Consider the following 1,103,154-nt stretch of genomic DNA (forward strand, 5'->3'; position numbering starts at 1 on the left):
GAACTGAGCTGTGCAGATGAGGGAAAAGGGAACTTCTGCATACTGTTGATGGGAATGTAAGTTAATAAGGCAATATAGAAACCAGTATAAAGGGTCCTCAAGAAACTAACGATAGAACTACCACACAATCCAGCAATCTCACTTCGGGGTGTATGCTCAAAGGATTTGAAGTTAGTATTTCTTCACCCCCATGCTCATTGCAGCATTATTTGCAGTGACCAAAATCTGGAATCAACCTGTGTCCAGCAATAGATGAACAAATAAAGAAAATGTGGTATATGTATTCACAGTGGAATACCATTCACCCTTTAAAAAGAAGGAAATGCTTCCATTTTTTACAACATGAATTGACCTGGAGGACAGTATGGTAAGGCACAGAGAGGCAGATATAATGTGATCTCACTTATATGTGGAATGGAAAACAGCTGAACACGTAGCAGTAGAGAGCAGAAATAGTGGTTACGGCAGGACAGTGGATGGACTGGGGAGATGTTGGTCAAAGGGTGCAAAATTTCAGTTATGAGAAATACATTTTTGTATTTCTGCTTCATCATGCATAGCCATCATGTATAGCATGATGACTATAGTTAATAATAACGTATTATATATTTCAAACTTGCCAAGAGTAAATTGAAAGTGTTCTCACCACAAAAACTAAGTAGATGAGGTGATAGATCTGTTAATTGGCTTGATTTAATCATTCTACAGGTGTACCTATATCATGGCATCATGGCATAAGTACATAAAATTATAATTTGTCAATTAAAAATAAAAATAAATTTAAAAACTTAATAAATTTTAAAAGCCACTGAAAAATAAAAGAAAATAACATTTTTTTCTAGATGCAAAATATTTTTTTTTGAGATGGGTGTCTCACTCCAACACCTACCTAAGCTGGAGTGCAGTGGCGCAATCATAGCTCACTATAGCCTTGACCTCCCAGGCTTAAGCAATCCTCTCCCTTCAGCCTCCCAAGTAGCTGGGACTAAAGGTATACACCACCACACCTGACTAATTTTTTTAATTTTTTGTAGAGACAGAGTTTCACCATGTTGCCTAGGCTGGTTTTGAACTTGTGGTATCAAGAAATCCACCCAAACTTGGCCTCCCAAAGTATTGGGATTACAGGAGTGAGCCATCATGCCCAGCCAGATGCAAAACAATTTTTAATTTTAAAACATTATAGATTTTGCTTAAAAAAAAAAAGAAAAGAAAGAAACTCAATGTAACACCAGAGAGTAAGTAGCCCAAAGACTGAGCAGAGGAAAGCCTACTGCCGCTGCCATTAGCACAAACACACACGAAACATACAATGAAGAGATCAAAACCCAGTGTATAATCATTACCGTTGAACCCCCCAAAATGACATCAGTCAATTAGCTCCTAACGAAGCAAAATTAAGTTTATTTGAGCTCATTGCAGGAAGAGAGAACATCATCTCCATGGAATCCTCGCAGTCTCAGAAGAGCAAAGTCAGCAGTGGAGTCTTCTGACTTTGGAGTATTCCAAAGGTAAGGAATGGTAGGGACTGGGCATTTGGGATTGGTGGATGCAAAAAAATGACTGTCTTGAAGTGAGTGTGGGTAAGTTAACTGTTTTTTACATAAGCAAGCTGTTTGTCCCAGTGAGCAGACTATTTTCTTCAATAAATTCACTGAAGAAATTTCCTGAAGCAAACAGGGAAATCAATTTTTGATTTACAATCTTATCTCCCCTAGGCAGTGTCCCAGGAACAAACAAATCATGTTGGCATGGGTGGTCCAATTCTGTCTTCACACAGCAACTTTTGGTTTCAGTTGAACCCTTTTAGAGAGTTCCTACTTAAAGGAGCACCCACTATATACTGAACGCTTTCTACCTGTTTTTTTTTTTTTTTGAGACGGAGTTTCGCTCTTGTTACCCAGGCTGGAGTGCAATGGCACGATCTCGGCTCACCGCAACCTCTGCCTCCTGGGTTCAGGCAATTCTCCTGCCTCAGCCTCCTGAGTAGCTGGGATTACAGGCACGCGCCACCATGCCCAGCTAATTTTTTGTATTTTTAGTAGAGATGGGGTTTCACAATGGTGGCCAGGATGTTCTCAATCTTTTGACCTCGTGATCCACCCGCCTCGGCCTCCCAAAGTGCTGGGATTACAGGCTTGAGCCACCGTGCCCAGCCTTTCTTCCTGTTTTATGAGGAAAGAAACAAGTCTAAAAGCTATTAAGTCATTTGCAAAACCCTTCTGGGTCAATCCTTTTCTGAAAGAAAAAGCACAGAAGCAAGTTTTATCTGACAGAAGTAGAACCTGAGGCAGGTTTAAAGGTTTGGGCCAAAGTCCACAGTCCTCTGGAATGACTCTAGGGTGACTTTGAAGGGTGTGAAGTTTGTTTGCCTGATCTTTGTCTATAGATCATAAGTAATTGCGATTTTTGCCATTAAAAGTTTTGCCATTACTTTTAAACGGCAAAAACCTCAATTACTTTTGCACCAACCTAATAGAATATTTTCCCCCTCCTTCTTCATGCCCCTTTAGATCAAGAAAATCACAGTTCCTGCCCAAGAGAAGTTCACAGTCTGATTTATTCACTTAACAACTAACTTAGCATCTACTCTCCCTACCCACAAACTGAATATTATGGGCGCCTTAAGACCCCACACCTCAAGCCTGGCTTTGCACTCAGAAGGTTACCTTTTCCCAGCGTGGACTTCATGTGGGGCATGAGAAACTATCACGTTACTTTCCTAAGGAATTAAATGGTCTGAGCACTGTAGCAACTTTTCTTTCCCAGTATAATCCATCAAAAACATGGCCTAAATCATGATAACACTAAGCCCCAAATTTTCAAAGTAGGACATGAAATTATATCTCAGTGACTTCCTTTGACCCAAAAGAAAAATGCAAAGCTGGCCTCACTTGGTTTATCTTCATGTTAATCATGAAGGAGGAGTGTGTTTAAAACACCAAGCAGACAAATGCCATTTTTCAACTTTTTCTGCACGACATTAGGTGCCTCTTGAGCTATGGTATTTGTTTAAATAATCGACTCCAGTGACCCTACTCTCTCTATTTATTATGCTTTGGATGAAATAATATTGTAGGAGTTCCTATTTTTTAAATTCCATGCTACTATAAAATATACACTGGATCCATCACTATTTCACCAATCTGTTCATGACTTTGAAACATAAATGGGTTAGCTTCAAACCTACCCTTTCTGAGAAAAATAAGATAAATGCTGTTTCATTTACTTTGGAAAGTGCTAATTTCTTTGTTTTAAATACACAGCTCAGATTTATGTTTTCTTTTTAATAGAACTCTCTGTTTTTCTAATGCCTAGCCTGGACGATCATCTTTGGAAAACAGAACTGCTTTTGGACAAATGCTGGTATCACAGATTAAAAGGGGAGATAACTCTTTACACATGAAAGGGAAGATTTCCCTTAATTCTTACCTCAACAATAACAGCAGCAATAGATTACATCCAAGAAGTTGTCATCATATATGTCATCATGATATATTTATAATAAAGACAACTTAATTGTTAACTAATCACAAATTAACTCTTATTGTATTGGGCCAAATATTGTCTAAAATGAATGGCCATTCTTTCTTTCTTAAAAAGATTATATCAATTTAATTCATTGTAATGGGAGTAGATTTACATAGCTAACATATCAATAGACATGATATAAATCTGTAAATTAATAGCAACACTGAAGTTAGTTGAAATAACATAGTTACATTTTGGCATTAAGACTGACAAATAGGCCGGGCACAATGGCTCATGCCTGCAATCCCAACACTTTAGGAGGCTGAGGAAGGTGGATCTCTTGAGGTCAAGAGTTCAAGAGCAGCCTGGTCAACAATATGAAACCCCATCTCCCTAGACATACAAAAAATTAGCCAGGTGTGATGGTGTGTGCCTGTAGTCCCAGCTACTCGGGAGGCTGAGGCAGGAGAATTGTCTGAACCCTGGAGGCGGAGGTTGCAGTGAGCCAAGGTTGTGCCACTACACTCCAGATCAGGACTCTGTCTCAAAAAAAAAAAAAAAAAGATTGGGAAATTCGTAATTAGAATAGTTGAGATACCTGTTATTTCTACCCTGTCCAACCTACAGGATCTCTTTACGACTAAATGGAGTCATGATTTTGAAACTATGCTTAGTGTTACAAATAGCAAGTTATCAAAAATGTGACCACTTAGAACAGTGTTTCTCAACATTTTACTCACTATCACGCCACCACCAACGAACCCTTTTTAGACATTTCCCCCATATGATTCTAATACCACAGATACAGTGTTTATGTACTACATATGTGTATATCTGTGACTTTATATATAAAGAGGATTTTTAAATCATCCCCGTTAAGAATGAATTTTTACACATTTGGGGGCAATATTACCCCTATTGATTTTGAGGATTTAAAAATATAGAGAAAGATAGCAGCCCCCAAATTCCCACTTGGAAAGAGGGTTGTTCTACTTTTCTTGAATCACAGCCAAAAACAATGGGCCTAGATCAAAATAAATACAAAATAATTTTCTGCGATTAGGTGGGGAAAGATAAATCTTCATTTTTAGCTGACTTTTTTTCCCCTGAAAATATTAGTTGTTATCTAACAGCAGTGAGCCGATTACCGACTGAGAGGAAATGCTGACCTTTGGTACTCAGCCCTGTATATGAACATAAACACCACTTCACCCATTGCCATCATCAGTCACTCATTCACTTACTGACATTTGCCCAACCAGCTCTGCTTTAGGAGTTAGAAATGCAAGGAAGGACAACACTTAACTTGAATTTCTTCATTTCACTAATGAGACCAGCAATTTTAGAAGTAGTAGAAAAGTAAATAAATCTCTATATTCCAAAACACCTAGAATGTCTAAAGAAAGAAAGCATATTGCTATTTCTGGAAGCGAAATGATGCATAATATTGAGAGGCAATGATTATGAATCCCAGCACTGTTACCATGTACATATAGACAATTTCCATTCTTTTGAATAAGCAAACCAACAGCCTGATTTTGGCCATCCACAAGTGTCAACAGATCTGCCTTAAAACCAACTTGCCAAAGTTTGAATTACAGTTTTAAAGGGCTCATAAAGGAATGGTGAGATGGTGTCTTGAGCCAGCCAGCTTCTACTTTAAATTTAATTAAGTATTTCAATCACTGCAAGTTAACATGTTGATTTCCAAACAGGCTCCCACACGGGAGTTGTAGTTTTTCAAACCAGTTGCCTCCTCCATTTGTTTTTGTCTCCAGCCAGCCTTAAACCTCAGGCACCACCTGCTTTAAAAGTTCCCTTTCACAGCCGTGATGTAGTGGGAGGATGTGCAGTTTTGGCAAGACCATGGTTCACTGAAAAGCAACTTTGCACTAGCACACCATTTATTTCTGAAATGCTGGCAAAATTGAAAAAGACTTTAACTCCACAAGGGATAACATTTTTCTTCAGGAAAATTGTCAACACAGGTAAAACAGCTGTGTGCAAATTAAGAGAAATTAGCTATTGAGTCAAAGTCCTGTAGTTCGGGGATGATTTTCATTGACATAACCATAGTCTAAAGTAATAAAAAGGAGTGTTTCCCAAACAAGACCCAGGGATGATGATGATAGCGAGTCTGTGATCTATCGTCCATCTGAGAGTGAAGGGGAAATCACATCATCCCTAACTATTTGGCTGCTCCTACTCTTGTTAACAAGGGCAGAGAGCCCCAGTAAGTAAGTAGTGGGAGGAAGGTCAGCACAGACGGGGATGTGGGGACAAATCACATGCATGTGACCACCAGAAAGGGAGCTGACGTCGAACAGTATCCCAGAGGCTGGCCTGCCCAAGCTTCTCAGACAGTCTCCATCTTCTCTGTGATTTAATAGCTGCAAAGAGTATGAATGTTGTGAGAGATAATTTTGAGGTTGTAAGTCTTATAAGAAGTCTGGGAAAGAGTAATGGCAAAAGTCCCTTTCCACCAAATAAGAAAGAAATTACCTTTCCAAAATTCCTACCCCTAAGTCCAGATTTTAAACTTGGCTGCTGTATATGAAATAATAATAATGAGGGCTTGCTTTGTCCCAGAGATGAGTTACAGGGGAGAGGTAGAAAGAAGACAAAAAGAGCAAAACAGATTGAAGATTCAGAGTCAGGGAGAAAGTAAGAGGGTAGGTGGCTCTGGACCAAGAGAGAGAATAAGAATCAGAGCAACCTGCGGTTGAATTGTTCGTTTAGATCAGCATTTCCAAAAGCATCTTCCCTGGACTATAAATTAACTATGTTCAGAAATGCATGTTCATTTCTCACGTGGTGTTTAACAATGTTTATTTCTATATTAAATTCTCTAAGAAGTCCTGCAATGTGGGATATTTACTATTCATTACAACAGACCATTCATGGTAGATGTCAGCTGTGCTATAAAGCTAGCTTGAACCAGTTCATGAGAGCTGATTTTTAAATTTTTCAGAACTGGCAAATGGGTGTTTAGAAATGGCAATTGTTAAAAAATTAATTATAAAATTACAGTTAAATACTTTATATTAAAAACAAAGGAAAATAGGCTCACCCGTTATTTTATTTTTTAGTTCAGCAGAGTGGGTAACTACAGATATCTTTCCATCTATTTCAAATGTGTCCACATTTGCTTTGTAGAACATTTTAACATTAATAATAGTGCCTCTAATATCTTCATTATTTAATGCCAAAATCAGTGTCATCTTAATAGTGTCTGTTGATTGCTTTTTGTCATCTGAGTTGAGATTTGTCTAATTCTTCCCATGCTAAGTAATTTTAGGTTGTGTCCTAGACAGTTTGACTATTATGTTATGAGAGGGGACTTGTTTAAATCCTATGGAAAGTATTGATATTTTTGTCTTAGGAGACAATAAAACACAGGTAGGTTCAGGCTTAAGTTCCAACCCACATCCTGGGTCTGTGGTTTCAAGGTCAGGTCCATTTTCAGGGCCTTTGCAGTGTTATTAGATCTGTCCACAAATGTGCTACTTGGTGTCTATCTGGACCCTAGACAGTGACCTGTCGGTTACTTCAGTTCTCAAAAGTCCTACGTGTGCTAATTAGAATCAGATTCATTCGTGCAGCTCAAGGAAGCCCAGGATTTCATAAGCACCTTGACTGGTTGCTTTTCCCAACCCCTTCCTCTCTGTGCTCTCAGGAGTCCTGGCTAGTTCCCCGGGCTTCCCTTTTTTGATCCTCCACCTGGAAAGCTGGAACTTCAGTTACCCACTCTGCTGAGCCCTTCTGTAGCTGCACCCACATCCTGGACCAACCAGTGAAGAGAACTGGAGGAAAAACCTGGTAGACTCACTGCCAGCTCAGCAGCACTTGGAGTTCTGGGATCCTTCTCCAGTCCACCTTCCACAGCTTGCTCTTCTGAATCCTCCAGTAGCTGCTCCGTGCCTTCATCCTGGCCCTGCAGCTATGTACCATTGGAGAGACGGGAGGAGAGCTTGCTCTATGTCATCAGGAGCTCCCTGCAGCTTCTGTCAGCCTGCTTTCTTTCTGCCCTCCAAGAGAAGCCACCATCTATTCTTATTTCTCTTCAAGAGAGGTAGCCCTGGTTTCTTCAATGATCCTTTGCAATTTATTGTTTCGTCTAACTAACTTGCCTTTGGATTTCCCCAAATGTATTAGTTTTCTTAAAGTGTGGTGTCCATAATATGAAACTCTTACCTCCTCTGATCTGTATACTATAAATCTACTAACACAGTTGAAAGTACGCTTGCATTTTCAGTAATTGCATTTCCTTATTGGCTTGGGCTAAACTTCTGGCAGCCCCAGGTCGTTTGGATATGAATAATGTTAGGTCTTTATCACACTACTGCAACTGGTTATTTTCACCTGGATGCAGGAATTTAGAATTGTCAATACTCCATTTTACCTTATTGGCCCTAGTTTTTCATTCTTGTCTACTGAAGCAATGTAGAATGTTGATCCTCCTATCTACTTTCTTGGTCATCCATTTTAGCTTCATGTAGTGAGAATAGAGGCAAGTTTTATGAAGTTCTGGGGATACTGGCATAGCAGAAAGACTTTCAGAAGTTCAGGTCCATCTCTGCCTTCTGACTTCGGCTGGTAATGTCCTCCACACACACATCCTGTTTGCTTTGCTTGAGCATATCTACTCCCCAACTATAGACAGAGTTCAAGCTATTTCCCTTGGCACTCCTCTGCCCCATGTTAAAAAGGGCTAGTCTAGACACCTGTTTGGATGTGTTCTGTGTTAAATAGAGCAGAGCTGATGGATACCCTACAGCAGCTGAGAGCCCTGGCCCACCATCCCCAGAGAGTTTAAGTTTGAGAAATGGCTACAGAACAGCTTTCCCACACCAGAGATAGGAAAGAGGTGACTCGGTGCTGAGAGAAAAGAAGAAAAGAAAAGGAATAAGATGAAGAAATATTGAAGAGAGCCAAAGAGAAGAGGAAGGGAGGGAAGAGAAGCAGGCAAAATGGAGCTGAAGGGAGGAAGCTTTTGGTGCCCCAGGACCCACCTTGTTCATGTCAGTCTGTTCCCTGGTGGACCCGTGTCTTACACATGTCTTACAGAAGCTGGATGGCAGCACACAGCCACACCATGTGGCAGGCATTGTCTTCTCGTGTTGAGATATCTTCACAAACAGCTCCAGGAATCCCATTGCCAGAAGTCATCAAACAGGCAAAATGGTACCCTTTCCAGAAAAAAAGAACCATGTGGGGTCTGCAGGAGAAAATTATGGATCCACAAACCAGGGTCCAGTAAAAGAGAAAAGTGAATCTGGAGATAATTGAGGAAGATATTTTAATGGAAATGTTCAAACATATGACAAAACAGAATAATAAACCTCCATGGCCCAACACGTAGCTTCAGTAACAGTTAGCTCACACCCGAGCTGCTCTCACCTAGACCTAATCTGCAGCCCCCACTGCCTTGCCCCACTGGACTGTTTGGAAGCAAATCCCAGACCTCATTCCATTTCCTTCACATAAACTCTAAGGGAAAGTAAAACTTGAAGAAAAGCAAAAGTAAAGCCACCGAAGAAAAAATGGGAAGGGCCAGTGGGGAAAGGAGAAAAGAAATTCATCCCTAGGAATTATTCTCAGATTTTGGTAACATTTTACTTTGTAAATAAGACATAAGATTCCATTACCATTCCTTTTTATTAATACTACAGCAGAAATCAGACAGTTCATAGGGAAACAAAACTGATACGGGGGTGGGAATCTACCCACCCATATGGTTAAACATGAAAGAAACATATTTGAGCTGTGTTGGTCCATGGTGACAATGCTTTTAAAAATATATGGGCTGTGACCATATTTTTAAAGTTTGTATTTATTTTGCTTCATTCCATGAAATGTAAACTGGAATATTCAGTTATAAAACAGCATTTTATGGCTTCTGGGTAATTCCCCAAGAGAGGAAATAAAGTTTCTTTCCCTCCAAAAAAAAAGTGATAAATGTTTAATGAAACATCTAGACCTTTCCCCCTTAAAGTTTAGGCATGACTTTAGAGTATTTTTATAAGCATCTGATGTCTTCCACCTGAATTGAGCTGATGAATCAGAGCCCAGATATGGGTCTGGAAAAAGGAAGAGAAATACATGTGGCTCCCGAAACAGGATTTGCTCTTCAGTGCTGGGAACTGCCAATCAAATGAGAGCTCTGTGGCTGGGGGTTTCACGGATTGCCTCCAAAAAACAAACCCCACTCAGAAACGATGGATGAACACTTGGAATGTCATACTTAGCTCCAATGGCTGGCTACTTAAAAGAAAAACTATGAATATTTTCTGTTTCACACACACACTGGCACATCCACAAGCACAGTCCATAAAGGGTAATCTGGCATCAGCTGGCTTTTAACTCAACTAGTTTCAGGGAAGTATAAAACAAACTGGAAGCAAATATATGAGACGTTACTTAGAATAAACAAAGATTTCTAAGCAAATGAGGAAAACTCTTGACGAGGCACAGTTAAGATTTCACCAAACCTTAAACCTTTGTCAGTCAACTCTAGACCAGTGAACCCCTAATGCCCACAGTCCTCCCCCCGTTACCTTCCTCCGTGGTGGCCGCCTCTCTGTGGAGCGTGGTTGGTGAGAGTCGTGGCCATGAACACCCGCATCGCAATGGACATGCTATCCTCATGGTGCGGCTTTGCCCCCGCTTTGCACCTTTTATTTCCTGTTACGGTGTTATTTGCTGCCTCATTTTTATACCTCTGGTTTTCATTTAATAAAAGTCAGAAGTAGAAGACTGTAAATCTCTTTATGTTCTATGTGGCTGGGCCAGCCAATCCTCGGCCCCTAGCTGAGACCTCTCCTGCCAAAGCCCAGGGTTCCAGCCCCAGGGGAGGGCAGCTGGGCAGGGAGGCAGCAAACGGAGACTTTTTGCCTGGGGCCTGTTAACCTGAGTATACTTTCTCCTTCTCAGGTTTGTTTTCTCAGCTGGTGGCACACGCTCTGCTCCAGCACCACTAGGCCTAGTGGAAAACGGCTTCCTCCAAGATCTAGCGGTCCATTTTAAAGAAGTGGTTTGGAGCTCAGAAGAAGGGAGCTCAGTTATAGCTCTGTGCCCAGCTTTCTCTGCTTTTCTTATTCCATGGAAATAGAGATGTGTAAATAGTTCATATTTCACATTCCACCTGTACCGAAATCATCCAGCACAGACAAGGCCGGCTCTTTAGACCCTCATGCGCTTCAATCGTGAGTGTCTTCCCACACTCTCCATGTGCTCCCATCACCGGATTTTCTACCTTCCCCCGCCACAACACACACACACACACACACTTGCTCATATCCCAAGGGAATATACGTCTTTTCCTGAAATAGTCCATCCTTAAAACATCCTGTGACGCATTGACTTTTCTGCCCCAAGCCCCAGCTCTTCATAGCAATGGGCATCCTTATGACCATCAGCACTCAAAGGAGGATTTTATTCCTCTTTTTTCTCTAACCAAACATTAGCAAAAGCTGGCCTTAAAGTATCTAGCTGACAGCTCTCAACTGGGAGCTGAAGAGGAGAGACCCCAGGATATTGGTGGCAACCTGAGAAGTAATGCACCTTCCCTCCTCTGTAGGTGTCCTCTGACCCACCTCCTCCCATTTTTTTTTAAAACCTCAGCTGGAAAATGACCCTAGAGCTTCCATGGGCAAAGAGTCCCCTACCTGTCATGGAGCAGACACTCAACCAGGTCTCTGGCTTGAAGATTAGTGTGAAAGGAATGAATGAGTGATTAGAGATGGCTCGGACCAGCTCTGCAAAGCCTCTAATGACAGAAGGGACAGAGGAACATGTTCTACCTGCCTTCAAGGTCTTTAGCTGGAGCTGACACCTACACAGAGGCCAGAGCTAGATGGCCTCCAGGGGTATTTCCAGATGAAGTAAAACCTGCCCCATTAAGCGGCAGCCCTGGCCTCAGGCCAGGCCCAAAGGAAGTGTACTGGGAGCCAGGAATGGCAAACTCCTATTCAGGGGCCTCTTTCCCTGCTAGAAGTGGGAGGGAGGAGGAGGAGGAAGCCTCTTCATGCCTTATAGTCTCAAGGTTCAGTGAAACATCTTGAGGAAAGAAGGAAAGAAGAAGGAAGGAGGGAGAGAAAGCAGGGAACAGCAGAGATGATGCTGAAGAGAAGGCCAGGAGACGTCCCCTGGGACCGTGAGGTGGGCCGTCCTTGTTTCCATAACTCCAGCTGCTAATTTCCAGTTGTCAAGATTCATCTCCCAGAAAAGTAAAAGCCGAAAAGAACGTGTAATCTTCTTGAGAGAGACCCCACAGTATCTCCAGATGTTTTTGGGTTATTCTGTGGTGAGGGGAAAAGGCCTAGGTTGAGAGAAGCAAATACATTCATTCCCCGAAAAGAGGAAGGTCACCAAGTGGGAACGGTTTCCAGCCTGTGGAAGGATCGCATTTCAGCAGAAGGAGCCAGGAATAAGATATCATTTGTTAACTTTGCTAATCCATTAAGTAGATGTTGGACAGCTGAGCTATTATTTGGAGCTCTCTGTTATGTATCCTCTAACAAGGAAACAATGTCCCGCTGAGTTTAGGTGTGGTGTGCGCTAAGGTGACATAAAACTTTCAGCAGCTCTCGCTGAAGCTGATTTTTATTTTAGGGAACAGTGCATACTGAATCAGTAGGAGACTGAGAAACCGCGGCCTTCCCTCCCCTCATCAGGAAACGCATTACTAGTAAATTACTGGATGCTTTAAATGGTTTATGGTGATGTTTTAAATCAAATCTACCCCCAGAAATAGGGTTTGTATTGAGCATAAGTGTGGTGGGGTTTTCTCCCTAAATGCAGTATCTCAGAATCATTGAAAAGGAGCGTCGACATCCAGCTTCTCATTTTCCTGATAAAAACACGGAGGTCTGGCAGGGAGGGTAGCATGAAAGCAAAGCTAACGTGGCGGCAGGGCCAGGACTGGAACTGTGGGTGGTATTTAAGAGCGCCAGGCATCACTGGGCAGAGCACGCATGGACACGGGAACTGCGTGATGATCCTTGCTGCTCCAGTGCCTACCCATTGTCTGCACCTCACCTTGGCTTTGGGCTTAGGTCAGCAGCTCTGCCTGTCTTCTAGTGTGATTTCTGTTTCTAGTTTGAGCAACACCAGGGGCAGGGGTGGCCTGGAGCCCAGCATCAGGTCCTGTGTGGAACAGAAAGGTGTGAGAGCTGCGGATGCTGGAAGCCTGACCCAGCCATGGCACCATGCTGCATGACTTGCAGGTGATTCACACAGACCAGCCAGCACTGGCTGCTGCACATCCTTCCTCATTCCCACGACATAGCACAGGCCACGGCAGGTAAAGACAGAGGGCAAATTGAAAATACAGGTTAAAAGGCTCCCTTTCATTGAGTCCTGTTCACTGACAATGACCCATTGAGTAGGAAGTGTGGGGCTGACAGGATGACAGCTCTGGATGGAGTGAGTCTGAGGCTAAGCTACAAGTGAGAGGCCCAGGCAGGGCCTGGAGCATGATGTCGCCAGCTTCGAGCCCTGCCTAGCCAGCTGTGCCTCCCATGCCTCCTCACAGATGGCCTCCGATGTGTGAGTGCTGTTTTGCCTGGCCAGCTTAAGTTTCCTCTTCTTCTGCTAACTGCCCCTCAGGTTTCCTATGGGGCTAACTGTACCCCAGACTCAGGCCTTTGGAGAGTTGGCTGGACATAGAGCTTCTGGCAGGTGCAGGAGCATTCCACCTGCCTTGCCTTGGTGATTGGCTCAGCGGGGCGATCACAGTCCCAGCTGGGTGCAGAGATGCTATCATGAAAAGAAGCTTCCTCTTTCTGCTAGAACTGCCAGACACAAAGGCCAAGTAAGTCCTGAGCTTTTGGTTTCCCCCCTAAGAGCAAAGCCACCAGGTAGGAAAGCTGAGATACAGAGGGCAGAGGGAAAGGGGGAGAGCAAATTCGAATGACACCATCCTTGAAGGCCCTGGATTCAATTGTGCCCCAGGTTAAATCCAATGCTATTCAGTAGGTGCCCATTCTGCCTAAGTCAACAGTTACGTTTCCATCTCTGCGTCAAACTAATACCAGGTTCATAATTCCAGTGTTCACACAGAGCTATGGGAAAGGACAGGAAAACTCTGAAGCGATTCCAAGTAAAGAATGGGCTCGGTGCAGTGGCTCACACCTGTAATCCCAGCACTTCAGGAGGCCAAGGTGAGCCGATCACAAGCTCAGGAGTTCAAGACCAGCCTGACCAACATGGTGTAACCCCGACTTGAGTAAAAATACAAAAATTATCTGGGTGTGGTGGCACACACCTGTAGTCCCAGCTACTGGGGAGGCTGAGGCACGAGAATGGCTTGAACCCAGGAGGTGGAGGTTGCAGTGAGCCAAGATCGTGCCATTGCACTCCGGCCTGGGTGACAAAGCGACAGGAGGACAGCTCTGGATGGAGTGAGTCTGAGGCTAAGCCACAAGTGAGAGGCCCAGGCAGGGCCTGGAGCATGGTGTCGCCAGCTTCAAGCCCTGCCTAGCCAACTGTGCCTCCCATGCCTCCTCACAGATGGCCTCCAATGAGGCCATCAATTATAAAAAAATTGGCCTCAATTATTAAAAAAAAAAAAAAAATGTAAGCCTAATCGTATTCCACCAAGCATTCTCCCGAAGCCCCCCTGCAGCCTTGCACTTGGGAGATCCTCATTTAGCAGTGGAGACACATGACAGAGGCTGCCTCCATTTTGCTCCTTGCTGTGAATCAAGCATGAATTGTGCCATGGTGGGGTGCACAGAAGGTAGTGCCGAAGAGCAGAGAGAGACCACCCATCTGAGTCTGGGACAAAGACAGCTCTCAAGATAGTCTGCTGGATGAGGAGAACAAGAGGAGAAACATTTGGGGAGGAAGGGAGATGAAAAGCCCAGTTTTAGACATAAAATTTTGGGTTGTCTACAGGACACCTGAGTAATCATGTCCACTCAGCATATAAAACACAATTCTTAAGTTAATGGTGGACATATGGGTCAGAGATTCCAAATTTGTAGTCAACAACATTTGGGCAGTGGGGTTGTGGGGAGGTAGAGGTAGGGTTAGCTAAAACCATGAGCACCAATGGATGAGGTTGCCCAGAGACAGGATGAGAGAGGAAGACAACACAGCCAGCCCTTGGGGGACAGTGGCCTTTAAAGGGCAGGAACCAGGAAGAAAAACAAAAAGAAATGGCCAAGAGTGAGAAGAAAAACCAATGAGAAATGTCACTGAGGCTAAGCAGGAGAGTGTTTCCAAAAAGGAAAGCCACTGAAAAACCAAATGCCCCAGAGATCAAAGAGTAGAAACGCTGGGAAAGATACCCGGGATTTAGTGGCCTTCTGTAGAGCAGCTTCACTGGTGTGACAGTGGCATGGACCACGCCAGACACGCTAGCTGTCCCTCTCCTGAAGCATCCTCCCTCCTTCCAAAGTTCTGTGCACCTCTCCTCCTCCCTCCCTGAGTCCCATACTTGCCTCTGTCTCTCCTTGTTGTATGTGCCTCTCTGACCGCACTTAGCACTCATTGCAGGGAAACGATTCCCTTTGCATTTTTCTCTCTTACCAGACCATGAGCTCCTCCAAGTCAGGGACTCTGTGATTCATCTTTTTCTTTAAGATTGAACCTAGTGTATCACTTACATCTGGCAAAATGCACACATCTTAAATAAGCAACTCAATTGATTTTTAGACATGTATCCACCTGGGTGACCCCACCTAGATGAAGATATATAGGTTTTTGGGACCCCAGACCTCTGCCCCATGACCCTTCCCATTTGACACTGTTCTGACCTCCATTATCAAGAATTAGTTTTGCCTGGTTTTGAACTTCACAGAAATGGAACCATGGAGTCGGTACTCTTTGGAGCTGTCTGCTTTCACTTGACATTTTGTCATCATGTTGCAGGTGACAGTAAGCTGCTCCTTTCCACTGCTCTGTGTTGAATGAATCGACCATAATTTATGTGTCCATTGTTCTGTATGCAGACATGTGAGCTGCTTCCAGATTGTGCCATTAAGAACAATGTTGCTGTGGGCACTTTGGTCCATCTCTTTAGTGGACACTGAACTCGTGCTGGGAGGGATGCATCCTGGAGCCTGGCTGGCATCTGATATTCTCAGTACTCTCTCCTCATCCTATATATGGAACCAAAAGAGTAGATATCTAATGAGTAAAAATCACTCTAAAGTCATAAACAAGTTTTCAGCAACTCTCTTATAGGAAGTTACATTTTTTAAAGCCATTTTCATAGGGTCTTTGTGGTATCACCCACAAAGACTTTTGGTTCAGTTTCCAAAAGCTCATGAGTAGGCCAAAAGATCAATTAGGAGACAACATCAGCCCCTCTACTTAAGTAAGTCATAATACAAGCATATATATATGGAAGGCAGAATGCAATCATCAACAAATATTGGTTCAGTTTCCAAAAACTCATAAAGTTTTTTCTCTATGTAATTATATACATATAATTATATATATATGAGGTTTGGGTCAACACTTCCTTAGCAAAAACACAATCTCAATCATGTCTAACTCTCAAGAAACTTGATTCTACTTCCCTATAATTATAATTATATATATATATATATATATATATATATATATATATATATACAGACTTTATGAAAAACTTTATGGGAAACAATGACAGAGTTTTCACCTGTGGTTCAAGGAACTGTAATCTATCTATCTATCTATCTATCTATCTATCTATCTATCTATATATATATATATATATAAAATTCAGGAGATAAGGTAAAAAGCTTTTATAATGAATAAGATGACATATGAAGAATTTGGTTTCAAAGAGGACTCAGAGAGAGGATCTGCTGTTTCACCAAGGGGAGAGATGAGACACGTATTCTACCCTAGGTTGGAAGGAGGCCTGGGTCAATTCAACTATTATCTTGCACAAAAAAAAATGCTTGGGCAGGAATGGGGCCTCAGCAGGTGCCTCAATAACTGCCCCAGGAATGAACCTCACCAATCAAGATACCAAATTTGAGGGGTTACTTGTGAGATTCAGTTTTCACTGGTTAGAAGAAGTAAGCACTCTGGGAAAGCCAAGGAAGCAGGAGGAACCGACCTTTGTAGCGTGAAGAATGACGTCGGGAAATGCCAGGGTTTCAGACTGCCAACATGTCCCCTGTCCTCACCCCTCCTTTGATGGACAGAATCTGACCACGGCTTGACCTGAGTTTGCGTAAAAAAAAGTGAACTCTTACTTGAAAGAAAGGATAAAAGAAAGTGCAAGGCACTGTGACTTCTGGTCTTGACGCAAGACTTTTTTTTCTTCCACCCGCCTCCTTCTCCCAGGCCTCTGGCCAACCCATTGCCCCAAAGCAGGATGCAAATCCAAACCTGAAGCCAATCGGATTTACTGGTGTTTTTCTGAGTGGCCTCTGTCCCCTTGGAACACTTTCCAAGAGGGAGGGAAATGACACCCTGCCTGCCTAGCTTAAAGTATCCTTGCAAAATGAGGAGAGAAATAATTCAATCACAGGGTGCTGGTGAGGGTGAATTCAAGTTCATTAATCCTCTGTGGCTGGCAGATGAAGATAAGAAACAGAGGACATGTGGTGGGGGGCAGGGGGTGAACACCAGTGAATATCCTTTGCTTTCTCAGGGTCTGCCCCAGAGGGAGCAAACTAATGTGTCTCCCTGAACATCCAACTCCTTTCATTCAAGTCAGCTTAAATACAATAACACATTCATTTGCTCCATTGTCTCCCAATAATAATATATGAGGGTTTCAGTAGAAAGCCTGAAAAAAAAAAACTTTATGGGAAACAATGACAGAGTTTTCACCTATGGTTCAGGATCTGTGAACTGGTGACATGGGGGCAGACAGGGAGTGAATGGTGTGCTCACTGGTGTTGGGGACACTGGCTCCTGTGATGCCTGCACCTGGATGGTTCAGAAATCCCGGTGGGTATCTCCAAGGAGACACAGAATCACATCCCAAGGGTCACCATTTACCCTGAATGTCAGGGAGGAACAGAATGGGAATGAACGTCATCACATCACTGTGATAGAATTTCCCTATTGAATATTGGCCAAGTGTCCTGAGATACCCAGGATGCTGCTGAATTTTCAGTTGGTTATTTCATTGTCTTGGTAATTTTATTCAGAAGTGTCAGGGTTAGAACTCCTGTGTTTTGGGGTTTTGAATATATACGTGAAATGTTATCACACAAGATGAAGGGCAAGAAAGGGAAGTGGCTGCAGGAGTGAGAACCAACCGCATCCACAAGAATCACTTAACCACTGAAGAACCACCACTAGCCCAACCCATGGGAACATAGCATCTTCTCTCTACACTGGGAGTTCTAATGCGCAAATCACTCTGGTTTGGCGCTTCACTAGATATTCTTAGAAAATGTACATTCAACTAAATTAAAAGTTCCCTGAAAGGCAAGCACATGACAAGACATAAAGTAAATGATGAATAAATAATTTTTTATTTGACCCAACAGTCCCCTCCTTTCCTTTTATCATCTTCATTCACACACACTGAAGATCTAATTCCTGAAGAATTAATCTTCTATTAAGGAAAATACAGTTTCTAGTAGCACTAAACACATTTATCTCTGGCCCCTACTTTCTCTTCCTTGCTCAGTCTTTCTGATCTCCCAGAGCAATAATGCTGCTGACTAATTGGAGCCTCCAACTCATCAATCCAGGCCTTTCGTGGTCCATAATCATGTGATGCCCTTGAAACTTAGCTTACATTCAATGGTAAATCGACATAATCACTTATTTGCAAATATCCTCAGCTCCCTTGCTACTTCTGGTCTGGTCAGGCTTCCTTAACAAAAACACAATCTCAATCATGTTTAACTCTCAAGAAACTTGATTCTACTTCCTGATAACATCACAGCACCCAGAAGAGAATGCCTGCACTCACACAACTCACCCACCCATCTCCCAGCATCTGACCCATGCATTCTGCCTTCCTTACTTTACTGCAGATAAATTGTACAATCTCCTGCTAAAGCAAAGCCCTCTGTTTGCACTGTCCAGCCCATATCCTCAGGCCTACTCAAGGGCATTGTTCTCTGTCTCCTACATCACTATGCTTTCCCATTCAACCAGATCACCAGCATACAATCATGGTACACTTTCTCTCACTATGAAGTTCCATGGCCAGTTCTCAGTCCTCATCTTACTTTACTCATCAGCAGCTTTGGACAAGGCCAATTACTCCCTTCTCCTTGATTCTCTCTTCGTTTGGCTTTCAGGACACCACACTCCCCTTTCCCTCCTATGTCACTGACCTTTCCCTGCCTGTCTTCATTACTGGGTCCCCTCTACTCCCTGACCACGGGTGTTGGAGTTTCCCAGAGCCACGTCTTGGCCTCCACCCTCTCTCTGTTGGCACTCCTTCCCCTGGGGATCTCATCCAGTCTCATGGCTGTAAACAGGATCTATATGCCAATGACCCTCCCCAGTCCACACCCCAGACCTCTCTCCCAAACTTCAGCAATCCACTCCACAGACTCCATAAATGTCTGTTAAGCACATCAACTTCAGTGAGTCCAAAATCAAACTCTTGATCTTCCCTCCCCAACTCAGCCTTTCCCATCTCAGTTGATGCTGACCCGTCTCTAGAGTTATTTATACCTCTCTCTCCTCCATGCCTCTTCCTATCCTACAGGGAATTCTGGCTCTACCTTCAAGATATCCCCAGGACCAAACTCTTCTCTTCACCTGCCCTACTGCTACCTCTATCATCCCTTGCCTAGATTCCTACAGTTACCTTCTAATAGATTCCCCCACTTCTACCCCACCTCCAGGACTACTCCCAAGGCAAGAGCCAAAATTACCCTGAGAAAATGTTCTGTAAGCTATTTGGTCTTCTGCTCAGCACTCCCAGATGGCTTTCTGTGGCCCTCTGAGCAAAAGCCAGAGTCACCCATCACAACACACCCAGATCCCATCATTCCCTCTTTGACCTCACCTGACCTTTCTCCTTAGTATTGGCAGTATGACCCTCCATGCCCACTCTCTGGCCTATTTTTCTCCCGTCACCACCCTCACCATCTTCTCATAGATTAATAATCAATTTATTATCTGCCTTCACTGGAATATGAACTCCATGGGGCAGGGTCTTTGTCTGTTTTCTTCCCTGTTTTTCTCCAAACACTTGAAACAATTTCTACATGCCATAGGTGTCAACTTTCATGGACCCTCTAAGCCAACTTTTCCTGAAGACATGTTTGTGTGCTTGTGGAAATGCGGGTCATGTCTCCCAGAATCCAGGAAGCAGATGCCCTGGGAATGAGGGTGGAGCATCTGTACAGTTAAGCTCTCAGTCATGCATATCCATGCTGAGTATCCCTGAGAACCAAGTGTGAAGTCTCTTACACTGTACAACAGTGGTTTTCAAATGTCTTTTTACATTTTGTACCCTTTCTTTAAATGTCACCCTATAGGTTTCTAATGAATCAGACAGATAAATCCCCAAACACCTGATGTAAGCAGACAGAGGTAGAAGGAGGATCCCGGAAACCTCGTCTCCTTGTAGAGGCCTCTGAGGGTAAAGGGCCCTTCCCCAAGGCTTCACAGAACAAAGATATCCGGCCTATTGCTTTTAGGAAATTTTTATTAACGTTGACTTTTTACTGACTCAATTCTCCTGATTAAATTAGACTGCACTAACATTTAGAATGACTCCACCTTAAAGATGCTAAGGTTTAAAACTCCCCTCTGCAAGTGCGACTTTCCTCTCTCTGCTGCCCCCACTGTCACCTCACCCAATGTGAGCACAGCTCCCGTCTCTCCCCACTCTGCCGAGGCCGCTGCATTTTGACAGTCTCAGTAGCTTTCTTTGCCTCTAGCCACAGCTGACTCCAGCCCCGGATCATTCTGATTCTCTCATTTCTCCTTTTCTCTTCCTCAATTTCCCAAATATTGCTAAAATAAATGGCGCCATATGGATTGACTCCATAGCAAATGAATGTTTTTGTCTGAACTGGAACCACAGTCCTGCACAATAACTCACTTGGTCACTGGAGGTCAGTACCCCTTCCTTTCCCTTCCCCAACGAAGGCTACACCCAACTTTGCCTACTCTCCTCAAAGTGACAACACCCTTACACCTCTTAATAAATACCATTCCCTTCTGAGTTGACAGAGAAAACAGATGCTATCTGGCACACGCTCCATCAATTCCCCTCTGCTCTTGTACTACCCTTACTAATGCTTTTACAGTTATGGTTTCAAAAAGATGTCTTCACTTCCTTTCAAGATAATTCCTCTCCCATGCCCCTCATTCCATCCCCCTGCTTCTCCTGTGGAATGTGCCCTCTGTTATATCTTCTACCTCTTTCTTTCATCCAGAGGAAAAGAAATACAAAAAGGAAACACATGAACACTCTCAGCTCTGTGCTCCCTCAGGCTACCTGTCTCATCTCTCTCTTTCTATTCTTCTCCGAAGTCTATGAAAAAATTCCAAATGGTTGCCCCTACATTCACACCTCCTGTTTCCTCCTCAACCAATTTAAAATAACTTTTGCCCCATCCTTTCAAGAAAATCCTTTCTCAAAAACTAGAACTCTCTTTTATTTTTAGCTTCCTCATATGGGTGACATCACAAAGTGTTTCTTTTTCTGTGCCTGACTTACTTCACTTAACAAAATCTCCAGGTTCATCCATGCGGCTGCAAATGACAGGATTTTCTTCTTTTATGACTGAATAATATTCCATTGTGTATTAAAAAGTTGATATCATAGAAGTAGAGAGTAGAATAGTGGTTACCAGAGGCTGGGAAGGGAAGCAGGTAGGAGGCTTAGAGAGAGGTTGGTTAATGGCAACGAAATTACAGTTAGATAAGAGGAGTAAGTTACAGGGTTCTATAGCATAGTAGGGTGACTATAATGAATAGTAATTTATTAAGCATTTCAAAATAGCTAGAATGAAGGATTTTGAATATCCCCAGCATAAAGATAGAATAAATGTTTGAGGTGATAGGTATCCCAGTTACCCTGATTTGATCGTTACACATTGCATACATGTATCAAAATATCACATGTACTCCATCTATATATATATATGTATGTACATATACATATATATAATTATTCTGTGTCAATCAAAACTTTTCAAATTAAAAAAAATAAGAAATCTACTTCCATACTGCATCCTTAACACTAACCCAGTGACTCTCATAGAGTGTATTTTATAAATATTTGTTGAAAAAGCCATTCCTAATGATTTCCTAAATTCCAAATACAACTGCCTTTTGTCACTAAGCCTTGTCTCTCTGCCACCCTACAGTCTAACCTCCACACACTATAGTGAGAGGTCTTTTAAAACGTGCATCAGATGGGATGAATAGACTTTAAAGTGACCTTCATGATCCCCACCTCCTAGCATTCATGTTTTAATTCACCCCCCTTGAGTGTGAATGGAATCTGTGACTTGCTTCTAACCAATAGAATATGGCAAAGGTGATGGAAGGTCACTCTTGTGACATGTCAATAAAGACTCTGTCTTCCTAGTGGCCTCTCTCTAGAGTCTTGCTCTCCTTGTTGACTTTAAAGAAGCAAGTACCCAGAAATAAAAAAGTGAGTTCCGCAAACAACCTAAGGGAGCTTGGCAGTGGATTCTTCCTCAGCTGAACCTCCAGATGAGAACAAAGCCCAGCTAACACCTTGATCACAGTTATGTGAGAGGACCCAGCCAATAAAACTCTTAGAATAAAACTTAGGAGGAAAACATCATGAAATTGGACTTGGCAAGGATTTCCTGGATAGGACATCCAAGGTACAGGCAACAAAAATAAAATTAGACAAATTAGACTACATCAAAATTAAACATTTCTGTGCATCAAAAGACACAATCAACTGAGTGAAAAGGCAACCCCTGGAATGAGGGAAAATACTTTCAAATTAGACATCTTGTAAAGGCTTAATAAGCAGAATATATAAAGAATTCCTCCAACTCACAACAACAACAGAAATAACCCAATTAAAAAATGAACACTGGATAAAGAAAATGTGGCACGTATACACCATGGAATACTATGTAGCCATAAAAAAGGATGAGTTCTTGTCCTTTGCAAGGACATGGATAAAACTGGAAACCATCATTCTCAGCAAACTAACATAGGAACAGGCAACCAAATACCACATGTTCTCACTCATAAGTGGGTGTTGAACAGCGAGAACATATGGATACAGGGAAGGGAACATCACACACTGGGGCCTGTCAGGGTAGGGGGGCTAAGGGAGGGATAGCAGAGGGTGGGGGAATAGGGGAGGGATAGCATTAGGAGAAATACCTAATGTAGATGATGGGGTGATGGATGCAGCAAACTACCATGACATGTGTATACCTATGTAACAAATTTGCACCTTCTGCATATGTTCCTCAGAACTTAAAGTATAACTTAAAAAATTAATTATATGCAACCAAAAAAAATGAACAAAGGATTCAAATAGACATTTCGCCAAAGAAGATTTACAAACTGCTAAAAAATATATGAAAAGGTGCTCAATATCATTAATGATTAGAGAAATGCAAATCAAAACCACAATGAGACTTTACACCCATTAGAATGATTACTATTTTTTAAAAACCCAGAAAATAACAAATGTTGACAAGAATGTGGAGAAATTAGAACCCTTGCTCACTGTTGATGGGATTCTAAAATGGTGCAGCCATCATAGAACACAATATGGCAGTTCCTCAAAATACTAAAAACAGAATTATCATATGACTTAATAATTCCACCCTTAGAAATACACTAAAAGCAATCAGAAGGAACTCAAACAGATTTGTATGCATCCAGCTTCATAGCAGCATTGTTCACAATAGCAAAAGGTAGAGACAACTCAAGTGTCCATCAACAGACAAATGGATAGGGAAAATGTGGACTATATATATATGTATATATATACATAATGCATAAACACACAATGTAATATTATTCAGACTTAAAAAGGAAGGAAATTCTGACACATGCTACAACATGGATGAACCTTGAGGACACTATGCTAAGTTAAATAAGCCAGTCACAAAAGGACAAATACTATATGATTCCACTTATTTGAGGTGGAATTTGACTAATAGTCAAATTCAGAGACAGAAAGTAGAATGGGTGAATGGGTTGTTGGGGATCTGGGGAGGGGAAATGGGAGTTATTGTTCAATGGGTACAGAGTTTGTTTCACAAGATGAAGAGTTCTGAAGATGGATGGTGGTGATGGTTACACAACAATAAGAATACTTAACCCTACTGAACTGTGTACTTACAATAGTTACAATGGTAATTTTTTTTTTTTTTTTGAGATGGAATCTCACTCTGTCAATCCAGGCTGGAGTGCAGTGGTGGGATCACAGCTCACTGCAACTTCCGTCTCCCAGGTTCAAGCAATTCTCTTGCCTCAGCCTCCTGAGCAGCTAAGACTACAGGCATGTACCACCAGACCCAGCTAATTTTTGTATTTTTTAGTATAGACAGGGTTTCACCATGTTGGTCAGGCTGGTCTCAAACTCCTGACCTAAAGTGATCTGCCCACCTCAGCCTCCCAAAGTGATTACAGGTGTGAATCACTTTGCCTTGCAAAAATGGTAAAGTTTGTTATGTCTATTTCACCACAATTTAAAATAAGTAAATTAAAAAATCATTTAAAGATCAAAGATACATTCAAAATATTAAAAAAAATGAATTTTAATGTAATAGAGTAACAAAAGTTTTTTTTAATATTGTTTCAGAATCTATGTTGCAATTAACCTTTAAAATTACCATTTATTTAACTTTATGAAGACTCAAAGAATATTTATAATTATCCAAAAGGCTATTTAAATACTTCCCCTTTTGCAACTGCATATCTGTGTGAAGCCAGATTTTCCTTATATATTTCAACCAAAACAACATTTTGCAACAGACTGAATGCAAAATGTATATAAGAATCCAACTGTCTTCTATTGTGCCAGACATAATAGAGGTTTGTTTAAAAAAAAAAAAAGGAAAATGATGCCACTTTACTGAGTTTTCTGTGGTGAAAAATATAGCAATTTTTTCATAAAAACATCGTTTATGTCAATGTGTAATATGCTTATGTTTATATGAATTAATGAAAGATGTTTGCATATAAATTAAATATTTTAAATTTGCCCAGTTTGGGTTTCTAATATGGTAATTATCTATAGGTACACTCCACATCATGATAAACTATTTGGGGTCTTCAATAATTTTTAAAAGTGACAAGAGGCATTGAGCCCAAAAATTTTGAGAACTGCTGCATTCAGATGACTGTATTACAGGGGATAAAGCATTTAACCCTCCTCTTCTGGCTCCTCTGCCCCTAGAAGATGGCAATTTCAATAGAGAGAATGTAGACAATCCCATTCTGGGGGCCAGAAGTTTGAAGCCAGCACAGCTAGGCTGAAATCAAGGTGTGGTCCTCACTGCCCTCACCTCAGAGCTTTTAAGGAAGAATCTGCTCTTGCCTCTTCCAGCTTCTGATGGCTGCGGGGTCCCCTGACCTATGACAGCATCCTCTAGCCTCTGCCCATGTCTTCACCTGGGCTTCTCCTCTTCTGCCTGCATGTGTCTTCTCTTATAAAGACACATGTAGATTGCATACCAGTGTTTGATTCAGGTTGAGCAATACCTTTATAATCATATTCATCAAGTCTTGTTTGAGGATGCAGCCCACCAGTGTCAATAAGAGATGTTTGAGCTGGGCGTGGTGGCCCACACCTGTAATCCTCACACTTGGGAGTCTGAGGCCAGAGGATCATTTGAAGCCAAGAATTCAAGAGCAGCCTGGGGAACAGAGGGAGATCCTGTCTCTACAAAATATAAAAATTAGCTGGGTGTGATGGTACACACCTACAGTCTCAGCTACACAGGACGCTTAGGCACTTGAGCCTGGGAGGTTGAGGTTGCAGTGAGCTGTGATTGCACCACTGAACTCCAGCCTAAGTGACAGAGCAAGACCATGCCCCCCCTACCCTCTCTCTCTCTCTCTCTTTGTCTCAATCTCTCTCTGTCTCTCTCTCTCTCTCTCTCTGTATATATATACATATACACACACACACACAATTATATATATATCAAATATATATGTATAATCAAATACATATATATGTGTATATATGTATATATTTGATTATATATATAAACAAAAATTAAAATTAAAAATTAGCTGGGCATGGTGGCACACACCTGTAGTCCTAACTCCTAAGGAGGCTGAGGCAGGAAGATTGCTTGAACCCAGTAGTTGGAGGCTGCAGTGAGCTATGATGTCACCACTGCACTCCAGCCTGGACAACAGAGCAAGATCCTATCTCAAAAACAAATGAATGAAAAAAAGAAAGAGAGAGAGAGAGAAAGGAAGGAAGGAAGGAAGGAAGGAAGGAAGGAAGGAGAAAGGGAGAGAAGGAGGGAGGGAAAGAAAGAAAGAAACAGAGAGAAAGAAAGGAGAAAGAAGAAAGAGAGAATTAGAGAAAGAAAAAGAAAGAAAAGAGAATTAGACAAAGAAAGAAAGAAGAAAGAAAAAGAAAAAAAGAAAGAAAGAAGAGAGAATTAGACAAAGCAAGAAAGAAGAAAGAAAAAGAGAAACAAGAAAGAAAGAAGAGAACGAAATGTTTGATTTGTTCACAACCACAGAGTGCTTTGTGTTTGCTTTTCTAGTCTTTTCTTAATTCACAATCAGGAGATACTAGTAAGGGTGTGGGGGCCTGGAACCCAACTACCCAGGTTGAGCTCAGCTCCGTCATTTCCAAGTTATGTTCCCTCAGAAAAGTTAGTTGTTCCTTTATATTTCAGTTTCCTCATCCATAAAATGAGGATGATAATATTCTATTACGTAGAATTGTTGTGAGCAGTAAATAAGTCCACACTTGTAAAACACTTAGAAGAGTGACTGGCACATAGTAAGCGTTATATAAATGTTCGTTGTTATTATTATATGAACAAAGTTACCAGGAAGAATTTGAATGTAGTTTAAGGATTACATCACTGGAATTGGAATTAATATTATTGACATGATTGATATGGATGAAGCATTTTAGCTGTCCAATAAGTCACAAGACAGTGGGACCTGGGCACCCAAAAAGACATCACTTTGCATTTCCGCAGTAGAACCCGTACCTATTTTTCAGAGCAAGAGTTGTGCCCCTCCCACCCTAGGCCGTCCTGCAGCCCCTGAGGCAGCTTCTCTAAACAGTATCCAAAGTCAGCCAGGTCACTATGTAGTTTTATTTTTTAAAATTCTTCTTTAGGCACAGCCTCTTTCTGAAAATGAATGGTATATATTTACAAAGAAAAAATGACAGCATGTTTTCTGTGAATAGCTACATCATTTTTATTCCACTTCCTGTTTCCACCATTTGGAGTATTTATAAAGTTTTCCATTTGATCCTTTTTTTTTGGACAGACTGCTTGTTTGGAAAAAGTGGAGGAACAATGACTAAATAAATTGGAGCATGAAGGAATGAAGCTATAAACAGCCTTATCAGCATTGCCCTCCTGCCTAAGGGTGGAATGAGCCATATCTTGGTTGGAACTAAAGGGAGCAGGACTTTGAAGTGGCATAAAGAGCACACAGTGTGCAGAGCCCATGGGCAGGCCTGCGTGGGGCAGACGACACAGCGCAGGAGGATTTCTGCCTGCCTGGAATTCATTTGCAGTCATTACCTTGTGTGTGCGAAGAGTAAAGGCAGTTGCCCGGAACACAGAGGATGGAAAATAAGGGTTATCACAAACTATTAAATAGCTCTGCGGTTTCTATACCAAAGAGAACCAGAAAGAGAAGGCTCTTAAATAGCTGTCTTCAGATAGTCTTTCAAGAGAACCTATTAGCGGAAGTCAAGCCCTCAATAATATAAGTAGTGAAGTGACAGAACGCCCTAGAATGAAGGGAGGATGGTGGTGATTGGAGAGAAAATACAAGGGTGCTTGTCTCAGGGACTTTGCCGATGGCCTGTTTCTCAAGGCACAGTGGCTTTCTGTTCCTGGAACAAGTGATTCAGTGCATTTCCCAGAATGATTTTTCAAGCTGGCTTCTTTGCTGCATCTGAGACCCAACCCGTCCGTTTATAACATGGTAATTTCAGGGCATAGTGGAAGCCACCCATCCAAAGCTAGCCCAGAACCAAAATAGAACACACTAATACAGAATGTTTTTGAGTTTTCCTGCTCAGAGCCCCTTCTGGCTAAAAATCATTCCCTACAGTTTATAATTCCTCAAAGGAAAAAGGCTGATTTTATTGAAATCCCTGTGTGTTACATCATGGGATGCAGCATGGTCCCTTTCTTTGCTTGTTGCTTACATTTAATCTGTCTTACCTTTAAGAACAACACAACAAAAATACCTCTGGAGTTGGCTCCCAACCCCATCAACACAGAAGAACAGGTGCCAGGACCACCCTAGTTAGGTTATGCGGTGTTGAGGGACTTGTTCATGGCAATCTCTTTTCCTTTTAAAAAGTACCTCCATGGTCATGGGTTACACTGAGGCAACTGGAGGAGGTCCAGCCTTCACAGGCAGCTCAGAGAAGGATGCGACTTCCTGTGAAAGGTAGACGTGTCACACAGTGTTGGAGCCATGGGTAACAACAACATGAATTGCCCTAGAATCAGGGAAGTGGAGGGATACGGAGCAATCTCCCTGGACAGGTCTCAAGGAGGATCAGGTAATGCTGCAAAACTTGCCATCAAGATGCATGACTAGCAAGGACGACATTAGAAAGGGTTCCTGGGGCCAGGCACAGTGGTTCACGCCTATAATCCCAGCACTTTGGGAGGCCGAGGCGGGTGGATCACGAGGTCAGAAGTTCGAGACCAGCCTGACCAACATGGTGAAACCTTGTCTCTACTAAAAATGCAAAAATTAGTTGGGCATGGTGGCACAATGCCTGTAATCTCAGCTACTCAGGAGGCTGAGGCAGGAGAATTGCCTGAACCTGGGAGGCAGAGGTTGCAGTGAGCCAAGATCGTGCCACTGCACTCCAGTCTGGGTGACAGAGCGAGACTTCGTAAAGAAAAAGAAAAAAGAAAGGGTTCCTGGGTGCGGTGGCTCACACTTGTAATCCCAGAACTTAGGGAGGCTGAGACACAAGAGCCCTTGAGCCCAGGAATTTGAGACCAGCCTGGGCAACAAAGACCTCAATCTCTACAAAAAATAAAAATTAGCCAAGCATGGTGGCACACACCTGTAGTCATAGCTACTTGGGAGGCTAAGGTGGGAGGATCACTTGAATCCACGAGTGCAGGGCTTTGCGAGCCAAGATCGCACCACTACACTCAGCCTGGGCAACAGAGCCTGATCCTGTCTCAAAAACAAAACAAAACAAAACAAAACGAGGATTCTCAAAGCTGGCAATACACGGGTGTTTGCATGTATGTGCTCAGGTACTCTCCTAGAAAGTACCTGAAGAGCAAACAAGAAAAGCTCTTCTTAAGATTTTATTCAAATGAGCAGTATAAAAGTCACAGCAAAGTATTTAGCCCTAGTAAGTAACGGAGCCATTTATCATAGTAAAGGGAAGGGAATTGGGGGTTAGCCTACTTCTAAGCATTTCATTCAAGGGAGAAAGATGAGGGAAAACACATAATATATCTTAGGAACAGTAATGTCCTGTTATTGTTAAAAACTGCTGGGACCTCATTAGAGCCTATGAAAACATCATCTGTAAGTACTGAAAGGCAATAAATCTTCAATAGCCAAAAAAGAAAGTGGGCAACAGGAGGGAAAGGCAAGAGGGAAGAAAAAGAGGGAGAGAAGAAAGAGGAAAATAAAACAAAGAAAAAAATTACCATCTATCTCTTGGTCTTCTCACCACGCTGGGAGCCAGCACTTTCCATGTTTGCCTGCCAGCTGGCTTTCCAAGGTAACCGTGTGAATTTGGCAGCTTGATAACCAGTGGACCAGGTTATATTAAAAGTTAATGTTTTAAAATAATTGTTGACAATTAATAAAACGTTTAGAATAGTTTTTTTTTTTCTCTTCACTTTTCATGCTATAACCTCTCAATGATCTCTGTTCTTTCCTTGGACATGGAAATTCCTTTTGCTAAGCTTCATCCTGTGACTCAAGTTGAGCCAATTCTGAACGCAGCAGATATTGTACAGTAAGAGGTTCAGGTTGCGCTTTTGGTTAATGAAACATTGTCCCTATATCCACTGTTCTTGGCACACGGCTGCAGAGTGTCTTCCAGGCCAAATGCCTTTACAAGATCACAGGGACTATGAAGCTCGATTGCTTTGGAATTGAAACACGGTCACAGATAATAAGTAATCATCCTCTTTTTACAAAATGGAAATCATTGTAGCTTCAGCAGTGAGCTAGGTGGAAAGAATCGACTGTCAGAACCTGCACAGTAATCAGATCAACAAAAAGTTGTCAATAGAGAAAGAAATCTCTTGGTAAGTAGAGAGCATACTATATTCTGCATCCCATAAATGTGATATTTTTTTCTACAAGAGAGATGCAGTGACTCCTCAACTGGCCAATCTATGTGAGGTTGCAAATTCTTCCATATCTGGCTTTCATGTCTGGGGAGAAACATGCTTACCATTATTTGTACTTTTTTATGTCTGCTGATATTTTTAAAACATTTAACACTTCCCTAAATATACACTGCTTTCATAAACTTAATGTTAAATAAAAAGCTAAATTAGTAAGCCAGTATTAAACAAAATGATGCATTTAACAAAGTTGACCCCTCTAAACATTTAAGCATTAAGTAACATAAAAAAATTAATCACATTACTCCAAACATTTAATGGGCATAAGCCCTAGTGATGCTTTAAACATGTAAAAACAAAACAAAATTATCATAATGAATACAAAACAGATCACTACATTTATACCCAAACTGGTTCACTAAAAACTTAATTCCATAAATTTAAGTTTGCTTCGCTATTATTATTTTTATTTGTATTCTGATTTCTTTTTAGAATATAAACTTTACTCCTAAAGCTAAGAAAGCCTTATGAAGACTTACCTTCTTAGACTAGCTATGACTGCAGATAGGAGTTTTGAGACTGAAGATAAAATTTTGTCAGCCTCCCAAGGAAATTGTTGCCAAGTCACTTACCCAGGTTCCTTATTAGAATTGTACTAGATCAGTTACTTCAGAAGTTCTCCCCAACATTGGCTTTGGAAAATATGATGGGTTTTGACCTTTTGTGACCTTAATCATCATCTTGTCAATATCCAAATGATGAATATTTATCATGTCTTATCTTTATGGAATGTTCAGGACAAGTTCCCTTTTTCAGCTCTTATTCTAAGCAAGACCTGGTCTGGTGTAAAGCCTTGAGCTGATTTGGGTCACTGAAACATTGTAACATTTCTTTCTCATCAGCCATTAAAATCTGTAATATCGGTAAGACACAGTGGCTCACGCCTGTAATCCCAATACTTTGGGAGGCCAAGGTGGGCAGATCACTTGAGGTCAGGAGTTCGAGACCAGCCTGGCCAACATGGTGAAACCCTGTCTCTACTAAAAATACAAAAATTAGCCAGATGTAGTGGTGGTTGCCTGTAATCCCAGCTGCTCAGGAGGCTGAGGCAGGAGAATCGTTTGAACCTGGGATGTGGAGGTTGCAGTGAGCCAAGATCATGCAGCCTGGGAAAGAGAACGAGATGCCATCTCAAAAAATATATATATATCAGATCCATAATATTGGCATAAAGATGCCGGTAAAAACCCAGTAGCCATTCTTCATCTGCCTTTGTGTGTAGGAAGCTAGGACAGCACAACTCCGATGGTATCCTTCATGCCTTTAGAGCCCCAAATCTTCCTATCTCTTCCACCTTCCTCTTTACATGTAGACCTGATTACATAGTGCAGTGTGAAAAACAGTAAGCAGAATATTGCTCAACAAAATTGAGGCACCTGGAAAGAGGATCCTTTTTGGATATATTTCATTTTAAACTTGATTTTGAGTACATTGTTAAGATTAAAATGAGGAACACCCAACCATGACTATTATGGAGTTTTGCTACCATCTGTCTTATGATTTCAGCACAGTGATTCTCTAGTCCCCAGACTGGCAGCACCACCTGGGAGCTTGGAGGAAATTAAAAGTCCCTGACCCTGATCCAGACCAAGAAACTCTAAGAGTAGGGCCCAGAAGGCCACCCGCAGCCCTCATGGTTCTGACACTGCTGAAGTTGGATGACCACTACAGTGGTGCCCCATCAAGCATCTGAGTCTTTTTTTTTTTTATTGCATTTTAGGTTTTGGGGTAAATGTGCAGAACATGCAAGATATTTGCATAGGTACACACATGGCAGTGTGTTTTGCTGCCTTCCTCCCCTTCACCCAAATTTGGCATTTCTCCCCAGGCTATCCCTCCCCAACTCCCCCCCACCCCACTGTCCCTCCCCTCTTCCCCCCAATAGACCCCAGTGTTTGGTACTCCCTTCCCTGTGTCCATGTGTTCTTATTTTTCATCCCCACCTATGAGTGAGAATATGCAGTATTTCATTTTCTGTTCTTGTGTCAGTTTGCTGAGAATGATGTTCTCCAGATTCATCCATGTCCCTACAAGGGACACGAACTCATCATTTTTTATTGCTGCATAATATTCCATGGTGTATATGTGCCACATTTTCCCAATCCAGTCTATCATCGATGGGCATTTGGGTTGGTTCCAGGTCTTTGCTATTGTAAACAGTGCTGCAATGAACATTCGTGTGCATGTGTCCTTATAGTAGAATGATTTATAATCCTTTGGATATATACCCAGTAATGGGATTGCTGGGTCAATTGGAATTTCTATTTCTAAGGCCTTGAGGAATCGCCACACTGTCTTCCACAATGGTTGAACTAGTTTACACTCCCACCAGCAGTGTAAAAGTGTTACTATTTCTCCACATCCTCTCCAGCATCTGTTGTCTCCAGATTTTTTAATGATCGCCATTCTAACTGGCATGAGATGGTATCTCAATGTGGTTTTGATTTGCATCTCTCTAATGACCAGTGATGATGAGCATTTTTTCATATGATTGTTGGCCTCTTGTATGTCTTCTTTTGTGAAGTGTCTGTTCATACCCTTTGCCCATTTTTGAATGAGCTTGTTTGTTTTTTTCCTGTAAATCTGTTTGAGTTCTTTGTAAATTCTGGATATCAGCCCTTTGTCAGATGGGTAGACTGCAAAAATTTTTTCCCATTCTGTTGGTTGCTGATTCACTCTAGTGACTGTTTCTTTTGCTGTGCAGAAACTGTGGAGTTTGATTAGGTCCCATTTGTCTATTTTGGCTTTTGTTGCCAATGCTTTTGGTGTTTTGGTCATGAAGTCCTTGCCTACTCCTATGTCCTGAATGGTTTTGCCTAGATTTTCTTTTAGGGTTTTTATGGTGCCGGGTCTTATGTTTAAGTCTTTAATCCATCTGGAGTTAATTTTAGTGTAAGGTGTCAGGAAGGGGTCCAGTTTCTGCTTTCTGCACATGGCTAGCCAGTTTTCCCAACACCATTTATTAAATAGGGAATCCTTTCCCCATTGCTTGTTTTTGTCAGGTTTATCAAAGATTGTATGGTTGTAGATATGTTGTGTTGCCTCCGATGCCTCTGTTTTGTTCCATTGGTCTATATCTCTGTTTTGGTACCAGTACCATGCTGTTTTGATTACTGTAGCCTTGTAGTATAGTTTGAAGTCTGGTAGTGTGATGCCCCCTGCTGTGTTCTTTTTGCTTAGAATTGACTTGGCTATGCGGGCTCTCTTTTGGTTCCATATGAAGTTCATGGTGGTTTTTTCCAGTTCTGTGAAGAAAGTCAATGGTAGCTTGATGGGGATAGCATTGATTCTGTAAATTACTTTGGGCAGTATAGCCATTTTCACGATATTAATTCTTCCTAACCATGAACATGGAATGTTTCTCCATCTGTTTGTGTCCTCTCTTATTTCATTGAGCAGTGGTTTGTAGTTTTCCTTGAAGAGGTCCCTTACATTCCTTGTGAGTTGTATTCCTAGGTATTTTATTCTTTTTGTAGCAATTGTGAATTGACTCTCTTTAAGTCTGTTATTGGTGTATAGGCCATCTGAGTCTTTTTAATTCTTTGCACCTGCAGCCAGCAGATCGATGCTTCTGGTGAGGTTCCCTGAATTTTAAGATGACTAATTTTTGAAGATGATATCTGCAGGAAGGAAGCCATATTGGCATAGTTCTGTCATGCTCGGAAGTAACCTATCCTAAGAGAGATATTATATATACATGCTAGAGTTGAAGGCAGGGGTGTTTTTTCCATCAGGTCACAGGACAGGGATTTAATTGAGAAAAATGACACTCTAACTGATCAGATTAAAACCTATATCAAGGAGTCACAAAATAGGGAAATTGTGTAAGAATAGAGGGAAGGGGGAGAAAGAAATGCCATGTTAAAGACTAAGAACTCTGGACACCAGAAAGGTTGAGTTTGTTTAGCACAAGGACCCTCAGCTGTCCCCATCTGCTTTGCATCTGATGAGTTCCACTCTGAATTATTGATTTTCAGCCTTGGTTGGGCCACGAGGTCCCCCATTTCTCCAGAGAGGCTCTTTCAAGTTTCCTTGATTTGCCTAAAACTCATCACCTTATCACCTGGCCTTTCCCCCTCAAAAAATAACCCTGCCCCAATTCAAAGAGAATAAAAGTCATCAAATCAGAAATCCCTCAAATTTCTCCCACAAAATATACAGATTTAACTTGTAAATACATTCACCTTTTCTTCTCGCTCCCTATGAAAAGTGAAACAGGTGCCCCCCCCCGCCATCTAAGCTTACTTCACCTGCACTCTGGAGTCCACCCTTCTGCATCCAAAGGGCTTTCCCTCTCATGACTATCTCCCTCTCCTTTCCCTTCACTGTCTCCTATACAGGCTCATTCTCAACCACAGAGAAAGGTACTCAAATCCCCCTCAATTTAAACAAAGAGCAGCGAGGCACAGTAGCTTACACTGTAATCCCAGAACTTTGGAAAGCCCAGGTGGGTAGATTGCTTGAGCCCAGGAGTTCAAGACCAGCCTGGGAAACATGGCAAAACTCCATCTCTAAAAATAAACAAAAAATGGCCAGGCACAGTGGCTCATGCCTGTAATCCCAGCACTTTGGGAGGCTGAGGTAGGCAGATCACTTGAGGTCAAGAGTTCGAGAACAGCCTAGCCAACATGGTGAAACCCCATTTCTACTAAAAATACAAAAATTAGCTGGGCTTAATGGAGTGTCCCTGTAATCGCAGCTACCTGGAAGGCTGAGGTAGGAGGATTGCTTGAGCTGCAGTAAGTTGTGACTGCACCACTACACTCCAGCCTGGGCGACAGAGCAATACCCTGTCTCAAAAACAAACAAAAAGGCATACTGAAACTCCACATTTCCCTCACCTACTCTTATCTCTCCAACTACTTAGTATTCTAGTATGAATCCTAGGCAGGTTCTATGTTAAAAGAGAAGATTCACAAAGTTCTACCAGGAAATGTCTTTATTCTGTCCACGAGCTCATTTCCACCTGTCCTGTGGAGTTTGTTCCTGCTCTCGTCTGGAAAGGAGATTGGGTACAACCATAGTTATAAGAATATACAATAGTAGTCTTCTTTTAGCCATTAATGTGCTTGTTCCTCTGTCTTAATCAAAATTTTGAACTTTACTTAAAGCATCGCCCCACTTTTGGCTTTGCCTTGGAGGCCTTGGATTGGGCAGGGATGTCTTGTCCCTGTTTCTAAGCTCCATCCTTCTATGCTGCCCCCTCCTCACAAATCCTCATCTGGCTCCTTCTGGGAAAAAGGCAAGGCCAGGGAAGGTCTGATTTGGCAGGCACTGCCTCCACTTTCTAATACTGCTCTCTGGTCTTGGGGACCCTTAAAACTATTTCTCTTGGAGTATGTTAGTGGGTTCTTGAGAGACATTCTGCATAACTGCAAATCTCTCAAAAACAGCTCCCTGCTTTCTCTGTTTAGCCACTTACAACTCCCTATTAACTCTGTTCTTGATGGTCCAATCGACACAAACTCTCTCCCTGGTGGGGTCTCTGGCCCTTCTGGTGGCCCTTTTAGGTAAAGTCCACTTAAACGTGACTCCAGACGTTTATTTCCAAGTGTGGTGGACTGGAAACCCTAAATGACCCAGCCCCAGTTTCAGAAAAGGAAAATAAATGAAATTGAATAAATATGAAACAAAATAACACTTTAATGAATCAACATGCAGGCAATAAAGTGAAGCATCTATCTTATTCTGAAACTTGGAAGCAGGAGTTTCCAGTTTCAAAGTAAGACACTGAGCCTGGGAACTATGGAAAGTAAGGAAGATCCAAGCCAGCCTCCACCCGAAACTAAGTACTGAACTCTGATGACCTTTCATTTCCATTTGAGAGCTACAGGGGCATGAGAAACAGGAAATTAAGCCCACCCAAGGTGGATAGACTGCCACACCAAGTGAACCCTATAATGTCTGTAGCCTCAGTATAAGCATAAGTAGGAAACAGACCTAGCAAACAAGGGGAAAGAAAGAACATGCCTGTCTTGAGAAGTCTTAACTACAATCCCCACTCATATGGATTTTTGGCCAATATACAATACGTCTGTGTTTTGAAAAAACAGACAACTTAAATTGGTCTCAAGCTGGTCATGCCCCAGGCAACTTCTAGAATAAATCTCATATACAGGTGCTCCTTGATTTACCATAAGGTTACCTCCTGATAAACTCATTGTAAGTTGAAAATATCATAGGTCTAAAATGATTTAATGCAACTAACCCACCAAATATCAGAGCTTGGCTTAGCTATTTTCAGTGTGCTCAGAATTTACCTCAGCCTTCAATTCAGCAACAGACAACAAAGCTCACTCACTGTCACTTATCAGTTGTTTGACCCGACAATCATAATCTCCTGACTGACTGACTGCCTAGCATCTCAAAAGAGGATCATGCAGTTTTCTATGAATGCATATCACTTTTGCACCACAGTAAAGTCAAAACATGGTCAAGCCAAACCATCATAAGTCAGGGATCATCTGTACTCTCAAAAGGAACCCAACCTCAATTCAATCTCAAAGAATTTCAACAGATAAAGCCCCAAGAAACAGCAATACAGAAGGAAACAAGGAACATGAGCAAGAAGCAGCAGAGCACGCAGACATACACATGTTGCAGATTGGGTGCTCTGGAAGCAGCCACAGGGCCAGACCTTGGAATACAGTGTTTATTAGGATCAGCAACTCTTAGAGGGAGAAGGAGAAGGAGAAGTTGAATAGCTCTGACAAACCCTTGTTCAACCCAGTGGGTGAGAATATTGTCCATGAGAGGTGCCCCATACCAGGCCAAAATGGCCAGGTCTTGAAACCCTCATTCCCAGATACAGGCTATTTTGAATAGGGGATGACTGTAGGCAAGGCAGCTGTCTGCAAATGGAGGCTGCCTGCTGAGCTCATTTCTCTCCACAGCTGGGCATAGACATCTAGGCATCAACTCTTTCCTTGAAGTGGAATATAGGTGGCACATCTCTGTGCCAGATAGGTAGATGACAGATGATAGATAGATAGATGATAGATAGATAGATGATAGATAGATAGATAGATAGATAGATAGATAGATAGATAGATATGAGAGGCCAAGATTTTCAATATAGAACATATCAAATAGAATATAAAATAAGTACTCATTTAAAATTAAAATAAATATTTCAAATTTTTTTAGAGACAGGGTATCACTGTCACCCAGGATGGAATGCAATGACATGATTCTAGCTCATGCAGTCTCAAGCTCCCAGACTCAAGCAATCCTCCCACCTCAGTCTCCTGAGACCGGGACTACAGGTGCACACCACCATGCCTGGCTAATATATATATATATATAGTAGAGATGGGGGTCTCGCTACATTACCCAGACTTATCTCAAACTCCTGACCTCAAGCTGTCTTCTTTCCTGAGCCTCCCAAAGTTCTGGGATTGCAGATGTGAGCCACTGTGCCTGGCCAAGCATTTTAATGTTTTAATAAATATTTCATTCCTTTAGAGTTTTGAAAATGAGCAAGCACATTTGTAAGGAGAATCAAATTTGTAAAGTAGAACTTCTAGAAATGAAAATTATAATATTCGGATTTAAAAGTTTATTAGATGTGTTAAATGGCAGATTAAGCACAACCAAGAAGAATTACTGAACTAGAAAATAGGCATGAAGAAATCATTCAAAATGAAGCCCAGAGAAACAAAGAGATGGAAGAGAGAATAAGAAGATGTAATATATGTTTAGAGTTCAGTAGACGATACGAGAGAGAATGAAGAAGAGGTGATATTCAATATAAAAATGATTGAGAAATTTCCAGATTTGTTGAAAGACTCAAACTGTCAGAGTCAGGAAGCCCAATAAATTCTCCATGGGTTAAATAAAATAAATCCAAAGGTAGATGCAGTGTTAAAAAAAAAAAACAAAACTGAAGAACATCAAAGACAAGCAGGTTTTCAATGCAAGCCAGAGAGAAAAGAAACCTTCAAAAGGAAGGAATTATATTAAAAGTTGATTTCTTATCAATAATAATCAAAGCCAAAAGAGAGTTTAAGTTTTTTTCAATTTGCTTACATTTTTTCAGTTACTGTCATCCTGGAACTCTATACCGAGTCAAACTATCTTTCAAGAATGAAGAATAAATAATCATCTTTTCAGACAAATAAGAGAGCTTCCCCCAACAAACTCTTATGAGAAGAAATTCTTTTAATTTCTGCTTGTAAGGTATTTGGCAATTCTAAAATTAAAACCATATTTTCACCAAAAAACACACTGAAAAAAAAAACAAGAGAAAACAAGGCAAAGAGTGAAAGAAGATACTTCTAACACATATAACCCACAAAGTCTAATATCCATGATATGTAAAGGGATGATATGGTTTGGCTCTGTCCCCACCCAAATCTTGGGACTTGGTGAGAGGTAACTGAATCATAGGGGTGAACGTTTTCTGTGCTGTTCTTGTGAGAGTGAGTCTCATGAGAGCTTATGGCTATAATAAAGGGGAATTTTCCTGCACAAACCCTCTTCTTTTGTTTGCCACCATGTGAGATGTGCTGTTCAGCTTCTGCCATGATTGTGATGATTTCCCAGCCACATAGAACTGTGAGTTCTCCATTAAACCTCTTTTCCTTGTAAACTGGCCAATCTCAAGTATGACTTTATCAACAGCATGAAAACAGACTAATATAAGGGATTTTACTAATAAAGAATAAGAATATGACAACTCAATGGAAAAATGGGCAACCAACTCAAACAGGCATTTCATGCAAAAGGAAATTCAAATGGGCAATACATTTATTTTTAGATGCCCAAATGTATTAGTAATCCAAGAGATGCAAAATAAAATCATATTAAGATACCATTACATTAGGATGTCAGAAACTCTGAAGTTTGATAGTACCAAATGTTGGCTGGGACATGAAGCAACTGGGACTTTTGTACAAGTGGAAGTGTAAGCCAAGAACAGGATGTTATGGAAGATAAGAATAGAATGATTGCTTCAATTGGGATGGCCTTTCTAAAAATATTTTAGCTGAGATTGAAAAACAAGAAGGAGTTTGTTAGACCAAGTTATTCCAGCATTGAAAAATTTGTGGATGGGCACGGGTGGCTCAAGCTTATAATCCCAGCAGTTTGGGAGGCCAAAGAGGGGTGGATCACCTGAGGTCAGGCATTTCTGGCAAACATGGTAAAACCCCATCTCTACTGATACAAAAATTAGCCAGGTGTGGTGGTGCACCTGTAATCCCAGCTACTTGGGAGGCGGAGGCACAAGAATTGCTTCAAACCTGGAGGCAGAGGTTGCAGTGAGCTGAGGTTGTGTCATTGCACCCCAGCCTGGGCAACAGAGTGAGACTCCGCCTCAAAAAAAGAGAAAAATTTGTGGAAAATCTGAATGGTAAAGGGCTTGGCATGTCTAAGGTACGGAAAGACAGCCAGTGTTGTTGGACAGAGGAGCAAGGCCTTGTGTCCATAGCAGCCCAGGATTAGGTTAAAGTGGCAGTCATTATTCACATGTTCTCAGGTTATTCTAAGGATTTTGATTATCATCCTAAGATCTACGGGAAGCCATTTAAGGGTTTAATGAGAAAGGCAGTGACATTATCATATTTGCATTTGTCAAAGATCACTCTGGCTAATACTAGGAAAATGGGTTGGGTGCATCTGTGTGCAATAATGGACACAGGGAAATCACCTAGGAGCCTTTTTGAATAATCCAGATAATGAAGAATAATAGCATAGTCTAGCGGAAAGTGGGCAGATAGTGAATATGTAGGAAGTAAAATCAATAGACCTTAGTGATGGTGTGGATATGGTGGTGAGGACTACCACTGATGTCTGGGGTCTGGCTTGCAAAACTGGGTTCATTGTGGTACCATTCACTCAGATAAGAAATCCTGGAAAAGGACAAATTTGAGTGTGGGGCAGAGAGAGATTATCAGTTCAGCTTCGCACATACTGATTGTGAGGCGCTTATTTTGCCTCCAAGTGGACAGGTAAAGGGTCAGGTTGTGCATCAGACCTGCTCACACTGGTTTGCTTCTTCCAACTCCACGTTCAGTCATATCATGTCAGCAGCTTGATGTCAGCCAATTTTTTACACCTGGAAATTGGCAAATGCAACTATTCATGGTGTATTATTTCTTCCCCTTTGGAGAATTGGTGGTTAAACATTGACCAGCACACCACTCTTTGGACTGCAGAGGAGAAGTCTGGTGTCGAGATATAAAATTGGGAAGTCATTGGAAGGCAGCTGGAGGTTCTCAGCTGTGCTTCATTAAGCAGCAACTCATTTTTCACACAGAGCTGAATGTCTTAGTGGGGAATTTGCTCAAGCCATCCCCACAAAACTGCTTTGTATAGACACATGAATGGCTGGCAGAATCTTCAGACAGTTTGGGGATAATTTTATAAGAAAATGAATAAAAAAGAAATGTCTGTCAAAGAAATGCAATTCTCCCATTTTTGGCCTTGCTGATGTGGCAAGGAACATGAAAAAAAGTGTTAAGGTCTACGTGCATGTTCCATTTACTGCCTTTGGGACCATTTGCACTTGCTTCCTTAGGAGCTCTGTGGCCTGATGCCAGCCCTGTGTACACACTAACACCAGGTGGCAGGCCTTGTCCACACCTACCCCTCCTGACCTCCCATCCAGGCATAAGCAAGAAGACACAAGCAAAGAGCCCTGCCAACAGCCTTGTTTCCACCCACAGAACCATGCACTTCCAGGCCGCACATGGAAGCAGAGCTTAAGAAAACCCTGTGGCTAAGGTGTCTGACAACTGGAACGAGACATGTAGCTGTTACTGTTCACAAAAGGGCCCCCGTGGCTGCAAAGCAGTAGTAGTGCATGGTTCTGGGAGCAGCGGCCCTGCCCCTAGGAGGTCTTGGTATGCTTCCAGAGATAACAGCTCTAATGATGGTGGTGGAAGCACCTTCCTCCGGGTTAGGACTTTACACTTTTCCAAGTATTTTCACATGCAGTTTCTCATTTCTTTTTTATGACAGCTCAGTGGAGTTGAAAGCACAAGTGTCACTATCTTCCCCTACTTTACAAATGAAGTAACTAAGGTTCAGAAAGAGTAGTTGTGACTGTACCATTCCAGCCCCTTCAAATTAACATGGACCACCCAGCAATGCTGTGCTGGGACTGGGTAACATTCACTCCAAGTCTTTCCCATTTATCTTCTCTCCAATGTCTCATTGTTGGCATCTCTGGTTTCCTAACCTCCCTCTTTTTCCTATCCGTCCACCAATTTGAATCCCAAGAAATGGAATACATGTTTGCATGTATAATGTAATATACAATTCTATATGTGATTGTATTTGTTAGTAACAGTATATATTTTGCCTTCCGAAACCTCTGGACTGGCTGCTTTTTTATAAAGTCCTAAGTGAAAATCCAAGCAGTATCCATCTCATATATGTTAATATGTATATATAAAAATGTTTTTTTAAAGAACTTTCATCTGGTTATAAAATTCATGCATATGTTTATATTATAAAACTTGGAACAAAACGCTTTTGTGATTATAAAATAATATATTAGTTGATATTATAAAGTTTGGAAAATCAGAAATAAACTATTATTCATAATTAATATCCAAAGAAAAATATTTGGTGTGATGGAAACCTTATTAGGACAAGTATGTAGACTACCAAGATCGTGATTTTTTTTTTTTTTTTTGAGACAGAGTCCCACTCTGTCTCCCAGACGAGTTCAGTGGCACTATCTTGGCTCACTGCAACCTCTGCCTCCCACGTTCAAGCAATTCTCCTGCGTCAGCTTTCCGAGTAGCTGGGATTATAGGTGCCCACCTCCAGCGCTGGCTAATTTTTTGTATTTTTAGTTGAGACAGGGTTTTCCCATGTTGGCCAGACTGGTCTGTAACACCTGACCTCAGGTGATTCACCCACCTCGGCCTCCCAAAGTACTAGGATTACAGGTGTGAGCCACTGCACCCAACTGATGGTGATTATTTTTAAAGCACACTTAATTGAGCACAGGCATACCTTGAAGATATTTCGGCTTCAGTTTCAGACATACTGCAAAAAAAAAAAAAAAGGGAACCATACAATCACACAAATTTTGGGTCTCAGTGCATATAAAATTATGTTCACATTATACGGTAGTCTATTAAATATGCAATAGTATTATGTCTAAAGGAACAGTGTACATACCTTAATTAAAAAGTATCTTGTGGTTTTAAAAATGCTAACAATCAACAAGTCATCATCATTTTGCTGTAGAAGGTCTTGCCACACTGTTAGTGGCTGCTAACTGAGCAGAGTGGTAGTTGCTGGAGGTTCAGGCAGCACTGGCAATTTCTTAGAATAGGACAATGAAGGTTGATACATCTGTGACTTTTCCTTTCACAAAAGATTTCTCTGTAGCCTGCAATGCTGTTTAATAGCATTTACCCAGAGCAGAACTTTCAAAACTGGAGTCAGTCTTCTCAAAGCCTGCTACTACTTTGTCAAGGAAGTTTATGCAATATTCTAAATCCTTTGCTGTCACTTCAACAATGTTCACAGCATCTTCAGCAGGAGTAGGTTCCACCTCAAGAAACCATTTTCTTTGCTCATCCATAGAAGCAGTTCCTCATCCTTTTAAGCTTTATCATGAGACAGCAGCAGTTCAGTCCCATCTTCAGCCTTCACTTCTAAGTCTAGGGATCTTGCTCTTTTTATCACATTTACTTTCTCCACTGAAGCCTTGAACCCCTCTAAGTCATCCAAGAGGTCTGGAATCAACTTCTTCCAAATTTCTGCTAAGTTGATATCTGGATATCCTTCCAGGAATCACAAATGTTCATAATAGCATCTAGAATGATAAATCCTTTCCAGAAGTTTTCAATGAACTTTGCCCAGATGCATCAGAGGAATCACTGTCTAGAGCAACTGTACCCTAAGAAAGTGTATTTCTTAAATACTAAGACTTGAAAGTTGAAATTAGTCCTTGATCCATAGGTTGCAGAATGGATGTTGTGTTAGCAGGCATGAAAATAACATTCATCTCCATCTGCATCAGAGCTCCTGGGTGACTAGGGCATTTTTAGTGAGTAGTAATATTTTGAAAGGAATCTTTTTTTTTTTTTTCTGAGTAGTAGGTCTCAACAGAGAGTTTAAAATTTTCAGTAAACCATGCCATAAACAGATGTGCTGTCACCCAGACTTTGATGTTTCACTGATGAAACATAGGCAGAGTAGATTGAGTATCATTCATAGTGACTCTAGCATTTTTGGCATGGTAAAGGAACATTGACTTCAACTTCAAGTCACCAGATGCATTAGCCCCTAACAAGAGAGTCAGCCTGCCTCTTGAAGCTTGGAAGCCAGGCATTGACTTTTCTTTGCTAGCTTTCAACCTGTCTAGGCTTTCAACATGCCTTTCTCACAAGCTTAATAATTTCTAGCTTTTAATTTAAAATTAAAGACACGCAACTCTTCCTTTCACTGGAACACTTAGTGACCATTGTAGGCGTATTGATTTGCCTAATTTCAATATTATTGTGTCTTGGGGAATAGGGAGGCTTGAAGAGAGGGAGAGAAATAAGGGAGCCACTGGTCAGTGGAGAAGTCAGAACACACACGACATTTATCAATTAAATTCACCAACTTATATGGGCATGGTTCATGAAGCCCCAAAACAATTACAATAGTAACATCGAAGATCACTGCAATAGATATAATAATCATAGAAACGTTCAAAATATTGTAAGAATTACCAAAATGTGACATGGAGTCAGAAAGTGAGCACATGCTGTTGGAAAAATAGTGCGGATAGATTTGCTCAACACAGGGTTGTCACAAACATTCAATTTGTCAAAACTGCAATATCTGTGAAGTTCAATGAAGCAGCAATAAAACAAGGTGTGCCTGAGTCCAAAGGATGGTATTTAAACATATAATGAATATTCCTGTGTATGCCTGTTCATGGGCATATATTTTTAGTCAATCTCATCCTATGGAATCCCTTTAATTCTCACTTGTAGTCCCAATTCTAGGCCTTATCTATAGATAGAGTCCTAAGAGGTAGCTGTGGAAGCATCAGATACATAGTGACTATGGTAGCCTGTCTCTTGTGTAGTACTCTGCCAGCAGCCACGTGACAGCACCATCCTGAAGTCAGGTCCTCCAGCCCCAGTCAAGCCTTCAGATGACCACAGCCCCCAATGCTAAGATGACAATGTCATGAGAGATCCTGAGCCAGAAACATCCAGCTTAACTGCTCCTCAATTTCTGATCCACAGAAACTGTAAATTAATAAAGTTTTATTGTTGGTTTAAGCCCAAGCTTTGGAGTAATCAATTATGCAGATAACAAATATACTGGCTTTAAACCAGATAATGTAACCTCAACCCAGTTCCTGTCACTTTCTGGATAATGGCCTTGGGAAACACATTTTATCTCTTATTTATAAATTATTTAAAATGGAAATAATGTTACCTACCTCAAAGCATTGCTTTAAAGAGTAAATGTAATCATATAGCACAGGGTCAGCATTCCTTGGGTGACTAATTTATTTCAGTTTCTCATTTTTAGCACTGGAAGTGCAGCATCCAGAGAACCCCCTCAGTCCTGGGAAGACTGGGATAGTTGCTTATCCTAGTATTCATTGAAAATTGGATGAAGGTGAAAGGCATCAGTGGCATATAGAAAAGCAGGAAAGTCTGGAAACACCAGATGAACTTACCCCATGCCCTACACACCTACACATGAAGAGATGTCCCAGCTCTAGATTGTATCATCATATCTGTGAGACCTGGATTCCCAGGTCTTGGGAATACAATGAGGTCGCTCCTTAGACATACTGCAGTGCCGCTGGAGACTCCTGGTCTTCTGGGGAACTCTGCTGCCTCCATCGCCCTGGTCTTGCAGTGGAGACTCCAGGTGTTGCCATGACCATGCTTCCTAGAGAATGAGACGGCCTTCACTGGAAACAAGGCCAGTCTAGAACATCACATCAGACACTGCTGAAGGACTTGGGGACACTGACAGGGAAGTGCACCTCAACCTGCTAGAAATGGCTACTCTTACACCCAAACCTAACGTTGGAGGCCCTTACTAGGCAGGGTCTCTGGCCAGCCTCCAGTCAGGCTCCGGGGCACCCCTAAGATCTCCCAGGCTCCTTAGAACCCACACGCTATGGGACACACCTCTGTCCATTCTGCCTGGAGTTCTCACCTCCAGACCTCTTGCACCCTGCACATCTCCACCAACCCAATCCACACATGACTGATGCCCTCTCATCCTTCAGCTCTACACTGAGCCACTGCTTCCTCTCAGAATGTCCCCTAAGTCCCACGGAGCTGCTGATGGCACCCGAGGCTTGTCCTGGAGGTGCTGCATTGCAGGCCATGTCATGGGTGCCCCTTTGCTTGTCTGCCCCCACTACCACCTGCCAGCAGCCTGCTTGAGCTAAGGTCTGTTCTAGTTTGCCCTTCTCTCCTCAGTGACACTGTGGTGCCTGCCACATAATAGATGCTTAATAAATAACTGCCAGTTAAATGAATAAATGCCTTTCACTCCACTTTGCTCAATTTTCTGAAGACTGACATCTGAGAAGAGTCAAATGCTCCTTCTGCTCCTTCAATCCCACAGTTTGCTCTGGCTAATCAGCCAGCCATGGGAAGAGGGAGCAAGGACTGGAGCACTCATCCTCACACAGGACGTGCAGTGGTGCACAGCAACAGCACTTTGGCATCCAGGAGTGCCTGTCACAAGGTAAGGGCAGCAGTGGTCATAGCTCTTAAAGAATGTCAGGGAATATAGCTCTCTGGCTATATTGCTCACTTAGGAAGTCAGGGACAAAAGTAACACGCCCTGAATGAGCTTTCTTGCTTTTGCAATATGACATTGATCTGCACTGGGCCATTTGGCAAACGCCAGTGCTGATGGACTCCTGTGACAGGGAGCTTCGGCCCACAGCGACTGAACTGCCCACCTGCAGGTGCGAGCACAGGTAGTAGGTAGTCTGGTGTCACACCAGGGGACGATGCGCAGGCAGTACAGAGGTAGCTGGCCTCGGGGCCATGCTGGGAAGTATGAGTGAGCACACGTGGCAACGGCGGCCTGGGCTCCTTGCCAGGGGCTCCTACTTCATGCATCACATGTCTCATCGGAGACAAGGAGAAGAATGTCTTCCAGAAATCCCAGTCACCTCAACATCTGGTTTAGTGCTTTTTCCTCCAGCCCAAATAAAGTAACTTGCTACTTTCAAAATCAGGTCCAAGTCAACAGAGGGGAAGGATGTTTTAACAAACAGACTTCATTTCATTTGGTAAACAAAAGAAAAAAAGGGTTGGAAGGCAAAGTGAAGCCTTGTGAAGGGCAGCAGCACTGAATGGGCAGCCTGTGGGATATTTGGGGTGAGTGCCACATGCTGAAATCCAGGCTCTGACACAGCTTGTCTGCTGGGCTGCTGAACAGGGAGGGAAGAAACTATATGCTTGTGAGCTCTTTGCTATGATGTGGCCACTATGAGGGAAGGTGAGCACTATCCCGTATGTGGTTTTCCAAGACAGCACTGTGACCCAAACACATAAAGTGTCAGGCTGAACAGCTGCAGCTGCCCCTGGGGTTGAGGGAAGGGCTCTTGTAACATTAATTGAATGCCCTTATGCTTTTACATATTTTCTTTCATGCGATCCTTGCAACAAAGCTGTTGCACGGAATTATCGTCTGCGCTTGATGAATTAGACTAAGCAACTTAAGTGCACACAACTAGTAAATTTCAGAGCTCCTACCATTGTTATACAGTGCAAGGTGCCACCTTCAGACTACAGCCCCTACTTTACTGTCTTAGACACTTTCCACACAAGGGCCCATAGCCAATCACAGCAAGCTATTGATCAGAACATTCTCAGCAAGCATAAACCCCTGGGCCAACCACTCTGTTTCACATTTGCAATCCTGCCTCCTACTATATTGGGGTTTAGCACATTTTCCACAAGGTGGAGCATCGAGGTAACTACATAAAACTCACACTCACTTATGCTTTTTTTTTTTAATTTGAAAATCCAAAATCCCCATCTGCTCACAAAGTCTTGTCTGGAATTAACCAGACAGAGTGATATCCTTACATTATAGAGTGGGTGCACAGTTAAGGAAGAAAATTGAATTTACAGTGGTAACCTTTGCTTGCCAGGAAAGTCATCCAACTGGGGTTGGAAAACCAATCCTCAAATCTCGGGTATTAATTCGACCTTTGGCCAAAGCAATCACTCTATCAGCCAATTAAGGTCCTTGGAGCAAGAGCATACTGTCATTCAGAGCCAACACAGACAGCTTAAGCCCTGGTCACAGACCGTTTTTTTCCCTCTGCTGCCAAAACCATGCCTTTGCCCCTTTGTCTCCAGTGACTTGAGTTTCCCTTCTTCAGTCTGTGAGCAAAATTAGAGGGCTTTCAGAGCTCTCCAGAAGTGAAGCTACCTATGACTATTTTAAAAAGAAGCCACAGCTAGTCTATCGAAATTTGTGAAGTTTGTGAATTTTTCATTGAGGATCCCCAGGGAGTTTGTTTACTTCTGGAAAGAGACAAAGAGAAGTGGGGAACAGAGAGAAATGGGAATTTGGAGGGCAGCTGATGGGATGGAATTGTGTGGAAGACATGCCAATTTCTCACCATCTTTCTTTCCAGTATGAAAAGGAACACATATTCAACACCTGCACTCTTTCTGTTAACTGTTTTCAGCATAATATCGACCAGTATGTTCCAATGGCACTCATGTTTCCAATGAGTGTGAACCATCACTCATTGGAAAGACATATAGACACTCTGGTGACCATGGGTGTAGGTTGGAATCCAGGCTCTGTCACTTTCTAGTTATAAAATTCTGGACAAGAAACTTATACTCTCAAAGCTTCCATGCCATCAACCGTAGGTTGCCAAAAGGTTTAGATGAAAATTATTCACAGAGTTAACACATAGTATGTACTCAATAAATGCTAGTCACTATTGTTATTGTTCTCTGCTGGCCATTTTTTGAAATCCTCTCTCACTCAGTTAAAGATTCCTCTCCATTTAAAAAAAAAGTATAAAATTGGACATTTTTGTGAGCCCCAAATCTATATTTTCTAACTTAGAACAGTGGCAAGCTTGTATTAGGATACATGGGACCATGCCACATTCTCCAGAGAGTGTCTGGTGAACTGCAGTGTGGACGCTAAGCCCCATATACAGGAAGCAGAAAGTCTCTTTTGATATATGACCAGGGAAATGTAGGATTGAGGCAATCACAATACAATTTTGGCTCACTTGAGATATCCCAATCATTGACGAAAACACAGAGTATTTTGTGGATTTAATTATCTGAAAAATTGCTTCAAGCTTCCAGGAAATCCTGTAGACAGTGGAGTGATTGAAGTGACTTCCCCACAGTGCATGATTTTTATAGGCACCCACAAAAGGAAGAATAACCAGTTGATGACAGACTGAATTGGTAAGAAGCTAGGGGAACCTTCCCCAACCAAGAGTTATCAGCTCCCAGGGATCCCTGGAGCAAGAAGTCACCAACTGACAGTGTAGCCATACCACAGGGCAGTGTGGCTGGAACAAAACCAAGTGTGATGCTCAAAAGCACAGAAAGATTTCATCTTGACTTTTCTAACATTATTCCTGACAGTTATCTGAGATCTGGGACCATTGATTTCATCTAATAATAATTGAGTAACCACCACAATGACAATTCATGGAGCAGTCTTAGAATTCTTCACTTCCAAGATAAACGTGAACAGGCTTGTGAAAAAACAAATCTTTCCTGTCCACTTCACCTACATTTCTTGACTTCCTACCTGCTTTGTTAGATATCACTCATATTCACACTTCTCAACATTGCTTCCTCCCTCAATTAGCCCTGACTATTCAGCCAATACTGATAATACAAGTGTCCTTTCAAACACATTTGTACTGAGGTCCCACAGTCTAAGTGAAGTGGGTGTGCCTGAGGGGACTCGGTTGAGACTGCACACTGGAGAGCATGTCAGTGCTGACAAACTGTCAGTGACTTGTGACAAAGCAATGAGTTCACCATCAGGACCAAGTAATGTGCCAGAAATGTTCAGGACATTAGCAGAAAAGAGAGAAAATTATCTTCAAGGCAAAGAGACCCAGGAGAGCAGACTTCAAAATGTAAAATCAATCAAAAGGAATAGATGTGCCAAGCTTGTCCCTGGGCTCCAGGTGATCTAACCACCTTCTATTACATGCAGTTTTACACATTGGTGCCTATTCTGTTGCCAGACCAGAATCTTTCCAACACTAGCTTTGCCCCAGTGGATACTTCCAGCTGAACCCTGCAGCCCTGCCACATAGGCTCCACTCAGCACTAGGTACAGTCTGTGTAGCATTTGTGGTCTCATACCCAGATACATAGGGCAGGACATTAATTCAGAGGGCCTAAAACTTACAACCATAACCTTTAAAGACTGCTATTTTAAAATGTGTTGCATTTACAAGTTGAAAACTCATGGATTTTCAACTTGTAAACTTCCAAAAGCATGGAAATAACAGCACTAATAAAAATACCTGATAAATAATACAAGTAACTGTATTATTGCTGTGCTCATTGCTATCAACATCCTCGGATGAGGCACTTGAAACATAAAGTTGATTGGAAGGACTGGTTAGTGGTACCCGCTTGAGCACCAATGGGTCAAGCCAGTGCTCTTGCTTCCCTCCTGCTAAGAGCACTGGCCTGGGTCCTGGGTGCCAGGATTGGGAAGGAGGGCAAAAGGGAATAATTATCATCTCCATAGCTGCCCTTCCTAGCACTGGGTGCCAAGAGATTTATACCCATTCACTCATTTAATGACATCAACAACTCCATAGAGTCGGCACTTTTATGCCATTCTACAAATGAGGATTTGGAGACTCGAAGAGCCTCAGAGTAACCTGCCCCAGTTACACAGTTAGTGTGTTATGGATTGACGTCTTGAATCCAAGTGAGAGCCTGAGGTCATAAAACACCCATCTCCATGATTATATATATACATATGTAAAATAGTATGTATTCTCAAACTTGAACTTGCATTCAGGTCTTGTCAAGATACAGATTCTGATCCTGAGGGTCTGGGCTGAGGCCTGAGCTTTGGCATTTCTAACAAGCTTCTAGGAGATGCAGAGGCTGCAGGTCTTAGACGACACTTGGAAGAGCAAGATGAAGTATTGTACTTCCTCTTCTAGGTCCATGAAGTGCCCACAAGTGAGAGAGGGCAGAGTACAGAAAAAGGAGAAACAGAAAGAAGACCAGTTTTCTTCTTCTGCAAAATGTTGTTCTGTCCCGCAATGCAGGGGTCCCCAAACCCTGGGCTGAAGATGGGTACCCGTCCATCATCCATTAGGAACCAGGCCACACAGTGGGAGGTGAGCAGTGGGTGAGCATTAACACCTGAGCTCCTGTCAGATCAGCAGCAGCATTAGATTCTCCTAGGAGCTTTAATGTATCATGGACTCTGCATGCGAGGGATCTAGGTTGCATGCTCCTTATGAGAATCTAATGCCTGATGATCTGAGGTGGAACAGTCATCCTGAAACCAATCCACAGAAAAATTGTCTTCCACAAAACCAGTGCCCAGTGGCAAAAAGTTTGGGGGCTGCTGCCCTAATGTATACCTGACAATTAAGAAACCCACAGTCAATAGCTTAGCTCCCGTGAAAGCTCTTAACTAGGAATTAAATTCAGTTTCCATGTATCTGCCAGAGATCTTTTCTGGAACACTTGGGCCTCAACAGACTGGCCCAATTTTGCACTTTAGAAAATCAGCCTCCAGGAGTAAGAGCTTGTCCAACTCCCTTTCCCAATATGAAACCTGAGGACACAGGAACAGTCACAACTGGCTAAGCCCAAAAGCTTGCATGCGGTCTGCCACACACACACTGCGAGAAAGTGAATGCTACCTCCTTTAAGGACACCTCAAGGGCATCCGAGGTCATCCATGACAGCCTGAACTGGGCCTCTAAGCTCATGACTTTCACCTGGGATTGGTGCCCACTACTCAGTGATGCTTCCTCCCCTGTGGAGCTTTCTGGGGACACATCATGGAAGATGTATTTTATTTTCATGGAGAACATCAAGATTAGTCTTGAGAGTGAGGTTAGGACTCTCAAGATGGACAGAGCAGAGATGTCTGGTAGCAGCTGAAGCTTCAGCCCTATACCCGGGACCAGAAGTAACTCAGAGCACAGTCATGTGCCAGGCCCACCAGGAGCCAACACTGCCCCTCCTGGTCTCCTTTCCCACACTTGGTTCCCTCCCTCCCTGTGGGCATCCTCTCTCTTCCCCACACCCAGAACATGGAATCGGGAAGTGCCAGGCACAGACCCCAAGCCCTCATCCTTGGCCTGAGCTCACCCTTCCTGGAGAAAACATGCAGTACAGTGACTGCCACTAAAGAGCATGGTGAAGATTGGGCAAGAGATATGATGTTTTCATCCTGAGTTTCCTCAGCCTGTGGCTGGAAATTTTAGGGAGTGATTCTTCCCTGAAATCATCATCCATTGATTGATACACTCATTCAGCAAATATTGAGGACCTACTATGCAGGAGGCATTGCACTAGGTCTGGGGCTGTGGAGATGAGTGTAACACCGTCCCTGGGCTTAAAGAACTTAGTGTGCAGAGGGGGACAAACAAGCAGTAAACAGCAATGGCCCATTCTCATAACTACTGTGAAAAAGGCATGCTCAGAGCAGAGAGGAGCTAGATGAGAGGACACCCACAGTCTCTGAGCACTCACTCTGGGCCAGACACTTAACACCCAGCACAGAGGGAAGCACCGAAGCATCTTCAATGCTTCCCAATATTGTTCCCATCACCACTCATCTGGAAAGTAAGAATAGCCCTGAGATAGAAAGAGGCAAGCTCAGGAGGGCTCTCTTAGCCCGAGGCCTTCTGCCCAAGCTCCAATCCCACATTTTAGTAATCCCCGCATTTCAGGCAGGCTACTGTGCCATACAGCCAGGGAAGGTGAGTTACATTACACCATCAACTCCTCGCAACCCTAAAAATGCTGAAAGAAGGCTGCATGAGTTTAAGCAGCTGGTTCAAGCTGTCCCAGCTCATGAGAAATGAGACTGAGATGCCGATCCAGGCTTGTTTCACAGTCACAGCGTTCCCTGTTGCATTGCCCCCAGCTCTGCCTTGCTGAGGAGTGAACCCGAGGAATGGGATCTGGAATTTCACTGCAGCAGAAAGAAAGAGCAGAGATTTCCAAGCATAAGAAACAGCAAGTGCAAACACATCACAATATCAAACAGGCTTTTCCATATCCCAAATTAAGAACCGTGGAATAGTATTCATTTATATGTGACAAGAATAAAAGGGAATTGTTTTGCTGAGGTGGTTTAAAACCTAGATGACGGGTTGATAGGTGTAGCAAATCACCATGGCACATGTGTGCTGTGTGACAAACCTGCACATTCTGCACAACATGTGTCCCAGAACTGAAAGTAAAATTTTTAAAAAAGGAAATTATTGCAATAGTTACTTAAAATTGGTTCCCTCTTCACCTTCTAAATAGAAAGGACACTTTGTTCAGGCAGGCTAGCTTTTCAGTTCTGTTACACTGACTAAGATTAATTGGGGCATGTCAGATGCAGAAGGGCAGGCCTAATCCAGGTGAGATGGGTAGGTCTGGGGAGGGAAGGAGGAGGAGAGGTGAGCAGGTGGGAAAAGAAGAAGAGTCTTGGGGAGCTGGAAGGGCACTGAGAAAGAGAGGAAGAAGTAGCCACAGAGGCTGTCAAAGAGATGGGGAGAGGAGGCTTTGCAGGATTCTTGAATGTTGAACAGTCAAGAGACCCGGAGCCAAGGTCTAACAGGGCCTTCCTGGGTGTTTAGATGTCTGTGCTTGTTTCTCTGAGTCATGTCACCCTGCTGAAAATGGCCTGGGGGCAAGTCTGGACACCTGAGTTATAAATTTGATCTACAAACTGTCTTTGGAGATCCTACTCAGTCCAACTGTGGAGCTGAGCAACAGAAATACAGCCCCACCGTCCATGTGCTTCCGGTGAATCCCGGGGCAAACAACCAGCAGGTGTTCTGATGACAGGGTGAGGCCTTTAAGATGAAAGCATGCTTGACTCTTTCTGTGCCCACAGTCCACATCCAATCCATCCACGAACTATGGAGCTGTTTCCACTTTGGGGCCATTACAAATAATGTTCCTATGAACATTCATGCCCAAGTTCTTTGTGTTTTTGTTGTTTGTTTTGTTTTGTTTTGAGACAGAATCTTGTTCTCTTGCCCAGGCTGGAGTGCAGTGGCATGATCTCAGCTCACTGCAACCTCTACCTCCCGGGTTCAAATGATACTCCTCAAGAACGAGTTTTTATGATGTGATGATTTCATTTTTCCTGGGTGTGCAGCTAGGAGTGGAATTACTGGGTCACGTGGTGACTCTATGGTTGTTTGCACATACGCCACATTTTACTTATTAGTTTTAGTTATAGCCTATCCTGTTTCCTCACCTTGCTAAAATGCAAACCTCATGAAGGCAGCAAGATTTTTTCTGTTTTGTTTGCTGCTCTATCTCCCGTGCTTAGAAAATAAGTGCTCAGTAAACATTTCTGGAGTAAATGACTGAATAAATATACAGAGGCCTGAGGGTGAAACATCCTTTTGTAATCAGGAAGGCACAACTCATTCAGGATGACTGGATTGTAAGATACAGGGGCTTAAAGGGCAATGCTGAGGTTGTAGATAGGGACAGGTGAACTCACCAAGAAGCATGGGCCTTAGGCGTGCTCTCTTAACCAGGAGAGCAACTAGATCCATGGGAACAATTTGTGTTGCAAGTTATGGGATTCCAGCTCAAGTTAGCCTAAGCAAAAGAGGGATTCTATTGGTTACCATTACTTAAGTTCAAGGTAAGCAGTCGTTTCACCCCCTGTGAGATGATCCAGAGATTAAGATGATTTTCTTTCTCCCTCCCCTTCCCTTTCTCTTTTTCTCCCTCCTTTTATTTCTCTCCCTCTCTCCCGTGGCCCCCTCCTCCACTTTCCACTTTCTTGAATTGGTTTTATTCCTGGCTGAGGTCTCTCCTTGCAGTGGCAAAATGGTCAGTGGAAGTTCCAGGCTTTTATCACTCCTCCAGCCTACAGCATACCCAGAAAAACCAGAGTCCCCCAGATCCATGGATATCTCCCAGAAAGTCTCTATGAACCCCAATTAGGACTGAATCTTGTGCTGGATAAGTCACAGGGACACTATCCAGCCAGTGGCTGGTCCCAGTAGTTGAGGAACCATGAGAATTGCATGGAATGTGGTGATGGGGAGTGTGCAGGTGGGTGCACACTTATGGGGTATTTGTGTGCACTTGTGTACATGCAGAGGCATATGTGTGTATGTGTGTGAGGGACTGGGTTTGGGTGTGGGGTGTGTTCATGGAGTATGCATACACGCATGGGGACCTGGGTATGCGCACATGTGTTTGTGTGTACATTGTGTGTGTGCATGGGATGTGTGCATATGTATGCATTGGTATGTGTGCATGCATGGGGTGTGTGTGCATGTGTGGAGGTGTAGGTAGGTATGTGGGGAGGTGTAGGTGTGTATGTATGAGTGAATGTGTGTGAGTGTGAAGGGGTGCGTGTATGCGTGTGTGTGTAGCAGTGGGTTGGGGAGGAGATAGCTTCCAGAAGGAAAGTGGGGAAAGTGGGGGTCTATTAGCAGCAGTGTGGGGATGGGGAGCTGGGTAGTAAAACCCTTCAGGTCCTGGTTTAGAACCTAATCAGAGCTATGTGGCTGACGGATGAAATGACAACTCAGCAAGGATGATGGCGAGGAGATGGGCAGAGAGACTTTAAGAAGAAGAGCACCCAGTGACAGGTGACATATAAAACATGGCCCAAGCAACTCCTCGGGAACTGGCTGAAGGGACTTGATGTGGTCCCATATCACTGAGTGAAATAAAGAATAATGGGATAGAAGCAGGTTTCATTGAATGGCTTTGGTTTCCTGGTTTTGTTAATACATATTCTGACTTAATTTAACTCAAAAAGATGTGTCTGAAAATTGTGATCAATAAATTACAGGGTCATCAGAGCCACTATAAAGGAATCTAAGACATACAGTCCCTTTCTCTATGAAGCCCAAGCACTAACCCAGATACCCGAGGTGGCATCCAACAACATAAAGTTCCCTTTAGTACATTCGCACATGTTTTAGTGTATATGTAGTAAAACAGAATACAGAAAGCAAATGAAGAATGGTTACAATTTATCCTTTTTTCAGTTAATAGGCAAATTTTTTCTGGACTACATGGGATAATTAAATATGCATAAAAAATAGGATGGGTTGGCAAAAACCAACCCAGTGAGAAGATAAGCATTGATGATATTAAGATGATATACAGATAGCTAGATAGGTAGGTAGTGTATTAGTGTATTAGTCTGTTTTCAGCTGCTGATAAAGACATACCCAAGATTGGGTAATTTATAAAGAAAAAATGGTTTAATAGACTCACACAGTTCCATGTGGCTGCGGAGGTCTCCCAAAGGTGGCAGAAGGTAAAAGGCATGTCTTTACACGGTGGCAGACAAGACAGAATGAGTGCCAAGCAAAAGGGATTTCCCCTTATAAAACCATCAAAGCTTATGAGACTTATTCACTCCCATGAGAACAATATGGGGGAAACCACCCCCACGACTCAATTACCTTGCATTGGATCCCTCCCACAACAGGTGGGAATTATGGGAGCTACATTTCAAGATGAAATTTACCTTATCAGGTGGATGGATGGATGGATGGATAGAGAGAGAAGGAGGGAGTGAGGGGGGGCAGGGGGGAGAGAGATAGGGGGAGGAGAGAGAGAGTGAGAGAAAGAGAGAGAGAGAGAGAGAGATTAGTTTTCTGTAGTTACCATCATCACAGAGTATCATAAACTGGATGGCTTAAAACAACAGAAATCTAAATCTATTCTTTCACATTTCTGGAGGCTAGAAATTAGAAATTCAGGTGTCCACAGGGCCACACTCCTCCAGAGGGGAGGCTGTAGGGGAGAATCTGTTCCTTGCCTCTCTCAGTTTCTAGTGGCTCTTGTGTTCCTTGGTTGTGGTCACATCACTCCAAACTCTACTTCCGTAGCCACGTTCCTGTTTCCTCTTCTCTCTGTCTCTCCTCCAAGTGTCCCTTATAAGGATACTTGTCAATGGATTCGGGACCCACCCACCTAATCCAGGATGGTCTTCTCATCTTGAGATCCTTCACTTGATTTCATCAGCAAAGACCCCCTTTCCCGAGAAAGTCATATTCAGAAGTTCCAGGGATCAGGATGTGGACATATCATTTTGGGGAGTTGCCATTCAGCCCACCACAAGTAGACAGATGCTATATATGCCTCCCATTTAAGTATCAGATTTGATTACATTGCACTCTGTGTCCCTTCTCTTAGTCTCGTAACTACTGCAACTTAAGCAACTGTGAGTCACCTGTGTTCATTTTACCATATCATTTTGGGTCACAAGCTCACAAAAGACTACATTTTTGGAAAGATGATTGTCAAACCAGATGCGAGAACTTCACATGAGACACCCAATAATTCAAACCATGAGCCCCATAGGCTGTGTTTTAAGAAGGACAGTCCTATAATAAAAATATTGTGTGTATTTCCCCTCAGCCTTCTACAAGCTCAGGTGCACAAAGACCTCGACACCTATGAGCCAAAAAGTTCTGGAACCTATTTGGGTGGACATAGAATGAGGACTTGCTTGAAATCTGTCTTCCTGCCAAGAAATAGTCATCGTGCCCACAGTCCCAAAAGCATGTGGTTCTAGGTCACAGCCTGTCACATAAGGCATGTCTGTGGAAAACAGATTTTTCTGAGTATCCCATTTCTTTAATCTTCCTTTCCTTCTTGTTGAAAAAACAAAAAAAAAAAAAGAAAGAAAAGCAATTTTTTGGGCCAGTGGAAGAAGAATACTGATTTTTTTTTCTGTTTGATTTCCAAAATGCAAAGAGCCAAAATAAAAGTTGTGATTCTCTTTGCATCCCACATTGGTTAGGGTAGAAGCTTGTTTCAATGAAAGTTATTAAATAGCGGCTCAGTTGGCAGAAGGCAGCAAACCCAGAAGAAAGGGAAGAACGTAAAAAGCTAAAAAGCGCTGGAAAAGTAAGTGAAAAGTTTTTCTTTGTAAGTTTGTAGCAGGATGATATTTAAATATACGGGAGTTAGGTATACTAAATATGTTTTTCATTGTAATTATCAAACATCTCTCTTCATTGGTAACATATCGTTTTTCACTCAATGAAAATTCTGTCTTGAGTTATAAAATAACTAATAGTGTTTTTTATTGCCATAAGCTAGCCATATTTACATCAATGTGCCAAAATAGAACAGAGAGAAACAGTCACTTTTATGTATAGAGAGAATGAACTTAAGCCACCTTAGCATGCACTCGGCGCAGCTACTCCTCCTCGCGCGGGAGACACTAACATCTGGCTTACGTCTGTTTGCTCGGAAAAGTTTCTGTTTCATTTTATTTTTCACTTTATGCTGATACTTTTTGGCTTTTCCAAAAGTATTCTTGGGTTTTTAAAATATATATAGTATGGTCTCAAGTAGTTCCATATTTATTCTTGCACTGACCAATGTAGCCAAGTTACATGAAGAGTGAAGGAAATGCTTGGAGTGAAAACCACATTTTACTTCTCTTGTTTTTTCCTGAATATTTCAGACAAAGATAACTTTTTTTACACCAAAAACCATATAAGTATCTCAATGTTCATCTTCCTTTTTTTCCTTTGTATTTTTGTTGAAATATTCTTTACTTAAAAAAAAAAAAAAAAAAAAAAAAAAAAAAAACCTTGCAGTACAGCATTCCTTTAACAAAAATTCCATGAATAGGCCAGAATTCTGTAGGAAATCAAGTGAACTAGGACTAGTATTATTCACTTATACTTACAGTTTAATACCATAGTATTAAATTCTCAGTTCCTATTATTAAAATTACATTTATATCCCGTTCAACAGCCTGGATAAAAAAACATCCATTCCTCAGAATCGTGATGCCCAAATGCGGAATAAACTATAATGCTTAGAATTAATTGCTTCTATTACTCAACAAAAATACAAAGCAGAATGTAAATGGTAAAGGTTTCAGGGAACAGCTGGAAAATATTGCCCTCTTGATAGAAGTTACCTTAATTGTGAAATAATTCCCAAGCCAGGATATCAGCTTTAAAATTTTGCTTTTCTGTCCCCTGGGCAATATTTTACTATTCTGGTCTAACCAATAAAGGTTACCTCAGTTGTTTATTTACAGTTATTGCTGTCAGTTGCCAAACCAATAAAATACATAAACTCTATTATTTATCAGAAGAAATCTGTGTGGTTTTATAGATGTATATGGTTATTTTTCTGTGCATTTTATAGGTTCTGTAACCAATACTAAGTCTCTAAACATCTAAGACAGCTTCTGCCCTGAGGGTACCATTTCCCAGCTGTTATATTAGACGTTAGTCACTACTTATTTTGTAAGATTTTTAATTTAACATGTTTTATGACTGTACATTTCATTAGTATTCTATGCAGTTATGCAATCGGGTACCTACTGCCTGCCAGGTACTATGTGAGGTCTGGGGGATAAATAAGCTCTTACCAGTTCAGGAAGACTCATGTTTCCTGATCTTTTGGACAGTGCAGCCCATCAGAGAGAAACCTCAAAGCGGGCAGCAAGAATAGACCTGCTGGCTTTTACTCTGTGGATCATTTGAAACATAACGTCTTTACTCAGGAGGTCACAATGGCAATTGTCAAAACAAAAAGAAAACAATAGAAATAAGACTTGGAGCCTGTAATCTCAGCACTTAGGGAGGTCGAGGCAGGTGGATCACCTGAGGTCAGGAGTTCGAGACTAGCCTGGCCAACATAGTGAAACCTGTTGGTTTCATACTAAAAATACAAAAATTCGCTGGGCATGGTGCATATGCCTGTAATCCCAGCTACTTGGGAGGTTGAGGCAGGAGAATCGCCGGAACCTGGGAGGTGGAGGTTGCAGTGAGCCAAGATTGTGCCACTGCACTCAGCCTGAGCAACAGAGTAAGACTCCATCTCAAAAAAAAAAAAAGAAAGAAGACTCAGAGAACATCACAGACAGTGGCACAATCTAAGTAATAGAATCGGGTTCTGTCCACAATGGACCAAGTGAATAGGGAACAGGACCCTTAGCAGCCTAACTTGTCTGATAATGCACACATGATTACATGACCACAACATACCAGCATTTCCTTAGTGCTAGTTAGACACAGACGCAATATATTTATATGTGAGCAGGTGAGTCTTGTTATCCAAGGTGCACTGAATTAGTGAATACTGAACCATTGCTCCTAAGGGAAATACAGGGCTCGGTTCCTGGGAGCCTCTGGCCACAACGTGCTAATCAACTGATCAACATAAAACCCTGTTTGAGTAGTGTCTCTGTTTAAAGTCACCTTATTTAATATATATTATTGATTCACTAACATTGAACTCACAGCCAATATCTATAACTCATGCATACACAAAGCTCATATAAAACATATATTTTCTCTGTAGGACACATCATAGCTTTGTGAACTTAGGAAAAATAGTAACTTCAGCACTGCTTGGGAGCCATTTTAAGCAGTGAAATCATCAACAAAGAGCACAAAAATGCAAAAAAACATGCATTCAATAGACTGCAAAAAGGACACATGTATAGTATGAGAGCTGAAACAAGAAGGCAGAGCAATGTCTTGTTCAGCCTCAGCTGGGACCATGCACATCAAGTGACTCAAATGATCTGCTGCTCTGCACATGTTCATGAATGACCACAACAGTACTGCAAGTGTTGATTTGGGTTACAAGGATATTTTAGCAAGCAGGCAAATTTGCAAACATGGAATGGCAAATAATGAGGATTGACTATATATATATGAGACATTTTAAAACATTTTATCATAAAAATTTTCAAATCTGCACAAAAGTAGAGTGATTATTAGCTTTTTTACCTGTTCTTCTACGAACTTGATTTTTTTTAACATCACTTCTGTGACCTATGTATCTCAGGACAAGATAAAATATGTGCTTGCTCTTTTCACATGAAATAAAGCCTAACACATAGGCATGTGATACGCCTATGACCTAGTATTTGCCCAGCTGAGCTCTTTGAGAATCAGTTATGAAAAATACCCTGCTGAACTCATGATAATGAACAAAGAGGAGATAGGATGAAGAACTGTTAGATACAAATACATGTAACAGATAAGCCCTTTATTTGAAAAAGAAAATCAGGATAATGGATGGATAAAAAGAATTTATTCATCACAGATATGTAAATTATAATTCATGTCAATTAGGGTCCTACATGTGCCCAAAGTTAACAAATCTCCAGTAGCTGAATATATCTGAAAAGCATTTTAGAGGACTCTAGACAAGCTAAGTAACATACTACAGAAAACTGACCAAAAAAGTTGGCCCCTAGTAAGTGTCCTGGTTGGAAATTTCCAATGTGAATGCAAATAAAGCTAGATGGGTGTGAATTACTGCTCCAAGAAATTTCATAATTCTAAACAAAAACCTCTTTACCCAAGAATTCACAATACTAACTGTCAAACTAAAAGAAAATTGTAATCGTGGTGATAAAAACTAAATTGAAAACTAACAAATCCTTCTTTGTTGGACAAAGAAATAAGAATTCTTTTTCTATAAGTTTCATGCTCATCTACTTTTAAAAATTTCTTCCCACCAGATGTCACAGCTTAGTTAGTCCTCCTACCATAACATCTCAAAAATAATTTCTAGGCAGTTTTGTTCTCAATCTCACATTCCTGAAATGAAACCAGAAATTGAAACATCTGCCACATGAATGTGGATTTCAGACTCTGAACACAGCCTTACCAGGCTTTCAGAGGCTGAGACATTCTTAACTGAAGACTACTTGGATTACCTTTCTTCCCTTTCTGCTCATGCCATTCTCCATAGCAGGAAATGTATCATGTAGCATATCATTTGCCCCAAACCAAGTTTTCCAAGTTACATGGTCATCATCTCCCTTATTCCTGGAACAGAACAGTCTTGCAAAGTTTGCCAACAGTAATTCGGACTTGCGCTGCAAGTCACTGCCTAGACAAGGCTGTCTTGATGACCAATACCTGGTTTCCCAACACTTCAATCTACATAATGAGATGTGGCTGCCCTGTAGTGTGGATCGATGTTTCGGAAAGATGGAAGAGAGAAGGGTTTAGATGCAGCCTTAATTATCTATCCCTGACTAGTTAGGAAAGACAGAAGTAATCAGGATAATGGTTTTTGTGAGGTGAAGAAAAATGATCATTAGGAAGCCGGGAATCAAAAAGGAGACTGGCCACATGTTAAATACATCTCTCCCTTAAGGCACCAGGACAGGGACGGGGTGGGAACGGTCTTAGAGAAAAGCCAGGCCAGGATCAAATTGTGGTGGCTGACTTGGCCCTTGGCTGGCACAGTGCTGGCTCATCTCCTAGGCCATTCAATCTATCTTCATTTCTCTGGCAGTTGACATTTGCCTGCAACAAGGCATTCCTAAAATGATACGATCCAAGAATATCTTTTATTCACATTATGATACTCAACACAGCCCTCGTTTCTTAATTCCCGTAAGTAAAGACGTCGTAAACGTCTCATTTTAGCATAAAGCAATATTCTGTGTCCTGATCAAAGACAGTAACTGTTGGGTTCCTTTTGCCTTGTTCATTTCAACCCAATGTATTCCTTCAGAGACTAAGTCATTTCATTTAGAAATAATACTAAGATAAGAGCAGGCAGTGAGCCTATGGATTCAGCCAGGAACTGGCTGTCAAAGGTAAAATAAACATCTAAAGATTAAATGTTCCATCTGAAAGGATCAGTAACAATTAAGTAGATTAGGTAGTGACCACTTTATTCATGCAATTGAGTTACTTTCCTTTGCAACACTTTATTTTATTTATTTTATTTATTTTTCGAGACAAGAGTCTCACTGTCTCCCAGGCTGGAGTGCATTGACACGATCTCACTGCAACCTCTGCCTCCCAGGTTCAAGCAATTCTCGTGCTTCAGCCTCCAGAGTAGCTGAGACTAAAGGTGTGTGCCACCATACCCAGCTAATTTTTGTATTTTTAGTAGAGACAGGGAGGTTGGCGGGGGGGTGTCACCAATGTTGGCCAGGCTAGTCTCGAACTCCTGACCTCAAGTTATCCATCCGCCTCAGCCTCCCAAAGTGCTAGGATTACAGGCATGGGCCACCACAACCAGACTTCTTTGTGACACTTTAATTTGGTTTTGGACACTGCAGAATATCTGAATTCTTTATTTGAAAACATTTTAAATCTACTTTTGCTTCAACTTGGGGAAACTTTTCCTATACAAATTAAATAGGCATATCTATCTATGCATAATTCCTAGATACTGTAGAAGCTGAAAAAATTTAGTGAAATAGCTTTTTAACTTCAAGAAAAATAATTGTCATATTAGTTCCCCCTCCCCACTCAAGTCCCTCACTTTCCATATTCCTTATTGCCTAAATCAGAAACAATGTGTTCATCACACACTTATGTTATATCAGGAGAACCAGTCACCACTTTTCTGTCTGTGTTTCTGTGTGTGTGTCTGAACCCCATTCACTCCACCAGCTATGTCCCTAACCCCTAACTTAATTGATTCTCTCACATGTCTCAACCATTCATGTCGCCATATACCTATGTGTATGATGGATGAATCCCAACGTATTTTTGCCATGTAGACAAAAATTAGGGTCTTATCTACTTGATGTGCTTGTGCTGAAGGTTCACTGACCACAAGCTGGGCCACATTGCTCACTTTTTCCACTTACTAAAGCTATCGGGAAGGCCATTCACACTGGTTCTGTTTGAAACATAGAACAAGATACGATATAATTTCAGTTCAACCAAGCATGGCCAGGGCAGATGTACATTCCCCAGAGTGCAGGAAGGGCATTCAGCCAGGGGAACATGCACAGCCAGGCCTCTGTCTAACTCGCCCGGTCACATCACTGGGCCTCATTCTCCCACCTTTTAGTTAGTAGTGAGCTCTTGCTTGATTGAGCCTGCCCATCTTACTCCAGCGCAGCCCACTGAGAAGCAGGAGGGGGCTGATGTGCTGGATTGCTCTGTCATTTAGTCTTTTATTCAAGGAGTATTATTGGAGGCCTACCATGTGCCAGACAGAGTAGGCTCCAGGGACCCCACAGTGAGCAAAACAGACCTGGACCCCGCCTCCGTGACTTCTGCAGTTTAATAAGGAAGATGGACACTGAAAAACATCAGGATCCGTGCATTGATAAAGCAGTATAGTCCTAAGCACACAACATGGAGAGACAGGTGGCTCTGCAGTTCTTCTCGGTACTAAATTCTAAAGCCCTCCTGATCCCCGAGACACAAAATATTCTAATTTTTTCTGCAGTACTGGATAAATCATGAAGAACTTCAGCAGGAGTGAGGCCTGCTTATGATGGGGCTGTCTTTTCCAGTATCTAGGGCTCTAGGTATAAATCCTAGTCTAATTTAGCATTCTGTCCTTCTACAGATTTGATGAGTAACCCTGCTTTACACATCTGCAGTGAGTTCTAGTCTCAAAGCAAGCCCATCTACTGAGGCAGTTGCTTAACAGCTTTCTATTTATTTCTTTGGAAAGAGCAGGATACTAACTAACCAACTGATTATCCATTTGATCTTCACAGCCATCCTGCAAGGTAGACAAAGCCTGGACTATTTTCCAGATAAGGAAATGGAAGTTTCAAGGGTAGGCAATTCTCTCAAGTCTATACAGCTGGGAAGTTGGGACCGAGGTCTCCACTCAACCAATCCTTCTCTGCTTGAATTAGAGTGAGTAACTGCCTTTGTATAACTTGGCCATTTTTCTGTCCTTGTTTTTAATAAGGTTGAACAAGAAAAGACTGAAGATCAAATTAAAGCATAAGCATTTAAATATAAATTTATGTTTTACGTCACCTGAGAAAAAGAGGAAAGAAACACCCTGTTCCCTCCATGGACAGACATATAGCCTCTTCATAGCTAAAACACTGTGAGTTCCTATCTGTTCAACTCTCCCCACAACTCATAATGACTTATTTTGAAGGTACTTTTTGTTGTTGTTGTTGTTGTTGTTGTTACAGGCAGTACTGTGAGATGTGTACTTGAGTCACCATATCTTCCTGCCTGGTTTTGCCTTGATTTTCTTTTCTTTTCTTTTTTTTTTTTTTTTTTTTTTGGCAAGTTCTATCCCAAACACATATACTGAGGCAGAAAGTGAGATTAAGGTCTAATGCAGTTATCTCAAAATTAAGGAACCAGTCAAAGCAGTAATCTTTAATGTGAGTACAGAGTACAGTAAAGTCAGCAAACAAATAAAATGGGTCAAAAGCTCCCCACACCGGCCTCTTACACCAATTAGGTTCTATTTACATGCCTCATGCACTGCAGAAGACAGTGTTTGGCATTGAGCAAACGTCTAGGAAAAGCTGTTAAGTCACACAGATACACAAATGATGTAAGCTGATTCTCCAATGCTTCTGCAACATACTATAGATACTATCCTAAGTCGTTTGTGAAAATAAGTTTGTGATAGATCACTTGTGAAATAAATTTGCTACCTGTCTATCGCAGAGAGTGACTGGGAAATTAAATAAAATGATACATTTATGTTTACCATGTATTTGTTTTTATTTATCATCGTAATCATTTCCATCGTCAACTTAATATAACAGGTCAGATAACTTGTGTAATGACATTTTTAGCACTGATTAATTAAAATACTTCATATGGACTTTTGTATATATGCTTTGATGATACCAGCCCTTTCTAGGTTGGGAAAATTGTATGGCTTATTAGACTGTTGGTTAGTTTGCACATGTTTACAAACACCCACTAAGATCCAGGAATTCCCTTCTATTTCTTTTTCATAACTCTGCCCATTTTTCAGTACCTCTGCACACCCAAAAGCCTCCAAATTTTCTAGCAGAGAATGGGTGCTCAATAAACATTGCAAGAAGGTGGGGACAATCTTATGTAAGTATCTCATGTCTCTACTGTTGTGAAGAAAAATATATAGGAAACTAGTTGCCTCACCGGTGTGAAGAATTCCCTAGAATCACATGCATTTGAAAGAGCCCTTCCTCTTGAGGGCATTGTGGAACACCCACAGGGACAATTCTAATATGGAATCATCAAAATCAGCCCTAGAAATAATGGATCAGAAGTCAAGTCTGGGAAACACTGCATATGTCAACCTTCTCTAAGTCACAATAAAGGCTCTGAGAAGTCCCACAGAAACAAAACTGCTTAACAGTTCTTAAAAACTGAATTGACTTTAGAACTGTCCCTCCTTCCTCTTTCCTCCCTCCATCTCTTCCTCCCTTCCCTCTTTCTTTCCTTCTTTTCCTCCTTCCCTGATTCTTTCCTTCCTCCATTTTTCCCTCTGTCTCCCACTTTCTCTCTTTTTATTTTCAGGACACCTTGAAGACTAGTTGAGGAACACTCTTTATTATGGTAATTCTAACCTAACAAACATGATTTGTCTAACAGAGAAGGGAGACATTTTTGCACTGTACAGCCTTCCTAACATCTCTCAGAAATTCCCATGCAGGTGTGAAGCAGGACAGTACTCACCTCGTGGGGTGTAAGGGCTCTGAGTTAGTGCACCCACAATGCCGAGAGGGCACCACACACAGAAGAAGTGCTCCATAAATATGTGCCATCACCATCATTATCATTATGAATTATGGTATCCACCAGGGATTGGTTCCACAGCCCCCCTTGGATACCAAAATGCATGGATGCTCGTGTCCCTGATATAAAATGGTATTTGCATAAAACCTACACACATCCTCCTGTATACTTCAAATCATCTCGAGTCCTTATAACACCTAATATAATGTAAACATGATATAAGTAGTTTTATAGTGCATTCTTTTAATTTGTGTTATTTTTATTGTTGTGTTGTTGTTTTGTATTTTTTTTCCCTGAACACTTTTCATCTGTGGTTAGTTGAATCCATGGATACAGAGAGCAACTGGACTAAGGTTAACCTTGGGCTAGTCCTGAGTGAACCTCTGAAATGTTAACTGGAGTATATGTTCAGAACACTCTTCTTGGTGGCAAATATTTTTGAATCAACAAGTGAACCGTCTGCTCCTGGGGCATGCTATTTTTAACATGTTTTTAAATGACCTCTCACTGTTCCGTGGGTGGGTGGGCAGCTGTTTGCAATTACAGCCGTCTATGTGGTCCGCAGGTATGCCAGCGTTGGGGAATCTGGCTTTTTGTGAAATGTTTTTAAGTAACTTGCTGCCACAATGCACTCAGCAGCCAAACCACACAAAATGGAAATGTACTAAAAGAGATGGGACGAGCAAAGCGCTCCCTGAAAAACAGAAAAGTGACTCATACTCGTAAAATATCACTACCATGGTGATTCTTCAAACATGCTGCCCCATCCTGGGATAGGGCCCCGCATAGCATTTCCACCAACTGTGTATTGGTCTATTGTTGAGAATTGGTGGTGTTTTCACAGCAGCATCTTACTTCTTTATTGGCGATGCCAGAAGATAAGTTGGTGCTGAAGACAGGCCTTCTCAGCTCTCAGCTTGGGGAGGAAGAAAACCTCCTTCCCAAACTGCTGCAAACTGAAACAAAAGCCTGCATCCAATTGCACTGTAGCAGCCATCAACGAGGGTGTGAGTGGGTTTTTTTTTTTTCTTTGTTCTGAGGTACTGAAATGAAGCAGTCACATGAAGGATTTCTGGGAAATACACGCTCTTTTCATCCTTGTAAAAGCTGTCAAGGCTTAGAATAAGGAAATGACAGTTTGGAAAGCTCCTTATTTGGAAAAAGTTAACCCCACATCCCTCCAGACTGCCCGGTCCCCTCAGGGTTCTTCAACTGCTTGCCCCTGGCCAGTTGTGCCTGCTTTTCTCCATCCAGCTATGAGTGGACACACACATGTGGTGCGTGTGTGCACATGCGTGTACATGCATGGTGGATACATGTGGTATAGTGTGTATGTGTTAAATGTGTACATATAGAGGATTGTGTGTGCAGTCTGTTGTGGAGTGTGTGGGATGTGTATGTGTGTTAGCTGTGCGTGTTGTGTGTACATGTGTGTATGTGTGTATGATGCATTGGGTCAGTGTGTATGTTGGGTATATTTGAAGGTTTGTGTGTGTGGTGTGTAAGTGTGTGTGGTGTGTATATGCGCTGGGTGTGTGTATAGGGCATGTGTATGTGTGTTTATATGTGTATGTGTTTGGTGTGTTGAGTTTGTGTGTGGTGTGGTGCATGCATTGGGGATATGTTGGAGGTTTGTGTGTGTGGTGTGTGGTGTGTGTGTGGTGTGTATGTATATTGAGTGTGTGTGTGTGTGCTTATATGTATGTGTGTGGTACATTGGGTTTGTGTGTGCTGTGTATTGTTTGCTATGTGTTGGGTATATGTTGGGAGTTTGTGTGTATGGTGCATTGAGTGTGTGTGGTGTGTGAAACATATATGTGGTGTTTATGTGTATTGGATGTGTTAACATATGTGCATATGTGTATGTATGCATGTTATGTTGAGTTTGGGTGTGGTGTGTGGTGGGTGGGTGTGCATATGTGTATGTGTGTGTGGTGCATTGGGTTTGTGTGTATGTGTTGGGTATATGTCAGGAGTTTGTGTGGGGAGAGGTTGAGTGTGTGTGGTGTATGGAGTATGTGTGGTGTCAATGTGTTTTGGGTGTGTGCATGTGTGTATATGTGTGTGGTGTGTGTGCTGGGTTGGGAGCTCGCGGGGATGACTTGTGTGCGGTGTGTGTGTGGTGTCTATGTGTGTTGGCTTTGTGTGTTGGGTGTGTGTATATGTGTGCATATGTGTATGTGTGTGTAGTGTGTTGGGTTTGGGTATACTATGTGTATTGGGTGTGTGTGCACATATGTATGTTTATCTGGTACACTGGGCTTGTGTGTGTTGTGTGGCATGTGTGTTAGGAATTTGTGTGGGGAGGGGTTGAGTGTGTGTGGTGTGTGTAGTGTGTGTGGTGTCAATGTGTTTTGGGTGTGTGCATATGTGTATGTGTGTGTGGTGTGTTGGGTTTGGGTGTGGTGTGTGTTGGGTGTGAGGGGGGTTGTACGTATGTTATGTATATAACAAGGAACAAATGTTCCTCGCACAAACAGGAAGGATTTCTAGCCTACACAAAAACTCATTTTTATGCCACTTTCTGTGGTCATGCCGGAGCCAAAGCTTCAAACTTATTCCACAATGCAGGAGATGCTCTCCACCTGCCCTGATGACATGTGGGGAATCATATGGCCTACAAACCAACTGAAAATTGCCACCTGGTTTTTCTGCATTTTATATTTTGCTACATTGGTGGTGGCCAAATATTCAAATAGTCTATCTTCATTTTTTTTTCTACTTCTTTCTAACTCATCCATAATCATCACATTGGAAAAAAGGAGGAAGTCAAGAAGAAAGGACAAGCAGGAACATAAGAGAGAGAAGATGTAAAGGGGAACAGAAAAACAGAGCCAGCAAACCAGAAGAGGTTCAGCAGGGCTGCTTAGCCAGCGTGGCCTGCACGCGCCCTGGAGGAGGAACACCCTCGCACCACCCGGAAACCCAGAACAATTGCCCGAGTGTATCTGAGGATCCATGAATTAATGGCTCCAGAACTGTCATCACCCTCTCACTAACACGCTCTCACCTGTGACATGTTGGCTGGCCTGGGTTTGCAGGTTCAAAGCCGGCTTTGTATACCCACCCCCTCACCATTCCCTTGTGAAATGTGTTGAATTTTCCCCACATGCACACTTCTACGTAATTGTTGCATGTTCTTGTGCTTAATGAGAATAGCATAAGACTCAGGTAAAGAAGCCCCAGGTGTTCTGGAACAGTGGTCTTTCAGACAACAGCTTTGAGTGGGGAGGAAGCACAGACACAGGAGGTCATCCATCAGACACTGCACCCACATTCACAACCTTCCTTCAATCTCAATTGTTCTTGAGATGAACCAAATCAAATGATTATTATTGCTAAACAGGTGACAAGCATAAATGGCAGCAGCAAGTCATGAAAGGGCTTTTGCAGTCATGCTGATTTCCCCATAAAATGCTGAACTAAATAAACTTTCAACCTCTGTTTCCATCTGTCTAGGGATTTTGAACATATTCAATAGATTCATTCACAGAATGCTACAGCTAGAAGGGACTTTAGTGATCATCTGGTACAAACACCTCAGGCCCAAATATATAAAATGACTTGTCCAGAGGGCCTTAGCAGGTTGCATGGAAGCAGGCCAGGAACTGAAATCATGCTCTCTGCACCCAGTTTCCACAGGCACCCATCAAGGATACCAGTGCACACATGACACAGAGCCAGCTGGCTCAGGACTGTCTTACCACAGGAGATGGGGAGCCAGACTTTAACACAGACTTCATTTAATGAGGTACTTTCACATGAACTGGTTTGTAAATACCCGCCTCCCAGTACCTTCTTGTGCCAGCTCCAGGAAAGAGACTGTGCTTGGTTTGTCATGAGCAAGGATGTACGCAGCCATTAAGTAGGGTTTGCCCAAATCTCACTCTCAATACATTCCTCCTAAAATCCACCCTTTGCAGAATGAAATAGTCTTTCCACTCTCCTCTGAGGGAATTTGTATCTAATTGTCTAGATGAAGAAAGAGGAGAAAGTATCATTAAGAAATATTCAGAGACTTGAAATTAGGCATTTTTTAACTCTTGTGAAATATGTATGTGAGTTTGTCTCACCATAAAAAGAAATATGAGAGCAAAGTTTCCTTCTTTGGGGAAAAGAAGAAATAGGCCAATATATCACAAGCTCAGAGCATGAAAGAGTTTGGCAAATACAGACTGGTCTGTCTGCTTTTACTTTTGAGATTATGTAGGAACAAGGTGGGTAAGAAAGTGAACCTTCTTCCTATGCTCACTAGGAAAATGTGAAATTTAATGTCAATGAAAGTCAAGCAACAAACTATCCCAGAGATGCTATCTTAGCATTCTAACATGGAATCCAGGCCAAAAACATAAATAGCTGAAAGTCAGAGTCTTTCAGAGGGTATTAGTGTTAAAAAGTACTTTAATCGCAATGAACTAATAGAAGAATAGAGCTTATCCTATCAATCAGGGGTCAGTAAACTTTTTCTGTAAAGGGCCGGATAGTAAATACTTCAGACTTTGCAGGCCTTTTGGCTTTTGTCACATTTACTCAATTGCTGATGTAGTGTGAAGGCAACCGTAGACTAAATATAAATAAATAGACATGGCTATGTTCCAATAAAACTTTATTTACAAAAACTAGTAGTAGGCTGAATTTGACCCACAGGCCACAGCTTGCCCACCCTTGACCTAACGATACCTCCAGTCAAGTGCTGGCCAGATAACACATCGGAATGTTACAGAAAAGCTTGCTGGTGGTTTGAATAGAGAGAAATGGTGGTATAACAGAATTATTTAGCAGAAGATAATAAAATGGTCATCTTGAATTAAAAATAAAAAAAAAAAAAACTAAACCTTCAGAGTCAATACTATATTCACATTAAGAGCAGTGATTTGGTATAGAATCTAGGTACTTACAGAATTTTTCAATTAAATTATAAATTTAAATTTAAATATATGAAGTATATAATTATATATTTTCTAATGTTAATTATAAAATTATAAAATTTTAAAATTAATGTTAATTATAAAATTAATATATATATAATATATATATTATATATATTATATAATATATATAATTCTATACTTTAAGGTTGAGTATCTATTTATATATATATTTATATATATAAATTTTATATATATTATAAATAGATACTCAACCTTAAAGTATAGAATTATAAATTAAAGGGAGTTTGTGTATAGCTTTACGGACTGTACACACTGAAGTACTACAACAATGACAATTTATTTAAACATGGGGATTCTGTCAGAATGTTTTTTCTTTGAAAGAGGTTGATAGAGACATTTCTTGAAGTGGAGAACCACTGGCCCATATGAAATGTACACTCTATCGACCCTCTTCATTATTCAAGAGAGTTCAGGAACCAAAGGCACCGCTGAAGTTTCAAGGATCAGACTTCACAGAGAGAACTCATTCTAATGCACTATTTGTGTGACCGCAAAAACCTTCACAATATGGAGTTCTGATCATATATCTGATTTCTTTTTGGCCTGTTTGGTTTTGTTTTTGTGAGTTTAGCCAAAGTTTCCTTAGATTTCAACATTTCAAACAGTGTTTCAATCAACACGGAAGCGAGCAAAGGCTTGGTCTTCAGGGACTTTTTGGAAAGAAAAGTATTACTGCATTTATGAAGCTGAAACATTCATATGTATGCATATGTACCTATGCATACATGTGCCGCAAGTACACATGCTTTTCTGGGGACTCTATTTAAATCTGCTTGTTTAAAGCCTCAGCTATCCCTAGAGTTTTTATCTCACCATTGAGTGTGATGTTTGCTGCTGTGGGTTTTTTGTAAATATTCTTTATTGGATTATGAAAGTTCCTTTCTGTTCCTAATTTGCTGGGAGTTTTTATTATGAAGGGATGCTGAATTTTGTCCAATTTTTTTTTTCATCTATCAAGATGAGCATACGATTTCCCCCTTTTGTTCTAGCAATCTAATGAATTACATTGATTCTCAAAGTTAACCACTCTGAATCCCTAGCATAAACCACCTCTGTACATGATGTACTATCCTTTTTATACACTGACAGATTTGGTTTGCTAATATTTTATTTGGGAATTAAGCATCTTGTGATTTTTCTGTATTTTCCTTGTCAGATTTTGATATTCAGGGTCTAGATGCCTCATAACAGAAAGTGTTCCCTTTTTCTATGATCCAGAAAACTTTGCATAGCATTGTTATTGTTTCCTAAATAGTTAGAAAAATTGACGGATGAAACCATCTGGGCCTAATTTTATTTCATATAAACGATCCTAGAAATCCTTACTTCACTTATTCCACAATAGGGCAAATGTCTACCTAGATATCAGATTAGAAGCCCCTCCCCTCTGAGTACCTCCTGTGTGGCTCCATCCAATATTCACCATTCCCCCAATCTCAGCAACCCAGGGGCTATGGGACGGTGGGACCCACCCAACCACTGCTTTACTGTAAATCGTTCTCTGCACATGGGTTCCATGGGTAGTGCAACAGCTCACCAAAGGAGACTCTGCCATGCACTCCTCTTAGCCACAAGCTCTAGTGATCCAAATATTTAAGGCCAAAAGTCCCAAGGGCCCCTGAATCTATCAACATAACTACACTCTGCTAGGATGGCAAACAGCTGAAAGATCTCAGGAGTTTTCTCCACCAAAGACTTTTCACTTGCCCACACTTCTTATCTATTTTGGGTCTGCTCTGGCTCTGCTACTGAGGCCCCTGGGATGCAGGCTGACTGGTGGCACATTTTTCTCTGGAATATCACCATGTTGGTGGGCGTTGTGGAGGAGAGAGAGGGAGCAGACAGATCACGTGCTGGCACTGGCTCTTGGAGCCCCAGCCTGAGAGTGGCAGGCCACATGTCCCCTTCTACATCCTTAACTGAAGCAGGACACATTCAGACAGAGCTTCATCAGAGCAGGGCTGTGTTTGTCAGCCACAGTGATCTAATCTGATGTAGAGCAACAATTCTCCATGTCTTTCCTGCCTCCACGCTGTTACCTTGAGCCATGCACTGGTCTCAGATAACCACTCTTGGCCTCAGTCGTCTCACTTTCTAAGAATACAAATATGTTTCCCACAGGAGGCTTGTGGCCATTTGCACTTAAGATGCCAGGCACATAGTAAGCACTCAGTGATATTAGTTATTACTATCGTTTCTCATTGCATATAAGTAACTCCAAATGGCAGTGGGTTGAGTAGGAAAGAAAAGAGAAAGAGCTGATTGCTAATTGTTATCCTAAAGGTTTTGGGGTTTTAGGTGAAACCAAAGCACTTCCCTCCATCACCACCGCAGCACACACAGACACACACGTGGGCTCACACACATGCAGTACTTGAGATTCTACAGAGGGATTCTTTCGGAAGTGTGGCACTCCTGAATCCATCCTAGTTCCAATGGAAATAATGCTATGAGCTCAGGATTACTCTGGGCCCCAGATATCCCTTGAAGGCTCAGGCTGCCTGTCAGAGGGCTCATAGTCTGGTGACACTGGAGCAATCAGACCCCAGTGGCACAGCATAGCTTTCATTTGTTTCTGCAGTATTTCCCTAACTGTGCAAAGAAAACATCCAAAAGACACTTTACTGAGTAGTTCCATGGAAGCCCTGCGTTGCAGTCCAGAAAGGAAAGCTCTCTCTCTCTCTCTTCCTACTAGTACCCATACATTCACTTTTCTTTTGGTGAGAGCCTACCTCAGTTTTCCTAGAGGCCCCCTCCTCCCACTCCCCAGCCCTAGTGTCAGGCCATGACTTAGTTAAATCATGTACCACCCTGGGGCACAGCTTCAGTGAGCAAGACCCACCTGAGGCAGTGAGGCTGGGCAGCTATTCACTGGGATTTCTGGGAAACCAAAAACATGCTCTTCCTTTGGAGAGGCTACCAGGAGGGAATTCCTTTCTCCTCGGAAGGGTATGCTGAGCTGCCACTTCATCACATCAGGGCCTCTCAACCTCAGCTCTGCTGATATTTGGACCCGGTCATTCTTTGTTGTAGATATTGTCCTGTGCATTGTAGGATGCTGAGCAGCATCTCTGCCTCTACCCACTGAGGATGCCAGTAGCACCCTCTCCTCAGTTGTGACAACCAAAGATGTTCCTTGGAGTGGAGGAGGGAGGATGCTAAATAAGTCTAAGTTGAGAACCACTGCGTTACCTTAAAGCCAGTTCCAGTAGACTTTTCTATCACTTGCAGCATATAGAAACCTGTGACAGATATAGATGAATGACATCCTTTAATCATCTAGAAATATTTGTAAGTGGGATATTCTAAACTCAAATTCTACCAGTGAGTCTTCTGGACCTCATGTATGGTTTTTTAAACACTTATTTTATTTTATTTATTTTTGAGACAGGAATAGACTCTCACTCTGGAGTCTAGCTCCAGGCTGGCATGCAGTGGTGCCATCTCAGCTCACTGTAACCTCTACCTCCTGGATTCAAGCAATTCTCAGATGGGCACACAGTTAATTTTTTGTATTTTTAGTAGAGACAGAGTTTTACTATGTTGACCAGGCCAGTCTCAAATTCCTGAGCTCAAGTGATCTGCCCACCTCGGCCTCCCAGAGTGCTGAGATTACAGGTGTGAGCCACCACTGCCGGTCCTACTTTTATTTCGATGGTTCTAAAAGCAAGAAAAGGTTCTAGTCTGGAAGATCACCTTTGAAATACTGACTTGGATTAAGTATCAAATATGGTTGGAAAAAGAGACATCAAGTTTTAAAAGGTTTTCTACAAACATATGTTTATAATTAGGACACAGATTTCAAGGAAATAGTAGATCCTTACAGAAGAAAGAGCAAGATTAAGAAATGACCAAAATCACTATGTTCTCTGTTTTCTTAGAAATGACCAAGGTCACTATTTTCTGCTCTCATAACATAGAAATTAGGTCACTTACAGAATGAGGCTAAGAAAAAAATCAGTCCCAGCCACCAGTGGGGGACTACATCTCTGCATCATACCATTGTGAACAAGTGGCCACTGGATCCGGGTGCCTCTCAATGAGGGTGAGACCTCGGATCTACGCCATTCTCTTCCACTAAGGGCAGTACCCAAAGAGGGGCTTCACTGAGGACTGCCAGCTACCAACACTGTGGCAGTGGGAGGCATGAGCACCAGGTTCTGAGGGGGTCCCATCAGCACCGCACAGCAAGACTTCATTACATGCTGAACACTAAATACAGTTTGCATCCCTCAATTATCAGCTTTGGGAGGGCATGTGCCTTGCCTTTCTTATTTATCCCAGCATCCTTAAGCCCCTGGAACAAAGCCCGCCTCATGGTGTTTATTAGTCAATAAAAATTTGTTGATCAGTTAGCACTGAGATAAGTAGTGCTGATGTAATTGATCACAGCAAGTCAGCTTCCATTCAGGGCTCTCAGTTGAGCTTTCTGGATGAAATCTTTCTCTACTAAATTGCATACATTTATTATTTCTTACGAGCATCATGAAAGTTTACAAATGTAGGTGGAAAATCCATTTTAAATGACATAGAGTCAACCCCTCAGCTGCAGAGGCATCTCAACTTGGTAAGAGAGTGCCCCGAGGGGAAATGAGCAGCAAGCCCCCCCCCCCCCCCCCGTAATGCGGTGAGGCAGGAAACCTAACCATCTCCCAATGCTCCCCCCACCCCAAGAGAGAAGGGGCCTCTTGGCACCTAGAACAGCCTTCAGCTCAGTCAACTGGTGAGGGAGACACACACGGAGACGGCTGAGGTTCCTCTGTGGAAAAGGAGGGGCGGGGAGAGGGCATTTTGGACAGCTCTTTGGAAAGCTGTAAAATAAAATGCAGCTCAGAACACATGGTGTTTGATCAGAGCCTCCTCTAAAGCACCAAGACCCAGCAGAGACACTCAAAACTGCATATTGTAAGCCAGAGTGTGAAACAATTTCTAAATGTGTGTGCTGTCTCATTCTACTTGAAAAAAGAGCCAAGTTACCAATACAGGAGTGTGTGAGGTGTGTGCATGTGAGTGTGTGTGTGTTCTCCATGCATGTGTGTCTTGCGTATGTGTGGGCCTGAGTGCTGGCACACAGCACATTCCACAGGATAGTTACTTCTCAGAACACAAGCCAATGCTTTTCTCTTTTTCTCTTTAAAATATTTTTCTTAGTTTAAGTACATTTTCTTCACAGAATAATTATCCTTTACAATTACAAACCAAGATCAGGAATTATTCCTTCCTTCCTTCCTTCCTTCCTTCCTTCCTTCCTTCCTTCCTTCCTTCCTTCCTTCCTCCCTCCCTCCCTCCCTCCCTCCCTCCCTCCCTCCCCCCTCCCTCCCTCCCTCCCTCCCTCCCTTCCTTCCTTCCTTCCTTCCTTCCTTCCTTCCTTCCTTCCCTCCTTCCTTCTTTTCCCTCCCTCCTCCCTCCCTCTCTCTTTCCTTTCCTTTCCTTTTTCTTTCTTTTTCTCAGAGATAGGGTCTTGTTCTGTCACCCATGCTGGAGTGCAGTAACACAATCTTGGCTCACAGTAACCTCTGCCTCCTGCCTCCCAGGCTCAAGCAATCCTCCCACCTTTGCCTCCTGAGTAGCTGAGAATATCGATATATGCCACCAAGCCTGGCTAATTTTTTTTTTTGTAGAGATGAGATCTCACTATATTGTTAAGCTGGTCTCAAACTCCTGGGCTCAAGCAATCCTCCTGTCTGAGCCTCCAAAAGTGCTGGGATTACAGGCATAAACCACTGCACCCAGCCTTATTTCTTTTTAATTCAACAGATTATTATTTTTCAAATGAGTTGCTTTTTAACAAAAAATTTGCAAAGAGGAAAGGTCATCACCATTATGTTATATTCATCAGCTAGCAGGACAAAAGTACTGGGCTTTGCCAATACAGTGTGGTGGTTATCAGACTTTGTTTATTAATTTTTAACTTAATTTTATGTTTGAATAGTTAGTAATTAGAGATGATCACAATTTGAAAGGGCATGTCGAAAAAAACTGAATTTCTCTCCTTACTCCGAGCTACCTAGTTCCATCTAGAGAGGCCCTCTGGCACCTATTCCTACCAGCCTTTTCTTTCTTTTTTTATACAAATGGGAACTTACAGTGCTGCACTGTTCTGCACCTTGTATTTTCACCCCAATACATCTCAGGGGGGCACTCCATATCAATACACTTTCCTTATTTTTGTTTAGCACTACAAAGTTTTTGCACTTTAGATATTTCCAATAATTGGCTATTATAATTAATAGCTATGGATGTGCTGTTTGCACATGTGCAAGTACAGCTGCATTATAAAATCACTGAAGCAGAATTTCCAGGTAGAAACGTTTAGACTTTTGATGGGTAAGAACAAATTGCTCTCTATAGAGATTGTAATTAATTTACATTCTTTCTAGCAATGTATGACACTTCCTGGCTTTTGTTTTGTTTTTTGCTTTTGTTTTTTTTACATTTTCTTTAACAAAGTATGTCCATTTTTAAATCTTTGTCAATCTGATAGGTGGAAATGGTATTTCTGAGGGAGATGCCAGGGGGTGGTAATAGACAAAACAAGATTTCCCATGAGTTGATCAATGTCGAGGCTGACTGATGGGTGAGGCAGGGAAGTTCACTGCCCTATTCTATTTCAGTACAGGTTTGAAGTTTTCCAAAGTAAAAGCTTAGTAAAATAGCCACTTATTTGTATATGCTTTTCTGGGTCCTATCTATTCATAGTCTTTTCCCATTTTTCTGTTGTGTTATTAAAGCTTTTCTACTGGTTTATAAGGAATAATTTAAATATTAGGGAAATTAGCCCTTTGTGAAACAATTTCTAAACATTTTTCCTACTTTGTCCTTTAACTTTTGAACTCTCAGAATTGTTTTGATATATTTGAATTTAATAATCTTTATTTCATAATTTCTGAGTTTTGTAACATAATTAGAAAGACTTTTCCTATTCCAATTTTTTCTTAAAGTTCTTATATGCTCTCTTAAAGTATTTTCATGATTTCTTTCTAGGTTTCTTGTTTGTTTATACTTAAAGCTTTGGTAGATCTACAGTTTAGATGGTACTAATATTTAAGACAGAATCCAGTTTTATTCAGCTGTTTGTCCTACTGTCTCAGCATTATTTATTATATGACCTATCTATTCTTCCTTGATTTCATTTCCCTTTTATTATATACTGAATTTCTGCAGGTGTTAGGGCCAGTGTCTCCCACAGTCTGTCTGAGATAGCTAAAACCCATGACCTCTCTCTCATCTAATTGCAGTGGCTAGTACCACCAGAACAATGCTAAATATTATTGTAATGTTTGGGTTTTGTTGTTGTTTTGTTTTGTCGAGATGGTGTCTCACTCTGTCACCCAGGCTTGAGTGCAATGGCACAATTTTGGTTCACTGCAACCTCCACCTCCCTGGTTCAAGCAATTCTCCCACCTCAGCCTCCCAAGTAGCTGGGATTACAGGTGCCTGCCACCATGCCCAGCCAATTTTTTGCATTTTTAGTAGAGACAGTGTTTTGCCATGTTGGCCAGGCTGGTCTCAAAGTCCTGACCTCAGGTGATCCACCCACCTTGGCATCCCAAAGTGCTGGGATTACAGGAGTGAGCCACCATACCTAGCCCCTATTTCTAACTTTGATGGGAATACTTTGTATTTCCCCATTATGCGTGATGCTGGTTTGAGATCCTTACAGAAGAAAGAGATTAAAACAGGCATCCTTTATTTTAAGGAAGTATCCAACTATGGCTAATTTCTGAAACAACCCCCAAAACTCAGTGACTTAAAGGTTGTTGTTTTAGTCACTCAATCACAGCCCAACATGGGTCACAGGTGAATGTGAGGACTTTCTTTCACATGATCCCGCAGGGACCCATGCTCTTTTCATTTCCTGTTACTACTATTCCCAAAGCATCAGAGGCCTTCCTGGATTCTCTGCATCTGAATGGCAGAAAATCTTAGAGAATATGCAGGGAATTGTATGGGAGATGTTCTATGAGCCAGGCCTAGAAATAGCCATTCACTTCTTTTCACATTTCTCCTACCTATAAGAGAAGCTGAACAATGTTGCCTATCTTGGTGCCCGAGAAGAAAAGATAACAGTTTGGCAAATGCATTACTGTGTCCATTATTCCTACTATTTATTTTCCACCTATTTGCATGTTCATTTTATGTGCAAAAATGTGGAGTTTATTGTATTAGTCAGAACTAGCTAGATTATGTTGCAATAACAGACAATCTGAATGGTTCAGCTTATTCCTTACTAGTGATCCATAGACCTAATGTAGAGGATCAGCTCTGCTCATCCAAGTCACTCAGAAACCCATATTGACCATCTGATACCTGCTTCCATGATAGACATGACAGATGAGGAAACGGCTAGAAAAGCAGAAACCACATTTCATTGGCTGAAGTGAGTCATACAGCCATGACTAACTACTGGGCAGGGGAGGTGGGGCACATGCAATTCTCCCTTGTGCTTGGACAGAGAAGTAAACCAGATATAACAGCTGTGGAAATACCTACCCCATGTAGTGTGTATAAAACTATAAATCTGTGTTCTAAAGCCTATCTCATATCTGATTTATGATTGTTTTATATCCATAGGTATATACTTATGTAGTAGGAAAACACTGAAATGCATCTCACCCCAACAACGGGATAAGGAGTTGAAGAGATTGTTTATCACCTTTTACACCTTGGTCTACTCAGGGTTCCATATCAATACCTCCAGCCATTAAACTAGACAGAGCCTGTCTAGAAAGAGCAGATCTGCATTTGTCTATTGTAAAACTGATAAATCAATCCTTAAATCCGACTAAAGCATTTCCCAAGTCTCCATTCCAAGGACTAAAACTTACTGCGGCTAAAGTTTTTATTTCAGTTGGAATCTGTCAAATACCATAGAGAGGCCAAAACCAAGCTCTGTTAGCAAAAGTCAAGATTTGTGGAAATTAAATACAAAAAATAATCTTATCAGCGGTTAAAGTTTCAATAGCCTTCTCCTTCAAATTGTAGAAAGAAAGTGCCCCTTTTTTTCTTTATGGACTGCTAGGTACAAAGTATTACAAGAAAATGTACATATTCTAGGGAAATAAATCAGGCAAGAAATGAATTAAGTTCCTACTGTGCGCTCCAGCTCTTGGAATGTGGGTAATTTGTTTTTCCATTCCGGTCGTTATTTGGGTTTCTAACCAAAACTTTATTGGTTGTTGGATGGATGAGAAAAGGTCAGGATGAAATCTGAGCTAAGAGTGCAATTTGGGATGGATTCTCTTCCAAGGTGTGTCACAAAGTAAGCATGGTGGGTATATCATAGAATAATTATCACCTGTCAATCAACATCCTTCCCCCTAGTTTTGTTTCTTCAGGAGAAGTATTTGGAAACAGAGACTCTACCCTCGCCAAATTCTTGAGCAAATTACTTGGAGTTAGCAGCTCTTTGTAAACCCTTCTGTTAGAGAGAAAGAGAGAGGTGGGTGGGGAGGGCTTTGTGGAAGTTTCTTTGAGGTCTGGGACTCCATTTGCTCCCCTCTGCCTTCTTCTGACCTCTGCAAGGTTCACCTGTGTCTACACTCTTTGTACTATCCCTTATTTGCCCCTCAGCTAGCATTTACTGAGAACTACTATGTACCAGATTCTGTGCCAAGTCATGCTGATACAAAGTAAAACCAAATGTGAACCCTCCTTTTGAGACCCTCACCACCCAGTAAGGAAATGGACATGTCAGTGAGCTCGGCATAGAGGCACTGCACCCACTGCTTGCTGCACTGAGCGTGCTGCTTCAGTCACATTAAGGTTTCAGATTAAATCAGTACTGGCTTAAGCCTCCACCTGCAGATTGACAGGAATTCTAGAATCCCAAACTTGAACTTTCTTGTTCTCCTGGATCATCTAGGAGTCCTGGAAGGCTCCACCACAGTCTTCTTCCAAGCCCTGTTTTCTCCCATGCTGCTGCTTCTATTGCTAACCTGGTTCTCACTTCCAGCCAGCACTGCGAATCACCTGTCAGCATTGCTCATCCAGTGCGCAACAGAGGATCTCCTTCGAAAGAGAGATGCTCAGCAGGGATCTACTCCTCTCTGTCCTCAATCCATATAGGTCCCCATCACTTCGCCTCCCAGGGCTGTGGCTCTGAAGACTCAGTCCTTCTAGGCTCTTCTGGCAGAGCCTTCATGGAATCCACAATGACAAACCCCCTTTCCAGACCCAAAGACTCTCAGTGGCATGACCGCTTTCTTTCTCAATCCCAGAAATACGAAGGCTGTATTTCTTCTCTCTTCTAGGCACTGTTGCCATGATGAACCTAGGTCTTTCAACTACCTGGAGGAGGTCCTTATTCCAGATGTTCCAGTGGCTCATTCTGTGGTCTTGAATCAGAGCCACCACTTATAGTTGTGAAAGCTACACATTGCACAAATTTAAGAGTGGGACTGTTGGGTCAGAAGACAGATACACACTTAAGTTCACAAAGAAACTGATGGTTTTCCAGAATGACTGTACCAGTTTTCACTCCCATTAGCAACACCTTGTCTCTCCATATCCTTGTCAAGGCTTGAGTCATTTATCCTTCTAATTGTTTCCATCCCATAGGGATGAAGTCATTTCCATTACTGTACTTTCTAGAGCTGTATTATTGGTGACACTGGACTTTTGTCATTTACAATCTTAGTTATGAACTCTTATGGTCTGAAGGTTTCAGGACCCTCTCAAATTCATATGTTGAAATCCTAAAACCCAGTGTGACACTTCCAGAAGGTGAGGCCTTTGGGAGATGATTAGTCATGAGGGTGGAGCCCTAGTGTTGGGATTAGTGCCCTTATAAGAAGAGACAGCAGAGTGCTTGCAAGCTTTGTCTCTCTCTCTCTGCCATCTGAGGATATAGACAGCTGTCTAGCTGTCTGTAAACCAAGACAAGAGCCCCCACCAGATCCCACCTATGCTGGTGCCCTGACCTCAGACTACAGCCTCCAGAACTATAAGAAATAAATATTTGTTGTTAATAAGCAACTCAGTCTATGGTAATTTGTTATAGCAGCTCAGACTGACTAAGAGGAGGACCTTTGCCTTAGCCAGTAATTTGGAAATATGCTTAATCTGGAAGGTGTATGTTAAGGGTAATCAATAATAGGTAATCTGCTTCCTCTGAAAATGTTAGTTTTCTTGAAGCACACTAAATACATGATCTTCTTGGGCCAGCACTATCCACAGCACATTTCCTCTGTGGGAAACAAAGTGGATTTTGAGACAGGCCCTGTGGAGAGTTGGAACAGTAGGTGGCATAGTAGAATTCAGCTTCAACCTCCTTAGACCAATTATTTATATTATCCATACTACAAACCTTTTCCTATCCTACCCTTACTATTAACAAACACTTATGAAATGCTAGGCATGGCTCTAAGTGCAGGGAATAGGGCAGATGACAGAGGGCCCTTGTGGAACTCACCTTCTGAAAGAGAAACAAACAGCTTTGGAAGCAGTGATGTTACTGGAAATGCCTGAGTGCAGTCTCGGCATGTTCGTTCATTTCCCTGGAATCCACAGGCAGGGCTACCCTGACTGACACGCAGCCCCTACCACGTGGCAGGTGAGTGAAGATGATGTCTTCATGCACAGGAAGCAGCCAAGCCATGGGAAGCTGACGTGGTGACAGAGTAGTCAGCTGGGCCCAGAGGAAGCCAGATCCCTGAGGACACAGTGGCACTCACTCTATGTTCTAGGACTTCTTGCCCCTGCCCTCCTTCGAAGCACAAAGCTTATCAGCGGTGACCACAGAGGAGCCTTTGGGCTCTCCCAGGTGAACAGGAAGAGGTGCCTGCCCCACGCTCTTGTGCTGGCCTAAGGCCCCTCTCCTCGGCTTATAGAGGCCATCTTCTCCCTCTGTCTTCATATGGTCTTCCCTCTGTGTATCTGTGTCCTCATCTCCTCTTCTGTTAAGGACACCAGTCATATTGGATCAGGGCACACCCTCATGACTTCATTTTAATTTGATTACCTCTGTAAAGACCCTGTCTTCAAATATGATCACATATAAGTTTAAGAAGAACACAATTTAGCCTATCACAGGGAGACACCACATGCCCACTAAAATGTCCTCCTCAAATCAAAGGAAACTGACAAATGAAGGTGTGCAATAGGTAATAAGATATCATCCAAGCCAACAGCAAACCAGGAAAGCAGTTTATTCAGGTTTTATCTACTTTTCTTTCCCTATGCCTTCCTTTGTTAAGAGTAGGGAGGTGGGAGCTCAATGGTAGCTGAGGAGCACCTGCAGCCATGAAGCAGGATAGCCCAATCCCAGAAATATGAAGGCTGAGACTCACATGGCATTTTAAAAGCATCTATTAACTCTATAAACACCTTATTCAACACTATCAAGAAATATCAAGAGTACATGAGCTAAATCTTCACATTTTATTTTCCACTTAACAGTAAAATTTGGTGGTATGACTTGGAAACCAAAAAGAAAACAATAAAAATGCATGCACTTAACTCCTACAACTCAACAACAAAAACCAAATCTAATTCAAAAATGGCATAGACTGGAACAGATATTTCTCTGAAAATATACACCTTGGCCCATAAGCACATGAAAAGATGTTCAACAACGTTAGTCATTAGGGAAGTGCCTATCAGTGAAATATCACCTCACAGCAAGCTATCACAGCCACTAGGATAGCTCTTTGCAAAATGGGTAGGAACGAGGGTGAATAACAACAGTGGGCAAAGATGTGGAGAAGCTGGAACCCTTAAGCATTGCTGGTAGGAATGTAAAATCTTGCAACTGTTGTGAAAGACAGTTTGCTTGTTCCTCAAAAGGTTAATCATAGGACTGTGTGGCTGGGTGCATGGTTCATGCCTGTAATCCCAGCACTTTGAGAGGCTGAAGCAGGCAGATCATCTGAGGGCAGGAGTTTGAGACTTGCCTGGCCAACATGGTGATACCCTGTCTCTACTAAAAATACAAAGATTAGCTGAGCATGGTGACAGGTGTAATCCCGAGTAGCTGGGATTACAGGGATTCTGAGTACCTGTAATCCCAGGTACTCGGGAGGTTGAGGCAGGAGAATTGGTGCCAGGAGAAAGAAGTTGCAGTGAGCTGAGATTGCACCATTGCACTCCAGCCTGGCTGACAAGAACAAAGTTCCATCTCAAAAAAAAAATAGCACTATAATATGATCCAACAATTCCACTTCTGTGTATAAGCCCAAAATAATTGAAAGTAGGGACTCAAACACATACTTGTACATCCATGCTCATAGCAGCATTCACCATAACAGACAAAAGGCAGAAGCAGTACAATGTTCATCAACAGGTGAATGGATAAACAGAATATGGTGCATACACTGGAACATCCACTCAGCCATAACTAGAAATGATATTCTGACACGTGACACAACACAACACACAAAGGACAAATATTGTATGATCCTACTTTGTGAGCTACCTAAAGTGGTCAAAATCATAGAGACAGAAAGCAGAATAGGAGTGGCCAGGGCCTGGGGGCTGGGAGAATGGGGAGTTGGTGTTTAATAACTACAGAGTTTCAGTCTGGGAAGATGGGAAGTTCTGGAAACGGATGGTGGTGATAGCTGCACAACAATGTAAGTTTAGAAATGTCACCGAACCATGCCCTTAAAAAAGATGAAGATAAGCCAGGCACGGTGGCTCATGCCTGTAATCCCAGCACTTTGGGAGGCCAAGGTGGATGGATCACCTGAGGTCAGGAGTTCAAGACTAGCCTGGCCAACGTGGTGAAATGCCATCTCTACTAAAAATACAAAAAATTAGCTAAGCATGGTGATGTGCACCTATAACCCCAGCTACTCAGGAGGCTGAAGTAGGAGAATCACTTGAAGCCAGGAGGCGGAGGCTGCAGTGAGCCAGGATTGCATCACTGCACTGCAGCCAAGATTACACCACTGCACTCTCAAAAAAAAAAAAAAATAGTGAAGATGGTAAAGTCTATATTAGATCAATTTTACCACAATTTTTTAAAAAGTATCTTAGGTTGCTTTGCGGAGGAGAGGTTGGAGGAAGGGATGTCAGGAGTGGAAGCAGAAAGACCCTGCTAGGTGGCAACTGTGACAGTCAAGGCTTAGACTAGAATGGCAGTGAAGCTGGTAGGTATGGGGTGAATTTGGGTGATCCCAACAGTTGCCACTTAACATCATTAATTTGTTCCTGAAAATCAGATATTCCATGAAAAACCACTATAAACATTCTTCCCATTGTCTGTAAATGGAAAAGAGTTATACTACACGGCATGGAAACCATAATCCCAACCAATTTCCTAATATATAACTACAATACAGTGAAATGTCTACATATACATAATAAACTATTATGTCAGGATGTGAAATGCTTAAACCATCATTTCCTGACCTCCAAATAGTGCATGTGCTGTTACTTGTTCATCTGACTTGTAGATAGTAGCAAGTCACAGTTTATATGCCATGATATAAGCATTTTGCTTACAACAAATAACACACAGGAGATTTCCAGCAGAGGAGCCCCGCAGGTCACCAGCGCATCTCTTGTGGCCAGTGCGGCAGTTTTGCCAGCACCTTGGCGCAGCAGTTCTTGGTGCAGAATAAATGGGACTGGATCCCCTTCTGGTCGATGTTTGGAGCTCCGGGAAGGCTGAGTCGCCTATTCAGCTGATTAAAAAAGGGACTCAAGAAGGAAGCCAGACCAGAGATTCCTGGCAGAAAAGCACCATCAATCTTAACGCCGCTGTTTTAGCCAACGCAGTGGGTTGCTCAGATTCCGGTGCTGGGAATCAACAAGTTGGACGTCCGCTCAGAGACCTAATTAGAAAGTCGGTAATTACAAAGACAACAGGTGGATAAATTTACAATGACAGGAAGAAACCAGCGTAAAAAGGCTGAGAATACCGAAAATCAGAATGCCTCTCCCTCTACAGGGGATCACAGTTCCTCATCAACAAGAGAACAAGGCCTGGTGGAGAACGAGTGCATTCCATTAACAGAATTAGGCTTCAGAAGGTGGATAATAAGAAACTTCTGTGAGTTAAAAGAACATGTTCTAGCCCAATGTAAAGAAACTAAGAACGTTGAAAAAAGGTTTAATGAAATCCTAACGAGAATAGACAATTTAGAAAGGAATATAAGTGAATTCATGGAACTGAAGAATACAAGATGAGAACTCTGAGAAGTATGCACAGGTTTTAACAGTCAAATTGATCAAGCAGAAGAAAGGATATCAGAGGTTGAATACCAACTTAATGAAATGAAACAAGAAGACAAGATTAGAGAAGAAAGAGTAAAAAGGAATGAGCTAAGTCTCCAAGAAATATGGGACTATGTGAAAAGGCCTAATTTACATTTGATAGGTGTACCTGAATGTCATGAAGAGAATGAATCCAAGCTGGAAAATATTCTTCAGGATATTAATCAGGAAAACTTTCCTAACCTAGTAAGCCAGGACAATACTCAACTCCAGGTAATACAGAGAACACCACAAAGATATTCCTCAAGTAGAGCAACCCCAAGACACACAATTGTTAGATTCACCAGGGTTGAAATAAATGAAAAAATTCTAAGGGCAGCTAGAGAGAAAGGTTAGGTTACCCATAAAGGGAAGCCTATCAGACTCACAGAAGAAATCTCAGCAGAAACACTACAAACTAGAAGAGAGTGGGGGTCAATATTCAATATCCTCAAAGAAAAGAATTTTCAACCCAGAATCTCATATCCAGCCAAACTAAGCTTCATAAATGTAGGAAAAATAAAATTTTCTCAAACAAGCAAGCACTCAGAGATTTTATCACCACCAAGCCTGCTTTACAAGAGCTTTTGAAAGAAGCACTGTACACAGAAAGGAACAACCAGTATCAGTTATCCCAAAAACTTACCAAAAGGTAAAGAGATCTCCATAATGAAGAATCTATATAAACTAATGAGCAAAATAGCCAGCTAGCATTAAACGACAATATTAAACTCACAAATATCAATATTAATCCTAAATTTAAATGGATTAAATGCCCCAATCAAAGACAAAGAAAGGCAAATTGAATAGAAAGTTAAAACCCATTGGTACGCTGTATCCAGATCCATCTCATAAGCAAGGACACACAAAGACTCAAACAAAGGGTTGGTGGAAGACTTATCAATCAAATGAAGAGAAAAAAAAAAACAAAACAGAAGTCGTAACTTTCGTCTCTGACAAAATAGACTTTAATAGTAAGAAAGACTATAAGAAACAAAGAAGGACATTACATAATGGTAAAAGCATCAATGCAACGACAGGAGTCAATGATCATAAATACATATGCACCCAATATAGGAACACCCAGATACATAAGACAAGTTCTTAATGACTTATAAAGAGACTTTGACTTCCACACAATAATAGCGGGAGACTTTGACACCATATTGTTGCTATTCGACGGATCAACAAGATAGAAACTTAACAGGAACATCTATGATTTGAACTCAGATCTGGAACAAGTAAACTCAGTGAATATTTATAGAATTCTTCACTCCAGATCCACAGAACATACATTTTTCTTAGTATCACATTACACCTATTTTGAAAGTGATCACATAATTGGAAGTAAATCACTCTTCAGTATTTGCATAGCATTTCACAGACTTAAATGAAATATTGGTTGGCTGTTTGGCTGTTTGTTATTTTCTTCTCTTATTTCTTCCTGTCTCCGCTGGTAAGCACAATTATCAGCATAAAAGAGGTTTTTGATACCGATTTTTATATTGCATTCCAGCCTGGGCAATAGAGCAAGACTCCTGTTCTCTCGCCCTCTTTCTCTTTCTCTTTCTTTTTTTTTTAATTGCATTTTAGGATTGGGGGTACATGTGCAGAACATGCAAGATAGTTGCATAGGTACACACGTGTCAGTGTGTTTTGCTTCCTTCCTCCCCTTAAGCCACATTTGGCATTTCTCCCCATGCTGTCCCTCCCCAGATCCCCCTCTGCTGCCCCTCCCCTATTCCCCCCAATAGATCCCAGTGTGTAGTGCTCCCTTCCCTGTGTCCATGTTTTTCCATTGTTTATCACCCACCTATGAGTGAGAATATGCAGTATTTTATTTTCTGTTCTTGTGTCAGTTTGCTGAGAATGATGTTCTCCAGATTTATCCATGTCCCTTCAAAGGACACGAACTCATCATTTTTGATTGCTGCATAATATTCCATGGTGTATATGTGCCCCATTTTCCCAGTCCAGTCTATCATAGATGGGCATTTGGGTTGATTCCAGGTCTTTGCTATTGTAAACAGTGCTACAATGAACATTCGTGTGCATGTGTCCTTATAGTAAACTAATTTATAGTCCTTTGGATATATACTCAGTAATGGGATTGCTGGGTCAAATGGAATTTCTATTTCTAGGTCCTTGAGGAATCACCACACTGTCTTCCACAATGGTTGGACTAATTTACACTCCCACCAGCAGTGTAGAAGTGTTCCTGTTTCTCCACATCCTCTCCAGCATCTGTTGTCTCCAGATTTTTTAATGATCACCATTCTAACTGGCGTGAGGTAGTATCTCAATGTAGTTTTGATTTGCATCTCTGTAATGACAGGTGATTATAAGCATTTTTTCATATGTTTGTTGGCCTCATGTATGTCTTCCTTTGTAAAGTGTCTGTTCATTTCCTTTGCCCATTTTTGAATGGGCTTGTTTGTTTTTATATTGTAAATCTGTTTGAGTTCTTTGTAAATTCCGGATATCAGCCCTTTGTCACATGGGTAAACTGCAAAAATTTTTTCCCATTCTGTTGGTTGCCAATTCACTCTAGTGACTGTTTCTTTTGCTGTGCAGAAGCTGTGGAGTTTGATTAGGTCCCATTTGTCTATTTTGGCTTTTGTTGCCAATGCTTTTGGTGTTTTGGTCATGAAGTCCTTGCCTACTCCTATGTCCTGAATGGTTTTGCCTAGATTTTCTTCTAGGGTTTTTATGGTGCTGGGTCTTATGTTTAAGTCTTTAATCCATCTGGAGTTAATTTTAGTGTAAGGTGTTAGGAAGGAGTCCAATTTCTGCTTTCTGCACATGGCTAGCCAGTTTTCCCAACACCATTTATTAAATAGGGAGTCCTTTCCCCATTGCTTGTTTTTGTCAGGTTTATCAAAGATTGTATGGTTGTAGATATGTTGTGTTGCCTCCGATGCCTCTGTTCTGTTCCATTGGTCTATATCTCTGTTTTGGTACCAGTACCATGCTGTTTTGATTACTGTAGCCTTGTAGTATAGTTTGAAGTCCGGTAGTGTGATGTCTCCTGCTGTGTTCTTTTTGCTTAGAATTGACTTGGCTATGCGGGCTCTCTTTTGGTTCCATATAAAGTTCAAGGTGATTTCTTCCAGTTCTGTGAAGAAAGTCAATGGTAACTTGATGGGGATAGTGTTGAGTCTGTAAATTACTTTGGGCAATATGGCCATTTTCACAATATTGATTCTTCCTAACTATGAACATGGAGTGTTTCTCCATCTGTTTGTGTCCTCTCTTATTTCGTTGAGCAGTGGTTTGTAGTTTTCCTTGAAGAGGTCCCTTACGTTCCTTGTAAGTTGTATTCCTAGGTATTTTATTGTCTTTGTAGCAATTGTGAATGGCAGTTCGTTCTTGATTTGGCTCTTTTTAAGTCTGTTATTGGTGTACAGGAATGCTTGTGATTTTTGCATATTGATTTTTTATCCTGAGGCTTTGCTGAAGTTGCTTGTCAGTTTCAGGAGATTTTGGGCTGAGATGATGGGGTCTTCTAAATACACAATCATGTCATCTGCACATAGAGACAATATGGCTTCCTCCTTTCCTTTGAATACCCTTTATTTCTTTTTCTTGCTTGATTGCTCTGGCTAAAACTTCCAGTACTATATTGAATAGGAGTGATGAGAGAGGGCATCCTTGTCTAGTGCCAGATTTCAAAGGGAATGCTTCCGGTTTTTGCCCATTCAGTATGATATTGGCTGTTGGTTTGTCATGAATAGCTTTTATTATTTTGAGATACGTTCTATCAATACTGAGTTTATTGAGGGTTTTTAGCATAAAGCGCTGTTGAAGTTTGTCAAAGGCCTTCTCTGCATCAATTGAGATACTCATGTGGTTTTTGTTTTTGGTTCTGTTTATGTGGTGAATTACGTTTATAGACTTGCGTATGTTGAACCAGCCTGGCATCCCCGGGATGAATCCTACTTGATCATGATGGATAAGCTTTTTGATGTGCTGTTGCAATCGGCTTGCTAGTATTTTATTAAAGACTTTTGCATCTATGTTCATCATGGATATTGGCCTGAAGTTTTCTTTTCTTTTTGGGTCTCTGCCGGGTTTTGGTATCAGGATGATGTTGGTCTTATAAAATGAATTGGGAAGGATTCCCTCTTTTTGGATTACTTGGAATAGTTTCAGAAGGAATGGTACCAGCTCCTCCTTTGTGTGTCTGGTAGAATTCGGCTGTGAACCCATCTGGACCTGGGCTTTTTTGTGTGGTAGGCTCTTAATTGCAGCCTCAACTTCAGACCTTGTTATTGGTCTGTTCATAGTTTCGGCTTTCTTCTGGTTTAGGCTTGGGAGGACACAGGTGTTCAGGAATTTGTGCATTTCTTCCAGGTTTACTAGTTTATGTGCATAGAGTTGTTTGTAATATTCTCGATGATGGTTTGAATTTCTGTGAAATCTGTGGTGATTTCCCCTTTATCATTTTTTATTGCATCTATTTGGTTATTCTCTTTTTTCTTTTTTGTCAGTCTGGCTAGTGGTCTATTTTGTTGATTTTTTCAAAAAACCAGCTCTTGGATTTATTGATTTTTTAAGGGTTTTTCGTGTGTCTATCTCCTTCAGTTCTGCTCTGATCTTAGTTATTTCTTGTCTTCTGCTAGGTTTTGAGTTTTTTTGATCTTGCTCCTCTAGCACTTTATATATTTTGACGATAGGGTGTCAATTTTGGATCTCTTCACTCTTCTCCTGTGGGCATTTATTGGTATATATTTTCCTCTAGAGACTGCTTTAAATGTGTCCCAGAGATTCTGGTATGTTGTGTCTTCGTTCTCCTTGGTTTTGAAGAACTTCTTTATTTCTGCCTTCATTTCATTGTTTATGCAATCAATATTCAAGAGCCAGTTGTTCAGTTTCCATGAAGCTGTGTGGTTCTGAGTTAGTTTCTGAATTCTGAGTTCTAACTTGATTGCACTATGGTCTGAGAGACTGTTTGTTATGATTTATGTTGTTTTGCATTTGCTGAGGAGTGCTTTACTTCCAATTATGTGGTCAATTTTAGAGTAGGTGTGATGTGGTGCTGAGAAGAATGTATATTCAGAGGATTTGGGGTGGAGAGTTCTGTAAATGTCTATCAGGTTTGCTTGTTTCAGGTCTCAGTTCAAGTCCTCAATATCCCTGTTAATTTTCTGTCTGGTTGATCTGTCTAATATTGACAGTGGAATGTTAAAGTCTCCCACTATTATTGTGTGGGAGTCTAAGTGTCTTTGTAAGTCATTAAGAACTTGACTTATATATCTGGGTGCTCTTGTATTGGGTCCATATAGATTTAGGATCATTAGCTCTTCTAGTTGTATCAATCCTTTCACCATTATGTAATGTCCTTCTTTGTCTCTTTTGATCTTTGTTGCTTTAAAGTCTATTTTATCAGAGACGAGAATTGCAACTCCTGCTTTTTTTTACTCTCCATTTGCTTGGTAAATCTTCCTCCATCCCTTTATTCTGAGCCTTTGTGTATCCTTGCCTGTGCGATGGGTTTTCTGGATACAGCACACTGATGGCTTTTGGCTTTTTATCCAATTTGCCAGTCTGTGTCCTTTGATTGGTGCATTTAGCCCATTTACATTTAGGGTTAATATTGTTATGTGTGAATTTGATACTGCCATTTTGATGCTAGCTGGCTGTCTTGCCCATTAGTTGGTGCAGATTCTTCATTTTGTTGATGGTCTTTAGCATTTGGTATGTTTTTGAAATGGCTGGTACTGGTTGTTCCTTTCTATGTGTAGTGCTTCTTTCAGGAGCTCTTGTAAAGCAGGCCTGGTGGTGACAAAATCTCTGAGTACTTGCTTGTTTGCAAAGGATTTTATTTTTCCTTTACTTATGAAGCTCAGTTTGGCTGGATATGAAATTCTGGGTTGAAAGTTCTTTTCTTTAAGGATGTTGAATATTGGCCCCGACTCTCTTCTGGCTTGTAGGGTTTCTGCGGAGAGATCTGCTGTGAGTCTGATGGGCTTCCCTTTGTGGGTGACCCGGCCTTTCTCTCTGGCTGCCCTTAGCATTTTCTCCTTCATTTCAACCCTGGTGAATCTGACGATTATGTGCCTTGGGGTTGCTCTTCTTGCGGAATATCTTTGTGGTGTTCTCTGTATTTCCTGGACTTGAATATTGGCCTGCCTTGCTCAGTTGGGGAACTTGATAATATCCTGGATAATATCCTGAAGAGTATTTTCCAGCTTGGATTCATTCTCTTCATCACATTCAGGTACACCTATCAAATGTAGATTAGGTCTCTTCACATAGTCCCACATTTCTTGGAGACTTTGTTCATTCCTTTTTGCACTTTTTTCTCTAATCATGGCTTCTCATTTTATTTCATTGGGTTGGTCTTCGATTTCTGATATCCTTTCTTCTGCTTGGTCAATTCAGCTGTTGAAACTTGTGCATGCTTTGTGAAGTTCTCTTGTTGTGTTTTTCAGCTCCTTCAATTCACTCATATTCCTCTCTAAGTTGTCCATTCTTGTTATCATTTCCTCGAATCTTTTTTCACATCTGTTTTCAAGGTTCTTAGTTTCTTTGCATTGATTTAGAACATATTCTTTTAGCTCACGGAAGTTTCTCATTACCCACCTTCTGAAATCTGATTCCATCATTTCATCACACTCATTCTTCGTCCAGCTTTGTTCCCTTGCTGGTGAGGAGTTATGGTCCTTTGTAGGAGGTGAGGTGTTCTGGTTTCGGGTGTTTTCCTCCTTTTTGCACTGGTTTCTTCCCATCTTTGTGGATTTATCTACCTGTCATCTGAGTGGTTGTTGATTTTCTGATTGGGTCTCTGAGTGGACGTCCAGATTGCTGATGATGAAGTATTTCTGTTTCTTAGTTTTCCTTCTAACAGTCTGGCCCCACTGCTGTAGGACTGCTGAGGTCCACTCTAGGCCCTGCTTGCCTGGGGAACTCCTGTAGCAGCTGCGGAACCATGAGGGTTGCTACCAGATTGTTCTTCTGCTATCTTTGTACCTGAATGATGCCTGCCACATGTCAGTCTGATCAGTCCTTTGTGAGGATCACAGGAGGGGGTCAGGGAGCTGCTTGAGGAGACTATCTGTACTTTATAGGAGCTCAAGTGCTGAGCTGTGAGCTCTGTTGCTCATTCAGGACTGTTAGGCAGGTACATTTAAGTCTGCTGCAGCAGAACTCATAAAGCCCCTTTTGTTCCTCAGGTGCTCTGTCCTGGGGAGTTAGGGCTCCATTTATGAGTATCCGTTGCACTGTCCTGCCCAGCAAGGGGGCAGTCTAATCACTGCTTGCCTGCAGTGGCTATGCTGAGCTGCCGTGGGCTCCGCCCTGTTGCTGTGGGCTCTGCCCTGCTGCCGTGTGTAATTCCCTGTAGTCCTGTTTATATGGGTGTGCTTGCCTCTGTAGTGGCGGACTCTCTCTGTTATTTCAGGTTGCCCTGGCAATGGCGGGTTGCCTCAGCAATGGCAGGGTGCATCAGCAATGGCAGTGTAGCTCCTTAGGGATCGAGTGCCTTGATAATGGTGGACACCCCTCCCCCTCTGAGCGGCACCGTCCTGGTTTCCACTGTGCTTGCCATGAAACTCTCAACCCCGAGCTTTTCCAATTGCTGTTTTGTTTGTTTTTGTGGGGGTGGGACCTGCCAATCCTGATCACCTGGGTCTTTGCCTCAGAGCCCTTTTTTTTTTTAAATTGAGCAGTTGACTCTCTCCCAGGTGTTCCAGTCGCCTGCTGCAAGGGCGCTGGGATCTGTGTGATTTCCCGTGCAGCGACCCACTGCACTGCCTCTAACCACGTTGCTGCCCGGGAATCTCCTGGGCTGGCTTTCTGTTTAAGTCTCATTTAATCAGATGAATGTACTAATCTGCCTTCTGAAATCTCCAATTGCCGGTTTAACAGGGCAACCAAACCAGCGTATTTTGTACGGAGTGTCACTGCACTGCAGCCTCATCCCAAACAGCTGCACCGGCCCAAACTGCCGCGCAGCCTGTGGGGCTCTTACACCTGGGAATCTCCTAGTCTGTGGACAATAAAGATCTGTATGGAAATGCGGTATCCACTCACCCTCTACGGATAGACTGGGAGCTGCAATCCTGAGTTGGTCCTACGGTGCCACCTGTAACTCAATTTTTCTCTTTCTTTCTTTCTTTCTAAAAAAAGAAAACAAAGAGGTCCTTTCCTCTAATTAACTGTGATTCTCCATCTTCACAGTTTCGAGCGATGCAGGCAGGGACATCTTTAGAGGCTGCTATTCTACAATGCATGAGAGATGGAGGAAGTATGAGCTGTCATGATGATGCTGAGCTGCAGAACCTGGGATCTCCTACCTCTGACCTTCTTACTACATGAAATGAATTTCCAAATGTTTAAGCCAAAAAAAATGCACATAACTTAGTTTGCTTTGTGGCTTTCTAACTGATATTATGAACAAATTCAAGCTATATAATTGTATCCCCTTGATAACTTTTCATACTAAATTTACACTCATGAACAACAAAGTACCAAATAAAAAGTTCAGGCAAGTTACAGCAAAAAGCCCAGATAAACAAGGGAAAAAAATGCTTGTCTATGGGCAATCTACCAAATTAGGATAACTACTTGGAAGTATTCAAAATTAGTCTTTATTATTAAAGCACTTTTTTTTTCACAGGAAGAAAGACTTCCTGTATATGTCTAAAAGGTTGATGTAAAAGTGCAGCTGGCCATACACAGGCTAATCCACATTAATTTAATATTAAAATACAGTAAGCCAGCTCTTTCTAAATTTGCTCCGGAGCAATAGATGTCTTGGGAGTCCATATTAATAAAACATTATGTTGCTCTAAGCAGAAAGGAGCCCCGAGGAACAGCCCTGGAAAGAAGAAAAAGACCAGGAAACTTCACAGGCTGCTCTGCTCAAAAGGAAGATTAAAAATACCCACTAGAAGCAAAATAAGAATTAGGAAACAAATACAAGAGCATCCTTTTCTTTAATCTCTCCACTTTTCTTTTTCCACATATGATTTAACAAAAGTTTTGCCATAATAGGCTCTCCTTAATAAAGCCAATACAGAATGAATTAATGAATTAAAAACAAATGATTGGAGAGAATGGCTCATTTGGGATCAATACATCCATGAAGGACAGTAATGAAAGTATGAGGTATTATTCAGGAGCATAATAGTTGTTAAGTTTCCCTCTTCTTCCCCACTCTACAGCAGCCACATGTTCTAGCTGTCCTTTAGTGGATCTAGTAGTTTTATGGAGTACTAAAGTCTAACTGTGAACTCACCTTTTAATGAAGACCCTAATTTTGAAATCACATAGACTCTATTAATTTGTTTTGCATATTTCATGCATCAATACATATAGCATGCATCAACACATACTGTATACTTTTTAAATATATAGACCTAAAAGATTGCTTTAAGACATAGTAGACCCAAAGTGGAACAATTAATGTGTGAACAATTGTCAAGAAAAAAGTTTAGTGCTCTGTGAGAATCCTCATTCAATTAAGAAGTGCAGCCCCAGCACGCACTGCTTAGTCAAACATATGCCCGCGTCCTGACTCAGAAACACATTTTGATACTGAGACGACTTCCTTGGCCACACAGAGCCTCCATTTCCCCTCAGAAAGAGGGTTGGATCAGATGGTGGTTATGGTGTCTCCCAGTTCAAAAAAACAACAGCATCATTTTAGTGAGGAGTAGTTTAAACTAACGGGTAAAGTAGTACAAATGCCAAGCACTCCAAATAGACTTTAACCACTAAGTAAGAAACCCTGGGCATTTCTCCAAGAGTCTTAAAACTTGCTTAGAGTCCAAGAAGACAGAATTGCTGAAAATAAGTTGTGTTGCCTTATGAATAGGAAGCAAAATATGGTTTTAACCAAAATATTTGACTTGCGTGTTCATACAGACACACTTTTAGTTCTCCGCCCCAACTTTTAATATTACAGAAGTTATTTTAATAGTCTAAAACCATGATCAATAGGTTTTTAATGTTATATTTCTCTTAGATTGTTATTGTTGTGCTGCTTGGGTTTTTTTTTATTTAATTTTTTCACTTGAAATTTTAGAAATTTGTCAAAGAATAAATACTGTCTTTGGGCATATATACTATACTTCAAGTTACATGGATTGGAAATTTTACATATGGTATTATCATTGCGTGTAGATTTAGATATTTCAGCTAACACAAACATAGATTTTCCTAAATCAATCCTACCCTTCCACTACCACCTCCACCACTGCTTTTTAAAGGATTTAGCCCATTACACAAACACTGCTTATATGTATTTCTTCCAGGCAGCTCCCATTGTCCGCAAGTACTCTTTTCAAAAACAAATTCAAAAGTAAAGTTAAATGCAGTCACATTACAAAGATAGTAGCAACAATATTTGGTTAACATAACTGCCCAAACAGTAATGAGTGGTTCAAATAATTTGTTGGGAAATGAATATTTGTAGTAGAAGAGCGTATGTAGATACACACCTCAGAACCTTTACAATTAAATCAACATAACACCATTGAAATGTTCTATATCAATGAAGAATGGCTTTAAAGTACAATGCTTTAGTAAACACAGACCCTCACTTTAATCAGTAATTTTAAACTTCCCTTTCACCAAACATTTCATGAATGCCTGCCAGCATGAGATACAATCAGTTAATGTAAGGCTCACCCTCTTCTCCTTTGTCTGCACTGTGTGCATATTTTGAAAATGAAAAGACAAAAAAGTGGAAACCAGGGTATTTGCAAAAGTAATTATTAGCACCGCAAAGATCCATAACTCCAATTACTTTATAAGTATATTGGAAATCATTTGTAGCTACATGTGATACTGATACAAATTCACTTCTATCAAAAGATAGCAGTCACACCTAAAGGAACATTTCTGTGAAAGCCATTTCACTAAACGGGGAAAAACTGAGTTTTGAAATGATAGAGCTTTGCACCCTTCGGCAGGTGTTTTATTTTTATCGCATAGTTTAAGAGAAATTCAGACACAAATAGTCTTTCTCAATTAGGCCAGCTGGTGGCAGTGTTGACTGCATACCAGAATAGCCTAAACCTGGCAGGACCTTCTCATTGCTTCAAAAGAGTATTTCCCAAGAAACACAAATGAGTTCATCTTATCTGTGTTTTGAAACTTTCAAAGATATTATTCCCTCATATCAGCGACTACTGTGAACTCCCTTTGTAAAGCCTGATGATCCATCTATTTCTCTTGGCTTTGTGTACAGCATTCAAGAGACAGGACATGTTTCATTTCCAAGGTTTAGTTAATTGATGCATATACATTTTATCTGTTCACAGCTAGAAAAGCACTACTGTGTACCTTGCCCATGACAGGACTTTGAAACTGCATGGGAATTTTCCTATAAGCAAAAGAAAGGGCACCATCTTCCTGAGAGAAACACAAGTTTATATTTGGAGTTAGAAACATTAAAATTGTCCAGGCTGCTGTCAGATTAATGTGTATACAGACGACCTGCCATGGGCATGCAAATCAGGATCGTCCCACAAACTTCTCTTTAATTGTATTTTTACTTGATGCATCCTTATCTGTGTGTGTGTGTGTGTGTGTGTGTGTGTGTGTGTTATCTGCCTACTTAATGGAACAATCTCTGACATCAGGGCTTTGAATTATGCCAGAAGACAAAATAAAATCAGTCATATTGTCAAAGATGCATTTATAAACATAAATACTTCTATATAATCTGAATAAAATTTTCTTTTTTTATTACCAAAGTTCTCAGGTTTACTTAGACGCTCCTCTCCCCCCCCATGTGCATTGCTGAGTTAGTTGTTCATTCTTTTTCTGTAGAATAGAGTTGGCAAATTTTTCTTAATGGATCAGATAGTAAATATTTCAGGCTTTGGGGACCAAGAGGTAAAGTTGAGGCTGTTATGTGGGCATTTACATAATCACTTAAAACCATAAAATCCATTCTTAGCTCAAGAGCAGTACCAGATGCAAAGGCAGGACAGATTTGGTCTGCAGGCCATAGTTTGCCAACGAGCTTCTAGAAAATAAATTCTATCATGGGATGTATGTATATTTTTCCAGTAAAATCTGCAAAGATGGGCAGAAAAATAGACTGTAGCCTATTAAGATAAAAATTTGCCAGTTAAAAATTTTTCCTGTTTAAAGCTACGTATTAGAATTTGATACTAATCACTTATACTTTTTAAAAATGCATATTATTTATTATCACTAAGAAATAAAAATCCTAGACCTGAGATCAGAAAATTTGGCTGAAGAGACACTCATAATGCTGCACAGTGGTGTGTGTGGGCAAAAGAAAGCAACAAGACACGCCTCAAATAAATAACCATAATGCCATGCACAACATATCAACCACAGTAGGCAATTTTCAGTAACTACCTTAGATTATGTTTTAAGACTTAGTGTTGGCCAGGCACGGTGGCCCACACCTGTAATCCCAGTACTTTGGGAGGCCAAGGTGGGCAGATCACATGGTCAGGAGTTCGAGACCATCTGGCCAACATGGTGAAACCCCATCTCTACTAAAAATGCAAAAATTAGCTAGGCGTGGTGGTGCACGCCTGTAATCCCAGCTACTTGGGAGGCTGAGGCAGGAGAATCACTTGAAGCCAGGAGTTGGAGGTTGCAGTGAGCCAAGATCGTGACACTATACTCTAGCTTGGTGACAGAGCAAGACTTCTTCTCAAAAAAACAACAACAACAAAAAACTTAGTGTTGACAACACAACACTTTTTTCTTGTTGTTGTTAAATGTTATTAATTATATTTGTTTTAATTGACAAATAACAGTTATACATATTCATAAAGTTCATAATGACATTTCAATACATATGAAGTGTAGTAATCAGATTAGGGTTCAGCATTTCCATCATCTCAAACATTTATCATTTCTTTGTGTTGGGGACATTCCATATGAACCAACCCTTCAAATTTAGAATTTATATATTTTTGACAATTATTAGCACTGTAGGTTTTCAAGAAAAGATTCCCCTTCTTGCAGACATGGGACTGTGCAGGGAATGCTCTTGAGGCCAGGACAAAGGGTATCGGGGATGGGCTTATGTTGATGTCTCCTCCTTGGAGATCTGAGGGAATCAGGAACTAATCTTGTTGAACTAACTTAGAATGAATCACAAGTTTTGGGTTCACACTGTTTTCTTTCCTTTCACTAGCAGCAGTGGGTATTTTGCAAAGTAGATTAGCTAGTAGAAAAGGAATGGCATGAAATAACAGACTCACTCAATAATTATTTACCTTTGACTTTGAAATATGGTCAAAAATATTCTCAGAAGCTTGCTTTTTGAAAATGAAGAAAAGAAATTGAACACATATGCCTGCATGCTGGGCCCTGACTTAGAGCTAACAAGGACCTTCAGTACCATCCAGTTCAACCCTCTTATTTTGCAGGTGAGTAAACGACAGCCCAGAGCACTTGAGCGGCTTTCCCAAGGTCACACAGCAAGGAACTAGCTACTCCAGGCTTATGCATAATCAATCTACTTAACAGCAAACTTTCTAGTACCAGGGATAGAGCTAAAAGCAAGTTATTTTTCTTGAAATAAAATGGGTATTTACTTAGACTCACAAGATGAGCTATTTTGAATGCGTTCTAGTGTGGTCCAGAAACCCAGTAAAAATGGGAATTAAGGGATACAACTCTCACTACCACTCCAGGAAGGAGAGGTGCAAGCTGTGGAGAGCCAGAGGGTTGGGAGGTGGGTGGGGGTTTGGAAGCTGGCCTGCAGATGCCCAGGAATCTGAACCCTGCCTCCTCCAGTGGCCACGAGCCACACTGTGTCGGAGGATCTCCAATGCTGGCACAGGCCAGCAACATGTCATTGCTTCAGACTGTTCCATTCAGCAGCCACCAGTGGTCCTTTTTATGGAATCAAAGGGAAACATCAGGAGAGACCAAGCATCTCAAGACTAGGCTCTCTGAACATCATGAGATCAATTCCTTAAACACTGGAAGCCAAAACTTCTAGCCCTTCATATTTAAACAAACCGCTGCATTCTAATCAAGTCAAGCAGCTAGTGTTGTTTTTAAGACAGAGTCTCTACTTTATGGGACACTGTGATCTGTAAAAATTTTTTTATATCAAAGTGGTATTTGCTCAAGAGGTTCCTGGCTACTGAAGTGGATTACCCTTGGGCCATCTATCAAGATGGCTTCATGTCTGGATTCCAGGTGACTAGGATAGTTTTCACTCTACTAAACCACACTACCTATAACCCACCCAATATCCCGTGAATGTCAGAGTTGGACACCCTGCCCTGCAGCACCATAATGACAAGAGAACCCAACCTTGTAGAATCAGTTTGATGAAATAGGGAAATATTAAATGCCCCTTTCTACACAGAAGGAAGATTATATTACCTAGCCCGTGTCAGTTTTTTCCCACAATTGTGATCCAACAGAAATGTCAATCTCCACACATACAGCTAACAAGCATATGAAGAAATGCTCAGCATCACTGACCATCAGAGAAATGAAGATCAAAACCACAATGAGACAACATCTCACACCAGTCAGAATGGCTATTGTTAAAATGTCAAAAAATAACAAATGTCACTGAGGCTGCAGAGAAAAGGAAACACTATGCACTGCTGATGGGAATGCAAATTAGTTCAGCCCCTGAGGAAAGAAGTTCGGAGATTTCTCAAAGAAGCAAAAGTAGAATTACCTTTCTACCCAGGAGTCCCGTGAGTGGGTATATACCCAAAGGAAAAGAAATCACAAAAGACAGCTGCACTTACATGTTTATCGCAGCCCTGTTCCCCATAGCAAAGACATAGAAACAACCCAGGTGCCTATCCATGGCAGATTGAACAGAGAAAATGTAAAGTGTATATACCACGGAGTACTACAAAGTCACAAAAGAGAACGAACTTATCTCCTCTGAAGCAACATGGATGCAGATAGAGGCCATTATCCTAAGCGAATTAACACAGAAACAGAAAACCAAACACCGCATAATCTCACTTTTTTTTTCTTTTGAGACAGAGTCTTGCTCTGTCTCAAAAGCCCAGCTCAGGCTGAAGTACAGTGGCATGATCACAGCTCACTGCAGCCTCAATCTCTCAGGCTCAAGCAATGCTCCCACCTCAGCCTCCCAAGTTGCTGGGACTACAGGTGCATGCTGCCATGCCCAGGTAATTTTTAAAAATTTTTGTAGAGACAGTGTCTCGCCATGTTGCCCAGGCTAGTCTCAAACTCCTGGACTCAAGTGATCTTCCCACTTCGGCCTCCCAAAGTGCTGGGATTACAGGCATGAACCACCACATCCAGCCTGTTCTCACTTATAAGTGGAAGCTAAGCAATGGCTTAGCCTCACCACACAAGGGGACACAGATGGGAACGATAGACACTGGGGACTCCAAAAGGGAGGAGGTGGGGGCAAGGGCTGAAAAACTGCTTATCAGGTACTATGTTTGTTACTTGCGCAATGGGATCATTAGAAACCCAAACTTCAGCATCACACAATCAATATACCCTTGTAACAAACCTATGCCTGTGCCCCCCGAATCTAAAATAAAAAGTAAAATTTAAAAATAAATACATATATAAATAAACAAAATGGGGAAAAAAAAGTCAATCTCTCCTTCAAAATGCAAGGTTGGGACACTTCCTCTGCTGACTACTGAGCTCCCAATTTTTTAAATTTTAAACTAAATTTAATGTTGACAAATATTTACAACTATTTCTTTTTGGATACTATGCATATTCTGAACTATTACAGCTGTTATTAAGAATATTATGTCTATCATTTTTCTCCAAAAATTTCAGAGTGTTCTATTAAATCCCAACACAAATTTCCCTCAACCCTACATTGTCCCACAATCCTTATCTTGGGTGTGCCTTCAATATAACAGAAGAGGCTAAGGTATACAGACAGCCAGAGCAGGCAATGTGATTATGAATGGAGGGTCCTCTGACACCTCAGGAGATAGTTCCCTCACCCCTAGAGTGCATTTAATATTACAATTCTGTTTGCAGAATAGTTCTCTCTCTACTAAATTTGCCGGATTGGTGTCAGAGAACAGGAAGAGCCCAAAGGTTATGGGTAAGGGCTGGGAGACACGAAAAACCTATGGATTACTTGAAATCCCAGTGACTTGTGAGTTGTTACCATGAGGAGGTTGAACAAAGGCAGTGGGGTTTAATGTATAAAGAGTGTCTACCAGCAACTGATGAGGACGGCCATCTGAAGTTAAATTAATTCACCTTGAGTGTTTAAGCATAGTGGGATATTGTGCCTTTTGTCCTTCTACAGAACCCCTTTATTGATACAAATAGAGGAATTTTTGTCTTCATTTTTTCTTTCTGGGGTGTGTGTGTGTGTGTGTGTGTGTGTGTGTGTGTAAGATAGGAAGATCTTTACAGTTTAAGATACCCCAAAATGTCCTTGTCCGTAGGCGGTTGGCTAGGGAGTGGGCCACCCAGCTGTTTGATCTGCAGGGCCACAGTTTACTTTGGATCTTGTCTCATTTGTGTTCTAAAGCCCTTGCCACATGCTGTGCTTCAGGTTGTTGCTCATTTCAAGTGGCTAATTTGCATTCTCATTTCTGTTTTTGACTTAGGTCTCCAACTTCAGGTTCAATTCCATTGACAAAGCCAAATGAAAGGGCTGTTGCTACCCCAGCACCTTCTGTGATGCTCAGATGTCATCCAAAATTGTTTTCTAGTCTATCTTGTAAACCTCCTAGAGTGTCATTTTGTTTGTTTGTTTGCATGATTGAATTATGCTCCCGCAGATTTGAACACATTTGGGGTATGACTTTTAGGACACCTGACCTACATTTTGGGTAGGTCCCTTTTTTGACTGTCAGATTTATTGTGGAAAGGGGAATCCTATAAAGTCTCTCCTGGTCAGTCCAATCAGCTTTTACCCTTCAAGCTTTAGCATCGGGTGTTCTGACCAACATGTGTATGTGCTGATAAATGTACAAGGCACATATATGTACAACATGTGTACAAAGTTAGGTATCACTGGGTCATATGCCCCCAGAGAAATTCTAAATTCTTCTAGTAAATATTTGCTGCTCTTCCTTGGCTTTAAGGAAATATTTTGTTTTCAACTGAAAAAAAAATAGAGACAGGGTCTCACTGTGTTGCCCAGGCAGGTCTTGAATGTCTGGGCTCAAACAATCCTCCTGCCTCGACCACCCTATGTGCAGAGATCACAGGCATTAGGAAATATTTAATTACACCTTAATTCAGCCTTAATTAAGGTCCAAGGCTTAATTCTACAGTTGCCCACATAGCTGGCTTGCAAGAGGAGTTTTAGGAGGGCTGTTTGGGAAAAGTAGGGCGTATGGACCAGGGGAAGATGAGGGAGGCAGTGTGAGTGTGGAAGCACAGTGATCACAGCATAAAAGGAAAAAGGAGAGCTGGATATTAAGAGGCAACCAAGGGGGCGTGGAGGGTGAGGTTTTCCAGAAAAATGAGTCTAGTGTGTTCTTTCTTACATTTGTTGAATTGCTCATTAGCTTTGGTCAATGAATCTCTTAATGAAGCACTTTGTACTTCAGAATTTTGTCTGGAGGTGTACCAATCAAAAAATGCCACCTGTTTCCCTGAGGAACATTATTTTCTTTCTTCTTCTCAAACAGACTATTTTGTTCAAATGAAATGTTTGAAGGCCCAATCACCCTTGGTGAAGTTATGCCAGTTAGACAGGTGCAAGAATTTAGACTGAGTCAGATTGCATATAACAAGTAGGAGTGTTTCGAGGTAGAGGAGGGGATTCACACTTCAAATACCTCTGAGAGCTGGTGAGGGTCGAATGGGATATAATACTCTGTACCTCCTGTCTCAGGCTCTTAGAGTGACAGGTGGCCACTCCAGAATGCAGACCTCACAGTCTGTTCTCCCAGCAGGCAGAAAGCCAGAGAGAATGCTGTTTCTGGATCAAAGTCAAGCTCTCAAGACACAAAATCCAGACAGAAGGAGAAACTCATCCAGATTTATTGCTGTCCCACAGCAGAGTTTGTCCAAGTGGGTGCCTCTCAGTGAGAACCACAAGCTCACAGATGTGTGAGCGAAAAGGACTGACAAAGAATGGTGTGATTCCAGCAAGGCTGCCAAACACATGGGAAGGAAAACCTAGTTATTAACAAAAGCTGGGTAACAAAGTGAGCAGAAACAGTCAAGAAACTCAACACAAAGAGAATGGGATTTGGACTCAGGGCTGACATAGCACATCCATGCTTCGAGTAGCAAGACATGGGGGCCTCTGTGGGCACCAGACCTGGCTGAAGGTTGAGTCCAGGACCGCAGAGTGTGGAGATCTCCACTGTAACTACAGAAATACATGAAGACCAACCAAGTAGGAATAAGCAAAGAGTATTTATTCAGAGCTTGCCATAGCAAGTGTGTCACCTACCATCTTGCATTTCAGCAGAGACTCAAAGGCAAGCAGAGAGGTGGGAAAACTTTATAGTAGAATAAAGGGAACTTTCACATTGATTATGCAGTGTGCGTTGATTAAAGGATGTAGGCTGGGGAAGCTGGAGGCAGTTAACTAGAAGTGGGTCCTCCTATGTGATTGGTTAGGGTGCATTTTGACTTTCTCTGATTGGCTCTTATTTGGAAGCAGGAACAAAAATTAGAGAAACTGTCAGTCATCACTAAAGTTCTTAGCCAGTTATAGTGGCTCACGCCTGTAATCCCAACACTTTGGGAGACCAAGGTGGGTGGATGACTTGAGCCCAGGAGTGCCAGACCAGCCTGGGCAACATGGTGAAACCTCATCTCTACAAAAAAAACACACAAAAAAATTAGCTGGACATGTTGGTTGCACCTGACGTCCCAGATATTCAGGAGAATGAGGTGAGAGGATCACATGAGCCCAAGAGGTCGAAGCTCCAGTGGAGCTGTGATCACCACTGCACTCCAACCTAGGCAAAAGAGTGAAACTATCTCAAAAAAAAAATTCTTAACATTTTGGGCCAGTTGTTACAGAGATCTTTGCTGCAGTTTGTGAGTTTTAATTATATTTTTATATAGCCTGGCCATTGTCCATTGGTCTGTTCAGTCTCTCAGCACATAGCCTTCAACCCAGCACTTTTGTTCCTGTGTGAATGAAATGAGACATGTAGAAGGTTATGCATGGCAACATTGTTTTGATAGACAAAAGAAAAGTTGGAAAACAACCAAAATGTCCATAATCAGGGCACAGGATGAATGAGTGAGGCTGCACCCCTATAATGGAGTACTAAGTCAGTGTCCCCTTACTGTGATCCCAAAGCCCATTGTCCATGCTTTGATGTCAGTGCTCATCACATGGTGTCCATTTATATGTCTGATTCCTTAACTGCACTCTTAAGGACTCAGAACAAATTTTAACTTTCTCTATGTGTCTGCTTAATAAATACTTGTCAGTTGAGAGTGAAACATGGGGAACCTGTTCCTCTCTAACCAGAGGATAGGCGGTCATAAAAAGCAATACAGAGTTTAAATTTCACCAACAGAAAAACACCATTCAGTAAATTAAAGCATTGTTTTTGAGGAAAAATTGTATTCTACCCTAAATTTGGACATTAGGTCACATTTACAAAAGCAATAGAAATGTTTAATTTAAATAAAATAAGGGTCTAAAAGAAGGGGTCAGCACAGTTTTTCTAAAAGGGGTCAGACTAAATATTTTAGGCTTTGAGGACAATATTGTATTTGTCACCTGTTCTTTGATTTAAAAAATAAATAAATAAAGTTGGCTGGGGGCAGTGGCTCAAGCCTGTAATCCCAGCACTCTGGGAGGCTGAGGCGAGTGGATCACCTGAGGTCAGGAGTTTGAGACCAGCCTGACCAACACAGTGAAATCTGTCTCTACCAAAAATACAAAAATTAGCTGGGTGTGGTGGCATTTGCCTGTGATCCCAGCTACTCGGGAGGCTGAAGGAGGAGAATCACTTGAACCCAGGAGGCTTAGGTTGCAATGAGCCAAGACCACACCATTGCACTCCAGCCTGGGCAACAAGACTGAACCTTGTCTTTAAAAAAAAATTTTATTATGTAAAATCCTCCTTAGTTCAAAGGGCTGTAAAAAAAAACAAATCAAAATCTGGACTTGGGGCTTGCAGATCCCTGTCTAAGAGCCAAAGTTCATTGACTTCTTTCTTTTCTAAAGAGACAATTTTGGAAACCTAAGTATAAATATCTAAGTATGAAAATTAAGGATACTAAATGGGTTTTTTTCAGACAAAGTAACCACACAATAAAAGAGAATGAATTGACTACTGAAACTTTAGAGTTAGAGGAACCTCCAGAACTTGTTAAAACTCAAATTGCTGTGGGGTCCAAGTTCAAAAGTGATGCTCATGTTTTGTCTGGGATCACATTTTGAGACCTGTTTCTGGATAGACTAAAAGCTTTTCAAATCCTTATTTTTGCTGTCATGAAGAGATTCTTGTCATCCCTGTGAGCAAAGCTCCTAGGACTGAATTCCCCTCCCAGCAGCCAGTGTATTGGGCACTTTGTAGCTGTCACACGGAAATTCACAGACCCACCCAACTCTAAGGACAAAAGGAAAATGTTGTCCAACCGGCAACACCCCCTGAGGAGCAGCTCTGGAACAAGAAAACAGCAAGAATCTATTAATAGGAGTGATCCCTTTTGAACTGAAAAGCTTCCATACCCCTCCCTGAAGTAAGCGCCAGTGATAAAGGCTGCTGACTAGGACATAATGCAATATGGTGACAGCTTATGTAATCTGTGAAACTAGTTCGGCCAATCTTCGAGGACAATAGGCTTAAAATGAATTGACATTAGATCCTTTTTAGGTGGACTTGGGTGTTCAGTTTGGTTTATTAACCTTCCTTAAACCCACTAGCCTGTGCCAATTTTTATCATAATCCTTAGCACTCTAAATGTATGTGTTTTCCTTGGGGTCAAAGACCAACTTACTTGCCTTTGTTCATACACGTTAGGCACTTAGAACAGTACCTGTACATAACTTGTGCTATACAAATCTGAGTAATTGCTGTTATTATTCACAGCACCCAGGAGCTGGGTACTTAGAAGGCATTCAATAAATACTCTTTAATAATGAATAAAAAAACAGTATGATGCATGGTTATGATCCCCTCAACAAAGATTTTTGTCGTTTATTTGTGGTCCTTGGAAACACTAACAATTCAGGACAGTCCAAACCTTAAGTTTCTGTTTCGGATAATGAGAAAAGTTCTGGAAATGGATAGTGATGATGATGTATTATGTCGATGCAAAAGTAATTGCACTTTTTGCCATAACTTTCAATGGCAAAAATTGCAATTACTTTTGTATCAACTTAAATACAACGTTGTGAATGTACTTTTTTAAGCTTCCACCATATAAGTGAGAACATGCAGTATTTAACTTTCTCTTCCAGGCTTACTTCACTTAGCATAATGTCCTCCAGTTTCAACCACAGTGCTGTGAATGACAAGATTTCATTATTTTTCATGAGTGAATAGTATTCCATTGTGTATATACATCATTGTCCTTATCCATTCATCTGGTTTTGTACATCTAGTTTGATCTCACATCTTAGCTATTGTAGTTCTATCTGTAGTTTTTTGAGGAACCTCCATACTGTTCTCCATAGTGGCTGTACTAGTTTACATACATTTCCACCAACAATGTATCAGAATTCCCTTTTTTTTTGTCTCCTCACAGTATTTTATATTTTTTTGTCTTTTTGATAATAGCCATCCTAACTGGGGTGAGATGATACGTCATTGTGATTTTGATTTGCATTTTCCTGCTGTTAGAGATGTGAGCACATTTTCACATATTTCTTGATCATTTGTATGTCTTCCTTTGGGAAATGTCTGTTCAGATCATTCCCCCCACCCCGCCCTTTTTTTTGTTTGTTTGACACAGAGTCTTGCTCTGCCACCCAGACTGGAGTGCAGTAGCTTGAGCTTGGCTCACTGCAACCTCAGCCTCCCAGGTTCAAGCAATTCTCATGCCTCAGCCACCTGAGTAGCTTGGATTACAGGTATGTACCACCACATCCAGCTAATTTTTGTATTTTTAGAAGAGACAGGATTTCACCAAGTTGGCCAGGCTGGTCTTGAACTCCTGGCCTCTAGTGATTCACCCACCTTGGCCTCCCAAAGTGCTGGGATTACAGGCGTGAACCACTGCATCTGGCCTCTATCGTTTTCTTTTATTATTATTATTTTGGCTGTTGAAGTGTTTGAGTTCTTTGTATATTCAGGATATTAAACCCAAATTGGATGAGTAGTTTGCATAGATTTTTTCTCATATTGTAGATTTTCTTTTTACTTGATTGTACCCTTTGCTGTGCGGAAACTTTTTAGTTTCCTATAATCCCATTTGTTTATTTTTGCTTTTGTTGCTTGTGCTTTGGATATCTTATTCATAAAATCTTTTCCCAGACTGATATCCTGAAGCATTTCCCCTAGAAGAACTTCCTCTTCTTGTGATTTCATGGTTTCAAGTTTTAAATTTAGGTCTTTGATCCACTTTAAGTTGACTTTTGTATAGGGTGAGAGGTAGAGGTCTAGTCTCATTCTTCTGCATATGAATATCTACTTTTCTTAGCACGATTTATTGAAGAAACTGTTCTTTCTCCAATGAGTGTTCTTGGCACTTAATGTCAAAAATCAGTTGACTATAAATATGTGCGTTAATTTCTGTGTTCTCTCTTCTGTTCCATTGATGTATGTGTTTTTTAATGCCTGTTTTGCATAGGCATTAAAACTTTGTAATATATTTTGAGGTCTGGTTGTGTGACACCTCCAACTTTGTTTTTTTGTATTTCAAACTTTGTCCAGCTTTATTAGAGATACTTTCCATAAACAATCATGGTATTTCAAGCAGGACATGGGCAGACAATCATTAACAGTATACAACAACTTTCAAACTCCCTTCTTCAGTGGACTACCAAAAATCAGAAAGCCACGATAAAACTCAATTAAATCTTCATCTAATGCTCTGAACAGAGAACATTTAGAGTGAGGGTTGACATTTCATATTTAGCATGTTGTTCAACATCTTTTCACAAGCCAACCCTGGCTTTCAGGAAGTGAAATGAAAATGGCAGAATTTATCCAAAGATCCACAACCTAGAGACGGAACCACTGCTCTTTTAAGAGGCACCATCTCAGTGACATCACCGGAAAGTTCAGATTGACTGACACACTGGTAACCAATTACTGGGGGTCACATCCTAACAGGTGTCTGGGTTTAAGGGAGTTAAGTCTATGCTGAAAGGTGGAAAGGGAGAAGAGGACATAAAAATGAATTTATTTTTAATGGTTTTTGTAACAAGGTGGCCATGTGTGTCAAAGTCAGGAAATCCCTCCTCCTGGGAGCCAAGAGGAAGTCTCAAAACTAGAAAGGAAAAGTGTTTTCTCCACATCAATCTAGCTTCAGAGACATTCTTTTCCGAAAAACAACAATGAAGTGCTCCATGTGCTAACAATATAGCTTTTTAAAAAGTAAAACACAATGCTGCATTTTTATAAAATTTGATTTTTAAAAAGCATATCTAATCGTACAGTCACCAGAGTATATTGTATATAGTCATCTCCAGCACCGTCAGCTTTCTGTGCCTGGTCTGTTTTGGCATCTCCATTTTCTGCAGGGTTATTCCCCTCCCTGCCAGCAACAGCTTTCCCCTTTTTCCCATTGGGTACCCTCTCTCCCTTCTTTTCAAGAGCCTTTTTTGGCTTGGGCTCTGGCTTTGGAAGAGCAGGTTTAACAGATAACTTCTTGGATCTTCTCAGTGGTTCATCTTTCACCTTGGCTTTATCTCCTTTAGCATCCTTTCAACCTTTCTCTTGGGCATAATGGCAGCAGTGGTGGTGGGATGTAGGTGCTGGGCAAGGGATGCAGTGGCCCATGGGCTTTGGTCAGCCCAGGGAGCATTCTCACCCTTCTTCTTTGACACTTCCAACTTTGTTCTTTTTGTTTGGGATTGCTTTAGATATTCAGAGTATCCTGTAGGACCATATATATTTTATAATTTTTTCTATTTCTGTGAAAAATGTCATTGGTATTTTCATAGGGATTACATTGAACCCGTAGATTGTTTTGGGTAGTATTGTCGTTTGACAATATTAATTCTTCCAATCCATAAGCATGGGATGTCTTTCTATTTGTTTGCATCCTCTTCAATTTCTTTCGTCAATGTTTTGTAGTTTACCTTACAGCAGGCTTTCACCTTCTTGATCATTTATTACTGGGTAGTTTATTTGTTTTGTAACTATTGTAAATGAAATTGCCTTCTTGATTTCTCTTTTGGCCAGTTCATTGTATGTGCCTAGAAAAGCTACTGATTTTTGCATATTAATTTTGTATCCTGCAACTCTACTGAATTTATCAGTTCTAAGAATACTTGGAAGATCTTTTAAGTTTTTCGTATGTAAGATTATGCATCTGCAAACAATAATAATTCAACTTTCTCCTTTCCAGTTTGGATGCCATTTATTTTCTTCTCTTGGCAACTGCACTGGACAAAACCTCCAGCACTATGTTGAACAAAAGCAATGAGAGTGGACATTCTTGTCTTGTTCCAGTTCTTAAGAGAAAAGCTTTCAGCATTTTCCCATTCGATAAAATGTTAACTGTGGTTTTGTCAAACACAGGCTTAACTATGCTGAAGTACTTTCCTTCTGTACCTAATTTATTGAGAATTTCTATCATGAAGGAATGTTGAATTTTATCAAATGCTTTCTCTTCATCTGTTTGGATGATGACATGGTCCTTCATTCTATTCTATTGATGTAATAATGATGTTTACTGATTTGTGTATGTTGAACCATTCTTGCATTCCTGGCATAAATTTCACTTCATCATGGTGTATCATCTGTCTCATGTAATGTTGGATTCAGTTTGCTAGTGTTTCACTGAGGACTTTTTTACCTATGTTCATCAGGGATATTAGCCTATAGATTTTTTTGTTGCTGTTCTGTTGTTGCCTAGTTTTGGTATCAGGGTTAAGCTGGCCTCATATAATAAATTAGAAAGAATTCCCTCTGCTTCAATAACACTGTAATAGTTTGAGAAGAATTGGTATTAATTCTTGTTAAAGGCTCAATAGAATTCAATGGTAAAGCCATCCAGTCCTGAACTTTTCTTTGTTGGGAACTTTTTATTACTAATTCAATCTTATTACATTTTATCACTCCGTTCAGATTTTCTATTTCATCTTGATTCAATCTTGATACGTTGTATGTGTCCAGGAATGTGTCCATTTCCTTGAGGTTTTCAAATTTATTGCAATATAGTTGTGTATAGTAGTTTTTAATTATCCTTTGTATTTCTGTGATATTCACTTTGACACCTCCCTTTTCATTTCTGATTATGTTTACTTGGCTTTCTCTCTTTTTTAGCCTATCAAATTATTTATTTTGTTTAGTTTTCAAAGATGTAACATTTTGTTTCATTGATCTTTTGTATTTTTTAGCCTCAGTTTTATTTATTTCTGCTCAGATCTTTCTTATTTCCCTTCTACTAATTTTGGATTTGGTTTGTTCTTTCTTTTGCAGATTTGTGTCTTTTTGCATCATTAGGTTATTTATTTAAAATATTTCTAGTGTCTTCATGTAGGCATTGATTGCTATAAATTTGTTATTTAACACTTCTTTTTCTGTGCCCCATAGGTTTTGGTATGTTGTGTTTCTATTTTCATTTGTTTCAAGGAATTTTTCAATTTCTTTCTTAATTTATTCCTTCACTCATTGGTCATTCAGAAGCATGTTTTCTAATTCCCATGTAGTTTTAAATGTTCCTCTTTTAATTGATGTCTAGTTTACTTCACTGTTGTCACATAAGATACTTGATGTAATTTTGATGTTTTAGTGTTTTGAGACTTGAAATTTCCTTGTCTAAAGGAAATTCCTTGTGGGAAAATGACAGAATTCAAAGTCATCCCTCTGAGGCTGACCTGAGACAAATATGTATCTGATTGTTTCCTCTGCCCTATTCTTTATGTAAAAATGCAGATTCACCAAGCCAGACTAAATTGTGCATTCAGTGGAAAGCTGATTAAGGACTTAAAAGAATGCAACCTTTTTTATCTTATCTACTTCTGTCCTGGAAGCCCCCACTTCAAGTTGTCCTGCCTTAGCAGAGCAAACCAATGTGCACGTTACACATATTGATTGATGTCTCATGTCTCCCTGAAAAGTATAAAAGCAAGCTATATCCCAACCACCTTGGTCACATGTCCTCAGGACCACCTGAGGCTGTGTCACAGGTACATCCTTAAACTTGGCAAAATACACTTTCTAAATTGACTGAGACCTGTCTCAGATATTTTCAGTTCACATTATTATCCTTTCACTTTGAGATGTAAGGTTCCCTTGAGCATTTCTTGTAAAATCAGGTTAGTGATAATGAATTCTCTTATGTTTTGCTTATTTGGGAAAGAGTTTATTTCTCCTTAATTTCTGAGGGAGATAGCTTTGCTGGATATAATATTCCTGGTTGACAAGGTGGGTTTTTTTTTTTTTTTTTTGCTTGTTTTGTTTTGTTTTTGTTTTTCCAATACTTTCAGTATCTCGCCCCATTCTCTTCTGGCCTGTAATGTTTGTGTAGAGAAATCTGCTCTTAGTCTAATGAGTATTCCCAAATATGACTTGACACTTTTCTCTTGCTGCTTTCAGAATTCTTTGTCTTGGACTTTTGAAAACTGGACTATCATGTACCTTGGAGAGGACCTGTTTGGGTTGAATCTATTTTGAATTCTTTGAGCTTGCTATACCTGAATGTCCACCTTTTTCTCAAGACTTGCAAAGTGATTCTTTTATTAAATGTGTTTTTCTCACCTTTTCCCATGTCTTCTGCCTCTGGAACACCCAGAATATAAATATCTCTTGGCTGAATAGTGCCCCATAAATCCTATATCCTTGCTTCATTTTTTCCTACTATTCTTCTCCTTTTCTTACTCCTCCTTCTCCTTCTCCTCCTATTCCTCCTCTTCCTTTTATTTTATTCATTGAATTATTTAGCTCTAGGATTTCTGTTTGGTTCTTTTTTATGATATCTATCTCTTTGTTGAATTTCTCAATCAAATCAATTCAAATCATGAATTGCTGTCCTGATTTTATTGAGTTTTTATAGCTGCATTTGATCGTATCTCACTGAATTTCCTTATGATGATTATTTTACATTTTTCTCACTCTTTCACATATATTCTTATAACTAGGAACTGTTACTGGAGAATTGTTGTTTTCCTTTAAGGGTTATGATTCCTTGCTTTATCGTGTTTGATGTGTCCCTATGTTAATTTTTACACATCTGGTAGAAAAGTTACCTTGAACAATTTTATGGAGTAGGTTTCATACACTTATTGATATAAGTGAGTTTTGGGGTGTTGCTTTGGTGGGGTGCATTGGCCTTTGTTCTAGGTTAACACAGCAGTGTGGTATCCAGTTCTTCAGCTTTAATAACCACACTAGTAGCATTTGTGATGTGCATATATACACATATGTATGCAAAATGTAATGACCACTGTAGAGGTCCCCAGCATGTCACTTCTAATCATATTTTTTCCTTCCCTAATCAGAAATAACCATTATAACTTTTGCAAAAATCAGTTTCTTGCTTAAGATTTTCCATTTGTTTATGCATTTCTAAGTGATATAATTTAGTTTGCCTATTTTTGAAATTATGTATACAGAATCACATGAATGGTGTGTGTGTGTTGTTTCTTTCACCTAACATTATTTATATGTGAAATTCTTTTATGTTGTTATGTACAAATGCTGTCAATCAATTTATATAGTGCATGGTATTCCATTGTATGAATATATCAAAATTATTATTTATTTTTGAGACAAGTGGCTGGGACTATAAGCATGCACCATCACACCTAGGTAATTTTTATATTTTTAATAGAAATGGGGTTTTACCATGTTGGCCAGGCTGGTCTCCAATTCCTGACTTCAAGTGATCCACCCACCTTGGCCTTCCAAAGTGCTGGGATTACAGACAAGGGCCACCATGCCAAGCCCCAACAGTAGAAGATGATTTGCTGAAAAAAATGATCACCAATCTTGTATTCTGTAACCAACAAAAAATACCTATTTCAAAAATGACCTTTAAAAAAGGCATTTTCAGATAAATGAAAGCTGAGAGAATTCACTGTCAGCTGAGCATTACTAAATGAAATTTTAATGAATATACTTGGTTAGGCATGGTGGTTCATGTCTATAATCCTAGTACTTGCAGAGACTGAGGCAGGAGGTTTGCTTGAGGCCAGGAGTTTGAGATCAGCCTAGACAACATAGTGACACCCTATATTAGCCTGTTTTCATGCTGCTGATAAAGACATACCCAAGATTGGACAATTTACAAAAGAAAGATGCTTAATGGGCTCACAGTTCCATGTGGCTGGGAGGCCTCACGATCATGGCGGAAGGTGAAAGACATGTCTCACATGGTGGCAGACAAGAAAAGAGAATGAGATCCAAGGAAAAGGGGTTTCCTTTAATAAAACCATTAGATCTTGTGAGACTTATTTACTATCATGATAACAGTATGCCAGAAACCACCCCCATGATTCAATTATCTCCAACTGTGTTCCTCCCACAACATGTAGGAATTGTGTGTTCAAAATGTGATTTGAGTGGGGACACAGCCAAACCATATCACATCCCACCTCTTTAAAAAAAATTAGCTGGGTGTGGTGGTGCATGTATTTAGTCCTACCTACTTGGGATGCTGAGGCAGGAGGATTGCTTGGACCCAGAAGCACAATGGGAGGCGGAGGTTGAAGTGAGCAACCCAACAGCCTTCTGTGCTTCCTGTGGTTTTGTTTTCCCTTATATTTCAGCCTGGGAATATCTTACATCTTGGCAGATTTTAAATGATTGCAAAAAAAAAATATTTTCTATTTTGCCCAAAATTTTAGGTCTTTTCAGAAGGAAGAGTGGTTCTAATAACTAAGTCCACAACAAAAATTTGTTCTTTTCTTCTACCTCTTCATTATATCAGGAAGCTGGTTTGTTTCATATTCTACTCATGTTTCTAAATTGTTTAAATTTTTATAGTTGGAATGCATTTCCAACTATATCAGCAAAAATAATAAAGATATTTCCAATTTAGAAAAAATAGTAGTGATTATCTTTAAATTTTTTCTAAAAAGCAGTGCCCTTAATTTTAGCAGGTTTATCATGAGAAATATTTTCCCACCTCCTTTAAAAAAGCAAACTAAGTTTTGTTTTGTTTTTATTTTTGTTTTTGTTTGGAGACAGAGTCTTGCTCTGTTGCCCAGGCTAGAGAGCAGTGACACAATCTTGGCTCACTGCAACCTCTGCCTCCCAGGTTCAAGAGATTCTCCTGTTTCAGCCTCCAAAATAACTGGGATTACAAGTGCACACAGCCATACCTGGCTAACTTTTTGTATTTTTAGTGAGATAGGGTTTCACTGTGTAAAAGAGAAAGCTAACTTTTGTGTTTTAAAATTGAAGGTGGGAGGCTGGGCACAGTGGCTCATGCCTGTAATCCCAGCACTTCGGAAGGCAAAGCCAGGAAGATCACCTGAGGTTGGGAGTTCGAGACCAGCCTGACCAACAGGGAGAAACCCCAACTCTACTAAAAATACAAAATTAGCCATGCGTGGTGGTGCATGCCTGTAATTTCAGCTACTTGGGAGGCTGAGGCCGGAGAATCACTTGAACCTGGCAGGCAGAGGCTGCAGTGAGCTGAGATCATGCCATCGCACTCCAGTCTGGGCAACAAGAATGAAACTCCATCTCAAAAAAAAAAAGGAAAATTGAAGGTGGGATGAGGGGAGTGATGGGCTTCTGAGGGTAGCATGCACAAGATCAGACTAGTTGTTATGGGTTGAATTGTGACCCCTAAAAAGAAATATTGATGTTTTAATACCCGTATCTTAGAATATACCCTCATTTGGAAATAAAGTACTTGCTAACATAATTAATTAAGATAATACTGGAGTATGGTAGCCTTCCAATGTGATCAATTTCTTATAGAAAAGAAATCAGAGACCAGGCATGGTGGCTAATGCTTGTGATTCCAACACTTTGAGAGGCTAAGGCAGACGAATCACTTGAGGCCAGCAGTTTGAAACCAGCCTGGCCAACATGGTAAAACCCCAGCTCTACTAAAAATACAAAATTAGCTGGGTATGGTGGCATATCCCTGAAATCCAAGCTACTCAGGAAGCTGAGACATGAGAATCATTTGAGCGTGGGAGGTGGAGTGAGCTGAGATCACACCACGGCATTACAGCCTGGGTGACAGAGGGAGAAAAATAAATAAAAAGCAAGAGAGAAAATAAATAAATAAATAAATAAAAGCAAGGAGAACAGAAACAGGGCCAGGAGTGGTGGCTTATGCTTGTAATCTCAGAACTTTGAGAAGTCAAAGTGAGAGGATCACTTGAGATTAGGAGATCAAGCCTGCAGGATATAATTGTGCCACTGCACTCCAGCCTGTGCAACAGAGCAAGACCCTGTCTTAAAATAAAAACAGAAACAAAAAACAGAGACTAAGGCAGAGACACACAGAGAGAATACCATGGGATGCCAACAATTGTGAGCCATCACCAGAAACTAGGAGAAAGGCATGGACCAAATTATCCATCAGAACCCTCAGAAGAAAACCACCCTGCCTACATCTTGTTTTGGGCTTGTAGCCTCTAGAACTTTAAGGAACAAATATCTGCCTTTTAAAGCTATCTATTTTGTGGCACTTTGTTCCAGTAGCCCTATGTAACTAACATACTAATAGAGGAAAAAATATTGGATTATTCTAAGCAAAAATTCATTTATTTGAAAGAACAAGGGAAAAGTCCTAATCCCAGTGGCAGACTATGCTGATGTATAGTACAAACTGTTAGCAACAAAAATGGGACCAGCACTTCCCACGGTACTGCAAGAGGAGGTAGGACCTCTGATGGTGTTGACATGTGAGGCTAGGCACTGAACCCCTACTCTAAAGGTTTAGCTGACACAAAGCAGGGGAACAGCCTAAGCAGAAGAGGTGCTGGTGTTCTAATAGTCACCACAGGCTTAGCAAATAAACTGCTTGGTTGCATTCCTATGGTATTCTTTAACATGTTCTTCTGTCTCCTGAACTTTTTCTAAACAGCAAATACACTAGAACATTCACTTCAGAGGCGGCTATAGATAACAATGAACAAGAACACACCTGAGGGCAGATTCAGGCACTGCAGACAACAATAGTGTTGGGATACAAAATGGTTTAATAGACTAAGAACAAGAAGCATTTCCTTAAGTTTTCTGGATAGCAATAGCATTACCCCAGCCCCCACTTTTGTAAAGTTGGGCTGGAGTAACCCAAATAAACAATACATTTAATCTCTTTCTAACTAGACATATTAGAACTCAAAGACAGATTTTATCTGATTTGTAAAGTAAATAAAAATAAGAGTGTTTACACCCAGTTGCTGTTAAGCAAGTTTTTACTTTAACTACATTGGAATGTTAGAGAAAAACATAGAATGAAGTCATTAGAGATTCCCCTATTTAGACCTAGAATTTGACATACTTTTTCTCTACTATTCCTATCTTTTACCAAGATGTTTCTCTCCAATTCTCACACTTATGTTAAAAGCCAGGTGCTTTTTATGACAATGGGCTTTTTGGGGGTCTTCCCAGGGATTGTTTCCATCTTGCCTATCTCAGAAACTAATGGGACCCAGCAAACGCTAGAGGCCTGGGAGCTCCTGAGAACAAATGAGAGACAGGTAGTTTGCTTAGATCCCAGAAGACCTACAGTGCAGTAGACAATGGCCATAACAGCTCAGTGACCTCTCCATTGTGGGGGGAATGGAGAAAAGAGTGCACCAGGTACTCAATATTCTGTCTTTTGCAGAGCTGCTCAAGGCACAATCATTAGAGAAAAAAAAGGATTAGGAGTGCCTGAAAAGAAAGCAGCGTGTCCTTCTAATTGATAATTCACACACGTAACTCCAGAGAAGACACATACACACACAAAAAAAGGTTTAAAAGAACTAGCTAATTGTAAAGGTCTTTCTCTGTACAAATCTAGTCCACAAAGATTTAGAGAGTTATCTGTTTTTTCAAATGCATGGATCCCAGCACAGAGTTATAAGGCACATAAAGAAACAGGGAACATTGCCCTATCAAAAAATAAATAATAAGTCTCCAGAATCTGACTCTAAAGAAATGAAGTTATGTGAATCACCTAACAAAAAATTCAAAAAAAAAATGAAGATATTTAAAAAACATAGAATGATAATATAAGAACAAAATGAGATTTAACAAGAAAAGAAAACTTCAGGCCAATATCCATGATGAACATAGATGCAAAAATCTTCAATAAAATATTGACAAGCTGATTGAAACAGCACATCAAAAAGCTTATCCATCATGATCAAGTAGGATTCATTCCGGGGATGCAAGTCTATAAACATAATTCACCACATCAACAGAACCAAAAACAAAAACCACATGATTATCTTAATCGATGCAGAGAAGGCCTTTGACAAAATTCAACAGCCCGTTATGCTAAAAACCCCCAATAAACGTGGTATTGATGGAACGTATCTCAAAGTAATAAAAGCTATTTATGACAAACCAACAGCCAATATCATACTGAATGGGCAAAAACTTGAAGCATTCCCTTTGAAATCTGGCACTAGACAAGGATGCCCTCTCTCACCACTCCTATTCAATATAGTACTGGAAGTTCTAGCCAGAGCAATCAGGCAGAATAAAAAAATAAACGGTATTCAAATAGGAAAGGAGGAAGCCAAATTGTCTCTATTTGCAGATAACTTTATAGTATATATAGAAGACCCCATCATCTCAGCCCAAAATCTTCTGAAACTGATAAGCAACTTCAGCAAAGTCTCAGGATACAAAATCAATATGCAAAAATCATAAGCATTCCTAAACACCAATAGCAGACTTAAAGAGAGCCAAATCAAGAATGAACTGCCATTCACAATTGCTACAAAGAGAATAAAATACCTAGAAATACAACTTACAAAGAATGTAAAGGACCTCTTGAAAAAGAACTATAAACCACTGCTCAATAAAATAAGAGAGGACACAAACAGATGGAGAAATATTCCTGTTCATAATTAGGAAGAATCAATATCGTGAAAAAGGCCATACTGCCCAAAGTAATTTACAGATTCAATGCTATCTCCATCAAGCTAACAATGACCTTCTTCACAGAACTAGAAAAAACTACCTTAAGCTTCATATGGAACCAAAAGAGAGCCCGCATAGCCAAGTCAATTCTAAGTAAAAAAGAACACAGCAGGAGGCATCACACTACCAGACTTCAAACTATACTACAAGGCTACAGTAATCGAAACAGCATGGTACTGGTACCAAAACAGAGATATAGACCAATGGAACAGAACAGAGGCATTGGAGGCAACACAACATATCTACAACCATACATCTTTGATAAACCTGACAAAAACAAGCAATGGGGAAAGGATTCCCTGTTTAATAAATGGTGTTGGGAAAACTGGCTAGCCATGTGCAGAAAGCAGAAACTGGACCCCTTCCTGATGCCTTACACTAAAATTAACTCAAGATGGATTAAAGACTTAAAAATAAGACCTAACACCATAAAAACCCTAAAAGAAAATCAAGGCAAAACCATTCAGGACGTAGGAGTAGGCAAGGACTTCATGACCAAAACACCAAAAGCATTGGCAACAAAAGTCAAAATAGACAAATGGACCTAATCAAACTCCACAGCTTCTGCAAGGCAAAAGAAAGAGTAATTAGAGTGAACTGGCAACCAACAGAATGGGAAAAATTTTTGCAGTTTACCCATCTGACAAAGGGCTGATACCCACAATTTTCAAAGAACTAAAACAGATTTACAAGAAAAAAAAAACAAGCCCATCCAAAATGGGCAAAGGATATGAACAGATACTTTACAAAAAAAGACATACATGAGGCCAACAAACATATGCAAAACTGCTCATCATCACTGGTCATTAGAGAAATGGAAATCACAACTACATTGAGATACCATTTCATGCCAATTAGAATGGTGATCATTTAAAAATCTGGAGACAACAGATGCTGGAAAAGATGTGGTGAAATACGAACACTTTTACACTGCTAGTGGGAGTGTATATTAGTTCAACCATTGTGGAAGACAGTGTGGCGATTCCTCAAGGACATAGAAATAGAAATTCCATTTGACTCAGCAAATCCCATTACTGGGTATATATCCAAAGGATTATACATCGTTCTACTATAAGGACACATGCACACGAATGTTCATTGCAGCACTGTTTACAATAGCAAAGACCTGGAATCAACCCAAATGCCCATCGATGATAGACTGGAGTGGGAAAATGTGGCACATATACACTATGGAATATTATGCAGCAATCAAAAATGATGAATTCGTATCCTTTGTAAGAACATGGATGAACCTAGAGTACATCATTCTCAGCGAACTGACACAAGAACAGAAAATGAAACACCGCATGTTCTCACTCATAGGCCGGTGTTGAACAATGAGAACACATGGACACAGGGAGGGGAGCACTACACACTGGGGTCTGTTGGGGGAGTAGGGGAGGGACAGCAGGGGGTGGGGAGTTGGGGAGAAATAGCATGGGGAGAAATGCCAGATGTAGGTAAAGGGGAGGGAGGCAGCAAATCACCCTGCCACGTGTATACCTATGCAAGTATCTTGTATGTTCTTCACATGTGCCCTAAAACCTAACATGCAATAAAAAATAAAAAAAGAAACATATACTGAATTATCCATCCAACTGCATAGAATATATATTTTTCTCAAGTGCACGTAAAACATCCAGCATAAAACATGTTAGGTGACAAATAAATCTTAGCAAATTTAAGATGATTGAAATCATACCAAGTATCTTTTTTGGCCACAATGTGATAACACTAGAAATCAGTAACAATAGAAAAACTGCAAAATTCTCAAAAATGTAGAAATTAAACAACATACTCTTGAACTACCTGTGGGTCAACAAGAAGTCAAAAGGTATATTAGGAAATACCTTGAGACAAATGAAAATAGAAACACGATATACCAAAACTTATGGGATGCAGTAAGAGCAGTACAAAAAGAAAGTTTCTAGCATCAACTTCATGTATAAAAATATACATATATGTAGAATAAGCAATCTAACATTATACCTCAAGGAACTAGAAAAAGAAGAACAAACTAAGTCCAAAGTTACAGAAGGAAAAAAAACAATAAAATTAGAGCGGAAATAAATGAAATAGAAAAAAGAAAAAAATAGAAAGAAATTAAAAATTCTTTTAAAAGTTCTTTTCGGAAGAGATTAATAAAATTGACAAACCTTTAGTTATATTAAGAAAAAATCCAGGGGCTGGCTGTGGTGGCTCATTTATGTAAACCCAGCACTTTAGGAGACCAAGTGAGGGAATCACCTGGGTTTGGGAGCTTGAGACCAGCCTGACAAATATGGCAAAACCCTGTCTCTACTAAAAATATAAAATTTGCCAGGAATCATGGTGTGTGCCTGGAATCCCAGCTTCTTGAGAGGCTGAGGCAGGGGAATTGCTTGAACCCAGGAGGTGGGGTTGCAGTGAGCCAAGATCGTGCCACTATACTCCAGCCTGGGTGACAGAGTGAGACTCCATCTCAAAAGAAAGAAAAAGAAAAAAAAAATCTGGAAGACATGAAAAAATAAAATCAGAAATAAACGAAAGTGAAAACATTACCAAAGATAACACAGAAGTAAAAAGTATCATAAAACACTAGCATAAACAATTCTTATTATTTTCACAAATAAGACTTTTTATTTGCTACTATTATAAGTCTGAACTTTAAAAAGATTTTTGTACTGGTGGTTCATATCCATCAGCTCATTCAACTTTAGCACCTGTCTCATCTCCAGTGGCTTTTCCAGAACTACTGCCTTCACCATGAAGCTCCATGAGTTTTACCAATTCAAACTTGGGTTTCTTCAGCATTTTTACTTTTCTAACAAAGACATCATGGAGAGGATACATAAATTGGCAAGAGTTTCCTATGTCTTTTCCAATACTATCTGGAATCAATTTATTGAACATTTCCTTCAAGTAATTTGTCTGCACCTCTCAGGTCATGATTTCCATCATCTTCTTCTGGATTTGGTGGACCTGCTGGTGCTGAGCATAAGAGGTCTTCCATATGTGATTCTTGCATTTTTTAGTAAAACCAACACAGAACAGATGAAGCAAGTAACCATCGGTAGTCTTGCCATCAACATGAGCTTCAATCATTGTCTGCCATTTTTTTTAATTTACAAATACCATTTTATTTATTATTATTTTTTAATTGCATTTTGGGTTTTGGGGTACATGTGCAGAAGATGCAAGATAGTTGCATAGGTACACACCTGGCAGTGTGTTCCGCTGCCTTCCTCCCCTTTACCCTCATCTGGCATTTCTCCCCATGCTATCCCTCCCCAGCTTTGCCCACCCCGCTGTCCCTCCCCTATTCCCCCCAATAGACCCCAGTGTGTAGTGCTCCCCTCCCTTTGTCCATGTTTTCTAACTGTTCATCACCCACTTATGAGTGAGAATATGCAGTATTTCATTTTTTCTTCTTCTGTCAGTTTTCTGAGAATGATGTTCTCCAGATTCATCCATGTCCCTACAAAGGACACGATCTCATCGTTTTTGATGGCTGCATAATATTCCATGGTGTATATGTGCCACATTTTCCCATTCCAGTCTATCATCAATGGGCATTTGGGTTGATTCCAGGTCTTTGCTATTGCAAACAGTGTTGCAATGAACATTCGTGTGCATGTGTCCTTATGGTAGACCGATTTATAGTCCTTTGGATATATACCCAAATATATCCAGTAATGGGATTGCTGGGTCAAATGGAATTTCTATTTCTAGGTCCTTGAGGAATCGCCGAACTAATTTATACTCCCACCAGCAGTGTTAAAGTGTTCCTATTTCTCCACATCCTCTCCAGTATCTGTTGTCTCCAGATTTTTTAATGATCGCCATTCTAACTGGCGTGAGATAATATCTCAATGTGGTTTTGATTTGCATCTCTCTAATGACCAGTGATGATGAGCATTTTTTCATATGTTTGTTGGCCTCATGTATGTCTTCTTTTGAATGCGCTTGTTTGTCTTTTTCTTGTAAATCTGTTTTAGATCTTAGTAAATTCTGGATATCAGCCCTTTGTCAGATGGGTAGACTGCAAAAATTTTTTCCCATTCTGTTGGTTGCTGATTCACTCTAGTGACTGTTTCTTTTGCCATGCAGAAGCTGTGGAGTTTGATTAGGTCCCATTTGTCTATTTTGGCTTTTGTTGCCAATGCTTTTGGTGTTTTGGTCATGAAGTCCTTGGCTACTCCTATGTCCTGAATGGTTTTGCCTAGATTTTCTTCTAGGGTTTTTATGGTGCCAGGTCTTATGTTTAAGTCTTAATCCATCTGGAGTTAATTTTAGTGTAAGGTGTCAGGAAGGGGTCCAGTTTCTGCTTTCTGCACATGGCTAGCCAGTTTTCCCAACACCATTTATTAAATAGGGAGTCCTTTCCCCATTGCTTGTTTTTGTCAGGTTTATCAAAGATTGATGGTTGTAGACATGTTGTGTTACCTCCGATGCCTCTGTTCTGTTCCATTGGTCTATATCTCTGTTTTGGTACCAGTACCATGCTGTTTCGATTACTGTAGCCTTGTAGTATAGTTTGAAGTCTGGTAGTGTGATGCCTCCTGCTGTGTTCTTTTTACTTAGAATTGACTTGGCTATGCGGGCTTTCTTTTGGTTCCATATGAAGTTCATGGTGTTTTTGTCCAGTTCTGTGAAGAAAGTCAATGGTAGCTTGATGGGAATAGCATTGAGTCTGTAAACTACTTTGGGCAGTATGGCCATTTTCACAATATTGATTCTTCCTAACCACATGAACATGGAGTGTTTCTCCATCTGTTTGTGTCCTCTCTTATTTCGTTGAGCAGTGGTTTGTAGTTTTCCTTGAAGAGGTCCCTTACATTCCTTGTAAGTTGTATTCCTAGGTATTTTATTCTCTTTGTAGCAACTGTGAATGACAGTTTGTTCCTGATTTGGCTCTCTTTAAGTCTATTATTGGTGTATAGGAATGCTTGTGATTTTTGCACATTGATTTTATATGCTGAGAATTTGCTGAAGTTGCTTATCAGTTTTAGGAGATTTTGGGCTGAGACAATGGGGTCTTCTAGATATAATATCATGTTGCTTGCAAATAGAGACAATTTGGCTTCCTCCTTTCCTATTTGAATACCCTTTATTTCTTTTTATTGCCTGATTGCTCTGGTTAGAACTTCCAGTACTATATTGAATAGGAGTGGTGAGAGAGGGCATCCTTGTCTAGTGCCAGATTTCAAAGGGAATGCTTCCGGTTTTTGCCCATTCAGTATGATATTGGCTGTTGGTTTGTCGTAAATAGCTTTTATTATTTTGAGATACGTTGCATCAATTCCGAGTTTATTGAGGGTTTTTAGCATAAAGGGCTGTTGAATTTTATCAAAGGCCTTCTTTGTGTCAATTGAGATAATCATGTGGTTTTTGTTTTTGGTTCTGTTCATGTGGTGAATTACGTTTATAGACTTGCGTATGTTGAATCAGCCTTGCATCCCCAGGATGAATCCTACTTGATCATGATGGATAAGCTTTTTGATGTGCTGTTGCAATCGGCTTGCCAGTATTTTATTGAAGATTTTTGCATCTATGTTCATCATGGATATTGGCCTGAAGTTTTCTTTTCTTGTTGAGTCTCTGCCGGGTTTTGGTATCAGGGTGATGTTGGTCTCATAAAATGATTTGGGAAGGCTTCCCTTTTTTTGGATTACTTGGAATAGTTTCAGAAGGAATGGTACCAGCTCCTCTTTGTGTGTCTGGTAGAATTCGGCTGTGAACCCATCTGGACCTGGGCTTTTTTTGTGTGGTAGGCTCTTAATTGCTGCCTCAACTTCAGACCTTGTTATTGGTCTGTTCATAATTTTGGCTTTCTTCTGGTTTAGGCTTGGGAGGACACAGGTGTCCAGGAATTTGTGCATTTCTTCCAGGTTTACGAGTTTATGCGCATAGAGTTGTTTGTAATATTCTCGATGATGGTTTGAATTTCTGTGAAATCTGTGGTGATTTCCCCTTTATCATTTTTTATTGCATCTATTTGGTTATTCTATTTTTTCTTTTTTATCAGTCTGGCTAGTGGTCTATTTTGTTGATTTTTTCAAAAAACCAGCTCTTGGATTTATTGATTTTTTAAGGGTTTTTTGTGTCTCTATCTCCTTCAGTTCTGCTCTGATCTTCGTTATTTCCTGTCTTCTGCTAGGTTTTGAGTTTTTTTGATCTTGCTCCTCTAGCTCTTTCAATTTTGATGATAGGGTGTCAATTTTGGATCTCTCCACTCTTCTCATGTGGGCACTTATTGGTATATATTTTCCTCTAGAGACTGCTTTAGATGTATTCCAGAGATTCTGGTATGTTGTGTCTTCATTCTCCTTGGTTTCGAAGAACTTCTTTATTTCTGCCTTTATTTCATTATTTATCCAATCAATATTCAAGAGCCAGTTGTTCAGTTTCCATGAAGCTGTGTGGTTCTGAATTAGTTTCTGAATTCTGAGTTCTAGCTTGATTGACGTATGGTCTGAGAGACTGTTTGTTATGATTTCAGTTGTTTTGCATTTGCTGAGGAGTGATTTACATCCAATTATGTGGTCAATTTTAGAGTAGGTGTGATGTGGTGCTGAGAAGAATGTATATTCTGTGGATCTGAGGTGGAGAGTTCTGTAAATGTCTATCAGGTTTGGTTGTTCCAGGTCTGAGTTCAAGTTCTGGATATCCTTGTTAATTTTCTGTCTGGTTGATCTGTCTAATATTGACAGTGGAGTGTTAAAGTCTCCCACTATTAATGTGTGGGAGTCTAAGTCTCTTTGTAAGTCATTAAGAACTTGCCTTATGTATCTGGGTGCTCTTGTATTGGGTCCGTATATATTTAGGATCATTAGCTTTTTGTGTTGCATCGATCCTTTTACCATTATGTCATGTTCTTCTTTGTCTCTTTTGATCTTTGTTGCTGCTTTAAAGTCTATTTTATTAGAGACGAGAATTGCAACTCTGGCTTTTTTTTTTTCCTCTCCATTTGCTTGGTAAATCTTCCTCCACCCCTTTATTTTGAGCCTTTGTGTATCCTTGTATGTAAGATGGGTTTCCTGGATAAAGCACACCGATGGCTTTTGGCTTTTTATCCAATTTGCCAGTCTGTGTCTTTTGACTGGTGCATTTAGCCCTTTTACATTTAGGGTTAATATTGTTATGTGTGAATTCGATACTACCATTTTAATACTAGCTGGTTTTTTTGCCCATTAGTTGGTGAAGATTCTTCATTTTGTTGATGCTCTTTAGCATTTGGTATGTTTTTGGAGTGGCTGGTACTGGTTGTTCCTTTCTATGTGTATTGCCTCTTTCAGGAGCTCTTGCAAAGCAGGCCTGGTAGGGACAAAATCTCTGAGTACTTACTTGTTTGCAAAGGATTTTATTTTTCCTTCACTTATGAAGCTCAGTTTGGCTGGTTGTGAAATTCTTGGTTGAAAGTTCTTTTCTTTAAGGATGTTGAATATTGGCCCCCACTCTCTTCTGGGTTGTAGGTTTTCTGCCAAGAGATCTGCTGTGAGTCTGATGGGCTTCCCTTTGTGGGTGACCTGACCTTTCTCTCTGGCTGCCCTCAGCATTTTCTCCTTCATTTCAACCCAGGTGCATCTGAAGATTATGTGTCTTGGGGTTGCTCTTCTTGAGGAATATCTTTGTGGTGTTCTCTGTATTTCCTGGACTTGAATATTGGCCTGCCTTGTTGGTTGGGGAACTTCTCCTGGATAATATCCTGAAGAGTATTTTCCAGCTTGGATTCATTCTCTTCGTCACATTCAGGTACACCTATCAAATGTAGATTAGGTCTCTTCACATAGTCCCACATTTCTTGGAGACTTTGTTCATTCCTTTTTGCGCTTTTTTCTCTAATCTTGGCTTCTCATTTTATTTCATTGAGTTGATCTTCGACTTTTGATATTTTTTCTTCTGCTTGGTCAATTCAGCTTTTGAAACTTGTGCATACTTCACGAAGTTCTCGTGTGGTGTTTTTCAGCTCCTTCAATTCATTCATATTCCTCTCTAAGTTGTCCATTCTTGTTATCATTTCCTCGAATCTTTTTTCAAGGTTCTTAGTTTCTTTCATTGATTTAGAACATGTTCTTTTAGCTCACGGAAGTTTCTCATTACCCACCTTCTGAAGTCTGATTCCATCATTTCATCACACTCATTCTCCGTCCAGCTTTGTTCCCTTGCTGGTGAGGAGTTTTGGTTTTTTGTAGAAGGTGAGGTGTTCTGGTTTTGGGTGTTTTCCTCCTTTTTGCACTGGTTTCTTCCTGTCTTTGTGGATTTATCCACCTATCTTCTGAGTGGTTGCTGATTTTCCGTTTGGGTCTCTGAGTAGACGTCCAGATTGTTAATAATGAAGTATTTCTGTTTCTTAGTTTTTTTTCTAACAGTCTGGTTCCACTGCTATAGAACTGCTGAGGTCCACTCCAGGCCCTGCTTGCCTGGAGAACACCTGTAGCAGCTGCATAACTGTGAGGGTTTCTACCAAATTCTTCTCCTATCTTTTTCCTTGAATGATGCCTGCCAAATGTCGCTCTTATCAGTCCTTTGTGAGGTGACTCTTTGGATATACAGGGGTCAGGGAGCTGCTTGAGGAGACAGTCTGTACTTTATAGGAGCTCAAGTTCTGAGCTGTAGCTCCATTTTTCATTCAGGGCTGCTAAGCAGGTACATTTTAGTCTGCTGCAGCAGAACTCATAAAGCCCCTTTTTTTCCTCAGGTGCTCTGTCCTGGGGAGTTAGGGCTTTATTTATGAGTATCCATTGCGCTTTCCTGCCCAGCGAGGAGGCAGTCTAGTCACTGCTTGCCTGTAGTGGCTATGATGAGCTGCCGTGGGCTCTGCCCTGTTTCTGTGGGCTCCGCCGTGTTCTTGTGGGCTCTGCCCTGCTGCCATGGGCTCCATCCTGCTGTTGTGGGCTCCCCCCCGCTGCCGTATATAATTCCCTATAGTCCTGTTTATATGGGTGTGGTTAGAACTGCAGTGGCAATGGTGGCCCACCTCTGTAGTGGTGGACTCTCTCTGTCATGGTGGGTTGCCTCGGAAATGGCAGGCTGTGTCAGCGATGGCCGAGTACCTCCATAGGGGTCGCTTGCCTCAGTAGTGGCGGACGCCCCTCCCCCACCAAGCTGTACCATCCTGGGTTCAGCTGTGCTTGCCATGAAACTCTCAACCCCGAGAGTTTCCAATTGTTGTTTTGTTTTTGTGGGGGTGGGACCCACCGAGCCTGATCACCTGGCTTCCTGCCTCAGAGCCCTTTTTTTTTTTTTTTTACGTTTAGTGGTTGACTCTCTCCCAGGTGTTCCAGTCGCCTGCTGCAAGGGTGCAAGGATCTGTGTGATTTCCCCTGCAGCAACCCACTGTGCCGGCTCAAACCACATTGCTGCCGGGGAATCTACTGGCCTGGCTTTCTGTTTAGGTCTCGTTTAATCAGCTGAATGTGCTAATCTGCCTTCCAAAATCTCCAATTGCCAGTTTAACAGGGCAACCAAACCAGTGTATTTAGTACAGAGTGTCACTGCACTGCGGCCTTGGCCCAAACAGCTGCGCCAGCCAAAAGAGCTGTGCCGGCCCAATCTGCCATGGGGCTCTTACACCTGGGAATCTCCTTGTCTGTGGACAATAAAGATCTGTATGGAAATACGGCATCCACTCACCCTCTGCAGATTCACTGGGAGCTGCAATCCTGAGTTGGTCTTACAGCTCCATCTTCCCTCTTCCACCTGTCTGCCATTTTTTACCATGGAACAGATTTTGTCATGGGTAAGATCCATGCCATGGCAGTTAGTCAGACAGTTGTTGCCCTGAATATCTTCAGTAATCAGCTTGAATTTTCTAAATGCAACTTCATAATTCTGCAAATCAGCAAGACTAACTTCAAGCACTTGACCCTTGAGGCCATCAGATGCAATTTTGCTTCCTTGGGTCCTGGTGACTAGCGTCTTTCCAATATCTCTTTTTTTTTTTTTTTTTGAGACAAAGTTTCGCTGTTGTTACCCAGGCTGAAGTGCAATGGCGCGATCTCAGCTCACCGCAACCTCCGCCTCCTGGGTTCAGGCAATTCTCCTGCCTCAGCCTCCTGAGTAGCTGGGATTACAGGCACATGCCACAATGCCCAGCTAATTTTTTGTATCTTTAGTAGAGATGGGGTTTCACCATGTTGACCAGGATGGTCTCAATATCTTGACCTCATGATCCACCTGCCTCAGCCTCCCAAAGTGCTGGGATTACAGGCTTGAGCCACCATGCCCGGCCATTCCAATATTTCTTATATTGAACATAGCGGGTGCTTTCACATCATACCAATCTTTCTTAGAAAATGGATCAACCACTTTTTCCTTAACTCCTTTTTTGCCACCTTACATAAGGCGCTTTTTCTTGCCAACCACCATGGTGCTGCTTAGAGAGCCAAAAGGCAACATGAACAATTATACATCAACAAATTGGGTAACCTAGAAAAAATTAATAAATTCCTAAAAACATACAAACTACCAAGACTGAACCATGATAAACAGAAATTCTGAACAGATCTAAAACTGGTAAAATAACAGAATCACCTGATGTTGGGAGCTTGAGAAGCAACCAAACGTCTTCCAACAATGAAGAGTGACCAGATCGCTTTACTAGTTAATTCCGTCAAAATTTAAATCATTAATGCCAAATCCTTCTTAAACTCTTCCAAAATAAGTGCAGAGAAGGGAATACTTTCAAACTCATCTTATGAAGGCAACATTTCCCTGATACCATGGGCAGACAAAAAGGCTACAAGAAAAAAAATTAAAGACCAATATGAATAGAGATGCAAAAATTGTCACCTAGCAAACCAAATTTAGCAGCACATTAATGACACTATACACCATAGCAAAGTGAAATTTTTCCTGGAATGAAAGGACAGTTCAACATAGAAAAGTCAATTATAATGATATACCATGTTAACAGAACAAAGAGTAAAAATCACATGAAGATTTCCATAGATGCAGAAAGAGCATTTGACAATGTTCAACACTCTTTCATGATAAAAATACTGAACAAACTAGGACTAGAATGAAATTATTTCTAAATAATAAAGGAAATAAAAAGTCCATAGCTAATATTATCTCCAATATTGAAAAGCTAAAAGCTTTTTCTCAAGATCAGGTACAAGGTAAGGATGCCCACTGCCACTACTTTTATTCAACATAGTTCTAAAAGTCCTAGCTAGAGCAATTACACAAAATAAAAAATAAAAGTCATCCAAATCAGAAAGGAAGAAGTCACATTATCTTTGTTCACAGATGACATGATCTAATAAGTAGAAAACCAAAATGATGCTACACAAAAACTGTTAGAACTAATAAATAAAGTCAGTAAAGTTTCAAGATAAAACTACCAAAATCAAAGTTGCAAGATTAAGACACAAAAATCAGTCACATTTCTACACACTACAAAAAAATCAAACCAAAAATAAATTAAGAAAACAATCTTATTTACAATTCCATTCAAAAGAATAAAATACTGAAGAATAAGTTCAAGCAAGGAGATAAAGAGTTATGCACTAAAAACTACAGAACATTGATAAAGAAAATTTAAAGATATAAATAAATAAAAAGATATCCTATGTACATGAAATATATTTATTAAGATATCCAGAGTACCCAAAGTGACCTATACAGATTCAAAATAATCCTTATGAAAATCCCAATCACAGTTTTTGGTAGAAGCAGAAAAAGAATCCTAAAATGTATATGGAACCACAAAATTTAGCACAACAATAGCTGAACCCAAATAGACAAAACAATCTTGAGAAACAACAAAGCTGGAGGCCTTAAACTTCCTGACTTCAAAACATATTACAAAGCCACATTAATCAAAACAGTATGATACTGTGAAACAGACAAATGGAACAGAATGGAGAGCCCAGAGATAAATCCACCTATATAATTCAACAAATTTTTGACAAGAGCATCAAGAAGACAAAATGAGAAAAGGAGAGTCTCTTCAATAAATGGGGTTGGGATAACCAGACATCTGCATGAAAAAGAATAAAACTGAACCCTTTTCTTATACCACACACCTAATATAGGATATAAACATCCTTAGGGAGATGTGCTTACTTCAAATTATTTCATATATTTAACTTTGGAGCCATGTGAATTTTCTACTTTATTGTAAAACCAAAGATAATTTTTAAAAAGACATCTACAAATTGAGAATAAAAGATAAATTAACTTATTTGCATACCTAGTTGGAGGCATAAACATAGATGCTAACTATTCCAAGTGAGTTTAAAACACAGCGATGTCATTGCATCTCAAACGAGATGAAAAACAAAAACATTAAACCTGTTTTCAGTAGTCATATTGTTGGGGGAATTTAGTACTGTTATTCTGAATCTACTGCACATGCTGTGTGGGTTAAAGGAAATAGACAATTATGTAATATTCTAATTGCATTTCCCAGTATACTTAAGAACTCTGGTTCACATGTGTGAAAAATGAGATATAGATGTCAACCAGAACGTAAGTTATTACATGAATTTGATTGGCCATTATAATTTCTTCAGACTAAGGAACACACCATACAGCCTGTAATGTCCAGCAATGGGTAGAAATATTCTCCTTAGAGTAATGTTTTTATAGGGAAGTAGAATAAATAATTAAAAATTGATTTAAAACCTACCTTTAAAAACATAAAGACTGGTTTACACACCTTTATAAGCATGTGTTCACACTCAAAATGAGTGGAACTAAAGGATCTAAAATTCTCCATTTTTCTTGTAGATCTGGGGAAGAGGGATTGGAGAGTATGCAGGTGTGACTATGTAATTCTTGCCAAATGGAGAATATACTGGTATAATGATCAACTTTTTTCCCTTTTCTCCACATATCACCTCAACTTTTTTCTCCCTACCTGAGGCAGTGATCACAGGACCAGAGCTACAACTACAAATGCTGAACATAGGTATAGTTCCTAAGAAATCTTATGCTAGAATTCCTAAGGCCTGATAGATGTGGGTTGAACTTCACTCCATCTGGCATAATTGAGCTGGGCAGTGAATACAACAATATGCCCTGGTGGTAAAAATGGTGTTAGTGGCAGAAGGCAGAGAAATTCTGGGCAAATGGGATGGGTCTATGGAAAAACCCCACCTTTGAGAAAAAAAGCCTGAAATCCATGGCCCAAAGTGAGAACTTCCATTTCAGTTAGGCTGCTTTCTTCTGATTGGTTCTGAATAATGTCATTTTACCAATTGAATGTTGCCTTTTCCAAAACTACCTACAGCCCCCTCACTCCCATTCTGTGCCCATAAAGAACCCAGACTCAGCCAACAGAGAGAAGTGGCTGGACATTAGAGAGAAGCAGCTAGATGTCAGAGACAGGCAACTTTGACTTCAGTATTGTTGCTGGATGAGGCAACTTGACTTCAGAACAGATAGGCAGAGAGGCAACTTGACTTCAGGGGAAAGTGACCTTTTCTTCCCATCTCCTCTCCACTAGGAGCCACTTTGACTACTCAATAAAGTGCTCCACATTCATAATCCTTCAATTCATCTGTGTGACCTTATTCCTCTTGGGTGTCAGATAAGAATTAGAGACTCACCAGGTGTAGGTACCCAAAAAGGCTGTCATACTGGCAGCCATGCTCTTGCTGGCAGAGGGCAGCCACCCAACACAATGAGGCAAAGGGCCCACCGAGTTGATAACACACTGCTGTCTTCAGACAATGAAACTAAGAGAGCATTGTAACACAGTCTCTGGGACCTTGGGGTCAGAGGCACCTCCAGCTAGTTGCTGCCATGGGGCCTGCACAAAGTTCACTCCTGTTGGCACTAAAGTAGCTGGTTCCTGCATTCACTCATTGGCATGCTCCCTCCCATGAAGGGTGAAGTGCAGCAGACTCAAGCAAGTGGAGTTTGTTCCTGCTTGCACGGAAGCAGCCAGCAAGTTCCTGTGCTCATTTGCTTGCAGGCTCCCTCCCATGAGAGGTTGAATGGAGCAGGCTAAGTAAATGAGGCACCCTGTCATGAATCCCACCAAGGGGTCATGAAAATATCGTGCATCATGGCCCACTAGTTTTGCACCTGTTTCATCTTATCCTATGTCAATGAGAATGAACTGAAGGGAAAGAACTTGCTGCTAGACTAATATTGCTGCCTGTAGTGTAGACAAGCACAGTGGCTGAACCTAATTTAAACCTAACTCTTCCAAAGGTGGAAAAGTTTGGGTATAAATGAAGAGGAGGAAGAATAGTATCTGAGGGTAAAAGAATGAACAAATGGGTTATAAATTGAGAGAAATCTAGTGTTACATTAACACCTTGAAAGATGACATCGTGTCTTAGCTCAATTATGTCAGGTGCCTGAAAGGGTGACTGAGACTCCTGCTTTTGAAATATTGGATGGAAGCCCACAAATCTGAGTGGCTTCACCCTGGGAGACATTCACATAATATAATGGACTGGAGTAATTATTAATGAGAAAATGAGATGCTAGGAATATGGCAGTATCTTTTGAATTGTATGTTCTTTTGATATAAGGTATTTGGGTTCAACAATCAGGGTGGACTGTGATATTGTAAAATATACATTTGGCCTTCATCTTTGTTTTCTGGCATAAAACTCCTAAAATTCTTGGAATCTTCAAAGTAATACCCCTTTTTATATTCTGATGAGTTCACTGATGCCTGGCAGCCCCCAGGTTGTTTCAGAATGGGGAGTGGTCACCAGAGAGGTCAAGGCAGGATTAGAGGGTCGTGACTTTCAGCACCCCCATCTTTGAGAGAGGAGAAGAACTAAAGGTTGAGTTAATCCACTAATGGCCAATGATTTACTCAATCATGCCTACATATAGAAGCCTCCATAAAAACCTAAAAGGACTGGCTTCCTTCTGGACAGCTAAAAATGTTGTTCCAGGAGAGTGATACACCCAAGGAAGGCATGGAAGCTCCATGCCCCTTCCCATAATTCACCCTATACATCGCTTCATCTGTATCCTTTGTAATATCCTTCATTATAAACCAGTAAACATGTTTCCTTGAGTTCTGTGAGCTGCTCTACCAAACTAATCAAAGCTAAGGAAGAAGTTATAGGGACCCTTATTTATAGCCAGTTGGTCAGAATCACAGGTTAAAAAAAAATCTGGGTTTGCAACTGGCATTGGAAGTGGAGGCAGTCTTGTGGCACTGAGCCCTCAACCTGTAGCATCTGATGCTAACTTCAGGCAGTGTCAGAATTGAATCACATTAGAAGACACCCAGCTGATTCCTCCTATACAACTAATTACTTGCTTGGTGTGTGGGGAAAAACCCTCACACATTTGGTCACAGAAGTCTTTTGTGTTGATTGCTGTGGTGTGAGAGCAGGGGAAAAAGTTTCTTTTATTTTTCTAGTGGCTCTAATCCTACTATACGGACTCTACCTTCATGACCTAATTACTGGTCAAAAGCCTCATCTCTGAATAATACCAAATAGGGGGATCAGTGCTTTAACATATGAATTTTGAGGGGGACACATTTAGCTCATAACAACTTAGGTTTGCATAGAATAGAAAGAATTGCCAGGATTATTTCCCAAAGACAAAATTAATACACATTTTTACCTTGAAATCTTCAATAAAAAAACTAGAAATTTCTTTTCCCCTCAAATAATCCTGGGCTAGAATGGCAGCTCCATGACCATAGAGAGCTAGACTTCTACCTATTTCTCTGCCATCCTTAACACATGGCTTCCCTCCTTATTGTTCACAGGGGTTACTGGAGCTCTAGCCATAACTGCCACATTCCAACCAGCAAGAAGGGTAAAGAAGGGCATACCTCTCTGTTTTTATGATAGCAACTAACTAAACAGTTCTCTGCATTAGGTACTGTTAAAATGTGCATTCTGAATGAAGAGATCCCCCAAACAGGCTTTCTGTGAGCAACATGGCTGTTTATTCACCTAGGTGCAGGCAGGCTGAGTCTGAAAAGAGTCAGGGAGGGACAGTGGGATAGGAGTTGGTTTTATAGGTTTGGGGTGGGCAGTGGCAAGTTACAGGAGTTACAGTTTAGGATGGTTTTGTTTTTTTGCAATCTGAAAGGGGTTGTATGTTTGCAAGCTCAGAGGGGGTGGTAGGGTGTGGAGTCACGAGGTTGACCAAGGTCAGTTACAAAGTACAATGGCCTTATCAATTGGGGCAGGAATAAGGAACAATAGAAAATATCTCAAAGTTAAGTAGGCACCAAAGGGGTTGATCATTTCTTCCTCTTTTCATGGTCTTCCAGTTACTTCAGATTTTCCAGGAACTCACCTGGAGTGTCTGCACAGGTCACAGAGGTTAACATGGCATCCATGGCACCATCAGTCAGCCTAAAAGACCTTACAGGTACAAAGTTCTAAGAATTCATTACCAATTTCCATAGACCCTAGAGGCCCAATATGCTGACTTCCTTTTGCAAAGTGGGAGGTTTATCACGTTTCCACCTTATGGCTAATATGTTAGGGTAGCAATAAAATCAAATTTTACATGTTGTTTTTCCAATAGTCTTTGCCAATAAGCTAGCAGAAAAAAAAAACGATGGTATTCAACTAAAGTGACTTCCAGTGTGGAAAATAGTAAGCGTTATCCCATAAAACTTCAAAACTGACCTAAAACTGGTATAAGAACTACTACAGAACCCTCACATCATCGAAAATGAAAAAAAAAATTTTTAACTTCATTTTTCAAAGACCAAAAATATGAATATTTTGTGTAGATGTCAGTAAGGATGTTTCAGTGCTACTATCTTCAGACTGAAACAAAACAGTGCAAATGATTGTATATACTTTCATGTGTGCCTTTTCTGGATTTTCATTATCTTTAATTTTCTTGTTCCTGGAAAAGGCATACACAGCCCTGAGGTTCCTTTTGTAGTAAGACCTTTCCAAAGGTCTCTGATTCAATGGCACTCAATAAATCTTTTAAAATAGCAAAATTGAAAGCAACATTTTTAAATGTCCCAAGACGATATCCTGTCTCACAAGTTTAGGATTAGTACTCAAGGAAGAGAATTTTTGGTAAAATACTGATAAGAGTTTAGTATAGCATACTTCACAATGGTCTGGAAAAGATTTCTAAGAGCTGACCCCCTAGGGAGTAAAGCCAAAATTTTCTGAACAGGCCGATGATTAGGTTTTTAAAGATAATCTGATTCTTGATCCAGTAGTGATTCTCTACCATCAACAACTTGATGATGGGTAAGCTACAAAAAAACATAAAACAAGAAATAAAAGACATTTCAATCCCTTCTGGTGATGCATACCTTGTTATTCCAGGCAAAGATGAGATATCCAGCTGCTAAAAGTTGTTATCTGAATTTTAGACGGGCAATAAAAAGTATACATGCTTATAAGGAATGAAGTGTTATACGTGTTGCTGGAGAATATGTCCTGTTTTACTTTTCAGGGAGATATTAAATAAAATCATTTTGTTTTTTCAAAACTTGAATTTGTGGATTCCTAAGATATGAGTAAGCCATACTTAACAACTGTGGGGGCCATTTAGACCCCCAAAGTTGGCATAAAGATCATTATAAAGTGAAAACATCTGAGCTACAGAAGATGATAAAAGGAATCTTATCTGAACATCTCTTATCTGACTACAACAGACCCTCTCCAAAATACAGCTATCATTAAGCACCCGCCAAGCTATCATTAACCTCCTCCAAGGGAGTTTTCTGCTAATTCAGCTGCCAAAGAGACAGACTGTCCATTCCTATTAACATCAAAAAGCCCACTGGTACTTTCCCATTGTTCCCCTTCAAGTCCTAACACCACAAACCCCTCCCCTCTCATTAAGTTGTTATATAAATTCTTATCCCTGGCTATTCAGTGAGTTGCTCATCATTGAGCAACTCCCAAATGCATATGGAAATAAACCTTGTCTTTTCTCCTATTAATCTGTTTATTGTCAGTGAATGCACAGGCCTCCAACCACTAGAACCTCAAATGAGAAAAGAGTTCCACCCAAAACTACCTAAGATTCTCTAAGATTATTCTGCTTACAAAGACATAAATTGGGGTGGGGAAGGGAATCCAATACAAATCATAGACTTGAAGGTATAAAATAAACCTGTTCAGGATAAAACAGAGTAAGTTACATAAAGTAAGTCTATCTTTATGTACATAAAGTTACATCAAGATAGTTTTAGCCAGATGTGGAAAATGGTTTTTGCATTTTCTGCTGTATTAGTCAGGGTTCTCTAGGGGGACAGAACTAATGGAATATATGTGTGGAACATATATATATATATATATATATATATAGAGAGAGAGAGAGAGAGAGAGAACATATATATATAGATATATAAAACTAATGGAATATATATATAACACACACATAAGTACACACACACACACACACACACACACACACACACATATATATATATATATAAAGGAGAGTTTATTAAGTATTAACTCACATGATCACAAGGCCCCACAATAAGCCATTTGCAGGCTCAGAAGCAAGGAAAGCCAGCCTACGTTCCAAAACTGAAGAAGGTGGAGTCCAATGTTCAAGGGCAGAAAGCATCCATACAGGAGAAGAGGTAGCCTGGGAGGCTAGGCCAATCTCTTTTTTCTCATTTTCTGCCTGCTTATTATATTCTAGCCATGCTGGCAGCTGATTAGATTGTGCCCACCCAGATTAAGGGTGTGTCTGCCTTTCCTAACCCACTAACTCAAATGTTCATCTCCTTTGGCAACACATTCACAGATACACCCAGGATGAATACTTTGTATCCTTCAATCCAATCAAGTTGACACTCAGTATTAACCATCACAAGTTCACCCCTTGTCAACTTGAACCCATACTCATCTCCTGAGATAGTACATAATCTTCAAGTAAAGACAATAATAAGGCCATAATTACACCTAACATAATACAACTCTCCTTTGTACAACCAAAAACACACCAATCCCCAAGCCAAATACTATTACACAAAGTTAACACTACTTAAATGCTGATGTGAAGTCAATAAATCTTATGTCACATGATAAAAGAGTAAGGAAATAAAGACATACAAGTGTATACAAGCAAAAACATGTTTTTAACAAAATAAGGAGGAAATACTCATGACAATTACAGTCCTGGTTTCTGCAGCTGGTCATGTGGTGACAGCTGGTATTAATGATTACCTTCTTCTACTACCCATTCTGCATTCCCCTTGCCTTTAACAAGTACCTCAGCAGGTTGTGGTTTTTTTCCTGGTAGAGTGACCCAAACCTTCATTCCTGAAGGGTCTGGGTCATTTGTAGTCCTGCCTGGATTGGGCTGTTGTAGTTTCCCACTGATCTTAATCACATGGTACTTCCAAATGGTAATGAGGAAGGAGACCCTTAATCCTCTTCAGCTTCTAAGGCCATTTCCCCTTCAGCCTTCTCAAAAGGAGAAGTTAGAAGTAAGCCAGAGGAGGGACTGGTTGTCACTGCTGGCCAGGTTACCCATCCTACTTCATTATTTGGTTCCCTGACCAGGAAGCAAGTTTCAGTTGGCAGACAGTTGAGCCAGTCTTTCAGGAAGTTTTGCCTTGCCCTGCAGAGCATCCCTGCAGGGGGCTCCAGCTCACTTCGGTGACACGATTCCTGTGAGTGCTCCCAGGCAGGTATGGACCCTAGTGGAAAGACTCACCAGAGCAAAGTAGGAAAGCCCCTGCAGTGTGGATTCACCCAGTGGCTGAACACTAAGAAGAAATGTGTGCCTGGAGTGTTTGGATAACAGAAACACAGTAGAACTGATCCTCGGAAACTTGCCTACCTCCATTAGGTGGAAGCTTGGCCTGATCATCCATGTGTGATGAATTTGGCACTCCTGAACTCAGCTGGCTCTCTGTCTCTCTCTGTCTCTCTCTCTCTCTCTCTCTCTCTCTCTCTCTCTCTCTCTCTCTCTCTCTCTCACTCTCTCTCTCTCTCTCTCTCTCTCTCTGTAACTAACGTTGGAAGTCTTGCTTTTGGTTTCCATTTGGGTAGAGGGAGGAGTGTGATTGTGTGAGTGATTGGAGGAGTGCAACTGGACTCACCAGCCATGAAATGTGGGAGTGGCAGGTCCATTAGAGAGCACCCTAAGTGCCAAGCAAATTGTGGGGCTGGCTGTGATTAGGGACGATCACATTTGTCCAGCAAGACAATAGACATACATGGGGCAACTGGAATTTCAGAAAAGCAGGCTTTTTGCCTACCCCGGATCTGTTTAGTGGGAAGACATGAGGTTATGCATCAGTTCCTGTACATGCCTGATTGCCCTTTGCCCCTGCTAAGAAGGGGTCTGCTCAGTAAGCTACAGGCAACCATCACCTTCAATGAGAGTTGCACTTTATAGCTGGCATTGCCAATAACTGGAGTCATAATGGCCCTCAGTCTTCCTCATGAAGAATAGTGGAGGTTTTTCTTAACTGAATGAGATTGGGAGATAGAACCTGCATTAGCAAAACGATGGTCTAACATCTGGGCCGAGGACAGTATGGCAGGTCTGGCAATCAACCAGGCCCCTGTACTCATTGAAGTTAAGCCTGGGGTTCAGCTGTTTAGGTAAAAGTATCTAGTTCCCCAGGAAGCCCTAGAAGATATTCAGGTTCACCTAAAACATTTAAAGGACTATGGAATTATAGTTCCTTGCCAGTCTCCATGGAACATTCCCCTCTTGTCTCTTCCTAAACCAGGGACCAAAGACTACAGGCCAGTATAGTACTTGCATTTGGTTAATCAGATCACCATGACTTTGCAGCCAACTGTACCCAGCCCATACATGCTGTTGGGATTATTGCCAGCAGAGGATAGTTGGTTCACTCGCTTGTACTTAAAGGATGCTTTTTTTAGCATTAGACTGGCCTCAGAGAGTCAGAAACTATTTGCTTTTCAATGGGAAAATCCAGAAACAGGGGTAATCATGCAGTACACCTGGACCTGGCTCTCCCAGGGGTTCAAGAACTCTCCTGCCATCTCTGGGGAGGCACTTTCCTGTGACCCCCAGAAGTTTTCTGCTAAACACTTAGGCTGTGTATTGCTCCAATATGCTGATGACTGTTTATTTGGACACCCTACTGCAGTCAGGTGTGCAAATGGAACAGATGCCTTACTTTGGCCCCTGACGGACTGTGGGTGTAAACTGTCTAAAAGAAAAGCCCAGATTTGCCAACAGCAAGTACAATATCTGAGGTTCACCATCCAGCAGCAAGAGCACAGCCTAGGAGCAGAGAGTTAATAAGTGATTTGCAACCTGCCAAAACCCGAGACTAGAGGCAGGTGAGAGAGTGCCTGGGAACCGTGGGTTTCTGTAGGTTGTGGATTCCAAACGTCACAGTACTGGTCAAAGCCCTATACAAAGTGATGAAGGGTGAAGACAAGGAACTCTTTGAATGGGGATCCCAGCAGGGGCAGGCCTATCAGGAACTGAAAGTGAAATTTATTTCAATCCCAGCTTTGGGGTTACCTGATTTAACAAAGCCCTTCACGTTGTATGTGTCAGAAAGAGAAAAAAAAATGGCAGCTGGAGTTCTAACACAAACAGTGGAACCTTGGCCCAGGCCTGAATTTATCTTTCCAAGCAGTCGGATGGAGTTTCCAAGGAATTGTCCCCATATTTAAGGGCCCTGGCAGCAACTGCTCTGCTAGCACAAGAGGCTGATAAGCTAACTCTGGGACAAAACTTAAATATCAAAATACCCCACACAGTAGTGACTTTGATGAATACCAACGGACATCATTGGTTGACAAATGCTAGGTTAACCAAATACCAGAGCCTGCTAAGTGAAAATCCCCACATCACCATTGAGGTCTGCAACACCTCAAACACCACCACTTTGCTCCTGGTGTTAAGAGGGCCTGTTTGAACACAACTGTGTTGAAGTACTGGACTCAGTTTTTTCCAGCAGGCTCGATCTTTGGGATCAACCATGGATGGTAGTAGACTGGGAGTCGTATGTGGATGGAATTAGTTTTGTTAATCCATGAGGAGAAAGGTGTTTAGGCTATGCAGTAGTAACTCTAGACACTGTAATCAAGGCCATGCCACTGCCTCAGGGTACTTTGGCTCAGAAGGCTGAACTTATTGCTCTGACCTAAGCCATAGAACTGAGTGAAGATAAGGCTGTGAACATTTATACTGATTCCCAGTATCCCTTTCTAACTCTTCAAGTCCATGGAGTGCTGTACAAAGGGAAAGGACTGTTAAATTCAGAGGGAAAAGAAATAAAGTACATACGTGAAATTTTGCAGTTGCTAGAAGCAGTTTGGAGGCCCCAAATGGTGGCAGTCATGCACTGCTGAGGACATCATTGGACCCACACTTCCATAGCCCTGGGAAATTCTCAAGCTGATCAGCAGTATGTAAGGCAGCATCTACTCCCTACTGAGTAGCAGTTACAGCCCCTCTGATTCCCCAGAAACCTGACTTGGTGCCCACTTATTCTACAAAGGAAAAGGACTTTCTCCAAGCACAAGGGGAAAATAATTAAAGAGGGATGGATCCGGCTACCAGATGGAAGAGTAGCGGTGATGCAGCTATTGGGGGCTGCAGTCCTACAGGCCGTACATGAAACCACTCATTTAGGTCAAAAGTCACTTGAGAAGGTGTTGGGCTGGTATTTTTACATCTCACACTTATCAGCCCTGACCAAAACTGTGGAGCAGTGATGCATTACCTGTCAGCAGCACAATGCAAGGCAAGGTCCAACTATTCCCCCTGGCACTCAAGCTTATGGAGAAGCTCCATTTGCTTGAAATGCCCAAGTATGGGAGATACAAGCATTTGTCAGTCCTGGTGTGCATGTACTCTGGGCGGGTAGAGGCCTTCCCGACTAGGACTGAAAAGGCTCATGAAGTAACCCATGTGCTTCTTTGAGATCTCATCCCTAGGTTTGGACTGCCAGTGAGCATTGGATCAGACAACAGACCAGCATTTGTGGTAGATTTGGTCCAGAAAATGGCAATGGCATTGGGTATCACTTGGAAGCTGCACGCAGCCTACTGATCACAAAGTACCAGAAAGGTGGAGCAGATGAACCAGACTATTAAGAATAGCTTAGGGTAAATGTGTCAGGAAACAGGATTAAGTGGGTTCAGGCACTTCCCTTGGTATTATTCAAAATTAGATGTACTCCCTCTGAGAAAACAGGATATTCCCTCTACGGAGTCTTATATCATAGGCCCCCTCCCATACTGCAAGCACTCCGTGCAACTCCTCAGGAGTGGGGAGAAATTGAGTTAGGATGACAGTTACAAGCTCTAGGAAAAATCATGCAGGATATTTCAACCTGGGTAAATGAAAGATGCCCTGTAAGCTTATTCTCCCTAGTTCACCTTTTCTTTTTTTCTTTTTTCTTTTTTTAATTTTATTTATTTATTTATTTATTTTTTATTGCATTTTAGGTTTTGGGGTACATGTGCATAGCATGCAATACAGTTGCATAGGTACACACATGGCAGTGTGTTTTGTTTGCTTTCTCCCCTTCACCCACATTTGGCATTTCTCCCCAGGCAATCCCTCCCTACCTCCCCCTCCCACTGGCCCTCCCCCTTTCCCCCCAATAGACCCCAGTGTTTAAGCCCATTCAAAAGTGGGCAAAGGATATGAGCAGACACTTTACGAAGGAAGACGTATATGAGGCAACAAACATATGAAAAAATGCTCATCGTCACTGGTCATCAGAGAGATGCAAATCAAAACGACATTGAGATACCATCTCATGCCAGTTAGAATGGCGATCATTAAAAAATCTGGAGACAACAGATGCTGGAGAGGATGTGGAGAAAAAGGAACACTTTTACACTGTTGGTGGGAGTGTAAATTAGTCCAACCATTGTGGAAGATGATGTGGCGATTCCTCAAGGCCTTAGAAATAGAAATTCCATTTGATCCAGCAATCCCATTACTGGGTATATATCCAAAGGACTATAAATCGTTCTACTACAAGGACACATGCACACGAATGTTCATTGCAGCACTGCTTACAATAGCAAAGACCTGGAATCAACCCAAATGCCCATCGATGATAGACTGAATTGGGAAAATGTGGCACATACACACCATGGAATATTATGCAGCAATCAGAAATGATGAGTTCGTGTCGTTTGTAGGGACATGGATGAATCTGGAGAACATCATTCTTAGCAAACTGACACAAGAACAGAAAATGAAACACCGCATATTCTCACTCATAGGCGGGTGCTGAAAAATGAGAACACATGGACACAGAGAGGGGAGTCCTAGTTCACCTTTTCTTACCAGGTGATCATGTGTAAATAAAGGACTGAAATGTAGCCCCTCTGAAGCCACAGTGGAAAGGACCCCAGACCATGATCCTGACCATTCCCATAGCCATAAAGGTAGAGGGAATCCCAGGCTGGATCCACCACAGCCACGTGAAACCTGTAGCAGCTGAAACTTGGGAAGCTACACCAGACCCAGACAATAATTGTAGAATCACCTTGCGAAGGACAAAAAGCCCTGCTCCAGCCACATCCCAGAAGCTGGCTGATCCATGCATGGCTGAAGCATGAGGAAACACCGTGTGACTTATTCTTGTTAATATTTGAACTTATGCAGTTGGGACAGTAACTGATTTTAGAGAATGCTCTTGGTGTGTGCACCAGGTTACTGAGGTAGGACAGAAATTGCTTCCATTCTTTTGTTCTACAGTTATGAATGTGCAGGGACACAGAAGGGAACTTGTTTATTTAATGGAACTCAGTATAAGGTGTGTAACCCAGGAGATGAACAACCCAATGTCTGCTACAATCCACCAGAACCCCCTATACTTTGAAATTAAACTCATAATAGGATGATAGAACAGTCTCACTAAGTTAATAGCTTAAACAGAGAAAAAAGGAAGCCCCAAAACAGGTCACTGTAAGGTTTGATGCCTTTGCAGCCATCAATGCCTATCAGCTCAGTTGGTGGGGCTGTGGTTTCCTCAGACGGGAACAAAGTTACATGAAAGAGGATTAGTAGATCTGCCAGAAAACCTACTGGTGCTCTGACTGCCTTTATTGGTCATGTGTCACCTGGATCACCTGGAAAAATGATAAAAGTGATTTGCCTTGTAAAAGGGAGGGGTAACATTCCGTGGGGTAATGTCCCCTGCATTTCAGGACATTATAACCCAGTAGAATTAATAGTCACAAACCCCCAAGACCCCAAATGCAAAAAAGAGGAGAGTTTAATGCTAGAAATTGATGGAAAATGATGTGACCCTGGAGTCAGTATCCAGATTCAGGGAAAAATCCAAAAATGCTCAGCCTAGCCAGTGTACTAGTCCTTCTATGACATATTGAATGAGCCAATGCCGGTGCTTCTGAAAAAGACAAAGAACTTGTTCCTCCAAATTGCTGAAAGTGTGACCCATTCCTTTAATGTAACTTCTTGCTATGTATGTGGAGGAACTACTATGGGTGATCAATGGCCATGGGAAGCTTGTGAGTTAGTACCCTCTAACCCTGTCTCTGACCTAACCTCAGTTCAAATAATTCAAATCTATAGTTTCTGTTTTAAAGGTTTCAATTATTGGACAATACTGTTTGGCCAAAGAAGGAAAAGACTTCACTGTTCCAGTAGGAAAGCTTAGCTGCTTAGGGCAACAACTGTGTAATGGAACAGTAGACACTGTAATCTGAGTTCAAATTACATAGAGAAGAACCCCCTTCTAAAATTTCCAAAATTACAGAATGTTTGGAATCATCCTGGGTATTGGAGAGACTGGATGGCCCCAGCTGGGTTGTACTGGATATGTGGACATAGAGCATATGTACAACTGCCTGAAAGATGGTCATGTAGCTGTGTGACAAGCATCATCAAACCTTTTTTTTTTTTTCTATTATCTGTTAAGACAGGTGAGCTGTTAGGATATCCAGTTTGCTCTGCCTGGGAGAAAAGAAGTCTAAAGATAGATGAATGGAAAGATGATTATTGACCACCAGAGAGAATTATTGAATATTATTGGCTGGCCACACAGGTGGAGGATAGCTCATGGGGATACGGGACATTTATTTGCATGCTCAATCAAGTCATACAGTTGCAGGCTGTTTTGGAAATACTAATGAAATGGGAAAAGCTCTGTCCATTTTGGCCCAACAAGAAACTCAAATGAGAAATGCTATATCAGAACTGGTTGGGCTTAGATTACTTGCTAGCAGCTGAAGGAGGAGTCTGTGGAAAATTAAATCTAACCAACTTCTGCCTACATATAGATGACCAGGGTCAAGCAGTTGAGGATATTGTCAGAGAAATGACCAAACTGGCACATGTGCCTGTCCCTGCACGGATTTAACCCTGAGTCCTTGCTTGGAGGTTGATTCTCATCCTTAGGAGAATTCAAGACTCTCATCATAAGTGCTGTAATAATAATAGGTGTTTGCCTGCTACTCCCTTGTTTGCTTCCCCTGTTCCTTCAGATGATTAGAGGATTCAGTATTGCTGTAGTTAGCCAGAAAACCACATCACAAGTTTATTATATGCATCATTATCAATTAGTTTCTTTAGAGGATAATGAAAATGAGAATAAGAGTGAGACCTCTCACTAATGTTATAGGTGAGAGTCTCAAAAGGTGGGAGTGAGGTAGGAGACCCTTAATCCTCTTCAGCTTCTAAGGCCATTTCCCCTTCAGCCTTCTACATTGCATCTCAAAATGAGAAGTTAGAAGTCAGCCAGTTAGAGGAGACCAGTTGGCACCACTGGCCAGGTTAAGGATAAGATCCCAATTGCTAGCCACAATCCCATCTATAGATCATGGATATGGTATGGAGGAATCTTTCCGGAAGGCATTCTTTTTACTTAAACATGATCAGATCCCCACCTAAGTCATGTACCCCATGCCTACTTCATGGATCAAGACCCTTTCACATGTAATTTCTAGAGTTGTAAGCTCAAACCCTTTCACATGTAACCTCTAGAGTTGTAAGTCTTTAAAAGGGTAAGAATTTTCTTTGTTGGGGAGCTCAGTTATTCAGTATCTATGCCACTGCAGCTCCTGACCAAATAAAACACCACTTCCTTCCCAGTTCAGTGTTGGAGAGGTTGGTTTGTGACCCCTCCTGCTTCAGTAATACTAAGAGATGTCCTAACGGATCTCCTGTATTCCATGCTGACTCTTCCTTACCCTTGTCATGGAGTAGTAGACTGATTTCATCTTGATAGGTCAGGTCAATCACCCCCACCCATACTGTAACTCCCTTCTTAAGACTGTTGATTTAAAGGTAGGAGGAGTCCAAAGTGTCCAGGTGGCAATCTTAATTTCCAGTTTAATTGAATCATTGCTGTGTCTCCTGGTGGCAGTGTTCTTCCCTCTGGGACTAAGACTTCTAGGCCAACAGAACGTAATGTCACAGGAACAGGAAGCAAAATTTTGCTAGTGGATCACTAGGGGTGATGGTGAGTTGTGCCATTTCCACTCCCACCCCTTGATTCGTGGACCCATGAATCCTGGCTATGGAAGTAACAGTATCATATATTAAGTGCTGATTCAGAGCATTCAGAGGCAATGCTGTGTGGAATACCACGATGGTGGATAACGCATTCCCTGAGTCCATGGATGGTAGCCTTGACAGAAGCATTGAATGCAGGATAGACAAAGCCATATCTGGAGTAAGTGTCTATTCTAGTGATGACAAACCTCTGCCCTTTTCATGATGGAAGAGGTCCAATATAATCAAGAGGTCACCCTATCCACTTGATTATTAAAATCCTCCTCTGCTGTGGCCACCCATTGGTGAGTGTCCGACCTACCCTCTGCAGGAGGACTGAGCTCGTTCAGAAAAAACCGGGCCGCAGGTTAGAAGAAAATCTTTAAGTTCAGGCTTTATTGAGAGGAAAGAGCCTCCGGGCGGACCAGCCAGGAAGGAGAGGAAAATGGCCGTGCCGCTCAGAGGTGCAGGGTTCTTTTATAGGGGGCTGAAGGGATGAGGGAGTGGGGAGCTGAGAGAGCCAAGGTGGCGGGCAACGGTTGATCAGTTTGAACCACTGGGTGGGGAAGCTGGGCGGCGGGAAACTGGGAGGCGGGGAAGCTGGGCGGCGGGAAACTGGGAGGCGGGGAAGCTGGGCGGCGGGAAGTTGGGGAGAGCTAATGAGGCGGGCGGTGATTGGTCAACCGGTTGCTGGGTGGGAGGTGGCTGCGGCCGGGCGGGAAGGCTAGAGCGGTATGTAGAGTAAGAGATAAGGGAGCCTCTTTGTGGGGGAGGGAAAGAGACCTTTCACGGTAGGGGCAGAGTTTTCCAAACATTCCCGACTCCTTAAAAGAAAAGAAGAAAAGAGGGGGTCAGGGGCGTCGGTTGTCTCTCTGGCTACTTCCTGTTGACAAGGGTCGACGGGGGGTTCTGAAGAGGTTTCTTTTCCTAAGGAGCCTGGATGTTCGGGGAGAGGTCCGCTTCTAGCACTCGTTCAGGGTAAGGTTGGAGCAGCATCTGGTGGATGGTGACTCGAGTTAGTTCTTGAAAGCGCCGCTGTAGGAACTGTAGAAAGCAAGGAGCAATAAGTAAGATTAGGCAAACAGCTATTAGGGGCCCAAGCAATGGGGACAAGAGGATATACATAGAGGAAGACCACCACGCCGTGGCTTCAGCCGAGAATTTTTGATTCTGCAGGTTAGTTCTGAGTTTCTGGAGGTTCTCGATTCGGGTTTCTACTAGGCCGGATTCATTGATGTAGTAACAGCACTCTTCCTGTAGGAAGATGCAGGTTCCTCCTCGTTCGGCGGTGAGCAGGTCCAGGGCTCTTCGGTTCTGTAAGGCAACTTGGGCAACTGAGGTAATCTGTCGTTGGAGTGATGCTAACGACTCAGTAGAGTCTTCAACAGCAGTTTGGAATTGTGAGGTTAGCCGGGCTATAGCTTGGTGAGAGTGGGTTAGTGCTCCTCCTCCCAGTCCAGCTGCAAGTGCCGAGGTTACCAGGGAGAGGCCTATGGCTAGGGGTAGAAAAGCAGCCCGCCGGGTGCGGTGGAGCGGTGCTTGTAGCATTTGGTGCTTCAGCATCTGGCTGCAGGGCAGTCGGAAGTTGCAAGAAGATGGTTGTGGCTGTATGGGGGGGTGTTACAGATGAAGGTGGTTTTGGTATAGTTCTCGGTCAGGTAAAATCTCCATCTGTAAGGGATGTGGCTGCTAGGCTTTGGTAAGTTTGACAGATAAAGGGCCAGTAGGAACAGCCTTCCAGCATGAGGGGGGTCCATGAGGGGCCTTTTACTCGGGACAGGTGAACCCAAGAAGGGACTTTAGCGACTTTTATGGCTGATAAGGTGGTGAGAATGATGGTGTATGGTCCCTCCCACTTGGGGGCGAGGGGCTTTTGGGAGAGGGATTTAATAAGAATTAAGTCTCCGGGGAAGACTTTTTGTGTACTTTCGGATGGCTGGGTGGGTTGGGGAAGAGAGGCGTCCGCGTGCTCTCGGAGAAGGTTTCGAAGAAGAGTAAAGTAAGGGAGGTAACTGTCTAGAGGAGTGGTTTCTGGCGGTGGGGGAGTTGAAAGTAGGAAGGGGCAACCATACAGCAGCTCAAACGGGCTAAGCTGTGATGGGCCTCCGGGGCTTGCTCTTAACCTGGTGAGGGCGATAGGAAGCAAGGTTACCCAGGATTGGCGGAGCTCAAGCATGAGCTTGGTCAGATGCTCCTTTATTAGGCCATTGGCCCGTTCTACCTTACCAGAGGACTGAGGATGGTAGGCGGTGTGTAGCTTCCACTGAATTCCTAAAGAGGTAGAGACAGCATTAGTAACCTTGGAGACAAAGGCTGGGCTGTTGTCTGACTGGTGGCCGGGAGTCCTAGCGTGGGATGACGTCTTGAATGAGATGAGTGGCTACCGTCCCTGCAGACTCAGAGGCTGTGGGGTAAGCTTCGATCCAGCTGGAGGAGGTGAGAGGGCTTGAGTTTGCAGTGGAGCAGGTCGGTGGCGAGTGCCTGGCCGAACAGGTGGGGGCTATCTCAGAAGCCCTGTGGAAGGACTGCCCAAGCCAGTTGTTGGGACATGTTCATAATGGGATCATCCCAAGTGAAGGCAAAGACAAAGTAGGAGTTGGGGTGTAGAGGTATAGTGAAGAAGGCATCTTTTAGGTCTAAGACTGAGAAGCAGGTGGTCCCTGGGGGAATGTGAGAGAGAGAATGGTGTATGGGTTGGAGACAACTGGATGTATGGGAATTACGGCTTCACTGATTAAGTGCAAGTCCTGGACCAGTCTATATTGTCCTGAGGGTTTTCGTACTGGGAGGATGGGGGTATTACATGGGGAGTTAATGGGGATTAGGAGGCCTTGAGCTTTTAGTTTCTCTATGATGGGTCGGATACCCATATGGTGGGCTTTAGAGATGGGAAATTGAGGGCGGGAGAGAAAACGAGGCGAGGAGTCTTTAAGGTGGACCTGAACTGGCTGGTGGTGTGTAGCTACAGACGGGTTGTTAATGTCCCAGACCTGAGGGTGGACTCCGGGGAGTAGTTCGGATAGGGTTTTTTGGGGTTCAGTATCTGAGGTGAGGGCTAGGAGAAAGAGGCTGTGTGGGTTGGCGGTGGGGAAGGTTATGACGGCCTTTAACTTTGAAAGGATGTCTCATCCCGGGAGGGGTACTGGGCAGGTGGGGATTATTAAAAAGGAGTGGGTAAATGGAGTGGAGTTATATGAGCACATGAGTGGTGGGGTTTGGTAGGGGATACTCGGGGTCCCGTCGATTCCCATGACCGAGACCTGGGAAGGGGTAAGACGGCCAGAATAGGAAGGAAGTATGGAGTAGGTAGCCCCATGTCCAGCAAGAAGGAGACACTTTTACCCGCTACCTGAAGTGTGGCCGTAGGCTCGGCGAGGGTAACCGGAGTCGGGGAGCCAGGGCCCCGCTAGTTGTCTAGCAGGCCTAGTAGACTGGGGAATGGAGCTCCCTCAGAGGTCGGCTCCTGACAGACAGGCTCCTCCCTACCGAGGGTGACCGCCGGCTGCGTAACGCCAGTGTGTCTGTTTTGAGGAACCGGCACCCTGAGGAAGCTGGGGCAGTCTGACTTCCAGTGTCCCGGGAGCTGACAGGTAGGGCAAGGCTTAGTTGGTGGCCGTGGTTGTGGACAGGCCCGGGACCAGTGTCCTTCCCTTCCACATTTGAAACATGCCCCTGGAGGGGTACGGGTTTCGGCCTTGGGCTTCTGGTTCCCTGCTGGCCTTAGGGCTGCCACTAGGGCTTGGGTCTGGAGGGCAACCTTCTGTTTCATGCGAGTTTGGCGGGCAGCCTCAGCTGCATCTTCCCTGGCATTGAATACTTTAAAGGCCATTTTTACCAGGTCTTGGATGGGAGTCTCCGGCCCCTCTTCTGCTTTCTTTAGTTTCTTTTTATGTAGGGTGCTGATTGGGAGATAAAATGGGAGGCTAGTACAGTGGCCCCGTTTTGGGAGGCTGGATCTAGCCGAGTTTACCAGACTAGGGCTTCTTGTAAGCGGGCGAGAAAAAGGGCGGGATTCTCATCAGGTAGTTGGGTGATTTCTCTTAGTTTATCATAGTTTACAACTTTGTTAGATACATTATCCATTCCCCTGAGGACGTATCTACTCATGCGGTCTCTCTTGGGTATATGAGACCCTCGACTAGCCTGATAGTCCCATTGGGGGTCTTCACCTGGGATTACTTCGGGGCCTAAAGGGATCTGGTCATCTATAGCATGATCTTTGTCTGCTTGGTTTCTGGCTGCAGCTAGGATGTGCTCGTTCTCTTTTACAGTGAGGGTGGAGGAGCAGATAACGCGAATATCATGCCAAGTGAGGCTGTAGGCTTGAGTGAGGTATTGGAATTCCTTAATATAGGTGGACGGGTCGGCTGAGAAGGATCCTAAATGTTTCTCAATTTGGGACAGGTCTTGGAGTGAGAAAGGGACATGGACCCTGACTAAACCTTCAGCGCCTGCTACTTCTCGGAGTGGGGCCAGGATAGTTGGTTGGTGAGAGCGGGTGTGGGCCGCCACTGGAGAGGCAAGAGGAAGTGTGGCCTCTGCGGGAGGGGGCCCAGAGGGAGAGAGGAAGAGCAAGGCATGGTTTCTGAGGTAGGAGGTGCAGAGGGAATGGGGGAAGAGCGTGCTGTTGATGGCGACTGGTTGCTGAGATTGGCAGGAGGGGACAGATGTTCAGGCAGATCCTCTGGTGAGGAGTAGGGAGGGGGAGAGGTAGTGGAGGAAGATTTACAAGGGGTACGAGCTAAGAGGATTTGGTAGGTGGAGCAGGAAGAACATAGGTCGGGGTGGGTACGGAGGTCCCAAAAAGCCTGAACGTAAGGAATTTCATTGTCCTTGCCCATGTGGCGACAAAAATTGTCGAGATCTCGGAGGGTGTTGAAATCGAAAGTGCCAGTCGAGGGCCAATGTGACTGGTTACTGAGTTTGTATTGGGGCCAAGCCACCTGGGACAGGAAGACAAGCTTTTTCTTTCTGAGGGTTTGGGAGTATCCCAACTTGGTAAAATTTCGCAGCAAGCACCCAAGGGGGGTGCTGGGAGGTATTTTGGACTCCGAATTTCCCATGGCAGGTGCAGCTACAGACCCTCCAGCGCGGTTGGGTAGATGCAAAGAAAAGGCATCCCTTTTCGTTGCAAATTCCCCGGAGTACAGTTAAGTACGGTTAGGGAAGCAGTCAGAGGGGCATCCCCCGTCTGGCAGCTACCCCTCGGAAGGCTCCTGGAGCCGGAACGGAGGACTACCTCGGCTCGGCTGAGACTAGGCGAGGAGTCCGTGCGGAATGCCAGAGGGGAGCAACTGCACCGTGCCATAGGAGGAGGAGAAGGGAAGGGGGGGTAAAGCAAGAAAAAACTTGGCTTACCTTAATCGGAGCGTGGAGGTGGCAGGGCCAGTGTTGGGTAGGTCGGGGGAGGGGTCCATGGCCGGGCCAATGGCCCCAGCTCCCAGGTTTCGGCACCACTTGTCCGACCTACCCTCTGCGGGAGGACTGAGCTCGTTCGGAAAAAACTGGGCCGCAGGTTAGAAGAAAATCTTTAAGTTCAGGCTTTATTGAGAGGAAAGAGCCTCCGGGTGGACCAGCCGGGAAGGAGAGGAAAATGGCCGCGCCACTCAGAGGTGCAGGGTTCTTTTATAGGGGGCTGAAGGGCTGAGGGAGTGGGGAGCTGAGAGAGCCGAGGTGGCGGGCAACGGTTGGTCAGTTTGAACCACTGGGCGGGGAAGCTGGGTGGCGGGAAACTGGGAGGCAGGGAAGCTGGGCGGCGGAAAACTGGGAGGCAGGGAAGCTGGGCAGCGGGAAACTGGGAGGCAGGGAAGCTGGGCAGCGGGAAGTTGGGGAGAGCTAATGAGGCGGGCGGTGATTGGTCAACCAGTTGCCGGGCGGGAGGTGGCTGCGGCCGGGCGGGAAGGCTAGAGCGGTATGTAGAGTGAGAGATAAGGGAGCCTCTTTGTGGGGGAGGGAAAGAGAGCTTTCACGGTAGGGGCAGAGTTTTCCAAACAGTGAGCACTCACATGGGATACAAATATCTTCACAGTTTTTGGCCACTCAGATAAGTCCATCCACATACCTCCTCCTGAAATATCTTTGTCACCAATTTTCCAATCATGTTTCTTCCAAGTCTCTGACAATCCAGCCAAACACCATTGCCTACAGCCCATGAATCAGTATATAATCACACATCTGGCCATTTCTCCTCCCATGCAAAGTGCACAACCAGGTGCACTACTCAAAGTTCTGCCCACTACAAAGACTTCCCTTCACCACTGTCCTTCAGAAATGTCCTAGAAAGGGGCTGTAGTGCTACAGCTGTCCACTTTTGGGTGGTGCCTGCATATTGTGCAGAACCATCTGTGAACCAGGCCCTACTTTTCCCTTCTTCTGTCAACTGAGCCTAGGGAATGCCCCATGAGACCATTGGTGCATGCTGGGGGAGAGAAGGCATGGTGGGAGTAAAGAACATGGGCATTTGAGCCACTTAATCATGTAACTTACTTGTGCCTTCAGGACCTGCTTAAACCCAATCACATTATATACCACTTCCATTTGATGATGGAATGCTGCTGTGCACAACCCATTTCATGGCTAGATGGGTTCATGATAGGTAGTTCAGGTCCTATGGGTGACTTGATGACCCATAGTCAAACAGTTTCCACCAATGCCCAGTAACAGTCCAAGAGCTACCTCTCAAAAGGAGAGTAGTTACCTGCAGAAGATGGTAGGGCCTTGCTCCAAAATCCTAGAGTCCTCTGCTGTGATTCCCTAATGGGGGCCTGCCAAAGGCTCCAAATAGCATCCCTATCTGCTGCTGACACCTCAAGCACCACTGGACCTGGTGGGTCATATGGCCCAAGTGGCAGAGCAGCTTGTACAGCGGCCTGGACCTGATGCCGAGCCTTCTCCTGTTCTGGACCTGACTCAAAACTGGCAGCCTTTCAGGTTACTCAATAAATGTACTGGAGTAACACACCCAATTGAAGAATGTGTTGCCTCCAAAATCCAAATAGACCCCCTAGGCATTGTGCTTCTTCCTTGGTTGCATGAGGGGTCAAATGCAGCAATTTATCCTTTACCTTAGAAGAAATATCTCAACAGGCCACACCACTGGACCACTAGAAATGTTACTGAAGTAGAAGTTCCCTGAATTTTAGTTGGATGTATTTCCCATCCTCTGGCATGCAAATGTCTCAACAATAAGACCAGTGTATTTACTACTTCTTGCTCACTGGATCTAATCAGCATAATGTCATCAATGTAATGGACTTCTTGCAGAAGCAAAAAGTGATCAAGGTCTCTCTGAGTAAGATTATACTACAAAGCCAGAGAGTTGATATACCCCTGAGGTAGAACACTAGAAGCATATTACTGGCGTTACCAGCTGACAGCAAATTGCTTCTGGTGGGCCTTATGGACAGGAATGGAGAAAAATGCATTTGCCGGGCCGGGCGCAGTGGCTTATGCCTGTAATCCCAGCACTTTGGGAGGCCGAGGCCGGTGGATCACGAGGTCAGGAGATCGAGACCATCCTGGTCAAGATGGTGAAACCCCAGCTCTACTAAAAATACAAAAAATTAGCTGGGCATGGTGGTGCGTGCCTGTAATCCTACCTGCTCAGGAGGCTGAGGCAGGAGAATTGCCTGAACCCAGGAGGCAGAGGTTGCAGTGAGCCAAGAGTGTGCCATTGCACTCCAGCATGGGTAACAAGAGCAAAACTCCATCTCAAAAAAAAAAAAATGCATTTGCCAAGTCAATGGTGGCATACCAGGTTCCAGCAGATGTGTTAATTTGCTCACTCAATGAAACTACAGCTGGTACAGCAGCTGCAATTAGAGTCACCACTTGGTTTAGCTTACAATAATCCACTGTCATTCTCCAAGACCCATCTGTCTTCTGCAAAGGCCAAATGGGAAAGCTGAACAGGAATCAGTGGACCTACTATAAGTTGGACCTAAGCTAAAACTCATTAATTATCTGACCTTCATAAGCCCCTACTTCAACTGGAGTACCACAGTGACATTTTGGGTCCCCTAGAATCGATGTGAGCTCAGAGTCAGTGTCTAATAGTTCCTGAAATGTCTGATCATTTCCCCTTCCCCAGCGCACAGTTATCCTGGTAAAAGGCTGGAGGTCTCCTTGAGGAAGGATGGGAGAAAGATTCACTGCATAAGTTGTCAGTAATGTAGTGGCTGACATACATTACTGTATGTCTGTCTGAGTATACAGAGGCTGCTTTGCCTCTGCTGTCCACTACAGTAGCTACACCCACCTTGCCTTTAATGGTTGAGTGCTACCACTTGGCCCCTGCCACCTCTGTTTCTAGAGAAAGAGCTCTACAGGAGATAAGACTTCCTCAGGGCAATCTTAGCAGATTTGAGGCTCAGTATCTGCTTCTGAAGCTGGGAGATAGAATCCCCGAGTTCTTCGTTGTCTTTCATCACTTTGTCCACTGAACTTAAGAGCAACCGGCTACCTTCATTATGTTCTTTGGTTCTCCACACATGGTCAAAGGAATTACGTATAAAGTCATAAACTCCTTGCCTCTCATGAGCAATGAATCAGGAGTGTCAGATGCATTTATTTGGAATAACTCTCTAAACAGTTCAAGCCAAGGACTATCAGTGTTCTCCATATTATTAGAAGTAGAGTCCTTAGCATTTTTGGGTCTAATCATATTAAGTAGCCAACTCCAGGAACCCCAAAACCAATGAAATAACTCCATTTTTAATATTCTTTTCCTCTAGAACCACTCCTGGTACCAAAATCTGTGTTAGGGTTCTCAGAGGGACAGGACTAATGGAATATGTATATATATAATCTACCCTTTATATATATATACATACATATATACACACACACATATACACACACACACACATATATACATACATATATACACACATATATATAAAGGGTAGTTTATTAAGTATTAAATTACATGATCATGAAGTTCCACAATAGGTCATCTGCCTGCTGAGGAGCAAGAAGAGCCAGTCCGAGTTCCAAAACTAAAGAACTTGGGAGTACAGTGTTCAAGGGCAGGAAGCATCCAACACAGGAGAAAGATGTCACTGGGGGGCTAGGCCAGTCTTTTCACATTTTTCTGCCTGAGACAGAGTAGGAAAGGGACTTGGCTTTAGCTCAACCCCACTAGAGCATTCTTTCACACATATCCACTGATCAGAAAACCACACCACTACCTCACTGATGCCATATCTACTAAGCCCAAGGCTTTAGTCATACTAAGAAAATAGCCATTCTATACATTGTTCTTCTTCATTGTTCTCACAATGTTTAACTATGCCTTTTACATAAAGAATTCCAGGCTAGAATCCCAACAGGCTCTTTTCAGAGTCAATGAGGAAATTCTCTATCTTGTCCTGCCTCCCTTATGCCTATGCATAAGCTCCAATGAAGTTTTCTTGGGGAAAACTCTTTGAGCCTCATGTCAATTTGTATTGCATTGAGAGGCCAAGAACCCATAGTTTGTAACCATCCTAGGCAATGGAGTGTGAACTCCCTGGAAAAATTTTTAAGAAAAAAAAAGGCAGAACTTGGTGTAAGAACCAGGTTCCAGGAGGAGTGAAAGGTGTGTCTTACATTAATGAATTCAATTTGGGATTTTAAATAATTATTCTTTAACATAGTCCCCAAATCCCTCTTTAGATGGTTTCCCTTTGCTTAGTGAAACCTGTCAATGGAGTTTGCTGAAAGATCAGCCATAAGACAGGATCACAAAAGGCAGAAGAGTGAGACAAAGAAAGAGCTAAATGGTTTAGTCTACATAATAAAGAATCTGGAGTTTCCTGAAAAACTTTCAGGTAGGGGGATAGGACCTTGCAACTGAGCAAACTGGGAAAGTGGGGCTGGGGAGATGAGAGTGACTGCAGAAATGAGAACAAGGAAGTCTAACTATTGGTGCTCACTTATCCTCATGACCACTGCCCCTGTCCACCTGCCCCTGCCACTGCCTCCAAAGCTTTTCAGTAAAGCTTGTGTAGTCCACCTACACAACTACCATAAGTTAGTGATAGTTTGTGGGAATTTAAAACAACACCAAAACCAATGCTATATCCCACCTTAGTTGGGAAGAAAAGAGATGAAAACAGGAGGAATAAAAAAGTGAGATGGAATTTAGTAGGGGCACAGGAAACAAAGGGCAAAGACGAGGAGAATTCATAGAAATAGAGGAAGAAGGGGATGGAGCTCTAAATACTATCATTATAGTATAGTGTGGCCATACACACACTCACACACACACACACACATATACACATACATAAGGCGGGTCGGCTAGAGTCATTTGAGAGCCTGAAGTATGATTGCGTTAAATCAAGGTGTCTCTAAACCAGCTTGAAATCCCAAATGGATTCCCTACTGTAAGGGGCTCCTTTCCCTCACTGTGTCAACTCAGGACCCACCCCAAGTGTACCAGCACTTCCTCATGCTGTCCTGTCAAAGGCCTTATGCTTCCAAAGCAAGCTTTGCCCTCTGCATTCACATGAACTTTTATTGCATTGACTATTTTTCCTTTATTGATTTTAATGAGGCTTTAAATCCTTTATAGAATACAAGTCCTTTGCCAAGTGTATACTCTGCAAATATCTACTTCAACTGTGTAGTTTGCCTTTGCTCCCACTATGGTGTCTTTCGAGAAATAGCAGCTCTTATTCTTGTAGCCCAATTTTTCAATATATCAATAAAGTATAATGAGTACTTTTTAATGAAGTCTTTGCCAACCCCAAAGTCATAAAGATATTCTCTTATGTTTTCTTGTGAAAGCTTTATTAGTTTAATCTTTTACATTAGGTCTAAAATCCTTCTTGTGATTTTTACAAAGAAGAAAGGTTCTGGACACATTTATTTTACTCTGATTGACATAGTACCATTTATTGAGAAGACCATACCGATTGCACTATATAAAAAAAAAAATCAATGCTGGTCTATTTCTGGATTTTTCTTTTCTGTTATCTGATTAGTTTGTCTATCTGTGCTATTACCACACTGTCTCAATTATGATCACTTTAAGTCTTAGTATCTAGTAGTAATATCTACAAATGTTCTTCAAGAATACCTTTGTGGCAGATTTGTTTTTACATATATTTCAGAATCAGTTTTGTTTTGTTTTGTTTTGTTTTTTGAGGCAGAGTCTGGCTCTATTGCCCAGACTGGAGTAGAGTGGTGTGATCTCAGCTTACTGCAAACTCCGCCTCCCAGGTTCAAGCAATTCTCCTGTCTCAGCCTCCCAAGCAGCCCACCACCATGCCAGCTAATTTTTGTATTTTTAGTAGAGACAGGGTTTCATCATATTGGTCAGGCGGTCTTGAACTCCTGACCTCATGTGATCCCCGCCTTGGACTCCCAAAGTGCTGGGATTACAGGCATGAGCCACCACGCCTGGCCAAATCAGCTTATTTTTATATAAACCTGCTGGGAGTTTCATTAGGATTAAATTAAATCTATCAATTTGGGGAGAACTAAAATTATTACAATATTGAGTCTTCTAACCCATTAACATGATACAACCCTCCATTTATTTACAGCGACTTCAAAAGATTTTTTACATCTTTTATTAGATTTATTCTAAGGTATTTCATTTTTTGTAAATAGTATCTTCCTCATTTCATTTTTTTGTTACTTTGTTGTTAATATTTAAAAACTTGATTTTTGTACGTTGATCTTATTTCACAAAATTGTTAAATTTACCTATAGTTATTCTATATTAATAACCATTTTTTTCCTTTTTTAATTTCAACAGTTTTTTTTTTTGAGACGGAGTTTCGCTCTTCTTACCCAGGCTGGAGTGCAATGGCGCGATCTCGGCTCACCGCAACCTCCGCCTCCTGGATTCAGGCAATTCTGCCTCAGCCTCCTGAGTAGCTGGGATTACAGGCACGCGCCACCATGCCCAGCTAATTTTTTGCATTTTTAGTAGAGACGTGGTTTCACCATGTTGGCCTGGTCTCTATCTCTTGACCTAGTGATCCACCCGCCTCGGCCTCCCAAAGTGCTGGGATTACAGGCATGAGCCACCGTGCCTGGCCCTTAATTTCAACAGCTTTAAGGGTACAAGTGGTTTTGGTTATATTAATTAATCGTATAGCAGAAAGTCTGAGAGGTTAGTGTACCTGTCATGTGAGTAGTGTACACTACACCCAATATGCAGTATTTTATTCCTCATTCTCATTTCACCCTTCTCCCTTCTGAGTCTCCAATGTCCATTCTACCACTCTGTTTGCCTTTGCATACCCATAGCTTAGCTCCCATTTTACAAGTGAGAAAATACGGTATTTGGTTTTCCATTCCTGAGTTACTTCACTTAGAATAATGACCTCCAGCTCCATCCAAGTTGCTGCGAAAGACATCATTTCCTTCTTTTTCATGGCTGAGTAGTTCTCACTGTTTTTTATATATATATATAAAATGTTTTCTTTATCCATTCATCAACTTATGAACACTTAGGTTGGTTCCACATCTTTGCAATTGTGAATTGTGCTGCAATAAATATATATGTGCGGGTGTTTTTTGTTTGTTTTTTAAATAATGACTTCTTGTTGGGGGGGTCGATACATAGTGGTGGGTTTGCTACACCAAATAATAGATCTACCTTTTTTTTTTTTTTTTTTTGAGACAAGGACTCAGTCTGTCACCCAAGCTACAGTGCATTGGCATGAAAATGGCCCACTGAAGCCTCTACCTCCTGGGCTCAAGCAATCCTCCTACTTCAGCCTCCTGAATAGCTGGGACCATAGGCTGGCAACACCAGGCCTGGCTAACTTTTTACTTTTTTGATTTTTCCTTTTTAGTGACAAGGTCTCATCATGTTGCCCAGGCTGGTCTGGAACTCCAGGGATCAAGGAATCCTCTTGCCTTGGTCTCCCAAAATGCTAGAATTTGAGGCATGAGCCACCAAAATGCTAGAATTACAGGCGTGAGCCTCTACACCTGACCTAGATCTACTTTTATTTCTTTGAGAAATCTCCATACTATTTTTAGAGGTTGCACTAATTTATATTCCCACCAGTAGTGTGTAAGCATTTGTGGCTGGGTGACGTGGCTCATGCCTGTAATTCCAGCACTTTGGGAGGCTGAGGTGGGAGGATCACTTGAGCCCAGGAGTTCAAGGTCAGCCTGGGCAATATAGTGAGACCCTGTCTCTACAAAACAAATTTTTTTAATTAGCCAGGCATGGTGGCACATATCTGTTGCCCCAGCTACTTGGGAGGCTGAGGTAGGAGCATGACTTGAGCCCAGTGGTTTGAGGCTGCAATGAGCCATGTTCATGCCACTGCACTCTACTCTGAATGACAGAGACAGACCCTATCTAAAAAAAATATATATATATTCCCCTTTCACCTCAATACCAACATTGTTTTTTGACTTTTTAATAAAGGCCATTCTAGCCGGGGTAAGATGGTATCTCACTGTAGTTTTATTTGCATTTCCTGATGATTAATGATGTTGAGTATTTTCTCATTTTTGTTGGTCATTTGTACATCTTTTGAAAAATGTCTAATCATGTCATTTGCTCACTTTTTGATGGGATTATTTGTTTTTTTCTTACTGATTTGTTTGTGTTCCTTGTAGATTCTGGGTATTATTCTTTGTTGGATGCATAGTTTTCAAATATTTTCTCCCATTCTGTGAATTGTTTGTTTACTCTGATAATTGTCATGCAGAAGCTTTTTAGTTTAATTAGGTCTCATTTATTTACTTTTGCTTTTGTTGTATTTCCTTTAGGGGTCTTAATCATAAATTCTCCACTTGGCTAATGTCCACAAGAGTTTTTCCTAGGTTTTCTTCTAGAATTTTTATGGCTTCAAGTGACGATTGAAGACTTCAATCCATCTTGAGTTGATTTTTTTATATGATGAGAGAAAGGGATCCAGTTTCTTTCTGCTACATGTGGGTATCCAGTTTCACAGCACTATTTGTTGAATAGGGTATCCTTTCCCCAATTTATGTTTTTGCATGCTTTGTCAAAAATCAGTTGGTTGTAAGTATGTGGTTTTATTTTTGGGTTTTCTATTATGTTCCATTGGTCTATGTATTTACTTTTATACAAGTACCATCCTGTTTTGGCTATTATAGTCTTATAGTATAATTTGGAGTCGAGTAATGTGATGCCACTAGATCTGTTCTTTTTGTTTAGGATTGCTTTGGCTATTCAGGTTATTTTTAGGATCCATATCAATTTTGGGATCATTTTTCTAATTCTGTGAAAAACGATGTCAGTATTTTGACAGGAATTGCATTGAATCTGTAGATTGCTTTGGGCAGTATGGTCATTTTCATGATATTGATCCTTTCAATCCATGAATATGAAATATATTTCCGTTTTTTGTGTCATCTATAATTTCCTTCAGCAATGTTTTATAGTTCTCCTTGTAAAGATCTTTCATCTCTTTGGTTAAGCATCTTCCTATGTATATTTTTCTTTTACAGCTATTGTAAAAGGGATTGAGTTCTTGATTTGATTCTCAGCCTGGTTGTTTTTGGTGTATAGCAGTGAAACTGTTTTGTGTACATTGATTTTGTAATCTGAAACTTTACTGAATTATTTTATCAAATCTAGGAGTCTTTGGAGGAATCATTAGGATTTTCTAAGAACACAATCATCTCATCAGCAACCAGCGATAGTTTGGCTTCCTCTTTTCCAATTTGGATGCCCTTTCTTTCTTTCTCTTGCCTGATTGCTCTGGCTAGGACTTTCAATAACAATAATTCTTATATTATTTCTGTGGTCTTTTGGATTTGTATAAGTACAACATGTTGCTGACTGAAAATTTCTCTTACTACTCCCACTTCTTTTTATATGTGGCAAATTAAATTGATTGATTTTTAAGTGGAAAACTCATATTACATTCTTGATATTAACCCTTACTTGTTGTAATGTGCTAGTCTTTTTTAGTTGGCAATTTTAAAAAACCATTTTCTTCTAGAAATTGGTCTATAATTTTCCTTTCTTGTATGTTTTACATTTAAGATCACATTGGCCTTACAAAAAAGTAGGGAAGTATTTCGTCTTCCTAATCTCTAAAAGGATTTACATAAGATTGTTGTTATTTTTTTCATTTAATGTTTAAAAGAAATCACTGATGAAACCATTAAATCTAGAGCTTTACTTGTGTTCAGGTTTTTAATTCTAGGTTAGGTTTTTTGTTTTGTTTTTTTTTATTGCATTTTAGGTTTTGGGGTACATGTGCAGAGCATGCAATACAGTTGCATAGGTTAGGTTTTTAAAATAGATATATAAATTTTAATTTCTCTTTGTGTCCATTTTGGTAAGCTATGTTTTCTAAGGATTTCTCAGTTTCACCACAATTTTAAATGACATAATTATTGATTATATTCCTTATTATCTATTCAGTATCTGTATAACTTGATGGATGTTTCATTTTTCCCTCTAATATTGAAAGTTTGTATCTTTGCTTCTATTTATGATATCATGCTAAAGGATCTATTAATTATATTGTTCTTTTCAAATAATACACTTTGGGTTTTGTTTATTTTCTCTCGTGAACATCTGTTTTATATTTTTCTGCTCCTATATTTATTCTACATTTTAATCTCCATAAAACATTAAATTATTGATTTATATTGTGAATATTTATTTACATTTACGCTCATATCATCTCTTTTCATATTTCCTTATTATTTTCTCATGTTTCCATGCTTCTGAACCATTTTTCTTTGTCTGCAGAATTCCTTTTAGTATTTCTTTTACTTCACATCTGCTAGTGATGAATATTTTCAGTCTTGTTTATCTGGAAATGTCTTTAGTTTGCCTTCCTTTTCTTTTTTTTTTTTTTTTGAGATAGAGTTTCACTCTTCTTGCCCAGGCTGGAATGCAATGGCACAATCTCGGCTCACAGCAACCTCCACCTCCTGGGTTCAAGTGACTCCCCTGCGTCAGCCTCCTGAGTAGCTGGGATTACAGGCGCCTGCCATTATGCCCAGCTAATTTTGTATTTTTAGTAGAGACAGGGTTTCTCCATGTTGGTCAGGCTGGTCTTGAACTCCTGATCTCAGGTGATCCACCCACCTTGGCCTCCCAAAGTGCTGGGATTACAGGTGTGAGCCACCACCCCCCAGCCAGCCTTCATTTTTGAATAGCATTTTTGCTTGGTATAGAGTTCTAGATTGGCAATTATTTTCTTTCAGCACATTTTTCTTTTCTTATCTTTATTTCTTATTTTTTTTTAGAAAGGGTCTATGTTGCCCAGACTGGTCTCAAACCCTTGGGCTCAAGTGATACTCCTGCCTTGGCCTTCCAAATAGCTGAGATTATAGGTGTGAGCTACCACACCTAGCTCTTTCAGCACTTTTAAAATGTTATTTGATTGTCCTCTATCTTCCACCATCTCAGTTGAGAAATGAATTTAAGTCTTTTGTTGCTTTTATAACTATTGTGCCTTTTTAAAATCTAACTGCCTGAAAGATTTTCATTTGTTTTTGATTTTAACAATTTGGCTATAATGTGCTTAGGCTGTATTTTTAAAATTCATCTTACTTTAGGTTTGTAGGCTTGAATCTAAGGCTTGTCTTTTAATAATTTCAGATAATTTTGTAGCTCATTATTTATTAAAATATTTCTTCTGACCTAACATGGTTTGGCTTTGTATCCTCACCCAGATCTCATCTTGAATTTTAATCTGAATTGTATTCCCCATATGTTAGGAGAGGGACTTCATGGAAGGTGATTGAATTATGGGGGGCAGTTCCCCCATGCTGTTCTCATGATGGTGAGTTCTCACAAGATCTGATAGTTCTGTGAGGGGCTTCCCCAATCCCTGTATTCTGCACTTCTCTCATTCTTCTTCCTGCCACCATGTGAAGAAGGACAAGTTTCCTTCCTCTTTCACCATGGTTGTAAGTTTCCTGAAGCTTCTCCAACCATGCAGAACTGTGAGTCAATTAAACCTCTTTCCTTTATAAATTACAAGGTCTCAGGCAGTTATTTATAGCAGCATGAAAAGATACTGATACATAACCCATTCTTGTACTTTTCTCTTTTGCAGACTTTAATTTTAAAAGTACACAGTGCTTTCTTTTCTTTATTTCCCACCTTTTTACACATAATGCTTCAGTTTGGATATTTTGTCTTCACTTTTCTTCTAGTTCACTATTAATTTGGTCTTGCATGGCTAATTTGCTCTTTTGAGTACTTAATTTCAGTTTTGAATTTTCAGTTCTAATATTTCTATTTTTATGGCAAATTTTCTAGTAAAATTCTCCATTTTTTCTCTATTATCTTGACATTTTGTTTTGTTTTGTTTTTTGGTCTTTTTTTTTTTTTTTTGAGATGAAGTTTTTACTCTTGTTTCCCAGGCCAGAGTGCAATGGTACATTCTCAGCTCACTGCAACCTCCACCTTCCTGGTTGAAGCGATTCCCTGCCTCAGCCTCCCAGGTAGCCACGATTACAGGCACCTGCCACCTTGACCATTTGGCTTTCCTTGAAACTGTTTTTATTGTGTTTTTTCTATTGTTGTTTTTCAGTCATAAGGTATGCCATGCCTAGTAACTTTTTATTAAATGTTGGGCATTGTGTATGAATATTTTTAGGGGTTGTGGATGATTTTATCTTACCTTCCTTCAGAGATTACTATTCTCTTTGATAGCAAATCAAGTAGGCAATTAATGCTCTGTTCCCTTCAGAGACTAAGGTGATTATAGGCTCAGTTAACTTCTAGATCAACCCCGACTCGTTGGGCATAGCATCTAAGTATTTCACCTGATGACTTACGGATGCCTGACATCTAATATCTCCCTTTTCAGCAATAAGCGATTACCAAAACCTGTGCACTACTTATTAGAGGTTTTTATCTGGCCTCCAACCTCCATCCCAGCACAACCTGAGAATTCAGCAAATGTCTTCAGGCAAGTCCAACAAAGTATCAGGGCCAGTTTCTCAATTCTCTTTTCTTATAAAAATCAAGCTTCTATGACTCTTTGTCTTTCTAGTGTGAGATGGTAAAAGGCTTCATTGGTTTCTCTGCTTCTTAGTAGTAATCCTCTCCCTGATCCCTTTGCTTGAATTCTTCATTTCTTTTCTTGCTCTATATCTAGAATTTTAAAATGTCCTAAGGAGAAAAGTGACTGCATAATGTCAGCTCAATTCTCTGTATGGTTCTCTTTTCTCCAAGATTTTGTCCCCTTAATTCCTATTTTCCTCTGTAGCTTTTTGATTACTTAAAACATATATTTAAAATATATATTTATCTAACCTTTCTAGCTGTTCATAGAAGAAGCATTGTTCCATCTGAACTATTCCATCACACCTGAAAGTTAGTTTTGTTTTTTTGAGATGGAGTCTCACTCTGTTGCTCAGGCCAGAGTGCAATGGCACAACCTTGGCTCACTGCAACCCCTGCCTCTCCAGTTCAAGCAATTCTCCCACCTCAGCCTCCCGGGATTACAGGCTATCTACAGGAGTTCAAGACCTAACCTGCCATCATGCTAGGTTAATTTTTTTGTATTTTTGTAGAGAGGGAGTTTCACCATGTTGGCCAGGCTGGTCTTGAACTCCTGACCTCAGGTGATCCACCCACCTCGGCCTCCCAAAGTGCTGGAATTACAGGTGTGAGCCACCGCACCTGGCCCAGTTATCTTTTTTAAACTAAAATTTTATAATGTTCTACTCAGCTTGAGTTCTTTTTTCCCTACAGAATAAAATTGAAACTTCTTACTAGGTCAGAGAAGTTCCTTTGTACCACCTAGTGTTAGCATATCTTTCTACCCTCATCTTCTGCTACTCCCTATAACTCAGTCAAATTGAACTGTTCATGAATCCTCAAATATACCATGCTCTTCCACCTTTTTAAAGCCTTTGCACATGCACATCTCTTGCTAAAAATTCCCTTTCCCCTCTTCCCAAGCTACTACTGATCATTAAGACTCATCTTAAATGCCACTTCCTCTATGAAGCTTTGCCTGTGCTCCAAGAAAAAAGTTGGATACTCCTTCTTTTAAATATCTATGTTGATACTACTATTTAAACAGTTTCCTTGTTATAATGTATGTTAATCCATTTATCTTCTCCAGTGGACTCTGAGATACTTGAAGGTTCAAGAATGACATTATGATTACTTGTATCTTCAATGTCCAGAATAGTGGTTGGCATATATTAATCTCAAGTTTCAGAGTCCTCATGGTACAGTTCTCACTAAAAGCCCTTGGAATTCTTTTCTACCTGTCATCTCAATCAATCTACTTTTCCTGCTTTCCTTCAGAGTCAAACTTTTGCCACAAATGGTCTGTAACTCTGCCTTAATTACCTCAATTTCCACAATATCAAAGATGTCTTTTACTAAAATTTGGCAATAGCCCTTATGACTTTACAAAAACAAAACTCTTGAAATTGCCCAAAATTTCCTTCTAACTATACACCTCATTTTTTATGAATTGATTCTGTGAACTTCAGAATTGATGTACACTTTATTTGAAAATCATTTGTATATATATTTTTCTGTCAGACTATTAAAAATTAATAGTACAAATTTTGTGTGTATTAATGCCACAAAAAGTCTTAAACTTAGTAAGTCAGATAAAGAATGAAGGCCATCTTCAATGATCTTACCACAGTTCTATCCTTCTATGTCTCCTTTTTATAAGCTGAGACTGCTTACTATCATCTTCAAATCTCTTTCCTCACAGGGAAGAGACAATATCCCCATCTGGCTCTATACTACTTCTACTTCTATGTGTTAAATCATGTGGGAATGAAGGAGAATTCAAAGGGTAAACAGTACAAATATTATTGGATTTAGCCAGAAGAGGAAATAGTAATCAGGGTAGGACAAGCTGCAGGATGAAAAATGCCAGTATCATTTTGACCATTGAGATAGCATCAGGGATTTCATAATAACCAAAAAGATTGGTGATAGTCACAGCAATTTCAACCTTTCTGGTGTTCAGAATCATGACATAGGGACTGAGGATATGAGTACCTCAAATTACTAAGTAAAGATCCATGTTGTCTATTTGGCTGAGGTTGATAACAGGTAGAAACTAAACTGAGAAGTGGGGTAGGAGAAGAGAAAACAAGCAAAAGAATAAGAGGAAGTTGTACTAGATGACTGGCTAAAAAGGTATACTGCTCCTTAATATGAGTTGAACACTAGTCACAGGATCAAGAGCAAATCAGGAAGGAGTAGGAAGAACTGCTTCATCTCAAAGTGGCTAAGCATGAAATTGCCTCTGGAGTTCCTAGTCCTACCCAGTTTACTCCCATCCCAGAATGGAAATAGTGTTTGGCACCATGTAAACTTTTCTAGCTCCTCTTTTTCTTCTCATTATGTGGCCATTCTCTCTTATTCTCTATTTTTATCCCTCTTCCATCACTTCTATTCAGAGTCTCATTTACTTAACTTATTTCAATCATTACCTATTTTCAGATGTCTCTTTTGCTGCCTTCTGGAGTGTAGGCAATTATCTAATCCATAGATCTCTAGTTTTATCCTGTGTACTAAGACCCACGTATTTTAAATTTCTTACTAAATATTACCATCTTACAAAATTCCTCAGTAAAATACTAGCAAGCTGACTTCAATTGCCCATCAAAAATATTACTCAGCATGACCAAGTGAGATTTGTCCCTGAGATGCAAGATAAGTTCAGCATATACAAATCAATCAATGTCATATGCTACATAAACAGAATGTAAGATAAAACATACGATCATCTCAAAAGATGCAGAAAAGCATTTGACAAAGTCCAACATCCATTTATGATAAACACTCAACAAAATAGGAATAGACAGAAATTCCCTCAACATATCAGGTCATTTACAAAAAGCTTACAGCTAACATCATAATCAATGGAGAAAAACTTAAAGTTTTTCCTCTAAGATCCATTGTAAAGCAAGAATGCCCAGCCAGGTGCGGTGGCTCAAGCCTGTAATCCCATCACTTTGGGAGACCGAGGCGGGTGGATCACGAGGTCAAGAGATTGAGACCATCCTGGTCAACATGGTGAAACCCCGTCTCTACTAAAAATATAAAAAAAATTAGCTGGGCATGGTGGCGTGTGCCTGTAATCCCAGCTACTCGGGAGGCTGAGGCAGGAGAATTGCCTGAACCCAGGAGGCGGAGGTTGCAGTGAGCCGAGATCATGCCATTGCACTCCAGCCTGGGTAACAAGAGCGAAACTCCGTCTCAAAAAAAAACAAAAGAATGCCCATTATCACTACTTTTATTCAACCTAATACTAGAAGTACTAGTAAGAGCAATTAGACAGGAAAAAGAAATAAAAAGTATCCACTTGGAAAGAAGAAATAAAATTATCCCTATTTTCAGATTGGCATGATTCTATATGTAGAAATACTAAAGGCTCCAGAAAAAAAAAAACTTGGTTTAATAAATTCATTAAAGTTGTAGAATATAAAATCAGGATACAAAAATCAGTTGCATTTATATACACCAACAACAAACCATCTGAAAGAAAATCAAGAAAATAATCCTATTTATGATAGCATCAAAAAGAATAAAATAGTTAGGAATTAATGTGACCCAAAAATGAAAGATCACTGATAACTAAAAAACATTGATTTTAAAAAATTGAAGAAGACACAAATAAATGGAAAGATATTCTATGTTTACAGATTGGAAAACATTAATATTATTAAAATGTCCATACTACAATAAGTAATCTACAGATTCAATGAAATTTCTACAAAAATTTCAATGACATTTTTCTCAAAAATAGAAAAACCTATTCTAGAATTTGTATGAAACCATAAAAGACCATGAATAGCAAAAGCAGTCTTGAGAAATGAAAATAAAGTTGGAGGAATTACATTTTCTGATTTCAAATTATATTACAAAGTTGTAATATCTAAACAGTATGATATTGGCATAAAACCACACATATAGACCAATGGATCAGAATAGGGAGCTCAGAAATAAACCCACACATTTAGCATCAACTGACCTTCAACAAGGACACCAGTAAGAAACAACAGAAAAAGCATAGTCTCTTCAACAAATGGTGCTGAGAAAACTGGGTATCCACAGACCAATGCCTGTCTCCCCTTTTTAAACACCATATACAAAATCAGCTCAAATGGATTAAAGATTTAAGTGTGACCTGATGCTATAAAACTTCTAGAAATAAGTTAGGAGAAAAGCCTTTGGCTTTGGCAATGACTTTTTATATAACATCAAAAATTCAGGCAACAGAAGCAAAAATAAACAAGTGGGACTGTATCAAATGGAAAAGCTTCTACATAGCAAAGGTAACAATCAACAATGATTTTTTAACATAACATCAAAAATTCAGGCAACAGAAGCAAAAATAAACAAGTGGGACTGTATCAAATGGAAAAGCTTCTACATAGCAAAGGTAACAATCAACAATGATTTTTTAACATAACATCAAAAATTCAGGCAACAGAAGCAAAAATAAACAAGTGGGACTGTATCAAACGGAAAAGCTTCTACATAGCAAAGGTAACAACAAAATGAAAAGGCAATCTATGAATTGGAAGAAAATATTTGCAAACCATATATCTGGTTAGGGGTTAATATCTACAATATATAAGAAATTCACACAACTCAATAACAATAAGCAAACAACCTGATTTAAAAATGAGCAAAGGATTTGAACAGACATTTTTCTGAGGAATACATACCAATGGCCAACAGATACATGAAAAGATAATCAACAACTCTAATCATCAAGGAGATACAAATTAAGACTACTATGAGATATCACCTCACACCTGTTTGGATGGCCATTATCAAAAAGACAAGTGAAAAGTGTTAGTGAGGGTATGGAGAAAGGGAACCATATACTCTATTTGTGGAGATGTAAATTGGTACAGCCCCATTTATAAAAAAATAGCACAGAGGTTTCTTAAAAAATTAAAAATAGAGGGCCAGGCGTGGTGGCTCAAGCCTGTAATCCCAGCACTTTGGGAGGCCGAGGCGGGTGGATCACGAGGTCAGGAGATTAAGACCATCTTGGTCAACATGGTGAAACCCCGTCTCTACTAAAACTACAAAAAATTAGCTGGGCATGGTGGCGTGTGCCTGTAATCCCAGCTACTCAGGAGGCTGAGGCAGGAGAATTGCCTGAACTCAGGAGACAGAGGTTGCAGTGAGCTGAGATCACGCCATTGCACTCCAGCCTGGGTAACAAGAGCGAAACTCCATCTCAAAAAAAAAGAAAATTAAAAATAGAATTGTCACATTATCTAGCTCTCCCACTTCTGGGTATATACCCAAAGACAATGAAATCAGTACCTCAAAGAGATAATCAGAACTCCCATGTGCACTGCAGCATAATTCATAACAGCTAAGATATAGAAACAACCTGTGTCCGTTGATGGATGAATGGATAAAGAAAATGTGATGTATGTATGTGTGTGTGTGTATATATATATATATGCACACCTACATACACACACCCAATGGACTATTAGGCAGCCTTAAGAAGGAGATCCTGTTATTTACAACAACATGGATGAAGTTGGAGGACATTATGCTAAGTGAAATAAGCCACGCACAGAAAGAAAACCAGTTCATGATCTCACTTACATGTGGAATCTAAAAAAGTCATACAGGAAACAGAGAGTAGAACAGTGTTTCCCAGGGGCAGAGAGTTGGGAAAACAGGAAGATGTTGGTCAAAGGGTACAAAGTTGCAGTTCTATAGGATGAAGGAGTTTAGCAATCTCATGTACAGCATGGTGACCACAGTTAATAATACTGTGTTGTACACTGGAAATTTGCTCAGAGACCTCAAGTGCTCTCGCTCTAAAACAAACAAAAAAAATGGGATGACTATGTGAGGAGATGAATGTATAATTTAAATGACTTTAGTAATCATTTCACTATGTATATGTGTTTCAAAATATCACGTTAGGCCAGACGCAGTGGCTCACGCCTATAATCCCAATATTTTGGGAGGCCGAGGCAGATGGATCACCTGAGATCAGGAGTCCGAGACCAGCCTGGCCAACATGGTGAAGCCCTGTCTCTACTAAAAATACAAAAATTAGCCAGACATGATGACAGGCACCTGTAGCCCCAGCTACTCAGGAGGCTGAAGCAGAAGAATCGCTTGAACTCAGGCAATGGAGGTTGCAGTGAGCCGAGACCACACCACTGCACTCCAGCCTGAACAAGAGAGTGAGACCATGTCTCAAGAAAATAAAAATAGAACAAAATATCATGTTGCACACCTGAAATATATGAAATTTTAAAATTATCTCAATATCCTTCTTTATCTCAAAATCAGACTCATCATTTCCCCCTCAAACCTTTTCTGACTTCCCTATTTCTTTTACTGTTTAACCACCCTGGCTATCACAGGCTGTGAGGCTGAGTCTGTGTAAAGAACCATTTATCTAGCAGTGGTGACTACACAATATAATCACCTGGGGAGCTTTCAAAATATACAAATACCTGCACTGAACCCCAGACAAATGGAATCAAAATCACCCAGGGTAGTGTGAAGTCTGTCCCAGTCCTAGTCTGGGCTTTTGTTTCTCATCTGTAAAATGTATATATTATTTTCTATATGGAGTTGTTGTGAAGATGAAAAATAAACTATGTAATACACCTACCACAATACCTGGTACATAACTGGGGCTCAGTGAATGGTTTCTATTAATAAGAATAATATCTTTATTTTCCTGTTATTCTGATTGCTGAAGTTCATGGTAACTCTCACTTCTCTGGGTCCTCATTCCCTACATTCAGTTATGCCACACTTTATCAATTAAAATTGTAAAATACCACTGGACTCATTCTCTGCTTCAAAACCTTTCTCTCCCACAGTTTAGTATGAGAAATTTTAAATGCATAACAAAGTTGAAAAAATTGTATAGCGAAAAAATGTGCATATACCCACCACCTAGGTTCTACCATGAACATGTTAACTACACTTGCTTTATCACATATATCTTCATCCATTGATCTTAGTTTCTGATACAATTCAAAGTAGATTACAGACATCAGTGTACTGCCTTAAATAAAATCATTAAGTGGAGTTCCATGTTTACAGATTTTTCTGTGACAAAACTTACATATAATGTGCACAAATCTTACATGTACATTTAGTGATTCATTTTACAAATGAATATACCCTTTGAACCCAAATTCCTAAAAGATAGAGAATATTACCATTATCCCAAAAAGTTTTCTCATGCTTTGCCCATCAGTGGCCACCTTTCCTCCACAAAACAACTGCTGTTCCATTTTTTTCCAACACAGAGGAGTTTTGTCAGGCCCGTATTAATTCACACCAACCTAGACTATTAAGTAGTCTTCAAACTGGTTTTCCTGCCTCAACTAGCACTCTTTACCTTTAATTTACCTTTCATTCAGATGCTACAATAATCTCCTAAAGCACCACTTTGTCATGTCACCACTCTACCCTGCACCATTTCATAAGCTCCCATTGCCTGTAAAGTCCAAGCTGCCCCCAGCCTATTTTTAGCTTCATCCCTATCACTCCTGAAGTATAAAACTTTGAACTTCTTTCAAGGCATGACACACTTCCTTGGGTTTAGTTAGTTGTAGAAAACTGGACTGTAAGCATCTTGAAAACTGAAGTGGTGTCCTAAGTATCTTTTTATCCACTCAGCATGTGATGACATTTCCTTGCACATAATTGGCAGCCAATAGATGGCTGGAATGCATGGAATAAGCTCACAGTTAAATTTTAAGAAGGAAATGAATGAGTCCTTTAATTCTCTGATGCTGCCCTGGCATTAACTTGGATTGGTTATATTTACTGTTTTTATCTCATAAGAATGTGGTGAGGTCACTGTGTAACAATTCCTCAAAAAACCCTGTAAGATTCAGATATTAAAAAGAGAGAGGGATGTAAGGGGAATCCACTGAAAATTTCTGATTAGAATTTTACAGTGTGATCTTATGCTTCAAAGATTGAAATTTTGATTTTTAAAGTTAGTTCTTGTCTTGTCGAATTAAAAACTAACTCTCCAGTTCCAAAGATACAGTCTAGAGCAGTGGATCTCAACCTAGGCTGCATATTAGAAGCATCTGGGGAGCTTTTAAGACTTACTGGTGCCCGCACTCCATCCCTAGCCATTTTGATTCCATTTGCCTGGGGTTCAGAGCAGGCGTTAGTATGTTTTGAAAGCTCCCAAGGTGATTCTAATGTGTAGTCACCACTGCTAGATGAATGGTTCCTCACACGGACTCAGCCTCACAGCCTGTGATAAATACACAAGCAAATTTACTGCCACCTCCTCTCCCTCCAGAGACCCAATGTGAAAAGAAAGAGAAAATTCCTAGTGAAAGAGGAGAATTTGTTTTGTACCACTCCTGGCAGAGTACGGCATGTGTGTGTATGCACCACAGAAGAGAGGTGTGGGTCTTTGCAGCAGCTACAGGTTCTCAGATAGCAGGGTCCTTTCTTTTAGAGCTGCAGAAAGGCTAGGTCAGCAGCTGCCAGGCAGGAAAGGTAGTTGCATAAGGTTTGTGTGAATCCTGTTGCCTCAGGCTGTCCCAGTGAGAGGCCATAGTGCCTCCTAGTTATGTGGGAAATGACTCTCAGAGAGTAGGGGAAGGTTATTTTCTCAGCAAAAATAACCATCAAACCTTTTAAAATACAGATGCTGAAAATAGCCACATACTACTTGTATTTCAAACATAAAGTTGGGGCCTCTCTCATGGAAGGGTACATGTAGATGTGTAACTCAAGTTTATAGGTAACAACCAAAGTACCCCAGGGCTCCCCAGCCCTTTCTTTTTAGGGCAGTAATGGAAAATAGTAGTCTTCCATATGTTGGGTAAACTGAAGGCAATGGTGAGAGGGCATCTGTGTGGAACTTAGTAAAAAAAAATGAATTATTAGTATTATATGATTAAAAGAAACTAAAATGCTAAGTATACAGAAAAATATTAAATGTTGAGTTTGTTTAAAATCTCCAAATAAAATATGATCAAAATTTTAATGAGAAAATGAACTTGTCTTTTTAGTATAATTCTTTTTCTTCTAAACCCCAGTGGGTTTTTATACCCTTCAGTTTTATCATTGGTCCCTGCTGAGCTCACTGTTCCCTTATCCCACTCTCATTACCACTGCCCTGTCCCTCCCAAAGGGCAACCACTCTATTTTGTTTCATGCGTATTTTTTTGTTTGTGCTCTTATAAAATGTGCTTTGTTGCTTTGTATGATGTACTTTTAATTTGTGTAGATACAGCATTGTGCTCTACCTCATTCTATTAATTCACTTTGTTTTCAATCAGCACTGTTTTTTCAGCTCAATCCAAAGTGTACTGTGTATTTTTCAACCACTGCTTCCCATTGCTACATGGCGCTCCATGGAGTGCGGGCACACGGTTCACCTACCCACATGCAGGCTGCTTTCAATGCCTTGTCACCACGAAGAGCATTCATTTTCTGCAACTGAAGGAAACTGCTTTCCTATCCTCAACTGGAATTCAGATTGCTTGCTTCTTTAAGTCAAACTTCTTTAAGTCTAATAACTAGCTACTCTTATTGTGGAATGCAAGTGTTAAATCATAATGCAAATGGATTTCCAGTTCAACTGAACTTTTTCTTTGTTTTTAGAGATAAGGTCTTGCTATGTTGCTTAGACCAGAGTATAGTGGCTAGTCGCAGACATGATCATAGCATACTACAGCCTTGAACTCCTGGGCACAGGCAATCCTCCAGCCTCAGCCTCTCGAGTAGCTGGGACTACAGGTGTGAGTCATTGCACCTGGCTAAAGCTGAACTTTTTTAAATCAAGTATTCAAAAATAATATTTTTTCCTCAAGCATACCATTATACTTGTAACCCTGTTGTTTTGAATAATTCTGCTTAAAGATTCAAATCATAACCCCAGTAGGTATCCCCAAAGAGCTTTGCCGTGCTCCATTTTCCCAGATTTTGCTGTGATTCCTTAAATTTTATCAGTACATGATAACATAACTTTAACTCTTACAATTTTCCTGTCCCAATTGAAAGTTACCACTGTAAACATCGTTTGCAGTTGTCTTGTGTTGCTTACCTGTCTTTTCTAACTGTTAACAGATCTGACCTGTTAAAGGTGGGGAGTCTGCCACTGAGAATGGCAAGAGGTAGCTGGTTTCTTTTCTCCTTTTGCAGTCTGGCTGCTATCCTTCCTCCCACCTTGCAGACAATGGTTTCTGACCCTTCTCTGGGATAGACAATTAGAAGTGAGGAGAGGAAAAAAGAGGCACAAACTTTTTGCTACTGCCAGAGTTGCATTGCTCTCTTTGGATGTAACAAAAGTTTAAAACTGGGGTTTTCTCATCTGTGATACCCTTGTTGTAGGTAATACACTCTCCTCCAGCTCAAAATTAAGATCTTGCCTCACCCCCTTCCTCAGAGGAACTGGCAGTATTTGCAGACTCTTTTCATTGAGTGTCTTTTGTCCCTCAACTTAGTCTTTGGGTGGACCTAAGTCACTCCCTGGTTTGTTCTTGCACAAAATCTGCCCCTGGTCCTTGAGCTCCATGCAGGCATGTTTTAGGACCCTCCTACCACAACAGAAATCTCTCCTTGACCAGCTTTGAAAAGCAGCTGACCAGCTCAGTTCCCACCTCTCCTGATTCCTGATTAAGAGGCAGAGGCCAGTCCTCTATGAGTTCTCTGTTTCTCCCATACCGTAAGAGAACACACATTTCTGCATTCCCATCAAAGCTCCATTCCCAGGGCTTCAGGAGAGTTTAGATAGTTTCATCCTCCAGCATTTCCACATGGAGAGATAGTGAGACTCACAGAACATCAGCAGTTCTCTCCAAAACACTCTCCAAGTTTCCTTCAGTCTCCACTGACACAGGTGAGGGGTGGGACATCGTCTCACTGGCTCTCTGCCTCTCCTTTCTGCATGCCCTGCACAGTTGTGGTCATCACACTTCACTCTGGCATTGCGTGTCCAGGGTCTTAGGATCTCAGCTGAAAGTTTCTTGGAACATTCTGTTGCATGTACATTATGATGTCTAGGCTGTGGCGGGTTGACAGCTTTTGATGAAAACAAGAGAAGTTGACAGGAAAACAAAAGCATGCACACTGTGTAAAAACCTGTGGTCCAGCTTGTCTATGATTCTGCTCCTAGCATGGTCCCCTCCTGCAAAGTGTACCTGCTCTCTGTAAAAATGACATTAAAAATAAGGAAAATCCCAGCTTCTCTTAGCAGCCATATTCAGCTCTATTTCTTATATTAATGCATTCTTTTTGAGGCCTATTTTTTTGTGAGTTTTCTGGAAGGAAGAAAGGGCCAGGGTAGGGGTTCATTATCAGAAAAAGGTTCTTGGCCCAGACCCCAAGAGTGGGTTGTTTGATCTCTCACAAGAAAGAATTTAGGGTCTTTATTTAGTTAGCAGCATTAACTTGTTCCCTCAACCTTAAATATCTTGTGACCAAGACTGCCCAATCCCCTGAGAATGTCACCCAGAAGGTTTGGCTTTATCTAGCCTCTATTCAGGATGGGGGCACTCTGTTTAGGACCACCCTGAAAGGTTCACTAAAGCACCGCGAGCTCCTCCAGAGCTAAGAGCAGGAGAAGCAATACCATCCCAACACACAGAAAACACCAGACTTGAATGGGCAAGATTCCAGCATGAACTATGAGATCCGCAATGTCCAGTTATTAGGGGATGTTACCCCAGGAAGGTGCTGAAGTCAGCCTATGACACAAAGCAGAGGACTTGCAACCAAGGGCTTAACATTTCTTTAAAAACAAACAAATGAGTTTTCCTGGCAAGATGGCCACATAGGAACAGCTTTGGTGTACAGCTCCCAGTAAGAGAGCTGCAGAAGGCAGGTGATCTCCACATTTCCAACTGAGGTACCAGGTTCATCTAATTGGGATTGATTATGCAGGGAGTGCAGCCCAAGGAGAACAAGCAGAGGCAGGGTGGGGCATCACCTCATACAGGAAGTGCAAGGGGCCGGAACTCCTACTCCTAGCCAAGGGAAGCCATTAGGGACTTTTCCTGGCACTCTGGCACTCTGGATTAGATACTGTGTTTTTCCCACAGTCTTCACAACCTGCAGACCAGGAGATTCCCTCTGGTGCCTACAATACCAGACCCCCTTGTTTCCAGCACAAAACTGTGTGGCCATTTGGGAAGACACTGAGCTAGCTGCAGCAGTTTTTTTTTTCTCCATACCCTAGTGGTGCCTGGAATGCCACCAAGACAGAGCCACTCATTCCCCTGAAAAAGGGGGCTGAAGCCAGAAAGCCAAGTGATCTGGCTTGGCAGGTCCCACCATCAGGAAGACCAGTAAGCTAAGATCCACTTGCTTGAAATTCTCGCACCCAGCAGAACAGTCTGAGCTCCACCTGGGACGTTCAAGCTCGGTGTGTGGAGGGACATCTGCCATTGGTGAGGCTCAGGTAGGCAGTTTTCACCTCACCTATGTAAACAAAGTTGCCAGGAAGTTTACACAGCAACTGTGCAGAGCCCGCAGCAGCTGAGCAAGGCCACCGTGTCACTAGACTCACTCCTCGCTAGGCAGGGCATCTCTGAAAAAAGGCAGCAGCCCATCAGGGACTTATAAATAAAGACCCCACCTTCCTGGAACAGAGCACCTGGGAAAAGGGTGGTTGTGGGTACAGGTTCAACAGACTTAAATGTCCCTGCCCAGCGGCTCTGAAAGGAGCAACAGATTTTCCAGGACAGTGCTTGAGCACTGACAAGGGACAGACTATCTCTTCAAGTGGCTCCCTGACCCCCGTGTATCCTGACTGGGAGACACCATCCTGCAGGGGCTGACAGACACATACAAGAGAGCTCTGGCTGACATCTGGCAGGTACTCCTCTGGAATGAAACTACCAGAGGAAGAAACAGGCAGAAACCTTTGCTGTTCTGCAACCCCCATTGGTGAGTCCAGGGCAAGCAGGGTCTGGGGTTGACCTCCAGCAAACTCCAGCAGACCTGCAACAGAGGGGCTTGACTGTTAGAAGGAGAACTAACAAACAGAAAGAAATAGTTTCAACATCAACAGAAAGTATGTCCACTCAGAGACCCCATCCAACGGTCACCAACTTCAAAGACCAAAGGTAGATAAATCCACAAAGATGGGAAGAAACCAGAACAAAAAGGCTGAGAACTCCAAAAACACAATGCCTCTTCTCCTCCAAGGGATCACAACTCCTCACCAGCAAGGGAACAAAACTGGATGGAGAATCAGTTTGATGAATTAAAAGAAGCAGGCTTCAGAAAGTAGGTAATAACAAGCTTCTGTAAGCTAAAGGAGCATGTTCTAACCCAATGCAAGGAAGCTAAGAAAGTAGCTAAGAAAGTTGAAAAAAGGTAAGACAAAATATTAACTAGAATACCTAGTCTAGAGAAGAACATGAATGACTTGATGGAGCTAAAAAACACAGCATGAGAACTTCGTGAAGCATACACAAGTTTCAATAGTCAAATTGGTCAAGCAGAAGAAAGGATATCAGAGACTGAGGATCAACTCAATGAAATAAAGTGAGAAGGCAAGATTAGAGAAAAAAGAGTGAAAAGAAATGAATAAAGCCTCCAAGAAATATGGGAGTATGAGAAAAGACCAAATCTATATTTGATTGGTGTACCTGAAAGTAATAGGGAGAATAAAACCAAGTTAGAAAATACTCTTCAGGAGAACTTCCAGGAGAAGAGAACTTCCCCAACCTAGCAAGGCAGGTCAACATTCAAATTCTGGAAATACAGAGAACATCACGAAGATACTCCTCCAGAAGAGAAATACCAAGACACAGAATCGTCAGATTCACCAAGGTTGAAATGAAGGAAAAAATGCTAAGGGCAGCCAAAGAGAAGGGTTGGGTTACCCAGAAAGTGAGATCCATCAGACTTACAGAGGATTTCTTGGCAGAAACCCTACAAGCCAGAAGACAGTGGGGGTCAATATTCAACATTCTTAAAGAAAAGAATTTTCCACTCAGAATTTCATATCCAGTCAAACTAAGCTTTAAGCAAAAGAGAAATAAAATTGTTTATGGATAAGCAACTGCTGAGAGATTTTGTCACCACCAGGTCTACCTTACGAGAGCTCCTGAAGGAAGCAATAAACATGGAAAGGAACAACCAGTATCAGCCACTACAAAAACATGCCAAATTGTAAAGACAATTGACATTATGAAGAAACTGCATCAACTAACAGGCAAAACAACCAGCTAGCATCAAAATGGCAGGATCAAATTCACACACAACAATATTAATCTTAAATGTAAATGGGCTAAATGTCCCAGTTAAAAAACACAGACTGGCAAATCAGATAGAGTCCAAACCCCTTGGTGTGCTGTATCCAGGAGACCCATCTCATGTGCACAGGTACACATGGGCTCAAAATAAAGGAACAGAGGAAGATTTACCAAGAAAATGGAAAATGAAAAATAAAAGCAGGGGTTGCAGTCCTAGTCTTTAATAAAACAAACTTTAAACAATCAAAAATCAGAAGAAACAAAGAAGGGCTTTACATAATGGTAAAGGGATCAATGCAACAAGAAGAGCTAACTATCCTAAGTATATATAAACCTGATACAGGAGCAGCCAGACACATAAAGCAAGTTCTTAATAACCTAGAAAAATACTTAGACTCCCACACAATAATAGTGAGAGACTGTAACACCCCACTGTCAATATTAGACAGATCAACAAGACAGAAACTCACCAAGGATAGCCAGGACTTGAACTCAGATCAGGACCAAGCAGACCTAATAGTCACCTATAGAACTCTCCACCCGAAATCCACAGAATATATATTCTTCTCAGCACCACATCACACTTATTCTAAAATTGACCACATAATTGGAAGTAAAACACTCCTCAGCAAATGCAAAAGAATGGAAATCATAACAGTCTCTCAGACCACAGTGCAATGAAATTAGAACTCAGGATTAAGAAACTCACTCAAAACTGCACAACTATATGGAAACTGAACAACCTGCTCCTGAATGATTACTGGATAAATAATGAAATGGAGGCAGAAATAAAGATGTTCTTTGAAACCAATGAGAACCAAGACACAATGTACCAAAATCTGTGGGACATATTTAAAACAATATGTAGAGGAAAATTAATAGCACTAAATGCCCACAAAGGGAGGAGAAAGGAGGAGAGATCTAAAACTGATGCCCTAACATCACAATTAAAAGAACTAGAGGAGCAAGAACAAACTCAAAAGCTAGCAGAAGACAAGAAATAACTAAGATCAGAGTAGAACTGAAGGAGATAGATACACAAAAATTCTTTTAAAAAAAACCAATGAATCCAGAAGCTGGTTTTTTTGAAGAGATCAACAAAATATATAAACCTCCAGCCTGACTAATATAGAAGAAAAGAGAGAAGAATCAAATAGATGCAATAACAAGAGATACAGAGGATATCACCACCAATCCCACAGAAATACAAACTACCATTAGAGAATGCTATAAACACCTCTATGCAAATAAACCAGTAAATCTAGAAGAAATAGATACATTCCTGGACACTTACACCCTACCAACACTAAACAAGGAAGAAGTCGAATCCCTGAACAGACCAATAACACAATCTGAAACTCAAGTGGCAATTAATAGCCTACTGTAAGGCCAGTTGCCCCACTGGGAGCTCAGTCATGCCCATCCCTCTCCCCTCCTGAAAATTACGTCACCAGAATACGTCCATCATCTAGCTCCGCCTTGGAAATCCTCTCTGCACTCAGCACTAGGCTCTGCACATGGCACCTAGCCCACCTTGGAAATCCCCTCTGCACTCAACACTAAGCTCTGCACTCGGCACCTAGCCTGCTCACCGGAAATCCTGCTTACCTACCAATTGCACCTTGCCCCGTCCGTGTTCTGTTTCTCCACAGCCAATCAAACACCTTCACTCCCTATAAAACCCCATGCCTGAGAGAAGTCAGGCATGACTTCTCTGGCCTCTTTCCCCGGGACCACAGAACCTTGCCCAGGAGTCGAATAAATTGGCATCTAATTGTTCTCATGCAGGCCTCAGTTTCCTCACTTTAAACTTGGCAATAAACCTCACAAGACAATAACCCTTACACCTACCCACCAAAAACAAGTCCAGGACCAGACAGGTTCACAGCTGAATTATACCAAAAGTACAAAGAAGAGCTGGTACCATTCCTTCTGAAACTATTCCAAACAATAGAAAAAGAGGGAATCCTCCCTAACGCATTTTATGAGACCAACATCATCTTGATACCAAAACCTGGCAGAGACACAACTAAAAAATAAAATTTCAGGCCAATACCCATGATGAACATTGATGTGAAAATTCTCAAATAAATACTGACAAACTGAATCCAACAGCACATCAAAAAGCTTATCCATCATGATCAAGTCAGCTTCATCTCTGGGATGTGAGGCTGGCTCAACCTACATAAATCCATAAATGCAATCCCTCACATAAACACAACCAAAGTAAAAGACTACATGATTATCTCAATAGATGCAGAGAAGGCCTTTGGCAAAATTCAAAAGTGCTTTATGCTAAAACTTCTCATTCAATTAGATATTGATTGGATACATCTCAAAATAATAAGAGCTATTTATGACAAAGTCACAACTAATATCATACTGAATGGGCAAAACCTGGAAGCATTCCCTTTGAAAACCAGTACACGGCAAGGATGCTCTCTCTAATCACTCCTATGCAACATATTATTGGAAGTTCTGGCCAGGGTAATCAGGCAAAAAAAGAAATAAAGGGTATTTATTTAGGAAAAGAGGAAGTCAAATTGTCTCTATTTACAGATGACATGATGTACATTTAGAAGACCCCATTGTCTCAGCCCAAAATCTCCTTAAGCTAACAAGCTACTTCAGCAAAGTCTCAGGATACAAAATCAATGTGCAAAAATCACAAGCATTCCTATACACCAATAACAGACAAATAGAGAGCCAAATCATGAGTGAATTCACATTCACAATTGTGACAAAGAGAATAAAATACCTCGGAATATAACTAACAAGGGATATGAAAGATCTCTTCAAGGAGATCACAAACCACTGCTCAAAGAAATAAGGGAAGACACAAACAGATGGAAAAACATTCCATACTCCTGGTTAGGAATAAGCAATATTGTATAAATGGCTATATGGCCCAAAATAATTTTTAGATTCAATGCTATCCCCTTTAAGCTACCATTGATTTTCTTCACATAATTGGAAAAAAAAACACCTTAAATTTAATATGGAACCAAAAAAGAGCCCACATAGCCAAGTCAATTCTAAGAAAAAAAAGAAGCTGGCGGCATCATGCTACCTGACTTCAAACTATACTACAAGGCTACAGTGATCAAAACAGCATAGTACTGGTACCAAAACAGAGATATAGCCCAACGGAATAGAACGGAGGCCTCAGAAATAATGCTACACATCTACAGCCATCTGATCTTTGAAAAATCTAACAAAAACAAGCAATGGCGAAAGGATTCCCTATTTAATAAATGGTGTTGGAAAAACTGGCCATATGTAGAAAGCTGAAACTGGATCCCTTCCTTACAGCTTATACAAAAAATAACTCCAGATGGATTAAAGACTTAAATATGAGGCCTTACAGCATAAAAACCCTAGAAGAAAACATAGGCGATGCCATTAGGACATAGGCACAGGCAAGGACTTCATGACTAAAACACCAAAAGGAATGGCAACAAAAGCCAAAATAGACAAATGGGATCTAATTAAACTAAAGAGCTTCTGCACAGCAATAGAAACCATCATTACAGTGAACTGGCAACAAACAGAATGGGAAAAAGTTTTTGCAATCTACCCACCTGACAAAGAGCTAATATCCAGAATCTAGAAAGAACTTAAACAAATTTACAAGAAAAAAAACAAACAACCCATAAAAATGTGGGTGAAGGATATGAACAGACACTTCTCAAAAGAAGACATTTATACAGCCAACAAACACATGAAAGAAAGCTCATCATCACTGGTCATCAGAGAAATGCAAATCAAAACCACATTGAGATATCATCTCACACTAGTTAGGAAGGTGATCACTAAAAAATCAGGAGACAATAGATACTGGAGAAGATACGGAGAAATAGGAATGCTTTTACACTGTTGGTGGTAGTGTAAATTAGTTCAACCACTGTGGAAGACAGTGTGGCGATTCCTCAAAGATGTAGAACTAGAAATACCGTTTGACCCAGCAATCCCATTACTGTGTATATACCCAAAGGATTATAAATCATTCTGTTATAATGACACATGCACAAGTGTATTTATTGCGGTACTGTTCACAACAGTAAAGACTTGGAACCCATCCAAATGCCCATCAATGATAGACTGGATAAAGAAAATGTGGCACATATACACCATGGATACTATGAAGTGATAAAAGAAGAGTTCATGTCCTTTGCAGGGACATGGATAAAGCTGGAAACCATTATTCTCAGCAAACTGACACGAACAAAAAACCAAACACTGAATGTTCTTACTCATAAGCAGGTATTGAACAATGAAAACACATGGACACAGGGAGGGGAACATTACACATCGGGGCCTGTCTGGGTGTGAGGGCCTAGGAGAAGGGTAGCAGGGGCTGAGGGTATAGGGGAGGGATAGCATTAGTAGAAATATCTAATCTAGATAACAGAGTGATGGATGCAGCAATCCACCATGGCACGTGTATACCTATGTAACAAACCTGCACGTTCAACACTTACAGTGTAATAAAAAAAAAAAGATTGGACTAAAAAAAGGAAATAAAAAATAAGCAGTTTAAAATAAACAAATAAATAAATACAAAGAATAAGAGTTGTTTGTATACTTTTTGGCAACTTTTGAAAATTTTTATTTGTGGTAGCTATCTGGACATTAAAAATATTATGAGGAAATTACCTCAGTACATTTTCACATATTTTGATCAGTTTCTTAGTTGTACCGCCTTGTGAATGGCATTTCTCTAAAGACTTTTTATTTGGTGGCTAAACCAAGATTAAAATTCTAAACCACCCCCAACTGACTGAATGGACCCCCCCCCAGGCAAGGGGATTCCAAAGAAACCTGAAAAACCAGTTCTTCAGCCATGGTGAGAAGTGGCGTCAGACATGCTTCATTATACCCACTCCCTTTTGGAGTTTAGACACAACTGACCAGCATTCACATTAAAACAGAGATTGTAAGACTCACGGGACAGATTCTTTGTAACAATCAGACACCAATGTCAACCTGACTCAGCTATAACATCATATGTCACATAGCAGGCCCTAGAGGAAATCATGCTATTTTACCCCAAAGTATATTTCTTTGACATATTCTGAAATGACCCTGAAAAGCTGTCTCTTGTGGGAAAAATTTACATCCTGTAGAGAATCCTCTTCCGTTTCCAGATCTTTTCCTGATCCAGGAGCAATTTAACTGAGTCTGACACATTTTAAGGTCTGACAAGAGACATTTGTCATCTGTTCTCTCTGAAGCCTTCTACCTGAACCTTAACTTCCACAACTCCTCCACTCCCACTGCCATCCCAACACTTACCTTAATTCAAGCTGATGTCAACTCTTCAGGCAGAGCTTAACTCTTTCAATCAACTGCCAATCAGGAAGGCTTTGAATCCACCTAGGACCTGGAAGCCTCTCCCCACCTGCTTCAAGATGTCCTGCCTTTTTTGGCTGAACCAATGTATATCTTAAATGTATTGATCTATGCCATTGCCTGTCACTTCTCTCTCCCTAAAATGTGTAAAATGAAGCTATAATCCAGTCACCTTGGGCACATGATCTCAGGACCTGGTGTGGCTGTGTAACTGGCCAGGGCCCTCAACTTTGGCAAAATAAACCACTAAATCAGTTTAGACCTGTCTCATACTTTTTGGTTTACAGGTATCATTGTCATTAATTTTCTTTCACAAAATTGCCAGCAATATTATTCAAAATGACATTTGGTGGTTACTATCTTCGAGAGCTTTTTGACTCCTTCAATTCACCTTTGTAGATCATGTTATTTCAAATTGAGAAAGTTCTCCCTTTACAGGCCCTGAGGTACCTGAAAATCACCAAGCAAATTCTGTAAATGGTTGGTGTTTTCAATTTTACTTTCTTTGGTATTAAGTGTGTAAATATTTCAGTCCCAATATATTCTCAGTTATTGCCTTTTGCCCCTGCCTCTCATCTCTCAGGCTTGTCTTTGCTATGCAGGTAGACTGATCTGATCAGGCCCTTCACATGTCACTGTGACATGACCCAGGGCCCAGGCCTACCCTGGACTCTGACCTGTGTACATTTCCACATTTCCCTTTATCTGACTTTACTTCTCCCTCTTTCAAGCTCTTGAAACCTTTCTCAAGTACCCTTGAGAAAAGTGTTTTGCAAAGGAAAGTGAATGACAGCCATACATATAATTTCAAATTATCCAGTAACCACATTAAAAAAGAAACAGATAAAATTGCCTTAAATATATGTTAATTCAATATATTAAAAAATTATTATGTCAATATATAACCTGGTTGAGTGCAGTGGCTCACACCTGTAATCCCAGAAGTTTAGGATACTGAGGCAGGAGAATTACTTGGGCCCAAGAGCTCAAGACTAGCCTGGATAACAAAGCAAGATCTCACAGGGAGGGGAGCACTACACACTGGGGTCTATTGTGGGGAATAGGGGAGGGACAGCAGTGGCGGGGAGCTGGGGAGATATAGCATGGGGAGAAATGCCATATGTGGGTGAAGCGGAGGAAGGCAGCAAATCACACTGTCACGTGTGTACCTATGCAACTATCTTGCATGTTCTGCACACGTACCCCAAAACCTGAAGTGCAATAAAAAAAAAATTTTAAAAGTAGCCAGGTATGGTGGCACACATCTGTGGTCTTAGCTACTTGGGAGGCTGAGGTAGGAGGGTTCCTTGAGCCCAGGAATTCGAGGTTGCAGTGAGCCATGACTGCATCACTGCACTCCAGCCAGCCTGTACAACAGAGTGAGATGCTGTCTCAATAACAACAATTATAATTTATATGGGTGGGCTGAATGTTTATATCACCCCCGAATTCATAAGATCAAATCCTAACCCCCAATGTGATGGTCTAGGAGGTGGGGCCTTTGGGAGGTGATTAGGTCAGAAGAGTAGAACCCTCATGAATGGGATTAATGCTCTTGTGAAAGGGACCCTAGAGAACTCTCTGGCTGTCTTTCCACCATGTGAGATACAACTGGAAATCAGCAGTCTGCAACTTTGAAGAGGCTTTTTATCAGATCCCATGATGGTGACACCATGATTCTGGACTTCCAGCCTCCAGAGCTGCGAGAAAAAACAGCTTAAGCCACCCAGTCTATGGTAATTTATTATAGTGCCCTAAACTAAGTTGAGTGCAGTGGCATGATCATACCTCACTGCAGCCTCAATCTCCTTGGTTCAAGTGATCCTCCTGCCTCAGCCTCCTGAGTGGTGGGACCACAGGTATGCACCACCATGATCAGCTAATTTTTTTTTTATTTTTAGTATATATAGGGTCTTTCTGTGTTGCTTAGGCTGGTCTCAAACTCCTGAGCTCAAGTGATTCTCCCATGGTCTCCCAAAGTGCTGGGATTATAGGCTTGAGCCACTGCACCCAGCCAATAAATTATTAATGAGATATTTTATATTCTTTTATTGTCCTAAAAATCCAGTGTGCATTTTATACTTCTGGCAAATCCCAATTCAAATGAGCCGTATTCCAGTGCTTAGTAGCTACATGTGCTGGTTGTTCCCACATGGCACCTTGGTGCTCTGAGTGTGGGCCAAAGACCAGCAGCATCACTTGGGAACTTGTTAGAAATGCAGAGACCGTGAATCCCAGAACTTAAAGTAAAATAATAATTTTTTAAATAGAGGCTGGGTGTGGTGGCTCACGCCTGTAATCCCAACACTTTGGGAGGCTGAGGTGGGTGGATCACGTGGTCCAGAGATCAACACCATCCTAGCCAACATGGTGAAACACCATCTCTACTGAAAATACAAAGAATTAGCTGGGCATGGTGGTGTGTGCCTGTAGTCCCAATTATTTGGGGGACTGAGGCAAGAGAATCACTTGAACCCAGGAGGCAGAGGTTGCAGTGAGGTAAGATCATGACATTGCACTCCAGCCTGGCTAAGAGCAAGACTCTGTCTCAAAAAAAAAAAAAAAGAAAAGAAAGAAAGAAATGCAGAGAACCAGGCTCCAAGACCTGCTGAATCAGAATCTGCATTTTAATAAGATGCCCAAGGCGACATGGCTGCACATTAAAGTTTAAGAAGCTCTGGTCTGAAAGACACAGCCAGTCCTCCGTAGAATCCCCCGTATCCTCCACTTTTTCCTGACTATCCCCATCACCTGCCTGGTCTTGCTGAAACTTGGCTCTGATCTGAGGCACTCCTGCCCCTGCAGTTCTCTCCAGTAGTGCCTGTCTCCCTATGCTCCCCCGACTCTCAAGGCCCTCCTGGCTCTGTGTCCCATACCAGCAGGTCATACCACCCACTTGCTCTTGTGGTTGCTATTCTTGATTGACCCTTGTCACTGCTTGGCACTTCTGGCTCCTTGTCACTCCAATAAGACAGTGATTTCAGCATCTGGTGATCCATCCAGTGTACCAGCCCCTTCAGTTCTCTCCTCACCTCTAAAAAGCTTGACTTCAATGATTATACCTTAGACCTTCCCATTATGAAACACACACACTCACACACACACACACACACACACACACCCCTAAACCTGCATCCTTGTCATAAGCTCAGTTGCAAGCAACTACTCTCCAGCCACCATTTCCCATTTTCCTTCTCACTCCCTCGTGCACCTCAATGGTCTTTCTACCATTACAGGACCCACAACACACTGATCCATCCTACACCTCATTGTCCCTCATCCTTCATCTCCTCATTTCTCTCCTTGCCACAGTAATTCCACGCTTCATCCTTACAAGCAATCTCTTCCATACACCACCCTCCTCTCTCTTTTTGTCATACATCCTTGCCAAAGTCACAGTCTTAGTTAAATCCAACTCTTTGCCTTCACCATGCAGTTGTACATAACCCAAGAAAAACCTGTAACTATTACTTTAAGTACAGGATGATTAATCAAGTGATCCTTGAGTGTTGCCAGGCCATTTCCCTAGTCTGTTCTCTTTTCTACTCTCCTAGATGACTGTCTCATTCCTGATCCTCAAACTCTCAACATCCCTCCCCCACCCTCCCTCTTAGAACTAATGTGGTGGTTAATGTTAGGTGTTCATCTGATGGGGCTTAGGGTGGGGTTTTGCCATGTTGGCCAGGCTAGTCTCAAACTCCTGACCTTAAATGATCGATCCACCCACCTCGGCCTCCCAAAGATTTTGATCTTGAAATTTGTGATGAGCATGGAGTTAGAGTGAGAGAGGTAAAGGCCACTTTGAGTTTTACCTAGTTCCAATTCCTATTTTCCTGTTACCCCTCCAAGAGACAGAGTGGTTGCACGTCTCACCAACAATCTGTAATGGTTCATATTATACCACTTATTCAGGTAGCTCACTCTAGCAGCTCACCCAGAACAAGTAGTTATCGCAGTTCCTGGTGTGCAGTGGGCACTAATAAACATTTGCTGAGTGAATGCTAAATAAATAAAATGTTCAATCAAAATGTAAATTTGCCCCTTTTGTCTTCCTTGAAGTTTAGCAAAAAGGAAACCGCTCAGCATTTTTCTCAAAGCCCTTGATTAGACTTGAAGAGAATATTAAAGAAGGCTTTTCTCTTGACAGAATGACTTCTTAAAACTTTTAATAGGAGCACTTGTTTTTGTTTTTCATTTTTATAGGAATTCTGGTGACTAGTCTGTATTTTATGCATGGAGGAATACTGAATACAGTAAGTTGTAAAAGGCTTCCAGGAATATAGAGTGAGGAAGAAGGAAGAACATTCCTGACCTTGAATGTCATCATCTAAATTGATTAATTTTTAAGCTACCCCTATAAAATATAACTAATAGAAGAACAGCATTATCTGTTTCTCATCAAGATTCAATTCAGTAGGCATTTGCTGACTATCTTTGCAATGTGTTCTGGGTGTGTTCAGAGAAGCAAAATGTACAGCTGGTAACTTCGGAGATGCTCTGTTTTTTCAACAGTGTGAATTAAGATGTCTTTTTTGATTTGGCATAAGCCAAGAAGGCTTTTTAAAGAAACCACTTATTTCTAGTGTTTACTTGCCTTAGAACTTTGAATCAAGAAACAGAGAAAGGCAGTTAGGGAGGTGTGAAATGTTTTAACTGACCAAGAATTTCCTTTCTCTTTGAATGCTCTCTTTCCATTTTGCTATTTCACATTTTTAAATTTTTTATAAATATTATCAAAGGTTTATGCTGGAATCCAAAGAAATTCATAGAAACTTCGCATATATAAATGGAATTCCCAGCATAGTTGAATGAAATGTATGCTATTGTGAACTTTATAATTTTTTCCTTCTACTTATTCTCATTGCCATTTTATGAATTCAATTTTATGACATTTTATGAATCCACCATTTATGTGAATTTTTTTGGCAGGGATTTTTAAAAAGATATGCAGCAGCTTTTTACAAGTTGCGAAAAACATTCTTAGACACCACATTTAACCAGGAACACCTACAAAATAAAAAGCATTTTTAAAATACCCACTTTTAATATTTTAGATGAGGTTTATTTTTAATTTTTTTTTTTAGTTAACTCAGCAATATTGTTTATTTGGAATCCTGTTACTTAAATGTACAAGCTTTCATCCTGCAGATTAGCTTTACGGATTTTTTCAGGATTGACTTGGAAGATATATAAGTATTAAGGGAAAGTTTCAGCAACATTCTTAGTTAAGGATATCAATGAATAATGGTAATAATGTTTGGTTCAACTCATGTCTTGGTTGATTTAAATTCCTGATAATTAAAATGAGAAGGGAAACTTTGCTTAAGAAGTAAACCATATTTTTTAAATGATCATAGATTTCACTATTAGAAGGGAACAAAAAGGATAATTTTCTCCAGCACCCTAAGATCTTGCTCCCTGGAGGCCAGGGCTCTGTCTTTGTCTCTAGGGTTTGCTGAGTTTCTGGAACGTGTGCTCAGGAAATAGAGGGAGAGAGGGGAATGATATCTGCCCCATTTAATTGTGAAGCAATAGAAGACAAAGAAGTTTCCTGAGATTACATAAACATCAAGGGTTACAATCCCAGATTTTCTGTATCCGCTTTTGTGACATGACAGGAAATATATATTTGGTCTTTGCTCCTGGTTCCTGACATAGAATTCCAAAAACCTTTGTAACTGTCTGAATGATAGGGAAGCTAGGAACATCTTTTTGTTATAATATTTGGTCTTAGCCCCCAGTTTCTAACACAAGAGCCTCTAAGACCCTTGGAATCTCCAGAGTGATGAGTGTCCTTTGCTAATGAAATGACTGGGGGCTGGGGGCCCTAGATAGCTTCAGGTTGGGGATTGGGGAATAGAGACCAAGGCATAATCAGAGGGATGGACTTCCAGCCTCCCCAGCCTTCAGGGAGGGGAGAGAGGCTGGAGATTGAGTTAATCACCAATGGCTCATGATTTAAAAACTCACACCAAAATAACAAAGTCTGAATAAAACCCATTGAAGTTCTTATTCCCCTGCCCCTCATACCTCATCATCTTGCCACTACCATGCACATCCCTTTGCCATCCTGAGATTCTTTTCCTTCTGATTTTTAAGCCTAGCTAAAGTGACCTCTGACAGTGTGGGATACTGAAAGAGAAAGAGCAGGACTTTTGTCATCCTCCTGTAGGCTGTGTCCTATACTGCCTTGTGAGAAAGAAGTCGGTTCATAGCAGGATGAGTTAGAAATCGGGTACCATTTCCTAATATTATGTAGTCCCTACGCCTTCTCATTCTCAGATGTGTTTTTTTTCACCATTCGGTTGGCCCTTGTTGAGCGTTCAGGAAATACCCAGTTCCATCAGTTCTAGTTTCCATTTGTGGGGATGGGTGACTCTTGAACATTCACTCATAGGATGGTCCTACCTAGGCTCTACTCATGTTCATACAGGTGTAAGAGCCAGACCCCAGTAGCAGATGAAAACTCTATGATGTGTATCTCATGCACTGATCTCATGCATCAGTGGAGGTGCTGGCCATTTGGGCTCTACTCATCCATATAAGGATTTCAAGAATCCAAGTCTACCCAGAGCCTTCATGCCTCCCCAAGGCACAGTGTTTCCTTAATCACTAGTGGGGAATCTGTCTCTTCATTCAGCTTGCATATAGTCAGCTTGTCATAAGAATACTAGAATGGCAGGGATTTCTATCCTATGGGCCTCTTTACATGACTGGCATGCTCCATTTACCACCGTGGTAGTCAAAAAAAACTCTCTGTCTAAAAACTGCCTTAAGATGCTAGGTCTTTGCCTAACTTTAGCATTTAAGGCCTAATGGGGTTTGTCTTAATCTGCTTGGGCTGCTATGACAATATACCACAGGGTGCATGGCTTGAATAACAGAATTTATTTTCTCATAGTTCTGGAGGCAAGCAGTCCAAGATTAAGGCACTGGAAAATGTGGTTTCTGGTGAGGCCTTACTTCTTGGCTTGCAGATAGCTGCCTTCTTGTTGTGTCCTCACATGGAGTTCCCTCCCCTTCAGCCTGCTTGTGACTTTGCAAGTGCCTTGACCAACAGAGTACAGCTGAAGGCAATACAACACCTATCTAGCTCTCCCTCGGGATACTTGGCCTTGGGAAACCAACTGCTCTGCTGTGAGAATGCCTAGCTCTGAGCTGTGGCTGAGCTCCCATGCAGAGGCAGTAAACACCAACTTGCCAACTGTATATTACCCAGGCTGGAGGTGGACTTTCTAGCCAGTGAATGCCCCTGTGAGGCAGAGATGAGCCTTCCCTGCAGAGCCCTGCCCAGATTGCAATTCACAGGCAACATAAATGACCATTGTTTAAATGACCATTGTTTAAATCACCAAGTTTACCAAGCAATAATAGGCACCAGTAATAACTGAGGATAAACCATTTCCCTTGTTTCTTCCTTGTAATCTAATTTCTAGCTCCTCAGAACATAAAGGAGATTTCTCCAGACTTTTGTTAAGCTTTTAGAAATATAACTGGTTCAAAAAAAATGACTGATATATATATATACATCTACATCTTTTTTATTCTAATATCCTAATGAAATTAGAAAAGAGATTTCATATAAAAAATAAATCCAGCAAACTAAATCTGACAATGTATAAAATGAAATATATATCATGATAAAAAGGGATTTATCCCACACGCATAAGGCTGGCTCAACATTCAAAAGTCAATTAATGTAATCCATCACATCAACAGCTAAAATAGAAAATCACATGATCTTACCAATATATGCAGAAAAGACATTTGACAAAATCCAATGCCTGTTTATGATAAAAACACTCAGCCTACTAAGAATAGAGAGGAGCTTCCCAAACCTGATAAATATTATATGTTTTTTAAGTTTTACACTAAATACCATGCTTAATAGTGAGAAATTAGAAGCTTTGTGGCTAAGATTAGGAACAAGGCAAGGATGACCCCTCTTGTCACTCTTTTTCAGCATCATACTGGCAGTCCTAGCTAGTGCAATTGGCCAAAATAAGGAAATAAAATGTATATGATTGGGAAGAAAGAAATAAAACTGTCTTTGTTCACAGATGACACAATCATCTACATAGACAATTCAGAAGAATCTACAAAACAAAACAAAACAAAACAAAACAAAAAGAAACCTCCTGGCTTTTCTAATAATTATGGCAAGGTTGCAGGATGTAAGTTTGATTTATAAAAATCTATTTCTTTAATAAAAGTGAACAATAAACAAATAGATAAAATTATGAACACAATACCATTTACATTAGCACCCCAAAGTTATATACTAGGTATAAATCTAACAAAATATGTACATGATATACATAACAAAATCTACAAAACTGTGGTAACAGAAATCAAAGAAGAACTAAATAAAACTGAGAGATATTTTATGTTCACGGGTGGGAAGACAATACTTTCAAGAGGTCAGTTCTTCCCAACTTGATCTAGTTTTGAGGTGGTTTATTAAGCACTATATAATAGGGACTCAGTGGAATCTCAAAAAAATTTCCAGCAAGTTATTTTGAAAGAGAATATTGAAAGAGAAAAACAGGGTTGTAGACTGACACTACTCGACTTTGAGACTTGCTATAAAGCTTCGGCAATCAAGACGGTGCAGTATTACCAAAAGAATGGACAAGTAGATCAGTAGAACAGCATAAAGAACCCAGAAATAGAACCACTAAAAACTGACCTTTGAAAATGAAGCAAAGAAAACTCAATGGGGAAAAGACAGTGTTTTCCACAAATGTGCTGGAACAACTGGCCATCCACATGCAAAAAAAAAAAAAGGAATCTAGACACAGAGCTTATATCTTTCACACAAGTTAACTCAGATAAATCACAGACCTAAATGTTAAATGAAAAATTATAAAACTCCCAGAAGATAACATAAGAGAAAATCCATATGTCCTTAAGTATGATGATTATATTTTAAAAATATAATAACAAAGATATAATTGATATGCAAAGCTTCATTAAAATTAAAAACTGCTCTATGTAAAGGACTGTCCAGAGAATGTAAAGATACATCACAGACTGGGAGAGAATATTTGCAGAACACATATCTGATAAAAGATTGTTATCCAAAATATGCAAAGAACTCTTAAAACTCAGCAATAAGGAAAGGAACAACCAATTTTAAAAATGGGCAAAAGATCTGAATGAATATCTCACCAAAGAAAATACATAGATGGTAAATAAGCACATGAAAAGGTGTTCAACATCATATGTCATTGTAAATTAAAATGACACTGAGATACAACTACACATTTATTAGGATGTCCAAAATCCAGAACACCTCATGAAACCACATGCTGACAATGATGTGGAATCACAGGAATTTTCTTCATTGATGGTGGGAATGAAAAATGCTCCAGACACTTTGGAATACAGTTCAGCAGTTTCTTACAAAACTAAACGTACTCTTACCACATAATCCAGCAATCACACATCTTACTACTTACCCAAATGTGTTAAAAACTTTGTCCACAAAAAACTTTGCCAAAGACGTTTGTAACGGCATTATTACTAATTGTCCATGCTTGGAAGCAACCAAGATATCCTTCAGTAGGTGAATGACTAAACAAATTCTGGTAGATCTAGACAATGGAATATTATTCAGTGATAAAAAGAAATAATCTATCAAGCCAAGAAAAGATATAGAGGAACCTTAAATGCATATTAGGAAGTGAAAGAAACCAATCTGAAAAGGCCACATACAGTATGATTTTAACAACAAAACCTTTGGAAAAGGCAAAAATATGAAGATGGTAAAAACATCAGTGGTTTCAGGGGTTGCAATGAGAGAGGGATCAATAGGCAGAGCACAGAGGGCAGTGGAACTATCCTGTATAATACTATTATATAATGGTGAATGTTGAACCCTAACATAAACTGTGGACTTTGGGTGATAATGATGTGTCAACATAGGTTCACTGATTCTAAAAAATGTGCTACTTTGGTGGGGGATGTTGATAGTGGAGAAGGTTGTGGGTGTGTGATAGAAGGGGGATATAGGAACTCTCTGTACCTTCTTTCAATTTTGCTATAAATCTAAACTGCTATAAAAATAAAGTCTATTTTAGAATCATAACATCTTTATGTAATTAAATATATATAATTTGTAATGTCCATAAAAGCACTAGAAAGCCAAGAGAGATAGAACTAGCTTATCAGAAAAGAGAGGGCTTTCAGAAAGAGAAAGAATTGATTATGGTGAAACCCAATAGTGTGAAGAAAAAGATCAAGATACAGAAATAATGGTTTCTCGATCTTGGTTTCTTATTTTTTCAGCAATAACTATAAAAGGAAATATCAGGAAAAACAGATTCCCACTCACAATTGCAATATAAATGATAAAAACCTTGGCTGAAATGTAATAAGGAAAACATAAGAGCTTAGTGACAAAACTTTAAAACTTGAAGTCCTAAATAAATTGGTAAAAAATAATTATATACACATTAATATAAGTATTTTATATTAATCTATAAATATACTGTTAGTCCCACTGCAAAGAAAAAAATCCTAGTAGAAAGAATTTGATCATTCTGATATTTTCTAGCAAGAAAAAATGTATAAGAATAGAACATAAATTTTGAAAATGAAGAATGATAAAGGGGAAAATATTATAACAAATTAAAACCATATGATTAAGCTATTACTGAAAGGTTAGAAAATTAAGCCAGTTAAACAAATGAGCTTCTAGTAAAAGATTAACATGTAAATTCCACTTCAAGATACAACAGAGACAAAATATCAAATTAGCTAAGGTGGGGGGGATAGACTAATTAATAGACAGCTTTGAGATAATTAATCATTGACTGTCCAGTTGAGAAAAAACATTTTATTACATTTTACATAAAAATACATACACAGGGGCTAGAAGCAGTGGCTTACACCTATAATCCAACATTTTGGGAGGTCAAGAGGCCAGAGGATCGCTTTATGTCAGGAGTTTGAGACGAGCCTGGGCAAAACAGTGGCCAAAAATCTCTACAAAATAAATAAATAAATAAAAATTAGCCAGGCATGGAAGTACATGCCAGTAGTCCCAGCTACTTGGGAGACTGAGCTGAGAGTTGAGCCCAGGAGTTGTAGGCTGTGGTGAGCTAGGATTATACCTCTGAAGCCTGGGGCAGAATGGTACCCCATCTCTTCAAACAAATAAACAAGCAAATAAACCACATACAGAAGAAAACAGAAGGACAGTGTTACCATCTTGCTGTGGGGAATATCTTTCTAAGTAAGTTCCTAGAAACAAAGCAAAATGGAAAAGCAACTTAATGGGAGGATGTATTTGTAATATATAAAATGACACAGTGTTGTTATCTATCATGTATAAAAAGCTTCAACAAATCTACATGATAAACAATCCCACAGAAAATGGGCAAAATATATAAGACAATTCAGAGAAAAGGGAATAGAAATGGTTAAGATAAGCATTTGAAGAGATGTTCTACTTCACTAATAATCAAAAACATGCAAATTAAAACAAGATACCACTTTTTAAACAACTGGTTTTAAACAATTCTGGATTGAATATTCAGTGCTGTGGAACCAGGCACTTTCCTACACTCTGAGTGGAAATGTAAACTGTGATCACCTTTGTTCAAGGCAGTTTGGCAGCATATATCATGACACACCCCTGGATCTTGTAACTGGCATATATTAGGTATGGGATAATTATTTGTTGACTTAGTGCAAGATTACTTTCATAAATGGAAAGAGCATGGACTTTGCTATGAGACAGAAGGGGCTTTCATTCCTGGATTTGCCATTTATTTACTAAATAACCTTTAAGCAATTTACTCTAACTTCCCTATGCTCCAACTTCCTTATCTAAAAAAATGGAGATACTTCCTACCTTGTAGACTGTGAGGAATACTGAAACAATATATGCAGTATTTCATCTAAAGGCTACCAACTTATAAGTGCTCAACAAAGAAAAGACTTTATTCTCCCCATATGATTTTCCTGACAACCCAAGAGAAACCCATTTTCTCAGAAAACTTTACCAGCTTCTTCTTACATTTTCACTCCTACTCATCCAACCTTCTCAGACCTGTCTTTAGGTTCTTGTCTTTTGCCAACACAGTTCATAGACTCCTCCCATTGAGGGTCATTTTCATTACTACATCATCCTTTAATAGGCTTGACTATTGTGGGTTGAATTGAGTTCCCCAAAAACATGTTTAGGTCCTAGCCTCTGGTATGTGCAAATGTGACCTTATTTGGAAATAGGGTCTTTACAGATGTGATCAAGGTAAGATGAAGTCATAGTGGCATAGGGTGGTCCCCAGATCCAATTCAACTGTTGTCTTTATTAAAAGAGGGACATTTTTAACACAGACACACATTGGGAGAACATCATGTAACTATAGCGGCAAAGAAGGAAGCAACTTGTCTATAAGCCAAGGAAGGCCAAGGAATGCTGGCAGCCACCAGAAGCAAGGAAGAGGCAGACATGCTCCTTCCCTAGAGCCTGAAGAGAGGATTTGGGCCTACTGACACCTTAATTTCAGATTTCTAGCCTCCAGAGTGTGAGAAAATAAATTTGTTTGAAGTCATCAAGTTTGTATAATTTTGTTATAGTAGTCCTGGGAGACTAATACACTCCTGCACAAAAGGTCAACTGACTAATTCTCAGTTTGTAATATCCAGTGGAACAGATGGAGACGACATCAAATTTGGGTAAGTATGGATGAATCCCCTAAAATCTAAACTTGGTTTTCTCACATTAAGCTAGCGTTAGAAAAGGGAAGAATAATTATCAGTCTTTTTTTGTGCTGCTATAACAGAATACCACAGACTAGGTAATGTATAAAAAAGAGTAACTTATTTCTCACAGTTCTGGACACTGGGAAGTACAAGATGACAAAGATGGCACAACCCTCATGACTTAAATAGCTCCCATTAGGCCCCACCTCCCAATTCCATTGCATTGGAGATGAAGTTTCCAACACATGAATTTTGGAGGCATCACTTTCAAACCATAGCAGGGTTTAAGGGTCAGATGGGAAAAAAAAAAATTCTAAGAAAACAAAACATAAGCTTATTCTCTCAGGACAGTGGGACTAAGGAAGGATAATTAAGGGTGTAGTTTTCCAAGCATTAAGCTCCAAATGCCCCACATTTCCCTGGCAGGGTGCCAGATGATTGTACGTTTTTAGTGGCCATTAAACTTCTTCTACTGTGGCTCCAGGTTCTTTTCTTCTTCACTACTTGGTGGTCTAGAGAGATGTAGCAATAATTTTGATGGTATATAAATCAAAATTAGTTTAGATGAGTTGGCTAAAATGAATGAATGTATTGTGTTGCAAGGAACAGAAAATCTGGATAAGGTGGTTTAAAAAATAAGGAATGTACTGTCTCACATAGAAATCTAAAGGTAAGAAGTTCCAGGGTTGGTTACTCTCACAGTTCAATTATGTTGGAATTCTGAGTTGCTTTTGTACAATTTTTTACTTTCTTTTTATAGTCACAGGATATCTGGTACAATTCCAGGCCTCATATCTACAGAACACCACCACAACTAGAAAGCTAAGTTGGTCCTTGCCCACTTCTTTTCAGGAAGGGAAGCCCTTTCCAGTCTAGCACACTCTGTTGTGATGAACTCTGAGCTCTTAGGTCTTGAGCTGTCACAGACAATGAACAATGCATGCCCATGGCTTGCCATAGGTACACCCTTTCATTGTGACCATGTGACTATGTATGTTTGAGGCCTGGCTTCATTAAATAATGCACCAACATGGCATTAGTTGCTTAGTCAAAATTTGTACCTTGGATCTGGATATAAATATATGTAATGTGCTTGTGGGAGGTAATTTTAGAAACTGTATATAGTAATTATGTGGCTTTTCCAGATTGATATATTTAAGTCTCCACAAATAGCTTCCCCAATGATCTGTGCCTCCTATGATTCACACCTTAGAGGAGTCCCCACCCCTTGAATCTGGGCTGGCCTTGTGACTTGCTCTTGACTAATAGAATGTGACAGAAGTCACACTGCATGACTCCTGAGCCCACACCATCCAAAGCCTTGCAGCTTCCACCTAGGACTGTTGTAATGTTTACTTTTGTGAAGTGAATTACCATGTGTAAGTCCGACCACTCAGACTCCTACACTATGAGAAAGCCCAGGCCAGCCACATAGAGAGGGCTTTGCAGAGAGAAGGAAATGCTCAGCCAGGCCCCTGCACCCTAGTCGTCCCAACCCAGGCATAAAACATGTGCGTGAAGAAGCCATTTTGAATCTGTAACCCAATCAAACCTTCAGAGGATCCAGGCTCCAGAAGCCATCTGATTTCAACCAGAATCACAATCCCAAGTTACAACTTCCCATCTGAGCTCAGCCAACACATAGAAGAACAAGATATAATAACAATTTTTGTGTGTGTTTTTTTTTTAAGATAAAATTTTGTTTTGCTTTTGTTGCCCAGGCTGGAGTACAATGGTGCGATCTCGGCTCACTGCAACCTCCACCTCCCAGGTTCAAGCAATTCTCCTGCCCCAGCCTCCTGAGTAGCTGGGATTACAGGCATGCACCACCACACCCAGCTAATTTTGTTTTATAGTAGAGACCGGGTTTCTCCATGTTGGTCAGGCTGGTCTCGAACTCTCAGCCTCAGGTGATCTGCCCGACTCAGCCTCCCAAAGTGCTGGGATTATAGGCATGAGCCACTGTTCCTGGCTAATAACAATTTTTGTTTTTCATTTAAACCATCAAATTTGGGGCCTCCAAAGAGGGAATGTGATGGATAGGTTCTCAGGTCAATAATTTTCACCTCTTGCTTTTTATGCCTTTTTAACATTCCCCTCCTCTTGAATGAGGGTAGGACTTAGGTTATACAAGGCTCCATCTTAGCATAGTGGACTGGGAGATTCTTTTTGCTGGCTTCATGCAGTAAGTAGCCATGTTGAGAAAGCCCACATTGTAAGGAGCCACAGGTGGTCTCTAGGACCCAAGACTGCTCCCTTCTGACAGTTACCAAAAAGCTGGGGCCCTCAGTCATACATCCACAGTGGAGTGAATTGTACCACCAACCTAATGAACTTGGAAGCAGACTCTTCCACTGTCAAGCCTCCAGATGAGAACATAGCTCATCTGATACCTTGACTGCAGTGACATGAGACCCTCAGCAGAGGACCCAGTTGAGCCATGCCCAGGCTCTTGCCCCACAGAAGCTAAGATAATAAATGTATATTATACTTAAGGAAGCTACTTTTGTAGTAAATTGTTATGCAGAAAACAAATGCAAGAGGTGAGTGTATTTTTCATGAGGAAGAGACATAAATTGAGGTGGCCCAAGGTTCGCCTGAGGTAGTTTCCAAAGAGGGCCACAATCAATTCCTTTCCTCTCTGCATATTCATACTGCCCCTCAGATTGAGAGGTGGAATCTAATTCCTTCCTGTTGAGTTTGGGCAGGTCTTAGTGTCTTACTCTGACCAGTAGGATGTGAGAAAAAGTGATGTTCTCAGACTTCACGGCTAAGTCATAAGGAGTCTTGCAGGTTTTTCCTTAGTCTTTTAGAACCCTCTGTCTGGTAGTACTGACTCACCATGTAAGCTGTCTCCCATGCTGAATGGACCATATGGACAGGCCATAGAGAGGCCAGGGAGAGAGAGGCCCAGCCACTTAGATTCCATCTGAGCCCTGCTTTTCAGCCTTCCCTGTCAAGGCACGAGACTGTAAGGGAAGACTTTATGAACTCTTCAGCAACTGTCTGAATACCACTGAGTGAGTCCAGTTAACCTCACAAGGAGCAGAAAAACTGCCCAGCAGAGCCCCGTCCTAATTACTGACCCACAGAATCATGGGTTGCCATCAGGCAGGACCTGGATGATCTCATACAGGAAAGGAGCCACAGGTGGTCATATGCCCACAAGAGTGGACATATGCATGTTCTCAAATTCTGAGGGTCACTCATACCTGAATGGCTTCTTTCTTATTTTTATTTTTAAATTTATTATACTTTAAGTTCTGAGGTACATGTGCAGAACGTGCAGGTTTGCTACATAGGTATGCTGAATGCTTTCAACACTAACCTTAGGATATCTCCTATAGGTGGGCAGGAGGGACTCAACAGCAGAATAATTCCACCTATTTCATCTCAGGGGCTAGGGTTGCATAACATGGCTAGGCCTAAGTCCTTCATTGACAAGGGGAATGGAATGAACATGATGGCTTTAGACCAATCAGCATTAACCCCCCACACTTTCACTGAACACTTGGCTGAACACTCCTTGTGTTGGGAGCCAAGCCATAGTGTCTATCATGATTATTTGATGCCATGGTCATTTTGCCAGGATTCCAGCTGATACTGATTTTGCCATAGCTATCTCCATGGCTCACTGGCTGCTGAAGGTGCTGTCTTCACTATTGCTTACTGCTTTTTGGTGAGGTTCCCAGAGGAGCAGCTTGCTTTTTTAGGACTTACAGTTTGCTTGAGAATATGGAACAAATTACCTCACAGTTGTATGTGAAGATTATTTAGTGATCCCATCCATTGTCAAGTCAAAAGTGGGTCTTCTCACTAACAATTAGGACGCAATCCAGGACGGAGCCCAGATACTCTTCAGCACTCTTCTGTTCTAGGGCAAGTTTCCCAAGGCATGCTTCCTAGAGGTTGATGAAAGCTCTATCTTAGTAGCAACCAGGGGGCCATTTAAAAAAATTCATTAGACTCAAAGTTCTCTTTCCCAGAAGGTCTAGCAAGTTCTCTAATGCATAGGATTCATGATACTTGCCTTTATAGTCCTAGCATTCCCATTAGCTATGCAGATTAGGCCCTTAGCCAACTCTTTACCAGTCAACAAAAATGACTGGAAGCCATTACTAGTTGAAGTGGACTCAGCCACAAGGAGCCTGAGATTTATGACAGCATCTTGAACATGTTAAACATATTAGTACAAAATGGTAAGTTTTCTCTGCATTACAGTGCTTAGAATTAGCAATAAGAGCAATATCTTAACATTGAGGCAATTTTGACACATTTTAAGAATCAGACTAGTAACCGGGAACTGGAAAGTATCCATAGGCAGTCAATGGTGTTTTATTACCTCATCTTTTTAAAGAACAATGTATTACTTCATCTCTAGTGTTTTATGTTATTAGAGATTCACTTTTATTGAGCAAGGCTTTAAGAAATGTTACAAAGGGAGGAGTGGGCACATGCATATTCTCAAATCCTGAGGGGAAAATGCTGAAAATAGGGGTCTGGAAGACTTAAACCTTCACATGCTTTTCCTTTCTGGGTTTGATGCTGCAAATGGAAAAGCAATGCTGTGCTCCTTGAGAGGAGGTTCTAATTAGACAGCACAGCAATGATTCCAAGGCTCTCCTCCTGGGGTTTTAGCACATTGAAAAATTGAGATTATTAGAATGGAAATGTTTCCAATAAAATGTTCCCAATGAATAGTTTCCTAGCTTGAAGACTATTGGTCAAAATAAAAAAAGAAAGAGAAAGAAAGGAAGGAAGAAAAACAAAAATCAGAGGAGCAGGCCGGGTGCGGTGGCTCATGCCTATAACCTCAGCACTTTGGGAGGCCAAGGCAGGTGGATCACTTGAAGTCAGGAGTTCAAGACAAGCCTAGCCAACATGGTAAAACCCCATCTCTGCTAAGAATGCAAAAATTAGCCAGATGTAGTGGTACATGCCTGTAATCTCAGCTACTCAGGAGGCTGAGGCAGGAGAATTGCTTGAATCCTGGAGGTGGATATTGCAGTGAGCTGAGATCGCGCCTCAGGCTGGGCAACAGAATGAGACTCTGTCTCAACAAACAAAACCAGACAACAACAAAAAAACCCAGAAGAGCTAGAGACAAAGTAACTTGGGCTTACATACATACTCTGCTATAAATAGAGGTATATACATGGTCCAGAACTCATAATACTCATTCGCCTGAAGACAGAGCTACCTAATGGGAAATTGTATGAACGAGGATGTAAGGAAAAAAAATAAATGTGTTCAATTATTTTGAATAAATTTTTTTCATTTTCTAAATGCATCATTCAAAAAACTTGCTATAGTTTGATTTCATCTGTAGAATGGTATATTCCAAAGTTGAGGTGACAGATTTCAGGAACTTCCTAGAAATTTTAGAGCTATCTCATCGCCTTTTAACTCTGTTTTTAAAACACTGCTGCTTCTGTTATGCATTCTAAGAAAGAAGATTTATGCAATGTAATTTATTCCAGTGGAAAAGCAGGGATTTAAGTTGTCTTATGTCCAACAAAGTTGGATTGTATAAGATTTTATTTAAAAATCCAGTGCTTCTATCCTGTTTATTACCTGAACTGAAAAACTGGTGTAAGTCTTGAAGTTCAGGGAAGGTTAAAAAAAGGAAATAGTCTCTACTTCACTGAATGCTTTCTGTTGCCCTGATCCTTCTCTCTCAGTTATTTTCTTACACTCCAGAGGTCATCTCTTTGGTCTTCCAGTCTTGGTTAAGAGCACTGAGTCTGAAGTTTGAGCCATGTCAGCCAGGGGTTACAGCTGAACACAGTAGAAAAGGATTTCATACAAGAAATTTGATGTTTACCAAATCTGTGCAAGAAAACAATTCGGCAGTTGAAAAAAAAAACAACTAAACATGCAATGATCATAGGACTCAACAATTGCACTCTTGGATAAAATGAAAACTTACATTCACAAAAAAACCTGTAAGTAAATGTTTACAGTGGCTTTATTGGTAGTGGCCCCAAACTGCAAACAGCTCAGATATTCTTCAGTAAGTAAATGGTTAAATCAATGATTGTACAGCCATACTATGGAATACTACTCAGCAATAAAAATAAATGAGGTCAGTTGCAGTAGCTCACACCTGTAATCCAAGCACTTCGGGAAGCTGAGGCAGGCAGATCACTTGAGTTTGAGACCAGCCTGGCCAACTTGGTGAAACCTTACATCTACTAAAATACAAAAATTAGCTGGGTGTGGTGGTGGGCACCTGTAATCCTAGCTACTTGGGTGGCTGAGCCAGGAGAATCACTTGAACACGGGAGGCATAGGTTGCAGTGAGCCAAGATTGTTCCACTACACTCCAAGCCTGGGCAACAGAGCAAGACTCCCTCTCAAAAAATGAATGAATGAATAAATAAATAAATAAATGAACTATCCATACACACAACCTCTTGGACGATGAATCTCCAGGAAACTTGAGTGATAAAAGCACATTTCAAAAGATTACTCATTTATAATACTTAAAAAAAAATTGAGACAAGGTCTTTCTCTGTCACTCAGGCTGGTGTGCAGTGGTGCAATCATGACTCATTGCAGTTTCAATATCCTGGGATCCAATGAGGTCCCAGCCTCCTGGTAGCTTGGACCAGAGGCACATGCCACCATTTCTCGCTAGTTTTTATTTTTTATTCAGCTGGGGGTTTCACTATATTGCTTAGGCTGGTCTTGAACTCCTAGGTTCAAGCAATTCTACAGCCTTTGTCTCCCAAAGTGCTGGAATTACTGATGTGAACCACTCCACTTAGCCTATAATACATTTTGAAATGACAAAATTTTAGGAATAGAGGACAGATTCATGTTTTCAAGGGGTTAGGGATGGAGGTAGGAGGGAGATGATGCAGTTATAAAAGGGCAACATGAGGTGTCCTGGTGGTTTTGGAATCTTGATGGCAGTGGTGGATACATAAATGTACATGTGCAGTAAAACTGTATAGAAGTAGGCCAGGCATGGTGGCTCATGCTTGTAATTCCAGTTCTGGTGGCCGAGGAGGGAGTATCATTTGAGCCCAGGAACTCAAGACCAGCCTTGGCAAAAGTGAGACCTTGTTTCTATTAAAAATAAGCAAATTAGCTGGACATGGTGGTGTGTACCTGTGGTCCCAGTTACACAGCAGGAGGATGGCTTGAGCCCAGGAGGCTGAGGCTGCAAATGAGCCTGCATGACAGAGTGAGACCCTGTCTCAGGCAAACCAAACCAAACCAAACTACGTACCAGTAAATTTACATACTCTTGCACAAATGAGTACAAAAACTGAGGAAATCTGAATGAGATTGGTACATTCTATCAATGCCAATATGTTGCTTGTGTTATTGCACTAGAGTATTTGAAGACACAACTATGTCACTGTATTATTTCTTAAAAATCATTTTAATCTACAATTATCAGTTGGAAAAAATATTTATAAGGTAGATGAAGAAAACTCAGAGGGCCATCCGTGGTTGTTGATGTCAGGGAAGTACCACCATTGCTAAAGGCCAGAATTCAGAAAATCACTCCTGCTGCCATCCTTCTCTCCCAACCCAAGTGGCTCTCATGCTCAGGAAAATAGTGACTAGACCCAAACTTGGAATCTAGCTGCCACCAACCGTCATGTCAGTTGGACTAGAAAGCAGAAAAGAAGGCTTCTGTTTCACTTCTACCTACCAGACTGAGCAGGAACACATCTAACTGACAAAGCTCAATTTGCTTCCTGCATGTGAGATGCAAATGGTCTGGGACATGTGGTTTTTAGCACTCTAATTTTTCCAAATAGAATATGGAATGGAGTTGAATGAGCACAATAGCTACCATAACTAGCCCACTAGCTATGTAGCCTTGGGCAAGTTTATTAATGTTTTTAACCCTTAGTTTCTGACTCTACAAAATAAAGATCATTATCATACTGAGTACGGAAAAACTCAAATTGTTTTTCTTCTGTTATAATACAACACCAATCAACAGAGAAGACTTCCGTGACCAAATATGCAAGGGATTTCTTCCCACCAACAAGCAAGCAATCAATTCTGCAGGGACACCAGCTGGGTGCCCTTCAATTCCATTCAATTCCATTCACTGTCTTCTTGGAGATAGCATCAGATCCCACAGGTTAAGAGCTCAGTCCCCAGTACTGTCTACCCCTCTACCTTCTGAAGCCAATTGCGAGCCCCTGGTTATTTCATCTGTGCTTCTGACTGGCTAAAAATTGGGGTTCTCATGACCCACTTCTTAGGTTCATTAATCTGATAGAGTGGCTCACAGAACTCAGGGAACCCTTTATCAGGATTACCAGTTTACTATAAAGGATATGACAAAGGATACAGATGAAGAGATATACAGGGCAAGGTATAAGAGAAGAAGCTCAGAGCTTTGGTGCCCACCCTGAAGCATCACCCTCCATAAACCTCCACGTGTTCAGTTATTTGGAACTCTCTGCAGAGAGTCCTTTTTGGGTTTTTATGGAGGCTTCATTATGTAGGCATGATTGATTAAATCATTGGCCACTGGTGATCAACTTAACCATTAGCTTTTCTCTCCTCCTTGGAGGTTAGGAGATGGGACTGAAAGTGCCAGCCCTCTAATCCAGACTTGGTCTTCACAATGATCAGTCCCCATCCTGAAGCCACCTAAGGGCTGCCAGCCAACAGTGAACTCATTATCATACAAAAGACATCACTGCGGTGATTCTAAGCATTTTAGAAACTGAATGCCAGGAAAATGGAAATGAAGACCAAATATGTATTTTACCACAGCGAACACACTTACCTCCTAGAGTTAGCTGAGATGTAGCACAGTGCCCTGCACATCTCAGATGCTCCCTCCATCCATGCTGGCCATTATCATGGTTTGTGCAACCTGAGAAAGAAGATTAGCAAATGAAAGAAAGATTAAAAAAAAGAGAGAGAAGAGGGAATTTTAAAGGGAAAGCAGGGGAATTATTCTTGAATGACTGGCATGTACTCAGTGGCAACAATGGGAAAGAAAGATGTGAAAAATGTTATTCCATGTATTCAGTTTTGTATAGAATGGTTGACTTTTATCCAATTAGAGATCTTGGAGTTGGAGGCCTCACTCTTCTCTCCACACATTGTATCATTTTAAAACAAATGTGAAAATGTTATGAAAGTCATAAAATGATGCAATATCATAATCACTTTAGATTACAACCCCTTGAAGATTATTTCTCCTCTACTGCTGTACCCTCAGCAGCTAGTATGTTTTTGGAGATTAGCAAAGTTTGTGAGTAAAGGTGTCAGCATCAACAACTAGCTACCAAATGTATTTGCCTCTTTATGACATACGATGGAGTCACTGCATATTATAGTCAGAGTGTCTGTCAATTCAAACACCTGCTTGTTAAAATCTTTCACTAGCCTTTTATCACCTTTTGGAGAAGGGTTTCTCAGCCTCAGCACTATCGACATTTTGGGCCAAAAAAATCTTTGTTATGGGGGTGTCCTGTGCACTGTAGATGCTGAGCAAAATACTTCTACTCATTAGATACCTACAGCACAACTCCATTTGTGACAATCAAAAATGGCTCAAATGTCCCTGGGGAGAAAAACTGCCCAGGGATGAGAACTGCTTTGTTAGAGGAAAACACAACTGAGCAATCACCCTTAGAGCTTTTCACTACAGCTGGCAGCTTTCCTTCCAGTTAATGTAACTTTCTTATGCTGCCCCAGACCCTGTGCTGACTTTGTTCAAGTTGCTCTAATGCTACTGAAAAAATTACAACCCCCCAACCAACCTCCTCTCTCCCAGCCCAAAAGCAATTTAAAAAAGAACCTTTTTTCCCTCTGCCAATTATGGGTTGAATTTTTGTCCCTCCCCCAATTAATATATTGTTGTCTTAATCCTTAGTAGCTCAGAATGTGACCGTATTTGGAAATAAGGTCATTAAGGTAGGTCCTAATCAAATGTAACTGGCATTCTTATAAGAATAGGGAGTTTGGACACAGACACACATGTGAACAGAATGCCATGTGAACATGAAGACAGCCAGCTACAAGAAAAGAAGGGAGGCCTCAGAAGAAATCAGTCCTTGATCTTAACTTCCAGTCTCCAGAACTGTGAGGAAGTAAATTTCTATCGTTTGTCACCTCGTGGATGGTACATTGCTGTAGCAGACCTACCACCTGTCTTCAGAAAAGTTTTCTAGAGAAATAGCCTTCATTCTTCAAGCTTTCTCTGAACTACCATTTCCCATCATTTTGTAAATATTTTCAGGCCCTAAAAATGTTGATTTTATTTCCATTATTTCTTCTACTATCACACACTTCTTAAATAGGGCAGGTGTTTGGTGGTGTGACAGGAAATCGGTGTCAACTTCCAGTGTTTGTGTGATAGGAGGTCTCAAAGCTACAGGATAAATGTGTCATATCCCCCATAAGTAACAGTTTTACTCAATGATTTTTTTTTTTTTTGAAATGGAGTTTCACTCTTCTTGTCCATGCTGGAGCACAATGGCATGATCTCGGCTCACTGCAACCTCCACCTCCTGGGTTCAAGTGATTCTCCTGCCTCACCCACTACCTCACCTGGCTAATTTTTTGGATTTTTAGTAGTGACTCTGTTTTACCATGTTGACCGTGCTGGTCTCGAACTCCTGACCTCAGGTGATCCACCTACTGTGGCCTCCCAAAGTGCTGGGATTCCAGGCGTGAGCCACCGAGCCTGGCTTGCTCACTGATTTTTTAAGGAAAATGTTAATCTGTTCATGCATTAATTTAAAGTGTATTTACATGAAAATGAATACAGTTTTAGCATATTCCCATATATTTTACAGACATCTCTTATAGTATGTTCCTTTAAATGAAAGTGTTACCTCTCTGCAGCTTCAGGGCCTCTTCATCACTCAAAGCAGAGTCCTACTGGCACAGCATTCCCCTCATAGAATGCAGAGGAGAGGACAGGTGTGAAACCAGACCAGTCTATCTATAAAGCTAAGGAATATTCCTAAGGGACTTGCGGAGGGGGAGAGGGAAGTTTTAAATGCAATCTCGAGCTTTTCTGATTTGGGGGTTCCAGGTCTGCTCTATCTCCTGCATGTTATATTGGGCATAGCCCTAATAACTCAGTGTGTGATTTGAAGTGATGATCTGAGGTTATCCATTAGGGACAGGAATATGGAAAGAGAAGCAGAGCAACCGAGACCTGGAAGTTTCCGTCTCTGCCCTGGATTGCAGCTAACTGCTTAGGCACCCACACCTGCTGTCCTCCCGCCTCTGAGACACCTCCACCCCTCTCCCTGTCCAACGAGCAGCTGCCAAATGGCAGCTAAATCCAATAAATAAAAGCTGGGACCCCACCTGTGTTTGAATTACTTTCTTTGAAATTTGCCACGTCCAGGTTTATTGACCCGGGCAGTCTTTTCTTCATTTCCTTATGCTGCATACGGGTGGGGGTGGGGCGGGGGACACTCTTGTGCACTGCCAGTCCTCAGATCAGAATACTTTCAATCCAGCTACTTGGAACCTCGTTCCTGGTCCCGAGCCTCAGGGAAAGGCCAGAAGAGTGAGAGCCACCCTAGTTAGTCTCTCCCACATCCGTGACCCGGTTTAGGGGCCTGGTATGGCCAGTGCCCTTCAGGTACCATAAAACTAGCTTTCTCAAAGGAGACTGCAACAGGTTTCCAGGCATTATTTAGCAAAGTCGATGACCCGGACCCTGTGATTCCTGGGTTTGAAAATTCAGAGCTTTAGCCTAACGGAAAGGTCGGCTCAGCGTTTCTCTCAGCAACCTCGGGTGACATTAGCATTCCTGGGAGATTCGGGAAGACAGCGGGAGGACAAGTGACTGCGTCCAGACCCCCTTGGCCCGCCCCCAGACCCCCTTGGCCCGCCCCCTCCGCTCTTAGGCCCGCCAAGCGAGAGGCGGGGCGCTAAGCGGCGGCCTTCTTCCTCTTCCCTGAGGCGGCGGCGGGCCGCAGGCCCCGCCCCTCCCACGCGGCGGCCGGGGACGGAGGGGCGGGGCCTACCGCAGCGCGCCGGCTGACGCGAATGACGCGGCGCTCGTCAGGCCGCAGCCCCCGCCATCTGGCCGCCGGGCCCGCCTCGGCCCGCCCCCGGCCCTCCCCGCGCGGCCTCCCGTGCGCCCCTGTCAGATTGTGGCCGCCGGCCGCGCGGTCCCCTCTCCCTCCCTGCCCGCAGCCTGGCGAGGCGCCTCTCACGGCACACCCCCGTGTCCCCGCCGGTGCCGCGCCTGCCCTCCGCCGCGCTCCGCCCTGCTGCCGACCGCACGCCCGCCGCGGGACATGGCACACGCGTCAGCACGCTTCCCCAGCGCCCGGGGATCCGGGGACGGCGAGATGGGCAAGCCCAGGAACGTGGCGCTCATAACCGGCATCACCGGCCAGGTGAGTGCGGGGGCGGGGGCGCGGGCGCGGCGGCCGAGGCCGCCTGGGCACGCGTGCTCTGTCTACGCGCAGCTCCACGCGGGCTGCGGTGTGTCCAGGAACAGCCCTCTGGGCGTCCCGGAAGGGGTCTGCTGCCCGGAGGTGGGACGGAAGGTGCGGTGCGGGTAGTGTGCTGCATATAGGGTGTGCTGGGTGCATCGGGTGCCTCTGGTTTTCCTCTGGGGGCTGTGAGCGTATGTGCCACCCGGGATGTCGCCCTCACACTCAGGCCGGACCTCCCGCTCTCACCTGCCTCTCAGGTGACCACGTCGTCGCCGCCTCCAAGCCCATTTCGTGCTTCGCAGGTCCTGGTGCCGGGAAGGGAAAAGAAGCGGTGATCAGTCAACTTGCGGGTGGGATCTTCTTGATATATGTCAGCTCAAGGGGCGCTTGCTCACCTGCTGGTGTTTGGGAAGCAGAAAAAAGGGTGCCTTGCTGGTTTCGTTCCCTATCACTGGATTTTCTGACAGAAAAGAGAACAAAAAAGAAAGTAGTGCTGGGGAGTTCCCCGCTACGACATATTTAGGAAAAAGAACTTAAAAAGCTTTAAAAAATCACTGGAACTTCTGAGGTTCAGGTTCACTTTGGAAGTGTATGAGACATAGTGGTCCAAAAGTGAGGCTAGGTTCCATTTCCAAAGGAATAAGTTCCTCGAGTGAGGTAATCAAGAGGAGGTCTCCAGAATGTCTCAGGCTAAGCATGGCTGGTTTGTGAGAGTCATCTCTCAGAGGTGTTGCAGTAGATAGGACCCTACCACTGTGCCTTATCAAGATGTGCTGTTTTAGATTCAGTGGTCAGGAAGTAATCATGCCCACATAACGCCGTAGAAACAAATGTGATGTGTTCCCCTGGATATCTCCAGGTGGTGGCCACTATAGCGCTGAAATAAAGATGATGATAATAGCTAATGCATATTGTGTCTATCACATTTCAGTCGCTTGACCAATATTAACTCATTTAGTTCTTATAAACTCTTTGAGGAGGTAGTTTTATTATCTCTCCAGATGTGGAAACCGAGGCATGGGAGTTTGATTTGTCTGAGGTTAAACTGCTGGGAAGTGTCCACTTAATATTGAAACTGCTCTCAAAGTTCTCTAGTGTTGGAAAAGGCTAAGCGGACAGAAGGCTGTGGCTCATACCTGAAATCTCAACACTTTGGTAGGCAGAGGTGGAAGGATTGATTGCTTGAGGTGAGGTCAGGAGTTTGAGACCAGCCTCAGCAACATATTGAGACGTTGTCTCTACAAAAAAATAAATTAGGCAGGCATGTTGGTGCTGACCTGTATTTCTAGCTACTCAGGAGGTTGAGGCAGGAGGATCATTTGAGTCCAGGAGTTTAAGCCTGCAATGAGCAATGATGGCACCATTGTACTCCAGCCTGGGGCAACAGAATGAGACCTTGCCTCAACAAAAAAGAAAAAAAGATAGAAGGAGAAGTTGAAATTGGCCAGATGCACAGTCACAGAATATTGTACAATTTCAACTATTGAATATCTGACTTATTGCTGGTTATTCATGCATCTTACCATGCTTCGGGCCATCATGATAGACAGGAGTTTGAAAACTAGTAAGAGAGGTGGGTAGGGCAAGGATCTGAGGCTGAGAAATTGAATCCTTGAATTGAGGCAGTAAGACATGTCAGGGCCCGCATATTGTCTTCTCCCTTCCTTTCGGCAGATTATTCCCTTTTTTCCATTTTGTCAGACTGGACCTAAAGTGCAAATGTTTACTAAGTTTACATAATATCTGGAAAGTACGGATTTGATATTAGTATTGTCAAGAAACTAGTTAAGATGTTAATGTGCTGCATTGGTGTGGCTTATGCCAATTTATGTGACCAGCAGTATGAATCAATGAAGATTAGAAATGGAACCTAATTTTCACTTTTAAGAGGAGTCATTTGGCTGGAAATGAGTGGCCAGAAAGGTGTGGAAGTGGGCCCCCACTCTAGTTTGTCCTGCAGGCTGTCATGGGTGTCTACCTGAAGCACCACACTCAGCAGACCTCTCCCTGACCAGAATTTTTTGGTTCCTCACTTCATTTCCAACTTTAAACACCTGCCTGGCTTTCAGGCTCATTTTATTCTCTGCCCCAGTGTTTCTTTCTTCCCTCCAGCATCTGCCCTCTGCATTGTCTCCTCATTTGCTGTTGCATTGGTTTCTGTATCCCCTAGCACAGTGCCAAATAAACACATAAACACTTGCAGATAGAATTTACTGCTCTTCTATGTTTTTTATTTGTATTTCAGGACAGTGACTCCCAACTTGAGTATCAAGGATCTCTGGGGCAATATGGTGTTAATGCAAGGGGTCTGAAAATCCATATCTTATTGTATGTTTTCTTGATATTGGCTGAGAACTTACTGAGCTATTCACTCTGCTAAGCATTTTGCATATCCCTACCTAAGAGGCAGGTATAATAATTATCACTGGCTAAGTAAGGTTAAGTATGTTCCCTGAGGTCATACATCTAATGAGTGTCAGAACTGAGAGCTGAACCCAGATCTCAGCAGTTGCTCTAAGTCGTTTTGTTACACAGACTGTGGTAAGTCTTATGAGACGGAGAGAAATAAATAGTCTTACTCTAAGAAGAGGTTTCAGATTCACTTGCCACTGCTTTGGCACTTAGGGCTATCATGGCATTTGTGCCAAGATGGGCTTTTGAATGGGTTGTCCCAAATTCCCACTTGAGAATAGTGCAGACAGCAGCGTGTTCTGTCTGCTGTGTTATCTCTAGTATGTATCGTCAGGCTTCTTATTCTAGCCTTCCCCTCCCATCTATTCTTGACACACTCTTTTTCCAGAGTGGGAACCTTATTAAATAGGCTTTAAGGAAGCTCAGGCTCTGGCTTTGTATTACTGTCTCCAGGCCCTTTGCCAGCCACTTTTAAAAGCTCACCTCCACTGGCTAATGATGCTGTTCTTTACTGCACTCTTGGAGATGTTCTTGCTGTTCTTTGGGTACTATTGCCTTGTACCTCTTTGGAGTAATTATTTGTGGCTGAATGGCCTCACAAGTCTTACTCCTTTTAACTTAACTGAAAGCCTCAGTGTTCTCAGCCAAATCCTGACAAATGCAGCCATTCCATGAACTTCCTTTGTATTTACATGCAATCCTTGTTGATTGTATAAGTGATTTACATATCTTTGGTTTTGAGATTATAAACTGCTTTAAGGTAGAAATCTCATTTTCAGCCTATTACCTCCTACATGCCTTCATCTAGTGGTGTTTCAAAAGTGTTGACTTACTTTTCCCATTAGCAGAACACATTTTCACTGCATGTCTGCAGTGTGCAAGGCTTGTTTTGATGCCGCTACAGATATTAAGATGTGAAGGTTGTCTTAGTCCATTTGTGTTCTTCTAAAGGAATACCCGAGGCTGGGTAATTTATAAAGAAAAGAGGTTTATTTGGCTCATGGTTCTGAAGGCTGTACAAGAAGCATGGCACCAGCATCTGCTTCGGCTGAAAGCTTTAGGCTGCTTCTACTTACGGAGCTGGTGTATGCAGAGATTACATGGTAAGAGAGGAAGCAAGGGGTGGGATGGGGGGTGGGGTGCCAGGCTCTTTTTAACCAACAGCTCTGGCTCTTTTTAACCAACAGCTCTGGCTCTTTTTAACCAACAGCTCATTACTGTGAGTGACACCTCCTGTTAATTCCCCACCTCCAACATTGGGGATTAAATTTCAGCATGAGATTTGGAGGGGTCACACATCCAAACTGTAGCATTTCACCCCTGACCCCCAGATCTCATCCTTCTCACATGCAAAATAGACTCATCTTTCTCACATGCAAAATACAATTCCAGTAGTTCCTAAAATTCTTGTTCCAGCACCAACTTAAAAGTTCAAAGTCTCATCTGAAACTCAAAGCAAGTTCCTTCTAGCTATGAGGCTATACAACCAAAAACAAATATTTTCCAGGATACAATGGTTGTACAGTTACTGGGTAGACATTCCCATTCCAAAAAGGGGGAATAAGCCAAAGGAAAGAGGTAACAGGCCCCATGCAAGTAGGGCAGACATAAGATCTTAAAGTTCCAGAATACTCTCCTTTGACTCCATGTCCTGCATCCTTGGGCACACTGGTTTGAGGAGTGGGATCCCAAGGTCTTGGTCAGCCCCATTCCCATGGCTTTGCTGGATGTAGCCCATGTTGCTGCTCTTGTGGGGTGGAGTCTAATGTCTGTGGCTTTTCCTGCTAGGTTTCATGATGCTGGTAGCTCTGCTTTTCTGAGATTTGGAGCAATGCCCCAGTGGGGACTGTCTGTAGGGGATCTAGCCCCAGTATTTTCTGGGCATTGCATTAGTAGAGTCGTCTCTCTGAAGGGCTTCTGCCTGGACATCTATGCTTTCCAATTTCAATCCTCTGAAATTCTAGGTGGACACTGCCAAGCTTGTACCACTCTTGTATTCTGGGCTCCTGCAGACTCAACACCATGTGGAAGCCACCAGGGCTTACAACTTGTACCCTCTGTTGCAGCAGACGAGGTAGTATCTGGGGCTGTTTCACCTTCTGTGACTGCGGCAACCAGGATGTTGGAGCAGCATTCAGGACGTTCCAGGGTTCCTTGAGGTGTTCCATGTCAGCTATACCCTGGGCCTCTCTCCCAAAACCATTCTGTCCTCCTAGGTCTCTGGGCCTCTGTTGGGAGAGGCAGCCTCATAGAGTCTGAGATGCCTTCAGGCCTTTCCCCATTGTTCTGACTGTTAGCACCTGGCTCCCTTTTGTCCGAGCTAATCTCTTTAGCAAGTGGTTGCTCCTCAGCACCATTGGATTTCTTTCCTGAAAAATGCTCTTTCTTTACTACCAAGTGGCCAGGCTGCAGATTTTTAAAAGTTTTCTGATCTGTTTCTCATTTTGCTACCAGTTCTACAAGTAATGCACTTTAAACAGCAAATGCAACAGACTAAATTACCACCTTCCTACAATGATACTCTAGTGGTGTGATGATGGTGATAATTATTATGGTAGATTAAAATAATTAACAAGTATTGAGCATTTAGTTTATGCCAGGTACTGTTCAAAGAGTGTTACATTTTGTTCAAAGTATATTTGTTGAAGCAACAGAGTGCTTCTATGAGGAGGTTTTCTTTTTCTTTTTCCTGTTTTTTTTGAGACAGAGTCTTACTCTGTCGTCCAGTCCAGCTGGAGTGGAGTGACACGATCTCGGTTCACTGCAACCTCTACCTTGCAGGTTCAAGTGCCTTAGCCTATCGAGTAGCTGGGATCACAGGTGTTTGAATTACTGCTTAGCTCTTTCTGAGCTGCACTGGCTTTGGGTAAATTACTTATCTTTTCTGCCAGGTTGGAATAGTAATTCTTACCAAATAGGAAATAAGTCTGCACATAGTAGTAGCCTTTGCCTCGTTACTGGAATGGACCTTCCCTCCACAGTGTTAAGAGAATAATAAAAGATTTCTTGACTTTTAGGAAAGGAAGTTGAATGTGGGAGGTATTACTGTTTAGCCTTGCTTTGCATGGGGAATCTGTCATCTAGGAGCAGAAAGTTCTGTAGTATTTGGAATCAACCGCAGCCTATAAAGTACTAGGAGGCCAACAGATTTGATGTCCAGTGAGTCTTTCAAGACTGTGCAAAGCAGATCTGGGAGCTGGTCTTATCTTCTCATATAAGAGGATTGTAGGCAGTGACTTCCACTCTAAATCTTCCTTGCTGAGATTTGCAGTCCGGGGATAAAAGGGTTGGCATTATTGGAGGTGAGAGAGATGTCTTGAGTACTGTCCTGCTTAATCAAAGACTGTTACATGTGATTAATTGAAAGAAGTCTGGACTGAGAATCAGAGGTTGGGTTTTGATGCCAATTAATTGTATAGCCTTAACTTGTCAAGTGAAATGGTTACCTGGTTTTCCCTAAGGTCTGCTTCTAGTCTACAGTGGTGTGATATTTGGATTGCATGCTGACCTATAATTGATTATGCTTACGTAAAGAAATTATACAATTATCTTTATATTTAAGCAGTGCAGTGATTTGATTTTAGTTTTAGACATAAAGCCAATAGGATTTCTTTTTTTTTGTTTTTTTTTTTGAGACAGTTTCACTTTGTTACCCAGGCTGAAGTGCAGCGGTGCGATCTCACTCACACAACCTCTGTTTCCTGGGTTCAAATGATTCTCGTGCCTCAGCCTCCCGAGTAGCTGGGATTACAGGCATGCATCACCATGCCCATCTAATTTTTGTATTTTTAGTAGAGATGGCATTTTGCCATGTTGACCAGGCTGTTCTTGAACTCTTGGCCTTAAGTGGTCTGCCCACCTTAGCCTCCCAAAGTGCTGGGATTACAGGCATGAGCCACTGTAGCTGGCCAGGATAATTTTTTTTTTTTTAAATGAAACCAATGAACTCTTAACTTTACTGAATTTTAAATTAGGTGTATAAACTAAGAAGAAACTCATATGAGTTGTATGTTGTCAGAATTTGTAAGGGTAGAGTGAAAAATCTGAGATGTCCATCTTTGTTGGACATACCAAATGAATGAAATGATGTTTTGGTGAGGAACAATTTTTTTTTAACTGGTACATAATTGTACATATTTATGTGTAATATTTTGGTACATGCATATAATGTGTAATGAACAAAGCAGAGAAATTAGGATAGAGGAAAGATTTTTAAATTCTTGGGTTTTTCTTGGGTAGAAAAATGGAGTTAATTATGCCCACATTACAAATTGATGTGTGGATTAGAAATGATGATTATATTATAATAAGGCCTATCATTGTTCCTGGCATATATTGTTTATGAAGTGATAGTTATTATTATTTATTATGTATAAGTTCTCATAATGGGAAGGAATGAGAGAAGGATGGAGAATGCTTGGGAATGCAGTTAGGGATATGTAGGATGGATGCGAGTAGTAAAAGGATGGAAGCAGAAACACTGGCTCCTGTAGTTAAAGGATGTGAGATCAAGGATGCAAACACCTTTTGGAGACAGGTTGGATGGTATCACTATGGCCAGAAATGCAATCACTGGGAAGGAAAATCAGTTTCCTGGGGGAAGATAGTGAATTATTTTGTTCCTCTGGAGTTTGAAGTACAGTGGTGCAATCATAGCTCATTGCAGCCTTGAACTCCTGGGCTCAGGTGATCCTCCTGCCTCAGCCTCACTGGTAGCTGGGATTAGAGGTTTGTGCCACCATGCCTGGCTAATTTTTTTCTTTTTCTTGTAGAGACAGGATCTCACCAGCTGAACAGGCTAGTCTTGAACTCCTGGCCTCAAGCAATCCTCTGGCCTTGGCCTCCTAAGTGCTGATAATACAGGTGTGAGCCACTTCACCTAGCCTCTGTCTTAAAATGACTTGGACTATAGAGGTGACTGCTGTAGAGTCGGCAAGTCCTAAGGGTGGCCATGCTGCTGTGTTGTACGCTTAGCCAGTCTTCGTCCCTGTCCCCCAGAACTTTCTGTAGTTCTCATTTATAAGGCATGAAAACTATCACTTTCTCTTTAGTTTCATGATTGCCATTAACCAGGCTATTCCTAGTATACTTCAGTTTTCTTCTGTTTTTCTCCCTTATTTATTTGTTGATTATTTGCATTTCCTAATGCCAAAACCTTGTTAAAGATACTTCCAGGCTAGGTGTGGTGGCTCATGCCTGTAATCCCAGCACTTTGGGAGGCCAAGGTGGGTAGTCTCAAACTCCTGAGGTCATGAGGAGTTTGAGACCATCCTGGTCAACATGGAGAAACCCCATCTCTACTAAAAATACAAAAATTAGCTGGGCATGGTGGTGGGTGCCTGTAATCTCAGGTACTCGGGAGGCTGAGGCAGGAGAATCGCTTGAACCTGGGTGGCAGAGATTGCAGTGAGCCGAGATCGCACCATTGTACTATAGCCTGGGCGACAGAGCAAGACTTTGTCTCAAAAAAAAAAAAAAAAAAACCATCCAATTTACAATTTGTCATGCTTTTCTTCCTTTCTTGAGGAATTTTGGGAATCCCACATTTCCAGAAGTAAGGTGCACAGTTGCACTAACCATTCCTATATAAGCTTATTGTATAGGAAATGAATGAGTAAAACATGTCTGAAAGATAATTCTATAGAAAGCTAATTATCAGTAATGTTCTTGGCAGTGGGACACCAGTGTGCCAAACCTAGTCTTTGGCAAGCCAGTAAGCAATTTTCCTGCCAAAATCTTGTGACTTGCCATAAGTAGTAACCTAATTGTTTATATAAATTTAGTCATTGAAATGACTCAGCTTTCCAGGATATTATTTTAGCATTCACTTATGTAGAGCTGAGTTATGTACAATTGAGGTTAGAAGATTTTATATGTAGTGACGTTGTTTGCTGAAGGGTATTTACCTCATTTGTTTCAGACTGTTCATGCCGTGCCTTTTAAACAATTTACCACATGTGATTTTAGGGGAATCCTTTCTCAGATCTTCATACTAAGTTCACTAAGTTCTTTTAAGTGTAAAAGGAAAAAAAAGTAAAGGTATTTAGGGATTTATAGAAAATATTTCTTTATACCGACTAATTAGACCTGGGAAAATGAACCATCAAAGCTTGATCAGGTTATATATATATATATTATGCTTGAATTTTGGGTTTGATTGTAATATGAAATGAATTGCTTGATCATGTTTAACAGAAATATGTTCCTTAAGGCTGAGTGGAAAAGCCTCTAATTGGCACCTTTAGGAATATTTTAAAATCAAAACATGATTTTGCTATGTTTCTTAGAAGAGTACTGTATTTGTATAACTTTTCACAAAAGAAGTTAGCGTTTTAGTGTTGCTTATTCAAACTATATTTTTACATCTGTTCTTTAAAAATGATGAATTAGAATTTTGCAGGTATATGCAGACACTGGTAGTATTTTTTGGTGATCAATATGGATTAACATATTTATTGTAGTTTACAGTGGAATCATTCAAATGGAGGCTTTGTTGCAAGAGACCCGCAGGTCCAAATGCAAGTGTGGAATATGTGCCTGTTGGAGTAAACCCAGTCGAGGAGAAAGACAGAGGGAACCCTGTTTGTGAAGAATTGAGGGAGGCCTGAGATTTTACCTTACTTGCAGGCTAACAAGTTAACTTCCTCCTATAAGTCCATGGATGATGGCAGAAGACACAGCACTTCTGGGTTAGAGACAAAGGACTTTATTACTCAAAGCACAGCAGGCAGTATGAACTTCACGTTTCTGGCAGCTCTGTTTGTATAGTATTCTCCTGTGGGCAACATGGTGGCTGGCTGGGTCTAGGTGGATGTTGCCCATGCAGTGGGTATGCACCACAGTTGAGAAAACCTGAGATTGGGAAATCCCAATTTTTTATAAGGGAACTAGTAAACCTACCCAGCCTTTGCTTTGAGGGAGGCATTATTTTTATTATTCTGCATAGCAAACAAATCTTTCATCTGCTCCAGAGAGAAACACTATTGCTATCTTAAAATGCTGTCCACAGATGTCCTCTACAGCTGATGAAAGCTGTCAGTGCAATCTGCTCATAAGATATGCAGAAACAGGAGAAACCCATAGAGAACTGGCTCCCAGCACTGTTTGTCTTGTTCCTGAAGCTCACCAGGACAACACAGACCAATTTTCCTCTTTTTTTTTCCAAGACAGGGTCTTGCCCAGGCTAGAGTGCAGTGGTGCAAACACATCTCACTGGAGCCTCAATCTCCTGGGCCGAAGCAATTTTTTGGCCTCAGCCTCCTGAGAAGCTGGCATCATAGGTGCACACCACCACATCTGGCTAATTTTTGTATTTGTTGTTGTTGTTGTTGTTTAGATGGGGTCTTGCTGTGCTGGTCTCAAACTCCTGGGCTCAAGTAATCCTCCCACTTCAGCCTCTCCAAGTGCTGATATTACAGGTGGGAGCTACCATGCCTGGTCCCAGTTTTCCTCTTATTTCTCCATTCAGTCTATGGTGAGCTTGAGCTTTGTATTTGTTTTCTTTTTGCTTGAAGAACAAAATGGAACTAAGGCCTGGATTTGGGTGCTTAGTATGGAAGGAATGAATGGACATTGTCCCTGGGGGAGGCATTTTATATTTCCCTATATGTATAGATGTGGGAAGTATAGTAGGTTTGCCTTTGTGGAAACATTTAGGAAGTTTAATCTGTTAGATTAGTCTCAGTTGGCCTGAAGAACCTAGCTCAGAAGGACATTTTTCCAGCCCTTTAGAAGAATATGCCTGTATCTTCATCACCCCTAAGGGGATAATTCTAACTCAGTTGGCTAAAACCTTTCCTTCCTCATCTGGCCTCTTTGTTTGCACATATCATCACTTGTTTTTAATTTACTCACTGAGTGACTAAAACTTCTTTTATTAATTTCAGTGCTTTCTCTTTTTTCCCTTCAAGATTGTACCTAATGTAATCTCTCATACCTTCATCTAGAGATTACTCCTATCATTTTTGAAAATGTTTCTCTAGTGTCTACCATGTACTAATAGGGCCTCTTTTCAAATTTGCTTGTAAGTTTGCTAGGATTTTTTTTTGTTTTTTTGTTTTGAGACAGAGTCTCGCTCTGTTGCCAGGTGCCAGGCTGGAGTGCAGTGGCGTGATCGTGGCTGGAGTGCAGTGGCGCAATCTCAGCTCACTGCAACCTCCACCTCCCGGGTTCAAGCAGTTCTCCTGCTTCAGCCTCATGAGTAGCTGGGATTACAGGTGCCTGCTACCACGGCCAGCTAACTTTTTGTATTTTTAGTAGAGATGGGGTTTTACCATGTTGGCCAGGCTGGTCTTGGACTCCTGGCCTCGGGTGATTCACCCGCCTCGGCCTCCCAATAGGATCTTGTTTTGATTTTCATGAATTTTGATGTTATTGAAATATCTAGAAATCTGCATATTTTATTGGAGAGAGTTTGCTTTTTGTACAGAAGGAATTGCTTGTTCTTGGTGAAGCCTCATATGCTGGATAGGAAGGAATAAGAAAGCTGTGAGGGGAGAATAAAAGAACTTAACTATGGATTGGATTGTTGGATTGAGGAAATCAGGAGAAGTAAGGGTTTTTGTTTTGTTTGTTGTGTTTATTTTTATGATTGGTACCAGTGACATTCAGTTTGTATATATCCACGAGGACAAGACTGTATTTTACTACTGTATCCCTAGTGCAGTATCTGGAATATGGTGGACTCTCAATATATGTTTGTTGAATTTGAATGATATTTGGAGTTCATACATCCTCAGAAATCCTAGAGAAAACATACTGCATATAAGAAGGAAAGGGAATGTAGATGTACAATGTATCATACTTTAGAGCAGGATCGACAAACTGTTTCCCTTAGACCAAGTCCATTTGCCTCCTGTTAGTTTTTTGTTTTTTTATTTTGTTTTTGAGACAGAGTCTCCCTCTGTTGCCCAGGCTGGAGTGCAGTGGCATGATCTCTACTCACTGCAGCTTGTGCCTCCCAGGTTCAGGCGGTTCTCATGCCTCAGCCTCCTGAGTAGCTGGGACTACAGGTGCCTGCCACCATGCCTGGCTAATTTTTGTATTTTTAGTAGAGTTGGGGTTTTGCCTTGCTGGCCAGGCTGGTCTAGAACTTCTGACCTCAAGTGATCTGCCCTTCTCGGCCTCCCAGAGTGCTGGGATTACAGGTGTGAGCCACCATGGCCGACTCTGTTTTTGTTTTGTTTTATTCTCCCCTTCCCCGTTTTTGTAAATAAAGGTTTATTAGAGCATAGACACACCTGTCTGTTTATTTATTGTTTCTGGCTGCAACAGAGACCATGTGGCTTTGAAAGCTTGAAATATTTACTATCTGGCTCTTCACTGAAGTTTTCTAAGATATGCTGTAGAGCTCTCTTCCTTAGGGTGGATCGTTGAATTGCTACTGAGTGTAGATGGTATCTCCAAATGGGAGAATCTGGAAACAGAAGGAATGAGAGTGAGAAGGAGGAAAATGTTTGCATTTCAGTCTTGGAAGAAAAGTAAGCTAGGGAAGGAGGGGAGAAGAGAGAGAACGAAAATACTGAGTAATATCGTGAAATTGGAGGGAGGCCAGAGATGTTTTTGTTGTTGTTTTGGCGGTAACACACAATGTACGATTTATCATTAGTGACATTTAGTGCATTTACAGTGTTGTGCCATCTTGACCACTATAGTTCCAGAAGTTTTTTTCATCTCTCCCAAAGGAAAGCCCATCCCTTCCTTTCTCAGCCCCTCGAAACACAAATTTACATTCTGTCTTGTATGTTTTTCCCTATTCCTTAGATCTATGAAAGGTTTCTGTTATTTGTGATGGAGGGGAAATGGGCTTCTATGCAGTCAGGGGATAAGCCAATGGAGGAAGGGAGTAGTGTGGTTATGGAAGAGGATGAATGGAGAAGGTCTCAGGCATCCAGAGGCCTGAGATGGGCATGAGCATTCAGTCTGGCACCGGTGCTGATGCTACAGAGATGCCATCTCTGTCACTACAGTGCTGTTCTCCAGGGAGCTGTTCTGAAGTGTAATTTTGGGTGCTGTTTCTTGTCATGAAGCCTCTCAGTCATCTTTTTCAACACTGTAGCTTTCATAGATTTCTGATTCAATTAGCTGCAGATTGGTTTCTATGACTTCCTATCTGAACGAGGATAGAAAGTGATGATATAGATGATGGTAGACAGAGAGATGACAAACCAGTTTTGAAGTCCTCTAAGAAACGTGAAGGTGGATGTGAATGGTAGATCACACAAGTGAGGTTGTGATTTTGGTTAGAGTGGTGTAAGTAAATCTCATGGGTGATAAGTGCTGAAAACAAAGATAGTTGTGGTGTGATGTTTTAAAAGTGGCATCAGGAATTAAGGATAAGGTGTTTCCTGTTGTACCCCATTTTGGGGTCTAGGAGAATGAATGAGTAAAAATCCTGAATGTCAGTAGGTCATGGAGTTTTAAATTTCACATAGACTGGTAAAAACTTGAGATTGATATATGATGGTTAGGTTATTTTGAAAGTAAGAATCTTAGGAATAGCAAATTCCTGTCTGCTATCATAGTAATTAAAAAAAAAACCTCATATACACTAAAATGTAAGAAGGACATACTCCCAGAATAAAGAACATTCACAAAATTATATACTTTTAGCTATGCAAACTACTTTTTCTCATTTCCTTTTTTTTTTTTAAATTTTGCTAAAGAATGGGTTAAAAATGTGTCATGGATTGGTACTGGTCCATAGAGTACATTTGGGAACCACTTACTGAATACTATTAAAAAGGTTTCATTTGTCCAATTTTGTTTGTTCTGATTCTGAAATGAAAATAAATTCATTTATCTGATTTCATTTGCTCGGGACTGAAATATGAATTTCTTGGGGATAAGGATAAAGTGTTGAACCTGGGGTGATCATTTTTTTTCTGGGCTCTAAGTAGGACACACGTTGTCTCATATATAAATTATCTAGAGTGGAACTGAATGTTGGAAACCAGGGCTGTCTGGAATAATTTGGAGTTACTGTACTTTATACTACTTATCCTTCCTGGTACCCATTTGATATTGAGCACCATAAAAGGTGCTTGGTAAGCATTCGTTTGTTGGTTGTTTTAGATTTCATTTTTAACCACTTCTTTTGGCATTCTAGGCAAATTCCTTAGGCTTTTTTTTTTTTTTTTTTTGAGACAAGGTTTGGCTCTGTTGTCCAGGCTGAAAAGCAGTGGCACCATTTCAGCTCACTGCAACCTCCGCCTCCTGGGCTCAAGCCATCCTCCCACTTCAGCCCCCTTCGGGTGGGCACTACCATATCTGGCTAATTTTTTTTCTTTTTGTAGAAATGAGGTTTCATCATGTTGCCCAGGCTGGTCTCAAACTTGTGAGCTCAAGCCATCTGCATACCTTGGCCTCCCAAACTACTGGGATCACATGTGTGAGCCACTGTGCCCAGCCCTTAGGTGTTTTTCATACCTCACAAAGAATATGCTCCAGAAGCTAGGAGTCAAGATCCCCAGGGAATCCTTACAGCTCTGTTTCTGCAGCTCTCCCTAGTCTCTGAGTGTGCTTGGAAGGAATATTCAAATCATCATTGTGTTGTTGCAGGTTTAACTTGGGAACTTGAAACTGAAAATCAAGTTTTGGGGAGCTTCTGGGTGGTGACAGACCTTGTTGTTTCGGCCAGGCACTCTTTCTTGACCTCTCTCCTTCTAATGTTGACTTAGGCATCCTGCTGTTTTTGTGAGTTGGTCAAACCCAGGTATATAGTGGGAGGAACGGGGGTGATAGGGTGGGAGGCGGGGGAGAAAATGCAAAATGCATTAAGTGAATTTCTCAAGGTGGATGGGAAGATTTTGGGGGTTGTTTTTCAGGGGAAGTAGTAATACATACTAGATTTTTGTAAAGTTTTGCTTTTCTACATTTAAATATAAACCTTGAAAAGGAGAAATAGGAAGAGTTGACCAAGTATTGACGTCCCCCTTTGTTTCTTTCAGCTTTTTTGTGGACAACAGTGGTTTTTTATTTGATCCCTTATCTGTTTTGCTATTTTGATTAATTTAATAAGTTTGGATTATTTAAACTTATATGGTATTTTTTTTCCATTGAGTTGTCTTTTAATATTTACTGATGTTTGAACATGTAGTTTTTAACCTATTAAACATTACGAAAAGTTTATACTATTGCCAGATCGTTATTATAGGAATTTTGATTTTAGCTGCTAAAAACAAGGAAGTGTTTTAGAAAGAATTATTTTATCTTGACTAGGCAAATAATTGGGAACCCAACTGGAAATCTTAGCAGGTTCTCTATAGAGGCCATTGCTGTTAGTGGAGGGCTTAGGGATGGGTCCTGGAAATCTGAGATTACTGCTTTGGTCTTTGAAGAATGGAGATCACTTAACCTTTATGGACTGTGGTTTTTCTTGTCTCTAAATATACATTTCAGAAAATAGATGTAAATATACGGAGAGAATGAAAGCGTCTAGAATTTAGTTTTCCTAAGTCAAAATTTATAGCATGTATAATGGAAACTTCTAGTAGGACATTGACTAATGTTAATGTTTAATGTTTGGATTTGGGAAAGATTTCAGGAATTAATCCTCTGGTAGGATCTGAGGAGGAAGTCAACTCTGGACTCTGGAGAGTGGTCTTCAGAGGAGCCTAGCAAATCCTGTGGTGGAAGAGGCAGTGTTGTTGTTTCCCTAACAGCTTGGAATGTGGAGGCAAAAGCTGCTTCACTGGGGCTTTAGGCAGGAATAAGCCTTCCAGATTTACAAGTAGAGGCTCATGCTGAATGACTGGGTTACAATTTAGTATTCTTCAGGTAGAGCAACCAAGTATGCTTTGAAAGATTGTTTTGTCTTATAGGTCAACAATTTTTATTTTATTTTTATTTTTATTTTTATTTTTTTTTGAGACGGAGTTTCCCTCTTGTTATCCAGGCTGGAGTGCGATGGCACGATCTCGGCTCACCGCAACCTCCGCCTCCTGGGTTCAGGCAATTCTCCTGCCTCAGCCTCCTGAGTAGCTGGGATTATAGGCATGCACCACCATGCCCAGCTAATTTTTTGTATTTTTAGTAGAGATGGGGTTTCACCATGTTGACCAGGATGGTCTCTATCTCTTGACCTCATGATCCACCTGCCTCGGCCTCCCAAAGTGCTGGGATTACAGGCTTGAGCCACCGCGCCTGGCCAACAATTTTTATTTTCTATTTAGTTGTAGTAAGATTGTGTTAAAAGGCAAATATCTTTGTCAGGGATGATTTGGGCAAAGGACCCATTTCTGGTACCTGAATTCTGGACTTGGAATTAAGATTCATCTGTAAAGGGAGAGGAGAGACAGATGAACATGAGTTTGATTCCTGATCTCAATACTTACTGGGTGTCACAGGCAAATTTACTTTTTCTCATCTTGCTCTGTTGCCTTGGCTGGAGTGCAATGGCATGATCTTTGCTGCAATAGCAGCCTGGACCTGCTGGGCTCAAGTGAGCCTGCCACCCCAGCCTTCTGAGTAGCTGAGATCACAGGTGTGTGCCACCACACCTGACTCATTTTTGTATTTTTTTTTTTTTTGTAGAGAGATGGGGTCTCTCTATGTTGCCCAGACTGATCTCAAGTGATTCTCCAGTCTTGGCCTCCCAAAGTGCTGGGATTATAGGCATGGACCACCATGCCCAACCCATGGGCAAACTTCTGAGTCTTTTTCAACCACCTTTATCTGTACTAGGATGTGAGAAAGTACCTTGAGTAATGGTGTTCTGGAAATGGGTGCATTGTTATCCTGGAGAATCACTTTGGTTTTTCTTGTGTACCTGAGTGGATGCAGGCAGTGTCCTACCTCTGGACAGTGATTAGCTGATGCCCTCTCTTGCCCCATCTACAGTGAAGCCCTGGGAAAGATGGAGCCATGGGAGACCCCCACCACTAGAAGTTTGCTTCAGGGACTTTTGCTTTTCCTGTCTTCTTCACCTTGTCTTTCCCCACTTCATCACATAAATCATAGTGTTTGCCCCCATAAGCCAGCCTCTGCGGTTGCCGCCCAGAGCCTGGCTGCCTGCACACTTCCATTGCCCCATTGCCGACTGCAGCCTTATTTTCTTTGCTTCTTAGATGTCATACCTGGACCCCACTTGTTGAAGCTGTCAACAGGGGATATTGGGGCTAATTCCAGGGGCAAAAAGGGAGCTCTACAACACTACACAGTTGTAGTGAGAAAGCTATTCCATGCAGCAAATGCATTATTCAGCATTACTCTTAACACTGCACATTATGGCTCAGAAGCTAAATTTGTGTTCAAGTGAATGCTCTTCTTACAGAGAAATGGGCTCCAAGTTCAAATAGCTGATTTCCAAGATTTTTTGGAAGGATTTGTTAAAGCACACCCTTTTGATCTGTTCATACTGCCAGTTCCAAAGCTCACCAAGCTTAGGTGGAAGGAAGCATGACTGTCCTGGGGATGGGGAAAGGCTGCTTTCTTAATTGTACTCTGCATGGCAAAAATGTTTCTCTTAAAAGCAATTTTACCTGTTTAAAAAATGGGCTCAGCTCAAGGCAGATCACTTAAGGTGGGATGAAGAGGTGTTGGAGTGTACACTGAAGAAAAAGGGAGTGGTTATAAAGGTGGAGGAGGAAAAGGAGGATGTGGAGGGTACAGGAGTGCTGAGAAGCACAGAAAGGTGGTGTTAGTGTTGGCTTTTCAGCCTTCATTTTCCTCTGTGAATGGATCCTGTTAGATCAGTGGTGAGATGTCATAAACATTTAATTCTGAGTGACACTGAAGTTGGCACACCCTTGCTCTGTATATCCAAGAGGAACCAAGCATGCTTAGATAGGTCTGCCATTTTTGTTTCTCTAGGAAAAGTTCTTAGAGGTGCTAAGAGGGGTACATTTTGTCCAGGTTAAGCACTGAGAGGGAAGTGTAAAAAGCTGCATGCCTTCCTTTTACCTTGTACTTCACTGTGTAGACCCTCTGCAGGTCTGGGCCATGTGCTTAGAAAGGGCTGCACAGCCACAGCTTGGTTCTCATTGAGCATGGTTGTGTGTTAACTATCCATGTTCCTGGAAATGCCACAGAACTGAAGATGGAAGCGGGTAGGAGAACCTATGTCTGGATAGCAAGTGGAGTGCTGGGCAGCTGCATTTGCATGGACCTTGGGGAGCTGGCCCTGTTATCTTCTTGCTCTTGTGGCCAGTGAGGTTCAGCTGTCACTATGACCCAGGGGACCCCTGTGTGGCATAGCCTTCTTTTCTGGAATCCCAGGGAAACGAGCCCTGGCCTGTCTGCTCCATTCTATAGTGCCAACCATAATTGGCACCTCACTCCCTGTGTCCAGTTCAATCTCAAGTGTCTTCTGCTGTGCTTGCTTTTTCCACAGTCACTCTCTAGGAATTACTGAAATTCTTACTAGAATCAGCTGTTTCTCTAGATTTGGCGCTTGTTCCAAAATAATACTTTGCTTTTTTGTTGATGTTCTGACCTTTGATTTTAGTACTCTCCCAAGATGAGAAAGTTGTTGTTTGTAGTTGAAGCATCCATAAAGCATAGTTCTGATGGTGGTGGTGCAGTAGAATTACTTGGGAGGATTGAAAAAGTCTTGGTTCTTCTCCTGTGCATTTCAGTGGGTTTAGGGTAGGACTTGAACCTTGCTGTTTTTAAAAGCATTCTGAGGTGTTTGAAAAGTGAGGTTACGATTAAGAACCAGTCATTTGTGGGGACTGTGGTAGTGACTTGAAACATTTTATATATATTTCATAAACATTTTTTGACATTTATTCAAAATAGTAAAATAATGTTCGCTATTGAAAAATTGGAAGTATAGTAGATATAAAGTTTCAGGGGGAAGGAATCTAACACCCAATATCATACCACTCAGAAGTAGTTACTGCCACCATTGTTTTGACTAACTTGTTATTGATTGACTTCACTGCTTTTCAGCAAATGTTACTGGCCTAAAATTGGATATGGAACTTAAATTGGATTTGGAATCATTCCTGGATGATTCTTTAGGAGTCAGCAAGTACTGATTGAGTACAAGGGACTACAGGGATGAATGCATCTCGGATTCCAGGGGAAGGAAAATCCCAGCCTCAAGAGATCTGGTTGGTTAACCAGCTTAGCACCTCCTATTATGATTGTCATAGACATTTGCATGTATAGTTTAGTTCACGTTAGTTTTTAATGGTTTCATATTATTTTGAGTGATATAATTTAGGAGAATAAATGCCAGTAGAGTCAGAGTTCATTAGTTTTTGACAGGTTATATGCAAACACTTAAAAAAAATTCCTGTGCCAGCACTTTGGGAGGCTGAGGCGGGTGGATCACGAGGTCAATAGATCGAGACCATCCTGGTCAACATGGTGAAACCCAGTCTCTACTAAAAATACAAAAAATTAGCTGGGCATGGTGGCACGTGCCTGTAGTCCCAGCTATTCAGGAAGCTGAGGCAGGAGAATTGCCTGAACTTGGGAGGCCGAGGTTGCGGTGAGTCGAGATCGCACCATCGCACTCTAGCCTGGGTAACAAGAGCGAAACTCCCTCTCAAAAAGAAAAAAAAAAAAATTCCTGTGATGTTTACTGAAGTTTGCATTTCCAGATACTCAATTTCTGCTTATTCTAATCGGGAGGTTATGATATCTTTGTTGTTCGGACTATTGCCCTGGAGTATTTACAATTAACTTTTGTTAATGATATATTCTGTGAAAGAATTTTATTAACTGGATTAAAAAAATTAATTGTAGCACACAGTAATGCCAAAATTTAGTTGGACTGTTACCTTATGGACAGTTATCATAGGCAGAATCTAACTCTTAGATGCAAACGGCAATCATGATCTCACAGGTCTCCTATAGCTCTGACAAATTCTTTCAAAATTAATGAATTGCATTCTGCATCTCTACTATAGAAGAGGCTCTGACTTCATGGGTTTCATATTATTTCTACCCAGGAGTCAGGATGCCTCACCCAAGGACAATTTTGACAAAAGTACATTGTTGGTGAGTGTCCAGAAGAGAGTGAAAACTGGGATAGCCTGGCTCTGTGTTGGTCTATCAGAAATGACTCCTAGCATAATTGTTTCCTTTCTCCCTCCTCTTTGTTTTCTCCCTCTCCTTCATTTCTTTCTTTTCACAGTTTTTTATTTTCTATTCCCCCTTTCCTTTTTTCTCTTCTTAAGTTAGGCTTTCAGAGGCTGGAATAGGAGCAGAGTTCACCTGCCAGGAAGTGAGAATGGCGGGAGAGCTGGAATGACAGTCCTTGACTCTCCTGTGGTCAAGGTCTGATTACCTTCTCTGTAGTCATTGTGTCCCAGGAGATTTCAGAGAACAAACAGTGGAATCTTATTTAAATATTTCTGATAGGAGCATTAATGGTGTTTGTAGGTCATGGTCCAGATGGAAGCTGGCACTTTTCTGACAAACCTTTTGAAACATTTCCTTATTCTACTCTATGCTAGGATTTTGCAATCATTTCCTTCTGAGCTTTAGTTTACTAGATAATCACAAGTGCTTTTTTATTTCCTTTGTGCTGTAATATTGATCATCAGTGTTAGACGGTCCATAGCAAACACACTGATCCGGTTACAAGCCGGAAAATCTAAGATTAGCAAGTGATGAATCATCTGTATAGAACAGCCTAGGACCTACTTGAATGAACTTGAGGAAGAGAGCGGTGGCATAGGAGCAGGAGAAAGTACAAGTTAGGGGGCAGTTTGCTCTGCGCCTCTGTTTTTAATAAGATCAATAGGATAAAGGCTTATTTATTTGTTTGTTTATTTATTGAGACAGGGTCTTGCTTGGTTACTCAGGATGGCGTGCAGTGATGCAATCTTGGCTCACTGCAGCCTTGACCTCCCCAGCTCAGGCAGTCCTTCTGTTTCAACCTCCTGAGTAGCTGGGACCACAGGTGTGTACTACCATACCTAGCTAATTTTTTTGTATTTTTTAAGAGAAATGAGGTTCCAACATGTTGCCCAGGCTGATCTTGAACTCATAGGCCCAAGCAGTCCACCCACCTCGGCTTCCCAAAGTGCTGAGATTACAGGCGTGAGCCACCATGCCCAGCTGAGGCTTACTGTTAGCCTCAGGCAGTGTCTGAAATTGTGTGGACACACCTGCATTCAAATCTCCTCTGCCAATTCTCAGTACTATGGCTTTCAAGTAATTATTCAACTTCTCTGTGCCTCAGTTTTCTCTTTTGTAAAGTGAGGATAATGGTACTAGACATAGATGAAGGTTAAAGAACACAGTATCTGGCACATAATATTAATAAACACTCATTAATATTTTCCTCTTGGTTGTCCTGAACATTAGTCTGCTTTGACATTGAATTATTTTTCTGAAGACGTGCTATAATTTTGATTAGAATATACAGCTATTATTTGCATGTTCAAATAAACATGTTTTTATGAAGGTACTTGGTGTTCATTAACAAATGCTCTACTTAAGGATTTCTTTTTCTCTGCTGAGACATAATATTAAACTTGTACACAAAATATTTCTGATCACTGATCTTCTCCTATAACTCTAAAATTATATGTGAAATAGTTAAAAACTACTCAGTGCACTCTTTGGAATAAATGCATTTCTCCTATAAGAAGCATCATTGAGGTCTTTTATTCAGGAAGCAATTAGGATGCAAATTGAAAATAGTTTCCAACATCGTAACACAACTGAAAATGCCAAGTTGTTTAATTACTGTTTAATTTTTGTATCTCCTATTTAAGAAAATCTGTTTCTTTACAGCTCTTTGACTTTCATTTTCTCTTTTTCTTCCCACGGACCTGGCTGCTTCTTAGGGGCAGCACCAAGTTTCCTGTTGCCTCTTGTGGGCAGTGGCCACAGATTGGCTTCTTTTTATTCTTTTATACTCCATGGCATATTCTGGAAGTAGTTGTCTTTTTTTGTTGTTGTTTGTTTTGTTTTTGTTTGGGACTGCTATCATGTGAATACGACATTCTCATTTTTTTACTCATGTTGCAAAATTCACCAAGACCCCTTTGTTAAAATAACATTTTAGATGATACTACTTTGAATAATGTAATATTGTGTTTAAGGGAGCCTGATTAAAATAATAAAATGCAATTGAAATCCAAACAAATGGATAAATTGTGATATTACAAATGAGAACTGGAATTTTAGGTGAAGCCAGGAATAAAGCTGAGAGGTAATCTTTGAGACAAAATTTTTTTTTTTTTTTTGAGATTAGGTCTTGTTTCTTGCTCTGTTGCCTAAGCTGGAGTATAGTGACTCATTGTAACCTTGTACTCTTAGGTTCAAGCAATCCTCCCATCTCAGTCTCTTGAGTAGCTGGGACTACAGGTGTACAGTACCACACCTGGCTCATTAAAAAAATTTCTGTATAGATGGGGTCTCATTATATTGCCCAAGCTGGTTGTGAACTCCTAATCTCAAGTGATCCTCCCCGCTTAGCCTCCCCAAATGCTCGGATTCCAGGTGTGAGCCACTGTGCCTGGGCTTGTACATCCTTTCTTATAAGGCCACAGCATTATTACCATTATCAAACAGGGACATACAAGTATAGGTTAAATATCCCTTATTTGAAGTGCTTGGGAGCAGAAGTGTTTCGGGTATTTTTTTCTTCAGATTTTGAAATCGTTTCACATATGTAAAGAAATGTTTATGCAAATCTTGGGGGTAGGACCCAAGTCTAAACATGAAATTATGTTTCATAAACACATAGCCTAAAGGTAATTTTATATAGTATTTTAAGTAATTTTGTGCATGTAGCAAAGTTTGTGTACACTAAACTGTCAGAAAGCAAAGGCTACTCTATCTGAGCCACCCATGTGGACAATCTGTAGTTGTCTGGCATCCCCATCCTTCCTGAGGCTGAATTTATATGCTACAGATAAGCAGTTACTTTCTTACACCTATTTACACGAAAGTACTTAATAGTAAAAAATATGGGTCAGATTCAGTGGCTTATGCCTGTAATCCCAGCACTTTGGGAGGCTGAGGTGGGCAGATCACGAGGTCAGGAGATCGAGACCAGCCTGGTCAACATGGTGAAACCCCGTTTCTACTAAAAACACAAAAAATTAGCCGGGCATGGTGGTGTGCGCCTGTAATCCCAGCTATTCAGAAGTCTGAGGCAGGAGAATTGCTAGAACCTGGGAGGCAGAGGTTGCAGTTAGCCAAGATCGCGCCACTGTACTACAGCCTGGCGATGGAGCGAGACTCCGTCTCAAAAAAAAAAAAAAAAAAAAAAGACATGTCATTATCACAGCGAGAAAATAATGTGTCAGGGTAACTAAGCAGCACAGGAGCATCAGCAGACACCTATACCAGCTGTTAAACTACAGCAGCAACAAACAATAGCAGACTTTCAGTCTCCATCTGTGATGTCTCGGTTTGATTAGTAAGATTGCTGTAACTGTATCTTGGTTTTTGGGGTGAAAGAAACATCAAAAGCATTGAAGGACTGGGAAATTGGGTTCTCTAGGAATAAGGAGGCATTCTGCTGGATGGCTTTTAAAGGTGTTTCCCCCGGAGTCATCTGCCTCAGCCATGATTTTTGTCTTACAAGTCTTTGATTTTATAAACTGACATGATTTCATGTTTCATTATGAATGCATGCTGCCCTAGCCCTTCAATAAGCCCATCACACATTTTCAGCATGCTGTCTATAGGCACTTTTTTTTGCAGTGTTGACGTTGTCATCATTGTCACCATTATAGGCTGAGTATCCATTATCTGAAATGCTTGGGACCAGAGGGGTGGAATTTTTCACTTCTAGTGCCATGTTGGCACTCAGAAAGTTTTGGATTTTGGGACATTTTGGATTTTCAAATTAAGGATGCTTAACCTGAAGTTATATAATTTATGACATTTGAATAAAATAATAGTAACTCAGCTGTTCAGGAGCAATATTCATGATGCTGAAATCAGAGGGAATTTTTTTTTTTAAGTTTCTGGTTTCAGATGGTGCCCAGTAGGTGTGTTCTTTTAACTGGTGTGGTCTGTATTCTGTTGCTGGTCTGTGACAGGTAAGTACAGAAAATGAGAGTATGTCTGGAAGCTTTTATAGCAAGTTGATGTTCCTGAGACATTCACATCTAATAATTTTTTTAGTAATTCACCTTCAGTTGTCTTTTACAGAAGAACCAGTTCATGATGGATTGGAAATTTAAATTGAGGATGCTGATAATAACTAGTTCTTTCTTGCAGACAGTTCGAGAAGCACTGGTTTAGAGGATCTTGTGTAAAGTAATTACTAATAACATCATATAGTAAGTTCTACGTTGATTTCTCATTAAACAGAATATACCGTTGGCTGATGGCCTATTGTTAGCATGCTCTTCAGCTAAAGCAGTTTTCTAGGGACTCAATTTTCTACCCCTTGTATAATCTGGCTTTTATTTAAATTTTGCTTTATTTCCAAATTTTTACTTACTTTCTGGATAGATAATATATCCACTTAATCTAATGCAAATGGGTATTCAGATGAGTCTTCCTCCTGTGCAGGTCCCCCACCTCCCCATTTACTCTTCTCAGAGGATCTCCTGTTGCCAGTTTACTTTTTTTTTTTTTTTTTTTTTTTTTTTAATCACACAGGGTCTTGCTGTGTCACCCAGGCTGGAGTACAATGGTATGATCATAGCTCACTGCAGCCTTGACTTCCTGGGCACAAGAAATCCTCCCTCCTCAACCTCCCAACTAGCTAGAACTCAGGCCTGAATCACTGTGCTCAGCCTATTTATTTATTAAAATATTTTAAAAGAAATTTCTAACCCTTAGAACCTGTGAAAAAAAGCACAGGTGTTAGGTTAGATCTTGGGACCTTATGACCCTGAATAAACATTAGCCTTTACAAACCTCAGTTTCATAACTTACAGAGTGAGGATAATTAACACTTAATTGCAGGGTTGTTGGCACATAACATAGCTCTCTATAATAAATGATATGGTAATTATCATCTGAAGCACTTTAGAATACACATTAAGATATATAGAAGATTCAAAATTACAAATGTGCATATTAAATATATGTATTGATTATTTGGGAAAGATAAAAATTAAGATAATGTTTTGTACTTTGAAGTGAATTTTTAAAAACTGCTTATTTTCCATAGCAAGATGTAAAAGTGTGATATGACAGTGTGTTTGCAAAAGTAAATCACTGCTTTCTGGCAAAGACAGACTCTTAGTCCAAGAAACAATATAAGTTGAAGAATTTTGTAATTTGTGATGATCTGACCTAACTGGTTTAACCTAATTTTTCACTTCCTCTGGTCAAAGATATCTTTATCCCTTGTTTTTCCTCATTAAAACTAAGAAGAGAGGCAATTTCTGTGGACTTGAGGCAGAGAAAGATGAGGTTCCTTTTTGCCATTTACTACCTTGCTTTTTTTTCACCTGTGCATTTCCAGAGGTGAGTCTGGGTGTTGTCTTGGTATTCAGATGAGTTCATCATAATCTTTGAGTTTCTTCTCTTTCTTTTCCTCTTTTTCTCTGAGGTGTTCGCTCCAACTTTGCATATGTTACAAAAAGGGGAGTATGTGAGAAAATGGCCCAACAGCCATGGGGTAGTGCTAGGGAAGCAGTGAGGAAAGGTGGTGAGGAGGTTTGGAACAGTTTTGGGGCTTAGGGGTACCTCCACAAGTGACTTGACAAACCACTTCTCAGCTCCTTTGGGGCCTGAGAGAAATTGTTTTCAGTCACTTTGTTCTTCAGACACTGGCAGAATAATTCCAGAGTCCAAATTGGGTAAAATACTGCTTGACTTTTTATTTTTGGGAGCAAAACTATTTTTTTTTTTAACTCCTTATAAGTGGGATTTGTGGGGCTGTTTCTTGGTAGGCTTTGGTTCCAGTTAACTCAGTTTATCCAGGGCCTTGCTGGGTGGTGGAGGCTTGGAGAAGAGTGAGAGGTACTCACTTAACCTGTATTAAAGTGCCCTGATAGTTCAGTTATTAACATACAAAGTCACTGATAACAGCAGCTGAAACATATTGAGTTCTTATATATACCAGGCCTTGTGTGTTTCTCCTACCTTACTCCAGTAAAAGGCTTAGTTCAAAAGCAAGTTAATGAAATTATGTGTCTCCCTTAAACAACAAACTACAAATATAAACCTTCACTAATATTGAAAGTATTATGTTACGTATCATATATTTTACTATATAAATATTATGTTGTATTGTAAAAGTATTATAGTATGTTAAAATATATATGGCAGGTCCCTATTACGGGCAAACACATGTACTGGTAAGAGAGCTGGAAGCTCTTGGTGTGGAGAGTGAGATGAGGAGAAATCAAGCAGGGCAGGCCAGGAAGCAGGAGAGGGTCAGGTGGGAGGGGTACAGCCAGGTGTCCCAGCGTGGGCTTCACAGAAACTGGTGTCTGATGATCTCTGTCCCTCTGGTGACCACTGCTGAGCTGGTGATTACAGTTCAGAGCTGCCCTCCAACCTGGGCGCAGAGCCAGCTGGAGTCTGTGTGCCAGGCACTCAGGCTAGGTGGGCAGCGGAAGCCAAGGCGGCTCCAGGAGGCTGGCAGGGAGGTCCAGTTTGTGGGTCTCAGAATGGTGCAAGCCTTTCTGAGTCTCTGGGAAGTGTCCTGGAGCAGGAACCACTGAGTTCCCTTTGCATGAGGAGCCATGGGAATTGGCTGAGAAAAGGGGTTGAGATTAGGGGACTGCCGCAGAGGCACCTGCCCAGGAGAGGTGGGTGGGAAACAGCCAACTTAAAGCTCTTTGGGGATGTTTGGAGCACATAAATGCAGTGTAAAAAGGATAGCACAGAGGGCTATGAAGAATCATAGTGATTCTCTTGTAAAGATGTGCTTCATCCTTGGACAATTTTTATGTGTGCAAGTTGATAGTTAAGCAAGTCTCAGTGACCCAGGCTGTCGTTGAACTCCTGGGTTCAGGTGCTCCTTCTGCCTCAGTCTTCTGAGTACCTGGGACTTACAGGCACGTGCTACCACACCAGCTCAGACCCCTTTACCTGAAGTCTGGCTCTTTCCCACAGAGAATTGTGAGTGCAGTTTACCCATGTGCACACATGCTCACACGTGCTTGTACATACACGCTCATATGCACACACATGCTTACATATGCACACACCTCCATGTAATCTTAGAGGTTCATAGAACTCTGGAAGCACACGCCTGTCACTCTGATTAAGGCAGAATCTGTTTCATACTAACTTGAGCCAGTGTTAGCAAAGATTACGTTTTTGTTAAAATGTTCAAAGTAATTTATAATCTAGGAATTATGAAATGAGATTGTTAGTCTCTTCAATAGAGTTTAAAAATATTATGTACATATTTCTGAACCTTAAAAGCTATATAACTACAAATTAAAATATCTTTCATGGTGAATCCTTAAGTAGCATATATTTTCCCCTTTAAAACTATTTAATCTATGTGGTGTCCTTTTCCCAAAATGATTCCAGGCAGCCTTATTTATTTAAATTTTTTATTAAGGAAATTTTCAAATATATACTGAAGTAGAAATCATAGTATAATAAGCTCCCACATACCCATCATCTAATTGTAATTATTAACTGATAGACAAATTTGTTTCATATGTAGCTCTATGTTTCCATGATCCCCTTCTAAATTTTTTTTACAGTAAATTCTGGGCACTATATTATTTCAGCTGTATTTATATATCTTTACTTGGCTCTTAAAGTAACCATACAACCATTATTGTATTTACTAAGTTAATAATAGTTTGTTAATATAATCAGGTATCTGTCAGTGTTCAGATTTCACTAATTATCTCATAATTATTTTTAATAATTTGTTTGAATCAGAGTCCAAACAAGGCGATAAATTAAATTAGTTGATGTCTCTTAGCCTGTCTTTAATAACCTCCTTTCCCCCTTCCTTCCTTTCCTTTCTTTCTCCTATTTTTCTTCCCTCCCCATCTCTTTCTATCTTCTCCCTCTCTCTCTACCAGTCTCTTTATCCCTCCTTTCCCCACTCATATAGTTTGGCTGTATCTCTACCCAAATCTCATTTTGAATTGTGGCTCCCATAATTTCCATGTGTTGTGGGAGGGACCCGGTAGGAGATAACTGATCATGGAGGCAGTTTCCTCCGTGCTGTTTTTGTGGCGTATAAGTCTCACGAGATCTGATGGTTTTATAAAGGGAAACCCTTTCGTTTGGCTCTCATTTTTTCTTTTACCTTCTGCCATGATTGTGAGACCTCTTTAGCCACATGGAACTGTGAGTCCATTAAAACTCTTTTTCTTTATAAATTCCCCAGTCTGGGGTATGTCTTTTTCAGCATCTTGAAAACGGCCTGATTTTGGAAATATTTAAATGAAAAATTAACACTGTAGGCCATCTTGATGCTAAAGTACTTATTTTAGTTGTTGCCTCAAAATGTGTAGGGAACATTACCTTGTTCAGCTTTTTCATTTAACCGAAAACTGAATAGCGTTAGTTCATCCCTTCTCCCCTTGAAGCTTGAATCCTCTCTCTGTCTCTTTTTGTCTCTGTGTCTCTATGTCTGTGTGTGTCTTTTTCTCCCTTCCCCATTCTCTCTCATAATCTGTTTGTCAAGGACACTGAGCCATTTGTTGTGTTTTGTTTCTTCTGTAGTCTGAATTTGATGGATTATATTTCCAAGGTATTCTTTTATCCCTTTATTTCCTGTCGATGGGTGATTAGATTTAAATACTTGATCAGATTAAGTCTTGATGTGGGGTGGACACAAAATACTTTTCACATGCTTCTATGTACTTCCATTAAGAAGCATGTGATGTCTTGGTTTTCTTTGTATAATATCAGCAACCATTGAAGATCATTCTCAAGATCATCCATTATTTCATTAGAAGTTGCAAAGTTGTGATAATCTAATTTTATAATTTTTTTCTTCAGTTATTAGTGGAATACTTTTAAAAAGGGAAGCTCCTGCTGGGTGTGGTGGTGCTCACCTGTAATCCCAGCACTTTGAGTGGCTGAGGAGGCTTGGATTCAAGACCAGCCTGGCCAACATAATGAGACCCTGTCTCTTAAAAGAAATAATGAAAATCTGTAAAAAAAAAAAAAAAAAAAGGAGCTCATAAGTGTAATCTTTGGTATCCGTGAAGAATAGATTCTAGGACCTTTGCAGACACCAGCATCCATAGTTGCTCAAGTCCCTTAAATAAAATGGTATAATATTTGCATATAACCTACACATATCCTGCTATGTATGTTAAATCATACTTAGATTACTTAATGAAAATGCTATGTAAATAGTTGTTACACTGTATTGTTTAGGGAATAATGACAATAGAAGTCTGTACATGTTTAGAACAGGTGCAAAACCATGTATTTTTTTTCTCAAATATTTTTGATCTGCAGTTGGGTTGAATCCTGGATGAGAAACTGATGGATACAGGGGCCTCAGGTTACTCTGAGGTTTAGAAAAGGCAAAATAAATGATCGATTATTTTTCTTTACCAGTTTTTAATGACAGTTCCATACCAGCCACCAATGGTGACTAATTTTGTTTTTAGTACCATTATGAATTCATGGAATGAACTATTGTTTAGGTGTGTCAGTTGAAACTTGTCCTGTTATTGAAGCCCTAGTTGTCCTAATCTATGAACCTTTCCATTTGGCCTGTGGCCTTTTGATACAGGCTTGTTAGTCTTTGCTTCATTGCTTTCAAGAGGATCCATACATTTTTCCTGCACCACATCTGGAATCAGTTATTTTTCTAAGGAACCCAAAGGCAGGTTTATTTTGATTTTGGAAATATTTAAATGAAAAATTAACACTGTAGGTCATCTTGATGTTTCTGCTAAAGTACTTATGTTAGTTGTTGCCTCAAAATGTGTAGGAAACAATACCTTGTTCAGCTTTTCATTTAACCAAAGACTCTGAATAGTGTTAGTTCATCCCTTCTCCCCTTTAAGCTTGAATTCTAGCCTTTGTCATTCTTATTCTCATAACAACCCCACTGTGTTTTCTTCTGGTCCTGCTGTGTCTTCTAATGCTTGCTGATTTGTAGTCTCCTTATGTGGGTTAGTTTTTAAAGGGTGCTCTTCCCAGCTGCCATACACTGAAGCACGTCCCAGCAATCTGCTCTGGGCCTTCTCTTACTTATTTTTCTTTTCCTTCTGAGATGGAGTCTTGCTCTGTCTCCCAGGCTAGAGTGCAGTGGTGCAATCTTGGTTCACTGTAACCTCCACCTCCCGGATTCAAGTGATTCTCCTGTCTAAGCCTCCCTAGTCGCTGAGATTACAGGTGCCTGCTACCATGCCCAGCTAATTTTTGTGTTTTTTAGTAGAGATGGGGTTTTGCTGTGTTGCTCAAGCTGGTCTCAAACTCTTGACCACAGGTGAACTCTCGCCTTGGCCTCCCAAAGTGCAAGTTTATTTTACATTCCATTACAGGTGTGAGCCACCATGCCTGGCCCCCTCGTTTCATTTTTTTACTCCATGTGTGCCCCTTCCTTCCCCTTTAACCTTTAGTAGAACTATTTAGTGTACCTTTGTGACAAAATCAATTTGTATTTTATTTGCTCTTCTTTTTCAAAGTGAGTTCACATTAAATATTCCATTTAATTCCTACTGCTTTGTCAAGACCATTGGGTCTGTATTATTATTTTTCATGTCACGAATGAAGAAAATTGAAACCCAAAGAGCTTAATGGGCCTGAGTTCCCACCATTAGTGAATGACAGATTAATGAGCAGCGAGAATTAGAATTTAAAGCTGCAGAGTCTTCCCCCACTGCCAGGCTTTACCAATTACCATAAATCAAGGGATTCCTTGCTACATATTTTGAGGGACTCTAGAGTCAGGACAGTCTAAAAAGGCTTCCCTCAGTGATATTTGCCACCTTATTATGGTGAGCTTTTGCTTTGGATTACATTTTTATGGTTTCCAATATTGTGAGTAGAGATCAGCAGTGAGAGCCCATGCCCCCTTTATTGAATTCAAAAATACTGAGACAAAAAGAATGTACAGAAGGGGCTAATTTTGATTTCCCTGTCCCTAAGGTTCCTAAGTCACCTGGAAAGGGGGTAACCTTAGGGAATAGAAGTTAAGTAAAAGAATGCCATGGGCATACAGAAGAAATGATAAGAAAAGATGATATTTTTCTTTTTAAACACTTAAACTGATTATTTTTTACAGAATTAACCATTCAGAAGATAACTGCCCTTTTAAGCTTTCCAGAGGATGACGGCACGCTCTTACGGTTTTTAGTCAGAATCCATGTCAGGCTGCACATGTAAAAGATGATTGTTATGTTATTCTCAGGTAGTAAGCTCAATGTTTCTAATTTAGTTTTTTTTTTTGTAAAAAGTTAATATAATTTTGGCATAACTGGAAAAGTTGATAAAGAAAGCAGGTCCTTTCTAACACAAAGACTATCAAGGATGTTTTCTCTAGCAATTATATTCTTAATAACTTTATAGTTTTTATTGCCTTGCGAAACCTGGGCTTGGGATGCTGCAATTATCAGAGAATATGTGTTGTTTAAGTGTAAATTTTAAGTGAATAAGGAATGTCCTGTAACTTGTATTATTATCTAAAAATTGTTGTATTGTTTTTGAGATTTCTGTTCTGTCGATTTTTTTTGTTGCTCTTTCTTTTTAGGAAAAATTCTTTGAAATGGTGGTCCTGCAATCCTCGCTGCTTGAAGGAGTGTTTTGTTTAAGCTTGGGTGGATTCTGAATTGTTAACATGTTTGTATGCTTGCCTGCTGACATTTTTGAGAAAGACCTTCTTGAACTCTTAACTTTCCGAAGTAGAAAATAACACTTAGACCACTGAAGGAGTTAGTTGAGATATTGTGAATTGTATAATTGAATTCATGTGTTAACAAAGTCCACGTCTGAGGTAGTATAACTTTTCTTTATCATATCACAAAATATCACATCTAGTTGGCTTCTTAATCAATTGAATTACAGAGAAATGTAACACAGGTTCTAAATTAAAAACAAATAGGTACTATGACATTAAAACTCCCTACACAGTTTTACTATATTTACTTAATTGAACTATAATTCAAAAGGGATGGGTTAAATTATTACCAATTGTTGAAAGTTTAGTTAAATTTTAGATGATGAAACTGGGAAAAGGGATAGAAAAGTCGTATTTTTGAAAGACTTTTATGTATTATGTCTTACAAGAGTACTTAGTTCCTACTTTGGCTTGCCTAAAAGACTGGAAGTTGTAAACTTGGTAACACTGTTTTCAAATTGAATAAATATTTCATGGGAATTTAGCATTCTGGGCTCATATTCACTGTCTGTTTTCTTTTCTTTTTTTTTTTTGAGATGGAGTTTTGCTCTTGTTACCCAGGCTGGTGTGCAATGGTGCGATCTCGGCTCACCGCAACCTCTGCCTCCTGGGTTCAGGCAATTCTCCTGCCTCAGCCTCTTGAGTAGCTGGGATTACAGGCACGTGCCACCATGCCCAGCTAATTTTTTGTATTTTTAGTAGAGACGGGGTTTCACCAATTTGACCAGGATGGTCTTGATCTCTTGACCTCATGATCCACCTGCCTTGGCCTCACTGTCTGTTTTCTGACCTTACAGCATATATTATTTTAGAAATACTAACATTAAAAACATATTTTTTCCTGCTTTACCCTTTCTTTGGGAGTTAAAAAATACTTTCTACTTTTTTTTGATGGGAAGGATCTCGCTCAAAAGGACAACGAGACTGAGAATTTCAAATAGATGTATTTCTTTGAGCATCCTTTTGGTTTATTTTGAACATCTCTTGATATGGATTCTATTTTTTAAAAAACATATAGGGCAGATATCACTATTGAATTAGTCTTAATCTAAAGTTTAACATGCAAATTAGAAAATTGTAGGAGAAAGTAATTGAAAGTGTATACACATTAAAAATAAGCAGATGTGATTTGGAAAACAAATAATTATTCTTGCCATGGAATGAGATTATTTTATTACTTCTTTAACAGCTATTTGCTGAACACCTACTGTGTTCCTTTGGGAATGAACGTGGTAGACATGGCCCCAGATATCAAGTACTTGCGTTAAGGGGCATTACTGCACTTCCCCAAAAGACATTCCTCTTACTCTTCTAGTGTGGTGGGGAGGAAAGACATAATAAGTAAACAAACCGGAGCTATTTTGGGTAATCACTGTATTAGTCCATTCTCATGGACTATGAAGAGCTACGTGAGACTGGGTAATTTATGAAGAAAAGAGGTTTAATTGACTCACAGTTACGCAGGCTGTATAGGAAGTATGGCTGGGAGATCTCAGGATATTTACAATCATGGTGGAAGGGTGAAGGCTGGGAGGTCTCAGGAAATTTACAGTCATGGTGGAAGGGTGAAGGAGAAGCAAGCACATCTTTTTTTGAGACGGAGTTTCGCTCTTGTTTACCCAGGCTGGAGTGCAATGGCGTGATCTCTGCTCACTGCAACCTCCGCCTCCTGGGTTCAGGCAATTCTCCTGCCTCAGCCTCCTGAGTAGCTGGGATTACAGGCACGTGCCACTATGCCCAGCTAATTTTTTGTATTTTTAGTAGAGACGGGGTTTTACCATGTTGACCAGGATGGTCTCGATCTTTTGACCTCGTGATCCACCCGCCTCGGCCTCCCAAAGTGCTGGGATTACAGGCGTGAGCCACTGCGCCTGGCCCCGCAAGCACATCTTCACATGGCAGCAGTTGAGAGAGTGAAGGGAGAAGCGCCACACACTTTTAAACCAACAGATATCATGAGAACTCACTATCACGAGAACAGCAAGGGGAACAGACATCCACCCCCATGATCCAGTTACCTCCCACCACATCCCTCCCTGAACGCTGGGAATTACAATTCAACATGAGATTTGGGTGGGGGCACAGAGCCAAACCGTGTCAGTCACTAAGTGCTGTGAAAGGGATGAACTACATGTGTGATAGGGCAGAGGGTGGCTGTAGCACCTCCAGGTGCCATGCCCAGAGATGCAGGTTCAGGAGGAGACACCTCTGCCCATGTCCTGCCCCTGTCTATCTGTTATCCGACTTTAGGATTAAGCAGACCTTTCCTGGAAGCCCCTTGCTGACTTCCTTTCCTGTCTCATTGAACCCCATACTCACTTCTTAGCCCATCCATTCTTGAGGCACTTCTAGGGCTGCATTACACCAGGGAAGGATGGGTAAGCACATGGTGGATTTTGTTAGATAATTTGTTAATTAACAAACCCTGACCACTGCAGCTTTGCTTAATAATAGGTAAAATATATTGAGCATTTACTATTTGCCAGGCTAAGTGTTCTAAGTATTTTATGTGCATTATGCCATTTAATCCTTTTAACAGTGTGCTAAGGTAGGTGCATAAACTGAGGCTTATGGAGATGAACTTGGCCAGCCTTGTGTGGTGGACCTTGGATGCTAACTGGGAGCTCTGGTTCCAGAGCTTGCATCCTCAAAATACAATCTGTAAGACTGGGCGCAGTAGCTCACACCTGTAATCCCAGCACTTTGGGAGGCTGATGTGGGTGTATCACCTTAGGAATTCAAAACCAGCCTGGCCAACATGGTGAAACCCCAACTCTACTAAAAATAAAAACAAACAAACAAACAAACAAAAAACCAGGTGTGGTGTTGTATCCCTGTAATCCCAGCTACCAGGGATGCTGAAGCAGGAGAAGTGCTTGAACCCGTGAGGCAGAGGTTGCAGTGAGCTGAGATTGCACCATTGCACTCCACCCTGGGCAATAAAAGCAAAATCCCATCTGAAAAAAATTGCAATCTATGGAAAGTAGGAAACAGATTTTTGAAATATTCTATACAAATTTGTTGATTATAATAAAAAGGCAACCAGAAACTAAATTGGTTACTTTCAGTACCTAGAAAATTCATTTATATAAAGCTTTGTTTCCTCTACAGTGAAGAATAATGATTATTCTTTTTACTAATTACATGCAACAGAATATATCACCTTTATATATGTCAAGGCTGTCTTGTTTATGGATCATTTCACAGTAGGTTTTGGGTCCTTTGGGTAAGGAGTGTGTGTTCTGACTTACTGTGCCTGGCAGCCATGGTTGTAGTGGTGAGCTGGGCTCTGTTAGCCCCTTGTTTTATCTGAAACAGCTTAAGAATCTGTCTTAAGCCTAGCATTAAACATTGTAGTAAATTGTATTAGAACCCCCAAGATAGATTTTCCTCCCAATTTTAAAATTATTTTATCTTATGTGTCCTTTTTTAGGGCCACTTGCTGACTTTCTAGAGGTTTTAATAAATACACTTGTTTGATAATGCTAAGTATGAGTAATATAAGCAGAAGTTTTCTAGGATTCAATTCAGAGAGAGAGAGCGAGGTAGAGAGAAACAGAGTGTGTGTGTGTGTGTGTGTGTGTGTGTGTGAGAGAGAGAGAGAGAGAGAGAGAGAGACAGTGTGTGTGTGTGTGTGTGTGTGTTAGAGATACATTATATGCAAGGTTTGAATCATGGTTTTCATAGTTCTACTTGGCACTTGAAAACTGACAACAGGTGTTTGAATACCTACTGTGATCAAGGCATTTTGGCTAACACCTGCCTGTTGTGTGGGACTGCTCCCCCTGCAGGGGGAATATGAGCTAGTCGGCCAGTTCTGGTGTTTGTCATTGAGCTGAGGCAGCCTAAAACATCAGATCTGCAGAGTCCATCATGTTTCGTGGCCAAGACTTTTTGATTTCCTTAACTAGCAGCCTCTATCCCCACAGTATGTGCTAATTCCAGGTTCAGTGTGAAGCAACCAGTGCTCTTATTTTTTCAAAGTATATTTTAGGTTGCCATCATTTAAAATAAAGAATATTTTAACACCAGAATGGTTTCAGGAAGTAATCTCAAGAGTAGGTGTTATATGAAGTCTGGTTATTGAGTCATGGGCTTATTTAATAATATCTTGATTTCTTTTTTCATTTTGCAATGGCCTTGTGAACACTTAACCATGTGCTGTTAGCATTAAGGAGGTGGGGATCCAAAACAGTTTTCTCGAAGTGATGGAAGAGGTTTCTAAAATTGAGCTTGAGAACTAAGTTTGGTAAGATTCCTGCCCTTATGCTGTGACAGGACCGCTCAGGTCAGACCACATAGTTGTTACCCATGCTACTGAGAACATTAGATTGCCTTAACCCAAGATATCCTTGTTTTTCCTTAAATAAGGATGGTGATAGTGAGTTTTCAGATGGATGTTTCGTAGTTTTTTTTTTTTTAAATGTAGCCCACTATACAGGCCTTAGAATTTAGTGATAATTGTTTAGCAAAGTGTGTTTAGTTGAAGAAAATAATAAAAAATTCTCTTTCTAAAATTACGGCTTCTCAATTTACCACATCTTGGGCAAGCTATTTTCTAAAGTGCTTTTACTTTCCTTCAAGTATTTTAGCTGCACTAAGCTCTTCCATAGTTTGGGCTGCCATAAATCTATGGGAAAGTGTTTTGATAATCATGCAGACAGTTTCTTGTAAGCATCTAAGATATGTGGGCCTTCATCAGTCCCACCTCTCTGTGGCCTTGTAAAGCTGTGGGAAATTGTATATACAGCTTGTATACAACAATCTCTACAGTTTTCCTGTGACTGCAAGAAGTGTTGACTGGGGATCATGAATAGTAGCTTCTGTTTTTAGCTTGGCTACTGATTTGATATTTATCCTTAGGTGAGTTGCTTAGCCTTTCTTTGTGACAATTTTGTCATCTGTAAAATGGGATATTGAATGCTGATAGGCTAACTATACTGTTCAACTGTGATGCAGCTGATAACAGAACAGTTCTCCAGAAAATGATGGATAAATCTTTTCTAATCTGGGAAAGAGAATGAATATCTGTTTACCTTTTCCAACTCACCTTTCCTGCCTGGGTTTTTCATATGCCTGGAAAAACCTACTAACTTGGCAAACATATATATGCTTACTTTCTTGGTTTTCAAGATCTGATTTTAGAGAAATCTTCTCAGTATTTTCCTACTCAGAGGAATTTACTTGTGTAACTCCCCTTAGTTATTAAGAAAATTGCTTGTGGCCATGTTAACCTTGCAGTCTTCCCTGTAGAAACTTCAAATGGGCAAGACTGTAATTTCCAGAGGGAAAGGGGTGGTCTAAAATAAGAATCACTTTTATTTTTACATAATGATGTGCTAATTGCTCTTAGGGTTAGTATTTGTTCCTTCAATAAATATTTATTGAGCATCTGGTAGGCATTAGGAACAAAATGGTTCTAGGAACAATGCAGACAAGTTATGGGCAATTTGAGTCCAATACAGATTTTGTAAGTTTGATAACAATTCTAAACTCTAACATTATAAGTTCAGTAGTCTGTTGTCATTGTGGCATGGACAACCAGTTAGTCTTCTTTTCTTCCTTATAAATACAGTCTCTACATTATTTGGGGTGAATTCTGAGCTTAGTTAAAAGACGACCTTTTCCAGCTTCCTTAGCAGTTACTGTGACTCTGATTCAATTCTGGCCAATGAATGTAAGTGAAAGTGCTTTGTGGAACTTTCGGAAAGCCTGCTTAAAGGAAGTTCAGAGTTGGGTGACATGTCCCCTGTGCCTTTACCTTCTACTTTTCTGTTTTTTGGTATCCGGATGTGATGTCTGGAGCTCCAGCAGCAGTTTTGGATGATGACATAAACTTGAGAGTAGAAGCCAGATACAGAAGGAGGCTACCAAGGTCATTGATTATTGTTGACCCAGTAATCAACAGTTCTTGACTGGCTGCCATCAGACTTCTTTTACATGATTTGTGTTGGACTCTAACTTATATGCAGCTTCACCTAATCCTAACAGAGTAAAGCTTATGATTTTATGACCTTGTAAGTAAAACTTAAGTTTTCTCTGACCTCATGGCATGGCTGTGAATGCCACCACCAAGACTTCCGGGAGTATGGTTTTCAGTAGTTCACCCCAGTGCTTATTCTCCCTTCATGACTCTGATGGACTGCTGGAGTAATTTCAGATAACAGATAATTATTTTCCTTTGTAAAATTTTCCACATAAAAAAGTTCAATATTAGAGAAAGTTCTTCATCAAATCACACATAGTATATATTGACTTTTGTTACAGAAATGAAATACCATATGAATCTATAGTATTCATAGATTTCAGCCTTATGGTAATTATGTAAGAGATAACAGACAGATGGTCCCCAACACAAGCATGGGCTTAAAAAAGAGTACTGTGGTCAAGTTGTGGAGCTTAGTAGTTTGCCACCTTCTACCAGTAGGCGAAAGGGACAGATTATATGAAGAACCCTGGTCTTGTGACCTGGCCACTGGGGAAGTGCTGGCCAATAAAATTTTCTGTAATGATGGGACCGTTCTGTTCTGCACCATCTAAAATAACAGCCACTAGCCACATATAGTTATCGAGCACTTGAAATATGACTAATGCAACTGAACAATTGAATTTCTAATTTTATTTAATTTTAATTGATTTAAGTAGCCACATGTGGATAGTGGCTATTATATTGAATAGCACAGCTCTAGAAGGTGAGCTCTATAAATGTAGGGACTTCGTCTCATATCCCTGTACCTGTGTGTCTAAAGCAACACTTGGCATGTGAGCAATATTTGGTAAATATTAGTCGAATGAATGAAAGAGTGTTCTTCACACATAAGGGCTATGTGCAGGAAGACAGTACACTGAATCATTGCTGTTTAATTGTTGCATTATAGTAGTAGAGGGATGAGAGAGCACTGGACAAGATTTAGGGGGAGAAGGGAGATGGCAAAGTGGGCAGGAGCACTTCTTGATACAATAATTAACTTTACCTGCAGAAAGGCCAACATAAACAGGGCCAGGAAAATGACACCATCACAGACCAGCCCATAGCTCTGGTGATTGATGATGTATACTTGGCATGTAGAGAAAATGGTGTGAACCTTAACCCTAACCATAATCCTATCAAAATAAAGACAACCTCAGGTGCTAGTTTTATAGTTTACTGCATTAAATTAAGGAAATTTGGAAACTAAGGTTTTTCAGAGATACCTCCTCAACTTAGTTTAAAGGGAAAACGTTTTCTCCCAACTCCCATTAAGGAAAATGTTAAATGCTGTTATATGTTGGTCTATAATAATCTTTAGTCTTACAAAATGCCTTTTTCTAAGAAATCATGTGACCATTTACAATTTTTATCTCCTGTGCTGTTGTGATGATGTTTTGCCTGCCTTCCTCCTAGCCCACAGTAAGGTTTTGTATCAAAATGTTTCCACTTGTGAAGAAAACCTGGTAGAGCCATTGGAATCAACCTAAACTACTTATATTTCTTTGGTATACCAGTTAGATGGAATTTTTTTTTTGTACCGTTAACCACTGTCACCAAATCATTACAGAAAACATTGTTTTAAAAGTCATTTAAAAATCTGGACAAAAAAAAAACAAATATCATAGCCTAAATGTCATACCAGTTTTCACACTGTGCTTCCACAGTGGGCCTACTGTACTATGTCTAAAGAAACTTGGCATTTTTTCTAAGAATAAGTCAATAACAGGAACTCCATCATAAATGCCCTGGTTTCCTGCTAATACAGGACTCTCGGCTGCTGACTCTCACTAGGCAGGAGCATACAAGTTTAAATAACAGCTGCCTACAAAGACTGACAGGGAAGGGGGAATTATTTTTAAATTGGGGAATTGTTTTTCATAAATTTTTTACACATTCTTTTCCAATTTTACCATCATTTTTCATTTCGAAATTGAATAAATGTCCTCAAAGTGGCAGGAAAACTACATTGAATCAATAAACGTTAACTCCTTCCCCAACCCCCCCAGTGGCCTAAAGTAACTCCAGTACATAAGCATCAGCCTTTTATTAATTGGACAAGCCTTCAAAAATGAGGAAAAGTAATATATGTTGGCAATTTGATTAACAGGCTTTCTATGAACAGACATTCCTGTAAAGTTAACAAGTATGAGCCATTCAAGACACACCAAGAACAGTTCTTAGAAACCTAGCAAATGAAAATGTGACTGAATACTCCTGGGCAAAGGGGGTGGCACAGCCCTTACCCAGGCGCCTTTGTTGCTTGATTCAGGGTGACTTTCTGCTGAGATGCCATGATTGCTTCTCTAGGACCATGCTCACGATCTGGGACCTTCTTATTTTCTGTCTCTGCTCCATCCACTCTCTCCACTGTGGTCCAGAACCAGGGCAAAGCTTACCTTTATTGTAGCAGGAGGCATTTCAAGGCAGAAACAGCACATTCTGTCTAGGTAGATCACAACAGACTTGGCACCATGTCATATTCAATAACTTTTTCATGCAGTAGCTCCTTTCCTTTGCCAGGACATAGGCCGTGAGGCCAGTCTGTGAGCCTGTGAGCTACAGTGACTGTTCCTACCTTACTCAGTTTCCATCAGTTAACTCCGTTCTCTTCTGTCAGACTGTCCACTCCTCTCCAACTGAGGCACAGAGAGAATTAAGAGGTAGTCAAATAAACATTTGAGTTGAAACGAGACTTGTAAGCCCATCAATGTCAGAGAAGATTGTATCTTAAAAAAAAAAGAGAAACAGAACTTGGCAGCAGTCTTACTTGACTATGCTGAGACCACATCTAAGTTACTCAAAGCCAGCTAGGTGCTTTTCTCATTTACCATAATAATAATGATTTATTATAAGATGATATCAATGAACAATAATAATGGTTGACAGAAACAGCATTGGAAAGTATCCCATAATATGCAGAGTTCAATGCAACAAAACTATTTTTTTTAAGTTTTTAACTCAAAACCACTGTGAGTCTTAATTAACATGTACATATGTTAGAATTACATCTGTTTTTAATTCTCAAAATAAGTATTTTCAGTGCTGTACTAGTCCATATTAATCTTGTTCCCACATTGAACACCTGCACAATGAGTTTTGCTGATGTTAACAAACACACGGAAAGAGCTTGGTCCTACTGCATTGACCACACAGAACTTGAGGACATCTGAGGAATAGTTATGTAACATCACTCCTGCTAAATTGTCATATCAAAAGGTGGAGTAAGGTGAGTGCTAGTTTACAATTGAAAATGAAATTACTGCTGATAATGGGGGAGATGGGGAGGGGTAGGGGACATGTGATATCTTTGTACCTTCTGCCCAATTTTTCTGTGAACCATAAAACTGCTTTCAAAAATAAAGCCTATTGAAATTTGTTTTAAAAATGAAGTTGCCAGTAATAATGATGACTTATATTTTGTTCTTTAAAACATACAGGTTTAACTATATGATCTTACCAATTATTCAGCCATTTTTGAACCATAAAAACAACAGTATCACATGGCTGAAGGTAAAATTTTGTTTCAAGATTTAGGTGGTTGTTAGTATGTTCACTTATTTAAGAATTTGCCCAGCTTTGAGTGTGCTGTGGTGGGCCATGGCCAGATCTGCCATTGACCTGAGGTTGAACGAAAAGCATTAAACACAGGGTGGCATAGCTATGGAGCCTTGTGGAATCCTTACATGCCAACAGACCCTTGAACTCTGAAGTGGTACCTGCCCAGCTTAGAATATAATAGAGCCTGTGGCTCTGGGTTCCTCCAGATCTGGAGTTCTCACCCTGAGTGGGTTGCACAGACTGGCAAGCTCCAGGGGTGCCTCTCGGAGGCACTGGGGAAGCACTGAGGAGCTGTGCCCATTTCCTTATAGATATGCTTATCTCTTGCATGAATTCATTCATCTTTTTTTGCTTAATTTATTTGAAGATTGGTCCTTGAGTGCAATACTCCTTTAAGGAAGATTGTCTTTTTTGATAATGTTATTATTACATTATCCTTTTGAAATGTTCCTCTTTATCCCTGGTAATGTTCCTTCTTTTGAAGTCTACTTTGATGTTAAGTAGCCCCTCAGTTTGTCTTATGATTAGTGTTTGCATATATAGCTAAGAATGTTTGCGTTGAGTGCCATAGTATACTAATCTATTTATTTAGAGGGTTGATTCCCAGAAATCTTAATTTTATTTGTCAAATAGCTTAGTAACTCAAAAGAAAAAACCTGAAATCTTCTAAGTAATTAAAATAAGTGCTGTATGCCCCAAACACTTAGTGTATAGCAAACAAAACCCTCCCTTCTAGTTCAGGGGTTCCTAACTGGTCTTGCTGCTCCTACCCTACCTCCCTAGAATCTCTCTTCAATGGGGTGACCAGAGTGACCTTTTGAGGTCATGTCATTCTCTTCCTAGCAATGTCCAGTGGCATCTGTTTCACCTAGGAAAAGCCAGAGTCCTTTCTGTAGCCTGCCGAAAGCCTTAAGCCAGCCCCTCCTGCGTTTTCATCATCCTCTTCTCCCACTTTCCCTACTAGCCTCAGCCACACTGGTTTCCCCTGTTCTCTGAATACATTAAGCATGCTCCTGATGCAGCTTTGTACTTGCTGCCCCCACCGGGAAGATTATTCCATCTCAGATGTCCATGTGGTGTTCTCTCTTCATCCTTCATGTCTCTGCTAACATGTCATCTTCTAATGAGGCCCTTAAAATAGTGCTTTCATCCCTTCTACTCTCTTACATTGCTGTGTTTTTCTCTATAGCACTTTTCATCACCTGACACATGTATTTGTTTCTTGTCTGTCTCCCTTGTCTAGAACATAAATTTCTTCAGTGTAGAGTTTTCGATATATTTACTGCTAGAATCTCTGCTGCCTAGAATAGTATCTGACACAGTAGATGTGCAATAAATATTTGTTTAATAAATGAATGAATATATTCTAGAGCTATGTGTACATAGGCAGAAGTTTCCTGATCACGGTGTTCATATGTATAACATACAATCCCGTAATGTTTCTAATTTGCTATGGTATGGAATAGCATATATAGCTTGGGTTTGTATGCCTTATCTTTTAGAAATCCTTAATTCTTAAGACTTCTCACTCATTCATTTATTTTTGATAAGTATTCTTGTATCTGCTCTATTTCTAGGTGCTGTACCTGGACTATTTCTAGGTGCTGAAATGTGGGTAACAAGCATATAAGTGTTCTGCTTTTAAGGAGTTTATACTTGAATGAAGAAGACTGAAATAAATGAAGATATTAATAATTTCAATGAATGATAAAAACCATGGAAGTAATCTTAGGAATAGAGATTGAATTGGGCTTGGGGCATTGAATTAAGTTGTTGGTAAGAAGGCCTTTTGAAGAGGCATCAGAGGAGCCAAAGATGGAGAGGAGGAAGGGTTTCAGGCAGTGGAAAAGATGGTGCCAAGGCCCCGAGTAGGCTGTATTCTGGAAACACAAAGAAGGTTGCAGTACACTTAGTGGGGAGAGTAGCAAGGAGAGAGAGTGGAGGCATTTGAAGGCAGAAAGTAAATAAGAGAGTGTGTTGGATTTTACAGGCCGTAGTGTCAGGATTATATTTTATTTCATTAGAAATGGGAAGCCAATGGAATGATATTTGATTTGTATATTATAAAGATTTCTGGCTTTGTTGTGTCAGAGAGTTAATTTATTTTGAGTTCCTGTTAAGGTCCAACAGAGATATTTGAGTATAATACTTTGTTGCCATCTATAAAACTAAATATTTTCATTAAATGGAGTTTAGGAAAATCTCAATTAATGAGAAAACAACACCATGAATTGTGGACATTCTGTTAAAAACACAAGGTAAATTAGTCTAAATATTTATACCATTATGTCCAATAAGAAATGAACAATGTTGCATATGAAGTCTTTTATGTGAATTAGGGAATTACATTTTGAAATTTTTTAGGGTAGGAAAATGGATAGAATGTTAGAGCTTAGAGATTCAGCTTTATGTATAAAGATAGTTGTATTTTCTCTTTAGGTTAGCAATGGCAAACACTTGATATAGGGACATCACAGGCCAAGCCATTACCAAGCCTGAATTACTGACTTCATAAATGGTCTGTTTTCTACCTGCTCTCATTCTAACCAAGAGTGATCTTACAGCTAGGCTAGAGACACCTCCATAGATAGACTAGTATAATTCTCCTGGTTTAGGATCCACAATCGCTACCCTTTCTTTTGCAGACACCATGCAGTTCAAAATGCTTGGTTTCTTTTTGAACTTGTTGAGAAGTCTGATGTAGTATAAAAGTTTCAACAGTCATAATTTTCAGTAATCATGATTTTCTGATTCTGTAAAATACCTTATAGCAGTAAAATGAAATTTTCCATATTTCTTCTTTGCAGTGCTACTTTTTTATTGCTTGGTTATTTTTTTTTAAATTTCTAATCCAGTGATCTCTGGAACATGATTAAAATTCATATAAACTTGGACCTTCTGGTCATGGAAGAGTCCTAGTATACTTTCACATTTTAGAAAAGAAAAATAAACAGAATTGAAGGGGACACAAAGTACATTAGTTTATGACAAGTTTCTCAAACTCTTTCTCTAGTATTTTGGATGTATTTCATTTCCTAACATATTATTTTCCTATTATGAGGCAGGAAGTGATGATATACCTGTTAACAGACAGCCCCTTCTTCAGGAATTACATGTATTTGTATATTGTCTACAGGTGTATGCATCTGTATATGCATAGCCAGATTTGTCATCATGGCCAGGAAATTACCCTTTAGCTCCTGGTACAAGTTCTGCATTCTTTGTTACTTCTCTCATTGGCTGGTCCTAGTTTCAGGCTTTCTTCTGGTGGGTGCTTATTTTAGAAAATTTCACATACTTTCTCATTCATTCATTCACAGGGAGCCTGTGGGGCGATGTGCATCATTTCCATGTTATAGATGGGAATAGGATGCTCAGAGAAGTTACTTTGTGCATTGTCTCCCTGATAGTAAATGACAGACCTGGGATTAGAGGAGACCTGGCCTTCAAACTCTAAAGCACGCATTCTTTACTGGCACTTCTGTTGTTTCTCAATAACAACCTAAGGAAATGAATGAAAGCAAGTAAAATCTGCCTTTCGGCCCTGCAGAATGGGCTGCTCTACGAGAAGGTGGCTTCATGAGAGGGTGTCTTCCTTTGCCATCCCTACTTCTGCCATCGTTTCTCTCACAAGGCTGGCTATGTCCTGGTAGCACCCAGAATTAGGAAGTGTGGAAAATTAAAGCCACGTTATCCTGTTAGAGTGTTTCAGGGAAATGGGACACTTTGATTTGCATGGAGGAAAATGCCAAACCCATGTCTCACTTTTTGATTTGTTCACAGCGAAGCCAGAGCTTCTCTAGTGCAGGGCTCCCTTGTGAAGGCAAATGGTGCAGAGCCAGGCAGGCCCTTTTATGGGAAATGTCATCATTTTTATAGACTTGGCCCTTGACGTGGTCAGGTTTAGCAACTTACTTGGGACCACACATGCAGCAGAGCCGGAGGAACAGCTGGCAACAAAGCTTCCTCCTTCCAGCCAAATGGTCTTTCCCTGAAACTATCTACCTTCCTCAGGAAACTAGTCTTTTAATAGCGTCTACCCTCCACCGAGAGCCTGGGCGGGAGGAGGAATAGAGGCATCCTTTGAGAGCCTCCTTCCCACTCAGTGTTTCCACTTGGAGAGCTGGGCAGCCTTGAGTCACTTGCATGAGTCAGGGACATGGAGCGCTTTGCCTTAGGGTGCGGGAGAGCCTCTGGCATCATCTCCTACTAAAGCCAGTAATGGGAGCAGTAATTATAATGGATGTGTCAGTTTGCTAATGACAGTCTTCTAATGCTGAGTTTATTGGTTCTTCACATAAGAGATTATTGAAACTTAAAGTGAGGAAGTTACTTCTCCTGGGAAGGGTGTGGGACTGCTGCTAGACACAGGGGTTTATCTCTCCAATCCTTTTACTAGTTAAAAGGCTTAAACTTTTGCTGGCTTTTGGACAAGTACCCGTGTAGAATCAAGTCATCACCACCATCATCATTAGAATTGTCATGGCTCCTGTCTAATGTATTCCATCTGTTAGGTTAGTAAGCTTGAAGATACAAGTATGCTTTGGACACTTTCTGCTTTGATAAAATCTTGATTGCCCTAAGACTCCCTAATTTGAAGTCAAACAGAGTCACAAAGATTGGTGTTCTGCAGGTTTCCTCTTGGTAACAGAGTGTACCATTTGTTTCACTTTTTTTCTGGTTTTTAACCAATGTCTCCGAGCACCTGTTACCACCTTGCTTTACAGTTAAGACAGCATCCGTTAGAAGTTAATATGCTCTGTCCTGAACTGCCCAGAACTAGGCAAGAGGTAAAGAAACCACAGGCAACCCTGAGGCATGATCTACAGTTTGTTTGAATTTGTTTTGGATTCAGTGTTTACTGTAGGCGTCAAACACTGTAGAAAAAAACATAAAAAAATAATTCTAGAGACTTGCTATGGTAAATTTCAGGAGTGCCTTCTGTACTTAGCAACAGTGAGCTTTTTAAGTGTTTCCAAGTGGTTTTGTGACTTGTGACCCACGGTATTACTACATTTTGGTAAAAGTAAACTCTCTTTGGTCTTGGCACCAAAAGTAAAACTTGTAGAGTCTAATTAAGGTTGTTTGCATCGCCCTAGGTCTTTATCAGTGCAGTGAGGGAAATAAACCACCAGGTGGCTCAAGTATATAGCATCTGCATTTTTAGTCCTTGATAAAGTTTTACAGTTGCTTTGTACTGTAGAGAGACCAATTAATATAAACCGTTGTAAAAATTTGTCTATTTTTTCACACAGTCTTATAATCCTAAAGTAGAAGATTAACTGTTCTGAACTGTTACTAATGTTTATAAGTTTTTGGACACAAACACTGTGTTTTGCTTAGTCATATAAAAGCTTAGACGTTCTTTGTGTTTTCGCTGAAATAAGTGCCCAATTGTCATTTTGGGATGTTTTGATTATTTACTTATATATTTATTTTGACATATACTTTCCACAGTTGTAATCAAATTAATAGATAGATGCTTAACTTCACTTTTGAAATTTAAACTTTCAGCATGGTTTATTATTTATTTTTATTAACTTTTTTTTTTTTGTAGAGACAGGGTCTTGCTTATGTTGCCCAGGCTGTCTCAAACTCCTGGTTTCAAGCCATCCTTCTTTGGCCTCCCAAAGAGCTGGGGTTACAAGCCTAAGCTGCCATATCTGACCTTGTTGGCCTGGTTTATATTGTCTTACTTTATACCTTCATTCTTTAGAAAATAAAGAGGGACACATAATACCTAAGAAATAAACATGTAATTTTTATGGACTTATTATTTCCCATGAAGGCTTTTAAAAACGTACTTTATCCGCTGGAAAGGAAGTTGCTGTGTAGCTTCCTACTTACATTAGGATTAAAAGAATAAAATGTCAAATTATTTATATTAGAATATATGTGCAACGAAGTTCAAGGAAGTTATCAATTCTCAGCAGGCTAAGACATAGCATCTCAATTTTCGTTCTCATACTTTTTATACTTTAATCACAGAGTTCTTGGAATAGTTTTTTTTTTTTTTTTGCCTGATAGCCTTAAGAAATAATTAAGAATAAAACAGTTCTTCAAAAATGTAGTGTCTAATTTCCTATTTGTCTAGGTCTTTTTGCTTCAGAATTTTTGAACAAAATCATTAAATACTATCACTTCTACTATAGAAGAAGAAAAAGGAAAAGACAGTGAAATTCAAATCAGTTTTTTCTTTATACTAATTCTGGTTACAGCTTTTATTGGAGAAAAGATACACGTTTTTAAGCATGTGTTTTAAAATTGCTATCATTTTACTCTTGCTAACTTCATGTGGGTATAATTACCTCAGAAAGGAAACAAAGATTTTTATTGATATTATTTAAAATAATGTTTTCCTTTTTCTTTTTAGCAAAGTAAAGGCTGATAACTCCAAAGACCGTTTAAGGGGTAATTGTGACTTACAGAAAAGGGTTTACTGAACATCTCTACTGAACGTCACTACTGTACTTGTCTGGGAGCAGTGTTACTGTGTCTGAGTCTTGATATATGTTCAATTGACTATACTAATTGTCTTCTTTCATGCATGGTTAGCCAAGTGGTAACCAAGAGTCTTAAACAATGGATCTTTATTAAGGTATTAATTTTTGTCAAGGAGATTGAGATGATTTTAAAGAATGTCTACGGTGTATGACATGTGTAGAAGAAGCTATTTGTGTTTTCCCCTCCTCCATGTTTAGGAAAGAAAACAACCAGAAAGTGTGTGTGTGTTAACACTTTTTAATCTTAGTTATCTTTTATTTATATTGGTATCTTGGTATAAAATTGAAATTGTTATAATGATAAAGATATTAGAGATGTGAAACATGTTGATTGATTAGGGAAGTTGGTAGAAAATTGGTAGAAAATGCTTAAAGATATAATTTAGTGCTACAATACTTTAGCTGAAGTGTTTATTGAGTTTAAACAACTATATATGTGTGTGTGTATGTTTAAAATATATTCCATGAGGAATTGACCTTTAAGAATCATGAAGCGTATTTTCCCTAACTTTCTTCACTCTTCTTTACAAGTCTTAATTTTTTGTACTGTGAATATTATAATGCCATTTCTTCCTGTTTTAATGTTCTTTTAAAGAACATCCCTAGATTACTATGATTTTAAAAATTAAGCCTTGAGCTTAAGAAGAACTCAGTGGAGAATACAAAAGCACCTTGATCATTAGATACCTTTTCCTCCCCTCATACATACACACACAGTCCAAACTGCTGACAGAGCTGAGATTAAGCCAGGATTTCCTGAGGCATGGGAACTACCTAACTTGACTTGCATCATGGTGCATTGAGAAAGACACGTCATATTTATAATGCTTCTTCTTTTTTTTTTTTTTGAAAAAATCTCATTTTCACTAAGCTTCCACTATTCCAGGCATCCATCTGGCCATTTTGTATGTATCCGCCACCTTTACAATCCTAAAATGGAATTCATGAATAGCACATTCTAACTACACACATTATTAGAAAAAATCCATGTAATGTTTTTTTTTTTTTTTTTCTCCATGTAATGTTTTTATTGCAATGAAAAAGGAAATGAAAAGCAAGTTGTTTGCCAGGAGAACTTACATCTCAGTATTCAGATGTGGAGACCCCTGCTGCCTAGAGTGTGGAGTACCTGCTCAGAGGCCACACCTCAGGAGCATCCCTGCTGTGGCAGCTGCAGGTGCAGACTGTGGCATGTGGGTGGCAGTGGAGACTCAGCAAGCACTGTGGGGTGCTGTTGGTCATTGTTTTTTGAAATGGTCCAATTTGGTTAAATTTGGAATAAAATGGTAGTCTTCCTTAACACATACTTTGTAACACATGCCTTGTATTTAGTGAGGTTCTACACTCAAACAATTATAAACAGGTTTTTACCTACATGAATATTTAGCAGGACTTGAGGAAGTTCTGAGGAGTGCAAAAGTCTTTGGCTGTGCAGACTGTCCTGGATATCTTGGGACCTCTAGCATTCCAGGATTTTACCTACTCAGTGCTAGTAGCATCCCTCAGTGATTGTGACAACTGAAATGTTCACAGATTCCCAAAACACTCCTTAGGGCTCCTGGGATGAGGGTTTTCAGAACCAGTGGTTAAGCCCTAGCACGTTTCTCTACCATGTTCTGGTAATAGTGTTACGGGATCTTTGGGGTGTTGTTTTTCTGGTTGGAAACCTATGGCCAGTGGCACCTTTGCCCAGCTTTTGTTTGGGCTTGCTGGTTTCAGTCCTCCCACTTAGCCTGGCAGGCTATGCTCAGCTCATGCTACTGGCCTGGATCTCAGGCCTCCAAGGGAGACTGAGTCAGGCATGGAATGGTAAGAGGTGTGTCCGGCCACTGCACAGTCAGACATGCCAGCTGCTGCCCTGGGGCGGGCAGCTCCAGGTGCCAGGATGGTCATTGGCTTTCTACAGGGCTGCAGCTGGACCAGGTGTACTGCAGACAGCTTCTTCAGCTGGCATTGGGGAATACGATAGCTCCCAGAAGCTTGGGGATGCCAGGAACCACAGGACCCCAAAGAATGAGTCACAGACTTGGCTTGGGGAGCTCCCAGGTTAGGGCTCCCTGAAGAGTGACAGCTCTGCTCTCCTCTTTGCCTGCAATGTGGTGAGTGAGGGGCATGTTTCAACCCTGTTTGTGTTATAGCTCTTTTAGCCTTGCCATTTAGTGGGTCCTGAGTTCTCATCCTGTGACCAGGAAGACTAAGGTACACAGACAAGGGGAGGATGAGCAGGGAAAAGAGGAGCCTTATTGAGTAAAAGAACAGCTCAGAGAAGACCCAGAATTGGCAGCTCCTCTCCATAGCCAGGGTGTCCTGATGATGTTCAAATCCTAGCAGAGAGGGTAGTTCTCCACAGGCAGGTTGTCCCAACAAGTGTTCAGTTCTTAGCAGAGAGGGTAGCTCCTGTAGTCTGCAGCTCTCGACAGACAGGAGGCCCCAGTCCCCTCTGTAGGCGGGTTGTCCCATTGCCTCTGCAGCTCTGAGCAGAGAGGGTAGCTCCTCTCTGCAGCTGGTCATCTCTTCATCTCTCCATCCTCTGCCCTGTTCTGGCTGAGTACGGGGCTTTTATGGGCCTCTGAGTGGAGGAAGTGTGTGCCATTTGGTTAATGGGTGGCCATGGGCAGGCCCAGAAAAGTCACAAGACTGCACTCTGGTCTGTGGGACTGGCAGCCTGGCCCCCAGCCTTCAGGCTCTCTTTGGCCTGAAGGTGGGTCCTCACCAGGGACCCACTCTCTTTTGCATAGGAGCCTGTCTGCTTTCTCCCATGGTCTATGGCATCCAGGTTGCTCGTGCCAAGGAGTACCTGCAGGCCAGCAGCAAGCTGCCCTCAGTGCCCCCATAGATTTCTCCTCCCATGCTTGTCAGCACCCAAAGTCTGGAGAGAGCTGAGGTGGCAGGACCCTCACATACCTGACTGGGCTGTGACAGCTGCCCTTCTTGGCCCAAACCCCATTTGGAGATCATAACAGGCGCCGGGAGCAGGGAGAAGCCAGGCACGTGAATAGGCACCTCCGAGCCTGCAAGGGCAAGGGAGGGACCTTCCAGGGCCTCAAGAGTGCAGAGAGGCCTGGGTCCACAGCCCCAACTGGGTGGCTACAGCTGTACCCAGGAGGGTAGGGCTGGTGCCTGCTTCTGGCTCCCTGTTCTATGGAGCAGGAAGTCCCCCAGCCGGGCCCCCTTGCAGCCTGCAGTGGGGCTCCAGGTCCTCGCTGAGCCTGAGCCAGTGTCCAGGGCAGGGGCGACATCTCTGCCAACTCCCTGTGGCCCTCGCATTCAGGGGCAGCCTAGAGTTCCCCTTTGCCCTGCTTGCTGCCTTCTCCAAGGGGGTGCCTGTATAGTGGGTTGGGAGTACCAGGCCCGGTGGTCAACTGATGAGGGGTGGACCCCTGGGACATGCCCCTGGGTGGCCCTGCGTAGAGTCCCCTCTGGAGGTGCAGGAGCGTGGTGCCTTTGGTACAGTGACCACACCACTGACTAGGTTCCTGAATTGGGCATTGCTCCTACTTCCTGCCCTGGGTTCCCCTGCGCCACCTCCTCCTGGTTCCCTTTCCACAGCAGTTGTAGGTGGGTGAGAGTGGTGGTGTGGGACCAGGGTCCAGAGCCTGAGGCTCCAGGCCTGGGGGTGAGTCCTGCCCGGACACTTGAGGGTGGGCCCAGCACAGTTCACTGCATCAGGGAAGTGGGGCACAGAGGACCACCGCTGCCAGTGCAGCTTCTGCAGTCGCTCCTGCCACCGCCTCCTGCCACTGCCCACCCCTCCCCCGCTGCTGCCATCAATAGGACTGTTATGAACCTTCTTTGTGATAGGCAGTGATAGATGCTGCAGAGTAAAGGATGGTGCCACTGGTTTCCTTCCCCAAGAGAGAGCAGTCTTTTGTGCGAAAAAGCACATGTCTGTGTCAGGGATGGTTAGGTAACTTGGCCACCGGTGGAATCCAGAAAAAATTATTCTCTCTGGAATTGTGGCAGCCTCTTGGGGTCCTGTCCCAGAGGACACTGCACTTAGGAAGCACTTGGGAATTCTAGTTCTGACCCCATGAGAGTGAGACCTTGAGCAAAAACGTGACTTGTCTGAGCCTTGGTGTTTTTGTCTGTAGAAGTCAGGATGATGAGATTACCTGCAGAGTAGAATAATTGTGAGAATTAAATGAGAAATTTTATGTGAAGACAGCACAGTATATTATAGTGAATACAAAAATGGTTTCCTTTTACTGTTTTTTTTTTTTTTTTTTTAACATAAGTGAGAAAAGAAGCAATTGAAATGGGGTTAGGGTTACTCTCATACTAAACTATATTTGCTTTTATTAGAAAAGTTTAAAAAATAAAATTCCCATAGTTTGCAATGTCAGGTTTCCATTCCACATTTGCTCTTTTTTCCCCAATGTGGTTGTTTTCAGAAATAAAATATAAATTAAATCATTTTGTACTTTTATTAAAAGTTGAAGGTTGAATGTTTTCCATTGGCTAAGCTTTCTTCCTGAGTTTAGTCATCTCATCTGCATAGGTGGAAAAGGAGATGGGAGTAGTGAGAAGACTTGGAGCCAGGAGCCTATAAAAGGTTCATATTTGATTCTACGAGCTATCCCATAATCTCACTGCACTCCATTTTTAAAACCAAACACTGCTTACTGCACATTGTTACCAAGCCAGTAGTCCTGGAGTCATGAGTCTTCACTTTAAGTTTTAGCAGAATTGATCTCTGTGTTGTAGTAGTTGTTACTTTTCAGACTTAGACCATAAGTTACATCATAGAATATCAAAGCAATTCCCAAAAATGGGTGCAATACAGACTGAGAACTAATTACTTTCAAATGTCAGAATGTGTTTCCAATCCTCCAGAGAGGTGTACTAGTTTCATATTCTGCAAATGTCTTTCCCCCCAGAAAAATGCTTTGGAAGTATATTCAGAGCTATTAAGTCAGGAGATTATGAACTGCACAGTGAGCACAGCTCCAGAGGGCAGTGGCTCCCACCCTGGGCTTCCAAATCATAGGATTCCCAGGCCCCATACCTGATCTACTTAGTTAGGATTTCTTAGGGTGGGACTTTTTGGGGAGGACAGGTTCCCTATTTGATTCTGATAATCATATGGATTTGGGAATCACCATTGTGGACTGAAAAATCAACACTCTACATATTATTATGCATTTCCAGTTGTCCATTTGATATTTCTAAATCTCTCCCTAAATCCAAAAGTTACCACAGGTAAAATGACCCATCTGCACTCCTGCTGGTCTCCTTCCTTTCACCCTACTCTTAGCTCTGTTATTTGCTTGACTGACCTCCCTGTTACCCACACTCAAAACAGCAGTTGCCTTTGAACAGTTTTCTGCTCCCTTTTCTCTCAGACCAGTCACCGTGTGCTCTGTCTCTTTCATTTTTCTTATCCTTGTCCCTTTCCTGTCCTTGTTTTTGTTAACCCTCACTTGGTATTTTGCAGTCTCATTGGTTTTACTGGATTTGGTGTTCCCCACCAGTTCATATAACTGTGAGGTTTGTTTTCTCAGAGCAGCCTTCTGATATTTTGAGTTCAGCTCTTCAGCCAACTATTCTAGCCTCGTGACATTGTTAGCCCAATTCTCTTTCCTATGTGTGGCAAGCTTTGGCTATAGTGGGCAGTTGAGTGTTCTTTTACCTTACCCTGCTGATCGTTCTCCAGGGCCCACCTTGTTGCTTCTGGGTATGGCGGCCTCTTCTACATCCTCACCTGCTGCTCTCCCACCATTCCTTATAACCCAGCTTAAGTTTCATGCACTTGGAAGGCTTCCTGGTTCCTCCTTTGCAACATGTGCCCTCGCCTGCCTTACATTCCTCTGTCACATGTTATAATCAATCATTTATTGGCTTATCATCATGATTGGACAGTAAATTCCTTAAGAACCAAGATTTGTTATCTTGATATCCTGACACTTGGTGAGGAACCTCAACCATTGTTGATGAAGAAATAACTGTTGAATTCTTTAGAAGTGAAATTATCTGGAACATATTTCATTGCTCCAAAGCGTAAGAATTAAAACCTCTTAACTACTTTTTCTTACCTCAGTAATGAATGCATCCATATCAAAATAGATTTTTTTTTTTTTTTTTGCTCTCAAGGGGAGAGATGGATTAGTGACAAACATATGATAGTTTTAGATATCCCAGATAAGGCAACTGGAGAGACTAAAAGAAGGCTGTTGATATTGTTTTTATAGACAGCTTTAAATTATCACCTTTGATTTTGGAATTAAGGTGTTGAATAAGAAAGAGAAAATTATTTGTTTGGCCATTGATGCATTTCAGCTAAATTGGACTTTGTATCTGTGGAGACATTTCTGAGCATTTGGTTAAAATAATCAAATTGTACTCTAGCTGTCGCCATAGCAGCAGCCTTCATGTGTGCTTGTGGTCTTGTTGAGTCCCCCTCCTCGGTGTGCATGTGGCCCCCAGTAATGCAGCAAGTTGTCAGCCTGAATGGAGAACGAGCCGGCATGTGTAGGGAATTGACTTGTCAGTTATTAACAGACCTGGGTTAGTGTGCTAATCATTTCCATCCCAAGCTGATTGCTCTGCAAGGAGGCTGAAGGCTCTGCTGTTCTCCTTTCCTAGGCAAATTACTTGTGGATATTGTTTTCTAGGGTTTTAGAGGCAAGAATTGAATAGTGATTTCAAAATGAAAGTGGTAGTTTGAATTCACAATTTCCTTTTCTTTAATAATTTTATTGAAGCCCCTTTTAAATAAACAGTTCCTTTGAATAAAATAATTTCAGCATAAAAACTTTTCTTCATTTTCTCCTAATGTGGATGCCATTTTTATATTGTCTGTTAACAGTGAAAAAAAGGCAGATAAAAGTCACAGCCTAGGGTTTAAATCTTTACTGTTCTACGTATTTGCTGTGTCATCTTAAGCAAAACCTTCTTAAATCCAAACCTCAGTGTTCTTTTCTGGAAAGTGGGCATAGTGATGGTGGCACCATTCTTATGGGATAGGATCTCATAGTGGATTAAATGAACTGATGCATAGCAAGCACTGTATCTCTTGATGTAGATTTTTTTCTAAATGGAACACTGTGAGGAGGTATTTTTGTGCATCTTCCATTTTGCATTTTGTCTCAGAGTTCACTGCTTCTCCATGGAGTAGTTTAGTTCTGCTTGGATGAGAGTCAAGCTTATGACATGATTAATGGCACCACAGGTAAATCAAATTGAGAGAAATATGAATATGAAGAATGAAACATATTTCCCATGCAGGTCTTTCTAGTCACTGTGACTTCATCCCAGACCAGAGAAGTGGAAGTGAAGTAGAATCTGAAGACAGGTAGGGGCCATTCCTTGGCCTGAGACAGGAATGCTTTATCTGCTGACCAGCCTGAGACTTCCTGCCCCAGTGCAAAAAGTACCAGAGGAAGCCAACTTACTTACCCATTTCTTTTGTGAACTTTGCTGATGAATGAAGAATACCTCTGGGAGTTAAATGATATCATTGTAAAATTTATATAATATACACGATTTAGAGGAAAATATAAAGTATGATTGCTTAAAGAGCAAGAATCATTTAGGATGTTTTAATGATTTGGTAAAGTTTTTACTACATTTGTTGGTTTTAAACATAGAGAATCACTAATGTTTAATAGTAGAGTTTTTATTGAAAGTATAAAGCTTATCACATATGTATGTAAAATATATGTAGACGTATATACTATTTGTGCAATGTGGCAAATCCAAATAAAGACTTCTTTTAGGGACTCATTTGTTTTAAGCTCCAAGAATGAGAGAGAATTAGTACATCCATCCACTCAGTGATTTCAGTCAGTCCTTCACCTTGATTAGTCAGATCCTCCTAAGTGAAACTGTGTAGGTGGTTGTGTGGTTTTTAGTACTTGCTTGACAGAATGGATTTTTTTTTCTTTAAATTAATAAACATACCTGAACAATGGTCTTCAGTGTGTATTAGAGCAAATGCTTAAAGGCAACTGGAAGGGACATCAAATACAGAGATGAAGTTCTTTTAGCATGTTTAATTTATTATGGAAAGGCTAGCGAACACATTGTTTCTGGAGAAGTAACTGTAGGGGCTTGTTATAGATTCCTCTTTCATCCAGGTTAATTCAGATATTCAAGTGTATTAATGGAAATCTTTAAATAGTGAAATAGTGCCCTTAGCCTTATTTTGTGAATCAGCTTAGTTGAGTAGGTAGATTTATGCCAGATGTCATTAATTGGAATTTTTTGCTATTTTTAAGGGATAGGCCCAGTCCTTGATTACAATAACATAAGCATCTGAAGTGATTTTTGAATTGCTACATAAATAGTATTCTATTAACATTGTAAATTAAAACATTACAGTGGTCCCCATAAGCTTTGGAAATGAGTAGATTTCATTATCCTACATTCCCTTTATGTATCTGTTTATATGTATGCTTGGTTTTTACATCGCAAATTTCATTGGTTCCTAGTGCCAGTTTGGCTTCATTAGAACCACCTGGCAACTCTGTTCACTGCAGTTTGGGTGACTTGAAGCCTAGCCAAGTTTGGGAATCATTGGTTAGAATATAACATTGTATTTGATATAAAAATTTAATAAACATGTTAATTTATTTTTGAGAAATGTTACTAAATGTGTAGTTCTCAGTTTTCTCATCAGAGTTTTTGGGGACTGAATTCATTGAATGACAGTGGAAAGAATGTGAGCATGTCCTAGAAATTCAGGGTGCAGCCCTAGCCCTTACATAGATGAGGCTGGTGAATGGGGACCGTAGTTTAATCACAAGCTGATGAGGCTTAAGGAAGTTGGGTTATGGATTTGTTAGGCTTAACATTATCTTGGCCCTAGGATGGCAGTACTTAGGCATTGATTACATCTTGGGAGAAATTCTGGCTGTTTCAACTGCTGTTTTGGGGCATGTGGTGAAGAAACTTACACATAGGGTGGAAGGACACATCTGGGCAGTTTAGGTGTGGAAAATGAGTAATATTGCTGTTACTGTATTGTCATTGTTGGCTCTAGACAGTGGTTGAAGATGTTTAACTCTTCCACATTGTTGGATCCTCAGAGTTGGTATCTCTAGGTATACCAACTTAGACGTAATTAATTAGATTAAAATATTTGGTTGATGTACAATATAAAGAATACATAATGCAAAGAGCAGTATTTTTGAGGGAGAAATGGTGGAGTACGTGAGAGTCAGAAGTACCACGCTGAATCAGATTCATGCCAATATGCTACAGCTGGCAGTGAGCACAGGCATATTTTGTAGGAGGAATTGTTATTCTCAATATCAACTTTGAAAAAACTTAAGGTTGTTCAGTGATTGTATCCCAGCTTTCATTTCTTCCTCCCTGATTGGGATGCATTTTGCATACTTCACTGCTTAGCTAAGTGCTGAACATTTTTCAGAACTCAGGACAAGCCATGGAGTCAGATCTAAGTTTAAAGCTGGCTTTGCCTTGTGGACTTGACCAATAGCCTGTCCTCCCTGGGCCTCCTTCACAGAATGTGAGCCCTGTGAGTACAGGGATCTTGTCTGTTTCAGTGATCGCTTCAACTCCAGTGCTGAAAACAGTGTCTAGTACAGATCAACACATAAATGAACAGCAACTCTAGAGTGTGGTAAGTATTGTGAATGGAATTAGCTTCATGGCACACTGGAGCAGTGTCACAGTCTTACCTGCCAACAGTTGTGCGCTGATTACAATGGTTCCCAATGGTATAAACACAGAAAATGAGAAACTCTTATGGTAATGTGTTAGATTTTTTTGACTGTTAATGCTTATAATGAGAATTTTGGGCTTGTATTTTATGTGTTTTTAAAATTACATTTTTAAAAGAATTATTTTTTATTGCATTTTTACAAAAGAAGAGTTTTATGATAGATTGGGAATGAAAAACAGTGGGTCTCTCATCACAGATAATTTGAGAAACACCGTGCTACAGAGTGACAGGGAATGATAGCTATGTAGGTTGGGGTGGCCTCTCTGAGATGAGATCTGAACTGATACCTAAAGTCGTCAGAGAAGACCTTTCCAGGCAGAACAAACAGTAGTGCAAAGGCCTCAAGGTAGCAAAAAGCCTAGTTAGTGTATTCTAGTAATGGAAAGAGGCCAGGAGCATAATGAGTAAGAGAATGACAAGAGAGGTGTGTGGGGTGGGGAGGTAGGCAAGGGCTGGATCTTCTAGGGGCTTAATAGACTTAGTCATGAGTCATAGTTTTATTCTTAGTCCCAGTTGTGTGGAACTGGTGTTTCACGTGTGATTTAAGATCACTTTTGCTATGTGGATTTTAGGAAGCCCATAGTTAAAGAAAATGTACCTATTAAGAGGCTGTTACAGTAGTCAGGTGAGAGATGTTGGAGGATTGGATAAAAGTGTAGGCAGAGAAAACGGAGAGAAGTTGACTATGTGTATGATAAAGGCATACCTCTGAGATATTGTGGATTTGGTTCCAGACCACTGTGGTAAAGTGAATATGACAATAAAGGGAGTCACTTGAAGGTTTTGGTTTCCCATGCATATATAAGTTATGTTTACACTGTACTGCAGTATAAACGTAACATATATAAGCATGGGAAACCGAAGTGTGCATTAGCATTATATCTAATTAAGTGTAGAGTAGCATTATATCTAAAAAATGTACATAACTAAAAAATATCTTATGCTAAGGAATGCTAATGATCATCTGAACCTTCAGTGAGTCATAATCGTTTTGCTGGTAGAGGGTCTTGCCTCCCTGTTAGTGGCTGCTGATTGATCAGGGTGGTGGTTGCTGAAGGTTGGGATGGCTCTGGCAATTTCTTACAATAAGACAATAATACGGTTTTCCACATTAGTTGACTCCTTTCACAAAACATTTCTCTGTGGCATTTAGTGGTGTTTAATAACATTTTACTCACAGTAGAACTTTTTAAAAAATGGAATCAATCCTTTCCAACCCAGCTGCCGCTATATCAACTAAGTTTATGTAATATTTTCTGTTGCTATTTCAACATTGTTTATAGCATCTTCACCAGGAGTAGATTCAGTCTCAAGAGACCACTTTCTTTGCTCATCTATAAGAAGCAGCTCCTCAGCCATTCAAATTTTGTCATGATATTGCTCTCATTCAGTCATATCTCAGGCTGCACTTCTACTGTGGTTCTTCCTCCACTGAAGTCTTGAGTCATCCATGAGGATTGGAATCATCTTCTTCCAAACTTATGTTAATGTCGCTATTTTGACCCCTTTCCATGAATCATGAATGTGCATCATGGCATCTAGAATGGTGAATCCTTTCTAGAAGGTTTTAATTCCATTAGGTGAATCACTGGCTGTGGCAGGTATAGTCTGAGAAAAATGCATTTCTTAAATAATGAGACTGAAAGTTGAAATTACTCCTTGATCCATGGGCTGCAGAATGGATGATGTGTTAGCAGCGTGAAAACAACGTATTAACCTCCTTGTACATCTCCTTCAGAGTTCTTGGGTAACTAGGTACATTGTCAATGAATAGTAATAATTAGAAAATGATCTTTTGGCTGGGCGTGGTGGCTCACACCTGTAATCTCAGCACTTCGGGAGGCTGAGGTAGATGGATTGTTTGAGCCCAGGAGCTTGAGACTAGCCTGGGCAACATGGCAAAACCCTGTCTCTTAAAAAAAAAAAAAAAAAAAAAAAAAAAAAAAATCCTGGTATGGTGATGGATACCCTATAGTCCTAGCTACTTGGAAGGTTGAGGTGGTAGGATGACTTGAGCCTGGGAGGTAGAGAATGCAGTGAGTTTAGATTGCACCACTACCCCTGCAGCCTGGGTGACAGAGTGAGACTGTCTCAAAGAAAAAATAAATCTTTTGATCAATAGGTCTCAATGATGGGCTTAAAATATTCAGTAAACCAATTTATAAACAGATGTGCTGTCATCCAGGCTTTGTTGTTTCATTTATAGAGCAGAAACAGGATAAATTTAACATAATTCTTAAGGGCCTTACAGTTTTTTGGAATTGCAAATAAACATTGGCTCAACGTTAAGTCAGCTGATTAGCCCCAAACAAGAGAGTCAGCCTGTCAATTGAAGCTGTGCACATGGGCATTGACTTCTCTGCGGCTATGAAAGTCCTAGATGGCATCTTCTTTCAATAGAGGGCCGTTTTGTCTACATTGAAAATCTGTTGTTTAGTATAACCACCCTCACTAATTATCTTGGCTAGATATTCTGGCTTACTTGTAGCTTCTCTATCAGCACTTGCTGCTTCATCTTATACTTTCATATTATAGAGATAGTTTTTCCCCTTTCGCCCCATGAACCAACCTCTGCTAGCTTCTAGCTTTTCTTCTGTCCTTTCCTCACCCCTCTCAACCTTCATATAATAGAATTGAGGAAAGTTAGAGCCTTGCTCTGGATTAGGCTTTGACTTAAGGCACTGTCATTGCTAGTTTGATCTTCTATCCAGACCACTAGAACTTTCTCCACATTGACAGTAAGGCTGTTTCACTTTCTTATCATTTGTATGTACATGGAGTAGTACTTATAATTTTCTTCAGTAACTTTTCATGTGCATTCACAGCTTGGCTGTTTGGTGCAAGAGACCTAGCCTTCAACTTGTCTTGATTGTGGACATGTCTTTTTCCCTAAACTTAATAGATTATTTCTAGCTTTTGATTTAAAGTGAGAGATGTGTGACTCTTCCTTTCACTTGAACACATTGAGGTCATTGCTGGAACCTCCATTAGTTTGTCTAATTTCAATGTTTTCCTAAAGAGAAGGGAGGCTGAGGAGAGGGAAGGAGAGGCAGGAGAGTCAGTTGGTAGAGCAGTCAGAGCACACGTGACATTTTCCAGTTAAGTTTACCACTTTCTATGGGCATGGTTTGTGGTCCTTTTTTCCATAAATAATTATAGTGGTAACAAAGATCACTGATCGCAGATCACTATAGCTTACATAATAATAATAATGAAAAGGTTTGAAATACTGTGAGAATTATCAAAGTGTAAAATAGTGACACAGAGTGAGCACATGCTGTTGGAAAAATGGAGCTTATAGACTTGTATGACACAGGATTGCCACAAACCTTCAATTTATAAAAACAAAAATATAGCATCTGGGAATTGCAATAAAACAAAGCACAGTAAAACAGGATATGGCTGTAATTTGAAGTAGAATTGATAGAATTTGCTGATGGATTTGGATTTTGTGAGGAGAGGAAAGAGATGAGTTAAGGATGAATACCAAATATTTGTTTTGATCATTTGGTTGAATACCGATGCAATCTATTGAGCATAGACACTTTTTGAGGAGAGAGGTGGGTGGGAATTAAGAATTGAGAGGTATTATATTCCTTGCTGCTATGTACCTTTTTAATGAATTTTGTTAAACATAGAATTTCCTTGATTTATCTTATATACTTTTGCTACAAATGACTTGGAGAGGGAATACCTAATGAAGTAGGCTTCTTGGAGCCTCTAGCTGGTTCTAACAGTTTAAAAATATTGGAGAAAGAAACTTTATCAAATATTTTGGAAATTTTTTTAAATTAATGGGAGGATTTGTTCACATTAGCTATTATTTTTTCTAAAGTGGCATCTTGCTCTTTATTTATTTATATATAATTTATGTCTCAACTAATTCCACAGAGGAATAAGTTACTCAAGTAGTGAAGTATAGATAAGTACTGTGGGCTATTATATAGCTTTATCACAATTCTTAAGTCAATGAGAGAAAAAGGGGAAAATTTAATTTTTTATATTAGTTCTAAGTCTTGAACTTTATTTTCCAAACCTCTTTTTTTATGTTTGCCAACCATTTTTTTCTTAGTACATTCAAAAGATGAAAAGATTAAAATTTATTGTCAAACTTGGCGTTACCACACTGGACCTAGTCCCTGGTCAGGACAGCTGAGAAAGCAGATTAGTTCTGGTATATACCTTTCTCTGTAGCATTAGTCTTTTCAAAAAGATCTAGGTGCTTTGTATTTGGTCTATGCTCTGTAAATTGAGATCTTGACATCCTTCATCTTTTATTTCCCTGAGAGAGGCCCTTTGATATTTTGAAATATGCCTTTGACATTGCCCAACTTCTGGTGTCTATGCCTGTGTTGGTAGCCAGCCAGTTGCCAGTTCTCTGTCTTTCTTTGTTTTCCTTCTGCATTCCTGAGCCGTCTTGAAGTGCCTAGTTGCTTTCATTTAGACCACAGATCCAGAAGAACTGTTTGGTCAGTCCACCTGCAGTTAACCTGTTCTTTGTGATGGGTCCTTGTAGGAAACTGTGCTGTTAAAATGCATCTTTCTTATCTTTAAGTATGATCAGATAGATGGGTGTATCACCTTAAGTTTCATTTCTATTTCTAAATGATGGGTGTTTTGAGATAGATGGGTGTTTCAGAGTTGGATTACTTGTATGGTCCTATGGACTCCCATTGGTATAAGAAACTTCTTTTTAAGGCATCTTCTAAATGTCTGATAGATGGGTTTATCACCTTAAGTTTCATTTCTATTTCTAAATGATGATTTCAATGATTTTAAATGCTTTGGCAGTATCTTAATCTGTTTGTGCTGCTGTAACAAAATACTACAGAGTAATTTATAAATAATAGAAATTTATTCCTCATAATTCTAGAGGCTAAGTCAGATCAAGGCACTGGCAGGATTGGTGTCTGGTGAGGGCTGCTCTCTGCTTCCAAGATGGTGCCTAGTCACTGCCTCCTCTGGAGTGAAGGATCACTGTGTCCTCACCTGGCAGAACAGAAGAACAAGAATGACTCTGAAGCCTCTTTTATAAGGGCATAATTCATTCATGAGGACAGAACACTCAGGTCTTAATTACTTTCCCAAAGGTATTTCCTCTTAATACCACCACAATGGAGATTAAGTTTTAACACATGATTTGGGCCAATATTCAGGCCATAGCAGGCAGTAATTATAATTTCAAGATCGAGAACCCTAAAATAATTTTTTTTGGGGTAACTCTTTTGTCTTCTCTGTGGACCTTGATACTGTTACTTCTTGAAATCAAGTTTTAAGATATTTTGAAATTTTTATTAGAGAGCCAACCTCTTGCTTCTACAAAGGAGTTATCTTAGATTTAAGTTGGATTGTTCTGTAATATTTGTGCTGTAACGTTTTACTGTGTTTACAATGCTAGTGTGCATACACTATGGTGGTTTGCATTTATTTCTCATCTTGTGGCTTACACAATAGTATTCTTGAAGGGCAGGCAGTATTCTTACTCACTTTTATATGCCATGCACATGAAGAATGAAATTGTCTTTTGCACAAAGTAGTTATTCAATGGAAGAATGTTGAGATTTCAAATTATTCTGTTCTGACAATGACATCTCCATTTTTCTATACTTATTTGTGGTATAGACCCTTTTTTAACAAAGAATGTTTCCAAGGATGTTTTGGCATCAGAATATCATTGTTATTGGGGAAGTCAGGGCCTGTGGATGTTCAAAGACATTGAAAAACAGGAATTATATGAAAATTCCTTAAAATCCTGACTTAATGTCAGCGATGTTTCTTATTTATTTATTTAAACTTTTTTTTTTAGATTCATGGAGTACGTGCACAGGTGTGTTACAAAGGTACATTGTGTAATGCTTAGGTTTGGAGTATGAATGAATCTGTCACTCAGGTAGTAAGCATAGTACCTGACACTATTTGGATTTGTGTTCCTGCCTGAATCTCATGTTGAATTGAAATCCCCACTGTTGGAGGTGGAGCCTAGTGGGAGGTGATTGGATCATGGGAGTGGATCTTTCATGAATGGTTGGGCACCATCTACCTTGGTGGTGTTCTCGTGAAACAGTTTTTATGAGATCTGGTTGTTTAAAGTGTATGGCACCTCTTCCCTTTTTCCTCTTCCTCCTGCTTTGGCCATGTCAGACATGCCTGCTTTTCCCCTTCACCTTCTGCCATAATTTTAAACGTCCTGAGAGCTCCCAAGAAGACAAGCACATGCCAGCATCATGTTTCCTGTATAGTGTGTGGAACTGTGAACCAATTAAACATCTTTTCTTTATAAATTACCTAGCCTCAGGTACTTCTTCATAGCAGTGCAAGAATGGACTAGTACAGCGCAAATAAGTAGTTTTTCAGCTGCTGCTCCCCTTCCTCACTTCCCCCAGTAGTCTCCAGTGTCTATTATTCCCATATTTATGTCCGTGAATACCCAATGTTTAGCTCCCACTTATCTGTGGTATTTGGTTTTCTGTTTCTGCTTTAGTTTGCTTAGGATAATGGCCTCCAGATATATCCACATTTCTGTAAAGGACACAATTTTGTTGTTTTTTATGGCTGTATGGTATTCTATGGCCTATAGGTAATACATTTTCTTTATCCAGTCCACTGTTCATGAACACCTGGGTTGATTCTATGCTTTGCTATTGTGAATAATACTGTGGTGAACATTCAAGTACACATGTCTTTTTGGTAGAATGATTTATTTTCTTTTGGGACTGTCTTGTTTCAGTTCTCAAGGGTAATGCTTTCAGCTTTTGCCTGTTGAGTATGATGTGGGCTGTCAGCTGGTCATACAGGGTTCTTATTATTTTTGGGCATGTTCCTTTGATGCCTAGTATTTTGAGGATTTTTTCGTGAAGGAACATTGGATTTTATCAAAAACTTTTTTTTTCTATGTTTATTGAGATCGTATGGTTTTGGTTTTAAATTCTCTTATATAGTGAATCAGATTTATTGATCTGTGTATGTTGAACCAGTTTGGCATCCCAGAAATAAAGCCTCCTTGATTGTGGTGAATAAACTTTTTGATATGCTGCTGGATTCAGTTTGCCAGTCTATTGAGGATTTTATGTCTATATTTATCAGGGATGTTGGCCTGAAGTTTCATTTTTTTTTGTTGTTTCCCTGCCATATTTTGGTATCAGGATGATGGCCAGCTATGTTTTTATTAATCTCATTGTCCAGTTGCTTTTGTCTTCATAGTTACTACTACAAACCTAGTCTACTTTCTTGATCTCTCCAGATTATATACATACTTCAGACCCATCCCCTTTAACAAAACCTTTTTCCTGCTTCATTGAGATTAAGCCCTCCCTCAGGTGAAGTACCTTCATCCCTTCATAATCTCTCTGGTTTGATGGTCCCCCTCTTCTTAGTCTCTGAACAGGAAAACATGACTCCTGCTTACCAAGGCTGGCCCTTCCAACTGTATTCTTGGTACCAAAGACGTTTCTTGCTGGATCCAGCTCCATTTGTTTCCTGCCCTTTCCTGTTCCTCTCTTCCCCACCTGCCTACAAATTTTCTGAGACCATCCCTTTCTTAAAAGAAAAGATCTCTTCTTTTGTCACTCCTACCTGCTTAGGTTGCTTTCCTAACCTGCTTGCCTTGATGGCTGCACCTTTTTTAGGTATCCCCTCAGTGCCAGGCCTTTTACCTGACTTAACTTGGAGAAAATCTGGGGTTGGGTGCGAATAAACCAGGAAGGAAGCATAGCAAAGCTAAGTTAAGTTGTTTTACCAGACACTGGGTTAGGAACTTCATGCTTTAATCTTTGCTCCACTTCACGAAGCACTGCTCATTTCACAGATAAGGTGCAAAAATGTGAAATAATTTAGCTGAAGTTATGCAGTTGGGAAGAGCTAAACTTCTGACATCAAAGTCTGTTTTTAATCATTGTTGCATTGTGTTAAGTACTTGGAATTCTTTCCACAGCAAGATAAAATGTCAAGAAAAAAATGTGGGTAACATATTTAGAAATATTGCTAATATATAATTTATCAATAAATGTGGTGAATCAGAATCTGTCCTGTTTTGGTACTATTTGTCAATTAGCAAAAGTAACTGATGTGGAGAGGCAATCATCCCTGGTTGTAAAAGGGGGGCTGTTGACCCCAGAATTACATGTTGTCAGTGTACATTTAGCTATAGGCACATCTGCCTTCAGCCTCTTGCCAGTAAAGCATTTGTGCTCTGAGGCACTTTTGTGTGATCCAGTTTTGTACACAGGCAGCTTGTTGGGAATATTACCATTGCCTCTGTTTCTTCATCTGTAAAATGGTGATAAAATAGTATTACCTGATAAAATGGGGATAATAATAGTGCCACAAGCCTGATAGGGCTGTTTATGTGGGTTCATGAACTTATGTGGGTTCATGCATAAGGTGCTTAGAACATGCTATATAAATGTTAGCCATTAAAAACAATAATTACTATTATTGTTAATAGAAATTGTTATTGGATATTTTATTTATGGCAACATGAGAGGGGCAGTGTGTCTTTGTAATGCTTTGTAAAGCATGCACATTTCTCAGGAGCTCTGTTCTGTGAGGCTTGGATAATCACAATGTGAGCATGACAGAAAAGTTGGATTGAAGAAGGGCAATTCATTGAATGAAATGATACAACCGCTGCTTCTTGGTTCTTCCGAAGCTGAGGTATAGTAATGCTGCTCTCTTTTTTTCTGTCGACATTAATTGCCTTGGGAATATCTGCAGAATAGTGGGTCTGATGTTTCTTTAGCTTAACATTTTTTACATGAGAACTTACCTACCTCAAGGCCAAGGTGGCATACGTCTTCTTGGAAAGTAATTTCCTCTTTGACCTCAGCAGTGATAGGAAACATGGTTTTGTCATTCTTAGACTGCTTAAATTGCTGAGACTTTTAAAGGTTAATAATATTTTATCCACCTTCAACTTTTCAATTTACTATTGTTATACTTCATAACATGTGCTGTTCTCATTTTGAGTTAATATATTGTAAGTTAACTTATGTTAATAAATAAAACATCTCCTTTTTTAAGAAGCAAAAATGTGATTGTTTCATAGATCCCCCAATCTGTCCATCCATAAGACTTCTCAGGAGATCTTTAAAATTATTACTTTGTGCTGTGTTCCAAATAGCTATCCTCATCCCCCTCCCCACTCAATTGATGAGCCAGTTCCTCTGATGTGTTCTGTATGGCCTGCCCAGAGAGCCCTGATGCCCCGCAGTGGCTGTAGGCCTGGCCCCACGTCCTGAAGTCTTCTACCTTCCCAGGTGCAAGACTTTTGCTATTTCCTATATTTCATATTTTTGGTTGAGCCTTTAGAAACTAGGCACCATTAGGCCAAGCAGGGTGGCTCACACCTGTAATCCCAGCACTTTGGGAGACCAAGGTGCGCGGATCACTTGAGGTCCGGAGTTCGAGATCAGCCTGGCCAACATGGTGAAATCCCGTCTCTACTGAAAAAATACAAAAAATTACTTGGGCATGGTGGTGTGTGTCTGCAGTCCCAGCTACTCCAGAAGCTGGGGCAGGAGAATCACTTGAATCCAGGAGGTGGAGGTTGCAGTGAGCTGCAACACTACCACACTCCTGCCCAGGTGACAGAGTGAGACTCCGTCTCAAAAAAAAAAAAAGGCAACTAGATACCATTAAATTTGATTCCCATTAGTTATTATTCTTTGAAGATGAAATGAGTGAATTTGAACATGGAGTTCTAAACTTTTCTCTGTGAGACCTGAAGATAACAGGAAAGAATGGTATTCAATAAATTCTTTATCCTTTTTAAAAAGTACTTTTGCAAGCATTTATCATCACTTCAGCTTTTTGAAGTAGATTATATATTTGTTTATATTTTTTGAAATTCAAGAACTCTGAGCCTCTAGCAACTAAGAGAACCTTACACACAGGAGATGCTTAATGAATATTTATTGAATGAGGGAGACTGCCCAAGGTCACATGACTGGTTACTGTTAGTAGCCTATAATCATCTGTATTCTGGTTCTAAGTCTCATGGCTTTGCCCAATAATTATAATGTATTGGGATTAAGGGTTGGAATCCTCACTTGGACCTTTGCTAGTTGCATGGCCTTTGGACTCATTCTGGAACTCAGTTTACTTCCAAGTAAACCTTTCTTGGAACCTGCCCTTTCTGTTCCTTAGGATGAGAAGGAATGTTACTCAGTTCTTGACACACTCAGATGCTTGAGGAATGGTAGATATTCCTAAAACTAATCTTATGAAATGCTAGGGTAAGACTCAGTGGGTGTGGAAAACATCTGTTTTATAATCTCTGAATACAGGTTTATTTTACTTATAAAAACTACTACTGCAGTAATTCAGAAGCTTGGGTATTTTCCTTGACTTGATTATCAGAACTACAAGCAACTACAGCCTTTATACGCAGTCAGAGAATTAATTTTTTCTACATAATTGATATAAAATAGAACTTCCTGTTTGCACTACTTCTCTGTATAACTTCAGTTTATGCCCACTCAGAATTCATTATACTAAGAAAAATAGATACATATTAAACTGTCTTCTGTGTCCCCAGTCTCTGCTTTTGAACCCTTCTAAACCCATGACTTTCTCTGCCTTGCTGCCCTCCTTCCCTCCATGCCTTGTAAAAACATGGAAGCATCTGGTATTAGTTAATGTTATCAAATCATCAGCTGGGTGCAGGTGGCCTAAAACTGGTTCATTCTGAAGCATGTTATCTTAAACTATGGATTTGTACTTTAACTCCTTTAATTTCTTACTATAGATGAAATATTTTTACCTTCTGCTCTTTTTGGATGAACTAAGTATCAGCAAGCAGATAGGAAGATTTTTCTATTTTTAATAATGAAAGGCTTTAAGACTGTCCATTTTCTTCAGACTGTATCTGATTATATTTCCTAAGTGTTGATAAACAGTAGTATTGTGGTTTTAAAATAACCTATAATTGCAGATTTCTTTTTTGATCGATCAGACTAGTATTTAAAATTTTCTATTTTTTTATTATTTTAAAATTAGTAATTTTGTTGCTTTGGATATTGAGAACATGGCATTGTGTACAGTTTATGTTTGGAACTTTTTGAAATTTTCTTTGTGGCCTAATATATTAATATGTGTTTTTACAAATGTTTCTTGAATGTTTAGAAGGAAGATATATTTTTAAAATGTGAGTACAAAGCCTGATATCCACTAATGTTATCAATTATATAATTCCAATCCTTGGTGCTTTGTTAAGTTTTTCCTACATAGTAGGTCAGACTGAGGTGTGTGCTCTTCTAATGTGAGTAGATTTTGGGGCACCACTTTTTCATGCAGTTCTAATAATTTTTACGTTTTGTTATATGAATTCTTTTTAACTTTTCAGTGTAATGATAGTTGAAACAGAAATTCATGATTTTTATATCTTAATTCTTATTCCACTTAATACTTTTGCCTTGAATTCTATTTTGTCTTGTGTTAATATTGTCACTCTCCTTTTATTGTTGTCTTTTTGAGATATAGCCTGATTGTTTTGAGAGGTAGTATCCCATTTTCCCCCTCAGTCTGAGAGACTTTGTCTTTAATATTGGGGAGTTCAGTTCATTTATGACGACCATCATAAAAGATAAGTTCAGTTCTACTTGTGCCTTCTTACTTTTTGTTTTTAATGTATTCTTGCTTTTCATGGGAATTGGGAGGTCTGCTTTTTGTTATTACACATGCCGTCTTTGATATCTTCCATAGTGTTTGGAAGGTATCTGTTTTTAATTCTACAGTCCGGGAAAGCAGCTCAGATTAGTCGGCCAGGTGGATTGTTTCTCTGCCGTTTACTGTGTCAGGTTAGCCCCTCACTGCTCTCTGTGTGGACATAAGTTCTGTTGAAATTTTAGTTTCCTTCCTTATTTTGTTTACTTCCTTATATTATCTTATTATTATTATTTTTTACCTTAGCTTCTTTCTTTCATTATGGCTCTTTGCACCTTTTTCATTGAAGTCTTTGTGCATTTTAATGAGGATATTGAAGACTTTCCCAATGCTTTTTTCTGGCTTCTATGGTAAAGAGTTTCAGATTATGTATTTCTGAGTCATTAGGATGATGATCTCATTTTTTCCCCCCTGTGCTATCCATCTACCTGTAGGTGTTTGTTAGTTTTATTTTCTCTTTATTAAATCCTAATATATTTACTGACTGCTTCCTACAGATACATAGATAAATTAGACCCTATTCTGTGTTTATTTTCTGGATTTTAATTTTTCTCAACTCAGTTAATTGCATCTAATCATCAATACGTCTGCCTTTTTTTGGCGTTTGCTTGTCTGTCAGGGTAGTTGATCTTAAAATTGCCAGGCTCCAAATCTGTGAGAAATAAATTTCTGTTTATAAGCCACCCAGTTTTATGGTATTTTGTTAGAGCAGACAAAATGAACTAAGAGAATATTAAACAAATTACTTAAATTTTCTCTTTGTCCTGTCTTCCTTTTTTGTTGTTACTCTTTCAATCTTTTGAATATGTGTACAAATATCGCTCCATTTTATTAAGCTCCTGAGACAGGGTTGTGCTCTGTCACCCAAGCTGGAATGCAGTGGCGCAGTCATAGCTCACTGCAACCTTGAGCTCTTGGGCTCCAGTGATCTTCCCATGTCAGCCTTCTGTGTAGTTGGGACTGTAGATGTTCACCACTATGCCCATCTAATTTTTAATTTTTTTCTGTAGAGATAGGGTCTTGGTGTGTTGCTCAGGCTGGTCTTGAACTCCTGGCCTCAAGAGATCCTCCTGGATTGGCCTTTCAAAATGTTTGGATATCAGGCGTGAGCTACTGTGCCTGGCCTAATTATGCTTGTTTAGTTTAGAACATATGATAACAAGGCTAATGGACTTAAACCAATCTGTAAGTAATAACATTTTCTTAAAATTGCATAGAGAAAGTACAATTCTGTTTTCTAATATACCACTGGACTGAACATTCTGAATCAGCCCAGGACTCTTAAAGCAGTAATTGAGAGTCAGGGCTTGCCAACTGAACACGTGACTGAGTTCTCTCTCATCTGTTTTTGAATCTGTATTTGAGGATGGTGTTCTACTGGTGGAATTATGTGAGTTAAAAATCTCAGATCCTGGCAAATATTTTATGAAATTAAAGGGAAAAATAAGTCATTCCCTTGATGGCCTCTCGTTTTCCCAGAAAACTTAATATTATATTGCCTTTCTATTTCACTTCTGTTTTTGCTGCCTGGTTGCTTTGAACTATTCTCGCTCTGTTGTCTAGGCTGGAGTGCCGTGGTGCGATCTTAGCTCACTGCAGCCTCTGCCTCCTGGGTTCAAGCGATTCTCCTGCCCCAGCCTCCTGAGTAGCTGGGATTACAGGCACACACCACCACACGCAGCTAATTTTTGTGTTTTCAGTAGAGATGAGGATCTTACCATGTTGGCCAAGCTGGTCTAGGACTTCTGCCCTCAGGTATTCCTCCCACCTCAACCTCCCAAAGTGCTGAGATTACAGGCATGAGCCACCACATCCAGCCTGAACTGTATGTGTAGTGTTATTGAGGGAACTCTTTCTTATGAAGATTTTTCAATTGGTTTTAATATAAACTGGACTTTTGTTTAAGTATTTTTGTAATAATGGTATTAATAGCTTGTTTCATTATTAAGTTTTTCCAAAGTGCCTTCTAGTTCTTAATTTGTTCATGACTCATGTTGGGTGAATTTAAGTTTTTTTTTTTCTTCCCTAGAAAGATGATTGTGGAGTCTAAAATAAAATCCACAAATTCTCTCTGAATCCTAGAATCTTTTTTTAAGTATTCTTTCAACCTATGGCTTTAATATTTCAGTATTACATGATACAGTTTTCATCATATAATCATATCTTTTCAATATAATATATACAGATATAATTTTAAATACCAGTAGAGTTTTTTGTTCTTTGTTGGCTGTAAATGCATCAAAATTGAGAGCAAACTTTTTTATTCTAAATATTCAGAAACGGAGTTCCTTTTAATAACTTTGACCTTGCCTACAATGCTTTTATTAAATTTATATTTAGAAACAGAGTTTTTATTTGGCATCACTTTGCCCCATTTTAAGAGTTTCTTTTAAAAGAAACAGTTGATGTGTCCTGACTGGTATTTGAAGAATTTAACTGATTAATTTAACTTCAGAAAGTTCAGCAAAGAAAAGAAAAAGCATAGTAGAAATCTAAATATGTGGTTTATGAAATGGAAGCATAGTTAGGGTCTTTTCTACGGTGTATCCTCTCCCTATTCAAAGTATAAAAACACAATCTTAGTTATTTAATATTTATTTCTAATGACATAGGCTAAAAGCTGCCATCTGACATTTGTATCATGTAAGATTTTCCTGGGTCACATTCTGAGGCCTACATTTTGTTTGTAGGGAAGTGACCTTTTGCTTTGTTCCCCATGTTTCTCATGGATTTCAAGGCCTTGAAGTGGTGCAAGTGAAGCTGTCAGATATAAAGGTAGTTTTGATTTTTGATGCTATTATTGGTAAAAAACAAGGTTCATGCTTTCCCTTCCTTGCAGTTTGCAGACCCTCAAAGAGATAAGGAGGGGAAATGGAAAGAATTGTAACATGACTATTGCTAACACATCTTTCCTTCTGAGGAAGGAAGGGAAAAAGCAGGCAAATGTAGAAAAAATAAAGGTGGAAGGGGCACCCTTAGAAAAGTTTGTACCTTCTCAGGGTAGAGGCATGAAATGAAACCCATAAAGGAGAGCCATGGTATTGTCTTGCTTCCTGAGTCAGTATTGGCTAACTTTCACTTTAAAGGAATTTTTGTAATTGCTAGGACCTAATAAATGCTCTAATCAAGGCACCTTAGTCATCCAGCCATTTGTTTGCATATTTAAGAAGTACTTATTGACTGCCTCCTGTGTGAATCCAGTAATTTCACTAGGCATTGAAGACACAAGAGGAATGTTGTTCCCACGGAATTAATACCCCTCTCTCTCTCTCTCTCTGTGTGTGTGTGTGTGTGTGTGTGTGTGTGTGTGTGTGCGTAAAATTTAGTGGAGTGGGATGTTGCTGAATTGGAAGTCTATGTGATTTGTGATGGAGCAAGGAGATAAGAGGAGCCAGGGGAATTATCAGAGGAGGATTGGGTTGGGCTGAGTTTTTTTTTCAGGCAGGCATTCTAGGAAGAAACTGCATGTAAAGATATGAAAGGGCATATTACATTATTACATGTGAGGGTGGGGGAGGATGCATGGCAAGAGATTAGGTGGAATAATGTCTTCTGGTAGAATTAAGGTATATGAGGGACTGGTAAAGTTGAAGAGGGTTTGACTGTGATCAGATTTGAATTTTGAAGATTATCCTGCTAGCTTTTAGATCATTCTGGTGGATCATGTTCTGGTAGACAATGAATTGGAGTGGGAAATCAGACTACAGGTGTAATGACCGGTAAGGAAACTAGTATACTTGTTGAGATTAGGGATTATGAGGAGCTAAATGAGGAAATACAGAGAAAAGAAAGAAAATGGGTGTGGTAAGTATCAAGAAGACAGAATAGATAGAATTTATTGACTAATTGGAAGGTATAGAAAGAGGCATCTAGGATGACTTTTCTATTTTGCCTTAAGTGACTGGGTGAGTATAAGCACCCATAACTTCCGGTCAACCAATGAAATGCTATGAAAAGGTTAAGGAAGACAAGGTCTGAAAAAATGACCCCTGAATTAGGCATCTCAGAAGTCATTGGTGAATTCACTGAAACAGGAAAGTATAATGATTCAGTAACAGTTTAAAATTGCTTGGGAGAAACAGTGGCCTGGAAGATGTCATAGGTTTGCTGGGCAGTTCTGACGATGCAATTGCAATTGAATGATCTTTATTTGTAGAGGCAACAGTCTGCACTGGGATTTTCCTTGGCCTGTTTCAGCTGCCTGGGATTAGGAACAGAGAATGTAAATAAGATCTTGGCTGATGAGGAAGGAATGAGATGGCAGAGTTGGGGTTTTGCTTACTGGGTGTGACAGGCTGGCAGGGTGTCAAAATCTTTGAGGAAATGGGAGAACAATTAGCATTGGCCACATTTTTTACAGGTGAAGAAACTGAGGCCTGCTGATGAGTGATTTTTTTTCACAGCAGAAGGAGAATGCTTTTGGAGTAAGATTGATCTAGACATGCTACTTATTAACTCTATGACCTGGGAAAGTTATTTAAAAATCTTTGTCCACATAAATCTCCTTACTCTGCCATTCCAGATCAAGAATTTAATAGCAGCTGTTTGTGGTGATTGTGCATAGTAGGATGAATAAGATTGTAGGGTTCAGAGTCACCTCCGAATTTGAATTTCAGATGTGAGACCTTGTGTAATTTACTTAATCTCTGAGTCTGTTTCTTCATCTGTAAAATGAAAATATTCTCCCATACTGTTTTGAAATCTAAAACTAAAAGAGATATAATTGTAATGTTTTCTTAGTATAGGGACTGGCAAAGAGTAACAGCACAGAAACTGACAGCTATTTATTATGTTGTTATTTTTACTGTTAGTCACTGGGAACAGTTGGGCTTTTCTTTCCCTAAGAATTTGTGTCAGTTACTTTAAGGAGTTTCAGTAAGATATATGAACATACTCAGCATAGGAATGAATTTTCTCTTACTTATTCTGCCTGGTACTCAATATGTTTTTTCTACCTGAAGTCTGTCTTCAGTTCTGGGTAGTGCTCTGTGAGTGTTGACGTGAATACTCACGTTCTCCGTTTTCTTGCTTCTTTTTAATTATTCCTGTTGAATACTTTGCTTGTTGGAATTGCCCGCTCTGTCACATTTAGTCTATTTCCATACTTGTCTTTCATATTTACTGGCTTTCTATCTCTTTCTGAGTAATTTCAGATGAATTCTTCTATCATTTGCCTAGATTCTTTTAAAATTTTTTAACCTTTTCACATCTACTGTTGAACCCCTCCTTGAGTTAATTTTAATAACAATATGTTTTCCTATCTGGAATGTCTGTGTTTCTTTTCCAGAATTGCCTGTTTTTATTTCAAAATGTTGTCTTGTTACATTATGAATTTGATTCTTTCCTTTATGTCTTAACTATATACATTTTAAAGTCCTGTGGAGAATGTTCTGTTGTCTAATATATGCTATATGAGCTGACATTATGTAGTTTTTAACGAGTTGTCTTCCATAGGTGCAGATTATGAGATAAACATACTGTGCCATGAGATGGTTATTTTGTGTGCCAACTGATATTTGATCAGACATTCTGGGTGTGTCTGTGAGGGTGTTTTTGGATGAGATTAACATTTGTGTTAGTAAACTGAGTATAACAGATGGCCCTCCCTAATGTGAGTGGGCCCCATTCAATGAGTTGAAAGCCTGAATGGAACAAAAAGGCTGACTTTCCCATGAGTAAGAGGTACTTCCTCCTGCCTGACATCCATGAGCTTCTCCTTTCTTTGGACTCAAAGTGAAATATCAGCTGTTCTAGAGTCTCAAACCTGCTGGTTTTCAGACTGGAACTACATCAAGGCTCTCCTGGCTCTTCTGCTGGTGGACTGCAGATCTTGGGATTTCCAGTTTCTCTTTCTTACTGTTTCTATATCTCTCTCTCTGCATGCTTCATTGGTTCTGTTTCTCTGGAGAATCCTGACTAATACAGATTTTGGTACCAGGAGTAGTTCTAGAGGAGCAGAGTTTTCAGGATGAGTTTTCCGAATGGGATTCTGGGGTTTCTAGAAGTGGCTCTCTGATTAGACTAAAATATGCTGATAGCTCTTTCCAGTAGTAAAGAGAGCATTGATCTGGCATGATCTGGCAAGATATCACCATTGGATACTCCTAACCAACCGCTTAAAGGAATCAAGGATCTGGGTACTGTGTATATGATATTTTTCAGCATTTTTGGTAAACTAACACTGAGATTGGCTGGTTGTTACTAATGTCACTGGACAAAGTTGGTAAAGAAAAGGATGAGCGAAGATGGCACTGTGAGAACAACCCAGGATTGGAGCTCTCCTTGAATCCGCGGAGAGGTGAGTCGGAGCTGCATTTCCAGACTGATCTTTGTTGCCCACAGAACGGGGAAATTCCCAAGTATAAAGGAGACGCGGGACGCCAGGCAGTACCTCTGCCTGGCGAAGCCAGCAGCTGGGGTGGTGGCGGCTGGCCCTACCCAGCGCTTCCCACAGGGCGCGCTTGTCCGGGTGCCCTGTTGAACCGGCAACCTGAGACTTGAGAGGGCTGGACTTGAGACTGAACGAGACTTGGACAGTGGGCCAGCCCAAGGGATTGCAGGGACAGAGCGTCTGGGGTAGCCCAGTGGGACGAACAAAACCGCGATTTCAAAAGATCCCCGTGCAGGCGGTCCGAGACGCTCTGTGGGGGAGGGGCATCCACCATTACCGAGGCAACCCGCCCCAACTCAGATAAACGCCCACTGCTGACGCAGCCAGCTGTTGCCGAGGCAACCCGTCCCTACTGAGATACACGCCCACTGCTGACGCAACCTGCCGTTGCCGAGGCAACCCGCTACAACAGAGAGACTCCGCCGCAGGGCGTGGTGGAGACCACAGCAGAACAGCAGAGCCTGCAGCAACAGGGCGAACCACACAACAGCAGGGCGGAGCCTCGGCAGGCAAACGGTGGCTAGTCTGCCTCCTAGCTGGGTAGGACACCTCAACCGACATCCAAAAATAAAGCCCAAACCCCCCACCACAGAGCATTTGAGAAAAAAAGGGTTTTTTTAATGAGCTCTGTTGCAGCAGAATCAAACATAGCAGCCTAACAGCCCTGAATGAACAACAGAGCTCACAGCTCAGCAATTGAGCTCCTATAAAGTACAGACTGTCTCCTCAAGCAGCTCCCTGACTCCTCTATATCCAAAAGACTGACATTTGGCAGGCATCATCCTGGGACAAAGATAGCAGAAAAAGAAACTGGTAGCATCCCTCACTGTGCCACAGCTGCTAGAGGTACACCCCAGACAAGCAGGGCCTGGAGCGGACCTCTGCAGTCGTACAGCGAAGGGGCTAGACTGGTAGAAGGAAAACCAAGTAACAGAAATACTTCATGATCAACAATCTGGGTGTCCACTCAGAGACCCAATCGAAAAGTCAGCAAGAACGCAGACGACAAGCGGATAAATCCACAAAGATGGGAAGAAACCAGCGAAAAAAGGAGGAAAACACCCGAAACCAGAACACCTCGCCTCCTAGAAAGGACCAAAACTCCTTACCAGCAAGGGAACAAAGCTGGACGGAGAATGACTGTGAAGAAATGACGGAATTAAACTTCAGAAGGTGGATAATGAGAAACTTTTGTGAGCTAAAAGAACATGTATTAAATCAATGTAGAGAAACTAAGGAACTTGAAAAAAGATATGAGGAAATGATAAAAAGAATGGATAACTTAGAGAGGAATATGAATGAATTAAAGGAGCTGAAAAACACAATACGAGAACTTCGCAAAGCATGCACAAGTTTCAATAGCTGAATTGACCAAGCCGAAGATAGAATATCTGAAGTTGAAGACCAACTCAATGAAATAAAATGAGAAGCCAAGATTAGAGAAAAAAACGCAAAAAGGAATGAACAAAGTCTCCAAGAAATGTGGGACTATGGGAAAAGACCTAACCTACGTTTGATAGGTGTACCAGAAGGAGACGAAGAGAATGAATCCAAGCTGGAAAATACTCTTCAGGACATCATCCAGGAAAATTTCCCCCACCAGGCAAGACAGGCCAACACTCAAAGGCAGGAAATACAGAGAACACCACAAAGATATTCCGCAAGAAGAGCAACCCCAAGGCACATAATCGTCAGATTCAACAAGGTTGAAATAAAGGAGAAAATACTAAGGGCAGCCAGAGAGAAAGGTCGGGTCACCCACAAAGGGAAGCCCATCAGACTCACAGCAGATCTCTCGACAGAAACACTACAAGCCAGAAGAGAGTGGGGGCCAATATTCAACATTCTTAAAGAAAAGAACTTTCAACCCAGAATTTCATATCCAGCCAAACTGAGCTTCAGAAGTGAAGGAAAAATAAAATCCTTTGTGAACAAGCAAGTACTCAGAGATTTTGTCACCACCAGGCCTGCATTACAAGAGCTCCTAAAAGAGGCACTACACAGAGAAAGGAACAACCAGTACCAGCCATTCCAAAATCACACTAAATACTAAAGAACATCAACATAATGAAGAATCTACAACAACTCAAGGGCAAAACAGCCACTTAGCATCAAAATGGCAGTATCAAATTCACACATAACAATATTAACCCTAAATGTAAATGGACTAAATGCACCAATCAAAAGACACAGACTGGCAAATTGGATAAAAATCCAAAACCCATCAGTGTGCTGTATCCAGGAAACCCATCTCACATGCAAGGATACACAAAGGCTCAAAATGAAGGGATGGAGGAAGATTTACCAAGCAAATGGAGAGCAAAAAAAGCAGGAGTTGCAATTCTCATCTCTGATAAAATAGACTTTAAAGCAACAAAGATCAAAAGAGACAAAGAAGGCCATTACATAATGGTAAAAGGATCGATACAACAAGAAGAGCTAACGATCCTGAACATATATGGACCCAATGCAGGAGCACCCAGATACATAAGGCAAGTTCTTAATGACTTACAAAGAGACTTAGACTCCCACACAATAATAGTGGGAGACTTTAACACTCCACTGTCAGTATTAGACAGATCAACCAAACAGAAAATCAACAAGGATATCCAGGGCTTGAACTCAGACATGGAGCAAGCAAACTTGATAGACATTTACAGAACTCTCCACCCCAAATCCACAGATACACATTCTTCTCAGCACCACATCACACCTACTCTAAAATTCACCACATAATTGGAAGTAAAGCACTGCTCAACAAATGCAAAACAACTGAAATCATAACAAACAGCCTCTCAGACTATAGTGCAATCAAGTTAGAACTCAGAATACAGAAACCAACCCAGAACTGCACAGCTTCATGGAAACTGAACAACTGGCTCTTGAATGTTGACTGGGTAAACAATGAAATGAAGACAGAAATAAAGAAGTTCTTCGAAACCAATGAGAACGAAGACACAACATGCGAGAACCTCTGGGACACATTTAAGGCAGTCTCTAGAGGAAAGTATATAGCAATAAGTGCTCATATGAGGAGAATGGAGAGATCCAAAAATGACACCCTGTCGTCAAAATTGAAAGAGCTAGAGGAGCAAGATCAGAAAAACTCAAAACCCAGCAGATGACAAGAAATAACTAAGATCAGAACTGAACTGAAGGAGATTGAGACACAAAAAAACCCTTCAAAAAGTCAATAAATCCAAGAGCTGGTTTTTTGAAAAGATCAACAAAATAGACAGACCACTAACCAGATTGATTAAAAAGAAAAGAGAGAACAACCAAATAGATGCAATAAAAAATGATAAAGGGGAAATCACCACAGACTCCACAGAAATTCAAACCATCATCAGAGAATATTACAAACAACTCTATGCACATAAACTAGTAAACCTGGAAGAAATGGATAAATTCCTGGACTCCTGTGTCCTCCCAAGCCTAAACCAGGAGGAAGCTGAAACTATGAATAGACCAATAACAAGGTCAGAAGTCGAGGCAGCAATTAAGAGCCTACCACACAAAAAAAGCCCAGGTCCAGACGGGTTCACAGCCGAATTCTACCAGACACACAAAGAGGAGCTGATATCATTCCTTCTAAAACTATTCCAAATAATCCAAAAGGAGGGAATCCTTCCCAAATCATTTTATGAGACCAACATCATCCTGATACCAAAACTCGGCAGAGACCCAACAAGAAAAGAAAACTTCAGGCCAATATCCATGATGAACATAGATGCAAAAATCTTCAATAAAATATTGGCAAGCCGATTGCAACAGCAAATCAAAAAACTTATCCATCACGATCAAGTAGGATTCATCCCGGGGATGCAAGGCTGGTTCAACATACGCAAGTCTATAAACGTAATTCACCACATAAACAGAACCAAAAACAAAAACCACATGATTATCTCAATTGACGCAGAGAAGGAATTTGACAAAATACAACAGCCCTTTATGCTAGAAACCCTCAATAAACTCGGTATCGACGGAATGTATCTCAAAGTAATAAAAGCTATTTATGACAAACCAACAGCCAATATCATACTGAATGGGCAAAAATTGGAAGCATTCCCTTTGAAATCCGGCACGAGACAAGGATGCCCTCTCTCACCACTCCTATTCAATATAGTACTAGAAGTTCTAGCCAGAGCAATCAGGCAAGAAAAAGAAATAAAGGGTATTCAAATATGAAAGGTGGAAGCCAAATTGTCTCTATTTGCAGATGACATGATAGTATACCTAGGAGACCCCATTGCCTCAGCCCAAAAACTCCTGAAACTGATAAGCAACTTCAGCAAAGTCTCAGGATATAAAATCAATGTGCAAAAATCACAAGCATTCCTATACACCAATAACAGACTTAAAGAGAGCCAAATCAAGAACAAACTGCCATTCACAATTGCTACAAAAAGAATAAAATACCTTGGAATACAACTCACAAGGAACGTAAGGGACCTCTTCAAGGGGAACTACAAGCCACTGCTCAACGAAATCAGAGAGGACACAAACAGATGGAGAAACATTTCATGTTCATGGTTAGGAAGAATTAGTATCGTGAAAATGGCTATAGTGCCCAAAGTAATTTACAGAATCAACGCTATCCCCGTCAAGCTACCATTGACTTTCTTCACAGAACTGGAAAAAACCACCATGAACTTCATATGGAACCAAAAGAGAGCCCGCATAGCCAAATGAATTCTAAGCAAAAAGAACACAGCGGGGAGCATCACACTACCAGATTTCAAACTATACTACAAGGCTACAGTAATCAAAACAGCATGGTACTGGTACCAAAACAGAGATATAGACCAATGGAACAAAACAGAGGCACTGGAGGCAACACAACATATCTACAACTATACAATCTTTGATAAACCTGACAAAAACAAGCAATGGGGAAAGGATTCCCTATTTAACAAATGGTGTTGGGAAAACTGGCTGGCCATGTGCAGAAAGCAGAAACTGGACGCCTTCCTGACACCTTACACTAAAATTAACTCCAGATGGATTAAAGACTTAAACATAAGACCTGGCACGATAAAAACCCTACAAGGAAACCTAGGCAAAACTATCCAGGACATAGGAGTAGGCAAGGACTTCATGAACAAAACACCAAAAGCATTGGCAACAAAAGCCAAAATAGACAAATGGGACCTAATCAAACTCCACAGCTTCTGCATGGCAAAAGAAACAGTCACTAGAGTGAATCGGCAACCAACAGAATGGGAAAAAATGTTTGCAGTTTACCCATCTGACAAAGGGCTGATATCCAGAATTTACAAAGAACTCAAACAGATTTACAAGAAAAAAACAAACAAGCCCATTCAAAAGTGGGTAAAGGATATGAACCAACACTTTACGAAAGAAGACATATATGAGGCCAACAATCATATGAAAAAATGCTCATCGTCACTGGTCCTCAGAGAGATGCAAATCAAAACCACACTGAGATACCATCTCACGCCAGTTAGAATGGCGATCATTAAAAAATCTGGAGAGAACAGATGCTGGAGAGGATGTGGAGAAAAAGGAACACTTTTACACTGTTGGTGGGAGTGTAAATTAGTTCAACCATTGTGGAAGACAGTGTGGCGATTCCTCAAGGCCTTAGAAATAGAAATTCCAATTGACCCAGCAATCCCATTACTGGGTATATGCCCAAAGGACTATAAATCATTCTACTATAAGGACACATGCACACGAATGTTCATTGCAGCACTGTTTACAATAGTAAAGACCTGGAATCAACCCAAATGCCCATTGATGATAGACTGGATTGGGAAAATGTGGCACATATACACCATGGAATATTATGCAGCAATCAGAAATGATCAGTTTGTGTCGTTTGTAGGGACATGGATGAATCTGGAGAACATCATTCTCAGCAAACTGACACAAGAACAGAAAATGAAACACCGCATATTCTCACTCATAGGCGGGTGCTGAAAAATGAGAACACATGGACACAGAAGGGGAGTACTAAACACTGGGGTCTATTGGGGGGAAAAGGGGAGGGCCAGTGGGAGGGGGAGGTGGGGAGGGATAGCCTGGGGAGAAACGCCAAATGTGGGTGAAGGGGTGAAAGCAAACAGAACACACTGCCGTGTGTGTACCTATGCAACTGTATTGCATGCTCTGCACATGTACCCCAAAACCTAAAATGCAATAAAAAAATAAGGAAAAAAAAAAAAAAAAAAAAGGATGAGCTCAAGCATTCAAATTCCCAGATCAAACACCACATAAATGCCCTGAAGGCTCTGAAGAAGAACCTTAAGTCCTGTTAGCCACAGGGTGAAATTACTGAAAAACCCAGAATCTTATCCTGTGACTGGCTGCATTATGATGCAAATTGAACTCCCAGTCTCATAGGGTGAATACTGTTTGTTTTTTTTTTTTTTGGCGGTGGGGTGAGCGGGGGGAGACCCAGTCTCTGTCAGCAGGTGCCATGCTGGAATGCAGTGGAGCAATCTGGGCTCACTGCAACCTCTGCCTCCCAGGTTCAAGCATTTCTCCTGCCTCAGACTTCCCGAGTAGCTGGAACTACAGGTGTGCACCATTATGCCCAGCTAATTTTTATATTTTAGTAGAGGTAGGGTTTCACTATGTTGGCCAGGATGGTCGTGATCTCTTGACCTTGTGATCCACCCTCCTTGGCCTCCCAAAGTGCTGGGATTACAGGTGTGAGCCACTGCACCCAGCCCGGGTGAATACTGTTAAAGAAAGGCATTGCTTGGGAAGGAATGGGGTGCTGAAAGTTGGGATGGGGATGTGTGGGAAGAGCCTGATGAAATTGGGGATATTGAACCCCTAAATTCTGATTAGTTGTCTTTGCCAGTGGGTGTGACCTTTCCACCTCCAGTGGGAGTAGCCTCTCTACCCCTGTTTGAGAGCTTTAACCTTGTTTTGTCTGAGGAAACTGTAGTGGCCTCTTTGAGGCAGTTGCTTTACAAGATAATGCCAAGTCTACTCAGGACCCACCTTTACCACTGCTGGGTTTTTTTTTTGACACAGAGTCTGGCTGTGTTGCCCATACTGGAGTGCAGTGGTACGATCTCAGCTCACTGCAACATCTGCTTCCTGGGTTTAGCAACTCTCCTGCCTCAGCCTCCCAAGTAGCTGGGACTACAGGTGCCTGCCACCACGCCTGGCTAATTTTTTTTTTCTTTTTTGTGTTTTTGGTAGAGATGGGGTTTCACTGTGTTGGTCAGGCTGATCTTGAACTCCTGACCTTGTGATCCACCCCACTCAACCTCCCAAAGTGCTGGGATTACAGGCATGAGTCACCATGCCCAGCCCTGCTCTTTGTTTTTAGACCAATAACTCCAGCAGGCTTCTAAAGGTGAAGGTTCAAAGCATGACCCCTGAGAAGGTGCACTACACTCCAAAATAACTACTTGAGTTTTCTAACCTATACAGACAGAAACCTGGGGAACAAATGTGGGCATGGATGTTAAGACTGTGGAATAATGGTGGAAGTAACATGAAGTTGAATCAGGCTGAATTTATTGGCATATACTTACTAAGCAAAGATTCTGCATTTAATGTTACAGTTCAGTGAGTTAGAAAGTGCTCTGATAGTATGTTGGATTGGCTGAACCATGGACCAAAAGGTGGCCTACAGTGATTGAGTTAGAAATGCTAGACTTTACTTGTTTTAATGTAGAGAAAAGGATTCAAGGGCTTATTAGGAAGAATGAAATGTTGTAGTATATGTGTCATTTAAGACCTAGTTGTTCACCATGGAGGGTCCAGAAGACATGCCTTTCACAACTGTGAGAAATAGATTTGTGAGGGGAGCCCCAGCATCCTTGAAAAGCTCTGTGGTTGCTCTTTTCTGTTAGACCTTAAGTGGGAACTGTAGTCACCAAATTGAGAAACCTAAATGCAGCTGGAGCAATTGGATCCCAGGGTGTCAGGGGCCAAGTGCCAGTACTCAGCTTATGGTGTGGGCTAGTTCATCCTATGTGCCTAATGTGGGTGGGTATCACCAGTCCTTTGAAGCCTGAATAGAACAAAAGACTGACTCTCTTAACAAGTAAGAAATCTTCCTGCCTGACTGCCTTGAGCTGGGATATAGTCTTTTCCTCCCTTTGGATTCAAATGGAAACATTAGCTCCTTTTGGGTCTTGAAACTGTCAGTTTTCATGCTGGAACTTACACCATTGGCTCTTCTGGGTCTACAACTTAATGACTTCAGATCCTGGGACTTTTCAGCCTCCATAATCACACGGACTAGTTTCTTTTAGTAAATCAGTCTCTCTTTGTCTCTCTCTCTCTCTTTCTCTGTCTCTCTGTCTCTTGTCTCTCACGCGCATGCGCACACACAGGTTGTTGGTGCAGTTTTCCTGGAGAACCCTAACAGAGCTACAGCTATTTAGTATTTGCCTCTCCTTGATCCTGTGCACCTGCTCTAGAATCCCACATGGTATGAGTGGGCTTGGAAATCTGACTTTCCCTTTGTGATCCTCTTTCCACCTGAGAATTAGGCAGATGACATGGTTTCTGACACTTCCTTGGCTTGTAGGCAATTTTTATAGTCCCTGTTCACTGTGAGGACAGTTTATTATTTTCACCTGGCCACACATTATTATTCAATATTATGAAAGTAGCCTCCTAGGCACATGTCATCAGTCTTGATTGAACATATCAAGAACTTGCCCATACTTTCCTTACGACAGTTTACATTAGCTACATTACAGTGTGCAAAGATCAATGAGAAAATGAGAGCTGTCTAGATCAGTGGGCTGTTGCTCCTCTAATTTTTTATTTTTAGATGTGGTCCCAGAGCTGGTAGAGTGCCTGAAACGGATGGCCACAAGGAACAAAGGATAGCAGGAATGAATTGAAATTGCAGTGGCCCTAGAACGTGGAGAGCTGGAGGGAATTCAGTTTCTCCCGGAAGCAGTGTGGGTGGGAAGAAGTATGCATCACTACTGCTGTCTCCTCTCAACCCAGGGCCACTTCTTAGACGTTACTTATCTCATGGGTCTCACTCAAATCTGGTCATGTAGCAAAGCACCGGGAAAGTGTGTGTGTTTGTGTGTGTGTGTGTGTGTGTGTGTGTGTGTGTGTTTGCTGGAATGTTATGAAAACCTGATTTTTTTTCCTATTATATGAACCAGGAATAATTTTGCTAGCAATAAGTAAGACTGTATTAGGTATAAAGTTTAAAATTCTAACCTGAATACAAGAGACTAGAAAAAACAAAAAGAATCTACTCTTCTGTTAGCAGTCAGTTTCTGCTTCCTTTTAGCAGACAAGTAGTTTCAAGCCCCAGAGGTATAAGGAAAAAATTATGGTAGAGAACTTTGGGAACAGATGTCTATTATTTGATTCTAGCCACACAAAGCCACAATTTTAATTAGTGGAACCCTGGTGTTCCATGGGAGGAGATTTTGAGAACCACCAAGCTTGTCTAGTCAGTTCCTTGTCACCAGTGCAAAAACTGGCCTCCCTAAACCATGGTTTACTCACAGTTCTGGGGTCATATAGCTTGGGGCAGAAGCATGATTAGAACCTAGGCACCCACAGGTATTCTTTTTGCTCCTTGGAAACTGAGTTTCTTTTATTTTTTAAAATAGGCACTGGAATGAATATCTTGGTGTGGCTCTGGGGCCAGTTTAGTCTCAAGAGATTTTTGTCTATGAAAGCAGTGACCTTATCAGGCATAGACAATTTCCTGTGTCATTAAGATGTTCCTTGGCAGAATATTATTTTTCTTGGTGAATATATTGTGGTATAAAACATGCATGGAGAACCAGCTCTGTTTTTCCTGAGTGAATTAGCTGTATTGTAGCTTATCTGTGGCAAGATCTTGCTTTTGAGTTTATTGACAGTGACTCCTGTCATTAGTGACTTGCTTGAATGAGGTCTTGGCTTTCTCTCCTTTTATTTTGACTTTTTAGCAGTCTGAGTCACAGCCAGGAAGTCCTTTGAAACCAAACCCTTAGCCCTTTTTTGTGTTTCAGGGACAGTTTGGGAAATGTCCCTTAAAGGGGTCTTTTCGTTTCTCTGTTGGGTCCCTTATCTTTTTTCACCAGCCCCATGTAGGTTCTTGTTCTGTCCTAAACTGATTGTCTGAGGGTCATGCTGGGGACCTGGGGGTTCCCCCGCCATCTCTGGGTCAGCACTTTATAGCACAGTTTTATTAAGATGTGGAAGATGAATTTTCAAATCCTTAAGTACACCCAAATGGAAACAAAAAACCTCAAAGAAACACTGTGAAGCTTCCTGAGGGAAGCTGTCAATCCTCTGCCTAATTCATAAATCTTGACCCAGTGCTCATACAGTTTAAGATGGTGCATATAGTAGGTGCACTGCAAGCACTTGTAATTAGTCACGTCGTTTGTTACTATTTAAATAGCTTGTTTCCATCAATGAGTAAAACTAACATATACACAGAACTAGAGAGTTTATACTTTAAAATTATCTTAGCATATAATACTTTTGACAAAGTTTATTAAAAATCTTTCAAAGAGCTTCAGGGTATGTTCATTGTTTATTCAGGCTGAAAGAGTAATGAAAATAATATATTTAAAGAAATGGTATTTTTTGGAATATTTGCAGTCTGTGCTGGTTAGGTAAATTGAGTTTGAACAATAATCATCAGGCTTCGGTCAGGCGTGGTAGTGGCTCGTACTTGTATTCTAGCACTTTGGGAGGCCGAGGTGGGCAGATGACTTGGGCCCAGGAGCTGGAGACCAGCGTAGGCAACATGGTGAAATTCCATCTCTATGAAAACTTAGCCAGTTGTGGTGGTATGCGCCTGTAGTTTCAGCTACCCAGGAGGCTCAGGTAGGTGCAACCACCTGGTGGTCAAGGCTATAGCGAGCCATGATGGCACCACTGCACTGCAGCCTGAGCGAGACAGTGAAACCTTGTCTCAAGAAAAATCTTCAGAGACTTATAACAATCATGACAATTGAAAGACTTTTTTCTACTTGAAAATTTGTCGTTAAAAAGAATCAGTTTTAAAAAAGAGTTAATAAAGTTGGAGTTTGGCATTAGACCTAGGCTGATTCCTAGTTCTTTCTAGCTGAAAAGGTTTCTGCCTCTAAGATGGGGTCATAGTAATGCTTATCCGTTATATCATAGTGAAGATCAAATGTTAGAAGCTGTGTTACGTATTTAGTGCAAAGCCTGGACACTCTACATTAATGCCAGCCGGTGTCACTCTTCTGATGAGATACTGCTATCCACAATTCACTCTTCTCAGAGTTCAGATATGATATTTTGGCTGAACTTACAATTCAGAAAGATAAAAACTATTGCATGTAGTAAAAACTGTTGGAAAATATAGTACTACTTTAATGGGGGAGAAGTTTATGTTTTTTAAAAAACATGTTAATATTTAGGCTGAAATTGTTCATAGTTGCTTTCTACTAACTCTAAAAAGATTGAGTTCCATTTTCAGCCCAAGATTTTTTGTAGGTTTCTTTGTTCATTTATGCTCCTATGCATGGTGCTGTAAATATGACTATAAAATTGCATATGTTATATATTATAGTTCCTTACATGAGTTTGAACTTTTTTTTCAATAAATATATTGGAAAATGTTTTGGAGATTTGTGACAATTTGAAAAAATACATAGATGCACTGTGTAGCCTAGAAATATTGAAAAAATTGGCCAGGTGCAATGGCTTACACCTGTAATCATAGCACTTTGGGAGGCTGAATCGGGCAGATTACCTGAGATCAGGAGTTTGAGATCAGCCTGGCCACCATGGTGAAACCCAGTCTCTACTAAAAATACAAAAATTATCTGGACGTGGTGGCCCACTCCTGTAATCCCAGCTACTCAGGAGGCTGAGGTGGGAGAATTCCTTGAGTCCGGGAGATGGAGGTTGCAGTGAGCTGAGATCACTCAAGCCTGGCCAAGGGAGCAAGACTCTATCTCCAAAAAAAAAAAAAAAAATGCGTAAGAAAACGGTAAGCCATGAATGAATAAAACGTATGCAGATGCTAGTCTGTTTTGTCATTTACTCTTGTAAAATATACACAAATCTATTATAAAAACGTTAAAATTGGCTGGATGTGGTGGCTCATGCTTATAATCCCAGCACTTTAGGAGGCTGAGGTGGGTGGATTATTTGAGCCCAGGAGTAGGCAATTAGCAGTTAAATTTTTGGGAAGTCAGAAGTTATCTGAGGATTTCTAACTGTGCAAGAGGTTGGTACCCCTCTCTTTCTTCCCCCTACGTTGTACAAAGGTCAACTATATGTACAAGCAATTTTGTAAAGTAACTTTTTTGGCCTAAATTTCATATATATCCCCAAAGTTGGACTTAGTTTAACTTAACGTGATAGAAACACTTTGGAAGTATTCACATTCATGAAGTGTCACAATTTAAAAAAACTGAGGAAAAATGTAGTCCATATTTTAAAAATATGGTGAAATATTTGCGTTTATCCAGAACACATAATTACTTATCTTCCTTCTAACCCCCAACCTTATGTTCAGTGTTTTCTTGTACGAGTTAACCTTGATGCTTCTTGATGTAAGCAGCTATATTTGTCAAAAACAGTGAAGAACTTGGCTCACCTCACCGTCTCTGGCAGTGTAAGGAATTAACCACGATGGACACTCTTGTGGGGAGGAAGCATCATTGATGCCTTTTGGCAAAGGAAAGGCCATAGTCAGTGCATCTGCTTTGCCACAGCTTTGAGTGAACGCTAGGGGGCGGTAAGAAGGGATTTGCTAAGTCCCCATACTACCTTTCCCCACTTTCTTGCCCTAATACTGGAGGTAAGTCAGACCAAATATCCTGGTAAACAAAAAGTGGCCAGCAGATAGCCAAAGAGGTCTTTACTAAGGAGTGAGCAGTTTTGATTCGTGATTCGTACTGAGGTTGGAAGTTTCTATTTTGATGTCCAATGAAACATTACTATGTCCATTTAACTGATGGGAAATGCCATTTTATTTTAACATTTAGATCTATTTGAGATTGATTGGAAATTTTGCTTTACAATTCTTTTTTATTTTTCAGAAAAACCAGTTGTCACATATTTATGTTTTACTTTTGTGTTTTGTTTTCACTATACTCTAGGAAGTACTTTTTTCTATTATAAATTAAGGAAGCCCTCCCAGAGCAGTTATATGTACGTCAACTGAGATAGCCTTTGAATTGTTTCCCCTTTGTATACATATACTTTATTTTGCTATTGTTTTTAAAATTTTTATTTTATATATATAGCATTACTAGAAACTATGAAGGGAAGATAAAAGCTGGAACCAGCAAGGTGATGAAAAGGCCACTGTGGGAGTTGAACATGAAAGAATGGTACTTTCATGAGGAAGGAGGTATTGATGTGGTTTTGGGGGCTGAGGTTTGCTTTTGTTTCAGCTACCATCTTAGAGACAATAGTGAATCAGAACTGTATCGGGCAGGCAGATTTTAATGCCCATTTCCAAACAGAGATGTCTCTCTTAGATACATAGGGAAAGAGTAACATAGAGTGTCTGTATTTGTTCTGCTTCTCATTTTACCCTTGCGGAATGAAGGAATTCTGCTGAACAGTGCCAGCATTAGTTTAGGCTGAAACATATAATTGTATTGAGTAATAAAGGAATTTTTAAATTCCTGTTTTTTCCTGTGGCTCTCCTTCACAAAACGGGCTAATGGTGAAATACTTTTGCAAGTGTTCCCATTGATCTCTGGCTGATGCAAGATGCCTAGTGCCTTGTGGTTTCCTAATTACTGAAGCCCTAATTTCTTTGGCAAACCTCTTCTCTATAGATTTCCTTTTGGCAGTGAAAATTACTCACATGACTAGATGAGCACTGGCATCTCTGGTCTGGTTAAGGCAACATGTGGATGCTGAGATTAGCCATAGGGATGGGTCGTCTTTTCTACTCAGGTCAGATTAGTTGCCATTGGTCCGTGGGCTGAGACATAGATTTCTTACCACTTAATTGTTTCCTGGCTTGCTTAAAATGAATCAAAGACAATCGCTTGCATTCTACCACCGAAATTAGCAATCATAATGCCCACAGTCAGAAAGAAGATAAAGAATTTGAATGTGCTTGATTGGCTGTCTTAATGGAGGTCTCTAGAAACTTGTTGCCCAAAGTACAATTTACAGATAAACAGTGTCCTCTGAGAGTCTTTGAGACATGCAGAGTCTCTGGCCTGCCCAATCGTACCGAAATTAGAACTTTCATTTTAATAAGATGTCAAGTAATTTGGATGCACATGTAATGTTTGAGAAGCTCTACGCTAGAACATAGGTCTATGAAGACAGTCTGTGCTGCACAGTTACAAATGGAGTTTTTAGTGAGTCTGTCAGTTATTGCAGTACTTTTTACAAAAGGTAAATTCCTCTGGAAATGAAGGAATAAAAATTTATTATATACACAGGTAGAAAAAAATTTGAACTAGTTTTTCAGTGTTTTTTAAAATAATAATTTGTCGATAGGTTTATGTTTTATGAATTTAGCAATATGTGCAGAGAAAACTGTGGCATATTGCTTTCTTAAAATCTTGAGACCTTTTTTCTTCTCATTTTAATATAACACTGAAGAAAATATGGGTTTATATGTGGTGTATGTAAAGAAAACAGATGTATATTCAGAAAGGAAGTTTGAAAGTTCTCATGCACAGAGGTAAAAATAATACCTACCTGAAGACATATTTATATTTTAAAAATAGTGATGTTTTGAATCATAATCTCAGTTCTTACCTTACTTTAGGATAAAAAGAAAGCAATTTGCTTTGTTGGTCATATTTTGAAATTTGAGTTTTTTATTTCTTAAAGTATCACTACACTCTTATTGTAATGGTTATCAAAGAAATGTTCTAAGAGTATGCGTTGTAAAAATACCAGTGACTTTTAAATTTGTTGTGAAAGTCAGTATTTGCTTGTTTGCCTGACTCTTTTGAATCTCATCATTTGTTGAGCATATGCTGTGGGCTGATACTGTGCAAGGCAGGCAGGTCTGCCTTTGATTTTCTTATAAAAAATCAATATATTTTGTTCAGTAAAAACATCTAAAAACACAGTAATAGTGATGTAGAGATAATTACATTACCATAAGAAGGTGTTTTTTTGAATGACAATATCTCTGTCCCTAGTTTTCCTCCTTCACACCTTTACCTTGAAATTATGATGTGCCACATACAAATAGGGGAGAATTAGCTTTTCAAGATACTGTGTAATATATTTAATTTCCTATGCCCCAAATCAGAAAGTGGTATCAATTGAAAATATTTAAAGCAAGAAAACACTATATCATCCATCTCTATATTTTTCTTGACATTTAGGAAAGCTTATAATTTTTCTGTCTTCCTTGAATCATTAAAAAAAGTAACCTTAATAGTCAAGTACAATAAATGTAAAAAAAATAAGTGATTTAAATTTATTTTGTTGTTGGTTTATTTCTTTATACCTGTGTTTGATATTATCAATAGGTTAGTTTAAAACATCTTTTCAAATCATGGCTGTTATGTCTGGTTTCATTTACATAACTTAGAACTCACATTTATGAAATCTTCACAACCTGATTTAAGAATACTTTTCAGTAGAAATACTGAAAAAATCCTTATCCTCCATTTCAAGAAAGAGCAAACAGCTTGAAGGAGCTGTTGCTTAAGAGGAAAGTGGTATTATGACTATTCTTGCACATCATTTTTCTTATGGTTACAGTATCCCAGAGTGCTCCTTCATACTCAACTCCTGTGGACATGGTGCTTGAATTTGAAAAATGTAAAACAAGTATGTTCTTATTGTCTGCTGCTTGGTACACACTAATCTTCTCCTGTCAGTCAGATGCAATTAGGTTGAAATGTTGATCTATCATATATTGGTGGTAAGGAAGTAAAATGTTCCTTTTAAATGGAGGAATCATTTATGAAAGAGATCCAAAATAAATTTTGGGCCTTTGTTCACAAGGTTCAGCCACAAAAGACATCCACCCAAATGGCAATTACCTTTTATGTCATGCTGTGAATCCACTTCATTTCTGGAAACTGTCCGATTATCTGTTTGTTTTAAAATTAATTATTGGGGAAAAATCATAGTCTTTTTTCAGTTTCTCAGCTTTTGTGTTTTGTTTCTTAAAACATAATTACTGGGAAATAGTAAAGATAAACTTGGTTGTAGATAGTCTACTCATTTGTAAGGCCAAATATCCTTATGATTTGATATCATTTGCATTGTATCAGATTGGACATTAAAGCCTCATTTAAAGATGTTAATTTGTTTGCTTTTTTGAAGTTGTCAACATTAATCAAGTATTTGTGCCAGTATAGGAAATGTATATAAAAAATAAAGTATGATACATGTGTTATGGGTTGAAAAAAGAAAAATGTTATAAAAGAGTTGATTTATTAGCCTCTTTAAAGGTTAAATATTAGGCTTAACCGTATGAAGTAGGTAAAAATCTGTAAAATGTTGAATATTAGAATTTTATAGGGTTCAATTTTTTATATTACTCTTGGAATAGATTAGTTTTTGTCTTTTTTTTTTTTGCAGCTCTTCAATGAGAGGCTTTCGTTGAACTTGTCTTTAGCCAAATAAAATTCAGCACAGAGTTGAGTCTGGCCAAAAGTTCAGGTTGTTAGTGATAAATACTTTGAAAAATCCAGCTTTTCTCTGATCATTCATATAATTGCATATCTGGGCATGTGTTTATTGATGTAATTATTATTGATACTATAAACCTTAGAATTAGTAGAGAACAACGTTTGGGTGGCACCAGACAATGAATGTCTGGAGTCAAATGGCTTAAGTTTAGGTGGAAAAAATCTTCCACTGAATTTGAGTTGGAAAAGAATTGGTGCATAGTTGTGGTCTCTGCCTTTCTTTCCTATTTTGCGTGCCAAAATCCAAGTTACAGATTCTAACCACTTCCCAGTAGCTTAATATAATTTTGAATATGAGTACTTTTTTAACATTACTTTTTATATGTTAATGTAAATTATTAACAGCAATCTGAATAGAAAAGAAAATTTATTTTAGATGTTATTTTGATGTTGGATAGCATTTCTGAAATAGAAGTAAATGCATTCTCAAATAGGGTTGTTGTATGTATTCATAAACCATTTTTCTTTTAAGTCAGAAAAATGTAGACTGGGCCAAGAGCTGAAGAAGAAAGACCAAGTATACTTCATGGTTTTTCTGTTTTTGTGTCTAAAATCTACCCTGAAATATAAAAATCTTTTAATTTAAATTTTTAATAAATGTGATTGTGACTTGGAATTGTGCATGTTGGGAAGAATAATTAGTGAATGCTTGAATATAGAAACATACAAAGCAACCTTCATGCATCCTTTCTTACCTTTTTTGTTTTAAAATAAAAGCATCGTATGGACAAGGCAAAAATCACACTGTATAGAAAGTCTCTGGTCGCACTTATCCCTAGTGCTGTGTCTTCCCTTCAGAGTACAGTTTTTGGTATATTTTCTAGCAATACTAGTGTCTAACCTCTGCAAATTTACATACATGTTATATTCTGCATACAGTTCTGCCTTTTGCTGGAATAGACATTCTTGTTCATGAATATGTATGAATCATTGTTATATGACATGTATATAACTTGTATATTTTCGAGTATTTTCTTAGTCTAAAATTCTTAGCTTTGGAATTGCTGAGTTAGAGGGTGACTTTTCTTCTCTAAAAGTATCTCTACCAGTAGCATATGAAAGTACCTTATCATAGTGGGGTTAAGATAACGTTTTTTGTTAATACAATAGCTGGACAGTATAGTATTTCATTTTGAGTAGGGGTATTTTTGCCTATAAATCTATGAATTCATTTATGTATGAGCTAATTTCTCTTAATTGCCTGTTCATTAGCTACCATTTTTTATACTGGACTATTGTTATGTTTACTTTTCTTATTGGACACAATTTTTGCATATTTGGATATTCTTTTTGTCATATTTATAAATTTTTTTCTTCTAGTTTGTCATTTGCTTTTTAATTTATTTCTGTAGGGCATTTTTTGGCCTTACAGAAGTTTTTAGTTTACCTGTAGACAGTAAAATTATCAGTCCTTTTTCTTTATGATCTCTGGATTTTGTGTCCTGCTTAAAATAGTCCCTGGTCTAGGGTTGCAAATTTTTGTCTGGGCCTTTTCTAGTATTTTATCATAAAATTTCATTTTTTTTTTTTAATAAAATTTCATTTTTAACCTTTGTTGTATCTGAAAGGTCTTTTGGCATAAAAGAATGAAGTAGGGCTATAGCTTTACTGGTTTTCTAAAATGCTGTTTCCCAGCATAATTTGTTGAATAGTTTATTTTTTCTCCATTGGTTAAAATATTCTACTTTTATCTTTTTTTTTTTTTTTTTTTTGAGGTGGACTCTTGCTCTGTTACCCAGGCTGGAGTGCAGTGACCTCCTCATCTTGGGTTCAAGTGATTCCCCTTCCTCAGCTTCCCCAGTAGCTGGGATTACAGGTGCCCATCACCACACCTGGCTAATTGCTACCTTTATCTCATACTAAATTTCTGTATGTATTTGGGACTGTATCTTGATTTTGATTGTATCACTGATATCCCTCTCTGATATAGTTATATTTTCATAATACATAATTTTTATGATTAAAATGATTCTATCTTGTTAATACTTTTTTAAGATTTCTAGGTTATCTTTGCATATTTATATAACTCTAACATATAATTTTGTCACCTGTCCAAATCTCTGTAACCTGTTGTTGAATTAAATTTAAAGTTAATTAGGGTACAGTGGATGTCTTCATGATGTTGAATCTTCTAATCTAGGAGCAAGAATTTTCTTTCAATATTTAAACATATTTTCTGTTTATACATCTTAGAGGAGCTTAAAGTTTTCTTTATATGGTTCCTATTAGTATCTTATTAACTCCATTTTAAGTGTTCAATTTTTGTTGCTAGTATAAATAGGATATTTTCTCCGAGATAATTTTCTTGAATGTTATTTTTTTTTAATTTGGAAACTCCTGATTTTGAATAAAAATTTTGTAACTGGTTAATAAATTCTTCTATTTTAAGTATACAGTTAATATCGTCAATCAAATGATAATTTTAATTATCTCTTTCTTTCTTATTTAATTGCATTGGCTGGTAGCAGTAACAAATTCTACATCTTTTAAATGCTAAAATTGGCCAGTAAAGTGCCTTGAGTGAATTCAATTTGATTTTAAAGAGCCTTTTCAGAAAGGTACTCTTGAATTTAGTTTTGTATTTAATAAAGGACTTCAAACATCATTATTAAATAAAGCCAAAGTATAAGGAAGTAAAAAATATGGACTTAGGTACTTGTTTACTATATCGATATTTTCATATTAGAGAACTGTCTGTGTTTATGACATTTGCCTGTCAACTTGTATGTTGCCTTTAACTATGATGGACTTTCTAACAGAAGATGTCATTTTTAATATGAAAAGCTAGTACAGATTAGCAAATGCTAGTTTAGATCAGTGTTTGTCAAAACTGTGAGTAAGCATAAAATATTTTAAGGGGTACATTTTAAATTAATAGTTATATTTAATTTTAATTTGTCATAAGAAAAAATCACCCATTTCTAACCTGTGTATTAATGAATGGTTGACATTTGGTTAGAACAAGATTAAGTAAAGATGAATGGATTTAAAGAAAAACATACAGTATACAGATGTCTTAAACTCTTAAAGAATATGAGAAATTGAAATATAGAAAACTCAGTTTTAGATTAATATTAAGGTGCATAAATTTTCAGAGATAAAGAGCATTGTTTTGCTATTTTGTTAATAGCAAGACTTAGTAAATAATAATACTTACGATAATACTAAAGATTATTATGAGTAAAAGGTTACACCAAGAGCTTTTATACATTATCTCATAAACTGATTACAAGCATTTACCTTCCTCGAGTTACAGTCTCAAAGACCTATAGCTTACTTGTCCCAGATTATATAGCTAGCAAATGGCTATATTGCTCATTTATTGTAAATTTTATTCACTCAGAATTCACTTCAATTCATATTTACGTGAGATAATTATTTTTACAAGTTATATTTGCTTTTGGGGATCTTAAATGAAAATAAAATTAAATCAAAAAATTGTTTAAATTAAAAAATTTTTCATTTTTGTTGGTACATATTAATTGTATAGATTGATGAGTTACATGACCTATTTTGATACAAGCATGCAATGTATAATAATCACATTTGGGTAAATGGGACATCCATCACCTCAAATATTTATACTTTGTGTTACAAACAATCCAATTATACTCTTTAATTTTAAAATGTATAATTAAATTATTTTTGATGATAGTCACCCTGCTGTGCTAGCAAATACTAGGTTTTACTCTTTCTATTTTTTGTACCCATAAAATTAAATATGTTTAAGTGAATTTTACCTTAGAGACAAATACACATGAAAGTACTTTGTCTCATTACATCTAGGGATATCACTAATAGCTCAGGCATTTCTTCTTCTTCTTTTTTTTTGAGATAGAGTTTCACTCTTGTTACCCAGGCTGGAGTACAATGGCGTGATCTCAGCTCACTGCAACCTCCGCCTCTTGGGTTCAAGCAATTCTCCTGTCTCAGCCTCCTGAGTAGCTGGGACTACAGGTGTGCACAACCATGCCTAGCTAATTTTTGTATTTTTGGTAGAGACGGGGTTTCACCGTGTTGACCACGATGGTCTTGATCTCTTGACCTCGTGATCTACCTGCCTCAGCTTCCCAAAGTGCTGGGATTATAGGCGTAAGCCACTGCGCCCAGCCAACTCAGGCATTTCTAAGGGAAATTTGCCAGTGTTAAAGCAATCTAAACATACTCACATTCAAAATTCCAAAATATTCAAATTAGCTAGAAGCTCTGAACTTTAACTGCGGTCTGTATAACTTTTTGTGGAATAGAGATAGCTTGTATTAGGTATCATATAACTAAAGATGGAAATGTTGATAACACTTGGAAATGTCAGCCAAAGCACTTTTAAATTTACTGAGTAATTAGAACTCACTTTATGGCCAAAATCTACAAAGTTTGCAGAATCATCCCATTTTTTAATATTCTTTAGTTTAGATTGTTGTAGATTCTTAATCTGAAATCATTGCTTCTTATAGGTAGAAATAATTTTAGAGATTATTTTAGGGTGTGAAGCCCTAACTTTATAGATGAGAAAACTGAAGCCAAAAGAATTTAGTGATTTTCCCACAGGACATTATTATACATGGTAATGCTAATCTGATACTGGAATCCATATCCCTAGAATTCCATGGAGATAGTTTTGTGTTAGTGGGAGAAGTAGACTTTACAGCCAGAGGCATTCCACTTAGTGAAATTTTATTTATATGTTTTAAAATTTTTATTTTTAAAAAATAGAGATGTAGTCTTACTACATTGCCCAGGCTGGTCATGAATTCCTGGGCTCAGATGATCCCGCCTCAACCTCCCGAAGTGCTAGGATTAGAGTCATGAGCCACTACACCTGGCATCAGTGAAAATTAATTAATTTATTCCACATTGATCAGAAGTTGGTCATTTCATTGTCATTCTAGTCAGTTCCAAATACTCTTAATCTGTATATACCTGTTCCTAAATGACAATTATTTTACAAATACTTGATCTTCTCTTATAATATGTACTAGATGGAATGAGTGTCTTTTGAAGGAAATAAAAATACTTAGAAACTTTAAGAACACTGGGTCGTGGCAGTGTTTGCCTTGAGCATGTTGTTAATATAATTAAAAATATCAGGACTCAACCTATACATCAAACCAAAATAGAGGATCTTTTAAATATTTTTATGTTATTTCCAGGATATAAGGTAATTTTGAGACATGTGAAGAAGATGAAACAACAACAACAAAAAACAAAAACTCCCAAACCAAAAAACCTTGGGACTTAGTTAATGCACACAGTCCTGGCTGGAATCTGCTGTGTGTACTCAGTCTCCCCACAGCTTGTAAAGTCAGTTAAATATAGTCACAGTTGGGTTCTAGGGACGAGCAAATAGGAAAAGAAGGGAAAGCTGGATGCATGTTGTAGAAATACACTTCAAAGTAATTTATTCTGACGCTTTTTAAAGCCTTCTTTGTAAATGCACTTTTAAATAGTAGTTCTGTTTCCTTGAATCCACACAAGAACATAAAATAGATTGGCTTCAGAACTGGCATGGGAATATTGTCAGCTCCATTACTGCCTGTGTTGGGACAGCTGCTCTGCTCCGTGCTGCTTAGTTTCTTTTAATGGACCCAGGTTCAGGTGGCTGAAAAAGCCATTCTGTGGTAGACACCTCACATAATCCTTATGTGCACGTTTATTGTATATGCCTGTTCATTGGAGTTTTGTGGCAGTTTAATTGACCACCTAGGATTTCCAAACAGAAGGAAACATACATATAAGTGATGCAGTATTTGCTGGCAGTGTGGCTAAAAATATAAAAAGTCAGTACACCTTGTTTTCCTTACATTCATTTTAATGAAGTCAACTAAACTGATTATCTCTTCAAATCAAACCACTGGTTCTTCTATGAGTTTTCCAAGTAAGAAGACTGTAGTTGCCTACCTTTTTTCTGTGAGTTAAACATTCCAAGATAAAGCCCTTAATCGTCTTAAATTGTCTGGGATAACTTTGAGCAAGCAAAAGAAATGTTATGTGTGTCTGTTTTTATTCCTTTCTGTATTTTATGTCATTCAAAGTTTTGCTTTCCTTATTAGTGAAGCAGTTAGATTGAAGAGATCCCTCAGGTGCTCTCCATGTCTGATATGACGATTTGTAACCACGCTGAGAAAGCCTGGTTTATCAGCAGTACTGCATCTCTAGGGTCGGGTACTTGTGTTACAGTCCAGATGATCAGTTTCCTCCCTATTCTCCCGTATTGCTGCATGTCCGAGTGGAGCTCCCATAGACTCGCTCAGATTTGGGGTATTTATGAAGCACAGCTTCCTAAACTTCACCACTTTGACAAAACTGATAGAACACACAGGATGTATTACTAGGTCTCGGAGAACCTTCTATCTAGACTAATTTGAGGCAGGACATGGTGGTACATGACTATAATCCCAGCACTTTGGGAGGCCGAGGTGGGCAGATCATCTGAGGGTTAGGAGTTCAAGACCAGCCTGGCCAACATGATGAAACTCTATCTCTACTAAAAATACAAAATTAGCTGAGCATGGTGGCACATGCCTGTAATCCCAGCTACCCGAGAGACTGAGGCAAGAGAATCGCTTGAACCTAGGAGACAGAGGTTGCAGTGAGCCAGATCTCACCATTACACTGTAGCCTGGGTGACGAGGGAAACTCCATCTCAAGAAAAGAAAAAAAAAAAGAAAAAGACTAACTTCATACATGTGAACACAAACCTAGAGTCCAGAGAATGCTTTTAAGTCTCATATTTATACTTTGCTGCCTAACTTAAGACTTTGAGGTGCATGTTGAATCACTGAATAGATCTATTAACTGGAGGTGTTCACACTGCAAATCAGAATTTACCACACTCAGCTTAGTCACACTAGTGTTTAATTTATTTTGGATCAGCCCCTCTAGCAAGGAACTTAAGGTTTTACTACTCTAAAAATGCTTTTGAAAAGTTATTTACCCTGTTGCTCACTCAACATCTGACAAAAATGTGAAAGTGTTTCCAAGAATAGTAAAAATGTGTTTCAAAACACTGAAGTAAAACAGGGAGTTTAATTCTATGGTATAGGTGCTCCACTTTTAGAATGTCTTAATATACAACCACCTTTATAGAGGCTTTTCCCCAAGATTCTGCTCCTAACGTTTCAAATGTGAGTCAATATATAAATATTTTGTTAAGACAACTTGTCAGCAACACATCTATATCATTATGCCTAAAATGTAACTACTTTTAGTTTCTAAGTTGCTGAATTATCTAGTATGATCAGGGGAATTGCTCTAAATTTAAAGTATGTACTAGGCTTGGATACATCTTTATATTTTTTTGAGGCTCTTAAAGAAAAAGGTCTGTGTTTTGTAGCATGATCTGCTTTGTAAGCATCTCATTAAGAAATGAATCCCTGTGAGAAGTACAAACTTGTTGCTATTCTCACTTGATGGATGGTGGTGGCATGTATGTGGAGAGGGGAGGGATAGATTGATAAATGTAGGGAACTCTAGAGTGATGATCTGGGAATGATGCAGAGGTTTCCAATGTCTTAATGCCAGACTAGAGATAATTAATGCTAAGGTTTCAAAATTATAGGAGTCTGATGTTTAGGTCTTTCCTTCTCCATTTGGAATTTTATCAAAATATTCTTTTGGACCAAGTCACTGGAAACTTTAGGTTCAGAGTCTTATGCATCTCTTCTGGGCTAGCAACCAATGTCACGTACTCCTGAAATTAGGGACTCTAAACGTGTGTGAGTGGGGGCAAGCTAGTATTGGTTTTCTACTCTTGGCAGAGTCTGCCGTGTCAGAGGTTTAAATGGTTACCATTTTGATTATCTTCATGATTTGTTTCAGACCATCACTCTTGCATTTTGGCCAACCGTTAACTTTTTAAAGGTTTCATCAAAACCAAACAGCTTTCTGAATAGTCCTGTTTTTCTTTTCATCCCGGTACACTGCCTTTGACTCTACAATAGCATAAGAAAATAGATATCTTGGCCAGGCGTGGTGGCTCAAGCCTGTAATCCCAGCACTTTGGGAGGCCGAGGCGGGTGGATCACGAGGTCAAGAGATCGAGACCATCCCGGTCAACATGGTGAAACCCTGTCTCTACTAAAAAATACAAAAAATTAGCCGGGCATGGTGGTGCGTGCCTGTAATCCCAGCTACTCGGGAGGCTGAGGCAGGAAAATTGCCTGAACCCAGGAGGCAGAGGTTGCGGTGAGCTGAGATCGCGCCATTGCACTCCAGCCTGGGTAACAAGAGCGAAACTCTGTCTCAAAAAAAAAAAGAAAGAAAGAAAATAGATATCTTAAGTTTAAGAATCAACTGGATAAGTATAAGTCAAATGGGACTCCTGTTTTCCTTTGCCTGTGGTCCTGCAGCGCCAGTTAATGGTGTACCAGATATATCAGCAACTTCCTTTTTCCAATCTTCATACCCTTGGGACACAACATTCTTTCTACCAAGAATAATATCTCTTTCCTCTTCTTTGCTAAGTAAGTTCCTTTCCATCTCCAAAAGGTTGGCTGAAAATTTATCTTTAGGAAGACTTTGTTGTTAGATTGTACTTGACAGTTAACTCTTCCTCTGTTCCATTTATGGGGAAAAATTACTTTCAGTATGACCAACACTAGAAGGCATTCTGAGGAAAGAAGATCAACACTTTCATATGCCTTTGGGAACTGATCGTCTCGTTGAAGAACCAGGAAAAAAATCAAACATCCCTACTATAAAGACATTTTGAGAGGGAGCTGTTATTAAAAAGCTTGTTTGAGTGTGCAAGAATGTAGAGTGCAAAAGAAGTTAATTATAGCAGAATACTTGAATGAGCCATGGAGCTTGGCCCTTTCTGATAGTATCCTAGGATCACTAAGCTTTAGGGCTACAAGGGTCATTAGAGATCATGTAATTTAATACAGTTTCTATCTTTGCATATTTTGTTAATGAGTGAGATTCAAGATGCCCAAAACTAAGTGTCATCTTTCCCACCAAACCAGCCCACCCATTTTTTACCATTCTTCAGTTAACTTGACTCCTTTCTCTTGCTCTGTAACTGTTGACTTTGCCCATCTTTTATGTGTTCATATCACCACTCTTATTTAGCAACTTAACCACCTTTATATGTCTTCAAGGTATATCCTGCATATTAAGGTATGAGCAACTTTAACATTGGAAAATAAATGTCTGTTGGTCTTGTAAAGTTGTTTTACCAATTTATAGTCCTACCAACAGTGCACAAAAACATGTCTTCCTAACATATCTTCATTAGTAATTGATTCTGGTAGTTTATGAAACTTTGGCTAATATATTAGGTATGAAATGTTATTTCATAGTGGTTTTAACTTGCATTTGCATGATTACTAATGAAAACTCAGGATCCTTCATGTGATTACTGGCAACTTGTGTTTTGTCTTCTATAACCTACCTGCTCATACATTTTCCAGCATGGTTGTCTCTCAGTACATAGGTGATTGGTTCCAGGAACCCCCATGGGTGCTTAGTCCTGTATATAAAATGGCATGGTACTTGTATATAACTTATACACATCCTCTTGTATACTTTATTTATTTTCAAGATAGATGTCGCTATTTGCCAGGCTGGCCTTGGATTCTGGGCTTAAGCGATCCTCTTTTCTCAGCCTCATAAGTAGCTGGGACTGCAGTCCTCTGTATACTTTAAATCATCTCTAGATTACTTATAATATCTAATACAATGTAAACACTGTATAAATAGTTGTTATGCTATATTTTTAAATGTGACATTGCTGTTTTTTATCGTTTCTTTTCTGAATATTTTCCATCTGATATTGGTTTAATCTTTGGATGCAGGGGGCCATTTGTGTTTCTATTGGGTTGTCTCTTTAAAATTTGGTATTTAAGACTTCTTAAATACATTTGGTATTCTGGGTACTAAATGTTTCTGTTATATGTGAGCTTACACTATACTTAGTACTTAATAAACCCTTGAGATCTATTCATACCACCTGTCATTATATACCTAATTGAAAATTAGGGATTCTTGCCCAGGCCTATATCTTCATCTTCATCTTGAGTGCTGTCCCTAGACTCTGGCTTCAGCAACATCAAGGCACAGCAGCTAACTGGACTGGCCAGGTTGCCTTTTCATTGGTCAGTCCCTTTGTCTAGAAAGCCCTTCTTTTATCCTTATCCTCTTGTAAGCCTCTGTGTTTCCTTTATTATTGATGTGCTTCAAGTGCTGCCCTTGTGGATCTTTTTCTCACCTTCCAGAGGCCTTCACTGTGTTTCCTACTTGGCCTTAGTGTGTGCTTTCACTATACTGTGAAACCTAACTATACTGGGGATGCAGCAGGCATAGTTGCTGAAGGCTTAAAGTCAGGTCGTCTGGTGTATTATTTATGGTTTTTATTTTCTATATATTTTGATGTTTTGACATCTTAGAAACCATTGTGGTTGGGAAGAGGCTGCCCTTGCAGGTCTAGCCAATTATGAGAGGGAGCCAGGGCCTAGATAGGAGCATGCCTTTGAGATGCAAACCAACCAGTCCATACCCAGACCTCCTCTATGTGGCCCTTACACCTCGGGAAGCAGTATTCCCTTGCTCACATCATCCAAGGGTAGGTGCCAGGCAACTAGAGACCACCTCTGTAGCCCAAAGTCTGCTGAAATTACTTGACTTAGCCCCTCCTAGCCTGTTTACCCTGCCCTCTTTGCTTTTCCTGGAAGTCCAACTGCTTCTCACCACCCTGAGGCTTTCCAGTGTGGCCTGCATGGCAGGCCTCCTATCTCTAGGATCACGGAGGACCATCAGCTGTTTCCTGAGCATCTCCTGTGTTGCCTCTTGGGGCCACACCTGACTGGCATCACCTAAAATAACATAGAACATATAATTTGTAATTTTCACTTTGCCTCTTTCTGGCTGGTGACCTGACTCCACCTCCTCAAGACTCTATTTCCTGAATTTTAAAATTGGGATAGTTAGGGGACCCTCCCTAAGGGGTTGCTCAGAAGGCTAATTGCACATGGAATACTTCTACCAGTGCTGCCCATGGTAAACTTTGCCTGTTATTTTTATTATTACTCTTATTACATATGTTAATGAACACAACTGTCTTACCTACTCCATTGCTATTTCTTTTTTTTTTTGAGAAGGAGTTTCGCTCATGTCACCCAGGCTGGAGTGCAGTGGCGTTATCTCGGCTCACCGCAAGCTCTGCCTCCGGGGTTCAGGCAATTCTCATGCCTCAGCCTCCCGAGTAGCTGGGACTACAGGCACGCGCCACCATGCCCAGCTAATTTTTTGTATTTTTAGTAGAGACGGGGTTTCACCATGTTGACCAGAATGGTCTCGATCTCTTGACCTCGTGATCCACCCGCTTCGGCCTCCCAAAGTGCTGGGATGACAGGCGTGAGCCACCGCTCTGGCCTCCATTGCTATTTCCTGAAGGAAAGGCGTCTCTGTAACCCTGGACCACTTGCTAAAACATCAACAGATGAATGATTAAATGAATGAATGAATATGGGAGGGAAGAATTGGAGCCAAGATACGGAATGCTCACATTAAGATGTTTGTTTTATTTGTTTATGCTTTTGGCAGTGGAGGTGATAGTTAAACAAAGAGCCTTGATTCCTTTACTAAAAAGGTTAGGTTTAATCAGAGAGGCCTCTGGTTTCTATAATGTTTGAGGAGCCCTGGGTTACCTGGAGTGCCTCAAGATTGGCTAAGGGGCGGGGTGGGAGTGTGACACAAAGGGGAGTGGGAGGCCACTGCTTGGGAGGAGTCTTGCCTCTCCCACAGCAATTCACAGCTCCCCCACCCTGAAACCAGACAGTTCTGTGGTAATCCCTTGCATAGGTTTGACTTCTGCTTAAAAAAAAAAAAATTACTTTGGAATAGGCAATGGAAATCAAGTTGATTTTTAAGTAAAGAGTAGCACAGCCAGTTTACCCTGGTGTGTGGGTATGAGCACCTGGATGCTGGGGCAGGAAGACCATGGACACTGCCCAGATGATGGGGGTTAGAGTGGATGGCAGAGGTGAGTCTGAGAAGTTCTGTAGGGGAAGGGAGAGCTGGTGTGGCTCTGCAGAGAAAGGGTGAGTAGTGCCCCTCAATTGACAGCGGGGGAGACCAGAGCACAGGGGGATCTCATGTTTTAAGACAAAGAGGGCAAGCTGATGATATAGGTTTGATAGAAAAGTTTTAGACATCATCTGGGCATTGACCTGTCTGCTCGATCTGTAGGACCTGTGAGATTAGTAACCTAAGGACATTGAATTTTAATTTATGGAACAAATACATATTCCAGCCATCAAGCCACATCACGATGAGCAATGCAGTCATGGTCCTATTCTCACAGACCCTGTAGACCAGTGGGAAACAGTGGGAGTCTGATGCAGGCTGGAGGGATCAGGAAATATTTTCTGAGAAAGTGACAGATGAACCGACATTTAGTATTATGAGTTACACTGAATGAGTGTGTGAGGGACGGGGCGGTTGGGAGAGTTGAGGAAGGACCAGCAGTTTATGCCACACTCAGGAGGGATAGATGATGGAGCCCAAAGAAAGCCAGTGTGACAGGCAGGCGAGTCTGGGGCTTCCTGACAGTTAACTAGAGGTGCAAAGAGTAGAAATTCTTTTCTGACAAACTTGCCCACTCACCTTGCCTGACCTTTCAGTTGCCATTCTCCTGATTCTTTTGGGTCTTGTGTTTGTCTGCTAGGGCTGCCATAACAAAGTACCACAGACTGGGTGGTTCAAGCAACTGAAACTTATTGTCTCACAGTTTTGGAGGCTGGAAGTCCGTGATCAGGGTGTTGTCAGGTTGGTTCCTTCTGAGGGCTGGGAGGGAAGGATCTGTTCCAGGCCTCTTACCTTGCCGCTGGTGGTTTGCTGGCAATGTTTGGTGTTCCTTGGCTTGTAGAAACACCACTCCACTTCATCATTGTGTGACATTCTTTCTGGGTGTTGCCTGTGTCCAAATTTACTTTTTTTTAAAAAAATAAGGACACCACTCATATTGGATTAGGGGCCACCCTACTTTAGTATGACCTCATCTTAACTAATTACATCTGCACCAACCCTATCTCCAAATAAGGTCCCACTCCCAGGTCCTGGAGGTTAGAGCTTCAGCATACAAATTTTTAGGGGGACACAGTTCAGCCTATAATAGATCCTGCTTTTACCAGATATTATTGTTGTTATTATGTAAATAACTCCTTCAAATATGAACAGGAACCTACTCATTTTTGTCTTAAGGCCTAGGGACAAAAATGTAAAATTGAAACTGGCTTGTAGTAAACGTGCAATAAAACTTAAATAATAAGGTCTTTGTTCAAGTGCTGTAATTTACCTCCCCCATGTAAGAAAATACAAGTGCCCATTGTTGCACATTAGCCTACCAGACAGTGGCAGCCAAATGGATAAGCCTGCAACCAGTGGAACCCAAGTTTATGCTATAGGAGCAGGGTTAGAGAGAGGGGGGAGTCTAGATGGTAGAAGGAGTGTTGCTGGGGAGAAGAAAGAGGAGAGAGAGAGAGCACGCACAACCAAAACCAAACTCAGACTTCCTGCTGTGTCATTAGGTTGCAGCAGTGGCTTTGGAGATGGCAGTGCCAGAGTGTGTGGCTGCTGACCCTTTGTGGTCAGATTTGTTCTATTTCGAATGTGGCTTCCAGCCTACCTGATTACCTTTCCTGTATATCCTGTGGCTTCCCAAAATGGGGGACTTACTATCAGTTCAAGTCAATTTTTAAATGGAAGTAACTTTTTTCCCCTCTGCTCTTCATCCCTGCCTGTTCAGAATCTGTTTTCAACTATGGGTCAGTGTTGACGATTTTATGAAGGCTAAAATTCAGGAGGTGAGCACCTACCTGTAGGCACATAAGCTGGCATACATTCTCATGGGTCAGTGCCTGTGCTATGCAGGTTATTAAATACTTTGAATTTCACCCCTAGTTTAACATAATATTTTTTAAATTCAGTTTTTATTCCAACTCTACATGTAGGTGTGTTAAACATGCCCAGTTTAGGGCATGAAATCTTAGTCTTGTGAAATATGGTCGGTTTTGGGGTGCAGTTTCCTATACAGTGTGGATTTTCTCCTCCTATGGCAGTCTGACAACTTGTCTTCCCATCTCCACAGGAAGATCCAGACAGGCCAGGAGCTTCTTACTGCAGATGTCTGTGGACAGCTTCCTGTTGACCTAATCCTACTCCCCTTGATAGTTTCACCCTTTGTATTCCAGTTTTTGTTATTAATAATATATTTTAACCCTTCGCTTACTTGAAGGTACTGCTGTTTTGTTTCCCTTTTGAGTGTTGCTCGCTAGCACAACACTTCTTTCATCTTTTATGTCATTTCTCCCTTGTCATGCTGTGAAGCCACTTTAGTTTGTCAGCATCCCTTATGACAGGAGCACTTCCTAGAGGAGGTGGTTCCATCAGGACAGAGTGCACTCCTGTCAGCTGGGAGGGCTGGCTCAGCTGCTGACATGCTTTGTCTTCCAAAGCAATACTTGCTGCCACTTTGAAGCTACCCTGAATCCAGGGTCACAGAGTCCTGGATTTCCTTACCTCAAATGGTTGACTTCTTGCAACATTTCTTAAAAAACCTTCAGTGGTTTTGCTTTGTTGTTTGAATAAAGTTCCGACTTACTTACCTAAATTGCCTTCCAGAATGTGCCTTGGGTTAGGAATTCCCAAACTTTGTTAGAGGAATATTAGGTATGCCAGATTCTAACAGATGCTTGCTTTTACCACTTGCTTTCTCTTTTTGGGGAGTGGGTATTTGCTCATTAAATAAATTGGGAACTGATTCACAAAGGACCTTGCTGAATCAGTTCACAAGGGACCAAAGGGACCTTGCTGATTCACAAGGTCCCTTTGCATGTTGAAGATTTTGAGAGGTTCTAAGTTGTATTAGTTTCCTATGGCTTTTGAAACAGATTACCACAGACTGAGTGGCTTAAAACAATACATTTGTCTTCTCACGGTTCTGGATGTCCAAAATCAAGGTGTATGTCAGAAAGGGCGTGTTCCCTTTGGAGGCTTCAAGAGAAGAATTCCTTGCTTTCTTCTTCCAACTCCTAGTGGCTGCTGGGATCCCTTGACTTGGAGCACATAGCCTTAATCTCTGCTTCTGTGGTCACATGGCCTCTTCTTCTAGCTTTGTGAAATCTCCCACTGCCTCTTTCTTGTAAGGACACTTGTGATTGTGCTTACTGTTCACCCAGGTAATCCATCCCCAATGCAAGATCCTTAACTTCATCACATCTGCAAAGACTATTTTCTAATATGAGGTATCAGTCACAGATTTCAGTGGTGAGGACATGGCTCTATCTTTTGGGGTCCATTTTTTAGTATGCTGCATTAACTCCACAGCTGACCCACTTTACTTGTTCAAAGCTAAACATGCATTGCTCACACTTCACACACCTACTCTTCCTGCACCCAGCTGCTTGTGCTGTTTATCTGCAGCATTTATCTTGGACTACCCAGCTCAAGTCTTTCTTCCTCTTTCATGGTGTCTTCCTGTGAGTTCTGGCTTCCTCCTTTTCATTGCAAAGTCGTTTGGCTTATATATATATATATATATTTAACACACCCTGAATGTCTTGCCTCATCTCTCATGAAACCCTGTGCTGTTGTTGAACTTCTGGCGGTGTGGAATAGTGGATAAGAGTCTCTGGAGTCACACTGTCTGGGTTGAACTCCCAGTTCCCCAGTTAATAACTTCATGACTTTGGGTAAATCACTTAATTAATTCTGCCTAATATCCATTATCTGTAATGTGGGGATAATTAGAGTAAATACTTCTCTTCCTTGTGAGAATTACCTCAGTTAATAAATACTGACAAGAACACAGCCTCTCATCTTATGATCAGGAACCATAGCCATAAGCTACATGTGGCTGTCCAGCAGTTCTGTGTGATGAGCATTCCCGAGGAACTGGATTTTTAAGATGGAAGCAATGCACAATATATTTCTGTTAAACATAACTTTCTTGTTTTGGTAAGACTATGTTAACATACATAAACACACTATCAATCTTGGTGTCAAATAATTTATTTGGTATTTTTTTGTGTGTTCTAACATTATAGTGTTTATTAAATATTTTGTGCAGACAGTGTAGCTTATAGTGATACAAGTACATTATCATTAGTAATTAAATTGAAATGTTTATTTTTAATTTTTTATTTCAATAGCTTTTGGGGTACAAGAAGTGTTTGGTTACGTGGATGAATTGTATGGTGGTAAAGTCTGAGATTTCAGTGCACCTATCACCCAAGTGTAGTGTACATGGAACCTAACATGTAGATTTTTATCCCTCAGCCCCCTAGAAATGTTTAAGTGATATATAAAATAAAAGTAATTAAATTACTTTTTAGTAAATAAGTATAGGCAATTTTTAAATTTGAAGTGAAGGCATACTACTGCTACTGATTGAGTACAGATACAGAAATTAGTATGATGATCAAAGCAGTAGGAACAAAAATAGACTAGGGACTTGATGATGAATCTTGTTTGCTATTAGCTATACCAGAACCAAACAAAAAAGCTGTTTGTTTTATAAAAAATTTAAAGAAAATGAAGTGGGTAATATTTAGATCTTTTCAACAAATCTGTAGTAGATTTGATGAGAACTTTTTTCTCAAAGGTCAAAAAACAATTGATGCAATAATTGCCTGAAAGCAGAATGTAGTGTTTTAATTAGTCTGTTCTGCATTACTGTAAAGGAATACTTGAGATTGCATAACTTATAAAGAAAAGAGGTTTATTTGGCTCTCAGTTCTGCAGATGTTAGCATGGCACTAACATTTATGAGGTATCTGCTCTCATGTCTCAGACACCTCCCACTAGACCCCATCTTCAACATTGGGGATCACATTTCAACATGAGAGTTGGATGGATAAAAATCTGTATCAAATGTTCAGTAAATTTAAAATTTTTAACAGAGTCTGAGCCTGTAACTTTGGCCACCTATAAAGTGGTTTGAATTCATGCACAATAGAGGAAGCCAGTTTAAGATGGAGAGATGGCAAAAGGAATTATTGCAGGTACTAAAATTTTATTAGAAAATCGTGAGAAGAGACAAAAATGTATTTCACAAAAATTTAAAGATATTTTTTACCAGTTGCCTATAGACTACATGACCTATTTGAAATTTGAAACATTTCAATTACTTTCCGTTAACTTAATGTAAGTTATACAATAGATGATTCACTGTCCAATTAATACAGACTTTAAGGTGCATAAAGTAATGTAAATATTTTTGCCAAAAATAACAGATTTGTGGCAGAGTTATTTTTGAATGTTTTAAGAACATTCAGTGCAAACATTTGAATGTTTCAAAGAATTTCAGATGGATATAAAGAGGTTAATTTCTGTCACAATAGACACATTTGACCCAGCTATGTTAGGCTGAATTCTGTATTTATTGGAATTTTACAAGAGGCTGGTATGTCTCTTACTGCTTCATTCCACTGTATTCTGAAGCTGGAGAGAGTGCAATATAGTAGTTAATTTGGCAAAAAGTGTCATATATGCTAGTAGTTAAAATTATTCAGTGTATAAGTGCAAATCCATGGATCATTGCTGGTTTATGGACCTGCTGAAGGAAATGGAAGACAATTATGGCAGTGACCTTGTGATCTTTAGCAACACTTGGTGCTGGGATCCTGGACGAGTTTTACACAGATTTCTGTTGTATAGTATTCACTCCAATCTAAGATGATCTTTTGTTGAAACAAAAAGGGACACTTGCCCAAGTATTCAGTACTTAAAAAGGGAATATAGCAGTGTAGTTTACGTTTTCTGACTCAGGTCACACTACTTTTGAATGAACTAATTTGAAGCTCTCAGGAAAGGACAAGATAATTTATGAAATAGCTAGGCAGATATTAGAATTTATTTGAAATTGAGGTTTTCATAATATAAGTAAATGGTAATGATGAATTAATGTGTAGAAGATTTTAATTATAAATACGTTGGCTACAGATTATGTACATTGGCTACAAAAACTAGAAAGAATTTGAAGAGTTCTTTGTTGATATTGATAAATTTAGAATTGCTTTCCTATTTATACAAATATTCCTTTGAATCCAGTGCTAATACTGACTTGACAGAGAGTGAGTTTACTTAACTTGAACAGATATGGATTTGAAACTGATATGCTTATATTTCAAAGTCAAATCAGTTTTTCTTTTTTTGTTTTGAAATAGTAATTTACTCTGTCAACCAGGCTAGAGTGTAGAGGCCTGTTCATAGTTCACTGCAGCCTTGAACTCTTGGGCTCAGGCAATTCTCCTGATCCAGTCTTCCACATAGCTAGGAGTACAGGGCAGCCTCACCATGCCCAGCTTAATTTACAGCAACAATCTCTTTTGTTTTGTTTTGTTTTTTTGATACATGGTCTTGTTCTGTCACCCAGGTTGAGTGCAGTGGTGTGATCACGGCACACTGTAGCCTTGACCTTCTGGACTACAAGCAGTCTTCCTGTGTCAGCCTCCTGAGCAGCTAGGACACACCCAGCTAATTAAAAAAATATATATATTATTTATAAAATCTTTTGTAGAGATGGGGTCTCACTATGTTGCCCAGGGTGGTCTTGAACTTGTGGCCTCATGCCATACTTTGGCTTTGGTTGGGCTTCTCAAAGTGCTGGAATTACAGGAAGGAGCCATCACACTTGGTCCAAATCAGTTCTTTTAAACAAAAGTGAAGTAGTTTCATCAATGTACTTGTGGAAATTAAAGGAAAGTGATATTTTGGATATTCAATTTAGTTATGAGAAAACTTTTAAGCATATTTGGCACAAGTTGAGTACATGCTTCTACTTTTTCAGCGATCAGTTTCATGAAATCTAAATACAGATCAAGTATTTCTGATGGAAATTTACATTTGAATTGTGATATGCCATAAGTGTAAAATATAGTCACGGGCTGCATAATGACATTTAGGTCAGCAAAGGACCACATACAATAGTAGGTCCATAAGGTACCATATTTTCACTGTACCTTTTCTGTTTAGATACACAAATACTTACAATTGTGTGACAGTTGCCTACAGTATTCAGTACAGTAACATGCTGTACAGGTTGCAACCTAGGCACCATAGGTGCAGAAAGCTAGGTAGTGTAGCCAGCTACACTACACCATAGGTGCATAAACCTCGGTAGTGTAGCCAGCTACACATTGTAGGTGTGTAATTGGCTATACTACCTAGGTCTGTGCAGCTATATTCTGTGATGTTCATGCAATGACAGAATCACATAATGACACATTTCTCAGAATGTATCCCCATTGTCATGCAACACATTGTCTGCACTGGATTTTGGAGACTTTAATATAAAAAAATGTAAAATATCTTGATAATTTTTAATTAACATGCATAAAACATTCTAAAGGCCGGGCACGGTGGCTCACACCTGTAATCCCATCACTTTGGGAGGCTGAGGGGGGGTGGATCACGAGGTCAAGAGATCAAGACCATCCTGGTCAACATGGTGAAACCCTGTCTCTACTAAAAATACAAAAAATTAGCTGGGCATGGTGGCGTGTGCCTGTAATCCCAGCTACTTGGGAGGCTGAGGCAGAACTGCCTGATCCCAGGAGGCGGAGGTTGCAGTGAGCCAAGATCGTGCCATTGCACTCCAGCTGGGGTAACAAGAGCGAAACTCTGTCTCAAAAAAAAAAAAATTAATCTTTAGCTGTTTCTTTTTACCTTTTTAAAATTTGGTTACTGGAAAATTAAAAATTACATATGTGGCTCACGTTATATATCTGTTGGCCAGTTCTGGCCTAAAATGTGAGAAGTATGTAGTGAATGAATGTTACCATTAATGGTGTTGCTAATATGATGATGATGATGATGATGATGATGATGATATAGATGTATTGTTTCCTTGTCCTCTCACTAGATTAAATAAACTTAAATGTAGGAATGCATCTTATTCTCATTTTTATTTACTCTGTCATGTTGCATAGTACATTAGATATTAATAGACGGTTATTAGCTGATTGCTCCATGATCTGCCTTTAACCTTGAGAATTCAGACCTCGCTGTTTTTAAACCTCAGGATAAAGGTATAGATATCTCTTTAAGTGAGCTCAGGCAAGCGTACATGCACTTACTGATACAGAAGCACACACAGTAGCATGTTGTTTAGTATACTTAATGGGGAGATTAATTTAAGCAATGGTTTTTAATAGTAGATTATTGCAAAGATAATTGAAGATACTTAAATTAAAACATTATTTTGCGCTAAACTGTATATGGGTTTTTATATAAATTTATTAGTTAATTAAAAAGCTTTAAGAAGCTGCGGTGGCATCTTATTTTGGTTGAAACATTTTTATTTCGATTGAGGGAGAAGTATTGTGGACATAACACTGTAATTAGGATTAGACAAATTGGTTTCATATTCTGCCAAGTTTTGTAACTAGCTCTATGACCTTGAACAAAGGATTTATGCTTTCTTTAATTTTCTGATCCGGAAAAATGAGAATAATATCAGCTACCTCACCAGGATGTTGTGAGATATAAATGGGAAAAAACATCTTAAGAGTACTTAGCAACTGTAAGGAATTACAGAAATGTAAGATATTATTTTGACAGAAACAATAATAAATACTTTGAAGACTGTATAGTGTAAGTTTGAAGAATGTATATGTTATAGTATAAGATAAATTATATCTATAGAAAGGTGATAGCTTAACTATATGACCCCAATCTACAAAATACTGTCAGTTATCCCAGATATATCATAAATATTAGGAGGGAATAGCTGGGAAACAGAAGTAGTTGTTAGACATTTAAGTATTATAAGATTAGACCAAAAGGTGCATGTGGTCAGGTTAGACTGAATCAGAGACATCCACTTTTCAGCTTCTACACCAAAGGTAAGACTCACTGTGCCTTAGCTTAAGAGCCTGGCCAGATTGGCAGTTTAGAGTTTGGTGCTACTGAGACCAAGATATGGGTGGTGGTGCCCAATTCCTATTAGACGAGGAAGTTATTTTTCCATCTAGAGAATTCCACCACCCTTACAAAGCTCTGGTCTTTTTCAGTGGAATCTTGTAAATGTTTTCTGTCAGTACCACTGAGTAGAGATTTTTAAAAGTATATTGTTCATATCCTTTGCCCACTTTTGAATGGGCTTGTTTGTTTTTTTCTTGTAAATCTGTTTGAGTTCTTTGTAAATTCTGGATATCAGCCCTTTGTCAGATGAGTAGACTGCAAAAATTTTTTCCCATTCTGTTGGTTGCCGATTCACTCTAGTGACTGTTTCTTTTGCCGTGCAGAAGCTGCGGAGTTTGATTAGGTCCCATTTGTCTATTTTGGCTTTTGTTGCCAATGCTTTTGGTGTTTTGTTCATGAAGTCCTTGCCTACTCCCATGTCCTGGATAGTTTTGCCTAGATTTCCTTCTAGGGTTTTTATCGTGCCAGGTCTTAATGCTTATCGTCACTGGTCATCAGAGAGATGCAAATCAAAACCACACTGAGATACCATCTCACTCCAGTTAGAATGGCGATCATTAAAAAATCTGGAGACAACAGATGCTGGAGAGGATGTGGAGAAAAGGAACACTTTTACACTGTTGGTGGGAGTGTAAATTAGTCCAACCATTGTGGAAGACAGTGTGGCGATTCCTCAAGGCCTTAGAAATAGAAATTCCATTTGACCCAGCAATCCCATTACTGGGTATATACCCAAAGGACTATAAATCATTCTACTATAAGGACACATGCACACGAATGTTTATTGCAGCACTGTTTACAATAGCAAAGACCTGGAATCAACCCAAATGCCCATTGATGATAGACTGGATTGGGAAAATGTGGCACATATACACCATGGAATATTATACAGCAATCAGAAACGATGAGTTCGTGTTGTTTGTAGGGACATGGATGAATCTGGAGAACATCATTCTCAGCAAACTGACACAAGAACAGAAAATGAAACACCGCATATTCTCACTCATAGGCGGGTGATGAAAAATGAGAACACAGGGACACAGAGAGGGGAGTACTAAACACTGTTGTCTATTGGGGGGAAAAGGGGAGGGCCAGTGGGAGGGGGAGGTGGGGAGGGATAGCCTGGGGAGAAACGCCAAATGTGGGTGAAGGGGTGAAAGCAAACAGAACACACTGCCATGTGTGTACCTATGCAACTGTATTGCATGCTCTGCACATGTACCCCAAAACCTAAAATGCAATTAAAAAAAAAAAAGTATATTGTTGGGTAAGAGCTAAGCCCCTGCTGTTGTTGGCAAAAGAAAGGAAAGCAATAAAACAAAAAACAACCTAAAAGCATTAGTCCTGTGTAGGTTCAAATGGTGATCTCAGTATCGCGCTAACTGTTCATTTTATCCCCTTTGTTTCTGTGGTGGAGCTGAGCTATCTAGAATCACACCATGACTGTACAGTCTACAAGGCAGTGTGACACTGGAAGACAGCTACAAGTATGAAGGAGGGAGAGTCTTTTGGACTTTTCATATATGATTCCCCCACCTCCACCCCCAAGTTATTTTTGATACCTTCTTGTACAATATAGCATGACTTAACAAATACAGAGATTTACTAGCTCCCGAAATTGAGTGTTGCCAGTTGAACCTATCCCGGGTGCCACACCCCAGTGAAACCAATGTTCTTTGTGCTAATATAGAACTCTACTTGCCTTTAGAGACTTCAGTCATTTTTATAAAACTTGATCCATCTTGGGGCGCTGAATATGAGTTAGTTTTATTACTTTAATGATCAGCACCTTTCTAGGTAAATGCTTACAGATTTCTACATTTACGCTCCCGTATATATGCTTGAATTTTATCTGTTTTTTGGTAATTTTAAGTTACAAAATTACAGTTCTTAACTTGTATGTTTCTTCAGTGATTTACAGTGTTTCCTGCCTGGCTGGAACTCTGTAGTGGCAGAGCAGATCTGAAATGCATCAGGGAGTTGACAAGTGACATTTCTATCATGACATGCACATATTTTAAGAACAGTCTTAACTGTATTAATTATATCCTTGAAAAAAATTTGGTTAAAAAGAGCAAGAATATTTTTTAAAGAGTTAACTCTGTGCTTAACCAACAGCAGTATTTTAGTAGCAGACTGTTAAATTAATGTACAACGAAATAGGGAAAGATACAGTCATCAGTATTTATGTATTCTTTTGTTATTCTTATGACCTTTTTTAAAGCCATAAACAAAAGGACATTTGTTTTGCCTTCCTGCCTTAGCCAGGACACAAATTATAAAAAGAAATGCATAAGGAAACATTAATAAATCAAGTAAATATTAAAATTTCATAATTCTTTTTTTACTGCAGTTTTTTTCCTTCCAAATTTAAAGTTTTCATTAAGCATGGCCTTGCACACTGGACAAAGTGCAGCTCTGTTTTAGAGTACCTGCAAAACATCATTTCCTCCATAAATCACTTGAGTGATTAGAACTGCAAAGCATGGACTTTGCAAAGAAACAGCCTTTAATTGTATGGCCTGTCACTTTGAGAGATAGTGAGAAAGGGGCAAAGAAAGAGAGAGGAACTCTAATTTTATGTTTCGTATAATTTAAATTTTTTAATACGTGTAGCTATTTACTGCAAAGAGATTGTTATTTCAGTGTGAAGTATACTGGTAATTTATTACTAACTTCCCTACTGACTATACAAATCTTTATTAATGTATTTGGAGCCCTGAGTTCTAAAAACTTACAGCTACTATATTCCAAACTTGAAAGGAGTTATTCACACCAGGACTGAACTGGCCAGTTAGGCAGATCTTTAAAAGGATTTTGATAGGGATATTCTTTTTATACTTCCTCTGTTTTTTCCCAATCCTGATTTCATGCTCAAGTGTGGTGATTTATTTTTCCAGGGCACTGTGCCATCCACTATAGAAGAGGTCACTGTGGTAGTATTTCATAGCTTTTCTTTCATCCACAATGCCTTGCCACCTTCTGTCCATGACTCATACGTCTACTGGTGTTCTCTGATAGCAAGAACATTTGGATTAGCTGTACAGGTTACCTGGTTATTGTTCTCGTCCTGTCCACATGAGGGTAAATGTGTGTGAAATCTGGAGGTCCTAGCCAATGTTGAAGCATAATCCTATCTAAGCCAGGAAATGCCTGGCTTTCCAGATACTTCTCAGAGCAGTAGGGCAGGGACTAAATTTCTTATTTCCTTCTTGTCTTTCTCAATCCTGTAACACCTGTGGTCCACATGGGTGTTTGATAGTCAGTAATACAGCTCACTTTTCATTGTGATTACATTCTACAGAAACCAAATTTTATGTTAAAATATCTCTAGGTCCATCATTATAGAGGGATCGATCCTATTAGTGAAGCAAAATTGAAATATAAATAATTTATTTCAAGTTGACGTAGTTTAAATCCTTTTTCTACCTACTGACTATTAGACCCTGAGCTATTTCCTCTTAATTCACCTCAGATTCCTCAACTGTAAGATGGAGATGAAAATAGAACCAACAACATGGGGTTATTGTGAAGAGTTAAAAATATACTGAATGCAGAGTACTTAGTACATGCCCGGCATATACCAAGTGCTGTACAAGTGCTCACTATTCTTCTTAGTACTGCCATCATCATTTGTAGTAATAGTAGGTCACTTGAAGATTTTTTTTTTCCTCTGAAGGATGAAAACTTCAGCATGCGTGGCAAGAATGGGAGGGAGGGAGAGAGGAAAGTAGAGGTTCAAACAAAAGTAACTTACATAAAGAAAAAAGGAAAACCAGTGAGCTACTGTATTCCTTGGGCATGCTGGTATTCATGTAGTGATGAGCAGGTGGACTCACCTGTGCTGTGTCTACATATTATGTACCACCAAGCACACACATAGGGTGTTAATAGGTGCCTTTGGATTTACAGATGCTCCTCAACTTAGAGTGGGGGTCTGTCCCTATAAACCCTTTGAACGGTGAAAATATTGAAAGTACATTTTTGATTTACAGTGTCTTCAACATATGATAGTTTTGTCCTAGACTCCATTGTAAGTTGAGGAGTGTACTGAATGTATCGTTTTCATACCATCATAGACTTGAAGAATTGTAGTTGGGACCATTGTAAGTTGAGGGCTGGTTGTCGTTTTGAGGCTTTTCCAGCACTTCTGGGACTGTATTGGAGTATCTCTCTCTGTGGTGCTATCTTTCTCCTAATCATTTATTGAAAAATTAATCATTCTATATCTTACCAAGCACACACACATAGGGTGTTAATAGGTGCTTTCATTGTACCTACTTGTTTTAAATGCTTTTAAATTCATTTTCCTTATAGAGTTTGCCTAAACTACAGAAAGTTATTTTAGTATGTTGAAGTTAATAGTATTACACGTGCTGGATTGTACAAATATGTGAACTCATGAGTTCACATTGTATTTGCATTCTTCCTTGCTCTAATATTATACTAAGGGTTTATAGTAATCATTTGCAATGTAAAAGAGACTGAAGATTTGCCAACTGGTAAAACACAGACTACTAGAAAAATAAGTAAAGTGTATATATAATTCCCTGAAAAAAATAATATGTAAGGTCACAAACACCAAAAACTCTGTAGTGTTAATACCAGTCATAAATGAAAAAACATGGCCGGGCGTGGCGGCTCAAGCCTGTAATCCCAGCACTTTGGGAGGCCGAGGCGGGTGGATCATGAGGTCAAGAGATCGAGACCATCCTGGTCAACATGGTGAAACCCCGTCTCTACTAAAAATACAAAAAATTAGCTGGGCATGGTGGCGCATGCCTGTAATCCCAGCTACTCAGGAGGCTGAGGCAGGAGAATTGCCTGAACCCAGGAGGCAGAGGTTGTGGTGAGCAGAGATTGAGCCATTGCACTCCAGCCTGGGTAACAAGAGCGAAACTCTGCCTGAAAAAAAAAAAAAAATGAAACAACACATTTGTACCAGTTTTTAAAAACCTATCACATTGGGGAAAGTTTTTTTTTCTTTTAATTAATCTTTTAGGGCATTTCTTCCCTGTTTGATATTTTTTATATGTAAATCTGTTTTTCTTATCAAACTAGCCTGGGACATAATATAACATTGTAATCTATTGAAACATATTGGTGAGTATGTTTTGGGGGAGAGAATTCTGTGCCATGGTAGACCAATATATAGGATGATTGAAAGCCTCTGGCCTCTTCCTAAAATGTTGATACCTGAATAGCCTTATGCTCATCACCGTTTCCTAGAAGGTATTGTGTCTGGCCACAGAGTGGCTCTCTTTTCTTGATGTGTATGAGGTGTATGTGCAACCATTCAGCACCTGTTTGCAAGGCTATTGCCCTTGAAAGGAGGGAGGGGATGGCTATATAAAGAGTATCTTAGCTGCTGGACACAAGCAATTCTTCATTATTCAGAGGTTGTTGATCATGTTGCTGGGTTATAGTGCTTCTCTCTACCAGGAGGTAAATGAGAGGAAGTGGAAGTTGGTTCTTTGGTGACAGCAACTTTTATGGGGAAATATTTTTCAACTTTAAAGACTATAGGAGATGGGAATTATTTCTGTGTTTTAAATATTGATGGTTTCCTAATTTCTTCTCTACTAGTCAGTTAATTATTGCTTTATTGATAATTATTGGCTCTATTCTTATGCTTCACTTTGGTAATTCCATTTCTGTTTTACTTCATTCTCAAGTGTAGTCATTAGTCCAGTCTCTTCATTTTAGATATTTACTCAGTATTTTTTACTGCAAAATTCTGAGGTCTGGGAGTCCAGAGACCTGGTTTTCATTTTTATTTTTTGTTGCAGATTCTGCTACTTCCTAACTGTGACTGTACAATAAACATTCACCTGCTTTGAATCTAAATTTCCTGATCTGTAAAATGAGAGGGTTGAATTAATTATTCCCCATGGTCTTTTAAATTTTGTGAGTCTCACAGAGATTTTATGCAATGATTTGTGTTACAAACATGACCTAGGTATAAATATTTTTCTATTAAATTCTGTCTCTGTATCCTTCACAGCAGTGGTTAAATCATTGGAAGTTTTCGTTCTCATTCAAAACAGCATCATTTGTTAATCATTGAGGTGTTCATATTTTGTTTATTGGAGGTAGAGATTACCTTGATATTGTTCATTCCAATTAGCTGGGAAGATGGTTTAGAGTTAAAGAACATAAAAGGCAGTGTAAATGAGTGGTTTTTCTTCTTGCACAAGTGGGTATTCTATTTCCTGATGCTTGAGATGATCTAAACAGAGAGATTCATTTTATTAGTGGCATGGTTTCTTTAGCCCGTGCCACTATTGACCTTATCCTGTTCAAAGAAGCTGCCACAGGGTGCTTAAGTAGAAACATACAGTATGATTTAGCATGCAGTTCAGAGGGGCCAGGTTCTCACATTGCATATAAGAAAGTTCCCTTTTCATTTTTCTGTCTGAGCTATTCATTCATCTGTATTGGAAGAGAGGAGAAAAATATTAGTCTTTCTGTGTTGCAGGAGGATGGCTTGCCCTTGTACATATGTGTTTGGATGGGGTATGTGGTGTGTGTGTGTGTGTGGATGTGAGATCAGTCAGTCTCTTTTCAGCCGTCTATGGCCATTGAGAGAAGGGGGAAACTTTCTGTGTTACTTTCAGCTTTTCATAGTTGCAGAATTTTAGATAGTTTTCATACTATAGTAAAAATACGATTCTGTGAATTTCTGAAATTACTCTTTAATTTTTACATGACTCTGTCTGGAATAATTCTGAGTGCTCCATGAAAAGTGAGGGTCCATCCCCTCAGAAGAACAGGATAGGCATCAGGAACACTGAAATTTGGCCCTATGAGACTTTGGGGCCCTGCCGTTTACCCTCAAAGCTGGACCTACAACCACAAGCAATCCAAATCCATCTCTAAACACTCTGAACCACTGCATGGGCAGTGCAAGTGCCCAAAAAAACCCAGACTTGGAAAATCTCAGGTGCTGTATCCTTTCTGCCTCCTCTGAGTTCTGGAGTGTTATAAAATTACAAGACTTATCTATGTTTGGGTCACTTGATTAAAACTGGAAACACTGCTTAATCCATAAAAGACCCTGTAATGAAAAATGACTAAATCAGTTTGGTTCAAAATGGATCTTTTATGGTCTTTTATTATTTTGTTGAGGTTTGACATGTTTTGGTAGGTTCTAGGTAGAGGAGTGGGAAGAAAGATTATTTTCTACTTCAAAAAAGTGGATGGCTTGGATTCTAGTCCTGGCTTTGTCTGTAACTAGTGTGATATTAGAAAAGTTGCCTAACTCCCCCGTGCCTCAATTGCCCGAGATACCAAATATCTGCCCACCTTCCTAGCTTAGTTCTTGTGAGAGTGTGATGGGTGGTTCATGCCTGTAATCCCAGCACTTTGGGAGGCAGAGGTGAGTGGATCATCTGAGGTCAGGAGTTTGAGACCAGCCTGGCCAACATGGTAGAACCTGTACCTACTAAAAATACAAAAATTAGCCAGGTGTGATGGTGGGCACCTGTAATCCTAGTTAGGAAGCTGAGGCAGGAGAATCACTTAAACCCGGGAGGCGGAGGTTGTAAGCAGAGATCACACCATTGCACTTTAGCCTGGGCAACAAGAGTAAAACCCACCTCAATATAAAAAAAAAAAAAAGGAAAATATTTCTATGTCTTGAAAATGTTAAAGCCACAGTGATTGCTTAAAACTGTATGGCATTTAATATAAAATAGATACCCTTAATAGCCCATGTGTAAATTTAACTTAAAAGGGTCACATTTTTTTGTGACTTTATCTTTACAATTAAAAAGTTTTCTGTAACAAGGATTGAACCTAGGCAGGACTTTATACCAGATTACTTGTGTTCATACTGAATGAGTTACAGATTTAGTCTATTTGTTCCTTGGTTTCAGAGGAGTCAAGCATCTGAATTTAATGGTAGTTGTAGGTTCTCATTTGCTATGACATTTCAGTCATTAGTCTGATTGAAGCATTCTTTATCAACCCTGTGCTTCAAGAGGAGGCGGAAACCACCATCCTGTTGGCTTGGCGGACGTCTGCCTGCTCAGATACTGCGTCTCTCCTGGAGTCCCCCAGGGGCCTGGAGAAAGGACGAGGGGGTGGCCAGCTGGGCCCCCTGGGCTGGGGACCAGCAGCCCTTGCTCGGCTCGTTTCCCACTCATTGTGCAGCCTGGGCCCTATCACTCGAGAGGCCTGGCAAGGAAGTGAGGAGGAAGCTGGTGCCACTACTGGTTCAGAATGTTCCAGTGTGGTTGGAAAGTCTGAGAGGCAGCCTGGGTGAGAAGAACAAGACCTTATTGACAGGGTTCAGTCCTGGTCAGGTCTGCTTCACATCAGCTCTCTAAATAATCACAGCTCTTCCCACCTCAGGGATCTCTAGCATGTTTATCTCTGCCTTTTTTTTTTTTTTAATTTAATGCAGCTATGGTAGAACACAAAGCATTCTAACTTCTTATTCCAAGAGAATGATAAAATGTTAAAGTGTAGTGGTACCTGCTTCAAAAACAATAACAGCAAAACAACATCCAAACTTCATACTTTACAGGGCTTTCTAACCTACTGTCAAATTATTATTATTATTGCAAATATTTTTCTGTTAAGCTGTTTTCTCATTGATTGATTTATAGAGATATTGATAGCCCATCTTGGTTTGTCATGGTCTGAATTGGTCAGTGTCATTATCTAACTTATGGTCAGTGTCATTTTCTGACATATATTTTAGATATGTAAAAAAACAAGAATTGTAAGAATGGGATTAACAAAAGAATATGCCAGACATTTTCTCTTCTTCTCCACATGAATCTTTAAACTAGAATATTTATCTTTAGAAGAAGAAAATCTGTTGGAGGTTTTAGGCCTGGTGTGGTGGCTTAGGCCTGAATCCCAGCCTTTGGGAGGCTGAGGCAGGCAGATCACATGAGGTCAGAAGTTTGAGATCAGCCTGGCCAACATGGTGAAACTCCATCTTTACTAAAAATACAAAAATTAGCTGGGTGTGGTGACATGCACCTGTAATCCCAGCTATTCAGGAGGCTGAGGCAGGAGAATCACTTGAACCCAGAGACAGAGGTTGCAGTTAGCCGAGATAACATCACTGCACTCCAGCCGGGGTGAAAGAGTGAGACCTCATCTTTAAAAAAAAAGAAGATAGAAGTGCTCAAGGTTTTAATGAATCACAGAATGTGTCCCTTGTGTTCTTAGCCTTTCCTTCATTCTGCCTGAATTTATGCATGGCTTCTGCATTAATGGAGTAAACACTTGCTTGGCAGCCTTTTCATTTTCAGGACCCATAGGGTGTTTCCAATTCCACCTCTTGGTCAAGTAATAAGAAAAAGTTTTTTTTTTCTCTCTCCTGGAATATCTGCTAAGAACTTTTGAAGCTCAAAGGGATATTTTAAGCCTGTTCAAATAGGAGAAACTGAAGAAAACCCAAACATCCCCAACCACTTTTGAGGACACACATTTCCAGTGGTTGGAGCTTCCCATTTTTATCTTTTAGTCTGAATGAGATGGTTGGGGACCCTCTAGTTGGGTGAAAAGTGGAGGAGCAATTATGGGATTGACTGCAAAATGTCTAACCCATCTGTTTTCTGAGAGAGGCTGGTGACTTCTTACAGCGCCTCCAGAATGGTGATTTCTGAACCTTTGACCTATTAAATAGTTGAATTAGATGTCTCTCATACTTTCCCTCTATAAGTGGCACATGAAATATTGCAGATTAAATGAAGACCCCTACCCAGAAATTTTTAAAAGGCTAATTAAGAACCAATTAAGAATATCTGTATTTTGTCAGACACTTTCATTTTAAGGCAGCTGTATGATTTAAGATTAATATAAAGAAAATACTTATTAATTTACAAAAAATGAATATCTTCTTTTTTGAAACATTCATATGTGTATGTGCATAATAATACAAATCTGATCTCCGTCCTTGCTTCCCGCCACCTTAAAACCCTTTCAAGCCTTCATTGACTTTCTAGAACCTTCAGGGTTAGCAGCCAGCTCTGGCTATTGCCTGGAAGGGCCAGCCCTCCAAAGGTACTCACCTTCCTTGACATCCCCTGGCCTTCTTTATTCTACCGTGGAGTCTTTTTCAGTAATGCCAGCACTTCCTCTTGACAATAGTGCTTCCATCTCCTCAACCCCTCTAGCTCCCATCTCATCCTTTCCCCAGTGATTTTTTTTTCTCTCCCTCTGGAGACAGAGTCTCCCTCTGCCACACAGGCTGGTGTGCAATGGTGCCATCATGGCTTACTGCAGCCTCGAACTCTCAGGTTCAAGTGATCCTCCCATCTCAGGCTCCCAAGTAGCTAGACCCACAAGCATGAGCCACCATACCTGGCTAATTTTTAAAAACATTTTGAACTGGGCATGGTGGCTCACACCTGTAATCTAATACTTTGGGATGCCAAGGTGGGAGGATCACTTGTGTCCAGGAGTTCAACACCAGCCTGGGCAATGTAGTGAGACCCCATCACCACCAATTTTTTTTTTTTTTTTGTAGTGGTAGGGTCTCATTGTGTTGCTCAGGCAGGTCTCCAACTCCTGGATGCAAGTGATCCTCCTGCCTTGGCCTCCCAAAGTCCTGGGATTACAGGTGTGAGCCCCTGTGCCTGGCCCCCAGTGATCTTTTTTAACAGCCCCCAGAATTGTAAGATTTCTGCTTTATGTTGCTATGACACCAAGGCATTCTGCCCACGTATTCTGCATATTTTACACAACTAGTAATTGACAAAACCTAAACCCAAATCCATCTAATTCTGGAACTTTGTACTCTTTGTTGCTGCATATCACTTTACTGAATTTCACTTTCAGCCTCTGTCTTTTGTGGAGCTCAAATGAATCCTGTTTGTGAAAATTCTTTGTGTATATTGGAACACGATGTGGTATTTATCGATATTATCGGTGTTATTTTTATTTTAGGTTGCCATGATCCTTATGTAGACTTTTCAATACTTTTCTCAAACTCTTCATCTAGACCACCTTTCTATAGCACTATGAGACTGACATTTTGCAATTTTTTTTTCTTCCCAGGATGGTTCGTACCTGGCTGAGTTCCTGCTGGAGAAAGGCTATGAGGTGGGTGACTCAATGGGAAGCAGGCGCAGGCTGGTGGGATTGCTCGCAGGCAGCGGCCACATGCTTCCTCTGCTGCCGTCCTCCTGAGTGTGTTTTCCACTGAAACGCAGATAACAAATCAGAATCCAGGGAAGAATGTGTCTTTGGGCTTGTGAGCCTGCCAGCCCATTGTGCTGTTTATCTGTTGGTGAGCACTGGTGGCTCCCCTGCATTCATAGTGTTCAGTCGCAGTGCACACTTCCCACATTCTCCGATAACGCAGCAGCCTTTTCAAGCTGAAGCTGTAACAGTATTCCGGTTAATTTATGATGTAATGTGTTTCATAAGAAAGTCCTACTCACAGTGAAGTCACTTAATTCAGAAGTTACACAGAGCAATAAAAACCAAGCTGATCAGTTGGTAAGCTTGAATGAAACATTTACACCTGCCTATTCCTTTCTAATAGGCAACCATATAATTTATGGAGCTGAAACTTTTAGGTTTGCTACTTTTGTTGTTGAAGTCACCATTTCTCCTTTTTTTTTTTTTTTTTAGGAAAAAAAAGTTTTATATATTAATTCTGATGTGCTAAGTATGTACTACTTAATTTTTTAAAGAACATTTTTCAGATATATATACATGTATATAAATTTGTGCTATACAGAGAACAAAAACCTTCACAGTGGCACATATGCTCTGATCTGCTTTATGAATGTTTACATTAATAATTTAGGATTGTCTTTTTATTCTAATTGTTGGTACATTGTTTTAAAAATGTTCAGTTGGGGCAAATGGAAACATAACAGGAAAGAATTTGGCATCTAAATGCCAATAGTATTTGAAGAAAAAAAGTCAATTTTCTTTTAACTCAGAATCTAAGAGCCTTGACTTTTAGATTTGAAGTAACAATAGATGTGTTTAGCACCCTAATCTAATAGCAAATGCTACATTTTGTAATTATATCAAAATAAAACAAATGGAATTATGGAAGTACATATGTATACATATGTCCATATGCATAGGTTGCTATAATAATCAAGAAAGAAATGCATATTCTACAGAGCAGAGAGTTTTAGAGTAGGTTATGTTTAGTACAAAGTGTTGGTTTTAGAGAAAGACCTATATTTATTCAGGCTAGATTAACTTAAGGCCTTAATATATATTAAAAGGAATAGCCTGACGGAGAGATGTCCATACTGTGTTTCAAAAGTTTGGGACCAGCTGAGATGTTTACTGGCTAGAGAGGAATTAGTGATGTGGTTGTGTATCAAGTGAACCTAGAGAAGGAGCTAGCTGAGCAGAAATTACTGCAGTTGTGAAGAGTGAGGTGGCATGTCAGGAGTGATGCTCAAAACCACCTGGGTGTTGCGATCTACTCTTGGGGGAGAAGGTGGGCTGAGACTGAAGGTTAGGGTGCTGTTAACAGGCAGCGTCTGTGACTAGTCTAGAGGAGTAGCGAGCATGGCTGTGCACTGCAGTGATGGTGGACCCAGTGACAGTGACAGGGTGAGTTTGGATGTGTAGAAGGTAACCATCATCAAGCACATGGTACTGTTAGTGTTACTGGAAAAAGCAGAGAAGCAGATCTCTGGTTAGGTGTCTCTCATTAAGGAAGTAGCAGACTTCAGAAGACAGGAAGGATGAGAGATTTGCAAATAGATGTAACAAGAACCTAGGACTATCTGATAAGCTGCAAATGTTTTTGTGGTATTTGAAATTATATGAGCAAGTTGTATTCTGATAGAAGAAGACAAAAGAAGCCCAACTTGGCAAATCTTAGTTAATGGGAGGAGTTTATCACTGAAACAATGGTTGAGAGAGAAAACAGGTTTAGGAGAGAGATCCATAAACTGATAGAAGGAAACACAGTTGATAGTGTAGCAGGAAAGTACTAGCCACAAAGCATAATCAGAAATTAGTTCTCTTCCTAGTCCAGGGAAAATGTGAGCTCTCTGTGTATAGTGGGAGTGTAAAGTGTGTTTTTCTGTACTATATTCAGTTTTAATAGGCTGCTGTCCTCAATTTTAAGAGATTGATATAATTGGAGAATAAGCCATCAAGAGGAATCTGATGGTGGTGCAGGCTTTATGTTTTTATGCTTAGTCAAAGTAAATGTTAGAGTGATTTTTAAAATTGGCTGCATTGGAAAATTTTCTGAATTTTCAACTCCGCTCCCTGATTACTGAAGGTCAGGAGTGAAAGAATAGGGTTAATAGATTGCATGAAGTAGGATAAGAGAGGGACATACTTCATTACATGTGAACCCTGGGGTGGGGGCAGTGGTGGTGGTCAACATCAGCAATTTTGGATGCTTACAGACTTCAGGCTCTCAACCTTTAGTGTGCATCAGAATCACTCAGAGGCCCTGTTTAGACACAGAGGGCTGGTTCAGGGCTCTGGGAATTGTTCTTTCTAACATGGCCCCAGTCAGTGTGACATTGTTTGCCTGGGTACTACAGATAGAGGAACCACCACAACTAAAGGTTAAGATGAGATCAGGTGATTGGTTGAATCATATGATGAAGGTGAACAAGGTACCCTAAGATTTCAAATGCGTGAGGCCTTGCTTCTCTGGGTTACCGTATTTTGAATCTATTCTTTGTATGAGGTATACCACTAAGGTCAGGAACAACTGCGAACAACCTACTTGGGGATAGCAGAGGACAAACCAGGAACAGATAAACATTGTGAAGAAGAGGCTTGATGCTGAGACTGTTCTTTCTAGAAAAGAAAGGCACACTGGTTGGTTAGCAGTGGTAAGGCCAACTGTGCATTTTGAAACTGGGAAGCATGGGTAATTTGGAGAGGCCACAGTCACCTAGAGGGGAGTGCTCAGGAGAGCAGGGCCAGGTTGGTGGGGTAGTGATGATGGCTGGTGTAGGCAAAAACAAACCCTGTGTTTGGAATTCATGTAGCACAGTTAGACGTACTCCTTTACTTTTTCTAAAGTCAGAAAAGCATATTGAAAGTACAAGTAAGCTAACTTTAAAGCAAAAATAGTTATTTGTGAATGACTTAAGAAGCAATAACCTATACTAACAGATTGATAGTTACGGTTAATCACTTTGTGTCACCTCACACACATTTAGATTCCTGAAGCCATGGGGCCTCGCTGTCAAAGGTGGTCTTTGAAATCCACAAATCTGATCATGCTCTGAATGAACCATTTGAAGTGAAAAAGTGAAAAGTCTCTTCTCATTGAGAAGAGACTCAATTTAAAAATTTAAAGTGACAATTTTTATGTTGTTTGTTTCTTGAATGTTGCTCAGGATTGAATGTTAAGGAGAACATAAGGAGAATGGATATGACACTCATTCATTCTTTATTATCTCTAGATGTCATCTTATAATGAGGAAACCTAAGGATTGTTGGATTTTATGGACAGTCACCCTTTGATTACTCTGTACACTTAATTCTACACATGACTGAAGTGCAGAGGATCATTCTCCTTTATCCCTGTTGACTAGTACAGGGCCAGTGGGGTAGACAAGATGGTTAGCTGGCTGTGGCAAGGGAGCCTCAGGCTGGGCACCTGATGCCTGTGTCTCACTCTTCCTTTGCCACTTGCAGGCTCTGTGGACTTGAGCAAGTTACTCAGCCCCTCTGAGACTTAGTTGCCTTTTCTGTTAACGGGGATGATAAGCACACCTATCTCCTGAGGTATGGGAAGATTAGATAAGACAGTACATGGAAATACTTGGCCCAGTAGAGCTCTGTGGGACTCATGGGCTTATTGATACAGAAGTGTCAGAGTGACATGGGGTCTAATGTGGACAAACCAGTGGACACAGATCTTGAATTGGCTCTTTAGTGGGATTCATTAATGAGCATTCCTGAGTAGCAGGCATATTCTGTTACCTAGGATGCTAGAGCTGTTTGCATTTCTTCCTATCGTAAGGGAAAACGGAGGACTGATAGAAATGAAGCCTTTTATGAAAGCATATTGCAGTTCCAAGTGCCTTTCCAGCACCACTGTGAGCAGATAAGGCAACAACACACTTTTGTACCCATTTTCCACCGAGTACAGAGGAATACCAGAGAAGTAAAGACGAAGTTGAACCCTTTAAAAGCTAAAATCTGGGGCTTTATGAAAAATCTATGTTAAATAACTTGGTAACAGCTACAACACAATGTATCAGAATTTAAAATAAAGAATAGGTAAATCGTGACATGAAGTATCAGCATAAGGAAGAAATAGATTTAAGGATAGTCCAATTGTTATCTTTGGGAGATTTTTTGTTAGAACATGGAGTTGCTGCACTTTGTTTCTTGATCTATGAGAATCCTTGAACTATTTTTCTTCTGGGTTGCTATCCCAGAAGCCTATATGCTTTGATTAGAAAAAAGGTGAAACTTCTGTGGATTTCACTTTGAAACTATACTGAGTGTTACCATGGTTGACCAAGTCTATTGCGACTTACTAGCTGTGTTATCTCAGGCAACGTCCTCGTTCATGGAATGGGAACAGTAATATTATAGTAAGGTTGTTGTGATGATTAAGTGATTTGATACATATAGAGAACAGATCATTGTGATCATTGCTGTGTAAGTGTTAGCTATTGATATTACCTAGATAATTTGTACTTTTCAAAAGGTGAGTGACATTAACCATCCCTGTGAGCCATTCTGGCCTCCAATAAATCTGGACACTAAAAAATTTGAAATTCAGTGATAATTTTCCATTTTCTTAATCATAATTAATAATAAAGCATTTCTCTGTTATATTACCTGATCTCACTGTAGAATTTGAAGTTAAACCAACTTTGTTTTAAATGGAAAGAAGTTGAAATTTTCCTTTTCAATACCTTGTTAAATGGGACATGAAATTTGTCAAAAAACCCTCTTTCATTTAAGACCTCAGTTTTTCAGAATTATATTTTCTTTTTGAACTACTATAATTTTGTAAAGATTTTAATTAAGTTTATATAAAGTCAGATTTAGGTCTTTTATCTTTTCAGTTTGGTTCCTAACACCTCATCTCTGTCTCCCAAAATCCTTATAAAAACAAACAAAAAAGCCATACCTACATCCCTTCTATAAAGAGAAAGCCGCTAATCTCAAATTCTTAACTAGATTATGCAGTTTGCACACATTTTGGCTTGTCTTGACGTTTGTATTTCACCTGTCTCAGAAGCAGACAGACCCAGCTTTCATTAGTTCTTAGAATAATACCTGCTGTCATGGATTAAGCATTTGGCAGGTCTTTTCTTTCCCTGTGTACACATACCAAATGTTGGAAGTTAGAGGAAATTAAAGCACTTGATTAAAAAAATAAGCAACCACAGCTTAATGCTTTTGATTTTCAGTGTGGCAGTAAAGTCTTGGTTATGATTGGCTGTGACTTTGTATAGTTGTCTGCATTTTATATGGAATGCGTCAAAATCATTTAATATTTTTCTCAAAGCTTTCTATGTTTATTTCTAATATATATATATTAATAAATGGCATTTCTATATATTTTGGGCTTTTGGAATATGTGACTTCCCCAGAATCCAGCAATCCAGAGAAGATAGCCTAAATAACACTATTGTTATTCTTTTCATTGTCAAAGTTAAATTACTGTTTTTAAAATATAGACATTCTTTTCTATTTAATAAAACAGAATTTACATCTGAGAAATCTTTCAGAAGTAACTTTGATAGTAAACACAAGTTTTGCTGTGTATAAGTATATATGTGAAATACATACTTTTTGTTAAAATTAAGTTTGTAGAGCAGTTCAAATTTACAATTAAGTAACAACCTGAAAAATTGGAGATCATGAAGTGGAACAAATTCTAAGCTTAATATTAGTGTTTTCTCCACTTCTAAATTTAGAAGTGGATATGTATAGCCAAATCTCAATTTAATGCTTCCTAGGGTTAAATGTTGGCCTCCTAAAATGTCAACCAAGTTTACAAAGTTTTTTTCCTAAAATATTTTTGTGTTTACCAACTTTTCTTGGATTTTGTTCTTTTGGAAAATAATGCAGAAGTCAATTTCTCATGTATGCCATTTAAAATGATATTTCTTTCTATTTGAAAGAAACCTCTTATATTCTTATAATTTACCCTTGTATTTGGAATATTTGAGTCATACTAAGTATTAATTTTGGTTTGAAATAGAAACGATTGAGTTAAAATGTAAAAGTATATTCAGCTGCAAATGAACTTTTCAACATAAGAAGGAACACTTCTAAAAGAAGTCAAGGATTAAAACTGCCACCAGTAGAACTGGAACTTGGGCAGCTTGGTGACATAACCTGGTGTTAGCATTGGCAGCACAAAGAGAGCAATCTTGACATGAGAAGGAAGTAGGACCAGGTCTGGAACAATTTCTCTTATGTGTCAGACACAAATAGTCTTTTCTTCAATATCAGGCAAGTATGCATTACATTCCTGTTCTAGCAACTTCCCCCCTACCCCCCACCTATGGTTAAGTCACAATAAAAAAATTTTTTAAATCCTCTCTTCGTTTGAGTTTTCTTTAGGTCTTAAATTGAGTAGTATGTAAATGTTGTCTCTTACCCATGGTCTTTAACTTTCTGACTTTTCTACTTAGCTGCATAATAACATCTGCTGTCTGATTATATCTGTAGCTGTAGAAATATAAGCAGTAGATGCAAAATACAAGCTCTGAGGACACTGGGAAGATGTGATGGCCTTGTGGTCTGTGTTAAACAGGCCACAAACACTGTTTTGCCGATATGGCCTCACATGGTCTGTCTTCAGTTTCACATGGAAGAGATATTTTTGTCAGCAGTTAGGCTGTAAGTGTGTGTGTGTTTGGAAAAGGAGACATTTGAGTTTCTACAATTAAGCATGAAGTCACATAATTACCTGATTATGTTTGTTGAGATTGGCAGTAAAATCACTGGGGAAAGACAGAAGTAGGATGTTGTTAGCTGGTGGGCAGTGGTTGGGAAGAAAGTAAGCACTGGGACTATTTCTAATAATTTAAAATAATGCTTACAAATAATTTTTTTTCAGAAAGCTAATCATTAACTAAAGAAGTTGTGTATTAGACCTCATTGTGCATTTATCTTTCCACACTGTAAAAAATCAGGTCCATGGGATTGTACGGCGGTCCAGTTCATTTAATACGGGTCGAATTGAGCATCTGTACAAGAATCCCCAGGCTCACATTGAAGGAAGTAAGTCATTTTATTTTTCTAGAATCTTTTTCTATAAGGTGTTTTCAGATGTTCCTATGTTCAGATAAGGTGTTTTCAAATGCCATTTTTGCCAAAGCCCAACAAGTCACAATTATTTACCCATGAATTACTACACTGAATATGATTTGCATATTTTGAAAACTTTCTCACTGCCCTAGGCCATAGTGTCATCATGGTTTGGCTGTTAGAAGGCTATGGAATAGGTGGCTTGGAGAGACCAAGGAAGGGCATGCCTTAGATCACCCCTCTGCAGGTATCCCTGTCCCCTCAGGTAAGAGCAGTTCCATACTGACAGTGCACCAACCTGCTTTTTATATTTGGTCTAATTTAATCAATTAAAACAATCTTTGTACATTTAATTATTTTTTAAAATAATTTGTCAAAATGGGCCCCCAAAATGGCAATCAGAACTGTTTTAAATTACTGATTATTGTATTTGCAATTGTTTTGTTTTTGTTAATTTGTCTGTATGTAGCTTTACAGTTTTATAGCCCAGGGAGAGCATTTTCCCGTTTGAGCTTATGCCAACAGTTGAGGAGATGGAGACAGAGGGGTTTTGAGTTTTCCAAGGTTGCACACTATGAAGAAGGCAGAGCTGGCACCAGGACACAGGGATTTTAACTTCAAGTTCAGCCTGCATTATGTGGCCAGTTTTTCCAGCCAGTAAGGAAAATGCAGTTGTATAGTAAACCGTACGTGGTTTTATATTCACCCCCAACCCCTGCATGTTTCAAGGTTTGGGTTATTTGCATAGATAGTGATAGCATCAGGAAGATGATGCAGTTTTTTTTTTTTACAGAAAAGGCTTTAAGTCATTAAGTACATTGTCTTTGAAAATCATTATTTTTGTGCAAAGTTCAGAATGGTCCTGCCATTGGACCTAGTTATAGATCAATATTATGTAAAAATAATGAAAAGACCAAGTTAGTAAATCACCCATCCACATGTGTCAAATTCTTATACTAATGAAGTCAGTGTAAGGATCTGTTTAGATTTAGGAGTTCAAATAGGCTTTGTCCTTTAATCAATGATGTCCCTACATCAGGCATTCATGCTGGGTATAAGGATTGATATTTATAAGGCATTTAAAAATTGCTAGATAAAAATATCTAAAGAAAACAGAGCTATCTTTATCATCATCAGTCTTATAGATTTGTTTAGATGGTATACATGTTATTACAAGGTTTTCTTTTTCTGAATCTCATTCTTATAGAACACATTTTACAACCACCTGGAGCCCTAAGATATATTATTGTATAACATGTTCATGATATTATGCTTTAAAAGAAAGTTTTTCTGAGTTTACCACCAAAATCTTTTATAGACATAGGTAATATGTAGCTATCTTTGTATTATTTAGGTAATTAAATATTACAGTTATATTCTTCTGCTCCAGAACCATCAGCACACTTCAATTTTGACCCTTGTTTTCAGACTTTCAAAATATACATTTCAATTATGATATTTTAAAAAGTTGAGCTTATGTTGTTTTTCTCTATCTAATGGTGTGTTTTTGTATCCTAAAGACATGAAGTTGCACTATGGTGATCTCACTGACAGTACCTGCCTTGTGAAGATCATTAATGAAGTAAAGCCCACAGAGATCTACAACCTTGGAGCCCAGAGCCACGTCAAAGTAAGCATTTTCATTACGATTTCTCTGGCTGTGTTCTTGCGGCGTTCTGTATTTTATTTGTGTCTGTTGCTTCTCAGTGCAGTAGTATAACCACTGGTTGTCTTCAAGTTGAATAATCAGTGTTAGTTTAAGTATTAATACTAATTGAAGTACTTATAGATATTTAAAAAGTCTCTTGTCTGTTATTGAACAATATGAAAAATCTTACCACTAATACTGAAACAGCATGATTTGTTAATTTTGGGTTGTTCCTTATGGCCATGAATCCCATGGATGTGTTTTTTGCCATTTCAAATAGCAGATTGTGAATTAAATGTTTTGTTAAAATATTGGAAGATGTAACTAAGTAAAACCTTTGTGTTAATATTAATTTTTGGTAGTGGCTAAATTATTGGCTGAGGGAATATTTTTGAGTCCCAATAATATGTTAAAATTAGCTGAATTAACTTTTTTTATTGTGAATAGTAAAAATCATTGGAAGATAGCTTTTTAGTCTCTCTCCTCAATGTGGTAAGGCTAGTGTGGATTTTCCCCTCTATTCTCATTTCTGGAAGGAATCATGGTAAACATCACAGGCCCATCCTTACGGTTCTAGTGATCTGCTTAATTCAAGTTTTTGATCTGCTTGATTCATGTGGCCTCCTGCTCACATGAATGAGTGAAATCTGAAGTCACGATGATACAAGTTCTATTTAGATACTCAGTCAGGATGGTTAGTGGACTTTAGAAATAAAAGCAAGTAACCGTTAAGTTATAAGGAGTCTTATTTCTGAAAGTCTTTTTTTTTAGATGATTTGCTATTTTTCTGTATTTCCAAGTTTGCATATAATGGAAGCTAAATACCTATTCTGTGTACCTTTGCTTGTTTAGGGAAGAAATAATGAAGTTTCATTTCATATGAAACCAGGTGGAGAACATAGTGAGAGAAATATGGCAATAAACTCAATCTTATAACTGAGTGTCAGTCTTCATTATACATATCTCTTTAAAGCATTAACCTCGAAGGATGAGTGCATATTGATGAATAAAGACCTGCCTCTGATGTCTATGAAAAAAAATTTTTTTTTAATCCATGATGATTCTGTTCTATATCTAGACTTTCACCAAAGTCTGTGAAAGGTACCAAGGTGTTTAAGTTAGAGCAGAGCTATTTTTCTAAATGATTCTCTGTGTGTTTTTTCATTTTGCAAAGTCCTTTATGCATACTATGCTTGAGAAATTACATCCCTTGTTTCCCAAAGAGAAGCGGTGACTCTACCATTCCAGGAATGAAGACTTTATTTTTCCCTAATTGAGGCAGTCAGTCTATCTTCCACATTATAATTCATCTGGCTGCTTCTTGACCTTCCTGAGCAGCCGTGAGAGTATCTTCCAGACAAAACAGAATGTTTTGGAATGAAATTCTGTTATTCAGTCTCCTTTAGATTAAGAAGTTTCCTTTGTAATTGTAGATAGTTTATCACTTCTAGAAGCTATAAATTGTAATGGAAGATGCAGAAAATTTTTATAAAGGTTTATTTATAGAAGGCCTTCCCCTTGTCATTTTAATATTAAATGGGCTGATTCTTTTCTGTCTCCAAAATGTATTTATAATTTGGACATATGATATAGTTGGTTTTCTTAGTTGTAGTAAGCATGACAGTGTTTTTGTTATCATTCTGGTGTAGTTGTACTGTAAATAATAGAAAGCATAGAAGATGGAGTTGATCCCCTCTACGTTGCAACTCATGTGAAGTTTATCTGTTTTTATTGTATTTTGGCTGCTTTTCTTAAAGGTTGGTTAATGGACAGAAATAGTACTCTTAAGTGAGAATTTTGGTTTGTAAGGTCATTTAATCTTCCAACAAATATTTATTGAGTACATACCTCATGCAGGGTATCATGCCTAGTACAGTGGAGGACAAAAAGATGTGTCAGATACACTTCTACTGTGGGGATTTCAACTTTAGTAGGGGTGATTTGCACAAATGTCTGATTCTTTAGAGGAGATTAAGAGAGAGCTTCTGTCTGAGGCTATTATGGATAGTGCAAGGTGGAATTGACACTGGCTCTAGTGTTGAGGTATAGAGAGGTCAGGTACAGACATGGTGGGAACCTAATAATTGAAATGGTGGTAATAATGTAAAGCAAAGAGAAGTGAAAAAACTTGGGAATGTTTGCAGCATCATGAGCATTCTAGATAAGCTGAGCAGAACCAATATGAGGAGAAATGTGAGATAAGGCCAGGTAGGAAACTGGGCTGTGCCTGGGCAGCCTCCCTATGTTTTGAACAAGTGGGGGAGATATATTCAGTGATGACGTTTAGAGGTAAGAGTCTAGAGATAGGGCTTAAGAAGAGCTAGGAAGTTGCTGGGTGAGGATGGTGTCACTAGAAATGGGGGTGGGGGTGAGGAATGAAACAGGTTGCCAGGTGGGGCTGACTCCTCTGTGCACTGATGTGGTCACTAGAGAAGAGGGAAACCCAGGGCTCCAGTGCCCAGGGGACCAGAGGGTCAATGGTGCCAGTACTAGAAACCAACATTCAAAGAGGAACTATGGGAGTGGGGTTGGAGAAAGAAGCTCCCTTTTGGAAACATTTTGCTGGCATTACTTGAAGAACATTCAAGGGAAGCAGGTTATAAGGTAGCTTAAACTATGCTATGAGTTTTGAGAGAGATCTAGGATACAGAGGTATATATTCGACTCTTGAGGTCTTAAAGATGCCAAGTAGTAACTGGGGAAAGGTAGGTAGAGGATGGAACATTGAATCTTGGAAACATGCTATAGTGAGAGGGTGGGAAGAGAATAAGTAGAGCTGATGACAGGAGTGGAGGAGGCAGAAGGTGGGATTGTGCCATGGCAGTCAAGAAATTAGGTCAGTGCAAGCAAGAGGCGATAAGGCTATGACCATGAGGACCAGGAAAAGTCATTGTCCTTGCCAGTTAGGCCAGTGAGGATTTGTGACTTTGAAAGGAACATTTTAGGGACCTGATAGAAGAACTTAGCCAGAGTGCAAGGGGTTTAGAAGTTGAGAGTTTATAAAGGGAAGTGCAAATTGAATGCATTTTTTTCCCAGAAATTTTTATGTAGAGGGACAAGACAGAATATGATAGATCCAGCTTGTAGCATCATATGTGGGTTGCTAGGCCTCTCTTCAGAATCCCTGATTCTTTAGGTTGAGGGTAGAGTCTTAGAACTTGCATTTAGGATGTGTCCAGATGATGCTGTCCTCTGGTCTGGGAACGGTACTTTGAGAACGCTTGTTCTAGTGTTTCAGGTTTCTTGGTTTTTCCATATAGAATATGTACCTTAAATGCATTCTTCTTAGACCTTCTCCTTTAATGTATCGATTTTTGAGTTTGATATAAAATAATCCTATTACTTACCAGTTAAGTAATGACTCAGTGAGCTTTTAAAGCCCAAAACTACAACTGCAGTCAGAAATAATAAGAATAGAGAGACTCTGATATATGTTTATACCAAAGTTCTTGATATTCAGAAACCTCTTTTCCTAAACAGTACATAGTCTGAGATAATAAATACTTCTCAAGTACTTAGTATGAGTACAAGGTCCTCTTATGATATCCTTCAAAATTCCTTGTTCCATACCACTGTTGATGCTCTGGCTTAGTCATGGCCAGAGTGGGCTTGGGGAGGGGGTGGGGGTGATGGCGCCCTGTGATCACAGACTGCTCTCCTACTAGGCTGCTGGCGGCATTCTACTATGTTCCCTCAACCTCTTTAAGGCTCTCCATGGTGAGTTGCAGTTGTTTGCTTTTTTTTTTTTCTTGTAGCTTGTTAGGGAAGGAATTAGGATGGAAAAATACATATTTTATTTCTTATAGTTAATTTATCTATATTAATCAGCTTTGTAGACTTTATTGTATTTATAGATATATTTAGACAAAAGTTATTTCTGACATTGTAATATTTGCCATAAAATTAATTAAAATAAACTTCTTGTGATTTTGTTTGGTGTCCTTTTGAAAACAGATTCTAATATTAGCACATATTTGCATTTAATTTTGAATCTGTGACTTCTAGACTGTCTATTGTTTGTGTTGGCTTCTGTTTGTACAGAATAAAGTCTCCTATCACTCTTACTTCCAGTTAATTTGATGTGGGCTATGGTATGCTAAAAGTAAGGAAAATAAAATAATAGGAAGTTGGTCTGGTTTCCTGTAGGAAACCAATGAAGATGAAATTGGTTCTTGGAATAAACCCACAACAGTCTGGGAAATACTGACTGAAGACATTTTTCTGAATCATAAACAGAAAAATTATGAGTCATGAAGTAGGTCATTGAAAGGCTGGTTTGATGTTATGTGGGAGAAAGTGAGAGATGACTGAAATGTACTAGTTATTAAAAGAAGTTAAACCTAGCATGATGACATCATCCAAGTAGGAACAAATTATCCAGTGTGTAGTCTTGCCCATTTGATGGAGAAAATGTTTTAGGAAACTGCTTTTTTGTTGTGGTTATGTGGTTGGTTAGTTTGTATATTTCTTGCTGTGTAAGTTTCTTAATTGTTTAACATTCATTGCTGTCGTGATTTTTGATTTATCTCCCATTTCTCACAGCATCTTTAATAATCTTAACATGATTTTCGAAGTAGTGGTGTTGGTGAGATCTCTCTACAGTGAACATAGTGCAATGTTTTTTTCTTTTTTCTCACAATGCCATGTTGGAATTGCCTTGATTTTTCTCAAAGAAATTACAATTATTCCATTGTGGAATGTGTCTTTAGTGTTGACAGAAAGTCACTTAGTCTTCTTTTTAGTTTTGAGAAGGATTTTCAAATTCTTTCTTTTAAATATCATGAGTATGTCTTTCTTTCACTTTCTGTTACTCAGATTGAATAATTCCATACTTTCTACTCTTTTTCTAACCCTTTATTATCTGTACTACTTTCCTTTTCAAGTCTCTGTGTAAGCTATTTGTTTAATTTTGTTTCAGGACAGCTAAGAGGCATGAGTGCCTGGGAGGTAAACTGGGGCATGATTGTGTGGCAGGAGCTGAGATTTTTTTTCACACAGTTGTGCAGGACAAGTTAGCAGATTCTGACCATGGAAGCCCCAAGGCGTTGAGTCTAAACACTCCTCCAAGGGAGACTTGAAGCTTGGGATGCCAGTCAGGAAGCAGAGTTGATTGGGAGTCAAGGGGCTAGTGCAATAATGACCTGGCAGGAAGTTAGGACCGAGGAGGGGTGAGACAGAAAAGCTAGTTAAAGGAATGGAGTTGGGATTAAAAATTGTCATGGGAATTAAATTTGTGGCCCATGGGAAAAGGCCTAAGCAACTTTACTACCCAAGCTAAAGAATTGTCATCTCCAGTGACATTTTCCTGGTGATTCTGAGAGTTGAAATTCATATCTTAGTAGCTGACCCCCATATTCATCCCCAAGAAGCCTGCACCTCTTGGGGCTGTTGTAATTGAGGGGGAGGGGTGAGTGAACACATACATTTGGAGAATTGCACTATGGTCGGGAAGAGCAGTTAGGGAAGGGAGGGAGTCTATGGTTGAACATCTGGTTAGTGCCTGACTAACCCAATTATAGAACAAAACAAAATGCAACAGCGTGGCCCTTTACTGTGTAATTACAGTAAGGACAGGGGTAGCCTATTAAAAACCCAGAGCAAACAGTCGAGAGGGACTGTTCTTCTGTGTTCTTATTCATTCATTTATTTATTTTGGACCCTGGGAAGTCTGAAGGCTGTGTGAGTAGAGCAGCAAAGTAAGGAGTAGGCAGGGAGCATAGCTATTGCTGTTAGAAGGAAAGAGAAACTGTTAGAACATCCTTAAACATGGGTGAGGGCCTGGCCTACGGCCCATACAATTGCATATGTTAGTGTTCAGTAAGTGAACGTGTGTGAATACAGCCATCAGCCCTTTACCAGGCTCTGTGCCCAGCGGATGCAGCAGGGAGGCGTTATGACCACTACTGGAATAGATGATTGCCATGGGGCAGAAGGGGAAATGTTCTCACAAGAAATTGTGGTCCAGGCAGGGTTTCATATCGGGAGTATACATCACAATTCCTGGGGCAGACTCTAAAACTTCATATCCGGGTCCACTCCAGACCCTGGGTCTGTGCCTTAAAATCCTTCTTACTGTGTGACTCTGAGAGGGCTCTCAGCCCTTTTATGCCTCTATTTTCTCATCCATGCAACAAGCACCTCCCTTAGGCTGTGTTTACTTAAGACATGATTGTACTTGTGGGCCTATGTACATGGACTTGACTGTAACTCTTTTCCCCTAGATGTCTACTTGTCTTATTCCTTTAACTACACCCGAACTTGAGCATAAGCTTCTCAGTAAAGCCCCCGACCATCCTTTCTGCAATAATACCTCTCCTGGGATTGGTCCCTCACCACCCCAAGTCCTGATGAAGGAGGCAATCAATGAATACAGTGGGCACGGGGGAAGGAAATGCTCATTAACTACTAGGGTCCTCCTTCACTTCAATCCCAGTGTGCTGCCTGCTCACAATGTAGTCTCACTTGAGGCAAATTATTCAGAGAAATGGACGGGCTAAGGTTACATGGTTAATGTGTCAGTCCTTGGTATTTCTGCCTGGGACAGAGGACTGTCATTTGCCTGAGCTGCTGTTCGAAATGATTGCAAGAAAGTCTTCCCCATTCAAATGACTGTATTTCCTGCCACCAAAATGTTAACTGGCTATGACATATCCTAAAGCAGAAAGTGATGTTTTGAATCCTTTGTTTTTTAATAGATGGGCTATAGAATTCTAAAGTGGCAGAGATTTTGGCAAAGAACCAGCCAAGCACTTATTTCACAGGTGCTCACCTGGACTCTCAATTGATAAGCAGCCACACGCTACCTAGCCTCCAACTGCAGATCTGATGCCCCTCTCTCTTCCTGTCACACTACTAAGAAGATCTAGGCAGGCTGTGTCATTGAGCTGTGAGGGGAAGAGACCACAGGACTCTAATGCTTTCAGTTTGACCACTCTTGTCATTCTCACTGTTTACTACAGTGAAATGAAGTTTTGGTGCAGTAGGTTTGAGTTAAAAACATTGTTCTCCCCTTGCTGGGGGGAACTGGTTATAAATAATACCATATGAAAGAATATTTGAATAGCTAGAAGATCCCCAGATTCAACAATACCAGGTGCAATGTTAGCACATCAGTGATACTAACATAAAATTAATATATTAGAAAAACAGAAATCCATGGTACTAACTCATCAGGAATGATCATCATCTTTTTGGTTAGAGTAGTACAATTTAATTCAATATAAAATTTTAAATTTTGAATACCTGTATCATGGTGGTTTGCAAGTTAGTTTCCCTAAAAGCTACGAGAGGTGAATAATATTCACTACAATTTCTTTTTGAGGACATTGTTAGAATGAGCACCTTGTTTCTATGCATGCATTTATTTTTAAATGAAATTGTCAAGTCAGTTATATAAATATAATGTGAATTAACCTATTTTCTAAAATTTAAAAATAAATTTTTCTGCTTTAGCATTGAAAATACATTTTTGTCCATGTATTAGTATACACAAACTGTAACTCCATATGTAGTCTCTTAAGATCACTTATTTTGCTTAGTAGATCTATGAATCTATATGGCCTTTTATGATATTATGATATTATATGAGTTTTAAAATTCATTGTTATTTTGTCATGTTTCATTCTTAGTTGAGCTTAGAGCAACACAGAATCACTCTAGTTTGTTAGCAAATTATGAATGTTCAAATAATAAAGATTTCTTATGAACAGAAAGCTTTGCTTGTTAAAGAGCAGTGAGTACAACTTTGAAAGCCTGAGTATTGATGAGGTGTGTTTGCATTTAGACCTAATATCCACGTATACTATAGTGCATTTTGTTTCTAGAAGAATTAGCTCTCTTACAGGTAAAGTGAGTAGGTACTTGGATCAAAGACTGGATGCTTTTAACCTCTGTGGATAGATAGTGTGGATGGAACAAACCTGTATGTTCCAATAAGGTTATGGTTTCGTTTGCTTTTGTTCTATAAGTTCCCATTTCATTCTGATCAGTCCTGTTGTCCCTTTACCTGTATGGACACAATCCCCATGATATTTGATACAGTTTGTAACCACTTTGTTTTGTTACAGGGCAAAATTGCAATACAAAACCTTTTTTTATTTTATAATTTCATGTTTATGTTTAGAGTGAATAAACGCCACTGTTGTAAATACGCGTGGTGTATTCCCATGGTTCGTAGGAAGAAACTGAGCATTTTTGACTTTGTATTCATCAGAGTAGGCAGGAGTGTATGCTGTTAGTGGGTGCCTGTGTGTCATCTGGCTCAAATTCTTCTTGGAAGCCTGTTGTAGATTTGAGCAATTGAATTCAAATCTAAAACCACTTAAAAAGTCCTTTATAGTCCATTAAGAATTTATATGAGAGAGAACACTCTATGAAAGTTCTCCTTTCCCTGTTCAAACAGATTGTTCTGTTTCATTAGATCTAGGTGGTATTGTAATTTTGATAACAGCTAATAATGTTTGGAATTTTGCTTATAATTAATTAGTAGACCACACAAAGGTATGCTTGTTGGGTTTTTCACCTTAATGTATTTATAAATAGTGGCATGTTTACTAAATAAAATCCAAAGCAGCATTATTTTAGTATTGCAGCTATTATTTAATATATTAAGCTAAAATTAATGCGAATAGCTAAATGTACGTGTTTACCATAATATTAATTTCTAGATGCTATTTATAAAAATGGGGGGTGAACATAAGTTAGTAAATATATTGTGAGTAAAACTTTGACTTCGGATTTTTAATGATGAATGGAAACTGTTTTTAGGATTTTTCTTTTTTTTGCAGGGACACGGAGTCTTACTCTGTTGCCCAGGCTGGAGTGCAGAGTGCAGTGGCATCGTGTTGGCTCACTGCAACCTCTGTCTCCTGGTTCAAGCACTTGTCCCTCAGTAGCTAGGATTACAGGTGCCCACTACTATGCATGGCTAATTTTTATATTTTTAGTAGAGACAGGGTTTCACCATGTTGGCCAGGCTGGCCTCAAATTCTTGACCTCAGGTGATCTGCCTGCCTCGGCCTCCCAAAGTGCTGGGATTACAGGTGTGAGCCATCATGCCTGGCCAAATTCTTAATTAGTTTACAGAACATAATTTACATGAATTAAGATGAAGACATACATGATACTTTGTTTAATACCATAATGTGTCTCCCTCACCCCAAAATTTGTGTGTATATTTAAAAAATTAAACTTAATTCCTCTTTTAAAATACCTAGTAAAGTTTAAGATTAAATATGATTTCTACTTTATCCTTACATATAGGTAGAGTTTATAAAATTTGCTTTGTTACAGTTGGAGCCTTAAAGTCAGTATGGAAAAATAAAATGAAACCTTTTCTAGTTCAAAAAATGTCATTCATAAGAATTTTTTCTGCTTTCTACTTTAAATCATTAATTGGATTCCTTACCAGTGCCAGCAAGAAATAAATCATATGAAAATTGTTTTAAGGTATCAGGTTTCTGTTTTTTGAAAAATGTCTAACATCAAAGATGAGTGATTAGTAGGTATTACTTTTACTTTTTAAAAAATTACATAATATGTTCATAGTTTGGAAATGTTCATTTAAAATGTAATCCACAACATATTTAAATTTGTTTTATTTATAAAAAACCATGCAGAAAAACGTTAGTTTGGCATGTTAAAACTGTGTTGTTTATCATTAGAAGACTGATTATTTAGAAAATACTGCATCCTGAAAGATTAGCCCAACTCGTGTTGATAATTAAAATGAAATGTTTACCAGAGAAGAGGAATATTGTGTTGATAGCAGTTGCGCAGTTATTCTAAATGAGAGTTGATAGAGAAGAGGCAGCAGTTTTGAACTCTCTTATGTTGTTTGGTATATCAGGGTTAAAAAAAAAATCTTTTCCTGAGTTTCCTTTCTACTCCCATTTCATACATTTCATTGGTGCCAGGTTTTATTTTTTAAAATATGTAACAGTAAACTCTTTTAGAAATTAGTGGTAATGACAAAATAAATCTTTTAGGGACATTCTTCAAGACTGTTAACCCACATCATTAGTATTGATGGTAAAAAACCAGTCTTTACCTTGACTGCATGGATTAATTGTTAAATGGTGTTGGGGGCAGGGTTTTTGTTTGTTTGTTTGTTTGTTTTAACATTCCCATATGGCTCACACTAGAGTGCCTTTCTCTTTGTTTGTTTGACACTAACATATCTTCGGACAATTCAAGCCAGTATGGTCTGTTCTAAAGGAGAGGCTGAGAGGTTCTTTGGTATGGTCTGATAGATTTTTCCATCTTCCCTAGAGAAGAAGTGTTTGAATATTTGACAAAGGTTAGTTGTTTATTATGTTACAATATTCGAGTTATTGGTTGTTTAAATAATGTGAGTAAATAATTTTTTATCTGTTTGCTTTTCATTTGCTTTATATTAAGTATTATGAAAGCGTTTTGGTGTAGTGATCATTTTATTCTATCATTTGACAAGGTATTTAGATTGTAATTTAGCAAACATTACTTTATCTTACTGGAATTATTTACTTAAGTGACTTAAAATTTCAACTTTGTTGCCTTTTCTTTTTCAAGCATAAGTTCATCAAATTTGCAAATTAACTAAAATTTATCAACAGCAATAATGGAAAAAATCTGTTGGTTGTTTTCAATAATATTATGGTAAATAATGTACCTTCAGGTTGTTTTTCAGTTTTATAAATTTGCTTCACAGAGAAAGAAATGGAAACTCCTGATAAGAAGCTTTTACGTTTGAGTAGGGAAGCAAATTATTCCTAAAGCTTCCTTCTTCATCCCTTTAGATTAGAGACATGATTGTTTTTGAAACAGAGGAAGTTTCTGGTGTGTTTAAGAATGTTGTGCTCTTTTATACACATAGATGGCAGCAAAGAATTAGACAAAGGAAGTGAAGCTTGAAGTTAAATGAAAGATGAGTGACAGTACAAACTGACTCCATCAGCGTAGCTGCCTGTATCCCATACTTAAACATAAAATAAGAAAGAAAGCTACTATTGATAACACAAGAATATAGGAGAATGAAGAAGTCTCTGAGAAGCTATAATACACTGAATTTCTGGACAAATCCCAGGTGGGAAAGCTTAATCTTTTAAGGTATGTCATCCACTCCTGTAAGATGATTGAAATCAGCTAAGATAATACGCATGTCAAAATAAAGAGACAGTGAAGGGCTGAGGGGCGGTAGGGCAAGAGGGAAGTAAAAGAGAAACCACGCACAAGTTGCAGCGGCAGGCAAATAGCCTGCTGCCTCGGGCACTGTGGAGTTTGGCCTGCATGTCTCCTTTTTAGTTAAGCAAGTTACAAAGAGGAAATGTCAGTCCACGAATCAGGCAAACATTCCATGGGAACATTTGCTCAGATGTCAACATTTTAGAAAATAGAACTGTAGTCGATTATGGTTCAGTCCCCACACTGGATTTGCTGTTAAGTGCACAAGTACAAATATATTTCTTAATGCATTTGCTATTACCAAGTCATTTAATGTCTTAATTAGCATTCCTAAATAATGACATAATCACTATAAAAGATGACAGTCATCATTATAATTAATATTTAATGTGTGTGTGCTTCCGAGGACCTTTCTGTGGCTTCTCACAAATTTCCAAGGTAATTTTCGAGTTTTAGAATTGTATTTGGTGAGATCACAGTCATGAGGATCTAACAAAGTAGAATCATGTTTAGTAGAAACTGAGGTTCGGAAGTGAGTTATAGAAAAGCAATTTGTAACATGTCCTTAACAATCCCATCACCTCAGTACCTTAGTAATTACAAACGGAATAAGAGCTTCTTAATACCACGAGAGCAGTGCTAACATTGTTTAGGAAAACATTTCTCCTACCCTCTATTTTTTTTTCTGGTCTACTCTCAGGCATTTAGTACCACAGAGTAATCTCTGTGTCACAGAATTTATTCTAAAGGTGTGTATAACAACATGCTTAAAAGCAATATCTGGCAAGTCTCTCTTGTGACAGCAACTTATTTCTCACATAATTATTTTCTTAGTAAATTTGATATCTTAACAACCCCTTCCCTCATTTCTGAGTTCAAAAAATAACACTTAATATAATTTATTTCTCATACTTAATAAAAGCTTACTTGAGAGTATATTGCCATTCACCCTCTAGCTGCTCTCACCAAATGAGGTTAGAAGGGAATGTGGTTTGCAAGGGTATAAGGTGGTTTCCAGCATCATTTGCTGTGTACTGTAATGGGCCTCAATGTTGTTTTAATGAAGCATAAAACATACTCTGGCTGCTGCTTGTTACTTATTAATGATTAATTGGTTATATTCTGTCATATCAGTAGAAAAAAGATATATATAGTTTTTCTGTTAAGCATTTTACTGTGTTAACTTTAATTTGTATGCATAGATATTATCTGTTACCCTAATGTTTTTAGTAGTATAAGTGGTTTGAAAATTAGAACAGAGAAAATTCTGATCTTTAAACAAACACATAATTCTGTGATTTTGTGAATTTTTAATTTAATTAATTAAAGGGAATTTTATAAGTTTGAACTTTCATTATCATATATTTCTTAAAACCAGTGTAAGATGATTGAATTAATCATGATTACATAAACATTTCTGAGATATCAAATATATTTTGTTTAGGGGTTTTAGATTTAAAGGCTATTTAAAAACAACTTTTAATCAGAATATAATATGTTTTGCAGGTGACTGTGTACTTTTTCTTTTACACTTTTAGCCCCTCTTTGGCAGTCATTAGAGTTAGACTGTGACTTTCTTAATGGAATAGAATTGTGCAGATTATTTATGTGACCTTTTCACTGCCACAGTTTTCATTAAAAGGAGAGTATTGCAACACCATTTCCTTCAATTGCTTGGTTTCAAAAGAATTGTGTCTCAAGCAGGCAAATCTAAGTGATTTGTGTTCCTTACTAACTGGAGAATATTGTTTTAAAACTTTTTTAAAAAAACAGTATATTAATTTTCTTTGTATTAGCACTAGAACATTTTTCCTTGACAATATTTTATAAATATTTTGCATGAATAATTAAATGTTGGTTAATTTATAATATTTTTCTCAATTTACTTATTACCTTTTAAATGGGCTTTTAAAAAGGATATACTTTTAGTTTTTGATGCCCTTTTTAAATTGTAAAACCAGTTTTTGTATGAATTATACGGGATTTCAATGTTTTATTGGTATTTTATAACCAATTTTAATTTATGATAGCTTTACATTAGTTTACATGACTATATTTTACAAAATCTTAGATATTTGAAAAAGTTCTAATATAATAATAGCTTAATTAATACTTGCTTTGTCTTTCTTAACTTATTAACTTTCACAGTTAATTAAATAGCATTCCTGTTGATAATAAACTAGAGCACACACTATTGAGATTATATTACCAGAGTTTTGTGCTTATGATAGTTAGATTTTTCTTTATGTCCAAATTGTCCTTTCTTTTATCTGATGTAATATATTTAAACATATATAGATACTTTTTAAATTATTTAAGAGTTGATAGATGATAGCATGTAATCGAAAAGTATATTTCCTCATATGGTCATTGTTTTTCGTGAAATGTTAATAGTCGAAAAATTTATGTAATGTAAATGCCCTAAAGTTCAATTTTGGCCCTAAATTTAATCCCCCTCACTTTTTTTTTTAACAGGTTGCGTCTTTATTTTAGATAAACACATAAATTTATAAATGTATTGCTCGTAGTTTGTATTTCTTGAGGAATGATTTCAGATAGATTTGATATACTTTCTCTCATTTTGTGAGAGATTTTTTTCTCTTTCTCTCAGTTTCTTACTGGGGATTCCACGTATCAGGTTGAACCATCTTATATGATGCTGACTCTTGGTGGTGCAACTTTGTTGGCACAGAATCCAGAGACTAATCCATAAAACAGTTACTAGATTTTCAATGTGTGAAACATTAGCTTGTCCTCCCTTTTTCTTGAGATTTTTCTTCTGAAAAGCTTTACTGGAATTTCATTTTTTCTTTTCTTTTTTTTTAGTGTTTTCTACTATGCTACTCATTAAAGAATTAGTAGTTATGTTACTTGGGAAAAGATGTATTTTAACTACAACAGAAACATCCTGGTTAAACCCTTATCTTGTCAGAGATTTTTAGTTGCTAGCCAGTAACAAACTGTTCTTTATAATGTAACATAAATTACATACTAAATGAGTACTTTCAGTAAAAATATTTTTAGTAAAAAAGTTTTTTGACACTTAAATACTCACCTTTTTTTTTTTTTTAAAGAAATCTCAGTAATGTCAGGTCTTTGGGACATGAAATGTTTAATAGAAAAATTGCAATTAATTTTATCTTCGTTCATAATAAGATAGAAGTTAATAAAGTTTTGACTAATCTTACTCATTTTCTTGCATTCTTACAGAAAATATTAGTACAATTGTAAACTTTTAGTGAAATCAGCTCTTTGTAAGAATTACATTTCTATGTGTAAAACATCTATAAAAAGAGTGCCAAGATTTAATCCTTGCCTTCACTTTTTGGGGACATTTTATTTTCCCCATTGTCAGTAATCTTAATTCCAGATGTTAGCACATGACATTTTGTGTAGTGCCCCTATCACATGTTTATTTGAGTTTTTTTTTAACATTAACTCTATGATCTGGTGCTATGTGTAGTATCTCGACTTGTCAATGGTATAGATTTTGTTGCTGTCATTTACTTTTTATTAATAGTCTTCCATTTATATTAGTTAAACTTAAAGACATATGCTTTTTGCCACATATAGAATATTTTATGGAATGATCTGTAGTTTATTTAAGTTGCCTTGTGACTTTAGACCTTTCTAATAGAGCTTTATAAAATAAAATAGTTGGTTGCATATACAGATATCTTATTGAAACATCAGTATAATGATAAAAATATTGATTGTTGTAACAAATGGGGCATTAGAAGAACACAAATGTGGCTATCATTTGAAAATTTCCAAGTTACTTATCTCTTAGGAATTTGTAATAAATCCAAACGATAACTACAGTATTGACACATGAAATGATAATTTCACTATATTGAAAGTTTATTTACATTTCTTTAACCCAGTTTTAATTGTAATTATTCTGTGATTTAAGCCTCATTGATTTATGTTCGATAGGTATATTGAAATATAAAACCTTCTAAATTCTAACTACCACTTTCTCTTTGTGACGAGAAATTAAAGGAATTAATCTTGTCAAAATTTTTATAATCATGTAAAGCAAATTTATGAGCAAGACATATAACCTTTCTGGGCCTCAGTTTCCCCATCTGTAAAATATGATGTGATGCTTTGGGAAACCGGAGTTATAGTGTATGTTCTCCAATTTTCTTTCAACCCCAAAATTTTATGATTGTCCAATTTGTTTTTGAAGTATTGTGCTTATCAATATAAATTACATGTCCTATCTAATGAAAACATCAGTGTTAATAAAACCTAAGGATGAAAAGTTCAGTTTCTCTCAAAAATCATACTTTTTGGGAAGAAACAATTGTTAGATTTTAGCATATAATGGTTCTCTCAAGAAATATTTAAAATCTTTATATAAAGTTAGCTTACACCTTTTTTAAAAATGCAGAATAGTGGAAATTCTGGGATGGAAAAAGCATTATACTCTTTTGTTAGAAAGTGCAAATTAAAGTTGAGTGTGTATAAGCCTTTGGTCATACCATTACTATGGGTAATATCTAGAGAAAATTAGTATGTGAATAATTCTATAAAATAGAAATCTGAATGAATAAGTTGATTTGGTGAGTTTCTTACAGGTAAATAAATATGCATGAATTTCCATGAAATGATTCTGAGGCATGTAAATAAAATTAGGTGCTAGTGTTAGTTTTCTACATTTAGCTTTGGTATTTATAAAAATTTACAATTATTGTAGAATCTGTTTTGCCCTAAAATTGCTTATTAGGGAAAAAGACAAATAAATCTATTTCATGCCCTAACTATATTGAATACATAGGTTGTGAGTATGAAAACTAAGCTTCTAAATACTGTAACTCATACAAGTACAACTTGCCAGAAATTTCTATTTAATGAATTGATGCTTTTTTTTGTGGGGAAGGGGAAGTAGCTGTTTGGGGAAGTAGTTAAGTTTAAAACACATGTTTGATTTGTATAATAATAGACCAGTATTGGCCGCTGTACTAAATGTATGCTAAATGAGTTTTTAATGTAAAAATAGTGGTTAAATGTCGATGATGACTTTAAACAACAAAAAGTAAACGTTTTAAAAATGTATCTTTAAAAGGTAGTAGTATAATTTTCCAAGCATAGCACAAATTCATCCTCTAGCAGAAAAGAAATAGGTAAGTTTTAATTTTCAAAGTGTTCATTTTTTGTTAATTTTTTTTACTTGAATAAGGGATTGCTGTTGACTTGTAGAGTTTATAAAAGTCGGAGAAAAATGCTTTATAATAATAAAGCTTTTCCTCTTAACTTTCATTTTATTTAAACCTTGGATTCCCAAGTAAAAGATTTCCAGCATTTATAACTAGCACAGATTCAATTATTTTAAAGCCATCTAGATTCCATTTTTAATTTAGTGGCATTTCATACAGTCAAGGTGGCAAACTTGTTCCTAAGTTAGTTTTTTTAAGTTTATTATCAGTCTTATTTTAACCCCAATTAAGACATTCCTAAGATATTTACTCCCAGCTTTTATAGGTTTCCTTATACGTTTTGTGGAAATTTTAAGTTTTGTGCAGGGTTTGCTTTAAGTGTTTTTCAACTAAGCATATAAAAAGTAGACTTTTTCTACCTTTCTTTTATGAAATTACTATAAGGTTGTAAGATTTTGTTTCTAAATAAAGTTATAAATTACACACAAATTTTTAGATTGGTCTTTATTCTTGTCCGTCTATAATAAGAGCTCAAAATATTTCAAATAAATTACTTTCTTTGTTACTAAATGTTTCTTATTTGAAGAGTAATTATAAAAATAATTTATGTGGCTAGGCTTGGTGGCTCATGCCTGTAATCCCAGCACTTTGAGAGGCTAAAATGAGTGGATCACCTGAGGCAGGAATTTGAGACCTGCTTGGCCAACATGGTGAAACCCCGTCTCTACTAAAATACAAAAATTAGTTGAGCATGGTGGTGGGCACCTGTAATCTTAACTACTCGGGAGGCTGAGGCAGGAGAATCACCTGAACCTGGGAGGCAGAGGTTGCAGTGAGCCGAGATCACACCACTGCACTCCAGTCTGGGTGACAAACGTCTCAAAAAAAAAAAAAAAAAAAAAAAAAACCAACCAAAAACTCTGTGTGATTTTCTTATTGTCCCACTTTAGTTTAGTTTTTTAAACTAACGTAAGGGAGTATTTAAACAGCTTTATACTTTGTTTTCTCATGCTTTTGGTAATTTGAAAGATTTTGTTTTGTTTTGTTTTTTATAGTCATGGTACTAAATTAAGTCTGTTTAATGGCAACCATTTATTTATTTGACAGGTTTCTTTTGTTTGTCCTGTCCTAAACTTGTAGACTGGTAGTTGCCTTGCTACAAGAAGATCCTAGTCTTTTCTACATTTAGCTTTGGTAGTTAATTAAAAATTTTTAGAATCTGTTGTGCCCCAAATTGCTCACCAGAGAAAAACACAAACAATTTCGTGCTCTAACTATATTGAGTATATAGGTTGAGATTGTGAAAACTAAGCTTCAGTTTCATTTTATGTATTTGATAACTGGAAAGAAATTAAGTCCCATACCTTAGGTTGCTCTAGGTCAAACAGCTAGGTTATAGGGCAGAACTGGAGCCTAGAGTAAAGGCTCACTTTCTTAACTCTTCACTTGGAGCTAAATCCCTTCTACCCATGGCCTCTCCCTTGCTTTATAAAAGGATGACATGGATGGATTGCTTGGAATTCTTTCAAAGCCTTGCCTGTGTAATAGTGATTTCAAGCATTTGTCAGGGGCCACCAGTACATGTTGTGACAGCAGTTTAAGGGCGAAAATGGTGGATTTACTACCAATAAAATATTAAAACTCTTATATTTAAAGCCAGACATAATTTACATTCCATTTCATCCCTCATCATTTTAGCTATCCGTTCTTTATTTAAGCTACACCCTCCTTCTCTTCTCAGAAGCCTTCATCCTCCTTTTTGCCACCCCCGCAATACCATCTCCTTCCCTAGATAGGTGATAATGCTCAGTCACTGAGGGGCTTTGACCAGAACCATCTGTTCTACTCTCTCTCAAGAACAACAGACAAGGCATTATTCTGTGGAGCTTGTTTATACCATTATCTACAATAATAAAATATAAAAATACAAGAGTTTTCAGATTCTAAAACTTCAGTGATCTGTAACAGCCACCTTTGGGTTTCTGGGTGTTCTTGTAATTCATTTTTTTCATTTATTACCTGGAACTTGCAAACTTTTTTTTTTTCAAGTAGCATTATTTTCTTTATATTTTTGTACAGCATGGTGTTATTAAAATGGTATCTGTTGAATTCACATTGTCTATTAGTATTATACATAGTATATATCTGTCTTTAGTGACTATATAAAAAAGACAACTTATTCTTTGACTCTTAAATATAAGGGCATTTTTATATATAAAATTTGGAATCACTAACTTAGATGTGTCTGTGTGCACACACACATATATATACACACAATTAAACTATAAAGTCGATGTTGGCTTTTTGTGTCATGTGTTCATTGTGACTTGTTTGGAATTTTAGTGAGATAACTATACTTGGACTTTTTATCCATCTGTTTCAGTGGAGAACCTCCCTTTTTGGCGTATGTCAAATAAGTTTTCACTGATCCCAAGCTAGTGAGAATTGTTCTTTTTCTATTTGCTTTTGATTGGTCCTAGAATTATTGAGTAATATATGGACTTCACATCTACAGAACTTATTTGAGTATTTTTTAGAACGAACTGTACCGATTGAATTGCATTTGACCTACTAACAGCTGTTACTTAGCTTGTCATTTTCCTTAAAATGGCAAATCATTAATGTAGTCCTTTCCACTACGTCAGTTAACATAAAGTGTCCTGTTTCTTAAATAGACATCGTGAATGTTTCCCTGACTAGGTTGTCTTAAACAGTTCAAGTTTGTAAACGTGTTGTTTTCTTAAAAAAAAAAAAAAGTTCTAGTAATAAAATAAAAAGAAATTAAATATGTATGTTTTTACCTGGAAATCATCCATACTTTAAGACACTGAATGTATACAAACTAATTTAGAAAACTAATTACATGAATAGCTACTTCTTTCATTTAAGGGTTCCTTTTCATAAACTTTCTGTTTCACATCAGTAAAAATTAAGATCTACCCTTTTACTCTGCAAACTAGATGAGAGTTATATAATGTTATAGCTGTACCTCTGATTAATAATGGAATTGAACTCACTTTATAGATTTAGATATTCTGGTGTTTTTTGCTTTCAAATGCCTTTTCCTATCCTTTGTCCATTCAATTTTTATTGCTAATTTGAAGGAATTCCTATTTTTTATCAGGTGTATACGTTGCAAATATATTCTTTCAGTTGTCACTTATATGCTTGCTCTGTCCATGATGTCCTTCACAGAACGTAAATTTTAATTTCATTGAGGTCAAATCTCTCTCTTCTTTTTTGAGGGTACTTAACTTGAGAAATTCCCTTTTGGGTAGCATGCTTTCCACAATTGGTGGATGTCTTTCAGCTTCTTTAAAAGTTGTCATCCAGCTCATTAAATATACCATTGAAAAGATTTATATGCTAGATTGAGTTTATGTCAAGTGACTTCCAAGATTTTTCCAACTAGACAATTCTAAGATTTCCTTACATTACAGATAAATTATAAATAAAGTGTCTATAAAATATCCATCACATTTGCAACTGATTCTGCAACACTGCTGATTTTCAGATGCATCGTTATTTTATGTACCATTAGGAAAGCACAAGTTCTTTTGTTTAAACTATGACTCAATTCTTTCTTACCACTGAGAATCTTAATATTTTATACTTATTGATAAGCTCATTTAGATTTATTGAGACATAGATTTGTATCATTTTACTCTTGTGTGTATGTCTAAAACAAAATAGCAAAATGGGTTGATTACTTTGCAAGAAAATACAGAATTGTAGACATCCCTTAAGTGGCACATATTTTCTTAAGTTAATAAAAATTTGTGTCCACTGAGTATTTTAGTTACTTTCTATGTATAGTAACTTTTTGTTTTAATGCTGAATTATAGTGTCATTAAACTTAAGATGCGTAATACCTGAAGCATGCACTATTTAACTCAAGTAACTGGCATTAACAGTGATGATCAGGTGTGTACGTGATCAGGCAAGGACAACTACCCCACTTCCATCTGGCTGACTGCAATTGTGGGGTACAGCTTGACTTCAGAGATAACATATGAGAATATGTATGGCATTCTGTGCTGTATTGTAAACATGGGTGCATATATTTAGTGCGTTGGGGGAATGTGCCATCTGCTCCACAGTTTCTAGAGAAAACCATTTGTTTGATTTTTAGCGAGAAAATTTCATAAAGAATCATTTCATGTTTAGTGTTGATATAGTTGTGCTTCCTTTACTGTGCCTCAGTTGGTTTAACACATCAAGAAATGTAGCAGCTGGGAGAGATTTTGCAAGTATCTGTGCTTATCTTTTATATAGTGCAGGGGTCTTTTCTGTAGCTTCCCTGACCACATGTAAGAGTTAATTTGTGGGTTGGGCATGATGGCTCAAGCCTGTAATCCCAGCACTTTGGGAGGCCGAGGCGGGTGGATCACAAGGTCAAGAGATCGAGACCATCCTGGTCAACATGGTGAAACCCCATCTCTACTAAAAATACAAAAAAATTAGCTGGGCATGGTGGCGCGTGCCTATAATCCCGGCTACTCAGGAGGCTGAGGCAGGAGAATTGCCTGAATCCAGGAGGCGGAGGTTGCGGTGAGCCGAGATCGCGCCATTGCATTCCAGCCTGGGTAGCAAGAGCGAAACTCTGTCTGAAAAAAAAAAGTTAATTTGTGCTTCCATCTGACTGCCTTTGCTAGGAGCCCAATCTGTGTTTGGGCTGCTTTCTTGTGAGAAGTCTTTCTTATATTGAACCCAAATCTGCTTTTTTCCAATCTCCATACCATTGATTCAAACACCCTTCAACCCTTAAACTGCACCAAATGTATCTACACACTTCTTAGGTAACCTCTACTTTAAAATGTGAATGTCATTCTTAAATCTGCTCCTTTTTCTCCAAGTACTTAGTTCATGACAGTGCTTTATAAAATGTGGTACTGAGCATGGTAACATGACATGACCATCTTCTCTTTTTATCAGTCTAGAATTGTTATTAGTTTTATTGGCACCCATGCTATGCTGCTGAGTGACAATTAAAATGCCTAAGTTTTTCTCAGATATTTGGCCTCTTAGCTATATTTCCTTGTGCCTCACTTATACAGTTAATGTTTAGACTTAGTAGAGGACTTTTACATTTATATTTGTTAAGTTGCCATCTTGTAGATCTAGCTCAGTTTCTTCTAGTTTAAACAAAATATCTTAGTCTGTTCTCCAGTGTGTAATTCTAATCATTTCTAGTACTTTCTAACATGTGAAACATGTTTCTCAGTGTGTGTCTGCCTCACTGTCACGTGTATTGCACAGGACAGTCTTGTGAAGAGAGTTCTTGTTGTATTCAATAGAATCTTATTGACGTTGGTCTTCAGCTTTCCTGGGAGTGGTCATTTATCCAGTTGAGAATCTCCGTTTCCTCACAAAGACACACATTTCATTATCTAGCCTGCAAGGATGTTGTGAAGAACTTCATTGAGGCTTCAAGATTGCTGGGAAATTATCACAGGATTGTTTCTTGAGAAATCTGTTTCCCACCATAAGAATTGTTTTCCTGCTGTTTTCCAGTTCTTCCTAAAAAATCTCAAATGAAATTTTAATACAAAAGTGACATAATACTAGTGTAAATTTGGAAAACCAAAAAAGTTACCTAAAATCTTAACACTAGACCCTATGTTTTGGTGGGGTTTTTTTTTTTTTTTTTTTTTTGCTGCTTTTCTTTCTAATGTGTTATCAGATATTTCTGATACACACACAGTCATAGTATGCATTTAATTTGTGTCTTTTTTAGAATGAAATTTTATAAGAACTTTCTTTTTGCAATAAACATTTCATCTGCTGCATAATTGTATATGGGTCTTTTGCCTTGAAGAATAATGCAGAACAATGATTTTTAACCTTATGTTTATATCAAGCATTATAATTAAAATGCTACCTTATGCATTTTTGTCATGTGTTTGGATCCTCTCCATGCTTATCTATCATCGGTACTATTGCTGTCATTAACAACTATTACTAGTTTTTAGGGGATTAAATTGAATCTTTGCTGTTCATTTGAAGCACCCTGTATGTTTCTTTTAAAGACAAATTTATATTTTTGTTTTCTCATCATTCATCTTTTACGAGAAACAGAATGCATAATGCAAAAAAAAAAACCAAAGGTTTTTGGCTTATTTGTACTTATTTGTATTTTTTTTTCACATGTTTTCTCTGCTTCTCTTAAATATGAGAAAGAATGTTTGTGGTCTTATATACTTATTTCTTTTTTAAAAGTAGAGATTTCTCAAAGCCCAATGATAATGGCTTATGGTAAATATGTTTGGACTTAATTCATAGTCCATGTAGTTGCATGTGGAAAGACTGGTCACAATGGAAATATTTGACTTGGTGGTGAGACTATAGGTTTCCTGCTTTGTCTTACTTTTATAGTTTTGGCATATGTCAATGAGCAAGTTTAAAATAGAGCCCAGAAGAAGAAGATAAAGAATAATTTCTGTTTTGCAAATTTGTAATATGGTAACTATTGGCTGAGCACAAATACCTCTTGATATTTCCTGATAACCTCCTGTTATCTTTCTGTATTCATCATTACGTTTTATTTAGAATATTGTTTATGTTGCTATTCAATTGAAGATTATTGTTGTTTCTTTGGATGTCTAAAATGTCATACCTCTGGATTTTTTGCATGTGGGAATAATTTTTTTTTTAACTGTGGGGAGAAATATACTAGATTCTAAGTCTTCACATTTCTGTTTAAGGGTACATGTATAGTACTTTTTTAGGCATATCAGTATTAGAGAATCACTATGTTCACTGCTAAAAGTCCTTAAACATATCTCTACATTTTCTAATATCACAGGAACTCAGTGTCTTAAAGTCATCTAGGCTGACTCTGCATCTAATATTTATATAATATCTATATTTCAAAATAAATCTGTTACCTACAATAAATGCACTAAAGTTATACCAGATACAACACAGGTACCAGGAATATAATTACAATAGTTTCTATCTTTTGATGTCATACTTTGGTGTATGTAAATACCATAATAGAAGAACACAAAAAAAAATGCTGCAGAAGCTGGGATGAGGGATTGATTAATTCTAAGGATGGGAAAGTTTTGGGGGAAAGAATGATGTCAGGGAAAATTGTGGAAAGTGCACTTTGTGAGTAGAATGATTGAAATTATATTTTGCCAGGTAGTCAGAGAAGGGGACTGGTTCAGAGGGAATAGCTCAGCTTAGGCAAGATTGTGTGATGGTGCATGGATACTTACTTAGTGTGGATTAACAAGTATACCCTCAAAGAGTAGTTTAGTATGCTACTACTAATCAGTCATAGCAGTTCATTCCATCTACAAACAATTCTAGTTGAAAATCTCTCTCTCCATAGCTTATTTTACACATATTGTTTCTAATTTCTATCCTTGAGAATCCATGTAAAATTCATTGTTTTTGTATATTTGTATTTCTAATATTTAGAAAGGGTTATTCCCATGAATTCACTCTGCCCTGAGTCCTGTCCCAAACCAGGTCATATAGCCTTATCCCTGTAGTTTTTTTCTATTATGTGGATTCATGATCATTTAGCTCCCTTGATTTTTCTTTTTCCTTTTTTTGAGACAGGGTCTTGCTCTGTCATCCAGACTGGAGTGCGGTGGTGCCATAACAGCTCACTCGACCTCCCAGGCTCAAGGGATCCTCCCACCTCCATCTCCCAAGTAGCTGGGACCACAGACGTGCATCACCACACCTGGCTAATTTTTAAAAATTTTTCTTTGTAGAGATGGGTCCAGGCTGGTCATGAATTCTTTGGGGTCAAATGAACCTCCCACCTTGCCCTCCCAAAGTGTGCTCCCTTATAGGCATGAGATATTGTGCCCACCATACTCATGATTCGTATCTGCTCAGCACATTCCAGTAGTCTTTATCCTTCTTAAGGTGTAATGCTCAGAATTAAGCACCTTATACTAGGTGTGGCCTGACTAGTTTGGAAAGAAATGGGACTGTCATTTTCTTTGTTCTAGTAACTAAACTTATGTTTTCCAGATTTAAGAGTATAGGAATCTATATTGGTGACTGCATCAAACTGTTTCACTGCCTAGTCACATTAAATGTACTTACACTGTACTTGTAGCTCATTATTACTTGAAATTTATTAATATCCTGATAGTCCAAAAAAAAAAAAAAACTGGATAGAATTTGAGTACCTAGTAATGGAAAATATAAGAACTAAGTTCATTGCCCCTGAAAAGTTTTAATGTAATTTATCAGTTGAAGTTGTTAAATGTATGAGCCTATGTGTTATACAGCTAATGGTGTTTTGGATCTCGTTTTGATATGTATTGGTTGCACATCTATCCAAACATCTGGTGAGGATATTTCAGACCACATTGGGTTTTCTATCAGCATACTTCAAAAGTAAGCAATTCCAACTAAACATTATGAAGTCTTCCATAGTATAAACCAAGAAGCAATTTAGTTGGCAACTCAAAAGTGAAATGTTAGAATGAAAATGAAATGAGATAAATTCCCCCCCAGAGGCATTCTACAGTATACACCCTAAAGGGATGAATGCTGATACTGTACATAAAGTGTACTTTTATAAAAGCTTGGAATTTCCAAATATTTATCATGGCAGTGTTTTATACTTAAATCACATAATGAATATAGTGTTATTTTTCCTTTTAGTTCTGTTATGATGATAGTTTGAACTAATACGTGATGAGACCTCGAAACTTCACCTAAATCCTTCTTCAATACTCTAAAGCATATATTTCACTTCTGTTGCAGAAGAGTTGTTCAAATTATTTTATGCCATTATAAACAAAGTAAGAGTATCAGCATAAATCATAATACCATTTCAAAAACTTTTGGTTTTTATTCCACTGTAATTAAGATTGAGAAACAACAATTTGTTGTTGTTGTTCTAACTTATGAGAATCCTAGAAAGCCATTAAAACCAGGTCATTTTGTAAGCTTAAGAGTTAAAAAAATCGATTCCTGTTTATTCAGGCTGAATTTTGCTTTGAAAATATAAGAGATTTGTTGATATTTAGAATGTACATTGTTATGAGTATTTTTTTTTTTTTTTTGAGACGGAGTTTTGCTCTTGTTACCCAGGCTGGAGTGCAATGGCGTGATCTCAGTTCACCGCAACCTCCGCCTCCTGGGATCAGGCAATTCTCCTGCCTCAGCCGCCCGAGTACCTGGGATTACAGGCATGCGCCACCATGCCCAGCTAATTTTTTGTATTTTTAGTAGAGACGGGATTTCGCCATGTTGACCAGGATGGTCTCGATCTCTTGACCTCGTGATCCACCCACCTCGGCCTCCCAAAGTGCTGAGATTACAGGCGTGAGCCACCGCGCCTGGCCTGTTATGAGTATTTTCTATGTACTATTGGTTGATGGCCTAATAGCACAGTTTTTAGTGGTGTATAATGGTGTTTACAATTATCAAATGAACTTGTTAACCTCAGTTTTTTAGATACTAATTTTTTCCCTAAGTGTAGGATTTTCTTATACATGTTTCCTACTTGTTGCCAACAAATTTGGGATCAGGTATTTCCATGATTGACTACAACACTTTTGTATGAAGATTTGGATTTATTGTTTCACATCCAGGAATTTGATAGGTTAGATTATTTGGATCAAATCTTCTATTGAAAACAATGAAAAATGCAAGATATAAAATTATTTAAAATCTGCTTAAAATAATTGAAAACCTAACTATATGGTGAGCCATTATCAGTCTGATACTTAATGGGATAGTAGAGGAGGTAAGCTACAAATTTAAGCTGTTTTGATCTTGAGGGCATTCACCCATTTGGCAAACTGGATCTTCATATTGAGAGTCCTGTGTGATCAAAGGGACAGAAATCAAAAGGTTACATTCTTAGATTTATGGTGAATTATACTTAAACCCTCTCTCCATGTGGCCCCAGCATGTTCTGCAGGAAAATTAATTTTGTGTTAAGCAGAGCAGGAGTGGAAGGGAGTTCCTAAGAAGGTGTAACCACAAGTAGACCCTCAAGCATGGTATAATCCACATACATATTGCTTGGGTAGTCCAGAACATTTTAAGCTCAGAAATTAGTTTTAGGAGATTAGGAAGTTGTGGAAGCCCTAGATTCCTGACACAAGCCAACAAAATTAGTCTCTGGAGGAAGTTAGCACAAATAAAAGCCAAGAATAAGTTTACAAAAGCAATGAGCAACACACAGTAAAAAATAACCAGACAGTCAAGGAAAAAGTAGTTTCTAACGAGTCCTCTCCTCTCACATCTCCTCATTTTACCTTTTACTTTGAGTGCTGCTTTTTCCTTTTGCTTCTTTTACCTTTATTACTATCTGCTCACCCCTTCTTCAGTTTTTTTAGAGGTTTGGTGTATTTCTATTGAAAATCATCATAGGGCCAGGCGCGGTGGCTCATGCCTGTAATCCCAGCACTTTGAGAGGCTAAGACGGGTGGATCACGAGGTCAAGAGATTGAGACTATCCTGGTCAACATGGTGAAACCCTGTCTCTACTAAAAATACAAAAAATACAGGTGGCGCATGCCTGTAATCCCAGCTACTCAGGAGGCTGAGGCAGGAGAATTGCCTGAACCCAGGAGGTGGAGGTTGCGGTGAGCCGAGATCTCGCCATTGCACCCCAGCCTGGATAACAAGAGCGAAACTCCATCTCAAAAAAAAAAAAAAATGAAAAAGAAAGACATACTAGAAAATCATCCTATACTTTGTGGCCTCTTGTTTTTGTTCTTAGTTCTATTGCTCTGGTGAAGTCCTTTCTAGTCATGTCACAAATGGTCTTTTGTTAGAATCTTCTAGATGATTTTAATTTTATTTTTTCTTCCCAAATTCAATAGTAAATCAGGTTCAGGCTAGTTAAGTCTCTTCTCACAATCCTTCAGTAGTTTCTCTGTGAAAATTTCTAAGCATGACTTTTGATTTCCTTGTAATCTGGCCCCAGCTAAAAAAGCTAAAAAGTATTAGAAGCTGGGGGAATGATTGAGCACCATTTATTCCTAACATTCATTTTCATACTGAATAACAATATTTTAAATGAATTTATGTGCTGTTTGAAAAATTAGAGGGTTTTTTTGGTTTTGTTTTAGCATTACCATTTACTTTCCATCTAGTGGTTTACAGCTATAATAGCTGCCCAATAAATGTTCACTGGATAAATTAATGACTAAAGAGACAGCAGATAAACTGTTCAGTCAGCTGTCTCCCTTGGCACCTGTTGCCTCCATGAAGGATAAAGGGAGAAGGGCCGGCTCTGATATGCCTGTTGTCACACTGTGGGTTGTCCCTTTGTTCTCTCAGTTTCTCAGTGTATCACTAGTACCCATGGAGTTATGCATCTTATCAGCATTCTGAGTTTCAGCTCTCTTGGTGGTGGGATACAGGAAAAGAGTGGTGCCAACATAAGCCATGCTTAGGGCATGACATGAGGCCTGGATTTTCTTTACTTGCCATGGGGAGTGTTTCATCTCTAGGGTCAAGTTTGTGATCAGAAAGAACTAGTTTTCTTCAATTTCCAGAACCAGTAACAGTGTCCTTCATTTTAAGTAAGCTATGGATAGAAAATTTTTATCTCAATAAAAAAGAGAAATCAGGAAACTTTATTTGGTACAACCCAACGACTTTAACTTAGGGAATTTTGAGGCTGGAGAATGTGTGAGTTATCAGGCAAGATGAGGTCGATAGGAGGAACCTGCATTTACTGGTGGTTCATTATAGTTTGCAGAAAGTTTTTCCATGCATAATCTCTTTTTGTCATTATACCAATCCTATGATACAGGCAAAGCAGATTCCTGTTACTACCATTTTACAGACAAGTTAATGTCTAGCTAGCCTTTCTTTTACACATGAATCACTTAGATAATTTCCAGAAGCATTAATTGAATACCTCCTATATCCCCCACACTGTACTCTTGATTGCATTTTTTTTCTTGATCTCTGCTACTATCTCTAATTTAGCTGTGTAATCTCAGGAAGACGCTGACTGTTTTTTCCCATAGCATTCTCATTTATAAAGTCTATACTCTATATCACAGCATTTTTTTTTTTTACTTTCTATATCTCATTTTAACCCTTCTAGCCACCTCTTTTTCCTCCTCTCCAGCTTAAGAGTATATTATATTACTTTGTAGACAAATAAAATAGGTATAACCTGAATTAACTGTTAAGTCAAAAGCTCTTCTTTGAGCCCTTTTGGGTTAGGAAAAACAAAGATTCTACTTGTATAAACAAAATGTCAACAGAATATGTGCAATAATGCCTATAAAAATCTGAGGACACAAAACTTGGGCAATGTAGATAATCTACCTTGATTATAGGGACTTCATCCAATGTAACATTTTGGCAAAATAAAAACTTGTTTGATATTGATAATATTTGAGAGCAAATAGGCACACTGTGTTAGGTCTTGGGATAACTAAGTGTCCAAGACTTTTTTTTCGGTTTCATAAGCAGGTCAGCAACATTTAAGGAATACTAAAGTTGCATGTGGCTTAGTGCTCATACTTGTAGTTTACTTACCACAGCATTCACTGAATGCCTACTTTTTCTGGATACTGAGAATAAACATAGAAACCCGCCCTTAAATTTGAATAGAGAAGATGAAATTGTGGGCCTAAATGCAAATTGTCTCTTCTGTTAGAGATTTTCTTAATGAGAATCTCTCTGCTAAGGTTGAGTTTAGAGAGAATTAATGAATACTCAAAGATTATTTATTTTACTACTGTTGGGCTCACTTCCTCCCTGAAAGATTATTATCATTAATTATTTGTTACATTTTGAGGCCAAATTCTTCAACTCAAGGAAATAAATCTACATTTAGGAAAGAAAGAAAATATTTTTCATATACAAAAGAAGTAATTATTGTTTCTTCAAATGGAATAATTATAAGGACTGTTGGTTTACCAAGTGTCCATCTGTTCAAGAAATGAATCATGACAGCTTTCCTTGTCCATCTAATCTATCCTGTCCAAACTTCTGAGGATCCTCAAAGCAATTCATTCTGGTTGGCAGCATCTATGTTGTGTGAAGAACAATACCAAACATGTGCCTGTGGTGGGAGTGGAAAAGCCCTTATGAGGAGAAGGCACTCATGTCCTCATAAATTACAGCTGTGGTCATAATTCTTTAGTATTTTAGCTCAACATTTCAACAAGTTTTTTATGTTAATATTTTATTTGGAGCAATGTTGTGATTTTCCAAGTGATTTCTCTTATGGAAACTCTTGGGTCTATGGAGGACACAGACAAATATTTCAGAGCTTTTTTATTGCTCCAGACAGCAGCAAACACATGGCAACAATAATATACTAAAAGGAAAACTATTCTAGTCAGCCTGAATATTCTTCGTCAAAGCCCTTCTTTCATAATCTTGGCCATAAAGAGCCTGGAAAGGCGTACTACCACCTCTTCATTGTGTTATTCTCTGCCAGCACACAGCCCAGAAGGGAAATAAAACACATTTAACTGATGTGCACAGGCAGAAGAAAATCTATCAGCAACTTTCTGTGAAATTTCTATTATATGAATTGAAAAGTATGTAAAAGCTGGGAAGTGGCCTTTGCCACTACTGAAGTTGTTTCGAAGTCCCTGAGTTAGCTGCGGAACAGCAGCTTTGGGGAGGAGCATCAGCATGCTTGCTACCCATGGTTGGCTGTTCCGTTCTGACTTAAGTGAAGACACTGCCTTGCTAGTGTGCCTTGAAAGGTCTGGATCTTAGAATAGTATCTATCTGTATTGTGTTAGAATGATTGTGTAAGATCAATGTCTTTGACTTGCGTTCTTAGAATAAAAGTATTGCTTCTAGTAGAGGGATGAAAAGAAGAAAGGGAAGGCAAGGTTTCTTAGAAACTGCCCGCCTCTAGGTCAGTGCTCATAAAGAGTTAGTTACTGCCTCAGGATGCACAATTGCTGGGTAAATGGGACTATAGAGATTGATTTAGAGTCATGGTTAGTGGGCTGTTCTACATGTCATCTCCGGAAGAAAATCAAGTGTGTTTCTGAGAGAGGTTGTTTTCATGTGAAGCAGACAACCCAAACCAGTCAAATGAGAGCAACCCCAGCACGACCACTGGTTCCTCACCTGTGCTACACTCTATGTGAAGAGTTGTGTCACACATTAGTTTATTTAATAATTTCATATAATCTATATTATATTCTTCATTTTATTGAGAAAACAAGCTCAAATAGTTTTACTATCTTAAGGGCACAGAATTAATGAATGACAGGACAACCTGGATTTGAATTCAGGTTTGGTTGGCCAGGTGTGGTAGCTCCTGCCTGTAATCCAGCACTTTGGGAAGCCAAGGCAGGTGGATCTCTTGACCTGAGGAGTTTGAGAACAGGCTGGGAAACATGGTGAGACCCTTTTTCTACGAAAAATACAAAAACTAGTGTCGGTATAGTGGTCAGCACCTGTAGTCCCAGTTACTTTGGAGGCTGAGATGGTAGGATCACTTGAGCCCAAAATGTTGAGGCTAAAGTTAGCTGAGATAGTGACACTGTGGTCCAGCCTGAATGACAGAGTTAGACTCTGTTTCCAAAAACTAAAAAAATTATGGTAGATTTTTTCCCCTTCTGTTGTTATTAATGTGCAAAACCTTAGAGAAACTAGAAGGAATCACATACGACTCCTAAAAATGTAAAGTAAGGTGTATAGGAAGTTAAGACTAATGTTAGTTCAAGATGAAACGTTAAAATAAGAGTTATTTACTTAGTGAGAAAAGAAACTCAATTTTTTGATTTAGCCTAGCACATTTGCTGTACTAAAAAGCAACACAGGTGATTCATGAGAAAAGAAAATGAGAAAATAATGAAAATAACCATGTTACAGATAAGTAGGGAGAAAGAGAGAAAGGAACAGGAAAAGATGAGGTCATGAGAAGAATGGGCCTGGGTTTGCCTTAAAGATTTCTAGCTAAGAAAAACATATATATATATTTGCTTCTTTCATGGATGAGAAAATACATTCATAAATTTAAGGATCTCATGACATTGGTTAAATATGACTGTAGAAGACATAGATTTTCTAAATGTGGACATGTTCAGATTATCTTCCTAGGCTTCATTTGCTTTGTCTAGTAAAAACTGGTATAACCTTGAAAAATGATAGGGTTGCTAAATTTTGTACTGACTTCTGAATTTGGTTGTGGTTGTATATAACTCATTACAAGTCTGGTTCTTTCATTGTAATAGTGTCAGAATGTCTCTGATGAAGGGAATAGTCCTCTCTGGTTTGCTCAAACTATGCGTAAACCAACTCTTTTACTTTTGAGAAGTTGAATTAAAGAGTTTATTTAGATTATTTTATTATAGCTACTTGCTCTGAAATGAAGGGTAATTGAGTAATCAAGAATCTGGGAGCTGTTTTAGAGATTGGAAAATTTGATCATCATATGCTACTTGAACAAATAAGCAGCTTATTAAATGTGAGCCCAACCAGTTTATACAATAGGGTATTTTTATGGAGTAGCTTCTTGTTCATTTGAAAGTTTATATGATTTTAAAATCTCTTTTCTCCCTCAAACCTCTCAAACCCAGATACCTCTAAATTATAGGTATAGGTACTTGGAAATACATAAAATTAAATGAAGAATATCTATGATGAGGAAGGAAAAAGTTAATTTAGTTTTATGTAATCGTAATTTTTATAATCTGATTCAAGACTTTAGCCAAGAAAGTAAATAACTTGCATTTACCTAAAATTTAGAGTCTAGCACAGTATTTTGCGTATAAGGGCATTTGATTAAGTATTTGTTAATTTGGTTTTCTCTGACCAGAACTGTCCTTGAGACATTTGACTGATTTATGATTTATTGTATCTTAAATATTATATATTTTAGCTTTAGCTGTTTTTTTGTATTCAAGCTGAAATAGTTTCTATTAGTATGGGCCATTGTAATATCCCCAATTTACTGGAATATTTTGTTCAAAATAGACCTCCACTTGAGTATGTCTGTCAGGAATCATTAGCAAATGATAAATATACCATGACTGGCAGATTAGTTGATGATAGACTTGTCCAATAAGCTGTAGTTATATTAAGACTCAAACTGTATGAAGACTTATGAGAAATCAAATATTTTATTGTAAAATGAAGGCAAAATTAGCTTTCTGAGGATATAGACATAACCTTAAACTCCTGATGGTCCAGAATGTGTTTGGGTCAATCTTTCAAGTAGTTAGAAATAAATACCAAAATATGAGAGGAGATGTCTATATTCTATATTCAGGAGTGGCATTTTCATTTGAATGAATGATTTGATTCTTCCTTTTTAAATGATTGTTTTGAATCTTGTTTTTCTGCCCACTTGATTTAATTTTATAACCCATTAGAATAAGTCAGGATGTTTTATGGTTTTTGTGTTTTCTTAGGGCTGCCATAGATACTTGAAGAGTTGCAGATTACTTAATAATGGTAATATCATGCTGGCTAGCTAGATTAGATGGAAGACTTGCTATTGTTGGATGGTTCAAGCTATATGAATGTGAAAGAAAAGGAAGTATGATTAAGGAAGATACTAGCATTTATTAAGTGTTTGACATTGTGCTGAAGTGTTAAAGTTATCTAATCTTGTATTGATTAAAAGCTACAGTGCCTTGTTTCTAATCCCTCTGTCTGATTATACCCTGAGAACCTACATTTGCCAAGTGACTTGGATAAATTGTTTAAATTCAATTCCCTGAAAAATTTGCAGATACCAGCTTCTGTGTTTTATAAATGATGATATTTAGAGGGACTTTTAAAAAAAGAATTATAGAAATAGGATTGTGTTTTTTCTTAAAAAGACATCTTATGATTAAGAATGAATAGGTTTGCCGGGCACGGTGGCTCGCACCTGTAATCCCAGCACTTTGGGAGGCCGAGGCGGGTGGATCACAAGGTCAAGAGATCGAGACCATCCTGGTTAACATGGTGAAACCCCGTCTCTACTAAAAATACAAAAAATTAGCTGGGCATGGTGGCGTGTGCCTGTAATCCCAGCTTCTCAGGAAGCTGAGGCAGGAGAATTGCCTGAACCCAGGAGGCGGAGGTTGCGGTGAGCCGAGATTGCACCATTGCACTCCAGCCTGGGTAACAAGAGCAAAACTCCGTCTCAAAAACAAACAAACAAACAAACAAACAAAAAAAGAATGAATAAGTTTGAATCCTCATCAGTACCAACTTTTAACCACCTTTACCCACTTCAGGGTTCAGTTTTGTTATTAAATGAGGCTATTTTATGTGTTTTGAAGCCTTTTTTAAATGAGTGCAACTCACAGTAAGAAATACATTTTATAAAACATTATAGCACACACATATTGAAAACAAAAATTCTACAAACCAGCACATGTTCTTATAATGTACAGTGTTTATTTTTTAAAAATGCCATTAACTAAATTGATTTTGTGACCCTTAACCATTATCAGTTTGAAAAACAGTGGGTTAGATGCTCTCAGGTCTTTCATTGTTAGGATCTGTAAGTGAGATTTAGGATTTAATTTTGCTATTTTTGATCAAAAAAGTTTTTAGCAATGCTAAGTTATAATCCTCATGGTAACATGGAGGGGACATGATAGGAGCCTATGCCTGAGATTTTATGAGGGGACTTGCCAGATGACTGCTGTGGGATCTGTGGGGCCGTGGGCCACTGGCCTGGCCAGCAGCAGTGACACTCTTCTCTTTGTCCCCTTCTGTTGACTGTGTTTCCCTGTTGCATTACCTCATTCTTTGTGCTCCCTGACTTTTTCTGATTATTAAAAGAAAATACTTGAAGTGCATTGAGAAAATGACCAGTGAGCCCTGTGGTAAACGTAGTCAGCTGATGGGTTCTTGAAGAGTCCATGGATTTTCTATGCTTGTATGTTTCTTTGTGTGTGCCCCAGTGTGTATGTGCACATGTGTGTAAGGGAACGCATAACATGTGTCTTTTATCTCATTACTTTTCTGCATCTTGAATGTTATTACTATGCATATAATTGTTTTTATACCTGGTATGAATGTAGAAATAGTTTTTCATCATGTAAGCACAATGAGGGTATTTCCCATTGTGGCTAAATAGCATGAACTTTGTGGAAGTGGTGAGATTGAGCTGGACATTGGGTTTGTTACACCACATGCTGCTTGCTCCTGGAAGTCAGACAATTTTGAAGTGGGTGATAATTGAGAGGCCATCTTCATGGACATCTTTTTGCTTGAGAGAGGGAGAGAGGAGATCTCAGCAATAAGCATATCAATTCTGGAATCCCAGAGACCTACACTAGAACAGGAATGATAGGGTCATTCACCTATGCCAAATATTTCATTGTGATTATCCTCTAAAACAGAGAGATGGGCTCTAGATCAAACCCATATTATTAGGAGGCCTACAAGAGCAAGTTGGTATACTGCGGCAGCATATAGTGTGGCTTGTGGCCTGTGACTTTCAGGATTGTGGTTAATCTTATTGCTAAAAGGCAAACGCTGGCTTTTTTCTTCCCCACTTTAAAGTCTGCATAGGTCAGAGGAGCGCACTGCTACAGAACTGGTTAATATAACTTCAAATGATTAGGTGATGGGAGGGCTCTAGGACAAGGACATTCCAGAGCAGAGGGATATAGACAGACAAGCAGCAAGTTGTTAGGAGGAATCCAGAGGGGAAGTCCTGATGAAACCCTTCGTGCAGTCCTTCATAAGGCTGTCTGGGTGTTCAGGGAAAGGGGGCAGGGCCATCCTACTGAGCTGCACAGAGAAAGCATAGAGCAGCCCTCTGGGACTGAGCCCTTAGCAGTGTGTATACTCTGCATGTAGCCAGAGAAAGCCATTAGGAGTTCCTATTTTTCTGTCCTGATTTTTTTTTTTGCCAGCACAGAAGTCCTGATTTTACCGTTGTCTTTTTCTTCATTCAAAAGCTTAAAATATAGAACCTGGGTTTCTTACTAAGAATCTGGTATTTTACATTTACTAACACACTTTAAAACAAAACTTTAATAAAAACATTGAAACAGTTTTTGTCAGACTATTGGATGAGCCCATACAATGGTCCTGTTAAGTTGGGGTATATTTTCTCAGTTGTACAGAAAATTAAGGCTACTATTAATTATTCATTTGGGCCATATGAAATTGCCATCTTATAGCCCCCAATACAGTAAATATCAGCAATATTAGGTTATTCAACTTAATAACTTACCTGAGATGAAATATCTGAGATAAAATATCCAGGAAGTGGCAGGAATGGTAATCTAATTCAGCTCTGATGACACCAATATCAATCCTTACATTTTTCTACTTTCCAAGAGTTGGCCTGCTTGGACATGTAACACCAGTGCCTGTGTGCACTGCCTTGGTGCCCAAGGAAATGCATGCTCAACCCACTGCTGCCATCACCAAGGCCTGAAGACTGACCTACCTGCTACCACAGGCCCTAGCAAAACTTTACCACAGCCTCCATTGGTAACTGCACCATAAACTATTGAGGAAATCACAGATAGCTGGTGCTATGTTCAACTGAAGAAATCTTAAGGAGACTACACTACTGCATGCATCTAGAATCATAGCTAAAGTGCCTTACCCTACCAATAGCATAGATACCTGTTCAAAAAAATGTCCTCCCGTATTAAATTCAAAAAATTGAAGGCAGTGACTGTGACACCAGATGCTCAAGTAGCCATATAAGGATGCAGGAAACATGAAAAAGCAAGGAAATATGACATCTCCAAAGGAACACAATAATTCTTCAGCAACAGATTACAATAAAAAAGAAATTCACAAAATCCTGGAAAAAGAATTCACATTCTTGATTCTTGAGAAGCTCTGTGAGATACCAGGGAATTATTAAAAGCAATACATAGAAATCAGAAGAACAATGCAGGATATGAATGAAAAATTTACCAAAGTGATAGTTATCATAAAAAAGAACTACACAGAAATCCCTAAATCGAAGAATTCATTGAATGAAATTTTTAAAAATTTTAGAAAGATTCATCAATATGAGACCAGGTTGCAGGATGCTGGGAGGCTCAGCTCCCCAGTAGGATGTGTTCTTCCAGGCCCTTGGTCCCTCAATCACCCAAGAATTGGGGAGGGGAGCCTGCTGGGCAGAGAGAGCTTATAAGTAAATATTGGACCCTAAAGAGTTTTGCAGAAAGTGATTTATTTAGGCAGAGAGAGAAAAAGGAGAAAGAAAGAGAGAGCAGCTCCCATGATGTCATGGAAGGGGATCCAGAAATGGAGTCCGTCCACATGTGGGAGAAGGGGACTTTTAACCTGGGAGTTGTTCCCGCCCTATTCAAGTTTTCTGTTCTATGAAAGGAGTTCCTTTAAACTTCCACTAGAGTGACTGACCTTTGATTTCTGGGCAGTCTAGCTTCCCACATGCGAAAGTTAAAGACCTCTGAGCTCCCTGATAGAGATGTGTATGGAGGTATGGTGCTGGGAATTTCTTGCCTTTGAAACTACACCCCTTTGTGGACCCGGAAAGAGAGTACATTCCCTCAAATAAACTAGATTAAGCAGGAGATGGATTCTGAGAACTTAAAGACAGGTCTTTTAAAACAACTAAATCAGACCAAAATACAGCAAAAAGAATAAAAAAGAATAATTGAAGGCTTTGTGACATATAAAATACCATAAAGCCACCAAATATTTGAATCATTTGGATCCCAGAACACAGAGAATAAAAGAATTAGAAAATTCATCTATTATCTTGTTAAGAAATAATACATGAAAACTTCCCAAATCTGGAAAATGATTTAGATTTCCAGAAACAGGAGGCTCCAAGATCCCGAAATGGGTACAGTGCAAGAAAGTCTTCTCTTTGGCACATTATAGTCAAACTAAAGTCAAAGACAGAGAATTCTGAAAACAACAAGAGAAAAGTGACTAGTCACTTAGAAAGAAACCTTTAATAGGCTAACAGTAGATTTCTTAGCAGAAACCTAAGAGGACAGGAAGGAATGATATATTCAAATATGTTTAAGTATATATGTTTTACTAGAAGAAAAACATTGCTATTCAAGGATACTATATCCAGCAAAAATATTCTTTGTAATTGAGGGAGAAACAAAATTTTTCCAGAAATTGCTCAAGGGAGTCCTAATTCTCTGAGCAAAATGACTACATTTACCATCATGAGAACTTATGAATATATAAAACCTGCTAATAAAGCAATCACACAAAAGAAGAAGGGAAAGTAATCAATGGCACCTGTACAGAAAACCACCAAACTCAAATTAGAAACAGTAAGTGAAAAAGAAAGGAATGAAGAATATATAAAACAACCAGAAAACAGTAATAATATAATAGGAACAAAATCTCACGTATTAACAATAATCTTGAATGTGGAAGGACTGAATTTTCCACTTAGAACTGGCTAAATGGATTAAAAGTTAGGATCCAGCTATATATTACCTACAAGAAACACACTTTACCTGTAAAGACACATGTAGACTAAAAATAAAGGAAAGGAAAAAAATTACTCCACATGAACAGAAACCATAAGCAAGTAGGAATAATTATACTTATGTCAGATAAAACAGAGTTTAAGTCAAACAAACAAACAAAAAAATACAAGGTCATTATCTAATGACAAAGGAATTAGTTCAGCAACAGAATATTATGGCTGTAAATATATATATGTCCAACACTGGAGCAACCAGATTCATAGGCTGGATATTACTAGATTTAAAGAGAGGGACTACAATATAATAATAGTGGGGAACTCTAACCCCACGCTTAGCACCAGACAGATCATTCAGACAGAAAGTCAACAAATAAACATTTATAAACTTTGATTTAAACTGGATTTTAGACCACCTGGACTGAACAGATATTTATAGAACATTTTATCCAAAAACTACGTAATATAAAGTCTTCTCATCAGCATGTAGAATATTCTCCAGAATAGATCCCACAAAATAAGTAACAACAAATTTTTAAAAAGCAAGATCATATCAAGAATGTTCTGAGAACACAATAGAATAAAACTAGAAATATCAAGAGGACCTTTGAAAACTAAAGAAATGTATGGAAATTAAATGCACTCCTGAATTATGATTAGATCAATAAAGAAATTAAGAAGGAAGTTAAAAACTTTCTTGAAACAAATGAAAGTGGAAACACAACATACTAAAACCTGTGGGATATAGCAAAAGCAGTACTAACATGAAGTTTATAGCAATAAATGCCCACACTAAAACAGTAGAGTTTAAATAAACAACCTAATGATGCACCTCAAGGAACTAGAAAAGCAAGAATAAAACAAATCTAAGATTAGCAGAAAGACAGAAATAACATTGATCAGAGCAGAGGCAAGCAAACTAGAGACTAAAGTAACAGTTCAAAGGATCAGTGAAACAAAAAGTTGATTCTTTGAAAAGACGCAAAATTGATAAATCACTAGCTTGACTAACCAACAGAAGAAGAGAGAGAATCCACATAAAATCAGAAATAATAAAGAAATTACATGTGAAATACAAGATTACACAGAAATACAAAGGATCATCAGAGACTATTACGAATAGCTACACACTAACAGACTAGAAAATCTAGAGGAAATGGATAAATTCCAGGACACCTACCATCTGCCAAGACTGAATCTGGAAGAAACAGAAATCTTGAACATACCAATATCCAGTAGCAAGATCATATCAGTAATAAAAAGTCTCTCAGCAAAGAAAGGCCTAGGACCAGATGGGTTCTTGGCCAAATTCTTCCCTATATATAAAGAAGCACTGATACCAATCCTCTTGAAACCATTCCAAAAAATTGAAGAGAAAGGAATTCTCCCTAGCTCATTCTGTGAGGGCAGCATCACCCCTATACCGAAACCAGGCAACGGGACACACACACACACACACACACACACACACACACACACGAATTACATGTCAGTATTCTTGATGAATATAGATGCAGAAATTCTCAACAGAATACTAGCAAACTGGTTCCTACTATGCATGGAAAAGATAACACACCCCAATCAAATGGGCTTTTTTTTTTTTTTTTTTTGAGCTGGAGTCTTGCTCTGTTGCCTAGGCTGGAGTGCAGTGACATGATTTCTACTCACTGCAACTACTGCCTCCAGGGTTCAAGCAATTCTACTGCCTCAGCTTCCCAAGTAGCTGGGGTTACAGGCGCATGCCACTATGCCTGGCTAATTTTTGTATATTTTAGTAGAGACAGGGTTTCTCCATGTTGGCCAGGTTGGTCTTAAACTCCTGACCTCAGGTGATCCGCCTGCCTCGGCCTCCTGAAGTGCTGGGATTACAGGCATGAGCCACCACACCTGGCCCAAGTGGGCTTTATACCAGGGTTACAAGGATGGTTTAACAAATGTGGTAATCACATTAGCAGAATGAAGGATACAAAACATATGATCATCTCAATAGTTGTAGAAAACACATTTGATAAAGTTCAGTAGAAAAAGCATTTGATGAAATTCAGCATCCCTTCATGATAAAAACTCAACAAACATGGTATAGAAGAAACATACCTCAAAATCATGGGGGACATATATGGCAACCCTCACAGCTAACATCATACTGAGTGGGAAATTTGAAAGTCTTTGCTTTAGGAAGGGAAACAAAACCAGGATGCCCATTTTCTCCATTCCTATTCTGTATGGCACTGGAAATCTTAGCAGATCATGCATGATAAAGAAATAAAATGCATTTAAATTGATAGAAAGGAAGTCAAGTTGTTTATTTTTGCAGATGATGTGATTTTATTGTTAGAAAAAAATAAGACTCTACCACAAAAAACTCTTAGAACTGATAAATTCAGCAAAGTTGCAGAATACAAAATGAACATGTAGAAATCAATATCATTCCTATACAAATATAATGAAATAGCCACAAAAGATATCAAGAACGCAATTCCATTTACACTAGCTATTAAATAAGCCTAGGAATAAGTTTAACCAAGGAGGTGAAAGATTTCAACAAAGCAAACTACAAAAGATTGATGAACACAGCAGAATAGAACACAAACAAATGAAAAGATAACCCATGCTCATGAATCAAAATAATTTATATCATTAAGTGATGATACTGCTCTAAGCCATATACTGATTCAATGTAGTCCTATCAAAGTAGCAATGTCATTTCTCACAGAAATGGAAAAAACAATCCTAATATTGGTATGAACAAAAAAGAACCAGAATAGCCAAAGAAATTCTGGACAAAAAGAATAAAGCTGGAAGCATCACATTATCTGACTTCAAAATATATTTCAAAACTACAGTAATCAAAACAGCATCATATAGCTATACAAATAGTTATATAGATCAGTGGAACGGAATAGAGAACCGAGAAATAAATCCACATAATCATAACAACTGATTTTTGACAAAGACACTGATAACATACAGTGGGGAAAGGACACTCTCTTCAATAAATGGTTCTGGGGAAAACTGGATATTCACATGCAGAAGAATGAAACTAAATCTGACTTACTCCCAGGATAGAAAAATTTAAATGTGGTCAGGCATGGTGGCTCATGCTTGTAATCCCAGCAGTTTAGGAGGCTGAGTCAGCAGGATTTCTTGAGGCCAGAGGTTCAAGACCAGCCTTGGCAACATAGTGAGACCCTATCTGTATTAGATATAAATAAATAATTTTTAAAAAGATTCAAACATAAGAACTGAAGCTATAAAATTACTATACTAGAATAAAACATAGGGAAAACCCTTAAGGACATTGTTCTAGCCAACGATTTTATGGCTAAGATCTCAAAGCAGAGAACTAAAAATAGACAAATGGCACTCTATTAAACTAAAAAGCTCTGCACAGCAAAGGAAACAGTCAAAAAAATGAAGAGACAATCTGTTGAGTGAAAAAAGAAATTTGCAAACTATTCATCCAACAATGGACTAATACCCCAAATGTATAGGGTACTCAAATAGCTCAACAATAAAAAATAAAATCCCATTGAAAAGTAGGCAAAGGACATAAATGTACGGTTCTCCAGAGAAGACATACAAGCAGCCAACAGGTATTTGAAAAGATACTTAGGATCAATAATCATCAGGGAAATGCAAATCAATACCACGATGAGGTACCATCTTATTCCAGTTAGAATGGTTATCATTAAAACCACAAAAAATAGCAGATGTTGGCAAGGATAATGAGGAAAGGGAACTCTTGTACACTGTTTGCGGTAAGGTAAATTAATACAACCACTTATGGAAAACAGTATGGAGATATATTAGAAAAACTAAAATTATATAGAAAACTAAAAATAGGACTTTCATACTGTTCATCAATTCTGCTATTGGGCATCTATCGAAAGGAAAGGAAATTAGTATTTCAAAGGCATACCTGCACTTGCATGTTTATTGCAGCAGTATTCACAATAGAAAAGTGAATTATGGAATCAACTGAAGTGTCCATCAGTGGACGAATGGATAAAGAAAATGTGGTGCATATACACAATGGAATATAGTTTGCCCATTAAAAAGAATGAAATCATGTCATTTACAGCAATATATTTGGAACTGGAGGTCATTAGGTAACCCAGGCACAGAAAGACGAATTCCACACCTTGTCACTCATATGCGCAAGCTAAAAAACGTACTCTTGCTGCGGGAAAGAGTAGAATGATAGATGCCAGAGAGTGGGAGGGATGTGTGGGTGGCAGGGTGTTGAAGGGGAACAGATAAAGACAGGTTGGTTGATGTGTACAAACATACGGTTAGAAGGTGTAAGTTCTAATATTTGGTAACAGAGTAGGGTGACTGTAGTTAGCAACAATGTGTTGCATATTTCAAAGTAACTAGAAGAGAGGACTTGAAATGTTTCCAACACCTAGTAATGATAAATACTCAAATGATGGGTACCCCAAGTACCCTAACTTGATCATTACACAGCCTATACATGTAACAAAATATCACTTGTCCTGAAAATATATAAACTATGTATCAGTAAGTTTTTGTTGTTGTTTTTAAAGCAGCCTATAAGTAGTGTCATTTTCCAAATATTAAAGATACTCCTTCTTTATGCATCTGATGAGTGGCTGCTTTCTATCCTGCAGACTGATGCTCTCCCTTTCCAGGATGCCATGATGATGAAGAGGAGCCAGGTATATTTAGAAAAGGTGCCTCTCCCAGGCCCAGTGCCATTCCCAAGCTGTACTGGTGCATTCAGCACAAAGTGGTGTTGGCAGAAATTAACATGACTTGCATCAGGTTGGGGGCTGTATTAATTTTCCTTGTGCACTGACTGTCTAATCTAAACATTCCAATGTTGAAAACAAAACCGTTAGTTGATGTTTCTAGGGAAAAGACATTGAGCCTCAGATGGATAAAAACGATATATACAAAAAGAAAATAGTCTATTAATGCAGATTATCTGAGGCTGAGATAGAGAAAGGTCACACACTCAGCTTATTTAAGCAAATAGAAATTCACAGACATGTTGGTGATTTTACCAGTTATAGCAATTTTAAGTATTGAAATAGCATTTGGAACAAGAAGATAGGGTTCAGATTAGAGCATAGTGAATAACAAAGTGAAAATGTTGTTATTCTTGCAGCTTATAGATACCTCATTGTGCTTGCCTATGCTAAATCCTGATGAAATGATCTTGAAAGGGCAATGTGTGTTGTTTTTGGCTTCTACTGATTTTCTTCCATGCAGTGCGAAGGATCTACTGCTTGTCCTAAAATGATGAAATTGAAAGAAGATTGATTTTGGATGACATCCAGTATCTTTCCTTAAACTTCAGTTTGCAGAAATTGGTCACTCAAAAATAAAACCGTACGTGCCAGGATCCACTCCCTACCCCTGTGAAACTAAAACTTAACAGTTCATGTTCTCAATATCTTTGAGAGAATTGGAAAATCCAGCAGATTTTGGAGCAATAATACATGTTTGATCAGTTTTATTTAAAATGAAAAGGAGAGGCAGGCTACCTTCAGACATCCTAAGCCTTTGTAGATATCTTACTTTTCTTCAAATATTCATGAAGAGTAACTCTTGAAACCTTCATGAATTATGGTATTGACAGTTGGAGGTAAAGGATATTTTGCCTTCTTTCTTTTAGGTTTTTGAACATTTTACTGGATCTCAATTGTAGAAACAAAATAAGATTTTTTTATATAAATTAATAGTGGCTTTGTTATAAGGTGTGGGTTTCCTACTTGTAAAGGAAAAGTTAAACATGTAAATTGTATCCATGGCCAAACACCTACACAGATACATACAGGCAAGCAACACACAGACATGCAATACTCACAAACATGCACACCAACCCTTGCCTTACTCACAAGTGGGTTTCTTTCTTAATAAAAAATTGTTCTACAAATTCAAACAAGGCTTTTCCATCACTTTTACTCTTTATTTTTCCCCCTTTCTGGCTGTAATAGAAGTGTTTCCATTTTAGAGATAAAGTAAGGTATCGGTATGTGGTGTGACCTGCCCAACAGCACGTTTAAAGTAAGAAATATTGACATAAGCAGCTTGAGCTTGGACCATCTTGGAATTGGTATTTGGTCTTTGCCATCACTTGCCCTTTTGCTATCTGAGACACTTCAACTGTGGCACTACAGGTTGCTGAAGGGAAGTTTGCGGTTTGAGGGTTTAGAATTTTTGTTCTTTGTTAAATGTAAAGAACAATGGCATCCCATATGTTATTATTTTTCTTAGCTTTTTCAGTTGTTAAATGATAAGGAAGATGCCATGCTTATTCTTTGCTAGAGATGCTGCCTTTGAGTACATCTTTCATGTCTTTACTTTGTTGTACTTGTACACTTCTAGCAGTTGTTGAGCTCCTGTTAATTATGAAGTAGCGGTGTGGGTTATATGAATGCAATACAGCATTGTCTTTTTTTCTAGAGAAATTTATGATCTGGTGTGGCTCATGGGTTCATGGAAAGGAATAACGGAGTGCCTCACACAGGACAAACTTATGTCACCCTTATGCTAATGGAGTAAAAGGAACGTTCATGATTTCTTAGTTGAGATCAATTCACCAGGATAAGAAGCAGAAAATGTATGTAGAATGAAAAATAAAGACAGCTGAAATGCCCTGTGTACTGTATCTTAAATATTACTAATTTGGGTTTCTTAGGTAAATTAACAGGGAATTTAGGATTTGAGGTTTATAATTCTGGTTTGACCCAGTTAACATCTGGGATTTGGGGTCAGCAGAGAATGCTTGCTGAACAACTCATGTTTTTCAGACAGATGTGTATGTGTAGACAAGAGACAGAGCAAGCCACTAGAAAAAGAGGACTTTCCTTCTGCTTGGTAGAAATCTGTGTTGTTTAGGGTTTCTGGATGTCATTTTGGAGCAAGACATGTCTTCTGCGGGTAGATAAGAGGGAGGAAATATCACTAAGAGTAAATGTGGTGTGTGGTACTGGGAGACAAAGACCAGGAGATCAGGCATTTACTAAGCAGTGTTCCATAGGATAACTGGTTTTATGATACACACTCTGATAGGAATCTTGTGGACATATCTGTGTTCAGAAACTAGAAGAACTGCAGAAGGAGCAGAAATCAAGAAGTAGGAGATGCAGGTAAGCATGGCTTCTTAGGAGCCATGGATGAAGACATCCTGGGACCCTAGAGTTCCAGTGAGGTCAAGGACACTGGGACTAAATAAAGTATCTGGATTAGGAGTATTTAGAACCATCTTTTGAGATCATCTGACTTTTGTTATATGGTGGTCTTAGTATTGATAATACCTATAAACATATATAAAGAAGTGTTTTCAGTTCATATATTTTATGACATTTCCAGCCCCAGCTCTCGTGACCTTATCCATCATATTGCTGGATCTTAAAGGACATATTACTATATCATAAATTTGCTTTTCAGAATATTTTCAAAATGGTTTTTCAGTATGATTTACTTCCTTTGTAATGTTATGTACAAATATATTTGTATCTTTAAAAACATTATTCTGAAAAAGGATCCGCATGTTTCCTATATTGTCAAAGAGGTCCATGGTACAAAAATGGTAACAAATTCTGCCCTGGGGACTATATTCTGAGTCTCTAGCACAGTGGCTACATACAGGTACTGATGAAGGTCTAAGGAATGGCATAGGAATGAACTCATAGAGTCTCTTCTCTCCCTACCAGGAAATATACCATTGATGAAGTCTCAGCTCTTTTAATTACAGTCATATTCCAACAATGTCTAGACCATCTAGGCAGATAAATTGGGTAGATAAATTTTTACCTCCATAGATTCCTACAGTACCTGGTACTGTAGTAAGTTTTGAGTGGATTGTTTTTGTCTACAGTATACTAGAATACTTCCAGTTAATAGATTTTCTACATTGCATGTAGCATTTGATATTGTTAGCTATTTCTTATTTTTGAGGAATTTTTACATATGTTAAATTTGGGTTTGTCTGGGGCAATTTTGCTTTGTCTTAATTCTGGAGTAATACAGAATAGTTTTTCTTCGTTTAAAATATCTGAAGAACATCTCTGAAATCTTTCCTCCTCCTGTATATAAACATGCCTCCTTCCTTCATCTTTTTTTTGGGAGCAAGTGTCCCAGAGCCACCTCCTCTAACATGCTCCTTGTGCTTCCTGCCATGCTTCTGTGCATTTGCTCAGCCCTACTGGTTTCTGGGCATCCAGCAGTGCAACTATGCCCCTTAATCCTGCAACTATTCCTGTACTTGTGTGGCCACACCTCTTTTTAGCTTTTGAATTGCTAAAGGCACTCTGAAGTAATGCATGTTAAGTTTATAGACAAAAGGACTCTCTGTCTTTAACACATTAACTGCTATCAGATCGAATTTCCCCTTACCTACACGTAGAAATTTGTGTAGCCATGTAATATGGTCTTGTTCTGTGTCCCCACCGAAATTTCATCTTGAATTGTAATCCTAACTATAATCCTCACATATTGCGGGAGAGACCTCACAGGAGTTGGTTAGATAATGGGAGTGATTCCCCCATGCTATTCTTGTGATAGTGAGTGATTTCTCACAAGATCTGATGGTTTTATAAGGGGTTTTTCCCCATTTCCTCTGCACTTATTCTTTCTCCTGCCACCCTGTGGAGTGGTATCTTCCACTATGATTGTCGATTTCCAGAGGCCTACTGAGTCATGAGGAACTGTGAGTCAATGAAACCACTTTTCTTTATGAATTACCTGGTCTCAGCTGTTTCTTTAAAGCTATGTAAGAATGGACTAATGCAGTAAATTGGTACCAAGGGAGTGGGGTATTGCTATAAGGATACCTGAAAATGTGGAAGCCACTTTGGAACTGGGTAGTAGGCAGAGATATTGGAACAGTTTGGAGGACTCAGAAGAAGACAGAAAAATGTGCACTTGGAGGACTTCCTAGGGTCTTGGAGGACTCAGAAGACAGGAAGATGTGGGAAATTTTGGAACTTCCTAGAGACTCATTGAATGACTTTGATGAAAATGCTGATAGTGGTATGGACAATGAAGTCCAGACTGGTGTGGTCCCAGATAGAGATGAGGAAGTTCTTCCGAACTGTAGCAAAGGTTTAGCAGAGAGATTTGTGGCATTTTGCTCCTGCCCTAGAGATTTGTGGAACTTTGAGCTTGAGAGAGATGATTTAGGGTATCTGACAGAAGAACTTTCTAAGCAGCAACACGTTCGAGAGGAAGCAGAGCATAAAAGTTTGGAAAATTTGCAGCCTGACTATGTGATAGAAAAGAAAAACTCATTTTCTGGGGAGAAACTTAAGCCAGTTGCAGAAATTTGTATAAGTAATGAGGAGCCAAATGTTACCAAGACAATGGGGAACATGTCTCCAGGGAATGTCAGAGAACTTTGTGGCGGTCTCTCCCATCACAGGCCTGGAAGCCTAGGAGAGAAAAATGGTTTTGTGGGCTGGGCCGAAGTCCCCCATGCTCTATGTAGCCTCAGGACATGGTATCCTATGTCCCAGCTGCTTTAGTTCCAGCTGTAGCTAAAAGGGGTCAACTTACAGCTCAGGCTGTTTCTTCGAGGATGCAAGCCCCAAGCCCTGGTGGCTTCCACGTGGTGTTGAACCTGTAGGTACACAAATGTCAAAAATTGAGATTTGGGAACCTCTGCCTACATTTCAGAGGCTGTATGGAAACATCTGGATGTCCAGGCAGAAGTTTTCTGCAGGGGTGAAGCCCTCACAGAGATCCTCTGCTAGGGCTATCTGGAAAGGAAATGTGGGGTTGGAGCCCCCACACAGAGTCCCCACTGGGGTATGCATAGTGGAGCTGTGAGATGAGGGTCACTGTCCTCCAGACCCGAGACTGGTAGATCCACTGACAGCTTGCACTGTGTGCCTAGAAGAGCCACAGCCACTCAACGCCAGCCCATGAAAATAGTCAGGAAGAGGGCTGTACCCTGTAAAGCTACAGGAGCACAGCTCCCAAAGGTTATGGGAGCCCACCTCTTGCATCAGTGTGCCCTGCATGTAAGACATGGAGTCAAATGAGATCATTTTGAAACTTTAAGGTTAAATGACTACTCTGTTGGATTTTGGACTTAGATGGGGCCTCTAACCCCTTGGTTTTGGCCAATTTCCCCTACTTGGAAAATGTATTGTATCTAGGAAGTAACTAACTCGCTTTTGATTTTACAGGCTCATAAGTAGAAGAGACTTGTCTTGTCTCAAATGAGACTTTGGACTTGTACTTTTGAGTTAATGCTGGAATGAGTTAAGACTTTGGGAGACTGTTAGAAGGGCATGATTGTGTTTTGAAATGTGAGAAAGATGAGATTTGGGAGGGGCCGCGAACAGAATGATATGGTCTGTCTCTGTGTCCCCACCCAAATCTCATCTTGAATTTTAATCTGAATTATAATCCCCACATGCTGGGAGAAGGATCTTATGATTAGATCATGGGTGCAGTCTCCTCATACTGTTCTCATGATTGTGAGTTCTCATGAAATTTGATGGTTTTATAAGGGGCTTTTCCCCACTTCGCTCTGCACTCATTCTCTCTCCTACTGCCCTGTAAAGAGGTGCCTTCTGCCATGATTGTAAGTTTCCTGAAGCCTCCTCAGTGATGAGGAACTGTGAGTCAATTTTCTTTATACTAATAATTTATACACAGTCTCAGGTATTTCTTTATAGCAGCATGAGAACAGACTAATACACCATGACTGTCTCATTTTATATTTTCCCTTCCTTGTTATGATCCAAGAGCCATTTAAAATTCATTGATTGATTGGTTTCTCTTTCTCCTCTGAAATCCGGAAGGTAAAATATCACAACCACTTTGTCTTCAAGAGCCTAGATTTTTCATGACTTTATAGTTTTATTTTTGAGTTGTTTTGCTTTCTTCCTAATCTATTGATTATGAGATTTATGTCAATATGTAATCAAATAAATAAATATTATAAGAATCTTAATAATGAATTGTTTATACCCCAATTTTACTTGTGGGGTTTACTGCTTCTTGGTTCTAAATAGCTTTTCAGAGGAAAGAGTTTCAGGGCAGTAGGGTGAGTGGTTCAGATGTGTGGACTGGGGCTAGATGGTCTGGGTTTGAGCCCTTGCTCTGCCACTTGCTACCTTTTGTGACCTTGGGCAAACCGCTTAACTTTTTTGTTCCCAGCTTCCTTATCTATAACAGTAGTTCATTGGGTTATTGCGAAGTTTATAGGAATGTAAGTGAAATGCTTAGAATAACATCTCCCTCCCCAAAAGCACTCTGTAAGTGGTGTATTGTGGCATCTCTAAAGAATCAGTTAATATGCAATCAGTCTAGGTTTTCTGAAAACTTATGAAGCAGGGCTTCCCTTTTTCTCCTCATGCCAGCTTCATTAACTGGCTGGGCTGCCTTCACCTCAACATCAGGCCCTGTGTCAGAAAGTCTAACTGTCAGCAATAGCGCTGCAGAAACCGGGGTGACTTGGTCAGAATAGGATCAAGGGACAAGGGTAATGCTAGAAGAAATTATTTGTAGGGAATGGGGAAGGAGGTTCCTTGGATCCTAGGTGAGGAAAAAAACAGGTTTTTTCCTCACATGGACACAACGTCTCTGTCAGAAAGCCCCAGGGACAAAAATAAAGGCGAAAATATTCAGTCAAGAAGGATCTTGCATCTAGTATGTAAACATGATTGGTCAAAATATATTTTTTCTCTTTCTCTCCCTCTGCTCTTCCTCCTCCCACACTTAGGTTTTTGGTAAACCTTCTATGGGCCTTATTATTTCTTATTCTGATTTTCAAAATAATTTTTGCTAAGTTTGATAAACTGGAAAATATAATAGTTACATTTATAAATTGTAGTTATTAGCAAAGTTTAATTTTTAAAAATCCTGAAGTACTTCTCTAAACTTTTAGTATCACTTGAATTAATGAAAATATAATTTATGAAGGGTCTACTTTTCATGTGATGGAAAATATGAGAGCTACTCTTTGTATTTTGAAAGCCATTTTATTGTGTGCCTTTTGTTGGTGTTTTAAATTTGTAAGGTATTTCTTCCACATGGTCTGTTATTAATTATTCATTCTTCGTATCTTTATTTATAGATCATATATTTAGATAACTCAGTTTTCCCATCACCTGGGCATGTAGTTATACTAGTAACATCGGTTAATTCATGACTATTTTTGACTAGCAATGTTAGGGGCATTAACGTTTTTATTTATTGCTGTTCTTTTAAACTGCTGGTAGTACTTCTAACCTTCAAACAGCTTTTGCCAGCTTGTTCTCTCAGCACATTTGACATGCAACAAAAGTGACTTTTGTCTTGTTATGGAAGTGGGCCAAATTGTTTGACATGATGACAGGTGGGATATTATTTAGGGCTGCCGAGACCTTGGGCTCCACGGATGCTTTGTTCCCTCTAGATTGTGTTTTTGACTTGCATGTTTCTGACAGCCATTGTACCATTCACCTCATTCACCTCTTTTATTGAGTTTGGAACATGCCTGTGAGAGCTAGCCTCTTCAAGTTTTTAACTGTAATGTTAGCAGTTTCTTAAACATTTCACATATTAATATTTATTATAGTTTGATTTTAGCATTAATGTTATACTTAGCATTTATTATGGTTTGATTTGGTTTGCTTTTCGTAGTTTCCCATTATGAGAAATATAGCCACTGTGTTTATGGTTGTGAATATTTGTGCTTTGTGATTTCTTGGCCTTTTAGACATACACAGAATGCCTTGACATGTATTTACTAGCAAGTTGAAAAATACAACAAATTTTACCATTTCAGGTAATGAATTCCTTAAGAAATTAAAACTTTTGGCTGTGCATGGTGGCTCAGGTGTGTAAACCTAGCACTTTGGAAGGCCAAGCCAACATGGTGAAACCTCATCTCTACTTAAAATACAAAAATTAGCTGGGCATGGTGGTACATGCCTGTAATCCTAGCTACTCAGGAGGCTGAGACAGGAGAATCGCTTGAACCTGGAAGGTGGAGGTTGCAGTGAGCCGAGATCGCTGCGCCACTGCACTCCAGCCTGGGTGACAGAGCAAGACTCCACCTCAAAAAAAAAAAGAGAAAAGAAATTAAAACTTTTGCTGATTACATATCTTTAGTATTAGAAGTATCAGAGTATACTATTACAGCAGGAAGTGATAGGCCAATCCCAAATTTGGGGTGTATTAAAATACTCCACGTGGGTAGTGATTTATCTTTCTTTTTTACTTTTCAATGAAAATATCATTATTTGATAGCTTTAAAATTTCAGGCACTGTGCCAGGCATGAGGGTGGTAGCAATGAAGCAGACAAACAAAAACCTTGTCCTGGGCTTGTGTGCCACAGCTTGTATCTGTGGCTCATCACAGCAAATACCCTGTTTCCCGGCTCTCACCATAAGCAAATTCTAACACAGATTGGTAGCATTAATGCTGTAGTTTCTGTTCACTGAGAGCTAGATACTTTTTGTATGATATCTCCAACACTTACAAGTGAGAAGGAACTGTTACTAGCTTCATTTTTTAGGTAAATGAACTAAGGCTCAGAAACACTAATTAATTTGTCCTAAATCACAGCCAGTTATGGGAATTTTGAATACAGTTTATGTATATGCATTACAGCATGAGGATTTTCTTTCTTATTTTATTGCAGAGTGACAGTATATCTGTCGTGGCTCTTCTTGGGATCTTCACAAATATCCATGTCAATACCAGTTATCTTAAGTGTATGGAATCTCTCTTCCTAGTTTTTGTCAGAAGCCACAAATGTTTCAGGTCAACAATGCAAAACAATCCCTGATATAGGAATTTCGTTTTTAATTTAGACCTACTTGTAGAGTTCTATGAGATTTTGCCTCATAGAACTATTTTTCAATATATCTATTTTTCAATAAATAGTTATGTTTATTGAAGAGAGGCAGTGACCCAGAGGAGCAACTGTTGCATGAAACCATGCGGACCTCTCAGGTGCCCCCAGTACCTTAGGTAGATGCTTCTCTTGGGCCACTAAGAAGCTTTCCCCTCCTGAGACCACAGATGGGAAAATTGCCTGAGGGCCTGCTGCAGGGAATATTGCTGGCAGGCTTTCTTTGGTTTCTTGTGCTGATCTAGGCATAATTGTGGTCAAGAAAATATTGAGTGAATGATTAACATATAGTTCTCAATTTTATTCAGCTGCCAAACTCATAACACTAGGATATAATCCAGACCAACTACCTTGCTGTGGCTTAGGATTTCATGTTTTAAAGTCAAAATTCAAAGCTGTAAAAACATTTGAATCCTTTTAATGTATTATAAAGATAAATAATGACTAATGAGATAAAATTTATGTCAACACACGTATTTCTTCCTCTATCCTCTAGTCTCCTATTGTTTTATTTGGGGCCATAATAAGCATCTGTAATGATCATTCCAACCAAGGTAGTTCCAAATAATGTGGGTTAGTAACCACTTCATATCTTCTTTTCTTTTCTTTTCTTTTCTTTTCTTTTCTTTTCTTTTCTTTTCTTTTCTTTTCTTTTCTTTTCTTTTCTTTTCTTTTCTTTTTTTGAGATGGAGTCTTGCTCTGTCACCCAGGCTGCAGTGCAGTGACGTGATCTCCGCTCACTGCAACCTCTGCCTTACAGGTTCAAGCAATTATTGGGCCTTTGTTTCCTCAGTAGTTGGGGTTACAGGTATGCACCACCATGTTCAGCTAATTTTTTTGTACTTTTAGTAGAGACAGGGTTTCAGCATGTTCGCCAAGCTGGTCTCGAAGTCCTGGCCTCAAGTGATCCACCTGCCTCAGCCTCCCAAAGTGTTGAGATTAAGGGCATGAGCCATCACGCCTGGCCCACCTAAGATCTTTGATACTGATTTTCACATACCTGAGGATAGATTTTGGGAAACTGCCAATTCATGGAAAAAGGTTTTCCTCTTTTTTCGAAATACCATAATGACTTCTTATTTGATTTAATCTCATCTCAGACATGTGAGGTTCCAGGGATACAGGGTATGTATGAGTGAGGATGGTGGGTGGTAAAGGCAGTGAACAAGCAGCTGGTCAATTCTACAAGGGTTTCCAGGGCTTGGCTTCACCTTCATTTCCCATGCCTTTCCTCTATGACCTGGGGTGCAAGGTGTCAGCCACACTGGCCTTGCAGACCCAGGACATACCAACCATGCTCCTCCCTCATGGCCTTCTGCTCCCAGACGCTTTCACAACTTGCTTCCTTCTTTCTTTCTTATAGGTCACCTTCTTAGCGACCTATTCCCTTACCCTGTTTGACGTGCAGTCTGCTCATACCTCATCCTTTTCTCTGCTTTTACTTTTCTCCACAGCATTTATCACTAACATAGTCTATATTTTACTTATCTGTTGTTTATTCTTCCCACACCAAAGTATAAGGGATCCATTAAGGCAGATACGTTTGTATCTATAGCACCTAGAATGGATAAACTAGAATGGTGTCTCAAATGGTGATGGCCCATGCTAGGTGCCCAATCATTATGTTTTGAATGAATGGAAGATTTTCTGTGTAATCACAGCACTTGGAAGCTAGCTTCATTTTGTTTTGCTGTTTTCAAAAACTTGAAAATAAAATGTGGATATTCAAGCTGTGCTTCCTATTGTGTATTTAAGGGAAATAAAAAATGAGCATAATGGAGACCTCCTCTGGAGTCAGCTTTTCTGGAGTCAAAGCAGCAAGGCAGTCTTGAGTGCTATGGAGCCAAAGGACAGAGAATGCGGGGACCTGGGAAGCAGTACACCAGGGTCGCCTCCCTCGGGAGACTGGACAAGTGATCCCAATCAGTTTTTCATTTATAAAATGTGGGTGTTTGTGTCATTGATGTCCCTTCTGTGGTTTAATGACTAGAGAGAACAGCTTTGAAGAAAAGAAAATGTCTTTTAGTGAGAAAATGAGGGAGATTTATTATTTGCTTTATATTCTTTTTTTAATTTTGAAAATATGGTTATATTATTCATTGTCATTTCATTAATAAAGCTTATTACATAAATGTAAATAAATTCAAAGGGTAGATTCTAATACCAATGTTGAGAATGGGATAGTCCTACTTTTATTTAAAAATTATATTTCTTACTATGAAAATTTTGGGGGGCCAGTGCCTCTGAGCTTTGCCCTATTAGAATTATTTATTATGTATTTGGGGTTGGTAAGTTTAAAAAGTATTTAAGAATGAAATGCATTTTTTCTTTAGGAGTTGAACAGTAGTACATTTTAAAGTCTTGCTAAATAAATGAGTAGTTTTCTAAAACATCACTTAATGGTGATGTTAATGAGCTCTGTAGGTAAAACTGTGAAATATTTTCTAATATTCTAATCAGATTTTTAATTGCCTCAAATTCAAAGAAAATAATAGTTCAAATAAATTACATATTTTCAAATATAGTCCTCTTTTGGGTTCATAAAGAAGCACTGGACATGATGACATGTCTTTTTCTTTTTTGAGATGGAGTCTCACTCTGTCACCCAGGCTGGAGTGCAGAGGCACAATCTCAGCTTACTGCAACCTCTGCCTCCTGGGTTCAAGCAATTCTCTTGCCCCAGCCTCCTTAGTAGCTGGGGTTATAGGTGCCCACCACCACACCCAGATAATTTTTGTATTTTTAATGGAGACAGTGTTTCACCATGTTGGCCAGGATTGTCTGGAACTCCTGACCTCAGGTTACGCGCCCACCTCAGCTTCCCAAAGTGCTGGGATTACAGGCATGAGCCACTGCCCCTTGCCTGATGACATGTTTAATGGATGTCACTGCTAGCAATTTCAGCTGAAATCCAGGACCTTTTAAACAACTCTGAAATATGTGATAGATGCCTCTAGTCTAGTGAGCACAATGGATTGGGGGTCAGAAGGTCTGGCTCTCCTTCCCAGGGATACCTCTGACTCACATGACAATATTAAGAAAACCAGACTCTTCTGTTTGATTCTGTTGATCACTGCTGGACTTCCACGCTTAGACTTCGATGAGTGCTATTCCAATCATTGCTCCCAGGCTCCACATCCCTTCACAGGGATCCTCAATGTGGTAATTGGAGAGATTCTTGAACGTCTTGGGTTATATGGAACTCCTTACCTCTCAAGATATTCTTTTCTACCTTTGGAGAGCTCTACACTCTCATGAGGGTTTTGTGTTTGTTTTGGAGGTTTGGTGTTTTAGTCTCTTTATACTTATTTTTATTAAATGTGCCAGATAACACTAGTATTGGTATCTTGGCACCAGAATCTTCTTTTGGGGGAGGAGGCAGAGTCTTGCTCTGTCACCCGGGCTGGAATGCAGTGGTGCCAACTAGGCTCACTGCAACCTCTGCCTCCCAGGTTCAAACAGTTCTCCTGACTTGGCCTCCCAAGTAGCTGGGATTACAGGTACACACAACCATGTCTGACTGATTTTTGTATTTTTAGTGGAGACAGGGTTTCAACATGTTGGCCAAAATGGTCTCAGACTCCTGACCTCAAGTGATCCATCCATCTCAGCCTCCCTAAGTGCTGGGATTATAGGCATGAGCCACTGCACCTGGCCTTTTTTCAGCATTTTATCAAACACTTGATGTAAGGTATTAATATCAATATATAGATTGAGTAGGTTGAGGCTGGAGATGTTTCTCTACAGTATACCCCAAAGTGCCTCTAGACCTGTGCTGCTCAGTGTGGTTGTTGTGTGCACTATTTACATTTATATTTTAATTAATTAAAGCCAAACAAAATGAAAAATTTAGTGCCTAAACTTTACTAGCTACATGTTAAGTACTCATTAGCCACATGTGGCTATTGGACAGCATTGATATGGAATATTTCTATTATCGTAGAAAGTTCTGCTGGACAGTGTGGCTTTAGCTCAATATTGATCTCTAGTACTTTTATTGAAAAATGAAAAGAATTCCATGAATTATTTTTTCATACTTCCCTGCATTTATTTCTCGAATTTTACTATAGCAGATGATTAAAGTGACACTTTATTTGAGGGCAAGTTTTATTGGAAGAGATGCAGTTTAATTTGTGTTTTGAAGTAGACATATGATTTTGAGAATAGATATTGGTGGAATTGTTAATTTCTTGGCAAGACTGAGTAACACAGAAAGACATGCGTAATTCAGCATTTTAGGAGATTAAAGTGTGAGGTTTTCAACTGGAGATGTACTTGGAATAAAAAGAAGTTGGGCAATTAAGTTCTATTAAAATATACATATGTATATATATGTATAACATTGATGTATGAAGTATGAATTAGAGGAAGTATTTGTTTATTCATTTAGTAATTATTTGTTGAGTTTTTATTCCGTTCTGACACTGAGCTACATATAGAAGATACCAGCATGGGATTTTTTCCTGGGAGGGTCTCATGATAGTATCATTAGGTGAAACACACAGAGAAGCACATCACTGTAATTTGTCATGTGCTGTGGTTGAGACAGGGATGATGTCCTTAGGAGTAAGGCTGATGGCCTGGGAAAGCATTACCAAGCAGGGACTTTCAGTGTTTGTCACTGAGGTGGTAGTTTGACAAAGGCACTGTTTCATTCAAAAGCACTTTGTTTCATTTTCCTCATCAGACTAGGAACTGCCACATTTTCATCATTTCAGAATGTATTAAAATTAAATGGACAGTAATGCTGTATTTATACAGAAACAGAAATTTCCTTTTTCAGCAATCTCAAATATACCAGTAATTCATTTTTTTATTAAAAAGATATATAATGAAGTTAAATTAAGATCACATTAATAATTAGAATACTTTTGGTTGGTGTAGAGAGAACTTTTTATTACCTGGATGCAGATTACTGGTAGTAAGAGCAACAAAGAGTATATCAATTGGAAAAAATTTAAAACAAGATTGATTTGTCAAGATTGATTGGTCCTCAAGGCTGGCCATTCAGCAGAGTGACTTTTGGAGCATTAAAATTTGTGCATATCTCTGTATTCCAACCCTGGAGATTTTGATTTAGTAAGTCTGGGGTTATTTCCTGGCATCTGTGGTTTCTTTTAAGTACCTGAAGTGATTCTGATGGGTGGCCAGGGTTGAAAACCATGGCCTCTTGTGTGGAATTTTGTAATAAATAATAGATGCCACATTTGTGTCTTGAGACATGGGGTGGCCCTTCTTTATACCTGTCAGAGTCTGACATTATTCTTGTGCAGATTTGAGGCTTGTGGTATTGGTGAACATTCGAAGTTAATAAAAGATGGGTCTCAAGAAAAACAGAAGTATTTACATGTGCAGTGGCTAATACCAAGAGCTCTGAAACCAGGTTGCCTATCTTTGAACCTTGCCTCACTTTTTACCATCTTTGTGACTTAGGGACTTACTTAACTTTGTGGCCTCAATTTCTTCACTTGAAAGTTGGAGATAATAATATCTATCATATAGAACTTAATTTGTGATAATTAAAGGAGTTATATGTGTCTTATTTAATTGATGAGATATACTCGTTATTACCTCTGCACTCAGGAGACATGTGTTTCTTATATGGTGACATACAAGCAGTAGAATGTTTTGGTTCTGTTGGCAACATTATTTCTTTGTGGTACATAAAATAAGGTCGTATCTTATATTGACGATGTCGTACATTCATTTATGACATGCTAATGATTAGATGTATCAATGTTTAAAAATAAAGTGGAATGCTTTGGTTTCTTCTTTAAACTAAATTATTAGGATGATGAGTATTAATTTCAAACAACTCTTGGTCATTTCTCTGCCAGGGACAGTGCTAGGCATTTAATCTAGCTTTCTTTTTAAAATCATAAGCTCAGCTGGGTGCAGGGGGTTACGCCTATAATCCCAGAACTCTGGGAGGCCGAGGCAGGAAGGTCACTTGAGCTCTGGAATTCAAGGCCAGTCTAGGCAATAGAGCAAGACCTGCCTTTACAAAAATGTGACAACTAGCCAGGAGTGGTCACACACACACTTGTAGTCCCAGCTACTCAGGAGGCTGAGGTGGGAGGATCACTTGAGCCCAGAGAGCAGAGGCTGCAGTGAGCCATGATCATGCCATTGCACTCCAGCCCGGGCAACAGAGGGAGAGCCTGTCTCAAAACAGTAAAATAAAATCATAAAGTCGAGAAAATTAGACAAACCAATGTGTTTTGTAAAACTTGATAGGATTCAAAAGCTGACAGATATCTGAAAGCATATTGTTTGGTGAAATCTCCTTTTTGATCTTCATATGAACGATCATAGGAAATAACCATTAATCAAACCTAAAAATAACACATTTATAAATCACAGTCTTAATTACATAGGCAATAACTTCCTTCTATGATGTTTCTTTCTGTTTTTTTGGTTTTTTTTGGACACAGGGTCTCATTCTGTCACCTAGGTTGGAGGGCAGTCATGCAATCTTGGCTCACTGCAATCACCATGCCCCGGGCTCAAGTGATCCTCCCACCTTAGCCAACAAAGTAGCCGGGACTATAGGCATGTGCCACCATTCCTGGATAATTTCTTTTATTTTTTTGTGGAGATGGGGTTTTGCCATGTTGCCCAGACTGGTGTCGAACTCCTGAGCTCACGCAATCCACCTACTGGCCTCCCAGTGTGCTGGGATTACAAACTACAGTGATTCTCGAGTTTGCACATCATTCACATTCCATGGCTAAACCAATATCCAGGTTTCCTATATTTATATATAACTTGAATGAAGTAACATTAATCTGCTCATTTTCTGACACATTTTTTTCAAACTGTCAGGGAGACTGATAAAAAAAAATATGGGCAGTGATTGGAAGACTAAAGTATTCCCCAACTCCATCATAGTCCTTACATTAAACGGTGGTTTCAGAAATTAGTTTTACATTCAAGCATAAATTTTACTACCTGTATATACTCATGACTTTGTGCTGCACAGAAGCATATTCACACACACAAAGCAAGTACTAGAAATTCTGACTATATTGAGTACAAATTTTATTTTTTAGTTTTGTTTGGAAAAATTCCAGACACTAAAAAATCAGAAGTAGCTTGAATATATACTAAAGCCAATACCCAATTCACACCCTAGATTACAGTCTTATAAGAGTGTGAGCACACAACTCTGGCAATATCCTTGTGAACTGGATTAACCAATGTAACTTTATCAAAAAATGAACTGGGCAAGTGGGAAAAAGAGTGTGATTACTGGGGTCATTGAGGAATCTGTGGTTGTGCAAAGCAAATTCAGTGTGGAAGTTCTCTAAAATAGTCACATAACTTTTAAAAACTGAATTATATTGAAATCATTCACACAACTTTTTTTTTTTTTGAGACAAAGTTTTGCTCTTATTCCCCAGGCTGGAGTGCAATGGCATGATCTCGGATCACTGCAACCTCTGCCTCCAGGATTCAAGCAATTCTCCTCCCTCAGCCTGATGAGTAGGCATGCACCACCATGCCCAGTTAAATTTTGTACTTTAGTAGAGACAGCGTCTCACCAAGTTGGCCAGGCTGGTCTCAAACTCCTGACCTCAGGTGATCCTCCTTCCTTGGCCTCCCAAAGTGCTGGGATTACAGGTGTGAGCCACGGCACCCATCCCTTTCACACAATTTTTAAGCATAAAATTAAATACAGATTATATATATTAAACATTTTTTTAAAATGCACTGTCACTTTTTAAAGGAATTTCCACAAGGAAACTACATGTAGTGTTAGAAAACTTGGCAAAGTTTGATAACTAGATTTTGGATTCCAGATACTTTTTAGATGAAGTTTTTTAAATTGGAATTTAAAAATTAGAATCTTAACAGATGAGCCCCATAATCTGTTTTGGAACAATTTTTGCATGTACTTCTTATGCTGAAAGCTAGAGAGAGAGATGTACAGACTGTAAAGGTGACTGGCTACAGCGTGGAGGATGCTTGGGGTGTGGGGTGGGGACAAGTTTGAATTCAGGTAGGGTTAGGTGGAAATGGATTTGAGAGATACTGGAGAAGTAGAACAGAGAGGACCTACTGATGGGTTAGCCATTGGGCATTAGGGGAAGAAGAGAGGCCAGGAAATTTCCTCAGCCATTGTGGATAATTTTAAATAATCTTTTCTTTTTTTTAACTGTTGAATACTTTAAAATGTTCACTATTAAAAGGCAATGGTTTTTGAAGTTAGGTAGAATCAGTAGAACTCTCATAAATGCAAGTTCATGTAGCTTTCAAACATGCAAACTTAAATTTTTCTTCTTTATTACCTCTTCCAAAATTATATGTCATTTAGTCGTGATTTTCCGCAGTTATCTCATGGTTATCTCCTTTGGACCCAAAGTCTCACTGATTGATCACGACGTTTGACCCAAATTTTAAGTGACTTCTTTTCCATTAAAGCGAAGTCACATTCCTTGGATGAGGTGGAATGTTACATAGCGCATGTGCAAATGCCATGTGGGAAATGGTCACATTCGTGGGTGGCATTGTCACCTCTGCTCTTGGACACATATCTTCTTTTTAAAAAGGCATTTGTTTACTTAATCTCCACTTCTCCTTTCCATGCTGCTGTTTGTAGTACACTTTCTCCCATTTTTACGTGAAACTTTCCTAGGAGTTTCCAAATTTAAGTGTTTTTACAATGTCATGTGATAGAAAATGGATGTTTTAAAAAATGTATCAAGCAGTAAGTTCAGCAGACACCCCTGAGTCCTACTGCACTCCTGACCTCCACCTCCCCATAACCCTGCCTCCCCTTGACCCTCACCTCAGCCTGCTCCCCACCTCTTCTTTAGGCCCAGGATGGGAGGGTGAGGATCACGGATTGGGTCAGCTGTCTGTAGCACATGTTAGTGGATAATGTTTTAAAAGTTGAAACAGTTCAATCGTTTGTTTTCTTTAAGCCCAGTCAAAATGGCCTTGGTGTCAGAATGGCTCTATAAAAAATGTCTCATGCCATATAGTTTAATTAAATGGTCTAAGATAAATGTCATGGTTGTTATTATTGTTACTTGTGGTCCATTAGTGAACACACCATTTTCCAGGTGACTGAAATAGTCATGTTCTCTTGCATTTCAGTTTTTTCATTTATTACCTTTTTTGTGCGGGCATACATGTAACAGCAGTCTCTTAGGCATTTATTTATCAATTTTTTTCAACTTTTACAGTTGAATAACTTTGCAGTTATTAGAAATTCTGATTATATATATTGGCATATGTGCATTTTTGTATATATATTTACATGCATTTGTACATGAATGTAATATTCTTTTGAGTATTAGTTAGCTTTCTACCTTAGAACCACAGAGCAATATTTCTGCAAGTAAACTTGTCTCTATAGGGGAGAAAAAGTAATATCCTTTCTCATCTATTACAAGGTTTATTGCTAAAGCCTCTAAAATAAAAGATTAACAAAAGAAAAGCCTAGATGCTTATTTTCTGTCAATTTTAAGTTACATGGGAGTGTTGAGAAATGAAGACTCACTGAAACAGGGAAACCTATGTATTTTTGTGCTATGTTTGATGAAGAAGTAGACAGTCTAAGAGAAGTATGATTGGAGGTTAAGAGGGTTTGATTTCTTTGATAACAGATAAGGTTGTTCTTTTTCTCTGGGTATTGGAAGGATACCTCTGGAAGGAGAGTTTTTTACCTGCTTCAGGGGAGAAGGATGAGGGGAAGGTGAGAGTGACCTTCCTGCTTCTGCTGTTTTCTCAAATGCCATTATGCCATATTTCAGGGAAATGTGTCCTAAACCTCATCACCTCCTGTTGTCTTCATAGAGTCCTCTACAACTTTTACAGGCTGATATATTTTACTTGAAAAATCAATGCACATTGCTGCTGGAAAGGAACATATGAATAATGAATGCAAAGATAATGTTATTAATGTACTTTCTGTAAAGAGCCATCCTTTCTTATAGCAAGTAAGCCATGTAGATCATATAACTGTTTCCTAACTCGTGTTCTGTATAGTAACTAGCCTCTAATTTCACATAATCACTGATTCTATCTTGAAAAAGCATGATCATAAAATTGTGGGGTTTTTTTAAACAGGGTTTAAACGAAATGTATGATAGGCATACAACCTGGTACTGATTCACATTGATGAATGTTCTTTTTGGCCCAGAGTTGTATTGATCCTCTTCTTTAAATGCATCTGTGGACATAGCAGCCTACCTGGCCTCTGCCGCTTCCTTTTCTTTGTAGAGAGGTACAAGTGTGGTCTGGTGTGCCCTTTCACTTAGGTAATAAGGAGCCATTGGGCTTAGAGGAAGTACAGTCATGTGCTGCACAACCACATTTGGGTCAACGAAGAACTGGATATACAGTGGCACCACAAGATTATAATGGTGATGAAAAATTTCGATCACCTAGTGATGTTGCCATCATAATACTGTAGCACAGCATGTTACTCCTGTGTTTGTGATGCTGGTGTAAACAAACCTCCTGCACTACCAGTGCTATAGAAGTCTAACACATACCGTTACATACTGTACATAATACTGATCATAAATGACTATACTACTAGCTTACGTACTTACTATAGTATACTTTTTCATCATTATTTTAGACTGTACTTCTGCTTATATTAAAAGTTAACTATAAAACAGCTTCAGGCAGGTCCTTCAGAAGGGATTAAAGAAGAAGGCATTGATATCGTAGGAGACAACAACTCCTTGCATGTCATTGCCCCTGAAGACCTTCCAGCAGGACACGATGTGGAGGTAGCAGACAGTGATATTGATGGTCCTGATCCTGTGTAAGCCTAGGGTAATGTGTGTGCTTGTGTCTTCATTTTTACCAAAAATGTCTAAAAAGCTCTTAAGAATTAGAGAAAATGCTTATAGAATACAGATATAAAGAAAATATTTTTGTTTAGCTGTACAGTGTGTTTGTATTTTAATCTATGTAATAGTACAAAGGAGTCAAAAAGTTAAAAATACTAAGAAGTTTATAAAACACATGGTAAGCAAAGGTTAATTATATATCTGTGAATTTAACATAGCCTAAGTATGCAGTGTTTATAAAGTCCACATTAGTATGCACTAACGTCCTAAGGCCTCTACATTCACATTCACTCATCACTCACTCATGCTTACCCAGAGTAACTTCCAGTCCTGCAAGCTCCATTCATGGGAAGTGCCTTATATGGATGTACCGTTTTAAATCTTTTATACTGTATTTTTACTGTACTTTTCCTGTTTATAAATACACATTCTTGCCATTGTGTCACAATTTCCTACAGTATTCAGTATAGCAACCTGCTGCCCAGGTTGGGAGCCTAGGAGCAATAGGCTCTACCATACATCCTAGGTGTATAGTAGGCTCCACCATCTACGTTTATGTAAATTCACTCCATGTTGTTCGCACGATGAAATTGCCTAGTGGCGCAGTTCTCAGAATGTATCCCTGGTGTTATGTGATGCATGACTATATGTTAGTGGAATTCAGGCACTCCAGTCCACATGTCTAAATGAGGGACACATTCCCGAAGAAAAACATTAGTTAAGGATAGTGTGCATTCACATTGCCCCTGCCCTCTGCCATTAATGAGCAACTGCATGTCCAGAGTGCTTCGTAGTTGAAATAATCCTCATATTTCTTAACTTCAAATTTTATTTTGTTAATAAAAGTTGGAGAAAAATGTGCTGTGTTACTCAGTAGTCACTGATCTGAGAAGCATATTTCAGAGGGAATTAATGCTTTACTTCTTATAGGAGTTTGAACTGGGAAGAATACTTTTGAGAAAACTTATATGAAGAGGTTTTTTTTGTTGCAGTGTTTTAAAATATGTATTTGTTTTTCTGTATGAACAGGATATCGATTTGACATATCAAAGAATTGGTCTTGCTGCTAGCTGAAGGAACACTGAAATGTGCGGGCCCAGTGGAGGTGGGGACCAGGAGTGAAGGCTGAAGTCACCAATGTGAAAGCATAAGCTTCCCCAGAACAAGCCTGCATTCATTCTTGAGATCAGCTCTTCTGGCAGTCTTTCCAACTTTTACCAGTGTAGTTTGCTTATCAAAGCACTTTATCGGTGGGGAAGGGATGTGGGTTAACCACTTCACTTAGCTCTAGCGTCCCAGTTTGCAGTCTGTCAGCAAACAGCTGCTTTTCAGCATGTACACCCTGTACGGCGCAGCTGATACAAGGCTGAGACAAAACCCGCTTTGTGTGAGGAGGTGGAGATGGCAAAGGGGATCGATCTTCAATGAAAAGAGATTGAGCCCAACTTCAGGCTTTAATTGATAAGGGCCCTTTGGTAAGCTAGTTTTTTTTCCCCCCTCTCCCCTCTTTATTTCAAGGTTCAAGGTTAACTTTAAAAGCCTGGTGTACCAAGGCAGGTAAACTAGAGATACTGTGCCAAAAAGTAGTTAAAACGTTTATCTTTGGAAACAACCATTATACTACTAATGGTACCCATTTTTTTTTAACCTCTTTTCTCTTTCTGCTGCTCGCTTGTCTTCATTTACTCATTGTTTTATGTCTTCCTTTCAGGCTACTTTAGAAACAACGTGAAGGTTCCCAACAACTTTGAGATCTTAGTGGTAAGGAAAGTGCAGCTTCAGTGGTTGTAAACACTAGAGAGCAGCAGAACCAAATCCCAAGCAACCACTTCTTTCTGTTCACAAAATCTGGGCACTTTGTTACATTACAGCAAATTCTTATTGTAGGAGTTTCCCCCTCCCGAAAACATAATTTGAGACAAACCATGACACAGACATTGATGCTGTCACAGATGTTTGTTTCCTTGTTCCCGGCACAAGATAGTATTGTACTTCTCTGTCCATTTGAACTCAGGCTTACCAAAACCAGTTTTCTTTCCTGCTACTCCCGCCCCCCTGCCTTGTTAGGGACAGGTGTCAGATGCTACTTCTTTCTCCTGCGAGTCTAGGATGAGCAGGACCCCCATGCACAGCTGACTAGTGAGGGACCAGCAGTGTGGACCAGCATACTTCAGTGGGAATGGTTTATTCGAAGGCTCTGGTTACAGCAACATAGTGTAATTTTTTTGACTGATTATTCTATAGAGTCAGTACTTCATCTGGTTTGCCTCCCTTTTGGGCCATTTGTGACTCTCTGCTAGAATTTTTTATCTGTTTCCCACCTTCTTTTATTTGTACAAAAAGCATTTCTCAGTGAGGGTAAAGTTGAAGTGGCATTGTGAATTCACAGGAGAGCGCCAAGCGTATGAAGTGTTGATAACCAGACAATTTGCCTAACTGAACCATTTCTTCAGCTCCCTAAATGGAGATACCTTATTAGAGAAATATCATTTGTAATCATGATGCTACAAAGGGATCTCTTCTCTCACAAGTTCAAGTTGTTCCTCCCTCATTACCTTTCGCCTCCAAAAGATAATTTCAGGTAGAACAGAAGTAGAAATTGGGATATCTAGTAAGTACTTATTTAAAACCTTACTTAGGAAAGTATATTTGATGGCTCAAGATACCATAAGGTGAGCTGGGCCACATTAATTTGGGGAATACTGCTTACCATACAGATTTCACAGTATGTACCAGCATGCTAAAGGGTCTGAAGTCTTTCAGGGATGCAGCTTGTTTTATTTTGTTTATGGTTTATTTTTCCCATAATATATGCTTCATGAAGATAACTGCTTATTCTCAGTATATCCTGTATTTACTTCCTGGCATTTATAGGAAGAGAATTATCATTAATCAGCATATATGGTCTTATTGTTTAACACTCTCTTGGCATTTTGCCTGGAGCCCCATTTATTTGGGACACACAAGTATGATAATGGATAATGCCAGAAATTTCTATATGCCTCATGTAGAGAGCTAAAGCCTAGAAGAGTTGATGTACTGAGTGATCCCTGAGACAGACCTTCCTGGGAGGAAGCATTGATTACTAGGTGCCAACAAACAATAAGGCTCTGAAAATCAGTGATTTTTTTTTCTAATTAGCAAACCTATTAATGAATCAACAATTCAGTTTATTCCTGAGATGTGCATTTATGAAAGACAACTTCATAATCTGTTATACTGATGTATTTAGATCTTTATCCAGCCAAGACCTAATTTATCAACACCTTGTTATCTTAAATACTTTACACAGAAGGGTCATAAATCCTCCTTAAAAGGGCTTTATTTCACCATTTAATTAAGTCTCACTGATTTCCTTCATTGACTTTAAAAGGGAGTTCAGGGTTGAGTTGATTTTCATTAGGCACACAAATTCTTACATTAAATTAAAGTTGGGTGAAAGGAGAACAGTCGTTTAATTCTTGGAGGTGCAATAAATGATGGCTGAGACAGTCCTCCAGGCCTAGCTGCCCTGTGACATGAGATTACTCATGGAGAGGATTTAAAAATACTCTTTTGACTGGGCGCAGTGGCTAACACTTGTAATACTGGCACTTTGGGAGGCTGAGGTGGTTAGATTACCTGAGGTCAGGAGTTCAACACCAGCCTGGCCAACGCAGTAAAATCCCGTCTTTACTAAAAATACAAAACGTATCTGGGCATGGTGGCGCATGCCTGTAATCCCAGCTGCTTGCGAGGCTGAGGTTGGAGAATCACTTGAACCTGGGAGGCAGAGGTTGCAGTGAACTGAGATCATGCCATTGTACTCCAGCCTGGGTGATAGAGCAAGACTCTATCTTAAAAAAATAAACTATATAAATAAATAAATAATGTGCTTTTTTACTCTATTGTTCTATGTTATTTTCTGCTTCCTAAATAACTTGATTATAGGTAATAATATTGATATAATTGACACAAATTTGAGCTTTTATTTAGGAGAAAAGTTCTTAGGTAAGTATGATGGGGGGATACAGAAATCAATGATAAGACAGAGAAATAGGTCAAATGCAAAATAGAATGTAAGTGCCACTTGAGGCACAGATGTGGGAGAAGTATAGTGGTGAATGGGAAATACAGGAAGACATATCCTGAGGAGCTGATTCATGAGTCAGGTTGGCCTTGAAGAATGGATAAGCTTTGAGCTTTGAGAGATGGGTAGAAGGGCATCTAGGCATACCCAGGAGATAAAACTGGGCATGTAAGGGGAGGGCAGATAATTTGATCTCTTTGCTAATTTACACCTTTCATAATGAAGCCTGGCCTCCGCCCGGCTTGAGGCCATCTGAGGCGAGACAGTGGTCAAGGGGAGTGTTCTATTTATGAATTGTGGAGCAATGTGATGCTGTATGTGTAAGGAATTTTATTCAGCTACAAGTTAGAGGCCTGAAAACAGCTGAATTCAATTTTTCTCATGTGTTAAGAAGGCTAGGGAAGGTAGACTAGAGATGGTATAGCGGTTTCATAGGGCCAGCAGGGGTGGTAGCTTCTTCTCTTTCCCCTCAGCCATCCCCAGCCTGGGTTTCTTCCTCAAGGTCTCAAGGTGGTTGCTCACCTTGGGCATGACGACTACCTTCTAGGCCAGAAAAAGGATTGGCTGGCTTCTCATATCTGCTTCTGCATTTGGTGTGTTTTAATACATATCAGGTAGGCTCTGGACAACTTCGCTGTATACATGTGAGAATATAAGAACAAAAAAGACAAATTATGAATTAGTAATTTTTGATAATAGTTTTGACTTCGTAGACACCCCAGAAGTGTCTTGGACACTCTCTGGACTTCCAGACCATACTTGGAGAACTGTTGTTCCAGATCACTGTTGGCCTGTTAGCCAAGTACAACACAGAGGTAAAAAGGAATGTTACATTTTTTTATAACAGCTTTGTTGACATTAAAATTCACATACCAAAAATTTAACTATTTAAAGTATAACATTCGTAGTTTTTAGTTTATTCACAGATTTGTGTAACTGTCATCACAGTGAACTTTAGAACATTGTCATCACCCCCAAATAGAAAGCTTATGCCCATTGGCACTCATATTCCTTTTCTCTCTTACCCCTCAGCCCCAGCGACCACTAATGTACTTTGTCTCTGTAGCTTTGCTCATTCTAGACATTTTGTGTAAATGGAATAATACAGTATGTAATCTTTTTTTTTTTTTTACTGGGAGTTGTTACATTTTTAAAGGGTTGTAAAAGAAAAACAGCAAAGATGATGATACAGCAGAGATAATAGGTGACCTAGAAAGTTTAAAATAGTTGCTGTCTGTCTCTAAAGAGAGTAAGTTTGCTGATACCTGTTATAGAAGATCAGTGCACATTTTTAATATTTTTGAATATATGTATCCCTTATATACACACATATATGCATAGAAACATAGACATATATTTATCATTAAATACCTTTTTAATCCTGTACCAGTATATTTTTTGTGTTAGAAATCATTTGTCTGAAAAATTGAAATGCATGAGATAATAATGAATATTAAAGTTTTAATTTTTTTTTTTCAGTATTCCCATGGGTTCTTTATATGTCTCCCAACGGGAACACAGTCTCCTTCAGATCTAATTCCAAAACATTTATTTACAAATAGGACATATTAGAAACATTTTGGCAGTTGTGAAAAGTACAGTTTCTACACCTTCATCTTACAGCTACTGAAACATGCTCTCTGGAAGTTAAACCCAATAATCTGCAGTTTAGAAAGTACCTCTGGTGATTCTTTGTGCAACTTTGTTTAGGAATGACTGCTCTGTACCATTAGGATCTAAGCTCATCACAGGGCAAAAGGGGCAATAAAAGCAATGGTGGTAAACATCTGATAGTTTAATCCTTAAGTAACTAATTTCCAGAAGCCTTCTTATATCCTGAAAGCATTCTTTTAAGAAATAAATTTATTCTTACAAGTCAAACATTTTTAATTTTTCCTCAGGAAGTTATCTACAAAAGGATTAAGAAGACGGAAGACTATTTGGTACAGTGATAAAGTGAAGGATTTGTCCTATGCCTGACCAGTTTCAGTGTATATCTTTTTCAGAAAGTCTGGAAAGTTTTCCTTAGGCCCTAGTTCAAAAATAATTGAGATGCCCCCCAATCAATTAATATGATAAATGTTTAAGGGAAATATTGTTCTATCTTATTAACTTGAGAACAGTATAACATGATACTTTGGGAACTTCTTGCTGACTTCTTTACTCCTAACCACATGATTGGGTTTGTGGTATCTTTCAGCAATTATTATTCATTGGTTAATGAATCATTGCATTGTTGATTCAATGATTATGAATCAACAATGGATTATTATTATTATTCCATTGATCATATGGTTTGGCTCAAACTGTAGATGATGGATGTATCAATTTAAAATAATCTGGGGTTGGAAACTACTTGAATTGCAAAGACTTCATTTTCCTACATGATAATTCATTCAACTGTTTACACGATTTAATATACTTTTTCCTTTGAAAAGGTAATATAGCTTAATTTAACTACATGTTGCATGTTTATTTTATTTGCATTTTATGCTTTCAGTTTAGAATTTTTAAAAATGAAAATTGAGAAGTTCCAAATTGATATTAGAAGTTTTCTTTGCATCCTCTCCTTAGAGGAATGAGTTACATGGCAAATCAGTAAGAGGAACAATCTCATATCTATCACCACGGTGTTCCAAATGCTACCTCTGTTTTATATGGTGACTTTGTGGAAGACATTTTAGCTGGCTGTGAATTTGCAGTTTTATAATGGTGAATGGAGATACTACTACTGCCAATTAGGTTACTGGTTAAATCAGACTATATATCAGTATGTCCCCAAGCAATACATTTTGAGCTACAGTATACTACAATTTAGCAAACCACTTTATAACAGTTTTAGTATGTTTTCCTAATGCACATGGCCTTCTTTGGAGTCAACATGTAGTTTGTCAAGTGTACTACTTAAAAAAAAACTATTACCTTCACCCTCAGAAAGTAATAGTTCCAAGGGAACTATTATAGACTGAGTTTTATAAATGCTTCTCTGTACACATGTCATTCATCCCCAGAGGTTTTTTAGAGCCCTGAGACTTACTGTGGCCAAGTATGTTGTACAAACTGCTTCCTGCAAATCCTTGGGAAATTTAAATAAGAAAATGTTTTATGTGAATTTTATGTATGGAACGGTCCATGTAAAATAGAAGTTGGGACAACATTGGAAGTTGTATGCCCCCTCTTATCCTCTTCCTACAAATTCTTAGTTGCTATAGAAAGAACAGCAAAATGTCCTTCAGGTGCTTTACAAGCACCAGATTCATGCTTGCCTCAGTTATCTTTTTCTTGGCTTTCCAGTGTCACAAATTTGACACAGGTGTTCCTTTGCAGTACCCCCACACATACTTTAAGAAGACGTGGGCATATGTTATCTTTGTCAACTTTTAATTTCAAAATGGTCTTGCAAAGACTAAATGCACAGACTCTTGTGGAGGAGATGGACAGTAATCAGCAGTGATGGATCTGTCGGGGTGTGCAGAGCATGTTGTAGGAACCACATGGTCTGTGTGTTGATTTCTGTGTGGGCACCCACTTCCCTTCTCCTCCAATCTGCCCTCTTTTCTGGACTGTCCTCATAGCACTGGGCTAAAGGCAGTTCATGAGTTGGATGTAATGCATGCTATCTATTTTTATTGTAGAGGTTTGTCTAGGACCTAAGTAAAATCCTTAGGAGGCCCCCACCACAGAAGATAGTATTACATGCTGCCGGTGTACACCCCAATGTATAATTTAAAATGACACAAAATTTAAATTTATAAAGGATCTTCTTTAAAATACTTATTTAAAATATTTTGTTGTCAAAATTTTAGATACATTTGTTAAAGATAAGCTTTTCTTTTGGAGTGACACATGGAATCCAAGTATACACTTAGTAAGACTTACGTGATCCGGCATGGGGTTGGTCCCAGATCCCTCCAGAACACAATTCAAAATTATTTCATAATAAAGGTGATGCCTGACACACGTCTTGTAAAATGAGCAAAGTGTTTCTAGGCTTTTTAAGTTTGCCACTTACTACACTGGGAGGAGAGATTGGGCTGGACTGCAGGTGCACTACACTGGGAGGAGAGATTGGGCTGGACTGCAGGTGCATTTGGCAAAACTGTCCCATCAATGTAGAGACAATTCTTGGAAATTACCAGTACCCTGAACAAATTTGCAGTGAATTTTTGCCAGGTAGGTAATTTATCCGCTTTTCATATCTCTTAATTGAGGTGTTAAGAAATAGCAGAATGCCCCAAGGATTACTGATGGGTGGTGAGAAGGAATTTGTGGGGAGTCAGAGACAGGGCAAGTTGACAGACTTGACAGTCACCTGCTGCTGAGTAATTAAATAAAGGTTTAATTTATTTTAATGATTTACTTTAATGTAGTTGCAAAATATTGTTTAGGGTGTGTGTGTATATGTACGTATGTGAGAAACAGATACACACAGACACACAGAGATGGAAGAAGCCAAAAGGTGATGTCCACAATTAAATTTAGATTATTATTTGCTGGGATTTTGACTAGATTTACTTTTTTCTTGAAAGAGATTAAACTTTAACAAAACGTTTTACAGTTCTTAAACATACACAATAATCTACGTTTTTAAAGGTATAGTAAAAGTCTTAATTTCTGCCTTCTCATTCCCTCTGTTAAAAAAAAAGAATCACCCAGCAGAGCCATCTATTTTGTATAATTATCCTCATAAACCCCTAAAGTATGCTTTGCTCCCAAAACATTATTGGCGTTGATCCTGGCATACAATCATCACACCAGTAATTACAGCTGTTAACTGGAATATTGTCGTTAGTATTTACTAGCCTCTATTATGAACACATAAATCATTTAATAAAACGGTGAGTGGACACATTACTTGTCGTTTTGTTTATGTTAGACATTCTCTGCAGGTATTCTACATGAAAGTTAAAGCATTCCGAGGCTCTTTTTGTAGACTGTGCTTATCATTAATAGAAAGCAGCATGTGTGCATCCTGCAAGCCCATTTCCTTATTTAAAGTGGGCATCCTTCCTCTGCTGAGATGTGCTTCCTCTTTTATTACAGGACTGAAGATCAAGCCTTTGTAAACCCTTAAAGGCACATCCCTTCCAAATGACCTTTTGTCCTGAACAACTAAGATGTATTGTTTAGTCCACTCAGAATTACATGGAGTGTCCTAAGAATTTTTGTTTTGGTTAATTAAATTTGGAAATGTGTCATTTTTTCCTATTATAAAGCATAAATGAATGTCCAGTCAAATTGATTTTAGAGTTCTGGTAGATGAGATAATTGCAGAAGGTAAATGATTTAGGGTTTAAAAATATGTTTAGTTTTTCTCCACTCAGAGAAACTTAAAACATATTTAACTTTAGTTAAGTGATCTTGTCTGTGCTGCTTTTAACCTTATAAGGCTATTTTATATCAATGTCATATGCTAAGCAATCTTATGAATTAATACTAAATGGAGTGAGATGCTGTTTATGTGAATGAAAGTATTCATTTTACACGTAAAGATGTTTCTTCAAAGAAGCTAAAATGGAGATCGAAAGCAGAATTTATTGAAATATGTAAGATATTGCTTTGCAAGCTAGATTTTTTTTTAAGGTGGGCCCTTTATTAGTAGCTGTCTTTAAGGATATTGTTTTGCCAAGAATCCTGTTTTTCTTCGAAGATTTGAAGCTTTTTTAAACCTTTGTTCAAAGAACTGTAGACACTAGAATTTTTTTAAGAGCCTGAAAGTGTAGAAGAAAAGGACAATGTGTGGCAATAAGTTTATATATTGTATCATGATATAAAGCCAATTTGATGAATATGACAAAACCTCAGTTTTCTTCTACTGTACATGTTCAAATTATGCAGATCATTTTGTGAAGTTTTTACTCTCCATTAAAAATATATTTTAATAAAAATAACTTCATAAACTTTATGAAATATAAATTTATGGCTTTTTGCCGTGTTTGTATCTGACATGCTATTTACCCTATTTAATAACTGTCTTGTACTCTGCTGTCTTTGTATTTCCTTACATTTGTTCCAAGAAGAATCTTCTTTGCCTTTTGTTGCCATGTTTAGAGAGCAGTAAGTTCTGCTGTTGTTTCTCATTCCTGCCAAATATGCTTATCATTATGTTGATGATTTCTCTTCCTAGACATGCAAGAATTTCTCCCTCCATCTCTGCTTACTTTATATTTTCAAATAAAATTCTTTCAAATATCCTGCTTTAAAATAAAATCACCATAGCCCCTTTCTGAGCAGGAAAAGAAAATATTATTAATTAAGCCTCGGGTTTCACAGTATTCTACCTGTGAATCTCTCTATCTGGCTGCCTTTTTCCTCCCATTTTCTTCACTCATTCTTTCCGTACATCCAATCTCACATAGAGAATGTCCTTGCTGAAAATGTGTTTGCTTCTTCCTCTGGCCCTGTCGGCATTCCCCACATTTCCTCTTCGAGCACTTCATTCTCCCTCCCTTCATGAGATCAGAATGTTGCAACTTCCAGAGTACCAACCGGTGTCCTCTTCTTGATGGAGCCATTTAGACATTTAGACACAGTAATCTTGTTTCAAATTGTATTCTCCGATTTCTGTTCTTAGTTTACTGTTATGTTTTTGCTTATGTGCATGCTAATATGTATGCCATAATTTCTGGGGGATTTTTGGTATGTTTTCTTTGACATTATTATTTCTTAAATGATCTGTATCATTCCTTGGAAAATGTATTTACTTCATTTTCTGTTTCTTGGTAATATCTCAGAATTAATACAGAGGTCTTCATGTGGGCAATATTCAACAAACTAATGAAGCTGTACTAGTCATGTTACAAAGTAGATCATTTCGGTTTGATTAATTTGCACTGACATCCCACTTCTCTGTTGCCCTGGCAGCTGGCTGCCTCATCCATAGACACTGGGTTCTATGAAGTTCACTTTGCTTGGTATCTGTCAGCATTATCTAAACCAGGCACCGGGAGGAATTCCCAGGAAATAGTGAGAATGGCCGTGAGCACATTAGGAAATGTTCATGCTAAAATTTTGCTGATAACATGTACAAATTACAAAACTGAGATTCACAACAGGTTTGCGTCTGTAGCCATTGATGTAGAAAGTAAAAATGTCGATTCAGCTGCTAGTGGTTTTGAACACCATTCTAAGAGAAATGGTCTGTGCATTAACCCTTCTTTTTGTGTCTCGTGTATACATTACAGAGATCTCTCTTCATGACTTGGTGTTATTATTATCCTTATTTTCCACTTCATTAAGTCCATGATGCATTCTGAAGACACTTGTGTGAGAATCGGGAAAGCAGAACAAATGGTGCCTCATGAATGGAAAGTGAAGGTGTGTGCTTGGGAACTAAGACTAGATGGAGCTTTTTGAGTTTGAAGTGAGAGAAGTCGGGAGGCTTTCCACACCTTGAGATAAAGAGACAGCCACATGGCCGGAAAGCCCAGGGGGTCCCTGGCCTAGGACCAGGTGGTGGACCTTTGACCTCCCTTTGCCTTTTGAGCATTGTAGCACTGTTTTTAGTGGGTATCTGTTGAATGAAAGTAATTGTTCTTAGAGTTAAACCTCTTACATTAAAAAAAAAAAAAAAAAAAAAAAAGTAAAACTTGAGCATTTAAGTACATTGTGCTAAGTAATCTTAAAATTAATTTAAAAAGTTATTTAGTCATGTCAGAAAGTTCTAAGGATTATGTGGCCATGTAGCAGTTAAAAAATCTTTTTTTTTGAACAAAAAGATGTAACATCTTAGAAAAAGGGAGACATGATCATTTAACATGTAGCTAGTAGAATAATCTAATTTACAGAGCTGATTATTCATTTAGGTAATTTCCTACGTAGGTTTTTTAGGGTTAAGAAAGAACTTGCCCTTTTGTTTCCATTTTATATTCTCTACATACTGAGTTCAGCTTGAAGCATACATTCAGATTGATAGAGAACATACTGATCCTGCAGCTGGCTATATGGTATACATCTTTATTCATTCATTTATAAACCCAAAGGTTAAGGTACAAGTGGTAGAAAATACTTTCTTTTTATTATTCATGTGATATGATAGTTCAATTTACTTGGATAATAATAGCTGTATGTATAATATTAAATGAATGCTTGGTTTGAATTTTTTTCAGTTATACAGAGGAAGACTTCCTCTGTGCATGTGTGTGTGCATCTGTATTGGTTCTAAATACTTATTTTCAATGGGCTCTAAGCTCTTGACATGACTATTTTATCCTGATCATTTAGTAAATATTTACCAACACACACACATGCACACAACACTATCAGATTTAGAGAACTAATAGTTTTGGTTTTTGAATTCTTCCATTGTATTTTGATGTCAGCTCTTAATGCCGTTAATGTGTAAATAGAAATGGAAACAAATTCGGTGTCTTTCCAAATAAAAATAAAAATAAATTTTAATGTCTTCTGTCTTTGAGTTATTTTGTTCTGTTCCATCTTTTATTGAATATTAGGCTCATTTATTTTAGCATCTTTTTCTAAATCATTACATCGAAGACTAATATTCCTACATAGTATCAAAATCTCTCAGTCATTATAGTTTTATTTGTTTCTCCTTATTATACGATTATCATATCCTTTTGGTGGATACTTTTACTAGTATGTGTTATACCTTTTTATTCTTAGTAGAATTAGAATTCAAAGGAAAAAGGATTGATGCTGAATCATCTTCCTTTTTGTAACTAGTTGCCTGGGATTTTTCTACTAATATTTTCACTTCATTGTCAAAGGACAATTTCTTTTTCTACTAATACTTCGTAGAAAAAGAAATTGTCCTTTGACAATGAAGTGAAAATATTAGTTTCAGTGTATATTAATTAATTAGCTTTCAGTGTATATTAATGAGTAATAATTAGGTATTTTTAAACTTAAGTGTTATTTTCTTTCCCTTTTATAGATAATGCACTTAACCCATTGCTATTATTGATATAAAGGAGATGATTTTTATCTTGTTAATTTGTGTTTTGTCCTTTTCCTTTGCTTCTCTTTTCTTTCTTGCTTGGCTAGTCTGATTGAATTTTATTAATTTCCTTTACCTTGGCTGTTGAAAAAAATTTATGTTTTCTCTTTGTATTCTTTTTACTGTTATAGTTAACTTTAACATGCATACTTTATGAAGTCTAAATCTAAATAATAGTTCCTACTGCCTACTGAGAACACTTTAACTCTGATCTGCTGCTTCCCATGTTTCAATTTATTACTTTCCGGTAATTTCATTTTATCTCGTTTGCCTTTCTTTCAAATTAATCATTGTTATTTTTGTTATTTTTAAATAAGGCTGGTAATTGTTTAGATGTATCCATATGTCCACGAGTTTCTTTACTCACTATTATTTCTTCCATCCTGCTCCTGCATTTTGAGTTCATCTTCCCTCTTAATAAAGTCTGGCCTTTGATGATAGTGTCTGTGAAGATGTATGAGCTATAAACTCTCTGCCTTGTCTGAAAAAAATCTCTGTTTTGCTAGAAGTATTTTAGCTAGTTACAAAATTCTAAATTGGCAGTAATTTTTTCTTGGCAATATGAAAATGTCCTGTTATCTCTTACTATCTCTTTTTGCTATTGGTATAATTGTTACTCCTTTGTAAGTGTCTCTCTCCTCTCCTTTTAAGATTCTTTTCTCCTCAGTTTCTTTTCCATTTTTGATTATTAGAAAATCAAAAGCAATTTTCCTTGATTGTGTTCCTCAGCTGTATTACAGAATATCTGGATATGAGTTAATCTCGATGGAGTTCAGTGTCTTTTAATCTGAGATTTCTTTTTTTTTTTTTTGATTCTGGAGAATTCTTAGCCATATCTCCTTGCTTCACTCACATATTATCTATCTCTTTCCTATGTAACCTTTATTAGGCCCATTTTGGAGCATCTCAGCCTCCCTCCTGTATCTTTAAGATTCACCTTCATCTATTTTTAACTTTTTGGTTTTTGTGAAGCATTTTGGATGATAATCTCAATCTCTGTCTTTTAGAGCATGATGTCTACTATTCACTTTATCCATTGGGTGATAATTTTTGTGATCATGTTATTAAATATATGGTGATAATTTTTGTGATCATTTTATTAAATATATGAAAATTCTGTTTAGTACTTACTTCTGATTTACCTTTTTTTTTTTTTTTTTGCCTGCCTGTGGCTTTACTTCCTTCTTGTATCTCTTTGAATAGTTGAAATACAACTATTTTAGAGAGTCCTTTATATTCAGTGTTTTGTTCTTGGAGTGCACATGCCCTGTGTGTCAAATCTCTGCCCTCCGTGGAACACTGTCCATCTGGGCTGCAGAAGGGCCCCTGAAGAGGGGTCTCACCTTTGCTTGTTCCAGGGCTCCTTAGGTTTCACCTGTTTCAAACAAGTTTTTTTTTTCTTTATATTTTGAATTCTGAAAATTGTGGCACAAAACAGTTTACCCAGCCAATAGTTATTATGAAGAAGAGACAAAAGTCCTATCCGCATGTAGCTTATGGCCATCATCATTAACGAAAGAGGTTTGAGTATATGTAAAGATGACAAGGGAAGCTTTATTCTAAAGTCAAACTAAAAGCAAGCTTAATTTGACAGTACATATCTAGGTAATTGCTACTGTTTTAATTGTCAGTGTAATTTATATATGAATTTGAATACAGTTTTCCTATAGTGTAAAATGAAATTCAAGCCAGCTATTTGAAAAATGCCCCGAACACCTCTGGAAACACAGTTTGACAACCATTTACCTAGATTCTAGGTCCTACATCAATATTAGCTGACATTATTTGCCAAGAAGTTACAGGATTTTTGTATTTAATGAAATAAATTAGAGAGGAAATTTTAAATAATTTTAAAGACTCTCTATGTGAATTTAGATTTAACACACAATTATTAAACGACATGCTGGACAGTTTTTATTCCCTCAGACAGAAGGCTTATTAGAGTTTTGGAAGTTCTCTGTGTGTGTTCTGAAGGGCTGAGGTATTTTCTAATTAACTGATTTCCATTTGTGTTTTACATATAAAGTAAAATCTTTGCTCTTTTGGGAATGCTCTTTTCCTCTTTCGTCACATACGCAGTCAATAAAATGAAATTTTAAAATCCAGATTTTAGTAGTCTAAAATTCTTTCGTGCACTACAACCTTGTGTATAGATAATAACAAGTCTTGTGTAGCTAGGTTAGTTTGGTACTGTGTTAAATGTGCTGGTGATTTTTCTTTCATAATGTGCATTGTTGCTAGAAGATTTAACAGGTGATCTCATATGTGGTATTTTTCACTACTTTTTTAAAATTTGAATTTTAAAAATCATTGACGTCCAGTGTAATTTTTAAATATTGTGGTCTTAATCTCATGAATCTCACAAATGCAAAAGAATACCAGAAAAGAGTCACAAAATTGTCACTTGTCTTTCAGAGCATGGGTTTTATGCCAGTTATGAAGAGCTACTGCTTCTATGTGTGTGTCCTGTATCCACCCACTTACATTTTCACCTTGACAGTTGACCCTTCCTATCCTGGCTGATATATTTGCTTTAAATTTTTCTTCAGCCTTCTATGAGATTTTAGATTTTGCTCCACTTTAGTTTTTTTTTTTTTTAAGACCCTATTCCCTGTCCTTCTGTTTTTGCATCTTCTGCTTTTGTTACAGCTTATAAGAGTTGCCTGTGTCATCTTTCCGTACTATGTTGCCTTGTTAGGCTTAGGGAGGCTGTCAGGCTATAAAACTCAGGTTTCAATGAAAAGCATTCCCTCATCCTCAAGTCCAGCTCTTCTCATCCTTTGACTTATTAGGCTTACACAAAGGCCATTTGATGTTGGGCCTGCTGTGTTAGCAACTTAATGATGTTGAGAAAGAGACAGTGGCCAAGTCTTAATGAGACTGCCATTTCACAACCTCTAAATCAAGACTATCCAGCTCAGGAAGCCTGGCTCCTTGCCACTCCACCAGCTGGGTGGTGAATGCATTGTCAGTATCGTCTTACAGTGCCATTGGCGCTTAGGAGTACGGGTGTGTGGTGTGGTGGAGAGTCATTTCCAGAGATGGGTGGGGACGGGAACTTGGAATGCTGTTGCTAGTGGATATAACTGCTATGTTTTACCTGTTCAAGATGCTGCCAACTTGCAAAACTGGGATTAGAGTTTTAGGAATTGAGGGTAACACAAGACCTGGAGACTAAGAGAGCCACAGATATTTTACTTATATTAATTTTTGGCTTTTTTCTGCCGTATCTTTACCTATGAATTTATTGTTTCTAGTGATTGAATTCTCAAGTTTTTAGACTGAGCTTGTAAACACTCATTTTATGTTTCTTTATTGTTAGGAAAAAGGCACCTAGATCTCTATTAATTTACTATCTTAAGGGTCTTGAGAACACTACAACTGGTGTCTCAGCTGTTGATCTCTACTGTTTTTATTTCAGAATTAGGTAACTATCCATTCTTTGTTGCATTCCTAAATTTTAGGTTCCAGTAGATAGAGGATCAACATTTGGCTCCTTGGAGTGGCTGGTTATAAATAGACCGGAAAATAGCAACAATCTGGGCTGCTGCTTCACTAATGGCCCTTTTCAAATACTTAAAAGCAAATGATTCATCAAATAGAATCACTACAAGCAGAAACCTGCCAATTTGTAGAATTTGACTCCTTCTAATCAGAGTAAGGCAACAGGATGTTGAGTTCCTGCTCTGCACCTGATTAAAGCCAAATGCAGGAGAAGCAGCTGGGAGAAGGAGGAAGCTCAAGACCATCTCAGCTGGGGGTAGAACTGCTACAGAAATTTAGAGGAAGATGATTTTACAAAACCTTCCACATTTGTTTTATTTTTCCAGATAGGCTTAGTAGATAAGCACATATATAGCCTTTGGTTTTAAATTTTTTAAAATAACACCCCATGTGTTGTTTAAGCAGAAACAATGAATCTAATGATGTTTTGTTTCAGCAAAATTCTTCCTTGTGAGTAGGTGTATCTTTAGGTAATTCTGTTGTCCTAAATTTGCCTAATTTTCTCTTTCAGTGTTTATTTTATTAAAAGAATCATCTTCACTTTCATTAAATATTAATGATTCTCCCCACTGGATTTCTATTTTAGTAAGCATTTTTTGCCATTAAGGGGCTCTCTGATTTTGATTTTTTAAAAAAAATATGCATTTGGATACATTGTAGTGTTTTCTCATAATGTATTAAAGCATTCAAAATATATTACCTATGGTTATTTTACTACTTTCACAAATTTAGACTAAAACTCTGCTTCCATAAAAATAAATTTTTAAAAAGTTGAAAGCATTCTGCCTCCCCTAGTTAAAGTAGAACCAATAAAATACTAAGACATTTGAGATTATTTTTATATAATCTTAGTTTCTAAATCTTGCTGTTTAGGATTCTCTATGTTATCTCTCATAACTGATTATATATTGTTTTTATTTACCCCTAAATTATGACCTTTCATACATATTAAATGTTGACAATTTTAATTTTTATGCATACTTATATTGTTTCAAGTCTAACCTTAAAATATTATTTTCTTGGAATAAATATGAATATATGCAGCATCAGTCATATATATATTTATATATATATACTGCTAAGGCTCATAACAGTTTTCTGGACTTTTGACAGTTTAAGATTTTAGGTTAAACATACGATTTCAAATCTCAAGAACCAGACAAAGATCTCACACAAAAACAATATACCAATGTCTTTTCTGAATAGATGCAAAAATCCAAAACAAAATATTAACAAATTGAATCAAACAACATATAAAAAGGATTATACACCGTGACCAAGTGGAATTTATCTCAGGAAGACAAGATTGGCTTCACATACAAAATTTAACTACTGTAGTATAGCATATCAGGAGAACAAAGGGTAAATACCACATAATGGTCTTAGTAGATGCAGAAAAATTTGACATTTGATAAAATAGAACACCCTTTCATGAGAATAACCACCAAACTAGGGATAAAAGAGAACTTATGTCTGGGCGCAGTGGCTCACACCTGTAATCCCAGCACTTTCAGAGGCTGAGGCAGGTGATCACCTGAGGTCAGGAGTTTGAGACCAGCCTGGCCAACATGGTGAAACTCTGTCTCTACTAAAAACAAAAAAATTAGCTGGGCAAGGTGGTGGGCACCTGTAATCCCAACTACTTGGGAAGCTGAGGCAGGAGAATTGCTTGAACTCAGGAGGCGAAGATTGCAGTGAGCTGAGATCATGCCACGGTACTCCAGCCTGGGCAACAGAGTGAGACTCTGTCTCAAAAAAAAAAAAAAAAAAAAAAAGAAAAGGAAAAAGATAACTTCTTCAATATGAAAAAGGGGATCTACAAAGACCTCACAGGTAATATCATACTTAATAGTGAAAGATAGGATGCTTTCCCTCTAAGATGAGGAACAAGAGGAGATTGTGGGCTCTCTGCTTCACTCAACATCGCATGGAGGCTGAAGCTAGAGCAGTTAGGTAAGAAAAAGAAACAAAAGACATCCAATTGGAAAGGAAGAAGTTAAACTATCTCTATTTGGAGATGATGTCATCTTATATTGTATAAAGATGATTCTGAGGAATAGACTGAAAATTATTTCAGCCGATAATTCAGCAAAGATTCAGAATACTAGATCAATATATAAAAATCATTTGCATTTCTATACACTGTCATTGGCCAGTAAGCACATGAAAACATTAGTAACTATCAGGGAAATGTAAATCAAGACCACAGTGAGGTGATATTTCACATCTACTAGGGTGGCTATAATAAAAAAGACAGTACCAAGCGTTGGTGAGGATGTGGAAAAATGGGAACTTTCATACAATGCTGATGTGAATATAAAGTGATGTAGTCACTTTAGAAGACAGACGGGCAGTTCCTTGAAAGGTTAAATGTCAAGTTACCATGTAACCCACCAATCTTATCCCTAGATATATACCCAAAAGAAATTAGATTGCATATTCATAGAAAAACTTTTTCATGAATTTCATAGCAGCATTATTCATAATAGCGTAAAAGATGAAAATAACTCAAATGTTCATCTGTTGATGGATAAATGAAATGTAATTTATCTATACAATGAAATATTTACAGCCACAAAAAGTGAATGAAATGCTTATGCTACTACATGGATGAACCTTGAAAACATTATGGTAAATGAAAAAGCCAGTTAGTAAAGACCACCACATATTATGATTCCATTACCATGAAGTGTTTGGAATAGGCAAATCTATAGGCATAGAGAGCTGACTATTTGTTGTCTCGGACTGGGGACAAGTGGCCAGTGACTGCTAAAAGGGGTATAAGGTTTCTTTTGAGGGTGTTAAAAACATTCTAAAATTGACTATGTTGATGGTTGCTCAACCCTGTGTATTACTAAAAGCTGTTAAACTGTACACTTTACATGAGTGAATTACATAGTATGTGAATTATATCTTAACAAAACCACGGTCAAAAACTTGACATAACTCCCTACTGTTTCATTATATGAAGCCATGTATGTTTAGATATTATTTGAGTCATAGAATCAGTGTAATTCTAGTCTAAATTTATTATAGTAGACCTTAAAGTTTAAGGCAGATTATATATCAGGTTGTTGCCAGTAAATACAGAACATTCAAATTAATACTCTGAGAAAATAAAAGTTAATACAAGAACTATAGCTGAAGAGCCAATGAAAAAACAAAATTGTAAAGGTTTTCATGGATGACAACTAGGATGGGGAAGGCCATGAATGGCATTATATTTTGAATTAAGTTTAACATTTTAAATTAAAAAATTATTTCTATTAAAAAAAATAAGATAAGTTTAATTCTTTATAAGTATACCTGCAGCATGTGCAGCTTTCTTCAGTAGTGTTAGAATGGTGACCTGGTGACAATTCGGCTCAATTTCAGGTTTGAGTTTTTTGAAATGTAAGGATTTTTTTTCTTTTTTACAATTTTCTTAACATTTTCTTTAGCTTACTTTGTTGTAAGAATGCAGTATATAATATGTATAACATGAGAAATATGTGTTTATCAACGGTTATCAGTAAGACTTTCAGTCAACTGTAAGTAGTTAGTAATTAGGTTTTGAGGGAGTCAAAAGTTATAAATGAATTTTTGATTGCAAGGGGGATTGGCACTCCTAATACCCATATTGTTAAAGAGTCCATTGTGGGCCAGGCAAGGTGGCTCACGCCTATAATCCCAGCACTTTGGGAGGCCAAGATGGGCAGATCACCTGAGGTTGGGAGTTCAAGACCAGCTTGGGCAACATGGTGAAACCCTGTCTTGTAATCCTAGCACTTCAGGAGGCTGAGGCGGGCAGATCATCTGAGGTAGGGAGTTCAAGCCCAGCTTGGGCAACATGGTGAAACCCTGTTTCTACTAAAAGTACAAAAATTAACTGGGTGCAGTGGCAGGTACCTATAATCCCAGCTACTTGGGAGGCTGAGGCAGGAGAATCGCTTGAATCCAGGAAGTAGAGGTTGCAGTGAGCTGAGATCGTGCCACTGTGCTCCAGCCTGGGTGACAGTGAAACTCCATCTCAGGAAAAAAAAAAAAAAAAGAATCAATTGTGGTTGGTTATAGCATTTCTTTTTTAATATTTGTGAGATCTGCAGATAATTTGCTATCTTTCATTCCTGATATGGTAATTTTGTGTCTTGTCTTGCCCCTCTCCTTTTACTGCTACCTGTAAATGTTTCTTCATTTTATTGATCTTTTTAACAAACTGATCCTTGTGTTCATTGATTTTTATGTGTTTTTCTTTTCAGTTTATTAGTTTCAGCTTTTATCTTTATTTCTTTTTTCTTCTACTTATTTGGGGATTGGTTTGTCTTGTCTTTTTTAGCTTCTCGATGAAATTCAGGTTATGTGGTTTAGATCTTTCTGCTTTCTACAAGTGTTTAAAACCACGATTAACCCCTCAGTGCTACCTTTGCTGACTCAAATTTTTGATGTGTTATGTTTTAATTTTCAATCAACTAAAAAGTATATATTTTAATTTATCTTGTGACTTCTTTGATCCGTTGTTTAGAAATATGCTCTTTCTAAATATTTGCATACTTCCTTGAAGTTGTTTTTATTGATTTATAGTTTAATTCTATTGTTAGAGAGTATTTTCTTTATTATTTCGATCCTTTTAAATTTATGGAAACATGGTTTTGGTCCAACTTACAGTCTTATTACATGAGCATTTTGAAAAAAATATATAATTGTCTGTTTAGATATAGTGGTCATTAATTTTCCATTCGTTCAAGTTAGTTGATAGTGTTGTATCTCAATGGTTTCCTGTTCTCTAGTTTCAGCAATTACTAAGAAAACAGTTGAAATATCCAATTGAAATGATTCTGAATTTCATTCTTTCTCGTTTTGGTTTTGGTAATTTTTGCATCATGTGCTTTGTACCTCTATTATTGGTTCCATGCAATTTAGGATTGTTAGACCTTCCTCTCCGTCTTTCCTCTTCTTTCTCGCCCTAGCCAGAACTTCCAATACTATGTTGAATAGGAGTGGTGAGAGATGGCATTCCCAGTTATCAAAGGGAATGCTTCCAGGTTTTGTCTATTCAGTATGATATTGGCTGAGGGTTTGTCATAAATAGCTGTTATTATTTTGAGGTGTGATCCATCGATGCTAAGTTTATTGAGAGTTTTTAGCATAAAGCACTGTTGAATTTTTTCGAAGGCCTTCTCTACATCTATTGAGATGATCACATGGTTTTTGTCTTTGGTTCTGTTTATGTGATGGATTACGTTTATAGGTTTGCATATGTTGAACCAGCCTTGCATCCCTGGGATGAAGCCGACTTGTTAGTGATGGATAAGTTTTTTAATGTGCTGTTGGATTCGGTTTGCGAGTATTTCATTGAAGATTTTTGCATTAGTTTTCATCATGGATATTGGCCTGAAATTTTCTTTTTTAGTTGTGTCTCTGCCAGGTTTTGGTATCAGGAAGATGTTGATCTCATAAAATGAGTTAGGGAGGATTCCCTCTTTTTGTATTGTTTGGAATAGTTTCAGAAGAAATGGTACCAGCTCCTCTTCGGTTGTGAACCCATCTGGTACTGGACTTCTTTTGATTGGTAGGCTATTAATTGCTGCCTCAACTTCAGACCTTGTCATTCACTTTCTTCATGGTATCTTTCAAAACACAAATGCTTCTAAATTTTTTCTTTTAAGAGCTTCATACTTTTAGCTCTTACATTATATTTTTGAAAGTGATGTGCTAATTTTAAAATCTATATGAAACAGCAAAGGATCCAGAATAACCAGAAAAAGGAGAACAAAGTTGGCAGATTCACATTTCCTAAATTCTAAACTTATAATACAAGCAACAGTAATCAAGAAAGTGCTGTATTGGCATAAGAATAGATATATAAATCAATGCACTAGAACCATGTTTCCAGAAATAAACGCATTTTTCTAGGATTGACTGATTTTGACAAGAGTACCAGGACCATTCAATAGGAAAGAGTAGTCTTTTCAACAAATAGGGCATTAACAACTGGATAGCTACATTCAAAAGAATGAAGTTGTACTCTTACCTCATAGCACATATAAAACTTAACTCAAATGGATCTACGACCTAAGTATAGCAATCTTAGTTTTATATTTAAGTATATTTACTATTTACCACCAAATCCTTGTACTGTGGTTTTACTATTCCAATTTTGTTTATTTTGCTTCATCAATTTGCTGGCTGAATTATGGTTTCCAAGATGAAGTGCATAGGTACTGAAGAATCACAATTGTTTAATATTTGTTTTTAAAAGTTTTTTAAAATGGTTTTGAAGGGAAAATTGGATTTATTTAAAGTTCTGTAATCACACTTCCTTTGTTCCACCATTTTCTAAAACCAAGAACTCATTCATTCATTCATTCATTCATTCAACAAATATTGTTGAGTGCCTACGGCATGTTAGACAGTAGTGGGGAAAAGACATTGTCGCTGCCCTCAAGGCTCTTTTAACCTAAGGGAAGGAGATAATCAAGAAAAGTTATGTATCAGTTGGTGGCAAACACTACAGATATAAGGCAGGATGAATGAGGGATATAGAGACTCCATTACAAATGTAAATATACTGCCAAAAAATGTGTCAACTTCTATGTTTTTCATAATCATTTCTTACCTTTACTGTTGAGGATCTTTTAGGAACTAATGTCAAAATTAATATAATGAAAAGGGATTAATCCAAAATTGAGGAGTTCTTGCAATGTCACTGTTATTTCTTCCTTAAATTGAAAATATCCTTTTATGAAACCCTACCCTCTAGTAATTTCAAGGACTTAAATACTGAAGAAGTTTCTAGGCCATACAGCTCCATTTCATAACAATTTCAAACTATATCAGAGACAAGCATCATAGACTTCTGAGCTGAAAATCCATGCATGAGACAACTTTTTATTAAAACACTGTAACAGAAATCACAAATACTACCCCTAATGAATAAATTCAATATCTACTGTTAAGTATTTAGCACCTTCAATGCATTATACCTGTGAAAAATCCCAAACTTAATAGAGTATTCTTACCTTCACAAATTAGATGTACTTTATAATGATGCCAGAAATATCTGCCACTCTTACATGGGTGTGGAAAAGTTATTTTGAAAATTCGAGGTTTTATAAACCTATTTTTCAACTACCAAAAGTCAGAAAAAATATACATTTAACATGAAAAGTCTCTGTTTGAACCTATAGAACAGTGGCTAACACAAGATCTTCTATAATAGAGTACTCGATAATAAAGTATATGTTTCCTAAGCTATCATACTTGTAAAAGAGTGTCAGAGTGAAAATCAGAGTCCAAAAATGGAATACTTTACTCCTTAGTCATAATTAATCTAGATATAGAGAAAACCTTGATGGCAATGTTGCTAGTGGATGATGATGAGCAGGATGATAATGATACCATATAATTATGTGGCATCAGCATCCCACTGTGGTTTTTAATGCTACCTTTGTAATATTCTTTATATCTCTTTGAGGTAAGGGGAGACCACATATTTCAATTTTGCAAATTAGGAAACCATAAATAGTTTACCTAAAATTCCAACATATCAAAGCACTGCCAAGGTAAATGACTAGTGTAAACAATTTGCCTATTAAACTATGCATTTAGCAAGCACTTGTCATTTATACCCCAACCACTACCCGAAAGAATGTGTGAGAAAAATTAAAGCAGAAATTTCCAAGTGGCAGCACCAGCATCAAATTCTGAAGGCATTACCTAGAGTAAGACTTGGTATGACCGAAGAGCTGCACAGGACCTACCAATTTCCTAAATCATAAAATACATGCCTTACAATCTCAAAACAGTTAAATTGGAGCACAGCAGAGTTTAGCAAATTATTGTATTTTGAAACAATTTGCTCTGCAATAAGGGGGATAAAATCATCTGAGGAATAAATTCACACCATTCAAAAGTCAAGGAAACCACTCCCCTGAGCTAGGATCAGGGCCATTAAGTTACTACCGCACTGAATTCCTAATTTTTATGTCCGTTTCCCAATGCTGTCTTTGCCCAAGACAGCTATTTTGCGCTAAATTTCTGGTAAAAATACAATGTAAGTAATTGTATTCTGGCATTAGACATCTACTACACATTAAATTAAGACTTGGTATCTTCAAGTTGTTCATACAACATCCTGCAGTATACGCCACAGAATTAAATCTTCCATGGCCACAATTCAGCTTGTGACAAGGCTCTTCTTCTTTTTGAAATAATACAAAATAGTCAGAGATCAGTGAAATAAAAAGTCATCTGGAAATATATCTCTACATTTAAAATTATTTATTAAAGCTTTTAGAGTCTGCCCATTGCCAAATGGTTATAGGGCAAGCCCCTTCATTAGACTGACCAATAAGATACGTTACCAATAATATGACCAATAAGAAAGTTATTTATTGGTCATATAACACCTGCTGCCTAAAAGGAGTGATGGAGATTTAAAGCAGCATGGTCTCTAAAGGACTTTTTCCAGATATAGAGCTTGATTGGAGATCATGGCCTATGGAGGCCATCAAGAGGTGGCCTTATTTTATCCCTCACCATGAAATAGCTATCTGTTACTATTAATATATCAAAACAACTCAAAATTTAAGAGTAAAATGTAGTCATTTGTTGAATTTTATAATTCACTTAGTAATTTACTATGGTATCAACTAATTTTAAAAATATTTAAAGTTTTTCTTAAGTTTTTCCAGATGATACCTGATATTATACCAGGAAAGTCTGACAGCCATAGTTGCTTGACGCAAGGGGGCTTGATACAAAGACACATCCTCTAGGCTTCGCTTAATATTCTTACAGACAGAAGCCTTCTGAACTATTACTAAACTTCATGGTTGATGCCAAAACTTGAGACTTCTGGAAACAGGAAAGAAATCTTGAATATTTCATCCAATGACATTTCCCAAAATTGTGTGAGGAGAGAGCAGAAATGATCAAAATAAGGATTGTGGGATAAAATAGCCAGTAGTACCAAGACAGGCCCTAATTTTAAGAAAATTTTAAGTGGGTTTCTGATGTTTGGGTTTAATAATGCTTGTTAGAAAATTATTTGAGCTAATGTTTGACATTAGTGACTGCAGTCTATAAAATACAGCAACTGGAATTAAACTAATAAAATCTTACACAGTATCAATCCATAGATTTAATAATCAGATAAGGGTGACTTGCAATGAGTATATAGACAGTTTATAAGTAAGTCAGAGCTTCTCAAGTACTTAAGAAGTACTTAAGGGTGCTTATAAACAAAGTCCTGTTGTAAGTAGTTTGAACATTCTTGCTAAAGTCCTGTTTGCACTATTAGTTTGCTTAGTGGAACTTTTTTCAGAGACTGTTATTGTGAGTTTTAATAAGGCTTGTGTCTGGAATAGCTCAAGCCCTAACTCAGTGGGGCCTGAATTAATAAGGTTTTAAATTACCTGAAAATACAAGGCCTCATGCAAGATGTTAAGTATCACTAGGATTCAGGGAATTCAACTGTATAGTTGAAGCTAGAAGTAAGAAAATCCTAGTCGAAGCCAGTGCATAATGGCTGTTTACCCCTCAGAAAACAATTGCCCCTTTATAATTTCAACTCCTTAAGGGGAAAGCAGAGATAAATTTATGTGTCTTGGAATGGACAGAGACTGGAGTTCCATCCTAAATCAACTGGCATTTCAACATATAAAATCTATTTTAACTCTTTTAGTTTCTGTTGGCTCATTATCCATCAGAAATGTTGGTACAGTGGAAGAAAGTCTAAACCCCATACTCTTGTCACTTGATTCACTCTATCAGGGCCACTACCTTACCTTCTTGATCTTTTATCAATCCAATACAACCTACCCATTTGTCTTCTCCACTCCTACACTCAGTGTGTTCAATCTCAAAGAGAAAACCACAGAGGTCTACCAACTGGCACACACCTCAGATGCCCAGCTTCCAGACTGAGCTAGACCCTCAAAGCCACCTGACACACCTGAAAGTATTGACTGAAGGAGGCTGTGCCATACTTCTTGAAATATCTTCTGTTCCCTTGGTCTTTATATATCACCAACTTCTAATTTTCCTCTTACTTTTCTAATCACTCCTAAACAGGCTCTTTTCGCTCACGACACCCTTAACACCTGGTGTTCCCAATGGCTATCTCTTTCTCCCACAGAACTCATTTTGTCAGCCTGATTTCCTCACATTCACCTACCATTTAATATACCAGTGACCTCCAAATCTTCATTTCTAATTCAATCATCTTCTGAGTTCCCAACAAGCATGTCCAGCTCCCTCCACCTGAATGCCCTCACCTCTATTCACTCAGCAGAAACAACAGAAATATAAAAATCAGCCAGGTACAGTAGTTCACACCTGCAAACCCAGCACTTTAGGAGGCTAAGGTAGGAGGACCACTTGAGATATATATATCCAAGAGTAGTGACTCATGCCTGTAGTCCCAGCAACTCAGGAGACTGAGGTGGGAACATCGCTTGAGCCCAGGAAGTTGAGGCTGCAGTCAGCTATGATCATGCCATTGCATTTCTATCTGAACCACACAGCAAGATCCTGTCTCCAAAAAAGAAAAATATAGAAATCATGAAATCCACTAGTTTCAGGGGTGAAGGAGAAAATGCTGGGTTCTAAATCTCTGCTCATAATTGCTATGCATTTCTTAACAACTGCCATACAATATAATTTTTGCTAATTTCTGGGAAAACCTACAAATTAATATTTTATACATTATTTGTATTGTTTTATTTGTTTCTATATTAGCTGAAAACACACTTTTCAACATCATTTTCCTGTGTTCCCTATCAATAATTCCAACACCTTTTCCATTCTGTAATCAAAAAGCTAGCAAGGCATTTAGGTTTCCCCTAAATAAATCAACCACACAAATTACTTCACAGTGTTCTGACCTTTAAATTAATTTATATGAATACAAAGTGTATGAAGGTTTGCAAACATAGTGTTCAGAGCAGTTGGGAGAGTTATTTGCTGGACACACTGCAAATACTTTGCCCTCAAATGCAGACGTGTTTTGAGTAATATGCTTAATATATGTTTATGCAGAAGAAAAATGCCCATCTGTGATATAATTTCTTGTCTTATAATTTTCCCTTGGAATAGAGAAAAAGTGACCAAAGATTAAAGAAAGTTTTATATACAGTACTCTTATAAATACAATAGAAAATAACAAATTACCCTAAAACATCCAGTTTTGAGCAGATTTTGATGAGGTGGAATAATTGTGCAAAAATCTCATCCTTAAATAGCTTCAAGGCATAAAATGCAGGAAAGTATCTCAGATTCTGTCAGGCATGCAATTATCCCATGAAACCACACCTTTAGGAGCTGTGTGTGTGTGTGTGTGTGTGTGCGCGCACGCAACACAAAGTGTGTTACTAAGTGAGCCAACAGGACCAATGCAAGTAATACCATTATAGCACACCATGTGTTTTCCCTAATTAAAACATGGCATTCTTTCATAATTCTAAACATGTACATTTCTGGAGAACATTATCTTTTCAAGCATTTTTACTGAAAAATTCTATATGAAATTTGGCCTTTAATTAGTTTTCTCTTGTTACTTTCAGTTTTCTGTTTTTTTTTTTTTTTTTTTTTTTTTTTTTTTTAAGTTCATTTTTATTTCTTTCCAACGTCTATTTCAGATTCAGGGGATACATGTACAAGCTTCCAGTTCTTTTACATTCAAGAATATTACATAGCTTGATACTATTTCCTCACTATGTTCTCAAATTTACTTGTTGTTTGTTTGTTTGTTTGTTTTCATAAAAGAGCCTGATGTTTCAATTTCTTGGCTTCTGAAGTTTGAGGTCTTTTGCGCTGTTGAAAACAATCTTATAGTTCTTCAAATATGAATGGTTGATATTACAAAGTGCTATATTTTGGAGAAAACCTGTTCAAATAATAGAAGGACTCTCAGCACAGCAGTTGAGTCAGCTGTGCTAATGGGTATATTCTCTTTTCTTGAGTATTTGGTTCCACAAGTTTTTTCAGGGTGATCTGTAAACTAAATATCAAAACTTAAATGCTTATCACCATGTATTACAAAGGAAATATACTATAACCTCATTTTCCTATTTTGTGTAATTTCAGAACATTTTCAAATTTATCTTTTCTACTCCATTTATTTCCAAAATACTTTTAAAATTGCAATTTATAGTCTATTTACATTCAAAATACTTTAGAAATAAAATATAAGTAGGTTAAAAATTGTATCATCTTTCTCATTATTTGATTAAGAGTATCCAGTTCTTCCCAAGACACCATTTTCTTAGCACTAAATTTTAGTAGGAAAGTATTTTTAACATTGTTTTGAATGTAAAATGTTCTTGTTAAGGTTGTTACTTATATTGATTCTTGATGAAAACCAAAATGTATGGCTTTGATTTATAGATATTTTAACTAATACTTGTCACACTTACATATGATGTGTTTTTCTCACTGACTGGGGAGTTAATATGTTCTGGCATGCATGTTGGGACTAGCTGGTCTAGTGGATGGAATCAGCAATGTGTCTCCTGGCTGCCTCTTTCATAACTACTCAGCTCTTCTGCCCCTGAGCTGAGCAGCTGATGACTGATAGAAATGCTGATAACTCTATATTACTGGGCAAACAGAGAAGCATTCTTGTAGATAACAGACTATTAAAGAGCTTAGTTTGCATGAACCTAAGCTATATCAATAGGCCAAGATTGTAGAAAATGACTCATTTAGAAAATAAGACCAAAATATTTTATGTCTTAAATGAATTGCAGAGATCAACTAGTGCTTCATGCTTGTCCTGTGAGTTTTACTGGAAGTTCTTTTGCTCCCAGTGTGGTGTAGACATGTGCTCTACAGCACGGATCTTAGTTTGTTACATGCCCTATAACATCCCTCATTTTTAGGTTTTGTGTTTTAGTTTCAACTTTCTCTCTTACTTACTTCACCAATTATTGTATGAAAAGCAAGTTGCTAGATTGGTAACTGAGTTTATAAAAATAGAAACAGGAAGCAAAATGTTAAGTGCTGTTATTATTACTGTAATTATTTTATGTCTAGCATTTTATTTAATCTAAACAATCCAATGAGCTAGGTATTTTTTATTCTAATTTAAAGGAGAAAAGTGGTTACGTTTGTATTTAGTGCCACTTCTTGACTAACCAGTCACATTTCAGAACACATTTTAGGCTCGTTGCTCCCAAATTAAACTCACATATGAACATTCACATATCCTAATGCCTTTACATTCTGTATTTCCTGATTGACGTTTGGTTAAACCATGAGGAAGTAGTGACCAGCAAACTCTCAACAGTGAAACAGGCTCCATTTAAGTGACTTCTTATATGGATAGCTTCCTGAGACTCATGCTACATCTATTATATCAGACACTTGAGGAATGGGGATTCAGAACATTATCTTTGGCTATATGGCCAGATTCAGGAACCCATGGTTTAGAAAACGACCACTCAGAGATATTAGGTCCTGTAACTGCTGGCAAAGCCAGACTAGAATCCATGACTCTCAACTTGAAACCCTAGGAACTTTTAACAATGCCACAAAGATATGCTTTTAAAAGGCAGCAGGTCTGTTTCACAAATATATTAGATCTCAGCACAGAAAACCATTCAATCCTTGATGTGTTTAAAGCAGTACAGATAAATCTAAGGAATAAATCAAGCAGCATCTGAACCCCAAAAATCAGGAATAAAGGAGATGAAAATTGGTAAAGATACTAAAAATGGAAAGGGAAAATGACTATAGAATGTGATAAAAGCTGCCAATGTCAATGACAAATGGCATCTTCATCTCTATCAGCAGAATTCCATGAAGTATCAAAAAATTACATATTACTATACTCACCAAAACAAATTGCTTATATTTATTTTGAACATAGCCTCAATGACCAGTAGGAAAAATTGGGCTAACATGTTATTGAAATACAAGAAAAATACTTGAAGATATAATGGCTGAAAACTGTCTTAAATTGATAAAGAGAGTAATCCTGATCCAAGAAACCCAATGAACCCTAGCAGGATAAACACCAAGAAAAACACATGGGTTTACCCTATGCTAGTGATATAGCGAAAATATTGAAAACAGAGGGGAAAAACCCATAGTGAAACAAAGACAAGGATGATGAGATTACTTGTCAAAATGTTAACAAGAATCTAACCTTAAAATGAGTTTTAAAGTGCTAAAAGTCACTAGCCTTCTATATCTATGAAATTAACACTCAGAAAGGTAAAATGAAGACTTTAGCTCAGATGAAGAACTGAAAAAATTCACTGAGAGCAAACAGAAACTACATGAAATGTAATGTTCGGCTTAAACAAAAACTATACCAAATAAAAACTTCCATGTATGCAAAGAAATGAATAACATCAGAAGTGATAAAGATGTGGGTAAATACAAATTTTTTATTCATTTAAAAATTGTTTAAAGCAAAAATAATAAAAATATATTGTGGAGTGTAAAACATGGGGAAATAAAATCTGTGAAAACAATAGAACAAAGATCAAATGAGGAAATGGAAGTATATTATTGTCAGCCTCTTACATTATATGGGAAGTGATATAATACTATCTACAAATAGAGAGTGATAAGGTAAAGGTGCATATTGCAAAATCTAGAGAAATCTTTTTTAAAAAATCAAACAAGGGGGAGGACTCAAGATGGCGCTGTGAGAACAACCCAGGATTGAAGCTCTCGCTGGACGTGTGGAGAGGGTGAGTCAGGGAAGCATTTCCGGACGGATCTTAGTTGCCCACAGAACGGGGAAATTCCCAGGTATAAAAGAGACACGGGACGACAGGCAGAGGTCTCGGCTGGGGCAGCCGGCAGCCGGTGTAGCTCTGGCCCGCGCCGGAGCACAGAGGAGTTCCACAGCGCTCCATACAAAAGCGCACTGTTACAGGTGCCCTGTTGAACCGGCAAACTGAGACCCGAGAGGGCTGAACTTGAGACTGAACGGGTCATGAACTGTGACCCAGCCCAGGAAATCCCAGGGACTCAGCATTTGGGGGAGTGCAGTGCGACAAACAAAACGGCGATTCCAAACGCTCCTGGTGAAAAGATTGTTTTTAAAGTGCAGCTCCGTGGGGGAGGGGCGTCAGCCATTACCGAGGCAATCAGCCCCTACTGAGGTACACGTCCATTACTGATGCAGCCTGCCATTGCCGAGGTAACCCGGTACAACAGAGAGACTCTGCCGCAGGGCGTAGCCCGTGGCAACAGGGCGGAGACCACAGCAGAAGGGGAGAGCCTGCAACAAAAGGGCGAACCTCACACCAGCAGGGCGGAGCCTCGGCAGGCAAAAAGTGACAAGAATGCCTCCTAGCTGGGCAGGACAGCAAGGCGGACACTCACAAGGAAAGCCCAAACCTGCCCCCAGACAGAGCATCTGAGAAAAAAAGGGGTTTTCTTACGAGTTAGGTTGCGGCAGAACTAAACATAGCAGCTTAGCAGCCCTGAATGAACAGCAGAGCTCACAGCTGAGCACTTGAGGTCCTACAAAGTACAGACTGTCTCCTCAAGCAACTCCCTGACCCCTCTATATCCATAAGACTGACATTTGGCAGACATCATCCTGGGACAAAGATAGCAGAAAAAGAAACTGGTAGCATTCCTTGCTGTTCTGCAGCCGCTATAGGTACACTCTAGACAAGCAGGGCCTGGAGTGGACCTCAGCAGTCGTACAGCGAAGGGGCTAGACTGGTAGAAGGAAAACCAAGTAACAGAAATACTCCATCATCAACAATCTGGGTGTCCACTCATAGATCCAATCGAAAAGTCAGCAACTACACAGACGACAGGTGGATAAATCCACAAAGATGGAAAGAAACCAGCGCAAAAAGGAGGAAAACACCCGAAACCAGAACACCTCGCCGCCTAGAAAGGACCAAAACTCCTCAACAGCAAGAGAACAAAGCTGGATGGAGAATGACTGTGACGAAATGATGGAATTAGACTTCAGAAGGTGGATAATGAGAAACTTTTGTGAGCTAAAAGAACATGTTTTAAATCAATGCAAAGAAACTAAAAACCTTGAAAAAAGATTTGAGGAAATGATAACAAGAATGGATACCTTAGAGAGGAATATGAATGAATTAAAGGAGCTGAAAAACACAATACGAGAACTTCACGAAACATGCACAAGTTTCAATAGCCGAATTGACCAAGCAGAAGAAAGAATATCAGAAGTCGAGGATCAACTAAATGATATAAAACGAGAAACCAAGATCAGAGAAAAAAGCACAAAAAAGAATGAACAAAGTCTCCAAGAAATGTGGGGCTATGTGAAGAGACCTAACCTACGTTTGATAGGCGTACCGGAATGTGATGAAGAGAATGAATCCAAGCTGGAAAATACTCTTCAGGACATTATCCAGGAAAATTTCCCCCACCTAGCAAGACAGGCCAACACTCTATTGCAGGAAATACAGAGAATACCACAAAGATATTCCGCAAGAAGAGCAACCCCAAGGCACATAATCGTCAGATTCAACAAGGTTGAAATAAAGGAGAAAATACTAAGGGCAGCCAGAGAGAAAGGTCAGGTCACCCACAAAGGGAAGCCCATCAGACTCACAGCAGATCTCTCGGCGGAAACTCTACAAGCCGGAAGAGAGTGGGGACCAATATTCAACATCCTTAAAGAAAAGAACTTTCAACCCAGAATTTCATATCCAGCCAAACTGAGCTTCAGAAGTGAAGGAAAAATAAAATCCTTTGCGAACAAGCAAGTACTCAGAGATTTTGTCACCGCCAGCCCTGCTTTACAAGAGCTCCTGAAAGAGGCACTACACATAGAAAGGAACAACCAGTACCAGCCATTCCAAAATCACAATAAATGCTAAAGAGCATCAATATAATGAAGAATCTACAACAACTAATGGGCAAAACAGCCAGCTAGCATCAAAATGGCAGTATCAAATTCACACATAACAATATTAACCCTAAATGTAAATGGACTAAATGCACCAATCAAAAGACACAGACTGGCAAATTGGATAAAAATCCAAAACCCAGCAGTGTGCTGTATCCAGGAAACCCATCTCACATACCAGGATACACAAAGGCTCAAAATAAAGGGATGGAGGAAGATTTACCAAGCAAATGGAGAGCAAAAGAAAGCAGGAGTTGCAATCCTAATCTCTGATAAAATAGACTTTAAAGCAACAAAGATCAAAAGAGACAAAGAAGGCCATTACATAATGGTAAAAGGATCGATACAACAAGAAGAGCTAACGATCCTAAACATATATGGACCCAATACAGGAGCACCCAGATACATAAGGCAAGTTCTTAATGACTTACAAAGCGACTTAGACTCCCACACAATAATACTGGGAGACTTTAACACTCCATTGTCAATATTAGACAGATCAACCGGACAGAAAATCAACAAGGATATCTAGGGCTTGAACTCAGACCTGGAGCAAGCAAACCTGATAGACATTTACAGAACTCTCCACCCCAAATCCACAGAATATACATTCTTCTCAGCACCGCATCACACCTACTCTAAAATTGACCACATAATTGGAAGTAAAGCACTGCTCAGCAAATGCAAAACAACTGAAATCATAACAAACACCCTCTCAGACCATAGTGCAATCAAGTTAGAACTCAGAATTCAGAAACCAACCCAGAACTGCACAGCTTCATGGAAACTGAACAACTGGCTCCTGAACGTTGACTGGATAAACAACGAAATGAAGGCAGAAATAAAGAAGTTCTTTGAAACCAATGAGAACGAAGACACAACATGCCAGAATCTCTGGGACACATTTAAAGCAGTCTCTAGAGGAAAGTATATAGCAATAAGTGCCCATATGAGGAGAATGGAGAGATCCAAAATTGACACCCTATTGTCAAAACTGAAAGAGCTAGAGGAGCAAGATCAAAAAAACTCAAAACCCAGCAGAAGACAAGAAATAACTAAGATCAGAGCTGAACTGAAGGAGATTGAGACACGAAAAACCCTCCAAAAAATCAATAAATTCAAGAGCTGGTTTTTTGAAAAGATCAACAAAATAGACAGACCACTAGCCAGATTGATTAAAAAGAAAAGAGAGAACAACCAAATAGATGCAATAAAAAATGATAAAGGGGAAATCACCACAGATTCCACAGAAATTCAAACCGTCGTCAGAGAATATTACAAACAACTCTATGCACATAAACTAGTAAACCTGGAAGAAATGGATAAATTCCTGGACTCCTGTGTCCTCCCAAGCCTAAACCAGGAGGAAGCTGAAACTATGAATAGACCAATAACAAGGTCAGAAGTTGAGGCAGCAATTAAGAGCCTACCACACAAAAAAAGCCCAGGTCCAGACGGGTTCACAGCCGAATTCTACCAGACACAAAGAGGAGCTGGTACCATTCCTTCTGAAACTATTCCAAATAATCCAAAAAGAAGGAATCCTACCCAAATCATTCTACGAGAGCAATATCATCCTGATACCGAAACCTGGCAGAGACCCAACAAGAAAAGAAAACTTCAGGCCAATATCCATGATGAACATAGATGCAAAAATCTTCAATAAAATATTGGCAAGCCGATTGCAACAGCAAATCAAAAAACTTATTCATCATGATCAAGTAGGATTCATCCTGGGGATGCAAGGCTGGTTCAACATACGCAAGTCTATAAAAGTAATTCACCACATAAACAGAACCAAAACCAAAAACCACATGATTATCTCAATTGATGCAGAGAAGGCATTTGACAAAATTCAACAGCCCTTTATGCTAAAAACCCTCAATAAACTCAGTATCGAGGGAACGTATCTCAAAGTAATAAATGCTATTTATGTCAAACCAACAGCTAATATCATACTTAATGGGCAAAAGCTGGAAGCATTCCCTTTGAAATCCGGCACTAGACAAGGATGCCCTCTCTCACTGCTCCTATTCAATATAGTACTGGAAGTTCTAGCCACAGCAATCAGGCAAGAAAAAGAAATAAAGGGTATTCAAATAGGAAAGGTGGAAGCCAAATGGTCTCTATTTGCAGACGACATGATAGTATACCTAGAAGACCCCATCGCCTCAGCCCAAAAACTCCTGAAACTGATAAGCAACTTCAGCAAAGTCTCAGGATATAAAATCAATGTGCAAAAATCACAAGCATTCGTCTATACCAATAACAGACTTAAAGAGAGCCAAATCAAGAACAAACTGCCATTCACAGTTGCTACAAAAAGAATAAAATACCTTGGAATACAACTCACAAGGAACGTAAGGGACTTCTTCAGGGAAAACTACAAACCACTGCTCAACGAAATCAGAGAGGACACAAACAGATGGAGAAACATTCCATGTTCATGGTTAGGAAGAATTAATATCGTGAAAATGGCTATATTGCCCAAAGTAATTTACAGAGTCAATGCTATCCCTATCAAGCTACCATTGACTTTCTTCACAGAACTGGAAAAAACCGCCATGAACTTCATATGGAACCAAAAGAGAGCCCGCATAGCCAAGTCAATTCTAAGCAAAAAGAACACAGCGGGGGCATCACACTACCGGATTTTGAACTATACTACAAGGCTACAGTAATCAAAACAGCATGGTACTAGTACCAAAGCAGAGATATAGATCAATGGAACAGAACAGAGGCATCAGAGGCAGCACAACATAGCTACAACCATACAATCTTTGATAAACCTGACAAAAACAAGCAATGGGGAAAGGATTCCATGTTCAACAAATGGTGCTGGGAAAACTGGCTAGCCATCTGTAGAAAGCAGAAACTGGACCCCTTCCTTACACCTTACACTAAAATTAACTCCAGATGGATTAAAGACTTAAACATAAGACCTGGCTCCATAAAAACCCTTGAAGGAATTTTAGGCAAAACCATCCAGGATATAGGAGTAGGCAAGGACTTCATGAACAAAACACCAAAAGCATTGGCGACAAAAGCCAAAATAGACAAATGGGACCTAATGAAACTCCACAGCTTCTGCACGGCAAAAGAAACAGTCACTAGAGTGAATCGGCAACCAACAGAATGGGAAAAAATGTTTGCAGTTTACCCATCTGACAAAGGGCTGATATCCAGAATTTACAAAGAACTCAAACAGATTTACAGGAAAAATACAAACAAGCCCATTCAAAAGTGGGCAAAGGATATGAACAGACACTTTACGAAAGAAGACATATATGAGGCCAACAATCATATGAAAAAATGCTCATCGTCACTGGTCATCAGAGAGATGCAAATCAAAACCACATTGAGATACCATCTCACGCCAGTTATAATGGCGATCATTAAAAAATCTGGAGACAACAGATGCTGGAGAGGATGTGGAGAAAAAGGAACACCTTTACACTGCTGGTGGGAGTGTAAACTAGTCCAACCATTGTGGAAGACAGTGTGGTGATTTCTCAAGGCCTTAGAAATAGAAATTCCATTTGACCCAGCAATCCCATTACTGGGTATATACCCAAAGGACTATTAATCATTGTACTATAAGGACACATGCACACGAATGTTCATTGCAGCACTGTTTACAATAGCAAAGACCTGGAATCAACGCAAATGCCCATCGATGATAGACTGGATTGGGAAAATGTGGCACATATACACCATGGAATATTATGCAGCAATCAGAAATGATGAGTTCGTGTCGTTTGTAGGGACATGGATGAATCTGGAGAACATCATTCTCAGCAAACTGACACAAGAACAGAAAATGAAACACCGCATATTCTCACTCATAGGCGGGTGATGAAAAATGGGAACACATGGACACAGGGAGTACTAAACACTGGGGTCTATAGGGGGGAAAGGGCAGTGCCAGTGGGAAGGGGAGGTGGGGAGGGATTGCCTGGGGAGAAATGCCAAATATGGGTGAAGGGGAGAAAGCAAACAAAGCACACTGCCATGTGTGTACCTAAGCAACTGTATTGCATGCTCTGCACATGTACCCCAAAACCTAAAATGCAATAAAAAAAATAAAAAGAAATAAATAAATAAATAAATAAAATATCAAACAAATAGGTATGATCAAATAAGATAAAGATTAAAAAGAATGATGTAAAAGTACCCAATTGAACCCAAATAAGGGACGAAAAAATTGGGGAAAGTATCCACAAACAAATGTGACAAATAAAAACCAAAACATTAAAAGGACTTAGCAAAGGACGTGAACAGAAATTTTTCAAAAGAGGACATACAAATGGCCAAAAACATGAAAACATGATCACCATCTCTAATCAGAGAAATGCAAATTAAAACCACCATGAGGTATCTATCTTACAAAATCCGAATGGTTATTACTAAAAGGTCAAGAAATAGGAGATGTTGGTGAAGATGCAAAGAGAAGGAAACGCATATCCTGTTGGTGGGAATGTAAATTAATACAAACTGTATTAAAAACAGTATGGAGATTTCTCAAAGAACTAAAAATAAAACTAGCATTCGATTTAGCAATCCCACTACCTGCTATCTACCCAAAGGAAAAGAAACAATTATATTAAAAAGATACCTCCACTCATATGTTTATCACAGAACTATTCACAATAGCAAACATCTGGGATCAACATACATGTCAATTGGTGGATGACTGGATTAAAAATGTGGCATACTCAGTTATAAAAAGAAGAAAATTAGGCCTGGGTGCAGTGACTTATGCCTGTAACCCCACATTTTGAAAGGCTGAGGTGGAAGGATTGCCTGAAGCCAGGAGTTTGTGACCATCCCAGGCAATATAGTGAGACTTAGTCTCTAGATAAAAATTAATAATCAGCGATGCATGGTTGCACATTATCTATAGTCGTGGCTACCCGGGAGGCTGAGATGGAAAAATCTCTTGAACCTAGGAGTTGAGGCTGCAGTCAGCTATGATTATGCCATTGCATTCTTGTCTGAGCAACGGAGCAAAACTCTGTCTTCAAAACTAAAAAGTTAAATAAATTGAGAACAAAATCATGTCTTTTCTAGCAACATATATGAAACTAGAGGCCATTATTTTAAGTGAAATAACTCAGAAACAGAAAGACAAATACTATATATCCTCATTTATCAATGTGAGTTAAATAATGTGTACACATGGACATAGAGAATGGAATAATAGATAATACAGACTTGGAAGGGCAGTAGGGTGGTGAGAGATGAGAAATTACATGGTGGGTATAATGTACGCTATTTGGGTGATTATTACACTAAGACTTCACCACTACACAGTATATCCATGGATCCAAACTGTCCTCACAACCCCTAAATTTATATAAATGAAATAAAATTAAAAGACTGTTAATGTAATTATGATTAATTACATTAATTGAAATGGTCTAAACACTCCAGTAACTAGAGGTTGTCAAATTAGATAAAATTGTAAGACTCAATAATATGTTTTTATGTGAAATACAAGTATAAAGACAGATTGGTTAAAAGTAAAAGGATGGACAGTTTTATCATGCAAACACTAATGAAAAGAAAGCTGGTTGATTTCAGCTACAAAATATAAAGAACTTGCATTTATCACTAGTCCTCACAACAAGAGGAATGCTGAAGAGATGGAAAACCAATGATTTTTCTTAGGTCCATCTGAAAATAGGTCACAGGGCAAACAACCACACTAAAATTATTATTTTTTATTTTTTCTCTCTCTGGAGAGACAAGTGAATACAAAGAATGGCAGTTGAGATTGGCTTATCTGAAGGAGAAACCACCAGGAAAATCAAAAGGGTAACTTCAGTGAATTGTTGGAGAATAAATATGTACTAGCTTGGGAGTTAAAAAAGTACTAGGAGCCCCAACTTAGGAGTCCCCGCAATTTTAAGAATTGTACCTCCAGGAACTCCAAGAGAGTCTTTATGGTGAACATCAGAGAAAACACCCTCCTGTTGCAGTAACAGTTTTGAAATACATCAAGGGTGTTCTGGTCTCCATAACAAAAACTTGCATTCTCAGGGAAAATGCTTTCTCTGACGTTAAGGGAAAGGCAGACACTCAACTCCAGCCCTATCTATCTGTTCTGTCTCCTATGTAATAGAAAGAAGAAAACTGTTAAGAAACAGTTCTGAAGTCACAGTCCAGGAACTCAGCCTTATTTTAAAAAGGATTTAATCATAAGATTATGGAAAGCTCCCTTCCACAAGAACTTACCAACATTCATCAACAGGGCTTCCGTATAGAGTGGATTACAACTGAGAAAGCAGTAAGCCACAGACTCTATTTAGGAAGTAGTTCTCAGGGAATCCCAGACAAGAGGGGGAAGAAACAACATCACAAGTAAACTAGAGAAAACTAAAACCTCTGGTACTTAGAGCTATGGCAAATACTAAACAAAGCCCAGCTCAGAGTCAGATTAACATAAAGCCTCACACTAAAAGCTCTATTTCTATTCTATCTCAGTTTCTATTACTTGGTAAGTGAAGTCCAGCTTTCAGCAAAAAATGACAAGGTCATGACAAAAGAAAAACAAGAAAAGCCACTTTCTAAAGAAACAAAGAGAGCATTAGAAACAGATTAACATATAACATGTTTTTTTTTTTTTGAGATGGAGTTTCGCTCTTGTTACCCAGGCTGGAGTGCAATGGTGCGATCTCTGCTCACTGCAACCTCTGCCTCCTGGGTTCAGGCAATTCTCCTGCCTCAGCCTCCTGAGTAGCTGGGATTACAGGCATGCACCACTGTGCCCAGCTAATTTTTTGTATTTTTAGTAGAGAAAGGGTTTCACAATGTTGACCAGGATGGTCTCGATCTCTTGACCTCGTGATCCACCTGCCTCGGTCTCCCAAAGTGCTGGAATTACAGGGTTCAGCCACCGCGCTCGGCCCATATAACATATTTTTAAATTATCAGATAGAGAAGTTAAAATAATTATGATTAACATATTAGGTCCCTTAATGGAAAAAGTAGACAACATACAAGAAGATATGGGTAATGCAAGAAGAGAGATGGGAAAAAGAACCAATAAGGAAATGGTAGAAATAAAAACATGGAAATGAATTCCATGACATGACCACAGAAAAAGTCAGTGAGCTTAAAGATATATCAATAGAAGCATCAAACTAAAATGCAAAGAGAAAAAATAATAAATGAAACAATGTCCAAGAACTGTGAGACCATTACAAAAGTTATAACCAACATGTAATGAGAATGCCAGTAAAAAGAAAAAAGAAAGGAAGGAGAAGAAGAAATATTTTAAGTAATAATGGCTGAGAATTTCTCAAATATAGCAACAAATACCGAATCAAAAATCAAGGAAACTCAGAGTACACCAGAGAGGATAAAAAGAAAAAGAAATCTATACCTAGGCATATCATAACTTCAGAAAACCAAAGAGAAAGAGAGTATCTTGAAAGAAGCTTGTCAAACAAGTAAGCAGGCAGGACAGGTAGATCACAAGGTCAACAGATCAACACCATCCTGGCCAACATGGTGAAACACTGTCTCTATTAAAAATACAAAAATTAGCTGGGCATGGTGGCATGCACCTGTAGTCCCAGCTACTTGGGAGGCTGAGGCAGGAGAATTGCTTGAACCTGGGAGGTGGTGGTTGCAGTGAGGTGAGATCACACCACTGTGCTGCACTCCAGCCTGAGCAACAGACCAAGACTCCATCTCTAAAAAAAAAGAGAAAAGCAAAAAAGAGAACTGCATGAAATATTTATAAGTATTTAAATAAAAAACCCAACAAACGAAAATTTTATATACAACAAAATTATCCCTGCAAAAAAATGAAAACTTTCTAGGGCAAACAAAACTAAAGAAATATCTTGCCAAGAGACCTTCCCTGGCAAGAAATACTGAAACAAAGTCTTTAGAGAGAAAGAAAAACATATACGCCACAAACTCGTGAAAAACAACAACAACCATTAAAAAAAAAATAGAAAAGAAACAAGGGTAAAATAACATTGATTTTATTCTTAAGTGATTTAATATATAACTGTTCAAAGTGATAACAGAAACAACATATGGGTGATTATAGTCTATGGATAAGTGAAAACAAAGACCTTATAAGAGGTAGAAGGGAGATGTTGCAAATACTCTGATACAGGGTACATGAACTACCTGTGAAGCAGCATACCGTTACTTTAACATGGACTGAAATTAGCTACTAATGTCTACTGCAAACTAATGTCAACTGAAATTTCCAAAATATTGGAAAATTTTTTCAAATTAATATATTGGTATGCTAAGAGAGAAGAAAAAATGGAATAATACAACATGCTTAATGAAAATCAGAGAAGGCAAGAATAGAGAGGAAGATGAAGAATAGTAAAATATAATGGCAAAGTATAGAAAATTGATAAAAATATCACAGATATTAATTCTACCATATCAATAATCACTTGCAATGTAAATAAATAGTCTAAACATATCAATTAAAATACAGAGAGTGACACAGTAGATAAAAAATAAGACCCAACTATATGTTGTCTATAAGAAACTCACTTTAAGGATAAAGGCACAGGTAAATCAAAAGTAAAGGGATGGGTAAATGTATATCATGCTAACACTAATCAAAAGAAAGTTGTAGTAGGTATATTAATCTCAGCATACAGAAAATTATCAGGAATAGGGAAGACATTACATAAAGATAAAGGAGTCAATTCTCCAAGGAAACATAATAATCCTTAACAAGTATATACCCAACAAAAGAACAACAAAATTCATCAGACATGACTGACAATGCAAGGGGAAATAAACAAAGCCATTATTAGAGATGGAGACTATACACCTCCCTCTATCAGTAATTCACAGATTCAACTGGCAGAAAATCAGCAAGGACATAGCTGAAGTGAACAACACCATCAGTCTGTTAAAATTACTTAATTGATATTTACTGATTACTTCAGAGTACACATTCTCTTCACTGTCACATAAAACATTTACTAAGATAGATCATGTATGGTACCATAAAGCACACCTTAACAAATTTCAAAGAACAGAAATTAAACTGTGCCCCCAGATCACAACAAGCATAAATTTAGATAATATTTGGAGACTAAATGGCATACTTATAAATAAAAAATAGATCACAGAAGTATCAAGATAATTGTTTAAATATTTTAACTAATGAATGTAAAACTACAGTTTATCAAAATGTGTGGGATGCAGGAAAAGCAGTGGTTAGAGGAAAATCTATAGTATTGAATGCAACATTAGGAAAGAGGAAAGTTCTAAAACCAATAATCTTAGGAAACTAGAGAAAGAAGGCCAATATATACCTAAAGCAAGCCAAATAAAGAAAATACAGCATTTCCCCTAATCTGTACGGTGTATTTTCCAAGATCCCCATGGATGCCAGAAACTACATACAGTACCGAATCCGACTATTGTGAATTGGAGCACACATTTGTTCATGTCTTCTACCCACAAATTTAATGCCTTTTCCATCTTAACTGGACATTTATCATGCACTGCATCCAACTTTTGTAGTTCAAGGTACAACAGCAAAACTAGCATTGAATTTCCTTTTCTTTCCCATTTTAAGAATAAAAGATTAATTCTTAGCAACCTCAGTTTACGGTCTTTTTTCTTTTCTTAATTAGTTGAGAATATTTATCTTAAAGGAAGGTCAGATGTAGTGGCTTAGGTCTGTCATCCCAGCACTTTGGGAGGCCAAGGTGGGCAGATTGCTTAAGCCCAGGGAATAGAGATAGCCTAGGCTGATCTAGGTTTTTAGAAACTCTGTTTCTAAAAAAGCAGAAAAATTATCTGGGCATGGTGGGACACACCTGTAGTCCTAGGTGTAAATGTGTCAAGGAATGCTTAAGCCTGGGAGATTGAGGCTGCAGTGAGCTATGATTGCATCACTGCACTCTAGCCTGGGCAACAGAGCAAGGCTTAGTCTCAAAAAAAAAAAAAAAAAAAAAAAACAGAAAGCAGACAATGAAAACACAGACAACTGTCCAGAAAACAAACAACAATCACGGAGTACTTCCAGAAATAATGGGAATCTATCACAATAAAAAACGTGGTCAATTAGTAAAGAAGATCCGGTACTTCTGCCTAGATGGCCGAATACCAACAGTTCTGGTCTGCAGTTCCCAGCAAGAGTGCTTCAGAAGATAAGCGATCTTTGCATTTCCAACTGAGGTACCAGGTTCATCTCATTGGAACTGGTTAGACAGCGTGAACAGCCCAATGTGGGCAACCCAAAGCAGGATGGGGCACCACCTCACCCAGGAGGCACAAGGGGCTGGCGACTTGTTCCCAGCCATGGGAAGCCATTCGGGACTTTTCTGGACACTTCAACACTCCAGCTCAGATACTGCACTTTTCCCATGGTCTACACAACCCACAGAACAGGAGATTCCCTCTGGCGACTACACCACCAGCGCCCAGGGTTTCCAGCACAAAACTGGGCCCTTGTTTTAGGTTAGTGGCACCTGGAAGGCCAGTAACAGAACTGCCTGTTCCCCTGAAAAAGGGGGCTGAAACTGAGGAACCAATCGAGCTGGCCTGGTGGGTCCCACCCCTACAAAGACCAGCAAGCTAAAACACATTAGCTTGAAATTCTCTCAGCCAGCGCAGCATTCTGAGCTCCACCCAGGACAGATGAGCTTGTTGTGGGGAGGGGCACCCACCATTGCTGTGGCTTCTGTAGGTGGTTACAATATTACCTTTATAAACAAAGCCACTGCCTCCAGGAAGCTTACACTGCAGCTCAGCCAGCCCTATGCAGGCAGACTCTCAAGTAGATTCCCTTCTTGCTAGGCAGGGCACCTCAGAAAAAAAAAAAAAAAAGGCAATAGCCCATCAGGGACTTACAAAGCCCCCAGCTTCCTGGGACAGAGCACCTGGGATAAGGGGTGGTTGTGGGTCCCCCTTCAGCAGACTTAAACGTCTCTGCCCAGCAGCCCTGAAGGGAGCAAAGGAGCCCACAGAACAGTGCTTGAGCTGAGTTAACTGACAGGCTGCCTCCTCAAGTGGCTCCCTGATCCCCTGTGTATCCTATCTGGGAGACACGTCATACAGGAGAACTGTGGGTGACATCTGGCAAGTACCCTTTTGGGGCAAAGCTACCAGAGGAAGGAATAGACAGCAATCATTGCTGTTCTTCAGCCCCCACGGGTGATTCTGAGACAAGCAGTGTCTGGAATGGACCTCCAACAAACTAAAGCAGACTTGCAGCAGAGGGACCTAACTGTTAAAAGGAAAACTAATAAACAGAAAGAAACAGTTTCAGCATCAACAGAAAGGATGCCCACTTAGGAACCCCATCCAAAAGTCGACAACTTCAAAAACCAAAGGTACATAAATCCATGAAGATGGGAAGGAATCAGTGCAAAAAGGCTAAAATGGCCAAAAGCCAGAATGCCTCTTCTCCAAGGGATCAAAATCCCTCACCAGCAAGGGAACAAAACTGGCTAGAGAATGAGTGTGATGAATTGACAGAAGCAGGCTTCAGAAGGTGGGTAATAACAAACTTTTCCAAGCTAAAGGAGCATGTTCTAACCCAATGCAAGGAAACTAAGAACCTTGAAGAAAGGTTAGATGGAATGCTAACGAGAATAACCAGTGTGGAAAAGAACATAAACTACATGATGGAGCTGAAAAACACAGCACGAGAACTTTGTGACGTATACACAAGTTTCAACAGCTGAATTGATCAAGCAGAAGAAAGATATCAGAGATTGAAGATCAACTCAAGGAAATAAAGTGAGAAGGCAAGATTAGAGAAAAAAATGTGAAAAGAAATGCACAAAGCCTCCAAGCAATATGGGATTTTGTGAAAAGACCAAATCTACATTTGATTGGTGTACCTGAAAGTGATAGGGAGAATGAAACCAAGTTGGAAAACACTCTTCAGGATATTATCCAGGAACTTTCCCAAACCAGCAGAACAGGCCAACATTCAAATAAATACAGGAAATACAGAGAACACCACAAAGATATTCCTCAAGAAGAGCAACTCCAAGGCACATAATTGTCAGATTTACCAAGGTTGAAATGAAGGAAAAAATGCTAAGGATAGCCAGAGAGAAAGGTCGGGTTACCCACAAAGGGAAGCCTATCAGACTCAGAGCAGATTTCTCAGCAGAAACCCTACAAGCCAAAAGAGAGTGGGGGACAATATTCAACATCCCAAAAGAAAAGAATTTTCAACCCAGAGTTTCATATCCAGCCAAACTAAGCTTCATAAGTGAAGGAGAAATAATATCCTTTATGGACAAGCAATTGCCGAGAGATTTTGTCACCACCAGGTCTGCCTTACAAGAACTCCTAGAGGAAGCACTAAACATGGAAAGGAACAACCAGTACCAGCCACCGCAAAAACATACCAAAATGTAAAGACCATCAACACTATGAAGAAACAACCAGCTAGCATCAAAATGGCAGGATCAAATTCATACATAACGGTATTAACCTTAAACATAAATGGGCTAAATACTTCAATCAAAAGACACAGACTGGCAAATTGGATAAAAAGTCAAGACCCATAAGTGTGCTGTATTCAGGATACACATCTTACATGCAAAGAAACACATAGGCTGAAAGTAAAGAGTTGAAGGAAGATTTACCAAGCAAATGGAGAGCAAAAAAAGCAGGGGTGCGATCCTACTCTGATAAAACAGACTTTAAACCAACAAAGATCAAAAGAGGCAAAGAAGGGCATTAATTACATAATGGTAAAGGGCAACAAGAAGACCTAACTGTCCTAATTATAAAATGCACCCAATACTAGAGCACCCAGATACTTAAAGCAAGTTCTTAATGACCTGCAAAGAGGCTTAGACTCCCACACAATAATATTGGGAGAGTTTAACACCCCACTGTCAATACTAGACTGATCAATGAGACAGAATATTAACAATGACATCCAGGATTTGAACTCAGATCTGGACCCAGTGGACCTAGTAGATATCTGCAGAACTCTCCACCACAAAACCACAGAATATACATTCTTCTTAGCACCACATTACACTTATTCTAAAATTCGTCACATAATTGGAAGTAAATCACTCCTCAGCAAATGCAAAAGAACAGAAATCATAACAAACAGTCTCTCAGACCACACTGCAATCGAATTAGAACTCAGGGTTAAGAAACTCACTCAAAGCCACACAACTACATGGAAACTAAACAACCTGCTCCTGAATGACTACTAGATAAATAATGAAATGAAGGCAGAAATACAGACGTTATTTGAAACCAATGAGAATGAAGACACAACATACCAGAATCTCTGGGACACATTTAAAAAGCAGTGTATAGAGGGAAATAGCACTAAATACCCACATGAGAAGCGAGGAAAGATCTAAAATCAACACCTAATGTCACAATTAAAAGAATGAGAGGAGCAAGATCAAACAAATTCATAAGTGAGCAGAAAACAAGAAATAATTAAGATCAGAGCAGAACTGAGAGATAGAGACACAAAAAACCCTTCAAAAAATCAATAAATCCAGGAGCTGGTTTTTCGAAAAGATCAACAAAATAGGTAGACCACTAGCCAGACTAATAAAAAAGAAAAGAGAGGAGATTCAGATAGATGCAATCAAAAACGATAAAGGGGATATCACCACCGGTCCCACAGAAATGCGGACTACCATTAGAGATTACTACAAACACCTCTATGCAGACAAACCAGTAAATCTAGAAGAAATAGACAAATTCCTGGACACTTACACCCTCCCAAGACTAAACCAGGAAGAAGTTGATTCACCCACAGAATGAGAGAAACTATTTGTAAATCATATATCTGATAAGGATATAGATTTAGAAAATCTAAAATCTCTTACAACTCAATAATTAAAAGACAATTCAATTAAAAGTGGGCAAAGGAGTTTAGTAAACATTTCTCCTAAAAAGATTTACAAATGACCAATAAGTAAGTGAAAAGATGCTTGAGAGCATTAGTCATGAGGGAAACGCAAATCAAAACTATAATAAAATGCCAGTCCATATCTATTATGATGAGTGGAATCAAAGGTCAGATCATGAAAGGTGTTGGTGAAGAAATTAGAGAATTGGAAACCTCGTATACTGTTGATGAGAATGCAAATTAGTGCAGCCACTTCTACAATCTGTAGTTCTTCACATTGTTAACCATAGAATTACCACTTGATGATCTAGCAAGTCTGTTCTACCCAAGATAAATGAAAGCATAGCTTCACAGAAAAACTTAAACAAGAATATTTATAGCAGTGCTATTCATAGAAGCTAAAAGATGGAAAGAATATGAATATCTATCAGCTGGTCAATGGATAAACAAATATACATTGGTATACAGTGGAATAGTATTTGGCCATAAAAAGGAGTGAACTGGGCATGGTGGTGTGTGCCTGTAGTTCCAGTTACTTAGGAAGCTAAGATGGGAGAACCACTTGAGTCCATGAGTTCCAGGCTGCAGTAAGCTATGATTGTGCCATTGCATTTCAACCTGAACAAAAAACAACTCTGTCTCTCAAAGAACCACAAAAACACACACAAAAAAAGAGACTTCATACATAGTGAGATTGACAGTTTTTTTTTTTAAGGTAATGAAGTACTGATACATGCTGCAATATGGATGAACCTTAAAAACATACTAATCAAAAAAGGCAGCTACAAAAGGCTGCATTTACATGAAATGTGCAAAATAGGCCATAGAGACATAAAATAGATTAGTGGTTTTTAGGGATTGGGGAGGGTTGAAGGCATATGTATTGGAAAGGTGACTGTTAATGAATGCACGGTTTCTTCTGGAATGATTAAAATGTTCTGAAATTGACTATGGTGATGGTTGTAGAAATCTGTTACTATAATAAGAACCATTGAATTGCCACTTTTATGGGAAATTGTAAACTATACTTCAACTTGTGAATATGTCTCAGTAAAGCTGATGTTTTTAAAAAGTAAGGCTGAACAGCTGTGTGAACTATGGCAACAGATAAGAATGTCAGTGTTAACTGTGTTTTTAAAAAAGATGACTAATATCATGTTAGAAAATTGGGAGAGCAGATTGCCTTATCTTTCACAGCATATTACCCTTGGCCTAATTCCTGTCATTCCCTTTTGGTTTAAAAATTTGTGTTCTTGTTTTATTTTATTTTTTAATGTTTCTGATGTCTCTGATGGATCTAATTTTCTTTATATTTCACCTCGAGTTGCTTGAGTTCTTTATTCCAACTATATTTTGTTGGTTGTTCCTTCTTAGGATATTTCAACCTGTAAATTCCAAGACTAGCAATATATTCATGCTACTGCATCCTTGCCAACAATAAAAGGAAATCTTGTGCAAACTTTTAAGCTAGTCTACCATCTACTTGAAAGTCTAGGTTTTGTACAAATAGCTTCTATTTTAAATAGTAGATCAGCTTGTTTTTACAGTATGCCTTTTCTCTTTTAATATCTTTCTGAACAATTGCAGTTAATTCATTAAATTAACTGAATTATTTAAAATGGTTTGGGATAATTAGAATTATCTTTATTTTTTTTTTTTTTTGAGGTGGAGTTTCGCTCTCATGCAATGGCGTGATCTCGGCTCACTGCAACCTCCGCCTACTGGGTTCAAGCAATTCTCCTACCTCAGCCTCCTGAGTAGCTGGGATTACAGGCACTTGCCACCATGCCCAGCTAATTTTTTGTATTTTTAGTAGAGATGGGGTTTCACCATGTTGACCAGGATGGTCTCGATCTCTTGACCTCGTGATCCACCCACTTCAGCCTCCCAAAGTGCTGGGATTACAGCCAGAATTATCTTTATTACTTATTGCTCATTGCCTATCTTATTTATTTGTACTTTTTTTAACCAAAGTATTTTCCAAGTAATATCTTGCATTGGTTGTATAAGTTCTAAGTCTTTTTGTTTTAAAAAACAATTTTCCTTTATTTATATGCTTAATACAGTCATTCCTTGGCATACATGGGGGATTGCTTCCAGGAGCCTTCTTGGATACCAAAATCATGGATGCCCAAGTTGCTTATGTAAAATGATGTATTTGCCAACAACCTATGTACCTCCTGCTGTATTCTTCAAATCGTCTTAGATAACTCATAATACCTAATACAATATAAATGCTATGTAAATAATTGTTATACTATATTTTTAAAAAGTAATACTTCTTATTCCTGTATGTTGTTAAAATTTATTTTCTGAATGTTTGAATCGTGGCTGATTGAATCTGTAGCTGCTGAACCTATGGATACGAAGGGCTGACTGTTTAATATTTTGTTTCCACTCTGGGGTTATAAGCCTTTTCCTCAGATTTGTGTAATTATTGCTCTACACTTTTTAGCATTTAGAATTGTCTTCCCTGTCCCTTTTTTCCCCTTCTTTTCTTCCCTCCTTTTCCGTCCTTTCCTTATTTCTTACTAGGGAGCTCATGGTGACTGTCTTTTATTTAGAAATTCCACCAGGAGTTTGCGCGTACATGGTCTGTCACTATTCTTATCTGGCACTTCTTGAGCTGTTTATTCTCATGGAAGTTTTTTAGTGGGTTAATGATTCTTTCTCTTTCATTTATTGGTTTTGACAGCTATGGTAATTCCTGGATATGACATTTATGTTTCTCATTTGTTCTCCCATTATTTTTCTCTACATTCTGGAAGGTTTCTTTCAGATCATTTTCTAAATCAAGATTTGATATTCCTGATGTTTATTTGTTTACCTAAGGTCTCCAGTGAGTAGCTTACCTAAATAACTGGGTTTTCACTTCCCAGAGCTCTTTTTTGCTACTCATTTGCCCTTCGTTCTTCATAGGCCTCTTTCCTGCCTCTGAGAGGCAGTATCTTTGCCTTTCCCAGAAGATACTAAGGAAAGACCATTTCCTCTGCCTACTCAGCTTGGTTCCCATCCCATTTTTGGGCTTCCTCCAGTGTTCATTGACTCTTCATGGCCTGCTTGTTTTTATAGAGTGGTATAAACTGACCAGTGTGGGTAGTTGGCAGGTGCCCCTTGATGCAGTTGTGGAAGTCCATTTGCTGTCTCCCAGGGGTCTCTGCTCACCAAATGGGCAGTGAGGATGAACCTGGGACTATATAGGTGCACACCACCATGCCCAGCTAATTTTTGTATTTTTAGTAGAGATGGGGTTTCATCATGTTGGCCAGGATGGTCTCGACCTCTTGACTTTGTGATCCACCTGCCTTGGCCTTACAAAATGCTGGGATTACAGGAGTGAGCCACCATGCCCAGCCAGTCTTCACATTCTTATGAAAACCATCAATGGCTAGGTCATACTCCTTCCTCAGGTCTTAAGCAGTTATCAGAACCAGCTTTGCTATCTGCCAGCACCTTCCCTCTTTACCCCATCCTTTCCTCTCCCTGGTTGTCAGAGTAGATTGAGTAGGAGGGGGCTGAGAATCATCAGCTTACTAGGAAGTACCATGGCTGTTTCCTCCTCTCACCAAGCTTCTCCTCCCCCCCCATTTCCTTTCTTTTCTTTTTTCTCCCCTCCCCTCCCCTCCCCTCCCCTTTTCTTTCTTCCTTTCCTCCTCCCTTTGGTGCCTTTTGGACATCAAAAAACTTACTTGGAAAATTTGATGGTGCTTAAAAAAGATGACTATGATCTTACTCCTTAGTTGGAAATTTGTTTAGGTAGTATGGAAAACACTGTTGCTTGTCCCTCAGTTTCTGTTCGCCTTCTGAATAGTGGAATTCTCAATTTTTGTCCGAGTACGTGTCCTCAGACATGAAGAACTAATTTTTTTAACTCCCCTTATACCTAGGTATGGTTATGTGACCCCCATTCTAAGAAATCACTTTCAGGTAGAAATGATGTGTACAGCTACTTAAAAGAATCCATAAAGTAGAAGGGAAAGAATCAGAAGGTACATGTTATGGCAGGAATTCTGCCAATCATTTTGGACCATAAGTTGGAAGCTATATGATACAGAGAGTGGAGGAATATATAGAAAAAAATAATTTCCCTAGTAATTGTTAGGATACTATGTCTAGCCCTTTCTCTCTACCAGCAGACTTATGTAAGTGAAAGAGAAATAAACTTTCTTCTTAAACTTCTCCAGCTTTGGTATCACTGTCACATGAGCTCAATTCTACTAATAGAGGTAGTCTACTAAAGCAGAGAAGAAGAGAATGGGAAGAGAAATGGCAGGGCAGAGAGAAAGGACAGCAGTGGAATGGCAGGGCAGAGAGAAAGGACAGCAGTGGAATAGTAACCCTCTCTCTTAAAAAGGTACACTACCCAGGAAGATGCACTCCCAGTGAGGAAATCCCAGCAGAAGGACACTGTAAGCTGTGGTGCTGTTTGCTGTGCTTGAAGCAGGTTTTGGGGACAGGGAATGTGTGAGGAGGCTGTCTCTTGGTACCAAACTTATTGAAGAAGGAGAAGGAAGAAGGAAGAAGAAGAGGAAGGAGATGGAGAAGGAGGAAGGAAGAAGGAGAAAGGAGGAGGAGGGAGGAAGAAAGAAAAGAAGGAAAGACAGAAAAGAAGAGAAGGAGAAAGAAAAGAAAGAAGAGAAGGCTATCCCAAAGCCATGTTTCTCCCTTTCTCAGAGAACTGTGCAGTGGTACAGCCTGCCTCCCTCCCAGGCTTTTGCAGATCCAACTTCAGCAAAGCATGCTTGAGTTAGCATGTGTCTTTTTGCCACCCAGTGACCCAGCTGGCCATTATTATGCAAAGAAGTAGAGATCACCAAAAAGAAGGAAATGTAACCCCAAGCAGTTAAGCAGGAGCAGAAAGAGGGAGGTGTTCCCAGAACCAGGTATAGCTTCTCTCCCCAGTCAGTGGTACTGGATTGGGAGAAGGGATCCAAGCAGAGCATGGCCCTTCCCAAGCCATGTGCCCTGAGCCATAGGACTGACTTGCATTGCAGCAAAAGTTGAAAAATTCTAGTGGTGATACCAGAAAGTAACCAGGAATTTCTTGGATCTGCCCACATGTGGTTGAAGGTTCTTCTTAGGAGAAAGAGTACTTGACACAGTGCAGCTGGGGGCAGTGGTGGAAGGATTAAATGCTTCATGTTTTTATTTCCCCAAGTATAGAATCTTTAGTAAACCATATGCAAGTACCCATTGAAATGTTAGTGGGGACGGGAGTTGATTTTTTATTGTTGTTGTTGTTATTCTCCCTAAGACAAGATGGATAGAACCCTGTAGACAGCCACCTTCTGTTTAGGGTTTTTGATAGAATCCCTAAGTCTGTTGGTTTGCTTCCCATCTTCTGCTCCTTCATCCTTAAACTTTTTGGTAGAGCTTGTGTACTTGAATAGGGCTGGGGTCCAGGCTGCCTGTGTACAGTCGGAGCTGTAGCCAGCAGGGGAGTAGACCTGGAGGTGGGGTATGAGACTAGTCTTCCCATTCCCTTTACATCATCATGGCCCTCCCCTGTACCCCACTGTAAATGATCTGTAGTACAACACCTGCCCTCCCAATTACATGGTAAGCCATCTTCTCCAGGCATTGCCATGGTGGTCCCTCAGGTTCTGCTCCCCATTGCTCCCTGCCTGTGGTGTACAGCCAGGTTGCTCTTAGGGCTTGCAGGTTTCTAGGGGTTTGTAAGGTGACTTCTTATAAGGTTTCTGCCTCTGTGTTGTGTTGATACTAAGAATATTTTCAATCCAATCATATGATCAGATCCAATATGTCTGATCCAATCATACATGCTTTATAGTATTCAAAAGTTCTTTAGTTTTCCTTTGTTGAGTGTCCTCTTTTCTGTTTCCTGGAGTTGCTGTTAAATTTTTTTCTTAATTTTATATTGCTTTAGTGATTTCCATATGACTTTTTTTAAGTAGGAGAGGTAAATGTGAGTTATCACTTTTTCTTCTTAAAAGTGGGACTATTTTGAGCCTTTGCAGGCCATGTATCCTCTGTGTGCCCTTCCTCCCAACCTATCCCATGAGGTTAGCCACCTCCTGGAACTCCCAGCTTCCAGAACATATATACACATACATGCTCAGGTTTCTTTTCTCTGTTATACTTTGCTCATACTTCTGATTGTGTGGTAAAAAGATTTTAATGGTATTATTTCTTTGCATCTGTGTATCCCAGATATATCATGGGTTCCTCAGTGATAAAGTTTGTGCTTCATTTGTCTTTCTATTCCCAAACTCAGCATAGTTCCTGGCCTGAGTAAATGGTTTGTGAATGTTTGTTGAAGAGTTATTTATGGCCTGCCTTCTTGATGCTTTATGAAAATTAAAAGCTTGCAAATTATTGAATATAGCATATCATTTCTCTCATGGGAAAACTGAAATGACAGGAATTAGTTTCAGAAGTGATGTTAATGTCACCTACGAGTGTAGCCTTATACTTTCACATACCAACTTTCTATCATGATCATGTATTTGTTTTCACTGAGAGAATTAGAAAGGGGTTTGTGTTTGTATGTTTCGTTGATATAATTTTCTAAGTGTTTTTTAGTGTAAAAAGAGCAAGAAAAAGTAGACACTGTGACTTTATCTTGGGAGCCACGTCTAAGTACAAATAGAAGGAATAAGAAAATCATTCAGATTCCTAACTATTCTATGAACTTATAAAACCAGTTCTTAAATGCCTCCTTTGCGGTCTTCCTTGTAAGTCACTACAGCAAAGCAATTGCTATAATGCAACATGTTAAAGGCTACTATGTTCACTTCCTTCAAGCATTAAAAAAGTGTGGAGGGAGGTGTGGAGTGGGTGAGCAGAGGTGGGCAGAGCCCCCTGGAGTGGGGAGACTTCTTGTCACAGTCCCATGGCCCTGCAAGCGTAGAGGAAATTGGCAGCTAGAGGTAGCTTTTAGACAAGAATCCAGTCACATTCCAAACTTAAAAATCCAGACAAAGGCTAATGATAAGTCTTTGTCTGGATTTTTAAGTTTCTTTTGAACTTACATAAATCTTTACTTTTTTTGCCCTTTTATTTTTTAAAGAAGGAGCCATTAAAGATTCAGGGCTGGAGAGTAAATGTTAGGATTAACTTAAAGCTCTGCAAACATTTATGAAAAGGAGCTTTGTGATAAATTGGAGAATGAGGAAATAATAATGAAACATGACCCTGAAGAGATAGAAACAGAGCTTCCATCACACATTTTTGTTTCTTGCCTGATTATTGTTTTTTTTTTTTTTTTACTGAATTATTTTTATTTCATTTTAGGTTTGGGGGTACATGTGAAGAACATGCAAGATAGTTGCATAGGAACACACGTGGCAGTGTGATTTGCTGCCTTCCTCCCCTTCACCTATATCTGGCATTTCTCCCCAACTCCCCGCCCCCTGCTGTCCCTCCCCATTCCCCACAACAGACCCCAGTGTGTAGTGCTCCCCTCCCTGTGTCCATGTGTTCTCATTGTTCAACACCCACCTATGAGTGAGAACATGATTATCATCTTTTACTTTCTGTGGTAAGATTTCCCTTTTTATTTTAGCAGCTGCCTTCGGCAGAAGTTTATTGAGCATCTAGCAGGTACCAGGTCCTCTGCAGAGGTGTTGTCCATACACATGTGGAATAGTCACAGACCCTGCTCTCAGGGAGTCCACAAGTCAAAAATGTAGGGTCTTATATTTCAGCTGATAATGTAATGCTGACAGTGATAGAGGAAAAGTTACCTAATTCAGTTCCTGGTATTGAGGGATTACCAAAGAAGGATGAGTTGGTCAGGAATTTACCATATGACTAAGGCAGCAGTGAAACTAACAAACCCATGAGCCATCATAGAAGTGAGAATACCCAGAAGGAAGAGAAGTTTGGTGGACTGGATGTACAGTGCATGTGGGGCTGGGCGAGGCAGGGGCGAGGGAGAGGAGAGGGGACTGCATGCAGGTGACAGAGGGCTGCGAGCGTTCCCTAGAGAATCTAGTATTTATTCTGTGGGGAAAGCAGCTGATCTGCTCACATCTGTGGTGCTGCTTCATTTTCCTTTTAATAGTTCTTTTTATTCATAAAATATTTCAAATGTAGTCCTATTCAAAAGTCTCTGTGCTTTTTGCAAGAAGTGTAGGGGATGTGTTGGTTGGGACAGAGCTGGTGACTGGAATACTAGTGGAAGCCTGTTCATCTCCTATAGATCAGAGCACTCAGCAGGAAACTGAAGAGCTGCTTCTCTTTGCCAGGCACTGGCTCTTGGTGTTTGGGATCTGTTGGGGAATGAGATAACATTCATGACCGAAGACAGTAATACTGAGTAAATAAGCCAATAGGCCAGCAAGTTATATATTCTTTAATGATGAATCCTATAGGCCAAGGGCATTGGGAGTGCCAAGGCAGAGGCAGCGAGGGCATGGGTGATAGGGACCTCATTTGGAAGGTAACATTTGAGCGAAAAGCTGAGTAAAGTTGGAGGTGGTAGCCATGCAGATTTCTAGGGGAAACATATTTTGGGCAGTGGGAATAGGTGCTTTGAAGCCCCTAGGTCAGGAACATACCTGGTGTGTTGAAGAACAGCCTGGAAGCTGATGTGGGTGAACAGACAAGAGGCTTGGCCTGGGAAAATGGCAGTGGAACAGAGAAGACCTGAATAGCCTGAAGAAGGGGAGGGAGGAGTGGATGATCACCAGCCTCTCCTCAGGTGAGGTGGTGGTCATGAACAGCGAAGGCCAGAGAGATCACCACCTCAGTGAGATTTTAGATAGTGTGAGATGAGAGACTCACAAAGCGCCTGAGTTAGGGTGAGTTCATTGTGTAGTATGAGTCTGTAGCTCAGCAGGGGGTGCTAGGCTAAAAATACACCTTGGAGAATACTCAGAAACCCGGGGTGCATGCTCAGGTACAGCTGCCCTAACAAAGGCCCACACGCTGTGTGGATTAAACAAAAGGCACCATTCTAGAGGCTACCATCCAAAACTAAGGTTTCAACAGAGCTGTGCTCCCTTTGAAACTGGTGGGAACTCCTTCCATCCCTCTTCCTCACATCTAGGGAGCTGCAGGAATCTTTGGCCTTCCTTGCTTGGAGCTGTAGAACTCCAGTCTGTCCTCATCACCACACGATGTCTCCCTGTGTCTCTGTGTCTGTTCTCTCAAGGACACCAGTCACAGTGGACTGGGTGCCAACCCTACCGCTGTATGACTTCATTTTCACAAATTACATATGCAAGTGCTCTAATTACAAGTACGTACATTCTGAGGTGCCAGGGATTAGGACTTACACTTGTCTTTTTTGCGGGGACACTGTTCAGTCCCACACCAGGCAACATGAAAGAAGCCCTAGATCCAGAAAAGCCAGTAAAGAAAACAGAGAAAGTACAACCATAGGGATCAGAGAAGAATTTGGGCAAAATAAAGTCATAAAAGTTCTGCGGGGAGAGAGAGAGGTCACCATGCAGGGAAGTCAGGAGCATACAGTCCTAGAAAGGTTATTGGATTTGGCAGTCAAGCCTGTCATTGGCGACCCTCCTATAAACCTCGTCACAGGAGACCAGCAGTTACTGGTGGTAAAGAAGTGAAGTAGCCACCCAGGCTGTTCTTTCTAAGATGTTTGGCAACGAAGTGAAGTGGGGGTGGGTGGTGGTGTGGGGAGTAGGCCAGGTACAGGGAAGGAGGTGGGGCTTTTTTGAGCACTTATATTAGAGCAGAGGAAGAAGTTGAAAATACTGGAGCTGTGGAAAAGCCTGGAATTCGAGGCCTGAGAGAAGATTGGTCCTTAAAAGGAATAGGGATACTTCTCTCAGTAAGAGGCAGAAAGAAGGGAAGACTGGTGGAGTTATCCAAGTACAGCATTTGAGAAAACTTACACTCCAGTGACTCGTCTGTTTTCTGGGTGAGCTAAGGGGAGTCTGCTGGAGAATTAGGAGTAATAGGAAAGGGTAGGAACATTGAGGGAGGGATAGAGAACCCAAAAGGGAGCTAATTAAAAATATGTGATGTGACTAAACTCTATACTGACTGATATTACAACACCCTTGTTAATATTAACATCTACAAGTTGATAATGCCCACTTAAGCCCATTTTTTTTTTTTTTTGGTGGCTAAGGAGTTAGAATAGAAGGAAAAACAAACAATTGAGCGGGCAGAGTGGCCCATGCCTGTAATCTCGGCTCCTTGGGAGGCTGAGGTGGAAGGATCGCTTGAGCCCAGGAGCTCAAGACCAACGTGGGCAACATGGGGAAACCCTGTCTCTACCCCCCACCAAAAAAAAAAAGCCCTGTAGTGGCATGTGCCTGTAGTCCCAGCTACTCTGGAGGCTAAGGTGGGAGGATTGCTTGAGCCTGGGAGGTAGAGATTACAGTGAGCCGAGATTGTGTCACTGCATTCTAGCCTAGGTGACAGAGACCCTGTCTCAACAAGAAAAAGAAAATGAAACAGAAACAATTGATAAGAGATTGGCATTTGTCAGGGGCTATGTTCCACTGTGTGTTAGTTAGAATACAGGTTAATTGAACATCATAGAACCAGCCAGATTACTGAAAGGAAGTAGAGACCTCATCTGAGCAGAAGGTTAAATCAATGGAGAATTTCCTTTACCCCAGAATGTGGCTTACAGAGGTCACCGTGGAAGGCCAAAGGGAGAGGGGCTCATTAGGATGGGATGATGGTGGTGGTGGCTAGCATTTCTTAAGCACCTACATGGAAAATTTTAACAGTTGCCTTGTATGGTGAATAATATTTGTATCCATCTTTTACATATGAAGAAACCAAGGCACAAAAAGGTTCAGTACCATGTTCAAAATTGCACTGCTGCTAAGAAGTAGAGCTGGGTCTGACCCCAAGGCTGTATCTTCAGCTCCTCACACTGGATATGCTCCAGACCAGGGAAGGCAGGACCAGGCTGGACAGGGGTCATGGAGAGCAACTAGCCACGACTGTGATTGTTATTCTTCAGATGAGGGGCAGGCTGAGGGGTACCATTAGAGAATAGTGTTTGGAAGGGAGTGCACAAGTCTTGGTTTCACATCTCTTGTGGTATAGGGAGAAGCAGCTCTGCCCATGGCTGGCATCCTGCCTGGCATGTCCCTGGCTCTGCTGCATTGGGACACAGCTTTGGATAGTCCTTCTAACCACATTGGTAGCACTCTTGAGACACATGCTTTATAATTCCCAATTTAAGAAATGGTAACATGCAGGGGGAAAGAGATCTCTTAAAGTCAGGAATGGGTTGAAAATGCAGTTTTTTTGAGTGCTGGTTTTAATACGAGACCATGAAAAAGCCACCTATTTTTTGAGGTTTCCAGGTAATACATGAGGCTCATTTATATGTGCGTGACTCACCACCCCTGGACTAGTACTGAAGGAATCCTTTGGGCTTCTTGTCTGTGAGGCCTGCTCCCAACACTTAATAGGTAATGTTGAACACTTGAGGTGGATTTAGATAATGGAAAACCGTGACAGCTAGACTGAACAATATAAGATTTACCTGAAATCTCCATGCAAGTATTTGTAGCTTCCGACAAAAGCATCATTTTAGCAACTATTTGTAAGTAGTGTGCATTTTGAGTTGGAAAGGGAAGAAACTGGGATTGAAGGAAAATTTAGGGGGTGTTTGCATAAACTAGCCCTAAAGTAAAGGATTTCAGGGTGGCAGAATCTAAGAGGAAAGGCCCCTCCTGTAAACATCATGGTGTGCTCTCTATTGCCCTTTGAGTACCTCTTACTTCATATTCTGTGAGATAGAATGTATATGAAAGAAGACTTGTTTTTATTTTTATTATATTTTATACACAAGAAGTTCAAAGCCTTTTGTAAAGCCTTCTGATGTAGATTCATGAGATAGAAATATATTGTTCACTCTGTTTTACAGCAGGAAAACCAGACATCAAGGTGTGAGGTCAAGGAGGGAAACAGCTCCATTGTACACAGCCCTAGCCCCAGTGCTGAACCTCTACATCCAGCTCCTTTTAAAATACAATTTTTAGTTATATTAAATGTGTTTATAATCTATTCTTCCTTTAGCTTATGATGCCACCCCCACTTGTAACTACAGGACAATTGATGGAGGATCACTGCTGTAGAGGAAGGCAGAGCAGTGAGCATACTTCTTCCACTGAGTGCTTCCAAGAAAAACTCTGCAAGGCTGAAGTGTTGCCAGGCTCTAAGCATCCTTTTCTTTGCCATTATAAAACCTCAGGTGTGCAGAGATTCCATACATTGCATCTCTACTGTACTAGGAAAACTCAAGTTCCAAATTTCTGAGCCAGAGTAACTTAAATCTATTCTGTCTCAATCCTCTTACATGCATCTTCATTGATAAACATAAATCATACCCAATGATCTACATTCAAACTCTTTTTAAAGGGTGTGTGTGTGTGTATCTATATATTTAATTTAATTTAATTTATATATTTTTTCCCTTGAGATGGAGTCTTTCCCTGTCACTCAGGCTGGAGTGCAGTGGCACAAACTTGGCTCACTGCAACCTCCACCTCCCAGGTTCAAGTGAGTCTCCTGTCTCAATTTCCCGAGTAGCTGGGACTACAGGTGTACGTCACCATACCTGGCTAATTTTTTGTATTTTTAGTGGAGATGGGTTTCACCTTGTTAGCCAGGCTGGTCTCAAACTCCTGACCTAAGATGACATACCCGCCTCGGCCTCCCAAAGTGCTGGGATTACAGGCATGAGCCACTGTACCCAGCCAGATTTTTTATTATTATTTATAATTTTTCTCCTTTGAGGTTATTCTTTATTTTCCTAATATACAAAAAAAAAGCTTAATAAATCTTAAAACTCAGAATATTTAAAAAACATTTTTTCACAGCCAGGCATGGTGGCTCATGCCTGCAATCCCAGGTGGATCACCAGAGATTTCTTCACAGCATACTATGGGTGTTTCCATAGATTTTTTTTTTCTTACTTTCCTTTTGTTCTCTAAAATGTAATTATTCCACCTTTTACTTTCCTTTGTGGTACTTTGTTAAGATCAGCCTTCTTTTTCTTTTCTTTTCTGTAACCTAGGTGACAGAGACCCTGAGATTACCCTGTAATCCCTGGTAGATCACCTGAAGTTGGGAGTTGAAGACCAGACTGACCAACATGGTAACCCCATCTCTACTAAAAATACAAAAAATTAGCCAGGCGTGGTAGCATGCGCCTGTAATCCCAACCACTCAGGAGGCTGAGGCAGGAGAATTGCTTGAACCTGGGAGGCAGAAGTTGTAATGAGCCGAGATCTCGCCATTGCACTCTTTAGCTTGGGTGACAGTGCGACTCTGTCTGCAAAAAGCAAAACAAAACAAAAAACTGAAGGTAATTATTTTCATAGTGTGTTCATTGATCTCTTTAGCATTTTCTTTTTTTTTTTTTTTTTGAGACAGCATTTCACTCTTGTTACCCAGGCTGGAGTACAATGGTGTGATCTTGGCTCTCCGCAACCTCTGCCTCCTGGGTTCAGGCAATTCTCCTGCCTCAGCCTCCTGAGTAGCTTGGATTACAGGCACGCACCACCATGCCCAGCTAATTTTTTTTGTATTTTTAGTAGAGACGGGGTTTCACCATGTTGACCAGGATGGTCTCGATCTCTTGACCTCGTGATCCACCCGCCTCGGCCTCCCAAAGTGCTGGGATTACAGGCATTAGCCACCGCGCCCAGCCCTGTTTACCATTTTTTACCACTGGGTTGAAGACTAAGTCAATTAATGAAGATAGAATATAAAAACATGTACAGTGTATGTGGTGTTTTTTTTCCTATCTATTCTCTGTCTTATATATAGGAAGGAAACAACTGTATACATTAGGTTTTTGTTTTGTTTTGTGTTTTCGAGACAGGGTCTGGCTCTGTCAGCCGGGCTGGAATGCATTGGCACAATCAGGGCCCACTGCAATCTTTGCCTCCCAGGCTCAAGTGATCCTCCCACCTCAGCCTCCCAAGTAGCTTGGACTACAGGCACATGCCACCATGCCTGGCATTATTTTTGTATTTTTTGTAGAGACAGGGTTTAGCCATGTTGGTTAGGCTGGTCTCAAACTCCTGAGCTCAAGCGACCCACCCGCCTTGGCCTCCCAAGGAGCTGGAATTAAGTGCATGAGACACCACTCCTGGCCTACACATTAGGTTTTTAAAGTTTCTGATTCCACCAGTTCAAGCAGCAGAAACGTGGAAGAGTTAGCATCAAATACACTAAAATGTTTGGGATTGGTGTTTTGCATCTGTCTTCCTAAATGGAAACTTGTTTTGTTTCTCTGGGTAATCTTAAACACTTGTATTACTTGTTCGATAATCAGAATGGAATGAACTTTGGACATCTTTGGATCTATTTGTTCACAGCATGCTATGGGTGCTTCCATTGAGTTTTTTTCCTTACTTTCCTTTTGTTCTCTAAAATGTAATCATTCCATCTTGTACTTTCCTTTGCGGTACTTTGTCCATCAGGATCAGTCTTGTTTTTCTTTTCTTTTCTCATTCAGCAGACATTTGCTGTGCATTTAACCTTGTGCCATGCCTGAGGAGGTTCTGGGGATGCAATGAGGCCTCAGCCTCTAGCCTATGGTGTCTGTGAGGACAGATTACAGCAGTAGGACACTCTTCAGGTCCACAGGCAGAGTATGCAGGAGCTGCTGAGTTCTGTTTGCACTTTATCATGATTCAGCACAGAGCATGAAGCTTACTGAGGTTGGGAGAAAACATACATAAATGTTTCTCTAGTTCCAAGAGTTTACTATTAATGTTTATGGGCATAATAATTATTGAATTATATTACTTCCGCTTTTAGATTGTAGGGGAACATTTTAGAAATATAATGAATAAAAAGATGCCTATATCAGTTATCCAAGAAAGCTAGTTGCTTCCTTATAAAATACTTCCTGTATGAATGTTTCTAATTGTTGGAGAGCTAAAGCAGCTTTTGGTGAACCTCCCTGATATGTGTATTAGAGACAAGAAGGAAAGAGCAGCTTTGTTGCATCACAGGTAACACAGTCACCTTTGTTCCCCATAAAAGCCTTCCCACCCCAGCCCATTGGTTGTGGCATGGGCCCCTAGAAGGAGTTAGTCATCTTGTGCCCACAGTGTATTAGGTACTCAGAGTTTTTTGCTTTTCAAAGATTAGGCAAAGTCTTTTAAATTTTTCTTTACAAATCTGCAGAGTGAATTTTCCGCCTCTTGAATTTAAATGTAAAGTGTCACATTGGGTGAAAATATGAACATGTGAACACAGAGCCTTTCCTAGCCTTTTTTCTGTGAGGATCTCAGGGTTTTCCTCTCACCTCAGAGCGAACTCTTGATCTCTCTCTTTTTTCCCTGACCTTGGCCACATACCAGCCAGACTGTTCTGATGTAGGAATTTGCACGTGTAATCTCCTCTTCCATTAACAGCCTTTTTACCAACTTTCTGCTTCTCCTCCTCACAACGAGAGTATGTCCATTTCTTAGCTCTTGGATGCTAAAACACTCAGCCCTATTTACTTCTTTTCTTGGCCTTAGATGTCTTGGAAAGTATTGCATTAACCACCAGATTGTAACTTATAGGACTTTCCTAAATTCCCATTGCCCCATGACCTTTATGTCAGTTCTGTCACGTGGAATAAACTTGTGTCAACTTTCTCTGTTCCCATTGTCAGGATCATTACTGTATGAAAATTCTGGGCTCATGCCCCCTGCTGCTCTGAGTCCTTGCTGACTCTGTAATACAAGAGGGCCAACCTTTCTGCTGTCATTGCCCACTGCTCCCAGCATAACTCTAGACAAGTGCAGCTTGCCCGAGTCAACCTGGGGTTTTCTTAAGCATTTTTTTTTTCGTTCTCACCTATATTTTTTCCGAACCACTTATGTTTGTCCTATTCATCTCTCAAAGCTAGCTAACAAACGTATAAAATATTTCAAAATCTATTTCTCATTTTAAAATATTGATTTATTTTCTTTTGTTATTTTTTTAAAAAAACAATGGTTTTAAACATTGACAATACTTAAGCCTGTTAGCATGGTGCCCTGATTGCCTGTTTCTGCAGTTCAAAGTAATTTCTTATTGTTAAATATATAGGACATGGGATTATTACAAATGGTATTCATGTTCCCAAAATTCACATAGAGGGGTATTCTACTGGGAAGAACATGCATTTGGGGTGAGTTGGCTAGGGAGCCCAAATTGGAGCACACTTTGCACCCTGAGCTTGGAGCCTCCCCAAGAAGGAGTGGCCAGGAAGCTCTTTCATCCTAAAGGGAGGTGATGAGGGTGGGACAGGGCTGGAGAAGCGGGTACAGTTGCAGGGAGGATACAGTATCATGTTCTTTCTTTTTAAAATTTTATTTGTGTATTTATTCAGCTTTACCCTGAATCACATAGGCTTATATGAAGCTAAGCAACTATTTACTATATTGTATCTAAGAGGAAATATACTCTGAATTTAGAAAAACCATCATGAAAATATACTCTTATAGGTAACCTGATTGTAAATCACAACCACCTTGTTTTTAGAAAAAGTGACCAAGCATCATCTTGGTGTTAAATTGCGCAGAAAAATTAGGTTCTGTATCTAGTCTGCAGTTAAAGAAAATATTATATATTATAGAAAATAGTAAAGCATATAGGGGGCTGTGCATGTGCATGTCCATGTGTATATATGGGTTGGTGGTGGTTTGGTTGTTTTCCTTATATTATTATTCTTTCCTTAGTGTTAATCCCAGTTCCATTGCTTATTAGCTGTGATCATAAACAAGCTCCTTAATTGCTCTGAGCTTTATTTTTTTTTTGAGATGTAAAATAAATATAATAGCAGTCCCTGACTCACAGACTTGTCATGATACTTAAATGGCCCCGTGCGTGTAAAGCACTTGGCCTAGTGCCTGGCACATGGCAAGTTTCAAACTTAAATTACTGTGATGTAGACTACAACTACTTCTTCAGTGCCTACTACATTTCTATTTTTATGTTGAATTCTTTTGCTCAGAAAAGCTTTACCATATTTAAAAGTACAACTTCATACCCTCCCTTTCCATTCCCTGCTTTTTTTCCCCCCACAGTACTTATCACTCCTGAACTACTATATATCTGGCTTCTTTATATTGTCAGTTTTCTTCTGCTGTCACTAGAATACAAGCTCTAAAAGGAATTTTTGTTTGTCCTCTTCCTGATTGTGTCCTGGTGCCTAAAACAGCTCTACGGCCTTAGGTGTCGCTCTATAAATATTTGTTGAATGAACAAAAATATGACTTAAAAACTATCAAGTGATACTTTTGCAAATATTCAGTGCGTTTGAAGCAAAAACTGAAAAGGATAAAATGAGAGAAAATTCCATACCCATTGAGAAAGAACAATTTTCGGTAGAGTTTAAACTTTTGAGTGTGTTTTAAATGTATGTATATAAATAGGAAGAAAAAAAGTTGAAAGAAGGTTTTAAAAATTTCTTTCCCACATTTAGACTCAGTCTTTTTTCCCTTGGCACAAATAAGGAAGATATGAATGGGCTATCTGTTTACATCTTTATACTAATGTTCTGTGGTGGTTTCTCAAGTCCCTCTTCTGCCCCTGACTTCTATGTAGTAGGGCAGCTTCTATCACAGCTGGCCCTGGCTTGTGTAAGCAAACTCACGGAGCATCACCATGTCACTCAACACACATAATGCAATGTTGCCTCAAACAACAAAACCTCTTCTGGCTCAACTACTGGTTTATTGTGCTTTTGCAGCATGAAATAAAGAGAATAGTGTTTAGAATATCTCCTTTGAAAAACTGTTGTCAGTTGCTTCTTAGCTCATTCACCATCCTTCTTACCTCCCTTCGCTACCCACCCCCTTTACTCTCAAATTCTGTGCAGCTTAAAGCTAAAAAAGTTTTGAATAATGAGTTGGAGATTATCCTGGAAGAGAAATTGCTCTTACCAAATATCCCTGACAGCTCCCCAGACCATTAAATTAATAGCAATGAGTGGAGAGATAAGCAAAACTAATGGCATGCTTAAAGCTTTGTGACAGAGGTTTAGAGTCATCATGATTCTGAGGGTCTCCTGAGATCACTCCTACAACCCTCCTTTTATTTTCATACTGTGGTGTTTGTTTATGTAAAGTCTAACTTCATAGAGAAGTTTGAAGATTAGCTATTAATATAGTTTTGTGATCGTGTAGCACCGCATTCTTAGAAACTTCAGGCAACTTTCTTAGGTATTTAATTCTTTGTGTATTTTCTGCCCTCTTTAAGGTAGTGAAAGACTAGGTTTCATAGGGGATTTACAGATGCAAGTTCTGAGTCCTTGTTGATGGTAAGTTTAGAAGCCTTATCAGTTTTTTTCTCTACCACTGCACCACTTATCAGCATCCAGCATTGAGGGAGGCACACCGTTTTCGTATTATACTTGTCCCGACTGCACTGGTACTTGCCTGGATAGTTAACCTGGAGAGAAGCAAGAGTAATTTGAAGTAGGGAAGGCAAGTAACATGTCACTCAACTTTAGAAAACTCCCAGGGGAAGCTCCTTTTCTCACTTGTTTTTAAGAACACATTTACAGATTACCTGTGATTCAAGGCCTTGTCTTATTGTAATAAATCTTCAAGGAAAGCAATGTTCTTTTAAGTAAAAGAAATGTTGAATCTAGAAATTATGGGCCCTCACTAGTTTTCTAGGTCATCCATTTTTCAAAAGGTCATAAATATGCCAGTGTACTAAGCTAAGCTTTGTGCATCGCAAAGCCATGGAAAAATAAAGTGGCTCTTATATTATGGAAATGCACCGTTTCCCAAATACCACTGGTGCCAGGGGCAAATTCTGACTTGCCCAGTTTCCTCTAAGCTAGGTTTCAAGACTAGTAAAACTTCTGTTACCTTTCAGTTCCTGAAGATCTCAGTTTAAGTAGCCTGCCTCGTCCTTGTTTGGTCACCAGTCATCCTTCTCTAGTTCCCTCTTTTCACTGAACTTGGATGTTTTCTGGCTACATGTCTTCTTTTGGTGTCTCTTCTTGATACGAGTTTTCTAGGTGTATTTTCTAAAGGCTTATGTCTTTCTATATTTTGGTTTTGTTGTTTGAAAGTTTTATTTCCAGAATTTTGATTCCTTTTCAAATCTATTGTTTATTTTAGCCTGCTTATAAAAATGATTTCTTGTTTTTAGCTGACTTTTTTTCTTGGTTTCTTTAAGATATATTTAAAAGTCATTGTTAAAGAGATAGTTCAAAGTCATTTTCTGAATGCAATCTTATTTTCATGCTCTCTGTAGTAAATGTTCCCTTTGGTTATATTAAACAGTTCTTATTGGTTTTTTTTTTTTTGAGATGGAGTTTCACTCTTGTTACCCAGGCTGGAGTGCAATGGCGCAATCTCGGCTCACCGAAACCTCTGCCTCCTGGGTTCAGGCAATTCTCCTGCCTCAGCCTCCTGAGTAGCTGGGATTACAGGCACGCGCCACCACGCCCAACTAATTTTTTTTGTATTTTTAGTAGAGACGGGGTTTCACCATGTTGACCAGGATGGTCTCGATCTCTTGACCTTGTGATCCACCCGCCTCAGCCTCCCAAAGTGCTGGGATTACAGGCTTGAGCCACCATGCCTGGCCTCTTATTGGTTCTTTCTTAACATTAATGTTCTTTAAAAGAATTGGTTTGCAAGCCTGTATTAAATAGGAGTCCTACCCCTCTTATATTTTTATCCCATATTGTTAATGGTTGTGTGGCTGCCCCTTTTCGGCCTCTAGGATGCCCTCATCTAGAAACAGTTCTGTATTGGTGGCTTAGAACTTCATCCAGCTCTGATATTTGAAATCTTAACAGCTCTGTTCAGTGGAAAAGCCAGCAGGCCTCTGGAGCTGACCCTTGTGTGAAGCTTTATAGCCATTTGCCTCTCTTTTTCAGACACTTAACTTTATGTTAAAACAAACAAAAAAGAAACAACTTCTTGGATCTTTTTTTCATGGGCTGGGAAATTCTGCCTCTGTGTTGGATTTTAAGCAGCAAGCCTGACTGAATTCCCTCCTCAGGAGATGCTTTTAGCTGTTATCCTGTTACTCATGAAGGCTGAAACCCCACCTTTGCCTTGAACTCCCAACAGACTCACAGCTTCAGCCTTACTTTCTGCTTTGTTTTTCAGTAGCTTCTGTTGTTTAGGGCCAGTCCCACCCAGTCATGCATTTTTAATTTTCTAATTTAAAATTTAATCATTGCTGTGCAGAGAGTGGCGGTGGTGGGAATTGTGGCCTACTGGAATTATTTAAGCTAAGCTGTTTGAACTTCCATGTTCAACAGCTCTGGGAGCCATTACACTTTTAGAAGGGTGTGACCTGAATAGGTTTTACAATTTAAAAAGATAATCTTGGTAGCATGGAGGATGGAGTGTAGAAAGGCCAGATAGATACTAGGAAACCTGTTTGAAGAATTTTGCCTATAGGCCAAGGAGTCATGAGAGATCCAAGGTATTGAGGGGGTACATTTATAAAGGACATTAGGGTCACTAGTAGTAGTTACAGGGTACTGTCCTGGATATTCAGGCATGCCTACGTGTCTTGTTTTCACTCTCGGGGCCAGCCCTGTTTCCTAATTATACCTTTCATTAGATTACTCACTGGCTATTTCTTTTTTGGGGGGATTTCTAACTTCTGTTTTAAGTTCAGGGGTACACGTGCAGGATATGCAGGTTTGTTACATATGTAAACGTGCCATGGTGGTTGTCTACACAGATCATCTCATCACCTAGGTACTAAGCCCAGAATCCATTAGCTGTTCTTCCTGATGCTCTCCCTCCTCTCATCCCCCATCGGTTGACAGGCCCCAGGGTGTGTTAGTCCCACAGTTTGTCCATATGTTCTTATCATTCACCTCTCACTTACAAGTGAGAATACACAATATTTGGTTTTCTGTTCTTTTGGTTTGCTGAGGAAAACAGCTTCCAGCTCCATCCATGTCCCTGCAAAGGACATCATCTCGTTCCTTTTTATGCCTGCATAGTATTCCATGGTGTATATGTACCGCATTTTCTTAATTCAATCTATTATTCATGGGCATTGAGGTTGATTCCATGCCTTTGCTAATGTGAATAGTGCTTCACTAAACATAGGTATGTATCTTTATAATAGAATGATTTATATTATTTTGGGTATATAACCAGAAATGGGATTGCTGGATCAAATGGTATTTCTGCCTCTAGGTCTTTGAGGAATTACCACACTGTCTCCCACAATGCTTGAACTAATTTACACTCCCACCAACAGTGTAGAACCATTTCTTTTTCTCCACAACCTTGCCAGCATCTGTTGTTTTTTGACTTTTTAAGTAGCCATTTGGACTGGCATGAGATGGTAATTCGTTGTGCATTTTTCTAATGATTAGTGATGTTGAGCTTTATTTTCATGTGCTTGTTGGCCATATGTATGTCTTCTTTAGAGAAGTGTCTGTTCATGTTCTTTGCCCACTTTTTAATGGGTTTGTTTATTTTTTTCTTATAGATTTGTTTAAGTTCCTTATAGATGCTGGATATCAGACTTTGTCAGATGGATAGATTGCAAAAATTTTCTCCCATTCCGTAGGTTGTCTGTTTACTCTGTTGGTCGTTTCTTTTGCTGTGCAGAAGTTTTTAAGTTTAATTTTTTTTTTTTTTTCTTTTTGAGGCGGAGTTTCACTCTTGTTACCCAGGCTGGAGTACAATGGCACGATCTCGACTCACCGCAACCTCCGCCTCCTGGGTTCAGGCAATTCTCCTGCCTCAGTCTCCCGAGTAGCTGGGATTACAGGCACGCGCCACCATGCCCAGCTAATTTTTTTGTATTTTTAGTAGAGATGGGGTTTCACCATGTTGACCAGGATGGTCTCGATCTCTTGACCTGGTGATCCACCCGCCTCGGCCTCCCGAAGTGCTGGGATTACAGGCGTGAGCCACCGTGCCTGGCCAAGTTTAATTAAATCCAATTTGTCAGATTTTGCTTTTGTTGCAGTTGCTTTTGGTATCTTGGTCATGAAATCCTTGTCTGTGCCCATGTCCTGAATGGTATTGCCTAGATTTTCTTGTAGTGATTTTATAGTTTTGGGTTTTACATTTAAGTCTTTAATCCATGTTGAGTTGATTTTTGTACGTGGTTTAAGGAAGAAGTTCAGGTTTAATATTCTGCATATGGCTAGCAAGTTCTCCCAACACCATTTATTAAATAGGAAATTCTTTCCCCATTGCTTATTTTTGTCAGGTTTGTCAAGGATCAGTTGTTTGTAGGTGTGTGGTCTCTTTTTTGGTTCTCTGTTCTGTTTCATTGGTCTATGTGTCTGTTCTTATATCAGTACCATGCTGTTTTGATTACCATAACCTTGTCAGTATAGTTTTAATTCAGGTAGCATGATGCCTCCAGTTTTGTTCTTTTTGCTGAGGATTGTCTTGGTTGTTTGGACCCTTTTTTTGGTTCCATATGAATTTTAAAATAGTCTTTCTAATTCCATGAGGAATGTCAATGGTGGTTTAAGGGGAATAGCATTTAATCTGTAAATTGCTTTGGACTATATGGCCATTTTCACGATACTGATTTTTCCTGTCCATGAGCATTTGATGTTTTTCCATTTGTTTTTGTCATCTCTGATTTCTTTGAGCAGTGGTTTGTAGTACTCCTGGAAGGGGTCCTTTACTTCCCTTGTTGGCTGTATTCCTGGATATTTTGTTGCTTTTTTGGCAATTGTGAATGGGAGTTCATTCATGATTTTGCTCTTAGCTTGCCTGTTGTTAGTGTATAGGAATGCTAGTAGATTTTGCACATCGATCCTGAGACTTGGCTGAAGTTGCTTAACAGCTTAAGAAGTTTTTTGGCTGAGACAATGAGGTTTTCTAGATATAGGATCATGTCTTCTGCAATCAAAGATAGTTTGATTTCCTCTCTTCCTGTTTGAATACCTATATTTCTTTCTCTTGCCTGATTGCCCTGCCAAAACTTCCAATATATGTTGAATAGGAGTGGTGAGAGAAGGCATCCTTGTGTTGTGCTGGTTTTTAAGGGAATACTTTCAGCTTTTGGTCATTCAATATGATATGGGCTATGGGTTTATCATATATGGCTCTTATTATTTTGAGGTGTGTTCTTTCTTTTTTTTTTTAAATTGAGATGGAGTTTTGCTCTTGTCACCCAGGCTAGAGTGCAGTGGCATGATCTCAGCTTATTGTAACCTCTGCCTCCCGGTTCAGGCGATTCTCCTACCTCAGCCTCCCAAGTAGCTGGGATTACAGGAACTCACCACCATGTCCAGCTAATTTTGTGGGTTTTTTTTTGGTTTTTGGGTTTTTTTTGAGACCAAGTCTCAACTTTGTCACCAAGGCTGGAGTGCAATGGCTCGATCTCAGCTCACTGCAACCTCCGCCTCCTGAGTTCAAGCGATTCTCCTGCCTCAGCCTCCCAAGTAGCTGGGACTACAGGTGTGTGCCACCATGCCTGGCTAATCTTTTCTTTCAGTAGAGATGGGGTTTCACTGTGTTAGCCAGGATGGTCTGGATCTCCTGACCTTGTGATCTGCCCGCCTTGGCCTCCCAAAGTGCTGGGATTACAGTTGTGAGCCACTGCATCTGGCAATTTTTGTATTTTTAGTAGAGATGCGGCTTCATCATGTTGACCAGGCTAGTCTGGAACTCCTGACCTCAGGTGTTCCATCCACCTCCACCTCCTAAAGTGCTGGGATTACTGGTGTGAGCCACCACACCCAACCAAGATACGTTCTTTTAATAACTAATTTATTGAGAGTTTTTACATGAGGGGATTTTGAACTTTATCAAAGGCCTTTTCTGCATCTATCGAGATAATCATATGGTTTGTGTCTTTAGTTCTGTTTGTGATGAATCACATTTATTGATTTGTGTATATTAAACCAACCTTGTATCCTGGGGATGAAGCCAACATGATAGTGGTAGATAAACTTTCGATGTACTGCTAGATTTGGTTTGCCAGTGTTTTGTTGAGGATTTTTGCATTGATGTTTATCAAGGATATTGGCCTGATTTTTTTTGTTGTTGTTGTACCTCTGCCAGGTTTTGGTATCAGCATGATGCCGGTTTCCTAGAATGAGTTAGGGAGGAGTCCCTCCTCCTCAATTTTTTGGAATAGTTTTAGTAGAAATGATACCAGTTCCTCTTTGTATCTCTGATGGAATTCAGCTGTGAATCTACCTGGTCTTGGGCTTTTTTTGGTTTGGCTGCCTCAATTTCAGACTCATTATTGGTCATTCAGAAACTCAGTTGCTTTTTGGTTCAGTCTTGGGAGAGTGTATGTGTCCAGGAATATGTTCATTTTTTCTGGATTTTCTAGTTTATGTGCTTATAGGTGTTTGTAGTATTCTTTGATGATTGCTTGTATTTCTGTGGGGTCAGTGGTGATATCCCCCTTATCATTTCTGATTGCATTTATTTGAATCTTTCTTTTCTTCTTGATTTGTCTAGCTAGCAGTCAATTTATTTTATTAATTTTTTTTCTGAAAACCAACGTGAATTTTTATGTTTTTGAAGGTTTTTTTCATGTCTATCTTCTTTAGTTCAGCTCTGATATTGGTTATTTCTTGTCATCTCCTAGCTTTGGGGTTTGTTTACTCTTGGCTCTCTAGTTCTTTTAGTTGTGGTGTGAGGTTAATTTGAGATCTTTCTAGCTTTTTTATGTGGGTATTTAGTGCTGTAAATCTTTTTCTTAACACTGCTTTAGCTGCATTCCAGAGATTGTGGTATGTTGTCTCTTTGTTCTGATTAGTTTCAAAGAACTTCTTGATTCTTTTTTTATTAATTTCATTTAATTCATTAAAGAAAGAGTTATTGTCTAGTACATCTTGGGAGCTAGACTTATTGTTATTACTCAGTACACCCAGCATAATCCTATTTTGTGAGTTTAAGATAGGAAAGAACATAATTTGGCATACAAATTAGATCAGGGGTGTCTTCTTTGCCTTGCGTATCAATTTCCATGTACTAATAGTTGTGTAGTTTTGAATGAATTTACTAGTCTTGAGTTCTAATTTGATTGGGCTGTGGTCTGATTATGATTTCAGTTCTTTTACATTTGCAGAGGTAAAACTCTGATTATGTGATTAATTTTAAAATACATCTCACATGGCTATGAGAAGAATGTCTCTGGGTGGACAGTTCTGTAAATACCTATCAGTTCAGCTTGATCTAGAGCTGAGTTCAGTCCAAAATATTTTTGTTAATTTTCTGTTTTGATGATCTGTCTAATATTATCAGTGGGATGTTAAAGTCTCTTACTGTTATTGTGTGGGAGTCTAAGTCTTTTTGAAGGTCTCTAAGAACTAGCTTTATGAATCTGGGTGCTCCTGTATTGAGTGTTTATATATGTAGGCTAGTTAGCTCTTTTTGTTGAATTGATCCCTTTACTGTTATATTTGCCCTTCCTTGTCTTTTGTTTCTTTTTTTCATCTTTGTTGGTTTAAAGTCTGTTTTGTCAGAAACTAGGATTGCAAACCCTGCTTTTTTTCTGTTTTCTATTTGCTTGATAAATTTTCCTCCATTTCTTTATTTTGAGCCTATGTGTGTCCTTGCACATGAGATGGTCTCTTGAACACAGCATACCAATGGGTCAGGGTTTTTTATCCACCTTGCCAATCTCTGTCTTTTAATTGGAGCATTTAGCCCATTTCTGTTTAAGGTAATTGTTACATGTGGCTTAGAGCCTGTTGTGATGCTAGCTGATTATTTTGCAGACCTGTTTATGTGGTTACTTCACAGTGTCACTGGTCTGTGTACTTCAGTATATCTTTGTAGTGACTGGTATCAGTGTTTACTTTTCATATTTAGTGCTTCCTTTGGGAGCTCTTGCAAGGCAGGTCTGGTGGTGACCAATTTTCTCAGCATTTGTTTGTCTGAAAAGGATCTTATTTCTCTTTCACTTAGGAAGCTTAGTTTGGACAGATATGAATTCTAGATCGGAAAGTCTTTCCTTTAAGAATATTGAATATTGGCCACCAATCTCTTCTGGCTGGTAGGGTTTCCACTGAGACATCTGCTGTTAGTTGGATGGGCTTCTCTTTGTAGGTGATCTGGCCTTTCCTTCTGGTTGACTCAACATTTTTTATTTTATTTTGACCTTGGAGAAATAAAATAAAAATGATGATTTTGTGTCTGATGATTATGTGTCTTCATGGTCATTTTCTTATGGAGTATCTTACTAGGGTTTTCTGGATTTCCTGAATTTGAATGTTGGCCTATCTTGCTAGGTTGAGGAAGTTCTCCTTGATCATAACCTGAAGTATGTTTTCCAACCTGGTTCTATTCTCCCCATCTCTTTCAAGTGTCTCAATCAGTTGTTGATTCAGTCTCTTTACATAATCCCATATTTCTGAGAGGTTTTATTTCTCTTCATTCTTCAGTTCTTTTCTTCCTATTTCAGAAAGAAATAAGATTCTTTTCTCCACTTGGTCTATTCTGCTATTAATAATTGTGATTGCATTGTGAAGTTCTTGTAGTGTGTTTTTTAGTTTAGCTCTAACAGGTTGGTTATGTTCCTCTCTAAACTTGCTATTTTGGCTGTCAGATCCTATACATATTGTTTTATCATGATTCTTAGCTTCTTGGCCTTGGGTTATAACATGCTCCTTTAGCTCAGCAAAGTTCACTTTTAGCCAGCCTATTTCTGTTATTTCAGCCATCTCATCCTCAGCACAGTTCTAAGCCCTTGCTAGAGAGGTACCATAATCATTTGGAGGCAAAGGGGCACTCTGCCTTATTGAGTTTTTGTTTTGTTTTTTTTTTTTCCTCATCTTTGTGGGCTTATTTACCTTTGATCTTTGAGATTGCTGACCTTTGGATGGAGTTCTTACAGTTTTATTTTTGTTATTTTGTGTTTGTATATTTGTTTTTAACAGTCTGACCACTCCAGACCCCAGTTGCCTCAATTTTTCCAGTACCTATCACCAGTGAAGGCTGTGAAACAGCAAAGATGGCAGCTTACGCCTTCCTCTGGAAGCTTTGTCCCACAAGGGTACTGACTGATTGCTGGCCTGAATGCACCTGTAGGAGGTGACTGGAGACACTGGTTGGAAATCTTACCCACTCAGGAAGAACGGGATCAGGGACGCACTTAAAAAAATAAACTGGCTGCTTTTTGGTAGAGCAGTTATGGTGCTGAGGATCCCTTCAGCTCCTGATTGGTTTGGGCTCTCAAAGGCCCACAGGCCGGGCTGGCTGAAAAGCCCAAATGGCCAAGGTGATAATCTGCCCCATCACTCAGGTACTTTGTCCCAGGGTGAAATTAGAGCTCTGTAGGCCCTGCATAACATGGGGTAGGAAGGGTGGTTGGAGGCTCCTGCTGGGAGGACTGGCCCCACAAGGAGGAATGTATTTGAGTCCTACTTAAAGAAGCAGTCTGGCCATACCTCTACAAAACAGCTGTGTCATGGTGAGGAACCCCCTCTGTCCCAGTTGGCTTGGACTCTCCAAAGCTGGCAGGCTGGAATGGCTGAGTTGTCCAACCAACGCAGTTGGTGGCCCTTTCCTCTTCCAGGCACTACATCGCAGGGAGAGATCAGAGCTCTGTCCCTAATACATGCTGATGGGCCTGGCTGGAGGACCCACTGGGTAGGGCCCTCCCAGTAGGGAGGAATGGATTGATGTCCTGCCTAAAGAAGAAGTCTGGCCATGAATCATTTCAGCGAGTTCTCTTTTTTGTTGTTGTTGTTCTGTCATTTTATCTATTAACTAAAGAATTATTAGCTGTTTAGATGCCAGGGTTATTGCTCTCTTCCTACTTTAATATTATATTAGTAATCATTCTAAATGTAATTACAGTATTCATAAAAGGAAAGTAAAATTTTAAAATAATATTATCCTAATGAAGACTATATGATGTTTGCTGTGTTTCAGTCTCCTTGTATGCAGCTGAAGTGACTTTTCATACTATAACCTGGGTGGTAACTGGCAGCAAACATTAAATCTTCTATTTATCTCTGGATTATCTTCTAAAAAATATTTTTGATCAGCTGATTTTTAATCCCCAGGGGCACAGGCCCTTGGCTAAATACCCCTGATATAATCAGTCTTTCCGTTCACTCCTGTGCCATCACTCTCTGCCAACAAAGAGCTTGGGGAATGTTAACTCATCTTGGTGTATATATTATCAAAATAACTCAGATTAAAGTTATAAATATTATAAAATGCATTTGAAAGCTAATTTAATGGTTTAATTTTCAATTATATGTATAAATCTATTATCATGTTAATGCCTTAGTGTGTTTATGTACTTTTGGAGTTTGTCATTAGGGTCAGTAACCTATTGAATGATCCAAACCATTGAGCAATTGGTTATGTAACAGTAATGATTTTAGGTCACATACATGCAGATTTCAAAATGGCCGATGACAGCTTATTTATGTGACTGCATACAGGTTGTAAGAGAGATTTTATGACTTTTCTTCTTTTAGCACATTGTAAAATACTGAAATTTAGTCACTACCACTTGATTTACAGGAGATATTTAACCTTCCTTATTCCATGGACTTCTTCAGCAATCTGGTGAAGTCTATGGATATTCTCAGAATAATGTTTTTAGAGGTATAAAACCAAATACATAGGATTGCAAAGGAAACTGACTCTTAATTGGTTAATATACTTAAAAACCAGATTTGTGATATAATAATAATGTACCATAACACATTATTGTAGAAGACCTGGCAGTGGGCTTTTTAAGCACCGGAACTTCAAAGCAGTGATGGACACAGGTGATGCCTCCAGGCATCTGCAGTAACTGTACAGTAGTGTTGAAATGGCTATTGTCTCTACTGGTGGAAAGGTCACAAGTACTATTACTACTGAGGATTATGGCTTACAGTCAAAATAGAAGGGAATTCTGAATTTCAGATAGAATTTAGTGACAACAAAGACATGCATCTGTGTGCCCTCCTGAATTTTATCCATGGACCTTGTGAATTCTTGCTTAACTATTCTTGATATAATAAATTGCATTAGGTAGGTTGATTGTTATTTCTGTTCTGTAAAGAATTTCTGTGAGTTCTTCTCTAGAAAAACCTGGATAGTTACTTCTGATGCCATTTTCTTATACAGAAATCATGACAGGCTTTTTTTTTCGTATTTATCAGCAGCTTATAAACCTCTGTAAAACTGACAGATTAAAGACATATAATATGGCTGATTTCTGATAATTGGAATCACAGAGTATTTTTAAATTAAGATTTTCTTTAAAAACCAGGAGACTAAGTTTAATATTTGTTTTAAATAATTTTAACTAATTAGAAAAAATTAGAATTAATTTTAAACTTATTTATGAAAAAGAATGAAAGGCTTTCAGAAATGGGACCAAAAGTTCTCAGAGGATGTGGATGTGGCAAAGAATTGTGACCAAGGAGATATAACTGATGTTGGGATGGGGGGCAGAACCCAGCATTTTAGAAATGAAGATTGTCAAACTCAAGGAATGTTGGTACAGCAACTGTTCTTCCTTTTGGAGTTGATAAGTGAGAAAAGCAGACAGGCTTGGTGAGGTTGTTAGAGCATGGTTGTCCTTCCAGAGCAGTGGCTGAGCCCTTAGAAAAGGCAAGAGTTAGAGGGTGCTGTGAGAGGAGAGCCCCGCATACGCTTTCTGCTCTCACTTGTGAGAGCTCCAGTTGGCCTCTGTGGCTAAAACGTAAACACATGACAAAAAACAATACCATTATTTCAACAAGTGTTTCCAAGTCCTCCTGTGTGCTAAGAAGCAGGGGTGAGAGATGGAAAGCCATGGTCCCCATGGTGTGAAGAGTGAACAGACAGACAGAAGCAGCGTGTGCAGCCTTGCCTGTCATCAGAGTCACTGGGAGCAGGGTGCATTTGCGGATTGTTACCTTGTCCTGTGTAATCAATGTTCTGATTCCCTATGAGAGCCCTTAGTCTACTTTGAGCATTTCAAAATTCTAATGGAACTCTACCTTAATATGCCCTGGGCATACAAAGACAAACAAAGATGTCACCTTTGTTTAGTCTGGTTAGAATTTGTCACGCTCTGGCTGGGTGCAGTGGCTCACGCCTGTAATACCAGCACTTTAGGAGGCCGAGGTGGGTGGATAACGAGGTCGAGAGATGGAGACCATCCTTGCCAACATGGTAAAACCCCATCTCTACTAAAAATACAAAAAAAATTAGCTGGGTGTGGTTGTGCACGCCTATAGTCCCAGCTACTCAGGAGGCTGAGGCAGGAGAATCACTTGAACCCAGGAGGCAGAGGTTGCAGTGAGCCAACATTGTACCACTGCACTCCAGCCTGGCAACAGTCTTAAAAAAAAAAAAAAGAGTTTGTCGCTCTAGTGGCTAACAACCCTATGACTGTATGGTGTTCCAAATTGTAATTATAAACCTTTTTGTAGAATAATACAATTGCAGTAGAATAAGGAAAAATCATACAAAATTGGTGTTATGAGTGTGAGGAAGAAAAATTTCTAAACTATAGAGCTGGGCCTTGGGCTGCGCTGGAGGAAAGTAGAACAGGCTTAGAGTATAACACGTGAGAGGGCCTGAATGAAGTGATGCTGCTCTCTGTTCCAGAGCCATTGCTGGCTTCCTAGTGCCCGTTGAACAAACTATAGACTGGCATATATACTTTACTCCAGAATAGCTTCTACTTATATTACATAAATATAGGGCTCTATTCCCCAAACTTGCCCAGTGCATTTGTATCTCCTTTTGCTCATGCTGATGATTCCCCCATTAGAATGTGTCACCCCCTCCTTTCCAACCCCTCATTCCCCCAGATCCTACTCCCACCTCCACACATCCCTGTGGGCCCTACTTTTTCTTTTTCTTTTTAAGTTCAGGGGTACATGTGCAGGATGTGCAAGTATGTTCCATAGGTAAACATGTGCCATGGAGGTTTGCTGCACCTATCAACCCATCACCTAGGTATTAAGCCCTGCATGCATTAGCTGTTCATCCTGTTTTTCTCCCTCCTTCCACCTCCCTGACAGGTCCAAGTGTGTGTTGTTCCTTTCCCTGTGCCCATGGACCCTACTTTGATCTGTTCATGTCATCTGTCCCTCCTTTGGATCTTTGTACCCCACCCCCACACTTTGTAACCATCTCAGCATGCCTTTCTTAATCCCTGTGGCCTCCCTTTTGTAGCCTCTCTAAACCTCTCTCTAATCGACACCAGTAAGGCAGCCTACAGGAGGGCAGGGCAAGGCCCTGTCTCTGTCACCTTTGGATTTCCTGGAATCAGAACCTGCAGCCTCCTTGTGGTAGGGTAGCACCTTCTCTCAATTCCTTCCCTGCCCACTGAACTGCAGTGCTTCTAGATCCACACCTGCCTGGCTCCTATCCAGCTCTGGAGGGGGAAAAAAAAATAAAAGATTTGCATCTGGCCCCAGCTGCTAAGTAAATGTCAGCTCTGCTGAGCTGCTAACTGGGGAAGACTGATTCATGATGGCAAGTAGTAATGTTTTATTGTTGCTCTCCTTGATTAATAACTTTCACTTACAGAGAAGCAGTAAACAGTGGAGCTGCTTGTGTGGTCTTATGCATTTCCAGCTCGCTGGTATCATAAGCCTTCTCTTGTGTCTGTGAAATCAAATGTTAGAGGAAAAGATTTTCTGTTCTCTGGTTATCTTTTACCACATTTAGTTCTTTTGCAGACAGATCTCTTTTTTTTCCACACTACGTTTGTAGTCAGGAAACTTTGGCTCATTTGTTGAGATATTTAAAATGAAATTTGCTCCATATATAAAGTTTGTTCCATTCTTAATTGTATACTGAAATCATTGGGGAATTATATGCATAAACTTTCAGACTGAATGCCATCTTATTTATTCAAGCAATATTTCTTGAGTACTCTTCATGTGACAGGCATTCTTCTAAGTGGTGGGAGCAATGAGAAAAAACAAACAAAGCCTCTAACCTCATGGAGCTTACAAGCTCACTAAACCAGTGAAGATGCTTTTTCCTGTGCTTAGAGTCCAATGGACTGAGTACCGCAAAGTGAAGCATGCCAGGGGAGGATAAGGTGAAGGGAGAGATGGCCAGGTCTAGGAAGGACTCTAGGGGGAAGGAAGGGAGGAGTGAACTCTGGGAAATGTTCTGAGTAGAGGGAAGGGACAACACCCAGGCCCTGAGACTGGAGGAAGTCACTCTGGAAAGGACAAATCACTTTGAACCTGGAGGCTGCACCACTGAACCATACGGGACTAAAGAGACAAACAACGTATATTACAAGCAATTTTGCCTGTCTTCGCATTCCTCCATGTATTCTTCTTCTTGTTTCAGCTGAACAGCGTTGAAAGGGTTCAGCTTTACTCATTAATTTGTTATGGACTTCTCTTCTGCCATGTTTGAAATGTTTTTCCTTACTAAAATTGTTATCCGGATACGTTCCCTTAATTCAATTACACTTTAGAAAATAATAGTTCTATTAATATTTGTAGGATAATTTTATCAAATTTCTTATAAATAAATGAAACTTTTCTTCACATGGCTTTCTATATTAAAATTACAGATGCATTTTTACCTCTGTGTGATTCTTGGGGATTTAATGGTGAGCAGAGATAGTCAAAAGCTCTGCCCCTGTAGAGTTTACAGTCTAGTGGGAAAGGGGCTGTTTGTGATCTTTTTCATTTATACCAGCTTTTGCTTTCAGTAGATTTCAGAATTTTAAAAACGTGTGCTCTTTACTTGTGGTAACATTTTGGAGTATTTTGAAGTAAGAGCAGTATGTGGGGAAGAAATACGAGGGAGACGCAGTGGGGCGGTCCTGGCAAATCACTCACACTACTGATGACTGTACCACCTCTCTCACTCTGAACCCCAAAATATACCCAGACTGCCATTTGAGAAAGAGAGCTAGTCTAGCCTGAGAGACTGAGGACCAAGGTGAGGAGTTGAACACTATAAACCCCCTATTTGGGGAGTAGGCCTTGCAGAGAGCTCCAGAATGGTGTCTGATCAGCAGTCTCTCAGGATGATCCAAGATCCTGGCTTCAGGAGTTGGAACGTTACTTGCTGTGCTTCTTGGGAAAAGAATCACAATGTGTGACATTTCTGACTTCAAGGATTAGGTTTGGGTGGTCATTTTAAAATATGTAAAGTTGTGAGCACTATAGTTATCAACACATGGCAACCACTCCACTAATCAGACACAGTCTATTTTCCTTGTACTCACCTAATATAAGTAATAGTTTGTCACTATTATGACGAGTCAGTATTTTATATGTCAGTAGTGGCATTTATCTTATCCTACTTGGTTAGAATGCCCTCTTTCATCTATGTTCAATTTCACATAGTTATAAAATGAACTTTAGTTATGAGTTGGGTGGGGTAAGAGGGCTTAAAGATCCTGGAATTATTGTTATCATTTGTTTTATTTGCTGTGAGGCCTAGCACAGTGAGCTCAGGCCTTCCCTGATGTGGCTTTAAATGCACCTGGCATTTACATTCCATTTTGTAGACTATAGAAATGACATGCGAACTTTTAGCCTCTATATCTGGTCTCTCTCAGATCATTTAAAGGACAATTTCTAGTTTTCTGTTTGCTTTAAGAAGGGCTATGGTTTATCACTCATCAATAAATGAGGACAATTCTTTGAGTATCCGTTTATATCTTTGAATGTTGTTAAGAGTATTAGCTTTATATTTGAACTTAAATTTACTGTTTCCTACGACTTTAAATTTTTCTCATGTTTCTCTGGCTTTACTACTCACCTCTGAGACTGCCTGACTGTACCTTAAGAATGAATATCCGGTCACAGCATCTTGGATATTTTAGTAACTATCTCCCCCCACCTTCACTTCAATTATGTCTCAGATTCATTTTTTGCACTCTGAATTCTGACTCTTTATACGGTGTAACTGTTAAAACTATTGTCATTGTTATGCTAAAGCTTTGGAGTTTAGAGTTTTATCTGTCTTGCCCTTTGAAATCTTACCTTTTATTTCAGTAATATTAAATTATTAACCTTGTTCTATCATTCTGATAGTGCGTTTTCTTTCCAGCTAGATTTTTTTGTTTTTATTTTGATGTTTGTATATTTGACATTTAAATTTCTCACTAGTTTATACACTGTCTTTATTCACTCAGCAAATACTGTGTCAAGCCACGCTTCAGACATGTGCAATACCAGTCCTCATGGAGCTTTCATTTTAATGGGGGAGATAAATCATATATAAGTAAACAGATAAAATAAAAGTTTAAAATGAAGGTGAAATGAAGCAGGGTAAAGAGAGGGATGGATAAGGATAGAATGGCAAGCATGGAATGTTTTTAGAGAGGGAGGCAGGGAAGTGGTGAGGAGCACAGTATACAGAGGGGTCGGCAGCATGAAGGCTCCAGGCAGGGCCAGCTGACACCAGGCCAGGACCACAGTGTGGCCGGAGAGGATGCATCATTGTAGTGGGGGATGAGTGTGGTAGGTTATGAGGTCAAGTACCAGGGTGCCAGGTGGGGAAGGACTGAAATTGAGCTAGTTGGAGGCTCCTGTAATGGTTCCCATGAAAGGTAATGGCAGACTAAATTAAGGTGTGGACTAAGTAGTGGGACCTGGTTAGATTTCAGTGAACTGTGCAGGAAAGGAATTGTGCAGGAAAGGAAGTGTTAGGGAAGATTCCTAGGTTTTGTTTGGAATGGGTGCTATTTACAGAGAGGGAGAGGTCATTGGAAAGAAGAGTCTTGGAGACAGCTTCAGAAACCCTGTTTGGGGCCATCTCAGTGAGACATGATGTTAGGCATAACAAGTGGACAGGAAGATAGGAGAGGCTGCTGCTTAAGAGGACCCCTGGAGGTGGGCCTTTGGGCCCATTTGCACAGATGGTGAATTGAGACCCCAGGCACAGCTGCAGGGTGGGTCAGGGGACAGAAAGCTCAGCACTGAGCCCAGGGCTAGAGTCAGGGTGCAGGAGACCTGATAGGCCTGTGGGCATTGGCACAAGAGCCTGGAGAACTGATGGTGATAGAATGAGAAGAATGTGGGGATGCCAGAGCCAACTGAAGAAAGTATTTCAAGAAAGGGAGTTTGGGCAGTATTCTGTAGGCTTGTTTTTTGTTGTTTTAAACCAGTCTGATTTTTTGTTCTCCTTATTAGGTGAAATACGATTTTTACTATTAACATGGTCTTTATGCCTCTGAAAATGCAACTCTCTTTGTGATTGGAAACATACTTTGTAATCATTCCCATAGTATTGAGAATATAGAGAAAAGATAATGATTAAAAAAAAAAAACTACAACAATCAAAACCCTACTCATTTTAGCTCCCAGTTGTAACTGTGGTTTTTAGTTTCAGGGGTTTGGAAGCTTCTTCTGTAAAGGTCCAGATAGTAAATATTTTTGGCTTCATGGGAAATGCCTGTGTTGAAGCTATTTAGCTCTGTTGTCATAGTGTGGAAGCAAGCATAGAAAACATGTAAACAAATGAGTGTTTATAGGGCTATGTCCCATAAAACGTAATTACAAAAGCAGGTGGTAGGTCAGATTAGGCCTGTGGGCTGTAGCTCTCTGGACCTTCCATGTTTTTGTGTGTTTCAGAATCACACTTCTAACCTTTAGTTTTACTTAAAAATAATCTTTTTTTTTTTAAACCTCCGTTTTGTTTTGAGACAGAGTCTAGCTGTGTTGCCCAGGCTGGAGTGCAGTGTCATGATCATGGCTGACTGCAGTCTCAATGTACTGCGTTCAAGTAATCCTTCAGCTTCCATGGTGTGTGCCGCCATGGCCAGCTCATTTTTTTTTTACTTTTAATTTTTTTTTTTTTTTGGAGATACAGGGCCTTGCTATGTTGCCCAGGCTCGTCTTGGTCTCTGGGGCTCAAGAGATCCTCTGGCCTCAGCCTCCAAAAGTGTTGGGACTACAGGTGTGAGCCACTGTGCCTAGCCAACACTTCTAACCTTTGGGAGTTGATTAGTTACAACATACTGTTCAGATTTGCTTTCTTAAGGAAACCACTTAATTTGTTACTTTATATTATAAAACAATTTATAGTCAAGGATTTTATCAGCCAGTCTTATCCTGTAGCATGTTGAATATCCAACATATGTGCTTAATTCTCTCTGGAGTTCCCTAAAAATTTGCAAACATGCAACCATCCTTCCCCCCATGCTCCCCTATCTAATTTACTATCTTTAGTCTAACAATGTTTAATTCTTTTCCGTGAGTTACGTGTTCTGGATAATAATGTATTGGTTATCTAAATTGGATTCCCTAGCATAAGTGAAAACTTTTAGGTTGTACAGTTTCCTTATTCTATATTCTAATGGTTAAGGTGCTTATGTGAAGACGTTTGGTTCACTGTGAATGTAACCTATCCATATATAATATATTCACTGTATAGAACATTCACCATGAATATAACAGGTGGTACCATCACTTGCTGTAGCTTCTCTGTGTTGATACAAATACTTACCTGTTCTTAGGATTAAATAATATATACTCGCAAAATGCTCAGAATGATGTGTTTGTCTCATACTGAGTATGTAAAAAGTACTAGCTATTCCTTCTTGGAGCTGATTAAGCAGCGTGTATATAAATGAAAATCTAGTCAAGGAAAGAGAAAAAAAAACTCATAACATTCTCGTTGTTGTTCATATTTAACTGGTCCCTTGAAAAAGACTGCAAATACCATGGGATGGGAACTTATACCTAAAAATATTTTGAGTACAGACATTTGGTGTCAGAGAAGATCTTCAGGATCACCTAGTTTAAGGTTTCTTAATCTACAATCCACAAATCTCTAGAAAGAGTAGGCAATTGTTTGTCTGTGTGTGCGTGTGTGTTTCTCCTCAGAGCTTCCAGCTTTTATGAGATCCTCAAGGAGGGAATGGCTGAATCCAGCTTTTGTGGTGAGCATCATCCAGGGACTCCCTTGGAGTCCTGGTTCTGCTGCTCCTAGGCAGTGTGGCTGTTGGCATACTGAATCTCAGGACCTAGTTTCTATTTCTCCTAGGATTGTTATAAAGTTACAACAAAAGCACTTTTGAATTGTAAACTGTCACATGAATTATAATTGTGGCACTGTTGTGGTGAGGAAACTGTAGCCTGCAGACATGGTTGAGTGATCTGCTCAATGGCCCCTACTAGTGGTCCCAAAACCCTGAAAACCCCTCTCCCAAGGCCTTCTAAATGCACTATTTCCTCAACACAAGGCTGTGGTTTTTCCTAAAAACAGAATGACTCAGTGCAAAGACCATTCAACAGAGAAAAACTCATCTTTTCAACAAATGGTACTGAGACAACTAGATGTACATTTGCAAAATATGAAGTTCGGACCCCTAACCATAGACAAAATTTAACTCAAAATGGATCATAAAATTAAATGCGTGAGACAAAACTGTGAAACTCTTGGAATGAAACATTAGGAGTAAATCTTCATGATCTTGGGTTAAGTGTTCTTGGAAAACATTGAAAGCACATGCAACAAAAGATAAAGTAGATAAATGGTACTTCTGTGCTCCATAAGATACCCGTAAGTAAGTGAAAAGACCTTAGCCCACCTCTGTAGCACATGCCTGTATTTCCAGCTATTAAGCAAGAGGCCGAGGTAGGAGGATCACTTGAGCAGGGTTTGAGGCTATAGTTTGCTATGATTATGCCTGTGAATAGCCACTGCACTCCAGCTTGGGCAACATAGTGAGATCCTGTCTTTAAAAAAAAAGAAGTAAAAAGATAACCATCATAATGGGAGGAAAGATTGCAAGTCATATATTTGATAAGGGACTTGTATTCAGAATATATATACGTGTGTGTGTGTGTGTGTGTGTGTGTGTACTTTTTACAACTCAACCAATGACCCAGTTTGAAAATGGCTAAAAGCTTCAAATACACATTTCTACAAAGATAAAATACAAATGGCCAATAAGCATATGAAAATGTGCTGAATATTATTTATTAGGAAAAAGAAAATTAAAACCATAATGAGCTACCACTCTAGGATGGATAGAATAAAAAAGGCCACAACAAGTCTAAGTAGGATGTGGAGACATTGGAACTCTTATTCATTGAAGGTAAGAATGTGAAATGATGCAGCCATTTTGGGAAACAATGTGGTAGTTCTTCAAAATGTTAAATATAGTGTTACTGTATGACCCAGTGACTGCATTCCTAGGTATATACCCACCCAAAGCAAAAAACATGGTAAGTGAAAGAAGTCAGTCACTAAAAACCATATGATTCCATTTCTGTGAAATAGCCACAGTAGATGAATACATAGCGTGACAGGGCTGTTGGGGTCACAGTTGGAGTTGGGGACCAGGGAGTGGCTGCTGATACTAGGTACTGAGGTACTCAGTACTAGGTATTGCGTTTCTTCTTGGGGTGATGAAAATATGCTGGGCTTAGATGATGTTGATGTTTGCATATACTGCTACGAATATACTAAAAACCACTGAATTGTAAACTTTTAAAAGGGCGAATTTTATGGGTATAAATTATATCTTAACAAACTGTTATGAGAAAAGAATATAAATAATAACAGGGTTCTAAATTTGCCTTCTTGGCTTTGAAAGGTTGTGGATGCAATGTACATTTTTTCTTTTGAGTTCCTGACGGTCACATGACCTTTACTCACAGGCCTAAATGATGTGAGTTTAGTGGTCTAAATAGGGTCCCTGGTGAGCAGCTGCCTGAATACCATTTGAATGTGCCAGGTGACAGCTTCTATTCCAGGGCACACATGCAGGACTCAGCAGTAAGGAAGGCCAGTGACTTTATCCCTCAAATGGGTTTTTCCAGGTGAGGATTCACGAGACATCAGGGGAAACCTGTTTGTACTGTGCCCAGGTATTTTAGCCTGTGCATAAACCAGTGACAAAGATTTTGAGCCTTATTGTAGGGGATTTAATATTAGGTTATTTTGTTCATTATGTGTAAGTAGAACAATTTAAGAAAGTATATTAGTCACATTTGTTTTTAAAAAGTGCTCCAAAGAACTGCAAAATAATGAATTATTCTTCAACATTCTCTTAGAAGTTAGCTTATATATTAGCATCTTGAGGCATCCTCTGTCTCATACTAGAAAAGATTATACATTTGTGTAATAGATTACAGAGTCATTATTATACCTTTAAAATAGAAAATAAAACAACCCTTTTAAAATTTAACTGTGTTCTTAAGCACATGTTTTGAAACTTCTCTGTACATAAAAATCAATTGTGGCTCATTAAAATGTAAATTTCAATCATTGGGGAAGACAGTGTGGCAATTTCTCAAGGATCTAGAAATAGAAATACCATTTGACCCAACAGTCCCATTACTGGGTATGTACCCAAAGGATTATACATTATTCTGTTATAAAGACACATGCACACATATGTTTATTTCGGCACTGCTCACAATAGCAAAGACTTGGAGCCAACCCTAATACCCATTGATGATAGACTGGATAAAGAAAATGTGGCACATATACACCATGAAATACTATGCAGCCATAAAAAGGATGAGTTCATGTTTTTTGCCAGGACGTGGATGAAGTTAGAAGCCATCATTCTCAGCAAACACAAGAACAGAAAACTAAACACCCATGTTCTCACTCATAAGTGGGAGTTGCACAGTGAGAACACATTGACATAGGGTGGGGAACATCACATACTGGGTCCTGTTGGGGGTAGGGGACTAGGAGAGGGATACCTAATGTAGATGACAGGTTGATGGGTGCAGCAAACCACCATGGCACATGTATACCTGTGTAACAAACCTGTGTGTTCTGCACATGTACCCCAGAACTTAAAGTATAATAATCATAAAAATAAATACAATAAAAAATAAAAATGTAAGTTTTCTAGGTCCCCACCCCAAAGAGACTGGTTCAAACTGAATTTTTAAAGGATGCACCAGATAATTTTGAGGAATAGGGTCTGCCCTATAATAAACCTGTCCTAGGGACTCTAGCCTAGAATTAGGAGTAGTAGAGTAGGACAACGGTTAAAGGGTTCTTCATATTACCATAGGTAATTAATAGGAATTAAGATATTTTTAGCCATTTGATATTGTAAGTAGATGACATCCACATTCCTGTGGTCTTAGAAAATAACATTTTCTCACCAAAATTTCACACTGTGTGAAATTGTTGTCTTTGTCCCTGCTGACACCTTTGTGCTGTGAAGCTATTAATGCAGCTCTGTCTCGTCTGCTTTTTCCAGATTTCCTTTGACCTCGCTGAGTACACTGCCGACGTTGATGGTGTTGGCACTCTACGACTTCTGGATGCAGTTAAGACTTGTGGCCTTATCAACTCTGTGAAGTTCTACCAAGCCTCAACAAGTGAACTTTATGGGAAAGTGCAGGAAATACCCCAGAAGGAGACCACCCCTTTCTATCCCCGGTCACCCTATGGTGAGAATGCTTGTGCATACCTCAGCTCGTGTATGGCGTTATCTGTGGGTGTGGGGGGTGTGTGTTTCTTCTTTCATTCTGTTCATGTCTCATGGCTGAAGTCATTTGGGTGTGAGGTTAACATTAAGGTAGACTAAAGTGACTGAACTTGTTGAGAAGCATACCTTTATAGGTTGCTAACTGCAAGTACTTGCTGCCATTGCCTTCAGGGCGAAATTACCACCTCACTTCACCAACCCATGTTCATTCAACCCTTCCATACAGATCACTTTAAATGAAAAATCAGACCCAATATGATTTTTTTTCTAAACTGTTGTGAGATTGTACTGAAGTGATAAGGTTTCATGTTTTTTTATTTTCCATGAAAGTTTCCTTGAATACAAAATGTTTTAAAAAAAGACTATTTTGTCTAATATATTTGTAAAGAAAATATTAATGAAAGACTTCAGTGATAAAATTTCAAAGCATTTGCAATGTTAAGATCTCCAATTTATTCCACTCTAATTCCTCAAAAGTTAAAAAAGGAGAGAGGAAAGAATAAGACCTAAGAAAGATTCAATCAATTAGAATGTCAAATAGTGCACTGTACGTATTACAAAAGTAAGAAAATTCTTAAAGTATTTTCTGGTGAACGTGATTAACTAGCATAAGAACTTTTATTTTGTCTTTGGCTTTTGATACTTTTTTGTATTTTGATACATTACAAATTATTATTTTGGCAAGTTCTTACTATTTCAGATGAGTGAAAATCACTGTCTTTTATAATAAACTTCATTACTTTAAAAAAATTATTCCAACAGGGGCAGCAAAACTCTATGCTTATTGGATTGTGGTGAACTTCCGTGAGGCGTATAATCTCTTTGCAGTGAATGGCATTCTCTTCAATCATGAGAGTCCCAGGAGAGGTTAGTAAAAATATTAACTGAAAAGAGAATTTTAGACTTTAACAACAACAACAAGTTGCATTATATGTGTATAGACTTCATGTACTATATGTGTACGCACTTCATGTGTATATAGTTCATGCACTATAGAGACTGAAAAATTTCCTATCTGTATCTCATTATTATGAATGTCAGAATGTCAAATGAAGAAATGTATACCCAGCCTTAGTTTTTTGTAATTTTATTTTGAGTTTGTGGGGTTTTAAATTTAACATTCAAAACTGAACAGTGTTCCAGTTTTAATGGTAAATTTTCATTAGCAGGTCTTATCAAGCATGTTTTCAACCTGAGTATTAGGAAGCTTCTGTATGAATACACAGGAATAAGCAGTAAACTAATGATTGTTCTTAGAAGTTATTCCTATTCAGATCGATTCAATTTGTATTCAATTTTGGCTTTTTAAACAAAATTTTTGAAAATTGACACATAACATTTTTAAGGAGTACACATGGTAATGTTTTGAAGCAAACAATGCATAGTGATCAAATCAGAGTAATTAGCATGTCTGTCACGTCAGACATTTATTGTATACTTATATCAGGAACATTTAAAATCGTGTGTTCTAGCTAAATGAAAAATAATAATATGATAAACTAGAGAGCACTCTATGGAACACTAGAATTTAATGTGTCTATCTAGCTGTAATGTTATATCCATTAAGAAATCTCTCCTTATTCCCCACTTCCCTGAAGTCAGCTCTTGTATTTAGAAGTATTATCAGGTATTTTTGGAAAATCATATTTGTTTGCATTGGCTGGTTACCTTTTCAGAGTTGTTGATGAGACCACAGCAATATGCTAGTTCTCTTGTTCTCAGTATTAAGTTTTAAGTAAGAAAATGTGTATCCCCATCATTACTTCTGATTTACTGAAGCATGAGAAAGCTTTACAAAGCATGCACATGTTTTACAAAGTAAAAATTATCTGTAAACTTTCCAAGAAGTTTTATTAAATTTCACTATCATTTAGATTTTTAGTCTGAGAATAAATGAGAAGTCCAATGTTATAAGTTGTCTCATGACCAACAGCTAGTAATGCCTATAATTTTTCAGTGAAATTTTATGTGACTATATAGCTACCTAATTAAACCAACAAGTCATGAAGAAAGATTAAAGTGACAGGCTTATAAAGGTATGATTAGCGTGAGTACATTTTTATTTTATAATTGCTTAAGTTAAAAATTCTCATGATGGGCTGTTAAAACATAAGAACCTAACCTGTCATTATGTTGCCTGAAAGGAAAAGAAGTAAGAAAGAATTCTTTAATGAATTTTGTGGTTCTGGGTGCCAGTGGTAAGGGGGAAAGGAAAAGGAAGATCCTAGCTGTTGCTGCCTGCAGCATGTGGTATGAGGGCACCCACAGAGTCTGCTCAGTCATGGTAATCCCTGCCTCTTTCTTACAAACATGTTCATACACATTGTTTGGCTTTCTGTGTTCTTCCTCCCTCAACTTTTCCACCTGCAAAAAAATAAAATTAAATTAATCGTTGTAGATCAGATCAGGACAGGGAAAAGCATTCCTGGGTTGTAAACTGAAAAAAAGATAAATTTAAATATAACTCCCTAATTCTGTTTGTGTACCTTATAATGAGAACTTATTTTTTTGTCTTTGTAGATGTTAACCACTGGGAGTTACTCCAGACGGAGTTTCGCTCTTGTTACCCAGGCTAGAGTGCAATGGTGCGATCTCGGCTCACTGCAACCGCTGTCTTCTGGGTCCAAGCAATTCTCCTGCCTCAGCCTCCTGAGTAGCTGGGATTACATGCGCATGCCACCATGCCCAGCTAATTTTTTGTGTTTTTAATAGAGACAGGGTTTCACCATGTTGACCAGGATGGTGTCAATCTCTTGACCTCGTGATCCACCACCTCGGCCTCCCAAAGTGCTGGGATTACAGGAGAGAGCCACCGTGCCTGACTGAAAAAAATATATTTTAAGGCCAGGCACAGTGCCCACACCTGTAATCACAGCACTTTGGGAAGCCAAATTGGGGGAATCACTTGAGGCCAGGAGTTTGGGACCAGCCTGGGCAACATAAGTAAGATCCCATCTCTACAAAAAATAAAAAACACATCAGCCAGATCTGGTCATGTGTGCCTGAAGTCCTAACTACTTGGGAAACTGAGTTGGGAAGATTCTTTGAGTCCAGGAGTTTGAGGCTGCAGTGGTCTGTAATTGTGCCACTGCACTCTAGCCTGAGCAACATGAGACCCCCATCTCTTAAAAAAGATTGTTTTAAGGTAATAAAAATATTTTTAAAGCAATACTTCTTCATTTAAAAGAAAATTATAAAGTAAAAGTTTTCATCCTTATGATAAATTCCAGCCCTGTCCTCAGACCCACTGTTAACATTCTTTCAGAAAAGTTCTCTGTATCTTTAAACATATGAAGAGAATTCTGCTCTACATGTTGTTCTGCACCTTCAGGCTTCCATGAAATATCTTTAGGAACTTGACTTTAACTGTAGCACACATCATTTTGTTTTGTTTTATTACATGCCTGGAAATCAGTGGTATCACATTTGTAACTATATAATCAAATAATGAGAAAAAGGTATGGGTGAAAATGATATTAATACTTTGATAAGATATCTAATGCCTACTATTTACAGCATTTAAAGCTTGATAATTAATTTTCATATTAAATTAATCCGACAGTAATGTTTTGCCAACATTAATTGTTGTCTTCTGAGATTTCTTTTCCAGACTGAGAATTCCGTAATGGCTGGACTGTGTTATATTTGTACATCTCCAGCTCCAGGCAGTGCCTAATTGCTAATAAGCATTGAGTAAATATTTAAATGAATGAATAAATGAATATCTCATGTTTCAGTAGCACCTTACTGATTTGAAAGCTAGGTAGTCTGAATTACAGAAAAGTAGAAATTTATAGATATTTACAAATATTTTGTTGATTTTACTCATATAGTAAAGCTAATAAACGATTTTGAAGTAACGTTCAGTCTGATATACATTAATAAACAATACATTCGTTTTTTGTTAATAATATTTGTACACCTAGAATTTCCTGTGGTACTTTAAGTGAGTTTATTTTCTTAAGTTGTTTGAGCATTTACACAGCAGTCTTCTTGTTCCATGTTATCACAGGGAACAAACCCTTTTTTTCTACATAGTGTGGAAAAACCTTGGTAAACCTCAATCTAGTCCTAGGTATCTAATCACACATGCAGAATTTGTAGAGCCCAAGTTGATGCAGTGTTTTTGGGCTATATATGTTTTCTCTAACAAAGTATAATTGTCAAAAATCCCCTCTCATTGCATGAATAACATTTCATGATAGTTTCTGACATTCAAAAGTGGGTAAAAAGTATTTTTAAGGCTGGGCACGGTGGCTCATGCCTGTAATCCCGGCACTTTGGGAGGCCGAGGTGGGTGGATCACGAGGTCAAGGGATTGAAACCATCCTGGTCAACATGGTGAAACCCCGTCTCTACTAAAAATACAAAAAATCAGCTGGGCATGGTGGCGCGTGCCTGTAATCCCAGCTACTCAGGAGGCTGAGGCAGGAGAATTGCCTGAACCCAGGAGGCGGAGGTTGTGGTGAGCCGAGATCGTGCCATTGCACTCCAGACTGGGTAACAAGAGCGAAATTCTGTCTCAAAAAAAAAAAAGTATTTTTAAATCTAATGAAAGGCTAAACCAGAAGTTGGTAACCTAGGACTCATGGACCAAATTTGGCCTGCCAACCTAGTTTTGAAAATAAAGTTTTATTGTAACACAGGAAGATGCACTTGTTTATATATCATCTATGGCTGCTTTCACCTTTGGAGTACTGTAGTGTGCAGAGCCTAAAATATTTGTTGCCTGGGCTTTTAAGAAAACATTAGCTGGCCCCAGCTGTAGACAGATCCTCAATATCTGAGAAACTATCACTTGGGTAGATTGTGGGTTTCTTGAAGGTAGCCGTCTTTTAGAAAGACTTTCTATAAATGTTAAAGAGAATAGTGAACTAATTAAGCAGAACTCCTCAAGTACTTTGGCTGTTTGGAGTTAGCCAAGTTGGGAATGCAAAGGAAAAGTTCTTGCTGTCATCAATCATCTTATGTACGAGAGAGAGATCTGCTGTGATGGGGAGAATAGCCCAGTGATCCTCCGCTTCTCCTTGAGGAGTAACTGCGACTCCTGTTGTTGCAGCTGCTACGGCTTCTGCTGTGACTACGGCTTCGAGATTGAGATCTTCCATAACTTGGACTTCTTGCTAATAAGAAGTCCATCAGCTTTAACCCAGATGTTGGCAGTTTCTCCCTCCTGTGATCTAAACTTAGTGTTAATCCAGTTTTTGAACTGCATAGGTCATATGTTCTTTCCATACAAACTCCACGACACCAGTGCCATCTCGGTAAACATCAGCATAACATACATCACCTGCTTCATGCATGTGATCCTTTAAATCCTGCCAACTTCCACTTGGAGGCAATCCAGAGACAACCACTTTGTTTTCAGACCTCCTGGATTGGGGGCCATGGTGAAATTAAAAGTGCTACTCCAGAGAACACACCAGTGATAACAAAGCAAGATAGCCTTATTGCTGTTACAGGGAAAGTTCTTGTGGGCTGGATAGTAAATCAAATCAGCCACCATGTTCTCTTATCCAAAGCCTAACCCAGAACAAGGCCCAACCACTCTTTAATTCTGTAAAGGTGTGAGAGGTGAGGAAACAGAAGAAGAGAAGTTGGAAGCTAGCAGAAGTTGTTTCAAGCAGCTTAAGTCAGGAAGCCATCTCCACAACATAAAAATGCAAGGAAAAATCACATTTGCTGATGGAGAAGTTGCAGCAGGTTATTCAGAAGATCTAGCTGAGGTCATTGATAAAGGTACCTACACTAAATAGATTTTTGCTCTACACGAAACAGCCTTCTATTGGAAGAAGACGCCATCAGGGACTTTCATAGCTAGAGAGAAGTCAGTACTTGGCTTCACAGCTTGAAAAGACAGGCTGGCTCTCTTGTTAGGGGCTAGTGCAGCTAGCTGATGACTTTAAGTTGATGCCAATGCTCATTTACCTATTTAAAATTTTAGGACCCTTAAGAATTATGCTAAATTTACTCTGCCTATGCTCTATGACATAGCCTAGATGACAGCACATCTGTTTACAGCATAGTTTACTGAAATTTTAAACCCATTGTTGAGACTTACTGCTCCAAAATGAGATGTCATTCAAAATATTGTGCTCATTGACAGTGCACCTGGTTACCCAAGAAATGTGATGGAGATGTACAAGGAGACTAATGTTGTTTACATGTCTGCTAACACAACGTCCATTTTGCAGCACACAGATCAAGGAGTAATTTTTGAGTTTTCAAGTCTTAATTTTTAGGAAATACACTTTTTAAGGCTATAGCTGCCATAGATAGTGTTTTCTCTGATGAACGTGGGCAAAGTAAATTGAAAACTTCATGTAAAGAACTTGCCATTCTTGAGACCATTAAGAACGTTGTTGATTCATGGGAGGAAGTTCAAATATCAACTCAACATTAACAGGAGTTTGGGAAAAATAGATTTTATCCCTCATGGATGACTTAGAGGGTTTCGAAACTTACGTGGAGGAAGTAGATGCAGATGTGGGGGAAATAGCAAGAGAGCTAGAATTAAAAGTAGAGCCTGAAGATGTGACTGCTTTTATCAGGTACAATCTCCTAATAAAGCTTTCACAGATGAGGAGTTGCTTCTTATGGATAAACAAAAAATGTTATCTTCTTAAAATGGAATCTGCTCCTGGTAAAGAAGCTGTGAATGTTGAAATAAAACAAAGGGTTTAGAATATTATGTAAGTTTAATACCTTTGTTAAAGCAGCAGCAGGGTCTGAGAGGATTGACTCCAATTTTGAAACAAATTCTACTGTGGGTAAATGCTATTACACAGCACTGCGTGCTACAGAGAAATCTTTCTTGAAAGGAGAGTCAGTCATAGCAATAGACTTCATTGTTGTCTTATTGTAAGAAATTTCCACAGCCACTCCAGCCTCCAGCAACCACCATCCTGATCAGTTAGCAGCCATCAACATTGAGGCAAGACCTTCTACCAGCAAAAGGCTCAGATGGTCATTCACTTTTTCCAGTGATAAAGTATTTTTTTAGTTAAGGTTGTACAGGACTTTTTTAAACATACTGTTATTACACACTTAATAAGCTGCTTTTTCCTCTTGTATTCTTTCTTCAAACCTGAAATTCTACATCTACCTGGCTGTTCCATTACATATCTCTATTTTTATATTTATATACACACAGTATTCTTTTTGCTGCAAATGTGGATATAATGATAGCTTTCTGTTGGAAATACAGATTTACATTCTCTGTGATTCTCCATTTAGGGAAGAAGGTTTTGTTTATTATCTCAAAATATTTAATATCTATGAGAAAATTGACATGTACGAAATTTTTCTTGCCTTATTACAATTCTTTGAAAAACTAAACAGTTAATAAGACTTGTCATAAAGATGTTAACTATTATATAAGTTGTAAACTATGGGAAAAATACTGAGTAGTTTTTTAATTATTTAAAAATAGTTTATAAATAAGTATACTAGTTTTCAAATATGTTATTTACCAGTAATAAAATCTACTCTTAAATATTATGCTATCAATTGGAACACTGGAAGCAACTCTCTTTAGTAAAGCTAACAATAATATTTCTGGTTCTGATTGTTTATTACATTAGGAGGTAAATAAGAATAACTACTGTTTATCACCTATGTAATGTAACCAGTTGGCTAATTACATCTTAATTCTTAACATATTGGCAGAGTACTTTGGCATGCCTTAAATACAAATATGGTGACCTTTACAAAATTATAAATAACACTAATATAAGTATATTCCAACTTTTAAAAAAATTTCACATGATAATTAAGAGAAAACAAGAAATATAGTCTACCTTCTACTTTTAGAAGGTCAAACAATTTTAATGATTAAATTATCCCCGATTTCCTAATTTTGATGATAGTGGCTATTGTGAATAAAGAGTGAAAGACACATTCAACATTCTTCTTTTTTTTTTTTTAATGTGGTTTTTCAGTTTTCAGTATGAGTGTAGAATTAGTGGCTTAGATTTCCTATGTAAGAAGAGTAGCCTGGTTTCTGTTAGACTTCCCAGGTACCATGTTCTGGAGGAGAAAGCCCTGGTAAGAAGGATCTACCGGGAAAGCTGTTCTGTGCCGCTGGCTGTTGGCAGGCCTGGCTCTCATACCAAACAGGCCTTTGCTTTGCACAGGAGGTCAGTTGAAGATTTCCAGTCTTTTGATGAAAATGTATTTCTTACGTTGACTCATTTTAGTTTTTCGATCATTAGGAAAGTTTGGGCAATAGAGTAACCTCTACTTCCAGGACTGACTGTGGAGATAGCATTTGGTTACATGAGCCTACCTGGTTACCATCCATGAGTCACTCGTAGGGATTGGCTTCATCTCTGGATACCTTTAGCCTGAGTAAGAAATCACGTTCCATGTTGACAGCATATTTCCTCCGTTCTCTCCCACTGTTTTTCTTGTCTTCTCAGTGTTTAAGAATGGGACATTTACTCAGTCTGAGTAAGGTATTCTCTCTCCCCTGTAGATCTCCTTTTCTCTTTCTTTTTTTTTTATGAGATGGAGTTTCGCTCTTGTTACCCAGGCTGGAGTGCAATGGCACAATCTCAGCTCATCAGAACCTCTGCCTCCTGGGTTCAAGCAATTCTCCTGTCTCAACCTCCTGAGTAGCTGGGACCACAGGCGTGTCCTTTTCTCTTTCTTTCCATGTTTGCCTAACTCCTAACTGAGCCTCTCTTCTACTTGCCATGTGTAACTTTGCTCCTCTTTCTTTGACCATGGGGCCTTGCAACAGATTCCATCACTACCTCCTTCCCCTGGGAGCTCTTCAGTTGCTAAACTGTCTGTTGAAAATATCATGAGATCCTAGTAAATACCACCAGAAAGCTGATTTATTTTGTATTTCATTCTGAGTCATGAAGAATTTTTTTAAATCATCTCCCAGCTGAGGAATCAAAGGGGTTTGGCCATCATCATCATCATCCTCACTATGAAAAATGTATACCCATTAGCTCTTTATGTCGCATTTGACATAGTGATTTAATACTCCAAAGGTACTTTTAGAGACATTTTGACTAACTTGTTGAACTTAGAAATTTGTATGTGTATGTGGAAATGAAATTCACATGTACTTCTATTTTTCTCTTTTTTTTAATTTAAAAAATATCTGTTAAGATGTTAGATACTATTCTTTCTTTGAAAGAGCTTCTAGGAAGCAGCTAGTTAACATCTACCTGTATCTGTTATCCCAAAATACCCTCAGAATTTATCAAATAGAAATTTAAAGCTCATTCTGTCTCCCTTTTTTCAGCAATGAGAAAACAGAAGCAGCATAAGATTGAGTTTTCCAGGTCGTGAAGCTAATAAATGCTAATACTGAGACTGGAAATAATCCTAGGAGAGGTCATGTAAGCATTGTTCATATTTGTGGTATATATGAATTTTAGAGCTGACCTTGAGCAAATAAACCCCTGTGATGCTAATGGGACACTTCAGCTTGGCAGTGAATTAAGTGGACAAGTTGGAAACTGAATGTCTTAGCTGTTCTTATCTTTGTAAAAGACAATTAGTTTGTTTAAAGGCAATATTCCCAATGTTTGACAGAAATAATACAATAAACGTAGTTTTATAATATTAAAATATAAATGTGATATGAAATAAATAACTTTTTTTGCCTGTTATCAAGAAGCTGGTAATGGGAAGAACTAATATAAAATACATAAAAAATCAGGCTGGGCATAATGGCTCTTGCTTGTAATTCCAGCACTTTGGGAGGCCAAGGCAGGAGAACGACTTGAGTCCAGGAGTTTCATACCAGCCTGAGCAATCTAGTAAGACCTCATCCCTGCCACAACATAAAAAATAAAACATTAAAAATCATGTGGCAATAGGAAGCTATAAAGTACTTTAAATATACCCATAATTAACAGTGTGAGACTACCACAAATGGATAGTGTACTAGCACTGTTTAGATATTGTGCCATTTCTAGATGATATAGGACATTCCTCTAAATATGGGCTTCATAAGAAATCATATATATCAGTCTAAACACAGTATTCACCTGACTGAAAGAATCTGACTTTTTTAAGGTTCATGAACTTGCGGTTTTGAGTTTTCGTCTTCAGCATTTTTTTTTTACCTGCCAAGCATTTTGCTTTTTAAAATGTCTGACTGTATTTATCCTTATAAATTAATCTTCAGAATTTTAAAAGTGATAATTCATGAAAAATTATTTAAGTCATTTTGGATAATTTTCCTCTTGATATTTTTCTAAAGATTGTCTTTATTTGTTGCTGTAAAGACAAGACTAATGCTCTAGAATAGTGGTTCTCAACTGGGATTGGGGGAATGAGGAATGGGAAGAGAGTGATTTTACCCCTCAGAGGACATGTGCCAGTATCTGGTGATACTTTAATTGTCCTAACTGAGGAGGGGGCTACTACTGATGTCTAGTAGGTAGAGGCCAGGGATGCTGCTGAACATCCTACAGTGCACAGGATGGCTCCCTGTAACAAATAGTGATCCAGTCCAGATGTTGAATAGTGCTACGAATAAGAAACCCTGCTGTAGAATATCATGCTTCAAAATGTTCTCACAGGATCTGTGTGAATGCCATCTCATTTTTCTTTACACATCACTTTGACAATACAGTAAATTCTTCATAGAACAGTAGGGTCTCATTTTTCTTTATATATCACTTTCACTTTGCGGTAAATTCTTCATAGAACTTTAGCAAACATTTACATGAACACCAAAGACAACCATTCTGATTCAAATAGCTCCAGGGCCTTAAGTATTATAGTTCACTGCAGGTCACACCCAACTCAAGGAAACCCAGGACTCTTCTAATCATTGGAGGCTGAACCCTCACCTCAGTAACCACTGATTCACAGAGCCAAGTCAAGGTGGGTCTGGTACTCTCCCATGCCTCCAAAATCAATGAACGTGTTTAATCTTTGTTATTAGTTATAAGAAGAACAAATTTTTCATTTGAGAATAAATTGTAGAGTCCATGATCTGGCTTTGATATAAAACAACAGTTAGAATGGATTCAAGATTATCTTTCAATGCATAGGATTATAATAATATTAGTGTGAAAGGTTCACTGCATGTGAGAATTTTCCTTCAAAATTATTTGAATTTATAGATGTTTTCATGATTTAAGGAATAATATAATGCATGATAGAAATTAGGTAACTAGGACTTGTTTTCACTTGATTACAATAGGCACAAAACACTTTCTCTCTGTACAGATACTACATATAACATGTCTAAATACAATAATCTTTTAAAAAATTACTAAATATTTGCCAGTGTGGCAAATTCAATTCATGCACTGTAGAAGTATCAAGAAACAGCAAACCAATATTAAATACCTTGATATTTTATTTGTATTTCTAGCTATAAAAGGTGCTTTGTGGCTTTTTTAGATGAGCATCAGAGACTTAATTTATTGCAAAAAATTTTGGCAGCACATTGTGAAATCAGAGGATGAAGTAATCTCCTGTTGGAGTTCAGTAGAGCATTATAGGTTTTACACAATACCATTTTGTCTGTCCATAAATGGTTAGATTGTTGGCCACTACTGTTGGACCCACCAGGTTCTGTGTGGCCTTTCTGGTTGGGGCACAAAGTGACATCATCTGGTTTACCATTGCATTTGTAGACTATGATACTTCGTAGATGACATGCACACTTGGCGATCATAAAGCTGTCTGGCCCATGTTATTCTTTGTGGAGAGATGAGGTGTAATTGCTTAAACATAAAAGACTTTTGAAGCAATACTTGGTCTAATGGAGGTGCTGATTACCACCAAACAAAATGAAGTCCCTCCCATCTCCTGAGGTGAGACTTGTGGAATTATTAAATTGAATTCAAGGGTTTGTTTTTCAGTGTTTTGTAATTCATGTGACATTTGTGTTTGAAACCAAACTGATAACTGTCTAATGGCATGCATGTAGCACAGCTCCCCACAATATAGCCAGGCAGTATATGCAGAGAACTTGGCCACTCATCAGCTGTGTGCATTTGGGCAAGTCCCTTATTCAGACCTCAGTCTCTCCATCTGCACTGGAGAGGTTAATAATGCCCACCTGATGAGGCAAAGTTCAGCTCTGTCATTTCAGCTCACTGTGAAGGTGACGGGGAACGCTTAACGTGGAAAAGATTAATACAGTGCATGGTAGATTTTGAAGATTTGTTTGATCTATTTTTCCTTTCTCTTTTCTTCCCTTTTCCTGTATTTTCAGTGCTGAAAGATAGAGAATTAGTTGTTTTACTCCTTGTCTTTCAAAGTGAAAGACTCTGTTGGAGGCAACTCTGTTAGTGGGTTTGCTGTGGCTACTGGCATAAGAGGACGGTGAGAAATGTGAACGCCTCATTGCCAGCCAACTGAAGATGGTCTCAAACCAAAAGCCATGAATCTTTTATTGATGTTTACAGATAAAATAGAGTAGTTCACTGAGACACTCGTGAATTGCAAAAAGATAATATAAGTAGTATTGAAGAATTATTGGAATCACAGGAAAAGCGATTCAAAATGAGATTTTGGCAGGTAAACCAGTTAACATTTGAATTAGGAAAGTCAAGAAAAGATGACGAATGAAAGGCTTATTGATAAATATCAAAAACATATTGATAAATATCCAAAAATATACATATATGTGTGGGAGTTTCACTAATTTTCTCAATAATATATATATATATTATATATTTATATATATATTTGAGAGTTTAAGTGAAACTCTCAGATAAATATATATATAAAAATATGTATATATATATATATAAAAAATATATATACATAAAAATATGTATATATATAAATATATATCTGAGAGTTTCACTAATTTTCTCAAGACTCTTTCACATGTTCTTGATATTTATCAATAAGCCTTTCATTCATCATCATCTTTTCTTGACTTTCCTAATTCAAATGTTAACTGGTTCGGTTATAATAAATAAATATTTATATATATAAATTTATATATATATTTGAGTTTATATATATATATATATACTTGAGTGCAGCAGTGATCATATTCACTGAAGCCTTGGACTCCTGGGCTCAAAAGATCCTCTTGCCATAGTCTCCTGAGTAGCTGGGTCTACAGGTATACACTACCACACCTGGCTAATTTTTTTTTTTTTTTTTTTGAGACAGAGTCTCGCTTTATTGCCAGGCTGGAGTGCAGTGGCACAGTCCCAGCTCACTGCAACTTCGTTTTCCGGTTTCAAGCAATTCTGCCTCAGCCTCCCAAGTAGCTGGGACTACAGGTTTGCACCACCACACCCAGCTAATTTTTTGTACTTTTAGTAGAGACGGGGTTTCACCATGTTGGCCAGGACGGTCTCTATCTCTTGACCTCATGATCCGCCCACCTCTGCCTCCCAAAGTGCTGGGATTACAGGCCTGAGCCATCACACCCGGCCAGTTTTTTCAATTATTTAAAAAAATAATACATATGTTTTTTAATGGTTCTGTGAAAATCTTACATGAAGTGTGTATAGTTGTGTCAAAAAAATTACAAAAAAAAACCTTACTTTACTTTGTGACTAGACTAACAAAAATTACATAGATGCAGTTATAATGTAAATTTTGTTAATTATAAGATAAGTGGAATTTTTTTTTTTCAAAATAACATTCTGGAGTTTTGAAATTTAGTTTGAGTGAAAACTTTCTTTTTCATTATTTGTTATGGTATATTGTTCATCTTCTTAAGTGGTTCACATAAGGATACAGAAGTGTTCAACTAATTGGATTCTGTCCAGGTTCCACAATGTACTAGATGAGCCACTCTGGTGAATTTCTCAATCTCTCTGAGTCTCAGTTTTCTCATCTCTAAAATGGGGTAATCATAGTGTTCACTTAAGGTTGTTAGGAGCATTAAAGGAAATCGTGTAAGTGAAGTTATTAGCATGTCATTTTTATTACCATCATTGCTGCTAATGTCCTACCTAGAGAAGTAAGTTCAGTTTGTACTGCCTCGCAACTTAAAATGTATTATTAATAAACAGGAGGAATGAAGGGAAAGATGCATAAAGAAATATATGACTTTGTTTTCCTTGGACAAGTTAAAAAAGTTAAGGTTTCAGAGCTTAGTAGTTGAAAGTTAAAGTAGGTAAGACCTGGTAAAGTAACTTAACGGGATATTGAGTTTTAAGTGCTAGAAGAATAATGGTCTGTGCTTCTGTTGTTCGTGGGCTAATTCCCAGGTATTGTTCTTATATGTTTTTGGTGTAGACAAACTCTAATGATCCCTAGAGTAAAATATTCCCAGATTAAGCCAGATTTTATTTTTCTAAAGGCTTGTTTCTGCCTTCTTTCTATTTCTCTTAAGTTAAAGATTTCTGAAAATCTGTGAAAGTAGGATGTACATGGGGGTAACTAGCTCAGGAGGGTACACAAGTAAGAAAGTGGACATCAGTGTGGTCACAAAGAAACCTTCCTGGCAATGAGAAAGGTGGGTTTTCAGCATGATAGTATCAGAAGAACAGGGGAAGCCCTAGTGTCCACACGATGTAAAAGAGGCTTGGTAGAAGTACCCAGGAAACAGCTCAACCCTGGCCCCAGTGCCTCTTATGATCCTAACAATTAATTTGTACATAAGAAATAAATCCTGTTTTAAGGAGGAAGAATGTGTTTCTCAGAAGAACACTGATGAATCTTTTTTGAGGAAGACAAAATGTAGGTTTGTGAGAACCTTAGTACTAACATATCCTCATTCTGGCTGCCAAAGGACTGTGTGGTCACAAGTTCACAGAGGACATTTAATTGGGAGTGCTGTACATTGAGGAATGTTTCCTAGATCTGCAAACACAGGGAAATATTTTTCCATAGGAATCAAATATAAGACATAGAACCGAAATTATAGGAAAAGAAGATTATCTACTCTTCCACTCCCAGCACTAAAATGAAATGAGCTAATACACCATATGTAAAAAATGGTATGTTTACTTCTCTCCCAGAAATGCACTGGAGATCTCACTAGACACCAGTGAATTCTGCTATATTAATTAAGATTGATGGTTATTAAAATGAAATCACTTTTCTGAGCCAGATTTTGGGGAGGGGGATTGTAGTAGTTGAGTTCTCCCTGTGAAACATGCCTAGAGAGCTCAGTGGCACTCCTGCCTCTAAGGGAGGGCTGCCAGCACATGCCTGATGATGGCTATTGTGACCATTCACGTTGAGCCTTGGTACAGGGGCTGTGCCTGACACACACTCCTCCTGTTCTGCCACCAAGGGCTGAGCATGTCCTGTGATCACTTTTTGCCAAGCCTTCAGTACCTGCTTGACGTTTTCAGCATATTCCCCCTTTCCTTGGCTGATTCTAAGTGCATCTGATACGGAATTTTTAAACACAAATTTTTCCTGAGAAGTTTAAAGTGCTCTTGAGCTCATATCTTAGAACTTTTAAAAGTTTCAACTTATGGGACTGTTAGTGATGCTGGTAATGATAATGATAGCCTAGCAGCTAACATTTATTTAGCTCTGACCATGTGCCAGACACTCTGTCACTCAGCTCTCTTAATCCTCATAATAAAACTATGAAGTACTTGTGGTTATATACATTTTACAGGTAAGGAGGCAGGAGTTTAGAAAAGGTAAATTACCTTCCCATAGTCGTGAAGGATATAGGATTTGGACCTACACGATTTGGCCCTAGAACTGCGTGCTGTCCATTACCTTATGCTGCTCCTAGGCGGCCTGCCCTTCCATCACATTTTATTGCCACAATAAGCTTTTTTCCAGTTACATCAGCTGCCTTTCTGGACCCTCTTATTTTTCCTCAAGATCTTTCTTCCTGTTTGACTTTTTGTTGCTTCTTGCCTTTCCTTATTTTTCATTTTAGGTTTGCTAAATTCTAAATTTAATTAGTAAGAAAAGGAAACGATGAAGTAAAGTATGGAAGCAAATCTTTCCCCTGAAATTTTGCCACGTAGGTGACATAGAAACTGGAACTAAGCTGTTAAGCTATCTTGTACGTCAGTCTATTAACTTTAAAAAAAAAACCTCTTTCATGGTGTTTAGTTTATAGATACCATCCTGGGAATACCATGTCAGTGATATTGCTGAATGATAGATAGCTTCGGTTTTAGAATTATTTTACGTGGTTGTTAATTCTGCTTTTATGTGGTTCTCTTCACAATATTTGTTCTCTACTGATTTGAAGAATAATGGGGATTTTTGTTGGTGGTGTTTGTTGTTTAAAAAACAGGGTCTCACGATGTTTCCCAGGCTGAATCCAACTCCTGGGCTTAAGTGGTCCTCCTGCCTCAGCCTCCCTAGTGCCTGGATCTACCAGGGTGCCATGGGCACCTGCCATGACACACATTCTTCAAGCACAGCCTTGAAGAATCTTGGGTTCACAGACATTGCTCTCATGCAAATCAGTTAAGGGCCTCTGTAGCCATATGTGCATACTCTAAAGTTCAAAGCCTCCCAACTGTAACTACCCACAAGGAAAAAAAAGTGTGAAATACTTTATCTCCTTGCATATTATGGTCTGTTGTCAGCATGTGTTAAAAATATCTACTCTAGTACTGACCAAATGTTTTTTGTGCTCATTACCTAATTTCCAGAAAGCATACCTAATTTCCAGAAAGCGGCTTGGGCCGCGCTCCTGTTGCCATGTAGTTTCGGTGTCTGCTGCTGCTCTAGCGAGCCTGAAAGGCATACTACTGCCTCCTGAGTGGGTGAGGACCCCACAGATAAAAGGAACTTCAAAAAGTTATAGATATGATTCAAGCAGAGAGGCTAAGTCACAAGAAAGCTATAATTTTTCTTCCCTGCATTTTTCATTCCTTAATATTACTTTATATTGTATATCAACAACTAAAGCAGTGTTTTCTGATGGGCACACAATTCTTAGAAGTCATCCTTTATTATTAATTATGCTTGCTCTTGGAGTCTGACCCTTCTTGAAAAATTGCTTGAAGTCCAAATCAAGAATTGGCATTAGTTATTACAGAGGAGGCAATGTTACTCGTTTTCCTTGGTTGAATAAATATCTTCTGTATGTTGTTTGTTTTCAGGGTATTGCATATATTTACTTTTCTGTGACAGAAAAAATAACAGAAACTGTCACAAGAGCCAAGTAAGATTATTGTGAAAGGAGGCATAATTGTATCATTTTATGGACGTTTACCTTGTCCCAGTTTTCTATCAGATGAAGAATTTGAATCAAAGGTCTTTTGAAGATTTTGTTACTTTGCAGTCTTTATGCTGGGTGGCTATAAACCCATACTATTTTTGTAAAGTTACTTTGAATGTGAAATTTATAGGAAGTGGCTCTGCTTTACTTCTTAAATGTCACCACACTCCTGAGTTGAGATGGAAGCAGAAGAGAAATTGTAATCCAAGAGGTTTCAGTATGAGTGTCATCAAGCAGAAGTATGAACGTTGTCCATCTGTGAAACAGCTCTGTCAGTTCTGAAATAAAGTCCAAACATGATGTGGAATGATGTGGGATAAGTCATTTTTAATGATTTGAAGAATATTGGGGATTAATGCTCATAATTCATTTCTACAAAATGCTACTATGTCATTTCTACAAAAAGGAGTTGATTTCAGAAGATGATATACATATCTCTATATTGTTCCCATGCATTTTCATTCTTATATGTATGCTGAAGATATTGAATTTGATACTTTCTCTTCCACAATAGAGAATTTTATCCTTCTCTATCACATCCTTCCTCTACATGCCACACCTTTGATTATAGAGGTAAAAGTGTATACAGAGGTCCCTACAAACATGAAGGCAGAGAAGAAATCCTAATAGGTGTCAGAAGAGAGACAGGCTGCCTAGTGTGACCAGATAATCTGAACTGGCATCTGTGGTGTCACCTTTATTCTCATTAGTGTCCATGTCCTTGAAAAATAAACATACCAGTGGAAGCATTTAATTATTCCTGAGACTCTGGAATTATGGCAGAAGCAATAAGAGAATCAGGTTCATTATGTCCTATATGTGTAAATGTTAAGATACCTTCCTGTTTAAACTGTGGAATAGTCCTGCTCCCTTCCCTCTCCCTGAAGAAAACGTCGATTGAACACTTATCATGTGGTATGTACTGTGTTAGACACTGGTGAGAGAGACAGAATTCAATGCTTATCTTTAAGAAGCTCCCAGTTGAGGTGAGTAAACTGAACATTGCAGTGGGGTGTAATGAGAGCAGTAGCCTGTGAAAGGGTGATAGAGGAGCACAGAAGAGAGACAGCCCACACTGGGGGAAGGAGTCAGGAAACCCTTCCCCTGACATGGCACTTGGAGTGCCAGGCAGCTGGGAAGCAGCTGTGGATACAGATGTTTCTCACAAAGAGAAGGGGCAGTTCAAAGAAAGAGAAGACACCTGTGCATGCTGTGGGGGTCTGCACACAGTAGAATGTCACTGGAGAGAGCTGTGAGGGGGGCAGTGCAGGAGGAGATGCTGGGGGTGGGGCTGGTGACAGGGCACACAGAAGCTTCTGGCCCATAAGCAGTCTATAGCCATTGAAGAAAGAGGCTTGTGGTTGTATTTGGATTTGGAAGCCATGAATTTTCAGGACAAATGAAGAGGGGGAAGAGAGTCATGTCAAGGAGAGTACCTGGTGGCAGTGACAGCAGTCCAGAAAAGAAAATGATAAAGGTCTGGGCCTAATTAAATTATTCACTGTTTTTGTACTTGTGCACCTATCAGGACTCTGGCTGTAGGAATGGCAAAAAACACATCTCACACTAAGCGTAAGTGAAATAATTAAAGAGAAAGAGCTGTATGGATGTTACCCAAGTATGAAAATGGCAGGAATGTTTGATTTCTGGGACAGCTGGAACCAGAAACTCAGATATCTTCAGAATTCTCCCTCTTTTATCTTCTGTCTCCATTTTTCTTTCAGATCTCATCTTTTCAGTCCATAGTTTTCTATGAAACTAGAACTAGGATCTCTGCCACTTTCTGTTTCATTGCCTCGGAGGAAAACTGTTTTCTCTCTCAACTCCATTTGAAATGGCCTGGGGTAGGGCCTGGGAGTAGGGTCGTGCCTACTCCCTCAACTAGTCCCAGTAACCAGTGGTTGTTTGGGCCAGCTTGGGCTGGGCTCTTATTCTTGAATAAATCAGTGCAGTCAGGATGGCAGGGTTAGGCTCCTTGCATAAGAATCATGTGAAGTAGGAAAGAGCACCAAAGCATGCTTTGGGGAATCTATGCATTGAGCAGCCACCTCATTGTGGCTTACAAGAGGCTGGGTTGGGGAGTTATTTAGGACTGCTTGATAAACAGACTCAGTAAGACTTGATGAGCAGTTGACTAATGGAAGAGTGAGAAAGGAATCAAAGGGGACTCCCAGGCTACTGAGTGGAGGGTGGGACCATTCACCATGCAGGGCCATCCAGAAAGTTATGTTAGCTTGGGGTAAAAGGAGAAGCAAACTAGAGCTAATGGTAATGTCTCCTGAGGTGAGCAGGAGGATGACCAGAGCAGAAAGTTGCAGGTCATCACTAATAGGCAGCATGAGCTTAGCTCTTGCTGGAGAGCGCAGTCAGCGTAGGTGTGCAAAGGTTCTCCGGCAGAGTAGGGCCACAGTGCAGGAACAGAGACAGTGGGGAGAGCTGAGGGAGGTGGGGTCGAGTCATGTGGTCAGAATGGGGTGTGTGTTTAAAATTTGAGCAGGGAATAAACATCCTCAGAACATCTGAACACTGCCTGCCTGCATTTGTGTTCTCCTCACCTGCTCTCCTGAGCCCTGGAGGAGCTGACTGTCTGGAGTTCCTTTCTGCTCTCACCTCTCTCCTGGATCAGTTTCTCCCTCATCACCAGCTATTTCTCTTAGCATAAAAAGATAGTGCATTCCTGCCCATCTTGAAATGCAGTCCTCCCAGTCTCACCCCCTTCTCTCCCTAATCTGTGTTCCTTGTCTCTGAAATCTTACATCCATTCTTTCTCAAACCATCTCCTTCCGTGGACTTTTGTCCACCTCTTTTGGAAGCTCTCCTATCAAGGTCGCTGTTACCCTTCATATGCCGTGGTCACTTCTCTGTCTTTGTCTTTCTGACTTGCAGTCATGGTGATCACTCCCTCCTGGTTACAGGCTTTCCAGACTGTTAGGATCCTCCCGTGCTTTTGCTTTTCCTCACCACTCCCTGCTCATCTGATTTGTAAACATTATGGCATCAGTGTATTTTGTTCTTTGACCATTTATTTTTTGTTGCTAACATTCCTTTATTGGTGGTCTCAACCGGCCTTAGGACTTGAAATATCATCCATGCATAAACAGTTCCCAAATGTGTGCCCTCAGCCTAGACCCTCCTTGGAAGGCCAGACTCATAGATTGACTCTGACGTTAAATAGAGACTCACCCTTGTCTCATCCTGATTTAAATATTTTAGGTTTATTAGTTCCCCCATAGTTTTATTAGTGTATTGAATGAATAGAGATAAAAGAACATAGATATCTGTGGGTAAGGCTAGCCTTTATATATACATTTGTTTTGATTTGGGGAACTTTATCTTTGCAGGGTTGTTTTATTTGACTAAGGCCATGGCAGTTTTGTCCCCCCAGGGGGGGAAGTTGGCAGTGCCTGTGAACATAATTGAGGGGGTGCTCCTGGCATCTACTGGGTAAAGGCCAGAGATGCTCCTGAACGCTGCAAAGCACTGCACAACCTGCAATAAAAAGGACTTATTTAGCCTTAAATGTCAGTAGTGCCAAACTTGAGAAACCCTGAAATAAAGACTTACAAATTTGAATTATCTCACTGTCAGTGGAAAATGCATTGAACATTTGATACAAATAGCAAAATAGTTTGAACATTTCTCTTTAAACACATATTTTAAATAGTTGCTAAAAGATGGTAGCTATCTCAGACAAATGCACATTGTGAATTGTCCTCTTTTAAGCCTGAAATTCCTTTAAACGTGCCTATTGGATTTTGAGTACCTGCAGTTAAATAGTGTTGCTCTTGGCAGGGCTTAGTGAGCAAATGAGGTATGATCTCTCTGATCTCAGTCGCCTGCTCAGTCAGCCATGACCTTCTCAGTGTCTCTTCTTTCTACACCCTGTCTCCACTGAGCCATGGCCCAGGCAGTTCACAGTGGGGTGGCCAGAGATTACCACAGGGGAAAAATGCAAGGCCCCAAGGCGGAGGTTCATGTGGGGTTCAGGGTAAATTGGAATGATTTCTGTTTTCCAATGAATATTGTCCAAACTGTCATTGTACTTTATCTAACTCCAAAAAAATCTTTAAATCAAAAGATTTTGGATGAAGTACTGAGCAATGGAATAGAATTTTTATTAGACAAATTTTGGTTACTTTAAGTACCATTTGGATGTGGATGGATAATTTTTTAAATATGTATGTATGCATGCTCATATACAGTTATGTGTACATGTGAACACACAAACAATAAAAATTGCCACACACGCAGAGTTACATTGTTTCTTAGGGGTTAAGCAATATAATTTTAGGGCCATAGGAAATATACATTTGAAAAGAAGTAATTTTGTATGGTGTGATAAACAGAACTGTCCCAAATAGGACTTATTCAGCATCCCATAGGGTTTCTTCCTTAATTCCACTGCATCATCAGAGAATGTTCAAGGTTGAATTTTTCTTTAAAAATAATCTCTATTGAAGTAATGCATTGTGATTTAATAGCTGATCAAATTCTTTAATAAATTGGCTACTATTCATGTTTTAAAGGCAATTCCATTGTTTTGAGTTTAATGCTGACAATTTGAAGTGTGTTTTCCAAATTTTGTCAGTTCTTTTCCTTCAACGTTTGTTATAGAAGATAAATATGTTATGCTGGTATGCTTTATAATATAGTAGAAACTGTAACATGGACTGTGTGTGTGTGTGTGTGTGTGTGTGTGTGTGTATGTGTGTGTTTGTGTGAATAGATATCCTTGGGTCTTTAGGAAATCCCCAGCCTCTTTAATCAGTAGATAACAGTCAAAGGGAAGAGCAAAACTTCGTTAATATGCGCATTCTGGAAGGGGATGAGCATCCCAGGTGTTAGTGCCTTCTGGCTCTCAAGAGAAACAAACAATGACTCTCTCAGGAGGAAGCCATCATTTTCATCTATGTCCTCCGATCTCCAGCAAATTAAGGTATATTAAGGTGTATGTATATATATTTTACATATGTGTGTGTGTGTGTGTATAAATGTGCGCGTTCGCACACACACACATACATTGATTTAAGGATAAGACGTAAGAACAAAGCCAGGAAATTAAGAATTTGGCTTTGGTCCTGCATCTGAGCCACCTCTTGGTGTGTTGGTGCTGAACAGGACTCATAGCAGTGTCAGTCATCTGTCTTCACAGGAAGAGGGGCCCAGTGTGAAGGGTAAAAGCACAAAGACAAGATGATCTTAAGATTTGCAATTTCCTAGGAAAAAACGTGTAGATTGCCTGTTACGTGAAAAAAATTATTATCAATTGTATTTGAGTCAGAGAGATAGTATAGACAGAAATGAGACAAACTTTAGGTTTGTACATGTATTTTCATATACACATATACTCACTATACACACATACTCGATGTAAAATAAAACATAAAAATCAAACTTGGCTGGGCACGGTAGCTCATGCCTGCAATCCCAGAACTTTGGGACATCAAGGTGGACAGATCACAAGGTCAGGAGATTGAGACCATCCTGGCCAACATGGTGAAACCCCGCCTCTACTAAAAATACAAAAAATTAGCCAGGCATGGTGGCGGGTGCCTGTAATCCCAGCTCCTAGTGAGGCTGAGGCAGGAGAATGGCCTGAATCTGAGAGGCAGAGGTTGCAGTGAGCCGAGACTATGCCATTGTACTCCAGTTTGGGTAACAGAGTGAGACTCTGTCTCAAAGAAAAAAAAATCAAACTTTTCTGAATGTCTAATATGAAAATAAAAGTAAAAATGTGGTAGTTTGTTGCTAAATGGTGAAGATGGCGCTGTGAGAACAACCCAGGATTGAAGCTCTCGCTGGATGCGCGGAGAGGGTGAGTCGGGGACGCATTTCCAGAAGGATCTTAGTTGCCCACAGAACGGGGAAATTCCCAGGTATAAAAGAGACGCGGGACACCAGGCAGAGGTCTCGGCTGGTGTAGTCGGCAGCCGGTGCGGCTCCGGCCCATGCTGGAGCGCAGAGGCGCTCCACAGCGCTCCATACAAAAGCGCACTGTTACGGGTGCCCTGTTGAACCGGCAAACTGAGACCTGGGAGGGCTAAACTTGAGACTGAACGGACTTGGGCAGTGAGCCAGCCCAGGAAATCCCAGGGACAAAGCGTTAGGGCTACCACAGTGCAACAAACAAAACGGCGATTCCAAACCCTCCCAGTGAGGAGGTTATCTTAAAGCGCAGCTCTGTGGGGGAGGGGCGTCGCCATTACCAAGGCAATCAGCCCCCACTGAGGTACACGCCCATTGCTGACGTAGCCTGCCATTGCCAAAGCAACCCAGTACAACAGAGAGACTCCGCTACAGGGAGTAGCCCGTGGCAACAGGGCGGAGACCGCAGCAGAAGGGCAGAGCCTGCAGCAACAGGGGGAACCTCACACCAGCAGGGCAGAGCCTCAGCAGGCAAATAGTGATTTGACTGCCTCCTAGCTGGGCAGGACAGTGAGGCGGACACTCACAAGGAAAGCCTCAACCCCCCACCAGACAGAGCATCTGAGGGAAAAAGGGTTTTTTTCAGCCTATCAGCCCTGAATGAACAACAGAGCTCACAGCTCAGCAATTGAGCTCCTACAAAGTACAGACTGTCTCCTCAAGCAGCTCCCTGACCCTTCTATATAGAAAAGACTGACATTTGGCAGGCATCATTCTGGGACAAAGATAGCAGAAAAAGAAATTGGTAGCATCCCTCGCTTTTCCGCAGCTGCTATAGGTGCACCCCAGACAAGCAGGGCCTGGGGCGGACCTCAGCAGTCGTACAGCGAAGGGGCTAGACTGGTAGAAGGAAAACCAAGTAACAGAAATACTTCATCACCAACAATCTGGGTGTCCACTCAGACACCCAACCGAAAAGTCAGCAACTACGCAGACGACAAGTGGATAAATCCACAAAGATGGGAAGAAACCAGCGAAAAAAGGAGGAAAACACCCGAAACCAGAACACCTCGCCTCCTAGAAAGGACCAAAACTTCTCACCAGCAAGGGAACAAAGCTGGACGGAGAATGACGGTGATGAAATGACGAAATTAGACTTCAGAAGGTGGATAATGAGAAACTTTTGTGAGCTAAAAGAACATGTATTAAATCAATGCAAAGAAACTAAGAACCTTGAAAAAAGATATGAAAAAAGATTTGAGGAAATTATAACAAGAATGGATACCTTAGAGAGGAATATGAATGAATTAAAGGAGCTGAAAAACACAATACGAGAACATTGCGAAGCATGCACAAGTTTCAGTAGCCGAATTAACCAAGCAGAAGAAAGAATATCTGAAGTCGAAGATCAACTCAATGAAATAAAACAGGAAACCAAGATCAGAGAAAAAAGTGCAAAAAGGAATGAACAAAGTCTCCAAGCAATGTGGGACTATGTGAAAAGATCTAACCTACGTTTGATAGGTGTACCAGAAGGGGACGAAGAGAATGAATCCAAGCTGGAAAATACTCTTCAGGACATTATCCAGGAAAATTTCCCCCACCTAGCAAGACAGGCCAACACTCAAATGCAGGAAATACAGAGAACACCACAAAGATATTCCGCAAGAAGAGCAACCCCAAGGCACATAATCGTCAGATTCAACAAGGTTGAAATAAAGGAGAAAATACTAAGGGCAGCCAGAGAGAAAGGTCGGGTCACCCACAAAGGGAAGCCCATCAGACTCACAGCAGATCTCTCGGCAGAAACACTACAAGCCAGAAGAGAGTGGGGGCCAATATTCAACATTCTTAAAGAAAAGAACTCTCAACCCAGAATTTCATATCCAGCCAAACTGAGCTTCAGAAGTGAAGGAAAAATAAAATCCTTTGCGAACAAGCAAGTACTCAGAGATTTTGTCACCACCAGGCCTGCTTTACAAGAGCTCCTGAAAGAGGCACTACACATAGAAATGAACAACCAGTACCAGCCATTCCAAAATCACACTAAATGCTAAAGAGCTTCAACATAATGAAGAATCTACAACAACTCAAGGGCAAAACAGCCACTTAGCATCAAAATGGCAGTATCAAATTCACACATAACAATATTAACCCTAAATGTAAATGGACTGAATGCACCAATCAAAAGACACAGACTGGCAAATTGGATAAAAAGCCAAAACCCATCAGTGTGCTGTATCCAGGAAACCCATCTCACAGGCAAGGATACACAAAGGCTCAAAATAAAGGGATGGAGGAAGATTTACCAAGCAAATGGGGAGCACAAAAAAGCAGGAGTTGCAATTCTCATCTCTGATAAAATAGACTTTAAAGCAACAAAGATCAAAAGAGACAAAGAAGGCCATTACATAATGGTAAAAGGATCGATACAACAAGAAGAGCTAACGATCGTAAACATATATGGGCCCAATGCAGGAGCACCCAGATACATAAGGCAAGTTCTTAATGACTTACAAAGAGACTTAGACTCCCATACAATAATAGTGGGAGACTTTAACACTCCACTGTCAATATTAGACAGATCAACCAGACAGAAAATCAACAAGGATATCCAGGGCTTAAACTCAGACCTGGAGCAAGCAAACCTGATAGACATTTACAGAACTCTCCACCCCAAATCCACAGAATACACATTCTTCTCAGCACCACATCACACCTACTCTAAAATTGACCACATAATTGGAAGTAAGGCACTGCTCAGCAAATGCAAAACAACTGAAATCATAACAAACAGCCTCTCAGACCACAGTGCAATCAAGTTAATACTCAGAATTCAGAAACCAACCCAGAACCGCACAGCTTCATGGAAACTGAACAACTGGCTCTTGAACGTTGACTGGGTAAACAATGAAATGAAAGCAGAAATAAAGAAGTTCTTCGAAACCAATGAGAACGAAGACACAACATGCCAGAATCTCTGGGACACATTTAAAGCAGTCTCTAGAGGAAAGTATATAGCAATAAGTGCCCATATGAGGAGAATGGAGAGATCCAAAATTGACACCCTATTGTCAAAACTGAAAGAGCTAGAGGAGCAAGATCAAAAAAACTCAAAACCCAGCAGAAGACAAGAAATAACAAAGATCAGAGCTAAACTGAAGGAGATTGAGACACAAAAAACCCTTCAAAAAATCAATAAATCCAAGAGCTGGTTTTTTGAAAAGATCAACAAAATAGACAGACCACTAGCCAGATTGATTAAAAAGAAAAGAGAGAACAACCAAATAGATGCGATAAAAAATGATAAAGGAAAATCACCACATATTCCACAGAAATTGAACCCATTATCAGAGAATATTAAAAGCAACGCTATGCACATAAACTAGTAAGCCTGGAAGAAATGGATAAATTCCTGGACTCCTGTGTCCTCCCAAGCCTAAACCAGGAGGAAGCTGAAACTATGAATAGACCAATAACTAGGTCAGAAGTCGAGGCAGCAATTAAGAGCCTACCACACAAAAAAAGTCCAGGTCCAGATGGGTTCACAGCTGAATTGTACCAGACACACAAAGAGGAACTGGTACCATTCCTTCTAAAACTATTCCAAATAATCCAAAAAGAGGGAATCCTTCCCAAATCATTTTATGAGACCAACATCATCCTGATACCAAAACCCTGCAGAGACCCAACAAGAAAAGAAAACTTCAGGCCAATATCCATGAGGAACATAGATGCAAAAATCTTCAATAAAATATTGGCAAGCCAACTGCAACTGCAAATCAAAAAACTTATTCATCATGATCAAGTAGGATTTATCCCGGGGATGCAAGGCTGGTTCAACATATGCAAGTCTATAAACGTAATTCACCACATAAACAGAACCAAAATCAAAAACCACATGATTATCTCAATTGACGCAGAGAAGGCATTTGACAAAATACAACAGCCCTTTATGCTAAAAACCCTCAATAAACTCGGTATCGATGGAACGTATCTCAAAGTAATAAAAGCTATTTATGACAAACCAACAGGCAATATCATACTGAATGGGCAAAAACTGGAAGCATTCCCGTTGAAATCCGGCACTAGACAAGGATGCCCTCTCTCACCACTCCTTTTCAATATAGTACTGGAATTTCTAGCCAGAGCAATCAGACAAGAAAAAGAAATAAAGGGTATTCAAATAGGAAAGGTGGAAGCCAAATTGTCTCTATTTGCAGACGACATGATAATATACCTAGAAGACCCCATCGCCTCAGCCCAAAAACTCCTGAAACTGATAAGCAACTTCAGCAAAGTCTCAGGATATAAAATCAATGTGCAAAAATCACAAGCATTCGTCTACACCAATAACAGACTTAAAGAAAGCCAAATCAAGAACGAACTGCCATTCACAATTGCTACAAAAAGAATAAAATACCTTGGAATACAACTCACAAGGAACGTAAGAGACCTCTTCAAGGAGAACTACAAACCACTGCTCAATGAAATCAGAGAGGACATAAACAGATGGAGAAACATTCCATGTTCATGGTTAGGAAGAATTAATATCATGAAAATGGCTATACTGCCCAAAGTAATTTACAGAATCAATGCTATCCCCATCAAACTACCATTGACTTTCTTCACAGAACTGGAAAAAACCACCATGAACTTCATATGGAACCAAAGAGAGCCTGCATAGCCAAATCAATTCTAAGCAAAAATAACACAGTGGGAGGCATCACACTACCGGATTTCAAACTATACTACAAGGCTACAGTAATCAAAACAGCATGGTACTGGTACCAAAACAGAGATATAGACCAATGGAACAAAACAGAGGCACCGGAGGCAACACAACATATCTACAACTATACAATCTTTGATAAACCTGACAAAAACAAGCAATGGGGAAAGGATTCCCTATTTAACAAATGGTGTTGGGAAAACTGGCTAGCCACGTGCAGAAAGCAGAAACTGGACCCCTTCCTGACACCTTACACTAAAATTAACTCCAGATGGATTAAAGACTTAAACATAAGTCCTGGCACGATAAAAACCCTAGAAGGAAATCTAGGCAAAACTATCCAGGACATAGGAGTAGGCAAGGACTTCATGACCAAAACACCAAAAGCATTGGCAACAAAAGCCAAAATAGACAAATGGGACCTAATGAAACTCCATAGCTTCTGCACGGCAAAAGAAACAGTCACTAGAGTGAATCGGCAACCAACAGAATGGGAAAAAATTTTTGCAGTCTACCCATCTGACAAAGGGCTGATATCCAGAATTTACAAAGAACTCAAACAGATTTACAAGGAAAAAACAAGCCCATTCAAAAGTGGGCAAAGGATATGAACCGACACTTTACGAAAGAAGACATATATGAGGCCAGCAGTCATATGAAAAAATGCTCATCGTCACTGGTCATCAGAGAGATGCAAATCAAAACCACATTGAGATACCATCTCACGCCAGTTAGAATGGTGATCATTAAAAAATCTGGAGACAACAGATGCTGGAGAGGATGTGGAGAAAAAGGAACACTTTTACACTGTTGGTGGGAGTGTAAATTAGTCCAACCATTGTGTAAGACAGTGTGGCGATTCCTCAAGGCCTTAGAAATAGAAATTCCATTTGACCCAGCAATCCCATTAATGGGTATATACCCAAAGGACTATAAATCATTCTACTATAAGGACACATGCACACGAATGTTTATTGCAGCACTGTTTACAATAGCAAAGACCTGGAATCAACCCAAATGCCCATTGATGATAGACTGGATTGGGAAAATGTGGCACATATACACCACGGAATATTATGCAGCAATCAGAAATGATGAGTTCGTGTCATTTGTAGGGACATGGATGAATCTGGAGAACATCATTCTCAGCAAACTGACACAAGAACAGAAAATGAAACACCGCATATTCTCACTCATAGGCGGGTGATGAAAAATGAGAACACATGGACACAGAGAGGGGAGTACTAAACACTGGGGTCTATTGGGGGGAAAGGGGATGGCCAGTCGGAGGGGTAGGTGGGGAGGGATAGCCTGGGGAGAAACGCCAAATGTGGGTGAAGGGGTGAAAGCAAACAGAACACACTGCCATGTGTGTACCTATGCAACTGTATTGCATGCTCTGCACATGTACCCCAAAACCTAAAATGCAAAAAAAAAAAAGTAAAAGTGCGTGCAGGGTGGCACAATTATTCACATTGCATTCAGATGTGCAGAGCAAATGCAGTTTCTGTATTTATGTAAACCTGTTTTTATCATCCTTAAAGATTTTTCCTGCTACCCGAAAGTGAGAAGAACCAAGGACACCAAAGGGTGTCCATACTCACTTAGGATGATACAGTGATTTTTCTTGGGCCTTTAGGGAATGCCCAGCCTCTTTCATCAGCAGATAGCAGTCAAAGGGAAGAGCAGAACTTTGTTAAGCTGTCCATTCTGGAAGGGGATGAGCATTCCAGGTGTTCGTATCTCCTGGCTCCCAAGAGAAGCAAACAAACAGTGACTGTCTCGGGAAGCAGCCATCATTTGCATTGATGTCCTGTGGTCTCCAGCAAATTAAGGTTACTAAACATGAACTCTCACTAAATGCACAAGGAAACACACCACCATCAGTCAGAGTCAGCAGAAACATCAAATAATAAATTAGTCCCCCAAGAACTTCAAATATTAGAATTATCAAATTCAGAATATAAAATTATGAAACATGTGTAAATAAATAAAACTGTCAAGTCAGAAAAGTAAGCGAGTAAGAACAGAATATAAAAATGCCCAGGCAGATTTCAAAAAGAACCAAAGAAAACTTTGGATGCGCCCCCCACCCCTCGCTCCAAAAAAGAAAATTGAAATAAAGTCTTAAATGGCCGACTCAAAGAGTAGATTTGTTGCTGAAGGACAGTTAAATGGCTGTATGGAAATTAACCCAGATTATTACAGATAAGAGCAAAGAGATGAAAATTACAAAAAAGAAATTCAGAGAGTAGAAAGTAAAAGGAGAAGTCTAATATTCTTACTCAGAAGCAACAAGAGTGAAAAGAGGCAATATCTAAAGAGATAGTTGCTGAGAAATTTCTAGACTTGACAAAAGAGTCACAGATGCAGGAAGCACCATGGATCCAAAGCAAAAAGCCATGTGACAAATTGGAGCGAAACTCCAGGATACCAAAGAAAACAGCAATATCTTTACATTAACAAGAGAAAACAGACATTACATTACTTGCACAGGAATGACAGTTGGACCAGAAGCACACTTTTCCCCAGCAAAAATTACAAACCAAAAGGCAGTGGGAAAATACTGTCAGCATGGAAGAGAAGATAATTTTCAACATAGAACTGTGCACTTAGCAAAACTTCTTTAAAATATGAACTAGTTAAGTTTTTCACATTAAGGGAACTTCTAAAGAATGGATTTTAAGGGGATTTATGCCACAGGAAGGTGCAAGAAGGAAGGATGACAAAGGAAATCAGTAAGCACACGAATATACATAGAATTTTCCATCTGAAATGATAAGATCTATATTCCCCTGAAGAAGGAGACCCAGGGAGCTATTTAAATTAACTGAGGAAAACTTTCAGAGCTGAAACAGAGGAGAAACTTAGTTTATCACTTCTGAATTAATCTTCTACAAGTAAAGACCCTATTGGGTCATGGCTGTTGTGCTCATGAAATGAATATAGTTACCCTTAAAATATGTTTAAATGAGGAAACAATGCCCCAGTTAAGTTTTATCATGTATTTCAAATATTCCTTTTTAAAAAATTATGCTTTAAGTTCTGGGGTACATGTGCAGATCATGCAGGATTGTTACATCACTATGTAAATGCCATGGTAGTTTGCTGCGTCCATCCCCCCATCACCTACATTAGGTATTTCTCCTAATATTATTCCTCCCCAGTCTCCCCACCTGCTGGTGTCTTTTTCCTAGCCTACCCACCTCCCAACAGACCCCAGTATGTGATGTTTCCCTCCCTTTGTTCATGTGTTCTCATTGTTCAACACCCAATTATGAGTGAGAACATGTCATGTTTGGTTTTCTGTTCTTGTGTTAGTTTGCTGAGAATGATGTTTTCTAGCCTCATCCATGTCCCTGCAAAGGACATGAACTCATCCTTCTTTATGGCTGCATAGTATTCCATGGTTTATATGTGCCACATTTTCTTTATCGAGTCTATTATTGATGGACATTTGGGTTGGTTCCAAGTCTTTGCTATTGTAAATGTGCTGCAGTGAACATATGTGTGTGTATATGTCTTTATAGTAGCATGAGTTATACTCCTGTGGATATATACCCAATAATGGGATTGCTGGGTCAAATGGTATTTCTATTTCTAGATCCTTGAGGAATCGCCACATTGTCTTCCACAATGGTTGAACTAATTTACACTCCCACCAACAGTGTAAAAGTGTTCCTATTTCTCCACATCCTCTCCAGCATCTGTTGTCTCCAGATATTTTAATGATCACCATTTTAACTTTCATGAGATGGTATCTCAATGTGGTTTTGATTTGCATTTCTTTGATGACTAGTGATGATGAGCATTTTTTCATGTTTGTTGGCTGCATGAATGGCTTCTTTTGAAAAGTGTCTGTTCATATTCTTCACACACTTTTTGATGGCGTTGTTTTTTTCTTATAAATTTGTTTTAGTCCTTTATAGATTCTAGTTATTAGCCCTTTGTCAGATGGGCAGCTTGCAAAAATTTTTTCCCATTCTGTTGGTTGCCAGTTCACTGTAATGATTGTTTCTTTTGCTGTGCAGAAGCTCTTGAATTTAATTAGATCCCATTTGTCTATTTTGGCTTTTGTTGCCATTGCTTTTGGTGTTTTAGTCATGAAGTCCTTGCCTGTGACTATGTCCTGAATGGAATTGCCTATGTTTTCTTTTAGGGTGTTTATGGTGTTAGGTCTTATGTTTAAGTCTTTAATCCATCTGCAGTTAATTTTTGCATAAGGTGTAAGGAAGGGGTCCAGTTTCAGCTTTCTGGACATGGCTAGCCAGTTTTCCCAACACCATTTATTAAACAGGGAATCCTTTCCCCATTGCTTGTTTTTGTCAGGTTTGTCAAAGGTCAGATGGTTGTAGATGTGTGGCATTACTTCCGAGGCCTCTGTTCTATTCCATTGGTATATATCTCTGTTTTGGTACCAGCAGCCTTGTAGTAAAATTTGAAGTCAGGTAGCATGATGCTTCCAGCTTTGTTCTTTTTGCTTAGGATTGTCTTGGCTATGTGGGCTCTTTTTTGGTTCCATATGAAGATTAAGGTGGCTTTTTCCAGTTCTGTGAAGAAGGTCATTGGTAGCTTGATGGGGATAACATTGAATCTATAAATTACTTTGAGCAGTATGGCCATTTTCACGATATGAGCATGGAGTGTTTTTCCATCTGTTTGTGTCCTCTCTTATTTCCTGGGTAATGGTTTGTAGTTCTTGAAGAGGTCCTTTACATCCTTTGTTAGTTGTATTCCTAGGTATTTTATTCTCTTTGTAGCAATTGTAAATGAGAGTTTGCTCATGATTTGGCTCTCTGTTCATCTGTTATTGATGTACAGGAATGCTTGTGATTTTTGCACATTGATTTTTGTATCCTGAGATTTTGCTGTAGTTGCTTATCAACTTAAGGAGATTTTGGGCTGAGACAATGGGGTCTTCTAAATATACAGTAATGTCATCTGCAAATAGAGAGAATTTAACTTCCTTTTTTCCTAACTTAATACCCTTTATTTCTTTTTCTTGCCTGATTACTCTGGCAGAACTTCCAATACTATGGTAAATAGGAATGATGAAAGAGGGCACCCTTGTCTAGTGCCAGTTTTCAGAGGGAATGCTTCTAGTTTTTGTTCATTCAGTATGATATTGGCTGTGGGTTTGTCATAAATAGCTTTTATTATTTTGAGATACGTTCCATTGATACCTGGTTTATTGAGAGTTTTTAGCATAAAGGCTGTTGAGTTTTGTTGAAGGCCTTCTCTGTATCTGTTGAGATAATCATGTGGTTTTTGTCTTTGGTTCTGTTTATGTGATGGATTACGTTTACAGATTTGCATGTATTGAACCAGCCTTGCATCCCCGGGATGAAGCCTACTTGATCATGATGGATATGCTTTTTGATGTGCTGTTGGATTCGGTTTGCCAGTATTTTACTGAAGATTTTTGCATCATGTTCATCATGGATATTGGCCTGAAATTTTTTTTTTTAGTTGTTTCTCTGCCAGGTTTTGGTATCAGGATGATGTTGATTTCATAAAATGAATAAGGGAGGATTCCCTTTTTTTCTATTGTTTGGAATAGTTATAAAAGGAATGGTACCAACTCCTCCTTGTACGTCTGGCAGAATTTGGCTGTAAACCTGTCTGGACCTGGACTTTTTTTGGTTGGTAGCCTATTAACTGCTGCCTCAACTTCAGACCTTGTCGTTGGTCTATTCAGGGATTCAACTTCTTCCTGGTTTAGTCTTTGGGGAGTGTAAGTGTCCAGGAATTTATCCATTTCTTCTAGATTGACTGGTTTATGTGCATAGAGTTGTTTGTAGTAATCTCTGATGGTAGTTTGTATTTCTGTGGAATCGGTGGTGATAGCCCCTTTATCATTTTTATTGCATCTATTTGACTTATCTCTCTTTGCCTCTTTTAAGTCAAGATAGTGGTCTATCTGTTTTGTTGATCTTTTCAAAAAACTAGCTCCTGGATTTATTTATTTTTTTGAAGGGGTTTTTTGTGTTTGTATCTCCTTCAGTTCTGCTCTGATCTTAGTTATTTCTTTCCTTCTGCTAGCTTTTGAATTTGTTTGATCTTGTTCTTCTAGTTCTTTTAATTGTGATGATAGGTGTCGATTTTAGATCTTTCCTCCCTTCTCATGTGGGCATTTAGTGCTATAAATTTCCCCCTAGACACTGCTTTAAATGTGTCCCAGAGATTCTGGTATGCTGTGTTTTTGTTTCATTGGTTTTCAACATCTTTATTTCTCCCATCATTTCACTATTTATCCAGTAGTCATTCAGGAGCAGGTTGTTCAGTTTCCATGTAGTTGTGTGTTTTTGAGTGAGTTTCTTAATCCCGAGTTCCAATTTGATTGCAGTGTGGTCTGAGAGACTTATGGTTTCTGTTCTTTTGCATTTGCTGAGGAGTGATTTACTTCCAATTTATATGGTCAATTTTAGAGTAAGTGCAATGTAGTGCTGAGAAGAATGTATATTCTGTGTTTTTGGGGCAGAGAGTTCTGTAGATGTCTAGTAGGTCCAGTTGGTCCAGATCTGAGTTCAAGTCCTGTATGTCCGTATTAATTTTCTGTCTTGTTGATCTAATATTGGCAGTGGAGTATTAACGTCTCCCACTATTATTGTGTGGGAGTCCAAGCCTCTGTGTAGGTCATTAAGAACTTGCTGTATTTATCTGAGTGCTCCTGAATTTGGTGCATACATATTTAGGATAGCTCTTCTTGTTGCATTGATCCCTTTACCATTAAGTAATGTCCTTCTTTGTCTCTTTTGATCTTTGCTGGTTTAAAGTTTGTTTTATCAGAGAGTAGAATTGCAACCCATGCTTTTTTTTGGGTCTCCATTTGCTTTTTAGATCTTCATCCATTTATTTTGAGTCTATGTGTGTCTTTGCACATGAGATGGTCTCTTGAATACAGCACACCGATGGGGCTTCACTCTTTATCTAATTTGCCAGTCTGTGTCTTTTGATTGGGGCATTTAGCCCATTTATGTTTAAGGTTAATATTGTTACACATCAATTTGATCCTGCCATTTTGATGCTAGCTGGTTATTTTGCCCATTAGTTGGTGTAGTTTCTTCATTGTGTCGATGGTCTTTACCATTTGCTACATTTTTGTAGTGGCTGGTACTGGTTGTTCCTTTCCATGTTTAGTGCTTCCTTCGAGAGCTCTTGTAAGGCAGGCCTGGTGGTGAGGAAATCACTCAGCAATTGCTTGTCCATAAAAGATTTTATTTCTCCTTCACTTGTGAAGCTTAGTTTGGCTGGATATAAAATTCTGGGTTCAAATTTTTTTTTTTTAAGGTTGTTGAATATTGGCCCCCACTCACTTCTGACTTGTAGGGTTTCTGCTGAGAGATCCGCTGTGAGTCTGATGGGCGTGCCTATGTGGGTAACCCGACCTTTCTCTCTTGCTAACCTTAGCATTTTTTTCTTCATTTCAACCTTGGTAAATCTGGCAATTATGTGCCTTGGGGTTGCTCTTCTTGAGGAATATCTTTGTGTTGTTCTCTGTATTTCCTGTATTTGAATGTTGGCCTGCCCTGCTAGGTTGGGGAAGTTCTCCTGAATAATATCCTGAAGAGAGTTTTCCAGCTTGGATTTATTTTCCCTATCAGATTCAGGTACACTGATCAAATGTAGATTAGGTGTTTTCACATAATCTCATATTTTTTGGAGGTTTTTTTTCATTTCTTTTCATTCTTTTTTTCTCTAATCTTGCCTTCTCGTTTTATTTTATTGAGTTGATCTTCAATCTCTGATATTTTTTCTTCTGCTTGATTGATTTGGCTGTTGAAAGTTGTGTATGCTTCATGAAGTTCTCAGGTTATGTTTTTCAGCTCCATCAAATTGTTTATGTTGTTCTCTAAGTTGGTTTTACCAGTTTGCATTTTGTCTAATCTTTTTTCAAAGTTCTTTGTTTCTTTGCATTGGGTTAGCGCATGTTTCTTTGGCTCAGAGAAGTTTGTTATTACCTACCTTCTGAGGCCTGCTTCTGTTAATTTGTCATACTGATGCTCCATCCAGTTTTGTTCCCCTGCTAGTGAGGAGAAGCATTCTGGTTTTTAGTGATTTCAGCCTTTTTGTGCTGTTTTGTTCCTGTCTTTGTGGATTTATCTACCTCTCTAGTCTTTGAGGTTGGTATCTTTCAGAAGGGGTCTCTGAGTGGACGTCCTTTCTGTTGATGTTGAAGCTATTTAGTTTTTTTTAGTTTTTCTTCTAGCGGTCAGCCCCCTTTGCTGCAGGACTGCTGGAGGTCAACTCCTGACCTTGCTTGCCTGGGAATCACCTGCAGGGGCTGCAGAACAGCCAGGATTGCCTGTTCCTTCCTCTGGTAGCTTTGGCCCAGAATGGTACCTGCCAGATGTCAGCCAGAGGCCTCCTGTATCAGGTGTCTCTTTGGATGTAGGTGGGTCAGGGAGCCATGTGAGGAGGCAGTCTGTCCCTTATCAGAGTTCAAGTGCTGTGCTGGGAGCTTCGTTGCTCCTTTCAGAGCTGCTGGGCAATGACATTGTAGTCTGCTTCAGCGGAACTCACAACCACCCCTTTTCCTGGGTGTTCTGTCCAAGGCAGGGGGAGGGGGTGGTTATTTATAAGTTTCAGATGGGCTTCTGCCTTTTTTCAGAGATGCCCTGCCCAGCAAGGAGGGAGTCTAGCCACAGTCTGCCTGAAGAGGCATTGCTGAGCTGCTGCAGGCTCCATCCTGCTGTTTTGTAAATTTCCTTGCAATTTTGTTTACAAAGGCAACTTTAGAGCTGCCTAGGTCATGGTGGACTCCCTTGGTAATGGCCAACTGCCTCTGTGGTAATAGTAGATGCCCCTCTCCCCACTGAGCTCGACCATCCCAGGTCGAGCTCAAACTGCTGTGCTGGCTGGGAAAAAGTTAAGCCAGTGGATTTCAGTTTGCTGGTCTTTGTAGGGGTGGGACCCACGAGACCAGATAACTTGGTTCCCTCCCTTCAGCCCCACTTTTTTCAGGGGAATGGGTGGCTCTGTCTTGTGGGCTTTCCAGACTCAGGCTATAAGGGCTGCCCAGGGTGTTGGAAACCCACTGGCTTATTAGCCCTGGCGGGAATCTCCTGGTCTGTGATTGGTAAGACCATGGGAGAAGTGCAATATCTGCGCCGGAGTGCCGGAGTGTCTGGAAAAAGTCCCCAGTGGACTCTGTTGGGTAGGAGGGATGGTCCTTTGACCCACTGCACTTCCCAGGTGAGGCAGCACTCCAACCTGCCTGGGTTTGCCCTCCTGGGCTACACCCACTATCCAACCAGTCCTATTGAGTTGAACCTGCTACCTCGGTTGGAAGTGCGGAGATCACTCGCCTTCTGTGTTGCTCTCACTGGGAACTGTGCTCTGAAGCTGTTACTATTTGGCCATCTTGTCGGAAATCCCCCTCAGAGTAGTCCTTTTTTTTTCTTTTAATTTAGTAGAGAAGGGGTCTCGCTATGTTGCCCAGACTGATCTCAAACTCCTTGGCTCAAGTGATCCTTCCACCTCCAAATGTACTGGTTTTACAGGCAAGAGCCCCCACACCCAGCGTGTATCTCAAATATTCTAAACATTTGTTCTTATAGTGGATTGGGTGGCAGCCACTAGAAAGATATGTCCACATCATAATTTCTGAACCTATGAATGTGACCTCATTTGGAAATGAGGTCTTTGCAGTTATAATTAGTTGAGGATATTGAGATGAAGGGATTATTTTGGATTACCAAGGTGGGCCCTAAATCCGGTGACAAGTATCTATATCATAAAAGAAGAAGTAGAGACACAGACACACATTAGAGAAAGCAGTATGAATATGGCGGCAGAGATTGAACCACAACCCAAGGAATGCCATCGCATACTGAGACAGCACCAGGGTTCTCCTCTAGATACTCTGGAAGGATTATGGCCCTGTTGAACATTAGCCTTCAAGCATCTAAGTGTGAGACAGGAAATTTTGATTGTTTAAAGCCACCCAGTGTATGGGAGTTTGTTATGGCAGCCATAGAAAACTAATGCAGTCTTTAGCAGTTAATTTATACATCTTTTTAAGAAAGAACAAATTAAAATTTAAAAGGAAGTTCAGTGTCAGCTATTAGTATAACAGAATGTTGAAGCTTTTTTCTAGGCATGTTTTCTCTTCTTGTTTCTCTTTGGGATGGCATCTAGCTACCATCATGTGTCACTGAACCACAGGGATTCGTTCTGAGAAATACATCCTTATGAGATGTCATTGTATGAATGTTGTAGAGTGCACTAACACAAACCTGGATGGTATATCCTACTGCAAACATATTGTTGCTAGGCTATAAACTTGAACAGCAGATTTCTGAGCAGTGTAGACAGTTACAACACAATGCTTAGTATTAGTGTATTGAGACATAGAAAACTGTCATATAAGCAGTCCATGCTTGACCTAAAAGTCTTTGTGTGGCATATGGCTCTATATGGGATGTAGATATGGCTTATTTGACCTGGTGTTGAAAAAGGGGCAGGTGGTATCTTCAGGTATTTGTGATATGTTCTGAATGCTTCCTGGGCTCAGCTGATGACTTGCTGGTCTTAGCTATTCCCTTGCCTTGTGGCCACAGAGGAGGTGGAATTAGTCCCAGGTCTGTCTATGCCTGGTATCTGCGGCTGGTAAAATTCACAGGCTTCACATTTCCCAGGTTCATAGAGGGTCTGAGCTTTCCTAAGTAGTCTTAACCTCCAAAACTCAATGCACTATTTCAGGGACAGTCTTAGGGTCCATGAAGGCCTGCTGGCCCTCTTGCTACTGCTCACATTGAGCCTTGCTTCACTGCTTACTATAGCATGATATTTTATTCTTATGTGGATTATGATTGCATTTTATTGGTAAGAGAACTGAGAACTTAAAACACTTGCTTAAGGTAATAGCACTGACAAAAATAGCAAGCAGAATTATACATAACTAATATAGTATGTTAGACACCGTTCTAGTAATCTACCCTGAAAATTTTGTCCTTTGTCACAGCTAGATATTAAAGCTGAACCTGTTTCCAGGGCATGAGATGGCCTTCCATTTTTACTCCCAGCCCAGAGTCCTCAGTGTCCACCCATGATCTGTGTTCTGTGTTCTGGAGACCCCCCTTCACCTGGGGATTTTCTTTTATTTCTTTGAGGCTCAGCTTTGTATTTAACAAAATAGAATAGTAATATTGTCCCTAGTATATATTTGGGTTTTTTAATGTGGCAGTTTTTGTTGTCTACTGTATTGCTTGAGCAGAAGTTCTTCTCATTCTAGCAATGCTAGCAAAACTCAATGAAAGTAGTGTTTAGACTACAAATCTTAGTTGCTGTCTGTCTTATGGATATACATTTATTTGCAGTCTCTTTCCTAGGTTAGTGAGTTAATATTGAAAGCCAAAATCATTCAAGAAATGTTTATTATTGCTTTCTCTGTAGATCCACATGCCTACTTTTGGTAATGGCTGTTTATTTTTTCTCAATCTCAGACTTTTAAAATAGAGAATTAAGAGATGTAGTCATCTATTAATAAAAAAACTAAGAAATCTTAACTTTCATTGAGACTTAGTTATAGATACTAATAACATTTTAAAATAATAATTATAATAATGGCTAACAGTTATTGAGTACTTACTGATAACCATAAAACCTGGATATTCTCTTTTAAACATCAAATGTTAGGTACTATAACTATCCTGATTTTACAAACAAAGACATGGTGATATTTCTTACATTTCTATGAGAAATGCCATTTCATCTACATTGGTGTTCCTAGTGATTTGGCATGGCAGATATCAATATGCAAGAAGTGCACAGAGGAGGCTGTGACTTCAGAGTTGCTAAATGGTTTGTGTAAGATATCACAGCCAGTTACTCACAGAGCTGGCCTTCTTTCCATTCGCTGAGCTAACTTTTCTTAGTCCTCTTTCTAACTAGAATCTTACAGTTTAAGTCTTTTATAAATCAAGTATGTATTTAAATTAATTAAGGGGGTTCCATATCCACAAGTGCTACATTTCACAAACATTTAGGTCATCTTATCACAGGAGAGATTCCTCCTGCATCGCACTGTGGCTTAGTGAAACAGCACGAGGCTAAAACGTAAGTGGGTCAGGCTCAGCTGTTTGCCCTGACTCAGGACAGGTGTGCAGCCTCTGTACACTTCTTTTTCTTCACCTCTCACTTGGGATACTCTCAGCCCTCATGTTCTATGTTTTATATAGTTCTTTCCTTCAAAGAGCAGTCTTCTGTAATATAGAGTAAAAACAAAGAGAGCACATTAAAAAAAATCATCTTAAGCCTTTCTTGAGAATTAAATAGTGAAACATATGGTTACAAAAATGTTTAAAATTAATCCAAAAGTTATTCTTGAAATCAAGAAAACAATTGTATTTATAATAAAATCAAAAAGAATAATGTGTTTAGGAACAAATTACCAGAAGTGTAAAAATTATTTTCTGGAGACTATTGAACATTGTTGAAAGAAATTTTAAAAGATTAAAACAAAGGGGAAAGATATCCTATATTCATGGATTGGAAGACACAATAATGTTATTATGGGAATAATCCCCATTTTGATCTACCGATTCAACATGATCCCTTTCAGTGTCCCAGTTGGTGTTTTTGTGGAAATCAACAAAAAATTCATATGGAAATTCAAGTGACAGAGAATAGCTAAAATAACCTTAAAAAAATCAAAGTTGGAGAACTCATACTTCCTTATTTTTAAACTTGCCACAAAGCTACAGTAACCCGGACTGTGTATAACTGGCATAAGAATAGACATGGAGTAGATCAATGAAATAGAATTGTAAGTCAGAAATTATCCCTCACATTTATAATTAATTGATTTTTGAGGAAAGTGCTAAGACAATTACATGAGAAAAATAGCCTTTCCCACAAACTGAAACAGCAGGATATCAATATGCAAATGGATGAATTTAGACCCTTTCATCACAGCATATATAAAAATTTACTAAAAATTGATCAAAAGTTCAAATATAAGCAGAAAAAGTATAAAACTCGTAAAAACATATAGGAGTCAATCTTCATGACCTTGGATTAATGAAGATTTCTCAGATATGACTCCAAAAGCACATGCTATGCAAGCAAAAATAGACAAATTAGATTTCATCAAAATTAAAAGAAAAAAAAGCATTTATGCTTCAAAGAGCACAATCAGGAAAATTAAAAAGTCAGCCTACAGAATGAGAGAAAATATTTGCAAATTAATTACCTGATAAGGGACTTGGATCCAGAATGTATAAAGAACTCTGGGTCAGGCATGGTGGTGGCTCACACCTGTAATTCCAGTACTTAGGGAGGCTGAGGCAGGTGGATCACCTGAGGTCAAGAGTTCAAGACCAGCCCAACCAACATGTAGAAACCTGGTCTCTACTAAAAATACAAAATTAGCCAGGTGTGGTGACTCAGGCCTGTAGTCTCAGCTACTTGGGAGGCTAAGGCAGAAGAATCACTTTAACCTGGAGGTGGAGGTTGTGGTGAGCTGAGATTGCACCATTGCACTTCAACGTGGGCAGTAAGAGGGAAACTCTGTCTCCAAAAAAAAAAAAACTCTTACAACTCTTCAATAAGAAGATAAATAATCCAATTTAAAAATGGGCAAAGGATCTGAATAGACATGTTTCCAAAAAAGATGCACAAACGGCCAATAAGTACATGAAAAGGTAGTTGCTTCGTATCATTAGTTATCAGAAAAATACACATTGAAACCACAGTAAGATACCGCTCGGCACCCAGTAGGATGACTACAGTCTAACAGACCATAACAAGTGCTGAGGAGAAAGGGAAGAAATCAGAGCCCTGTTTTGCTGCTGGTAGGAATGTAAAGTGGTGCAGCCACTTTGGAAAAGTCTACATTTTCTCTTTTGGTAGATTTCATATGACCCAGTGATTCCACCCCTAGGTGTATACCTAAAAGAAATTAAAGCATACATCCACACAAAGACATGAATGTCATGGTAGCTTTATTTAAAAAAGGCAAAGGATAGAGGCACTGCAGATACTCATCTCATGGATGGATAAATAAAAATTTGGTATATTCATATAACAGAATATTATTTGGCCATAAAGAAGGAACAATATAGCGATTCAAGCTACAATACGGATGAAGCTTGAAAATGTAATGCTAAGTAAAAGAAACCAGTCAGAAAGACTAGACATTAATATAATTTCATTAATATAAATTCATTTGCTAGGGCTCGGGTACTTGGAGAAAACTGGTAGTGACTGCTAAATGATGCAGCGTTCCTTTTTGGGATGATGAACATGTTCTAAAATTGATTGTGGTGATGGTTGTACATTTCTATGAATATAACAAAAGCCATTAAAGTATATGCTTTGGATGAATGAGTTATATGTGAATTATATCTCAAAATAAAATAGTTCTAAAGAATAGTTAAAATTACATTTTAAGAACTAGAAATTTTAGCTAATTTTGGCTAGTTATCCAAGATAACTTTTGGAACCAGGTAAGAAAAGAGCTACGTTTCTAGCATGACATTAAAGTTCTGGTAATATAAGAACTTTTAGTCACATAGCTTGATTTCAATCCTGTTTTAGAATGTTAATTTACGTAGCTTCTCTGAATCTCAACTTCTTTATGTACAAAATGGGGGTAATAATAGTTCTTAGCCCATGGGTTGCTCTGAAAATTAAATGAGTTACCCCGTCTAAAGAGCTTCACACAGTGCTAGCAGTGATCGCCCTCATTGGACGTGTGCCATAACCATCCTAAAGTTGTGTTAAGAGTTGGAAGAGAAAGACCCTTCCTCATCTTTGCAAGTGCTGTTCCTCCTGCCTGAAGTACCCCTGTCTCATAGCTTGATTAATCCCTTCAGGACGTCACTGGAAGACTCTATTCGAGCTCCTTTTCTGGTGGGTGTTTTTCATGTGCTGCGCCAGGCAGCTATGCTACAACCCCACGGGCTTTCCCCCGCTTGCAAACCTGTCATTTTAATAGGTTCAGCCCTGTTTGTCGGCCCATCTGACACACTCTGTGATACCTGAGAACAAGGGCTGCTGCTTCACTTCCAGATCCCCGGTACCCAGCTCAGTGCTGGGTGCTTGGTCGGTGTGCAGTGAACGCTGGGCAAAAGAATCAGTCAATTGTTTGAACAGGGTCAAATGCTTCCATTAGACTCCCAAACATTAGTTTACTGGTAAATAGGTTAATCCAAAATGTTTTGTGTTGGAAACTTCATTTAATAATGTGCCATAATTGGTTTCTTAGTATACTTTGAGAAAATAGTATAGTCCTGACATTGAAATAACAATAAACATCAAAAAAACTAAGTTTAATTATAAATTTAAATTTAATTGTTACAAGTCAATAGAAAAAAATTTTAAATTACTAATTAGCCACTAATTACTTACTGATTAATAAGTAGTTTTTCATTTTGAAGGGTACTTTTTGGCCAGATGTGGTGGCGCACACCTGTAATCCCAGCACTTTGGGAGGCCAAGGCGGGTGGATCACAAGGTCATGAGTTTGAGACCAGCCTGGCCAATATGGTGATACTCCATCTCTGCTAAAAATACAAAAGCTTGGCGTGGTGGCAGGCATCTGTAGTCCCAGCTACTCGGGAGGCTGAGGTAGGAGGAATGCTTGAACCCAGGAGGGCAGAGGTTGCAGTGAGCCAAGATTGCGCCACTGCACTCCAGCCTGGGCAATAGAGTGAGACTCCGTCTCAAAAAAAAAAAAAAAAGACACTTTTTGAAGGACCTCTATGTGCTATATAAACCTCTGTGGAAAGTTGAAACTTTGTATCTTTTAATGTACCCGCTGAATTGACAAGGGAAATTGAAATGGATTTCCATGGTGGTCCCATTGTATTTCTTAATGATAATGATATTGGTATAAATGTATATATGAAGTTTGTGAAGTGAGTGAATCTGGCGTGTGTTTGAACTTGTGCTAAGCCGTATTCTTGCCAAAACTTAGAAAACTTATTTAGAAATATTCCCGTTATTTCTGTGCCAGTTCTCCATAAGCCAAATGCTTTTATCATAAATCTGCCTCCCTGCTTCATATGCAAAAGAACATAGGTATAGTCATTGGTATGTGATAAATTATGATATTCACGTATCTAAACTGCATGGATCCATTATTAACTAGCTAATGTGTATATTATTACCTTGAGAATTTGGTATTAAATGATGTTTTCTCGTAGCCTTATCTAGACACAAATAAAACTATCTCAGAACTGGCTTTTAATTTTGTGATCTTTTAAAAGCAGATAGAGTTTTCATTAAAGACCAGAGAACATTAAAACAATTTCAGTACTTTCATTAATATGTGACCCCTTTCATCTGATTATTTCAGAATATTACACAAAATTTAGGAGCCCTTTCTGTAGATAACACTTAAGTCAAGTTGGAAAGTGGCCTTGCCCTAAGTATAGTGCAGAGAAACCTTTGCCCAGGAACCATATCGTATTTTGGATGGTTGTGCAGGTTTCTAAATAAGAGCCATCACCACTTATTTTGTTAAGAGAAAGGCAGCCCAAAGAAATTCCTTTCTTGTTCCCTGTGAACTAAGCTGTGTTTCTTTCTCACCCCATGAGCCCAAAGTAGCTTTATTAATAGGAATATATGATGTTTGTGTTCTTAAAAAAAATCAGGGTGGTCTTAGATGTCTGTCGTTCATTCTGGCATTTCCCTTTATACAACCCTTTTGAATTTTCTGTTTAAAAACTGGCATTCCAACAGCTTTTCTTTGGCCTAATGCCTGGGTTGCATATTGAAGCAGCAAATTAGGAATGTTAAGATGTCCCCCAAAGAAAAACGTTTGTTATGAAAGTAGAGTTGATGTGACACAGAGAATTAGGGCTTCTTAACTTGTCTAAATGACAGTTAATGATCTTTTTACTTTTCTTTTCTTTTATTATTTTAACAGGGTGGCTGGGAGTGAAGAATGAAAGAAATGCCCAGAGGCTGAAATTGGGTTTGGTTCTCCAAACTGTTAAATGTGTCAAATGCACTTGACTGATAATACATCTTTTGCCTCTTTTTAGGAGCTAATTTTGTTACTCGAAAAATTAGCCGGTCAGTAGCTAAGATTTACCTTGGACAACTGGAATGTTTCAGTTTGGGAAATCTGGATGCCAAACGAGATTGGGGCCATGCCAAGGACTATGTGGAGGTAGGAACTGACACATTACATTCTTGAAAATATCTGTATCTATTGATATTCTAAATGCCAGGTGCACACTGAAAAAGTGTGACCTAGAGGTAGGAGCATACAAAACTTTTCTCATGCATATATGTTTACACTTACGCTACTTTCAATCAGGGATTGGTGGTTCTGGAATGCCGGTAGCTTACACTGAATGGTACTTGAATTAGGAAAACTTTCACAAATATTATTTTAATTATTTTTGCTGGATGATGGATGAATAGATAGATGGAAAAAATGTTTGAAATGGTGCTCCTCTTTATTTTGGGGGTATAAAAGTACTAGTTCAGAAATACTGCCTCATTTCAATCTGTAATCCAAGACCGTCAGTCTTACATTATTCTATTAAATCCCAACAAGAGTAATATTCTTAATGGAAGTCCTTGCTTTCTCCTACTGAAGAGACTGGTTATTACATCACACATTTCTTAACATGTTATATTGCCTGTCAGTGACCTTTACCTAAGAGAGAAAGAAAGAAGTTAATAATGATTCTATTGTAAAATAATGGATATTGCTAAAGGGAAATTTAGATTTTCATTCTTGGGATTCCTAGACATGTTAAGTTTTGGGTTTGCATATATCACATATACAAGTAGTATTTTTTTTTTTTAATAAACAAATGATTACATTTCATTTTGCCCTGATTTGTCTGCTTTTAAATATCCATGTTGGTTCTGTGACCAGACATGAGCAAGCATGGTTGTGACATTGTCCTTTCCCTGGAGTTACCTGTTCTTGTTCAAATGCTCACAGTGTTCATGTGCTCATGAGACTATTTCTGTCCTGAGTGATCCCTCTCTAGGAAACCAGACCCAGCTTTCTTGTTCATTTGTGCAATTAAGAAAGAAACCTTAATGCCTGCAAAAGAAAGCCAACAGGTAGTTTGTTTGCTAGTGCAGAGATTAGGTTCACCTGCAATCTTATTTTTGTTTGTAACAATAAAAAATATGTGTGTATTTGAACACCTAATACTGATTTCTGTTATGTGCACAAAATAATTAGCCCTGACTTTAAATTTTGAACAGTGTAACATTTAGATCTCTATTTATTTATTTATTTTTGAGACAGTGTCTCGCTGTTGCCCAGGCTGGAGTGCAGTGGCATGATTTCGGCTTACTGCAACTTCTACCTCTCAGGTTCAAGTGATTCTCCTGCCTTAGCCTCCCCAGTGTCTGGGATTACAGGTGTGAGCCATCATGCCTGGCCTAGATCTTTTAAGTATGTGCTTCTAAGCTATAGTTACAAAGAAGCATTTTATGACATTAATCCTTAGATATATTTTAAGAACATCACACCAAAAAATATATAGGTCGACACTTAGAAATTATGAGAAAGTAGATATTGACAAGAGAAGCTGAAATATTCTTTTGTCTAACCTAAATGACCTTACCTACTAAAAAATATGAGGCTTGTTTTGTAAAAAGATATTATTTTCTTTCTTTTTTTTTTTTTTTAATTTTTTATTGGATTTTAGGTTTTGGGGTACATGAGCAGAGCATGCAAGACAGGTGCGTAGGAACACACATGGCAGTGTGCTTTTCTTTCCTTCTCCCCTTCACCCACATTTGGCATTTCTCCCCAGGCTATCCCTCCCCACCTCCCCCTCCCACTGGCCCTCCCCTTTTCCCCCCAATAGACCCCAGTGTTTAGTACTCCCCTTTCTGTGTCCATGTGTTCTCATTTTTCATCACCCACCTATGAGTGAGAATATGCGGTGTTTCATTTTCTGTTCTTATGTCAGTTTGCTGAGGATGACGTTCTCCAGATTCATCCATGTCCCTACAAACGACACAAACTCATCATTTCTGATTGCTGCATAATATTCCATGGTGTATATGTGCCACATTTTTCCAATCCAGTCTATTATCAATGGGCATTTGGGTTGATTCCAGGTCTTTGCTATTGTCAACAGTGCTGCAATGAACATTCGTGTACATGTGTCCTTATAGTAGAACGATTTATAGTCTTTTGGATATATACCCAGTAATGGGATTGCTGGGTAAGATATTATTTTCTCAATAATATCTATTTATTGTTTAGCCTTCTAGCCATCAGCATATGCATAGAGCTACATAGTAAGCTATATAGGTATTCTTTATTCAGATTCTTCTCTAAGTTCAAAGAACCAAATAGATTAAATTTCATTCAATTTTATTATTTTGCACTTAGGTGAAAAAGAAGTCAGAAATCAAATAGATTTTGATAGTGAGGGAAATGGTATACCATAATATTGATTAAAGGTACGATTATTAAGAATTGGTACTCTCCATTTTAAGAAATATTATTCCTTGCAATTTTAAATATATCCACAAAAGATTACTCCAGAGATGTATATCTGAAAGTAAATTTGTTGCCAAAATTAAAGTCAGATATCATGAAAATGAAAAAGGAGAGACATTGTTTAAAACACATATGCACCCTGACACTGAAATTAGAATAAAGAAGTGTTTGCAAATGTAGATTAAACAGGTCATAATACCATCTCGTTTACACACATTTTAATTATATAGTTGAAACGGGAAACTTTCCCTTATCCTTCTCGCAGGGCATGCGATGGAGGTGTGGCTTGCTTCTTTGGGGCCCCATTGCTCTAAACTCTTGGAGGAGCATGCAGACCAGCAGGCTGTCGGCTCCAACCTCACAGCAGTGTCTAGGGGTGAATGTTTACAGCTGAAGCCCTAGTGTGCGTGTGTTACAGGGTGCTCTTTCAGTTAGCATGGGTAGGTGGCTTGTGTTAGCTCAATGAGACTCTTTCCTTATGTCAAGGACAGAGGGCTTTCTGTATCCCGAGGTTCTTGCTTTGGTATACTGGAAGAATCAGATCACACGTGGTCTTGAAGAATGAGTGCCAGGTTTTTTTTTTTTGTTTTTTTTTGTTTTTTTTTTTGAGATAGAGTTTCCCTCTTGTTACCCAGGTTGGAGTGCAATGGCGCAATCTCGGCTCACCGCAACCTCCGCCTCCTGGGTTCAAGCAATTCTCCTGCCTCAGCCTCCCGAGTAGCTGAGATTACAGGCACGCACCACCATGCCCAGCTAATTTTTTGTATTTGTAGTAGAGACGGGGTTTCACCATGTTGACCAGGATGGTCTTGATCTCTTAACCTCGTGATCCACCCGCCTCGGCCTCCCAAAGTGCTGGGATTACAGGCTTGAGCCACCGCGCCCGGCCTGAGTGCCAGGTTTTATTGAGTGGAAGTAGCTCTCAGCAGATGGGGGACCCTGATAGGAGATGGAGCGGGAAGGTGATTTTCTTCTGGAGTCCGGTCGCTCAGCCGCCCGGGGTCTTCTCCATAGGGCCCGGGGTCTCCTCTGTAGGGCGGGGGTCTCTGCTGTCCACCATGGCCAAACTCCGTATCGTTCCGCCGGTCCGTGACCTGCCAGTGTGCCAGTGCCTGAGGTATGCTCTTGACATTTTGCCAACATCCAGCTGCTTGTGTGTTCCTCTGCTGATGTGTTCCTCTTGACGTACAGCCGCTTGTGTCTCTGCCTGCTAGGGTCTCGGGGGTTTTTGTAGACACAGCATGACGGGTGTGGTGGGGCAGGAAATGCAGCATTTGGGCATGAAGGCAGGAGTGCCTGTTCTCACCTCGGTCCGTGGGCACAGGCCTGGACCTCACCAGGGAACCGCCCTTCACCTCCCGGCACTTCCCTGCCTCCCCCGCGCCCATCACAACTCCTCTCTTTTAGTCACAAAAATATTAGTAAACCTTTAGATTAAGTGACTGACACTTTTTTACTTGTCTGGGAATTTCCATAACAAAGAGCAGAGAGCATTTTCTCCTCTTGTGAAGTGGGTGCCAGTGATTCCTGCTGTGCAAATAGATTATTTCTCACCTTAGACAAGCTGTTCTATCTTGATTTTTCCATCTGTGTAAAGGACAGATTATCAACCCTGTAAAAAATTAGCAGTAGTGTGCTATACATATATGAGTAGAGTTTGCCTCTGACTTGTAAAAGTTTTCACAATGATTTATAGGAAGTCATTACTTGCTGCTTCCAATTCACTTTCATCCATCTGTAGTCTTGCTTCCTAGATCAAGATGTTTTAAAAGTTACTTAAATGCGTGAAAAGTATTTCAACTTGAAGAAACAATACATACAGCTCTATTAAATTATATTGTACTTCTGAATAAAGTCATAAGCAGTTAGATCTTTTCTAGTATTTTAGTATAAAACTTTTTAAACATACAGAATAATTGAGTAAATGTTACCTCAAACACCCGCATACCACTCAAATTCTGCAATTCACGTCTACAATTACTGTTGCCTTTTGAACAAAAATTGTTATTTAAGTAATTGCTGTATTGCTAATGGCTTACAGCTGTAAATATTCAATTTGCACAAACACAAGTTACCAAAAATCTGCATTTTATGGGATATATTTAGATAGCAGTTTAAACTTTTAAAATATTTTTATCTTAAGTATTTACCTGACCCCTCTACAACCTGCTTTTATGCCCACCTCCCTCCATATAGTTTCAAGCAGCTTCAGGAGAACACCCTGGTAGCACACATACCATTTTCAACCAGTGTCTGGCAGTCGGTATTGTAGCAGTGGTGGCTGAAAACAGCAAGGGAGAAAACCTCTTACTTCTCAGGGTGGCACCTGCATCCTTTTTTGTATGGAGGTGGCAGGGGACAGTGAGCACGGGCTAAATAATGATAAAGCTACTTTTAGAAATAAACATAATTGTCAAATGTTAATTATTTATTACATGCCAGAAACTTTTGAAGACTTTTTATACATTTTAAATATATGAAAGAGTGGCTGAGACAGCTGTCAGATCTTGCTGAACCTATGCTATTGGCTCTATCAGGTAAAGAAGCAAAGTGTGTGTTTGAGGAAAATAAGTAGTCAGGTCTCCAGCCCCCCTCTATCCCTTGTCCTCTGAATGAATTCACCTTCATTCTAGCTTTCAGTTTGCAGCTAATACAGAAACCTGGGGAGGGTGAAGAGCCTCCAGCAGGATACATAAGTTACAGACAGAGCTAGGAGAATTACCCAGTGCTGCCCAGTTCTTTCTTTCCTATCTGTCCGTCTTATACTAGCATTTTGTATCCTATGTTACACTAATCTGGAAGGAAGAGATGTCATTTAAACTTTGAGATCTTACTTAAAGGAAATTTGCTTGTTGCAACATCACCATTGATACAGGATTTTTCACGACCCTTTCACTGGACTTATGACAGGGTGCTCCATTTACTTGGCCCACCATGCTCAACTGCTTGGGGGAAGGAGCACATGAGCAAGGGAGTATGAGATCTGGCTGATTGCTGCTCTGTGCACTGCAGGAGCAAGCTCCATGTACTAAGCCTGGCGTGCTCAACTCCTTGTGGGAGGGAGCACGTCAGAGAGCAAGGCTGGCTGCTCTGGTCACCAGCGGGAGCAAGCTACATGCAGGTGTTGCTGTGGTACATGGGTTGGGGTACCTGTGGCCCTGAAGGCCCAGAGGGCATGTGACAGTGCTCTCTTAGCTCTTGCCATCTGTGGACAGCAGTGTGTTATCAGCTCACTTGGCCCTTTGCCTTGTCACGTGGAGCAGCTATCCTCTGCCAGTGAGAGCAAAGGGCTAGTGTGACAGACTTTTTTGAATACCTACACTCAGTGTGTCCTGACCTCTTTTCTGGAGTCCAAGAAGAATGAGGTCATGTGGACACTTGAAGGATGGCGAAGGTGGATGTATTAGTATGTTTTCATGCTGCTGATAAAGACATACCAGAGACTGGGCGTTTATAAAGAAAAAGAAGTTTAATGAGCTCAAATTTCCACAAGACTGGGAGACCTCACAATCATGGTGGAAGGCAAAAGGCATATCTTTTTTTTTTTTTTTTTGAGACGGAGTTTCACTGTTGTTACCCAGACTGGAGTAAAATGGCACGATCTCAGCTCACCACAACCTCTGCCTTCTGGGTTCAAGCAATTCTCCTGCCTCAGCCTCCCGAGTAGCTGGGACTACAGGCGCGCGCCACCATGCCCAGCTAATTTTTGTATTTTTAGTAGAGACGGGGTTTCACCTTGTTGACCAGGATGGTCTCGATCTCTTGACCTCATGATCCACCCGCCTCGGCCTCCCAAAGTGCTGGGATTATAAGCATGAGCCCTCGCGCCTGGCCAAAAGGTGTATCTTACATGGAGGCAGGGAAGAGAGGATAAGAGTCAAGTGAAAGAGGAGTTTCCCTTATAAAGCCATCAGATCTTGTGAGACTTATTCACTACCATGAGAACAGGATGGGGGAACCACCCCCATGATTCAGTTATCTCCCACCAGGCCCCTCCCACAACACGTGGAAATTATGAGAGCTACAATTCAAGATAAGATTTGAGAGGGGACACAGCCAAACCATATCAGTGGAGGATTTTATTTAGCGATGGAAATGGCTCTCAGTGGAGAGGGAGCTGTAGAGGGAAGGGGACAAACAGGTAGTCTTCCCCTGATGTCCAGCCGGCTCCTCCCTGAAGTTAAGCCATCTCTCCTCCAAAGTCCATCCACTCTCTGAAGTCAACTCTCCTCTCTCCAGTCAAGCAGCTTCTCTCTCTTCTACTAAGTCTGGGGTCTTTATAGGCAGAGGATGGGGTGCAGGGTGGGACATTGGTGGTTTTGAGAAAGGCAACATTTGATTGGCAAAAAGGTATTATTCAGAAATAACCATTCAGGAGAGAGTGGGCAAACAGGAGTACAGGTTCTCGCTTTGGACCATGAGTTTCAGGCTTTTTGGTTTGAAGGTGGGGCTTCACCAGGGCCCCACCCCTGTCTGCCTCCTGCCTGTATCACCATCAATAAGCCATGTTTGTTCATATGCAGGAGAGTAGCATATAGCAGTAGCTCATTTTGTGTTTCAGTTGTCTAAAGTGTTAGTGGTGCCTGAATCTGTTCGTTAGTAAGGCCTTACCTAACCGAAAGCAATGATGAGGTTGTATCTGTCTCATGAAGTGACAGTGGTCCAGAAAAAGCAAGCTTCTGCTGAGAGCTCTCTGTCTTAACAACATCGTTCCTGTCTTCCTAGCACAGGGGAAGTCATTGTGGAGCTGTATCCAGAGGATATTTACTTGGGGAATTTTCTAGAAAATCTGTTCTATTAGAATCTTTGTCAAGTGACTGTTAGGTAATAAGGTTAGCAGTTGAATTTCTACTCACTGTGGGAGTCTAATTCTATATTATTACTTAGGATCCTAAGGTGTTTTTGCTTGGAAGGAAAATATATCAGTGGCCTGCTTACCAAATGTGTTGTAATACTCATCAATTTTTTTATTTTGACATTTTATATTGATTAGTGAGGTACTGCTATTGTTTTCCATTGTGGGAAAAAATCTAGCTTTCTAGGGGGCTATTTAATACAATCTTTGAAAAATGTGCCAAGAAATAAAAATGAAAATAACTAAATAAATAGTCTCCTCTTTTTTTAGAAGAACGTGGTTTCTAACAAACCAAACATTTAAGAAAGACAATTCAAGGGCCTTGATTAATAATGAAAAAAGAAAAAACAGCCTTATTTATAGGAAAAGAAAAGCCTGTGACAGTTTCCTACATCTTTGAAATATAAAATGTTTAGACTAAGCAAAAAACCATTTTCCTGATCTGGCTGTGGAAAACTCTGTATAACAAATTCAACTTGCCATTTCTCTTTTTTGTTCTTCTTTATTCTGTACAGTAAACTTTTCAGTGTATTATTTAAAATAAGCTAAGAAAAATATAGAAAATTACAGTTGCTTATTTCATCTGGCTAGGTCTTGCTTGATTGGAATGTCATCCCAGGAGCTGCTTTGTCCCCAAATAAGAAGCTGTAGGTTCTGTTTTATTGTTTAAGGAAAGACACCTATATCACCCATATTTCTAGTATGAGTTGTTCGAGTTTTCATTCACAGATAATTTAGAAACATGAGGTTGTGTACATTCTTAGATCACATTTTAAGTTTAATATAAACCCCATAAAATTGAGCATATGACATGAAATTAGAAAAGCAGTTTTTGGCAATGGTATATGTGTAGAGAGGACAAAAATGTATAGAGAATGAAGTTGCATATTCATATAAAATGGGTTAGGCATAGTGCCTGTGGATGTGAATTATGAGGATTATGAAACTTCATGTAAGTGCTGCCTAAGTTCTAATGGGTAGTAATTAACCACATTAAGATGGAAGCTTGTACTCCACCCTTTAGTCACGCTCATTGATGTGAAGTGTCATTATACCATTGCGGATCATGAAGTGACCCATTGTACTTAAGAAAGTCCTGGTGCTAGTCTTGAGAGCAAAAGTCCCGGGAAAATAGTGTAAGAAAGTTCTTACACTAAAGAACTTTTCACACTTAGGTTAACTGTTTACTTTTGCACTTACCAAGTCCATGAAATTCCTTGAGCTTTCTCTGTCCACCCTAGTCTGCCCTTGCCCTTTCCCTACCCTGCTCCCCAGCTGTTTCTTCCTTCACCGGTGTCTCCCACTTTTTTGTGACCGTGAAAATCTGGAAAATCTGAAAATATGAACTAAGCTGTTTAATTTTAATAACAAGACTATCCATTGGAAATAGATGTAATTGTCTCTTATAAGATTGACATCATTAAATTTAGTGATTTTGCATATACAAAATATATATATTATATGTATTAGTGTGTGTATATATACACTAATATATATGCATTATATACATTAGCGCATTAGTGTATAAATGCGTCATATTTACAGTAATGAACTCTGGAGAGGGCAAAAAGTATTTGTAATTGAGGCAGTCTTTTACACAAACACCATGAGTTAATCCCTCTCTCTCTTTTTCTCTGTCCCTTTCCTATACACACACAAGCTAAAAGTCAAATCTCTGTTTTTAAATGCATGCTAAAGTATTGTTTGGCTTTATCCTACTTATTACCACCTTTATTGCAGGAAATAATTTACTAAAATTACATGTTTTGTCTTGGCAGAGCTCTGGCGGAGAAGCCTGGGGGCTCTGCTCTGTCCGTTTGTGGGTCACTTGAATGCCGAAGCCCAAGCTCCAGGTTCCCAGGCTCACCCTCAGGGGATCCTCTAATACAAGCATGTTAATCTTGCCTTTGCATCCAAAGACACAAACAAAACCTTTTTTAAGTCGAATGTTCCCGAAAGCAAAGAAACACATTGTATTTTCTGCCCTGTTCACTCCATTCTAGAAAACATCTCTTCTGCTTATTCTGTGAGAAGGAATTATAGCAGTCATGCCACAAAGATTCTCCTTATTCTTTTGCTTAAAGAAGAAAGTTTGATCCTCTCTGTGAGTGTTGGTTCAGTTGCACTTTTAGTATCTGTTATTTCGTTTTCTAACTGTTGACTTTAATAAAGCTGGGATAATTGATGGCTTTGTAGTGCTGATATGATCTTCAAATCCCTGTAACTGATTGTCTGAGGGGCCAGGGCATCAAGAGAGTAAGACTAGGCAACACAGAATGGACCAGATCTCATGCAGGAATAAGATGTTTAACACTGACTTGCTGGTGAAATAAGTTTAATATAGGCTGGGGACTTCGTTCCATGAGCTCCTACTCTGTACCTTATTGAAGGTAAAGAACATTCAATAGCCACTGTTCTCTTGGGTTCAAATTTAGAGAGGATTTTTGACTTATTACAGTTGCTTCAGAAACTGTACTACATATGCCCCAAACAGATAAATTTGGGGTTTAGTTAAGTAAAAGACTCCTTTTCCTTTTAGAAGATAAAAACAGTTGGACTTCCATTAGGACCAGTTAGTTACAGGTACAGTTTACAGAAGTCGAATTATGTAAAGGCGAAATTGAGAAATTGTCTTTGCATTTTTGGTCTAAGCCTCATATGGAAATGATTAGTGGAGTTCTCAAAGGAAGGGATGAAATTACTCCATAGGATAGCTTCCCTAAGTACCTCTCAGAGTTATGTAAAATATTTGCGATCGCTTTGACCATTTTTTCTCATAAAGAAAATGGTTGGGCTCTCTGTGGAGAGAGAAAATTGAGGGAGACCTCTGAGGAGCAGTCAGGACTTTGTTTGCTATCTCAAGTCAGTCTCTCTTGGGGAAGCTCCTTGAAGGCAGGATCTGGATCCTATTCCTCTTTGTCTTTAATCATCCCTTCCAACATGCCTGGCATATAACAAATGCCCTGTAAATACCTGAATTGGATCCCCCTGCCCATCATTTCTTTATAAAATTATAAAAATGTAATCCATATATATGAAATATATTCTATTTCTTTTACTACTAAGAGATGCTTTCTTTAGTTAGCACAGGACACTTCTGCCAGAATATGATCTTACCGCACAGGTTGAGTTGTGCTGGATTTACTTGATAGCAGCAAAATGTTTGTAAGCACCTTTCTTTCTGGTTGAATGCAGACCATAAAGGAAAGGAAGTAATGTCTGTATGTTCTCATACAGTGGCCACTTTCCTGATTTTCTCTAGATGCTACTACTATTAGACCTTATTCCTAGCTTTATTTTTACTTTTTATTTACTTATTTATTTTGAGATAGGTCTCACTCTGTCACCCATACTGGAGTGCAGTGGCATGATCTTGGCTTACTGCAGCCTTGATCTCTCAGACTTAAGTGATGCTCCAACCTCAGCCTCCTGAGTAGCTGGGACTGCAGGCATGTACCACCATGTCCAGCTGATTTTTTTTTGTTTTTAGTAGAGGTGTTGCCCAGTTGCCTAGAGTGGCCTTGAACTTCTGAACTCAAATCATCTGTCCACCTCTGCCTTCCAAAGGGCTGGATTATAGGCATGAGCCACCACCATGCCTGGCCTTATTCCTATTTTTAAAGAAAGGCTATCTAAGCAGATAGAAAAAATAGACAGGCAGAAGGATAAACTGGCCCTCGTTTACAAAACAAAATTTAAAAATCACTAATACAGCATTAGCTTTTAAGACCAAGTACCCGTGGGCATAGCTGATGATATTGACATGAACTGAATCAGAAACCTTTTTTTGTGATTATCACTCTATTTCCTCTCAGTTTTCAGGGATCTTCATTTGTTAGAGGATTCTTCTAGAGAGAGCCAGAGGTCCAAGGAAGGCTCTATTGTTATGGAAAACCTTCAGATTCTCCCATTCCTTTCCTCCTCCCCTCCCTATCCTGTCTCTCAGTCTGTACCCATCAGCAGCACACACAAATTAGAAGCAGGTCACATTCTAAAAATAGGACTTTATTTTTAAATATATGTAGAATTTTACTTAAAGATTCCAGTGTAATTATTTGACAGTGGCTCTGGGAAAATCTGTGCAAACAGTGCAGTAAGAAGAAAAGAGAAGCCTTTTGCAGTACCATTTTCTGTCCCTTGTGAATGTGGTTTCATTTCCTCCTGGGTCGCACATCACATTCATGCTCAGATGACTATCCCTGTTATGAGGCCCATCCTCTAGCTTCTGACTCACAGAGAAGAGTGATGGTGTGGGTGCCTGTGCTGGAGGGGACAGGTTGCATTCCAGGAAGGTGACTGGGGCTGGCTTCCTGCCTCTCGGGCCATTCTGTCACCAAGTCCACAGGATACAGATACTCATTCAAGGTAGCAGACCTGTGCCTATCTCATCTCACCAGAAAAAGGCAGAGATGAGGATTTCAAGGGCTGCTTAGTTTCATGTGTTTTTCCTTAAAGTGTGTCCTTTAGTCAAGAATTACTTGCTGGTTTTCCCTGGGTCTGAAATTTCAAGTTTGAAAATAAAATAAAAAGACCTTTCACTAGAACTTATTTTAAACCCCGGAAGGTTGTCCTTTTTGCTTTATCATTTATATCATTGTATTCGATTCTCCCAACATATTTAACCATGGTTAGGAGAGCAATAATTGTTTGTTGTCATTTGCATAGGAAAAGGCTGACGTTGAAGGAGAAACCCTTGTCTAATGTCTTTTCTTGGTATCAGGCAATGGGTTTCAGTCCTGCTCTGCCAACTCCTCAGTGTAATAACTTACTATGATACCGTGCCTTTCTGGGTTGATTTTTGGTATATGTAGTCATTCTTGTGAGATTTTAAAGTCATTTTTTTCAGTGACTTCAAGTGTTGATTTTATAGCAGATGTATTCCTCTCACTAGGAGTTACATATAAACTAGCATCTCTACTACTGGCCTAGTATCTCTGACCATTCTGTGAAACCACGCCAGCCTAAGAAACTGAGTGAGAAGGAAACTGAAACATCTGAGGAGCCAAAAGTTAAAAGGCTAGGTAGGCCCTGTATTCTCAACAGACTTCCTCTACATTAAGTAGCACTTTAATAGTTGTACAGTCATATAATTTGAAGAATTTATCAATTCTGTACACAAGTTTAACAGAAGTCATTTCATTTGATCCTTATCTTCAAAAAAAAAAAAAAAACCCTGAAGAAGCTTAAAGACATGGCATGGGTGGTTTAGATTCCATTGCCTTTCGTCAGTGGCAGTGGAAGCCTCATTGTAATTAAGCATCTACCGGGGCCTTTGGGAAAACAAAGCGTCATTGGCTGGCTGATGAGTCATCTATTAAAATTATCCCTAATGAATTATGGGTTTGTTTGTTTAATTGTGCGTGGTATTGGGCTCTGAAATGTTAGCAGTCCAGTAGGGCTCAAAGAAATTACCCTGGCTCTATTGAGCATTTCAGTAGGATTCTTCCTAAGTCACTGTGCCATGCATGATTGGCTTTCTCTCTTTCCCTTCCTCCCTTTTTGTCTCTCTCTTTCCCTCTCCTTTCCTTCTGTTCATGCCTGCCTCTCTTTTTCCCTCTTTCCCTTTCCCTCCTTTCCCTACCACTCCCTTCAGCTCCTCTCCCCTCCCTCTTTCTCTCTTCCGCAGGTTGTGTGGTGGGAGTACAATATAAAAACTCTTAGTTTGGATCATCTGTGCTAGGGCCAATGGCATTTTGAGTGTGAACATCCCCGCACCCCCGCACATGAAGGCCCATAGAGCCTGGTGAACTGCTGGCAGATGCCCCGTTTTTCTTCAGCTGCACCCTCACGTTTCATCAGCGCTGGTCACTGTGGGCATGCTACCTTGTAACTATGTGGCTACCGGTCTTCCTTTCCCTACAGCCATGTTGTCCGTCTAGAATGGGGTAGCAAAAACATCTTCGGAATAAAGGGCTGAACTATATACAAACTATGATTGTATATTAAAAATGTTTAATGATGGTTTTTATACTAGCAAGAATGCCAAGATCTTCAGGTACAGCTTAGTCTCCACCTGTGATGCCTGCATGAGCTGGGTGGGAATGTGTCTGAATGACAAGGGTGTCACTGCCTCCCCGCATGGCCCTTTATTTATGAACAGCTCTAATGGTCAGCTGCTATTTTAAGGAAAAAGTCTTCCTTGACCCTGAAATGATTAACTAAAATATTCATTGAGCCTTTATTTTCAAGTTCAAACCCTTATTGCGTGCTGAAAATGCATGAACTATTGGACACGTTTACAAGCTTACTTTCACAGCAGTCTGGTGAGATAGGTGCTATTCTCATATTTTTCCCACTAGAGGGAAAAACAAAAGTGTAGAGAGAGAGGCTTGCTGAGTTTGGCCTAGATCAGGCACATTCACATTCAGCCAGCCCTCGTGCTGCCTGTGCCTGGCACTGTGACACTCCCTCCATCTCCTTCCTGGCTGCTAGAGTCACCTTTCTGAGATGTAGATACTGTCAACTTAAAACCATCACTGTCTCCACCACGGAATAAAGGCAGCTGTCTGGAGCATGTATTCTGGACCCTGGTCAGGGCCCCGCATCCATCACCCGAGCGGTGAGCGGCTGGCCCAGCACTGTGCTGGCCCTGGGCTGCCCCAGTTGCTTGCCCTTAGAGTCCTGCCCTGCTCAGGCCCCGTTGCTGCCTCTGCAGATGGCCTCCTCAGGGGCCCTTCTTTCCTGGCCACGTCACTGAAGAATTGGCCATTTCCTGCTTTGTCTTCAGCTCTTTATTCTCAGCTCTGTGAGCCCCTGCCAGGACATGGCTGACACGCTTGCATCTGGCCCCCGGCGCCTCTCACAGCATCTTGAACCCTGGTGATTGACTACCTGAGATTGTACTCGCTCATAGCAGCTCAGCCTCAAACCCAGGTGTCCAGCTTCTTCATGAGAAAGTGAAAGCACTGGCTCTGCAGGGACATGCATTCTCTTGGGATACAGTGGATGGTTCAAGGTCTGAGATCAGGCAATGCCTCTGTGCTGCTTTCCTTCTGGTGGACGCCAGCTACCTGCTGTAGCTAGAGCCCAGGGTGGGCAATGGCTGGCTGCTTTCTGACTTGCAGACCTCTCAAGGGATTCTTCTTGCCATCCCAAGATCATGGCAACCTGGCACATTTCCTTCCAGGGCTAAGCAGGAGGGTGGGTCTGTGCAGGAGAGAGGGCCCTAGCATTGCACTCGCCAGAGCTGTGTGTGTGACCATGCTGCTCTGATTCAGGCAGGCCCAGTGGCTGGGTGTTGAGCTTCACAGACTCCAGTCAAGAAGCATGGGTAATTGGGCGCAACAGGAGAGGGATCCAGAATTTGCCATCCAAAGCCTTGGGAGACACATGCCTAAGGCCCAGTGCCTGGTGGAGTTCTGCCTTTGACAGTGTAATGAGTACACCTGGGGAACTTGGAGCACAGGAATCATCCCTGGAAATAGGCTCAGGTGTCGCGTGTCACCCTGCATTGGGACTTCATGAGACTGTGAATAACTACATTAAACCAGATGTGTAAGAAGCCAGAGTATAGGTTATAGTTACTTCAAACTCTGTATTTAGAGGTTCACTTAATTAAAAAAAAAAAAAAAGAAACCTAAAAAACAAAGAAAGAAAAAACACTTTCATGATAATTGACACACATTCTATGTAACACAAATCATATGCTGGCTGTTGGCTCCCACAATTTAGCAGCAGTGCCTAAGTGGCATTGCTAGTAGCATTTTTCCCGTCAAGAAAAGATCTATGTGATGCATGTACTGTATTATTTTTTCCTTTCCCCCTACACCCATTCACTGATGCAGAGGGGAACATAATGCAAACTTAAGCTTGTCTTATTTACATAAATCTTCCTGTTAGCTTTCCGCTTTTCCATATCTGCATTTTTATGTTTGACCTATTAGTACTTTTTTGGTTTTATAAAGGAAAAAAAAAGTGCTTTCCTCAGCAGAACCATCTGGCTTCGTTTCCTGTTCCTCAGCAACTATATGTGTATTCTAGCAAGGCCACCCCTGTGGTTTTCTGAGTGGTGCTGTTTCACTGGTGGTCTTAGAATTCAACTGGAGTGATGGAAAACTTACACTGTAGGCTTCTTTCAAGTCTAAAGTTTCCAAGGTGAAAAAGTGCATATTATTGTCATTTTTGACATAGCATTTTTTTTTTTCCTGTAACTGGAATATGGTCTTTTAAAAAGAAGCACACCCTTCTATTCTTTGAGGAAGAAAACTTGCTTCTAAAAACATCTTTTAGATAGTTGGCTACCAAATTTCTTTGGCAGCAAACTGAAGCAACTGAAAATATAATCCAGACATTTTAACCACATGCAAATTTTCTTAAAAGGTCAATTAATAATAACTAGTTTCCCTAAAGGATCAAATAACAATAAAGAAACAAATTAACAATAAATAATAACAATAAGCACATTTCATAACTTAAGGATGCTACTTTCAGTTTATAGTTTGTGTGGCAGAGGTAAGATCAGTCTCATTCTGAAGGGCAACATGTAATGCTGCTTTAGGACTGCAGTGCACACGGAGAAGCCCAGCTGGTGATGGGGCACATTTTCAGAGTGGTGTGTGCATGAGGTTGAAATTCTGTAGTTTTATGTTGTAATATTCCACAAGTTTTGAAAATTTTCTGACCAAATATGCACTTATTTTTTACTTTGTGAAATGCTGCTTTCTAAATCTTTGTTGTTAGAAACAGTCACTAAAAGGTTTGATTTGTATATGTGTATTTCATTCTTTTTCTTTTTCTCTTTTTTTTTTGTTTTTGTTTTTGGTCTGTGCACACCCCATGAGTAGTTGAGATCCACAAGCTATGGAGGGAGGAAGAGCCCAGAGTACTTTCTTTTTCTTTTTTTGAGGGGAGTTGGTGTATCACATTCGTCACCCAGTGGGCACTACATTTCACATTTGGATAAGACTGTTTTATAACTGCATTTAAGGCTTTCAGATTTTGCTACGTAAGATAATGCAAAGTGTTTAACCTATTGCCTATCACATAGAAAGGGCTCTAAAAAGTTGGAGTGCTCCCTATAATCCTTTGATTAGATCACTTATTTTTAGTGTGCAGAAATGATAGATTCTGAAATGATAGGATTATGAAATCTGTTATTCTTCTCCTTAGTTTGAAAAAGTATTCAAATGTAGCCTCAGACCTGTTATTTTTTATGAAGAGTTTAGAGACACGGAAAAAACTCTGAACTAGAGGATTTGGTTTTGGAGGTGTTTTTTCCCCTACAGAGTACTTCATGGTCCCTCGAAGACCTTGCTTAGTATGAATGTTGCTTGAAGGTGTGCAAAGTTGAAGGGAATGCTCATTTTTAATTTTAAGAGGAAGGAAAAAAGTTAAAAATTGAGGCTAATAAAAGTTAATGAGGAACATTTAAATCCTTCAATGGTTCAATTTATGTTGTAAGTCAGAATGGTTCATGCCGTTATTATATGTGTGTGGCAACATCCTCTTTCTGCTGTAATTCTTTTCCCTGGAAAACTAGCCTGTGCAGTATGAAAGGCATATCATACTCTCATGATTGTTGCTCATTCCTTTGAGAAATTCCACGTTTTTTTTTTACTGGAGGAAAGAACAGGCACAAGGAAATTAAAATATAAAGGTCTGTTTTTTCTGCCATTTTTTTTTCCTGTTTGACAGATTACTGAATAAAGCATGGTTATCAACAGAGTGACCATTCTAACTGTCTCTTTGTGCTTAAAAATTTATTTTGGGATGGGAAACATTCCCCAAACCCAGAGGGTACACTTAATATGCCAGTTTTCATTTGAGAAGAATTACTTTTCAGTTGTAGGTGTTTTGGGATGTAGCCTGACTCAACATCCAGTATTAATGGTCCAAAGATAGAACAGCTGAACTTTCTGACTGGCCTTCTTTGGGAGACATTAGCATGTCCCTGGAGACAGTTTCCCCAGCTCTGGTTACGTGGATCAGTATGTAGGAAAAGCTTATTACTTTTAGAAACGTTACTCTTGGATGGCCCTGTCTATTACCCACATCAAATATATGGTACGCATTGCTGTTTTCTTTACTTTAGAAATGTACTAGACCCGCCATCTCTCCCTGATTGTAGAGTCCAGGCTGTGGGAACAGAGTTTGCATCAGACCACCTTGGCAAGTGAAGTGAACTTTTTAGTGATAAATTTAATTAATCAATCGTTGTTTCTCCAGAGCTTCCAGAGATTTTCCTTAAAAACACAATGCCAGTTTTTTAATAGCAATTTTTCAAAAGTACATGTTTGACTCATTCAGAGAAAAACCTCTATGATACCTTTCCTAGAAGGCATAAGCCTCATCACTCGTTTTTATTAACAATATATATACTTGGAATATATCGCTAAATGAAACATTAAACCTTATCCCTACTCTTGTCTCAAACTGAAGCCTTTTTGTGGTGAAGACAGTGACTTGTACACCGGACTCAAAAGAGTCTCGTGTTATGTGCAAAGCATCTGTTGTGCTGCATGTTGGGTCCTCAGCTTTTTCCTGCTGCTGCCTAGCCCCTATAAAATCAATTTGCCGTCCTAAATCTTACTTTTCTTATATTCAAAGGGAGGGGGCTGGAGCTCAACATAGGTTAAGATTTATAAACTGAGAATATGGAATCATCTTATAAACATTTTTTCCATACAGCATTATTTACCATCTAGTGTAAAGTTAATGCTGTTTTTAAAAATTATTTTTAAATAAACAGAATGTAGTGTTCTGTGATGCAGAGCATGATTTTGTGTTTTAACATTGTACAATCCCAAGTGAAACAAATTATAGAGCCCAGTGTCACCTTTTTTTTTTTTTTTTTCAGTTTCATTTATTATTCTGGGCTTGTTTAAAATAAGCGAACATCTGTTCTTTTCTTTTTTTTACATACCAGGACAAGAAATACTATATAAAGTGCTACCTGATAGAAATAAAATTCAAGCTATACATGCACACCTCATGCTATATAATTTAAAATTTTAAGTCATTATCACACTATAAAGGTAAAAAAGTAACATTAATTTTAAGACTATTTTTAATTAAGTCAGTAAACCCCAAATATTATCATTTAAACATGTAAAAATATAAAAACAAAATTGAGATATTTTACCTTCCTTTTCCTGTACAAAGTCTTCAAAATCCAGTGTACATTTTACAGTTCACAGCACATCTCAGCTCGGATGTGCCACATTTCAGGTTGTGTTTCAAGCCAGCCCTACACCAGGGAACACTGCAGTGGGCTTCTGGACCTTGATTTAGAGTTTGCTTTCTTATACATGAAATGGCATATTTAAAAATCAGTGTTCTTAAGTATAGTTACGGAATCCTGAAGAGGGGCAGCCATGAGAAAAGAAAACCAGGATGCTTTTTGCTGCAGTCTTTATGAATAAGTACAGTATCACATTCATGCGGTGATCGTGTATCCCTCACCTTTTGCCTACTGACTCGCCCATGAGGCGATAGCCATGCCGTCCCTGCATATGGAAGCAGCCAGCAGAAGACTCCTCCCTGTCTTCCGCCAGAGGGAGAGTCTTTAGGGAAGTTTTAGATGGACACCGTTTACCTTCTAGAGGACAGATGGCCCTTGGAGAAAAGCAACCACACAAGAATCACCTTCAGTGATTACTGGGCCCCACTCAAAAGGAGGGCAGCTTACACTCACAGCAAGATGCTGTTAGAATCCAGAGAATCCCAGGATTTCTAAAGTAAAGAAAGCATCTAGTTATAGACATAGGATTAACCGAAGAACAGAGTATATGCCTTTGGATGTTTAATTTATGCTAGACACAGTCTTTTTAACTGTTCTTTTAGGCAGGTAATTCACTAGTAGGCAGAATGTCAACTGTCAAGTGGGACTTTTGAAAAATCTTTACTCAGGTGCCTCAGCTTCAGACTAAGAGTTAATTTCATTATAGAGAGCAGTTTAGCTGTACCTTTCTCTGTGGTTTATCTCACTTTATTTGCCAAACTTTACTTGTTCCCAAAACAAGTCTTTGTTTAAAAGGAATTTCATCAAGACGTATGCTGTGCTCTTTTTATTCGTACTGGCAGCAATACAAATAAATTAAACGTTTATGACTTGACTGGTGTGACTAATATCCTACATTTTCAAGTGGATCCCATGTCCATTCTTTTCATTTACATAGCCTTTTTTCCCTAGGACTCTCAAAGAATTTTTTTCTGAACTGGTTGGTATAGGCATGCTAATTATAGAGATGTAGATGTTGTAATTCCCCTCCAGCTAAAATGGCTAGGCTTTAGGGTCAGCCACAAGTCAGGTACAAACCTGGGATTTTAACGCAGGGCTCCTGATTTTTGGATTTCTGCTCTAATCTTCAGTTATTTAAAAATATGAAGGACTAGACTACAGAAGATTATTCCAATACTTGTCCAGCTGTCTGAGCAAACAGCCATGGGAAGAGCTTATCTCTCACCTGTCTTGGAATCATCAAGCCTTTGAGCAGCAGTTCCTGCCTTACGGTGCCATGTGTATGTTTGAGGATCAGAGGAATGATAAAAAGTAAAGAGGAACAGAGCGTGGCTGAGTAGAGTGATGTACTTTCTATGTCTCTTTGTTAACTGGAATGATGAAATTAAAATTATGCCACTTTTATTGAGGTTTGTAGCATAGCCCAAATTTAAAGAAATTTTTGATTCAGGTAAATATTTTTTGCCAAGAGACTTTGAGAACAAAACTGGTCAACATTTGTAAACTACTTGGCATGGGGAAACATTAGGTTAAGCTTTTAAGTGAAAAATGTAAGAAAAGGAACCTGCAGTAGTCCTTTCCTATCCGCAGTTTCACACTCCATGGTTTCACCTATTATATTGAATGGGAAATTACGGAAATAAATAATTCATAGGTTTTAAATCGTGCACCATTCTGAGTAGCATGATGAAATCTTACAACATCCCAGTTTGTTCTGCCTGGACATGAAGCATCCCTTTGTCCAGTGGATGCACACTGTTGATATCAGCTCCTCACCCACTAGTCTCTTAGTAGACTCCTCGGTTATCAGACTGACTGTTGAGGTATTAGTGCTTGTGTTCACTGTATCCTTACTTAATAATGGCCCCATGATGTAAGAGTTTTGATGCTGGCATATTGTTATAATTGTTCTATTTTATTATTAGTTCTTATTAATATTAAGCTCTTACTGTGCTTAATTTTTAAATTATTTATTATGAATATGATAAATATGGATAAGAGCTTAATTCTTAAATTATTTATCATGGATATGCATGAGTAGGAAAAATCGTGTATGTAGAGTTTGGTATTTGCAATTTCAGATATCTGCTGGGGACTTTGAAACATCTCTCACAGATAAGAGGGGACTACAACATGGTTCACTTATTGGCAAGTTATTGTGTCTGTTATATGGACATGCAACTTTGTTTATAACCTTATATTTCCTTAAAATAATGTGCTTTTCTAAAATGTGTATAAGCTCAAGAGACTCACCTGCCTCCCATGGAAGAAAATTTTCATGCTTGTTCTGTGTCAGACTCACTTTGTAACACTGAATGAGTCACTGACAGTTGCTTTAGGAAATTATTGGCCTATTTGTCTGGGAAAAGACATACACCATGTCATAAAACAGTGTTCACCTGTATTAGTAAGATGATTCCTTCAAGGTGGGGCATTTGTAGAAGGGCTTCTGTCACATCCCTTGTTTTAATACTTCATTGGCCCAAGGTAGGTATTGGTTTTGGATTTCTTAAGCAAAACTTCTTTTTAAATATTTTTAGAAAGTTACTTTTATTCATAGGTCTCGGTATCTTGCTTTGTGCCAGGTTTGTTTTGTTGGCTTAAATTATGTTAAAATTCAGCTTTGAAAGTCAGTACATGGGGACCGTGGAGTGCTTGATTTGCTGGAACACATCCACCAGTTTCTTACTTTCCCCCCATCTGTCACATGGAGCTAGAGTATCTGAGTCTATGTGTGTGTGGGATCAAGCTGATGCATACACATTGACACATATATGCCCAGCCATCTTCCCCGTAAGCCAGTTGTCAAATGGGTAGAGAAAAATACATGTACGAAACAGCAAATAATGTTAGGGTGTATGCTTGCAGGCATAAATATATGTGCCTGAGAGAAAATGACAGAACAATAAAGAATCCTGGAAACATACAGACTGACTGCTTTCCAGTGCATCTGAGCCCTCACCCTCCATGGTCTGGCAGAGAAACAGGTGCCATCTACCCTCACCTCCTCCCGGAGGCTGGGGCTGTGTGCAGAGAGCCCCTGCCGTGGGTTTTCTACCCATTTCCTGCCATGTAAAGTGTTATTAGGGAATGAATGGTGAAAAGGACCTCATAGCCTGTGCTTTGGATAGCCTGGGGGACCCTTGGGAACAGTCCCTTCTGTCCATGTGATCAGAAGATAGCTCCCAGATGGGGAGAGCTCCTACTCCTTTCCTTGCCCTCCCTCCCTGCCCTCCAGCACAAAAGCTTTTGGAACTGCAGGAAGCCCTCTGGCAGGCAAACCCAGGACTGGTAGGCTTCATAGGTCTTGTGAATGGCCAGAATTTTGGGCTTCACAGCTCGCTAATCTCTCAAGAATCTCTTTGAGAAACTAGAGTATCATAGAGATGTGAAAAGAGTTTGATTTCTAAAATCAGCGAATAAATATATTTAGATAACCTAGGTTTAAAAAAGGCAATAAAAATTAAAATATCCTGACTTCAGTGACAAAATAATTGCATTTTATTGTGCAAATATTTAATTTGACCCAGGTTATTTTACTTAACAGCAATTAGTGTTTTGGTGTGGACTAAATAGTACCTAAGAATCCCTAGGATTGTTAGTTTCATGATACAGAAGTTTACTCCACACTTGAAACTGGCTTACTGAGTCCTGGGACTTCAGTCCTCAGTGTTGGCACTTGACTGTTTGCAGGAGTGGGGAACTGACCACCCACAGGATGGCTTACATACATATGCAGGATGGCTTATATACATATCTACATACGCCATGCAGCCATCTTTGAAATGTGATAGCACTTCTCTGATGTCCTTAGTGTGCTGCTCAGCCTTGAAGAATAGTCACAAAGCTAACAATTACTGTAATACTTATCACAAGCATCACTTACTTGGTAGTTTCATGTAAAGATTATTGTATCAGTTTTTAGAACAGTTGTTCTGTGTGGATCTTTGAAGAAAGAGTCAGTGGGGTGCTTTCCATTTTCATTTGAGCATGTCAAATGGCTCGGACTCAGCAGCCACCTGGGCACTCCGACTCAACAGCCACCCGGTGCTCCTTCTCAAGGACACCCATACACATATTCTTAGATGCCCTACAGGGTTATTCTCATACACCAGCACCCACAGCTGTGTGTTGGCATCACTTGCAGATGCACAGGTACCTTCGAGGTCCCCGCCTCTGATAACACCAGCCAGTGTCCTTGGCACCAGGGGATGAGATCCAGTGTGGAAGAGTTTTGCAAGCCTTTCCCTTGGACCTCACAGCTGTCCTGCAGAGTAAGTGCTCACTCCCTGAAGGAGGCATAGCTTGGTCAAGTAACTTGCACGGAGCACATGCAGGTAAGTTGCTGGGATGGGGTTTGAATCTCATGTCATGGATGCTAGAGCTTACACTGTTCTTACTTTCTTGGGCCATGCTACCTTTATCCATCTTTTCTGCCCTTATCCCCTTTCTTCTGCTTCCCCTCTTCTTTGTTTTGCAACACATTTTTCCTACCATTATCTCCCTTTTATGGAACAACTTGCCTCTGAGAATTGCTGACATTTGCCCTTTGTCAACCATGTGACACTGGGGCAGGCCTATCTCATGCACTCCTGCCACCCCCAAGGAGGGAGCAGGGCTTTGTTAGCAGTCAAAGCTGCTGTGCCCGGGGGCTTCTGGCTGTGTGCCAGGTATCATGCTAAGCCCAGTGAAGCCTGCAGTGAGGTATTAAGTGTACGCATACCTGAGCCCTAACTTGACCAATTGGAGGGTACTGTGCAGTGCTGCTGTTGGGGCCTGGGAGTCCAATTCCAACAGCCCATGCTCAAGGACACAGCAGTGAGCAAAGCATACTGTTAAGGGCTCAGTCAGGAAAGCCTGGCCGGAAAGGAAACAAATTCATTCATTAAATGGACTAACCCTTTTGTTAATAGAGTAACTTTGCCTTCTTTTGACTTGTTCTGTCTGCCTACGTAAAGGAAATCTGCTCTGATTTAATGGGCTATCAGTTGGGTGTTGCTGAAGCGGGGGCAGTCCTCCTGGCCTTTGCTCTCAGGAAGGACAGACCTCCAAACAGAGCAGCCCCCAATGCAAATTAGAGTCCTAATTAACACTAAGGCCCCCAGGGTTTCCTCCTTTTCCCAGAGATAAGGCTGGAACCTCCTACCCTGCCACAATCAGCCAGCTGTTTCAGGAGCCATTTTCTCTCCTCTGTGATTACATTTATTTCATCTGGTACAATTTCATGTTATTTAAATCTTAGGGTTTAAAATGGCTTTCTCAGAGGCCATTCTCATCTGAACTGCTGTGGCCCTGAAAGTCTGGAGGGCCTGTCCTGACATCACGTGCTCAACATTCAACAGCGCTTTTCTGTTCCAAGCTTGCCCTCCTCCCCAAAGCTGAAATAAATCAAAGTTGGTTGAGACTCAGTCGTAATAAATCAAGACCTGTCCAGAACTGGAGCCTGCCCAGTCAAAATGTCATAGCTTGGCTTTCACTGAGGATTAATTAAAGGACTAATATAAAGCCCAGATGTGCTTCAGGAGAGTAGCAAGCTGCCTGGTGGCTGCATCTCCCCAGGTTTCTGCCCACCCAAGAATATGGAGGAGGAGGACAGAAAGGCATCCAGGCTTGGGAGGGCGCTGAGGGGAGGGAGGCACCCATCAGCACATCTGAGTGAACTTTGCCTAGTTTGGAGAAAATAGGACAAGCTTTCCAGCAAGGCAAGAAAAAAAATCTATATCAGGCTATGTGTGTACAGTATTTAAAGGGAAGGAAAATGTAATATATCAGAAGATATGCTTTAATTGAGGAGACAAACGAAAATGAATCAAATAAAGACGTTTCATTGTTTTAAAAAAACTGCAATGAGATTAATGCCTGATTTCTACTGAACTTCTAAATTTTTTAGACAAGAGAATCTGTGTAGATGAAACACTTTTGAGATTTTTTTATTCACAGAAAGTTGAATCAGATAGGGATAGCTTTTGGATTAGGATTTATCCAGTTCTTCCTTTAGTTCTACGCAATTCTATGTACTCAACAAAAGGGTGCTTGATTAAATTCCCATTGAACAAATTCACATGAAAAGCTAATGTGCAACATGAACTAATTCTTCATATGTACAAAGTACTGCATTTGAAATAGGAAACAAGAAATCATGTATAATTCAAAACCTGATATCGTGATCATATTGTTATATGATTTTAAAGTTAAATTGTTCCACTATTTGTAGAAATTTGATTCTGAAGTTGGTAAAAGAAGACACCATCAAAGACTAAAAATCCAAAATCTTTTTTTGTAGTGATTTGTATATTTTCGTTACTTGAATATCTGAAAATCAGCTATTTAGAAACTTTGTAAATAAAGTGAATCTCCTGATTGCTGTGCATTTATAATAGACACTTGATGGGAATTGGAATATTTTGATAGGAAAATACGCTTTTTGTGATTAGGAGGGCCTGCTGTTTTATGCAGCATATCTTTTATCCATGGAAAATTCAGCTTTCCCCAGAAGATGTTATTTCATCACAATGTTATATTGATGTTTAAATTATAGACATGAAAATTTTGTTAATAAGCAGTAAAATAGTGTATGTGCTGAACAGATTTAAGAAAACTATTATGGTTTAATTTGAGTGACCAGAGTGTGTTTAACCTGTTATTTGACCCAGGTATTTAAATGTGCAACAGTATTTAGTTGGAAGGAATTTTAAGAAGTCCATTGGCCTTTTACTAGTTACATTGTGAGTGACCATATATAGCATCTCACTATTTTTTAATCTTATATTCAACTTATTTCAGTGAATTTAACATACCTGTGCAATGTCCCAGAAACAGGAATTTCACCTGTTTTCCAGATGTGCTACATATTTCTACTGAGATTGCTGAGGACTGGTAGATCATTTTGGGTTATTAAGGCTCTAGCAGCATAATATTTTGTTTTATAAGTCCTTTCCTCAAGGTCTCTTAACTTATTTTAGTCAATAATCTAGAAAAAATAATTTATGACAAATTTACATTTTCATTAGTTCAGATAATTGATGTTTCTAGAAGGAATACTGTGTCATGCTTTATTGCTTAGTCCATAAATAACCTTTGTATTTACCGTTGCCTTTTATTCTATATTTTAGTTTTAATAACACCAAGTGAGAATGAAGGGCCTAGGACAGCGTGTCTCCAGAGTAAGGACTGGGTTTTAAGAGTAAGGAAATTTAGGTAAATAAGCTTGCCCAATTGCCCATTTTAAATACTCTTGCATACTTTATTCTCAATATGAAGAATTAATTACACACTTTTAGAACTTTGAGCCAGTTGGCATTTGGTAAATGGCACAGTGTATGTGATATTTCCCTCCAAATTTTCTAATCCATTAAGTTATTCTTTTATAGTTTAATTTTGAAGTATATTCTTGCTTAAATAAAGGTGTATCCTTTACCACTGCGCAAAAGTTGTCTGAGCACCCAGAGTAGCCCTTCTCCCTGTTTCCCCTGTCTGTGCATGTGTCCTCCATAGCAATAACTGGTTACTTATTGTTTATGTGTCTCCCTATTCAGATAGATTACTGATTTGTTAAGGGCAAGAATGGCATATTTCATTTTGTTTTTTTCGGTGTCTAACTTAGTAACAAGTACATAGGATGAACTCAGTATATGCTAACTGACTGAATAAGTAAAGGCTGGTATGTGTCTTTTCAGACTACTTAGGGACAGTTTGGTGAGTCATTGCCATGACATATCAAAGGCCACAGTAGAGTTCCCTGAGCTGCAGAAAAAGCCCTGCGGGAAAGAGCAACAGAATTCCCCTAGCATATAAGTATTTTTAGAAGATGTATTAACTCTTTGCATTTAGATCCCTTTTGTTTTGTGGAAACCATAATACGTGGTCTTCAACTGATAACTGATCTGAAGGAGTTACTACAATTCCCTTAAATATGTGGCCTGACCTCTTAGTATAACCTTTTTCATTATACATTTTTCCTTTTTTGTTACAACGATATGAAAAGCTGACTGAACAGACCTAATGTAGTTGTGATCAGTGTGAGCACATGTACTGTTGCAGCTAACGCTACCTGTGTGAGCAGAAACATCTCATCACCAAGCCCAAGTAGTAACATGTTGTTAAAATTCAGAAAAGGCTGACTTTAAGAACTTTCCGTAGTCAAATTACAATTATATTCCACCATTGTGGAGAGAAACATATTTTAATTAGCACAGGCCATCTCTGTAGCCTGGAAAATTGGGTACCATATGGCAACTCCAGGAATGCTTGTCCCCAGGGGCTGAGAGCTGTGAGCCAAGGAACGAGGTAGCCACATCTCTAACAGGCTCCCTATTAGGAGAGTGGGCCTAGGCACCCAAGGTCTGCTCATGCTCTGCTGCCAGCACTTTGCCTTTCTCTGATTTGGAAGGTTGTTGAAGACATGCATTTCTTGCTAGTAAATGTATTAGGAAGTGTCCTGGGAAGGAAAAAGTTGCAGCACAACTGCCTTCTTCCTTGCCTGGTAGTGAGTTAGCACAACATCTTGGCATAACCAAGACATCTGAAACACTGTGAGTTATATCATCTAGAGCACTTTTTTTTTTGAGACGGAGTTTCGCGCTTGTTACCCAGGCTGGAGTGCAATGGCGCGATCTCGGCTCACTGCAACCTCCGCCTCCTGGGTTCAGGCAATTCTCCTGCCTCAGCTTCCGGCGTAGCTGGGATTACAGGCACATGCCACCATGCCCAGCTAATTTTTTGTATATTTTTTTTTTAGTAGAGATGGGGTTTCACCATCTTGACCAGGATGGTCTCGATCTCTTGACCTTGTGATCCACCCACCTCGGCCTCCCAATGTGCTGGGATTACAGGCTTGAGCCACCGCGCCCGGCCTCTAGAGCACTTTTTTGCAGTTAAGGCAACATACATTTTCAAATATAGCATTTTGACTACAAGGTACACTTAGAAATTGTCTACTCTGATTAGATATGGAAATGAAGACTGAAATAAGTCACTGATTTATCCAGTGTTATAGAGCCAAAATAAAATAAAGTGACCCAGCAGCTTCTTTGCCTACTGGCTTTTCCTTTTCACTATGCCAAACTGTCTCTTCTTCTCACATAATTTGAAAGATTAGTAGAAGTTGGCCATAAAACTTCATGATTATTTTCTGAAAATACATCAAGCCATGTGCTTGTGATATGTGTACTTTTTAATTTGTATATTATACTTCAGTAGAAGTTATCTTAAAAACTTCATGATTTATGAAATTTGACATCAGACTTACCAGCAGGGGCTCTTTATCAACACATTTGTAATAGTAATAAATGCTTGGCTCTTCAAGTTGAAGTGATTATAAAAAGATGGATTTCATTGCTGCTTATGTGTTATGTGCTAGCATATCAGATGTTTGAAAGTTTTTTCCTGAACACATTGTTGACAGTGTTCACTGTAGACTCCGCATGAAAATGCTTCAGATTGTGAATTTTGACAGCATCTGCTTAGGAGCCGCCTCCACCTGCATGGCTATCCACACCTACCTCCTTGATGGAACCCCAAGGAGGTCACCCCACAATTCTAGTTTCTCCCTCTCTGATGAAGAAGGCTTCAGAGCAATGCCTCTCACACAAACAGGGCTCCCTGCTCCTCCAAGCTTGCCTTTCTAGGGAAGGGGCAGTTCATATAGCAAACAGAATGACATACGCCTTGAATGTTGGCTCAAAGTGTGTAGGCAGATGTGTGGCCTTTCTTCAGCAACTAATGCCAGGGTACCCTGTCCAAGGTCTCCACATGGCCTTAGAGTAGTGACTATGTTCTCTTTGCTCTACTTCTTCCCTGCCAAATTCCAACTGATGCAGTCTTTAATAAAGATTAGGTCATGTTTACAAAATAGTCTGAGCTAAGGTTCCACTAAAGCCTTAGGAGATTGTTTTTTGGCTTTGAAATTTAATATTTTTTTTATAGTGAACTTATTAAAACTTCTGCTTTCTTCCATCATTTCCTGAAATGGCCCACAGGTTTTCTCTCTTGGTTCATTGCAGCTATAGCACTGGGTTTTCTTGGTGAAGGGCTTCTCTGTTTAATGGAGTCTACTCCTTAAAAAGCTCCATGGGTCACCTTTGTTCCACTTTGTCATATCAAGCATTGTAACTGCTATTCACTTTAATCCCCTTAGCCAGGATACATGGGGGCTATGGTCTTAAATTTTCTCCTAGTAATAAAGTTAGATATTACTAATTATGCCAGTGCATTCTGATTAATCAAAGCATCTAGAAGCAAAACAAAACAAACTAAACACTGGTGACATATAAATCTGACATTCTACATAAGATTGGAGAAGAAAAATAACCTATATGGCTCTCTAATTATTTACCATGTGCCTGGTATTTTCACAATAGATATCTTACCAGCTTCCTAGATAGAGGGGTGGGATGGATGGAGAAATGGAGGAAGGGGGAGAAAGGAAAGCAGGGAGTAAGGAAGTTTTCTTTCTAACTTCATTCTCCCATTGCCACTTCTATTATTTGTAGCACAGAGGAGCATTTATAAGGAAGGTGAAAGTTCATGAAGCACTTTTATGTACATTATTTCATTTGTTTCTTTTTATGGCATTTATCATCATTGTAATTAATTCAGTATTTGTTAATCCATGATGTTCTTTATTGTACCCATTAGGGTAGGAGCCACATCTATCCTGTTCATTTGAAATCTCCAGCCACTGGCACACTTTCTGGCCCAGCATAGGCTGGTAGGAATATCTCTTAAATCAATGCATGATGGGATTCAGTTCTCACAGCACCCTCATTTAGAGTGTCATCTCCCCACAGGAAGTTGTTCTGATCCCCCAATTACACTGGCACCTCATTCAAAAGCTCTCATTGCATCCTGTTCTTTATTTTGTAACTGGACACTTGTGGTTAGTTGTTCAGTCTTTCTTCCATTCTAAACTGTGAGGTCAGGAGGACTTGACTGGTGTGCAGTGTTTCATTGCTATCCCCCTACAGACTTAGGCACAGGTAAATGCCTTCCAGACAAGGGGGGTGGAAATGAGTATTTTACCCATCTGATAGACCCTAGGAAGCAAAAGGGCTGACTGGAATCACATCACTTGTGATGAAACATACTGGCACAAGAACTGTCTCTATCTACAAGCATGAGTTTCCTCATCTTAAAGAGGCTTAACTAAGTAGTTTCTAAGTTATCTTACAATTCTGATTTTTAAAGTGCCAAATAATTTAATTTAGAAGATTATTTTCTGTAGTCAACTTTAATTAAGTTTTGTTAGGGCCTGAAGCCAGGGGAAAGGCCTCGAGGATATCTTTTTGGGTAGAATTTGCCACCCAATGGAGAACCCCTATGTAGAAGAGCAGAAGGACGGCCAGGGTAGGTGTCCAGGATGGCAGGGTGGCCTTGGAGTAGATCCAGCCCGTGGGACACATTTGATGACCTCAGTTATCAGGAGCTTCTTTTCCATGCAAGGCTGTCTAGGGATCATTCAGTGTTGGACAGGTTGTGCTGAGGGATGAAAACAGGTTGGTTAATGAGTACATACATAGCGTTAGCTAGAAGAAATAAGTTCTAGTGTTTGATAGCACAGTAGAGTGACTATTATTTACAGAAATTTAGTGTGTATTTCAAAGTAGCTAAAAGAGAAATGAAATGCTCTGAACTCAAAGAACTGATAAATATTTGAGGTAATAAGAAGCATTCTAAATACCCTGATTTGATTATTGAGCCTTGTATGCATGTATCAAAATATTACACCTACCTCATCAAAATGTACATTTATTATGTATAAATAAAATCAATCATGTAAAAAAAAAAAAACGATGAGTAGTGGGAAGAGAGTCTCGGCTTAGCAACCTTAAGATACTTCCCGTCCAATTTCTGAGAATTTATCTTTCTTTAATTCTTATCAGAAACAAGCATGAAAGATGAAAAACTAGGACTACAATTTGTTTTTAGTTGGTATTTATGTAAATTTTGTATTTGTACCTGCAGATTAGTCATCAGTTTAGGCTTGGTTGTATATTTTTAGATGAGTGATTGTGATGAATCACAATACTTAAGAATTAGATTGGGAGGCCGAGGTGGGTGGATCACGAGGTCAAGAGATTGAGACCATCCTGGTCAACATGGTGAAACCCTGTCTCTACTAAAATACAGAAAATTAACTGGGCATGGTGGCACGTACCTGTAATCCCAGCTACTCAGGAGGCTGAGGCAGGAGAATTACCTGAACCCAGGAGGCAGAGGTTGCGGTGAGCCGAGATCGCACCATTGCACTCCAGCCTGGGGAACATGAGCAAAACTCTGTCTCAAAAAAATAAATAAATAAATTAGAAATCCACGTATACACCCTTCATAAAATAATAATTTACTCAGTAACACCAGGTACATTATATGTGATGCAAAAAGTTTTCCATTCAGGTTTGAAAGGTCAAAAGTTCATTTTTTTCTAAGACTTTCATTTTTAATACCGTAATTTGTTTTTTTTTTTTAAAAAAAAAACAACTGGAACACATTTGTCTTCATTGAATTCTGAATACACTACAAATACCCTTTGAGTCTTTGAGTCTACCTATGCTGTGTTTTTAGGCAGTGTCAGCATTTTAATCCTACCTATAAAACTTAAAACTTTTAATATAGATAAGCATGACTGAAATCAAACACATTGAAGTCATATGCCATTTTAAACCAAATATATTCTAGGAAATGCATATAATTTTTGTGAAAGTTCTGAAGAAGTAGTCAAGTCAAAATGAAGCAGATTTCTTTACTAAATCACCTTTTTATATATTATAAATCAAAATCAGTAGAAACTGTGTCAACTCTTTATATACATTGTTAATATTTATTCTTTATAATGTTTAATGTACACAGATATGACATAGATATTTTCTCTTTAATAGAAAAAGAATCCAAGCTCATTTAAAATTTGAGCTATGAAAACAATTTCTTAGTTTTTAAATTGACTTTTGGAACTTGAATTTGTAGAAGAAAATTTTCAAATTTTACATAGTTTAGTAGTATATACCTGATAGTCACGTTTAAAAAAGAGCTGTCTAGAAAAGTATATATGTTTTTCCTGTGACAGATTATTGTCGTGAACATTTCAAATGCAATAAAGGAACACCACACAAATTAACTTAAAAATTTTATTCAATATGTAATATGTATTCTGCAGAGAAACTAGTGACTTTGATTCAGTTTTGTTTTACTGCATTATAATTATGGACTTTGGGGTGTTTGCAATACTAGTTTTAATCAACATTGATTTAAAAAATATCTGGAGCCTGGGCAATGTAGTGAGATCTCAATCTCTGCAAAAAAGTTTTTAAAAAATTATCCAAATGTGGCAACTTGTGCCTATAGTCCCAGCTACTCAGGAGACTGAGGCAGGAGAATCACTTGAGCCAGGGAGTTTGAGGCTGTAGTGATATAATCATACTATTATAATTCAGTCTGAGTAAGAAGGCTGGATGCTTGCCTGCCTTCTGCCTCTTCCAGAACTCAGGACACTCTCATCCTGAGGTTTTGTGAACACTCTCTCCACCCACTTCCACAGGGTACATTTTCAAATGGCCCTTGAATCCTTGGCACATCTATGATTTGTGACCCAGTCACTCAAGTTTTGTAATGGACAATTGTGAAGGTGGGCACCTGAGGTATACCAGACTTTGAATATGGACTCAGGTAGGCTAACTTTTCAAATTGGGATTTCAGCAGTTCTGGTGATGTTTCAGAGAGTGCTCAATGCAAACCTACTGCTCCCTGGTCTGTGTGGTAAAGCCCAACTTTTTGGTCTGACAGTCTACATCCTGTGTCGCCTGCCCTGAATTCACTTTTCAGCCTTTTCACTCATGGTTCTCCACATGCCTTGTCGATGAAAACATCCTGATCCATGGACAGAGGGGCTTTTGTCTCTCAGACTTACACAGCACCTTACTACCGTCTCGTTCTACTGTGTGCTCTTCTTTCCTCTTGCAGTCTTTATCCCTCCGCTAGGCTTTGTTCTGGAGAACACGGGTTGCATGTGAGTTATCTATGTGCCTCTGTAGTGCCTACCAGGATTTGGACATAGTTCATCCTTAGTAAAGTTTGATGACTGAATGCTTGTGTCCTCTTGTATCCATCATCAACTATTGGTGGTAAGTTATCAGAACTGGCCTGACGTTTGTATGAAATGATACGTGGTTGGGGTACCAGATTTAGCAAGCAAAAATGGAGGGCACCCAGTAAAATTTGAATTTCAGATAAATAACAAATAAATTTTAGTGCAAGTGTGTCCCAAATGCTGCATATGAACATTTATTCTAAAAAATTATTCACTGTTTTTCTGAAGTTGAAATTTAATGGGCACATTGCATTTTATCTCCCCCCCTTAGTTTGTGGCCTTGGCTGAAGTGACATATATGGGCTAATTCTGCTATCCAAAAATGTCACCCCACATTCTGACTATGTACTTTGGATTTATGGTCTTTGATTAAGATAAAGATAATCTTGGCAGAAGTCATGCCTGAAGCTTTTTGTTAGCAGATAACAACTTAACAAAAAATAGCCAGAATGGGGGGTGGAGGTGGGTGTCTGTCTTTATTAGCTCTCTAGTGAAGCTCTGCCCCACACTGAGCACAGTGCTAGTCTCGGGGAGAACGAGGTAGATAGTTCTTGTCTCACTTGAGGTGAGTGCACCTTCTAGGGCAGTAGTCTTTATTACAGAACTTTTTTCTTCAGACTGTCCCTTAAATACTGGCCAGATATGCAATCTGTCCAGGTCCCAAAGCTAGAGGAGGCAGAACCTGGACTCAAAGCAATATAACCATGCTCTCAACTCCACATTAAGCTCCATTTCCAGGATGCTGTCCTTGGCCTCTGCTATGGGCTGAATTTTGCCACCTACTCCCAACCAAAATTTTGATGTTGAAGTGCTAATCCCTAGTACCTCACAATGTGACCATATTTGGAGATAAGTTCTTTAAACAGGTGATTAATTAAAAATGGCCATTAGGGTGGGGACCTATCCTGTAGAATTGGTGTCCTCATGAGAAGAGGAAGAGACCCCAGGGTATGTGCACACTGAGGAAAGACCATGTGAGGACACAGGGAAAAGGCAGCCATCGGGCAGCCAATATGAGGCCTCAGGAGAAACCAAACCTGTGGCATCTTGATCTTGGATTTCTAGCCTCCAGAACTGTGAGGAAGTACATTTCTGTTGTTTCAGCCCCCAGTCTGTGGTACAGCAGGTACAGCAGCCCTAACTGACTAAGGCATCCTTCCCCTCCCTCATCTAGACCTCTTTTTGTTCACCTGCTGCTCCTCCTGAATCCCCCACCTTTGTTGATACGAGCCCCTTAAACATAGTTGTCCTTTCCCCAAACTAGGAAATCAGCCAAGAGTCCTGCCCTTCTCTTCCCTACAACCCCAACAGTAAGCCCTGTCCCTCCCAGAGACATCAGTCAAATCCTTGTCTCCCTGTTCATCCCTATTATATCACCTATGATTTGGAACACTGTTATCTTTACCTGGAAAAAGACTCCCAATCAGTGTTTGCAATGTAGATATTGGAGGGCAGTGGGTTTGTCAATCATACTTTGATGGCACAAAGTCTATACCACCATCTAAAAGATAGTCCTGCCCATTTATTCCTTTGTTCAAATTTCCTCACAATAAAATCTAACTTTGATACACTCATTGCAGAACACCAACACCTTCATGATCTGACTCTGCTCCCACCTCACATGGGTCCTGCCTCACATGGCCCTCACCTGACACTCCCTCTCCTCCCAGCACTGAGCCCCCTTCCCCACTGTCAGGTTCCCTGAGTTTGTCAGCTGCCTATACTTTCTTACATGCTGTCCTCCATTCTGAAATCGCCTCTTTCTTTGCCCATTTGCTCATTTGAGATCCAACCAGAGTTTGAGTCCTTAGTGTGAGGACTTTGTCCTTCCCTTTGATTATTCTCACCACTTAGTTTGCAATAAGTGCCTCAAGAATTTTGAGGAGTAAATAAAGGAATGTGTCCCAAAGGCTTTAGCTCAGTGCCTCTCTAAAGGCAGCAGTTTTGCCCCCAGGGAACATGTTCAGTGTCTGGAGACATATTTTAGGAGGAGTGCACATATCTGATGGGTCGAGGCCAAGGATGCTGCTAAACATCCTCCAATACACAGGACAACAATGAATGGTCCAAGTCAAAAGGCCAAGAGTGCCAAGTTTGAGAAACTCTGTCTTAGCTCTAGTCTTTACGTAAATCATCCTCAAGCCAAGCTCTCTGCTCCCTCAACTCTGCTTGTGCCTATATTGGACCTCTCAGGAAATTCCTCTTTTTCCTTTTCCATATCGTTTATTAGATTGTGCTCCTTGAGGTCAGGAACCATGAATCACTCAGTCCTGTATCTTCATTGTCTGCACTGTGGCTTAGTAAGTAATAGTTTAGTAGAAGAATGGATAGAGAAAGAAAGGAATGGCAGAAGAAGCTTATGGAATAGTTCACCTCTTTATGTTTTAAACTTAGGTCAGCTCTGGATCTATCTCTGTATCTTGTAGTTCTAGTTAGAAACAAGGAGAGGGGCCAAGAGGTGAGTATGTGCAAAACCTATCGGCCAGGATACTAGTTTCCAACAGATGCTACACAACTGGCATGCATGTTCATTTTTTTACTCATTTCTACTCAATAATGACCAGAGTTTATATAGAAGGTGGAAAGAATAATCATGTAAAGCACATTTGTACAATTAAAGATGCTGCAATTATGAAAATGTTCTTTATCAGTGCTATTCAATACCATAGCCCTGGCCACACATGGCTGTGGAGCACTTGAGTGTGGCCCATGCCCCTGAAGAGCTCAGTTTTTAATTTTATTCATATTAATTGTTATTATCTTACATGGCCATGTGTAGTCAATGGTTACCTTAATGGGCAATGCACAGCTGAAGTCTGTTTTCAGGCTGACCCTCTACACACCATAGTCTTGGGAGTATTTTATTAAACTTCCTATAGTTTATTTTGGCCAGAGGAAGATAACGCAAAGGTTTAAAAGAAAATACAGTGGAGAAATGGCCCATCTTTCCACGAAACCCTAAGGTTCTGAGTCACATCATAAGTAAATGGTGGAAGGAAGGCAGGTTTAGCTGGGCAGTCATCGGAAATCATGATGGCAAACCAGATACCACACCCTCTGGCACTCCCCAAACTCATTGCCCATGGGACCGAAGTTAGTCCAAGTGCCAACTCGTGCCACACCAATGCCTTGTAAGGACTCTTAAATCCTATCTGACCTTTGAACAGGTTCAGTGTGCTATGTTCAAATGGGAAGGAATACAAAATAATTCTAGAAGAGATCCAACCTGTTGATAAATTAAAGGTCCTAAAGAAGGGAAAAGAACATCTGTCTGGAATTTACTTTAAGGGGATGTGATTTTTGGGGGTAAGATTATCATTAGGTTATAAAGTAAAATCCTGTACCTCAACTGGTAAATATTTCCTAAATGCCTGTTGCTTGGATCTTAGTATCTATAGATACTGGGGGCATACTTAAGAGTACTTTTAGATGTAACCTCCAAATTCCATGGAGCTCAGTCTTTTATATGAAACATAATTTTTAAAAAATGATTGTTTTTATTACTATGTCACTTCTCTCTAATGCTTTTGACAAAATATCCTGTGATACTTGATTGATGTTTATTCCATTACTTGTTATCTAATTGTGGTATAACATCTCACTCTCTGTAATAAGACAGATTTAGGTGGAAATGAGATAAATGCATGTTCTCACTTTGACACTGTAAAGAAAGCCCTAAAAGAGCATTTAAGATATTTAATACCAATATTCCCTATTCTGTTAATGTTTTAATATTAAAATTAGGTTACTTAAGGAATGACTTTCCACGATTAATATATTAATACTGTCCTACTAAATACCCCTATAATATAAAATGTAATATAAATACCTATAACATGAAATATTAAGTATACTTGTAGTATAAAGACCCTTTTGCTTATAACTATACCATTCTTCTTCCATTGGAATTCCCCGTAGCTTTTCTCAGGGTGGCAGTAAGATCAGATTAGAAGTGTGAGTAAAATATTATTACAATCAATTAAAGCATTAGGCTCATAAATTGATCAATAATTTTTCAAGAACATCATAGGTCATGATTTCTTTTCATTTTGTTGAAGAAAAATGTGATAGCTAAGATGAAAAGACATGTTTATTTTTGTGTCAGGTATTCTGTGATTAGTTAATTAAATATTTTCATCAGTTCCAGTGACCTCTTGTCTCTCAGCTGCATATTGACTTTCCCAACTGTGCCTTCCATCCTTCTGGCTGCAGTAAGAGAAACCAGATTTTCCTCAGCCACCTCCAGGATCTTTCTTATCTAACGCAGGAGAGCCTTCTGCCAGGGGGATTGGCAAAGAATAAACCCAAAGGTCTCCATTTTTGTAAAAAGGTTCATGGCAGGTCAGTTATATTTCAGTATATTTTTAAAAGGCGTGGTTGAGCTAATTTAATTTATTCTGTTCATTAATTTCTCTTTTTTCACCTCCACCCCCTCTGAATAAACGGCCTTCACATGAGTCCAGTATAGCTTCAATACACCTTATTCACATGCCTTTTATTGCAGCCGCATTCCAGCCAGCTGGAGGTGGCCCGACTGCCTCAGCTTTCCCGTTTTAGCTCTGGAAATGATTTCAGCATGGCAAAAACTTTTCACTGGCCAATTTGGAAAACAGGATTCAATTTGTGAAGAAAGCTCAAAATGGCAACTTAGAATGAAAAAGAGGATGGAGAAGGTTGAAGCAGGGAAAGAGCCACAGGGTGCAGTGGCTCACACCTGTAATACCAGCACATTGGAAGGCTGAATCAGGTAGATCACCTGACATCAGGAGTTTGAGACCAGCCTGGCCAACATGGTGAAACCCTGTCTCTATTAAAAATACAAAAATTAGCTGGGCAGGATGGCAGGCGCCTGTAATCTCAGCTACTCAGGATGCTGAGGCAAGAGATTTGCTTGAACCAGGGAGGCAGCAGTGAGCTGAGATTGTGCCACTGCACTCCAGCTTGGGCGAAGGACCAAGACTCCATCTCAAAAAAAAAAAAGCTTAATTAAAAGTGGATTTATGGTGGGCTTTGGTAACAGATTTGTTACCAAAATGCACTACAGACAGGCAGATTCCAGATTCCCAAGGCTGATTGATTTCAAGTCTAGGGAGGACATATTTCTAGGTAAAAGTTGTATGTGTCTTACAGCTTTCTCTTTGGATATATATTTGAGTCTCCCCCAAGAGAAAAGCAATGTCATATTTAAGTATGAACTTACTTTAATGATAGGTGCTACTTATATCTCTACTATGTTGTTTCTGTTATATGTGATTTTTGTATCATTTATAGTTTTTTTCTTAAGAGAACACTGAATTTTCAATAATTTCAAAAGCCTGTGACACCTTCAGAAGTTAAGCATGGATCCTAACAATGTATATGCTTAGCCGTATCATTAAGGCATAACTACTGAATGTTTACAGTCCATGGGATTTGTGGAATTCTGTGGCCTCCTTGACCATTTCAGCATCTGGAAGAGGTGTTAATGTTGTCATCTGACCTCAGCCCTGGATCCTCATCTGTCTTCTAGCCCAGTGATTCTCAAACTTCTAGTGTGCATAGGAATGACCTGGTAATCTTGTTAAAACACTGATCTTGATCTCCACTCCCAGAGTTCTCATTTAGTTGGTCTGAGTGGGATCCATGAATTTGCTTTTTTAACAAGTTCCCTGGAGATACTGATGCTGCTACTCTTGCTCCCACATTTTTAGAATGCCTGTCCTAGTGGTTCATCCTCATCTTGACCCAACACTAAGAAAGTGGTAACCAAGTTTTAAAAATTAGCCTCTCTGGTTAAATTGGGAAATCAAATAAATACTAAGTGACAGTTTATTTTAAATAACTTGAAAATTTTCTTATCCACCAGAATTGCCCCTAACAGTTTCCCAAATTAGCATAATCGATTCTAGAAGTTCAGGGATAATTTGGAATATGAATGGGCTGGGCCTTTGTACTGACAAAGCCATTCGCAGCACCAGTTTGTTTAATATCCCAGGACATTAAACTCCTCTGCTTTGGCTATTAGAGGAATAGTAGGTTGGATCTGTGACAGCACAGTATGCCCATTTAGATATAAATTTATTTCTCAATCCTTCTGAAGACAGCAGTAGTGAGGATTTGATTTGATATAATGACACTGAAAATAGAGAGGAAAGGATGAGTGAAAACAACGTGTGTAAATGGAAACCATGTGGTTTAACTGATACCTGTGGGTAAGAGGCACAGGAAAGGAAAGAATCAAAGGTGACTGTACATATCAGGTAAGGAGAATAGATGGCAATACCATTAAAAGTGAGGAGTTGGCTTTGTGAAAGAAAGTAAGGTTGATTTTTTAAAAATATAAGCCCATACATTTGTAACTGGTTGATTTTCAGCAAGGGCACCAAGACAAATCAGTGGGGAAAGAACATCACAAAAATAAACTCAAAATGGATCCTAGCTGGAAATGTAAAATTGCTAAAATTGCTAAAAATGCTAAAATTGAGGCATCAACTGTTCACATTGACATAGCTGGGGTAAAAAATGATAACACTTTCTTTTTGAAAACACAATTGAACCTAAATCTACCCTGTTAAATTGGCGTCTGTTATTTTTAAGTAATTCATATGAAGTGTTAAAAGCTTAATTAAAAGTGGAATTTATTGTGGGCTTTGGTAAAAGGTATGTTATAGGCAGATTCCAGATTTCCAAGGCTGATTGATTGAAAACACAGGTGAGAGATACTCTTCCTGAACTTTAGTTAGGCATAGCTTTCTTAGATATAACACCTAAAACACCAGCAACAAAAGAAAAAAATAGATAAAATAGACTCCATCAAAGTTAAAGACTGTTTTCATAGGATACCATCAGAAAAGTGAAAAAGCAACCTACCAAATGGGAGAGAACATTTGCAAGTCATATATCTGATGAGGGGCCAGTATCCAAAATAGATAAAGAACTCTTATAACTCAAGAATTAGAAGACAAATAACCTAATTGAAAATAGGCAAAGGACTTGAATAGACATTTCTCCAAAGAAAACATTCAGCTGACACAAAAGGATATGAATGTGAAAAGATGTACAGCATTATTAGTCATTAAGGAAATGCCACTCACAACCACAGGGAAAGACTACTTCACACCCGCTGGCCTGGCTGTAATAAAAAAAGACCATAACAAGTATTGGTGAGGGTATGGAGAAATTGGAACTCTCATACATTGATAATGTAAGACCACTTAGCCACTTTGTAAAGCAGTTAGACCATTTCTCAGGGTTCAGTATAGGCACATATTTAAGAGAAATGAAAACATGTCCACATGAAAACTTATACAGGAATCTTAGTAGCACCATTATTCACCATAGCCAAACAGTGGAACTTTTGGTGGAGTAATGTCCATTAATTTATAAATGGATAAATAAAGTGTGATTCATCAAACTGTGTCATATTATTCAACCATAAAAAGGAGGTACTAATGGATGCTCCAACATGGATGAACCTGGAAAACATTATGCTAAGTCAAAGAAGATAGACCCAAAAGGCAGCATATTATATGATTCCATTTATATGAAATGTCCAGAATATGGAAATCCATAGACACTGAAAGTACCTGGTAGTTGCCACGGGCTAGGTACCAGAAGTGGGGAATGTCTGCTAATGGGTCCAAAGTTTCTTTTTGGGTAATGAAGTATTCTAAACTTAGGTTGTGGTAATGGTTGCGTAACTCCCTGAGCATACTAAAATCAACTTAGTTGTATGTGAATTATATATCAATGAAGATTTTTTATAGTAGTAAAAAATCTTAAGAAACCAAGAATAAATGCCAAGGTAAAGTCCAGTGGATGTTTGGAACTTGGGAGACAGGTCTGTGCCAGAGGGAAATGTGAAGCTCCTTGCATAGAAGAATAGGTGTGCCATGGAAGTGAATCAGGTGTCCAGGGAGAATATGGAGGGAGAGCATAAAGTTGTTGGAATACCGAACCTGGGAGCACAGCTCTTTTTTTAAGGACCCAGAAGAAGTTAGGAGAATGATCTGAGATAAGGAAGAAACCAGGATGGCACAGACTAATGAAAGTGAAGGAAGAGAGACAGGTTTACAGAATAGGCAGTCACAAAGGGAAATGTCATGGAAGGACCCAACATGCCACTGAGTTTGATGTTTGGGAGTTAGTTGTTTTTCCATATAGATGCAGTGCAGGTGGAAGCCACATAAAAAGTTTTAATCAGTGAATGGAAGATGAATGAAGGCTTAAGGAAAGAAGCATATCAGCCCTCTCTTTTTGCAGGTTCTGCATCCATGGATTCTACAGTACAAAATAACAATACAGCAAAAAACAAAAAAAAATTTTTAAATACCATGTGCAGTGGTTCACACCTATAATCCCAGCCCTCCTTTGGGAGGCCAAGGTGGGAGTGCCCAAGGCCATGGGAGCTCATCTCTTGCGTCAGTGTGACCTGGATGGGAGACATGGAGTCAAAGGAGATTATTTTGGAACTTTAAGGTTTAATGACTGCCCAGCTGGATTTCAGACTTGCATGGGTCCTGTAGCCCCTTTGTTTTGGCCAATTTCTCCCATTAATGGGAACATTTACCCACTACCTGTACTCTCATTGTATCTTGGCAGTAACTAACTTGCTTTTGATTTTACAGGCTCCTACCTAGGTGGAAGAGACTTGCCTTGTCTCTTATGAGACTTTGGACTTGGACTTTTGGGTTAATGCTAGAATGAATTAAGACTTTGGGGTACTGTTGGGAAGGCATGATTGATTTTGAAATGTAAAAGGGACATGAGATTTGGGAGGGGCCAGTGGAAGAATGACATGGTTAGGCTTATGTCCTCACCCAAATCTCATCTTGAATTATAATCCCCATAATCCCTATGTACCAGGGAGAGACCAGGTGGAGATAGTTGGATCATGGGGGTGGTTTTCCCCATGGTGTTCTTGTGATAGTGAGTTCTCATGAGATCTGATGGTTTTATAAGTGTTTGGTCATTCCTACAGCATTCTCCTTCCTGCCGCCTTCTGAAGAAGGTGTCTTGTTTCCCTTTCACCTTCCACCATGATTGCAAGTTTCCTGAGGCCTCCCCAGCATTGCTGAACTGTGACTCGATTAAACCTCTTTCCTTTATAAATTACCCAGTCTCAGTAATTATAGCAGTGTGAAAATGTACTAATGTGGGAAGATAGCTTGAGCCCAGGAGTTTGAGACCAGCCTGGGCAACACAGCAAGACCCCCATTTCTTAAAAAAAAAAAAAAGCCCAGAATGGTGGCACATGTCTGTAGTCCCAGCTACTTGGCAGGCTGAGGTGAGAGGCTCATTTTAGCCCAGGCAGTCAGAAAGGCTGCGGACAGCCATGATTGTACCATTGCACTCCAGGCTAGGCCACAGAGCCTCTGTCTCAAAAGAAAAACAACAAAAAACTAAAAACTGAAAATAAGTGCAACTATTTACAAAATATCTACATTGTATTATGTATTTTGAGTCATCTAGAGATGATTTAAAGTATATAGGAGAATACATGTAGGTTATATGCAAATACTCTGCCACTTGACATAAGGGACTTGAGCATTCTTAGATTTTTATATCTCCAGGAGATCCTGGAACCAATCCTCTGTAAAGACTGAGGGACACCTGTACGGAGTAGTTCTTAAGGAATTTGGGAGGAAAAAGAAAGAATAACTTGCTGACGGTTGAAGAAAGGTTTTGTTCTTGCTAATGCCAATGACATTGTTTAGAAGGGCAAATCTTAAGATTTAAAGGCAGAAGGAAAGGAACCAGTAGAGAATGATAATTGATAGATAATGAAGGCATAGCAGAAGAAAATTCATAACGGAATGAAACTCTGGATCCAGGTATTATAAACATGTGGTGCCTCATTCTCACCCTCACAGCGCCTTCTTCCTGTTTTGGAGGTAGCTGAACATTATAGTGTAAATTTGGGTTTTTACTTAATGAAAAATATACCTAGAAACACTGATAACTTGTAATTTTGTAAAGTGTTTCCAAATCTGTGGCCTTCTAACACCTGGAGTATTTGTAAGATGCCCTCAGAGTACCCTGAGCTCAGAATCCAGCACTGCCTCTTACCAGCTTTGGCAAAATTTTGTAAACCTCTCCAAGTATGTGTTGTCATCTCTAAAATGGTAATGATACCCACCTTCAAGGTTTTTGTTAAGATTATCGAAAAGGTATTCTTGAATAATATATATAGCTGCTAAATGGCAAAGAACAGGGCCCTACAGTAGACTTTTCTGGGTTTGAATCCAAGGCAAGTTGCTTACTCTCTCTGCATGTCTGTTGTGCATGTGCATGTCTGCACATCTGTGAAGTGGATCTGATAAAAGTACTTATGTGGTGGTGTGAATAAATGAAATACATCTGTGTAAGTGCAGAGCCTGGCACATCTGTAAGTTTGCTCAGCCACTGAAAGAAGTAGCAGCAGCAGTTGCTGCCACTTTTACTACTACTCAGAATTAAAATGCTAAATGCAAATAAGAAAAAAAAATCTGCAATTGTTAATGAGCTCTAACCAATAAGAATGAGCTCAGCTAATTTAATTATTTTTCGAATTAAAGCCTGGAGCTGCTGGGATAAAGTTTAATATTGCTAAAAGAGTCAAATCTAATCCTTGTTATGATAACCAGACATTATCACTTCTGACATGGAAACTTCAGTGTTTATTCCTGAGTCACTGGTGTTGATAAATCTAATAAGATAAATACTGTTTTTGTTCTTGATTTTAAAAAATCAGTATAATTGATTAAAATGAAATAAGTAAAGTGGTCATTGTTCCTTACAGAACTGCTGAGTAAGGTGTACTAACTGTCTATTTTTTATTGAGAATGATGTTAGTAATTCTAATAGTCTATTTTTTATTGAGAATGCTATTAATAAAGTAACTTAGATTTATAGGCCTCTGTAAATGAAATGTCTTAATAATATAAAATCTACTTGCCTTCACAACAACAGGGTCTCTGATTTATGCTTTATTTCTATCTATGATATGTGATGTTTTTTGATTTATCACAGAATAATATTTGTGCCATTTCTGATCGTTATCATTTTTTATTGATATTTAGTTGTTACAGTAAAATTCCAACAGAATTACACAACTGAGAAAGAATGATTTGATAGGTTCTAAAAGTATATACCCTAATGGATTTCTAATGGAGATTGAACTTGATGGCAGTATGCTAAGTTCTTGAAGTTGGAAATTAATGTTCTATTTTAAGGGGACATTCTTGGCATTGCTTTTACCTTTTGGGAGGAGGGGAGGAGGAAAATCATAACTTCTTCTTTTCTCAGACAAATGACCAAGTAGGAAATTTTTTATGAAATACAGAAACATTCAGATTGAACAGCATGCTGTGATTCCCGGCTCAGTTACTTTACTTTACCCTGCCCTTCACATTTCTACAGACAGCAGTAATCAGAGCGGTCTGGGAACCACTTTGTCTGTGTCCCTGCGGCCTAGTGAGTTCAGAAAACTCCTTTGTTTTGAGTTGTAGAACAAGAGGAAAGGGTAGAATTGGCCCCTCTGCATGCAGCTGGATGCATCATGGTATCCCAGGCCAGCCTGCCACTGCAGTAGTTTAAACAAGGTTGTGGTCTTCACTCTCCATACCAGAGAAGGAGTGATGTCCCATAGAGAATAGCAAGTAGATGGTAACATCAGACACTTAAACGTGGGAAGTGGGCAGCCCACAGACTCACAACGTGGACTCTGCCCTCTGATACCTAGGGAACTTCGGAGACCAAGGAACAGTCACAACATTGCCACGTCATTTTCCATCGTGATATTCATGAACGAAAGCGTACTGTCTTAACACTATGAAAACACTCTTCATTCTTCTGACTCTGTAGTCTCCAGCTAATGTCAGTTTAGATATATCTCTCCCATGGTTTCTCCTACTCTTCCTTGGTATAACAAAGTGAAATAAAGTTCAGATTAAACATTTCACTTCTTTACTGGGATTTGCAGCACATTAATTTGATATATGATAAAGATAAACAAGCAGAACCAGAGAGTGAGGGGGAGAATCCACTTATTCTAAGATAGCTTTTCTATTTCAACTTCAAAATGAGAAATAATTATATTTATCTCTGTAACATGGAGATAACTAGGCTGTAAATTAATTTCCATCCAGGCTTTTCTAATAAATTACACAGTTTTACTCTTTTCCAGAATCAGAAGTCCAAAATGGCATCTCTGGGTCAAGTGCTCTAAGCCTTCTGACCTTATTTCTCTATAACAAGGGCTTTATCCCCTTAAATTCATAAATTACTTAAAACATCCTTTTAACATCTCAGAGGAGAGGTGCCGGATTGCTTAAATATATCCTGTTTTATCAGAGTGCTGCATTCATTTTTCACTCAGTTCAATGTAGTTTCTTCCTTTAGTTAAATCAGCATTTCAAAATTTAACATTGAGTTAGGGAGTGTATAGATAAATGATAGAACTTTGTGACTGAAATAGATAAATCTTGGGCCACTGCCAGTAGATAAATAATGTACATTCGAGCATTTTAGAAGTGATCAGCTATGAGGTCGAGCAGCTCAGGGCACCGTAGCCTAATGTACTTTTTAATGAGTAAATCATTGCTAACTGGTGTGTTCATAATTTAACTCCTTTTTAAATATATTGCCCATGGGTTATGCCCCTAAAAAGCAAGTGAGGTACCCTAAGGGCCAGAAGGGGACTCAGAACATTTATAAATGAGCATGACACTAATGTGAACCAATGGATTATTTGCATTCCACTGCTTCAGTTATCACTTAATGGCTGCAGGCTCTGATGGCAGGCTTGTGGACTGTGTTATGTTAGCCTCAAAAATAAATGCTAATATCTGTGAAGTTTTCACATTCCCCACCATATTTGGTCAATTGTACAAGCTTCGCCCCTTAAGAGCTGCCAAGAGTCTTGTTGGCAAAAATGCCACTTTGGTGAAGACATAACTGACCACCAGTCCTATTTGTAGACTTTCCCTGGTTGACACTACATCATTTCCTCCTCTTAGAACTCTGGGATTTGTGCTTTTTATTGAGTGTGATCATTTGAGTTAAATATAAATTGCCCTCTTATATCATGTTTTCCTTTGTTGGCAGTGTTTTGGTCTTTAGATAATTCTCCCAAGGGAAGTTCTCAACTGTATAAGCTTAATGAATGGTTGTATTGATCTGCTTTTCACATAGATATTTGATTGGGTACTTGGGACCATTTGGTAGAAAAAGTAAGATATATAGTGTGGAAGGAAATGACTGAGTAGTTCAGGTTCCTATATGTGGTTTACTTCATGGCTTCTTTTCCTTAAATAGTGGCTCTCACTCTAATCGTAATTACGGTAAATCAAAACCTTTACTAGTTGAAAATTGTATAATAAATATTATGCAGGTGGCCATTTTCTATCCATCTATTCTAAATGAACTAGGATTAAAACTAGATAGTAAATTTTCTAATGATTGGGAAATATTTAGTTTTGATTAAATAAATATGTAATAATGTGAGCTTATGCCCTTTATTTGATTAACATTGAAACAAAGTATATGGGTCAAAATTCCTTTTTGGTGTATTTAAATTAATGTTAAAATTTGTATATTCATGTTTTAGTGATAATGCTTTTTTATTGCTTTGCTCAGTATACAAAATAATTTGTACATTTTTAAGTAGGAGGAAATACCTCTCGTTAGGTACTAGGGGAGCTGACCTGTAGTGCTGTATCTGCTCCTTGAATATGTATGTGTGTGAAAATTGAAGACTTACCTAAATTTTTTTCAGCCAAACAGGGTTTTAGAGTGAGCTCATATATCTGAGAGTACTTGTAGCTTTTAAAATCTAAGATTTTATAATATATGTGGAAAGTTCTTTTTATTATTCAAATTGTCTTTAAGGTATTAAATTTGTTTAATTTTTTATTACCAACTTTAAAAAATCCATTAATCAATGCATAAAAAAGATCAATGGACAATTGTGATTTCCATAAAATTATTATTATTTTTTTTTGAGACAGAATCTTGCTCTGTCATCTGGCTGGAATATAATGGTGCTATCTCAGCTCACTGCAATCTCCACCTTATGGGTTCAAGTGATTCTCCTGCCTCAGCCTCCCGAGTAGCTGGGACTACAGATGAGCGCCATAACCACCCAGCTAATTTTTGTATTTTTATAGAGATGGGGTTTCACCTTGTGGGCCAGAATGGTCTTGATTTGTTGACCTCATGATCTACCCACCTCAGCCTTCCAAATTGCTATGATTGCCACTATACCTGGCCCATAAAATTATATATTTAAAGAAATAGAGTCCTACATATATATTTATTTTTAATGTCACAAACTGTGTATATGCAAAAAGAGTAATCCTGTTCTCTAGGAAATGGCTCATGCAAGTACTGCCAGTGTAGCTACCATGCTAATTAGAATAAATACACGGTTTATTCCAATCCCCACAACAATCTCTCATGATAGATATTTGTTTTGTTTTACCAATGGAAAAATCTGGAAGTAAGCCTAAAAGGTATAAAGACCAGGGAATTCTGAACTTGAATAACCCATGAGTTTTCTATTATGTTGCCTTATCCTTAAAAATCCATTAGATAATGACCTCAAGGGAATATGACATACAATTTAAATATCCTGTCTGTGGCTACATTAGTTCTTAATAAATAATCAGCAGTAATAATTGTGTTTGGATCCTCTTGCTCACTGACCCTTTGCTAGATACTGCTTACAGTGTTGAGCTTCTTAAGATTGGGTTTTAGAATTCTTTTTTCTCCCTATATAAAGTCCTTCATTTAATTATTCCTCACTCCTTTCTTTTTAATTGATTCTGTGTCATGATCACTCTAATTGCAAAATATGGAATCTTATGATTAACTTGTCATACTATTCTAAGAGCACCTCTGATTACACTTTGGTTTATTTCATTCTAGCCATTTATTCATATTTGAGTGTATACAGATGTACTTATGTACACACATATGCATATCCTTATTTATGCTCAACTAAACTGGGAATTTTAACCAATATTTGCATTTTGAAGCAATATTATATCTCCATTTTAAAAAGCCAATTAAATACCTCTTTGATGCAATACACTGAGAGTGCTGTACATCAGTTTTCTCTGCCTCCAGCTCTGAGAGACCAAGGGCCATGAAGAATTCTCAGACCCCTGATGCCTGCTAAATATGCTTAATTTAGACAGCATAAACTGTATGTTCCCATTTGAAAATACTACACCACGTTTTTAAGCCCATAGCTTCCTTAGTTGATTTAGAAAAGAAGTTCTAAAAATAAAATACTCAGCATAAATAAACCTACTTATATGTGTATCTTTTAAAAATCACTTATATTATCTTTTGTGGACCAAGAATTGGTGACATAGGACCTTATCTTGGAAAAAGCTCTGTAATTTTTACTGTAGCTTTCAGGACTTTGAATCTTACTGCCGTCTGTGGTTCTGGAAGGTTTTGTCTGCCTCTTTCTACTGGTAATTCTCACCAGATCTCTCGCTGACTGTTGGTCATCTTGCCAAATCTTGAGTGATGTCTTTTGCTTCATCCCGCTGTGCATCTTGCAGGAAAGCAGATGCTGTTGGTCATTTGAGTAATCTGAATCCTGTTATTTCCAGTAAAGTCAGTTGGATTTCTGGGATGAGAATTGGAGCAGTCCTGTTGAAAAACTGGAATGAGAGATGAGAAGTTTGCTGAAAACAGAACATTTTTGTGTGTGTGGATTGATTTGCCTCATATACCAATTTTGTACTTCAGTCACATCTTTGCTGTTTAAAATAGAACACATTATTTACTCAGATTCAATTATTTTGACTACATTAGTAATGTCATTACAAGGCTATGTGACAGATTTATAGTGACATGCTGTAGGCACTTCAAAATCTCTTAAACCTGTATTCAGCCTCTTTTTTCCTAGAAACTAAGTGATCTCAATTTTCAGTTTTTCATTCTCTGTAATCTTCTAACAATTTTGTTTTTCAGAGGGGGGCGGGGGTCTTGGTAAGTTAGATTTCTCAAGACAAGGACTTGGCTACAAATGGGTTAAAATATAGTGTGAAATATAGTTTCTCCTGTTTTGTTTTATATGCTTATTTATTTCATGTTCTCAATATATATTTCAAGTTCATTTTCTGAATCAGTTCTATTTCTTCAGGAAAAGGCTGCTTTTCTAATTGTGTTTGGTCATGTTTTAAAAATGTATTTATTTTACTTTAGGTGCATACTTTATCTGGCATTTCTCCCCATGTTATCCCTCCCCACCCCCTGCTGTCTCTTTCCTACCCCCCGAACTGCCCCCAGTGTGTGATGCTCCTCTCCCTGAGTCCACATGTTCTCGTTGTTCAATACCCACCTATAAGTGAGAACATAAGGTATTTGGCTTTCTGCTCTTGTATCAGTTTGCTGAGAATGATGGTTTCCAGATTCATCCAAATCTCTACAAAGGACATGAACTCCTTGTTTTTTTCTGACTGCATAGTATTCCATGGTGTATATGTACCACATTTTCTTTGTCCAATCTATCATTGTTGGGCATTTGGGTTGGTTCCAGGTCTTTGCTATTGTATGCAGGGCTGCAATGAACATACACATGCATGTGTCTTTATAGTAGAACAATTGATAGTTCTTTGAGTATATACCCAGTAATGGGATTGCTGGGTCAAATGTAATTTCTATTTCTAGAACCTTGAGAAGTCACCACACTGTCTTCCACAATGGTTGAACTAATTTACACTCCCACGAGCTGTGTAAAAGTGTTCCTATTTCTCCATAACCTCTCCAGCATCCATTGTCTCCAGATTTTTTAATGATCGCCATTCTAACTGGCTTGAGATGATATCTCAGTGTGGTTTTGATTTGCATTTCTCTAATGACCAGTGATGATGAGCATTTTTTCATATGTTTGTTGGCCTCTTGTATGTCTTCTTTTGAAAAGCATCTGTTCGTATCCTTTGCCCACTTTTGAATGGGGTTGTTTCTTTTTTTCTTGTAAATCTGTTTTAGTTCTTTGTAGATTCTGGATATCAGCCCTTTGTCAGATGGGTAGATTGCAAAAATTTTTTCCCACCCTGTTGGTTGCCGATTCGCTCTAATGATGTTTCTTTTGCTGTGCAGAATCTCTGGGATTTAATTAGATCCCATTTGTCTATCTTGGCTTTTGTTGCCATTGCTTTTTGTATTTGAGTCATGAAGTTCTTGCCTATGCCTATGTCCTGGATAGTTTTGCCTACATTTTCTTGTAGTGTTTTTATGGTGTTAGGTTTTATGTTTAAATCTTTGATCCATCTGGAGTTAATTTTAGTGTAAGGTGACAGGTAGGGGTCCAGTTTCTGCTTTCTGCACATTGCTAGCCAGTTTTCCTAACAGTATTTATTAAACATGGAGTCCTTTCCCCATTACTTTTCTTTGTCAGGTTTGTCAAAGATCAGATGGTTGTAGATGTGTGATGTTACTTCTGGGGCCTCTGTTCTGTTCCATTGGTCTATATCTCTGTTTTGGTACCAGTACCATGCTGTTTTGATTACTGTAGCCTTGTAATATAGTTTGAAGTCCAGCAGTGTGATGCCTCCGGCTTTGTTCTTTTTTGCTTAGGATTGTCTTGGCTATGTGGGGTCTTTTATGATTCCATATGAAGTTTAAAGTGGTTTTTTCCAGTTCTGTGAAGAAGGTCATTGGTAGCTTGATGGGGATAGTGTTGAATCTATAGATTACTTTGGGCAGCATGGCCATTTTCACAATATTGATTCTTCCTAACCATGAGCATGGAATATTTCAACATCTGTTTGTGTCCTCTCTTATTTTGTTGAGCAGTGGTTTGTAGTTCTCCTTGAAGAGGTTCTTTACATCTTTTGTTAGTTGTATTCCTAGGGATTTTATTCTTTTTGTAGCAATTGCGAATGGAAGTTTGCTCTTAATTTGGCTCTCTGTTTGTCTGTTATTGGTATATAGGAATGCTTGTGATTTCTGCACATTGATTTTGTATCCTGAGACGTTGCTGAAGTTGCTTATCAGTTTGAGAAGATTTTGGGCTGAGATGATGGGGTCTTCTAGATATACAATCATGTCATCTGCAAATAGAGACAGTTTGACTTCCTCCTTTTCTGATTGAATACCCTTTATTTCTTTTTCTTGCCTGATTGCTGTAGCTAGAACTTTCAATACTATGTTGAATAGGAGTGGTGAGAGAGGGCATCTTTGTCTAGTGCCTGATTTGAAAGGGAATTCTTCCATCTTTTGCCCATTCAGTATGATATTGGCTGTAGGCTTGTCATATATAGCTTTTATCATTTTATGATATGTTCCATCAATACCTAGTTTATTGAGAGTTTTTAGCATGAATGGCTGTTGAATTTTATCAAAGGCCTTCTCTGCATCCATTGAAATAATTATGTGGTTTTTGTCTTTGGTTCTGTTTATGTGATGGATTACTTTTATGGATTTGCATATGTTGAACCAGCCTTGCATCCCCAGGATGAAGCCTACTTGGTCATGATGGATAAGCTTCTTGATGTGCTGTTGCAATCTGTTTGCCAGTATTTTATTGAAGATTTTTGCATCAATGTTCATCATGGATATTGGCCTGAAGCTTTCTTTTTTAGTTGAATCTCTGCCTAGTTTTGGTATCAGGATGATGTTGGTCTCATAAAATGAGTTAGGGAGGATTCCCTCCTTTTGTATTGCTTCGTACAGTTTCAGAAGGAATGGAACCAGCTCCTCTTTGTACTTCTGGTAGAATTCGTCTGTGAACCCGTTATCTATGCCCTCACTTCCCTCCTTCCTGTTTTTAAATTAATAGTTGAATATCTTCTTTACTAATGACAGAAAAATATCTTTTCCTAACATTTCCTCTTTTTTCATCTCAGAAGTGCATTGCTGGAATCATCTTACTTTTGGTACGTATTTTCAAGATACTAGGATTTTCTTATTTTGTTTCTTTATCCTGTATTTCTACTTTAATATTTAATCAACAACTCATATCCTTCTTCCTAGTTAAATTTTTCTGCTAAGTACCTGTCTCTATCAGTAGTGATACATAATTTCAGTGATTACCTGAATACAGGTGGAGAGATTTTAATAGGTAGGTAGGGTTTTGTTTGACATTTCCAACTCGATACGGGCATTGTTTCTGCTGCTGAAGTTATCTTTGTTTCTGAAGACTTTTGAAGTATACTAACAGAGGTTAGTTAGAATTGGGAAACTATTAGGATCAACTATATTGCCTTCTGCCTTCACACAGAAGGGTAGCATATAAGTGTACACTTGCTGGTTACCCTGGTAGAAATAACCAACTCTAGCAGCTGTTTGGATGTTAACCACAATTGCTAAGTACCAAAGCAGTACACTTAGAGTGTTAGGTAAAGCAAGAGTAATAAGCAATGCTGAATTAAACAAGTGTAGTAAGCCCCCAACATAGCTCACTTACATTTTTAAAAATTTATTTGAAGCCAGGCATGGTGGTGTGCGCCTGTAATCCCAGCTACTCTGGAGGCTGAGGCAGGAGAATTTATTGAACCTGGTATGCAGAGGTTGCAGTGAGCTGAGACCATGCCATTGTACTCCCGCCTGGGCAACAGAGCGAGACTCTGTCTAAAAAAAAAAAATTTCCTTTGTTGTTGTTTTAGAGACAAAATCTTGCTTTGTCACCCACTTGCTGGAGTTTAGTGGCAGGATCATGAATCCATTCACCCTCAAATGCCTGGGTCAAGAAGTCCTCCCACCTCAGCCTTCTGAGTAACTGAGACAACAGGTGTGCACCACCACACCTGATTATTTTTTTTTTATTTTTGGGGGAAATGAGGTCTTGTTCATTGTTCAGGCTGATCTTAAACTCCTGGCTTCAAGCAGTCCTCCCACCTCACCCTCTTAAAGTGATGGGATTACAGGTGTGAGCTACTATACCCAGCCTAAAAAATTTTTATAATAGTAAAATATGTAACATTTCATTCCTCTTTTTTTTTTTTATTTTCACTGTAAGTCTTTCTACTTCTGTAATATAAACTCTATTTAAGAAATATTCATGCCAGGTGTGGTGGCTCACACCTGTAATCTAGCACTTTGGGAGGCCGAGGTGGGCGGATCACAAGGTCAGGAGTTCGAGACCAGCCTGGTCAATATGGTGAAACCCTATTTCTACTAAAAATATAAAAATTCACCAGGCATGGTGGCTCATGCCTGTAATCCCAGCTACTCGGGAGGGTGAGGCAGGATAATTACTTGAACCCAGGAGGTGGAGGTTGCAGTGAGCCGAGACCGTGCCACTGTACTCCAGCCTGGGCGACAGGGTGAGACTCTCAAAAAAAAAAAGAAAAGAAATATTCATCATCATTTATCATTATTCAATCTTCTCCCATATCAACTCAAATCTACATTGCATAATAAAATCAGTTTATTGTCTCTTATTATCTTTGTCACGTTGTCTTCACATCTTGTATGTAAGACAAGATCAGGTTTTCTTGAATTGGTATAGGTAGTGCCTCTTACACCATTAAATACAGTGTCAGAGTTCAAAGATGTTGTCATCCTAGAAAGGCTGTATTACTAGTGCCTATAGTAACTTTCCATCTCTCAGAACATTCTCTGAGATCTCATACACAATATTGAGATCAGATCTCACTATATGTGAAGACAGATTTTAGAGATGCTTTAGAAATACAGCAGATGTCTGGCAAGAGTCAGTGGATTATTCTGTTAACAAGATTACCATCCAGTACTACAGATTTCAGTACTGCTTAAATACAGAGGAGTAAAAATCAGAGAAAATCTATTGTGAAATGCACTTCTTTATATTATCTCAATATTCTTTTTTAAAAAAAACCTTTGGTAACATAATAAGAAATAAGAATAGGTTTCTGTCTTCAAGAAATACTTAGCTTTTAGAGATGCTTTAGAAATACAATAGATGTCTGATTTGGTTTATCTGGCAAGAGTCAGTGGATTATTCCCTTAGCATGATTATCATCCAGTACTACAGATTTCAGTGCTGCTTAAACACAGAGTAGTAAAAATCAGAGAAAATCTATAGTGAAAACCACTTCTCTGTATTATCTCAATATTCTTTTTTTTTTTTTTAAACCTTTGGTAGCATAAGAAATGAGAATAGATTTCTGTTTTCAAGAAATATTTAGTTTTTAACTTAACATAAAAATCCCTATATTGGCTTGTAATTATGTTTTATTTAATATAAAAGTGCCCATATTGGCTCATTGGCCCGTATTGGCTCTGAAGTCACTTAAAGTTTACTCTCCTAGCAAGCTTGTCTCCTTAGAATCTTCAACCTATTCAAGGGTGCATTTATTTCAAAGGTTTCTAAGAATGCTGATAAATTCCACCACCTTTCTTAGTAACCTATTTAATGTTTTTTCTTCTTCCTCCTCACTTATTTGTAAATATTTTGCTGTATTTTATACCCAATTTTAATTTTTACCTAATTTTAATTTTGTTTAAATAGAAAATACCAGTTAATTAATTTCTTTTCCATGCCTATAATGAAATTTTTGAAATAATTCTTGAATTCTTCTTTTTTTTTTTTGAGATGGAGTTTCGCTCTTGTTACCCAGGCTGGAGTGCAATGGCACGATCTTGGCTCACTGCAACCTCCGCCTCCTGGGTTCAGGCAATTCTCCTGCCTCAGCCTCCTGAGTAGCTGGGATTACAGGCACGCACCACCATGCCCAGCTAATTTTTTGTATCTTTAGTAGAGACGAGGTTTCACCATGTTGACCAGGATGGTCTCGATCTCTTGACCTCGTGACCCACCCGCCTCGGCCTACCAAAATGCTGGAATTACAGGTGTGAGCCACCGCACCCGGCCCGAATTCTTCTTTTTAATCTTTTTCTTTACTGCAACTTTTTGTAATCATTTATTTAGCAACTATTTAAAAACTACCAGCCATTTGGTGAAACTATTGTTTCACGTGGGGGATGGATAACATGATGAATACAACAGAGCCTCTGCCCTCACAGGGCTCTCTGTGTAACAAAGAAGCATGCTCACAGAAATCAAATATAATCACTGGTGGTGAGCATGATGATAGCTCAGGGCCCAGGTATATTTAGAAAAGACTGGGGCTGTTTCAAAACCTGCTTTCTATCATTGACTCTTTTGAGTATATATCTGCTGGGAAAATCTTCACCCTTTGAGAGTCTTTTAAATGATATTCTGAAGTGTTGTTTTCTGTATATCCAATCACTTACTGTACTAGATTCTGTAGAAAATACATTCTATTCATTTCTATATCATGTTTATATTTACTTATAATTAATATTTTTAGGTATTAAATAATTGCTGTTGGGTTTTCACATGTACATTTGCATTTTGCATCTCACACTTCTGTAAATATTACTTTCCTTTTTCTTACAAGCAGATTTCCACATGGCCGACAGAAATGTTTGCATATACCCCACAGGAATGAATGTCACATGTCTATGTCTGTGCAGTTCAGGGCAAATCTATAGAGCCAGGACTTCCCCTTCTGTTGTCTACATTTCTGAGGCTTAGCATCTCATAGAATCCTTTAGAAAACCCATCATATTAAAAACAGGAGGATCTCTTGGAAGAATAATTTCACATCGATTGTTTTGCCTCAGTGACTTAAGGACTTCTTAAAAGAATGATATTTCTACATATAGTTATATATTACATCTGCTGATAGCAAGGATGTAGCCAATCAAATGGCTAGAAGGGTTGAGAGTGCATAGGTGTGGCTAGCCTCTAAATCTTAAAAGTTTGCTCCAACTAGGAAAATATTTTGCTTTTAGATCATATAATTTGTATAATTTTACTTTCTAAATGAAACATCTCTCCAAAAATGTGAAAATTCCACTGACCCCACATCCTGGGATGTACATATTTAAGATCCCTCATGCCAGGTGGCCAGAGAAACAATGCAGCTGCCAACCTTTTCATTCTTTTAATTTCTCTCGGTATATTACAAATAGCCTACATTGGACCTGCTTTTTTTTTTTTTTTAAGTTTTTGAGATGGGGGTCTTACTCTGTCATCCAGGGTAGAGTGCAATGGTACAGTCATAGCCCACTGTAGCCTCAAATTCCTGGGCTCAAGTAATCCTCCCACCTCAACCTCCTGAGTAGCTGGGACTAAAGGCATACACCACCACACCGGGCTAAGTTTTATTTTTTGTAGACATAGGATCTTGCTGTGTTGCCCAGGTTGGTCTCAAACTCCCTTCCTCAAGTGATCCTCCCACCTTGGCTTCCCAGAGTCCTGAGATTACAGGGGTGAGCCACCGTGCTCAGCTGGATGTATCTTCATTGTACATTTTTCCCCTCCAAAATGTACTTTTTAATAGAGAGATATCTAAGGTCTAAAGAGGAAAATGGGAGATTTGACAGAAGAAGGTGCACCTTCAATCCTTCCCTTTATTTGACTCCTTTTATATTTTCCATCAAGGGTTCAACTGAATATCTGGGAATCAATAGCACACTGAGACTTCTGTGCCTCTGGCTGTTAGATGGAAGAAATGTTACGTGAATTCATTCCCTTCCATCACTAGCTGGGAGGTGATGGTCAGCCCCGGCAGGCAGATTTCTAAGGCGACACTGAAGAGAGAAGGAAGTCTTTGCCTGCTGTCCATCAGCATGTCAGAGACCAGAGCCAGAACTTCTGAGAGGACCACAGTTCCAAAACAAAGTAGACCCAAGATGTCAAGTCACACTGGTATTTCAGCCCTAACTGTTCTCAGGGCATTTTTCTAATAGCGTGGTCACTTTATCCTGGTTTGTCCACTGTAGGAAGGAGTAAAGATGATCAAAGAACCTCTTTACAGAGAAGAGTTAATTGTCTTTTTTACTAGAAATCAAAAAAGAAGGAAAGCATTTGATTTTATGGTATATTCCAAATAAAAGTTTGTCAGACTAACAAACAGAAATGTCCCACACCTAGCATTTATATTGTATTTATATTTATATTGAGTTTCCAGAAGGCTTTCCTATGAATAACCTCCTTCATCAGTTCTCATAATAGCACAAGTTAGTGTTGTTATCACTGTTTGAAGTGAGGAAGATAAAGAGCTCAGAAGTTTAGGAATTGTCCAAGAGCCAGACATGAACCCTATTCTGCCTACTCCAACCTCCTCTCTTTCCTACCAGCCTAACAGCATAGCCTCCTGACAATCTGGGCATAAGTTTAGTTCTTTAACAAACCGCCACATTTATTTTCAGAACCTAGTTATTATATCATAAAGATTACATCCTTAGGTTAAAGAAGTGTAAAACAATAAATTATCTCTTTTGTGTTTCACTTCAAACGCCTTTTTTCTCATTAGCTTCAGCTCCTGTGCATATCAGAAAACACCATTAGAAGGTGTCCTTCACTGTATAATACAATTTTTTTTTTCTCTTGAGATGGAGTTTTGCTCTTGTCACCCAGGCTGGAGTGCGATAAAAGGATCTCAGCTCTCTGCAACCTCCAACTCCCAGGTTCAAGCAATTCTCCTGCCATAGCCTCCCTAGTAGCTAGGATTACAGGTGCCCGCCCACCATGCCCAGCTAATTTTTCATAACAAAATTTTTAAAAGTGAAGATACAGTAGAAGACTGCATCATTTATGCTCACTTTTTTTTTTTTTTTTTGAGATGGAGTTTTGCTCTTGTTGCCCAGGCTGGAGTGTGATGGCGCAATCTCGGTTCACTGCAACCTCCACCATCTGGGTTCATCCTCCAGAGTAGCTGGGATTACAGGCATGTGCCACTACACACACATAGCTAATTTTGTATTTTTAGTACAGACTGGGGTTCTCTGTGTTGGTCAGACTGGTCTCGAACTCCCAACCTCAGGTGATTTGCCCACTTCAGCCTCTCAAAATGGGATTACAGGTGTGAGTCACCATGCCTAGCTATGCTCACATATTTTTAAATACCTGATTAACAATGTGCTATTATTATTTTAAGCAAATTTTTTTGGCATAATATTTGACAGTAGAAATTGTGAAAATATTTGGCAGCAGGATAAAAACCCATTGAAACCGTCTTGACATATAATATAGTGACTTTAAGAATAGTGATACGAATCTTAAAATCCTACAATTTCTTAAGATTTGAATCTACAAATATAATTCTAGTGTTTAAACATTTTGAGACAGTAATATAGAGTGCTATGGGTTTTATTTGTGTGTGTAGGGGGGTTAGCTACAATTTTTCTATATCTTGTGGCACTTATATACATTTAAAAGTTTTAAAAATTCTAACCTTCAGAGATTGTGTTGGTACATATCTTTCCAGTCTGTGTATATGTGTAAATTGAAAAAAATACTTCAATATAAAATGTATTTGATTAAATCAGAATTACTTAAATATGTGAATATCTCAAATCAGAGATATTCAAATATCATAAACATCAAAATTGAGGTTCTCTTAATTTTAATTTATTAATGTCAAAGGGCTTGTTTGAATAGAACTTTATTGGCTATTATTTTTTATTTTGAATTTTAAATACCCAAGAATAGGTAACCCAAATAGAGGATAGTCCCATGTTTTCCAAATGAGAAGAAACAAAAAAATATTCTAAGCCAAATTCAGTTTAAATTTTTTTAGAATCTGGGCCAGGCTCGTTGGCTCATGCCTGTAATGTCAGCACTTTGGGAGGCTGAGGCAGGCAGATCACCTGAGGTCGGGAGTTTGAGACCAGCCTAACCAACATGGAGAAAGCCTGTCTCTACTAAAAATGCAAAATTATCCAGGCATGGTGATGCATGCCTGTAATCCCAGCTACTTGGGAGGCTGAGGCAGGAGAATTGCTTAAACCCAGGAGGCGAAGGTTGTGGTGAGCTGATATTGCACCATTGCACTCCAGCCTGGGCAACAAGAGCGAAACTTCATGGCAAAAAAAAAAAAAGAATTGTGGACAAAATGGTCAAGTAACTGTAAATGTTTAATTTACTGAATAGCTACATAGCTACACACATTTGTAAAATAACATTAAAATATTTCCAAACATTGGGAAATATTTTTACTTCTCATATTTTGAAAAACAATTTTATTCAGTATCCTTTAACACATCCTTGACATCAATGTTCTTATTACTATAAGACACTTTGTGGTCATCTGTTTTCTAGAGCACATTTTCACTGAGGGCTTTCAAATTCATTGCTGGTGCTGCCACAGGGCATTCCATCCCAAGCGGAGTCTTTACTGCATATAAGAGAATGTTTGCTATTTCATTCAGGACATTAATATGTATATTATATATATGTATTTTATATATACACGTATATGTGAATATTGTCATGCTTCTCCTAGCTTCCTAATATATTGCTTTTTTAAAGAGTTACTGACATAAAACTCTTACAAGATCATACCCACAATAATGACAGACATTTTTATCTCTTGTTTTCAAGGGATTCTCTTGTGTGACCCTTGAAGCATGGAAAGTAGGATTAATACATGTTATTTCAGACTAATATGTTCTCTCTCTATCACTCCAACATAGTACTTAGTTCTTCAAAGTAATATATGGAGAAACTGCCCCATAATATATGGGATTTTGATAGCACTTGAGTATAAAGGGACTCTCTTTTTACTAAGGAGTATATGGGAGGAAGAATTGAAAGTTTAAACCACAACTTAAATGTTCACCTCTCCACCATTTTTTCTATACTATCTTTTGATTTTCACATTTCTTTCATTAAACTTTTTATATAATTAAAATAAACTTGAAACTCCATCAAGCCACAGTGAAAAACTAAAAGTGAAGTCAAGAACAGAGCGACTCCTAGCACCGAGGCCAAGTGTGTGTGGAGTCCCTGTGGGGTGGCGCACCTCCAAGTGGGTCGTCTCTGGAGGCCAGTGCCCTGCTTGAGACAGTGGTCACCCTTCCTCCCCTTGGTCCGTCTGCGTCCTGCAAGCTCTAATTACACCATGGCCCTAATACAGCTGTGGCCCTTGGGGAATACAGAAACACAATCGACTGATTGTTTCATGTGAATAAAGTGAGTGTGTGCTATAAGAGGATTTGATGGTTCTGGTGGGTTTCTGGTACTTTGGTAGAGGTTGGCACTTGTCTTTTCTTAGTAAATTGTGGCCCCATCTAAACAAGGTAGGGTGTCATGTTTTCCTGCTGTCAGCAGCTTCTCCTCTTGATTAAGCTTGTCTTTCACCAAGCTGGCATTACTAAAGTACTTGAAATCACAAATAAAGAGGTAGTATCTTTACTGCTTAAAATTTAAGTGCACTGATGTGGTATTTGGGTCTCTCGGCTTTTTACATAGTAAAATCTTCAATTTCCTCTCTTTTTCAGTTCTTCAGGCTTAGTGCTAGTTTCTTCAGTGCTGCCTCAGTATTGTGGACAATAATAAAATTACCAAGCATGTCAGCTGGCATTTCATTTCTCAGTATCTAAGCTTGTTGTGTGCCCTGTTTCCAGGGAAAAAGTGGCCCCAATATAGGCATCCTTCTGGGAAATTGTTGCTTAAAATTCCATTCCCTTATTGCACAGTTTAGTTGTGGCATTGCACTCTTCCAAAGGTGGGGCAGGATGGTTGGCGATGGAATTAAGGATGTGGATGTGGATCCAGCCCAAGTGAAAATTTCCTTAAGGAAAAGTGGGAGGAGGTCAAAAGCAAAACACCCTCTAACAGGCAGCAATGTTGCAATGAATAATACTAATCTTTAGGACTGGTATAGGTAACTCTTCATCTTCAATGCATTTTGCTAACATTTAGTTTGTTTACTCTACCAACAGCCCTGTTGGGAGATAAGTTTTTATTATAATAGCTTTACGTTGCCTTTAAAGAACTGAGACAGAATTTGAGGAGGCTATTTACTGAGTGCCACCTAGGTTATCCCCCACTGTCTAGGTGTCTCTATCTTTCCTGTGAAACAATTCACGCAGACCGATGAAAGAGTGGGAATTTCAGCGGTTCCCAGGAAGCTGTGTGATACAAGAATCTATTGCCACTTGTTGCTCTCAAAAAGTACCATCCCTTCTGCTCCTGTGGCTCTGTGGCTGCTTACAACAGCAAAGCGCAGAGACTGAAAACTTGTAAACAGCTGTCGGGGGCTGGGGGTGGGCAAAGTGTAACAGAATAGGCTGCCAAATTCCTGACTGCCATATGTGCTGTGTAATACTTGTCATCTCAAGTGAGTCATTAAAAGGTTTCCCCTTAATGGGGCTTTGAAGTGCTGGGACAGCTTGAGCGCATCTATAAATTGCCACAAACAGCCCTCTGACTGAGTTAGCTAATTGCTTGCTCTTTGACTTATTAGGATCAACTGAGTTAAATAATTTGTCACATGTGTGGCTCGTAATAAATAATGTGACCAGCCAGTTTGTGGTCTGTTTCAGTGATATATTGTACCCCTTTTGGATGTTGTCACATGTAGCTAGCAAATGTGGGCTATTTTATCCATAGGACTATCATATCCCTGAGTTCTGACAGAGCAATTGGGGAAAAAAATGTTAAAAGGAGTCTAGTTACAAACAAATGTGTTCACTTCTTCAACCTTTCCATAAAGCGTAAATATCATTTTTCTTTGATATCACACATCATGCAAGCCATAGGCAAAAGAATATAAATTATAAGTACTGAATTATTCTAGTTAATATGGACTGAATTATTACAGTTAAAATATTATCTGTTCCCTTTGTGAAAACAAGCAGTCCCTGCTAGCCAGCCCAGTGGATGTGCTCAGCCCAGCTCAGCCCAGCTCAGCTCAGCACTGCATTCCAGCCAGTGTTTGTGCTGTGGGCTGTGCCAAGGGCATTGTTGTCTACTGCCAGAAGACAGAGAGGGTGACAACTGGGATAGAGAGGACCATGGATGAGAAGAGATTAATTTAAAAGAGAGAATCTGAGAAGGTAATTTTCCAGTCATAGGGAAGGGAGGATGCTTTGCTAGCCAGCAGTTAGAATTAAGTGCTTCTCTTCCTAGTAAATAATCAGTTGACTATAGGTGCTCATAGCATCATACAGAAAGAGGATGGTGCCAGCACATCTGGGTGGGCTGGCTTTGATAGCACTATCTTTTTCCTCATTCAGAAAAGAAAAACGAAAAGAAGGCAAGTAACTTGCCATGTTGGTAACGTGGACTGTGCTCTTGTAGAAAGTGTTATTACGTGAGTAATAGGAAAAGAATTGAGCCATTTGTAACTGTTTTTAAAAAGTCCTTACAAGAACACATCATAATTGGCTCTTTATTATTAGCAACAGCATCTTAGAACAGCAGCTTTGTCATACTTAGCATGGAACAAGTATCAAGTGTGTTTAGAACAAGGATCATTGTGTTTTTCTATTATAAAATTGGTAGATGAACCCTTTTATATTTCATGAAAAAAGGTAATTTCTATAAGAAAGAAGGATAGAAAAAATCCAGTTTACCAAAGGTTTCTTTCAACTCCTCATTTCAGGGAACATCATTTATTGTTAAAGTACTCAATTAAAATAATAATGGCCTTCACTAATATTCTTATGGCAATTTTTAAAATTAAAGTATTACATTCTCTGTACATGTCACTTCAGAATTAATGTTCTTTCGCTATTTTCTCTAATGACCTCTTTTTATTTCTTTGAATGTACTTACTTAGGTTTTTAATATATCTCCATGCTTGCACATTATCACTGAGACAACAGGCAATAAAAATGCCAGAAAGTCTCAAACAGTGAGGCTGAGAAGTCACAAACAGGTCCCAGCTGGAGAGTCCCCAACTTGTTCTCCCCTCCCCTTTCTGGCCAGCCTCTTTTAACCCTTGGTACTTGTTAACTTTCCTTGCGGATGGATGTTCAGAGTAATTAGACAGTGGTTTAAGTGTGTGTGTGTGTGTGTGTGTGTGTGTGTGTGTGTGTGTGCTAGGGGATAGTGATATGGATGGGTGGATGCAGTTTGGAAAGGAGAGACATTTCTCTCCAATTAGTGGAAGCCACCCAAACCGTGATCTGTTTCATATGCAAAATAGAAAATGTCTGCAGCAGACCCAGACATCTATCCAGCATTTGGAACTGGTGACATTATTAGTTCCATGGGCCCTGATTGTGTTTATTTTTGTTTACATAAGTTAATTAGTTGGCCTTAAAAAAAATGTATAATTTCTGCCTTCTGAAAAATAAAACTTTACCTGATTAACATGGCTTAATTTAACTAATAAATAGTGTGTGTTTTGCATTTGTTTTGAATATTATTTCTAAGTGACTTCTTAAACTTCACAGGTGTGTCTTGGGTGTAATGAAAATAATTATTCTATTAAAAAGGGTATGTATAAGGAAGAGTGTATTTAAAGATATTTATCTCAAGATAACTGGCACTGAACTAAATAGTTCCTTCCCTTAAAAGACAAAATGTGCTGAGACTGTACTCACACAGCCAATCTGAGGCATCCTAAATCACAAGCAAATATGATTATTTGGCTTGGACTGTTTTGCACATATTTGTATATGTGTGTGTAGGTGTTTGTGGGGCTGGGTCGGGGAGAAAGAAATTGAGATTGTGGCTTGGTTGACACAGGTATATATCATGCTTCTAAGGTTTGGGCATATCTTCATTGCTAAAAGTGCAAGCTGGATGAAGTGCTCATCCTTAGTTCTTCTGGAAGAGCTCATGGAATGGATGTCCTAGTTTCTTACTCAGTGTACATAGCTGTCACCACCAAGTGCACTTCTCTGTACAAACCTGCCATACTGATGATGGGATGTCATCCAGCACTGAGGAGCAAGGAGAGGTGGAAAGAGGAAAATTTAAAAAGTGGCCACTGAATTAAAGCCTCAACTCAAATGCCAGAGACATCAGCCTGAAGATGCCAGTCCTGTGTGGCCCTTATCCTGGCAGGGTCTTCCTCTCTGCCCAGGAAAGCAGGCCCCAGGTACAACCTGTGAGAAGACAGCCACCACCTGCTTGGGGAGAATGGACAGCAGACAGTTGTGGTCAGAACTGTCTCGCCTACCCTGCAGCAGAAGGACCCTCCAGGACATGCCCCCTTCTATCCAGGGTGTGTGGAAATGTCCCAAGAAATTAGTCTCCCTGCTTTTGTAACCATAGCACATCCAGAAGGAGGAGTTGGGAATCCCCAGGGGCAAGACACCTCCTGTCCTTAGTGGGTCCTCCACAGAGTGTGAAGGGGAATCACCCACTAAATGTTCCTTTTCTGCATGGTGGTCCCAAACACTGGGTTCTGTGCTGATTTCTTTTTATTTTTTGATATTAAAAGTTTCTTTCTGCCTATAAGTATTTCTGCTGCTTACTTTCTTCCCTTGCTGAGAAGCAGAAGTAAAATAGTCTCAGGTTTTTCCTTGTTTCTAACCATTGTCAGAAACGGCCTGAATATCTAAAGGCTGTGAGTCTCACACAGATCAACAGTTCCAAATACCTAAATACCAGACATTCACCAGGAGCAAGACCTTGACAACCCTTCAGCTCCTGCCACAAGTGAGTCTGAAATAATTGCTGTTGAAAGAATGACCCCATGCCACCCTCTTCTTTGTTGTCTAAACCCTCAGTCGGCCTTAAATTAGATTGCCGTAGAGAAACATACCTGAGCCACAGATGGATCAGCTTCTCCTCTCATTGTGCCCTTGCTGTGACTTACACCTTCGATTTTTATTTAGGAACTCTGTTTAAAAAAGAGGAACAAGGAAAGCAAAAATCTGTGACTTTGAAAACCTTCCCACTTGTGTTAATCAGTATCCATATATGAGATCTTAGGTACCTAGCGCCAGAGAAAAGCATTCCTGAAAGAACTAGTATTTTTCTTTTTTTTTTTTTTGAGGTGGAATTTCGCTCTTGTTTCCCAGGCTGGAGTGCAATGGCACGATCCCGGCTCACCACAACCTCCGCCTCCTGGGTTCAGGCAATTCTCCTGCCTCAGCCTCCTGAGTAGCTGGGATTACAGGCATGCGCCACTGTGCCCAGCTAATTTTTCTGTATTTTTAGTAGAGATGGGGTTTCACCATGTTGACCAGGATGGTCTTGATCTCTTGACCTCGTGATCCACCCGCCTCGGCCTCCCAAAGTGCTGGGATTACAGGCGTGAGCCACCGCGCCCGGCCTGTATTTTTCTTTTATATAAGCTTCATGAACTGTCTCACCCAGCAGGGCCTTTTCTTGCTTCGGTTGCTTCATCTTCTCAGAGAGTGAAAAGATGGTGCTCAGAAGCTTGAACCACCTTACGCAAAGCCCTGGTGCATTTACTTGTGGTCATGGATGGTTTCAGATCCCTATTTTAATATTTCTCTTGCACTTTATTATTTCAGTTGTAGGTGTTCCCATTGTAAGAATATTATCTTGGCTGGGCGTGGTGGCTCACGCCTATAATCCCAGCACTTTGGGAGGCCAAGGCAGGTGGATCACAAGGTCAGGAGATCGAGACCATCCTGGTCAACAAGGTGAAACCCCATCTCTACTAAAAATACAAAAATTAGCTGGGCATGGTGGCGCGTGCCTGTAGTCCCAGCTACTTGGGAGGCTGAGGCAGGAGAATTGCCTGAACCCAGGAGGTGGAGGTTGCAGTGAGCTGAGATCATGCCATTGCATTCCAGTCTGGGTAACAACAGCGAAACTCCATCTCAAAAAAAAAAAAAGAATATTATCTTAAATTGTTTTTAGAAGGAGAGTGGATATAAATTATGAGTAATTAATTAAAATGAATATTTTAAACTTACAATATTCATAGTATTTTTCTGATTTCAAATAATATAAAAATACTGCTTTATAAGATTCTAAGTTATAGAGCTACTTTATCTGGATAACGAGCCTCTGAATTCACAACCATACATAATGCATTCTGCACATTCTGGAGGTACTCATTTATTTGTAACCTTTGAAGCACATTATACTGGGAAGAGCCCTACACCTGAGTTCAGAGATTTAGGAATGAATTCTAACATTGCCACTTTGATACCTTTGAGATAAAATTTTTCATCTGTAAAATTATTAAAACTCAATGCTAAAAATTATTAAATAATGTAGACATGTCTATCTCAGTGCTCTGCAAAATGACTCTCAATTTCCTTCCATCCATTTTTGCTCCCCGGATGCGAGGCAATTCTGTGATGAGGGGTCTAGGAAACTGAGTGCATTCAATCCGGAACACTGCGGTCTTCCTTGGTTCATCCATGTATGTATTTACCCCATATTTACTGGTGAATAAACGTATTGGGTAAACATAATGGCAGAACAGCTGTTGAGAAGGAAAGTTAACATTTAGGAGCCTCCCTTCCTAGACCATCTTTTGGGGGAAGCACCCATCCACAGACACAAGGGACACCTACAAATAACACATCCTGCCTTCTGTTACCAGTATTCCTGAATGTGTATTTTCTTTATCATTTTACCTCTCAGATAATTTTAACTTCTGTTCTGATTTGTTTTCTCAGATTTTTCTTTTGATTTACTGACTTATTAAACATCTTAGTCATGCTTATGAATAATTCACAATTACCTAATTAATAGAGGGAAATTTTCTCTTCTCTCCCTATCCTCTAAGATATGTGTCCACTTATTTCTAGAGAGCTCTGTGACAGGAGCTTCTCCTTCAATGCTTAGGCAATGTCCAGGGTTCCGGTTTTTGGCCAGGTAGGTGTCAGTAAGCTGGTGAATGTTAGAATGAAGATGTTCTGGTAGTCTGTGTCCACCATGTGGTAAAACCAAATAAATGAATTCTAGATTTGTACAAATTGCTTCTGTCTATATTTGCCTGCACATTCTATTACATCTGTCAGACTGACTTTATCTTACCAATCAATACATTTTTAAACAAGCGCCTAATTGCTTGTATTGCCATGTACTAGTATAAATAAAATACGTCTTGGTTAATGTGTCACAATGGAAAAAAAAACTCTTTTTAGAAAATGTTTGAAGAGATTTATTTAATTACTCTTAAAATTACTCCTTAGTTGGCTCTATTAGCATGTCATATAAGAAAATGCAATATGTGAACATTTTAACTTTTAATATGGTCACAGTTTAAAACTTTTCTGAGTTCAAAGTAATTTTTGCCTATATTAAAGAATTCACCAGAATTAATATTATCAGAATGGAATACAATAAGTCTTTGTAAATTATTGTAAGTGAATTGGGAAATGCAGCTGACTATATACGTGCAGTTTGTCAGGAGCATTTTTTTTTACATAAAATGAAATACAACACTGGCTATTTTCACTTTTTAAAAATTGCTGTTAATTTAAAAGTTAACAAAACAATCAGTTATAAACTAAGGAATATATTGTTGCTGTCATCCAGTGAGCATGGTGTGTGTTAGATGATTTTCCTTCCTGAGCAGGACATGAGCAAGCATACTGTCCATGCTGTATGTGTTGACCATGGGGATTCAGGGGTGCCCGGGGCACTGTGTGGCATGTGTACTCCCACAGGTTCAGCAGCCTCTGCTCACCTCGCAGGCCCTCTTTCTTCTGTTTTCTGGGACGTTGATGCTGTAGTGTGGCCCAGAGCTCTTAACCAAACACAATTCTTGCATTACCTTTTTGAAATTTAAAAATAAAACTTTTATATTGTAACTACTACATGTATAAAAGCTTAAATACTTTCTTTTTCTTGGAAAATAGCAAGTTTAGTTGTTGAACTTCAGGAAGCAATTCAGAGTGGCCCACTGAACTGGCTGCTGGTCAGGAGTAAACTGAGACCTGCCCTTTAATAAATAGAAAACCAAATGATTAGCAGCAGAATTAGCTCATACTCACCACTAACTACCTGCTCTCTGTATGGCACTCAGTAGCTCCAACCACTTAACATTTTTAAGCCTTTTTCCCCCTCTGTAATGTAAACTTTGTGAAGCTCAGGCCTTTTAAAAATGTATACCCTTTGCTAAGTAAGCTTGATACAATAAAATCTTTGTTCTCTGCAGCATTGCAGATTCATATATGTATATACACACATGCACTGTCTAATATTTATCTGGTCTGGAATAAGCATTAATCTTTAATTACTATATAAACATTTTAAACAGGTGTGGAATAACTGCACTCTCAAAAATGCAGTGTTTATCTCCTTGCTGCCTGATGGCATCAGCCCCACTGCCTGACAGCTTTCACCTCCCTGTGCTTGAGGTGGAAACGGAGAGGCAGTGGGTAAAGGGCAAAGAAATGCCCCAAATCCCACATGAATCAGAAATTTCCAGTTATAAATTATGCACCACCATAACATCCTTTACCACAGTTTGCCAGCCAGGAATTGAGTTCGGGGTAGTGTTTTTCTGTGTTGGTATGGTGTGGGGCTGGGGGCTGTATATATAGCCATGCGTTTTTTTTCTTCCTGTGGATTGTACGCCCTCAGCCGTCTTTTCTTGGGGCTGTGCACGGAGCCTGTGGTGTGAGGAGATATAAAGCAGCATTTTTCTAACTGCCTTTGGAAACAATGAGGGCTCTGTTAACAGGAGCCCAAGCCTCTGCAGACTGCCTCGCTGCGCAGAATGACTGGTGGAGCCCAGGTTCAAAGCCATTGGCCTCCAAGTGCTTTAATTCAGCATTATTTTTGCTTCTCTAACCTCTTTTTTCCTTTCACTCTTCTTTTTTTCTTTTTTAACCTAAGCATTCTGAGGTCTCCTTGTTTGGTAGGGAACTGAGCGGCAACTTTTTGTAATTAGATTATACATAATCAAATGAAGGCTTGGATATTTTTAAATGTTATTTAATCTGCTTCTCCTCTTCTTCCTTCATGGATTTTATCACTCTAGCTTAATTTGTTATAAAATTTCAGCTCATTTTTGCCTGGTACCAGGTTTTCCAGTTTAAAATAAAATAGAAAATAACAAGACAACAGATATTTTCAGCAGTCTTTGTTCTTCCTTGTAATAAAAACAAACTCAATTCTGTATTAGACTTAACACTAAGTAGTTATAATATTCCTAGTAGTAATTTTTCTGCTATTACAAATCTGTTAGGTTAGAGAAATGAAAGGGAAATACAAAATAAAAGGTTCTATAATTAAGGAGAAAATAAAGAGGAAAAGTTCTTAAAAAAAAAAAAACCTTAATTGAGGAATATTTCTTACAGAAAGAAGTTGTCAGTGGTTAAGTGCTGACTGGTGAAGTTAGGATATTTTGGTCAATTTAAAATGATGATCCCCGAGGAGAGAGAGATGAAAGCATGGAGTTGGGGAGCACGGACCATGGCATTTCTGTGCTCTGGCAATAAAAATGTAAACATTCTTTCTTGTTCGGTGAAAAACTCTATTTTCTGTACTATGTTTTACAAATGAGATATGAAAACAAGGCAAAGGAAACAATGTTCAAAACTTTTTAACATCTCACACTATTGTAAACTCAAGATATCATATGAAATTTGACTTCATACTTGGGGTCTTTCTCTGTTTTTGGGAGTTTGCTGCTCAGCTTAGCTTCTGACAAGCCTACTTTCTGCTCAGAGGAGAGATCAGCTTTCCAATTTGTCAGGCGATAGGCAGTGGGGTGGTGCACTGACAGATCTGGTTCTGATTTTTAAGTGGTGTTAAAAAGGTCAAGGTTCACATTTTTCCCATTTTATCGTGAGTTCATCACCAGCAAATCTGCCTTTGCCACATTTAGTCAGCACTGCTAAATGAATGAAGACCAGAAATGGGGATCATGGGTTCGCTTTCCTCTCTGGTTATGTACTAGCATCTGCTACAGAAAAAGAAAAGTTCATGTCATCATAGAGTGGCCCTGGCTTCGTAGTTTTGACTGGTAGTCTGATTATTTAAATGTCTAGTTTACATTTCTTATTTATAGTGAAAATAAATAGCTCCCTAATTTTAATGTTTGAAGATAAGAATGGAGCGCTATTTTATTAATCCATCATTTTTCCTTTGTCATGATTCTTTAAGTTTACACTTCTGTTTTGTAAAAATTTGTGATATTGAAGTTATTTTTTTTCTAACACTAAAGTTAACGATAGCTTCCCAAATCTCTGCTTTGAAAAGATGAAGTATCATTTTTTGTAGTAATACTAGTAAATAAGAAGAAAAGTTTATATAAATCTTGATATTTATAATATTTTATCTCCTTGGAATTGTTTGTTGAACTGATGATAAACTAGAAAGTGAATTTATTTTTGCAAAAGATGACAAAACTTCTATAAATAAAACCCACCGCTTTTAGAGAATTTAATTGTATCAGTTGAAAATGGCCACACTTTTTTGCTAGTTTATTGGCTAATTTGTTTGAAATTGATTAATGCTTTTTTTTAAATGACACATTCGAAAATATATATTATCAAACTTTTTTTTTTTAATGTCGAGATAAACGTAAAAACTTTAAAGTTTGGTAATTTGTGATTTGCTAAAATGCAGAGATGTAAAGAAATGTACATGTGTGTGAGATGTTTGGCTTTTATTGGCTTTGTAATAGTGATAAAGATAAAGTGATTTATAGATTATCAAACTACTATCCTGTTTAGACACATACATTAAGATGTTCCTGTGTGATCTCAGACGACCTTGTAAACCTGCCTAAATCTTTAATTTAAAGAAGAATTTCATTTAAAAGATGTAAAAGAAGCTTGTGGGAGGTGTCAGAATTTTAAAATTTCTACTAATATTTTATTCACAAAAAGCTAACCAGGTACTTCTTGTAAACTGAGAGTTATTGAATAAAATTACTAGGAGGCTTCTCACCTTCCCCATTTATATTGGAACACACACACACACACACACACACACACACACTCATGCACACACACACAATATTTTTCTGTGTTTATAAGTGCTATATAAGGAATTAATATGTGGATGCATTACATACTACCTTGGAGTTTTATAGCCAAATGTTTGTGGGTGCTGTTTCCACTCCCACTCTTCTAAAACACAAAGATGTACTTAAATAAGGAAAAATATACCCTCTGAAGTGAAATCCCAAAAACTTTTTTTTACTTGCTAGAATTTGTGCTATGGTGAGTTTTCCTATACATGTAGATGAAACTAATGATTATGGGTGATTTTAACACCTCCTAAGAGCTAATTGGTAGTCATTTCATTAAGACCCCCTTACAGCTACACAGGTAATAAAAATCATTGATGCAATAGATAACAGTCTTTTGAATTTAATGTTTAAAATCAGAGTTACTAAAAAAATTTCTTTCTTTTCTGCAGAATGAAAATGCAAACATTTTACATGTTAAAAAGTAGAATAATGTGGTTAGTTTAGCTTTAAACAGTTATTACTCATAATGAATTATCTGTACCTTCAGTATTTAACTTATCTAATTTTAGAGATGTTTTCTCAATGTTTTGTATAAGTTGTTTTTACAGGTCTTAATTTGGAAGAGATAGTGTTGATTGGAAGACTTACTCGTACAGTGTTATTACATGCATAAAAACTATAGCTCTCCCACCAATAAATTTTATGTTATCCCCATTATTTTATTCTAAAGAAGAATATAGATCACCAGTACAACATAATAAGAAGTATGCAGTTTTATACCCAGAGAACTATATGAATCAAACGTTAGGTGTTTTCAAGGTAATTTGACAGAATTGTCATTCCAGGATATTGCTGAATGCAGCTGGGAAAGGCTCTTTGGCAGAGACTAATCAGTGCAAGCTCTCGCAAGTTGTGGAAATATAGTAATCACAGAATCCTTTTATGAACAGTTCTAACTAATACAAAGAATGTTTTCTTGAGACACAGTTGGTATATTCAGCAGATTCTCTTTGATAGCTTGATACACTGCACTTAGGGTGAATAAAGCAGTGGTGTGTGTTGCTAATAGATTTCAGTGATGTCCCACCACCGAATTCGAAGCTGTGCCAGCAGGATCCTTTGTCTTTTCCTGTTACCTCTCGTTCAAGGTGTTATTTATGTTAAGGAAGAACCATTATTTTAGTTTAAAATATTAAACAAAATATTTTTATTTCTATTTAAACACTGATGGATCACCCACTGCCTCAAAAATAAATAAATGAGCTTCGGCATCAAACACCATTATTTTTATTTGTCTGGTTTACGATGACTGCAAAGTCCCAGTGTGGAATTATCTATTCTTTCATCATCATCAGCTTCCTGCTGTAGTTATTGTCTGTAAATACCAGTTAAGTACTCAAGGATTTAAAGTATAATGAAACTTAGATGGTTGGGAAAGTGGTTGAAGTGAATGTCCTCCCTGAGGCTTTTTTATTATTTAAAAGTTTGGGTAACTCCATTGTTCTCTTATCCTAAATATATTTGATAATACCTGCTATCAGTTTGGATTTTAAGAAACATAATTTTCAGTGCAACAGATAAAATGAATTTTATTTTATGTAGACTTTGCTATCTACACACTTTTTCAGAGGTGAAGTTAGAAAAGGCAAAATGTGTTTATAAAACCCTAGCCCCACCTGTGACTGGGGACTAAAGTGCATTTGTTCCAATTCTCTTACGCAGGCTTCTCCACAAAAGAGGCCATGACACCAGGTCAGGAGGCTGATAGGAAGCCAGATCACTCCAGCCAATTAGCCCATTTCCCTGTGACCTATGGGATATCTCTTCCTTTTTCCTTTTTTTTCCTTTTTTTTTTTTTAGGAGAGAAAGCAGTGATGACCTTTAGCCACTGACATTTCTGCTTCATGCCCTAAAATTAGAGGAATCTGATCAGCCTGGTTAGTGCTAGCAATCCAACTCTGTAGGCTGGAATTCCTACTGGAACAGGCTCTCCTGATTTACCCCAAAAATGTAGTTTCCAAGATGCCTACCCCACTGGCTATGTGATAAAATGAAACCCCACACCATCCCCACATGCACCATACTGGACTGGCCCCTCCTGGTTCTCTAGACCCTGTGATTCTCAGTCCTGTTTGTTCATTATGTAGACCTTTCTTTTGTTTTGGTTAAATATGTTTCATCATCTCTTCCCATTTTATACACATGTCTCCTCCCAGAATGAACACTAACTCCAACACAGGACTGAACCCAGAACCTCAGAGATGTCAGTTGGCTTCCCACTCCTCTACTCACTGAGGGTGCTTTCCCCTTGTGTGCATGTCACCTTCTAGGTGATTCATAAAACTCTCCTCCAGTGATCTGACTCAGAAGCATACATCTTACTTAGTAGTTTAACAGTGCACTAACTGGAAGGCAGAGAAAAGACAAGACAGATTATGTTTCGGTAACTCTGTTCTTGAATGGAGAAGCATGACATTTCATTGCCCTAACGGTGGGTGTGTGAGTGAGAGGGTGCTGCTGACTGGCGCTGTTAGTAAAGCAGGACCAGGGAAGGCACCAGCCCTTCTGGGCACACATCACACACACAGACCTGCCCAGGTTCCTCTCTCCTTCCCATCAGTGTGTGCCTGCCATGTAACTCAGCAAGTTGGAGAACTTCTTAGCTTATTTAATCTTCTGAAAGTACCCTTGGATTTTGCCTTCCCATCAAATTCCTACTACCCAAACCTTGGACCAGCCTTTCTCTTCTTCACCATTGACAATGTGAGAAGACTCTTCTCATCCTTTTTTCTGGAGCACCAGACATATATTGGTGAAAGATATCGGCCATTTAGGCAGGTGTATTGAGGTGTAACTAATATACAGTTAAATTTACTGTTTTTAGTATATAATTCTAGGATTTAAAAACTGCATATAGGCCTGTAACTACCACGATAATCAAGATATAGAACAATCCATCATGCACAAAATTCCCCTGAGCATCTTCAGAGTCAGCTTTCTCCTCTCTCTTCCCAACCCCTGCCTAATCTCTGATGTTTTCTTCCCTACTATACTTCCTTTTCCAGGATATCATATAAATGGAATAATCCTGTAGGTAACTTTTAGTGTCTAGCTTCTTTCACTTAGCATGTGCGTTTGAGATTCATCCATGTTGTGTATATCAGTAGTCCATTTCTTTTTTATTGCTGAGTAATAATCTGTTATATAGATCAACTTATTTTTTAACTTCAAAGCAAAATGGTATAATTTCATTATGATTTTTATTACATTATCACATTTATATGTATTCTTAACATTTTAAGTTACATATAATTAAAGTCTGAGATATGATATTTAGTTTTTAATTCTCATATTCCTTTTTTAAACATTGTTATATAGGGTTTGGTTTTGTTTTTACTGTTATTTTCAGTTTATCTTATTCACTATAGTATGAAGTCTAGAAGGCCAATGGGAAACACAACTGTCTTCAGGATAATATATAGGTCAATCTGTATAATAGTCTTCTACTCCAATCATATTAAAGTAAGATTTTCTAATTTCTTCAAGTTTTTACCTGTGTATTATTTTCTTAAAATAAGGACTGAAGCTGGGTGCAGTGTCTCATGACTGTAATCCCAGTACTTTGGGAGGCGGAGGTGGGAGGATCACTAGGTCAAGAGATCGAGACCATCCTGGCCAACATGGTGAAACCCCATCTCTACTAAAAGTGTAAAAAAATTAGCTGGGTGTGGTGGGGCATGCCTGCAGTTCCAGCTACTCAGGAGGCTGACACAGGAGAATTGTTTGAACCCGGGAGACAGAGGTTGCATGAATTGAAATTGCGTACCACCATACTCCAGCCTGGCAACAGAGCGAGACTCTGTCTCAAAAAATAAATAAATAAATAAATAAGGACTGATTATGTTTGAAGGCATTAAACAACACATTATGATGTTTGTTCTTCAGATACAGTCAAGGGTTCTGATTTGCAGATCAAATGTGACTATTATAAGGGCTGCAGAAATCACCTGTCAGTCCCCTGATTTCACAGTAGGGAATCCCAGCAGATGTGGGAGCCACTCAGCCATTCACTCAGTGGAAGGGCAGACCCCAACCTTCGCTTCTTGTCCAGGCTGTGCTTCCAGAGGCTCCTCAGCACTTCCTCTGAGGCTACCTTACTGGTTTTCTGACAGATCATCCAGAAACAAGGGTTTTAGGATTCTTTCTCCTTGGCTCAAAAAACTGAAAACAAAAAAGGCAAAGATTTGAAGTGTAGCATCATCATGAGGCATAAACTTGTGAAAGTAATTGGATTCATTTCATTGCACGTTTGGTGGCCATTACAGCTGAAATGTTGCAGTCTTATGCCAAATTGAATGAATTTCTTGTATTACTTTTTTTCATTCAACAAACAATAGCCTACCTCCATCTGACCTTCTGCCTAGAAGGTTTTCATTTATATTGTTTTCTGTCATGAAAGATATTTTAGTAAATAGTTTATAGAGGGCCATTGTCCGAGCAGCAGCATTTGCAGACACCGTTTCTGTTGGCCCCGCCGAAGCAGCACCAGGGTTCCACGTTGGAATCCTCTTTTCCAGTGAGGTACCAATGTCTATGGTCAGACTCCTAGGTAGGTACTGTATCTGGATGTCAGCAAGAGCTGCATGACAGTTTGCTTGTCAGTCAGTCACTTCCAGGGAACCAGGGCTGGCCGGAAGCACCATCTCTGTGCAGGTCTGAGTGCAAAGTTCACAAAGCACAGATCTGTAGGGTAGACTGCGTCACCTCAGATCTGAGAATTCCACCAGTGAGCTTCCATGTCATCTTAGTTAAGTGCCTTCCCCCACAAAAAAACTGTGATATGGCCATTTCTCCTTTAGTGTACCCTGTCAACGCTTGTAAATGATCTTAAACCATTAAAATTCATTTTTTAAAGTTGAATAGATTGTAACTTCTTACGTAGACAGTAAGGAAAGAACGAAAATTGTCATTTTTATGGCATTCTCATAAGATCAACAAATGGTGCTCAATATTAATGATCCCAGGAAGGTCTATAGAAACGTTAAAAAGTCTCTTTAAACTTGCCAGCAAGAATGATCCTGGGAGTTAAAAAAGCATTGACTCTCGGTGTCAGAAATAAACATTTGAATTTGCTCTTCTCTCTCCATTGCATTTCTCTCCCTGCTGTTATCCCTATTCAGTAATATATAGTGTGCCCTTCTCAGTGAAAATAACAACCAAAGAAAGTAATTGGAAATAAGTAAAATCTATACCAAATACTAATGTGAAGTAGTAGAAAAAATGAAATGGAAATCTAGTGACAAGCAAAGCATTGTTATTGAAAGGTTTTTGGGAAAAAAAGCCTCTTTCACTTTGCTGGCCCAGTTAGGAAGTTTGGTCCCTGGTACAAAGCCATACAGCTGCACACAATATAAAGTAAGGTTAACAGCATATTTGGTGCGTTTATAACTTCCCTAGGGCATTTTAACATTAAAAATAGTGATTGTTAACCCGGGTCCATCTGAACTTAAATATGAGCTTACTTTGCAAGAAATGAGGGGTAACGTCTAAGCACTTTTCTGGAGGTTTTATTATTCTTTTACGGTTTTACATTATGGCTCCTTTTTTGTCTGTTTTATATGTTTTATTCAGTGTACTGAGATACTTGGAGTTGTAGGCTAATTGGATATAAGACTCTCGACTCTCAACTCTGTAACTTTACTTTGAGGTAGTGTGACACAGATCTTCTTAAGTACATTACATTCCTTACTCTTACTAGGGTGACGTTGATCTTCATAAATGTATGCACTTTCTTATTACATGGTGTGACATTGATGGTCATAAACATAACACAAACATGAGTGTTCCAAGATGATAATTGTAGACAAATACCTTAGTGTATTTTGACTGTAATCACAGAAATGCAATTCCTAACAAGGGTGGCAACTTCTAGACCATCAAAATGGTTGCAGCCATATTTATGACTTTTATTAACAAACAAAACTAAGAAGTCTGCACATGGTCTGGGCCTCAGTCCTGCTAAAAATATACTGAATAACACAAATACACTGTATTATATCTTTAATAATGCATAAAAGATAGAAGCATCCATCCTTTCGAGGCTGAGGGACATTTGCATTCCGCTTGGTAGTTCTCCAGCTCACAAACAGGAATTAAATATATTTAACCATAAGAGGCATACTGATAAAAAAAAGTTTAGGAGCACGTTCCAAGTTACCCCCACTGTGACCCTAAAGTCAACCAACTGTTAGCCAGGGCCAAACAGCAATTTTCAAGGTGTAAGGAAATAAAGATACTAGAGCAGACAGCAACCCTCAGCCCAGATCCAGTGTAAGCACACCACCGAGGTTGCTGTCTCAGTATGTCCCCAGTCTTATTTATAGTTCATGGGCTCTGGAAGCTGTCACCCAATTAATCCTGTGCTTCCTTGTATGATGACTGGAACTGAAGGCAGCATGTTGACTGTCAGGTGATTTTTTTAAAGTTTAAAAACAGCAAGACTTAATTCAATTCACTACAGTGAATGTCATACAAATGTTTTTCTCTGTACCAACTCTAAGACCCAGTTTCTTTTATACTTTATAACTTGGTAGTAGAGTCAGCATTGTCTGAGACAAGAGCCTTGGAGCATCTTGAATGGCAAGTGCTGGTACTCATTCCCTCTGGAAAGCACAGGGAACTCTTGATGGGGTGGAAATCTATTAGTCTGTGGGACAACTGTATACATTCTGGGACTGAGTTTATTTGTTTAGTTTCTTAGATTATGAGTGTACTTAAAAACTTACTAAAGGGTTCCATGCCAAGCACTTCTAAGCTAACTGCTGGGTCTAGGGTGGGGCCCCCTACCTGTTGGAAATAAGAGTCTGTACTCTTGCGTTTTGTCCAGATCTGCTACAGCTTCTTTGCTCTGGGCAGTGTGCCAGGATTGCCCGTCTTGAGCAAAGCTGAGCCATCCCCATCATAAAATGAAAGGAGTTCGCTGCAGCTGCAGACTATTAAAATGCAGATTGGGCAAATATGTTAGCTCTTGGCCACCTGAAGAGCTAATGTGTACATCAGTGGTAGAGTTTGGCACTCCATCTGGTAGCTAATAATGTTTTCAGGGCCAGGAGGAGTCTTCTGATTTATGGAAGTAAAGGGAGAGAGTGTAGGTGCTGAGTTGTAAGTAGGAATAGATACAGGCAACCTCTCACAGGTAGGTTAGAGCAATTTTCTGTGACGTTGCAACAAGCCTGTGTAAATTATAAAGAGGGTTTTCATTTTCAGTAACTTTATTTACCAAAATCAGGAGATGAAAAAGGTTAAGCTATTTTAAAGACACATACGCCACCATTATCACCATCACTACTGACAACTAACAAGTTTGATCCTCACTAGCCATAACTCCAAAATGCAAAACTGACCTCCTGAGGCAGTCTGTGCATTTACATGCACAGAGGTTAAGGATTCCCAAGATACTCTACTGTTCATTGTTCAGTCATTTGAAATTCTGGAGGATGCTGAAACCATTGTGGGGAGATTTTGGATTTCAGAGATTTGATACACAGTCAAACAGTATGTATGAGTATATATTTATAAATACAATTTGTCACCTCCAGAATCTCCCTGTAATGTATCTGCATGTGTCCATCCATATGTGTGTTTGTGTGTACATTGTAGTAGCAGATAGAAAAGAGAAAGTTAGATGGTATGGTGCCTAAAAGTTTTTTGAAAAAGTAAATTTAAATTTCATTTTCAAATGTTTCCATTTCTGAAAGGGTGAATTTCTATACATTTTTTTAAATATTGTTTCTTCGTCTATCTGCTAGTCAGCCTACTGCTCTCAGACTGTATTTTGGTTAACAAAAGTAACATTTTTATCACTTGGTCCAGTTGAATATTTTTCTCAATGGATCCTTCAGTTCTTTTTCCTCTGGTATTTGACTTCATTTACCACTTCCTGGTGACAGCTGTTTATAGAGCAAGTCAGGTACCCTCTCAATACTCGGGGAATAGTACCAGCCATCTCTAAACTCTGCATTCTGGATTTTGCAATTGTATCTATTCTAGAATAGAACTCTCTTCTGTTTAGTGTCAACTGAAAAATCCTTGCCCAGACTCCAGCTTCTTACATTTTTACTTTTTCTTTACTAAGTAGGCCTTCCCTTTAATGGTAGAAATAAGAAAGAAAAGGAATTACAATTTAAGTCACCAGAATTTGCTTGATTAGTGGTTTGAGCAAATGGCTGACAACCTTGAGAAGATGTTGCTGTGACTGGCTAATGGCTCTGGGATCTGAATATCTTAGCTCTATGCATCCCCAGTACTTTTCCCAGAGTAGGTCATACAGGCACATGGAGCCACCCGATGTCTTTCCTGACACCATACAGGGAGATTGTTTGGTTAATCAACTGACATTTAAAGCATGGGAGTTAGCTGCCTCTATTTGTCATAGGTAAACAAAGATCAACAAAGGAAATGCAGAAAGTAGGTAAGACGCCAAGTGCTTACCTACTACAGATGAGGAACTTTTGTGTTTTTTTCAACAACTACACATATTAGCCCCACAAACTTCTCCTCTCTAAAGAAAATACAAAAAAACAGTTGAAGCAGTTAACAGTAAAGAATGACTTATTTCTCATCTTCTTTTCCTTTCCTTTTGCTTTGGAGTGAGCCATCCCTTAGCAAGAAACGATAATAATCAAGGAAGTATTCCAGGATAATTTGAGATTTTGAAGTATCTCCTTCCCCTAAACTTTAAAAGAAAACAAGACAATCTCAAGATACTGGAGATCAGACTGTTTGTGAATATGTCCCATCTATCTCCCTGCTAGACTGCAAGTCTGCAGGCAGTATCTGATGTGCCCACATGCTGAATGAGAAGAACTCTATAATGTGGTACTGACATTCTAGGCCAAATAATTCTAGCTATATTGTTGTTCAACAGCGTCCCTGATCTCTGCTCACTAGCAGCACCCAGACAGCCCCAGTTGTGACAATCACAGATGTCTCCAGATATTGCCACATGTTGCTTGGGTGAAAAAAATCACCCCCAGTTAGAAACCACTCTTCTAGAAGGATAGGTAAGAGCTAGATAGTGCTGGAGGACATTATCAACAGAAAACATTGGAAGTTTATCATCAGATTTTTGTGTTTGGTGTTACAACAAAATCTGAGTTCTTAAGTCTGAAATTCTAATTTGGTACATGGTATTTTTGCCTTTGTTTTCAGAAAAATAATGACATTAAGGTAAACTCAATGTCAATGGCCTCATCCATACACACAGACTCATTATCCTTCTTTCTTTAAGTTCTGTTATCACGTATCTGTGTATGGAAAATTGGTGCACATTAAAAATACAACTTTTAAGACAAGCACAGTTTTTAGTTTTACAGAATAAAAGGTTGCTGCCACCAAATCTTGCCTGGGTGTGAATTTTTACAATTGAGATATTAATCCTTGAAAAGAGATTTTTATAATGGAAATGCTGACACAACCTTTGCTGCCCTGCCTCAAATGGTGTCATTATATTATTCCACTCTTGACCATGTCCGTGTTCTGAAAACAGTGGCAGCATTGTCTGCCTCTGAATAGTGCTAAAGGACCATGGAGGGGAAGGATTTGGCACTGATATCAGAAAGGGGGAAATAAAAAATACACCTTGCATGCATGACTCATTCATTCAACTCGGGGGATTTTCTAAAATGAATAAGTCTGATCCATGTAGAATTGACATATTTCACCATATATGGGCAACTAAAACTGATAAGAAGGCCTTTTAGTTCTATCTCCCAGACTCTTTTAACTGAATCTTCAATAGCTAATCACTTTTCTATTGGATAACTTACAATATGAAATTTTTGTTAGGCTCTGTAGCTACAAACAGCCCATATAGTCAGCTTGAAATAATATTTTATGTCTTACCCTATGCACGTGGTTGTCCAAATGTGTACACACACACACACACACACACTCCCTCTCACACGAGTTATCTCCTTGTCTAATCTTGAGACAACCTTTTCCAAAAAGGCAGTGTTTTGTGTTGGCAGTATTTCATGTCTCAGATACTTTTCAGTTTCCTGTATGCCCTTAGTGAGTAGGAAAAGGGAAAAAATTCTCCTAGCAAGGCCCGCCTGCATTTCTCTCAATAAGGGCAGAAATGAGAACATTTGCCAAGACATACACAGACTTTAAAGCAGATCCCAATCCCACTGTCCTTCCACCATTCCCAGCGACAGAAAAAATAGTTGAGGATAGTTAGTAACAAAATTCAGAGAAAAAAAGATAGTAAGAAAAACATAATGCTAAATTTTCAAAGCAAATATTATAAAGAAACACAACTTTTTAAAGGAGAGGAAGCTTGTGGAAAACAGAAAAAATAGTGAAAAAGTCCTGTTAAACTTGTTTGCTGTCAGACACAGGGCAGAAAACGTATCACTGTGCCTAGAACGGAAAGGCTACTGAGGTTTTTTTTCATATATTCCTCAACTGCCATTTTTTAGTTTACTCATTAAGCCAAAAAAACTTTTATTGTTATAGAAAATACCCTTGAAAATTTTTTAACCAAAGTAAGTACCGGTAAATTTGTTGTTTGATGTTAAGTTCTTGGCATGCATACTACACGTTTGTAACCATTCCTTCATTAAAAGAGTATTTTGCGAGCTCTTGAGGCCTGTGGCTTAGCGAATTGCATATTGCCCTGCTGAGTTTTTATCTGCTGCTACCCTACCAATACATGGCTTTGAATTTCAGTTGCCAGCAAAACTGTGGTGGTTGGAATGACCACTGTAGAAGAGACTTATTTCGGAGCCTCCACTATGGCCCAGAACAAAGTAGATGGCACTGTCCAGAAACATGTTCTGTATCTCTTTCTCACTCTCTTCAGGGAACCTCGTGATTCCGTGTGTGGGAGCATCTCCTCCTCCCTCTCCCTGCTGGTAACGGTGTGCTGAGACACTAGTACCCATGGTCACAGAAACTGCCCAGGTGATGACACGACATACATGTGTGCGCCTGCTCTGGACCTTTGCTGTGGGTGGAGCCCGTTGTTTGGACACTGTTCATTTCCAAAAATCAAAGGGGCTTGTTCTGAACAAAAAACACTTTCACATCAGACTGCCATTAAAAGCATTTCAGCTGGGCACAGTGGCTCACGCCTGTAGTCCTAGCTCTTTGCGAGGCCAAGACATGCAGATCACAAGGTCAGGAGTTCGAGACTAGCCTGGCCGATAAGGTGAAACCCCATCCCTACTAAAAATACAAAAATTAGCTGGGTGGGATGGCGCATGCCTGTAGTTCCAGCTACTTGGGAGGCTGAGGCAGAATTGCTTGAACCCGGAGGCAGAGGTTGCAGTGAGCCGAGATCGCACCACTGCACTCCAGCCTGGGCAACAGAGGGAGACTCTGTCTCAAAAAAACAAAAAAAAAAGCATTTCCAGCTTCACTGTTTTTTTAAAATTATTATTTTTTAAAAATAGTGTTCAGTGGTAAAATCCAGAGTGAGAGAAAGCTCCCCAGTACTTGAATACTAGTGATCACTTTCTCATTAGCTGGCCCACATTTATAGACCTACAAACACAGTCCCCTTATTAAATGTATTAAATGCCTCTGTTCTGCTCTCCAGTATGGGGTCTGCTATACAGTATGTGTGTTTTCAAACAATTAGATAGCAGCACAGGAAAGAAACAAATCCCTGCCCTGAAGGTCCTAACGTTAATAAAGTATATTATTTCCAGTAAGCCCCTTTAATATAAGTATAATATTATACTGTTTGTCAAATGCATTTGAATATTTAAATGTTGAAGTGATATCAGCAAATACCTAAAACGTATTTCCTGTTTCAATAAAACACATGTTTTCTCAGTCTCACAACTTTCCACATTAATAATAATTAAAAGATTAGAAGGCAGCTTTAATTACACAGCTAATCACTCGGCCTTTCCCCTCGTTGTTTGGGACAAACATACAAGTTTTCTAAATGTCTTAGCCAAAATGTCTTATGTTCCGGTCTTCTTTTATCTAATACGTAAGAAAGCTCGTTTGATTGATGGAACATCCCGTCCGCAACCTCTCCAGTAAATCTCTTAAAGTCCTTAACCTTGTACAGCCTGCCTGATAGAGCATTTGCTGTTGTTTATAGTCTATTATCCCAGGGATTGGCTTTCTGTGTAATAAAGCACTAAAAATCTCGTAGAGTAGGATCAACTTGGGTGTTCTGCGGTTTGCATGGTGGTGGTTATGCCTAATTCCCACAGCAGAGACGGGAGTGAGAAGGAGCATCATAAAGAACAAAAGTCAGTGGGCTGCCAGCTGAGTGAGCCGCCCTGTGAACAGGTTTGGGTAATAGCAATATTTCTAAAAGGGAGGGCAGTGACACTTAAGTGAGGTTGGTCTTAGGAAGCAGTTGCAGGTCTGGATCCAATAACATATCATTGACTGCGTCTGGAATAGATCGTCGGATAAATTAAGTGAACTCTTACCCTGCTGGGAGCTTTTTTGCTGTGTGCTCTGTGCTTATTAGCCTCCTAGCCCTCGTTTGACCCTGTTCCCTTTTTAAATTAATGCATCTCCAATTCCCTAATCTAGACTTTTTTTTAATCTCATGTTTCTTTGTTTCCACCCAATTTGAGGAAATAGTTGAGGAGTTTTCAACTGTTTACCCAGAGGCAAAATTAACAGGTGCATTCAGGGTTATTGTAAGGCTCATCAAATACACTGAAGTCCTGGCCCATTTCCAGTTCTGATAAACAAGTTAGCATTGTAAATTAATTGAAAACTGACAAAGATAAAAAACGGTATTTAGTGGCCTAGATAAAAGTTTTATTGTGCACATGTATAAGAGCCTCACTACAACATGTATTTTGACACTTACATCCATAGTAATGAGTTTCTAATTAGCAGAACGTGAGTTATAGACACTGAAGCTAAACCAAAAAGAGCCTCCTTTTAACATAGTTTAGCAGTCCGATAGCAGCTTGGCACAAGGAAAAAAGTGTTCAGGAGTTTGGCCCTCCGTTTGCTGCAGTTTATGCCTTTATTTGGAGGCAGTTAGCAGAAGGCCCATGAGCTTGCATGAGGAGGATTAGGAAGAAAAGGCACTGGGAAAAAGAAGACATCTCTATTTTACTTTGGAACACAGGAGGATCATTTATGGGGAAACAAATAGTATTTTATGTGCAGCGAATGTCTTCAGGTACAAAAAGCTCTTTGAGGCCTAACTTCCTTATTTTGAAAAATGAACTTCATATTTTGCAAAGAACACCCACTTTTTTCTGAGCAATTCTGGCTCCACGAAAGGGTTTTGAAAAGTTCTTTGTTAGATAGGAAGGACTGCAAAACTATCACCGTGATACTGATGGTGTTGCTGTTTAATATAATATGGCAAAGAGCTTCAGTCTGCACTATTGATTCTCTAGACATTATAAGGTAATTCTCATAATAGGGTAATTCTTCATTCTAAAGAATGAAGAGCTTATAATAAACATTTTGGAAAGTCAAATTCAAGGAAAAGCTACAACAGTAATTCTAAGACTTATTTCTGCAATGCTAAAATTATTTTAGTCCACATAACTTAAGTACATTTACTGCGTAGTCACAGGTTATTCCCAAAGAAAAAGCCTTCACATTTTTGTGTTTATTAGCAAGTCGATGAACTTTATAGTCTGGAGAGTAAAAAGAAATAACAGTGCTATTTGCTTTTTTACCCTTTGCCACCTCCTTTAAGAAGCATCATCATGTACATGAAGTCACTGCATTCCTACTCCCCTGTGTTCCTTCATGAGCACATGGGGCCTGTAGATGCATGAAGATGAAACAGTTTGATCTACATGCTTACAGTGGTCATACTCCTTTACGAATCCCCAGGCTTATATTACTAGATGTTTTCCTGAAATGTAGCATTTTTTCATTTATTTACTAAATATGTATTGAGCATCTAGCATTGGCCTCCAGTGTGCCTTATACATAAAAGAAGTGTATCAAGCATTTACTTAACAATCAATTTAATCACCAAATGTCTAAATCACAGGAAGAAAGAAATATGCTTAGAACCTGTACTTACAGGTCTGGGCCAGCAGTGCTCAAATGATGGCAATTTTGCCCCCCAGGGTACTTTTAGCAATGTCTAGAGACAGGTTTGATTGTTGTAACTGGAAGATGGGGAACAGGAGGTAGTTGCCACTGTCATATACTGGCTTGAGGCCAGGTATGCTGCTAAAAATCCTGCAGTCACAGGAAAGCCCGCGCAACAAAGAACTATCTGACCAAAACATCGATGATGTCACTGCCGCAAAACTGCACTAGTAGAAGAGGCAGTATGAGCTCACCATCCCCACGCATCAGCTTCTTCACTCTGCTTTACACACCCTCCTCTGTGATTCCTGCACTTGTGGGGCTCTCAACAACCATGTGCACCATAATTATTTACAAATTCTTGTCTTCAGCCCAGACCTCTCTCAAAAGTCCCCACCCTCTGGACATTCCCACCCCACTATCTTCAAAAGCTCTTTCAAGCACAGAGCAACCAAGATGGAATTCACCATTTTTTACTCAAACATTTACTTACAGCACTCCACTGGGCACATGGTTGTCACTCAGAAACCAAAACCAAAAACCTTTGTTAAATCAAATTGCATAAGGTACCCAAGACAGAGAGTAGTCAATGTCAAGAGAGGTGCCAAGAGTTTTCAGAATAAGGATAAAGTGCTTTTTGCTTTAAAGGCAGTAGGAGCCAGGGTGTGATGGGAGTCCAGGAGTCCATGGAGATTTTGTCGAGAAGTTGCCAACTGAGCTGGGTGTGAAGGATAAGTGGCATGTAGTCACCTGGGATTCTGGGTGGAGGGAAGAGATGAGCAGAGACACAGAGGCTGGAAACAGGGCCACAAGCAGAGGCAACAAGATGGAGCACTGTGACTCTAGCATTGTGTACTTAAGGCAAGCTGTAGATGATGAAATGGGGTGGTATGTTGGGGCCTGGTCATGGAGAACTAACTTGCAAAGGTGAGAAGTCCACACTTGCTTCTGTAGCCAGTGTGAAACTCTGAAGATTGGAAATTGAGTTGATTTGTGGGGGATTTTAGGAGACGAACTAACAGCAGTGCCTGCCTTCCTCCTCACATCCTTCAAGTCTTATTTCAATGTCACTTCTTTAGAGAGGCTTCTCCAGCACCCATGGCTTGGCTGCAAGCCTTTGCCGTACACTCCCATGGTGTCTTATACTTCTCTGTCATAAATCTTGTCTCACTCTTTTCTCCTCCTAAAGTGCTGATCTTCCCCTTAGACAGTACACCTTTACCTCGTCCATCTTGGTATACTCAAACAACCAGACTGCACAAACCAGAATATCAGCCATGGTTCACAGAGATGTTGCCTGGATAGACACTGTGTAGAACTTATCACCTGATTAACACTGGGGCAAAATGAAAAATGAATTAAAAATGACTCCAAGCTTGTAAGCCTTCCTAACAGGGGCATGTGGTACATTCAGATTATTAATATTAATATTAATATTAATATTTCTATCTACGAAACATGGTTTGACACATATTCTGCAGAAAGGAGCTGAGTTCCATATTGGACACACTGAGATTGAAGTGCTGACTGGTATTGGTGTGGAGAGATTTAGTTAGCACGGGCATGTGCAGGGGAACAAGGGGATGGAATTAGACACGAACGTCCACTGAGGTGATGGTGTTTAAACCACTCTAAGACAGACTGAATAGGCTTCGGTCTTCTGAAAATTGCCACGAATGACTATTTCATTGCTGTCCCCCCATGATCTTTCTCACCATCTTCTAGATTTCTTAAAGAATATTTACCCTAGGCCAGGTGTGGTGGCTCATGCCTGAATCTTCAGGAGGCTGAGGCAAGAGGATCACTTGAACCCAGGAGTTCGAGACCAGCCTGGGAAAACAGTAAGACCCTGTATCTACAAAATATAACAAAATTAGCCAGGCATGGTGGTTTGTACCTATAGTCCCAGCTACTCAGGAGGTTTAGGCAGGAGGATACTTGAGCCCAGGAGTTCTAGATTGCAGTGAGTTATGCTTGTTATCACTGCACACCAGCCCAGCTGGCAGAGGAAGACTGTCTTTTATTTTTAAAAGGGTGTGGGGAAAATATTTACCCTGTCATTTCCAATAAAAGATACATGATAATTCTATTTAAATACATCCGAAAGGTCATGTATGATTTCATCTGCTTCCCCCACTGCGCTTTAGTCATTAGCAGGAGTCCTCTCCCCCTTAATACTTGACATTGTTTTGCTTGAGTTTTTGTCTCCTTGGTTTAGTAGAGTCCACACTGATAAATTTGATACATTCTAAAAAAATATGAGCTGTATATAAATGTGAAGTATTTTAAAAATATCTGCTCAAATGCTCTCCTAAGGCCTTACTCTTCAGTACACATGGTCTTCGGGCCACATCTCTAACTTTCACTGAGTGTTCTTCTCAGTGCTTTGCCTTGCCCAACCCTAGTTTTTCAGATTATGGTTTGCAATTTTGACCTTCACTGGAGGAAATACAGGTTCACAATCTAGGACTGGAAAGAATATAGAGAATAACTTCTCTTTCCATGTTCCCATGGCTTCCACATTGTTTCCCTGTCTCTGCGAGCCTCTTGGAGTTTTCCCATCTTTCCTATCAATGAAGAGAACCTTAGTCTTTTTTTTTTTTTAAATAAACTATGGTTCACTTTAACCGAGTATTGTAGTAGTTTTGTTTCCTTTTATGGGTATTGCAAATTTTTAGAGAGAAAAAGGACATTAGAATCATGGTTTCTGGCCGTACGAGGTGGATCATGTCTGTAATCCCAACACTTTGGAAGCCCAAGGCAGGTGGATCGCTTGAGCCTGGGAGTTCAAGACCAGCCTGGGCAATGGGACAAAACCCTGTCTCTACAAAAAAAATGCAAAAATTAGCTGGGCACGGTGGCACACACCTATAGTCCCCACTATTGGGAGACTGAGGTGAGAGGATCACTTGAGCCTGGGAGGTTGAGGTTCTGTTGAGCCACAATCGTGCCACTGTACTTCAGCCTGGGTCACAGAGTGAAGAGACCTTGTCTCAAGGAAAATTAAAAAAAAAAGGAAACATGGTGTCTAGCCCTGGACCTTGACTCCCCATCTAATATTATCAAAAAGACTACAGGACACCTGCCATCCCTGAAATCATATGCTTCAGGCCAAGGATTCAATGGTCCTCCACTACGTCCTCATGCCTGAATGCTGCTGTGAGGACTTACACAGGGGTTCCCAACCCCCAGGGCCGCAGACCAGTACTGGTTGGTGGCCTGTTGGAACCAGCTTGCAAAGCAGTAGGTGAGCGGGGGAGGGGATGCAAGCTTTACCTCCTGAACTCTACTTCCTGTTGGATCAGTGGCAACATTAGATTCTAATAGAAGCACGGACCTTATTGTGTACTGCGGATGCAAGAGATCTAGGTTATGCACTCCCTATGAAAGTCCAACTAATGCCTGATAATCTGAGGTGGAACAGTTTCATCCCCAAACCACCCCCACCACACCCCCATCCATAGAAAAATTGTCTTCTACAAAGCCAGTCCCTGGTGCCAAAAAGGATGGGGACAGCTGATTTACAGCATTCAGAGGAAGGCTGCCCTGTGAAGAATTTAAATTAGTGAGAGCCACCTGAGAAAGTCTCAACAGATGCTAGATATTCATTTAATGTTTATAAACAGTAGAGTGGCTGGTTAATAAAACTGGACCAGACAGTTATTCTACTATAGCCTTCAATGTGCATTTTCCACAAGATCTATGTTATATATCTTTGTACCATATATCCCTGATAAATGGTACAAAGGGAATCTAGATATCCTTTTCCTCTAAAAGCGTAAGTATAGTGTTGAGTATGGGATAATAAACTATGACCATGAAACCCATTACACTTTCTGCCATTAACTCAGTCTGTGACCTTATATAAGTCACTTATTTTACTTTTAATGTATAATAGAGAAATCTTTAGAGAGTCAGATGATGACATTGACAAATTGCCACAATCTCAGATGTAAAATGCTGTGTGATGTGAAAACAATTTGTCTTGCCATTATATCAGATGTTTCTACTTTCCTCCTGTAACCAGAGTCACATTTCATAATCGGTTTGAACATGAGAAAAATATTAAGAATATGTGATTTAAATGCATTGAGCTTTAGCAACACTTACTGACTGGTACAGTAAAACCTAAGGATTTCTTCTGAGGCCAAATTTCCTTTCCTGAATAGGGCCACTTATTTAGTTATTCTCCGTTCTTTTCCTTATGGAAATGTTACCTTCTGATTACAGTTGTAACTCTCTATTGTTAATTTCTTCTAGTTATCTGAGAAAGAAGCTAACCTATTTATAAAAGTATATATTTGTTCTTGGGCCAAAAGTCATTTTGAGATGTACTTTCACTTATTAATGTCACTGAAAGTTGCTAATAGGTGCAGCTTGAACTTCCACTTTCTTTGTCATAATTGCAGCCCCAAATATTTTAAACACAAGAGAAGACACTGCTAAAATCAGATTATTTTTCCAGATCCAGGAAAAAAGGTGTAGGTTGTTACGTTTCTTGCTACAAAATTTTGAAATATTTTCTCTGATAATAAAAGCTATTTATAATTGATTTTAGGAAAACTCAAGCTAACTGTAATAAATATGCCACGTGTTAAGTTTGAACATTCAGGCTAAATGCAAAAAGTATGGGATGCCAAGGATAGTAAGTTTAATCCTGACATAAGTAAAAACTGTTTGAGGTAGGTTTGCTATAATATTAACTATTTATAAAGACCAAATTGTCACATAAAATGTACAATGTAAGTGCATACAGTCCATTCCGCAGCCAGCAAGTTTTCATCCTACTCTTTTCTTTGAGAAAAATTCATTCCATTAGATTTTTTTAAGCTTCATTTTATTTAGGTAATATACCACACTAGGAAAAATACAAGGTTTAGAGACAAACTTGCATATAAACTCTAGGTCTGCTATTTAACCAATTGTGAACTTTGGGGATAATAAACTCTGGTGAGTGAGATTATCACCAGAATTAAATCTGTTGGTATATCTGAAGCTCCTAATACAGTGCCCAACATGTGATGGATATTCCATAAATAGTAGTTGTTGCTATTGTGTTTACCTGTATCCTCACATTGAAAACACAACCTGTGAACAAGATGAGAAAAGAGATGCTGAGGGTAAGTTGAAGTCTCTTACTGACAAGCTGACACCACAGCTCTCCAGCAGTTTCTGACAGATCATGCAGATGCTATGGCCCCAGTCTCCCCTTTGTTCTTTTGGAGGGGCCCGGTGGGTGGGGGGGCCTACTGAGATGGGGCATGGCAGTGTCAGAAGCTACCCTGTTCTCAGCAGAGATTGGCTTTAACCAATATAGTCCTTGCATTTATTTATTTATTTATTTAAGACAGGGTCTCACTCTGACATCCAGACTAGAGTTGCAGTATCTACCTCATGGGTTAAAACGATTCTCATGCCTCAGCCTCCCAAGTAGCTGGAACTACAGGTGCAGGGCACTACTTCCAGCTAATTTTTATATTTTTAGTTGAGATGGTGTTTCACCATGTTACCCAGGCTGGTCTCAAACTCATGAGCTTGACTGACCACCCACTTTGGCCTCCCAAAGTGCTGGGATTACAGGCATGAGCCACCATGCCTGGACTGCCCCTTGCATTTAAGAGAGCCCCTGTAGGGCTCTGAGTTTTTTTATATTGTTCTCACACCTTAACTATACATTGATATAGGTTATTTTCTAACATAGGAGTCCAGAGACCCAGATGGGTTGACAGATGTCTCCGCTTGATCCACACGGCCATGACCTGCTTTGTGCATGAGTGGGCCTGCCTGCTTGAGACCGACACCTGCTGCCAATCTGAGGGTCATCCCCTTGGGTATGGACAGTGATGTTGGCTCACTGGTCAGTGACTCATAACCCTCAAAATCTGTACTATCTGTTCTGTACCAAACAGGCAGAATCCAACCATGCAGGAGAGCTAGAAATTCTCTTTTTCTTTATTTTTATTTTATTTCATTTTATTTTGAGGCAGGGCCTTACTCTGTCACTCAGGATGGAGTGCAGTGGCATGATTTCGGCTCACTGCAACCTCCACCTCCTGTGTTCTACTGATCCTCCCACCTCAGCCTCCTAAAGTAGCCAGGACTATAGGTATGCACCACCATGCCCACCTAATTTTTTTAAGCAGTGGGGTTTCACCATGTTGCCCAGGCTGATCTCAAATACATGAGCTCAAGCAATCTGCCTGCCTTGGCTTCCCAAAGTGCTAGGATTACAGTTGTGAGCCTCTGTACCTCATTGCAACCTTTGAAAGCAAGAAATATGGGGCAGTTTATTCCCTATCCTCACCCCCCAAAATAGGATACTTTTAGCTTGAAGTAACAGAAAGTTTGATCAGGTTGGCTTCAACCTTAGAGAGTATATTGTCCCCTGTGATCTGACATTTAGAGGTAGACTGAGATTTGTGGTTGGCTGACATAGAGTCATCTAGGACCCAGGTTGTATCTTATCTTTGCTGTCCACAGTATTGACATCATCCTCAGGCAGGGCCCTGTCATGGTTATAGGACAGCTGCCAGTAGCAGTTGGATTCACATTCTTCTCCATTTTGAGAAACAGAGTGACTTTCCTGGCCTTTTCCTGAAGTCCTCAGCAGGCCTCCTCTCCCATCTCCCTGGCTAGGGATGGGTCATATATCCAGACCCGGGCTGTTTGCCAGTCAGATGTGTAGGACTGCTCTTTCTTAGGCTACTACTGTGGGCAGCCTCCCTGAGGCATAAGGGCAAGAACAAACACCCAAACTGCAATGGGTTTCCCTTCGGGAAGGAGAAGGTAGGAATATACTATGACCACTACAGAAGACTTTTTGGAGGAGGGGATTTTTGTGCTGGGTCTTATAGAATAAGGAAGAGGTGAGGTGAGGTGGAGATTTTAAGTTGATAAAACAGTATATACAAAAAGTTTAGAAGTGGGAGATAACACAACCTTTTAGAGGGAACTGTGAGTGTGTGAATATGGAGGATGATTGGAGTCATGGGGGATGAACCTGGGGAAGAGTCTGTGTCTGTGACATGGAAGTTTTGACTGCCATTCCGAATTGTCAGAGCATCAGAGCAGATACGAGGAAGGTCCTGGTAAAGACAATGGTGGGAAAAATGGAGAGGAAGTGGCATTTAGGGAAATAGGTATTGCAGGACCTTCTGGCCAGTGGGATAGGAATGTGAGACGAAAGGAGTCAAGTGGTGGATCTGAACAAGTCCCACGTCCTCCAGCCACTGGAACCACCTGTGTCGGCATCCTTCCTCATGGTCTTTCTCTCTCCCTCTCTTTGTCTCTGCATCAGAAACGTACACAGCCACATCATCTGTACCTGTATCGTCAGAGAGACGATTTCTATAGCAGTGACATTGCAGCAAAAATAGGAACATATATGCAAAATATTGTTAATTTGTTCTGTTTCCCATTCTAATACTAATAGCTTCCCCTTTCCTAATCTTTGAAAATATTTTACATAAATAATGAGTGGGTAATTTCTAATTAGCGGTGACATGGATCTTTAATAGGAAGCAGTCATTTCAAAAACCTTAGCATTCGGTTATCAGCTTGTGAGTTTGTTAGGTTCCATAGACGTTTAACTTCGCAGTGAGAGTTTGGGAGGAAACACTATTTTCCAGGATCATGTTTCTTACAAAGGACTAAAATATGCTTACCCAACCTCCTCCCTGCATAAAGTTCACCTCTGAACTAAGACCAAACCAAAAACAAGGAACGCCTTAAAATATTTCGGGATGTTCTGAAAGGAAGGGATTATAGGAGAGAGAGTTCATTTGATTTTTTAGCACTTGCAGCACTTTAGCACTCCCTAAAGATAAGTGCCCGTGACTTACCAGCCTTACTCTTTTACTACATAGGATCTTTTTATACTATAAAACATTAGTCAACAAAGCTTGAAAAAAAATCGAGAGAATTCAAAATGTCTAGCTTGTTAAATCTCTGATACCTAAATTCTGTTTATCTAGTATGTCCACCTTGCAGAAACATGAAAAAAATTTGACTCATAAGTGTCCGTCTGTCCTGTTTGCTTTTAACTCTCATTTTGCATACAGTATAGCTGGATGGTTTACAGCTGCCCTCACAATATCATAAGTGGCTGCCAGAGCCAGTGAGCACCCAACTGCCACTGAGACATTTTAACCAAACCAAATGCTGTTTATTGAGATCACCCTCAAGACCACACATTACGGCTATTCTACAAAGTTTTCCTTTTTTTAAGTCCAGCAGAGTCACATGCCAGTTTTGGCTCCTTGCAGAAAACAGGCTTCTGGATTAGCTGGCCCACAAGAGCCCAGTCTCCGCTCAGTGTTCCACTTGGAAGTGCAGCTGACCCACACTTCGGTTTCTTAGAGTAGCCAAAAACCAGCATCTGGCCCTAATTTAGACTGAGCGTAGGGGCTCCCCACTAGCAGCAAATACATCTCTTGCCCTCTTTCCTCTCTGCTGGGGTATGGTGAGGGAGTTGGATATCAGCAGTACATGCTCCTGTTTTCCTGGCTTGGACTCTCTCACTTCCAGTAACATTCTTCTTTCCACTTGCACAAACCTAGTTGACATTTCTAGTTGATGTGTTTGCCTCTGTAAGCTATTTTCATGACTGTCGTGTTTATTTAACACCCATTCAAAAGGTCTGGAGAACCTACTATGTGCCAGGCACATGATGTGTATTCTGGAAGGGGTGAGGGGAGGCAAAGCATGAGGGGGATGGTATCAGTCATGAACTAGAGACCTGGGTGCCCCTTCCAGGTGGGAGGTCTTGCAAAGTCTCCACAGAATAGCATTCATTTATCTTTTTAAAGTGGGTATTGCCTAATGAGGACCCTTTCTAGCCCGTCTTTTGGATTAAAATACATTTCAAGAATTCTTACATTTGAAGAGCACTGGTTTTATGCATTACATTCTGTGAGAGTTTTACACCACAGCAGAAAAGAACACAGTCCTCGCCTCACAGTCCTTCTATCTAGGCATTTTCTGCCTAGGAAACCTCAAGGAAATTTAAATAATATACTTCCCAAATCATGCATCAATAAAGTTAATTTCAAACGATTGAAAACAGTTTCCAAAATAATTCCTTTCACGATTGCAAGCTGAAGTTGAAATTGGTTTGAAAGCATCCTACAAAGGCACAGTGGGCTGGTCAGAGCCAAAAGAGCAGCCAGTGTCCCCTTGGCTGCAGCCTGCTCCTCACACTTATCACTGTGACTCCCAACTGCCAGCACACCCTGCTCCTTCCATGGGTAGCATCTATTGACAAGTGCATTCAGCTTTGCCTGGCAGAACTCAATGGAAGCCCATGATTTTATTTCCAGTTCCAGGGTGAAAATTACAACATCAGTTGGAATAGTACATCTGACTTAAAATTGACTTGAGTGGTCAGAATGATGGATCTGATATATACTTGAAGGGATAATTGTACACAACCAGTTTAAAAGCTGGTAAATATTTAAGGGTCAGGGGTTAAATGTCAAAGCCACAGTGCTTGGGCTCAGCTCCATAAAGTATCTAGAATGACTGCTAATTAAATCCAGGGTGTATTTCACCAAAGGGAAATAAATTTGACAGCTAACAACCAATACTGGATTACCACCTTACAGAGGTTAGGGATCATGCTAGTAATTGTAGGTGGTTTACAGTTTTTAACTCAGTACTAATCGGGAGGATGATTGCTTACAGTTACAGATTACCACACTCAAGAAAGTTAAGTCTTACGAGCCAAAAATAAGCAGTACCACAAGCATATAGATCTGGGTCCCCTGACTCACTTCTTGTTTAAAAATAAATGCCCTCTGGCTGTTGCAGAGCAAATCACTAAAACAAATGTAGACATGCTCACTTTTTATATCTGAGCTGAAAATTTTCTCTGTGATTAATAATTACCAACCAGTGCTGTAGCCAACTATGAAATTCGATGAATTGGATTTTCAAACCAGCACAGCAAATTGAAGGTAGAAAAATGTCAGCTAAAGGTATAATAGTCCATTTCCTAGTCAAACACTTGTCATTATACTTAGGTAATGTGATATTTTTCTTAAGTTCAGCATCCTTACATGGGCATGTACTTTAGACGCTACTTTGGATGCCCCACCTCAGGGAAAAAGCTGTTTACCTTCAGATGAGATATACCTTATGAGCACTAAGCAAACAGAGTAATTGTAAGATTTTAATAGCTGTGTTTACATGCAGATCTCGAGATTATTTCTGCATTAGGTGATTTATAGGGCTATATTAAGTAAATCATACTTGGAATGCTGTTCCAAAGAATGACTCAAATGCTGCCATCTCCCCTTTCTCCTTTCAGTAGAGAGCTCCAAGGGAAAGAAACAGAAGAGGAATTCCTCCACTCTTCATACCAATCACAATACTAACCAAGAAATCATCTCATATAAGTTGACAGTTCAGCTATTTTTTGATATTTTATTTGCATTTCCAAGTTTGTGTAAAGTAAAATTAACCCAAAATTTCACAGAGGTAAATTTATGTAGAAAAAAACAACCAAAGCCTTTATGAGGAACCCCATCATCCCTGATACTCTAGCTTCTGCAGGCTGAACTAATTACTGCATGATCTTTAGTTGAGGTATTGGTTATATCAATTAAGTTGTTAGGAGTAATTTCAATAATGCTAGTGTTTGAGAGAACTACATAGCAAACATGATTCGCCTTAATTAGACTTTTAAATTCAGAACCCTTAAAAGTTAAAGTCTGGAGCCAAGAATTCTATTTTGATTCTCTTCTGTATTCACTTAGTTGTAAAGGGAAGTTTTTTAATATGTCTGGCTCTAAGTAATTAGTTTGCAAATTTGTAATGTGAGATGTTGTAGGAGCTGAGTTGTGAAAGGAGAGCAAAGCCTCCTCCCTTTTTCTTTTATTAGCTTTTCCTGTATCTGGAGACTTCCTGCAAGGATGGAACATTCCTTTAAGTTCAACTTGTGGGAGGCTTGCACCAATAGAATAAAATGCCTCCAGACAGGTACCTACCACTGACCTTCATGCACCTTTTGCCCTTAAAAAAATAGCAATGCTTTTCTTTGTCAAGTCTTTCAGAGCACTTATTGGGCAGTGGAGCCTGTGGGCGGCCTGAGCAGTGTCCTCCTAGTCCTCCTGTCTGCTCCCTGTGAGGCCTGGGTCTCCTTCCTCCCTGAGCTGTAGATGCTGAGCAGGAGATCCTGTCCAGACCTGTGGGAAAGTGCACAAAGCCCCAGCCATTCATCCTGCATCTTTCCCACTCACTGGGAAGGAACTCCCAGCAGGAAGCCTTCATTAGCCTGAAAGAGTATCATGCCTTCACTTTAACTCTTTGGCCCCTATGGCAGTCAGTCCATTGAGTGCAGTATTCACATATAAGATCCTTGAAGTTCTTGAGAGAGTCTTCATTGCTTGGCTCCCACAGAGAATTTTCCCAGTAACTTCCTTTACTTGGCAAGGGTTTATTATAATGTGTTCCTGTCCATAGAAAATTCAAGATTCGGTTTGGGGGTCCACCACACTAATTAACACTCTGAGTCATGCCATTAAGCGTCATGTCTGCAAATAAATATTAGGAAGCAAAAAAAATCACATTGTAAAGGAATCTAAATCCTGAAAAAAATGTTAGTTGTTTAGGGTTTGTCATTCTGCAAACACATTTCTGTAATTTTATGTTAACTTACTGTGTGTTATGAAGAGCCAGCTATGTCGTCCCCTCCATTGGTAAAGAACTCTCCCTCCACTCACCCCCTGCTTTTTTGTAAATGCAGAAAAGTCACCACAATGATGACATACAATTATAATTTAAGAATCTTGTACTTTCCCAGGTTTATCTTATCATCTGAACATATGGTGAGCTCAAATTGGTTGTCTTTTCCCTAAGGTACAGTATTTCTACACTTTTTAATGCAATTTACATTTTATTTTTAAAGACTTACAGTGGCACATTTGAACATTCCAAAAATTAAACTTTGTATGAACATAATTGCAAGAGTTAGCGGAAATTGAACAAATAAAATATAAAGACTTCCATTTCCTGTATATGAATTTTTAGCCTTTTCCCAAACTTTCTCCATTGTAAACTTAAAACAAAGTCTTATCAGCAAGTACCATAGAGTAGCAGCTGGATATCATTAAATCCCACTGTCTAAGCTATTCTTCTTCATTACCTTTTTCCTGACAGCTCTTGCTCTGCACAGAAAATGTAACTTTGTGATAGAGATTTATGTAATTCAGGTGTCCTCTATCCTGAATGAGAGCTTGGCTGCAAAAGAATGAAGAGTTTGCAAGAGTCCATAGAATTTTATAAGAAGAAAAGGGAGAACTGTATACAATTCAGTGAAGAAACATTCATTAATATAACCAGTTCATCAGCCACTTCTACCCAATCTCCCTTATATGGGCTATTTTTGTAAGAATATTTTTCTGCAAACTGATACAGTTAGTAGAGTTTATTGTACTAATGAAAGGACATTAGCTAATTTATCATAAAATATGCACTAGCACCTTGCAGATTCAGTGAAACTAAAAATGTCTTTATCTAGCAACATAATAGAAGATACTGTGATAGACGTCCAACCATAAACAGAAATTAGAAAAGGCAATGTCGATGCCTTTTTTAGTTTAGTGAGATAGTGTAGCAGTTGCTTAGTTGACGGTGATGTGGTAACATACATACGCTAATTGGAGCATTTAATTTGGCCTCCACTAGCTTTTGCACTTCAAATTTTGAGCTCAGGTCTCAGGATTTTTCTTTCATTTACACAGCAAAACCATCAGGAAGGAAACTTGAAAAGAAACTGTCAGGTATGACAAGATACTAGTAAATCAAAAAACATTTAAAAAATAAAGCAAATGAAAAAAACTCTAATGACTTTGATGAACATTAAATTGGTAGCCTCCTCTTCCCTTGATATAAGTTATTTTTACCCTATTACCAAATTGATATCTTAAAGAATTGTTTTAATTTAAATGCACCGATTATGTGCAGTTTTAGTTATGGTTCCTCACGATCAACAATTTAAATGATATTTATTCCCATCTATCTACATGTATTTTTTGAATTAGAAATAAAAAAAAAAAACTAAGAACTTATAAAATTTATCAAGTTTAAAAAGCCATAAATCTAATTTAGTAATTTAAATGTGAAATTTACTAGGTTTTTAATGATTATTTTATAGTGACATAGCTCCTTCTACTTAAACTTTGTTCCACATTATTTTATGTAAAAGTAAAATAAGAATTCACCAAATTCGACATAACAACTCCCCACGAAGAATGCTCCTGTCCTCCCAGCTAGGCGTTTCCTTCTACTGCTTAAGAGACAGAGAATGTAGAATGCCACCCTGAGTTCCGACCTGTGGCAGAGTAAGCCACCTCCACCCTATCCCAGAGATCTGTCCTTGTGTGCTCTTCTCCTGGCTGACTTACAGTATTCTTCAGCCAGTTTCCCTGTTATGTCCTCACAGAAATCTTCCCTGACAGATGCCCCTCACCCAACACAGGATCTGTGCCCCTCCTGTCCACGTCATTTGCCCCACGTTAGCACTTAGCACTTACTTAATATTCCCTCCCTTCTTCCCTCTCCCTCTTCATCAGTAGAGAACTAATTAATGTCTAAATTTAAAAAAAAATGAAACTATGATAAACCTATCATATGATTTGCTATAGGAAAGTACAAGAACATTCTCTATGAAACTGAAATGCCCTCTGAGGCATTAAGTTGAAAACACAAGAATAGTGTGTATAAAATAGTATAAAAAAGGTGGATGGGGGGAATAAGACTGATACTGTGGGTGCCTGATTGCAGGAAGGGAAACTGAACAGATGGGGTTCCCAAGACCTGGATGGAGACAATACAGCAATGCCTTGTGAATTTTTGAGATTTTAACCATATGAATGCAATATCTGATCTTTAAAAACAAGTTATTCTGTAATTTTTTGTATATGCAATAGTTTAATAAGAAATGCCCGTTATTCTCTTTAAGAACAGAGTAATCTTGCATTTATTTAAATTAGAAGTAATGTTAAAAGTTTAACATACTTCTGATGCTTAAACCAAACCATACAAAAGCATTGTAAATAAAGGATTTTGTTGTGTTTTGTTATTTAATGAAAGGGAGTTGCTGACTCTCCCCATAGATGTCAAGCTCTAAGAAAAGATGGATCCCAACTGGAACCAACAGACAGATGATGTATCTTGGTGCCTCTGACATTCCGTAACCTCCAAGCCCTCAGAGCAATTGCTCAGGGAAATGCAACATTGTAGGTCTGGATCTGTTCTACCAGATGGAAATTAGTACCTTAAAATAGTTCAGCATTTTTTCCCCCACCACTGAGAACATTTTAAATGGAATCTTTTTTAGATTTAAATATTTTTAAATCGTCAATGGACCTTTTAGTGATCTTTATAAAATAGCTTTATTTTCTTAATAATTGATGAAATTAATGTCATCTGTTTTAATTTCAAAACATGTCAAGCATTTTAACCTGCAAATCCGTAACTTGCCATGACTGAATTATAACTACTAGATTTTAAGATGCTATTTCTTAATAATTTCTATTTAATTTTTTTGGTAAATTTTAACCAGAACCTAAGCTCTGACTTTGAGATTTAGTTATGTTTTTTATATACATGTCTTCATTTTTGAGTGAGTAAGAATATTGGAATTGTTCCATGAATTTGATGGGATATATGCATTGTGATTTTAAGAAGAACGTATTTCTCCTTTAGACACTGATTAGAAATAGAGAAAACCTAACCAACAGCTTCTTAATTTACTTTATTTAATGAGCAGTTTGGGTTTGGTGTTAATTTCTGCCTTCATAAATTTCCTTACTCTTGAATAATGAGGATCTTTCAACCAACTGCCCTTCGATGTAAAATGGTTTTTTAAACAACCTTGGTTATAATTTTAAAGTTGGCTGGAAGAACTAGGTCATCCAAAATATGTGTGGCGTGTGAAGTTTTGTTTTCTGCACAAAGACTTGTCATGAGTCTAAACATTTTTCTCTCAAGTAATTTACCATTTAATTACCTTGTGTTATGTTCCCTCAGGAAGGGGAGGAGAAGGGAAAGGAAGAAAAGGTAAAAAAAAAAAAAAGTTTTTAAAAATGTGTGCTGCATTCAGGGTTTAGATTTCACCTTATAAAGTTTTTATTACAGTGTCCTCCTCCCCTCATTGTGCCATGAAATAGTGAATCACTCTCCTTGGTCTCCAAGGACAGATGCTGTTCTCATGTTTTATCCTGACACCTCTGAGATGAGCTTTCCATATGAAGGAAGGGAGGACATTTGATGCGTCCAGTGTGTTCTGGGGCCTCCCCTTCTCTGGAAGTCACTGACACGTGTAGTTTTGGCATTGAAGCCCAGTGGGAGGTGACATTTGGCCAATTCCCCTGCTGATTAATGTGCCTGAGGGTCCATGCCACCCTTTGCCCCCTTCCAGTGCATTAATTATAAAAAAAAAAAAGGAGGCTTTCATTCGCTCCACTGCTGGGTAAGCTGGGCACAGGTCCAGCGGCGCCAGCAATTTTCCGTCCTTTGTGTGAGTGATCAGAGGCCAACCCCACAAAACTGACAGTGGTTGCACTCAGTGCTACTAATGATCTTCAGTAGCTGAAGACTTCCTTCCTCATGTGGCCCGAATGTTTTTACTGGGTAAATATGTGATCTGGAAAGTGGCCACAGAGACACAGCCTGATAAAGTTCATTGTGTGCTTCACATGTCCATGCTGACTTTTCCGCTGAAGCTCATCAGGTCTGTGGCAGGCAAAGCCCAACATAAGAGAGAGAAAATGAAAAGTTCACTTTTGCCGTATAGGCAGTTTGCAAATGTGCTTTCTGAAATGTGATGGCCTCATTTGTTCATTTTTTTCTTATTGAAAAGAACTTTGCAGTCAAGCTAACAATTCATGTGGTGGACTGCTTTTAAGACCAAAGAGTCTTTGGCTCTGTCTTACCTTTACTTGCCCTTTTCCACTTATTCGCCTTTTCGTCTTGAATACCCACTGAGTCTAGAACAGCCAAGTTACTGATTGTATAATGGGCACGAAAGTAGGTGTCCATGTCGTGACTGGCTATCAGTGTATTTACATGCTCTTCAACACACACACACACACACACACACACACACACACACACGTCATCATTTCATTCATAGAGTCAAATGCTACAAATAAAAATTAGCCTCTAATGAGTTTTTGGTTATTTTTTGCAGGGGTATGCAGAGTTTCACTCTATACCCCAGACTGGAGTGCAGTGGCTTACTCATAGCTCACTGCAACCTCAGACTCCTGGGTTCAAGGGAGCTTCCAGCCTCAGCCTCCCTAGTGGCTAGGACTACAAGGGTATGATACCACACCTGGCTAATTTTCTTATTTTTTTGTAAAGTCAGGGTCTTATTATATTTCCCAGACTGGTCTTAAACTCCTGGGCAACCTTGAGACCAGCCTGGGCAATATAGCAAGTTGCTCAAGTGATCCTCCTACCTCACAGCCCCCCGAAGTGCTGGGATTATAGACATGAGCCACTACTTTAATGAGATTTTATATTCTGTATCCTACTTTCACCTAGTTCTAATCAAACCATGTAAGATGGTAGTTTTTATATATTTATTAAATTTCCAAAGACATTTTCAACCACCTTGTAGTTTTTTGTTCTAGAACAAATCAACTGTAACCAGAAAGAAATTTCTTTGGAATTATGTATTTACAAAAATTTTTATAGGGAGTATAAAAGTGGTTGAAACTACCCTTTGGCCTTTGTGTACTGGCTATGTCAAGTCCTTGTAGAGATGGTTACTGTGGGCTGGAACTAGGCTACCAGAGATCAAACACCTGATTTTTCAATATGCTAGCTTGCCCTGGCGAATACCTCTAGATGCAGGCTTCAGCTCCTTCAGATAAATAATACCTACAGGTGCTTAAAGAGCTTCCAAGACTTTATAAAGAACCTGAAAAGGTTAGGAATGTGTTTGTTCAGATGAATCCTCAGAAAGCTGGAATAAAAAACTTTCTTCTGTGGCCTGATTGACCTGGCATCCTACAGTGTTTATTTTCATTTTACTAAATCAAGCTTCCCTAAAAGCTGCCTCTGGGATTGTAATTCTCACTGATGAGTGCTCTTCTTCCTCCCTTTGCTAAAAACTTTATAACCTTACGTAAAATCTTAAAATTGGCATTTGTTTAGTGTTTTGCAGTTCATAGAGATTTTCCCTTCACACTCCCCGAAAGGAATGATTGTCTGGACTCCTCATTTTGCTGAAGAAACTGAGAAATGGCACATTGGTAATTGGCATATCCAGAGTACAAGGCCTTCTTGCTTGTATCACCTGTCACAAATAGCAGAAGGGACAAAGCCACTGAATTCTCCTTAAGTTTCAGAATGGGAGGGCTTTGACCTCATGTCCAAGAGGGCAGTGTAACCAGTGGAATGATTTAGAGGGAAGAAAGCCATTGAATTACTTTAATCCTATAATGGCAGTAAGGCCTTTGTAGGCAATCAGGAAACAATTTACAAATGGCCTTAGCAGCATAAGTCTGCTGGATCATTCTGATTTGGAAATATCGAACGTATATCTGCATTGGCCAAATATAGCCAACAAGATGGTCATGTTTATGTTTCGGGATTACTTTTGAAGAACATTTGAAAATTATGATGCTTTGAGCAGATGGTTTTATAGATATGAACCTACATTTTACGGAGTATTTGGCTACATTTTCACGTATCAGTCTACAAAATAGGTATATTATCTAAGAGTTTCTAAGAGTTATCTCTATTTCTTATCTCTGAAATCCTTGGTATAGTGCAGAGGATTCATTTTATATAAATATCAATTTTAATATTTTGTTAATAACTTATTATTAACACATAGTCACATAGATTTCTGAAGAGGTGCCAGATACAATTTATCACTTGCCTGCATTCTAGGAAAAAGCAATTATATCATTTATTGTTATAGTTATTGTTGCCTTAAAAAAAAACTAGAGAAGGGTTCTGCCTTTCGTAGAGTGGAAAACTGCTCACTGCTTAGGCTTTGCTTCTGTCTCATCTTCTTATCTTTATTTCTTAACATACATTGAACCCCTGTATTATATCCTCTGTGATTAGTTATATGGAATACAAAGCTTAAAACACATCCTCCCTCTTCTTAAGATGTTTAGAGTCTAGAACAGTGGTTCTCAGTCAGGGGCAATGTGCGGAGACATTTTGGTTGTTGCTACTGGGGGCATGCTATTGATACCTAACTGGTAGACATTGCTAAGCATCCTAAAATGCATAGGACAACTCCACAACAAATAACTATTTGACACAAAATGTCAGTAGTGTCTAGATTGAGAAATCCTGATCTAGAGCAGTTCTATTGAATATAATTTTATCTGCTTATGGGAATGTTCTGTATCTGCAATGTTTTACCTGATAGTCACTGGTCACATGTAGATCTTGAGCACTTGAAATTTGGCTAGTGTAACTGAAGAACTGAATTATTAATTTAGTTTAATTTTGATTAAATTTAATTTAAAAAGCCACTAGTGTCTACCCTATTGGACATTGGCCGTCTAGAAGAAAAGACTACTAAGTTAACCAGTGATTATAGCTCTATATAAGATAACTGTTAAAACAAAGGCTTGCAACAGGTGTTATAAGAACACAGGGAAAAAAGAATTCTGAATTAGGCTGAGACAAGAGGAAGCTTTCCAAGAACACAGCACACAGAGGGTGATTCTTGAGCTGAATGTTGAAGAATTAAAATGTACCATACATGCCTACATATAAAGTTGCTTGGAATATTTGATGATGTAAGAGGATTTGCCCTATCTATCCAATAAGAAGATTCACTAAAAACTTAGGTGTATGCAGCCACATGTGGTGGCTCACACCTGTAATCCCTGCACTTTGGGAGGCTGAGGTGGGTGGGTTGCAGGAGTTCAAGACCAGCCCAGCCAACATGGCAAAACCCCATCTGTAAAAAAAAAAATTAAGAACTAGCCAGGCATGGTGGTGTGCACTTGTAGTCCCAGCTACTTTAGAGGCTGAGGCAGAAACTCACCTGAGTGAGCCCAGAAGGTCAAGGCTGCAGTGAGCTGTGATCCACACCACTGCACTCTAGCCTGGATGATAGAGACCACGTCTCAAAAACAAAACAAAACAAAAAAAAATAGGTGTAGAGTCAACTTGAATAAACAACCTTTTAGGGGAAAATATGCATAATATTTTTTTTCCTATCTAGTTATACAAACATTTAAAATTATGTACACACACATGCATATGTGCACATACATATATACATGTATCTTCCTATATTGATATTTATTCATTTAGGTATACACACACACACACACACACATAAAATATGTGTTAATTAACAATTCTTGGTATCAGCAAGGCTTACAGTCAACAGTAGGATATTAGTAGTTAAGTTTTGGGTGAGTCAAACATTATATGTAATTTTTTTACTCTGCAGGGGTTTGGCACCCCTAACCCTCCATGTTAAGGGGCTACTGTACTACATTTTTAAAGTTTCAAACTGAAGGACTCACTTTGACGTTTCTTGTAGGAGAGAAATAGTAGTAATGAACTTTCTTAGCTTATCTGGGAATGTCTTATTTTCTGCCTTGTTTCCTGTGACAATTTTGCTAAATATAGAATTCTTGGTTTACATTGTTTTTATTTTAGCACTTTTAATGTATCAGCCAATGGCCCTTCTTAACTCCATGAAATCAGATGAGAAATTGGCTAATAATCTTATTGAAGATCACTTATATATGATGAATTGCTACTGTTTTGCTGCTTTTAACATTCTGTTTTTATCTTTGGCTTTTGACAATTTGAATGTATCTCAGGATAGTTCTCTTTGAGTTTATCTTGTTCTTTGAGCTTCTTGGATTTATAGAGTCATGTTTTTCATCAAATTTGGGAAGTTATCAGCCATTACTTCTTCAAATCTTCTTCCTGGCCCTTTCCTCTCTCTGCTTCTTTTCTGACTCCCACAGAATATGTTGGTCTGATTGATGGTGTCCCTCAAGTTCCTTAGGGTCTGTTCACTTTTTTCATTCATTCTTCTTTCTGTTTCTCAAATTCAATAATTTTGATCTTCAAATTTATTGATTCTTCTGCTTGCTTAAATTTGCTTTTGAGCCCCCTCTATTGTATTTTCCATTTTACTGATTATACTTCCAGCTCCAGAATTTCTTTTGGTTTCTTTTTTAAAATTTATTTTTTGTTGTTATTCTCATTTTGTTCATATATTGTTTTCCTGTCTTTATCCATGACTTGCCCTGGATCTTTGATTACCTTTAAGATCGTTATTTAATCAGCTATGTCCAAAGTTTAGGCTTCCTCAGGTATGTTTTATGTTATTTTTTTATTTGTTCCTTTGAGTCCTCCATACTTTCTTTTTCCTTTCTATGACTTATTTTTTAATTATTGTTGAAACCTGGACATTTGAATCTTAGAATGTAGTCACTCTGGAAATCCAATTCTAACTGTTGTAGGGTGTGTCTGTTGTAGGGTGTGTCTGTGCCAGGAATCATCCTGAATTGAAATCCTAAGGTCTTGTGAGGTCTTTTCTGAGTCTGCCTTTTACCATGGGTATGCACAGTGGCTTCCTAAATCTCCTCATCTATGCAGTTGTTTTGAGTAGCCAAAAGAAATGTGCAATTCTTTTTAATCTCTTGGAAATCCCAGCAAGTAGAAGTTGAAATAATGATGTCAAAGCCTATCTTTTAGTAAACCTCACTTAAAAGATTATTAAAGCTAAGGAATCTACCTTAGGACTTTTCTAAAACATAGATATCTATATCTATATATGTAGATATATTTTCCAAAACATTGTATTTAATCTCAATCCCTCGAAGGTAGTGTGTATCCAGGATATACTCTCTCTCTCTCTCTCTGTGTGTGTGTGTGTGTGTGTGTGTGTGTGTGTGTGTGTGTGTATGGTTGTTTTTTAAGAGACAGGGTAGCGCTGCTGCTTACGCTGGAATGCAGGGCCCAATCATAGCTCCCTGTAACCTTGAAATCCTAGACTCAGGTGATCTTTCTGCCTCAGCCTTCCAAGTAACTAGGACTACAGGTACATGCCACTGAGCCTGGCTAATTAAAAAAAAAAAAAAACCAACTTTTTTTTAGAGAGTGTCACTATGCTGCACAGACTACTCTTAAACTTTTGGCCTCAAGAGACTCTCCGACCCCAGCTTCTCTTAACACTGGTGTTACAGGCATGAGCCATCACACTCAGCCAGATATTTGTTAAATTATAATAAACAATAGCTCTACAAACTTTTCATTTTGTACATACCAGGCTTCTAAAATGAAATGGTTTCAGATACCAATTTCAAAGGGCCTCAGGACATTCTTGATAAAACCTCAGAATTGAAAATGCAATGAGGTATTATGTGTAATTGAAGCCAGTCTATTTCAACCTGCCTCATTAATTTGGAGTTTGTAACTGCATTGACAATTTTGTAAAAGGGATTTGTTTAACGTATTAACAGTTTAGACAAGGTCCAAATAATGCATACCTGCAACAAACAAACGTTTAAGCACTTGAAGTAATTTTAGAACTTCCTTTTGCATTAAAACAATTTGCTAAAATAAATTTTATGTCTATTTGTAAATGTGGATCTCATATGCTCTTTATTTAGAAATATTCCATGATCAGTCAGGCATGGTGGCTCATGCCTATAATCTCAGCACTTCAGGAGGCTGAGGCGGGTGGATTACCTGAGGTTGGGAGTTCAAGACCAGCCTGACCAACATGGAGAAACCCTGTCTCTACTAAAAAAAAACAAAAAATTAGCCAGGCATGGTGCATGCCTGTAATCCCAGCTACTTGGGAGGCTGAGGCAGGAGAATCGCTTGAACCTGGGAGGCAGAGGTTGTGATGAGCCAAAATTGTGCCACTGCACTCCAGCCTGGGCAACAAGAGTGAAACTCTGTCTCAAAAAAAAAATTCCATGATTTTCTTACTAAAGATATGGTTCTGCACCACATAATGACATTTTGGTCAGCGACAGACGGCATATACAATGTTAATCCCGTAAGATTATAATGGACCTGAAAATTATTTAATCATCTAGTGACATGGTAGCCATCTAAACATCATAGCACAATTACCTTGGTTTAAAATTTCCTTTAGCCTAAGTATACACTGTTTACAAAGTTGACAGCAGTGTGCAATAATGTCTGAGGCCTTCATATTGATTCACCTCTCACTCACTGACTCACCCAGAACAACTTCCTGTCTTGCAGGCTTTCTTCATGTTAAATGCCTATACATGTGTACCCTTTTCTATCTTTTTATTGTTTTTTTAGAGAGAGTCTCAATCAGTGGCCCAGGCTGGAGTACAGTGGTGCGATCTCCACTCACTGCAGCCTCCCCCTCCTGGGTTCAAGCGATCCTTGTGCCTCAGCCAACTTGGTAGCTGAGATTACAGGTGCATGCCACCATGCCCAGCTAATTTTTGTATTTTTAGTAGGGATGGGGTTTTGCCATGTTGGCCAGGCTGGTCTAGAATTCTTAGCTAGCCTCAAGTGATCTGTCTACCTTAGCCTCCCAAGATGCTGGGATTATAGGCATGAGCCACAGCACCCAGCCATTTTCTATCTTTTATACCATATTTTACCACACAGTAAAACTGTTTGGAAATGTTTAGAAATGCAAATAATGATCAGTGTGTTACAGTTGCTTAAATTGGTATAGTAACATGATGCCCAGGTTTGTAGCATGGGAACAATAGAGCCTAATTGTATAGTAGGCTCTACCATCTAGGTTTGTGTAAGTGCACTCTACCATTTTGGCACGACAAAATCACCTAAGAACACATTTCTCAGAACGTGTCTCTGTCATTAAGTGACGCATGACTGTGTTCAAACCAATTTCTCAAATTAGACTGGCAGTATTTATTCACCATAGGTTAATTGTGCCAATGTTTAATTTATTTGTCTGCTATTGTGCAAATGTGAGGTTTTGTAATGCATTTGGTTTGGTCTGTTTTTAAGAGTTAAGAAAATATATATTTTGTAGAATTTTTAGGTATTCTGTATTCTATGAACATGTTCTCCCAAGAGTCATGATGTTTTGAAGGATGCTACACAAGTTAAACTTCATCAGCAATCTTCTCAGCCAATGCTTTCCTTTGGTACATGTAAATATCCACTAGGCATTGTGTCCTATGTCCAACTCTGAAATGGTGACCAGCTTTTATAAGGAGATTTATTTGCAAGTAAAGGATCTATATGTAAAATAACACCTGTGTAGTTCTTCTAGCCTTTTGCCCTCTTGACCTTCAGTAAATTCTGGCCCAAGAAAGAATGACTTCAGGAAAAAACTCACATATTTAGTAAGTACCTACTATGTGTAAGGCACTGTGCTAGGTGCTCAAGGTGATTTAAACATGATAGTGTGTGCCCCTGACATCGAAAACCATATTTGGGAGTTAAGAAAACAACGAATGTCTACGGCCATACCACCCTGAACGCGCCCGATCTCGTCTGATCTTGGAAGCTAAGCAGGGTCAGGCCTGGTTAGTACTTGGATGGGAGAAAACAACGAATGTATAGTACTAGAGTCCAAAGCAGAGGATACAGGAGAGTGAAATCATTACTGGGAGTGAGGATGTTAAAATAATAGCTAAAAAATACTAGCACTTAAAAAGTACCAGGTACTTAACATGCAGTATATTCCATTTAATCTTCACATCCTAACTGTTAAATTTTATCCCTGCTTTAAAAGGAGTCCCTGGGTGTGCAGAGTTTAAGTAGTTTACAGAAGGCTACTTGAGTAGTTCATGTTAGTGGAGCTGAGGTTTGGATCCTGATCTGATACCCACACCCTTACACCCTGCCCTGCTGAAAGCTTCACGGGAGAGACAAACAGAAGACAGACCACCAGGCATTGTGAGAGGTGGGGATTTGGTGGTATTTTTCCAAAACACAGATCAGCAGGAGTTGTGGCACAAAGACTTAAAAGAAGGGTAGGCGTATTCAGGGAATGTGAATAGTTAATTGTGAATGGAGGAGAGGGTGCAGTTGAAAATAGGCTGTAGAGGGAAGTGAGAATGATGTTGTAGAGAGTATGGAAGTGCACAGCTGTATTCATTGGTTGTGCATACAGCCTTGGAGCTTCCATCATGTTGCATGCAGATATGTTGCATTTGCAGAGAATGTGACATGCATTGCAGCCCCTGGAATCGTGCAACAGTAGCCACCCTGGAGGAGGAGACAGGTACAAGGCAACATAATTACGTAGTATACCTCAGGGGTTCTGAGCTAAAGGAGTGGTGGTGGAGACATGAGAAAAGAAGCCTCAGGCTTGCAGCTAATTGGAGTTGTGGATGAGGGAGAAAGGAGAGTCTCAGAGACGGTAGGTGGTACCGTCATAAGCACATAGGAGACATAAGAGAAGGGAAATTCTAAAAGGAGGCCGGTTGTGAGAGCAGCCTGAGTTTGAAGTACCAGTGATGCTGGGAATACCCGCATGAAGGTGTTCAGTTAGGCTGCTAGAAAGAGCCATTGTGTTGTCAGAAGTGGTGGTGTGGGGTTAGCTTTTGTTTTCTTTTTGAGTCATGGACAACTTCCATGACAATTTTGGATTCTCGTCAACAAAAAAAACGCACCTATTTATGCATATATTCTAACATAGTATCAGGAGTCTAATGAAATCTAATATTCATTAGACTCCTGATACTCTCCATAGGAAGTTTAAATATTCTCCCCATCTGTGCCTAGCTTACATATGTTTTAGGCTAAAAACATAGATATTTGAAGCCAAATATATTTGTGGGTAAATTTACTGGGAAACAGTATGAAAAAGGAAAAGAAGCGGGGAGGTAAGGTCACAATCTTAGGAAATGCTAAACTTTCGGTGCCAGAAGGGAGTTGCAGGGGGAGGCAAGAATCCTCAGGACTCATGCAGGAGGAAGAAGAGGAACCTGCCATTAGAAGTGCCCTAGGCGCCCGAGTCCCTCCACCAGAAGGCTGTGCTCAGCTGTGTAAGAACACAGAACTGGGAAGATCATGACTGGAAAACTTTAGACTTGATTTATTATAGTTCAATATTATTCTTCCCATTTTTACAAATAACTATGAGAAAAGAGGTCAAATTTTAAACTGAAGAAGAGTTGGTTGTGAGAAATTAGAGATAATATGGAATCTTATTAATTTGGTGTCACAATATGTAGTATTTTTTCCACTAATTCTGACCCAAGAAAATAATCAAGCAATTAGTAGTAACTACCATGCTGTATTTGTCTCTAGATGGGCATTTAAATATACAAATTAGGTAATTTTATGAATGTTTTCCAATAAGTTTTATTTTACAAATGATTTTTGCCAAATATTTTACACACTTCTAGTATCCATACCAAATCTTTTTAATGAGCTCTAAATTATAAAAGTACAAAAGCCACTGGAATTGAGAGGATGTTTGCAAAGAAGGAAATCCTGTGGCGTAAATGACCCAAATTTATAGTATTTTCACCATGCTGTAACTAGATTGAAGTATTTTTCTATTGCATTTTGGAATTTGAGGAAAACTTGTTTGTTTCTTCTCTCAGTCTTCTCTGAATTGGAAATATAGTAAAATGTACACAAAATACTTTTTACATTATAGATAGTTTTAAAAGTTAACAATATTGAAATAGCTAAAATATAAGAAAGGTATTTCACTGAAGCTTTTTACTTTTATATTGTTGTAATCTGACTTAGCATCTCATATAAGAAGAAGAAAATCTCCAACCATGTAAATAAATTTCAAACATGCTTCTACTTTCGGTTTATTTGTATACCCATCACAAAGCCTTGAACATAACAGATAATTCTGTTTCTCCTTTTTTCATCTTTTCCATTTATTGGAATGTTAACTGTTAAATAATTTTCTAAGTCATTTTGCTAATCTAAAATAAAAAATCAGTATTTTTCTTGAACTATCTCATCACTGTATGTTGTTTCCACGGTTCCTTTCTGCTCTTTGAATTTGTCAGATTATTACTAGAGTTTGTATATGTATTTTTTTTCCTCTTTTTCATCTTAAGGAACTCACTTCCTATGAAAATAATCAGAGCACTGTCAATGCTACCAGGAATATGTGACCTAAATCTTACCCCAATACTTCTCAGAATGATGAGTTTCTTAATGTGTTTAGGCTTTGCCAAGCCATCACACACTTTAAAATATAGCTATGGTTTTGAATTTCCAAATGCATTCACATTAAGTAATTTTATAATGTTAATATTTTTTAAATGGGAAAATGTGAATTGGGTCAGAAAGCTAGCTTTCTCCCTGCGTTCTCCAGCTTGGTGACGTGTGGCACCATTTCATTATGCAGAACTCAGTGAACAAGAAGTCAGTTGTCATAGCCGTCTGTTTCCTGGTAGTTTACACACCAGAAACTGAAATCTGAGAATGGTACTTGAAGGAAAACAAAGAGCTTTACAGTATTTTTTTTTCTTTTCAGGAAAACACACAGAAGCTAATTTTAGCGTCTTGATCAAATTGACCCAGCCTTTAACCCTGGCAAACGTTACCACAACACACTTCCAATAGACAATAGTTTGCATACCAGCATTGCACTGGAAACAGATGTGCATGCAGAATTGGCCTCCCCCCGCCACAAGACTGAGCCCGCCACTGTCATGAAGGTTGAAATGTGGTCCTTCCTAATTGGGGAAAAAACTAGGTCTTCTTTCAAATTTCAAACTGCAAGCTTTCATGACTTCGTCAGAAATTTATTATGTCACAGTTATGTTTTGACCAGAGTTTCAAAATATCATTCATTAGAGAAACATCTCTTGGCTTCAGCATGATTTTTATCCTGAGAAAAAAAAAAGAAAAAAAGAAATAAATTGTTAGCAGCTGCGCTATTCATGAGTGATGGTTACACAGTTTATATATTAAAACGTTTGGAATGTGCACAATTACCTCTTTTAGTTTCTCACCAGGTCTCCTACAGTTTATATAAACTGCATTTTTATTATGTAGGAACTGTCAGTCTCTCCCTCCTCATCCTTGCCCATCCTGGCTTGGCAGTGTTTGCTCCCTAAAGGCCGAAACAGGGAGCTGTCCCTGTCCCCTTCCACCAGCTGCGGCTCCCCTGGCAGTGTTGAATTCAGCCTCTCCACTCAAAAGGAGCCAGTAGGGCTTACTCGGTTTAGGATTATTTAGCATGGAACCTTCTCAGAACCTTTGGGAGGAGACCCACTTACTTCTGAAATGTAAGAGAGTTTTTCCATTTTTGCCGAGAGGCAAGAAACAAATGTTTGTGTTTCTTGAGCAGTGAAAAATGTTGTTTCCTGTCTCATTTGCTATAATAATTGCTTCTCTCAAAATATCCTTTCACTATGGCATAGCTGTAATTGGTTGCAGTATATGCATCCATATATAGAGTCCACGTATATAAAACACAATAAGGTGGCATTTTGTAAGCATGTTCTATATGTTTAGAAAACATTGGCCCTGTGACTTCCCTGAAGCCATAGAGAAGTTAGTAACAGTCGGGCCTCAGCTTGAACCCCATGCCCATGTGTGCAGAACCACCCAGTGGCCAGGAACAGAGATCTCTATATTATAGGCAGAGAAGTCTCAATTGATAATTTATATTTGTAAAATATGAATTTAGAGGAATGCATAATTGTTTAAAAAGTGGCAGGCCTTGGTCTTGTCTCTCACATGCAGTGGGGGATTTTGGCCCTGACTCACTCCCTAAGACAGGCATATTTTGGCAGTGAATAAACTGCATCACTGTACATGGTAATTCTGCCTGGATAGGAGTAGGGAATGGAATCAGAATACTTTAATTTTATAAGATAATAATATAATAATCGAAATAAAGTTTTAAGTCTTTATGAGGACCAAAGAGAGACTCTAATCTGATGTAACCTAAAATATAGTATAATAATGCCTGGTACATAACAAGTGCTGGATCAAAGTTTTTAAATAAATAAATCCCAAACTGGAAAAAAAAAAAAAAGGGGGCAGGCTTGCTCTTGTAAAGCATTGTGTAAATTATAGTGCTTGTTAGAATTTTGGAAATTAAATGAACTTATTTCAAAAGTAAATTATTACCTCTCTAAAATATTCTTGTCTCTAAAGCAATAATGAGTGCTGCTTATCTCTCAAGGTGAATTGTTTACATTCAAACTTAGAGTTTGAAGATTCCCTTTAGAAATATAATGCATCTGTATGGAATTGCATTAAACAGATTTTAGACTACTGAAACAGTAATTACATGTGAGATATATTAAATGCAAAAATTGTTCTAAATTTTGTAGGGTATATAAACAACCAATAGATACCCAGACTGAAATGTTATTTCTCATATTTGCAAGTTAATAACCAATGGTTACATTTGAACTTTGTGAAGGGAATTTAAACTATTTTCCTGGAATTTTTGCTTGACTGCCAAAGGGGGAAAATTCTCATTGGACTTTGATTGTGAAATCCAATGCTTTTTGTGTGTGTATGTTTTTACTACCAAAGCATTCTTTATCCACATTTTATTTTTACGTATTAAAATTCATGCCTCTTGTTTCAGTAACACATGAATAGCGGCTAACTACCGAAGTACTTTTCTCCTATTTATAATTTATATTAAATGTTTTTAAGATTTTAAGTTTCATTTCATTAATGCTAAGTCAAAAATACGTATTTATAAACTATAACAAAACCTAGAAAATGTGCAATATCATGAAATAATCATTTTCAGAGAGCTTTTTATATTAGTACCAGACAGAAATGTTTGTGTAATATATGTAGTTATTGTTGTGTAGATTGCCAAGATAAACACTCAAAATTAATGTAATACTTTCTGCTTAGCATGAGGATTCCTAATCTATATCATACTGTTTTATTTTATTTAATTATTTTATTATTACAGTGGAGAAAGGAGATAAACATGACCCCTAAAATGTCTACTTTTCATATTCTGTCTCTATGAGAAACATACCCCAAGGTAGATTTTTTTTTTTTTTTTTGAGACTCACTCTGTTGCCTAGGCTGGAGGGCAGTGGCATGATCTTGACTCACCGTAACCTGTGCCTCCTGGGTTCAAGCAGTTCTCCTGCCTCAGCCTCCTAAGTAGCTGGGATGGCAAGTGCCTACCACCAAGCCCAGCTAATTTTTGTATTTTTAGTAGAGACAGGGTTTCACCGTGTTGGCCATGCTGGTCTCGAACTTCTGACCTCAAGTGATCCGCCCATCTCAGCCTCCCAAAGTGCTGGGATTACAGACATAAGCCACTGCACCCAGATACAAAGAAATATCTTTCAAAGAGCAGAGCTTTTCTATGTGACTTTTCTGATACGATAAGATACAGCTCAATGCTTTTCACAGAAAATAATGAATTCACTGAATAAATCCATTCTGATTTTATTAAAATAAACCACTTAGTAATTGCATAGTGTAACACTTGGGCCTTACCTGCATTAACTTTTTAGTTCTCTGAGTATCTAACTATATATATGTGTAAATAGTAGCTTCTTTCTAGTCATGGCACTTTTCTTAGGTATGGCCACTGTTAATTTACTATTAACAAGTGGTTTTAATTTATTAAAACAAGTCCGTTGTTCAGCCTTGCCAAGTTAAAAGAAAACTTTAGAACCATTTGTATTAGAACAGGAAGGCATGTTCTATATTGTGATCTATAGCATGGTGTGTGTGTGTGTGTGTATAGGAGCAATGTATTAAATATGTAGGTGTAAATACCAGCTTATATCTAGTCATGCTGTTTTTCTTAGGTACAGACACTGCTAATTTACTAATGACCAATTTTTTAGATACTTCTTTAGAATTAAGGTGAGTGTTATTATCTCTAGTTTGAGACAAAGAGAAGTGAAGTGACTTAAACAAGGCCACGTAAGTAATAAATAGTGGACCTGGAATTTAAACCCAGGATCCCCAACTAAATCAAAAATACAAAATGAACCATTTATTTTGATGACCCAACGTCCATGTATATATATAACTATGTATGCATATATATGCATGTGTATGTATGTACATAGACACATATAGATGTGCTTGTGCTAGTGCTTTTTCCCACCAGATAGCTTTTCTTCTCCCACTTGCTCAAGGGAGAAAGCTTTTATTTAGAGAAACCTAACTTTCACTCATTAGAAAAATCAGTTCTTGATAATCTAATTTTTTAAAATGTATTAATTATGCTTGGTCTTGGCTAACACATTTTAATTTACCTAGTTATTTCCCAGAAATGTAACAGAAACAGGATATATATTTATATTTGATAATATTTATACCTAGTGTCATACTGTAAATATGCATCATGCATTAATGTACATTCAGATTATATAATTGTGTACTTCAGTCTTCTGTAGTTTCCATAGTTTTCAGGTGGGCTAATGATTATGGGGTATACTTTTAAGGCAAGCTCTGTATTTCAGAAAAGTAAATAGTGGATTCACTTTTCCCCCATTTTTAGCTTTTTGCAGCATTGCAGTTTTTCTTTCCTTTGCAGTTCTCCATTAAAAAAAGAAAGAAAGAAAAAGAAAAATAGTTCACCATTCTTTTATAATCTTTCTTACTGTCCTGGGAATGGATTGCTTTTTCTGCTGTTAACCAGGCCCTTCCGTCCATCCTGGGGTGCAGACCCTTGAAGTATTGAGAGATTCTGAGTGAACAGCATGCAGGTTGTAGACTCCCATAAAGCCAAGGGGCACTCCTGACACCAGCTTCATCAGGAGCTATTTGCCCTCACAAGGACAGAAGCAATTAAATTGTTTGTTCTGCTACAGAGTAAATGGTCTACTGAGAACGTGTTTGTACTTTTATATGTTTTTATGGTTAATGTTTTCAGTGACCCATGTTATAAAGTAAACCATAACTACTTCTGTAAGCATGTTATAGTAGTAAAGCAAAACTGTATATTCCTAGATATTTATATCACTTCACTCAAACCCTCAGAGTAAAACTTAAAAAAGAAAAGATTTCTTTCCAAACATTTCAGTTAGAAACTCAATTTCAGATCCTTGGCAGTCTTATGTATAGACTTTCTTACATGATTGTTGAATAACATGTTATTATACGTGGGGGAAGAATAGTTCTTTTGTTGGCTGCATTACATTTTGTGGTGAAATCGGAGAAAACAAATCATTAAGGAAGTCTATTTTGGTTCAAGACATTACACACTTATGACGAGTCTGTTTTTTAACCTTGCCAAGTTAAAAGAAAATGCAGACCCATTTGTATTAGAACAGGAAGGCATGTTCTAGATTGCAATCTATCAGTAGCATCTTGTATGTGAGTGTGTGTGTATGTGTGTATTATGTGTGTGTTTGTAAAGGAGCAATGTATTAAATATATATGTTTAAATACCAGCTTATATCTAGTCATGCCGCTTTTCTTAGGTATGGCCACTGCTAATTTACTAATGCCATTTTTTTAAGATACTACTTTAGAATTAAGGAAAAATATATTTTCTTGATGAAATGTTAAACTCTGCGACAACCCCACCCAGACCTGCTTTCCTCTGGCAGTTTTCCTAGCCTTCCAAACTCTATCACCACCCTTCCATTGAAACTCTGCTCCACACCCGTGCCTTATGGTCAGCAGACAAAAAGAAAGACCTCCACCACTTTAAATCAAGAACAGGAGAAAAGCAAATCTGTGTGTATTTATTTGTTGCAGTCTGTGAGCGGAGAGAGAAGTATGAAAAGAAATACACAAAACTTTAGATGTTCATTAATTGGTTGAAAAGGTAGAGAAACCTGTTAATTTTGTGCACTTGTGTGTTCAGTTAATTACAATAAGAATATATAACTTTTATATTAGTTATAAAAAACAGAAGACAAAGCAAAATCATTTGCAGTATACTGAGAATTACTGGTACTATCTTCCATATTACCTCTCTTGATAATATCTGTATTTTAGAAGAGAGTGCTGTTACTATATATGAATACATCTAATTAATGGTGGTATTTTGTTGAGTCACCAATATATAGTCATCAGTGAACACCTGAGCTTTGGAATGAGACAAAATTGGGATCCAGTCATAAATCAGTCCCTATTTGATATCATTTCAGACACCCACCAAAATGAGGTCTCTAAACCCATTTCCTTATCTATCAGTTATAAAAATATTATTTCTGTAAGGTGGTACAAAGACAAATGGAGATAATTAAAGCTGCTACACATAGCAGATCTTCCATAAATACCACCTGGATATTGTCAAGCACATAATAGGCTCTCATAAATACAGAGTGAATAGATAGATGAATGAATGCTCACTTCTCCCACCCGCTTCCCCCATTCCATCCCACCACCTACAGGGTCAGATCAAGACAGTAGAGCAAGCCCCCAATTTGGCATACTGCCCTCACTGGTGGGGCAGTGAGCATGCTTGCTCATTTACTTCTTGAAGAGAGTTGGGGTTGTTAGCAATCATAGTGTATCAGAGGTGGGGAAACGTATTCATTGTCATGGATGAAGACTTTTTATTCCCAGCCGAAGTTCTTTCTTTTCCTCTTTATTTCGCAACATTCTGTCAGCTTATATTTTCTTGTGAAACAAATCTAAGAGTGAAAACAAGAATTTACATCAGTATAAGGTGTAAAAGAGGCAGAAGGCCATTAAAAACAGCCGAACTCATGACAGCAAGCTATCTGTAGAATGGCCTTTTTCTTTTTGTGTTCCTTTTCATTAAAAAAAAGCAAGCAAGCCTGGCACGGTGGCTCACGCCTGTAATCCCAGCACTTTGGGAGGCCAAGGTGGGCAGATCACAAGGTCAGGAGTTCAAGAACAGCCTGGTGAAACCCCATCTCTACTAAAAACACAAAATTTAGCCAGGCGTGGTGGCCTGTAATCCCAGCTACTTGGGACGCTGAGGCAGGAGGATCACTTGAACCTGGGAGGCAGAGGTTGCAGTGAGCTGAGATTGCACCACTGCATTCCAGCCTAGGTGACAGAGCAAGACTTTTTCCCCCCTAAGAAAAGCAAAAAAGAAAGGAATTAGAAGGTTCATCTTTTGTCTCATGAACAGGAGTGGATTTATGTTTAGAATCTCACTTGAACAACTTTATAGATTATTTTTAATAAAAGAGGTTTGAAAAAAGCACATGGCCCATCACAAAGGAGAAAAACAAAAATTTAGACTGTTTTTTTGGTTTGATTTTTCCAAAAAATGAATTATTCCATGGCCTTATTCACCAAGTGAAAGGTCCACTTTCATTTCCATACAGGGCTGTTGGCCAGGTCTAAGGATGTATTCAGCGTGATCAGTAAGGTTGGGACCGCAAGTAGCCTTTATTTAGAACTAAACAGTAACAATGAAGGCACTGAACTTTTCTGCTGTAACTGTTTTTCTCCATAAGGAAAGAAGTTATATAATACTTACTTTGTAAAAATATCACTTATTATATACATTTACATATAATAACTTGGGGTAAAATTTTTACTTATATATGGCTAATTGAGACTCTAAGCCTGCCTCAACTAAGGAGAATTGCTGAATTTTTTTTTCAGTAGATGAATTGCTTTTCTATTGCAGACAATGCATGCATTAGGTGAAAACATCTTAAATGATCTGAAGTATTTGAGCACAGAGAGAAGCCCCAGCTTTCTATGTGACAAAGATGTACTATGTACGTTGAAGCTTAATCCAAAGCAGAATTTATTTCATCTTAAAGAAGGGTGTTTTAGAACATGATTTTATAACATGTTTTGTCTTAGAGTTTATTATGTTTTATTGCATGCCTGTGGTCTACAAATGGGACCTGTTTTGTTTTCCACGTTTGATCTAAAATAGACACTTTTCTTTCCTTAGTGCAGGTCAATTAAATACAGAACTGTTCCTATTATCATTTTTAATTGGAAATTGAAATATCAGGAAATGTTACAGAATCATGAAATAAATGCCAATTGTTAATTGGTTTTGTATAAAAAGGTTTAGAGACTGAATTATAAGACAGAATTGCTTCATATAAGTGAATTTTGAATATATATTTACATATGGCATCTAAAGCTTTAGTATAATTAAATATGAATATATAATTTTATCAGTCAAATATATATATTTTCATTCATGTGATATTTCTTCATAAAAACATAAAATACCTTCAGATTATAATATGTTCATCTTTCACTTCAGAGTTCCTTAAAACTATAGACATGAAGTTGCTCAGGTCTTCATAATATCCCACACATGTTTAACTTGCTCTCTTGCCTCAGGTGGCACAGCCCCAAACTTAGAACGTACAGTGTGGGTGGTCCCGAGGGTTCCAAAGGCAGCTGCCTTTTTTCCTCTGGATGTCCTTATCTGAGGATATAGTGTTGAAAACGTTATAAGACTTATCAGAATGTTCCAATAGTCTTTCTAGTCCCAAAATGCACACCTCTTCCAGGAAGAAAGAAAACAAAAAGCTGTTCTAGCCGTGGTCCTTTGAGTGTGGGATGCTTCTTACTGTAGTAGAGAAAATGCCCGTCTCTGGTACAAGCATTCCTACAGCTAAGGAGAATGAAAGCCTCCCAGTTTTCCTAGCTAAAAACCTTCTTGTAGCCACATTGCATTTAATCAGACTCTTACGCTAGAACTGACATTCTGATTTGGTTTAATATTATGTGGTCAATCTTAGTTTTTCTTATCGACATGTCAGAATCTGCTGAAATGAAAATGGAAACAAAAATTACAAATAGCCTCTAGGTTGCCTTAGAACTCTGAGTTTCATTTCGAAAGTACAGCACAACTCTCATAATGTCAGTTTTCAAAATTTACTCACATGAAGCAATTAGATTTTATAGTTCAGGCTCTACAGGTCTTTATATGAACATGAATATTACTGTTTATGTGAAGCAATGCATGGAATCCATTCTCTGATTTTTCCCCCCTAATATTTCAGTTTCTATTATAAAACAGTAGGATGGACAATTCTATATTTAGTTGATTCATACTAAGAAAAATCTAAAAAGAAATTTTAAAAAATATATACATGAGCACAAATCAGTAAAGGCTTTATTACTAGAGGAAAAGTCTGTGAATTGTTGCTGCTCTCTTACTTGAAGACCTTAAGTGTCACATGGGGATGCTGTAATCTTTGGAAAGATGCTCTTATTTAAACCTCTGGAGCTCTCTCTGTTCTCTCAACCATTCATTATTAGCTATCTAGAAATACTCTCAAGGAACTACTTTAGGGATTTTATGATTCTTTCTGTCTCCTGGGACATCATGTAAAGTTTTCAGATGAAAACAGAAACTCCAAAAAGTTATTTCTTTTTCTCAAGTCAGATGAAGATAGGAATGGCTCAGGAGTAGCAGTTTCTAAAGTAACCTCACTTAGGCATTGAGCTGTCGGTTTCTCTTCTGAACCTTCATCTAATGAACGCTTTAAAGTGATTAAGCTTAGAAAAAAATACTTCTTATTCTTTCCCAAGATTCTTGAAAATATATACTGATTCTTAAAATCTAATTTTAATTCTGTTTTTTAAATTAAGGTTTTTTGTGTTTTTAAGAGACAGAGTCTTGCTCTGTCACACAGCCTTGAGTGCAGTGGCGCATTCACAACTTACTGTAAACTTGAGCTCTTAGGCTCAAGTCATCTTCCTCCCTCAGCCTCCTGAGTAGCTGGGACTATGCTGGTACACCACCAGATGCAGCTAATTAAAAAAAAAAGTTTTTTTTTATACAGATAGGGTTTTGCTATATTAGCCAGGCTAGTCTCAACCACCTTAAGCCGTCCTCCTGCCTTGGTCTCCCAAAGATCTGGGATTACAGGCATCAGCCACTATGCCTAGCCTAATAACTTATTTTAGAAGCACCTAGAGAATAATCAAAAAGATAAAGCAATAAAAGCACTAACAGAAATCAGTTTCTGTTCCCAGCATACATTCTTTTTGTACTGAAGTCTAAGAAATCTACATCAAACTGAGCCTTTCATTTTCTTTTCAAAAACAGATGAAAAAAAATCTACCTTTTCATTCAGTGAGACTGAGAATTGACACTAACAAATCTCAAACCTGATTGCACAATAACTGCAGCTTCCTCAGCCCCTGGCTTGCTGATCCTAATTCAGTTGGTGGGGGCTTGGGAACTGGAATCTGGTTGTCCTCCTCCTGTTCTGGTTCCTCTGACCTGCTGCCTTCCTTTTGTGTCGAATCTTCTCTGTCTCCCTTTGCTCCCTTTTCTCTTCTTCTTCTTCCTCTCCCTCTCTCCCTCCCCTTCCTTTCCTCTGCCCTTTCTTCTTTTTTCCCCGCCTCAGATTCTCCTCCTGAATTTCCTAGAAGATTCTATAGCTGCCAACACTGGGGAAACTCTGGTTTGCTCTACTTTTCTAAATTTACTGTTAGCGAAACTTTGGAGGCCCCAGTAGGTAATCCTCTGGTCCTAGTTAATGGACTGAAATCCCCCTTCTCACTCTCTCTTTATATCAATCACCAGAGTGCCATTTAACTTGCTCTATGCTCTGAGTTTTGTGTACTTTGCTGGTCCTGTTTATTCTGCCTGGACTACACAGCCTCTCCCTGGCTTGTAAGCTCCTCTTCATTCTGTAAGCTCCTCCACTAAAATTTTGCCTCTATGAGTTTTGCTCCATCTTACCTTTTACACCATTCTAAACTAATTCCTCTCTCTGCTGTACTGCTATAGCATTATGTGCAGATCTGTATTTTATCATTTATTAGATCTTAATTATAAATCTCTTCCCCTACTTGATTGTGATTCCTAGGACAGTAGAAAGGTATCATTTTTATATATCCAGCAGTATACCTGGAACATAGTAGGTATATAAAGAACATTGATTAAATGAATATCAGAGCTTCTGATTCTAATTTGAAAGCAGAGCTTTTTAAAATTAGGTACTCAATTTCCAGTGGATTTGTGTTAGATATCCAAAGATAATTCTGTGGACATAGTCCCTACTGTAATGGACCATCAAACATACTCAAAGAATTGCAGCTAGCAACATAGGAATAGAAAACCAGTATGTCACTGTCATTAAACATGGAGTGCCTACCACATGCGGTGACGGTAGAGGATTAGCAGTGTTTGCATCTCTCAGTGAGGCACAGAAGTTGTGCCTGTGGATGTTTCCAATGCTTGTTGTAACAGGAAGCAAGACACCTCTTTCCAGTAAGTCTCCAGAAAGCATTGTCAAGGGCTTCAGTTGGAAAAAAAAAAAAGTTTGAATAGTCTAAATATTTTAATTATTGTACAAATTAAATTTGTGTATTAAAGATACATTAAAATGAAATAATCTACTCCAATTAAAAGCAGTGCTCATTTATTTCATTTATCAAAGGTGTGTTTAATCACCTACTCTGTGCAAAATACCAGAGAATTATAACTGGACATGAATAAAACTCAGCTGATAATGCTTCCATGACTTGTTTGTCCAAGTGTCTGTTCATGGCAGTTCAAACTTCGTAGCACCATACTGAATATTAGACAAGATCGCAAGAGTATGTTCTTGGACGGCTTCTATGGAAAAGGACATATTTCTTTTTGACAAAGGTAAAGATTTTTTTTTTTTTTTTTGAGACAGAGTTTCTCTGTTACCAGGCTGGAGTGCAGTGGCATGATCTCAGCTCCCTTCAACCTCTGCCTCCTGGGTTCAAGTGATTCCCCTGCCTCAGCCTCCCAAGTAGCTGGAATTACAGGCGCGCACCACCACGCCCGGCTAACTTTTTGTGTTTTAGTAGAGATGGCATTTCACCATGATTGCCAGGATGCTCTGGATCTCCTGACCTCGTGATCCACCCGCCTTGGCCTTCCAAAGTGCTGGGACTACAGGCATGAGCCACTGCACCTGGCCAAGATTTTAAATAATTTTTTAATCATTTCAACTTCAGAAGGAAATGAGAGTTTACTTTGCACAGAGTTGTCTTGGTGGTCAGTTAAGTAATCAGGAAACCAAAAGAAGACTTTAAAAGTCTATTCTCTCAACACAGGACCAACTATCATCAAGATTCTGTTTCATGTTGTCAGAATCTTCTTAAAACAATTACAAATCATTCTACAGCAATACTGGGAGAGGGTAAAAAAAGGACAGGAGAAAAGACAAGCTCATCATAGCTAAGTATCATTGTGAGATACCTTTCCTTTCCACAGAAAGTGCCGCAAAGATACATAACTGCCACAAAGATATGTTTTTAGTTTCCATTATTGTTCAATTTAAAACCTAAAAATGCCTAACTTTGATCATTAAATGGTGCTTTAATGAAATTAGCCACAGTGATAAAGGAATAATCTTTCTAAATGCCAGTCTGATCTCACCATTGGCCTGCTTGTCTGCAAGGTTATGTCCACTCACCTCCTTTGGCTGCAGAAACCCTTGGTGATTTTGACCCTTGTCAACCTTCCCCCTTCTGCTTCTCCCTGTATATTCCCTGGCAGACTCTTGATGCCTCTTTCACATGCCCTGTTCCACCTGCCATAAAATTGCTTCTCTCGGCCAGGTGTGATGGCTCACGCTTGCAGTCCCAGCACTCTGGGAGGCCGTGGCAGGTGGATCACCTGAGGTCAGGAGTTCAAGACCAGCCTGGCCAACACAGTGAAACCCCTTCTCTACTAAAAATACAAAGATTAGCTGGATGTGGTAGCACACGCCTGTAGTTCCAGCTACTCAGGAGGCTGAGGCAGGAGAATCATTTGAACCTGGGAGATGGAGGTTCCAGCCTGGGTGGAAAAGTGCGACTCCATCTCAAAAAAAACAAAACAAAACAAAAAAAACTACTGCTCCTCTGCCCTCTGCCTACTCCTCACACTTGTCCCAGCGATGAATCCAGCTGAGTTCCATCCTGCTGGTGTGTACCATCCCTCGCCTGGGGCTGCCCTGTGACAGCACACAGTGACATACTCAGTTAGCCAGCTCCCTCTCCTCTGGAATGTGAGCTCCTCCAGGGGAGGACAGGGCTGTGCCTTATTAATTTCAGTACCCCACCCCTGGCTCAGGGACTAGCGCATAGCAACCATAGCAACTGCTCAGTGTAGTTGAGCTGCATAACCCAAGGAACTGTTAATCACATTCAAGAAGGTTATTAAAATAACCCTCCAAGGTTTATCTCTTTGACACCTGTTAGATACCAGTGTCATATACCTCTAACATATAAAGTCTTATTTGCATAAAACAAAGGTATATGCAAATACCTTTGTTATATGCAAATAAGACTCAATGTAAAATATATTTCAAAGTGAACCTGAGTTTTGCCCTTTGAGGTCACCAGATGATAGTTCAGTTATTTTAATACATCACCCTCCAGTTAACATAAGTATTCCATGAGTGGTTGCTGCATCACTCACCTTTCATTCCCCTGGAAAGACAAAAGATTTTCTTTTCTTTTATACTATCTTTTATACCATGACTCTCTTTTCAGGATCTTAATCCTCATCTGTTCTTAGGATTTCAGAATTCATTCACTAGCCCTCTTCTTTGTCACTAGTTCTTTAATTTACACATTTGGTTGGCTGGTTCCTGTTACTCAGCCTACAAATCTGTCCTATGTCATCTCCTTTGACTAATTTATAACCTCCATAAAATGCCACGTAGAGGCACTTTTTTCCATTTTTGAGTAATGGCGAGAAAGAATTGCCCTGGGAATCAAAATCCAATGAGTCATAGATTATTTTGTTATTTATGACCAGAGAGTGGTCATTGACAATATTTAGCAATTTTACAGCTATGAGCCTAGGCTATTGTGCTTTAGAATGTAATTTATTAAGCAAATAAAACTCTTGCTGGTAATGGATTCTGTTAAACCTGGAGAACCACGTGAGCTCCAGGCCAGTACAGCTGGGGAAGTTTCATAGTAGCCACATACATCTCAGATGTCTGGACACTAGTATTTTACACTTACTTCATGGTTTTATTTATTCAGTTGCTTTTATATTCTTGATTGGATTCTAACCAACCATTTTGGTTTAAGAAGTCATCAACTCTGAGTAGTGAGGGAGGAGCCTGGACAAAATAAAATGAATTTATGTTGAAAAAACATAAATCCCTCTTTCATTAGATATGACATTTAGTAAATCCAGGCTATCAAGAAACACCAGATGTGTTCATGGAAAGTATTGATATAAAACCATCTTTGAGAAAGAAAAAGACAAGGACCTAAAATTTCCTTAAATACTAATTTTGTTACATTTCATTAAATACAGGCACAAAAGTAGGTAAATAATGGATGTGCTTAGATACACACACACCTGCATACAGAGAGAGGTGCAAAGAAGTCTGAGTGAGCAATCTTAGGATTTTTTAAATTACTCATTTATATCACTAGTATTTTGTAATATTGGCTTCAGTTTAGTAATTAATGGAATTCTAGTTATGACCTTTTAATATATTTGGAGGAAAGGAAAATCTTCACATCTCAAGTTAAGTCGATCTTTTACTAAATGGCAGCATTAGCAACATTAATTTTTTAATATTTTAAAGCTAGAAATATATCCCCTTTGATGTAACTATCGTATGTGTGTACCTGACACTAGGATTAGAGAAATTCAGTTCTACACTAAACAGTATGAAACACTGTCAAGAAGCTGGGTCTAAAGTCAACCTGCAAATACTGATCAATAAGAAAGTTCCATTTCTTTTGAAAGTACGTTATGGATGTTCACCTAGCTGTCCGTTCTACAAGTCATTAATTTAACCTCACCAAAGCCATTGCCTTGTGCCTCTGTTTAGCAAGAGGTAAGCAAGTATGACTTCAGTATGTGTGGTAGAAGTGGCAATAATAAAAATAAGGTAAGAAGGAAGTGACAAACCAGTTATGTGACCTTCAGGACTGCCCTTTAACTTAACCAAGCCTCATCATAAGGAAAAGCTAAAAGCCCCTAGTTTTACAACTAACAATCATCATTTGGCCTGAGAAGTAGGATCAAACCAACCAGTAGGGTGGCAATTTGTTCATGCATTCAAACATGTTCCTTGTTCCTGGTATTTGACTCATATTAGGAACTGTAAACACACAGTTGATCAAATACATGGCAAGAAGTTATCGGTTTAATCAGAGAGGCAGAAAAGTATATTGCAAATTGTATAATACAGTGGGAAATGATTTTTCCTTATGAATTTCTAGTTCTTTATATAGTCTAGAAATTAAGTCCTCTGCTAGTTATGCACATTGTAAATATTTTCACCAAATCTGTGGCTTTCCTTTTCACTTCTTTAATGGTCTCTTTTGATGAGCAGTTTTTATCTGTTGTCCTCAAGTCCAGTTTATAATTTTTCTTTTGTGGTTAGTGATTTTTGTGCCTTTAAGACATATTTTCTTTAATTCTTAGGGTTATAAAGATATTCTCTGTGTTTCTTTGAGAAGCTCCATAGTTGTAGCTTTCATATTTACCTCTGTGATCCACCTCTAACTAATTTTATATATGATGTGAGGTAGGGATGGAGAGTCATTACTTCCACAAGGACATCCAGTTGCTCTAGAACCTTACTGAAAATACCTTCCTTTGCCCCACTGAATTCCTTTGGTGGCATCATTCAGTTAAAAATTGGAGTAATAGATGCACTTAAAAAACTTTTCTAATGAATTTTAATGAGTTTATGGTATAGCTGTTGTCAAAATAGGGTGAAAAATAGACACAGTTTCTGCCCTCATAGGGTTCACAGTCCATGAGTCTACCCTTTGATTAAGATTGAAGCAGGGACAAGATTCTATGAGAGTAAAAATTTGTGAACTTAAGCATGGGGTCCCTATCAATAAATCTCACTGCCTCTAATAGTTCTTTGAATTTTTAAACTAAATATTGTGACTAAAACAAAACAATTAGGCCAAGTGTACTGTAATCACAACACTTTGGGAGGCCAAGGCAGGCAGATTGCTTGAGCCCAGGAGTTCAAGACCAGCCTGGACAACATAGCAAGACCTGTCTTTATAAAGAAATATAAAAATTTGCCAGGCATGGTGGTACACACTTGTTGTCATGCTTCTCAGTGGGCTAAGACAGGAGGGTCACTTGAGGCCAGGGAGTTGAGGCTGCGGTGAGCCCTGATTGCAACACTGCACTCTAGCCTGGCCAACAGAGCAACACCCTGTCTCAAAAAAAATTTATAATTATGAAAATGCTTTTTCAAAGCATAAAAAGCTTCCAATACTCTCCCCATATTGCGATTTCTTTTCTGGTCTAAATTAAGACAAACATGTATATTATATTTATAGCATGAAGACAGAATATATCAGCAATTCCCAAGGCTGGAGTAGTTGAATGATGAGAATTCTTTATCCTAAACCTGATGACATGCATATACAGACTGAGCAGTGGCTGTCAACCTGAAGAAAGAACTATTAGGTGATTCCTGACGTTGAGAGATATTTATGGTTCTGTTTTTGAAAGATAACCATTGCTTAAATAAAACCCTGTGATTCAGTGATAGGTATCAGTATATGAAAATACTAACAGAGCCTCTTTCTCATTTTGATATGTAAGAATCCTAAATTCTAACCTAGACAAATTCAAATCCATTATATGTTAGCGTCAACTATTAATAGCTGTAATACCCAAAGGTTTTGGTGTCAAATAATCAAATTGACAGAGTAGAAACAGTGTATAAGCCCCAATTTATTCAATTACAAAAGAGCCTACAGACTCAGGTCTGATTAAGGATTTGTGTGAGAGTGTGTGTGTGTGTGTGTGTGCGCACGCACGCGCGCACGTGCATGCACGTGCACATGTGAGCCTGTGTGTGTGCACGCGCGCACATGCTCCTATGTGTTCCAGGTCTCTTTTGACAATTGATAGAGCACTCATCCTGAAATTCAGTCTTTCTTTGCTTTGAATTACAATGACAGCATAAACCATAATCTAAAGGAATCTGCTTCTCTAATCCAAAACTGAGTTTTCAATTTATAAGAACCTAGTAGTATTCAGTACTTTAAAATAGCCTATGATAAGCAAATACTAGGACATATTTTTAAGTGAGATTAACTCTCAAGCCCCTAAACCTAATTTTTGAATGACTAACCCCTTCTTCCATTTTATGAGGGACTAAATTGGACTTGGAGAGATAAGTTGAATTCCCAAATTGGACTTGGAGAGATAAGTTGAATACCTTTTTAAAACTTTTTTTTTCCTTTATTTTCTTTTTTAGAGACAGGGTCTTGCTGTGTTGCCCAGGCTGGACTCAAACTCCTTGGCTCCCAAGATCTTCCTGCCTTGGCCTCCTGAGTAGCTGTGACTACTGTCTCATACCATCAAGCCCAGAACCCACATATATTTTTATATACCTACCACAATCACATTTATCTACATTTTTCATATAAATTGAAGTTTCACAATGAAGTAGCACAAAATTGGAAACCACCTACATACCTTATATCAAACTGTTTTTGTCTCAGAACTTCTCTTGACGGTCTTAAAAATAATTGAGGGTCCAAAAGCACATTTGCTTTTGTGGGTTATATCTGTCAACCATAGTAGCAGGTAAAACTGCAACATTTAAAGGATATGTATTAATTCATTTTAAAATAACATGATAAATGTTTTTATGAAAAATAACAGGCTGGGCGCGGTGGCTCAAGCCTATAATCCCAGCACTTTGGGAGGCCGAGGCGGGTGGATCACGAGGTCAAAAGATCAAGACCATCTTGGCCAACCTGGTGAAACCCCGTCTCTACTAAAAATACAAAAATTAGCTGGGCATGGTGGCGTATGCCTGTAATCCCAGCTACTCAGGAGGCTGAGGCAGGAGAATTGCCTGAACCCAGGAGGCGGAGGTTGCGGTGAGCCGAGATCGCGCCATTGCACTCCAGCCTGGGTAACAAGAGCGAAACTCCATCTCACAAAAAAAAAAAAGAAAAATAACTGTATTTTCCCAGACAAAAATACTCATTTTAAAAAGTGGCATTGTTTCACAATTTTTTAAAAATCTCATAAATGTCTGCATTAACAGAAGATATTTGAGTTCTCTTACTTGCTTCAATATCTCCTGTATTCTGGTGGAAGAATGCAGATGCCAAAGGAGTCAAGTCTTAGTATTATCAGAAAAATGGTTTGCCCTTGAAGACCAAGCAAAAGGGTCTTAGGGACGTCCAGAAGTGCCTGGACCATATTTTGAGAACTGCTGCCATGTGCTATTAGAATGTTTATGGTAACCATGTTAGAGCAGCACAGCAGAACACCATATAACTCTGTATAGTGGCATGTATGTGGGGACCTGTCAATGCATCAAAATAAATTTTTAGTAAGATATGTCCCTTCCACTCAGATAAGAAACAGTGCATCTTATAATACTTGAGTGCATATATAACTATGAGGAAAAATAAAGCGTGAATGTCAGACCCCTTCTTATGTTAGTATTTACTAAAATCCAGTAACTTAGCATTGAACTATCTCAAAGAACTAAAATAATAAGTTACCTTATGGAAATCTAACAATATAGACACAGAGATATCAGTTCTGTATTACTGAAGAGAGACCCATCAGCTTCTAAAATGAAATAAAGCAGATAGGAAAGTTCACACTGTATTATAGATGGTAAGATACCTATCTTAATTTAATTTCTTTTTGAAATAGAAAGCCACTCAGCATCTTTAGAAGGTCGGCTATAGGATACTTGGAGACCAAGGTTTTTCCTCGAACTAAGGCATTAATTCTTTGGATGCACTTTGAAATATGTTCCATTGACAGTCGAGTATTTCTAAAGTTTGGCAGAAATGACTTTAGCCTAAAGAATATTAAAGGTAATAGAGTTCAGCTGCCATTGAAAATGAGCATATGACGTTAAAGAATTTTAGAAAATCACAAAGTAGAATAAACACATTTCTGTCATGTAAAATAAAAATCTATTTAATAAGTTTTTAGAATTTTCTGTTTGCTGGCTTCTTTCTTTCCATAAAATTAATATATAATGAAGTTCTATCATTTTAAGTGAAAGCATATACAATTCAAGATGCTTAAGAGATTTGAGTGTTCTGTGGTAGCAGGAGAACGAATCAGCGTCGTGTAATTCACCAGGAGGCCCAGCATGCACTGCAGTTCTGATTCACTGGCAAAAGTATCAAGAAAGCCAACAGTATTACCTAAAATCCCAGCAGTCATAGAGAGAAGCAGAGAGGAGAAGTGGAGGGGGCAGACGCCGCAGTTACCAGTGATGGGGATGAGCCTCAGGGATGGTAGGCGTGGGCCTCGGTGTGCCACATGGGCGTCTGCCCACTCGCCAGCCTTGAGTTAAGACTGAAGGGAAGTTCATGGCTTCCACGGCTTCTTTAGAACCAAGTTACTGTGCTCAAGGGGAACTCTCCCCGTAGCAGTGAGCCCTGACAAACTGCACAGAGAGCTTCCATTGTTCCTGCTTGTTTAGAGCAAATGAATTTATAAATCGAATTGACCATAAAGCATTTAAAGAATGAAGACAAAAAGGAAACGGTGCATCTTTTTAAAAACAAAAACAACAACAAAATAACGGTTAAAGTTTCATCTTGAATTTGAGTAGTCACCTTATGCTTATAATCTCTTTTCTTTCTGGTGAACAGCTAAGTTTTACCTTCTCTTTTATTGAAACTCCCAGGATTTTGGCACTTCTTTCAAAATATATATTAAAACTCAGAGACAGTAAATTATACCTGTGAGCTTAAAGCGGCAAAAATAATTTACTGACCTTACTCACCCCTTCAATTGCAGCACACTCTTTACTGTATATTTCCTGTACCCCAAGCAAGTGGAGAGTCGGTTTTTTACTTCTGAACCTCTCCTCCACTCTCTCCCACCTCATTTCCCCTCAGTGTAACCAAATACTTTCAGCAACTAGAGGCCCAAACAATCTTGTTAACTTAAAAGTTTTCCTGCAGATTTATTGACCCAGCAGAGTTAAACAGGGTAAGTGTTGATCAACACCTCTCAGGTATTTCTTTAATTATTGGCCTGGCATCTCTAGGGCCTAATAAAAATTTGTAATGTGAGTTTGTAATAAAGTAACTATTATATTTATTTATTTATTTACTTGGGGGTGGGGAGGGAGCGTTTTGGTTTTTCTAAAGGGAGTCTCTACCTTTTGCCATAAATTGTAGCTGTAGCCTTGATAATACTGTGGTTGAACAATAAGGTCTCAAGGGCTGCTCGCTGAAAGAGATTAAACTGTAATTAAACTACACTATGAGTAAGGAGAGACGGAAAAAAGAAAAAAAAATTGTGGTTTTTCATAAAGCAGAAAAGAAATACATTGACTGGTGTTTACAGCCCAGAGACTCTTGACTACAAAACAGTCTTATTTTTAGCCAGCCAAGGTTTTGCAAGAATGCCGTATCAATCCCACATTTCTGTTCTTTGAAATAATTGCACCAAGCTGGTCCCAAATCAGCAGTAACTAACTGAAAAGCAGGAGGGAAACATTTCTCAAACATACAGTGCCGATGAAATTTGCCATAACACTATGAGTTATGTCGGCTGCCTGTATGAGGTTCCACATAATGGGAAAAAAGAATTTAACTAGATCTTAATTGAACATACAGCTACATAATATCCTTTTGTTTAGGCTCAAAAATGGATTTTTTTAAACCTCCTTATCAGTGCAGCTATTAAATATTGTGGCTCTCCAGCTATCAGTCTCCGATCAGCACAGTTAGTGCATTTTACCTTCCAAGGAAGTGCACTTTGAGCCAGCTGGAGCACAAGAAATGTAGGAGCTGGAGAAAGTCGTAATTGAAACAGGCGACTGCTTCAGTACAGACAGGAAATAAAAGGAAGACTGGCCCTCCAACGGATTAAATTAGATGTTTCAAATTCAGACAGTATCAGGAAAAAGAAGACTTATGTTAGAGGGGGAAAAAGGTAACAGTAAGTTCATTCAGTGGAGCGCCCCCTCCTCCCTGCATAACACATGTTTTTGCTGGAATCTCACTGTGCCGCCCTGTAGGGCAGACTCGCCCAGGCCTCCCTCCTGCCAAACAACAGCAGAGCAGGTCCCTGTGTTAATGTCACACTATCCTTTCCCTCCTGCCTGCCCTCTCCCTTTCAGAGGCCTTTGGTATTCTATTTCCATAAATTAGGCGTGAAATTATGTTGGGCTGAGGATACATGATTTCAGCTGTTTTATAGTTGGAAAGGAAAATCTTTTAGACCTAAAGCAAAAACATTTTTTTAAATATACTTCCTGCCTATTACTTTGAGATATGCCTATTATAGAAAATGCTTGCTGTGTAGAAACTTTATTTTTTTTCTTTTTGATCTCACAGATTGCTGTCTTGTCCTTCAGTTCAAATAATATTTTTGAGTAATGACCGTATACAAGATCCCGGACTAACTGGTATCTGCAAAGTTGCGCATTCATTAGGACAGTATTAATTTATGTGAAATTTAAATTCTCAAATGAAGACTCGTACCTCTGTTCAAGTATTTTAAGAAGCAGATTTTATTTTGCACTGGAATACTCTCCTGAAACTTTCAACGTTTTTTCACTTTAGGTGGTACTGCATCTCAATTTTTCTACTTAGGCAAATATGGCTTAAATATCCAACTCCAAATTTTGTTACTGGCAATGCCTGAGACAGTGGCTTTTAAGGTCAGTGGCTATTTCAGCATTATTGTGTCCAATGCCATTTATACTTTGGACGGGGGGCAGGGGGGTAGCATTAGATGAAGTGTTTCTCTGAGGCATAAATAAACAAACTATAAAAATTACTAGGATTCTTCATTCTCTCCTCATGAGAAGCTGATAAAGTTAAATGGTATAGCAAGTGGATAAAATTCCAACTTTAAAGCTTGAAAATGCCTTTCTTTTCTTACCCTCTATGGCTCTCTGTGTGTGGAAGACATAGTCTTGGAGAAACCTGGGGCTTCTGCCCACCAGAGCCGGGCCTCATTTGCTCAGGTGTGCTCACTGTTTTAGCTTCTTGAATTAAGCCCTGAGGAAATTCCCGTGCAAACATCTGCTCCATTTGCCCTGCCTGCCTCGCCGATGGGAGTGAGATGGGGCGGAGAATGCATCATGTGAGTGCGTTTTGCATGGAAAATGTTGTGGGTTGCCTCCAGTCCAACTGGACAGCTTTATACAGCTATAAACCTTTACTGCTATATTAAGGTTCTGTTCAAAGGGTATGAATCTCTGATATTCATGGTCCAAGAAAACTGTTACTAATTATTTATCTACTGAATAGCTACCAGGATTGGCAACTTGAATAACAATCACAAAAATCTATGTACTCATTATTTTCCAACAAGCCAACATTCTCATTCCTATAAGGAGCAAAGCTTGCGTTTTTGAAAACTGAAACAAACAAACAAAAGAACAAGCTGGAAATGTACACTTGTGCCCCCTTCCTTAAGAGGCTGCCTTCCATAGCTTCCTCACAGAGTATTTCTCTGTTCCTGAAAGGTAATTTCGGTGCGGGTCTCATAGGATAAGGACATTTTACAGCTCTGGGCAGGCTGTTCTAACCACAGGTCCTCATAGTGTGGGCTCTAGGGAGCACCTAGAAGCAGATTGTATCCCCCAAGAGTCACTTTTCAGAAGCAGGAATGAAGTGGCAGCTGCCTGCTACAAATACCTGTCATGTTCACTACCCTGAGACAGGACATACTGTTTGAGAATCACCAATCGCCAGAGCTCATCCCTCCAGCAGTTCTTCCCAGAAGTGTACTCAGCACCTTGACATCTTTTGGTGTGACTCTGTTCTTGAAGACCCAGGCCCACCTCCATGCTTTCAGATGGCAGAATCACATCTACATCTTAAAGCTGTATGCTGTGCTGTACCTGCTTCACCCAGAGCTGAGGAAATGATGATAACTATGCAGTACGCTAAAGAAATAGATGTATAATCCCAGCACTTTGGGAAGCTGAGGCAGGCAGAAAACCCGAGATCAGGAGTTCAAGACCAGCCTGGCCAATATGGTGAAATCCCATCTCTGAAAAAAAAAAAGAAAAGAAAAATTAGCTAGGCATGGTAACTTATTACTATAGTCCCTGCTAATCAGCAGGCTGAGGCAGGAGAAACACTTGAACCCGGGAGGCAGAGGTTGCAGTGAGCTGAGATCATGCCATTGCACTCCAGCCTGGGTAACAGAGGGGACTTCATCTCAAAAAAAAAGATGTTAGTAGGAGCCATAAGAACATTCTATTGGTCTTTTATAGGTGTCTAACCCTCCTGAGAAGGGTTGGTATTACTATCTACTTTTTACAGATTAGTAAACTGAGACTTAGAGAGTTGAAGGAGTTCACCAATAGTAATACAACCTGTGTTTGGAGTTGCTAGGGTTCACAACCAGAGTTCTCAGAATTGGAAGCTTCTTTATTTCCATATATCATGTTACTTAAACTAGACTTTATTCACCTTGAAAAACTAAATCTTGTTTCAGGAGACCTTGTCGAGAAGGAAGAATTTCAGAGGCCAACCACCATATGGGCATCATCAAGCAGAACTAGTCAAGGTGGGAGGAAGGGAAGGCTGGCCCTTCACAGGTGAACACTTGACTGTTCTCCGCTTCCCCTGGCTTCCTGCTCTTTTCCCTTACTGCAAACCTCTCAATCACTGAGATCATTGCAGCTAGTTGTGATTTTTATTTAAAAAAAAAAGACATTAAGGGCTGGGTGCAGTGGCTCATGCCTGTAATCCCAGCATTTTGAGAGGCTGAGGCAGGCGGATCACAAGGTCAGGAGATCAAGGTCATCTTGGTCAACATGGTGAAACCCTGCCTCTACTAAAAATACAAAAAAATAGCTGAGTGTGGCAGCACGCACCTGTAGTCCCAGTTACTCAGGAGACTGAGGCAGGAGAATCACTTGAACCTGGGAGGCCGAAGCTGCAGTGAGCCAAGATCACGCCCCTGCACTCCAGCCTTGCAACAGAGCTAGACTTTGTCTCAAACAAACAAAAAAAAGAGACATTAAGGTATGAATGACTTACTATTTAACCCTTGGAAAGTTTTTTAATCTAAACAAATCTCCAACTGATAGGAATGTGTGAGGAGGGATTTGAAGTAGTGGATGAGTTTTCTTGTCTGTTCAGAAAGGGAGTCCCAAACTTAGTGTATCTAGGAATAAAGTATGCAGAGTTTTTTTAGTAGGATGTAACCCTGAAATCAACAATGTGTGTTAGTGATAACGTATAGTATTAAATGGATAGCATATGCATATATCAAGAGTCGTCTTCTCTGGAGTCTCTTTCCAGTTTTAATTCTGCGTCCCTCCCTAGCCCCTCCGCCAATTTCTCTTGATTTCCCTGATTTGCCTTCCTTGTTTTCCTGGACATTCATGACTTCTGTTATTCTAGAATGTGATTAGAAAGTCAGGAAGGAGAACAGCTGTATTTTCTCATCTTCTATTTTGATAATTATGGAGACCTTCAGACATAAAAATGTATCTTGATCACAGTTTTCCCATTTAAAAGTTACTCCTATCAGAGGCATCACAACTTGGAAAAGAAAACTAGACCAAAGGCAGGTGGCCAGGAGTCAAAAGGCTCCTTGTTGCCAAGGCTTGGGCTTTCTTAGATATGTGCCATCTGCTCCAGCATATCTGGGCCACTCACTTTCATCATTAGGGATTAAATCCATGATAAATTGGACATTTTTAAGAGACTGTTCTTTATTATCTGAACATTGAGGAGAAAAGAAGGAGGGGGGAGGGACTAGGGCTAGCTGCCTATTCTCCCCGCCTGAACCCTCATCAAGACCGGTTCTCCACTCTTACTCCTCCTCCAGCCCAGCTCCCTGGCTTCAGTCCCTCCCTCACTCATCTTTGACCTACACGATATCATGGGGATTGGTACGAGTAAAGGTTTGAAAGTTCCTATTTAAAAACAAGACATAGTGATCAAAATGTCTGTTTGCTGGCTCATGAAGTATGGACCAGGCCCAGAACACCCTATGTTTGACAGAAGTAAATTGGAGGGATTCTAAGTTATTTGTGTTCCGCATCCTGCATTACTAAATTCATATGAGTACTTCCCATAAGGAAGAAGTCTGTTTTGAAGCAAGCAAAATGCAGGTTTCTGTTGCCACCAATGTGTCATAGCCTGCAGTTCACATGCCCGGTGTAGGTGTCAACAAACTGTCTCGTGTTCTCCAACCGTATGTGATGCCAAAACCAGAAAATGGGATCTGATTGCAAGGGAGGCGCTGGCAAAGCAGAACTTTATAGTGCTTGGTTCTGTTTGACATTTAGGGGACATTCACTTGGAGGACTCCCAAATGCATAATACACCAAGAGAAGGGATGCCTTCTGCCTTCTCTTGGAGATTCAGTGGGTGGCTGGCTGTAGGCAGAATTATAGATCCCAAGGAGCCTCATGTTCCTACCTCCACGTGGGCCTCACTTGCATTCCAGCTATGAGAAAGCCTGCATGCACTTCCAGAGCTGCCCACACAAAAGGTTTGCACAAGACTCAGTGGTTCTACAGGTTCTGCTGTTATCCAAGAAGAACTAAGTACAGAAACAGTTTCTTAATATTTCTTTAAAAATCTGCTTTTAAAAAAAAATGTAGCCACTACAGTGACTTATTTGAAAATCATAACATAGTGTGAAGTTGCATCTTATTTTTTGTTTTTGAGAGGAGTTGCATCTTATAATGATAGCTTTTAAATTCTTAAAACTTTAAAGACAGAAAGAGAGAGAGAGAGAGAGAGAGTGTGTGTGTGATTGTAAATCAAAATTTAAGCAAGGTTGTTCTTCAGAACACAGTCACAGTTAATGAAATTTCTAGAACTTTGGAATGAGTGCTTTTCTGAAGCTGGTACAAACTAAGATTGAAACCAAAACTGGAAAAATGTGAAAACTTTGTGTTCTTTGATTCCTTTGTTCAAGAATTGCAGGAAGATGTTTTCCAGGAGTACTTTTTAGTATATAAAACCAGGAAATAGCTATGTGACATTCCTAGGATTAGAACCAAAAAATGAGTCAGAGACAAAATTGAAATAGAACATCAAAGTCTCTGTCATCAAAGTGCAGATACCTTGACTTGTTAGCAAACCTGTCCTGGTATATGCCAAGGCATAGGGTCTGATAATTATAGAGGACACTCCAAGCTGTGCCCATTGGGGTCCATAAATGCACACCTTTCCTTGTATTTCTGTGAATGGTGTCCCTTGTTGCATAATTTCTGAGCTTTCTGAGTTCAGATACTGGCTCTGCCACTTCATAGCTGTGAAATGCTGGCCAAGTTTATTAAATTCTTTGTGCCTCCATTTCTCCATATGTAAAATGAAGATAATATTTGTACTTACCTACTGGGTTTCCAGTGGGGAATTAAACACATTAATGTGTGTAAAATACTTCATACTGTGAATATTTTAAAATATTAGTAACTCTGATGATTATGACAATACCAACATGTACTTGCCACTGCGTTTTGCATTGTACAAATCAAAACATCACAAAACACTTACTCTAGAGGAGCTTTCAGTTTCATAGAAAGTTGGCATAGATGGAGAAAAGTCTATTAAAATATTTATGACTTAAGCTCAAGAAGGAAGTGAGAGAGTTCTTTTTACCTTTTTAACATGCATGGAGTTTACCAGATACACCTGCACTTTTAGCAAGCTAGCTATAACATTTAAATGACAAATTTTCCACCGACGGGGTGGGGGTGTGGGGACTCATTCATGATGAAACTGTTCCACCTCAGATCATCAGGCATTAGATTCTCATAAGGGGTGTGTAACCTAGCATGTGCCATTCACAGTAGGGTTCACACTCTTATGAGAATCTAATGCCTTGACTGATGTCAGGAGGCAGAGCTCAGGTGTAATGCTTGCTTTCAGGCTGCTCACCTCCTGCTGTGCAACCCAGCTCCTAACAGGCCACAGACTGGTACTGGTTTCTGGCCTGGGGGTTGGGAATCCCTGCTTTAGCACACAGCAGTCATGATCTAATGATCATTTGTTGCCCTTATAGTAACACCATTCTTTCTACATTTTTGAGCATTTGAATAAACATTCCTCATTGAAGCAAGATAACTTTTTTCTGACTTACCGTAAGGGAAAGGGTCAAGAATCTGATGAACATGTCAAACAGCACTAGTTTGAAGGAGCTACATCTTTCCTAAGTGCCGAGGAAGGAAGAACCTTGTTCTCTGCTTCCTCAAGCTTTTTTCCACTAAAACAAAGTGAGCATTTGAATGGAAAACACAGCAAATTAATATTTTATGATTATTATTTTTAACTGAAGTGAGAGGGTAAGTCAGTGATTATTATGTTGCTAACCAAGAAAGTATATGCAGAAGTTCAATATTTCAGAATTGAAATAAACTTTGAGGGTTGTGATTTGAAGTCATATTATCCCAAGGAAATTTTCCAAAACAGCATCAAATCTGAGCTCCCAAACATGACTTGATGATTATAAGCATCTGGGGAGCTTTATAAAAATTAGAGTTTCCTGGGCCCCTCTCCAGTATACCTGATTGCAGTCTGCAGGAGTGAGGCCTGAGAATTTGTATTTTTTAAAAGCACCATAGGGATTAAAAATACAAAGAGTAGTTTGTAACCTGGACCAGCTTCATTTTTTTATCCTATTTTTTGAAGATCTGTCTTTCTGAAAAATGACAAGTTCCATACATTTTTCCTACATACATTTTATTCCTGCACATCTTCCTGCCTAAGATACAATGACTACGGATCGCAGATCATGGTAAGCCTACACCTATGAGGAGGAACTGTGAGGCTGGGTGGACTTCCAGAGCCAGCATTCCAGGATCTCTTCCCCAGAGCCCTGTCGGCAGTGCACAGCTGCAGAGCCCTCCAGGTCCTGTGGGATTGTTTAACAGAGAAGCATACACAGCCCTCCGAAACCACACCTCTTGTTAACACTTTCTCTTCTCATATAGACATACCGCTAATTTGGTGTAGTTTGTAGAGAGAAGAGAGCTGGCCAGTCCCTGCCTTCCCCCCATCTCTGACTTCACTGTTTATTGGATCACTGTGAATGTACATTATGTATTTCAGATAAATTATCAGCATTCATCTGAGTGCTTATTTAGGGTCCTGTTGCAAATGTTTCTTGCATATTTTAAAATTAAAGAGATGTTTAAATTGAGCACACTGAAATGTGGGTGATTGTTAATGTGAATGAACTGCTTTCAGAATAAGAACATTTACTTATATGTTCTTTAAATTGCAAAGCTTATTATACCATTGAAGCATTTCATGTGAACTTCATGTTTTAACCTAATGGTTTTAAAATTTTATTTGAATTCAAAGCATATATCCTACTGATTTGCCCATTTCTCATTGTTTATCATTTTTAAATCTATAATGTTTCATTCACCTTTTAATTTTTCCCTAGTAAGGAAATATAGTTTATGAGGTATGCATAGATACTCTTCCTAACAAATGATGTAAGAAAGATATAGACATATTTGTGTGATATATCTGTATATCACAAAATACACTAAAATCAGTAATTAGACTCCAAACAGTCCTTTTAGCCATTTGACTAGTGTTGGATACATTCGTGTAATTTTGATGCCTTGTGGGTTTTAGGTATTATTGGGGATTCCTTAAAAAACAAAAAATCTGTACCTCAGAGTTCTTAGTAGCATGTAGAAATCTATGTGTGAAAATACATTCATTTTCGATAATGATGATGATTATTATTTTTGAAACAGAGTCTCACTTTGTCACGTAGGCAAGAGTGTAGTAGTGTTATGTCCGCTAACTGTAACCTCTGCCTCCTGGGCTCATGTGATCCTCCCACATCAGCCTCCAGAGCTGCTGGGACTACTGACGTGTGCCACCACGCCTAGCTAATTTTTGTGAGTGTTTGAGTTTCTTTGGTTTTATTTTTTTCATTTTTGTTTGTAGAAATGTGATTTTGCCATGTTTCCCAGGCTGATCTCAAACTCCTGGGTTCAAGTGATTGCCCACCTCAGCCTCCCAAAGTGCTGGGATTACAGGGGTGAGCCACTGCACCTGGCCCAAACCTCGTTTTAGATTATTCAGGATATTATTATCTAAATACTTTTAATCTAAAATGGACCATCTGTCTCCTCTTCAGAGGTTCCATATGATTTTTATATATTGGGCTAAGAATGACATGTCCTGAATAGTACACATATAAAGGTCTTGTCAGGAAACATATATACCTATCACTCAATCTATAAAATGATTTGGGTACTATTGTTAATATTCAGAGTTGATAGGAAGTTTTGAAAATGACATTTAATCATTCCTTCAACCCCATAATGTTAACCCTACTGTGTTATGAAGTCAAACAGAGGCCAAATTCGCTAAGGCTAGTACATTTCCTGCAGCTTCTTGGTACCAGATTTGACCTCTAATTCTATTCCCAGACATAGAACATTCCAGGGTTTCAACCACCAACCAAACACCCAGCTTTCTGTATAATGCCACAGTTTCCTTTCCCTGTGATTTTTGCTGATATACATGTGTCTTTGTTTATTTAAATGAACGACCTCAGCGGTTTATATATGGTGTTGTAGTTTTCCAAGTTTTGTTTTCAATCAATGAACTTATTTTAGAGAAAATCTTAGGTTGACAAATCTTTTGAGTAGAGTAGACATAAATATAAGTAAATGGGATTTGTAATGCAATTATTTAACTGGAAATCTTCATGGGTTTATCATAAAAGGCTAAAGAACCCCCTAGATATTGATAGGGCATTGGAAAAGTGGCTGATAAATTCATGTCAAAAGGTTAGGATAAACTTCTCATATAGATCTAAACATTATATTTTGTTGTTTCTATTTTCATATCCTCCTGGGATAATCATTCACTGCCCCAGTCTTCGTTTAAAAGTATCTCTCTGCATCTCATTTAGAAGTATCTCTCCCCATCTGCTGTCCTCTTAAAATGAAGTTGTTCTCACATAACTGTGGAAAGCCCTTTCCATCATTTCACTTCTACTGTTACTGGGGACTCTTTGTCCTACTAGATCTAAGCACATTATATTTTAAGCAGAGTACAAGCATTCCTTCACTTGTGGCGCTCAGTTGGTCAAGCCTTCTGTTCTCTTAAGTATTAGACATTTGGGAAAAGCACTAAGATGTGAGATACACTGGCAGGGAATTTATGTTTCTCCAGGAATACTAAGCCAAATGAGAAACCTAGAATTCCAGGTGACCATAAAATTGCAGAGAATGAAGAAAAAGGATAGTAATTACCTCCCACGTGGCTTTTGACTTCCTTTGGCGTTTTAAAGTAGGAAGATTAGCTGCCTTCACAATAAACTATTATCTATCACCTCTGTACACAGGCACTCCAGTCTCCACCTGTGATGGCTGAAAAACATCCAGGTGTCCGGAATTGATGACGTTCACTGACATACAAGCAGACTCATCAACTCCATGGACATCTTAAAAGTCATAAGTCAGATTTTTGTTTTGTGAACTTCTTGAAAGAGGTTATTTAATGTTTCCCACCCAAGTTCAGGCCTACTTTTAAAAGGTAAATGGAATTTATAACTTTATCTGAATTTCTTGTAACTGTTCTGAAGTGAGGTGGAACTCTTAAGCTCATCTTAACCTATATCTCTATCCCTAGAACAGCCTCCTAGACTCCTAAAGCCGTCCTAGAGTAGAGAAGTGCCTCACAAATGCATAGTCATTTTATCATGGGTTCCGAGACTATCGCAGAAAACAGGACATTGGGGAATTTGTAATGACCCAGGAAACTGCCCCACAGTGCCCCCAGAGGAAACCTGAAGAAGTCATTTGTTGAAACTAGAAGAGATCACTTTGGAGTGAGTATAGATTGGGAAAAGTCATCAAAAAAGGAATGAAGATGAGATGTATGAGGATTAGAGGATATATTGAAGAGTGAAAACATCTAATAAGAATTTCATAGTGAGAAGTGGAAAATATAAGAAATTATTGTGTGAGTATGTGAGGAAAATTTCCCAGAACAGAATATAAGTCTTTTCTGACATTCTTGCCTTGTAGTCCTTTGACGACATTGGGTCCACCTAGACAACTGGGATCATCTCCCCAGCACAGCATCCTTAATCACGTTTGCAAAGACCATTTTGCCCTGTGAGGTTACATAGTCACTGATTAAGAATTAGGGCACCAGCATCTTTGGGAGGCATATAGTAGCAGAACTTGTTTACGATTAATCCCCAAGTTATCAGGATTGTTGTCAATGAATTGATATTCATTGAAGACCACATATTTATATCCACATGTACCAATATTCCTTGGTACATGTGGATACAAATGAAAATTCAAATCGTATAACTATATGTAACTACTATACAAAAACTATATATACTGTATATAACTACTTATGGAAAAATATAGAAAACCTTGATATTTTGGAAAATTTGGAAACTTTATGGAAAATTTGTCTCTTGAAATTCTTGTCTACTTGTTTCCTTTAAAACAGGTAGGTAAGCCAACAGCAGTTAGGAGTTTAGGTGATAAAGTCAAAGCAGAGTTTAAAAACCAACTTCACTTTCTATGTGAATTTGAACAAGTTACTCAGCCTCTCTAAATTTCATTTCTGCTTCTTTGTAAAATAAAGAAAATAGTAGTGTCTGCCCTACTGGGCTGCTGTAAGAGCATGCCTAACACATGGGCACGTTGGGGCATTCAGTAATTGTAAGCCTTATTATTATTGCTAATTATTGGCTCATCTTCTTTTTGAGAAGAGGGTCTTGTCTAATAAGCCCTAAATGTTGAAAATTTATTTCTGAGCTGTCATACTGGAGTGTGACTGTTTATTTCTGGATTTCTCACCAAGTGAGTAGGATTAATAAGATTATTGACAGAAAGAGTGAGGTTTTCAGGATGACTCTGAAAATGTGAGAAGCATATCATGAAAATTAATAACTTTAATAGCAATAAATGCAAGATCATATATTTAAGAACAGAAAAATGTATCTTTATGTATATAAGATGGGAAAAGAATGATAGAATACACCAAAGTGGATCACCCATGATAGAAGCTCATATGTGTAAGTATGATAATATTTAAACAGGAGTGGGATTATATGCCACTCTTTTAAATGCTAGCATAATATTTAACTATGTTACCAGCAGTAAGATACAATTAGAAAGTAATTTTTGGCAGGGCATGGTGGCTTACATCACAGTCCCAATACTTTAGGAGGCTGAGGTGGGAGGATCACATGAACCCAGGAGTTCAAGACTAGCCTGGGCAACATAGTGAGACCCCATCTCTACAAAAAAAAACTAGCCAGGTGTGGTGATATGTACCAGTAATCCCAGCTACTAGGGAGGATTGCTTGAGCCTTGGAGATCAAGGCTGCAGGGAGCCATGATCACAACACTGCATTCCAGCCTGGATAACAGAGCAGGAACCGGTCAGGAAAAAAAAAAAGAAAAAAGAAAATATATTATTTTTGTTTAGTTCTATCTAACTTTTATAATTAAAAAATTGACTGATCTTTGTCCTGATTCCTAGAAGGGAGATTAAATCCTTGGCATTTCCCGAGTAATAGTGTCTGTTATTCATGGTGGGCCATGTATGGTTTTAGAGTGGGGGCTGGCCATGAGAGGCCAAACATGGGCTTAGAGAGTCAGGGCCTTGAGGAAAATGAGGTTAGCACATGGCCAGTGGTTCAGTTAGTCGTTCAATCAGTTATGACTACGTAATGAAACCTCAATAAAAACTTTGAGCACTGCAGTTTCCAGATAGTGAACACATTGTGTAATAAGGGAGTGATCTATCTTGAGCACATGGAGCTTTGCCTTTGGGGCCCTCCCAGACTGTCCCCTGCTGTCGCTTCATTTGGCTGGTCCTGAGTTGTATCCTTTGTAATAACACTGTCATTACATGACTGTTGTGTCCTGAGTTCTGTGAGTCATCCTAGCAAATTATCAGACTTAAGTTGGAGACCCCTCAAGTTTATAACCAGTTGGTTATAAGTGCAGGTGACCCCTAAACTGTGGCTGGTGCCCGAAGTGAGGACTATCTTATTGGGGACAGTGCCCTTTAGTCTACTGAGTCACTCCCTAATTCCAGGTGGGTAGCAGCAGAATTGCTTTGCAGTTTTGTAATTAACACATAGAGAGAAATGAAACGGTGTCCAGAAATTTAAATTAATTCATTTTATTTTTTATTTTAACTAAAATCCAACAAGTGGTTTTTAAGAGTTAAAGTTATTTGAACTAAAATATAGCATTCCACTAACAGCATTTGAGCAACTTGGATATTTCTTAATGACTAGATAGAAGGTTAGCCCTAAATTAGAGGTTTATAAAAAAGGAGGATTCTGACAGAAGCTCTTATTCCCTTATCTGAAGTAATGAAGTCATCACCTGCAGGCCTTACTGTTCCTCTTCCATTGCTAGCTTAGTATCAGAAACTACCTCTTGTAACTATTTCCAAGCATATCTTCCCAGACATTTCTGTCAGAAACCCCAGGAGAGTAATGCCTGTGAATGAACTGACCCTGGCCTCTTAGGAACCAACAAAAATGCCCCAAGATGAGGCCATTCATGTGCCACTGCCTCCCCTCAACTCCTGTCCCATTGTTTTTTAATTTTGAAGAAACTGAAGAATCTGGTGGAGTACACAGTACACGTAAGACATCATTTAACTGTGCGATTCTGCCGTGCATTTTTCAAGCCTTCCTGTTCCTCCACCTCCCTGGTCTGAACTCTGGGTCGCCCTCCCGACTGTGGCCTTGGTCAGCTCCCAGTCTTTGCCTCTGTCTCCCTTACTTGTGACTCATGGTTTCCTCTCTGTGCCTGCTTCTGGCTAGCTTGCCAAGCCTTTCCTCATTGCCTGTCTAACCTCTGTGCGTTAATATTCCAATATGACATCTGGGGACTGAGACCACGGTGAACAGCCTGCCAAGGCAGCACGGTGGGCAGTGGTAGGTCTGAGATCCCAGTCCGCCTGTCTCAGGCTGCCTTCTCCACGTTCCCATGCTACCTCCCACTAGCCGCGCCTCCAGCACCAGGCAGAGGCCCACAGTTCAGTCCTGAACACACTCCTCTTTGAAAAATGATGCATTTGCCACCAAAACCTTAGGATTAAAAAGTTTACAGAAGTGTGTGTGTCCCACAAAAAATATTCCAAACAAAATCCCCTCTTTTCTGTATTCACTCATTTCAGGCAGCTTATGAAATTGCTGGGCTTTGTTTCTACTCTGCAGTCTAAATTCTGTCTTCAGTGTCCAGGAAAATGTTTTTACACCTTCTTCACATTAAAAATGTTTCAAGTATCCCAGGCTTATTTGCCCTCCTTTTTCATGTATTTAGATGAAGAGACTTTCCTTATTAATTTTGTTGTTTAAAAAGGAGTCAAACCAATTAATGTTATGATTAAAAAGCTAACAACTTAAATCCAAAAGAACATTTCAATATCTGTTTTTTCCCTTACTATAAGTAAAATTCCCATTAATGGCAGCCAGGACCGAACAGCGATAGTGAACGGGGCCTCTCGTGTTCTGAGATGGACTTATCACATGGTTAGCAGCTGGGATTTATGTGGAGACTCATTAAATAAAACAGCAGTGGCAGCTACCTCCTGCTGTAGTACACTTGGAGGTACAGTACCTGAATTTTTCCAGTCCTAGCTGGTCCTTTATACTTTGTTTTATGTCTCGCTCATTTTTCTGACTGGTCTTGACATTTTCTGACCTCACAGTGCTTTTATTATTATTTTTATTGCTACTAGAACAATGATAACTCACAGCTCTGATTTATATGATGGCAGCTTAGCCAGGGGAGAGATTAAGGCATACCCAAAAACATGCAGTAAATGTTCAAGTCTATTAGCCTTTCGCTTTTATTAAGTGGGAAACTTTTGTTTTGACACAGATGAGTCTGGAGAGTCCTGAGTGGCTGCGGGGCTGAGCTTGCTGATGGGCCCTTGGCTGTGGGTATGTGTGCTGGCCAAGTAGCAGGGGACGCTAGGTGTGTGTGAGGTGGCTCATGGTCACAGTCCTGCATCAGTTCACTCACTTCCATTGTACATTTTGAGTAATTGGTGGTCATTCTTTTGTTCTTTTCTTTTCTACTATAATCATAATTGTCAACTTATTGCAGTGATCAAAATACCACAAATTACTGACAGATTTCCTTGATCTTAATAATTTCACTGTGTAACTGTCTCATTTGGGAGATGCCAGAGCTCCTGCTGTCATAACCAAAACGAGGCTCCTAGGAGGGTGGGCAGCATTGCTCAGAGCTTCCAAGCCCAAAGACTTTTTCGGGCCTCTGCTGTGCTCAGTGTTTAGGGAGGAGACTGTCCAGTGCTACTCCAAGTGGTGCCTGAGCCATCACCCACTCAGGGTCAGAGATCAGTTCATTTGCCCCAGTGTGTGGCCCATGAGCCTGGGATGCTGAGGTACCCTCCTACCCATGAAATCTCTGCTGTGCTTGTCCTGTCTGTGTGAGGGGCCTCATCTTGAGTCTTTGCATCCTACTCCTAGAGGCTAGAGCCCCACTCTTTCCCTGGCTGCTGGCCCCTCAGCCGAAGAGCTAGACCTCCTGGATACTTTTTACTGAGGCATTGCATTTCCATCTTTCTGGATCATAGTTACCAATTTCATTAATGGCTGTGAGTTAATGAATTTTGGTGAACTGAATTGAACTATAAATGATAAAACATTTTTATGGAGTTATTAAAATCACATCATTCTGCATAGATTATATGACCTTGAGCTTCACTAGAAAGACTTTCCAAGACCTTCACCATCTCCAAATTCTCATATAGCACTAGAACATCAAACTGAAATAGTGACACACTGGTTTTAGGTGAAACTTTTTTTCTTTTACCACTGTCCTATTTAACATCTCACTCTTTAATATTTCAAGTTTCTGACTAAGAACCATCTCTGCTGAGCCTCTTCACCTCCTCCATCAGCACTTGCATTTGAATTTATTTCCGGGAGCATTATTCTCAAAGGAAGTGTCATCCCATCTTGGGAGTAAGAGGGTACTGAATGGTCAGCAGAGAATGAGTGCTTCCGAAGCTCGCAGAGATGAACTCCACCAAGCTGCCGTGGCAGATTGTGCGCTAAATACGGCTGCGTTGCAGTCCCACATGCTCTTCCAGAGCCTTGCTACGCTCATCAGGAGTTGGAGCCTCCTTCCCTGCCCTGGATGCTGGGCAGGACGGTCATGGCTGCCCAGATAAAAGAGAAGACAGTGCTGGTGCTGAGGCAGGTCATGCCAGGCAACACTGCCCTACCTGACTTGCTCTTGTGGGATCCAGTCACTGTCCTGGGAGGGTACCCAAGGGAGCCCACATGGAGAGGGCTGCATGGAAGGGCCTGGAGGTCAGCACTGACCTCCAGACATAGGAGTGAATGGCCTTTCCAGCAAGTACAGCTGCCAGCTGTGGAATCTCCCAGCTCAGGCCCCAGACAACACATCTGTCCAAATTGCTGGCCCAAAGAATTCATGACCATAAAAAAATGATTGTTTTAAGCTACAAAGTTTTTGTTTGTTTGTTTGTTTTTGTTTTTGAGTCTCCCACTGTCACCAGTCTGGAGTGCAGTGGTGCAATCTCAGCTTACTGCAACCTCCACCTCCCTGGTTCAAGCGATTGTCCTGCCTCAGCCTCTCAAGTAGCTGGAACTACAGGTGCCTGCCACCACACCCAGCTAATTTTTGTATTTTTAGTAGAGATGGGGTTTCACCATTTTGGCCAGGATGGTCTCGGTCTCTTGACCTCGTGATCTTCCCACCTCAGCCTCCCAAAGTGCTGGGATTACAGGAGAGAGCCACTGTGCTCAGCCTTAAGCTACCAAATTTTAAAGCAGTTTGTTCTTGCTATTTGTTAGAATTTTTCTTAACCTACCTTCTAGAGCTCTTTTGTATTTATTACACTCCATGCTGAAGATTTATTAAGAACACAAATAAAAACAAGTTTTTATTTTGTTTTTTAATTATTAACCACTTAGATTTGTTATAGCAAGACAAAGAGCTTCATGAATTACATACATAACCCTCTTTGGCTAATATAACTCTCTGCTAGAAAATAATGGGTCAACTTCTTACACTTTGGTGTATTACCATAGCTTTACCCAGCATAGTTTTATGTTGATCCTTGCCCTATTAAACTAAAAAGCCATCTTTTATCTTCTCTTTGAGAAAAATGTGTTATAGCACAGATTGTTTTTGCTTCAGAACTATTCTTGAAAATTCTCTTTTTCTTCACATTTTATGAATAGTAATGTTCAAAATTAATTGTTCAGTAATTGAGTTAATTGTGCATTTGGTGTGCTGCAGCGCTTCCTCAATCAGATCTGCAAAGGCTCAACAGTCAGATCAGAGAATGACATCAGTGCACTTTACACATAAGCAAAGGAAGGAGGCTTGCTGCTGGGTGGTCAGCCTTATGCCAGTGTTCCGTCCAAAAGAAGCATAAGCCAACTTCACTCTGAAGCAAGGGAAAATGGTTTTATTCTTTTCTGCAGTCTCTAGAAGAAGTCGCATAGGGGTGTGAGTCACATGACCCAGAGCATTCAGTCTGAAAGTTTTCTACCATCCATCTCCCCACATGTCTCCAGATATGTTTTATCCCTCTCAGCACAGAGTTCACTCTGACATCTGGCCAGATCTACTGTCTCCTCTCTCCCTTCTGGCTCTGGCCTCTGCTCTCCTTCCTGCCCAGGGTAGTCCTAGGATCAGGCAAACCCAACATCCTGAGGCAGGAGAAAGGAAGGGAGTTTTCTGAAGATTTTCTTTTTTTTTCTTTTTTTTTTGAGATGGAGTCTCGCTCTGTCACCCAGGCTGCAGTACAGTGGCACTATCTCACTTACTGCAACCTCTGCTTCCCAGGTTCAAGCGATTCTCCTGCCTCAGCTCCTGAGTAGCTGGGATTACAGGTGCTTGCCGTCATGCTTGACTAATTTTTGTATTTTTAGTAGAGACAAGGTTTCACCATATTGGTCAGGCTGGTCAAGATTTTCAAACTGACTTTTTCAGGTCTCTGTCACATATTATTATGCTCAGAATTTTTTTTAAATGGACAAAAATAAGTAGCCCACCTATAACATACAAAATATAACTTTGATTACAACAGATTTAACTTTGTATTTTTTTCTTTTATGCTGTTAAGGCCTTTACTAAAGTTGAGACATTTTCATGGTTTGGGCTTTTTTGAGACTTGTTCAATCTTGCATCATAACCTTCTGAATTATCACACAATCCAGGGCTTGTATAGACCCAGGGGCAAAGGACAGGGCTTTATAGTCACCCAAAGTAAACTTCACATCTTAACGTCATTTCTGTCACTAAGTACAAGGAGCCTCGTGGCCTTTTCTTATGTGTATTTGAAGCTTATTAATGTGAATGAGTAAGCTTCATTGATCAATAGCTTATACCTACTTAATGTGTTCAGATTTCTCTCTACCATGTATTTTCAGTAGTAATAAAATTGTCACCTCTTAAAATGGCCAAGTATTTATTCTAGCAACGTTATCATTACCTGTGTAAAACATCATGACTTCTCTAAGGAGCAAGGAACAGTTAAGTTTATTTAAAAATGTGTATTTATGTACATTTATATTTATAAATGTAAGTTTATTTAAAATATACCTTTTGTTATTTTGATTGACAAATTTTATTCAGATTCTGTATTCCAAACAATAAGAGAAACATGCTTCTCCATTTGGATTCTTTTTGATGTGTGGATCAGTGTTTGTCTGATACATGAGTCAAGCATTAGGGATACAGTGGGCAAGGATGCACCATACTTCCCTAAAGGGATGTATAATTTTGTGGGGCATACCCAAGTAAATAGATTTTTAAAGTATTAGAGCCTATTCAGACTTGCACCGGCACCCTATGGAACCTTGGGATTCACAAAGGAAGGGATATCAGAGTGCTTTAAGTTGAGGGATTAGGTCCTGTTTGATGTTTGATGTTAAATAACTTGTTCAGAATTCAGTTCCTCAGTACTCCCCCAGTTACACTAGTTCCCCTCCCCTCTTCTCCCCACCCTTCTCCTGTCTCTTCCTCCCTCCCCTCCCCTCTCCCCTCTTCTCCCCACCCTTCTCCTGTCTCTTCCTCCCTCCCCTCCCCTCTCCCCTCTTCTCCCCTCCCCCCTCCCCTCTCCTCCCTCCCCTCTCCTGTCCTCTCTCCCCTCCTCCTCCCCTCCCCTCTCACTTCCCCTCCCCTCTTCCCTCTCACCTCCCCTCCCCTCTCCCTTCCCTCTCCCCTCCACTCTCCACTCCTCTGGCCTCCCCTCCCCCTCCTTCCCCCTTCCCCTCCCCCTCCCTTCTTCCCACCCTTCCCCTTCCCCTTCCCCTCTCCCCTCCCCTCTCCTCTCCCCTCCCCTCTGTCCTCCTCTCCCCTATCCTCTCCTCCCCTTTCTCCTCCACTCCCCTCTCCCCACCCTTCCTCTCCCCTCCCCTCCCTCTCACTGACAAGGTCTCACTCTGTTGCCCAAGCTGGAGTACAGTGGCGTGATCTCACTACAGCCTCAACCTCCCAGGCTTAAATGATCCTCCCACCTCAACTTCTGTAATAGCTGGGACCATAGGTGTACACTGCCATACCTGAGTATATTTTTCAATTTTTTTGTAAAGATGGAGTCCCATTATATTGCTCAGTCTGGTCTTGAATTCCTGGGTTCAAACAGTCCTCCCACCTCAGCCTCCCAAAGTTTTGGGATTGCAAGCATGAGCCACCACACCCAGTCTTTGTGATCCTTTCTTGACAGAGAAATAATAATGTCTCCTTTACAGCGTTGAGAATTTAAAAAGTACACATGCAGGTATGGGTAGTGCCTGGCCCATGGCAGATATTTAATAAGATTATTTTAAAAGTGTTTTATTTCATTTTGATCTACATTGTCATTTCACCCTTACTTATCCCTTCCTAACAACTCCTAATATTTGCCTTTGCCAAGAGTGAGTTAAAGTTAGTAAGCTTTAAAAATCAGAGAGTTAGCCATGAGACATTTCTATCCAAAGTCTCTTTATAAAGGGCATTTATCCTTCTATGGGTAATATGAAATTTGTGTTTGATGATGGTCCCATGTTGTCTAAGTTCAGGTTTTATTAGTCCTAACAGACTTGGTCTTAAGGCTTGGACTGGAAAGATATTATTAAAAGATTAAGGATTTGAAGCTTTTTGTGGCCTCTGATGAGATAATAAAAATGTTATCTATTTGTCCTTACTCAGGATGAATAAGTAAATGAATGTTTGCAAAGCTGAAACTGCAGATCAGTGTGTTTGGTTATGGGCATCTGGAAACAGTGATGCTTAGAGTACCCCTGTGCTTAGGCTGATTGGTTTGGTGGTTTGTTTTTTGTTTTTTGTTTTTTTTGTCCTTCCTGCTTTTTAAATGCTTGTAACTGTGTCTTTTGCTACAAATGTTTTTTGGGCTAAGTTGGTATGAAGTACTAAATGAAAGAATCGGACCAAATTCTGTGAGTCTGGACTAAACTGGGTCAAATTCTCTTTTCCCCATGCAGTTTCAATAGAATTCCATTGAATTAATTTTACTCCTAATAAAATCAGTTGTATTTCAAGCCTGCTTCAAGACTCTCAGATCCTTTTGATCCAAGCACAACAGCCAGTTGCTGTGCAGTCTGTTGAACTTGGCGGGGAGGTGTAGGGACCGGGAACTGTGTTTGAAGTGAGCCCACTTTACCGCTGCTCATCAATATTTCAGGACAGCTGGGATTCTCTAAAAATCAGCCTTTGCCAAAAGAAAAAAAAAGTTGGTTTCAGAGGATTGTGCCAGTCCTAAATTGTTATTCCTACAATAGTATAAAACTGTAGAAAGGCCCCCATGACCATTAAGAATATTGGAATCTGGTGACTCATCTTTCAGTACTAAGTTGAAAGGAAAGGAAGTTATGACCAGCAGGGTTCATTTCAGAGGATATTCACAGCGGGATGTTATTCTCCCAGCTGACAATTCAGAGGGTTCGAGGCCACGTGGAAGAGCCTTCACCGCATTTTACTTGAGGTGGCCCCACCTGGGTGTGAGGGTGGCAGGGAGGCAGCGAGGCAGCAGAGGGGACTGGGCCTGAGAGTTCAGCCTTCACATGCACACACTTGCTCCTCGGACCCAGGGAGAGCAGTCCCCTTGAGGAAGTCGGCAGAAGGCTGGGCAGTGTCAGCTTGAGGAGCACAGGGCTAGAAGCCCAGGCCAGGGTACAGAGTAACACAATACCAGAAACCTACACCAGCAAGAATAAGCAGCAAGAGCCCTGGAGCCGGGTGGCAGGTCTGCACAATGGGCAAGGACCACCAGCTGCAGCAGGAACACAGCCCATTCTGAGCTCTGTCCTTCGCCTGGGACCTGAACCAGCAGCAAGGACACTTGGAGGAAGGACCACGAAGGCAGGGAGCCAGGCAGGGCTGGAGACTCCTTCATGAGGCCTGCCTTGGTTCCTGAAACACAAGGCCATTTTCTTACTGTTGGTTAGCCAAGAGCTTTTTCTAACCAGCAAGCTGTCATGTGTCTTATCTATTTCCTTTATCTTGCAATTATGTGATTTCCCACTTAAGGCAGTGTACGTGAATTTGATGCTTTTACATCACAGATCAGTTTTTGTCCAACTGCAACAGTTTCAGAGAAACTCACTCCCCACAGACAATTCTTCAAACTCAAATTGTGTTCAGAATGAGATGCAAAAGGAAAATTAAAAGGGAAATCTGGCTCTAGTTTTTAAAATTTAAGTTTGGTTCCTTGATATGATGGCTTTAGGTTTATACCTGGATCTAGAGACATGATGCTGCATGATAACATCTGCACCAGGAAGTCAAATCTCTCCCCGGGCTCTGTGCTTATAAATCCTGGGTTTCAGTTCAGTCTCTCCAACTCAATGGAACCATCACCTTGGTGTATAACAAAGCAAAATGAGATGTCAGGGTTCTCTGAGTCTGACATCCCACCAACCACTAGAACTGTGATGGCTTGAGTGAGCCCTGCAGCCTGGGGTGGTGGCAGTGAGCTGTTGCATGTTGATGCTGCCAGCAACTGGACATAGGGCAGGCAGAGCAGCACGGGAGCCAGCTCCTGGGCCTGGCACCCAGCAGCCCCGCTCTCAGGCAGACAAGGAGGCTAGGAAGCAGGACGGGAAGGAGAGGGTTTATAACTGACCATAAGGCTCCTGGTGCTGCAGATGGGCAGAGAAGTGGAGGCTTTGCTATGCCTCCCTCTCTCAAGCCAATGGAAGAAGCACTCCCAGGAAGCTGCAGGGATACCGTTGCCACTGTATGAGCTGCCCATAAAAACGGTAGTAGTTGCCATTTATTGAATACACTCTGCATGTCTCCTACCATGCTAGTTACTATAATGTAACCCCTAAAAGAATCTCTGTGGCACTACATAGTATTATTGCCATTTTACACGAGACTAGGACTTGAAGAAGTGATTTGCCTGAAGTCACACATTTTTAAAGGATTAGAAATCACTACTTAGAAAACAGAATTTTTACTTCCATATACTGAACACAGTTGCCAGCATGCATCTTTATACATAAGCCACCGATAAGCTGCAAGCAGAGGGCGTGTGTCGGATGCACTTCACTCTTTCAATTTGGCATCCATACCTGGCTTCTAGTGAGACGTGCTCACTGTGGCTCCTGGCCTGAGAGAGCTGTTGGGTGGGATGTGCCCTCAAAAGACTAAACTCAGAATTGGACCACACTGTGCCTTTGGTGGCCTTCAGCCAGCTGAGGCAGGGCTTGGGAAAGGTGACTCTCTTCAGCAGTTTTGATGCCAGCCTGGCTGTGTCTGTTATTCACTAAAATATGCCTGATGTGTCAGCCACAGGGCCGCCTTCCACTCAGGGCTCTGTGCACTCAAAACATAGATACTTAGCTCAATTACATCAAGAAGAGACTGAATTTGGTCAGTGTTCTTTTTTTTAATTTTACCGCTATTAATTAGAGGGCCAGATTCACACCCATGATTGAGTCATGCTTGTCCAGCTGCTTATATACTGTTCTTGGGAGGGGATGGGAAACACAGGAGCACTTTTGGGGTCATTTCCTGTCAGAGGACATTTCTTTTCACACAGACACATGCTCATGGAGGAGATGATGACTGTCTCTAAAGGGGTCAGATGCATTGTTTCCTGCTGGAAAATCGCAGATTCCATCAAAAACTTTCCTTCCAGAGTCACTGTCTCTAGAAGCTTCTCAATTCTCGCACGATTCTACTCAGTAGTAAAAGTTACCTTTATCTGTGGTGGCAGTTGGAGGGAGAGGGCCCAGTTAGAATCACAGGCTGTTAATTCACCTGATCTGTGACCTTGGACATTGGGGAATCCATCAGGAAGCCACAGGAGCACTTTCAGCTCCAGAAGCAATGTGATTCCCCTCGGCCAGGCGGTTGTGTTAGCAGGACTGGGCTGGAAGGGTCAGAACTGAGCCTGGGCTCAGAGGGGTGCATTGGGAAATGAAAGACCCTCCTCTGAAGTTTCTCAGCAAGTGGAGCCTTGGATAGAATGTCCTCCAGTGTGACCCTGAGAGGGCTGCTGGAGGAAGGCCATTCTTGCTCTCAGAGACATGTGGACGGCGGTGATCACGTCTGGTCTAATTTGTAAATAGAGTACAGCTCATTTCTCTTGAGGCCCCCACTTGAGCACTCCCTCCTCACTCCCACCCCAGCCAGGGCTGGTCCAGGGAACGGCATGGAAGGCTGTGCCAGCACTGCAAGGTGATGGTGTAGGACTTTGAAGGGCCAGGCACAGCAATAAGAAACCTGAACCAGGAGGGCAGCAGGGGTGTTGGGGTTGGAAAAACATTTTCAGGCATATTTCTGCTGTAAGAGTAAAAAAAAAAAAAAATAGAAAATGCAAGGGGCCAGGTTCTGACTGCAGAGCTGGTACAGCCCCGGCCCACACTGCTCAGGTGACTGCTGTCGACAGGCTTTGAGGTCTGAGCTGCAAACGTCAGCAGGCTTTTTCCTGGCTGGCAGGAAGAGAAAGTTCCCTCTAGTGACAGACAAAAATAATGGATTTGGAGCAAGTCTCGGCCTTCAGAGGTTATAGTGAAAATTAATGGAGGGCCACGTTAACTAATGTTACTCTAATCCTGCAGTTTGGGACATTGGGCTAAATTTCTATTTTATGGCATGTTTTACAAACTAACCTAGTTTAGATCTTGGAACACTCCAGGCTGGAGTAAGTTCCAGGTCAGGAAGGCTGCCCCCTCCTCTTGAATTCCACAGTTCCTTGGCCACTCCTCAGCACGGTGCCTGCTGTTCCACTCGTCTGCTGTCTCCACTGAACCTTTAACATCAGCTCATTTATCTTTCAGGTGTTATAATAATTGACTTCAATCAGTATTCCATTATCCTAAACAGGCAATTATCCACATTGTCACTTTTGCATTTGCTCTTTTGACCTAGGGGTCACAGAGGCCCTAGTGTAACAGAATCCAGCAAAATTATTCCCTTACCTGTCATATAAATAGTCATCCCAGCAAAATGAGACCCAAGGGGGCTTTTCGTGAGGTGTTGAGAAGGCCAGTCTAACTCGATCCTTTATTCAGCTCTTTAAGGAATGCAGTACTGTTTTGGCACTCTATCAAAATAAAACAAAGTTCCATTTTTCAGCTTCTCTTTTTAATGTGTGCACCCCTGAGCTTACAAATGCTTCTTTGTGGCCCTCTTTATTGAAATTTCCATTCAGCTCTTCCATCTGTTAGCTGTGTTTACCTCTATTTCTAGGGAAAGAATTCAGCATTTCACCTTTATTTGGGGTGTAAGGTCATAAAACTGTCTGGATTATTTCAGCTATATTTATACCAAACTTAATATTGCTTCTTTAACAGGTTTAAAGCATTTAATTCCCTAGTTCATTATTCATGGTGAGCCGTCTGCTGAGAACAGTTTGTGTTTTATAATGGAGAAGGTACTTTTCTACCCTCTTGCTATCCCTCCATACCCTGAAGAAGAAAGTGTTCCACAGATGTGAATTTCATCCAGAGATGGTCTAATTTAAACTCTAGCTCTGTGCCCTACACATGCCTGCTGAATGCACATAATTGCATTTCAGGAGCAGAGAGTTGCTCAACATTCCCCTTTTTCCTAGAAATATTGATGTCATTATGATCTCGGAAAACTCTTTTCAGAGTGATGGTGTAACACACACTGTTGAAGTGGAGTCTCCAGATGGAGCTGGTGTGTGTGTGTATTTTCTTAATTTTTCAAAACAAAGTGACTTCAGCCTTCAGCCATAAATTTGGAAGTATATCAAGAAGAAATATAGAAATAACATAAAATAAAAATGCAAGAAGATTAGTTTATTTCTAGAATTGCCACACTTAAAAAAATATCACACATGCCGCATAGTAGCGTGAACGTGAAGGAAGGAATGTGAAATAGCGGAACGAATGTTGCCTTTCAAGGGGGCAGGATCTCCAGGCTGCATAGGAGCTGTGCTATGTGGACGTAGCAATGCATCTCACTTCCAGGTCTTCTGCCACCCAGCAGGAGCCACATAACCCATTTCACTGCTGGCGTGAGGATTAGGGATATGGAGCATGCCCATATGGTGCCTGGTACACGGTATGTGTTCATTAGTGAGGGGTGTTATTATCATTTCACCAAATTTTACAGGGTAAAATGTGCCTACAATTAGTGTCTAAAGCCATTTGTTTCCACACTTAGGATTATCTAGCACTTACCTATCATCTGGGACCACCTACAGATGTTCTTGCTGTTGCTCCCTTAGTTGATAAGGTTTGGGCCACATCCCCCCAGGACTTGGCAGATCTTGGGAGAGAGGAGTGTCAGTCTTCACCCATGTATCTGCGAATTTCCTGCATAACGATCTTTCAAGGCAGGCAAGTTGAGTGCCCAGATAGAAAAGAGCAAAATCAGTGATTTGAAAATTTGCTTTAAAAAAAAATTCGTTTCGATTGTGTAAATCTGAAACAGAGCCTCAGAGTCCACATATTTCACTCTCAAGTAATACCCACAGACCTTCTTAATTTTTTTAGAGACAGAGCCTCGCTCCATTGCCCAGGCTGGAGTACTGTAGTAGGATCATAGCTCATGCAGCCTCCAACTCCTGCGCTCAAAGTGATCCTCCTGAGTAGCTGGGACCACAGGTACATAACACTATGCTCAGCTAATTCTTTTATTTTCTGTAGAGACAAAGTCTTGCTATGTTGCCCAGGCTGGTATCAAACTCCTGCCCTCAAGTGATCTCCATGCCCTGACCCCCCCAAAACACTGGGATTACAGTTGTGAGCCACCACACCTGGCCCCACAGACCATTCTTTGAAAACCAAGGATTTAAGATTCCACAAATTCTGTGTGGGTGGCTTCCTAATAATGGTAATGCTTTAGATTTAGGAAATCTTAAATGAAAATTCTATGTATTTTTGCATAATTTGTTCAAAGAGAGACAGCAACTGTCTCCTGACTTTCTAAACTCAGTGGAAACAGAGAAATAGTCTTTATCCATTGCCCTCCCATGCATGGTTAAGAAAACACTGTGTCTTCTTGATCCTGGTATATAGTCAACTCCAGATTCTGAATAGTCATGGCTTTCATTGTAGGTTGATACAGGCACTGAGTCTCAGAGTCCAGCTGGCTCACTCCTGGCTGCCGTGTGATTCCACAATGGTGGCAGTGCAGAGGCTGTGCCAGCACAGCATGGAAGGGGACAGGGTACACACTGTATTGCTCAGTAGAATATTACCATAAAACCCCACATACCTCCTGTCTCCCCTTTTTTTGATTTCTCAGAAATAAACTTTTCTTTTTTCACAATAAAGACAAAAAAAAATAAATGTTCATTTTAGATAATTTAGAAAACTTGAAGTAAAAATAACTATTACTTAAAGACAGCCATCTATCACTCATATTTTTGAAAAAAATGTAGGATAATTTCTCTATATTTCAAAGAACAGTGTTTTGAACTGCAAGCCACAGAAGTTTCTAGAGGAAAAAAAAAAAACTTTCATCTCATTTCACAGCAACATGGAAACTATCTGACAAAACACTGCCTTTCTTCTATCCCTGGATCCCTGGAGCAGGGCATCAGGCCAGCTGCAAATCGCTCTATATACACAGGCTTCAAAGTAATGTGTTTTGACCCCTGCTAAACATGAGGTCAAGGAAGCTTCAAAGTATAGTGGGTTCAAGCACATCATGTCCAGTGTGAGTGCCATTCTTACACACATCTTTGATTTGTATACTTCTGATAATTTTCTGGCAAGTGACAGTAAAGTGTTTTATTGTAAGAATCAATGTGTTAATATAGTTTTTCAACAGAGTAAAAGGAAAAGGCATGTTTCTCTAAGACACTCAAAGATGCCTTTGAGCGAGCAGCCACCCTGTGGAATTGGTGGTGGTTGTGCAGTGGTTGTCTTAATATTTGCAGAGTTTCGGCTCTTCGAGTATCTCTAAATACTTTGCAGATAGACAGGAAGATGCTGTATGACTAAAGAAGGTGGATGCATGAGATGAGTAGTGGGGTCTTACCGAGGTCGCCCATAAAACTCCCCACCTTCAGCCATGCAGGTGCTTGCTAGTAGAATTCTCCAACTCTTCTCCCAAAGGCTTGATATTTCTGAAGAACTTCATTCCTGGGTCCTTGATTTATTATTACTTTTCCTATCAATCATATTAGGTGTTACAGATTTTATTAAGTTGTTGTCTCTAACTGACTTGTCTTTTGGAATAAGCCAAAGACAGGAGGCCATTGAACAGGATCCACTTGGAAATTTCTCATCTCCTTCGACTACCCCTGGAATGGGCAGTTGTTTGCCTGCTCTCAAAGACATTCGTTGCTAGTCAGCCTGACCTTGCCTCTGATGACTGCCCACCTTCAGCTCTCTGAAGCCTCAATGTCTCCCTTTCCTCAATCTCAGGTCTTCTGATCTCTGAAATTACATGCCACACTGATTCAATCAGAGTGGCAGCCAGGCACAGTGGCTTACGCCTATAATCCCAGCACTTTGGGAGGCCGAGGTGGACAGATCACGAGGTCAAGAGATTGAGGTCATCCTGGCCAACAGATGAAACACATCTCTACTAAAAATACAAAAATTAGCTGGGTGTGGTAGCGCACTCCTGTATTCCCAGCTACTTGGGAGACTGAGGCAGAAGAATGGCTTGAACCTGGGAGGTGGAGATTGGAGACTGTAGTGAGCCAAGATTGAGCCACTGCACTCCAGCATGGTGACAGAATGAGACTCCATCTCAAAAAAAAAAGCAGAGTGGCAGGTGAAGATGCCTTCAATGATGACTGATGAAAGTTTGCTTCTTTATAGCCACAGAGGAGAACTTTGCAAGCTCTTCCTTCTTTAGCTCGGGTCAAGTCGTTTCTACCCTGACATGAGTTAGCATGCTTTTCTGCACATATGTTTTCAATATGACTGTAGCCCGAAACATCTTTCCTGGATATTTGGTGAGACAGACAGAAGGACCGAGTGTGTGCATTTGTGTGTGTGTTTGTCTGTGTGTCTTCACATTTTCACACAGTCATCATTTGGGGTTGCTGATGGGCCCTAATCCACTTTAATAACATAGTGAGAGAGCACCTCATGTTTTGCTTTATAAAATATGAAAACTATCTGCAGCTGTGAAGGAATGATCCTCATAATTCATCTAAGATCCTGCCTCTCTTCTTTGTGGGATATACTCCATATCTCATATCAACTCATTGCTCTGAGTGTCCTCCACAGATGCAGAAAGATCCTATGATAGGTGCTGTGATTTCCGCAGCGGAGGAGGTTAGCCTGTGACGTGTGAGTGATGAGGCACAAGTGAGTTACGAAGACAGTACATCTCTCCACACCAGATAATATACTGTCCTTTATTCTGCAGCGATGTTTATATGAACAATACAGCTAAGAGAAGAGATGAGGGAAGTAGAACTCTTAAGGTTTTGATTCATTTATTTATAGGGCCTTTCCTCTGATATATTCAGTGCTCTTTGGGAATTTTTTAGGGAGCAGCAATGGCCATTGCTTTCTTCCTTCAAGATTTTCTTTAATTAATTTTTTATGTCATTCTAATGTTGGCTTCAAATAGTTTGTCGTGTCTGTGCTTTAAATTGAAGCTACTACTCAAAATTCAGTTTCCTATTTTTCAAAAATGTACAGTGTATAGTGGTTTGAACTTTTGACCCAATAGTAAATATTTGAAGTCTGAGATACTCATAAGCTGTTAATCGATTTGATATTTCTTGAAAACAAGTCTACACCCTTTCATGTGAAACTCTCCTGGGTGCTTCCCAAGGATACTGAAATCTTGATTAACTCTTTCTATCTTGGAATAAGATATAACTACCTCCATAGCAGTTTCTTTCTCAAAAATCCTCTCAAGAGGAGTGAGACAGTTAGAATTCCTGTGTCAGGCACTCCTAATGAAGAACTGGGCCAGTCCCTCTGACAGCCATCAATGCTGCTTGGCACTGGCCTGTTTCAAAGCCAGGCGTGCACTTCTCTGGCCCACTGTGAAACTGTCACACCACACGTGCTCAGATTTCCCTCTGATGTGCACACACCTGCCCAAGTGCAGCCGTCTTCCTCCATGAGCACCCCGCTGGGGATTGTAGTCCCCAGGCATCCCCAACCATTTTGTGAAACGATTTAGCACAAACATGCATTTCATGCCCAACACTCTGACATTGCTGAGCACTGAACATTCTAAGCAATGGTCAGAGCTTTCACTAATAACCTTGTTATTTGAAGAACTATTATTTCAGTAGATGCTTTTACTTTCAAGGAATATCATAGCTATTAAGAAAGACCTTGCTTAACTCAAATAATGTAGATATTTCTTTCAAATAGTATACTTCTCTTGAAGTTAAAAAAAAGGAGGATCCTCTGTGCATTTTCTAACTGCCCTGAATGCATATAAAATATTACGGCCATGGTCTGTTTATCCCCTTGAATTTCTGCTGCCTTTTTTCATCATCCAGTGAGTTAGTCTCCTTGCCAAGAGCCTCCTCTGTCCTCGCAGTTTGCTTTATCCCTGCCATTTTAGCCGAATGTTTGCAAATAGGGGTTAGCAGGCTCTGTCAGTCACAAAGTAAGAATCTGACTTTACAATATAGGTCTCAGCTAGTGACAGTCCAAAGTTTCCTGTGTCATCTTTTTAACTGCTGTTTTGCTCTGAAACGTACATCCCAGCTTAAGCATGAGGAATATTAAACAGGAACACAGAAATAATATTTTCAGTAAAACTGTCTTCTAGAAACTAGCTATTGCTGACAATACACGGCCTACAGAACAGTGGAGAGGAAGTGAAGAGGCACTGAGTCCATGCTTGTTGTTTTTTACCTTTGGTGTCATCACAAACCCTGACCAACTGTTCAGCCAGGCTTCCTCCACAGTCACCAGCTGGTTTTCCAAGTTCTCATATGCCAGTCCCCATGAATGTATACTCCTCCATGCTTTCTTCAGTCTAGATAAATCAATACATGATGGTAGATGATGCCTGCACCCCAAATCTCAGTGAATGTCATCTGCATCTCTGTTCAAGCGTTTTTTGTTTCAATTGAAGAAAAAAGGAGAATTTGTGAAATGTCTAACCATTTGTTGGATGCAGTTCAAATACCCATTGAGGTTCTTAATGGCTCCTTTTGCATTTGAAACTTCGTTTTCTTTATGTGCAGATTCAAGTGAAGGTGGGTATGCCTTGTTTGTCTCTGGGGATTATAAGAAAAGACTCAGCAAATTATGTACATCAGAATTTCTCCACACATCCTACAAGTACTTTCCAATTATAAAGAACGTGTTTTCTCTTTTCTTTTTTTTTTTTTTTGAGACAGAGTTTCGCTCTTGTTACCAAGGCTGGAGTGCAATGGCGCGATCTCGGCTCACCGCAACCTCCGCCTCCTGGGTTCAGGCAATTCTCCCGCCTCAGGCTCCTGAGTAGCTGGGATTACAGGCACATGCCACCGTGCCCAGCTAATTTTTCGTATTTTTTAGTAGAGATGGGGTTTCACCATGTTGACCAGGATGGTCTCAATCTCTTGACCTTGTGATCCACCCGCCTCGGCCTCCCAAAGTGCTGGGATTACAGGCTTGAGCCACCGCGCCCGGCCCTATTTTCTCTTTTCTTTAGCTTATACCTTCCTTGTCCTACCCTCAGGTGTTAAAAAAGACAGAGGCCACACATTGGGTTTTGATTATCATCTTCGATTCATTGTCTTCTTCTTCATTTTCCTTGTAACAGTAACTGAAAATAGCATGAGATTCTGGAGATTACAAAAGGGCAGTGTATACTCCCACACATTATTGTACTGTTTTTATAAATATCATTCTTCTCATCCCTGTAAGCCCAGCCCTCAGTAAGGCCACAGGTTTCCGCTCACAGGGCTGTTCTTTCTATTGCTGTTGGAAATCAAACAAAAACCTTCTTTGCCTGCTCCTCCTTTTCTTTCTTAGACTCTAAAGTTTCTCCTGAGACTGATTGCCTCCTACTTATACATTCATATTTCTCAGATAACTCTTCTTTTTTTCCCTTTCTTGAAATTTTACAATATTCGTAGAGCTGGGCTCGCACATCATACTATACCAATAGATGCTGATAACATAGGATGCTTTTCTGGCTGGACATGTCAGATATTGTCAAACTTCAGTTTTCAGTTGGACCACTTCTTATTTCTACACTGTGTGACTTTAACAACAATGAACATCTCTCATTTATTGTTTTCTCACAGGTAAAAGACTTGCACAAAGTCAGAATTTTGTCATGAGGAACAAGTGATATCTGCATGAAGGTGTTTTGTAAAACATATAGTGCTATGTAGCTGTAGGAGCGTGCATCTAATTTACTCAGAGGAAATGGCATCATCGGTGCACACTATTGTAGCCACCATTGTATTGACACTACTAGTCACCTGGCACTTCACACTCATTTTCTTGCTCACTGTGTTTAGGCCTGCAAAGGAGGCGTTGTTATCCTAATTTTACAGCTGAGGTGACTTGCCAAGCATCCCAGCCATTAAGTAGCAGAGCTGGGATTCAAATCAGTGTGTCAGGCCTTCCTCACAGTTTCTTTCTGCATCCTAAGTTAGCAGGAAGAGAAGACAAAGAAACCTCCAGCACAGCCATCCTCAGTGGGATGCAGTTGGAACTGAATATGATTTGTTTGACTGTCTAGTAGCCAACACACTCCAGACTAATCACACTTTTCAGTTCAGATGTCTTCACTCCAAAAGAATATTCATATTTGGATACCAGGGAGGGACTATTTTATCATATTCTGTATAAGAAATGTGACTATGCCTTATAAACATTTTACTAGTTTATTTAATTTTAGTTTGTTTATATATCCTATAAAAATAATACATGAACAGCTCATTATTTTACATATATCAGAAATATCTGGGATTGCCTGAAAATTGAAATAAAAATAACACTTTGCATAAACTCACAGACAGAACTCCATGCTACAATGGCAAATGCCTATCTTTATTACCTTGGCAGTTTTCTTTCATATTGGATCATCATTTTAAAATATCTTTTCAGAACAGTTGACTGGATGCTTTTGGTATGTGGAGTCCTGATTAAGTGATCTTCTATCCTCATTAACAAGACCCTCATGGATGCTTCTGATTAATCCTCTGCCATCTCACTTTCACTTTCCTGGTATAAATTTTTGGTTTACTACTCAATGGTTGGCTCTCAAAACAGGAAGGCAAGTTTGACTTCATAAAACCAACAACTAACACTTGCACAGTGGTTTACCACTTACAAAGCAAGTACTGTTGCCTCTCATTGTCTCACTCCCCACACCATGGGGTCATGGCAGGGACTCCAAATCACCAAGGAGGAAACAGCCATCCCAGAGGCACTCTGGAGCAGCCGTGTTGACAGTGTCTGCGGCTTCACCCTATGTGTGCTCCACAGTCAGAGTCTCCACTGCCAGAACCAGATTCCTTAGTTCTTTGTGTCCCACACAGCTTTTAGTACAGTGCCTCACACATGGTCTTCAGTAAACACATGCAGAATGGAAACATGAATGTATGAAAGACCACTGGAAATTGCGGCCTTCTCTCTGAAAATCGAAATTTCCTAACCTAGGGTCTAAAGGTGTTTGTGAATCTCCTCAAGTCTTAGGTAAAAATGTGTCCACATATCGGCTCACACATATGCGCCGTTCTCAGGGAAGAAGGTATCCTCTTTATTTTTCATCAGATTATGAAAGGAATCCATGACTCAAGTAAAGTTAATAATCATTGCTTTAAAAAATTAAACAGTGAGCCCCAAAATGTTTTAAGATTTTAGTTAGCATTCATAACAAAAGATATAAATCATTAGAAAGTTACGTTTAGGCTGAGTGCAGTGGCTTATGCCTATAATCCCAGCACTTTGGGTGGCCGACGTGGGTGAATCACTTGCAGTCAGGAGTTCGAGACCAGCCTGGCCAATATGTTGAAACCCCCATCTCTACTAAATATACAAAAATTAGCTGGGCATAGTGGTGAGGCTGAGGCAGGGATATCACTTGACCATGGGTGGTGGAGGTTGCAGTGAGCAGAGATCACTCATTTTTTTGGTTGCAGAGATCATGCCACTGCACTCCAGCCTGGGTGACAGTGCAAGACTCTGTCTCTTTTTTTTTTTTAGACAGAGTCTCACTCAGTCACCCAAACTGGAGTATAATGGCATACTCTCAGCTCACCGAGACCTCCGCCTCCAAGATTCAAGGGATTCCCCTGCCTCAGTCTCCTGAGTAGCTGGGATTACAGGCACATGGCACCACACCTGGCTAATTTTTGTATTTTTAGTAGAGACAGGGTTTCACCATGTTGGTCAGCCGGTCTCGAACTCCTGACCTTGTGATCCACCCGCCTTGGCCTCCCAAAGTGCTGGGATTACAGACATGAGCCACCGCGCCCTGATGACTCTGTCTCAAATTTAAAAAAAAAAAAAGAAAGAAAGAAAGTTAGATTTAAACTCTATGTTAAAGGATGTACCTAAAGGATATCAGAATTTTGTGTCTGTACTAATTGATTTTGGTTTGTTAGAGCTTTAAACTATTTAGGTTGAAGCCTGGGCTTCAGTCTTCCTCCTGGCCAATTAATAGCCTGGTTATATGGCTGAGGATTACACTGAGTCCTGCCAGCCACCTTGAAAATGTCCATGAAGGGTTAACAGAAGGGAAGGCAAGGAATTACGGTATGCCAATCAATTCCATCCCTGTGCTTCCTGGGTTGTTTGTGTTTTCATAGCATCAGTGTGAATATAACTTTGTAGTTTAGCCGAGAAGTAACTCGGCACAGGTTAGAGTGTCATTTTTAAATTTTCCCCTGCTTTGAGAGAATTTGTTACCCCAGCATTGGACATTCCAGAATTCTGTTTACTCACAAGTTAGATTGTGTGCCTTCTGTTACACTGGTTGCTTCTGGAAGAAGGATGTTTCCACTTTATCTCCAGAAACCCAATTCTATTAGTGTCAGTTATTGTTATGAAGCTTAAATGAAAGTTGATTAAACAGAATCACCAAGTTAAAATAAAGGACTTTCCTAGGAACAAATTATATAAGTAGATAACTTAACTTAAAGTATAATATACTAGTGAATAACTTTTTATCAGTGAATACTTTACTCACTGTAGAACGTAGTATAATCAGACAGAGTATTTCCTATCCTGGGTATAGTATTCTGTATGTTTTATCTCTTACCATCATCAGGGAACATTAAAAGGAACTCAAAATGAATAAGCACACAAAAATGAGAAATACAAGCATAAGTCTTTTAGTCTGTAAAATGTCAGAGTTAAATAGTAGTTAATGAAGTGCTATTTTTTATAATTATGAATATTCAAATGATACAAAAATTTTAAACTTAAGGGAAAATATAATATATAGATTGAGTGTTATTATCTGAAATACTTGGGAACAGAAATGTTTTGCGTTTTGGCATATCTGCATTATAGTTACTGATTGAACATCCCAAATCCAAAAATCTGAAATGCTCCAATGAGTGTGTCCTTTGGGGGTTAAGTCAGCGCTCAAAAAGTTCAGATTTTGGAGCATTTCAGATTTCAGATTTGTGGCTTAGGAATTCTCACCCTGTGTATTATATGATAGTGACTAACAAGAAACACTTACTCATGAAGGAATGAGTAAACATGGTACTTCCTTGGTTGAAGCAGAGGAGTTCTAAGATATGTACCCAAGTTTGAGTTCTTCGGTATCTTCTCTATCATATACTGGTAGTAGGCAGCAATATTGATCTCTGTTTTGGAGCTGTTCTTCCAATTAAATTTTTTAGATGCAAATAATGAAATCATCATCCTTGCACTTTTTGAACATATCCTATTAATTATACTGTCGTTCTAAATATTTACAATGTATTCTTTCAAATATTTGTAGATATAATAGAAAGCATGTCTCTATGACCTTATGTGCTTTACTGAAGTGACATTAGATATTCCCCTGTTTACACACATACATATGGTTAATGACTCATGTTACCTATTAAGGTTTCCTGTTTCCTGATTTAAAAGATATTTACAGGCCACAGTCCTGAAATGTTTATTTTTGGCCTCTGGATCTTCTGCTTCATAGAGTAACAACACATAAACAGGTTAAATACCTATTTTAACACCACCAGACCCACTTTTTACTTTTATTATGAAACTAAGGTTTGGTCAGCTGAGGGCAAGTTGTATGCGTAACATAGCTGGCGGTACAGTCAGTGAACTGTCACAGAGAGGAGAGTCAAAATATAAACACTGAGCATTTCTACAGCAGCTTAGAGCTGGGATTAACTTGGATCACCTAGTATTCTGCTTTTAATGAAATTCTCTCCCTTGTATTTTCATGTTTGGGAGAGAGTCCAAAGTTATCTCATGCTAATTTAGTTAGGCAGTGCCCTCCGGGGATGTCACAGGCTTCCCTGACCTCTCCAGAGAGAGATTCAGTGAAGGGATGAGGAGAATTAAACATTCCTGAGAAATTGGAAAGCAACAACCCCCAGAGAATTTGCAGAGAAACTCGCTCCAGACTCCACTGCCAGAGACTCAAGTCACCTTTTCAGCACTTGCTTAACATCTCTCTCAGTCCCATCTGGCTTGACTCAGAGGTCAGTCTGGGGACTGGGGAGTGGTGGCAGCTCAGAGAAGAATTCAGGGGAGGGCCACCAATAGCACGTTCTGCTTTTGTTGCTTGTTATTATCTGAAGTACATTTGAAAAGATGGACAGGGCATAAGGTTGAAGTAATAACTTGATTTTCCTTGGCCATCTTTTTTTCTTTTAACCCAAAATTTACTTTAGGTGAACTGGTATTTTTATTTCCTAAATAATGAGTTCCTTAATTCTCAGTGACTGAAATTTAAGAGTTGTTGTTTTTTCTGTTATATAGGACCTCTGTGACTAATTATTTTGTAATTATATTAGCTATTTTACAAAGGATATTTTCTCTTGTGCATTTAATGAAATTTGGGGGTGGGGGCATGGAAAATATATTTCCGGTTTTAAAATCATATTCCCTTTGTGGTTTACATTTCCTATATGAAGAATTTCAGAAAACTAGGAAAACAAGAGTATTATTAAATACTCAATCTGTAAACAAGTCTAAGGAGATACATTTTATAGTTTGTTCATTTCATTTTCTACTGAACAGAATCAAGTTGAGTGTGCTCTGCAGTTGTGGTATAAGAAGAAGGTTTGGGGATTCTTGCTTGATTTTACACTTAAGTCAAATTCATCAGGAAATAAACAGCCCTTACAGGGTGCTCTTTTAGACCGGATTGCTGAGCTGGGAGACCTACCCGACCAGCTCCGGCCCATTGCCAGGCTTTGCTTAGTCCAGTCAATGTGTCAGCCCACAATTAATGTTTTAGAGTGTTTTGGGGTTTTTAAAGTGTAACTCAGTTTTTAGCATATCTGATGTGCAGCTCCTCTGGGTAAGCAGACAATCTGGTGACACTGGTTCCACATACCCAGGTGGGAATAGTCTGTGGGAAACAGGGCGCTCACTGGGCCTTCTGGAAGGGAGAGACTCTGCAGGCTGCCTGAGGTGAGCTTACCTGGGCTTTGGAGGCACTGGAGTAGTGAGGCCCACCTTAGACCCTCTTCCCAGGGCATACACAGGGGAGAAATCACTTTTCAAAGTAAGCGACTTGGTTCATTAGAAAGTTAGTTACAGCGGATGTATAAATATGACACACATTTCTTCATCGGCTCACATTATGATTCTCAAGATGCTTTTCTCTTTCCGCGATAGCCAAAAACAAGACCTGGTCTGGGAGACGGAAGGTGTGGGTTCTAATGCAGAGCTTTCCCCAACCACCTGAAACATCTCATGCGACCCGTTTTCTAAAGCCCAAATGAAACTGCCGTCCCAAAAGCTCTGTGATCTTTGCTCCTGTCCAGTTTCCAGCGACTCGGTGCACATCAGCTAAAATTACCTAACTTCTCCTTGCCTCTGTGTCACACACAAAAATTCATCATGGAATCAGGTATCTTGATGCACTGAAAGACTATTACATTTAAACAGATGGGCAGAGAATCCCTTTGTGAAGATATGAATCATCCTGGACTTCACATACTCACCCTCCATTTCACATACAGTTTTCATACAGTGCAGCCAGTCTGCCCACTGGGAGAGAGGAAGTTCACAGTTGATGTCTGAAGTAGAGGAGTTAATAAGGGCACCAGACATGTTTTGAAGGACCCAGCCGAAAGGCTTCTACATCCTCAGCCCTTTGCTTTAGAGCCGAAGATAGTTGAGAGAGAAGAGTCCTGGGCTGAGTCTCGGAAGGGCCTTCTCAAGGCCTTTGCATTTGTTCTGCTATTTCCTGAACCCTTCTCCATTGTGCCGAAGGAGTTAAAGGGCTCTGAGCCCTAACCCTCCATCGGGGAGTGTCTTGGGCACCAGAGAGAATCTGGCACAGTACATGTTTTCATGGAACTGCTTATCAAAACTAAGCTTCTGCTGTTTCATTTAGACGGGGTAGATTGGGTGGAAAACTGGCCCAGGGACCAGGAAATTTGTCTTCTGTTCCTGCTCGGCCGCCGTGTGACCCTGTTGCAGGTCAGTCCTCCAAGCATGTCTCAGTTTCTCCATCTGTAAAATTAGACAATGAAATGAATGTTATTTATAAGAAACCTGAGGGAAATCCTTCTGATTATTTTTACTGCATCAATGCGAATGAATATTTTTGTGGGGGCTCTGCCTGGCTCTCTTCCTGGGCTCACTCTTGCCTAGCGCCTTCTTATCTGCTTGAGGGGTTTTTCAGACCACAGCCTTCTCTAAGCCTGTTAATGGGTTGTGTTCCCACCTTACCTTCTTGTTAACACCATCCCCAGCTCTAGGAAGAGAGGCGGTGGCCTTGGGAACTCTTTATGCCAAAATCAACAATAAAGTTTGGAACCATTTTGACCAAGATAATTAGGAAAATGATTTTGAATAAAAGATAGCATTACAGTTGCTATCATGCTTAAGTTGGAATCTAGTTCCAAAAGCCCCAATCTTCAGTTAACTGATCTGTTGTAAAAATTTTTTTCTTTTTGGTTTAGTTTTGTTTTTTAAAAGATTTACATTGTTTAAATCTTCTGATCACTCAGTTCAGGTTTCTTCCTCATTGAGAAGTCATACGGAGGGGGAAAAGGTGCCAACAGCTGTTTACTAATTAGCAACACTACTAAAGGAACAGTATTTAACAATAATTCATGAAGCTAACGCTTCAGAAAAAAAGACAGCTCCTCGGAAGTATCTACCTATGTAATACAAATTTATTTTCTTAAATTTTTAAAAGCCCACATGTTAAGACAAATATATAAATTGCCAGGAATTTTATGTTCTTTCAGAACTTAAATATAACCAACCTATTTTGGTCAGGGAATCAGAAAGTCTTTAGAATGCAAATGTTGAAAGCCCAGATTCAGTTCTAAAACTCGTCTTTCAAAAAAGAATTTGTGCTCTGAAAAATGCGGTGTTTTTATGTTTGGTATGATAACAGCCCCATGGAATTATCACATCATATCTTGATGATAGTTATGGAACACTGATGATTTCTTAGGTGTTAACCCAGGGATTTTCTCCAATAATATTATCATTTGTAATAGCAATAACATTTTGTAGATCACAGAGTACTTTTAACATATTCTCTGAGGGGATACCTGTAACCCTATAACTTGTGTAAGAAATCAAGGGTGAAATGAGTAAGTTGTCTAAAGTGACAAGCCTATTCCAGACAGGACCCAGCGTCTTTAGGACTTCAATCCGAGTTCTTTTCACTACATAATATTAAGATTGTCATTTATCATTGCCTATTTCCCTATAAAATTAATTCATTTGGAAAGATGAAGAAACACATGAAGCCTCCGTCTCTTGTCTCTGTGAACCTCTCAGCTCTCACATCCCACACACGGGCCTTTGTTTTGAGTGCGTGTTTTCCCGTTCGCCCTCACAGCCCATTCCCAGCTTTAAATAGTTGTCTCCCATCTTGTAGGAAAGTACACTGGTGATCACAAAAAGGCCTTCTCAGTTACCAGCACTGTTTTTACTGCTGGGAACAAAATCATTTCAAGCAAACAAACAGCTTGTTTTTTCCTTCACTCTTAACACCCAGCCTCAGTAGTGCTCTGAGGAGTTGTACTGGACAAGCAGCAGGCAGGCCTGAAGTGCCCGCTCTCTTTCCCCTGCAGACCCTCCGAACTGGCAGGGGTGCCTACCAAGAGGGAGTATCTCAGCTCCAGTGGATCGCAGCTTCAGCGGATGGCACTGTTCCCTCCAAGGGAGCCCGATAACATGGAGAGGGGAAGCGCTCTTCAATCCTAGGAGCAGATGTTCTATGCTTTCACTAGTGGTCCTAGCAAAGTTTTAAACTGAGCTACTGAGTGGGAGACAGAAGGAGTCGTACAAATGGAGAAACTGGTTCTTCTGCTTTTTAGAGTTTGTGCCACCATGATGACTGGGATGTCCCATTCTTCCCCCTGGGTAAATCTGAAGTCCATTTTACTGTTAGAAACATTTAATTTAAAAAAATAACTGTTTATTCTGGAGTCAGTCACAGACAGTGCAATCTATGTGAAAGAAAAGAAAAAAAGGAAGGAGCAGTTGTGTAATTGTCATATCATCAAGTATGTTCATTATCACACTGACCGTGGTTTTTAATGTCTGTCTGTCCACATGCAATCTGCAGCCTTGCCAGATAGTAAGGGCAGCACCCTGGAAGTGGAGGATTTATCACTTGCCAGAGGGTTTACTCTCGGAGAGACACTGGGGTTTTATCTCCATGGCTTGGAGAATTGATTTACTGAATGCTTCTCTTAAAGACCTAAGTCACTGATTCTTCGGTCAATTAGCATAGTCTTCTCACTGAAATCAGAACTGAATGTGTTCTTTTTCATTTTTGTTTAAGAAGATACACATTAGAGGACAGCTCACAGCAATGGGGCTGGCCTAGTGGGAAAAGACACTTTGGTTTCTTGTCGTGTTTCTGGATGACCCATGGCCCACATCTGCCAGCATCTTCGAACATGTCTGTAGCACCAGTCACCCTCACCCACCTTGTCTTTCCCTTTGTGATCTTAGAATTTATTAGAAATGGGAACTGAAGATTGAGCAGAAAGTACAATTACCACATGTATTTACCAGCTTATTTTCAAGAGCAGTAAAATTATACTAAATATTCTGCCTGTACGAACACTAGCACTTCAAAAGTACTAGCTTTCTAAAATGGAGTGTTGATTTTTGGAGCAAATGCTCAATCGCTATTCTTCGATGTTATTGATTTATAAACAAAATCATCAGCATTCCCTGATATCTCAAAGCAAAGAAAACAAATTAGGGGAACACATTTAAAATTTATCAGTTTGAAACTTTCTAAATGCTCTTATCTTAATAATAAGCATAATGCACTGAAAATATCAAGTTCTTTAAAAAATGAACTGGGACGGGAATGTGTTGGGCTCGGTGTGCTTTCTTTTGAAAACCCAGCATGTTTCTCATCTTCCCAAGGAAGGTTCAGATCCTGAAGTTAACATCTGCCTTTTCGTAAACACCATCCTCAAAGTGTTCTTTCTCTTAAGGTTGGAGGCTGAAAGAAGCACAGATCTTCTCTGGGCCAAGAGTTTCATCATAAGCCCTGTGTGATCAATAAGTACATTGTGGTGGTGATTTCATAGCTGATTAACTTATATGTCTACAAGCCAACACTTGACTTGAAAGGCTGGTCGGGTTGCTCGCCGTGCGAGCGTGGCCTTTACCAGCCTGCCCTGGCAGCCAGCTCTGGGACTGTTCGCTCCTGACCGCAACCTGGGTACAGCCCTGAAGTTTCGTCGTGAGTAACCCGTCAGCAGGAGCCCATGCTTCTCTGAAAGGGCATTTTGTCTTTTTTGGCAGTACCAAATGGCAAGATAATTAGTGTTAGGGAGGAAAAAAACAGAATTGAAAGCCACATCTGATACCTGGTTGTGGACTCTTCAACTTTGTGGAGGAAGAAAATGTGGTGGCTTACTTTTCTTAATAAATGCAGGCAGTTATAAGCAATTGAGCATTGAATGATGAATGATGCTGAAAGGCATAACTTAATGAAAATTGCCTCTCTGATTCTCACTTCATTGTTGAAACACATTGTACTTCTTGGCTTTTTCTGTAATCAGGTTTATATCAAATTGTCCTTTAATTCATGTCAGGATCTTGCATCTTAGTACTTCCTCTTAGAGTTTTTACATTCCTCCTTGCAAACTTTCTGTTTCATTTCTAGGGAAAGGGATTCTTATAGTTTTTTTAGTCTCCAATGTTGCTTTTAATTTCACCAATTATGGAGTAAATAAATCACTGTGTACTTGGAAGAAAAATTGGCAGGAGAGCAGAATATGTTAAGGACTCTTGCTTTTTATTGTGAGCGAGATTTCCCAACTGGAGTGTCTCTGTTTTATTTTGCCTCTGGCTAACATCTGAAGATCAGTAATAGAGCTCTATGCAAATACTTTCATGTATTAAAAGAACAATATTTTGACACTCATTGACACAAGCAAAAAAAATACAACATTAAATTAGTGTTCAGAAAAACAATGAAGGCATTGTTCATTCACATGAAATGAATGTGAAAAATGTTGTGTTATATTAACAGAAAAGCTTGCTCCTCAGAACTCAACCTTTAGCATTTGCCTAGATGGCATTACTGACGGTGCTGTATAGTATTAGACAGGGCTTCTTGTTAACAGTCCTGAGCAGTCGTTGATAACTTGTCAGACTACTGGACGTTTTAGTCATCAGAAAATAAATGTTCATTCTCAGTGTCTGATAATTTAAGTTTCCCTAAAGATTTTTTTAAGTTTTTTTTTTTATATTTTAGAGTTTTCAAATACTCGATAAGTTAAATAAAAGTATTAATTCATTGTAGGCTTTTTCTACTTGTTTTTTTTTTTTTTTTTTTCAGATTTTATCTAGAATTAAGTAGACTTAATTTTTTACAAAACTTCCTTGATCATCTATAATGTATTTTTAAAATAATTGAACTTCGAGGTGAACTCTTGATTTTTATTCTAAATCTTGGACAACGCAGAGGGCCTTTTCTTTAATTTTCAGTAGTGTAGACAGGCCCTTCCATGGAAGGGGAGATTTCTCTAGATGATTGTTTGCATGGATGTAGTAGAATTTCTTTCCTCCTGTATCACTACACTCAAATCTTACAGTTACAATCAATGTTTTCTTAAATGTGTCTGGCTTCCCTTTTCATCTTTGTTGATCCAGGACATTGCAGAGTCAGCATCTGAGAAATCATTATGACAACAGAGCATCACAGTCCCGGGTGAGATCAAGTTAGAAAGAGCAATTTGACCACCCAAAAGAACAAAGCTCAGATACTTCTCATAGTGGGACAGTCTTAGATTAGCAGACAAAAATTAAAACAAGAATAATTAAATCTAACTCTACTCAAGCATATTTTTCAGAGTACTGAGTGGAAAAGTGACTTTGTATTTTTTAGACAGAGTTTTGCTCTTGTTGCCCAGCCCGAAGTGCAATGGCACAATCTCGGCTCACTGCAGCCTCCACCCCTCGGATTCAAGGGATTCTCCTGCCTCAGCGTCCCAAGTTAGCTAGGATTATAGGTGTGTGCCACCACACCCAGCTAATTTTGTATTTTTAGTAGAGATGATGTTTTTCCATGTTGGTCAGACTGGCCTCGAATTCCCAACCTCAGGTGATCCACCCACCTTGGTCTCCTAAAGTGCTGGGATTACAGGCATGAGCCACCATGCCGGCCAGAAGCGTGACTTTTAACTTGATATCTTGATTTTTGTAAATGAAGACACTGAGGAAACACATTTGAAATGAGTTTCAACAAACAAGTTGCATGGGACACTAGGTTCCCAGTTATAAAGATGGTGCATGTTCTAGCCCGCCGTCTTCAGAGGTGCCGAAGGGTGGGCAGTCCTCAGTGGCAGGGACTACGGGGTCCATGGGTTAGCAGTACCCTCATGAGGATGCTGAGTGTTCCTCCTCTGGTGTACCATGTTGTCTCCTCTGTGCTCCCTCCCATCTCCTTTCATCCTGGCCCCTCTCCCATCATTTTGGTAGCTGGCTGGGCAAGTGGCCATCTTCCCTACTGGATGCTGAGGTCAACAGGTGATGACTTATATCCCCCTTGCAGCTCCCTTCTTACCACTGAATACAGAGCTGATACACAACTGGTCCCATACACTCGTGGTCCAGAAGTCATATTTGGTCTTTATCCAAACATGTTTGCTGAAGGAGCAGAAACACCCCAAAGAAATTCATGGAAAATGGGATTTATTGTAAGGAGCCTCAGGGCACCTCGTAGGAATGGGAAAGGAGGATCTGCTTTCCTCTGTGTCTGCGCATCTCTCTGTCACTCCCTCCCTCCTCATGGGCTCCCTTTCCTACTCTGCCGCACACTTAGGTCTCCTTCAGGCTTCCCAGTATCTCCAGCTGGCTCCATACCTGGTGACAATCTCATAGCTCAGTGCTCAACACTTTTCTGCTACTTCTGCCTCTGTGTCTCTCACTGCAGATGTCTTTGACACTCTCATTGGAATGTGTTACATCTCCATCCATGGAGACCAAAGGGTGTTAGGAGGTGGGCAGCTGGGATGCAGTAGGCACAGGGACAGGTCTCCCGGTTTAAATGCACTTGGTTTGACTCACACCTTCATCAAGAGGAGCGGGTGGGGACAGTCTTATTAAGAGGAAAGTTTTAGAAAGAAGCCATACCTGAGAGTTTCCTGATAACTACTAGACACCTCTGTCCCAAAAGTTCTTTCTTAAATCAGATTTGGACTTTTAAAACCCTTTTTCCTATATAAATGTCGGAAGCACCTAGGCCAGGCACAGCATCTGTCCCTACAGGGTCTATCCCCAGACTCTAGCACAGTGCTCAGCAACTAGCAGGCACCCTGTAAACATTCGTTTCCTGCTTGGTCGGGTCCCCAGGTTAGCTCACAAAAGTCCACACAGCTATTTCTAACCAGCATGTGGAACAGAGTTTCAACAAGAAAATGTATTCTAGACACAGCTAATAGGAAAATACACGTGAGCATAATGCAGACACAACACAGGAAAGGGAGTTGAGGTCCCAGCCCCAGCTCTGACGCTTAGCAGGTGTATGACTTTAGGTGAACCATTTCATCTCTCCAGTTTCAGTTGCTTCATCTTTAACGTTTGTTGAATTGAATGAGAATATCTCTAAGGCCCCTTCCAGCTATTAAATTCTGTGGCTTTAACTAACAGAATCAGGATCTAATTCACTCCACCCTATCAATCTTCCTTCCCCATGCTATTTATGAGTACAAGAGTTTGTTTGTAGAGATGAAATAGATTGTCCCAGGCACCAGTAACTCCCTCAAGATATGTAATCATCATTGTCATCATCCTGATGAAAAATAGTTGAGCACTTCCTATGTCTCAGGGACTTTACATAGGTTAACTGATTTCACCTTTTTAAAACAGCCCCGTGGGCTGGGTGAGGTGGCTCACTTCTGTAATCTCAGCACACTGGGAGGCCAAGGGGGGCAGATCACTTGAGGTCAGGAATTTGTGACCAGCCTGGCCAACATGGTGAAACCCCATCTCTACTACAAATACAAAAATTAGCTGAGCATGGTGGTGCACGCTTGTAATCCTAGCTACTCAGGAGGCTGAGGCGTGAGAATCACTTGAACCCAGGAGACAGAGATTGCAGTGAGCTGAGATTGTGCCACTGCACTCCAGCCTGGGCGACGCAAACTCCATGTCAAAATAATACATAAATAAACAGCCAGCTCCCCGAAGTAAGTATTATTATTATTATTATTATTATTATTTTGTAAAAAAGGCTAGTCTCTAACTCCTGACCTTAGGTGATCCACCAGCCTTGGCTTCCCAAAGTGCTGGGATTACAGGTGTGAGCCACCACACCTGTAATCCAGAAGTCGCTCAGTGAGTAGTGGGGCTGGGGTTTAGATGAGGGTCTCTGAGTCCCAGCCTGAGCTCCAGTCACAGTTTCTCAGTGTGCTTCCCAGATCAGCAGCCAGCTGCTTCACCCTGAGACTTGCGCATTCTCCGGATCCACCCAGACCTATTGAATCTGAAGCTCCAGGACTCAAGGGGGTGAACAGCCTGTGTTCTAATCTTCCAGAGGATTCCAGTGCATGCTTCTAGCCTGACAGATGATTCCAATGCACCCTAACATTTGAGAACACCTGCCCCTTCTTCAGCACACTCCAAAGGGTTTCTCAGGTGTTTACTCCCAGGTATTACAATTGGGGAAAGGGTGTGGTATGAGTGCCCATTCGTGAACGGATGAGGCAGACAGGCATTCAAATGCCAAGTGCCTGTAAATTAGGAGCTAGTTGTACTACTTTTCAAACACTCACTCTCTCCCAGTTTTCGTCACTGATGAAATCACTACAGAGGAAGTCAGGAGGTGGAGATAATGATGCAGAACTGAGGAGGGGCCATTATTCCTCCAGTTGTGCTGTGGAGAAAATGAGGAAGTCTTCTCCAAGAAGCCCCGGCAGAGTGTCTTAGCAGGTTGGGCAAACAGGATTGGGATAGGTGTCACATAGCAAGGTTCACTCTCGCTCTTGAACACAAGGCTGGCTCTGTAGCCCCACACAGCCCAGCATGGTAGCCACAGCCCTGTGTGTCTGCTGAGCACTCAAATTGTGACTTCTGAATTGAGATGTCCTGTGAGGGCAAAAGACACGCTAGACTTCAAAGTCTTGGTATATAGTAAAGGAATGTGAAATATCTCAATCATATTTTGTATTGAAATGGAAGCATACTGGTATATTTGATTAAATAAAGCATCAAGATTAGCTTCACCTTTTCTTTTTACTTTTTCAATGCAACTGATAGAAAATTTTATATTACATGTGGCTTGCATTATATTTCTATTGGGCACTGCTGTTTTAGACTAATCCTTAAAGTCCTATCTACATGCACGTTAATGCACACATATGATGTCCATAAGTTGTTATTTACTGGCAACAGTGATTATCAACACTTGAACCAAGAGACCTGTAACAATCTTAGGACCTATTCTAGGTATTCTAGGGGGCCTAGAATCAGTTCAGAAGTTAACTTCCCAAGGTCAGAGTTAGACCAAGAGGCAAAATCAGATGGTAAGGATGACTGGATTGAAGAATAAGGTCATAGGAAGGTCATAATGGCTTCCCAGGAACAGATTGAGGTAGCACAGTCGGAGCCAAGAGCATGGAGATGGAGGATCAGGTGGTCATGAGTGTAAAGAAACTTCCTCCTGCATGCCCAGAGCTTTTATATTGTTCCTCCTGGGCCAGGAACTAACTCTAGAATGGCTTACCCAGGTATCTGAGTGGCAGAAGATAATTGGAAACATCTGGCTGAAGTAGGTGGCTTGGCACGCTCCACGAAACAACCACTTCTGGGACATTAGTGGTGTTAGGGCCAGTTCGAGCATTTGTTAGATTAGGGTGGCCTGAAAGTGAGCTTCCATATCCCAGGTGAGTGTGTCCATGAGTTAATTTTTGCCCTCGTTTAAACCTATCACTGCACAATGTTAAAGATAGATGGAGCTTACATAAAAACTGCAAGCTGAAGCAATAATGTTTATATTAGAGACAAGAATAATAACTTCATTGCTATCTTGAAACAATTGGCTGACATCAGAGTTATCACAAGACAGCCCTTTATGGTAGACTTTTTTCTAGAGACGGCTACAGTAACCCCTCCTATCCTGCATGCCCTTTTGCACTGTGACTCTACCACCCTTCCCATAATGTGGAGAGTCTGTTTCCCCTTTGTTTGAATTTGGGCTGATCCTGTAGTCAATGTTCGGGAGGAAATGAATTGGGTAGCCTCCAGGCCAAGGCCTTAGGATGCTTTGCAGCTTTTGTTTTGCCACCTTGGAAGCCGCCACCACAAACAGAAGCATCGACTAGATGAATGAACAATGACAGAATGCTTAGCAGGAGAATGGCCATGTGGAGGAAAACAGGTGCATCCAGCACCCAGCTCCAAACCTGGGAGGGAGGCCATCTTGGCCCTACAGCCCCAGTCAGACCCCCGTGACCATCACCACTAGCAGAAGAGAGGAACTGTGTTCCCTGAGCCCTCGAGAGTTCCTGCACACTGAATTACCATCAATCAAAAGGCTGCAGCTGGCCGGGCACAATAGCTCACACCTGTAACCCAGCACTTTGGGAGACCAAGGAGGATGGATCACATGAGGTCAGGAGTTCAAGACCAGCCTGACCAACATGGTGAAACTCTCTCTTCACTTAAAAAAATATGAATAAAAAACAAAATTAGCTGAGCATGGTGGTGAGGCCTGTAATCCCAGCTACTTGGGAGGCTGAGGCAGGAGAATCGCTTAAACCCAGGAGGTGGTGCTTGCAGTGAGACCAGATCATGCCATTTTATTCCAGCCTGGGCTACTAAAGTGAAAGTCCATCTCAAAAAAAAAAAAAAAAAAAATACAAAAAGAAAAAGAAAACCCAAAAACAGAACAAAAGGCTTCAGCCATAAAGCTTTGGGATGGCTTATTAAGCATCAGCAGATAGTGAAACAACCTTTTTTTATATGTGCATTTTTCATTAAGGTTATTTTATACATTATTTACATGGTAAATAACTGAGGGTATATATTGTTTATGGTAGTTCTTTATGTGCTTATTCAGAATATATTATGCTGCACACTATACCCAACAAGTTATATGGTCTTGGTATTTATCTTTTCAGATGTCATGCTTTAAAAATGAATATATGGAGAAATACCTTTTTAAAATTATACTTTAAGTTCTGGGATACATGTGTAGAACCTGTAGGTTTGTTACGTAGGTATACATATTCATGTCACGGTGGTTTGCTGCACCCATCAACCTGTCATCTACAGTAGGTATTTCTGCTAATGCTATCTTCTCCTAGCCCCAACACACCCCAGTGTGTGATGTTCCCCTCGTGTCCATCTGTTCTCACTGTTCAACTCCCACCCATGAGTGAGAACATATGGTGTTTAGTTTGCTGAGAATGATGGTTTCTGGCTTCATCCATGTCCCTGCAAAGGACATGAACTCATCCTTTTTATGGCTGCATAATATTCCACGGTGTATATGTGCCACGTTTTCTTTATGAGTCTATCATCGATAGGCATTTGGGTTGATTCCAAGTCTTTGCTGTTGTGAATAGTGCTACAAGAAACATATGTGTGCATGTGTCTTTATAGTTGAATGATTTACAATCCTTTGGGTATATACTCAGTAATGGGATTGCTGGGTCAAATGGTATTTCTGGTTCTAGATCCTTGAGGAATAGCCACACTGTCTTCCATAATGGTTGAATTAATTTATCCTCCCACCAAGACTATAAAAACGTTCTATTTCTCCACATCTTCTCCAGCATCTGTTGTTTCCTGACTTTTTAATGATCGCCATTTTAACTGGTGTGAGATGGTATCTCATTATGGTTTTGATTTGCATTTCTCTAATGACCAGTGTTGATGAGCTTTTCTTCATATGTTTCTTGGCCACATAAATGTCTTCTTTTGAGAAGTATCTGTTCATATCCTTTGCCCTCTTTTTGATGAGGTTGTTTTTTTTTTTTCTTTAAATTTGTTTAAGTTCCTTGTAGATTCTGGATATCAGCACTTTGTCAGATGGATAGATTGCAAAATTGTTCTCTCACTCTGTAGGTTGCCTGTTCACTGAAGATAGTTTCTTTTGCTTGACAGAGGCTTTTTAGTTTAATTAGATCCCATTTGTCAATTTTGGCGTTTGTTGCTATTGTCATGAAGTCTTTGCCCATGCCTGTGTCCTAAATGGTTTGCCTAGGTTTTCTTCTTGGTTTTTTATGGCTTTTTTTTTTAAAGACTTACACTTAAGTCTTTAATCCATCTTGAGTTAATTTTTGTATAAGGTGTGAGGAAAGGGTCCAGTTTCAGTTTTCAGCATATGGCTAGCCAGTTTTCACAACACAATATATTAAATAAGGAATCTTTTCCCCATTGCTTGTTTTTGTCAGGTTTGTCAAAGATCAGATGGTTGTAGATGTGTGGCATTATTTCTGAGGCCTCTGTTCTGTTCCATTGGTCTATGTATCTGTTTTGGTACCAGTACCATGCTGTTTTGTTTACTGTAGTCTTGTAGTATAGTCTGAAGTCAGGTAGCATGATGCCTCCAGCTTTGTTCATTTTGCTTAGAATTGTCTTGGCTATACGGGATATTCTTTGGTTCCATATGAAATTTAAGGTAATTCTTTTCTAATTCTGTGAAGAAAGTCAATGGTAGCTTGATGGACATAGCATTGAATCTATAAATTTCTTGGGGAGTATGGCCATTTTCATGATATTGATTCTTCTTATCCTTGAACATGGAATGTTTTTCCATTTGTTTCTGTCCCCTTATTTTCTTGAGCAGTGGTTTGTAGTTCTCCTTGAAGGGGTCCTTCACATCCCTTGTAAGTTTATTCCTAGGCATCTTAGTGTCTTTGTAGCAGTTGTGAATGGGAGTTCACTCATGATTTCAGTCTCTGTCTATTATTGTTGTATAAGAATGCTTGTGATTTTTGCACATTGATTTTGTATCCTGAGATTTTGCTGAAATTGCTTATCAACTCAAGGAGATTTGGGGCTGAGACAGTGGGGATTTCTAAATATACAATCGTGTCATCTGCAAACAGGGACAATTTGACTTCCTTTTTTCCTACTTGAATACCCTTTATTTTTTTCTCTTGCCTGATTGGCCTGGCCAGAACTTCCAATGCTGTGTTGAATAGGAGTGGTGAGAGAGGGCATCTTTGGCTTGTGCCAGTTTTCAAAGGGAATGTTTCCAGCTTTTGCCCATTATTAGTATGATATTGGCTGTGGTTTTATCATAAATAACTCTTACTATTTTGAGATAGGTTCTATCAGTAGCTAGTTTATTGAGAGTTTTTAGCATGAAGGTTGTTGAATTTTATCAAAGGCCTTTTCTGCATCTATTGAGATAATCATGTGGTTTGTATTATTGGTTCTGTTTATGTGATGGATTACATTTATTGATTTTCTTATGTTGAACCAGCCTTGCATCCCAAGGATGAAGCCGACTTGATCATGGTGGATAAGCTTTTGATGAGCTCTTGGATTCGGTTTGCCAGTGTTTTATTGAGGATTTTTGCATCGATGTTTGTCAGGGATATTGGCCTGGATTTTTCTTTTTTTGTTGTGTCTCTGCCAGATTTTGGTGTCAGGACGATGTTGGTCTCATAAAATGAGTTAGGGAGGATTCCCTCTTTTTATATTGTTTGGAATAGTTTCATTAGGAATGGTACCAGCTCCTCTGGTGCCTCTGGTAGAATTTGGCTGTAAATCATCTGGTCTTGGACTTATTTTGGTTGGTGGGCTACTAATTGCTGCCTCAATTTCAGAACTTGTTGTTCATCTGTTGGGGGATTCAACTTCTTTCTGGTTCAGTCTTGGGAGGGTCTGTGTGTCCAGGAATTTATCCATTTCTTCTAGGACACAGGGAGGGGAGCATCACACACTGAGGTTTGTTGGCAGGGGCTAGGGAAGGACAGAGTGGGGTGGGGAGGTTAGGAGGGATAACCTGGAGAGAAATGCCAGATATAGGTGATAGGGTGGATGCAGGGAGCAAACTACATTGCCATGTATGTACAATCCTGCATGATCAGCACATGTACCCCAGAACCTAAAGTAAAATGGGGTGAGGAGATTTTCTAGTTTATTTGTGTAGGGGTGTTTATAGTATTTTCTCATGGTAGTTTGTATTTCTGTGGGATCAGTGGTGATATCTCTTTTATCTTTTTTTTTTTTTTTTTTTGAGATAGAGTTTTACTCTTGCTGCCCAGACTGGAGTACAATGGTGCAATCTCAGCTCATTACAACCTTCGCCTCCTGGGTTCAAGCGATTCTCCTGCCTCAACCACCCAACTAGCTGGGATTATAGGCATGCACCACCATGCACAGTTACTGTTGTATTTTTTTGTCTTTTTATTATTATTATTTTACTTTAGGTTCTGGGGTACATGTGCTGATCATGCAGGATTGTACATACATGGCAATGTAGTTTGCTGCCTGCATCCACCCTATCACCTATATCTGGCATTTCTCCCCAGGTTATCCCTCCTAACCTCCCCACCCCACTCTGTCCCTCCCTAGCCCCTGCCAACAAACCTCAGTGTGTGATGCTCCCCTCCCTGTGTCCATGTGTTCTCATTGTTCAACACTTGCCTATGAGTGAGAACATGCAGTGTTTGATTTTCTGTTCTTGTGTCAGTTTGCTGAAAATGATGGCTTCCAGATTCATCCATGTCCCTACAAAGGACACAAACTCATCATTTTTTATGGCTGCATAGTCTTCCATGGTGTATATGTGCCACATTTTCCTTGTTCAGTCTGTCATCGATGGGCCTTTGGGTTGGTTCCAGGTATTTGCTATTGTAAACAGTGCCACAGTGAACATATGTGTGCATGTGTCTTTATAATAGAACAATTTATAATCCTTTGGATATATACCCAGTAATGAGATTGCTGGGTCAAATGGAATTTCTATTTCTAAGTCCTTGGAGGAAGTGCCACACTGTCTTCCACAATGGTTGCACTAATTTACACTCCCACTAACAGTGTAAAAGTGTTCCCATTTCTCTACGTCCTTGCCAGCATCTATTGTCTCTAGATTTTTTAATGATTGCCATTGTAACTGGTGTGAGATGGTATCTCAATGTAGTTTTGATTTGCATTTCTCTAATGACCAGTGATGATGCTCATTTTTTCATGTTTGTTGGCCTCATATATGTCTTCTCTTGTAATGTGCCTGTTCGTATCCTTTGCCCACTTTTGAATGGGTTTGTTTTTTTCTTGTAAATCTGTTTTAGTTCTTTGTAGATTCTGGATATTAGCCCTCTGTCAGATGGGTAGATTGCAAAAATTTTTTCCCCTTCTGTTGGTTGCCGGTTCACTCTAATGATTGTTTCTTTTGCTCTGCAGAAGCTCTGGAGTTAATGTATTTTTAACATAGATGGGGTTTCTCCAGGTTGGCCAGGCTGGTCTCAAATTTCCAACCTCATGTGATGTGCCTGCCTTGACTTCCCAAAGTGCTGGGATTACAGGATGAGCCACCCCTTTATGATTTTTTAAGGTGTCTATTTGATTCTTCTGTCTTTTCTTTTTTGTCCGTCTAGCTAGTGGTCTATCTATTTTGTTAATCTTTTCAAAAAAATAGGTCCTGGATTCAGTGACTTTTTTGAAGGGTTTTTCGTGTCTCTGTCTTTTTCAGTTCTGCTCTGATCTTAGTTATTTCTTGTCTTCTGCTAGCTTTTGAATTTATTTGCAGCTGCTTCTTTAGTTCTTTTAATTGTGATGTTAAAGTGTCAATTTTAGATCTTTCCCTCCTGCGGGCATTTTAGTGCTATAAATTTCCCTTTAAACACCGCTTTAGCCATGTCCCAGAGTTTCTGGTATGTTGTGTCTTTGTATTCATTGGTTTCAAATTATTTCTGCCTTTATTTTGTTATTTATCCAGTAGTCATTCAGGAGCAGATTGTTCAGTTTCCATGTATTTGTGCAGTTTTGAGTGAGTGTCTTAATCTTGAGTTCAAGTTTGATTACACCATGGTCTAAGAAACTGTTATTATTTCCATTCCTTTACATTTGCTGAGGAGTGTTTTACTTCCTATGTGGTCAGTTTTAGAATAAGTGTGATGTGGTGCTAAGAAGAATATATGTTCTGTTGATTTGGGTTGGGGAGTTCTATAGATGTCTATTAGATCTACTTGGTCAAGAGCTGAGTTCAAGTCCTGAATATCCTTGTTAATTTCATGTCTTGTTGATGTAATATTAAAAGTGCGGTGTTAAAGTTTCCATCATTATTGTATGGGAGTCTAAGTCTCTTTGTAGGTCTCTAAGAACTTGCTTTATGAATCTGGATGTTCCTGTATTGGGTGTATATATGTTTATGATAGTTAGCTCTTCTTGTTGCATTGATCCCTTTTCCATTATGTAATGCCCTTCTTTGTCTTTTTTGGCCTTTGTTGGTTTAAAGTGTGTTTTATCAGAGACTAAGATTGCAACCCCTGCTTTTAAAAATAAGCAAAAGCTTTCCATTTCCATATTCCTCCATTTCTTTATTTCAAGCCCTTGTGTGTCTTTACATGTGAGATGGGTCTGGTGAATACAGCACACAAATGGGTCTTGACTCTTATCCAATTTGTCAGTCTGTGTCTTTTAATTGGGGCACTTAGCCCATTTACATTTAAGTTTAATATTGTTATGTATGAATTTGATTCTGTCATTATGATGCTAGCTAGTTATTTAGCCTGTTAGTTGATGCAATTTCTTCATAGTGTCAATGGTCTTTACAACTTGTTATGTTTTTGCAGTGGCTGGTACCAGTTTTTCTTTTCCATATTTACTGCTTCCTTCAGGAGCTCTTGTAAGGTAGGCCTGGGGTGACAAAATCTCTCAGCATTTTCTTGTTTGTAAAGGATTTCATTTCTCCTTCACTTAAGAAGCTTAGTTTGGCTGCATATGAGATGAAAATTCTTTTCTTTAAGAATGTTGAATATTGGCCCCTGCTCTCTTCTGGCTTGTAGGGTTTTTGCTGAGAGATCTGCTGTGAGTCTGACAGGCTTCCCTTTGTGGGTAACCCTACCTTTCTCTCTGGCTGCCCTTTCTCTCTGGCTAACCCTAACCCTAACCCTAATCCTACATTTGATGGGGAGAATGAAACCAGGTTGGAAAATACTCTTCAGGATATTATCCAGGAGAACACCACCAACCTAGCAAGGCAGGCCAACATTGAAATTCAGGAAATAGAGGACACCACAAAGATACTCTTTGAGTAGAGGAACTCCAAGACACATAATCATCAGATTCACCAAGGTTGAAATGAAGAAGAAAATTTTAAGGGCAGCCAGAGAAAAAGGTAGGGTTACCCACAAAGAGAAGCCCATCAGACTCACAGCAGATCTCTCAGCAAAAACCCTACAAGCCAGAAGAGAGTGGGGGCTAATATTTAACATCCTTAAAGAAAAGAACTTGCAACCCAGAATTTCATATCCAGCCAAACTAAGCTTCACAAGTGAAGGAAAAATACAATTTTTTGTGAACGAGCAAGTACTCAGAGATTTCATCACCACCAGGCCTGCTTTACAAGAGCTTCTGAAAGAAGCATTACACATAGAAAGGAACAACCAGTATTAGCCTTTCCAAAAATATACCAAAAAATAAAAAGCATCAACGTAAGAATTTACATCAACTAATGGGCAAAACAGCCAGCTAACATCAAATGGCAGTAATAAACTATTATTAATCCTAAATTTAAATCAATTAAATCCCCCAATCAAAAGACACAGCGAAAACCCATCAGTATGCTGCATCCAGACCCATCTTACATGCAAGGATACACAAAGACTCAAAGAAATGGAGAAAGATTTACCAACCAAATGGAGAGCAAAAATAAATAAATAAATAAATAAAAAGCAGGAGTTGCAATTCTCACCTCTGATAAAATAGATTTTAAAGCAACAAAGATCAAAAGAGGACATAATGGTAAAAGGATCAATGCAACAGGAAGAGCTAATGATCCTAAATATATATGCACCCAATACAGGAGCACACAGATACATAAGACTCATAAAGAGACTTAGACTCCCATATAATAATAGTGGGAGACTTCAACATCAATATTAGATAGATCAATGAGACAGAAAATTAACAAGGATATCCAGGACTTGAACTCAGATCTGGAACAAGTAAACTTAATAAACATTTATAGAACTCTCCACTTTAAATACACAAAATATACACTCTTATCAGTACCACATCACACCTACTCACAGGTTTAAATGAAATATTGGTTGGCTACTTGTTTGTTATTTTCTTTTCTCATTTTTTCCTGTCTCTGTTATTAAGCATAATTATTGGCATAAAAGAGGTTTTCAATACCCATTTTTAGACTGCATTCTAGCCTGGGCAATAAAGCAACACTCCCGTTCTCTCTCCCTCTTCTTCCTCTTTCTTCCTCTCCTTCATGCTTTTTTTTTCTTTCTTTCTCTCTTTTTCTTTAAGATTCATATTACCAGTCTCTAAGGAAAAAATAAATAAATAATAAATTATCCAGCTTCAGGTATTTGTTATTAAAATAATAATAATAACAATTTGAGGCTGATGGCTCTCTCCTTTAGTCCCAGCATTTGGAGACCACGGCAGATTTCTTGAAGCCAGGAGCAATGTAGCCCAAACATACGTGTTTAGTATTTTTATACACTAAAAATAAAAAACATAAGCCGTGTGTGGTAATGCATGCCTCTAGTCCCAGCTACTTGGGAGGTTAAAGCTGGAGGATCACTTGAGCCTAGGAGTTCAAGGCTACAGTTAGCTACGATCATGCCACTGCACTACAGCCTGGGTGACAGACCCTGTCTGCAAAAAATGAAAAAATATTTGAGACAGATACCATGAAATTTGGAGAAAATTTATAGCAGATGGTAGGAACTATACATATAGGTTATGGACTTTGCTCAAAATAATTTCAGCCCTGAAAGATCCACAAAATAATATTATATATTACAGAGATAGAAGTAGAGAATGTCCTCATAGATACCCACTTGTACACTATAGGATGGCAGGAAGCTGTTACTGAAAGAGAAGCCAACTTCATTTTTTATGTTTAATTTTTTTTGAGATGGAGTCTCCCTCTGTTGCCTAGGCTGGAGTGCAGTGGCGTGATCTCAGCTCACTGCCACCTCCACCTTCGGAGTTCAAGCCATTCTCATGCCTCAGCCTCCTCAGTGGCTGGGATTACAGGCACCCCAACACCACCACACCCAGCTAAGTTTTGTATGTTTAGTAGAGATGCAGTTTTGCTGTGTTGGCCAGGCTGGTCTTGAACTCCTCACCTCAAGAAATCTACCTGCCTCAGCCTCCCAAAGTGCTAGGATTGCAGGTGCAAGCCACCATACTCAGCCAGAAACCAATGTTATTGTCACTGGCATAGCCTCCTAGCCAAGGGACACTGCAGGTTGTTATCTGGGGTGAAAGCAGAGTGAAAGCAAACATTGCCAGATAGCACTAGGACAGCTCTATGATTTATGGGTTCCTTTACACTAATCACACTAACCAGCAAAATCTTGAGAAATTATGGCAGCCATGGCCTGGGGCAAAGCATGCAATGCAGTCGGTGAGAGGGCTTTGAGAGAAGCCTGACTTAAACCTGCAGGATGTCCTCAGTGTACTTTCCTGTTCCCCCTGCTAAGATTCTTCAGCAAACAGCCAGCCCTGTTCAAGTATAATAATAAGTAGAAAGACACTACCCCAGAAGCTATGCTTGAGTGGGAATGGGGAGAGGATTGCAAGAAGAAAAGGGACATAAGAAAGCAGATGCACAGTACATATCATAAGGGGTATCATTCAAAAAATTGAGCAGTTGGAGCTTGGGTAATTGTTCTCTACAGAGTCAAGGAAATTACAGGCCACATACTTTTGTTAAGTTTGCAGAAGGCAAAGGTGGGCAAATTATAGTCCGTGGGCCTGCGTTTTATTGGAACACAGTCATACCCATTTGATTCCATATTGTCCATGGCTGTTTTGTGCTACAACAGCAAAGAAACAGACACCATATGGTTCACAAGCCCAAAATGTTTACTATCTGGCTTTATAAGAAAAAATTATCTGTCCCCTGGCTTAAATAAAGTCAGCAAGAGATAAAAAAACAAGCTGGTAGTAAACAGGAAAAGTATGGAAGAGAAAAAAAAAAGCCCTTACAAAAAAGGAAAACATATTAGCAACAAAATATAAAATAAATGTTACAAAAACGATCAGGTGAACAGGCTGGAGGAAATCACAAAAAATAATACGAAACAAAACCCAAAAATGATTAGCTAGGAGATAATAGATGTAAAAGATAGAACAAAAGAGATATAACATATACATAATTGGTGTGCCTGAAAAAGAAAGCTAATAAAAGAGATTAGATATAGTCAAAGATAAATAGAAGAAATAAATATATACCTAAAATCTGCAAATTGAAAAAACAAATGATGTCCTAGGAAACTGATTCAGAATAATTAACACTAGACTAGGAGCTATTCAATATTATGTTGTTTCCAGGGAAGACAAATGTTAACCCCAACCTTGGAGTTTGTAGCTATGTATTCCTGGCTAGAGAGAAAAGATCAAGGGCAAAACACATTTTGACATCACCTCTTTCTTTCAGTACATATGGTGTCGATGTAGAATGATATGTTAGCAAAGAGCTATATGACTTTCTAAATTGTGTTCTTTTATTTTTGGTGCTTTTATTATCTTTTTTTCTGATCAGTAATGTTGTATCTTTAAAATGCCTGAAAGTCCCTTAATCTAAGGACTCCACATGCCACAGTGCTTTTGCCCTGGAAGAAAAGAGACTGAGAGGCCAGGCTTTGGTTTTATGCTGTTTGTTTTTATTAGCATAGTTTTATTAATTAAAACTAACCCAAAAACCTAAGACCTACCTATGTGGATTCCATAAAGCATAAGACCCGGCTGACCACAAAACTACTGGAGGTCCTGACTCAGACTGAATACCAGGCTGCCGTCATGAAAACAGCTACTAAGTAATGTTTAGAGATGAAATGTATATGAATGGATTCAGACTGGACATCCTTTCTCTGAAACTTTAATTTCCATTTGTTCAAATTTCCATGATTTTTGTTAGTTATTTCATACATGTTTTCCCCTGAAGTGTGTGCATGTGTGTGTGTGTCAGTGTGTGTGTGTGTCTGTAGTTTTAAGATTTCTGTGACAGTAGCACGTACAGCACCAAGGACCAGGCAGAAAAAGCAGCAGTCAAATACACATAGTTAAACATAACCTTCATTAACAAATCTTGTTATTCATGGATGCCAGCTCAGTTAATAAGTGTTTGTGGCTTGGATACTGAACTGGAGGTTAATGTCGAGGTGGAAGCAATTGAAGAATCCAGATTTTTAAGACAAACACACATCCCACCACAGAAGGCATGCATGGAATCAGGTGTAGTCAGTAGGCTGTGGTGATGCACTTTGGGTGTTCTCCTTCACTGGTCCAGCTGTGAACAGCACCGGAGCTGGCAGCTTCCCAAGCAGAGGAGTGGCCCTTCCTAAGCCTCCTGAACCACTTCTGCATTCACCCCTCAAGTGACCAAATAGCAGACTGTGAGAGAAGTGTATTTTTATTTGACATTTTAAAATTAAAGTTTTATTTTGACTTCTGTAAATTGGATTTGTAGAACAGATAGATTAATTACATAGTTACAGAAGAGTCCATGTCCAAATTTAAGTAATATTTCTACCCGTCTTGACTTGGCCATCAAAAGTCAATGGTATGGAGTCAGGTTTCCCTGAAACTACATTTGCTTAAAAGCAAAATGAATGCAAGACATGATTTGAAAACTGCACTGTTTTTTGGCAATTAAGGGGCATTTTTATGTTAAAGAATCTGAAGCCCTGGCACATTCCTTAACTGATTTGCTTTCCTTTCTGTGAGATGGATTAAAAAACAGGAGACTTTTTTCATGTGCACTGGTAATCAGGTCAGGACTGAAAGCAAATAAGTATTTGAGGAAGTGGACAAGTCAGTCACATCCTCAAAGGACACTGAAAGAATGCAGGAAGACTGTCGTTTTCCTCCTTCATTCCTTGAGAGACAAAGAGGGAAGACTGACCTCTAAAACATGTAACCTCAAAACTGTTTCTCTAGTCAGAAGCCAAAGCTGGGTGGCGATTTGATCACAGAATGTGGCCTGGCCGTGTCATGGGTCATGTGGTCCAGCATGTGAACAGGAAGGTGAGAACGGGTGAACTTTTGCCTCAGTTGTGCCATCCATCAGAGAATAAATGGAGCACATCAACGTGTGCAGCTGTATACGAAGGCAGTTGGCTGCGTCCTTCTCACACAGGGGCCTTTGTCTTCTGGACATGATCTAGCATTACGACGGGATGCACTCAGCCTCGGCTTTGTGGCGAATTACTAACCCATTATCACACCAGAACACAGGATCATTTATCTTCTAATCCAGAGTGTCACCTGTTCTTCATTTACCAGTCAATAACCATTAATTATGCTCAGTGGAAATTTAAACAAAGCCCTTTCCCTCTGTTGAAACCAGTAAACTATTTAGTAATAACAAATAAATCTGGAGTTGTATATCCTTTCTCTTCTCATTCCCAGACTGGAGTCTGGTACAATATGAACTTTAGAGGAAATGCTTAGAAATTGATAGGTCAAAGGCCATAGATAGTCTGATGGAGAAGAAAAGAGCAGATTCTTGGCTCTTTCCCTAGTAAAAGGAGAGGCCCTGACTGATCCCCAGATTCCTGCCGGGAACAAAACAAGCACCAGGGGCTGCAGGCCTGTGTTTAAAGTGATCCACCATTAACTGACAGTCATATTTTCTCCTCTCATTTTTAGCAAGCCCATGCTTTCTTTCACATGACTAAAAATAGGCATTTTTTGAGACCATTCTAACACAGTGGACTGTTTCTAAAGAAATAAAATAAGCTGACTGGTCCTGAAAGACCTATTTGAAATGTTATTTTTAGAATGGAAATTTGAGTCATACACATTTAAGTGTATTTGCCCCCTTACATCTAATCCCTCAGAAGAATGTTCAGACAGAAATTCTAGCCACAGCATAATTTAATTTTTCCTAAAAATTCTGAGGGTATTTTAGCAAAAGCCAAAATAAGTTTGTGTGTGTGTGTGTGTGTGTGTGAACGTGCACACGCGCACGCACTTGTGCCTCTGTGTGTGTCCACGAATACACTCGTGTGCCCTCCTGGGTGAAATGGGAGGCTCAGCTTAGTTGGGAAGCATGCCAAAGGGCGGGCTGGATCCCAGTGAAGCCACCATACTGTGTGCACTGGAATTCATTCCAGTGGCTAGACTTGGGACCCTGGTCCGGGACCTAGAGAGAGGTCAGCATTCCCAGACAGATGAGGGGACAGGGCGTTCCAGGCCACCGGAACTTCTCTTGCAGGCACAGACCTGCAAGGAGCGGCTGCTCACTAGGTCTCTGTTCATGAGCACAGGCCTTGGTGCCCTTTTAAAAAGATACCTTGGGGAGCTTCTTGACAAATGGTGCTGGGCGTGGGTTTAGCCAATAGGGCCTGATTTCAAATCTCATGGCTCTGCTCAGCCCCCAGTGTTTAACAGCTTTCAGGGAGCTGCCACGCCATGGTAGACGCCGTCTGCTTGTGTGGACTATCCCAAAGCAGTAAACAGCTTGTATTTCATGGCTTTTCTTTTTTTTTTGAGAAGGAGTCTCACTCTGTCACCCAGGCTGGAGTGCAGTGGCCTCGGCTTATGGTTCTAGCGATTCTCCTGCCTGAACCTCCGGAGTAACTGGGACTATAGGTGCAGGCCACCACGCCCAGCTGATTTTTGCATTTTTAGTAGAGATGGTGTTTCACTATGTTGGTAAGGCTGGTCTTGAACTCCTGACCTCAAAAGCTACCACACCCAGCCTATTTCATGCCTTTTAAAAGTTCAGCTGTCTGGGTGCAATGACTCAAGCCTATAATCCCAGCACTTTGGGAGGCCAAGGCGGGTGGATCACGAGGTCGAGAGATCCAGACCATCCTTGTCAACATAGTGAAACCCCATCTCTACTAAAAATACAAAAATTAGCCAGGCATGGTGGTGCACGCCTGTAGTCCCAGCTACTCAGGAGGCTGAGGCAGGAGAATTGCTTAAACCCAGGAGGCAGAGGTTGTGGTGAGCCAAGATCACGCCATTGCACTCCAGCCTGGGTAACAAGAGCGAAACTCCATCTCAACCAAAAAAAAAAAAAAAAAGAGTTCAAGACCAGCCTGGGCAACACGGTGAAACCCCGTCTCTACTAAAGTATAAAAAAGTAGCCAGGTGTGGCAGCATGTGCCTGTAGTCCCAGCTACTCGGGAGGCTGAGGCAGGAGAATTGCTAGAACCCAGGAGGCGGAGGTTGCAGTGAGCCAAGAGCCTGCCAGTGCACTCCAGCCTCTGTCTCTTAAAAAGAAAAAGAAAAAGAACTCATGCCTTTTTTACATCCTTACCATTACCTGGGATGTTAAGGATGAAGATTCTGAAGGATACTCTCCTTTTTTTTGTTTTATGAGATGGAGTTTTACTCTGTCACCAGGCTGGAGTGCAGTGGCACGATCTCGGCTTGCTGCAACCCACCTACTGGATTCAAGTGATTCTCCTGCCTTGGTCTCTCTAGTAGCTGGGACTACAGTCACACACCACCATGCCCGGCTAATTTTTGTATTTTTAGTAGAGATGGGGTTTCACCATGTTGGCCAGGATGGTGTCCATGTCTAGACCTCGTAATTCACCCACCTTGGCCTAACAAAATGCGGGGATTACAGTTGTGAGCCACCACGCCCAGCCCTAAGAGATAACCTCTAGGCCTCTGAGTCCATTCCTCTGCAACTGTGGCCCAGGCATCCATACCAAGATATTCCTCATCTGATTCTGATGTTCGGTAAAAGTTGGGAGCCATTGCTGTACTGGTTAGAATATGGTATGAATTTCATGCTCATGTTCCAGCTGTCCGTGTCCATATCTGATTATGTGCACTGGAAAACATTGTGTTTCCAGAGTGGCCATCTGGTGTGACTTTGACATGAACTTGCCTCTCTTTCCCTCTAGGCTATGTGGTTGATGTTGCAGAATGATGAGCCAGAGGACTTCGTAATAGCTACTGGGGAGGTCCATAGTGTCCGGGAATTTGTTGAGAAATCATTCTTGCACATTGGAAAAACCATTGTGTAAGTATACCTGAAAAATGACTGCTTCTAGCTTACTGGTAGGTATGCACCTGAGCTTGCTGTGAAGCCTCAGTTCTCGTTGTCATCTTCCCCCTTTACTCTCCTGCAGACCAATACAGAAAGTTTCAGCGTGGAGCGGGGACTTTGCTCTGCTCTGCATCCAACCCTACTTGTGTTATTTGTCAAATGTTATCATCATCTAAGCCACGTTTTTCTTTTTTTTTTTTTTTTTCATTTATTTATTTTTTTTATTAATTTTTTTATTGCATTTCAGGTTTTGGGGTACATGTGCCGAGCATGCAATACAGTTGCATAGGTACACACATAGCAGTGTGTTTTGTTTGCTTTCTCCCCTTCACCCACATTTGGAATTTCTCCCCAGGCTATCCCTCCCCACCTGCCCTTCCCACTGTTCCTCCCATTTTCCCCCCAATAGACCCCAGTGTTCAGTACTCCCCTCTCTGTGTCCATGTATTCTCATTTTTCATCACCCGCCTATGAGTGAGAATATGTGGTGTTTCATTTTCTGTTCTTGTGTCAGTTTGCTGAGAATGACGTTCTCCAGATTCATCCATGTCCCTACAAACGACACGAACTCATCGTTTCTGATTGCTGCATAATATTCCATGGTGTATATGTGCCACATTTTCCCAATCAAGTCTATCATCAATGGGCATTTGGGTTGATTCCAGGTCTTTGCTATTGTAAAGAGTGCTGCAATGAACATTCGTGTGCATGTGTCCTTATGGTAGAACGATTTATAGTCCTTTGGGTATATACCCAGTAATGGCATTGCTAGGTCAAATGGAATTTCTATTTCTAAGGCCTTGAGGAATCGCCACACTATCTTCCACAATGGTTTAACTAATTTACACTCCCACCAACAGTGTAAAAGTGTTCCTTTTTCTCCACATCCTTTCCAGCATCTGTTGTCTCCAGAATTTTTAATGATCGCCATTCTAACTGGCGTGAGATGGTATCTCAGTGTGGTTTTGATTTGCATCTCCCTGATGACCAGTGACGATGAGCATTTTTTCATATGATTGTTGCCCTCATATATGTCTTCTCTCGTAAAGTGTCGGTTCATATCCTTTGCCCACTTTTGAATGGGCTTGTTTGTATTTTTCCTGTAAATCTGTTTGAGTTCTTTGTAAATTCTGGATATCAGCCCTTTGTCAGATGGGGAAACTGCAAAAATTTTTTCCCATTCTGTTGGTTGCCGATTCACTCTAGTGACTGTTTCTTTTGCCATGCAGAAGCTGTGGAGTTTCATTAGGTCCCATTTGTCTATTTTGGCTTTTGTTGCCAATGCTTTTGGTGTTTTGTTCATGAAGTCCTTGCCTACTCCTATGTCCTGGATAGTTTTGCCTAGATTTCCTTCTAGGGTTTTTATGGTTCCAGGTCTTATGTTTAAGTCTTTAATCCATCTGGAGTTAATTTTAGTGTAAGGTGTCAGGAAGGGGTCCAGTTTCTGCTTTCTGCACGTAGCTAGCCAGTTTTCCCAACACCATTTGTTAAATAGGGAATCCTTTCCCCATTGCTTGTTTTTGTCAGGTTTATCAAAGATTGTATAGTTGTAGATATGTTGTGTTGCCTCCGGTGCCTCTGTTTTGTTCCATTGGTCTATATCTCTGTTTTGGTACCAGTACCATGCTGTTTTGATTACTGTAGCCTTGTAGTATAGTTTGAAATCCGGTAGTGTGATGCCCCCCGCTGTGTTCTTTTTGCTTAGAATTGATTTGGCTATGCGGGCTCTCTTTTGGTTCCATATGAAGTTCATGGTGGTTTTTTCCAGTTCTGTGAAGAAAGTCAATGGTAGCTTGATGGGGATAGCGTTGATTCTGTAAATTACTTTGGGCAGTATAGCCATTTTCACGATATTAATTCTTCCTAACCATGAACATGGAATGTTTCTCCATCTGTTTGTGTCCTCTCTGATTTCATTGAGCAGTGGTTTGTAGTTCTCCTTGAAGAGGTCCCTTACGTTCCTTGTGAGTTGTATTCCAAGGTATTTTATTCTTTTGTTGCAATTGTGAATGGCAGTTCGTTCTTGATTTGGCTTTCTTTAAGTCTGTTATTGGTGTAGACGAATGCCTGTGATTTTTGCACATTGATTTTATATCCTGAGACTTTGCTGAAGTTGCTTATCAGTTTCAGGAGTTTTTGGGCTGAGGCGATGGGGTCTTCTAGGTATACTATCATGTCATCTGCAAATAGAGACAATTTGGCTTCCTCCTTTCCTATTTGAATACCCTTTATTTCTTTTTCTTGCCTGATTGCTCTGGCTAGAACTTCCAGTACTATATTGAATAGGAGTGGTGAGAGAGGGCATCCTTGTCTAGTGCCGGATTTCAAAGGGAATGCTTCCAGTTTTTGCCCATTCAGTATGATATTGGCTGTTGGTTTGTCATAAATAGCTTTTATTACTTTGAGATACATTCCGTCGATCCCGAGTTTATTGAGGGTTTTTAGCATAAAGGGCTGTTGAATTTTGTCGAATGCCTTCTCTGCGTCAATTGAGATAATCATGTGGTTTTTGTTTTTGGTTCTGTTTATGTGGTGAATTACGTTTATAGACTTGCGTATGTTGAACCAGCCTTGCATCCCCGGGATGAATCCTACTTGATCATGATGAATAAGTTTTTTGATTTGCTGTTGCAGTCAGCTTGCCAATATTTTATTGAAGATTTTTCATTCTATGTTCCTCATGGATATTGGCCTGAAGTTTTCTTTTCTTGTTGGGTCTCTGCCGGGTTTTGGTATCAGAATGATGTTGGTCTCATAAAATGATTTGGGAAGGATTCCCTCTTTTTGGATTATTTAGAATAGTTTTAGAAGGAATGGTACCAGCTCCTCTTTGTGTGTCTGGTAGAATTCAGCTGTGAACCCATCTGGACCTGGGCTTTTTTTGTGTGTTAGGCTCTTAATTGCTGCCTCAGCTTCTGACCTTGTTATTGGTCTATTCATAGTTTCAGCTTCCTCCTGGTTTAGGCTTGGGAGGACACAGGAGTCCAGGAATTTATCCATTTCTTCCAGGTTTACTAGTTTCTGTGCATAGAGTTGTTTGTAATATTCTCTGATGATGGTTTGAATTTCTGTGGAGTCTGTGGTGATTTCCCCTTTATCATTTTTTATTGCATCTATTTGGTTGTTCTCTCTTTTCTTTTTAATCAATCTGGCTAGTGGTCTGTCTATTTTGTGGATCTTTTCAAAAAACCAGCTCTTGGATTTATTGATTTTTGAAGGGTTTTTCGTGTCTCAATCTTCTTCAGTTCAGCTCTGATCTTAGTTATTTCTTGTCTTCTGCTGGGTTTTGAGTATTTGTGATCTTGCTCCTCTAGCTCTTTCAATTTTGACGATAGGGTGTCATTTTTGGATCTCTCCATTCTCCTCATATGGGCACTTATTGCTATATACTTTCCTCTAGAGACTGCTTTAAATGTGTCCCAAAGATTCTGGCATGTTGTGTCTTCGTTTTCATTGGTTTCGAAGAACTTCTTTATTTCTGCCTTCATTTCATTGTTTACCCAGTCAACATTCAAGAGCCAGTTGTTCAGTTTCCATGAAGCTGTGCGGTTCTGGGTTGGTTTCTGAATTCTGAGTTCTATCTTGATTGTACTATGGTCTGAGAGGCTGTTTGTTATGATTTCAGTTGTTTTGCATTTGCTGAGCAGTGCTTTACTTCCAATTATGTGGTCAATTTTAGAGTAGGTGTGATGTGGTGCTGAGAAGAATGTATATTCTGTGGATTTGGGGTGGAGAGTTCTGTAAATGTCTATCAGGTTTGCTTGCTCCAGGTCTGAGTTCAAGCCCTGGATATCCTTGTTGATTTTCTGTCTGGTTGATCTGTCTAATATTGACAGTGGAGTGTTAAAGTCTCCCACTATTATTGTGTGGGAGTCTAAGTCTCTTTGTAAGTCATTAAGAACTTGCCTTATGTATCTGGGTGCTCCTGTATTGGGTCCATATATGTTTAGGATCGTTAGCTCTTCTTGTTGTATCGATCCTTTTACCATTATGTAATGGCCTTCTTTATCTCTTTTGATCTTTGTTGCTTTAAAGTCTATTTTATCAGAGATGAGAATTGCAACTCCTGCTTTTTTTTGCTCTCCATTTGCTTGGTAAATCTTCCTCCATCCCTTTATTTTGAGCCTTTGTGTATCCTTGCATGTGAGATGGGTTTCCTGGATACAGCACACTGATGGGTTTTGGATTTTTATCCAATTTGCCAGTCTGTGTCTCTTGATTGGTGCATTTAGTCCATTTACATTTAGGGTTAATATTGTTATGTGTGAATTTGATACTGCCATTTTGATGCTAAGTGGCCGTTTTTCCCCTTAGTTGTTGTAGATTCTTCATTATGTTGATGCTCTTTAGCATTTAGTGTGATTTTGGAATGGCTGGTACTAGTTGTTCCTTTCTATGTGTAGTGCCTCTTTTAGGAGCTCTTGTAACGGAGGCCTGGTGGTGACAAAATCTCTGAGTACTTGCTTGTTCGCAAAGGATTTTATTTTTCCTTCACGTATGAAGCTCAGTTTGGCTGGATATGAAATTCTGGGTTGAAAGTTCTTTTCTTTAAGAATGTTGAATATTGGCCCCCACTCTCTTCTGGCTTGTAGTGTTTCTGCCGAGAGATCTGCTGTGAGTCTGATGGGCTTCCCTTTGTGGGTGACCCGACCTTTCTCTCTGGCTGCCCTTAGTATCTTCTCCTTCATTTCAACCTTGTTGAATCTGACGATTATGTGCCTTGGGGTTGCTCTTCTTGCGGAATATCTTTGTGGTGTTCTCTGTATTTCCTGCATTTGAGTGTTGGCCTGTCTTGCTAGATGGGGGAAATTTTCCTGGATGATGTCCTGAAGAGTATTTTCCAGCTTGGATTCATTCTCTTCATCCCCTTCTGGTACACCTATCAAACGTAGGTTAGGTCTTTTCACATAGTCCCACATTTCTTGGAGACTTTGTTCATTCCTTTTTGTGCTTTTTTGTCTGATCTTGGTTTCTCGTTTTATTTCGTTGAGTTGATCTTCGACTTCAGATATTCTTTCTTCTGCTTGGTCAATTTGGCTACTGAAATTTGTGCATGCTTCGCGAAGTTCTTGTATTGTGTTTTTCAGCTCTTTTAATTCATTCATATTCCTCTCTAAGTTATCCATTCTTGTTATCATTTCCTCCAATCTTTTTTCAATCTTTTTTCGAGGTTCTTAGTTTCTTTGCATTGATTTAATACATTTTCTTTTAGCTCACAAAAGTTTTTCATTATCCACCTTCTGAAGTCTAATTTCGTCATTTCATCACAGTCATTCTCCGTCCAGCTTTGTTCCGTTGCTGCTGAGGAGTTTTGGTCCTTTCTAGGAGGCGAGGTGTTCTGGTTTCGGGTGTTTTCCTCCTTTTTGCGCTGGTTTCTTCCCATCTTTGTGGATTTATCCACTTGTCGTCTGCGTAGTTGCTGACTTTTCGATTGGGTCTCTGAGTGGACACCCAGATTGTTGATGATGAAGTATTTCTGTTACTTGGTTTTCCTTCTACCAGTCTAGCCCCTTCGCTGTATGACTGCTGAGGTCCACTCCAGGCCCTGCTTGTCTGGTGTGCACCTATAGCAGCTGCGGAACAGTGAGGGATGCTACCAGTTTCTTTTTCTACTATCTTTGTCCCAGGATGATGCCTGCCAAATTTCAGTCTTTTGGATATAGAGGGGTCAGGGAGCTGCTTGAGGAGACAGTCTGTACTTTATATGAGCTCAATTGCTGAGCTGTGAACTCTGTTGTTCATTCAGGGCTGTTAGGCTGCTATGTTTGATTCTGCTGCAACAGAGGTCATTAAAAAACCCTTTTTTTCTCAAATGCACTGTCTCAGGGGGTTGGGGCTTTGTTTTTGGATGTCCGTTGAGGTGTCCTGCCCAGCTAGGAGGCAGTCTAGTCACTTTTTGACTGCCGAGGCTCCGCCCTGCTGTTGTGAGGTTCGTCCTGTTGCTGCAGGCTTTTGCTCTTCTGCTGCTCTTCTGCTGCGGGCTACGCCCTGTGGCGGAGTCTCTCTGTTGTAGCGGGTTGCCTCAGCAACGGCAGGCTGCATCAGCAGTGGGTGTGTATCTCAGTAGGGGCGGGTTGCCTCAGCAACTGCAGGCTGCGTCAGCAGTGGGCGTGTATCTCAGTCGGGGCGGGTTGCCTCGGTAATGGTGGACGCCCCTCCCCCATGGAGCATCTCAGGGACCATATCCATGCGAGCGTTTGGAATCTCCGTTTTGTCTGTCCCACTGCGCTACCCCTAACGCTGTGTCCCTGCAATCCCCTGGGCTGGCCCACTGTCCAAGTCCCCTTTAGTCTCAAGTTCAGCCCTCTCAAGTCTCAGGTTGCCGGTTCAACAGGGCACCCTGAGAAGCACGCCCTGTGGGACACGCTGGGTAGGGCTGGCCGCCGCCGCCCCAGCTGCCTGCTTCTCCAAGCAGAGCCTCTGCCTGGTGTCCCGTGTCTCCTTTATACTTGGGAATTTCCCCATTCTGTGGGCAACAAAGAGCGGCCTGAAAATGCAGCTCTGACTCACCTCTCCGCGGATTAACCGAGAGCTTCAATTCTGGGTTGTTCTCACAGCGCCATCTTGAGTTTCCCCCCCCAGCCACGTTTTTCAAAATGTCTTTTATCTTTCTACTAAGATGTTTTTAATTATATTTATTTTTAAATATTATTTTTGTTTTTAAGTTTTAAATTTTTTATCGAAATGTAAACACCTTCTTTTATTGTAATTTTATTGTGGCTAATTCTGTTCTTACCAAATCATTTTGATAACATAACATAACATAATCTTTTTTAATATTTTTAAAAAATTGAAACCATCAAAAACTTATAGAAAAGTTACAACCAACCAAGCTTGTTCTCTGAACCATTGAGAATAAGCTGCTGTGCTGATGCTTCATCACCTTGAATTTTTGTGTGTATTTTCTACAAACACAGGGACATTCTCCTGCAGAAACTCAATACAAGTATCAATCTCAGGAAGTTCATAGTGATGAATTATTATCAGCTAATTCACAGGTCCTATGTGAGTTTCGGCACTTGGGCCAATACTATATGCTGAAAAGTTCTAGTTTATAATCATGCTCTACGTTTACTGGTTGCCTTAGATGAATTTTGAAGCCAGATTTTTATTGGATTATTTGAAAGATTTGTGAGAAATCATTGTAGATAAAGGGTACTTCTTTGTTTTTTTTATTTTTGGTAATTTTACATTGTGGTAAAATATAGATAAAAAATTACCATTTTAACCATTTTTAAGTGTGTAATTCATTGTCATTAAGTACATTCACAATGTTATATAAGTGTCACCACTATCCATTCCTAGAACTTCCTTATCATTTCCAACAGAAACCTCTGTTCCCATTAAATAACTCCTCATTCTCTTGCCCCTGAGCACCTGATAACCTCTATTTTCCTTGCTGTTTCAGTGAATTTGCCTATTCTGGGTACCTCATGTAAGTGGAATCATGAAATATTTGTTTTTTTGTATCTAGCTTATTTCACCTACCATAATGTTTTCATAGTTCACCCATGATATAACATTTTATTCCTTTAAACAAAATTATTATTATTTTTAGAGACAGTCTCACACAGATGCCCAGGTGAGATTGCAGTGGTATGTTGTAGCTCACTACAGCCTTGAACTCTTAGGCTTAAGTGATCCTCCTGCCTCAGTCCCCTGAATAGCTGGCACTACAGGGACATGCCACCATGCCACATGGCTAATTCTTTTAAATTTTTTGTAGAGATGGGGTCTCTCTCTGTTTGGTCTTAAACTCATGGCTTCAAGCAGTCCTCCCACCATGGCCTTCCAATGTGCTGAGATCACAGGTGTGAGCCACTGCATCTGGCTTCTTTCCTTTTTTAAAAGACTGAATAATGTTCCATTCCATGTATATACCACATACACTTTGTCTATCTGTTGATGGACACTGGGTTGTTTACAACTTTTGGCCGTTGTGAATAATGCTGCTTACCAATACGCATGTACAAATATCTGTTTGAGTCCCTACTTTCAGTTTTGGAGGGATATCTACTTAGGAGTGGATTTTCTGGGTCGTTTGGTAATACTACATCTAACTTTTTGAGGAACCACCAAACAACTTCCCGAGATTCATTTTTAAAATGTAAGAAAGGACTCTCACTTCTATCCATGATGGAATACCAGAAACCAGATTTAACTTTCTATCTTAAACAACTAGACAAAATACCTGAAACAACTGTTTCAGACATTGGATAGAAGGCAGTGCAGAACTGTGATCCCTGACAGAAAGAGAGCAAATGAGGTAAGCCCTGCAGTCACCCTGGCTTTTGTCCTGGGAGCACGGTCTGGACCATGCAGTATGGAGAGGAACCTCAAGCAGAGAACAACTATCTTGTTTAGGAGGCAGAGGTCACAGTTCAGGGAGTGTGAGACACCTGGACTTTGTGAGACAGGGCTCTAGAAAGGTGTGCTCTACAAAGAAAAAGAGCTTCAAAAATCTTCAGAGGTATCACCTGCAATCTTTGCTAAATAATAAGATATATGTGTGCAAGAAACTCCACAAGCATAGACAGAGATTTGCTGCCTCAGGGCTGGGAGTTGAATGTTTCTTAGAACTCACCCAAGACAGGAAGCCAGCCATAATGGAGAGACCTTGTAGATCACTCCAGTAATGCACTACAGATTCCAGAAGGCCTGTAGTGTAGCCTCAATCATGGGGCTAATCACTGGAGTGAAGTCTGCTCTAGAGCCAGGCTAATAAAGTTTAAATACAGATCTCAAAAGGATCAAATTGGACACAAATAACCTAGCTTCCTACCATTACAAAGCCCAATATTCTTCAAAGGAAGACAGAAAATCTAGCCACTGAACAACACAAAATGTATAATGTTCAGCATTTAATCAAAAAGTTACAGGCATGTCAAGAAGCAAGAAAACATGACCCACAATCGAGAAAAACTAGTCAATAAAAACAAGCTGAGGAATGATAAAGATGATGATGTTAGCACACGAGGATGTTAAAATAACTATTAATAACTGTCTTCAAATATTTTAGACATGAATATATTGAAGAGAGGGGGAAAATATATTTTTAAAAAAACAGATGGAACTTTTAGAGATGAAAAAATTAAGTATCTGAAATAAAAAATTCACTTTTGGCATTGAGACCAGATTAGATACTGTGGAAGAAAAAACCTAATGAACATAGACATAGTACTAGAAATTATTTAAAATGAAGCACAGAAACAAGCAGACTTGTTTCTGTGAAGGGAAAAGGGACACTTTCAGTCACCTATGGGATAGTTATCAAATAGCCTAACATATGTGTAATTGGAGTCCCGGGGAAAGGCCGGGAGGGGCACAGAAATAGAATTAAATAATGGCCAAATGTTACCCCAATTTGATGAATACAATAAAACCACAGATCTAAGAGGCATCATAAACCCCGATTAACACACAAAAAAGTCACACCAGTATACCTCATAATCACAATACTGAAAATAGATGCTGAAGAGAAACTAAAAGCAGCCAGAGAATAAAGACAGTTAGTTGGAGAGGACTTCAGTTTTATTCCCACTTGGAGAAACATGGTGTTACAGAGCTTTAGGAGCACAAGCTGCTTTCACCTAAGGATGCTCCTTTAATTTTTTTATTCATGACTTGGTCAGTTCCATTTCTAAGTCATTTTTCTTCATCTGTACACAATGTGGGGTAATATTGTGGTTAAAACACAGGTCCAGTGCCACACTTCCTGGGCTTGAATCCCAGCTCTACAGCTTCCTGGGGCACTTACTTATCCTCTCTGTGCCTCCATTTTCCCAGCTGTAGAATGGGGATAGTAAGAGTCCCTACTCCACAGGAATGGGGTGAAGATTCAATAGGTTAATATAAGAAAGTTACCTAAAACAGTGTTTCACATGTCTTGAGCTCTTATAAGTATGTGCTATTAACAAAGTGGGTAACTGAAGACATTTGTCAACAATGAATTGAAGAGATAAAGAAAATGTAGAAACAGTAAGGTTGGGCAACTGATTATATTTAGAGAAAGAAACAGTAAAGAGAGTCACACTAGGCCAGGCACTGTGGTTCACACCTGTATTCCCAGCACTTTGGGAGGCTGAGGTAGGTAGATCACCTGAGATCAGGAGTTCGAGACCAGCCTGACCAATAAGGGGAAACCCCGTCTCTAGTAAAAATACAAAAAATTAGCCAGGCATGGTGGCTCATGCCTGTAATCCCAGCTACTTCGGAGGCTGAGGCAGGAGAATCGCTTGAACTTCATAGGCAGACATTACAGTAAGCCGAGATTGCACCATTGCACTCCAGCCTGGGCAACAAGAACGAAACTCCATCTCAAAAAAAAAAAAAAAAAGTAAGTCACACTAACATTTTATGCCTCCGTGATCAGAAGAAACCTAACAGAGTCATTTGGCAGAGACAGGTAATTGCAGGGGGAAGAAAGCTTGTTGAGGTTCATTGTATAGAGGAGGTGGATTTAGTGAGATATCTTATCCTCTCTGACACCTGACCCCTTCTGGGAAGAACCTGGCTGTGTGTCAGAGTTGGAACACCTTTTTACTGGTTCTAACTTCTGTAGAGCAATGTTTCTCATACTCTCATGTCCTGGGAAGCATTTGGGGATCATGTTAAAATGCAGATTCTGAATGAGTAGGTCTGGGTGGGGCCAGAGATCCTGAATTCCTGACAGGATTCCAGGTGATGTGATGCTGCTGAATAGCAAAGCCTGAGAAAATGGGAGCCTCAAGTTTGAAATGAACTCTGACAGTTACCCTTATCACTCTCTACCTCCTTTTTAGTCATTAGTGATTTTACCTTCCCCAGTAGACTATCTAGATAGAGGCTCCTTAATGGCAGAATTTGGGTCTGATTCCTTTCTATACTTTACATTGTGTCTAGCACAGTGTCAGACTAATGGCAAGTAAGAAAGGTTTTTATGAATCAATAATGGAAAGAGAACTTTTAGAAGATGGGAAATTTGATTTTAGGGTTTCTGTTTGGAGGGGGCTGTTGCTCAAACATGCAAGAACAAAAATCACAGGGCTTCTTGTGAAAATAGGTCTCTGGACTTCCTGTTCCTGTCATTAATAAGTTAAGGAATACTCCAGACAAGATGAAGACATGAAAAAGCAAGAGTTGTGCCTGCTTTTTCTTTTTCCTATTCCTATGTTGTTGAAGGAAGTAGACCAAAAGATGACTGGGATCTCCAAAGCATACCACCAAAGTTTCTGGAAATTCCCCTGGTTGCACCATGACTAAACAGATCTCTAGTATGAGATGAGATGCTGTGCGTTGGTAAGGGAAGTCATGAGCCTGAGGAACCACCCAGTCCCCCCATTCCTGCACAATGTTTTTATGCAGAACAAATTTATTTAGCTTTCAGGCTATGAATTGACAATAGTTATTCATACAGTGGTAACTATATTGAGACAGTATATTGAGGAGTCAGGTTTTTCATACAAACTATTTATTAAGTAGTTTACTTACTTTAAAAATTACAGTAGGCACTCTGTCAAAAATAGCCTAAGAAATTCGAAATGTCCATTGAGCTTATTTGTTTGGAAGTGTTTAGCATGTTTTCCTCTAACATTTTACATGTGAAAACATTTGACATTGTTTAAATCCCGAAAATAAGTCAAAGTCCATAAAACCATGATCAGTGTCTTTGTGTGTAGTAGACTCAGGGTGATTTGGTTTTTGAATTGTAATATGGAGAGAAAAAGTTTTTTAATTAGAATCACTTTATAAAAGTCATTTTCTGTTCATTTACATATTTGCCTTACTGAGCCACCTGATTCAGAAAACAAGTCTAATACTTGAGAACACAGATAAAAGGGAACTCTTACATACTTTATTGAGAATGTAAATTGGCAGAGTCATCATGGATAACAGTATGGAGTTTCCTCAAAATATTGAAAATAGAACTCCCATATGACCCAGCAATCCTACCACTAGGTATAGATCCAAAGGAGATGAAATCAGTATGTCAGAGATGTCTGCACGTTCATGTTTATTACGTCATTATTTACAATAGCCAAGATATGGGGCCAACCTAAATGTCTAATAGCAATGACTGGATAAAGAAAATACGGTACGTATACACAATAGGATACTATTCAGCCATAGAAAAGAATAAAATCCTGTCATTTGTGACAACATGGATGAATCTAGAGGACGTGGTGTTAAGTGAGATAAGCCAGACACAGAATGATGAATACTGAATGGTATCACTCCTGTGAACTCTAAAGAAAGATGATACAGAAGCAGAGAGTAGAACAGTGCTTTTCAGAAACTGAGGAAGGAATGGGGGAAAGAGGCTGGGGAGATGATGGTAAATGGTTACAAAGTACCAATAAGAGAGGAGAAGTAAGTTCTGGCATTCTGTTCTACAATACAGTGACCAAGGTTAACAATACCTATTCTGCATGTCAAAATAACTAGAAGAGAGAATTTTAATGTCACCAGAAAGAAATATGTGCATACACTGACTACCATGACTGGATCTTTATACAACATATACATGTATCAAAATATCAATAAGCACCCCATAAATGTGTACAATTACAATGTGTCAATTAAAAATTTAAAAACAAAAATAAGAACACTTAGAAAAAAAAGACATTGCCCAATTATTATTTTGTGAACATTTTGTCTCAATAGACTTCCAATTTTACGAAAAAATATTGACAATTCATGGCTAAAAGTTAAATAAATCTGTTTTACCTAAAAACATTGTACTTTCCAGTTTTATGAAAAAATATAAACAATTTGTGGCCAAAAGTTAAATAAATTTGTTTTGCATAAAAATGTTGTGCAGGAAATGAATGACATTAATTATAGAATATTTAAAATGAGAAGGCAAAAATAAGATTTTTTTCAAATTTTACATTTAATATGGGGAGTTGGAAAATAGCATAAAGTTAAGAAGCAAGAAGATACAAAATAATCTTTGCAATACAATTTGGTCATATTGATTCTTTTTTGTTTTTTTATTTCATTTTTCAGGGAAGATACCTCATTTTCCCAAAAAAATTGGCCTTAATTCTTTTGTGAACTTAAAAATGTATTGTTGGATTGATTATGTTTGGGATTGAGGTTTTTTATACCTTTCAAATAAAACTTATGTTGCTTCTAAGTAACCCTCCGTTTGTTTGTTTTTGGTTCTTTTTTTTTGAGACCGTGTCTCACTGTTACCCAGGCTGGAGTGCAGTGGCACAATCTTGGCTCACTGCAACCTCTGCCTCCCAGGTTCCAGTGATTCTCCTGCCTCAGCCTCCCAAGTAGCTTGGATCATAGGCACACACCACCACACCTGACTAATTTTTGTATTTTTAGTAGACATGGTTTTACCATATAGGCCAGGCTAGTCTCGAACTTGTGACCTCAAGTGATCCATCCGTCTTGGCCTCCCAAAGTGCTGGAATTACAGGCGTGAGCCACTGTGCCCAGCCCCAAAATTTTAATTAAAATGTATAGTCTAGCAGAAATTAATATCTGCCACTCTCATTAATTATGTTTTTAAATAAACTCTCAAACATATTTTAAGAAATTTATATTGTATATGTGAATAAGACAGATTATACTTAAACAAGTCTAATGAGAAAAATAAGATGTAAGCATAGCATCTTATTCTTTAAAAAGTATGTGCACTTGCTGGGCACAGTGGCTCACACCTGTAATCCCATCACTTTGGGAGGCCGAGGTGGGCGGATGGCCTGAGGTCAAAAGTTGGAGACCAGCCTGGCCAACAGAGTGAAACCCATCTCTACTAAAAATACAAAAATTAGCTGGATTTGGTGGTGGGTGCCTATAATTCCAGCTACTCAGGAGGCTGATCAGGAGAATCATTTGCACCTGGGAGTCGGAGGTTACAGTGAGCCAAGATTGCGCCATTGCACTCCAATGTGGGCGACAAGAGCGAGCTTAAGTCTCAAAAAGAAAAAAGTGCACTTTTGTTTGTGTCGTCTATAAGAATCAAACATGATTTAGGAGTGTTCTGCTATGCTCCAAAAGTTGCAAAGGATGCTACACAAGAATTATTTTTTAAATGTGTGAAGGATCTATGCTAATAAAATCAAGGCTTAAACATAATGAAAGTATTGATTAATATATTAAGAAAGGGAGAAAAGTGAATGGACTTTTCTAGTAATCAGAGGTCTTTTGTTTTTCAGGGACTGAAACTGAACTCAGAGTAGCCTTAGGGACCTGGTGCTCCTTCAGGGCTCCTCTGCTCCTTGGCTCCTGTTGCCTCCATCCCTCAGCTGCTCCTCATGGCACAGGGCATTCTTGAATGACTTTTGGGGACACAGCCTCACACAGTCAAAGAAGAACAGAACCTTTGAGAACAATCCACTTAGAAAAATCCTAAGGACTGTGGCTGGCCCTGTGTGGGTCATGCAATTATCCCTTGACCTGTCGCAGCAGCCAATGTGGGACTGGATCCAAACAGGCTTTGCCTGTTTTCAGGGTGGGAGGGTTCTGGGATGAGCAGCCCCACTGGAGGTGCACCGTTTGAATGAGGGGGAGCAAGGTTTTCCCTCATAGCAGGATGCTATTGCAGAAGAACAGCAGAATGTCGTACAAGGCAGACAGAGACAGCCCATGCTCACCGCAGCACACAGGGAGTGGTTAGGGCAAGCCTGGAAGCATGCCAGGACCTATGCCCTTACTCTGTTTAATTTCCAGGGCTGGGAACTGTTGCACTGAGAAGGAAACTGAGGCACAGAGCAATTCAGTGCTCTCCCCAGGTCACACAGTGGGGGATTAGCAGAGCCAGGATCTGAAATTAGTATTTTGTGACCCCAGATGCTCCTCTTTTCTTTATATGCACTTTTTATCCTTCTTGTTGTATACCGTCAAAAAAACTTTATGATAGGATATTTGCAGTGAACACAGATCCAGGTCTTCATGCCTCTGGGCATAGTCTCATTCCCAGGTTATCTTCCATGCTCTCAACAGCTGAGGGTGCTCTGTAAATATTTAATTAAGCACAAATGGATATCCCAAAAGTCAGCTTATCCAGAAAGTCCTCCCAGAAATGCCCACTGTCACCCTGATTTCCCCAGATTTCATCCTTGGTGTTATTCCCTTTCACATGGTGGGGACAGCTTGGGGGAAACCACTGTGCTTCCTCCCTAGAGGCCTGTTAGAACCATCCTACTGAGGATGAAGAGGACCTGCATTCAGCGGAGAACTTGGAGGGGGAGCAGAGCAATTGATTTGAATCTTAGAATGAGCAGGATTTGGTGAACAGCTGGATGTAGAGGGTGAAAAAGAGCCAAGGTCTCTAGTTTCATTAGCAATGCCGTTAATTAAGCTAGAAAGCTTTCTGCTCACTCATAGTTCTACCTGTTGTGCATTGTGTGCTTGCCTTATATTACATGAGGCTACACTATATCAGACACACCAATCAGTACTTAGAACATTCTCACTCTTGCTGTTTTAAGATCTGCTGTCTCTTCCCATTCCTGCTGTTTTTGAAATTTATCCGTTGTAATGTTCACCAAAAAGGCTTGACACGTGTCGCCATCTGTATATTTAGAAACGACACAGATATTTGCTCTTGAAGTCTTTGACATCACTTGAGTAATTTCAGTCATTTTTGCTTTGCATTTATTAGAAAATAGCACATTAATTTGAGTTTGGGTTAGAAGATATTCACAGGAGCAGATCAGTAACACGTGGTCATGATAAAATTCTTATCCCGGCCAGGTGCGGTGGCTCATGCCTGTAATCCTAGCACTTTGGGAGGACAAGGTGGGTGGATCACAAGGTCAGGAGTTCAAGACCAGACTGGCCAACATGGTGAAATCCCGTGTCTACTAAAAAATACAAAAATTAGCTGGGTGTGGTGGCTCGTGCCCGTCATCCCAGCTCCTTAGGAGGCTGCGGTAGGAGAATTGCTTGAACAGGGACCCAGGAGGCAGAGGTTGCAGTGAGCCAAGATGGCGCCACTGCACTCCAGCCTGGGCTACAGAGCGAGACTCCATTTCAAAAAAAAAAAAAAAAAGATTCTTATCTAGTCATTTGTATTGAGAAAGGCAGCCTTATAACAGCTGCTTTCTTCTAAGTGTGTGTGTGTGTGTGTGTGTGTGTGTGGAGCACATTGCGTTGTTGGGACTTTTTTAGTGCTGTGTTTTGTTTTTCACTTTCCCATCAACTTACCACTAAGTACATTGTGTGGAAAGGAAGCACTTTTCTCCTGCAGTTAAAATGATAGTAGGATAAGCCAAACAGGCAAATACTTGTCTTGACTAATTTTCTGTCATTAATCTTGTTAAATTTTGAGAAGAGGGTTGTAAGAGTAGCTTTCAACCAGGTGAGAACCAACATCTGCTGCTTGTTGGGGGTGGGTGGGTAATGTTTCGGGCATGGAAATTGTTATTGTAGTCTGTGGTACTGAATTTACATTTTCAGTAAAAGTCACAAAAGAAATGTGCTCATGCACATTTCGCTTTTCATTTGACATTGTTTTCTGATGGGTGGGATTTCTGGACTCCGGGCCCTGAGCTAAAGCCTCTGGAGGCTGATATTAAAGACAGTACCTGAGAAGGAAGGCCTGGCTGTAGTTTCCGGGGGTGGATCGAGCATCCCTGCGGCCAGTGTAGCTACTGTAAGGCATTCTTCTGGAGTTTGCTGAGCCTGGGACTGTCTCACTGTGGGAGATCACATCCCTCCACTCCATCGGTCATTGGTGATGAACAGAACTCTCCCATGATGAGCTGTACTTCTAAGGGTTCTACGTAGGGCCAACATCCAGAGAAAGAAAATCGCTGCAGCTCTGTATTTTTCCCTATGGCAAAATTTCACATCTTTCAATGTGCTGTGTTTAGACCAGCCACCTTTGATCCCTGAAATAGATTTAACTCCCACCTCAGCAGCTTGCGGAAGCTTCCTTTGATGTCCATGTTGTGACCAAGCTGAGTAAAATCTGTGACACTGAGTCATGGAAGTATAACTTGCCTTCATTCACCGTCACTCAAAATCCTCATTAGAGCTAGAAAAAGCAGTCATGCTGAGAAAACCTGCATAGAAAAGCCAATTTCTGAGTGTAGGCACTATGAGAACTTTCTGGAGGGGCTCTATAGGGACTCACACCTTCAGGAGTATTCACAATCTATAGTCATCACCAAGAGATTGGACTTTTTTTTTTTTTTTGAGACAGAGTCTCTTTCTGTTGCCAGGCACCAGGCTGGAGTGCAAGGGCACGATCTTGACTCTCTGCAACCTTCGCCTCACCTCCCAGGTTCAAGCAATTCTCCTGCCTCAGCCTCCCGAGTAGCTGGGACTACAGACATGTGCCACCATGCCCAGCTAATTTTTGTATTTTTTTAAGTAGAGAAGGGGTTTCGCCATGTTGGCCAGGATGGTCTTAATCTCTTGACCTCGTGATCTGCCCGCCTCAGCCTCCCAAAGTGCTGGGATTACAGGCGTGAGCCACCGCACCCAGCCTGGAATTTTCATATAAGCTTCAAGTTACCATTTAAATGAGATCTCATTCTCTTTTTCCTCTCGCTTTCTCCCTCTCTGTCTCTCTACCTCCCTCCTGGAAATCTAAGTCCTACTATCATTTATATTTCTGAATTTCTAAGATGCTTAGGTATTTAACCCTTAAAACCAAAATACTGCAACATAAGGTGATGTGTGCCTTTGTTGGAGCAGCCGACTTTTGAATTATTGCCACCTGCAAGATCTAATTTGAACCCTGATGTCATGCTGGGCTGTGTGTCTGAGGCAAACCACATTCCATTTCATAGGCAGTTGATGCAATTCACTAGGTCACAGGCCCATTTTCATTTTTAACCAAGGGGCTGTTAGATCCTCAAAATAACTGCTGCCTAAACAGCTGGCACAGTACCTCACACCTCTTAGATGCTCTATAAATGTGCTCTTTGCTCATCTCATTTCCTCTCAGTGCCAAACTAATCAAAGAGAATTGAAAGAGATAGACTCTGAGTGACAGTTAATAAGAACACATTATTTACAAATGTCTATGCAAAGATGAAGGCATTGTGCAAATTTATTATATCAATACTGAAGTAATAGCTTCACAATCATGATTGGAGTTATGTCTGCAGAAAGTTAGATGTAAGCTGGCCCTTGTCCAAATTGGGAGATATGGATGATAGAAGAAGGAAGGCATTCCAAGTGGGTGGGAGGGCATGAGAAAAGGCATGGAGGCAGGACCTAGTGCATTGTGTGTGGGCGCTGGGCAAGCTGATGAGTGAGGGTGGACCAGCCGGCCACACTGGGCCCATCAGATACCGGCTCCTACGGTTCCCTCTACTTCCCCAGCCCCTTCCCACTCATTCTTCAGAACTTAGCTTGGGCATCCTCCCTCTGACCAACACCCTCCCTCCTCCTAGTCTGTGCTAGGTGCCTACCTTGTGGCTCTGACAGCACCCTGGCTCTCTGCCATTATTCCTTTGCAAGACTGAGGTGGCCACAGACTGTAGGCTCCTTAAGGACAGAGACGTGTCTAGCTTCCACATATTCCTTTCCTTACAACTGGCTTAGCTTACTGGCTGGCACCTAGTGGGTGCTTGGTAAAGATTTGTGGGGGCAGGAGGAAGGGAGATGGATAGACACAGTTGTACAGGCGAAGGAGGTACAGATGCAGATGGCCCAGAACAGTGGCTGAGACTCTGGGGGTGCTTGAGCACTGGGTCATTTTGACACTGCCTCCTTCTATGGCCCTCCAGGAAGGCCTCCATACATTTTGCTTTCCCCCATTCAGCAGGAGAAGCTTCATTCTTACCACTGGGGGTGGCTAGTATGCGCCAGGTGGGTTAATATAAATGAAGAAGGCAGCTAGAGCACGTTTAGTGAGCTGTGCGAAGTAGCGTGGACACACCGATGCTCGTTGAAATGCTAGCTCTGCATCAGAAGATCCTTTCACTGTCATTTTCACAGCCGAGGAGAGCCATCTCTGGTCTTGTCTTTTTATTATCATCATCATGATTTTTATTATCTGATCTCTTGAGCTACTGTCAGTAGGCACCACCTCACAAGGCTTTTTGCGTTGAGTTCATCTTCCTAGTCTGACTTCCTAGGGATGAAGCATATGAAAAGACTGTTTGAGAGGAGAGCCTCCCTATTAAGTAATTGCTCAGTCCTACTGATAAAAAGAAGAAAGCAAAGGACCTATTGACCAATGAACTACTCTTACTGAAATTAATGTTTGAGGAGGCCTCCCCACAAAAATGGCAGTGCCCTTTTAAGAGGGTACCACACCCTTTCAGCTCAGACTCTGTGAAACAGGCATTGTCTGGCCCAGGGTGGGGCAGCCCAGGAGCCTGACTTGGCAGCCTTAGCTCCAGCACCCCTTCCCCATGTGCCATCTGTAAATTTTCAGCCCTGTAAACTCCTGTTCCTTCATTTATACATTGTAGATTATGCTACTTGCCTGCCTCTTGGCATTTTAATTCAGCAAGTAATAAGGGCTCCATGACAGAGAAATCGGTATTAATCTTAGAAGAAGTCCCTTCTACATGAACAGCTATAAAATTGATTTAAATTTCACATTTTTTATTGTAGTCAGTTATTCATTAACTACAACATAACAGCTGGGCTTAGTACTGCCAGAAGCCCCTTTCTTAGAATAATTATCATAAATAAAATGGAAGAATCCTAGGCGTGGTTGGAGGCTAACCAGCCTTATTTTCAGTAGCAATGCAAGAGACCATACACAGCTAAGGTTTTCATAGATCCAGGGTTTACCCTTTAGACCTGTGCTGTATTTTAAATGTTAGAGTATGTCTGTGATTAAAACAATCGTTCCCTGAGCATAAAAATGGCACCTGTCCTTCTCTCCCCTGTCCCACTAGCACGTCGCCTTGGTGCCCCTTGGAACAGTGCCTCCTCCCGGCCTGTGTGTGTGTGTTTTGTTTTTGTTTTTAAGACAGAGTCTTGCTCTGTTGCCCAGGCTGGAGTGCAGTAGCACAATCATGGCTGACTGCAACCAGGTTCAAGCAATCCTTCCACCTCCTGCCTTCCAAGTAATTGGGACAACAGGTGCATACCACCATGCCCAGCTAATTTTTGTGTTTGGAGACCTTACATGGTTTCACTACATTGCCCCAGCTGGTCTCGAGTCCCTGGCTTCAAGTAATTCACCTGCCTCTGCTTCTCAAAGTGCTGGAATTACTTTGGGAGCCACTACACCTGGCCCCTGGCCCTTCTTTGAGGCTCCGTCTCATCTTTTACAGATGCTCCCTTCAGGACTGGGTCCCTCCAGTCACTGCCTGGCCTCTCTCTTCCCCTGCTCTGCCAAAAGGTGTCAAGGAGCCAGCTCAACACACAGCCTCACCCCATCCATTTGGCTCCCAACACCCTATCCAAGTAGCTTTCTCTGATGTGCCCAGGGCCCTGTTTGAGGGCCTGACATCCTGCCCATCATCACAGTTTGGCAGTATTGATCGGCCTCCTCCCTGGGCTGCTGAGGTCATGCATGTCACCTTGACCTGCCTCTTCCCAGGGTTGCCTGCTCAGTCTTCCCTGCAGATTTCATCTGCCCACCCTGTTCGTGGCTTCTGTGGTGGGGCAGGACCTGGAATGTTGATGATGCCGAAGATGTCAGCCCCTCCCCATCCAGAAGCAGGGTGACAGGGGAATCGTGCAAGGAAGTGCTGGGTCTGCAGGGGAGCTAGTGGGACTGAATACCCATCCCTGGGGCAGAGCTCAGGCTGGGCTGTGCTAAGGCCTGTCTTTTTCGGTCCAGACATGCTTTCTCTGCAATGTAGAGGGGCCTATAGGGAGGGGTTTCATCACTCACAGTCTGCTACTTACAAAGCTCACATTTGTAATTCTTTTTTCCCTTCTTTATTTTTTTCCAGTTACCCCAGCACCCTAGTCCTCTACTCATTCTACAGGAATTCTCACAAATCCTTGCTATCGTCTGCACTCTGCTTCTTCCCTGCCCATTTCCCTGGCTAGGCCCATCTGCTAGGGAAGCTCTGTGCTCTGCTGTTTGGGGTGCTCTGTGGGCCCTTTCCAGCATACAGAAATGTTTGTTGTTCTGCTGTAGCACACTGTCTTATTAAAGATAATGATTTGTTTCTGGAAATTCTGTTGCACCGTATTACAATTATTTTGGCATTTATCTTCATGTTTCCAAATAACATGGCATTATTGATTTTACCCTTCTAGACTTTATCTGTTCGCCTCCTCTTATTCAAAACAAAAGTTTTGCTCCCTTTTTTTTTCCCTCTTGACCCATCCCTCTATCCTCTTAATACTCAATCATTATATTTTAATTTTGGGGGTCAGGTCAATATTTAGTGTTACATTACCATGACTGATGAATGCTATTCATTCCAGTAAACTACATTTATTTTATCTTTTCTTTATAATTGTCATTTGTTTAGCTGTAGCTAACAGATGTCTTCTTTCTCTGTTCTATTCATTTTCTATGTACTTATCACTAACTTTACCCCATACTCTGCCCCAGCTATGGAAATCGCCTCTTAGGCTCTCAAACCCCTACCTGGACTGTTGGTCACATCTTCCTGAGGCAGTCCTAGAGCCTCTGACCTGACCCCGAGTGGACTGGCAGAAGGTGGCACCCCACTGTGTCGCTTCATTCTCCTCTGGAGGGCTCTTAGCAGCTCTCCTGCACGGAGCCTCTATTTCCTGACATCTTCAAGACTACCTGGTTTGGAAAAGCAAAATTATAATTAGTTTCCTGAGAAGGATGCATGGGAAATAAATATTTTGTGACCAAATATATCTGAAAATATCTTTAGTCCATCCTCAAAATTGGTAATGTTGCTGGTATATATTTCTAGATTGGAAATCATTTTCCTTCAGAACTTTGAAGGAGCTACTTCATTGCCTGTTAATTTGCATTGTCACCATGGGAAACCAAGAGCCATTCTGACTCCCAGTCCCGTCTGTCCCCTCTGGAAAGTGATTCAGACCTTCTCTTGGTCCCAGTGGTGAGAAACTTGATGTGAGGTGGGTCTAGACCCATCCATTATTTGGGGACACCCTCTCCATTTTTTCTGTACTCTCTTTCTGGAAATCCTATTATAATGACTGCCCTGAGGCATTCTAAGGTTTTATCTTCCTCCTTCTGGCTTTTCATATCTACCTCTTTTTGCTCTACTTTCTGGGAGATTTCCTCAACTGTATCTTCGAAATCTTCTCTTGAATGATGAATTTCTGTATTTCGTTTTCAAGTTCTAAAATCCTGTGTTTCAAATAGTTTCTTTTTATGTAGTATCCTGTTCTTGTTTGTGATATCTTTCCTGATCTCTCTGTCTGAGGATATTAAAGATGGTATATGTGGGGATTTTCTTGTTTTATTTTGTTCTTAATTCTCTTCCCTCTGCTTGTTCTATTTCCACCAAGTTGCCTTTTTCCAGTTTAATTTCTATTTTTCATATATGTGATTTTTCCTTATATATTTCCTCTCTGGTAATACTTGGTTTCCTGCTTCTTTAAAAGTAGGGGGCCTAAAAACTACCTGTGAGTTTTCAGACCATAGTTGGAGCTTGTTGGCTATTTTATTATAAGAGGACTTGATAGAGCCTTTTAGTTGGAGAATCTCTGATGCCCAGAGGAGCCTCCCCAGCATCCTCACTGGAAGGAAATAGGCTTGACTGCCAGCCCACAGAGGGCTGGATGGCGGGCCTCAGCGTTTATCATGCATACATTTGCCTAATTTCCCCCATCTTCAGCATGGTGGCCCACTCTTCACTGAGCATTCAGTCCAGCCACCTTCTGCCCCAGGAATGGTGAGGCAGTGAGTGGCCAAGCAGTGCGGAATGGGGCTGGGGATTGGGCCCCGGGCCCCAGACTGCTGCCCATAGAGACGTGCAATCAGGCCTCACTTCCTGAGCATTTGGGGGCTTCCGCAAGTGTAAATTGGGGCCGTTCTCAGCTCTCCTGCGGTTGCTTTAGGAGACTTTTCTAGGGCTTCTGCTAAGTCTTTTAACACTCATCCATCTGCTTTCCAGCTTCAGGAATTGATTTCTCACATCTCTTTCCTGCTCTCTTAGCTCATGTGAGTTTATTCCTTTTTGAAAGGGGTCTAGGGAAGGAGCAAAAGTGTGTGAAAACCACCATCTTTATCCAGAAGCTAATGCTTCCTCCAGGCCTGCCTTATGGCATTGACTGAATTGGAGCTCCTGCAGCTTCCTACGCTAATTAAATACCCTAATTAAATAGCCTTTCTTCAGAATCATCCCTGAGAGCTTTTATGATATTTGGGTCCCCACAAGGAGTGTGTTACCCGCCTCCACTTAGGTCGAGTAGCCCCCCAAACTTGACTCACGTGGTTGACTTTGCTTTTGTTGTTCCTTCAAAGGAGCGCCTAGCTGAGTAGAATCTAATAGCACTTTATCTTGCCTTATTGTCCTTGATTCTGTAATTCTTCGGTGCTTTCTATTGCTATTTAATGCTTATTAGGCGCAACAATTTATTTTAAAAATTTAATTATATAGTATCCCTGCTTGGTGAGCTGTTGCTCTAAATTAGTGGATAGTAATTCTTGTTAATTAACCGAATCCTCTCCTCTCTGTCAGCCACTGTCATTTCATTAACATTGCAGCTCTGCTTTGAGTCATAACATTGCTTGTTAGGACATGTTAGCTGTTACCTTTTACTTGTTAATACAAGTGTTTCATGTATTGTTGTAACTGAATGTTTTTTGGCACTTGGCCGAAACTTTTGCTTACTGCCCTCATTCAGACCTGGTGCAAATTAGAAAGTAGTTTTGCCAGCTCAATTCAGCTTTGAGCCATTTCCTGATTACATTTGCTTCTTCGATGTAACTGTATTAATTGTAGAGGGCAACGCCATGCCCTTGGAGACTGTTTTGACTGTAGACAGCATTTGCAAGATGGAAGTTCAGCAGACAGCATTCAGACCACGGCAAGAAAGTCGTGCAAGGGAGCTGGTGCCTATGAGCCAAAGTAGCACCAGACCCAAGTCTGACTTTCAGGCCGTATTTAATAAACCCCTTAGAGAGCGAATGTTTCTCCTTCAGCCTTTTCCCATTTTCAGCTAGTGTTACAAATCCCAAATGTTAATCTATGACCAGCAAAGCAATCAAAGAGAATCAGTAGTAGACACTAAAATTCAAGCAGTCTAGCCGTGCAGCCCACTGCTATAAACAGGAATTAAATGCTTCCTTCAGCTGAGGGTGAGGCGATACCATTAACCTGATCGGCTGAAGCAGGAGTGGGCAAGTGTGGCCTCCAGACCAACTCCCACCTTTTTTTTTTTTTTTTTTTTTTTTTGCTGTCCTGGAGGTAAGAACAGATTTTACAGTTTTAAAGGGTAGTTAAAAAAAGAAGAAAATAATGAGGAAGAAAAATAAGAGGAGGAAGAAGAAACAGAAAAAGAAGGAGGAGAAAGGAAAAATATGTAACAGAGACTAATGAGATCTGTAAAGCTTTAAGTATTTACTATCTGGGTCTTCACAGAAACAGTTTATAGACCCCACTAAAGTCTAAAGACCCCTCAGACATGGCCTCAGTCCTTTCCTGACTCACATGCTGCCTCCCAAATCAGGAAAAGCTCTCCAAGTCTTTACCAAGGCTTTGTCGATTTAAATATGCGTGTTTTTGTGTGTGATTTTTTTTTAATTGAATTATAAATGGACTTGAATCACCAGTTCTCATGTTTGTGGCATTTGAGGAGATTTACCAGCAGAAGGACAGTGGAATATCTGTGTGCACGTAAGTCAGCATGGCCCATCACAGAGCAGATACCCAGCTACACTGAAAACTCGGTCAGCAAAATTGTAAATGATATTCCTGTTAACTCTTCGACTTGGTTGGAGATACTATCACACAAGTATCTGCTGAACTTGTTTCTCTTTGCGAAGTATGAAATGTGAACAAAAATAGTTAAAACATGCCTGTGAAATACAAATATACTTTCATCTGCTGAAAGCCTAACCAAATTTTTTTTTAAAGTTTCTATTTCTACTTAAGCAATTAACTTTATAATTAGATTGTAAATTTTTTTTTAAAAATCATGCCTTAGGTCCTCCCTTCCTGTGGATGTTAGCTAAGATTTGATCTTTATCCACAGGAGATGTGTGAGGGTCATCATACCTTTAGGTTATGTTTTAAACACTTTCAATCTCCGTGCCCCAAAACATCCCCTTTCCATTTCCCGGTGAATTTTCCACAAACTTAACTCCGATCCTACCTACCTATTCCCTTGCTTTGAAATTGAAAATTGATCTAATCAACATTAAGACCTGTAAAATTGATCTAATCAACATTAAGAAATAAATTGAAACAAATTACCAAACATCCCTTTTTGAGTTAATTAATTAATATAAACGTCCTGAGGAAATGACCAGTTGTACAGTTGTTGTATATTATTTAACATATTGTGCTATATAATTCCCTGTGTTGTAGGACAATTTTCACATTGGCCTTGAGTCCAAAGGCATACGAACAGATTATTCCTCCAACAATGAAATATTTCCCCTTTGCTACCAAGAAGTGATTTGCCAGAACATTCAGGTGATTCATCAAAAATAAGGCTTATGAGGCCAGTTTATGTCTTTAATTCTCAACCTATTCCAAAATACAACTGGGATCAACATTTAATGTTCATATTCAGTGGTGCCTGTGGCTTACATAGTCAAGTAACTAATTTTGTCTTCCCCATTGTGACTCTGACCCAGAGAGCATACAGAATTGTTGTGTTCACAGTATTCATGTCCAGCTCATGATGCAAACTGGTTCTGAAGATAAACAGTAAAGTCAGATGTGTCACACTTGTTCATTACTTTTCTTTTCTTGCAAAAAATTTCATATGTAAAAATAATAACTCAAATTATATAATATTACAGAAATCCAGAGGTTACCATTGAGTGGCTTGATTTATAAAAAATGAGAACATAAAATGGATAAGTAGAATTTTAGCGAGAAGCTACTCTAGACACACAGGAGCTCATCCTGCACAGTGTAGACTCAAGGAGTTGCTCCTGGAATCCTTACTACTGTCAGCTGTGGATGTTCAGGGAAGGAAACTTGTGTGCAAACAGTATCCTAGCTAGGTCAGAGGAGGTAATAGGAAAGTAATATTAATACACCCCCTCTCCGCAGGAAATGAACAATTAGATGTGTACTTTTGGAGGTTTAATCATCTGAGACTTATTAAGGAGGCCCACCATTGACTGGAGAGAGCAGGAGGACTTGTATGTGATCTAGGGATGCATTATGCTTAATTAGGGTATGAAACTTATTCCTAAATGGAGTGCATTGAATTAACACTGAATATCCCCAAAATTCCAAAAAAAGAAAAAAAAAAGGGAGAGGACAAAAGACATTAACTAATTTATAATAATTGACTTGATCAATAATGGTCTAGAGAAATACAAAAATCTTTGAAATCCCTGAAAGTTGCCCAATTTTATTTTCTGGCTAATCTGTTTATTTCTAAAGTCTCACTTCTGAATTCATCATGATTTTCTTAAAAAGAAAAGGGAAAAAAAGTGCCCTTTGAAAATAGATCTAGGAAGGCTTTGAAAGTCCAGGTTGAGCATCAGCCTGTGCTGCTGTAGTTAATGAGCTTATGTGCTCCTGCAGGGAGAGGGCTGGGGCACCCTAATGTGCTACAGCATGGCCAAATGCTCCCAAGCAATTAGGAGCTGATTCAGTGTTTATCTTCTTTACAGGTGGGAAGGAAAGAATGAAAATGAAGTGGGCAGATGTAAAGAGACCGGCAAAGTTCACGTGACTGTGGATCTCAAGTACTACCGGCCAACTGAAGTGGTAAGGACTCTAGCCACCCAGTGGGTGGCCACATTTGGCTGGCTGGCTGGGAAAATATGCTCATGAAATGCCTGCTGCCAGCCTTTGGAGCTGTCAGTTCAGCTCCTTGTCATCCTTCAGCACACATTTTCTAAATCAGAACACAGTGGATTAAATTCGAGATTATCATTCTCACCACAAACTTCATTGCTCTATAAAGGAAAATAAGAGTTAAACCCACCCAAAGAAATCGTTGATTTCAAAAATGGAATTTCACATCACAAGCAGATCTCATCATATTGGTCTCCTATTCTAATGGCTGGTCCTGATAACCTATAGGATGCCTGACTTCACAATGCCTTCCCAGACCTTCAGGATATCTGGGACCTCGAGGGGCTGGTTGCTTCTCCAGCTACGTCTGTGTCCTGTACTCATACACAAATACACACTTGCACACTATACCCTAAATTGTCTCCCTCGCATTTTTTACACTCAGCTCAGATACCACCGTGTCCATGAAACCTTTTCTGGCCAATATAACACTATCACTGAAATTCCCTCCCGCTTCTTTCTTTGTTTCTGAATTATATAATAGAATTATCTTATAATTCTATTATAGTACCTACTATAACTCACTATCATCATTTGTTTACATGTCTTTCTCTCTTTACCAAATTGTGAACTCTTTGAGGATAGGGACTTTAAAAAGATATCTTTAGGCTAGGCACAGTGATTCATGCCTATAATCTCAGCACTTTTGGAGGCAAAGGTGGGCAGATCACCTGAAGTCAGGAGTTTGAGATCAGCATGGAGAAACTCCGTCTCTACTAAAAATACAAAATTAGCTGGGCATGGTGGCACATGCCTGTAATCCCAGCTACTTGGGAGACTGAGGCATGAGAATTGCTGAACCCAGAAGACAGAGGTTGCAGTGAGCCAAGATCAGGCCATCGTATTCCAGTCTGGGCAACAAGAGTGAAACGCCATCCTAAAAAAAAAAAAACAAAAAAAAAACTTTAGGCTATAACAAGATAGGTACTTAATTACTTAATGCATACTGACTGATTGCTAGATGGATGGGTGAATTTCTAAATACAGACATTCCTGTGTTAAAAAATGCTTGTTAGAACATAACATCCTTCTTTCCTAAATTTATAAAGCTGCCTAGCTTGCTGTTATTGCTTAATGTGGTCCACCCTCACCATGGAAACAAAACTCAACATATGAAATATACCTAAAGATAATAGAAAGCATCATCTTTAGAGAGAAACATTTGTATATGATAGTTGCCTAGTGAACATTCACTGTGAAAATTGAATTTTTTTGAGCCGGTTTTCCCTGTGTTCTGAACCAAATTCCAATCTGTTGTACAACCTTGGAGAGATTAGGAAAACCCAAGTGAGGAGAGACTGAAAGTGAATCAGTCATCGTTTACCACTCTTTAAAATGTCCTGTTTCAGACAGAAGGAAAAAACTGTATTTCATCCAGTCTACGCACAGGAGGAAATAGAAAGGAAAGGAAGTAACCAGTGCTTGGGAGAGGTAGGGCTGTGGAGTTGCGCATTGTCTGGATGCAGGGCGTGGCCGGGGCTCTGACACAGTGAACAATTGTTCCCGGTGCTAATGGAGAGTGGGTGTGCCTAGGAGAGGATGTGTACTGGCCCTCAGGGAGGAAGATGCCAGCCACACTGTGCTGACATAGCAAGGACTGCCGGCTGGAGCCCTGAGCTGTGCTGCCATTTGTCTCTCTGTCCGGGTTAGGTGCGACAGAGATGTCAATTGTCTGAAACATTGCACAGATCACATATTTGGGCAAATGCATTTCTTTCTCCACAAACAAAAATGGTCATCTCAGAGAAGGAAATTTACTAAGCCAACAGAAACCTCAATTTTTACAACTTAAATGTGGTTTTTTTCCCCTCTCTGACACCAAAATAGTTTCAAAAGCTAGGAAGTCATTAAGAATGGCTTGTCTGTCATTCTTACTTAAGCAAGGTGTGGGATTGATAAGGACACAGAACAAAAGAATTCACTGAACAGGAAAAGGACCCTCATACTAACAAGACTGTTCTTGAATCCGCATCGACCCCCTTTCCTGCCATGACGGACGCCGCATCCCTCCCGTTTCTTTTGTTCGTTCAAATGCTATCATCATACCTGTTCTGCAGCTCTGTTGACACTTAGCATTCTTTGAGTATAAGAGTGGTGTCTGATTTCATATGCTTGCTTTATTTTTCCACTGATCTAGCTCTCTCCTGAGCTCCCCTTTACTGTCCAATTTTGAATCTTGAACTCCATTTCATCTTTCTAAGCCTCTAGGCTGCATTAATTTCATTCACTCCACTTCAACTTAATACTCCACTGGGTAAGCTTTTCTTGTATGGTGAGACTAAACTTTTAACCTCATTCCTCAGAACAACAAGTTTTCCTGAAACTTGGATCAACTAGACAGGCTCCTGTTGAGTTGCCTCAGGGGTGAGAATATTCTTCCAGTTGAAAGGTAACCAGAACTGGAGACTACATTGTAAATAAGCTTTTACTTAGGTGTGAGGCCCCAACATCCAACAGTCTACAGTCATTTTGTAGGAGTCCTGAAAAGCACCAAGCTTCTCTGAGGTTTATCCACACTCAACTTGGGGTAGATGTGGAATTCTCTCACATCTAAACTGTATCTTTTTCTTCTCAGGTTCTCAGTCCATCCTGCACATGCCAAAGGCTTCTTCTTCTTCTTCCTATGGTCTATAAAAGTGCTTTCACTGATCAGCTTAGGTCATCTATCCCCCAGGATCTTCTGCACAAAGGGACACTCAAACCAATAACTACATCTTCTTAGAATCATTTCAGAATGACTGATAGGAGAAAAAAAATACTATAAAGAAAATTTGGAGAAAAAAAAAAACGGTGGTGAAGACACATCAGTTCTCAGAACACTAATATCCTACAACAAGACTAGAGGAAAATAGAGCTTTATATTGTGTTTTGAATAACACTCAGGATGGTCTTAAGAATGGCCCTTTCAGCAAAGGCCGGTACTAGCCTGAAAGAGGCCACCATTCCATATAGGGCATAGTAGCACATGTGCTGGTAATTTCTTTTCCTCATTGATTTAGTGTCTCAAAACCTTAGATATCTCTTTTGTACCAGTGTGAAGTTTTGAAAGCTCCAGCAGCCAATTAGAGCTCAATCGAGCAATATTTTTTGGTGCTCTGCCTACAAGAGGTTTGTTACCACAGAGAGCTTGATCCTAGAAATTAGACGTCAAATTTTCTATCACTCCTGAATTCTGGTATTTGTTGATAATAACATTAGTATTTGAGTTCTGTGCCACTTAAGACCCCTGTCTTGTGTGTAGTTTTCTATACATGCATACGTTGGCACACAGATTTATTGCATTGTGTGTTCATTCTTGGAGACGAAATGGTATTATGCTCAAATGTGAGCCTGCTGGCCAGACTGCCTGAGTTTGAAACCTGTCGATGATTAGCTGTGTGACCTTAGGTAAGTTCCTTAACTTCTCAGTGCCTCCATTCCCTCATCTTTAAAAATGAGATTAGTAATAGTAATTTTTTCAAAGAATTATTGGAGAATTAGCAAAGTCAGTTATGCAAAGTACCTATTAGTACAGTGTCTGGCACAAAGTAAATATCCAATGTTATTGTTGTTTTTAATCGTTTATTCATTCGCTGAATATTTATCAAACCCTGTGCTAGACCCTAGGAGTACAATCATGAACAAAACAGATACAGTCCCCACCCTCGTGGAGATTGCAGTTGCAGAAATGATAGCAGTTCCTGGAGTCCAGGATCTTTGGAGAAGTAGAATGGCATTACTAGTGAATTACATAGACTAACCAGCCATAAATAGATAACAAAACATACTTGAAGCTTCTAGCAAACATTTGAAAAGAATTTGGAAAAAAAACGTAGTGAGGACACATCAAGTCTCATGCACTTTTTAAAATGCTTGTTTTTTAAAAGCATTTCTGATTCACTTTCTGAAAGTACAGAAATACTATGTAAATATGAGAAAATTGCTTTTGACCTATAAATGTGTATAAAATAACCACAAATGTGTCTTCTTCTTATTTGAGAATATTTAACTTAAAAAATTTACAAAGGAAGAATTAATGAAGTAGTCATCCTAATGTGCTAAAATTTAACCACATCAAATGGTCAGTCCACTAAAAAAGCAAAGATAATTTTTCAGTCAAACAAACAAAAAGTCCCTCTTTTTTCTGCAGAGCATAGTAGGAAATGGGATAAGGGAGCATATTCACAGACCCAAATCAGGTATTTTTCATGAAAAGTATCTTGGCTTTATTTAATTCTACTAGCTGATGTTTACTCAGTTTTTTTCCTTGCTACACCATTTGTCTTTAACATTCACTTTTCTTCCCATTGTGTTTTTCGTCTCCTCAGTTGTGATTGGTTTTTATTTACTTAGATATCTGATATTTATTCCTCATCTTTATAGACATCAGGAAAAAAATCGTGGGTTAAAACCTAGAACTAAGAAAGCAGTAACTTCAAAGAAGTCCAACAAGCTAGTTAAAACAACACCTTCCTCCAGTGTAAACCTGTGGCCTGTTTCTAATGAAATTACCATATGCTTGTCGCGTTGTCCTCCCCACCCCCACCCCCACCCCCCGCAAACTTTTCCTAATATTTTTCTGTAAATGATGTTAAGTTAAATGGCCTATAATTGCTTGCTGTATCTCATAGCCCTGTTTAGAATAATGATATGTAACACTTTCCAGACCTCAGGAACCTGATCTGTCATCAGATACCAGTCAGAGCTTCCCTCAGCTCTGTCTCTGTGTTTGGGGGTGAAAAGCCCTCAACACACTCACCAGCCTGGCCTTTTGTCCTGAAACTGTCCCCCTTTTCTCCCATTGCTATTCTCACCACCTTCTCACACTTCCCCTCTCAAAGCAGGAAATTAGATCCCCCCACTCTATCCCTTCATCTGTACCAGTTCTGTTAGAAGCCAGTCCATCCCTCCTGGTCCTGCTCCTTCTGACCTCTAAGGCTCTAATCCTCCCCTCCACCCCTGCTCTTCTTTGTTCTTTTCTCTGAATAGTGGGAGCTAGGGTCAGAGGATGTGGCGAGAGCAGATTAAGGACGAGCGCCTTTTTTCCTGCAGCCTTGGGCCTGCAGAAAGAGAGATGAGACTACTCGTTCTGGAAGGTCCCTTCCAATTTTAATATCCTGGCATCCTCTGCTCTCATAACAAACGGACCACAGTGGTGTGGAATGCCGATCAGAATGCTTCCTCTTTTGTAATTATTCTCTGAACTTCTTACTGCTTGTATTTTATAAATAGTTTATATCTCTAAATCACTGTTTATATATTTTAAGCCTCCCTCTTAGGCTCCTCATACTAATCTTTATATCCTTCCTTAATCACATTGGCCTTTCCTGCCCTTTTCCTTCCTTGGACTTAACCAACGGAGCTTTAAGTTTCAGCCTCTTCAGTTGATTCCTTAATATTCCACTGTATGTTTTTCATACTTCGCAGGATCGAATACAAAACCCCCAGGGCCATATAACATTCCTTCTGAAGCCTGGGCTCTTTCCTCGGTTGCTCTCCCCCTTCCAGAGCATTTCATCGCTAATGAAATAGTAATTGTGTACTGATTATAATACCCCCAACTTCCTCCTTTTTTCCTTGAAGTTTCTTTTTTTATGATCAGATCTAAATTAAAACGATGTCATTAAAGTCTCAGAAATCTTTATGGCTATACAAAGCTATGTATCTTCCCTTATTTAAGAATATTTTTGGATTTATCCTTAAGACTCTCTAGTATTCCTAATGTAGATACGTTCATTACTTGCACCAATAGGGAATTCCTATAACATCTGTACCTTTTTTCCATAAAGCTATTTAGGTAATGACTGACAGTCCTCATTTATAATCATAATGTAGACTTATTGATACCTACAAAATAAGTTCCAAAATCTTTTTATTATCTTAAAAGTTTGAGCATCTGCATCAACTTTCCATAGGAGGAACAATTAGTTGTTGAGCTCAGCTTCTACCTAAAGTAGCTCTGATGCAGGTCACCCAAAGAGTAGAATTACTTATGAGAGATCCATTCATCCCTGATGTGATTACCTGTTCCATCTTTATTTTCATCTTGACTTTAGCCAATGAGCTCTATATTCTGGAATCTAAAAAATCCTCTTTATTTATATATATATATTTTAACAAATCAGCAATGCTTTACCTGTTCTACCAAGCCATATTTATCTTCCAGAATAACAGCAATCCAAAAATCTGTGTTCATGGAGATTTCACAGATATTACTGCCGATGGTTTTTTTCACCCGGTGGTTTCTTTCACCATGTTCTGCCTCATGCTCTCAATAAAGTTAATTATTCCTTATCAAATTTGATTGTTTTCCTCACACCTTCTTACTTGAAAACAGTTGCTCTGCAGGCACTAAAATATTCTGGGGCTGAAATGTAGTCCATGCCCATCTACCGTGCGCTCTGCTCCACCTTTCTCTCACCCTGCATGCCTTCTCTGGCCTCGCTGCCCACACCTGTGGCTCATGCCTGGCTGGCTTCTCTGTCCACTGTTACAGCTAGTAGCAAAGGTAAAAACTCATCACTGCCGGGCTTCTTTCCCATCTTCGTAGCTCTCATCTGCCTCCTAGACATTTAGTGCTTAACAGGTTTGGCCCATCAGTAAACACCCAGTTTCATTCAGCTGTTATTCAGAAATAGAAACTGTCCTTCATAAAAGATCAAGACATTTTGTGATGCTGTCATCAGTGTGCTAGTTTCCTAGGTAAATCAGCTGTGCCTTGCCCTGTGAAAACCTAGTATAAGAATATCTAAGCTAAAAAAATAAATAATTGTGTAGGTACTAAACGTCTCTGCAGTTTTTAGGATTTATTACAGGAATCTTTTAGATAGTTCATTGACCATGTACATTTAAAATATAATTCTGATTTACCTTCAGCTTCTCAGATATATGTCAGTATACATGAAAATAAAATATGCGGTTGAGGTCTTAACATTCAGTTTGAAAAGAATGTTTATTGAACATTCCATTACTATGGAAGTAAGTCCCATTCTAACACCAAGAAATATAAAGATAGATGAGATAAGGTCCTGTCCAATAGAAACTTTCAGATGAAAGGCAGGGGAGCAGCCTTGAAGCTGTAATGAGGGACTCACCGAACCAGGGTAGCCCAGGTGAGAGAAACAGTGACAGGTGCCAGAACATAGCAGAGATGGAGACCATGGAATCAGATTGGACCAAGGGCTTGTGGAAGAGAAGACAGAGCTGAGGGTGACTCCCAGCACAGAGGCTGACCCCTGCAGGGTGGTGGGCAGGTGATGATGTCAGAGCCTAGATCAGAGATCCATTGAGAAGACTTGTTCTGCAGGGGAGGTGTTGAAGTGTTCTATCGCACTCCTGGTGCCCTGGGGATATCTGTGCAGCAAAATCAGGGAGGCAGTTGGAGCTGGAGGCCTGGTGTACAGATAAGAGGTCAGGGCTAGGGCTAGATGTGCAAGAGGTGAGAGTCGAAATCCTGACATACATAAACTCCGTTAAAGAGCATTTCTGGGGAAAAGAAGAGGGTACACAGCGAGCTGTTTGAAGAGCCAGGCAAATTTGAATTCCAGGAGGTAAGTCTCAGAAACATATTTTGAAAAAGTAGGTTAAGAATTCACAGAATACACAAACCAAGCACTTGTATCCGACAGCCATAGGGTCCGACTAATGTGTAAAGGGTTAATACCAAAGACTTTACATTAATTGGCAGAAGATTACGTCATCTCAATCTAGGGAAAACAGTTTCAGGGGCAAGCAGAGACCCAATTTCAAATCACTAGGTCCTGGAAGTCAGGTTGCAAAGCATTTTAGAAGATGAAAGGGCTTTTGCAAGTGTAGGGTGCTTTGTGCTGCATAGTGACATTTTTATTAGTCATCATTATTAATTATCGTTACCATATACTGCTGTGAAATTATTAGTTATCAAAAGACATCTTCTGAAAGGATACTTTGAGCTCTTCAACTCCTGACATTTTTAAATTTAAATATTTATTTTGTTTTATACCTACAGAGTTTCACGCAGAAAAAGTTACTTGTTCCTTAGTACTGCCACTTGTGTGCTTTTTGATACAGGGGTAGGAAGGATGATCATGGTGGAAGGTAGGGATGTGTTGAATTGATGATCGACTGCTGATTCTGCCTAAACGGTATGTTTCTAGGGAGTGTGACAGGCACTGAGACCCAGCACCTCCTAGAACTGCAGTATCCCTAGCAGGCTAAAGAGCAGCCACCAAGGAAGTCCTTAGGCTGTCATCTGCTTTCACATTTCACATCTGCCGATCATCCACCATGCTCTTCCCTCGGAAACCTTTCTGCAAAAACCCATCTTTCTACTTGCTTCCTAGAACCAGCTTGGTGTCACTTTGATAGTCTAAATTTTATATTGGTTTACTATTGTTGCTTTAACAAATAAACACAAACTTAGGGGCTTTAAACTACCCAAATTCATTGTCTTACAGTTCTGGAGGTCAGAAGACCAAACAGAGTCCCACTGGGCTAAATCAAGGTGCTGGGAAGGCCACCTTCCTTGTGGAGGCTCCAGGGTTCTTGGACAATAAGGTTTTCTCTTGGCAGAGAATACCGAGTTAATCACTCTGAACCAGTGCTGAGTTAGTGTTTTCAATGTAATGAACAGCAGGTTATTAATCACTTTGAGGAGGAAACCAAAATGGAAGACTCTGGTGCATCCTATTTAAAATTGCATAATGTACATCCTCAGAAAACACCTATGATACATTTGGGCAACTGGAAATGAGGACAGGCTGTACTTGGGCCTGAGGAAACATCAGGCAGAGGGACAAGGACAGACTTCCCAATAAAGGGGACTTTTAGAGCAGGGCTTTGGAAAGATCTGTACTTAAGAGAGAGTGGGGAGACTGGGTGTAGGAACTGGGAGGGAGTTCACAGTTGGGGCAGGAAGTTCTGTGGGAATGAACCAGCAGCATGAACAGAGACATGGGCAAGGACTGGCAGGTGGAGTGGGTGGGTGGCCCAGCTTGGGAACCCTGAGAAGCAAGGTTGGTGGAGCCAATATCATCACGCCCTGCCCTGGCCGGGGCTTCACTCACCTGGCCTGCAAGGCACCCCTCTTCACTGCCTCGCCTCCAGCCTGTGTGTGGCAGCTGAGCCGCTCCTCCTTTATTTTTACCTTCTGTTTTCTTGCCGTTTTCTTTCTTGCTGTCACAAGCCTTAAAACCAGCCCTATGTCATCATTAAATGCCACATAGCCACTATTCTGATACCACTAATCTGTCTTTTGATACTTGCCATCTGACCCCTGATGGGTTCAAATTCTGGAAGAGTGTCTCCTCACCTGTTCCATTAAGTTAGTTAAACAAGTTATGTGTTTGAGACAAATTCTTAAACAGTTCCCAGCTGTTTTAGTAATTAAAAAGCAGAGCCAGGAGTAGGGAGGGCCTTACTTTCATAAGAGAAATTTGTTTGTACCATAAACATGGGTCCTTAACAGTCACTCAGGGAAAACCAATCTAAAGATAGTTTATATCTTTTTTTTTTTTTTTTGAGATGGAGTTTTGCTCTTGTTACCCAGGCTGGAGTGCAATGGCGCAATCTCGGCTCACCGCAACCTCCGCCCCCTGGGTTCAGACAATTCTCCTGCCTCAGCCTCCTGAGTAGCTGGGATTACAGGCACGCGCCACCGTGCCCAGATAATTTTTTGTAATTTTTTTTAGTAGAGACGGGGTTTCACCATGTTGACCAGGATGGTCTCGATCTGTTGACCTCGTGATCCACCCGCCTCGGCCTCCCAAAGTGCTGGGATTACAGGCTTGAGCCACCGCGCCCCGCCTAGTTTATATCTTTTTTTACCTATTCTTTGACTTCATAGTTTTTCCCTATTTTACAGGGATTTTGTTGAGAATGAAATTCTGTGTGAATGTTTTTCATAGTGGTATTAGAAAGACACTACATTTTAAATTCAGGCTGTTTCTATAATTTTTTGAAAAGAGGTCAGTGGAGAAAATGTGGCTAACATCATCATCTAAAACCAGCTGTTTGATTTTGGGGAATATGTCGTTTTCTCTAAGGCAAGTTACTAAGGTGTTGAAGTTAGTAAGATGTATTTGTTTCTGAATCAGTTTTTGTTTTGAAGGATTAGAAAGTACTATAGTCCCTAATTGAAATTCTAAAATTAAAAAAGTATAGTGGCAGTTTGAGTATGTCCTACTGGCTTGCATTATAAATTTTAAAGGGATATATCTCAACACCTTTTATTCCTAGCGCTCAGATTTTGAAGTTTTCTTAAAGTTCCTTACCTCTCCCTGCTTCTGTTTTTCCTGCTGCAGCGTAACAATAAATATTTTCCCACTGATCTCAATGGGCATGTTGAAAAACTGATGAAATATTAGTCACAAGAGCCTGCGCATATGTCAGCTCCTCGGTGCAGCCTGTGCCTATTCCCCCAGGCAGAGTCGGCACTTACTGCCTGTCCCATTGCACTGTGATGGGTTGTTTCCACCTGGGGTGGACCTGGGGTCTTGGGGGAAGAATGACATCTGAGGACCTCGGAGACTACCTGGCTTATCGTTAGGGGATAAAGAATGAATGAATGGATGTGCACATCCCCAAAGAATCATTCTTATGCTTTACACCCAGTTCTGATAGAACCAAAATTATTAAAACCAGTGTATTAAACTATTGGACAGCAATATTCCAAATAGCAAATAAAATAGAAATAATAATGTTCCTCTTTCTTTCTATTGGAGATTTCATGGCAAGATGAGTGTTAAGTTCATTCACAACTTACACTCATGTATCTAGCCTTTGAACAGTTCACATTTCGTTTCTATTCTATTAGCTCTATACATGCCCTTTCATTAGTTCTTTCATTTTCTGCCACTTTCCTGTCTCCTTGTGTTTTTGCTGATGTTTTCTATGTTTTTCTTCATCTGTTCTGAAACTTATTTTATAGGCTCTGTTTGTTTCTCCACTTCCATGTCTGCACCTTTTTGGATAATCCCAACTGCTCACACAAGCTCAGCACTCCAGACGTGCTCCCTGGCTCCTTTCTATAGGAAGACCCAGTGATGCCGTATTACAGCCACTGCAACCTGACTCCACCCTTTAGGCCACTAGGGCCCGTGCATCCATTCCACAGCATGCACAGTGGGTGAAAACCTCGTGGTGTCCTGAAGTCTTGGCAGACTACACCAACAATAGAGCATGTGCAAAAGGCATCCGAGGTTGCTTGTGTCTGAAAAGAGTACGCCTGCTAACTGGAGGCTTTTCCAGCTCTGAGTCTCAATAAGAAATGCCCCATTGACAGCTGCCATCTTTTCTTTACCCACTCTGAGGCTATATTTGTGAAACAAAGTGTCACCTAGCATAAAAGACACTCTGTTCTCTGGCTTTTCCCATCACACGTTTCTCTGCTACTCTAACTCTAAAACTTTCTGAATTAAAAAGTAAAAAATAAGTTCTACCCCGTGAATGACCATAATGGCTGGTACTTGTATTATGGGACCAAGGTCTTCCAGAAACCTAGTAGCATGATAATACTTTTTTTCATCACTTAGAATCTCCAGTGTTTTTCTCATTTTTTTAATGTTAAGTGCAAATAACTTAAATATATGATTGTATAAGATGATAGTCATTTAGAACAACATTTTTTAAATTTCTGAAAAAGTGTTGGGCTTATGGAGATTTTCCTAATCAGGTATACACTGTCTTCCTCTTTGCACATCCATTTTGGTGAAAAATTCAGTCAAATGCACTGGAATAGTCTTTGTATATGTTTTCTAAAACGAGTATCTAACTACAGTTTTTAAAAAATACTTGGTTTCCCACATGAAGAGAAATGGCCTGATTGAGGATGCCTCTCTTGCCAAAATCATTAACTTACAGTGAGGATGTGAAAAATAAGAACTTAAGTTGGCCCATGGATCAGATGAATGAGAAAAAGAGAAGAGAATATGGACAAAAACAGTTGCTGATTTTCCTTTGAGATGCTTGTGCTTCATGCTGCCAAATTGAGATGATAGAAAAGCCAATTTCATGCAGGTTGGCACATCTGTAAAATGCAGCTCACGTGTGTGTGTGTGTGTGTGTGTGTGTGTGTGTGTGTGTGTGTAGTCCATTGATCCAAAGCCTGTTTGCCTATTGGCAAGATGGAATATTATCTTCATGCATCAGCACCTCCCACTTGTCCCAAAGGTGGGATGGGGATGGCTGTCAGTGCCAATACATTGTCTCTTCTTTCAGCTGGTGGGGGCGGGCAGTGGGAGGGAGCCACAGGGTGGAGACGCAGAGCAAACAGTACCAGCACTGGATCCCAGCGTGGGCAGGTGGTGGGTGCCAGGAGCGCCCAGGGCCTGTGCCTAGTCGTCACATGTGGTGCTGAGCAATCACCAACTGATCCCAGAAAGGAGGTGAAAAGATAACACACGCCGAGGTCCAGTGGAGGCAAGGACACTTCACCCCACAGAGAGCGCAGTGGTCAGGGGAATGGTTTTAATGGTGGTTTGACTTAGCATACTTGTGAAAAGGCTAGCACACACCCCCTGGCATGTGGGTTTATCTGGCAAAGCATAAAATAGAATCTGTGTCCTTGAGAGCAGCCACTGTGGATCCACCACATTTCCTCTGACTTGTCAGCCTGACATACACGGCTGGATTCTACATAGTCTGGTCTTACGGATTTGTTGCTTTGGTAGAAGCACAGTTATGATAGAATGGCCTTCTCACTTTCTGCAGAAGAAACAGCTCTATGTCTGTCCCCGTGGCCCCAGTCATCAGCACACATTTGTCAGGCTTTCTGATTCATGTCACTTTCTCTTCATCTCTAAAACTAAATAATATTTATGTTATTCTGCTAACAACCTCTATTGAAATCCAAACTTAATAAGCTATTGCTTACTAGACATATTCTCCTCTTCTTTTCTGCCTTTGTCACGGTCTTGCTATTTTTTTAAAGAACTCAATACTTTTTGTTTTTTCCTTTCTCTGTCTTTATAACTTTCTCAGACAGTTGACCTTCTGTCTGAACTTCTGAACCTTCTGATGTCCTCATACTTTGAGGTCAGCATCAGAGACTTCAAAGTAAAGTGGGTATTTGTTTGAAAACCTGAGTTGATGATAAGTCATTGTGTCTTCTGGATCTTCTCTCCATGGAAGTGACATTTTGCACCCCTAGTTTAGTTATAGGTAGTAAGTTAGGAGTGTGTGTTTTGCACTTTCTGTTGTTTATGTAAACCATTAGCAATGATATTAGTTGATTCATCTGAAGGAAATAAGAAAAAACACTTCAGTTAAAATAATTAGGACCTAAGATAAAAACACAGCACTTGAAAGTTCATTTAGCTATCTGTACCTTCTACTTTATGCATCATCTCAGTTTCCCTATCTCCTAGGTGAGGGATGATTATGATAAACTTCACAAAAGCAGTGGGAGGTTAAATTGGTGTTTGTGAAGCGTGTTGAGATCTTCCGATTAAGATGCCACAGCACTGCAGAATGCTGTGATTGCTATCAAAAAAAGGATTCCTCAAACCGAGAGTCCGGATTAATCCGACTGACTTTTCCAGCGTCTTCTGTGTCTGCCATGAAGCTCCAAACCTTTAATCTCTTGAAGCTTTCTCTTGATCTTAGAGTCTGTTTCCAAGAGTTGGAGAGGATTAGAGAGTAGGTTGCAGTCATGAACTTATAAACAGAGGAAATGTGTCAGGTATTAATGAAGGCTCAGGTGAGGGGTTGGCTGAGGCTTGCGGGCCCTGTTCTGTCGGAGACTGTGCAGTGCCGCTCTCAGCGTCCACTGGCTGGATGGCACTTGGGTGGGGCCTTCACTATGTAAGAAAAACTGTCCTTCCACCCAGCTCATTCCTTAAGAGTTTGCAGGAACTTTCATCCGTGCTGCACAAAATCTGACTGAAAAGATGGCTTTCCACAAGTTTCCTGAGTCACTTAAGGGGTGTGGAAGGGGTACGCAGGCAGCCAGGGATGTCAGAGGCAAAGACAGGCTGATAGCACAGAGATAAACAAATACCTATACCTAAACTAACTGTGCGAAAATTGCCGAAGAATATCTCCAGAACCGCAGGCCACATATACACAGAGTTACTGCAAACAGTGGCAAAATGAGTTTCTCCACTTATTTCCCACCCATGTGTTTCATTTTGCCTGTAATCATCAGAGCTATTGTGGATGTGTGGGTTGGTTACCCAAGTGTTCTTAAAGAGGAAACCCATTTCTTCTCAGGCAATATTACTACTTTAAGCAGAATTGCAGGCATCCTTTATCAAGGGTGGCTACCCTAGCCCATGGTCCTTAAGCCTGGTACGTCAGACTCATCCAGAAAGCTGTTAAAAATACAGTTTTCCAGGGCTCATCCTCAAACCAGAGTACAACTCTACAGGGATCCTGAGGTAGCCAGCTCTGAGGCTGGCCGAGCCTCGGGAGGTAGGGGAGGCTCTTCCCTGGGCTGCAGGCAGGAAGTGATGCAGACAGTTCAGTTGTCCGTAGCCATGTTGGTTTCATTCACCTCTTGAAGCATTAGATAAAAGCTGATTCCCCGGCGGGGAAAATGCTCAGAATACAGCCTCATCTATGTAGTTGCAGGGAATCATGCCTAGCCGGCTATCCATGCTGTGAAAACAAAGCTGAACTGCCAAGCCTGGCTTCTCTCTTCTCCAGTCCCAAGCTTTTGGTTGGCTTGGCACATCATTTCATAGGTGTATGTATTTTTTAAATGTTTATTTCAAGTGATTAAAACTGTCATTGGTATAATTTCTTATGATGTGTAGTCAGCCCCTTCACAAGTCTGTCATTAAGCCCTCCACAAACTCACATGGGTGCTTTGGAAGAGCTTGACATCCCCCTTTCCCAATGGGACATAAGAGTCATTCACACCCCGCCGCACAAGGGAGGCTGTGCTTCAGACCTGGACAATGAGCTTGACAGTATCACCAGATCATTTACTGATAAAAATTCAATTGATGAAAGAAATGTAGAAGTCAAGATTTTTGTGGCTAGATAGTTCTTGGCTTCCCCAACCCCATCCTTAAAGAGCTCCAGGTCTAGGGGGACCATTTCCAAGGGGAATCTCAAATGTATATCTGCCATGTCAGGGCAGATGTGTGTTTTGGTTGATTTTGGTGAAGCCCCAGAGGGCATTGTCCCTACATAGTTCTCAGGTGGGCTGAAGCTCCATCAGACCTGACCACAACCTGGTTATACCATGGCAGGTACAGAGCAGGTGGCCACTCAGGGTTTAGAGACTGAATGAATGGCGCAGACATGTGGGAAGGAAAATCTGCTAGCTGTTTTAGGCATCTGATCAATCAGTGTGATTGATTTCTTTACTAAGTCGACAAATAGATCCATGATGTTCTCATCAGTAATGTGGTTAAGCTTCTCAGGAATATACATATAGACATATGGTTTTCCCAGTCTGGTGGAGGGTAGTAATAAAAGGCAGAGCATTTAGAGACAAAGTCGACTTGACAGGCAGAGTGGAGGTAAACAGCCTTTCTCTGCAAGAGCGGTGTTGACAAGCAGTGATTCTTGGGAAGTGTCCAGCTGTAGCACGGGCTCTGACTTCAGGGACTTAGGCAGTATAAAAAGAATTTTTAAAGATCCAAAGTAATTTACATTAAGTGTATTTGTATGGTTTGAGGTTTTGTGTTATCGGTTTATATACATACGTAATTTTATTGACCATTTCCAGAAATAATTCTGCAGTTAAGCCCAAAGCTGATGCATGAGGCAAAAACTCCTCCTCCATAGGCACCCTGCCCCAGTTGAGCTAGGCAGGTTTAGCCCAACTGAAGGACTGTACTCATTGAGAGAAGAGACATTTGTTTTCTCCCCAAACTTCAAGCTCTGGTTTTGAAATGTAACTCTCAGTAGCTCTGGTTTTGAAATGTCACTCCCAGTCCCATCTCTAAATCCTAGTTACAGCATTAATTCTCAGTAAATTCCTCTTTTTGCATCTACTCACATGTAAGCAGCAGTCTAAATAGCTGTGTAAGGGCAGCCAGAGGAGGGAGTTTGAAACTTTGAGGAGCCAAGGCCCACCCATGTGACTTGCCCACTTCTACTTGCATCTGTGATGATCAGCTCCAAGCACCGAGGGCTTCTCCTGATCCTGGAGGCCAAGCAGCACCTCTGAGATGTTGGCCTTTGCCGCGGTGGCTTCTCCAGCACAGAACCTCATTGTCACTTCCTCCAGCTGCTCAGAGAACATGATCTTCACTGTTGTCATGTCAGATGAGGAAATTGGGACACCAGGAAGCTGAGTGACTTGCCCAAGGTCATGCCGTGTGATATCGGCACAGCCAGTTTCCAGGCCATGCTCCCCTATGAAGCCTCCCCCACTTTCCTCCCAGATCACGTGCACTGGGTCACCCAAAAACTTTGCCCTTCTGCACCTTGACCTCCAGGTAAACTACTCAGCACTTTCTAGCCAGGCCCCTCAGCAGCAGTACTGTAAGGGTGGCTGGCACTCTGGTTCTAGGGACACTGTCCTCTGCCTCTTCTCAGTGCAGCTTGGCTTTGCTGCAGTGGATGTATTTGCACCTACTTAGTGGCCTGAATCTATAAACCAGCAGACAGAGACTTGCTGTGCACTCAGGGAACATAACCTATCATGCCTGCCTGTGGAATTGAGGCAGTGTACAAGGTTCTCAGGCAATCAGGGGACATCAAAAAGCTGTACCCTCTTTTCCAGTGGCAGAGGTATCAGGCATGGATGCTTTGAGGGATTTTTCTGGGAGTAGGAAGGGTCAGGGCCCAGCTGAAGATATCACCACAGCGCCTGACAATGGCTTTTTGTCCTTTTAGTATGTGACTGGCACATTTCTTTTTTTTACATTTAAAAGAAAACCCAAAGCTGTGAGATGCAGCATACAGAGATGTGACCCCTGCTGGCCTTTTGCTGTTTCAGGTAGCAGTGCTCAAAGGAATGCTAGTGAGGCCCAGAAGGTGCCCGGCAGTCACTGGCCTTTCTTTCTTGTGCCTTTGGAATTCTTAAAAGAGACTATGAGATTTTAATTTAAAAGGAATATTCTACTAGTAGTTTATAATAGGCATGGTTTGAGGAAAACCCAAACCTGCTTTTCCCAAGATCTAAACCATCTGATCCACCAGTTATCTGATGTAGTGGGGCTCTTGCCCTGACCGCTCTTTGGAGCTACACTGTACTTGATTCACAATGACTGACTTTTCCCCGGGCAGTTCAGACTTGGACCCACCGTGTGGCATGTTTGTCCTCATTGATGTTGCTATCCTGACAATGCCTTCAGAGGTGGTTTCGAATGCAAGCCCCCTACCCGCCTTCCCTCCACTCCTCATCTGCCCTCCAGCTCCTCCAAACATGCTTCACTGCCTACTGGGAATGCTGCCTTGCAAAGGAGTGACATCTCAAGTGTCAGAAAAGTTACAGCCTTTGAGTTGTTTCCCTCCCTACCTTTGAGAAATATACGGATGCCGCATTTTGTTTCCCATGCTTTTCTGTGGATGGTGAGCAAATGGTTCGCTCCTTATGGCCCTCAGAGCCTTAGGATGGTGTGGACAAGCACCTTTCTCATGTGATACTTCTGGATATTTCCTTTCTATGCCATTAAAATCAGATGAGTGCTGTATTTATTTCTTTGTTTCTTCATATTTCATTTATTTATACCTTACCTTACTCCAGAAAAGGTTTAATAATACATGTGAATAGTAAGAGTGTAGCCTAGTTTTTGAAGTCTTCAGTGCAATGACAGATTTGGTACTTGAAACCATTTTTCTCCCAGAAAGTAGGTTTTAAGTGGTATTAGGGCCCCAGCCCTGCCAACACAAGCCTATTTTCCCAATAGCATACCTAAAATACGAATAAAAACATTTTAACTGCATCTAGTTAGTATATATAAAATTGTTTTCAATGCAATGGCACATTCCAATTTCCAAGTCTGGGTGCTAGTCACATGTGTCTTTCAGAAGAGTGGAATGAGTTGGGGAAGCTGGGGGCTGGCAGAGCTCCCCCTCAGGCCTGTATGTGGTCAGCGTTGCAAGGCTGCCTGGGAGGAAGATGGCGGGGAGCCCACCTCCATCTGGTTCCTCACCCTGGACAGCGCTGTGGATGAGAAGGCTCTGGAGCAGGGCCTTTGAGAGAGTGTCTATGATTACCTCTCTCAACTGTGTGGCTGTTCAGTCTATCACTAAAACCTTTCCTCCCTCTTCTGTGAGACCAAGAAGTATTTCTAAGTAATACATAGGTAAATGTATGAAAAGATAGATGTTTGAAAAAATCTGATTATTATAAGCTCACATTTTGACCTCAAAACCTTATGACTTGGTTTTGCTTTCTTAAAGTCATATAAGAAGTATGGTTAGGGCTGGCGCAGTGGATTACGCCTGTAATCTCCGCACTTTGGGAGGCTGAGGCAGGTGGATCACCTGAGGTCAGGAGTTTGAGGCCATCCTGGCCAACATGATGAAACCCTGTCTCTACAAAAAATACAAAAATTAGCAGGGCCTGGTAATACACACTGGAAATCCCAGCTACTTGGGAGGCTAAGGAAGGAGAATCACTTGAATGCAGGAGGTGGAGGTTGCAGTGAGCCAAGATCATGCCACTGCACACTGGCCTGCATGACGGGAGCAAGACTCCATCTCAAAAAAATAAAAAAATAAAAAGTATGGTTAGCAGAGACATGGTTCTGGTGGGCACAATGGAGATGTAATTTTAATTCCTTCTATTCACAACCAATAATAATATTGAAATTTTCGGTAAGCAACATTTGAGAGGCACAGAAACTTGAGATTCACTTAACTGCTAAAATACTACTCTGTTACCCACAAACCACCAGTTATAAATGTTTCCATGCCCAGTTCAGTTGACAGCAAGAGAATTTGGAAGGCTATAAGCTAGGAACCAGTATGAGATGCCAGATGCCTCCTTGCCTTCCCGAAAACACTGCCATGAGAGCAGGCCTTAAACACAGTTTCCTTCAGGTTTGGAGATCTGTTCAACAGTGGAGTATCCAACTGTAGGGGATAATTGAGCACAATCCCAAGTGCCATCATGCAGCAAATCCATTCAAATCCATTTAGACTATGAGTAGTTCAGAAAAGTATCTGGGATAGGGTGGAAAAAGAAGCATAAACACGCATGGTATGATCGCACCATGTAAGAAAACCTACACATAGGTGAGCAGAAGCTGGAAGTAAATAACCGCCAACCATGTGCTATGGACGTCTCGTGCTCCCGGCCTCATTGCAGCAGAGCTGTTAGCAGCATTGGTGTCTTCATGAGGGGCCTGCGAGGGGCTCTCTTCCTGCTGCTTTGTGTTTTCCAAATGTTCATTAGTGAACATGTGTGACTTTACAACAAGAACATAGTACGAAGCATGTTAGACCTCAGCATCAGTTAGAATAAAGAAACACGTGAGGAAAGAGAAGTATTTTTTACAGGCCTCAGGTTAGAATACGTTGGCAGAAGAACCTGGACACTTCCCTTGACTCCCCTGTTTCCCTTGCTACCCCTATCCCGATCAGTCACCAAGCCTGTGCTTCTGTCTCTGGAATGCCTGCCTTCGCCTCTTGTATTCCTGCCTCACTGCCTGCCTTCCACCAGGTCTAGCCCTGGATCGCTGGGTGCCCAGCTACCTTGCAGGATGGCAACTTGACCGTCATTCCTGCCATCCGCCCTCCCCAGTTCCCAAATTCTCCTCGTTACCTCTCCTCCTCCCTCAGGTTTCAGGTTTACTGGAACTGCCTCTGGAAACTCCTCCAACTTCCCAGGAGTGAGCTGGGTGTTCCCTCTTCTGTTGCCGTGGACACCCACCTTACAACACCACCCCATCTGCAGTCCATTATCCACAATTCCAAAATCCAGAAAGTTCAGGGAAAATCAAAACTTTTCTTAAAACCCATTAGCCACAAAATCTGGACTGACCTGACACAAGACTACTTACAGTCTGTTTTTTTATTATTTAGTATAACTGTTCATACATTTTGCTGAGGGAATCTTCACGTTTGATTATGGTGTGCTGGCCAGATGTTGCTGGGCTGCTCAGGAAGATGGGATTAGAGTAACCACAAATTTACCCCCCATCCACTGAGAGTGCAAGGGGCAGGGGCCAGAGGCAGCACCAGGACAAGCCTAACTCAGACTGTCCTGGCAGAACAGGGCAAATGTCCACCTGTGTGTGCTGCATTTGTCACTTCATCTCTCTACAAGCCAAAACATCTCAACTCGAAGCTCTCCAGAGGCTTTGCAAAGGTTCTGTGCACCTGTATTCTGATTGCTGGTTTGTGTCTATTTCTGCCACTGTCTTTTTGGATCTTTAAGTATAGGGAAGGTGCTTTGTTCCATTTGTATGTGTCCCCGGTGCCTTGCCTGACATGTAGTAAGCTGTCAGTACTTACTGGTTCAGTAGTCATCACTTTGTCTTTTAGTGCTGTGTAATAATTATCTATAGAACTAGTATCTCACCATCCAAAGTTTGAGGAGGAAATTTCTATATAGGCTTTGTTCAGCATTTTAAGCATGATGATGATTATTAATGCTTTAATAACACAACGATTCAATGATTCCGTTTCAAAGGTACTTTTCAGGAAGAACAAGTATGTACTTGAACCCCGCTTCAAAATAATAGAACAAAAGTTGTCATAGCCAGGTGGCCCTAATGTTAATCCACAGAGCAAGTGCCATGCAGGCAGGGACTGTGTTTATTACTTCCAATTTGCATATTTCTCTTCTCACACATGGAAACAGCCACAGCAATGGAAGTTCAGGAGTGAGCACTTACTGAGTACATATGATACGCAGCACTATGCTCAGCACTCCTGGTGCATTTTCTTATTTACTGTTTTCAGTGACATCACAGCGCTTATATTTTCATGCTCCCTATTTACCTGTCCTGGCCCTCTTCCTTTCTGGGCTGTTCCTCTAATTTTTTGAAGTTTCTTTCTAGTTGATCTTGCTGATTTCCTCCTTTTTTTCCAAAAGACCTCCGTGAATGGCACTCCCGCACTGGCCTTCCTTCCTCACAGGCATGTTCTTGTTCTGTTACCCTCAGTGGCTCTCTGTTGCCCACCCCATCCAGCCCACAGCACTCTTGTCAGCCTCAGAGCTGTCCAGAACCCGACGACCTGTGGATTCCTCAGGCAGGGCTGCCTTCGCCCCCACACTCACCCCACCATGAATCTCAGTGCCTTTACTCAGGCTACCCCCACCCCTGCTGTCCTCTTTTTCCTTCTGATTGCTCTATTATAAGTCAGTCTGGAGACAACCTTGCGTTGGTGACTCACTGTATCATCAGCGTTGATCTTGTCCCCTTAGCAAAAGTGTTAACTTGTTGGAGTCAAGAACCAGGTCTTGTCTTGCTGTCATATCTTCCTCAGGCCTGTCACTGTGGCAGATGAATGATAGGTGATGAACAGGGTGGTGAATGAGCCTTAGAAAGTCAGGCCTTCTGAAAGCACAGACTTTCAGAAACACACATCCGGTTTGCAAGGAAGTGTTCTTAAATTCATTTTTACAAGAAGCTGATGCCAAATGTGAAAGAAAAGAAAAAGAGAAATATGATTACTTTAATTCTTAAATGTAGATCTAAAACTCAAGTTGTGGGAGAGATCCAACTTCACAGTGCTGTACGTGGAAAGGCCGTGGCACTGTAGCCACTGGTGAGCTGAGTGTGAACCAAGACAGGGCTTGTCGTGGGGTCCGCAAGTGCAGCTCGGCCCCAGGCTGCTTTCACACCAGTGTGATGCTCAGGAGGTGAACGGTGTCCCCACAGTGCACCTGGCAGCTATGGCACAGGACGCCTCAAAAGATGCCAGCAGACATATCCACGGACAGTGGCCGGCATGCTGCCCCATGGCTTTACTGGGGAGTAGGGAAGAGGGTTCTATTTCTTTATTTATACAAAGTAGCTTTGAATGGACTTCCACCCAGCACAGAAAAAGCAATATGCAAAAGCAACTTAAAAAAATTTTTTTGAATGAAAGTCTAACTAGTTGAGCTACAGACGTCTCTTTGGTATGACAAGGCATGTTTGGATGTGTCGTGTTACCACTTTAGGGTGGAACTAGAGATAAGAAAGGTGAACTCAGGTAGCAACTGCCTGTAAGAATATTTACAAACTGTTCAAACATCTGCTCTCCCTGAGAAGAGCAAGAGATAGACGGGTGGAGGCAGGGACGGAGGAGGGAGACAGAGAAAACAAAGTGAGCACACCCCCGTGCCCCCGCTCCCTTCCCCTACCATGCCCTGTGCCCACATAGCCAGCATGCAGGAATGCCTTTACTTCACACAGGAGTTGCCACCACCAAGAAACCCACTGCATGTGCTTGTCCTCATTATGCTTAAGAAAGTTCTCAGCTTCCAGGCCGGATGCGGTGGCTCAGCACTTTGGGAGGCCGAGGCAGCAGATCACCTGAGGTTGGGAGTTCGAGACCAGCCTGACTAACATGTAGAAACCCCATTTCTACTAAAAATACAAAAAATTGGCCTGGTGTGGTGGTGGTGCATGCCTGTAATCCCAGCTACTCAGGAGGCTGAGGCAGGAGAATCTGCTTGAACCAGTGAGGCAGAGGTTGCGGTGAGCCAAGATTGTGCCATTGCACTCCAGCCTAGTAAACAGAGTAAAACTCCATCTCAAAAAAAAAAAAAAAAAAAAGATCTCAGCTTCCTTCCCCCAAAAGGTGCTGCTGCAGCTGCAGCTCAGGGCATGTGTTTTGTTCAGCACTTCAACTTGTGTCTGCACACATGGGCTCTAGTCTAGCAGCTTAGGAAATCCTCAAGTATAGCAATCTGGGATACAAAACCCAGCAATCATAAGTCAACACAATTTATTGGCCCTCCTCATAGCGAGGGTTGGGGTGGAATTGTCACAGAGCTGAAGTTATCTTTCATAGAGAAGTGATTTACCCAGATTGAGGTTAGGGTCACCAGAAGGGCAGTGCGGCAGACATTATTGGCTATCCAATGTCCTGAGCTCTAAGACCCTGAGTGCTGATGGCTTAAATGCATCAGCCTGAAACCCTGCAGAAACCTTCCCGCTGAAGCTCTCACAGCCTCCCCGGCATTCCCTGCAGGTCAGCAGTACCCTTATCAGCTACCCTTGCTACCAAAGCTGGGGGACCCAGAGAGGGATAACACACGTGGTGGCTTCTCTTTAAGGCATCTCTTGTCTTCCCTAAGGAATGAACTTCAGTCATAGCAAGTATGGATCTTTTTAGTGCTACTTTCTCTGCTCTCCCTACACACATAGAGTGAAATTATAAAACAGAGCCAGTATCCATGCTATTAGGAAAGGGTTCTGTACATCAAGCTCTTAAATGGGCAAAGAGTATTTTTGATCAAGACTCTGGGTAAGAGAGCAGAATACAGTCTCACTATTTAGGCCAGGCTCTGCACTAACTAAAGAGTGTGCTGTTTTACCTCTGCCCTAACTCAAACCAAGGAGCCATACCAGGCATTCCTGCCACTCTAAACGTCTGTCATTCTCTCTAAGGCTCTCCAGCAGTTCCTGAGTTAAGCTGCACCTTTACGAAGAGTCAGAGTCCAGCCACTGCTGTCAAAACTCATGCTTGCGTCAGGCATTGCTGAGAAAACCACCAGCTCGGACAGTGTGATGTTGTGGCTCCTTTCTTCCAAATCTTCCTTGTCTTAAAGGGGGCATTCCAGTTTCAAGTTTAATAATATCCAAGAGAAAGATGCATCATTTGAAAAGAATCTCTCACACCCCCATCTCAAAAATGTTGGCCATCTGACATTTTATAACATCATGTCTGCCTGTAAGAGCCAATCTCCTGTGTTGTAAATCAGCTTTCAGCTCCGTTGGAAGAACTACTTCTCTTTGAATCAGAACATGTTTCACTCCAAATAAAATTGTCGTATCTGTCATCAGTAAACAAAAATAATTAGTTAAAAGTTATCAGTTTAAACTTATAAAATAATTAGTTATAAGTTTAAACTTTCAGAAATAGAAGACACATTGATAGAGGTATGGAAAGGAAGAATTTATAAATAAATGTATTACTTATAATAAATATTTATATATTATTTGAAAATAATAAGACCTCTGCCCCAGTGACCTTAGATTTAATGGATTAATATTAGAAAATCAAATGTAACAAATTATTTTTAGTTTTTTCATCACAGACCAGGATACTACTCTCTCAAAAATTTGAATATGCATCTTTTTAAAAAAAATATGCACTTTCAATTGTAGAGACTTGTCTCTAAGCTCAAACCCTGCCTAATTAAGGAATGGAGTTGCTCTGTGAATGAATGGGAGAGTGTCAGAATAGATGCGGGTCGTGTGCTCTGAAAACATGTCAGCAGTCGGTGTTTAACCAGGGTGGAAAGACACACTGTGGAGACCTTGGGTTGAAGGACAGAACTTTGATCATTATTTTATTCTCTATGGGAAGAAAACATTATGTAAGTAATGAAACTGAACAATGAAAGGAAAGTAGCATGTATTTTTAAAATAATAAGTGCCATTTATGTGTAGAATTGGGGTCAGTTGGTTAATTATAAATGGAAAGCTTAATACAACTATAGTCTATCTCTTTGGACGGATTGATGGACTCCACACTAAGGAAAGGGAGGGAGAGGCAGGGAGACAGGAAGAAACTAAGGAGGGAAAATGGATTTAGCAAAGGCATGCACTGTAAATATGGCGATGGGTGGGTCTCTGGTCATTATAATCAGTCTCTGCTTGGCTACCTAAAGATTCCTGAACCCAGACTTTTAAAGAGTCCCTGGTTTGTTACCCTGGCGGCATCACCAGCCTGAGCTTGCTTCCTGGGATTTTGCACCTCCTCCTTATGATTTATGAATAGGAAGGTGGTGACTGACGCTTCTCCTTGACTCCTGCCACTTGTTTGTCAGTTATCTTTTAAAGTACACTTAGGGTCTTGGATTTCCAGAATGGGGACTAGGATGGCCTTTGAGCGTCAGGCATTCCTATTCTTGGTGAAAGTGGACTACTGAGCTTTGAGTCCCTGTGCCGGGCCCGAGGAAGGACCGTGCGAGGTGTGCTGGCACCTGCAGTCTTCTTTCTTGTCACCACATAGGACATCAGTAGATAAAAGACATCAAAATCAGATGCTATTGTCCCACGTTGCCGTCTGTCTTCTCAAGTCAGTGTCCCAATACCCAGGCAGGCTTTGGTTCCTCCGTTTTTAGCTGCCCACGAGAATTTAAAATGTGACGGTGCAGCTCCTGATGCTGTTGAGAGTGCCTAGGAACCAGAAGACTATAGATCCGCTTTTCTCCCAAGGGAGAAACAAATGATGTGCAGAAGCTGGTAATTCAGATTTTATGAAATTTGCCCCAGGCTCTCCCTTCCGCCCTGCTTTTGGTGGTACTGAGGAGTTCTATTTAATCTGAACAGAAAATTCCATTTTCTTCTGATGATTTTGTGACGATATGAAAAGGGAATTAAAGGATTGCAGATTTTCCCCCCATATGCATATTTTCAAGTCCAGAGTTAAAAAAAAACTTTTGCAGAGTAATTGAGAATAAAAGTGAGTTTTCTTAAGTATAATAATACTTTTAAAAATTCTCCTGCAAGGATAAATTAGAGGAAGCATGAAGACTTTTCCTTAAAGAAATGTTCCCTTCCCTGCACTTTGAATAGATAGACAAAATGAGTAAGCAGGGACAGATCCAACTTTTGTGGGAGCTCATACACCTCAGTGTGTGTGGAGGGGGTTCTACAAATACACCTGAGTGTGTTTGTAGAAAAAGAACACAAAAATATCTCACTTTTGCAGAATGTTCACATTCTGCATGTGTGAGCTGCTGCTCTCCCACCTGTGCCTGGAGGGCGCCGGTGAGATGCTGAGCCCCAGGGCTTAGACCAGCTGCCTCTGCATAGGGAGGTATTGTGTGCCCCTCAGCTGTGCTGGGGAGGAGTCACAGCAGAGGGCATGCTGCCATCCTAATCTCTGGCACACAGGAGAATGGTCCCACCCCCAACAAAGTCCCCATGCTAATGCTAGAACACATGGCTGTGTCACCTTTCGTGATAATGAAGAGACTTTGCAAATGGAATCGAAGGAAGGGTGTGGAGATAGTCCTGGATTTTCCAGGGAGCCCTAATGATAACCACAAGATCCTTATAAGAGGAAGGCAGAGGGTTAGAGTCCAAAAAGGAGCAGTGAGGACAAAGCTGGGTCAGGGTGATGCGAGGAAGGGACTGTGAACCAAGGGATGCAGGCGCCTCTAGAAGCTGGACAAGGCAAGGGAACGGGTTCTACCAGGGAGCCTCCAGAGATAGCCAACCATGCCCACACCCAGAACTGTAAGAGGATTAACATGTATTCTCTTAAACCCCTACAACTGTAGTAATTTGATAGGCTGGGCTGGATCCAGCCTCCCCTCTGGCCACTTCAGCCACCTCCACAGTTAGGTCCTACTAGAGACCCCTCTTGACTGTCCCAGGCCCTGTCTCTTATATGTCCCTCTGCCCCTCACCCAGCTGTTCTCTCTCCCTACCCCCATCTTCTTTATTTTTCTTTTTTTCTTTGCATTCTCAAAACATAAACCCTCAGGCTCATTTCCGCAGCCTGATGTGCAGTCTTCTTCTCTGTCGTGTGTCTCCCCTCTGACCGATGCCTACCTGGGGGACAGAAGTGCACCATGTGGCTCTGGCATCCCCTCACTCCACACAGCCTGGGCGCGTCCTGCTCAATCACACGTGGACACCAAGAGATCTTATCAAGTAGACAGAGACCTTTCTAAAGGTCTGAGCTACCCATTCAGCTTTGCATGAAAATGGAGCCTGGGAGTTTTTAACACCCCACGACTGTGGCTTGTCAATGTCTGCTGTGAAGTGGCACTGGCTATTTAGAATACGGTTGGAATTTCATTTGGCCAGGTGACAAGAAAGTGTTCACAAGCCGAAGGAGGAAATTATCTGCTCCTTCCTGAGGAAATATGTGCCCCCACAAAAAAAAAAAAAAAAAAGGAAACCAGGCCCCAGTGTGCCACAGAGCAGCACCTCCTCTGGATGCTGCCCTCTGTCCAGGGTTGCGCACGCGTGGGAGCTGAGGCCTGGAGGCGTCCATGCCTGCCCTTCTCAGAGTGGGCCGTGCTAAACTGATTGCTTTTCCACCTCACTCCCAACTTTTTAGGCTTAACTTAAAGCAGTGGCCCTAACTCAGCTCATCTCCCGTCCATCTCATTTCCTTACTCGGGTATCAGCTATTCTGTGTACTTTTCTAATAAGCAAAGTCTCCAGAGATGAAAGAAGCCACCACAAAATAGTCATCTCTTTCTGGAAACAAAAGAAAGACTGCTGACTCTATTTGCAGGGAGGGAGGAGGGTGTTCTTCCTGAAACACCTGAGTGTGTGTTTGGACCACACAGGGGTAGAGGACAGTTCAGGAAAACCAAGTTTGCATTGAAAAGATCTTGGTTCCAACCTCATAGGTGTTGCCCACCCATTCTGGGACTTGTCTCCAGTGCTACCTCACATGTATACCATCTATAAATACTGCAGGGTATGCATATGTGTAGATACACACAAAGCTAAAGCATACATTCACCAAGATAAACTGTGCTTGCCAGGGCTTTAATCTTCCCAGGAGGCTGTTATTTCTGGAGTCCAGACCCAGAGCACCAGCTGTGTAGAGGAAGGGAGACTCTGGTGTTGGGAGGCTGGGCGGCCTCCCTCTTTGTCTGCTCTTTGCTTTTGGGAACACATGCATAGCCAGCATTCACACGTGGCCACAAATGAATTGATGCGCTTGACTTGCCCCTAAAGATGCCATTCTTGTCAGTATGTTACTTTACAGAGATACTTGACCCTTGATCGTTTCCAGACATGCTGTATTCCCATGGAACAAGGGAGCAGGAAGTGCTCCCATCATATTTCCCCTGTTCAGTTTGTGCAATCAGAAATGGAGATGATCATGACAAAGGAAGAAAGTGTTCTCTCGTGCATTTGCATTGTTTAACTCTCCTTGGCATCTAGTCTGACTTCTACTTACGGTCTGGACCAGTGGTTCTTGAACTTACACAAGCATCAGAAACACCCAGAAGGCTTTTTCCAATCCAGATTTCTAGGCCTCATCCCCACAGTTTCTGACTTGTGAGGTGTGCACAGTGTCCCACATTTGTTTTTCTAACAAGTTCTCATGTGATGCTGATGCTGCTGGCCTGGTTTGGGGACCATACTCTGAGAACCATTGGTTTAGAACATGAGGTGGCAGTGCTCCAAGGTTTCTGCATTGTTTTCTATTAAGGAATAGCTTATAAGAAATAGGTTTCTAGTTTTTATATTTTGTCACCAGCCCAGTCTCTATGATTGAGAGGGTGATCAGCTGTCTCAGTTTGCCCAGGGGCACAGGATTGTTCATGCTGAAACTGAGAAAGTCCTGGGCAAACTAGGATGAAAGCTGGCACCTTCACTATTGATCCAGCTTCTCAAATGCTTTGTCTACAATGCTTGTGTCTGGTTCGGAGGAGGCCCCACTGGAAAAGCTGTGAGTGTGGTACCCCAGGGTTCCACAGAACACTTGGACTTTGGGGGACACCTGCCATTGAAGCACTGTGACAATCTTTAGGGATGTTAATGGTTCCTCAGGAGACATATGTAGGAACTACAGCCACTTTAAACATGCCCACTTGTGGCATTTGGGCTCACACTGCCAAACAGCTGCCATCATCTGCAGTAACATGGGGGCTGTTGAGTTCAGACAATGTGTAAGACACACTTCTCTGCATCATGTACCAGCCTGTTTTCTTCTCGTGGAGCCCAATCAGATAATTATCATCGTTTCTGTCTTTCAAATACAAATGCTTAAAAATGCCATTATTTACCCCAGGGTCACAGTGGTAAAAGTAGCAGAATCACAGGCCAAACACTCGTTGTTTTACCGTGTGACTCCAAAGAGCATTAAATCTGAGGCTCTTTATCCATTAGTTTTTCCAACCAGTCTTGTCTTTTCCTCTACTGGAGATGAAGCCCTCTAGAGTGGAAGGCAGTGGACCTAGCTTCATCAGGATGCTTGGACTTCACTCCTGCTTATTCCAGCTACTGGCTGTAGAACTTGGATCAGGTCACCTTTTAACCCCTCTGAGCCTCACCTTCTGAATCTGTGAAATGGACATCATAATGCCTGCCTTACCTTCTGCCTTAGCTTGTCTTGAGGAGAAACAGAAATGATGCTTATGAAGCTGTCAGTAACCTGGGAAAGCACTGTCCCTATGAGCAAACATGTGTTAAACCTTCTGTTATTCCAAAAGAAAGGTTTGGCACATCAACTTGAGGAATATTTACTTAAGTGGAGGAGAAACAAAGCAACTGAAGTAGCCAAAATTAGCAGTGAACAGAAGAAAATTCTCAGGAGGAAAATGGTTCTTCAGCTGGTTTTACAAGGATTAGCAACATGTGTGTCCTGTTCCAGAGCGCAGGCCCTAGCCGTTTTGCTAAGGGAGGACTGTGCTCTTTGGGAAACGTTCTGTTGCAAGTCACAGATTATAGGTGTGTGGTAGAAAGCCAGGCCTAGGCTGTCACTTCCTCAGTGTCAAAGGGTCTCATTACATTTCATTACAGTGATTTTCTTTTTGCTGAAACATTAGGAACCCTGGAGCACTGAGCCAAGATCATGGAACACAATCACCTCTCCTGCATGTTTTTGTTTCTGCCTCCTGCTTTTCTGTTCTTTTTCCATTTTCTCTGTGTGCATTGACTTGGTTGACCTGGCTGCCTGTGTAGCTTCAGCGTCAAAGCTGGTCCACGTGGGTTCAGCCTGGTCCTCTCACTCCCCTCCAGCATTGTTTTTGTCATCAAAGCTAACACTGGGGAGAAATGAATATCAAAACCACATTGAGATACCATCTCACACCAGTTAGAATGGCGATCATTAAAAAAATCTGGAGACAACAGATGCTGGAGAGGATGTGGAGAAATAGGAACACTTTTACACTGTTGGTGGGAGTGAAAATGAGTTCAACCATTGTGGAAGACAGTGTGGCAATTCCTCAAGGACCTGGAAATAGAAATTCCATTTGACACAGCAATCCCATTACTGGGCATATATCCAAAGGATTATAAATCATTCTACTATAAGGACACATGCACACAAATGTTCATTGCAGCACTGTTTATAATAGCAAAGACCTGGAACCAACCCAAATAACCATCGATCATAGGCTGGACAGGGAAAATGTGGCACATATACACCATGGAATATTATGCAGCCATCAAAAATGTTGAGTTCATGTCTTTTGTAGGAACATGGATGAACCTGGAAACCATCATTTTCGGCAAATTGACACAAGGACAGAACATCAAACACCACATGTTCTCACTCATAGGCGGGTGTTGAACAATGAGAGCACATGGACACAGGGAGGAGAGCATCACACTGTGGGGTCTGTCAAGGTGAGATAGGGGAGGGACAACAGGTGGTGAGGAGTTTGGGAGAGAGAGCATGGGGAGAAATGCCAGATACAGGTGATGGGGAGGAAGGCAGCAAATCACACTGCCATGTGTGTACCTATGCAACAATCTTGCATGTTCTTCACATGTACTCCAAAACCTAAAATGCAATAAAAAAGTTTTTTTTAATTAAAAAAAGAAAGCTAACACTTGGAAAAAGGAAAGAACATCACGATTGCTTTCTGGCCAGGTTCAGCTTGCTCATGGAGCCATAGGCTTCATCTCAGCACTGTTTGTTCTCAGGACTGAGTCACTGGAAGCCAGGCTCTGAGTTTGAGTCTGGAGAAGAACATGTGGGACTCTGAAGGGGCATTGCCAGAACCTCAGAGTGACAGGGCAGGGTCCCTACACACCAGGACCTTACAAGGAAAGGCACACATCTTCTGCTTGCAACCTTAGGGATTCTGCCAAGAGCTACTTCCAGACTTCATTCTTCACGACCACATGATGAAGCTGATGTTGAACTAACCTGTTAGATGTTGTCTACTGCTGCATGAGAGAGCCCTCTGTGATTACCAATATAACATTCAGAAAATCTGTGTCCTGTATGTCACTGCCACCCTTTACTCTTCTGAAATAGGAAACAGAGTTGAACCATTCATATTAAAAACCGTGCATTGCAAGGCCAGGATTATAGCAATCTTTGCATCAAAATAACTGATTTTGTGGAGGGGATTACTGATGCGAGGCCTCAAAGGTAGCTGAATTTCATTCTACTGTTTCAATGCTATCCAATGGTTCAGTTTTTACAGAAAACTCTGCATTTAAGATTCACTCACTGTGGAGCCTTCTAACCCACATCTGAAATGAAGATCCTAAACAGTAGCAGTCTCTTCAGGATTCTCCACATCACCTAATGAGCTGCAGTGTTGTGCGGATGAGCTTTCCTGGATGCCGTCAGGGGCTGCATTTGTCAATCCCAAAATGACCAGCCTCATTCTTTTATCGTCAGGGAAGTTTGTTATTGTTTTATTTTTTTTTAATTAGCTCATAGAAAGAAGTATGACTCTGTTCTCTGTTTTTTACACTAAAGAGACACAAAATTAACAAGAAAACAGAGGGAAGTCTACTTGAAATGGCACCCTCCTCTATGGTATTGTTAGGAAGCATTTTTTATTCCAAGAGCCGCAGACAAACACATTCACAAGGCTTTGGGTCTTAATGTACTCAAACTAGGTAGGAGTCTATAAAAGTATTAGATACTTTTCTTTTGAACAGGTATATGTCCTAATTTAAAATGTGGTTATTGCTGCAATGAGGACTCTAAGCTTTTTCTAAGTTTATGTAACCTTCATGACTTAATTGTTCATTCACTAGATTGTGGGCAGATGAGAAATTTCATTCTGCCAACATTCATATATCCTATTTCCACCTCTTGCTATCCTACTAAAGCAAATGTAACTTCCAGGGAGCACATAGGAATATACATGTGTGCCGATGTGTATATGTACACACATGGGCTTAACATGCCATTAAAAGCATATGTATGGTTTTAATAGGATTGATGTTTTGCATATAAGTAATAGCAAAAGCCTGGCAATGCCATTTACTGCAGTGCGACCTTAGACATGTCACCTACCCATGAGCCTGACCATCAGTTTATACTTCTGTAAAATGTAAAATTCAACAATAACCCTTTAGGGTTGTTGAAAGAATCAAAAGCAACAATGGCACATAATAGGTACCTAGTGCATGATACTATATCACTTTATTGATTTTAATATGCATGTTGTTTCTTTTTTAACAACCCTAAAATTGAGATCTGCCCTAAAATTAATTGCATCTAAAACACCATGCCATGAGCAGGTTTTTTCCCTTCTTATGGATAAATAAAATAATAGTACCTCTTACAATCTGTAGGATCATAGAATCAGTGAAATAGAGAAATTGGCATCATTATGCTTTGTCAAGTCATCAGAGAATTATGTATTTCAACAATGCTACCGTTGTTCAAACACATTTTGGGGGCCAAAGATTTTTCTCTTTAGTGCATTCAGAAGTGCAGTGAATAAAAACACAGTCTTTGGAATTGGAGAAACTTGGTTTCAACTCTCAGCCCTGTCACTTGGTAGTTGCATAACCTTGGGCAAGTTATTTGACTCTCTAAGTTTCATTGTTCTCATATATAAAATGAAAATCATAGTATTATTTCATAAGGTTGTTAGAAAGATTAAAATAAGAAAATGTACGTAAAGCACAGCCTACTTGGAGGGTACATAGTGCATGCTCAGCAAATGATAAAAGAGAAAACAAAACTTGTAACTTTGCTTGCTAGTAACAGAACTTTATCTTTGCCATTTTGTTTTCCTGAAATAAGAAAACATAATCCCAGGTCAACCCTTGCCAAGTTGATGGCCACATTAAGTGATAATAAATGCTAGCATTAAGATAGCCACTTCCAGCCAAGATGGAGTAACAGGGACAGATTTACCCTCCTGCCAGAAAGACAAAACCAAAAAAATACAAAATATATGGAACTATGTTTTTCAGTACACACTGGATATCAGGCAACAGAGGACAGTAACCTCTGAGATACAGGAAACAAATGAGGTGAGCCCTTTGACTACCTCAGCTCACTGCTGGGAGAGTGAGCAGGTTGCAGCATGGGGACAAGAATCAGGCAGAGCCCAGCAAGTTCCCTAAGCTTAGAGGACAGAGTTTAGGGTATGAGAACACAGGGCAGAGGAGGAGAGAATTGCACAAATTGCTCCAGAGATCTGTAGACGTGCCCCTGGAGCAGTCAGGGGAGTGCTGATCAACACAGGAGGAAACTACCTGGGGCTGGGGAAGAACCACACAAAAAGATTAGAGGGAACAGTACTGAGGGTTCACACAGGACTGGGAAGGCTGCCTGTTTCCACCAGCCTGACTGGAAAAGATTAAAATCCACAGGGCATTGGTTAGAGTGTTCAGAAGGGTCTTGCCTCTGTAGTAGGGATTTATTAGCCCCAGAAGGGGCACTGACTGCTCCACATCTGCCTAACAAATCATGAAAAGAAGACCCAAAGGACCACTGCTTCCAAGTAACGTAACTGTGTACCACAAACAAAGTTCAAGAGTATGTACAGGAATACAAAAATATCTACTGCCCCACAAGATAAATTTCACAATTGATGGCATCCAATAAAAAATTACCCAGCTTGCAAAGAAGCAGGAAAATATGTCCCCTAACAAAAAAAAAGAAGAACCAATCAGAATCAACCCAGAACTGATACAGGTATTAGAAATAGCAGTAGAGATGTTAAACTAATGTTTAGAACCTTATTCTGTATGTTAAGAAAGTTAAGTATAAGGAAGATATAAAGAAGACACTCAGATTGAACTTAAAGATGAAATCTATGTCATGAAAATCATATTGACAGAATTAACAGTGTATTAGACATTGTAAAAGAAAACATTAGTGAACTTGAAGACATAGCAATAGAAACTATCTAATATAAAACAGAAAAAAAGAATTTTTAACAAATGAACAGAGAATCAGTTCTAGAGGACAACTTCCAATGCCCTAATGTATGCGTGTAATTGGAGTCGCTGAAAAAGAGGGGAGGACAGAAAAGCAAGATTTGAAGAAATAATGCTAAATATTTTTTCCAAATTTCATGAACTATAAACACAAATATCCAAGAAGCTCAACAAACTCTATGTTAGTCAGGGTTCTCTAGAGGGACAGAACTAATAGGATAGATGAATATATAAAGGGGAGTTTATCAGGAGAATTGACTCACAGGATCACGGGTGAAATCCCACAATAGGCCATCTGCAAACTGAGGAACCAGGAAGCCAGTCTGAGTCCCAAAACCTCAAAAGTAGGGAAGCCGATAGTGCAGCCTTCATTCTGTGACCAAAGGCCTGAGAACCCCTGGGAAATCACTAGTGTAAGTGCAAGAATCCAAAAGCTGAAGAACTTGGAGTCTGATGTTCCAGGGCAGGAAGCATCCAGCATGAGAGGAAGATGGAGGCCAGAAGACTCAGCAAGTCTGCCCTTTCCATGTCTGCTTTTACATTGGCAGCTGATTAGATCATGCTCACCCAGATTGAGGGTGGGTCTGACTCTCCCAGTCCACTGACTCAAATGTCGATCTCCTTTGGCAACACCCCCACAGACACACCCAGGAACAATACTTTGCGTCCTTTGATCCAATCAAGTTGACATTTGATATTAACCATTACAAACCCCAACAAAACAAACGAAGAAAAATGCACTGAGGTCCCTCATAATCATACAGCACAAAACCAGTGATAAACAAAAATGTTAAAGGTGGCTAGAGAAAAAGGACATGATACATTTACGTAGGAACACTGATAGAATGCCACCTCTTTATTGTATGTTAATTATATACCTTCATAAAGCTGTTAGGGCAAAAAAAAAAAATTAGAATACAGTAACTATACCATATAAAACTGCTTTTCTAATGTGCCTTGTAGACTCACTATTAAGGCAGTTCCCAAAGAGACACATCAGACAGATTTTGAACCAAGACTAGTGTAGGTAATAGATTTCTAAGATGATTTTTATTTTTATTTTAAGTTCCAGGGTACATGTGCAGGATATGCAGGTTTGTTACCTAGGTAAACATGTGCCATGATGGTTTGCTGGGCCTATCAATCCATCACCTAAGTATTAATCCCAGGATGCATTAGCTTTTTTTTTCATCCTCTCCCTCCCCCACACTCCCCTCCACAGGTCCCAGTGTGTGTGCCCCTCCCTGTGTCCATATGTTCTCATTGTTCAGCTCCCACTTACAAGTGAGAACATGCAGTGTTTGGTTTTCTGTTCCTGTGTTAGTTTGCTAAGAGTAATGGCTTTCAGCTCCATCCATGCAAAGGACATGATCTCATTCCTTTTTATGGTTTTGTAGTATTCCATGGTGTGTATGTACCACATTTTCTTTATCCAGTCTATCATTGATGGGCATTTAGGTTGATTCCATGTCTTTCCTATTGTGGATAGTATTGCAGTGAACATATGTGTGCATGTATCTTTATAATAAAATGATTTCTATTCCTTTGGATATATACCTAGTAATGGGATGGCAGGGTCAGATGGTATTTCTGGTTGTAAGTTTTTGAGGAATTACCACACTGTCTTCCACATGGTTGAACTAATTTACATTCCCATCAATAGTGTAAAAGCGTTCCTATCTCTCCACAGCCTCGCCAGCATCTATTGTTTCTTGACTTTCATAATCACCATTCTGACTGGTGTGAGATGGTATCTCATTGTGGTTTTGATTTGCATTTCTTTAATGATCAGTGTTGTTGAACTTTTTAAAATGTTTGTTGGCTGCATAAATGTCTTCTTTAGAGAAATGTGTGTTCGTGTCCTTTGCCCACTTTTTAATGGAGCTTTTTTTTTTTTTTTCCTGTAAATTTGTTTAAGTTCCTTGTAGACTCTGGATATTAGGCCTTTGTCAGATGGATATGTTGCAAAAATGTTCTCTCATTCTATAGATTGTCTGTTCACTCTGGTAATAAAGAACTCGGGAATAAGACCACACATCTATAACCATCTGATCTTCCAAAGACCTGACAAAAACAAGCAACGGGGATTCCCTATTTAATAAATGGTCCTGGGAGAACTGGCTAGCCATATGCAAAAAATTGAAACTGGACCCCTTCCTTATGCCTTACACAAAAGTTAACTCAAGATGGGTTAAAGACTTAAATGCAAAATCTTGCACTATAAAATCCTAGAAGAAAATCTAGGTAATACCGTACATAGGCGCAGGCAAAGAAAAATTTCATGACAAAAACGTCAAAAGCAATTGCAGTAAAAGCAAAAATTGACAAATGGATCTAATTAAACTAAAAAGCTTTCATACAGCAAAAGATATTTTCTTTTGAACAAATGATGCTCAAATCATTTGTATATGTAAATGGGTGCCCAGTTTTTTGTAGGTTTTGTTTTGGTTGTTGTTGTTCTTGTTGTTGTTTCTGAGACAAGGTTTTACTCCGTTGCCCAGGCTGGAGTGCACTGGTGCGATCTCGGCTCACTGCAACCTCTGACTTCTGGGTTCAAGTGATTTTCTTGCCTCAGCCTCCCTAGTAGCCTGGATTACAGATGGGTGCACAGTTTTATTTTGATTAATAAAAGCAATCTTGGCCGGGCTCGGTGGCTCACCCCTGTAATCCCAGCACTTTGGGAGACCGAGGCGGGTAGATCACGAGGTCAAGAGATCGAGACCATCTTGGTCAACATGGTGAAACCCCGTCTCTACTAAAAATACAAAAAATTAGCTGGGCATGGTGGCGGGTGCCTGTAATCCCAGCTACTCAGGAGGCTGAGGCAGGAGAATTGCTTGAACCCAGGAGGCTGAGGTTGCGGTGAGCCGAGATCACACCATTGCACTCCAGCCTGGGTAACAAGAGCGAAACTCCGTCTCAAAAAAAAAAAAAAAAAAAAGCAATCTTATTAACCAGTGGCCATGCTTTACATATTATCTACATATATTTCAACTTGTTTTCTATGCTGTTGGAAGTCAGCATGAATACTCATTTTTGATTAATCCAGGTATGCTCCACTTGACCTAAGGAAAGCATGTCTCTTAACTTTATTACAATTTTTCAGAAGACATTTATGAGGTGATCATTTGCTAGACATTCCAATATATTCATTCTGTGCCAAGATGACCCTTGAATTAGAATTGTAGAATGTTGTTGGACAAAAATCCTGGGAAGATAAATAGTTACAGGGCACAAAAGCAGTAAGATATGTGTGTCAGTGAGGGATGGGCTCAACCCTGAATCTTCAAGTTTACCTAGCAGGGTTGCCAGGATCGCATTTACTCCTAATATCCATTGTCATATCAGAAGATACAATTGTATCTGATTCAAAGAGGTGGTGTCATTTCTCACATTGTATCTCTATTTCAGTTCTGCACTGCTTGTTATTCAGCGGGAGTGTCCTCCCTTGCTACATTGCTGGATAACATTAATCATGAGACAGGTCATTCAAAGAATGAAAAGTTACTTTAAAATAGCTAGTGAAAGCTTTTAAGTATTCATTGTGAGGTAGGCCTACACTCAGGTAATTTTATGGGCTCTCTTGACTCATGTTTGTAGTATTGGGTGTGGAGCAGTCAGATGAAAAGGAAGAGAAGAGTGGTTGCTGAATCCTTTCCTGATTGTATTTTACCAAGTTTGAAATATGAAGTCCCACACAGACCATTCCCCCTGCATCTCTACCATAGTTAAAAATATATATCTGACACAACCAACAGCTCAGCTTGATTTCATAAAAACAACTATGTGTCTGTCTATGGAATAAGTTAGTGGTGCTTATTATAGCCCAAAGGTTATCATTTCCGAGCATCATTTTTCAATGCAATCCTCATAGCAAGACCATGTTATAAGTGGCCTTTACAGCAGTGATCAGACACATCTGCATTCTCTAATGTCCATTTTAAGTGAGCTCTCAGGCAAACGGCACCATGTTAAAGTGCTATCACTTATTTCCCTTCCAAAACGTCCATGAGTATGTGGAGAGCTGAATTTTAAAAAAATTACCTCACACTCCTCAAACAGATATTATACATTGGAAACGGCAGTACCCCCAAAATTTGTATATACCTCAGAAGTGTTAGCTGGCTCTCTTTATAGAACTGCTACTTTATCCCATCTTGGTGCCTCTAATGAAGACCCTTACAGAAATATGTTCAATGTACATTAAACTCTACATAGGAGTATAAAGTCCCCAGGCAAATTCTTTTCTTTGGGCTGGTATTTAAGATCAAGACCTCATGAGGGCTACAGTGGATTTGTGGCTCAACAGCTAACTATGTGCTTTGAAGACCATGGACAGGTTTCAGAGGAGAAGCACAGAGAGGACATAAAGTAGAAACACACGCAAACTTTAGAAGGTAGAGGAAACTGGAGTTGCTTGACTGCTGGAAGCAGATCCAAGTGGTAGAAAGAGCAGAGCTAGACCAGCTTGTATTCCACTCCGTACTTTCCACCTGCGTGAACGTAGCCAGGTGCTGGGTTTCCACCAGCCGTTGTTCATCTCTGTAACTGGGGCAAATGCTCACACTTTAGAGTTTTTGAGACTAATAGAGAAAATATGCCTGACACTTAATAGGTGCTCAGCAAATGTTGGGATTCTTTTTGCTGACCACCTAAGCATCAGAGTCAGCATTGACACCCCTCCCTTTCTCACACCCCATATCTTACCCATCAGCAAACTGTCCACTCACTCTGCTTTGGAAATCAACCCAGAATCCAGCCATGTCTCACCGGCCTCCCATGCCCCAGTAAACGAAGCTGCCATCCTCTCTGCTGTGGATGTAACAGCCTCACGGCCTCCATTCTTACCGTCCTATCGCCCATTGTGAAGACAGCGGCACTTTTTACATAAGTGAGATCACATTACCTCTCACTCAGAACCCACCTGTGGCTTTACAGCTCACTCAATGGAATCCCAAGTCCTTCCAGAAGCTTACAGTGTTCTCTATGATCTGGCCCACCTGACCTCACCCAGCTTAGCTCCTGCCCTCTTACCCCCATGCCCTCTCTCCAGCCGCCCTGACCCTTCAGCTTCACCTCCAGGCACTGGCACCTGCTCCTCCCCCAGAAGTTAAAGGACAAGGCTGCTCCCCCCACTCCTTCAGTCTCTGCATCAGAGAAGCTTCCATGACTTCTCTGAACCACCCGCCCCCCTCATTCTGCACCTGCCTTATCTCTCCTCCCATTAGAATGGAAGCTGCATGGGTCAGGGCCCTGTCCATTGTGCTGGCACCTCTCCCCTAGCATCTAGGACAGTGCCTGGAACACAGGTGCTGGCTGACAGCCTGCTGAGTGGAGGAGTTAGTATTGGCCCTGGAATGCAATGGGAAGAGTTCTGGGCAGAAATTCAGAACACCTGGGGCCTGGCTGCAGCTCCTGACCTTGATACCTACCACCTGTCTGATCTTAGGCAAGACCTCGACCTAGAACATAGGCCTCATCCTCCTTCCCTGAAGGATGGAGGCCTGGGCCACTTCCAGTTCTGAAACCCAACCGGCTCGTTAAGTGCAGGAGAATTTGGGTAGCAGGTGCTGCCCAGCTATTCTCATCCTTCCTGATGTTCAGGCCTCGGGGGTGTTGCGGGACTTGAACAAGAGCTCTTTCATTCTGTTGTGGGAGTTTTTGGTCAGTGAGAAGGTTCGTGAACCCTGAAGGGGTTACTGATCTAGGTAAGGACATCTCTGGGGCCTGACAAATGGGGTGGTGCCACTTTTCCTGGAAAATATTACAGTTGTGATTTTGCCTAAAACTGAGGTTGGAGTTCCAGTCCTACTTGTGATTCTAAATATTTTTATCTTCCTTTAAATATTATTTGGGATGGAGAAAATGAAGTTTTGGAATATTTCAACAGATGGCGCTGCTGGTAGCTATTATCTGACTCTAAAATTTAAATTTAATCCTTACTAATTTCATTTAAAAAAAATTGTATTGCCTCCAAGGATAACACATTAATTTGTTTAGTCCTTTATCTTACCAGCACCTCAGAGTGAATTGTTTTAGCCCTTTTATACAGCATTGCCTGCCCTGCAACGTGGGCAGCTCAGTTTCAGAAGTTGCTGCATTAATATATGGTGCACTGTGGCTCAGTGCTGTCATAGAAAATATGCCAAAATGCTTTCCTCAGAGGAAAAGATCATTTGCATATAAGTACAGTCTATTATGGCTTATGACATAAATACAAGCCAACGGGGTGGGGGGGGGTCCATTTATCTAGATCCTTTAAATAGATGCAAATATTTTCTTAAACGGTTACACAAAAACAAATACTGTGACTAATCAGTGGACTCAGAGGAAGATGTGTGCTTTCTAGAGTCAAAGGAGAAAATGTTTTGCATAGAATCATGACCAAAGTGTCAGAGATCCCGGTGACACTCATCACCTTCCCGCCCCCAGCCTCCCCCCAACCATTTCCAGCTGTTCTTCCAGCAAGATCGTTTTAATTATGCAGCCATGCACTTGCTTCTGGGTGTGGTTTCCCTGATTGCAGACTTAAGGGCAGATTACAAATATTTGGCAGGATTCCTCCCTCTGTGGGAACCAGACAAGTCATAACACCAACTGAACGCTCTACACTGTTGTGTGGATAAGAGGCCGCGTCATCTCAAGTTTCAGAGCGCAGAGTAGGAGAAACTCGCTTCACTTCTGCTCCTCCCTCACAGCCATGTGCCCCCAGCCAGGAAAGTCTGTAATGAGGGCTACAGACCTCTCTTCTCCCGCCACCTGTGTACCAGACCCATGGCCAAAAAGAACCAGCCAGAAAGCTCAATGTGGAGTTACTTCTTGTCTCAGATAATGACTCCACAGCCTGTGCTTTATGGCATGAGCACCCAGAATGGTAAAGAATCGGGCTGGCCCTCCGTGCCAAAAGACGTCACCAGGGGATATTCAAGAATTCACTGCTTGAGAAGACTGTTGCAATTGTTAGCTCTTAAAAACATTATTAATTAGTGAAGCCAAGAAATGGTGAATGAAACAGCCATACTTTTCCCCAACTTGATTGGGAAAATCTCCATCCCATGCCCCTCCATTTCTTCCCATCCTTCCTCTTCACTCCGTCCTTCCTGGTGAATGTTATCCCCACATACTCAGCAGCCCACCTCCCTGTGCTCTGTGCAGGACTCTGCAGCCAGGGTGGAACTGCAGGTGGAGGAGGATGGACACCCAGTGCCTATCTCCCAATTTGGGAGTCTGTGTTCATAAATCTTCAATTACTGGCATAGTAATCTGTCAGCATGAAGGAAGACAAGGAATATTTTTAATTTCATTTTCAGATTAAACAGTTTTTTAAAAAAACTTTCTTACTAAAGTCACTTAGCAAACAAAGAGCTATACTATTTGTATCACTGAAAACAGAAGACTAATAACAATGCCAGGTACTCCTCTGTTACTTTTTTTGTTTTTTTTTTTTTTTGAGATGGAGTCTTGCTCTGTCACCCAGGCTGGAGTGCAGTGGCAGGATCTTGGCTCTCTGCAACCTCTGTCTCTCAGGTTCAAGCAATTCTTGTGCCTCAGCCTCCCAAGTAGCTGGGATTATAGGTGTGTACCACCACACTGGGCTAATTTTTGTATTTTGAGTAGAGATGGGTATCTCACCAGGTTGACCAGGCTGGTCTCGAACTCCTTATCTCAAGTAATCTGCCCACCTCGGCCTCCCAAAGTGCTAGTATTACAGGCATGAGCCACCATGCCCAGCCTCCTGTATTAGTCTTTAATCCAAGTGTCTCAAGGTGTTTTACAAACTTTAATTAAGTCTACCTTTTTTTTTTTTTTTTGAGGTGGGTAAGTAATTTTAAAAAACAAGGAGGGAGGAAGCAGTTTTATGTCATAAGTATTTGAAAGAGAAAAGCAACACTTAAGCCTGAGGTAATTGTGGCTTCAGTGACAGGTGACATTAACATAGGCACAGGCTTATAATTCTAAATGACAACAGGAAGAGGTTGAACAATTTACTGTGTATATTTACTTGGTGCCAGGTGCTGGACTCGGTTTAACCCCCAGCTTTAATGAGGTATAATTTATTTAAAAGAAAGCTCACCCACTTAGAGTGTACAATTTGATGAGTTTTGGCCATATACAGTGTGTAACCATCACCACAGCCAAGACAGGCCATCTCCAGCATGCGCAGAAAGCTCGCTCCTCCCACTTTGCAGTCAGTCCCGTCCCAGCACCACCCCTTTCCTGGTCACCGTTAAGTTTAGAATGTTGGGTAAATGGAGTCCTTCAGTATGTGTCTTTTGTGCTTGCCTTCCTTCACCTGGCACAGTGTCATTGAGATTTACCTGTGTTCCCTGGTGTGTCCGTTCGTTCCTCTTCGTTGCTCAGTGTCTTCGTTCTTATGGATGTAGTGCCACACAGTCATTCTCCTTTGTGTTGTTTCTTCTGGGGATGATATGAACACTGCTGATATGAAGATTCGCATTCACGATTGTGTGGTTTATTGCTCTAGACAAATACTTTTGAGTGAACCCATGTTTCATCCTGGAATTATGTCTGTGGCCAGGTTCGGGCTGCTTTCTACAGCTGCTCTGCCCTTTTGCATTCCCACCAGCAGCATGGGAGTCTTCCAGCCATCCCACATCCTGGGGTTTACATAGGATTTCAGCTGTTGCTCACATAGCACCGTGAAGTCACTACTGCTTTGCTCCCACTTCACCGAGGAAGAAACTGAGTCCTGAAGAGAGTGACTGGTGTAAAGTACATAGCTGACAGAGGGCAGATCCAGGCCTACTGACGCCAAGCCCACCGTTTCTATCACAGTATAAAATGTGTTTGTTATGCTGCAACCTAGAAAAGCTTCTGTTGATAACCGAGGGGACTTCGGCACAAGTGTAGTGTGCTTATTTGCATGTCAGAAGTCAAGAGTCTTTTAAACTAAGATCTTTTAAACTAGAGCCATCCCTGGAGTAGGAAGTATGCTGTGGGAGCCAGTCCCAAAGAGACAGGACGTCAGCATCCTCACAGTGAGGCTGCCACATGCTCACACCAATGTGTCTGTGGTTTATCCTCTCTCCATGGCCCAGCCACGGGTCTTATATTAGGGGCTTCTAGGAGCAACTAGGCCAAAAGAAGGGCTTTCTTTAATTGAATTAAAATGTCCCCAGATTTCACCCAAAAATCCAGATTTCCCTTTGTAAAATATGAAAGACCTGGGGGCGCATTCCTCACTGACTGCTCGCCTGCCTGGCCCAGTGAGCACACAGAGACCCTGGTCCTCCCCGTGGCAGTGGGATCAGTGTGGCCAAAGGGCATAAGCCTCGATCTCTTTCATATGAGCTGACGAGAAACACCAACAGTGAGGCTGAGATTGGTAGCAGTGGAGGCCTGAGGAGGTGGAGTTGGCAGGGAGCTTGGGCACAGACGCTGCTGGCTCATCCTGTCTGAAGGTGTTACCAAGAGTACATATCTTTTGGAACATAGATTCCCTTTACTCTTTTCTTTGTATTCATCTTAGAATGAATTATACAGTAAAATAAATAAATCTCATCAAATTACTCATAGTGCTTCTACTTGGGAAGGTAAAACATAGATATTTAATAAACATCAAAGTTTTGGGAGGAAGAAGCATTGCATAAACCTAGGCATACACAATACTGAAGCCTAGGAGACTTGTAAGTGAAGGGGCCACACCATGGAGCCAGGTCCTCTAAATCTAATTCTCATGATCTTTCCATATTAAGAGTAAAAAATAAAAAAAGACAAAAAAAAGCCAGGCACAATGGTTCACAGCTGTAATACACTTTGGGGGGTCAAGGCAGATGGATCGCTTGAACACAGGACTTTGAGACCAGCCTGGGCAACATAGCAAGACCTTGCCTCTATAGCAAATACAAATGCATGCCTAGAGCCCCATCTACTCAGGAGGTGGAGGTGGGAGGATCACCAGAGCCCAGGGAGGTCAAAACTGCAGTGAGCAGTGATCATGACACTACACTCCAGCCTTAGTGTGTTTTGAAAGTCAGATTCACAGCATTCTCTTTAGCTACCTTCCAGCACTTTATGGTGGGCATTGCTGGTGAGATCCTATGGCTCCTCTCCCTGGGGCTGCCTGGGAGCTGGCGGATGCCACTGTCTGCCAGAGGCTTTCTCTGGCAATCACAGACTGCTCCCACTGTGCACCTGGGTCTGCTGCCCTGCCCTCCTCACCTGGAGCCTCACTGATTTCCATCTTGTCCTGAGTGGTATAGCTTTCATAATTTCTTACAACTTCGGATTCTGACCATTGTAGCACCACTTTCTTCTTGAGCCATTTTGGGACCACAGATGCTAGAACATAGAAGATTGAAAAAATAAGTGACATATCCAACCATGTAACAGAATCTGCAGTGAGATGTCACCCATGGCAGTCAAGCAGAAGCTTTTGTCACAGCCCAAGAACCAGCGTGTCTTGGTGGCAGGACACTGCCAAGAGGCAGGTGTGTAGACACAGTCCTCTTCTCCATTGGCACACGCCCTGTGCCCCTCACCTCTCTGGGGGTGAGGGGAGATGTGTGTATGTATACCCATGTGTGTTTGTATGGCGGTGTGTGTATTTGTAGGTGTATGTATGTGTATGAGTGTGTTGTGCACATGTATATGTATGTGTTAGAGAGCATGTGTATGTATATATGATATATATGAGAGGATATTTGTGTGTTACTTCTTTCTTTTTATCCTCCCTGCCAAGGAGGCAATAGTAAATGTGAACTGTGAGAGAGAACAGACTAGTTGTTACATTCTTTCTCACCCACTGATGTGACTTTTCTTTAGGAAACATCATCCAGGATAACCTGTCATGAAAAGCTGCCTTTCGGGTCGCTTGTATCTGTTTCAGAAATGGGAAGGGCTCTGGGCATCTGCAAGGCACCAGGCCCTATTATAAGAAGACTCCTTTGCAGTCCTCTTTCGCAGTTTGTTCAGTAGGGCACATGCTGGGCAAATGCACTTGTCAGGCAAACCATTATGTGGCTCTGGAGGCTCAAGTGATGCACCTGGAACATACGCCATTCCTGACACTTCACCTTTGTGAGCCCCTTTAACTCAAGGATCTCAAAGGGCCTTAGCAGTATGACCTCGTGTGTCCTGGCTGGGCCCCCAAAGGAGGGAGGCTGGAAGGTCCATGCCACTTATGGTGTGAGAAGTCAGGCCACAGTGCAGAACCAGAGTTAACACCTGGCCTGCACCCTCACTGGTGTGGTACTTTGGAAGAGGTATGAGAGGAGAACTAGCAATGTTGCCAGATGCTGATAGTTGGGGTCAGGATCCCAAAACATTTAAATCCTGATAGGGTCAGGCCCCTGTTTATTTACTGTCACTCAGCTTCCTGCCCGTCCTGTTCATTAACCTGACGACTTAGAGTCACGTCTAGATGGTCTGGAAGGTGCTCCGAGGAAGCAGGTGGATGAAGGGCACACAGGGAAATGCCTCATAAGTAAAGTTCACCGCTGAGGCCTGGTGACAACTGTCTTTGAATATCTGGATGCCTATTCTCTTAGGCAGTGGAATTTCCTCTTGTGACCAACTGAAAATATAATCTACAAAGTGAGCATAATTTCAATATACAAGACCTAGCCTAATGTGTGAAATTATAGACTAGTTGAAATTCATGATCAATTTGGTGGGTGTTTGTTCCGTGTGGCTGTGGCTTATTCATACTATGACACCCAAGAACAATATATTCCATTGTCAATCTTTTATTTTGTTTTCTTTCCTTTTTCTTCCCCCCCTTGTCTCCAGGAGACCAATTAATTGTTCAAAGGTAATATATAGAGGAGATCTCAAGAGTATTTACTTTGGCACAGTCTCTGCCCCTTTGTGGTCTGGCTAACAATAAAGCTAAAATTTGTTTTGTAATGACGGTTCCAGTTGGACTGGAATTCCTTTGAAGTTCCTGAAGTTTGCTGTTGTGAGAGCTCAAGATATTATTTGGCTGCAATAAAACACTCTCTGTGTATTAACAAAATGTGATATACACTGAACTGTAGCAACTTGCAGTGACCAGACTTCCCATTCGAAGTGTCCTACGTGAGTGGAGTACATCCACAGAGAGATGAGCTTCTCCCTACATCCATTTAGTGTTCGGTCATCATGGGCCACTCATGGATCTAAACCTCCTTATAAAGTTGATACCAACAAGTATGAAGAGCAGAGAGCAAATCAGCACAGAGCAACATTAGCTGGGGCACCCTTGCCTGGCCTGGTAATTAAGATAGAACACCATGCCAGTTGTTGAGCTCCTCAGCTCTTGCATCAGCTGACCTAAATTATTTAAGGATGTTGTCACCTCTAAATAAATATAGTCATTGTCCTGTTCTCTATTTATATTTTAAAACTCTTTCCCAACTCACCCCCATGGCCTAAAACAATTCATATACTTCAGTAGAAGAGGGCGTCACCAGGCTATTTGCACAGGTTTGGAACCAGTGCCAATGTTAGCCATCGCACAAGTTACTGCTCCTCTGAGATATAACTGTCTCCAATGCTGAAGTATTTGAGAACCGCCATCTGTCTGCTCTCAACACAGGATTCACAAGCACAATGGTGTCTTCCATTGTTTACATGACAAATGTGTGTGTGTGTGTGAGAGAGAGAGGACTCTGTATGCATGCACATGTTTGGAGATATGTAAATTTGAGAAGTTTTTGTCTAGGGTTGTTTCAGTAAGTTTGCTTTGCTGTTAGAATCATATTCCAGGTATCAGAATGTGGCATGGAGTAATATTATCCTTATAATATCTAGCAGTACAGCTGACTGGTCTGTGTTCCATTACTTGTGTAAATGGAAATATGTAAAGCTTTTTAAAAATAAGTTTAAATGATCAAAAGAGATGCCTGAAAATATATTTTGGCACAGGAAATTACAGGAATTTATAAATGTGTCACGTGGAAAGATAATTACAAAAGTGATTTTAATCTTTTATCTCTGACTGAATCTTAAAGTGTTCTACCTGGCATCATGTCTAGTTTTTGCTACTGTCCCTGCTTTATATATTACCTTTCCATGTTGATCTGAGTTGCATTTAGTTGAGGAGAAAAAAAAAATTAAAATTCCATTGAACTCACTTCTGGTTCCAGCCCAACTTGTAAAGAGCAAGGAAGTTGTCACTCAGCCCCCACAAGAAGAAAGCCAAGCAAACTGAAAATCAGCAGTTCTTCCTGGCTCCTTTAGGGAATCAGGATCACTAGGGAACCACAGCCCCCAAAATCAGAGAGATAAATACAGAGAATCAGAACTTGCCAGGGGCAACCACTGCCACTGGAGCCAGCATTGGGTGGGGATGTTGGGAGGGTAATTGACTAATTGCTACAGATGCAGTGTGGACTAGCTTGAGAGATCAAAACTCTTGGTGGCCAGGCTTAGGAAGGACCCCACAGCTTGCGTGAGTTTTACCTCCTAATAGATTCTTAAGACGAATATCAGGAAAAAATCCCCTGCACTTCTGGCAGGAGGAGGAGAAAGTAACCATTTTATAATATGCCCAGAGGATCCTGTTCTCCCTAAGGAAGGTCTTCCCTCAAGGAAAACTATTTACCAGAGCCTGATTGATGTTGGGGAAGGGAAATAGCCAACTCCAGCTCCCTCTAGTCCTCTTGTTCCACTTAAGGCAGAGTGGAGGAAAGCTGAAAAGTGCTTGTGAAGGTCACAGCCTAGCGACATAGACTCATTAACAAAATAAGAACGAATCTAGGCTTATAGAATACTTCCCCTCACCAGACACCTTACCACTACATCAACAAGGACTCTGTGTAATAACGGAGTACAGCTGAAAGAACTGCAAGGCTCAGACTCTGTTTAAGAAGGAGTCTCTAGGAAAATACAAAGAGCAAAGGAAACAAAAGCAAAGACACTGGAGGAAAGTTTACCCACTGACACAGCCACAGTAAACACAGCCTGATTCCTAGCCAGATAAACAGAAATCTCACACTGAAGACTTACTTACCTCAGGTTTTTCACCCTAATACACCATTCCAGCCTTCAACTACACGGCATGCAGAAAGACAAAAAGCACAGTTTTAAGAGACAAAGAAAGCATCAGAACCAGATTCAGATATAGAAATTTTTGAATAAGCTGACTGGGAATTTAAAATCGCAATGATTATATATACTAAGCACTCTAATGGAAACAAATGGGCAGAACGGATGGGTAATGTAAGCAGAGACATGGAAATGCTAACAGAGAATCACAAGGAGATGGTAGGATTTTTTTTTTTAATTGTAACAAAAATGAAGAATGGTTTGGATGAGCACATCAGTAGACTAGACAAGCCAAGGACAAAAATCAGTGAGCTTGAAGATATATCAGTAGAAACTTCCAAAAATAAAAACGATAGAAAATAAGGAACACAATATCCAAGAACTGTCAATTACAAAACATGTAACATATACATACTGGGAATACCAAAATGAAAACAAAGAGAGAAAGGAATAGAAAAATATTTAAAGGAAAAATGACTGAGAATTTTCCAGCTATCTATTGTCTACAAGAAACCCACTTTAAATGAAAGGCACAGCTAGATTAAAAGTAAAGTGATGGAGAACATTCCATGGACAGATGCTAACACTAATCAAAGGAATGCTGGGGTAGCATATTAATAATTTCGGACAGGGCAGACTTCAGAACAGGAAAGTATTGGGGATAAAGAGAGGCATTACAAATGATAAAGGGACAAATTCTTAAGAAGGTATAACAATCCTTAATGTTTATGCACCCAACAATAGAGTGTGAAAATACATGCAGAAAAACTAATAGAATACAAAGAGAAATAGATAAATCCCTTATTATAGTTGCAGACTTTCACAAATCTCTATCAGTAATGGACAGATCCATCGGGCAGAAAATAACAGAAGATGGCTGGATGCTGTGGCTCACGCCTGTAATCCCAGCATTTTGGGAGGCCAAGGCAGGCAGATCTTGAGGTCAAAACATCAAGACCATCCTGGCCAACATGGTGAAACCCCATCTCTACTAAAAATACAAAAATTAGCTGGGCGTGGTAGCAGGCGCCTATAGTCCAAGCTACTCAGGAGGCTGAGGCACAAGAATCACTTGAATCCGGGAGGCAGGCAGAGGTTGCAGTGAGCTGTGATCGTGCCACTACACTCCAGTTTGGGTGACAGAGCAAAATGCTGTCTCAAAAAACAAAAGAAAGTAAAACAAGAATATTAGCAAATTAAATTTAACTGTGTATAAAAAGAATTACATACAGTGACCATGTAGGATCTATTCCAGGTATGAAGGACTGGTTCCTCATTAGATAGTCAAGTAATATCCATCACATCAACAAGCAAAAAAGAAAAATCATAGGAGCATATCAATAGATACAGAAAAAAATTGACAAAAATCAAATACCTATCTATGATTACAAAATTTTAAAAATCAACTCTCAGCGAATTAGGAATAGAGAGGACCTTTCTTAACTTGATAAAGAACATCTATTTAAAAACCTGCAACTAACATTATACTTAATGGTGAGAAACTAGATGCTTTCCCCCAACATCAGGAACAAGGCAAGTGTGTCCCCTCTTTCACCACCACAATTCAACATTGTACAGGAAGTCCTTGCTAATACAAAATATGTGAAAAGGAATAAAAGGCATGCAGATTGGGAAGGAAGATGTAACACTGTCTTTGTCTTTCACAAGTGGCATGATGGTCTATGTAGAAAATCCCGAAGAGAAGGCAGAGATTGCAGTGAGCTGAGATCGCACCAGCCTGAGTGAGATCCAGCCTGGGTGACAGAGCAACACTCCGTCTTGAAAAAATTAAAACCTGGAACTAATTTACAGCAAGTTTGCAAGATACAAGTTTAATATACGAAAGTCAGTTGTTTTTCTATATTCTAACAATGAACAAGTGCAATTTTAATTAAAAACAGTATCAATTACATTAACAACCCCCCAAAAAGAAATAGTTGTAAGTCTAAAAAATTATCTATAAGATTTCTATGAAGGGCCAGCCACATTTGGCTCACACCTGCAATTCCAGCACTTTGGGAAGCCAAGGCAGGCAGATTGCTTGAGCCCAGGAGTTCAAGACCAGCCTGGGCAACAATAGAGTGTCAAAATGCATGCAGCAATTTGAAAAATACATGCGGCTCTATTTTAAAAAAGAAGAAAAAAGTTAGCTGGATATGGTGGCACACACTCATCTCCCAGCTATCTGAGAGGCTGAGGTGGGATTACAGGTTGAGCCCAGGAGGTTGAGGCTGAAATGCGCTGTGTGAATGCACCGCTGCACCCTGTCCTGGGCAACAGAGTGAGAGTTTATCTCCAAAAAATAAAAGAGACAGAGTTGATGAGTGGAACTTCAGAAAAATTAAAAACTTCTGTGCCATGAAAGACACTGTTAAGACAGTGAAAAGACAACTCAAGACAGGGAGAAAAATCTTTGCAAAACACATATTTGATAAAGGACTGCTTATCTAGAATGTACAAAGAACTCTTAAAACTCAACCACAGGAAAATAACCTGATTTTAAAATGAGCTAACAGACACCTCACCAAAGAAGATATACAGATGGCAAGTAAGTATATGAAAATATGTTCAGTATCATATGTCACTAGGGAATTTGAAACAACAATGAGATACCACTGCAAACCTATTAAAATGGCAAAAAATTAGAATACTAACACCAAATGCTGACTAGGATGAGGCGCAACAGGAACTCTCATTCATTCCTGGTAGGAATGCAAAAGTTATGATAAGACACTTTGCAAGAATGTTTGCAATTTCATGAAAAGCAACATGGTTTCACTACACAATGAGTAATCTTGCTGCTATGTATTTAGCCAATTAAGTTGAAAACGTGTCTGTGGAAAATCCGGCACATGGATGATTATAGCAGCATTATTCCTAGTCAACCTAAACTGGAAGCAAGCACAGATCCTTCTAATGGATGAACTGTTGTACATTCACACAATGGAGCATTATTCACTGATAAAAGGAAATGAGCTATCAAGCCATGAAAAGCTGTGAAGGAACCTTATATACATATTGCCAAATGAAAGAGTCCAATCTGAAAAAGCTGAATACTGTATGATTCCAACTATATTACATTCTGGGAAAGGTGAAACTATGAAGAAAGTTAAAAGAGCAGTGTTTGCTCAGGGTCCAGGGGAGGGATAGAGAAGGAGCACAGGGGACTTTTGTGGCAGCAAAACTCTTCTATATGATACAGGAATAGTGGATACATGACATTATACATTTGTCAGAAACCTGTAGACTCATGCCATAGAGTGAACCCTAATGTAAAATCTATGGGCTTTAGGTAATAATAATCAATATCAGTTCATCAGTTGTAACAAGTATGATGCTCTAAGGTACATTGTTGACAGGGGACATTGTGCAGGAATGGGGTTGAGGAAAGCTCCCATGGGAATTATCTCTACTTTCTGTGTAATTTTTCTGTAAAGCTAAAATTTCTGTAAAAATCTTGTCAATTTTTTTTAGAAAAGCCTTTTGGTAACCTAACTGAGAAGTCAGTCACAGTTGAAAAAAACTGAGTCTCATCATGCCAAAAAAGTAGTGGGTTAGAGAGGAAGGGATGTGGTCCTCGATCACTTGGCCCTGCAGTTTGTGGAATTAAGTAGCCACGGTGTTGTGCAGGCATCAGTCAGCTGAGGGTGAGCAGGCTGGACAGCGTAAGATATTAGAAAATAGAGCTGGCCTTGGTGATGGTCTGAAACTGGAGAGGCCTCTCTGAAATCCTAAACCTCTTCTCTTTTCACCAAAGTTCAAGCCACTGGTGGGCCTGCTCAGTCCGCTGCCAGCTGCTGTTGGCTGATCAATGTTTCATGCTGTTTGAAAATACAGTATAGACTTAGTAATTGGGTAATAGATTCCCAATCCCCGCTGAAATAGCCAGCTGAAAGTGGTGGGAGTGCACAGCTAGCAGTAAGATGTTTCTTTTGTCACACGCAGAAAGGACACCAGGAAATGCCTTCACTCCAGCCCTGTGACATCTCCAGCTTCTAACTAGCATCTCAGGGCAGTTTCCTAAGGAAGGGTCAGAAGAATGCAGCATCAGACAGAACACAGTCACCCCAGAATTGTGCATCATGACTGTTCTATTGCCTGGTGAGCTGCTTAGATTCTCTGGCAGCCCTAATTTAATAGGAGGGTTTTCACTTTCTGGAAAGATACCCAGTCTGGTGGTGATGAAATAGGTTTTCTCCCTATATTCCCATGGGAAACCTCTGCAGTCTGCCATTTCTTGGAATCCTCTTAAACAGTCTTAGAATTATCTCCCAGCATCATTTTGCTTATCAAGAAAACTAGGCATTGTGAAATGCCCCATTCTACACTAATCTGAAAGACATAAATTGTGGCAGAGAATGTTAGACATGGAGCTGGAAATTTCAGAGACTTTTGCTTCGAAGAATCATCACTGTCCTGCAGGAGCTACACAAAACACTTGGTCTCTGTCTCCACATGCAGGCACTCACACAGAGAGGCCCTGATTAGTGGCTCATGGACAGCCTTCTATCACAGCTGCCCACCTTTGTCTTCTCTGTGACCTTCCCTTCTCTTCCACTCCAGGTTTATCCTGACTCTCATTCATGCATCATGGCTTGGGCGCTGGACCGCCTTTATCATTTGGGAAAACGTGGCCCAGCAATGGCCTTAAGTTTGCCAGGACCTCTCAAATACCCCACAGTCGTCGTCTCTGAAGCCAGACCCAAATGTAGTTGTCTTGGTGATTATTGGGCAGTGTCCAATCCAGGAAAAAACACTCTTTTATAGAAATACAATGAAGTAGTGTATGGCAGTGTTGAATCTGCAATTTTGTCATTTTAAAATTTATGGAGTTGTTGCAAAACTAATAACGGTTTTTGCCATTAAAAGTAATGGCAAAAAGTAATGAAAAGTAGGCTGGGCGCAGTGGCTCACACCTGTAATCCAAGCACTCTGGGAGGCCAAGGCAGGTGGATCACCTGAGGTCAGGAGTCCGAGATCATTCTGGCCAACATGGTGAAACCCATCTATTAAAAATACAAAAATTAGCTGGGTGTGGTGGTGCACACCTGTAGTCCCAGCTACTGGGGAGGCTGAGGCAGGAGAATCACTTGAACCTGAGAGGTGGAGGTTGCAGTAAACCAAGCACCACTGCACTCCAGCCTGGTGACAGAATGAGACTCCATTTCAAAAAAAAAAAAGTCATTAAAAGTAATGACAAAATCCGAAATTACTTTGCACCAACTTAATATCTTATACTTAGGAATGGACAAAATGCTTTCCTCTCAAATTCTCAGAATGATGTTATTGATTCAATGTTTCTACATATTTACATGGTGGTTTACATTTATATACATTGTGACTGTAAGTCCAGAAAATAATAACGCCCTTTAGTAGAGTAGCTTTTTGTGGTGGGGTGCGTGGGGGTGGGTGTTGTTTTTGGTGTGATCCCAAAAGCAAGGCGTTCACCTCCTGATGACTGTGGGGCTTCCCAGAAAGCACCCCAGCAGGGGAACAGTCTTCAGTCGCTGAGTGAGAAGCAGCGTCCAGAACACATGCACCAACATGAATGTGTCTGTAAACTCCTAATTGAGAGTGATAAGCCTGCCACTAGACTCTGACGAGCTGGCATCTTTGTAGGTCACAGGTTGCTGAGAAAGGTAAGCTCAGGGCTGCTGATTGACACTTGGAGCAGTTAGATTGTTCTGGGGCCTTCGTGGGTTACTGTGGTTTGCAGGGGAGCTGCCATCAGATTGTTGCCTGAGTCTGTAGGCTCAAGCTTTCTGAAGGCCCCCACAGTCACTGCAAGGGGAGCAACATGGAAATGAGCTTCATTGTCTAGAGTTTCGAAAAGCCCTGCAGCTATGAGGTGACAGCAAAACTCTGAGCAAAAGTCTGCTCGGGCGGGCAAGCAGGGAACTAGGAACAACTTGTAAGAGGTGTGGTTCATTGAATCCAGCCTCAGAGCAAGAGTTTTCATGTTTTCAGAATGAAGATGCATTTTTTTAAAAAATGTACTAGGTACTTACCCCAGGCCATGGTTTGACCTGCAGATGACTTCAACTTTTGGAACCGTGGAATGCAAAATGAAAACTAAAAGTATTGCTGAAGACAAAAGGCTGGAGTAGATGATTATCTTTCTCTCTAGCACTACTGAATATGTTTAGAGCATGGAAGCCTAGCAACTTTCCCTCATTTTAAATGTCCTTTTAATTACAGAGCCACTTAGAAAATATTCCAGCTTTTTTATTAGTGTTTTTGTCTCTGTCTTATCCCAGTGTAGATAAGCCAGTTTCTTTTACATATCTGAGCTGTTCATTAAGAAAAACTCAGCATCAGTTACTATTCATAATTCCTCAGAAACACAGAATTCCACCTTACAACATGTGTTAACTTTAATTAGAAAAGGTTTGTCTAATTACCAGAAAGTTTCCCAAAGCATGTTCTCCAGTGGCCCCCAGTGTCTCTTAAAATATTTACATTTTCTACCTAATTTTTATTATTTACAATTTATAATTCAAAGATCTTTTTATCTTATTGCTAACATATATTTCAAAGTCATTTCTATAAGAGTTTATAAATCTTGAACATTTATTTGTTTCCCAGTGTCCCATTTTAGCTTTTTAACAGAAAGTAACAGTATCCTGCTTATTTGGAAGCTCAGCCACAAAGTAACTGAATAAACATTTTATACAAAGGGGAAAAAAAAGCAAGCACTTCCAAGACCAGCCTTCTCTTTTGAAATACCTTTACATTGAAGTATGTTTATTTATAAAACATAAATATATATTTACATTTTATAGAACATCTAAGTTTTATTGAAATATTAACAAATCAGTGGCCACGTACAATCACTCCCTTCATTCACCCTGGGACTTGTGCATAGGCCAGACTCCCTGGATGTCAGCTGCATGTGATGTGGAGAGAGCTGGGATCTTACTATCCGAAAGGGTCCCAGTCTTCATTAGAAAGAAACTTAACCAGTTCAGTAAATATGTTCAATTCCTCTTAAAATGTCCAAGTTACTGATAAGTGAGACACTTTTTTTTATTTTTAAAAAATTGGAATGTCCACCATAAAGAAGAAGAATGTCCACCATTTGAGAAAGAAGAAAAATAATAAAAATAGATCACCTAAAAAACAATACAAAAGTGTCTCAGACCAAAAAAAAAAAAAATACAAAAGTGACCATTTCATGTTGCCATTAGACCAAGTAGTCTTCAGACAGGACTGTCACCATCAATTTTTCATTTTTAAAGGATTTTAATTCTTTCAGCATGTTCATATGGTTTTATAAAGCCCCAGATACCCAGCAAATCCCCTTGGTGTTGTAAGACAAGATTGCTGTTAAAAAATGTTTAGGCTTAGTCAGCTTCTTCTCACCGCTGACTTCACGAGGGGCTCTGGGAAATGGTGTTTATACTGAGCTTAAATTGATAGGGCAAGTTTAATGCAATCGGGTCAAAGGTACAACTCCTTAGCTGGTCTCATCAACCACTCAGGTTTCAGCATGGGTTTATAAAGAGAGGTCTGTAATGATAACATCTGGCTGCTTGAGCGTGACTGCATTTTGCCTACCATGATTGAATGGAATTTAATGGTGGCAGGAGAAAACCTGGGGCAATTTCATTCTTGAGTTATGGTTCTAGATAGATAAGGCAAGATGGTGGACTTTGATCATTCTGAGGCCGGCTATCTTGCAGATTGCTGAGCAGACCTGCTTCTTCTACCCCTACTGCCACCACTCTCAAAGACAACTGTCCTCACTGAGTCAGTGGTAGGGACATGGGGTGGGCACAGCTGCTCTAAGCTCACATATGTCTGCATGCTAGGCCTCCTCTTTGGCGTTGCTCATCTCATTGAGCTCTGATTTGTTGCTCTGTGAGGATGGTAAGGGTTCTAGTGCTCAGCAGCAAACACAGTGCTCTTCCCCCGGAGGGTGCTCCATTAATGGGAAAGTTGATTCCATTCACTGCTGAACAGAAGGTGGATAGAAGGCCAGTGCCCAACTGAGTTCAAGCTGTCAAAGAGAGGAGATGAAGAAGTTCGTTTCCAGTCTCCACCATCATATCCAAGGACACTGTGACCTTGAGGACCAAAAATGTAAATGTGTCATAAGTCAGCTGTAGACATTATAGGAGAAGCCTAGTAAAAAGCACCTCCATAGAGGGACCAATTCACACTGTAGCCCCAGATCCCAGGGGCCCTTTTGCATTCTGAGTAAAGGGTCCTTTTCATACTGACTGAAAACTCAGTAATTCCATTAGTGATCATACCACTGTCATGTGAAAAGCTGACTGTGTAATTTCTTATTGCTTAAGGTCTGTCATAGTCTTTTTAACTTTACCTTTGGATCATTGAATGTATAACCTTTTAAATTTGCAAGAACTTTTAATATAAACAAGCAGGTAGACAAACAAGCAAGGATTTACCTCCCTGGTGCAACTAGGCTGAGAGGGTAGAGGAACAGTCAGAGCTGTACACTTGGCACTTAGCCATATTTGCACCATAAATAAAAATTATTCTTGGTCTTGGTGCATCATCAGGACCAAGAGGAGAAAAACCCTAGCCCACCAGATCCAGACAGTAAAATAAAGATGGCACAGAAAAGGAGGGGATGCAGGTATTGCAGTGCAGGAGAGAGAGTGTTGGACAGAGCAGGACACCCATCTCTAGGACCTCAGAGCTACACAACCCTCAGGGACTCTCCGGGCCTTTACTGCTTCATCTGTGACAAGCGGCAAATGCCTAATCAATTCACTTCCCATAGACCCAGCCCAATCATGTGAAAGCCCTTCTGTAGACCAGAAACCCTGTGTGAATGGAAGTATTATTGTCACTCCTCCACTGATGACCCACTTGGATGAACTCTGTTAATGTGCCCAGACATCAAGTTTAACTCCTCTAAGTTACTGAAATTAAAAATTATATCTCCAGAAGGAAATGGTCTACCTATTATAGGATTCAACTTGACATACCAAATCCAAACCTAACAGATATATTAACATTATATTTAGAAAGTAATCCTTATTTGGCCAGGAACAGTGGCTCATGCCTATAATGCCAGCACTTTGAGAGGCTAAGGCAGGCAGATCACAAGATCAGGAGATCGAGACCATCCTGGCTAACATGGTAAAACCCCATCTCTACTAAAATTACAAAAACATTAGCTGAGCATGGTGGCATGCGCCTGTAGTCCCCACCACTCAGGAGGCTGAGACAGGAGAATTGCCTGAACCCAGGAGGCAGAGGTTGCAGTGAGCCAAGATCACACTTCAGCCTGGGCAACAGAGTGAGACTCTGTCTCAAAAAAAGGAGGCTCCTGCTCTGGTGTTGGTGAAAGGAGGAAACCAAGACATTGAAAACAGGAGCAAAGCCTTCTGTTCTGTGCACCTCCCTGGCAGATCTCGTTCCCACCCAAATGGGTAGGAAAATGGGGGAAAGTAACATATAACGTGAACCCCAAATAAGTATTCTGTTGCACTAACAAGCAAAAGGTCTGTCTCCATTCCCCTTTTATGTTCATATTTCATTGTCACTTTTGTTTCTTAGGCTGGGCCATTACCTCCTCAAACATGGCATTCAAACAAATCCCTTTAAAGCAATCAAGGAGGGCAGATCACGAGGTCAAGAGATCGAGATCATAGTGAAATCCCTTCTCTACTAAAAATACAAAAATTAGCTGGGTATGGTGGCACGAGCTTGTAGTCCTAGCTACTCAGGAGGCTGAGGCAGGAGAATCACTTGAACCTGGGAGGCGGAGGTTGCAGCGAGTCAAGGATGCACCACTGCACTCCAGCCTGGCAACAGAGCGAGACTCTGTCTCAAAAAAAAAAAAGCATAAGCCACCTCTGAATACAGTGGTCAAAGATAAACTGCCAGCTGCCACTTTCACCAATCATACTCTGTCCAAGGGTGGTAGAGATGTGCAAAGCCAGCTGAACATGCAGAAGTATATATCTGTCCACATAGCACGTGTCATGTGTGAGTGATCCTGCTGAACATCACTGACGTGATACGTTCATTCCACAGTTAGGACGCTTTTAACTTCAGTTCCAAAATGTTACTACTGCCCTATACCTTGGGTATCAATGAGATTTTTTAAAAATCTCTACCTACATGCAAAGCCTCTTTGCTACTATATAATCACTAGGACTTTACAAATTAAATATTATGCTTAAATTATTAAATATTAGCATTTCTCCCTGTTAGACCAGAATGGCAGCTGATCAGGGAATCATTTACATGAGTCTCAAAAATGTCAATATGACAGTGGCACTAAATCACCTCTAGCCAGTCTGACTTAGGCTCAAAAGCACATTGCTTTCAGCTTCGTTATGTGATTGTCCATGCTATACCCATAAGGAGTGGCCAGACACCATGGATCGGGAACTCTAAGGAGAACAGGACACTCATTCAGCTCAGGCCTCTGTAAGGAGAAATAATTCTCTCCGCTGGGAAGAAGACTCGCAGGCTCCCATGTGAGGGGGTGGGCAGGTGACAGGGTCCAGAGAGTAAAGGAAATGCTTGGAGGATCCAGAAATCTGGGGCCAGCTCGTTGGCCCAGACTTTCATTAGTTTTGATTGAAGGCTGACACAAAATTCAAGTAGCAAAGAGAAGATTCTTGGCCTTACAAAGAAATGATAAAGATTCCAAGAGTTGATTTTTGGAGTAAGAATGGGTAACACTTAAGAAACACCAAAGTAAAATTTGACTAGGTTACCTTTTTTTCTTTTTATAAGCAACTTTTAGCCTAATTATTGTAAAGAAACTATAACAGGGTGTGCATGTAATTTATTTGTTGGAATAAATACAAGAACTTATCCAACAAATTCTTACTGGGTGCCTACCCTGTGCCAGGCACTGCTCTGGGTCCAGAAGATGCTAAGTCACTAAGTGATTCATTCCAGCAAATTACAACAAATAAATTACATGCTCCCATTCTAACAAGAGGGCACAGACCACAAACATGCAAATATCATGTCAGGTGGAGATCTGTGCTATGAAGAAAAATAAAACAGATGAAGACGATGAAGGAAGGCCTCTCTAATGAGATATATCAGCAGAGCCATGAAGGAAATGAGGGAGCAGGCCACATGGATCTTCCCCAGACACCAGGAGACTCCTGTGCAAAGGCCCTGTGGCAGGTGTACGCTTTACCAGATGAAGGAACCACAGTGGGGCCAGCATGCCTGGCACAGAGAACTGGTGAGGGCAGTAGCCACAAGCAGTCGCATAGGTGCTGCAGACCAGTGGCCAGGCTGTGAGGAGAGCCTCGAGGCTGCCTTCACAGGAGGAGCGCCACCGTGTACTTGCATTCACAAAAGCATCACTGGTACCTTGGGAAGAATTCTGTAGGGGCAAGAATAAAAGCAGGGAAAAAGGAGTTTGGTTTCCTCCTCTTGTAGCTGAAATTTCTTCTAGAGAACTTTGGGAATTTAAGTAGGTAAGAACAAGAGGCAATCTGGGACGCTTTGGGGAAGGAGGTCCCACAGTTCAGACCAAGCTGGACTTCTAAATGAACACAGTGGCTGCCTTTTCTGAGCCAAGAACCTGCAGTATGCTTCTGTGTATCCCATCCCTTCCCAGCATCCCGAACGAAGATTTCAGAGACTCCCCAAGTTGAATTTCTCTCCCTTTCCTTATCAGCGCATGTTCTAGAAAAGCCATAAGACACTAAGAAAAGCTACAGTCTGCTCCTAAGTATCATATTTGAGCAGTAAGTTCTAAGAAATTCTCTTTTAGGTTTGACAACTCACTAAAGGAATCAGAGAAAGGAATGTCATATTTGAAAGGAAAAGGTCAAACCCCTTACAATATCCAGAAAGGAGGGAAGTAGGAAGCTTTTAGTAAAATAAATAAATGCAAACCTGTATCCTTATTCTGACAGTCTCACTGGGAGGATTCATACACTGTGGAATCTGTGCTCATTCTCTACTCATTGCTTCTGAATCTGTACTCATTCTCCATTCAACAAACTTTAATTCATCCCCAAAGTAGCATTCCTCCCAGCTGACTGCCCTCAGCATCTTGGCAGGAAAGAACACAATATGTTATACAGCAGTAAAGCCCCAAATTTGTGTTTCTGTCAAATAATTAGGAAAATGTTGGAATTATTTTTTTCAGCTCATCTTTTTTAAGAATTCAAGGCATCTTCCTTGGCTCTCAGGACAGTATACATACATTAACTGATGTCGTGTATACAATCCACTTGACTGCTTCTCCTTGGATGTTCCAGTGGTACTTCCCCCTCCCGCCGCCCACCTCGGGGCCCACCCCATCTCTCTGCGATTCTGTCCTCAGATCAGCTGTACTTCTTTGTGTGGGAACTCCAATCCTTGGATGCCAAGGTACTAGTCACCCGTGCCACAGGTTCCGGAATTCAAAGTGGAGTGCCCAGCACACAGGGTGCTGCTGTCATTCCTCCAGCTGCTCCCAAGTCTGCACACTCTCCAGCTCTTCCCAGAGGCCCCCCTGGCATGTCACTGATTGCAGTGTGCAGAGTCCTTACCTGTCTCTGGTGATGTGGGGTCACCATCATCATCCAGACATGGACTTGATTTTAGTCCTGCCTGAGAGTTCACCATTGTCACCTTAATTTTCCAGTGCTGAGATAAGGTGTAAGATGAAGTAATGTTCACCTGGTGGAGCTAATCTGAGGGTTGGATAAGTGAATGCTGTAAAGCTCTGGAACACAGAAGGCATGGGAGAAGTGCTGGCTCCCTTCCCCTTCCCAGTCCTGCACAATTCCTTCCAGCCACGCAGTCCTCCCTCCACCAGCTTCAGAGCCAGACCAGGTCACTTCAAGACTCCCAGTGCTCCTGCCCTAGTATTTCATCTAGTTCTCAGGTTCCTCCTACATCTCCCCAGTGTAGCTGTCTGTCACAGGCATTTCGGTGACCCTCAGATGATAGACTCCTCCTGCCATGCTTCTGCCTTTTTCTACTCCCTCAGGCACCGGCCCCTTAGCTGTGACATCCAGCTGTCCACTGCCTACTCCACCCCAGCAGCACGGAATGCTGAAGCAAGGGCCGCACTCCCCATCGCTGCAGCTGGACCCAGCAGTTGATATGCTGGAGCTCGCTCTGGCTCTCTTGCTCTCTGTCAGACTCTTACTGTTTTTGATTGGAAAGTGGTTGAGGAAGATTGGGCAGGGCCCTCTGACAGCCTGTCCACAGGTCTCCTGCAGATGGGGAGGGCTGGGAAGTGGGTGAGCCTCTTGACCCACCACTAGCACGCCTGCGTGTGTGCTGGATCAGGTGCTTCTAAATTGTGTTCCCAGACCCACTCGGACTTGTTGTGTGGCCTCAAGCAAGCCACTTAACCTGTCTGTTTCCTTATATATCAAGTGGAGGTAATCATACTTAACGACATCACAGGGTTGTCGTACATACTAATTAATTATGTTTGTAGTGAGCTTTGAAGATGTAAAGCTGCTTAAGTGTTGAAGTATTCTGATGATAGTCCTTGCTTGTTATTAGAACCTTCCCAGGTTCCTGGACCATCACTCACTGATTACAACTAGGATCTAATGGCTCCTGCTTTGCAATCCACTCAGGGATCTACGGCAATACCCATGAATTTAACCCAAATGGATAGATAATTTGAAAAAGATATCAGTGAGGCCTATACCCAAACTTCAGGCCAGTTACAGGGCTCCTTAGCAGTTTTCCAGAAGCCGAGAGGACTGCCGTATGGTATTTGCTGCAAATGGCATTTGTTGTAATCGTGTGGAAACTCTGATCCTTGGATACCAAGTACCAGTCATCCAAGCCACTGCTCAGATATGGATTGAGCCCCAACTGCATGCTGGGGCTTGTGGTCTGCTTGGGCCATATCTCAAGGTCATAGTGGGAGAAAATGGAGGCCATCCAGTGTGATCAGCTCTGATTTATGTACAAACCCGTGGAACTATGCTGGAAAGAGTTACTAATATGCTTGTCTTCTGGGCAGCCCTCTGAAAGACTCCAGGTCTCCATGGGAATATTCTTTGCCACCAACATCTCCTGTCATCTTGTACTGCCTGTACTTCACAAACCAAATCAATAGGTCGAATTCAGGTACTAGATACTGCTCATCAGAATAGAGAGAATCCCTCCTCATCTTGTTTGAGATGCACCTCTTACTCGGTCTGCGGAGCGCACAGTGTGGACTGCATCCCCGTGTCTCGCAGTTTTGATCACACTGCCTGATGACTTGAACCAGAGGTGTGATTCCTGTGCCTTTTCCTCGTTTTCTCCTGTTGTATGTGCCACATGTGGCTCCTACATCTGTTTCTCTCCCCAGCCTCTCCACAGAAATGCATCCCATGTCTGCAGTATTTTCAGTTTCTGGTGTTCTTGGTATTCTGGGCACTTTGTGTTGTTTTTGTTTCTTTTGGATTTTGGATGCTATCAACCTAAAGGCACTAACAGCCCCCACTCTTCAAGTTTTGTGCAAAAAATTAACTCTTGATGTTTTTAAATTCCTATAGCTGAAGTCCTATGCTTTGCCTTGAAAACATTATGCTGGTCCCAATAGAAACTCTTGCTTGAAATGTAATTGGCACATGGTTTGGTGGCTTTGCCTGACCCATCTCATGATTATTACCCCCAGATATGACCAGCAGGGGATTTCCAGGAATGATTTAGCAAGGAAGGATGCGGGTGTACATAATGCAGCAAGCATATCATCTTCTTCAAGGTGCCGCTTAGGCACCTGCTGTAAGAACACCAGCAGGCCCACGGCTGGGGAGCCACGTGATACATGCAGCTGTGTGGCAAGGATGCTGCTCTGACTGGACGTCAGGGTCTAGGCCACCGAGACTTCCTTTTGGGGTGCACCACAGGGAGCCCGGGTTTTAAAAGGACAGCCTTCTTCTTAACATATATTAACATGTCAGGGGAATGAATTGAGTTTAAAATGGATGTTACTTTAAAAAAAAAAAAGGATATTATGTAACAGTTATGATGGTCTTTTGCTAGAAGTTTCTGAGCTTCAGTTACTCAGTTTCCTGAATAACAAAGTCTTTTTCAAGTAATTCAGTATTGCTGAAAGGCCCATTGAAGTTTATTAGGCTACATGGTCAGAGTGTTTCAGGCTCCTCCTGAAACAGATTCACTCTATGGGAATGTGGGAGGAGCAGTGAAAGAGGCAGCTACCCTATCCTGTTGCCCCTCAATGGCATCTGCCCTTAGCCCACTGGCTTGCTGTCACCTGCCTGCCAACATTTTCCTGTCATCCAGCCCCTTCCTTGCCTGAACCTACCTAGGCCACAGTAGAGTTTGAAATACCTCTTTTTAGATTCTACACAGAGTGTGTTCTAAACTGCTGAATCAAAACATAGTTTCAACACTGAGATGAATGCACACATAGCAAAGCAGTTTCACCAGTAGCGTTCCATTAGTTTTTATCATGAGATATTTGTTTATTCACTATAGGCTTCCATTCAGTCTGAAATGTCCCTTTCTAGATTCTACATGAAGTGTGTTTCTAAACTGCTGAATCAAAACATAGTTTCAACGCTCTGAGATGAATGCACACATAGCAAAGCAGTTTCACAGATAGCAGTATGAATGTTGCTTAGTGGCACAGCACCCTGTCACACCCAGAGCAAGGCATCCAGGCTGTAACTGGGAGGACTAGGATGGAATACATGTGAGGCAGGCCCCTCCCAAGATAGCCATAGTCCCAAGAGACCTGCTTGAGTTGAAACTCTGTCCCCATGGCACCTCACTGGGATGAAAAGGTTCTAAATTTGATGTATCATGAAGCTTGCAGAGCTTGGTAAAGTTACTAAAGGCCACTGAATCGTGCAATTGAAATGAGTGAATTTTGTAATATGTAAAACATGCAACAATGATGTTTAAAAAAAATAAAAGGTCCTGCCACCAAAGGGCCCACAGCATCCAGTATCCCCCACCCAGCTTCCCTCCACCAGAGGAGGAACCGCATATGCCCCACAGAGGCCCATGGTTAATGAGGAGCTCGCCACTGGCCCACAGGGCTACCCTTTCCACTCTCACAAGGCCAGCAGAAAGTTGTTTTGGAGTTTTTTTATATTTAACTCAAACCTGCCTCATGTGACTTCTATATATCTATCTACCCCAAGCAGCCCCAGCCCCTCACCCCCGAGGGAGCCCTCCAGGAATTCCAGGGCATCTCTCTTCTCTGAGCAAATTCTCCTTGCTCCCGGATGTTTCTAACCGTGACTTAGCTGAGGCAACAGCGCCATGCCGGCCAGGTGACTTCAATCAGAATGTTGGCCTTCCCAAGCGTGTGCCTCAGTTCCTGTCTGTGAATAGAAAGCCAAGCTAAATGGTGTCTCAAGCAACTTCAATATTCTAGATTCTGGGATTTGAGACCAGGAATTCTAAATATATATGTTGATTTTTAAAATATTTCTCTAAAAGTATTTTTAAAAATTTTTCTTAGGAAGTTTAGGCTGGAGTGCAGTGGTGTGATCTCAGCTCACTGCAGCCTCTTCCTCCTCAGTTCAAGCAATTCTCAGCTTCCTGAGTAGCTGGGATTACAGGCACCCCCCACCATGCCTGGCTAATTATTTTGTATTTTCAGTAGAAATGGGATGGGGTTTCACCATCTTGGCCAGGCTGATCTTGAACTTCTGACCTTGTGATCCACCCGCCTTGACCTCCCAAAGTGCTGGAATTACAGATTCAATATTCTAGATTCTGGGATTTGAGACAAAAAATCAAAGAATGTTCTTTCTTAAAGAATACTTTCAGTCACCGCGCCTGGCTGGAAGTATTCTTTAAGAAAAGAATATAATTACCCATTCAGAAAGATGGATGTTTTTCTTCATTCAACTGAGTATGGCATGCAGTAGAGGAAGCATTCTGTAGTGATGGAAAGCTTCCTTCTACCTGTTTGGGGACAGGAGGATGCCTGTGATGCACCCTCACCTGGACACAGGTGGGCGGAGTGCTGGGCTGTGCAGGCGCAGGGCTGAATGCCAGCAGTCGGCGGGATGACACTGTATGTTTCTCAGCAAGGCCCAGGTGCGGAAGCCGTCAGGAAAATGGGACTTCGCAAATTGTCACTTCAGCTTTGAAACAGTGAACAAGTTGAAAGTCCTCAGTAGAGAAGCTGGGTGGTAACTGGTGTTTTCACGTCAGTCCCCATGAAGAGATAGTGCTGTGTACATCTTCAGCAGGAAGGACAGTGGCATGTAAAAAGGCAGCTCAAAATTGACCACCCAAATTGAAGGCAAATGACCCTCAAAATTATGTCTTTTCACTTGGAATTCAGAGGCACGTTTTCTAGATAATCATTCAGGTATCTATTTGCAAACACACACCCCTGGCACTCCCAGTCTCCGAGCAGTTCCAAGAGAATGCTCCAGAAACTCTGGACCCTGACACTGCACAAGGCAGGCCTGCGGAGGCAGCCGGTTTACTGCACAGAGCTCCCCTCACTTTAAAAAGGGGAGGGGGATGGGATGCCACTTAGTCTAATAATGGGATTTTTTTTTTCCTTGCTTGAGTTCTTTGTTACAAGGATCTTTTAGGAGTAAAGAATGAAAGTAATGACAGAGAATTTTTCCTAACTCTCCAGGGAAAGAGGAAGTAAGTGGCATAGGAATTGGTGAGTGCGGGGCACCTGCCCCCGACTATCATTTCTGATGGAAACATTTTGAGGCGCCCACATGGTTGCTACTCCCACAGGAATACTAAGGACAGGAAATCTGGTCTCGCCTCACAAACTCAGGCAGTGAAAGAGCCGTGTGAACACCAGTTAATAAATGCCTATGTCTGTCTTTAACAATGGAGGGTATCAGTGTCCTGCTTGAAAGCATTCCTAAGCTGGCCAATGTTGTAAAATAATACAGAAAACTGACATTTTTATTGTGGCACAAGTTACCATACAGCGGCTATCTGCTGGCTCATCTGGTTTTTATAATCTGCCGTGTAGCTGTTACTGAGACTCAGCCCACTGTCTTCAGATGCAGCCTCTCTCATTTCAGCACCTGCCTAAGTGCGTAAGCACCACTTCCAGCATAGAGGTCGATAGGTGCTGTTCCCAGTGCACCTGTGCTGTCTCTTTCTCCCTTCAGGCCACACTCTCCACTCTTTTGGGGAAGAATGTCCTTGAAACAGAGATTCCAGCAGGCCCATGATGCATCGTCATGGACTTCATGCTTGTTAGGAGTCTAGTAGCATCAAAGATCTCTTTGAGAGAATTTCCTGGTTAGGCATCCACGAATCAGTAAGAAGACCAAGGCTTCCAAGGAGCTGATGGCCATCCTGTGCCTAAAGGAACTGACTTCCTGTCCCCCTCACCAAGGAGCTCCTCTGCAACCAGATAGGGCAGAGTGGCCTTGGGTAAGATATGCCCCCCCACCACTGAGGCCTCCAGCGTGGTGCTCTGAGGGGCCAGACTTCAATCTTTCCTTGTGGCTGGTGAAGGTAAAGATTGCCTCCTGGGGAGGGGCTGCTCGAAGGGACCCTCAGCACTTCTCCAACACAGTCCTTTATAGATAGTATCTCAGTTATATGGTGGAAAGAGGCACCATGTGCAGCCAGGAGCCAAGCCCAGATCCAGAAGATAGAAATTTGTGTTTTCCAACAGTCAAATCAATGCTGCCTCGCCATGCGTACTGATTCACCATTCACAAAGCTCTTCACAGATGTTGTCTCCTTTGAGCCTGAATTTGTGATTTGTGGTGGTAAATCTGTCTAGGGAACAGGATGAAAAAAAGAGTAGGGCAAAAATCATTTTTCTAAAATGAATAAATTACTTCCTCATTGACAAAAATAAGGATAAATCTGGGTCTGATTTAGCCACGTGACTTGTAAGTGCCAGTGGTGGTAGTAACTTTCTCTTCCAAGTTGCACAGCCGAGCAGCCCTGCTGCCTCAGACCCCAGGTTCCCCTGTGCATGCCTCAAGCAAGTCAGAGCTCCCGACACAGAACTGAGCACTTGGAGACAGCAGTGACATTTCAACAGCTCAAACACTAGGGCCAGGAGACCACTGATTCATAAGCCATTTATTTTCTGTTTTAGAAAGTTCCATTAGCCTTAACTGAAAAATGGGCCAAATCTTGGAAAATGAATTATTAGCTAAGATCAACTTGCATAAATAAGATTCAGGCTAATGCCTTTGGTAGATGTTGTCCCAGAACCAGGACCATGGCGATGATGTTCTGGGTTCTGGCACCAGCTCCACCCCCTGCTCTCTGTGTGACTTGGGTTCAGTCACTCACCTCCATGTGCCTCAGCCTCCACTTGTGTGACCTTGCAGTGGGGTGTGCGTGACATAACAATGTGACCCTGATTCTGAGGACATTATCATTAACATGAATGCACCGTGGCCAAATTAAAAATCCTAAGTTGTTGAATCTGGGAATGTATCTGGAGGCTCATGATGCTCCAGTTTCCAGTTTTCTGTAAGAATATGTTAAAGGCTTTCAACCTTAAGGAAAAAAAGCTAATATAAATATTTTACATAAATAGGAAAATGTTTCAATTTAAAGAAGAGTATGTACCTGTCAGTGCAATACAAAATAGCTTAATGAGCAGCCTTAGAAATTTAAGAAAAGAATAATCAGAACCCAGGTATTCATCCCTGCACATTATTTTTAAAATTTCATTTACGCAGTTCTCATGATGTAACCAGTACTGTGCTAGGTGTTAATGATACAACAATTAAGGCTCAGATACCCCCAAGGAGGTAGCTCTACTGTGATGCTTTTTGTCTTTTTTAAAAAGCTACTTTTATCTTCTTTTTGAAAAAGGAGAGTTATTCATTCAGTATAGTGATTTATTTTAAAGATACTTTTATCTTCTTTTTGAAAACAAAAAGCAGGTTAGTCATTCAGTATAGTGATTTATTTTATTTTTCAAGTTAAGTATTGGTGAAATATTTCTTAAACAATGGTAAAGTACACATAAAACTTACCATCTCACCCGTTTTCGAGTACACAGTTCAGTGGCATTAAGAACATTCACGGTGTTATGCGGCATCTCCACCAGCCATCTCCAAGACTCTTTTTTTCTCTGAAACTGAAACTCTACCCCATTTTCTCTACCTCCGGCTCTGGCAACCACCATTTTTTCCCATCTTTCTGAATTTGACTACTCTAAGAACTTCATGTAAGTGGAGCCATAGAGTATTTGTCTTTTTATAACAGGTTTATTTCACTTAGCATAGTTGATGCATGATGTATCCATGTTGTAGCATGTGTCAAAATTTTCTTCCTCCTTAAGGAGGAATAATACTCCATAGCAAATATTACCATAGCCTTTTTATTCATTAACAATCAAAGACACTTAGGTTTCATTCACATTTTGGGTATTTTAAATAATGCTACTGTGAATATGGGTGTACACATTTCTATTTGAGACTCTGCTTTCAGTTCTTCTGCTTATAAACCCAGAAGTAGAATTGCTCGTATGGTAAATCTATATTTAATTTTTTGAGGAACTACCATAGTGTTTTCCATTATGACTGCACAATTTTACATTCCAAACTGCAGTGCACAAGGATTCCAGTTTCTACATATTCTTTCCCAACACTTAATATTTTCTGGATTTTTTTGATAGTAACTATCCTAATGGGTATAAGATGGTAGCTCATGGTGTTTTTGCCTTACATTTTTCTAATGAGCAGTGATGTTGAGCACCCTCTTATTTCCGTGTTGGCCATTTGTATGTCTTTTTTGGAGAAATGTCTCTTCAGGACCTTTGCCCATTTTTTATTTTTGTTGTTGTTGTTGTAGGAGTCCACTTTATCTGTTTTTACTCTTGTTGCCTATTCTTTTGGTGTCATATCCAAGAAATCATTGCCAAACCCAATGTCATGAAGCCTTTGTCCTGTTTTCTTCTCAGAGTTTTATAGTTTCAAGTCTTTTGTTTAGGTCTTCAATCTATTTGAGTTGACTTTTATATATGATGTAAGGTAAGGGTCCAGCTGTATTCTTTTGCATCTGGATATCCAGTTTTCCAGTACCATTTGTTGAAAAGACTGTCCTTTCCCCATAGTGCGGTCTTGGCACCCTTGCTGAAAATCGGTGGCCGGGTATATAAGGGTTTATTTCCGGGTTCTCTGTTCCATCATTGGTATCAGTGTCTGTCTTTATGCTGGTACCACACTATTGTGATTACCATATCTTCATAGTTTTCTAATCAGGAAGTGTGAGCTCTCCAACTTTGCAGTTTTTTTTTTTTCCAAAATTGTTTTAGCTTTTCAGAGTCCCTTAAGATTCCATGTAAATTTCAAGATGGATTTCTAGTTCTACGAAAACATCACTGGAAATTTGATAGGGATTGCACTGAATCTGTAGCTCACTTTGTGTAGTGATCTTTATACCCTAACAATAGTGAGCCTTCCAGCCCATGAACACAAGATGTCTTTGCATTTATTGGTGTCTTTTGCAACTTGCGTTTGAAGGCCTATTACAAGTAAAGTACTTATAAGTAAAATATATTTGGTCACGGAAAAATAATTTAATCTTTTTCCTATGACAGCATACAGTTCAGTTTAAACAATAAGACAAATTGTACAAATAAGAGTGTAGATGGGAAGTGACACTGGCACCTTAGGGGACATGTCATGGGGGTCTGTGGAGGGAGGAGTGCCTCTGTGCTTCTCAAGGCTGCTCAGCGGTAGGACCTGTGGGAGACAACAGGAGCCACATAGGCCAGGTATTTAGTGGGTTGGAGACCTGGGTGACTGCAAGTGGCCTGGAAGGCCAAAATACAATGCAGGCAAGCCTGAGGGATTGAGAGGGAGCATACACAGACACAGGTGACCCAGGAGGGCAGGAAGAAGGCCAAGAGCATGTATATGAGTGTGGAGCCTGTGCACCTCCCACAAGCAGAGGCAGGACAAACAGCAGATCCAGACAGGAGGAAGACCTCAGTATCTGAGCTGGCCAGAAGGAAATCTAGTTTGTTAAGGATAATCTTAGAAGCTTTCTGCTGATCTTAGATCTGTCAGTTCCACCAAGAGAAGCTCAGATGACCGTCTCTGAGCTCTGCACTGCTGCCAACAGAGAAAACATCAAACAAGGAACTTTCGTTCCCCCACATGTGCTGTGCAGAAGACACCCATTGAGTGTGTGATGTTGACGTTCATTGCTTCTGTCTCTAATGCATGCTTGAGAAACAAGGCATTTGGGCAGTTTTACTTTTAAATAGAAAAAAATGAATACTGTTGTTTCTCAAGTGCCAGGTGTAGGGGTTTTTCATACACATTATCTCATTTACTTCCTTACAACTCTGTGGGGTACAGAAGACGGTGTCCATCTAAGGATGAAGAAGTTGGCAGAGAGATCATCTCAAAGATGGTAAAAACTGAACAGTCACATTTGTGTGATATCAACCACAGGCTCACATCTGCATCTGCTTTCTCCCAGGACAGAGACAGGGGCAGGGGTACAAGTCTAGCTTCAGACCGGACAAGATGCGCCAAGTGTGTCCCAAGCCTGGGGCTCAGCCCCGCACAACTGCTCTTCTAGTTAAAGGAGGGTGACCACACAGAATGGGCAAAACCCTGGTGACACAAGTGCAGGAAGTCCAGATGCACAGAGCATCTGAGAAGGAGGGTCCAGGAGAACATCTGCCTCCCTTCTCTGTTCCTTGCCAGGAAGGTTGAGATGCTAATCCCAGGGCAGTATGCACATGACCAATCCTGGAGACACTGTGCTGGGCCTTAGTGAGCCATGCCAGGCTGCTTCCTCACACTACCCTCTTTAAACTTGTCATTGAGTTTTCTGAACCTGCATGACAGATGTGAGCTAAAGATGCAGTGAGAAGGGGTGCATGCTACCACAGGCACGGGCAGACCAAGAACAATGCCACACTCCTGGTGGAGGTGAGGCCCAGCATGGCCGTCATCATCCAGATGGCAGCTCAGCAGGGTAGGGGCACCCACTCAGGACAAGCCTAGTTCTCCTCCCACGTAGGGCCCAGGAAAACCACTCTCTCATCTTCACTGTAGAGCTGGCCCTGCCTCCTCAGGGGACATGGCAGTGTTGCCAATTATTTTTCTGTTTCATTCATCTTCTTATTTGCTTTTCAGTTTATCAGTACTGTTTTATTCTTTAAAGCATTTAATCTTGAGAGTCAGAGGATAAAAACAGAAAATTGGCTGGGCACAGTGGCTCATATCCCAACACTTTAGGAGGCCAAGGCAGGCAGATCACTGAGGTCAGGAGTTCAAGACGAGCCTGGCCAACTTGGTGAAACCCCATCTCTACTAAAAATACAAAAATTAGCCAGGCATGGCAATGCACACCTGTAATCCAGCTAGTCCGGAGGCTGAGGTGGGAGAATCACTTGAACCTGAGAGATGGAGGTTGCAGCGAGCTGAGATCACACCACTACACTCCAGCCTGGGTGACAGAGCAAGACCCTATATCAAAATAAATAAATACATAAAAAGTGTTTAATCAGTAGACGGTAAGGGTAAAGAGGGTTCTTCCTCTGTGCATGGTCACTAAAATGAAATAAGAATTGGTAGGAAAAGTCTTGAGTAATTTGAATTTTGCCTGTTACTAATGGACTGGAATATTTCACACATTTTCTTAAAAAGGTGCCACTGCACCAAGCCATCTGATGGGACACGCGGGGAGAGCTGATGACCTAAGGAGTCTCTTATGTCTTTAAAGGAAGAAATTAGCATATAATTCGTGGTTGGTTTTTTCCTGGGCATAAGTTGGATCAAAAGGAAGCTGTCAGAGCCATGAGCAAGCATTGAACCTGTCAATCTTTGCTGCGCTCACAACAGCCCTGACAATTAAAACACTTTGTACAATAAATGCAGTTGCTGGTAATGTTGTCACCAGTTCCCACAAGCTCGATTAGGAAAGGAAAGGGAGGCTGTTTCAGAGCTGTGTGGCTGAGTGAGCCTAGGCGATGACAGCCAACATTGCCGCTTTACAGCTGAAGAAACTGAGGCACGTGGAAGTCGTCACTTGCCCGCAGTCAGGCAGCAAGGTCATTACTTTGGAAGTTACTTTCAGAAGGCAAGGTACACATTCACTGGCCAGGAGACTGCTGGAAAGTTCCAGTCTGCTCTTTCAAGCGCTCTCTGACAGATGGATTTAGAAAACTGAAACCAGGCACTGACCACCCTCATAAAGGGGCAAGAAGACACCTAAAACTATTTTCCCACAGAGCTGCCAGGGGCGGGATAGCTAAGGGGTGTCTTTGAAGCACAGTAAAAATGTCTTGATTGGAGAAGGATGCAATAAACTTTTCTTTAAAAATCAAGAAGAGACAGTTGGAAAGAACCTGGGGTCATTGGCCTTGTATTTGAGAATGAGTTGGAATGCAGCAAAGGGAAAATGATGCCCTGCGGCCTGCATGTAAAGATGCAGTCATTATGGCAGGAGCATATGGATCTAGTGCATCTGTGCATTGGATAATGTGCTTTCACATTACAAGGTGCAAAGATAGCAGATTTCAGTTCCTCTAGGATTCTTACTTCAATGGCGTATTATGAGAAAAATTAAAGTGTATTATTAAATGTGCCCAGAGCAAGGCTGGATGCGCAAGGTTACAGTCATTTCTAATGTTCGTGGCATAAGTATCATGACTTAAATTTAGAGGTTAGGAAATTGTCAGATATTCTGACCTCCTCGATTTAAACTATAAGCAAGTAATTAACCTCTGAGACTGAGTTTTCCGGTCTGTGAAGAGTTAATGACATATACTTGAAACATGGGTTGAGGGGAATCACAGCAAGACTATGTAAAATGCCAAAAGAGAAATGGGCTTATTTCTTCCTGGTACCCAAGCTTACTTCCTGAGAGTACATCACGATATTATTCCAAAACAGGACCCCTGTGGCTAGAGAGGGTCAATGTGTCATTCCAGCCCCATGAACCCAGACTTACCGGCAAGTGGTTTGCAGCATAACCCAAAACCTGGTATGTGAATAATACTTTAAGGACAGTGTTACAAATTTACACTTTTTAAAAATAAGAATTGTAATTATATTTGTATAAATGTGAATGCCTTAAACATAAGCTCATGTTCTCTTTCTAATTCTGTATAGTATTGCCTTAACAACCATTATAACTGGAAATTTGGAGCAAAAAAGGTCAAATAAGAGCTCTAAGGAGAAGACTGTATGTTTCAGATCCTTTATTAGCAAGATCTCTGGGACAGCCAGCGGAGAAATCAAACAGGGAGGCAGCAGGCAAATGATTACCGTAATATTTTAAACTTAGACCAGTAAAACAGAGCTATTTTACAGAAAACTGTGACATTCAAAATTGTTCAAAGTTATGTTTCATTACTTGGGAGTGGTAATTAGCTAGACAATCTGTCATTAAAGTATTACGAAATTAATGGATCTGGCAGTTCTCTGTGCAAAACCTCTTTGCATTTTTACTAAGGATCCAAGAGCTGGCTGTTTCGTGTGCAGAGGAAAATTTCATTGTATATTCTTAACGTGTTCAAAATGATTCCTTGCTATTGATACTTGTTCTGTGTTTTCCCCACATAAATTACAGTGGCATTGTGATGCTAGTTGTGAAATTAAGCCATACTTTATGGAGCTGCCCTTGGTGGTGATGTAAAATAATTTTTTTTTTTTTTTTGAGACGGAGTCTTGCTCTGTTGTCAGGCTGGAGTGCAGTGGTGTGATCTTGGCTCACTGCAACCTCCACCTCCCGGATTCAGGCTATTCTCCTGCCTCAGCCTCCTGAGTAGCTGGGACCACAGGTGTGTGCCAACATGCCCAGCTAATGTTTTTGTATTTTTAGTAGAGACGAGGTGTCATCATGTTGGCCTGGATGGTCTCGATCTCTTGACCTCATGATCTGCCCACCTCACCCTCCCAAGTGCTAGGATTATAGGCCACTGTGCCCAGCTGATGTAAAATAATCTTTAGAGTCTCTTGTGTTACTGAATACAGATCATAAGCAGCTTCAAATAAGTGGGCAGCTACATCAGAAAGCATGAGAGTGGAGAGAAAGGTTTCCTTAGGCCCAAGGTAGACAGATGCATTAGAAACATGAAATTTATCCAGCATAACTTCCACTGCTATCTGCCACACAGGACAACCACACTGCTTATATTGTCACTTCTAAAGACTAATAGTGAGGAGATCCTGAGAAGAGAGGATGTGATAAGCCATTACCCAAATTACAGAGGCCGAGGCGTACTCCACCTAATCAAGAGAAAGAGTTTTAGGTGAGGATGTGGTCACTCTCTCATGAGATGTACTTTGAGTACTCACTACAGGCAAATAGGTACTGGGCTCTGAACAGGGTGGCTGAGGAACATGACCAAGTTTTTTTTTTTTTAATCGAGAAGCCCCTGTGGGTACAGAACACCCAAGCATCTGGAGTGCGGGAACTGTGCTGCAGTTGCGAGCAGCTGTGGTTCAAGGGAACACCAGACCACTAGCACTGTTGTACTGTGAGAGGAGGTGGCATTCCGCTGGCCCTGGAGGGGTGGGTACAGTGTTGGTAGATCCAGATGCTGAGAGGGCATTCCAGGAAGAAGGAAGGGGCTGTCCTTCCCCACTCCGGCCTGAAAAGGTGTCCGGGATTCCTCAGGACTCAGCCCAGACATCTCCTCCTCTACAGAGCATTCTGTTCCACGCAAGAGTGGGGACTCACCACACCCCTTCCTACTTTCCCTCCACTGTACACAGTAACTAGGTCAGTGTCTTATCACACTGCATGGCAGTTACCGGCATATGTATCTGTGTCCCCTCGGTCTTATTCATTAGCTACCCTGTTCAGAGTCTAGTACCTATTTGCCTACAGTGAGTACTCAAAATATATCTCTTGAGAGAGTGATCACATCCTCTGGTATAGCTGGAGGTGTTACTTCTTATTTCAGTAACCCAGGTATGAGCCACATGCATGCTTCCAGACCCTTCAGCCTGCAGGGGACACTCTGTTTTTAGAATTTGGGAGTGGAGAGAAGCTGCTGAAATTCCTGTTCCCATTCAGCAGGAAACCTCATGTCTCCCCAGTAGCTCTGAGAAGTACCTGGCTCAAAACTGTAGCACCGACCCTTCCTCTGAATACCCTGCCTGCTCCGTTTCCTACATCCCAGAGCAAATAAAATGTTCGGTAATTGCAAGTGTTCGATAGAGGGGTTATGTCTTGGTTAATAAACCACTGTAAGCCATGTGGTAGACAGGCCTGTTCTCAAAGGTTCCTGGTCATTGTTTCTTGCAGAACACTGGTTCCTCTGGGAAGGGCTGGGGTTCCTCTCTCTCTGCACCTGCCCAGCTGCCCTGACCAGCCCTTGTCACCTTTATGCAAAGCAGTCCAGCCGTTTCCGCCATCCCTCCTGCCTAGCCAGGGCAAGGAAGGGGCAGGAGGCCTGACCCATGCCCACAGGAGCCATCAAGGTGGTCCTTTTTAAGAGACTGAGTGAGCCCAATAGGCCCCCTCTGACCTGGCTTTTGAACTAACCTCCCCACCCCACCCCCACCACATGGGGCACCCAGGGCCTAGAGTGTGGCAGGCATTCAATGAATGCCTCTTCAGGGAGTTTTCTCAATGTGCAGAAGCAGGGAGTGTTCAGCATCTGCCTGATTCCCGGTTAATCTGACCTTTCCTGAAAGCAGGATATAGTTGGAAATAAATGGGAAATAAATCTGGAGAAGGAAGTTGGGGTCATATTGAAAGATCCTGGGCTAGACATAGTAGCTCTTGACTATAATTTCACCACTTTGGGAGGCCAAGGTGGATGGATTGCTTGAGCCCAGGAGTTTGGGACAAGCCTGGGCAACATGGCAAAAATCCATCACTACAAAAAAATACAAAAATTCACCAGGTGCCATGGCATGCACCTGTGGTCCTGGCTACTCGGGAGGATTGATTGAGCAGGCAAGACAGAGACTACAGCAAGCCATGATCATGCCACTGCACTCCAGCCTAAGTGACAGAGCCAGACCCTGCCTCAAAAAAAAACATTGTCAGATTTTGGAAGTCAGGGTGAGAGTTTGGCTTTTATATGGAGGATCCTAACTTCCTAACTTGGGGATTGGGTGGAATGAGTAGGGCCTCAGAGCAGGGAGGGCTGGTCTGTGAAGGAGGAGGATGCTGTCATCGTCCAGGGTCATGGGAACTGAGGGCTTGGGCCCAGCGGGGGTGCACAAGAGACTCAAGGAAAGCCTGAGTGCAAGATACTGGAAGTGGGCAAAATAGACAAAGAAGAGCTAAAGGCGACCAAGATTTTAAGCCTCAAGTGCGGGGGCGGATGAGAGGAATGGTAACAGTGCACCAGGAAAAGATCAAGTGCATTTAGTCGGGGGACATATATGGACTTCAGTTTTAAACATCTCTTGATGCATTCCACAAATACCAATCAAGGGCCTCTGCGTGCCAGGCACAGTGCCAGGTTCTGAAGACAGAGGTCCACATAATGCACTCAGCACTGGTGTTCTAGGGAGGCAGATGGCAGGGTAGTGGGTTGATTGACAAAATAACCACAGATCATGAAAAAGTGCTTAGAGAAATGAAGAGGATACTGTGCTAGAGAGAAACAAAATTGTATGTGGAGACTTCTCACGGGGCAAGCTTGTAGACATGGTGATGCTGCAGTGGCCGAGGGCATTGGCTGCAGCTGTCAGGCTGGAAAGAAGAATGTAGCCCTGGAATCCAGGAGAAAGGCAAAGGCTGAAGATGGAGATAGTGGTTTCCTCACACAGAGGCCATAGTTGAAGTTGTCTGTGGAAAGGGACCCCCGCTGGGAGAGCCTGCAGAAAGCAGAGACACTAAAGCCAAGGGCAAAGCCTTGGACCTGGAGAGTGGGAGGAGGAGAAGAGCAGGTGAGGCAGGGCAAGAACAGCATGGGAAACACCAGGCCAGGGCTCCAGACCTAGGGTGGGAGGCCCCGGACCTTCAGGCATGCCGTGCACATGCCAGCGTGGGGGTAGAAGGCACCGTTTGCAGAGTGATTGAAAAGTGCTCTCTGCCATCAAGACAGCATCCATGGGGGTTTTAATGCTAATGGGTGCAGGAAGCTGTGCTAAGGCACAGCACAGGTGACCAAAAATGGGCACCATAGATTCTGTGCCCATGGGGGGTTTGCATTCAGTTGGGGAAGGATTTTAAACTGGATGATGGGGTATAAAAATCAGGCGGGGGTCAGGGGTGGGCAGACCACGAGGTCAGGAGTTCAGCCTGACCAAGATGGTGAAACCCCATCTCTACTAAAAATGCAAAAAATTAGCCAGGCATGGTGGTGGTCACCTGTGGTCCCAGCTACTTGGGAGGCTGAGGCAAGAGAATCGCTTGAACCCAGGAGGCAGAAGTTGCAGTGACCTGAGATTGGACCACTGTACTCCAGCCTGGGCAACACAGCGAGACGCTGTCTCAAAAAAAAAAAAAGAATCAAGCAGACCAGAGTTTGAATCTCATCCTGATGCACCCCACTTCTAACCTCGTGACTTTGGGCAAGTTACTCACTAAGCCTCAGCTCCTTTATCTGCAGAGTGCAAGTGCTGGCCAGCCCCTGAGGCAGCTGAAGCAGTCAGAGCAGGCAGTGGGCGCAAGGCTCACAACACAGGTATAAGAAATGGCAGTGGGGCTGGCCGTGAATTGACCTGGTTTGTTTAGGCCCTGGCTTTGTGGTCACCAGAAAACCTCACAGTCTCTCCTGTTCACTATAAATCAGGGACCTTGGGATCTCCTTCCTTGGGGGCAGCAGGGATTAGAGCAGTGCCCTGCAGGAGGGTACCTGGCTCCTCCCTACAGGAGATGCTCAGAGATGTTGGCTGACTGAGCACAAATTTCATCTTCTAAATTGGAGAGAATTTCAGCTGGGGAACTTGGGAAGGGAGGAAAATGTGCAAGGTCAGAGCAAAGTGCAGGTGCCAGCAAAGCCTTGAGCTTATTGGAAGTGTAGCCTAGCAGCTCGTACACAGCCTGTTTATGGTGATGGTGAAAAGCTGGCAGGAAGGCAGGAAGGCTCCAGCTGTGATGAGGGCAGGATTGGATGCCCAGCAGAGGACTTCCAGCTGGCAATCTGCAGTCCAGCTGACAGGCCCTAGTCACAGCTGCAGTGCCATCTGCCATCATTCACACGTTTCCTCAGGTGGGATCAGGTGTCTCCCCTGGTAGGGAGGGCCCTCCTGGGGTGGGTCCCTGGAGGAAGAGGGATTTTCATACTGGTGGCTGCAGGCTACTGGTGGTGGCTGCAGGCTGAGGTGCTGTGCCAACCTACCTGCAGGCTCTGTTCCTTGCCAAAAGAGCAGGCTGAGGACCCAGCACGATGTCTGTCACAGGGCTGGGCCCTGGGGCTCAGAGGGGAGGTGTCTGGAACAGCGGGGGCTGGGTGAGGGCTGCCCACCCTGGGAGCCTTATCAGCTGAGGGGTCAGGCTTGGCTTCTAGAGAGGACTTTTTTTTTTTTTTAAGAGGGAAGGGGAGCTGGGAAGAGACTTTCAACTTTTTAAAAAATTTTAAACAAAATTTTATTGAGATATAATTCACACATCATATAGTTCACCCACTGAAAGTATGTGATCCATGGGCTATAGTCTATTCAGTGTACATCACCACAGTCAACTCTAGGGCATTTGGATCACTGGAGGAAAACACTCCATAACCACCAACAGTCTCCAGGGTCTCCCTCACCTTGGCCCAAGACGTCACCTCTCCACCCTCTGTCCCTATGCATCTGCCTATTCTCAACCTCCCCTGCCCCCACCCAGCTATAGGTATGTATCCTTTGACCAACACCCCCACAACTATCCACGGCTCTAGTAACCACATCCTACTCTGCTAAAAGGATTTTGAAGGTGCTCCTTGCCTCATTGATGCTCTGGGGGCCACGGGCAGGATGAGCACCTTGAGAGCCACCTGGAGAGAGCACAGTTGCAGCAGGAGAGCCTCGGGGCTGAGCTGCACCCAGGCAGTCAGGGTTCCTTTTCAGGAAGGCACAAGGAAATGCAGTTTCCTTACAATGCCTGTGTATACTACCAAATGGGCTGGGTCCCAACACCAAGCTGAGTGAGATGCTGTTCCTACCCTCCACACTTGTCTGGTCTGGGGAAGTAATCCTCAGACACCTTCTCTGAGGGCGCCGTCAGACATTCCGGTGCATCTTACCTGGCTGAGGACCTCACCAGCTCCACTTTTCACAAACTCCACAGGATATGTTGAGAATCACCAAGTTCTCTGGGGATACTCAGGGGAAGAAAAGCAGCTGGATGAGAAAATAAAAGGAAGTATGGACGGGCTCTGCAGGATGCCCCCCTCATCAGCAGATGCTTCATGATGTGGCTGTGTGACTCTGCTAAGGCCAGGGCTGTTCTAAAGCCCCCAAAGAGTCTCAGTGAACGGCTATTTTAAAATAGGGGGAAAAAAAAAACTCAGTGAGGAAGGAGACCAAAGGTAAGGGGCTTCATGGGGCCCAGCTTTAGGAGCAGAGACCCGAGGCCCATCCTGATCTTCCTGTTGGACTTGGAGAGACAGACCATCCAGGCCCAGCTTGCCTGCCTCCTACATGGGGACCAGCACAGCTGCCCACCTGAGCTGTTCATGAAGACACAAGAAACAGCCATGAAGGCAGGCTTTATAAAGTCAAAATATTACCCCACATCTGTTATGCATAAGGAATCAGGACAATGGTCACCATGGAACCCCGTTCTCCAACCTAGAGGACAAAGACCAGGTTGACCTTCACCTTAGGGGGAAGGTGGAGATTTTGAAGGAGAAATTTATTTTCTCCTTGATCAAACCAAAATTTTCAGACAAATGTGAGCAACAATTATAGAGCTGATGCCTTTGGGGAAAGTTTAAAGATGGAAATTGGCTGGGCATGGTGGCTCATGCCTGTAATCCCAGCACTTTGGGAGGCTGAAGTGGACAGATCATTTGAGGTCAGGAGTTCAAGACCAGCCTGATCAACATGGTAAAACCCCTTTTCTACTAAAAACACACAAAAAGTTGGCTGGGAATGGTGGTATGTGCCTGTAGTCCCAGCTACTCAGAAGGCTGAGACAGGAGAATCGCGTGAACACAGGAGGCAGAAGTTGCAGTGAGCCGAGATCTCACCACTGCACTCCAGCCTGGGTGACAGAGTGAGAATCTGTCCCAAAACAAAACAAAAACAAAAAATAACAGACAGAAACTGCCCAGACTTCAAGGGAATTGAAGCTTGCTGCTGTCCCCTCACTTTCTGAAGAGCAGGGTTCCCAGCGAGAGAGGACAGGATGCAAGGAGAGTGCTGCGAGGGCAAACTTTCTGAGCCAGGGCCAGTAGGAAAAAGGACATGATCAGGTGAGCAGGTGAAATGAGGGCCTTCTTGGGGTTCTCAGGAACTTCCTGGTGTGCTTCCACTGTTTGTGAAAAAAGAAGGAAGTGTGCCGAGTTGTCGGGGCATTTCCATTTCACCTTTCATGAAGGTAAGTCAGAGAGACGCGTCGGGGAGCCCCAGGGTAGACCCCAAATATCCAATAGAAGGCTGACCAATATTTAAAAACCTGACTTTCAATTAATTAAATCCTGCAGAAGGACAGGGAGAGAAAAGAGGGATAGAAGAGAGAGAGAAATCACTCAAGAGACATGAGCCGTGGGTGCTGACTGCTGGCGGTGATGCCCTGAGTGGCAGAACTGAGTGCTCCTGCCTGGGCTGCTCGGGGCCTCTCCACAGGACCTTTTGTGCCTGCTCCACGCTCTGCCCTTCCCCACTGTTAAGCACTGAGTCATCTGATAAAGATCGCAGTGGCCTTTCAGGTTCTGCCACAGGCTGGGGTCAGGCAGGCACTCGCCAGGTGCACAGCACCCTGACCTTCCACAAGGTACTTCTCTCCTTTGACAGGAAGATGATAAAGCTTTTCTCCTGTCCATGCCATGACCCAGGCTGTGCTGCTCCATGCCACTTTCTGAGTGTCACAAGCTGGCAGGGCATATTTCTCTTAATTTATCTTCACTAACATGGTGACAGTGAAGATAGGTTGTCCCTGAATTGCATCCTCCAGGAACTCCAGGGTGCACAGGAATGGATGAGGACCTCAATGAGCCCCAGAAGCCCCTGAGTGACAGAGACAGCATGTCCCAGGATGTCCCAAAATGAGTCCAATCCAATCTCCAGCATTTGAATGGCCACCAAGTTCCCCAAGGGAACTCCTAAGACCACCCACCTTGGCCTCCCAAGTGCTAGGGTTACAGGCGTGAGCTACCGTTGCCCAGCCTCAGCTTGGATCTGACTCCAAAGCTCATGCTCAGCTGGCGATAACTGCTGCGCACCTGGGGGTCCACACTCAGCAAACGGGAGGGTTCCACTCGGGCCCCCAGCCATACCAAACAGCCATACCTCCCTTCCTGGGAGGTTCGTAACACCACTGTGTCCTTGAACAGCTGTCTGCATCTGGACTTTAGCCTTGCACTTCACCTTCCTACCTTCTGCTCATTCCTCATAACCCAGCTCAGGGAACATCTTCTCTGGGAAGTATTTCCCAAGAGCCCTCACTTCACTGGGCTGTGAGCTCCTCCTGTTTTCCACTGTGAAGGTAGCTTAGTCCTAGCACTTCTCCCAGTGGGAAAATGCTAGGCACATCACCCAGGATCTCTTTCTGCCAGCGCCTCAGTGGCATGCTTAAAACATGTCACATTGTCAAGGATGCCACAAAGCCCTCTTTCCTCTGCTCAGGCTCCTCTTCAAGTCTGGGCCCTCTCCCCATATGCACAGGTACCCACCTCCTCCTCTGCTAGCCTGCCCCTCTTGCCTACCCCAGGCACAGGGTACCTCTCAGAGATGGCCCTCAATTCAGTCTCCGCCACTGACCTTGAGCCTCTGGGTTGACTGCATGAATGAATGAATGTTGGCCAGGAGGGAATAAGAAGATTTCAAGATACCTCTTTCTTTCTGAACTCTCACTGTCCAAACCCATGAGCTAAGTAGTTATGGATAAAGTCTTTAGGTATCTCCAGACTCGCTCTACTCATACAGGTCCCATTAACTCTGAAAACATGGTCTCTCACCCTCCACACCCTGAGGACTGGCATGACTGATACCCTAAGGAATAGTTGTGTTTCTGTTAGTAGTCATGGTGGTGGCATTAATAAGACCCAGAGAGTTCTTTCTAATTCTGTGAGTTGGGTTCCTGTCATGAAAAAAGAGTGCTCTAAAGGGGACAAATACCAAGCAAAGGTCCCTTGGAAGTATCCCAAATTCTAGAGTTCCCACATCAGGTGGCTTGGAGGGTCCTTGCCATCCTCAAATGCAGCATTTCCTTGAATAATGCACCCCAAAGCCCAATCCTGCCTGAGGAAGTCCCCTGAGTCTCACAACCTCATAGCATTGGGGTTTCGTTGGGGGCAGGGGCATAGAATCTATCCATGGGCACACAGCCACTGACCTGGGTTTAAACTACTCATAAATATAAAGCTCAAGATCATGACCATTCCTGATGGCACTTGAAGAGTCCATCAGTGTTTTTGACAAAGCTACAATAATTAACCAAATCAAAGATGCTTTTTCTTCAGCCAGGGTTCCCTGTGAAACCATTTATGTCCAGCTGGAGAAAACAGTGGAATTTTTGATTTGCTCTAAACCCAAGGCTGCATCAGGCTTTGACATGAAGAAGCCCATGCTCATTTCAGCCTGGTGTCTCTCACGCCCCCACCTTTGCTTCTGACTCTTAGGTTCCATTCCCGTCTCTGCTCTAATTTCATCTGGACCTCTGTAGCGCGGGAGCATATTCTCTTTCTCTGTCCATGTCTTAGGCAAGTTCTTTCTTACAAACCTCAGCTTCTACCTGGGAATGCGTGGCATTGTGTTTGTTATCAACTGTCAGCACACATAGCTAAAGAGAGAAGACACCAGGGAGGTGGTCCAGGTTAATGTGCTAGTGACCTAGTCTTTAGAGTCAGAAAAGCCTGGGTTTTAATCCGGGCTCCACTTCAAGTGACGCAGGGCAAGTTACCTACTTAGCAGCGCCATCATTTCCTCACCTTGTAGGACTTTTAGAGGATAAAGGACGGGGGCCATGTTGCTGCTGGTCTAAGCGTCCTCAGGGAACCCTTGCCTAAACTGGTTTAAAAAAAAAATCCTGAACAGCCAGTGTGGGGCTCACTGGCCACTGCAGAGGGAACCCCACTGTGAGCCTTCTGCATAGAGGCCTCTGTCCCCACAACAGTCTACAGGAGGTCAGGCCATTGGATTATGATTTGTGTTGCTGGGGAACTTGCTTCCCGCTTATGCCATGATGTATGCCAGTTTTCAATGGCATGCTCCACCCAGGGCAATAAGGTGCCACAGTGTCCACTTGATAGCCACAAGATAGCATAAGCAACCAGAGAGCCTGACTTGCCATAGGTGACAGCTCCCCTAAAGTCCAGGTGTGCTTTCACAGGGGAGAGTCTGAAGCAGGGGTTCCCTTGGGGCCTATTCAGCACACCAGCACCAAGTCAGACCTCTGCCCTCCAGGGCACCTGCCTCCTCACAACTGCTGTCTGTGAGGCCGGCTGGGAAGCACATGCCCAGCTTCGAGGCTCCTGGGCCTAGAAACGCCTGGAAAGATGCCTGGAAAGGACCTACTGGGCAGGGACACCAGGGCCAGGGGAGGCCTCTTCACCACCCTTTGCCACCTCACAATGTGCTGAGTCACCCGGCTTCCCCGACCACCTGGCTTGACTCAGGCTCAATGCAGACCACGAGCCAGATGGAACCCAGCGGGGACAACTGGAGTCCTACCACTCGGCAGCCACAGCTACCGTGGAGCCATGCTTGGTGTTAGGCTAGAAGGCATAGTGTGGGGTCCCCAAGGAACAGAAGCAGTCTCAAGGTGCAATGCGAGCACTGGCAGGCCTGGCAGAATGGCAAGCAGGAGCTTGGAGAGAGCCCTTTAGAGTTCTTCCAGCCCCAGTGTTCTCCCGTGTGCAGGTGAGGCAAGCCCAGGTTCAGAGCTTGTGCCGCAGGCCAGGCCCAGGCCTCACCTCTCCTCCCTGCTGCCTTCCATGCCATTCCCATTCCCTGGAAGGTCTACCCATGCCTGACCTGCACAACCTTGGGCAGGTCAGGCATGGGTAGACCTTCCAGGGCCGGCTGGTGCGCGTAAGAATCAAACTTGCAAGGGCATGACCGTGGCATGGCAAGGGCTGCCTGTGTGACCGCCAGTTCCCCCAATCCTAGGCTCATGGTGTCGGGCCAGGCTCTGAGCTCTCCAGCCTGGGGACTCATCCCTCCATGGGGGCCTATTCCTCCATGGGGGCCACATCAACAGCAACCTTCCAGGCACCTTCATGACGGCCAGAGAGGTGTTGGTGGCTTTGTTCTCACATGAGTCTTTGATCATCTTATGAGTAATCTTCACACTGTGTACTTGCTGGTGTAACAGTTAAATGAAGTGAAAGTAACTTTGAACTGAGTCCAAGTGTTCATTTTTGTCAGCCTTCAACCTCAGGCTATCCCTTTATCAGTCCTGGCTCAATCTTTATAACATCTATCTTCTTCAAAGCTCAGGAATCCCAAGACCTTCAGAGTAGGGATTCTTCTCTCTCTCTCTCTCTTTTTTTAATTGAGATGGAGTCTTACTCCGTTGTCCAGGCTGGAGTACAGTGGCATGATCTTGGCTCACTGCAACCTCTGCCTTCCGGGTTCAGTCGGTTCTCCTGCCTCAGCCTCTTGAGTAGCTGGGATTAGAGGCATGTGCCACCACACCAGGCTAATTTTTTGTATTTTTAGAAGACAGGGTTTCTCCATGTTGGTCAGGCTAGTCTCAAACTCCTGACTTCAAATGATCTGCCCACCTTAGCCTCCCAAAGTGTGGGGATTACAAGCATGAGCCACCGTGCCCAGATAGTTCTACTTTCTACACCAACAGGTTTTTTAGAGTTGATGTGGCCAGAATTTCAGAACTATCCCACACTCTAGGCCACCCTTGTCCCTCTTTCCTGTGTTTATTTGGAGAGCATGTTGTACACATCAAAGAAGAGGTTCCTGCTGGTGGTTTTATCAAATCACTCAGCAAAAGAAGCACCAAAGAGATGCAGGCATTCCTGGAACACGTTTGTTGTGGCGCGCGGAACTCATCCCTTTATTTCTATGTCCGCTGACATTTTGGGGTATCTCTTTTCTGTCATATCCTAACCCTCTTTGTGATGAAGAGGCTGCTGCGGTGGCACATTACTCTGGAAATGCAACATAGGAAAAGTGCCTTGTGAGGAAAGGGCTCTCACCAAACGGTAATGTCCTAAAGATAGCCCCAGCTGAGAGCAGAGAAGAGCAGGCCACGGATGCAGTGTTGGAGATGCCGAGGCTCCGCCCAGCCTCCCTGAAGTGGCTGTGGGTCATGTACTAGGCATGAGTTTTATTCCTGTAATTGCCAATTTCTCACGTTTGGATACAGCTATGTTTTCCAAAGCGTTTTCACATCCACCAAAGCGTCATTTTAGGCAACTTGGCAGAGAGTGAAGTAAACTCTCGTTTCATCTGCATGGAGGGCCACACTTCCCCGTGGGCTTTACACAGCACAGACCCTCTGTCTTGTCAATGAGGCTGGCCCTGAGGCAAAATAAAGCACCTGCCAAGGGTCACCGCGCAGTGTCGCACTCGGAGTCCCCACCAAAGCTCCCATCAAAGTCAGTCTGATTATTTTCCACTGCATTTTCCTGAAAGGATGTTATGATTTTCTAGATGTTTGGTGGCTGGCGATAAATCAGGCTTTTATGATGTCATGTGAAAGGCCCCTCTCGGACTTCCTCCTGCTGCAGCCAGAGGATGAAAGTGGGCCATGTTGGTTGCGCGGTGGACACAGCTTGCCTTAACCCCTTCCTCGCCTGTCCCGTGGGCCAGAATCTCAGAAGAAAGCAAACTGGTTCCCCTCAGCCTCCCTTTCACAGGAGCATAGCCAGGACGTGTGAAGCAGAGCTTCTTTCTCAGAGCTAAGCAGACTCTCTCAGCAGAGAGCCACTGGTGTCAAATCAGGATCAAAACAAGAAGCCGTGCTCCATGGAATGAGAGGAGAGATCACAGGTGACTCTATGGAAGTAACCTTTCAGAAGAGTCCCTGTTCTCTGATCATGAAATGAGAGATTTCCTGAACAAGAAGATGATATGTAATGCTGGCAGGGCTGTGGTGAGAGGGACGCAGAGACTTCCAGGAGAATTTTGCTCCTGGCATTGTTGATTTTCATAGAATGTCTTTGAAAGCAATAAAAAGGTTCTCATTCAGACCAAATTCGTAGAAGTTCTCAGTCCTCTTTCTCTCATCCCCACCTCCAACCCCAGGGAGCCCTTTTCTGCTCTTTCTCCAAGATCATCCCAAGCTCACCCTTGCCTTTCCGTCACTATATCTCCACCCCACCCCTCGCGTCCAGGCCACCATCATCTCTCACCACATCTGTGGCTCAAGTTTCTTAGCTGGTCTCTCCCCCTGTTCTTGCCCCTCTTTCTAACCCACAGCAGCATCTGCAGTCATCTTTGAACTCATCCATCGCAGCATATGCCCCCAGCACTTAAACCCCCCCTGCGGCTCAGCGCAAAGCCCAAACTCCATATTGGATGTGCTGGGCCAGCAAAGGATGGAGTTCAAAGTAGAGTGGGTTCTCACTGTTGATGAGTTGTGGGCTTTTACACAGTGCACACAGACACAGAGAGAGACACACACACCCGGAGAGAGACAGACAGGGAGACACAGACACATACACACAAGAATATGGTAAAAATGTTTCCAAAACTCAGGCAAGTTTCAGTGTTGTGCCTCATCCTCTTGAGAGCTACTGGGGAGGGAGAAGGCCCTTAGCCAGCAAGGGAAGCTCAGGGTCACAGCGTCACTGCAGGCAGGAGGAAATGAAGGGTGGAGTGGCATCTCAGGGGCCCTCAGAGGCTGAGCGTGTCTTTATTTGGCCAGAAGAGGGACTGCCCTTTCACGGCACACCCTAGCAGGTGCTGGAGTAGCATGGCCAGGTCACTGCCTCTGGCCTCTGGTGATCCCTTGTCTCCGCGTCTCTCAGGGCCAGCTGGTGCAGTCCTGACTCTCCCCTACAGTGGCTCACACCTCAGTTGCCAGGTACTTTTAGGTTAGGTGTCCCAAGTACATCAGAGAGTGGCAGATTTTCTAGGGGAAGAGGCATTATGTATTAGAGTTGGGGCATGTACGGCAAGAATGACTCATCCACCTTTTTTTTTTTTTTTTTTTTGAGACAGAGTCTCACTCTGTCACCCAGGCTGGAGTACAGTGGCACGATCTCTGCTCACTGTAACTTCTGCCTCCCAGGTTCAAGTGATTCTCCTGCCTCAGCCTACCGAGTAGCCATCACGCCCAGCTAATTTTTGGTATTTTTAGTAGAGACGGGGTTTCACCATGTTAGCCAGGATGGTCTCGATCTCCTAACCTCCTGATTCACCTGCCTCAGCCTCCCAAAGTACTGGGATTACAGGCATGAGCCACCGCACCTGGCCTCATCCACCTTTTTAAAACAGCATATAGTCAGTTTTTAATCAATTCCATACTTTCAAAAATTGGCACCAGAAAATCAGACTTGTGAACTCCATCAAGTTCAGGTAGCCAGCTTTCCAACCTCCAGCCATAGCCTGCAGGCTGTAGGTGCTCCAAGGTACAGTCACTGTGACTGGACAGCAGGGCCTCAGGACCATGTGGCTTCGCTGGGAAAGGCCTGGGCTTCATGGCAGAGACCACCAGGGAGGCCAGCAGTGCCTGCCTCCATATCCCTTCCAGCCTCGTGGCCATGGGCTCCTCTCCCCTTTGCTCCCCATGCCATCACAGCAGCCTTCTCTCCAGGGTTCCCTTAAGGCCCTTTACCTCCAGTGTTCCCAAGAGACCCTCACACCCCAGATCTTTCTGTGACCGGCCCCTGCACATTGTATAGATCTCTGATCCGGTCACCTCTATGGAAGACCTTCCACACCCAGCCAGGGCAGAGTGCTCTCCCACCCTCCAGCAAGCCAGCCTCCTCTGCAATCGCCCGGTCGAGCACCCATCAGCCAAAACTCATGTCTCCAGGTACTCTTGTGTTGTCAGCCCTAGAACATGGGCTTCATGACAGCATGGCCTTCTCTTGTCCATGCTTGCTTCCCCAAGGCCTAAAGCAGTCAATGTGCAGCAACCAGCAAGCAAGAGCCTGTGATATGTTTGCAAAAATTCAGGAGCAGCCGAGTACAAAATCCTCTATGCTCTGCTACAGCTATTCAGAAAATAATTGTCTAAAATGAGAGGAAGGGTTGGGGTGCAGGGTAAAAATTTCATATAAATCTGAAAGAAACACTATAAAACAGTCCATTTAAAAATATTGTATCTTCATCCATGATGTTAATACAAAAAATTAACAGAATTATTTTCCTACATGTTAGTGATAAATAATAGGCTTAATGGAAAGCCTGTGTGGGATGAATTAGAAATGGTTCTAGCTGGTTTTCCTGTGCAATTTTGAATTCTCACACAACTTTGCAAACATTGCTTTCCCATTTTACAGATTTAAACCTGAATCTCAGAGGTGTTAAGAAAGAGCTAAATGGTTGAGCCACATTATGGTTCCCAGTCTCTCCAGCAATGTCTCCATGTTGGTTGTGTCTAAGAATTTTTTCTTTTAGAGACAAGATCTCACTCTGTTGCCCAGGCTAGAGTACAGTGGTGTGATCACAGCTCACTGCAGCCTCAAACTCCTGGGTTCAAGCAATCCTCTCACCTCAGCCTTCCAAGTAGCTGGGATCACAGGCAAGTGCCATGACACCCAGCTAATTAAAAAAAATTTCTGTAGAGACAGGGTCCTACCATGTTTCCCAGGCTGTTCTCAAACTTCTGGCCTCAAGCAATCCTCCTGCCTCGGCCTCTCAAAGCACTGGGATTACAGACAGGAGCTACCATACCTGGCCAAATTTTAATATTGAGATATCATCTATATACTGTGAGATGTACAAATGTTGAATTAAAGTTTGATCAGTTCTGACAAATGTAACCAACACTCCCATTCATATAAGGAATCATCACTCCAGAAAGTTTCTTGGCGCACCTTCCCAGTCAGTACTCCTCCCCTGTCCTCCAGTCTTGTTTCTAACACCATGGATGCCTGTTTTAGGACCTCACATACATCAAATCATACAATATGGACTCTTCTGTATTGGTTTCCATCCAGCATTCAGTTAAAAGTACTGTATGTCAATACCACCTATTACTAAGAGGCCTCTTTGCCACTCAAATATATGTGTGTCAAGTGTATTGCTTATAACACATTCTACAGAGGGTTTTGTCCTGTTGAGTGTTGTGACTGCTGGACTAGGAATCGGAAACACTGGCTCCTAGTCCAGAACCTGACTACAAGGTGACTTTGTGACATTCGCAAGTACTTGGCTGAAATACCTCTGCAGATGCATTTCAGTATAGGACTTTGTTCCTCTCATGAAGATATAAAGGAGTACCAGGTGACCATGTAGTATAGACACCTGACAAAACCCTGTTAGCCTTCCTGTGATGATGGGTGGCCAAATCGGTGGTAAGAGAATTACAGTAAACCTCAAGAGTCATCATCATGCTCATCTGTTCTCCATACCTCTCCAAAAAACCTTGCCAACAAATATCATAGTGATTGTCTTAATCTTTTCTCCAGTATAAAAGTCCCCAGAGAAATGGCCAAAAACTAAGAATTCAAATGTGGTCAGGTGTTTGGCTTGGCCTTGAGTTTCTTAAGAAATGGCTGAGGGAATGAATATTTGGAGGAACCTGTGGGTATATGTTTGAATGACCCTGTTATGTTATTTATATTTGGATTGGGGAGAGGAAGGAAGGGGAGGATGAATGGATGGACGGACAGATGGTCGGACGGACGGATGAGCAAAGTGAGGTGTGTAGAATTTGAGGACTTAATACACTGTAGACATTGACAAAAACCACAAAGGAAAAAAATCCCATCCATATTGTACCGTGTAATACAAAAGTTCAAAGCAGTGGGGGAGCGGGGCATTTCTAAGAGGTGGGTAGATTTCCTTACAAACTAGAAGGAAAAAGCTTAAGGAAAATTACCTTCCTTTTGTGTAATTCAGGATCCCCTGTGACCTCGGTGGGCCTTCCTGGATGAGAACGTGCAGGGTAAAGATAAGCCAGTGACAAGTGCTTTAGCTTTGACCTCCGAGATGCTTTGCACAGAACTTTCATCTCTAGGAAAGAGGCCACCTGCCACAGATACACAATCTCTTAAGTTGCATCTTGGATGTGATTGTCTTGTGGTTTAATTAGCTGATGTCTATAAAGCACTTTGAGGGTAGAAAGTCCTAAGTGGCAAGAGCACAGCAGCCTGCCTTTTGTAGCCAAGGTGCCACTTGCCAGCTATGTCACAAGAGTCCCTAATCGGTCCACTCAAAGGCGCTTTATCTCCTGTCCTCAGGGTTTTGCCACCTCTTTCCAGCATGGGTAAATCTTTACACCCTAGATCCAGTCATTAACAGTAACCAGTAATTTCCAACCAAGATGGTGCTGGCTTTGAAGCCTGGAATGCTGAGGTCACTAACAATCTTATCTCCTTTTCATTAAATGGCCCCTGCATTACATCTATGAGTCAGCCACCCCCCACCCCATATCAGCTAGTCAGAGATCAGTGAAGTAACCGGAACCAAGAGGGCTCTAGTTACAGTAATTAATCTAGCTTTCCCCGGGCTGATGCTACTGTAAGCACCAGGGATCAAGAAATAAAGCTAACAAAATATTCATTCTACGATTGCAATTATAGATGCAGAACAGGTACAGACAGACACAGCACCTTGTAAATATGTAAGATGCAAGATGACATCCCCAAAGTCTTATAAGCTTATTTCATTTAAAGCAACTTATTAGACACCTACCTATGAGTAGGCGGCTCCCCAGAAGCTTCCCAGTGCAGCTTCTGAGAGGTGCTTTCCTCTGCTCAGCCGGCTCAGACTGCTGCCTCATTGAACAGGGAAGTCCTCAAAATTGCACAGGGCTGGACTGGACAGAGAATGGGCATGTTCCTGGGCTGGGCTCCATTCAGGAGGTGGGGGGGGCCTCTCCTCTGTCCCAGTCAAAGGCCAGGCAGCCAGTGGACAACCCGTGATCTGGTGTCTGGGGAAAGGAACGAGCTTCAGGGTGGCACAGACTGCACGGAGCACATGCGGTTCACCCCATAGAGGAAAGCGGACCGCTGCACCGCCACACATCTCAAGCGTGTCTGCTAGAAAGGGCTTTCTCCAGAATATTTCATAAAACTTTGTTTAAAAAGAAGCTAACTTGCTTAAATCCAGTATTTCTCCTAAATAATTATGTTGTCTGTGTAGCTTTACAGAGCCCTTTTTTGCCTAACTACAATTCTTGTTTTATGTCAACTATGTCCACCATATATTTAAATATAAATGAAAAAAAGAGACCTACTTATGTGTAAGTTGCACTATACATGTCATTAAGTTCTCCTTTCAGGAAGTGAATACCTGTGATTTTTTTACCACCCTATGCTTTATTGACAAATAGGCACATAATGAAGACCGTGTTCTCATTCACTTTCCACGAAAGCTCTACTGGACTAGCCGGACTTCGTCGCTGGTATCCAGGGCATGCATGTGGATGGATGCATTTCTCTCCATTTGTTCAGTAGTGCTTAACAGCTGCTGATCCCAAATAACAAATTCTACCAACTGCGATCCCATCAGAAAAGCGGGATCAGCAAGGGGGTGGTCAGAGGATCTTCAAGTGCCCATTAGGCAGCATCCAGGAGGACTGGACCGCACATCCTGAGTCATCCGAGGAGGCTCCCAGCAGAGGTGACATTGGTGACAGTAAGAGTGCACAGTGGTAGTTTTTTTCCAAGTCTACACCATTGCTTATTACCACACAGCAGCCTCCATAAGGGTGGCCACGGACGAGGCCATGATGCAGGGTCTGCTCATGCTATCCTGCTCCCTCTGCCACTTCCTTTCCACTGTCTGCACCCTCCTTGGGTCAGTGCTGACTGACTCCATTTCCCCAGGCTGCCTGAGCATTGTTTGAGCTCTGCTGGCATTCTGTCAGCTTCTGCTGATGGACAGTCCCACTGAGTCCTGCTTCCTGAGCAGACAGGACTGCCTGCTGTTTTCTTCTCCTCTTATCGCCCCTTATCATTAAAGGAGAGGCCTGGCTTCCACTTCGGTTTGTGTGGATATACAGCAGCAAGGGGAACAGAGAGGGGAAATGTTCATTACCGCTATGAACACCACAGCATTTCTCACTGCGTGGACAGTCACTCCCTCTTTCGGAAGGATTAAACCAAAGAATAAATTTGTGAGCATCTAAGGCTTCAAGCTACGCCCAATAAGAGAGATCCTATATGATGGATTTTCTGGGGGAGCTTTCAGAATTCATTTTTTGTTATTTCCCAGTCTTACTCTCAGCTCTCTGGAATCTTGACTAGGATGTTCTGTGCAACTTTAGAGCTTTTTCCTGAGGCTTTTTGTTGTTGTTTAGCAGCTCTGTCTTTCTGAAAAAGAAACATTACCCCGAGTCAAGCTTTCCTATTCACTCTACACTAGCAGAAACTTGGATCAAGAACCAAATTCACTGGCATTCTTTTATTCCCTTGGAACCTGAGCTATTCCTCAATTTTGCTTTTCTAAGAAACGTAGAAGGGGAAAAAAAAGAATACTAAGTGCCACTCACAGCTCTGTTATCTTAAATTCCTGAAGATATTTCGCCAAGGCTTTCATCAGTCTCAGCTTTCCTTATTAACATCCCTGTCTATACATCTTCTCCTGTTTATAGCACTCAAGAGTCAGTCTCTTCCAAGATGTACATTAGAAATTTAACAATATTCTGCCAAAAGATCTCATACTCTTAAAATATTTCTCCACCTAAACATGTGTTCTTTGCAAACCTTATAAGCAGACCTGTTGAGGAAATGTAGCATCCAACACATAGTTTGAACTAAATATTGAAGTTTTCCCAAAGCAACCTCAGTGGAAAGAGGAGAAAATGAAATGAGACTGTGAACTTCAAAAAATCCTCCTCTTCGATATAATCTACTTAATAGCATTCCCCACAATGGTGGTAGAGAAAGTGGTATAGAGGTGGGAGTGTGTAAGGGAATGAATGTGTTAAAGAATGATCAAAATAAAAGGAACGAAAACTAACCAGTGTGATTTTCAGGATGTGCTGTTATCTAGATGGAAGAGATCTGAGGAAAGGGACCTTTACTCGGGGTAGATGATAATGGCACAGTATGGTCTCTCCTTTTCTGGAGTTTGCGTTAACTACTGTGGGCTTGGAAACTGGCTTAATTACTTTTCCAGAATTTGGTCTGGCTCTTTGTCAGTTCACTCTAACAAGAACATCAGCCAGGAAAGCCTGAAAAATGGCTGCAGCCAAACATGCCCTCCTCCATGCTGCTGTTTGCAACTCTGTAAATGCATGCCTAGATGATACAGCTAGAGGGCAGCTCCTGAAGGTCAAACGAATCCACTGCAGTCCATGAGTCAGAATTATGAAGGACCCTGTAGACAGAGACATTTTCTCCCTTCCCTCCTGCTGTTTTGCTGCTGTAAAATGCTCAGTGAAACCTAATTGAATTTGACAATTATAAATTACATATTGAAACCATATAGTTCACCTAAGGAATAGCAATGAAAATAGTGAAGACACCAGAAGCCACAGTTCCGGAAATGTCATATTCACATAGAAATACTTTAAATTTTTCTCAAAGCTTTATTTTCTCTTTTTTCAAGGAAAGCTCCAGACCACCCAGTGCACGAAGTCCTTTTTGGAAACTGTACATAAAACCATCACTTTAATTCGGCTTTCACCCCCGTTGTCGTATTAAGGCTGTAAGCATATGCATAACGAAGAAACTGAACTGTCAAAAAAGAAGAAAAGAGCGCAGTAGATAAGCTCATTCTTCTCTCTAGTCCTTAGGAGTTGATCCTAAGCTGATACCTTAGTGGAGGGGATTTGTGGAAGTTCAAATGTGTTTGAGAGGGAAATGAAGATAAAAGGAATGTGTATCGTAGCCCACATTTCCCTCTCGGTCCTCAATGCCCCAGGCAGTTCTGTATGTGAGCACAGCAGTTCGGACTCTGTTGTATGAGTACAGTTTCCACTGCCTGATTTCTTCTCAGGCTAGAGGAAGCCTCATTTAAACAAGGTAATCCACATCCTACTCTCCTTCTAGAGGTGTGTGCACTCTCCCACTAGGTCGTCCCCACGCCACCCCTTAAGTATATCCCGTGCCTAGAACCTTGCAGAATGAGCCACTGACTCTATCTTTTCCATAAATGACACAATGGGAAGAAGTGAGAAATTCCTTCAGGAACACTTAAGTGTAAAATAAGCTGGGATGCTCATAATCTTTACTTAAAAGTTGATTGGAACATAAGCTTACCGCCCAGTCCAGATGTCAGCCTAGGAGCAGCTGGCATAGAGAGCTGACGTTTTGTTCTGAGGGGACCTCATCCTTTTTCTTCCCAAGGTCTCTTGGTCTAATTAAATTTAAGGGAGACAGAGCCTTGGCAGAAGGTTAAAGGAAGCAGCTAGACTGCAGTGTTGGAGCTAGGCTCAAAACTAAATTGAGAAGTTTAACTGGGTGCATCTCTGGTTTCAATGAAATACTTTTATAGTCCATGGTAGCAATGTCTGTTTCTAAGCCTTTGAAAACCATTTTTCTTTTTCCTTAATTGCAGTTCCCTGGTTGTTTTTATATTATGAGCTACTTGCAGAAAACTACAGGAAACGTAATTACAACACAAAGCTCCATTTCCCAAGCCTACCAAGATCATTTGAAGCCAAACTGGGTTTTAGGGTTTTGCTAACTCTAAGTTCACAGCCCTGAATTGCATCGTATGCGGTGCTGGTTGGTTTATAGCCAGTGTGATGCGATTAAACAATAGCATGTTTCTCCACCCGTCATGAAGCTGCCACAGGATCGAGGCGGGGGGAGGGACCGGCTGCCTGCAGGACTCCACATCGCACAGCTTCCTCTGGGAAAAAGAATGAGTATCTTTGTGTGACACTTATAGCAAAGTAGAAGCCTTGTAGAAATACATACAAGCTTATTTAGGGAGGGGAAAGAAAAATAAATTAATTTGTTTTTCGGCTTATATTGCTATTTCCTTGTAGTGCTATGTTAAATTGCTAATTACTAATTTTCGTATTCTATTTTTCCTGAAGAAACTGTATATGAACTTTTAGGACCAGCAGAAATAACTTGTTTTAGTATTATTAACACTCTGGGGAGGAAACTGGTACTTTAGTGTATTGTGAAATTCAAAGCATTTGAAAAAGTAATGATGGATGATGAGAACGAGAGCGAGCGCGCAGTCGCTGTGTGTACTCTGCTGGAGCCCCATTTCAAGCCGGCAGTGCGGACGTTCAGTAGATCTAGACAGCCTTCGCTCTAGAAGGCTTCCCAGAGAAGGTGAGCTCCAAACGCAGGGCAAAGCAGGTCCCGCCCCTGCCCTCCTGACCCTTCCCATCTAGAACAAATTCCCCGCCTGCCAAGTTTCAGAGAAGTATGAAGAAAATAAGTGGGAAAGGCTTTCAGTGGCAGTTTGTCTGTTAATTTCACATGATGAAACTCCTTTTAAGCTATTCTTTTAATTTGTATGTAGCTGAAATATAATAATCGAGTATTTCTCACCGTTAAAGATCGGCTGTTTTCATACTGCCATTCTGTTTATTTCAAGGAATCACATCTTACGTGTTATTTGATGAGTACATTTGTGGATGGAAAAGCTACATGCTTATCTCACTTCTAAAAATGATGTATCTCTGTCTTTTTCTTTCTTCCCTCCTTTCCTTCCTCCCTTTCCCCTTTCCTCCTTTCCTTTCTTCCTTCTTTCCTATTTTGTAAGTTATCTTGAAATTCTCATCTCCATCTTCATCTAAATCAGTCTTCACAGAGCTGTAACAAAGACGTTGGTGAGTAGGGGCTGAGAGCAGGATTAATTTCTTCTCCACCGGTTTTCGTTTAGCCAGCCTTCCTTCCAAGGAAGCCTCTTAAGTGGATGGAAATGAAATGCCCTTGTTTCCTCGTTTCCTCGAGTGGAGCAGTTAGGGAAAGGGGGAGAAGGAAGGCACTCGCAGAGGGGACAGTGGCGGGCAGAGCGGGGTCCTCCGGGTGCAGGCTGCAGCTCCGTGCTGGGTCGTGGAAGGACGAGTGGGTCGAGATCTGCATTTTCTTAGGAACAGAATCGAACGGAGTAGATTAGGGGTAGAATAAAATGGACCGTGTATAGAGTCCCTGGACGCTAAGGCTAAGTATTGCTTCGTGAAACTCCAGTTTCGTTTTATGAACGTGCGCGTGTGCGGGAGGCAGCGTTAACTGACTTTACTATGGGTCCGAAATGCTCAAAGCCACCTCGCAGGAAGAACCTCGCCAGGCTGCGGGCCGGGAAGGCACACCCACGGCCGCATTAGAAAGAGGGGGCGCACGCTCCCGCCGCGACAGCTGGGTCCCCGAGTCCTGGGACCTTGCACCCCACACACCGAGTCCCTTCCCCACGGGGCTGGTGGCTTTGGGTAGGATGGGCGCTTAGCGCGGCCAGCCCTGCGGCGGGAGCTGAGCGGCACGGGGGCACAGGCAGCTGGGAGGGGCGCCTGGTGATTTACTCACTTCCCTCCTAGCCGGAGAAGTGCAGTAATTTGAAACAGTTCTCACAGTAGCGTCCCTGACAACTTAATGTAAAAAAAAAAAAAAAAAAAAAAAAAAAAAAAAGTCATTAAGAGTCCAAGGGACGCGTCAGGGAGAAGGGGGGTGGACGGGTGGAGGTGGCTGGGGCGAGCTGGGGACGCGTCGCGGTCACGGTCCTCACGACAGCACAGCGCATTCTTAACCGCGACCTCGTGATTTACGGCGCGGAGAGCTGCAGCTGAACGCGCGCAGCAAGGACCCAAAGCAGGGAAACCCGGAGCCTTGTGAGTCCAGAGGGAACAGAAAGGTGGGGTCCCCGGGGCTCGGGACCTGCTGCCCCCGACCCACGGCTGCTTGGTCTCCCTCTCTTCTTCCCCAGGACTTTCTGCAGGGCGATTGCACCAAAGCGAAACAGAAGCTGAACTGGAAACCCCGGGTCCCTTTCGATGTGAGTATCTCTGAGGGCGCACGCCGTCCCGCTGCGGGGCCTGTGCTGCAGGGAGGCAGCTCTCAGGGCAAGGCGCCTGAGGCGCCCAAGGCCCGGAGGGCGGGGTGAGGGAGAAGGGAGGGGTGCGAGAATGAGAGACTCAGAGGCCTCTTTGGGGCCGACACCCGGGGTGGGGTGTCACTAGGAGAGGGTGGCAGAAACTCCTCCCTCACGCCCACCCCTGTGTCGCAGGAACTGGTGAGGGAGATGGTGCACGCCGATGTGGAGCTCATGAGGACAAACCCCAATGCCTGAGCACCGCCACGGAGTCCGGCCCGCCCTCCAGCTACAATCTCCTCCGAGTTACCGTGCAGACGCGCTGTGGGGATAGGGAGGGGCGAGCGAATCTGCGGGCCCCCTGCGACCCCTGCTGCCACTGCGCTGTCGCAGCCACAGGAGCGGGGCCACTTCGCTGAGGTTTGTAGCAGCCGGGATGTGACACTCCAGGGTTTGGGTCGCTTTGCTTTTCTCGAAGCCTCCTTTGAATGGCTTTGTGAAATCACGATGTTTTAATCACATTCACTTTACTTGAAATTATGTTGTTAGACAACAAATTGTGGGGCCTTCAAATTGTTACTCTCTTTTCTTATTAAAAATGGTCTTTCTGTGAACTAGCATTTACAGGGTCAGTATGGATGTCTTCTCCGAGTTATAAACACTGACATAAGGGTCCCCAAACAAAAAACCCCACAACCCAGGCCTTGGAATGAGATGGCTGCGGTCAGGCCTTGCCCTGTTTTGAGAAAGCCCCTGGTGGGAGGACTCCTACAAGGCTCAGGGGGCGGGGGTGCTTGGGGGAGCCTCCTCCTTAGTCTCTGCCTGGGACATTTATTTCCCGTCCTGGTGACAAGTCACTCTGGAAACCTAGTTCCTGCAGAAAGGAGGAATTCACACCCAGGCTGGTCTCTGTTGACTATAATTAGAACCCAGGGCTCTCACCATCTCAAAAGAAGGCTTGAGAAATAGAGGGGGATCAGAAGAAGAAACGAAGGTAAGCAAATATTGTTGGAACATTCCATGGCAAAGCCCCCGGGTTACCTAGAGGTCTCTGAGTCTGTGCCTGTCCTTGTGGTCTAGAATCTTTCACACAGTGCTGATTTCCAACCTCTTCTTATTAGTACTAGGTCATTTTTAAAATCTAATTTTAATGTATTCCTTCCACAATTTATGTTAAGTGCCCAATACACGCCAGACATTGCTCTAGGCACTTGAAGGACATCAGCTTTAATTTGAAGTTATGATAAAAAAGATTAAGGCTCAGCCTCAGATCACTGGATCTTATTTTGCAGAGTCTATCATTTAGGTGGCCTGGGTATGACCACAGGTGTGTGCTCCTGAGCTGTGTATGGCATACAACACAGGTAGGATGACGCACACATGTGCAAGACACCCACAGGCAGCAAGCAGGGATTTGTGTACAGGTGTATACCTATTTTGCCCTAAAACAAATTAGGTCAGGACTCTTCTCCCCCTCACTCCCCTTCCAAGCAAAATAAAATAAAACTTTATAGCAAATGGAATTCCAGCCTTTGCACATGTGTATGTGTGTGAGTGTGGGTAGACTATTTCTGAACGTCTTCACAGGCAGGTTTATGATCTGGGGGAGGACTGAGTCTCCAACGGCTGGCTCAGGAGAGAGGGCCCTTTGTGTGGCTGCCCAGTTGCTGCAAAAGCATGCTGGCCGGGGTGGCCTCACCCTCGACAGAGCAGAACTGGGGGCCTGAGCTAGCCCACCCGCTCCTCAGAAGCTGCCCAGGACTGGCCTTCTCTGCACTCCCAGGCGGGATGCTGCTAATTGGAAACACATGGTCCCTGGGAGGCCGAGCCTCTGAGCCTGGGCGGGATGGCAGGCACACACACATACATCCGCATGCGGTGTCACATCAGCTCAAACACAAACATCCATGCACATCCTTCACAAGAGCACACACACACCACAAACATGCCATCTCACAGTCACACATTCTCGCAAACACTTGCAAACCCAACTCCCAAACCCACTGTCACACATATCCTCCCCCAAAATCTCACAAAAAGTCACATTTCCCTTAGCCTTGACCCTGATGGGCAGGCACCCCCTCTCCACTGACCACCTGGACCTCCCTTCCCACACCCCGGAGAGACCATTCCAGGTGCCCTCAGGCTCGCAGTGGCCCAGTTTAATTCAGTGTTGCTTGTTTGGACACCTAGAATCGGGAGAGATTCTAGGCAGGGGTTTTTGCAACTCCAGTGGAGCCATGATGTTGAATTCTACTCCAAACGGACGGCAGCATCTGTGTTTGAAGGAAACTAAAAGTATTTCTGGTTGCAACCTTCTCACTCCTCCTGCACCCTGAGTCATGGAAGGAGGGGGTGTTCATTTGGCTTCGGGGTGTATATGTCTAAAAGGATAAAAGGAGAACAGATTTACTTAGGTATTTTTTGTCTATTTCTGCGCTTCAAGAGGATTTCATTTGGACATCCTTTAAGACAATTCTTATTACCAGGTTTCTTCTATCTTAAATTGCAACTAAATTTCAGTGAACGTATTTTTTCCTGTTTTGCCAAACTTTGGCTGTTCATTTCAAATGTTATACAACATCTTGCACCTTGATTTTTTGTAAAGCAAAACTGAGAAAGTTAAACCTTCAGTACACTCACATACCCTGGCAAAACAGCCTTGCCCAAGTTTATGCTGGAAGTGCGTGGAGTTTTTGCTGGAGGTGCCTGGAACCTGGGCCTCCCGGCAGCCATCTGACCTGAAAGCCAAGCCCCATTGCCGGCTCTCTCTGCTGCCCTTTGTCTTTAAGGAATTACGAGTGAGCTAGGCCCAGCATAATAAACCTGTCACACCTCTGCAGCTGTTTAGGGGCGCAGACTGGGCAGTGCAGGCCGCACGACCTTAAGGGAGCGCTAAAGGGCGTGGGCCGTTGATGCCTCGCACAAGATGGCTCCTTCGGAAGGCCGGGTCGCTCGGCCTTGGCGCCAATGTGGGGCGGGTCGGCGCTGGCAAACCCTACCGGGGTGGCTTTGAGTTCTTTTTCGCCCCTTTTAATCACCTTCACCTACACCAACCGCCACGAACCTCGTGGAACCTCTGGCAGCCAGTTGGAGGGCTCCTGGCGGATGCGAGGAGTGTTATTATAACACTGTGTTATTAGAGCTTGGAGCAGGCAGCAACACTTTAAACATTCACTTGAAAATAACCTTAAATGTATTGTTTACAAATAACTTAAACACCCTCCGCCACAAATCTCAAAGCACCCTCCGCACTTTCTTTGTCTGTGGGAATTCCTACCGGGTAAATTCTGTGTTAAGGTGCAGCCCATACAGGACCCTGTATTTTCTATGACCTGGAGCCTTGATTGTCCGCGGGTAGCATAGAGAGGTGGCGGCAGCGCCCATTCAGATTTTACAAAACGAGTGTCCCTGCGTATGCATGGACGTGCCTTACAAAGAGATCTTCACGTCTGTACCTGCCACGCGCACCCTCCAAAAATTGTGGATTGTCCTCACGGGGTTAGCTAATACTTTTCACAAGCAGCAACGACAATGGGGCACAAAGAGGTGCTAGGAGCGGGCCCACCGTCCACAGTGTCCCCAGAGAACACTCGGGATTTGGGCCTGATTTCCTCCATGAGTAGGAGGCGTCCCCGCCCCATGCCAAGCTGGCCCGAGGCCTCCCCGCTCACACTTCCGGTGCCTGGGCGTCTTCGAGGGGCTGTGTCGTCGAGGTTATTACTCGCGATTGGATCTCGGGTGGTGTTGCTGTCCTCGGGCCCCCGAGCCGGCCCGGGGGTCTGCACGGCCCAGGCCTGAGCTACAGGCTTCCCCTGCAGGGCGCTCTGGGAGCGAGCTCTATCCCCAAAGCCCATTTCCAAGTCCCGGGTACGACTACGACGCTGGGGCAGGCCACCCCACCCTCACCCCTTTCCGCGGCCAGGGCGCCTCTGCTGAGAGCTGACGACCCCCGCCTGACCCCAGGCCCCACCGCCTAGTCCCGGCTCCCGCCCTTCCTCCAAGGTCAGGGGTCACACACAGCGGACGCCCCGTTCTCAGCTGCCCCTTTGATCTCTGAATTAGGGAGCCAGCGTGTCCGCTAGGGCGTGCTCTGCTATGGGCACTGGGACCCCTTTACTGCTTCGGGAAAGAGCACCGACGGCAAGTGGGAAGACCTAGACTGCCCGCGTTCCCGCTCCCCAGCTCTGCGACCACCGGCCAGGCTCTCAGCCCCGGGGCTTCCCTGCTCGGGTTTTGAGGGAGGGGCCGGACCTTCGAGCCCACAGACCCGCCACCGCGCCTGCGCACGCGCCGGCCGCGAGCCCCTAGATGCAGGCCTGGGCGGCTCTGGCCCGCGCACTTGTCCCTGCGCCGGCTGCCTCGCTCTCCGGAGCTCCTGCTCGCGCGGAGAGTTGGGGCAGGACTGAAGCACTGTGGTTCATTACAGCATCCCCTCGCCGTCAGCAGTCTCGGCCACGCGAATGCGCCAGTGCGCTCAGGCGCACGCAGAGACTGGTGCGGCAGCCTTGGGGCCAAAGGAAAGCGAGCAAAGGTGGTTGGCGAACTGGGACACGCAATTGAAGTTGGGGCTGCAACTACTCCCTCCGCTTCTGGGGAGCCACGGGCCCGGGCACGCCTAGGAGGTGGCTGCACAGCCCGAGGCCCGGGCGGGAGTGGCGGGCAAGAGAATGTATATTTGGAAGGGGTCAGGACCTCGGCTGGAGTCTGGCTTTTTATGGCGAGGAAGCCGACTGGGAAGGGCCTTCTGGCGAGGCTTTCCTGTTGTGCCACTTTTCCCCGGCAGCGCCGAGCGCGGAGAACGCGGGGCTGCAGCGGGGCGTGGGAGGGGGCTTTACCCAGCGGCTCCGAGGACTCGACTCGGGTCGGGCCTGGCGGGTAGGCCCTCCCGGTAGCCAGCTGGTAAATGCAGCAAACTGTCACGTTATTCCGCAGCCACCAAACACTTAATGTAAATCGCTGTCCTGCGCCTCCGGAAGAATCCGTCGAACCTGAGAGGGGAGAGAGGGTGGGGGTGGGCTCGCAGGAAGCCCTACAGGCAGCAGGGACTGCTGACCCAGGACGTCAACCGCTCGAGTTCTCTCTGGGAATTTCTAGCACCCAGACTGCCCTGACTGTGGGAATCACGGTGGGACCTCTTCCTCCTAAGGTCTCCCTGGGACTACTGGCGCGCCACCCTCGCCTCTGTGTTAGCGCACACACCTCCTCGCGATAACCAGCACAGCCACTGTGAGGCCCGCATATCATTAGCGGGTGATAATAAATAACAATCATCGGATTCACGAGGAAGCCCCTTGCCCCGGCTCCGCAGGCCCTGCTGTCCTGAGTACCCCAGCTGCGGAAAGACCCCGCGGCCGGGCCCGACCCGCGAGTGAACCCCGGGCTGCGGACCCAGCCGGGCCTACTGGACTGCCGCGTCCCCAGCGCGCTGGCGCGGGGCTCTGGGGACAGGCCTCACAGGACCCTCCTGAGCACGGTCTGGGATGCCGATTTTGCCAACTTGGAGGACAATTTTTGTTTTCTCTCTACCAACAGATTTTAAAAATCCGATCGCTGCTGAAATGTGCTTCCCACCCCGGTCGGGTTTGTACGTTTGTAGCCATTTAGGAGCCCCGGCGCAGCCTCCGGGCCCAGTGACCAGCTTTTGTACTGAAGGAAATGTGTAGGCCTTAAGAGTTAATGGCGCTAAATGTGTTGGTTTTCCTGCTTTTTCCCCGGGGGTAGGTAATGGGAGGGGTATGTCCCTCTCTCCCCCTCTTCCCTCCCCTCTCTTTCCAACTCCCTCTCTCCCCGATCCCGGGATCTAAGTCGTCCTCAGAGCACTCCAGCAAACTCCTTCCTTTCCCAACCTTGAGTTCCATGTCCCCACCCCGCTGGAACCCCTCCCTGGAGCCTCCTCTGCTTCTCTAGGCCCTGCCTAGGGTTCCACCACTTAGGTCAAGCCAGAGGCCTCACTGCCTGGCCCTGGCTCCCACTCCGATGCTCACTTGCTGGGCTCACAAACTGCTATCCCATGCCCACCCAAGTAGCACCAAGCTGTGTTGACTTAGGGGGCCAAGGAGCAGCCCACTGAGTCCCCTCCGTAGGAGGCCTGCAATCGCAGCTGCTGAAGAAGGTAGACAAGTCATATCCTAATGACACCCAGGGAGATCAGTGGGCTTGGAGGAGCCCGTGGACAGGCCAGAGAAAGAAAATGCTCTTTGGGAGAAAGGGAGGCATCCTCTAGACCAGCAGGGAGATTCTGAGCGGGAAGCAATTCCAGGCCTTCCCGAGGACCACACAGACCCAGCCTTTTCTCTCTGGCTCTGTCTCCCAGTGCAAGCTCCAGCCTTCTCCAGGACAGGCCTGAGTCTATGTGCAAGGAAATTCCAGGTCCCTACTGTATCTCCCATAATACGCTCAATATGCTGCAAATTTAAAATCAGTGAAGGAAAAAAACAAACAACCAAAAAAAATAATATAAACCAGAGGGTTTCTTTGGGGCCAGGGTAAGATGGGAAAGCAGCTTAGGTCATAAATTGAGCCTTCTGCTCGCTGTGTCGTACTTTGATTTTCAATAAGGTGGACATGGTACATTTTGCTCAATTTTCCACTAGTAATCATGTTGAGAATGTTCGTGGAGAAGCAGCTTTCATTTTCCTGAATGGGTTTTGGAGCTGGAATTCATTTACTTAAGTATTGTTTCTTTCCCAGCCGACTGGGACCTGGAACCTACCATTCCCGTGGCAGTTTGGCCCCAAGTCTGTCTGAGGCCCCAAGTCTGTCTGAGGCTTGGCATCAGGGCCAAATCTGGCCCATCACCCACATGGTGCAGTGGAAGGTGGGCCTGCAGTTTCCAGAGCTGGGCTGGAAGTGGGACATCCAGGAGAAACTTGGGTGGGGTCGGGAGAAGGATGGGGAGAAGTAACAGAGACAAAGGGACAGAGACACAAATACTCACAGAACCTAATGGTTATGGTGCATTCACACTGAAAAGGGGGAGATGGGATAACGGGGTGGGGGTGGGAAATAGGCCACGGAAATTCCAGCCAAGAAGCTACAGCCACAACTGCAAAGGAAGACATTCGTGTTAGAGTGGGAGGGAAAGCGTCAATAATGAAAGCTCTTTGCAGGGAACCTTTTGGCTGTGTTATAAATCGAAATGGGAGATTTCAGAAAGTGGGCTTTTGGAAGCTAGCATTTGGGGCCCTGTGGCAAATCTCAGTGGGTTTCTCTTCCTAAGTGGACAGTGTCAGGATAAATTAAACTTCCCTTGCTGGGAGCTCTCCTGAGCTGCCCCTTCAGATTGGTGGTGTGAAGACTGACCCAGTCTCTTGGTCCCACACCCCAGTCTCTCTGCCTGGCTGGAGAATGGCTGCCTGCACACAATCATATTCTGTCCTGCCTGGCCAGCTTTATGACTTGGCCACCATCAATCTTGCCCCTAACACGACATTTGTTTATGACTGGTGGGAAGGGCTAATGGCTTCATGAACTGTCCATGAAATGCCTATAGTGGAGAAGGCCCTGCAACACCAGGAAGGCCCAAGGAGCAGGAGACTCAGAGCTGGGCTCTGAGGTGAACGGGACCCACGAAAATGGGAGCCCCTCTCACAGCTCTGAGAGGTGGTTCGGGAGTACAGGGAAACTGTCACTCCAACTAGCCTTGCTTTGGCTGCCACCAACATCTCAGACAACACTGGTATGGGTGCCTGAGACCTGATCAAATATGGACACCTCTTGTCCCTCCTAAGCAATCTGTCCAGGCAGCCTCAACCTGTGGGGAGTTCAGGGTCTCTTGGGTTTTGCACCATTAAGAACAAAACTAATGACCCTCCACCTGAAAAAACGAGACCCTTCCTGCCCTGTGTCCTCTCCTCACCTATCAAAGTTAGGGAGAGCCCAACAGGACTATAAGGCACTCTTGTTTCATGACCCTTGTTTCTGACCCGGCAGGAAATGGCCAAGAGCTTACAGGCCACCAGTACAATCGAGGCTTATTCCTTTGCAAGCATCAATTATTAATGACACAAATTTTGTGGAATAATAAATTGTAAAATGTGTGCTTGTTTACATGCAGTCTGGTGAAAAAAGGTCTGCTAACAACATAACCCTGGAAAATTCAGCATGGGTTTCTCCCACACGTGCAACATGCCAAATGCAAGACTGCATATGGGATGTAGCATGCTGGCCTTTATGCACTCATGACATAAATTTCTAAGAAAACAAATGTGCCCATTTCTAGAGAAAGGACAAAATACTTATTCTCCTAAAGCTTTTTACAGAGTCTATTTTCAAAATTAGTCGATCCCCCACCATGGATCTGGACTGCCGTCACAGGCTCATTTCAAAATATCAAGGAGTTTTTCTTAGAATATTTCACAGAAAAATTATTCTTATTGCTAAAATAGTACAAGCTAAACGTGAAAACCTCTAAGGAATAACAGTTCCAGGTTAAATGAGGTTGGCAGAAGTTGGTTTTCTTAAATCGGATGTGAGAATCCAAAAGGTAAGGTATCCATGTAGGGGACATTACATAGATACGGTTTTTAAAATCTGAATAAGGAGCAGAACCCCTCTCCTTCCACTCAACATAGTCTCTAAACTTGCGCAGGCAACGAGTGCAGAAATGACGTCATATATGGTTAGCACAGACACCTTCTTAGACACATGTATGCTCCATGCCTAATTTTCAAACATTCGAATGGAAAGGGTAAAGCAGTTGCTAAGAAGCTTTGCTCGCGCAGGCCTGTAAACACTCTCGGACCTGCGGGCCAGGGGCTCCTCACAGGCCGCAGAAACCGCAGCACCACATGCTCACCCTGTACCGGCTTCCTCTCCAGCTTCTGGGACTGGAGCCCCGCAAGGAAGGGCAGGGGCTGCTCAAGGCCCACTCTTCGGCAGGGCAGACTTGGAAGGACCTCCAGCTGGGAGCGCGCCGACTCTTTCCCTAGCCTAGGTCACCCCAGCAGCTCGCTCCCGCCCCTGGGAACGGTGCAGAAAGCCAGCCGAGCTCTCCAGGACCGACCTGGGCCTAGGTCGGGGCTGACTGCAGTCGCCACCTTCTCAGGGCCGCAAAGCCGAGGCCCAAGGAGAGCGGAGCGTTGCAGGCACGTGGGCCCCGAACTCGCTGAGCCCGCCGTTCGCCCAAGGGCTTCTGGCGTCCATGAGTCCGAGGGATTCCCCACACGGTCACTGCCAATTGAATGGTGGCCTCTGCAAACCGACCTCACAGACCGCGTGGGGAGGCCGCCTGGGGCAGCAGCACTGTCTGGGGTAGGTCTGGCGCGGCCAGGCAGAGGCGGGTGGGCCGCGGCCGGGGTCCGGGAGGGTCTGGGATGGTCCTGCAAACGCGCAGCTCAGGGACCCGCGCCTGGAGGCTGCGGGCCGGCGCGGGGCGAGCTGTCACCCGTGAGCAATGAAGTGCCTCTGACCTTTCCACCCCAGCTGCGCTCCTAAACACACGTGTGTCTTCACAACAAAAAAGGCCAGCGAGGAGGAAATGGGAACTCGGCGGGGCCGCTCAGCACCAGGCGGAGTCGCGGGGTGACAGGGAAGGGGAGCGGGCTCCTCCAAGGGCCGTGGCCAGAGCCCTGAGGGCGCATCTCCTTTCTCGGCGGCCCCCACCCGCCCTGTCCCTGTCCCCGGCACTCCGCGCCTGCCACTCTCCCTTCTCGCGGTCTTCCCGACACCCGTACCCAACCTACTATTAAGCCAGCTAACGTAACAAGGGTCTCCTTTGACTGTTTTCTCCAGCGACTAATTTCAGAAGGAAGCCGCGGAGGCCGGGGCTCATCTGGGGTGGGAGGCGGCGGAGTGGGGTGGGAGGAGGAAGGAGCTCCAAACGCAAACAGAAGCCGAGCCCCGGGCCACCGTGGTAATTACAGCTAATTAGCTGGAGAGCGTTCCCGTTGCGAGCGGCGTCCAGGAGGCCGGCGTCGAGGCGGGCGAGACTCGGAAGAAACTGGGCCGCCGAGAAACGCCCCAGCCGGAAAGCCAAGGCGTGGGCCGCGCGGGTCTACACCCGCCACCCCCTACTCCACAGAGCCCAACCAGACACGTCGAGAACGGCACAGTCTCTGGTGACCGAGCTGCTCCGCCTCGGGCTGGGCCAGCCCGCCCGTGGGGACAGGGCCGTGTGTCACCTGGTGCTGCTCCCCTTCCGGGCCTGGACAAACCAGCTCCGGCCGCGGGCCTTTGTCCGCAAATCCCAGCTCCTCAAAGTGGAGCAACACGCCAACTCCTGGAGACTGGCGATAAGTCTTTACCGTCACCCCCTCCCCTCCTCCGTCCGGGAAGAGGCTGTAACCCGAAGAAGCTGGAGGCAGCCCCGGGACTTAGCTGCGGGACAGCCCAGCGAGATTTAAACGGGGCTGTGAGGCCAACCCCAGCTCGCCTGCCCGGAGGAGACACCGCGCCAGAGCTGCAGCGATCTTCCCGGCGATTAGGTTACGACCCTGGGGGAGGGGACCGAGCGAATCACAGGCCACGTAGAGCAGTTTTTGACTGAAATTAAAGTGTATTTATTTGCAGCAATCCTTTAACAATGATCAAATTTTGACAACAAGCAACAGCAATTACTGCTTAAGTGTTGCCTCTAGATAGGAGCGGCAGATAGCAGGAAACTGTATTATCTCCAAAACAAACTGCAAGGCCCCCGAACGCCTGTAATCAAATCGCCATCTCCCCAAAGTCTGATTGGCAGGGCAGATTACCCAAAGATAATGAATTTATTACATTTCCTGGGTTATTTACAAAAGGGGGAGGGCCAACCCAGATTGTTCCCTAGGTTTAACTGTAAATTAACAAGAAAAATTGGTTTAAAAAGAAACCATTCTAGACCAAAATGTTCTGCTCCTCTCGCCTTCCTTCTTGCTATTGCTTTAAATCTTTTGAAAAAATAATTGTTCTACAAACATATCTTCTAAAAGTTTCCCAAAGATTAAATATCCCTTTCCAACCCGCAATATATTTTTTAAAAGGCAATCCTTCTATGTAATACATGAAGGACTGTAAATGGGGGTGAATTATATACATACACTTAAAAACTGTCTTATTTTTCCTTTTGTAAAAGACTGAAATTAGTAGGAAAAATCTATTCAGCATCTGGCTCACAGGGATGTATAATATGAATTGCAATTTTATATGGAATACACAAGCCAAGTATTTATCTGTGCGTATCTGGCTGAACCGTCCCATCACTCAGCACACAGGTATCACTGTGGTAAGGCTGCAGCTGATTCATGGGCTTAAAATTTCCGAATCATGGTCTGTCATTAGTAAGAAAACTTATTTGTTTATATGCCAACTCCAATCTGTTTAGAAAAATATCTTTTTACTAGCTTCAAAGCAAGCTGACTATTAGTACATTTTGCAGATGATGCTGCAAGAAGATAAATCTAAACAAAAAGACTTCAGTAAAATTGGACATGAACTAATCAGAGGGCTTCTCCATTTTTTTCAGAGATTTAGGTGGAGAATAGGTAACTTCTGGTGTTTTATCTCTGAAATCTTTTTTTGTAATAATTAAAGCTCTATTAAAGTATCCAGACATATAGGTCTCATTCAAACTGAATGGTAATTTATTAATAAACAATGAATATGTTCCACAAAAGGAAAGAAAAGAGGATAGAATAAGATTAATACAGTTTCCCTTTTTATAATGAGAAAACAGCACAATTTAAAGTTTCAGGCGATTTAACGTCAGGTTTTGGAAACTTTCTGGCGTTTGGTCCACGACATCCAACTACAAATTAAAAATAAATTACTATGTTGCAATTTACATTTTAAAACAAGTCCATGAATAAAAAGAGAGCGACTTTCATAAATGGGGTCTTTCCCCCTCCCTTCAACATAGGATAAAATAATATCTTACAGGTGAGAGGCAAGGACGAAGGCAAGAGAGGGGAGAGGGGAGGACGGGAAAGCAGGTCTCTGAAAAGCAAGAAGAAACTTACGTGTTATCTGGAGTAACACTGTCCTTTAAAAAACCATGATTTTGCTGTCTTTGTACAAAACAGTTTACCGGTTTATTTAGATAAGGCAAAGTGGAGGTGGCTCTGAATTAATCTGTTAAGAAAACAGGTTTCTTCGTGCTGGTGCTGGTGAGCTGAGTTTTTGGAGGGATATTCTGTTTGCTGGTGTGGTGAATATTCTCAGGGTTTTTTCTTAATCAGATTTTTTTTTTTTTAGTTTCGATTTTGCCTTGACGGGTTCCTTTGGCTTTTCCTGCATTAGGGTTCGATTCAGTTCGGCTTTGAGGGGGTGTCAAAACTTGCTACAGTCGTAGACGAAAGCTCCAGACGTGCGGTACAGAGACTGGCTGGAAGGAAAGGCCATCTGACAGCTACTATTCCCGTTCACTGGAGAGTTGTTCAAGCCGATCCTCTGCGACTCGAACATCTCCCGCACCGAGTGGAAGTTCTGCTGCTGGCCCGGGTAGCCCGCGGCTGCCGCCGCCGCCGCACTCGCCAAGTGGCCCAGGTCTCCACCTGCCTGGTTCAGGTACCACGAAGTGAGGCGGCCTTGGTGGGCCGCAGGGTGGTGGCCGGCCTCCTGGCCTCCTCCTCCGCTGCCGCCGCCGCCGTGACTCAGGGACGACGAGCTGCTGCTGGTGACCGGAGGCAGAGAGTAGTCGGGCAGGGGGTCGTCCACTGCCGAGCCACCCGCACCCCCGGGTGCGCCCTGCAAGTGGCCCCCGCGCTCGCCGGCCGCGTACAGGCTCATGGCCTGCAAATTGCAGTGGTAGGTCCCGGCGCCGCCCGCGCCCCCCGTGCCCCCCGCGCCGCCGCCGCCCGAGCTGCCCGCACTGGAGCTCTGGCTGCAGGGGGAGCTGTAGAGGGAGCTCTGGCCGGGCGAGTAGGCGCCGAGCGCCAGCGGGGGTGCGATCCCTGGGCGCGAAGACGCGGCCGCCGAGGCCAGAAGGCCCGAGCCGAGCTCCGCGGCCGCGCCCTGCGGCGACCCCCGCAGCGACGTCATAATGTTGTCCACGCTGAAGCCCTGGCTGTGGTGCGGCGGCGGCGGCGCAGAGGGCGCGGGCGGCGGCGGCGGCGCGGACTCCGCACCGTCCAGGCTGAGCGGCCGCGCCGACGGCAGGCTGCCGGGGGGGCTGCTCCCGCTAGACAGGCTGCTGCTGCTGCTGTCGGGGCTCTCGATCTTGGGCACCGCGGCGGCGCTGCCGCTGCCCAGGGCGGCGGCCGGGGACAGGGGCTGGGGCGGCGAGGGGCACGTACCGTTCTCGGTTTTGATGTCCTGGATGCGCACAGGCGGCGGCTGCGGGCCGGGCGCGTTGCCGTCGGCCTGTTCGGGCGGCGCGGGCTGGGGCTGGCGGCCGGGAGGGGGCGGCTCCTTGAGGTGCAGCCGGTCCTTCTCCTCCTTGTCCTTCACCGCGTCCTTCTTCTTGAAGCGCCGCCGCCGCCGCAGGAAGCTGCCGTTCTCGAACATGTTGTAGGAGTCCGGGTCCAGCGTCCAGTAGCTGCCCTTGCCCGGCTTCTTGTCGTCGCGCGGCACCTTGACGAAGCACTCGTTGAGCGAGAGGTTGTGGCGGATGCTGTTCTGCCAGCCCTGCTTGTTGTCCCGGTAGAAAGGGAAGCGGTCCATGATGAACTGGTAGATGCCGTTCAGGGTGATCTTCTTGTCCGGGGCGTTCTGGATGGCCATGGTAATGAGCGCGATGTAGCTATAGGGCGGCTTCACCATGTCCTTGGGCTGCGGCTGCGGGGTGTAGGGCCCGTAGGCGCGGGCCATGCCGCCCGGGTACTGCTCGGCGTGCGCGGGGTGCGAGTACACGCTCATGGGGGCCGGCATGGCGGTGTAACCGCCCCCGGCCGCCGCGGCCGCCGCGCGGTAGTAGCTCTGCTCGCCGCCGAGGTAGGGCACCACTCCCAGGGAGTTGGGGCTGGACACGGAGTAGCGCGCCTGCATGGCCCCGGCTCGCCGCCGCCGCCGCCGCCCCGCGCCGCCCGCCGCCCCCCACCCTCGCTCGGGCCGGGCCGCGCCGCGCCGGCCGCCGAATCCGAGTCCGGGCCCGGCCAAACTGCTGCCGGCCCGCTGCGCTGTGCGTCCGGCCGCGCTGCCGCCTCTCCCGGCGCTTGCTGGGGCTGGCTCCTCCGGCGGCTGGGGCTACTTCTGGGCCCGCGCGGCCGCGAGGCGGGGTCGCTGAGAGGGGAGAAGGCCGGGGCGGGCCGCGGCAGACCGCCTTGCAGGAACTTGCGGCGCAGCTTCCAGGCGCAAACGGGGAAAAGCAGCCAAAAAGAAAGAACAAGCAGGCGCCCTTCTCGCCACACTGCCTGCGCCTTCCAGGAGACTCTGCCCGGAGCTGCCGGCGAAGGTGGCCAAATAACCAGGGCGGGGGGGGGGGGGGCGCGCGCCCGCCGCCTGCCCGGGCCCCGCGTCACCTTTTCTCGGTCTCTCGCGCGCCAGCCGCTTAAGGAAGCATTGGGAAAACTTCTGAACTTTTGAGCATCCGTCACCCAGGCGAGGACTTTTTTACGCAGTTACACATTTTTCCGGGCAGCGGAGCCCCGCCCCGCCAGCGCCGGCAACCAATGGGAAGTGAGAACCGCCTCTGAATGAGCCGGAGGCCGATCCCCGCCGGCCCGCTCCCGGAGGCTGGAGGACCACGGGGCTGACCACACGCGCGCCGGCCGCCCTGGCCCCGGCCCCGGTCCCGGCCCCGCGCCTGCGCCTGACCGCCGTCGGTTCGCCCCCCGCAGTCCACCTGCCCGCCGCCGGCGCCCAGCGGGCCTCCCACCCCGGGCCCTCCGGACGCACGCCCGCTGTTCGCGCAGACTTTCAGGGTCCTCCCGGGCCGGGTGCAGACTCTTCCTTCGTCCACGGCTCCGGAACGGCCCCGGCGTCTCCACCCCGCCTCGCGCTGGCTAGTTCCCATTCCTTCGCCAAACCCGCCGACGCCACCGCTGGGTTGGTTGCCCCTGCCTCTCCTCCCCGCAGCCCCTTTCCTCCCTTCTCCAACGTCAGTCTCACTCGGGTCACTGACGTCTCCGGCTTTTCTCCACTTGGAGGTTCTTCTGTCCTGAACTCGGCTACAAAGGACACGATTTTGAGGGCTCGGTTCCGAGGCCCTGTTCCCGGCGGAGAAGAAGGTTCGTCGCCCATCTCGCTCTCCTCCATGACCCCTCCACAATAGAAATTCAGGCAAGGGGTGCGGGGCCCGGCTGGGAGTTTCTGACGGCCGTTCACCCCCTTAGGATGAGCCCTCCTCACTGTGGGCCGCCCTGCTCCTCTCCCCCCTCCCCGGGAGGGCCTTGGCGACCTGAAGGTGCGGGCGTCCAGAGCTGCCAAAGCCCGGCTGCCTCTCCGCGCTCCCTTGCTCGCGCACGAGGGTCCCTCCGGCTCCCCGCGCCGCCGCCCGCTCTGGTCCCGCCACGCGCGTTTCGGCTCAGATGAGGGGTCAGGCTTCGGGCTCGGTGACATTAGCAGGTGTGTTGACAAGAAGCAAATAAATATGTCTAAGAGCTTAACACTTCCCCAGGCCAGTCTCCATCTCCACACGCGCGGGGCTGCAGGCTCGCAGAGATAACGGGTGTGTCTGGAGGAACGTATGGGATCGCACCTGCGGGGCGGTTCAGAGATTACGGGGGGATACGCACAAAAGAGTTCCCGCTCCTTGTGCACACGCCTGAGATTTGCCTTCGCTGAGTGGTTCGAATGGGGTAGAACAAGAGAAATGAGGGAAAGAAACGGAGGAGCAGGAAGAGCCGGGCCTCCCTCCCCCCTGCACGGCGATTCTGCCTTTCAGAGAGTTTAGGAGAGACCCTCCTGGAGGCTGAATCCTAGGTCGTTCACTAGAAGTTGGGGGAAGTGGCGAGTTTCGCGGAGCGTGTGTGACGCATTTAACACCTCCGCTCCCCCTGATTTCCGAACATCTCTAAACTCCAAGGACTTGTTCGGGGCCCTTTTGTCTCCTCGGTTCCAATCCGGGCTTCCTCACGTTGGCAGGAAAATTCAAATTGCAGCTTCGCTATTACATGTGAAGGACGCTGACGTGTAGCAGGCGCATCTCTGTGTCACCTGAACATTTAAAAATTATTGTTTCATAATGGACATTGACATCGAGGGAAGGAGGACCTGCCCCTTCTAGAATTAGCCTTTGGAGGAGAGAGGGTTGCTCCGAGGTTGCTCTGAATCCCGAGGCAGCTACCTCCTGGCCTGCTGTGCGCCGGGATCTCTGGAGACTCCCTTTCCAGGTGCTTTGCAGGCCAAGTCACTGGTGGGTTGGAGAAGCACCGACAGGAGGCTCAGTACTTGCTGGTGGCCAAGGACACTAGACAGGGGCGAGGGTGGTGGTGAAGCCCCTTGACTTGAACACTTAATTCGTGTTCAGCCAGCCCCCACTCCGGCAGCCTGACGGTCTTAGCCCCCTTGGTCGAAGCTTTAGGCAGGCTTCAGCCTGGAGGAGACTGCAGTGATCTTCCTCAACACCTCAACGTTTGGTGAATTCGGTCTTTAAGCTGTTTTTTGCACTGCTAGCGGTGCGCGGAGATGAACGCAGCGATTACGGATGCTTTGTTTTCCGAATGCGGGAAATGCCTTCGGCCGGAGTTTTGCAACAGGCAATCGTGCCCGGCTGCCCCCTCCCCCATCAGCCCCGTCGCCTCCCGTGCTTCCCCGACTCCTCCCTCCTATGGCCCAGTGAAGTGTAAACAGCTTGTTATGTAAATTGAAAATCGAACAGCAGCGGTGTTCTCCGCTCTTCGCTTTGGGTATAAAAGTTGCCGTTGTGAAATTAGTATCCGGCATGCAAAAAAAAAAAAAAAAAAATGGAGGGGTGTAGTTTTATCAATATCAACTTTCCACTGGTTTAGATCTGGATATTCTCCAGGAAAAGATATTTGCATTTGTGTTTTATAAATTTGCTCGGAAGCAAGCCTCCAGTAAGCGTCTTGATTGTATTTCAAGCGCTTATTTAATTATTGTTGTTAGTTGTATTATTTGAACATAAGACGCAGACATAGAGTCTTTTGGGGGAACAGGTTAAAGTTTTTATTTTGAGGTTAAAGCTTTTGACGCCCCTTTCTGCTACTCCATGGGATACTTCAGTCATCCCCTTTGGCACATCCCTTGACTCAGTTGGCAGAAGAGCCCCCACAGGAACTCTACAGCTTCTTTTCTGACACCTAGAGTACTTGCAGCCAGAAGGCCCCGCAGGCGACAGCGGTAATGGATGTTTGGTGGAACCGTCCTTGGGCCCACACTCCGCCCCTCCTCAGCAGGCAAGGCTACAATTCCTAGGGCCCAACGAGGGGTGCTTAGCTCGAGGGGAGTGACGTCACAGCGACTTCGAAACAAGGCCTCCCCGGGCCCCACCAAAGAAAAGCACCAGGAAGGGGAATGTGGCTAGCACTCCAGGAAATGCTCGGATTGGAGACCAGGTGACACTGTAGGAATGTGTGTGCTGGGGGATGAGATGATGTCCTAAACGCGGGTCACCAAGAGCCAGAAGGAACTCTTTTCTTTTTTCTTTTGTAAGTAAAGTACAGGGAGTGGAGATTGGGATGGGGGCAGTCCGGAAAAATCACTCCCTAGGGGTGTGAGCTCAGCCCTTGCTGTGCAAATTGTCCCCCGTCGCAGTCCAATCGCCTCTGTGATGTGCCTAGTTGCCCTCTCTTTTACCTCCCCGCTTTCTGGGTTCCCCAGGCTCTGGGCCCTGGGTTCAGCTCTGGAAGCCGAACTGTGGGATGGACTGGGGAGGCGGGCCCAGGTAGGAACCAGCTTCAAGGAGGCGCCGCCTGGCCCGGGAGCTGGGGGACTACGGAAAAAGCAGGCTTAGAACATGAGGGAATGCGCTTCTCCTCCTCCACTCGGGACAGTGATTCCTGGGAGTCTGCATAGGAGGGAGGCTGCAAGTCCACAGCTGCCTTAGCATCTTTCCCTTTGCTGGGGAAGATGAAGTGGAAGATTAAGGCGATTAACACCGGAGGGCCACTGGAAAACTGCCTACTAGGCTGCCATCACAGACCACTGGAGCAAGATCTGCTTGGGAGTGTTTGAGCTATTTAGACTATTTAGATAATTGTCTTAGTTCTCCATTTGGCTTTCTTTGCTAAGACCAGAAGCCCAGGGGTAGGGGAGGTTATGCTGGTATCAATACCCTGTATTCGTTTTCAAACCACGGTGCCGGCAGGTAACGTTTGTCAACGGTGCGACTTTTCAGTGGAGGAAGAAGGGGGACCGGACGTCTGGGTGACCACGACTCCAGGCAGATCCTCCCTAGCTGGGGGATTTTCAAGTAGAGGTTTTGTTAGGACAGTCCCTCCAATTCAGCCCCCTCCTTAGTAGAAAAATAATTTCTACAATAAACGAAAAGAGCGTTTGGTTTTCGATTGTTTTCAAGGCAAAGTGATCCATATTGCCTGTCTACATGATTGGATTAATCCAATAGTTGCCCTCCTAGGGGCGGACCTCCACGAGAAGTTTGTATGACGGGATAATTTAATGTCATATCCTAACTCCCCTAGATGGGCGGCGCCTCTAATTACCCAGGAGAAAGCCAGCCAACACCTGCTCGTTCTCGCCTCGGGTTGGCCCACCTGTCGCCCCTTTGCAGGAAAGCACTCGCCTCGAAGGGCGTTTCAGGGACTCAGAGCCAAGCTAAGGTGCAAAAGGGGTTCACAGGGAATGCGGGAAATAAATCGTTAACTTTGGTCTCCGGCTTCGAAAGATTCAGGGCTTCCTGTGTTCAGGCAGAGGTAAATGAAGATTCAAATTGTCATCTTGCATTAACAATCCATAATGAACATTTGTAAAGGGTTGGATGATCGGAAAGAACAAATGGTGCGTGTGTGCACGCCCGAGCCCCGGTTTCTCCCCATCCAGGTCCCCAGCGGACTCAGGGCGGCCGCCGCACTCCAGGGCCTGGGAGGACAGAGGCCAGCAGCCTCCCAACCTTGGCTCACGTGGCGGGGGGGAGGGGGGCGCCGCGCAGGGCGGGCGGGTCTCCAGGCCCTAGAGCCTGCCAGAGCCAGGGTGCGGAGTGCCGCAGTCGCCGGCCATCAGAGGACCGCAGGGCGAAGGCGCCTTCCTGGGGCTGAAGCGGAAAGCGCGCCTGGCTATGGGTGTCGAAGGAGAAAGGCTTTGCTCGGTGAGACAGACCCACAGAGAGCTCCGGAGCCGCCGGCGGGGTGAGGTGGCCTGCACCTTGCAGGCGGGCTGTTCCTGGGTCTCCCGCCCAGCGCCGCAGCGGATCCAGGCGCGGGGGCTGCCGTGAGCCTCCCTTCCAAGAGCTACCTTCGCGGAGCCCTGCGCCTTGGGACCTTCCTCAAGGCGTGCCACCGCGGCCGGGGCTGGGCCCCGCGCTCCGAACCTTCTGGGCAGCAGCTCCGGGGCACTGGGCCGGGGTGGGTGTTTGCACCTCTCAGGGCAGGGACAAGGCGGACACCTGGCTAGGTGCAACTGGCCTCCCCGGAGGGCCTGAGGACCGATGCCGCCGGCGACTGCTGGTCCTCGCTAGTGGGTCGACGCCTGGAAGCGTGGCCTGGTGATCTGGTGGCCTGCGCCCTGGCCGCCCTCCACAGGTTTCCTGCCGCTTCCCCGCAAGCGTAGGAAGAGGAAGGGCGATGTGGAAGCCCGGAGGCCGCTTGGCCGACCCAGACTGGGGCTCTTAGGCTGGAGGACAAGACCCCGGCAGGTCCCGCACCTTGGGAACACGGGGCCAGGCAGCCGTCCTGGGCGCCTGCACAGGGCACTGCGCGTGCTACGAGCGCCCCCTGCCGTCGGAGGCTTCGTCTCTGCGGCGCCTCTATCCACGCCGGACTCCAAGAGCCGGCCCAGCCCATCCCTCCGCAGCGTCCCCTGGAAACCGGCTCCCTGGGGAAGGGGGCTTGGGACAGACCACGCCGCCGGAGTAGCACTCCGCAGAGCCTGTCACCTGTTCTTCGAACCCTGCAACTCTCATCCCTCAGGGTCCAGGCGGGAATAGTCCCATCGGGGAGACCATGTCAGACTCCCAGGCACAGACCAGGGACGCTTTTGTTCCTGGAGTGGAGGGAGGTGACCTGAGACAGGCTTTCAGCGACCGCTACACATTCCTTCCAGGCGGCCCTTTTAATTGATGTACACGTTACAGAAAAAGCAAGGCTGCTCCATCAAATGAATTACATTCTGGGAGATGCCAAGGAATGTATTTACTGGCAGCCAGGTTTGCCAATAAAAGTTGCAAATAAAGACTGCTGGTTTCCAGGAAAATGTACTTCTGTTTTTTAATCACTCCTTAGTCTTAATTACCAAAAACCGAGCCTCCAAAGAACCAGTTTCGAGAACAGGACCAGTGAGTGGCGGTGCTGGCGAGGTCCCACACCCCCACGTGCAGTTACACACCCCGAAGTCACCTATGGGAACAGGGACCAGGCACACCTCTGGCTTTGCCCACAGAGAATCTTGCCGATATTTACATATGCAGCAGACATAGACACAGGCGAAACGCTGGCACGCAGAGAGGTATGCATTCGGATTAGCGATGTTTAGTTTGGAAGTGAAGAAATAAAAAAGACAAACTATGGCAAATAGGCGCATTTCCACAGAATATTAAATAGAAATAAATGTATGCGAGGAAAGGAGGTGCTTGCTCTGTAGTGTTTAGCTGTGGTTGCCCTGGTAATTCTTTTTAGTCCAACCGGGTTGACTATAAGTTAACGCAGCAGACAAATCCGGAATTTACATTTACTAAAGGTCCACTTCGGCTCGGGGTCACAAGGACCCAGTGGGAATTAGAAAATCTTCCCATTCACTAGATGGAGCAGCGCTCCCCCCCCCCCCACCCCGCCACACACAAAAAAGGGGTTTGGGGCAGTGTGCACACTAATGAAAGGTGAATTTGTTTCATTTGTTTCTCCATTGTTAAGCACAGATATTAATAACCACAGTTATAAGACCAGGGAAGATGCATAGAACACTTAGTATGCGATCATCCTGCTGCATGATTTAAATACTCCTTCCACTTAATCCTCACAAGGACTCTGACATGGATGCTATGATCTGCATCTTATAGGTGAGAAAACCGAGCTTAAAGAGAAGAAAGAGCTTGCCCAAGGTGACACAGCCTTTGGAATTGCACGCTGCAGGATCTCACTGGTTCTAAGACTCCATTTATGATAAGGTATGGTGCTTATGAGCCACTAAGAGGGGAAAAAACTAAATTCTTAAATATCATCAGTGGTAAATCTCATCTCTGTTTCAATTGCTAAAATGTAAAAAAAAAAAAAGTGCATTTCAGATCAATGATACATTTACTAATCCATGTAATCAACAAACACGTAAAGGCCTGCTCTGTGTTTGGCCTTCTTCTAGCAGCTTGGAGTATAACAGAACATGCTTTGCAGACATCCATGAAGCTAAATATGAATTCCCATGGGAAGGATGTTGACCCACAGCAACCCTCAAATCTATTATATATGTGTACACATTTTGACTTGCACTGGGCTGGTTTAACGGCACCCTTCCATACTTTTCTAGAGCTGCTCGTGCCAGTGCTATGAGAAGAAACTGGTATAAGTGCATGAACAGGAAAATGGCATATATTTGGGCACAGACATTCTGTATGGTTGAATAAAGGACCTGCTGGTGAATGCATGTTTCTCTTCCTGGATGCTACCTGGTGGCTCCTCTCCTGCTTTCCTCTCCATTTAGTTTCCCCAAAGAAGATTCTCCAGGAAACACCACATAAAGCAGAGAGGCTCTTTCCTGCCCCCGCCTCCATGGTGGGCCTACCCTTACCCACAGCTCCAGACAGAGTGGGGAGACAGGCAGGAGCCCCAGGACACTGAGGAAGTCAGAGCACTTCCTCTCGGACCCATGGCAGACATCGGCCAGAGGAGGCTGGAGGAGGGACAGGAAGCAGAAGGTGGGTTTCAGGTTGTAGCTCACCTCCAGGACACTATGTCAGGGCTGTCCAGAAGTCACCAAAGTCAAAACCTTGGCATCACAGAGAGGGAAACTGAGGCTCTCAGAAGAGAGCTGGCCCATGATAAGGAGGACTCCCAACCAGGACTTGCAGTCTAGTGCCGCTTACCCCTAGCACATGCCCCGGCACCCCTGCACCCCTGCCTCCAGTCCCACCAAGGCCTAGGGTCTAATGCAGCTGCTGTCTTTGGCCAGGTGGGCCTTGAGGCTCAGGGTGGAGTAGGAGCGGAGAAAAGGAGAGAGGTGGGTGTCAGGGAAAATGAATAGTGGGCCAAGAGGGGAGGGGCTTTTTCCTTTTCCAGGAATTCCTCTCTTGCCCAACTAAAGCTTGGCTTGGGCTTGGACGATTAACCCAAAGGCCAAACTTGGGGAAGGGAAGAGAACCTGGAATGCAGAGCCAGAGGAGGCCCAAGACCTCAGCCTCCAGAGGTGTTTGGCCACCAAGGGGCGTGCAGGGCAACAGGGGCTGTACTGTCCCAGGATCTGGCCAGCTACAGGGGTGCCCAGGTGCCCTCTTCCCTGGAAGAGCCGGAGAGGCCCAGTCCTGGTGGATTGGGGCCTGGGGTACTGAGGTCCAGACTCCCCAGAGAGCTCCCGGCCCCACCGGCTGTGGCCACGGCGACAGTCTAGGGCAGCCCTGCTTCTCCTCAAGACCAGCCAATGGATCAGGGCGCCTGGTCTCCCCGTTTCTCCCCCGTCGCTCGCAGGAAGGTGCTTTTAAAGGCTGGCGGGCAGGCGCACAAGCTCGCACACTGCAGCCGAGCCGGCCTGTGTTTAGTCTGGCCCTGACGTCCTTCCTGAGCAGATGGTAAGAGGAAGCCTTCTCCAAGCCATTCCTGCCGTCGCCCACCCGGCCCATCCATCATTTTCTCACCTACCAGCCCCAGGACCTCTAAGTCCTTACTGAGAGCTCAGCAGAAAGTCCAGGCCAGGTCACAGACCCCCACCACCTCGCCCGTGTGTGAGAGCCTTTCCTTCCTCCTTCAGCACAAAGGCTTACATTATTGTATGTCCCTGTGATGAAACACGCACCAGATTAGATAAGGTTGAATTGCAGTTTTATAGGGTGCCAGGATCGTCCATGAGACACTCTCCTTTTCTTTGTGAGATTTGTGCTTATAAGAATACTTTGCTCGAGTAGTTCTCACTTGGCTCAAAGACACAACAGTTACACACAGGGTGACTTCTTAGGGAAGGACTGCGGGCTGCCCAGCTCGGGGAAAATTAGTTACTCGCGAGAAAGAGCAAGTTACTAAAAGTTGCTGGCATCTGAGGCCTGGCCCAGTCAGCCCGCAGCACTGTTTTGCTTTTGTGTGTGGTAATTCTGCATGGCGCCCAGTGCCATCCTCAGAAACGCACCCTTGGAGTTTTCATTGTTTGCCTTTGTGAGCATTTGCTATCAAAGACGCTGTGTTAGGCGTATTGTTTTAGTAAGGAACTCGTCCAGAGGCAGGCAGACGTGTCACCGGGAGAATGTTTTGGCAGGAGCGGGGCAGGGGTTTTACATAATAGGAAAACAGATGCAACTCCACCCTTCCATCATCAAGGCAAGCACAGCCGCACATTTTGTTTAATCTCAGTCACATTGTCTACCGTCTGCTGGAAGTAGGTTAGTTTTCTAGTAAACACCACTCTTACTGTTGCCAACTGTTTGTTCTGGAATGGGCTCAGATTCACCCAGGTCCTCCTGATTGGTTCATTTCAGGTTGTCAGGTTGTCTTTGGATATTTTAAAAGAGAGAGCTAATGCATGGCAATAATATTTTCATATATTCGTATGAATATAGATGTGTGTATATATGAATATATATGTATATGCATTCACGCACATACACACACACACACACACACACACAGTCTTTGTTCCCTGGACTGGAGTGTAGTGGAGGGTCCTTTTGCTTCTAAACAAAGCTTGAGAAAACTATACCTTGCATTTCTCCTTAGTTGGGTAAATTTTGCATTTCCCTTGATTATGCACTAACGGGAGTAAAATAAACAAGTTTTTCTTATTCTACTTTTCCTTCTTGCTGCTTTGTATGTCAGCTTTCCTGATGATATCTCTACAGCTCTGCCGATTTCAATGAGATTCAATTGTCAGATGGTGATGGCAGACTGCTATAAATCTCATAAAAGGAGAGTTGGGCTTTATTTTCTGGCTGTGCCAGACAGTTTCCAAGTAGAAATTTAGAACCCAGAAGGCATCCCCGACTAGATCAGAGTAATATGAAATACAGGTCAAGTGCCGGATTCAATGCCCTTGGCAATGTCCCTTTAAAAACAAATGTCTCTGATATGGCCAGATCTGGGTTTCCAGTGTTAGCGTCACGTTCAGTTTATCCAGCAGACAAACAAATATTGTAAGTGTCTACATTTGGGGCAAAAAAGAAAATGATGGATGCATAACTCTTCTTTCTCTTAGGAAGAGTTTCTAGAATTTTGAGGCATTCACTCTGGTGTGTCCCCTGATGGCCTCAGTTGACCCTCCCGAGGTGCCCCATTGCTGGCCATTTAATATTCATTCTTCTTAAAGTTTGACATTAGGTGGATGTGGAGAGATGGAAGACAGAATGTGGGTGGTATTAGAAAAGAGATCAGACAGAGCTCCAGAACTGGGAAGATTTTTACTGCCACACGTTCTCTGAGGACGCACGAGGCCTACGGGTGCAAATTCCCTCATATTTGGAAGGGCTCACTGCTGACCATAGGGAGGAAACCGTGTGAAGGGGAGGAGCATTGCAGGGAAGCCCCCTTCCCCCGCTCGTGATGCCTCTGAAACCCCCAGGTGGACGCGCACAGGGTGCCCCTTCTCCTTCATCTGCTGGCTGGATTTAGGTCCTTTTGGCTGCAGGGTGAGACGTCACCTCTTTTTTCTGTCTTTCTTTTTTAAAAGATACAGAACCTCTCTGAAACTTCAGTGCTGACTGCTTGGCATCATCGTTTCCTTCATTAGAGACATTGGGCCCTGGGGAGGGGAAGGGACAGAGGGAGGAGGTGGCTCAGAGAAGGCCCCTGTTGTGAAGAGAGCAGGGGAAACCTATACCCACTGGCTTCCAGGATACTTGGCGGTCCCAGGAGTTGAGCTTCTCAGTCAGCTCCTCCGTTCTGGGGGCAACCACTTTCTTTCCTCAGGTGTGGAGGAGACTAGGCTGCCTGGGTCTCTCCAGGCCTCCACAGGTGGATCCAGGGCGCAGGCACGCAGAACACATTAGTGCACATGGGCAGGAAACTCCTGGACCTTCCTATCACAGCCACCCAAGGATGGATAAAGCCCGTGTGAAGGCAGGCCTGGGGGGAAGAGGCTGCCTGGCTTGTGGGGGTCTCGGGCGGAGGAGACACTCAGGTGTGGGGCCAGTGACGGGGCTCGCTTCTCTGGGTGAACGTCGGTGGCAAGTGTGGGTGTTCGCTCTGAATATTTTCCATTTCTGTGCAGAGTTCTGTGTCTGCGTAGTCCAATTTCTGCCCACATTTTATATAGGCCATGAAAGGCCATTTTTCTTTTTGAAGCAAATCTAAAATAATACACATGATGAAGTGCAAGCAGTATGCCTGTGGAAAAAAGAGCTTCTCCAATTATTTCAATGGAACAAAATGTCTCCAAGCAAAATCTGACTGATTCCCCATTTAAGGCCAACAGGGGTCTGTTGGAAGGCATTGCAAGGCCCCGCTGGCCAGTCAGGCTGTGCCTCAGTTTACTTTTTCTCAAAGGAATGAATCATATCTATCTCTTACTAACTTAAAAGTTTGAGGGGTCTTTTAAGAGGGGTTTTAATGAGATGATTCAATGGAGAACCTTTGGAATACCTATGAAAAAAACTGTAAATACAGGAAATTAAAACATGAGGATAAATGTGAAGTGAGAGAGTGTGGCAGGGTTCTGAAGTCCTGGTTCCCTCGCTGGAGTTGAAGGGCCCCCACGCTGCCAGGAGCCGTCTGTTACAGTCTGCTTCTACTCAGGAAAGCAGCCGCAAGACGGAGGCGGCATCGGACCTGGGAGAGGCTCAGATGCCTGTAGGGCGGAGGAAGCCATCTCTCAGAGCACCTACCTGCACTGCCTCACGCGGCATAGTTTGTGTATAAACCGGCATAGTTTGTGTATAAACCGTCTCAATGAGCTTCAGAAAAAATTGCATCATAGTTTGAAACAAAGGGAGCTATGAAAGTCTAAAAAAAGTCGTCCTATGTTGCAATAGATATTTAGATTTGTAAATACACATACATGACTAATGTATATAATATACCAGTTTACTCCAGTTTGTGAGTTAGGTGTTAAACACAAGCAAGGCTTTCAATAGTGAAAGACTGAAGCCAACTGGATGTCCACTACTAAAAACATTAGCTTAACGGGATCACACAAGAAAAGGATGAAGACTTCGCAAAGCATGATGGTGAGCTCAAGATGGATTCATCTGAATGAAGACTGTTAAAGAAAATGCAAAATAAAAATGATGGCGGGGTAAGGGGATAAGGCTTAGATGATTGTGTCGGTCTTTAAATTACAGGGTGGAAAAATAGAATTTGGAAAAACACTGTTTGCCATTTGAGATCTCCGAACACATCCACAGAAGCCTCTGAGAAATCCCCATAAACAAGCATGGGACCAGCGGTGGGACAGGCAGAGAGTTTCACAAAAGGCGTGGGAAGAGAAGGAAGCCGAGCTGGTTGGGGAAGGAGAGGTGTAAATGGCCCGAAGTAATTTGGTGAGAGGAAGAGATAACATGGGGCTTTAGGCCCTGGGAAGACAGAGAAGGAAAGCCTCAGTCACTCCCAACACCGGCCTCAGGTGTCGCACAAAGCCCCTTATCTCTCTCTGGTCTGATGTTATCGGGCCTTTAAAATGGTAAATCATTTATAGAACATTTACTGATTCACAAAACGAAGGCACCGGGAATTAACATGAGGATGGGGGGGGGGGTAGTCAGGAGGCACAGGCGTCGGGAGTGTGGATTTCCCTTGTCACTTGGCTCCAGAGATAATCTTATCTCTGGGGCTTGTCGTGGGTGGGTGTAGAGGCAGGGAAGGGGACAGAACTGGAGCTGGGGGGAGGGGGGCTGGCAAGGAGGGCTGAGGGCTGTTCTTGTTTTTCTGGGCTAGAGAGAGAGAGAGAGAGAGAGAGAGAGAGAGAGAGAGAGAGTGTGTGTGTGTGTGTGTGTGTGTGTGTGTACCTGTGAGCCTCCAGGGCAAATGACTCTGGCTTTCCCAGGGGGAGAATTTTCATGTAGCTATTGGAACTTCGTTCTGCACACTGTCACGGATGGGGGCGGGGGGAGCCTGCGGTCTACATGATCTCTGTCTTAAACAGAAGAGAGGCTCTGAGAATAGGAAAGAGTGACAGAGATCAAGAACCTCCCTGTGTTCAACCCCGGCCAGGATGAGTTTTCTTGTCCACCAGCATCTACAGAAAAAAAGAAATTGTTTAAAAAAAATCCGTTGTTTACTAGCCTGTTTTAGATGTGCTGCATGCAATCAGTGGCATTTTATTTGGGGCTACGAATTGAAGAGATTCCATCTTTTGTACTTTTTGCCGCAAGTTTAGTTGCTACGGGTGTAATGCAATGTGTTCCTTTATGATTCTCAGTAAACTAGAATTGGACCTTGGTTTTTTTTTTGGGGGGGGAATAATTTACCAATTTAACAGTGGGCATTGTACACCAAGTTTAGTGACACTAAAATACGTTCTGATAACCCACTACCATGGGCCTTGGTTTTCAAGACTGGAGCTAGTGCCTTTACTTATTTCTCAACTTCATCAGAATGTATTGACAGAAGTAATTTTCCACCCCTCCCCCTCCACTCCTTTCCCCTTTCAGGAATCCAGGCTGAGTTAAGGCGCCAGTGTGCAGGGACTCTGATGGAGCTCTGGTGCCATCTAGTGGGTATACTGGAGAAGCGCACTTAGAGGCCCGTCTGCTGCTATGAAAGCCCAGGTGGTTTGCAAGCCAGGAACCTCCCCACCAGATACGGAGTGGCGGCACGCTGCCTCGGCTTTACTGCTGGGTCCATCGGGTGACTCCAGCTCAGGAGGCAGAGAGAGCAGCTGAGTATCACGGTAGGAAACGACTGCGTTTTGGTGGCCTGTTTCCCTACGGTGGGCCAAAAAGCCCTCAATGAACTTCATTTTCCTTGCTTTGTGCTTCGGTTCTCTCCAGCTCCACACGTATCCAGTGACAACTGAGGCCCGGGAAAGCTGAAAATGCGTATGTAGCACACAGCTCTGCTGGCAAAGTGGAGGCCGTGCTTGGCCAACGTGACTCACGTTATCTCCAGAATTCATGGAATCCTTTGCTGTTTCTCCTTAAAGAAGACCCCCTAAAGTGCGCTGTTCTGTTGGTGCTCCACGGGAAACTTGGGTTGGGGGCGGGGAGAGACGAGGGTGGGAAGGGGGAGGACCGCCTGGGGAGGAGCAAGCCCTTGTGGTTTGCAAAGTGGAGGGAGGTGGGAAGGAGAGACCGAGGAGCAGACTCAGGGTCAGGGATTTCAGGGAAGAGTGTGTGCAGTAGTTATGGAGCGGAGTTTCCTAAAGAGATCCACACCCGGGCAGCTGCTGGAGAGTCTGTGTGGGTCACGTGGCCCCCAGGGTCCAGATTCTCACTGAGAGAGGAAAGGGCCATAGCCACCTCGCCCCATGCAGTGGTGGCTTCTGAACTGAGTAGACCTGGGGAGCCACGACTTGCTATGGGGAAGAAGGCAGGAGCCTGCTGGAGCCCAGGAGCAGCTGCCCACCCTGGTCCAGTGTGCCCCGGCCAGCACGGCCCCCGGCCATCCTGAGGAGCAGCCCTGGGCTGATGGGGTCCCTGGGGATGTCCAGTCTGCTGGCAGACATTTTCCAACCATCCTGGCGGCGTTAGATGTGGGTGTGTTACGTAAAAATCCAGCCCCTGGGGACACCTCAGCTATGGTTCCCATGAGGGGCCATGATGGGTGAAATTAACTGATAAAATGTGTGTTATTGTCCCTCTGGTTCCTGGGGATTACAGAAAGCTCACCTTCGTCTCTTAGTCATTGGTTCATTCAACATGGTATCCTCAATAAAGCCACCAGGACTGCCGCACTGCTGTGTCTGCCTGGCGAGGCCCCCGTGACCATCTTGGACCTTCCCTTTCCTCCTCTGCTTTGCTGCCATGCGAGACACACGTCAAGGGAGACTGTCACCTGCCTGCACACGGCTGGAGAGCAGGATGGGCTTGCCTGGGACGGCGAGGCTGCAGGAAATGTCCGCATGGACCGGGAGGGGGAGCACCGCTGATTTAACCCTTGCGAGCAGGAAGGGCTTTTGGTGGAGGGTGTTTAGGGTATACATTTTGAATGTTAATTTCTAAGTCCAGAGCCTGCCTCAGTTGTCACCATCAGTTACGGTGAGGGCGCTGTGGCCTGGCCTGTTCCTCGTCACCACAGCTGTGGCCAGCTACCTGTCTCACCCAGCGTCCTGCTAAGTTGGGGGCTCTTCGAGAGGCCAGCTTCAATCGTGAGGTGCCTGCTCCTCCCTCCTCCCTTTGCCCGTGGCCCAAAGAGCCCAAGTCAGCACGAAACCTCTGAATGCTGTGGGTAAAAGGGCCGGCGAGGTGGGTCCCGGCTGGGCAGGGCCAAGACACCCTGAGTGTGGTGAAGGGCGTGGTGGGGCCGCCTGGGGCCAGAGCCGCCCAGGGATGTGGACTCCCCCGCAGACGCTCCCTGCCCAGGTATTGCCTGACTGCAGTTATATAAAAAGCCTTTATGAGCTGCGGGGAGTATGTCATTTGTTCTGGAAGAACATAAAGCTCATTGTTTTCCCTCAGCTGTGGGTCACCCGTAGATCTGTGCTATAAGCGCTGGCAACCTCATCTCTTCCACAGGCAAATTTTCCACGGCGTCCATGAGGCAGTTTTTAGACAACAGAATTCTAGCCTTTAGGAATGAAAGAGAAATCAGGGCTTCCTCTCCATGCCACAGGTGTGAGGCGAGCTTTCCTAGTTTCCTGGGCCATTGGAACGGTGTGTTTCATAAGGCGCCCCAGCACGTGTTTACTCATTAGAGGGGTTCGGTCACTCTCCAGTGGAAGCTTTCAGTGCACGAGCTTTCTCAGCATGTGGGTTGTACCTTGATAGACTCGGAAGTCACAGCTAACCCGGCCGACCTCTCAACAGGGAAAGCCCCAGCGAGAAAGCAGATTTGTCTCTGGACTATCTAAGTGTCCTGGGGCAAAATAAGCCACTGCAGGAAAGCTAGTAACTGGGTGAGTTCGCACTTGCCAGGAATTTCTTTCTCAGCCATTTTCTGTGCCTTCCTCTGACTTTTTCTTTTTTTAGGACAGTAAATGAAAACAACAACAACAACAACAGCACACACGCGCGCACACACACACACACACACACACACACACATTCACCATGGAAGCCACAGGAAAGTCGGGGCCCTTAGCTACCAAGCAGATTCCAGCCAGAGCAGGATACCAGTGAAGGCAGGGAGCACTTCCTTGTCCTACAAACTCACCCCAGAATTGATTCTTGTGAAAACTCCAGAAGAAGGAAGGAAACCCTCCAGCACCCTCACGTGTGTCTCTTTCCCACAGGAGAGTCCTGTCTTGTCTTTGTCCCTTCCCCCCTGTCCCCTGGAGAAACAGGACCGGGTACTTTGCCAGCGAGTGGAGCTGCTGGGGGGAGCAGGGGGGCCTGAAGCTCCTACCTGTTACTTCCTTCCTGGGACATGGGCTCAGGGTCTCTGGGCCTCCGAGGTCAGCTCTTCAGGACAAAGGTGACAGGGTCGGGGATCCCTTTGGCAAAGGGGCATGCAGACAGATTAGCACAGGTTCCCAAAAGCATTGGATGCGTTCACAGGTTGGGAGTAGGCTCGGCGGGGCTTCCAGAAAATTCACTTAAGGAGCAAAAGTTCCTTCTCAGCCTCATAAAGCTTGACTTTGTGTCTGATTTTCTCACCCTTGTTATGTGTTTGTGGAAGCAAACCCCCTGGGAATTGCCTCACTCCTCACAAACATGCGGCACAGCCTTCAACATTGCTCAAGGATCTTTCCTTAGTTCAAAGGAAAAATGTGCTATTTCAGTCCATGAATGTGTCCCTTTATAACCACGGTTGTCACACCACGCACTGTGCATGCCGCACCTGGGGGCGAGGGAGGCTCAGAAACTGGTTTTCTTGTAGTTCACTTTCCACTGAATGTACCTCAAAGTCAGACTTCCCTACCTGCAACCTTCTGTTCCCGGGCTGAGTCTATAGGTATGCATGTATTTTTTCAATTGTCATGTTACTTAAGTTTTGTTTACATCGATTGCAATGAGCCCCTGCTTTTTTTTGGTCTTTCATGTGATTGATATTTTTGAAGAGTCCTGAGCGGCTGTTGTGTGGAATGTTCCACCCTCTGGATTTGTTAAATTATTTCCTCACAGTTATATTAGGGTTAAGCATTTAAAAATTATTTCAAGCTCCAGGGTACACATGCATGTCTGTTACATGAATCTATTGTGGCATAGTGGGGACTGGACTTCCAGTGTACCCGACACCCAAATATTAAACATTGTACCCAATAGGTACAATAGGTCACTCTCCAGTGGAAGCTTTCAGTGCAGGAGGTCTCAGCATTTGGGTTGCACCTTGATAGACTCGGAAGTCACAGGGAAAGATTACGGCTGACTCGGCCGACCTCTTAACAGGGAGGTCGCCGGGCACCCTCCTCTCCTCCTCCCACTGTTGGAGTCTCCCATGTCCACTCTTCCATCTTGATGACCTTGTGCCCACTGTTTAGCTCCCACTCATAAGTGAAAGCGTGTGATATTTGATTTTCTACTTCTTAGTTCACGCAGAGTAATGGCCTCCAGCTCCACCCACGTTGCTGCAGAGAATGTGATTTCATTCTTTTCTGTGGCTACATGGACAGAAGCTTGTATTTTATTAAAGATTAAGCAAGATCCATGTTGCTGAGTATTTTTGTCTGTGTGTGTGTGTGAAGAGGAGCAGGAAGAAGGAAAGAAGTAGGACTGGAGTTGTGAGCTTCTCGTCCTCCAGAATTGAATGTGGGCCACGCTGGTGTTTGTGGAGCTCCAGGACGGCTGAGCTGTGGTGACCGATGTTGCTCCGGGGCTTTGTCGGTGTGGACCTGACCCTCCACCATGTTGGCCAGTTCTCTTTCAAGTCAGTGGAAGCTGCATGGCCCGGCCTGGCATAGCTGCAGGTGATGTGGCCGCTGTTGGGTGAGCCTGGACTTATTAAGAAATGATGTCTGAAATTCTTTAGAGAAAAGAGTGAGGTTGCAGTGTGGAAAATGTCCAAGGATTTCTGCAGACCTTCAGAGATCAGCTCGCGACTACGGCCTGACTTGATTGTCATCATGTTTTGAATGCAGTAGATCTTGACTGCACATAAGCCAAGAAAAGAACAGTATTTCAGCGTGGCAGACTTCCCGCTAGTAATACAGTTTTGCTTCTGGGGCATCATTTGGTTGATTCTATTCGGAATTGAAAAAGCAACCTGCTGAAGGTAGAATTAGAAAGAAGCATCACACACAGTGCTGGGTTGACAGACTGGCTGCAGACAGCATGTTTCCCCACATGCCCCCTCAGAAAGGACCCAAGGAAGAATGCCTGGCAGCCAGATGACAGCTTCTGTTTCTTCCCAGGGTTTGGCATCTCTCAGCACCCAGCCTCACCCATAGTCTTCACCTTCTTGAAATCATCCTGTTCAACTTCTGTAAGACTTTTTCTTGACAGAAACTTTGCTCATTGCTATCCAAATACAACACCTGATTCTCGGGATCTCGGTAGTTAAGTTCTACAAAGTTGCCATGATGCTGAATCAGCACATAATGAGCCGCCGCTCTTAGGAGAAGGATGGGGCTGGGTTCCTGAAGGCCTCTGGTCACAGCTTCCTCAACTGTCACTGCATTCTGTTTTTGTTTGTTAGGTTTTTTTTTTTATTGAGATAGAAAGTCGCTATGTTGTCCAGACTGTAGTACAGTGGCACTATCATGGCTCACTACAGCCTCCACCGCCCAAGCTCAGGTGATCCTCCCACCTCAGCCTCCCAAGTAGCTGGGACTACAGGCGCACACCACCATGCCTGGCTAATATATATATATAATGTTTTCGTAGAGATGATGTCTCACTACATTGCCTAGGCTGGACTCAAACTCCTGGGCTCAAGCAATCCTCCTGCCTCAAACTCCCAAAGTGCTCAGATTACAGGCATGAGCCACCATGCCTGACCTACACTTTGTTTAAGTGTGTTTCTGTTTAAGGTCACCACATTTAATATATGTTTTTGATTCATTAACATCAAACTGAGAGGGACGCCACCGGCGCTGCCTGAATGGAGTTTTGCTGACACACCTGGCTGCTCACCTTCTGTGCTCGGAAACACTACGCAGCTCAGCACTGTGATTGGGGCTGTCCTGGACCTGAAACCACCAACACACGTGAAAATTGGGCGCTCAGTCGACTGTGGAAAGGACACGTGTTTATCGCATGAGCTGGAGCACGGCGTGGTCAGCCAGGATCGTGCACGTCAGGAGAATCTAACGTTTTGCTTCTCAGCAAAGGTCCACAAATAACTGGGAAAGCAGCACAAGTGTTGTTTTGGGGCTTACAAATCAATTTTAATTAGAAGAATTGTCAAATATGGAATCTGTGAGTAATGAGGGCCGATCATATATTGATGCAGCCGACATACGTTTTTAAGATCTGTTGATTGTGGGCAATGGTTAACTCCTAGGAAGAGAGTTTTGGGTCTTATGCAATGTCAAATCATTTAAAAATTGAATTGCGTTTATGCAGTGTTTTGCTGATGAAGACATGACTTGGGAAATACCTCTAGTTTTCTCTCCTCTTGAAGTTAATGATACCTCTCCCGCTTGACTTTCTATATCCACCAAGGAAATCACCCACCAAATATCTTCTGCATCTCTGGGTGTGCAGAAGGGCCTGGTGTTAACGCTCACTTACCCATCAACAATCACAGCGTTTTGAGATGTCCCAAAGACCAGCATTTCATCATTGTTGAACTAGGACTATGAGTGTGTTCAATATATTGCAGGAGAGAATAATTTCACTTAGGGATGGCATTTTTGCCCTTCGGGTCTATATTAGGGAAAAATACTTCACATAAAGGATCACTTTCATGTGGCCTTTTTCCACATTTTCATGAAAAGGGAATTTTCATTTCATCCTCCTAAGTGAGATTATGAAGCTGCCCCCCAGGGCCCCATTCCCTAAGCTGACTGCCGTAGAGAACCAGCAATTGCGTAGACTTGGGAATTATGAGCAACGTTGAATTGTGTTCTGCTATAGACCTTTTTACAGCCTTCAGCAGCTAACGTGCCTTTTGAAATTTGAAAGGGTACGGAATGTGTCTTACAGACTTGACCATGGAATGGTCTCCTGGATTCGTGTTCTCTAGGCTCCTTTTGGGAACCCTCTGGTAAGGACTGATGGATGGTGCACATAATACACAGCGAGAGTCCAAGGCTGAGGTGCTGTCCTGGGGCTTGGGTTTGGGTGGATGGACAGAGGGCAGGTGGGGTGGCGACCACAATGGAAATTAACAACTCCCTCCTGTTGTCTTGCATAAATGGAATTATAGTTACTCTCTTTTCTCTTTGAGAAAAGAAAATTAGGAGATCATTGCCTGGTTTTCAGGCACTGAAATGGACATGCTCCTCTCTCATGCACAATTGTGCAAGAAGCGTTTATTAACCACTGATGAGGAGCCGACACCGCCTGGTATGGGCAGTGCAAAGGTGAATGAGACCTGGAATTGCTAAGGGAAGAAAGAACTCATAGTGACTTCCCTTTGATCTTGCTTTTCTGGGTGCGTGGATAATCATCTCCACCTCAGTTACCAAATACACGTATTTCAGGAGTGCCTCAGCAGGAGTTCACTGCCGATCAATACCAGTCTTGTAATGACTGTTGTTGAAATGCTGTGGCTTTTCCTTCCCTGTTCACATTTCTTATGTAGACAGTGTGACATGTCCAGCCACCAGATCAAAAAAGCATGTTTAAAAGATTGCCCTAAAATGGGCTTTTGGAAGGGGAGTCAATCAATCAATCAATCAATCAAGGGGAATTGATTTGGAAGGGGAGTCAATCAATCAAGAGGGTCATGAATTCGCAATGTCCGTCTTTTACTTTGTGCAATTTGAGACTTCATACCAGTCATCTCTGTCCGTGAGAGAATATGACAGCATTGTAGTTGAAGGGCTTGTGTGTGCCAGGCCCCATGCTAAGCACTAGAAGACAGTGAAGGAGAAGTCGGTTCTGTCCCAACTGAAGGAAGGGCTTGCATTTATAAGTAAACAGTAACAATTACAGCTACCACTTCTCAAATACCCACTCTGTACCAAGCACTGCTTGAAGTCTGCAGGTGTGCTCTGAACAATAACTCTGATACTCCTGGCAATGTTTGGTACAAAGACTTTTTGAATGGATTTGACTATAATTGTTGGGGAATAAATGAAATCACAAAGCACCTTGTGTTGGCCTTGTGGTGGGAGCAGAGGAAAACAGCCTTCACTGCCCATTGTAATTATAAAGCAGGGCAACATCTTTCTCCTATTTATCATTGTCTTCTCAGTATCTGGCTGAGAAGGGACGCTTGATAAATGTTTGTTAACAATGATGGGCCAGGTGTAGTGGTTGTCGCCTGTAATCCAGTACTTTGAAAGGCCCAGGCGGGCAGATCACCTTGAAGTCAGGAGTTCTAGACCAGCCTGGCCAACATGGTAAAACCCAATCTGTACTAAAAATATCAATATTAACCAGGCATGTTGGTGCACATCTGTAGGCCCACCTACTTGGGAGGCTGAGGCAGGAGAATTACTTGAACCTGGGAGGCGGAGGTTACAGTGAGCTGAGATCTCACCACTGCACTCCAGCCTGGGTAGCAGAGCAAGACTCTGTCTCAAAAAACAAACAAACAAAAAAAACAAAAACAATTAATGATGATGATGACTCAAGTAAGAAATAACAATTAAGTACTCAGCAAAACAATAAAGAGATGATAGGTTCATACTTCTAATTTTTAGACTTGTTCTTTTGCTCATTTGAAGAACTAATGACACATGTGACCTAAGTGGAGCATTGAGTCGAGCTGTCAGATAAATCAAGGCAGGGCCATGTCTGAGTGCACGCATATCTAGATAATTCAGGCACATGTGTTTTGGAGCCACATATTCTTTGGAAAACATCCTTATTTTCACATGTGAATTTCCACATTGTGGATTGGCAGAAGTCCCGGAAAATTACAAACTCTTATCATGAACGTAGGACAGATTGATGTTAGATGGGGGCCTATGTTTTGCAGGAAGGTTACCGTGGGATTGATTCTGAGCAGGCAAGGTTCTGTAAGGTGATAGCTTTAGGATAAGCATATAGGTTTTCCTGTGACGTCTACAGCATATGATATTTCCATAAAGGTCACTTAACGTAAGCGCGTAAAAGCCTTCATGGGATGTAATGCTGCAGCTGCCAAGCCAGGTGAGCCAAGTCCCAGTGCCTGGGGAATTGCGCCTGAGTCAAGGCTGGAACCGGCGCTGCCTGGTGTTAACAGGAGCAAACAGGTTCGCTGCAGTGATCTATGGAGTCTCATTTCCAGCTTCTTTATTCACTTGCTCATAACTTTCTGCCAAATTCTTTGAGGCTGAAAGCTTTCTTGGTTGGTGCTGGGCCATGTCTGCCCAAAGGTAAATTTTTCTGGAGAGTTTCTGCCAGAGTTATTAAGTCTTTCTTGAATCAATGAAAAAAGAAATTCTTCATTTGAATTCATTGACTTTGGGTCTCTGGTAATTCAGAACTTAGCTCAGTCACCTAAAAGATGTTCTCTCTCTCTCTCACACACACACACCCCAACACTTGAATACACACATGCACACCCAACCCACACACATACACAGACACACACACCCAATACACATGCACACAACTTACACACATGCACACTCACATACATCCATACTCACACACCACATACTCATACACACACACACACTCAACACATACTCTCATATACCCAATACATTCAATATACCACACACACAGACACACACACACCACACACAGAAACACAGACACACGCACGCAGGGCCTACACTCTTGGTCTAGCCCATACAAACCTGAACCACACGGTTCTTTTTCCCTTGGGGGCATTGCAGGTCTCGCACCTGGTTCTGTGGGAAAGGGAGGCTGGAGGAGCAGACAGACTCATCAGATCATGCCCTCCATTCTTTCTCAGCAACAAACAAATGCACTCATTTGCCATCTGCTTCAAGAGCAGGAGTGTGGTCTGGTGCAGTGGCTCGCGCCTGCAATCCCAGCACCTTGCAGGGCCGAGGCAGGAAGATCGTTTGAGGACAGCTGTTAGAGACCAGCCTGGGCAACACAGAGAGACCTGTTTCTACAAAAAATTAGAAAAAAATTAGCTGGGTGTGATGGGGCACACCTGCAGTTCCAGCTACTTGGGAGGCTGATGTTGAGCTCAGGAGTTGGAGGCTGCAGTGAGCCGAGATCATGCCACTTCACCCCAACCTGGGCCACATAGTGAGAACCTGTTTCTAAAAAAAAGAAAGAAAAAAGAAAAGCAGGAGCGTGAACCTGAATGGTAACAGCAGTGAAGTCTAAGTCCTGCCACGTTCACTCAATGCCACATAAGAAGGGGAGGAGGCACCCCCAGACCTGTGTTTTTATATTGGTTGGAAATAGTCACCCTTGAGAGCAAGAAGAAGGAGGAAGACCCTGTTTGGAGCCCCACCGTGGAGGTGAGCACCAGCCTGCCTCCAGGTTGCCCTCCGTCTCCTCCACGTCTTCCACGCTCAGTTGAGGGGATGCCACTTGTCAGTAGCTGTAGTCAGCAGCAATTACTATCTCCAGTTTTCTGGAGGAAAAAGCACTGGCTTGATGAATGAAGTGACTTCTAGTCAGTCAGAGGTCGTGTCCTGGGAGAGCACCAATCAGAACTGATAGTTCCTTATCTGACAGGCCTTTTTATAACCTGAAACTCCCTTCACAAGGGCTCTGAAAAATAACTGGATACCAACATTACCTGATTTGGGAAAAACTGAAGTTTCTAATTTTCCATATTAAAATATTTTATTGCCTTGTTCTTTTATTCTGCGAAAGAAAAACAGAAAAAGCCCAAAGTCACAGAATGGAAAATGTCAAAGAATTTAGGAGGATGAATTGAAGAAGAGAATAAAAGGCTGAGGTTGGCTCGGCTTGTTCTAGGGGGTGCCTGGCTGGAACAACAGGGTGCTCATGGGGAATTTCGAGGCTGCCCTGGCCCTCCAGGAAGCCGGTGCCCGACCCGTCCTCTGGGTGGGGACTGAGGATACAGAGCATGGCTCAGTTGGCCGCATGAAAGGACCTGCTCTGTGGGCACTGGGCAGTGGCGATGGTCCCCTGCCAGTCTGCAGGGTCACCTTTGCCACTGCATCTGAGAAGGACCCTTTCTCCTCGAGCTAGCCAGGGAACCCACGACGGCCAGGGAGACCCACTGCCTCCTTCTACAGACACGTTCCTCGTGGCAGCGGGAGCTTTTTAGGGAGAGTTTTAGTCTCTTCCCAACGTTTTTTTTTTAACCTGATTTCACCTGCACAAAAGCCACCAGTGGGGTGTCAGAATGTGGGGAGGCTGGGGAGATACTGGCGGGATTGCTGGAGCCTTCGGTCCCTACCCCATCACCTTGCTGGGGAGTGTGGCAGTTCAGGGCCATCATCTCCACGGCAGCAACATTCTGCAGTGTATTCTGTGCTAAAGCCAGGAGCTCCTGGGGGAGGGCAGTGGGTTTCAAGTGGAGCCTGGCTCTTCCTCCCCGTGTTACAGGCATGTGAAACACCTCCGTTCTTCTCTCTTATGAAGAGAACCAGAATGAATGGAGTCAGTACGTGCGGCCTTCCGGCATCGGGGTGGCTCAGAAGGGGGATGGGGTGTTTTGAGTTGGAGCAATGCTTATCCCCTCTCTGTTGAACGACAGCCAGTGCTCTTGCTCTGCTGATCTTCTCACCTTCATATTTGTTTATGAATTATCTGGAAAGGCGATTGTGTGGGCTTAAGACAGAGCTCCAGGGGCCCCTGGGGAAGCCGAGCAATGTCTCCACAAGCAAAGCCATGTAGGAGGGCCAGTGGGATACTCAGAGGAAAGCCCCTGTTCCTTGCCTCGGAAGAGAGGGTTTTCATGCTCTGAATTGGTGCCGTGAGCTCCCTGCAGGCACTAAGCTCACCTGGTAAAACGTTGGCTTTGCATAATTCGATAGAGACCAAGATTATGTAAAACATCGAGAACAAAGGTTTTGACCTGACATAGAATAATCTTCAAAATATGTATTATCAACATTTAAGAAACTTTATTAAAAAATCAGAAAAAAACCTTGAGTTTCTCTGGCAGTTCTCTGTTTTTATTTTAAATCAAATTTGATTGTTTGAATAACAAACCATGAACATGATTTAAATGGAAAAAAGACATGAGAAAATAGACATTGAGAAGCCTTTCTGCCATTCAGGTTCAAATCCCACTGCCAAATATAGCTATATAACTAGTCAAATAGAACTTTTTATTTATTTTTTATTTTTTTCTTTTTTGAGACAGCCTGGCTCTGCTGCTGCCCAGGCTGGAGTGCAGGGGCACGATCTCGGCTCACTGCAACCTCCACCTCTCGGATTCAAGCAATTCTCCAGCTTCAGCCTCCCGAGTAGCTGGGACGACAGTCGTATGCGCCACCACGCCACCCATCTAATTTTGTATTTTTAGTATAGATGGAGTTTCACCATGGTGGCCAGGCTGGTCTTGAACTCCTGGCCTCAAGTGATCTGCACGACTCAGCCTTCCAAAGTGTTAGGATTACAGGTGTGAGCCACTGTGCCTGGCCTAACCTTTTAGTTTTGTGGGAGGGGAGGTGGGAGTATGTGCATCCCTTATGGAAATATATTCATAATGTTAAAAATTTGCATTTTTCATTCTTTCAAGACCAATAAAACCTTGCTTTTCTTCACTTAACATGGCATCCTGTTGGTATCCCCTTTGTACATAGGGCCTCCCCTTTTAGAATTGCCTGGTGTTCTATGGGGTGGAGAGGGCTCAGTTGATTTCACCTGACTCCTGTAGACAGACCTGTGTGCTGTTGCAGCCTTCACCATATCAAGCATGGATTCAACAGAGCGCCTTGGCCTATGTCATTCAGTACAGAAGGGGGAGCATCCACAGGGTGAATTCGCTAAGTTAGATTGCTAGTCATAGGGCCATGCACGGATAGTTCTGATGGACAGAAAATCCCTCTCATCTCTCTCTGCCCTCCTACCAGCCACGAAGAGATGGATTGCTTCCTCACAGCCTTACTAGCCTAATGTGCTGGCCACATTTTGGATTTTGCCAATGGGATAAGTGAGAAATGTTATCTCAGTGTAGTCAAATTAGTTTCCTTTCAGTTAGACTGCACGTTTTTCGTGTATTCTATTTCTTTTTCTGTGAACTATTTCTTCCTTTGCCCTCCTTTCTATTGGGTTATTGAACATTTTCTTCCTGTATGTATTTGGAAGATTAACCTTTGTTTACGATATGAATTACAAACATTCTTTTCCTCAGTTTGTCATTTGTCTTTTGACTTTGTTGATGGTGTAATTTTCAGCTTCCTCTTATGAATAAATAAATCATGGAAAGAATAGTACAATGATCAGCTGTATGTCCACCCCCTACATTCAACAATTTGAATTGACATTAGGTGCCACGTCTGCCTTATATCTCTGTGTGTGTGTACGTGTGTTGGCGTGTGTGTGTGTTTGTGTGTGTCTAGACATCAAGGACTTCTGTGTGCACCGTCTAAAAATAAGGACATCTTATTATACACTCATCATACCATTATCACATCCAAGAGAATTTACAACAATTCTTAATATCATCTCACATCCATACTATCTATAGTGTTTTCTCACATAGAAGTTTTTGAGTTTTACGTGTTTAGATTAGCCAATATCCCTCAATCTTTTTTTTTAGTGGCTACTGAGGTTTTGCATCATAGTTGAAATGATTTTCCTCTTCAAGATTTTAAAGGCAAATATCTGCCCTTGAATTTTTCTGCTACTTTTTATGCTTCCATTCTCTTGTGTTTAGATCTGTGATACATCTGGAGTTATTCCGGTGCATCTGGAAAGGGCAGGTCCACTCCACCTTCTTCCAGATGACTGCCTCATGTCAACGCCCTCCTTTATTTAAAAGTCCATCTTCACTGCCACCAAGCTAAGATGTAGTCTTCATCGTATATTGATCTCACATATTCATTTGACCCTATTTCTGAGTTTTTGACTCTTTTCCAGAGGTCTACCTTTCAGTTTTAAGTATTTAATTAACACCTTTGAAATACTTTTTTTTTTTGGTTTTGTTTCATTTTTGTTTTTTTTTAGGCGGAGTCTTGTTCTGTCGCCAGGCTGGAGTGCAGTGGTGCGATTTCAGCTCACTGCAACTTCCGCCTCCTGGCTTGAAGCCAATTCTCCTGCCTCAGCCTCCTGAGTAGCTGGGATTACAGATGTGAGCCACCACACCCAGCTAATTTTTGTATTTTTAGTATAGATGGTGTTTCACCATGTTGAGCCTGATGTTGATTTCTTGACCTTGTAATCTACCCGCCTTGGCCTCCCAAAGTGATTAGATTACAGGTGTGAGCCACGGTGCCCAACCTAGAATACATTTTAATACCTCTGAGGGCTGGTCCTTCTTTCTTATTCTTTCTTTTCAGATTTTTTTTGCTCCTACCTTTTCTTTTCTCCATATTAGCTTTAAAACTACTTGTCTGGTTCCAATAAAATCCTCTTTTAAAAATGGAGATGATATTCATGTATAAGTGACCTTAGAGATAATTGATGCCCCCTCGCCTTTTTAAAAAATTTTTGAGATGGAGTCTTGTTCTGTCACCCAGGCTGGAGTGCAGTGGTGCATTCTCTGTTCAGTGCAACCTCTGCCTCCTGGATTAATGTGATTCTCCTGCCTCAGCCTCCTGAGTAGCTGGGATTATAGGCGCCTGCCACCATGCCTGGCTAATATTTGTATTTTAGAGACCGGGTTTCGCCATGTTAGCCAGGCTAGTATTGAATGACTGACCTCACTTGATTCACCCTCCTCTGCCTCCCGAAGGGCTGGGATTACAGGTGTGAGGCACTGCGCCTGGCCGACAATGTCCATTCATGCTGTCTTCCTAACAAGAACTTAAGTAAAGCCTGTCTTTCCATCCACACAGCTCTACCCTGTGTTCTTCAGGAGCATTTTGACATTTTGCCCTAAAGATCTACACTTTTCTTGTGTTTTTCCTGTGTACAAATGGCTGAGTGAAACCACCCCAAATATGGGAAATGGGACCTTGCTAACACCCCAGAACTGTGTCCCAGCCCAGCAAGGTGGCTGCCATGGGCCATTCCCAATCACATCTTTATGTCCCTTCTTTGGAGATGCTTGCTTTGGCTCTAGGTGTAACTCTACACCTTATAGGGTGGTTGTGCTTGTGTTTGAGTTTTCTGGAAATGGTGTCATATTGCCTGGGGTCATTTTTTTCTCTTTTGAGCTGGAGTTTCGCCCTTATTGCCCAGGCTGGAGTTCAGTGGTGCAATCTCGGCTCACTGCAACCTCCACCTCCCCGGTTCAAGCAATTCTCCTTCCTCAGCCTCCCAAGTAGCTGGGATTACATGCACCACCATGCCCAGCTAATTATTTTTGTAATTAGTAGAAACGGGGTTTCACCATGTTGGTCAGGCTGGTCTCAAACTCCTGACCAAGTGATCCACCTGCCTTGGGCCTCCCAAAGTACTGGGATTATAGGCGTGAGCCACCACGCTGGGCCAACCTGGGGTCTTGCTTGCTTCTCTTCCTAACCCTCAGGCTTATGAGGTGGAGCCCACCTCATGTGCATCTCTGTGGTTCGCTGTTTTTGTTGCTTGTCATGCTCCTTTGTTCATTTTCTTTTTTTTTTTTTTTTTGATTTTTTATTGGATTTTAGGTTTTGGGGTACATGAGCAGAGCATGCGTAGGTACACACATGGCACTGGGCTTTGCTTTCCTTTTCCCCTTCACCCACGTTTGGCATATGTCCCCCGGCTATCCCTCCCCACCTCACCCTCCCACTGGCCCTCCCCCTTTTCCCCCAATAGACCCCAGTGTTTAGTACTCCCCTTTCTGTGTCCATGTGTTCTCATTTTTCATCACCCGCCTATGAGTGAGAATATGCGGTGTTTCAATTTCTGTTCTTGTGTCAGTTTGCTGAGGATGATGTTCTCCAGATTCATTCATGTCCCTACAAACGACACAAACTCATCATTTCTGATTGCTGCATAATATTCCATGGTGTATATGTGCCACATTTTTCCAATCCAGTCTATCATCAATGGGCATTTGGGTTGATTCCAGGTCTTTGCTATTGTAAACAGTGCTGCAATGAACATTTGTGTACATGTGTCCTTATAGTAGAACGATTTATAGTCTTTTGGATATATACCCAGTAATGGGATTGCTGGGTCAAATGGAATTTCTATTTCTAAGGCCTTGAGGAATCGCCACACTGTCTTCCACAATGGTTGAACTAATTTACACTCCCACCAACAGTGTAAAAGTGTTCCTTTTTCTCCACATCCTCTCCAGCATCTGTTGTATCCAGATTTTTTAATGATCACCATTCTAACTGGCGTGAGATGGTATCTCAATGTGGTTTTGATTTGCATCTCTCTGATGACCAGTGACGATGAGCATTTTTTCATATGATTGTTGGCCTCATATATGTCTTCTTTCGTAAAGTGTCTGTTCATATCCTTTGCCCACTTTTGAATGGGCTTGTTTGTTTTTTTTCTGTAAATCTGTTTGAGTTCTTTGTAAATTCTGGATATCAGCCCTTTGTCAGATAGGTAAACTGCAAACACTTTTTCCCATTCTGTTGGTTACGGATCCACTCTAGTGACTGTTTCTTTTTCCGTGCAGAAGCTGTGGAGTTTGATTAGGTCCCATTTGTCTATTTTGGCTTTTGCTGCCAATGCTTTTGGTGTTTTGTTCATGAAGTCCTTGCCTACTCCTATGTCCTGGATAGTTTTGCCTAGATTTCCTTCTAGGGTTTTTATGGTGCTAGGTCTTATGTTTAAGTCTTTAATCCATCTGGAGTTAATTTTAGTGTAAGGTGTCAGGAAAGGGTCCAGTTTCTGCTTTCTGCACATGGCTACCCAGTTTTCCCAACACCATTTGTTAAACAGGGAATCCTTTCCCATTGCTTGTTTTTGTCAGGTTTATCAAAGATTGTATAGTTGTAGATATGTTGTGTTGCCTCCAGTGCCTCTGTTTTGTTCCATTGGTCTATATCTCTGTTTTGGTACCAGTACCATGCTGTTTTGATTACTGTAGCCTTGTAGTATAGTTTGAAATCCGGTAGTGTGATGCCCCCCGCTGTGTTCTTTTTGCTTAGAATTGACTTGGCTATGCGGGCTCTCTTTTGGTTCCATATGAAGTTCATGGTGGTTTTTTCCAGTTCTGTGAAGAAAGTCAATGGTAGCTTGATGGGGATAGCGTTGATTCTGTAAATTACTTTGGGCAGTATAGCCATTTTCACGATATTAATTCTTCCTAACCATGAACATGAAATGTTTCTCCATCTGTTTGTGTCCTCTCTGATTTCGTTGAGCAGTGGTTTGTAGTTCTCCTTGAAGAGGTCCCTTACGTTCCTTGTGAGTTGTATTCCAAGGTATTTTATTCTTTTTGTAGCAATTGTGAATGGCAGTTCATTCTTGATTTGGATTTCTTTAAGTCTGTTATCGGTGTAGACGAATGCTTGTGATTTTTGCACATTGATTTTATATCCTGAGACTTTGCTGAAGTTGCTTATCAGTTTCAGGAGTTTTTGGGCTGAGGTGATGGGGTCTTCTAGGTATACTATCATGTCGTCTGCAAATAGAGACAATTTGGCTTCCACCTTTCCTATTTGAATACCCTTTATTTCTTTTTCTTGCCTGATTGCTCTGGCTAGGACTTCCAGTACTATATTGAATAGGAGTGGTGAAAGAGGGCATCCTTGTCTAGTGCCAGATTTCAAAGGGAATGCTTCCAGTTTTTGCCCATTCAGTATGATATTGGCTGTTGGTTTGTCATAAATAGCTTTTATTACTTTGAGATACGTTCCATCGATACCGAGTTTATTGAGGGTTTTTAGCATAAAGGGCTGTTGAATTTTGTCAAATGCCTTCTCTGCGTCAATTGAGATAATCATGTGGTTTTTGTTTTTGGTTCTGTTTATGTGGTGAATTACGTTGATAGACTTGCGTATGTTGAACCAGCCTTGCATCCCTGGGATGAATCCTACTTGATCATGATGAATAAGTTTTTTGATTTGCTGTTGCAATCGGCTTGCCAATATTTTATTGAAGATTTTTGCATCTATGTTCATCATGGATATTGGCCTGAAGTTTTCTTTTCTTGTTGGGTCTCTGCCGGTTTTTGGTATCAGAATGATGTTGGTCTCGTAAAATGATTTGGGAAGTATTCCCTCTTTTTGGATCGTTTGAAATAGTTTTAGAAGGAATGGTACCAGCTCCTCTTTGTGTCTCTGGTAGAATTCGGCTGTGAACCCGTCTGGACCTGGGCTTTTTTTGAGTGGTAGGCTCTTAATCGCTGCCTCGACTTCTGACCTTGTTATTGGTCTATTCAGTTTCAGTTTCCTCCTGGTTTAGGCTTGGGAGGACACAGGAGTCCAGGAATTTATCCATTTCTTCCAGGTTTACTAGTTTATGTGCATAGAGTTGTTTGTAATATTCTCTGATGATGGTTTGAATTTCTGTGGAATCTGTAGTGATTTCCTCTTTATCATTTTTTATTGCATCTATTTGGTTGTTCTCTCTTTTATTTTTAATCAGTCTGGCTAATGGTCTGTCTATTTTGTTGATCTTTTCAAAAAACCAGCTCTTGGAGAAACCAAGATTAGAGAAAAAAGCGCAAAAAGGAATGAACAAAGTCTCCAGGAAATGTGGGACTATGTGAAAAGACCTAACCTACATTTGATAGGTGTACCAAAAGGGGATGAAGAGAATGAATCCAAGCTGGAAAATACTTTTCAGGACATCATCCAGGAAAACTTCCCCCACCTAGCAAGACAGGCCAACACTCAAATGCAGGAAATACAGAGAACACCACAAAGATATTCTGCAAGAAAAGCAACCCCAAGGCACATAATCGTCAGATTCAACAAGGTTAAAATAAAGGAGAAAATACTAAGGGCAGCCAGAGAGAAAGGTCGAGATACCAACAAAGGGAAGCCCATCAGACTCACAGCAGATCTCTCGGCAGAAACACTACAAGCCAGAAGAGAGTGGGGGCCAATATTCAACATTCTTAAAGAAAAGAACTTTCAACCCAGAATTTCATATCCAGCCAAACTGAGCTTCAGAAGTGAAGGAAAAATATAAATCCTTTGCGCACAAGCAAGTACTCAGAGATTTTGTCACCACCAGGCCAGCTTTACAAGAGCTCCTAAAAGAGGCACTACATATAGAAAGGATCAACCAGTACCAGCCATTCCAAAATCACACTAAAAGTTAAAGAGCATCAACATAATGAAGATTCTACAACAACTAACAGGCAAAACAGCCACTTAGCATCAAAACGGCACTATCAAATTCACACATAACAATATTAACCCTAAATGTAAATGGACTAAATGCACCAATCAAAAGACACAGACTGGCAAATTGGATAAAGATCCAAAACCCATCAGTGTGCTGTATCCAGGAAACCCATCTCACATGCAAGGATACACAAAGGCTCAAAATAAAGGGATGGAGGAAGATTTACCAAGCAAATGGAGAGCAAAAAAAGCAGGAGTTGCAATTCTCATCTCTGATAAAATAGACTTTAAAGCAACAAAGATCAAAAGAGACAAAGAAGGCCATTACATACTGGTAAAAGGATCGATAAAACAAGAAGAGCTAACGATCCTGAACATATATGGACCCAATGCAGGAGCACCCAGATACATAAGGCAAGTTCTTAATGACTTACAAAAGGACTTAGACTCCCACACAATAATAGTGGGAGACTTTAACACTCCACTGTCAATATTAGACAGATCAACCAGACAGAAAATCAACAAGGATATCCAGGGCTTGAACTCAGACATGGAGCAAGCAAACCTGATAGACATTTACAGAACTCTCCACCCCAAATCCACAGAATATACATTCTTCTCAGCACCATATCACACCTACTCAAAAATTGACCACATAATTGGAATTAAAGCACTGCTCAGCAAATGCAAAACAACTGAAATCATAACAAACAGCCTCTCAGACCATAGTGCAATCAAGTTAGAACTCAGAATTCAGAAACCAACCCAGAACCTCACAGCTTCATGGAAACTGAACAACTGGCTCTTGAATGTTGACTGGGTAAACAATGAAATGAAGTCAGAAATAAAGAAGTTCTTCAAAACCAATGAGAACGAAGACACAACATGCCAGAACCTCTGGGACACATTTAAAGCAGTCTCTAGAGGAAAGTATATAGCAATAAGTGCCCATATGAGGAGAATGGAGAGATCCAAAATTGACACCCTATCGTCAAAATTGAAAGAGCTAGAGGAGCAAGATCAAAAAAACTCAAAACCCAGCAGAAGACAAGAAATAACTAAGATCAGAGCTGAACTGAAGGAGGTTGAGACACGAAAAACCCTTCAAAAAATCAATAAATCCAAGAGCTGGTTTTTTGAAAAGATCAACAAAATAGACCACTAGCCAGATTGATTAAAAAGAAAAGAGAGAACAACCAAATAGATGCAATAAAAAATGATAAAGGGGAAATCACCACAGACTCCACAGAAATTCAAACCATCATCAGAGAATATTACAAACAACTCTATGCACATAAACTAGTAAACCTGGAAGAAATGGATAAATTCCTGGACTCCTGCATCCTCCCAAGCCTAAACCAGGAGGAAGCTGAAACTGAATAGACCAATAACAAGGTCAGAAGTCGAGGCAGCAATTAAGAGCCTACCACTCAAAAAAAGCCCAGGTCCAGACGGGTTCACAGCCGAATTCTACCAGAGACACAAAGAGGAGCTGGTACCATTCCTTCTAAAACTATTTCAAACGATCCAAAAAGAGGGAACACTTCCCAAATCATTTTATGAGACCAACATCATTCTGATACCAAAAACCGGCAGAGACCCAACAAGAAAAGAAAACTTCAGGCCAATATCCATGATGAACATAGATGCAAAAATCTTCAATAAAATATTGGCAAGCCGATTGCAACAGCAAATCAAAAAACTTATTCATCATGATCAAGAAGGATTCATCCCGGGGATGCAAGGCTGGTTCAACATATGCAAGTCTATCAACGTAATTCACCACATAAACAGAACCAAAAACAAAAACCACATGATCATCTCAATTGATGCAGAGAAGGCATTTGACAAAATTCAACAGCCCTTTATGCTAAAAACCCTCAATAAACTCGGTATCGATGGAACGTATCTCAAAGTAATAAAAGCTATTTATGACAAACCAACAGCCAATATCATACTGAATGGGCAAAAACTGGAAGCATTCCCTTTGAAATCTGGCACTAGACAAGGATGCCCTCTTTCACCACTCCTATTCAATATAGTTCTGGAAGTTCTAGCCAGAGCAATCAGGCAAGAAAAAGAAATAAAGGGTATTCAAATAGAAAAGGTGGAAACCAAATTGTCTCTATTTGCAGACGACATGATAGTATACCTAGAAGACCCCATCGCCTCAGCCCAAAAACTCCTGAAACTGATAAGCAACTTCAGCAAAGTCTCAGGATATAAAATCAATGTGCAAAAATTACAAGAATGCGTCTACACCAATAACAGACTTAAAGAAAGCCAAATCAAGAATGAACTGCCATTCACAATTGCTACAAAAAGAATAAAATACCTTGGAATACAACTCACAAGGAACGTAAGGGACCTCTTCAAGGAGAACTACAAACCACTGCTCAACGAAATCAGAGAGGACAAAAACAGATGGAGAAACAGTCCATGTTCATGGTTAGGAAGAATTAATATCGTGAAAATGGTTATACTGCCCAAAGTAATTTATAGAATCAACGCTATCCCCATCAAGCTACCATTGACTTTCTTCACAGAACTGGAAAAAACCACCATGAACTTCATATGGAACCAAAAGAGAGCCCGCATAGCCAAGTCAATTCTAAGCAAAAAGAACACAGCGGGGGGCATCACACTACCAGATTTCAAACTATACTACAAGGCTACAGTAATCAAAACAGCATGGTACTGGTACCAAAGCAGAGATATAGACCAATGGAACAAAACAGAGGCACTGGAGGCAACACAACGTATCTACAACTATACAATCTTCGATAAACCTGACAAAAACAAGCAATGGGGAAAGGATTCCCTGTTTAACAAATGGTGTTGGGAAAACTGGCTAGCCATGTGCAGAAAGCAGAAACTGAACCCCTTCCTGACACCTTACACTAAAATTAACTCCAGATGGATTAAAGACTTAAACTTAAGACCTGGCACCATAAAAACCCTAGAAGGAAATCTAGGCAAAACTATCCAGGACATAGGAGTAGGCAAGGACTTCATGAACAAAACACCAAAAGCATTGGCAACAAAAGCCAAAATAGACAAATGGGACCTAATCAAACTCCACAGCTTCTGCACGGCAAAAGAAACAGTCACTAGAGTGGATCCACAACCAACAGAATGGGAAAAAGTGTTTGCAGTTTACCTATCTGACAAAGGGCTGATATCCAGAATTTACAAAGAACTCAAATGGATTTACAGGAAAAAAACAAACAAGCCCATTCAAAAGTGGGCAAAGGATATGAACAGATACTTTACGAAAGAAGACATATATGAGGCCAACAATCATATGAAAAAATGCTCATCGTCACTGGTCATCAGAGAGATGCAAATCAAAACCACATTGAGATACCATCTCACGCCAGTTAGAATGGCGATCATTAAAAAATCTGGATACAACAGATGCTGGAGAGGATGTGGAGAAAAAGGAACACTTTTACACTGTTGGTGGGAGTGTAAATTAGTTCAACCATTGTGGAAGACAGTGTGGCGATTCCTCAAGGCCTTAGAAATAGAAATTCCATTTGACTCAGCAATCCCATTACTGGGTATATATCCAAAAGACTATAAATCGTTCTACTATAAGGACACATGTACACGAATGTTCATTGCAGCACTGTTTACAATAGCAAAGACCTGGAATCAACCCAAATGCCCACTGATGATAGACTGGATTGGAAAAATGTGGCACATATACACCATGGAATATTATGCAGCAATCAGAAATGATGAGTTCGTGTCGTTTGTAGGGACATGGATGAATCTGGAGAACGTCATCCTCAGCAAACTGACACAAGAACAGACAATGAAACACCGCATATTCTCACTCATAGGTGGGTGATGAAAAATGAGAACACATGGACACAGAAAGGGGAGTACTAAACACTGGGGTCTATTGGGGGGAAAAGGGGAGGGCCAGTGGGAGGGGGAGATGGGGAGGGATAGCCTGGGGAGAAATGCCAAATGTGGGTGAAGGGGAGAAGGAAAGCAAAGCACACTGCCATGTGTGTTCCTACGCAACTGTCTTACATGCTCTGCTCATGTATCCCAAAACCTAAAATCCAATAAAAAATTAAAAAAAAAAACAAAAAAAAACAGCTCTTGGATTTATTGATTTTTTGAAGGGTTTTTCGTGTCTCAATCTCCTTCAGTTCAGCTCTGATCTTAGTTATTTCTTGTCTTCTGCTGGGTTTTGAGTTTTTTTGATCTTGCTCCTCTAGCTCTTTCAATTTTGACGATAGGGTGTCAATTTTGGATCTCTCCATTCTCCTCATATGGGCACTTATTGCTATATACTTTCCTCTAGAGACTGTTTTAAATGTGTCCCAGAGATTCTGGCATGTTGTGTCTTCGTTCTCATTGGTTTCGAAGAACTTCTTTATTTCTGTCTTCATTTCATTGTTTACCCAGTCAACATTCAAGAGCCAGTTGTTCAGTTTCCATGAAGCTGTGCGGTTCTGGGTTGGTTTCTGAATTCTGAGTTCTAACTTGATTGCACTATGGTCTGAGGGGCTGTTTGTTATGATTTCAGTTGTTTTGCATTTGCTGAGCAGTGCTTTACTTCCAATTATGTGGTCAATTTTTGAGTAGGTGTGATGTGGTGCTGAGAAGAATGTGTATTCTGTGGATTTGGGGTGGAGAGTTCTGTAAATGTCTATCAGGTTTGCTTGCTCCATGTCTGAGTTCAAGCCCTGGATATCCTTGTTGATTTTCTGTCTGGTTGATCTGTCTAATATTGACAGTGGAGTGTTAAAGTCTCCCACTATTATTGTGTGGGAGTCTAAGTCTCTTTGTAAGTCATTAAGAACTTGCCTTATGTATCTGGGTGCTCCTGCATTGGGTCCATATATGTTCAGGATCGTCAGCTCTTCTTGTTGTATCGATCCTTTTACCATTATGTAATGGCCTTCTTTGTCTCTTTTGATCTTTGTTGCTTTAAAGTCTATTTTATCAGAGATGAGAATTGCAACTTCTGCTTTTTTTTGCTCTCCATTTGCTTGGTAAATCTTCCTCCATCCCTTAATTTTGAGCCTTTGTGTATCCTTGCATGTGAGATGGGTTTCCTGGATACAGCACACTGATGGGTTTTGGATTTTTATCCAATTTGCCAGTCTGTGTCTTTTGATTGGTGCATTTAGTCCATTTACATTTAGGGTTAATATTGTTATGTGTGAATTTGATAGTGCCGTTTTGATGCTAAGTGGCTGTTTTGCCTGTTAGTTGTTGTAGAATCTTCATTATGTTGATGCTCTTTAACTTTTAGTGTGATTTTGGAATGGCTGGTACTGGTTGATCCTTTCTATATGTAGTGCCTCTTTTAGGAGCTCTTGTAAAGCTGGCCTGGTGGTGACAAAATCTCTGAGTACTTGCTTGTGCGCAAAGGATTTATATTTTTCCTTCACTTCTGAAGCTCAGTTTGGCTGGATATGAAATTCTGGGTTGAAAGTTCTTTTCTTTAAGAATGTTGAATATTGGCCCCCACTCTCTTCTGGCTTGTAGTGTTTCTGCCGAGAGATCTGCTGTGAGTCTGATGGGCTTCCCTTTGTGGGTGACCCGACCTTTCTCTCTGGCTGCCCTTAGTATCTTCTCCTTTATTTCAACCTTGTTGAATCTGACGATTATGTGCCTTGGGGTTGCTCTTCTTGCGGAATATCTTTGTGGTGTTCTCTGTATTTCCTGCATTTGAGTGTTGGCCTGTCTTGCTAGGTGGGGGAAGTTTTCCTGGATGATGTCCTGAAGAGTGTTTTCCAGCTTGGATTCATTCTCTTCGTCTCCTTCTGGTACACCTATCAAACGTAGGTTAGGTCTTTCCACATAGTCCCACATTTCTTGGAGACTTTGTTCATTCCTCTTTGCGCTTTTTTCTCTAATCTTGGTTTCTCGTTTTATTTCATTGAGTTGGTCTTTGACTTCAGATATTCTTTCTTCTGCTTGGTCAATTTGGCTATTGAAACTTGTGCATGCTTCATGTTTGAAATTTGGCTATTGAAACATGTGCATGAAAAACTCGTATTGTGTTTTTCAGCTCCTTTAATTCATTCATATTCCTCTCTAAGTTATCCATTTTTGTTATCATTTCCTCATATCTTTTTTCAAGTTCCTTAGTTTCTTTGCATTGATTTAATACATGTTCTTTTAGCTCACAAAAGTTTCTCATTATCCACCTTCTGAAGTCTAATTCCGTCATTTCGTCACAGTCATTCTCTGTCCAGGTTTGTTCCCTTGCTGGTGAGGAGTTTTGGTCTTTTCTAGGAGGCGAGGTGTTCTGGTTTTGGGTGTTTTCCTCATTTTTTCGCTGGTTTCTTCCCATCTTTGTGGATTTATCCGCTTGTCGTCTGCGTTCTTGCTGACTTTTCGATTGGGTCTCTGAGTGGACACCCAGATTGTTCATGATGAAGTATTTTTGTTACTTTGTTTTCCTTCTACCAGTCTAGCCCCTTCACTATACGACTACTGAGGTCCACCTCAGGCCCTGCTTGTCTGGGGTGCACCTCTAGCAGCTGTGACACAGCGAGGGATGCTACCAGTTTCTTTTTCTGCTATCTTTGTCCCAGGATGATGCCTGCCAAATTTCAGTCTTTTGGATATAGAGGGGTCAGGGAGCTGCTTGAGGAGACAGTCTGTACTTTTTATGAGCTCAATTGCTGAGCTGTGAGCTCTGTTGTTCATTCAGGGCTGTTAGGCTGCTATGTTTGATTCTGCTGCAACAGAGCTCATTAAAAAAACCCTTTTTTTTTCAAATGCTCTGTGTTGGGGGGTTCGGGCTTTATATTTGGATGTCCGTTGAGGTGTCCTGCCCAGCTAGGAGGCAGACTAGCCACTGTTTGCCTGCTGAGGCTCCACCCTGCTGTTGTGAGGTTCGCCTTATTGCTGCAGGCTCTGCTGTTCTGCTGTAGCCTCCGCCACACCCTGCGGCGGAGTCTCTCTGTTGTAGCGGGTTGCCTCGGCAATGGCAGGCTGCATCAGCAGTGGGCATGTATCTCAGTAGGGACGGGTTGCCTTGGCAACAGCTGGCTGCGTCAGCAGTGGGTGTGTATCTCCGTTGGGGCGGGTTGCCTCGGTAATGGTGGACACCCCTCCCCCACAGAGCATCTCGGACTGTCTGCTCGGGATTGTTTGAAATCGCTGTTTTTTTTCGTCCCACTGGGCTATCCCAAACGCTCTGTCCCTGCAATCCCCTGGGCTGCCCCAGTGTTCAAGTCTCGTTCAGTCTCAGGTCCAGCCCTCTCAAGTCTCAGGTTACCGGTTCAACAGGGCACCCAGACATGTGCGCCCTGTGGAGAGTGCTGGGTAGGGCCGGCCGCCGCCACCCCAGCTGCCAGCTTCGCCAGGCAGAGGTACTGCCTGGTGTCCCGCGTCTCCTTTATACTTGGGAATTTCCCCGTTCTGTAGGCAACAAAGATCAGTCTGGAAATGCAGCTTCAACTCACCTCTCCGCGGATTCAACGAGAGCTCCAATCCTGGGTTGTTCTCACAGTGCCATCTTGAGTCCTCCCCCTCCTTTGTTCATTTTCTACTTGTTCGTATCCGCTGGGTGTTTGGGTTGCTTCAAGCTTGGGAGTGCTGTGAAGAGGCTCTGTGCAGCCCTCGCATTTGTTGCTGTTGTGCCTGCTCATGCATTTCTGTGATGTGTGTCCCTGGATGTGGAATTATTGGGTCACAGGCAGGGACACTGTGGTGGACATTACCCACAATCTACACTCTTGGGAGAAGTGTCACTGAGCTCCGGGTGGCTCACAGCCTTCCCGAGTGGTGGCCCCACATGGCGGTGCTTCCATCCTTGTCCACCTTGACTAAAGTGTGTCCTAGCTCCTGTTTCCTCTGCCCCGTCCCCCTCTCCGGACGGTCCCACTTCCAGTGTGGGGCCCCAAGTGCTGTCATGTTTCCCATCAGCCAAGAGCTTTGTGGTCAGGGACAGTGGCTTCAGCCACCACCCTACGTGGGCAGCCACACGTGAAGGTGGAGTCAGTGAGATGGGCCGCTGCTGGGACAGTGGCACAAGGGGAGCACACGAGGGGGCTGGGCTGTGCCCGGAGCCAGCCTCCTAGAACTGGGCTCTCAGATCAGGGCACCCCCTTGCTGTGGCCAGCCCCTCCCCACCCTATGGCTGTCATGTGGGTAAACCAGCCCTACAGAGATGGCCCAGGAGGCTTTCTGCCCACTGTCTCTGCTGGGCTCTTTGCGACTCACCCCACAAGCTGTCCGAGCCTCACCTCCCAGGCATCCTGGGTACCTCTGGGCAGGCTGAGTCCTCTCCGGGCACAGGGGTCCTTCGTCTGCTCTCCTGGTTTCATAGGACGGTAGCGTCACCCTCCCCAGGCCTGACTCCCTCCTGCAGCCTCTCTGAGTCCCTCCCAGCCTTTCTGACATTGCCCAGCTGCTGTTTTAGTATAAGGGCCAGCAGGAGGTCCAGGTGTAGAGATCCCCACCGTCCACACTGTCCCCACCAACCCAGAGCCTGCAAGACAAAGGCTCAGTTGGGAGAAGGAGGGCGAGGGGCTGCAGGAATGCAGGAGGATGCTGCAGGGAGCTGAGCAGCTGGAAGCGTGGCTGAAACACACTCACACGCCCCTGTGTGCCCCCTGAACTGGCAGCACTGCCTTCCCTTCCTCAGCCCACTCATGGCTCAGGTCAGTTGACATCCCAGTCTGTGCCCTTCCGTGGTGGGAGATCATCGCGGGATGGACCTGCGTCCCTGAGCAAGCCTGAATTATAAGTGAACTCTTGTGCTTCTAAAGGCTTCTTTCTAAGGCAGAAAAGTAGACACAGCTTCCAAAGATTCTGATCCCAGAGTTCTGGCTTTCCCAGGAATGAGGCTCCCTCTCTGACCCCCAGGTCCACCAGCAAAGCATGGGGCGCGTCCCCCACCCTGCAAGTGGGGCTCCCAGCTAAGTCATCCACTAGGGCAGTGCACACCTCTCCTCCAGGGGTAGACCCCCTCTCCAGGGGGGACTTCTCATGGGGCCTTCTCTACACTAATTTTATCACTTCAATTGTACCTTAGTTGTTTTTAGCCAGTGCAGTATTCTTATTTTTTTTTAAGTAGACCCATGAGAGTGTTCCCCAGCTGGGAGATGCATAATCCATGCCTAAAATGCTTCCAGGAACGATCCTGTTAGCGGACCGGAAAGCCGCTTTTCTCAGAACACTGATTTCAAAGCTAGAAAACAGCAGGTAACTCTCACATCTTTTTTTTTTTTTAATTTACAACAAGCAGTTATGTGTTTCAGGGAAGGATAGGCTTGGGAAGATTGTGGGAAGGGGAGGATAGACAGCTCGTTCCAGAAGATAGCAGACCTTGGCCTCTGCCCCAATGCTGCGGTCACTCCAGCCTGAGTGAGGAGCTCACACAAGGGACAGTGGCCCAGAACCATCCCCAGCCACCAGGTCTGCTGGCATCTCTATCTGCACAGGTGCTGCCATCTCAGAGGTGAATCTGCAGAGCCACCTGCACTTTCAGGGGGGACTATGACTATTTGTCATCTCATTGTCCTCCTCAACTGGGGAAGCTGGTGTAATAGAAGGATCTTTGCAGGGAGGAGTGGGGAGGAAGGAACTTACAGTGAAGAGAGGAGCAGGGCTGGATGCGAGGAGGCGTGAAACAGGGGGTGAACACACCTGACACTAACCTGGGCTCATTCCCCTGTCGCTGGGGGCTGCTTCATTTGGAGCTCGTCACCCACTGTGGGACAATGTCCCTGACAGTTGACCTTACTATTCCTAGCATGGGCAGGCCAGCAACCACGGGCCTGGAAGCTGCAAGGTTATAAATACATCATGGGCTCCTTGGCCACGAGCCTGGGTGTGGTCTACAGCTGCCCAGGTCTCCATCCTGGGCAGAATGGAAACCTTCTTCATGGGGGAGGCCCTGGGATTATTTTTAGGTCGTTCTTGCCCCTGTTGACTTACAGCCACAGCACTTACTCAATGTTTCATGCTGTTGACCCTCTCTCCACTGCTCAGCCCTCGCAGCCTGCAACTTGGCTTTGTGGCTCCTTTCTGGAAGGTTTCCAGTGTCTCAATGTTCCTCTGAACTTGGGGTGCTCCAAACTGTCTGCGGTCTTCTTTCGGGGCTGAACTGAGGTTGGAATCTGCAGAATAAAGGATGCCTTGTTCTCACCGAGGCCGGCAGTGTTTGCCTCTTTGTATGCACCCAGTGTATCATACCTGTAAAAAAATTTCCTCTTTGTGACTATGTTACATTATGTATTTATAATGACTCTGCTGTTCACTGATACACCCAGACTTTCCTGGAACTTTGCTTTCCCCCGTCGTCTTCCCACTGTTTCTCTATATCTATCATGGGAACAGAAATGAACTAATAAAAATCTGGCCTCGATCCTCTTCAGGGGTTTTGAGGTGCTGATAAGGCAAAGACAGGTCCCATCTATAGCCTCTTTTCAGCCTGAGGAATGGTGCATCTCTGCCAAGATCTCTTTGCCTACTGGGGTGCTAAACTCAGGCTGCTGAATCTCTCTAGAAATTAGAAAGGATGAGCTCTGATTTCAGAATCCAGAGGGAGCCTTTTTCCTCCCATGAGGGGAGATAGGGCCATCTGCTATGCCCATCATCAATTTCTCTTCAGACTTTTTTGCTCATTTCTTCCAAGATACTACCTGATTTTTTCCCCTGCCTCTGGCAAATTGCAAGGTATGATCATGGAGTCTCAGGCCAGAAGTCTAATATGGACTAATTTTAGAGCCGGGGCATCTGAGCATCAAAGGAGACAGATGTGACCTGACCACAGTCGCGGTTAGCTGCTGTTGCACCGGACCAGAACCCACGCAGGGCGTTTTCTGGACCATTTGTCCAAACAGCTAATAAATGATCAATGATTCTGGATGTAAGCGAGAACTCACTGGGCGTTTCCCCATGATGCCTCATCCTCGATTTATGAGGAGGGAATTTGTACGAGTTTCCCTGTGCACAGCCACTAGGCTTAAATTCATCATACCTAGCCTAGCATTTGTGGAAAGGACTATGGTCACACTCTGACTAATTCATCAATGAATTTACGGTCTGTTCAGAGCCCAAGTAAGAAATGGAAAGAACCATGGCCTCGCTAACCATGGCCAGTCTGCGACAACAGCAAGATTTATTTGGTATGAGATGGTTACCATAGAGGGACTCTTTATAACTTGTTGGATACAAAGTTCTCGCAACCGTGGAATTTTGGACATGTGGCATTATTGTTTTTGGAGAGCTGGTGGAATAGCCCACTCAATTATCAGTTGTGCTTGGATGAGCAATAAATTCCAGCAAAGAATTGCCGAAAGTGGAGTGGCAGGCCTTCTTCCCGAGAGCGCCGAGGGCTGTGTGCAGCTTCTCACACCTCCCTGCATCTCACTGGCTTTTCCTTGCAGTTTCTTTTCGGAGGGATTCAAAGGCAGGATTTTCTACATAAAATAATAAAACATAAATGTAGAAATAAATCCCGCTGCTGGCGTTTGAAGGCAGGTTGTTCTGTACCCAAGTGCCGGCTTCCTTTCCAAAAGTGGAACATCACGGAGGAACGCTGGGCCCGGGTGATGGTGGGCAGTGTTTATTCTCGCCTTTGCCCTCAGGACTCACTGTTCCTTCTTTCCAGGGACAGCTTGACACAGATGGCATCCAAGGTTCTCCTCGTCCTTCTTGGTACAGTTTTTTCTTAACCTTTAAAGATCACAATGTAAAAATGTCACGTTGAGCTTTGAGGCCGCTGTGACTGTTTCCAAATGCTTTGACAGCTACATGCGTTTTACTGTCCAAGCGCTCCACACCCTTTCAGTGCCAATTTTCAGATATTCTTCCTCATCTGGGACTTTTGACCTGTCCTGGATGCTTTCCAGCCTGGGCCAGGTAGCGAACACGGCAGGGGCAGGAAAAGCTGGCAGGTACAGCTGCCCCAGTGAATGGGGATGACCAGCCAGGGCTCAGCTTTGTCTACACATCACAAACTTTGCAACGTTGGCCTGTGGTGGGCGGGGCTCCTGCAACCTGAAATGGACCAGAGGATGCTAATATCTCACCTCTCCCAATTCAGGGCCCCAGATGCAGGCGGGTGGAGGTCTGGGCAGCCAGTGTACTGGGAGAAGGATGAGTGTCCCTCCACCCTCTAGGGACTTTGCTAGCAGAAGCTGGAGGGGCTGCAGTCAGGAGTGGCAGAGCGAGGGGTCATTCAGACCAAAGCAGCAGTAGGAGGTGGTACCTCTGAGGGTGGGTGTGGAGGCTGTCCAGGCTAGGGGCCCCCTGGCCAGGCCTTTTCCGTTTGCTCCCTGTCTATGTATTTGTTACACGTAACTAAGAATCGTTTGCCAGCATTTTCTGATAGGGCCCTGAAGCCTATTGAAAATGGTGCAGTTGTTTGGTTCCAAGGGTGTCGAATATGTTCCATTTGCTCCAGAACAGAGTTCTGAAGCTCAGGCACTCCCAGCAGCCTGGCGTGGCGATTGTGCTGAGTAGGAATGGGACAGCCGATCTAGGGGGCAGGTGCTCTCAGCCCCACAGATGATGCCACATAGGACAGCAGGCCTCAAGAAGCCTCATTTTCCAATCCACAGAGAGGAATAGGAAACCGGGACATCTTTGCAATGGTGGCAACTAATTCACCTCTTCCAAAAAAAAAAAAAGCCCTGAAGGAAACAAGACCATTTTGGGTCTGTTTGCTTTCCCAAGTCACCAGTGTTTACTAGACTTCCTGCCTGGTGTCAGGAAGAGACACTAGTTGGTCTTTCCTAAAGAGCTTTGTTTCCAATTACTGGGAGTTAACGTAACCATTAAGTTAGGTTATCCATTAAGCAATGATGGTGTTTGGGCCCTGGCTGTGTCTTTTTCCAGCTCCTCCTCTTTCATTTATTGCCAGAACCAGTTGTTCTGCATGTTATTTCATAAACTGACCTCTAGGAAATAGTAGTGAACCAGTCTGGCCAACATGGTGAAACCCCATCTCTACTAAAAATACAAAAAATAGCTGGGTATGGTGGCAGGTGCCTGTAACCCCAGCTTCTCAGGAGGCTGAGGCAGGAGAATTGCTTGAACCTGGGAGGTGGAGGTTGTAGTGAGCCGAGTCCAATCTGGGGGACAGAGCAAGGCTCAGTCTCAGAAAAAAAAAGAAAGAGAGAGAGAGAAGAAAGAAAGAAGAAAGAAAGCAAGAAAGAAAGAAAGAAAGAAAGAAAGAAAGAAAGAAAGAAAGAAGGAAAGAAAGAAAGAAAGAAAAGTAGTGAAATAGCGTGGTAGAATTTGAGAGCCAGAATCCATCAGGCTGGGGTGTGAGTACAAGTGGGAAAGTCCTGTAGGCACCATTAGGTCAATTGCAAATGTAAATGCCTTCCCGAGAGGTCTCTGTCCTAGGCAAGCATTCTGCCCCTCAGGCTGTGCCTTGGGTACTCTGGGCTTGTGAACTGATCTCAAAGACAGTGTTTCAGACCCTTTTTGAGGCTAGGTTGTATAAACCTCAGGCCGTGACCCCATAGCACAATGGGTCATAACTAAAAATTAAAAATGAAGTTTTAATTTCCTTTCCCACTGGGGCCAGAAGTTCAGAGAAAACAAGGCTGGCAGGCGGTTTACTGGCAGCCTCGTTTTCCCAGACCTTGCCGCCAGGAGCGTCTGTCACAAAAGCCTGTTGAAATGTGCACTTTAATCATCAAAACTGCATTTCGGATTGTGGGGAGCCACAGTGCTGCTTTCCCATCAGAACAAGGCCAGCCTTTCATTCCCCACTGAGTGCCGTCTTTCCTGCTTTGGCTGAGGTCTGGGTGTGAAGAAACGTTTCAAAATAGAGCTTCCGGGTCTGCCGGTTTTGGAGAGAGAACTTCTGGTGTTACTGGAATCCATTTCTTTGTGAACAGGAGCAAATGCAGTCTGAGGCCCTGACACCTCTGTCTCTGTGGGCCGAGGGGGATCAGTGTTGCGCTGGGCTGAGGCTGGAGTGGGGCTGGCCTCCGGCGTGGGGAGGCCGTGGGGGCCTGGGGGCTTTGACTCTCTTCCTGGCAGAGCAGAATGATCGCCTGAATCTCCCTGCTTCCCAGGTGGACATGATCTCTCCTATAAGAACGCACTTCAGGATGAGCCTTCCCCTCCTCCTTCACTTTGCTGCTTACAGCTTGAAGCTGCGGGGGGAACTGTCAGCTGCTTTTCTAAAACCTCAGCTGCTTTTTCTAAAAACCAGACTTGTGCTTTTAAACAGCTCCCAGAGGATGGCTGGCCACTGCCTGCATTAGCTGTGAGGTGACAGGCTCCGTGGGCTGACAAAGAGCCTGGGAACTTAGAGCTTGTGAGTTTTATGGTCCCTGCTCACTCCAGCACGGAAGCCCTCTGGGGCTGTTCAGGACCAGGGTTCCCAGGCCTACCCACACCTACAGGAGGCCCAACAAGGGCAGGCCCTGGGGGAAGGCTCCAGGCTCCTGTGTGGGTGGGTGGTCAGGGCTCTGACACCACAGGGCAAGCCCGGGGCCTTAACAGAACTCTGCCCTTGTGCCGGGAGGAGGGAGGTTGTGTGGAGATAAAATCTGTGCAGGGGATTAAGAGGGAGGGAGCTCAGGTTTATGGAGCTGCTAGCTGGGACTGTAATTAACACTTCAAGGTGCGGGAAGGAGAGACCCAATAAGCAAACGCCCAGGCCGCCCTCCCTGCATTCTTCAGACACTTAGAAGACTCTCAGAGCAAGGCTGGGAAGCCTCTGCTGTATTTTTTCCACAGATGAGAAAGCTGAGACTCCGGGAGGGTTAGTGTGGAGCTCAGAGACACAGAGCTGACAAAGGTTGGGTCAGGGCCCCTGCCTTTTACCCTGTAGGAACTGACTTTCTAGGGCCATGGAAGACATTTTCAGAGCCAACAAATCTGGTCATAATCTGATGAAGGAACTCATCAGTCATAGTTTAAACTGTTCCAGAAAATCAGGGCTGTGGCCATCAGGTCATTATGGGGAAAGGATACGGCCTGGGTCATTTGCCAAGGCTGCTGGTCTGGATGGGGCCCACTGTGGGTGCAAGGCCTGGAGCAAATCCAGCTGAGTGTATGCCTTGGGGGCAGTCGTGCAAACTGGGAAATCTGGGGTGGGAGAGAAATAGCTGAGTGAAGATTACTCAAAGTCACCTGTTCCTGTTCCAGGCCGCCAAGTCTGGCCCAGGATTGCAGACGGGCAAGAACTGGGCCTAGTTGGTGCAACCTTGCTTTACGGTTGTTTGCCCTCGAAGTAGGAAACAGCAGTGAAAAGAATATAAAGGAGGTGGGGTGTGGATGGCAGCTGTGGCTCCTCTTGTCCCTGCGAGTCTCTCAGCTCTGTGCCAGCACTCCCCACCCTTGGCAGGCTGCACAGCGTGGGTTGACTGCCAGTTTGGAGGAATGCTGAACTCTGTGCTCACTGCCTTTTATATTTCCAGCCACATCAGCCCCAGAAAAAGCAGAGACAACCATAGAAGGCAACGCTTCTCCTGGGTGAGCCACGTCCCCTAAGCCTGGTGTGAGGGGTGCTGAGGTTTCTGCGGAGTGATTGCTGGGCGGCCTCCCTTTCTCTGGGCCCAGGAGTTTCCCTCTGATGCCTGCTAGGGGCTTTCCGTGAGCAGGTCTGGCCATGCCCACACGCCATAAGGAGACCTGACTTTTCACCTAGAGGTTGCAACCTGGCAGCTCACAGGTTCGATTCATTCTGCAGATGTGTTTCATTTGAACCACATAGTGTTTCCAAACATTCTGGATTATTATTTCAAAAATCAGGACTATTTAAAGTCTGGATTTCTAGCTTCTGTTCCAAAAGTCAGAAGATCTGGCATTGTACCTGCATTCCACTTGACAATTGGTGATGGGAAGCCCCTGTGAACCCAGGGAAAGCTATGAACACATCTGCAGATGATTCTCAATCAGAAGGCAGACCATGAGAAAGGGCAGCACACACATGCCTGCTCCTGCTCTGCTCACCTGTGACTCTTTGTGCAGCTGGATCTGCCAGCCTATTAGAATCTAATCCCCATCAAATATCTGCATTTTTAAAATACCCCTTACTTTGACTCTTTGCTCACCAAACAACTTCCCAATTAGAATTTGGCTTCAATACTGACCACCCTGAATAAGAGAAGGCCCCAGATCTCTGGACTGTGGTGAATGCGACCAAGTAAACTCCACTTTGTGCAACACTTCAGCCCCTAGCTCATTGTATCCCTTCCTTTTAGCACTGACAACTGTAGGAACTGGCATCTGTCTGGGATTGAGGGGCGTGGCCAGCTCTAACTGAAAAAACTGCTCTAACTCCTGCAAGCTCACTGGGCTAGGAGATTCCACAGCATTGATGGCAAGTGGTTCTGGATCTCTCCAGAATCTCATAATGCTCTTTTAATTTCCACCTGTTGATCAGAACGTATAAGAGAAGGAAGCAAATCTGAGAACAGAGCTATCACTGGAACACATTATGAATGTTACTTCTTGTTCCAGTTATCTATTGCAGTGTAATAAACCACCCCAAACTATGTGGCCTAAAATGCCATTCTCTTTGTCTGACTGGTTCTGTGGGTCAGATTTTGGCTGGGACATGGCCAGGACAGCTTGTATCTGTTGTACAATGTCCTATCCTTAACAGCTGGGGATAATTTGAATGTTTGGGGTTGGCATGTGAGCTGAGATGACTTGATGGCTTGGCTTAGCTGGGTTTCTCCATGTGGCTTGGGCTTCCTTACAGCATGGCAGGCTCAGAATAGTCAGACTGATCAGAAGATAGCTGAGGAATTCTATAGCAAGTCTTCATCAGACAAGGCAGAATCTGCATGATATTTTATGACTGAGCTTTGAAATTATTTGTTTTATTATTTTTAAAGGAAAAACATATTCTAATACAGATTGGTATTAAATGAAAGTAATTTTATCTCCCCCTCCATCCTTCTGTCCACAGTTTCTTAAATATTCTTCCCTAAGCATGATTAGGCTTGAATAAGTACATATGATGAACTCACTTCTGGAATAGTGGTGTGAGGAGCTCCATGGACATGTTCCCTAGCAAAACACCCATAGCTGATTAAAATTATTCTTTAAAAGTTCAATCATTTAAAACCTCTGGATGTTGTCTTAAGAGCATTAAATGAATTAACAAATATTTTTTTCAAGAAACTCCACTAAATCTCTGTATGAAGAGCAAGAGTCTGTGGGACTGAAGCCACAACCTGCTCTCCCCACCAACTCATCATGATGGCAGTCACACCACAGGTGTGTGTACCCAAGACATGGGGCCTTCTCTCCCACTGGCCCTCAGTCAGCGGCACAGTACCTATCCAGCAGGGGCAGGCCACCAGCATTTCTCCTCTCCCCAAGTTCTGTGTTGAATAGGTTAAATTCTATATGAGTGTGGCCGAGGTCAGGGGCTCCCTTCCTCCTTTCATCTCTTATTCATAGAGTGGATGCTCTATCCTAGGTGTGGAGGGCTAAGAATACTGTGACCTCAATTGCTTTTGCCCCAACTCAGTCATTGGGTAGAAGTTTCATGCTGGGAGAGGCAAAGCAAAAAGATCAGAGAGGCTACTTTCCCTGCCCAGGATGCTGTTTAGAAGGATGAAGTGTTGCTCAGAGAGAAGTAAGCAGTGGAGAGAGATTTTTGCTTGGCAGGTAGGTGGTGGGCCTTAAGAGAACTCTGAAGCTCTCCCTAAATGAACTGACTTTATTTGGAACAGAGTGTGGGGGAAGTTCAAGCTTAAGGGAGCTCTCAACAACAGTAGACATTCTGGTGGTAAGCAGTCAAGAAGAGGCTGGAAGTGCCATGAGAGCAACAAGTAAAATTGTGGATCAGCTAGCTTATAAAAAAGAACCAGGAAAAGAGACATCTAAGGACCTTCTTAAGGCTCAAAAACAAAAACAAAAATCTCAAGCCTAGCTCTAAAACTATCCCTGCAAAGGGGCTTGAACTTGATTGTCTGAGACTATGGAACAATTTATGCACCAGGGCACTATCAAAAACAATAGAGGAACCAACAGGCAATTAGTAGAGTCTAACAGCTGGGTGAGATATCAAGAGGCATAGAGAGTTTACAGACCGTGAAAGAGAACCCTGCTAAAACCCCTGTAATCCCATGGTGACTGTGTACATGCTCAAGGCTGTGCTTTCTGAGGAGCAGCATCAGTGCCTTCACACTGCAGGCAAAGTGGACTTCACTCAAATGGGCCAGCTGGCCAAATTACTAAACAGATAAACAACAAACAAAAATAATCTCCAGAGACAGGGGCTTCAGAGAAAACCAGTATTCTGAGTGACTATACTATATTATCTAAAATGTCCAATTTTCAACAATAAATTATGAGGCACACAAATAAACATGACAGGGTGACTCATACATGGGGGATAAAAGCAGATAACACAAACTGTCAGAGGGCCCCAGCATCAGACTTAACAAAGATAACCATCACAAATATATCCAAAAAAACTAAAGGCAACTATGCCTAAGGAAGTAAGAGAAAACATGATGATGCTGTCTCATTGAATAGAGAATATCAATAAAGAGATATAAATGATTAAAAAGATTTGAATGGAAATTCTGGAGTTGAAAAGTATAATAACCAAAGTAGAAAATTCACTAGAGGAGTTCAACAATAGGTTTGAACTGCCAGAAAAAAAGAATCAGCAAACATGAAGATATATTAATAAAGATTTTGAAATAAAAAACAGAGAGACAAAAAATGAACAAAACCTCAAAGAAATGTGGGACACCATAAAGTGTACAAATATACATGGCGATTATACAAGAAGAAGAAGGAAAGAAAAGAGAAGAAAAAATATTTGAAGAAATAATGGCTGAAATGTATCAAAATTTGATTAAAAAGCATTAATAATCACATCCAAGAACCCCAACAAACTCCAAGTAGGATTCATGCAAACATATCTATGCCCAGACACATACTAAAAACGTTAAACCCCCAAAACATTAACAGTTGACTTCTCATCAGAAATAGTGGTGCCCAGAAGGCAATGGGATTCTGTATTTAGAGTGCTAAAAGAAAAAAATCAACCAAGAATTTTATATCCAGAAAAGCGATCTTTAAAAAAAAGAGGGTATAATAAAAATATTATATAATTAAAAAAAGATAAATAAAAAGTAAGAGATTTTATTGCTTGAAGACCTACCTCATAAGAAATACTCAAGGGAAAAATTTTCAGGTTGACAAGTGACCCAGATGGGATAATGAGTTCATATAATAAAAAGGGGTGGGGGACACCAGTAAACATAAAGATGTAATTATAAAAGACATGGATCTTTCTATAAAAGACATGGATGTCATTATATAAAAAAATTAATATTTCTTCTTCTTTCTTTTCTTAACATATTGAAAAGCAGTGGTATAAAACAATATGTATTTAATTGTATTGTTGAGCCAAAACATATAGAGATGTAATACATTTGACAAGAACAGTACCAAGGGAGTGATTGTGAACGAAGCTATATTTGTGTCAGAAAACACCAGTTGGCACCTGGAATGTACAAAAACACATGAAGCAAGCCATAAATGGTAAAGATGGCAAATAATAAGGTTAACATAACAAACTTTATAATTATAAACTTGTTCTCCTCTCTTATCTTTCTTCTTTAAAAGACATAAAATTATGTAATGCAAGAAGTATAACTGTACCATTGGGTTTGTTATATATATAACAAATATATGTGTGTGCTATTGTTTTTATAACATATGTATTATATAATAGCATAAAAAAGATGGAAAGGTATAGAGCTATGTAGAAGCAACACTTCTATATCTTACTGAAATTAAGTTAATATAAATCTGAAGTAGATTCTAAGTTAAGATGTACATGATAAGCCATGTAAAAGCCAATATACTTTTGGCTTTTACAAAAGTATATTGTATTACAAAAGTATATATTTTTGAGTTATTGGCAAAATAACTCAAAAATACAGTAAAAAATTACTAAAGCAATTAAAATATTTCACAAGAAAATATTTACTTAAGGTAAAAGAAGTGGTAAAGGAGAAATAGACAAACAAAAAAAGACATGAGATATGTGGAAACAAAAAGCAAAATTACAGACATAAGTCCAACTTTCAAAAATAACATTAAATATGAATGGATTAAACAATTTAACTAAAAGGCTGATATTTTCAGACTGGGTTAAAAAAAAGCAAGATCTAACTATATGCTGTGTATAGGAGACACACTTTAGAACCAAAGATACAAATAGGTAAAAAGTAAAAAGATGAAAAACATGTATCACACAAATAGTACCATAAGAAAGCAGTGGTGGCTCTGCTAATACCAGACAGACTGCAAAACAAAAAATGTCACTAAAGGTAAAGACAAACATTTTATATTGATAAAATTTATCAGAAAAATGTAATAATTATAAACATGTACCTAACAATAGAGCCTCCCAAAACATGAAGCAAAAAGAGAAATGAAAGGAAAAATAGACAATTTAACAATAATAGTTGGAGACGTCAATATCCCACATTCAATAATGGCTAAAACAACAAGGCAGAAGACTAGCAAGGAAGTAGAAGACTTGAGCAACACAATACATCAACTAGGTCTATGAAATACACATTTCACCCACAGCAGGATATACATTCTTTTCAAATGCACATGGAACATTTTTCATAAGGGACCATATGCTAGGCCATAGAACAAACCTCAAAAAATTTGAAAAACTAAAATCATGTAAAGTATGTTATCTGACTACAACAGAATTAAACTAGAACTCAATAACAGAAAATCTGGGAAATTTACAAATACATGGAAATTAAAAAATACATCCCTATAGAACCAATATGTCAATAAAGAAATCACAGGGGAAATTACAAAACACTTAGAGGTGAGTGAAAATGAAGATATAGGATATTGAAACTTATGGGATCCTGCTAAAGAAGTCTCTAGAAGGTATTTAATAGCTGTTAATACTTCTGTTAAAAAAAAAAAAAGGTTTCAAATCAGTAGGCTAGTTTTCCACCTTAAGACACTGGAAAAAAAAAAAGAGCAAATTCAATCTAGAACAACCAGAAGGAGGAAAGTAATAGAGATTAGGGCAGCTATTAATGAAGTAGAAGAAAAATGATAGAAAAAGTGAACAAAACCAAAAGTTTTTTCTCTGAAAAGATAATCAAAATTGACAATTAGCTAGACTGATCAAAAGAGAAGACTCAAATTACTAAAATCAAAAATAAAAGAAATGTCAATACTATTGACCTTACATAAATAAAAAGAATTATAAGGGAATACTGTAAACAGTTATATGCTAACAAATTCAAAAAACCTAGATGAAATGAACATATTTCTAGGAAGCTCAAGCTACTAAAACTTAATTAAGAAAACCAGATAACCTAAATAGACCTGTGAAAATGAAGAGGTTGAATTAGCAATTTAAAAACTTCCCACAAAAATGGCCTAGGCCCAGAAGGCTTCACTTTTTAATTCTCCAAACATTTAAAATAGAGTTAATATAAATTCTTATTTAAAAAGCTAAAAGAATAGGAGGGAACAGTTACTAAGTTATTCTTTGAGGTCAGTATTACCCAGATATAAAAACCAAACCAAGACATCATAAAAGAAAGCTATCATCTTATATCTCTTATAAATAAAGATGCAAAAATCCCAAAAGAAATTCTCACAACTTGAGTGAGATCCTGTCTCAAAAAAAGAAAAAGGTAAAAAGTGGGGAGACAAAGTTGAAGTATAGAGTTTTTAATAGTTTTCTTTCTACTTGTTTGTTTATGCAATCAGTGTTGTCATCAGTTTAAAATAATAAAGTATAAGATATTTTTGCAAGCCTTATGGTAACCTTAAATCTAAAAACATATAACTGGTACACAAAAATAAAGAGCAAGAAAAGAAACTGCCGGGAACTCTTGACCAGCAAGAGGGTTCCAACCTGAATGGGGAGTGTGCAGGAAATAATAAAGGAGACAGAAAGTGGGGTCAGGAGGGATGAAGAGACATTGCTCTATCATCAAGTTTCTTATCTGAGGGCTAAGAATATATAGTTTTCAGGGTCTGATTGACGTCATGGTAAGGCGAAAAATAAGTAGCTAAATCATCAATTCTAGACAATAAATTGACAGCTAAGCAAAAGGTGGCTATAGAAGATAATATCTTTGGTGCTCATAAGCAAGTTTCTTGAAGCAAAAAAGTTTGTTCCTCATGAATGTGGGGGGCCATCTGGTTTTGCTTGTCTGGTTATCTTTTAGCTAGATTCCCTTTTCTCCTGTCCTCGACTTCCCTATCTCAACTTCCCTCTGCCTCAGGGCTCTGCTTCTGGGGTCAAGCTCCCATATAGTGAACACCTGCTTTGCAATCTCACATGGGAGGGTCCCCAACAGGTCCCCCTTCTTTTACTTTTAGTTGCAACTCATACAAGCTAAGTTGCAGCTGACCGAGGGAGGAGAACAGGAGTCGAAAAACTAAAGGTAAAGAGAGAACCAAAAGAAGGGCCAAAACTCCTAAGCCAATTAAGAATGAAAAGGATCGTAAATTTGACCATTGCATCCATGAGGACAATGTATCCAGAATATCTTTGGCTAGATTAGTATCTACAGGAAGTTGTTCTCTAGAAGCATCAATTGCATGAATTTGTTTTTGCAATTTATAAATATCCAAAGACAAATTATTATGAGACCATATACCTTGCAAATGAGCCTTAGCTAAAGCCCATTGCCATTCAGAGGCATTATATTCCTTATTAGTAACACAAATGAAAGCAAATTCAGCATGTCACCGAAGTGCAAGACGATTTTGCATATTATACACTTTGTCTCCAAGAAGAGCAACAGTTCCTTCCAGGACATTTAACTTTGCTTCTAATTTCTTATCTATATCCATTTGAGTTCCTAAAGACATAGAAATATTCTTAGCTAAATGATTAGCATATGCAGCAGTTTGTATATTCTGTGCTAAACTAACAGCAGTGGTGGCAGCAGTTGCAATAATTGTGACTATAGCAATGATACTAGTAATGAGCAATCCTAAAAATCTTTTTGGGTGCATCATTAAGTCCCTAACCTGTTTCAAAACTTGTAATCCTCTATCATCATGCCAAGGTTCAGAAATATTAACAGGAAGCATAATATAAGGAGGTTGATGTACAATAATAATAACTGGAGTTGGAAAAACAGTTGAATCAATACAATTAGTAAGAATACAATCAGGGCTAGTTGTAGAATAATGTCCATTGATTTCACTTATAGCTATATTTCCATAAAGAATAGCATAAGGGGAAGCTACACAAGCTTGTATATAGATTGTTTGCCTTTGAGGGAAATAGTTGCTTCTCTTACCAGCTTTCATAACACTAGGGGTTAAAGCTAAAAGTAGTCTCCAAATAGAGAAGTGAGTTTGACCAGAAGGAGTTGTCAATAATGGAGTGATCCATCCTCCAGGAGCTTCATAACGATTATACCCCAAAGACTGAGGAGGAGCAACAGACCAGTCATGTAATACAAGACTATTGGGTAAAGTATAAGTCACAACACGTTCATGGTAGCAACGCCTCCAGGGAGGAATTTCAGAAAAAGATTGTGTAAAAGAAGTACAAGAAGGCTCCTTTAAAGAAGGAGGTGATAAAGAAGTTACATTTTCAGGTTCTTTAATTCCTAGATGAGATATTCCCCAATCTCTCAGGACATAAGTCTCTTCTCCTGGTCTAAAATCTGGCTCTCCTTCAAAAGTTCACTGTTCTCGATATCCTAAGTCTAAGCAATTAGGTCCTAAGTTAGAGTTATCATTTGAATACTGTCTGTGAATAGCTCCACTTCTAATGCGGGAGGCATAAAAGCACCCCGGAGGGGCAGCAGCTTGGCCAGTAAAGCATATACTGCCTTCTTGGGCGTAATGTGAGAAGAGGAAGGAAGCCCAAAAATAGTGGTGTCATTTAAGTACACAGTAAAGGAAGGGTCATTCCAAGTGACAGGGCGCAGCACAGGAGGATCTGGCATATAAGCCCACAAAGATTGCTCTTTTGCCTGACCCCCTGGAACCTGACAAGACAGAACAGACATCATAGCTATGAACATTACAGCTGGAGTTCTTGGGGTACCCTGAGAGTCCACAAGTTGGTCTGCTTCAGCACAAAGGCTCTTCAGTTGACCCCAAGTGGGAAGATGCTGTGTGTTTTGGGCTGGCCGACATCTCATTTGATGATGATGTGGTGGTGGAGGGGACAAATGCAGTCATCTCAGTCCAGGGATCAGTGTCCCGAGCTTTTCCTCTGAGAGGAGATCCATGTTTCACCAGCCGCTCTGGGACCCACAGAAGACTTTCCGCAGATCTAGGAAAAACACAAACATGTCCTCGTCCCCATATGAGGACTGGATCAGGTCCATTCCATTTGTTAGTCAGTACATCCTTCCATAGCACTTCAGCTTGTGCTCTGGGACTAAAACATTCAGCAGCAGAATGTCCTTCTGCATCAAAAGTTAAAAAATTTAAAACATAGAGAGCATGTCTGAGCCATGTATGAGGAGTCCTATGTAAATCAGCTTCTGACTTCCCTTCCTTTATTTTTTGTGAAGTTATTTTAAAAATTGTCTGAGCACATTTAACAATTCTTTGTCCCTGTGGATTATAAGGTATACCTGTACGATCGATGCTGAATGTCAAACTGAGAACCAAAATGATTAAATCCTTTGCTGGTGTGAGCAGGAGTATTATCTGTTTTAAGGATTTTAGGAGGTCCTAAAATAGAAAAAACTAATAAACAATGAGCTATGACATCTTTAACAGCTTCTCCAGTATGAGCAGATGCCACTAGAAAATGAGAAAAGATGTCAACGGTTACATGTATATATTGAAATGTACCAAAGGATGCAAAATGAGTAACATCCATTTGATATATATGGCCACTCTGTAGCCATCGAGGATTAACTCCATAATGAACAGGAACTGGCAAGTGAGGAAGACAGGCAGAGAGCATTGTTTAACAATTTGTCGAGCCTGTTCTCGAGTAATTTTAAATTGTAAACAAAGACTGCGGGCATTTTGGTGATGCAAGGCATGAGATGCTTGTGCCTGTTGTAAAAAAGTTAAAACAGGAAACAGAGAGTGAGTGAGAGAATCAGCTTGTTGATTACCATCACTGAGAGGTCCTGGCAGGTTAAAGTGAGCTCTAATATGTCCTATGAAAAAGGAATGACGGCGTTGTTGAATGGAGTCCTGCAATGGAATTAAAAGATGAATAATAACAGAAGAGTTTGAAGAACACAAAGGAGCAGTCTCCAGAGTTTGCACAAGCTGCACAATATACTGACGGTCAGAATAGATGTTAAGAGGAATATCCCATTGGAGCAGAACAAATTGTACTGCAAGGAGCTCAACTCTTTGAGCTGAAGTTTCCTGCATCTGAAAAGAAAAGGGTTGCTTGTCAACAGTCCCAGCAGCAATGCCAGATGAGGATCCATCTGTGAATGCCAGTTGTGTCTGTGACAAAGGTGTTTTAACACATTTTTGAGGAAAAATAAGAGAATTTAGAGCATAAAATTGTAAAATTTTATCAGCTGAAAGATGACAGCTAATGTTTCCTGGAAATCCAGCAAAAGCAATTTGCCAAGTTCCTGAGAATTGCCAAAGCCAAGTTTGTTGAGGGCCTGTATAGGGAACAACAATTTCTGGAGGCTCGTATCCAAACAGTACAAGAGCACAAGTTCTGCCTTTAGCAACCAGGGCAGCAACCAAATCATAATAAGGAGTGACTACCTTTCCACAGCTAGCAGGAAGATGTAACCATTCTAATAATCCTTGTTGCCAGAAAACACCTGTAGGCGTATACTGTGTACGCAACACACAAAAGCTCCAGGGTACCTTGTCTTGTAATCTATTTAATTTTTATTTTGTTAAGGCCTTTTGAACAACTTGCAGTGTCTGCATAGCTTCAGGAGTAACCTGGCATGGGCAAGTAGGGTTAGAAGGCCCTTTAAAAATGTTGAGTAAGGGTTTTAAGTCTCCTGTGGGAAGTTTGAGGGTAGGTCTGATCCAATTTAAGTCACCCCAAAATTTTTGAAAATCCTTAAGAGTTTTTAACTGAGAAGTATTTAATTTTGGAACTTCATAAGATATTTTTTTGTGATTCAATTATTTTTCCTAAATAATGATAAGGAGAAGTGGATTTTTTCTGGAGCAATTACCAATCCAGCATTAGCCAAACAACTCTGCAATTGCACAAAGGCAGACTGTAAGAGATTATTGGATGAAGCAGCAGTTAAAATATCGTCCATGTAATGAATAAGCATAATATTAGGATGCTGTTGTCTTACAGGAAGAATAGCCTTTGCAAAGAAAGTTTGACATAGAGTAGGACTATTGGCCATGCCCTGAGGCAGCACTACCCATTCATATCTGTCCCAAGGTTGTTCATAATTAGTAGATGGGACGCTAAAAGCAAATCTTTTACAGTCTTGTGGGGCAAAAGGTATGGTAAAGAAACAGTCTTTTAAATCAATAACAGTTAGTTTCCAATTCTGAGGTATTGCCACAGGAGATGGCAGGCCTGGTTGAAGAGGCCCCATTATTTCCATAGTTTCATTAACTTTTCTTAAATCCTGTAAAAGTCTCCATTTGCCAGATTTTTTCTTAATAACAAAAATTGGAGAATTCCAAGGGCTTTGAGCAGGTCGGATATGTCCTGCCTCAAGTTGTTCCCGAACCAACTCTCAAGCGGCAGAAATTGTTTACTTAGATAAGGGCCACTGTTCTACCCACACTGGAGAGTCAGATTTCCAGCAAATGGCATCAGCATGGGCATCGGGAGGATAAGTCGCCCCTAAGAAAAATATCCTAAACCCCGTTTGTCATGTTTTGGGGAAGGACAAACAGGTTCTATTATTCCTTGTAAGTTTTTACCCAGACCTTTCCCTTCTTGATAGCCTTGGTCTCTCATAAGTTGCCAAGCAATATTTTCTGTAACAAGTTTAACTCCCATTGTCTCTAAAACATCTTGACCCCATAAATTAAATGGAAGCCTGGGAGGACATAAGGAAGAAAATGTCCCTCAGGTCCTTCATCATCAGTCCATTTTAGTAAAATAGTAGATTGTTCAGGATTTTTACTCATTCCAATTCCTTGTAAGGAAGTCATAGAAGGAGAACAAGGCCATCGTAAAGGCCAATGATTAGCAGAGATAATAGAAATATCAGCTCCAGTGTCTAGCAGTCCTTTAAAAGGCTTGCCATTAATCCATAATGTCAGTTCAGGGCAAGAAGCAGTAACAAACAGATTGTACCTAATAGGCATGATTTGAGGACCCAAAACCTGAACGTCTTCGAGTCTCAGTGGAAAGAGATTTGCCTATGGTAATATTTATGGGTATCAAAAGGAGCTGAGCAATAGGCTTCTCAGGAGTCAAAGCAAATATTCTTCGAGGTGCCCATGCCATAACCTTAATTTCTCCCATATAATCTGCATCTATGACCCCAGGAAGGACTTGTAGTCCTTTCATAGTCCATCCACTTTTGCCTAACAGGACACCAAAATGACCTTGAGGCAAAGGGCCAAAAATTCCTATAGGAGTAGCTTGTGGACCCATTTCTGGAGTTAATACTTCTCGGGAGGAGGGACAGAGGTCAAGTCCTGCACTACCTGGTGTTGCCCTATAGAGTAGAGAAATGAATTGGCCATTCCTTGAGACAGTGTCTCCTGGAGAGCAGGTGCCCTGAGTTTTTGTGGGGGTCAGGACAGCCCTCTCTGGCCGTTTCCCAACTTAGGCTGCAAATAATTTCCTTGTGCATCTCGCTTAGAGCGGCACTCACTAGCCCAATGATTCCCTCAATGACAACAAGGACATTCTCCAGGTTGTCTTTCATTATTAAAAGAATTTGAAGGCATTTTTCTTTCCTCAGTCCCATCAGACTGACATTGCTGGGCAATATGTCCAGAATTACCACGTTTAAAACACTGAAGTCCTTGTCCTCCCTTGTTATTAAATTTTTGTTTCACATAAGTGGCAACAGACATTTCTGCTTGGGCAGCAGCCATGGCTAATCCCTGCTGATAAGCAGGTCCAATATCAGCACAAAGGCGGATATAATCAGTAAGTGTGCCTCTTTTTTTCCATGGCTGTATAGCTGCTTGACATACTGTGTTAGCATTTTCATATGCCAATTGTTTAACTAATAGAGCGCTGGCTTCTCCATCCTGTACTAATCTGCCTACAGCTTGTAGTAGATGAGACACAAAATCTTGATATGGCTTATCAGGGCCTTGCTTAATGTTTGCCAATTCCTCAGTTTTTTTTTTTTTTTTTTTTTTTTTTTTGAGACGGAGTTTCGCTCGTTACCCAGGCTGGAGTGCAATGGCGCGATCTTGGCTCACTGCAACCTCTGCCTCCTGGGTTCAGGCAATTCTCCCACCTCAGCCTCCTGAGTAACTGGGATTACAGGCACGCACCACCATGCCCAGCTAATTTTTTGTATTTTAGTAGAGACGGGGTTTCACCATGTTGACCAGGTTGGTCTCGATCTCTCGACCTCGTGATCCACCCGCCTCGGTCTCCCAAAGTGCTGGGATTACAGGCTTGAGCCACTGTGCCCGGCCAATTCCTCAGTTTTAACTCCTGTCGTTGGCAGTTGTTTCCAAGCTTGCAAGGCTAAAACGTTAATTTGTCCATAAGCTATTTCAGAGAGTTGTATTTGAGCATTAAGACCTTCATACTGTCTCTTTCCCACAAGCATATCTAAAGTAATTGGAATTTGATGAGCATGATTTCTTTGTGCCTGATCATAAGCACGATCAGCATAATTAGCTCTCCAGAGGAGATAATTACCACCAGAAAGGCATACTTTAGCAAGCCGACCCCAATCATAAGGAGGAAGTGCTTCTCCAGTTAAGTTTTCTAAAAGAGAAACAGTGTATGGGGCTGTAGGGCAATATTGAGCAACAGCCTCTTTTAACTCTTTTAACATTTTAGGAGGAATAGGCTGATATCTATCAACTACTTGTCCTTGAGCATCATGAACTTCCATAACAGGAAAAAGAGAAGGAAACATGCTATCTACATCAGAAAACCCTCTTTTATTTGCCAACAAAGCATGCGTTAAAGGAGTCACAGGAGCAGCATCTGTAACTTGCAAAGTTAAAGGCATACCTCCAGGAGAGTAACTTCCCGTATTTGTTTCCTTTCCCTGCGTCACAGGAAAGCACTGTTGATTAGTAACAGTACAGGAACAAAGCAAAAGTAAGTCCTGGAACTGTTTTAAAAAATCAGGGGGAAGGGTAAGCATAATGGGACCAGGTTGCCAGTTAGGCATATTTTCTGGAGGTTTAGGGGTCTGCATGCACCATGACCTCCTCGAGAGGAACATCATAAGGATCAGAATCATACTCACTATGATGACTATAAGAGCCTCTTTCAGCCATTTCCTCTTGCTCCGGTGGTATCAGAGGAAATGCTGAGTCTTCTGGTGCAGGGCCTGCTTGTGCCTGGTAAGCTGTGGGCACAGAGACAGGCAAAGGTGGCATGGAATTAGGAGGGGCAGGGGGCAGTGGAGAATGACAAACACAGCCATGAAGCTTACTCCAAACAGTAGTTAATGTAGCAGTTTGAGATAAATTATTATTTTGAGAACAAAATTGATTAACTTTTTCTCCAATACATCCCCAAGCCTTTTTATTCAAACTTTCACTTTCAGGAACCCAAGGACACAATTCACGAAATATGTGCAAAAACTGCTGTGTTGGAAACTGAACGCAAGCCCAGGAGTCTCATCCAGCGAGAGGGTCCCAAACCTGTAAGAGCGTGTGCAAAAAAAAAGGAGACAGAGAGCGGGGTCTGGAGGACTGATTAGGCAGTGCCCAAACAGCAATTTTAGTGCAGTAGGTTCCATTATATACTTTTCTACTTAATGTTGTTCACACCAGATCAAAGCTTTTCTCAAATAACAAAAGAAACAGAAAACCATTCTGGGGAACTAGTAAAAGGGACAGATACTGATTTAAAAGGTCAAGGGAGAAGTAGGTGATGCTGATTATCAATATTATCAGAACAACCAGTAACTCGGATAACAATCTTCAATTATCTAGAAGTCACAAGCTCAGCAGTCAATCATGCATCTGCAAAAGACAAGGGCCGCAGGGGAAGTTACCAGGCTGAAACAATGCCCAGTAAACAAAGTCATAGAACAGGTTTAGATTAGGAGCCAGAAAGGGGAACACAATACCCAGTTGAATCACTTCAGCGTTCACCCAGCCATTATCTCATCAACCAAGAAGGCTGAAAATAGTGTCCTGCTTAGTCACTCTCCTCTCAATTCCTTCTTTCCCATAGCTCAACAGCCTCCAGCCAAGGAGAGTGTGTAAGGAATCAAGCTCACCTAATGGCGGAGGCCAAGTTGTTAGCCTCTCGCAGGGGCGATTCCCATACTGCTGTACTTGACTAAACCTTATATCATGACCTTGAGATTTAATTATAGAATGCAATAAATGTACAAACAACTTATGTTCCTTAGATTCTAGTTGCCCCATTTTTACTCCTGATTAATTTCACTCATTAACCTTTGTATTTACAAAAACTTGTCAAAACTTTGTATTTACAAGAACTCTTTAGGTCTTCGTATTTACAAGAACTCTTTAAGTCTTTGTATTTACAAAAACTTCTTTATACCTATGTTACTCACCACTGCAGCCACTCACCTTAAGTGTCACTAAGATCCCGATGTCAGGTCCCTGTTTTCAGGTGCCACGTCTACTGGGAACTCTTGACCAACAAGAGGGTTCCAACCTGAATGGGGAGTATGCAGGAAATAATAAAGTCGACAGAAAGTGGGGTCAGGAGGGATGGAGAGACATTGCTCTATCATCAAGTTTCTTATCTGAGGGCTAAGAATATATGGTTTTCAGGGTCTGATTGATGTCATGATAAGGAGAAAAATAAGTAGCTAAATAATCAATTCTATACAATAAATTGACAGCTAAGCAAAAGGTGGCTATAGAAGATAATAATATCTTTGGTGCTCATAAGCAAGTTTCTTGAAGCAAAAAAGTTTGTTCCTCATGAATGTGGGGGACCATCTGGTTTCACCCGTCTGGTTATCGTTTAGCTAGATTCTCCTTTTTTTCTGTCCTTGACTTCCCTATCTCAACTTCCCTCTGCCTAGGGGCTCTGCTTCTGGGGTCAACCTCCTGTATAGTGAACACCTGCTTTGCAATCTCACATGGAGTGTCCCCAACAAGAAACAATTCCATTTACAAAGAAGAATAAACTTAAAAAACTAACACTTTCTTTTTTCTTTTATTTTTGAGATGGAGTCTTGCTCTTGTCACCCAGGCTGGAATGCAATGGCATGATCTTGGCTCACTGCAACCTCCGCCTTCCGGTTTCAAGTGATTCTCCTGCCTCAGCCTCCCAAGTAGCTGAGATTATAGGTGCCCATCACCACACCCAGCTGATTTTTGAAATCTAAATAGCTACTAAAGAATGAAATGCTTAGGAATAAACTTACAAAAGAAATAAAAATCATATATGGAAACTACAAAATGTTGTTGAAAAAGAACTGAAAAAATGGAATGACATCCTGTGTTTAGAGATCAGATTTAATATTTTAAAATGGCAATACCTTCTCTCAAACTGACCTACCAACCCAAAGCAATTTGTATTCTAATCCCAGCTGACTTGTTTGTAGAAATTGACAAACTGATTCTCTAATTCATATGGAAATTCAAAGGATCCAGAATAACCAAAGCATTCTTGAAAAAGAGAAAGAGAGAGGACTCAAGATGGCGTTGTGAGAACAACCCAGGATTGGAGCTCTCATTGAATCCGCAGAGAGGTGAGTCGGAGCTGCATTTCCAGACTGATCTTTGTTGCCCACAGAACAGGGAAATTCCCAAGTATAAAGGAGACGCAGGACGCCAGGCAGTACCTCTGCCTGGCGAAGCCGGCAGCCGGGGTGGCGGCGGCCGGCCCTACCCAGCACTCCCCACAGGGTGCGCTTGTCCGGGTGGCCTGAACCGGCAACCTGAGACTTGAGAGGGCTGGACTTGAGACTGAACGAGACTTGGACAGAGGGCCAGCCCAGGGAATTGCAGGGACAGAGCGTTTGGGATAGCCGAGTGGGACGAACAAAACCGCGATTTCAAACGATCCCGAGCGGATGGTCTGAGATGCTCTGTGGGGGAGGGGCATCCACCATTACTGAGGCAACCCGCTCCAACTGAGATACACGCCCACTGCTGATGCAGCCAGCCGTTGCCGAGGCAACCCGTCCCTACCGAGATACAGGCCCACTGCTGACGCAGCCTGCTGTTGCTGAGGCAACCCGCTACAACAGAGAGACTCCACCGCAGGGCGTGGCGGAGACCACAGCAGAACAGCAGAGCCTGCAGTAATAGGGCGAACCTCACAACAGCAGGGCGGAGCCTCGGCAGGCAAACAGTGGCTAGTCTGCCTCCTAGCTGGGCAGGACACCTCAACAAACATCCAAATATAAAGCCCGAACCCCCAACACAGAGCATTTGAGAAAAAAAGGGTTTTTTTAATGAACTTTGTTGCAACAGAATAAAACATAGCAGCCTAACAGCCCTGAATGAATAACAGAGCTCACAGCTCAGCACTTGAGCTCCTATAAATTACAGACTGTCTCCTCAAGCAGCTCCCTGACCCCTCTATATCCAAAAGACTGACATCTGGCAGGCATCATCCTGGGACAAAGATAGCAGAAAAAGAAACTGGTAGCATCCCTCGCTGTGCCACAGCTGCTAGAGGTGCACTCCAGACAAGCAGGGCCTGGAGTGAACCTCAGCAGTCATACAGCGAAGGAGCTAGACTGGTAGAAGGAAAACCAAGTAACAGAAATACTTCATCATCAACAATCTGGGTGTCCACTCAGAGACCCAATCGAAAACTCAGCAACTATGCAGACGACAAGCAGAGAAATCCACAAAGATGGGAAGAAACCAGCGAAAAAAGGAGGAAAACACCCGAAACCAGAACACCTCGCCTCCTAGAAAGGACCAAAACTCCTCACCAGCAAGGGAACAAAGCTGGACGGAGAATGACTGTGACGAAATGATGGAATTAGACTTCAGATAGTGGATAATGAGAAACTTTTGTGAGCTAAAAGAACATGTATTAAATCAATGCAAAGAAACTAAGGAACTTGAAAAAAGATATGAGAAAATGATAACAAGAATGGATAACTTAGAGAGGAATATGAATGAATTAAAGGAGCTGAAAAACACAATACGAGAACTTCATGAAGCATGCACAAGTTTCCATAGCCGAATTGACCAAGCAGAAGAAAGAATATCTGAAGTCGAAGACCAACTTAATGAAATAAAATGAGAAACCAAGATTAGAGAAAAAAGCGCAACGAGGAATGAACAAAGTCTCCAAGAAATGTGGGGCTATGTGAAAAGACCTAACCTACGTTTGATAGGTGTACCAGAAGGGGATGAAGAGAATGAATCCCAGCTGGAAAATACTCTTCAGGACATCATCCAGGAAAATTTCCCCCACCTAGCAAGACAGGCCAACACTCAAATGCAGGAAATACAGAGAACACCACAAAGATATTCCGCAAGAAGAGCAACCCCAAGGCACATAATCGTCAGATTCAACAAGGTTAAAATAAAGGAGAAAATACTAAGGGCAGCCAGAGAGAAAGGTCGGGTCACCCACAAAGGGAAGCCCATTAGACTCACAGCAGATCTCTCGGCAGAAACACTACAAGCCAGAAGAGAGTGGGGGCCAATATTCAACATTCTTAAAGAAAAGAACTTTCAACCCAGAATTTCATATCCAGCCAAACTGAGCTTCAGAAGTGAAGGAAAAATAAAATCCTTTGCAAACAAGCAAGTACTCAGAGATTTTGTCACCACCAGGCCTGCTTTACAAGAGCTCCTGAAAGAGGCACTACACATAGAAAGGATCAACCAGTACCAGCCATTCCAAAATCACACTCAATGCTAAAGAACATCAACATAATGAAGAATCTACAACAACTAACAGGCAAAACAGCCACTTAGCATCAAAATGTCTACATCAAATTCACACATAACAATATTAACCCTAAATGTAAATGGACTAAATGCACCAATCAAAAGACACAGACTGGCAAATTGGATAAAGATCCAAAACCCATCAGTGTGCTGTATCCAGGAAACCCATCTCACATGCAAGAATACACAAAGGCTCAAAATAAAGGGATAGAGGAAGATTTACCAAACAAATGGAGAGCAAAAAAAAGTAGGAGTTGTAATTCTCATCTCTGATAAAATAGACTTTAAAGCAACAAAGATCAAAAGAGACAAAGAAGGCCATTACATAATGGTAAAAGGATCAATACAACAAGAAGAGTTAACAATCCTGAACATATATGGACCCAATGCAGGAGCACCCAGATACATAAGGCAAGTCCTTAATGACTTACAAAGAGACTTAGACTCCCACACAATAATAGTGGGAGACTTTAACACTCCACTGTCAATATTAGACAGATCAACCAGACAGAAAATCAACAAGGATATCCAGGGCTTGAACTCAGACCTGGAGCAAGCAAACCTGATAGACATTTACAGAACTCTCCACCCCAAATCCATAGAATACACATTCTTCTCAGCACCATATCACACCTACTCTAAAATGGACCACATAATTGGAAGTAAAGCACTGCTCAACAAATGCAAAACAACTGAAATCATAACAAACAGCCTCTCAGACCATAGTGCAATCAAGTTAGAACTCAGAATTCAGAAACCAACCCAGAACCGCACAGCTTCATGGAAACTGAACAACTGGCTCTTGAATGTTGACTGGGTAAACAATGAAATGAAGACAGAAATAAAGAAGTTCTTCGAAACCAATGAGAACGAAGACACAACATGCCAGAATCTCTGGGACACATTTAAAGCAGTCTCTAGAGGAAAGTATATAGCAATAAGTGCCCATATGAGGAGAATGGAGAGATCCAAAATTGACACCCTATCGTCAAAATTGAAAGAGCTAGAGGAGCAAGATCAAAAAAACTCAAAACCCAGCAGAAGACAAGAAATAACTAAGATCAGAGCTGAACTGAAGGAGATTGAGACACGAAAAACCCTTCAAAAAAATCAATAAATCCAAGAGCTGGTTTTTTGAAAAGATCAACAAAATAGACAGACCACTAGCCAGATTGATTAAAAAGAAAAGAGAGAACAACCAAATAGATGCAATAAAAAATGATAAAGGGGAAATCACCACAGACTCCACAGAAATTCAAACCATCATCAGAGAATATTACAAACAACTCTATGCACATAAACTAGTAAACCTGGAAGAAATGGATAAATTCCTGGACTCCTGTGTCCTCCCAAGCCTAAACCAGGAGGAAGCTGAAACTATGAATAGACCAATAACAAGGTCAGAAGTCGAGGCAGCAATTAAGAGCCTACCACTCAAAAAAAGTCCAGGTCCAGATGGGTTCACAGCCGAATTCTACCAGACACACAAAGAGGAGCTGGTACCATTCCTTCTAAAACTATTTCAAACAATCCAAAAAGAGGGAATCCTTCCCAAATCATTTTATGAGACCAACATCATCCTGATACCAAAACCCGGCAGAGACCCAACAAGAAAAGAAAACTTCAGGCCAATATCCATGATGAACATAGATGCAAAAATCTTCAATAAAATATTGGCAAGCCGAATGCAACAGCAAATCAAAAAACTTATTCATCATGATCAAGTAGGATTCATCCCGGGGATGCAAGGCTGGTTCAACATACGCAAGTCTATCAACGTAATTCACCACATAAACAGAACCAAAAACAAAAACCACATGATTATCTCAATTGATGCAGAGAAGGCATTCGACAAAATTCAACAGCCCTTTATGCTAAAAACCCTCAATAAACTTGGTATCGATGGAACGTATCTCAAAGTAATAAAAGCTATTTATGACAAACCAATAGCCAATATCATACTGAATGGGCAAAAACTGGAAGCATTCCCTTTGAAATCCGGCACTAGACAAGGATGCCCTCTCTCACCACTCCTATTCAATATAGTACTGGAAGTTCTATCCAGAGCAATCAGGCAAGAAAGAGAAATAAAGGGTATTCAAATAGGAAAGGTGGAAGCCAAACTGTCTCTATTTTCAGACGACATGATAGTATACCTGGAAGACCCCATCGCCTCAGCCCAAAAACTCCTGAAACTGATAAGCAACTTCAGCAAAGTCTCAGGATATAAAATCAATGTGCAAAAATCACAAGCATTCGTCTACACCAATAACAGACTTAAAGAAAGCCAAATCAAGAACGAACTGCCATTCACAATTGCTACAAAAAGAATAAAATACCTTGGAATACAACTCACAAGGAACGTAGGGGACCTCTTCAAGGAGAACTACAAGCCACTGCTCAATGAAATCAGAGAGGACACAAACAGATGGAGAAACATTCCATGTTCATGGTTAGGAAGAATTAATATCATGAAAATGGCTATACCTCCCAAAGTAATTTACAGAATCAACGCTATCCCCATCAAGCTACCATTGACTTTCTTCACAGAACTGGAAAAAACCACCATGAACTTTATATGGAACCAAAAGAGAGCCCGCATAGCCAAGTCAATTCTAAGCAAAAAGAACACAGCGGGGGGCATCACACTACCGGATTTCAAACTATACTACAAGGCTACAGTAATCAAAACAGCATGGTACTGGTACCAAAACAGAGATATAGACCAATGGAACAAAACAGAGGCACCAGAGGCAACACAACATATCTACAACTATACAATCTTTGATAAATCTGACAAAAACAAGCAATGGGGAAAGGATTCCATGTTTAACAAATGGTGTTGGGAAAACTGGCTAGCCATGTGCAGAAAGCAGAAACTGGACCCCTTCCTGACACCTTACACTAAAATTAACTCCAGATGGATTAAAGACTTAAACATAAGACCTGGCACCATAAAAACCCTAGAAGGAAATCTAGGCAAAACTATCCAGGACATAGGAGTAGGCAAGGACTTCATGAACAAAACACCAAAAGCATTGGCAACAAAAGCCAAAATAGACAAATGGGACCTAATGAAACTCCACAGCTTCTGCACGGCAAAAGAAACAGTCACTAGAGTGGATCGGCAACCAACAGAATGGGAAAAAATTTTTGCAGTTTCCCCATCTGACAAAGGGCTGATATCCAGAATTTACAAAGAACTCAAACAGATTTACAGGAAAAAAACAAACAAGCCCATTCAAAAGTGGGCAAAGGATATGAACAGATACTTTACGAAAGAAGACATGTATGAGGCCAACAATCATATGAAAAAATGCTCATCGTCACTGGTCATCAGAGAGATGCAAATCAAAACCACATTGAGATACCATCTCACGCCAGTTAGAATGGCGATCATTAAAAAATCTGGAGACAACAGATGCTGGAGAGGATGTGGAGAAAAAGGAACACTTTTACACTGTTGGTGGGAGTGTAAATTAGTTCAACCATTGTGGAAGACGGTGTGGCGATTCCTCAAGGCCTTAGAAATAGAAATTCCATTTGACCCAGCAATCCCATTACTGGGTATATATCCAAAAGACTATAAATCGTTCTACTATAAGGACACATGTACACGAATGTTCATTGCAGCACTGTTTACAATAGCAAAGACCTGGAATCAACCCAAATTCCCACTGATAATAGACTGCATTGGAAAAATGTGGCAGATATACACCATGGAATATTATGCAGCAATCAGAAATGATGAGTTTTTGTCGTTTGTAGGGACATGGATGAATCTGGAGAACATCATCCTCAGCAAACTGACACAAGAACAGAAATTGAAACACTGCATATTCTCACTCATAGGCGGGTGATGAAAAATGAGAACAAATGGACACAGAAAGGGGAGTACTAAACACTGGGGTCTATAGGGGGGAAAAGGGGAGGGCCAGTGGGAGGGGGAGGTGGGGAGGGATAGCCTGGGGAGAAATGGCAGACGTGGGTGAAGGGGAAAAGGAAAGCAAAGCACACTGCCATGTGTGTACCTACGCAACTGTCTTGCATGCTCTGCTCATGTACCCCAAAACCTCAAATCCAATAAAAAATTTAAAAAAAAAAAAGAAAGAAAAATAAAAAGAGAAAGAACAGAATTGAAGGACCCACATTTCCTGGATTCAAAACTTACTGCAAAGCTTATGCCTTATGCACCAGGATCCATTCCTCCAAAGCTGGCCTTGAGCAGATAGTTCTTATCCTTTCCAGTGCTCTTCAGTTCTCTGCTGAAGTTTTATGTTTCTATGACAATTTTTCTTTAACCCAATAACTTCCTTTAACATTTCTTACATTGCCAGTATGCTGGTGATTAATTCTCTCAGCTTTTGTTTGTCAGTAAAGTGTCTATTTCACTTTGATTTATTCTCTCTCTCTCTCTCTTTCTTTTCCTGAGTCAAAGTCTTCCTTATGTCACCCAGGCTGCACTGCAGTGGTGGGATCACAGCTCACTGTAACCTTGAAGTCCTGGACTCAAGTGATCTTCCACCTCAGCCTCTTGAGTAGTTGGGACTACAGGCACATGCCACCATGCCTTGCTAAGTTTATGTTTTATTTTTGAAGAGATGGAGTATTGCTCAGGCTGGTCTCAAACTCCTAGCCTCAAATAGTCCTCCTGCCTCAGCCTCCCAAAGTGCTGAAATTACAAGGCATGAGCCTTCAAATCTAACTACATTTTACCTTAATTTGCAGATGAGATTTTTACTGGATATAAAATTAAAGGTTGACAGTTTTCTTCAGCACTGTAAAGATGTCATCCTGTTGTCTTTTGGTTTCCAGTTTCTGTTGAAAAGTCAGCCATCAGTTTTACTGTTGCTCCTTTGAGGGTAATGTGTCTTTTCTTCCAGGTTTTTCAGTAGTTTAACTAGAGGATGGAAGCCATGGTTTCTTTGATTTATCCTGCTTTGGGTTTCTGAGATTTTAAAGTCTGTGTGTTAATGTCTTCACATAAATATTGGGACATTCTTGGCCATTATATCTTCTGCATGATGTATTGTTTCTTCTCTGATATCTTCCTCTTCCTCTTTGGTAACATATATATTGTGTTGTAAAATTATGTCCTCTACATGCCTTCTTTATCCTCTCCGTGCTCCAGTCTATAATTTCTATTGTCTCTAACTTGACTCTTTATGTTTCCAGTCTGCTGTGATACCCACCTGAAATTAAGAAATTAAGATTCTTAATTTCAGGTAGTTTGTTTTTTAATTTTAGCATGTTCACTTGTTTTGTATAGATTCAAATTCTCTGTTGATTTCCATTCATCTTTTCCTCTACTTTCTATTGATTCCTGTTGGTCTTTTCCTCTATTTTCTTTATTAAAAATTTTTTTACTTTAAAATTTTTATTTATTTTTATTATACTTTTAACTTCTTGGGTGCATGAGCAAAACGTGCAGGTTTGTTACATAGGTATACACGTGCCATGGTGGTTTGCTCCATCCATCACCCTGTCAGCTACATTAGATATTTCTCCTAATGCTATCGCTCCCCTATCCTCTCACCCCTTACTATTTCTCCCCTAGTCCCCCTCCCCTCAATAGGGCCCAGTGTGTGATGTTTCCCTTCCTGTGTTCACATGTTCCCAGTGCTCAACTCCCACTTATAAATGAGAACATACAGTGTTTGGTTTTCTGTTCTTGTGTCAGTTTGCTGAGAATGATGCTTTCCAGCTTCATGTCCCTGCAAAATACATGGACTAATTCTTTTTCTGGCTGCATGGTATTCTGTGGTGTATATGTGCCACGTTTTCTTTATCTAGTCTATCATTGATGGGTTGGTTACAAGTCTTTGCTATTGTGAACAGTGCCACAATAAACATATATGTGCATGTGTCTTTATAATAGAATGGTTTATAATCTTTTGGGTATGTACCCAGTAATGGGATTACTGGGTCAAATGGTATTTCTAGTTCTAGATCCTTGAGAAATCACCACACTGTCTTCCACAATGGTTGAACTAGTTTACACTCCCACCAACAATGTAAAAGTGTTCCCATTTCTCCACATTCTCTCCAACATCTATTATCTCCTGATTTTTTCAATGATCGCCATTCTAACTGGCATGAGATGGTATCTCATTGTGGTTTTGATTTGCATTTCTCTATTGACCAGTGATGATGAGCTTTTTTTATATGTTTGTTGGCTGCATAAATGTCTTCTTTTGAGAAGTGTCTGTTCATATCCTTTTCCCACTTTTTGATGGGGTTGTTTTTTTTCTTGTAAATCTGTTTAAGTTCTTTGTAGATTCTGGATATTAGTCCTTTGTCAGATGGGTAGTTTGCAAAATTTTTTTTCCATTCTGTTGGTTGCCAGTTTCATTCTAATGATAGCTTCTTTTGCTGTGCAGAAGCTCTTTAGTTTCATTAAATCCCATTTGTCTATGTTGACTTTGTTGCCATTGCTGTTGGTGTTTTTTAGTCATAAAGTCCTTGCCCATGCCTATGTCCTGAATGGTATTGCCTAGGTTGTCTTCTAGGTTTTTTTTTTATGGTGTTAGGTCTTGTGTTTGAATCTCTAATCTGTTGGAGTTAATTTTTGTATAAGGTGTAAGGAAGGGATCCAGTTTCGGCTTTCTGCATATGGCTAGCCAGTTTTCCCAACACCATTTATTAAATAGGGAATCCTTTCTCCATTGCTTGTTTTTGTCTGATTTGTCAAAGATCAGATGGTTGTAGATGTGCGGTCTTACTTCTGAGGCCTCTGTTGTGTTCCATCGGCCTATATCTTTGTTTTGGTACCAGTACCATGCTGTTTTGATTACTATAGCCTTGTAGTATGATTTGAAGTCAGGTAGCATGATGCCTCCACCTTTTTTTTTTTTTTTTTTTTTTTTTTTGCTTAGGATGTCTTGGCTATGTGGGCTCTTTTTTGGTTCCATATGAACCCAATTTTTTCCAATTCTGTGAAGAAAGTCAATGGTAGCTTGATGAGGATAGCATTGAATTTATAAATTACGTTGGGCAGTATGACCTTTTTCGCAACACTGATTCTTCCTAATCATGAGCATGGAATGTTTTTCCATCTTTTTGTGTCCTCTCTTATTTCCTTGAGCAGTGGTTTGTAGTTCTCCTTGAAGAGGTCCTTCACATCTCTTGTTAGTTGTATTCCTAGGTATTTTATTCTCTTTTTAGCAATTGTGAATGGGAGTTGACTCATGATTTAGCTCTCTGTTTGTCTGTTATTGGTGTATAGGAATGCTTGTGATTTCTGCACATTGATTTTGTATCCTAAAAGTTTGCTGAAGTTATTTATCAGCTTAAAGAGATTTTGGGCTAAGATGATGGGATTTTCTAAATATACAATCATGTCATCTGCAAAGAGAGACAATTTGACCTCCTCTTTTCCTGATTGAATACTCTTTATTTCTTTTTCTTGCCTGATTGCCCTGGCCAGAACTTCCAATACTGTGTTGAATAGGAGTGGTGAGAGAGGGCATCCTTGTCTTGTGCTGGTTTTCAAAGGAAATGCTTCCAGTTTTTGCCCATTCAGTATGATATTGGCTATGGGTCTGTCATAAATAGCTCTTATTATTTTGTTATATGTCCTGTTGATACCTATTTTATTGAGAGTTTTGAGCACAAATGGCTGTTGAATTTTGTTGAAGGCCTTTTCTGCATCTATTGAGATAATCATGTGGTTTTTGTGTTTGGTTCTGTTTATGTGATAGATTACATTTATAGATTGGCATATGTTGAACCAGACTTGCATCCCAGGGATAAAGTCAACTTGATTGTGATGGATAAACTTTTTGACGTGCTGTTGGATTTTGTTTACCAGATTTTATTGAGGATTTTCACGTCAATGTTCATCATGGATATTGGCCTGAAATTTTCTATTTTAGTTGTTTCTCTGCCAGGTTTTGGTATCAGGATGATGTTGGTCTCATAAAATGAGTTAGGGAGGATTCCCTCTTTTTTTATTGTTTGGAATAGTTTCAGGAGGAATGGTACCAGCTCCTCTTGGTACCTCTCATAGAATTCCCCTGTGAACCTGTCTGGTTCATAGGCTATTTTTTGGTTGATAGGCTATTAGTTGCTGCCTCAATTTCAGACCTTGTTATTGTTCTGTTCAGGGATTCAACGTCTTCCTGGTTTAGTCTTGGGAGAGTCTAAGTATTCAGGAATTTTTCCATTTCTTCTAGATTTACTGGTTTATTTGCATAGATGTGTTTATAGTATTCTCTGATGGTAGTTTGTATTTTGGTGGGATCAGTGGTGATATCATTTTTATCATTTTTTATTGATTCTATTTGATTCTTCTCTCTCTCTTCTTTATTTGTCTGGCTAGTGTTCTATCTATTCTGTTGATCTTTTCAAAAAACCAGCTCCTGGATTTACTGATCTTTTTGAAGGGTTTTTTTGTGTCTCTATCGCCTTCAGTTCTGCTCTGATCTTAGTTATTTCTTGTCTTCTGTTAGCTTTTGAATTTGTTTGACCTTGCTCCTCTAGTTCTTTTAATCATGATGTTAGGGTGTTGATTTTAGATCTTTCTTCATTTCTCTTGTGGGCATTTAGTGCTATAAATTTCCCTCTACATACTGCTTTAAATGTCCCAGAGATTCTAGCATGTTGTATCTTTTTTCTCATTGGTTTCAAAGAACATCTTTATTTCTGCCTTCATTTCATTATTTATGCAGTAGTCATTCAGGAGCAGGTTATTCAGTTTCCATGTAGTTGTGTAGTTTTGAGTGAGTTTCATAATCCTGAGTTCTAATTTGATTGCACTGTGGCCTGAGAGGCTGTTTGTTATGATTTCCATTCTTTTGCATTTGCTGAAGAGCATTTTACTTTCAATTATGTGGTCAATTTTAGAGTAAGTGAAATGTGGTGCTGAGAATGTATATTCTGTGGATTTGGTGTGGAGGGTTCTATAGATGTTTATTAAGTCTGCTTGGTCCAGGTCTGAGTTCAAGTCCTGGCTATCCTTGTTAATTTTCTGTCTCATTGATCTGTCTAATATTGATGGTGGGGTGTTAAAATCTTCCACTATTATTGTGTGGGAGTCTAAGTCTCTTTGTAGGTCATTAAGAACCTGCTTTATGTATCTGGGTGCTCCTGTATTGGCTGCATATATATTAGAGATAGTTCTTCTTGTTGCATTGATCTTTTTACCATTATGTAATGCCCTTCTTTGTCTCTTTTGATCTTTGTTAGTTTAAAGTCTATTTTATTAGATACTAGGATTGCAACCCCTGCTTATTTTTGCTCTGCATTTGCTTGGTAAATGTTCCTCCATCACTTTTTTTGAGCCTATATGTGTCTTTGCCTGTGAGATGGGTCTCCTGAATACAGCACACCAGTGGGTCTTGACTCTTTATCCCATTTGCCAGTCTGTGTCTTTTAATTGGGGCATTTAACCCATTAACATTTAAGGTTAATGTTGTTATGTGTGAATTTAATCCTGACATTTTGATGCTAGCTGCTTGTGTTGCCCATTAGTTGATGCAATTTCTTCATAGTGTTGATGGTCTTTAAAATTTGATATGTTTTTTTGGTGGCTGGTACTGGTTGTTCCTTTCCATGTTTAGTTCTTTCTTCAGGAACTCTTGTAGGGCAGGCCTTGTAGTGACAAAATCTCTCAGCATTTGCTTGTCCATAAAGTATATTATTTCTCCTTTGCTTATGAAGCTTAGTTTGGCTAGATATGAAATTCTGGGTTGAAATTATTTTCTTTAAGGATATTAAATATTGGCCCCCACTCTCTTCTGACTTGTAGGGCTTCTGCCAAGAGATCCACTGTGAGTCTGATGGTCTTTCTCTTGTTGGTAATCCGACCTTTCTCTCTGGCTGCACTTAGCTTTTTTTTTTTTTTTTCATTTCAACCCTGGTGAATCTGATGATTGTGTGTCTTGGGTTGTTCTTCTCAAGGAGTATTTTTGTGATGTTCTTTGTATTTCTTGAATTTGAATTGGACTGCCTTGCTAGGTTGGGGAAGTTCTCCTGGATAACATCTTGAAGAGTGTTTTCCAACTTGGTTTCACTCTCCTCAACACTTTCAGGTACATCGATCAAATGTAGATTTGGTCTTTTCATATAAAATCTCATATTTCTTGGAGACTTTTTTCATTTATTTTCACTCTTCTCTCTCTAATTTTGCCTTCTCCCTTTATTTCATTGAGTTGATCTTCAATCTCTGATATCCTTTCTTCTGCTTGACCGATTTGGCTATTGAAACTCGTGTATGCTTCATGAAGTTCTTGTGCTGTGTTTTTCAGCTCCATAAAGTCATTTATGTTCTTCTCTATGCTGGTTATTGTAGTTAGCATTGAGTCTAACTTTTTATCAAGTTTCTTAGCTTCCCTGCATTGGGTTAGAACATGCTCCTTTAGGTCAGAGAAGTTTGTTATTATCCACCTTCTGAAGCCTGCTTTGGTCAATTCATCAAACTCATTCTCCATCTAGTTTTTTTTCTTTGCTGGTGAGGAGCTATGATCTCTTGGAGGAGAAGAGGCATTCTGGTTTTTGGAGTTTTAAACCTTTTTGCACTGGTCAGTCCCTGGTAGGAGGTGTCTCCCAGTCAGGATACACCTGGTTGAGGTGATGCTCCACCCTGCTTTGGGTCACCCTCCTTGGGCTGCACCCACTGCCTAACCAGTCCCAATGAGATGAACCACGTACCTCAGTTGGAAATGTGGAGATCACCTGCCTTCTGTGTTGCTCTCACTGGGAGCTGCACACCAGAACTGCTCCTATTTGGCCATCTTGCCGGAAAATTGTCCTCTACTTCCTTTAAAGTTACCTATTTGAACATCCCTCTCTTCTAAGTTCAAACCCTGGATTTTGGGTCAGTTTGTCTCTATTGTTCATTTTTGTCTTTATTGTTGATCATATATTCCTCTGTCTTTGTCATTGTATGCTCACACATAAAAGAACTACACTGGCTCCACATATTTTTCATCAGGAATGGTCTTCATTTTCTTCTGTGTGGCATCCTATGATTACCTAAATGAAAAAGGGATCTGAGCTGAGTTAGGATGAGGTTGCAGCTTTGGTAAAACTTGGTTCAGCTCTGGTTAATTTCTGTTCCTTGGGTGTGATCCTTTTAGGCTTTGAATTGAGTCTAGTTATTCTTTCTCTCTTTAGCCTTAGAAGTTTTATCATTCCAGGGTTTTAGCTTAGTTCTTTCCCCTCTGCTGCTACATGTAGCTTTAACCTGATAAACATGTTATAATGAAGACCTGTTGTTTGCTTGTTCTAGGCTCCTTCTCTCTAGCAGGACATTATCTTCACAGCACTGTGAGAATGTGGAAGATTTTGCTTTGTCTTTCTGGCTAAACTCCCCAGCCTTCTACACCACCCTTGCACTCAGCCAATGACTAACGAGGAAAGCCAGCTTTGCATTTGGCCCTCTCTTACTTCCAGTTCTTTGGGCTGGTTCAATGCAACTGCCAGAAGTTCTGACGGCATCTCCTTACTCCAGCCTAGTACCTCTTTTTGGGACCAGAGTTGGCAAATGCTCCTAGGGGGAAAAAAAAATACATGGCCAGTGATCCTTGAATTATCTTGAAAGGGCTTCTTTCTTATTTGAAATTTAGTTCATCTAATTCTTGTTACTTTTGCATCTCTCTGGTGCCTTTAAAAATATGATCATTATAATTTGGTTTTTCAAATTGCAACAAAAGTTCTGCTCTTTCCTGACCTCCTGTATTATATTCATTATTATTTTTTTAAATTACAACTCTCATAGGTTTTCTGTGTGTTGTTTGAAGATGTGAAACTACTTGATGAAGAAGATTGTACATTACACAGAGAATTGGAGTTACACTGAGTACATTTCATGTAGGCATGAGCAAGAGGAGTATGGATATTGGGAAGTTAAAGGGGTGGACTGTAGCTGACACAGTTGATTGTCTTCTGAGGATTTATCCCTTGCTTCTTTTTGCTTAAGAGAATTTTAAATTTGTTCAGGCAACAACCTTCCCATGTGCTATTCACCTTCATGTGACTTATGGGAAAGCTAATTCTCTGCTTAGCTTTAGGAAGTAGATACAACTGGTGTAAGTATAATCTCATCTCTATTGCCAGTGATTTAGTTAAGGAAAGCATAGGTATTTCCATGGTTTGGGATGGATGGATTTTTGACACTACCTTTGCATGTGGGAGGCTCTCACCTGGGACAGCTGAAAAACAACAAAGTTATGAGGTTTTATAATTTAGTTTCTAAAGCAGCATCAAAAGCTGAATAGTGTTTAGTTTAAGCAGTTCAGTGATCTCGATGTTGTTCCAACATATGGCATCATATGCCCCAAGTAGCCTCTTAAGGCAAAGTGTATTTGTTTATGCTTGATCCAGCTCTTGATCATTCACATGAAAGTGAATAAGGCCTCATTGTAATGCAAGGTATTAGATCCCTTTGCAACTCAGAGTGCCATAAATCAAGCCCTGTGGTTGACTTGGCCCTTCAGTTTCATCTGCAATAACAATTGGAGCTCTGTCTTCAAAACTGAACTGGGTACATAGCTAAAGTCAACCCAGGGAGTGACTGCTTTTCTCTGGCATTATGTCTTCATTTCCCCCATAATTCATTTGAACAGGAATTTCTGTGGCTTACACCAAGAAATAGCAGCCCATTCACATTTGTAAACGCTCCTGTATAGTTATAATTATATCTTTAATAATTGGGCCCTAGCAATGTTTTGGGTTTATGCCCATGAGTATTTCACGCTTAAATGAATGAAAAATTTCATATTTTTATTTCTTCCTTCAGCAAACATTGACTGGGCATTTGCTATTTTAGGCACCGTGTTGGGAGTAAGGAATGTAGAGTCACCTCTTCCCCCAGAGAAACATTGACAAGAATTTGCTCACAGATGTGCGCACAAAGATGGATGCTCACAGTTGTTCATTGGAGCACTGTTTGAAGCAGCAAAAGGAACCAGTTCAGCTTTCCCTCAGTAGGAAAATGGCTAAATAAATGGTAATTTATTCACAGGAAGGAATATAATACAGTTGTTAAAATAATGAAAGAAATGTACATATTATACCATGAATAAATCTCAAAAACATCAGTTTTTTAAGAAAAGCAAGTAGCAAAAGGATCCATTCAGCCTGATACCATTTATGTAGACCTCATAATAGCCAATGCATGCAATAGTATATCTTGATCAGGAATGCGTATATATGAAATAAAAGTACAAAAACATGCTGTAAGATGGGCATTTCCTCTGAAAAGGAAAGCATGAGGGAAGTATGGGGAGAGGCTTTATCTGGTCAGTAACATTATTATTTCTTTTTTTTTTTAAGAAGAAAAATGAAGCCAACTAGACAAACTATCAATATTTGCTTAATTTTGGTGGTGGATACTTAAGTATCAGTTCTATGTTTTTTTCTGCATGAAATATTTTAACATGAAAACAACATTTAAATACACAGAGGCATTATCTGTGAGTATAATAGCTCACATTTTACGAAGGAAGAGAAACAAGCAAACTTAGAGTGGTTTGATAAATGCTGATGATACAAAAGACAGGGCGGCTGCTGGCAGCTCAGCCTGAGGGCTTGGGAGGACCTCCCAGAGGAGATAATGGTTGACTGGAATGTTGAAAAGCAGAATGGAATTAGGAGGATGAGTTGGGGAGGAACATTCCAGGCAAAGAATAATAGCCATTGTTGATATCTCTATAGTATCAGGGTAGTAACACCCATTATTAAAAATTGATCTTGCTAACCAAGGCCAAGACTCCCCTGCATTAAAGATAAGCTAAGCTCCCCTTCCAGCAGAATCAGAGGCTGCTCAGGGCCTGTGAGATACCCTTGGGGAAGAGAAAAGTGGTCTAACGGTTAACTTCTAAAAGAAAATATCTCAATCTGATGGCACTATGGGCCATCTACCACTTCTAAGAACTTTACCTGTTTTGACTCACTTAAACATCCCCATGAGGAAGGTACTATTATAGGCATTCATTTTACAGATGGGGAAACTGAGGCACAGAGAAGTGAAATAATTCGCTTTCAGATGCTCAGCTATAAGGGGCAGAGCCAAGACTTAAACCCAGACAGTCTGGCTTTACAGTCTCATGCAAGGTCCTCAGAAGGTCTCTCTCCTGAGTCCTGAGATATTACATTGACTGGGCCCTCAATACAGCATCGAGCTTAGATGCCTTGGTTCCAGGCCCTCACCTTCTGGATTCAACACAGCTACCAAAACCCTCAGCCCTGACTCTTCATTCAGTGCCTGGCTCCCATTTCCAACAAGCCCTTTCTTCCTTGACCCCATCTGCCCCAGCTCTTGAGCTGCTCACACCTGAACCCCATGTCAAGCCTGCACCCAGCCCTCTCCTGCCTCCTGTCTTACAGCTTGCCATCCTGCCCACCTGAGGCTCTGCCTACTGACATGCTGCTCCCAGGACAAGACAAGCTTTCAGGACAAGCACTGCACTCAGAAGGCATGTCATTTAAGTCAGGGACAAGCTTCTTAGGGTCAAAAATGGTCCCAATTTTGGGGATATCATCTGAAAAAAGACTGTTTTCAGGAAACAGTCTTCCATCTGTGGTGCTTTAAAAAATATAATTCTCAAATTGCATGTAGGAAAAGAAAGTAGCAATATGGATGCAGGAAGAGCATGACCATGTGGATAAAAAGATGATGTATTCACATGAACATCAGAACTGAGAACTTAGGTTAAGTTATAGCAAGTTAATGGTAGGTACTATGGTTTGAATGTGTTCCCTGAAGTTCATGTCTTGGAAACTAAATCTTCAATGCAACAGTGGAGGCTTTAAGAGGTGATTGGGCCATGAGGATTCTGCACTCACGAATGGATTAATGTTGGTATCATGTGAGTAAGTTATTGCATCTTGATAAAAGGATGCATTCTGATCCCTTTCTTTCTCATGCACAGACACTCTCTTTCCCTTCCATCTTCCACACCATGGGACAACACAGCAAGAAGGCCCTCTCCAGATGCAGGCCTCATGACTTTGGACTTTCCAACCTGCAAAATTGTAAGAAATAGATTTCTGTACTTCATATAAAAATTATAATGTGCTTGATGCTTTATACGTGCTTCTCTTGCCACCCTTACGATGACTTCATAAGTCAATCGTTATTACTTCTATTTTATAAATGAAATAATTATGGTATAAATAGCTTGCCCATGATCACATAGCTCATAGCCAGTGGGCCTTCCATTGAAATCTGTTAGGCTGTAAATTTTGTGCTCTTTTCATTAGACCATGCAAGACTTTGTGTATCTTCCCTACTAAGGAATTTCACAGAAAGAAGCCATCCTTGTTCATAATAGTGAGAAATGGCATAATCGAGGCACCTTTTCAAGGGGAAAGGCAAATCATAAAGCTGAACAACCTCAGAATAGGTTACAGTGAACCTTATCAAGGACCTAGATATAATTATCAGTTTACACAAAGTACAGGGTATTTTAAATGACATCACCAGCATATAGCAGCAAATTCAGATCATAGAATACACTATAGGACAAATGACCTGATTTCTTCAACAAATGCATTACAAGGAAAAAGAAAGAGAAAGCATAGATTTGAAATGTGCTAAGAGACATATCAGCCAAGTACAATGCATGGGCTTTTGGCATGATATGAACAGAACATAAAAAGAAATGACGAAATGATGGACTTAAACACTTACAGGAAATTTGATGATGTCAAGAAATTGCTGTGACTTTGTTTTACATGTGATAATTATAGTATAGTTGTGGGGTTTTTTTAAAGAATCATTATATTTAGAAATACCTACTGAAATATTTTGTATGTAATGATGTATCTTGTTTCACTTCAAGGTAATTGAGGGAGGGAGGCATTAGATAAAGGTATATATAAATAGTACATGACAATGTACTGATAATTGTTTAATTGTGTGAAGGGTATGGGGGGATTATTACAATATCCTCTCTATTTTTTACATATTTTTTCAGCTGGGCATGGTGCCTAACGCCTGTAATCCCAGCACTTTGGGAGGCCCTGGTGGGCAGATCACCTGAGGTCAGGAGTTCAAGACCGGTCTGGCCAACATGGGGAAACCCCATCTCTACTAAAAATACAAAAATTAGCTGGGAGTGGTGGCATGCACCTGTAATTCCAGCTACTAGGGAGGCTAAGGTAGGAGAATTGCTTGAACCTGGGAAGTGGAGGTTGCAGTGAGCCGAAATTACATCACTGCACTTCAGCCTAGGCAACAGAGCAAGACTCCATCTCAAATATATATATATATGTGTGTGTGTGTGTGTGTTCAATAAAAAGGAAAAAAAATGGAAAGGTATATCAGGCTGTTCTTGCATTGCTATAAATAAATACCAGACATTGGGTAATTTATAAAGAAAAGAGGTTTAATTGGCTTATGGTTCTACAGGCTTTATAGAAAGATACACAGGTATCTGCTTCTGGGGAGGCATCGGGAAGCTTCCATCATGGTACAAGGTAAAGAGGGAGCAGATGTCTCACATGGTGGAAGCAGGAGCAGGGGGGCCGAGAGGTGCCATACATGCTTTTAAAAGACCAGATCTCTAGAGAACTCACTCATCATCACGAGGCCAGCACCAAAGGGATGGTGCTAAGTCATTAATGAGATATTCACCTCCCGCCAGGCCCCACCTCCAACAATGAGGATTATACTTCAACACGAGAGTCAGGCGGAAACACAGATCCAAACCATCCAAACAGAGGCAATAGAGACTATCTGGTCTAATTGTGTTGCCACTGCCTGAACCCCCTTTGTGGAATGTCAGTTACATGAAAGCATGAACTCACTCATTCTCCCACTCTTTTAAACTTATTTTTCTTTTTGAAGTTGTTTTTTTTCATCATGGTGGAGAAAAGAAAGCTTAATTTCCACCCACCTTGGCCTCCCAAATGCTGGGATTAGAGGCATAAGCCACCATGCCCTGCCTTTAGTCTAAATTTATAAGTTAATTGTAAAATTCTGGAGATAATTCACTGTAGAAAGGTCTTCAGTATGAATTAAACTTTAAAAACTCTTTTATCTGAGCACATTGGTGTTATTTGGCTTTGCAACCAGCATTCTTATTTCATACTTATTGACTGTTGATTACATAAAGATCTAAAGGAAGAATACTGTGCCTGATTAATTAATTAAAGGCAATTTTTAAAAGGAAACAGTATCATGCTAAGCATAATGGTGCTGGGTTGGCCCCCTGGGCTCCTTTTCCTTGGGCCCAGTAACTATCGCCTGTAAGCCTCAGTGTACTCAGATGGAAAATGGAGACAATTTCAGTCCCTACCTTACAGAAAGTTGTGAGTGATTCCATGTAATGCTGCATTCCTGGCAAACAGAATATGCTCTGCATGTACTAGCTCTTGTTCATTCCTGTGACTCCTATGTGTATTATAACAGTAATATGGTCTGGATGTGGTGGTTCACGCCTATAATTCCAGCACTCTCGGAGGCCAAGGCAAGAGGCTAGCTTAAGGCCAGGAGGTTGAGGCTGCAGTGAGCCTCAACTCTCTCCAGCCTGGGAGTTGCCACTGCTCTCCAGCCTGGGCAACAGAGTGAGATCCTGACTCAATAATAATAATAATAATAATAATAATAATAATATAGGCACCATGCAGCAGCTATGGAGAATGTGGAAGACACGGCTTTCCTGGCTTCTGGCTATCACCTGTGTTGAAGAGCAAGCGCTCACTCTCCATGGCACTTGTTATGTCTGAGTTCATGTGTGTCGAGGTGAGAAGCCAGGTCCAGTGCGGCCTCCAGCACCAATCAGCCACACCAAGCCTGCAAGTCCCTGAAAGGCAACTTTTGTTTGATATGAAATTCCATATGTTTTAGGACAGGAAATGAAATAGTGTCTCTGAAAATGATGAAAGAAGGGATTTTGAACATGCATACATGTACACATGCAGTCAAGACACGTTTAGTCACAGAAGCCTACCAAATTTTAAGGACTGCAATTTTTTTTTAAAGAGGATAGCAAAAACGTATCTGGACCTCTGCCTTTAAGTAAACATAATTGGCAGCACCCCTTCTGGCTGAATGTGACCTTGGCATATGATTTCATGTGCCTTTCCAGTGGTTTTCAGGATTTGTCTTTTTTTTAAAAAAAAAACTTATATATATATATATATATATATATATATATATATATATACACACACACACACACAATTACAGGAGGAGTAGGAAGCTATTGTCATTCTAGATACCTGTTGTTTGTTTTTGCAACATCTTGTAAGAATATACTTCAGAGCCAGGAACCATGGCTCACACCTGTAATTCCCACCTGTAATCCCAGCACTTTGTGAGGCCAAGGTGGGCAAATCACCTAAGGTCAGGAGTTTGAGACCAGCCTGGCCAACATTGGGAAACCTCATCTCTAAAATACAAACATTAGCCAGACGTGGTGGCAGGCGCCTGTAATCCCAGCTACTCAGGAGGCTGAGGCAGGAGAATCCCTTGAACCTGGGAGGTGGAAGTTGCAGTGAGCCAAGATCTCACCACTGTACTCCAGCTTGGGTGACAGAATAAGACTTCGTCTTAAAATATATATATATATATGTACACACACTTCAGGATGGTTAGTAGTTATGATGCTCCCAATTTGTAAGCTCTGTCAGCTTTGTCATGCAGGTGGGGACTTCTTGGAAGTGTCAACATTGACCCAGTGGCCAATAATAAATGTGCTGAGCCTGTCTACAAATGCAGCTTTTATCCTTTATGGCCAGAATATGTTTACCTTCTTTTAATATCTGGTTGGTTCCTAGTGAAGCAAGCATTTTAGGCATATGTGAATGCAAACATAACAAAAAGGTGTATAATGCAATCCACGTGTTAAAGAAAAGACCAGTTGAAGTAAGAACAGGTCTATGTCCGTGGCAAGGTTGCTAACCTTCCAATCAAGGCATCTCTTCCAATTACGTTTTAGTTACAAATCTTAAATGTTGATTCAGGGACACGTCACACAAGTTGCTAGAGAAAGCGTTGGTTTTATTATTCAAAGAATGTTGAGTTTTGGAAATGACATATAGATATTAGTGTCATTTTGGAAATGACACAAATAACAATTGACCTTGCATTTTTATTTTAGTTCTGTAAAATATATCAAAACATAGATGGTGTTGGTAATTGCCAATTATTATCTTTTCATCTTCTAAAGTGCTTGGCACTGCTGTCAGGGATGGATGATATTGCTCAAGGAGGGGGTTTCTGAGAAGCGCATAAACGAATGGGTTTTAAAAAAGCAGTGAGGTGGAATAGAAATGGCAGATAAAGGGAAACACATTTTCTGCATTTTCGAATGATTAATCACATAGTTGGGCCATTGCACGTTATATTTGTTAGCACGACCATCCCGCATTTACTTTTCTTTTGGAAAGTCTTTCTTGTAAAATCTTGGTGCATTTGTGATTGTGTCCTGATCTGCCAGGGCTGGGGGCCGAGCGGAGAGTGCGCAGCCGCAAAGTGGAGTCAACGCCGGCAGGAGCGCAGGGCGCTGGGCCAGGGCCCGCCTCCAGAGGGCGGTGTGAGTCCTTGGCGCTGGAGCACCTGCGTTTCGGGGACCCGGGCAGGTGTAGGGGTCTGCGTTCGGCTCCAGGCCTCCTGCAGGTAGGGATGCTTCATTGACAGATTTGGGCGTCCTCCCCTGAACGAATGTCATCGCTGGCGTGCTCAGCCAGCAGCCAGCTTCAGAGGCAATGGCTGTGTGTCGTGGGAACGGGAGAGAGAAGGAAGCGGAAGAGAGAGAGTTGGAAAGACTGGAGGATTAAGTCGTCACGTCTTTTGCCATCCCAACCTTAAACTGCAGTGTTTAAGGCCTCGTCTGCCCTGCTAAGGTCACAGCACTTTTTACTTTACGTGAAAAAGGGAGGTACAGGAGATTCAGTTCTGAAACCAATGAATGGTCTTAGAGCCTTCAAAGAGCCGTCACTAAAGTATCTGGGTCACAGTTGTAGAGGAAGTGAGAAACATTTTTGAACCCATCTGAAATGGCTTCATGGAGGGTTAATCTCAAGTTGAATATTTAAAAGGGAAAGCCTGTGGTTTGGCGGAGAAGAATAAACGAAATATTCTAGATCCACGTGTAGCGACTTGGTTTAGAAAAAAATAATTCATAGGGAAAGGAACAGTGCAGAGGATTCTGCGGTCTGTCGCCCAGGCTGGCTTGCAGAGAACGGAATTCAATCTAGTTAGTTGAAGCAGAAAGGGATTTGTGGCAGGATATTAAGTGGTTTACAGACTCTTTGGGAAGACTGAAGGATCAGATTCCAGACTGATCTTTTAAGAACACAACCCAAAGCCACCCTGAAGAATGAAAGAAACTATTGCCTCTTCAAATTCAGCAGAGTTAGGGAAACAGTGGCCACAGCTGCTAGCCCAGAACCACGCCACCTGCCCGGGCCGGGAAGCCACCCAGACAGGCAATTGACATAGTTAGGAAACTCTCCCAAGCAGAAAGCTGCTTCTAGTGCTGCCAGCTTCCAAACCATGACACCCCTGGTGTAACCCACACCAGCAAATAGGTTCCCTGGGCGGTGCTTTTTAATACTCCACAAAGCCAGTAAGTAGACACTGAGACCTCTCCTCACGCTTTCACACAGAAACCAGGTACTTCCACAATGGTGCTTGTCAGCAGAGTATTAGAAACATACCTTCCTAATCTTGCACTAATTTGCCTGAATAGTGGAATCTAAATCACTGTAGACCCTAGATGCAAGGGAGTTGGGGAAATATAGTAAAAACTAGCGTCCCAGCTCCTACAATACATGAAGACATGCTAGGAGGATATCAGCATGGTTGCTGGGTGAATCAATCCGCAGCACTTGTCATAGTCCCCTGCCTGGTTACTCAATTCCCATACACTCCCCTCTTCTCATACGTACACTACCAAATGGCAATGATTCCCTATGCAATAAAAAAAGGAACTCACTTTCTTCCCAAAACGGGGAAGTGCCATGAGCCACTGCATCCTGTTCTCATAAAGGTTCTATGTTCTAGATTCTGTTCTGGTGTTCACTGAAGTTCAGCCATAATCCTGCCTTGGTATCTTATAACCCATAGACTGAATTATATAAAACACGTCCATCTTCAATAAAACACATCACATCTTATATAAAACACATCCAATATAAAATGTTAAGGGAAAGAGAGAGAAAACATATAAATTGACTAGGCTAGAGAAAAGAAGGAAAAAAATAATGCTATTGCAGTCCTCATTATTTCAAGAATCATGGGTCTGAGGTTGGGCCATTCAGCATCCTTGCTTTATCCTACAATGTATTTCCTTTCACCCCACCAGCAACTCTGCTGGTAAGAGCTCTTTATCTAGTGGAACGATCTAAGTCTTTTTTTCCTGAGAGGTCCTATTTCTGTGTGGTCTTTTTGTATTGAGATACTGCAGTCTTCCACCAATTCTGTGATTGGACATACAGCCTTTGCCTGTGATTTTCCTTGAGGGGTTCTGTAGACACCATCATATCCCGATTGGCTTGGACACTTCCAGCACTGCTAGATCTGTTACAGATCCAAGTGTGGTAAAGCTGCTTGCACATGACCTGAAAAATTTGCTCTGTTTTTTGTTTTTGTTTTTGTTTTTTTAAGACAGAGTCTCTGTCATTCAGGCTTGGGTGGTACAGTGGTGCAACCATAGCTTGCTGCAGCCTTGAACTCCTGGGGCTCAAGAAATCCTCTTGCCTCAGCCTCCTGAGAAGCTAGGACTACAGGTGTACACCACCATGCACCCAGCTAATTAAAAAAAAACTTTTTTTGAGACGTGTCTTGTTATGTTGCCCAGGCTGGTCTCAAATTTCTGGGTTCAAGTGATCCTCCTGCCTTGGCCCTCACAAAGCACTGGAATTATAGGCATGAGCTACCATGCCTGGCCTGCCCTGGGATCCTCTCAAAGCTGGCAGACTAATGGGTTATTCAGAATAGGGGTCAGAGCTGCACACACACACACACACAGACACACACACATACACACCCACCCCCCGCCCCCACACAGTATATATTGGTTCCCTGGTCGAGTTGTATCAAGTGCTATAGCTCTTTATTAGCAGTAGGGGGTGCAAAATTCAGAGAGCTATCTCATTGCTCACCAGATCAGTGGGCACAGCAATTCTGCTGAGAGAACAGCTCTTGAATTCTTGTGGCACAACATTTCACACTTTGGCACACATCTAGGCACATAATGTACTTGTTCCCGCTCACTAGGTGCAATAAGAATATTACTAATGTGTCCTCTGGAATGGTGACGTGAACACAGTTCCCTGCAGATGTAACTGGGAGAGAAGGCAGAGTCCTGACACCGGGTAAGACTGTGGAGATGTATTGCTGGCCCCATCAGGTAAAAGAATATTGCTTCTTGCGGTTTTGTTGAGAAAGAGACAACAGATTTACCAAATTAATAGTTGCATATTGGTGATGGGGGCTGTGTTGATTTGCTATAGTCATAAAACTATGTCTAGAACAAGGGCTGCAATTGAAGCCATCTATTGACTGAATTAACAGTGAACCCTCATTATCCTCCAACAGCCATATGTGTTTTATGTAGGTCAAGCAGGGGAGTTAAGTGGGTGTCATAGGAAATGTCATCTCTACACCTTTCATGTCTTTGGCAGTTCATTCAGGGATGTGATGATGCTTTTGATAACTCTTGTTAGGAAGAAGTAGGGTGTTCCAGGGTGTTCCACTTGATCCTTTTTACCTAAAGAGTCCTCACTTCCTGGGCCGGGGATGAGTGTGGGGATTCAGTAGCTGGGGTGTTTCTGCATGCATTCATAGGGTTTCTGCATAGAGAATGCTCTGCATTCAGAAACTCAGGAAGCGGTATCAGATAAGTTTATAGACCTACAAGGTACATCATGAGAAGCACTTGAGCCAAAACTCCACTTACCCCTGGACTCCTGTAACCCCAACTCTGAAAGCAGACTTCAAGCAACTGTTGTGTCATCTTTTGCCACGCAGCACCAGGGTCCCACCTTCCGATGCAAATGAGGCCGTCTGTGCTTCAAGCCCAGCCAAGTCAGATAACTTAGTGGTCTTCAATTTGTTTTCTCCATATACTCCTGAAGACAATTTTGAAAAATAAAATACCCTTCACCCACTTTTAAATTGACATCTCACCTTTTTCTGATATGTGTAAATAGTTGAAACAGATCACAGAACATTAGAAGCTTTAAAAAAGCTAACGTGACAAAACCTAAGAAAGAGATGTTTGTTTGGATGGAGTTCACTCTGCTGCCCAGGCTGGAGTACAATGCTGCGATCTAGGCTCACTGCAACCTCTGCCTCCTGGGTTCAAGGGATTCTCCTGCCTCAGCTTCCTGAGTAGCTGGGGTTACAGGTGTGTGCCACCATGCCTGCCTAATTTTGTATTTTTATTAGAGACAGGGTTTCTCCATGTTGGTCAGGCTGATCTCGAACTCCTGACCTCAGGTGATCTGCCCGCCTCGGCCTCCTAAAGTGCTGGGATTACAGGCATGAGCCACCATGCCAGGCCAGAGAGAAATATTTTTAGTGAAGATCTGCCTGATGCATCTCTTATATTTTTGTGTAGACTGGCCTCTGGTTGTGTACATTTCTAACCGTATTTCTTGTCTACTGTCCACACACTCATGGTCATGGTCACCACAGAAAATGAATATCACAGCATGACTTCTGGTCCTCAGCACCACCGGCAGAGGGAGTATTTCTACAAATCATTTTTACACCAGAGTGGCTAGCAATAACATCAGTAAATATATCCTGTAAAACCCAAACCTACTTATTTATCCAAATTCAATTAGTGGACTTTCAAAAGCACCCGTGGCCACTGCAATGCCACCACACATGAGGAGAAGAAAGACAAAGGAGGTGTAAAAAGCGGTATCAATCATTATGGCTGAAACGTCTTACTCTTGCAAATTTTACTAAAATATGTGACCCAGAAGAGCCATTTCTAGGCCTTGGAGGTGGCCTGTGCTAGTGAAAGCCTTTGAAGATTAGGGTTCATTAGCTTCAGGGTGAATCTGCCTCTGCACTGCCAAGAGTGACATTATGATAAAAACGCCATATAACTTTGTAGAAAGTGTCCATGGAGCTAAACACTGTAATGACATGCTATTGATCATCATTCGCTTTAAACATATTTGAACGATCTCTTTAATTTTTAAAAATTTTGTCTTTTTATTCTTTGAACATATACTTCCATTTCACTTTCTTCTCAGAATTCTATCATAATGTAATGTGTATGTGTATATATACATATATAGATTTTTTTTTTTTTTTTGAGACAGGTTCTCACTCTGTAGCTCAGGCTGAAGTACAGTGGTACAATCACAGCTCACTGCAGCTTTGAACTGGGCTTAAGCCATCCTCCCACCTCAGCCTCCTGAGAAGCCGAGATTACAGACATGCACCACCACATCCAGCTAATTGATTTTAATGATTTTTGGTTTCTTTTGTAGAGATAGGGGTCTCACTATGTTTCCCAGGCTGGTCTCGAACTCCTGGTCTCAAGCAATTCTCCCGTCTCAGCCTCTCAAAGTGCTGTGATGATAGGTGTGAGCCACTGCACCCAGCCTAATGTATATTTTTTAACAGCTTTATTAAGATATAATTCACATATACAATTCACATACATAAGGTGTACAATTCAGTGCCTTTCAATATATTCACAGAGTTTTACATCATGACCACAATGTATTTTAGAACATTTTTATTTCAAAAGAAGCCCTGCACTCCTTAGCTGTCACCCTGGCAATTTTTCCATCTCCCCCCACCTCACCCAGTTCTAGGTAACCATTAATCCACTTTCTGTCCATAGAGCCGCCCACCCCAAACACTGATACATAAATGGAATCATGCAGTATGCTGTCCTTTGAGACTGCCTTCCTTTAGTTAGTGTTACTTTTTCAAGGTTCATCCTATACTTATGCTTGAAACATTTACTAATCACCCTTTTCTGCAACCAAAAATGTATGTGAATTGAAATTGTAAAATGTTCTCTATTTCCTTTGACCAAGAGACTTTAGGAGCTTAAAGTGTTTTCTGGGTCACGATTACAATGGTTGTTATCGTAATATGCAACCAATGGAAACAACATAAATGTTATAAACATTGATAAAACAATCGGGTTAATACAAAGAGTGAAATTTTATTGGAAATGTATCACTTACATGAGTTCTTTTTTTAATTTTCTCTGTCTCTCTCTCTTTTTCTAGTTGGGATCTCACTTTGCTGCCTAGCCTGGAGTGCAGTGGTGTAAACTCAGCTCACTGCAGCCTCAAACTCCTGGACTCAAGTGATCCTCTCACTTCAGCCTCCTGAATAGCTGGGACTACAGGTGTGTGTCACCATGTCTGGATAATTTTTGAAGTTTTTTTGTAGAGATGGGGTCTTCTGATGTTGCCCAGGCTGGTCTCAAACTCCTGGGCTCAGGCAATGCTCCCAAAGTGCTAGGATTACAGGTGTGAGCTACTACACCCAGCTGGAATTTTCTTATTTTAAAAATGTAAGACTGAATATACCACTGCCAGAATATACCACTGCCAGAATATACCACTGCCAGAGTATACCACTGTCAGAACATACCACTGCCAGAGTATAGCACTACCAGAATGTACCACTCCAGAATAAACCACTGCCAGAATATACCACTGCCAGAAAATACCACTGCCAGAGTACAGCACTACCAGAATGTACCACTCCAGAATAAACCACTGCCAGAATATACCACTGCCAGAGCATGTCACTGCCAGAATATACCACTGCCAGAATATACCACTGCCAGAACATACCACTGCCAGACAATACCACTGCCAGGGCATATCACTGCCAGAATATACCACTGCCAGAGTATACCACTGCCAGAGTATAGCACTGCCAGAGTATACCACTGCCAGAGTATAGCACTGCCAGAATATACCACTGCCAGAGTATACCACTGCCAGAGTATACCACTGCCAGAATATACCACTGCCAGAGTATAGCACTGCCAGAATATACCACTGCCAGAGTATACCACTGCCAGAGTATAGCACTGCCAGAATATACCACTGCCAGAGTATACCACTGCCAGAGTATAGCACTGCCAGAATATACCACTGCCAGAATATACCACTGCCAGAGTATACCACTGCCAGAGTATACCACTGCCAGAATATACCACTGCCAGAGTATAGCACTGCCAGAATATACCACTGCCAGAGTATAGCACTGCCAGAGTATACCACTGCCAGAGTATACCGCTGCCAGAGTATAGCACTGCCAGAATATACCACTGCCAGAGTATACCACTGCCAGAACATACCACTGCCAGAGTATAGCACTGCCAGAGTATACCACTGCCAGAGTATATCACTGCTAGAATGTTCTGCCTCGATTCTTTTTCTATTTGTGCTTCATAGGGTATTATTGCTGGAAAGCCTGATCACAAAATTAAGGTGATGGGAAGAGAAAATGTTTGTTATAGAAATGTCAGTCAGTTCTCCCAATTCCTTCCCCTTTCTCTTCCCCAAATCACCTGACATGACTTACCCAGGTCCCCACAGGACTCCTGCAGAATGATGCCTCCTTTGACAGTAGATAGACATGTCAGAGATGAGGTCATCACTCAGCCCTTGTCATTACTCTCGCCAGCTCAGTATCATATACTTGAATTCAGAACATCCCAGCATGCACCAAAAGCCAGGTCCTTTCCTCAGCAGAAAGTACCATGAGGCAGGGAAAGCTGGAAAGGCAGAGGATGCTGGGGCCTTGCTTGGTTATCAGGACAGGCTTTCCCTGTGTTTGGCATTTGAGGGTTTCTAAACCCTCGTGGAGTAAGTTTGGGAAGACTGAGGGCTAGTGCTTTCTTTTATAAAGTGTGCTTTTGAACTCTTGCCTTGAGGCACAAATGTATATAGAAGGTGAGGATCTGGAAATTCATTTCTTTAAAATTATGTGTATACATTTGGACCCAGGAGTTTGAAAACCACCCAGTCCAGCAATCTGAGACTTTGATTCCAAAGGCTCAATCCTACGACCCCTACTGATACCAGCCTTGGTATTGGTCAGGGTTCAGTTACAGAGCAGAGCAGAAAGGAATTTATTTCAGGATATTAAATGACTCATGGAATCACGGGGAAGGTGAATCAACAGACTCTAGCCTGAGCTTCCTAAGGGACTCCTGGAGTCCCATGCAGTGGGGAAGCTTGAGGCTCCTCTCTGATGACTTGGGAAGCTGCTGCTGCAGCTGCTGTATCAGCTTCACCTGATGCAGCTTCACCCGGCTGCTGCACCTGAGCTGGATGGGGTTTAGATTTCCAGCCTCTTGTAAAGGGCACACCATCCACCCCGCCAGTGGAGGACAAACTGGCAGGCAGTGAGAAGGTGGCAGGATTTTTTGGAGTTAAGTGACTGTGGTAAGTAGGATGGCCTAGAATAAGAGGTGGACGCTGGCTGAGCTTGCTGTGGCTGTGAGAGTGTGAAATTCCAGGAGGGAGGCAGGAGCCAAGGGTCACCACAGGACTCAGCGTGCCAGGTTTACCTATAAAGATCATGCAGACCAAGTGTGCCTGAAGCCGTGCTCTGTGGATGCAGAATATGACAGCAGTGTTTGCCAGTCCACTTCACTCACAAGGGGTGAGTTCTATGCCTACTTATTTCCAAAGACTCTGCCAGGTAACTTTGTGATTCTTCAGACTATTAAGTGGGCCAGGCACAGTTGCTCACACCTGTAATCTCAACACTTTAGGAGGCTGAGGTGGGCAGATCACTTGAGCCCAGGAGTTTGAGACCAGCCTGACCAACATGTGAAACCCATCTCTACTAAAAACACAGAATCAGCTGGGCGTGGTGGTGCACACCTGGAATTCCAGCTATTCGAAAGGCTGAGGCAGGAGAATTGCTTGAACCTGAGAGGTGGAGATTGCAGTGAGCCTAGATCACACCACTGCATACCAGCCTGGGCAACAAGAGTGAAATCTCTTCCAAAAAAAAAAAAAAGTTAGTTGGGCCTCGTGGTGCATGCCTCAAGTGATGCAGGAGGATCGCTTGAGTCCAGGAGGTTGAGGCTACCTGGAGCTATTATCGCACCATTGCACTCTAGCCTGGGCAACAGAGTGAGGCGCTGTCTCTGAAAAATCAAAAATTAATTAAAAATAAGTTAAAAATTAAAAACAAAGACCATTAAGTGCCATGAGTTGATTTATGTTTGTTTTCTCTACAGTTTTATTCCCAGCATAGGGAATAAATGCAGAAGAGGTGCTTAATAAATATGTACTGAATTACCAGATAAAATGAGGGTGCATAATAAGAACCTAGACTTTTTTTCTCTGTATCTCATGACAAACTGTCAGTCCCAGGATGGTGTCAGACATAAAGTTGAGTCCTTGGAGGGTGATTTTGACAGTGTCTGAGGTCTGCAGAGAAGAGGCAGGTGTTTTGATCACGTAGCCAACAATGTTCATGACATCAAAGGCCATTATGGTCCCATATGGCTTTAAAACTACAATCTCAACAGCAACAAGAATTTAATGAGGGCTGATTATGTGCAGGATACTATAGTAAGTGTTTCATATTCATTATCTCATGTAATCTCACAACAGCCCTTGGGGTAGCCTTTATTATTCCCATTTACAAATGAGCAAACATTTTCTCAGGTAGGTAAGTGACCAACCCAAGGTCCTTGGGCTAGAGCCTAGTTGAAGTTTTACATGACCCATTTACTCTGGCCACAGAATAGGAACATTGGAAGGAAATGCAGAGGTCCTGGTGATATTGTTTGGATCTGTCCCTACCCAAATCTCATGTTCATGTAAGCTAACTGAGGACTCTCCAGAAGCCAAGCAGATGCTGGCACCATGCTTCCTGTACAGACTGCAGAACTGTGAGCCAATTAAACCCCCTTTCTTTATAAATTACCCAGTCTCTGGTATTTCTTTATAGCAGTGTGAGAATGGACTAATATGCTTGGGCTCTGGACCCAGCTCTGCTGCTACCTGCTCCAACTTGGTGGATGTCACCAGCCTCTCTCTTGCTCTGCCCACACAGAGATACTGAAATCTAGGTCAGTCAGGAGACCCCTGCCCAGGCGGGGTATTGAAGGTATTGAGAGGCAGATGCCCAGATAGCACAACAGAGTGGATCTATCCTGGAGACCAACAGCCTGAGAACCTGCAGGGCTGACAGCTCTCCAGACTGAAGGCCCCAAACAGATATTCATCCACATATTTATTTGCTCTTTGACAGGTGATTCTTATTAATACATAGGTATTCTACATATACACATAACTCAGGAATATACCACGTAGGCAGCTGTTATCTGCCTACCACTAATTACAAACTAAAAGTATCTTCCACAAAGGAGCCATGGGGCAGGGTAAACTTAATGTTCCTCAACACAGAGATGTGTCCTTCCCAGCCACTTCTGGGAGATGGTCATGTGGCCAACTCCGCCCAACAGACAGTGAATGGAGATGATTTATGCTGTGTGTGGGTGAAGCACTTTGATTGCTGGTTAACTCCTTTTCTCCCATCATGAGACAGAGGAGATGTGTGTTCCCTAGCCTCCCAGATGATAAGGCCATGTGCTTTGATGCTGTGGCTATAAGATGGCGGAGGCTTTATCCTAGGTCCCACATGGGGATGTAGAGCAGAATTCCAGGCAACCCATGTTGGATACCGTGTGAGCAAGAGCACACACGTATGTTGAGGCACTGGGATTTTAGGATTGTTTGTCACCATAGGTAACCCAGGTTATCGTGACTAATGTACTTGGTCCACTCTTGTTAATGCTTTGAGTCTCAATTTTGCCACCTGTAACTGATGATAATAATAATATCTTACCAGTCAGCTATATGGGGGCTGTTAAAAGAGATAAGGGAGGAAATGGTTCCTTCCAGGTCTAACATTCTCCAAAACCATCTAGCATAGCAATATGGCACGCTCTAAAAATAGAGTTTTCTTCATGGTCATTGTATTACATGCTTAAGATCTTAAGATTTGACTCTCACTATTCACAGATTTGATGACAAAGAGTCAGAACTAGAGATGCCCAGGGCTTCCTGTAGCTTTGGGTTGGGATTTTCCAAGGTTTCATCAGAGGTCAATTCTATGTTATTTTGAGAAAGGTGTTGGAGTGAGCTGTGTTTTTGTCTCTCCCTACCCTTGTAATGCAAAACATGGGAGCTGTGGACCATTCCCAAAGCTTCCCTGTGGGTTAACAAATAGTGACTGCAGGCAGGGCTGGTGTGAAAGACATTTCTGCAGCACTGTTTACAATAGCAAAGACCTGGAATCAACCCAAATGCCCATTGATGATAGACTGGATTGGGAAAATGTGGCACATATACACCATGGAATATTATGCAGCAATCAGAAATGATGAGTTCGTGTCGTTTGTAGGGACATGGATGAATCTGGAGAACATCATTCTCAGCAAACTGACACAGGAACAGAAAATGAAACACCGCATATTCTCACTCATAGGCGGGTGACGAAAAATGAGAACACATGGACACAGGGAGGGGAGTACTAAACACTGGGGTCTATTGGGGGGAAAAGGGGAGGGCCAGTGGGAGGGGGAGGTGGGGAGGGATAGCCTGGGGAGAAATGCCAAATGTGTGTGAAGAGGAGAAAGCAAACAAAACACACTGCCATGTGTGTACCTATGCAACTGTATTGCATGCTCTGCACATGTACCCCAAAACCTAAAATGCAATAATAAAAAAAAAAAGCTCCATAATATTTTCATTCTCCCCTTCTTGGACATAAGGGAGGATTACATTTCTCCAACCTCCCAGAGACTTGCTTTGGCTAATGAGATGGAAGTGGCAGGTGCACAGGTCACTTCTGGAGGCATGGAGGAGCTGCTGGGAGATCTCTATGTTCTCTCTACCCACAGCAGTGAACTTGAAGGCTCTGTGGGGAGATAGCCATGACCTCAGATGGTGAAACTCTGTCAGCCCAAGTCCCTGACTGGCTGAATTGAGCAGAGCACCCTCTGCAGAACAGCTATGGACATGTAGTGTGGGCGAGAAGTTAACCATTGTTGTTTTGAGCCATGGAGGTTTGGGTGTTGCTTCCTATTGCAGAATAAATTAGTTTAATCTGGTGAATTCCATTAGGACTGAGACAATAGCAATATTAGACCTCTGTTCTGGGAAGCAGCAATCTTGGATTTTAGGTCTTACTGGGGGAACCATGGGCTTGGTCTCCCTGGGCTTAAGCTTTCTCATCAGTAAATTAAGGGAAATGAACTAAATTTTCTCTCAATCATCTGATGATTCTAATGGTTTCTTTATTTCTCTCTCTCACACACACACTCTTTTCCTCTCCTTCTCCCATCTAGCTTAGCGATATGGTATGCTCAAAAATAGAGTTTTCTTCAAAACCATCTAGCTTAGCAATATGGCATGCTCTAAAAATAGAGTTTTCTTCATGGTCATTGTATTATGTGCTTAAGGTCTTAAGATCTGACTCTCACTAATCTATGAATAGTGAGAGTCAGATCTTAAGACCTTAAGCACATAAGCACTCACCCTTTCATCCATCCACTCATCCATCCATTCATCCATCCGTCCATCCATCCATCCACCCATCCGTCCATCCACCCATCTGCTCATCCATCCACCCATCCATCCATCCACCCATCTACTTATCTATCCATCCATCCACCCACCCACCCACCCACCCTCCTATCTACTCAACAGTCCATCCACCCACCCATCCATTCATCTACCTATTCACTCATCCTTCCACCCTTCCACCCACCCATCAGTTTATTCATCTACTTACCCATCCATCCATTCATCTATCCATTCATTCACCCATCCACACACCCATCAATCCATCTATGTCTTTATCTATTCCTCCATTCTTATTCTAGACACTAAAGCAAATGACCAAATCATGATATTTTCATAAAATTCAACTCTTATATTTTACTTAACATTGATGTAAAAGTTACCTTAAAAGAATAAAGCAAACTTATCATGGACTTTTCCTTCGATGACATGATTTCTGAGAGGAAGAAGAATCCAATCTTCATTGTGAGAAAAGCTTTTGTTTCTAAGGAGGGCCCTGCTTCATTTTGTTTGCACATAGAATTAAATAAGGAGTTCTTGAGTTGGGGTCAGACAGCTGGAAAAGGTATTTAATCAAACATATTCTAATCAAAATAGTTTTTCTCCCCTTCTTACATCAATTTACTGAATCAAAAATAAACTTCCTCTTATTGAAACTTGATTCCTGACAGATGGAGAAAAAGGGGTAGGAACCTGGAGAAAAGATCACAACTGAGTGACTTGGCAACCTCGTGGTGAGAGTCTCCATCCAAAAGGGCAAGCAGGCAAGAAAATGAGAATAAGATTTACAGGAGAAATTTATATCATGAAAGCATAGATCAGTGTAAACCCATGTGTATAACTTTGTAAGGAATCTGGCAAGGAAAACATAATTCCTCTCTTGTAGAAAGGAGAAAGGGCCACAGGCTAAGATTCTGGGTGAGGAGGAATCCCTAGACAGAGAGGAAATTTTGCTATTTGTTATCAGGTAATAGATCATGTTTCACTTGGAACAACAGCTGGTAAGATGGAAGTTTATTGGAAAACTGGTCAGATCTCCTGAGCCGGGAGTATCAATAAACTCTCTCAAGTAGTGACTGTCTTTTTTTTTTGGTTAAGATCTGGCTTCATTACCTATGAAAGAAAACCCACAGTTATAGTGACTTAAACATACAAGTGTTAATTTTGTTATCAGGTCTAAATGTAGGCATTCCTGAACTGGTATGGCAGCTTCACAATGTCAGAAGAGACCCAGGCCCCTTCTGCCTTTCTGATCCCACGTCCTTAGTGCATAGCTTGCATTGTCAGGGTAACCTCATGGTCCAAAATAGTTAATGGAGCTCCCGCCATCACATCTGCATTCCAGACAACAGAAAAAAAGGAGCCATGAAAGGGCAAAATGGGCTCACTAACCAACTGAATTAGCTCTCTTTAAGAAACCCTCCACAAAGCCCCACTAGTACTGTCTTATTGGCCGGAATACAGTTATTAGCGATACTTAGCTATAAAGGAGATTGGGAGATGTAGTTTTTAGTTAGCCATGTTGCCACCCCCAAATAAAATCACATTCTGTGACTAAAGAAAAAGAGAAGAAAGGATATTATGAGGCAACTAACAGCTTCTGTTATGTTATTTTTTTCCCGTCTATTATTTATGAGATGACTATTGAGCTCAGTTATATATTCAGAAATCTTAAAGCATATTCAATTATCAGCAGAGAAGATCGTATCTTGGCTCTAAATTCTGAAATTTATCATTTAATCTACGTAAGAAGGCTGGTGTTTCCAGAGTATGTTCTGATAATACCTGGTTTCATGGGCTGTCAGTAGCTGTCAATGATGTAATTTGAAAAGTCCATTCTAGTGACAAATAAATCTTCAAGTAATTTTCACAAGACTCTAATGTGCTAATGTGTTTTGTGATTCTCCACAAACAGTGTCTTTCCAAATCATCTGAGTGTTTTCTCCCTGAGCATTTCATTGAATTACTACTCCACAGAAAACATGTCCTTGGAAGACCAGGTCTTCTTCCTTCCTCCCTTCCTTCCTCCCTCCATCCTTTCCTCTCCCCCACCCACCTCTCTCTGTCTCTCTCTTTCTTTTCTTTTCTCTTTTCTTTCTTTCGAGACAAGGGCTTGCTCTGCTACCTAGGCTGAAGGCAGTGGGGTAGTGGTGTGATCAAGGCTCTCTGCAGCCTAGACCTTCTGGGTTCAAGCAATCCTCCCACTTTAGCCTCCCAAGTAACTGGAACTATAGGAGTCCCACCACGCCCAGCACTTTGGGAGGCTGAGGTGGGAGGTTTGCTTGAGACCAGGAGTTCAAGACCAGTCTGGGCAACAAAGTGAGACCTCCATCTCTACAGGAAAAATAAATTGCTGATTGTGGTGGCCTTGGCCTTCTAAATGCTGGGATTCCAGGCATGAGCCAGTACATCCACCCAGGTCCTCTGTTTCTTTGGAATATTGCTAGTCTACTGTAAGCAATCCCAATATATTTTCTAATAGCTGCTCAAGTAGTTGGGTGATTCTGATCATTTCACAAGGAATCTAGAAGTAGCACATTTTCACCCTATGATGAAAGGTTGGATCCCATGGGTTGGAGGAGAGGCTCCTGTGCCCAGCTCCCTCCTACACTCACACCTCAGGCTTCTCTGTGCTCAGGCTTCCCATACACAGTCCTGATTTATGCTGGGAGTTGGGCTCCCACGAATCTTCCTCCGGGGTGATGCATTCTCTGACAGTAACTGAAGAATGTAAGAGGTAAGTTATTTCAAAAATGTATCATTCCACTGTATGGTTTATCTGAATACAGAATATTCCAGCACAGGCTGAAATGCTCAGCTGGTCAAAACAGCCTCACTCTTCATAAAATTAATATAAGACAGGGGCAGATGGGGTGTCCTGGTGCCTGTTTAATTGTTAACTAAGGTTCTCTGTGTTTGGGGAGGTGGGGAAGATGTCACTCTTTTGGACAAAAAGTACAACGGGGCTTTCCAGGGGCTGGGGCAAGGCGGGTTTGGAGTCTGTGTTTAGTGGGTGCAGAGTTTCAATTTGGGAAGATGAGAAGGTTCTGGAGGTGGATGGATGGTGGCGATGGCTGCATAGCATGTGACAGCAGTAATGCCACCAAACTGTGCACTTAAAAATGGCTGAGTGGGCACATTTTATGCTATGTGTATTTTACCACAATACACATACAAATGAAAAAAAGATGGCTTTCTTCTGTGGGGTGGGACAGCAGCTGTGATCCCTGGCTTGTTTGTGGGAAAAGAGCACCTATGGAGATGGAGGTCCAGGGAAGGGTTTCCCTCTTGCCATCCTTGTCAGTCTGTGTGTCTCACTTCCCTGGGATCCCAGGAGCGCAGGGTGCCTGCTGCTGTCTTCTCCTTGTGCTCTGCATACCCAGGGCGGGGTGAGGAGGGTTGCCAACACACGTAATTTTAAGGGCCAATCAGGTAAGGTCAGTTAGTGATTCAGCAGGGTGGGACACTGGGTAGGAGGGTACTTGTGTTTCACAGGTGACAACAGCCCTGCCTGTTGATATAGATGGAAACATTTTCCAAAGCACTGCAATGGCTATATTATACATAGTGTTGCTAAGCTGGCTAAAGGGGCCCTGAGTTTGTGGTTTCTTAGTCCATGCATACATTCATTATTTTATTTTCTTAGCAATGTCACAAAGATGGCATTATTGCCATGGTTTGGTGAAGAAGCGGGTTCAGAGAGAGGAAAGCAGAGTGGATGTCAGAGTTGGGGAGCCCCGTGTTCCCATTCCTGCTCTTGTCAGTGCTTGGGCTCCACCTGAGGCAATGGGACCTTTGTCCCCATCAAATGGTAGTGCTCTCCTTGTCAGCAAGACTGAGGCAAGGGAAAGGACAGACAAACAGAGGTAATCATGTTTGCCTTGAAAGCTGGTTATAAGGATGAGAAATCATGCTTAAAGCACCAAGTACAGTTCGTAGAACTTCATGGGTCCTCAGAAGGTAGTACCTGAATCCATGAAAACAAGTTATAAGTTATATTCTGATCAGGATCTTTTCAATACTGCAAAACATCTAGATATGGAGAGAACATTGTGTCAATACGGTTTAAATCTTCCTACTTGGGAAGACCTGGAGGGTTTAGCCCTGTGCAGACTGAACGTAGGCTCAGTGAAGTCCTTTGGGTCACATAGCAGTAAAGAGAGCTGGCAATGACGCTGGCCTTGACATTCAGCCATGATTTCTACTGCAATGTGGCAGCCACGGAAGTGCTCTTCCCTCTTCTTCTGTGGCAGCCAAGGCGCGAGTGGACAGAAGCGCTGGGGGATCACCCCGTGTGTGTACACGCATGGCTGGATGCTCTGTGAATGTGTGAGCCTCCAAGACATATGGTTTCAACATTGAAACCCTACCCTGACATTGAAAGTAGGCCTGCTCTCTCTCTTGGCCCATCAGAGTGCTTTTCTGGCGATCTCTCTGGTGTGCTGGATGTCAGCCAGCCAGCCGGAGCACAGGGAGCTGGGCCTGGGACTCTCTCAGACTCACATGAGGAAAAGCATTCTGCACTCCTTGTTCTTGTTCAAGTCCAGCTGCCTGCTCTGGAAGAGGAACCACAGGTCTCCCAGCTCCCTGGCTCTGAGACCTGGGTTCTTACAAGCATTTTTCCTAGGGACCCTCAAATTACAAGACAAAGTTAAACATATCTGCACAGAACTTCCCCAGGCCTGCTTTGATGCCTATACACATATACTGTTGTGGCTGTAATGTATGCATCCTTTCTCCGTCTTTCTTCCCCTCAGCATCTTTGACCTTGTTCACGCACATGAAAGAGCATTGCAGCAAAGCTCAGCCGGTGGCTGTGGGTGAGGGGCCTGGAGAGCCAGCACAGGGGCCCAGCAGAACCAGTGCCCACAGGGGAAGCTGAGGCTGGGACACAGCTGAGCACAGCACTGGCCAAGGTGTGTTTCTCACACCAGCTGCAGGGAAATGAGCCATTCCTATCAGAAAAAGGAAGACACTCCCATGATCCAGTAGGTTTGGGAAAGGATGACTTTTTTTGAGATGGAGTTTCACTGTTGTTACCCAGACTGGAGTGCAATGGCGCCATCTCGGCTCACCGCAACCTCCGCCTTCTGGGTTCAAGCAATTCTCCTGCCTCAGCCTCCCGAGAAGCTGGGACTACCGGTGGGCACCACCATGCCCAGCTAATTTTTGTATTTTTAGTAGAGATGGGGTTTCACCTAGTTGACCAGGATGGTCTCCATCTCTTGACCTCGTGATCCACCCGCCTTGGCCTCCCAAAGTGCTGGGATTATAGGCGTGAGCCACCAGGCCCGGCCGGGAAAGGATGATTTCAAGCTCACCTTCTTTGGGGAGATACTTCTTTCAGGCTAGATTATTGATGGCTGTGGGATGGCTGTTGGCCGCAGGGGCTCTGAGAAGACCAATCCAACTAAGTGTTTGACCAAAAAAGGGCAACTCACCTTAGGGGTTCACGATTTGCGTCTGCTAAGCCTTGCTGTGTGCTTCACCTGGCATCTGACGCACCAATATCTATGCAACAGCACCTTCTGCCCTCCAGGGTCTGAGGGCGAAATGAGATCAGGTCTGCACACACAGGAGACAGCAGCCTGGGGCAGGGGCTGGCATGAGCGGGGAGCTACCCAGCTCTCCCTCCTTTTCTTCAGTCTTTGTCTATTCATTTATTTTGTAAATTGCCATCACTAAGGTCTGTTATTTTCGGCTTAAAAATTCATGCTCTATCAAGAAGTAGACATAAATGAGTTAATTTCTCAAAGCCATGACCAACAAACATACACAGTAACAAACGAAGCATGACGGTCATCAACCAGCTATTTGGAGCCTAATTCACTGCCTATTTGGATCCATTACCCCCGAAAGTAGGTTTTGTCCAAATGAACAGTCTAGCTGCTACCTACAGACAAACCGAATAAAACAGATAACTACCAGACCTACTGTGTGCCTTGCAGACAATGGGAAAATCCATTACTTCTGTAAAGTAGATCTAAAAATACTACTCACTTCGTACTGAAAGTCATGCACGTCATCAGAGGGATACGTGAGCTCCCGCGGCCTGCTTTCAGTGCAACGTATTATCACCACATAACTCCTAATAATGTTCCCAAACAATCCTCCCTGGTCTGTATGAAGCACTTCCTCCCACAGTTTCCCTTGGTTTGCTTCCCTCGGTTTTATGTGATGTTGACCACCCAAGTGCCTGGAATCTTGCCTCAGCAACCCAGAGGAACGGACTTAGGACAATTTTGAGGTCTCTTATTTTTATAAAGGGCACAGTTGGTACTGAGAGGAGAGCCAAATTATTTCCATTTTTAAGCAAGCCTTCATTTCTTCCAGACCACTGAAAGCTGTTCTTTAAAAAGGGGTTATTTATTTGGCAGTATCTGTAATACCTTGGTGTGTCTATTTTTAAGTGGTGTGGAAGTGGCTTTATATAGGTCAGTTTCCCCTATTCTTGAACATTTGGGCACTCTTGTGGTCCTAACGTTGGTTCGGGCTTTTGATCGTCAGGTTGCTGTTTCTGAAACAATAGCCACCACAGTCAATCTGAGGTGTCTCGGGGAGCAGAGTCCACAGTGTGATAAAAGCAGACACAGGAAATAAACCTGCAGGCCGTTCCTTATGGTTTTCACTTGTGGGGTTTGTTGAAAGTCAAAGTGCTCACATAGTTTAAATAATCTGTAGGCTACTTTTAAGACCGAATACAGTGCAAATAACATATAACATAGTTGTTATACTGTACTGCTGTTATTTGTATTTTTTATTGTACTGTGTATTTGAAAACAAAGTCTCTGAAAACATGGTGCGCTCTTTAGCCAACTGTCTATGTCTGCAGGCACAGCCAGAGAATGTCAGATATCCTCATGCCTACCTATTGTGCAGTTTTCAAAACAGCATTAGGGTATGTGTGCCGTTTCTGCACATGCGGAGACATCAGCTAGCAGAGGCGCATTTTGGAAGCACCGGCCGTGATTTGGGAGTCGGGCCCGGAGGATTGCTGTGTTCGGGGCAAGTGCCCCCGTGGCTGAAAGTGAATGTCAGATGGATCTGCAGAGACAGCCTGGCTGTTGGCTGCAGTGACGTGAAAGCTGCACCTGAAAGGGAGGAATTTAACAGTCCCTGTCCCTGGCTGCTCTCGAATCCTGCCCACACCATGGTCATTACAGGCCTCCCTTAGTATCTGGGGAACTGGTTCCTAGACCCCGGAGGGTACCAAAATCCTAGGGTGCTCAAGTTCTGAAATGTCACATTTGCAGATAACCTGATTTGCACCGCATACTTTAAATCACCTCTAGACTACCTTTAAGACCGAATACAGTGCAAACAACATGTGAATAGTTGTACTGTTATTTGTATTTTTTTATTCCTGTATTGTTATTTTTAAAATTTTTTTTTTTTTTTGAGATGAAGTCTCACTCTGTCACCCAGGCTGTAGTGCAGTGGTGTGATCTCAGCTCACTGCAACCTCTGCCTCCCAGGCTCAAGTGATCCTCCGACCTCAGCCTCCTGAGCAGCTGGGACTACAGGCACTCACCACCATGCTTGGCTATATATACACCTAAAAATGCAGTAGCACTTGAACCGTTGACATTAAAGAAAGGACTAAGACGAGTATATACACTTTCACAAATACCGCGTAACACTGTTCTAGACATCAGTCAATATAACACACTAGAAGAAATGAGATGTATCAAAATTTAAAAGGAGGAGGTAAACTGTCATCATTTGAAGCTTCTATGGTAGTTATTTTATTCTAGCAGATTTTCTTGGGTTTTCCAGGAAATTAAAAACAGTAACATATTTTAGCAAGTTGGCTGGAATCAAAATTTACACCCTGTAGTCATTAGCTTTTATGTAGACAAATGAAATCTAGTTAGTCTAAGACACAATGAAACAAATATTCTATATACCATAGAAAAATCATGAAAAGGCCTCCTAGTAGTAAACTTAATCAGAAATGTGCAGGTATCTATATAAAAACGCATCAAATGCCACGGAAGTAATCCAAATAGGACTTAGTCAAGAATGAACAACAATAATAAACTAAAACCCAAACCAGCCAACCAACCAGTTAACCAACCAGACAAATCAACCAAAAACCCCAGAACAACAAGAAAAACCCACATACCATGTTACTGTATAACGCTCCATAACACATCGATTTTCTATAGGTTAAAGATTTCTAGATAATTTTTTTGGATGTAGACAGTTAATGCCAAAGCTCTTATGGGAAGATAAATAAGCAAAAGAGACAGGAAAGTTCTAGAAAAAAAGGAATAATAGGAAAGGGGACTATCTGTGCCAGATATTAGACACATATTAAGCTATTATAATTAACACTGGGTTTCTGATGTGGAGAGAAACCTCAATGGAACAGTCTATAAAGTTCAAGAACATTCAAATACCTATTAGAATTTTGTATGCATACTAAAAATATGGCAAATGCAAAAAGACTGAAAGAAAATGGACACAGCTCATCCTCAGTATCTGGGGGATTAGATCCAGGACCTTCACAGATACCAAAATCTGCAGATACTCAAATCCCTGATATAAAATGGTATGATGTGTACACATAACTTATGCACATCTTCCTGTATATTTTAAATCATCTCTGGGTTACTTAGGATGGCTAATACAATGTAAATGCGATGTAAATAGTTGTTATACTATATTGTTTGTATTTGTATCATTTTTTATTGTCGTGTTGGTTTTTATTGTTTCTTTTCCAAATATTTTCCATCTGTGGCTGGTTCAATCTGCAGGTGTGGAACCCATGGAGGGATGACTGGATGTAAAAGAAAGAACCTTCTGCAAGGGAGAAAACAAACAAAACAGTAAAGTCCCCCAAATACCTAAGGGTCAAAAGGGAAAGAAATGCTTCAACTTGGACTGCACAGGGGTCTAATGCTCTTGATGTGTAGAGTTCTTACAAATTAGTAAGGAAAGAGCCCAGTAGAAACATGGGCAAAGAGGGTGAAGCAAGAGTTGAAAGACAAGCAGAACCAATGCCTCTAAAGCCTAACAAAAGATGCTCAACCTCATAGTATTAGAAATGCAACTTGGCCAAGTGCAATGGCTCACACCTGTAATCCTAGCAGTTTGGGAGGCTGAGGTTGCAGTGAGCCGAGATCGCACCACTGCAGTCCACCCTGGTAACAGAGTGAAACTCCGTCTCAAAAAAAGAGAAAGAAATACAACTCAAAACTTCAGTGAGATTTTTTTTCATTTATCAAATTGACAAAGATTAAATAGGTGATAAAATATCATAAGTAGCTGGGTGCAGTTCCTCACGCCTGAAATCCCAGCACTCTGGGAGGTCTAGGCAGGTGGATCATGAGGTCAGGAGTTCAAGACCAGCCTGGCCAATGTGGCGAAACCCAGTCTCTACTAAAAATACAAAAATTAGCTCGGTGTGATGCTGGGGTCCTGTAATCCCAGCTGCTTGGGAGGCTGAGGCAGAGAATTGCTTGAACCTGTGAGGCAGAGGTTGCAGCGAGCTGAGATTGTGCCACTGCATTCCAGCCTGGGCAACAGAGCAAGACTCCATCTCAAAAAAAAAAAAAGAAAAAGAAAAAAAATCATAAATATAAGGAGAGACAGGCACATTCATGGTCAACTTAAGTGAGAACAGGCATCAATATCTGTGCAGGACAACTAGACAATCCCTATCCATAATAAAAAGGACATGCCCTTTGACATAGCAATCCCACTTTAGGACTATATCTTGCAGGTATAATTTCACAAGAATGTGCAACATTGCTCATAATAGGAGAAGTCTGAGAACAACTTAAACGGTCATCAGTGGGTGGCAGGTTAAAGAGATTATGGCAAATCCACATGGGGATTCTACACAGCTATGAAAAAGAACAAGACAGTTCTAAATGTACTGATATAGACTGGACTCCAAGCCACAGTGCTAAGTGAAAAGAATGAGTAAGACTGTGCTATCATACGCAAAAATAAACAGACGCTATGTACACGCCTATACTATGTATGCATAAAGTTTCTTTAAAAAGCTGTCTGGGGTTTGGTGAACACATAGCAGTCTCTAACACAAATTTTCTAAAGCTGAAGCAAGGCACTGGATACAGATAATGATCTGAATTTTTCAAGGGGGGAGTTTTAAAAGAACCAAAATGAGATGAAACTGATTATTTCTCACAATACCCAGTTAGAAAGACTGGGCCAGAATCTTCAAGGAAGTTTCTTGCAATCAGGGCTCAGTAATTTTATTATCAGGGTATCACTGATTACTGATCCCAGGAGGCCACCTGAGATAGTGTGATTACCCTGCAGGAGCTGAGGCCCCATCAAGAATGCACCAGTGCCCAGGCTTCCTGCTCTGGGGACTAGTGCTTAACTGGTAGCTGATTGGTTCAGGGGGTGGCAGGCTGGTTCCCAAAAACCTGATGTCAAGGGTTTTATTCATATGGGCTCTTTGTGGATTCACATGAGCCCTTGGCCACATGGGATTCAGGGCAGGGGAGCTGTTTGGGGTGGATGGTTAGAACAGATCTTGGTGCTGTTGCCCTCTCTGTGCCTAGACTTCCATCCCAGCTCTGCAGTCATCCACTTACTCAAGGAGAGTGAGTATCAGGTCTCTCTACCTGATACTTGCCTGCATGCAGTAAACCAATCACTGTGACAGTGGGCTTTGCAAAAGAGAAAGGGTTTATCCATGAGGAGGCAGGAGAACAGGTTTCAAATCCGCATCCCCAAAAGTTGGTTTAGAGATATGTATGGCTTAAAGAAGCAGGGCGATCTGAGGTGTGGGGAAAGGTGACTGAGGGTGAGGGAAAGTGAGGTAATTGGTGATCTGCACATGCATAGTCAAACTTTATGTCTCTTCATGGCTCTTCATAGGCTGCATGCTCAGAAATTGGTGGTGTTAGCATGATCCGAGAGGGCAGTTTTTGGCCCTATGATTTCAAAAAGTCACCTCTCAGTGATCCACTGTCAGAGATGTTATCTCTAAGGAAGCTAGAGACAGTTTAGGTAGAAGCTTTTGGCTCTGTGACTTTCAGCTACACAGGTTAAAAAGTTGACAAGAAGCAGGTAATTAGAAGCATGCAGGCCGGGCGCGGTGGCTCAAGCCTGTAATCCCAGCACTTTGGGAGGCCGAGGCGGGTGGATCACGAGGTCATGAGATCGAGACCATCCTGGTCAAAATGGTGAAACCCCGTCTCTACTAAAGATACAAAAAATTAGCTGGGCATGGTGGCGCGTGCCTATAATCCCAGCTACTCGGGAGGCTGAGGCAGGAGAATTGCCTGAACCCAGGAGGCGGAGGTTGCAGTGAGCCGAGATCGCGCCATTGCACTCCAGCCTGGGTAACAAGAGCGAAACTACGTCTCTAAAAAAAAAAAAAAGAAGCATGCAAGGCAGGTTAAATTTGATGGGCTTAATCAGATTAGCCTTTGGTTTCATGCCCAAAGCCATTCATTCACTCAACACTCCCATGGCTTGCCATGAGCTGGGACTAGGAGAAGTGGGAGATGCTCTTGCTTCCTGGACTTGACAGTCTAATGGGAGAGAGACAGATATACAAGCAGACACATATCATGTGGGCAGTTCCTGCCATGCTAGAGGGAAAACACAGCACAGCATAGGAATCCCAAGAAGCTCAGGAATGTGATTGTCTGAGGGACCACATTTGACGGTCTACAGGGAAACCATCTGTCCAGGACAGTAGGGAAGCTCTTCTTTAGCAAAGGCTGTTTAATATAAGAATAAAGGGTCCTGAATGTTGCAGTTAAGATCCTCATAAGCAGAAAACTCCTTAGGTGCCTCAACATCCGGGAAACATGGCAGATGCCCTGCTCCTAATTTCTCATCATGTTTCTCTTTCTCGTTATCCAAAGCTGTCTCTTAACTTCCTCAAAAGACATCAGTCCTGGCTGCCCTCCAGAAGAGCCATCCCAAGACATTATCTAGGCATCAGTGTCTTCACCAGGGCAACACGGAACATCTCCACTGAATACCTGGTGGCTGCAGCGGCTGATGTGAGATGTGTGCCTGCTTTCCATCAGATTCCCAAAGCAGAGCCCCTGGAGGCTTTGGCCCATGCCCCTGAGGCTCCCTTTCATGAGGAAGAAATTCTTTGGAAAGCCAACACCACTACTGGAGAGAAAGTAGGGGTTGTGTTATAGAAGTACTGTCTTTATTTTGGGAGGCTGAGGTGGTGGATCATGAGGTCAAGAGATCGGAACCATCCTGGCCAACATGGTAAAACCCCATGTCTACTAAAAATACAAAAATTAGCCAGGCATGATGATGCGCACCTGTAGTCCCAGCTACTTGGGAGGCTGGGGCAGGAGAATCCCGTGTACCTAGGAGGCAGAGGTTGCATTAAGCTGAGATCATACCATTGCACTCCAGCCTAGTGACAGAGCAAGATTCCATCTCAGAAAAAAAAGTAGCTCACAGCTGTATAGAGTGAGCTTAAGTGCTGGGTCCCTGTGATTAGGAAGAGAAAGGAAATTTAGCCTCCAGGATGTGAGAGCTCCATGGAAGGCAGTAGCCCGGAATAAAACAGGTATCAGCACAGAAAACCCACCAGCACCCGGAAAAGGAAGAAATATGCCACAACCGTCACTCTCCCTGCGAATGACTTCTTTACACACCTCCATCCCATCTCCTGGCTCAATCTCCTATTCTCTCATAGCTGGGGAGGTCTCCATTGTAATTCGTATTGGGTGGTTAACCTGCAGGCTATTCTGAGGATCCCAGCTCCCTTTCACTGCAACCTGCATCTGCATCCTTTGCTTTGCAGTAGGAGTTGAGAGAGGTAGGATGAAGGTGTAGCCACAGGCTACATTTAAACAAGCACAGAGTTCACAGGGGAAAAAAAACCCAAACCAAAACAATAAAACCTTCATCAATCGTTAAAGAAATGAAAATGAACCGTTTGAGGTTATCTATTTTTATCTACTAAGTCAAGAAAAGCTAATTTAATTCCTGGCAAGTTCACAATAAAAAAATATATATACTTGCTCTTGGTGGCATTGTAAGTAGTTAAAAGCTTTTTGGGCAGTACTTTGGAATACATCAAGTTTGAAAATGATTATACCAGTGGACCCAATCATCTTGCTCATGGAAATTCATCCAAAGGAAATAATTAAGTGGAAAAAACAACGTGTCTACACTTGTTTCACCCAAATGCCCAGCAATAAAGGAATGACGAAAGAAATCCCAGCACATACTCTGAACCTAACAGAAATGGAGCATTTGGAACTAGAATTGCGCAGACTGAACTGAAAATGGAAGTGGCTTTAAATGATGTTAAGTGGAAACATTGTATGTCCAGTCGAAACTTGGTAAGATACAGATTCCAGTGGTCAGAATCGGAAAATTTCAACAAATGAAAATCACAGGGTTAACAGAGAGGTGCTGTTGGTTGTAGAAAAGCATTTTCAAAAATTAATGATTCAAAATTATTTTTCAAAAAAAGTAGATTTAAAATCATGTATTTCAGGAAGTATGGCCCATGGTGTCTCTTGGAAAAAGTAGAAGACCTGGCATATCGCCCAAAGGGAACTCTCTAGCTTAAGATTACCCTGATGACGAGTGGGAAACAGTCAGGCACTTTCCGGCACGCTTAGTAACAGGGGTGCCCTTCTGTGCAGAAGGAAGGTGCTCTGTGGTCCACCCTTTATTTGGATCCTGAGATCAGAATTCTAATTGGGCAGAAGTAACCAGGGGAGGAAACAGCATTTCTTCAAAGCTGAAGAGAGCTTTTTGGAGGGGAAAATAAAAAATCCTGGGAACTCTTTGCATGACTGGTGGGTTGAACAATGGCTTTGCACCCCAAGACCAGCCTGGCCTCGTGGTTGTAAATCTGGGGGCTGCTGACAAACGGTTTCCCACCTTGGGACTTGAGTCTGCAGTTCAAGAGTCATGTGGGCCTGCCTGAGCCGCAGGGCTTGGCCCCTGTGCTGAGCACAGGCTTCTAGAAGAAGCCTTACGGGAAAGGAAACGCTCAGGTTTCACTTGAAGGAGGGTATGTGTGGAGGGGGCAGGGCGGAGCGGGAGGGAAATAATGGTTCCTTTCAATGCAGACAGATGCAGTCTGGCTCAGAGTCAGCCCCGTCTCAAAAAAAACCCAAGTGGTTCAGTAACATTTAAAAATCTGCACACATTCGAAGTTGTATTTTAAATACTGCACAAGGATGGATAATAAATGTGATGGCTTTTCCATCCCCTGCGTGTGGAGTGCCGGTCAACTCCTGAAGCACTCAGCATACCGGCACAGGGAGACACACGTGCATGCCCATGGTGGGTGTGTGTAAATGCTACCTACAAACACGAGTGCACACCCACACATGCCACTGCGGCACACACACTTCCATTCTTGCCTCGGAAAGCTCCCAGCCTGCAGTTGATCTAAGTTTGGCATGGGCTGAAGGCCACACTTAGAATGACTGCTTGGACTTGTTTCTGAGCAGGGTGACAGATGCAGCTTCTAAGACAACAAATTCCTTTTTTACTGTGTTGGTAAATGAAGGTATCAGGCTTAGAACCTTACTGCAGGGTGACCAAGCCCTGATTCACTCCTTCAGTCTCTAGGACAGAATCATTCTGTTCATGAGCTTCCTGTGTCTAAGTATTCACTCCATGATGCAGAAAATGACATGAGAAATAGGAGTCATGGGGTTTCCAAGACCCAGGGAAGGGCTTGCCTGAGGGCTCTCCCATCCTCACAAACCCCAGGGAAGGGCTTGCCTGAGGGCGCTCCCATGCTCACAGTCCTTTCCTCTATGCTGTGGCGTATTCAGGTGTTCCTCACTCAGGACAGTCCAGAGCAGCAGGTCTGGCCCAGGAAAGGCCTGGGGTGCCTCTCTGGGGAGCCAGCTTGACTCAGGTTGGAGGGAAAGCTCTGTAAATCAGGCGCAGTCACATCAGCCTCTTGACAACTGCAAACGCCTCGTGAAACTGTTACCTAATGCAGACAGTGCGAGTCCTGGGCAGGCATGGCTCTGCTGCCCGAGGGTAGCCTGGAGGGTTGAACTAGTGTGGACAGGAAAGGTGCAAGGAAAGTGTCCTGCACATCAGCTTTATCACCTTACCAGCCCGCTAGGAAGAGTAGACAGATAGGGCGGGGCTGGGGGCCAGAGGATCATTCAAGGGCCCACAGGTGGGACTGGCTCAATGGCTGTCTGCAGGCCGGCAGGGTCTGGGTGGGTGCCCACAGCTGCCGGAGAGCAAGCCCTGGAGTCACACAGGAGCCCAGAAAGCAGTGCAGGACTGGTTTATTTATGCGATCCCCAGGTATTCTCCTGGGAAAGCGCGATGTTCTACCGGGAACAACAAGGAGCTGCAGAGCCCTGTGCCTTTCATGACTTTGGGAAGGTCACGGTGCCCTTGCCCCCGACCGTGTCCTTTTCTAAGAAGCATGCTCTGTTCTGGCTCTCTGACTCCTCCTGCTGGGACTCTCTTCCTCTCTGTTTTGGCTTCATATACGCTAAATGGGGTATGTTATGCCAGGTCAGTTCTCAGAAAGCTGGCTCTCCAAGGGCTCTGGGGGATCGATCATCTTGTCCAACTCTTTCATTTTACCAATGAGGAACCTGCTGCTCAGAGAAGGTACAGGACTCCCTAAAGCGACCAGGGGCCAGCAAGCTGGGCCAGGGAACCAGAGGTCCCCAAGAGATGCTTGTGATTTCTGCAGCTTCTCACCACCAGTCTTGGAGTCCGGGCTGTCCTGAAGATTGAGGAGCTGGAGGAAGCACTCTACAGTGCGTGAATATTAAACGAAGTGTGGGAACACTCGCCGTGTGTTGCATCAGTAAGAGGGACACGCTGGAGGGGAATGGGAAGGGGGCAGGCTGCCTGCTTGCTGCCCACACACTGGGTTCTCTCCACAACCATCACCCCCGGCAGTTCAGACAGGCCTAGGAAGGGGCCTGTACAAATCGCTGATGTTCTCTTCTGGGGAGGGAGCTAGAAAGAGCCCTGGTGACAGAGATCCGAAAGGCAGCAGGGCCCGGGCAGCACTGCCAGTCACCCCTCCCTGTCTTTGCCCATGTGTTTCTCTGAAATTGGAGCAGAATGGGAATTGATTACCTTTGATTTTTTAAATTGTTATTTTATTTTTATTGTTTTTTATTTTATTAACATAAAATTTACCATCTTAACTTTATTTATATATTTTTTTGAGATGGAGTCTTGGGCTGGGCATGGTGTCTCACGCCTGTAATCTCAGCACTTTGGGGGACCAAGGCAGGTGGATCACCTGAGGTCAGGAGTTTGAGACCAGCCTGGCCACCATGGTGAAACCCTGTCTCTACTAAAAATACAAAAATTAGCCAGGCATGGTGGTGCGTGCATGTAATCCTAGCTACTCTGGAGGCTGAGGCAGGAGAATTGCTTAAACCTGGGAGGCAGAGGTTGCAGTGAGCCAAGATGGTACCACAGCACTCCCGCCTGGGCCACAGAGTGAGACTCCATCTCTCTCTCTCTCTCTCTCTCTCTCTTTTTTTTTGAGACAGAGTCTCGCTGGAATGCCATGGTGCCATCTCGGTTCATTGCAACCTCTGCCTCCCAGGTTCAAGGATTCTTGTGCCTCAGCCTCCCCAGCAGCTAAGATTACAGATGCATGCCACCACGCCTAGCTAATTTTTGTATTTTCAGTAGAGATGAGGTTTCACCATGTTGGCCAGGCTGGTCTCGAACTCCTGACCTCAAGTGATCCCCCTCTTCAGCCTCCCAAAGTGTTGGGATTATAGGCATGAACCGTGTGCCTGGCCCATAACCATTTTTAAGTGTGCAGTTCAGTGTGGCATTAAAATTATATTCACAATGGTGCACAACCATCACTACCATCCATACTCAGAACTTTTCATCTTGCAAAACTGAAACTCTGTCCCCAGTAAACACTAGGTCCCCATGCCCCCTTTCTGCAGCCCCTGTCACCACTATTCTACCTCCTGTCTCCATGAGTCTGTCGACTGTAGTGCAATGGACTGAATGTTCGTGCCCCACCTCCTTCTCCACGAAGTCATATGTTGACATCCTGACCCCCAAAGTGATATTCTTAGGAGGTGGGGCCTTTGGGAGACGATACAATTAGGTTATGGGGGCAGAGCCCCTCTTATAAAAGAGACCTGGAGGGCTCCTTCACATGGCCCCTCCCACCATGTGAAGTTACAGTGAAAAGACAGCAGGAACCAAGAAGAGGACCTGTGCCAGGCACCACATCTGCCGCTCCCTTGATCTCACACTTCTCAGCATCCGGAAGAATGAGAATTGAATTTCTGTCCTTTATAAGCTACAGTCTATAGTATTTTTCGATGGCAACCTGGAACAGAATGACAGGTAGCCGGGCGGTCAGTGCTGAGTCACGCAGTAGTTGTGCTCGAGTGACTGGCCGGTTTCACTGAGCGTTTTGCCCTCCAGGTTCATCCAGGCCGTGGCACGAGTTTTGCTTCCTCCCTCCCCCACCCCCGCACTCAGCCCGCGGTTTCGCCCATCTGGGAGCAAGCCGGCTTGCTGGGAGCGGGTGCTTGGCACTGGTGCCCTCTAGCGTTGCTGGAGTTAGGGCTGTCCCGGCACAGGCTGGATTTCTGGAGCGCTGGCCCTGCACTCCGCTGCTCTGGGGCTGGTCCGCACCAGACCCCTCATCTCATTCCCGCTTCCCTGTATTCACACAGGAGGGAGACCGAGACTCAGGGCGTGTGCAGTGAGACGGCTCCCGAGGATGGGGATTTTCACACGCTTCTGCGAAACTTAGAACGTCGGCTGGCTTTAAGCAGTTTTTCTGGGTTTTCCAAAAGTTAAAATTTAGTATTTTGGAGAAAATGGGTTTATACAGCTGACATAATGCCCGACCTTGATCATGTGTGTCTGCTGGACTTTCCTGTGTACTCTATGGCCACCAGGACACTACTTCAGGGCAGCACCAAGTGTCTGGATGTAGACGGGCCTGTGTGCAAAAGAGTGGTTCATGTGCATTCCAGGTGAGCGACCAGGACCAGCGTCCAGAATATTCCTTTTCCTTGTTCACACTAGACACCCCTGGAGATGTCCAGGAGCAATGTGGTGAAACTTCATCAGGGAAATGGGCCTGAGGTGGGAGTGGGGAGGATGAGAGACTCCGGATTGCAGTGACTGTTTGCCCACCTGCATCCCGTGCTGGCCAGCCTGGGGGTGCAATGCAGCGCTGAGGCTGAGAGACGTGCAGACGCAAACACCTCTTCTTGCAAGAGGAGTGGAAACCAAGCAAGGGGTACACTCAGTGTCCTGGAGGCTTTTCCAGCCCTGAGGGCACTGCAGGCAGGGAGGGAAGGCACCTCTGCCAGCCAAGCCCTACTCCAGTCAGGACGTTTAAATATATATATAAATATAATATATATTTATATTTACATATTACTCATATACACACACATAAGTATGTTATTTGTGTGGTAAAATATGTACCATAAACATCACTCTTTTAACCATTTTTAAGTATGCAGTGCAGCGGGATTAAGTACTTTTGTATCAGAGCAGTCTTCTCTTCCCAAACAGAAACTCCGCCCATTAAACCCCAACTTGCCATCTTCCCTTCTCCAGCCCTTGGCAAGCTCTATTCCACTTTCTGCTTCTGTAGATTTGACCACTCTAGGAACCTGGAGTGAACCGATATAGTATCTGTCCTCTCGTATCTGGTTTATTCCACTTTGCATTGCATCCTCATGGTTCATTCATGCTGTAGCATGTGACCAAATTCCCTTCCTTTTTGATTTTAGAGATTGGGTCTTGCTATGTTGCCCCAGCTGGAGCACAGAGGCTGTTCACAGGCACAATCCCACTACTGATCAGCACAGGAGTTTTGACCAATTTTCTTCCTAAAGCAGAGTAACATTCCATTGTGTGCACAGACCGGTGAGGAAGTTTTCACTGAGTGCAGGTCTGTTGGAGAGGTGGTCCAGTCAAATCTGGTCTCCCTTCTGCTTTCTAGTCTTTCCTTGGCTTTATATGGAGGAGTTTCTTGTCTTTTCAGGTCTGTAGTCTGGTGAGGGGTCTGAGGCTAAACCCTGTGGCTGGTCAGCAGATCAGGACCATGCTGAGGTGAGCCGGGAAGCCCTGGCTTGGGGATTCAAGGGGCTCCAAGGAGGGAGAAAGCACTATGGGCTGAGAGGGAACCCATGAGCTGGGTGGGCTTCTTGGAGGAGGAGGCAGGGCTTGAGTTGGGAGGAAGAGGTTCAGATGAGTTGAATAAGGGAGGGGTACACAGGGAGGCAGAGTGGCAAGCTGTCCTCACAGGTATAAGCATTTATTTCCAGAGCTTTTCACAACGGGCAGTTTAAAGGTGACCTCTGCTATCTCCTTGATCAGTTTTCCTTTTGCATGAAACAATAGAAAGCCAATTTTGAGCTCCTGCATCAAACAAAGCTATGAGCTCCGGAGGTGGAAAGATTCGAATTTTTCTCTTACTTTTGACTGGGCCACCTTGGACATGCTTCTGAATAACTTGAGACATGTGTATGGAATGAGTACACCTATGCCTGATTTTCAGTTTTTGAGGGTATTAATGCATTTGAAGTTGTCCAGCACAGTGGCACATAGAGAGCCTCAATCAATAGTAGAAATGGTAGGAGCAGAAGTGGTGGGGATAGTGACCGGAGAGTAGTAGAAGATTGAGTCATTCATTTAAGGCATACTTACTTCAGCCTGCTATGAGCAGACACCAGGTATCATGAGCAGCAAGAGAGGCAAGACACCTGCTCTGAGGAGATGTGTGAAGAGGGAGATGGTGTGAAAGAGCAAAATGAGTAACCAAGATTGTAAGGTCGTGATAAACCAGATGATGCATTGAGAATGATGTCAGGCCTTCTCTTAAGGCAGGTAGCTCAGGCTGTCAGGGAAGACCTCTGTGCAGCAATGGTCAGGGCTGGGAGGGAGAGTTGGGAAAGAACTTGGTGCCTCTGAAGAGCACAGAGGCCCTGGGAGTTACTCAGGGAGCCAGCAGGGCAGTGCTGAGAGGTGGTTTGGAGGTAGCTAGTAATGAGAAGAGGAGACTGGATTGCATTCTAATGCCGTAGGAAGCCGTGATGAGGGGTTGAGGTGGGAGATGACTAGATCTGATTTAGACTTTAAAAGATAAGCCTAAAACTCAGCAACAAATCAACTGAAAAATGATCAAAGGACTTGAATAGATATTTCTCCAAAGAAGATACACAGATGGCCAATGAGCATATGAAGAAATGCTCAATGTCACCAATCATTAGGGAAATACACAGCAAAGCCTCAGTGAGATCCCATTTCATACCCATCAGGATGGCTACCATCAAAAAATGATAATAACAAGTGTTGGTGAAGGTGCAGAGTAACTGGGACCCTCGTGCAGTGTGGGTAGGAATGTAACATGCGGCAGCTGTGGTTGGGAAACTGTATGGTAGTTCCTCAAAAAATTAAGCCTGGAACTACCCTATGATCCAGCAATTCCACTTCTCAGGATACTCAAAAAATCTGAAAGCAGGGGCTTGAACAGATACTTACCTGCCAAGTTTATAGCATGTTATTCACGATAGCGAAGAGGTGGAAACAACCCAAGTGTCCACTGACAGAGGAATGAGCAAACAAAATGTGGTCTATCCACAATGGAATATTAGTCTTCAAAAAGACATTTGGACACACAACAGGCACGAGCATCAGGCTCACTGAAATATGCCAGACACCAAAGGACAAATGCTGTATGATCCCACTCATGTGAGGTACCCAGAGTTGTCAAATTCATAGAGACAAAGTAGAGTGTGGCTGCCACGTGCTGGAGTGAAGGGAATGGCGAGCTGGTGTCGTGAGGACAGAGTTTCAGTCTGGGGAGATGGAAAGTCCTGGTTGCACAACTGAGTGAATGTGCTTAATGGCACTGAACTGTACTATTAAACGTGGCTAAGACAGTGCATTTGATACGGTTTCTATCTCACCACATACACACACAGAGATGGGATTGGAGGGCTGTGAGTGCAGAGACGGGGCCCAGCAGGCAGGGTATTGCTGGAACTGAGCTCAGATGCTGGCAGCCCTGGCCAGGGCCATGGCAGTGAGTGGGGAGAAGCAGGTGGCCTGTGACACTGCACAGACAGGACTGCCATGGGTTGAATGTGGGAGTAAGGAGGGGACAGAGCCCAAGGAGGAAGCCTGAGGTTTTGAGCTGGGCAATGTGTGGTGCCATTTGCTGAAGTGGTGGCAACTGGGGAAGGGTCACCTTCAGGGGAAAAGCAAGTGGTCCTTTTTGTCCATACTATTATTTTAAAACCATTTCATTGAGGTACAATTGACACACAATAAATTGCATGTATTTATAATGTATGATTTGATAAATTTCAACATATGTACATACTAAATTTGAGATGTCTATTAAATATCCAAGTGAGTATAACAAGAGGTCAGTTGGATATATGGATCTGGAGCTCAGGGGAGAATCTAGAGCTAGTCATGGAATTTTGGAAATTACCAGCATAGGAAGGGTATTTGCAGACTTAAGATCAGACAAGAGCATGTTAGAAATAGGAAGAGGAAGAGTTCCCATTTCCTGAATACCAGTATGTGCTGGGCACGTTTAATCTAACCTACTTGTTGCAACAGCCTCAGGGGAAGGAAGTATCACTTTTGTGAAGGAAAATGCTAGTTGTAAGCCAACATCCACTCTTCCTCTCATTCATAAAAATAAATTATACTTGGGATCTGGATACCAGCCAGATAGAAACTCTCCCAGCCCTCTCTGCAGTACTTGGACCAACTTAGCTAAATTCTTCCTATAACGTGGGCCATGTCCATACTGGGGTTCACAAAACGATGGGAGTGCATCATCCATGCTCTCTGCTCCCTCCTTACTGACAACAGCAGCAATGACAACAGCTAACCTGGAAGCCATGGGCCAAAGATAGCAGAGATGGTCTTAGCCTCGGGCCCTGAATGACTGCGTGGCCCAGAACCACCTGTCAAACTAGAGCATTCATTTAGACTATGATGCGAGAGAACAACAAACTTCTTTGTTTGCTTTTAAATTTAAATTTGTTATTTATTTACTTTCTAGACATAGGGTCTCTTTTTGTTGCCCAGCCTGGAGTGCAGTGGCACAATCATTGCTCACTGCAGCCTAGAACTCCTGGCCTAAACCAATCCTCTTGCCTCAGCCTTCTAAGTCAACTGGGACTGTAGGTGCGTATCACCACGATGCCTGGTTATTTTTTTTTTTAAATAGAGACAGGGGTCTCTCTATGTTGCCCAGGCTGGTCTCCAACTCCCAGCCTCAAGCAATCCTTCACCTTGGCCTTCCAAAGCGTTGGGATTACAGGCATGACCCACCTCACCCAGCCTTCCTTGCTTGTTAAGCTCCTAAATTTCACTGGTCCCTTTGTTATAGCAGTTCATTCTGCTGTATCTAATATTATGATTTTATGAATGTTTGAGGAAGTTAAGTAAGATACCCAAGATCCAGATATTGTTCTATCTGATTTTAAAAAGTGGTCCCATCCATTTCTCCACTGCAGAGGGACCTGTCCACCCGTAAAGACTGGGAAAGGGACTACAGCTTTGAAATATCTGGGTCCCCACTTCAGGGCCAGCCTGGTAGTGATTGCAATAGGAAGCACATGGTTTGACAACTCCTGCCCTGGGAAAACATTGCAGAAAATTAGAGGTCTACACCTGCAGAAGGCAATGTCTTGTTTGATGCCCATGGTATGTTATGTATAGAGGACCCTGCAGGGGTCATGCACACTGAGCTCTGCTCTCTTCCATATGAGCCATGCTCAGCTCTTCAGAATTTCTGGGAAATTTCATTCCCAAAGTTTCTCCCTAAGATGCCAGAATCGCAATGGGATCCTAATAAGAAAAAGGAATCTTTGGTTTGGGTTTCCATGACAACCAAGTGGGCTGAGAGCTGTTGCAAGGTTAAAGAGGACTCCTTAGCTGGGCTGGGAAAGAGCACTGTCTTGACCTCCAGGTCACAAAGCAGAAAGTGCTTTCTCCCATCACCATGATGCCATCCATCCTGATGGGCCTGGGGCAGATGCCAGGAAGGCTGCATGGCTGACCCCACTGTCACATGGGGCCTACTCAGGCCAGCACAGGAGCTGACATAGCTTTGGGTCTCAAGTATGCCTCAAACTGTTAATCACCACTGCCTGCTTCAGAACCAAGACCAGTCGAGGGCACCAGGCTGGTGATCATTGCTGGAGCCTTCACCTGGAGGATGAGAAGCTGTCAGAGCTTCAGGTCTGATTCCCAGCTCTAGATCACTGCTGGGATCGTCACTGAGCAATGGGTTTGCTTCCCAACACGCATAGATACCAATGTGGGGGCATGGACTTTTGAGAAAATAAAAAGCTTTATTGTCAGTGGACTGGAAAAGAGACCGGAGAGGACACTCAAATCTGTCTCTCCCAGCCAAAGTCTGGAGGCAGGTTTTATAGGCAGAGGGTAACTCTGGGGGAGACAGAAAGGTGCACAAGGTGGGATCCGATTGGGTCATACAAAGGGGCATGACAGGTCCTTGGCTCTAAAGTCTGTACAGGAACAAAACAGGGCACCTCTTGCTTCTTAATTTGTTTTCAGTTCTGTAATCTGAGTATTTCGGTTCCACCTGTGCTTGGCTTTTATGTTCTGGCCAGCGTGGATAGGGCTCACTCAGTTGATCTGGCACACTTGGGTTATACGACTTGTAATCTGGGGGTTTGTTGCACTGTAATCTGGGGGTTTGTTGCACTGAAAAACAGCTCACATTTCATTACCTTTTGTTACTGACAGGGTTGAATCGATTTGAATTAGTTCTGTGGTTACAGGACACCTTTCAATCTGAAAGGGGATGATGTTAATGATGACCCTGGGGCAGCAGGATAAAAGGATACTGCCCTGGGCAAGCTAGAACGGATGGCCACCATCCTCAGCACTAACCAGTTCCTACAAGAGCCTGGGAAGGTCTCTGCCTTGACCCACTGGCTTCAATACATGAACATCTCTAAGGATCCCTCATCACAGTCCTTTTCTTATCTATCAGCCATGTGTGTGTGTGTGTGTGTGTGTGTGTGTGTGTGTAATGTGTTTGCTTTGAATCAGGTTGCAATGTTATAGATTTATAAAGAGAACACACAAAGCCTTCATATTTTTATAAGTATTCCAAGGAAACAAGTGCTGTAAGTTTAGTCTTTCGTCCAGTGGTCTTGCGGGGAGAGCTACCCAGGGTGATGGCATAAAAGATGAATAATTATATCTAAAAAGGCAGATGCTTCCAGCTTCTCATGGACTTTCTGACTCCTGTATGGGCTAGAATCTGTAGACTTGTAAGTCTATGAGTGTGTTTCTTTGGATTTTTGGCAGAGTATTTTGTGTGTCTTAAAATCCACGTTCAACAACGTTTCCCACAACTAAACAGCTAGACATGGAGATCCTGGGGTGAACGACCCCTTCTGCTGCCTACATCACTCATTCCTGCTTCCTGGCGCTGATTTGGCCAATGGAGGGATGGAGTTACAATGACACTTGGGGGCAAGTGACCGGCTCTGGCCCTCTCCTTGAAAACATGCTTAATTATCACACCCTTGCCTGACCTGTCTTGTCCTCAGTTGTCCCCACCGAAATCCCACTGCTGCTGGTTATTCCTTGTGAAGGTGCTTCCTCTTTAGAGCCCGCCACTTGCTGCCTCCCTTGACCAGGCAAGTTTCCAGCATGCTTTGGGGTTACGGCTCCCCATCTTTCCTTCCACACATCTTCTGTGGGTGTCCACCCCGGCTCCTGTTGGAAGTGCTGGTGCTTCACGGAGCAGAGAACCTACTAGCAAATGAAGAATGGGCACCTCACTTTTCCTGGAAAGAATTCTCTCCCCACACTAACTTTCTCGTAATACAGGCTTTGTTGTGTGCATGCTGGGGACTGTCAGTTTGCAGTTAGAGCTCAATAAATCCTGTGGCCTTGAGTTGGCCCCTGGGGTACTGCCGTCCACCTCATAAAACTATTACTTAATTAAGTACAGCTCAGTACAATTGGCAGCCTCTGCTTCTGGCCAGAGCACCAGACCTGAGTGTAGATGTGCTCTGGTGGCGTCTGTGCCTCGAGACTGGTGGGCCCCTCGTGCTGCAGAGGAACCTTCTTCACTGAGCCGACCTCTGGGATTGTGGAAAACACTCACGATTGTTACAGAACTCCCTCCTGTGTGGTAAGAACTCAGCGCTCAGAGGTCGCTGAAGGGCTTGCTTTTGGCAAATTGTGTTTCATAGATGTGACATAATTAAAAATAAATAACAAAAAAAACTTTGGAGAAATGCCAAATCAGTGGTCATTTAGAAAAACTGTTTAATATGTGCTTCACTTTAGCAGAGCTTTGAGCAAAGGGGGTTCAGACATTTAGACCCGATTTATCTGAATTAAAAAAGACAGCTTCCAACTTTCCTGGTGATAGTAACAAATGATGATAATAAATGTCAGTGGTTTCTGATGCCTGCTTTTGTGCATCCATGATAGAAGCATGCTATGTAAGTCATGGTGAAGCAGCAGCTCCAGCCCTGGGATAAACATGGTGACGTCTCCATGTGACAGACCCATGAACCAGCTGGAACTGCTTATCTGGGTTATCTGGGCGGTAGAAGCATCTGTTCACAGCAGTAATGCACACTGTACAGATTAAGACAATCAAAACCCCCGAAGCCCTGCTTCATATGGAGTCTCCTACCTGATTGAGGGATTCAAGAAGTCCTGTGGAAGTGTTTGGTCCTCCTTGTGAATCAATTCCAGAATGTATCCATGCTGCTGTGAGGCCACATGTCATTACAGAAGCTCCAGTGGAGATGACAGCTGAAGAGTCTGAGCCAGTGGTTACCTCTCTTATTCCTACATCACCAGAGAGCCATGACCCAGTGAAAAAGAAAAGAGTTGGCTGTAAACCAAAGACCCAGCAATCACCAATTTCCAATGCATCTCCTGAGTTAAGATAAAGAAGAAACTGAGAGAAGGAAAAGGAAACACAACCTATTTGTGAAAGTTTCTTTTAGATCTACTTCAAGATTAAAAATACTTGTCCCCAGTATATTAAATTGACTCAGGAAGAAAAATGCATATTCAAGCTGGTGGATTCAAAAGCTGTCTCTAAGCTTTGGGGAAAGCATAAGAACGAACCAGACGTGAATGATGAAACCATGGGGTGAGCTTTAAGCTACTACTACCAAAGGGGAATTCTTGCAAAGATTGAAGGACAGAGGTTTGTATATCCGTTCAAAAATATACCTCAAAACATAGTGGTCATAGATGGATGACAAAAGTGAAATCTGTAATTACGTTTCAGCAGGAGCTGTGGATGAAAAACCATTAGAACGAGTGTTGCTGTCTGCAGGAAGTCTCCTGAAAGCAGCATCCTCTGTTCATGGTGGAAAATATTCATCCCTATTAACTGCTCCAGAGCAGAGAAGGGTGTAGCTAGAGTTGTGAATATCGCTTCCCTGGTCACGATGCTTCATCCGGGTTTCCAACTACCACTGCGTCTGTATCAGCAACAGCAGCTCCAAGGACAGTTCATGTGGCAATGCAAGTACCTGTTGTAATGGCATCACTGGGTCAGAAAATTTCAACTGTGGCAGCTCAGTCACTTAATACAGGTGCCCCATTAATAACCAGCACTAGTCCAATGACAGCCACCTCTCCAAAGGCAGTCATTCAGGCAATCCCTATTGTGATGCCAGCTTCTACTGAAAATGGAAACAAAATCACCATGCAGCCTGCCAAAATTATTACCATCCCAGCTACACAGCGTGCACTGTGTCAACTGCAGACAAAGTCAAATCTGACTGGATCAGGAAGCATTCACACGGTCGGAACCCCGTTGGCTGTGAGAGCAGTTACCCCTGTAGCCCATGGTACACCTGTAATGAGACTATCAGTGCCGACTCAGCAGGCGTCTGGCCAGACTCCTCCTCGAGTTACCAGTGTAGTCATAAAGGGGCCGGAAGTTAAATCGGAAGCAGTGGCAAAAAAGCCACATGTTGTGGAAACTTTGCATTTGGTAGAAGAAAAACTGGCAGATGGAAATAAGACAGTGACCCTCGTAGTCGTTGTCAGTGTGCCTTCAGCTATTGCCCTTCCTGTAACTATGAAAGCAGAAGGACTAGTGACATGTGAGAAATAAAATAGCAGTTCCACCATGGACTTCAGGCTGTTAGTGGCAGTAATGACATAAACATTGGCAAGGGAAATCATCAAGAAAAGTCAGAGAAGACTTTAAAACATTTTTAATGCATATAAGAAAACAATCAAACTTACTGGAAATAAATGACATATCCCATGTTTCAGTGGGAAATAAACTAGGCAGTGAGATCTGACAGAAAACTGCATTTTTCAGTAGGTAAATAACTGAATCCATCTCTAAGAAAAAGGGTTGAAAGGGACCAAGCAGCTCCCTGGGATATCAAGTTACACTACGACTTGGAACACTAAGATTCTGTAAGAGGTTATATAGTTTTCAGTGGGGAGGGTTGGAATGGATGATCTCATTGTTACATACAGCAATTTTTGATGCATCTTCTGTGTGTACCAGCAATTATTACTGTGTTCACACAGTACTCAACTGGTGCTGTGAAGACTCTGCTAATATATGTATTTTAGAATATGAATTGAAGAATGAATCTAAAAACTTAAAGAGGATTGCAAAAAAGATCCAATGCGATTAAAAAAATATATATATATATATATATTTCATATAGCTTAAACTCATTTAAAACCAAGGCCTTACACTGATTTTCTGTTCACTTTCTTGAAATAAGCTAATGGCTTGTTTGTATAAAGACTTTTTATTTTAATTAATTAATTAATTAATTCATTCATTCATTTTTGAGATGGAGTCTCTCTCTTGTTGCCCAGGCTGGAGTGTAATGGCACAATCTTGGCTCACTGCAACCTCCACCTTCCAGGTTTGAGTGATTCTCCTGCCTCAGCCTCCCGAGTAGCTGGGATTACAGGCACATGCCACCATGGCGAGCTAATTTTTTGTATTAGTAGACATGGGGTTTCACTATGTTGACCAGGCTGGTCTCAAACTCCTGACCTCAGGTGATCTACCTGCTTCAGCCTCACAGTGTGTTGGGATTACAGGTGTGAGCCACCGTGGCCAGCCTAAAGCTTTTTTTATTAAATGAAAATTTAAAAAATATCTTGTATCTAGCACAGTATTGTTATAGAATTTACATGTAATGTAGTTTAAGTCTGTCAGTTTCTCAATTGTGGACAAATTTACAGTTGGCCCTGGCCTTCTGCTGTAACATGTTTGTGTCACTCACTTAGCCCTGGCATTTGTGCAGAAATATCAGCTTCAGTTCTACTATAAGAGCTTATCTAGTTTTCAGTGGGTAGGGTCACTTGGAAGTTCAGGCTCAGCGTGGATTTTTGTCAGGTAGCTCCTGGAGTTTTCTTTTCTTTCATTTTTTGTTTTAGTTGAAGTTTATGAGGGAAAATACCAGTGTTCAGATTTGAACTGTAATAGCTTGTGTATTCAACATTTGAAGTCTGTTCTATTTTGTTGGACTCTCGTTTCAAAGCGTATTCAAGTAGGTTTTCTGAAATACAGAAATGCAATTAAAATAATAAAAATGAAGTAGACATACAATTTGCAATTGCAAAGATATGGAACCAACCTGTGTGCCCATCAGCCAATGAGTGGATAAGGAAAATATGGTATATATATATGCATCATAAAATACTACTCAGCCATAAAAAGGAATGAAATAATGTCTTTTGCAGCAACTGGGGGATGGAGCTGGAGGCCATTATTCTAAGTGAAGTAACTCAGGAATGGAAAAGAAAATATCATATGTTCTCACTTATAAGTGGGGCTAAACTATGAGGATGCAAAGGCATAAGAATGATATAATGGGCTCTGGGAACTTGGAAGGAAGGGTGGGAAGGGGATAAGGGATAAAAGACTACACATTTGGTACAGTGTACACTACTCAGGTGACAGGTGCACCAAAATCTAAGAAATCGCCACGAAAGAATTTATCCATGTAACAAAAAACCACCCGTTCCCCAAAAGTATTGACATAAAAATAAACATTAAAAAATAAAATGGATATACAGGTAACCCTTGAACAATGTTGGGGGCAGAGGCACTGACCCCTGCACAGTTGAAAATCTGAGTGTAACTTTTGTCTCCCCTATTAATAGCTTGCTATTGCCCAAATGCCATACTAATAACATAAACAGTCTATGAACACATATTTTGTGTGTGTATTATGTATGGTTTTCTTAAAAAGCTGGAGAAAAGAAAATGGTATTAAAAAATCATAAGGAAGAAAAAACACATTTACTGTTCATGAAATGGAAGTGGATAATCACAAAGGTGTTCATCTTCTTCATCTTCATGTGGAGTAGGCTGAGAAGGAGGAAGAAGAGGAGGGGTTGGTTTTGCTGTCTCAGGGGTGGCAAAGGTGGAAGAGAAACCACATCTAAGTGGACCCATGCAGTTCAAGCCCATCTCCTGGGATACAGGCAGAAGCATCTCCTCTGCCTGGCTCTCCCCTCACACATGAGGCACTGAGGCAAGAGTGCATTGTGGCGGAGAAGGCAGCTTTCTCAAGGGGCTCTGCCAGCATTATGACCTGACGTGTGGCTGCAACTGTGGTGCTCCATCCAACTTCATGGAGTCAGGTGGGAGCCCTTGCTCTGGGGATACAGCACAGGACAGAATAAGTAAAACTCCACCTGCTTTGTCCTCATGTCTCATGGAAGGCAACAGGCAGTGCATCAGGTCTGAAGTGGGGAACCCCATCAGTAAATACTTCTTGTCTGGGACTGAATTCTTCGCCACCGCCCCTGAGCAAGAGCTCTGTGCTGCATTCCTCCTCATTCTCCTCTGGCTCCTCTTTGTGTCAGGCCCAGGAGATTTTAGTTTGGGGGTGCCCCACCGAACAGGTGCCCGCTGAAAGGTAGGAGGCTGGCCCCGGCACATTAGGCTTCAGTTTCACACAGAAAGCCACTTTCACACCGTAAGAACTTGCTGTGGATTGCACAAAAGGCCCAGGGGCAGGACTTCCAGAAGGGCAGCCCACCCTCCTCAGCAAAGCAATTATTTAACTGGAGAAAATTAATTAAAAGATAAAACATAAACCAACAACCATGTAAAATCTCTAGTAATTGTTCTAAGGGCAAACAGCAAAGGGAAAACCATCATTCAAGAAAACATACAAAGTCTCAATCAAAATAGCAAGAGTCTATGGCGTTTGAGCCAGGACTTGCATCCCCACGGCCTTTCCATCAGCTCTGGGTGTTGGGGACTCCCTCTCCCTGCAGCTCCCAGTCCAAGCTCCAGCTTCACACCAGTGGGGGCGGATCATCTGCATCTCAGTCTTCCCCAGGCTTGTGTTGTGGAAGTGCTACCTGTGGGCTCAGCATGGAGGGCTGCTTCCCTTGTCACATAGACTCCATTTGTAGGGGACAAAGAATAAAGGGGCTTGATTGCTCTCCAGCTCATTGGTAGGAAGGAGCTTCCAGGCCCAGTAATAGAAGACCCATCATTAAGAGGCCTTGAGCCTTTCTGGTTCCAGGGACTTGAGCACACACTAGTTCAGCAACCGTTACTCTGACCCAAGGCTGACTCCTAGGAAGTCAAGATTATCCTAAAAATAAAATCATACTGAATCCTAGTCATTTGGAATACTGTGCATATGCCCAAAGCTGCACCTTTTCAGAAAAGAGAAACTCTGAGCTACCAGACCCTGGCTAAAGACATGGCAAAATCATGAACTCTGAGCAGCGAAAGCAGTCTCCCACCACACACAGACCCAGTGCCGAAGGTGAAAATCTAATTGGCCAAGCAGCTTAGGCAGTCTTTGATAATAAGTGTTTTATGCAGACCCAGGGTGAACCCCAGGATGCCAGGGCATGAGACATGATCAAGGGGATAATATCTGAGTGGGGACATCATACTGCAAGGAAAAGAAGACTTCACAGATTTAGCCCAGCCACGTTGCTAGTCAAGTAAACAACCAAAATGACAAAAAATCAAGCCACCACATGGGATGTCAGTATCCAGAGTTATGACAAGGTACTATTTAATGTCCAGTTTTCAACAAAATATTAGGCTTGCAAAGAGACAGAGAATGGCTGATACCCAGGAAAAACAACAGGCAGTGGAAACTGCCTTTGAGGGGCCTCAGATGTCAGACCAAGAAGGCGCGTGCCCGAAGTAGGATTGTAAATGTGTCCAGAGAACTAAGAAAACCACCTGTGAAGAATTTAAAAAGGGGTTGATAGCAACGACTCATCTATAGAGAACATCGTGAAAGAGAATACTTACAAAAAAGAGCCAAATGGGAAGTTGTGGTTGAAAAGCACAACAACAAAAATTTAAAAAGTTCTAGAAATGCTCAGCAGGAGATTTGAGTTGTTTAAAAAAAAAAAAGAATCTGCAAATTTTGACGGTAGATATAGGATAGGTAGAAATTATGCAGCTTGAAGAACAGAAAGAAAAACTGAAGAAAAATAAGCAGAGCCCTGGAGAAATGTTGAACACAAGCTCACTGTACATCAGCACACACGGTGGGAACACCAGAAAGGCCGTGGAATATCTCTGTCTTCACAGCCATTAAAATGGGATCATTTCAGCTACTTCAGAGGTATTATCTATAATACAGTTTCCAGACTTAAATTTTTTTTTAGTTAAGATTTTTTTTTTTTTTTTTTTTCAAGAAACAGTGTCTTGCCCTGTCTCCCAGGCTGGAATGCAGTGGTGCAGATTAAAGCTCACTACCGCTTCAATCTCCTGGGCTCAAGCGGTCCTCCTGCCTCTGCCTCCCGACTAGCTGGGGCCACAGACACACCACTACATCCAGGGCTGAGGAATGATCTCGTCTCTGACATCTCCAGCTATTGTCAAAGGAGGCATCGCTCTGGGGGAGGAGTCCTGTGAAGACCTGGAGGATCTGGGGAATAGAATGAGGAAATAATTGGGTAATTGACTGAGATTTCTATATCAAAACTTTTGCATTCCCATGAGCTCAATTTTGTGATGAAGTTTTCCAGAAGTTATATCTACAAAGCACAAAAAAGTAGGAAAAGAATTAATTCCGAACTATGTTGCATTCTGGCAGTGGCATCTTTATCCTGTTACATTTTAAAATGAGAAAATTCCAACTGGGTGCAGCAGCTCACACCTGTAATCCCGGCACTTTGGGAGGATCAACTGAGCCCAGGAGTTTGAGATCAGCCTGAGCAACACAGCAAGACCCTATCTCTACAAAAAAATAGAGTGTGGTGACATACACCTGTAGTCACAGTGACTTGGGAGACTGAGGCAGGAGGATCACTTGAGGCCAGGAGTTCTACAATGAGCCATAATCATATTACTGCATTCTAGCTAGGATGACAGCGTGAGGTCCCAAATTAAAAAAAGAGAGAGAGAGAGAGAGAAAGAGAGAAGATTCATCATACAAGTGATATATTTCCAATAAAAATTTCCTCCTTGCATCTAGTAACAATTTTAAAATCAATATTTATAACATTTATGTTGTTTTCATTAGTTGCATACAGTAACAACAGTCGTAATCATGATTCAAACCAGAAAATACTTTAAACTCCTAAAGTCTTTTGGTCATAGGGAATCAGAGAATAAAGAACCTTTTTATTTTTTATTTTTTGAGACAGGTTCTCACTCTGCCATTCAGGCTGGAGTGCAGTGGTTGCAATCATGGCTCAATATAGCCTCAACCTCCTGGGCTCAAGCAATACTCCTGCCTCAGCCTCCCAAAAAGCTGAGATTACAGGCACACACACCATGCCTGGGGTTAATTTTAAAACATTATTTTTTAGAACTCGGGGGGGATCTCATTATGTTCCCCAGGCTGGCCTTGAACTCCTGGCCCCAAGCAATCCTCCTGCTTACACCTCCTAAAGTGCTGGGATTAAAGGTGAGAGCCACTGCACTCAGCCTCCAGACTTTTTTGAGAACTACAATAAGCAATACATTTCACATTGCAACAATCTAACACATATATGTGTGTGTGGATTGGAAATAGAAATTTCTTGAACTAATACTTAGACTTACTATATATGATTTAATCCAATGTTTAAAATTCTATTTCCTTAAATTAAAAAAAATTTATTTGTATTTGATTTATGTATTTTTTTTTTAAGTTTTTAATTTTGCAAGAGACAGGGTCTATGTTGCCCAGGTAGAAGTGGCTATTCACAGGTGTGATTCCCCTCACTAATGAGCATGGGAGTTTCAGCTGCTCTGTTTCCAAAGCAGGCTGGTTCATTCCTCCTTAGGCAGCCTGGTGGTCCCTGCTTCTGACACTGAACTTAGTTTGGACACCCAATGGGTGTCACCCGATGGGCACAGAGCACTACAGCCCAGAACTCCTGGGCTCAAGCAATCCTTCCCACCTCAGCCTCCCAAGCAGCTGGGACTACAGGTACACCCCACCCTGCCTGGTTATTTCTTTTAAAATTTTCTTTATTTGGGTGGTCACAGCCCATTGCAATGATCTCAGGATGCTCTAATTGACAGCCTGCTGGATGAGAAATGCTGTGCTAGAGGATGCTCCTGCCTACTCTTAACCAATAGATGGAGAAATACCTTGCCCTCCTTGCCCTTCTTGCCCTGCAGAAGCAACAGGTTCTCAGCATCTCTTGCCTGCTCCTCAGTGCTCTTGTATCCTGCCTGATCGGTGTGATTCACCCAATATTCATTTATCCCACCAGTGAATGTAACAGTGATTTGCTAAGCACTAACTGTGTACAAGACACTGTTCTGGGCTCTGAGAATATGTCATGGAACAAAATAAGCAAAAAGATTCCTGTCCTTGTGATTCTAACATCCTGTTTGAGGGAAACATAGTAATCAAGGTAAATAAGTGGAATCAGTAGCTTGTTACATGGTGGCAGGGGCTATGAAGTAAAATAAAGCCAGGACAGAGGTTGCAGTGAGCTGAGATCATGCCACTGCACTCCAGCCTGGGCGACAGAGCAAGGCTCTGTCTCAAAGTAAATACATAAATAAAATAAAGCCAGGAAAAGGGAACGGGTCGGGGGGAGGGTGAATGCTTGAGTAAATATTGGGATAGGAAAAGATGAGAAATGAGCCTCAAAAATAAGCCTTATAGGCAGAGGGAGCAGCAGGTGCAAAGGCCCTGTGGTGGGACCATGCCTGGAAAGTTCAAGGAGTTACAAGAAGGACAGAATGGGGTGGCCTGAGCAAGAGGAATGGCCAGAGAGCTCACGGAAATAATAGGATCTGGTTACAGAGGGCCTCGTTGCCCGGGTAAGACTTTGCTTGGCTCACAACCCTTGGAGAGTTCTGAGCAGTGGGCTGGTGTGATTGGACACATATTTTAACTGCATTGCTTTGGCTTCTGTGTGGGAATTAGGATGAAGGGTGCAAGGAAGGACCCAGGAATGCCATTTAGCACCCAGGTGAGAGGAAAGAGGGGCAGCCGGCCCAGGGCTGCAGTGGTAGGACTGAGTGGTGGTTGCCTTCGGTGCTATCTAGAAGGTAGAGCTATGGGACCTGCTCATGGGTATGATGCGGGGTTCAAGAGACAGGACTCATGGAGGGAACTATCCTCCAACACAAAGGTGCTGGTCTCGAGTTCCATTCCATTCAGTGTAATTTTAGCTGCTGAGGACTGAGGGAGATATTTACACTAAGATAGAAGGTGCTGGAAGCTCAAGATCCCATCTCCATTAACCGTACCCCACAAAAAAAATTAAGCCAAAGTATTTCTGATTCTGGCAGGAGAAGAAATTGAAGCAAATGCATGGATTTGTCCCAATTCCCTTTTCTGTCCCCAAATCTCCTGCTCCTGACCACACTGACACTGTCCACGTGTGGCCCTGGCTCACTGCTAGCAGAGCTGCTATGTCCCAGACAATGGTGGTTTCCAGTTTTCCTCTTTAATCTGAGCAAAACGAACACGATGAGAGGACACCAGGTATTCCCTGTTTGTGCCTGCCTGTGTCTGGACAGAAGGGAACACTCCTCTGGCTGTCTGTGCCACTCTCTGCTCTGTCTGCTCATTTCTGCCTCTTGAGGGTGGTTGAGGTTGGGACAAAGAGCTCCTTTCCACTGCTAGGAGGTGGGGGCCACCTGCCAGGGCATGCTGATGTTGCCCTCTGCCACCCAAGTGCCACCTGGGACCTTCTGGGCTCTCTGCACCCAAGTCTGAGGCAAGGAGTCCAGATAGCCTTGTTCTTCCTGACACAGCCAGTCTGGGTGTCTGGGAGGGGATACAAGGAAGTCAGTGCCCTATTTTTCCATTTCTGACCATCTAGCTTCACTGATACTGTCTTTGATAAATGATACACATTTATGTTCTTAAGGGTCTATCTTTATGTAGCTAGCAGAACTAAATGAATCCTTTCAGGGATCCCAACATGAATTACTGGCTTTAATGGCTTCTCCATAACATGCTTAAGCAGAATTCCATCTTGCAGTTTGTAACACTTGTTTCACTGGTGCCTCCTTTCTGCCCCCAACCCCATTCTCCAGTGCTTTGCCTAAACATGGAGGGGTGCTATGCTATTCAAGACAGGCTTTCAAGGATAAATAAACTGCATGTTTTTGGTGACTGGACAGGATTAGGCCATCCCATACACCCTGTAAAACATGTAGTGTGAACACTTCTTGCTAGGTAGAAAACGGAGAATGCAGAGATGCCCAGCCTTGTAAAAAAAAACCACATATTCCGGGATTCAGGTCACTTGCTATTCCACCCAGAGGTGTCTTCAGTTCTGGCTTGGACATGCGGATCCATCAATGACACCTCCATCAGCACTGCTGGGATTCTAATGCGAGGCATGGCCTCTTGGCAGGCAGCGTGGCCTTAGCGCTCTGCACTCTCCAGTACCAAACCATGCAGGCTGCTTTCTTACTTCCTTAGCGTTTCGACTGGAGCAGTCCTTGATTAGTAGTTTCTTAGAGCAAATTGTTCTTCAGATGGATGGGTCAGTGCTTGCTCAATGAAATCATTCTTCTTAAATCAAGGTTATTCTAGATAATGCTGCCCTCCATGGAATTCATTTTTATGTATCTAAGTGAGATGTCAAAGTGCATTATGTGCTGTTGGAAATGACATTGGAAATAGATGCTGCAGAGAAAAATTAGAACCAGGACAAAGGATTTTTTAGCAACACAATTTTTACTTCCTGGACTGGAGGAAGGGTACTCTCACTAGCCATCTTGCCACGAGAGTACAATGAATAAAGGAAAACAGACAAGTTTATCTCTTATGCATTTGGGGTCATCCTTACTGCTGTATCTGATCTCTGTTTGTTGGAGCCAGAACTCACAATTTAAACTAAAACCCGATTGGCTAATAACTGGAAACTTTTCTAAACAGGTAAAAGCAATGGAGAGCTGGAACATGCCTGTGAGCACGTCCAGCACAGATATCTTGGTTAAAGTATAAGGACATAGAATTTACTATGTGCCTGTAAGCATGGCAAGTTTAACAGATACATAGGATAGGGCCTAACAAAGTTATTAGCACACTTATTCTTTAACAAGAAAGAAAACTTTAAAAACGAACTTATTTACTTTCCACATGCATTGATGAAATGTATTTATATTAGGAGAGGTCAGATAAAGGGGCTCCGTGCTGCTGGGGGGGGTCTCTGCTGGTCCATCTGGTGCTGCTGCGACTGGGATTCCCAGCCCACAGGCTTCAGTATGGGTCCTCTTGTGGTTTCCATGCAAGTCCTGAGCAGGAAAAAAGACTTAAGGATCTGGCCAGAGAAGGTTTTCAAAGCCATATACCCAGGTTTTCTTTTTTTTTTAATGGACTTTGCTGATTTTGGCAAACTCTTCCATTTGTAACACTTAGTGCATTTACAGACAGTAATGTGAGTTGAGACAGGAGAGCAAGTGTTTCCTGATGATACAGTCAGATTTCGTTGTTGATACCACCACAAAAGAGGCGATTTCAATGTTTTCCACACATGCATTGTTGCATTGACATGTTTTTGCCAGGTGAATTAGCAGCACATGTCAATGTGTTACATGTGTGGGTATAAGCACTGACAAATTCTTCATCAGTTGAGATGGTTACTACGCTAAACTGGACCATTTGCAGATTGGTACAAAGAAAGTGACTAAGTGCAGAGAATACTTTGACATAGATATTTTAAAAACAAGTATACAAAAATATTTTCTTTGAGTAATAGGCAGTAAATGTAAAACAGCAAAATGTAAAAAGATAGATTTGTGATTCTTAGGAGCCAGTGAAGCTGTTTCACTTGTTGTTACAAGCTCATGTGTGGGGTCCAGGCTTCTGCTAGACTGGTAGGTCCAAGTGAGATGATTTGCAATGCAGAGGTGCAGACAAACTTGAAGAAACAGCCAAACCCAATTGAAGCATCAAAATATTTTGAAGACTTAGACTGATATTATGGATGTGAGGTAAAGCAGAGAGAATTCCGGTTCAGTATACCCTTCATCCAGTTTCCCCCAATGTTAGCATCCAACACATTTGTATTACAGTAGTCAAAATCAGGAAATTCACATTGGTCCAATGTTCAACAAAAAAACGGTCCTTGGTAGTTTTCTGTTAATGTCCTTTTTTCTGTTGCAGGTTGCAATCCAGGGTCCCATATTGCAGTTAGCTGCCATCTGTCCTGAGTGTCCTCCAGTTATCACAGAGACCATTAATAACAACAATGACAATCGTTATACTTTACATTTCCACCTCATCTCATGGGATTACTCTGCTTAGGTTTCATCCTAAGGATGTAGGATTCTGTCTTGCAGTGCATCATCTCAGAAGTCAAAGAACTGTGAGCTAATTTCTCTGGGCTGAAGCTCTCTTATAGCTTCTCTGTATTCATGAGACTTAGCCATCAAGAGAGTGGGATTTCTTTGATTTGTGATACTATTCAATATCAGAAAAGCTCTGATTGCATTCTACACATCTTCATACAGAGAAGAGCAAATAAACACATCAACAAATAAATAACTACTGTTTACTGGGAATGCCAGGAAATATGAATCTGACTGGTTTTCCTGTTTTCTCTTTTTGCAATTTTACTATGTTTTATTTTTTTGTATAGCCCCCTGTTCTGTTTCTAATCTCTGAAAGGAAAGCCATTATGGATGGTGGCACTTTACATTTTTACAGTTGTGGTTTCTGCCATTGATTTTTGACATTACTGTTATAATGATGATAATAAAGATAAGGAAAACTATGTTATATGCAATTTCTATGCTGAAATTTATAGGACTGTAATATCTCTTCCCTTACTCATCCTCAGAGCATACTTGGGAAGGAGGAGAGAAAAAAGTGCCTCCGCTGCATGGGCGACATCTGTCATTTCAATTTGGTATTTGCATTGGCTCGGATACCCACACCCACCTCTTGGCAATGGTTTGTTTCCGACAGAACATGCCGCTTTTTTCCCTGTGTTGGTTTCCTTCTGCTGAGAATTCTTCTATTTCAATCATGGGTGTAGTGGCCCATCTCATCATACTAAAAACACTCACCCTAGGTAAGTATCCATGCCTGTGCCTCCGTTCCATTTAAATGGCAACTGCTCTAGGCTCCAGATTGCAGTGCTGGCGCCTGTTCATTTACTAATGGAGGTCTAGAACATAAGATGCAGAGTCTGGCACAGGATAGGGGCTTGGGAGTTACCTGCTGAGTAGACCTCATTCCAGCCCTGTCTGTCTCCCCAGGCTCCAGACCGCATATCTGATGACTTGCTCAACATCTCCAGATTGACAGCTTGCAGGCCTTCACACTTGACATTTCCCGAACCTGCTTCCCACCCAGGATCCCTATTTGTAGAAAGCAGCCCCACTGGACAAGCCATTGTTAGACCAGACTGCTGGGAAGCTGACTCTGGTCTCCTCCTGCCACCTCACTTCATATATTCAAGTCACTGCCAAATCTTGCTGTTTCTCTTTCCTGAATAGTTCTCACAGGTGTCCACTTCTCCTCCACCCCCCTGGCACCACCTGGCTGCAGGACAGCCCCAGCTCTCTCCACTGCAGCTGCTTCCCTGGCTTCCAATGTCACTCCTCATTAGTCCCTTCTCCCTTCTCTTCTTTGCCACCAGGGTAGAACTTTTTTTTTTTTTTTTTTTTTGAGACAGAGTCTTGCTCTGTCACCCAGGCTGCAGTTCAGTGGCCCAGTCTTGGTTCACTGCAACCTCTGCCTCCCAGGTTCAAGCAGTTCTCCCTGCCTCAGCCTCCCATGTAGCTAGGACTACAGGTGTGCACCACCACACCCAGCTAATTTTTATTTTTTTTTGGTAGAAACAGGGTTTGACCATATTGGCCAGGCTGATCTTGAACTCCTGACCTCAGGTGATCCACCCACTTTGGCCTCTCAAAATGTTGGGATTCCAGGTATGAGCCACCACTTCTGGCCCAAGAGTAGAACTTTAAAAATGCAATCCAAAACAAGCAATGGAAAAAGGATTCCCTGTTTAATAAATGGTGTTGGGAAAACTGGCTAGCCATCTGCAGAAAGCAGAAACTGGACCTCTTCCTGACGCCTTACACTAAAAGTAACTCCAGATGGATTAAAGACTTAAACAGAAGACCTGGCACCATAAAAACCCTAGAAGAAAATCTAGGCAAAACCATTCAGGACATAGGAGTAGGCAAGGACTTCATGACCAAAACACCAAAAGCATTGGCAACAAAAGCCAAAATAGACAAATGGGACCTAATCAAACTCCACAGCTTCTGCATGGCAAAAGAAACAGTCACTAGAGTGAATCAACAACCAACAGAATGGGAAAAATTTTTTGCAGTTTACCCATCTGACAAAGGGCTGATATCCAGAATTTACAAAGAACTCAAACAGATTTACAAGAAAAAAACAAACAAACCCATTCAAAAATGGACAAAGGATATGAATAGACACTTTACAAAAGAAGACATATATGAGGCCAACAAACATATGAAAAAATGCTCATCATCCCTGGTCATTAGAGAGATGCAAATCAAAACCACATTGAGATATCATCTCACGCCAGTTAGAATGGTGATCATTAAAAAATCTGGAGACAACAGATGCTGGAGAGGATGTGGAGAAATAGAAACACTTTTACACTGCTGGTGGGAGTGTAAATTAGTTCAACCATTGTGGAAGACAGTGTGGTGACTCCTCAAGGACATAGAAATAGAAATTCCATTTGACCCAGCAATCACTTTACTGGGTATATATCCAAAGGACTATAAATCGTTCTACTATAAGGACACATGTACACGAATGTTCATTGCAGCACTGTTTACAATAGCAAAGACCTGGAACCAACCCAAATGCCCATCGATGATAGACTGGACTGGGAAAATGTGGCACATATACACCATGGAATACTATGCAGCAATCAAAAATGATGAGTTTGTGTCGTTTGTAGGGACATGGATGAATCAGGAGAACATCATTCTCAGCAAACTGACGCAAGAACAGAAAATGAAATGCCGCATGTTCTCACTCACAGGCGAGTGATGAACAATGAGAACACATGGACACAGGGAGGGGAGCACTACACACTGGGGTCTATTGGGGGGAATAGGGGAGGGACAGCATTGGAGGGAGCTGGGGAGGGATAGCATGGGGAGAAATGCCAGATGTGGGTGAGGGGGAGGAAGGCAGCAAATCACACTGCCACGTGTGTACCTATGCAACTATCTTGCATGTTCTGCACAGGTACCCTAAAACCTAAAATGCAATTTAAAAAAATGTATTCCGGTCAGCATTGCAGCTTAAAAGCCTTCAATAGTTTCTCAGTTCACTCAGGAGAAAGCCATATTTTCATAGTTTTTATTTTTTATTTTATTTTTTATTGCATTTTAGGTTTTAGGGTACATGTGCAGAACATGCAAGACATTTGTCGTAAATAGCTTTTATTGTTTTGAGATATGTTCCATCGATACCGAGTTTATTGAGGGTTTTTAGCATAAAGGGCTGTTGAATTTTGTCAAATGCCTTCTCTGCATCAATTGAGATAATCATGTGGTTTTGGTTTTTGTTTTTGGTTCTGTTTATGTGGTGAATTACATTTATAGACTTGTGTATGTTTAACCAGACTTGCATCCCCGGGATGAATCCTACTTGATCATGATGGATAAGTATTTTGATGTGCTGTTGCAATTGGCTTGCCAGTATTTTATTGAAGATTTTTGCATCTATGTTCACCATGGATATTGGCCTGAAGTTTTCTTTTCTTGTTGGGTCTTTGCTGGGTTTTGGTAACAGGATGATGTTGGTCTCATAAATGATTTGGGAAGGATTCCCTCTTTTTGGATTATTTGGAATAGTTTCAGAAGGAATGGTACCAGCTCCTCTTTGTGTGTCTGGTAGAATTCGGCTGTGAACCCATCTGGACCTGGGCTTTTTTTGTGTGGTAGGCTCTTAATTGCTACCTCGACTTCAGACCTTGTTATTGGTCTATTCAGAGTTTTGGCTTCCTCCTAGTTTAGGCTTGGGAGGACACAGGTGTCCAGGAATTTATCCATTTCTTCCAGGTTTACTAGTTTATGTGCATAGAGTTGTTTGTAATATTCTCTGATGATGGTTTGAATTTCTGTGGAATCTGTGGTGATTTCCCCTTTATCGTTTTTTATTGCATCTATTTGGTTGTTCTCTCTTTTCTTTTTTTTTAGTCTGGCTAGTGGTCTATTTTGTAGATCTTTTTAAAAAACCAGCTCTTGGATTTACTGATTTTTTGAAGGGTTTTTTGTGTCTCTATCTCCTCCAGTTCTGCTCTGATCTTAGTTATTTCTTGTCTTCTGCTAGGTTTTGAGTTTTTTTACCTTGCTCCTCTAGCTCTTTCAATTTTGATGATAGGGTATCAATTTTGGATCTCTTTACTCTTTTCATATGGGCACTTATTGCTATATATTTTCCTCTGGAGACTGCTTTAAATGTGTCCCAGAGATTCTGGTATGTTGTGTCTTCATTCTCGTTAGTTTCAAAGAACCCATGTGAGATGGGTTTCCTGGATACAGCACACTGATGGGTTTTGGTTTATTATCCAATTTGCCAGTCTGTGTCTTTTGATTGGTGCATTTAGTCCATTTACATTTAGGGTTAATATTGTTATGTGTGAATTTGATACTGCCATTTTGATGCTAGCTGGCTGTTTTGCCCATTAGTTGATGTAGATTCTTCATTTTGTTGATGCACTTTAGCATTTAGTGTGTTTTTGGAATGGCTGGTACTGGTTGTTCCTTTCTATGTGTAGTGCCTCTTTCAGGGGCTCTTGTAAAGCAGGCCTGGTGGTGACAAAATCTCTGAGTACTTGCTTGTTTGCAAAGGATTTTATTTTTCCTTCACTTCTGAAGCTCAGTTTGGCTGGATATGTAATACTGGGTTGAAAGTTCTTTTCTTAAAGGATGTTGAATATTGGCCCCCACTCTCTTCTGGCTTGTAGAGTTTCTGCTGAGAGATCTGCAGTGAGTCTGATGGGCTTCCCTTTGTGGGTGACCCGACCTTTCTTTTTGGCTGCCCTTTGTATTTTCTCCTTCATTTCAACCCTAGTGAATCTGATGATTATGTGCCTTGGGTTTGCTCTTCTTGCAGAGTATCTTTGTGGTGTTCTCTGTATTTCCTGGATTTGAGTGTTGGCCTGCCTTGCTAGGTTGGGGAAATTTACCTGGATAATATCCTAAAGAGTATTTTCCAGCTTGAATTCGTTCTCTTCATCCCCTTCTGGTACACCTATCAAGCGTAGGTTAGGTCTCTTCACATAGTCCCACATTTCTAGAAGACTTTGTTCATTCCTTTTTGCATTTTTTTCTCTAATCTTGGTTTCTCATTTTATTTCATTGAGTTGATCTTAGACTTCAGATATTCTTTTTTCTGCTTGGTCAATTCGGCTGTTGAAACTTGTGCATGCTTTGCAAAGTTCTCGTGTTGTGTTTTTCAGCTCCTTCAATTCATTTATATTCCTCTCTAAGTTATCCATTTTTGTTATAATTTCCTCAAATCTTTTTTCAAGGTTCTAGTTTCTTTGCATTGATTTAGAACATGTTCTTTTAGTTCACAGAAGTTTCTCATTTCCCACCTTCTGAAGTCTAATTCCATCATTTCATCACAGTCATTCTCCGTCCAGCTTTGCTCCCTTGCTGGTGAAAAGTTTTGGTCCTTTGTAGGAGGTGAGGTGTTCTGGTTTCAGGTGTTTTCCTCCTTTTCATGCTGGTTTCTTTCCATCTTTGTGGAATTATCCACCTGTCATCTGAGTAGTTGCTGACTTTTTGATTGGGTCTCTGAGTGGACGCCCAGATTGTTGATGATGAAGTATTTCTGTTACTTGGTTTTCCTCCTGCCAGTCTAGCCCCTCCGTTGTATGACTGCTGAGGTCCACTCCAGGCCCTGTTGTCTGGGGTACACCTGTAGCAGCTGTGGAACAGTGAGGGATACTACCAGTTTCTTTTTCTGCTATCTTTGTCCCAGAATGATGCCCGCCAAATGTCAGTCTGATCAGTCCTTTTTGAGGTGACTCTTTGGATATACAGGGGTCAGGGAGCTGCTTGAAGAGATGGTCTTTACTTTATAGGAGCTCAAGTGCTGAGCTGTGAGCTCCATTGTTCATTCAGGGCTGTTAGGCTGATATGTTTACATCTGCTGCAGCAGAACTCATAAAACCTTTTTTTTCCTCAGATGCTCTGTCTCAGGGAGTTGGGTTTTTTGTTATGAATGTCCATTGCACTATCCTGCCCAGCGAGGAGGCAGTCTAGTCAGTATTTGCCTGCCAAGGCTCTGCTCTGCTGGCATGGGGTCCGCTCTGTTGCTGTGGGCTCTTTCCTGCAGCCACGGTCTCCGCCCTGCTGTCACGGGCTCTGCCCTGCAGTGGAGTCTCTCTGTTATGGTGGGTTGCCTCAGCAACAGCAGGCTGCATCAGCAATGGGAGTGTACCTCAGTAAGGGCAGATTGCCTTGGTAATGGCGGACACCCCTCCCCCACTGAGTTGCACCATCCTGGGTTCAGCTGTGCCTGCAGTGAAACTCTCCACCTGGAGTGTTTCAAATCACTGTTTTGTTTGTCCCTGTGGGGGTGAAACCCACCAAGCCTGCTCACCTTGCTCCCTGCCTCAGAGTGCCTTTTTTTTTTTTTTTAAGTTGAACGGTTGGCTCTCTCCCAGGTGTTTCAGTCGCCTGCTGTTAGGGCACTGGGATCTGTGTCATTTCCCATGCAGCGACCCACTGTCCTGGCTCAAAGACCACTTCCCAGGAATCTCCTGGTCTGGTTCACTGTCCAAGTCCCGTTTAATCAGATGGATATGCTAAAATGCCCTCCCAAATCTCAGATTGCCAGTTTAACGGGCACCTGGACCAGTGTGTTTTGTGTGGAGTGTTGTGGAGCGCCGCTGTGCTGCGGCGCTGGCTGAAGTGGCTGCACCAGCCAAAACAGCTGTGCTGGTGTCCCATGTCTCTCCTACACCTGGGAATTTCCCCATTCTTTGGGCAACAAAGATCCGTCTGGAAATGTGGCTTTGACTCACCCTCTGCACGTTCACTGAGAGCTGCAATCCTGAGTTGTTTTTAACCATGCCATCTTGAATCCCCTCATTTTCATAGTTTTTGACCAGCATCAATTGCAAGGAAGACTTCTTACATCTAGCCCCAATAAACACACACATGCACACACAAATGCATGCACACACACACACGCATGATTTAGTGAGTCATGATGCTAAGATAAAAAATAAAGATGCATAGAATAAGATACGTGTAAGTGAAGTGCATTTGACCCATGATTCTGCTCCCACCATCCTCCCTGGCCTCTCACTGTCAGGTCTGAGGTGCTCCCAGATGCTTGAGTGTGCTGCCTTCTTACTCAGTGAGATGTGAGGTTTCCTCTACTTGCAACAACCCTACCCCAGGCAAACATCTCTCTCTCTTCCTTCACTCCAGCCTTTAGGGCTCAGCCTGAATGTGCCTTCTCCATGGAGGCTGTGCCCAACATGCCCTCTACCTCCCAGCCTTAGCTCCAGTTACCCCTGTCAACTTTCAGCCTGTGTATCACCTATGAGCCGAATAGTGATGTTTTCACCTCCAGAGGGCGGAGGCTGCATTTATCTTTCTCACTGCTGTATTCAGAGTGCCTGGCCTCAGACAAGTAATAGATATTTGCTAAGTTACCAGGTTGATTAATCATGCTTTTTTTCTGATGTGGTTGAGCTCGTTAACTTAAACCTGTGAAAATAAAAACATTGCTTCCTGATTGAAAATTAATTATCTGGCAGTGTGAAACTGGGTTTGAATTTCTCAGCTAGGTTTCCAGGAGTACTGTATCTTATATGGTTCAAGAGGACGTTTATAGAACTCTAAGTTCATGTGCACTTAAGCTTAACTATTTAAATAGCAAATAGTTACATAATACAAATAAAATAGTTACATAATAGCTAATAAATACAATGACTTTAGTACATCATAAATGTTTAAGTTAAACAGACTTTGGGTTCCTAAGATAAAAAACAGCAAATGGGATTTTATGATCAAACTGAAAATTAAGTTGTAGAATGATACAATATATACATTTTGGCAATACTATGCTTACCTTATTTGAAAATGTTATTTTGCTCATATGGCTCAGTATGCTTTGAGCACCAACATAACCATGTGATTATCGATACAGCACTTTTATCCAGTGAGATATATTATGCCAAAATAGTAAAAACTACACAGAAATTTTAATAACAACTTTGTTGGTCCATTGGTCAAATACATGTCACTATCAGAATGACATGGAGGGCCAGGCATGGTGGTTCACGCCTGTAATCCCAGCACTTTGGGAGGCTGAGGCAGGGGAATCATGAGGTCAGGAGATGGTGACCATCCTGATCAACATCGTGAAACACATCTCTACTAAAACACAAAAAACTAGCCAGGTGTGGTGGTGCCCACCTGTAGTCCCAGCTACTCAGGAGACTGAGGCATGAAAGGTGGAGTTTGCAGTGAGATGAGATCAAGCCACTGCACTCCAGCCTGGTGACAGAGCAAGACTCCTAAAAAAAAAAAAAAAAAGAGAGAAGAATGACGTGGAGATCAGGATCTTAGGTCAGAGATGTCTAATGTCACTGTTTATCATTCTCTTATTGTTTTGTCATTGTAATGCTCTGCCCTATATTTTATTAGTTAAAATCTCTCAGCATAATAGATTCTTAGAAATCCTCTTCATCGTACCCCAAACCCTCCACATTGTCCTCTGCAGCGATTGTCCAGCCTGTACCTCCCTCCTGAGGCACGTGTGCTGGAGCAGACTCACACCTGGCTGAAGCCATGTGTTTCACGCTCAAACAGCTAGACTGATGAGAAGGGCCTCACGTATGTGGAGCTGGAATCTGGCCCCTCCCCCATAGCTTTGGCCTCCTGGCTGTCTCTCTATCTGACTTCTGAATCCAACAGAACAAGGCCAAATTTGTTTCTAAAGCCAGCTCCCAGGCTTTAGAAAGCAGTGGCTCACATCTGTTAGAATGTCCTCCAGCTGCCCTCGATTTCAGCCACTTATCCCTGGTGTGGCATGGTTTCTGCCTCTGTCAAAGACTTGGTCTCCCTTCTTGGAATCTAAGAAACCAGCACTGCTTTTCAGAGGAAAAAAGGGAGCCAGTTAGGCAATGCATCAGCCAGGGCCCAACTGGGAAATTTGAACAGCGAAAGTTTAATATAAAGAATTATTAGCCGGGCGTGATGGCTCATTCCTGTAACCCCAGCACCTTGGGAGGCCAAGGAGGGTGGATTACCTGAGGGCCAGAGTTTGAGACCAGCCTGGCCAACATGGTGAAACCCCGTCTCTACTAAAAATACAAAATAATATTATCCAGACATGGTGGCATGTGCCTATAATCCCAGCTACCTGGGAGACTAAGACAGGAGAATCACTGGAACGCAGGAGGCGGAGGCTGCAGTGAGCCTAGATCGCACCACTGCACTCCAGCCTGGGTGACAGAGTGAGACTCCATCTCAATACAAACAACAACAAAAAGAATTATTAACATAACAGGGGACTGGAGTCCTGAAGGACTGACTAGTTAGAAGTGGACTCAAGAATAAAGAAATCGCATATATAAAAGGAATGGCCACCTCCAATATGTTTCCCAAGAAAGGGTTCCTATTCCCCAACCTGGGGTTCAGACCTGGTTAGAAAGATCTAATCAGCCATGGTCTTAGCTCCCTGAATGGCAGAGAAGCTGCTCTGCTACTGCATGGGAGGACTTTCTGGAAATCCATCCTTTAGAACTTGCTAGAAATTTCCCCTCTAGTATCCAGGGAAAGTTGTTCACCAAGAGGCATCTCACCAGAGGTCTGAACCCAAGATGGGGTCTGGAAGGGAGCTCCTGTGGGGATTGCTGGCTGCCATGCCTGACAGAAGCCTGACAAGAGGGCACTTTGGAACCAGGACAGAAAGCCCCTTCCTCCTGTAATTTTCCTCTAATGCCCCGCACTGACAAAGCTTAGCACTGTGAGCTGGCAAAAAAAAGCACACTTAGTGAGCCAGCTATGTTTTTGTATGTAGGCAATGAATGGGTAAATTTGGAGCTGTTGATTAAATGACAGTGGGCACAAGTGATGGAAAGGTGGCCTGGAACATGCCATGAACACATCCTTGTGTTTGCCCCGAATCTCTGCCTCCTGCTGAAGCTGAGTCATGTTGGTGCTGTGAGCACTTTGGACTGGAGGGAAGCATCTGGGGTGGGCAAACTCCCATGGTGAGGGAGCATGAAACGTAGCTGCTGTCGTGTGGGCTGGGAGGCTCATGTAACCCACTGGCCTCAGGTCTGGGAAAGAGCTCTGGGCTATGTGCCCAAATCATGCCCTCTCCTCACCCTGGCCACCTCCTGCCCAACTTGAAGGTCCTGCAGCAGGGGACACTTGACGTCTGTCAGATGAGGAGCAGTTCTGCTCTGCTGAAGTCCCAGGTAACTGCAAGGAACCAGTGAGACTGCAGGAGAGTAGGACACAGGTGTGAGCTGCTGGCATGGCTATTTCCACTAGTAACATGAGTCGGCTTGGTCCTGGGTTTTTGTTCATGGATGGCTTTCTGCTTCTGAGATAAAGTCTGTGGTGGAGGAGAATAACCTCCCATATTAAAGAAAGTAGTCTTGAGGGGGTTAGATGCATTTGTTCATTGGCCTGGGTCTCTGACTCTCTCCAGTGATAAAGCACACGTTATGACCCAGACTTCCTAAGTCACACCCAAGGGTGCTTGCCCTGTGCCTAACAAATTGCTGCAGGGATGCCGACCTCAGGAAGAGCAGCCCATTCAAATGAGAAGGCTTCAGAGGTAGGAACAGCGAGTGAGTAGCAATCCCACAGGCACCCGGCTCGGGCCAGCAGGAGCTGAGGCCAGGGCCTGGCAGTTGGAGCTGAGGGGAGAGCCTGCGAGTTTCCTTTTTGAAGAATTTGGTAGCACAACACAGGCCCAGGAGAGCCTGAAGTGCAGACACAAAGGGGACACCTGGGGAAGCTTGGTTATTGAAAACAACCACGTGGTAGGGAGGATGCTGAGTGGTGGCTTAACAGAGGAAAAAGAGCTTTTACAGAGAAAGGATTCAGCTCTGTGGCTGCAAACACTGATCTGAGCTTTTACTCTAAGGACAGGCACTCTCCCTGTAGGATGCTGCAGAGGCCCCCCTGGCTTGTACCAGCCACCCCTGCAATCTGGACTTGGCTGTGTCCCATGGCCCTGGCCAAGAGAGCCGCTTGCCAGTGCTTTCCTTGCTCTGCATAAACCAGACACCAGCTCTGCTTGCCAAGCGCACTTTGCTGTTAGGCTGGGGGCTGGGGCCTGGCTCTGCAGAGGGAAAAGTCAGTGTGCCCATCTGCTGCCCACCCTGGCCCTTTCCCTGCCTTGCTGGTCCAGCCTCACACACCTCATTCAGGACAGGAGCTTGCAGAGCCTAGTGAAATGCGAGCTCCTTAATGGAACATTGCGTGTCCTGTTTGTCCCTTTTCTTCAGCAGGTGGGACTCGTGCCTAACTCAACAGCCTGACCATGGGAACCGGGCTCACAGGGGAGCCATCTGTGTTGGTGCCTGAAAAACCCTGGCAGGTTGACTCTGCCCCCAAGGACCCTGAAGAAGGGGCTCTGGGGTGACATGCGCAGGAGTGACCTGGGATTCCAGCCTCCTTGGCCGGTTGTCATCACACCCCTGGGGCTTTTCTTATTCTCATGATCATGGGAGGTGGGCACTAGTATTTGCATTGTACACAAGGGAAGAGTTCACATAATCGTAAGTTTCATTCTCATCCCCGTATAGTATTTCAATTGCAGTTTGGTACATATGATTATCCAATGTCTAAGCAAGAATATGCAGTGAGTTGGTGTTCCTACTAGAGCAGTGAGAACTCAGTACTTGGGGAATGTGAATCACAGACAGGCCAGTCTTCCTTTTACGTAGGTATGATGGGTTGAATTATGTCCCATGAAGTTTATATGTTGAAGTTCTAAGCCCCAGTACCTCAGAATGTAGCCCTGTTTGGAGTTAGGGTCTTTACAGGAGTAACAAGGTAAACATGTAATCTTTAGAGTGGGCCCTAATCCCACCTGACTGCTGTCATTATTAGAAAAGGAGATGAGGTTACAGACACACACACACACACACACACACACACACGGGAGGTGATGTGAGGACCCAGGTAGAAGACACCACTTACAAGCCAGAGAGAGATACCCCAGGAGAAACCAACCCTGCAGACACCTCAGTCCTGAACTTCCAGCCCAAGAATGGTGAGAAATAAAATTCTGTTTCACACTCCTATCTGCAATATTTTGTTATGGCAGCTCTAGCAAACTAGTATGGGAGGTCAGGCAGTGTTCTAGCTTTTCATTGCTGCACAGCAAATTATTGCAAACCTAGTGGCTTAAAATAACCATCTTTATATATATATATAAATTATATATATGTAGTTCATGACTTTGTAGGCCAGGATTTTAGGCAGGGCTCAGCCAGGCAGTTCTTCTCCTCTGTGTGGAATTGCCTGGCATCACTTGGTGGTATTCAGTGGGGAGTCTGGCCAGTCTGGGTGATCTGAGTCTCATATCCGATACTGAGAGTGGGGAGTAGAAGGTGAGACACCTGAGCACAGCTGAGCTTAAGGACTGGAGTGCATCTGCAGTCCACAGCCTCAGGGTAGCTGGACTTCTTATATGGTGGCTCAGAGATCTAAGAGTGAGGGTTCCAACAAGCAAAAGGGACACTGTATAGCTACTTATGACATCATAGTGGAATGCAGCATTATTTCCACCACCACACTCTACTAGTCAGAGAATCCACAAGCCCTCTTATTTCTAAAGGGTGCAGGAAATCATCTCCACCTCTCAGTGGGAAGAAGGGCAAAGACCTTAGTGTCCAACTGTCCTATGTGGCACGTTGGGAGATCATGTGGGGCATGGCATTCAGTATACACTAGCCTCTGTCATTTCAGTAACAAGTGGAGTGGCTTTGGGCAAATCCCTTGTATTTTAGCTTCTACCCTGTAAGAAAGATAAGACAGATCAAAGGATCTCAGCAGTGTTTCCAGCACTGATTCCAGGAATAGATGTGCATCAGGAAAGTCTTATTCAAATGGTATCTAATGTATCAAATATCTCCTGGGAAGTCAAGGGTGTAGCGTCTGAGATGGAGGGATGCATTTCAGTTGAAAGACTAGAACTGGATTTGGGCAGCTTCTGCTATCTGCTTCTCTCTGGATCTGGTGACTCATGTGCCTGAGCCCCAATTTGCATTTGGAAGGTAGAAGGGAGGCCTCCTATATGAGAATGATGACAACCATCCTCATAACCATCATCAGAATGTCTGGAGCTGTGGGGCACAGCACAGGGGACAGTTGAGAGTCTCAGAACAAGTGTTGGTGTTGAATGAACGGGCAACCATTAGGCTGGTGGGGGTGGGGAAGTGGAGACACTGGAGCAGGTCTCAAGGGACACCTGAGTGCCTGGGAGTTTGGTCTCTGAGTAAGGGAGAATGTGACTATTCACTGTGGTGTTTACTTATTTATCTCCACTTAGAAAAAGAGCAGCGTGCCTAATGGGGCCCAATAGAGTGGGCGCAGGAACTTGGGTGTGAGTTCCTAAGTCTGGAGCAGGGACTCTCACCCTCCCTGGGGCCCGGGGCAGGTGAGGGTGGCTGGAAATGTAGCAATTAGGTACTGGATTGCAATGCTAGGTCATCCACGGGGCTCCATGTGATAAGATCCAGATTCTGTTGACTGGTAGGAGAGGGAGCTGAGGCTGGTTGCAGAGTAGACCCAGCTCATGAGTAACAGAGGAGAAGTGGATCAGGTCAGGATGGAAAACCCAGAAGCCCAGATGGAAGTTCTAAGGCTGTAAAGTGAAGTGCTCTTCTTGTGCAGGATTCCAACAGGGTTTGAGCAGTTGGTGTCATGTTGGAGAGAAGGAGAGCTGGGGCCCAGGGAGGCCTGAGAACTCTAAGACTGCATGGTGTCAACAGCAATGCCTCAAGTCTGTTTCCTTCTTGATTCTTGCACAGTGGGGGTGACCATGCTGCAGATTTCAGTAGCTCCAGAGTGCTCAGAGAATCTGCACATAGAGGGTGTTGGGCATGTTTAGGGGGCTCTGATGGAGCAGCGACATGTGTGTGGAGATGAAAGGAAGCTTCCACGTAAGTCAGCACAGAGTCCTCCTGGGGAGGGAGGATGCATATAGGCTGGGGCCATGTCACCAGCCTTTGTGTCCACCTGGAGACACATCCTCTTGTTGAAGCCATAAGGGAGACTGACACTGGATGTGGGTAGCACCAGTCAGGTTCTTGTTTGTGGATATTGGTTTCCTTACATTCATGTCATACAAGGGTTCCTAATCCCCAGGCCACAGACCAGTACCAATCCATGGCCCATTCGGAATTGGGCCGCAGAGCAGGAGGTGAGTGATGGGCGATTGACCATTCCCACCTGAGCTGCTCCTGCTCCCATCACACCAGCGGTGGAATTAGATTCTCATAGGAGCATGAACCCTACCATGAACTGTGCATGTGAGGAACCTAGACTGCACACTCCTTAAGAGAATCTAACAAATGCCCGATGATCTGTGGGGAAACGGTTTCATCCCAAAACCATTCCCTCACCCACCATCTGTGGAAAAATTATATGAAACGGGTCCCTGGTGCCAAAAAGGTTTGGGACTGTCAATCTAGTAGCTCTCTCCACTTTTTGGGTCATTTTGTTTTATATAAAACCATGGCCAATGATAAAATACACCAGGCCAAAGAAGAACTTGAATTATGACCAAGTCTCTCAAGATGATTCTAGTGGGACTGAGTTCAGAGGCTTGTACAATCACTTGGTTATCAAAAAATGTCAACTCAGTTGGATGTAATGTGACCCTGTGATCCCTACACCTTGGGGGCGGGGGCTGAGGCAGGAGGATGGCTTGAGCTCAGGAGTTCCAGACCAGCCTGGGCAACAGAGTGAGACCTGGTCTCTATTACAGAAAAAAAAAAAAAAAATGAGCCAGGTATGGTGATATGTACCTGAAGTCTTGGCTATTCAGGAGGCCGAAAAGGAAGGATTGCTTAAGCTTGAGTCCCAGGCTGCAGTGAGTCATGACATGACAGTGCTGCTGCACTCCAGCCTGGGCAACAGCGAGACTTTGCCTCAAAAGAAAAAAAGTCAGAGAGAAGATCCAAGATGGCCATTTAGGAGCAGCTCAGGATTGCAGCTCCCAGTGAAAGCACAGAGGGTGAGTGGATGCTGCATTTCCAAACGGATCTTTATTGCCCACAGACCAGAAGATTCCCAGGTTAAGGAGCCCCACAGGTCACCAGCACAGCTGTTTTGGCCAGTGCAGCTGTTTTGCTGGTGCCTGGGCATGGCGGTTCTCCGTACGAAATACACTGGTCTGGATGCCCTTTTAAGCTGGCAATTGGAGCTTCAGGAAGGCAGAGTTGCCATCTGATTAAACAGGGGACTGAAACAGGGAGCCAGGCCAGGAGATTTCTGGGCAAAAAAGTGCCACGAATCTCAGCACCGTTGTTTCAGCCAGCACAGTGGGTCACCGCATGGGAAATCACACAGATCCCAGCGCACTTTCAGCAGGTGTCTGGAACACCTGGGAGAGAGTCAACCTTTCAACTTAAAAAAAAAAAGGCTCTGAAGCAGAGAGCCAGGTGATCAGGCTCAGTGGGTCCCACCCCCACAAAAAAAACAAACAAACAAACAGCAATTGGAAATGCTCTGGGTTGAAAGTTTCATGGCAAGAACAGCTGAACCCAGGATGATTCAGCTCTGTGGGGGAGGGGCGTCCACCATTACAGAGGCACTCCACACCTACAGAGTTAGTCCACCATTGCTGAGGCAGCCTGCCATTGCCAAGGCAACCAGCCATTACAGAGAGAGTCTGCCATTACAGAGGTGGGCCACTATTGCTGAGGCAGTTCTAACCACACCCATATAAACAGGACTGCAGGAAAGTTCACAGAGCAGCAGGGAAAAACATACAGCAGCTCAGCAAAGCCTCTGCAAACAGACAGTGACTAGGCTGCCTCCTTGCTGGGCAGGGCAGCCTTAAAAAAAAGAGAGCAGCCCAATGGAAACTCATAAACAAAGCCCTAACTACACGGGACAGAGCACCTAGGGGGAAAAAAGGGTTCAGCTGCAGCAGACTTAAAAGTACTTGCCCAGCAGCTCTGAATGAACAATGGAGCTCACAGCTCAGCACTTGAGTTCCTATAAAGGACAGACTGTCTCCTCAAGCAGCTCTCTGACCCTTATATATTGAAAGAGTCACCTCACAAAGGACTGATCAGACTTTCAGCTGGTGAGCATCATTCTGGAACAAAGATAGCAGAAGAAGAAACTGGTAGCAGCCCTTACTGTTCTGCAGCTGCTGCAGGTGGTCCCCAGGCAAGCAGGGCCTGGAGTGGCCTCAGCAGTCCTAAAGCACAGGTGTCAGACTGTTAGAAGGAAAATTAAAAAACAGAAATGACTTCATCATGAACAAACTGGACGTCCACTCAGAGACCCAGTCAGAAAATCAGCAATTACAAAGATAACAGGTGGAGAAATCCACAAAGATGGGAAGAAAGCAGTGCAAAAAAAGGAAAACACCTGAAACCAGAACACCTCTCCTCCTACAAGGGATCACATCTCCTCACCAGCAAGGGAACAAGGCTGAATGGAGAATGACTGTAATGAAATGACAGAATCAGACTTCAGAAGGTGGGTAATGAGAAACTTTTGTGAGCTAAAAGAACATGTTCTAACCAAATGCAAAGAAACTAGGTACATTGAAAAAAGATTTGACGAAATGCTAATGAGAATGGACAATGTAGAGAGGAATATAAATGAATTGATGGAGTTGAAGAACACAACATGAGAACTTCGCAAAGCATGTTTCAACAGCTGAATTGACCAAGAGGAAGAAAGGATATCAGAGGTTGAAGATCACCTCAATGAAATAAAACAAGAAGGCAAGATTAGAGAAAAAAGCATCAAAAGGAATGAACAAAGTTTCCAAGAAATATGGGACTATGTGAAAAGACCTAATCTATGTTTGATAGCTGTACCTGAATGTGATGAAGAGAATAAATCCAAGCTGGAAAATACTCTTCAGAATATTATCCAGGAAAACTTCCCCAACCTAATACAGAGAACACCACAAAGATATTCCGCAAGAAGAGCAACCCCAAGGCACATAATCATCAGATTCACTAAAGTTGAAATGAAGGAGAAAATGCTAAGGGAAGCCAGAGAGAAAGGTTGGGTCACCCACAAAAGGAAGCCTATTAGACTCACAGCAGATCTTTCAGCAGAAACCCTACAAGCCAGAAGAGAGTGAGGGCCAATATTCAACATCCTTAAAGAAAAGAACTTTCAACCCAGAATTTCATATCCAGCCAAACTAAGCTTCATACGTGAAGGAAAAACAAAGTCCTTTGCGAACAAGCAAGTATGCAGAGATTTTCTCACCACCAGGCCTGCTTTACAAGAGCTCCTGAAAGAGGCACTACACATAGAAAGGAACAACCAGTACCAGCCACTCCAAAAACATACCAAATGCTAAAGTGCATCAACAAAATGAAGAATCTGCATCAACTAACAGGCAAAACAGCCAGCTAGCATCAAAATGGCAGTATCAAATTCACACATAACAATAGTAACTTAAATGTAAATTGACTAAATACCCCAATCAAAAGATACAGACTGGCAAATTGGATAAAAAGTCAAAGCCCATTGCTGTGCTGTAACCAGGAAACCCATCTCACATGCAAGGATACACAAAGGCTCAAAATAAAGGGATGGAGGAAGATTTACCAAGCAAATGGAGAGCAAAAAAAAGCAGGAGTTGCAATTCTCATCTCTGATAAAATAGACTTTAAAGCAACAAAGATCAAAAGAGACAAAGAAGGCCATTACATACTGGTAAAAGGATCGATAAAACAAGAAGAGCTAACGATCCTAAATATATATGCACCCAATACAGGAGCACCCAGATAAATAAGGCAAGTCCTTAATGATTTACAAAGAGACTTAGACTCCCACACAATAATAGTGGGAGACTTTAACACCCCATTGTCAATATTAGACAGATCAACCATACAGAAAATTAACAAGGATACCCAGGACTTGAACTCAGACCTGGAACAGGCAAACCTAATAGACATTTACAGAACTCTCCACCCCAAATCCACAGAACATATATTCTTCTGAGCACTACATCACACCTACTTAAAATTGACCACATAATTAGAAGTAAATCACTCCTCAGCAAATGCAAAAAAATGGAAATAATAACAAACAGTCTCTCAGACCACAGTGCAATCAAGTTAAAGCTCAGAATTCAGAAACTAACTCAGAACTGCACAGCCTCATGGAAACTGAACAACTCGCTCTTGAATGTTGACTGGATAAACAATGAATTGAAGGCAGAAATAAAGAGGTTCTTTGAAACCAATGAGAATGAAGACACAACATACCAGAATCTCTGGAACACATTTAAAGCAATGTCTAGAGAAAAACATGTAGCAATAAGTGCCCACATGAGAAGCAAGGAGAGATCCAAAATTGAAACCCTATCATCAAAATTGAAAGAGCTAGAGGAGCAAGATAAAAAAAACTGAAAACCTAGCAGAAGACAGGAAATAACGAAGATCAGAGCAGAACAAAAGGAGATAGAGACACAAAAAAAGTTCAAAAAATCAATAAATCCAGGAGCTGGTTTTTCAAAAAGATCAGCAAAATAGACAGACCACTAGCCAGATTAATAAAAAAGAAAAGAGAGAATAATGAAATAGATGCAATTTAAAATGATAAAAAGGATATCACCACAGTTTCCACAGAAATTTAAACCATCATCAGAAATTATTACAAACAACTCTATGCACATAAACCAGTAAACCTGGAAGAAATGAATAAATTCCTGGACACTTGCCTCCTCCCAAGCCTAAACCAGGAAGAAGCTGAAACCCTGAACAGATCAATAGCAAGATCTGAAGTTGAGGCAGCAATTAAGAGCCTACCACACAAAAAAAGCCCAGGTCCAGAGCGGTTCACAGCCGAATTCTACCAGACATACAAAAAGGAGCTGGTACCATTCCTTCTGAAACTATTCCAAATAATCCAAAAAGAGAGAATCCTTCCCAAATCATTTTATGAGACCAACATCATCCTGATACCAAAACCCAGCAGAGACTCAACAAGAAAAGAAAACTCCAGGCCAATATCCATGATGAACATATACACAAAAATATTCAATAAAATACTGGCAAGCCAATTGCAACAGTGCATCAAAAAGCTCATCCACCATGATCAAGTAGGCTTAATCCCAGGGGTGCAAGGCTGGTTCAACATATGCAAGTCTATAAACCTAATTCACCACATAAACAGAACCAAAGAAAAAAACCACATGATTATCTCAATTGATGCAGAGAAGGCCTTTGACAAAATTCAGCAGCCCTTTATGCTAAACACCCTTAATAAACTCAGTATTGATGGAATGTATCTCAAAACAATAAAAGCTATTTATGACAAACCAACAGCCAATATCATACTGAATAGGCATGTCTCAGCCCAAAATAGGCATTCAGTATGATATTGGAAGCATTCCCTTTGAAATCTGGCACTAGACAAGGATGCCCTCTGTCACCACTCCTATTCAATATAGTACTGGAGGTTCTAGCCAGAGCAATCAGGCAAGAAAAAGAAATAAAGGGTATTCAAATAGGAAAGGAGGAAGTCAAATTGTCTCTATTTGCAGTCGACATGATGGTATATCTAGAAGTGTGGGAATCGCCCCTGAAAGAGGCTAACAACTTGGCCTCTGCCATTTGGTGAGCTTGATTCCTCACATACTCTCCCTGGCTGGAGGCTGTTGAGCTATGGGGAAAAAAATTGGGAGAAGAATGACTAAACATAACACTATTTTCAGCCTTCTTGGCCGATGAGATAATGGCTGGGTGAATGCTGAGTGGTCTCACAAGGCATTGTGTCCCCCTTTTCTGGCTCGTGATCTAAGCCTGTTTTATGACTTTGTTTACCAGGCATTGTTTCAGCCTGGCAACCTCCCCTGCGGTCCTTGTCTTTTGCAGATGCATGATTTACTGCTGAGCTTGTGACTTCTAGATAATTGAAGATTGCTATCTGAGTTACTGGTTGACAATATTGATAATCAGCATCACCTATTTCCCGCTTGATCTTTTAAATCAGTATTTGTTCCTTTTACTAGTTCCCCAGAATTTTCTGTTTCTTTTGTTATTTGAGAAAAGCTTTGATCTGACGTGAACAACATTAAGTAGAAAAGTATATAATGGAACCTACTGCACAAATAAAATCGTTGTTTGGGCACAGCCTAATCAGTCCTCCAGACCCCTCTCTCTGTCTCTTTTTTTCCACGCACTATCTCTTCCAGGTTTGGGATCCTCTCGCTGGACGAGACTCCTGGGCTCACGTTCAGTTCACAACATAGAAGACCCCATTGTCTCAGCCCAAAAACTCCTGAAACTGATAAGCAACTTCAGCAAAGTCTCAGGATACAAAATCAATGTGCAAAAATTGCAAGCATTCCTATACACCAATAACGGACTTAAAGAGAACCAAATCAAGAATGAACTGCCATTCACAATTGCTACAAAGAGAAGAAAATACCTAGGAATAAAAGTAACAAGGAACGTAAAGGACCTCTTCAAGAGAACTACAAACCACTACTCAATGAAATAAGAGAGGACATAAACAGATGAAGAAACATTCCATGTTCTTGGTTCAGAAGAATCAATATCGTGAAAATGGTTATACTGCCTAAAGTAACTTACAGAATCAATGCTATCCCCATCAAGCTACCAATGTCCTTTTTCACAGAACTGAACAAAACCACCTTAAATTTTATATGGAACCAAAAGAGAGTCTGCATAGCCAAGTCAATTCTAAGCAAAAAGAACACAGCAGGAGGCATCACACTATCGGGGTTCAAATTATACTACAAGGCTACAGTAATCAAAACAGCATGGCACGTGTACCAAAACAGAGATATAGACCAATGGAACAGAACAGAGGCCTTGGAGGAAACACAACATATCTACAACCATCTTATCTTTGACAAACCTGACAAAAACAAGCAATGGGGAAAGGATTCCCTGTTTAATAAATGGTGTTGGGAAAATTGGCTAGCTATGTGCAGAAAGCAGAAACTGGACCCCTTCCTGACACCTTACACTAAAATTAACTCCAGATGGATTAAAGACTTAAACATAAGATCTAACACCATAGAAACCCTAGAAGAAAATCTAGGCAAAACCATTCAGGACATAGGAGTAGGCAAGGACTTCATGACCAAAACACCAAAAGCATTGGCAACAAAAGCCAAAATAGACAAATGGGACCTAATCAAACTCCACAGCTTCTGCATGGCAGAAAAATCAGTCATTAGAGTGAATCAGCAACCAACAGAATGGGAAAAATTTTTTTGCAGTTTACCCATCTGACAAAGGGCTGATATCCAGAATTTACAAAGAACTAAAACAGATTTACAAGAAAAAAACAAACAAGCCTATTCAAAAGTGGGCAAAAGATATGAACAGACACTTTACAAAAGAAGACATACATGAGGCCAACAAACATATGAAAAAATGCTCATCATCACTGGTCATTAGAGAAATGCAAATCAAAACTACATTGAGATACCATCTCATATCAGTTAGAATGGTGATCATTAAAAAATCTGGAGACAACAGATGCTGGAGAGCATGTGGAGAAATAGGAACACTTTTACACTGCTGGTGGGAGTGTAAATTAGTTCAACCATTGTGGAAGACAGTGTAGCGATTCCTCAAGGACATAGAAACAGAAATTCCATTTGACCCAGCAATCCCATTACTGGGTATATATCCAAAGGATTATAAATCGTTCTACCTTAAGGACACATGCACACGAATGTTCATTACAGCACTGTTTACAACAGCAAAGACCTGGAACCAACTCAAATGCCCCTGAATTATAGACTGGACAGGGAAAATGTGGCACATATACACCATTGAATATTATGCAGCCATCAAAAAAAGAGAGCTTACTTAGGTCCCATTACTTAGGAGTTTACTTAGGTCCCATTTGTCTATTTTGGCTTTTATTGCCATTGCTTTTGGTGTTTTGGTCATGAAGTCCTTGCCTATGCCTATATCCCAAATGGTTTTGCCTACGTTTTCTTCTAAGGTTTTTATGGTGTTAGGTCTTACATTTAAGTCTTTAATCCATCTGGAGTTAATTTTAGTGTAAGGTGTCAGGAAGGGGTCCAGTTTCTGCTTTCTGCACATGGCTAGCCAGTTTTCCAACACCATTTATGAAACAGAAAATCCTTGTGCAAAAATCAATGTGCAAAAATCCAAGGCCTCCCAACAGAGGCCTTGGAGGCCTCTGTTCTGTTTCATTGGTCTATATCTGTTTTGATACCAATATTATGCTGTTTTGATTACTGTAGCCTTGTAGTATACTTTGAAGACAGATAGTGTGATACCTCCAGCTTTGTTCTTTTTGCTTATAATTGACTTTGCTATGCAGGCTCTCTTTTGTTGCATATGAAGTTTAAAGTGGTTTTTTTCCAGTTATTTGAAGAAGGTCATTGGTAGCTTGATGGGAATAATGTTGAATCTGTAAATTACTTTGGGCGATATGGCCATTTTCATGATATGAATTCTTCCTCATCATGAGCATGGAATGTTTCTCCGTATGTTTGTGTCCTCTCTTACTTCATTGAGCAGTGGTTTATAATTCTCCTTGAAGAGGTCCTTTACATTCCTTGTTAGTTGTATTCCTAGGTATTTTATTCTCTTTGTAGCAATTGTGAATGGCAGTTCATTCTTGATTTGGCTCTCTTTAAGTCTGTTATTGGTGTATAGGAATGCTTGTGATTTTTGCACATTGATTTTGTATCCTGAGACTTTGCTGAAGTTGCTTATTGGTTTCAGGAGATTTTGGGCTGAGACGATGGGGTCTTCTACATACACAATCATGTCATCTGCACATAGAGACAATATGGCTTCCTCCTTTCCTTTTTGAATACGCTTTATTTCTTTTTCTTGCCTGATTGCTCTGGCTAGAACTTCCAGTACTATATTGAATAGGAGTGGTGAGAGAGGGCATCCTTGTCTAGTGCCATATTTGAAAGGGAATGCTTCTGGGTTTTGCCCATTCAGTATGATATTGGCTGTTGGTTTGTCATAAATAGCTTTCATTATTTTGAGATATGTTCCATCAATACCTAGTTTATTGAGAGTTTTTAGCATACAGGGCTGTTGAGTTTTGTCGAAGGCCTTCTCTGCATTTATTGAGATAATCATGTGGTTTTTGTCTTTGGTCCTGTTTATGTGGTGAATTAGGTTTATAGACTTGTGTAAGTTGAACCAGCCTTGCATCCCCGGGATTAAGCCTACTTGATCATGATGGATAAGCTTTTTGACGTGCTGTTGCAATTGGTTTGCCAGTATTTTATTGAAGATTTTGCGTCTATGTTCATCATGGATATTGGCCTGGAGTTTTCTTTTCTTGTTGAGTCTCTGCTGGGTTTTGGTATCAGGATGATGTTGGTCTCATAAAATGATTTGTGAAGGATTTCTTCTTTTTGGATTGTTTGGAATAGTTACAGAAGGAGTGGTACCAGCTCCTCTTTGTATGTCTGGCAGAATTTGGCTGTGAACCTATCTGGACCTGGGCTTTTTTTGTGTGGTAGGCTCTTAATTGCTGCCTCAACTTCAGCCCTTGTTATTGGTCTATTTAGGGTTTTGACTTCTTCCTGGTTTAGGCTTGGGAGGAGGCAAGTGTCCACAAATTTATCCATTTATTCCAGGTTTACTGGTTTATGTGCATAGAGTTGTTTGTAGTAATCTCTGATGATGGTTTGTTTTTTTGTGGAATCTCTGGTGAAATCCCCTTTATCGTTTTATATTTTATCTGTTTTATTCTGCTCTCTTTTCTTTTTAATTAATCTGGCTAGTGGTCTGTCTATTTTGCTGATCTTTTTGAAAAACCAGCTCCTGGATTTATTAATTTTTTGAAGAGTTTTTGGTTTCTCTATCTTCTTCAGTTCCGCTCTGATCTTATTTCTTGTCATCTGCTAGCTTTTGAGTTTTTTTGATCTTGCTCCTCTAGCTCTTTCAATTTTGATGATAGGGTGTCAATTTTGTATCTCTCCTTGCTTCTCATGTGGGCACTTATTGCTACATGTTTTTCTCTAGACATTGCTTTAAATGTGTTCCAGAGATTCTGGTATGTTTTGTCTTCATTCTCATTGGTTTTGAAGAATATCTTTATTTCTGCCTTCATTTCATTGTCTATCCAGTCAACATTTAAGAGCCAGTTGTTCAGTTTTCATGAAGTTGTGCAGTTCTGAGTTGGTTTCTAATTTCTAAGTTCTAATTTGGTTGCACTGTGATCTGAGAGACTGTTTGTTATAATTTCTGTTCTTTTGCATTTGCTGAGGAGTGATTTGCTTCCAATTATGTGGTCAATTTTAGATTAGGTGTGATGTGGTGCTGAGACAAATGTATATTCTGTGGATTTGGAGAGGAGAGTTCTGTAACTGTCTGTTAGGTTTGCTTGGTTCAGGTCTGAGTTCAGGTCCTGCATATCCTTGTTAATTTTCTGTATGGTTGATCTGTCTAATATTGACAGTGGAGTGTTAAAGTCTCCCACTATTATTGTGTGGGAGTCTACGTCTCTTTGTAGATCATTAAGAACTTGCTTTATGTATCTGGGTTCTTCTGCATTGGGTGTGTATGTATTTAGGATCATTAGCTCTTCTTGTTGCATTGATCTTTTTACCATTATGTAATGCCCTTCTTTGTCTCTTTTGATCTTTGTTGGTTTAAAGTCTATTTTATCAGAGACTAGGATTGCAACTACTGCATTTCCTGCTCTCCATTTGCTTGGTAAATCTTCCTCCATCCCTTTATTTTGAGCCTGTGTGTATCCTTGCATGTGAGATGGGTTTCCTGGTTACAGCACAGCAATGGGCTTTGACTTTTTATCCAATTTGCCGGTCTGTGTCTGTTGATTGGGGCATTTAGCCCATTTACATTTAAGTTACTATTGTTATGTGTGAATTTTATCATAACATTTTGATGCTAACTGGTTGTTTTGCCCATTAGTTGATGCAGGTACTTCATTATGTCTATGCTCTTTACCATTTGGTTCATTTTTGGAGTGGCTGGTACTGGTTGTTCCTTTCTATGTGTAGTGCTTCTTTCAGGAGCTCTTATAAAGCAGGACTTGTGTTGAAGAAATCTCTGAGCAATTGCTTTTTCATAAAGGATTTTATTTCTCCTTCACTTATGAAGCTTAGTTTGGCTGGATATGAAATTCTGGGTCAAAAGTTCTTTTCTTTAAGGATGTTGATTATTGGCCCCCATGCTCTTCTGGCTTGTAGGCTTTCTGCCAAGAGATCCTCTGTGAGTCTGATGGGCTTCTTTTTGTGGGTAACCCAACCTATCTCTATGGCTACCCTTAGCATTTTTCCCTTCATTTCAACCCTGGCGAATTTGAAGATTATGTGCCTTGGGGTTGCTCTTCTTGAGGAATATCTTTGTGGTGTTCTCTGTATTTCCTGGAGTTGAATCTTGGCCTTCCTTGCTAGGTTGGGGAAGTTTTCCTGGAAGTTTTCTGAAGAGTGTTTTCCAGAATACTCCAGAATGAATGGATTCATTCTCTCTGTCACATTCAGGTACACCTATCAAATGTAGATTAGGTCTTTTCATATAATCCCATATTTCTTGGAGGTTTTGTTCATTTATTTTTACTCTTTTTTCTCTAATCTTGCCTTCTTGTTTTATTTCATTTAATTCATCTTCAATCTCTGATATCCTTTCTTCTGCTTGGTCAATTCGGCTATTGAAACTTGTGTATGCTTTGCAATGTTCTCATGTTGTGTTTTTCAGCTCCATCCATTAATTTATATTCCTCTCTAAGCTGTTTATTCTCATTAGCATTTCATCAAACCTTTTTTCAACGTTCTTAATTTCTTTGCATTGGGTTAGATCATGATCTTTTAGCTCTGAGAAGTTTCTTATTACCCACCTTCTGAAGCCTATTTCAGTCAATTCATCAGACTCATTCTCCATCCAGCCTTGTTCCCTTGCTGGTGAGGAGTTGTGGTCCCTTGAAGGAGGAGAGGAATTCTGGTTTTGGGTATTTTCATTCTTTCTGCATTGGTTTCTTTCCATCTTTGTGGATTTATCTACCTGTGTTGTTTGTGGTTTGTTACTTTCAGATGGGCTCTCTGAGTGGATGCCCTTTTTGTTGATGATGAAGTTATTTCTTTCTGTTTCTTAGTTTTCCTTCTAACAGTCAGGTTTCTCTGCTGTGGGACTACTGAGGTCCACTCCAGGTCCTGCATGCCTGGGGATCACCTGCAGCAGCTGCAGAACAGTAAGGGTTGCTGCCAGTTTCTTATTCTGTTATCTTTGTCCCAGAAGGATACCCACCAGATGTCAGCCTGTGCTCTCCTTTATGAGGTGTCTCTTTGCTTATATGGGGGTCAGAAGCTGCTTGAGGAGACAGTCTGTCCCTTATAGGAGCTCAAGTGCTGACCTGTGAGCTCCTCTGTTCTTTTCAGAGCTGCTGGGCAGGTACATTTAAAGCTGCTGCAGCAGAACTCATAACCGCCTTTTTTTTCCCAGGTGCTCTGTCCTGGGGAAGGTGGAGCTTTATTTATAAGTTCCTGTCATTCTTCTGCCTTTCTTCAGAGATGCCCTGCCCAGTGAGGGGGTAACCTAGTCACAGTCTGCCAGCAGAGGTATTGCTGAGCTGTCGTGGGCTCTGCCCAGCAAGTGTATGAACTTCCTTGCTGTTTTTTCCATAGGGGCATATTTAGAACTGCCTTGGTAGTGGCGGACTGCCTCGGTAATGGTGAACTGCCTCAGTAATGGTGAATGCCCTTCCCCCCACAGAGCTGGACCGTCCCAGATCCAGCTGTGGTTGCTGCGAAACTCTCAATCCAGAGCATTTCAGATTGGTGGTCTTTGTGGGGGTGGGACTGGCCAAGTCAGATCACCCGGCTCCCTGTTTCAGCCCCCTTTTTATCAGTTGAACAGGTGACACTGTCTCCCAGGCATTCTAGTTGCCAGTTGAAATGGCGCCGAGATTTCTGTGAGTTTTTGTGTGGAGACCCACTGCACCAGCTGAAACAGCTGCGTTGGAGACTCGTGTCACTTTTTCCGCCTGAGAATCTCCTGGTCTGTGGGCAGTAAAAATTCATTTGGAAATGCGGTGATCACTCACCCTCTGCATTTTCACTGGGAACTGCAATCCAGAGCTGTTCCTATTTGGCCATCTTGGATCCTCCCTTTTTTGTTTTTTTTTTTTTTTAGACAGAGTCTCGCTCTTTCACCATATGCAAAGCTTGAGTGCAGTGGTGTGATCTCAGCTCACTGCAACCTTTGCCTACCAGCTTCAAGCATTTCTCCTGCCTTAGCCCCCTGAGCATCTGGGATTACAGGTGCATGCCACCACACCCAGCTAATTTTTGTATTTTAGTAGAGATGGTGTTTCACTATGTTGGCCAGGATGGTCTCGATCTCTTGACCTCATGATCAGCCTACCTCGGACTCCCAAAGTCCTGGGATTACAGGCAGGAGCCACCATGCCTGGCCAAAAGTCAACAACTCTTTAGGATGACTCAATTGAGGGACTTTATATAGGAACAGAGTTCTTTTCTCTTTGGCTTTTAGGATCAATGACTGAAAGTGACATAAGCTGGGTTTTGTACTGGCAGGAAGCAGAAATCCCTGGTTCAGGGAGTGACCTGGCAAAGGGGATTTATGAATGGGGCTGGTCACTGCCTCCCAGATTCAAGCGATTCTCGTCCCTCAGCCTCCCGAGTAGCTGGGATTATAGGCGTGTGCCACCATGCCCAGCTAAATTTTGTATTTTTAGTAGAGACAGGGTTTCACTATATTGGTCAGGCTGGTCTTGACCTCCTGACCTGAGGTGATCTGCCTGTTTTGGCCTCCCAAAGTGTTGGGATTACAGGTATGAGCCACCGCCCCGCCCCCCCACGGCCCACACTTTTAAACAACCAGATCTGGTGAGAACTCACTATCATGAGAGCAGCAAAGGGGAAGTCCGACCCCCCCACCCGCCCTTCATGATCTAGTCACCTCCCACCAGGCCCCTTCCGGCAGCACTGAGGATTACAATTCGACAGGTGATTTGGGCAGGGACCCAGATCCAAACCATGTCAGGGCGCAGGGCCCAGCATGGCTACTGGGACCTTAGCTTTGTAACAGGTGTGAACCTGACCACACAAACTCAGATGGGAAAGGCTGCTCTTCTCTCATTTCACATAATATCAAACCAAATCAAATCTGACTCTGAGCCCTTCCCCTGGTGAGCTGGTGGGAAATCCATCTCAGTCATTCATGGGGCTGTGACCAAGGTGTTTTCATTTGTATATTTTTTATATTTTTAATTGTGGTAAAATATAACAATAAGTTTACCATTTTCACCACTTTTAAGTGGACATTCATAATGTCGTGCAGCCGCCACCACCATCCATCTCCAGAACGCTTTCATTTTCCCCAACTGAAACTCTGTACCCCACTCTCTGCTTCCCCTGGCCCCTGGCAATCCGCATTCTACTCTCCATGACTTTGACTACTTTAGGTGCCTCACCTAAGTGGAACCATACAGTATTTGTCCATTTGTGACGGGATTATTTCACTGAGCACATGCCATCAAGGTTGATTCATGTAGTGTGTGTCAGAATTCCCTTTCTTTTGACAGCAGAGTGACATTCTATTGCAGGGATTCATCATATTAGTTTATCCATTCATCCATTGATGGCCATGGGTTGCTTCCACGTTTTGGCTATGGTGAGTACGGACATGGGCGTGCAAATATCATTTGAGTTCTTGCTTTCCATCCTTCTGTGTATATGCCTAGGGGAAGCATTGCTGGATTGTATGGTAATTTTAAGTTTAACTTTTTTAGGAACTGCCATACCATTTTCCACGGGGGTTGCACCATTTTACATTCTCTCTGGCACTGCGCGAGGGTTCCAATACCCACATCTTCACCCGCACTTGTGATGTTTTATGTTTTTGTTTGAATAGTAACCATCCTACTTGGTATGCCAAGTATCTCTCAAAGGAGACTGGATCTCACAGAGACCCAGAGCAGCAGAGAGACCACTCCGGTCACCACTTGGGGTCCTACTCTCAGTGGATGTGAATTCTGTGGCCACCAAAGCATGGTCACCTCTTTAGGGGCTGAGAGACTGTGTTCAGGGCCTGGCCTCCTCAGACATGACATTCAGCTACCCAATGGCCTGCCACCCATCCCAGAACACTGGCATGGGGAGGACCTCACAGTCCCTGGCCCCTTCTCAGTGCTGGGCACCTTGTCCTCTCTCACCTGCCCTCCCAGAACACAGCACACAATCTTCTCAACGAGTCCAGGCCAGAGGTCACACACCTGACTCCACTGAATGCAGCTCAGAAACATGCTTGGTCAGCTCACAACAAATTTCGCTTTTACTTTGATTAAAATCTATGCCCGCAGTAGGAGGTAAACCATGAACCAGCAGCCAGATGAGAGACAGCTTGGAATGCCTGCGCTGTCTTCCCTCCTGATGGGCCCATTGGCTGGCTGGTGCGGCATAACCACTGATCCTATGGACTGGGCTTTCCAGCTGCTTCCTTCCTTTGTCCTAGCCAGCTCTGTAATAAAGGGGTCTCTGTGCTTACCACCTGGAGTAGGCCTTCACAAAGGTGGGCGAGAAATGGGCGTGACACAACCCCGTGCGGCTGTGGCTCTGTGATGCAGGCTTGCTGACCTGCTTGCAGTGGAGATTTCATAAAAATGCTCAGCAAAACGTAAATTCTGTTCTCAAGAATGCACATTTTTACACAGCAATTTCATAAAGCAAGCTAAATGGAATCATTTAACTTTTCCTTGTCGATAGCTGTTTCAATACCACGGCTCCAAAATGGCCGTATTTTTCTGGCTTCAGCTAGTCCAGCTCACTGTCCCTGAGACCCAAGGGTCTGACCTGAGAGCAAGGAGGGATTCTGAGCAGGGATATGGGGCATGTAACAGTGGTGGGCTATTTGGAGGTCTAGACATTTCTCGAGTTCTCAAGACTGTCTACGGGCTTGAGATTTCCCTGTACATCCACGGACTAGGCTATTGTGTGCAGTAAGTCAAAACGTCAGAGTGAAGACTAATCCCAAATAATAACCACAAAGACTGCCTGCTTGTGCAAGTGAGATCATCTGGTGACTACCATTCAGGGGCAGGATGACAGCATTGAGATTTAGGTATTTATTCCATCTATATTCTATTTTTTTAATGAACCTTATTTTTTTAGGGCAGTTTTAGGTTCACAACAAAATTGAGTGGCAGGCACAGAAAGTTCCCATACACTGCCTGTTCCCACGCATGCACGGCTTCCCTCACTATGGGTATCCCTCAGGACAGTGGGACATCTGTTACAATTGGTGACCCTACAATGATACACTGTTTATACCCAGAGCTCAGAGTTTATGTTGGGCTTCACTCCTGTTAGACATCTGTGAGTTTGGACACATGTATGATATATAGCATCTTGCAGAGTAGTCTCACTGCCATAAAAATCCTCGGTGTTCTGCCTATTCATCCTGCCCTCCCCTTGATCCCTGGCAACCACTGATCTTTTTTTCTGTCTCCATAGCTTTCCCTTTTCTAGAATAGGTACTAGTGTTTTAAACTTTGTAGAATTTAACAACCATTAAAACCTTTTGAAAGCTTTTTATGTCCTTTATATCAAACCCAAATTCCTTCAGCCATCAACGTCACCTTAAATTAGTCCATTCCTTGTTATTTTCTGCAAACACCACACCCTGAATCATCATGATCATCATCATCACTGCTGTGATTCATACCAAGCTGAATGCTTCACAGTGCACTGTTCACAGGAGCTGACTCATTAGTCATGCCCTCATGGCTCACAAGTTTTTTCCTCATCATTCATTTTTCCTGTTTTTAAAAAACAGCTTTATTGAAATATAACTCACCATAAAAATCCACACATTACAGATGATCCTCAATTTATAATGGGGTTATGTCCTGATAGACCCATTGTAAGTTGAAAGTATCATTAGGTTGGAAATGTATTCAATATACCAAACCTACCTCAGCCCAGCCTACCTTAAACATGCTCAGAACACTTACATTAACCTGTGGTTGGGCAAAATCATCCAACACAAAGCCTATTTTATTATAAAGTGTTGCATATCTCATGTAACTTATTGAATACTATGCTGAAACTGAAAAGCAGAAGGGCTGTATGGGCATGCAAAGCATGATTTCTACGGAATGTGCATTGCCTTTGAGCCATCCTCAAGTCAAAAAAATTGTCAAGTTGAGAACATTGTAAGTTGAGAACTGTCTGTACAAGTGTACAATTCAATAATTTTTTTAAGATGGAGTCTAGCTCTGTCACCCAGGCTGGAGTGCAGTGGTGTGATCTCGGCTCACTGAAACTTCCGCCTCCCCAGTTCAAGCAATTCTCCTGCCTCAGCCTCCTGAGTAGCTGGGATTACAGGCGCACACCACCATGCCCAGCTAATTTTTGTATTTTTAGTAGAGACTGAGTTTCACCATGTTGGTCAGGCTGGTCTCAAACTCTTGACTGCATGATCTGCCCGCCTCAGCCTCCCAAAGTGCTGGGTTTACAGGCCTGAACCACTACGCCTGGCCATGATTAAATAATTTTTTTAGCAAATTTATAAAGTTGTGGGGCTATCACTGCAATCTAGTTTTAGGATGATTTCACCACTCCAGAAATTTCTCTTGTGCTCATTTGCAGTCCTCGCTTCTACCCCAGTCCTGGGAAACTGTTAATGCTTCTGAATCTGCAGATTTGCCATTTCTGGACATTTCATATAAATAGACTCACATAATACATGGTCTTTTCTGTCTAGCTTTTCTCCGTTAGCTTAATGTTTCTGAGACTCATCTAGGTTAGAGTACATAGGTCATTGGTATCGTCTCTCCTTTTCGAATTACAGCCATTCTAGTGAGTTTGTATTGCTTCTCGTGTGTTTATTAGCCATTCACCTTTTTCTCTGGTGAAACACCAATTGAAATAATTCACCCATTTAAAAACTGGATTATGTGGGGAATGGGGAAATAATGGTCAAAAGCTATAAAATCTTATGAGGAATAAGGGTTTTTGTTTTAGATATGTTGCACAGCATGGCGAGTATAGGTAATAATAATGTAGTATGTATTTCAAAATTGCTAAGAGTCAGCCAGGTGCAGTGGTTCACACCTGGAATCCCAGCACTTTGGGAGGCTGAGGCAGGTGGATGACCTGAGGTCAGGAGTTTGAGACCAACTTGGCCAACATGGTGGAACCTCAGGTCTACTAAAAATACAAAAAAATTAGCTGGGGGTCTATAATCCCAGCCACTTGAGAGACTGAGGCAGGAGAATTGCTTGAACTGGGAGGTGGAGGTTGCAGTGAGCTGAGATTGTGCCACTGCATTCCATCCTGGGAGGCAGGATGAGACTTCATCTCAAAAAAAGTTGATGTTCCATTTTGAGTGTTTTGTGTATGATGTGAGGTGCGGGTATAAGTTTTTTGTTGATGTTGTTTTTGCATGTGGATATCTAATTGTCCCAGCACCATTTGCTGAAAAGCTACCCTTTCATCATCGAGTTACTTCGGCAACATTGTCTGGAAAGGTAAAGGTGTATTTCTTGACTTTGTATTCTGTTCTGTTGATCCGTGTGAATCCCAACATCAATTCTACTCTGCCTTGATCACTGTAGCTTCATATGAAAGCTTTGAAATGGGGCAGAGGCTTGGTTTGATGAGACACGTTTGTTCATGCTCCTTGGCCCACTTTCTGGAACTGTGACTCTATTTACAGGTTACTTATGGACCTCATTTCTTTCTTTCTTTCTTTCTTTCTTTCTTTCTTTCTTTCTTTCTTTCTTTCTTTCTTTCTTTCTTATTTCTTTCTTTCTTTCTTTTTTTTTTCTTTCTTTCTTTCTTCTTTTTTTTTGAGACAGAGTCTCACTCTGTCACCCAGTGTGGAGTGCAGTGGCACAATCTCAACTCCCTGTAACCTCTGCCTCCCAGGTTGAAGTGATCCTCCTGCCTCAGCCTCCCAAGTAGCTGGGACTACAGGCATATACCCATACATGTCCAGCTAATTTTTGTGATTTTAGTAGAAACAGGATTTTGCCATGTTGGCCAGCCTGGTCTCAAACTCCTGACTTCAGGTGATCTACCTGCCTCTGACTCCCAAAGTGCTGGGATTACAGGGATGAGCCACCACGCCTGGCCCACTTATGGACTTAATTTCTTCAAGCTTAAACCTATTTCTGGGAATCCTAAATCTTAGATAAGTTCATATGCAGAAGAAAAAATTGCCAGGGAAAAATGTCAAGGCCCTTCCAAGTCCTATCTCTAAGTCACTTCTATTGGAATCAACAGAAGTCTCAACTGGTCCAATGGGACCAATCATTGTTGGTCCCATTTATAAAGGGTGGCATAGTCCAGACCTGACTATTGTGTGGCTTAAATAAACGGAGCCCAGGAGGCCTGTCCTTTAACTCTCTAATAGATTAGAGACTTCATTGATTACCTAGAAACTGTTCCCATAGAGTAAAACGCAACAACAACAACAACAACAAAACAGTGACTAACACATTTTTGAGTTTACAGGATAGCAAATAAGAAAAAAACATGCTGACACACTGAAATTCCTTCCACTTTTGTGTTTTTTTTTTTTTTTTTTGAGACAGAGTCTCGCTCTGTTGTCAAGGCTGCAGTGCAGTGGCTCAACCTCAGCTCACTGCAACCTGTGCCTCCCAGGTTCAAGCAATTATCCTGCCTCAGCCTCCCAAGTAACTGGGATTACAAGCACACTCCACCATGCCCAGCTAATTTTTTGTATTTTTTGGTAGAGACGGGGTTTCACCATGTTGGCCAGGCTGGTCTTGAACTCTTGACCTCAAGTGACCCACCCACCTCGACCTCCCAGAGTGCTGGGATTACAAATGTGAGCCACTGTGCCTGGCCTCCCTCCACTTGTGAGATAACAAAACCAGCTGAAGTTGGTTGCAACCAATATAGCCAACTGGAGTCCATGCAGAATGAGCTTGCTGCCTAACAGCCCAAATTTCCACCATGATCTCATACAAACTCCCCTCAAATTTGTATGTGCCAATTTGGATGCAAAAGAGATAACTGTGCACACCTTCAGATCTCCTCTTTCCTTCCACCAATCACCTACTAATCCCAGAAACCACTCCCTAAGCTTTTTCTAATAAAATAACTGCCTCGACATCAGCATAGAGAGACAAATTTGAGCTGGACTCCTGTCTCCTTGTTAGTTGACTCACAGAATCTTTTCTTTTTGCCCAGTAACAACCATCTACCTGGAATGCTGTGATGCGTCTGCCTGAAATATACACCACAGTCAACTGCCCTGATGCCTAGATTTCACCATTACCCATTATTATGTTGTGTGCTGTGTTTTTGTATAAATACGGTTTCCTTTATTCACTAAGTTGTAAGCTCCATGCCTTCTGTTTTTTGTGTTTTAGAATAACCATCTCATGTTTGGCATACAGTAGGTACTAAATAGATTAGTGTAGGCTGATTGACTAGTTCATTTCTAATAGGTCTTGCCCTCCTTCTGATTTTATTTAGGAATAAAAGCAACTAAGTTTGCATTTAGTTTTTAAAATCTAAACTTTACCACATTGAAAGTTAACTTTCTTGACTAAGTATTTATCATTCTATAATAAACCACTCCAACATTAAATTACTTAAAATAATAATGATTTATTTTCCTACAATTCTGCAATATGATACCAGCTCAGCTGAGACCCAGGTACTACTTCTGCTGTTTCCCTGAAGTCATTCATGAAGCACAGTCATCTGAAGGCTTGACTAGATTTGAGTGATTCAAGTTAGCCTCACCTACATGGCTGGCACCTCAGATGGGACAGGTGGAACAATTTCGGTCTGTTCTTGGCTGACCTTCTCTCTCCATGAGATCTCTTTTGCAGGGTCCTTGAACTTTTTTTTTTTTTGAGATGTAATCTTGCTCTTGTTGCCCGGGCTAGAATGCAGTGGCACGATCTTGGCTCCACCTTCCGGGTTCAAGCGATTCTCCTGCCTCAGCCTCCCAAATAGCTGGGATTATAGGCATGCACCACCACACCCAGCTAATATTTGTATTTTCAGTAGAGACAGGGTTTCACCATGTTGACCAGGCTGGTCTTGAACTCCTGACCTCAGGTGATCTTGCAGGTGTGAGCCATCACACCTGGCCCTTGAACTTCTTAATATGATAGCCCAGGACTTCAAGACAGCAAGTGTGGAAGCTGCAGTACCTCTTATGGTCTAGGCTGCTGCATTTTGTTCATCATAGTGAGTCCTAATGCCATAATCCCAGAAGGGAAAATAGGTGCCACCTCTTGACGACAAGTATATGTGTGTGCATTCAGAGACAGGAGGAACTTTGCCTACCATCTTTGCAGACAATCTACCACAATTCTCCACCTGAGAGACTTGGTTTTGTGTGTTAAGTGTCCACACTGTAAGACGTGGAAACAGAGTAAATGCTAAAAAATAGTAACTGACTGATTGTAAACGTGCCTCCTTGAGGTGAGAATAGCACAACACCAGAAGGTAGCATTGGAGACATTGAGAGTTAAACCTCACAGTTTTTTCAAGAGTTTTGTACCAAGTCCAATGATGTTAAGGCCAACTCTGCCAGTCATGATGAAATCTTTCACTGGAGCACAGGCTCAAACCAGTGCTTTTAGTCCAATTTACTAGAACAAAAATAGATTAAAACAAAATCTCACTTCTCCTTTTGTAAAAAAATCTGCTTCCCATGTCAGAGAGCCCCAGATCATTCTATTTCGTCCTCCATCACGTTCTGTCATTTCCACCTACTAGATAGCCCTCAAATCTATCTGTGCCTTTACCTGCCTTCCTCATCCTCTTACCTCCGACCTTCCTCTCTCAACTTCCAACCTCCAGACATACCGCTTTTCCACATCGCTATCAGCATCGTTTTTCTAAAATGCTTACCCAACATGGCACTTATTATTAATTTTTTGAGACAGAGTTTTGCTCTTGTTACCTAGGCTGGAGTGCAATGGCGCAATCTTGGCTCACCACAACCTCTGCCTCCTGGGTTCAAGCAATTCTCCTGCCTCAGCTTCCTGAGTAGCTGGGATTACTGGCATGCACCACCATGCCCAGCTAATTTTTTTTTTTTTTGTATTTTTAGTAGAGACGGGGTTTCACCATGTTGACCAGGATGGTCTCCATCTCTTGACCTTGTGATCCACCCGCCTCTGCTCCCCAAAGTGCTGGGATTACAGGCGTGAGCCACTGTGCCCGGCCCCCAACATGGCACTCTTATGCAGAGGGATGAAGTCTCAATTGCTTAGAAGAGTGCCCAAAGGTTTTTGTGATTTAGCCCTGCCTATGTCTCTGGCCACTTCTATCTCTGCTCTCCACTTGAATTCTTTACCCCAGGCATGTATGCTAACCTTTACAGCTTGAAATTTCCCTTGAATATGCATTTCTGTTTTAAGTCTCTGTACCTTCACACATACTGTCCCTTAGGCCTGGAATACCCCTCCCCCTACCTCTAACATCCACCTGTTGAAAACTCCTATTAATGCGCACATCAACTTTTCAAAGCCTTGTCACACACCAACTCGTGCAATTACATAAAATGATTTAAAGATAACATGTATGAGCAGTTTCAGCCTGGAGTAATATTTAATGGTATCACACAGAGTCACAGACATTGCTGGTTCCTGCACAAAAGCTGGTCCTCCTTTTCATCCTTGCTAAAAGATTTTAATTTGGCTCAGATTCTCATATTCTCTGTACTGTGGGGTGTGTAGGTCCCAGCTCCATGGAAAAAATCATCATTGACCCAAGCCATGATTTAGTCATGACTATGTAATGCAATTCTGGCCAATGTAGAGTGAAACAGAGTAGAAATCTGAGGAGGGATTTGTAGGAAACCCTTCTTCACTTTAAAAAAATGTAAAAGAGAAAGAAATGATTTTTTTCTTTCTGCTGGATATTGTTCAGTTCACTTATGATAAACCCCAACTTGCTAAGAACATGAAGATGACAAAATTGAACGTTGAAAGGAAATTGGGTCCTTAATAACATCCCTAAATTACAGAATTAAGCATCTCTGAAATTGACCTAGATGTAGATTTTTGGTGTGAGACAAATCAAGTTTCTTTATTGTTTATGTCATTTTAATTTGGATTTCTTATTAACATGTTGGCCCAAATTGAGTCATATGCTCTCGTCTGAACTGTTAACCTAAGGGTGAGAATGTTGATTAATTTACTCTGAGCTACACTCTCCATCCCTGGCATCTGATATATATTTTATAATACAGTATTTTAATTTCTCATTATTTGTGGATTTTGTATTTATAAATTTCCCACTGGCAAAAATTTATTTGCAACCCCAAAATCAATACTTTCAACACTTTTGTGAGCATTTGTGGACGTGTGCATGTGCAGAGTAATGTAAAAATGGACTCTCTGAACACTCAGGTACCTAGCTAAGGTGGAACAAGGCGATTCTCTGCCTCTTTATACTGTTAGTATCCTTCTTGCAATCTATCTGGTGCTGTGCTTTTTACATTTTTATGCTTTTGTTGGTAATGTTGCTGTTTAAGATGGCCTCCAGGCATTGTGCTGAGTGCTAGCTAGCATTTTTGAGGACAAGAAAGCTGTGGTTTCCTCAGGGAGGCAAAATGTGTGTGACAGAAGCATTATTCAGATGCTTCATTGTTCAGAACTGTGTGCTATTAGCTGTAAGTTCAATGTTAATGAATCAACAATATATATTAAATAAGGTATCTTGAAACAGAAACACAGATAAGACAAGGTTATATATTGATCAGCTGATGAAAATGTTGTGGCCAAGAGCTTGTAGGAACCTAACCCTGCAGTTCCCCTAGGAGCAATGCTTCTGTATTTGCTAATTCAGTGTTTGCAGTGATTTTATAAGACATAGCTACCACTAATAATGTGAACCAATCAACTACATAAGATATATAAGCTAATGGGAAAGAAATACAATTATGTTAACATACTATCTTCACCACCACCACTGCCACCACCACCATTTGAAAACATGCTGAGTTTCATAATGTTCTAGAATTACCTGGAACATTCTGGAAGACTTCATTAGAGGAACAATTCCTCAGCTGAGTCCGGGAAGATGGGCTCACCAGGGGCTCAGAAGATGGGTGAGTGGGACCATGTGAGGAGCAATGGGAGCATGTGACTTTTCTCAGAGTGGCCAGAAGATTAGCATCAGGTCAGGGAATGAAGAGGGAGGCTGGGAAGGTAGGCTGGTATAATATGTCCAAAGTTCTTCTGTATCAAAAAATTTGGGTGATTTTTCTATAAAGCCACTCCTCAGCACTCTCATGTCCTAGCCATGTGAATAGGCCTCTGTGACTGTGTTTGTACCAGGCTGTGACCTTCCTGATTAAGGTCACACAGCTGGGCAGTGCTCCATAGCTCCATAGCTGGACTATGCCAGTATGATTACTCTTCTAAGAATTTGGAATTGAAACTGGAATCACCAAGCAGACCTGGTTAAAGCTTGTACCAAGAGGATACAAATTTCGGGAACAGAGCAGAAGCTGTCTTTTTCCTTCTGCATTGAGAAGCACTGAAAAATGGCCAGAGAAAGAAAGAAAGAGAGACAGACAGACACACAGAGAAAGTCAGAGACAGACTGAGACATGATCAGGGACTGAATTTTGTTTTCCTCAAATTCACATGTAGAAACTTTAATCTCCAATGTATCTGTGGGTAGAGATAGGGTCTTTAAGGAGATAATTAAAGTTAAATCCAGTCATAAGTGTGGGGCTTGACCCAAAAGAGCTGTGTGTCTAAAGGAAGAGAGATACTGGCTGGGTGAGATGGCTTACACCTATAATCCAAGCACTTTGGGAGGCTGAGGCAGGAGGATTGTTTGAGTCCAGAAGTTTGAGACCAGCCTGGGCAATGTGGTGAAATCCCGTCTCTAGAAAAAATATTAAAAAATCAGCCTGGTGTGATGGTGCATGCCTGTGGTCCCAGCTACTTGGGAGGCTCAGGTGGGAGGACCACCTGAGCCTAGGGCAGAGGTTGCATTGAGCTGAGGTTGCACCATGGGACTCCAGCCTGGGTGACAGAGTGAGACCCTGTCGAGAGACAGAGAGAGACAGAGAGAGAGAGACAGACAGACATACCAGGGATGGACATGGCATTTGAGGACGCAAGGAGGTGGCCATCTTTAAGCCAAAGAGGGAGGCCTCAGAGAATCCACCCCTGCCAACACCTTGATTTTGGACTTCCAGCCTCCAGGACTATGAGAAAATATAAGCCCCCTAGTTTGTGGTATTTTGTAATGGCAGCCTAGGCCAACTAGTAAGGAGACAGAGAAAGAGACTGGGGCACAGAAAAATAAAGAGAAGCAGGGACAAAAACTATGGGATGCCAGAGATGGGAGTAGGGAAGCTGACTGCCTGGGTTGTAGATGGTTTCCGTTTCCTGCTTCTCATCTTGTATGGGGCTTGACTATGCTTCTTGTCCTTGGGTTCTGCGGGGTACCCTCTGTATCCTTGTGGTAAACCATATTTTTCTGAAGCTACTTCTAATGAGTTTCTGTTACATCCAAGACAAAGGCAGAGGCACATGTAGGAGGTAATGATTCCAGCTTTCAGCAGGCTGAGTCCACAGTACCAGGTGGAGCTGCCCTGTAAGCAGCTCGGGACCAGAACCCAAGGCAGAAGAGAGAGCCTACCAAAACCTCCCTGGGACCCAGCTCTGTGAAGAAAAGGATCACTCTATCCCGGCCCCTCGCTCTGGTCCTAGAACATGATAGGCATTCAATAGTCATTTATTAAATGAATGAGTGAAGATGGATTTGCTACATAGCCACAGACTTTGCTTTTCACAGTTGAAGGCTTTGTGAGATCTCAGTGATTCCTGTTTGGAGCAGCAGCTTTCTTCTTAAAGCCCTGATAATAGAGGAACACAAGGCACAAGGGACTGAGCTTCTCATGTACAGACCAGAAAATTGCCTGGAAGATTATTTCTATTTTCTTGTAAATTCCTTTCACAAAATCCCCAACATTAGCTAATTTTCTTCTGATTTTATTTTTTGTCTTTCCTAAAAATGGAATGGGATAATCAGTTGCAGTTCTAAGTCTCTTTTAAGTATTTGATTCCTAAACTTCAATAAAGTTACACTCTGAACTATTGGAATTTATATATATTTTTGAGGCTTGACATTGGCTAATGACAACCTGAGCTCAGAAATGAAGCTTATTTGAACTGTTTTTTAGGCTGCTCAATAAATTCTGAGACTTACCTGCTTTCCAGGTGTTTTTATTTTGGGCCCAAAGGCCTAAAATATAACTTAAAAAAAATTAGGAGGCACGTACTTACCAATAAATTTAGTTGGGTGCAGAGGTTTGGGTCGACTTTATAGACCTCCAACTACACCGAGAGAAAAGCTGAGGAAGAAGATTAAAGACACCAAATTCCAGAAGTAACTGATTTGGAAAAGACTCAATGAAAGATTGAAGGCCCTAGTGGCTGTTCTGGGCTTAAGAAACATAAGTGTTTTTGGCCACTTTACTTGCTTTGAAAACCACACAAAATAGTTTTTCCATTTTACTTAGGGTTTGGAACGTCTATGTTCAAAATAACTTCAAACAGATGTGTTTGATGTCAAATATTCTCCCAAAAGACCACGCCTGCTCCTTTGCAGGGGAAAGTGACACATAACCCCTGGAAAACAGAGGCCCTTATGTGATAGTGCCATTTATCTTCTTTCTCTCCAGATTGGGAAATAGTCAAACTCAAGTCAAGTTGGCCACAATTGGCTTTGAAAACATATGCTGAGTTTCATAAAAACTGAAATACAAAATTGAATGTGGTAATTCAAAGACTAACTGATTGAGGGAAGAAGGCAGGAGAGGTAGGGAAAGGGTGGAATATTTCAGGGAGAAGACCTGCTTGAAAAGGTCTGGATTTTGCCTGTTTAACTAGATACTCTATGTAGTTGTCTATTACTGTCCTTTGTAATGAGGATTAGGCATGTTTGTCTCATTCCAAAGGGCTCATTATAAATAATACATGTATACACAACACCACTACCTCTACCTGCACCATCGTGACTATCACCACCGCAATACCACCTTCACTGCCACCACCGCCAATGACAACATAACCATTAGCACCACCAGCACCAAAACCACTACCACCATCACCATTGCCATCACCATCGCAATCACTATCACCACCATCACCATCCCCACCATCACCATGACAACACTATCATCAGCGTCACCACCACCACTACCACCACTACCATTACCACCACCACTACCATCATCACCACCACAATACTACCTTCGCCACCACCAGTGCCACCATTAACATCACAACTATTACTATCATCATCACCACCATCATCACCACCGTCACTATCATCACTAGCACCACCACTACCACATCACAATCCTACCATCATCACCATCATCCCTATCACCACCACCACCACCATTACCACCATCATTGCAGTCATCACCATCACCACCACTGCCACCACCACAACACCACTATCATCACCAGTATCACCACCACCATCACCATCACCACCATGACAAAAACACTACCCTCAATGTGTGAGGCAGAAACTTCAGGTTAAAAGCAAGCACAAAAACTTTGCATGTAGAAGTCAGCCCACCCTGGATTTATATTTACTAAATCTGCTTAAGAGGATTAAAATCCCAATTTAACAGGCATCTGTTACAAAATTCCTCTAGATAATTACCTCTCTTATGTCAAGGATTATACATCAAAGTCAGGTCGTGTTTCTCATTTTACCCCACAATTCAGCCAAACCCTTCTTGAGGAATTTAATTTATATCAGGACTACATCTCACTGCTGTCCCTCGCATTCTTACCTAACTATGTTCCTTGTATTTACTTTGCTGACGCATCATGGCATAGTTAGACGAAAGGAAATAGCTGTGTGTTCCAAGCTGCTAACGCTGAGAGTTGCACTTAATCTTTAGAGTATCTTGAGAAGAAATCCAACTTCAAGATACGTGCCAGCAAACACGTGGATTCTTTGTGCTGAAATTTTCAGGGATCATGACTAATGTCTAGTGTAGAGCACACTTAATGAATAGAAATCTCATAGCAGAATGAGCCTTCTTTCAACATTTGAAAATGAGCATTTGGTGCGATTTTCAGAGTTCTTTGAACTCTTTGAGAACTGTATTTCTTTTTCCTCTTGGACATTATGATAATAGGAATAATAGTTATTTAAGTGCAAAGTTTATTAATTATCTTCTTGATACAGGTATTTGGCCAGGCAATTTAAGATTCATAAGCTCATTTAGTTTTCCAAGAAAAGTCCAAGGTAGGTAAGCACTTTGCACAGTGCCTGACACACAGAAGAAGCTGGAGAAATATGCACTATGATCACAACTATTCTAATGCTCCAATAGGGAAAGTTATATCACATGCTCCTGGTCCCACAGTTATGGGTTAACATATGGGGTAGAATTCAAGTCTGGCTCAATGTGACTCTGAAACCCAACTGTCCTACTTACCAGGAATGCTCCCTTATGACAACGCACACACCTAAACTATGGGTTATCAAAGACTAGTATGGATCCACCCTTACTCCATCCTCAGACCCCTTTAAGACCAGTGGGTGGGAGGACAGTCCATAGCTTTGGGACAAATCTAAGTTGGGTAAGCCCAAGCAGCACTGTGATCTACCTGGAGCCAACTCCAGGAAAAATAAACAGCTGGCAATGTTATTTGAAGCAAAAGCAACCCCTGCCCCCATTACTTGCACATATGGGTGCATGTGCACATGTGCGCGCGCGCGCACACACACACACACACACACACACGCAGGCATATATATACCCAGCCCCACATCTCCATGTATTGCTTTTATTTTCTCCTCAGCTTCCCAAGGCCTATTAATAATTCCTACTAATATTAGAATTGGGAGGTAGAAAGTCCCCATTTCTAGTGGGAAGACCTTGGAGCAGCCCAGAGTGGGCTTTGATGACCCACAGCTGAGCAGGAGTTGATGAGCTCACATGAAGAGTGGCCTCTCCTCTAAAAGCCTGGCGAAGAGGCCCCTTTGAGGACATCATTGCTGCCTCAAAGGATCTTCAGCATATGTGTGTGTGTGTGTGTGTGTGTGTGTGTGTGTGTGTGATCCTTCAAAGGATCTTCAGTATATATATATATATACTTTAGAGAGTCTTGATTATCTAGCCAACTCTTAGACTTTTTTTCAGAAAAATAAACTTTAAACTTATTATTTTGGAACAATAATAGACCCACAGGAAGTTTCAAATTCGAAGGCCTGTGTACCCTTCCCCAACTTTCCCCCAAGGGTAACAGCTTACATAACAATGGTACAGAACCAGGAAACAGACACAGGTGTAATACTGCTGCCTGGTCTACAGACCTTCGGTAGAGTCCTTAGTTTTCCCCTGCACGCATTTGTGTATAATTCCATGCAGTTTTTTTCCATGTGCAGTTTCCATCACAACCAAAATCCCAACTGTTCTATCTGTACAACATCACTCTCACACTACCTCTTTTTTGTGTGTATCTGTGGAAACTTTTAAAAAAATTTTTACTTTAAGTTCTGGAATACATGCACAGAACGCGCAGGTTTGTTGCATAGGTCTACATGTGCCGTGGTGGTTTGCTGCACCTATCAGCCCATCATCTAGGTTTTAAGCCCCGCATGCATTAGGTATTTGTCCTAACGCTCTCTCTCCCCTGGCCTGCCTCCCCACAACAGACCCCAGGGTGTGATGTTCCCTTCCCTGTGTCCATGTTGTCTCATTGTTCAACTCTTATGAGTGAGAACATGTGCTGTTTGGTTTTCTGTTCCTGTGTCAGTTTGCTGAGAATGAGGTTTCCAGCTTCATCCACGTCCCTGAAGAGGACATGAAGTCATTCTTTTTTATGGCTGCATAGTATTTCATGGTGTATATGTGCCACATTTTCTTTATCCAGTCTATCATTGATGGGCATTTGGGTTGGTTCCAAGTCTTTGCTATTGTAAACAGTGCTGCAATAAATGTACGTGTGCATGTGTCTTTATAGTAGAATGATGTACAATCCTTTGGGTACTCAGTAAAGGGATTCCTGGGCACACTGCCTCTTTACAGTCATGGGACACTGCACACATACATTGCCCCCTGCATCCCTGTCCCCTGACAAACGCTACTTTTTCTCCATCTTTACAATGACGTAGTTTCAAGAATGTTGTATGAATAGGATCACGTCATGGAACCTTCTGAGATCGGCTATTTCATCGGCATAAAGCCCATGAGATCTGCCCTGGTTACTCTATGTGTCAGCACTGCGTTCCTTTTGACTGCTCAGTCATATGCCACGGTGTGGATGTGCCACAGTTTAACCATGCATCTCCCAAGGACATTTGGATACTGTTCAGATTTTGGTTCTTGCAAATAAAGCTGCTACAAATATTTGCGTGTCGGTTTTGCATGGACACAAGTTTCCACTTCTCTGGAATAAATGCTGAGGGGCAGGTGCTGCACCATGAGATAAGTATATGTTTAGCTTCCTACAAAATTGCAAATCTGCTTTCCAGAGTGGCTGTACCGCTTTGCATCCCCACACGCAATGTCTGAGAGATGCAGCATGTCTGCCTCCCTAATGGCTAATGAAGTTGAGCAACATTTCATTGCGTATTTGCAATCTCTTCTTTGGTGAAATGTCTGTTCAGGTTAGGTTATGTTGTGATGGTCATCTTTTCTTGACTTTAATTGCATTTGTGTAGTCATTACCACACAACCGAATAAGGGAAAATTAAAGTGACGAGTACCGATTCTATTATCTGTTTTTGCCTACATGGTGCTGTGTTTGGAGTCCAAGGCTCCGCCAGTTGTAAACAGAATGCACTATCCTTTAACATTCTACTAAGGAGAAACATGCTGAAATTAAAATAACAAATGCTGATTTTAGAACTACTCAAAGCAAAGGCAGTGTAAATCTTAGAACAGGAAAAGAGGATGTATTCCCTAGACCTCACTTCTATAGGTAGGCTCGGTCAGGTTTAAGGTATGAGTTAAGTTCATCCTTGGTGGTGGAGTCAGGCTTTCCAGGTTCTGGCTTGAATGGAAAGCTCCTTCTGCCCTTTGGTCTCAGGTGGTCTTGTGTGTATTGGTTCTGCCTCCTGAGTTTGTTAGAAGGTTCTTGGTCTCAAAAAGTCAATCACTGAATGATCCAGCATTACACTTCTAAGTATATACCCCAAAGAATTGAAAGCAGAGTCTAACAGATACTTTATGCCTATGTGGATAGCATTAGTATTCATAACAGGAGAAGGTGGAAACCACCCAAGTATCCATCAACAGGCGAATGGCTAAACAAAATGTGATGTATCCATACAACAAAATCTAATTCAGCCTTAAAAATGGAGGAAATCCTGATATCTGCTGCAACATGGACCTCGACATTATGCTACATGAAATAAACCAGTCACAAGAGGAGAAATACGGTATGATTCCACTTGTTTAGATCCCTAGAATAGTAAAATTCATACAGACGGGAAATAAAATGGTGGTTGCCAGAGCTGGGGAGGACAGAACAGGGAATTATTGGGTAATGGGTGCAGAATTTCAGTTTGAGAAGATTTAAAAAATCCATGGAGATGAATGTTGTACAATGGTTGCACAAAAATGCGAATTACTTATACCATAGGACCATAACCTTAAACATGGTTAAAATGGCACATTTTATGTTATAAATAAAAGCTTCTTGTGGACAGAGACCATGACTTGGGTTCCCCAGAGCTGGAAACACACAGACACTCAGCAAGAGGTGCTTGTGGGTTGTTCGGGAAGGAATCCTTGTCCTCAGAGAGCTCACACTGTCCCTGCAGTGTTATCCAGACACACAGACACACGTGAAACCAAGATGGGCCACAGGCAAGTGTGTGCAGGTGTGGAAGAGGCTCTGCAGCAGGGCCGAGGGGGCTCTAAGTGAGGGGAAGGCATCCTTCGTGATGGTGCTAGTCAGGAGTGCTTCGTGGAGCTCTGTCTTAGACTGGGCTTGAGAGGAGCGTGGGGATTTTAGTAGTTGGAGTGGACTATGTGACTTCAAAGTGAACTTCAAAGTAGACAGGAAATGCCTGGAGGCCCCTGAGTGTAGAGGGTAGGCAGGGGATGGAAAGGGCTGGTGTGGAGGAAGGGGACTGTGGGCAGGTGAGGAGAGATAGCATAGGATGCAGTGTGGGAAGTGCAGGCTGAGAGGGTCCAGAAGGCAGGTGTGAGGGTCTATCTAGCTATCTATTTATCTATCATCTGTCTATGTACATAGGTATGTATGTATCTCTATCTATCATCTGTGTATCTATTATCTATTCATCTATTGATCTATTACCTATCATCTATATATCTATTATCTATTTTCATCAATCTATTATCTATCTATCATCTATATCTATCATCTACTTATCTTCACCCATCTATCATCTATCTTCATCTATTATCTATCATGTATCTATATTCCCCCATGTATCCATCTATCAGTCTATCACCTATCATCTGTCAATCTATCATGTCTTCATCTATCTATCTATCCCTCCATCTATCATCTACATCTATCTATCTTCTCCTACCTGTCTACAGTTGTGTTATAATACACACAATTCACCATTTCAACCATGTAAGGTGCACAGTTCAGTGTCACTAAGCACATTCACACTGTTGTGCAGCTGTCACCACCATGCATCTCCAGGACTTTCCCCATCTTCCCTCACTAAAGCTCTGCACCCATTAAACACCAACTCCCCATCCCCTGCTCCTCTCAGCCCCTGGCAAGAGAGGTTTAGTTTTTAACTAGCAATTAAGAACAAGGCCTCGTGTCAGGAGGCCTGGTGTGTGTGTCTATGGTGTTTAGGTCACAAAAAGCAAACTCTTCCCCAGCTGGTTCAAATGAAGGGGATCTGTGATGGAGAGGCACAGAGGGCAGGAGGCATCCCTGCTGCGACCCCAGAGTGGAGCCACAAAAGGGAAGACAAGGCATGGGGGGGGTCCCAGGTCGGAGGTCCTGTCAGTCCTGGGGGCTTCAGACAGCCTCGCAGACACACCTCTAGTGACTTTAGAGGGAGTCAGCTCCCCTCTGTTGGTCTGGTCAGCTGACAGTTCCTCTATTCAGGTTATGAATAGTAGCTGACCAGAGGCTGTGGGGGGACTGAGGCATAAACACAGCCCCAGGGAGCCGGCAGAAGAAGTGGCACTGGCCTGGGAAGGAGTAAAGGGGCACACGTGGTGTTCAGAGAAGACTGTCACCCAATTGGGTTTCAGAAGGACCTAGTTGCCAGGGAGACCCACTTAGGGCTGATACAGTGGTCCATGTGTGAGAGGGAGGGCCGGCGCCAGGGGAGCAGTGAACCCCAAAGGTGTGTCAGGAGAGGAAGTGCTGGCAGGCACGGCCCTGAAGGGCCAGGGACCATGGGGGTTGACATTTGAACTTGGAGGATGTGGTGTGTTATCCGTAGGGAATGATGGTATTCTCCACCGCCTGGCATGGAATTTCTTCCTCTAATCCTGTCACAACTGTCTAGACTCAGGTAATGCCTAATGTTTGGTGGATGCTGGATCTGAACTTGAGCCCTGACCTTGGGGAGTCATCAGCTCCTCTGAATCTCAGGGTCCTCATTTGCGAACTGAAAGTGTAACCGACAGGTTCACAGGCTCCCCACAGGAGAAGCAAGGTGAGGTCAAAAAGAGCAACTTCATTCAAGGGCTAGCAGCCAGGAAACGTCCAGACTCATGCCTCTGAAAGACCATGTCATATTTTTTGGCTCAGTAAGAAGTTTAAGAAGGGAACCTTGGTATGAGAAGCATGTGAGAATGGTGCTGGGTATGGGATCTATGCGTCTTGTTTCTTTCTTTTTTTTTTTTTTTTCTGATAGAGTCTTGCTTTGTAGCCCAGGCTGGAGTGCAGTGGTGGGATCTCAGCTCACTGCAACCTCCACCTCCTGGGTCCTGGTTCAAGCAATTCTCCTACCTCAGCCTCCCAAGTAGCTGGGATTACAGGCACGAGCCACCATGCCCAGCTATATGTGTATTGTTTCGATGGTTATCTAGTCCTCCTGGAGTGCAGGCTGGAGCCATCTTGACAGTGGCTGAGTTGTAGATTAGCCACCACGAGGTCACCTCTAGATGGGAGGGTTCTGCAGCTGGTTCTCCATGTCTGGTTTATTCCAAGATTACGCCCTGGAATTTCTAAGCAAGCACGTAATTAGATTAACTATCACCGTGCAAGGAGTGTCCAGTGGGAAGTTAGGGGAACAAAGAGTTTCAAAGTATATTTCAAGGCTAAAACTAGAGAGAAGAAAAAGATGTTTTAAAATGCATTTTGGAGTGAAGCTACTTGGTTACAGGACCAGTCACAGGACCTACCTCATGGAGTCGCACACGGGATCAGCACTATGCCATGTTAGATGCCTGATAAGGTACTTGGCACAGAGGAGATGCTTCAGGAATAGTAGAGGGCTATCAGGAGTTGTCAGTGCACTGAGTCAGCATTTTCTGAGGCTGTCAATCCTTCCTTGTCCTGGGCAGAGTCCTAAGAGGGCCTGTGAGTCTGAGAGCCGGCCCCCTGAGCATGCACCCTAATGGCTCCTTCCTGGGGCATGAGTGGGGCTGTGGACCTGCTGGGCTCTCACTCGGGTGTTTGGGCCACTAACTGGTTGATTTCATGATGATCAGAATGGAGACTGACCTACTTGCCATCTTCAGCTCATATTGTATTATTCTATCTCTTGCCCACTATACATAACCTTTTTCTATTTTTCAAACATTTCAAAGTTTGTTCCCACATTAGTGCCACCATGCATAGAAATAACACTGTAGTGGCCAGGTGCAGTGGCTCACACCTGTAATCCCAGCACTTTGGGAGGCCAAGGCAGGCGGATCACAAAGTCAAGAGATTGAGACCATCCTCACCAACATGGTGAAACTCCGTCTCTACTAAAAATACAAAAATGACCTGGGTATGGTGGCACGCGCCTGTAGTCCCAGATACTTGGGAGGCTGAGGCAGGAGAATTGCTTGAACCAGGAGGCACAGGTTGCAGTGAGCCAAAATCGTGCCATTGCACTTCAGCTTGGTAACAGAGCAAGAGTCTGTCTCAAAAAAATAAATAACACCGTAGTCTTTCTCCCTCTTCCCCTGTGGCAATCACACGAGGTTCTGCACCATTGTAAATCTTCCACAGCTGCCATTTACTTCTGTAGCTTTTCATCTTGATGCTCCTTTTGATTGTTTTCACTTAGAAACAAAATAAATTTTGGAGATGATAGAGTATGTTGGTGTCAGTAGGAATTTCACTCACCAAATAGGAACCAATGAAGACATAAGAGGGGTACATTTGCTGGTTTCTGCTCATCAGCAATGTGGAAGATGGACTAAGAAGAGAAGGGCCCAGAGCCAAATGAAAGGTATTAATTGTTCCAGGAATAGAATCAGGTAGAAAAACCCCTCTGTGAAGTGATCTGTGGTTACTCGTGATGATTTCCAGCTGAAGTTCATTACAATGGGCAGGGGAAGCCTGTGCACTAAGGTAAATACAGCCCCCAGAGGAAAGAAGGGCTCTCCTGAAGCCATTTCCCTCTTCCCGGGATGGCCAAGAAACAGAGGAACCAAGGAGCAGAACTTTAATGGCGCGTTTCTTTAGTTGTTCTTGGGTGGTCAGTTTCAAACAAGAGTGATTTCACCCTCAGTACATGCTGTCTTTGTCCCCTCCTCCTATGAGGATTTGGACAAAACCCCTACCCCTTCCTCAAGGGAGAGTCTGGTTTGTGAAAAACACACTCTTTCCCAGAGTCCCACAGTTGCTTTTCAAATAACTGCTCTAGATGCTTTTTGGAACCAGATACTTCTGTTAGAATTCATAAAGCAAATCTTTGGGATCAGAGGAGTAAAGGAGGAGGCTTAGAGGTCAGTAAACCAGGAGATGTTTAAAATAGAGAGAGCAAGGAAGCACGTGAGGCTTCGAGGTATAAAACACAGGGCTGGGAGGAGTGTCATGGCCCCAGGGGCCCAGCGCTTGCAGTACCTGAAAGAACCCTTGGGGGCAAATGCCGTGGCCCTGAAACAAGAAAATGTCCGCCTAATCTGGTGAAATCGCCACCTTATTTGTTCTGATAGTATGTATTTGCATGTGTTATAAAATTTCTAAGAATTCACTTTCTAAAGAACATTAACTAGCATTGTTCTATTGGTCTCAGGTAAAGATATAAGCAACGTAAATGCCCATTAGCCGAGGAATGGTTTAATCAGTCGGGATATGTCTACTCTGTGGAGTTTTATGCAGCCACTAAAAGCACTGAGTGACAGTCACCCTACCAACTCACCTGGTGGGATTTCCACAAGGCGTCTTTGGGTGAAGAAAGGAAGGTGTGGGGATGTGTGAATACTGGAACCCCAAATTTATAAAAGAAACACTGAAAAGCCTTGGCATACCCCTACGTCACTCAGTTCATAGATCCTGATGGTTACAGGGGCATGGGTGAAGTCCTGAAGGACACATGCCAGCTGTCACCTGTGGTGGAGGCAGGGGGAGGTGACAGAGATGAGACAGGTGGGGGCAAGCAAGCAAGGAAAAGAAGGCCATGTCAGCAGCAAAGCTTGAGCTGTATAATGTGACTCTATTTGTGTAAACTTTCACCTGTCCGTCTGTGAAAGGAAAAGAGGATCTCGAGACCCCCAAACTCACTAAGCCAAAGGGAAAAGTCAAGCTTGGGAATGGAGTCATGCAAAGACTGCCTGTTTTCTGCCCCTAAGTAGATAGCTATAAAGATGAAAGGCTGAGCCAGGCACGGTGGCTCATGCCTATAATTCCAGCACTTTGGGAGGCTGAAGCGGGTGGATTATCTCAGGTCAGGAGTTCAAGACCAGCCTGGCCAACATAGTGAAACTCCTTCTCTACTAAAAATACAAAAAATTAGCCAGGCGTGGTGGTGGTCACCTGTAATCTCAGTTACTAGGGAGGCTGAGGTGGGAGAATCGCTTGAAACCAGGAGGCAGAGGTTACAGTCAGCTGAGATCGTGCCATTACACTCCAACCTGGGCAATAAGAGTGAAACTCTGTCCAAAAAAAAGAAAAAAAAAAGATGAAAGGCCACAAAAGGTTCTCCAGGTCCAGGCATGGTGGCTGACACCTGTAATCCCAGCACTTTGAGAGGTCAAGGTGGACGGAATACCTGAGGTCTGGAGTTTGACACCAGCCTGGCCAACATGGGGAAACCCTGTCTCTACTAAAAATACAAAAATTGGCTGGACGTGGTGGTGTGCACCTGTAAACTCAGCTACTCGAGAGGCTGAGGCAGGAAGATTGCTTGAACCTGGGAGGCAGAGGTTGCAGTGAGCCGAGATGGTGCCACTACACCCCAGCCTGGGCAACAAGAGTGAAACTTGGTCTCAAAGAAAAAACAAAAAAACGGCTCCCCAGGGGCCTCTCACACAATTTACTTGCAAGAAAATTCCTTGTGAACTTCAAGATCTTTAACCTAAAATGGTTCTGTTGAATTTCACCCTGACAGTATAAATCAGCAGCTTATCTTCACAGGTAGGGAACAAAGGTAGGTCTAGAAGTCATTCAACTGCTCACCTGAGACAAATGCATGTGTGACTGCTCCCTCTACTCTATGTTTATCTAGTGTGAAAATGCAAATTCATTGAGCTTAATTGACTGATCCTCGATCCCCTCCCTCTCACATGCAAAATGTGGGTGCACTGAAAGCTTATCAAAGCCTTAAAAGAATACAGCTGCTTGACCCTTGTACACTCCCCTCTCAATTTTTCCTCTTTCCCCCTCTCAATTTTCCTCTTTCCCCGACTGCCCATTCTTTCCCTTTAAATACTGAAGTCCCCAAACCCTGTTTGGGAAAGCATGGACGGCAGATGTTCCTGGAATTCTGCTCCATTTTCCAGAGCAGATCGTCAACCTTGGCAAAACAAACTTTTAAATTGATTGAGATTCGCTTGGTCATTTTCTTTGGTTTTACATCTATCTGCAAGAAGAAATGAGATAAAGGAGGCTGGTCTCGCCATTGGTAGGAAATACATTAAGTCAACTATGTTAGTTCAAAAAGGCTTGATGCCAATTAATATGAGTAAGCCAAAAATAAAATCCTAGGGCCCTCAACCAACTGGATGGAACCCCCCACCATTGGCCAAGGGGACCCCAGAGAAACCTGAAAAAGTGTAATCTAGGCCATGATGGGAAGGAAGTTTGGACAACCTCTCCGTTTTGCAGTTGAGGCAGAACTGACCGGCATTAACATTGAAACAGAGATCCTAAAAGCGACAGAACAGACATTTTGGCAAATAAGACACTGAATTTCAACCTGACTCTGATATGGCATCAAGTGACAGATGGCAGACCCACCTGAAGATAATCAAAATACTTTACCTCGGCCGGGCGCGGTGGCTCACGCCTGTAATCCCAGCACCTTGGGAGGCCGAGGCGGGCAGATCACCTGAGGTTAGGAGTTTGAGACCAGCAGGGCCAACATGGTGAAACCCTGTCTCTACTAAAAATACAAAAATTAGCCGGGCATGGTGGCGGGCACCTGTAATCCCAGCTACTCGGGAGGCTGAGGAAGAAGGATCCCTTGAACCCGAGAGACAGAAGTTGCAGTGAGCGGAGACCGCGCCATTGCACTCCAGCCTGGGCAATAAGAACAAAACTGTCTCAAAAAAAATTTTTACCTTAAAATATGTTTCCTTGTCATATTTTGAAATGGACCTGTAAAGCTGTCTTTTGAGGGGAAAATTTGCATCTGTACATAATTCCCTTCCCTTTCTAGGTCTTTCTCAGATCTAAGAGATTGAGTCTGATGCCTGTGAAATCCGAAAAGAAACTTTACTATATTCTCGCTAAGGCTGCTACCTGGAGGCTTCATTTGCATAACAAGAACCTTGGCTTCCACACCCCTCCTTACCTTTTTTTTTTTTTGAGACAGGGTCCACTCTGTTGCCCAGGCTGGAGTGGCACAATCTTGGCTCACTGCAACCTGTCTCCTGAGCTCAAAGGAGCATCCCACCTCAGCCTTCAGAGTAGCTGGGACTATAGGCATATACCACTGCGCCTGGCTCATTTTCTTATTCTTAGTAGAGACAGAGTTTCGCCATGTTACCCAGGCTTGTCTCAAACTCCTGGGCTCAAGCGATCCACCCACCTTGGCCTCCCAAAGTGCTGGGATTACAGGCCTGACACATCATGCCCAGCCAAACCCTCCTTGTCTTAACTCAAGCAGTTACTTCTTTAGACAAAGCTTAACTCTTTCAATCAATTGCCAATCAGAAAATCTTTGAATCTACCTATGACCTGTAATACCACCTCCTCACTCCACTCCACTTAGGGTTGTTTCACCTTCTCTGGCCAAACCAATGTATACCTTACATGTATTGATATATGTCTTTGCTTATAACTTATGTCTCCCTAAAATGTATAATGTCAAGCTGTAACCTGACCGCCTTGGGCACATGTACTCAGGACAACTTGAGATTGTACCCAGCTCTTGGTCACTCATATTGGCTCAGAATAAACCTCTTCAAATATCTTTCAGTTTGGCTTTTTCATCAACATGTGCATACAATGAGTCTAGTTCCATAAAAAGAAACAAAATCTCCATGTGTACAGATATTTGTTTTTAATTCGTTTATAAGCCAGGGGAAGGTTTGGACACATATTTTTCAGGTTTTTATCGAACAATGCCTAAGTTTTGTTTTAACATACCTTTATCTTCTGAAATGAACAGAAACTATGTGAGGCACATGAAAAAGTCCTACTGACTCTTTAAGGAAATCAAACTACTTCACCCCAAGATATACTTGTTTGGTTTATTTTGAGACGGCCGTTCAGAGAGCCTGCAGACAGACATGACCTTCCAATGGAGACAGATGCTGTCTCCAATGCTGTCTTGTGAGGAGATGAGCCTCTGTGGAGAATCTGCATGGACACAGCCAGGCTTCCTCTGTGCCCCCCAACTTGTCCAGATCTAGGAAAGTCTGCCATCTTAAAGGTCCAAAAGGGACATTTACCTCTATTCTGAGGGCTGCTACCTGTAAAATTTTATTTATTTTTGAGATGGATCTCACTCTGTCGCCCAGATCTTGGCTCACTGCAGCCTGTCTCCTGGGTTCAAGTAATTCTCCTGCTCAGCTTCCCAAGTAGCTGGAATTACAGCCGCTCACCACCACACCCAACTAATTTTTGTATTTTTAGTAGAGACAGGGTTTCACCATGTTGTCCAGGCTGGTCTCTAACCCTTGACCTCAAATGATCCACTCACCTCAGCCTCCCAAAGTGCTGGTATTGCAGGGGTGAGTCCTCGTGCCCAGCCTATTTATTTATTATTTATTTATTTTGTTCTGCAAGGCCACCTTTGCTGGCCAGGCCTCCTCCTCTCCCCCTCCCATAACCTGTCTTGCTGTGATCCAAGCCCTTATTGTTTCTGTAACCTCTAGGTGCTGTAAAAGCATCACCCATCTGGCCGTTTCTTTGCGTGCTTACGTTTTGTGTGACCCCGGTGCATGGTAATACCTTGGTATGCCTTTCTCCTTTAGTCTGCCTTTTGTCAGTTGATTTTTCAGCAAACCTTCAGAGGGTGAAGGGGGAGCTTTTTCTTGGCCCCTGCATTATCTGAGCATCTTGCCCAGAAAGAAGGCGCTAGAACAAGGTCCTAAAGTTTGAGATAAAGCAGCTACTGGAAATTAATTAGGGAATGCCCCATGTTGACCGAGAATCAGCTTTTTAAGTTGGAACTCTTTTTCTGCCGAGACCATTCTATGTTACAATTCACGGGTGACCGTGAGGTTCACAGAACAGACAGTGGCATCTAGTAAAGTAAGCTTCGGGGTAAAGAGGATGTTGTCCCCAGCCACTTCAACTTGCTCTGTGAATATGTCAAGACTTGTTCTCCATTCATTAACCGTTAGCTAGAATGGAAGTGCGTGTGTGTATCTGAGCCTGTGCGGCTGGCATTTAAGCTGCGGTTCCTCACGAGATTCCACAGCTGATCCCAACATCGGCTAGGGTTTCATTGACATCTGGAAAGTTGGAGTTCGGGGAAAGCTGACATTTTTGTGGGCCGGAATATAAGGGCTGGGATTATGGTGGCCATTTGGAAGATTCCTACCCTGCTTATTGTGTGGAGTTAATGGATGGTCTTTTTCAGCATCTTGAACTCTCCTAGGTTTCTCTGTTTCAGACATACCATTTACTCTTCTTTTTGATGATGACACCCAGGTCAGTAATTGCTACTTTAGTGCATAATTAAACCTTCAAAAAAGTCTATGCATGCAATGGAAAAAACTGGAAACTTGTGTCTGGTCTTTATCACACGATGTAAGTAAAGAAATGTGTGCAATGAGCTGACTTATTTTATTTAGCATTCTGTGCGCATCTTCTGGTGCGTTAAAGCCCCTGCAGTGGACAATCTGCACGTGACAGACAGCTGAGACAGTTAGGCGGAAGAGGTTTAAGGGAACACATTTCTGCTGGGGCAGAGCTGGCTGGCTGCACAGAGGGGAGTGCCTGCGGGAAGCTGCTGCCAGCCATGGGGCACTACTCACTCACCAGCCCTTGCATGTAAGTGGGACTGTGAGTGGCTTTGGCCAGTGGGTAATCTAATGTGATTCAGAGCCTGTTATGGGCTAAATTATGTCCTCTCTCCAAATTTATATGTTGAAATCTTAAGTCCCTATATCTCAGAATGTCACTATTGTTATATATGAAGATAGGGTCTTTAAAAAAGTAATTGAGATTAAATGACGTCATTAGGATGGGACCTAATTGTAGGGTCCAAGAAAAGTTGTTCCTTCGCCCTTGGAAAATCAACTCACAAAAGGCAGATTAACAGAAGAAATGGCATACAAGTGTATTAACATACATGAAGGGAAAATCACAGAGTGGTTACCCCAAGCCCTTCATGGTGTATGAAACTCGTATACCATCTTTTATTACTATTATTATCTTTCAGACAGGGTATCACTCTGTCACCCAGGCTAGAGTGCAGTAGTGCAAGCTCAGCTCACTGCAACCTCTGCCTCCCAGGTTCTTGTGCCTCTGCCTCCTGAGTAGCTGGGATTTGTATACCATCTTGAGGTTACAAAAAACATAGGGGCTCACAGCATAACCAAAAACAGGTATGGTGGTGAATGAGGTTACCCTGGCAAGACAGGTTCTGGGGCAGAAGCAGAGGCCTGGCAGTGGTCTTGTCATGTAGATGAAGCGTCACAGGTAGCATCCCTTACAGAGAATAGATGGTAAACGTTCCTTTCAGACCTTTAAAGGTGCCAGCCTCTCAGTTAATCTTTCCTAGATCAGGAGAAAGCCTGGCTGCATGGGTGCGGGTTCTCTACAGATGCAAATCTCTCCACCAAAGACAGTTTGCAGGGTTACTTCTGTTTGCAGGCCCTGACAGCCACCTTGAACTATGTCAAAACAGTCTTTTTGTGGGTGAAATATTTTGGTTTCCTTCAGTCCCCACTTTGAAACTTTACTTTCAGAAAGTTTCACATTAAAGCCAAGTTGATAGCTTTGGGTTAGAGGTTGTTAGATAAGCGATAGGCAGAGGAAGGAAGGAACATATTGGGATAAACAGAAAGGAATGAATTTAAATTTATCATCTATCCCAATATGTTCTTGAACCATTCTCTGAGTCCTGAAAATAGATCAGTTGAGTTAAATAGCCATGTCTCCTTCCAGGAAGTGGCCCTGAAGCTAAGCTCTCAGCGCTAGGCCTCTACGTAGGCCAAAGGCAAACTCTAGTAAGAGGCATTTCTATGGAAACAGAAGGAAAACAAAGGCTTATGTCTGGGATGGTCTAGTAGACTAGTTTTCTTAGAACCTGAAGCATCTGCAGATTTCAGTGGCAATGTGACAGATTTTTCTAGATTTCAGCTCAAATCATGTGTTCTAGTTGACTTTCTGAGTAGTCCATGCATCCACAGGAACAAAGGCTGTTTATATATGAGTTACTGTAGGAATTTCTCCTGAAGTTTATATTAAGTTGTTTAACTTCAGTTTGCAGGGCTTCAAGAAAAGCATAGTTTGATTTTCTAGTGATTCCAAGTCAGAAAAATGGGAGAAAAAAATTTGAAAACATTAGTTTGGAGGCTTGTAGCCAGAAAAGCATTCAGGATTTAGTCCAAATTATAGGTTAAACATAAAAACAATAGACAAGGCTAGAATCTAATAATAGGTATACTATAGTTTTCTTCTGTTAAAAGAAAAACTTCAGCCAAGTTAAAGGAGTTTTAATCGAGCAATGAACAACTTGTGAATTGGGCAAACCCCAGAATCGCAGCACGTTCAGAGAGATTCCAGGGGTGACTCATGGTCAGAACAAATTTATAGACAAAAAAAGTCTGTACATTTGTAGATATTTGAGTAGAAATTCTTAAAGCACGGAATTCAGAAGTGAGGTATAGGAACAGCTCAATTGGTTACAGCTTGGCGTTTGGCTTATTTGAAAACAGTTCGAACACAGCAATGTATGACTAGTTGAAATACGGCTGCTGGGATTGGCCAAGACTTGACGACGGTTACAGGCGTACACTCCTAGGTTAGGTTTTCAATCTTGTCTACCTATTAAGTTAGGTTGCAGTTCATTCACAAGCACTCAAATAGAGAAGCAGAGAGTCCTTCTCAGGCCATATTTAGTTTGCTTTAACACTTCTAAATCATAATTTTTCTCTCTCCAGTCCAACATTTATACCAAGAATTATTCATATTATGACCAATTTATTTGCAAAATACGTTTTAGTATTATTGTACCTGGCCTGTTTATTTGCGTAAGTGCAGCACAAATAGTAATTGGCCGTATACGCTCCTTTTAAGTTGGCTTTGTTGCAATATTTTCTTTCTTTCTTTTTTTTTATGAGACAGAGTCTCACACCGTTGCTCAAGCTGGAGTGCAAATGGTGCAATCTCGGCTCACTGTACCTCCTGGGTTCAAGTGATTCTCCTGCCTCAGCCTCCCAAGTAGCTGAGATTACAGGTGCCCACCACCATGCCCAGCTAATTTTTTTTTTTTGTATTTTTGGTAGAGACAGGGTTTCACTATGTTGGCCAGGCTGGTCTTGAACTCCTGACCTCATGATCTTCCTGCCTCAGCCTCCCAAAGTGCTGGGATTACAGGTGTGAGCCATTGTGCCTGGCCTTTTTTTTTTTTTTTTTTTAATTTAGAAGTCTGATTTTAAGGATCTATCTTTTTACCACGAATGATTAGAATTTCCTATGGTTTACTTAGGTACTTATTCCAATAGCAACTCAATCCAATAGACTCTTCATTTGAAGCCTACAAAGTAATTTTCCAGGTTTAAATTTTAGCATATGTGCAAGAGGTGTTAAGGGCATAGAAGAAGCAATTCCAATGATTCCCCATGGTTGCCACAGATGGTTAAGAATAATGTTTGTATGTGTGATGCCTCCAGTAGCCCACAAATTTATGGGGGGGGGCCCTGGTCACAGACTCATTAATCTTTGACACTGGGTAGGTTGTCTTAGGATTGGACTTTGCCAGGATTACCAGGTCACAAGGGTTGAGATAACAAAAACCCCTTATAGATGGGACTTCTTGGTAAAATAACTCCCCCTGAGAGCCTGACATGTTTGAAACAACAACTGTGCTGCTTTAAATCTTATGTATCTCAGATTCTCAGCCATTTTCAGATTGTCCACCTGATGTGACCCAAGAATCTCACCCCCTGGATGGTGGAGACCAAGAGAGAGCTCCCACCTGGTCACAAGTCAAGCTCGTAGGGACATAATGCAAGATGACAGGGAACCTCATCCCGCTTTTATTTAGGGACCCACAGTGAAGTTTTGTCTAAATAGATACAGATCTGATTAGAACCATAGCACTGACTGGCCTGCAGGGCTGGCTCGAACAATGAGCTGAGGCCTGTGTTCCATCCTGTGGTACCCTAACTAATGAAACAACGCAGAAAGACAAAGACAAAGGAACAGACTCCTTCAGGGAGGCAAATGGATCAAGCAATATGGACATTCACACTAGAAAGTACTACAGAGTCGCTACACCCAAGACTAGGTCACAGATCCTTTGTTCCTATTAACCAAAACTTTTCAGAGAGAGTGTATTTTACCATCTGCTCAACCTGATTCCACACAGAGAGAGGCCGAAGCTGGCTGGTAAATTTTTCTCCTTCTGCCTGCCTATGGCTTCCAGGAGAGCAGAGCTTTGGAGTCCTGCTGACAGTGCCAAAACTGTGGGTGTCAAGAGATAACTCTCCCTTCACCCTCTGAAGTTTCACTGAAACATCAGCCGACAAAAAGCAAATTAACAGGAGAAATGGCATGCAAATGTGTTAAGGTGCGTGGAGCAGAAATCACAGAGTGGTTACCCCAACCCCTCAATGGTGTACAGAGCTTCTATACCATCTTGAGGCTCCAAAAAGAATGAATATACACAAAAGCAGCATACACAAAACCAGGGGTGGTGGTGAGTCAGGTTCCAGCGCCAAAATGGGTTCTGGGAGATAGAGAAGAGGAAGTCTGGCAGCAAAGGTGGTTTTGTCATGTAAACAAAACCTCACATTAGCAGCCCTCAGAGAGAAGAGATGGCAGGGGTTTCTCTCTGACCTTCACCATATCAGACTCTCATGTAATCTTTTCTAGATCCTTCCCAAGGAAGGGCATCAGAGAAAGCCTGGCTTGGTCAAAGTGGCTTTTCTATAGAGGTGAATCTCCCCATGAAATACAGTGTTACAGGGCTACCTCTGTCTACAGGACCCCTGACAGGAACCTCAAAATATGTCCAAGGAGGCTGGGAGCAGTGGCTCATGCCTGTAATCCCAGCATTTAGGGAGGCCAAGATGGCAGGATCACAAGATCAGGAGTTCAAGACCAGCCTGGCCAATATGGTGAAACCTCATCTCTACTACAAATACAAAAAAAACTAGTTCGGTGTGGTGGCATGAGCCTGTAGTCCCAGGTACTTGGGAGGCTGAAGCAGGAGAATCGCTTGAACCAAGGAGGCAGAAGTTGCAGTGAGCCGAGATCGTGCCACTGCACTCCAGCCTAAGCAATAGACGAAGACCCCATCTCAAAAAAAAAAAAAATGTCCAATGAGTACATTCTCAGATAAAATATTTTGGTTTTCTCCCTCATCAATATGACTGATGTCCTTATAAAAAGAGGAAATTAGGACACAGACACACAGAGAGGGAAGTCCTTATGAGGACACAAGGGAGAAGAGGACCATGTGCAAGCCACAGAGAGAGGCCTCGGGAGAAACCCACCAGGCCACACCTGGACCTGGACTTCAGCTGCCAGAATATGAGACAACAGACTTCTGCTATATGGACCCCCAGTCTGTGGCACTTTGTTACAGAAGCCTGAGGTGACTCCTGAAGACTGAGTGTGTAACTGCCTTTGCAAAATTACGATGGTAAGATAAATCTGACATAATTGATTCCATCTCGCTCCTAACCTCAAAGTGAGACAGAGTTGAGGTGGAGTTTCATTCCCACAAGAGCATTCCCACTGATCACAAAACCCGCAACACTAGCTCACAGACACCGTGTTTAACCATGCCTTTTGCTTAAAGAATTCCAGAAACTGGCCTTAGGAGATAACCAAGGTTGTGGAGTGTCCCATCTTGGGAAAGAATGCTGAACAATTGATTTACAGCCTTGTTGCTGTTGCCAAACCATGAGGTGACCTATTATTAATCAAGAGAACCACTGCAAACAAATAATGCTGACCTGCGTATCCTACCCTTCACGTGCTTTGCCCAGCACAGCCTCCACACCCTATCCGATGTCAATTCCCATGCTTTGCCTCATGAAAAAGTCCCACCAGCTCTTTCGGGAGAGTCAGTCAGGGAGTTCCCTTTCTCTCTCTCTCTTTCTCTCCCTCCTGTGCTGTCTCCCTTATGTCCATGCGTAAGTTCCAATGAAGTCTTGTCTGGAAAACTCTTTCAGCCTTATGTCAATTTCTATTGCACTGAGAGCCCACGAACTCACGGTGGGTAACACAAGCTGTCTTTGATCATTCCTGGGCATAGACCAGGCTAACTGTAGGAGGAATTTAGTTTATAGTTTAACTTAAATCATAACAAAGTTAACTTAAATGATAGTAAAGTAAAGATGATAATAGTCCTTCCCTAAAACTAACTCCCTCCTTGCTCAGGGACCAACAACAACTTTGTAAGCAAGAATAGAATTATGAGAGGGGCCTGAACTCTGCTAAGATATAGACATATTTTCTATAATCTTTTACTGCTAGAGGGGTAATAGAAAATGTGGCTAGAGGTCACAAGGTTTGTGACTTTACCATTAATAGACAACATCACTGTTGTAGAACCTAAGGGCTTTCTTGAGATGTTTTTCAGACTGATCCCACCTAGACTTGTGACTCGGGAGGTGCAGACTCAATGCCAGAGGACCATTTTTCACACACCCCTATTATTTCATCCTCTACCAATTAGCAATACTCATTCCCTAGCCCCCTGCTCACCAAATTGTCCATAAAAACCCTAACTCTAAGCCTTCAGGGAGGCTAATTTGAGTATTAAGTCCTGTTCTCCTGTGTGGGACAGCCTCCAGTCAATGAAAGTCTTTCTCTATTGCAATGCTGTTGTCTCAGTGTGTTGATTTTTGTCTGTGCTGTGGGCAGGAAGAACCCATTGGGTGATTGTAGGTGCACCTTCTCTGTTATCTTTCTTCCTGTCCTTGCTGGGTGGACTGTGGGTGTCCAGAACAAAGTTGGAAGCATTGCTGAAGATGGTGGGTTCTCTATCAGCCTAGGTTTCTACATAATTCTGTGGTTTGGAGCCTGCTATTGATGACAGTCAGAAACATCCATTGGGATTTGACCTAAAGGAGGCTCAAACTTGTATTACATGAAGCCACGGAAATGTTGAGATTTATTCACTACAACAGTCAGAGTTCTCCCCAGATGGAGAAACACTCCAAGTAGATGGAAGAAGACAGATGGCTACCCCTGGAAGAAGGGGAGCAGCAGTGGAACATGAAGTGCTGCCTCCTCAGCCACAGAGCAGCTTGGGTGGCCTAGGAAGGATGAATTAAAGCTACCAAGATGCTCATTAGGTACTGAGTAAAGACAAATAGCTCAGAGAAGTTTGAGCTCTGTGAGGCATACAGACCCAGAGAGAAAATAGTATAGGACTTCAGCCAGTCCCTACCCCTGCACCCAGATGCAGTGGCTAGTGTTTTTGTTTTATTCTTTTGAGACAGGGTCTAGCTCTGTCACCCAGGCTGAAGTACAGTGGCTCAATCACAGCTCACTGCAGCCTCGACCTGCAATTCTCCTGCTCATACCCCTGAGTAGCTGGGGCCATATGTGTGTGCCACTGCACCTGCTATTTTTTAATTTTTTCATAGAGATGGGGGGGGCAGTCTCAAACTCCTGAGCTCATGGGATACTCATATCTCAACTTCTCAAAGTGCTGGGATTACAGGCATGAGCCACTCAGTCCAGTGACAATTATTTCAGGTAATTTTGTGGCTGACAAGCTGCCTCACCCATTATCTTTAAGTTCCTGGATTTTGTGATATAAAGAACAATATATAGACAATCAGTAGCTGATGTTATTTTAATGTATCTGTTTGGTAAACAGTTTGGAAACTGCCCCTTCTTTCCCTTTAAAAATCTTCTTGTAGGCCAGGCATGGTGGCTCACACCTGTAATCCCAGCACTTTGGGAGGCCGAGGTGGGCGGATTACCTGAGGTCAGGAGTTCAAGACGGGCCTGAACATGAAGAAACCCTATCTCTACTAAGAATACAAAATTAGCCGGGTGTGGTAGTGCATGCCTGTAATCCCACCTACTTGGGAGGCTGAGGCAGAAGAACTGCTTGAACCCAGGAGGCGGAGGTTGCAGTGAGCTGAGATGGTGCCATTGCACTCCAGCTTGGGCAGCAAGAGCAAAACTCCATCTCAAAAAAAAAAAAAAAACTAATTGGAGTGCATACTCAGGGCAACTGGAATCTGTGCTTGCAGCTTGCAACTTGAGAGCGTGATCCAAAGAAACTCGCTACTTATGTAAATTTTGCCTCAGCATCTTCTTTTAGGTCAGCATTACCATACGGTCCTGGGAGTGGAGAGGAAGTAAATGCTAAAACCACATGATGTCACAAGGAGGATGCTAAGATCCAGGATGAGAAACCGTTAGTGAAGTGATTCTCGTTAAGAAAGGCTGTGGGTTCCGTGCTGCTAAATGAGGGCCGCGGCAGAGAATGCACAGAGTGCATGTTTATGTTGGCTTCCAATGTTCGGGCTTTTCACGTTGAGGGTATTTATTGTGTGTGATGCTTTCTGTCTATGTTATTTAATAAGTCACCAAAGCACCAGAGTAATTAAGAGGTGGGTGGTCTCTGTTGAAGGGTAAACAATATAATTCATCTGTGGTCCTTTCCGTTCCCGCAGTTGGAATGAGTTCCACCTTCATAAAGCTCAGTCAGAGCCAAAATCCAAACCTGTACTTGGTTTTAAGTGAGTGAATGATCTGTCATCCAAACCCAGGGACCCACCAGCACCTATCTTGGTGTGGTGGGCTGTGAGGGGATTGCAGGTCAGGAGCCATGCACAGGTGCGAGGCTGCCTGCTGACTCTGTAGTACTGTCCTGCTGCAGCCGGGCTTACTTGCAGCTCCTCAAGATGCCATAAACAGTGTTCCTGCTCACTCCTTTGGCCTCTTCTTCCTCCAAGTTAATGGAGGAGGTGTGCCCTGTCCCATTGAAGTTAGGAGTGACCATGTGACTTGCTTCAGTCAGTGAAATCTGAGCAAACACATCAGATGCCACTTCCGGGTAGAAGCATTTGGGAGCTGGCACCAGGTTTACTATGCCATATCCTCCCAGCCAGTGTGATGACAGAGCCCAGGGTGGCATGTGTGAAGCAACCTGGAGTACCAAACTCCCCAGGGAGACAGTTGTCTGAGAAGGTATCCTAGACCTTCAATGGACTGAGCAAGAGCTCACCTTTTGTGCAGTTAGCCAATTAAATCTTGGGGTTCCTTTGTTCCTGCTCAATCTTGCCCATCCTGACTAAAGCCTGGCCTAGTCTTGTGAACATCTCTTAATGCCCACGGGGGCACTGAGGCTGCTCCTTGTGTCTCAATATCTGTTCTCCTCTTCTTTCTCAGAATAACAGAGACTTTTTAGCTGGGCACAGAGGTGCACACCACAAGCGTGATATTGCTTTGCTCCCCTGTGTTAAAACACACACTCTGAATGAAGAGACCCCCCAACAGGCTTTGTGTGAGCAACATGACTGTTTATGTACCTGGGTGCAGGCATACTGAGGCCGAAAAGGGCATCAATGGAGGGCAGAGGGATAAAAGTTGGCTTTATAGGTTTGGGGTGTGCAGTGGAAAGTTACAGAAGTTATAGTTGCCTGTTTTTTGCAAGCTGGAAGGGGGTTGTAGGTTTGCAAGCTGGGAGGGGGTCATAGGGTATGGACTCACGAGGTCAGCCAAGCTGGGATGGGGTCGTAGAGTGTGGAGTCACGAAGTTGGCCAAGGTCAGTTACAAAGTTCAATGGCCTTGTCAATTGAGGCCGGAATAAGAAACAACAGAAGGATGTTTCAGGTTAGTTAGGTGCTACAGGGGCTGATCATTTCTTCCAGGAACTCATCTGGCGTACATGCAGGTCACAGAGATTACCACGGTGTTCATGGCGCAGTCAGACCTTACACCCTGTAGCTAGGACATGGCTGTGTAGCTGAATCCTCGCTGTGGTGGCCCGCCGTGCCTGTGCTGGAGTGTCTCTTTGAGATGCCACCAGTCCATGTCCACAAAGGAGACAGCAGAAGGATGGCAGGGCTGTAGGGCAGAAGGAGTTTGGGCCCCTGACAATTTCACAGAGCTCAACTGCTGCACCTGCTTGGACCTTTGTGTAAGAGAAAAATAAGTTTCTCTGTTATTTAAGCCACTACAATTTTGGGTCTCTTGTAAGGAAGCTGACCCTACATCATGACCAAAACATTTACTTGAATTCTGTTGAATGCAAAGGCTCCAGGAAGCAAAATATCCTGAAACCAAGATTTTTCGAAGAAGCTGAGAACACTCATGTTACTGAAAGTTTATCAAGAGACTTGAGTCAGATATGTAAGAGTCATTTTCTTCTTCCTAAACTGTAAATTACAGAAACTAGTCTCTTCAAAATGAAGCAAAGGCAACTTGGGAACGTCGGGAGGAGAAAACTTGGGATGGAATGAATCACTTGGCAGCTAAGAGGGAGTTTGGGCAGCTCAGCGGGCGTACTGATGATTCCCATTCTTATTCACAAGAACCCTTTTGTAGATCTGGCTAAATAGCTCTTTTCAAAAGAATAAAAAGTGTCTACATGGGATCATGTTTATATTAAAAGCTAATGAAAGGCATTTTAAATGTGCCATCAATATGTGGCTACGTATACATGGCTGTAACCTACAGTGAAAGTGGAAATTCCTTCTGAAACGACTCAGAAAGATGTGGAAAAGAGGGAGCGCTCACACACTGCCGGTGGGAATGTAAATAAGTACAACCTTATGGAAAACAGCGTGGAGATTTCCCAAAGAAGTAAAAGTTGATCTATCATGCAATCCACCAATCCCACTACTGGGTATGTATGCAAGGGAAAAGTCATTATATCAAAAAGACATCTGCACATGTGTGTTTATTACAGAACAATTCACAATTACAAAGATTTGGAACCAACTTAAGTGCCCATCAACCAATGAGTGGATAAAGAAAACGTGACATGTATGCACCATGGAGTAGTACTCAGCCACAAAACAGAATGAAATGACATTTTTTACAGCAACTTGGGTGGAACTGGAGGCCATTATTCTAAATGATGTAACTAAGGAATGGAAAACCCAATACCGTATATTCCCACTTATGAGTGGGAGCTAAACTATGGCTATGCAAAGGCATACTGAGTGGTATAATGGAGATTGGGGACTCAGAAAGGGGGAGGGTGGAGGGAAATGAGGAATAACAAACTGCATATATTGCATTACACCTGTAATTCCAGCACCTTGGGAGGCGAGGTGGGTGAATCACTTGAGCTCAGAAGTTTGAGACCAGCCTGGGCAATATGGTGAAATCCCATCTCTACAAAAAAATATAAACATGATCTGGGTGTGGTGACCTGCACCTGTAGTCCTAACTTCTTGGGAGGCCGAGGCAGGAGGATTGCTTGAGCCCAGAAGGTTGAGGCTGCAGCGAGCTGTGATTGTGCCACTGCACTCTAACCTGGGTGACAGAGCAAGACCCTGTCTCAAGAAAACAAGACAGAACACTACATATTGGGTAATTGTACACGATTCAGGTGACAGTGCACTAAAATCTCAGACTTCATTATACAATTCATCCATGTAGCCAAAAACCACTTGTACCCCAAAAGCTACTGATTTTTTTAAAGGAGGTCAGCTCTCTGTGAAAAATAAACTGAAAGAGTTTTATCCACTGCGAAGAGTTATAGGCGACATAGAGATGGAACCATCACTGTAATGTGGGCGATTTGTTTTTCTAATCCTCAAATTTAATGTTATAAGTGTTACAAATGGCTAAAATTAGGACAGAGGTAAAATACATTACTGGCATCATCTGATCTCAAGCCATCCAGGTTGTGAGTGAATCAGAGCAAACTGCCAGCGTGTCTTGTTTCCGTTCCTGATTTTACCCCGGATCCTGTGACGCCGACTATGGAAACAGACCAAAAACAATATCTGAAAAGCAATCAACCTATCAGATGCAAATAAAGACTTTAATGAAGAAAATCTTCTGTCTTTTCTTGGACTGGAAGACAGCATTATAAAGGATAATTTCCCCTAAATTATTCTATTTAATTCAGTAGCATTAAAGGTAAACATCTCAAAAGAATTTGGGGAGAACTTGACCAAATTATTCTTAAGTTGAGCTGGAAAATAAATATTTGAAAATAACTGAGAATATTTTGAAAAAGAATAATAAGGGAAGAATTGTCTTCTACAAATGAAATACATTCTTACAGTAATAAAATAGGTACAGTAATAAAAACAGTGTGGTCCTGGCCCAGGAATAGACAGGTAGATTAATGGACTGGAACAGAAGGTTCAAATAGACCTCCACAGACCTGGAAATGGCATGCAGAGAAAGACACTGTGTCAACTCAGAAATCAGAAAACAACCTAATAAAAAATTTGGCATGAGATTTGAAGAGACACTTCAACAAAGAATATCTATAAATGGCAAATCATCTCATGAAAAGATGCTCCATGCTATTACCCATTAGGGAAATGAGTCGCCACTACAAACCCGTTTGGGTGGATGAAGGAAACAGCCAGAACAACACAGCAATGGAAAAGCCCAAGTGCTGATGGAAACGCTGGGCAATGGCATCTCCCAGGCGCTCTCCGTGGGAAGGCAAAGTGGGCTGCTGGTTTGGAAAGCAGCAAGAGGTCTCTCATGAACACTTCCCAGACGCTATGGCCCAGTACCGCTACTCCTAGCCTTTTGCCTGAGACAAGTGAAAACGTATTATCTCTGGAAAACTTGCAGGCAAGTGTGAATAGCAAACTCACTCATAACCACAAAAAGCAGAAAACCTCCAATGTCCTTTAACTGGTGACTGTGTTACTGGGAAGTGTGGGTTCTTAAGGAAGTAAGAGTACACAAGATAGGAGCGGGCTGGCCTGGCTGGGAGCAGCTCTGAGGGCTCTGCGTTGGGCTGTTGATTACATCAGACTGTTCCTGCCTCTGTCTTGAGTCTCAGTCTTGTTCCCGTCTAGTTCCCACCCCAGGTTTGTGGGTTCTCCCTTACTGTCGGTTAATGTGCATGTGCTGGTGATCAATATGAGTCCTGCCTAAAGGCAGCGTGGCTCATGCCTGCCACAGCAGGAAGGTCCTATAGTGGTTACATTGGAGCCTATTGTGCCTGTGTCTCTTAGGAATTTCCCGTTTGCCCTTCTTCCATTCCTATCAGCACATGGCTATCAACCTTCTGACAGGTTAACTGCAGAGTGAGCAATGACTGGGTATACTCAGGAGCGTTTTGGGGTGCCCCCTTCTGCATAGGAATCTTCCTTCCTCTCTGCTCTTCTCTAGCATGCATTTCAGGTGGTCCTGGGGGATGGTGTGAGATTTTCCAGAGCTTCCTTTTTCAGGGGTTCCCCATCCTGTTCATGGCTATCTGCCTACTCTAGCAAATGGATAAACAAACTATGGCACAATAGAATACTACTCAGCAGTGAAAAGCAATGAGCTGTCCACAGACACATACAGTGACATGAGGGATCTCATGGGCTGCTCAAAGTGAAAGAAGTGGTGCTCACAGGTGCACACAATGCCATTCTATCCTTAGATGTTCTGGAATGAGCAAAGCACCGGGATGGAGAAGAGAGCAGTGGGCTACCGTGGGCTGGGGCTGTGGACTGATTACAAAGGGCCAGTGAGAGGGAAGTCTTGGGGGTCATGAAACTGTTCTGTGCCTTGTGATGGTAATTACACAACTCTACACATTTGCCCAAATCATGCACGTATACAACAGAAATGAATTGTATGCAATGGAAAATGTAAAACAAAGAGACATCATGTCATCTTTGAGTTAAAAAATAAATTATCTAATATATGAGTTATGATAACAGGCTAGTGACTTAGACAAAAAGGAGAGGTCTTTACTTCAGACGTTACATGAAAATAATGTCTAGGTGGGTTGAGGATTTAACTGTAAATATAGGAATTATGACATATCATAAGAAAATATGGGTGAATATTTTTATAAACTTGGTTGCAGGAGGTACTTCAAATGAACAGGTCAGAAATTCCCAAATCCATCTATATGGTGATATACAAATTGAAAACTACGTTTTTTTTAATATGGCATCTTGCTCTGTCACCCAGGCTGGAGTGCAGTGGCATGATCTAGGCCCACTGCAACCTTCGCCTCCCAGGTTCAAGTGATTCTCCTGCCTTAGCCTTCTGGGTAGCTGGGATTACAGGCATGCACCCAGCTAATTTTTGTATTTTTGGTAGACATGGGATTTCACCATGTTGGCCGGGCTGGTCTCAAACTGTTGACCTCAAGTGATCCGCCTACCTCAGCCTCCCAAAGTGCTGGGGTAAACTATAACAAAACAAAATAAGCAGGTTGAAAACTAAATTGATAAAAATATTTGCAACCCACATACTAAAAGATAAATTTCCTTATTAAACAAAGAGCAAAAAAAAAAAAAAAGAAAAGGTAAAGAAAAATTAATAAACAAAAATTTGGAAAGAGCATAAATTGACAATTTATAAACTAATAAACATCTCATGAATGATTGAAGAAACAATAGAAACAGCAGTTAGCTTTGTTTGTGTTATCAGATTGATCAAGAACAAAGGAACTGGTAAAATCTCCTAGCCGCAGGGTTTAGGAAATGGGAACTCTCATGAGCAATTAGCGGGAGGGTAGAGTTGTATAGCCTTTGGGGAGGGCACTATGCATGCTTTGCTTCCCCTAAGAAAATAATAACACAATAAAAATACACTTAAGGATACTTGTTTCAGCATTGTTTGTAATGACAAAACGTTTTGCTGTATGTTTTGTGAGCCCTGAAAACGCTAATGCTCTCTGTGACCTCCAGGTGGGGACTGTAATACACAGAAGCTTCTCAAAATTAATTGGCCAGAGGAACCTCTCCCCCGCTGCCCTTTTCTTTACTTAAATGGGTAACCCGTAGGTCATAAAGAGGGGACTGGAAAAATAGTCACTAAAATGTAATGAAGGTCATGTCTGAGATGGTGAGATATTTACTTGTTTGTTCTCTTCTGTACTGCTTGAATTCTTTAAGCAATGCACGTTTATCATTTTAATAAAGAAGAATAAATTCATTTTATTCAGTTATACAAGAAGAGTAGCGTGAAACTTCACTACAAAGCAAAGCCTTCAATAAGTCAGAATGACATACAGACGAGCCTGGTAGGCAGTAGACACTCAAAATCTTCGAGTGAAACAGAGACCAAGAGGTTCAGAGTTGAAAGATAAACTTTTGGCTTGGGACAGTGGCTCCAGCACTTTGGGAAGCCAAAGTGAGAGGATCACTTGAGCCAAAAAGTTTGAGACCAACCTGGGGAATGAAGCAAGAGCCAAGAGCCTGTCTTACAAAAGCATACAAAAATTCGCTGGGCATGGTGGTGCATGCCTGTAGTCCCAGCTACTCGGGAGGCTGAGGTGGGAGGACCACTTGAGCTCAGTAGGTCCAGGCTGCAGTGAGCCAAGACTGAGCCACTGCACTCCAGCCTGAGCAACAGAGCAAGACCTTGTCTCAAAAATAAATAAATAAATCAAGATGAATTGTTGAGCCCTCACTGTGGCTTATATTCTTTGGCACTGGACACATTATTTAACCTCCCTAAGCTTTAGTTTTCTTGTCTGTAAAAATGGAGATAATGGTATCTATCTTGCCTCACTCACCATAAGTGGTTGTTAAAATGAGTTTCAGTGTAAAATTACTTTGCTTAAATCCTTGAAATAATTCTGGGAATGGTTACCTTGGCACCTTGAAGAATCTGAGGCTCAGAGAGAATAACAGTCCTCAGTCATATGGACACTAAGTGATGAAACTGACATATAAATTGAACAGACAGAACTAAACCTCCTCCAAAGGTTACATCCACCTATGCCTAGATCTGTTTTAGAGCTTTGCTACTCAAAGTGTGGTCTGCTGATCAGCGGAATCAGAACCGCTTGAGAAACACAGTGCTGAGGGCCTGATCTAATGAAACTGATTTTGTACGTTAAGAAGATCCCCAAGTGATTCTGTTACCGAAACACCAGAGGTTTGGTCTAGGTCTTATTGCTTATTGATCAGAAAGCCAATCACTGAGATGAGTTTTACCAGGGAAGAAGGCTTTAACTGGGTGCTGCAGCTGAGGTGATGGGAAATCTGTCTCCTTGACTGATTAAAATTGGGGAGTTTATATAGTGAGGAAGGAGTGTAAAATGGAATTAGGGAGGGGTAAAGAAATGATATGGTTTGCTGTGTCCCCACCCAAATCTCATCTTGAATTGTAGTTCCCATAATCCCTATGTGTTGTTGGAGGGACCTGGTAGGAGGTAATTGAGTCATGGGGCAGTTACCTCCATGCTGCTGTTCTCATGATAGAGTCCTCACAAGATCTGATGGTTTGATGAGGGGCTTTTCCCTCTTTGCTCATTCTTCTCCTTCCTGCCACCATGTGAAGAAGGATGTGTTTGCTTCCCCTTCTGCCTGAGGCCTCCCCAACCATGTTGAACTGTGAACCAATCAAACCTCTTTCTTTGTAAATTACCCAGTGTTGGGTATGTCTGTATAGCAGTGTGATAATGGATTAATACAGGAAGCAATTATGAATAAGTGGACCAGCATTTTGTTGGGATACAGTAATCTGATGAGTTTCAGCTCCTTACTCAAGGAAGCAACTCAGATGAGACAAATACAAGTTTCAAGTTTTAAGATCAGCAGCATCAATTTCTAAGTTTATTCAAGAAATTGTCCCAATTCTATAGGATAATTGGGCTGGTTTTAATTCATGTGCACATCCAAGTGTGAGGTTTTATGGGACATGGTCTAATCTCCAGTACAGTCAGCCCTCTGTATCTGTGGGTTCTGCCTCTGTGGATTCAACCAATTGAAAATATTCAGAAAATAAATTCTGCAAATTTCCAAAAACCTAAACTTGAGTTTGCTGCACATTGAGTACCACATTAAACCAACACGATTAAAGTGATGTGTAGGCATTGTATTAGGTATTGTAAGTAATCAGAGAGGATTTAAAGTCCACGGAAGGAGGTACCTTAGGTTCTATGCAAATGCTATGCCATTTTTCATCAGCAACTGGAGGATTCACAGGTTTTGGCATCTGCCAGGGTCCTGAAACCAACCTCCCTATGGATACCAAGGGATGACTATATATATAAATCTCTGTGATAATGAATAGGACTTTTCTATCATTGGTAAGATGACTAACTATTAGTTTCTAATCTGAACTGTTGCTACAAACTATCCTGGGGAAAATAAAGTTAAATAACTCAGCATTTCCCAAATGCTCCTTTTCCACAATAGCAATTAACATAAATTAACTGAAGTAAAGAATTAATTCTGTGATCACACTTTAAGGAAGATCCATCTATGTAACATATGCAGCTCAGTGTGTCAAATACAAATGTAAGAACCTTTGTTCAAAAATTATTGGCCAGGTGCCGTGGCTCATGCCTGTAATCCCAACACTTTGGGAGGCCGAGGCAGATGGACAACAAGGTCAGGAGTTTGAAACCAGCCTGGCCAACATGGTAAAACCCCGTCTCTATGAAAAATACAAAAATTAGCTGGGTGTGGTGGTGGGTGCCTGTAATCCCAGCTACTCCGGAGGCTGAGGCAGGAGAATTGCTTGAGCCCGGGAGACAGAGGCTGTAGTGAGCAGAGATCACACCATTGCACTCCAGCCTGGGCAACAGAGTGAGACTCTGTTTCAAAAATATAATAAAAATAAAATAAAATAAAATAATTATTAAGCATTTTGAGACAGTAACAGGAGAGCATTAAATGGAATTCGGGGGGCCTTTATAAATTTGGAGCTCTATGTGACCAAATGGGTGTTGCCTCCCTGAAGCTAGCCCTGCACTGGGGAATATTAGCGATTGTAAAGCATGATGACTGTGGGAAATCCAAACCAGCAGAACTGTGGGATGGAGCCAGATTGGTCACTGCCAAAGCCATGCTACATTTTAGATAACTTCAAATCCTTGTCGGAGGTTAGAGCCTGGAACTCACAGTCCAGAGGATGAATATGTCCGTCATCTGCCACGGTCCCCTTGGGCCCTTTTGTAGTTCTTCCATCTCGCCCCTCCCTGATCCGGTCCCCTCCTCCAAACTTTCCCTCTCTGAAGATTGGCTCTCATTTTGTAAAATTCCATAAAAGCAGAACCAGGCAGTATGACTCTTTTGGGTCTGGCTTCTTTTGCCCAGCGTATTATTTGAAGATGTGGCTCTGTTGCGGCATGTATTCAACAGTTCAAAAAGAATAGTTTTTTGTTTTGAGATGGAATCTCACTCTGTTGCCCAGGCTGAAGTGCAATGGCACAATCTTAGCTCACTGCAGCCTCCACTTCTTGCGTTCAAGCGATTGTCCAGCTTCACCCTCCCAAGTAGCTGGGATTACAGGCACCCACCATCATGACCAGCTAATTTTTGTAGAGACGGAGTTTCACCACGTTGGCCAGGCTGGTCTTGAACTCCTGAGTTCAGGTGATCCACCCTCCTCAGCCTCTCAAACTGCTGGGATTACAGGTGTGAGCCACAGTGCCCGGCCCAGTTCACTGCTTCTAATTGCTGAGTGGTGTCCCATTGGCTGGATGCTGCTCAGTGCATTTATCCAGGAGATTTAGTTTCCCCATCCACCCAGTGATGAACATTTAAGTTGCCTCCAGTTTCGAGCTCTTAGAAATAAAGCTGCTATGAGCCTTCCTGGATAAGTCTTTGTGTGGTCGTATGTGTTCAGTTTTAGAGGGTAACAAGCTAAGAATCGACTCTCTGGGTGGTAGGATGGGCTATGTTGGAATGGAACTGCCAGGTCTTTTCCGGAGTGACAGCAGCATTTTTCATTTCCATCCCAGCGCCTCAAGCCCGGCTCCTCAAGCCCGGCTCCTCCACCTCCTCGTCAACACTGATTGTGGCTGGCCTATTTAGTGAGCCGTTCTAACAGGTGTGTGGTGGTCATTTCCGGTGGCTTAATTTGTATTTCTTTTTCTTTTTAATTTTATTTTGTATTGAGATAAAATATACATATAAAATTTATCATCTTTACCATTAATTGTATAGCTCAGTGGTAATAATTACATTTTAATCTGTATTTCTCTAGTGACTAAAGCTGCTGTATTCCTTCTTACCATCCCTATATGATCTTTGGTGAAATGCCTGTTCATATCTTTGGTCCATTTTTAAAAATTGGGTTTTAAAAAAATGATGAATGAGTTCAGAGAACACTTTATATATGCTGCCAGCAAGTCCTTTATCAGACACACAATTGTCTGGGATGGAGCCTCCAACGCCGGCCAGGCGAGTGGGGTGCCACAGTGCAGAACACAGCAAAACGTTCCTGCCTCAAGGGAACTTACAGGAGTAGAACACTGCATGCCAGGGGCTGGGGTCCAGGCAGTGGGAATGGTGAAGGCAGAGGTGTGGGGGGTGCAGGCAGTAAGGGAGGGCTGCTCTGAGGCTTGCAGGTGGGAGGGAGGGAGCCCGGCATGCGGGGATAAGGAGCCTGGAGGAGCTGGAGAAGAGAGGGAAGAGGACAGAGAGGTGACACCAGAGGGCTGTGGCTGGGTACTCCAGGGCAGCTCAGGCTAGTCCATGTAGGTAAATCCAGGCCTCTGGGTTTCCCCTGGGTGAGGTGGGAGGCCACTGGAGGGGGGGGGGTCAGAGCCCCGACGAGAGGGGATGTGGCATCAGAGGCTGGGAGACCTGGAGAAGGCTGCAGCCCTGACCCCGGCTTGGCCAGGGTGGTGGGTGTGCTGGAGAAGCAGGTTGGACAGGGTTTGTTCTGATGGGTCAGATGTGGTGTATGATAGAAAGAGGTCACAGTGGAGCCCAGGGCTTTGGGCCAGGGCCAGTGAGAGCTGGGGGTCGCTGTGCTCTGCAGGGGTGTGGGAGGATCAGGCTTTTGTGTGGAAGATCAGGAGTTTAGTTCTGGACGTGCTTCATCTAGGGTCGTCTAGGAGATAGAGAACAGAGGCGCCAGGTAGGCAGGTGAATCAGACATGTGGGGAGAGCAGCACGTTTGGGAGTGATTAGCACAGCAATTGTTTTGAAAGGCAGAAGCTGGATGGGATGGGAAGGGGGAGGCTTGGTTCGCTCCAGAGCTTATTGATTAAGGAGAGGAAACAGTAGGGGAGACCTGGTTGAACGAGGGGCAGGTGAGGAGAGGTGAGTCCTGTAGGCCAGAAAGGTGGAATCTCTGGGAGGGAACTGCCGAGAACCTGCATCCATCGGGTGCCCTGAGAAGTCAAAGGAGCTGAGGAGTCAGAATGGCCAGGGGCAGGTCTGGGGTGGGGGTGGGGATAGGCCGGGGTAAGGGCGGGCCTGAGGTGGGGGCGGGCCGGGGGTGGGGGTGGGGGGGGTAGGCCCGGGGTGGGGGCAGGCCTGGGGTGGCGGTGGGGGCAGGCCTCTGGTGGGGGTTAGGCCAGGGGTGAGAGTGGGGGCAGGCCTGGGATGGGGGCAGGCCAGGGTTGGGGGCAGGCCGGGGGTGGGGACAGGCCAGGGGTGGGAGTGGGGGCAGGCCCGGGGTGGGGGCAGGCCTGGGGTGGGGTGGGGGGACTGCCTTCTGATTTAGCTGAGTGGGAGAAGTGCCCGAATGTGTGCGTGCTGATGGAATGGAGACCCAAAGGGCAGCTGCGGTGTGATGCACCCAGCGTGGCCCAAGCGCTGATCCTGGCAGCCCCTGGGTTCTGAGATTCTTTCCAACCCTCGCTAATCTCCCCATGCCCAAGAGACTGTGCCAGAGACAGCACGAGAAACACTGAAGCCCTTCAGAGCACAAACTCCCTGTCCAGCTGAGATCACCGCGCTTCTCTCCACCCGAAGCCCTTTAGTCAGGGGTCCCCTAGGCCAGGCCCACACTGCGTCTGATGGCCTCACCTTTGCCCCAGGGTGGTTCTTACAATTTAAGGGGAAGATGATTCTGCGGCAGGTACACACTGTGGCTGCATCTCCACCTCCTTCCCGGCAGTTTGCTGTGTGGCTGGGCTGGAGTAGACGCTCCACAGCCTTTGCTGAGTGAATCCAAGACTCACTTTAAAAACATACTTTCCTCATTTAAGCCTTGATTTGGACAAATACATACAAGAAATCCCACACTTCCACAATAAATTTCCACACAGCCATTTAAAAACACAGCATAGAAACATACAATTTAAGATTGGGAGGCTGCGGTGGCTCACGCCTGTAATTCTAGCACCCTGGGAGGCTGAGATGGGAGGCTCTCTTGAGGCCAGGAGTTCCAGCCTGGTCAACATGGTGAGACCTCCCCCCCCACCACCCATATCTTTAAAAAGTTTTAAATTAGGAAATAAGAGAAGTCAAACTTGCCATGTGATGGAGATGAGGAGGGAGGGATGCTTTTCCTGTGGACGGTTTCGTTTTCTGGCTGTGATAAAGCCAACACTTGCTTTTTCTGATCACCAGGACATCAGGGGAGTTTTTGGTGTGAGACAACGTCCAGCCTCTTCACTGACATTCAAGTGCTGAAAGGACTTTCTAAGCCTCAGAGGGGAGTGGAGACAAGAGGAGAACCTGACGTTTGCCCCAGCATTTGGCTTGCAAAGATGTGTTCTTCTGTGGACTCTGAGAGTGCTGGATTCATGTAGAGGTAGAGCTGTGAGGGCTCCCAGTCAATAGAGGACAGGCTCGCTTTAGAGAAACTTTGCGTCATATGAGCTCTGTCCATGAGGTGGCGCTGTTGTGCCACAAAAGAAACCTTCCCTTTTAACTCTTGCTCTGAAAAACCCAGTAACAACTTTTTAAAAAGAGGGATCTTGCTTCCCCATATCCTGCCTCCCTTATCTTTTAACCTGGAGTTTTGAGCAGGCTCCTGGCTTTCTTCCAGTGTTTACATTACACACGTTCTCTTGAATCTAGGTGTTTGCAAAGTATGTGTTCCTTACCATTAGTGCAATGTCTTCTCCGCTGCTGTTTTGTGTCTGAGGCTAATCTTGTGTATCTGCCTCATGAACATAATTCTGGAGTGCTGGGGGCGGGCAGAAGCTCTGCGGTGGCGTCTAGAGCTGCAGACTTCTCTGCACCCCCAGGCCCAATGGCGGAGGTGCCCAGCCACCAGCAGAGTGAGTCTCTTAGTGCCGGCACCCCTCCAGGAGGTGAGGGGCCCTCTCCTACCCCTCTCAGGAGCAGGTCCACCCTGCAACCACAGATTGCTTTTTTCTTTTCATCTTATTGTGGCCACATAACACAAAATTTGGCATTTTAACCATTTTTAAGTGCAGTTTAGTGGCATTAAGAACATTCACACTATTGTGCCACTGTCACCACCCCTCACCTCCAGAACTCTTTTGATCTCTGCACTCATGAAAGACTAACTCCCATTCCCCCTCTCCCCAGCGCCTGGCAATCCTCATTCTACTCTCCGTCTCTATGTACTGGATTCCTCTGGATACCCGGCATGAGTGGAACCACACAGTATTTACCCATTCTGGGAGCGACTTGCTTTACAGAGCATGACGTCCTCCAGGGTCATCCGTACTGCAGCCTGTGTCAGATTTCCTTTTCTCAGGCTGCCTCACACTCTCATACTCCGTTGTATGAATCGACGGCATCTTGGTTGTCCCGTCATTGCTGATGGACGGGGCTGCATGCTGAACATGGGAGGCAAATACCTATCCCAGACCCTGCTGTCAATTCTTTTGTGGATGTCCCCAGATGGAATTGCTGGCTCAGATGATAATTCTAGGCTACAGTTTTGGTTTTTTTTTTTTGAGACAGGGTCTTGCTCTGTTGCCCATGATGGAGTGCAGTGGTGTGATCTCAGCGCTCATGCAACTTCCACTTCCTGGGCTCAAGCGATTCTTCTGCCTCAGCCTCGCCAGTAGATAGGATTACAGGTGCATGCCACCACGCCCAGCTAATTTTTGTATTTTTAGTAGAGATGGGGTTTTGCCATGCTGGAGGACAAGCTGGTCTTGAACTCCTGACCTCAGTCGATCTGCCCACATTGGCCACCCAAAGTGCTGGGATTACAGGTGGGAGCCACTGCGCCCAGCCTCTAGGTTACATTTTTTTGAGTAATCACTGTATAGTTTTCCACAGCAGCTGCACAGGGGTTCCAGTTCTCCACATCCTCGCCATTGCTGTTCAGTGATGCTGGGCACACACACCCAGGCACATGGAGGAAGAACTTCCTAGCAGTTTCTTACACTTCCTATTGATGTGGATTGATAGGATACCTGCCTTGTTATTTCCTAGATATCTGAAACATTTTCCCTATTAATCAACTCTCCTTCCACTTCCCTCCTTACAACATGGTCATTTTAAAGAAAACTACACTAACCTTTTCCTTGTCAGGGAAGCATTATAGAGTTACTTAGTTTCATCTTTAAAAGCAGATGAAGCATAGGAAAGGAATAGTTTTCAAATGTTGTTGCATTGTAAGCAAAGTAAATAGTGAGCTGAGTTTCATAGCTCCGGGTTTTCAGATGAGGAGAAGGAAGTCCAGAGAGGTTAGCGCTCATGCAGGCAGGAGCACGAGTGTGAGTTCACGGCTGGTCTATGCCAAGGCCCCTACCCAGTGTTTGTAGATTGATAAGATGCAGACATTGATCCCAAGCTTTCATTTCTTACATTTTGGTGAACACTAACTACAAACCACAGGATTCACATAGATAATGGTTCATCTATATTATCAAAAAAAGCCATGCTCTGAATGTTACGTTTTGTGTTTTTTTCCCCCTTCATTATAAGAATTCTACAGGGGCTGGGTGTGGTTGCTCGCACGTATAATCAGAGTACTTTGAGAGGCTGAGAAGGGAGAATCACTTCAGGATGGGAGTTCGAGACCAGTGTAGGCAAGATATTGAGACCCCTGATTTCTATAAAAAAAATAGCCAGGCATGGGGGCATTCACCTGTAGCCCCAGCTACTCCAGAGGCTGAGAGAGGAGGATTGCTTGAGGCCAGGAGGTCGAGGCTGTAGTGAGCCCTGATTGCACCACTGCACTCGAGCCCGGGGGACAGAGAGAGACCCAGTCTCTAAAAAGAAAAGAATTCTATAGAGGGATAAGCATTTCTCATTGAAATAATTCTTGGTTCTGTGGTGAACTGCAGAGTCAGCCAGCAGCTCGAATTAAACGCACCCCCTCTCCTGGGTGGCTCGGCCCATTGCCCAACCTGGGCTGGAGTGCTCATGGTCCTTGTGGTGTGTGGCGTGGCTTGCCTCCCTGTGCACTGGCCTAAGGCACAGCCACTCCCTCTGGGACTCCATCTGTTGGCATCAGAGTCTTCATATATACGAGCACCCAGGGAGCATGGAGCAGAGGAGTGATGCATTATTTAAAATAGGACACATGTTGGCATAAACTCTGCTGATTTTATGTGGAATAGAGGGCTTCCTTCAGATGAGGAGAAGGAAGTCCAGAGAGGTTAGCGCTCATGCAGGCAGGAGCAGGAGTGTGAGTTCACAGCTGGTCTACGCCAAGGCCCCTACCCAGTGTTGATAAGATGCAGTCATTGATCCCAAACTTTCATTTCTTAAATTTTGGTGAGCACTAATTACAAATCACAGGATTCACATAGATAATGGTTCATCTATATTATCAAAAAAAGCCATGTGCTGAATTTTAAAAGCCCTGTGTTAAAATCTGTCATTTCATTTTATTATTCTTATTTATTTAGTTTTTGAGATAGAGTCTTGCTCTCTCGCCCAGGCTGGAGTGCAGTTGTGCCATCATGGCTCCTTGCAACCTCGACTTTCTGAGCTCAAGCAATGCTCCAGCCTCAGCCTCCAGAGTAGCTGGGACTATGAGCGTGCACCACCACACTCAGCTAATTTTTTCTACTTTTAGTAGAGATGGGGTCTCACTGTGTTGCCCAGGCCAGTCTTACACTCCTGGGCTCAAGTAATCCTCCCACCTTGGCCTCCCAAAGTGCTAGGATTACAGGTCTATGCCACTGCATCCAGCCTTAAAATCTGCAATTTTTATTGTCTTCTCTTGTCTGTGCAACACATGTAAAAGATGCTTCGGTGAATTGCGTGTGACTGTGCATTGGTGAACAGGAGCACTAGGAGTTGGATGATTAGTTCCGGTCATCACTTCTGTATGAGTTCTTCTTCCACTCAGTGAGTGATGCAGAAGGAGAAGGGAATATTTCACCTGACAGGCTCCTGCTTACTTGGAATGTCTGAGCTCTTTCTCTCCCCAGCTCATCTTCAGGAACTTTTCCTAAATGCTTGGAAAGGTTGGAATTCTAGTGCTCCCACTCACCCAAAAGGGGTGAGATGAGCTTTCAGCCAAAAGGGGTGAGATGAGGATTACATGAAATAATGTGTGGGAAGTGTTTGGTTATAGAATGCCCTTGCTGTTCTGTACCAAGGGCAGGTAGGATTGTCGTGTTGAGAGTAGGCATGATGAGTAGAGTGGCTTCCAGAAATGTGTTGTCATGTTTGTCCACAGTTGCCAGGTGGAGCTGGGTTTAAAAACATTTGATGAATTCCTTAACTTCAGCAGCGTATTACTTAGCAGGGAGAGGCATGTATGACTTCTTGGGTCTCCATACCCTTGGTGGCTTCTGGAAGGATCCCAGGGTTGCAGAGTTGTGAAGATCTGTCTCTTGGGTTCTAAGTTGTGGCTGGGAAGCCCTAGCCTCTACCTCAGTGGCCATGGGCACAGCTCTTCCCGTGGCCGTGGGCACAGCTCTTCTCAGATAGCCCACACTCAGCTCCTGGGCAGCCTGAGGTATGTCCCTTTCTGTTCCTTGAGCACTGAATCCATTTTTGGACAGGTTGCTTGTGAGGAATGAGAGCCAGTCTCACACACCAAGAGTGGTGGAAGAAAGGGCGCTGGCCACTTCCTCGTCATCTCTAACCGATGTGTGCAGCCATCGGTAAATGTGACTGATTTTGTAAGCATTTAAAAGATAGAAAAATTGAACAATTGAAAAAGAGATAGAGACTTTTGGATGAATATTCTCTACAAAGTAGAGTTAGCTACTGGAAACACAGTGGAGTGATCTTATTTCTATAATAAAAGACTATTTTGCTTTAATTGTAGTAGAACTAGTGTTCCAGCCAAAAAAAGCAAAGCTGGTCTTGTATCTACAATATTTTGGAGAAAAACATAGTCTTAAAAACAACAACTACTGCTGCTGCTAATGCACAATTAAAACTATGTGGTTTAAAAATTATTTCCAAAATGTAGGCATCCAAGCAGGTAACTGGGATGTGGGGAATCTGATGGGCTCACAGGCACCAACCCTGTTTAGTTTCAAGTATCGGGGATTACTCATCATCTTCCCGGGGAGCACAGTGCCTGTGGCCACGAGATCTAACAACTCCATACACTCGTGTTCTTTACAATTGGCAAGTGCATTAACTTATACCCAGCTACCCTATAAGGAATGTAAGATACCCAGAAACTGACATCCTTTAGTCAACTCAGGTCCACCCTAGTCAAAAGCACCTATTCACTTTCCTCTGCCTCACTCAAGGTGTATGTCAAAGGGCTCTACTTGGAATCAAAAGTATTTAAGACTTTGGATTTTGGAATATTTGCATACACATAACAAGATATCTTATGTATATATAAAATAAGACCTAAGTCTAAACATGAAATTCATTTATATTTCATATACATCTCATATACATACCCTGAAGGTAATTTTACACAATATTTAAATAAATTTCTGCTTGAAACAAAGTTGGTGCACATTGGCCTATCAGAAAGCAAAGGGTATAATCTCAGCACTTTGGGAGGCCAAGGAAGGCGGATCACTTGAGGCCAGGAGTTCGAGACCAGCTTGCTCAACGTGGCGAAATCCTGTCTCTACTAAATAAAAAAACAAAAATTAGCCCGATGTGGTGGTGTGTGGCTGTAATCCCAGCTACTCAGGAGGCTAAGGCAGGAGAATCACTTTAACCTGGGAGGCAAAGTTTGCAGTGAGCTGAGATTGCGATATTGCATTCCAGCCTCAGCAACAGAGCCAGACTCCATCTCAGAAAAAACAAAAGCAAGCAAGCAAGCAAAGGTGTTCCTATCTCAGCCACCTGTGAAAAAACCCTGTGGTTGTTTGGCATCACCAGTCTTCCTGACCCTGAATTTATGTGATACCAATGAGCAATCATTTTCTTACATTTCTTCACACTTTATAGTTAAAAAATATGACATTCATACCTGGCATGTGTGGAAGATATGTGCAGCTGAAGGGGGCTGGGAGGTTCTTTGTTCCCTTGGGGATGCTGAACAAACTGTCTTGAACCTGTCAACGGGGTCAGGTGTGGAATTTTCCACTTGGGGCATCGTGTCCATGCTTAACCATTTCAGATTCTGAAGCATTTTGGATTTTTGGATGCTAACTGATAATAGCTAACACTCACAGCGCACTGTGTGCTCACAGTCTCTAAATGCTTTCATGTGTATTGAGTCATTACTCCACACAGCGACCTGTGAAGACAGTACTACCACCAACGGCTTCATGGATGAGGACACCAAGGCACAGGGAGGCTACATAATCACCGAAGGCCACACAGCTAAGTGCCCGAGCTGAGATCCAAACCCAGTAGTCAGGCTCTAGAGCCGTTTCCCTCCCAAGCACTGTTCTTTATTGCCTCTAAATGAAAACCAAGTTAAAATTCTAGCCGGATTTCCATGAGCTTCTAATTAGGACAGTACCCAGCTAAATGGAATCCCGCCACCTAACGGCACTGCCACTAGATGGCAGTCGAGACACCAGGTCGATTTTCCTCCCAGCATGCTGCCTTAAGGTCTCCTCCAGTCCAGGCATTCCAGAAATCACACCACCTTGACGTCTGTCTGCCTTGGCAGTGAGAGTTTCTCCAGACTTCCAACCTAAACATTCAGAGTCGCTTCCGAGGCTCAACTCAGGCCACTGTGCTCAGGGGGAAATAGTAAAATACTAGCAGTCAAAACCTCAAAAGAAAAGAGTGAGTTTAGAGAAACAGTGATTCTTCAAGGAGCCCCAGCCAGGAATACATCTTTGATCTGCTAAAGGTTTTAGAAAAGAGTCCTGGCAAAATTTGCAATAAGAAGGCATGTGGCAATCATCAATCTCTAGACAGAGACATGGCTAGACTTCAGGTCCCACGGTCCATGCTTGAAGACCTCTAGAATAGTGGCCCCTGAGCCTGTAGCCACTACCATCCCACCTCCCATCGCAGGTGGGAAGGCCTGCAGTGTTGTGCAGCTGCTCCTCTGCTGCCTCCCGAATCCAGGCTGGCCTAGAACTTGCTTTTACTGATGCATTGCAGCATCAGCAGCATGCAAGGTCAGAGTCTGGGCCTCCAGGAACCTTGGGCATCCACCATGACCCTCTAGGAATGCTCTTGCAGCCTATAAGGAAGCCCTGGTAGAGACAAACTGAGTAACGACTACCCATGGGAAGGTGGAGGCCCAGTACGCACCACCAGGCCTATGAAGTGGCCTCTGCAAACCTGCCCAGTGGGTGCCAGCTGGGAGACAGCATGGATCATCCTGGTTGTAAGCTACCTAGTTTTGGTGTGGTTTGTTACATAGCAAGATAACTGGCCTACCTCCCTGGTGGGAAAGTCCGGTGCATATAAAAGGGAATTATGGGTTGGGTGCGGTAGCTCACACCTATAATCCCAGCACTTTGGGAGGCCAAGATGGGCAGATCACCTGAGATCAGGAGTTCAAGACCACCCTGACCAACATGGAGAAACCCCGTCTCTACTAAAAATATAAAAAATTAGCTGGGTGTGGTGGTGCATGCCTGTAATCCCAGCTACTCGGGAGGCTGAGGCAGGGAGAATCACTTGAACCTGGGAGATGGAGGTTGTAGTGAGCCAAGGTCGCGCCATTGCACTCCAGCCTGGGCGACAAGAGCAAAATGAAATTTATTCTCAAAACAAAACAAAAACCATAGTTATTTCCCTGAGTATTAGAGCTGGGAAGAGGAAAGGAAGGGAGGGTAGGGTGAGGCCGGCTAATGTATCCCAAATTACAGCTGAATAGGAGGAGAGAATGCTGCTGGGGGCAGGCTGCAGGTGAATGTGGTCAGCATCATTTATTGTAACATTTTCAAAAAGCTAGAAGTGAGGACTTTGAATGTTTAGAACACCAAGAAATGATACATGTTGGAGGAGATGAATTTGCTAATTACCTGGATTTGATCATTATGCATTATAAACATTCATCACAATATCACACTGTACCCCATAAATATGTAGAGTTATTACCAACTGAATACAGGAGGAAAAAACTTGATTGAACCTACTCTCAAATCCAGTTTGAATAAATTGGCTAGTGAACTTATATCTGAAAAAAAAAGTTGGCCGGGCATCATGGTTCACGCCTTTAATCCCAGCACTTTGGGAGGCCAAGGTAGGCAGTTCACACAGTCAGGAGTTTGAGACTAGCCTGGCCAATATGGTGAAACCCTGTCTCTACTAAAAAGACAAAAATTAGCTGGGCATGGTGGTATGTGCCTATAGTCCCAGCTACTCAGGAGGCTGAGGCAGGAGAATCACTTGAACCCGGGAGGCAGAGGTTGCATTCAGCTGAGATTATGCCCCTGCACTCCAGCCTTGGCAACAGAGTAAGACTCTGTCTCAAAAAAAAAGTTCTCTCCCTGACCTCAAGGCCCTGCATGAGCTCCACCAGCCCCTCTGTGCCTCTGCCCTCACCTTTGACCTCGCTCAGCCCCCACTGACTTCGGCTCCTGGAATGTACCTCATTTGCCCTGCTCTAGTCCCTCACAGGGACAGCTCCTTTCTCTGGTGTGTCCTGCTCTTGGTGGGCTTCCTGCCCAGATGTCACCAGCCTGAGAAGCGTAACCTGCTTCCACCTGAAACATCTGCCCCCACACCCCCCGCATGCGCTCTTCCCTTCCCTTGCTTTATCTTTCTTCCCCACTTTTTATCAGCACTTGGCATCGTTACTGCTTTATCTCTTTGGCTGTTTCCCCTCCTAATTACCCCTGCCCTGCTGTTAAAATCAAGCTTCCTGAGTGCAGGGATTTGTCTTTGTTCATGTTGTATCCAGGCCTGTCCATAATACAAACAATAGCTAAGACCTAAAAAGTGCTTCTCACCAGCTGGGCACTGCTTAAAGGGTTTATTTATTCCTCCCAAAGAACTTATGAGGTAGATACAATTATCTCCATTTTATAGGTGAGAACACAGAGTCACCAGCAGGTTCAGTAACCTGCCCTGGGTAACACAGAGACTGAGTGGCAGAGCAAATATTTAAACTGAGACTGACTGGCTCCTAGTTGGCACTCAATAAATACTTGTTTAGTACATAAACAAATAAGTGACTGAACTTCCTATCTCTCCTACTGCAGCAGGGCTCCAACAATACTGCTGAGAAATCCCCACTTAGAACCAGAATTCCTTTCTTTATTTGTAAAAATGAAATTCTTTCTTAGCCTCCTGATATTACAGTTTACTTACCTTCAGCATTTTTTTTGTAAAAATGGAAATTCAGGGAACATTGTAGGACACTAGATCAATATAGAAAAATCAATTGTATTTCTAATAGCAATAAATAATCTGAAAATGAGATTAATAAAACAATTTCAGTTGCATGGGGATCAAAAAGAATAAAATACCTAGGAATAAATTTAAGAAGTGCAAAGTTTTTTACTCTTAAAACTATAATACATTGTTAAAAAATGAAAGAACTAAATCTAAATCTCATATTCATGAATCAGAAAACTTATTACTGTTAAGATGGAAACAGTCCCTAAATTGATCTACAGATTAAATGTAATCCCTATCAATATCCCAGCTGGCTTCATTATGGTAATTAACAAGCGAATCCTAAAATGTGTATAGAAATGCAAGGACTGACTCAGGATAGCTAAACATTCTTGAAAAAGAAGAACAAAGTTGGAGAATTCACACTTCCCAGTTTCAAAATTACTACGAAGTTACAGTAATCGAGGCAGTGTGGTATTGGCATAAGGAGAAATGTGTAGTCCAATAAGACTAAATTGAGAGTCCAGAAATAAACTTTTACATTTATAGCCAATGCCATAAGAGAATAGATTTTTCATCAAACAGTGCAAAAGAATAGGGTTGAACCCCTACCTCACACCGTATTTAGGAAATGAATAAAAGACTATGAATGTAAGAGCTAAAACTACAAAACTCTTAGAAGAAAACAGGTATAAATCTTGTGATCTTAGGTTAAGCAAAACCTCCTTAGATGTGACACCAAATGCATAATTGAGAAAATATAATAGATTAATTGAACTTCATCGAAATCAAAAACTTTTGTGCTACAAATTATATCTTCAACAAAGTAAAGAGGTAACTCACAGAATAGGAGAAAATATTTTCAAGCCATGTATCTAAAAAGAATCTTGTAGCCAGAATATGTAAAGAACAACTTCACAATAAAAAGATAATTAAAAATGGGCAAAGAATCTAAATAGACATTTCTCCAAAGAAGTACAAATAGCCAATAAGATGCTCAATGTCATTAGCCATTGCAGAAATGTAAATCAAAAGCCCGATAAGATGCTGCTTTACACTCACTAGTTGACTATAAGCAGAAATACAATAACAAGTGTTGGCAAGATGTCAGAAAATCAGTGCTCTCATATATTAGTGATAGGAATCTAAAATGGTGTAGCCATTTTTGGAAAACCTGACAGCTCCTCAGAAGGTTAAATATAGAGTAACCATATGACCCAGCAATTCCAATCTTAGACATATACCCAAGAGCAGTGAAAATAGGTGTCTATGTAAAAACTTGTACATGAACATTTATAGCAGCATTGCTTGCAATAGCCAAAAGTTATAAATAACCCAAATGTTCAACAACTGATGAATGGGTAGATAAAATATAGTATATCCATACAATGGAATATTATGTGGCACTAAAGAAAAGTGAAGTACTGATGCACACTACAACATGAATAAACCTTGAAAACATTATGCTAAATGAACTAAGACCCCAAAGCCCACACATTGTACGATTTCATCTCACATAGAATGGTCCAGAATAGACAAATCCACAGAGACAGGAAGTATTGCTGGGGGCTGGGGTTGAGATGTTGGGGTGATCTGGGGAGTCACTGCTAAAGGGAACACTCTTAGGGTGATAATGATGTTCTAAAATTAATTGTGCTGGTTGCACAATTCTGAAAATGTTAACAACCACTGAGTTAGACACTTTCTCTGGTAGGTAACTTATAGTAGATGCCCTTATCCATGAGGACATATTCCAAAATCCCTAGTGGTTGCCTGAAACTGAGGCTAGTACGTGACCTTACATATACTATGTTTTTGTGCGATACATACTTATGATAAAGTTTAGTTTATAAATTAGGCATAGAAAGAGGTTAGCAATAACAACTCACAATAAAATAGAACAGTCATAACAACATATTGCAATAAAAGTTACATGAATATGGCCTCTCCACCCCCCACCGCCACTTGGTCAGACTGTGGCTGACCAAGGGTAACTAAAACCGAGGGTAAGGAGGAGTGACTGTATACATCAGTACAGCTGCTACATTTTAATTCACTTGTAGTTGACACCAACTGCCTGGAAATTCGAAAGCTCCCAAAAGGAGCAATGATCACCCCCATTTTGAAGTTAAGGAGACTGAGATTCAGTGTGATAGGCCCAGAGTTCCACAGCGGGTGTGGGGCGGGACAGATGAGACTCTGGTTTTTGCCAGAGTGTGGACTTGGAGCCCATCTGTCTAAGGCAACCTCTCCTGACTCTTTAATGCTGGGCAAGCCAGTTGTCTTCTCCCAAGCCTCAGTTTCCTCATCTGTAAAATAGGAATAATAATAGTAGTACCTATTTCAGGTGGTTGTTGTGCAGTTTATTTTTAAATTACTATTAAAAATTTTTATTTTTAGGAGACAAAGTCTTACTCTGCCAGCCAGGTTGAAATGCAGTGGTTCCATCATAGCTCACTGCAACCTTGAACTCCTGGGCTCAAGGGATCCTTCCCACCTAAGCCTTCCAAAGTGCTGGGATCAGGCATAAGCCACTGTGCCTAGCTTGTTGAGCAGTTTAAAAGAATAACTCCCCTAAAGTGCTTTAGCTAGCATATAGTAAATACTCAATAAATGGCATCTATTAATATATTCTGTCCCCATTGTATTGTCTGTCTATTCAATATCCTGCAGTATTTCCATTGTGATATGTAGGTATAGATACCCGAAAGCTACACTCTGGGGCTGATAGTCAACATCTGATGTGCCCTAATCAGCAATTTGCTCTGATTTACTTTTGAAGGCTCTCAATCAAGAATCTACCCTTGAAAGCAGGGCTGGCAGGCCCACTTTTGTAAACAGTATTTTCTTGGAGCACAACCAGGCCATGTATTTACACATTGTCTAAGACTGCTTTTCCTCCATGTGGTAGAGTTGGCTGGCTGCAACAGAGACATGTCCTGCAAAGCTAAACTCCTCTCTAGCTGATTCTTCACAGAAAAAGCTTGCACATGCCTGTTCTACGGCGCCTAACAAATGCCACCATCTAAATCTGAACCTGAGACCTTGTTATTTAGCAGTAAAGAACATTAAAAGTGAGTTTCTCTGGTCAAATGAATGGTGGTCAAAATATGTGTTAACTGCAAAAGTCCTGGGGTGCCAGAAAGGACCAATCCTGAGGCGAGCCTGGGACTCACACTTAGGAAGAGTACCCTCACCCCCAGACCCCCAGCCTCACGGGAATTCCAGATGCTGCTGGAGAGTCAGCCCATGTGCTGCCAGGCTTCAAAGCGTCCTTCCCTTCACAGTGCCAGCTCACATGTGTGGAAGGGCAGAACACAGGGACCTCATCAATTTACAGCAAACTCAGGAAGACTGGCTAATCAGTGTGCATATGTGGGGACAGAATTTGTTTGAAATTGGCTGAGGGCAGCCTGCCATAATTGCCTACTAGTTAGTTGTAGTTACTAGGCACTGAGCACCATGGAGGAATTGTTAAAACATATAAAATATAAGTCCTGGCATGGTGGCTCACACCTATAATCCCAGTACTTTGGGAGGTAGAGGCAGGAGGATTGCTTGAGGCAGGAGTTTGAGACCAGCTGGGGCAACTAAGTGAGATCCCTGTTTCTACCACCACCACCAGAACCAACAACAACACACACACACACACACACACACACACACACACACACACACACACACACAGAATCTCTGCAATCAAATTACCTAACAGAGGATCACTTGAGGCAGGAGTTTGAGACCAGCCTGGAAGACAAAGTGAGACCCCTGTCTCTACCAAAAAAAGAGAAAACAAAACAAAACACCACAGGTGCACACACTCTCTGTAATCAAATTACCTAATCAGCACAGAAGAGACAGTTAGGGAGCATCCCCATGCTCACCTGTGTGAGGCGCAACATGTGTGCAGTGCAGTTGGAGCTGGGACATGGAGTTTAGATATGTTCTCCGTTGGTCTAGAAGTGAGACCGTGAAGAAAGTGTCCAAGGGAGCCGCATGTGCTGGGCTGGAGGTGAGGAAGCTGGTGAACAAGGGTGACGAATGACGGCAAGGGAGGCGAGGAGGATGTGCGTAGGCAGAGTGGGATCTTGGAGGCACCCAAGAAGGCAGAGGTGCTGGGTCCTTGAGCCTTTGAGGATATGAGAAGTCACACAAGGGAAACAGGAGGGGTAGCAGTGCTGGAGGCAGACCCAGGAGTGGTCCGTGAAGGAAAGCACGTGGGCGGGAAGCAGCTGGGAGAGGGAACACCTGTGCATTCTCCAACGCAAAGCAACAGGACTTTGTCCAGAAGACGAAGGGACCCAAAGAGCAAGACAGAGACTCCTTTGCTAAAAAGCAAACTGTTCCAATGCCTGCTGCCACCCCAGCCCCTGAAGCCCATCCACTGCTGGGTGCCCAGCCTCACAGGACTCTTGGGGAGCACTGGGCCAGGCCTCCGCCTAGCCCTGGTTTTGAATTGTCCCTTGTATTGCTTAGCTTTTTGTGTTTAGATCTGTTCTCCATTGGTCTAGAAGTGAGAAGCCAGACGTGGCCCACAGTGACGGGCTAGAAGCCCAGTCCCGCCACTCGCTTGCTCTGTGGCCCTGGGCAAATTCGCTCCCTCTCTGGGCCTCTGTCACTTGCCCTAAAAGACCCAGCTAGCAGACATCTGTGGTGGGGGCGGGGCAGAAGCCCTGACAGCAACACTGTGGGTGCGCTGTAAAGATTTGGTCACTTCGGAGTTTATAGAAGAGTTTATAGGAGAGTGGAGTGACAGCGGCGCAGAGCCAGAGGCTGGCACTGGGGAAGAAATGCAAGATTTTTGTTGTTGTTGTTATTGTTTGTATTTTTAGTAGAGATGTGGTTTCACCATGTTAACCAGGCTGGTCTCGAACTACTGGCCTCAAGTGATCTGCCCCCTTTGGCTTCCCAAAGTGCTGGGATTACAGGTGTGAGCCACTACACCCAACTGAAAGACTCTGATTGAAGGGTCTAAGATCCACGCTCTGTTCCCGGGGTGGGAGTTACCTGCAGGCCTCGGGGGAGGCGCCCTGTGGGATCCCCTGGCAGCTCTCTCCCTGTTCGGCATTTCACAGAGGTGACATCTTCATCAGGCCCCCTGTGTCCTCTGTGCTGGGAAGCCTGGTCCTGATTAGGCTGTCTTGTGGGCCTCAGGTTCTTTCCTCCTTGGTGGTGGATGGTACTGGCAGCCTTGGCTTTTCCAACCATGAGAAGCTACATGGTGTAGAAATTTGGGAGTGGCTTTTCCTCACTGCACAGTCAGCATCAACAGCCTCCCTGTTCACCTCCACGGTGATGACCCCTCAGGGGCTGTGCATCCCTGCTGACCACGGCTGCCTCCGTGTGATGGATCAGCCGTGCAGCTCACAGCACATGGTCCCATCATCCACACCCACTCCTGGGAAGCGGCTGATGAAAGTGGCCAATGCATTGTCATTTTGTGAACTTTAGTAAAAATTCCTCCTGTAAAAACACTCAGCAAACCTTTGATGCCAGTGACATGGTGAAAAGAGAGTGGCTTTGGAGCCTGCAGACGTGGGTGTAAATCCAGTCTGCACTGCTGAGCAGGAAGGTAATAGCAGTGTGTCCTTGGGCAAGTTACTTGCCCTTGCTGAGCCTTGATTCCCTATCTATAAAAATCTGCTTGACAGAATTATCGGAAGGATTTAGGAAAACATACATAAAGCACCCACTGTGGTATATAGCATGTGTTAGAGTATGGCAACCAGTATAAAGATAAAAACGATTATTTATGTAAGTGTGACAAGTTACAAATTACTCATTTTTCTTGCCTGGTGAATGTAGGAGCAGAAGATGTTTTCTGTAACCTGCATTGGCTAAGATGCTTTATGTCCCCACACAAGTCAGGGGTCCTGCTAGATCTTGGCATCACATGAGTTTGTTTGAATCACATTCCCCCATTTCATTTTGGAGCTGGAGATCCTCTCAGAATATTGGGCCTCTGCAATTTCAAAAGAGATTTCTGTTTTGAAAGCCCTTGAAGTAGGCTCTTGTCCTCAAGTTATAGAGTTTTAGAGCCAGGAAGACATTTAGAGATGACCTGGCCTAATGTCTTTGGTTTTAACACTCAAAAAAGTGAAGTGATTAGCCAGGGAGGGCTGAGTAGGAATCATCTTCATGGCTCAATGCATTGGGCATTTGCTGTGTGCCAGGAATGGCTGGAAGCACCTGGCCTGAAGTGTCATCTTGAATCTTCTCTAGTCTGTTTTGTCCCCATGGTATGGTGAGGAATTAGGGACAGTCAAGTCTTCAGTCTTCAGTGCCTGTGTATTTCCCATTGCGGATGCCACCTCTCTCCAGCTTCGTGGAAGGGACTCGAATGTTGCCTATGTTCAGCTGCTGTGTCCCCTGCTTTCTTGTAGCTCCATAGCTGTGCTGTGGCAGTGGAGAAGGAGCCCCTGAGAAGCGGTCATCTGCATGCTCTCTGGCAACCCTGCTAGGATCATATTGTGATTGGCCATGAAACAGCCCAGGGAGGAAACAGCCAGATTCTTGTTTAAGATCCGTGTTGGCTGTGAAAACCACACAGCCTAATTCTCACCTCCATTCACGAAGAAGACAGAGGGGAATTACAGCAAGAGCTTCACATTTCAGTCCTTCACATGCCTGGAGTTAGTGTTAGGAGGCTTTATGGCTTGACACTCGATAGCACCTCATCGACTATCCCTAGCTCAAAGCATGCACAGCAGGAAACAAAAATAAATCTTTATTTGGGTATGCTCCTGTTTTACGTTCAAGGGTTAGTTGTCCATGTGTCTTCAATAGCAAATCATCCTGGTGATGATAGATCATAAGCTCAAGAGGAAACTGCCTCAGGAGAACAGGTACTTAATCAATCGTCGGGGTTGGATGGAGGTTGCCTCATCCTGGAGTCTGGAGGTGAGGGATGACCTCCAAGGCCCCCTCAGGACCAGCCGTCTGTTCTAAAATACCATGACTCTGGCATGACAGGCTCAGCAGCAAGAGTCACTATCACTCTGCCCCTTCACCCTCAACCTGCGATGCCATCGCTATGGAGAAGGATAGTCACTGCCAGCCTCTGATTAGGGTATCCTGAATCTGTTTGGATGTGGTTATGAGTGGCTTCTTTCAAATGGTGTAATTGTTTTTAAAGACGGCATGTAAATAATTAACAACGAGGTACTCACCTTCGTACTCTGAAGGCTCTCACACTGAAGGGCCTGGCTGCCTTCACGGGCCACGGGAGGGAGTCCTGGGCTGTGGAGTGTGTGGAGTGGTGCACGTCACAGTGACAGCCCCCAGGGTTGGGTGTTTGATTGTTTTTCCACTTATTTTAGACTGTTCGTGCAGATGGGTCCATGGGCATTTCTATAGGCTGCTTGGTGCCTTCTTTGCACTTACCACTTTTTCAGACTTATATTAAGTATTTGCACACTTGTCTTTATTTCACTTCTTCTCTACCAGATCACGTGTCCTATCGAGTTCATCTCCATATTCCCTGGGTTTAAAACATTGAGGAGGATGCTCAAAGAGTAATGAACAGGTAAACATTAGCTCCTGAGTGAACTTGAGGTATGAACAAAAAAACTTAGAATTCCATGCTGTGGCGGATACCCTCTGCTGTGTGTGCCTGAAATGGCCAAGCTTGTCCCCCTACAGTGAAAAGGAAATCTCTTTGCAGAAGTGAATGCACAACATGGTTACTTGATAGTTACATTCACTTCTGAAATGGGCTATAATTCCTGTGTCTTGAGCATTGAAAGGGGGCTTTTGTTATTCCTAATAATCTAATAATCCTTCAAAGGTATTCTTTTCAGTTGTGTTTACACGAGGACCCCTGCCCTGTAGTGTTATAGTGACTTCATGCTTGCCCAGGAATCTTCTCAATTTCATCCTCAGTTAACATACACTTGCATTTCTAATAGATCCTCTTGTTAAAGATAAATTTACAATTCTATGCATGCAACTATGTGGCTCGAGACATGTTTTCCTGGTAAAAATACATAATGAGTTTTGATTCACCAACAACTTTCCTTTAGCTACATTATTATTTCAGTATCCTTTTAATACATTCAAAAGTTGAAACCCATTAAGATCATTGAGAATACTCCTTCAAATATGCTCTGATTATTAAAAGGGTAAAACATATAGACTCACACCAATTTCTTCTATTCACTTTTGTTTGGATGCAAAATTATATATGGAAGGTTTCAAACCGGTGGCCTGTCATTTGCATTCAATCTGCGGATGTGTTTTATTTAGCTGGCATGGTACTTAAAAACTATGAGCCAATATTTAAAAAGCAAGAGATTTTGCATAAGAATCTAGATGGCTGGGAAACATTGGTAAACTTACCCTGCATGTCCATAGCAGGCTGGAATGGATGGTTGGAGCCGCATCCCCTGGGCCTGCTCTGCTTTGCAGGCTCGCCTCTCCTCCTTGCTCCTTCCGTGTCTCTTGTTTAAATTCCCGGAAATGTGGGATTAGGGGTGATCTGGGTTTTTTTTTTTCCAAATTTTAATTAATGTTGTTTGAAAATTTTTTATAGCGCTGAAGAAAAATAGCTTTGAAGAAGCTCAAATTGTTGCTTTAAGAATTAGTCTGTGTATATTCTTCTTAGTCAAATTGCACTTTGAGAAACTGTGTTTTAGAATGGAACAGTGAGAGGAAGAGGAGGGAAAAGGTAGTGATTACACTGCCAGAGGCTTTCTTGGTCATTTCTTTGTGAGCTAGTTGAGTTATTCTGTGTTTGACTCACGGTTTCTAGTGTTGCCAGATGTAAGAATGCCCTGATGTGCCGAGGTGGGAAGCAGGTGGCTCACAAACATCTCCTTTTTCATCCGGGGGAGGACGAGCTGTCACTGCGCTGGGATTCCTCCAGAGTCCCCATGGGTTTGTTCACCTAGAGCAGCATCCGCGTCTGGGATAGATGTGGAATGACAACAAACTAGCTGCCATGGAGAAGTGATGTTAAAATGTACAGTAAACCTAGAAAGCTCTGGAAACGTAATTTCCTCGAGTTCCAATTACTATCACGTGAGGTTTCAGTAATTCAAAGCCAGTGTGGTTCCCACTCGAGCAGTGCCCTGTCTTGTGGGTGTCCCACTGCTTCTCTTGCTGAATGGCTCAGCTCATGGCCAGCTGGCATCCATATTCATGTGGAGCTCCACTGTTGGCATGCTGTACACGTTTGTAGCAAAACAAGGATTTTTTTCTCTAGGTAGATGTCATTGAGAATATACTTATTTGGGCAATAAGGTCTCCAATGACAGGAGCTGGCAGGAACATATCTTTCACCAAGAGACACGGAACATTTAATTTAGGGAATCCAAGGTGGCCACAGGATGCATCTTCTCCTTAAAGATTTATAATGCTTTTTTTTTTTTTTTTTTTTTTTTGAGACAGGGGCTTGCTCTGTTGCCCAGGCTGGAGTTCAGTGGCATGATCATGGCTCACTACAGGCTTGACCTCCCAGGCTCAAGCAATCCATCCACAAGTAGCTAGGACTGCAGGTGTGTACCACCATGTCCAGCTAATTTTAATTTTCTTATTTAGAAATGGGGTCTCACTATGTTGCCCAGGCTGGTCTCGAACTCCTGGCCTCAAACAATTCTATTGCATCTGCTTCCCAACGTGCTGGGATTACAGGCATGAGCCACTGCACCCAGCCTAGAACACTTCTTTAAAACAAACAAACAAACAAACAAACACAGGGTCTAAATCTGTCGCTCAGGCTGGAGTGCAGTGGCTTGATCACTGCTCACTGCAGCCTTGACCTCCCTGGCTCTTGTGATCCTCCCACCTCAGCAGCTTCCCCTACCTGGAGTAGCTGGGGCTATAGGCATGTGCTACCATGACCAACTAAATTTAAAAATTTTTTTCTTTTGTAGAGACAAGAGTCTCTGCAAAACAGTCCTGTTGCCCAGGCTGGTCTTGAACTCTGGGGCTTAAGGAATCCTCTTGACTCAACCTCCCAAAGTGCTGGGATTATAGGTATGAGCCACATTGCTTGGTCAATTCTTCTTAAAATGTGTTGAAACAGTTATAAGATTTGACTTTTTAATGTCCATAGACCAGAGCTTCTCCACCTCTGCCAACCTCTCTGCCATTTTGAGCAAACTATTGTTTTTCTGGCTGTCCTGTGCACTGTGGGATGTTTAGCAAAATCCCTGGCCTTTAGGTCCACAGACACCAGTAGCCACCACCCTCTCCTGCAGAGCCACAGTCAAAACCGTCTTAGCATTGCCAAATGACCCCTGGTGAGCAAAACCATCCCAGTTGAGAACAGCTGCTGTCGACCTTCTGAGATCTTTTGATTTTGCCGGTTCAGAATTTTTCATCAAAGATCTCAAAAGGGACTTGGAAGTCTGAAAAACTGTTTCCTCTCTGGACCCCTGAAGGGCAGGGGGCTCACTTTCAAAATCAAAGCATGGAACAGGCTGCCCTCTCCTGTTCTTTTGGGAATCAGCCCTATCTCTTCTGGACAAGTCGCTTCAGCTTTCTTAGCTTCATTTCCTTTTTTTTCAAAAAATGTAAATACCATAAGCCCTATCTGATGAGGGTAAGGGAACCATACAAATGGTTGCCATGTTGGAGGGCTTGGGTTCTTTGCACTCCTACCCCTGTCCACTCCCATCAGCTCTAACATGGCAACCACCTGTTTTCAGTCAAGCACAAGGCCCCCCCAGGTTAGACAACAGGGTCCCATCTCCACTTCCAGGCAGTCAATTTTCTGAGACCTGGGTGACTTGGCCACCCAGACAAGGAGACTTGAAGCTCTTCTCTCCTCAAACCTGGGCTGATTGGCTTGTTATTTTCTCAAAGGGAAGAGTGAGGACTGCTGCCGTGCTCCTGGAATCATCAGGTGATGACTCAGGGCTCTGCTGGCACCCTGGGCACAGAGGCGGTGCTGTCGCCCACCCTCCTGCACCCTCTGGAGATTGCCATTTTCTAACGCCGTTCAGTGGTTTCTGCATCTACACATAAATGAAGTATATTTATTTTTCTGATTCTCGTAAAAAAACCCAAAGCCACAGGATCGTGTTTGAAGCTCCAAAACCCATGACTTGAGGTTTCCCTCCCATGGTGCATTTGCCTTCCACCATGTGGACGGGGGCTGCACAGATCTCTGCTCTGCTCTAGTTTGTCCTGAGGCCGAAAGGCAGGCAGCCTGAGGGAGTACGCCAGGCTGCAAGTGTCCTTGCACTTCCTCTGCTCCTATGCAAAACCACCAAGCTTTCAGAAACCCAATTGCTTTTGAGATCTGTCTGCAACCGTGGGAGGCTCCAGGGGCCATGGGGCTTCCTTTGCTTCATATTCCTCTCCTTTCTTTTAGATTTGGAATCTTGTTTGGGTAACAGTTCAGCAGAAAGAGTGTTAACCATTTCTACACACTACAGGAGCGATTTGCCTTTGCTGTGCGTATTCAAGGAAATTCACGGCTCTTTTTAATAAGGCATCCAAGGCTTTATCAGTAAGTGCATCAGAGTAGAAAGGAAAGAATTAAAAAGTTACATTCATTTACATTTACAGGCTTATATACCTGTAGAGTATCTTGGAAGGACTCACAAGAGACACAACGGAGATTGTCTCTGTGACGGAGGAAGGGAGATTTGGTTTCACTCTCCATGTTGGTGCATATAAACCACTGTACATCTACAATATGCAGGTATTCATTAAAATAGAATAAAATTTCAAACACAAAATAACAACTTCAAAAAACTAAAGACTGACACAGAAGCTTTCTAAGATAAGCGGGGGGAAAAAAAAAGGTTGAGGCAGTTTGTGGAGATAATTTTAATGGCAGAGAGGAAGTCAGGGGCAAGGGAGACCCACAGGACCAGCCTGCAGCATACCAAAGAGCTCTGTAGTTACAGGAAGCGGGGCGGGCTGAGATGTGACCACTGCTTTGTGACTTGAAATCCACTGGTGCCTAAGGAGTACCATTGATGGAGCAGAGTATGACCGTAGGCCTTCTCCAATAAATATGCCATGAGCATCAATAGTCATCTCTGCGATGTCCCTCAACGTGGGATCAGGCTCAGGCCCAGGTTTGACTCAGAGGGGCAACTGTGTGTGCCAAGAATTCTTATTTGAGTATTTAGCCCTCCTGCGAGCATGTGAGCTCAGGATAGGATTTTGAATAGATGGTCTGTGTCTTTGAGTAATCTTTCATGGATGTTACAATATTTCTTAAAAATCAGCTTTGTGATAGGACCTGGCCAGCAGAGCTCAGGGTTCTATTCTTTGGCAGGAATCTCAGTACGGAAACTCAAATTTGCCAAAAAATGGCAAATCTACACCCTTGGATGATAGGCCACAGCCCACCTTGACTCAGCAGAGATAAATGTGCCACTGTTGGATTTTCCCTTACATGGAGAGGTCCAAAGTGAAAAGTCTTCGGTTTTTAACCTGTCAAGGGCAGGCCTCAGAAAGCTGTTGACAAACGTGAAAAAACCATGCTGTGCTTTTTTTCCTACAACTCTGGCTTGAGCCCAATGCAGGAAGCTTTGACGGGGAGCCGTACATTCACACAGTTAGATCTCCTTTGACTGCACGCCCTTTCCTGCTCAATCTTTTGTCTGTACAAAGCGCACTCCCTACCAGCGAATCACTGTCCCGCCTGCTTTCCCTCGCCCCTGTCAAGGCAGCTGCACTCCCAGGTGGATGTTACTGTAAATCTCAGATCCACCCAGGTCCCATCAGGTGCCCAGGTCCCCAAAGAACAGCCTTTGGCTGTGAGTCCACACTGCCATGTGCTGTGAAGTGGTCAGAACCAGGACTGGGATTCCAACAGCTTTGGCAGTTCCTAAGTGCCAAAGGGAAGATGGAGAATTTAATCACCCTCAGTAGCCATTTACTGCTCCATATATTACAAAACAGAAGAGATTATGTCTTAATTACACGCCCTTCATTCTAAAAGGCCTTGTTCATCTGTGGTGGCCACTAGCATTTAAATACATCTATGGAAAACATATGTCTGTCCTCTGAGGTTAATAACGTGCCAGCGATCTTTCCAGGAGCCAAGGAGGTTTCTGTAATCATGGACAATTGCTGCATGGGCTTAACTGGAGGGCAGGGCTGAGTCACTTGACTGTAAACACGTGGTGGAGAATGTCTGAGCTCTTCTTGACTTTCTCATGGTGCTGACGGTGGAGGTGTGGGTGGGGGGCACCGGGGATCCGGTCCCTGGGAGGTGGCCGCTGAGGAGCTGGGGACCCTGCAGGGCTGTGGCCGCGGTGCTGGGCTCTCCCACAGGCCCTGGCTTCTCCTCTCTCTGAGGAAATGCAGCAGACATTTAAATATTTCCAAACCAAACAAGACACCCTGAAGGACGCTCCTCCTGCAGCCCCATCATCTGCTTCAGGCCGGATTTAGAAATATCAAACAACAGTGACAGAGGCAGCTCAGCTCTGCAGAGGATGAGCAGGGAAGACAGGAAAACAGCTGGTTGCGGCCACTGTGCTGGGCTGCTGCCCTCAGACTCGGGGGCTGCTCTTAAATACAGCAAAGTCAGGAAGGCAAGATGGTCTTCAGGTCACAGCTCCCTGAGGGTCCCTCGCCCCTCCTCCAGCATCCAAAATAACTTGGAGGGGCCTTAAGGATTTCCAGGTGTCATCTCAGTTCTTTTTTACCTGGGAACACTTCCTTTCAGGTTTTTTGTGGCTGTTTTTCAGAGAGCATCCTCATACTCTCATTCATTCTAAAAGGGCCCTTCATGCTCTCTTCATGCACCCAACAGTTTAATCAGACTTAACATTTTCATTTGGGCTTTGATGGTGACAGAAATAAAAGTAATAGAATCAAAGCATCCTTCTCACCCCATCCCCAAGCCCTAAGTCACCTCTTGCCTGCTCCATGAGACTACAGCCTGCTCCAAAATTCTGAAAAGCCTCATCTAATGTCAGCACTGAATTTGCGGAAGGAAAAGGAAAGTTGTAACTCTGGCCTTGTTCTGCACATAATTGTTAATAGAATTGTGGTTTCTTTCTTTCTTGTGTAATCTTGTTTTCCAAATTAAAATCCCTCAGTGACTCAGCCTCCGCTAGGGGCTGAGAAAAAGAGTCTTTCAAGGGCAAAGGAGAGAATGCCTGGTGAAAGTCAGATGGCAGTGCAGGAAAATTGCAGGCCCCCATCTCCAGAGGGCCACACAGATTTTGTCTCCCCAACCCTGGTTCAGTTCCCTGGGGGTGATATGACGATGGCATCCCCAGCCTCCCTGTGGGGGAGGGGCTCAAGTCCTGTGTAAGGGAGACTGGGCCAGACTCCGGTTTTGAACACTGAGGGCAGGTCCTCTCCAGGCCTCCCTGGAATCCCCCTTCTTACCAATTCCCCTCCTGCCGAGCCAGATCTCTGCCTGGGGATTCCTGCTTTCCTCCTTCCCTGTGCTCTGGGTGGAAAGTTGGCCTCTGAGGGCCAGGCAGAGCCTGCCCAGCTTGAGTTCCCATCCCTCCCGCCTCACTTCCAGGGAGCCGAGACTGGGCCTCTCACTTTGGGTTAAGCTGATAGAGACACGGCCCCGGGCGGGGGTGCTCAGAGCAGCTTGTTTTCGCTCCTCTGGGACCTCAGTGGAAAGGGCCGGAGTCCTGGAGGCCATGCACACTGCCTTGCTCAGCCTCCTCAGGCCTGAGGGTCTGTTCCATTCCTTTTTTTTTTTGAGATGGAGTCCCGCTCTGTTGTCCAGGCTGGATCTCAGCTCACTGCAACCTCCGCCTCCCGGGTTTAAGTGATTCTCTTGCTTCAGCCTCCCAAGTAGCTGGGACTACAGGCGAGCACCACCAAACCGGGCTCATTTTTGTATTTTTAGTAGAGATGGGGTTTTACCATGTTGGCCAGGCTGGTCTCAAACTGCTGACCTCGAATGATCCCCCTGCCTCAGCCTCCTAAAGTGCTGAGATTACAGGCATGAGCCACCATGCCCCGCTAAGGGTTAGTTCCATTCTTACAGAATGAGCAGATGATGTCCACTCCAGTGTGGGCCGTGTCTTGGGCCGTTCATGAGCTAAGTGGACAAACACCCTGGTGCATACTGAGTGTATCTCACCAACTGTCAAGCTCAAGGGGCACATGGGTTCAGCCAGGAAGCCTCCCCGCTTTGTGGCTGCCACCCTGTCCTTTCCCAGACCAGCCCGATTCCGATGCTGATGGAGCCAAGTGGGGTTTTCAGCAGTTCCAGACACCAGGTATGTGATTGTGAACGATCTTGCTCATCGAGGAAGTGAGTGTAGTAATACTTGCCTCCTAAGACTCATCAATATCCCACTCACAGACGGCTAGCAGAGAGCCAGGGCCCATGGAGAGCTGCATCCTTAATGGCCAGCGTTCCTACTGTGCCTGCGGAGCACTAGCTCAGCCCAGTTCAGAAAGGGGGAAAAAACCTTTGCCCTGCCTTCTTTTCTTCAGGGGGAGTGAGCGCCTTGATGCGGAAATGATGTCTGATGCAGTTTCAGGGACAGTGCTGCCTCTCCCAGAGACTTGTGGAGTCCATAACTATAGGCTTTGCCCTCCCCAAAAGAATGCAGTCCTGCTGGGGACCAGAGCTCATTTGCATGCTGGCTCTAGCATTTTCTCTCTGCAGGAAATAACATCTAGCTTCCAAGCCACTCAGTGCTCAAGGCACAGATGGAGAGAAGGGATGGGCCTTGCTGGTCTGGCTCTCTGAGAACCTATTTATTCTGGAGCTTGCGAGGGGAGTGGTGAAGGCCTGGGGTTTTGGACCTAGAAATCACGTATACTTCTGTCCAGCTGTGAGCTTGATTTATAACTGTTATGGCTGAATTATGTTCTTTACACTCCCACCTCCCCCAAAAAGTATGTGGGATTCCTAACTCCCAGTGACCTCATTTGGAGATAAAGCCTTTACAAAGGAAATTGAGTTAAAACAAAGTCATTAGGGTAGGCTCCGGTCCAATATGACTGTGTCCCCATAAATAGGGGAGATCAGGACAGATACACAGGGAAGAACACGTGGGGACACGGGGGGAAGGCGCCGTCTGCAAGCCGAGGAGAGGGACCTCAGCAGAAACCAACCCTACTGGCACCTGGATCTTGAACTTCCAGCCTCCAGGACTGAGATGATGGGTTACAGTGTAAATCACCCAATCTGTGGCACTCAGTTGCACGGCAACCCTAGCAGATGTCTATGGCTTTTCTGGACCATAGCCTCTTCGGGGCTGCTGTCTGGAAGGAACTCCTGGGGCTGAGGGAGGGAGACAGCCCGCAGCCATCTCTGGGATGGTATCTTTAGTGTGAGTACTTTTGTTATTCCCAGGCTTGCCCTACAGCCTGCAGTGTCCTGTCTGTGGGCTTCACTGATCTGCCAGCCAGTGCCACGGTGAAGACCTGAAACTGGAAAAGCCTCCTTACTTGGCTCTGCTGCTCAGGTGCTCCTTGGCAGAGATTCACATTCAGGTAAAGGACTCCCAGCCCGGCCACCTGCCCCATTCCTCTTGGGACAGGGACTTCCTTGAAAAGGACGGATCATCTAAGAGGAAGAGGGGTTTCCTTTGGTAAGAACCCTTCTTATCATCGCAAGGGGACACCCCATGCAGAGCTGGAATCAGAGCCCTGGGATCTCACTGCTTCCTGGAGCCACCAGTCCATGCGGACAGCTGGCCCGCCTCGGCTCTGGGCTCCTGGAGAAGGCACCCTCCCTAGCCTGTCTTGGGAGACTTGGCTTTGTGCTGTGGTTCCAGCTGGTGGCCTTGTCCATGGCCAAGGGGCTTGGGTTGGCCTTTGAGAACAAAAGCAACCTTTTAATTTAAAAGAGGCAGTTCTTTCTGTTTCTGGGATTAGAGCAGGGTTGTCATTAGAAAAAAGGAAACTTCAGAGGATGACGAAACCACTGTGGTGGATTTGGAGATTTGGGAGGATGGCAGGCACGATGGAATGCCAGCCTTCAGTGCTTGCAGCCAGACCCACAACTGAGTAGCAGATTGTATGTGAGTGTGGGTGTGTGTTTCTGTGTGTGTGTGTACTGTGTCTCTTTGTGTATCTGCATGTCTACATGTATGTCTGTGTGTGTTTGTGTCTGTGTATGTTTATGTGTTTATGTGTGTATCTATGTGTCTGTGTGGCTCTGTGCATTTGTGTGCATGCATGCATGCTTTTGTATATCTGCATATCAGCATACGTGTCTGTGTGTGTCCATATGTCTCTGTGTTAGGTATTTGTGCATTCATGTTTGTGTCTATATGTCTGCCTATTTATATCCTTGTGTGTGTATGTCTGTGTGTGTGTATATCTATCTTTGAGTGTCTATGTGAGTCTCTGTGTTTTGTGTGTGTGTGTCTGTGAGTATATCTGTCTCTGTGTGTATCTGTGTGTGGATCTATGTCTCTGTGTGTGTGTCTGTGTGTCTGTGTCTATATGAGTGTCTCTATGTGTGTCTTTGTCTATGTCTACATGTGTGTCTGTGTGTGTGTCTGTGTCTCTATGTGTGTCTTTGTGTCTACGTGTGTGTCTGTGTCTATGTGTCGTTCTATGTCTGTGTGTGTGTGTGTCTATGAGTGCCTATGTGGGTGTGTGTCTTTGTGTGTGTGCGTGTGTGAGTCTGTGTCTGTGAGTCACTATGTGATTCTGTGTCTATGTGTGTGTGTGTGTCTATGTGAATGTGTGTCTATGTGTATGTGTTTGTGTCTGTGTGTGTCTATGTGTGTGTATGTGTTTGTGTCTGTGTCTGTCTATGTGAATGTGTGTGTGTCTATGTCTGTTTGTCTATGTGTTTGTGTCTGTGTCTATGTGAATGT

At 41.2% G+C, this 1,103,154-nt stretch overlaps 3 protein-coding genes, 4 long non-coding RNA genes and 1 pseudogene across 17 annotated transcripts; 5 read left to right on the forward strand and 3 right to left on the reverse strand.

Moving 5' to 3' along the window:
• Positions 1 to 146,508: 146,508 nt before the first annotated feature.
• On the reverse strand, positions 146,509 to 208,265 carry LOC144582053 (uncharacterized). Of its 9 annotated transcripts, none has more exons than XR_013533847.1 (4): positions 207,641 to 208,265; positions 207,157 to 207,199; positions 205,095 to 205,184; positions 146,509 to 147,166 (listed from the first exon to the last, which is right to left on the reverse strand). It is a non-coding gene; the product is annotated as an uncharacterized LOC144582053 (long non-coding RNA). The 9 variants fall into 9 exon arrangements; XR_013533850.1 differs by lacking the exon at positions 146,509 to 147,166 and adding an exon at positions 167,747 to 175,079; XR_013533849.1 differs by lacking the exon at positions 146,509 to 147,166 and adding an exon at positions 194,229 to 194,602.
• A 126-nt stretch (positions 208,266 to 208,391) lies between these two features.
• GMDS (GDP-mannose 4,6-dehydratase) lies at positions 208,392 to 851,561 on the forward strand. Of its 2 annotated transcripts, XR_013533842.1 has the most exons (12): positions 208,392 to 208,686; positions 332,094 to 332,138; positions 339,161 to 339,248; positions 340,796 to 340,905; positions 490,422 to 490,614; positions 491,415 to 491,519; positions 535,351 to 535,478; positions 727,232 to 727,350; positions 754,004 to 754,100; positions 839,539 to 850,741; positions 850,837 to 850,905; positions 851,137 to 851,209. XR_013533842.1 is itself a non-coding variant. In XM_002746279.5 (11 exons), the coding sequence occupies exons 1-11, from the start codon at positions 208,585 to 208,587 to the stop codon at positions 851,197 to 851,199; spliced, it is 1,119 nt and encodes a 372-aa protein (XP_002746325.1). In that variant the 5' UTR covers positions 208,392 to 208,584; the 3' UTR covers positions 851,200 to 851,561. The 2 variants fall into 2 exon arrangements, 1 of the variants encoding a protein (XP_002746325.1); XM_002746279.5 differs by lacking the exon at positions 839,539 to 850,741 and having other exon boundaries at positions 851,137 to 851,561.
• On the forward strand, positions 596,586 to 616,684 carry LOC128931722 (uncharacterized). The gene is made up of 2 exons (XR_008480579.2): positions 596,586 to 596,681; positions 598,341 to 616,684. It is a non-coding gene; the product is annotated as an uncharacterized LOC128931722 (long non-coding RNA).
• A 1,521-nt stretch (positions 851,562 to 853,082) lies between the features above and the next one.
• Positions 853,083 to 860,583, reverse strand: LOC144582054 (uncharacterized). The gene is made up of 2 exons (XR_013533852.1): positions 860,355 to 860,583; positions 853,083 to 853,325 (listed from the first exon to the last, which is right to left on the reverse strand). It is a non-coding gene; the product is annotated as an uncharacterized LOC144582054 (long non-coding RNA).
• Positions 860,584 to 861,419: 836 nt separating this feature from the next.
• Positions 861,420 to 865,382, reverse strand: FOXC1 (forkhead box C1). Of its 2 annotated transcripts, none has more exons than XM_035295151.3 (2): positions 863,639 to 865,382; positions 861,420 to 863,527 (listed from the first exon to the last, which is right to left on the reverse strand). In XM_035295151.3, exons 1-2 carry the CDS (start codon positions 864,841 to 864,843, stop codon positions 863,188 to 863,190), a joined length of 1,545 nt encoding a protein of 514 aa, XP_035151042.1. In that variant the 5' UTR covers positions 864,844 to 865,382; the 3' UTR covers positions 861,420 to 863,187. The 2 variants fall into 2 exon arrangements, with proteins under 2 accessions (XP_035151042.1, XP_035151041.1); XM_035295150.3 differs by having other exon boundaries at positions 861,420 to 862,666; positions 862,878 to 865,382.
• Positions 864,842 to 882,731, forward strand: LOC103792323 (uncharacterized). Its single transcript, XM_078370882.1, has 6 exons — positions 864,842 to 865,068; positions 865,125 to 865,249; positions 865,479 to 866,024; positions 871,928 to 872,035; positions 878,645 to 878,883; positions 878,984 to 882,731. The coding sequence occupies exons 1-4, from the start codon at positions 864,842 to 864,844 to the stop codon at positions 872,029 to 872,031; spliced, it is 1,002 nt and encodes a 333-aa protein (XP_078227008.1). The 3' UTR covers positions 872,032 to 872,035; positions 878,645 to 878,883; positions 878,984 to 882,731.
• A 68,015-nt stretch (positions 882,732 to 950,746) lies between these two features.
• On the forward strand, positions 950,747 to 976,543 carry LOC118152817 (uncharacterized). The gene is made up of 4 exons (XR_004741702.3): positions 950,747 to 950,839; positions 953,444 to 953,576; positions 956,434 to 956,555; positions 974,637 to 976,543. It is a non-coding gene; the product is annotated as an uncharacterized LOC118152817 (long non-coding RNA).
• An 11,727-nt stretch (positions 976,544 to 988,270) lies between these two features.
• On the forward strand, positions 988,271 to 989,872 carry LOC100391195 (ETS-related transcription factor Elf-2-like; annotated as a pseudogene).
• The last annotated feature ends 113,282 nt before the right edge of the window (positions 989,873 to 1,103,154 follow it).

Source organism: Callithrix jacchus, chromosome 4 (genome assembly GCF_049354715.1).
Source record: "Callithrix jacchus isolate 240 chromosome 4, calJac240_pri, whole genome shotgun sequence".
Classification (NCBI taxonomy): domain Eukaryota; kingdom Metazoa; phylum Chordata; class Mammalia; order Primates; family Cebidae; genus Callithrix; species Callithrix jacchus.

Excerpts from the sequence above, each read along its gene's own strand:
- GMDS (XM_002746279.5), top strand. The coding sequence starts at position 208,585 with ATGGCACACGCGTCAGCACGCTTCCCCAGCGCCCGGGGATCCGGGGAC. Across the intron at positions 208,687-332,093 it reads TAACCGGCATCACCGGCCAG|GATGGTTCGTACCTGGCTGA; the intron begins GTGAGTGCGGGG and ends TTTTCTTCCCAG. Across the intron at positions 754,101-850,836 it reads ACTACCGGCCAACTGAAGTG|GACTTTCTGCAGGGCGATTG; the intron begins GTAAGGACTCTA and ends CTTCTTCCCCAG.
- LOC103792323 (XM_078370882.1), top strand. The coding sequence starts at position 864,842 with ATGGCCCCGGCTCGCCGCCGCCGCCGCCGCCCCGCGCCGCCCGCCGCC. Across the intron at positions 865,069-865,124 it reads TGGGCCCGCGCGGCCGCGAG|GAACTTGCGGCGCAGCTTCC; the intron begins GCGGGGTCGCTG and ends ACCGCCTTGCAG. Across the intron at positions 866,025-871,927 it reads TGTTCCCGGCGGAGAAGAAG|GTGAGAAAACCGAGCTTAAA; the intron begins GTTCGTCGCCCA and ends TGCATCTTATAG.
- FOXC1 (XM_035295150.3), bottom strand. The coding sequence starts at position 864,843 with ATGCAGGCGCGCTACTCCGTGTCCAGCCCCAACTCCCTGGGAGTGGTG.